Source organism: Microcaecilia unicolor, chromosome 2, assembly GCF_901765095.1.
Source record: "Microcaecilia unicolor chromosome 2, aMicUni1.1, whole genome shotgun sequence".
Taxonomy (NCBI): Eukaryota; Metazoa; Chordata; class Amphibia; order Gymnophiona; family Siphonopidae; genus Microcaecilia; species Microcaecilia unicolor.
The window spans coordinates 428,827,563-429,980,995 of NC_044032.1; the positions used below are offsets into that span (position 1 = coordinate 428,827,563).

The following is a 1,153,433-nucleotide window of genomic DNA, read 5'->3' on the forward strand; positions in this document are numbered from 1 at the left end:
TAGAATATGGTCCAATGCGCCTAAATCTACGCATCAAGATTTACACCACATTTTCATTGGTGTAAATGGAGGCATGTAGTTTTAGATGCTAGGATATCGATTAAGCGTATTTTATATACCGTGCCTAAATATAGGCGCCCCTTATAGAATACGCATAGGCGGAAATTTTTTCCATGCGGATTTTCTAGATGCGATATATAGAATCCGGCCCTTAGCGCATGCTAATTTTTAGCTCGTGCTAAAAACACTAGCGCGAGCCCTTAATGCCCAAATTTGCACATGCTGTTATAAAATAGGCTCAGTTGTGCACACAATTTAATTCATTAATTTGCTGCGATTGGCGTTAATTGATACCAGTTTGCAGTTGCACTTGCAGCTTCCCTTCGTCACTATTCTCTAAGCTAAATGTGAATTCTAGGGTGTACATCTGCAATGGGGAGGGGCTTAGGCGGGTCAAGGCATGGCAAAGATTACCACACGTGCATGCATTTGTTTACACGCGCATCAGTCACACTTAGGTGTTCTTATTTATACCAGCCTTTGAACTGGTGTCAGTGAGGGTGCCAAAATGTGCATGTGCAAATACAATCTTGGTCCCTGTTCTACAATGGCCATTATAAAATTAGCACTGAATGCTCAGTTTCTGGCCTACGTTTGGATGCACTTTACAGAATCTACCCCTAATTGTATCAGTGTCATTGGCTGACAAAACTAGGGGCCCTGTTTACTAAGTGCGCTAGCGTTTTTACCGCATGCTAAAAATTAGCATACTCTAACTGTGTGGATGCCCACAGGATTATGGGCATCTACATGGTTAGTGCGCACTAAAAACTCTAGCACAGCTAAGTAAACAGGGCCCAGGGACAGTGGTGTAGCTACGGGGGCCAAGGTGGCCTGGGCCCCCCATATTGGCTCAGTTACAAGTTGGAGGTTTTTGACTGATGAGGAGCTCGCCCGATATCTACTTTAAGAAGAAAACTTCTTCAATGGTGGATATTGTAGGCGTCAACCACGCACTGTTATTTCAATCAAAAACAGAGAAGGTTGAGCATCTGAAATCTTTTCCTCCTTCATAATATCAATAGCACATTATTGAGTGGTTCATTTGCTACTGTAGAAATTGAACTGAGGTTCATTAGCAATACACCATCAGTAGTCTGAAATATAGAAGAATGCAATTTATTCAGACAATGCACCCAACACAACCACGTTTCATCTTATCATGCTGCATCAGGGGTAGAGCTGTCAATTTGAACATATATAATTAAAAACCAGACATTGGTATCATTAATAAAATATAACAAACACAAGAACCAAATGAATGTAAAATCAAAGAAAGCATACCATTTATAAATATGGAAATGAAATGATACATTATACTGAAAGGGGTGATATTGTTGCTATTGTGGTTTTTTTACACCCCTTTCAGAATAATGTATCATTTTATTTCAATATTTATATACATTTTACATTTTTAAACTGTATGCTTTCTTTGATTTTATATTCATTTGATTCTTATGTTTGTTTATAATTTATTAGTGTTACCAATCTCTGTTTTTTAATTATGTATGTTCAAATTGATAGCTCTACCCCTGATGCAGCATGATGACGTGAAACATGGCCATGTCAGGTGCATTGTTTGAATAAATTGCATTCTTCTATATTTGCTGGTCTGCTTTGTGGTTGCTGCTGTAATTGTTTGCAGGTCACTGCCTCTTTATATTTCTGCAAAAGTATATAGCATGACAACATAACAGTGTTGTCATCTTAAAAGAAGTTGTATCTTCTGTACCGGGTAGTATTTCAAGAATTACACACAGCAGGTAATAATATTCACCTTCTTTCCCTTATAAAATGTTGCTGCTACCTCATTCTTCTTAAAATTCTCCAGCCCAGTCCTTTGTAGTTCCCCCTGAATCCCTTTATGGGTCCCCAGAAGTCCTCACGTGGAATGAGACAAATGGAGGATGCAGCATGTGGTTGTATTGTGACCTCTTAGCCAGTGTGGATTAATCAAGTGTAATTTGTGATGCTTGCTAACACAACTGCTCCCAGACTTTGAGGAGTTGACAGAGAGTTTGTTAATAATTTCAAAGGTAAAATGTTTTAATAGATGAAAGGCACTGCTGTTTGCCAACTGTACATGTAAAATACAAAGTTTACAGGGTTTAAGTTCTACACAAGAAGAATGAAAGACTTGTAAGTACTGCACCTTTTTAAAGGTAAATTTGGTGAAATCTTATGACTTAATATATCATCAAGCAGCCAACAATTAGTGGAATTCATCAAGGAAAAAAATACTTCAAAGACAAAGAAAATCTGTAACAAAATTCATCAGGTTTATTCATTCAATATAGGTTACACCTCAATCCAAAACGAGACCCAACACGGGCTGTGTTTCGAAATGCAAGCCTTTCTCAGGGGCCCTATTTCTATGATTGTTGAAACAAATGAATAAATATAACCAGATATTGAGGCTATCCAGCCAAATCTGCTTGCTTCCCTGTCTATTTCCAAGGAACTCCCTGATGAATTTTAATACAGATTTTCTTCGTCTTTCTAACATTTTTTTCCATTGAGACTTCCACTTCTTGTTGGTTGTTTGTGGACTTCTTGTGGAAGATTTTTTAAATATATCATCAAGCATTCAGCAAAAAAAAAAAAGGTTTCTAGTCTTGTACAATCCTATCCCTGCAGATGACACCACAAAATGTTAGGGGGTGCACCATCATTAGTACATAAGTACATAAGTATTGCCATACTGGGAAAGACCAAAGGTCCATCAAGCACAGCATCCTGTTTCCAACAGTGGCCAATCCAGATCACAAATACCTGGCAAGATCCCCAAAAAGTACAAAACATTTTATACTCCTTATCCCAGAAATAGTGGATTTTCCCCAAGTCCATTTAATAACGGTCTATGGATCTTTCCTTTAGGAAGCCGCCCAAACCTTTTTTAAACTCCGCTAAGCTATCCGCCTTTACCACATTCTCTGGCAACGAATTCCAGAGTTTAAGTACACGTTGAGTGAAGAAACATTTTCTCCGATTTGTTTTAAATTTACTACATTGTAGCTTCATCATATGCCCCCTAGTCCTAGTATTTTTGGAAAGCGTGAACAGACGCTTCATATCTACCCGTCTTTTCTCCAAGCTGAAGAGCCCTAGCCGCTTTAGCCTTTCCTCATAGGGAAGTTGTCCCATCCCCTTTATCATTTTCGCATTACGCCATGAATAGGTGAGCAGCACCCTTTGAGGCCCTTTTACAAAGCTGCAGCAAAAAGTGGTCTTACCGTGCCCTTACACAGATCTTTTCCGCAAGCTAAGGTAATTTCAACCACAGCCAGAAAATGGCCATGAGCTAATGTTGGATATGTAGGAGAGGGATTTCGAGGAACACACAAGCAACAGCAAGCAGCCAAAAAGAGCACAAGGAGCCTTCAAGAGGTGGGTGTCACACTAGTACTTTATTGATGAGACCCGACAGGGGAGATACAGTCTTACAAAATCTCAAAAGCACACAAAGACACCAAAAAATTGAGCGGGAACTAGAAGTAGAAAAACAGTACAGACTGTGGACTAAAATGCTACTCTTCAGGAAACACTCTGCTGAGCATTTGTGACTTACCATGAGACGCCTCAATGCACCTCATGGGACACCATTTCAAGCTGCAGTAAGCACACATTATCGCTTACCGTGGCTTAGTAAAAGGACACCTTTACCTGCTATGAGGGGCTGCATCCAAATATAGTACTCGAAACACTGCTCAAATATTTCCCCCTGAGCTTTTTAAAATTCTGGTTCTTGCTGCAGAGGTTTCTAGGAGAAATATCATAGAGAAAAGCAGTCAACTTTATAATTACCCAGCAGAAATGACTGCATTGCAAGCTACAATCTAAACAATTATCAGAGCTCACTTAGGACCCTCGTTTAGTATGCCACGCTAGAGGCGCGTTAGTGATTTTAGTGTGCGTTAGTGCTTTTAGTGTGCACTAACCATTCTGTGTAGGCGCCCGTAATATTCCTGTGGGTGCCTACACAGTTAGCGCATGCTAATTTTGTGCACGCAGTAAAAACGCCAGCACACCTTAATAAACAGGGCCCTTAGCGAGAGCTTAATTCTATCTTTTTAATTTTAATATAATTATTTTTTTGTGGAAAAAATATTGACTTTTTTTCTTCCTACAATGGTTAAAATCAATAGCCTTATGTCATTGTCCTCAGTAGATATAGTTTAATATATAGCAGTGGAGTGGAGGAGTGGCCTAATGGTTAGAGCCGCAGGCTGCGAACCAGGGAAGCCAGTGTTCAAATCCCATTGTGACTTTGTGTGAATTTGAGCAAATCAATTAACCCTCTATAGCCTCAGGTACAAATTTAGGGGTCTTTTTGCTAAGGTGCACTGAAAAATGGCCTGCAGTAGTGTAGGCGCGGGTTTTGGGCGCGTGCAGGTCCATTTTTCAGCATGCCTGTAAAAAAAAAGACCTTTTTTTAAATTTTAGCCGAAAATGGATGTGCGGCAAAATCAAAATTGGCAATCGTCCATTTTGGGTCTGAGACCTTAGTGCCAGCCATTGACCTAGCGGTAAAGCCAGACGCGGTAACAAATGTCAAATGCCACTTGGTGCGTGTCTGATACACAGCGGGTAAAAGGGAAGTCTCTCTTTCCTGCGGCCATTTCATGGGAGAGTCCTTACTGCCACCCATTGAGCGGTAAACAGGCAGCTCGCAGCACTGCCCAATTACCGCTGGGTATACTCCAGTGCTACAAAAGTAAATATATTTTTGTAGCACTGGATATGATGGCGCGCTAAGGGTGGGAAGTACCGATGGGCTGCTGCAGTAGCCCAGCAGTACTTCCTGTTCAGCAAACGATAAGCCTGTGTTGGATGTGCATAATTCTAGGCACTGGTATATCAACCAAGCATATTCTATATATTGCGCCTAAATCTACATGCCGTTTATAGGATATGCTTAGGTGGAAACTTATTCTGCACAGATTGTTCAGGCACCACGTATAGAATCTAGCTTTTAGCACCGATTCCCGCGACTAACTGTAGATGTTAGATTTAAGCCTGCCGAAACCTGGTGTAAATGCTGGTACCCAAGTTATGCACGCAGAACCAGTATTCTATAACTGCACGTGCAACTTTTCAAAATACCCCTCCTATGGCTATGCCCCTTTTAGAGAGATGCACTATGGGAGATAGGCACCCTGCATTATAGAATAGTGCACAGCCAGATGCTTGTGTACATTTTAATGGGTTCCAATTAACATCAATAATTGGTTGTTAGCACCCAATTATTGATGTTTTTGAGCTTATTATTCAACCAAATTGCGCGTGCATCTGAGGCATGCACACAAATCTAGGTACCCTATATATAATCCGGGGGTAACTGCCGTGCCAGCATTGTGGTGATCAGCTCACTCGTGCACTAACAACACATACTAAACTGCTTGGCACACTTTGATAAAAGGACTCCTTAGTCTTCAGTGTATTTTCTTATTTTGGAGTGCAGATATGTTTATTCCTTGAAGGGAACTCACCTTGTCTGTAGTTAAGCACCTGCCACTGGAGCATATGCTTCAAACTGCAAATTTCACCAAAACCGTGATGGCATTGCCTTTCTGGTTACCATCTAAACCTCAAAATTTGTATCTAGAATAGACAATATCCCACAAAAGAATTTGTAAATATATATATGTAATAATAAAATGCATGTTATTTTAAAGACATTGAGTTGTTATTTAACACATCAAAGCATGATATATATGCAACTTTCATGCATTTTGTAAATATTTTTGTGTATCATGTTTATTTTTGGAAATAGAAGCTTCACATATGTAAGTATCACATATGTTATTCTTCTAAGGTATAGCGAATTACATCAAATGCTTACAGTATGTTTTTACAGACTTTTTTAACGGCATGAAGTGTTTGAAAATATTTTCCAATATGGCAGTGCACACTAGATAGTATGAAACATTTATTGAACTCGGACATTTATTATTTAGAATGCAGAATATACACTGTGCTATTTTGCAAGAAAAATCATTGTAAATGACCAACTCTACTCAATATTTCTCTACCTTGTAGTTTGGAAGGTATAAGCCACCTATTTTGATAGTGATAACTTGTTTACTTTATAGTATTTTTCCTCAACACAAGAAACTGAGATGTCTGTTTAAGCATTTTTTTGTCACAGTCCTATGCTTTACAATAACATTACACCCAAATACTGATCATTGTTTTCACTGGGCTACAAAGAGGCATATTTTCAAAGCACTTTGGGAGCCTAAGTTCCATAGGTTTCTATGGAACTTTGGGAGGCTTAAGTGCTTTGAAAATGAGCCTCATAGTCATTCATGGTTTACATCAATGCTGTGTGAGTTGGGAGATTCCAGTAGTGGAGTACAAACACCAATAGGATGTAGCACTCATATAAGTGGGTTGTGTTGGGGGGGAAAACCCTAAGGCACATTTCTGATGAAGTTTCAAGCATTTGTGTAACAACAAACTCAATGTTGGTGTCATTGTTGATCCGGGAGAATGTTTCAGTGGAAGTTTATCTGTGACTGTAAAATCATTAATAAAAAGTAAGTTTTAAAAAAATAAGGGGGGTCTTTTACAAAGGTGCACTAGCGTTTTTAGCGAGCGCTAATCATTAGCTTGTGCTAAATGCTAGAGACGCCCATAGGAATATATGGTTGTCTCAGTTCCAGGAATAACATGTATAGAATGTGTGTACGTTTGGGAAGCTTGCCAGGTGCCCTTGGCCTGGATTGGCTGCTGTTGTGGACAGGATGCTGGGCTCGATGGACCCTTGGTCTTTTCCCAGTGTGGCATTACTTATGTACTTATTTTTAGCGTGTGCTAAAAACGCTAGTGCAACTTTGTAAAAGGGGCCCTAAGTCAATGTAGATAGAATGTCAGTGACAATGCCCCTTCTCATAGTAGTACCTTGTTGAGGATTCTGGATTCTTTTTCTTTTGATGTCCCTAGATGTGGTACCTCCAAAAGAACGTAGAGCTACTAGTACTACTACTTATCATTTCTATAGCGCTACAAGGCATACATCATCAATTAATAGATAAGTATGTATTCAGCAGAACATGATAATATGTGAGCTTCATTTTATTAAAGTCAGAGCAAACAATCAGTTGACATCCTAAAATTGTGTGACGCCTAGGATTCCGTACTTAAAATGGTCTAGTTTCTTGTTTACTACTGAAATCGTGTCCTGTATGCTTGACAATCTTCCACACCAAGGGGTAAATTCTATATATTGTGCCAAAAAAAAAATCAGCACCAAAAAAAGCGCTATTCTACAAAATGCGCTTTAAGTTAGGCGTGATTTATAGAATAGCACTTACATGCTAAAAATGTGGTGCAAATCCCCATGTTTAAATGAAGGTGTGTATGCCCTTATTCTCTAACTATGTGTGCAAATTAAAGGAACGCCCCCTGATCTGTCAGGACCCTCCCATTTCCACACCTCCATTTTTTGACTCACGCAGATCCCGCACCTAAATGCACGTGCACACATTTCAATTAAATTTAATTATTGACAATAATTGCTTGATAAGCCAATTATCGGTGCTAAATTAGCTCATTATTCAATCAAATTGGGCATGCAAATTGGACTCATGCCCAAATTTGCCATTTTTAGTGACTTTTATAGAATTAGTAGCAAATGTTGTTTCAACAAAGGAGTAATTGACTGTTATGTATAGTAGCCAGAGGTCTAATGTATATTATTTTAACAACTAAACAACAAACATGATTTGAGCGGATAAGTTATCATGTGCTATATTGATCATCATAACCAATTATGTGTTTTATCCCAGAAATATAGCCAGTTATTGTTGAGAAGGAAATTACTAACATACTGGTTGTGATTATTATTATTACTGCAGTATACTTACTATTTTCTGTACTGTATTTTTTAATTGTCTTACTGTCAATTATCAGAATTAGTCCATATCTCTGTAGCCTTCTCATAGGTTTTGTTTATCTTCTTTTTGTGCTATCTAGAGCTACAGAAACTTAGGAGATACAAGGAACCATTAAAATATTGATCGATTCACACTTGCTTGTCATGTAAAAATGTAACCTACTATTTTCTGATAGTAAGTTAGCTGAAAATTGTCATCAGACATCTCATTCCATACAATTAATAGTCAATGAATGCAGTGTTCTACAGGGCTCAGGCAACTAAGGGCTCCTTTTACTAAGTGTCAATAAGCCCAATGAGGGCTGACCGCTCACTATACAGGAAGTACCACCGGGCTGCTGCGGTATTTATTTTTGTAGTGCTGGAGTGTACCCGGCAGTAATTGAGCAGTGCCACAGGCTGCCCGGTTACTGCCAGGTTAACGCGGGAGCCCTTACAGCCACCTCAATGGGTAAGGGTCCCCCCCCCCCCCCCCGAAATGGCCGTGTGGCAAGTGCTTTACTTGCTGCCCAGCCATTTCCTGTAGGAAAGCGAGACTTCCCTTTTACCAGCTGTGGTAAAAGGGGGACCTTGACGCACTTGTACAACACGCGCCAACGCCATCACCAGCCCCTTTTTGCTGCAGCTTGGTAAAAGGGGCCCTAAGCAAATTAACAGAAAATAAGTGCTCATGAATTGTAGGTATTATTAAAGGGAGAATTTCTTCAGGCAGAGACTGCAGTTTATTTACGTTGGTCTCATTCCCATGAATTGCTTTTGGCTTCAGCAGTGCAAATAACTTGACTTTGTCAATTATTAACTGTCATGAAAGCAGATATTCAGTGGAAAAAGAAATAACCATGGAAAGCTATCCATGGGTTATACAGCAGTTGTGTTGGTGCATCACTGAAGCTCATGGTTTTATCTACTGGCCTACAGGAACCATCAGGCCCACCTGTATATACTTAGCTCCAAGGGCTGCAAGCACTGTTCCCTCTAAGCTGAGCAGGGGTCCCCCACCAAAAGCACTGTTCCCTTTAAGCTAAGTGGGACTCCTCCAGCTATAGTCCTGCCAATGGGGGTGGGGGGTGGGATGCTGTTTCACTAACCCATTTTCAATAGTGAAGGACAGGCAAACTCTGCAGGACTCCAGTGAACCTGCCTGTCTCTAGTGATTGAAAACACAATATTGAATCAGCACCCCCTACTGGCAGCAGTGCAGCTGGAGAACTCCTGCTCAGTTTAGAGGGAACAATGGCAAGTTCAAAACTCCATTTTTCAAAAACTTGGAAACCTTTATGCTGATTTGACATTAACATTACAATAATGCAACCAAAGTGTAGTTTCTTTAATGGTGCCCAAAAAAGAAGTCTCTTTGTTATTTTTCTGTTGGCCTGGCAATTTCTTCCCATTTCTTTGGTCTTCTAGTTCAATCAGAACTGGCTCTGCTGGAGCGTTATCCCCCTCTTAGTCATTGGAGTAACAGTCTTCAGCAGGGCTTAATTTGTAGATAAAAAGGAAGTGGAATTGTAGAGCTCTGAGAGGCGGTTGGCAGGCAAGGGGCAACAGGAGAATAGGGCCATGTACTGTGAGGGTATGGAGCAGAACACTCCTGATACTCTGGAGTCTGAAAAGAAGTGGTGGAACTGCGTTCCATGCCATTCTCACAGATATTAAAGCCTGGTCTTCAGCCATGGACCACAGACTTATGGTCTCTTTGCAACCAAGTATATGTGCACCCTGAGTCTGAGGCCCTATTCTCCTGTTGCCCCTGGCCTGCCCACCGCCTCTCAGAACTCTACAATTCCACTTCCTTTTTGTCTGCAAATTAAGCTCTGCTGAAGACTGTTACTCCAATGACTAAGAGGGGGATAAAATGGGGAAAAGCCCCAGCAGAGCCAGTTGATGCCCCTCTACAAGTCGTTGATGAGGCCCCACTTGGAGTATTGTGTTTAGTTTTGGATATAAAAAGACTGGAAGCTATGCAAAGAAAAGCTACAAAAATGGTATGGGATTTGCGTTGCAAACAGTACGAGGAAAGACTTGCTGAACTGAATATGTATACCTTGGAGGAAAGGAGAAACGGGTGACATGATACAGACGTTCAAATATTTGAAAGGTATCAATCCGCATATGAACCTTTTCTGGAGACGGGAAGGTGGTAGAACTAGAGGACATGAATTGAGGTTGAAGGGTGGCAGACTCAGGAGTAATGTCAGGAAGTATTTTTTCACAGAGATTGTGGTTGATATGTGGAATGTCCTCACGCGAGATGTGGTGGAGATGAAAATGGTAATGGAATTCAAACATGCGTGGGATAAACACAAAGGAATCCTGTTTAGAAGGAATGGATCCATGGAATCTTAGTGGAGATTAGGTGGTGATGCTGGTTATTGGGAAGTGAAACCGGTGCTGAGCAGACTTCTACAGTCTATGCCCTGATCGTGGCTGAATAGATATGGATTGGCTGGAATGTACATTTTAAGGGATTTCGACGTTAGCTTCAGAACTTAGTACAAGAACAGTGCTGGACAGACTTCTACAGTCTGTGCCTTGAGAATGGCAAGGACAATTCAAACTCGGGTATAAAGTATCACATATCATGTAAATGAGTTTATCTTGTTGGGCAGACTGGATGGACTGTACAGGTCTTTATCTGCCGTCATTTACTATGTTACTATGATAGACCTCACTGTTTGTTCAATGGCTGTCTCTCTCCTCAGCGCTTCTGTGGACACTGTCTCTTTCAGCCCTGAGTTTGAATCCCAGTGCTCAGCACTGCTTACCTTCCATATCTGAATATTGTGTCACATCTGAGTTGGTGAAGAGCATGCTGCAAGTTCCCAGAAACATATACTTTTTCAACATGGCTCCCTTTCATAATGAGATATGACGAAAGCTGGTTTGGCATAAAACACTGTACAGATCTTCACACCTCTGCTTGTTTTGCTTCTGGGATGGACAATTACTTTAATACAATGAATAATAAAATGATGTTAGGAAGGCACAAGACATATCGTCACGTGACAGCCTTAACGTAAAGAAACTTCCAGAGAGGCCTTTAAAATTTACCTCTTTGACAGTGTTATTTGCTGTGGGTAACTCTTCTTGGGGTGAACTCCAGGGGCAAACTATTATTTACCCCAGTCCTGCTATTTTTGGTCTATTTTTGCTTATCCTTTTCTCTGTGGATGATTCATCCCTTGGGTCTGCTTGCTTTTTCGCTGCTATTTTTTCACCACCTTCTCTTTATTCCCTTTCTCCCCAGTCATCCACTGTTGTTTGTCTGTCACCAATACTGTTCTTCAATTATTCCCAAGTTTTGTGTGTCATGGAGCAGTGTTCTCTACCAGTGCTTTGGAATCACCACCCACCGAGGTCCTCCTATCCACGCTTTTCTTCATCCCAGGTGCGCAGTATTGTGGAGTGTCCACTTTGAGCTGTGCATAAATCTGATACTGCTACTATTTCACTAGGGCTTTTGAATTACCACTCTCTCCGATCCACGTCAACTCTTTTGTGTGACTTCCTTTTTGTGACCTCATATCAGATCTGCTGCCTCATTGAGACCTGGCTTCGGCAGATGAAGAGGTGTATTCCACCAGGGCTTTGCGTCGTGGTGGGGGAATGGCAATTATCTTACCAACTCATGTCTCAGTAGAGCTACCCTCGAACTTTTTTATATTCTGCTTGGGGTACATATTTCTGCCCCTTTTGCATTTCATGTATTGGTTTTCTATTGTCCCCCTATCATGCAGTCTGTACTCTGGGACAAACTTTTCCAGGCTCTGGCAGAAGCCACCACTAAATTCAGCAATCTTATGGTATTGGGTGATTCTAATGTCCATGTCAATGATCCCTTTTCTACTAGATCTGCTTCATTTCTTTTCTTTCTGAAGGACCTAGGGCAGCGTTTCCCACCCTGTGTGCCATGACAAACTCACTGGGGTGCCACAGAGAGAGATGGGATAAAGGCATGCACACCGTGAATCCAGGGCCCTGCAAGAGCAGTGAATCCTGCCTGCTGCCGCCACTGCTGCTGAGAAAGATACTGCAACGGCACCCTTAACAGTGCCACTCCTGCTTCAGTGGGTCTGAGGCAGTGATTCCCACAAGCTGCCTGCTACTAACCTGGGGCCAGGACATGGCAAAGGGAAGGCTTCTGGGTTAGCAACCGGCACTGTGTGGGAATCATTGTCGTTGCTGGGGACCTGTTGAACCATAGGGAGAATTGTGGGTGGGAAGGGAAGGACAGATGTCATACCTCACTACCGCAGGCCACGTTTTACCTTGGCTTAGTAAAAGGACCTCTATGTTTTTTGTATTTGATATACTACTACTACTACTACGATATACCACTGAAGCTGGCAAGCAGGTCTAAGTGGTGTTCAATAAAAATAGCAAATAAGATGTAAAGAAATGAGCTTTAAATTATAAAAGGATACACAAACACTTTTGACCAATGGTTCTTAACCAATGTGTCAGGACACACTGGTGTGTCACCATGAACTAAGGATTACATTAGATTATAGCTTAGAGAACTCAGTATCCTTTTGTTTGCTCATTTAAAAGATTTAGAATAACATGCAGTAAAGTGAAACACTTGCTGCGTGGCTGTTTCCTGAGGGAGCCCGTACTGCCACATTTTAGGAGGGGGTAAGGGCTCTTCTGCTATCCTGGTGATAACCGGCCAGGGAAGCCCCCAGCACAAAATATTTTTAAAAAATCTGATGCATAGGAAATGTGTGCTGGGGGCGGGCACTACTGCCAGGCTCCTGTAGTAGTCCGCAAGTAGTGCCGGATTGGTGTGTGGCAAAGTGGCAGTATGGGTGCCACCGTTCTCGTCCAAGCCACTGTTTTTCTTTGTTTACAGGAAGCCACTCCATCTTTTGAATTTAACTGCCTGCAGTTCAGCCTCTGGTTATGGTTTTATTCTACAACAAGAAAATAGCGAGGGATCACAATGCTATAAGACTAGTCACACAAGCCAAAAATTGAAGTTGGCTACAGAAGACAGTAAGCTAATTAGCAAGGATGATTTTACTGAATGGAACCAGACATGGCTGTGTTTTGGCTCTCTTCCTGCATCAGGGATCTGGTATATGAAAATAAAAACATATAAATACATTTAAAACACATCATAAAATTCTTTAAAAAAAAAACCACCCCAAACATACCAATTAAAAATTCATTAAAGATACATCAAAACTAAAAAAAAAAAAAGTATATAGACTGCACAAAAAATGTAAATATTTTAATAAAAATTGTATAAATACAAAGGGATATCACACAAAAATATGTTTATTTATCAACATTTATTTACCACCTTTTTGAAAGAATTCACTCAAGGCAGTGTACATATTTCTTATAATCAAGTAAGTACTAGGACTAAAGACAAGATGTGCATCTATGGCAAAGTGGGGGGGGGGGGGTTGTATATTTCTATAATGGAGGGGGTGTTAGTGGGAGGTCTATATCTATGAAAGGATAGGCTTTCCTACCTTGTACTCTCCTCTCAAAGACCTCTCCCTACCCTCTTGAACACTCTCCCCTCTCTTCCCTGCCAACCTTTCCCTTGTGTTTTTCCCCACTCTTCTTTTTTCTTTGCATTTGTTCCCCCACACTTCTCACCCCCTTCCCCCTTCTCTCTTCCTGCACTCCCATCTCTGAACCTTGACTGCTGGTGGGTTCCTCAGTGCTGCAGCTCTTCTCTTCTTGTCTGTGCTGGTAGGTGTTTTTTTGTCCCTGCTGACTCACAATTCAATTCTTCTGCTGTGCTCTTTGATGACGAGGCCTGATTTCCTCACCACTGTGCTGTTTTATGTCACCTGCAAAGAAAACTAGTCTAATGGAACAGGATGGACAAACAGACAGACAGACCCTCCCTACAACTGTTATTGCTTATTTATTTATTTAGATTTTGCTCACACCTTTTTCAGTAGTAGCTCAAGGTGAGTTACATTCAGGTACTCTGGATATTTCTCTGTCCAAGGAGGGCTCACAATCTAAGTTTGCACTGGAGGGTTAAATGACTTGCCCAAGATCATAAGAAGCAGCCATGGGATTTGAACTGTCCACCTGTGGATTGCAAGACTGGTGTTCTAGCCACTCCTCCACTCCATTGTATTATATCTCTGATATTTGAATGCCAGTGCAGTTAAATGTGTATATTTTGATCTGTTTCACAGTATTTCTATTATTAGGTTTCAATTTACTGTTTTCAAGTTTACCTCATTTATTGTATTTATGTTTATTTTTGGTTATTAAGCAAAACATGCCTAAAATGTTGGTCCTCAATGCTTATTGAAGTTATTCTCTTTGAATAGTAAGGTGTGCATGTGCTGCTTGTTGATTTTGATGACTGCCTATTAGTGCTCAATCCTGTTTGGGATTTGCCTTTATAAAAGAGGCATAACAAAGGGGCCTTTCTGGACTTTTCACATGACATCCTGTAGTAAAATCAAGCCCACAGTGACTCTCTGGTGAAATATGAAAGAGCAGAATGCAAAGTCCAAGATTATTTTGGTAACTGATCCCATAAGATCACAGGATTTCAGATCCTGAAAGAATAGTTACCGGTCCTAATTCATTTCACTATAATGTGAGAAAATGGTGTTAATCTATTTCCTTTTATTTATTTATTTTATTTCACAGATGCAAAACAAAAAAAACAAAAAGGCACACAACTGCTTACAAAACAGTAGATAAAAAACAACAAAGCAGTGGAAGAAATGCATTTGATTCCACTGCTTTGTTGTTTTTTATCTACTTTTATTTCACAGATACAATTTGCAATATCATAGAACAGGTTACACAAAGGAAATCATTTTTACAAAGTGACTTTCATCTCCAGGTTTTTGTGTTATGTGGCTGGGCTGATTAGAGTACAGTGCTGGGAACCTGGAGACTCTGATTCCACTCTATCAACTAACTCCTTACTGCCCTTGAAAGAGTTACTGACAAGGTTGGGTAATGGGAAAGAGAAGTTTTCAAAGAAAGTGTTCATTCTTCAGATGATAGTACTAAGTTTTGTATTATTTTAGGTATTGATTTCAAGGTGATTTAACAGGACAGAAGAGGCTCAATATTCAGCGGCACGTAACTGGATGGTGCTGCAGAATGTCCCCTATGACCGCCTAAGCAGAAACTGGCTCTATTGTGGGCAGTCTGGAGGTGGAAATAGGGTGTAGAAGTGGTGCATTTAGGGTAGCTGTGTCATGGTGTATGCACACCGTGTCAGACCCAGCCCTCCCTTAAAATCCTATCGGCTTCACCCAGGCAGTGGCAGTGGTACTCAAAGGCTGCCTGTGGCCTACTCCAGGGCTTCCTCCCTGAAGAGCGAGATGATTCAGGGAAGAAGTCCAGGAGTAGGCTGCAAGCATTCTATGAGTGTCCCTGCTGCTGCCCAGGTGAAGACTAAGCAAAGAAGTGAAGGTGGGGCAGTGGCACAGGGGGGCAGGTAGAGACACTCTTCCTTTAAAAAAAAGATCCTGGCTATGCTACTGGGGCAGAAGCAGCACTTATGCAGTTAAGTGCCCAGTATTCAGCACTTAACCATGTAAGTTAACAGACAAATTAGACCACATAAAGGCAGTGGCGTAGGAAGGGGGGCGGTGGGGCGGTCCGCCCCAGGTGCACGCCGCTGGGGGGTGTCGGCGCCTCGCTGGTTCCTTGCTCTCTCTGCCTCGGAACAGGTTACTTCCTGTTCCGGGGCAGAGAGAGCAAGGAACCAGCGAGGCGCCGACACCCCACAGCGGTGTGCACTCGGCGGATTGGCTCTCCCGCCCGCCCTTCACTGCCTTCCAGGTATGTTCTCATGGGGGGGTTGCGCTACGGAGGGGGGAGGGTGCATCGCGCTGCACCCAGGGGGGGTGCGCAGCGGCAACCCACCCTGGGTGTCAGCTGCCCTCGCGGCGCCACTGCATAAAGGTCCTATCTTTGTCTGGTTTCACCTATCTAATTAAGGGCTGAATTTTGGTCTTAACCGGATAAGTGCCATCCATCCACACATACCTGGATATCCATTATTCATATTTATTTGTTGCATTTGTATCCCACATTTTCCCACCTATTTGCAGGCTCAATGTGGCTTACATAATGCCGGAGTGATAGGCGCCACTTCCGGATCTGAGAAATACATATTGGTATAGCATGTACATTATAGGGTAAATTACAAAAGTGGTAATGCCTTAGTGTTCATGGTTGAAAGAGTGATTTACATTATGCCGTAATGGCAGTCACTATTTCTGGATCTGAGAAATACAACGTTGTATGGCATTGGTATTCATTGCTGATAGCCTAAGTACATGGTGAAATTGCATTATAGTTATAGGTAATAGGATAAAGTAAAGGGTGGTTAAGCAGTCCAATATAGAAAGTTCATTGCGGTATGGACATGTTCCATGTGAGGTAATCCACTATACAACATATGCACACATAGAGGCTAGGCATTTCAGAAAGTTCACAGGACAGACAAAAAGAGAATGCCACACCTGTCCTTAGAAGTAGACAAATTGCAGAAGCTATCTAACGAGACGCTGACCGGAGCTACAATTCACCGATACAGCTTCAGTTACGATTTCAACGAGACATGTTCTTGCGAGAAATCCGAAGAATAGATGGAGCAGAATCGTCAGCTCAAGTTTTTCAATATAAACATTTGTGAATGAAAACAAGATTTTCTGTATGGTGAAAAGACTCCTGATGCAGGCCTGATAGGCCAAAACACAGCTGTGTCGAGTCCCAATCACCTTGTCTTTTTAAAATTTTTAACAAATACATTTTTTTTTTAATTTGACTTCTGTAAGATCAACTTTTTTCAATTTTAGTCATCTTCGCTGTTTTTGTTGTGTCACGTATGTGATCATCGTCTGCCAGGTGTGTCCTGACTGAAAAAGTTTGAGAACTGCTGCTCTAGAGTATACATTTTCAGGTCCTAACTTCAGCTCTGTCAAGTGTATTTAATAGCCTCCTATGGGGAACCATGTCAAAGGCTTTGCTGAAATCCAATTCTCCAGTTGCCCAGTCAATGAATTCAATCAAATTAACTTGGTGTGATTTACCTTTGGTAAAACTATGTTGCATCGGATCTTGTAACCCATTGTATTCCAGAAAATTCTATTCTATTGAATATGGGCAGTGCCCTAATAACTTCCAGATCCATCCTGACTCTACCCAAGACTGTCCTGGCACTAATTCAATAGTGCTATGGTGGTCTCCTGGGATTTTCAGCAGCATCTGGGCATGTGCTGCTGAAAAACCAGGAATCACCCAGATAGCCAGGGGCGTGGCCATGGAAAGGGCATGGGCATGTCGGGGGAATTCAGTATAGATGCACGCAGTATTATAGAATTTGGGTGATCTGTACCTAATGTAGGATTGCAGTTGGTGTAAATCCTTGCACCCAAAATTGGGTGCAAATCCCAGCGCTAAGCACAGTTCTATAAATGCACCCAGCACTTGTTTTTTGGGCATCATTTACTGAATCTAGTCGATGGTTCCTAAATGTAACTTATTTGAATTACTGAGAAAGTTGTGCGCTACATCCAAAGAAAATTAAAAACCATAAATCCAAGTCAAGCCATATGCAATTCAGCATGTTCAGTGGATTATTTTCAGGCTGAAGAAAAATAATTCCAAATGAAACAGAAAACCAAGAGTGGAGACAATGCACAAGCTTCTCTGCTATTTGTTAGTGTTTTTCCAGATCAGTTACACCCTTCTCTCTAGTCTACCAGAAACAGCTTCTGCCCTTATGGATATGCAGGAGCCAGAGTCAGGAATTTGAACCTGCCAAAGAGTAATTACAAAAAAAAATGAAACCTTGAACATTCCTTTACCAATTAGATAGAGTCCTTTTGGTGACTCATTAAATAAATTACTCCTTTCTATGGGAGGATGCTGGAATTTTCCATCTCCTCCACTCCAGCACTATCCTGGGCAGAAGATCTCATTTTGATCAGTCTGGAATTCTAATGTCAGCTGCTTTGGACTTGGGATAATATGATTAACTCACACACAGCTGGTCTACAATTTTTATTTGTATTTAGAGAGGGGTTGGAGAAGAGGGAAGGAAAGCAATTCTGGTACCAAATATACTGTAAAAACAGAATATGCTTTGGAATTGTCGTGGTCAGTGTAGAAATTTGTGAGTCAGTGAAATTCACTGGATCCTAAGATTCTGCAGCGTGCTTCAGATGTGCCAGTCCATCAACAAAAAAAAACAAAACAAAATCCTGTTCTATCTGTTTGATAGTTTCTGAAATGAAAAAGGAGATGGGGAAAATATTATTATAAAACCACCTCTGGCCATAGTGGTAGAGGTCCCTCTCATTTACATATTTATTAATTGGTTTTGTCCCTGATGTGTTGAGTTCCTTTCTCATCATTAAAATAAATGTCACTGTTAGAAAATAGGTTGATTTATGTTTAAATCGTTTGTATTGATTCCAAAAGGATAACCAAGAACACGGATGACACTGGAAGCAGAGATCAACAATACAGTATAAGCACCATCTCCTTACCGCCCCTCTCCACCCCATCAACCCCCTTCCCCCATCCCCTTCTCCTTTTATCTCTATTGCTCACATAGGGATACATTAACAATACAGTTGCCAAAGAAATGCTAAGAGGCACAATCAAATATTAAGAAACAAATTAAGGGAAGTTCAAAATTCTACTATGCCCCACCGTCCCTAAAGTAATCCAAAAAGGGTTCCAGATTTGACATACTCGAACACCCAGTGGTGAATCCATGTCCGAAATATCATGATGTTCCATAGTAAGCAATTGTATCATTTGTATTCGCCATAATACCAGTGTAGGATAACCTGCCATAATTCACACCAGTACAGCTCTCTTCAGAAATGATTGTAGTTCTCTCGGGGTAAGGCTAGCTATACGATACTTACAAACAACACATTAGGTAGTATTTCCACTTTACGCCGACACTGGAGACGAACAAAAGCCAGCACATTGAATAGGTCTATTTATTTCAAATGCATGCTACATAACATGATTGCATTAATAAGTTTTATTACACCCTTTTACCTTGCTCTTTTAACATGGTTTTTTCAGATGAGAAATCCATACAAAATTGCTTAAATTTTTTATTTGACATGCCAAGTTCTTTTTGGTCAATTTTAAACATTTCTTGCAGAGAGATTCTTTAACAAATGTCACTTTATTTGGGAAGGCAACGTCAAACCAGTTTTACATGAATAGACACAAATTTGCCACAAGTTGGATGATTCATTTTGGATTACAGGGTGTGGGAAAGCAGTATATACGTTTTTATAAATAACAGTCTTCTCTTGGAATGACAGCTCCTCTGCATTCATTCTACTCCAAATAGTGGGGCTATGAGTCTGACACTACACCAGCTCAGCACTAGAGATGTTCAAATGTCTTATACTATGGAAAATATATGACATAGGATGACGGCACTTTATTCAGTAACGAGCTTTTGAGAGCAAGAGGCCCACTATGTCAGAGGTACGAAGTGATGAAGCAAACTCTTGATCTCGAAAGCTTAATGCTTCAATAAGTTGGTTAGTCTACATGGTGCCACGAGCCTCTGTTATTGTTGCTATGCCATCCCTATGAAATTTTTTGTAGAGTATATAGAAAACAATTTTCAAAGCTATCTACCTTGGTAGGTTGGCTTGACTAAAAATCACCCTCTTCTGTTTTGGCAGAAAGTATGTGCTGGTTTTCACAGCAAATGTACTTTTGGTGAAGGAAGGCCTTCTAAATGAAGGTGGGCTAGGACAACAATGTGTACAGATTTCATTTTTAGCTCTACCTATTGTCAATAGTTTTTATCTCATTTCATTTCACATTTTGAGTTGATATACCACCCATAATGTATTCCACCATCTCACTGCCTGTTTTTGTTCAATGTTAGTTTCTATATATGTCTATCTAAGGTCTTTCTATGTGCGCTTGTCATTACACTATTTACTATTGCAAGTCATCGCCGTATTTGTTCAACATAATGGTGGCAATTCTATAACATTTTACATGCTGATTATATGCATAAGTGGTATTATTTAGATACCTGCTTCACTTATTTGGAATGGGGGTGTACACATGGGTGGAGCTTCGGCAGAGCATGTGTATAACTTACACATTACTGTAAATTACACAGGTATCTATAGTACTTAGTTGCTAACACTTACACCAGCTCTATGGCATAAATGCTTCAGTGGCGTAGCCAGACTGCCAATTTTGGGTGGGCCTGAACCCAAAGTGGGTGGGCACAAAATTTTCTCTGTACCCCCCCCCCCCAGCAAAATTTAGTCACACTCAGATGCATTTGTCACACAGGGTAAAGTGCTGCTTTTCAGTGCATCCGATTTCAGACAATTTATTTAATAGCCTAATCCTTTTCAGTGAGCTTTCAGAGGCCAAAACCTCCTGCCTCAGGTCAGTATAATGCTGTTAGGGTATCCTCTCCTGACCTAAGGAAGGAAGTATTGGTCTCTGAAACTTTATTAACACCATATTACTTTATCCTAAATTAAAAATACAATTATTTTCTTTACATTTGTTGTATGGCCATTTACTTTGTCTGATTGTGTCTCTAGATTCTGCTTTCTTTCGTTTTCGCTTAACTCTTCTGCCAGGGTATCCTGGCCATTTGTCATTTTTCTCTCCTTTTTCTTTGCTTTCTTCAATATTTTTCTGCCTCTCTCTGTGTCCAGATTTAATTCATTCTTACTATCCATTCTTTAATTTCCTTCATCTACTTATGGCTTTTCATCTTTTTCTCACCCTTGTTCTCCCCATGCCCTTTCCTCTTATTCTCCAATCTTTCACTACTCCCCCTTTCCATGCAGCAGCTCTCCTCTTTCTCTCCCCATCCTTCCAGTGTCTCCCCTCTCTCTCCCCATCCTTCCAGTGTCTCCCCTCTCTCTCCCCATCCTTCCAGTGTCTCCCCTCTCTCTCCCCATCCTTCCAATAGTCTCCCCTCTTTCTTTCTGCATCCTTCCATCCAGCGTCACCTCTTTCTCCCTACCCTTCCATCCAGCGTCTTCCCTCTTTCTCTCCCCATCCTTCTACCCAGGTTACTTCCTGTTCCGGGGCAGAGGGAGCAGGGAGCCAGCAGAGCCGAGAGCCGCACGGCTACTCCCCGCAGCTAAAAATGCACCCGGGGGGGGGGGGGGTGCGCATCGGCGATCTGCTCTGGGTGGCAGCCAACCTAGGATCGTCACTGGTTAGCTCATGTACTTTGGCAATTACAGCAGGTCATGGAACACCATTTTAAGCTGCATTAGGTGGACAATAGTGCCTAAGGGGCCCTTTTACTAAGCTGCAGTAAAAAGTGGCCTGCGCTAATTTGGATGTGTGAAGTAGAAGCACACTGGGTCATTTATTACCATGGCAACTTAAAAGGCCTTTTTTTAAATGGTGCAGTAAGTGGTTGTGTGCTAAAATGAAAAGTAGTGCAATAGCTATTACTGCCTGAGCCCTTACCGCCACCTATTTATTTGGTGGTAAGGGGCTCCCGCGCTACTCGTGTGGTAATCATGCAGCGCATGGTAATGTGATTGTGCTGTCGATTAACACCAGGAATGCTTCCTGCAGTAGAAAAATAGAAAATTATTTTCTGCCATGGGAAGCAGCGCCAACTTTGAAATTACCGCCAGGCACCTGTGCTACCCCGGCACTAGTGTCAATTTGGTGTGCATTGCCCTCGCCTTAGCCCTACCACAGCTTGCTAAAAGGGCTCCCAAATAATTTTCTGCATTTTATATGTTTCAAAATCAGGACTTAAAACGCATGCTCCCATTCACAGGTCCAGTGTCCATCTTTCTGTGCAAACGTTCACCCCCTCCTGTCTTAATATCAAGGTCCCTGACTTATCATAATTAATGTTTAGCCCAGAAAATTTCCCAAACCAGTCTGTAATAGCCATAATCCACCCCATATTTTTAACCATCTGGGTGAATGAGAACATCATTTTGGACCCAATTCTATAAAAGGTGCCCATTTGCACGTCTACTCTCAAAGTAGGTGTCATCAAGCAACATGTGGACTTTTATGCTGGCCATGATCTTATAAGAGGTCATTTATGTGTGTATGTTACATATATAATTGTGTTAATGACTAAAATACACCCAGTTAGGTGCATACTTCACATCTAAAAGTATATGCCCCCCTTTTTAAAATTACCCCCTTAGTGGACATTAAAGTACAAAACTGAAGCTAAAGGAACACATATTTTTTTATTTCTGTCATTTTGAATTAGAAACAACATAGAATTAAAAATAAACCAAAAATCCTACTGCATTAAGGGTTTCTTTTACAAAACCAAGCTAGTGATTCCCGTGCGGCAAATGAGAGGAAGCCCATAGGAATTGAATGGGCTTCCCCTCATTTGCCTCACCGCGAATCAGTAGCGCGGCTTTGTAAAAGAGGCCCACCGTTGCTTGTAATGGCAACATTGTGGTTAAATTAAACAAATAAAGGACTCTGCTGATCTCCTGGCCTTGAGGATCAGGCTGAGAGCACCACAAAGCTAAAATATAAACCATTGACTCTCTTCGTCTAAAGGAGAATTCGTGAAAGCAACAGGGCAGAGTGCTGTGAAAACAAAGCCAGCTCGCCTGAGCCTTTCTCTTCTGAAGTCTCCACATAGTTAAAATAACTAAACCATTACTAATAATCATCATTTTTACAGCAAAGATTTATCACAGTTACCTTTTTTTTTTTTCTTCCTTCACTGGCGCCAGATTTCTAAACTACCTGAAGCAAGAAGATAATACTCCCTTGTAAGCCTCCTAACAAGGGTGTTGTCATGACTCACACATCTGAGATTGTTTGCTATGTTCCTGCCAAGTGGGACTTTACCAGGGGGTGAAAGAGATAAACAATGAAAAAAAAAATGCTTGACAAAAACCTGTCTCCTGACTTGGGAGAACATGTTGGGAATAACTAGAGGGTGAAAAATAATCCTGAAGCTACTGTGCTGCTCACTTACTCTAGGTGAAGTAATAAAAAGCAGGCCACATCCATCAATCAGATTGGGTCAAATAATATCAAATGGTCTCTCGTCTACCAATCGAATTTGATCCAAAGTTGCAGCCATTCTGCCCCTCCCCCTCGCCGTCTGATGCCTTGTTCCTTGGAGAGAAACGTACAAAAGTTCAAGAGGTTCTTTACAGGTTTTACAAGTATAAATCTGTTACATAAACTAGGGATTTGGTGGGGATAAAGAGTTTGATTTTTGTGTATTTATTATCAGAGATGTAGCCAGCCCTCCGATTTGGGTTGAGAGAGAGGTCAAAAGGTAGATTGAGGGGGCAATATATTCTCTTCCCCTCCTCCAGCCATTTAACGAGTACAGTGTAGGTTTTGTGGGGTCTGAGCCCAAAATGGGGGAAAGACCCAGGCCCCCAAGGCCCCCTGTGGCTACGCTACTGTGTATAACCATGTTTGATTTGTGCTTGGTTTTATTCTTGTTCTAATCTGCTCTGAAGTGGAATGGAAAAAGTAAATGTGTACTCCTGTATTTTTTAAAATATGCATGTACATTGCAACTCTGTTAATATCCATATTCTCATGAGTACATGCTGTCTTGTTGCTGTGTATACTTATATGCATGCATGCTACTGCACAGTTTTATTAAAAGCCTTTTCTGAGTGTAAAACAGGCTTTACACACGAGAACTGAAAAGCGCAATAGTACAATCCTAAGGCCAATACACTTAACAGCAATTATGAAGTGTCAGAGAGCAAATGCTTTCAACTGAGCTATTTAAAACTTGTGTAACAGTTTCACCCCACACTTTTCAGGGATTGCCACCACATTTAGCACTGAATACTGCATTTTTGTCTTCATGAACTAGAATGTGCTGAGGATGCAGAGGTAGATTCCAAGTCATTCTTTCGGCTAATTTGGTATCTAGATTACAGGTGATACAGAACGCTGCAGCTAAGAAGATTATCATTATGTTATACTTAATTTCCTACTTTACATAACAAAATTCTGTGTTACCTATTACTATGTAAGCCGCATTGAGCCTGCTTTTAGTGGGAAAGTGCGGGATACAAATATAATAAATAAATAAATAAATAAGATTATGGGACAAAAGAGGTCGGATCATGTAACACCTACATTGAGAGAATTCCATTGGTTACCTATTAAGGCTCATGTTTCTTTTAAATTAGAATGTTAGGTTCCTAAGATGTTTAGAGGTACATATCCAGAGTATTTAATTTCTCTATTTTCTTTTCTCTTAACCCCATCTTCGTCATAAGCTATAGAGTCTTGCCTTATTATGGAAAAGTCCATAGACCATTATTAAATTGACTTGGGGGAAATCCACTGCATATTTCTAGGATAAGCAGCATAAAATGTATGAACTTTTTTGGGATCTTGCCAGGTATTTGTGACCTGGATTGGCCACTGTTGGAAACACGATGCTGGGCTTGATGGACCTTTGGTCTCTCCCAGTGTGGCAATACTTATGTAATCCTTCTTTTTTGAGAGTTGTACACAGTGCATTTCTTTCTAGCAAAAAAGGTGCCGGTACTCAAATGCCAGATCACCCTTCAGGGGTGTGGTGATCACTGAGGGACCTACCCCACAATAGCCAGGCCCTCTACAACCAGTCACAGAATCTATGACAAGGAAGAATTGATGTGTAGAGCCTGAGCTCTTTCATTAAAACTCAATTTTAGCAATGGAAAAGGTGCCCCAAGTACCCCCTCAAAAAAAGCCCTGGTTGTATATAAAAAAAAAGCTGTGTCATTATCTTTTCCTTATCAAGCAGTTTCAACATTGTGCTCTCTACTTAGGAAACTTATGAAAAAATTGTCCTATTTGTTATTCCGTAAGTATTTAAAAGCACATCTGTTCAAAAACCTTTTATACAAGACCATAATTTTAGGCTGTTTCTCTTATATCGGTTCATTCTGTGACTCTGTAAGACTTTATTTGGATCTTATATTATCTGCTTTGAACTTATATGTAGGAGATGGCAGAATATACCATTACCATCCTGTGAAGCATGCCAGGTTAGACAGTCACTGAGGGGCCCTTTTACTAAGCCATGTGATAGGCACCTATGCGCATCCTACGTGCATCAATTTGAAATGCCACCCGGCTACCATGTGGCCCAGTGGTAATTTCATTTTTTACGTGCATCCACTAGGTGTGCTAACCGGGCAGTAATCAGCATTGCACACGCATAGACCATTACAGCCCGGTTAACGTGTAAGACCTTACCGCTAGGCCCAAAATGGACGCGCACCAATTTAAATTTTGCTGCATGTCCATTTTCAGTCCAATACACGCTTCTACACCAGCGCAGGCCATTTTTCGGTGCACCTTAGTAAAAGGTTAGGTTAGGTCACCCATATGTTATGGAATGAAGTAATCATTTACGCTGTAGTTAAGGCAGGCATGGTGCTCACTATCACTTTTTTATGCTAAGGATACATATCTTCAGTCCTCAAGTGTGACAAGGCAGTCATGTTTTCAATGTATCCACACTGATTACCTCTGCATTGTGCTGCCCTACATTCTCAGTTTCATTGAAATATGAGGTTAATCAATGGACTGTATTGAGTAAATAGTATCCATACGAAATTACTATCTCCTGCTGTTCATACAAGAAAAGAAGAGGCTGTGTTAAAAAATTGCATGCAATGTCATTGATACTGTTCTAAGTTTATCCCTGTCCCTGCAAACTCAAACTCTATCCCCACAATAATACACAATCTCATTTGTGCAAAAAGCGAGCGATTGTCTTTTATTGAAAATGATGGAACTGGTGCGGTGGAGTTTGAGTTTGCAGGGTTGGGGTGGAGATGGGGATAAACTTAGAACAGTATCAATGACATTGCATGCAATGCTTGTGGGGATGAGGACAAACTTTGTCCATGTGCCATTCTGTATTCTACAGTCCTAACAGATGTCTCTTTGTCCTTTGAGAAGATAAGATGAACCAGTCGCATGTTTGTCACCAGCTTGGAACCTTTCGAAACTTGCTTCCCTTTCCCCATTGCAGCTGGGGTGGAAGATGGAGCTTTTCCCCTCTGCAGGCCCCAGTTTGGCACTTTTATTTTGTGAGAAAGTTACCACTGGCTCAATTTCACTACTGACTAGCTATACTAAAGACTTGAGCTTAGGACTGCAGGGTGTAAGCCAGCAATAGCAGCCTGGAGTCCAAACTTCTGATTTATACATTTTTTGAGGGATGTAACCTACTCCTGGTTTATGGTAATGATACAAAACAACTGCATCCAGAATACACTGAATAAAGGAGCTAAACATAGAAATATAAAAACATAGATACATGATGGCAGATAAAGGCCAAATGGCCCATCCAGTTTGCCCATCCTCTGTAACTCCTAACTCTTCCTTTTCCTAAGCAATCCCACATGCTTATCCCATGTCTTTTTAAATTCTGACACAGACCTCGACTCCACCACCTCCGCCGGGAGGCCATTCCACGCTTCCACCACCCTTTCTGTGAAATAATACTTTCTTAGATTCCTCCTAAGCTTATTCCCTCTTAACTTCATTGTATGCCCCCTCATTCCAGAGTTTTCCTTCAGTTGAAAAAGGCTCACTTCCTGTACATTAATGCCCTTGAGATATTTAAATGTCCCTATCATATCTCCTCTCTCCCTCCTCTCTTTCAGTGTATATATGTTGAGGTTCATAAGCGTCCCTATATTTTTTGTGTTCCAGACCGCTTTCTAATTTTGTAGCTGCCCTCTGGACTGATTGCATCCAGTTTATATCTTTGCGTAGAAATCATCATGTTATCATGAAAACACATATGGTTTCTAGTCCTCTGTTTTATTCAGGTTCATTTACCTCTAATTTACTGCAGCAACTTTCTTCGTTTGTTTTCTTAAATATCTCAGATTGCTGAAGATGGACAGTTTGTCATTCCTAACATCAAGATCCAGTGAAGAATATTTCAGGGATATTCCCTGTCACTGCCCTTGTTTTGTATGAAGTAGTGTGGTTGCTGAGTTAGTCCACATTAAAGATAATAGAAATAAAACTAAAATAAGGCAAACAAGTCACTTAACCCTCCATTGCCCCATGTAAGCTGCATTGAGTCTGCCATGAGTGAGAAAGCGCGGGGTACAAATGTAACAAAAAAATAAATAAAAATAAATAAAGGAAAATAAGGTGATATCTTTTTATTGGACTAACTTCATACATTTTTTGACAGGCTTTTGAAGACAGAACCTTCTTCTACAGAGCAGATACTAGCAAAAGATGACAATATCACAATATATATATGGAAAACACGAGAAGCATTTCAATGACAGTCTTGAGGGAAAGGTGTGTGGGAGTGCAGGGGACTGAGAAACAGGAAGAGGTGGATAGGTAATCAGAAGGTGACAAAGCAGTATAATTTCATGGTTTCTAATTTTTCTGCCTCTTTTTGAGTATCAGAGAGAAGTAGGTCGTGTACTGTAAAGCTGTGTACTGCTGTATACTTAGCTAAATATTTATGATCATGATAGGTACCACAAGACTGTTTAAAACCAATTTCTAAGCACAAGTTGTTGAGTTTTTTAATGCCTTTTACATCTTATGAACTCCAGAAAGAAGCTTTCTCTGGCACAATGTAAATGTTAAGATGAGAGCTAGCAGTAAATCTGAGAGACTGAGATCATGTCCAACACAGCCTGGCTTAGGAGTGAGGGTCATTACTGTTGCGTTATATGCAGCATTAAACTTTTTTTTAAGAATTTGATGGCAAAAGGCTACTTGCTGTCACACTGCCAGAAAAATTATATGAAAGGACTTAGACCCACTACTTTCAAAAGAAAATGGAATGCAGCCTATAAGACATTGTGCTAGAAAGTGTAACACATGAACGAACAAGTGACCATCAAAATGCACGAAGAAGAAAAAAAAAAAACTACCAATGCAATGCTCAAATCTTATAAGAATGTACAGTGCTATGTCAGATAAAAGAACCTATAAAAACTTTTTTTTATGAACATAGGTCTAAGATTCATAAACTTTATAGAGGCCAATGAATCAACAATCAACAATTCTGTAACTGGATTTAAATGGATGAATGTAAAAAGAGAACTGACTGGTAACCACAGGAAAAAGGTCAGTGTAACATCTAATTAGAAACTGAAAATTAAAAATAAGGAAGAGTTACTATCGCAATTCAAACCATCGGGTCAGGCATAGACTATGGACCCATTAAATAGGCAGCTTCAAGCAAGCTTATATAGAGAACTATGAAAAAAGAAAAAAACATAAACTTGATCATTCCCCAACGAGCATTACCAGAGTTTTTACCACTGTGTTCACTCACAATCAAATAATAAAAAAAAGGAAAACAACTACAAGCTTATAGCGGTTTATATAAACTACTTGGAAAAAAAACATCTAAACTATAATTAAAGCACTACTTACAAAAGTTCCTTAAAAGTGCTACTCAGCAATCGTGAAGCAAAATAAAAAATGCCAACAAATTAATGCTGAAGCTTTATCTGGTAGTTAAGCATGCATGGTGATGTCATAAAGGTGAAGAAGCTCATCCCTTTCATAGTATTAACTTAAAATTAAACCAATGAGAACTACTGTATGGTAATTCCCTTTGTTTCCACTAACCAATCAAGTAATATAATAAAGTCATAGCAGCGAAAACAATTGCTAAGTAGTACATTAAAACCAAATCATACAACATGATTTTTTCACTCAATGCATAGTTAAACTCTAAAACTGCACTCTTGCAATACTTTGGTAGTATCACGAGGCTGCAACTAGAGGTTGCAGCATCCATTTTGAAGCAGAAGCTGTGATGGGCAGTAACGAGTAGGCATCACTCCTGCCTTTTCTCCTATATACCACCAGGGATCGTACAGGTAGGTTTGAAGGGGCCTAAAGGGGGTGAAGAAGATCCAGGAGGGGTTAGGGTCCCCCGTAGGGATGCACTTACATTGTTGGAGGGGTCTGCAAAGTAGGGTTACCTACTAGATCCAGATTGGCATGGTGGGGTCAGAAGGGGGTTCAGATTGTGGGGTGGGGATGACCAGGAGGAAGGGGAGTACATGGATTAACATTAGCTATGTCCCAGAAGTTTCGTGGGTGCTGGCTGATATTCAATGCCAGCACCTGCAAAGTTAACTGGGCAAATGTAGAAGTGCTATTTATGTGATCCTATATCCCTAGTTAGCTATGCCGGAGGATGTGCGTATCTGAGTTTTAAAAAGGTTTGGACAAATTCCTGGAGGAAAAGTCCATAGTCTGCTATTGAGAGAGACATGGGGAAGCCACTGCTTGCCCTGGGATTGGTAGCATGGAGTGTTGCCACTATTTGGGTTTCTGCCAGGTACTTGTGACCTGGCTTGGCCACTGTTTGTAAAGCAGGATACTGGGCTAGGTGGACCACTGGTCTGACCCAGTAAGGCTAGTCTTATGTTCTTATGACAGTAAAAGGAACTTTCCACTGTCAGCTTCCATGTTGTACTTTATTCTGTGGACATATAGAGGATGTTGGTTTCCAGTGCTTCATGTTTCCTAAATTCTACTACTACTACTACTACTATTTAGCATTTCTATAGCGCTACAAGGCATACGCAGCGCTGTACAAACATAGAAGCGCTGTACAAATTCTCCATAAAAAGGATAACAAAACATATAAGACTCCTGGAAAATATAAAATAAACATTAGAGAGAAAAAAGAAGAAAAGTTAAGTAACACTAAAAAAACATTGCAAGGAATCCAATGCAGGTAACAGGTACTGGTAAGATACGGACTCTGATATTATAGCAAAGTACCTGAAGTGACTCAGGGTTCAAGTCCTCGTCTGAATGAGGCTGACATTGTAATGACAGAGGACAGCAATTTCCAAGTGCCAGAAGTTACAGCATATTAGTAGAAACAAAATCATCTGGAAAGAGTTTTCTTCCAGCATTCTACTAACCCAACAGACCAGTATCAGTGGGCGAAGATCCTCTGAGATTCACAGTGCGTCACTAGACAGCATCAGCTCCAGATTTTCTCAAGCTTTAGTCTTTAAGAATAAAACACTGTCACATTCATTCTTCATCACCTATTGCATATTGAAAACATTAGGTATGGTATTGCTTTCGCATAGCATTTCTTGACCCCTTAACATTATGAGCGATCAGATCTGAGGTATCAAGTGAACATTTCCTGCCAGACAAGTGCAGTTCAAAGCTCTGGTGCCCCAAAATAACCTGCATGCTGCCTAGTTTGACAGCAGTATATAATCCTACTGGGAAGTGTTTGGGGTTCACATGCCTCCTTGTCTCGTTTCTCGCAAATTCAAAGCACAGTTTCTGATAAGTGCTTTGATATGGGATACACCCAATGCATTCAATTCTTGTAGTTTTGTTAATGTCATAATTTCATGTAGCCATACACTACATCCTTTTTGGGTGGGGGGCAGACAAATTATTTTAATATATTGATAATAGCATGGTTTGTGTAAATTCTAATGCACGTTGTGAAAAAGGGGGAATGGCCATGGGCAGATGGTGGGCATTCCAAAAATTTATGCGCAGGGTTATAGAATATACCTGCTCCATGTCTAATTTAGGTGCCGATGTTTAACCAGCTTTTACTTGGTATAATTGTTCATGACTATATATATAGTCACGCGGAAGGTCAGTAAGCGTATTCTATAAATTGTCTGGAAATGTTATAGAATACGCTTAGGCAGAAATACTTTCTGAATGGATTTTCCAGGCACCATATCCAGTGGCGATTCTTGGTTGGCTGCCACCCAGGGCAGATCACCATTGCACACCCCCCCCCCCAACCGGGTGCAGCGGCATCCATCCCACCCCCCGGGTGCAGCACGACACCCCCCTGGTGCATCACCCCCCCCATATCACCCAAGTCCCCCCCCCCCCCGGTGCATTCTTACCTGCTGGGAGCACAGCGCGGCTGTCGGTTCCGCTGGTTCCCTGCTCCCTCTGCCCCGGAACAGAATGCTAGGAATTATTGGGGAAGGGATGGAATATAAGGCCAAGAATATTATAATGCTTTGGCTCCATGGTGCAACCTCACCTCGAGTATTGCATTTAATTCTGGTTGTCGTATCTCAAAAAAGATGTAGTGGAATTTGAAAAGGTTCAAAGAAGAGAGACCAAAATGATAAAGAGGATCCTATATCTCTCATATGAGAAAAGGCCAAAGAGGTTAGGGCTGTCCAGCTTGGAAAAGAGATGGCTGAGGGGAGATATGATTTAGGTCTACAAAATCCTGAAGGGCCCTTTTACTAAGCTGCGGTAGGCTCTTTGCACATGCAGCTCGTGCCAAAATGAGACTACCGCCAGGCCAGCGCGCCCTCCTGGTGGTAATTTCAGATTTGGCGCTCGCCCATGATGCCTGAATGAATTATTTATTTCCTCCTACGTGCGCCGGTTCTGGTGGTAATCACCACTTGGAACGCGCCAACCCTTTACTGCTAGATCAATGGATGATGTTAAGGGCTCAAGCCGGTTTTGCATGTGCACTGGTTTCATTTTTACCACAGGCCCTTTTCCTGTCCCATTTAAAAAAAAAACATTTTTGGTCGATGTGGTAAAAACTGGCCCGGCATGCACCCAATACACGCGCCTACACAACCGCAGGCCACTTTTTTTTACCACAGTTTAGTAAAAAGACCACTGAGTGGGTAAAAGTGAATCAATTTTTCACTCTTTCAAAAAGTACAAAGAACAGGGGTCACTCAATGAAATTACATGGAAATACTTTTAAAACAAATAGGAAGAAATATTTTTTCACTCAAAGGATAGTTAAGCTCTGGAACTTGTTGCTGGAGGATGTGGTAACAGCGGTTAGCATATCTGGGTTTAAAAAAGGTTTCAACAAGTTCCTAGAGCAAAAGTCCATAGTCTTACTATTGAGATGGAGATGGGGAAGCCACTACTTGCCCTGGGATTGGTAGCATGGAATGTTGCTACTAATTGGGTTTCTGCCAGGTACTTGAGACCTGGATTGGCCACTGTTGGAAGTAGGATATTGAGCTAGATGGACCATTGGTCTAATCCACTATGGCTATTCTTATGTTATCACATGTTAATGGTAGCCTATGTTGATAACTTTCCCCATTAATTAAAGTATAAATGTCTCTAGAAATTGAAATCACTGCAAAATGTAATAAAAGTGAGCCAAGTATAGGACAAATAAGCCATTGTGACATTGCTATTGGGGTTGGCTCTTAGGCATTGGTGGAATGAGTACATAAGTACATAAGTACATAAGTAATGCCATACTGGGAAAAGACCAAGGGTCCATCGAGCCCAGCATCCTGTCCACGACAGCGGCCAATCCAGGCCAAGGGCACCTGGCAAGCTTCCCAAACGTACAAACATTCTATACATGTTATACATTATACATTATGACATCACAATATCAACTGTGGTTACCGGACACTGAAACTCTTTATACCAAGGGGGAAGTTATTAAGATGGGCTACTGTTAAGATGCATTATATTAGCACTAACTCATGCTATTTTAGCACAGGTCCCATTTCATACACTATGGGACCTAGTTACTAATAATTGGGGTTAACAGTAACATAACACATCTTTACAGTAGCCTACATTAATAACTTCCCCCTTAGTGATTCAAATGGTCTGATATATTAAATATTCAGATAGCAGAATTGTGCACTGCCTGCCTGATAGTCACTGCATAATGCCTACTGAATATCTGGTAGATTAGCATTATGGATAAGAATTTAATAATTTGCAAGTTTGAAAGTGTCAGCCTGTCTACAAAACAGAGAGAGAAGTGGCAATTATATTTAGTGGAGGAGACAGGAAATAACAAATGCTATAATCAATTTGTCAAGTCTCTTGTAGCAATCTAGGCTGATAGCTTGAACTCAGAAAATAAGGATAAGGCTGACCTTAACAGACAGGTAGGTGTATACACTAATCTAACTATTTAAAATATCATGGTTTATCTACAGAGCAAATGTCTGAGTCCATGTTAATAGCTGATTACCAAGTCTTAAGTAATCAGTTTGTTATAGTCTTTAATGCGTCTCTATGAGAGGTTCTAGTTACTCTGTAAACATTTGTGCTTATGCAGTATGACTACTTTATGCAAACACATTCGTGACCTACAAATGGCCTCTGCAAGGGGACTTCTGCTTTGCACTTTGTTGTTTTTCTCACATACAACTACATGGGAAGCACATTATTTGGACACTATGTAGTAGGTTTTCTAACCCAGCAGCTTCTTCTTGCTCCTTTGGGTTTCCAGCTCTCAGAACCAGACCTAGGATATGGTGTCATGAGTTTTCATTCACAAGTTATCAGGGATTTTCTGTCCGTTTCATATCCCTCCCACCCCCAGCATGCAGTACCTAGTTTGCCGTGGGATAGCCTTCTGTAAAAATCTATTCATTAATTCATTCACCATTTGCAGACAGGGTAGAGGGCTCTAGACCAGAGTGAGTGCTGAATACTGATTACTCTAGCTATGTTATGCAGGGCTTCTTACTTGTAAATACTAAATTTAGTTCATTGCCGATTACAGTTAAGAACCAGAGAGACATAACTCTTGAAAATACAAAACTGTCAACAAAATTCTATCGTGAGCACACAAAAGCATAATCATTATTAAAACTATTAAAAACCGAGTGATACAACTTACAGCTTATTACCTGAAGTACTTCTAAAATAAAAAGCTTTTAAGGACTACGAAAAAGCTGATAGTTGTGAAGTAAATGAATCTCTAAAGGTAATGAATTCCACAATGAAGCAATATGATAATAAAAGGAAGAGTCAAGTAACTTCTTAGATTGAACAAGTTAGACTGAAAGAAAAATATAACATTTGGTCATGAGTTAATACAATCATGTAAAAACTCAACCAGATCACATAAGTATAAGGATGCAAAGCCATAAATGATCTTGAATGTAATAAAGTACAATTTAAACTGAGCCCTGCCTTCCACCGAAAGCCAGTGCAACCTCACTAACAGCAGGATGGCAGATGCAAATCTAGCAGCTGGAAAAAAAAATCACCCATGCCGCCATATTCTGAATAAGCTGTAGGCGTTTCATAAGTGTCTTTGTGCAGCCATTATAGATGACATTACAGTAGTCCAATCTGGACAAGGTTAGTGTTTGCACTAGTAATCTGAATTTATCAGGTTCAAAGCAGTTCTGAATCATTCTTACTTTCCTCAGCGTATGGAATGACTTTTTAAGAAAAGATTTTTACATGATTAGAAAAGTTTAATAAACTATCCATTTCCATCCCCAGAACTCTAGAGCAAAAGTCGAAGGTGAAAGTGCTCATTCTAATGGAAAAATGCTGAGGAACCCTGGTAAGGGATCAAATGGACCCAGCCAGAGGAACTTAGGGGTCCTTTTACTAAAGCGCACTGAAAAATGACCTGTGGTCATGTAGGCACAGGTTTTGGGCGTGCGCAGATCCATTTTTCAGTGCGCCTACAAAAAATGCCTTTTTAAAATTTTTGCTGAAAATGACGTGCGACAAATAAAAATTGCCACGCAGGAGATCACGTGATGCGTTGAGGAGAGCAGGTGTGCTGCTGCTTTCCTCCGGGGCACCCTTGGCCTTCCTGCCCACGCCCACCGTGAATTAACTTGCAAAAGTGACCTTTTTTTGTAGAATTCATAATTGCTTTGTGTATGGACCTCTTTGTTACCAGGTCGGAAGCGGCGATGCATAGTAAAGCCCGTAAAAAAGACTGAGAAAGTCTGTGGTTTAAGTGAATTCAAGATGGCGCAGAATCCGAGCGCAGGGCAGTCATCGTTTACTTCATCTCAGCTGCAGCAATTAGCAGAGGCTGTAAAAAGCGCTGTGGAACCTCAGCTGCTGCAGCTATCGGATCAACTTAGCAGTTTGGAGGCGTTGTTGGAAGACACTACTCGTCGCACTGGGGAGTTGGAGCAGCGAATGGTGGTAGCTGAGGATAAGGAAACTGAGATAACGACGACGGTGGAGTCGCTTCAGAAGTTGGTCCAGACTCAAGCAGAGCAAATTGATGACCTAGAAAACAGATCTCGCAGGTCTAATATTCGAATTGTTGGCTTCCCGGAGTCTGTTTCAACCAGGTCCTCGCTTCGATGCTGGAGCGATGAATGGCTTCACAGTTTGCCCTTTCTGATAATGCGGGCCCATTGTGTTTAGAGAGGGTGCATAGAACAGGCCGCAAGCAGGAAGGGGGGGGGGGGGCAGAGACCTCGTGTTGTTATAGCTAAAGTGCATAAGTATGTGCATAAAGTTGAAATTATGAGAGGATCACGGCAAAAGTGAGATAATTTGCTATATGATGGCCACCCAGTGAAGATTTTCCAGGATTATTCTCCAGCACTACAGGAACGGAGGCTCTTGTTTAATCCAATATGTAAATCACTATTTGATGCAAAACAGAGGTTCATGGTAGTTTACCCAGCGCTTCTAAAGATTTTGCATAATGGCGCCTGGCACTCCATTTGGCACACCTTCAGAAGCACAAAAGTTTTGGGCTGTTATTAGCCCGATAGGGGATGCCTCTAAATAACATCTAACGGAGTGACATAGGAGTTTGGTAAATGGTCACCCAGTTTTGGGAAAACGGCGGGTGGCTATGGAAATTGAACACCTTTAGAGTTAAAGCTGCAATTCCCTGTGTCGCTTGCCTTGTGATGGTAGCTTCCTAAATGCAGGCTATCTGGGACCTTAAAATTACTGCCTGTATTCTCCAGAGTGGAAGAGTATAAGTATATGGACAAAGGGCTACCATCAAACTTGGAATTATAAATGTTTCAGGTGAACTTGTAGGGCAAATAGGGCTCAAAGGGCTTAAATAATAACACTGTTATAAATCAATGGGGAAATCAAAGAGTTATTGTTCAATTTGGTTGAATTTAGGCATTCTGGTAAAAAGTTGATCGCTCACTGGAGTGTGTGACAGTATGATTAGTGAGAAAGTTTATGCTATATAGTTGTTAATTTGGCTGCTGGATTTGTCATGAATGGTGGGCTGATTGGGCTTTGGTGGGCTGGGGTAGGGGTGTCTGTCATCACAGTCATCTCCTTTTCCTACAAGGTGTGGGAAGTGATATGGGGTTCTTTGAGGTTTTTCAGGAAGTTTGTGGGGAGAGGGAGGGAGGGAGGGAGGGGAAGGGTTAAAATAGGGTGGGTTTTGGATTGGCGAGTGGGAGGTTGGTGGGTTTCTGTTTTGTTTGTTGTTAAGGTTAGATCTGTAAGGCTAGTCACATGGAATGTTGAAGGTATAACCACTCCAATGAAGAGGGAGAAGATCCTAACATCTTTACATAGGCAGAAAGCCCCTGCCCCTGCCCTTCCCTGTATCCATGTTCAGCAACTCTCCTCTCTCCCCTGCCCTCCCCTGTATCCATGTTCAGCAACTCTTCTGTTTCCCCTGCCTTCCCCTGTATCCATGTTCAGCAACTCTCCTCTCTCCCCTGCCCCCCGCCCTGCATCCATGTTCAGCGATTTCTCCCCTCTTCCCTGCCCTACCTACCTCTTAAAACTAATTTTACCTGACTGAACCTCAGTGAAAGAAGCAGAGTACAGCTGGCTCCGTCTTCACCTTTCTCCTTCCCTCTCAGCTGTGGTCCTCATGCCCTTGTGTAAACAGGAAATGAGGGTGGGACCACAGCTGAGAGGGAAGGGGGAAGGAGAAAGGTGAAGACAGAGCCGGCTGTACTCTGCTTCTTTCACTGCTGTTCAGTCAGGTAAAATTAGTTTTAAGTGCTGACTGAGCGGCAGGAAAGCAAGGAGGGCAGGTTTGAAAATATTGGGGGTGCTCGAGCACCCACAGCACCCACGGAGTCAGTGCCTATGTTTACAGTAAACATGCCTCTCTGTAGAGGAACATCGCAAACTGAAGCGAAATTGGATGTGGGAGGTTTTTTCTTCCTCCTCTTCTGGACGGAAGGGAGGCATGGTCATCTTGATTAGGAAGGGACTGGCCTCTAAAGTGAAAATGATCATGGCTGATTCCCAAGGCAAGGTATGTTTTATTGCATTTATGGTTGCAGAACAGGGGGTTTTTGTTATTAGCTTTATATGCTCCAAATGTTTATGAGGCTAATTTTTTTCCAAAATTTGGTGTGGAAATGTCTTCCTTACCAGTCTCTTAAATTAATGATTTTTGGAGACTTCAACTTGGTTGCAGAACCCTTGGTAGATTGCTCAGCAACTCAGGTGGCTCATAGGGGAGGGCCTCGGTCTCTTCCATCTTATATGTGTAGCCTGAATCTAGTAGATGCTTGGCGGGCCCTTCATCCAGGAGAACAGGATTATATCCATTTTTCAAGGGCTCATGGCACCTTTTCGCAGATTGATTATATCTTAGTGAATCGGGCTGTTTTTCCTTGGGTGCTCTCAGCCACTAAAGGTCCGGAGGAAATATCAGACCATGCAATGGTTTGGATAGTTTTAGAAGCACCTGATTACTATCAAGGGAAGAGGGGGTGGTGTTTGCCTTCTTATTTATATAAAAATTCTGACTCTACTAGATATCTCCAAAAAAAATAGGAGGATTATACTAGATTTAACAAACAGCACTTGGAGGATCCTATTCTCTTTTGGTCAGCTGCTAAAGTTGTAATTAGAGGAGATGTGATGGCGTATATTCATGCTCAGAATAAAAAGATATCAGGAGCTATTCTTAAGTTAGAAGCCACTCTAAAGCTGGCTAAGAGAATTCATTCGGGAACAACTTCATACAGCTCAGGTGGCTCTAAATTCACTTTTACATGAGCATGCTACCAGATAGTTTTTATATCAAAAATATAGATTCCAGAAGATTGGGGACAGAGTAGGTCCCCTATTGGCGAGAGTAGTAAAATCATGGGGACCCTCACGAGTCATTACCACTTTAAGAGATCAACAAGGCAGTGTACAAAATAAAAGTGGAAGGATTGCGGAAATTTTCATTAAACATTTCTCTAAGTTGTATACCTCTCATGAAGTATTAGATCAGCAAAGTTTAGAGCAATATCTTAACTAGGCTGGACTCCCTCAGCTAACGAAACAAGAAATAGAGGGCCTAAATGTTCCTATTTCGTGTAAAGAACTTCAAGGTGTTATTAAATCGTTGAAGCTATTCTCGGCACCAATCAAGGATGGGTTTTCAGGGGAGTTTTACAAATTACCACCCACACAATTATTGGGACCCCTGATGGCTTACTATAATCAGGTTATTTCACAGGGTAGATTTCCATTACATGCTAATGAGGCTTTGATAACTTTATTGCTGAAACCTGGGAAACAGCCAGATCAAGCTGATTCTTATCAACCTATATCACTATTAAATGTAGCTATTAAGATCTTAGCAAAGATTCTGGTGGACCGGCTGGCCCTTCTCCTCCCTTGGCTGATTAGCCCAGAGCAGGTGGGATTTGTTAAAAACTGGCAAATCGTCTGCAATGTACGTCGTTTATTGTTAGCAATGGCGTCCTGCCAGCAAACTGGGACACCATCCCTGATAGTTAGTCTAGATGCCGAAAAGGCTTTTGATAAAGTGAGTTGGGACTACTTATTTGAGGTACTCAGGTACATGGGCTTTCGAGATTGTTTTTTCCAGGCAACTCAGGCATTATACACTAGTCCTTTGGCCTCCTTGATAATTAATGGGGTTAGTACCTCTCCCTTTCCAATATGTCGGGGTACGCACCAAGGATATCCTCTTTCCCCATTGCTCTTTATTCTAACTCTGGAGCCTCTGTTGCATGTCTTGAAAGGGGCAGAGGGGGTTATGAGAGTGGAGCTGGGTGGTGAATTAGTTAAGGCTCTGGCTTTTGCAGATGATTTATTGGTGATTATGAGGAACCTAGAAGATTCCTTGTCTAAATTACTGCAAATCATTCAGAGTTTTGGGGGTTTTTTTAGGTTTTACCCTAAATATTCAAAAGTCTCAGGCTCTCTTGGTGCTTGGGGGAGGGGGGGGTGTGCTCTGCTTGGCGGGGCACATTTCCACTGACTTGGGCGGGGAGTTCCCTTAAGTATCTGGGGGTGTACATATCCTGTGATTTGTCACAATTATTAATGTTACAAAATTGCTAACAGATACTTGTACTAAATTGCAAGTGTGGCTTTCTTACCCATTGTCTCTATTAGGCCGTATAGCTCTGTTTAACATGCTAATCATTCCACGCTGGTTATATATTTTCCAAGTATTACCTCTATACCGTAAACGACAGGATGAGAGGAAATTGAATTGCTGTTTACAACGGTTTCTTTGGCGAGGAAGGAGACTGAGGGTGCGTCTCTCAGTTTTGCAAATCCCGGTGGAGTATGGGGGCCTGGGTCTATTAAGTCTGTGGCATATCACCATTGGAAGTGGAATGAAACATATTGCTGACTGGTTTCGATCCACGCAAGAATTTTCTGTTACTTCAATAGAATTAACATTAACTGGAAATACTCATTTCAGCTGCTTAATCCTTTCAGCAGGAGGGCCAGCGCCCCCGGTGCTTCACTGATTTTTAATATTACCATCTGCAAAGGAGGTTTGGCAATGGATCTGTCGCCATCATCACTTTTCATTTAAAGTCTCACCCTTTTTGGCTATCTGTGGTAACCCAGCTTTTCCACCTGGAAACTTATACTCAGCATTTAAAGAATGGCAGTGAAAGGGGATAATTTATTTGTTTCATGTCCTCACAGAAGAGGGGTGGATTAAGCCCTTCTCTTCTTTGCAACAAGATTTTTCGCTGCCTACGAAGGGCATTTTTCATTATTATGAACTGAAACATTATATTAAAGGTCTGCCTTGGGAAAATCTTTCGGAGGATGTACAAGAGGAGATATCTACGGCTTATTCAATCACTGCGCAACAAAAGATACCGCTATCGTTTTACCATAGACATATTCGGGACACTGTGCCTGAACTCAACTTTGCAAATCTCACTAAGCTATGGAATGTGGATTTGGGAATAAGTTTACCTATTGAACTGTATAAGGCACATGTACTTGAACTGAGGGGGTCCTCCTGGATTTCTTCCAATTAGCAGTTGCAATATAAATTTGCCTTGCGATTATATATCCCTCCTCGAAGAGCCTTTCATATGGGACTTTCACCGGATGGAGCTTGTCCAAAATGTGGCCAAGAAGGGGCTACCCTGGGACATATGTTCTGGTCTTATCCAAGGGTCAATAATTTTTGGAAGCATCTGCTTAGACAGGTGTCTAACATTTGGAAGGCGAGCTGGCACCATGATCCTAGGTTATTATTTGGACATCCAAGTTTGGGTTCCCCAATGCCTCGGGAATATCGAGAGTTTGTGGTTTGAGCTACAATTATCGCAAAAAAGGCTATTTTACACTAGTGGCTTTCTGCTAGTGGTCCCTGCCTACATCAATGGTGCGCTCAAATGCTGACTATGATGAGACTGGAAAGATTGGGAGTCGACAACATTTCATCAGCCAAAGGTTTGAAATTTCAGAACAGGTGGGCACCATTTTGTATGACCTTAACACCTGCTGCAAGAGGACACTTGTTGAATATATAAAAGTTACTTAACAATGTTTAGAGGGAAGGACAATGTATCCAGAAGTTTGTTACTTGATTAGGGGTGGGATGAGGGAAGAGGTATGGGGATTATTGTTACTCAACTGTTGTAACTTGCTCTGTTTACGCTTAATAAAAAAGAATTGAACATAAAAATTGCAACACATCCATTTTGGGTCGTACCGCTAAGTCAATGGGTGGCGGTAAGGTCTCATGCGGTAACCAGGCAGTAATGGTCTACGTGCGTAGAATGACGATTACCACCCAATTACTGCCCGTGTGACAGAAAATAAAAATATTTTCCGGTGCACCTAGCGGACGCGCGTAAAAAATGAAATTACCGCAAGGGCCACACGGTAGCTGGGCAGTAACTCAAAATTGATGCGCGCCTAAATGGCTTAGTAAAAGGGCCCCTCAGGTAGGAGTAGGTATTTCCCTGCCCTTCCCAGTCACCTACTTGCAATGTAATCCTGTTGCATTTAGGGCATGGAAGGTTTCTGTAGATGTCTGCTGATCTTTACTTTTGGAATTTTCTTCTGGCCATCATTAGCAATCCTTTCTAATGCATATGAACATTCCTAAGGGGTAAAAAAAGAAAAGATGGAAAGGAAATGTTTACCTGCCCTCACCTGAACTGTTCAGTATCTTCCATAGTCGTATATTGTTTCCACAGTCAGATATTGTTTCCAGGGCAGTTTCCATTACACATTCCCTTCAGTATGAAATCCGCCCTTACCAAAGTCACATCAGACCAATGATGCATGCAACGGATTCATTTCAATGACCTTTTCCACTTTACAAGCAGAGCTCCTGTCAACTCAGACTATAATTATGTGCAGTGTATTACAGCAATAAATCTATGCAATGGACTAGAAATATTCACATTTTAAAGGCTTTGCTATTTCACGGCAAGAGCCTTCTGTTTAAATGAAGTCAGTGGTGATACTTTCACTTCACTGTGGTCAATAAGGGGGAAGTTGTCAATGCGGGCTATCATTAAGATGTGTTATTTTACTATTAACCCCAGTTGTTAGTAAATATGTCTCATTGCATATAATAGGACCTGTGCAAAAATAGAATGAGTTACTTGTAAAATAGCATGTCTTAACAGTAGCCCATATTGATAACTATGCCCCTAAATAAGACACAACAGCAAACCATTGGGCAACAGACCAAACAAGAAAAACTGTGATAGCTATAAACCAGCAACTCGGGAGGCGGGGCTGGTGGTTGGGAGGCGGGGATAGGGCTGGGCAGACTTGTACGGTCTGTGCCAGAGCCGGTGGTTGGGAGGCGGGGCTGGTGGTGGGGAGGTGAGGATAGTGCTGGGCAGACTTCTACGGTCTGTGCCTGTGCCAGAGCCGGTGGTTGGGAGGTGGGGCTGGTGGTTGGGAGGCGGAGGTAGTGCGAGGCAGACTTATACGGTCTGTGCCCTGAAGAGCACAGGTACAAATCAAAGTAGGGTATACACAAAAAACAGCAAATATGAGTTATCTGGTTGGGCAGACTGGATGGACCGTGCAGGTCTTTTTCTGCTGTCATCTACTATGTTACTATGTTACTTCACTTATCTACAAAACTACAATAGCCCATATGGGTGAAGGAGGCATCTATTTGTGGGTACAGTGGGGTTTTAGTGAGTTTTGGAGGGCTCACAGTTTCCACCACAAGTGTAACAGGTAGGAGGAAGTATGGGCCTGGGTCCACCTGTCTACAGTGCACTGCACCCACTGCTACACTACTCTGGGGACCTGCATGCTGCTCTAATGGACCTGGCTATATTATCTGAGGCTGTCATAGAGGCTGGTAAGTACTATTTTTATTCACATTTTTTGGAGGTGGGAGGGGGTCATTCCTGATTTCCTCCAGTGGTCATCTGGTCTTTTAGGGTACCTTTTTGTGCCTTATTTGGTCTAAAAACTGGTCTAGACCAAAATGTTGACGTTTCAGCCCTAGACATTTTCATTTTGTTCCATTATGGCTGAAAAATGTCCAAGTGTTAGGAATGCCCTAATCCCATCCACCAAATGCCTTGACATAACCCCTTGTGATCTGGACAAACTTCAGACGAATTGCGTAGATAAATGTCTACAAAACAGGTTTTGAAAATACTGTTTTTGACATTTTCGTGAGAAAAACGTCCAAATGCTGTTTTGTGCCACTTTTTTTTTTTTTTTTTTTTTAGATATTTTTCTCTTTCAAAAATGAGCCCCGTGGAGGGGCATAATTGAACGAAAACGTCTATCTCCATGGGCGTTTATCTCCGAGAACGGGTCCATGAAGGGGCGGACCGAACCGTATTTTCGAAAAAAATAGACGTCCATGTTTTATTCTACAATTTGTGAGCTGGGCGTTTTTGTTTTTCAGTGATAATGGAAATGAAAGCGCCCAGCTCAAAAATGAATAAATCCAAGGCATTTGTTCGTGGGAGGGGCCAGGAGTCGTAGTGCACTGGTCCCCCTCACATGCCAGGACACCAACCGGGCACCCTAGGGGGCACTTTTACAAAAAAAAAAAAAAGGTAACAGAGCTCCCAGGTGCATAGAACCCTTCCCTTGTGTGTTGAGCCCCCCAAATCCCCCTCAAAACCCACTGCCCACAAGTCTACACCATTACTATAGCCCTAAGGGGTGAAGGGGGGCACCTACATGTGGGTACAGTGGGTTTGGGGGGTTGGACGACTAAGCATTAAGCAGCACAATTGTAACAGGTAGGGGGGGATGGGCCTGGGTCCACCTGCCTGAAGTCCACTGCACCCCCTAACAACTGCTCCAGGGACCTGCATACTGCTGCCAGGGAGGTGGGTATGACATTTGAGGGTGAAAATAAAAAGTTGTGAAACATCATTTTTTGTGGTGGGAGGGGGTTAGTGACCACTGGGGGAGTCAGGGGAGGTCATCCCCGATTCCCACTGGTGGTAATCTGGTCATTTAGGGCACTTTTGGGGGCCTTATTCGTGAAAAAACAGGGTCCAGGAAAAGTGCCCTAAATTCTAGCTACAAACGCATACTTTTTTTCCATTATCGGCGAAAGGCGCCCATCTCTCCTCGGCCGATAACCACGCCCCAGTTCCACCTTCACCATGCCTCTGACACGCCCCCGTCAACTTTGTACGCTTCCGCAATGGAGTGCAGTTGAAAACGTCCAAAATCGGCTTTCCATTATACCGATTTATTCGTTTTTGTGAGATAAACGTCTATCTCCCGATTTGGGTCGAAATCTAGGCGTTTTTCTCTTTCGATTATAAGGTGGATAGTAACCTATGAAACTTTGTAAGTTCAAGTGCTTTGAAAATGAGCCCCATAGTGTTTTCTGGAATTTTCAGCACATCTTTCAGATATTTATAAAATGCATCCTTGGGTGTCAGAGAATAAATTAGTGGAAAATTCAGAATACATACATTCAAACATCTAGCAGTATTTTCCATAAATTCCAGATGACGATAAATCACCATTTTATCAACTACTATAGAAGACTGAGCCTCTTTAATAGATTTCACCTCTTGGTCCAAAAATATCCATTTTCCCTTTCACAGCATTAGACTCAAGACTCTACCAGTTGAGATCAAGCAAATTGAGCACACACACTCCTCAAAGTTTGTGCATAGATTCTATCGCAATCCAGACATCTTCTAAATAGATAACTGATGGTCCTACCAAAGAGGAACTGCAAAAGATGTTAAAGGACCATATTGCCAGCTGCACTCAGCTGAGTAGGGAGTTCTTCCCTTCTTCCCGCCTCTGCAGCCTCCAGTGTAGATCCTGCTGGTTCACCTAGCTGACTGGTGCCTTCCCCCAAAGCAGGAGCAGACATTGCAGAGAGTTCCTTTATTTCAGGCTTCTGAAGGGCCAGCAGCAGGACTGCAGAGAGTGGGCTCAGCGAGACTTCACTGCCCAACAGGGAGGCGTCCTTTGGGCCATCTCCCCCAGCGGGATCACCTGGAGAAGACTGAGATACCATGGCAAACTGCTTAATGAAGTGTTGTCCCAAAACCGAAGAGATACGGGTTGAAACAGGTGGGGGAATCCTGATTTCCCCCCATCTCTCAGGTATCTTTGAAACGAGGAAAATAGTCAAATGTATAATCAAATGGACAGACTCCAGGCATCTTGCTTCAGCATGTTAATGGTGTTGGTCTACAAACCAGCATTTAAGACGGCTCTTAGTTCTATGACACCAAACAAAATATTTGATGTAAAAAGTGAAAAACCTCTGATATACCCATGTTTTGAATGCACTGAAAATGAAAAGTAGAACCAAAGTGACATAAATATATGGAATCTTACCGTAGTATATCATGCTTTTATGAACATTTTTTCCTTTACACAGACTAGATATAGTGAAATCCATGAATCAGAAAATCACTCCTTCATATACTCTACCTTACTCCTTTTGTTTTCTGGCCCCTTATAAATAAAAATCTAGAGCCAAGGTAGGCCCCATTGTTGTTCCTTTACTTTGTTGATACAAAACTTTATTACATTTTTAAAACTTTTTAATACACTGAGGTCTAAGAAAGGTTAAATATTCATTTGTAAAAATACTCATCATAACCTTTTCTTTATTATTTTCTTTATGACAGAAATGTAAAACATTATTTGAATGAGAATGCCATAAATTCTTAATTTATGTATTTCTTTACCTGTATTGCTATAACAAGGTGCTCCTTGTGAATTATAATTAAAATCATAAATAAAGATTAAAAAAAACTTTTTAATATTTTGAGTTTATAAGGTTTTTATCATATTTTTTGTTTGATTGTAATCGAAGTGGGCGGATGGTCTATCAGCTCTTTTTTGATTGTGCTTTTTATTTTTTCTTTAATTACTTATATTTATTTATGTTTTTATCCCTATTTTTTCTTCTTACATGACTGAACCATTATTCACAGTTCTCAATTGCCCTGATGCAGGCAACTAATCCAAAACATGTCAGGCTGCTAACTAGAATTAGATGTCACCGTGCCATTTGGATATTATGAAGAACTCTTGTTTTTATATGAATAAACATTTTAACCACCCAGCTAATTTGCCTATGAAAACTAGATCATACAACAAAAAGTGGGAAATGAAGCAGAACAGAAGACAGAATTCTGCAAGCAACTAACCAACAAAATATAACAGAAAGAACTAGGGATGCACATTTGGTTGAAAAAGAATGATAAAGAAGGAGTAGGGGCAATCAGATGATTCTACTGTAATTTGACATCTCTGCAGCATTTGACATTGTTAATCATAGTATTCTATTATGTAAGTTGTGTGAAACTGGTCTGCCAGGAGCTGTCTTTGACTGATTTCATAGATTTCTGTAAAGAAGGATGACAAATTCTCACATACCTGGATACTTCCATGTGGTGTTCCCCACTTTCTCTTTTACTTTTTAATATTTGTATGTGATTTTTAAATACAATTTCTTTTGAACAAGATGAACATTATTTTCATATGCTGACAATATCTTTTTAGTTATAACGGCTTCTCTCAAAGACTTTAACCTTATATTTTGAAAATTTCTGAATGTATAACAAAAATTAATGACTGGGCCAACTCCCATAGGTTAAAGCGTAATGCGGCAAAAAACCCAATGTTCTCTGGTTTACTAAGGGGCCCTTTTACTAAGTCGTGTAAGCGTCTACGTGCCCAAATAGAGTTAACGCCTGGCTACCGCGTGGCTCTTGTGGTAATTTCATTTTTGGCACACGTCCGATACGCGCGTCTGAAAAATAATTTTTATTTTCAGATACGCGTATTGGGCGCGCACCGAGTGGCATTTCACGCACTTAGGTCATTACCGTCCAGTTACCGCATGAGTCTTTACTGCTAGGTCAATGGCTGGCAGTAAGGACTCAGACCCAAAATGGACAGGCGGCAATTTTCATTTTGCCACACGTCCATTTTTGGCAAAAATTTTAAAAGGCATTTTTTACAGGTGTGCTGAAAAATGATTCTGCATGCACCCAAAACACCCATCCACACTACTGCAGGCCATTTTTCAACGTGCCTTCATAAAAGGGCCCCTAAGAATGATAACCTACTACTAAAATCCATTTCTTTACATTCTGGTGAAGATCTGTCTGTCAAAAAAATGGCTATAATTTTGGAAATATTTTTAAACCATTCCCTCTCTTTTGACTATCAGGCTAGTAATTTATTATTTTCCAAAAATCTTAGAGTAATTTGTGCATATTTCCACGAGGATTGCTTTGCAAGATTGTAGCCTTAGCATTGCAATAATCTAATTGAGGCAATATCAACTATTGAGTCAGTTATTGCAAAACACATTAGCTAGACTACTATTTCAGTAGACTCCGCTACTTGTTTCCCTTTATTGGCTGCCTATACATGCTCATATTGAATTTTAAATTGTCTTGCTTTATGTTTAATATTTTATATGGCTTTGCATCTATACACCTTAACAATCTGGTTACTTTTACTACTAAGAGGCATACATATTGATCCACTGATTGCTTTTTATTAAATTTTCCCTCTTTTAAACAGGCGTTTACAAAAAAAGCTCTTTAAACGTCCTTTTCTTTTCAAGCGTTGCAGGTTTGGAAGTTTGCCAATATATATAAAATCTCAAGCATCCTATATGCTTTTTAGGAAACATCTGAAGACCTATCTCTTTGAAAAGTATTGGAAATTATTGTTGTTTTTCTTATTGAGTATATGTAAATTTTAACTTATTGTCAGTGGCGTTCCAAGGGGGGCTGACACCCGGGGCGGATCACCGATGCGCCCCGCCCCCCGGGTGCAGCGCCCCCCTGGAACAGTGCGACGCCCCCCTCGGCGAAAGAACCCCCGATCCCCCGGCGAAAGAACCCCCCTGGGTGCATGCCGCTGGGGGGGGAGTGCCGCGCGCCTGCCGGCTCTTCGTTTTCATGCTCCCTGTGCCCCAGAACAGGAAGTAACCTGTTCCGGGGCAAAGGGAGCATGAAAACGAAGAGCCGACAGGCGCGCGGCACCCCCCCCAGCGGCGTGCACCGGCGGCGGACCGCCCCCACCCCCCCCTTGGTACGCCACTGCTTGTTGTAAGGCATTTTGGACCTAATAAAGGGATTAACCGTATTCTATAACAGTGTGTGTAACTTAATCAGTTAACTAGCCAATCAGCAGTGTCAACTGGATGCTAACAAGCAATTATCAGCATTAATTGGCATTGATCAAGATTTACAAGCACAACTCGCTAAGCATATTCTCTAATGTGGTAAGCATAAATTCTAAGTTGCATAGTTGAAAAGAGGGCATGGCTATGGGCAGGGCGTGGGCATTTATAAAATCTATGTGCGTTTTTGTAGACAAATGCCTTCTGAAAATCCAGACATACAACATCAAATGACTCACCTTTATCTACATGCTTATTCATCCCTTTGAGAAAATGTAGCAGATTGGTGAGGCAAAATTTCCCTTGGCTAAATCCATGTTAGCTTTGTCCCTGTTTAATTTTGTCTTTATAATAGTCTCTACCATTTTTCCTACCACTGATTAAAGGTTCACCTATCTATAATTTCCCAGGCCACCTCTAAAATAGCAGCCAGGTTGATTTTTGGTTGTCATGTTTGCTAATTTGGCCACACTGGTTGCCAGTTTAAGCAAGGGTAATTTTTTTTTAAATTGCTTTGTCTCTGTTTCAAATTGATATGGTAGTGCACCTGAATATATGCTGAGGATGGTTGAATTCTATAATCATAGCAGTGAATTACAGTCAGGTGATGATTATAAACTGGCATCCCCTTCTGTTAAGAAATACTCATTAGATAGGTTGTTCGGTTTTAATGCAGCCAAGGAATGGAATTCTTTACCTGCTGTTGCTAACCTGAGAAATGTAACTAATTACGAACTATTTAGGAGATTGATTAAAACATTTATTTTATTGATTCTTGGGTTGGTTTGGGTGGAAGGTTCATTGGGTAGTGCTAAATGGTTTTGAGTTGTTTATTCTTGATATTGCTTTATTTTGTGTGTTGGGGGAGGGTAATCTGTTATGATTGTAGTTTTTTTATATGGTTATGTTGTATTTGGATATTAAGGCGCAAACATTTTAGCATTCACTAACAGTAGAGACACCCATAGGAATATAATGGGTGTCTCTATCATTAGCACACACTAACTTTTAGTGCGCACTAAAACATTAGCATGCCTACAGCGCGGCTTAGTAAACAGGGCTCTGAGTTTGTTACTTTTATTAATCTTTATGTTATTATTGGAGGTGATGTTCTTCTGCTATTTACTGTGATCTGCTCTAAACTTGAAGACAAAAGGCATGATATAAATGCTTGGAATTAAATTAATTTTCTTCTATTGCAACTTTTGTATGAAATTCCTATGGATATGATTGCTTTTGCTTGAATCTTGAGTTAAGCTGGGGGAGTAAGGGCAGGTGATCCCCGATTCCCTCCGGTGGTCATCTGGTCAATTGGGGCACTTTTTTGAGACTTGATCCTGAAAATAAATGGACCAAGTGAAGCTGGCGAAATGCTCGTCAGAGCCGGCCATCTTTTTTCCATTATCAGGCGAAGCCGGCCATTTCAAAACCACGCCCTGTTCTGCCCCCATCCCGCCTTTGCTACCCTGCCTAAACGCCCCCTTCAAGTTTGGCCGGCTCCACGACAGAACGCAGTTGAATCCGGACAAAATCGGCTTTCGATTATACCAATTTGGCTGGGTTCAGGAGATGGCCGGCCATCTCCCGATTTGTGTCGGAAGATGGCTGGCGATCTCCTTCGAAAACTCAGAGGCAGGGAGGGAGGCCTGGAAATTGGAGGCAGGGAGGGAGGCCTGGAACTCAGAGGGAGGGACAGGGGAGAGGGACAGGGGAGGGGGGGCAGGGGAATGCACCACCTGTAAAAAAAAAAATTCAGCACCCCCAATCATTTTGAAAAGTTGGCTCCTATGATTGTGGAAATCTTGAAAACCTGACTGGGTTGTGCCCTCAAGGGCTGTGGTTGCTCACCTCTGGAATGAGTGGATACTGTGCATTGCAGTTAGTGAATGGTAACTTTTCTACATACAATCTGACACTATTGCAGACAGAGCGGATGGCACTTACCACTTGCATGTGAGCTCAGGGGCGTATCTGCGTGGGGCCACAGGGGCCTGGGCCCCCGCAGATTTCGCCCTGGACCCCCCTACCACCGACCCTCTCCACCTCCCCCTCCCGCCTGCCCGCCTCCAACCCGTCGCCGATCTTTGCTGGCGGGGGACCCCAAGCCCCCGCCAGCCAAAGTCCTCTCTTCCGTGCAGGATACAAGTTGCAACGCTTCCTGTTCTTCTGAGTCTGACGTCCTGCACGTACAACGTGCAGGACGTCAGACTCAGAATTTGGAACTCAGTCTGACGTCCTGCGCATTGTACGTGCAGGACGTCAGACTCAGAAGAACAGGAAGCATTGCAACTTGCAGCCTGCATGGAAGAGAGAACCTTGACTGGCGGGGGTTGGGGTCCCCCGCCAGCAAAGGTAAGTGACAGCAGCGGGGGAGGGTTGGCGGCGGCAGGAGGGGGTGGAGAGTGTCATTGGTGGTGAGGGGGGGGGGGGGTCTGGCAGTGGCGGGGGGGTCCGGAAATGGCGGGGGGGATCGGTGGCACCGGGGGGGGGGCCTAAAATGTGCCCCCTCCCTCTGGCTCTGGCCCCCCCTACCACCAGAGTCCAGATATGCCCCTGTGTGAGCTATGAATACACTTAAGGGGAAATTCTATATATGGCGCCTTAAAAATCGGTGCCATAAAACCACGTGGTTAGCATGATTCTATAAACTATGCCTAAAGTTAGGTGTAATTTATAGAATAGGCTCTCGCGCTGTTCTTGCAACTATTCTTTTTTGGTTACTTATCATATTGTTTCTATTGGTCAATTTTCACTACCCTTGTTCTCAAATACTTGAAACGAATTGTTTAGCTATTTTCTTCTAATTTTATTGTGTATTTTCTATACTCTTTCTGGAATATCACTCTGTATTTCTATTCCGGAAATGGCAATCGCCATTACGGTATTTGTAAGCCACATTGAGCCTGCAAAGAGGTGGGAAAATGTGGGATATAAATGCAGAAAATAAATAAATAAATAAAAATTTGGAGCACCCACCTAAAACAGGGCCTAAATACCTGCCTAACTTAGTCACAGTCAGGTGTATTTTATAATCGTGCGCATAGTTTTTTAAAATGCCCACAACCTGCCCATTCCACGCCCATGGCCACACCCTCTTTTCAACTGAACTCATTAGAATTCACAGTCATCACGTTATAGAATACTCCTAGAAAGTTGTGGTTAGGGTGGTGGACTTTGGTCCTGGGGAACTGAGAAACTGAGTTCAATTCCCACTTTAGGCACAGGCAGCTCCTTGTGACTGTGGGCAAGTCACTTAACCCTCCATTGCCCCATGTAAGCCGCATTGAGCCCGCCATGAGTGGGAAAGCGCGGGGTACAAATGTAACAAAAAAAAAACATAATTCTAATTAAAGCCAATTAGTGCCGCTAATTGGTTATATACCAATTGTTGGTGCTGATTGGCTTATTAATCAATTAAGTTGTGAGAACAATTCGGCCATGTGGCCAAATTAGTACGCACAACTTAAGGCACCATATATAGAATTTGGGAGTTCCTGCACGGGAAAGATTGTTCTGGGCAGTAACTGTATGGGAAGATATAAGGAATGCTCCCAACAAGTACCACATGATAAGTGCAAAACCTTATCGCATGTTAGTAAAAGGGCCCTTGGTTTTCAGCTCACTTCAGGATAAAGGGAGGGAGGGCAGATGGAAGTTAGGAAATGGGGCACTTGGGGTTTTTTATTTAAAGCTAGGTGGGGTTAAGGAGGGGGCTTTGGGGTATTCACAACTTTAAAAATAAGTCAGGGGGGATAGGAATAGGGTGGGCACCCAGGTCCCATTCTTATTCTTTTGTAAATGCTAGGATGGGATAGAAGGGAATGGGGTCTGAGGTCCGGTCCTCATTCTTTAGAAGTGACAGAAAGAGGGTGCGCAGAATTGGACACATTTATCTTTATCTCTGGTTAGATTTAGGCCAGTTTAGGAATTTACTAGTGAGAATCAGGGCTATCTACCTACCTTTCTCTCTTCCTGCCCTAGCCCCACCCCCAAGCCTGCCTACAAATTGACTGGTTAAATTCAGCTACCTATTGATGTAGGTTAAGGCTTTAATTTAGCTAACTATGGGGTCCTTTTACTAAGGCACGCCAGTGTTTCTAGCGTGCACTAAAAATTAGCACACATTAAATGCTAGAGACACCCATAGGAATATATGGGTGTCTCTAGCATTTAGCACGCCCTAAAAACGCTAGCGTGCCTTTGTAAAAGGTCCCCTCAATTTCTTTGAATACCAACTTTATATTAAGGGCCAATTATCAAGCTGTGCTAGAAGCTTTGAATGGGCTCTGCTGGCATTACTGTGCGGGAACTGCTAGCGTGGCAAAAACAGGGGTTTAAGTGAATTAAAAGACCAATAGGAGAATGCAAGTTTCAATTTTGCAGTCATGTGCAGATACACACAAATAACTGCAAATAACACATCCTGAAAATATTAAAGGATTCATAAGAAAAATAACTGCAATGACATACACTGTAGGCTATGAGTCATATGGAGATGTTTGCGACAGTATGAAATGTTGTTTCACTAAATGCTGGATTTTGCTGCAGTGCTCTAGAAAAAAAAAAATCTAACTCTGCTTGAGCAGCTTGCAAAATTGATTCTCATGCTTTTAACTGGTCACAAGAAGTTCATACTTTATGCTGTGAATGCTTGGATGGATTACTATGAGACTCTCCACAGCTCAATGGTTTTCTCTGTGCAATCAAGAGGTTTGTTTATCTAAGTCTGTCATTTCCATAGCCTCGCTTCAGTTATGCTTTGAGTTCTTGAAGTCAAAACATTTTCTTCATTTTAAAAACAAAATAGTAAGACCATTCAGAAGCAATGGAATACGTTATTGGTTGGGGGAGGGGGGGTTGAAGGAGGTGGCAGGCACAACAAATCAACCTCCGCTTTCACCCCCTCCCCCTCCAGACTCACTAGTTGCTAATGCTGTGTGGAACAAAATATTGGCTGGCCTCTGGAGAATGCAATGCGTAGGTGGTGATCTTTAAACAGGGGATGTGCCTGCATGATCCTCCAGTGACTTCTAGAATCTTAAGGACCTAATGCAACCTAGGCCCACTTATCCTATTGGGACCACTAGTGGGGGCCATAAGCAAATGGGATACATGTGTATACCGTAGTAACATGATTATTTCTAACAGTTTCTTTGATCCTATCGGGTCTAGGTCTTATAACCTTAACTATTTGACCGATTGTAATGAGGCAGTGGACAAAGAAATTATATATATAAGAAGTGATATTAACTGTTAATTCTGGGATTTAAAAGCTTGAAGTTTGAATTCTTTTCACTCTGCCAGCAAAGTAAAGAGAAGGAATGTCATCTGGAGAATATTAGAAATCCAGCTTGGCCGAGCTAAGGTTAGGAAAGGTCAGTGAGAAATGAAACTCTGTCCCTTGTGAATTGCCAATGCTAGCTGGCACAGCTGTAAACTATTATGAATGAATAAAGGAATGAGCCAGACATATGATTAATTGTAGTTTAAAATGCTTAGATAGAAAATACTATTTAGAGAGAGAGAGGCAATAGATTAGTATTTACAAGTTTTTGATATTTAGAATATGTCTTATAAGAAATACTGATTCTGTGTAAATTAATAAGGTTTGTGTCTGTGTAGAATATCTGTTAAATTCTGTATTACTCTTTGTCTGCTGTTTAAGAGGTCAAACATGTGGTTTGACTTAGCCATAGTTCTGGCTGGTTCAATGTATAAGCTGATAGGTGAAGAGGTCAGAACTAGTCAGCTCTCTTCTCCTTGATTAATTATAGCTAAGTGTAGGACTGGCCTCCTGGAAGTAATAACCTGATATGTATGCTATTAAGTAAGATTGGCTTTTGACCCCTTTAATGAATGCCAGAGTTTAGTTAGCAGTTAGTACCAGGAATATGAGAAATCAATCATAATAACATGTAAGAGTTCTGGAGACCAAATGTCTGGCTTAAGGGGCCCCAGGTCAGAGGTCAGTTTAGGATGTCTGGAACCTATGTAACTGATATTTCAAAAGTAATGATTGGTTGAGGCAAGGTAGCCAATCAATTTCTTAACCAATTGGGAGTAAAGGGGGCAAGGCTAGGAGGAGGGCTTAGGACCCTATTTAAGTAGGAGCAGAAGCAGTTTACGTCAGAAGGAGCTCAGAAGAAAGAGAAGGACAGAAGGAACAGACAGAAGAAGGAGAAGACAGCATAAGAAGAGAGCTGAGACAGAGAGCTGAGAGAAAGACCCAGAGAGCTGAGAAGGAGGAGAAGAGAGCTAGAACTGATGTCTTGCTTTGTTTGCTGGCAAATAAAGAAGATTTTTCTCTCATTCTGGTGTGTGCTGTCTGACTCCTGAAGCATCACAAATTCATGCATCCATTCCTGCAACAATTCTTGGTGGCAGCGGTGGGATGCATCCTGCATTAATCCCAGCACCCAACTGACTGGAGAACATTCGCCGGGTATGTATTCTGTATTTTGTATTGTAATTCTAGCTAGAAAATTGTAAATCAGCCCCTCAAACAAATTGAGGAAGGAGAGCCTGATCAACTCTCAGCGAAGGCCCTAGTACCTTCTAATCTAGAGGAGATTAGAAGCGAAAACGCTTGAGCTTATCTGTATCTGAGAAATCTGAAATTGTTGGGTGGGATTTTCTGTATGGAATGTGTGATGCGTGAATGATTATTGAGTGCGGACTTCTTATAGCTGCATTTCCAATTAACGCGAGTTCAATTGGTCAGCAACGGAAGGAAGCGATTGCTGTCTGTCTACCTAGTGTCTCGAGAGTGCAGACCCCTTACTGCACTTTCAAAAATTCCCTCCCTTTTTGTGTGTTGTAACTGTAAGCATTATGGGTGGGACATCATCTAGACAAATTGATACCCCCCTAGATTGTATGCTTAAGAACTTTAGAAAAGGATTTTTAATTAATGACTATGGACAGACTTTAAGCTCAAGTACTCTAAGAACCTTGTGTGAAGTTGAGTGGCCATCTATGGGAGTGGGTGGCCCCCTAGTGGCAGCTTAGATATTGAAGTAATCCGGAAGGTCTACAGCATAGTTGTAGGAGAACCAGAATATTCTGAACAACTCCCTTATATAGATTCCTGGGACAGCCTTGTGACTGACCCTCCCTCCTGGTTGAAAACTTATATGGGATCCCCAGTAAAATTCATGTTAGGCCGTGTTCAAAGAAAGATTAGAAAATCTAAACTAGAAGAGGGAAAGAGCCCTAGGAAGCTTACCACCCAATCGGTGGCTTCCGCCCCTACCCTGTCTGAGAAACCCATACTCTCTGATGACCCCTCAGACCTTGAGCCACCACCTTATGGCCCATTGTTGGGGTTCCGTGCTACCCCCAGAGATCCACGCCGCCCAGCTCAAGCCTCTCCAGTACAGGCTTCTCCGGATAGTTCTTCCCCTCCTGTGCCAAACCTGCCACACCCTAGGTTGGACTTTTCACCCGGCCTCTACCCTTCTGTGCCACATCCTCTCCTGTTAACCTCTGAAGACCCGTTTTGGGTTCCACTCCCTGACTCCTCAACTCCTGACAGCCCAGCCTCTCCCTCTAATACCCCTACCCACTCATCAGGGGCCCGGCATCCCTTTCAATGGACTGACTCACCTGTGACCACCTCTCAGTCTATGAGTACCCCTCCCCATCCCTCAGGGGTTCAACCTACCTCCCCTGAATGGGTTAGACCCGCTGCAATCACCTTTGAGCATGATAGGAGGGTAGCTCCTAGCTCTACCTCAGGTTCCATTCCCACCTCCTCGAGAGTTCTGCCCCTCCGCCAGGTAACTACCACTCGACCGGATCCTAATAATCAGGGTCAGGTTATACAGGCACAGGCCTATCAGTATGTACCCTTCACAACCACTGATCTCCTGAATTGGAAGACGCATTACCCCTCTTATACTGAAAAGCCTCAGGCAGTGGTGGACCTAGTGGCTAGCATTATGGCCACCCATAACCCAACCTGGACTGATTGTCAACAACTTCTCCTGACCCTCTTCACAACTGAGGAGAGGCGGAAGATTTTGCAAAATGCTGAGGCCATCACGCGAGAGCGTGTCCCCGGGGGGACACAAGACCCAGAGGGATGGGTTAGAGCTCGGTTTCCTCGCGCAGCTCCAGATTGGGATCCAAATGATGGGCAGCACTATGAACTGTTGTCTGGCTATTGCCGGGACTTGCTGGAAGGTATGAGGAAAGGCATAAAGAGGCCCATTAATCTGGCAAAGGTCTCTGAAATTCTCCAAGGGGCAACTGAATCCCCTGGGGCCTTTTTAGAGCGACTAATTGAAGCCTACAGAACATACACCCCATTTGACCCTGAAGCCCAAGAAAACCAGAGAATGGTGAATAGTGCATTGGTGGCCCAGAGTATGCCAGATATCCGGAAGAAGTTGCAGCGTCAGGAGGGATTCGCAGGGATGAATACCACCCAGCTAATTGAGATCGCAACCAAGGTTTTCATTAATAGAGATCAGGAGGTGCGCCGAGAGGCTGACCGGAAGATGCAGAAGAAGGCCGACCTTTTAGCGGCAGCCATTACTAATTCCACCCTTAACCGAGGTCGACCTCTAGCTAATGGGAAGCCAAAGTGGGACCCCGGACCACCAGCCAGGCCCCGAGATTCCTTCAATCAATCCCGGCCAAGGGGGGAGAATCCCAGACCAAGATTGGAGAGGGACCAGTGTGCCTATTGTAAGGAAAGAGGGCACTGGAAAGATGAATGCCCCCAGAGGCGCCAGGGACTGAGAAGGGGACCAGGAGATCGAGGAAGCCGAGGCCGAGTTCGAGAGGGAAGATATGAGCCTCCTGAATCTGACATCATCGGGATAGCCGAGATGGCAGAATGGGACGAATAGGACAGACCGGGTTCCTACAAACTGGGCTCCCAGGAACCTATGGTCAAGTTAACTATAGGGAGCCGCTCAATTCCATTTATGATTGATACAGGAGCTGAACATTCTGTTGTGACGGAGCGATTAGCGCCTGTGTCTGGAAAAACTGTCCGAGTGGTGGGAGCCACGGGGGTGCAGAACCGGAGGCCCTTCCTGACAACCCGTAGATGCCAATTAGGCTCACACATAGTCACTCATGAATTCCTGTATATGCCAGACTGTCCAATCCCTTTGTTAGGTCGAGACCTGCTGTCCAAGCTTAGGGCCCAAATTTCTTTTGACTCTGATGGCCAGACTTCAGTCTCCTTTCGGCCCCCGATATCCAGCCCTAAGGGTATATTGAGTTTCTGCTGCCCTCTTGAAGAAGAATGGCGGCTGCATCAGTCGCAGGGCCAAGTTGACCTACCCCTGGCAGACAGCTTTCAGGTCAGTGGGGTATGGGCAGAAGATAATCCCCCAGGGTTGGCCCGAAATATTCCTCCTGTACATGTAGACTTACTTCCAAATGCCCGGCCAATCCATCTTCGCCAATACCCAATTCCCAGAAAGGCTCTGGAAGGGATCCAAGCACATTTGAATCGTCTGTTATCCCATGGAATTATTCGTCCTTGTCAGTCTCCATGGAATACGCCACTATTGCCAGTTCAGAAGCCAGGGACTGAGGACTACCGGCCAGTCCAAGACTTACGAGTGGTTAACAAATCCACTATCTCATTACACCCTGTAGTGCCTAATCCATATGTCCTGCTAGGATTGATACCTTCTGGAGCTACCCATTTCACGACACTAGACCTAAAAGATGCCTTCTTTTGTATTCGGGTGGCCCCCGCCAGTCAACTGCTTTTTGCCTTTCAATGGGAAAACCCAGTAACAGGAAGGAAGCTTCAGTATACATGGACCCGCCTGCCACAGGGGTTCAAGAATTCCCCCACCATTTTTGGGACAGCCCTAGGGCAAGACCTTAAGACTTTTAAATCTGAGCCTTCCAGGCGAGTTTTACTCCAGTATGTAGATGACCTCCTGATTGCAGCAGTGACCCAGGAAGAGTGTTTTGAGGCTACTAGAGAATTGCTGGAGCTACTCTTGGATGCAGGCTATAAGGTCTCACGCTCAAAGGCCCAACTTTGTCAGTCAGAAGTGAAGTATCTGGGCTTTTGTATTTCCCAGGGAAGTCGGAGACTGGATGCTAGTAGGAAGCAAGCGGTAGCTGCAATTCCCCAACCCAAGTCCAGAAGAGAAGTTAGGGAATTCCTGGGAGCAGCTGGATTTTGCAGAATTTGGATTCCAAATTTTGCATTGATGGCGAAACCCCTTTACCAAGCCACAAAGGGGGGTGAAAAGGAACCATTTGAATGGGGACCTACTGCTCAACAATCCTTCATTGCCATAAAGAAAGCCCTACTCCAAGCCCCTGCGTTAGGCCTTCCTGATGTGGAGAAACCTTTCTCACTGTATGTCCACGAGCGACAGGGGGTTGCTCTGGGTGTGCTGACCCAGATGATGGGATCCTGGCAGAGGCCTGTTGCATACCTGTCTAAACAGCTGGATGGAGTGGCTAAAGGATGGCCAGCCTGCATGAGGGCCATTGCAGCAACAGCCTTACTGGTCCAGGAAGCTGATAAGTTGACCTTGGGGCAAGAACTGGTTGTTAAAGTCCCCCATGCAGTTCTCACCCTCATGGAGTATAAGGGCAACCACTGGTTTACAAATAACCGTATGGTTAAGTACCAAGCCAGCTTGTGTGAGAATCCACGGATACACCTGGAAACAGTGGCTACATTCAATCCTGCTACTCTTTTGCCAGCATCTGAGGGACCACCGGATCATGACTGTATCCAAACCATGGATGAAGTGTACTCCAGTCGACCAGATCTTAAAGATGTTCCGTGGAGGGACCCAGATGTAATTTATTTTACAGATGGAAGCAGTTATGTGGAGAACTCCAAGCGACTGGCAGGCTATGCTGTGGTGACAGAGGACAAGGTGATAGAAGCGAGAGCCTTGCCCCAAGGAACTTCAGCCCAGAAAGCAGAACTTGTGGCCCTCATACGAGCTCTGGAGTTAGCAGCAGGACTGGTAACCAACATTTATACTGATTCTAAGTATGCCTTCACAACCCTACATGCTCATGGAGCTTTGTATAAGGAAAAGGGACTCATAAATGCTGCAGGCCAACCTGTTAAGTATGGACCTGAAATACTTCAGCTGCTAGAGGCTGTGTGGGCCCCTAAGAAGGTAGCTGTTATTCACTGCAGGGGACACCAAAGAATAGATACTCCAGTGGCCCGAGGGAACCGCCATGCTGATCGGGTGGCCAAAGAAGCTGCTCGAGGACCCCCAGCAAGTACTGTGACTCCCCTGTTCCAAATCCGATTGCAAGAATGGACACCTATGTATACCCAAATGGAAGAGAAATGGGCTCAAGAAGAAGGTGCAGTAAGGAGACCTGATGGCTGGTTACATCTCCCTGATACCAGAGTTCTGGTGCCACGCCACCTAGCTTGGCCTGTAGTGTCTCAAGCTCATGACCTATCACACTTAGGGAAAACAGCACTAGCCCGCCTACTCAATCGAGTAGTGGTGCTGGAAGGATTGGATAGTCTGGTTGCCACTGCCTCTGCCCGATGTACTCTCTGTGCCCAGAATAATGCTCGTCAGGGACCCCGTATTCCACCAGGAGTTCAGTCTAGAGGACTAACACCCTTTGAGTCCCTAGTTATAGACTTCACAGAAATGCCCAGGAGCGGTAGGCTCCGATATCTCTTAGTCATGGTCTGTACCTTTTCTGGGTGGGTGGAAGCATATCCTACAGTCACTGAGAAAGCCACAGAAGTAGCTCGAGCCCTCCTTAGGGATGTCATCCCCAGGTATGGACTGCCCCTTGCCATAGGTTCAGATAATGGTCCCGCCTTTGTTGAAGCTACACTTCAGGCCCTGTCCCGCGCATTGCGCATTACCTGGAAATTGCATTGTGCCTATCGTCCCCAGAGTTCAGGGCAGGTTGAGCGGGCAAACAGAACCTTGAAAAATAGCCTAGCAAAGATTTGTCAGGAAACCCAATTGAAATGGCCACAGGCATTGCCACTAGCCCTCTTTCGCCTCCGATGCACCCCAACTAAAGGAACAGCCCTCTCTCCCTTTGAAATTGTGTATGGGAAGCCCCCAGCCATTTTACAGGGAATTAAGGGAGACATAGGGATTTTAGGGTCTGCCCAGGTGCAGGAGCAGGTAGCCCTCCTGGGTAAGATAATTTCTGAGCTTCAGTCTTATGTGAGAGAAATAAACCCTGTCCCCTTCCAGGCTCAGGTACATTCCTTCCTGCCAGGGGATAGAGTTTGGGTGAAAGACTGGAAGCTCCAGCCTTTGGGGCCCCGATGGAAAGGACCTTTTACTGTTTTGCTTTCTACTCCTACAGCTGTGAAGGTCGCAGGGATAACTCCATGGGTCCATTGGTCTCGAATTAAGTCTGCTGACCAGACTGAGCCCAGCACGGATCAGACGGAGCCTAGACAGTGGAGAGCAGAAAGAGATCCAGCGGAGCCATTGAAGTTGCGCCTGACCCGAACCAAAGAATCTACTAGCTGAAAAGAAGGGTCAACTGCATACTGCAGGAGCGGCTGAACTTCGGCTTCACACTGAGACTCTTTCTTGCCCTGATTCTGGCTTTCTTGGAATTTGAGAGCTTGATCCTTGTCAGTTGAGGGTCTATCCCAACTGGTATAAGAACTCAAAGACTGAGAACACTATATGAGAGTAATCTGTGATTAGCACAGACTGTTGAAATATTATTGCTTAATTAGTTTGCTGTATTTGTTTTAGATTAGGAAGAAAGAAAATGTTAGTAGTTTGGATGCTTTTGTTGTTTTCTACTCCTTGCCTCCTTGTTCCTAATACCCCAACTCGCTCCAACCTTTGGTTACACTCTGTCCAGGAACTAATTAGCCAGGCAAAGATTACTTCCCCTTGTATTGTGTGTTCCCGATTTTCTCCTTATACTACAGATGTCCCAGCTGTACCTGTCCCTGTGCAACTCCCAGCTCTTATACCTCCCTACTTTTCGAGTTCAGGCCCTTGGAGCCAGGATTATACTTGGTGGTCCTTTTATAATGCTACTTCCCCCTCTGACTCTTCTCTAAGGCCAGTTTTTACGTCTCCCTATCCAGCCTCTGGAGTGTTTTGTTTAACAAGAAGCATCTCAACTGTTCTTCCCATTCCCTGTAACTATACTAATGTTCTCCCAGAAAAAGGAGAATCTGTGTGGGTAGTTTCTCCAGGTACTCCTATGTGTCCTGCTACCATACCTGTAGATTATGACCCAGGTGATTATCTGGCTCCTAAGCGTACCACTGAGAAGACTATAGTGTCCAAGCTTATTTTCTACTTTCATAAGTCCCCGGGGTATGAAGAGTTACTAACAAATGAGCAGCCTGTCACAATTGGGGATTGGCGCCTATGGTGTGCAAAGTCTCCATTTCGTCTTCGTTCCCCCTGGGATAGGGGCTCGCATTATGGGCACCCTAAGTACCCTGTCCAGCCTGAGCCAACATTTATTGGGAACTTTCCTCACCCTCTTCTTGGTCATTACTGGCTCTGTGATAATGTCCTCCACATGATTCTTCCCGCTACATATAATTTTTGTGTATTGGTAACCTTGAATTATTTTCCTAAAGTTATTCCTCTTAAGCCACTATCCCCGCACCGCTCTAAGCGAGAGGCTTTGTCCTTACCCTCCTCCGTTGCCACAGAGGATGAGGCGATTGAATTAGCCCTCCAGTATATTAATTCTACTTATCCTCTGACTAAAAAGAGACTTGTAGCCCTTTCTGCCACGGCCTGGATTCCAATTGGAGGCCCGGTAGCGGGTATTACTGAACTAGGTATGGCTACCCGGAGACTTCAGTCCCTACTCCATGTTTTAGTTCATGAGCTGAACGTGGTAGTCAATGCATTGCAGGATCAAATTAATGAATTAAGTATAGTTTCTCGGTATAATCGTATGGGCCTTGACTATCTCTTTGCAGCTCAGGGTGGCCTCTGTACAGTGCTAAATTCTTCAGAGTGCTGTACTATTGTCATAAATAGGACGCATGTAGTTAGGCATGCTATGGATAAAGTCCTACAGTTGGCCAGCCTTAATGTGGAGGATTACCGAGGAGGATTAGACCTTACCTCCTGGTGGTGGTCATTGACCTCCTGGATACGTCCCTTGTTCATTTCCCTAATAGTCTTAGTTTTAGCAGGGTTTTTGTTTTGTTTCCTGGCCTCATGTGCTTCGGCAGTATGCCGTCGGACCTTAACAAGTAGGGTAATGGTGATTCACAAGTCTATTCCTAGTTAGGATCACTATAATCTCCAGAGTTTGAGTTGTGAGACTTATCTCTGCATAAGCTGATTTTAGTCTCAAAGGGGGGAATGAGGCAGTGGACAAAGAAATTATATATATAAGAAGTGATATTAACTGTTAATTCTGGGATTTAAAAGCTTGAAGTTTGAATTCTTTTCACTCTGCCAGCAAAGTAAAGAGAAGGAATGTCATCTGGAGAATATTAGAAATCCAGCTTGGCCGAGCTAAGGTTAGGAAAGGTCAGTGAGAAATGAAACTCTGTCCCTTGTGAATTGCCAATGCTAGCTGGCACAGCTGTAAACTATTATGAATGAATAAAGGAATGAGCCAGACATATGATTAATTGTAGTTTAAAATGCTTAGATAGAAAATACTATTTAGAGAGAGAGAGGCAATAGATTAGTATTTACAAGTTTTTGATATTTAGAATATGTCTTATAAGAAATACTGATTCTGTGTAAATTAATAAGGTTTGTGTCTGTGTAGAATATCTGTTAAATTCTGTATTACTCTTTGTCTGCTGTTTAAGAGGTCAAACATGTGGTTTGACTTAGCCATAGTTCTGGCTGGTTCAATGTATAAGCTGATAGGTGAAGAGGTCAGAACTAGTCAGCTCTCTTCTCCTTGATTAATTATAGCTAAGTGTAGGACTGGCCTCCTGGAAGTAATAACCTGATATGTATGCTATTAAGTAAGATTGGCTTTTGACCCCTTTAATGAATGCCAGAGTTTAGTTAGCAGTTAGTACCAGGAATATGAGAAATCAATCATAATAACATGTAAGAGTTCTGGAGACCAAATGTCTGGCTTAAGGGGCCCCAGGTCAGAGGTCAGTTTAGGATGTCTGGAACCTATGTAACTGATATTTCAAAAGTAATGATTGGTTGAGGCAAGGTAGCCAATCAATTTCTTAACCAATTGGGAGTAAAGGGGGCTAGGCTAGGAGGAGGGCTTAGGACCCTATTTAAGTAGGAGCAGAAGCAGTTTACGTCAGAAGGAGCTCAGAAGAAAGAGAAGGACAGAAGGAACAGACAGAAGAAGGAGAAGACAGCATAAGAAGAGAGCTGAGACAGAGAGCTGAGAGAAAGACCCAGAGAGCTGAGAAGGAGGAGAAGAGAGCTAGAACTGATGTCTTGCTTTGTTTGCTGGCAAATAAAGAAGATTTTTCTCTCATTCTGGTGTGTGCTGTCTGACTCCTGAAGCATCACAAATTCATGCATCCATTCCTGCAACAGTAACAGTACTCATGTGGTGTATGTTCTTCAATGCCCTTGTCCCAACTTATATGTCGGTAAGACATCTAGGGCTTTGAAGCATAGGCTACGAGAACATAAGTTTAACATCGTGCACCAGAAGCGAGAGGCTCCTTTCATAGTTCACAGTATTGATCAGTCTCATACTTTCTCAGACTATCGATGTATAGTTATAGATCAGCTGCAAGTATCAATTAGAGGAGGTGACTTGGACCGAGCACTTATTCAAAGGGAGCAGAGGTGGATTTATCGCCTGAAGACTCTCATGCCAATAGGGCTGAATAGTCGCATTGAGTGGAAAGCGTTTTTGTAACTCCTCTCTGCTCCCCCGATGCCTGTACTGTTTCATATTTATTAGAGTCTGTCCCTTTAATTCCTCCTTCATAGCTGATTGGGGGTTGGTGTCAGCGTCCTTTTAAATTATGGACGCCATGTTTGTTCTCCAGCGGGGTTGGAGTAGGACTGACCAGCTCCCTGAAGGTAGGCATTCTGGGGTTCAATCTAGTCTATTAGGCCATTAGGGTAGTCGTATGTATGGTCTCTATGCTCTATTTATTTAGGACTGCTTTCTTTGCTAACTTTTTCAGGGCAATATCTGGCATTCGAGGGCGGAGCTCCCGATGAAGCATTTGGGAAACAGAAGCTTTCTGTCGAGCACACCCTCCAATCCACGCATAGCCCAGATATGTGTTATTATTCAGTATTTTGGTATTTAAGACAAATTAAAACCAGAGTTATAGTACTGATTATGTTAGCGGAGGTTTTGACTAATGAGCAGTGGCGTAGCGAGGGCGGGGCGGTGGGGGCGGACCACCCTGAGTGCACACCAATGGGGGGTGTCCTCTCTGCTGGCCTGCCCATGCCCAGTGCCTTCCCGCTTCTCGTATCTCCACAGCGCTGCTCGTCGTTGTCTCCTTCCAGCTTGGCCAGTGGCTCCACCTCCGCTCTTGACGTCACCGCCACGAGTCACGATGACGCCTCCTCCTCCTCCCACTGCGGCACCCTGCGTGCATGCGCGCCAGTGTGCCTTGTGGATCGTTGTCTCCTTCCAGCCTGGCCAGTGGCTCCGCCTCTGCTCTCGACGTCACCATCTTCTCGAGTCACGACAATGCCTCCTCCTCCCCCTGCGGCACCCTACGTGTGTGCGCGCCAGTGCGCTTTGCGGTTGCGGCCGGAAAGTGAGTAGCTGCTGACTGTAGCTGTAGTAGGTGTCCTTTTCGGTTGAATAGAATATCGGTTTTTCCTCACTATAGCGGGCATTCGTGGTGTCTGAGCTGCGAGCTAAGGACTTTTCTTGCTACCTTGTCTGACACTGTGCAACATTGGGAGGGCTCATGGGACATGGAAAAGGCAAGCAATACCCATTAAAACTTTTTTTTTTCCAGGTGCTGATTTCCTGAAAGGCTGGTGTACCTTATCAGACTGTAAGCAAAGTATGTACCCAGGCCCCAATTCTGCCAGTAATCAAACCAGCCTCTACGGTTATTGCTTGGCTTACTCTGTTTCCCCATCCGTTTTATGGTATTTAATAGGGTATTATTGAAAGGGTTGCACAGTCAATAGTTCAGCTGTAGTTCCAGAACCCGGAGTAGCTGTCTGATGAGTTTAGTATTCTGTGCCTTAAGGCTTATGATAATAGAAACATTATCAGATAAAAAAGATTAAGTATATAACACTTTTTCCTGGAGGTGCTTGTTAATTTTATTGGTAGGGTTTTCTTTTGTGTGATATCTTTTTATGCATGATAGCACTTGGGAGGCATCTTTTGTATTACAACGTCAACTTTCCGACACAAAGATGTGAGTTCATGTTGTTCCTAGGTGCATCCTTGTGTGACACCTCACAGTTCTAAGCGGTTAATTAAAAGAAGCTGGAATATATATATGTTTCTTTTCTGACCATTTATCTCATTTCATGATTATTGCTAAAAATAATTTTTTCATGGGGGGGGGGGGGGGGGGGGGGGGGGTTTAAAAAAAGGTCGGCCCCGGATGTCAAGTATGCTAGCTACGCCACTGCTAATGAGGAACCTGTATCATGATCTCGATGGTGAAATATGCTTGAGATTGATAACAGTCTGTAATTCACCAGTATATACAGTGAATACAGAGTTTCTAAAGTCTTTCCTCTTTAAAGAATAGCTCTCATCACTTTCCTTCTTGCCTTTATAGTTTGGTTGTTTTTTAATTAGCAATTTGTTGTTTTAATGAGTTCAATCACAAAACTAAATGGCAAGGGAAGACTCACTGAGCTTTTATGGCTGCTTTAGAGGACTATCTGAAACATTCGCTTGTTTTGTAAATAATGTTTTTTTAAATATGTCTTTTAATAAGACGTTTCAATATATTTTTAAATGGCATTTATGATGGTCCTTTAGAGTTTTGTGCAATTATTTAAAGTCTTTTTAGCTACTTATTTGCTGCACTTTGACCCCCATAAAAGGACAGGTTTAAAAGAATGAGTCAAGGCTATGGTCTAGAGGCAGCTTGCTACATGTCAATGCTACCACCTGTGTGGATCTCTGTTTGGTGAGTTCTTAACCTTTTAATCCCTGGTAAAGTGTGAGCTATACTGTTGACTGCTTGTTCCTTTTATTCCTTTCATTTCAATTAATTTTTAATATATGTGTTTTATAGTTGTTTTTGGAGTAGCCCTGCAACACTTATGATTTGATGTCTTTTTAAAACACCTTTTTTCTGTATTAATGGCTCATTCACTGTGCATACTGCTTTGATTATTGGTTTGTTTTGTTATACATGTGATTTATGATGCATTATTATTTTTTCTGATTATTTATAGTTTCTCTGGATGCAGTCCATTGATAGGCGAAACATGATTCATGTCGGGCTGGTGTAAGAATATTACTGGCTGAAGTGTTTTAACAATAGACTTGTATTCTGCTTCTTTGGACTGCCTGAATCAGAAAATGGACAGATGGAGAGGTGAGTAGAGAAAAGGATGGGCAACAAAGGAGAGGTAGAAGAAAATATCTTATTTATCATTCCCTCACCTTCTCTGCCTTATCTTGGTTATTTAGTAGAGATGCTAAAGTGGGCGGGTGTTTGCTGAATCTACCCTTCAGTTGGCACTGAACTATATAACTGTACATGTAGTGTGATGCCCACAGAGCAGCAGAGCATGGTAAGGGTCAGAGCAGCAGAGATGACCTAGAGTACATATGGGTGTGTAAGGCTCCATGCTGAATGTCTGGGCATGTGAGTGACACCATGGGTGTTCCTGAGATTCACGTGTATACATGTAGGGCAGAGGCTGCATTGGTCTGTGTGCCTGTGGCTGGGGCTGCACATATTGTACAATAACCAAACATGGTCTTATATCACAATCTGTGAGCTGCTTTCACACAACTGTAGTCTGGTTTTTGCTCTTTCCCTTCTCATATTTATTCTGATTTTGTTGAAAAGATGAAAATGGCACAGAGTTCAAAATGTTCTTTCATGAGTATAATAGCAAAGAAATGCAGAAACTTTTAAAAGCAACATTTTAATGCCAATGACAATATTAGTCTCAGCTAGCTGGATAAATACAAGACCGGCCATAAAATTCTTTGGGCTGTTGCATTGATTTAAAGTTAACCTCTCAAGCACTCATAATGATATTTTAACCATCAGCTATTGAACTAGTACATACGTTGTTTAGGTTTTAAAGTCCTTCATTACAGTTTCTGGTTGGACAGATAATGCCACATATTCAAATATCTGTCTACAATACTGATACCTTCTGAAGGTTTTCTTTTCATAAGTACAAGACAAATAGAAGGTGATTAAAAATTCCCAGTGTGACTCTTAAGAATTCAGCAGCACTTAACCTTCCAAAACAGGACTATAATTCTGTCATAACTATAATGAAGCATTCCATTAGTAAGAACCTTTCCATTTCAGTTTCCTAATACATGAACCACTCTCTGTTACAGTCTTCATTCCACATTTAGGGGTCCTTTCACTAAGGTGCGCCGGTGTAGGCGTGTGTTTCGGACGCACGCAGATCCATTTTTCAGTGCACCTGTAAAAAAAAATCCCTTTTTAAAATTTTGGCCGAAAATGGATGTGCAGCAAAATGAAAATTGGCGCACATTCATTTTGGGTATGAGGCCTTACTGCCATCCATTGACTTAGCGGTAAGGTCTCACGCGTTAACCAGGCGGTAGTGGTCTACATGTGTAGAATGCCTTTTACCAACCAGTTAATGCTATGTGCCGGAATATAAAAACTATTTTCCGGCGTGTGTAGTGGATGCGTGTAAAAACTTAAATTACCACCCGGGCGGTAATTCCAAATTGATGCGCATCAGGTGTGTGTAGGTGCCCCTTAGTTGGTGGGAATATCTGACAGTGTTTCACAGTTACAAAATATCTTCTGCATTCTCTACAAAGTCAGAAGTTAGAAAGACTACATGGGTAGTATGACACAATGGTATGTTTTGCTTTTCTCCAATGGTAGATACAAGCTCTCAAGGATTAAAATATATTTTTTTTCCTACCAGAACATTTAACAGCTTTTGTAACTCAAAAAAAAATTATGTAAAGTTTAATGTCAGACATAGAGAGATTGAGATATACTAAAGAATAGGCACAGCGTGCAAAGCTAATAGTGATTTTTATTTATTCCTTAATTTCTCTCCTGAATTTGTGGCCCCCTCTCAAAATTTTCGGTGGTCTAAAGAGGGCATAACTGTTTTTCTTTATTACATTATTGTTCTAATTGTGATGGAATATTTTTTTTGGCCTGTATTACCTAATTCAAGTATTGTACTTGGTGAAAACATGTTATAAATTAATAAATAAATAAGGGGGGAAAAAAAAGATACAAGCTCATCTGTGTGAGGGAGTTGGTGGGAAGGGTGTATTTGTGTTTGTATGGTAGGGGTGGTGTATGAGATCTGTGTGTGTGTCACGGGGTGTTTATCTTTGTATCCATGAGGATGTAAATGCACTCTCATATTTGGCACACTAATCTCTAGTGGTAGGTACCAATGTATTTATAGGGACCAATTCCCACCATTTTGAAAGATAGTAGTGCTGGGACATGAGCGACTAAGGATCACTCCTGCCCCAGGGAAGTCTGCTTGGTTGTGGGTGTATGAGGCTAGGGCTGAGAGTGTCTTTGCTTCTTACCTTTTGCCCTTCACTGGGACTGGAGTAGGGAGCGCTTTTCAGATCATTAGCTCACCAGGGATTTCACTCTCCCAAAGTGGAGACCTTTGATGCAAGATTGGGAAGGCCAGTGGCACTCCAGAGATTTACACTGGGGGCATCACAGGTAGGGGGATTTTTTTTGTTTTGTTATGATGCTCATGATACTTCTTGGGGTAAATTAATTCTACTTTCACAGATGCACACTGACCCAGGGCCGGTCTTAGCAAGTGCGGGGCCCTATGCAGACCAATCTGATGGGGCCCCATCCTAGCCCCGCCCCCACCCTAGCTCCAGGGCCGGCCACCCCTCCCTCCAAGCTCCCGGGCTATCCCCAGGGCTCCCCAGCTCCAGGGCTGGGCTCCCCAGCTCCCTCCCAGCTCCAAGGCTGGCTGGCTGGTCTCTGTCTCTCTCTCTCCTGTTACAAGGAATTAATTTATGCTGGCCTGCATTTCTAAAGCTAGAATTCGGGCCTTCATTTTAGTCTCCTGTGCTGCCTGCCATTGCACCTGTATTCTAAGGGAGTCTAATTGATCATTTAAGCAACTAGCCATTGTGATTAGAAAATCCTTTTCTGTGTCTATCTGCATGCATTCTCTCTCTTTGGTTAGTAACTTCTCATTCAATTCTGCATGTTCTTTTAAGGCTTTCTTATATATGGTCCACATTAACTAGAGACAAGCAGAATTCCTCTTGCTCCCTGACTTAATTGAATATAAATCAAATTTTGTTTCAATATCAGAGGGGGTGGAAATATCATCAGTTACATTATGGATCCAAGGATTAGGGCCAGAGGATTCTAAGCATTGCTTAGGCAAAGTGGGGTTATCTATGCCCTCCTCAAAAGAAACTGCAAAATTGGTTTTTATTTTATGCCAGAGCATGCCTAAAATGTTTGTTATACAGTACGTAAGTGCAATAAGCACGTAAGTACTTAGATATTGCCATGGCAACGACCATACAACATCCATCCAGCATAGCATTCTAAATATTCTAAATGCCCTGAAAACCTTATCAATTTATCAATCGGACTTATAATTAATGAAACCTGATACTCAGTTTTCTATAAAGCAGCAAAATACAAAAATATAATTTAAGAACACTGCTACCTTACTCGCACAGTATATCTGGCCGCATGTCTCCACCAATAAAATGTTACAAGGAATTAATTTATACTTGGCGATAGCTAGAGCACCCACTAATGTTTCTCCACCACTTACCTATAAGGTAAGAACGATTTACAATTGCAAGAATAAAAGGAATTAAGTGTATTTATTGGATTGCCTTAACCTGCATTACCAGGTTTAAAGAACAAGTACAAGAACACTATGTATTTAGATTCAAAAGGTTTATTAAGTTACAATATAATTAATGCAATCATATAAACGAGAGATAGTTCTTTTAAGAGACCTTTACAGATAATCTGTGCTTAAGTAAAGTAGCAAATCTAGATCAAAAGTTATAACTTACAGAACAGTCTTTGTTGTAGGATTGTTGAAGCTGAGAGAAAGTCTTTTGGAAAAGTTCTATTATTCAGCAGAGTGATGAGCACATGGTCAGGAGCAGGGAGCAGGGCTTCTGCAGAGATGGATCTGAGTTGCAGCTGAAGAGAGAATCTGCTTGTCTGGAACAGCTTGTATCTTTTATATCTTGCAAGCTTGCAGGAGGATATGATCACAGAGTCCCAGCACCTGCTTCCTGGTTTGCACAGCATTATGGTTATTGTAGTCTGTTCACATGATCATATTATAAGTCTTTCCTTTCTGCAGATGTCCTGGCGTCCATTTGTCTGATAGCTGATGGGAGGGGGCAGGTATACCTCTGATGACAGGCAAATGTTTTGTGTATGGTTTTCCTCTGAGTTCTTTGTTGTCAATGGGTTCTCCAGACTTTCTGTCTCTTGGGTCTTTGGTTTTCAGAGATGTCTGGATGAGCCTTCAGGTACCCACCTTAGTCATGCTTTTGTTAAATAGTCCTTCAATTGGGAGGAGAAGGAAGCTATATATCTCTCTTTTGTCTTTGTTAAGTGTTCCCAAACGTTTCCCAGGAGAAGGGAGGGAGAGAGTTTGAAAACTCTTTGCAGGCAGTACCTTTTGTCTTTTAAATGTTCCCCAAAGGGAGGGGGAAGAGGGGCTTGGAGTTCTGCTGCAGTTTTAAATATATTTTTAAAGCTGTATTTTTGTATCTGATTCAGCATAATCAATATTATGCTACACATTTAATTCTGATGATTAGACTCATGTCACACTATACCTCCCAGCTCCAAGACCCTCCTCCCTCCCCGCTCCAAGGCCTGTCTCTCTCTCTCTTTCCCTCCCACCCACCAGCTCCAAGGCCGGCTGGCCGGTCTCTCTCTCTCCCTCCCACCCACCCGCTCCATGGTCCCCCCTCCCTCTGAATTTTAAGTTACCTCGTCGTCAACGTCGGAACTGCCGGCAGGTAGCAGCAGCCGTGAAAAGCATGCGAGCTGCTGGGCGGCACTTCGGGAGCCTTCTTTTCCCTCGCTCAGCTCTGGTCCCGCCCTCAAAATGAGGGCGGGACCAGAGCTGAACGAGGGAAGGGAAAGGAAGTCTCCGGTAGCGCTGCCCAGCAGCTCGCATGCTTTTCACGACTGCTGCTACCTGCCGGCAGTTCCGACGTTGACGACGAGGTAACTTAAAATTCAGAGGGCAGGGGGACTGGAGCTTGGGCGGTCGGGGTGGGGCGACTTCAGGCATGCCACGCGGGGCCCCCTTGAGCGCGAGGCCCTATGCGGTCACCTCACCCTAAGACCGGCCCTGCACTGACCCATTTATATATTAATGAGCTATTTTGCACAAATGTGCATACAGTAGCTGGAGAACAAGGCCAGTGCTGGGCAGACTTCTACTGTCTATGCCCTGATCGTAGCTGGATAGATTTGGATGGGCCGGAGTGGGGCTTCGATGACAACTTCAGTAGCTGGAGAATGAGTCTAGTGCTGGGCAGACTTCTATGGTCTGTTTACTGACAATGGCAAGGACAAATCAAGATTAAGTATACATATATGTAGTACCCATCATACCTTATGCTATGAGTTTATATTGTTGGGAAGACAGGATGGACCATACAGGATGGACCTGCTGTCATCTATTATATTACTATGCAATGTAACTCATTATTTTGCTGTGTGGAACCTGATTTATTTTGCATTAGATGACACATTAATTTTATTATTGTAACCTGCATTGGACAGTTAGTAAATGGGGATTGTGGTATATGAGAAATCAATGAAATGAAGTGAAACATTAGGTGCCTGTTGGCTTATTATTATTTTTTTATTTTTCATAGCAAAAATAAGTACAATGGTACACAACTATCCAGATTTTATATGTCACATTGTTATACCTGAAAGAAGCACTTTTTAACATGAAAACAGATATAGGGCTGTCCTTTGGCCAACAGAAAGCATACCCTCAGACATCACTGTGACTCAGAAGCATTCAGTACACTCTAACATTGTACAAGGTGATATAAATAGTAGACCAAGATACATCTTTGCAAACAGATCTAAATACACACAAAATACTCAGATATTAGGAGATTATCATTTTCTCTCTTAATTACTAAATATTATGTCTATCAATATTCTGTATAAGATATATCCTGGTGCACTTGGGCAGGAACGGACAATTATTAATCACATATAGATTTCATTGCTACAGAATGATGCAAAAGGTGGGAACCTTTGTATCCAGTTAATAAGTGCAAGTAGATATCCTAGTACATGAAAAAACTAGGTTAGTGCAATGAATCCCATTTTCATCTAGTTAAGCAAAGAGTTTGTATGATGTCTTTAGGATTCGTGGTCAGATCATATATTGCCATGTCAATCTGATCTTCAAATATTTGCAGAATCCTCAAAGGTTTAGATCTGTGGAGATGGAACAGTCAGCAGGCCAGTTGGCTTCATTTTGTTGATGCCTCCATCCAAAATGCATACCCTTGGATACCCAACCTTCACCAGATGAGCTGCAAACTAAAGCAAAAAAAAAAAAAATTCATTAGTTTTGCCACCTTAGGGTTTTCTTTCTGCTTTTATGTCAGACAAGTGGCATGAAACAATATAATTTTCTTTTTCTCTTGCCAAGACTATTTGTCAATGCAGCCACATGAGATAACAGTGAAAGGGGGAGGAGTTAACTATGTACCGTCGGTATTCACTCCTAGTCACTGCCAACATGTCAGATTTTCAGGATGAACCTAATAAATATGTATGAAACAGATATGCATGCCTACTAACTCCAATGTATGCAAATCTCTCTCAAGCATAATCATTATAGTAGTGGTTCTCAAGCCAATCCTCAGGACGCACCTAGCCAGTCAGATTTTTAGGATACCCACAATGAAAATGCATGACACAGATTTGCATACAATAGAGGTTGTGTATGCAAATTAATCTCATGAATATTCATTAGAGATATCCTGAAAAACAGACTGGGTAGATGTGTCTTGAGGACTGGGTTGAGAACCCCAGTATTAAAGACTATCTGGCTAGAACTATAGAATATACACAGCAAGCACTGGTTTAGGCATTTATCCAGATGCAGCTGTTGCTGAAGCTCATCCTTTGCATTGCAAATTGGCTGTTCAGATTCTCACATCCTTGTTGTGTTTGGTTATAAATTGAGTAACCATGTGCACCTTCTTGAACACTCAAGCAAAATTTATTTCAGGTGTCTGCACTACTGCCCTAACAAGTTGTGCCATATGATTGGGGTTTAGGCCTCCCTGATCCTCAGTGGGGTTCACCATGTTCGTTTCTCCTGCACTCAGCTGCTTGTCTTTTTTTATTATCTTTGTGGTCATATCGCTTGCTCAAGGTCTGCAAATATTAGTCCATATACCCTACATTGTCAATTAAAATGTTCTATTACGTATTGTGTTGACATTGCAAGTAGTATACTATGCCATACTTTGTATTACTATTTGAATATTTTTACTGCTGTAATTGTCTATTGCTCATGATTGATTTATTCTTGCTTTGCACCGCCTTTAGGAAGGTGGTAAATAAATCCTAATAAATAATAACAGCTGCCATTTTCTGGATAAATGCCTTTGAAACTAGAAGAGGCAACTGGTTCTTTTTTGGCCTTGCAAAGGAAAATGTCTAGGGGGTGCAGACTGGCAAATGTAAGAATATCTAGCTGTCAAACACTAGAAATTGGCAAGAAGGTGTGCTTTTCCATGTTTCTGCACATTTTTTGCATGCAATTTATTTGCATACTATTTGGTTACTGCATTGGGTGCAAAATATTTTCCTTATGCATTTGTTAGGAAACTGTGCAGTGAACTTTGGAGCATGGTTTTAATGCACGGTTTACTACACTGGCCCTTTCTCTCTGGATTTGCCTTCAGCTACAGGATCCAAATGAAACATAAGGACTCTAGGAAAAAAGGTGAAAGCTGAAATGAGTAGACTATTTCAGTAGTTTCCAAACCAGTTGCTTGAGAGAAGTGTGCATGCAACAGGGGCAGTGCATGCAGATCTATCCATCTCATTAATATTCATTGTGGATATTCTAAAAACATGACTTGCTGGGGTTCCATAGGACAGGTTTGGGAACCACCTTTGAAGTCCACAAATTCACAAAGTTTATTGTAAAACTGGGCCAAAATTCACCTAAGTTACAGTGGGGCACAGCAAACCCTGTACATGAAGCTTGTTATGAAGGGTGGTTTTGTAGTACTGGTAAGCCTCGTTTCCTAGATGGGGCTACAACAGGAAGCCCTGTTTGCCTTCCACAAAAATCACTGCACAAACCTTAGGAACTGAGATTGCAACAGGAAGAAGCAGCAGCCTAAGAGATACTAAGTTTCCAAGGGGCCCTTTTACTAAGGCACGTAGGCGTCTACGTGCATCCAACACACGTCAAATTGGAACTACCGCCTGGCTACCATGTGCCCCAGGCAGTAATTCCATTTCAGCGTTACAACGCTTACCCGGTGATAATCGGCAGTGTAATCGCACTGACGACTTACACCCAGTTAACACACAAGACCTCACCAATAAGTCAATGGGTGGCAGTAAGGTTTCAGATCGAAAATGGACAAACGCTGGTTTTAATTTTGCTGCGTTCATTTTCGGCAACAAATAAGAGGCCTTTTTTGCAGGTGCTGAAAAATAGACCTGCAAACGTCCAAAACGCGACTACACCAGCGCAGGTCATTTTTCGGCGCACCTTAGTAAAACGGCCCCTTAATAACTTATCCCATCCTATAGGGGACCTTCAGAGCGGCTTACAATCTAGATGAACAAAAGTCTAAAGTAATCATAAAATCAGTCTACACGCATGTATGAAATCACCATTTCCACCAGAATTTACACATATAAGTGTTAAGTCATTGGATGCAGCCTTTTGACTTCAGGGTTTGTAAAACTGCCCTGATTACGTAAAATATTTTAGCTGATTTCATGTAGAATTGGCTCGTTGGCCTGGTGTTCTTCAGTGGCCCAACAGACTGCAGGTCATTCAGGGCCCCTTGATTGGCTTTTTTGATAGCTGTTTCTTCTGTATTTCTCACTGCTCGAGAAGGCATTGCTGAAGAAGATATGTGGCTGGAAACTATTTCTGGGAAACATGGTTTGCCTTTGTTCCAAGTTGGGAGGGGAGGAGAAGGCATTAGGAAAAATGTAAAATGTTTTGGAACAAATGGTTTAATGATATATATATATATATATATACTTGTACAATGCGCCTGTATCAAGCTTGTAGAAGACAGTTCTGCTTTCTCCACTGACAAATATACAGTTTTTAAGGTTTTGAACTTTACAAGCATTTAAAAAAGCCATGATGTGTTAGATCAAAGTCCTTCGACTCCAGCATTCTGTCTCTGATAATGGTTAGTTTGGGTCACAAATACAGGGCAGATCCCAAAACACAACTCTCACCGTTCATTTCCAGGGATGAGCAAAAGCTCAGCGAAGTATAACTAATAATTTTATATGGAGTTCTATTCCAGGAATTTGTTCAAAGCTCTCTTGAACTCCAGTATGTTAGTTGCCTTGACCACATCCTTGGGCAACAGATTCCAAGCTTTGGATGCACTCTTCCCAGGACCCTACATCTAACTGATTACCCCAAGCCATGGCTAAAGTTATAGCTTCTGACATTATGGAGGACTTAGAGCACAAGTAGTGGGTCTAACCTATCCTCTGTGAAGTTTATAAGGAGATAATGCAAAGAAAAACATCTAGGCTAGCAAACTTCATCTATGTCATAAGGAACTGGGTAGTCCTGTCCAGGTTTCCTCATTTGCCTGCAGGGTCTTGCAATTGTGAACTTCCCAATAGAGTTCCCCATGGATCATCAAACTACCTAACTGCCCATGCAACAGGCTAAAAATGAGATTGGATGAGCCTCTTCATCATGAAAAAGTTAAGAGGCTACCTAATACCTCCACCCTTCTTTGTCTTATGTATTGTAGCTAGATTTTACTCCATCTGTGGATTTGATAAAATATAAACAAGTGACACTAACAATTGAATGAATAGTTATATAATCCAAGTGGGTCTCAGAAGGAAATGAAGTTAACACAATGACACCAGTAAATTGCTGTGCCCATCTAGGTTGCAATACGCATGAAATCTATTAGTTAAGCTGTGTCTGAAAGGATGATACTAACTGACTTTGAAATTATCCTTAATGAGGACCCAGTTCCTCTAGGGCAGTGGTTCCCAATCCTGTCCTGGGAGAATTACAGCCAGCCAGGTTTTCTGGATATCCACACTGAATATGCATGAGAGAAATTTTGTATGCAGTGAAAGCATTGTATGCAAATCAATGTCATGAATATTAATTGCAGTTATCGTGGAAACCTGACTGGCTGGGGTTCTACCAGGACAAGTTTGGGAAACTGCTGTAGGGCTACTGCTTAGTGTGCTGGTAGTTCATGGGTGAAGGATATTACTCTCTTGTCTGCCAGTGAAGACTCCAGACTGTGTATTGAGGATACTTTTCAAGTAGCCAGGTGCAGTAGCATGCCTGATGTGCTCTGTGTTTTGTCTGCTTGTAATAGCACTATCTTGCCATGTACCTAACCTGATTGGTCAAGTAAATATGCACAACTAATCTATTGTTTCCTTGGCTTTCTTTCCAACAAATGCTTGTTCTTTCTTTGGCCAACAGTAATTGGTGATTGACTATGTAGACTCTAGATACAGATCTCTGTTCTCTTTGACAGTGGCAATGAATGCAGACTTATGTTTACCAACATCTTGTTTCAAGGTGCTTGCAAGGATGGAATTAAGTCAGGAAGCATCACATTAGGAGAATAGGAAAGAAAGAAACTGGCAAAACTTGCACGGGAGATCCTGTGCATTCCTGCTACCACCACATCTTCTGAGAGGACATTTTCTATTGCGGGAAGCACTGTGGAAGACAGAAGACTGTGGAAGACAGGACAGCTGAATTCTGAGATTGTTGATGACTTATAATTCATCCTCAGATTTAAAAAAATCATAACAGTGCTTCATAGGGCATATTTCTCCCCCACTGTACCCACTGGCTTTTAAATATATGTATATTTTTTGTTTTTTTTTTCTGGCCATGTGCTAATGTTTGCATTAGCAAGTGGTACCATTAAAAGTTCATGCAGGAGCCCAGGCAGGCCTATAATACAGCTTAAGTTATATTTGTTGTAATATGTCCTTACAATTTATTGTATATAGGCAGAGAGACGCGGTAGCTGTGTTAGTCCACTTTTAAAGAAATAAAAGAAAATAAAACATAGAAAAGAAAATAAGATGATACCTTTTTTTATTGGACCAACTTAATACTTTTTTGATTAGCTTTAGAAGGTAACCCTTCTTCATCAGATCAGAAATAAGCAAATGTTGATAAATAACAGTATATATAAGTGAAACATCAAAGCATTCCAGTGACAGTCTCACAGGATGAGGGTGGGGTGGATTAGGTGAGAGACAGGGAGAGCAGGGTGAATGAGGGACAGGGAGATATGCATGGTGATAAGAAGGTGACAAAGCAGTAGAATTTTATGGTTTATAATGGGCTAGAAAACCCAAATCTTTGTTAAGTCCTGCCTGGTGGGTGTCAAAATATTTAATCAATCTGACTTCAAAGGTCTTACATTCCTGGATTGTCTTAAAGTTTCCTTTTAGTATTCTCACCATAAAATCATTGATACAGTGTTCTGGTTTTGTAAAGTGCTGCCCCACAGAGATGACATCCAGGTTGACACTAGCATGTTTGTCCAATATAGCACCCTTCATTGAATGAATATACCACATTGGAAGATGAGCATGTGAAGGATTCCTTTATGTTGAATATTTTTCCTTTGTGAATGACTGTGGGATCCTGTGAAATGTTTTTGGCATACTTTGCAGCTGGATATATTGTAAGGATGTGCGACACCTCTTCTTTTTTGAGTTTTTATCAGGAGCTTGCTTCTCACTAGTTAAATGTTTTAAGTTGGGTGGCTGTCGGAAGGCCAGCACTGGTGGGGAAACAAATATCTCTTTCAGTAGTTCATCCTCCTGGAGTAGAGGCTATAGATCTTTTATGATTTTTCTCAATTTTTCCAGCTCTGGGTTGTATGTCAATACAAGGGGAGTTCTGTCTGTGGCTTTCTTTTCCTTGTACTGTAGCAGATTTTCCCTGGGTGTTTTAAGGGAGGAGGCAACATTCTTGGAGATTATTTTGGGGTTGTAACCTTTTTGTTTAAATGATTCAGTAAGGAGTTTGAGATGTTTCCCTCTGTCCCCTGGGTCAGAGCAGATATGGTGGTATCTTGTGGTTTGGCTGTGAATAATGGATTTTTTTAATATGTGAAGGGTGGAAGCTGGAGTTGTGGAGGTAACTGCATTTGTCTGTAGGTTTCTTGTATAACAGATGTTTGTATATAGTTAATGCTGACTGAAACTGTGGTGCCCCAAAAATTGACTTTTTCTGGGGAGTAGTCATAGTAACATAGTAACAAAGTAGATGACGGCAGAAAAAGACCTGCATGGTCCATCCAGTCTGCCCAACAAGATAAACTCATATGTGTATACCTTACCTTGATTTGTACCTGCCTTTTTCAGGGCACAGACCGTACAAGTCTGCCCAGCAGTATTTCCTGCCTCTCAACCACCAGTCCCGCCTCCCATCACCGGCTCTGGTACAGACCGTATAAGTCTGCCCTCCACTATCCTCGCCTCCCAACCACCAACCTCTCTTCCCCCACCTGCTCCGCCACCCAATTTTTGCTAAGCTTCTGAGGATCCATTCCTACTGCACAGGATTCCTTTATGCATATCTCACGCATGTTTGAATTCCGTTACCGTTTTCATCTCCACCACCTCCCGCGGGAGGGCATTCCAAGCATCCACCACCCTCTCCGTGAAAAAATACTTCCTGACATCTTTTTTGAGTCTCCCCCCCTTCAATCTCATTTCATGTCCTCTCGTTCTACCGCCTTCCCATCTCCGGAAAAGATTTTTTTGCGGATGAATACCTTTCAAGTATTTGAACGTCTGTATCATATCACCCCTGTTCCTCCTTTCCTCCAGGGTATACATGTTCAGGTGAGCAAGTCTCTGCTCATACGTCTTGGAACGCAAATCCCATACCATTCTCGTAGCTTTTCTCTGCACCGCTTCCATTTTTTAAACATCCTTCGCAAGGTACGGCCTCCAAAACTGAACACAATACTCCAGGTGGGGCCTCACCAACGACTTGTACAGGGGCATCAACACTTCCTTTCTTCTGCTGATCACACCTCTCTCTATACAGCCTAGCAACCTTCTCGCCACGGCCACCGCCCTGTCACACTGTTTCGTCACCTTCAGATCCTCGGATACTATCACCCCAAGATCCCTCTCCCCCTCAGTACCTATCAGACTCTCCCCGCCTAACACATAAGTCTCTCGTGGGTTTCTACTCCCTAAATGCATCACTTTGCATTTCTTCGCATTGAATTTTAATTGCCAAACCTTAGACCATTCTTCTAGCTTCCTCAGATCCCTTTTCATGCTTTCCACTCCCTCCCGGGTGTCCACTCTGTTGCAAATCTTAGTATCATCCGCAAATAGGCAAACTTTACCTTCTAACCCTTCGGCAATGTCACTCACAAATATATTGAACAGAATCGGCCCCAGCACCGATCCCTGAGGCACTCCACTACTCACCTTTCCCTCCGCCGAGCGAACTCCATTTACCACCACCCTCTGTCGTCTGTCCGTCAACCAGTTCCTAATCCAGTTCACCACTTCGGGACTATCTTCAGCCCATCTAGTTTATTTAAGAGCCTCCTGTGGGAAACCGTGTCAAAAGCTTTGCTAAAATCTAAGTAGATTACGTCTATAGCACGTCGATGATTTGATTGTAGGGTGGTATGTATTGAAAGAACTGTAAAATTGTTTTAGAGTTTCTTCCCCTCAGTCCAAATCATAAAAATGTCATCGATATACCGGTAGTATTTTAGGGGTTTAGCCTGATATGTATTCAAAAATGTCTCTTCAAGTTCAGCCATAAAGGCATATAGACAAAACCAAAAGAATGGTCACTCACTGGATTCAGGTCCAGCACACTATTGATGACCTCCGGTTCTTCGTTCAGAGAAACAAGGCTGGAGGGGTAGCAGTATAGACATGTATGATCATATTTTCCAAGTGTTGATAGAATTACACGGATTAAAAGCACAGAGGCCCTTTTACTAAGCTGTGTAGGTGCCTACGCATGCCCGTGTGCCAACTTGGAACTACCGTCTAGGTACTGCGTGGCCCGGGTGGTAATTTCATTTTTTATGAGCATCTACAATGCACACCAAAAAATATATTTTATTTTCTGGTACGCGGTGCTAACCAGGTGGTAATTGGCATTGTACGAACGCTGACAATTACTGCCCAGTTAACGAGTGAGACCTTACTGCTAAGTGAATGGGTGGTGGTAAGGTCTCAGACCCAAAATGGACGTGGTACAATTTTTATTTTGCTGCATGTCCATTTTCAGCGAAAAAAAAGAGGCCTTTTTTGTAGGAGTGCTGAAAAATGGATCTGCATGCGTCTAAAACACGCGCCTACACTAGCGCAGGCCATTTTTCAGCGCACCTTAGTAAAAGGACCCCATAGTTTGTTGAAATGTCTTGAAATTGCAGCAATCAGAATAATATACATTGAAGAGTAAATTATGTGAGTCGTTTGTTACTAATGTTGTGAAATGTGTATGAGATTTATTATTGTGTATGTAATTTTGTAATCCAACATTTTTTAATAAATAAACAAACTTAGTACACTGCATCTACTTGGCTTAACTGTGATGTAGAGATGAAACATTTATTGTAAAACCTGCATCTGTGTATCCAAGTTCAATTTGTGTTCATATCTTTACCAGGTTCCTTATTTTTATTCATATACTCATTTATATTCTGATTGACAATCTTTTTACATTTATTATTTAAGATTAGTTTAAACACTCTGTTCTTGTTCTTATTAACCTATAATACACAGAGCCTATAAACCACACTTAGAAAGGGTACCCCTGAAAGCCAGGCGGAAGTCAGGGAAAGGGAAGGAAGAAAAGGAGAAGCAGAAGGAGATCAAGGTAGAAGTAAAGGAAGAACATGAGTTCCGGGAAGATGATGATCCACCTAGGCAAAGAGGTGGGAGGCGCAAGGATGACAAAACACACCGGGTGCCCAAAAGGAGGAAAAAGCCCCCAATCCAATATGTTCGCTTTGAGATGGAAGGCTCTGGGACCGTGCTTGCACATCCGCTCTACCTGCTGCGTCACATCAAATATCAACATCTTCTAAAGAAAAAGTATGTTTGTCGACATCCTTCTTGCAGACGGCTTTTTCGACTTCACAGGCAGCTGCTTTCGCATGCCAAGCACCATACAGACCAAAGGGTTTACATCTGTGAATATTGTGCCCGCGCCTTCTACTACTACTACTACTACTACTATTTAGCATTTCTATAGCGCTACAAGGCATACGCAGCGCTGCGCAAACATAGAAGAAAGACAGTCCCTGCTCAAAGAGCTTACAATCTAATAGACAAAAAATAAATAAAGTAAGCAAGTCAAATCAATTAATGTGAACGGGAAGGAAGAGAGGAGGGTAGGTGGAGGCGAGTGGTTACAAGTGGTTACGAGTCAAAAGCAATGTTAAAGAGGTGGGCTTTCAGTCTAGATTTAAAGGTGGCCAAGGATGGGGCAAGACGTAGGGGCTCAGGAAGTTTATTCCAGGCGTAGGGTGCAGCGAGACAGAAGGCGCGAAGTCTGGAGTTGGCAGTAGTGGAGAAGGGAACAGATAAGAAGGATTTATCCATGGAGCGGAGTGCACGGGAAGGGGTGTAGGGAAGGACGAGTGTGGAGAGATACTGGGGAGCAGCAGAGTGAATACATTTATAGGTTAGTAGAAGAAGTTTGAACAGGATGCGAAAACGGATAGGGAGCCAGTGAAGGGTCTTGAGGAGAGGGGTAGTATGAGTAAAGAGACCCTGGCGGAAGATGAGACGGGCAGCAGAGTTTTGAACCGACTGGAGAGGGGAGAGGTGACTAAGTGGGAGGCCAGCAAGAAGCAGATTGCAGTAGTCTAAACGAGAGGTGACAAGGGTGTGGATGAGGGTTTTGGTAGAGTGCTCGGAAAGAAAGGGGCGGATTTTACGGATGTTGTAAAGAAAGAAACGACAGGTCTTGGCGGTCTGCTGGATATGAGCAGAGAAGGAGAGAGAAGAGTCAAAGATGACCCCAAGGTTTCGAGCTGAGGAGACAGGGAGAATGAGAGAGCCATCAACAGAAATAGAAAGCGGGGGGAGCGGGGAGGTGGGTTTGGGGGGGAAAATGAGAAGCTCGGTTTTGGTCATATTTAATTTCAGGTGGCGTTGAGACATCCAGACAGCAATGTCAGACAAGCACGCTGAAACTTTGGTTTGGATGCAAGGTGAGATATCAGGGGTAGAAAGGTAGATTTGGGAGTCATCAGCATAGAGATGGTAGGAAAAGCCATGGGATGAGATTAATGAACCAAGGGAAGAAGTGTAGATAGAAAAGAGGAGGGGACCAAGAACAGAACCCTGAGGTACGCCGACAGGCAGAGGGATAGAAGTAGAAGAGGATCCACCAGAGTGAACACTAAAGGTGCGGAGGGAGAGGTAGGAAGAGAACCAGGAAAGGACAGAGCCCTGGAATCCAAGTGAGGACAGGGTATCGAGAAGTATGCTGTGATCGACAGTGTCAAAAGCAGCGGAAAGATCAAGAAGAATGAGGATGGAATATTGACCTCTGGATTTAGCCAGTAATAGGTCATTGGAGACTTTAGTAAGCGCAGTTTCGGTTGAGTGGAGAGGGCGAAAACCAGATTGTAATGGGTCAAGAGCTCCCATAACTTTGCTGTGCATAGAATGATTCATACAGGCGAGAAACCTCTATAGTGTGAGATCTGTGGTTTCACCTGCCGTCAGAAGGCCTCTCTGAACTGGCATATGAACTGCCTCTGGTGACCACTACCTCTCTCCAGGTTGCATACTGCTGTTTCTTCTGCGCTTACTGGGTATTGCTACAGTTTCCAATTGTGGATCGCCTTGCCGAGAACTGTTCGTACCACTCTGGTCCATCTCAGCATCTGGATTACCACCATCCATCTTGGTCTCTCTTCCCTTTCCCTTCTTACCCTGTTCCTTCTCCCCTATCTAATGTAATTGTAATTGATTCAACCTGTGCATTGTAAGCCACTTTGAGTCTGCTTCATGTGGAAAAAAGTGGGGTATAAATGTTCATAAATAAATACATAAATTATTCAATATTTATTATCTTTTAATGGTTTGCATTATTTTGTGATTATTTATTTCTTATCATTTATATGTCTGGTAGCGCTATACAAATGCTAATAATAATAATATTAATTCTTTGTACAGATATGTGTAATAGTTTTGTATATGCCAATGTGTTTTAACTTATTATGCTGAGACCTACTGATTCTTTGTTAAATTTATGGTTCTCAATACTTCATTATTCTAGAGTAGAGAGTTGCATGAGGACAGAAATCTTTCCATTCCCGCCCATCCCTGCTGGAATCTTACCCATCCCCACTGGAATCTTAACCATCCCCACATCCATCCCTGTAAGAATTTAACCCACTCCAACCTATTTGTCTTCCCATTTGCGCAACACAGACCATAAAAGTCTGTCTAGCACTGTCCTCATGTTCCAGCCACTAAGGTTGTTGTCTAAGGGGCCCTTTTAGCCACATAGGTGCCTATGCACGCGTCAATTTGTAATTACCACCTAGCTACCGCGTGGCCTTGGTGGTAATTTCATTTTTTGCCACAAAATACTTTTTATTTTCTGGCACATGGAGCTACCGGGTGGTAAAAAGCATTCTGTACGCATAGACCATTACCGCCCGGTTAAAGAGTGAGACCTTACTGCTAAATTAATGGGTGGTGGGCAGTAAGGTCTCAGACCCAAAATGGACGCAAGCCAATTTTCATTTTGCCGCGTCTATTTTCGGTCAAAATTAAAAAAAGGTGGTTAGCTTAGCAGAGTTTAAAAAGGGGTTAGACGGTTTCCTAAAGGACAAGCCCATAAACCACTACTAAATGGACTTGGGGAAAAATCCACAATTCCAGGAATAACATGTATAGAATGTTTGTACGTTTGAGAAGCTCACCAGGTGCCCTTGGCCTGGATTGGCAGCTGTCGTGGACAGGATGCTGGGCTCGATGGACCCTTGGTCTTTTCCCAGTGTGGCATTACTTATGTACTTATAGGTGTGCTGAAAAATGGATCTGCGCGCATCCAAAACATGTGCCTATACTAGCGCAGGCCATTTTTCAGTACACCTTAGTAAAATGACCCATAAGCCCTTTCCAGCCCATCCTAAATCAGATTGCCATATATGAGACATGAGACAGAGATCATACAAATCTGCTGGTATCGGCCCTAGTTCATCACAGCCGGAGTCGCCACCTAAGCGTCACTCGACACATCCACACAAATGAAGTTATTTAAGTTTAGGTTTTTCATAACTTCCATTTTCTAATTAGAGGTCCTCTGTGCTCATCCCATGCCTTTTTGAATTCCGTCACCATTTGCGTCTCTACCACCTCATTAATGGAGACTTTCTGCATCTGTGATGTTAAAGCAAGGACGAGGAGACAGCACTCAAAGAACTTGGTACTTGAGAGGCTGGCCCAAGTGCAGCATACACTTCCATGGAAACCCCGTAGGAACTGATTCCGTCCCCATGGGATCCCCGCAGAACTGCTTCTGTCCCCGTGGGATTCCCGTGAACCCTGTTCCCGTGCAGGTCTCTATTTTAGAGTGCTTTTATAATATCTTAACACCCTATGTTATATTCCGCGTATGGATAATGTTAGTCATGTATAGTTTTCTCTCTATGTGCAAATGTGTCTTGTATACAGATTCATAATGTATTACCATATATAATTCTGATTATTGTTGTTTTTCTTTCTCACTGTGCAATTCTTTTCACTGTGCCTTTCACACGATTCTGGATACTGCTCAAGTCATGTTTCTGTTTAGACATATTTTATTCTCTGGTTTTCCTATTTTTATTTGTTCACCGATATACCACACTTTCTCTCTTATTTTTACTCTTCAGTCAAGATTAAGCTCCTGCACCCCAGACACCCATGTACTACACTTTTTTTGCACTGCACAGATGGTTTGGCTGTGTATAGGCATCAGTATGACGCAACACCTTTACATATTCAACAGCGGATACGTCACAGAGCCCAAACATCTCTTAAGATGCCACCATTTGGAGGATTCACTTTTCAGTAAGTTTGTGAGAGAAACGCTGCTGTGTCTCGCTTGTTCCGGAGTTTATTTAAGAGGCGTCTTCATTTGCAGTTATTTTTTGGGGGGTGTTTGGATATTCCAATTTAGCCATAAGTCAGCTGGTAACTTTCCTGGCTACAGCATATTATGGTGTGCGGTGTGTCTGCATTATTTTACACACTTTAGTTCCTGCGCCAGTTAATTTTAGGGCCCAATATAAGTACTACTACTACTACTATTTAGCATTTTTATAGCGCTACAAGGCGTACGCAGCGCTGCACAAACATAGAAGAAAGACCGTCCCTGCTCAAAGAGCTTATAATATAATAGAAAAAAATAAAGTAAGCAAATCAATTCAATTAATATGTACAGGAAGAAGGAGATGAGGGTAGGTGGAGGTGAGTGGTTACAAGTCAAAAGCAATGTTAAAGAGGTGGGCTTTCAGTCTAGATTTAAAGGTGGCCAAGGATGGGGCAAGACGTAGGGGCTCAGGAAGTTTATTCCAGGCGTACATAAGTATTGCCACACTGAGACAGACCAAAGGTCCATCAAGCCCAGCATCCTGTTTTCAACAGTGGCCAATCCAGGTCACAAATATCCGGCAAGATCCCAGAACAGTAAAACAGACTTGATGCTGCTTATCCTAGAAATAAGAAGTGTTTTTTCCCCCAAGTCAATTTAATAATGGTCCATGCACTTTTCCTTTAGGAAGCCGTCCAGACTTTTTTTAAACCTGTTTACTAAGGTGTGCTAGTGTTTTTAGCACATGCTAAAAATTAGTGTGCGCTAACCAGGGCTTTTTTTGAGGGGGTACTTGGGGGTACTGAGTACCAGCACCTTTTCCATTGTCTACTAAAATTGACCCATGGACCCCAGGTTTTAATGAAAGAGCTCACCAATTCTGCCTTGTCATAGATTCTGTGACAGGTTGGAGGGGACCTGGCTATTGTGGGGTGGGTCCCTCAGTCATCACCCCACCCCTGAAGAGTGGCCTAGAATTTGAGTACCGGCACCTTTTTTGCTTGAAAAAATGCACTGGCGCTAACCATGTAGATGCCCATAGGAATATTATAGGCATCTACATGGTTAGTGCATGCTAATCATTAGCGCCTACTAAAAACGCTAACATGCCTCTAGTGTGGCTTAGTAAACAAGGCCCTTAGTATATCAGTTGCTATTGCTTTACGGCACTATGTTTACCACCCTTTATTTTCACCCTCTTTTAGTATACTTTCACTTTTACATTTTTGTAGGTTTTTACATTTTGTAACCTTTGCCTAGACATTTACTGGTGTCTTCATTTGCAGTAATCTTTTGGGGGGTTTTAGATATTCAAATTTAGATGCAAGTCAGCTGGTACCTTTCCTGGTTATAGTAGATTATGGTGCGCAGTGTGTCCGCAGTCTTTTTACACATTTTAGCTCCTATGCTGGTAAATTTTAGTTTTTTAGTTGGCATTATTTTAGAGTACTATGTTTCATTGTCTGGCAAATGTCTTGCGGAAAAGAATACTCTAAATCTACATAATAACAAGCATACTTGATTTCACTTAATTGAGGGGTCTTTTGAGGGGCCTTTTTACAAAGGCACCCTGAAAAATGACTTGCGGTAGTGTAGGCGCGGGTTTTTGGCACGCATCCATTTCGGGTCTGAGACTTTACTGCGAGCCATTGACCCAGCAGTAAAGAATCCGGGCGGTAATGACCTATGCGCATCAAATGCCACTTGGCGCAAGTCCGTTGCGAACTTCCTCACCGGTCTGAAAAACCTCCTGATAATTAGTTCAAAAAATCTTTATAATGTTTTTTTATCACTTTTTTTAAAATACCTTCTTGCTTTTCTTATCTTGCACTTTAAATTATGTTTCTCTATAAGGGACTTTAAAGTACAAGGACACTCATCGGGTGCAGAGAACCAGAGAGTATGTAATTACGACATATAATTGCCGGTTTGTCTCCCGAAAAAGCTTATACTGAAATGGAGGTGCTCTGTTGAGAAAACCAACAAGTACTCACTTTGAATAAAGATAAGCATCCAGATAATGCCCACATTCTGTTTAAGGAGATGCTGAAATTGCCAGGCCATGTGCCACAGGTCTCTGGTAGAGGCTAGAGAGAAAATTAATTAATCTGAGCAAGTCTCCCTCCTGAACACTTTCTGGAATTTCCACCAGACGCAGGTTGTTATTTCTAGCCTGGTTTCCAGATCTTTGATTTTGACCACTAGGGTACTAAACTGTTTTTCTTTAGCATTTTGACTAGTCGCCACCTGATGCAGAGAGTCCTCCACCAAGCCTGTTCGTTGCTACACCTTGTCAAGTTCCAGGTCCAGACTATCCTCGAGCCAGGTTGTAGTCCCTACCACACACAGCTGTGGTAACAATGGAAGTGCTGTGGGACGCAATTCAAGGTTTGAACTTCTCCCTTCAGCAGATATCCAACTCCTTTAGGGGTTGAGGTTTTGGAATTAAAACAAACTTATCAACAACTGTCTGGTAAGATTGAAGCTCAAGTAAATAAGACAATCACTAGAATGTGAAGTTAAATGTCTTCAGAACTTTGCATCAATAGTTGTAAAGGATAATAATATTCAAGCTCGTAAAGCTTGAATATTTGGAAAATCAGGCTAGAAGGAATAATCTAAGATTCTTAAATTTTCCTAAATCGCCGCTTATTCCAGCATTGGAGATGTTAAAAAAATACTTTCATGAAGTACTGGGCATTCCAGCTGAAGGCTATCCGCCTATAGTTAGAGCCCAGTATATAATGGGAATTCCAAGAGTACCAACAGATCAACCCCAGCCTGATTTAAATTTGACTGAATTCTTAGAAAGTTCTTTAGAAGTTACATCAGAACAGACTACTCTTCTGGTGACTTTTGCTCTCGAGCCAGACAGAAACAATATATTTCGCTCTTATTTTCGCCATATTAATGCTCTTTTTCTGGGATCAAAAATTCAAATATTCCCTGATTTAGCCAGGGACACACAAAAAAGGAGAGAATTCCTGGTCTTAAAACCAAGAGTTCTCAACCTAGGTGGTGTATTCTTGTTAAAATTTCCTAGTAGATATATTGTGTCTCTAAATTCAATCAATTATGTTGTTTTTTTTTGACCCTGAGAAACTACAGGAACTTGTTACCAGTAAGGAGGGAGAAAGAGAGCTTTCCTTGGTTGTACCCATTAGTTAAAGAATGCTATATCTTGGCTGCGAGCATTAGCAGCTCCTTCTGCTCCATTGATTAAGATGAGTTTTATTTTACATTTTACCTTTTTCTTTTTATCTATTTTCCAAGTATCTGGATCACAATTTGTGGACAAAGTTGAATAAGAAAGTTTCTATTTATTAAATCGCTTATATTATAATTAGTGCTCACATTGCCATACATTTATGTTTTTTTTAAATCACATTTTACATTATCATTCAAGTACAATTCTTGAAACCAGAAAAGATGACAATTGGTCATTTATAATTATACAGGAATTATTTAAAACAATCTTAATTAACTCAAATCAAATCATGATCCTTTCTCATCTTTAGTCCACAATATGGGGGGGGGGGGGGGTTAATAACTATACATCAGGAAATTTACAATTTTTCAACAATGAAAAAGGAGGTAGAGCAAGAAGTCCAAGTGTTTTAACTTTACGGCGTAGAAGTTATTACAGGTCCTGGTGGCGCAACGAGTGAGCTAGCTAACTTAGATTCCAAAAAAGAGTTCAATTGTTTAGAATCGTAAAATAGATATTTAACAGAATCCAGTTTTATAACACATTTGCACGGAAAATTTAACCAAAATAGCGTGCCCAATTGCTGAGCCTTTGGGCGAAGTTTGAGAAATTCTTGTCTTTTTTTCTGTGTAACCTTCGAGATATCAGGATACATTCGTACTTTATGTCCTAGGAAATGCCATACATTTATGCTTATTATGTGAATGTAAAATTAAAATCTATAAATAAAAAAATTGCCTTTTTTGTGGTTAAGTGGCTTCCCAGGATAAGGAGCATCAGTGGGATTTGAACCCTGGCTTCCATGGTGCTCAGCCTGATGTTCTAACCATAATAGTTACCTGCATCTGAACATCACTACAGTGGATGACTGATAGAAAATTCTGTAAAAAGGAAGTAAAGAGTAAAAATCTTTGTGTTGGCACACCTCACTGAAGGCTTTGGTAAGTGACTTAAACATTGTTTTTTTCCTTGAACTAATGGGTTGAATGACATTGACAATGCACTGACTGACACTTAAGTCAGCAGTATAAATACAGAGTGCAAAAGCAGACCAACTTCAGATTATTAACCCATATCCAGATATGGTGTTTTCTGATTTATGAGCGAAGTGTGTGTTTCAAGTGTTGAAAGACATTTGACTTAAACATAATCTTACTCTTCTTTTACATCTGCATGCCTAGAAACTGTAATTATTTCCTTTTCAAGGATGGCTAAACAGGACTGGGCTTGGAGATGAATGAATTACAGCAGAAACAAGGTTTTGATCCGGGTGTAGTTCTACAACTCGGTGCCTAGCAGAGAATTTGTGGTAGGAGCCTATTCTCTAAAAGAAAGTAGGCACCGACTTTCCTTTATAAAATACTGGTTTAAGTGGGTATTAACATCCCTAAGATTTAGGCACTCGCAGTTATACCAGCCATAGAGATAGAATAAGTGCATGCGTCTAAGTGCAGTAGAGACACATATGGGACTAGATTCTTTATATCATGCCTAAAAATTCAGCACCAAAATTAATTTTGCCTACACACATTCTAAAACGTATGCTTAATCTAGGCATACTTTATAGAATGTCTAAATTTCCACATGGTTTATAGAATATGTTGAGTGCTGGTCCATACAACTAAATTTAGTCGCAGGCAGTTATGCCAAGTAAAACCTGGTGTAAATGCTGATGCCTAAATAATGTGCAGACTGGGTGTACGCTATAACCACACACATAGATATTAGAAACGCCCATGACCAGCCCATTGCCACACCCCCTTTTCAACTATGCGACTTAGAATTTATACGCAGCATGTTATAGAATACGTTTGGCATCAATTATAATTTATGTGCAGAACTAATTAGTGCCAATAATTACTTGTTAATTGGCAATTATCAGCACTGATTGGCTTGTTAACCAATTATGTTATGTGTGGAAATCTTGGTAGAGATATACAGTGGTGGAAATAAGTATTTGATCCCTTGCTGATTTTGTAAGTTTGCCCACTGACAAAGACATGAGCAGCCCATAATTGAAGGGTAGGTTATTGGTAACAGTGAGAGATAGCACATCACAAATTAAATCCGGAAAATCACATTGTGGAAAGTATATGAATTTATTTGCATTCTGCAGAGGGAAATAAGTATTTAATCCCTCTGGCAAACAAGACCTAATACTTGGTGGCAAAACCCTTGTTGGCAAGCACAGCGGTCAGACGTCTTCTGTAGTTGATGATGAGGTTTGCACACATGTCAGGAGGAATTTTGGTCCACTCCTCTTTGCAGATCATCTCTAAATCATTAAGAGTTCTGGGCTGTCGCTTGGCAACTCGCAGCTTCAGCTCCCTCCATAAGTTTTCAATGGGATTAAGGTCTGGTGACTGGCTAGGCCACTCCATGACCCTAATGTGCTTCTTCCTGAGCCACTCCTTTGTTGCCTTGGCTGTATGTTTTGGGTCATTGTCGTGCTGGAAGACCCAGCCACGACCCATTTTTAAGGCCCTGGCGGAGGGAAGGAGGTTGTCACTCAGAATTGTACAGTACATGGCCCCATCCATTCTCCCATTGATGCGGTGAAGTAGTCCTGTGCCCTTAGCAGAGAAACACCCCCAAAACATAACATTTCCACCTCCATGCTTGACAGTGGGGACGGTGTTCTTTGGGTCATAGGCAGCATTTCTCTTCCTCCAAACACGGCGAGTTGAGTTCATGCCAAAGAGCTCAATTTTTGTCTCATCTGACCACAGCACCTTCTCCCAATCACTCTCGGCATCATCCAGGTGTTCACTGGCAAACTTCAGACGGGCCGTCACATGTGCCTTCCGGAGCAGGGGGACCTTGCGGGCACTGCAGGATTGCAATCCGTTATGTCGTAATGTGTTACCAATGGTTTTCGTGGTGACAGTGGTCCCAGCTGCCTTGAGATCATTGACAAGTTCCCCCCTTGTAGTTGTAGGCTGATTTCTAACCTTCCTCATGATCAAGGATACCCCACGAGGTGAGATTTTGCGTGGAGCCCCAGATCTTTGTCGATTGACAGTCATTTTGTACTTCTTCCATTTTCTTACTATGGCACCAACAGTTGTCTCCTTCTCGCCCAGCGTCTTACTGATGGTTTTGTAGCCCATTCCAGCCTTGTGCAGGTGTATGATCTTGTCCCTGACATCCTTAGACAGCTCCTTGCTCTTGGCCATTTTGTAGAGGTTAGAGTCTGACTGATTCACTGAGTCTGTGGACAGGTGTCTTTCATACAGGTGACCATTGCCGACAGCTGTCTGTCATGCAGGTAACGAGTTGATTTGGAGCATCTACCTGGTCTGTAGGGGCCAGATCTCTTACTGGTTGGTGGGGGATCAAATACTTATTTCCCTCTGCAGAATGCAATTAAATTCATATACTTTCCACAATGTGATTTTCCGGATTTAATTTTTGATGTGCTATCTCTCACTGTTACCAATAACCTACCCTTCAATTATGGGCTGCTCATGTCTTTGTCAGTGGGCAAACTTACAAAATCAGCAAGGGATCAAATACTTATTTCCACCACTGTATAGAATCCAGGGGATAGCTTATAGTTGGAGCCCTACCTATGTCCTGCCCCTCAGAAATACACACAGTGGAGCCCTTTTACAGAGCGGCATTTATGTTCGCTCTTTCGGGACTACTGTCGATCCAATGCTGCTGCCAGCGGTAGCCCTGCCCCGAACGTGTGCCATCTCCGGGAGCGGAAGCCCCCCCCCCCCCCCGGAAATGGCTTTGTGTGGCAATAACCCGGTGGTAATCGGGCATTGGCACATACTGCCTAGTTACTGCCGGGTTAGCATGGGAGTCCTTATCGCCACCTCAATGGGTGGTGGTAAGGGCTCCCCGTTGCATGGAAATGCGGTAAGAGTTCTCTTACCGCATGGCCATGTGTGCCTGGGGTCTTTTTGCCTGATGCGGTAGAAAGGGCTCTGGTGCGTGGGAAAAATGGCCCCTGCTGCCAGCGCAGGGCCCTTTATCCTACAGACTGGTAAACGGGCCCCTATGTAAGTTAAGTAGGTATTTGCAGAATAGCACTTGTCCCCACGCTAGCATTTATGCATATATGCATGCACACATTTACATGTATACACATAAATGGGAGTGCTTGGGTCATAGAATTGCTCTGTAAATCTTTCTGCTTTCTAACCTCTGTTCCTCCCCATATCCCCTGCTGTACTGTAGTGCCCTGTAAAAAACTATTTTCATATTTTGTACAATTCAAAATGCATCAAACTAGAAGTTTATTATTCACTGATCTATTCTATACAACATATTCTATACTTTCACTGTGAAAGAATAATTCATAGAAATATTCAAAATTAAGGAGAAACCAAAAACTCTTGATTGCATAAGTCTTCATACCTCTTGACTCAATACTTGGTGGAAGCTCCTTTTTGCAGCAGTAACAGACAGAAGTCATTTAGAAAAATGGTTCTCAAAAATATTCTGGGCTGCAAAGGTTAGGACTTTAAATCAGGCATGGACATTGTTTAAAAATACCAGCATGAAAGACCAGACCAGATATAGTCCATGTATTAACAAGGGTGGAAAGAAGAGCAAACGACAGCCAGCATGGTTAAAAGTTGATGTGAAAGAGGCTATTAGAGCTAAAAGAACATCCTTCAAGAATGGAAAAAGGATCTGAATGAAGAAAATAACAAGCAGTATAAGCACTGGCAAGCTAGACACAAAGCACTGATAAAAAAGGCTAAAAGAGAATACAAAGAAAAATTTGCCAAAGAGACAGTGGGACTATTAGATCATGAAGGAGGAAGAGAGGCACTCAGGAAGGACAAAGCCATAGCGGAGAGACTGAATTAATTCTTTGCTTCGGTCTGCACGGAAGATGCAAGAGATTTACCTGCATCAGAAACAGCTTTCAAGGGTGTTGATGTGGAGGAACGGAAAGAAATCTCGGTGAACCCGGAAGATGTACTAAGCCAAATCAACAAGTTAGAGTGAAAAATCACTTGGACTAGACTGTATACACCCCAGGGTACTGAAAAAACTCAAACATGAAATTGCTGATCTGCTGTTAGTAATCTGACGTTAAAATTGTCCATACTACTTGAAGATTGGAGGGTGGCTAATGTAATGCTGATTTTTAAAAAGGGTTCCAGGGATGATCCGGGAAATTATAGACAGGTAAGCCTGATATCAGTGCCAGGCAAAATAGTGGAAACTATTATCAAGAATAAAATTACAGAACACAGAGATAAACATGGTTTAATGGGACAGGGCCAGCATGGATTCAGCCAAGGGAAGTCTTGCCTCACCAATTTGCATCATTTCTTTGAAGGCGTGAATAAACATGTAGATAAAGGTGAGCCAGTTGATGTAGTGTATCTTGATTTTCAGAAAGCTTTTGACAGTTCCTCATGAGAGACTCCTGAGAAAATTAAAGTCATGGGATAGGAGGTAGAGTTAAATGGCCATTTTTCTCAGTGAAGGAGGGTGAATAGTGGAGTGCCACAGGGATCTATACTGGGATTGGTGCTATTTAACATATCTATAAATGATCTGGAAATCAGAATGACAAGTGAGGTGATTAAATTTGCAGATGACACTAAAATATTCAAAGTTCTTAAAACAAATGCGGACTGTGAAAAATCGCAGAAAGACCTCAAAAAAGTGGAAGATGGGCATCCAAATGGCAGATGAAATTTAATGTAGATAAATGCAAAGTGATGCACATTGGGAAGAATAATCCAAATCTTAGTTACCTGATGCTAGGGCCCCCTTAGGAGACAGCACTCAAGAAAAAGATCTAGGTATCATTGTAGACAGTATGCTGAAATCTTCTGTCCAATGTGTGGCAGCAGCCAAAACAGCAAATAGGATACTAGGAATTAAGAAAGGGATGGTAAATAAGACCATTGCTTCATGGTGCGACCTCACCTTGAGTATTGCATTCGATTCTGGTTGCTGTATCTCAAAAAAGATATAGGGGAATTAGACAAGGTTCAAAGAAGAGCGACCAAAATGTTAAAGGGGATGGAACTCCTCTCATATGAGGAAAGGCTAAAGAGGTTAGGGCTCTTCAGCTTGGAAAAGAGACAGCTGGGGGAGGCGGGGGGGATATGATTGAGATCTTCCAAATCCTGAGTGGTATAGAATGGGTAAAAGTGAATCAATTTGTCACTCTTTCAAAAGGTACAGGGGACGCTCAATGAAATTACATGGAAATACTTTTAAAACAAACAAGAGGAAATACTTTCTCACTCAATTGACGGAGGATGTAATAACAGTGGTTAGCATATCTGGGTTTAAAAAAAGGTTTGTTCAAGTTCCTGGAGGAAAAATCCATAGTCTGTTATTGAGATGGAGATGGGGGAAGCCACTGCTTGCCCCGGGATTGGTAGCATGAAATGTTGCTACTATCTGGGTTTCTGCCAGTACATGTGTCCTGGATTGGCCACTGCTGGAAGCAGGATACTGGGCTAGATGGACCTCTGGTCTGACCCAGTATGGCTATTCTTATGTCCTTATGAACCATCAGCCTGTCGAGTTATCAGGATATCACCAATGAATATGCATGAGAGAGATTTTCCTATAAATGGAGATAGTAGACATGCAGATCTCTCTCATGCATATTCATTGGACATATCCTGAAAACCCAACTGGCAAATGGTCCCCCAGGACAGGTTTGAGAACCACTGATTTAGAATAAGCATCTACCAAGACAGGACCAGAGGAGAGAAGAGAAGCTTGTCAGCATATGTCTTCACCACATACATGTAAGCAGCAGACGCTCCACTCGGCAGGTCAAGTTTATCTTGGAATCCTGTATAACCATTAACTCTGGAAAACAGTATCCAGCCAGGCCTGGTTCTGCTGCACTTTGGAGGACAGAACTTCAACCTGGGGTGGGACCTCGAACCGAGTCAAGCTGTGCTGCCTTTTGAGAGAAAGTCAAGTGCATGCCGCAGGAAAGAATTCGCGATTCCAAGGGCTGGCTTTTGTGTTTTATTTTTCCCCATCTGTGAAAGGAACAGGTCACCCCTTATCTCTGCACATAAATTATTTTGCTTCACCTTTAACTCACTATGTGGCTGTGTTTACAAAGGTTGTGGGCCTGCCCTTGCCCATGGTGCTACACTCATTAAAACTCATCACAACTAAGGGGCCCTTTTACAAAGGCGCATCCAGCGTGTGCCAAATTGGCATTACTGCCCGGCTACTGCATGCCCCGGGTGGTAATTCTGAATTTGGTGTGCACCAAAAACACGCGTTAGAAAATATTTTCTATTTTCTACCATGTGGTGCTTACCCAGCGGTAAACAGCAGTGAGCGTATGCTGCATGCCTACCGCCCGGGTAGCACATGACCATTGGAAGTAAGGTCTCAGGCCAAAAATGGATGCGCACTGGTTTTTATTTTGCCACATGTCCGCTTTCCGGCCCGCGATAAAAGCTAGCCGGCGTGCGCCCAAAAGACGTGCTTGCACTTGCCACAGGCCACTTTTTGACATTGCTTAGTAAAAGGGCCCTCAGTGAGATTTTTGTAGTTGCAAGGAAAAGGTTTTTGACCTCTGTGTACTTGTGAATGCCTCTCCTTTCAATAGCTTACCTGGAAGCACATATGGCTTTCTACTTGAACTCTGCTATACAGCATACACTGAGGGTTTGCGGAAAGCTAAAAGACATACTCAACATCAGAAAACAATTTATTTTGTTTTATAGTACTGAGCACAGCTCTACGCAAATGATTTATGAATACATTGATGTTTCATAATCTATATTAATGTATAGAAGGATATGTGTGCGCGTGTATATATATATATTTTATTTTAACTTTTTTTCTCTAAGCCTCTACCTTCATTGCATCTTGCTGTGGGAAATATTTTTTTCTTTATCACAAAATGATAATTTCTGACGCAATCTTATCTTACTACACTGCTGAAAATGTAAGTGTGCCGGAACCAAACATTTGTAAGTCGATATTCAAAATGATTTAACCAGCCAATTAAATTGCCTATTTGAGGCTAACCGCTAATTTTCAGCAGCAGTTAACTGTTTAATGCAGCTGAAAATAATTGGTTAGTGCCCTACTGAAAACCAGCTATGTGGGGGGCATTCCAGGGGCGGAGTTGGTACTTTGTTGATTAAGTACCGACACTGAGCACTTAACCGGCCAGGTTAACTGCATAAAGAGGACTGCATAAAAGTCAGTCCTATCTTATGCGGTAACCCATAGCCGGTTAAGTACTGAATATCACACTTAACTGGCTCCATAACCCTGGAAATTCAATGCCGGTGCCTGGACATGGCCTGGCAATGAATTTCTGGGTTTAACGTCAGCAGTGATCAGGAAAACACTAATTAGTGCCGGCTGAATATCAGACCCTTGGAGGCAATTCTATAAATTGGTGCCAAGTTTAGGACCCCCACTGCCACGTGTTTAGCGCCAATTCTTTATCGGCATCTGAACACCAAGATTCCGTTAAAGAATACGAGCAAAAGTTGGCACTGGTGCACCTAAAATTAGGTGCCAATAGTTATGTCAATGACAGTCTTGACTTTGACACCTACATGTGCCCTCAAGTGTTGAGTAACACAGCATTCTAAAAGTTGCGTGAATAACTCAGAGATATGTTCATGATTCGTCCACATGTGCTAAGTGATTTTGGCGTGTACATTACAGCGCTTAGCACTTATGCAAATAAATACCAATTTGTGGCATCAATCACGCATGTAAATGCTATTATTCTAATGCACGTACTCAATTGTTGCCTATCTTTAGGCACCAATTTACAGAATTGCCCTGTTAGGCCCCTATTTAGTAATCTGCATTAGCTGCTTAATTTGGGAATAATCAGGGGCTAAAAGTTAACACAACACCTTAACAGCACATGGTAATTTCCTCATTAACCAGCTAACATGAAAGAGAGCATGGAATGTGCTTTACAGTTAACATGGAGGTAGCTGTGTCCATTATCTGTGAACATGGGAGAAAATGCAGTACAGTCAATGCCAGCTAAAGAAATGTGGCTAACTGCATCATGTTACCTTCCATTTGGTTATTGCATGCTAACATTTTTTTCTATGTGTTAACTGAATAGGGAAATGCTAGGAATGTCCCCAACAATTGAGGTTGAGGTTTTGCTGTTTCCATGCTTTAATTTTGGCATTTACTGTTTGGTAACTGCTAATCCTCACTGCAATTTAGTAAATAGGAGGGCTCAGTGTAAATCTACCATAACACGGGTGTCAAGGCCTATCAAGATGCAAGACAAAACAAGTATTAAACGAAGTTACCACTTATTTTACCCACGCCTGCGGTCTCTGGAAACTGAAGTGTTTACACTAGTAGGAATCATTCTTAGATTAACTTACCACTAAAACTTTCTCACAGTAAATGATATCCCACAGACAGACAGGCAAGCGATTCACACCTCCCAGAACCCAATCTTCAGCCTCCCTAAAGTAGTTAGCCTTGCAATTTGATAATGCCTGACAGGGCATGCACAGGCTTCAGAGTTGAACAGAATTTATGCTTGGATAAAAGGACAACCTATCACAGAGTAAAATTCTGGCATAATCACTACCGCTCTTAGAAAATGAAGCATCGCTGTTACCCACTCATTAATTCGCTCCATATATATATTATCTATATATATAAAAGGCAAGACCAACGTTCTATGAAGCCTCCAGCCGGAAGTGTGAAGCGCCAGAGATATCCGGTTTCCCCATGAGTGAAGGAAAACAGCACAGCACGAAATCTCACACAGTGAAGGACTCAGAGGGGGGGAGGGGAGAGAGATGCCCTCACTCTCTCTGTAACAAAAACACAGAACAGCAGGAAACTTAACACTGAAGGACTGGACTGGGAGGGGGGAGGGGGAGGGAGAGAGGGCAGGGACACACACTCCCACATGCACACTCTGAAGAAAACCTTGCTAGCCCCCGTTTCATTTGCATCAGAAACGGGGCTTTTTTTACTAGTATATATATAAAGCTGAACACCTGGGTGAGGTGTAAATCAGTCCTCAAAGTCCATCCAATGTATTCAAACATAGCTCATGTATATTGTGACAGCATCTGTATTCTATCAGGGAAAAGTGAAGGGGAAACGTTTCCCACAGCAGGTAAAAAGGAAAATCAGTAGGAAAAACTACAGTTCCCAGGAAGCACGAAGCCCTAGGGGAAGACTCTTAGGAACAGTGGCATCTCCAGACACTAGTTTCACCAGTATAAAGGGGGAAGGTGAAGGGATTTTGGACTTAGTTCATGCCTTTTTCAAGTTGTAGCTTTAATTGAGTTACAAGTAGGTATTTTTTGTCTCCAGATGGTTTACAATTTAAATCTGTACCTGAGGCAACAGAGGGTTAAGTGATGTGCCCAAGAAGCCGCAATGGAATTTGAACTAGGCTTCCCTGGTTCTCAGCCTGTTGCTCTAACCGTTGAAGAACATATTAATTTAGAGAGGGTAACCAGAAAGAAGAGGATCAAACCAAACATCTGACAGACAATTCAGCCTGCTCAGAAGAGCAGCCCAGGCAGGAACCTTGCTGGGGGGAGGTTGTGACTGGGGGTTTCCCCAGTTAAACTGGTGGATACAAAACTGGAAAACTAATAGGGTAGAAAGGTGCCCAGCAGCCAGAATCATAGGAGGGAGGAAGCAGAGACCACTAGGGGTTCTGCCACTTCTACCTGAAACGCTAGAGCATTTCCCAAACTGTGGGTCAGGACCACAAATGAGGTCACAAAACTTGCATTTGGGGTCAAGGGCTCGGGAGGGCTTTCCATAGGTACATCCTTATTGTGCACCTCTGGGAGTCACACAACTTTATTTGGCTACCATCATGGGGTCATGGCCACAAAAAGATTGAAAAGCTTCTAGAAATGCTCAGCAGGAATAAAATAAGTCTGGCTGGGAGAGGAACTGTTATGGCTGCCACTTTTATATATTTGCACTTTGCTAAAAACAGAAGACTGCTAAAGAAGCCTGAGTTTATTTTTGTTGGGACTGTACAGCTGATAATCAAACAAGGCTGGGGAAAGAAACTGTTTTACTATTATGTGTCTTGTGTTTGCTTTGAGCCTAGGGCTACCAGAAAGTGAAAATATTTATTTCCTGTAGTCAGAGGCATATTTATTTATTAGGATTTATTTACCACCCTTTTCAAAGAATTCACTCAAGGCGGTGTACAGTAAGAATAAATCAAACATAAGCAGTAGACAATTACAGCAGTAAAAATATTCAAATAACAATACAAACTATGGCATAGTATACTACTCACAATGTCAACACTATCTAATTCAAGGCCTGACCCAAAGGTCAGATCATCTAGAGAGGAGGTGTTAGTACAACACTCGCTGCATATATCCTGAAAGCAAGGTTTGCCAGAAAAGACTGAAAGATGAAATGACTGTTGGGACGGTTAAAAGGCAAGACAATAGAAGCTATTAAAGTCAAAAGGATGTCTTTGGAAAGTGGATCCAACTGAAGAAAAAGAAAGAGCATAAACACTGGTAAAGCTTTCATAAGACAGACCTAAGTAGAGAGGTTTGGTAGCCGTGTTAGTCCACTCTTAAAGGTAATCAATAGAAATCAAACAAAATCAAACATGGAAAATAAAATAAGATGATACCTTTTTTATTGGACATAACGTAATACATTTCTTGATTAGCTTTTGAAGGTTGCCCTTCTTCGTCAGATCGGAAATATTTCCGATCTGACGAAGAAGGGCAACCTTCAAAAGCTAATCAAGAAATGTATTAAATTATGTCCAGTAAAAAAGGTATCATCTTATTTTATTTTCCATGTTTGATTTTGTTTGATTTCTGTTGATTACCTATAAGACAGACCAAAAGAGAATTTAAAAAGAAGGTTACCATAGTATAAACTTTTTCAAGTACATTTGAAGCAGTAAGGCTGTGAAGCAGAAAGTTGGACCACTAGATGAGCAAGGGAAGAAAGAGCTCTCAGGGAGGATAAGAACACAGCAGAAAAACTAAATGAAATCTTTGCTTTGGTCTTTACTGAGGAGGATGTTGGGAAGATATTCATACTGGAAACAGTCTACGATGGTGATATGCCAAGCCCCCTCCCTACCCATCTTCAAATCCTTGCTCAAAGCCCATCTCTTCAATGTTGCTTTCGGCACCTAACCATTGTACCTCTATCCAGGTACAATTGACTGCACTTTTTGACTACAATTGATTGACTGCACTTTTTGTCCTTTAGATTGTAAGCTCCTTTGAGCAGGGACTGTCCTTCTTTGTTAATTGTACAGCACTGCACAACCCTGGTAGCACTATAGAAATGTTAAATAGTAGTAGTAGTACTACAGTAGAAGGCCGGAAATCTGGACCAACCAAGAATCCAGACCCCTCTCATTTTCGTGCCAACCATCGGAGAATCTGGAAAACTACCCAAGAATCTGGACTCCCCCTCCCTTCCCCTGACACAGTTCAACTTCTCTCCCGGTCCTGCACACTCTCCCTCCTCACATGATCCTTCACTCACTCTCCCAGGCCCCCAAAGCTACGCCTCCCCCTTCCTTCTCTCCCTTCTTCCTCACACGATCCGGCATCTTTTCCCCCACTCCTGTCCCTGCCTGCTTGCTCCCTCTCTAAACTCAAGTCCTGAAGTCTTCGCAGTCCAGTGATAGCAGCAGCCTTACTCATTTTGGCATGCCCTGAGCTTTTCCCATCTGACCCGTCCCGCTCCTTCCGAAGACAGGAAGTTGCATCAAAAGGGGCAGGACGGGTTAGAGGAGAAAGGCCTGGAGCATGCCAATGAGTAAGGCTGCCACTGCAAAGACTTCAGGACTTGAGGTTAGAAAGGGAGCAAGCGGGTAGGGCCAGGAGTGGGGAGAAAGACGCTGGATTGTGCGAGAAGGGAAGGAAGGTAGGGGGAGGTGTAGCAATGCGAGGGATGGGGGGACACTTGGGGGCCTAGAAGATTGATGCAGAAAGGCTGCCCGAGAATCTGGAAAATCCCCAAAATGTGGACTGACCCAATCCCCAAGCAATCTGGATTTTTGGACTTCTACTGTATTTGTAAACTGTTTAGAAAGACTATGCACAAATTTGGGACAACAGAAGTTAGACTAGGAGCAGGTAAACTACAGTCCACTGGCCAAACCTGGACCACAGTCACTAAAATTTTCACTGGCCCCACATCACAAATTTTATAAGTCCCCTGATTCACCACCAACTGTGCCACTGGTCTGCAAGTACCAAGGGAAAATCAGAGGCAGGGGTGATATCATCCTAAGCCCAGAATGTTCACCTTCAATGCTACATGGATACTGGTGCATCATTAAAGGTGGACATTGGGGCTCTAAGTGATGACACTGACAGACTGACCTGTAAGAGCCATTGTACGTTCCTGCCTCTGCTTTCCTCTCTGTGACAATGACACATGTGGAGCTACACTGGAGTGGGTAGAAAGATAATTACATGGGGGCTGGTGCTTGCAAAATTACCTGCTTAGCCTCACTCATCAGACCCAATAACTCCACTGGGGATGGGTTTAGTGGGGAGATCCTTTGCTCCTTAAAATAATAACCACACCAGATCCAATCATAGATGCAGATGCAGCCTAGGCCAAAACAAACTTTGACCTAGTTGATAAAGGGGAATGTAATTACTATAAAACTGTATTTTGAAGTCTTCCTCACTTTCATCTCTATCTCTAGCAGTCTTCCTTTTTCAATTTCCTATCTCATCACTCCAAACACAACACACACCTGACTGCATAGATGCACACCTCCAACCATCCACGCTCACATACACACAAATCTCTACATACTCTCCATCTATACCCTCTGTATATAGCCATACTTTCCATTCCCCACCAAATACCACCTCAGTACAAAACTCTACATATCCAGATTAGAAACTGGTTGACTGACAGACGTCAGAGGGTGGTGGTAAATGGAATTCAATCAGTGAAAAGAAAGGTGAGTAGTGGAGTGACTCAAGGATTGGTATTGAGGCCGATTCTATTCAATACATTTGTGGGTGACATTTCTGAAAGGTTAGAAGGTAAAGTTTACTTTTTTGCAGACATGAAAATTTGCAAGAGAGTGGACACCATGGAGGGCATGGATAACATGATTGATGATCTAAAGAGATTAGAATAGTCTAATGTTGCCAGTTAAAATTTAATGCAAATACATATAGAGTGATGCACATGGGGTGTAGAAACCCAAAGAGCTGATTTTGCTAGGGGGTGAGATGATGATAAGTGCAGACTGGGAGAGGTACCTTGGAGTGAAGTGTTGGAGGATCTAAAGGCAACAAAACAACTTGACAAGGTGGTGGCCAAAGCCAGTAGGATGCAAGGCTGCGTACAGAGAAGCATATCCAGTAGAAGAAAGGAGGTGTTAATGACCCTGTACAAATAATTGGTGAGGCCCCATTTGGACCGTATCTCATTAGGAACAAATGACTTTGAGTGATCCAGAAGAAGGTGGCAAAAACGATAGGGGCTTCTGCCAGAAGATGTATGAGAAGACACTTGAATACCTGAACATGTATACCCTAGAGGAAATGAGAGATGGGGGATATGATACAGACATTTAAATACTCGCAATAATATGCAAACTAATTTTTTTCAGAGATGGGGAAGTAGTAGAACTAGAGGTCATGACTTGAGGTTGCAGGGTGGGAGACTTAGGAGCAATATCAGGAACTACTTTTTCACAAAATGGGTGGTGAATGCCTGGAATGCCTTCCCAGGTAGGTTGTGAAGATGAAAATGGTGACAGAATTCAAGAATGTAAGAATAAACACAGGGGATCTCTATAAAGAAAAAGGATGCAATCTAATTAAAGCAAAACTTTAATGATCTCATAGATGGAGTAAGCTTTGACGGCAGTTTCAGAGGCTGGGAAATAAGACCTGTTCAGGGTAGACTTCTATGGTCTGGGTCCTATAAATGGCAAAAACAGACAGACAGACCCTTCCGGAAGCTGCTAAAATCTTACCTCTTCAAGCAAGCCTATACAAATGACCTGACTTAAATTAGGAGTCCATCTACGCTATCCGGATCAGACTATAAGACAGAACCTGAAATATGCTTTCTTATTTATCCTTTCTGAATTCTTCCCTCTTCCTACCCTCATTATACATCCTTCTTCAATTAACAACACACTATCCCAATATACACCCTCTTCCCTCTCCCTTCTTCTACCATCCTCCTCCCTTACCCATTTTACTTACCCACATCTAATTGTTTATCCATTCCATGTTATCTTATAAACCTGTTATATTATGTAAGCCGCATTGAACCTGCTAATAAGCGGGAAAGCGCGGGGTATAAGTATTACAAATAAATAAATAAAGCTGGAGTGGGCTTCAACAGCAGCTCCAGTAGTTGGGAAGCTGGACTGGAGACAAGCAGACTTCTATGGTCTGTGCCCCAAAATTGGCAGGGAAAGACAGAGACTAAGAATGCCAGTGTTTAATCATGAAGAAGTAGAACCCGTGGGATAGTTCTGCCAATCAACCAGCAGATGAGATAGAGAACTGAAAACTGAGCTGAGACATACCTCTCTTGGCATCCAGCCCAGATCCTCAGTATTTACATAAGCAGTAAGGAAAAACTCAGAATAAACACAATAACCTTAAACAACTCGATAACCTAATACTAACCAGATGAGCAAACATGTGTGGGGATGGGACGACTTTCCTATGAAGAGAGGCTGAGAAGGCTAGGGCTTTTCAGCTTGGAGAAGAGACGGCTGAGGGGAGATATGATAGAAGTGTATAAAATAATGAGTGGAATGGATCGGGTGGATGTGAAGCGACTGTTCACGTTATCCAAAAATACTAGGGCTAGAGGGCATGAGTTGAAGCTACAGTGTGGTAAATTTAAAACGAATCGGAGAAAATTTTTCTTCACCCAACGTGTAATTAGACTCTGGAATTCGTTGCCGGAGAACGTGGTACAGGCGGTTAGCTTGACGGAGTTTAAAAAGGGGTTAGATAGATTCCTAAAGGACAAGTCCATAGACCGCTATTAAATGGACTTGGAAAAATTCCGCATTTTTAGGTATAACTTGTCTGGAATGTTTTTACGTTTGGGGAGCGTGCCAGGTGCCCTTGACCTGGATTGGCCACTGTTGGTGACAGGATGCTGGGCTAGATGGACCTTTGGTCTTTCCCAGTATGGCACTACTTATGTACTTATGTACTTATGTATCTCTGGACAACTTGTAGAGAACAAGAGATATGCAGGAAGTACCATGCAAGATGACAGTTGCTATTTGACCCATTACTAAACATCTCAGAAACCTCGGATGGGCCTCTGGAATAGTGGAAAGAACTAGTGGAAAGAAAATGATTAGGTAAGACCTAATTCCTCCTTCCATAACTTAGCTTTGCGCTATTCCAGAAACTGTGGGATGTTAAAAGGCAATTCCTAGAGTGGGTGGGGATCCTGGCACCACTGCCCCTGAGGACTGAAGTCCTATAACTGGCTTACAAGTGCACTGCAATGTCCCGCAGGATTCCCGGCTTGCAGCACTGCGGTACCCCAATGCTGGCTGGCAGGTCCCACAGTGGGAATTGCTGCTTAACTGCCTCTGTGGGAGTTGCCATTCACCCTGAATGTCACAAGTGCAGAATAACGTGTCCCAAGTGGTGAATCAAGATCCGTAGAAACAAAAGGGGTTCGCAGTTTCCACAAAAATTCAACAAAAGAAGGAAGTGGAAAACACAACTTCAAGAGATCAATCTGAGACACCAGGGTGAGATGCTCCAGGAAAGCTTTATTAGGACCCTACATGGTCCGTGTTTCGGCTTTTAAAAAAGCCTTCATCAGGGGTCTATAAAATAACATGTATATAATAATTAAATTAAAATCAGACAAAATATGTAACAACAAATATGAAAACACACCTTATATAAAAAATTACATTTAATCCTCTGACTTAAATTTTAAATATTAACTAAACTAATACAAGTACTATTACTATATCATCAGACAAACATCATAGAGGTCAAATAGTAAATAAATAATATTTAAATGAATAATTTTGGAAACTTTGTAAAAACCTACTTCAAAAAATATATTGTATCTGTATTACCATGGGTATATAATATCAATCCATAAGTACATAAATTAATATAACGTATAACAGAACAGATTTCTTTAAACATAAAAACTAATAATGAATATAACATGCTAAATAAAAATACAAATACAAAGTATCTACAACAGATGATTTCTTAATACATACAAATTGAACAGAAATGAAAATTGAACATACCGATCAGTGGATGCACAAAGTGTATACTGATTGACTATGGAGCACATGAAATATTGTCTCTATAAGAGGACAGCAGAAAAAATATATGAGTAGAAAAAATAAGAAAAATTACTAAATGCAAAAATAGTAATAAAAATAAAAAACATGTCAAAGCATATAACGACCAATATCATGAAAAAAATAAATGAATAAAAAATGAATGAATATATAACTATGTTTAAATTATATATAAATATATTTCATAGTAACATCATGGTAATAAATGTCACAAGCAGATATTAAAAGTAGCATAGAGGTGAGCAATAGAATATATATTTAAAAATGGGTCATATTATGTTAGCAACGCATGATTGGCGATGAAATATAAAACAGACATCTATAAAAAATCCATAAAAGATAAAAATGTATATTTAAACATCTATACCAGTCTTCAAAATGTATATAAATATATTTAGTAATGATGATATCCCAAAATAATAAAAACCACAGATAAAAGCAAGAATTACAAAAAAAACCAAAGGCATGTAATCCGGACACATATTGAGAGCCTGACGGACAAAAACATTTAATAAACATTTAATAAAAAGGATAAGATGTGCACTCTCGCACCACAAAGTGTGAAAAGAAAAAACAGAAAAAGGACTATGTGCCAACATAGATATATGATATATCTTACATTTCAAATATGCCGACGGGTGAGATACAAATGAATATATACATCCATAACGGTAAAAGCGCCAAAAAATACAAACGAAAATGTAAAAGAAAATGTTAAGCGTATGATTGTCAAGCTATCAAACTAGGAGCGAGCTAAAAAATGTATCAGTGATGCTATATCAGCAAAACATGATAAACTAAATAAAATCTAAAATAAAAATAAAAATAAAAAGTACCTTACCTGAGTAAAATGAAGTGTACTGCCTCGTACCGACAGATTCGATTTGAAATAGTTTGAAAAAGTTTGGCGCCAAAACCCACCCAATCTAAATAGCGCTATACTAAAACGTGGACTTTATTGATAGGATGCGTAGAATTTCAAAATAAAGATTGACAGATATGCTGACTAATAAAATGCGAGTGACAGTTATATCAAACAATTATTTAAGGAGCTGATGGGTGAAATTAGTGAAAACGCTCAAGGGTCATAAAGAATATAAAAACTAATTAACTAAAATTGATCCAAATTCAATAGACTAGACAACAGATTAATTAAACTACATGTTCTGAAGGTAGTGATCTTATTGTCCTCGCTAATCACTACCTTCGGAACATGTAGTCTAATTACAGAATCCGAGGGTATATATTCATACTTCATCATAGTATCATATTAGATGCAGAAAGTTTAATCTCATGTTCCATTTGGGAAGTAAAATATTTGTAATCACACTTCATTCTGTTTTTATCAGAAGAATGCAAGGATGAAATAAGGATGAAACAGATCTTCAGTGGTGTCTCACAAACACAATAATGATAAAAATTCAATGCTCAGATGAGGTACTATATGACATGAGAAAATGATTTCTCAGTGAGTTTTGTTATGAAAAGTTTAGTTTGATTCTCCATCTAAATGTAAAACTGTGCGAAGAAATACATGGCAAAGCCAGATCTTTTCTATCCATCAGTATCAGTATTCAGTACCATCGTGTATCAGGAGGCACAATGAGTTCACTGTTTATTTTCATTTTAATTGCACACCCTAAGACCTCAGAATCCCTATGGATCATATATCAACCTGTGCTTACATTAGATCGTCAGGCACTGTTAAACCATACTGCTTTCAAGTGTGGTTTTTTTCTATATGACATGAGACACAAAGTAGACAATGTATACAATACAAATCTCATTTAAAAAAAAGGTCTGATTTTTGTGGTGGACTACAGCCAGGTTGCATTCTTCTATAGATCATATAGGTGATTGCTTGCGTGGGAAGTAATGTTAACATGTTATACTTGGTTTTAGATACACAGGAGAGTGGGGCAGTGTGTGGAAAAATAACAGGCTGTACTGTAACGATGGTATACATCTTTCTGTGACAGGAAACAGCATCCTTGGGGAGAAATTCAGATAATATGCTTCTAGACATTTAAACTAGAGGGTAGGGGTGATAAAAGGAAGCAAGGGAATTCAGAAAGTCACCCCCAGGAAAAATATGATGGCAGTGGGGAAGGTAATGTTAATATAGAAAAACATCTAAACTCATTTAATAACACAAGGAAATCATGCAAACTCATTTAATAACACAAGGAAAGCAATGTGCACAAATGCTCATAGTCTAAGTAAAAAGGTTCAAGATTTGGAAGACCTAATGTTTAAGATTTGGATATTGTTGCTATTACAGAGACATAGTCCAATGATTCCCATGAATGGGATGGGACCATACCAGGCTATAATCTTTTTAGTAAGGATAGGGAAGGACAAAGAGGTGGAAGAGTGGCACAGGGTGTGAAAAATAAAATCAGAGCAGCTGAAATGCAGGGAACCTGGGGAAAGGAAGAAGATATATGATCGTCCTAGAACGAGAAGATGGAACCTCTGGCACAAATAGAGAATCTGGATAAGGATCTGATTGAAGATATCCATAAGCTTGGAATGAAAGGGGAGGCACTACTGCTGGGAGATTTCAATTTGCCTAATGTGGATTGGAACATCCCATTGGCAGAATTGGAAAGAAGCAGAAGGATCGTGGATGCCTGTCAAAGTGCTCTGCTCAGACAATTGGTGACGGAACCCATGAGGGAAGGGCTGATGCTGGATCTAGTGCTCACAATGGAGGAAGTGTTTCCAATGTCTGGGTGGGTGCCCACCTAGGCAATAGTGATCATCACATGATATGGTTTGATATAAGAGCAAAAGCGGAGTGCAGACGCACAAAAGTCAAAGTACTGGATTTCAGACATGTTGATTTTGGTAAAATGGGGGAATACCTGAAGAAGGAACTGATGGCATGGGAGGCATAGAAGTGAAAGCGCAGTGGTCCAAGCTGAAAGCTGCCATAAATATGGCAACAGATCTTTATACAAGGAAAGTAAACAAAAACAAAAGAAACAGGAAGACTAAATGGTTTGCAAAACAAGTGGCCAAAAAAATATGGGCAAAAGAAGTTGCATTCAAGAAATAAAGAAGAACACAAGAGGATCACAGAAAAGATTACCAGATTAAACTCAAAGAAGTGAAGAGGGAAATATGGCTAGCGAATGCACAGGTAGAAGAAAAACTGGCTAAAGCTGTAAAGAGAGGTGACAAGACTTTTTTCAGATATACTGGGGAAAGGAGAAAAGCTAGGAATGGAATTGTAAGACTAAAAGATGCTGAGAATGGCTATATGGAGATTGAGAAGGATAAAGTGAACGTGTTAAATACTTATCTTCGGTGTTCATGGAACAAAAACCTGGAGTAGGGATTGAGGTCGGCTGCCGAAGGTATATCTGGAAATGGAGTAGATATTGCACTGTTCATGGAAGAAAACGTTTATAAACAATTTGAAAATCTGAAAGTGGACAAAGCTATGGAGCTGGATGTGATACATCCCAGGATACTGAAGGGGCTCAGAGAAATCTGGTGGGACCTCTTAAGGATTTATTTAATAGCTCTTTAGAGACGGGAGAGGTTCTAGGGGATTGCAGATGAGCTGATGTGGTCCCTCTTCACAAAAGCGGGGACAGGGAAGAAGTGGGAAACTATAGGCCGGTAAGCCTCACGTCGGTGGTAAGAAAAATAATGGAGTCATTGCTGAAGAAAAAGATAGTTAACTTTCTAAAATCCAACGGGTTACAGGATCTGAGGCAACTGGATAAAGGGCATGCGCTAGGTGTAATCTATTTGTATTTCAGCAAAGCCTTTGATACAGTTCCTCACAGAAGACTCATGAATAAGCTGAAAGGGCTGAACTTAGGACCCAAAGTGGTAAACTGCATTGGAAACTGGTTGACTGACAGGCGACAGAGGGTGGTGTAATTGGAATCTGCTCAGAGGGAAGGAAGGTGAGCAGTGGCATACCCCAGGGGTCAGTACTCTTCGGCCCAGCCCCTGGTAAGCCTTTCTTTGGCTGAGAGGTGCCCAGCTCTACCACCGGCTGCCTTTCAGGTGCTGTGGAGGACTTGCAGCTCATCTGCATATCCTTTACAGCCTTCCCTTGGGTGACTCCCAGGTCCACTCAGGGCCTCCGCTCTAGGTGCCGCGCACCGCGGCATTTTCTCTTTACATTTATTTTTCTCCCAGTTACTACTTATGGCTCCAGTACACTTTTTCTTCTTGGTACTGCCCCTTCCTAATCTGTTTCTCCATCTGAAACCATTGTACACTGCAGGAACACATTGCCCACCCTCTGTATTCATCATCTCATCATCTCTTTTTTCCTCTTCCTTTTTCTCAGCTCTGAACCTTCAACATTTCCTTCCTTCCATTCATCCATCTCCTTTCTATCTGAGTACATCTTGCCTTCGTCGCTGTCATCATACCTGTCCTACTCTTCTCCGTACTCTCTTGCTCCTTCTCCTGCTCTCCGCTGGGGACATTAATCCCAATCTTGGTCCTCCACATCAGCTCTCATCCTATTTGTGCAGGTCACACCATGATATCTCCAATCTAATTTCTGTTCCTCTCCTCCACCCTTCTTCCCTGCCTCTCTCTTGCGCTCTGTGGAATGCTCGCTCTGTCTGTAACAAACTTTCCTACATCAATGACCTCTTTATCTCTCGTACTCTCCATCTGCTTGCCCTAACTGAAACTTGGCTTTACCCTGAAGACTCTGCTTCAGTCGTGGCCCTATGCCATGGAGGTTATCTTTCCTGCCATATTCCTCACCCGGTTGGCTGCGGAGGTGGTGTTGGACTACTACTTTCACCCTCTTGTAGATTTCAACCTCTTCTTCCACCTCAGTCTCACTATTTTTCTTCCTTCGAAGTCCACTCCATCCGTCTATTTGCTCCTCTGCCTCTCCGAGTAGCAGTCATTTATCGACCCCCTGATAAGTCCCTTTCTCACTGACTTTGATGCCTGGCTTTCTTTCTTTCTTGAACCTTCATCTCCTTCCCTCATTCTTGGGGATTTTAACATTCATGCTAATGATCCCTCTGACTCTTATGCTTCTCAGGTTCTTGCTTTAACATCCTCTTTCAATCTTCAACTGTGCTCCACTGCCCCCACTCACCAGAATGGTCACTGTCTTGATCTTATCCTTTTCTCAAACTGCTTACTCTCCAGTTTCTGTGCCTCAACTCTTCCCCTCTCTGACCATCATCTGATAACTTTCACACTTAAACACCCTCCTCCCCAGTCCTGTCCAATCTTAACCAATACATTTAGGAATCTTCAGGTTATTGATTCTTCTACTCTGTCCTCCAGTGTTTCAAATCTCTTCTCTACCACTATGTTATCCAAGTCTGTCAATGAGGTTCTCTCTTCCTATAATACTATTCTCTCCTCTGCTCTGGATACTCTCGTTCCTCCCATTCCCCGTTCTGTAAAACGTACCCAACTCCAGCCTTGGTAGACCTCAAGAATCCGCTACCTACGTTCCTGTGCCCGCTCTGCTGAACGCCTTTGGCTGAAATTCTGTGCCCATGCTCACTTTATACATTTCAAATTCTTGCTGACCTCCTTCCAGTCTGCTCTTTTACTTGCCAAACAGGACTATTACATCCAGTTGACAAATTCTCTTCGCTCAAACCCTCAATGTCTCTTTGCCACACTGAACTCTCTCCTCAAAGTGTCTTCACCTCCATCTCCCCCTTCACTTTCCCCCCAGACTCTGGCTGAGTAGTTTTATGATAAGGTTCACAAGATTAAAGTTGAATTCTCAACCAGTCCACCTCTCCTTCCCTTAGTCCATTCTCTCAACCCTCCAACCTCTGCCTCCTTTTCTGAAATCACTGAAGAGGAAACTACACATCTTATTTCCTCCTCAAAACTAACTACCTGTTCCTCTGATCCTATTCCCACCTACTTAACACTATCTCTCCTACTGTCATCCCTTTTATCTGTCATATCCTCAATCTTTCACTTTCCACTGCGACTGTTCTTGATGCCTTCAAACATGCCTTAGTAACACCACTCCTTAAAAAACCTTCATTGGACTCTACCTGTCCTTCCAACTATCGTCCCATCTCCCTCCTCCCTTTCCTATCCAAGATACTTAAATGTGCTGTTCACCGCCGTTGTCTTGACTTTCTTTCATCTCAAGCTATTCTTGATCCACTTCAATCTGGCTTTCACACTGTGAAGTCCTTCCTTCAGCTCACAGGTCAGGGAATGGTTTCTGGGAGTCCCAGGCTCCTCTCCAGATCAGGTTAAGCATCACAGTTCTCACTTCCAGTTCTAGTTAAACACCACACTGTAATCCAACTTGGTTTTAAAGCAAAATACACAAAAGGAAAAAAAAACTCCAACTCCCTCGGTTACCAGCTCCACCTGAGGAAGGTGCTGGCCTGCTTAGTTTGACTGTAAAGAAAGAAAAGAAAATACTCAGTTCATCACTTCAGCTCAGCACAGTTCCACCAGTCAGCTGAAGTGCAATCCACAACCCTCAAGAAAAAGGAAAAAATATAGGCCAAAGCGTTCAGTTCACTTATTTCATCAAACACTAATGGAAAAGTTCAAAGTAAAGTCTCTCAGTCTTTCACCACAACACTGTAATGGTACTGCACACTGCAGGACTAGCAGAGCACCAACCTCGTCACAGTATTAACCTCTGTGACCACCCAGTGCTAAAAAGGTTACCTTATAAGTGTTTGCTTCCCAGACCATATGTGCTAGATCCTCTGAGCAGGGCCATTCAGCAGGGAACTCTCTCCCTTCCTCTATACAGTCCATGGGCTCTGCTCCCTCCTTTCACTCTCCACTGCTCTCTTCACTGCTCACCGTTCTCAGGGACTCAAGCTCCCCTCCCCCCTCGCAGCTGGGAGGTATCTTGTACTGATTACGTACCCAAGGGAATTGTGCTTCATCTTTCAGTGGTCCCCTGCTGGAGACTGACTTCAATGGCATCCCTTTTCCCGAGCTTCATCCCTTCCAGTTATTCTCCGGAATCCCTACCGGGATTACCTGTCTACCCTTCTCTTTAAGCCTCCTGGGAAACTCTGGGTAAGGTAGTTCAGGACCTGCCTGCCCTTGGCTGGAATCACAACACCCTTCATTCAAGTGAAACAGCGCTTGCTAAAGTCTCCAATGATCTGTTTCTGGCCAGATCCAAAGGTCTCTATTCTATCCTCATCCTTCTCGATCTATCTGCTGCTTTTGACACTGTTGATCACAGCCTACTCCTCGATACGCTGTCCTCACTTGGATTTCAGGGCTCTGTTTTTTCCTGGTTTGCTTCTTATCTCTCCCAGCGTACCTTCAGTGTATACTCTAGTGGATCCTCCTCTACTTCTTTCCCACTGTCAGTTGGTGTACCTCAGGGATCTGTCCTGGGGCCTCTTCTTTTCTCCATCTATACTTCTTCCCTTGGTGCTCTGATCTCATCCCATGGTTTTCAGTATCATCTTTACGCTGATGACTCCCAGATCTACCTCTCCACACCAGAAATCTCAGCCGAAATCCAGGCCAAAGTATCAGCCTGCCTGTCTGACATTGCTGCCTGGATGTCTCAGCGCCATCTGAAACTAAACATGACCAAGACTGAGCTTCTTATCTTTCCCCCTAAACCAACCTCTCCTCCTTCCCCATTCTCTATTTCTGTGGATAACACTCTCATCCTTCCTGTCTCATCAGTTCATAACCTTGGGGTCATCTTCGACTCCTTCTCTGAACATATTCAGCAGACTGCTAAAACCTGTTGTTTCTTTCTCTATAATATCACCAACATTTGCTCTTTCCTTTCTGAGCACACTACCAGAACCCTCATCCACACTCTTATCACCTCTCGCTTAGACTATTGCAACTTGCTTCTCACAGGTCTCCCACTTAGCCATTTCTCTCCTCTTCAATCTGTTCAAAATTCTGCTGCACGACTAATATTCTGCCAGTGTCATTATGCTCATATTAGCCCTCTCCTCAAGTCACTTCACTGGCTTCCTATCCGTTTCCGCATACAGTTCAAACTCCTCTTATTGACCTATAAAAATGCATTCACTCTGCAGCTCCTCAGTACCTCTCCACTCTCATCTCTCCCTACATTCCTCCCCGGGAACTCCGTTCACTGGGTAAATCTCTCTTATCTGCATCCTTCTCCTCCACCGCTAACTCCAGACTCCGTTCCTTTTATCTTGCTGCACCATATCCCTGGAACAGACTTCCTGAGCCGGTACGTCAAGCTCCATCTCCAGCCGTCTTCAAATCTAAGCTAAAAGCCCACCTTTTTGATGCTGCTTTTAACTCCTAACCCTTATTCACTTGTTCAGAACCCTTATTTTATCATCCTCACTTTAATATTCCCTTACCTCTTGTTTGTCATGCTTGTCTGTCCTAATTAGATTGTAAGCTCTGTCGAGCAGGGACTGTCTCTTCATGTTCAAGTGTACAGAACTGCGTACGTCTAGTAGCGCTATAGAAATGGTAAGTAGTAGTAGAAAGAAAAGTTTGCCTTTTTGAGGATGACACAAAGATAGCCAATTCAAGGCTAACTGAATTTTGGGTTCTGTTATGGTGCTGAAACTGACCCAAAACCCCATTTCTGCCCAATTTTAGTTTCAGCCAAAAGGCTATGGCCATGGTTTTGATTTTGGACAAAACTGACCATGTGTTTTCAGTGGAAGCTGAAAATGTGTGCTTTGTCCTGTTTATCTCCCTTCCTCCCCCTCCCCTCCAAACAAGAGTTGCTGTTTCCCCCCTGCCTGCCTGTAGGTGCTCCATTTGTCCCTATTTTTTATTTTAACTGTTTATTTGTAAAACAAACCGTAGGCAACACAGAGATAGAAGCAGGTCTTCAGTGTCTAGCATACATATCAGTCACAACAACATAATAATGGTTACATTTTTCAGATAAGCAAATAATCAGAGCACCCCCCCAATGCTAACCAACTGCAAAAGTAACCAGTAATACAGATAATACCCAAATTCGCACCCCAACGTCTCCCTACACCACTACTTTTATATAACCCAACTATAACCCAAGCGTACCCAGGACCCAAACCCACACCCCTCCCTTCATACTGTGTATTAAAAAATCATGCCACTGTGTCTTATAGGAGTCCATCTTATATGAAGCAGTGCTCTCAGTCTGTAGCACTCGTACGAATAAGCCAAGTTGCTTTTAACCTGGTGGATAGATGGAATCCCCCCAGTCCCCCACCCATCACCATTTTGGCAGCCGTGCAAGTCAGCAGTAAGAGCCTATCCTCATGCTCATCAAAATAATACTACTTCCAAAGTAGGAACAAGCGGTTCGTTGAACACGGCCTGAGCATAATCAATAAACCATTTCCAAAACCTGGATATTTGGGCACAGGTCCACCACATATGCAAATATGTCCCTCTGAGTATCCCCTCCAATGCGCTCTCCCCCTCGAATCTCCTCAACCCCCCCAATGAAAAGGCACGTTGGAGATTCCAGGCCTACCTTACAATCCCTGGCAGTCTACAGGTGTAGTTAGGGAATGAGTGATCCCTAGTCATTCCTGTCCATTCTGGCTCTGCTCTCAAAACGGCTGCCATGACCTCTAGTGGCAATCTCACGAGACCTCCACTATAGGTCATGGCAGCTATTTTGAGTGTAGAGCTGACACGGGCAAGAGTGACTGGGGATCACTCCTGCCATGACTACATCACTACATCACAAGGGATTGTAAGGTAGTCTGGGGGGTGGAGGTGTGGAAGTTACTCTGCATTCTTTTGTGTGTGTGTGTTTGTGTAATGTGATTGCAAGTATTGCAGTTATGATCTCGCATAGCAGTTTATATGGTAAATAGTTTGCTCCAAATAAATGTTTTTGATACAAAAATTTAGCAGGAATTTAAGTCTGTAAATTTGGGATGATAAACTCCTTAGGAATTAGCCTCTCTATGGAGACAGTGTTAGGGAAATTATACTACAATGAAATTATATATTAGAAAATAATTTGAGAAATGTATTACTCGTAAATGCAATTTTTCAAAAACATAGCCCTCGCATTGAGTAATATCAATGTGCTTTTTTTTATTCTAGACTGTGCATCAGGCTGGCATAATGTCTGCAGTGCAGATTAGTGTCTGGATTCCTTTACCCTGTTGTATTAAGAATCTATATTATGCTTGTCCTTTAAATACAAAATGGGAAACATCTCAGTGCTACTTTCTCTTGTTACTTGTGCACAGTTTGAGTAAGCATAAAAAGCTGGTAATCATGATTTTCTTTAACACGTTCTCACAAAGTTCCTGTCTCAGAGGATATTTAATTATATCCGCATTGACTTGGGAACCTAAATGTGCTGACTTCTGGAGAAGTCCATGTTAAAATGACTCTCCCAGTTGTCAGCCTGTACTTGAAGTTCCTGGGACTGGAGGGTAATAATCCCCTGTGGGTTTAGCAGAGAGCTGCCAACTGCAAGCTCTGACAATCTCCAGTGGGCCTCATTGGTTCACATTTACACAATCAAACATCAGTTTTTGGTTTCGTCCAAAATCAGGTGATAAGTTTTGGCTGCAGTTTCGGTTTTGGCAGAAACTGGAAAACCCCCCCACAGTTTTCGGTTAACCTCTCTAGGACTTTGAATGGACTTTGTCTGCACTGCCATGGAGGAACCGTTAGCACGGCTTGATAAAAGAGGCCCTTTTAAAATCCTGAATGTTTAGTCAAGCTTTCTCCTCAATCCCTTTTCCCTCATGTTCTTTTTCTCCTTTTATGTACTTTTATTATATTCTCTTTTGAGCTTTTATTGTAAACAGCTCAGAGAGGCTTGTCAGAAAGCTAGGACTGGCCTAAAATCTCCCTCTTGGGACTGGTAAATTGGCAGCTCTGCTTAAGTTGCTGAAGGAACTCAAATTTAGTTTGAATCTTATCAACTAGTTGATCAATCTGCCCCTTTACTTGGGCTGGTTCATTCTGTCACAGATACTAGACAGAGACTCCCAAGACTGGTATACTAGACAAGAACAACATGAGAACTATGATTACTCAAGGTACAATCTAATGCCACTATACCTCTAGGAAGTACACCCTACACAAGAGAGCCAACAAGGATTGCTGAAAGCAGACGACTTGCAAGAAAACTGGAATCTTGAGGCATCAAGGCAAAAACAGGAACCAAATGAGTGGCTGGACAAGATGCAGCAGCAGCAGCGAGGAACAAGCCCAGCATGGGGCAGAAATACCCCAACCTACCCTGCGCTGGTCTACATTGTGCCAAGCAGGAAACAAGAACTAAAATTATGAGAAGTACAAGACACAGCTACGAATAGGCTGGCTAGAACCAGAACTTCAAGAGGAAAAATTACTCCTCTTGGAAGACAGGTACTCTCTGGAGGAGTAGCCTAATGGTTAGTGTAGTGGCCTAAGAATATGGGGAACCAGGTTCAATTTCCACTGCAGCTCCTTGTGACTCTGGGCAAGTCACTTAACCCTCCATTGCCCGCGGCACCAAATAAGTACTTGTATATAAAATGTAAACCATTTTGACTGTAACCACGGAAAGGCGGTATATCAAATCCCATCCCCTCTAAACCAAGGGTCACTGATTGAAGACTGGCTCATGTCTGGCAGCTTTTAACAATACTGGAAAATTCAGGTTTTTTCCCTGTTGTTTTGGATTAGAAATGATATGTATGTTATGTTCCATCTATATTACCATGTATGTATGCACCTTAACGCAACACCACTTGTATTCTGTTCCCCGGAAATGGCAACTGCCATTACGGCAAATGTAAGCCACATTGAGCCTGCAAATTGGTGGGAAAATGTGGGATAAAAATGCTACAAATAAATAAATATAATACAAGATGGGAAATATGGTTTATATTTCCCACATCACTTCAAATGAAAGTACATCCCTAGCATTTACAGCAATTCTATGGCTGGCATAAGTGCTCATGTTATGTAATGAACATTAGGGAGCATTTCATTCAAGGCTTGCGTTTGTACTGAAAGATGATTTGGTTAATGCTCTTTCAATAAATATAAAAGTGAAGAAATTAATAGGTGCCCCTTTATAGAATTGCCCTCCACATGTAGAGATATATTGTAGATCAGAGGTTCTCAACCCATGGTACACACCTAGCCAGCCAATTTTCAGGATATCCATAATGAATATGCATGAGATAAATTTGCAGGCCCTACTTTCATTGTATGCACATTTATCTCATGCATATTCATTGTGGGTATCCTGAAACCCTGACTGGCTAGGTGTGTCCCGAGGACTGGGTTGAGAAACCCCTGTTGTAGATGGATGTCGTCTATTAGAGAAAAAGAAAGAAAGAAAAAAAAAAAAAAAAGGTTATCCCAAGATGATACTGTACAAGAGCCTTCAGACCAGATATGACTCAGATGCAATCTCTGTTACATGGAATATTGTATCAGATTTCTTACCTTAAAGCAAGGGCAGAAAACTGATATAATCAGTTGCGTGTTTTCTTGGTTAGCACCCTTTCCACTCTTATTTAATATCTTAATTTTTATACATTTTCATGATTGAAGCTGTTTAACATTAATTATGGTCACCTCCCTCATTTTTAGTTGCTTTTCCTTAAGTTGATTATTTAACTCTTCATAATGCATGAATTGTTCCTAAAATTTGCAACTACCATGCAATTTGCTTAGAGTTATGAGAGGAAGCATGGCCAAGTAATGAGGGATTTTCAAAAATGGAAAACATTAAGTATCTCCTCTTATATACACAAATCAAAGTGATGCTATCGACACGTTTCACATTCAACTTATTTACAAAAAATAACCTTAATTCTGCTTTAAAGTACGTTTGTTTGTGTGCATACATATAAAACCAAAACAGTTTGATAATAGCTTCAAGTAATAAGTCCAAAATAACGAGGAATAAATAATGACAGAATTCAAATCTTCTGTCAGCGATCAAGGAGTCACTACGCAGAAGCACAAACACAAGGCTAAGGTTTCCACAAGTTCAGGCTAGGCCCAATAGCTTCATTTCCCAAATCTTTACCCAAATATAAACATACTTTCTTACTCAGCAGGGTGGTTCAGCCAATAATTACTGCAGAGAGGAGACAAAGCGTGTTGCTGCAGCAAAACAATCATTAATACCAATAGCTTTGTGTCAGGAAACAATTCTGATTTCTGAGAACAGCCTGTGACTGTTACGGATTACTCAACAGGACAAATAAAGTTATACATTTCATCCAAGCATGAATTTTCTTTTGCTATTCAATATTTGCCTTAAAAAGGAAAACAGATTAACTAAGCTTCGTAGGCCAGCTGAGTGATGACTCAAGCTTTCTCTGTGCACACTGGTCTGGATAGTACCAGAATGAAATCTTAGCCAATGATCTCTCTGTGATCTTAGCCAAATCAAGGGACTCTACGTGCCTTGGTCAAATCAAATCTAGCAAAAATGTGTCTTTATAAAAAAATGTCTATAATAAAAAACAGTACACTGCCTGTGAAAAGAGCCTGACTCAGCTTCACTCCAATATTCAACATAATATTTCTTAAACAGGACTGAAAAAGGCTTTATCTTCCTTATAGGATCATCAGATCAACGTATGTGCTTCCGTATTGGCTATAGCTGAGCCATGCAGTTTTAAAGGGGCACACCGCAATCCTCATAAATCCTCTCATTTAAATTTTCTTCATACTAATCTTTCAGAATTTTTCAATTTTTTAACCCATTAAACATCAATCTTTTTCTATTTCAATTTAATATGCACTAATATTCTTAGCTTTATAAGCGGTATTTTTAATGCTGGAGACATAAATCCACCGACATAGATCTACGTTTCGCAAACTTGCTGTGTCAAGGTCGTCTCCTGAATCCTCATCTCGGCATTTTAAAAAATGGTTGTGAAAAGAGCCTAGCACAATCCTACTGTACACATACTGCCTCATGATCCGGTGAATGCAGAAGCTTGCAGGGATCTATATGTGATAAAATTCATGGGACTGATATTCAAAGGAATTAAACTTTTGAGCAGTATAAACTCCCTACTAAAATCACAGGTCAGGAATCTAGGGACACTGCTAGACTCATCACTCACTCTGATCCTGCAAATTCAAACAACCTTTAAAAATCTACAACAGCTATGAAATCTCTCCATATACTGAAAAGACAAGTCTGACCACAGTGGTCCATGCCATGATAACATCACGACTAGATTACTGTAATGCCCTGTACACTGGTCAAACCAAAAAGAGTTTGCATCAACTCCAATTAATTCAGAATGCAGCAGCACGACTGATAGAAGGTTGCAAGTGGCGTGACCACATCACACCCTTCCTGTATAAACTACACTGATTACCAGTACCTTACAGAGCTAAATTTAAAACTCTATGACTGATTTTCAAGGCCCTCAGAAAAAATGGGCCAGAGTACATAAAGAATGTTAGCACTTTACACACCTTTGAGACATCTAAGGTCCTGTCAAGGAGCATCACTATCTGTACCCTCAACAAAAAAGAAATTGTATAATGTGATACCCACCAGGGAGCCTTCTCAGGGATAGCTCCCACGCTCTGGAATTTATTCCCAGAAGGGCTACATATCACTTGAGACTACCTGTACCTCAGGATGTAGGTGAAGCCTGGCTCTTCTCCCAAGTCTTTAATATGTAGGGTGACTGACTATACACTCATTCTGCACCTGGACTAGCTTGCAACACACACTGTAACTTAGATCAGTTCTTTATACTTTGTTTAGCTGTACAAAGAACTTGCCTTGAGTTTAGCCACCCATCTATTTATCCCAACTGACTCTGTACCATGTATCTTGTCCCCATCTATATATCTGCACTTGGTCCCTCAGCTATATGGTAAGTTGTATTTTAGAAACGCATTAGCATCATATCTATGTTAGCTGAATGTTTTAATGCGTGCTTATTACATGTGTCATTAGTATTAAGCTGACATCGTATTATATCTCTGTTATTTGAATTTCAGTGCTGTTAAATGTGTATACTTTTGATTCTGATTCACGGTAGTCCTATTATTAGGTTTCAATTTGCTGTTTTCAAGCTTACCTCATTTATTGTATTTATGTTAATACTTGGTTAACAAAATAACAAAATTGTAAGTTTAATGTTAAACTGTACCTGCTGTACGCAGCCTTGGGTGAATCTCTTCATAAAGGCGGTCAAGAAATCCCAATAAATAAAGGAGCTCAATTTCAAAAGAGAAAAACATCCAAGAATTGGCATAAATCTGCATTTGGACGTTCTTCTTACAAAAACGTCCAAAATGGTATTTTCAAAATCAATTTTTAGACTTTTTCTATGAAGTCCATCAGAAGTGCGTTCAAATCACAAGGAGGCGTGTCAGGGGCATGTTAAGGGTGGGATCTGGGCGTTCCTGACTTGGACGTTTTTCAGCCATAATGGAACAAAACAAAACTGTCCAGGCCTAAAACTAAGACGTTTTGAGCTAGACCTGTTTTTATAACGAATAAGACACAAAAAGGTGCCCTCAATGACCATCCCTGAAAGAACTGGAGGGAATCAGAGATGACCTCTCCTTCCTCCCTCAGTGGTCACTAACCCCCTCCCACCCCCCAAAAATGTGATTTAAAACATTACTTGCCAGCCTCAGATGTAATATTCAGGTCCATTAGAGCAGCCTACAGGTCCCTGGAGTAGAGTAGTAATCGGTGCAGTGCAGTGCAGACAGGTGGACCCAGGCCCATACCTCCTCCTACCTGTTACACTTGTGGAGGAAATTGTGAGCCCTCCAAAACTCACCAAAAACCCACTGTACCCAGATATAGGTACCCCCTTCAACTGTAAGTGCTATAGAAGTGGTGTACAGATGGAGGTAGTGGATGCTAGGTGGGTTTTAGGGGGCTCAGCAGACAAGATAAGGGAGCAATGGTGAAATGTGTACCTGACAGCACTTTATGAAGTCCACTGCAGTGCCCACTAGGGTGCCCTATTGCTTTCCTGGGATGTCTAGAGGACCAGTCTACTAAAAATGCAGGCTCTTCCTACATCCTAATGGCTTGATTTTATGTGTTTTGCACTTGGACATTTTGTTTCTTTCAAAAATGGACCAAAAAATAAAATTTCTAGATCACAAAACCTTGTACTAAACAGTACTTTTGAAAAAAAAAAAAAAGATAGACGTTTTTCTTTTTTGAAAATGAACTTTTTTCTTATTCAGATTTTGAGTAGGACTTGGGCGTTATATCGAAAATGCCCCTCTAAATACATTAAATCTGGTTAGCATGCAGTGCTAATAATGTAAGAATCAGCAAGTGAGATATTCAATGGCACTAGTCAGAGAATGCTGCTGAACACCCCCTCTGGCTGCTGTCTGGCCAGTGCCAGGGTGGTCCATAGCCAGACCTTGGTCAGAGCCAAAGATTATCCGGCTAATGGCCATATTCATTCCGCTAATCAGACAACTAACTGGCTGTCCTAACTTTGTCCTATTTGTTATCTGGTTAGTACTTACTTACTTATTGGGATTTATTAACCTCCTTTACCAAGAGATTTATCCAAAGCGGTGTACAGCAGGTACAGTTTAACATAAAATATATAATTTTGCTAACAGTATAGCAATAGTAAAATCACCAAGTATCAGTATAAATTATAATCGATGAGGTAAATTTGTAAATGAAAAATTGAAACCTAATATAGTAGAGTCTCGATTATCTGGCTTAATCGGGACCAACAGGTTGTTGGATAACTGAAAAGTTGGATAATACAGAGACTCACTGCCTATCCCCTGGCTTCCCCCCATCAAAACGCCTCTCTAGCTGCCGGGCCAAGTAGTCTAAATATTTCCACTAACTGGATAACACCTCTGGCTGCCAATGAAACTGGATGTTCAGCGCTGGCTGGTACCCAGGTACCACTGCTGAATATACGGTTTTATTTTAGCCATGGTGGCAGACAGTGTTCTTAGCCACTGATTGCCACAGTTGACTATCAGGCCCTTTGAACAAAATGGGTCATATTCAAAATACTATTAAACATAAAACTACATTACATGGAGGGGCATTTTCGATATGGTGTTTAAGTCCAACTTTGGATGTTTTGCTAAAACATCCAAAATTCAAGTGGGGAATATAGCCATTTTCAACACAGAAAAACGTCTATCTTTTTTTTTTTCCAAAAATGGCTAATGGCTATTTGCTAGATGTTTTTCTGCTCTGTGCATTTATCTTTTTGGTCCATTTTCGGAAAAAAAAAGTCTAAGTGAAAAATGCACAAAATCAAGCCATTGGGATATAGGAGGAGCCAGCATTCTTAGTAGACTGGCCACACAGACATCCCAGGAGAGCAATGGGGCACCCTAGGGGGCACTGCAGCGGACTTCAAATAAATGCTCCCAGGTACACATCTCACCATTGCTCCCTTATCTTGCCTGCTGAGCCCCCCCAAACCCACTACCCCCAACTGTACACCACTACAATAGCCCTTATGGGTGAATGGAGCACCTATATGTGGGTACAGTGGGCTTCTGGTGAGTTTTACAGGGCTCACAGTTTCCACCACAAGTGTAACAGGTAGGGGGTAGTATGGGCCTGGGTCCACCTGTCTGCAGTGCACCGCGCCCACCACTAGACTACTCCGGGGACCTGAATGCTGCTCTAATGGACCTGAGTATAACATCTGAGGTTGGCATAGAGGCTGGTAAGTAATGTTTTTTATCACATTTTTTTTTTGGGGGGGGGGGGGTGTGAGAGGGGGTTAGTGACCACTGGGTGAGTAAGGGGAGGCCATCCCTGATTCCCTCCAGTGTAAGGGGAGGTCATCCCTGATTTCCTCCCCTGGTCATCTGGTCATTTAGGGCACTTTTTAAATGTCTTATTCATTAATAAAACGGGTCTAGACCAAAACGTTCAACTTATAGCCCTGGATGTTTTTGTTTTGATCCAATATGGCAGAAAAATGTCCAAATGTTAGGAACATCCAGATTCCACCCTTAACACGCCCTCCTTGTGATCTGAATGCACTTCTGACGGACTTCATAGAAAAACGGCTAAAAATCGGTTTTGAAAATACCAATTTGGAAGTTTTTGTGAGAAAAACATCCAAATGCAGATTTATTCCACTTGTTTTTCTCTTTTGAAAATGAACCCCATTGTCACCTATAGTGGTGCTCACTGTCCAGCAAGTTGGGGGATGAAAGAGGGAGGGACCACTCTTTCCCTCTCCCCATCAATATTTTCGAGTCGTAGCCTAGATGCACTGTTTGATTCCACAAACTTCAACAGTGGCCTGTTTATCTACTCTCATTCTCTAACTAGTTTTTCACGCTTGACATAGACTTAATGATTCATGTCTTACCAATATTTCCACCAACTGCACACTAAACAGGGGCTTCTTAGATGCACATTTACCAGACACTGTAAACATTCCTCTTTTCACACTGGTTATCCATTATTCATTCTGTAAATTAAGAGGCAATTTCCCACACTAACGTTTGCAGGTGGATACAGAAACATTTACTCCATGTATATAAGCTAAAAAAATGTGCAGTTTTGCAGATCACTGCTAAGAAAAAAAATCCAGTATTACATTTCAAACACGAGCTCAAGGTGATTTACATTCAACTGCAGCAGGTAGTTCCCTACGCTAGAAGGCTGAGAATCTAAGGCCCTGATAATAAACTGTGCTAATCTCAGTCCAACATGTTAGTTCTTATTGCCAAATTCTAGAAATAAGTCAGACTGAAAAATTTGAAGATTCTCAATCAGGTATTTCTGCTTATCAATTGTAGGATACTTTTAAATCAGTCACTCCTGAAGATAAAAGGGGTCCTTTTATTAAGTAGCATACATAAGTACTACACACCGGGACAGAACAAAGGTCCATCAAGCCCAGCATCCTGTTTTCAACAGTGGCCAATCCAGGTCAAAAATACCTGGCAAGATCCCAAAAAAGTTCAATACATTTTATGCTGCTTATCCCAGAAATAGGCAGTGGATTTTCCCCAAGTCAATTTAATAATGGTCTATGGATTTTTCCTTTAGGAAGTCGTCCAGACCTTTTTTAAACCCTGCTATGCTAATCACCTTTACCATACTCTCTGGCAACGAATTCCAGAGTTTAATTATGTGTTGAGTGAAGAAAAATTTTCTCCATAGGTGCCTACAACGTCAAGTTTGAACTACGGCTTGGCCCGGGTGGTAATTTCATTTTTTATGCTTGTCTGCTAAAAGTGCCGGAAAATATAGTTTTATTTTCCAGCGCACGGCACTAACCGGGTGGCAATCGGCATTGTACACGCATCAACAATTACTGCCCGGTTAACGCGTGAGACCTTACCGCTAAGTCAATGGGTGGCGGTAAGGTCTCACACTCAAAATGGATGCATGCCAATTTAAATTTTGCCGCAAGTCCATTTTCAGCAAAACAAAACCCCCCAAAAAAGGCTTTTGCAGGTACGCTGAAAAATGGATCTGCGCATGTCCAGAACACACACCTACACTAACACAGGCCATTTTTCAGCGCAGCTTAGAAAAAGGACCCCCAACTTCTTTTTTGCCTAAACTTTCCATCTGTTATTGTATGCTGAATATCTGTCCTTCTTATTTAATGGTTCATCCTCCACCTAGCATTGTTTTATAGCTTGTGAATTTTTTTGTTTTAATTCAACATTTCAAATTTTCCAACCAAGAAATCTCTTGTACAGCAAAGTATAGCTCTGCAACATAATTAGTTAAATTTTTATTATCATTAAAGATGTCTATTAAGGTAGCTTAACTCAAGTCCACAACTTTGGATCCAAGATTACATATGGTAGAGTAATAAAGGAAATTTTTAACTGAAGATATAGCCCTGAAATACTAAGAAAACCCCCTTTTTAATTAGAACTATTTACCCCCATGATCTGTTAGCCTGCAAGAAAAGCAGTGAGTTGAGAAGGTTCAAAAAAGACATATTTTACATCTTGATGCCTAACAACACATTTACAGGGACGTCGCAAGTAAAATGTAGCTCCTATCTGAAGGACACCTGGTTTAAGTGAAATAAATTGTCGACGTTTCTTTTGAGTTTCCCTTGTTACATCTGGGAAGATTTGAACTTTGAAACCCAAGAAAGATTTTTGTCTATTTTTAAAGAATAATTTCATCAGCCAGCCTTTATCTGGTACAAGAGTAACAGTTACAAGCAATGTTGAAGATATTGCATTTTCGGTGTCTGAGGACTCCAATATGTCTGAAACATTCAAAGGTAAATTATCCTGAACCAAATCTTTTTGCTGACCCTCCAAAATCTTTTCTGGCAAGTAATACACTTGAGAAAATGGAGGTATATTATCTTCAGAAACCTCAAATATTTCTTTAATATAACGTTTTAACATCTCTCTAGAAGATATGGAAAAAATCTTTGGGAAATTCAAAAACTTAAGTTATTAGCTCTTGTTATATTCTCCAGTGTCTCTATTTTCCTACGGAGATCAGTTGTATCTTAACTTCCTGTATCTTCTGTATATTTTCCACTTCTTTCTCCTATTTGTTGACCCATTCCTTTAACTGCTTAAATTCAGAGTCAACAATTTCCAACTTTTTCTCTTGAGAGGCAATTCGTTGTTCTAATTTTTGAACTTGAGGACATAGCTCCTTACCCAGGTTTACAATTAGGACCCAAAGAGTATCCAAGGTCACTTCAGCTGGTTTACTACTCAGGAATAAAGAAAATTGTGAGGAAGGCACCAAATCTTGTGTCTGAGGACTTACTTCTTGCTCATTATCTGCTGCAATTGGATCTCTCACATTAGATGAAGTTCCCGCTGCTTCAAGCTGGGAGTCCAGAGAAACCGTTGATCCCTTGTCCGACGCTGGCTGGTTAAGGGCCTCTTGGCATCGGGACTCCTCCGCGCTTCCTTGCAGTGGAGTCCTTATCACCGACAGCGGTGAACTGCTGATTAGCGGCTGTGAGGGGGGAGCTCTATGGTCGGGGCTCACCGGATCTCAACCCTCTCCAGGCGTCTCAAGCAGGCTTCCTCCCGACCAAACTGGGGTTCCCAGCCTCACCACAAAAGACTCCATGGAACCGAAGACCTGCAGGGGCAGTCGCAGTAAGGGTCCAACCGCCGACTTTCCCCTGCACTTCAGCATCGTGGCCACTGAAACATGTCAGGTGCATATCGCCATCTTGGATCCGTTGCCCTGGTATAGCTTGTGAATTTTTAAAAAATCTTTTACTGCTTGGTAAATTTCCACATGAGATGGGCAATATAGTATAACACCAATACCTAAATCCAAAGATCTGGACTTATCTTTTACTTCTAGTTTTCAGCCCATCGCCAGCATTCCCTTGATTACAAAATTGATGGAGACTTTAGTCAGCAAACAACTATCTCAGTTCATTGATTCACACTCTTGTTTTCATGCTATACAATGTTTTCGTACTCAGCACAGTATGGAATCTCTACTCCTTACAATGACAACAATGGTTCGTGATCATTTATGTAAGGGGAAACAGATACTATTACTGCAGTTTGATATATCTGCAGCATTTGACTCAGTAGATCATGAGTTATTGCTGTTGAAATGAAGTGAACTGGGGTTAGTGGGTTCTGTTTTGAATTGGTTTGGCAAATATTTGGGTAATCGTACTTATAAGGTTTGGAACGGTGGGGTTCTTTCTTTAGATTGGAGTGCAACGTGTGGGGTGCCTCAGGGCTCTCCCCTATGTTTCATGAGCTCTTTAGGTTTAGCTACCTTTACCAACAATACATGTCTGTTTTCTTATGCTGATGATATTTTGATGCTGGAGTCAGACAGAACAGCAACAGAGGAGTCGGAGTCAAAGTCAAATGTTTAGTATATTTCCTCCACTGCCCTAGTTAAGTTCTCATTTACTTCAATGGAAGTCAAAATAGCAGCACAGGCACCTTAATCAAAGAGTCCCTAAACTTCTGGCATCCCTTATGGACTAATAACATTTATCTGTACCCAATGAAGCATCCTATCTATTACCACCTTGGAAATCGGTCTAGCTGATGTTAATGACATTGGCTCAACCATATCTGATGTCATTAACATCAGCTGTAACGACTGCTGCCATTTCCCAAGATAGCAGTAGATGACACTTTCTCAAAGAAAAAACAACCACAGCACCCTTATACAGTAATTTCTAATAATGATGTCTGAAAACCTGTAACTTGGAACAAATGTCCAGATAGAAGACTTTTTAACAAATAAACAAGCATTTTCAAGATTATTGTTTCCAGGATTTGTTTTTCCGTGGTCAAACATCCCACTTTTATCTGCATTTGTGTTTTCCCATGGGACGTTCGAGTTCTCCGTTGCATTGTGGATTCTTCTGAACTTGGAACAAATGGCCATGTTTTCTTGGGCCAAAAATATATTAGAGGCTTGTACTGTATCAACTCTGATTGAAGGCCTCTGTGTTTCTTGAGAGATCCAAAGAAAACTCTCTTGGTTTGAAATAACTTGCAGGTCAGATTAATAAAAAAAAATCATCATATCAAAATGGAATGTTCCATAATGATAACAGTTACTCAGATTACTTGCAGGGCTATAATTTGCAGTTTCTTTATATTCCCAGTCCATTCGTTAGCTGATTTTGATGAAGGAGAATATCTTAAGTCTTCATACAAAAAACAAAAATAGGAAAGAGGAGCACATAGCTCTACCACTGCCTTCACCTCCCTGGTCTGCCTCCAGACTTACCATGGTCTCCAACATCATGTGTCCTCCAGAAAACATAGCAGCAAACTCTCAAGGGCAACTTGAGAAACTGATTAAACGTCCCTCTTCAGACAGCAGGTTGGCAGAAGATCCTGTTGTCACAACCAACATGCCAGATAACTCGCCGCTTGGATATTGCAGCACCTAGTAGTTGGGACACCCCAATATCTAATGGCCATAAGGTCGCTATAATATTCAATCTGACAACAACCAATAGTAAAGGGTAGAACTACAGCTCACAGGTTATGTATGAAGTAGTCCTTGATGGGACACATTTTTCAGCAATCTGAATCAAAGATTGTGTAAACTTCAAATGCAGGCAGATGTGTCCTGCCAAAATGCCACAACTATAAATGCCGACGTTTTAACGCCATATTTCTTCTTTGGTGTCGAGTGAAGGAAATGAAGGAAATGCTTAGCAGCTTTTCAGCATTAAAGCTAAGTGCTTCTGTTTAAATTTTGGATTGCTTTATTTATACACAAATATATTAAAAAAAAGCTTTGTGAAGTTTTTTTGTGGACACTGGATATGATTTCAGTTAGGCACATTCAAAAGTTTTGAAATTTAAAAATCTAAGAAGAGTAAATGATTGTAGGTTGGGTCTGGTAATGGGATATCCCATATTATTGCTGTCTCTAATGCTCTCCTTAGAGAAATTAAACCCATGTTTAATAAATAAAAACATTTTCTGAAATATTGTTTGGAAATGAAGTTTAATAACAAATAGCCTGGAGCTACAGTAACATACTAGTCAGAAGTCTTTCTGATACTATTGCTCTTTTTAAGTCTGCTAATATTCAATCCAGCAATTCTCCAGCACCACAAAAATACACTGAGAAGCTGGGATTTCTGATCAATAAATTCTCATTTGTGTCTTGGCACCATCTCCATTCTCTGTCTATTCTAGCTCTGGATTTAATGTGGGTATCCTGAAAACCTGACTGGCTAGTGTCCCGAGGACTGAGCTGAGAAATCCTGCTTTATATATATGGACAGATGAACAGAAAGGCTGACCCTCTCCAACAGCTGCTATTGCTACAACAAAACATGCCTTAAAAGGAGGTAATTATGGCTCTGTAGAGGTTGTTGGTGGGACCTCACCAAAAATAGTGTCCAGTTCTGAAGGCTATACCTGCAGAAGGATACGAACAGGTTGAAATGAGACCAAAGCAATGTTCATTCTAAGGACTGAGCTGACGTGAGCAAAAACTTTTCTTCACGAGCAAAGGACTGAGTTGGTGCAAGCAAAAATTTTCCATTTCATTACTATGTGGGCACTTCTTACAGATACAATTTTGGATACAGTATAGATAAGGTAGACAAAGGGGTGCATAAAAGCTACAGTGATCATGTTTTCCTATTCTGTATTTTATTTAATATTTGTAAGCCACATTGTGCCTGCATGAGTGGGAAAATGTGGGATATAAGTGAACAATAAATAAATAAATAAATAAATAAAGGACAAGACTGGCAGTGAAGGAAGGAGAGTTGGTGGGTTGTTTATGAGAAATTCATATGATTATTTACTCAAAGTGGAAGAATCTCAACTGCATTGATTGAATGGGCCAATATAGTTTTGTATGCCATCATCTAGTACGATGCTATGGTAGTGGCACCTATTGGACTACAGTGTGTTTTTATTATTTTGATATGTCTTCCAACTGTAAAGTCTATTTAATTGTAATAATTGATGTAGCTTTCAACTGTAATTGTCTATTTCAGAGGTATGCCAATTTACACATCTAGTTGCTTCTAAAATGACCTCCATACTGTATTTCGATTTTCAGAAGGTGTTTGATAAAGTTCCTCATAAGTGATTCTTGAGGACGGTGATAAATACAAATAAATCAAAACATAGAAAAGAAAATAAGATGATACTTTTTTTATTGGACTAACAATACATGTTTTGATTAGCTTTCAAAGGTAACCCTTCTTCTTCTGATCTGAAGGGTTATCTTTGAAAGCTAATTGAAAAATGTACTTAGTCCAATAAAAAAGGTATCATCTTTTCTTTTCTATGTTTTGATTTATTTCTATTTATTACCTTTAAAAGTGGACTAACACAGTTATCACACTGCTTTACTGAGGAAGGTGAAAAATCATAAAATGTTCATGTTCATTTTATTTCATATACTGCCTCTGTTTAAGGAATCTAAGTGGTTTACATAGTTAAAAAATAAAAGGGCAATAGGAGAGGCAAGACACTTCCCTCTTTTCCGCTGCATCTCCTCCAAATAAGCTGCCTAGGTGATGTCCATCTTGTGGTCTGCACCCTCTAAAGTGCCTTTGTGGTGGGGGTGGGGAGATTTGCAGTAACCTTAATAGGAGCAAGGTAGTAATGTAACAACAGGATGCTTCCAAGAGGACACGAGGGAGACGGAGATTATTAAACATAAGTTTTATTCATAAAGGGTGAGATTCTATATATGGTGCCTAAAAAAATCAGCGCCAACTAAGCATATTCTATAATTGGTGCCTAGATTTAGGCGCTAATTATAGAATATGCTTAATTGATATATCAGTGCCTAAAACTACGCTCATCTGTTTACACCAACAAAAACATGGCGTAAATATCGGCATGACGATTTATGTGCACTGGGTCATATTCCATAACTGCAGGTGTAAATTTCGGAATGCCCATGAAACACCTATTTCTGCACCCATAACCATGCCCCTTTTTGCTTCCGCATGTTAGAAGTTCAGCGCACTTCGTTACAGAATACACTTAATGAGTTGTGTGTGTAAATTCTAATCAGTGCCAATTAGTGCTCATTATGGCTTGTTAAGTGCTGTTATCAGCACACATTAGCTGGTTAAGCTACTCGCATTGTTACAGAATCTGCTTGGATTTTGGCGTAGATCTCTAGGCGTGCTATATAGAATCTGGGAGAAAAGGACTCGACACGGCACCATGTTTCAGCAGTAGTGCCTACCTCAGGAGTCTAAAAACAGATATGTAAAACATATTTACAAAATCATAAAAATACAGTTAAAAAAGATAAATCAATTCTAAGGTGCAAAAAGACATACAAACATATTGTAAACGAAAAAACATTAAAATATATTAAGAAAAAAAATCTTGTATATTAAAAAACATAAATGGTAAAATGACCATAGGAACGTGCTCTTTTAAAAAGTTGATTATAAAACTAGAAATCCAATATCAAATATAATTATGGCTTTTTACAAAAAGTGCTTACTTTATCTTTAAATTTTGTAAAGATTAAATTAGGGATGATTCCACATAGGCACTGACCTTATATGAATAGTAGTTCAAAAACTATCTGTGTATTATGTCAAAAAACATATACAGAGCAGGTGAGATGCAACAATCTATTAACAGAAACAAATTGGGTTAAATATAAAAAAATATGAAAAATGTCTGGAAAGAAGGAGCTCTACAAAGATAATCCTGGTAATGTTTTGAAGGTAAACTTGCTTCCCAAAGAAGAAAATGGTAAAAAATACTGTGTACTGGTATCATCAATTAAAGCTAGTAGGCAGAAAAACAGAGCGGAAGCAAACTTTGAAGTGTGAAATGATAACAGAATGGTAAAAATACTAAGTGCCCGTGCCTTAGATCAAAGCTAGTGAGCAGAGAGGCAGAGCGGTGAGAGATCTGAACTGCAGAAAGACAAAAGCGTGGTGATGCTAGATTTATTTATTTGTTGCATTTGTATCCCACATTTTCCCACCAATTTGCAGGCTCAATGTGGCTTACATTATGCCGTAATGGCGATCGCCATTTCCGGATAGAAATTACAAATAGTATTGCATTAAGGTGTATAAGTGGGAAAGTCGAATACAAAGCAGGGGCGTAGCCAGATCTCGCCAGGAGGGGGGCCAGAGCCCGACGTGGGGGGGCACTCTTTAGCCGCCCCCCCCGAGCTGCCGCCACCACATTGGACCCCCCCTTGCCAACGACCCCCTTGAACCCCCCTCCCCCGCCAGCCCCGCATCAGATACCTTATTTGCTGGGGGGGGGGGGGGGGGGGGTCACCAAACCTCACCAGCCGAAGAGAGTCTTCTTCAGCGCCGGAGTAGCGCCTTCGTTCAACGAAGTTCCTGGTGTGATCAGCTGTTTCTGATGCCTTACGTCCTGCACGGGGCTACATGCACGGTGCAGGACGTAAGGCGTCAGAAACAGCTGATCACACCAGGGACTTGGTTGAACGAAGGCACTACTCCGGTGATGAAGAAGACTCTCTTTGGCTGGTGGGGTTCGGGGACCCTCGCCAGCAAACATGGTATCTGATGCAGCGGCGGGGCGGGTGGCGACGGTGGGGGAGGGTTGGTGGTGGGAGGGGGGTTCAAGGGGATTGTCGGCAGGGGCCAGGGCTAAATCTACGGGGGCCCAGGCCCCCTCAGGCCCCACATAGCTACGCCACTGATACAAAGTGGTGTTACATTGAAGTTTCTGAATGATAGAGTGAGTACTAACAAGTTAATTAACTATAGCAAGTTCATTTCCGGTATGAGAAATAAAGTGGTAGTGCGTGGATTGCGGGCTTTCGCTAGTAGCGACGGTATTAGTCAAGTGTAAGCATTCAGATTTGTCTAGTTCATGTAAAGTCTGAATGTCTAGTATTTAGGATGGATCATTATGGTGTGCCTTCTTGAACAGGTTGGTTTTCAGCAGTTTACAGAACACTGTCAGGTTGTGCTTTGTTTTTATGGCCTTTGGTAGTGCATTCCACAGTTACGCGCTTATGTAGGAGAAGCTGGATGCGTACATGGATTTATATTTAAGTCCTCTGCAATTGGGGTAATGGAGATTCATGAATGTGCGTGCTGATCTTTTTGTGTTCCTAGTTGGCAAGTCTATGAGGTCTAACATATAGATCAGGGCTTCACCGTGAACGATTTTGTGGACCAGGATGCAAACTTTGAACGCAATTCGTTCTTTCAGTGGGAGCCAGTGTAGTTTTTCTCTTAGAGGTTTGGCACTTTCGTATTTCGTTTTTCCAAATATGAGTCTGGCTGCTGTATTTTGGGCAGCTTGAAGTTTCTTGATGATTTGTTCTTTGCATCCGGCGTAGACGGCATTGCAACAATCTAGGTGGCTTAGTACCAATGATTGTACCAGGCTGCGGAATATTTCCCTTGGGAAGAAAGGTTTTACTCTTTTGAGTTTCCACATTGAGTGGAACATTTTCTTTGCTGTATTTTTTGCGTGGCTTTCGAGTGTGAGATTTCGGTCAATTGTAACTCCGAGAATTTTCAGACTGTCTGAAACAGGAAGAGTGTAATCTGGGGTAATTATGATAGTGGGTTTATTCATATTATATTGTGAGGAGAGAATGAGACATTGTGTCTTTTCTGCGTTGAGCTTTAGTTGGAATTCATCCGCCCATGAATTCATTATATGGAGGCTCTATTTGATTTCGTTTGAGATTTCAGTTTGATCGTTTTTGAACGGGATGTAGATCGTGATATCATTTGCGTATACGTACGGGTTAAGTCCTTGGTTGGCTAGCGATTTGATAATGAAAAATACCAGAAGCTGTGATAAAATGTGGCCTGTGCTAGTTTTGGCGCACCCTGGGCCATTTTTTAATGTGGAAGGAAACAGGGCTTTTTTTAAAATGGGGCAGTATATGGCCATGTGCCAATATTAAAATTATCACATGGCTATTTACTGCCTGAGCCCTTACCGCCACCTATTTAGAAGGTTGTAAGGGCTCACGCGCTATTCGTGCAGTAATCAGGCAGCACGTGGAAAGGTGGCCATGCTGCCAATTACCGCTGGAGATGCCTCCCGTGGTAGAAAATTCTTTTCTACTGCGGGAAACTGTGCACGCCAACATCAGAACTATCGCTGTGCGCTCGTGCTACCCCGGTGATAGGTTCAATTTGGCATGCTATCTGCGTGGTAGCCCTACTGTGGCTTAGTAAAAGGGTCCCATAGTTGTGTGAAAGGTGCTGAAGATATGTGTCATAAGCACATAAGAACCGCCATACTGGGAAAAGACCAAGGGTCCATCAAGCCCAGCATCCTGTCTCCGACAGCAGCCAATCCAGGCTTCAAGAACCTGGCAACCCCCCCCCCCCCCCCCCACAACACCCCCTCCCAATTTAATAATGTTCAATGGACTTTTCCTCCAGGAATCTGTCCAAAGCCCCCTTAAACTTTGTAAGGCCAGCTGCTGTCACTACATTCTCCGGCAGTGAAATATTCTCCATCTATGAGCAATAGTGCTACTATGCCAGAGTATTATCCTTTAAAAAGACTCCAATTTTGCTCGAAGTGTAGCCTTAAAGAAACTCAGAAAAGAAGAAGCTGCTGTGCAGGTAAAAGTTAATATAGTGTCTGAAAATGTGGTGGCGCCAAACAAGAGAAATTGCCACGCATGCATACTCAAGTTCAAAACAATGGTGCGAGAGTCAAGCAAAAGGAACCGATGTGATTGTAAAAGCATGAGTCGTGTCTGGAGAGCAGACAGCACAAATGATCTAAAAGAGTACACTGATTATAAAGCAGTCAATTGCAAAAAATGATATACAGAAACGAATATGGATAAAGGACTGCAAATAAAAAAAACCTTTGAAAGTGTGAGCCTGTGTGCCATAACAAATGGGAGCTCCTACCCCCAAGGTGAACACATGATACTGCATATATCAAATAAAAATATGAAGTAAAGAATCTGCCCTGAAAAAATGTTTTGCACATGTTGTTTGGAGTAAATACCAAATTCATGGTAATGGGCTGTGTGTTTTTTTTTTTTTTTAAAGGTGATAGATATATAAGGGAAAGGGATTAGGACTTGATATACTGCCTTTCTGTGATTTTTGCAACTATATTCAAAGGGTTTATATAGTATATACAGGCACTTATTTGTACCTGGGGCAATGAAGGATTAAGTAAGTTATGATTATAATGTAAATTGTGGAGTATTATACAACGTACAAGCGTAAGCACGACAACAATATTCGTAAGATATAAAAGGAACAGATTATAGAAGACCAAAAGATAAAAATCTAAATATATCAATATTTTTTTACATTTATGATTTTTTAAAAACATGATTTTTTTTCTTTATATGATTGTTTTATTCGCTAACAACATGTTTGTATGCCTATTTGCACCTTAGAATTGATTTAGCTTTTTTTAACTGAATTTTTATGATTTTGCAAATATGTTTTGCCTATCTGCTTTTAGACTCCTGAAGCAGGCACTATTATCGAAACACGGTGCCATGTCGAGTTTTTTTTGACTAAAACTTGTGTTTGATACTCTCCGTCTCACTCGTATCCTCTTGGAAGTGTCCTGTTGGTTACACTACTCCCTTGCTCCTGTTCACTGTTTTTAGTGTTCCACGTTCCTCCACCTTGGTGGCTGATCTTCACAGCCACCTTAATAAACATAAAACAAATTTAACAGAGCAGCTCCCAGTAGAAAACACACAAGACCACATTATCTCATATTGTACAGTCTCGTCAAAGAGAACACGTTTTACGTAACTTTTCTGATTTAGTGAACTTGTGCTTTCCAAAGAAGGAAAGTGGTACTGTGAAAAATACTCTAGGAGATGGCAAAAATTAATTTAATAGATACCTATTTTAACTTTCACAGTTTAAGGGCCCTGTTTACTAAAGAGCATTTGTGTTTTAGTGTGCCTACACTTAGCGCGCACACTAACCATGTAGGCGCATACATGGTTAATGTGCGTTAAAAGCGTTAATACGCCTAAACGCTGCTCAGTAAACAGGGCCCTAAGTGTTTTGTAAATGCAGAGGTTTGCACAGTTCTCAGTGGCACCATAAACTGAGGCAATAGAAATGCGAACACGTTTCCTGTTCCAGTTGGTGCTAATCTGTTAAGCTCCTCTCAAGATTCTGACACCAATTACACTTTTCTCATAAACTTAATCACTTTTGTAAAAGTCAATTCATTATGAGAGCTTCCCACTTTTTCTCTCTCTTTCTCTTTATGTGACATTTGTATTTTTAATGTAGTTATGAGATAAACAAAAGAGATGTCAACACTAAAAGTCTATTTTGAAATTACACAGCTAAATTCTTAGCATAAATACAGGTATAAATTATGAGGAGCAAGATTGCCATAAAAATTACTGCAACACATGCCTTCTGGAAACAAGAAATGCCTGTGCTGATATGAAGCAGACTGAAAGGATAGTGTGTAGCATATTGATGGCATTATGAGAGACTGGGCTTTAAGATATTCTATCTACCAATGAAAAAGAAACTACAGCTGTTACCAATCATTGGGGGGAATAAAAAAAAAAACAGGACAGAATTTCTTAAGAAATTTCCTGTCTGAACCTTCCAGTACTGCTCACCATAGAAATAGTCATTTGAATTAGGGGAGGGGGAGGGGGAAGAGGAGCGATTGAGAGGAAGAGAGAGAGAGAGATAGGGAACAAGGGAATTTGCTGCCTCAGAAAATAATGGATTAAATGTTTATCTGTTGTACCGATTCCGGAATGTAATATCGTAGTGGTTCCACTTTAATTAAGGGAGATAGTCTGTGTTCAGCTCTGTTCAATCTTGTATCAGTGATGCAGTTCAATACATAGCTGCTAGATGCCCAGTGAGCAGAGGGGGCATGGGAAATTAACAATCTGTATACTGTCATCAGGTGTAGGTAGTGCTTTGCAGACACATATATAGAGCTTCAGATTTTAGGTGTTAACAGATAAACACAAACACCCCCAATAAAAAAAAAGTATTTACTGGATACATACTGGAAGAATACTAGTTTTCCTAGTATTCTCTTCCCACTCCCTGGCTTGGCTGTATTCTCCATTCAGCTTTTCTGACTTTTTGGCTCTGATGACTCCAGTGATACAGACAGACCGGTTTGATTCACTGGGAAATGTACCCAGCAGTCAGTAGTACTTGTAGTGTGAAACATCCCTCCCCCCCAATAAACACAGATTTTTGACACACTTAAAGAATATATAGGGCCCTATTACAATGCCATGGTAGAGATACCGCGACATTGATGCATGCCAATCCGACACTACCGCTGGCCTACCGCAGGAGCTGGTGGTAGTGCCGCCCCCAGTGTGCACTGTGTCCGGTGCAACAGAAAATAATTTTTTTGTGCCAGGGGTTACCATGGGAGAACTTACCGCCTCCTAAATAAGTGGTGGTAAGGGCTCAAAAATGGCCACACGGCAAATGTGACGTTACTGCACAGCCATTTCCTTTCTTCGCCTTTTACCCACTGCGATAAAAAGGGCCTTAGCACACGGCAAATCCACACGCCAATGCTATTGCAGGGTCCTTTTCACCACAGCTTGGTAAAAGGGGCCCATAATTAGCTGGAAATAAACACCTACACTTAAAATTTATAACTCATAAGAACAGAAACCCTACACGTATAATAGCCAATTCCAACTTTTTGAAGCTTACAATTTAATAGGACATATAGAGAAAAAAATCTTGGGCAGGGTAAGAGGGTCCTTTAACTTGAAACAGCAGGGACAACTGCAAGCACTGAGACCTAATGAGAGTCCATCTGAGAAAATGGTGCATGGATAAAGAAAGGAGACCATATACAGGAATGATTACATTTAGGTTTTCAGCCTCAAAGAGGAGTATTTTCAGCTGAATTTGAACTTTGAAGAGAAGGAGTATGGCACATGTGTTCAGGAAGGCTATCTCAAGTGTTTGGCACAGCAAACTAAAAGGCAGAGGGTTGAAAGTTAGCAATGGAAGAGAAAATCAGTGGAAATGAATGCTCAAAGAAGACCAAGGAGATGTGAGGTCTACAGTCATCTTATAGAGCGTGCCTGGGACCCTATGCAATTGTCAGTCCTCTCTGAAACAGCAGACACAATCATAACAATTACAGCAAATCAATATACAATACAGAATTACTCCAGGACCTATGTTAAAATCAGTCATTAATAAGGGTTAAGGCACCATTTATTTATATTAATTACACTCAAGAAAATTTACTTGAATGACAAGACTACAAAACAATATGTGGCCATCTCTGGGAAAAGTGACTAAACTCTTTGATACAAAATGTTGAGAATGGCCAGTTTTTCATGTCATGAGTTCATAAGCAGTCTGCAAAAGTTACATATTTGAATGGGGTTTGGACCATTTTATTACAAATTGCTTGCCTCATTTTTTTGTTTATGATGACTTTAGTCACCTCTTCCCAGAGATGATCATATACAAAAAAACAAACGAAAAATGCACATGCACTTTAGCCCACAATTTTCAGAGGCATGAAGCCAGAAAATAGTAATAATCAGATAGTGCCATAATAGATAAGAGATGGGAAGAAGAAACTGATAGTTAGTGCTAAACCTTTAATCTTGGACCCTCCCCAGCATTAAGCCAATCTGGAAGGTACTTAGGGTTAAAAAAAAGTTCTTCACTTAAAAGTAATAAAACTATGACAAGGAAATTTCAAATTAAAGTAATCTCCCAGCGTCTGGGGTGGTCATCCCTGATTCCCTCCGGTGGTCACCTGGTCATTTAGGGCACTTTTTTGGGACTTGTTCGTGAAAAAAAGGGTCCAAAAAAAGTGACCTAAATTTGCGCTAAAAACGCCTTTATTTTTTCCATTATTGGCCGAGGACGCCCATCTCTCCTCGGCCGATAAACACGTCCCAGTCCCGCCTTCACCACGCCTCCGACACGCCCCATCAACTTTGCCCGTTTCCGCAACAGATTGCAGTTAAAGACGCCCAAAATCGGCTTTCGATTATACCGATTTGGGCGCCCACGGGAGAAAGACGCCCATCTCCCGATTTGGGTCGGAATATGGGCGTCTTTCTCTTTCGAAAATAAGCTGGACAGTCAGATAAACGGCTCTAGAAATGAGGGAAGGGGGGAATTATCAACTGGCAATTTTGATATCTCCTGCATATATCTCCTCATCATATCCACTGGTGATACCAACACAGATTTGGAAAAATTCATTAAACGCATTGTTATAGAATACGCTTTGATTTCCGTGCAGAAAGAACAATATATAGAATCACGGGGGTTGGGGACAATTCTATAACAGGCACCTCCATTTAGGTGGCCACGTGGCCAGTGCCTCAGTTCCATTATAGAACAGTAGTATAACCCTGTATCAGCAAGCAACTCATTTAGGCACCTGCAGTTATACCATTCATTGAGCCGGTTTGTGTGGACACCTAAATGTGGCAGGGATGCCCATAACATTATGTAAGTTACATGCATAAGTGGGAGCCCCGCCTATGATCCGCCCCGTGTATGCCCCCTCCCTTGCAAATACCCACTTTACAAGTTAAGTGGGCATTTGCAGAATAACCTTTAGGCACCCTGCTAGCATTTACAAAGCTATATGCGCATACACACATATAGTCTAAACATTTGTGTGTATTACGCATACGTGAATGTGGGCACCTAGGTTGTGGGATTACTCTTTTAAAGACTCAAGCAAAATAAATAACCAAATAAAATAATGGTTCATCATTTGTTAGCAACTCATTTTGGGATGAGGTTTCAGATGCTTTAGGATAAGCTTGTTTCAGTTTACCTGAAGGAACATTCCTTCAGGCAATCAGTGGACAAGGATGTGGTCATAGTAATATATATTGTATCAAAACCTGGAAATCAGTCAGAAATTTCAAACATGCAACATGTATGTATACATTGGAGGAAAGGAGAAACAGGGGTGACATGATACAGACGTTCAAATATTTGAAAGGTATTAATCCGCATACGAACCTTTTCCGGAGACGGGAAGATGGTAGAACTAGAGGACATGAATTGAGGTTGCAGGGGGGCAGACTCAGGAGTAAAGTCAGGAAGTATTTTTTCACAGCGAGGGTGGTGGATACATGGAATGCCCTCCCGCAGGAGGTGGTGGAGATGAAAACGGTAATGGAATTCAAACATACATGGGATAAACACAAAGGAATCCTGTTTAGAAGGAATGGATCTATGGAATCTTAGCAGACATTGGGTGGCGATGCTGGTATTTGGAAAATAAAACCGGTGCAGGGAGGACTTCTACGATCTGTGCCCTGAGAAAGGCAGGGACAAATCAAACTCGGATATATATATATAAAGTATTACATACCATGTAAAATGAGTTTATCTTGTTGGGCAGACTGGGTGGACCATTCAGGTCTTTATCTGCCGTCATTTACTATGTTACTATTACAAACTATGCATATTAATACACCTTTAGCATTTATTATCTGAGATGTTCTTAAGAACACTGAAAACAAGAAACACCATATTTTAGAATTACAAGATATCTAACTATTACAGTACCAAATGCTTATTAATAAATGTGTACCCATACCTCTGCTATATGGTGCACGTGTCCCACTATCACAATAACTCTTCCTTTGAAGCTCTGGAGTGTGGCAGTGGTGGTGCCCTGGACTAGATCACCTTCAGCTGTGAATGCAGATGCAAAGGGAATATTGATGCTTCCCGGAATGTGTCCTCGATTAAAGCTGAGAACAAGTAGTCAAGGAGATATAATTCACACAGATGATGCTGGTACACTAGTACTCTGTACAGACACACACACACACACACACACACATCTACCTACAGCAGTTTGTTAAACAGGAGCCAAAATGCCAGGGACCAAATTTTGGTCAATGTAACTGATGTCTTGGCAAATAGGCAGTGATAGGTATAACACAAATCTGTACATAATGATAGGCTTCTGAGAGAATCCAAATGACAAGTGTACAAGATAACAATGAAACTTTGATTCCAAACTAACAGGAACAAAATATACAGACTATAAGTAGAAAACTTTTAAGGTCAGTAAGTCCTCCCTAGAAAGCTGTACTGTACCTTTCTTTAATTGCCTCAGGGGCAGGGATAGTGCTGGGCAGACTTATACGGTCTGTGTCAGAGCCGGTGGTGGGAGGCGGAACTGGAGGTTGGGAGGCAGGGATAGTGCTGGGCAGACTTATACGGTCTGTGCCAGAGCCGGTGGTGGGAGGCGGGGATAGTGCTGGGCAAACTTATACGGTCTGTGCCAGAGCCGGTGGTTGGGAGGCGGGGCTGGTGGTTGGGAGGCGGGGTTAGTGCTGGGCAGACTTATACGGTCTGTGCCCTGAAGAGCACAGGTACAAATCAAAGTAGGGTATACACAAAAAGTAGCACACATGAGTTGTCTTGTTGGGCAGACTGGATGGACCGTGCAGGTCTTTTTTCTGCCATCATCAACTATGTAAAGCTGTACTGTACCTTTCTTTAATTGCCTCAGATAAACATCACCTAATTTTTACATACACCATTCCTCATTTAACAGAAGAGATTTAGATGGCATGACACTGTCTGCTTATTCAGTTGGGGCTGTGGATATTCTGGGGACAGGAAGTTTAGAATGGAAGGGGCTTGTGTATGTTATTCTAATTCAGGAGTACTTTGTCAAAAGGTCATTGAGCCACCGTGAAATTGCTTTTCTTACATTGAAAACTTAATTTGTTGGGTGTTTCTTTGATATCCTTTGAACCCAATGAGATCACAGAAGGGTTTTTTTTTTAATGACAAAGATGGCCCAAAGTGAGGAAATAAGGTCATCCCTATTACTAAATGGAGTGCAGTTAACCAAACAAGTTTTGAGTCAAAATACTCAATGAGGCAAAACAAAAAAAAAAAGTAAAGCACACCAAAAGGTGAAAACATATCCTAGTATATTTAAGGATTCAGGGCAGACCACTATTTTATTTCCAAAAGAGACTTTTTAAAACTAAGGTTACAACATGCTATACACAGTTATCTGTGCACTGACCTAGTTCAACAAAATAATTAATGAGGGCTTGGCTTTTAATACCCCGCAGGACAGGACATTTTATCCAAAATAAGAGCAACAAAAAATGAAGGAAACGTAAAATAAAATTCTAGGGGTCGGTAAAAACTTGGCTTTTGCACATATGTAGTTATAATTATGGAGCAAAAATGCAGATTTCCCGGGGGGAGGGGGGGGGAACAACATGAAAACATGAAATAAGGAGTCTGATTTGCAAAACAATTTTGTTCCCACAGGAAAATCCTTTCTAAAAGGAGGTCTATATTAACAAGGATAGTAATCTTTGACAAAGTATTGTGTTACTGAACTGTAGACTAAGCTGCTCTATGAGTGATTAACTTAATCTTTCGCCGGATTTAAGACATTTACTTTCACCCAGGGTAACTGTATCGATCTATGATTTTTTTTTCGTTATCATCATAGGATTTCTATGTAAACTTAAGCATTTTAACAATTTCAGTATGAAGATGTTTACAAAAATATATGTATGCACTTATTTGTTTACTGCAAAGATTATAAACCATAAATTTGTTTGTGGAAACCTCATAAAGAAAAATGAAAAGCCATCGGTGCTTTTGCCAACATATTTAATGCAAGGTGGCTTAGCCAGAGAATTGCTGCCTTTGTACCACAAATCAGGCAAGAACCGCCAATTTAATAACAGGACTCCCTGTTATGAGGCTTTCTGCAAACCCAGAGTGGAATGTTACTATAATGCATTTTGGCTTCCTGCACTAACAATGTCTTATAAGGCACTTTGTTCCATCTCATCAATCCCATATCAAATAGCTCTTTTTCTTTTTTTAAATGTACAAGTATACATGAAACAGGAATTGAAAGGCCTCAACCCCTGAAATTTGCGCTACTCAACTTAAAAGCCTTCCCAGATATTTAGTCTGTGCATCTTGACTTTTTATTAGATTTCAAGCTTTTAAAAGCAAAGACTGTCTATTACATGTGCCTGTAAAGTGCTGCGTACATCTGGTATTGCTAAACAAAATTGCAATACCATACCATCAAGAAAGTACCATTTATATAATTTAGTTAAAGGTATACAAAAAGCACAACTTCCTTTTCTGTTATTTTTTTGTATTTCTATTTCTGAACAAGCAGAGGTGTTCACAGGTTTTGAGAATGCCTATTTAGCCACCTCCATCACTTCTAAAAATGTGGGTAAATAAGATGCACTGTTACTGATGTAATAAAGGAATGTTATGCTGATTTTCATTATATATGTTGTATCATTCTTTGATTACATTTAGTATAAAAGCATGATAATACATTTTTTTTTTAATCTAAATCACTGCCGTACTTTACGTCATCACAATTTCATAGCAGCCTCACCCAGATATATGTGAAGTATATGCAGAGCATAACCAGCTGAATAATGGCGAACTACATGTCAGTAAGCCTTACCTCAGTAGTGGGAAAAGTAATGAAGAGGCATGGTATGGTCGAATTTTTAATATGGTAATACTAGGGCCCAGCTAAGGAACAGGTTATTTTGAATTAGTCTTCACTGCTGAGGAAAGGATAGAAACTTTATAGAATCCAGTGGGTTGTAAGATCTGAAGTAACATCGTCTTACCAAAGGGAGATCTTGCCAAATGAATCTACTTCTTTGACAGGGTGACCAGAGAACTAAATTGAAAGCATGAGCTGGATGTGATCTACATAGACTTCAGTAAAGCTTTTGATGCTGTTGCAGCCTGAAGGTGAACCCCAAGGTGGTGAACTATATTAGAAAATGGTTGACAGACAGAAGACAGGGTGGTGGCAAATAGAATTCACTTGGAAGAAAGAAGAGCGAGTAGTAGAGTGGTGAAGAAATCAGTCCTAGGATTAATTCTGCTCAACGTCTTTGTGAGCGACATGGCTGAAGGGTTAGAAGGAAAAGTTTGTCTTTTTGCAGATGAGACAAACTTTTGCAACAGAGTAGACACCCAAGAGGGAGTAGACAACATGAGAATTAATCTATAAAAATTACAAGCATGCGGTAATACTGGGCAGTGCATTTTGGGTGTAGAAATCCAAAGGAACGGTTTGTGATAGGAGAAGACGGACTGATGGGCACACGGATGAGGAGAGAGACCTTGGGGTGATAGTGTCCATTTATTTATTACATTTGTACCCCGAGCTTTCCCACATACAGCAGGCTGAGTGCGGCTTACAATGTAAAAGAAAGTATCTTACATGGTAGAAAATAAAGCAAAACAAGAAAATGTAGGAAGAGTATTATAAACTGTGATGATCATAACTACTTACATAGTGAAAAAGCATTACAAAGGACATGTGAAAAGAATATTAAGAACTGAGAAAAAAAACCACAGTGGCAACAGCGCCCAGGAATATAGGAGTTGGAATAGGGAAGGTAGACAAGGATAGGATAGGTAAAAGGGAAGGAGATTGGGAGGGAAATGGTAAAAGGATGGAGGGGAGAGATAAGGGATTGAGTATAAAGGGATTTGAGAATAAGGTCAAATGTGTCGTTGGGGTCTAAGCATCTCAAGCTAGCAAAACAATGTGACCAAAGCCAGAAGAATGCTAGGCTGCATAAATAGGAGCATACTACAAGAAGGGAGAAAGTGATAAAGTCTCTGTATCAGTCACTGGTGAGGTGCCACGTACAGTACTATGCACAGGAGTCAAGTTTTCAAAATGATTGGGGGTGCTTAATTTTTTTTTTTTTTTACAGGTGGCCCATTTCTCCTCCTCCCCTCGCCCTCCCTCTCCTCAGATGTTCCAGAGGATAGATGAGAACAGACTGATGAGGAAGTGGGGTAATAACTGGGGGGGGGGGGGGGGGCATTGGCGATGGGGAACAGGGTAAAAACTGTTCATGATGGGGAAGGGGGTACAGAGGGGGAAATGAGAACGATGCCTGATGAAAAGGGGGACCAGATAGTGAGAAGGATGGAGAAAGGGGCAGACAGCAGGGTTAACTGTAGGGAAATATATAATGGGGGATGAGAGTGGAAGGGGCAGTTGATTATGGTGAGGAAAGGTGCCTGATGGAGATGGAGGAGGGGAGGAGAGAATATAGATGCCTAATTATTACTTTGGCAGCACATGTAAAACTAACATGCTAGTATGGTTAACTGAACTAAATATGGAAGAAATGGAAAAAGAAGGTGCCTGTGTGATGGAAAAGGAGGAGAGGAGTGGATAGGTGTCTGATGATGAGGTGAGGTGCCAAATAAAGGTGGTCCTAAAAAGGAGTAGGGAGAGTAGGTGTGCTTGACGGAGAAGAAGGAAAGAGAAGATGTCCTTAATGAGGGAGGTGGGGATGTGTCTGATGGGAAGAGGGGTGCCTGACAGGAGATGAAGAGGAATGCTGGAAAAGAAGGTGACTGATGGAGAAGGGGGAGGATGGGAAGCAGGCTCCTGATGGAGAAGAGCCTCTGGGTTCAGTAGCAGATCAGAGCTTAGGGTGGTGGGCTAACAGTGGGAGGAGGAGAGGTATAGAGGAAGCAGTGAGGGGAGAGAGAAGTGGCTACAGAAATAATAAAGGAAAACATCAGACAGAGGCTACACCAAAATGTTTATTCCAAGCTACTTAAAACTGATACAAAATTCTTTACCCTCTGCAACATGTTATGTATGTTCTGGTAATGAAGTGGTAGTGTTTTTACAGAATTATTCTCAGAGGGAGAGAGGATTACCATGATTTTTTTCCTTTAATTCTCAAAATCTCAGGGGGTGGGGCCTGCATTATACCAAATGTCTCTCTAGAGAGCAAAAGAAAATATGTTTCAAAACTGATAATTAGCTGATATCCAGGAAGCTTAGGGAACATACTATGTTACATTTAAACCAGTAATTTCACAGCATATGTGCCTCTATATCCTCAGATTGCTTCCTCTCCCCTGTGGGGTGTGCAGTCAAGGTCTAAGGAAACTTTTGCAACCCCAGACCCGTCTCTGTTCAAACTACATCCCTGGAAACACCTATGTGCAGATGAAACAAAAACTGACAATCTTGTGTCATGCCTACTATATGCACATGGAAACACACAAAATTTTATAAGAGCCATTTTTTGCATGTGAAACATGTTTTACACGAGGAAAATGCTTTATATAACGAGCCCCTTAGTGTATTAATGCTTTCTTTCTGATATTCTAAGTGGAATCCAAGTGACACTTATAATTCTAGATAAAAATGTTACAGTGATAGATTCTGTCCACTTAAGCAGCTCATATTTCTGCTGGGTTTCTAGATAATAAAGTAAAGGAAAAGTTTATTATCACATGAAAAATGTTTAGCACTCTTACTCCTAGGCACAAGAATTTAGCTTGAAAACAACTTTCATTCCAGGCAAAAAAGGCTAGAAAATGCTGGGCAAGGAAGAGCTAAGCATCAGAAGTGAGACTGTGGCTGTTTAGAAACTAGACATGAAATTACAGGATGGGAATTGATATACCGCCTTTTTGTAGTTATAATCAAAGCGGTTTACATAGTATATACAGGTAATTATTCTCTACCTGGGGCAATGGAGGGTTAAATGACTTGCCCAGAGTTTAAACACAAAGAATAAAAAAAACTATGCTTTCGTACCACTTTGATCTTTTTTGTTTCATTCCTGGTGAGGGAAATATTGAGAGTTTCAGTTTGTCACATATCAGAAAGGCAGGCTGTTTTGTGACTGAATATTTTGGACTTTATAGTAATTCAGTGCCAAGCATTTTATGTAGCCTAAGATTACAATAGCCTTCTTTCTGAGTGAGAACATGTTGCAGATCAGCCACTCTCGACCATCCAAAGCCTAAACAAATTTCAAGTACAGTGGAGTAGATTATTCGATGTAACCAGGACCAGTTCGTTGTTAGATAAGTGAAAAGTCAGATAATACGAAAAACAATAACCCCTGAGAATGCAAGGAAAACATACTTTATGCATTGTGCACAAGAATCTTACCATGGTTCCGTTTCCGCAGGGCCATGCCAACACGATAAGTGGGGTAAGCACCACAGGGGGGGCGCCGACCTCTGGAGGGTGCCGCCCAGGTCCGTTCACTTGCAAAATCTTTTACCTGAAGTTGTGATTGTCCTCTCTCCCCTGCCCTTCCTTCTCCACATCAGAAAGTGAAGGCAGCCCAGCAGTGCTAACTGAGGCAGACACCTCTGCTGAAGTTGCTTAAAAGAATATGAGTGCTATATATGTCTTTGGTGTGGGAACAACTTCTCATTCAGGGTCAGCTTGAAGTGAACAACATTCAAATTAAAGAGAACAGGTTTGGAGGGAGGTGTGCAAGTGAGACTGGGGAGAAATAAAAAATAAATAGTGTAATTGTTTGTTAAAATCTGTAAGTGGTTCAAAGTTTTTAGTTTTTTTTTCTGAGAGGAGGGCCTGTCTGCAATGATGTGTGCATAATTATCTTAACAGATAACCTGAGATATCTACAGCTAAAAGCCATTTCATGGGCTGATGGTTCAAACAGTAGGTTCAAAGAGGAAGTTTAGCTGTGAAGAGCTGGTAAGTGAAAATCTGATTGCTTTTTTTGTGTGTAATTACTAAATGTTTATTTCTTATATATCTCCACCATTCATGATGTATTGTAAGCCACATTGAGCCTGCAAAGAGGTGGGAAAATGTGGGATACAAATGCAATAAATAAATAAATATAAAACATTCTGCTTGGATAGGAAGAGTTTGTGATATGTGAAAATACATTTTGCTTTAATGAAATTGCTAAACTTTAGAGTCAGTGCTTTTTTTGTGTTTGTTTTTATGTTATGGATTTTGTTTGTTTTTATTTATTAACCTTTTTATGTCTGTGCAGAAAGTGCCTTTGAGAAAGAACTTTAAAAAGAATCCAGCGCTGGCTTCTGTTCTTTATGACCTGGCAAAAAGGAATCTGCTCACCCTATTGGTAGTTAAAGATATACTGCTTAGTCTGGGTGACAGAGATATGGAGAATGACAGAAGGGAATGACTGTAAGGCCCACTTGGGTCTGCCCAAGCTTGAAACAGTGTTGCAGAGATTGCACAGTTTCTGGCTTTTATGTGGTTCAGGGGAGAGAGGAGAATCGCTGGACATGGATGAGAGGGGAGGGCAGGGAAGAGAGATTCTCTGGACATGGATGGATGGAGGAGTTGGCGGGGAGAGAGGAGAAATGCTGGTCTTGGATGGAGGAGAGGGGAGAGAGAATTATTGCTTTATATGGATACAGGGGAGGGACGAGAGAGGAGAAATGCTGAACATGGATGGAGGGAATGAGAGAGGAGAAGTGCTGGACATGGATGGAGGTGAGGAAAGAAAAAAAAGAAGATGCAAATGGATGGAGATGAGGGAAAGGGAAGTGAGGAGAAAAACTGCACATGGATGGAGAAAATAGGCAAAAGCTGGATCCACATTATACCTCCTCCAGTCAATTCCACAGAGGAGGACACAGCTTTTACTTATGGATGTAGGGCAAGAAATGAAGAAGAAAGGAGGAAAGTAAAGAAATAAATGGAAAGGAAGCCCTGGAAACGGAGTTAAGAGAACAGATAGAGAGCAGCAGAATCAGAGACTCGGACCAATATGGATAGAAAAACAGTCACCAGACAACAAAGTAGAAAAATATATGTCCACTTTGAGAATTTACATCTGCTATCTTATTTTGCAATGTATAGCAATTTGTTTTCTAAGAATATTGCTGACAATTCCTGTCACTGTGGCAAGTGGTGAGCGATCATTTTCACGGTTAAACATCATAAAAAATTATTTGCGATCAAGTATTTCGCAAGAAAGGCTTGTAAGCCTTGCCATCTTGTGCCACATGGGGGGGGGGGGGGGCGCCAACTGATAGTCTGCAGGGGGGCACCAGAGACCCTAGGCACGGCCCTGCCACAAAAGCATAGCCTCCCTGGTAGGAAAAGCAGGCCCTTGGGTCACATAGCTCTGCGAGTCAGCTCCAAACATTTCTGCAAAAGCACAGTCTCAGATCGAAAATGGTTCCCTGGCTGGAAAACAGCTGAAAACATCTTTAAAGTTCACTTTCTTTAGCAGTTCCTTTCTGCAAAAGGTTCTGCTCTATAGACAAAATAACTTTTTTCCTCTTTCCACTGGCCAAAGATTGCTGCCATGCTGTAAACGCAAGGTCTCAGCTACAAACTTCTTCAACGGTTCCCTCGTTGCAAAAGTGGGGCCCCAGGTCCAAAAATTGTTGCCATGCTGTACAAGCAAGGTCTCAGCTTAAATCTTTTCTATGGTTCCCTCACCACACAAGCAGAGTCCCATGTCCAAAATTTACTGACTTGCTGTAAAAGAAAGGTCTCAGCTTAAAAGTGTTTCTACCGTTTCCTCGCTGCACAAGCAGGGCCCCAGGTCCAAACATTCATGTGTAGAAGGATGGCCTAAAATCACAAAAAGGAAAAGAAGCCATGTGCTTCTTAACTTGTTTGAGTGGTGCATGAAGGAATATCAGCTGCACCACAAGGTTCCCTTACAGAGAAGCACAATTTCATATCAAAAACATGGCTGACTTGCAACTTGTGAAGTTGGAAAACAGGAAGAGAAGCCGCGTGCTTCTTAATGGCAACATGATAACATTACTGGGGGCGGGGAGGGATCTGTCGGATGGTCGGATTAGCGAAGGTCAGATAATCGAAACTGTACTATACTCACTAGTGACTGCAGGAATACAATTATAGAAAGATATTAATGGTAGTGTTAATATTTATTTTCTTTGGGTTTTCTCACACCTTTTCAGTAGTAGCTCAAGATAAGTTGCATTCAGATATTCTGGGTATTATTTATCTCTGTCTGTCTGTCTGTCTCTCTCTCTATATATATATATAATAATTGGTCACTGCCTCCCTGGATGGCTGGGTTCGTAACAGCATGCAAATGAGCTGACATCAGCTCGCCTCCAGCGTTCCCTTCCCTCTCAGTGTCCCACCCTCGCAGAAAGACGAAATGACATCAGAGGAGGGCGGGACACTGAGAGGGAAGGCAAGGGAAGGCTGGGAGAGTCACTGGCCATGGAGGGGAGGGGGGAATCGCTGGACATGGATGGGACAGGACGGCAGGGCAGAGGAGTATCGCAGGACATGGATTAGATGCGATGGGAGGGGAGAATCGCTGGACATGGAGGGGAGGGCAGAATCGCTGGATACCGAAGGGAGGGGAGGGCAGGCAGAGGAGAATCACTGGACATGGATTGGATGGGAGGGCAGGGCAGAGGAGAATCGCTGGACATGAAGGGGAGGGGAAGGCAGGGGAGACAGGAGAAATCGCTTAGACGAGAGCTTTCCTAGGGCCTGTTTCATTTTTCACGAAACGGGCTTTGTTGCTTGTGTGTGTGTGTGTATATATATATATATATACAGTGGTGGAAATAAGTATTTGATCCCTTGCTGATTTTGTAAGTTTGCCCACTGACAAAGACATGAGCAGCCCATAATTGAAGGGTAGGTTATTAGTAACAGTGAGAGATAGCACATCACAAATTAAATCCGGAAAATCACATTGTGGAAAGTATATGAATTTATTTGCATTCTGCAGAGGGAAATAAGTATTTAATCCCTCTGGCAAACAAGACCTAATACTTGGTGGCAAAACCCTTGTTGGCAAGCACAGCGGTCAGACGTCTTCTGTAGTTGATGATGAGGTTTGCACACATGTCAGGAGGAATTTTGGTCCACTCCTCTTTGCAGATCATCTCTAAATCATTAAGAGTTCTGGGCTGTCGCTTGGCAACTCGCAGCTTCAGCTCCCTCCATAAGTTTTCAATGGGATTAAGGTCTGGTGACTGGCTAGGCCACTCCATGACCCTAATGTGCTTCTTCCTGAGCCACTCCTTTGTTGCCTTGGCTGTATGTTTTGGGTCATTGTCGTGCTGGAAGACCCAGCCACGACCCATTTTTAAGGCCCTGGCGGAGGGAAGGAGGTTGTCACTCAGAATTGTACGGTACATGGCCCCATCCATTCTCCCATTGATGCGGTGAAGTAGTCCTGTGCCCTTAGCAGAGAAACACCCCCAAAACATAACATTTCCACCTCCATGCTTGACAGTGGGGACGGTGTTCTTTGGGTCATAGGCAGCATTTCTCTTCCTCCAAACACGGCGAGTTGAGTTCATGCCAAAGAGCTCAATTTTTGTCTCATCTGACCACAGCACCTTCTCCCAATCACTCTCGGCATCATCCAGGTGTTCACTGGCAAACTTCAGACGGGCCGTCACATGTGCCTTCCGGAGCAGGGGGACCTTGCGGGCACTGCAGGATTGCAATCCGTTATGTCGTAATGTGTTACCAATGGTTTTCGTGGTGACAGTGGTCCCAGCTGCCTTGAGATCATTGACAAGTTCCCCCCTTGTAGTTGTAGGCTGATTTCTAACCTTCCTCATGATCAAGGATACCCCACGAGGTGAGATTTTGCGTGGAGCCCCAGATCTTTGTCGATTGACAGTCATTTTGTACTTCTTCCATTTTCTTACTATGGCACCAACAGTTGTCTCCTTCTCGCCCAGCGTCTTACTGATGGTTTTGTAGCCCATTCCAGCCTTGTGCAGGTGTATGATCTTGTCCCTGACATCCTTAGACAGCTCCTTGCTCTTGGCCATTTTGTAGAGGTTAGAGTCTGACTGATTCACTGAGTCTGTGGACAGGTGTCTTTCATACAGGTGACCATTGCCGACAGCTGTCTGTCATGCAGGTAACGAGTTGATTTGGAGCATCTACCTGGTCTGTAGGGGCCAGATCTCTTACTGGTTGGTGGGGATCAAATACTTATTTCCCTCTGCAGAATGCAAATAAATTCATATACTTTCCACAATGTGATTTTCCGGATTTAATTTGTGATGTGCTATCTCTCACTGTTACCAATAACCTACCCTTCAATTATGGGCTGCTCATGTCTTTGTCAGTGGGCAAACTTACAAAATCAGCAAGGGATCAAATACTTATTTCCACCACTGTATATATATATATATATATATAGTTTTCCTTCCTACACAGAGCCTAAGATGCTTTACTACCACTTTCAATAAATCACCTGAAGAGTGGAACACAGCATAATGAATCAGAACACTACATAGCAGTGGAACTGGGGGAATGCAGAATTTGGAAGACAAGCCACTTTTCTTTCTTTTTAATAGACTGTGGAGTCTTGACTGCATTTTCAACTAAGAGTATCAGGTAAACACAAAATGCAGCATAAATTCCTGGCCATCTGATCAGTTAGAAGAGAGAGTATTAATTTCCTAAAATTCCCTGGTACAAAGAATAAGAAATGTCACTAATTCAAGACTACAAACATGAGGAGAGGAGAGATGGGGGTGTAACAGAAACCATACTACGTAATCAAATATTTTTCATTATTCCATGTTCACTCAGTAATCAAATATAGAAATCATTTAACACAGAAAGACATTTTAAGACCAGTTGCATATCATGTTTCTGTTCACTGAAATCCCCCCCCCTCCCCACCGAAGTAGCAGCATTTTACCTTCCACTTTTATACATGTATTTCCTTTAAATTGTACAATTGGCAGTGTACGCTTGCTGACGCTTACCACCCAGTTAGCGCGTGAGACCTTACCGCTAAGTCAATGGGTGGCAGTAAAGTCTCAGGCCGAAAATGGCCTTTGTTTTAATTTTGCTGCAAGTCCATTTTTGGCCACAAAAAAAAAAGAGGCCTTTTTTACAAGGCAGGCTGAAAAATGAACCTATGTGCGTCCAAAACACGCGCCTACACCAGCGCAGGTCACTTTTCGACCCGCCTTATTAAAAGGGCCCCTTATTCACTTAATGGGATTTATAAATTAACTACTTTCCCAACTCCAAGTGGCTTAAAAAAACTGAATGCCTATTGCATTTTCATTGAGATTACCCAAAAAGAACAAATTCAAGACAGGTTGATAGTTTGGCCAAATTTCGGTATCTGAGATTTTTAAGAAGAGGTCTGACAATGGCTTTTTTCAGCTTCTGGGGAAGCACTTTTAAAGTTAACAATTAACACCAGATGTCAATGACTGAACAAGGCCTCTGCTGAAATTTCAGACCAGACATGCAAGGCAAGGATCCAATATTACCACTCGGTTACGATAATTTAAGACAGATTCTATTTTCTTGGCTATTAAAGGGTCAAAATAACTCCATTTAGCATCTGACTGAATATTAAATAATTTGCCAGAATGGTTATTTCCAGCTCCATATTCTGTCTTAATAATTCTACCTTTGATCTAAAAGAACAGTGGCAAACTCAAGCACTGAAAGGAAATGCATCTTTATTTCTACAGCCTTACTATCTTGGCATTGCAATTCTTTCAGCATGTGAAATAAAGCCTCAGATTTTTCCCTCCTTAGAAATCTTTGCATCATACAAAGCAATTTTTAGTTGTCTCTATGTACCTATGTATGTACTTTGGTAAATATTTTGTCCTCTCTCATTCTTACCTGAGCTTCCTAACCTGCCTTCCCAGAAACTGCAATTTGGGATTATACAATTGGGCTGATTTCTTTTTGAATGCCCTCCGAAAACAGAATGGCTAGGGACTTTAGGTCTTCTTTAAATTCATTGGAAATGGAGAATTTGCTAAATTTCCCAATACAAATAAGGGGACGTAAGTTGGATTTGTTGTTGCTATTGAAAAGCATGAAGAAGAAATACCTGATAGGTAATACTGAAATGGAGTTAGTGATATGGTTGAATTATATTCTGCTGTGATTTTTTTTCTAAATGATTATTTTGAATCACAGCAACATTTGTGATACAAGTGTTTGACTGGCTTTGGGTTTTCCCCCCCTGTATTTTAGTTTGCTTGTAAGGTCTAAAGCAGAGGTTTTCAGCCCAGTCCTTGGGTCACACCTAGCCAATCGGGGTTTTTAGGATATAGGTGTGCTCTGAGGACTGGGTTGAAAACCTCTTGTCTAAAGATTAGATTACTTAGGGGGTCTTTTACTAAGGTGCACTTAAAAATCAGTTGGCGCTAAACACTGAAGTGCCCATTTTATTCCTATGGGAGTCTCAGCATTTCGCACAAGCTAAAAACGCTAGCGCACCCTAGTAAAATACCCCTTTAGGCTAAAGGCTGGCGTACATATATGTGCAAAGGTGAAACACATGTACTGTTTTAAATTTTTTTATTTATTTTTTATCTTACTTTTATTATTTTATTAATCTGTGTTTATATTATTGTAGATGTTTGATTTGTAAATCAGCTAGGTTATAGGTGATATATACATTTTTGAAATAAATACATTTTATACCCATCTTTTTTTTTTAATAGTAAGCATGTAAGGTCCTTTGTGAAAGTTTGATGTGTGCTTCTTAAGCTTTATGTTGTCTTTTTAAAATTTTTATATTTTATGCTGTCTTTCCTATGGCTAATTTTGTATGCTATTTTGAGTGTTTACACTGTATGTTATTTTATTTATTTAAAAATTTGTTTATAGATTTATATGGACTATGTCCTGACAGAAGCTTGTGTGATGAAAATTGGCCAAGTTAGGATTTATTTCTGGACTGTCAATATAAGGTTTTGGCCAGTTTAATCTAAAGTCTTCTGCTACTTTGCTTTGTCTCCACTGCTGGGCATAAGTCACAGTGGAGATCCAGATGGAAAGACAGCAGCCTTCTTCTATCACCCATCCACTGATGTGACCCCATTTTTTTTGTTACATTTATATCCCGCGCTTTCCCACTCATGGCAGGCTCAATGCGGCTTACAGGGGGCAATGGAGGGTTAAGTGGCTTGCCCAGAGTCACAAGGAGCTGCCTGTGCCTGAAGTGGGAATCAAACTCAGTTCCTCAGTTCCCCAGGACCAAAGTCCACCACCCTAACCACATTCTGGAAACTACTGGGGCAAACTGTGCTTGATACTTATATGTTGTGCTCCAAAACACAATTCCCAACAAATTTTTGATATACAGATGGAATTCCCTGGGTAATTTTAAATTATATATAGGTAAAGTTAAATCTGTTATAACATCTGATTTTATAACAACTTTCTCTGGCTGTGGACTTACTTAATTGCCAGTGTTACGCATACAAAAAGTCATACAAACTCCATTCCCTTTAACCCTCATGATGCCTGATACACATCTACCTTTTCCGACCACATTATAAACTTGTATTTGTTATCAACCAACTTGGCGATCGCCTTGACGGCACTATGTAAGCCACATTGAGCCTGCAAATAGGTGGGAAAATGTGGGGTACAAATGTAACAAATAAATAAATAAATATTTCAGGTTTGTAGTTGATACATGAAGTGTGAGATTTTGCCACCAGCCTGCAGGTGACTCAGACGCTCTTTTACTAAGGTGCACCTAAAAGTGGCCTGCGCTGGTGTAGGCGCATTTTGGATGCACGCAGGTCCATTTGCTCAACGCACCTGGAAAAAAGGCATTTTTTTGTGCCGGGAAATGGACGTGCGGCAAAATTAAAATCAGCGTGCGTCCATTTTCGGGCTGAGACCTTGAGGGGCATTATCAAATGGCGCCGGCGAAATTGATCGCCAGCGATCTATTTTGGCGGCACCGCAACAGCTGGCCGGAACCGTATTATCGAAAAAGATGGCCGGCCAACTTTTGTTTCGATAATACGGTTGGGGCAGGCCAAATGCCACAGATCGCCGGGTTTGAGATGGCCGACTTGTTTTTCAGCGATAATGGAAACTGGAACCGGCCATCTCAAACCCGGCCAAATCCAAGGCATTTGGCCTTGGGAGGGGCCAGCATTCATAGTGCACTGGTACTTCTGGATGTTTAGATCTTGCTGATCAGTTATGTTATGACTTACTTGTTCAGGAGTGCTGTATTTTGTGATACTGTTTTGAGAAATGTTGAAGAAAGACTTCATACAAATGAAAAAAGTCCCTGCATTTTCCCTTGATGGCCATCCCTGACGTGCACTTCTCTTAATGGCCGTCTTTCTCCCTGAACAGGGAAATCAAAAGTTTTTGCACACTGCTTTTTTTGTAGTAACAGTGGGATTTGAACCAGCCACCTCTGCATTACAAGACCAGTGATGGTACCACTTGGCCACAGCTCCACTTACTTGGGTGTCCCTTCTTTTTGATTATACCCCTCCAGGTCTCTCTCAGCCACTCACAGACAGCTTAACGCACTGTGATTGGCTGAGAGAGACCTGAAGGGGTATAATCAAAAGGGAGGGACAGCCAAGCAAGTGGAGCTGTGGCCAAATGGTTACATCATGGCTCTTGTAATGCAGAGGTGGTTGGTTCAAATCCCACTGTTACTACTAAAAAAACTGTGAGCAAAAACTGTTTTGATTTCCCTGTTTGGGGAGAAAGCCGGCCATTAAGAGAAGTGCACTTTCGGAGAGAAAGACGGCCATCAAGAGAAAGACGGCTATTAAGGGAAGTGCACGTCAGGGAACGGCCATCAAGGGAAAATGAACTGCAGGGGTTTTTTAAAATTTGTATGAAGTCTTTCTTGAACATTTCTCAAAACAGTATCACAAAATACAGCACTCCAGAACAAGTAAGTCATAACATAACTGATCAGCAAGATTCTTTTTTTTTTTTACGAGCTGGCCGACTGGCTTCCCCTCCTAAAAAGGAAATGTTTTAAAGTTTTTTTGGGGTGGGAGGGGGTTGGTGACCACTGGAGGAGAATGGGGAGGTCATCCCCGATTCCTTCCGGTGGTCATCTGGTCAGTTTGGGCATCTTTTTGAGACTTGGTCGTGAAAATAAATAGACCAAGTAAAACCGGCCAAATGCTGGTCATCGACGGTTTTCTTTTTTCCATTATCAGATGAAGCCGGCCATCTCATAAGCACGCCCACATCCCGCCTTCACTACCCTACCGACACGCCCCCTTGAAGTTTAGCCGCCTTCGCGATGGAATGCCGGCGAGTGTGTCCAAAAATCGACTTTCGATTATACCAATTTGGCCGGTTTTAGGAGATGGCCGGCCATCTCCCGATTTGTGTCGGAAGATGGCCGGCTATCACTTTCGAAAATAAGCTGGCTTACCGCCACCCATTGACTTAGCGGTAAGGTCTCATGTGCTAACCGGGCAGTAAGCGGCCAGTGCACGTAAACTGCCGATTACCGCTGGGTAAGCGCCACGCGGTACAAAATATTTTCTACCGCGTGTTTTGGGCGCTTGTCAAAATGGAATTTGATGTGCGAAGGCCCCTACGTGTCTTTGTAAAAGGGCTCCTCACTTCTTAAGAGAACCTTGCTGGGGTGAACTTTTGAACTCCTACCAGTAGGGGCTGCTTGTTGTCATGGTTGCTACTTTCTCTCAGGCGTTACATCTTGTTCCTGCTGGATCTATATTTAAATCCAGGCTCTATTTAGCCTCTTTGCCAGAGATTAGTTTGCACCTTCTTTTATGTTGCCTTGTGTTTTGGGGTTTCTTGCTGTGTTTTCTATGCTCTTGATCCTGATACTTCTATGTAGAATCCTCCTCTGTCGCATATCAGTCCCCTGCTGGGATCTGGCCTTGATCACTTACCAGGTCTGAGGTGGCGGTAAGGGCTCCTGCGCTAACCCAGCACTGCCCAATTACCGCTGGGTATTTTTGTAACGCAGGATATGACGGCACACTGGGGGTGGGAACTACCGCCAGGTTGCTGTGGTAGCCCAGTGGTAGTTCCTTTTTAGCAAGTGGTAAGCCCACGTTGGGCTTACTGACACTTTGTAAAAGGGGCCTTAAATGTGCAGCCCTATAAAAAATATATAATTTTGGAGAAGGGTTTGAGATACATCTCAGCAATTTTGCTGTGGTGCTTCAGTGGTCTTCACCAATTTCTATGAGCTCTCAAAATGCTGGCCTATATCACTGGGTCATTTTGACAGCTGTGCTGCATTACTAAAATCAAGCAGAACTTTCAAAATGATACTATTTGGTTGCTTTTTACATTTCTACTTGATCATACTGATGCAACATAGCTGTCAAACTGGCATGATGATGTCAGCCATCATTTTCAGAGCCATTTAAATACCGTAGTTTGGTGGATTTTCCAGCATAGCAGTCTCCAAAGCTTGTAAAAAAGCTGGTGGCGAGGCTTTTTTTTTTTTTTTTTAATAATTTTCAGCTTTGTGTGTGTTTTTAAACATTTTTTTAAAATCCATTCAACAACATAGTGTTTTGGGTTTTTTTTATGCATTTCAAGTAAGTTTCACATTTTCCTGAAATCATTTGTGATAAAAGTGTTTGACTAAGTTTTTTTTCTGAATTTTAATTTGCTTGTATGGTCTAAAGCCGGTTAGATTACTTGGAGGGCATACACATATACTGTTTTTTTTTCAGTTTTATTTATTTTTATCTTAGGTTTATTCTTTTACACCATTTTTACATAAAAAGCATGTAAGGTCCTTTGTGAAAGTTTGATGCTGCATGTGTCTTAAGCTTTATGTTGTCTTGTAAAAAGTTTTACATGTTATGCTGATTGTGCTATGCTTATTTTGTGCATTTATAGTGTATGTTGTTGATTTAAAAAGTTTTTATAGTTATGTGAAATAGACCAGGACTCTGACATTTGTGCCAAAACTTGGCCACAGTGGGCTTTCTTTCTGGACTATCAATAAAGGTTTTGACCTTTTAAATCTGAAGTCTTCTGCTTCTTTGCTTCATCTCTACTGTTGTAGTTGTTCTTCATGTTTTAGTGATTGGCTTCTCTTCTTTTTGTATCTATGCCCAGTAGTGGCAATCAGCCTGGGGCCTGTGAGTCATTGAATTTACTGGTTCTGCCTTCTTCTCCTGTGTGGGCTTCCTGTTAAGACTGGCAACTCATGCAGAGTACTGGGGTCTGTGAACACACTCTGACACACAAGACCCTGTGCTGACTACTGCTACTGTTGCTGCCTTCATGCTTTGGATAAGCTGGGCAAAGAGGAAGCCGATGAGGCAAGAGAGGGGACTAGAGGCCTGGTATTTTATCATCATGTAGGGTGCAATGTTAAAATGAGATCATATTGGATGAAAACAAATCTGGGGAGCACTGTAATACCCCATCTAGTTACCTAACTTACACAAATCTATGAAACTGAATTTTGAATAAACTTTCCTATTCCTTTTCCTTTAATGTGTGGCTGGGAGTAGGCATAACGATAGAAAAATCTGTATTCTCAACACAATTACTGTGATCTAGTCAGCTGTGTACCAGAGTATATCTAATCCTTTATCTATGATTACATCAAAGACTACACTAAGTTTAGATATTATTGATCTTATACTTACTAAACTTGCCCTAGTAAACGTAGCTCTAGAGAACGTAGTGAAGGCGGTTAGCTTGGCTGAGTTTAAAAAGGGGTTGGATGGTTTCCTAAAGGACAAATCCATAGACTGCTACTAAATGGACTTGGGAAAAATCCACAATTTCGGGAATAACTTGTATAAAATGTTTGTACGTTTGGGTAGCTTGCCAGGTGCCCTTGACCTGGATTGGCCGCTGTCGGGGACAGGATGCTGGGCTCGATGGACCTTTGGTCTTTTCCCAGTATGGCATTACTTATGTACTTATGTAGTAGCTAAGGAATAACAAACTGTGGGCTTCTTTTACAAAGCCGCGCTGCCAATTCTTTGTGCGGCAAATGAGAAGAAGCCCATTCAATTCCTATGGACTTCCTCTCATTTGTCACGTGGGAATCATTAGCATCGCTTTGCCAAAGGAGCCCTGTGCTAGGATGCAAACATATTATAAGCCCATTGCAATTATAATTTTAAAAATAAGGGTCACAGCATCCAGTAGAGTACCAATTTTTAAAATTTAGTAGGCAAATAAGTACTCCAACTAGAACAAAGCACAATCTCCATTCACACAAAGATGACAATGTCTAAAATCCAAAATATACATAACACAAAATGGTGATCCTTAAACAGATGTAAAAGTCATAGAGCTCTGTAGACCTGAAGGAGGAGAATTTCAGAATCTTGAGAATCTCTCCTATTCCTAATAGGACTATATGGCAGTGGTTCTTAACCCAGTCCTTGGGGCACAACCAGCCAGTTGGGATTTCAGGATATCCACAATGAATATACATCAGGCTAAAAAGAGTTTATAATACTGGTAGATCATAGTTATTGCCAGTTATAGCACAGATAGCAGGGGAGGGACAACTACTACTACTACTTATCATTTCTATAGCGCTACAAGGCATACACAGCGTTGTACACCATACACAAAAAAGACAGTCCCTGCTCAAAGAGCTTACAATCTAGATAAGACAGGCAGTCAGACAGAACAATTAAGGGTAAGGGAATAAAGAGACAAGGATAAAAGGACAGGGCAAGTAAGGGTTAGGAGTCAGAAGCAGGCTACAACTGGGTAAGGAAAGTTACTGTTTACTAATTAGCTATGATATTATGATCTATTTTGATGAAAAGATTATCAAAGACAGCACCTTCACTTGAGGATATGGAAGAAGGTGTAAATGAAAGTGAAGGATAAGAAAAGGCAAAGAAAGATTTTATATATAAAGATACTAGTGGAACCAAGCCCGTTTCCTCAACAATGAAACGGACCCTAGGAAGGCTGTCTTTTAAGCGATTTTTTCTCTCCCCCCTGCCCTCCCCTCCATATCCAGCGATTCTTCCCTCCCCTCCCCTCCATGTCCAGTGAATCTCCTCTTCCCTGCCCTCCCATCCGTGTGCCGCGATTCTCTCCTCCCCTCCCATCAATTCTCCTCTGCTCTGATTCTTTTCTTCTTTGTACCTGAACATTCTCTGGCTGGCTGGCTTCATTCTGCTCCGTTCCCTTCCCTCTCACTGTTCCGCCCTCTGACGTCATTACGTCTTGACGCGAGGGCGGGACAGTGAGGCGGGATGGAACGCTGGATGGCTGACATCAGGAGATGTTACGAACCCAGCCAGCCATGGAACGTTGGAGGTACAAATTATTATATAGGATAATACGTTAAGTATTTTTGGAAAGTACCTAGACAAAGATTAGACTATAACTGAGGGTGCTGTACAAGTTTGGTTTATGTTTAGGAGCATATCAGACCTTTCTTGATTTGTCAAAACAGTACAACAGTAACTGTTGTTAAACAGTTGGCAAGTAAAGTAGCTCTAGCATCTACTGTCCTGACAAGTGATTAAGAGCTAGATTTACTTAAGTGTATTACTGTGTTAGCACACACAAATATGCATTAACACATGCTATTTGTCACAGAGCCCATTTAAGCAATAGGCCCTATTTATTATTAACATGTTAACAGCATTAATGCTTTATGTAAACAATCATCTTTATTGAATCAACAAGGAACATCTCAACCAGTTTTTAGACCTGAAAGAGGATGAAGCATTATAGGGATTAAGGGCTGCAGTTATTAGGATTATCCTGAAGAAAGGGAGTGGGGGGGGGGGGGGGGGGGGGGTTGCTGAAGTGGTATCATCAGTAATTTGGAATGGGAGGACAATGCCAGCGAGATTTTTACAGTCTATGTCCCGCAAATGACAATAGAATTTGGATAGGCTGGAGTTGGCTTCGACAGCAACTTTAGTATTTGGAACCTAAGGACAAGGCTGGGTGGACTTCTACTTTCTAAGTCCCAGAAATGCCAAAGAGAGACAATGATCACAAGTACTTTACATTATATTCATTGTTGGTTTCATCATGACTTGATAATGAGTGTGACTGTTGGCCAGACTGGCTGGACCGTTCAGCTCTTTATCTGCCGTCATTGGATCCAGCTCATTCAGATTTTAGACCAAACTATATTACTGAGACACTACTGCTGCTGTGCTCTCTCTGAGGGGGAGAGAATACTTTTTCTCCCCAAGTTTTGCTAAGTGCCTTCATATGGTGACCCTATTAGACAGAATCATATATCAAATCTGAGGAAGACAATACTACTGTAAAAGTATAATAGGAAGGAAAAAGAATGATATATACAGGCTTAATGTCACCCAGAATAAAATTGTGCCCACCTGTAGCTTTCACACTTGGGTTAATGATGGTGGCTGCAACAGTGCAAAACCTTCAGGAGAACATAACATACCTGATACAGCCCTAGGTCTTGGTGAACTTGTTCATAGACTCACTGCATCAGGAGATAAACCAAAGAAAGTAATGAAAAATGGAGAGGACTAAAACTATTAGGTGGCCTCCTGAAGATAAAAAAGGAGATAATGTACTGCTACTATTATGCTATGAACCCTATATTTGGATCACAGAGGGTACACAAAGCGAGATCGTCAGAAAATGGAAGAGGAAAGAATATATTGAAGAAAAAATTACAACAGGCAACCAACACCAATATAAAAATCCCAGACTGGACAAAGTAAAGAATGAAACCTGAGTGAGGACATTTTAAAATAGCTGAGTGATACCGCAGAGAGAGGGAGAGAGAGAGAGAGAAAGAAAGAAAGGGGTTTCAACAAGGAATGCAGGAGAGCTGCCACAGTAGCCACAGCATTTGGATGAGACATCAGGAAAGGCATCTGTGATAAATAAGGTGGAGATTGAGAGATGTGTAGTGTACCATAAACACAAGAGCATGACAAATGAAGGACTGGAACAGAAGTCAACTGAGGAAGAGAAAGAAATGTAGAAGGAAGACCCAAATGTGAAGGAATTACTACCTAAACTGCTATCTTATCTGAACATAGATAAACATGCCGGCTTCAGATGAGGAAAAGATTACCCAAGTTGAATTTAACACCTAGAGTACGGAATATGATAAGTAAGATGAATAAAGCCATAACCTGTATAAAGGGAAAACCTATTGGTATTACAAAAATTAACCGAATACTGTACAATGCAGCAAGATTTATTACTGAGAGAATTTTACCAATAATGACACAGGGCCAGAGGAAAAAGAGAAAGATACTCCCCCTTAGAAAAACTGCGGTGAAGAAAAAACTAAAATCATTGTGAGCAGAGGTGTTCTTGATGGGTATATAAAAGGATCAAGATCAACAAATTGTGGTTTAAAAAATTAATTGTGATAAAAAAATTAATCACATTGCAGCGTCTCCTGTTTCCTCCAAACATTTCTTCTGCTCTCTTCCACTCCCAACCCCTATCCTCAGTGCAATCCAACATCTTCACCCCATCTGCAATTCAACATCACCTACCTCCCCATGCCAGTCAATCTTAAAGGTGGTTTTCTGTTGGTCCTCACCAGTGACAGCATTTCACATATGCTGCCTGCAGACTAGTCTGAAGCTTTCCCTCTCACCCATCCCGCCCAGGCAGAAGCAGGAACTCATGTGAGAGGAAGCGGTATGTATGGGCCAGAGGGAAAACTTCAGAGCACCCCACAGGCACCATATCCCCGTGACCAAAATTGCGTGCTAATCCGGTTGCATCCTGGAATTGCGCACACAATTTAATTACCTTAATAAGCCAATCAGTGCTGATAATTGCCAATTAGCAAGCACTTTTTGACACTGTCATTAATTAGAATTTACATGCACAACTTGCTAAGCATATTCTGTAAAGTGGTGCGCGTAAATTCTGTGTGCAGCCAAAAAGGGGGAATGGCATGGACGGGTCATGGGCGTTCTGAAAAATTACGTGCAGGGTTATAGAACACACCTCCTGTCGCATCTCTCGCGCTTGCCGCGCTCTCGAGGACCTTGGCATACCTTCAGGCTTCTTCCCCGGGAGCGCGGGGTTTGTGAGTCCTTTAGGCAAAATCACCTTCCAGGTAGAGAGGAGATAAGACTGGACCGGAACTCCGGACTGGAGTTCTACACCGGAACACTCGGAACTGGAACGCACCGGACGGGTGCGCACTGGAGTGGGGCCCGCTGGACTGGACACACTGGAGTGGCCCCACTGGACTGGAACATACAGGAGTGAAACCCGCTGGACTGGAACACACTGGAGCGGAACCCGCGAAACTGGAACACCCTGGACCTAGGCTTCACCTACACTTGACTGCCTTCCCCCTCGGGTTGAGCCCTCAGGTTCTGGCAGCCGGTAGGACTTACAGGAACAGCAGGAATGAAGATCCAGGAGTGCCCCCTGGCACCTAGGCGAAGGCAAGGCAGACAAGCAGGGACTGTCCAGGTTCTGGCAGTCGGCAGGAATCAACACAATGACTAGTAAACTGTACCCAGGCTAATAGGAACGCTATACCCAGGCAAACCAGTCATACACAGGAACATACACAGAGCAAACTCAGGAGACTTGGAAGGCTATACACCAGCTAACAACTAAGCCGTGCCCACGCTAACAAGTCATGCCCTGGACACAAACGCAGAACACTAGCAAAGCTTTACACAGGCTACAAGCCAGACGGTGCCTAAGCTGGCTAGTCTGTCACTAGGAACCAACACAGAGAACTAGCAGAGCTAAGCACAGGCTACAAGCCAGACGGTGCCTAAGCTGGCTAGTCTACACTAGGAACAATCACAGAGAACTAGCAGAGCTATGCACAGGCTACAAGCCAGACGGTGCCTAAGCTGACTAGTCTCACTAGGAATAATACAGTCTCGGGATAGTGACTAGCAAGGGCGGCCAGTCTAACACTAGGAACAAACACAGTCTTGGGATAGGGACTAGCAAGGACGGCTAGTCTAACACTAGGAACAAACACAGTCTTGGGATAGTGACTAGCAAGGGCGGCCAGTCTAACACTAGGAACAAACACAGTCTTGGGATAGGGACTAGCAAGGGAGGCTAGTCTAACACTAGGAACAAACACAGTCTTGGGATAGTGACTAGCAAGGGCGGCCAGTCTAACACTAAACAACCACAGTGAACTAGTAGAGCTATGCACAGGCTACAAGCCACACGGTGCCTAAGCTGGCTAGTCTATCACTGGAAACAAACACAGAGAACTAGCAGAGCTATGCACAGGCAACAAGCCAGGCGGTGCCTAAGCTACTAGTCATGCACTGGAAACAAACACAGAGAACTAGTAGAGCTATGCACAGGCAACAAGCCAGGCGGTGCCTAAGCTAACTAGTCATACACTGGAAACAAACACAGAGAACTAGTAGAGCTATGCACAGGCAACAAGCCAGGCGGTGCCTAAGCTAACTAGTCATACACTGGAAACAAACACAGAGAACTAGTAGAGCTATGCACAGGCAACAAGCCAGGCGGTGCCTAAGCTAACTAGTCTGAACAAACATAGAACACTAGCAAGCTATACACAGGCTATAAGCCACACGGTGCCTAAGCTAGCTAGTCTAACAAACATAGAAACTCACACAGAGCAAACACTGACACCGGGTACAGAGCACTCTATACACCAGGACCTTTAGATGAGATTAGATGAGATGCAAAGGCCAGCACTGTAGTCTCCAAGTGATTAATAAAGCCCTCAACACCAGAGCTACAGCTGCAGCAATCACCTTGCAACCAAACAGAGGATTGACACTCAGAGCAGGCATCCCATAGAGAGTAACAGCGGGAGCCATCTTGGACACTGGCAGAGACGAAGAGGCGGCAGCCATCTTGGAAGAGGCATAGCCCACACAGGTGAGGTTCAGTAGGGCAATCAGCACACAGAACCAGAGAGAACCTAAGACAGACACAGACACAGAGACAAGCAGAAGCCAGCACAGACACTGACTCCCAGAAACAGGGTAAGTCTGAGGGTTGTCACGGCCACGGACGTGACACCTGCTATGTGCCTTACTTAAGCACCGGTACTTACATCAAGTTTTACTTGGTGTAAATGGATGCAGCTAGAGTTAGGCATAGGCATGGCTACCAGGCATATTCTATAAACCGCTCCTAGATTTAGATGCGGTTTATAGAACACACCTAGGCAGAAAATTTTCAGCGCCAATTTTTCAGACACCATATCTAGAATCTAGTCCCATATGTGCAACGCTGCCGCTGGAATGGACCAAGAGAAAACCACCTTTAACGTAGACTGGTTGAGGGGACTGAGAGAGCGGAGCAGATGCTAAATCTTAGGTGGGAGGAGCTGCAGACCCACGAGCAGAACTGGAGGAGGAACTGATGGAAGCTATGACTGAGGCAGTGAGCTCCAGCAGCCATGAGACCAGTTTGATGCTGCTCACCAGCAAGTTTGTGTTGCTGCTCATGGAGGTGGAGAGAAGGGAGGGACGGAGGAAGGGAAGAGACAGAGAGATAATAGACCCTAGGAAAGAAAGAGAAATAATGACCTCGGGGAAGCGGACAGAAAGGGAAGGAAGAGACTTTGCAATTGGGGTGAGAGGGAGGAAGCTTATGAGCCCTTTAGGGAAGGGGGATGGGATTTGATACACCGCCTTTCTATAGTTACAATCAAAGCGGTTTACATATTATATACAGGTACTTATTTTATACCTAGGGCAATGGAGGGTTTATAGTGAGTTGCCTAGAGTCACAAGGAACTGCAGTTGGAAAAATATAAATAATCTTTAAGTGTGTGATTAATCATGATTTAAAATTCTAATCAAAATGCAGCCCTAATTTAGAGAAAATCAAAACAATTCTACAGGGAACTGGGATAGAACAACAGAACAGTGAAAACACCACCAGTTAAAGCTGAAACAAACTTTCTGGAGAAACCTTTAGGAGAATCTGGCAAATTAGGACAATTTTGGTCTTTTGATGTGGAGAGGTTTTTTTATGCAGATTATAAAAACTGAGCCAATTTAACTGAAAAGTAGTGTGAGATCACTGTAGGGCCCTTTTACAAAGGTGTGGGAGGGCTAACACACAGGTATCATTATCGCTGGTGTAGTGTGTGCACCCAGAGGCATTCCAAGTTTGGTGCACGCCAAATCTCACAGTAGAAAATATTTTTTTCTATTTTCTACCACAGGAGGCATTCCCGGAGGTTACCGCATGGGTAGCACGTGAGCCCTTATTGTAAGGGCTCAGGCCATAAATTGGCGCTTGCTAGTTTTTTTTTTGTGCCTGCCCATTAAAAAATGGCCATTTTCCCAGCTATGGTAAAAGGTGTCCCAGCGCGCACCCAAAAATGCGCTCATACTACTGCAGGCCACTTTTTACTGCGGCTTTGTAAAAGGACCCCTGAGGCTTTTTCCTCCCATATCATGTTAAAAATTATTATATTGGCATTTCACAACTTTGAACACTGGAGGTGGTGATATAATTGGCACATTAGGCACACACCTAGGAACAAAGGCCCCAAAATTTAGCCAGCAGTGCTCAGCATATTGCAGACTGGCGCCAGCGTTATGCCTGGAAATTCAATGTCAGGCCACATCTGGGCTTCGGCATTGAATTTCTGAGTATGCAGGCTGGCTAGAGAAAAGCTGGTTAAGTGCAATATTCAACACTTAACTTGTTATGAGACACTGTATAAAGATAGGACTGACTTTTATGCAATCCTATTTATGCAATCTTGACCACTCCCCCTTCTGCCTTCATTTTTCTGCTTCTATAAGATCATGCCTTTCTACTGGACTGTCAAGAAATGAATTCTGATATTCCAATATGAAGGTTCCACCTTATAGGATGATTTTTTAAAATTTGTTTATTTTTGTGGGTTCAAGTGGAGTAACACAGCACATACACTATACAATTCAATTTGTCATTCTTATTTATTTATTTATTGCACTTGTATCCTACATTTTCCCACCTATTTGCAGGCGCAATGTGGCTTACAAAATATCATGGACATTGGAAATGAGAAGAGAATATACATTTGGTGTTACAGAAGGATGTTGGATTGCTTGGTGATGAAATACATGATATTAATATAATAGAATGCATTACTAACATTACTGGGTATGCCTCGCCTCACCCCATGCGTGGAACGGACTCCCTGAGCCCATACGCCAGACCCCATCCCTGCCCAACTTCAAATCATTGCTCAAAGCCCACCTCTTCAACGTCGCCTTCGGCACCTAACCACTACACCTCTACTCAGGAAATCTAGACTGCCCCAACTTGACATTTCGTTCTTTTAGATTGTAAGCTCCTTTGAGCAGGGACCGCCCTTCTTTGTTAACTTGTACAGCGCTGCGTAACCCTAGTAGCGCTCTAGAAATGTTAAGTAGTAGTAGTAGTATAAGTATGAGTTTCACATTATTTGATCTTAGTGGTATATCTTGTCGAAGAGATGGGTCTTTAGTAGTTTACGGAAGTTGGTAAACCATATTATCTTAAAACACAGAAGCATTAAGTACTGGCATTAGTAATAGGCATGTGAGTTATTCCTATGGAAATCCAGGTGGCTTTTCTGTGTTTACAAAAGTACAATACATGAATGCACTAGGTTTTATTGACACAAATCACTATTGGTAAAAAAATATCACAGTGTACTGTAAAACTTAGAAGCAATTAGTCTGAAGATATGGTATGAATTTCAAACCTTACCTGCCCATACCTGAAGGAGGAGGTTTTCACCTTTGAAAACTAGTCAAAAATATATTGTTAGTCCAATATGAAGGTATCACCTTACGTTCTTTTTTTTTATTGCCCATTAACATTTAAAGCACACCAACATGACAATCACACTACTTAAACCTCACCTGCAATATCTACTCTTGAAAGCAGCTGAAATGATGATTTTCATAAAACTCATTACAAACAGCCTCTTTTACTACTTAACTAGCCGTTAAGACCGTAACAACGGGCTAGTTTTTTGTTTTCCTATGGCCTCCCCCCTCTGTCCACCCACCCTGCTCTCTCCCCTGTCCTCCCCCCAGCGTCTATTTCCCTCAGTTCCGCCCCCTCCTTCCCTCCCTGCTCCCTCCTCCTCCGATTTCCATGCCCATGTTCAAGCCCTCCTCCCTATTGGGCTGTACTGCTGGTGGAGGCGGGGCTTGGACTTCTACACTCTCAGCATTCCAACTCTACTGCGCATTTGCAGGTGAGTCGGTCACTTGCCGTTTATATGTTTGATGGGCACTAATGGTGTTAACATGTGCTATTCAACACCACTGCCTGTTTTATTTCTATAGGCACTGCAGCCTATAACTCACACTGTGACACTCATTAGTGTCCTTGTACTAAGGTAGCAAAAGGAATCCAAAATAATAAGAAACTTAGGGGCCCCTTTCATTAAATCATGGTAAAATTTACAGTTACTGAAGATTACCACAAGATTTTTATCCCACGGCAGCTGCAAATGTAATGTGGCACCTATTGTGGGCATTCCCAGTATTTTCTACTGCAGGTCGTACGTTAACATTCACAATAATGCATGGTACCTGTTCCTGGTTAACGTGGAAGCACCTAGCATCTCTCTCTGATCACGCCATGCCTCCTGACATAAAAGGCATTTAATGTGCAGTCTACTGTGTGTTAACTGCTAAATTACCACAAAGCCCCTTAATATGGCTCCGTATGACAAATCTGTGCATTAATTTCCTAATTCTATAAACGTGCACCCATGCTACACTTTGCTAGCAAAGTTGTGTGTGCAAGTTATAGAACAGTGTCATTTGCATGCGTAACAAGTTAATTAACTGCTAACTGATGCTAATAATCAATTATTGGCTATAATCGATCTTATTTGGTGCTAACAGGAAACAATTAGCAGTTACACATGTAACTGTCACCAGTTGATATTCCACAAGCAATAACAAGAGGGTGTGGACGTGGGAAGGGTACAGATGGGTTAGGGGCATGCCTAGCACTTAAACACACGAGTTCTAGAATACTGGCAGTAGGGACTTACCCCAGTCATTAAGCTGGTCTAAGTGTTCACACCTAAAGTTAGGTGTGGAACTGCAGACTTACACTAGCATTTTATAATGGCAATTACATGCGCATTTGCCAATATAGGATCTGTGCTTAGTGTGCAACATTCCAGCACCCTTTAGGTGATATATATAGAATTACTCCCTAAGTGCTTAACTTGGTTTAGAAAAAGGGCCCCATACAGATTGTCTGAGGCTATCAATGAAATCTGAAATGGTAACATGTTCATAATATCAATACCACACTCCATGGTTATCCACATAAATGGCAATAATAAAAGTGAATGCTATAAAAAAAGGATACTCTTCGCTGTTTCGAATGTCAACCACCAGGAGCTTAGGCTTGCTGGGCTTGGTTTTCTTTGTGGGGGTCTTGTAATGTCCGGATCCTGTCAGTTCACACAGATCAATGAGATCTTCTGCTGAAATCCTAGGAGACACCTCAGATTTCAGATCACTCAATCTGATGGGTTCTCGGGCCTGGGAAGAACATAGAGAAGACAGAGAACAAATATAAATAAATGGTTTAATGTAAAAAAATGAAATAACCAACAAATTAAATGTTAAATTTTTTTTTTAAATCACACGGGGCCCTTTTACTAAGGTGTGGGAGGCCTAATGCGCTACAGATCTATTTTCTACCGTGGGGGGTGGGGTGGCATTCCTGGCGGTAATTCGTACTTGGTGTGTGCTGCATGGTTACTACGCGGGTAGTGCGTGAGCACTTACCGCTAAGTCAATGTGTGGCAGTAAGGGCTCCGGCCATAGACACATGCTAGTTTTAATTTCAGTGCACGCCCATTTCCCGGCCCATGAAAAAAAAAGCTCTTTTCACAGCAGTGGTAAAAAATGGCCCTAGCGTGCACCCACACTATGGCAGGCCACTTTATACTGTGGCTTAGTTCAAGGACCACAAAGTGAGTCTGGGGTTAGAGTTAACCTTGTGGGTTTGCAACAGCGTTTGGTTCTACTTTGCAGGACAGGTTATCTTCGGCTCTACATATTCAAAAGGGCCAGACAAGTGGAAAGGAGGGAGGCGAGAGTAGGACAATATATGTATGCTGTTGGCATGACGATGGTCAGAAATGGTTTTCAGGGGTGTGCTTATGAACGACTTCAGCCAACATGGTAATTCACCTGCTGCAGACACTAATGAAAGGTAAGCGAGTGTGAGAAAGAGGGGAGAGCCAGAAGAGGAGACTATGCAGCAATTAAAATGTTAATTGATTTTATCAAATTGGCTATCCTGGTCCCTGTCTCAACCTGTATTTACTCTAATATTCAATGATGTAAACAAGAATAAAATAAATATTACAAAAAGAGTATGAATACTGAAGAGCTATTTCTTATTCACTAATTTTATCCTTTGGTTCCGCAGTTTCCTCTTACTTTCTGAACTGTTCAGTTAGAAGTGGGGCATGGATCTGGTGCATAACCCTCTAGTTTCAACTATGCATGGTGAAGGTTCTTGGCCATGCAATCATAGGTCCTAAATATGGTCACTAGGTATCATCATTGTACAAATGACTTAAGCTTCCTAGTGGCCTCCCTATCCCTCCCTCCAGTCAAGGGAGTGGAAGAGCTGACCTGGGAATCCAACTCAGATTATGCTTATAGCAGTGTTGTTAAGCCAGACTCCACTGATTTCTTTATTGTAATCTAAAGACTATATTTAAGAGTGAGGATCAAAAGAATTTCAGCAGGCTTGCTGCATAGTTTCCTGAGATAGACAATAGCATTTGGAATGTTCTAAAAATACAATAGTAGGCTAAGTCTTATTCCAAGTACTCTTTGATTATAGCAAATTGATACACTGTTTCTGTAGTAGTCTCGCATATGGTTCATTTCTGATAATATATTACTATCAGTCCTCTTACCCTTAGGTCAAGCCTCCTGCTCAAAACTCAGTGTTTACTGAAATAGTGCATAATGCAATTAAAAACAATTTTTCAGAATTTCTCTCTCTGTTATGTACAATAGATAGCATGTCAAATGGTTTTCACACTATCATAATTTCTTCTAGTTTTCTGTTTTGTTTTAGCTTCCTGGGTTTATTGCCTGAATTGGTGCTCCACAAACTTTTATCTATTATTACCTCATTTCAGCACTTTAAAAAATTCCTGCAACACTCAGATGATGATGAAAACAAAGGAACAGATCCCTCACAGCCCTTCCCCTACTTACACAAACCATGACAGCAGCAACAGTCAGCACAGGGCCCTGTGTGTCACTGTACATTCCAGCCTATCAGGAAGCCACACAAAAGGAAGGGGCAAGATCTGTGAACATTCAGCGACTCACAGGCCCCGCCCCATGCTGACTGCCATTACTGGGCATATATCACAATGGAGATGCAAAGGTAGGAGACGCAGCTTAGTTTCTTGTGACTAAGTTTACCATATGTCCTCTTTTAAGAAGACATGTCCTCCTTTTGGACTTCTTCAGATATGTCTTCCAGGTTTTTTTTTTTTTTTAATATTTCGGAAAATATACACTTTTTCCACACCTACACCCACAGAAAGGCGGTATATCAAATCCATGACTCTTTAACCTTTACATAATGAGAGAAACCAACTCTGGCCTATTAGTCTGAACACATGGGAGTGCTAAAGAGAGAGAAAGGCATTGCTGATCTTTCTGTTTCCCTGCTGGTTGAATCTGTTAAAGGAATTTTGTATATGCAGCAATTAAACATTTCTTTAGCAAAGGTAGTAGCCATCTTTATTTTGTGTCCTCTGCAAATGTGGTAACCCTACTTGTGACCTCATCTGGGTCTCAATCCACAGTTTGGGAACCACTGGCCTAAATCATATATAATTTTATTTTACAGAGGGCTCAGACTATTCTCCAGAACACTAATGGCAAACATTGCTTTTCAGAATATCATTATGCATATAGGAGCCTCTTTATTAACCCTGTGTTAGGTGTTTAATTAATGCAACTTTTAATTCATGCTAACATTTAGCACGCCACTGAAATACCAGTTAATGTAGTGTCATAAATGCTAGTGAATACTAACTGCTGCCTAAAATGCCTAACACAGAAATTCCTGTTAGGGTGTATAATGGGTGGGGATTGCACCTGGCAGTTAACGTGTGGTAGTGACCCCTGCATTAACTTTCCTCATGAACATTTTGCGGGGTCGTCATTTTTCACTTAGTCACAACTTCAGATGCAGAAAGATCAGCATGACCATCCAATAGTAACACTAAAGAAGGCTCAAACAGCTGGATAGCATACCGGAAAAGTCACATTAATTGCCATTAAGATCAAAGGAGGCAAGGTGCCCAAGTCTCCTGTTGGGATTGGCTAGGGCATCTATACCCCTAGATCCTCTCATCTTCCATCTGCTCAAGAATCTGGTGCTTGATGTTCTGAGTTGTTACCATCAAATCCATAGAGGGCATCCCCCTAAATAATTATGAGTATGTTGAAGGTCTGTTGGCTGAGTTCTCACTCTCTAGTTGGTGACAGCTTAGGTAGTCTGAATGGACACTGGTAGTGTCCAAAATATGTTTTTTTTTGTTTTGTATTTTCTATTTATGTGCACTGAAAATTTTGTAAAAAGTAATCTCTAAAATCATATTAACCAATGGAGAAATCACCTTCAGGAACTTTACAAAGTTTTTTCCTCTAAAATAACTACCACAACAATGAATTTCAAATAAGAAGAGCTGAACAATGCAGAGAACATCATTCAATTAATTTTAAGTGGTGTTCTCAAAAAATAATTACTACTTCAACAGATTTAAAATAATTGCCACACAAATGAATTTTAAATAAGAGGAGGGCACAGCATTGAAGTGATGTTGTTTGGATCAAAAAAAAATGACAAAAAAAGAAAAAGCAAACCAAGAATATAAACTAACTTGAAAAGTGCAAAAGAATTTAGAACTAAGCCAAGTCAAATATATTATAACACTTAATGAAATACGATGGCTCTCCAATATTCTACTGTCTCAAATTATTCAAAAACACTCACAAATCATTAATGACACTGAAAAAGCTAAACGGAATGACTGGCAATTGGCACAAAGCTAACAAAATGCAGTATCACTTATCTTAAAGCACATCGATGAGCTTTAAGGTAAGTGATACTGCATTTTATGAGCTTTTGTGCTAATTGCCAGTCATTCCGTTTAGCCTTTTGAGTGTCATTAATGATTTGTGAGTGTTTTTGAATAATGAGAGATTAATAAGAAGAAAGACGAAGCTAAAAAGACATAAAAAGACACAAACACAGATATAGGGAGGAGGGGTTTTTTTTGTCAATGATTATAACAGTCACTAGTGGGCTTCACCTATCTATTTGGTGTTGAAGATCAATAAGTACATAAGTATTGCCATACTGGGAAAGACCAAAGGTCCATCGAGCCCAGCATCCTGTTTCTAACAGTGGCCAATCCAGGTCACAAATACCCGGCAAGATCCCAAAAATGTAGAAAATAGTTTATACTGCTTATCCCAGAAATAGTGGATTTTCCCCAAGTCCATTTAATAACGGTCTATGGACTTTTCCTTTAGGAAGCCGTCCAAACCTTTTTAAAACTCCGCTAAGCTAACCGCCTTTACAACATTCTCTGGCAACGAATTCCACAGTTTAATTACACGTTGAGTGAAGAAAAAATTTCTCAGATTCGTTTTAAATTTACTACATTGTAGCTTCATCGCATGCCCCCTAGTCCTAGTATTTTTGGAAAGCGTGAAACGCTTCACATCTACCCGTTCAACTCCACTCATTATTTTATAGACCTCTATCATATCTCCCCTCAGCCACCTTTTCTCCAAGCTGAAGAGCCCTAGCTGCTTTAGCCTTTCCTCATAGGGAAGTCGTCCCATCCCCTTTATCATTTTCGTCGCTCTTCTCTACACCTTTTCTAATTCCATTGTATCTTTTTTGAGATGCAGCGACCAGAATTGAACACAATATTCGAGGTGTGGTCGCATCATGGAGCGATACAAAGGCATTATAACATCCTCATTTTTGTTTTCCATTCCTTTTCTAACAATACCTAACATTCTATTTGCTTTCTTAGGCGCAGCAGCATACTGAGCAGAAGGTTTCAACGTATCATCAACGACAACACCTAGATCCCTTTCTTGGTCCATGACTCCTAACGTGGAATCTTGCATGACGTAGCTATAATTCGGGTTCCTCTTTCCCCACATGCATCACTTTGCACTTGCTCACATTAAACGTCATCTGCCATTTAGATGTCCAGTCTCCCAGTCTCGTAAGGTCCTCTTGTAATTTTTCACAATCCTCCCGCGATTTAACGACTTTGAATAACTTTGTGTCACCAGCAAATTTAATTACCTCACTAGTTACTCCCATCTCTAGGTCATTTATAAATATGTTAAAAAGCAGTGGTCCCAGCCCTGGGGAACCCCACTAACTACCCTTCTCCATTGAGAATACTGACCATTTAACCCTACTCTGTTTTCAATCTTTTAACCAGTTTTTAATTCACAATAGAACACTACCGCCTATCCCACGACTCTCCAATTTCCTCTGGAGTCTTTCATGAGGTACTTTGTCAAACGCCTTTTGAAAATCCAGATACACAATATCAACCGGCTCCCCTTTATCCACATGTTTGTTCACCCCTTCAAAGAAATGTAGTAGATTGGTGAGGCAAGATTTCCCTTCACTAAATCCATGTTGACTTTCCAGCTTATTTTCTAAAGAGATCGACGGCCATCTTCTGACACAAATCGGGAGATGGCCGGCGATCTCCTGAATCCAGCCAAATCGGCATAATTGAAAGCCGATTTTGGCCGGCTTCAACTGCGTTCCTTCACGGGCCTGGCAAAAGTTCAAAGGGGGCGTGTCGGCATGGTAGCGAAGGTGGGACAGGGGCGTGCGTTGAGATGGCTGGCTTCACCCGATAATGGAAAAAAGAAAGCCGGCCATTACGAGAATTTGGTCCGCTTTATTTGGACCCTTTTTTTTCAGGTCCAAGTCCCAAAAAAGTGCCCCAACTGACCAGATGACCATCGGAGGGAACCGGGGATCACGTCCCCTGACTCCCCCAGTGGTCACTAACCCCCTCCCACCCTCAAAACAACAACTTTAAAAACTTTTTTTGCCAGCCTGTATGCCAGCCTCAAATGTCATACCCAGCTCCCTGACAGCAATATGCAGGTCCCTGGAGCAGTTTGTAGTGGGTGCAGTGCACTTCAGGCAGGTGGACCCAGGCCCATCCCCCCCACCTGTTCCACTTGTGGTGGTAAATGGGAGCCCTCCAACCCCCCCCCAAAACCCACTGTACCCACATGTATGTGCCCCCCTTCAGCCCTTAGGGCTATGATAATGCTGTTGAGTTGTGGCCAGTGGGTTTTGGGGGGGGGGGGATTTGGGGGCTCAGCACCCAAGGAAAGGGTGCTATGCAGCTGGAAGCTAATTGTTTTATTTTTTAAATTTTTTAAAAGTGCCCCCTAGGGTGCCCGGTTGGTGTCCTGGCATGTCAGGGGGGCCAGTGCACTAGAAATGCTGGCTCCTCCCATGCCCAAATGCCTTACATTTCGCCGGGTTTGAGATGGCCAGCTCCGGTTTTCATTATGGCTGAAAATCAGAGTCAACCATCTCATCTAACCCCAGCGAGCGATTTGGCTGGCGCCATGCGTATTTCGAAAATACGCTTGGTTCCGCCCCTTCACGGAGCCGGCCCCGAAGATGGCCGGCCATCGATTTGGCCGGCGCCATTCGATTATGCCCTTCTTTGTCTCATTAATCCATGCTTTTGAATATACTCTGTAATTTTGTTCTTAATAATATCAAGACCCAGTGACAAATGAGACTTTTTCCTCTACATAATAATTTTTTGAGTGAACATAACATATTAAGTGATGGCAGATAAAGACCTGAATGGCCCATCTAGCCTGCCCAACAGTCACATTCATTATCAAGTCAAGATTTAAATCAACATGGTGTCTACTATTTGTTGAGTCAAATATATTATAAACCACATGGTGGGTGAAACCAAAAATTGAAGTACTGTCTATCTACAAATGATAACACAGTGGAGAATGGAAAGGTCTAGTACTATTAGCAGAACAGCAGAGAATCGAGAGGTTCCCTCTATGTGCATCTCTAGAACTATTACCAGAAAAGCAGCAGAGAATGGTTCTCTCTAAGTGCATTACTGTTTTTGTTTCTTATCCAGTTCATAACCTTAGGACCTACCTCCAGGCCATAACTTCAGTTTATTGATAAGAACATAAGAATAAGAACAGCCATACAGTTCACACATCTGTGTCTAACCAACCTCACTCAGCTCCAAGAAATATTTTCTAACCGCAAGTTTACATAGGATATCTCATATCATGACTCCCTGGCTGGCACTAGCAGAAGATTTCCGCCTTCTCGGATAGGCTAAGGTGGCCCTAAGTCTTTCAGATTCAGAATTTGGATTATATCTTCTTGGAGAAATCAAAAGTGATTGGTAGGGGACGTTTGCCTTTTAAATTGCTGCGTTCATCCTTTCCACAAAAAGTTTGCTTATTGTTCATTATCTATACACAAAAATAGCCATACTGCGTCAGACCATCTAGCCCAGTATCCTGCTTCCAGCAGTGGCCCAATCCAGGTCACAACAGTATTTCCAAAAGATGTAAATATAGAAAATGGTTTGAAAGTTTTAAATTGAAAGAAATCTACTAACACTCTAAGCAAACAATGTTTACTTTGGATGCTCATAACAATTAAGAGAAAATAACTTTTGAACACTTTCTCAAAAATCAAATAATGCATCTGGGTCAGAGTCAGACCAATGATCCATCTAGCCCTGTATCCAGCTACTGAGTTAATATCAAACCAAAATACTATTAGTAATGTAAATAAATGGAAATACAAATAAAATAAAAAATAATCTTATTCTTACCAGTGCCTGTGCCAGTGCTACTCATATAATGACGGTACACTTAACGTCTCTGGCGTCGCAACCACACCAGAAGCCTAGAAGCCTGAGAGGCGCAGCACAGCACAGCAGGTCCAGGCTGAGTGCTGTTTTTAAGTCTTCAATCAAGAACACCCCTGGTGGCTCAGTGGGAACCTGTTTGTCGCATGTCCTCTGAGAAACAGCATGTTTCTCGCTGTTGCTCAGAGGATTCGTTTTTTTATGGGCTCTGGTTTTGGTTCCATAGTCCTGGCACACGTCTCCAGCCTGTGGTCCCAAAGGCTATGGGTTTAGTCCCTGTGCACCTGTTACCTGACAGTTGTGCAGGTGCTCACAATTTTAGCCAGTCTGGCATAAGCTGTTCAACTGCCAACACCAGCAGATGAGCTATGAGTTCATATCTCTTGAATGTAGATACATCGCCAACTATCTTGATCTCTTTTGACTCACTCGGTCACAGCTTTTTCACGTGGCTGAGCCAGAGCTACAGAAAGTCAGCTGTGATTGGTTAGGGAGCCTGTCTGGCACCTAAAAGGTTTCTTCTGATTGGCCAGGGTCATCATTCCCTGCCAATTAAAAGAGCCTTTAGACCAGACAGAGACAGGCTCCTTGACCAATCACAGCTCAACTGCACTGTAGCTCAGGGCACAGGCACATAAAAAAACTGTGACTGCTGCTGGTTGCCATGTTTTGTGCCAAAAGTAAAAGTCTCAGTTGAGGATGGGGAACATTGGGGGGGGGGGGGGGGGGGGGGGGGAGGGGAGGGGGGGGAAGGACAGGGTTCAGAGGTTCAGAACTTGTGTTGTGCAGTAATATTCTGACCACCATATGCAACTGAAGGAGCACGAGGCCCTGGGGAACACTGCAGGTGGGAGGAGGGTTCCGAGGTTATGAATTAGCGAATTAAGATTCTGACAATGCCAGGGATGTGACCGCAGGGCCCCTGGGAGCACGAGGCCCTGTGCACCAACCCTTGTCGTCCCTGCCTATGATCGGCCCTGAATGTAGCTGCACTGATTAGTGCAGATATGCCCACTCTCTGCCCCAGGACATGCCCCCTCTGCAGTAAAATATATTTTTTACAGCATAGTGTGCACATGCTAATTTACCAGAAACCTGAGCAAGCCCCATGGTAAGCCCTTTTAAATCTGCAGTAAGCACACGCTAGTGCTTACTGCAGCTTGGTAAAAGGACCCCTTTGTGTGGAGTGCATCTATGGAGTATAATCCTGAATTAATACCAGATCTTCACCTTGGTCAACGTCATCGATGGTGCATACACATTGGCATCGCCTGCTACCGGGGCAGTGTTTAAAATCGCTGGCAACACTGATTTTGTGAATACGTTTCTTCAGTCCACCAAGTGCCCATTGTTTTTCGGGAAATGTTTTAAGAAACATTTTTCCTCCATAACATTTCAGTTATCTCAGAAATTATGTGCTTGTCTTCTAGTGAAAAACCCATGTTGACCAACCGTACATAATGATGTCATAGTTGCATCATTGTTTTGCAAAGAATATTTATCACACCACATATTTGTTGCATGATCATTTTCTAGCTCTATCATAGTTCTATTTATGAGTCAAGTTATATTATTGTACATCTGCCCAATTAATTGTTATAGAAAAAAATAAAAGGGGTTCTGTTATTTTGAAACACGGTGTATATTTTGTTCTGATATAGATCAGCTCCTAACATTACATGTTCCTTGAAAAACATGGTAGGGTGAAATCACCAGCCAGATTAGAGAAGGTGGAATTGATACTTATATTGTTTCCACTGCAGTACAAATAACATTTTTTTTAATATGTATGAACCATTCGTATATTATTTTGAATGAGACAATTGGAGCAATAATTTTGAGGACTTTTGTTTAAAGCAATGATTATTACAAAACGGAAACAAAACGGGAGCTGGGCAGACTTCTACGGTCTACGTCCTGATCGAGACTGAATAGATAGGGATGGGCTGGAGTGTAAATTTTAAGGGGCTTCGATGTTAGCTTCAGAACTTAGTACAAGAACAGTACTGGGCAGACTTCTACGGTCTGTGCCCTGAGAAAGGCAAGGACAAATCAAACTCGGGTATACATATAAAGTATCACATATCATGTAAAATGAGTTTATCTTGTTGGGCTGACTGGATGGGCTGTACAGGTCTTTATCTGCTGTCATTTACTATGTTACAAGCCAACCACTCATTAATCCTGGCATGTTGGAGCTAACTACTGTATTAATTTGAGTGTGGTCCTCAGAATATGAGGGGTTATATATATTTTTGTTTAAAGTTTTAAAATATCCTTTGTAATTGATTTAAAAATAGTAAAAGCGTGTTTTTAAAAAAAATTTGAAGTAGCTCCAACAAAATTGGTCTTATTTTTCAGTATCAGACTTTGCCGTTGTAATGGTTAGATTACTTTATCTTGAGTTACTGTAAAACAGCCAACTACTGAGGCACAATATTTACAAGCATATATCTGCTAAACTAGGGTCCACTGGTTACCAGCAAAGGCAAAAAAATGACTTCACAGTGTTAGTTCTGGGGTTCAAAATTTTACGTGGGCCACTATTTGAGTACTCAAAAGGATGTCCTGACCAAACTTTACTTTCACAGGCTGATATTTTGCTTTAGGTGTTTCTATTCAACAGTCATTTTCATGTTCCATCCCATGTTTTTGGAACAAGTTATCACAATACTTATGTTAACAAGAAATCTCTAGGAGCATATGGATTGTGTACGATCCATAGTGGTTGATATCAGTGAGCATATTGCTGGCCCTGTGTTCGAGTATTGAATGCCCTGAATTTTATTAACTATTCTCTAATCCATGTTAGGTACAGAAGTTTACGTATCAAAGTTTATGAATGAAATGAAAAAAAAACCCATGCTTTCATAATCCTGGACCCTTGACACGGCACAGAAATCTGGTGTGGCTCAGATGCAGATGGAAACCATATGTACACATTTGCGGTATTATACAGATTTAAAAAAATATATCATTCTAAGAATCCTTATGTGCTTACTGACATGGTCCAAAAATTTAGTTTAGATAGGACACTGAATAAGAAAGTTATTTGAGCAAGACTAACACATTAACAGGGTAATTGCTTAAGCCTCTCTTTCCCTTTGAAAAATAGTCTAAAAAGGAGCTACTGATGATAAAAAGTATAAAAGGACGACGATGATTAAAAACATGTGACAAAGTGAAAATAAGTTCTAACATTATTTTCAAATTATCTCTGGATGAACCAAATAAAAGAAAAACATATTCAAATAATTTCTAGAAGTTTGCAGTTCCATTACATTGTTTAAACCTAAAATCTTACTATCATGTAATTCTTATTAGTCTGTAAGCCGCCTAGAAACACTTGATTGGTGGGATAGTAAATCTCCTAATAAAACTTAGGGGTCCTTTTACTAAGGTGCGCTGAAAATTGGTCTGTGCTAATGTAGGCATGTGTGTTGGGCACGCGCAAATCCATTTTTCGGCAAACCTGTAAAAAAAAAAAAAGCCTTTTTTTTTGGCCTAAAATGAACATGCAGTAAAATGAAAATTGGTGTGTGTCCATTTTGGGTCTGAGACCTTACCGCCACCTATTCATATAGCGGTAAGGTCTCACGCGTTAACCTGGCAGTAACGGTCTGCACATGTACAATGCCTTTTACCGCCCGGTTACCGTTGTGCGCCGGAAAATAAAAATTATTTTCTGGCGCACGTAAAAAAAATGAAATTACCACTCGGGCCATGCAGTAATTCAAAACTGATGTGCGTTGCTATGCAGCTTAGTAAAAGGGGCCCTTATAGAATAAGCAGGGCTTAATTTCTAGTAGGTCGATATTCAGCTAGCAGTGCTCAGTGCTTTGCTGATCATCACTGATGTTATGCCCGGAAATTCAATGCCAGGACATGTCCAGGCTCCGGCACTGAATTTCTGGGCTTACAAAGTCGGATAAACCATAGCCGGTTAAGGCCCCGATGTTTAAAACTCCAGAGCTGTTCCAAACAGCGATGTAAAAATACTGCTGGAACAGTGCATTAGATCAACACCTTAATGCTCAACGCTAAAGAGATGCAAATATAAGCGCACTCATAGCATTGAATATTAGGGAGTTCAGTGGGAGGATTGTGCTTTGGCATGGGAGGACTGTGTTTGGCGCATGCATAGAAGAATTCTACGGTAAGCTTGGCTCCTGTGTGCAAGCGCCTGGTAAAACTTGAATGTGAAGCACAGATTGGCATCTGTTTTCTTAAGCCTAAATATAAGCGTTTTAAATATTATTTTTAGCTTGAACGCTTATTATTTAGATGCAGGAAACAGATGCCAATGTGTGCTTTTGCTTTGGCCTGCTGTTTCTCATGACCAGTGCTTAAAGGCTTACACGGGCTTCCTTCTGTTTCCAAAAGCAAAAACCAGCAGATTTTGCAGAAAGAATAACAAGAAATCCTCTCTTCCAACAACCTAACGCCTGCTGGCATTATTTTTTGTAGCGGTAAGGCAGTTTTGTTTTGGGTGCTTTTTTTCTGAGCATTGTGGAGGAATACAAAATTACCTCATTTACATGAGTTTCGACTATATTTGCATGCTATCTGCACTAATGCCTGGTGTGCTCGTTCTTTCTTGTGCTAGACCCCTCTGAATGCAGGTGCTCGTAGGGCGCTAATGGCCTCTGGCACCCACATTTACTTTTGAGCATTGGTGCCTAAGTGGGCAAGTCACTTAACCCTCCATTGCCTCAGGTACAGACTTAGACTGTGAGCCCTCCTGGGACAGAGAAATATCCAGTGTACCTGAATGTAACTCACCTTGAGCTACTACTGAAAAAGGTATGAGCAAAATCCAAATAAAATAAATAAATAAGTGAAATATTCAGCACTTAAATGGCTATAGCGAACCACATAAATGTAAGACTGACTTATATGTGGTTACTTTGGCTGGCTAAGTGCTGACTCTGCTCCTGGAATGTCCCTAAAATAGATGGTTTTGACTTAGGTGCTAACTGGACCTTTTCAGCATCATTAACCGGTTGACAAAATATATGACAGAGGTTAAGAGATAGATGTGTCTAAATAAGTTAGTTCTGAATTACAGTAAAACTGAATTGATGTTACTTGGGAAGGATGAAGAACTATTACAATGTTGTTCTGTGAACTTGGAAGATCGTGTGTTGCCTGTGCAAGAGAAAATGCGTGTATTGGGTGTAATTTTGGACCCATTACTGTCTATGAAAGATCAAATTCTACCTGTGGTTGTCAGCGTTTTACCAACTTCATTTGCTGGCAAAGTTAAGCCTATGCTGTCACAATATGATTTTCTGTTGGTAGTTCAGAGCATGGTGATTTCTCGCATTGATTTTTGCAATGCATTTCACTTGGGCTTGTCCAAATCAAAGAGGCACACATTGCAAAGAAAGCAGAACGCCTCTGCCAGGTCACTGGCAGGTGTGTCTCGATATGATCACTTATCTCCCATTCTCCGTTCCTTGCACTGGTTACCCATCCACTTCAGGGTTTAGTACAAAGTTATATGTTTAATTCATCAGGCATTGTATTCCTCAATATTTAAAACATGCGATTCAGGAGTATCAGCCACCCAGATCTTTGCGATCTGAGAATGTGAAATTTTTGGCACATGTCATAGATTATTCTTGGCAATATGCCAATGCATGGAAATCAGCTTTTCAATAGCAGGACCACAAACTTGGTACAGATTGCCAGGTTAACTGAAACTAAGTAGTAGTAGGGTTCACTTTGTTAAATTATTGAAAACTAACCTATTTGAACACACACGGAATTGATCAGCTGGAATACTGTATTATTTTGTTTAGCTGTGTACTTGTTTTATTTTAATTGTGTATGTTGATTTTGTTACTCGCCTAGTTGTAGGCGGGTTAGAAATTTTTAAATAATAATAAAATGCTATTGAATACGAGTGGTTAGCCTCAAACAAGTGATTTAACTGGCAAGCCGTTTTTCCTAGTGGAATGGCCTGGAACACAGTTCTGCTCCAGCTACTCCCTTCCAGGCAGCTTACAGAGATGAAGGCAGGGGATTGATGAGTCTGGGTCAAAGTACAAAACAATCTCCCTAATTAGCTCTTCTTCTCTTGTGGTCCCACCCCTGACATGTCCCCTCCTTGATACCACAGTTCCACTTCCTTTTTGTCTACAGATCAAGCCCTGGGAATAAGGAACAACTGACTAAATGTGACACTCTCCATTGTATTGATAGATAAGAGTAATTTATGCTTCCTATCACTTTCTCATTTGTTCAGCTCAGCTCTTTGAGAAGCAGCCCTTCTCTAAGAAAAAACGTTTCTATATTTGCATATTCAGAGCTCTGTCAGCTACTATTTAATACGCTTGAGTAAACTATCATCACATCTATTTTATCTAGCTGTTCAAAATTCTCTCATTAAAGCAGAACTGCTTTTTATCCTGGCTATAATTATATATGTGTGGTGTAAGTGGGGTGGAAAATATTTAGAAAACTTGACATCAGTTAATAATTCTTTGGTTCCGGGGAAACTGTTCTGCCTTAATTTTGTTTTTGCTTTTCATGCTTTCCAACATACGAAATGTTGGAAAAAAATCATGTAAAAGGGATTTGTGTCTGCCTGTGGGCAAAATAACACTCCAAAAATGATGGAAAATCACGATTTGGCAGGTAGGAAAAAAATGGGAATGTTTTAGGCTAATACAAAAAACATAAAAATTGGATCAGTAATTTTTTTTTTTAAAGAACCCTCCTCAAAACATTCCCACTACTCTACTAAGGAAGCAATTAGAGCCTGTGAAATGTTGGTGAACACTCCATTCCAAAAAGCCCACACCGTTCTTTTTGCAACTTGGCCCTGAGGAAAAACATGGTCAAAGCGGTTTATATAAAAATAAAAACAAACTGAAAGAAAAGAAATACAAATATTGATGGGAAAAAAGTCAAGCAGACATAGAACTACTAACCCTCCACAAACTTAGATTGTGAGCCCTCCTGGGACAGAGAAATATCCAGTGTACCTGAATGTAACTCACCTTGAGCTACTACTGAAAAAGGTGTGAGCAAAATCTAAATAAATAATAAATAACTGCAGGCAAAAACAGAGCATGCACACTTAAAGGCAATCACACAGGAAATACTAACTGCTGACAGGGACAGGACTAGCACAAATCGGGGCAAACACATTGGACTAACTAAAGCCACACACTATGCTCAGCTAGAACTGCAAACTTTTAGACTCCTGAATGTCTTATCCACATTCATTTTGCCGCACGTCCATTTTCAGCAAAAAATTTTTTTAAAAAAGGCATTTTTTATAGGTGCACTGAAAAATGATTCTGACCGCACCCAAAACACGCGTCTACACTACCGCAGGCCATTTTTCTGCGCGCCTTTGTAAACGGGCCCCTAAGTCTCTTGGCAAAGGAAAGCTTTGAACTGCCTTCTGAACCCCAATACAACAGTAATGACTGATACAGCAGACTTTAGAAGGCAGTTGAAAGCTCTTTTAATGCCAGGAGGATTTTCCTATAGGATAATAGTATCAGGCCCTGAACAAATTTATTGTTTGGGGGGGGGGGGGGGGGGCAGCAGGGCTGGTGTTTGAGGGGTATAAACCACTGTGGTTTTAAATTGTTTTTATTATTATAGTATATGGATTTATAGTTATGTTATTTGCTTAATGCATGATATATGAGGATTGTAAACCACCCAGAATTGTGGATGCACAGGTAATATTTTTTTTAATAAGGAAAAAAAAAATATATATACACACACTCAAGTTATTATTGATCATGTTGGAATGGCATTTTATGACACCAGAGAATATATTCATGTCTCAATTACAGTTTTAAGAAACAAGAGTGAAAGGATAAAAAGAAGAAAAATATTAATAACCTGACTGGATTGAAAATGAGTGAGAAGAGAGTTGCCATAAATTGCATTATTATTCAAAGATGATGTAGCTACAAGTAGATAGACAAGATTAAAAAAAATCTTGACAATTTTGGAAAATAAAGGTATTTCAAAGAGTGAACCCCCCTCCCCCTTATAACATGATACTGTCAAAGATTATAACAGCAAAAAAAAAAAGCATTGCAGCATTCCGATATACAATATTCATTCTAAAGGTGGCAAAGTATCAGCGCCCACTCTTCATCCCCCAGACAAGCTCCCTTCAATAAAATTAGAATATTTTGATATAGAGCTGCACAATTAACGCATTAAGGGCTAGATTCTATATATGGTACCTGAAAAGTTAACATGTGAGACCTTACCGCTAAGTGAATGGGTGATGGTAAGGTCTCAGACCCAAAATGGGCACGCGCCAATTTTAATTTTGCCGCATGTTCATTTTTTAAAAATTTTATTTATGATTTTTCAAAAAACAATACATTCATAATAATATAAATGCAGGATTTGGAAATAATATTCAACAGAGATACATCTCTCTTCATTAAATTAGAAAAACAGGAAATATTTCTTATACATATTGACCACCATAATTTGGGAATAAGATATAGGAAAACAAAACAAGAAGAGGAAAAAAAAACAAAGGAGGTATAATCCTCCTTTTAGAAGCAATCACTCAGAGGGGTGAGCGTTAGACGCCCACTAGAAGGTACAACCAGCATCCTATGGGGTCATTCAGGGCTGAACGTTTCCCTTTTCCTTAGATATAATAAATTCAGCTAGCTTTTTGGGGTCAAGAAAAACATAATTAGCATTATTAATTGTTACCAGGCATCTGCATGGATACTTCAAAGTATATGACCCTCCTAAGGCGAGAGTCCTCGGCTTTAAAACCAAAAACTCTCGTCTTCTCTTTTGCGTATCTCTATTGACATCCGGGTAAATCTGAAATTTTTCCCCCAAGAAACTGGCTTGCATACCCTAGAACGCATGACGTTAAAAATATACATATTAACGTCATGGGGGCCTTTTAGGCCCCCATGCACATAATGTAGAAAAACACACTTAAATAACTTTCACAAGTTTATTTCAAAATTGCTCAATAAAATATGAATAGTGGACAACATTTTAATTATAATTTTTCACAGAAAACACCAAAAAATCTTTTTTTTCCCAAATTTCACGCAAAGACATGAAAACACACAAAAATGCATAGAAATCTATAGCAAACTAGCTGCAGCTACATTTTTATTCTAACTTTCTTTTCTATTATATTAGTCTTCCAAACAATTCTGACATGTTATTTTTTCAGAAGAGTGATCTTTGCAAACAGTTTCCTTACAAGTGGAACAATATCGCTCAGTTTTCCTCTCTATGTTTCTTGGACACATGAAACAACGCTTTCGTTTTCTTTCTCCTGGCTCTGGAGTAATCTGAAACTGTACGCCACACCGTTTCATTGCTTCTTTAGTTTTCTTTGGCAAGCATTTCAAGTCGCTTCGCTCTATCATGTGAGGTATTACAAGTTCATGACAAAGGTCCTTCAAGAATAAGCGTCTCCTGTCCTTCCTCTGTGCATGAAATTCAGGATGAGTTTCTGTATAAATAATGAATGAATTTAGGGCTGCTACATCAAGCATATTTGAAAATAATACTACAGGCCATCGTTTTGTTTGCCTCTTACACGAATATTCTCGCACCATCTCATCCATTTTATCTACACCTCCTTTTGTTGCATTGTAATGCAGGATGATTTCTGGTTTCAATTTTTGGTTATTGCTGTCAACACTGCAATCGTGATGCATGGTACTGAGTAAAATTACAGATTTCTCCTTCTTTGCCTTGTAAGATACCAAAGTCGCTTTGTTATTGAATCCAAAGACACTCTCATAAAGTGCTCGCTGACGATTGTGTTTGAGTGCTGCTGGAATTTCTCGTCTGTTTTGCTTTATAGTACCAACAAGTGTAATAGCTTTTGCAAGCAGAAAATTGCCTAGTTCAACATTGGTGAAATAATTGTCCATGGTGATGTTTCTACCTGAATTGAATATTGGAACAGCAAGAGTTTTGACTATTTCAGACCCCAGATCCTTCTGTACTGGTGCACCAACCTCTTTGCCACAGTAGATTACGCCATTTATGCCATAATAATTTGCAGAATCACACATCCAGAAGATTTTTATACCGTACTTGGCTGGCTTGCTGGGCATGTATTGTATGAATTTGCAGCGTCCTCTGAACGGTACAAGTTGCTCATCTACAGTAACATTAGTACTAGGATTGTAAAGTTTTGTGCAATTTTTGATAAATATGTTCCAGATATAACTGATAGGGGCTAATTTGTCTGTTTCAAACCTCGCTGCACGAGTTCGCTTATCATCAAAGCGAATGATCCTTCTAATTTCCTCATATCTGCCCACTGACATTGTCGCCTTATAGTGTGGATCAGAAAGTGGGTCCAGAAATAATTCTCGTATTGGGACATCATACGATTTTTGACTCCCTGCCAGCAGGAAAAGTCCAATATATGCATAAAGTTCCTCTTTTGAGATATTTTTCCAGGACTTATTTTTTGCTGAAGCGATACGTCTTCCTTCTAGGTTTGAACATAATAGGACCTCTTCTGCAATATTGTCAGAAAAATAAGTACAGAATACATCTTTAGGGGTAAAGTAACTGGGACTTCCCACAGCTCCTTGAGCCTGTCTCACAATATTGTGTATTGGAGTACGTCCGACTAATGTAGGATTACTGTCCCAAAAAACATTCGTTTTGGATGTTCTACTTATCACTTCTTGAGGATCCACTAGATTCACTTCTTCATCATCAGAAGAATCACTGGATGAGGATGTTTGATTAGCTGGTGGCAGATATTCTTCATCAGACAAAGATAGTTCACTTTCATCATCGCTTTGAAACATAATCGCTTCAATCTCTTGGTCAGTCAGACACTTGGAGGAAGACTGTGCCATTGCTGACTAGATGTTAGAAAATGAAACAGATTTCCTCTCAACAGCTTATCTTATCACAGGTCCTTCAGCAATTAGCTCACAGTGTATACTGTCCTCAGTGTTCAGAGGACCTGAGGTGATGTCATGGCCTTATCACTCCCTCCAAAAATCACATGACATCCTCACATGTTATTATCCACACCCTGGCCCCTCCACCAGCATTACTGAGTACAAATAAAGTAACTTGAGACACAAACACTTCTGAGAACATGATAAAAACAGCGGGGGCCTAAAAGGCCCCCAATTCGTACAGATGTAGTTTTCACCAAACAAGCATTGTTACACCATAATGCCTATGAAAAAAAATTATATGAACAACTGGATAGTATCAACAATGACATACTTGAGTAATACCTTGAGTTTCAAAATTCTAACTAAAGTAATTTTGCAGATAATAGCAAAAATGTAAGCATGGGGGCCTAAAAGGCCCCCAATATGCGTTCTAGGGTTAAAGTATAAACGAAATACATTATTCCTATCAACCTCGAAAGCAAAGGATACTAACAAAGTCAATCTTTGTGTAACGGTCTCAAGAGAGTTTTCTAAGAAAGCTGTTACATTCAAATCAGGTAATGGTTCTGGTCTAGCAGATTTTCCAAATATATATTGAGTCTTGACTACTTTTCAAAATTTCTTCAAAATACTTCTTAAGCATATCTGTTGGTGGTATTAAAGGTGCTTTGGGAAAATTAAATAGTCTCAAATTGTTCTTCCTAGTCTGGTTATCAAGATACTCAACTTTTTTACCCAGAATCTCTTTATCCTTAATTATTAAACTTGTAAGGTTTTGTAAAGATTTTAATTCTCCATCTAAAGTCTCAATCCTCTCTTCGTTTTTTTGAGCTTGGGAGGCTGTAAGAGATTGTGAAGATTTAACAGAGGATAAATCTTCTTTTAAGATATCAGTTACCTGAATCAGGCTCTTGTTCATGCTCTGTATGGCGTCCCATAGGTTCTCTAGGGTTATCACTGCTGGTTTAACAACTCCACGAGACTCCCCTGATACTTCCCTCAGAACCCTGGTGGAGACGGGGTTTCCCACGTCGTCTTTCCGGGTAGAAATCACCTCTGGGGTCGGCATTGGAGTAGGTCCTCCTCTTGCAGCTTGAGAGCTGAACACTTCGGTCCGCCCTACAGGCTGTACTCCTACTGCAAGCATAGTTCCGGGTTGTGGAGGGGCAGTGAATGAAGGCGGGCTCAACGAGACGACTTCTGTGCTGTAGTCCGACGAAACAACGTCAGGACTGACCGTCATGGGCGTTTGCGGATCCAATCTCTGAATTCCCCAATTCTCAAGCGTCTGCTGATGGGGAGTGGAGTTAACGGGACCAGAGGAGGTAGGTTTCACCGCTTTCCCCTTCCTTTTTCCCATGATGTTACCGGGTAAGTTTCAATCCACCACAAGCTTAGGCAGAGATCAGGAGCTCAGAGATCAACTTCCTCTCTGAACGCCATCTTGTTCCAGGATGCTGCATGTCCATTTTTGGCCAAAAAAACAAAAGGCATTTTTTACAGGTGGGCTGAAAAATGGATCTGCACGCGTCCAAAACACACACCTACACAAGCGCAGGCCATTTTTCAGCGCACCTTAGTAAAAGGACCCCTTAGTGTCAATAATTGCTCAAGTGGCAATTATCGACACTGATTGGCTCGTTAACTAATTAAGTTGCATGTGCAAATCTGGAATATGACCGGATTTGCACGCACAATTTAAGTTGCGCTATACAGAATCCGGGGGTAGTTTAACTGGTGTTAAAAAATTAACGTGATTAATGCCAGGGGCTTGCCTAAACTCCTTCCATTGGCTGCTTTGTGTATTCCAAGCCTCATTCTGGTGCTCCAACTGCTTCTCTTGACATTCCAACCCTTACTCTGGCTTACTGAGGATGTTGGAAGGAGCATCTCCTGCCATTGACCCTGGTACAGCTGCCGATCCTCCCTCAGATCCTCCTGTACTGCCTCTGACCCCTTAAGAGCTGCTGCTGCTGACCCCCCCCCCCCCACCCGAGAGCTGCTGGTGCTGCTGACTCCTCACCCATCTCCCCAGAATTGCTGGTGCTGCTGACTCCCCTTCTCATGAGAGTTGCTGGTGTCACTGACAACTCCCAAACCGAGAGCTGCAGGTGTTGCTGTGATTTCCCGCCCCTCCCCCCCCAAAAGCAGGTATCGCTACTAGGTCCCTCTCAGAACCACTGGTAAGAGTTAGAAAATCATCAGACACAAGCAGCTACGCTGTTCACTCCCTCTCCATCACTGAAATCATACTGCAAGAGGAGAGCGTGAATACTATTACTATTTAACATTTCTATAGCGCTACAAGGCATACGCAGTGCTGTACACCATACACAAAAGGAGACAGTCCCTGCTCAAAGAGCTTACAATCTAGATAAGACAGGTAAACAGACAGAACAATTAAGGGTAAGGGAAAATAGGGGAGGATAAAGGACAGGGCAAGTGAGTAGAGGTTAGGAGTCAAAAGCAGTGGCTGTATACTGGGTTGCTTCCTCCTGTGTGTGCCTGAAGTTCACTGCTCGCTCATGTGAACCAAAGGGGCCTCTGCACAGCCCCGTGGTTCACATGAGCAGTTGGCTCTAGGCAGGCACAGGGGAGGGAACCAGCCAGATATGCAGTTATTCACTTTCTCCTCCTCTTGAAGTACGATTTCAACTGGAGAAAGAGAGTGGATAGTGCAGCTGCTGCCTATGGGGATGGGTGGGCATTGAGCGATTTAATTGTATGCAATGGAGGGAGGGCTTAACAATGGGGGGAGGGCTGGAGGAGTGGCCTAGTGGTTAGGGTGTTGGACTTTGGTCCTGGGGAACTGAGGAACTGAGTTTGATTCCCACTTCAGGCACAGGCAGCTTCTTGTGACTCTGGGCAAGTCACTTAACCCTCCATTGCCCCATGTAAGACGCATTGAGCCTGCCATGAGTGGGAAAGCACGGGGTACAAATGTAATTAAAAAAAACAAGCTAATTGTGTGCCATGGGGGGGGGGGGGGGCAGGGGCTGAGCAAGCTAATTGTGCATCAAGGGGATGGGGGGCTGTGCAAGGCACCGAGGTAAGGTGACTGTGTGCCATGAGGATGGGGGCTGTGCAAAGTGATTGTGTGCTTTGGAGATGGGGGGGGGGGGGGGAGTGGGGAGGCTGCGCAAGGCGAGGTGATTGTGTGCCATCTGTCACCCATTAGATAGGTGATGTCACACAATTGACACCATGTTTCCAGAAGGGAGACCACTAGTTTATGGCAGTGATACCTTAAGGGACTGACTAGACTTTCAGACATAGAATGGGAAAGAGCCTTAGTAAATAGTTTGTAAAGTAGCTGCTGATGATCACGGAGGGGATTCCCCACTCCCACCCCATACACACTTGAGTTTCATTGTGGACAATGTTGGGTGTGGGATGGAGAGGAAACAAATCAATTTCAGCTGCCAGCTCCTAAGTTTTAAGACTTGACTTAGGCCAGTGTTTCCCAAGTCCGGTCCTGAAGTCCTTGCCAGTCAGGTTTTCAGGATATCCACAATGAATATGCATAAACTTGATTTGCATACACTGGCTCCATTATATGCAAATCTCTTTCATGCAAATTCATTGTGGATATCCTGAAAGCCTGACTGGGAAGGACTTGGGAAACACTGACTTAGGCGCCACCTTATAGAATAGCACCTGATGCACTTATGCAAGTAACTGCAGCTTTATGCAGGAGTAGCGTAATGGTTAGAGTGCTGACAACCAGCAAAGCCAGGTTCAAAACTTGCTGCTGGTCCCTGTGACCTCGCGGGCAGGTCACTTAACCTTACATTGCCTCAAGTACAAAATTAGATTCTAATTCCTCTGGGGACAGGGAAATACCTAGTGTACCTGAATGTAGCTCACCTACAGCTACTACTGAGAAAGATGCCAGCTAAATCCAAAAAATATATTCATACAAGTCACTTTTTGGCACATATCTCTGAAGTAATTGTGTTTTTTTTAAAGCAACTGGAATCAACGTTATTTGTTGAACGTTTAAGAAGAATAAAAAAAATGTAAACAGTTATGTGTACATGCTAAATTTACATTTTATATTACACGTCACTCTTATATTCCGCAAAAACAATCAATGGGGAAGGGAAAGGGGACTTGATATACCGCCTTTCTGTGGTATTTTGCAACTACATTCAAAGTGGTTTACATATATACAGGTACTTATATTGTACCTGGGGCAATGGAGGGTTAAGTGACTTGCCCATAGTCACAAGGAGCTGCAGTGGGAATCAAACCCAGTTCCCAAGGATCAAAGTCCGCTACACTAACCACTAGGCTACTCCTCCACTCCTGACAAAAAAAAATAATTCACATATTTGTTAAATAAAAAAGCTTTCAGCTGTTTTCTGAACTTTAAATACTCCCTAACAGCATGAACTGAAGCAGGGAGAGAATTCCAAATTGATGCTTAATGATAGGACGGTGACGAGTCCAAATGTCTGATACCTTTAACTAGTTTGAAGAAAAATATAAAACAACATGTCCTCTGAATAACTGTCTATCTAGCAAGGAAAAATAATCAGTCAAATAATAAGGCACATCTCCCACAAGAGTTCAAAAATCTACAGAATAAAACTTAAAATAAGATCTTGCCATCACAAATAGCCAATGAATCTTGCGAAAATAAGGTGATATATGATTATTCGTTTTAAGCAAAAAAATAATTCGTACATAAAGTTTTGAATAGTCTGAAGCTTTCTCAACACTTCCTTTGTGCAGTCAACATAAACAAGATTACAATAATCTAATTTAGATAACAATAAGGCTTGCACTATTAATCTAAAGCAAGATGTTCCTATGAATAGCTCTTAACTGTCTTAACAAATCGAAGGAACCTTTAACTACTTTGTTTACTAGATTTACCATTGTAAGCTCACTTTCCACCTCTACTCCTAATAAGCGAGTTGCAAACTCAATCTTAAAATTATTCTGCCCTACAGAAAAAACTCTCTTTTCCTAATATATGCTTAGGGAAGCCTATCCATAAAAACTGTGTTTTATCTGGTGTCTATAAATTTTTAGCTATAATGTTCTACTTCAGGTATGCTGCACTATTTCCCATCCCCCATCTTTCTTTACTATCAGCCACATGAAGGAATTTATGGCTGGTCACAAACTCTGTTGGGACCTCCCGTTGCTAAGCCAACTCAGCAACCTGGTATAACTTGTTACAAATGTAACTTACTGAGAAGAGGTATGGCAAGGACACTAATTGCAAGCCTCCAGCACATATGAAAGACCCAATTACAAGTCTCCAGCACATATGCAACACCTATGATTGATCCAGGGTAGAGGAGAGGTGGATGCTCACCACAGCCTATAAAACCACGCTGCAGACAAAGAAACTCTAAAAAAAAAAAAAAAAACTAGTCATGCTTAGAAAGAGAGTTTCAGATCTGTCCCACGGCCTATTTTTTCCCGAAGGGGGTGCTCTCCCCCCTCGTAAAAACTAATTCTTTACAGCTAAGAATCTTTCTTTCATTCATTCTTTCTTTCTTTCTTCCTTTCTTTCTCTCTGTTCTGTGACCTTTGTATGAGGAATAAACTTTCCTTCCTCCTTTCTCTCGTCTTTATATAATTAGTCTGATTACTTATAATTACCAGAGGTACTGATGTTAGATTTTATAAATTTGTTACAACTTGAAACTGGTATTTGATGCTGTGTTGGTGAGTAAGAATAAAAGACTGTTAATTCTCTAATTCATGTCCAATTTTTCTATAATATTTTGTAATATTTCTTAAGATGTTTAGAGAATAGCAACCAAATGTGCAGCCTAGTACACTGGGTTCAACTTTAAGTGGAAAGACATTGCCAACTTTTCAACAGTTTTAAGACAGTTGCTTATTCCACTTATCTCATCATATCCCCTTAGGAATGGCATCAAATTAGTGATATCATCTGCACATATAAATGTATGAACCTTCAACTTAACAACTGCCCTACCCAGAGATTGCAACATCAAATTAAACGGCACAGGGGAAAATGAGAGCCCTGTAGTACTCTTACATTTAGATCATGTGATTAATTGCATGATTACATTTTTAATCGATGTACAGCCCTAACATGCAGTTATGCGCACATATTTGCCGTGTCTCGTGGCATACCATTTTAAGCTGCATTAGGAAAATGTTAGCTCCAAACACAATTTAGTAAAAGGGCCCCTACATTGGCCCACTATGTCTTTCTGCATAAAGTTCTAGCTTGCTTGCCTACAGTACCACTGCTCATCTTATGCCTCTCCTCGTGAACTCTTACCTATCACCTCCTCTACTGCCAGCTCCCAATTCGATGCTTTCTGGTCCTTTCTATACCATATGGTTGGAACAGACTTTCCTGAGCAGGCTTAATGCCTTATCCAAAACCAGCTTAAAAATCAATCTTTTGGGGGCTTTAAAATCATAATCCCCGTCTTGCTGACTAAAGGCTAATTGGTCTTAACCTTGTTTTTTTTTATGAATGGAATTCACTAAGTTTTTTTGTCTTGGATGTTTGACCAGGATGGTCTCTTGTATATACTTGTACAGCGCTGCATATGTTGAGTAGCACTATAGAAGTGATTAGTACAGAGCTTCCCAAACTGTGAGTCGGGACTCAAAATGGGGTCACAAAACCCACAATTAGGGTTGTGACCTGGGAGGACTCTCCACAGATGAATCAGTATTCCCCCTCAGGTGGGAGGGGGTAGAGGTTTCACACAAGTTTATTTGACTGAGATCAGTGGCGTAGCCAGACAGCCAATTTTGGGTGGGCCTGAGCACAAAGTGGGTGGGCACAAAATTTTCTCTCTCCCCCCTCTCCTCCAGCACTTCCCAATTCAAAATATAAATACTTTAAGCAGATGAGGATCCCCAATCTCTGTCAGCTGAAGGCCTCCAGTAAAGATGGCCAGAACTCCTCTCCACCAAGCCCAGTAGGCAGCACCAACTCCTCGAGCCACTGATGCCAGCACCCCATACATGCTTAGTTGTCAGTGGCTCCAGGATGCTGCCCCCATCTGCCAAGCTCAGAAGAAGAAGGCATCTCTGGCCAGCTTCAGATGAGACCCCAGCTAGTAGAGCTTGGGAATCCCCACTAGCTACAGCAAGGGTAAGGGCTGCCGTTAGCCATGCTGGTGACCAGTGCAGAAAATAAAGCCCCTCCCCCAATTCCCTCTCCTCTCCAAACTCCTCATCTGCCATTAAAGTCACACTGATAGACCCTCATAAATTACAGAACAAGGGATCACAAATTAGAAATAAAAATATATAGACAAAATTGAACTGGGAACCTCAGCATGTACTACAACCCTGGAGAAAAACCCCCCAAAACAAAAAAAAGCGCATTTCCTTTTCTACTTAATACAATAAAAAGACATCCGCTGTGCACATTTCCCAAAGTTAACATATTCCATTTAAAACATTCAAAGTAAAATGATTTTCCTACCTTTATTGCCTGGACATTTTATTTTTCCATCATGTTGGTTCCAATTTCTCTTTCCCGCTTTCCTGTCTGACTTCTGCTAATTCTTCAAGCGGTTGTCCATTTGTCTTTTTTCTCCTGTCATTTCATTTCCTACCAGTGGCATTCCTGGCCTGGATGGCACCCGGGGCGGATCGCCGATGCAACGCGCCCCCCTCCCTGCTAAATGACACCCCCCCGGGTGCACGCCGCTGGGAGGGGTGCCGCGGCGCTCCGAGTTCACTAACTTTGTTCGTCCGCTGCAGCTCCCTCTGCCCCGGAACAGGAAGTAACCTGTTCCGGGGCAGAAGGAGCTGCAGCGAACGAGCGAAGTTAGCGAACTCGGAGCAGGCGCGTGCCACGGCACCCCCCCAGCGGCATGCACCCGGGGCGGACTGCCCCCACCGCCCCCCCCTTGGTATGCCACTGCTCACTACACCTACCTCTGAAATATTGATCCTTCCATTTTAGCTCTTTCCTTTCTTTTCTGCCTCTGTACACTCAAATTTCATCCTCTTTCTAAATCTTTTCCTTCTTTTTACTTTTCAGATATCTATCACATTTCCATCTCCTTTCACCCACTAGCTCTCCCATTCCCCATCTCTCTCCTTCTCAGCCTTCCATTCCCTTCCATCTTCGATCTACGCGCCATTACCATATTTCTACCCCCTGTGATCACTATTCTCTCATTTTTTCCTTGCCATTTCCCATCCTTGGGCCTCTCCCCCATGCTTTCCACCATTCTCAGTGTCTTCCTCCCTCAACCCTTCCAGTCCAGCATCTGTTCCCTCTTTCTACCCTCCTCACCCTCGTAGCCTATTTCCCTATCCCTTTTACCTCCCACCACCGGCATCTTCCTGTCCCATCTCTCTCCCCTCCCCCATTGTCCAGCGTTTTCCCCTTTCTCTTCCCTACCATCCATTGTCTATCTTCTCTTCCTGGATCCATCTTCCCTCTGTCTCCCCTCCCCCGCTTGTGCATCTCTCCTTTCCTCTCCTCCACCTTCATGTCCAACTTTTCTCCCTCTCCCTGCCTTGAGCCCCTGGTTTAACATCTCTCTCTACCCCCCCCCCCCCACCACCCACTCACCACAATCTCTCCATCCTTCCTTTCCCTCACCTCAATGCCATGTTCAACATTTCCCCTCTCATCTCTCCCTCCCTTCCAAGTCCAAGACGTTTTTTTCTCTCAAGCCCTTTCCCTCCCTCTCCCCATCCCACCCATATCCAACAATTCTCCCTCTCTTTCCCCTTGCAGCATCTCTCCGTCCCTCCCCCCACCTAGCTCTACCCTGCCTCACTCCCTCATCCCAATAGTGCTCCTGTCTCTCCAAGACCCCCCCCTACCACACACACACACACACAAACAAACCAACCACCCGCCAGCATGCTGCAGGATTTTTTCCTGCCCTTTCCCCAGCCACCACTCACTGACATGCTGGCTGCAGGCAAAAAAACGGAAACAGCGGGATCCTCGGGAGCAGGCCTTCTTTCCCCTCCCTCCCCTTCGGGCAGCGCTGCAGTCTAACTGTACAGCAAAGCTGCACGGCACCGGGTCCGCTATGCTGCTGCCCTCCATTGTCATCATCTTTGTCTGGCAGAGTTCTTACTAGTTCTTCTGCTGCTTATCTGCAGCGGATCCGTGCACTGCCAGGGCTGTCTGCTGCTGCAACTGCTTCCTTCCAGCCGGCCTTGCCTTCTCCGATACTCTTTCTGAAGAGGTGGGGCCAGCGCAGAGGAAGCAGTCACAGCAGCAGACAGCCCTGGCAGCGCGCGGATCCGCTGCAGATAAGCAGCAGAAGAACTAACAACTCTGCCAGACAAAGATGATGACAACGGAGCGGAGGGCAGCAGCGTAGCGGCAGGACGGACCCGGTGCCGTGCAGCTTTGCTGTACAGTTAGACTACGGCGCTGCCCGAAGGGGAGGGAGGGCCCGAGGAAAAAAGGCCTGCAGCGCGTACCGTTGCTGGGTGGGCCCAGGCCCACCCGTGGCTACGCCCCTGCATGGCCAAAAAATATTGATAAGAACTGGAGTAATAATAGTAGTTGTAATCAAAAGATTTTCTAGAACAGCCAACAGCAGAGAGTTAAAAATAGAAAATAATTTCTGACAACTGCACTGCTAATGGCATTATATCTGTCAGTTTGAGGTTTTTTTTTTAAAGTTGTTCTTTCCCTGTTTTCATGACAGTTGTTTGCATCATTTCTATGAAAATGCAACAATAGCCTCTGAAATTTACAACGCCCGAGAAAGGGGATGTAGTCTATCTTTCAAGTGCTTTGAAAGAAGGTTCAAAATTCTGTGCTGAAAAAACTATATTTTCTGACAGTGCTGTCACAGAGAAAAAGTATGTGTTAGGTTATCAGGACTGGATCAAGGGGAGATCACTTACACCAAAAATGCCTCATAAACAAGTTCTTGAATTTAAGCTTTGGTTTCCAATAACTTTTATGCTTTCTTTTCATAAGGAAGAATGCGAGTTCAAAAATACTGCCTTCTGGCAGCTGTAAATATGAGTAATTATGCAGGAATATCTGCAAAACTAATATTTGGTTAAACCTTTAACTCAGTGACAATTAAACGTACATGCCAAATGTATGGGGTTTATTACTGCCTTTTTAAAAATAATAAAGCACACACTAGAAATGTTCATACAATACTTCTTTCCCCCCACTGTGCTCCCCGTTTTATAAGGGTTGATGTCACTTAAAAAAACATTGGGCCCTGCTTACTAACGCTAGAGACACCTATATATTCCTATGGGCGTCTCTAGCATTAGTAAACAGGGCCCATTGTTTTATGAATGGGGTTCAGAAAAATCTGTGTGAGATCCTTCACTGGGCCTCCATTTGAAAGTAAGCGAAACCAGACAAAATTAATAGAATAACTGAAGCTACTTTACTTTTACTATTCTGATAACACCTTTCCTTTTTGTATAAATGATTAAGACTACATTTATTTATTTTCTATTTATTAGAATTTAGCTCTCAGAAGTTGCCCAAGGTGAGCAGACTAGGTATTTCCTTATCCCCAGCAACAGGGCTGGTCTTAGCAATTGCAGGGCCCTGTGCAGACCAGTTCGCTACCCCCCCCCCCCCCCCCCGTTCCACCCAGCCCTGCCCCTTGTTGACAAGATTTGTTTTAAATATTTTCTTTTATTTCAAATAAAGACAAATTAAGCAAAACTTGTATACAAAAACTAATTCAAACATGAAAAATGCTATACTAGGAAACCTTTAGGTTTAAAAAGCAAAACCATGTGCACGTAAGGACTAGATAAATGAATTAAAATGAATCCTCTTAATATGTAATACAGTGCACTCCATTTAAGTGCACATCGGATAAGAGCATGCTCTGTTTAACTGCATGCCGTACTTCGGTCCCGTTTTTGGCGCCATCAATTTCTATGGGGACAAGCTTCGGTTTAGCGCACCACTAATAAGTGCAAGATTTGCTTATATGCATGGTTCAAGGCCGCTCCTCTGCAGGAAAGACTCCGCATAAGAACGTGCATGGAATATGGAAGCCGATTGGCGCATGACAACCGAGATTTCAAATGTACTGCCTCTTTAACTGCCCCAGGCAGATTAGGGGAAAGAATGTTGTTGGAGCATGCACCGGGGTTGTCGTCGTTGTCGCGGCAGCGGAACTGTAAGACTTTAACACTGGCTGAACGAAAACAAAGTCAAGAATCTATTGCTAAAGAATATGGTGTCAATCCCTGTCAAATTTCACATGTCTTGAAGCAGAAAGACCAGCTTCTGGAAGACTGGCAAAACAACAGAAATCCACAACGGAAATGAAAACAGGCAGGAAAAGCTGAGGAGGTAGAAGATGCTCTTCTTCGGTGGTTTTCTTGAGTCAGGAGCAGACAGTTTCCTGTCAGTGGTCCACTGCTTATGGAGAAAGATAACCAGGCAGCAGAAAGTCTTGGACTGACTGAATTCAAAGCCACTGTTGGATGGTTGGAAAGATGGAAGGAAAGAAACAGTATAAAATTCAAGAAACAGCATGGTGAGAAACAAGACGCTGAAGACTTTGGTGCTGAAAATTGGGTTGTTCCAGTTCTTCCTACCATCTTGAACGAGTTTGCACCTCGTGACATTTTCAATGCTGACGAAAATGGTCTCTACTGGCGAGCGATTCCTGACGGAACACTTGCATTCAAACATGCCGAAACTACTGGAGGTAAAACATCGAAGGACTGACTGACAATCCTCCTTTGCTGCAATATGGATGGGAAGTTGGAACCCCTCTTCATTGCAAACTGCCCCATTGCTTCAAGAAAGTTAAGCGACTTCCTGCGTCATACGAGGCTAATGCAAATTCGTGGATGACGGGGGAAATTTGGAAGCAATGGCTAAAGAAGTTAGACACTAGAATGCGGGCACAAAAGTGTCAGATTTTGCTGCTTTGTGATAACTGTGTTGCACACAGGGATGATGTCTTCCTGCCACCAAACACTACCTCTCTGATCCAACCTCTGGATCAGGGCATAATAGCCAATTTCAAACAACATTATCAGGCTCTTGTGCTACATCATCTGATGAGCGTTATGGATGACCAGACTGGGAAGGATAAACATGCTGTTGAACTGGCTCGTAATCTATCACTGTTGGATTCCCTACATATGCAGAAAGAAGCCTGGAATCATGTTACACAGGCAACCATTGTGAACTGCTACAAGCGGGCAAGCTTTGTTAAGGATGTGGACAGGGATGAAACAGGTGCAGCTGTTGCAAAAGTGTCAGATGAAGAGGTTATTGACATCCCAGCCGGTTTTACTGAAGAGGAGTTCCATCGCTACGTAGCTGTTGATTATGATCTACAAACAGCTGAAGACAGCACTGATGTTGAGATATGCTCCTACATGCAGGCAACAACGGCTGATGATGGAATAGATGAAGAAATGAGCAGTGAGGCACATGCTGAGGAAATTCAACAACTTCCTCCTGTCACTTTTGCAAGAGTGCTGGAGAGTCTCAACACCTTGCGGGCCTATATGGAAGCCACTGGATTTCATTGCTATGACAGTTTTTACCTTCTGGCAGACGTAGTCTATGGAACTCACAGACCCAAGAGTGTACAGAGGACTATAACTGATTACTTCAAGCCAGCCTAATGTCAGTTAACTGAGACTGTATACTGTACGTATAATAATAAACAGCACTGTACATATGTTTATCAGATGTCAAGCTTCTTTGGGTCACAACGGTTAAGTGCACGCTCTGGATAAGTTCATGCATTTCTTTGGTCCCAGACCCTTGCACTTAAGCGGATTGCACTGTACTTGGTAGCAATAATGAAACAGTGATTAAATATTCAAATAGCAAGCAGCCTGAGCCAACAGATTTATTTTCCACTGAACACAATTAACTTTGTATGAACTTGGCTGCTAATAGTGTGCTGAACTGGACAATGTTGGCACATTTAGTCAAACCCTTTTACCAGCCATGGCGCATATAAACAGTAATCATTGCAAATATTACACCAGTACAGGAGAAGAAAAATAACATTTTTTTCATTATAAATTTCTGTAAGCTGTTACAGCTCCAATATACCCAAAATGATACAAACCAAATTAGCATACAGACTCTGCATGCAGCACAATACCAGAAAAACAGAACACTGCTATACATTGCAAAATAAGACAGCAGATATAAAATCTCAAATTGGACATATTTCAAACACTAAAATGAAAATAAAATGATTTTTTTCTACCTTTGTTGTCTTGTGACTTTGTTTTTCTAATCATGTTGGTCCCAGTTGTCACATCCCTCGCTAACTCTGTCTGTGCTCACCTAGGGGCCGGCCCGCGGCCATGGCCGGCCTTGACCCCGTCGCCGGGCGATGCGCCTGTCCCTCGCCCTGATGGCCGGCCATTCCGGTCTCGAGGCGATACGGCCAAGAGCGAGGGCCGGCCGCCGCCGAGACTGCGGCCGAAGACCGGCCTACTGTGACTTCCAGTTCTCCATCGCCGGCCATGGAATTCACGCTTGCTCCGGCAGGGAAGATGGTGCCGGGAACCTGGAGCCAGCGTCTCTTCCGCCTAGTGAACGCGGGAACCAAGACCCCGCCCTGGAGGACCCTGATTGGGTGATTGGAACCAAGGCTCCGCCTGAAGACCGGCCTTGAACCACTCCAAAGGGTTCCTCGAGGGAAATCATCCGAAGTCTCCACCCCTGTCAGCTGAGGCTCGCTTGCTGATCACGGGTAGTATTTAAGGCATAGCCTCCGGCAGGCATATTGCTTCGGCTTCTGTTTCGTGAGGCTCCAGCCTAGTGGTGATTCCTGGACTACTTTGCTTGTCACCTTCCTTGACCTCCTGCCTGTCCCTGGACTACTCTACTCGCCGCCTGCCTTGACCTCCTGCCTGTCCCTGGACTACTCTACTCGCTGCCTGCCTTGACCTCCTGTGTCCCTGGACTACGCTGCTCACCTTGCCTGCTCCTCTCCCCTGCGGGGGTTGGGAGGCTAGTCCCCTGGTGTCCGGTCAGTCCGTCCACCCCCGCGGTTCCGGAAGTCCCGTTGGCCACCTACAGCTGGGGGCTCAACCCCTGGTGAACGGTGGTCGCTGTGGGTGAAGTCTCGGGGTGCTCGGCTGTCCTTTGGGGGAACATTGAGGCATTCCTTACACTCTCCTGGGAGACCCAAGGGCTCACAACTCATCAATAAGGACACCAGTCTCTGATTCTGCTGCTCTATATCTACTTCCTTAACTCCACTTTCAGGGCTTCCTTTCCATTTATTTCTTTACTTTCTTCCTTTCTTCTTCATTTCTTGCTCTACATCCATAGGTAAAAGCTGGGTCCTCCGCAGACTTGACTGGAGGAGGTATAGAGTGGATCCAGCTTTTGCCTACTTTCTCCAGCCATGTGCAGTTTTTCTACTCTTTTCCCTTTCCCTCATCTCCGTCAGTATGTATCTCCTTCCTCTTTCTTCCCTCCCCTCCATCCATATGCAATTCCTTCCTCTCTCTTCACTCCCCTCCATCCATGTCCAGCATTTATCCTCTCCCCCTCCCCTCTATCCATGTGCATCTACGTCCTCTGTCTTCCCTCCCCTCCATCCATGTCCAGCATTTCTCCTCCCCTCCCCTCCACCCATCCATGACCAGAAATTCTCCTCTGCCCTCCCCTCCCATCCATGTCCAGCGATTCTCCTTTGCCCCTGTCCTCAACTCTCATCCACATCCAGTGATTCTCCTCTGTCCCCTGCCCTCCCATCCATGTCCAGCGATTCTCCTCTGCCCTCCCCTCCATGTCCAGTGACTCAACCCAGCCCCCAACTTACCCCCCTTTTCAGCCCCTGAGTTTCAGTTCCCAACCCCAGCCCCACCTGTGCCCTCAGTTTACAGGTCCATATCTGTAGGCAACACAGGGGTTCCACATTTCCTCACATAACAGAAGAAAGGAGCAGCCTCAGAAAATCACCATTTCAGAAACAGAGATGGGAATGTACTTGAACCCTGGACCCTCATATATAATCACCAGGCTGAGTTCTTAACAGCTTACCATTCATTCCAGCCCTGAAATTAAGGGGTCTGTTTACGAAGCAACGCTAGTGCCGACACAGCCCAGTCGGCACTAGCACATGGACAGATGCTAGTGGACAGTTCCTTAGGGGCCCATTTACAAAGCTGTGCAAGGGCCTACGTGCGTCCAGTACATGCCACATCAGCATTACCGCCCGGCTACTGTGTGCCCTGGAAGGTAATTCTTTGGAGCATGCTGAAAACACACAGTAGAAAATATTTTCTATTTTTTACTGCATGGTGCTTAACCGGCAGGTAGTGTGTGAGACCTTACCGATAAGTCAATGGGTGGCGGTAAGGTGTCAGGCCCAAAATGGACTCGAGCTAGGTTTTATTTTACCACACGTCCATTTTCTGGCCCTTTAAAAAAAGGCCCTTTTCCCAGGACGCAGCAAAAACTGGCCCCGCGTATGCCCAAAAGATGCGGTTGCACTACCACAGGCTACTTTTTGCCGCAGCTTAGTAAAAGGGCCCCATAATTTGTTTTAATGTTGAAAACAAAGGTTACACATGGGCAGGCAAAAATTCATTTGAATTGAGCTGCATTTTGTTTTGTTACATTTGTACCCCGCGCTTTCCCACTCATGGCAGGCTCAATGTGGCTTACATGGGGCAATGGAGGGTTAAGTGACCTGCCCAGAGTCACAAGGAGCTGCCTGTGCCTGAAGTATGGAAGGGTTCAGTCTATGAGAGATGAATTTCACCATGTCTCCCATCATACAAATGAAATTTATTTGACTGGTGTTAGATTATTACAGAGTCCCCTGAGCACTACCTGGATTTGGTCAGCGGTAATTCATAGATTGTAATGTTAGACCTCTCCAGATTCTTCAGGCCAACGCTAGGTGCATCCTAAATGAGATGGCAAGGGTTCTACTAATAACAGGCTAAAGTTTAGAATGTCCATAACCAAATACAAATTTGGAATAAAAACATTTCACACCGATAAATGCAACAAACTCTAGAACACTAAGGGACCCTTTTACAAAGATTTGTAAGGGTCTACGCACATTCAGCATGCACTAAATCAGCATTACCGACCTGCTACTGCATGCCCCGGGTGGTAATTCTGAATTTGGCATGTGCTGAACACACGCAGTAGAAAATATTTTCTATTTTCTACCATGGGGCGCTTACCTGGCCGTAAACGGCAGTGGGCACCCGCTGCATGCTTACTGCCTGGGTGGTGCGTGAGACCTTACCGCTAAGTCAATGGATGGCGGTAAAGTCGCAGGCCGAAAATAGAAGCACGCTGGTTTTCATTTTGCCACACATCCTTTTTCCGGTCCATTAAAAAAATGCCCTTTTTCTAGGATGCGGTAAAAAAATGGCCCGGCATGTTCCCAAAAGATGCGCTTGCACTGCTGCAGGCCACTTTTTGCTGCGGCTTAGTAAAAGGGCCCCTATATAAATAAAACTTTCTGGAACACCAGGTCAGACTGCAACAGTGCTACATTGGATTTATAGCTATTCTCCTCTCTCTGCATATGAGTAATTAGGGTAGACTATGCACTCAGTTGTGCTAAATGATATTTCAAGATGCATTCAGAACTTACTAGACCATGGCTATTGTGCCACTGGAAGGAAAAGCTCCAATTTTTTATTTCTATGGTATTCCATTCCTCAGTCATTGGAAAATTTTCAGAACGGAAAGTTGGAGAGCAAAAGCAGTGTGGTTTAGAAGGATCTCACAATACATTGGAAATCTACCAAACTAACTAGAGTGGTTTCGACTCTAGTCCAGCTGAAAAATTTGACTTACCCAGTTCACTCAGATTGACGATAGGATGAGCATCCTGCTGGTATGCAATTATACAGTAATTTTCAGGATTTGGTAGCAATTTGATTTTTAGAGTTCAGTGTACAGTAAACTCATCTCATTGATGTACACCAAAACTATATATTTGGAAGGTAATTTTATAACAAGTTACCTAGGTTGGCGTTTCCAGTTAGGCGCGTCAATGCTGTGCGCCGAGTCCCAATTCTACAATGGCATCTGTGCACCAAGATGCTGTTATAGAATACTAGTGTAAACCCGAACTGGCGCATTAAATTTACAGATCAATGGCAGGTATAAATGGGTGAACCTAAGTGCGCCATGCAAAACAGGTAACACAGTAGTCTATAAGTTTCATTGGGTATGTTGGAGATGTTAAGCCTCTCCCATGCTCTTCCCAAAGTACTTATATTCCATCTTATAGAACTGCCTTTATAGACTTCTATGAATCTTCATATAATGGCTTTACAAAACCTGCACAATTATAGTTAAAATGCATCTGCTTACATGCATAATTGATGATTCCACCCACGCTTTGCCCAAACTATGGGCCCAGATACTTTTACATGACCCACATGCAGGCGTCTGTGCCTTCTTGTCGTTGGGCATATTTTTACACGCATAAATCATGAGGTAATTTTATAGGGGGTCTTTTATGAGTGCAGAGCAAGGGCACAAACCAGAAACAAAATTTCATCATATTTGTGGGCTCAGTATTAATCCTATAAAAGTCTTTACTAGAACGGTTTCCTTTCAGGAAGCCCTAATCATATTTATAAGATGCTTGACCAATTTTATATTTTTATGCTCTTACATAAAGAAAGTATCAAGTACAACCATATTTGATCAGTATTTTGTGGTCACTGTAACAAAAACAAGGGGTGAAACAAAGTACTTTTGTATTATCATAAATGCCTGGAACCAAATGAAACAGCAAACATTCAGTTTCTTACAAAGTTAAAAGTAAACTCTAGATACGGTAGTTGTTTCCCATAAATTTTGTTCTTGTATGATTTTGCTTTTTTAGTACTAAATGGATGCAACCAGGACTAAACGGACTGAAGCAGTATCAAGGGTCATTCAGCTTTGTTTTGATTCCTCATACATAGAGCTGCAAGCTCAAGATACATTTTAGGGATCCATTTCTATCTGAAAGAACGTTTTCATCACTCATCAGAGACTTCCTGCTTTGTATTATTTCTCTGCCAGAAATGAATCCAAATAGGAATCACACTGCTCCTTATTTGTTTTTTTTTTTTTTGTTTTTTTTTTAGAAAATGGCTACTTTTTAGTACCAAAAATAAAAGCTTGCATTTTTAATAGAGCATGAAGAAAGCAACATACTTGAGTAATAACACCTATTTTTCTGTGGGAAAGTAGAAGAGGTGTGATTTTTTTATGTCAAGGGATTTGTTCTCACTGTACACCTTAACTGACTTACAGAACGATGCAAAAGGCTGACTCAGCACAAGGGAACAGTGCCACTTTATCTTCAGCCTTAAGTACTGACCATTCCTGTATATGTCATGAACACTCATAGTCTGAACAACAACAACAACAAAAGACTATATCCATTCACTACATGCTTACCACAGGGGCTTAGTTCTGTAAGCGATCAGCAAATAAGGGTGAACATTATGAATAAGAAAGCATTCAAAAGTGCCATGCCATTATTTTTTTTTGTTGTTACATTTGTACCCCATGCTTTCCCACTCATGGCAGGCTCAATGTGGCTTACATGGGGCAATGGAGGGTTAAGTGACTTGCCCAGAGTCACAAGGAGCTGCCTTTGCCTGAAGTGGGAATTGAAGTGAAAAATTGTTAGGATAATCACTGGTGAACACTATCAGTTAGTCAGCGTCCTCACACTCCTTGGCAGCAGACAAAAGGAAACCCAAAATTGATTCTCAAACTGTTTATAGGGCTGACAGGGACTGGGAAGGAGGGTTTACAGTTCCCAGGAGAAGAGCTCAAGTCAGAACTCAATAGTAACACCCACACTAATCTGTTTAAAAGTATACATTTACTGTCTTCCAAATGAAGCTTGGACCATACTTCCAACCTGGCAGACTAGGCACATACAAAAAAAATTGCCTAATTTATGGAGAAAGCCAACTTCAGTCAACCAGAAATTACTGCACTTCTATGACAGTCTGAAGGAGAGACATTTTTGGTGGGGTCCCCCATCCTGTCTCGAAGCGTATGACCAGGCAGAATGGCACAATCCACATCTCTAAGCCAGAGGTTTGTACTTGTGATGGTTGTTGGAGATGAGGGTGTGGAATTAGATTAAAAATATGGTAAATCTTCAAGCAGTCATATCTGAAGATCTATGCTGCCTCTGCCACCTTAGCATAAATGGAAATCACTGGGGGAGGGGGGGAGGGTTGAGGCAGGTTCCAAACTAGATCAAAGCATAATGAGTAGGACAGGGGCGTAGCCAGGCAACAGATTTTGGGTGGGCCTAGGCAAGAAGTGGGTGGGCACCAAGTGTTCTCCACCTCCCCTCCTGGACCACCACCACCAAAAAAAAATATCTCAGCTGGCGGGAAAACGCTTCTTTCCACCTTGGCAGTCTGCAGTAGGCAAGCGCTGAAGACTGAGCATGCGCAGGTGCCAGTATCAAGGAGAGTAGCGTTTTCATTACCATCAGAGGGCGGTCTTCAGCTGGTGGAGCTGGGGATCCCCACCAGCTACCACTAAACATGTGCTACCGTTGGGTGGGCCTGAACCCTAAGTGGGTGGGCCCTGGCCCACCCAGGCCCACCTGTGGCTACGCCACTGGAGTAGGAAAACACTGCTGACACAGAATAATAGCAACAAGAACATAAGTGTTGCCATACTGGATACTGGGACAGACCGAAGGTCCATCAAGCCTAGTATCCTGTTTCCAACAGTGGCCAATCCAGGTCACAAGTACATGGCAAGATCCCAAAAGAATAAATGGATTGTATGCTGTTTTTCCTAGAAATAAGCAGTATAAGTTCCAGAATTGTAAATCCTACTTTACACTGAATATAAGAAAAATCTGCTATTCTAGTTTGAATTAAATATTTTCAAAATGCAAAACACCCCCCCCCCCCCCAAAAACCTTACTTCTTTTAAAATTAATACAAGTACCTTAATATGATAAGAAAGGGGTGGGGGTAAAAGAGTAATTTAAAAGAGTTAATATCAAGTCACTTAGAGGCTCATTTTCAAAGCACTTAGACTTACAAAGTTCCATAGGTTACTATCCGCCTTATTTTCGAAAGAGAAAGACGCCCATATTTCGACCCAAATTGGGAGATATGCGTCTTTCTCCCGTGGGTGGCCTAAATTGGTATAATCAAAAGCCGATTTTGGGCGTCTTCAACTGCACTCCGTCGCAAAAACGGCCAAAGTTGACGGGGGCGTGTCGGAGGTGTGGTGAAGGCGGGACTGAGGCGTGGTTATCGGCCAAACAGAAATGGACGGCTTTCGCTGATAATGGAAAAAAAAATAGCCGTTTTTAGCGACAATTTAGGGCACTTTTTTTGGACCCTTTTTTTTCCACGAACAAGTCCCCAAAAAGTGCCCTAAATGACCAGATGACCACCGGAGGGAATCAGGGATGACCTTCCCTGACTCCCCCAGTGGTCACTAACCCCCTCCCACCAAAAAAAAAAAAATAACTTTCAAAACTTTTTATTTCCAGCCTGTATGCCAGCCTCAAATGTCATACCCAGCTCCCTGACAGCAGTATGCAGGTCCCTGGAGCAGTTGTTAGTGGGTGCAGTGGACTTCAGGCAGGCGGACCCAGGCCCATCCCCCCCACTACCTGTTACACTTGTGCTGGTTAATGCTGAGCCCTCCAAAAAACCCCAAAACCCACTGTACCCACATGTAGGTGCCCCCCTTCACCCTTTAGGGTTATGGTATTGGTGTAGACTTGTGGGCAGTGGGTTTTGGGAGGATTTGGGGGGCTCAGCACACAAGGGAAGGGTGCAATGCACCTGGGAGCTCTTTTACTGTTTTTTTTTTTTATTTGTAAAAGTGCTCCCTAGGGTGCCCAGTTGGTGTCCTGGCATGTGAGGGGGACCAGTGCACTACGAATCCTGGCCCCTCCCACGACCCAATGTCTTGGATTTGTTCGTTTTTGAGATGGGCGCCTTCAGTTTCCATTATCGCTGAAAACCGATAGCGCCCAGGTGAAAAACGGCCAACTCCTAGGCATTTGCCACGTACAACCCGTATTACCGGAAAAAAGATGGGCGCCCATCTTTTTTCGAAAATACGGTTTGTCCCGTTCATGGAAATAGGCGCCCACGGAGATGGGCGTTCGCGTTCGATTATGCCCCTCTATGGAACTTTGTAAGTCTAAGTGCTTTGAAAACCTCTTAGTCACTTAGTCCAGGGCTGCCCATTAGAGCTGAGGCTTGTCTCATCCTTTGTTAGTTGTTCATGAAGCAGAACTGTTTGGAATTTCCTTAAAAAAACTATCTTCTCAAGTCACAGCATTAACTCCACCCATACCCCTTTCCGCATACAGGCCAAACATCACTTACTGATCTAAAAATGCATTTCACCTGCAGCTCCTCTTCTCTCTAAGCCCTTCTTTGAGAACTCCACTTACCAGGTAAGTCACTCTTATTTTATTTTTGTTACATTTGTACCCTGTGCTTTCCCACTCATGGCAGGCTCAATGTGGCTTACATGGGGCAATGGAGGGTTAAGTGACTTGCCCAGAGTCACAAGGAGCTGCCTGTGCCTGAAGTAGGAATCAAACTCAGTTCCTCAGTTCCCTAGGACCAAAGTCCACCACCCTAACCACTAGGCCACTCCTCCACTCCACTCTATCTATACCCTTCTCCTCCATTGTACATCTGGAATAAACTTCCTGTATCACTGTCTCATGCTCCCTCTCTGGTTCTATTCAAATCCAGGCTAGAAGCCCATCTTTTAGAGGTTGCTTTTAAATAGTAACTCTTTTTATCCTGTTTAATACCAATATGATCTTTAATCTTCCTCATATTTTGTCTGTCTTGGACAGGCTGTAAATTCAGTGGATCAGGGATAGTCTCTAAAATGTTTGTGTATGATGCTGAGTGAGTCAAGTAGCACTATAGAAATGATAAGAACTAGTAGCTATAGTACATCAGGTATCTCAATGTCAAATATAAATTTATAATTATTTCACACTAAAATGAAGTATTAAGAAAATCCATACATTTTAGCTCAACATTTACTTCAGCACTCATAAATCCGTTAATGGGATAAAACCTTTAATTGGCTGTGAATTTCACAAAGTGATTGCAGAAAGCCCAGTATCCCGTTTCCAACAGTGGCAAATCCAAGTCACAAGTACCAGGCAAGATCCCAAAACAGTAAAACAGATTTTAAGCTGCATATCCTAGAAATAAGCAGTGGGATTTCCTAAGTCTATCTTAATAATGGCTTATGGACTTTTCTTTAAGGAAATCACCCATACCTTTTTAAAACCCTGCTAAGCTAACTGCTTTTATCACATTCTCTGGCAAAAAATTCCAGAGTTTATTTACTGTGATGTGGTGCCTATCCCATCACAAGGAGGTGAGCAACCCCGACCTGGGAGGTGTCATAAAGCTGAATGTTATAGGGTAACCACTTCAATATGAAGTTAGTCCCACGACCCACTTGTATAGTTAGGATAAAGACCTGGGACCACTGTGTGGGAGGTAGTAGGTAGTAGCTTACCAGGGAAGGCTATGCAGGAGATGATGGGGGGGGGGGGGGGGCCTCCCTGTGAAAGCAAAAGAGCTGGCACCAGGAGAGTGAATCTGCCTATTAGCTATGCTTATTCTCAAGAGCAAGGACTTCTTAAGAAGCATAAGGTTCCCCATAACCTCGTCAACTAGGGGAACTGCAGTCTCTATACATACAACAATGGGCTTACTACGGTACCTGATCTTATGAAGACTCAATGCTGAAATTGCTTGACCCTAACCTTTTGGAATCTGGGAACCTTGGCAGTTCAAGGGCAGAAGCGAGGGACTATAACACCTGAACCTGGGTCTATAGAAAAATCCCCAAGAGCGAGGTTCACAATTTCAGCAGGGACTATGTGGAGGCTGCCTGGGAAGTAAGACTCTCTTGGCCCCTTCTCCAGAAGACCTCACTGCGAGGCCCTCAAATAGGCACAGACAACTCCTCAGAGAAGTGGTACTGCTCACAATGCAGAGGTTATACACGAATACAAAGAAAATGCTACCGGCACACAGCCACACCTAACCAAGAGTGAAGAGCTAGAAGAAAAGTATCAAAGGCTTCTAACAGGGGTAAATGAGATCCAGGCTAGGGGATAGGAGTTAAACAGACTCTGAATTTCGCTCATGCCTTTTTTCAAGGCTGTTCCATTCAGATACAGAATGTATCTGTCTCTGGAAGGTCTACAATCTAAGGCTGTATCTGAGGTAATGGAGGGTTAAGGAATTGCCCAAGATACTGAAAAGATGGTTTTCAGCCCACTGCCCTAGCCATCAGCCTATTCTTCCACTTTCAGGGGCCCTTTTACAAAGGCTTGGCAGCATTTTTAGTACACGCTAATGATTAGCGCATGCTAAATGCTAGAGATGCCCATAAGAGTATATGGGCATCTCTAGTGTTTATCGCACACTAGAAACGCTACCGCACCTTTGTAAAAAGACCCTTCAGTGAGGTAGGTAGAAGGTTCCAAAGCAACCTAGACCATTTTTTTTAATGATTACATGACAAATAAGGAAGTACATGAAGTTACTCTGAAGCTACCCCTCAACATAGGTTCCATCCAAAACAACCCAATTAAGAGGGTCTCTTTTTCTTGTCAGCACTGATCAGCCCACCTGAGTGAACTACTGAGGCTCTATTGCACTGTTCAGCACTATTGAATGTGTTCATTCATAGCTATCCGGGCACTAGAGAACTCTGTCTATGACTACTGAAGACCAATCACTTCTGTCTAGAGCACCAGTGGGACAGGAACTCAAACTGCAAAAGGTGACCCATACTCAACAGAAACAAGGCAAACGAGTGCCCAACTAAGACCACCAGAAGAGACTAAACTAATAGCTGAAACTAGACACCAGAAGGATTCTGGACTCCATGGGTTCACCAGATATGCGAGACTAAACTAATAGCTGAAACTAGACACCAGAAGGATCCTGGACTCCATGGGTTCCCCAGATATGCTGAACCAGAGACTGTCACCAGTTCATGGGCCCACTGCTGGGAACTCAGCAGCCTACCAGCTAACTAGCTTCCCACATCCTGAGCTGGGATATACATGGTCCTTTTCTTTCACAGCCAGAGAAGGCAATGGTATGGATTACTGAGTCCCACCTGAGGCCTCTAAACCAGGGGCGTAGCTACGGGTGGGCCTAGGCCCACCTAATTTTACGCGCCGAAACTGGACACCAGCTCAGCAGCCGCTATCAAAGCCTTAGTTTTTTCAGCCGCAGCAGCCCACTCAACCACCACCTACCTGCTTTCTTTTGGCCGTCGGCACTCTCACTGGCAGGCGGCAGATCCTTGGACAGTCCCAGTTCTCCCCTCTTCGTCCCTCTGACGCTGCATGCCTGCAATACCGCTATCCTCCAAGAGGCGCCGCTCTTCAATCTCGTGGCGCACTAAAGTCTAGCGGCCGCTCTGGGGTTGCACACGCCATGCTGCTGTACTACTGCCCGCACCCTCTGGCCTGGGTGGCCCGCAGCGCACAGCACGATGGCACCGCACGGGAAAGCTGCCGGCTTGAATGTGTCGCGGCACGGGTGCGGCTGCCAGTCTGTGCTTGCAGTGGGCCGGGTCTATGATTTTCAGTGAGTCAATCACAGCAGCAGCAGTAGAACTCCCCCACGGCCCCACAACACTGCTACAGGAGCCAGGTAAATACATGTATTTTTAAAATGTGTAATTGTACTCATAAATGCTGGCTGGTGGTGGTGGGCTTCTGGGTGGGTTAAGCACTTCACTGCCTAGGGCAAAAAGGTATATTTAATGATTAAAATATACCTTTTTTTGCCGTAGGCAGTAAAGAGCCCACCCCCACCCAGAAGCCTCCACCAGCCAGCATTTTGATTACTCTTGATTATCCTAGCATTTTGCCTTGGGCAAAAAAAGGTATATTTTAATAATTAAATATACCTTTGTAATCAAAATGATGGCTCTGGTGGTGGGCTTCTGGGTGGGGGTGGACTCTTCACTGACTAGGGCAAAAAAAAAAGGTATATTTAATCATTAAACATATCTCTTTTGCCCTAGGCAATGGAGCCCATCCCCACCCAGAAATTCACCAATAATAAATTTTAATAGTGCCCAGGTTAATTTTTAAAAAGTTGTCTTTTTCTCTCATTTTGGTGGGTTTTTGGGTGGGGATTGTCTCTGCAGTGCCTAAGGTAAAATAAGAAAAAAAAAGTGTAGGTGGTTTGATATGGCATAATGTAACTATATTTTAAAATAATGTTTTTTTCACATTAAGGGTATATTTACTAAGGTGCGTTAGCGTTTTTAACGTGCCTGTAAATTTAAGCCACGTTAAATGCTAACACGCCTTTACATTTCTATGGGCACATTAGTGTTTAACACATGTAAAACATCTACGTGCGTTGAAAACACTAACATGCTCATAGCACTGCTTAGTAAACCTAGCCCTAAGTATGTATGTGGTTTATGTTGGTGCAGGCAAGAAACACTACTTGTATATAGTGCCCACCCATATTAGCTCTGGGCCCACCCAAAATGTCAGGTCTGGCTACGCCACTGCTCTAAACATAGGAATACCAGAAAAAAAAAAGTACAAAATCCTGGCATATCCACTGGGAAAAATATCCACCAGGACCCAGTAAACCTCTCCTCTCTCTGCTGGGAAGGAGTACCAACATTACTACCTCTGGTCAAGGTTGCTATAGACAAAAAAAAAAAAAACACAGCAGAGAAGGCAAAAATAAGAGATAATAGGTACCAGCAATCCTTTATTACTCTTCTAGAAGACTCAACATGGGCAGTGTTTTGGCTATGACGCCTGCACCAGGAATCTCTGGAATCTTAAAAAAACGAGAGTACAGACTGGTATTCGATACACAAACAGCGAAGATCTATGTTCAAACTCTGAAACTACACCCCCAGTTCTGAAAAACAGTATACAGTACAAGTGTCAACAATTGCAGCACTCTCCTTCCTGGCAATATGATCTGACACTGCTTCAAAGAACATCACCGATCTTTTACATTGTTTTTTTTTTTTTGGTGAGCAGTTCTAAACCTCACAGATGGTACCTGTCTACGAGGGAAATACAGGAACATGAGGACACTGTTGTTGGGGATGCAAATTTCTTTTGTACAAAATCTGGGTAGTTGGTTTGATCATGATGGCCATGTCCATGTGATATTTCAAAAGCTCACTGCAGATTGTTCCATTTTGCCAACTTGAGCATCACTTAGTACATTCTAAGCAGCAAAACTGAGTTGATTCTTTTGTGTTGCAATTTTCTCAAGTCTATGCATCCAGTAGCCTAGACCTGTGGGGTGTCCTAGAAGCTGTGATGCCATCATTTGCAGAATTTATTTTAATTATTGCATTTGTGTCCCACATTTTCCCACCTCTTTGCAGGCTCAATGTGGCTTACATATTGCCATTAACGGCGTTAGCCGATTCCTGTCTGAACAAATACATGGTACAAATGAATACGAGGTGATGTTGTGATAGATAAGGTACATATAAGGTAGGTGTAGATTGGGGGAACTTAGAAAGGGGGGGGGGGGAGGAAGAGTCAGGTAATGTCCTTTACGTTCCTTGGTTGCCTTGTGTTGCAGGTGTCCATGTGTTTTTATGTTGGGTCGATGGGGTATGCTCCCTTGAATAGGACCCAAGACACACCAGGGCATTTATCCAATAAATACCTATTTTGATTTTTTTCCATTAGAGGTGTTTTATGGATGTTTATTGGTTAAAACCTAAAATCAGAAGCCCCGATTATAACATATTGCCTGTTGTCCACAAAAACACTAATACTCCAGCATTAAAATGAGCTATGAGCTCAGCTTAGAGTGTTGGGTCTCTGCTTTACATGTTTAAAACTTTTCTTTGAAGATCAAGCACAAAATAACATCTCTATATACACTAGCTAAAGAAATATGGAAAAATGTTTTCACTCAGATGAAAACAGTTCCATTCTCATGTGCTGCCAGACCAATGCAATTCAAAGTTATATATCAATTTCTGAAATAGAAATTAGAGTGGATGCCAAAATATAAATTACAGTGGATTTCTTTGACGAATACACCCTTGGGGCCATTGGAGCCGACTCTGTGGGTGCTTGAGCACCCCCAATATTGAGAAAATTCCATGTATGTGTCCAGGGAGGGGTCATTTCCATTGGGCTTAGCACCCCCAATAATTTTGAAAAGTTGGCTCCTATGCTTGGGGCACTGAAAGTTCACATAGTCCTCTGAAATTACATTCACTCAATGTTGTCCCTGTAGATACAGCAGTTTCCCTTGGCAGGTTGTAGGTCTACCACAACCAGCTGTTATTGTGGCTGCTGCAATGATGATAATGCAGCCACATTGAATTTCTTGGAGGTTGTCCTCAGGAAAGCATATTTAGAAAGACAATGTTGTATCTGTACATAATTACAGGACAGATTTCTGAGAGATATTTATTTCACTTTCACTTTGAACTTGGTAATCAGCAAAGCATGTCTGGAGGGAATTTGAAGTTCATGTGTAATTAAATGCAAGCAGTTAATCTTTAAATTGATGTTACACAGTGAAGACAACAAGTATTTTTCCTGTGGGATAGCTGCTGAATTGAATTTTTCAGATGCAGCAGGTGGGAAGGTCCCCACGCATGTGCTGTGGAGACGCTGTTGCAAGTCTTTAAAGCTGTACTATGCTATTTGAAGCATTTCATACCGGGCAATGTGGATGTCGTCACCCACATGTCAGAATGCATGGCCTACTGTCCTCAGAGAATACCTGGTACAGGTAAGTATCCTTGCTTTATTGTAGGACCCAAAAAGGGCAGTGTTTTGGTGAATGCTTGTGTCAGGAATCAATAAAAGCAATAACAAAACATTCACTAGCCTGTGCAGTGCAGCTTCAAATTCCAAAAAATACTCTCAAAAAATTGTATAGTAAGTGTGGATATCAGAGAAGTGCATACATATAGAACAATAATTTGTATAAGTAGTTGGGTCCTCTGAACAGGATTTCAAAGGTGGGAAATAGAGTCAACGTTCTTCCCTGACTTACAGCAAAGTAGCAGCTGCTTTTAAGGGGACTCCTCCCACTTTTTCCAATGAAGATTATATAAGTACAAAAGTGTTGTCATACTGGGACAGACTGAAGGTCCATCAAGCCCAGTATCCTGTTTCCAACATTGGCCAATCCAGGTCACAAGTACCTGGCAAAATCCCAAAACAGTACAATATATTTTATGCTGTTTATCTCAGAAATAAGCAGTGGATTTTCCCAAGTCCAGTTTAATAATGGCTTATGAACTTTTCTTTTAGGAAGCTATCCAAACCTTTTTAAAACCCCGATAAGCTAACTGCTTTTACCACATTCTCTGGCAACGAATTCCAGAGTAATTACATGGTAAGTGAAGAAATATTTTCTCCAATTTGTTTTAAATTTACTACTTTCTAGCTTCATTGCATGCCCCTAGTCCTAGTATTTTTGGAAAGAGTAAACAAGCGATTCACATCTACCCATTCTACTCCACTCAGTATTTTATATACCTCTATCATATCTCCCCTTAGCCGTCTTTTCACCAAGCTGAAGAACTTAAGCCGTCTAGATCATTTATAAATATGCTAAAAAGCAGAGGTCCCAACACAGACCCCTGGGGAACCCCACTATCTACCCTTCTCCATTGAGAATACTGACCATTTAATCCTACTCTCTGTTTTCTATCTTTTAACCAGTTTTTAATCCACAATAGGACACTCCTATCCCATGACTCCAATTTCTTCTGGAGTCTTTCATGAGGTACTTTGTCAAGCGCCTTTTGAAAATCCAGATACACAATATCAACCGGCTCACCTTTATCCACATATTTGTTCACCCCTTCAAAGAAATGTAATAGATTGGTGAGGCAAGATTTCCCTTCACTAAATCCATATTGGCTTTGTCTCATTAATCCATGCTTTTGAATATGCTCTGTAAGTTTGTTTTTTATAATAGTCTCTACTATTTTGCCCAGCACTGACGTCAGGCCTAACGGTCTATAATTTCCCAGATCTCCACTGGAACCTTTTTTAAATAACGGAGTTACATTGGCCACCCTCCGGTACCATGCTCGATTTTAAAGATAAATTACATATTACTAACAATAGTTCTGCAATTTCATTTTTCAATTCTATCAGTACTCTGGGATGAATATTACCTGGTCCAAGAGATTTGCTATTCTTCAATTTGTCAAATTGCCCCATTACATCTTCCACGTTTATAGAGATTTCGTTCAGTTTCTCTGACTTGTCAGCTTTGAATACCATTTCTGGCACTGGTATCTCTCCCAAGTCTTCCTCGGTGAAGACCGAAGCAAAAAATTTATTTAATTTCTCTGCTATGGCTTTGTCTTCCCTGATTGCCCCTTTTACCCCTCAGTCATCTAGCAGTCCAATTTTTACTGTTTGTTTATGCCACCAACGCAATCTTTTTTTCAAAGTCCCTCTTTGCCTTCCTTATCAGCGCTTTGCATTTGACTTGACATTCCTTATGCTGCTTCTTATTCTTTTCAGTCGGTTCCTTCTTCCATTTTCTGAAGGATCTTCTTTTAGCTCTAATAGCTTCCTTCACCTCACTTTTTAACTGTGCCAGCGGTCATTTGGTCGTCCTCCCTTCTTTTTTAATACACGGAATATATTTGGCCTGGGCTTCCAGGATGGTATTTTTGAACAGCATCCACGCCTGAGGTAAATTTTTGACCCTTGCAGCTTCTTCTCATTTTATCATAGTCTCCTTTTTGAAAGTTAAATGCTAACGTATTGGATTTCCTGTGTATACTTACTCCAAAGCTAATATCAAATCTGATCATATTATGATCACTGTTATCAAGCGGCACCATCTCCATTACCTTCCGCAGCAGATCATGCGCTCCACTAAGGACTAGGTCTAGAATTTTTCCTTCTCTTGTCGCCCTTGTACCAGCTGCTCCATAAAGCAGTCCTTGATTTTGTCAAGGAATTTTACCTCTCTAGCATGACCTGATGTTACATTTATCCAGTCAATATTGGGGTAATTGAAATCACCCATTATTATCGTGTTGCCCAGTTTGTTAGCCTCCCTAATTTCTGATAACATTTCTACATCCCTCTGTTCATCCTGGCCAGGTGGACGGTAGAACACTCCTATCACTATCCTTTTCCCCTGTATACATGGAACTCCAATCCATAGGGATTCCAAGATGTGTTTTGTTTCCTGCAGAATTTTCAATCTATTTGATTAAAGGCCCTCCATAACATACAATACTACCCCTCCACCAAATCGACCCACCCTATCACTATGATATAATTTGTACCCCGGTATGACATTCAAGTGAAAAGCGTGCAACATCAAAGCTATTGGGATGTCTGGGTGATAGCAAGTCTTACTAGATTGGCCACACAGACATCCCAGCAGAGCAGCTTAGGGAACACTGCAGTGAACTTCACATAAAAGGTCCCAAGTACACATCACATCATATCCCCCTTATAATGTATGGTGAACCCTCCAGGAATACAAAAAAATTGACTGTATCCAACTGCACACATTACAAGAGCCCTTATGCCTGCAGGTGTCTCCTATATGTGTGCTCAGTAGGTATTTTGTGATATTTTGTGATACTTTCCACCACAAATGTACTAGTTAGAGTGGGATCTCCTTCTCTACAGTCCATTGCTCCAACCATTAGCCTACTTGAGGGATCGGTTTACTGCTCTACGAGGAATTGCCATCATATCTGCAGCTGTCATAGAGCCTGGTATGTACTGTCACTTTTACCTCAGTGGGGTGAAAGGGGCTCAGTGTCCACTGGGGGATTAAGGAGGGGATCATGACTTTAATCCCTCCATTGGTCAACTGGTCAGTTTGGGTACCTTTTGGCGTTTAGTCATTAATGAAACAGGTCTAGCCAAAAACATCCTGTTTTTTGCCCTGAATGTTTTTACAATGTTCCATTACCATAGAAAAACATCTGAATTGTTAAGCCAGTCCTAGTCCTGCCCAAAACACATCCCCTTGAGATTGAGATGAACCGCATAGAAAAATGTTTTAAAAATTAGTTTTGGAAATAACAGTTTGGATGTTTTTGCGGAAAAACCATCCATCTGCCGCTTTGTGCAGTTTTCTGTACATTTTTCTGTTTTGACAACGAGTCCCCAAGACGTAACATACTGGATCAGACCAAAGGTCCATCAAACTCAGCATCCTGTTTCCAACAGTTGCCAATCCAGGTCACAGGCACCTGGCAGGATTCCAAAAAATAATATTTTAACTCAGATATTTACAGTTTTACACAGTACTTAATATTATATATGATCATCTCTGGAAAAACACGATTTAAGTCGCAGATCCAAAATATTGAGAATGGGCGATTTTCATGTCAAGGGTCCATAAGCAGTCTGAAAAAGTTACATGTTTAAACTTCTGTAACATTTTTATTTTTTCACATAAAAAGATGGGCATTGGACTGTTGTATTACAAATTGTTTGCTCTAATAGAATTAATCAAAACCTCATTTTTGTTTTCTGGTGACTTTAGTCATGTTTTCCTAGAGATGGTCACATTATTCTATTATACAATTCTATATTCCGGGTCATTACAGAGTTTGGAAAGTCAGGGCTTGATGGCCATTCCTTCCATTAAACCTATTTGTCATGCCCTCGTGTTTTGAATTGCGTGATCAATATTGTGGAACTCTTTCCTTTTTGATGTCAGGCTGAAGGAAATATCTTCCTTAGGTTCAGGTGGAAAAAAAATCAAAACTTTTTTTTTTAATGGGGAGCGGACTCTTTATTGATCCACGATTAAATGCTAAATTTTGTTTTCTGAGGACAGTTGGTGTCATTAGCGCTTTTTTTTCATATCTGTAGTATTTATTATTGTATGTCTTAAACCAAATACATACACTTATAGAAATGTGGAGCATGGAAAGGTCACAAAAGCAGAGTGGACTGTGGAAGGGATGAGATATTACTATGGATATTTTTGCATTGGGGAGTGTTTTTATTGTTGCTTATCGACTAAAACCTAAAATCAGGAGATGGTCACCAAGAGTAGACAATACTGCGGTAAGCTCTCATCTTGGGGTCCCTGCTATTTTTATTATTTTTTTGTTTTCCAATTGCTTAGCAGACAAAAGAAAAGGCCAAGTCAAGAACTGTTGCTGACCTGCAAGCCTATGACCAGAGCATGATGGAGAAAATGGTGCAGGAATTGTTCCCAGGGCTTGATGTGGCAATGAACCCGGCTGTGCACACCTGCAGCAGTGGATGATGACTGGGCCTGAAGCTCCAAATATCAGCCAGTGCGCTGACTGGAAGACTATTTGTACGGGGATGCTAATGAGGAAAATTTTCCTGGTGAGAACAGTGGTTGTTCACCTTTGTAGTGTGGAGCCTATGGATGTATAGGTACCTGAGAACAGGACATATTCTACTTTGGCTGAGGTTCCAGTGCTGTTGGTTGTATCTAACCAATCAGGGCAGAGAGTCATGAATCTCTCTAAATCTGGGAATAATGTCACATTAGAAGATATTTCAAAGGTGGACCAGAACTCTTGTCTATTCTGCTGAGATACTTACATAGCTTTATTAACTTATCAAAGAACTGTTACCAAATTGTTGAAGAATATCAACTAGTTAGGATATATGGAAGACCGAGTAGTTGCTCTAGGAGTGTAAGTACAATCTCCGCAAGCTATAGGAACAACTCATATTAAACATAGCTTGTCAATGCATCTAGTATTGGAGTCTCTGGAAAATGCAGTGAGGGTACAGAATCTGAGGATTTAAAATTTTCCAAACAAAAGCCTGCTGAGCTCTTTAACATAATATTCCTATTCAAGCTTAATAATGAAAGGGGAATAGATATCATCTCAGTGATCAACAGCTTAGTACTCTCAGCCTTCCTAAGGACGACTCAGGATATTAGTTTTACATCTTTACTTTACCCTCATCTGTAATTATATTCTGTCAAGTATGCATTTACAGCAAGCTTTAACAATATGCTTTAAGGATAAGGAGAGTAAAATTCCTAACGATTTACCTCAGACATAAATCTCTTTCATAAATGCAATCAGAGAAACATAGTAGATGAGTGCATAAAGATGTCAAACAATCTATCCAGTCTGTTCACATTGCATGGATATATGCCAGCTGTCCGACCATGATGGTTTATAAGATATTTTTCTCCTTATCTGAAGCAGTGTTTGCTGTTTTCTTCATTTGCAGTCAAACATCTTGGGTGCAAGAGCATCGTTAGTTCACACCCTACCTCTCACCTGTGCATGTCTAAATCTATCTAATTTCTCCAAATAGCAGAGTAGCTGTTGCCTAAGTATCCATCCTGCATAGCCCACCAGACAGATCTGGCTATATGAACTCATGTGTTTTCTCTAGAGCTTCTAGTTATTACAGCCTGCCAGATGAACTCAGCTCCTGGTTTACTTTCTTCACTGCTTGCTAAGATAAATATCCACAACAAAGACATGGCTGCTTCCCAAAGGTTCAGCCTTCTAATGCTTTACTTTTTGTCTATTAGATTGTAAGCTCTTTGAGCAGGGACTGTCTTTCTTCTATGTTTGTACAGCACTGCATACACTCTGTAGCGCTCTAGAAATGTTAAATAGTAGTAGTAGTAAATCCCCTGTATCGGACAAACCGAGATGTGTGAGCACCCATGCTTCTGTTAGGACTGCAAGTTATTACAGTACTTGTAGCATGCCAGATAAACTCAGCTGTAGTTAATTCTATCATCACCACTTGTTAGACAGACCCAGCTGCGTAATTGCCAATTTGTTTCTCTTGTTGCCTATTTTGTCTTTAATTTTGACAGCACTAGCACTTATTGCTGAATCATTAAACACATGGAACTGCAATTCTGGAGGACTACAAAGTAGTCTGGTTTTCATGTCAAGTCCCCCCCCCCCCCCCAAATAGCATTATAGAAAAGGCACTCCCTGTGTAGTACAGGGGAGGGCGATCCTAAATGAAGATGCACTGTTATAGAACTGTCCCCAAAGATTGTAAGTTTATTGCGCACTTAATATACTGCTCGAGAGGTTTACAATTTCAAACAACAAATAAAAAGAAAAAGAAAAGAACTACAATGGTATAGCTATTGTAATTGGATGGAACTCATCTTGAGCTATGTTAAATCCAAATCTTGAGTTAACAAATTCCACCTCCTCCCACCCGAATTATCATCACTCTCTGTTAGGGTTATGGGCAGTCCAGTGACTATGAAGACAACATAAATGCCCTGACAATTTTAAAGTTGGAGCATCCATATTCTTCTAACAGTTTTACTCAGCTTGAGATGAAAAGTAGAAAAATCTCCACAGAACACTGGGGGCCCCGTTTACTAAGCCATGTTATAGGCATGTTAGCATTTTTAACACACATTAACTACGTACGTGTCTACAATATCCCTATAGGTGCCTACACGGTTAGCGCGTTAAAAACGCTAATGTGCCTTAGTAAACAAGGCCCTAGAAGTAGCTACGATTCTTATGACATGTTTAAGTTTTGTCATTAAAAAATAGTCTACCCTTCATTTTGTCTTCTTGTTTTTCCCCTCAGTCTTCAGTAGCTACTATTAAATTATATACTTATTAAATCCAGACGCCCTATTTTTCTCTATATCCTACCTACCCTGGTAGTTGAATTAAAAAAAAGTCTCCAGGATTTTTATTTTCTTTGCTTTCATGTTAGACCTCCTTCAAGTAAGAATTCTTAGACCAAGGGATCAGGGTATGGTGAAATAAGAGGGCTGGATCTCAGGCTCGCTAAATTCTATCCAGCTTCAGTTTCGGAGCCTGATTTTATAATACGAATGCCTGTGTGAAGTTCCAAAAGGTGTTTTTTTTTATATAAAGTAAGCTTCCAGAATCATTTCCAATAGTACATAAAAGGTGATGCACACATTTACTATTGCTCTGAACCTGGAATAAATGTGCAAATGTACTCTATGCATGCACCCACGTATTTTATAAAATATGTAAGTAAATCCCCCTTACGCAGCCAAAACTCCACCCTGGGAACAACCACCTACAGGGTACACACACAGGTAGCCATCATACCCCAGATTCTATATATATGGAACCCTGATTTGCATACACAAGTTACACATGAAAATTAAGTGGTTAACGTGTCCTTAACTATTGCTAGCCACCAATTATTGAAGTTAATTGGCATTTATTAAAATATGCATACACATTTGGCTGCACACTATTCTGTAAGGCATGGCACCTAACTAGCGTGTAATTCAAAAGAGATGTCGGGGCACTTCAAAAAGTTGCGCACGTAGTTACAGAATACGACCTCAGTGCGCCTAACTTGGGTGCCAGTACTTATATCAGGTTTAGCAGTCGTCTGGCACCTAAAGTTAGGTGCAGGAATCAGCACTAACCATGATTATATGAAGAGTGCATATCCTTTATAAAATTGTGCTTAGCACCAATTTTTTTTCGGTGCCCAATTTTGAGTGCCATTTACCGAATCTGATCCCATTTGACAGTGTATGTATTTATCCTTGCATATACCCACCGGGAATTTTACAAAAGGTCTATTTTTGTGTGTAAAACAGACTTTACAGGTGTAAAATGTAATGAAATTAACCTTGTAATTTTAAGCTCCTGGTATAGGAGGATAACGTAAACAAAGAAGAACATTTTAAGAAGAAATAGGAATAGATACAGAAAAGCCAAAAATTGTGGAGAAAACTGCAAAATCTTGTATTTGTTCCTGTATTTTTGTAGCTTCCCTTAGGATGAGCATGTTTGCAAAGTAAACATATACTCTAGCTCATCCCAAGCTAGAGTGTATGTTCTGGAAGAGCTAAATACAGCCTTAAAAATATAGTAAATCATAAAAAAAGATCAAGAATGGGGCTGACAATATCCAGCAGAAGGACACATTCTGTACTGAATGTAACTGATGAGTCAAAGGTCTCCAATTTCCACATTAAAAGAACTTACTCTGCACAGTACTGGTAGCAAATGTATTGTTTAAAAAGGAAAAAAATATTTTTGTCTGGAAAATGTATGTGGTTGCCAGAGACTAGGGAGGAAGAAAGTATCTTTGAAACCTGCATGCATCTTTCTGGTTCTCAACAGTTCCCAGGAGTGTGGGCAAACTGCAGTCTTAATAGTCATAATTTGATTACTTGGACTGCAGAAATGAGTTTGCTTTTAGTCTGCTTGTGACACTGCTGTGAAACCAATGAGTTTGCATAAACTTAAAGATGAATGTTAACCTCCCGTATTTCTTTCTCATCTTGTGCACGTGTCATTAGCTTTGGTTTTATCATTACTTCTCGCATTTATGTTTTACTTTGGCATTCTTGAATGGCCAATTTATGTTTTACTTTGGAATTCTTGAATGGCCAAACCCTGCCACATAAAAAGAATATGATTTTGTAATGCAGAAGATGATGTGTGTTAATTTACAGTAAATTCTGTTTAGGTGTTGCAAGGATCCTCTATCCAGAGGATCTACAAATGGCAAGAGAATAGAATCCAAGTCAAGCGCATTTAAACACAAAGCAGAAGTTAAATGGCCTTTTTGCTTCATAAAAGACATGGATGAAGAGTATCCTGCATGGAGTGGCAGTAACAACTCTAAACAAAGGCTTGGGTGACGAGGTAACCTGCATGGAGTGCAGAGACACCAAGGGTGGACATCCCAAAGCTGGAGATTTACCTCTGTAATGCTAGGTTTTTCTTGTGGGCCCCAGACATATCTAAAACCAGATTTATTGACATATTCTAATCAATAAATATAAAACAAAATTGATTTTTCTACCATTTTATTTTTCTTATCATTTGGTCCCAATCTCTGGTTTCTGCTATCTCCTTTGTGTTCCTATTGCCCTGCCCAACATTGCCCCGGTGTCCCTGCCCCTATCTTCCCACCATACTGAGCATCTCCCCTCTCTCTAACCCTATTCTTGTCCTGTCCAACGTAACTCTTGTGTCCTCATTTCCTTCTCACCACCCCACATGACAGCATCTTTATCTACCTCTATTTTTCCTCCTGCCCCCCCCCAGGTCAGAGACATCCTCTGTTCCCTCTTTCCTGCCCTCCTCTCCAGGGAGGTCGATCCACCAAGCAGAAATCGGGAGACCCTATCTGCTGCTTAATCGCTGCTTGACCAAAGGACTAAAAGTTCTCTTTTCTCTCGCAAGTTGAAACATCCAAAGGATAGCTACATTTTATGGATACAATTGCCCACTGCAAGTATGTGAGGAGCAAATCAACAAGCGGATCTTGGAAAATCTGGAAGTAGTTTTCCCCCTTGCTGAGGAATAAGCGGGCGTTTAGCCCCGAACAGTATGGAGTTTTTTTTTTAAAGTTTGACAACAAAGTTACCTTACTAAAATATTAAGAACTCAAACAGACTATACAAACTTTAACTACAGCTACAGCCAGAGGAAAGAAAGCATTTGGCACCATGATAAATACTACTACTAATAATACTGGTGACAACTATATTACTACTAATGTCCAGAAAGAAAAGCAGCCAAGATTTACCCTTCCACTCTAACAAATATCCTGCGAGCCGTGCACCAATAGAATCTTGTACCCCCTGCTGTCCATTCTTATAACTGTATGGTTACCTGTGTTCTCTCCAGTGTGCTAGGCACTGTTGTAGCTAGGGTCCTTCGCTGTAAAAAACAAATTGGGCTTATTTTTGTGCTTGTCTTTGAACTGATATTGCTTATTTTGAGCTTGTTTTTAAGCAAAACACACTTCTTTTTCCACAACTACCTGGCAACGCTGCGGGCATTCTGAGCAAAGCAGATAGCAGATGTGAAGAGATGCTCTCCAGAAACAAAGATATACCTACTGTACCTAAATATTAAAGACACCTGAAAGCCTGAGGGCTATTGAGGTGGTGCACATTCAGGTACAGTAGGTACTTCCCCGTCTCTGGAGGGCTCACCAAGTTGCAGTAGAATATGGACCTGGGTGCCCTGTATTAAAGTCCATTGCACTGACCACCAAGCTGCCCCTCTGCACTGCAGAGATGTCTGTGTGGCCATTTTTGTACAAATGCTGCCAGACAGATGTCCTTGTCCCTGTTTTGTTTTTGACGTTCATAATTTGGATGTTTTATTTTGTAAAATGACTGTTAATTTTGAAAGTTCTCACATATTTTCAAACAGGAAACCCCAATGTTTTTGCTGTTTGGAAATGGCTATGAGATACAGTTATTTTGGATGTTATGAGCGGGACACCCCAATTCTGACTTGGATGTTCTTTCAAAAATGTCCCTCCACGTTACTGTGTAGAGCAAACTAAAAAATAAATAAATAAATAAATAAATAAATAAATGTACGTGTTCATCAGAGATGCTAGCTCCACCCTAAGGCATGAGAATATAGGGCTGGATTCAGTAAATGGTACCAAAAGTTAGGCTCCTGGACAAATTCGTGCTCAGTGCTATTCTATCAAGGGCACTCCAGGCTGAGAGATCTTTACAGAATACTGCTTAGTGTATATTCTGGTGCCCAACTTTGGGCACAACGATTTACACCAACAGAAACCTAGTGTAAATCCTGGTATATAACTTGGATGCACAGTCACCAAAATTCTATACCACTGCTCATAATTCTTTTGGAACGCCCTGACCTGCTCATGCCCCTCCCATAGCCACATCCCCTTTTGGGTTGTGCGTGAGAGGATTTGGGCGCAGCTAGATCCACATGCAAATCCAAATTAGAGCCAATTATTAACAGCTCATTAACTAATTTATTAGTGTGGGGATCTCAGGGGCGTGCACAATTTTGGTTGCCCAAATTTGAGTGCCATTTAAAATATCTGGGGGATACTGTGCGCTCTCCTTAAAAAGTGCACACTACTTGCACGTAATCCTTCCAGATGTTGTATATGGTGCCCAGATTTGCATGCCCAAATTTGTGTGTTCGCAAATTAAGGACCCTGTTTACAAAGGCGAGCTAGTGTTATTAGCACTCACTAACCATGCAGATGCTCATAATATTCCTATGGGTGTCTACACGGTTAGCACTAAAAACACTAGCACGGCTTTGTCAACAAGGCCCTAAATGAGTAACGAGCCCTTATCAATAATTGGGTGCTAATGGCACTCACTAAAATCTGCACACACATCTTACTGTGCGATATTCTATAAAAGCATGGCACCTAACTCTTCTACTGTGTAACGCATAAGGGGCTGTGGCCATGGGCATGTCAGGGGTATGCCAAAAAGTTACGCGTGGAGCTACAGAATACTTTCTCAGGGCATCTAACTTGGATGTCAGCATTAACACCAGGTTTCAGCAAGTGTAAGTCCGGCACTTAAAAGTTAGGTGTGGGAATCAGTGCTAAATGCTATTCTATAAAGAGCACGCATCCTTTATAGAACAGTGCTTAGTGCTGATTTTTTTTCCAGAATCCATTTTTGAGCGTCATTTATAGAATTTTCCCCAATGCATGCTCTTTCCCGACAGCATGTGTAAACACAATAGTTCGTGCATTGGGAAAGAATGCACACTGAGTAAAATAGCATGCACTATCTGCCGGATTCTATATATCATGCCTACCATTCCACGCCGAAATTTAAGCGTACTCCATAACGTGCGTAACTGAATTGACTTAACAAGCCAATCAGCACTTTAACAGCACTTAACAAGCAATAATGAGCACTAATTGGCAATAATTAGAATTTACGTGCATAACTCACTAAGAATATTCAGTAATGAGCTGCGCCTAAATTCTAAAGCTTATAGTTCAAAAACGGCGTGGCTATGGGCGGGGAAATAGGCATTCCCAAATTTACACACTTTGTTATAGAATATGGCCCAGTCCACGTAAAATGTATGTGCAGGGATTTACGCCACATTTTCACTGGTGTAAATGGAGGCGAGTAGTTTTAGGCGCTGGGATATCAACTAAGCACCTAAAACTATCTATAAATCCCGCAAATAGATCGCAAAGCAAAGACCATCCCTTATTTCAATTGATCAAACAGATGATCTATTGAAATAAGGGATGGTCTTTGCTTTGCAATCTATTGAACCAAGGCACGGTCTTTGCATTGCAAGCAGTGAGTGATGACTTAGTGATGTGCTTGGGAGAAAGTTCCATTGCTGTACATTGAACCCATTAGACGTCACATCACTTTTGACCGCTGACGCAGGCGCTGTGCACTGAAACACAGCCTGTGTCGGGTCATTATCGGAAGACTATTTCTAAAGTTACACCATTAAAGGATTTTGTCCCGATTTTGAAGGCTCTTGGTGCTTCCTTCCTTTTACCTGCACACTATATCTAGTACCACTGGCTTCCACACAGTTTCCAAAAGCATAATAGATCCATTCCTGTGCTTAACTTTTGGCAAGATGTTTTTCTTCAAATGCTTCGTGCTTATTTACGGATATCTTGTTTGGTTGTGCCAAAAAGTTCAACTTTCATTTCATCAGTCCATAGCACATTGTTCCAAAATGTTTTAGGTTTATCAAAGTTTTCTTTTGCATACTTTAGACAATGATTTTGTGATGAGCGTATAGAAAATTTGGACAATTCTTCCATGCATACCGTCACTGTGTAAGCAATGCCGTACTATGATACTGTGGAGTACTATTTCAGTATCAGCTAAACTTTTCAGCAGGTCAACTGCACAAATCTGTGAGCTGTTTTGCTGTTCTGCCTAGTTTTTGGCCAGTTCTGTCAGAAGTTTTCCTTGGCCTTCCAGATCTTACTTTGACTTCAATGGTTCCATGTAACTTCTTTCTCTTAACAATGTTTTTGACCATTGAAGGAGCCCATAATTGTTGAAAGTAGAGGTTAGAAGCATCAGAGTATTTGCTCAACTGTGAAATTATCTGTATCTGATTAACTGAATGCCCAACAAGTTGCTAAACTTTCTGGGCCATATTAATAGCTTTAAAAAAAGTAATAATAGATCACCTACCATGGGGCTCATTTTCAAAGTACTTAGACTTACAAAGTTCCATAGGTTACTATGGAACTTTGTAAGTCTAAGTGCTTTGAAAATATGCCTCCATATCTACTTATTATTTTCAAACTAGGAAAAAAGGCCCGTTTCTGACACAAATGAAACGGGCGCTAGCAAGGTTTTCCTCGGAGTGTGTGTGTTTTACAGAGTGTGTGTGAGAGTGAGTGTGACAGAGAGTGAATGTGTGTGACAGAGAGAGTGAGACTGTGTGCGAGAGTGTGTGTGTGTGTGTGAGAATGAGAGTGTGTGACAGGGGCCCCCCTCCTTCCCTCCCTCCCAGTTTCAGGGTCCGCCCACCCCCCTCCAAGTTCCAGGGTCCGCCCCCCCTCCAAGTTCCAGGGTCCACCCTCCCATCCACCCAGTTCCAGGGTCGTTTCTCCCCTCTCCCCCTCCCTACCTCCCAGTTTCTGGGTCCGCCTGGCCCCCCTCCAAGTTCCAGGGTCCGCCCTCCCTCCCACCCAGTTCCAGGGTCGTTGGCCCCTCTCTTCCCCCCCTCCCCTCCAGCCACACACCTGCAACGTTGTGAAGCTGACTCCGTGGCTTCATTGAAGTGAAGGGTTCGTAAGGTTTGTCGCTCTGTAACCATCTCTCTCGGCCCCCACTCTCTGATAGGTCCGACGTCGAGGACGTCAAAACGTGATGATGTCGAAGGCGGCGGACCTATCAGAGACACGAGGGCGGGGCCGAGAGAGATGGTTACAGAGCGACGAACCTAACGATCCTTACAAACCCTTCACTTCAGTGAAGCCACGGAGTCAGCTTCAGAACGTTGAAGGTGCCTTTTATTATAGTAGAGATCTGTTAAAATCAGCAAATAATAGTAATGCATTAAAATTTGCAGAAAAGATATCATGTTTAACCTTCGTACTATACAGTGATTGTGGTAGCACCTGTTCACCTGTGGATTCAGTCAACCAGAGCTGAATTCAACTGTAGGTGAATTAAAAAAAAAAAACCCAGAAAAACCCACCTCCTTGGATCCTTGGAAAGTAGGGTAAATCTCATTGGATGGAAAGTAGTCCAGGGAAAACTTGAACAGAACATCAGAAGCATAAAACCTGCTGTACATCACACTTATAGTGAATCTCTTCATAAAGACAGTAAATAAATGCTAATACATAAATAAAAATAGCTATGGGTGGGTCATATGAAATACTGTACTATGATTACTGAAAACATGTTTTCACATGGGCACAAAGGGCTAGAACTGTACTCTGCATATCACCACTATTTATTGCACGCTTCTCCAACTGAAGGGTTCAAATCATTTTACAAAATACAGTCTATCAAGATAGGCAATATATTAAAGGCATCAAAAGGAGGTGATGGGAGATATTATGATGGAGCGAAAACATGACGTACAGTGCACAAATCTAGAGAGGCAATGTGATGAGACGTCTGGGGCAAATGCTTTTAAAGGTTCACTCATGTCTGGCAATATTGACATCAAGAAATGGAACAAGTTTGTTTAAAGAAGCATAATGTAGGCATTTTCATAGAGTTTTATATAGAAAGTTCTCAGAATGAGTAACAGGTGGGGAAAATAGACCTATCAAAAGTTCAGATAAAATGTATTCTGGGTGTTAAAACATGTGAGAACATACATAAGAACATAAGAATAGCCATACTGGGTCAGACCAATAGCCCATCTAACCCAGTATCCTGTTTCCAACAGTGACCAAGTCAGGTCACAAGTACCTGGCAGAAACCCAAATCATGGCAACATTCCATGCTACCAATCCTAGGGCAAGCAATTGCTTCCCCATCTCTCTCTCAATAGCAGACTATGGACTTTTCCTCCAGGAACTTGTTCAAACCTTTTTTTAAACCTAGACATGTTAACTGCTGTTACTACATCCCCTGGCAAAGGGTTCCAGAGCTTAACTATTTGTTGAGTGAAAAAATATTTCCTCCTATTTGTTTTAAAAGTATTTCCATGTAACTTCCTTGAGTGTCCCCTAGTCTTTGCACTTTTGGAACAAGTAAAAAAATCGATTTACTTCTACTTGTTCTATACCATTCAGGATTTTGTAGACCTCAACCATATCTCCCCTCATCCGTCTCTTTTCCAAGCTGAAGAGCCCTAACCACTTTAGCCTTTCCTCATATGAGTTAAGTTACATACCCGTTATCATTTTGGTTGTTCATCTTTGAATCTTTTCTAATACCGCTATATTTCTTTTTGAGATATGGCGACCAGAACTGAACGCAGTACTCAAGGTGAGGTTGCACCATGGAGTGATACAGAGACATTATAGTATTTTCGGTCTTATTCACCATCCCTTTCCTAATAATTCCTAACATCCTGTTTGCTTTTTTGGCTGCCACCGCACAATGACCAAAGATTTCAGTGTATTATCTACGATGACACCTAGATCTTTTTCTTGTGTGCTGACCCCCAAAGTGGATCCTAGCATCCAGCAACTATGATTTGTATTATTCTTTCCAATGTGCATCACCTTGCATTTGTCCACATTAAATTTCATCCATCATTTGGATACCCAGTCTTCCAATTTCCTAAGGTCTTCCTGCAATATTTCACAGTCCAACCGTGTTTTACGACCTTGAATAGTTTTCTGTCATCTGCAAATTTAATCACCTCACTCTTCGTTCTGATTTCCATATCATTTATAAACATGATAAATAGCACTAGTCCCAGTACTGATCCCTGCGGCACTCCACTGTTCACCCTCCTATACTGAGAGAAATGACTATTTAACCCTACCCTCTATTTTCTGTCCAATGACCAATTCCTAATACACACCAGAACACTGCCTCCTAACCCATGACTCTTTAATTTTCTTAGGAGTCTCTCATGAGGAACTTTATCAAAAGCTTTCTGAAAATCTAGATACACTATCAGGCTCATTTTCGAAAGAGAAGGACACCCATCTTTCGACACAAATTAGAAGATGGGCGTCCTTCTCACAGGGTCGCCCAAATCAGCATAATCGAAAGCTGATTTTGGGCGTCCCCAACTGCTTTCCGTCGCAGGGACAACCAAAGTTCACAGGGCCGTGTCGGAGGCGTAGCAAAGGCGGGATTTGAGCGTGCCTAACATATGGGCGTCCTCGACCCAAAATGGAAAAAAAAGGGCGTCCCTGTTTTTCTTACGACGAAACCACAAAAAGGTGCTCGAACTGACCAGATGACCACCGGAGAGAATCGGGGATCACCTCCCCTTACTCCCCCAGTGGTCACTAACCCCCTCCCACCATCAAAAAAACATCTTTCAGAATATTTTGTGCCAGTCTCAAATGTCATACTCAAGTCCATCACAGCAGTATGCAGGTCCCTGGAGCAGTTTTAGTGGGTGCAGTGCACTTCAGGCAAGCGGACCCAGGCCCATCCCCCCCACCTGTTACACTTGTGGTGGTAAATGTGAGACCTCCAAAACCCACCAGAAACCCACTGTACCCACATCTAGGTGCCCCCCTTCACCCGTAAGGGCTATGGTAGTGGTGTACAGTTGTGGGTAGTGGGTTGGGGGGGGGGGGGGTTGGGGGGCTCAGCACAGAAGGTAAGGGAGCTATGTACCTGGGAGCAATTTCTGAAGTCCACTGCAGTGCCCCCTAGGGTGCCCAGTTGTTGTCCTGGCATGTGAGGGGGACCAGTGCACTACGAATGCTGGCTTCTCCCATGACCAAAGGGCTTGCATTTGGTCATTTCTGAGATGGGCGTCCTTGTTTTCCATTATCGCCGAAAATCAGAAACGACCACGTCTAGGGATGACCATCTCTAAGGACGACCTAAATTTCAAGATTTGGAAACTAAGTTGTGGTGCAAAATTAAATCTCTAAACTGGGGTTTCCTGTGACTATCAGCTCTGTATTCTTTATTTGAACTGGCTAAGCTGTGCTGTAAAACTAAAGTTAAAACTCTAAACTGGATATTTCTTTGACTATCAGTTCTGTATTCCTTATCTGAACTGGCTGTAAGCTTGTGCTGCAAAACTAAAGTTAAAACTCTATACTGGGGTTTCCTGTGAGTATCAGTTCTGCTCTACACTGATGTTACGGGGAAACTCTAGAATAGTTCCTTAACTGCTAGCCTATGAAACTGTAATAGAGACTTTAAACCCTAAATTCCCTAAACTGTCTTTGCTAAATAAGTAGAGTAACAATAAAAAAAAACACTGAGATAACTTATTTACCTCTAAATCTACCTTTCTGAAGTTTAAAAGCAATTTCCCAGTAAATAATTTACCAATGAAGATTTGTCCTGCTCTGGAAGAAAAAGTAATTTCATATGAACCTCTTCTTTGATCTGCTGACAATACAAGCAAACACACTTTGCCTCTGACTGTTGCGGCTTTTTTCACCTATCAATTAGAATGGCTATGACAGTATAATCTATCAGTAGTTTTGACTGATAAGCAGCCCCCTATCCAGTTTTATCAAAGGCACCAGTTTCTTAGGACTCCTTTTACTAAGATGCGCTAATGAATTTAGTGCATGCTAAATGCTAAGAAGCTCATAGGAATAAAATGAGCTTCTTAGCATTTAGCGTGTGCTAAATCCATTAGCGCACCATAGTAAAAGGAGCCCTTAGTATTAGAGAAAGTCCTTTTTTTTTTTTTTTTTAATTTTAACCTGGTCAAGAGAAGAAAATTGCAGTGTCAGCTGATGCAGTAACCTTTCCTTCACTGATTTGATTTCTGTCAGCATGGACTTGGCCTGGAGGGTGTGGAGCTCACCAGAGATCAAAGTCAGCAAAAGCAGCACATGAGATGCACAGTCAGCTACAATGATCACAGAGAAAGCTGCCAAAGTAAGTCAGGAAGAGGAAAGGAGAGGGTAATGCAGGCAAAGTACAATAAAATGTGAAATGAGAAAAAAAAATAGCTGGAATGAAAAGAAACCGTAAATCAATTGAGTAGATTGAGAAGGTAAAAAAAAAAAAGCTGAAAAAGAAACAGAGAGCCATAGATAAGTAACAAATAGCACAAAAATGTTTCAATTCAAGGTTCATGCCCCCCCCCCCACCAAAAAAAATAGTGGGAAACATGCTCATATTATAGAAATATTACTAATTTCTCTGTATTACTTTACAATGTAACATAATGCCTATTGTTTGCGAAGAAAGAAAGAAAGGGATTTTTACAAAAGATTTTGTGTGGAGGGAACAAAACGTTTGTATTTTATATTTTCAGGAAAAAGCTTTATTTTGTGAAACAGTAATCAAGCACTCTGCATTGAGAAGCTCAAAGAACGTGTGATACTCGCTAAACAACCAGCTGCCACATGTTTATATTATATCATGTACTGTAGCTCATAGGCCCCTAAACATTTCAGAAGGGTTACAGAGGGGCATTTCAGCTTTTCAAGAAGTCTGGTGTGTGTGTGCATGGGGGAAGGAAGACCCTCTCCTTCTTTGGCTAGTGGAATATGGGAATGCGCTACAGCCACTGCCACTCATGGAAAAAATATAAATATTTCCTCCATGGGCTGCAGACAATAAAAAATTACTTCTGTAAGCCACATCTAGTTTGGGGTCTAGGCAACAGTCATTATGGAGTAGATTATATATGGCACCTGAAAAATTGGCACTGAAAATATTTCTGCCTATGCGTATTCTGTGAACTGCGGTTTACAGAATATGCCTAGCGGCAATACCTGTGCCTAACTCTAGGCATGTACATTTATGCCAAGTAAAACTTGGTGTAAATACTGGCGCCTAAGTTAGGCATGGAGCAGGTGTATTCTATAACTGTGTGTGTAGATTTTCAGAACCCCCATGGTCTGCTCATTCCACGACCATGGCTATGTCCCCTTTTTGGCAGCACACATTAGAATTTACACATACCACGTTACAGAATATGCCTAGCAAGTTGTACACGTAAATTCTAATTAATGCCAATTAGTGTCAATAATTGCTTAAGTGTCAATTATTGACGCTGATTGGCTTGTTATATAATTAAATTGTGCATTCAAATCCAGAATACGACTGGATTTGCACATGCAATTTCGGTCTAGCTATATAGAATCCAGGGGTATATGGGTGAAAAAAAACAAAACAAAAAAACAAACAGCAACATGAGCTTGTCTTTCATCTCCCACAACAGGGCAGATTTGTTGATACTACTGCATTGTAAAATAAATAACCCTCAGCAGCTGCAGCACATTGCCAGATTTTAAAAGGCATTAATGCAGGACCTTCCCACTTGGGGTTAAACACCAGACAGCCATAAGGACACTCTTGTCTGACTGGACAATACCTCATGAATTCTTAGTAATGGATTTGGGATTGGAGTCACAAAACGACTATCCACCCGCCTGGGGTACCCCGCGGTCACTTAGAGGGTCTGTCCCCAGCAGAGCTCAGGTTCGCCTGCACCTGCCGCTTGTGCTCTACACTAGCACCCTCCTCCCACCGACTGGGTCACAACTGCCTCTGGGCGAGTCGCCCGCTCTCAAATTATCCCCAGGGATTTCTAGGTTACTGGAAGACACGCTTCCAGTGGGCCCACAGTTCTCAGAAAGCACTCACAGACCCAACACACAACCCACCAGGATTCTTTATTAGTCCAGACAGGCAGAGTCAACAAACCAAAAATTGTTTATTGCCTTAAAAATTGAATAGAAAAAGTGCAATCAGCAAACAATAACAGGTAACTGAAATATGAATCAATTATAAAACTATGTAAACATTTGTTTACTTTCTAAAAAAAAATACCTTAGGAGATCAGGAAATATACTGCTCACAGATTATCAAATATAACTGATCACAGGGCCTCAGCAAAGCGATCTCTCTCTCTTCTCCCGGGCTAAGACTGGGGAAAAAGCCAGTAAAATCCAAATGAAAATGAGCTCCTGGGCCAATCAGAGACCAGAACAACAATATTTGAAAGTATACTATAGACTGCCTTTCCAAAAGGCTTAAACAAAGAAAACAGCCTTTGTTCTGCAGCAGCTTCAAAACATAAACATGCACCAGCTGCTGGCCAAACTAGAGAAATACACTTCAGGAAATTAAGGCAGTTTTACAAGCTTAAAACACACTGTTCTGTCAAAATTGGATTTGATGATTTGATATACCACACAATACTTATGTATCTGAGTGGTTTACAACCAAATTATACATATTACATCTTCAAATTACACAACTACAGAACTGAAGCAAAATACATTAACCAGTAAAAAGTCAGCTGAAATATTGTCAGCTGAAAAGTCTTCAGTTCTTTATGAAAATCGTGATACGAAGAAGAATCAGAAAAACAATGCTGCCATGAGTTTCACAGGGCTGTTCCATTATAAGAAAAAGCCCGCTGGCGGGTTGAAGTGAGTCTAACAATATCCAACCTGGGCAGTTTGAGAAGGCCTTTCTGAGAAGACCTTCTCAAGTGAAGGAAAGTATCTGGTTAGCTTTTTGAATAGTTACTCAGGACTATTCAAATTCAATGCTTTGAAAACAAAACATACCATCTTAAATTCTATCCGCTTTTCAACAGGCAATCAATGTAGATCATATAAAATAGGTGTAATATGATCTGACTTTTTGGCTGATGATAACAATCTTGCAGCGGTATTTTGTACCAGTTGTAAATGTTTCAAGCTAACTTTTTTGAATCCAATCAGTAAGGACTTACAATAGTCCAACCTACTGGTGATAAATGAATGGACCAGTTTTATCAAATTTTCTTTAATACGAATCGACTTCAACTGCTTTAACATGGATAGATCATTAAGCATGATTTCACAACATGACTTATCTGAAGATGAAATGATAGGTTGCTATAGCAATAAACACCCAAGGAAACTATACTTGGGGAGAGTGACAAAGAATGGCTATTAATCTTAGGAAGAGCTCTTAAATCCTTATGTCTACATGACAGCCATATTGCTGATCATTTCTCCACATTTAAAATCAATTCTTTCGAGCTCAGCCAGCCTGCAAGAACTCTGAGCATACTATAAAAAAAAAATCAATAATTTTCTTTTGTCTCACATAAAAATAATTAATTGAATGTAATCTGCAAAGAAATGAAAATCTACTTGCCAGTTGTCTAACAGCCTAGCTAATGGTGCTAGATACAAGTTAAAAACAACCGGAGACAAACATGAACCCTGAGTGACTCCTACTGGAGACCTTCTTTGAGGAAAGCTTAGAGAGTTCCACAAGACTGAGTGAGCTCAATCTGTACAATATGATTCAAACCACTGAAACACAGTAGAGTCAATACCTATATCTCTTAAACTTTGAAGTAGTTTAGAACGAGAGATTGTATCAAAGTGTGATCTAGCTGTACCCAAAGGGCATCAAACCCTTGATTCATTTTAAATAAGATTTCATCAACTATCTCTAATAACAAAGACTGTACTGTGATCACACCGATAACCTGACTGTTGAGGATGTAAGATTTTATTAGCGTCCAAATAATCAGTTATTGAAGTAAGAGAACTTTTTCTAGTATCTTTGTCAATAAAGATAAATTGGAAATAGGTCAGTATTCTAAGTAGCCATATTTAACACTCTTCCCTTTTTTCAAAATGGATTTTACTATCACTTCTTTAAACAATCTGGAACATCACCACTACTCAACAAAAGATTCACTAAGTAGGTTAGAAACGGAACAATAGTATCCTTACTGAGGGCAAGATACACTAAAGTCCTCGTTAGAGCCGTTCCCTACCGAATTCCATAGCGAATCGGTAGGGAACGGCTTTGCATCAAGGAAAAGGAATGCAAATGAGCTACTCGTTGTAGCTCACTTGCATTCTCTATTCCATTGTAAAACAGTCGACCAATCGGCCAGTCGAGCATGCGCAGAGCAGCAAAGCGTTTTGCTGTCTGCTCTGCGCATGCCAAATACGCCTCCGTGCCGCCGCTCACCTGATCAGCTGATATCGGAGAGTGCAGTTGAAAGCGCACATCACAAAAATAGCCTTCCATTTTGGCCGGGTTTTCAATCAGCTGATATCGGAGAGTGCAGTTGAAAGCGTCCATCACAAAAATAGCCTTCCATTTTGGCCGGGTTTTCAATCAGCTGGTATCAGAGAAAGCAGTTGAAAGCATCCATCACAAAAATAGCCTTCCATTTTGGCCATTATTCACACCCAAATAATAAAAACGTCCTTTTTGGCCGTGCTTCACTCAGCTGAGAGACCTGGAAGTCTCTGAGCGAATCACAGCGCGTTTTTTTTGTGATGGACGCTTTCAACTGCACTTTCCGATATCAGCTGATTTAAAAACGGCCAAAATGGAAGACTTTTTTGAAGCAGAGCAATTTTTTGTTGTTACTTTTATAGCAGTTTTTCAATCCAGCGCAGCCCCTACGAGAGGTAAGACCTCTCGTTAGATTTTCCCATGTTTTCCACCATTAAGGCAATCGGAAAAGGTTAGTGCATCTCATTACAATAGGGTTTCTGCACAATTTGCTCATCTGCATTCCATTTTCGTTAGCTGCTACCGTCGTCGGAAAAAAGTCTTTAGTGCATGCCAGGGTTTACTACTTGCTTCTTAAGGGCTCGTTAAGTTTAGTGCATCTGGCCCTGAGTGAAAAATAGCTAAACGGTAAAAAGTTTAACATAGCAGAATAATTAATATGATTGCAAGACCTTTAGAACCTCTGTAAGAGATTGAGTGAAATTCACTCCATTTTGATGAACATATTTCCGCAGTTGTTGCACTCAAAAAATCTGCATCAGATGACAATAACGCTAACAGACATTCTAGATTCAACCTTACTCACATCCACTACAGACTTGCTCTCAACTGCCTCAAATGACGGTAAAGCCAACAGATATTCTGCAGATTCAACCTCATTCATGTCCACTACTGACTTGCTCTCAACTGTTTCTCAAGAATGAACTGGAAGTTTTAATTTGTCATCAAAAAAGTCCAGAAAGCTCTCATCTGTTAATATTCTGTATGAGACAGCTAAACAAGGGTGCTCATTAGTCAATGCAGACACAATTTTAAACAAAAAATGAGGGTTACTACTGAGTTTTTTGTTAAATTCTTGTTCACTTTTCAAAACTTCTGAATAGTAAAACTCATTTTGAAGTCTGCACTTCTGGTGAACTTCATTGCTAAGAGTTTTGCGCCATTTCCATTCAAGTCAGTGCATTTGCCATTTTAACACTAACCCAGAAAGACAGTCGAGCAAACTCTTATATCAGCGGCAGATCTTAGAATTGAAGACCATTCACAAATACCCTTTTCTAAATCCAACCCATCAAATACAGGCATCAAGGAAGATAAAATAGAAGGTATATCTGAACTCACAAAATCCTTTTTAAATTCTGCACCTCTAAAATGGAAGGTTTAACCCTAGTACCCGAATAACAGCTAAAAATAACAGTGAATAAAACTGTGATCTGACCAACTGACAGGGAAAATACCATCTAATGGTATCTAATGTTAAAAAGAGCTGGAGATACAAATACCATATCTAAAATGTTCCCCTGAGCATGGGTAGAAATCTTAATTAACTGTTTGAATCATAAATCAATCATGGATTAAAAAAAAGAGCCTTGATAACTGTCCTTCTTTTAGATTAAAATTCCCTCAAATAACCAATTTGTCAAATTTTAGTGCCAGCTGAAATATTTCCTCAAGCAATGAATAAATTAAAGACTCTCTGGTGCCTGGTACAATATACATCAGCAAAAATGAGATAGACAATCTATCAGATGGTACAAAAAGACATTCGATTGGCCTCAAATCCGCAAATTACTACTATTACTATTTAACATTTCTAAAGCGCTACTAGGGTTACGCAGCGCTGTACAATTTAACACAGAAAGACAGTCCCTCCTCAAAGAGCTTACAATCTAAAGGACAAATGTACAGTCAGACAAGTAGGGGTCGTCAAACTGGGGCAGTCTAGATTTCCTGAAAGGTAAAAGGTTAGGTGCCGAAAGCAACATTGAAGAGGTGGGCTTTGAGTAAGGATTTGAAGATGGGTAGGGAGGGGGCTTGGCGTATGGGCTCAGGAAGTTTATTCCAAGCATAGGGTGAGGTCAGGCAAATTGGGTGGAGCTTGGAATTGGCAGTGGTGGAGAAGGGTACTGAGAGGAGGGATTTGTCCTGTGAGCGGAGGTTTCGGGCGGGAACGTAAGGGGAGATGAGGGTAGAGAGGTAGTGAGGGGCTGCAGACTGAGTGCACTTGTAGGTAAGAAGGAGAAGCTTGAACTGTATGCGGTATCTGATCGGAAGCCAGTGAAGTGACCTGAGGAGAGGGGTGATATGAGTATATCGGTTCAGGCGGAATATAAGACGTGCAGCAGAGTTCTGAACGGATTGAAGGGGGGATAGATGGTTAAGTGGGAGGCCAGTGAGGAGTAGGTTGCAGTAGTCAAGGCGAGAAGTAAAAATGAAACTCATTATTAAAAATACAAGCTAAACCTCCACGTTTGAAATCTCTCAACTTTCCAATATAATTATACCCTGAGTGACAAATTTCTAAGGGAGAAATTAAATCTCCTTCTACCAACCACGTTTCAGTTAGGCAGACAACAAGATGATGTTCCAAAATCCAGTCATGAATTAAGAATTTCTTGGTGTTGACGGCTCTAACATTACACAAACCCACTGTAATTTGAGAGACCTTAGCATTTCTCTGTAGAACTACAGAAGTAAAAGTCCAGGCCTCCTAAGAAAAGGATTCTTAATACCTTCAACTCTTCATCCCGTCATCACCGAGATAGGATGTGGGAAGAAACACATGATGGAATTAAACCTACCTCCCAATAAACTAAAAACAATATCTTCAACACATCTATTGAAGAGAAGAAAAATAAATGTCCATCAAAGACTATAAAGAACTCTGAGGTGCTAAAGGTAATAGAACGTGCATACGAAGGGTGTACAAAGGGGCAGGGTGAAGCCTCAGGAGAGGTGTTAGAGTTAAAGAGCAGCTGACCTCACTCAACAGAATCGAATGTGCTGTGGTGAAAGTTCCTCCCTCAGGACTTCCTGGAACACCACTACCAGGAACAGTTCTGTCAGCTAGAAGTGGGTAGGCTTTGAAGCTCTCAGGAGGGGCGCTAGAAATTCCTCTTTAATGTGCAGACTAAGTAGCTGAATAACAGATGATCACGACCAGGTTTAGTGACAAGTTACATAGGGGTCATTTTACTAAGCTGTGGTAAGCGCTAGTGAATGCTTAACATAGCTTAAAATGGCTTACAATGGGACACACTCAGGTGTTCTGTGGGAAGTTCCTAATCTGCGCATGCTACCCACACACTAAAAATTTATTTTTTCACAGAAGGGACATGTCGCGCTAATCAGCTAGTGCAGCTACATTACTGTGTGCTGATTAGCATAGGATTACTACATGAGCCTTACTGCCTATAAAATAGGTGTCGGTAAGTGCTAATGCTGTAATTTTTTTAAATGGCTGCACGCTAATGGTAACATTAGCACATGATCATTAATGCAAATTAAAAAAAAATCAGTCATTTTTCTGCTGCAGTAAAAATGCCCTTAGTGCACAGGAAAAACCTGTGTAAGGGTGTGCTAAGGCCACTTTATACTTCAGCTTAGTAAAAGGACCCTGTAGTTAGCTATGGGGGTCTTTTACTAAAGCTGAGCTTGAGTTATCTGCAGCAGGGTCCATTTTATTCCTATTTTTTTTTTTTTGTTACATTTGTACCCCGCGCTTTCACACTCATGGCAGGCTCAATGCGGCTTACATGGGGCAATGGAGGGTTAAGTGACTTGCCCTGCTGCAGACAATTCGAACTAAGCTTTAGTAAAAGACTGCCTAAGAGATCAGGATAGGTATATGGAAAAGTCTGTGCTTTAAATTCATAATGGACGAGGGTTTTACTATAAACAATAAAAGGCATGAAAGCAAGAGTTGGAGTTGAAGTAGGAGGGCAAAGAAAAGACAAAGAAAATTGATTTTTGCTGCATGTTTACAATACTGTCAGACAGCCCACATGCTGACTTTGCTTGTTCTTTCTCTGATTTCTCCTCAAGAAAGCAGGCAGACAAAACCTGGAGGAGAGAAAACTGAAGCGCAAAGCTGGACAACATTTTCTGCTTCTCCTCCCTCCTGGAAGATTGTGCTTTCTAGTTTCAAGCCAGCAAAACTTTGGGACAGAGTACTACTGATCTCACAAGTCCAGGAGTCTTCCAGCATCCTAAGAGCTGTGCTATTGTGTCTTTCCAGGAACTGCTGGCATCGAGACACTCACTCAAGCCAAGGCTTAACCAGAAAAAAGCAGATGAAACAAAAAGCTCTGGATGAAAAGGAAGTAAGGGAAAGGATAAAAGGCAAGAGGCAGGATGACAGAAAGAGCAAGGACAGAGAGAGGGATGAAAAAGGAAGGATGGTACAGTGAGAAATGAGAGATGGGAGATTTATAACGGTTTTAAGACTGAAAGAAGAAAAAAAAACCATGCAATTTATATAAAAAAAAATTGTTTCCATTCTGTGCCTGTGGGAGAAACCTTTGATATATTAGGTCTCAAATATCCTAATTTCCTACAGGGAAATTAGCCTTATAAACTGATGTTTGTCTATTCCAGAGCCTCAATAACTGTTGAACAACTCAACACATTTCATTTAAATGAATACAAAGTTGAGCATCTAATGACCTTTGGCTCATATTTTTATACCTTCATTTTCCATACCAGAGCAGGCCAGTTCAGTTCAGTTCAGTTCATATATCATCTCCTCAAGTTAAATTGCCTTGCTTTTGGTTAGTGCCTACAGAATTGAAATACACAGTAAGAAATATAGCAACAAGCCACACAGATCACCTTTCTCTAAAGAAAGAACAAGACTGAAAAGATGGAATATATAAAATTTTCAAGAAGTTCTTTAAGAGCTAGTTTCCAGATTGATTTTGATTTTGTAATCACATGCTTTTTCAAGTTATGTTCATAACTCTCAATATTATGAGCCTAAGAGGGGCATTTTCAAATGACATCCAAGTCCTACTTCGGACATTTTGCTCAAAACATCCAGAATCCAAATACTTAATATAGCCATTCTCAAAACAGCTAAATGTCTATAAAATGGCCACTTGCTAGATGTTTTTGTGATCTGTGCGTTTATTTTATTTTTTAAATGGACCAAAAAGTCCAAGCGAAAAACACACAAAATCAAGCCATTGGGATGTAGGAGGAGCTGGCATTCTTAGTAGACTGGCCACACAGGCATCCCAGCAGAGCAGTGGGGCACTTCAGATAAAGCTCCCAGGTACAAATCTCATTGTTGCTCCCTTATATTGTATAGTGAGCCCTCTAAAACCCACCAAAAACTACTGTACCCAACTGTATACCACTACAATAGCCCTTATGGCTGCAGGTGGCACCTATATGTGGGTACAGTAGGCTTTTAGTGGGTTTTGGAGGGCTCACACTTTCCACCACAAGTGTAATAGCGTGGATTATGGGCCTGGGTCCCCTTCTCCATAGTGCACTGCAACGACCACTAGGCTACTCCAGGGACCTGCTTGCTGCTCTAACAGGACTGGCTACAACATCTGAGGCTGTCATAGAGGCTGGTATGTACTGCTTATTTTACATCTTTGGAGAGTGGGAGGGGTCAGTGACTACTAGGAGAGTAAAAGGGGGGGGGGGGGGTCATTATTCTTTTATTCCTCCAGTGGTCATATGGCCATTTAGGGCACTTTTTTGTGGCTTAGTCATTAAAACAGGTCTAGCTCAAAATATCTTAGTTTTTGTCCTGGAGGTTTTTGTTTTGTTCCATTATGGCTGAAAAGCATCCAGATCTTAGGAATGCCCAACTCCCACTCTTAACACACCCTGACTCACCCCCTTCAGATCTGTATGCACTACAAAGTGCATACAAAAACATCTGGAAAATGGGTTTCAAAAACACCAATTTGGACATTTTGGTGAGAAAAATGTCCAAATGCTGCTTTATGCTACTTTTTGGATTTTTTTTTCTGTTTTGAAAATGAGCTCCAAAGTTTAATTTATGACCACACTTCTCAAATTTATCAGCCCAAAGTTAGATGCCTAATTTGACTCAATTAAACTAGCATTTGGGCCTATTTTGCAGGCAGCACTGTGATAATTAGAAGGCCTACTGGAAATGCAACACTCATGTGGTGTAGTGTCACAGGCTATGCAGGGAGGGGATCTAGGAGGCCAGATGTCTGGAAACAGACCATGGTAGTATTCCTGGCGATTTAGATTCTTATAGAGCTTTGCCATTTAGATATGAGAAACGTGGGGAGCTGAAGTGAACTAAGAGTGGATCTAGTATGCTCAAAATAGTGAAGTATAAAGGAGGAGGCAAACATTTGTCCTGGATAAGGGAGATACTCTGATTAAACTATGCAACCAGATCCTCCTTATGTAAAAATGACCACAGCTTACTGAATGAAGCAAGCTCAGATTTAGAAATATTCATGCATCTCCCTTTTTTGTTCAGAGATATATTAGCATTAAAACACATTTACAATTTTACTTTAAGAAATACACAGAGATTATTTAGACCTGCCTTAACAAACTTTGAGCCATCTTCAGCGAGTCCAAAATTTGGCAGCAAATTAGAACTTATAGTAGAAATGGGACAGCGACACCACTGCTGCATGGTTTACATTGGCTGTTGATTGCTTGTAGAATCCAGTTCATGTTACTGACTGTTGCATTGAGGGTACTGCAAGGGGATAACTCATTGGCCAGGCAAAATTGGTAAGATATATTCCCTTCCAGGTCTTTACAATTGGAAAATGTTATGTCATTGGTTATCTCTCATTCTTATCTCCATTTAGCAAAAGACTTTTACCCTCCATTTACTAAGTTGCACTAGCAGCTGTAGCACAGCAATGATGGACATAGCTCATGGGCTATCGGCATTACCGCGCGGATTAATAAACAGGGGGGTTAGTGGGCTAATTCCCAAATTATAGAATGAATTATCAGGTACACTGAGGATGTTGAATAATTATCAGCTTTCTTGTTGTAATCTTAAAACATAACTCTTTAGGGCCCTTCCGGAAGGTTAAAGTGCTAGACTGTGGATGTTAATATCAAGGCTGTATTTTTTCTTGTTTTATTTATTAATTTATTTATTCATGACATTTATACCCCACATTAGTCCGAAATGGACTCAAGTTCAATGTGGCTTACAAACAAACAATAAAATGAATAAAACATAATAATGCACAGAATATAACACAAATTACAATAACTTCAAGAAGCAAATTAATACATGTGCAGTAAGTAACCAGAGATTTAGACGATCTCAAGGACAAACATATAATTAAGGGTGGATAGGTGAGAGATTAATTAGACAGGACTAGATGAGAAAAGAGATTAAGAAAATTAAAAGTCAAAGAGTTCTTTGTATTCAGAAAGGCCAGACTGCAGAAATGTGTTTTTAGAAGACTTCTAAAAGTTGGGTAATCATCTGTAAACTTGATTTATGTAGGAGGTTTTTTTATAATATTTTTTTGCCTTTGTTTTACTTCTGTTGTATTGTCTGTTTTTATATTGATATTTATGTATGATTTAATCCACCCTGTATGCTCTGTTTGGGTGAAAGAGTGCAATATTAATGTTTTCAATTACTTTTATACCCCTTTGCACAGCTTTTTCCATCTGATGAACTTTCATGATATGTATGATACCAAATACAGAGAGGTGCTATATCCAGTTAAGAATAGCTGGACAAGTTATCTAAATACCTTTAACTGGACATTACAAAATTGGACATGTGCCCAAATTTGTGTGTGCAATTTAAAGTGCTGTATCTAGAATCTGGCCCTTTGTGCGTACTGGTGTAGAGAGCACAGGCAGTTACACCAACTTCAGAGCAGGTGTAAATGTCCGCATCAGCATTTGTTTGAAACTGGGACTGGATCAGTGAGCCTATTTTACAGAAATGTAGAAACTGATGGCAGATAAAGACCATACAGCCTATCCAGTCTGCCCACATAGATGCCTATGATGCCTTTATAAAATAATCATTGGCAAATGTTCCATAGCATAAACAAAGATAAATCTAATGGCCTCAGCGGTGCAGCTCTAAGTAGCACAATTACATACTGAAAGACTTACAGCATCCAGCTCGTCATTGACCAAATCAACATAACAATATCTAATTTCAATCTATTTTTCAAACTGAATCTGAAACTGTTTAAATAATAGGCACCTTTATAAAATAACCACCTTTTTTGGACTCTCAACGTAAGTACTCTGTTAGAAACTCAGGCCCAATAAGACAAAGTGACAGATATAAATAGCTTTAAGTAAGTGTCTCAAGCTTTCATTTGCCAGTATAACATGGAAATCCAATTGCAGTTTATCAGTATGATCGAGTAACTGATAAACACCTTGGCATGTAGCATAATGTCTAAGCCTACTAATACTTATTATTTGGCTATAACAGGAATATCCGTCTATTAAATTGCTAAAAATAAACATGTTGATTTTTTTATTACATTAAAAATATGGTTAGCAGCATACGGTCACCCCATGAGATAAAAAAACTTGGCTGAGGCATCTTAAGGCAAGTTCATGGAATTTCAGATGTGCCTTTGAAGGAGAGCAGCTAGCTATCTGCAGACTGAAGATATTTTTAGATCAAAAGTCCAGGGGGACTTATAGTTCTTGGTGCTTCAGATGCACTGAATTCTAAAACATGAAAAGGAAAGGGAGGATAAAGTCTGGGGATCTTTTTGTTGACAATTCTTCTTTATTCCTTGAGGGATACAATGAGCTAGAAGGCAAAATATTTAGTTTTCCTGAAACTTTCATGCGTTTAAATGTGCAAATATAAATTTAAAGCATATAAGGAGATACCTTTTTATAGTATTTAATAAATTTGCAATATTAACACTCATCTTCAGGCTGGAATTGGGCTTGGTGGGGGGAAGACTTTTTAATCCCGTACTTAGAACTAAGGATTTTTTTTGTGCCCATCATTGGCATTGCATATTAGTGTACTTTCTACTCAAACTTGAAGTCCAGACACAATGCACAAACACAACACACATTTTCCCAATAACAGCAAGCCTCATATCTTCTAGTGAGATGCGCTGTGCCTTACATAATATGAGGAATCCTTTGAACAAAGGCATCTAAGGGACAAGAAACCTCAACAAAAGGGCTAACAATTGTAGATGTGTCTGGAATGTTAAGAAATAAAAACTGAAGTCCATTTCTATGATCTTTTACCCTGAGCTATGACAGACAAACAGATTTCATAAGATATGTACGGTTATTGAAGAAGTTGATCCAAGATGGCGCCTGGAGTGGAAGTGCGCTGAGGCAGCTCCAGACCACCAGCAAAATCTGACAAGTGGAGAAATCCTCTAACCAGAAATGGGTAAGAGGAAAGGGAAAGCTACAGTGCTTACCTCCACGAGCCGAGCGAGTGTCCCTGCCAGAGACAGATGACGCTGGAAGAGTCGGGTCTGCTGGCGCTAGGGAGAGCACTTCGAGAGGTCCAATAGTCGATCAGGACCTTAGTGTTGAGGGAGTGACGCTTAGCCCTCCCTCGTTTACAGTGCCTCCGAGACCAGGGAGAGAATTAGCAGCGGTGGAATCGAAGCAGGCCGAGTTATCCGAGGAGGGAGAAAACTTGGTGGCTGAGAGTGGAGGACCCACCGCTGCATCAACCCCTGTGGGAACAACTCAACAGGGAAAGCAGGTGTGTTCCCTGCCGTTACCTGTTTATTCACAGCTTAATCCTTCCGGTGAGTTCGGAGAAATATTAAAACCAGCTGTAATAACTCTAGAAACTTTATGGTATGCAATTCAAGGAATGAATAACACCCTCCAACAGATATCAGGCTCTCTTTGGGGAGATGTGACGGAAATAAAGCAAATTCAAAATCAGTTATCTGGGAAAGTGGAGGATCAGGCTGCTAAAGTTGAAGCTCTGGGAAATGAAGTAAAATTCTCTAAAGACTCTATAAGTGCAATAATAAAAGACAATAACTTTCAAAAACGTTAAATTGAATAAGTAGAGAATCAGGCAAGGAGAAATAATTTATGACTATTAAATTTTCCCAAATCTCCTTTAATACCACCGGTAGAAATACTGAAGAAATACTTTAGAGAGATTTTGGGAATGTCTTCTGATTGTTTCCCGCCAATTATTAAGGCTCAGTATATTACTGGGATAAAGAAAATGAATCAAAATTCACAACCTGATTTGAACTTAACAGAATTCCTAGAAAGTTCAATGGAAGTTATATCAAAAAGAACAACAATGCTAGTAGCGTTCGCACTGGAGCCAGATCGGAATAATGTGTTTAGATTATATTTCCGCCACATTAATGATGTATTCCTAGGATCTAAGATACAGATTTTCCCGGACTTATCGAGGGACACTCAAAAAAGAAGAAAAGAATTCTTGGCATTAAAACCAAGATTGCTTAGTTTAGGAGGGACTTTCCTCCTTAAATTTCCTTGTAGATGCATTGTTTCTTTAAATTCTTCTATATATATTTTCCTTGAACCTGGGAAGTTATCAGAATTCACAGTAAAGAATAATGTTGGAGAAATTCTTGATTGCAGTAACGCTACTCGGCTGTGTACACTTTATCTCCTTCCACTCTAAAGATTATATAATATTACTTTAATTAGTTTAAATGGTAAAAAGTGGCCTGCGTTCGTTTTTTTAATTTAGATTTTGCTCACACCTTTTTCAGTAGTAGCTCAAGATGAGTTACATTCAGGTACACTGGATATTTCTCTGTCCCAGGAGGGCTCATAATCTAAGTTTGTACCTGAGGAAATGAAGGGTTAAGTGACTTGCCAAGATCACAAGGAGTAGCAGTGGGGTTTGAACCGGCCACCTCTGGATTGCAAGACTGGTGCTATAACCACTAGGCCACTCCTCCTTCCATTTGCTGAAAGAAATTTGTTTATGGTGGTTATACCAGGAAATAGCTATCATTTTAAAGTGTCAGCCTATTATGTGGATAATTCAGTGCAATACACTCTAACTCTCTAATTTAATTTTTTTAGATCTGCATGCAGACAATTAAATGTATGTTTTTTACTTGCATTCACAACCTGCCTAACAGTTAATAGGGGTAATTTGGAATCATTTATATATGTCTGCTCTTCATTTAAATGCACCTGGAGTCCAGCACAAATTATTGGGTTATCCTTTGAAGATGCCTCAATCTGAACCATGTGCTCCTTCCTTTCCATTTCCTGAGCTACTGTAGCTAGATAATTCCTGATTTGTCATTTTTGACACATTCCTTGCTTTCATAAAATTATTTAACCCACTATCTCATTTCTCCATATAAGAGTTGCCTTGTTTGCAAAGTTTAACACTTTATATATTATGATTAAATATAAATAACTCCAATTGAATTACATAAAAGAGAGACAAAAGATACTGTAAAAACCTAAAATAAGTCACAAGAAGATCCAATTTGTCATAGCTCATCTTAAGGGATAAGCAATGGTTTTCCCAAGTCTACCTAATAATTTTGTATGACCCTTTTCTTCCAGAAATTTGTCCAAACCAAGGGAGATAACTAAAACAAGAACAGAGGAATGAAAGAGGAAGCAGCAGGATCAGAGCTAAGAACATAAGAATAGCCATACTGGGTCAGACCAGTGGTCCATCTAGCCCAGTATCCTGCTTTCAAAAGTGGCCAATCTAGGTCACAAGTACCTGGCAGAAACCCAGTCTGTTTCTTTCTTTTAGAAACATAAGCAATAATGTGTCCCCTGCAGTATCCCAAAATAAAAATGGGTTCCTAGCATGTTCTCGATTATATTCACAACATTCCTTCTATTTCTGCTCCAAATACGAGCAGAAGGCCTTCTACTCAGTATTTTATAGACCTCTATCATATATCCCCTCAGCCGTCTGTTCTCCAAGCTGAACAGCCCTAGCTGCCTTAGCCTTTCCTCATAGAGAAATCATCCCAACCCCTTTATCATTTTCGTAGCCCATCTCTGTACCTTTTCTAATTCCACTATAATGTTTTTGAGATGTGGTGACCAAAACTGAACACAATATTCAAGGTGCAGTCGCACCATGGAGCGTAAAAAGATACTATATTTGCAGTTTTATTCTCCATTCCTTTCTTAATAATTCCTAACATTCTATTTACTTTCTTAGCTGCCGCTGCACACTGAGCAGAGGGCTTCAATGTATCATCAATGATGACTGTGAGGGTGTGAGTGGTACAGTGGCAGGTGTCCCTAGAAACACTCACTCAGTCACTGAGGTTGCAGTATAGCCACCTTATGGCAGGTGGCGTTAAACCTGCCATGTTCAAGGCTGAGTCAGAGGGGCGGGGCTCAGGCCAGGAGATGGTTCAATGCTCTGGAGCAGAGAGGCCCCGAGGTAGGGATCTTCACAAGGTGATCTAGCTTAAGCTATAGTACCTGGTGGAGTTCCAGAGAAGAAAGATGGCCTGTGTGACTTCAAAATTTGGTGCCCTTCCACCTCTTGGCCACCTCCAGTATTCATATAAGGGGGAATTCTATATATGGCAACTAAAGTTGCGCATGCAAATTTGGCTGTGCAGTCAAACTCTGTGCACTACTTAATTGATTAATAAGCCAATAACAAGCAATTATCAGTACTAATTAGAATTTAAGCTCAACTTTCTAAGCGTATTCTGTAAAGTAGTGCACGTAAATTTTAATGTGTGGGTCTCAAAAGAGGGCATGGCCATGGGAGGGGCATGGGCATTCCTAAAAATTACTTGTACTGCTATAGAATATGCCCGATACACATATAAGTTAGGTGTGTGCATTTACACCAGGTTTTAGTTGGCGTAAATGGCCACCATGCCAGTGGCGTAGCCAAGGGTGGGCTCGGGTGGGCCCAGGCCCATCCAGTTTGGGTTCAGGCCCACCCAGTAGCAGCACATCTATAATGTGGCTGGCAGGGATTCCCAAGCCCCACCAGCCGAAAACTCCCAACTGTCCCTCCTGCATACCTTTTAAATAGCAGATCTTTGCCGGCAGCAAGCAGCGACTGATACATACTGTTTGCACCGGCCCCGCAGCCTTCCTTCTGATGTATTCCCGCCTATACGGAAACAGGAAGTTGCATCAGAGGAAAGGCTGTGGAGCCAGCATGAGCAGTGTGTACTAGTTGCTGTTCGCTGTTGGTGAAAATCTGCTTTTTAAAATGTATTCAGGGAAGGGCGGATGTTTGAGAGACCATATGGATGCAGGCAAGAGAGGGAGAGACCAAATCACTTGTGGGACAAGGCGGGGTTCTTCTGCCCACCCATCTTGGGCCCAGGCCCACCCAAATTTGGGTGTCTGGCTACGCCCCTGCACCATGCTACATGTATTTTATAAACCGCATCTAACTTTAGAAGAGGTTTACAGAATAGCGCTAAGCGTGTTTTTTTTTCAACAATGATTTTTTTCAGCGCCATATATAGAATTCCCTCCAGAATGTCTAGTTTCCCCTTATTCCTGGCTGATGGTGCCTGATATCTCATACCAGGTACCAACCTCTATCACAGTCTTTGCAATGATGTGGCTGTCTCATCTTCTTACTTTGTCCAAGAGGAGAAGGAAGCATTGTAGACATTGTGAGCATGCCGCAGCTCACACAACATGATCCATGGATGCTGAGGATGACAGTGAGGAAGAGGGAAGAAGAGTAGGAGAGAAGAGGACAGCAGTTGATTTTTTTGCCTTTTGCTGCTTCCTATCAGGATCATGTCAACCCTCAGAAAGAATTCCTTTATGCATATTTAGCAAGCCCAAGTTTGGATTAAGGTCTTCTGACAGACAGAGATGGGGGATGCAGAGGTGAAAATTTACAGTGTGCACAACCACCATTCCTTAACTCTATACCTTGTAATCTGATGTAACTTGAGAAGAAAAGAATTATAAGGTACTACAGTAGCATTAAAAACAAACATATTTAAAAACATGATTAGATATTTAAGCATTTTATCTTTGGCTCCCCCCTATCCCCTGCTTCTTCCATTCACCACAATTTCGCAGCTCAAATGGGGTAGGCAGTGACTAAGGTCCTTAAATCTGCTTCCCCCTCCTCTCCCCTACCCCTGCAGACAAAACAAAGAACATCTGTGTTAATTCTTCCAAAAAAGGTGGAATTTATTACAGTGGCTGCAGTACACAGACAGAACAATTAAGGGTAAGGTAATAAAGAGGTGAGGATAAAGGACAGGGCAAGTAAGTTAGGAGTCAAAAGCAGTGGTAAAGAGGTGGGTTTTGAGTTTGGACTTGAAAACGGCCAAAGACGGGGCTAGACGTACAGGCTCGGGAAGTCTATTCCAGGCGTGAGGTGCATCGAGATAAAAGGAACAGAGTCTTGAATTAGCAGTAGAGGAGAAAGGGACAGATAAGAGAGATTTATCTACAGAGATTGACTTATCTACAGAGATTGACAGATGACAGAGACTGACCTGAAACCATAAAGAACTAACTGAGAGTGCAGCCTGGAACAGAACAAAAATGGGTCTAGGGGGGTGGAGTTGGATTCTAAACCCCGAAGGAGATTCTGCAGCACCGACTGCCCAAACCGACTGTCGCGACAGGTATCCTGCTGAAGGCAGTAGTGAGATGTGAATGTGTGCAAATCTCCTCAAAGGAGGCTGACTTTAAGTGAGCCACTGACGCCACCATGGCTCTAACATTGTGAGCCGTGATATGGCCCTCCAGAGTCAGCCCAGCTTGGGCGTAAGTGAAGGATATGCAATCTGCTAGCCAGTTGGAGATTGTGCGTTTTACGATGGCAACTCTCCTCCTGTTGGGATCAAAAGAAACAAACAACTGGAAGGACTGTCTAAAGGGCTTTATCTGCTCCACATAAAAGGCCAATGCTCTCTTGCAATCCAAGGTGTGCAAACTGCTTTCGCCAGGGCAGGTATGAGGACGGGGAAAAAAACGTTGGGAAGACAACTGACTGGTTCAGATGGAACTCCAACACCACCTTTGGCAGGAACTTAGGGTGCGTGCGGAGGACTACTCTGTTGTGATGAAACTTGATATAAGATGCATGCACTACCAAGGCCTGAAGCTCACTGACTCTACGAGCTGAAGTAACAGCCACCATGAAAACGACCAAGTACTTCAGATGGCAGGAATTCAGTGGCTCAAAAGGAGCTTTCATCAGCTGGGTGAGAACGACGTTGAGATCCCATGACACTGGTGGAGGTTTGACAGGGGGCTTTGACAAAAGCAAACCTCTCATGAAGCGAACAACTAAAGGCTGTCCAGAGATAGGCTTACTCTCTACACGGTGATGATCAGCACTAATCGCACTAAGATGAACCCTTACTGAGTTGGTTTTGAGGCCAGACTCTGATAAGTGTAGAAGGTATTCAAGCAGGGTCCGTGTAGGACAAGAAAGAGGATCTAGGGCCTTGCTGTCACACCAGACGGCAAATCTCCTCCATTTGAAAGAATAACACTTCTTTGTGGAATCCTTTCTGGAAGCAAGCAAGACTCTGGAGACACTCGGATGAGGGAAAGGTGAGTAGCGGCGTGCCTCAGGTGCCGGGGCCGATTCTGTTCAATATATTTGTGAGCAACATTGCTGAAGGGTTAGAAGGTAAAGTTTGCCTTTTTGCGGATGATACCAAGATTTGTAACAAATAAAAGTCATCTTGATTGGTTGAAATGGGTATGAACAGGTGTTCTATGATAGGGTTAACAGCCTGCAAGATTGCCTGTGTGAGACTGAGGAGTAAAGTTAATTATTTTTGGCTTGTCTATATATGACTGGTTAAACCCTGGGGTGGGTGGGTGGGACTATAAGACTAGGGTTACCATATGGCTCCAGAAAAAGGAGGACGGATTGAGCCAGCCGGGTTTTACTTCCATTGCTTTCAATGGAAAGCAATTGCGCCAGCCGGGTTTTACTTCTATTGCTTTCAATGGAAAGCAATGGAAGTAAAACCCGGCTGGCTCAATCCGTCCTCCTTTTTCTGGAGCCATATGGTAACCCTATATAAGACCCAGTGAGTCAGAAGGTGCTGTATAAAAAAAAAAGTTCTCTGCATGTGGCCAGCAATGATACAGTCTGATAACAACAAATTCAATTTGATTCAACAATCAGATTCCACTAGAATATAATTTCCCTTTAGTAAATCTAAATATTCCCACTAATTACAGCAGTTTCTCAATGTAAAATGCAAATTTATAACCAGTTGGGAGACTAAAGCTGCTTTTTCTTTTTTTGCCTAGGATTGGCAGAACCTGTCCACAAAGTTAGAAGCTACAACAAGAGTTAGTAGGGTGTAGGACAAGAAGCAGTTAGAAAAACCTATCCTCTCTACTATCAGAGCTAGGCAGGAAGGAAAAGATTTTTGTTGTTGTTTTTGTCTTTTTTTTTGAGGGGGGGCAGGGTTAGAAGACAGAGAAGTGCACCACAAAGCGAAAGCTACATACCTGTAGAAGGTATTCTCCGAGGACAGCAGGCTGATTGTTCTCATTAATGGGTAACGTCCACGGCAGCCCCTCCAATCAGAGATCTTCCCTAGCAAAGACGTTTGCTAGGCATGCGCGACTGTCTTCCCACCCGAACTCGCTCGTGTTCGTCAGTCCAGTAAATAGCAAAGACAAGGGAAGACAACTTCAAATGGGAGGCGGGCGGGTTGGTGAGAACAATCAGCCTGCTGTCCTCGGAGAATACCTTCTACAGGTATGTAGCTTTCACTTTCTCCGAGGACAAGCAGGCTGCTTGTTCTCACTGATGGGGTATCCCTAGCCCCCAGGCTCACTCAAAACAACAAACATGGTCAACTGGGCCTCGCAACAGCAAGGACATAACTGAGATTGACCTAAACTTATACAACTAACTGAGAATGCAGCCTGGAACAGAATAAAAATAGGCCTGGGGGGGGGGGGGGGGGGTGGAGTTGGATTCTAGACCCCGAACAGATTCTGCAGCACCGACTGCCCGAACCGACTGTCGCTTCTGTTATCCTGCTGTAGGCAGTAATGCGATGTGAATGTGTGGACAGATGACCACATCGCAGCCTTGCAAATCTCTTCGATAGTGGCTGACTTCAAGTGGGCCACTGACGCTGCCATGGCCCTAACACTATGAGCCGTGACATGACCCTCAAGAGTCAGCCCAGACTGGGCATAAGCGAAGGAGATGCAATCTGCTAGCCAATTAGAAATGGTGCATTTCCCGACAGCCACTCCCCTCCTGTTGGGATCAAAAGAAACAAACAATTGGGCGGACTGTCTGTGGGACTGTGTCCGCTCCAGATAGAAGGCCAATGCTCTCTTGCAGTCCAATGTGTGCAGTTGACGTTCAGCAGGGCGGGTATGTGGACGGGGGAAGAATGTTGGCAAGACAATTGACTGGTTCAGATGGAACTCCGACACCACCTTTGGCAAGAACTTAGGGTGAGTGCGGAGGACTACTCTATTATGATGAAATTTGGTATAAAGAAGCATGAGCTACTAGGGCTTGAAGCTCACTGACTCTACGAGCTGAAGTGACTGCCACCAAGAAAATGACCTTCCAGGTCAAGTACTTCAGATGGCAGGAATCCAGTGGCTCGAAAGGGGGTTTCATCAGCTGGGTGAGGACGACATTGAGATCCCATGACACTGTAGGAGGTTTGACGGGGGGGCCTTGACAAAAGCAAACCTCTCATGAACTGAACAACTAAAGGCTGTCCCGAGATCGGCTTACCTTCCACACGGTAATGGTATGCACTAATCGCACTAAGATGAACTCTTACAGAGTTGGTCTTAAGACCAGACTCGGACAGCTGCAGAAGGTATTCAAGCAGGGTCTGTGTAGGACAAGAGCGAGGATCTAGGGCCTTGCTGTCAAACCAGACGGCAAACCTCTGCCATAGAAAGAAGTAACTCTTCTTAGTGGAATCTTTCCTGGAAGCAAGCAAGACTCTGGAGACACCCTCTGAGAGACCCAAGGAGGCAAAATCTACGCTCTCAACATCCAGGCCGTGAGAGCCAGCGACCGGAGGTTGGGATGCAGAAGCGCCCCCTCATTCTGAGTAATGAGGGTCGGAAAACACTCCAATCTCCACGGTTCTTCGGAAGACAATTCCAGAAGAAGAGGGAACCATATCTGACGCGGCCAAAAGGGAGCGATCAGAATCATGGTGCCTCGATCCTGCTTGAGTTTCAGCAAAGTTTTCCCCACCAAAGGTATGGGAGGAAAGGCATACAGGAGGCCATCCTCCCAATGCAGGAGGAAGGCATCCGATGCTAGTCTGCCGTGGGCCTGAAGTCTGGAACAGAACTGAGGGACCTTGTGATTGACTTGAGCAGCGCAGAGATCCACCAAGGGGGTGCCCCACACTTGAAAGATCTCGCGTACCACTTGGGAATTGAGTGACCACTCGTGAGGTTGCATGATCCTGTCAATCTGTCGGCCAGACTGTTGTTTACGCCTGCCAGATACGTGGCTTGAAGAAACATGCCGTCCCGGCGAGCCCAAAGCCACATTCTGACGGCCTCCTGACACAGGGGATGAGATCCGGTGCCCCCTGCTTGTTGATGTAGTACATGGCAACCTGATTGTCCGTCTGAATTTGAATAATTTGATGGGACAGCCGATCTCTGAAGGCCTTCAGAGCATTCCAGACCGCTCGTAACTCCAGGAGGTTGATCTGTAGATCTTGTTCCAGGAGGGACCAACTCCCTTGGGTGTGAAGCCCATCTTCATGAGCTCCCCACCCCAGGAGAGACGCATCCGTCGTCAGCACCTTTTGTGGCTGAGGAATTTGGAAAGGACGTCCCAGAGTCAAATTGGACCGAACTGTCCACCGATGGAGGGACTGAAGAAAACTCATGGACAGCAGGATTACGTCCTCTAGGTCCCCAGCAGCTTGGTACCACTGAGACGCTAGGGTCCATTGAGCTGATCTCATGTGGAGACAGGCCATGGGAGTCACATGCACTGTGGAGGCCATATGGCCGAGCAATCTCAACATCTGCCGAGCTGTGATCTGCTGGGACGCTCGTACCCAGGAAACAAGGGACAGAAGATTTTTCGGCCCTCGCTTCTGGAAGGTATGCACGAGCTGTCTGAGAATCCAGCAGAGCCCCTATGAATTCGAGTTTCTGAACAGGAAGAAGGTGGGACTTTGGATAATTTATCACAAACCCTAGTAGCTCCAGGAGTCGAATAGTCATCTGCATGGACTGTAGAGCTCCTGCCTCGGAGGTGTTCTTCACTAGCCAATCGTCGAGGTAAGGGAACACGTGCACTCCCAGTCTGCGTAGAGACACCACTACCACAGCCAGGCACTTTGTTAACACCCTGGGCGCGAAGGCAAGACCAAAGGGTAGCACACAATACTGAAAGTGCTGTGTTCCCAGACGAAATCGAAGATACTGTCTGTGAGCTGGCAGTATCGGGATATGATTGTAAGCATCCTTTAAGTCCAGAGAGCATAGCCAATTGTTTTTCTGAATCATGGGAAGAAGGGTGCCCAGGGAAAGCATCCTGAACTTTTCTTGGACCAGATATTTGTTCAGGGCCCTTAGGTCTAGGATGGGACGCATCCCCCCTGTTTTCTTTTCCTCAAGGAAGTACCTGGAATAGAATCCCAGCCCTTCTTGCCCGGGTGGCACGGGCTCGACCGCATTGGCGCTGAGAAGGGCGGAGAGTTCCTCTGCAAGTACCTGCTTGTGCTGGAAGATGAAGGATTGAATTCCCGGTGGGCAATTTGGAGGCTTGGAAACCAAATTGAGGGAGTATCCCAGCCGGACTATTTTGAGAACCCACTGATCGGAGGGTTATGAGAGGCCACCTTTGGTGAAAAAATTTTAACCTCCCCCCCGACCAGCAGATCGTCCGGCACAGACACTATGACTTCGGCTATGCTCTGCTGGAGCCAGTCAAAAGCCAGTCCTTTGCTTTTGCTGGGGAGCCACAGGAGCCTACTGAGTCGCATGCTGTTGACGAGAACGAGCGCGCTGGGGCTTTGCCTGGGCAGCAGGCTGGCAAGAGGGAGGATTGTACCTACTCCTATTAGAAGAACAGGTAACAGTCCTTCTTCCGCCATAAAAACGTCTACCAGTTGAGGTTGATGCTGAAGGCGCCCGGCGGGAGAATTTGTCGAAAGCGGTGTCCCGCTGGTGGAGCTGCTCTACCACCTGTTCGACCTTTTCACCAAAAATATTATCCCCCCGGCAAGCAGAATTCGCAATCCACTGCTGAATCCTATTTTCCAGGTTGGAGGCACGCAGCCATGAGAGTCTGCGCATCACCACACCTTGAGCAGCGGCCCTGGACGCGACATCAAAAGTATCGTAAACACCCCTGGCCAGGAATTTACGACACGCCTTCAGCTGCCTGACCACCTGCTGAAAAGGCTTGGCTTGCTCAGAAGGGAGCTTATCCACCAAGTCCGCCAACTGCCGCACATTGTTCCGCATATGAATGCTCGTGTAGAGCTGGTAAGACTGGATTTTGGCTACGAGCATTGAGGAATGGTAGGCCTTCCTCCCAAAAGAATCCAAGGTTTTAGAGTCTCTGCTCGGGGGCGCCAAAGCATACTCTCTAGAACTTTTGACCTTCTTAAGGGCCAGATCCACAACCCCAGAGTCGTGAGGTAACTGAATACGCATCAACTCAGGGTCCCCATGGATCCGATACTGGGACTCGATCTTCTTGGGAATGTGGGGATTAGTTAGCGGCTTCACCCAGTTCTCCAGAAGTGTCTTCTTGAAGACATGATGCATAGGTACTGTGGACGATTCCTTAGGTGGCGAAGGATAGTCCAAAAGCTCAAACATTTCAGCCCTTGGCTCATCCTCCGTAACCACAAGGAAGGGAATTGCCGTAGACATTTCCCGGACAAAGGCCACGAAAGATAGACTCTCAGGAGGAGACAGCTGTCTTTCAGGGGAGGGAGTGGGATCAGAAGGAAGACCGTCAGACTCCTCATCTGAGAAATATCTGACGTCTTCCTCTGCTTCCCACGAGGCCTCACTGTCGGTGTCGGACACTAGTTCATGAACCTCTTTCCGAAGCCGTGCCCGCCTCGACTCCGTAGACACATGGCCACGGTGGCAACGTTGAGAAGTAGATTCCCGCATCGGTGGCGATGAAGCTCCCTCCATCGACGACGTCGGAGAGTCTGCTTGGGAGGCAGCCGACCCAGGCACCGCAAGCGGTACCGGCACCGGAGAGCTCACGACGGGCAAGGGGCCAGCTGTCGCCTCACTCGACGGCACCTGCGGCGCAAGCACCCCCGGTACCGGAGAAGGGCGCAACAGCTCCTCCAGGATACCTGGAAGGATGGCCCTGAGGCTCTCGCTTAGAGCGGCTGTCGAGGAAGGCTGGGAGTCCGGTACAGGCGACGAACTGAGAATCTGCTCGGGGTGCGGAGGCGGTACCGGGCTGTCCAGGGTAGAGCGCATCGACACCTCCTGAATAGAGGGTGAGCGGTCCTCCCGGCGTCAATGTCTAGTGGGTGCTGACTCCCTCGGCGACCCAGAGCTCTTGGTACCACGACGGTGATCGGTGCCGATGCTTCTTTGCCTTCACGCGAAGCATGTCACCGGAACCTCCCGGTACTGACAAGGAGAACATCGAATCCAAGCGCCTCTTCCTCGGGGCCGGGTCCGAAGAAAGTCGATCCCGGGGGGGGGGGGGGGGGGGACTGTACCGCAGGAGCCCTTGAGGCAGGGGGAGACCTACTCGAGGGCTCACTGCCACCAGCATGGGAATGGACAGCCCTCACCTGCACTCCGGAGGAAGATGCACTCTCCGACGACATCAGTACCAACGATGATCTTGGTACCGTAGACGCTGGAGCACCGGTCGATGACCTCAGTACCGCCGACGTCGATGCACCGGCCGATGACCTCAATACTAAGACCGTCGAAACACCAGGCAAGGCCCCGAACAGAACGTTCCACTGGGCCAATCTCGCCGCCTGAGTTCTCTTTTTTAACAAACAACAGAGAGTACAGGCCTGAGGACGGTGCCCAGTCCCCAGACACTGAAGGCACGAAGTGTGCCTATCAGTGAGCGAGATAGCCCGGTTGCACTGGGTGCACTTCTTGAAGCCGCTGGGAGGCTTCGATGACATGGGCAGAAAAATCACGCCAGCGAAATCAAAATTCGCGATGATGGCAAAGGCACCATAAATAAAAAGGGAGAAAAACCCGTACGGGCGGCCAACAGGGCCGCTACCGAAAGCGAAAGGAAACTTGTACGGGAAAAACAACTTGAAAATAAAGGAAAGTTTTCTTTTTTTTTTTTTGAGAGAACACGCGAAGTAGTACAAAAAAAGAAGACTTCCGAAACGGAAGGATGCAAGAAAAGCGTGAGGGTCTCAGGGCACAGAACGACGGTAAACACAGCCGTCCCTAGCACCGAAAAAAGAAGACTGACGAACACGGGCGAGTTCGGGCGGGAAGACGGTCGAGGATGCGTGGTGTGCGTGTGCGAGGCCTAGCAAACGTCTTTGCTAGGGAAGATCTCCGATTGGAGGGGCTGCCGCGGACGTCACCCATCAGTGAGAACAAGCAGCCTGCTTGTCCTCAGAGAATACAGATTCAAAGGACAACTTAATTAAGAAATAGGGGGATATGAGTTGGGCTGCACTCCCATTGCACAGTATGCTGCTTAACTGTGCAATGACAGCTCACTAGCAACATACTTCTGGTGAGAGGTGTTCTCTAACTACACATAAAATAAATGAAAAAAGGATTAACACATGATATACAAATGCAATGATAAGGCGTGCCAGAAAGCTTGAGTGTGTAGACGGAAGAGGTGGTGATGGAAGTTACATGAAATTTTAAAAATGGTTCAAGGTTCCAGATCCAAGGACAGTTCATCTGTCAACGTAGGCTGAAAGACAGGATGGAAAAGCAGGGCGATGGACAGCTGCCATATACCTCTGCCAAGTAGCACTGCCACAGACTACAGAAGAATTAGTCTTTGGAAAACAATACATGCTTATTTTGTACCGATGTACAGGTGCTCAGAACTTATTGCTGGCACATGGACAAGAAAAGTGCGCAAAGGCCATGGACTCAAATGCTTTTTGTTAGTCAGAAGCAATAATGCTAAGCTGGTCCTGAGTCTCTTTCATGTAAACAATACATCAATATAGTATTCCATCCTTTTAATATCCACCCTTTCTTCATTTCAGTGTAATATGAAATTGTGTTTTCTGTTGTTTTCTTTCATAGATAAAATGTTTGTGAAACTATAATTTTTCACGAATTCTGTTCACATAACAAAATGATATCCATTACAGGAAGAGTACAGTTGGGGAGGGTCTTGGCAGAAGATGAAATAATGAAACGTTTCTTAAAGCAGTTCTAGTATTGATGGTATTGAAATAAAGAAACAGCCAAGGTCATGATGACAGCCAAATATGGACACTTCAAGGCTTTATGAGCTTGGCTAGGCAAGAAGGACAGGACAGGTACTTTTGTCAGGAAGCATAGTCTGCCGGTGCCAGTACCAGTACATTAATTGCTTCACAGTCAGCAACCTCAAATGAAAAACTGCAGGATGCAAAATCACAAAGCAAACAAGGACACAAGCAATGCATCACACTCTGTTGAATACATATAAGTATTAATAATAGCACCATGTTCTTTAAATTGCTCATACTGACTTGATGACAGAAGATTTATTACTTTTTAAAAACATTTTTATATTATCCATGCTTACAACATAACTCTCAAGGTTGTAGACATAATACAACATCATATAATAATCATACCTAAATTAAACAAATATACAACAAAAAGGTAAGTCATTACCCTTGCTCTGAAGGCACACATTATCCATAAATCTTAATCCTTTGATGAAAATTCTAGACTGGAACAAAAGAATGTACACTAATTTTTGTGAATATGAAGCTGGTTTCAATGCTGACTTTTGTGGTACTTTTATAAAGCATTTCCAATGTGTGAAGCACGCTTTCATACAGGAAATAATTGCATGCAAGCAGAGCTGGCCCAAAGGGGTTGTGGCACCCTGAGCCAATTTTTGCTTTTGTGCCTCTATCTCCGGACAAATCTTGTAGCATAAACTGCATAGATGTCAGGGCTCATACCATGAGAATGGCTCCACTTTAAAGTTGGATTACCAGTTTAAATGCTATAGCTTTACCCAGTTTGACATACTTTATTCTCTAAAAACTGAAAATAATTTTTTATGGCTTTGTTGTCTGATCATTTTATTATTCCAATTGGGCTGGTCTTTCTTTTCCTCTTTGGTTTTGTGCCCCTTAGAATGTGCACCTGCAGCCACACCACAGACAGTCTTGTCAGTGGGTGATATGTCACAGCAGGGAACAGGCCTTTCAACCAACACCCAAAGCTTTTCTCATATAAAAATGGGCAAAAGGTAGCACTGACACCATACAACTAAGAATTCCCATGAAAGTTCTTGCCTATGGAAAATTTAACATACTGGATGCTACCCTCATAGATCTTTCATTCAGCTCTTTGGTATGAAGGCTTTCACTTATGCTGGATGCAATTTCATAAATCAGTGGTTCTCAAACCTGGTCCTGGAGGTACCCCAGCCAATCAGGTTTTCAGGATATCCACAATGAATATGAGAGAGACTTGTATGTACTGCCTCCACTGCATACAAATCTCTCTCATGAATATTCACTGTGGATATCCTGAAAACCTGACAGGCTGGGGAGCCCCCAGAACAAGGTTTGGGAACCACTGTCACAGATCTTTCTTTCAGCTGTTTGGTAAGAAGGCTTTCCCTTCTAATGCATTTAGCTGAGGTTATAAATAGTAATTCCTTTGAGGAAATGAGATTTAATTTTTTGTAGTTTATCAGAAGAAAATAATGGAGAATCTCGTATGTCATCTGAATAGATATACCCAACTACTAAGCAGTCATCTAAGTACTGGAAATTTTCTAATTCCTGTTTGTGGACTTGTACGCTTCCACTGCTAAGCACTTGGTGAAAACACTCTGCTTAGCCAGGCTGAATGGTAGTAATTGCGCCATCATGGCTAGATCCACTCTAGGGGAACAACTTCACCTATAACAGCTCCCTTTTTCCCTCAGGTTGAGACCTCTGGTATGCAGAAGCTGCCAGGACTTGAAGCATAGTGTCCCAGCAGAGAGGAACAGACACTAACTGTCAGGCAGAAAGAAGAAATGGGTGTAGAACAAAATCCAAACAGCAGGAAGAGGCAACATAAATCCAAATAAATCCACGAATGGCAGGCAGAGCAAGCCAAAGTCATATACCAAAAGTAATTTGAGAACAAAGCACTCAGAGCTCCCACAAGGGAATTTTGTGAGGAAAGTTAAGTAGGAGATCCAGAATTTAAAGGTAGAGGGTGCCAACTAGTCCATGGGATATGCAGACATGCCAATCAGTTAGCGCTGCATCATAAAGCTGAAACTGGTAGCAGTATATGAGACAGGAAGATGTCTGAGCTCACTTCCACTGAAGGGCCCAAGAGCAAGCGCATGACATACTGATAGTGGGTGGTGGTCACTATGAACCAGAAGTATTTTCTGAAGTTGCGGTAAACGGGTATGTGGGTACAGATGTCTGAGAATGCTAGGGAAAAATTATCTATGACGGTAGCACATTAGTGTTAATATACTAATGGGATGAAAACATTTGTGTGTAGGGATAAAGTAGAACAAATATTAGCTCTATAGATGTTACAACTCATATACATATGGAATAGATACACACATTTCTCTATTTCACTCAGTGATAAAACACTTTCTGGCTTATGTTACTTCAAACAATCAAGCTTCACCACAATAAAGGTTTCAGTTTAGCCATGCTAACCACAAAAAGGGCAATTCTATAACATGGTGCCCACATTTACTATGGTTGTTTAGTAAAAATCATATAATGATTCAGTGAATCCAGACTGCCCCAATTTGACTGCCCCTATTGGACCGACCGTTCACTTATCTATTAGATTGTAAGCTCTTTGAGCAGGGACTGTCTCTCTTTGTTAAATTGTACAGCGCTGTGTAACCCTAGTAGCGCTCTAGAAATGTTAAGTAGTAGTAGTAGTAGTAGTAGTGTGGAAGTATCATGATGTGAGGCTGCTTTGCTGCAGAATGGTTTGGCTTGGCCAAATCTTATCTAATCAAAGGGCTTATATACTGCATAATCCAAATCCAAAAAGTCCCTGGTGGTTTACAAAAGTTACATAAAAACAGAGTAGCCATACTGGGTCAGACCAATGGTCCATCTAGCCCAGTATCCTGCTTCCAGCAGTGGCCAATCCAGGTCACAAGTACCTGGCAGAAACTCAATTAGTAGCATCATTCCGCACTAACAATCCCAGGGAAAGCAGTGGCTTCCCCATGTCTGTCTCAATAGCAGACTATGGACTTTTCCTCCAGGAACCTGTCCAAACCTTTTTTAAACCCAGATATGCTAACCACCGTTACCACATCCTCTGGCAATGAGTTCAAGAGCTAAAACAAAACATACTGTACAAAAAAGTAATCAATATGCAAGGTATAAAAAATAATCAAAAGTTAAATTTACAAAGAGAAATTAATCCAGAAAGGTCCTATTTTACAAAACCTGCTATGCAAAATGTAATCCACAACAAAAGAATAAATGAAACAAAAAAGATTTCCTAAGGAAAAATTATACAACATAGGATTTCTCAAAAAGATGAGTCTTCAGTCTTTTCCTAATCAAAGTCCCAACCTAAATCTAAAAAGAGAAATTTCTTGAGGAGATAGTTCTTGGATTTTTTGGGCGGAAGTGACCTGCAGTGAAGTATTGTGGGACTTCCATGAAAAATCCTTAGGTTAGATTTGGTTTTGGCAGAAATGCTCAAAACTTTAAAAATGCTGATCATGCTGTCCTAAGCAGCTGAAGCATCATGAAAAGGTGCAAGAGCTTACGATAAACATTCATCTGTAGCAAGTATTTTTGGAGAGAAGGACTGGGGAGATAATTTGCTTTGACTCTTTGCTGACAACAGACCAACATGTGAATAAAAAGTATATTAAAAGGTAGTAGCTGATCATTTGAGCTCCTCTGGGAGAAAGGGGCTTCCTAGTACAGTGATATTCTCTTCTTCTTTTTTTTTTTATAGTGGAAGCTTGTCTGCACCATTGGCTTGGTGTTGGTATTTCCAGACTTGAGATTCAGCATGTGGGAATGGAACCACAGTGACATGCAATAGAGAAGGCTAGAAAAAGCAATGAGGCTCTGCTGTCCTCCTGCTGGTAAAAAAAAAGCTGAAAGTGGGAAGGAGGCATTAGATAAATGAGGACTGGTCCAGGAATCGATAAAGAAGGCATTGGAAGGGGGAGAGCAGACAGTACTCCTTGAGTGTAATGGACTGGGTAGAACCAACTGAGGACAGAAGCTGATAGGACAAGACCAGAGATCAAGCAAACCTGTTTATATTTGAGATGTAAAACCTTGAAGTTCATCAATTAACTATCTAGTAATCAACGAAGTTTACTTTTTTGGGAAAGCACTAATGAGGAGCTTGCTTTGTTCCGTGAGAGCTGTATATTAATGACTTGCTCCTAGAAGTAAATTTTAAATACAGAATACAACTGCAGCAGTCAAGCTTAAAGGAAATGGACACAGGAACCACCCTACAGCAACTTTCAAAACAGAAAGGCACAAAATGCCACGTCTTATTCTTTGGAAACTATGCAAAGATTATAACACTGCTGTACTGGAAAAGCACTGAAATCACAACTCTAAGAGAATTATGGAGTATAAAAAGGTTATAATCTGGGATATCCCCATTCTGACTGCTAAAAAGCTGGATACAAGGAAACTGGACACAGTGGTAAGAGAGAAAAACACCAGACTGACATTGATACAGAGGTGTCAATTATAAGCAATTATGCTGTGAATTGTGTGGAGATAGAGAAGACCTCAGGTACCAAGAAATGCAATCTGAGACCAAGAAAATGTGTCTGAAAGAAGCAATTATTTCCCATCTTGATTAAAAAGAATTTCCAAGCACATTTGGATAGGATGCCTAAACACGCTCTATCTTATGAACTCCAGAGGGAATTTATTTATTTATTTGGATTTTGTCATACCTTTTTCAGTAGTAGCTCAAGATGAGTTACATTCAGGTACACCGAATATTTAAGCTCTCTTTGACACAATGTACATAGTACAGCAAATGTTAGCAGTAAATCTGAGAGACTTACATCAGACTCAATCTACCCTGGCTTAGGAGCAGCTTAAATATTTTTGAATGCATAAAGAAATCAATGACTGTGAAAACAAGTACAGTCAATGAGAGAAGAGCCTTGTGTACATGTGAGATCTTCCCATTTCATCCAGTGCATGTCATGCAGGAATGAGGTGGGAAATATGATTACACTATGTGTATCTGAGAAAATGATACACCACATCCTCCCCCCCCCCAAAAAAAAAAAAAATTTAAAATGGATGCTTACTGCCTTAAAATATGAATCATACTGATGTGTTCATAATACACAGAGTAGAACATCTACAAATGGTGCACATTTTTATAGCCTAATAACTTACTGAATTTATAAAATCATAATGCATGAATATTTTTTCATCCTACAGAAGCAATAATTTATGATAAGGTTACCCATCAAATGACAGATAATTTGATATATGATACACACTAGTCCATGGTGCATCACATTAAATTAAGTAGACGTTATTGTTCCCACATGGAACACTGACTCCCTGGTTATGTTAAAAGCTATTTACACTGTGCTAAACCTGTTGCAAAACATCATGACAAGTTTGGAAATAATGCATATTTAGATTACCGACATTCCCCCTGCTTTTTCTGTATTCAGTTTACATTAAGTATTTTGTGCCGGCAATAGGGAGATTTTATTATGGAAAAAAAGAATTGAAGATGCTCTTGTACTTGTAAAACAAACAATCCTATAGGGCTGTGTTGCCACCAGGGCTCAAAAAAGGGAAAACATATGCTATGGGTGCAGCATTCCCAATTCCAAAAGCCAGCCATCTAAAATGAAAAGAAATCTTGGCAAAAAGCTTCAAAGCTGCTATAGGCAATCATGTGACAATAACATGAAATGATATAAATTAACCACTACAAAAATGTACTTACCAGATCAGTCTTGGATGTGTCCTGATAGTCAGATGAAATGTGGGAGGTTGCTCTGCTTCCACCATTACTTTCGGTAGTATGTTTTGGTGGCTGGGCATGTTGCCTGTATGTTGCGCTCTTAGGGGTCCAACAGAACAGGTTGATGGATTCATGGACACATCGCTCAATGTCAATTTCTGGTGGGAAAAATTACAAGAACAAAATTAAAATGCCTTCCCAGAGGAGAAATTACATTAACACATATTTTTGAAATTTTGTTAAAGGAAAAAAAAAACATATTGGTACTAGTAGTTTATTAGGTGAAGAGCAATTCTATAACCTAGAAGCCCACACATTTGCAGGTTCACTCCAAGTAAATGTCAGAATACTAGCTCTTACAAGGGTATATATACCCACTGAAACGGTAGCAGGGGCAACTAAGCACTAGACTGCAAATACTTGCTTATTTGCAAGGGAGGCAGGGCTACCATTTACGGACAGTGCAAACCATACTGTAAGTTACAAGGTTCCCAGCAGCATTTAGGCATCCAAACTTAAAACAGCTCTTGGATGCACTGATACCAAGTTACTCTAATATTCTATAATGGTGTTTAGGTTCAGTTATAAAATTGGCACCTACACATGGCCTTGGGAACCCAAATGGAGGCAGCCACTTATAGAACTGTCTTCATAGTGTTCATAACATACCGACTCCTGATACAATGACAGAATAACAATGAATTATTAACATAATTCACCCAGTTACAATCGATAAGGGAGCCCCTTGTCTGAAAAAACCCTCTAATGTAAAGAGAAACACTGGAAAATAAATGAGACAAAAAAGGAACAGGGTAGCTACAGATGGAGAAAATAGATCTTACCTGATAATTTTCTTTCCATTAATTGTGTCTACTACCAGTAGGTAGAGATAGAGAACTGAAAACTGAGCTCAGACATCTCTCTCTTGGCATCCAGTCCAGCTCCTCAGTATTTACGTAGTCAAGCAGTAAGGATAAACTCAGAATAAACACAACACAACTCGTTAACCTAACACTAATCAGATAAGCAAACATATGTGAACCTCTCTCATCTCTGGACAAATTGTAGAGAACAAGAGCTATGCAGGAAGCACCATGCAAGGTGACAGTCATTATTTGACCCATTACTTCGCATTGACTAAACATGTAAGAAACCTCAGATGGGCCTCTGGAATAGTGGGAAGGACTAATGGAAAGAAAATGAGCAGGTAAGACCTAATTTCTCCTTCCATTATGCAGCTTCCCGCTATTCCGGAACCTGTTTAAAAGCAATCCCTAGAGTGGGTAGGATTCTGGCACCATCACCCTGAGGACCGAAGCCCCAAAGCTGGCTTCCAAGTGCACTGCAATGTCCTCCTTGTGGTGCTTGGTAAAGTTATGCAGTGTTGACCATGTGAACGTCTTGCAAATATCCACCAGAAATAGTAAGGTAGTCTCTGTCCAGGATGTCGATGTATGCCTCGTAGAATGAGCCTGCTTCCCCGCAAGCAAATAAGCAAACACGATAGTCTCCTTCAGTTCTCTAGCAATTATGGGCTTGGAAGCCATGAGGCCAAGCCTCTGATTACCACAAAGCACAGTCAGTCTTTCTGATTTATGAAATTCATTAGTGACTTCCAGATATCTAATGGGGATTCTACACACATTGAGTAGCATCAAGGAAGAATACTGAGCCTCCATGTCCTCTCTGCAAAAGGACAGAAGCTCCACAGATTGGGTGACATGACATGCTGATACCACGTCTGGGAGAAGTGAAGAAACAGTGTGCAGGGAGACACCCCCCGCCCCCCATATCTACGAAAAGTGGAGATACGGAACCCGACAAGAAAGGGTCCAAAACTCCAAAACCCTATGTGCTGAGCAACAGTCACCAAGAACACCGTCTTTAGTGTAAGATCTTTCAAGGAGGCCAACCGAAGTGGCTCAAAAGGAGGGTTCTGAAGAGCTTGAAGGACTAAATTAAGGTTTCACTCTGGACATGGCATACAAAAAGGAGGCCACAAGTGGTCTGCTCCCTGCAAGAATCGAATGATATCCATGTGAGCCGCAAGAGACGTCTTCTGTAGTTGGCTCCTGGAACAGACCAAAGCTGCAACCTGAACTTTTAGAGAACCCAACACCAATCCTGCCTGAAAGCCTGCCTGGATAAATACTAGGATATGCATGATCTGACAGTGGAGTCACGGACAATATGTAAGGAGACGCTATGAGTTATAAGTCGAGGGATTCTTGGACTGAGAGTAATTGGCGTTTTTACAGGCTAGCTACAACATTGATCCTTTGACAAAGCAATTGGCGAAACTGGAACCTGTCGGGATCCGGACAATTTGCAGACTATTCAGATAAGTCACTTGTCTAGGCTGCCTTAACAAAATAACGTCTATACAAAATGATATAACAGAAAAATGTATAAAAATTTCAACAAAAATATCACGAGTTGGATGAGGGTTTTGTCTACGATTATATCTGCCACATAAAGGACACTATACAGTCACTGAGTCCAAGTGGCTTTATGAGACTTTCCCCTCACACCTTATGGTTGCATATGGTTTAACCACTCATCAAATTTTGGGTTGAAATGCACCGTTCGTGTTATATGAATTAGAGTCACACTAAGTTTGAATGGACAGTGTCACTGGTAAGAGAAGCAGGATGTCATCCACCTAGGATATAATAGTAGTTCATTAAGACCCAGATGAATTGAGGCAAGGGATGACATAAAAAGATTGAACAGAATGGGTGAGGACATCCATGAACTCAGTCGGATTCAACAGATGGATGCAATGATCAGACAAACTGCATATTTGCTGAGTATACCATTATATTTTACATTAATGACAAAAGCAGATTTCAAAAGCCACAGTTACAGAACAAATAAATGGACAGCTTTCAAAGACAGTGTGGTAAGGCTAGACTATTATAGTAAATGATAAGGCCAACAACAAAGACTGGGTTTTCTGACATACCTGAGACACTGATAACGGACTGCCATCATAAACGCCACCATTTGATATCACACTAATGCATGCATGTGTATTTTATGTAAGAGCATATTGAGATGTCATTGCCTAACTTTATAATGCTTCATCATTACAGAAAAGAGTATAAGTGGTAATGGATGTTAATCTTAGTGCTTCTATTTATGCGAATAGTCGGCACGTTAGTCTGAGCTATTTGCATGGGTGTCACAAATGGTTCCCTGATGGTAATGCTATGATGTATGCAGATCAGGTAAAAACAATACAATTTCCAACACTAGTATCTACAGTGTGAAGGTAAAAAAAACACTTGAGATGAAATCTAACTAAACCATTGAAGGAATAGTTGCCTCTACTAGTCTCTATCAAACATAGTTTAGGGTAGTGGTGTCCAACCTTGGCCCTTTCCAGGTTGTTTTCAGGTTTTCCCAAATGAATATTCATGAGATCTATTTGCATACAATAGAGGCAGTGAATGCAAATAGCTCTCATGCATATTCATTGGGGAAATCCTGAAAACAAGACTGGATTGCATCCCTTGAGGACCAAGGTTATGTCCACAACATAAAAGGCCTCCTCCAAATTGATCCCACGAACAAAGCAGATCGTCTGTGCCCTTTATCGCACACATATGAACTCCATAAACAAAATGGGGCTTCATGACACTTTACTACGCCCTCACAACCAGTCTTCTGGACCCTTTACCCAAAATGACACAGGGTCGTATCAGAAGTCCTATGAGGTGAGATTTAGAGATGTGAATTTGCATACTCGGAAGAAGAGACAGGGAAGATATGATAGAAACATTCAACTACCCGAAATGTATTAAAAATGCGTAAGTAGCAAATCATTTTTTTAGGGAAAAGAAATTTTAGAACAGGGTTAGTGACTGTGGGGAAACATTAGCAAATATTTCTTCATGGAACTTTCTCCTAGGATGGGTAGCTACTTCAGGGGGAATTCTGCACAATGCAGAACATAAAAATAGCCATACTGGGTCAGACCAATGGTCTATCAAGCCCAGTATCCTGCTTCCAACAGTGGCCAATTCAGGTCACAAGTACCTGGCAGAAACCCAAATAGTAGCAATATTCCATGCTACCAAGCACAAAATGGCTTCCCCCATGTCTAGCTCAGTAGCAGACTATAGACTTTTCCCCAGGAACTTGTCCAAACCTTTTTTAAACCCAGATATGCTAACTGCCATTACCACATCCTCCAGCAACAAGTTTCAGCGCTTAACTATTTGTTGAGTGAAAAAATATTTCCTCCTATTTGTAAGTATTTGCATACAATTTCATTGCATGTACCCTGGTCTTTGCACTTTTTGAAAGAGTAGAAAATCAATTCACTTTTACCTGTTCTACACCAGTCAGGATTTTGTAGATCTCAATCATATTCCCACCTCAGCCACTTGTGCAGAACTCCCTACTTGTGCAATATTTTGCACAAGCAGTGGCAGAAGCATCAGGAAGCAAAAGCAGCAAAGGCTCAGCAGCTTGGCTTCCCTCATTCACTCCCTGCAGCATCGAGCTGTGATACCACTTCTTCTGTACCTTTTTCCTCGCACAGCAACAGGGGGTGGCACATGGCTACTATCCTGGGCCAAACTGTTCATTTGAACCACATGGGAATCCATACAGTTACATGGCTCAAGGAAAGAGTCAGGCCAAGGACGACAGAAGAGGTGGCTGTGGCCCAATATGCAGCCATGTGCCTCCTCTTGCTGTGCAACTGGGGACAGGGAAGAAAAATCTTGAGAAGGGGCAGTACCACAGGGAGCTGGACAAAATTGGAAGAGGCTGTGTGCTGTAGACATAGATAACTTTATTGGCATGACAATTTTGCATAGAAAACAATACATTTAGCAGTTCAAGAAAAAAAAAAAAGCAGAACCAATTTGCAAAGTATTAGTAAAATTACAATGTACCAGAGGAATGGAAACCTCCTTGTGCTAACTGGCTCTTTCACTTCACAATGATTAGTATAGATAAGCCTGTGATGCTGTGCAGTATTTATTTATTAGGATTTATTTACATGAGCAATAGACAATTATAGCAGTAAAATATTCAAATAACAATACAAAGTATGGCATAGTATACTACTTACAATGTCAACACAATACATAATAGAACATTTTAATTTACGGTGTAGGGTATAAACAAAGATGGAACATATAGATAGGTAAAGGAGTAAGAAGAGTTAGAAAGTAAGGTGACTAATTTAAAGAAAGTTGCACATGAGGTCAGAGAGATGGTTAACATATACATATCATTAGTTGAAACATTGGTCATAAGGCCGTTAATAAAATTTTAGATAACTTGTGTTACTAGGTCAGTTTTAAATGATTTGCTATAGATATCCCAATGAGGTTTTAGAACAAATTTGGCATTCCTATGAAGACAACTGGCACCAAGACCTCTATTTCAACACAAAGGCAACTGTTTTATGAAATAGGCACACTGTCAAAATCTGACACTATATCAATATTATTAAAGAAATATTTACAAATAAAATCTCTCTACTCAAGCAAGAACCACCCAGTTTGCATAATATATACCACTTATGTTGGGTTCTTTCTGGGCCTCATTTGTCATGGTTACAGTTGCTAAAAGAGACCGCTTTGTGAAGTGAAAGAATTGTGCACATTGAAGTTTCTGAACTGTGTTTGCCCTGCAATTTTTTTACAAAGCCATGCACTGTATGCCTGCAGCAAAACAGGAAATCTCAACATTATTTGGTGCCTGATGGCATACAAAATTAATCTGTCTTAGAGCACTTCCTTGACAGAAATCCAAGCTGGCTGCCACTCAATAAGGAGACAATTCGGAAAAGCTACTGAAGTGTCAGACAGGGCACTGCGGAACACAAAGAACAGCTGGCACCATTAAAGAGTCAGTTGACAATGCATGTCCTATGTTACATCAGCTACATTATAAATTACAGTGGCTGAATTAAAGAAACGTGCCATAAGCAATCCCACAAAACAACCAGGAGCTCAGGATTGTACTTCTTTCTGGAATGAAAATCTATCTCTCTCTAAAACCCTTTTGTAGGAATAGTGAAACGAAGCAGCTGGAAATCATGGGAAGCTTGGATACTTCCTGCTTTTAGCCTTTATTCACTAAGCAATCAACTTGCCGGGTAACACAACCTGTCACCTCCCAGACTTCTTACATATCCTGTGATGGTAAAGGGTTTTTGATTAATACAATGCCATACACTAAATTCAACACAGTTAATAGACCACATACATGGGATTTTTTCCGAGGTATAAGACATCAGAAGGGGATTTTTTCTGAGGTATAAGAAATCAGAAGGGGGTCATTTATTAATCCATTTACTGCTGCTACATGATATGGATAATCAAACAATTTTTACTTTGAAACTGTTAGAAGTAAACAATGGAACATATAAATACCCGCTGAGCAATCCAGCACTCAGTGGAGATTAACTGGTTAATGTCGCTGAATATCGCCACTAACCAGCCATCTCTTAACCTGTTAAGTTAGGGACAGGCCAGGGACAGAGTTTGGGTGAAGCACCTACTTTGCTGTTTTGTGACAATTTTCGGCCCATTAACCAGCTAAATAAATGTATACATTTAGTGCCGATAAAAAGCAGACCAAATACACCAAAATATGAAAGCAGTAGGCAATTTACTGAGAACAGGAGATAAAAAACAGTGCCCAAAGTGGGCACATTTCGCCTACATTAGGCTGAGTCAGGGGCTAATGACTTAAGTAAACATAATAAAAAGTCAAATTATAAGAAAGTAATATCATATCCTATATAATAAAACTCACCCTCAACGTTCTGAGGACACTGACGTCACTGTCAGTTTCTCCGGGCACTTCCTTCCGGTTCGAAGGGTTCGTGGTGGTGAAGCCACCGAAATCACTGTGTTGGGGCCCCGCTCTCGCGTCAAATGTGATGACGTCGAGGGCGGAGCAATGGCGTCAGTGGCTTCACAACCAACGACTCAGCACATTGAAGGTGGCGTTGGCGTGCGTTGACGAGGTCCGCAACAATGGCGGTCAGTGCCTTCATAACGCCGAAGGGGTGAGCGGGGGGGGGGGGGGGTTCGGGAGGAAAACCTTGCTAGCGTCCGTTTCATTTGCGCCTGAAATGGGCATGTTTTACTAGTATAACATAATTCATAAATCTTTAAAGAAGAAATGTAAGAAAAAAATACAAATAGTAAATGTTATCAACTTCTGATATAAAAGCATTAATAAATGTACGTGTCGAGGTGTAACAGAAATTGAAATTTTGACAATGTGAGCTTGACAGTGACAAAGTGAACAATTAGGCATAACAATATCAAGCAGTGCATACTCAAGTGTCAGAGTAATTTTGTCTCTCTGTCTGTAAACTGCACTATGTTTTGCTAAATTTCCCACTTGCTGTTTTGCAGGCTGAAGGACAACTCACTCTTCGTATTGCCTTACCAGGTTGCAAGTGCAGTAGCTAGGTTCCACCCTTACAATTGTCCCAGAAGTGACATTGCTAACCCCTGAATTTAAAGTTTCTGCTGTTCTGTGGCACATGCCTATGGCGTACTACACAAGGAGCAGGACGTGCTCCTTTATGCACGAATGAGGGTGCATTTCACCATATCGCTGTTTGATCTTCCTATTATCTTTGTATAGGTTATTTTTGTTAATTTTAGCTATGCTATGCTCTCTCCTCTCTGGCACTCTTCTTCTCCAGCATGTCCCACTGCACATTCTAATTCAATGGGGTCCTCGTCCTCCGTGTCACACGGAAAATACTGGGGCCCTTTTACTAAGCCGCATAGGCGCGTACAATTGAGTGAAGTAGGAGTCTCTGGCATAGTACGTACCTGGTTATAAAAAAGTTTGTCAGTTAAGTGGTATAAATGAAAGGTGTTCTTTCTTCCACTTGTCAGTCTCCTTATGGTGTGCCTCAGGGTCCCCCTGTCACCCATTTTATTTAATGTTTTTGATGATATATTTATTTTAGTCCCAATCACTGAAAATATAAATAAATCTTTTTTGACAATAACAGACTTATTAATAAGTTCGAAGATTGAGCATCAACTCAATTAATAAAATCATATACTATCAACACTAAAATACTTCGGCTGGGTAAAAATTATAACTCATTACCAGCTGTGATGCCATTGAATCCAACTGATCAATTGTCAATAGATCAAGTTACTAAAGTTTTGGGAGTAATTCTGGATTCTTTCTTGTCGTTAGAAAATCAAGTAAATTGTCTTAGCTATCTGTTAATGCTGTGGTACAAAGTTCAAGTTTTAAAACAAGGGGGAAAGATTATGGAGATTAGTTGATAAAGTTTGCTGTTTTATATTTTTATTCTGCCTATCACTAACCTACAATTCCTTCTTTAAACCCCGATCTTTAAGTTCCCAAAGTACAAGCAAAATAGTGTTCACATACCAGAGAAATGTCCTCTTCTCTCAGAACTTCTCAGATCAGGGGCGTAGCCGCTGGTGGGCCTGGGCCCACCCACTTTGGGCTCGGGTCCACCCAGCAACGGTGCACCCAATGGGCCTTCTTTCCTCTCCCTCCCTCCCTCCCCTTCCATCTCCGTCGGGCAGCGCCAGCCTGCCTAACTCTACAGCAAAGCTTCACGGCACCGGGTCCGTCAGCATGCTGCCGCTACGCTCCTACCTTGTCATCTTTTGGCAGAGGTGTTAGTTCTGCTGCTAAATCTGCAGCGGATCCACGTGGTGCCAGGGCTGTCTCTCTGTATGCTGCTGCGACTGCTTCCTCTGCGCTAGCCTCGCCTCACCTTCTCCAATACTCTTTCTGAAGAGGCGGGGCCAGCGCAGAGGAAGCAGTCGCAGCAGCGTACAGAGAGACAGCCCTGGCACCACATGGATCCGCTGCAGATTTAGCAGCAGAACTAACACCTCTGCCAAAAGATGACAAGGTAGGAGCATAGCGGCAGCATGCTGACGGATCCGGTGCCGTGCAACTTTGCTGTAGAGTTAGGCAGGCTGGCGCTGCCCGACGGAGATGGAAGGGGAGGGAGGGGAAAGAAGGCCTGCAGCGTGCCGACGGTTGGGTGGCCGGGAGGTGGAAGAGAAAAAAAGCCCTTCAGCATGCTGGTAGGTGGTGCCTGGGGGAAGGGATCAGCAGGTGGCGGGGAAAAACCTGCAGCGGTGGTTTGGGGGGAGGGGGGTCGCAGTGGCGTAGCCAGACAGCCAATTTTGGGGAGAGGGGGGAGAGAGAAAATTTTGTGCCCACCCACTTTGTGCTCAGGCCCACCCAAAATTGGCTGTCTGGCTACGCCACTGTCTCAGATATTACATGGTGCTGCACCAGATCACTTGACTCAGCTTAATCTTGCTCCCCAAGCTACACAAGGTAATTATTTATTCAATCTTCTTAATACTGAATTTTCCCTCTTTCAAGGGTGGTCGGTATAAGAAAAATGTGGAGTCATCCTTGTTTTCATACAACTTTGGAATAATTTGCCTCAATCTTTAAATGTAATTTGTCTTACATCTCCTTTTGGACCCTTAAGTGAGAAGGACAGAAACTGGAAAGGAGATGACATAAATCTTTCATGGATGAGGACAGGCTAAACTGTAGGCAACACATGATAAAGTACCGTCAAGCCTTAACAGCAGCCAAAAAACAATATTTCTCATAATGCATTGAGCAGGCTGCTAATTCAACCAAGCAGTTGCTCAGCATAGTAAATAGCCTAGTGCAACCCCCACAATAAAACCGGCCTTCCCAGTCAAAACTGAACTGCAATGATTTTGCTGCATATTTTGCCAACAAAATTAAAAGTCTACACCAGGATTTACCGTCTCCATTCAGCTAACCAAGAGCGCACAAACTTGCCCTCTCCCCACACAGACACATGGGACTCTTTTAACCCAGTAACAGAGGAGGGCCTTGACACAATCTTAAGAGGACTTTGACCCCTGCCCATCAAACACAGTGCAACAGGCAAGTAGGGGCCTCACAGAAAGTGCCGCAAAAATTGTGAACTCTTCTTTCTAATAGGCAAATACAAACAACATAAAAAAGGGCTGTGATGTGTCCTTTTTGTTAAAAAAGAACAACTTTGACCAGGGCAAGCTTGAAAGTAACCTGCCAGTATCTAACATCCCGTTTCTAGGAAAACTTATAGAGCAATCTGTGTTCAACTCAATGATTGGCTAGAAGAGAGAAACTGGCTAGATACATGTCAATCTGGATTCAGACTCAGTTCTGGAACAGAAGTAGTCCTCATATCCCTACTAGTATAAGTGCTGCCTATGCATATGATTAGTAATTTTGTTCTTTATAATAATTTTTACCATTTTGCCTAGCATAGACGTCAGGATCACAGGTCTATAATTTCATGGATTACCTCTGGAAGTCTTTTTAAAAACTGGCATTACATTGGCCACCTTCCAATCTTCCGGTATCATGCTTTATTTTAAAGATAAATTACACTATTGCTAACAAAAACTCTGAAAGTTCATTTTTCAGTTCTATCAGTACTCTAGGAGGTATACCATTAGATCCAGGCAATTTGCTACTCTTTAATTTATCGAATTGCCCTATTACATATTTCAGGTTTACAGAGATTTGTTTCAGTTTCTCTGACTTACCAGCATTGAATAGTGTCACAAAACGCCTTTCCACCTGCCTTGGGTTACCCAGCGGCCACTTAGAAGGTCTATCCCCAACACAGATCAGGTCCACCTGCATCTGCTACTTGTGCTCTACACTAGAACCCTCCTCCCACTGACTGGGTCACAACTGCATCTGAGTGAGTCTCCCGCTCTCAAATTATCCCCAGTGATTTCTAGGTTACTAAAGGACGCACTCCCAGTGGTCCCACAGTTCCCAGAAAGCATTCACAGACCCAACACACAAACCACCAGGATTCTTTATCAGTCCAGATAGGCAGAGGCAACACAATAATAGTGTTTATTGTCATAAAAATATTGAACAATGAACATAAAAAGTGCAATCAGCAAACAATAGCAGGTAACTGAAATATGGATCAATTATAGAACTATCTAAACATAATTATTTACTTTCTAAAAAGCACCTGGGAAGATCAGGACATATAACAGTTCACAGAGCTTCAGCAAAGAGATCCTACTCTCTTTTCTTCCTGGGTAAGACTGGAGAAAAAGCTAGTAAAATCCAAATGAAAATGAGCTCCAATCAGAGCCCAGAACAACCAGTTTTAAAAGTATACTGCAGACTGCCTTTCCAGAAGGTTTAAACAAAGGAAATAGCCTTGTTTCTGCAGCAGATTCAAAACGTTACACATCCACCACCTGCTGGCCAAACTAGAGAAATACACTTCAGAAAATAATTAATGCAGTTTTACAGGCTTAAAAATCTCACTGTTTTTTTTTTTTTTTTACATTTGTACCCCGTGCTTTCCCACTCATGGCAGGCTCAATGCGGCTTACATATACAGGTACTTATTTGTACCTGGGGCAATGGAGGGTTAAGTGACTTGTCCAGAGTCACAAGGAGCTGCCTGTGCCTGAAGTGGGAATTGAACTCAGTTCCCCAGGACCAGAGTCCACCACCCTAACCACTAGGCTACTCCTCCACTCTGTCACAAATACCATTTCTGGCACTGTTATCTTACCCACATCTTACTCAGTGAAAATTGAAACACAGAATTCATTTAGGGGCCCTTTTATTAAGCCATGTAAGTGTCTACACGTGCCCAATGTGCGCCAAAATGGAGTTACCACCCGATTATCTCATGGCTCTTCCAGTAATTTCATTTTTGGAGCGCATCCAAAAAATAACTTTTATTTTCGGACACGCGACAAGTGATATTTGACACGCGTACATCATTACCGCCCGGTTACCATGCGAGACTTTACTGCTAGGTCAATGGCTGGCGGTAAGGTTGCAGACCCAAAATGGACGTGCAATTTTGATTTTGCTGCACATCTATATTCAGCAAAAAATTTTAACAAGGCCTTTTTTTTACAGGCATGCTGAAAAATGGATTGGCACATGCTCAAAACCCACGCCTACACTACAGCAAGCCATTTTTCAGCACACCTTAGTAAAAGGACCCTTAGTATCTTTGCTATGGCTTTGTCTTCCCTGAGTGCCCCTTTTACCTCTCGGTCTTCTAGCAGTCCAACTGATTCTTTTACTGTCTTCTTGCTTATAATATACCTAAAAAAGTCTTGGCATTTGTTTTTGCCTCCAACGCAGTCTTCTTTGCAAAGCATCTCTTTGCTTTCAATCAGAGAAACCCAGACGGGGGATTTGCCTTGGTGTTAGAACTGCTGGATTTCTCAGAAGCTTTTGATATTGTAGATCATATTATGCTAGCATGAATGGCAGAAACAGGTATCAATGGCATAGTACTTGCTTTGCTCAGATGTTATCAGACAGACCACAATCTATACTGTTCAACAGCATCTCATCACTATCATGGGCACTAACCTGTCGGGTACCACAATGATCGATACCGTCACCTATTCTGTTCAATATATATCTCAAGCCACTATTTGAGCTGATTCAGTTGATGGACACTCAGTTCTACATCTACACAGACATGATGAAGCTACTCATACCCAGGGAAACTTACTTACCCATAGCCCTAAATAAACTGACTACTATTTAACAGCAATTCAAGAATGGGCTAAAAACAAACTTTGCCCGAACCCAAGTAAAACTGAGATTCTGTGGGTCTCTAACACAAGTAGGCAGTATCTGACATTAAAATCTCTGTGGGGAAATACAAATTTCCCCTCATATCACAAATCAGGAACCTTGGAATACTGCTAGACTCAACACTTATGCAGATCCCCCAAATCCAAGCAACCTTCCAGAGTTGCTTCTATAATTTGTGACTACACTGCCACTCTTCTTCCATTAAGAAAGCAAGTCTTGTCACAGTGGTTCAAGCCATGATAACATTAAGACTGGATTACTGTAATGCACTCTACACCGGTCTGAATACAAAGGGTTTTCATCAGCTCAAATTGATTCAGAATGCTGCATTAAGACTGATAGAAACTGTAAGCAACATGACCATATCACACCATTTTTGCACAAACTCCACTGGCTACCAGCACAATACAGGGCTAAATTTAAAACATCATGTCTGACCTTCAAGGCCCTTAGAGGAAATGGCCTAGAGTACTTAGAACAGGCTCTCCTATATACCTCCAAGGTCACTAAGATTCTCCCAAAGAGCATCCCTAACCACACTCTCTCCCAAAAGCATCACACTAGCAGGCTTATTTTCGAAAGAGAACGGCGCCAATCTTTCGACACAAATCGGGAGATGGGCATCCTTCTCTCAGGGTTGCCCAAATCAGCATAATCGAAAGCTGATTTTGGGCATCCCCAACTGCTTCCCGTTGCGGGGATGACCAAAGTTCCTGGGGGCGTGTCGCAGGTGTAGCAAAGGCGGGACTGGGGCGTGCCTAACAGATGGGCATCCTCAAACGATAATGGAAAAAAGAAGGGTGTCCCTGACGAACACTTGGCCGACTTTACTTGGTCCTTTTTTTTTTACGACTAAGCCACAAAAATGTGCCCTAAATGACCAGACGACCACCGAAGGGAATCGGGGATGACCCCCCTGATTCCTCCAGTGGTCACTAACCACCTCCCACCCCGAAAAAAACTTTAAAAACTTTTGTCTTTTTAGAGTATGGGTGAAGGACGTCCTTTGCTATGCCTCCATCCCTGCAACGGCAGTTGAGGACGTCAAAAATGTGGATGTTTCTGTGAGAAGGACGTCCATGCCTTTGCTATGCCTCTGACACCCCCTTTATTTATTTGGATTTTGTATCACAAGTAGCAGCAGTGGGATTTGAACTAGCCACCTCTGGATTGCAAGACCAGTGCTGTAACCACTAGGCCACTCCTCCACTCCACTAAGTCAATGGGTGGCCTTAAGGGCTCAGGCGGTAAATAGACACGCGCTGGATTTAATTTTGCCACACGTCCATTTCACGGCCCCAACCCCCCTTTTTCCAGACGTGGTAGAGAAATTGTCCAGCGCGTGTCAAATACATGCGCCCACACTACCGGCCACTTTTTGGCGCTCCTTTGTAAAAGGGCCCCATAGCCCCTTTTAGCAACAATTCATATAAAAGAAAATGAATGGGAAGGACGGGCATCCAAGGATATAAATTAATCAAGGATTTCTGATAGCTTCAAATCACAAGAGCAAAATTTAAAGGGTGTGTAATAATATTTAGCCACATCCAGTATTAAATCTACTGATTAAACAGCATAAACTCTGTAGGGCATGACTAGAATGTTGGAAATGATAAACGGCAGTTAGACTTGCTAATCTCAACAGAAAACGGTGATTAAGGCGGATCTCTAATCAGAGAAAGAATGCAGTGGAATGTGCTATCCCAGAAGTCTGTACAGCTGATGTTACCACACAAAATCATACAATTTAATTGTGCAGAGTAGGGGATTCAATTCCTATGTCAAGTTTACTGCTCATCAGATCAGCCAGGCATTGGGATGCTGTGGAGACAGTTCACAGCCTATGGTGGCAAGTAGTTCCAGTCACTGCACAACAGCAGAAACACCATCTGGTCAGATTTAAAATCCACAGTTGCAGGGGTCTGGAGGGAGACCCGTTGCATGGCTGCTTGCTGAAGATGGACAGACAAACTAATGACCAATCAGTGTTTGTGGATCAAATTGTGCAAAGTAGGAATTAGTGGCCTCACACAATTTAAATATTAAATTTAAAGAATTAGTAGGTCAATTTAAAATCACTGACAAATGAAGCAAACTAAATTAAAAAAACAAAAATGTTCTTACTCTACTAGGCTACCACTAGTGGAACAAGGTCATTTTTGTATTTTGTGATCAACTTCACTTATTTCCTATTGGCTGGGTAAGCAAAATCAAACCAAACTGATTAAAAACAAGAAAATGCTGTCAGCAGTGCAGCAGATAGATCAGGGGAGGGGGTAATATCCAGTCTTCTGTACAAAATGTTACATGAGTACACAGTGCAAACAGCTCAGGTCTCAGAGAACAACTTTAATCTTGTGATGATGTTGATTTGATTTTTTTGCCTCCTTCCTACTGTCCTTATTTTTTTTGTTTGGATTGTGTTTCCTTTGAATGATTTTGTTTTAAGTAGTGATATTTTCTGAAGAGATTGAACTGAACAAATCTAATCTATAAAGGTCATAATGGCAGAGCTGGATCAGCAAAGCCAGAGAGATGTATATAGAGAACACCTTCAGGGATACTGCAGCATGGTTCTACCTCTACTCTGGCAGCTCCTATGCTGATTTGGAACAGCAAGGTCACCTAGAGGAGAAATGCTGGACTTGGATGGAGGAGAGGGGAGAGAGAATTATTGCTGTATATGGATACAGGGGAGGGAAGAGAGAGGAGAAATGCTGGAAATGGATGGAGGGAAGGAGAGAGGAGAAGTGCTGGACATGGATGGAGGGGAGGGAAGAAAAAAAGAAGATGAACATGGATGGAGATAAGGGAAAGGGGAGAGAAAACTGCACATAGATGGAGAAAATAGGCAAAAGCTGGATCCACATTATACCTCCTCCAGTCAATTCCATGGAGGAGGACCCAGCTTTTCTTATGGATGTAGGGTAAGAAATGAAGAAGAAAGGAGGAAAGTAAAGAAATAAGTGGAAAGGAAGCCGTGGAAAGTTAAGAAAACAGATAGCAGCAGAATCAGACACTGGAACCAATATGGATAGAAAAACAAAGTCACCAGACAACAAAGGTAGAAAAAATCATTTTATTTTCATATTAGTGTTTGGAATATGTCCAATTTGAGAACTTACATCTGCTGTCTTATTTTGCACTGGGTATACTGGAGCTGTAACAGCTTACAGAAATTATTTATAATGAAAAAAAAATCACATTTTTTTTTCTCCTACACTTGTATAATATTTTCAATGATGTCTGTTTATATGCGCCATGGCTGGAATAAGGGGTGTGGCTAATGTGGGTGTGGCTATCATAGGGGTGGGGCCATATGTGGTGACCCCGCCCGTAATGAGTACCGGCACCTTTTTTTCTACAAAAAAAACCACTGCTTTTAAGTATCACTATCATCGATTTGGCAATCGACTGAGGAGACTGCTGGCTCAGCTCATTAAGCAGAGTCATAGATCTTGGTATGCCTCAGGTTTGATTGCCCAGGGTGGCCACGTATTAAATCAGCCATAGGACATTGCAGCTCAGTTTTATCAGCATTTAAAAACATTTTATGCCACTCCAATGGGCAATGTTGGGCCATAGCTTTGTAACTATTTAGAGGATTCAGGATTGCCTGTGTTAAATGAGGAACAGCAGGCATGCCTAAATTCTCCCTTGCAAACCAAAGAGTTACAACTCACTATTGAGGCTTAAAGCACATACTGTTCCTGGACCAGATGGGTTTTCTTCTGCATTTTACAAGATGCTTTCTCCCTTCGTGATACGTCCTCTCTTGGAGTACTATACCATTAGTCTGGAGAAGGATGTCTTTTCAGCTCATGCTAACGAAGTTCTCATCGCTCTGATTCCTAAGCCGGGAAAACCGGGCATGAGTTGTGATGGCTACAGGCCCATCTCGTTAATTAATGTGGACATTAAGATATTGGCCAGCATTTTAGCTACTTGTTTGTTAGGAGTTTTGCCTTATGTGGTGGATCACCAGGTAAGCTTTATCACTTGTCGGCATTCGGTGATGAACATGTGGAAGATTCTTTCAGATGGATGGGAAGCTGGGTATGGTGGTGGGTTTGGATACCGCCAAAGCATCTGACCAAGTTAATTGGTCTTATTTGTTTGATGCACTGCGGTATGTTGGTATCACGGGTTGGTTTTCTTAAGCAGTGCGTTTGTCATATACTTTGTCATCCACAGCGGTGTTGGTGAATGGAGTATGGACAGCTTCCTTTCCTACTGAGCTTGGCACCCGTCAGGGGTGCCCACTCTCTCCATTCTTATTTGCTCTCTAATTGGAATCCCTGTTACGTATTATTTGTCTTGACCCAGATATCCAGGTTTGTCTTTCGGTCTGGTTAGTTTGAAGATTTTGGCTGATGCTGATGACATGCTGCTCATACTATCCGACCTCCAGACTTTACCACAGGTACTGAGTGTGGTTGATTTTAGTTTCTTTCCAGGTCTTACCTTGAACTCAGTAGCTTTGCCTTTACAATTGAAGTTGTGTTGCAAGTGGGTGGGACTGTTTCCACTACAGTGGGTGGAGGAGAAGCTTAAGTACTTGGAAGTTTGGCTCCCTTGTGATCTGACCGATCTAGCCAAATTTAATTTTATGTCGCTGCTGGAGACCACCTTGCATCTTTTGGAGTTGCGGAAGGCTTTTTCCAGTGTATCTTTTTAGCTGTATAGCTTTGCATAATATGATGGTCTTGCCTTGGTGGTTATAAATTCTACAGATGCTTCCGATTACCTTGTCCTCTCACTATGGCTGACTACTATGTTACTAGATTGTTTACTTTGTCAGCTTTTGTGGAGCTTCCTCTTTCGGTTTTTTATAAACCAAAGGAGAAAGGTGGATTGGGCTTGCAGAACTTACAACTCTTTTTCACTGGCTTATGGCATGTGTCATGTGAACAATTGGTTTCATAGTACCTTGGAATTTTCACCGCATACGGTGCAGGTGCGTTTAGGGGAACCTTGGCATTTTAGTAATCTTTTACATGTGCGGGGGTTACATTGGGGATATCATCGTACTTGTTCTTTTTTTTTTAATGTCCCACTGTACGCAGTGTGGCGGAAACTTGGTAGGCTGATTGGGGGTGATGTTTGGATGTCATGGAAATGCTGCTTTTGCTAGCTGGACTCAGCAGGGAACCATATATTTGTTGCATGTGGTGACGGATGATGGTTACATTAAATCTTTTGAGGATCTACGGAAGGAATTTAGGCTGAGTGGCAATGCTCTTTTTCAATACTATCACCTGCAGCATTATATTTCTACCTTACATAGTAGATGACGGCAGAAAAAGACCTGCACGGTCCATCCAGTCTGCCCAACAAGACAACTCATGTGTGCTACATTTGTGTATACCCTACTTTGATTTGTACCTGTGCTCTTCAGGGCACAAACCGTATAAGTCTGCCCAGCACTAGCCCCGCCTCCCAACCACCGGCTCTGGCATAGACCGTATAAGTCTGCCCAGCACTATCCCCGCCTCCCACCACCGGCTCTGGCACAGACCGTATAAGTCTGCCCAGCGCTATCCCTGCTTCTCAACCTCCAGTCCCGCCTCCCACCACTGGCTCTGGCACAGACCGTATAAGTCTGCCCAGCACTAGCCCCGCCTCCCAACCACCGGCTCTGGCATAGACCGTATAAGTCTGCCCAGCACTATCCCCGCCTCCCACCACCGGCTCTGGCATAGACCGTATAAGTCTGCCCAGCGCTATCCCTGCTTCCCAACCTCCAGTCCCGCCTCCCACCACTGGCTCTGGCACAGACCGTATAAGTCTGCCCAGCACTAGCCCCGCCTCCCAACCACCGGCTCTGGCATAGACCGTATAAGTCTGCCCAGCACTATCCCCGCCTCCCAACACCGGCTCTGGCACAGACCGTATAAGTCTGCCCAGCGCTATCCCTGCTTCCCAACCTCCAGTCCCGCCTCCCACCACTGGCTCTGGCACAGACCGTATAAGTCTGCCCCGCACTATCCCCGCCTCCCAACCTCCAGCCCCGCCTCCCACTACCGGCTCTGCTATACCTTGTCTGCTGCGGCCCTTTTGTCATCCACTCATGAGTTGTACACGGAGCCCTACTTTCTGGATGTGCAGTTCTCTGTGCCATTAAAATGTTATCACAGATACCTGCAAGATCATGTGCCTGAGCTGTCTGCACTTGCTATGTTCAATGCTGGAATAAGGATTTGGGGCTCAATCTTATAATAGATCAATTTAAGCGTAGTCTTAAAGCTAGGGAGATTCTTACATGCAATGTCTTGCATGGTGAGATTCAGAATAAATTATTGTTGTATTTGTATGTGTCCCTTCACAGGGCTTTCCTGCTATTATGTGACCTATTGGTGCCAGTCTGAATTGTCAATGTTCTCTGGCCACTCTTGGCCATATGTTTTAATCTTTACCACATATTTCTGTTTTCTGAGGGGCTGCTGTCACGCATATTTCTCACCTTTGGCACTGGCACTGACAATGGCATCCATCTCCTTTGTTTTTGTTTGACCATGTCACTTGTGTTCAACCTGCCCCTAAGGGGTTTGTCAGGCAATCTGGAGGAAATCTCACACCCATTCAGATTTCCTTCACTACAAATTCATGCTATCCTCCTTCCAGTCCTCACTATTCCTTGCCAAACAGGACTATTACACCCAATTGACTAATTCTCTCAGCTCTAACCCTCGTCGTCTCTTCGCCACCCTTAACTCCCTCCTCAAAGTGCCCTCCGCTCCCCCCCCCCCCCCCCCCTCGCTCTCTCCTCAATCACTGGCTGACTACTTCCGCGACAAGGTGCAAAAGATCAACCTTGAGTTCACTACCAAGCCACCTCCTCCTCTTCACCCTTCAACCCTCTCCCTCAACCAACCAACCCAGACCTCCTTCTCCTCCTTTCCTTTCTCCGCCTTCTTTCCTCCTCAAAATGCACCACTTGTTCCTCTGATCCCTTCCCCACCAACTTACTTAACACCATCTCTCCTACTATCACCCCCTCCATCTGTCATATCCTCAACCTCTCTCTCTCCACTGCAACTGTCCCCGACACCTTCAAGCATGCCGTAGTCACGCCACTCCTCAAAAAACCATCACTAGACCCTACCTGTCCCTCCAACTACCGCCCCATCTCCCTCCTACCCTTCCTCTCTAAGATACTTGAGCGCGCAGTCCACAGCCGCTGCCTTGATTTTCTCTCCTCTCATGCTCTCCTCGATCCGCTTCAATCCGGTTTTCGCCCTCTTCACTCGACAGAAACAGCACTCTAAAGTCTGTAATGACCTGTTCCTTGCCAAATCCAGAGGCCACTACTCCATCCTCATCCTCCTCGATCTATCCACCGCTTTTGACACTGTCAATCACGACTTACTTCTTGCCACACTGTCCTCATTTGGGTTCCAGGGCTCTGTCCTCTCCTGGTTCTTCTCCTATCTCTCCCACCGCACCTTCAAAGTTCACTCTCATGGATCTTCCTCCACCCCATCCCCTTATCTGTTGGTGTTCCCCAGGGATCTGTCCTTGGACCCCTTCTCTTCTCAATCTACACCTCTTCCCTGGACTCCCTGATCTCATCTCATGGTTTCCAGTATCATCTCTATGCTGATGACACCCAACTGTATCTCTCCACACCAGACATCACCGCGGAGACCCAGGCAAAGGTATCGGCCTGCTTATCCGACATTGCTGCCTGGATGTCCAACCGCCACCTGAAACTGAACATATCCAAGACCGAGCTTATCGTCTTTCCACCAAAACCCACTTCTCCTCTTCCTCCACTTTCTATCTCAGTTGATAACACCCTCATCCTCCCCGTCTCATCTGCCTGCAACCTCGGAGTCATCTTTGACTCCTCTCTCTCCCTCTCTGCGCATATCCAGCAGATAGCCAAGACCTGTCGCTTCTTCCTCTTTAACATCAGCAAAATTCGCCCTTTCCTCTCTGAACACACCACCCGAACTCTCGTCCACGCTCTCATTACCTCTCGCCTGGACTACTGCAACTTACTCCTCACCAGCCTCCCACTTTGCCATCTATTCCCCCTTCAATCTGTTCAGAACTCTGCTGCACGTCTCATATTCCGCCAGAACCGATATACTCATATCACCCCTCTCCTCAGGTCACTTCACTGGCTTCCGATCAGATACCGCATTCAATTCAAGCTTCTCCTTCTTACCTACAAATGCACTCAGTCTGCTGCCCCTCACTATCTTTCTACCCTCATCTCCCCTTACGTTCCCGCCCGTAACCTCCGTTCACAGGATAAATCCCTCCTCTCAGTACCCTTCTCCACCACCGCCAACTCCAGGCTCCGCTCATTCTGCCTTGCCTCACCCTATGCTTGGAACAACCTTCCTGAGCCCTTCGCCAAGCCCCCTCCCTGCCCGTCTTCAAGTCTTTGCTTAAAGCCCACCTCTTCAATGCTGCGTTCGGCACCTAACCCTTACCGTTCAGTGAATCCAGACTGCCCCAATTTGACTGCCCCTATCGGACCGACCGTTCACTTGTCTATTAGATTGTAAGCTCTTTGAGCAGGGACTGTCTCTCTTTGTTAAATTGTACAGCGCTGCGTAACCCTAGTAGCGCTCTAGAAATGTTAAGTAGTAGTAGTAATCAAACTTGTTAGGAAAGAAATGCATTCTACAGTGTTAGTTGCCGACTGAGGCCCCTGGCTTGTCTCATGGTGCTCAGAGATGCTACAACAGGCTGTGAGGTTGCGGACATGGACTGTGCCTGGCAGGAGATTTCAATGTGTATGGAAGCCTTTTTGGACTTCACTTGCACCACTGAAATACAGTCATTTGTTGAACTGTTAACTTTAAGGAGATTTCGGCCTGCTTAGACTTTGCTACTGTAGAGGGAGAATGGTAGTGGGGGGGGGGGGGGGGGCAGGGGGAGGGTGGCTTAGGATACTACAGTTTAAACTTGTTCTTCTATTGTTATGGCTTGTTGTACCTTTAATAAAGATGATTAAAAAAAAAGTAATTACCTGGTAAATCTGAAAAGAGCAGAATACATTCGTTAAAGCCATTAGCCAAAAGCCTATCTCTTAGCTGCTGCAGGATGGCCACTCCAATGCAAAATGGGAATGAAGAGTTTCCCAGCAGTAAAGTGTCCCAGAGGTGAAAAATCTTATGCAATGGGAAGACATCTGCAAGAGAACAGGAAAAAAAAAACTGTAGCATCAGTAAAAAGTGTGATGGTGGTAGTAAGCAATTTCAATCCATCAAAGCTATACTCCAAAGGTCATAAGCGCCTCACGTGACTCAAGACACACTATTATGGCCTATTTTTTCTTTCAGGAAAAAACAGCATTAAAAGTTGTTTAGACAGATGATATATTTTCATTTAACGATAAAATAATTTTTTGCAAGAGCATATTTCTGCTATCGTTTTCTTACTGAACTCTGGTTTAGCCCCTTATTGCTAAAGCTCATTTACAAACCATACACATGCTACCCATACAACCCTACCATCTGCCCTTTCCACAACTACAAAGAGACTCTATTCAAGACTACTGTCAAAGTTCCTTCTGTCTGGATAGCATACTCTTGAAGGTTTGCCATTTATCACCAACTGCCCACTCCTAATCTAAAATCTGTGGGAACAGTCACCACAGTTTGTAACAAGATGATCTCAGAAGTTTAATCATTTTTGCATATGCCCTGACACCTAAGATTAACCAGGACTGGCTCTCTTGCATTTTAGGACATCTCACATCACTTCCTCCAGAACCCCAGAATAAAATTTAAAGCTCTACAGAATTCAGAACATAATCAAGAGGAGCTGTATCACAGAAGGAAAGGTAATTTTTTATTTTAAAAAAATAATATATAATTTGACATTGGCATTGTGGCTTCCCACTCACATTAGTGGTTTTTCCCTCAAATTAGTAGCTCGTTAGAATCAGAACTGGCCTCACTGCACCAGCAAGAATAGTAAAAGCTTTTAGAGCTTATTCTGTTAATGTATTTCAGATACATTCTGGCAGGACAACTTTCAGGCATGAAAAAGTAGGATAAATCATTGTCTTGACTACTCAGGGCCACTTTTACAAAGCTGCGCTACCAATTCTCGGTGCGGCAAATGAGAGGATGCCCATTCAGTATCTAAGGGCTTCCTCTCATTTGCTGCGTGAGAATTGCTAGTGCAGCTTTGTAAAAAAAGTCCTCAGTCCTTAGCTGCTCTACCAAGGAGTGGAGTAGTTGCTTAAAGTAGAGGGCTGAGGACCAGGGAAACCCATTTCTCTCACTGGTGATCTTTGTGAATTTGGGCAAGTCACTTTACCGTTCATGGCATCACACAGAAATTGAGATTGTAAACTCTCTACAGCAAGAAAATACCTACAGAAACCCATCACAAGCCCAGATTTGGACAAGCAAGTAATTAAATCCAACTCTTAAATCCAGGACTGCTGATTGGGATGAAGTTAGTGCTCGTTGAAATTAATTCATAGAACTTGCAACCTAATAAACTAATTAAAATTACCACTAACAGGTCAGATATGACTATATAATCTAAATAAAATTAAATGAATATATTTAGCTGTGATCTTTCAGCTGGTCCCACACACGGTCCCTTTATCTTGAAAACTAATCTCTAAAGTTTTGGTACCTGGCTATGTGTGCAAATTCAAATTACTGAATAAAATATGGGAAGAAAGGGCATGAACAAATACACATTGGGCCCTGTTTCCTAAGGTGCGCTAGCATTTTTAGTGTGCGCTAACTGCTAGAGACACCTACATATTCCTATGGGTGTCTCTAGCATTAGCATGCACTAAAAACGCTAGCGCACCTATAGCGCAGCTTAGTAAAAAGGACCCATGATTTGTTTGAAGAATTCATGATACAACTTAGTTCCATAATTTTCATCTCTGATCTTAAGCTTTGAGTTACCAGAGGCACAGAAATATGAGGAAACAAAGTCAGAGCACAGAGAAAATGATATTAGGGAACAGAAAAACATCAAGTTGCACTCACGTGTAAACATGGTGAGAAACCAAGGGATGGCATAGAGCTAGGAAAATAAAAACAGTGGTGTTACCAATTGAATAACAGAAGAGCTTGTATATTTATTATAAATGTTATCAATTACAGCAATAGCTGATGTCCCCTATGAGGTTTTTTTTTTTAAAATTTCAACAGTTTTTATTGTTTTATATTCAACACTTGCCAAACAAAATGCATCATCAATATACATAGGTCAAACCTATTACAGTCTTGCTATAAATGTAACATATATGTTTACTATGAGCTTCTTTAGCAACTCGACATTTTTGCTGGGTAAGACAGCTCCATAAGACAAAACACCTTGATTTCATTAGAAGACAACCAGCAAGTATCACTGCAGCAATATAAAAATTACAACATTTTTCATTAAATCTGTTTGAAAAATATGCTGTGGCAAGGAAAATCTCAATGCCTCGAAAGAGTACCCGGTAGCATTATCTGGCAAGTCAACATGAAGCACTGAACCCGATCGCTCTCAGATTTGCTACAGGAAGCTTAGTGCAGTGCAGAGGTTGTGCAGGTACCCTAGCTTCTTTCACACTTTAAATTACTTTGGGCCCACTATTCAAAGGGATTTAGATGTTTAGTAGCAGCTGCTAAATATAAAAGTCCCTTATCTTCCCTCTAGATACTCCTAGTGCCAGGCCAATGAGATGGTGTTTTTCCTGGCTACATGTTGGTGGCAATATTAAGCCACTATCCGTATAGCTAAATGGTTTAATTTATGCCAGCAAAATATATATATATATGTGTGTGTGTGTGTGTGTGTGTAAGTATTTTGGGCCCATCATTTGCTCGGGGACAGCTGTTAATATATAATAGCACTTACTCGGCACCGAAAACAAAGCCGGCTATGTTGGTGGCATTCTGGGGGTGGGGACAGGACTTGACCGCTTAAGTGCTGATATTCAGCCCTTAAGCAGTCAGGTTTACCGCATAAATGGGACTGCATAAAAGTCTTTGCTATTTTTATGAATACTGACAAGTGGCTACGTGCTAGCCAGCTTACAAATAACTGGATATTCAAAGTCGAAGCCCGCCCAGGCCCTGGCATTGAATATCTGGGAATAACGCCATCTGCAGTGAGCAAAACGCTCACCACCAATGGCTGAATATGGACCCCTTTCTTTTGAACAGTGCAGCCAGCACTAAAAAAAATAAATAAAAGGATGACCACTGACTTAAATGCTGGCCCCTAAATATTTATGCGTTTTAAATTAGACTATTTAAAAGCACAAAGTGAGTCTGGTCACTGACACATAACAGGGTTGCGGAATTAGAAATTCAGAATACAACAGCTATAGAGAAAAAAAAAGCAATTATGACAAATATAGTATCGGCTGCCTCTAATGTATGACAGCAACAAAACAGTAATGTGTTAACTATCAATACACTGAAGTTTTACTTTAATGTCATTTCCTGACGTTTCTCTGTTTCATCCAGTTAATTTTAGGAAAGATATTTGTTCAATCAGACTTGCCCAGTAGTTAAATGGATAGTGCTGATAGCCATAACTCTGAAACACTCCTTGACCTTTCTTTACCTAACCAATGAGAAGTTCAGAGAATTCAAATGGGAGAATTTATCTGGTTAACTTCCAAAGGTTAACCAGCTATATCACCTGAATATTGTTCCTATTACGTTCATAACAAGAACTTCCAGTCACAAATACAGCCTATTTCCAGGTTGTATACCTACACAGAGATTAAAAAAAAAAAAATCCAAGGTCGGAATATTGATGACCTTCTTCTCCTTCACCGTTAAATTTATTTATGAAAGAAGGACACACACACACAATGCAGTCTTATAAGCCTTCCTTATCTTTTGAAAATAGGGTAAAATAAGTAACTTAGAAGGGTGAGGAAATACACATAAATGCACGGAGAAGCATACTGATTTAAAAAAAAAAAAAAGAAAACTGTCAAGATCTGCATAAATTCTCTGACACTTCCTCAAAATGTATTGTGAAGACATCTTTCAGGTAGGACCATAAAGGAATACAGGGGGTGGAAGGGTCCTCGAGAGGTAGCAGATGCTCTGGTGTGCATTGGGAGGATGATGGTATTAGGGACTATGTTTAAAAATGTGATTAGTCACAATTAAAAATGTTTTAATCAACTGATAATGATTACAATTTTTGATCAAACATCAGCTATATTAATAACACACGTTAAAAGGGCAGTCACGTGTGTCAATGCATTAACACAGTGTAGTAAATGTAGTCCTTAATCAGTTAGCAGCAGCTGAATATCTGGAAAAAGTTAACTGGTTAATCACACTTGCACTGCCATCCATTAATAGCCAGTTGAGGCGCAACTTCACTAATTGCCACTCTTTTTTTTTTTAGTTTCTTTTATTAGATTCTAGACGTTCTTTGACAGTTTTAATAGTAAAAATGAAAAATAATTTGATATAAAAAAAAACATGTGCAGGCTTGCTCTTAAAATGAAAAAAGATGTTTAGCTTATAATAAAATAACAGAATCTTAGTAAACACTGCCCCCTGCCAATGCTCGGTAAGAATGTCTCACAACACTCACTGATTTTCAAGCCACGTTGACTGACAGACAGCCTTTAAGTTTGTGAGATTTACCTATATAAATCTATATTATGAGCAGGAATAAATTCCGATAATTTACAATTCTGTTATAAAGCAAAATGTACTTTGTAATCACTCACCATAGCATGAAGACCTCCTGTTCTTCCAAAATACACTTCTGTTCCATTATTTTAATTCTTATTATGAGGAAATATCTTAGTAGTCCTAACAGCTTGCATCTTCCAATAATTTTTTAGCCTGATGCTAGGGTAAACCTTGGTAATCAGTATCCAAGAAAAAGATCTGGGTGTTTTTGTAGATATGCTGAAAATCTTCTGCCTAGTGTGTGGCGGTGGCCAAAAAAGCAAACAGGATGCTAGGAATTATTAGGAAAGGGGTGGTAAATAAGACCAAGAATACTATAATGCCTCTGTATTGCTCCATGGTACAACCTCACCACAAGTACTGCGTTCAGTTCTGGTCACTGTATCTCAAAAAAGATACAGCGGAATTAAAAAACGTTCAAAGAAGAGCAACCAAATTGATAAAGGGGATGGAACTCCTCTCATATGAGGAAAAGTTAAAGAGGTTAGGGCTCTTCAGCTTGGAAAAGAGATGGCTAAGGGGAGATATGATTGAAGTCTACAAAATCCAGAGTGGTGTAGAGCGAGTAGATGTGAATCAATTTCTTACTCTTTCAAAAAGTACAAAGACTATGGGACACTCAATGAAGTTACATGGAAATACTTTTAAAACAAATAGGAGGAAATATTTTTTCACTCAACAAACAGTTATGCTCTGGAACTCTTTGCCAGATGATGTGGTAACAGTGGATAGCGTATCTGGATTTAAAAAAGCTTTGGACAAATTCCTGGAGGAAAAGTCCATAGTCTGCTATTGTGATAGACATGGGGCAAACCACTGCTTGCCCCGGGATTGGTAGCATGGAATGTTGCTATTAAGTGGGTTTCTGCCAGGTACTTGTGACCTGGATTGGCCACTGTTGGAAAAAGGATACTGAGCTAGATGGACCATTGGTCTGATCCAGTATGGCTATTTTTATGATCTTATCAGTTGCACCTAGATGCTTTGGTAGCCCTTGTTTAGCCCTTGGTCTAACACCCTTTCTATTTTTTGACAGATGGTGTTAGTGAGAGATGCAATGGGCGTAAACATCCTTGTTAAATTTGTTTTTCTTTAACATAATTTTGCACTGGACCCCATGTTTCCTCTCTGGCATCTGACAAAAATGTATGTAGGAAATGGGAAACTTTTGTTATTAGTTTTATGAGTGCGTGACATATAAAGATGGAACAGGGTCTTAAAGAATGCTAGGCCTATGTCTCCTTATAGTCAGTGCAAATACATGCCAAATGAACAGAGAAAATACATTCATTACTAGACAGAAAAACGGCAATTAGTAAACATATCTTGGTAAAACATTGAACTGCAACTCGTTATTACAGAGAATCACCCAGATTAACTCATACCTTCAACTCCTTCAGAACGTGGGGGAAAGACTGTTAGGAGGAAAATTTATGAACATATTAAAGCAGTCCTGAAGGAGTTACATTGTCTGTGGAAGAAAGGATCAAATTCAATATTTTAGTCTTCAAATGTTTGCATTTTCTGGCTCTTGAATATCTGTCTGAGAAACTACGTCATTACCAAGCTTCTCTGAATCTTAGGCCATCTCCACAGGCATAATTGGTAACACCATCCTTCTCGATGGTCAACATAATAGATACTAGACAGAAGGCATCCAGTAGTTTTATGGCTATGGTTTATGGGACTTGATATACCGTCTTTCCTGATACATATAGCAAATCAGTTTACAAAACAAATATCAAAAACAAATGAATGCCATCAATGAACAAGAAAGTAGAATATATGAGATAACAGCTAAGTCAGGGGAATAAGAGAGGACTGATTTAGTAAGAATAGAGTAGGGAGGGGGGTGAGGCTGAAGGCAGTGATATTGTGTCCCAATACACCACTTGACATTATACTTGACTAGTATAAGCCTGATTAAAAGATGGGTTTCAAGTGTGGCTTTGAATTTTGAGGACAGCTTTAAATGAAGGGTCAGAGAGCGTATTCCAAAGCAAAAGGTGCAACAAAGTAAAAAGCGTGCATACTCAGAAAAACTGTATGGTGTATACAGTTGGTGTATACATTGATGGTCTTCAAGTTTATGTGGCTGTCGGGATCTATTGTTTTGCTTTGACATCTGCTCTTTGCTGCCCCCTAGAAGTTGCTGACCTAGGCAACTACCTTGTCTTGCCTAATGGTTGAGCCATGTTTAACTTTCAAAAAAAGAAATAAAAGAGCTAGTGAAAGAAATTTCATCACAATCCTTCCAATTACCAAACTAAAGAACTTACCCGATGAGGATTTTAAAAATATATCCAGGAAAGAACCTAATAAAATAATTTTACGTTTAGGCCCTTATTTGCTAATGCTTAACATGCAATCATGTGTTATCATAAACTATCTCCTGCAAAGCCCTCTATATAAAATGAGCTTTGTGGAAACAACATGCAATATCATCATTACACAAAGAGTTATAAGGGACATAGTCGGAAAAATAGCCAAGGCAACATCAAGCGGCTTGATGTTGAAAAAAATAAACCCTGACCAGGTAGCTGCTCTAGGCTTAAGGAGGCCTGGGAAGCTGCAGAAAACAAAGAAAACGTAGAAAGGGCTTAAAAAAAAATCTAACTAAAGTTTTAAAAAAAAATTAAGGGAAAGGGTACTGGCCTCACATGACAGAGTAGGTGAAAAATAAGAAAACAAAATTACACCATGAAACTGCTGCACAAGTCTGATGTGAGCTGAGGGGAATAAAAATAAAAATGTCCTCGCTGCTCTGTGGAAAACTAAAGACTGACCTGGTCCTAAGCAATAATGGTGGGAGGGAAGACATACGCACGCGCAGATGACCTCTTCCAAAAGCCTCTGGAAAAAGAACGCTAGGGAGCATCTCCGTTTGCAATATTAATAGCGAGAACATTCTCGCCCAGCTTGTCCTCAGAGAATGTACAAATAACATCAATACACAGGCTAAACACAGTGGCCTTACATTTTTTCCGTCTAATTTGATTAGCTAGAGAAACATGTAATTATCTTAACCTTGTGGCTGTGAAACTACTTTTAAACTAAATCCAAATGTTGAGCACTGAATCGGTGACTAACTTGTGGGGCACAACAAAAAGGGGTACGTGTCTTAGCATGGGAAAATCAACTTTTTGACTGTATGTTCACACTGCAAACGCCACAGAAGTTCCTGTGCGTTTAATAGCCTCGTCTTACAGTTTAAAAGAGAAGAAAGCCACTCAGGTGTTATGTACTGTTGGGCGGGATAGAAAATTTTAATAAACTTGAAACTTACACATGTATTTATGCAAATGCAGTGATTATTTTGGGAGATTTATTAACCATTTTATAAAGAGATTCACTAATTACTTCAATAACCACACACATAATGAAAACACTGCAAAAATTTCACGCTGACCAACAACCTCCATATTTACATATAAATAGAAAGACCAGCTTAATATTTGCTAATACAACCAGCAGGGCAGTCAACACTATTCATAAAGCCTTAGGACTCGGCGAGTGTTCAATATTCTCAGAACCCCATGACCCACAGCAAATGCAAGGTTGCCCTGGAAACACAATCCTTTCAGCAGAGAGAAGCCGCGTCTCAGGGATGAAAGATTAATCAGGCTTCACCTCTGCAGGATTACAGCGCCAGCATGAAACTTAGGTTCACATCCCCATTACTAAAGGGCACATCTTTCACCATGATAGGTCCTAGGTGGTCTTGTTACAAATGCAGAAAAACTCTTTTGAAACACCTCTCCTGTCTGCAGGTTGTTAAAAAAATCATTTCAAGATAAAAACCTTGTAGATATAAACCTTGTAAGATAAAAAAGTACAAATCTTATAAAAGGAATGAACTCTAAAAAAAAAAATAAAGTCACCAGCAAATTAGGAAGAATATTTCACTTGTTTTTTTCATGCTGCACACTTGAATCAGCAGCAATAAATCCAAGTCACACCACTAAAGAAAACAGAGATCAGCTAATTAGTATGTATGGATTCTTGCCCATTTATTCCAAGCAAACCTATGTCTGATCAGAAACACAGGTTCTCTCTTATTTTTCAGAGCTGGTGCTTGAAAATTCAGTAAAGCATAGAAATCAAATATTATCTTCTCCATCTTTCAGGGTCAAAGTGTTACACCTCTTGTAGACTTTCCATACTTGGCTCTATACGAGAGAAAGTGTTTCTGTAGTTGCATATTATATTCAGGTACTTATTTTGTATCTGTGGCAATGGAAGGTTAAGTGACTTTCCCAGAGTCACAAGGAGCTGTAGTGGGAATCAAACCTGGTTATCAGGTCACTGCACTAACCACTTGGCTACTTCTCCACTCCAATTTCAGATTCTATAAAGTCATTTTTACTGTCTGCATTAGTAAAAAAAAAAAAAATGTATGTACTTTGTCATTGAATATTACCCAAGGAAAATTACATTCACACATTGAGCATGTGCTCAATTTAAAATAAATGCAAATCCACCTCCACCTGCAGGTAAAGTCACATGCATATAGGCTGTATGTATGTAATCTGACCTGCACACAGGAAATTATTCTCTTAAAGGGTCAAATGGGTAACATATACCATTTGTGCTGTAGCACAAATACCAAAACAGCTGAATTAACCAATCTGATTTGGCTGATTTTTAGACAAATATCACTGAAATGCATTTATTTCCTAAGCTGAAGCCGGCAGACTTAATAAGCAACACCCAACAGTCTTGAGAAATTCATGGAATCTCTTGACTGAAAACTTCAATCTAGAACAAATTTTCTCCTTTCGTTTCACAAGGCAGCAGCAGTGTTATCACTTTGTACTGTGGTACAGCAATCTGCTACCGCTATAGTTGCAACTCCTGACAATCATAGCAGTGGTGTTGAAGAAATACTTTTTTCCAAGGACACATCACCCAGGCACATCAATTGGTGGGGATTTAGAAGGAAAGGAAAAGTGCTACAGAAAGATACAGTATGCACTGCAACACAGAGTTTAAACACATTTTGTGTCTGGCATTTTTAAGTTCAATAGCATAAATATGAATTAGCGATTACGATGGAATATTATGATTCCCTACGGTGGAAACATTACTTCTGGCCACAAAAGCATCCTTTTTGCAATAATTGCATGGCAATGATAAATGCCTCAGAATTCCCCCTTACTACACATTTACAGCGACTAGGGTTCCCATTCATTAACAAATAGTCTCCTGCCCCATTGAAGCCACTGCTGCTTCTGTCACCTTTTCCACCTCTTTTTCATGTATTGCCATTGTCCAACCAATCTCCCCTTGGTCCCCACCTTCCATATAACCTCCTGCATCAGCTATTGCCTTCTAGTGCTGACCATCACCACAGCCTTCTTCCTTCTTTTACTGCAACAGTCAGGGCATCTTTTCTCTTCCTGTTGTTCTACCTCAATAAGAATGAGCACAACCTGATATAGAAAGGTCTTTTCTACAGGCTACCACCATGTTGCTATCTCCTCCTCTACTACTACTTAACATTTCTAGAGCGCTACTAGGGTTACGCAGCGCTGTACAGTTTAACAAAGAAGGACAGTCCCTGCTCGAAGGAGCTTACAATCTAAAGGACGAAATGTCAAGTTGGGGCAGTCAAGATTTCCTGAATAGAGGTGTAGTGGTTAGGTGACTCTGTCCTGGCATCATACATTCCATTCCTGCTGTAATATTTGAGCCCTTTTTGTGTGTTGTTAATCATGTTTAATTAATGTCTGTACTGTGTGCCTTATTGATTTTCAAGAGTTTATCTGAATGTTGCAAGTGTGTTTCATTTTGTTTTTTCGACACGCTATGGAAGTATAAATCAACATTTTCTCCAGGCTTTGACTCCATTCAAAACTTCCCTTTGTGTCAGCCAAGTTTGAAAAGTTCCACGTCAAGTACTTTTACCTACTTCTTTCAACCCTTTATTTTAAAAATCATTAAGCAGCAATTCAGAGCAGGCTTTAATACTTACATCCGGAATAAAGCCAATCTCATTCAGATGATTACTCAGCTCTGGGTCATGGAATGCAATCATCTGGGAAAACACAGTCAGGTACTCTGAAATGACAGTGGTATTAGAGACCAGTGTCAGTGGAGGAGGGAAAACAGAACTGTAATCAATACAAAAGATTACTATACATACACACACGTGCACGTATCTATACATTGAATCCCTTAGAAATACATAGGCAATAATCAAAACTGCCCTTCTTGGTGGAAACTTTGCAAATTGTATAATTCTTGTGGGTAAAAACTAAGAATCAAAGGAACACTACCTGGGCAGTTTTGCTTTATTGTCCATGAAAAATTGACTATAAAGATTTACCTCTGGAAAAATGGACTATAGAGGTGTGTTCCTGCTTTCCCTAAAGGTAATATTTCCATCAGAAAAAAAAATTAATTTTGATTACATTTTCATTGTAATATCCCCAGCTCTCAGTAAATTTCAGTGCTTCTCCAATCTACTCCTATGTTATTGGCTTCATTTGCCTTCCTGGACCTGCAATGGCTTACCTTCAACTAGCAGCTTCATTATAAAACTCTAGATGGGGAGAGAGCAGGGAATATTATAATGCACATAGGCCCCAATGCTCAAAAGTAACCATGGTTACTAGACGCCATTAGCACCATATTAGCATCTGCGTTTACCCGCGCAGAATGTTCAGAGGGGTCTAGTGCGGCAAATGAACGTGCCAGGCCTCAGCGCAGATAGCATGCAAATGTAGACAAGCTCATGTAAATGAGGTCATTTTATATTCCTCTCCAATGCTCTGAAAAGAGTGCCCGAAATAAAACTGCCTTACCGCTGTAAATGATGACGCCAGGTATTAGGGTGTTGGAAGAGAAGATTTCCCATGATTCTCATGCTTCTCTCATGATTCTTTCTGCAAAATCTCTGGTTTTGATTGCTTTTGGAAGCAGAAGGAAACCCTTAAGTGCCGGTTGTGAGAAAAAGCAGACCCCACACATTGGTATCTCTTTCCTCTAAATTTAAAGTGTCTATGCTAACAAAAACGCCACCCGCATCTTTTTCCTGCATCTAAAATTTAAAACACCCTTAGCGCATATTGGTGTCTGTTTCCTGAGCCTTAATATAAGTGTTCAAGCAGAAAAAAAAAATTAAAGACACTTATATTTAGGCTGCAGAAACCAGACACCAATTTGTGATGCACGTTCGGGTTTTCCCAGACGTATATGAACAGGAGTCGAGTTTACCGCAGAACTCTTCTGCGCATGCGTCAAGCCTCCCGCTGAACTCCCTAAAGGTCAATGCTATGCATGCACCCATATTTGCATCTCATTAGCATTGAGCATTAGGGTGTTGTTTTTTATGCTGCTTTGGCAGTAATTTTATGGTGCTATTCAGAACAGCGATTGAGTTTGAGCATCGGGGCACCCATATCTAGGTCAAAATCAGGAGTAGTCAGAAGTGAAAACAGCTTGGGGTTTTCAACCTAATCACCAACAAGTATGTGGAGTGGAGGAGTGGCCTAGTGGTTAGAGCACCGGTCTTGCAATCCAGAGGAGGCCGGTTCAAATCCCAATGCTGCTCCTTGTGAGCTTGGGCAAGTCACTTAACACTCCATTGCCTCAGATACAAACTTAGATTGTAAGCCCTCCTGGGACAGCAGTGTTGCCAGGTCTGCGGGTTTCCTGCACAATTGGGCGGCTTTCCGCGACCGGTTGAGGGCAATTTTTGCCGGCTGCGGGAAATTGGGTGGCTTTTAAAAACCCGCAGTGCGGGTTTGGGCGCTTTTCTGGGGCTTCTATTGGTCCAATTTGGTCCAATAGAAGCCCTGCAGAGGCAGGGTTAATGACGTCGGGGGCAGGGTTAGTGACGTCAGAGACTACGTCGGGGGCGGGGTTAATGATGTCAGAGGGTACATCAGGGGCGGGGTTAATGATGCCATAGGCAGGATTAAAGACGCCAGAGGCTAAATAGTAGTAGGCGGGGTTGATGACATCAGGGGCGGGGTTTAACTTCGTGCAGGTTTTGGGCTGGTTTTGGGCAGGGAAAATGTTTTCAATCTGGCAACCCTGTGGGACAGAGAAATATCCAGAGTACCTGAATGTAACTCACCTCAAGCTACTACTGAAAAAGGTGTGAGCAAAATCTAAATAAATAATTTGTTACATTTGTATCCCACATTTTCCCACCTATTTGCAGGCTCAATGTGGCTTACATAATACCGTAGGCATACGCCAAGCCGGTAAAGAACAAATACAGAGTGTTATTAAATAAATATGTGTGCACATTATGTGACTGACAGACTGTTTAAAGTGAAGCACGTGACTGATGTACAATGTTGTCAAACTAGCTGATTTAGGTGCTCATTTTCAAAGATTTATACTATGAATTTATTATTTTTGTAAAGCATTAAAGTAATTAAAAATAAACTAGACATAACAAGGAATGCCATATTAGGATACCTAAACATATTTAATTGTGCCTTTATATAAACTTTTGGTAATTTGAGACTTCTTACAGCTCTTTAGGCCTCTGCTTTAGAAAATTTTGACAGCTCTTCCTGCTAGAGGCATTGTGCAAGTAAGAAGGTAAAATGTCAGCTGTCAGCAATACCTAATATCAGAAATCCATGATAAACAGAAAGCAGGGTATTTACAGAACTATGATATTAAATAATGTAATCTAAATAGCAACAGATTCCTCTGCTATTATATATTCAGTCAAACTCCTCAATCCATGCCCATATGAAACTACATCAACCCTATATTACTCATGTGAAAAAGTAACTGCCCCCTAAACTTAATAACCTTTAGCAACAAAAATTGCAACCAAACACTTCCTATAATTTGATATCGGTCTGTCACATGACTGTTGAGGAATCTTAGCCCCCTCTTTGCAGAACTGCTTTAATACAGACACATTTGTAGGTTTTCATGCATGTACTATTCGTTTCAAGTGCCACAGAAGCTCTAATGGGTTGAAATCAGGACTTTGACTAGACCAGTCCAAAACTTTAATTTTGTTTCTCCTCGGCCATTCAGATGTAGACTTGCTTTTATGTTTTGGATCATTATCTTACTGCATAATCCAATTACACTTCAGCTTAGACAGATGGCCAGACATTCTCCTTAATAATTTTCTGTACAGTGCAAAACTCCTGATTCATTCAATAATGGCAAGTTTTTCAGGTTCTGAGGCAGCCAAGCATCCCCGCACCATCACACTACCACTACTATATTTGACTGTTGGTAAGATGAACTTACTATAGATAAAATACTGCATTTAATTTTGAGTGCTCTTTAAATACAGCAATGCTTCTTAACCAGTGTGGCCATGACAACTTCCCAGTATGCTGCACAAATTTCTGCCCTCCCTCAAATGCATTCACTGTAACAGGTTACTTGGCGTGCATTTTGTCCTACAAAGTAGCTTGTTACAAAGACAGCTGCCTTCCTCTGCTGGAGTTCTCTCTTTGTTGCTGCTCTCTACTGCCAGCTACCACAACAGAAAGCTCCTTCTTGGGAGCTGCCAACACTCGTCATGCCATCCTACAGTATTGGTGTCCCACCCCACTGCCCATGTTGCTGCCAGGACAGCTATTGGAGGACAGATAAGGAGGCCTCCTTTGAGGAGATAGGTGGGGGAGGGGCTCTATTTTTTTCCCTCCTCCACCTGGTAGGCAGGATATCAGGGGCCGGGAGGTTGCAGAGGAACACCCCCTCCTGAATGGAAGCAGTGGAGTAACACCCCCTCCCCCTGCATGGGACAGAAAGATGGCGTAAAGAGTAGCGCTGAGCCTTGGGACACGTGCTTGCTTAGCATCTGCTGGTCCTGCCCCTCCTACCTAAGACATCATGTTAGAGGGGGCAGGACTGAAAGACTCTCAGGTACCGATTTACCATATTCTATTTCCACAATAGGCAATGCCAAAAGGAATATCAGGGAAAGATGCTAAACATGGGGGGAAAATGCAAGGGGAGATCGGGGACTTGGAGAAAGGTGGTGAATGAGATGCTGGACAGAACAGAAGGTGGAAAGGGGCTGAAAGGGACAACGACATTTGCTGGTCACAGGGGAAGGGAAGACAAGAGAAAAGCCTGACATGGATGGAAAGGAAGGGAAGGGAAAGGAAAGGAGAGTGCCTGACATAGGAAGATGGGCATGGGTTGGAAAAAAAGCTATAGGTAGCAGTAGTAAAAGATTGGATGGAGAGAAGGAATGAAATTTGAAAGGCAGAAAAATAAATTGAAGAAAGCTGAGCATGAAAGATCAATGTTGGAAGGAAGTAAATAAAGAAGACAGGAGGAGAGAAAAGAAATGGCAACTGGATAGGAGACCCTGGACAGCACAATAAGAATGAAAGACAGTAAAACCAACCATTTCCCCCCAAGATATCTTGCAGGACAATAAGGCAAGATCGTGGATGTCACATAATGTGGTAACCCCAAACTTAAAATGTTGACATCAGTATCTTAAACTGCTGCCAGCCACACAAACAGTGATGATATTCAGCCGTTATACATATAGCTAAGCAGTCTGCCTAAATTAAACCACATAGCTACATGGATAGCAGCTGAATATTAACTGCTCCATGATAAGCAGTGGTTGTGTGGAAAGTCATTTTATAACAGGGCACCTAAAGGTGTCTACCAAATGCAACCAGACCATGTTTAGTCTTCATTTCTGAAACTAGCTTATTTTCTAAACACACATAGGAACATGTGTGTCTATAAAATAACACCCCTCCCCCAACAGTTGCTGAGATCACAGCTACAATGAAGTCGCAGATATTTGTCTACTTAGGTGAAGGTGTAAATGTTTGCATGTAAAGCATTCATGTATATCGCTGACTCCACCTAAACTCCTCCCCCTCCCCCCAAACGTCCACACCAGGGATCACATAAAATTATATGCACTTGTCACCACATGTGCTTTTCTGATTGGGGTTATTTTATAAAAGGACTTCATGCATGATATAAATGTGCAAAAATGCTTTAGAAAATTATCTTTTACATATATAAATCCCTTTGAATACTGACTCAAGTATTTTTGGTTTGGCGTCCGCTGTTTTTTTTTTTTTAATTTGTACTGAAGAACTGTTCACGCAGGAATCAAAGCACCTGCTTTAAGCCTCATTGATTTGGTTTGAAACCTGTGAGACCCCTGATGAAAAGATCTGTCTGAAACTTGGTCAAGTCGGGTCTTGTTTCCAATAAAATCTTGTTGGATGAACTCTTGCCTACTCTTTTTTACCTGGATCGCTGCTGCTGTGTCATTTGCTTCTATTCTGCAGTGGGCTGTCTCCTGTTTGTTCTCGTCCCAAGTATTTTAAGACATTATATTTGGGAACAGGAACCTTTTTCTTTTACAGAGCAAGCATTGAGATATGGCCTCTTGTCTAAGAATAATGCGGTGTTAAAAAAATAAATAAAAATTCTAAACAGAAAATGGGGTGGGTACATGCAAGGGTAAGAGGGACAGTTATACTGCTAAGCAGAACAATGCCTTAAGACTCAGAGGGAACAGAAGTTATTATACAATGTAGCCAGAAAACACCATCTTAAATCTTATGTAGAATGTCACTACAGGAAAAAGTGAAAATCTGTATGCAGTTCAGTACATCAAATGCTAGCTACATCAATGCATAAAGCATCCAAATCAAAGTAGGAGTTAGCAAACCATGAACTCAGAAAACCAAAGAAACATCACCTTCCTATATTTTTCAGTACCGTTTGATACTTATTCCATTATTAAAATGCACCAGTGTATACCAGTTGTCTGCACAGAATCTGCTAATTGAAGTCTTTTAACCCCCAATTAACACCACTAAATAGCTGCTAGTATAGCAACTGCCTTCTGTTATTTTCATGAATACCAAGGTATCTGCAAATCTCTCTCATTTGCTGCTCATTAACTCAGATCCACTACCAGCAGTGTTGTGCTCAGCGTTCAGGGATGCCTGTTTCAATTCTGAATGCATTACACTGGCACAGAATGATTCTGCCAGACTGTTTTCTCAATATCAGTATATCACTTTGAGTCTGATTCCATTGCACTGGCTCCCCGTGAAAGCCTGTATAAATTTTAAGGTCGATTTGAGGGATCTGGCAATTCAGTCTACTCCAGTCTATTCACTGTATTCAGCAACACGCTCATTCTTTTCTGCGCCATCTATTTAGAGTGTTTCCAGATTGAGGGTGCAGGATCATGTTTGTGTGTGGCTTTTCCAGTTCTTTGGAACGGTTGTTTTAGAAATGAAGACTGCACGTGATTCTGGCTGCATTCTGAAGACAGATCAAGACTTATTTAACAAGTTTTCTAGTTTTATAGTGTTGCACTGGATACATTGTGGGGGTAACTCTATAACTGGGCAGATACCCCATGGCCACACGGAAGAGGATTATTCTTTAACATAATCTAGACGCACAGGTTTTGTTATAGAACACTAGCGTAACCTAGTATCAGCGCACCCACCATTTAGGCACCTGCACTTCACTCCAGCCATAGAGCTGGTAAAAGTGTGGGCACCTAAATGCGTCAAAGATGCATGTAAGTTATAAGTAAGCAGGAGCCCCGCCTATGTTCCGCTCGTGCTCCTCCTCTCGCTACACTCCTACTTGCAAATGAAAGCTATGCAAGTTAAGCAGGTATATACAGAAGAGCATTCAGGCAGAATATTGAGATTTAGGAGGATATACATCTTTATTTTGTACATTTACATGTGTAACACAGGTGTAACTGTGAGTGCCCAGTTTACAGCATTCCTTTTTCTCTTCTGTGTTCTAAGCAGTTCATCATGTAGTGTGTGTGACGATTTTGTACATTTTTGATTTCTGTATGTTTTATTATTATACTAGGAAAAAAGGCCCATTTCTGAAACCAATGAAACGGGCGCTAGCAAGGTTTTCCTCGGAGTGTGTATGTTTGAGTGTGTGAGAGAGACTGGGTGCGAGTGTGTCTGTGAGAGAGTGTGTGCCATGGGCTCCACCTCCCTCCCTCCGAGTTCCAGGGTCGTCCCCCCAGCCCTCCCTTCAAGTTCCAGGGTCGTCCCCCCCCTCCCTCCGAGATCCAGGGTCGTCCCCTCCCTCCCTTCCTCCGAGTTCCAGGGCCATCCCCTCCCTCCCTTCGAGTTCCAGGGTCATCCCCTCCCTCCGAGTTCCAGGGGGCTGAGTTTCAGGTTCCTCCTCCCTCCCTCCGAGTTTCAGGTTCCCCCTTCTCTCCCTCTGAGTTCCAGGTTCATTCCCCCCCCCCCCCCGAGTTCCAGGGTCGTCGTCCCCTCCCTCCCTTCCTCCGAGTTCCAGGGCCATCCCCTCCCTCCCTTCAAGTTCCAGGGGACCGAGTTTCAGGTTCCTCCTGCCTCCTTCCCTCCGAGTTTCAGGTTCCCCCCGCTGTCCCTCCTTCCCTCCGAGTTTCAGGTTCCCCCCTCCCTCCCAGTTCCAGGATCCCCCCCCTCAGAACGCGACGTCACACGCATGAGGGTGTCGTCGTCCCTCCCTGCCTGTTCCAGGCCCCCTACCTCCAAATTTAAAAAATCAACTTCACTGACGAAGTTGGGTTTACGGTGGCCGGCAGCAGCGGTAAAAGGTGTGCAGGCTCGGCCCTTCTCTCTCGCTCAGCTCTGGTCCCGCCCTCATTTCCCGTTTCCGCAAGGGCGGTACCAGAGCTGAGAGAGAAGGGTCGAGTCTGCACGCCTGTTACCGCTGCTGCTGTCGGCCACCGTAAACCCGACTTCGTAAGTGAAGTTGACTTTTAAAATTTGGAGGTAGGGGGCCTGGAACTGGAAGGGAGGGCGGGAGGAAGGGAGGGAGGGATGACGACACCCTCATGCGTGTGACATCGCGTTCCATTGCCTGGCAATTCCGCAGCGTTCCCTTCCAGTGATTGGTATTTACAAACACTGAAGTACATTACGTCATTTCAGGAGATGGATACAGCAGGAGCTTGAATGCTTCAAGGCTTCACTTTCTCAGCTTCAGAACATTGGAGGTGCTTTTTATTATATAGGATTAGTATTTGGATTTTTATTGTATTTGATATTTAACTATATTGCTGATGGTCATTTGCTATCTGCCCAGGATATTAGGTAGCATAGGAGGAGATATTAGGTCTTACCTGATAATTTTCTTTCCGTTAGTCCTTCCCACTATTCTAGAACCTGTGGGATAGTTGTATCCATCAACCAGCAAGGGGAGAGAGAACTGAAAACTGAGCTGAGATATATCTCTCTTGGCATCCAGTCCACCTTCTAAGTATTGTAAGCTCTTTGAGCAGGGACTGTCTTTCTTCTATGTTTGTGCAGCGCTGCGTATGCCTTGTAGCGCTATAGAAATGCTAAATAGTAGTAGTAGTAGTATTTATGCAGATAAGCAGTAAGGATAAACTCAGAACAAACACAACAACCTTGAACAACTTGCTAACCTAACACTAGACAGATGAGCAAACATGTGTGGACCTCTCTCATCTCTGGACAACTTGTAGAGAACAAAAGATATACAGGAAGAAACATGAAAAGTGACAGTTATTTGACCTATTATTTCACACTGACTAAACATCTCAGAAACCTCAGGCAGGCCTCTGGAATAGTGAGAAGGACTAATGGAAAGAAAATTACTTGGTAAGACCTAATTTCTCTTCCATTACATAGCTTTCCAATATTCTAGTACCTATGGGATGTTTAAAAATAATCTCTCTTTATTTTATTTTATTTGTTACATTTATATCCCACATTTCCCCACCTATTTGTAGGCTCAATGTGTCTTACATAGTACCGAGGAGGCGTTACAGACTCCAGTGTACACAAATACAGAGTGATGTTGTGGTAAGATAAAGTTCATGTGGCACAGCTACACTAAGGAATTGTACAACGGAAGAGTTGTGTTACGTCCATTACGTTCTTCAGTTTTGCTGTTTTGCAGAGAGCAGGCATTTATGTTGGATCGGTAGGGTATGCCTTTTTAAACAGGTTAGTTTTTAGTGTTTTCCGGAAGTTTAGGTGGTCGTTCGTAGTTTTCAAGGCTTTTGGTAATGCTTTCCACAGTTCTGTGCTTATGTAGGAAAAACTGGACGCGCAAGTTGATTTGTATTTGAGTTCTTTGCAGCTTGGGAAGTGCAGATTTAGGTACGCTCGTGTTGATTCGGATGTGTTTCTAGTTGGTAGGTCGATCAAGTCTGTCATGTATCCTGGAGCTTCACCGTAGATAATTTTGTGAACCAGAGTGCAGATTTTGAAAGCAATGCATTCTTTGATTGGGAGCCAGTGTAATTTTTCGCGGAGTTTTGCATTAAAATTGCGTTTTTCCAAAGATAAGCCTAGCTGCCATGTTTTGAGCGGTCTGAAGCTTCTTTAATGTTTGTTCTTTGCATCCCGCATAAATTCCATTGCAGTAGTCTACATGGCTTAGTACCATTGATTGTATCAGGTTGCGAAATGTTCCCCTTGGGAAGAATTGTTTCACATGTTTGAATTTCCACACTGAGTGGAACATTTTCTTTGTTGTGGATGTTACTTGGCTCTCTAGTGTTAAGTTGCGGCCCATTGTAATGCCGAGGATTTTCAGGCTGAGATAGGGAGGGTGTAACCTGGGATGTTGACAATTGTGGGGTTATCCGCGCTGTGTAGGGATGAGGGATAAGACAGTGTGTTTTTTCTTTGTATAGTTTTAGTTGAAATGCATTTGCCCAAGAGTCCATGATGTTCAAGCTGATCTTGATTTCGTTGGTGATTTCTGTCAGTTTAGATTTGTAAGGAATGAATATTGTGACATCTTCTGCATAGATGAAAGAGTTAAGGCCTTGGTTGGATAAGGACTTGGCTAGTGGGGTCATGATTAGGTTGAAGAGGATCGGTGATAGCTGTGATCCTTGTGGTACTCCGCAGTCTGCTTTCCACGGTGATGATATGTTTGAGTTTGATTTTACTTGATATGTTCTTGTGGTTAGGAAACCTTTGATCCAGCTAAGTATGTTTTCACCAATCCCGAACTTATCTAGTGATCTTATTAATATATTATGGTTTACCATGTCGAATGCACTAGACATGTCGAATTGGAGGAGGAGGATGTTTTTGCCTATTGCTATTTCCTGCTTGAATTTGGCTAGGAGAGTGAGTAGTACTGTTTCTGTGCTGTGGAGGGGGCGAAAACCTGACTGTGATTCGTGTAATATTGAGAATTTGTTTATATAATCTGTAAGTTGTTTAGCTACCATGCTTTTCATCAGTTTGACTGACAACGGAATGGATACTACTGGATGGTAGTTAGTGATTTCATTTGTTTTTTTCTTGGTGTCTTTTGGTATCGGAGTGAGTAGGATATTGCCATTTTCCTTAGGGATGAGACCTATGTAGTTTAGGTAGGATGTGATGTCTGCTATGAAGCGGTCAGGGGCAGATTTCATTAGTTGGTTGGGACAGGTATCTAGTTCACATTGAGTGTTGGAGAACCTGCTGATCGCCTGTGCAACTGCATCAACGGTAAGGAAGGCGAATTTTAACCAGGTTTGGTCAGCTGGGTATTCTCCAGTGGTTGGGTCCAACTCAAGCAAGCACATAGACACTGCGATCAGTATGTCTTCCAGGCTCACTGAGATATCTCTCAGTTCCTCCACATCATAATCCTTCCAAACCATTTCCAGTACATGTAGATCTCTTACATCTTCTTCCGTAAAGGCCGAAGCAAAGAATTCATACATACTCTCTACTATGGCTTTGTCCTCCCGAGTACCCTTTTTGTTCATTTGTGATCTAATGGTCCCACAAATTCCCTCACAGGCTTTCTGCTTCTGATGTACCTGAAAAAGGTGTTACTATGAGTTTGTTCCCACAGCAAGTTTTTATTCATATTCTCTTTTAGCCTTCTTTATCAAAGCTTTGCATCTAGTTTGACAGTGCTTATGTTGCTTCTTATTTTCTTCATTTGACTTCAAGATTTCAGTGGCTTCCTGTTCATTATAGACCCATTTTCAAAAATTTGCCTTGCATACAAACCCTCCATCTTGATAAACCTTCCTATCTCTTCCTACCTCTTTAATTATCATCTATACTCCCAACAGTCAGATCTCTAGATGCAAAACCGCCTGTGTCTCCCATCCCCTCAAATGACCCAGTACAAGGCCACACGTTCAAAGGTCTTTTTCTTTGATGCTCCAAAATTCTGGAATGACCTCACACTACCAATTAGAGTCAAAGCGTCCTTCCCTAGACTTAAATAACTTTTAAAAACCAATTTTTTCAACTGGCCTTTGGGCTTTCAACCTGTCCTTCAATCTGAAGGACTGGGATCTGTATTCACCAAATCAGGCACTTCGGTTTCCTTATCCCTGCCCCCTCTCTCTTACCCCTGGTGTGAATGGGGGAAGAAGATGGGATTTGATATACCACCTTTCTGTGGTTGCAATGAAAGTGGTTTACATAAGTGCAGGTATTTTGCTAATGGAAGGTTAAGTGACTTGCCCAGAGTCACAAGTGGGCAAGTAGTGGGAATTGAACCCAGTTCACCAGGATCAAAGCCCGCTGCACTAACCACTAGGCTACTCCTTCACTCCACTCTGTCCTACTGAACTGGCATTCTTTTCTTTGTTTTTAATTGTTATGTTGTAAATTGCTTTGACCAACTTTGTTGCACTAGCAGTACATCAAGCTTTTAAATAAACTAAAATCTATTCTCTCTCCCAGACAATAACCCCTTTCAGTTCCCTTTTACCCCTCCTAGCCTCCTTTATTCCTTTCCCTACATCTCCATTCCCCATCATCCAGCCTCTCTTCACCTCACAGCTGCTTTCTGCCACCTCCAGATTTTCACTGCTGCATTCTCTCAGCTAGTAATCCCTTTCAAATCCCTTTACCCATTCCTTATTCTTCTCCCAGTACTTCTGTGCTGTTTTTTTTTTATCTTACCTACTGAACATACTACTAGAGCAACATATGTAAAACTGCACGTGAATCAGTCTCATTTCCTTTTCTTAGTGTCTGCTGCCCTTGCCCACTCCATTGGAATCTGAAGGATAAACTGCCTCTGCCCCAAGGAGGTTAGATTGAGAACATAAGTCAATCTGGCCCCATTACGAGGACTGTATCTAGTAAATGGAGCTTGCTGCCACATTGGTAGAAACAAAACAATACCAAATGCTATTTAAAACATTAACAAAAACTTATTAGAAATAATGGACTGCCTATGCTGTTCCAGTTGGATAGGCAGTGCTTTAAAAGGTGGAGAATAAAGGATTTTTTTTGACAGCTTTATTTGAAAGCTTCCTATATCTAGATATATATCATGAAATAAAACTGAGTATCACTACAACAGCATAAAAAATTAATGCAGCAGGTAGAAGAAGCAGTAAGCTCTGTAGAGCAGGGACTGTCTCTTCATGTTTAAGTGTACAGCGCTGCGTACGTCTAGTAGCGCTTTAGACATGATAAGTAGTAGTAGTAATAAGTTTAGTGTGAACACTAACCACCCTAAAAGGTTGTTTTGTGGCGGTACATGAGGAACTGTGAACTTGCATAAGTTTGTGTTTTTGTTTCCATCCAAAGATTATATATTCATTTTAATAAAGCCAGTTAATCATTTAACTTACTAGTGAAACATAACCACAAAGGCATGGCATAGTCACATTTTCAATATGGTAATACTAGAGCCCAGCTAAGGAACAGGAATTTTGAGTTAGTCTTCACTGGATCAAACTTGCTTTCCTTGTGCCATCACCATCCAGTTGGATAGGCAGTGCCTTGCAGGGTGGAACATAAAGGACTTTTTTTGTTTTTAATTTGACATTTATATCCCACATTATCCTGAGTAAACTCCGGTTCAATGTGGCTCACAATTGGAAATACAGCAAGACAGAATAATAGAATTCAGTATCATCATGGGAGCAAGTATATATGTCTCAAAAATTTAACAAAGTTGAGATTAGCATATATACCCATCTGGGCATTTAAATATCTGTCCTTGAATGATGCTGCATGTTCAGGAATCATAGCCATAAGTATACACAGAGGCATATTTTCAAAGCACTTTGGGAGGCTAAGTTCCATAGGTTTCTATGGAACTTTGGGAGGCTAAGTGCTTTGAAAATGAGCCCGATAGTTATTTAAAGATTATCACATAAGCACAGCACAACAGGCATCTATACGCATGTTGCAAAACTAAACAACAACTTCTGCCATTTTCTAAACAACAACCCCCCCCATTTTCTATTTCTGTTGATGGCTCTCTCATTCTCCCTGTCTCCTCAGCTCGAAACCTTGGGGTCATCTTTGACTCTTCTCTCTCCTTCTCTGCTCATATCCAGCAGACCGCCAAGACCTGTCGTTTCTTTCTTTACAACATCCGTAAAATCCGCCCCTTTCTTTCCGAGCACTCTACCAAAACCCTCATCCACACCCTTGTCACCTCTCGTTTAGACTACTGCAATCTGCTTCTTGCTGGCCTCCCACTTAGTCACCTCTCCCCTCTCCAGTCGGTTCAAAACTCTGCTGCCCGTCTCATCTTCCGCCAGGGTCGCTTTACTCATACTACCCCTCTCCTCAAGACCCTTCACTGGCTCCCTATCCGTTTTCGCATCCTGTTCAAACTTCTTCTACTAACCTATAAATGTATTCACTCTGCTGCTCCCCAATATCTCTCCACACTCGTCCTTCCCTACACCCCTTCCCGTGCACTCCGCTCCATGGATAAATCCTTCTTATCTGTTCCCTTCTCCACTACTGCCAACTCCAGACTTCGCGCCTTCTGTCTCGCTGCACCCTACGCCTGGAATAAACTTCCTGAGCCCCTACGTCTTGCCCCATCCTTGGCCACCTTTAAATCTAGACTGAAAGCCCACCTCTTTAACATTGCTTTTGACTCGTAACCACTTGTAACCACTCGCCTCCACCTACCCTCCTCTCTTCCTTCCCATTCACATTAATTGATTTGATTTGCTTACTTTATTTACTTTTTGTCTATTAGATTGTAAGCTCTTTGAGCAGGGACTGTCTTTCTTCTATGTTTGTGCAGCGCTGCGTATGCCTTGTAGCGCTATAGAAATGCTAAATAGTAGTAGTAGTAGAGTACATTCAAAACTTTATTTTTTTGTTTTAATCATGTTTATTCAAAGCACATGTTGATAGATAAGCTTCATACAGAAGAAGAAAAACCTGTGGACCAACCAACATGGCACAATATAAACTTTGAGTCTTGGATGTGTTTGAATAAACATTTATTCCTTGGAACATCATCTAGCTTCCTTTTTGTTGTCACCCTCACTGCATTTGTCTTGCTTTCATTGCTGCAAGGGATCTTGTTCTGTGTTTTGTTGACAATATAAACTTTTACAGCGAACATACCCCCAAAATCCTTCCCCTCCTGCACTCCCCTCCCTCCCTATAAGCTCATCCGACGCACCAAAATAACATAACAGATGTACAGATCAGTAGGCCCCAAAGCAGTACAAAACAAATAAAGTCATATACATTTTATAACAAATTCGCTGTTGGATTTAACAAGCAATACCGTTTGCATGTAATATCTGGATAAAAAATTAAAACAATCAAAATTTAAAGCAAATGCTCAAAATATGCAATACTTGGTAGCGATAATGAAACAGTGATTTATTTATTATTTATTTATTACATTTGTACCCCGCTCTTTCCCACATACAGCAGGTCCAGTGTGGCTTACATAGTAAAAGAAAGCATCTTACATGGTAAAGAATACAGTAAAAAAACAAGGAAATGTAGGAACAGTATTATAAATTGTGATAATCATAACTACTTACATTAGGAAAGGCATTACATAGGACATGTGAAAAGAATGTAATGAACTAGAATAGGGAAGGTAGACAAGGATATGATAGGTAAAAGGGAAGGAGAATGGGAGGGAAATGGTAAAGGATGGAGGGAAGAAGATGAGGGATTGAGTATAACATTGGGGTCAGAGTAAGCGTCGACGTCTTAGCAGGAGTATCACAGGTGATCTGGTGGAATTAAGCTGGTCCATTAGGGTAAACTTGCTTAAAAAATGGGACTTTAACATTTTTCTGAAAGGTAAATAGTTATTAATAGCTCGGATGGGTCTTGGGAGAGCATTCCAAAGTTGACTACCCAGAAAGGAGAAATTGGATGCATAGTATGTTTTGTACTTGACACCTTTGCAGTTTGGGAGGTGTAGATTGAGGTATGTTCGCGATGACATTGCTCTATTTCTAATTGGGAGGTCAATCAAGTTGTTCATATAACTGGGGGATTCTCCTGATATGATCTTATCGTTAACTGTATGGATCTTGAAGTATATTCTCTCTTTGATGGGGAGCCAGTGAAGCCTTTCTCGAAGGGGTGAGGCGCTTTCAAATCTTGACTTTCCAAATATAAGTCTGGCTGCCGTGTTCTGGGCAGTCTGGAGACTTTTCAGGACTTGGGATTTACATCCAAGGAAAACACTGTTGCAATAATCAACCTGAGTGATGACTGTGGATTGAACCAGGTTCAATGGAAGATAGGATTTCACTCGCTTCAGGATCCACATCATATTAAACATTTTCTTTGTGATCAGTTTAGCGTGGTTATCGAAGGATAGATGACTATCTATTGTAACTCCAAGGATCTTGAAACTATTGGAGATGGGGATGATTACATCTGGGGTATTGAGGGTGGCCGGGAGAGATGGGGAGTATTGAGACGAGAGGACTAAGCATTGAGTTTTTTCTTTATTTAATTTCATCTTAAAGGCATTGGCCCATGAGATCAAGGTGGACATACAAGTAGTGATTTTATCAGAGATTTTGGATAAATTTGATTTAAAGGGAATAAAAATGGTGATGTCATCAGCATATATAAAGGGATTAAGGCCATGTTTGGCTAATAATCTGGCCAAGGGGATCATCATGATATTGAAGAGTATTGAGGAGAGAGGAGATCCCTGTGGTACTCCGCATTCAGACGACCATGGGGATGATATATTTGTGGTTCCTTTAACTTGACAAGACCTGGTTGTGATGAAGTTTTTTAACCAATTGATAATATTACCTCCAATTCCAAGTTTGTCCAAAAGTTTAGCAAGAATGTTATGATCTACCATGTCAAAAGCGCTTGACAAATCAAACTGCAAAAGGAGGATTTTGTTTCCGGTTGCGATTTCCTGTTTGAATTTAGTTATTAGAGTAAGGAGGACCGTTTCTGTGCTGTGGGCAGATCGGAAGCCTGATTGTGACTCATGAAGGATAGAAAATTTCTGAATATATTCATTTAGTTGTGAGGTCACTCTATTCTCCATTAGTTTAGTGATTAGAGGAATGGAGGCAACTGGATGGGAGTTGGTAACGTCGTTTGAAGATTTCTTTGGATTTTTTGGTATAGGTGTTAATAAAATATTACCATGATTGGCAGGGAAGGAACCTGTGATGGAATATTCACACAGCAGGAAGGCAATAGATTCATTCTCCATTGAACATAATTAACTTTGTATAAACTTAGTGGCTAATAGTGTGCTGCTTGCTATTGTATTTTTTATTTTTGTGGTGTATTGTTTGCCTGCATAATAACATCACACTGATCTATATACAAACACACAGCTGAGAGTCAAAGATTAAAAAAAATAAATAAATAAAGCCTTTTAGAACCAGACTTGAAGAAGAACTAAATACATACAACATAACTGGAAAACATTAGACGGACTCTGGGCAGAGCTTCTGCATGAAGGAAGCTCTTCCCTCATTATTCAATATTTGTCTTTGAAATAGTAGTAATTAAAAAAAGATCAAGTGCATTTTTACAATATACCACTGCATTCCACAAAATAACAGGAGCAAATTCCAACATACCATTTTTTTAAAATGTACCCACAGGAAAACAAAAAAAGATGTTAAATGCTCCCATGTTTCAATCTGATTAATGTTTTTAAAAAATCATTAAATAGAAACTCTGAATGTTGAGCACCTGATTCTTATAAAATGGTGTTTGTTTTGGTGGCCTTTTACTAGATGAAAAAATCTCTACACGAATACAATGCCTGCTTGGGTGCTAGGGAGTCCCTATAACCAACCCCTCCAAATGACAAAACGATTATGATTTAGAACAAATTGCTACTCGAACCGATGAAAGATTATTCCACTCTGACATTTCCTCTGTGTACATCCGTATGCTGTGTAAAACAGCATGTTTGAAAATATAAGTGAGCTCAAATAAAAATGCTACCAACTAAACAACAACAACATGGATGCAGCAGCTGTAGATTTGTTTGCTTCGTTCTAGGTATACCAAGATGGTGGCTGTGCAAAAAAAACAAAAACAAAAAGGGTGTGTGTGTGTGTGTGGGGGACAGCTTCAGCTTTGTGATGTTATGCCATCTCCTGTTCTCAATCTAATCCCCTTGCTCTGCCCTTGGTTATAGCAACTCTCTCCTCCCCTGAAGCTCGTTAGTCAGACAAAGTCAGCCAATCGGCTGCAAAAACAGTTCTCCTTCCTCCTGTAGCCCACTGGTCAGGCATTCCAACCAACAGGCTATAGGGGGAGGTGAGAGCAGTAACTTGGAAACAGAAGCACTTCCTTCCTGCCTTCCTTTGCTGCCCTGCAGCATGGAGAATTTTTCTCTATAAACTACCTGGTCGATATGAAAAATAATTTTACCGGCCAGAAACAGCCGCTTACTGGTTAAATCGCTTGTTCGGAGCTACCTGCTAATTTTCAGTGGCACTTAACTGGTTATCATAGCTGAAAATTAATGGTTAGCGCCTACATGAAAAAGTGGCTATTTGGGGGGCTTTCCGGGAACTGAGTGAGCACCTGGCCAGTTAAGTGCCAATATTCAGAATTTAACCAGCCAGGTTAACTGCATAAAACACAGTCCTATCTTTATGCGGCAACCCATGGCTAATTAAGTTCTGAATATTGACTTAACCGGCAATGTTTTAGCTGACACCGAATAAACTGGATATTCAGTGCTGAAGCCCAGAACATGGCCCAGCACTGAATATCCATGAATAATGCTCTCCACTGGCGGATATTTACTCCTATATCATTAAAAATATTGGTGGTGCCTGGGCTGGTGCCTATGGTCTGATTTATTAAAAAAAAAGACCCAGAAATCTTTTCAAGAAGATTTCTCATCTCTGTCTATAACATTAATAAACAAGGCTTTAGCTGTCCAATTCAATATGGAAAAATATAATGGGGAAATCTACCCTTAATGAGCAGAATCTTGATTATCTAAAAAAAAAAAATGTTTTGCTTTTTCACTCCTACCAGCATCCACATTTGTATTTACAAAACATCTCTGAACTTCAAACAGAGTAATCACAAACATTCAGCTGTGCCTTATCACAAGCAGAGTGTTAATTAATGTCTTCAAAGCGAGTTTCTTTCAGACAGAAATTTATGGCTTTGGAAGTTCAGTATAGATAAATCACAGCTTATTAAACTTTATCTGTACTTAAATAGCCAAACTCGTAAAATACTGTATAATTACAGTGTGGGATTATATGGTTAATTTAAGGTCTATATGGGATCCATTATCTTTCATGAACACATGCTGTTTATGTTCACCATTAGCTAGAATTATAGGCCATGGGCTGTATGCGGTACGATTCAATATTCTCCCTCTCTAAATATTTGACTGCCTTACACCTTATATCACAGGAAAAAGTGTAACTAATAATCTTGACAGGCTGACAAGAAGATTTATTTCATCTGAGGCAGGATCTGAAATTAGAACACCAGCATGTGCTGTATACAGTATATGAACAGGTGCAATAATTTATTTTTTATTTCATTTGTATCCCACATTTTCCCACCTATTTGCAGGCTCAATGTGGCTTACATAGAACCATAAAGGCGTTTGCCCAGTCCGGTAGCGAAACAAATACAAGGTGATGTTGTGGTCGAATAAGGTTCATGTGATTCAGGCTCTCCACTGATGTCTTTTACTACTGCAAAACTTGCGGTCTACACCTTGTGCTCTTCAAGAAATACAATACAACACAATTTATTCTTATAGTCCGCAATAACCTCAAAGTCCAATGCAGATTACAGATTAAAGAAATCCAGACAGTTCCTGGAGAATTAAAAAAAAAACATTCTAATACCAGACACCATGATTAACATAATAAAAACTTTCAAAACAAAAATGTTTTTAAAAACTTTCTAAGTAAACAATCACTAGTCATGATTCTTATCTGGACTGGTAGAGTGTTCCAAATATGAGCAGCTAAGAATTGAAAAGTAGTAGAAAATATAGACTTCAGACGAACATTCTTTGGGCTTGGATATTATAATATAAAACTGTTCCTGGATACTCTAACCTACCAAGATTAGGGAAACCTGTTAGCTCTAAAATATAAAATGGAGCATTGCCATATAAAAGTGGTAGCAATCATAACATAATTTAAACTGGATTTGGGCTTCTACCAGCAGCCAATGTAAATTTATTAGCAAAGGAGTAGCCTGCTCATTAATATGCGCTGAAAGTATCTGGATCCCATATTCTGTATTGTCTGCAATTTTTTTTAAAGAAATTTAGGGCAACACAGATAGATTGTATTACTGTAATCTAGTTGCCCCAGTATTAAACTTTGAACCACCAATTTAAAGGCCGCAGGAGCCAGCATTCTGCCAATTCCCCGTAATTTCTTCATGAGGAGAAAAGTTTTCTTTGCATTCTATGGCTCAGGAGACAAAGTACTGCATATGTTGTTAGTTGCTCCTCCATTCAACTCCCAGCTTATGTAGTCACTGCTCATGCCCAAACAGAGCTAGCTCATGAGTGGCTTGTAAAATGCTTAGAGTGTGAAAGGAAAACTACATATTTATTTCAGTAATATTACTGTATATGAACATTGTGGTTATTTATCATAGGAAGTTGAGTGTTTCTGGATAGTGTGTTTTTTAAAAATCTCTCATCATTTATATTGACTTTATAGCAATATCTATGTAAAGGTTCCTAAAAAAAAATACCACTAAACTTGTATACATAGAAAAAAAAACTTTAAAAAAATGTGTGTATAAGATTTAAGGTTATGTTCATAAATTACACCACTGCAAAAACTGCAGATCAACTGCCTTCAGATTAATCATCACAGACCAAAACACAGCCAGAAGAAAGACTTCCCTCATTCTATACCTTGAATTTTTTTTATTGATTAAATATTTGAAAATTTTTTTTTTTATTTTTTATTATATAGGACATTGGACTTGAAGGATTTCGTTTTTGGCAATATTGCATCTTTCCTTTGGTTTGCAAATGGCTGCTATGATTGTGTTATACATCCACCACTATTTAGGATTAGCAAGTCTCAAACATATATCAGGTGTTGACCTCTTTAACTAACAGACCTCAGCAGTATCACTCCGAGCTCTCGAATGTTCATTGCTCTAAGCTTTTATGTGCTTTCTTGTCATCAGTCTTAGTGGTATAGATTATATTCATTGAGTTCAAATAAATTCAGTAATATGATAGACATATGGGCTCATTTTCAAAACAGAAAAACATCTAAAAAGAGGCATAAAGCAGCATTTGGATGTTTTTCTCACAAAAATGTCCAAATCAGTATTTTCAAATCCTATTTTTAGACGTTTTTCTATGAAGTCCGTCAAAAGTGCGTCTAGATCTCAAGGGGGTGTGTCATAAGCGTGATCAGACCAGGACTTAGGCGTTCCTTAAGGCTTAGACGTTTTTCAGCCATAATAGAACAAAACAAAACTGTCCAGGACTAAAACTATGACGTTTTGAGCTAGACCTGTTTCTATAACAAACAAGACACAAAAAGGTGCTCTAAATAACCAGATTACCACTGGAGGGAATCAGGGATGACCTCCACTTATTCCCCCAGTGGTCACTAACCCCCTCCCACTCCACAAAAATTTGATAAAAATATTACTTGCCAGCCTCAGATATTATACTCAGGTCCATTAGAACAGCATGTAGGTCCCTGGAGAAGTCTAGTATTGGGTGCAGTGCACTGCAGACAGGTGGACCCAGGCTCCTACCTCCCCCCTACCTGTTACACTTGTGGAAGAAACCATGAGCCCTCCAAAACTCACCAGAAACCCACTGTACCCACATATAAGTGGCCCCTTCACATGTAAGGGCTATGGTAGTGGTGTACAATTGGGGGTAGTGGGTTTTGGGGGCTCAGCATACAAGGTAAGGAAGCAATGGTGAGATGTATACCTGGGAGCATTTTATGAAGTCCACTGCAGTGCTCCCTAGGGTGCCCTATTCCTTTCCTGGGATGTCAGGGGGACCAGTCTACTAAAAATGCTGGCTCCTTCTACATCCCAATGGCTTTGATTTTGTGCATTTTGTACTTGGACATTTTTTTTTTTTTTTTAATGGACCAAAAACAAAACGTCCAAATCACAAAACTTTGTTCAAAACAGAATTAAAAAAAAAAAATAAAAAGACATTTTTCTTTTTTGAAAATGACCTTTCCTATTTAGATTGAGGACGTTTTTTTGCAAAACATCCAAAGTCAGATTTAGACGTCATATCGAAAATGCCCCTCGACTTTATGACTGCGGTATAAGGGGCATATTCTTGAAAAAGCCATGAGGCGAAACATGGAGTGTGTTGGATAACACAGCCCCCTTGTTGATTTGTTCTTCAGGAACGCTTTTTGAAAGCTAAGTCTATTATACTATCAGGCTTATTTTTGAAAGAGAAGGGCACCCATCTTTCGACAAAAATCGCAAGATGGGTGTCCTTCTCACAGGGTTGCCCAAATCGGCATAATCGAAAGCCGATTTTGGGCGTTCTCATCTGCTTTCCGTTGCGGGGACAACCAAAGTTCACGTGGGTGTGTCGGAGGCGTAGCGAAGGCGGGACTGGGGCATGCCTAACACATGGGTGTCTTCGACTGATAATGGAAAAAAGAAGGGCGTCCCTGACGAACACTTGGACAACGTTACCTGGTCCTTTTTTTCTTGCGACCAAGCCACAAAAATGTGCCCTAAATGAACAGATGACCACCGGAGGGAATCGGGGATCACCTCCCCTTACTCCCCCAGTGGTCACTAACCCCCTCCCACCCTCAAAAAATAGTTTAAAAATATTTTTTCCAGCCTCTATGCCTGCCTCAAATATCATACCCAGCTCCATGACAGCAGTATGCAGGTGCCTGGAGCAGTTTTAGTGGGTGCAGTGCACTTCAGGCAGGCGGATCCAGGCCCATCCCCCCCTACCTTTTACACTTGTGGTGGTAAATGGGAGCCCATCAAAACCCACCACAAACCCACTGTACCCACATGTAGGTGCCCCCCTTCACCAATAAGGGCTATGGTAGTGCTGTACAGTTGTGGGGAGTGGTATTTGGAGGGCTCAGCACACAAGGTAAGGGAGCTATGCACCTGGGAGCAATTTCTGAAGTCCATTGCAGTGCCCCCTAGGGTGCCCGATTGGTGTCTTGGCATGTCAGGGGGACCAGTGCACTACGAATGCTGGCTCCTCCCACGACCAAAGGGCTTGAATTTGGTCATTTCTGAGATGGGCGTCCTCGGTTTCCATTATCGCCAAAAATCGGGGACGACCATCTCTAAGGTCGACCTAAATTTCGCGATTTGGGCGTCCCCGACCGTATTATCGAAACGAAAGATGGACACCCATCTTGTTTCGATAATACGGGTTTCCCTGTCGCTTCGCCGGGACGTCCTGCGAGGAAGTCCTCAGGAAAACTTGGTCGCCCCTTTCGATTATGCCCCTCCATGTCTATCACATTATAAAGTATTACTGAATTTATTTGAACTCAATGAATATAATCTATATCTCTAAGACCGATGATGAGAGAGCACATAAAGCTTAGAGCAATGAACACTTGAGAGCTTGGAGTGGTGCTGCTGAGGTCTGTTAGTTAAGAGGTCAACACCTGATTTATGTTTAAGACTTGCTAATCCTAAATAGTGGTGGATGTACGACATGTTTTGTGGATAACTGGCACAATTATTGGAACCTGATTTATTGGTATGTATGTGTGACATAAATTAGTTCATATTACATAAATGCTCACATAGGAAAAAAAGAGGAAGAAAAAAAACAATGAAATGTAGCTTAAAGAAATGAAAAGAAAAACCAATATGATTGCAATTATACCATTAGGCTCTCAGATTATTTAGAAACAAAAAGTCACTGTCTGGAAAGAAACAAGAACCCAGGCACACAAAGTTCTTCAGGATTTATGGCGTTTAATCTTTTTTTTTTTTTTTTAAATAAAAGATCTGTAAACTAATGCAATAAACCTTAGAACAGCAATAATTTTAGATAAGAAAAAAATTGCATATTCAACCACTGTTTTCCTTGCTTGAGCATCTAGAAGTCTATACACCTATGTCCCATGCCCACAGAAAAAGCACATCTGCTACAAGTTCAGCAGTTGTTTCCAGGGCTGGCAGTTTTGTGGGCTTTTCCTGATCTCAAATCCTCTCCCCTTATTTCTCTCTCCTCACTTCCCTGGCTAGCAGGGAAACCAGGTGGATTAGAAGGCTATAAAGTGTCACTTTTCTTCTGCAAGTAGAAAAAAACACCATGAACCAAGATGGTGGAACAAAAAAAAATTAAGGCAGTGAAGAAGGGGAGCTTTCAGATGCTTTGCAAACTTGTAGCACCTGGTTGTCAGAGACTCCTTAGACTGGAAAGCAATGAATTTCAATGGCAGGCAACCTGGAGAACCCATAGAGGCCAGAAGATAAGCCTGAAATTTTTGTACTAAGATTTGCTAGGGGTGGAGAAGAGGTGGGTAAGATAATTAAGAAAAATTGGGATATTATTCAAACGCATCCTCTGTTTCAACAGAACAGTTTACGCTTAGCTTTTTCCTGGAGACGGAACCTGAAAGAACTGCTCAGTCCAAACGCAGTTAAAATCACAACATACAACACCCTGAGGACATTTTAAATGTAGGGGGTGTAGTACATGCAATATTACATTAGAATGTGATGAATTTATTAATTCAGTTGACCAAAAAAGATATTTCATTAGGTCAAACACTAATTGTTGCTCAGATTTTGAGATATACATATTGCAATGTCCATGCAACAGAAAATATGTAGGCAAAACTACACGAAAATTACATATTAGATTGCTGGAACACAAATCCTGCGTTAATAGATTACAAGCAGGATACCCATTGGTAGTACATTGCAGGCTCACTAAACATTAATGTATTCAATTTCGTTGTTTTGTTATAGATCAAGTCAATCTTAATTTCAGGGGAGAGATAGAGCAAAGCATCTCCTCCAGCTAGAACAATGATGGATATTTAAATTGCAAGCATTAGAGACCAAAGGTTTGAACACGGCTATACAATGGGCGGTATTCCTTTAAGATTCCAACGTGGTCTTGAGACAGCTGACGTCATGACTTAATTAGCGTCTGTTTTAAAAGAGGGGCCATACTTAAGACACTAGTGAAATTTGGCAAGCGAGGGGAAAGAACGCTGCAACCACACAAATAAGCATATTTCATTGTGAATGCATCTCATTACTGTTTGTTTAGATAAAAACTACAGGGGTAATGTTAGAACTCAATATAACTATATAATCATCACACTGGGGGCACGGCAACATTTTGCAAAATTGAACTTCCCTGGGTAAAGCTGTGAATCCACTAAACAATAGCCTCAGTCACTTTGAATGAGCCATACGGGTGAACATTTAAATTTTCAGAAATTTTCAGGATGATTGCCTTTTATTAACGTGGGATTTTGAATGGCTGATTTCAGATATAAAAGCATAAAGGACATGGATTTCCTTGACAAAGCCTGAAGTTTTGGATTGGCGGAACGGGACCCCGTTGGACACAGAAGTGCTATATGCTATAAAATTAAAAATTAAAATAAATTTAGAAAATAGTACACAAATGCACAAACAGATAGCTGATAAAGAATGAGTTCTGAGAGTCATGACGCTATTTAGAATTTGACAGCAGACAGATGGGTTTTTCTTCTGCAACTTTTTATTGCCCTTACAATTGAGGATAATTATGAGAAGTGAGATCAGTTATCACCACAATTTGGGTAACCATATGTAGGTTTAAGAAGTAGTCTTCATTATATGGTGGTTGTGTTCTTGATTATTAGAAGTAATGTTTAATTAAAACTTTTTATACTGCCTAATCTAAAATACTAGTAAAAAAGGCCCGTTTCTGTTTTAAAGGAAACGGGCGCTAGCAAGGTTTTCCTCGGAGTGTGTATGTTTGAGAGAGTGTGAATGTGTGAGTGTGTGACAGAGAGAGAGTGAGACTGGGTGCAAGTGTGTGTGTGAGAATGAGAGTATGTGCCAGGGTCCCCCCTCTCCCAGTGCCAGGGTCTTCCCCCCCCCGGTATGTCTCCCATTTGCAGGGGTGTCCCCCCTCCCTCCCTTCCTTCCTCCCAGTTGCAGGATCCCTCTCCTCCCTTTTTCCCAGTTGCAGGGTCCCCCCTCCATCCTTTCCTCCCTTTTTACCAGTTGCAGGGTCCCCCCTCCCCCCTCCCGGTTGCAGGGTCTGTGTGTCTCTCCCCTCCTTTTGTCCAGTTAGCTGTAAAAACGGCAATGAGAAGCAGCTTCTAGGTTTCCTTTTTTTTTTTTTTTTTTTTGAGTGTATAGGAATGACTGCTGCTTTGGGGAGTGGAATCAGAGATTAACTAATGGGCTTCCTTGCTTACCATAGACTTGCTTTGTTCACTTCCATGCCTGTCTATTGAACTTCCTGAAGCATGTCATAGCAGCCACTCACTGGCACTTCAGGAATGACATCACTTTTATCTACTCCACTTTCCTGAGCAGCTCTGGCTGTTCCAGGCAGCCTCAGAATGTTGGAGGTGAGAATTATTATATAGGTCTAGGTGGTTCACACTTCTAAAACAATTACAATAATGAGAAAAAAATGCCATTTTCAGATAGGAAAGAAGCAACCAAACAGAAATCCATGCATTCTATATGAGACCCATATACAACTAAAAACAGTTTAGTAGGCGAAGGACTAAGCCACTGAATCACCACTGCCCGATGTCCGAGTAGAGATATGTTTTAAGTTGGTTTTTGAATATTTTTATATGACATCTCCCCTCAGATTATCGACGGGAGATCATTCCATATTTTTGGGGCCAGAAAATAAAAAGTAGAATGTCTTGTGGATTCTAAATGCGCTAACTTTGGAGCAGGTAAAACCAGACGATGGGCATCCACTCAACGAAGAGATCTAGATGGGGTGTAAATAGTATGAAATGACAGAAACATTGAATAGCCAGTATGATAGGCCTTATATGTAAAACAGATAATTTTAAAATGAGACCAATATGGCAAAGGAAATCAATGGAGCCGTTTGAATAGAGGAGCGATATGATTCGACTATTTAGAAAATGCAGAGAAAATGTGCAATAGAATTATGTAATGTCTGAAGACGTTTAAACTGTGATTTGGTACAACGTGCGTAGATGATACTGCAATAATTCAACTGTGAAATAACACAAGCATGAAATATAATGTGTATAACGGAAAAGTCCAAATAGGACCATATTGTGTGTAGTTTACGAAGAGTGTAAAAGCCTTGCTTGATGACCTCAGAAATTTGTTCATGAAAGAATAACCGAGAATCAATAATGACACCTAGGGTAATGAAAGGAGGAAACAAGTTGAATAGACAGCCCAATGATTTCTGGCTTTCCTTTCCTTTCTTCTTAACTAAGAATCAACTATACTTAACCAATGCACATTTTAATTCTGTTACTGTTTTCTTTGCATTGATCACTTTCGCTGGAAAACTGTTCTGTGCACCTACCACCCTTTCTGATATTCTAACTCTTCCCCCAGTCCCCTCTTATGAATTTCATAACATGACTCTTGATCAAGAATTTCCTTAGAACTGAAAAGAATGCTCGTTTCTTGTGTATTATTTATATTTTGGTTACAGACAATATCACTATCTGGTGCAGCGCTCCTAGGACAACAACATTGGTAATCCTTGCAAACTGAAAAGCGCTAAACACAAGACTCCACCAGAGAACAGATTATTAAAAAAGCAAATTAAATTGTTGTTATCCATGATGATATTTGCTTATACATGTTATTCTTCACCATTCTTCTTTTATTTGTACCTACAATGTTGTGAAAGGATTTTTTTCCCTTCCTAATTTCTCCTATTATTGCTTATATGTCACACTGAATGGTTTCTAATCTTTAAACAAAACTTAATATTAGACAAAGGAAACATGAGTAAACACAAAATACAGTTTTTAAATTACTTCATTTATTTAAGGAAGAAAATTATCCAACACTCATATTACCCATGCAAACCCATGCCCCCTAAACTTAGTAACTGGTGAATCATCTTTAGCAGCAATAATTGCAATCAAAAGCTTCCTATAATTTGATATCAGTCTTTCACATCACTGTTGAGGAATCTTAGTCCACTCATCTTTGCAGAACGGCTTTAATTCAGACACATTTGTAAGTTTTCATGTACGACCTGCTTGTTTCAGGTCCTGCCACAGCATTTCCATTGGGCTCAAGTCAGGACAATGACTAGGTCAACCCAAACTTTTAATTTTGTTTCTCCTCAGCCATTCAGATGCAGTTGGCTTTTGTGTTTTGGATCATTGTCTTGCTGCATAACTCAATTAAGCTTCAGCATTAGCTCAGAAACAGATGATCGATATTCTCATTAAGAAATTTTCTGGTGCAGTGCAGAATTCATGGTTCCTTCAATAATGTCAGGCTTTCCATGTCCTGAGACAGCAAAGTATCCTCACATTATCATAGTACCACCTCCATGTTTGACTGTTGGTATAACGTTTTTATGGCAAAATGTGTTTTTTTTTTTTACACCAGATAAAATAGGACCTGTATTGTCCAAAAAGAGTTCCACTTTTGACTCTTCTATCTCAAGAGGCCTGGGATCATCCAGGGGTTATTTTGTTTGTTTGGGTTTTTTTTGCAAATATGAGATAAGCATTCATGTTACTCTTGGATAGCAGTGGTTTCTGCCTTGCTACTCTCCCATGAATCCTATTTTTGCCCAATCTGTTTCTTATTATGGAGTCATGAACACCGACCTTAGCTGAGGCAAAAGAGGACTACAATTCTTTGGATATTCTTCTGGGATGGTTTGCTGCTGTGCCCCTGAAGTAATTTTGGCAGGCAGGCCAGCCACTCCTAGAAAGAATCACCACTGTTCTAAGCCTTCTCCATTTGGAGATAATGGTTCTCACTATGGAGTCCCAGAGCTTTAGAAATAGCATTCTAATCCTTTGATATTTCATTACCTTGTTTCCTGAGTTACAAAAGAGAGGGTAAAACAGCATACAAAATAATACAGAAACAGAAAAGAAGCAACACTAGGCCTTCAGGATTGAGATAATCAGTCCTTTTTATTATGAAAATGACCCGGCACGGGCTGTGTTTCAGCGTACAAACGCCTGCCTCAGGGGTCAGAAACTCCTGATTATGACTTTCCTAGAGATATATGTATAACCAAAATAGTTAGGATACAGTGCCTGTAGCGTATGTAGTGACTATTCGCGCAGAAAAAAGCTGTCAATACAACTATTCAGTGTGACACACATACAATAATAGGGGAAATCATGGGGTGGGGTGAAATTTTTTACATCACTGTACATTGCCATAAGAACATTTGTAAAATGTAAGAAGAAAAAAATTACCAGCTTTAAAAAAACAGCAGCCCCCTTCATTACTACACCATTTACAATGTGAAATCTTTTAAAGTCTATTTATATTTAAAATCCCAATTCATCTCTTCATTTCTCCCCATAATACAGTTATGATTCAGTCAAAGAGAAATTTCAAGCTAGCTTTTTCAAAGAGATGAAGTGCTGCCTGAGGGTTTGCAGCACCAAAACACCAAAACTTGCTTCCTTTATAAATTCAGGCCCTGTTTCACAGTACTGCATACCTTGCTAGCCTGTGTTGCTCTGTAGAGCAGCGAGTTACTCTCTAACAAGTTCCAGTGGGAAAGCAGCAAGCTTTTCAGCCATGTACCAAGTTCTTAACAATGCAAAAACCTATATTCTTGATGTGCTGCTTTTGATGGTGTATAGGGAAGGGGTACAGTGAGGGATCTCAACCAAGTCAACAACAAAGACTAGAAGACACAAAAATTTCTCTTCCAAGGTATCCTCCTCCCGTCAGTGACATTGTGTGTAGTAAAATTCACAGATTTACATGAAATCTGACAGGAGCCACAATGTAAATACTAGTGGCCTAAAGGTGCAAAATTTTCTGATTATTTAATCATTCTCTTCTCCCAGAAAGATCAAGAATTATTGATACCAAATCCACTGGTGACTAATTCAACCATATCCTAAGGCAAAAAAAAAATAAAATGTTATCCTACCTTGAATAACATGCGAGTTGTCTTTCAGAAAGAAGTTATACAGGTATTTGGGAATGAAAGCAGACATACAGGCATAAGCAAGAGCTGAAACAGAATTTGGACAAGGTGAATGAAGTTGTAAAGAGCAATAATTTTGTTTCATTTTCTATGCAATTTATAAACCCACATACCCCCAGATTCTATAAAGGTCACCCAAATTTGGGAACAGATCCCAGATCCGCAAGCAAACTAGTTAACAACCTATTAACAATTAATTCTTGATGTAAATTGGCATTAAATAAGACTTATGCATAGACCTGCCTGTGCGCTATTCTATAGAGCTGTGCACCTCAGTTGTCTCGTGACTAAATCGCTAGGGGCATGGGCAGGTCAGGGCATCAGGCTTACCAATCTATAATATTCCAGATCACCCCAGGAATCCCTTTTTAAAAGTTGGCATTACGCTGGCCACCCTCCTCGTGTATCATGGAAATTTTGATTTCTAGTATAGATATGACCTCCAACATCCTCCTCAGTAAAGACCAGGACAAAGAAATGGTTTAGCTCTTCTGTTATCACCCTATCCTCCTTAAGCACTCCTTTCACCCCTTGGTAACCCAGTGGTCCAATCAACTTCCTCATGGGCTCCTTGCCTCAGATGTACTTATTTAAATATTGCTTCCTGCATCTGCAGTAAGTTTCTTTTCAAAGTCATCCTTGACCTGCCTTATTATTATTGGTTTTACATCTGACTTGCCAGTTCTTGTGCTAATCCCTGTTTTCTTCATTAAGGCCTACTTTCCATTTTCTGAAAGACACTCTTTTAGCTTTTAACACCTAACCCCACCTCACCATTAAACTATGGAGACCATTCTTTGGCCTTCTTTTGAATTTTCATGACACATAGAAAGCAGGTATTCTCCAAGGACAGCAGGCATTATATTCTTACAGACGGGTAATGCAAGTCCGCGTTGCCGGTCCGGAGCTTGTAATGAACTTAAAAATAGGTCTTTGAGCGCGAGACGTGCTCCACTGCTTGTGAATGCCTTCCCGCCCACTGCACGAGAGAGGGACCAGTAGTACAAAATAAAGTAAAAGGAGACAACTCCAAGGGGAGGTGGAAGGGTATGTGAGAATATAAGGCCTGCTGTTCTCGAATAATACCTGCTACAGGTAAATATCTTCGCTTTCTCCAAGGACAAGCAGGCCTATAATTCTCACAGATGCGAGTCCCTAGCTACCAGGCTCACCCAACAACCAGTGGTCATTTGGACCTCGCAAAGGCAAGGGTATATAAATAATTAAACTGAAACTATATGCAAGCTGAGTGGAAGGAGGATAACCAGTGGGACACTGTCATACCGGGGTACAAATTATATCGTAGTGATAGGGTGAATCGGATTGGTGGAGGGGTAGCATTGTATATTAACGAGAGCCTTGAATCAAATAGATTGAAAATTCTGCAGGAAACAAAACACTCCTTGGAATCACTGTGGATTGAAATTCCATGTGCAAAGGGGAAAAGGATAGTGATAGGAGTGTACTACCGTCCGCCTGGCCAGGACGAACAGACGGATGCGGAAATGTTAAAGGAAATCAGGGACGCAAACAAACTGGGCAACACAATAATAATGGGGGATTTCAATTACCCGCATATAGACTGGGTTAATGTAACATCTGTACACGCAAGGGACATAAGATTTCTTGATGAAATCAAGGACAGCTTCATGGAACAGCTAGTTCAGGAGCCGACAAGAGAAGGAAAAATACTAGACTTAGTCCTTAGTGGTGCTCATGATCTAGTGCAGGGGGTAACGATACGAGGGCCGCTTGATAACAGTGATCATAATATGATCAGTTTTGATATTGGCATTGAAGGAAGTGAAACTAGGAAATCAAGTACGCTAGCGTTTAACTTTAGAAAAGGTGATTACGACAAAATGAGAAAAATGGTGAAAAAAAGACTGAAAGGAGCAGCTCGCAGAGTAAAAAACTTGCATCAGGCGTGGATGCTGTTTAAAAACACCATCCTGGAGGTTCAGGACAAATATATTCTACGTATTAGAAAAAAGGGAAAAAAGACTAAACGTCAGCCGGCGTGGCTAAACAGTAAGATAAAGGAAATCATTAGAGCCAAAAAACAATCCTTCAGAAAGTGGAGAAGAGAACCAACTGAAAGTAACAGGATAGATCATAAGGAATGCCAAGCCAAATACAAAGCGGAGATAAGGAGGGCAAAAAAGGACTTTGAGAAGAAATTAGCGTTGGAAGCAAAAATACATAGTAAAAATTTTTTTAGATACATTAAAAGCAGGAAACCGGCCAAAGAGTCGGTTGGGCCGCTGGACGAAAATGGTGTTAAAGGGGCGATCAAGGAGGATAAAGCCGTAGCGGAGAAATTAAATGAATTCTTTGCTTCGGTCTTCACCGAGGAGGATTTGGGGGGGGACACCGGTGCCGGAAAGAATATTTGAAGCGGGGGAGTCAGAGAAACTAAACAAATTCTCTGTAACCTTGGAGGATGTAATGGGTCAGTTCAGCAAGCTGAAGAGTAGTAAATCACCGGGACCTGATGGTATTCATCCCAGAGTATTAATAGAACTAAAAAATGAACTTGCGGAGCTACTGTTAGAAATATGCAATCTGTCCCTAAAATCGAGTGTAATACCGGAAGACTGGAGGGTAGCCAATGTTACTCCGATTTTTAAGAAGGGTTCCAGAGGAGATCCGGGAAATTATAGACCGGTGAGTCTGACGTCGGTGCCGGGCAAGATGGTGGAGGCTATTATTAAGAATAAAATTGCAGAGCATATACAAAAACATGGACTGATGAGTATTGTGTTCAGTACTGGTCTCCGTATCTCAAAAAAGATATAGTAGAATTGGAAAAGGTACAGCGAAGGGCGACGAAAATGATAGTGGGGATGGGACGACTTTCCTATGAAGAGAGGCTGAGAAGGCTAGGGCTTTTCAGCTTGGAGAAGAGACGGCTGAGGGGAGATATGATAGAAGTGTATAAAATAATGAGTGGAATGGATCGGGTGGATGTGAAGCGACTGTTCACGCTATCCAAAAATACTAGGACTAGAGGGCATGAGTTGAAGCTACAGTGTGGTAAATTTAAAACGAATCGGAGAAAATTTTTCTTCACCCAACGTGTAATTAGACTCTGGAATTCGTTGCCGGAGAACATGGTACGGGCGGTTAGCTTGACGGAGTTTAAAAAGGGGTTAGATAGATTCCTAAAGGACAAGTCCATAGACCGCTATTAAATGGACTTGGAAAAATTCCGCATTTTTAGGTATAACTTGTCTGGAATGTTTTTACGTTTGGGGAGCGTGCCAGGTGCCCTTGACCTGGATTGGCCACTGTCGGTGACAGGATGCTGGGCTAGATGGACCTTTGGTCTTTCCCAGTATGGCACTACTTATGTACTTATGTACAATAGGCCTAAGAGGGTGGAGTTGGACTCTAGACCCCAAACAAATTCTGCAGAACTGTCTGTCCAAACCGACTGTTGCGTTGGGTATCCTGCTCAAGGTAGTAATGAGATGTGAATGTGTGGACTGAAGGCCACGTCACAGCCTTGCAAATTTCTTGAAAGAAGGCTGACCTCTGATGGGCTACCGACGCAGCCATGGATCTATCATTGTGAGCTCTGACATGACCCTCAAGAGTCAGCCCAGCCTGGGCATAAGTGAAAGAAATGCAATTTGCCAGTCAGTTGGAAATGGTGCATTTCCCGATGGCGACCCCCATCTTGTTGGGATCAAAAGAAACAAAAAGTTGGGTGGACTGTGAATAGGATCTAGTCTGCTCCAAGTAAAAGATCAATGCTTGCTTGTAGTCCAAGGTGTACGGTGTGCTTTCGCCAAGATGGGCATGAGGTCAGGAGGAAAAATGTTGCCAAGACAATCGACTGTTTCAGATGGAACTCCGACACAACCTTAGCTAGAAACTTAGGATGCGTGCGGAGGACTACTTTGTTATGAAAAAACTTTGTATAAGGTGCATCCACCACTGCGAACTGAAGTAACAGCCACAAAAAATATGACTTTCCAGGTAAAGTGCTTCAGATGACAGGAATCATGTAACTCACTAGGAGCTTTCATCAGCTGGGTAAGAATGATGTTGAGGTCCCATGACACAGGTGGAGGTTTGACAGGGGGCTTTGTCAACAGCAAGCCTCTCAAGAAGCAAACTAGAGACTGTCCAGAGATGTGCTTACCCTCTACATGTCGATAAGCACTAATTGCACTGAAGTAAACCCTTACGCAGTTGGTCTTGAGACCAGACTCGGAGAAGTGCAGAAGATATTCAAGCAGGGTCTGTGTAGGGTAGGAAAAAGGATCTAGGGCCTTGCCCACACACTAGACGGCAAACTTCCTCCTCCTCTTAATGGAATCTTTTCTGAAGTCAGCAAGACCCTGGAGACACCCTCAGGAAGATGCAAGGAAGCAAATTCTAAGCTATCAAGTTCCAGGATGTGAGGGCCGGAGGTTGGGATGCAGAACAGATTCCTTGTTCTGTGTGATAAGAGTCAGGACACCTTCCAATCTCCATGGTTCTTCAGAGGATAACTCCAGAGAAAGAGGGAACCTGATCTGCCAGATCCAGTAGGGAGTTATCAAGATCATGGTCCCACCAAAGGTCCTGCTTGAGTTCAGCAAAGTTTTCTCCATAAGAGGAATAGGAAGATATGCATATAAAAGTCCTGCCCCCCAATAAAGGAGAAAGGCTTTCAACGCTAATCTGTCATAAGCCTAGAGCCTTGAACAGAACTGAGGGACTCTGACTGGACTGAGTGGCAAAGAGATCTACTGAAGCGGTACCCTATGCTTGGAAGATCTCGCGGAGAATGCCCATGCTGAGGGACCACTCATGCGGTTGCATAACCCTGCTCAGTCTGTTGGCCAGGCCGTTGAATTTTCCAGCCAGGTAAGTGGCCTTGAGGAATATCCCGTGCTGGTGTGCCCAATGCTACATTCAGACAGCCTCCTGACACAGAGGGTGTGATCCAGTGCCCCCATTCTTGTTCGTGTAGTACGTGGCAACCTGATTGTCTGTTTGAATGAGTACAATTTGGTTGTTCAGCTGATCCCTGAAAGCCTTTAGAGCGTTCCAGATTGCTCGGATCTCCAGAAGGTTGATTTGAAGATCTATTTCCTGGGCTAACCAAGTACCTTGAGCGTGAAGTCTGTCTAAATGAGCTCCCCACCCTAGGTGGGTGTCACATGAACAGTAGAGGCCATGTAGCCCAACAACCTCATCATCTGCCGGGCTATGACCTGCCAAACTGCTCAGATGCAAATGGCGAGGGCGACAAGAGCATCTGCCTGCGCTACAGGGAGAAAAGCCCAAGTTGGCGAGGGTCTAGCAGGGTTCCAATGAACTCCAATCATTGGACAGGTAGGAGACTTGGGGTAGTTTAAAACAAACCCTAGTAGCTCTAACACCTGAATAGTTCTCAACATGGATTCCTGAGCACCATCCCATGATGTGGTCTTCACCAGAAAGTTGTTGAGATAGGGGTACACATGGACTCCTCGCCTGCGTAGCGAAGCAGTGACTACTTCAAGACACTTGGTGAAAACCCTGGGAGCCGATGCTAGTCCAAAAGTCAACACGCGATACTGGAAGTGACGTGCTCCCTGCCAAAACCGAAGATACTTTCTGTGAGCTGGAAGTATTAGGATACGAGTATATGTACCGTTCCAGAGAGCATAGCCAATTATTTTCTTGAAGTATGGGAAACAGGGTGTCCAGGGAAATCATCATGAACTTTTCTTTGACAGGGAATTTGTTCAAGCCCCTCAGGTCTAGAATGTGAAGCATCCTCCCCATCTTCTTTTGCACGAGAAAGTACCTGGAATAGAACTCCTTCCCTTCTTCTCCTGGGTTCAACCTTATTGGCCTTGAGAAGGGTGGAGAGTTCCTTTGCAAGTATTTGCTTGTGCTAAGAGCTGGTGATGTGCTCTCGGTGGGCAATCTGGTGGTCTCTGAAGCCAATGTTGAACATAACCGAGATGGGCTATTTGAAGAACCCACCAGTCGGAGGTTACAAGGGGCCACACCTTTCTTGGTAAAACTTCAGCCTCCTCCAGACCTGCAAGTCGCCCAGGATGATCACTTTGACAGCGGCTATACTCTGCTGGAACCAGGTAAAAGCTCGCCTCCTGCTTTGACTGGGGAGCCATCTAGGCTATAGGTACAAGCTGTTGACAAGAACAAGCACGTGGCTGTACCTACTGAGGCTGCCTCTGAGTAATAAGGACTCCTCAAATAACCAAAAAACCTCCTTTTTTGATGAGGTCAGCGACCTCCTCCACCTTCTCTCCAAAAAGGTTCCCCTGGACCATCAAGTCAGAGACCCACAGCCATGAGAGTCTGCGTATCAGCATACTCTGGAAAGAGATCCTAGAGGCCACACCAAAAGTGTGGTAGGCGCCCCTGCCCAAGAACTTATGACATGAACAGATTCAGCCTGCTCCAGTGGGAGAGTCTCTACTAAATCACATATACTACGAACCAAGGACCACAAGTACAGGCTCATATAAAGCTGGTATGATTGGACACAGGAGATGAGCATAGAGATCTGATACAGGGTTCTAGCTTCTCTGCCAGGAGGCACTGAAGCATATTCCCTAGAACTCCTGGCCCTTTTGAGCACGGATTCTATCATTAGGGAACGATGAGGCAACTGGGGCTATCAAACCCAGGGGAAGACTGAATCTGGTACATGGTGTCAATCTTCTTGGGGAGGAGAGGGACAAACAGATGGGACTCCCAGTTCTTCAAGGACTGAAAAACAGCCAATCCAAATCCCAAAGGGTAATATAGAGTGGTCATACAGATAATAGCGTGCACTTGGGAATTACCCTCAGAAACCATGGCATTCACCAAGGTCTGACCAGCAAGGCTCTGGTAATTCCCAAGTGCACACTATTGTCTGTATGACCACTGTATATTACCCTGTGGGATTTGGATTGGCTGTTTTTCAGTTCTTGGTGTATTAGATTACGGAAGCAGGATTAACAGCCTATACTGTTTATCTGAGTACTAATCACTCCCAGTTCTTCACCTGAATGCCACGTGAGATCTTATGAAGTTGGACAGCCGCAGCCTCTCTAGGAGGAGAGTCATAGTCCAGGACTTCGAACATCTTAGACCTGGGCCCATCCTTTACTTCCAAAGAAACTGGGATTGCAGATGCCATCTACTTTACAAAAGAGGGGAAGAAAAGGCTCTCAAGTGGAGACTTCCTCCTTTCCAGTGGAGGGGAGGGATCAGATGGGATGCCAGAGGACTCCTCCTCCAAGAAGTAAGCTCTTTGAGCAGGGAGTCTTTCTTCTATGTTTGTGCAGCGCTGCGTATGCCTTGTAGCGCTATAGAAATGCTAAATAGTAGTAGTAGTAGTAGAAGTACCGTGGACCCTCTTCTGAGTCTCATGAGCGCTCTTCATCGGTGTCAGCCAAGATTTATTCATAGGAGGGCTATGCAGAAGGGAAACCCTGGGAACCATCCCCCATGGCACATTCACTCTTTTACTCTGCCCCAACCACACCCCATGGCGCGCACACCTTTTTTGTCTGCCCCAAAGTTCCACCCCTCACCCCATGGCAATCTCACCCTTTTGTCTGCCCCAAAACTCCACCCCCACCCCAGGGCGCACTCACCCTTTTGTCTGCCTCAAAACTTCACCCCCTACCCCATGGGACTCTCACCCCTTTTGTATGTCCCCAACTCCCCCAACCCAAGGCACCCTCCTTTTTTAGGAGACTCATGGTCTGAGAGCTAGGGGAACAGGGTTCGATTCCCACTGCATCTCCTTGTGACTCTGGGCAAGTCACTTAACCTTCCATTGCCCAGGTACAAAATAAGCATCTGTATATAATATGTAAACCGCTTTGATTGTAACCAAAGAAAGGCATTACATCAAATTCCATCCTCCCCTCTTTTCTTCCCATAACCCCCCCATGGCACACTCACTTTTTTTACTCTGCCCCCAATCCCCATCCCCCTATATGATTCATCTCTCTACTCTGCCCAGGGCCGGCATTAAATGGGGGGGGGGGGGGGGGAACAAACAGGGCAGCTGTCCTGGGCCCCACAGCTCCAAGGGGCCCCCGCAGTCCACTATTTCTTCCCCCCTTCTTGCCACCCTGATCCAAGGTCTCCCTCCCTTTCCTGTGTACCTTTCGTGTTTTTGTTGACAAGGGCTCGTCGGCGCAGCAGCAATTCTGATACACTGCCTAAGACTGCCCCGGTGCTGTTCCTCTGCCATGTTCCATTCCTTTCTAACACAACTTCCTGTTTGGAATGCGGCAGCAGGAGAACAGCACCATGGCTGTCACAGGCAGCATATCAGAATCACTGGTGCGCCGACGATCCCCAGTCAACAAAAGCACAAGATAAGGTAGACAGGGAAGAGAGAGAGACCTCGGATCTGGGTGGAAAGAAGGGGGACGAGATATATTAAAGTAGACCGGGGAAGAGGATGGTGGAGGAAGGAATTATGGGCCTGGGAATGGGGGAGGAAGAGAACGAGATGGCAATGGGGTGGAGGGAAGGAAGAGAGACGGAAAGATGGTGGACTCGGGAGTGGTGGGGGAGGGAGGAAGAGATGCTAGAAGGGAGGGCAGTTGGGAAGAAAGAGAAAGATGTTGGACCCAGGGAAGGAAGGGAGGGAGAGCATGAGGTAGGGAGAAATGATGGCTCATGTGGGATAGGGTGGTGGGGGGGGGGGGGACGGAACAACAGGAGGAAAGAGAGTGGGAGCAATATTTGACAATGGAGGGGAGAGAGAGGCAGGAGGGTAGAAAAATGGGACAGGAATATGATAGGGGTGTGGACAAAAAGGGACAGGGAGATGTTAGCCCATGGTGGGGGGAGGGATAGGGAGAGGAAGAATTGGGCTACAGCAGTGGAAGGAACCATGTGGGACAGGCCAAGAAGAGGTGACAAGATAATGAGTGAGAAGAGGATAGTGAATACAGAGGTAGAAATGTAGTAATGGAGGATAAATGAAAGATGGAAGGGAATAGCAGGCTGGGGAAGATGGGAAATGGAACAGCTAGGGAATGAGAGAAGTATATGGAAAGTTAATAGGTAACTGGAAAGTTGAAAGAAGATGAAATTTGAGTGAATAGAGGCTGAAAAGAAAAAAGGGAGATAAGATAGATATGGGAAGGATCAATATGTCAGAGGCAGGTGTAGTGAAGGAATGGAATAAGACAGGAAAGAGAGAAGAAAAAAACAAAATGGACAAAGTCGCTGGAAAGAGAATTAGCAGAAAACAGATGGAGAAACTGAGACAAACATGACAGAAAGAGAAAATGTCCAGATAACAAAGGTAGAAAAATGTGTTTTATTTTGAATTTATTGATTTTCTCTTCCTTTACTGCACAGACAGCCAGAACTCTTCCAAGCTCTGCAGTCAGTAGCAGTGTCCCTGAGCTGCTGCCGCCACTGCTGACCCACATCCGTGAATACTTGTTTTTTCTGCATACATGAAAACTGAGCATGCATGGGGGGGGGGGGGGGGGCAGCAATGACAGCAACAACAGCTTGAGGACCAGAGCCACCAGCTGCACAGTTTGGAGAACTCTGGCTGCCTGATCAGAGGAGGTGGTATTTTGGGGGATCTGAGCCCAAAGTTGTGAAGTTACCAATTCAGTTCAATACAAAAAGGAAGTGCATTTCTGTTTTCATTTCTTCAACATTGAAGTACTTGCCATGTTTCAATTTTGGTGTTCATACTTCTATTTCTAATTTCTGATGCCTTGTTCTGTATTTGGTGAAGGACTGCCTGTATTTTGTGTGTGAAGACGTCATTTAAAGTTGTTTTGTGTGTGGCATCAATAGTGGATGGGGAGACTGAGGGAGGGGGCCCCATCCTTAATTTCTGCCCTGGGCCCATCCTGTCTAAAACAGGCCCTGACTCTGCCCCAATACTCCATTGCACACTCACTTTTTTTCTGGCCCCGTCTCATTTTCAGTAAGGGCAGTAGCTCTGCTCACTTTCTTCTCCTCCCTCAAGCCCCCAATGCACAATAGGCCACTAAATGTCACTTTCTATTCCTGTGCCAGCTTAGACCCGACTGTTTATGTGAAACGCAGGATCGTGGTTCATATAAACAGTTGGGTCTAAGCCGGCGCAGGAGGAGGAAGTGACCTGCAGTGCAGCAATCCGTTTCCTTCTCTTCTTGCTGCATGAGCTGACCTGGAGGGTTTAACAACCAGCTCAAAAAATTCATGAAAGGTTTACAACTGTCTCTTGTGAGTCAGTGTGAGCCAGCTCCAGCACACCACTATGTATGTGCCTTTATACAATGGGCTCCCAGCTCTGGTATCAGTACAAAAAAAGGAAAGGAAGCTTCCAGTAACAGAGAGAAAGAGATATAAAGCAATACATTATCACTGACTCTGTTATAATCACTTCCAGCAACTGTTAATATGTACAAAGTGATGAGTCTCTATTTGTTTTTATTTACTGACTTCTAAATTGCACCATTTATTAAAGTCTCCTAGTGCTTCTGTTTGTTGTTTGCATTCGCCTTTGGATTCCCTCCCCTCTGTGTTTTGTTGCTGTTGTTTAAAACAGACCCAAAACATTATATGGATATGTGAAACTCAAGTTTTCAGAAACAAGCCAAAGGGTGGGAATGACCAAAGCGATGGAGTCAAGAACACCTGGCGAGTCTTTATTATATATTCACTGGGAGTCAGTACAATCAAATCAATGGAAAAACATTCACTGGAGCGTGGACTATATACGGTCCGTGTTTTGGCCTATGCTTTCGTCAGGAATCCTTAACAAACAAAAATACATATGTAAATGAATATATAAATTTAAAAAAAAAAACAATGAATCCACGCTTCAGCGAATGTTGAACAATGGGAGGGGAGGACAACAATATTGTGTCCATTGTTTTGATTGTGCTGACTCCAAGTGACTATATAAAAAAGACTCACCAGCTGTTCTTGACTTGATCGCTTTGGTCATTTCCACCCTTTGGCTTGCTTGTGCTGATTTCTGTGGGATTGTTTGTCTTTTCTTTTTGTAAACTCAAGTTTGCAGCAGACAGTGCCTGCTGTGAATCTCTCTATTGTAAGAGGGTAAGGGAGATATACAACTATTGCAGAGTGTGCTTACCTTCATTGTTAAAATTCAAGTACAAGAATGGTGCACAGAGAGAGTCAAGACCTATTGAGAAAAAAAAAAGAGCACACAAACTTCAGATTATCCCAGGCAATCTATCAAGACCTACACAACTGAAATCAGATGATGATCTTTACTATCATTATGATATCTTTGCACTTGAAACAGTTACCCAAACAAGCTCTGACAATCAGAGCAACCTGAAAGGTGGGGGGAAAAGCTGAGGCAAGTATTTCACAGGAGATTCTCTGCTGACAGTAGTTCCACTAATTTTATCTGTGTCAGAGCTCAGTGTTTAGGTGGAGCTCTGAAGGCATCTCTGGGGAATAGCAAAACTGGTGCCAGATTACTATGAACATATCCTATGAATCCTAATTTTATCATCAGATCCTCCCCCTGTGAACACTTTTAAGAGAATAAGATAAGCCATGCTGAGTCAGATGGTCTTTTGAGCCCAGTACCATGTCCATACCCAGTGGATCCCTAAAATCTCTCTATATAAAAGGCACCAACGTTCTATGAAGCCTCCAGCCGGAAGTGTGAAGGGGGCGAGATATCCGGTTTCCCTATGAGTGTCTGCCCCGCCCTCTCTGTAACACAGTCAGTGAAGGAAAACAGCAGAGCACGAAATCAAATCGCTGGCTCTGTAACAGTGAAGGACTCAGAGGGGGGAGGGGAGAGAGGCCAGAGGCAGGGACACACACACTCCCACATGCACACAGAAGAAAACATTGCTAGCCCCCATTTCATTTGCATCAGAAACGGGGCTTTTTTACCAGTGATATATATTTCCCATAACCCATTTGAAGGGATAAGCAATGGGCTTTCCCAAATCTACCTAATTATTTTTATGGGCTTTTCCTCCAGGAACTTATCAAAACATCTTTTGAGCCCAGCTATGTTAATAAAATTGATTATGTCCTTAGCAATGGACTCCATAGTTTAAGTATGTGCTGTGTGAAAAAAAATACTTGCCAAAATGAAACTGATAATTTCAATGATGCAAACATTTTTGTAGGGGTGTTGCAATGGTTTTCTGAGACAGATACCTGGCAGAGAGTTCAGCTTACCTTGCCAGTACACAAGGTCAGGGTGGGACACCACCCAAGCTTTCAACACTCGCCTGAACTTTGCATGACCCTCAGGCGATGAGAGCAGCTCATCATACTGGTGGCAGCGAGGAATATCAACTTCTATCTGCAGTACAGCCAAGTACACACAGAACAAGGAAAGAAAACAGAAAAGGCAAATAAATAAATAAATAAATGTTCAGCATTACTGTTTTACTTGATTGACTGTTTAAAAAAAAAAAAAAACCAGTTAGCAGTCAATGCATGCAGATCAAATAAAAACTGCTAACACAGCTAGAGCAATTATATAACAGTCTATTTAACTTGTACAGTGGTTTGTCTAAGTTACACTATTTTAAATGAAAGAATGTACAGAAATACATTTAAATCTAATATTTAGTATGCACAATTTTACATGCAATGGCACTTTGTATTTTTTTTAAAGTATAATATACATGGAAAGGAGATAGGATTTGATATACTGCCTTTCTGTGGTTACAATCGAAATGGTTTGCATATTATAAACAGGTACTTATTTTGTACGTGGGGCAATTGAGTCACAAGGAGCTGCAGTGGGAATTGAACCTGGTTCCCCTGGTTCTCAGGCTACTGTACTAACCATTAGGCTACTTCTCCACTCCTAACCTCTTCCCATCATCGCTCCCAGAACACTTTTACTATGTTTGGATCAACCTATATACATACACACTCGGATAAATTTATGCACATAAGTTATTACATATTTAGGGCTTCATTTTTTTTAACAGGCCACAACATTTAAAAAAATTGATAGGGGAGCACTTACCAGCTTTTATTTAAGAGACAATAAGAGCTCCCGCATTATGAATTTATTTATTTTATTGTACATTTATACCCCACGTTTTTCCCACAGTTTTGCAGGCTCAAAGTGGCTTACAATGCACTGATAGGCTATCGCCAGATCAGAGGTGGTACAATTACAATTAAATTAGTTAGAATGGAAGGAACGGGGAAGAAGAAAATAGGGAAGGACAAGAGAGTCTAAAATGGTCCAAAGATATATGTTGTTAGCTTGAATCCTTGGAGTTAACCAGTTAGCACACAGTAATCAGAATGTGCTAGGTGGACAGCACGTTCACACCCATTCTCTGCCCCCTCAATAAGTAGCGCAAGCAAACAAGTTCCTTACTGCAAAATGCTTTAACATGCTTTGCGGTAAGCATTTTCATGCTTGCTAAGAGTGCATTAGGACATAATGTCCTTTAATAGATATATCCCTATGTACTTTTTTTTAAAATAGGGTCTCAAAAGTATACAAACATAAATGCAAAAATTTACACCGCTGTAAAGATGATGTAGATGTGTGCACCTCTTTCCGTCCCATGACTATAGCTGCCTTCCAGTTCTCTGCCCCCATTGCCTGGATCCTAACTATATTCTCTGCTGCTAGTTACAATGGAAGGAGCAAAGTTATAAAATATATATATATATATATATGTTAGAACCTTGTTTGTTCTCTGCAGAAACTATGTTTCTGAGAATGCCTACACACCTTCCGGTGACGTCACGCTCTGCAATGGCGGTCTGATTGCAGAGCTCCCGTCTTCCAGCCTGAAAACGAGCTAATAAACAGAGCAAACGATCCACAAAACAAGGTGGTAGTCACGAGAGAGAGAGCGGAAAGCCCGCGATTCGAAAAATGGCGGATGCAAAACTTAAAAAGACAGATCTGACGAACTTTGCTTACCGACAACGGGAACGTGCGTTAGAGACACAGGCCGGAGAGCAAGAAGGCCAAGAGAGCGCACTTAGCCCCAGTTCGCCGATTAGCCAGAAAGAGCGGGAAGCTGATGGAGAAAGTGAGGTCCCACCGGACAAATGGGAACAATTAAGCACATGGCTCCAGGATATAAACAAAGGTATAAAAGAGATGCGACAAGATTTTGCTCAACTGAGCGCGGATCTGAGGGAAGAAATTAAAGATCTGGGGAACCGCGTCAACGAGGTAGAAATGGGGCTAGAAGAACATGCAGAAACCTTAAATGAGGTTGAGAAACATGTGGCTGTGCACCAATCAGATATGAAATATCTAACGGACAAGGTGGAAGACCTTGAAAATAGAAGTCGACGCTCCAATATTAGAGTGCGAGGCCTGCCGGAGTTACCTGAATATATTAACTGTGAAAAAGTAGTACAAGCAATAGCAGCCCAACTTCTTTCCTCATCCGATCACCCAATAGCCCCAGAAAATATCCGGCTAGAGCGAGCACATCGGGCGCTGGGGTCAAGAAAGACAAACATGCCAAAAGATATCGTAGCCTGCTTCTCGGAGTTCAAAGTGAAAGAAGAAGTTATGCACCAAGCTAGAGTGGCTAGCCCAATTACATGGGAGACATACCCCATTGAGCTATTTCAGGACCTAGCAGCTATCACTTTGAAACGGCGGGGAGAATTGCGCCCGCTGACAGAGAAGCTTAGAGCAGAAGGAATAAAATATAGATGGCAACACCCGTTTGCCCTAATATTTTACAAAGAAGGCAAACAACGTAAGGTGGCATCGCTAGAAGAGGCTCATGAATATTTAGATCCGGAAAAGATGGATAAAGCACCGACACCAAAACCACCATCTGGATTTCAAAGAAATGTCAAACAGAAATGGCAGCGAGTATCAAAAGGCCGTGGAAGGCTGCGGAGACAAGCATCAGATCAAGCAATACTACCAAGGAAAGACCCGTGAAAGAGCATACATGAATGGAATACAAAGATAACACATGCTGTGTTAAAGTGATAGTCTGGAACGGACTAGAGCACATTGAACAACAACAAAGATGGATCAAACAAAATGAGCAGGCTGGAAAAGTAAACGGGACCGGAAGTCCACACCATTATAGGCATGATCTCAAATACAATGGAGATATGCTGTATCAGGTCATGGGGAAAGGAGGGAGGGGGGGAGGGGATAGGGAGAGGTGGTGTATATGCAATGATATAATGTTTGATGTTGGGGGATAAAGTGTTCAAATGTGTTACATTTAATGTGTGGGGCCTGAACTCGCCTATGAAGCGCCAACTAGCATTCAAAGAAATGGTGCGCTTGAGCGCAGATGTAGTACTCTTACAAGAGACGCATCTGAAAAAAGGTTACGAGAAGTTGGTGTGTCATAAGCGATACCCCACTATATACTTCTCAACTTGTGCAAATAATTTAAAACAGAGGGGGGTGTTAATAGCGCTGTCTGGTGCACTCCCCTGGGAGGTTAATCAGGTTATAAAAGATGTAGAAGGTAGATTTTTGATAATGTTAGTATCACTGTATAATGTTCAATATACAATTGTTAATGTTTACGCACCAAACACGGGGCAGGGAATGTTTATAGAAAAAGTAGAACAACAAATACAAAAACACTTGCAAGGCCATCTAATAATGGGTGGAGATTTTAATCTCACGATTCAACCACACTTAGATAACTCCGCAGGACAGGCGGTATATGCTAAATCAGATAGGAAAATATGGAGGAGATTCATGGCTAGATGGGGTCTGACAGATATATGGAGAGCCAAACATGGACAAGAAAGAGACTACACATATTACTCGTCTCAATATAAGACATACTCTAGAATAGACGGATGGATGGGAGATGTGATAGTTGCTAATAGAGCACGGGAGACACATATTGAACCACGCACCTGGTCTGACCATGCCCCAGTGGTACTTGAGCTATTTGCAGGAACCCGACAGGTGGGTGCCAGATACTGGCGGATGGACGAGACGCTCCTATTGGATACTAAAAATATCCCAGTAATAGAGAAGTATATTGTGGAGTATCTGGAATATAATGATGTGGGAGAGATTCACCCACAATATATATGGGAGGGTCTTAAAGCTGTACTCCGAGGGAAATTAATAGCATTGAGAGCCCATCTGATAAAAGCGCGAGCAGAACAGGAAGATAATATTAGAACAGAATTACGACAGCTCGAACAACAACATAAAAAAGATCCCAAAGATACTAAAAGTATACCAAAAATGCAAGAATTGAGATTAAAGCTGAATGAGCTACAGATGGCGGATTTAGCCGTTAAACTGCAAGTAGCACAGCAGGAAAATTTTGAATTTGGAGACAAAGCGGGTAGGCTATTAGCATGCAAATTAAAAAAATGTCTCAACGCAACTATATCGGGGGTATACAGACGGCAGAAGGGGGCTATATCTCACAGATAGAACACATACATGAGGCATTTCTGGCCCACTTCACCAATTTATATAAACCAGAACAAACTCCTGAATTGGCCGAAATAGAGCAATACTTGCAGGAGGCGGATATGCCCCAGATAGGGAGAGGGAGATCAGCCCAATTATCTTTACCCATCACATCAGAGGAGATAGGGTGGGCAATAACAGATATGGCAAATGGCAAAGCTCTTGGTCCTGATGGATTTCCCACAAGATTTTACAAACTATTTAGTAAACATCTTATACCAGTGTTACTGAAACTATTTAACACACTAGAGGACTTACAAAAGCTACCAGACACCTGGAGACTGGCGGCAATAACCTTAATATTAAAACCAGGGAAAAACCCGAAGCTATGTAGCTCATACAGACCAATATCACTCCTAAATGTGGATTATAAGATATTCACAAAAATCCTAGCTCGTAGATTACAGAAGCAGCTCCCAGGGGTGATACATACCGATCAGGTGGGATTCATAGAGGGGCGCCAGACTTTTGACAATATAAGGTGTCTAATGCATGTTATTCAACAGGTGAGAGACGATCAGACACAGGCGGTATTGCTATCAATAGACGCAGAAAAAGCGTTCGACCGCGTGGACTGGTCGTTTCTATTTGCTGCACTACAGAGAATAGGTATTGATGGGAGATATCTGGACTGGCTAAGATTGCTATATCAGGCTCCAATGGCCACCATAAAGATCAATGGGACATACACAAAAACATTCAACCTTGGGCGGGGAACCAGACAGGGATGTGCAATATCACCACTACTATTTGCCCTGTCATTAGAACCATTAGCTAATATGATTAGGAAGGATAGAGAGGTGGCAGGAGTGGTGAGGGGTTTAAGGGAACACAAACTTATGCTGTTTGCCGATGATATTCTGTTGACAATCTCGAACCCACTGAAATCGGTAGAGAAGATAGTAGAACATTTAGCAAAATATGGGCAATTATCGGGATTTAAACCTAACCTGGACAAGTCGATTTTTCTCAATCTTACGGTACCACCTGAGGAACTGGGGGCGCTTAAGGTCGCCTTTCCTTTCGTGTGGGCGACAAAATCCATACGATATTTGGGAATACAGGTAACAACACAAATAGAGGGATTATTTGCAGCTAACTTCCCCCAAAAAGTAGAAGAACTATTTAGCGAATTAGATAAATGGGAAGGACTTAATGTTTCCTGGAAAGGACGTATTAATGCTATTAAAATGATGCTGCTCCCAAAATTACTGTACCTATTTATGGCAATCCCAATTCCAATCCCCAATAGCTTTTTCACAACTCAATCGCAAAATGTTTGCATATATTTGGAAAAAACGCCCACCAAGAGTACGGCGAAATATGATGTACCAATCTTGGGAGAGAGGAGGTATGGGGGTACCCAACTTTTATTTATACTATCAAGCGGCACAAATTCGTATTCTGGCAGAATGGTCCCCTGGAGCAACCAAGAAATGGTTACATTGGGAAAGAGCATGGTTGGGTAGGAGAGCAATTGAGGATACTTTATGGGCACCAGGAGATGAAATAGTCCCCATAATTAAACAGATGCCCATTGGATTAAAACACCCTATGTGGACATGGTATCAAGTGAGGAAGAAGCTTTTCCCTGAGAGGAATTATTATCGGCAAACGGCCATAAGGTGGACATTAGGATTTTCACTGGGAAGATCAGAGAAGGTTTTTGAGATATGGGCCCAAGCAGGGTTGTGCACACTGGGACAATTGTGGAAAGAGGGAAAAATGCTTCAATTCAATGAGCTTCAGGAAGAATATGGTCTAAAAGAAAGAGACCTCACCTATTACTGTAACTTACGTAGCTTCCTTAAAAAGAAAGCGCAGGACGAGTTAGACCTAGCTGAAACAGACATGGAAATAGCCATTAACAGAGGAGGAGGCAGAGGAGGTATAACTCGCATATACATGGCCCTGCTAGGGCGCACCGACCCACAGGTGCGTTATCAAGCCCAGTGGGAAGAAGTGTTACAGACCACATACACCAAAACAGAATGGAAAGCAAATTATAAGTACTTACTTAAACCATCACTAGCACAATCAGTGAATGAAAATGGATTTAAAATGTTGTACTGGTGGTATTATACACCTGACCGCCTCCAAAAAATGTACCCGGGAGTATCGGGGCAATGTTGGAGAGAATGTGGACAAAGGGGGTCATTTTATCACATTTGGTGGACATGCGGGAAAGTAAATGTATATTGGAAAGCTGTAATGGACCTGGTTAATAGAATATTACAGAAAACATATGCATGGAAAGCGGAGAATTGCTTGCTTCATTTCCGACCAGCGACCATCCCAAACTGGCAACACAGATTGGCGATTCAATATTTTGTGGCTGCAAAATTGGAATTGGCTCGAAGGTAGAAGCAAGTAGAAACACCATCTTTGCAGATGGTAACCAGGAAAGTGGACTTTCTCTACCAAATGTCCAAGCTAACAGCAATGCGAAGAGGGTCTATGTTATCTTTTAATAAGATTTGGACACTTTACGAACAATATAATGATGAAAATCAGTCACCACCTGGGTAGGGAGGGAGGGTAAGATATGGATGGTTAGAGGGAGGGGGAATTAACAAATGAAAAGCAAATTGTAATTGAACAGTTGGATGTTTGTAAGCTGTTTATTTGATGACAATTTCAATAAAAAAAAAAAAAAAAAAAAGAGAATGCCTACACACAGATCACATAAAAGTAGGGGCATAGTTTCCATGTACGGAGTCGCACAATTATTCAACAGGCTTTTTTACATGCATAAAAAAAGCTGCTTTTTGATATTTTTTTTATTACCCCATACTCTAAACAATTTTATAAAAGACTATTTCTCTGCATAAAATGCTTTTTACCTCATAGAAATGCCTTTCAACCTTTGGAGGACAAATGTCAAAGCCATTTCGACAGGTAAAACAGCTCATAAAAATTGTGTGGAGAATGGCATTCCTGAGATGAGAAAGGGGTGGGATTTAGAAATAAAAGCTTACTTTTTAATTTTCTAAAGTACACACATTTTAAGTGCCCACATAAAAAAGGTGCAAATCTGTGTGAGCACTTTCCAAAGGGAAACTGTACTCATATTTTCATTTTGAAAACTAGTGCAATGTCCACAGATAAAAATTACCCATGAACTTTGCAGAAACACATTCTACTTGAAAATTGTTCTCGAACTTTAATGTCTCTTTTCCACATTTTTTCATCTTTCTCACTTGCAGTACAAAAACCAGATATAGCTATAAAAAGCTTCTTTTATTCGGTGAGGCTCTTCTTAAATACATCTTTTTTTTGTTTACATAAAATAATTATTTCTGAGTTAATGTTCACATCTAAAGATGAGCAGTTTGGAATTATAATTAATAAAACAAATACTGGATATATGATGGGAAAAAACCCACAAAAGGAACACAGCAATATTTTAAATTAACACACAAACTGAACAAACTCCTGTAACCAATATGGTACTAGGATTTAACTGATAAATGAACTGCCAAGTTCCAGTAGCCATGTATGTCCTGGAAAGAACTGTTTGTAATAACCCTCCTGGGCCAGTCTCACTAATCCTTTGGAGTAGCAGAGCAAAAACGTATCAGATCACACAAATTAAAGAATAAATCACATACCTGTCTGTCTGTAGGAATTGGTGTATCCTTATCAATGGCATCGTACTTGTCTTGTATGGCACCCTGCAAAACCAAACCACAGACACCATTAACAAGCCCTGAAAGACATTCAGCAGATGCCCCAGCAGATAGTAGAAGAAATAAACAGTTAATAGTAGCTATTTCTTGTTCATAATTTGCATGTGTGAACAGTGGGGACAGCACTAAGAGCATGGCTCATGGAATTCTTTATTCTATAGAGGTAAAAGATTCCAAAAGACTCGACACGACACCATGTTTCGGTCAAGTGCCTGCTTCAGGAGTCTAAAACAAAAGGAGCATATGTAAATGTTAAAAAAACAATCAAAAAAACATATATAATTCATTTATACCAATATATAAAAAACTGGAAATACATTGGAGGACTTATTATGTAATAGACCTTTCTATTTGGCAAAGCGTACGAACCGATCCCGCATGGGCATCTCTAACTTCTGAACTGTCTTTACCCCGGTGTCATATTAATCACCGCTGCTCTTTCTCTACCTCCCTTTTGCCCTTTCCCCATTATACTTCTAGGACATTAACTGTTTGACCCCTGACTTGCTGTGTGTTAATGTAGACTGTTGTAAGCCACATTGGGCCTACCCATGGGTGGGAAATTGTGGGATATAAATGCAGTAAATAAATAAATAATACTATCAGTCCTCCAACGTTTTTCCAGTTTTTTATATATTGCTTTTCTGATAGAATTCTATTGCAGTAAGATGGGGGTCAGGGCTGTATATCTCATACATATCAGGCCCTACTGCTGGCTTACGTATTTCCCACTGGACCATTATATTTCCATGTGGGAGCAGGATTTAGTGCTAACATTTGAAGGGAAGAAATGGAAATGAGTTATAAATATTTACTCAAACCATCTGTAAGCAGTGCTCTAATCGAAAATGGTCACAAAATGGTCTATCATTGTATTACACGACCCAGAGATTGTTACAGCTTTTTAAGTATGATTCTGGATTTTGTTGGCGAAACTGCGGAATGTGAGAAGACATGTACCACTTCTAGTGGGCATGTCCTCTGGTACAACCCTACTGGCAGTACTTTTATGCTTTGGTACACCAGTTTCTGGGGACACCTTATCCCATGAAAGTGGAACATTGCCTATTGCATCACAGGCCACTTGGGATAAAGCCACCACAGCATGACTTGGCAACTCACTTGTTTACACTAGCAGCAGCAGCACGGAACAGTCGGCTGATCCCGCTTCACTCAGTACACTTACGTAAATTGGATTATCTTTGCCTAATGTCTGAGTTAATAGCAATTAAGAGAGGACAACTTACAAAGTTTCACAAGATCTGGGATGGCTACCGGGCTTGGAGGTTGGACCCACAGAAACGGGGCTGATGGATGCTTTTATTTTGATTTATTTTTTCTTAGCATGTTCACTGTACACCCCTTTTTGACCTGTTCTTGGAGTTCTTAGGCTTTCATGTTGCAGTAAGACCTATAGACGTGACCTTGGGACTGGGAGAACAGAGAAAACATTGGGGAATTGTACTGTATAGTTATCGATATCTAGATTATCTTGTCCACAGTTGTGACAACGTTTAATAAAGCTTTTTGGAAAAAAATTCTATTGGGGTATTTTCTGGAGAGGGTTCATTTATCTTCCACTCCCCCCATCCCCCACATGCAAGACTTCCTCCATATCCCCTCCTTCCCTTCCCATGACTAGAGCTGCCTTCGAGGCCTCCACTCCCATTGCCTTCCCATTGGCAGGATCCTACCTACAGTATCTGCAGCTAGTTACAGTGTAAGCAGGCAGGGCAGGCCCACTCACTCGGGGGGGGGGGGGGGGAGTGAGGAGGGTACTAGTGAACCACAGATAAGAGATTTTAAGTTCTGAAAAATGTCTAAACATATTATCCATCCTTGTAGCTTGTAGATCCAAGAAAAAAACACAATCTGAAGTGCCTGTATATAATGCTACAAGCCTAAAAATAAGATGGGAGAATTAGAGTATATAGCACTAGATGAGGTAGATATAAATACACATCTCAGAGACTTGGTGAAAGAGGACAATCAATGGGACACTGTGTTAACAGGTTAAAAATTGTATTGCTATGATAGAGGGGATCAAATTGGAGGGAGGGTTAAACTATATGTTAAAGAGGGAATTGAGTCAAAATAAACATTCCATATGAAACAGCAGTGTGGAATCATTATGGATAGAAATTCCATGTGAAGGGAAGGAATATTCTTGAAGGGCTTTACTACCATCCGCTGGGTTAAAATGAATAGCTAGATGAAGAAATGTTTACAGAGATTAGGAAAGTTGGCAAATTGGGAAACACTATAATAATGGGTGATTTCAAATACTTCTTCCAAGGAATCTGTAGAATACTAACCACACATCAAAAAATACCCAATTCTACATGAATGATCGCCCAAATCTTTAAAAGTGAAGAAAAAAGGCTTCAGTGAACAAAAGGAGACACACCTATTTGTAAGGCAAGCCTTCAATATATAGACGGCCCACAATAATCATCAGTCTTTAAAAAATTCCACTGGTATATCTGGACAAAAATTGCCCTTATATGGCAATTATTTTTACTGATACAGAATATAATTTGAAAACAGTACATAACTCTCAGTTGCAAATATACATATACTGCACAGTACTTATCTTGGTACAATCCACCAATATGTCCAGATATACCAGTGGAGTTTTTTTTTTATGACTGATAATTACTGTGAGCCACCTATACATTGAAGGCTTGCCTTACAAATAGGTGTGTCTCCTTTTGTTCACCAAGGTCTTTTTTTCTCCACTTTTTAAGATTTGGGCTATCCTTCTGATACAGATCATTCATGTAGAAATGGGTATTTTTTTATGTGTGATTTCAATTACCCCAATATTGACTGAATAAATATTACAGGGAGTGCTAGGGAGAGAAAATATCTAGATGTAATAAACAACTGCTTCTTGGAGCAACTGGTCCAGGAACTGATGAGAGGGGGAGCCATTTTGGATCTGGTCCTTGCTGGTGTGCAGGGCACAGTGCGAGAGGTTGCGGTGTTGGGTCCCCTGGGAAATAGTGATCATAACATGATCAAGTTTGAGCTGCTATCTGGGATGAACCTGCAAAGGAAATCTACCATAGATGCATTTAATTTTTGAAAGGGTGACTAAAATGAATGAGGAAAATGGTTAAGAAGAAGCTAAAAGGATCTGCTGCTAAGGTGAGAACACTAAATCAGGCATGGACATTATTCAAAAATACCATCTTGGAAGCCGAGATCAGATGAATGTCACGTATTTGCAAAGGTGGAAAAAAGAGAAAACAATGGCCAGCATGCTTAACAGGTGAAGTAAAAGAGGCTATTACAGCCAAAACATATCCTTCAAAGAATGGAAAAAGGACCTAAATGACAAAAATAAGAAGCAACATAAGCACTGGCAAGTCAGATACAAAGCATTAGGCTAAAAGAGAATACAAAGAGAAACTTGCTGCACAGGCTAAAACTCACAACTTTTCCAGGTACATCTGAAGCAGAAAGTCTGCAAGGGAGGTGACAGGGAGAGGTGCTGTTGGACTGTGGGGAGGCAGTGGAGAGTGGGGGAAGAGACAATGGACTCAGGGTGGAAGAGATGTGGACCTCAGGGGGAGAGCAAGGAGGAGAAAAGGAAAGACTAGCCACGGGGTGTGGGCGTAAAAGAAGAGAGGAGGGGAAAGGCACAAAAGAGATGCTGGGCATGGAAGGAGCAAATGAACAGAGATATAAATAGGAGATGCTAATTGGAGAAGGGATGGGGACACAGAGGGACAATACTGATCACAGGGGAGGGATAAGGACCCAGCGAACAGATGCTGAATATGGGGGGAGCAAATGGACAAGGACATAGAGGGTAGACGGACAGATAGTGATGCAGAGGGAAGATGAATGGTAGACATAGAGAAAGAAGATATGTCAAATGGACAGGAGCTCTGGAAAGGTAGGGAAAAAAAAAACAACAGAGAACAGCCAAAGTCAGATATTGGGACCAAAGTGAATGGAAAAATAAAATGCTTAGGGGCCCTTTTACTAAGCGGCAGTAAGCCCACCATTGGCTTACCATGTGCCAATCTGGAGCTGCTGCCGTCCCAATGCGGCCGCCTGCAGAGGTTCCACCCCAGTGTGCAGCATTTCCAGCGCTAGCGGAAATATTAAAAAAATATTAATGCTGGGGGTTACCCAGCGGTAATCGGGCAGCACCACATGCTACCCAGTTACCGCCTGGTTAGCATGGGAGCCCTTACCGCTACCTCAGTGGATGGCGGTAAGAGCTACCCCCTCCCCCGCATGGCCACACAGTGAGAGCTATCTTACCAAATGGCTATGTCTTTTTTCAGCCTTTTACTCGCTGCAGTACAAAGGGCTTCAGCTTGCGGCAAAAACGGGCCTGTCACTAGTGCAGGGCCTTTTTTTAATGCAGCTTACTAAAAGGGCTCCTAAGACAACAAAGGTAGAAAAAAATATTTTATTCTGAATTTATTAATTGGAATATGTCAGTTATTGGAAATGCATATCTCAGAAGTCTTGCATTTCGACGCGCCACTGCTCCCAGTGTCAAATGGGTCTCAAAGCAGCCATAGCAACCGACGATCCCGATACAGTCTTTAACGTTGATGCCGACACTCAATGTCGAGGACTCGGATCTGGCTCCAAAAATTCTCTTGCGTTGACCCTTTCTGGCAACCTGAATCCTCTTCATCATCTGAAGACAAAGAACACAATTGGCAGGACTATGGTCGGGCCCCTAAGCACTGAAAACACAACACGAATGGGTGTCTTTGCAAGAGATCGTCTGATTGCACCAGGAAGGACACTTAAAGCCACTAGGAACTTTGGTGGACATGCACATGGAAGGGAAAACTTCTGAAGCAAAATCAAAAGACGAGATGGTGCCTGAAAAAATGCAAGGCACTACAGAAAAATTCACAGGAAAGACCTGACCGGAGAGTAGGCCTAAACGTGGCCTAAGACCTGGAAAATAAAGGAAACTTACAAATTGGCAAAAAATAACTAAAAATGTAGGGAAGAAAAGCCTGAAAAGGCAAAAGTGAATAAACGCTCAAAAAGAAGCCGAAAAGGCCCCCAAAAGAAGCTCTTTTCTTTCCACCTTTGCAAATACATGAAGAGAAACCACAGACGCAGTCCTCTCTTCACCGCAGTAGAAAAACAACTACAGTTAAATGTGCCCTCGCAGCGTCCAGGAAGTCACTCCCGCATACACGGTGGAGTGTGTCTCATGCTCCGGAAAGCTCTTAAAGCTTGTTATAAAGTCCGGACCAGGCAACGTGTCGCCGCATTATCCACTTGTGAGAATTAATGGCCTGCTAGTCCTTTGAGAATACCCTGTACACTAGCCAAACCAAAAAGTGTTTGTATCAGCTCCAACTAATTCAGAATGCTGCAGAATAACTGACAGAAGGCTGCCAAGTGGCGTGACCACATCACACCCTTCCTGCAAAAGCTACACGGGCTACCAGTACCTTACAGGGCTAAATTTAAAACTCTATGTTTGATTTTCAAGGTCCTCAAACAAAATGGTCCAGAGTACTTAAAGAATAAGTTAACCCTTTACACACCTTTAAGACTTCTAAGGTTCTCTCAAGGATCATCACTATCTGTATCCGATCTTGATACAAAGCAGGATTCATGCGCCAGCGAAAGATGCCGGCCCTCTCCCCCCCCCTCAAAGTGGCCCATACACCGGTGCATGGTCAGAGACGGCAGGATCCCCAATCCCTGTGCGGTCAGTCACATGAGCCAAAGAATGAGACAAAAGGATGTAATCTAAGCGTGCATGAACCCCATCAGGATGAGAAAAAAAAAGTATAATCCCGTTCGTCTATATGCTGGAGCATCCATATGTCCATCACTTCCAATTCCTTAGACATAAAATTCACCCCCTCCCTTCATGATATTTTCCCGGTTGCTTTGGAGGTCGGCAATCTATCAGGGGATCGCTAGTGATGTTAAAGTCACCCCCTAATATGAGTGGGTATTCATCAAAAGTCACCAGTTTAGCTGCAAGGAGGGTGAAAAACCTATGTGAGTAGGTGTTAGGCGCATATATGCTGCATAGGGCCACTTGGACCCCTTGTAGAAGTCCCGCAACAATCACATAGCGGCCCTCTGGAACTTGGTAAAGCCTATGCATATCGAACACTATTGATTTCTTTATTAATATGGCTACTCCCTGCTGTTATAAGAGGCAAAATATAAATCTCCCACCCAGTCCCGTTTTAGTTTGAGGTGTTCTGACTTTCCTAAGTGTGTCTCTTGAAGCAATGCTATGTCCGCATGCTGCCTTTTGACAGCCTGCAGTACCCTGGTCCTTTTTATGGGAGAATGGATGCCATCAACATTGAGGGAGACAATTTTAAGACTAGCCATACGGAACAATGAAGTTAGAATTCTAAACAAGCTATTGAAATGCATTAGCGTGCCCAGGGGGTCTCCTAGCTGAACCCTCTAGAAACCTTTGTACCCATCAGGGTAGATAAGTAGAAAAAGCGCTTCCCCTACGACGCTAAGGAGCGTGTCCCCTTGTGACCACTTGGTATATCCCGACAGAAGGATACTGGACAGACCCTCCCAGATTCCCCGCCCCTTCCTCCCTCCAGAGGAAACATACAACCCATATTCCTCCTCCCTCCCGCTATTAGTTTTAACAACCTGAAACCATCCCAGCCACACACACAACCAGATCACATTCATCCCTCCTTGCTCACCACCAACCCCCCCGCCCCGCACCCCCGCTGCCCCCCACCCCACCCCCCAAATCCCGAGTACCACTCCACAAGAAAGACTTCCCAGTCCCCATCACCCCCACTCACATCTGCTTAAGGCAGCATTAATTAATAAAACTTTATAAACTTCCAGACCAACTGTATAGCGATCAATCATCCTAAGTTTAAGTCTAACAATGTCACCAATGCCGCCATCAGAAAAGATCGGGCTTTCAGGGTCACCTCCGGACACGAGACGCAGGTTGTTGTGTCCTACTGCTGATGCTTCCTGGGAGCATCAGTTTCCTCACCGTCTCCCAGATTTTAGAACTTTAGTACATCAGGAAGGACTGGGTACTCATATACCACTCCAGGCCCTCTGGTCCTTCAAAGCCCCACAGCAACGGTGTCCTAGTAGTATGCACATAATCGTGGTAACTGTCAAACAAATTAACTTTAGGCCGCAGACCCATTAGCAGCACTTAAGCCTTCCACTGAGGCTGCTCCAACAACAAAAGTGATAGCAGTGAAATCATTATAATCTGTTCACAAAAGCTCCCAGTTCCTTGGGATCAGTGAAGTACAGAGCTTTGTTATCCTGTAAGACTCGCACTTTAGCTGGATATAACAACGTAAAATGCACTCCTTTATCAAAAAGGCGCTTGCAGTGGCGGCCCATCTGCTTTCTTTGGTCTGAGACCAGCGCTGAATAATCCTGAAAAAGCAGAATCTTGCTGCCCTCATATTCCACCTGTTTCTTTCCTCTGAATGGTTGCAATATTTTATTCTTGTCTGCATAACTAAGGATCTTGGCCAGCACTGGTCGTGGCCGCACTTCTCCCTCGCACAGCGTTCCCACTCTGTGAACTCTCTCAATCCGCAACACGCTGTCTGGAAATTGCAGGCCCAATTGGTCCGGCAACCAGCGCTCAACTAGCTGCCGAAAATCTTTATCCTTCACTCTCTCCAGGATCCCTATAATTCTGAGGTTGTTCCTTCTGCTTCTATTTTCCTGGTCATCAACCTGTTGCACTAACTTAGTGCAGGTCTGCTTCAGTGCCACGATCCTCACATCCGCTGCCTCCGTACGGTCCTCTTGACGCGAAATGCAGTCTTTGGTTTGCTGCAAACGCGCACCTTGCCTTTCCACGGTCTCCCGAATCTGGTCCACAGAAGCTTGGATCTTTGACAGTTTCTCTTCCAGAATTGTGGAGATCTGCTGGATCAGCTCCTGGATGGCCTCCGCAGGCAAGCCTGCCGCCAGAGTACCCTCCTGCGTCGCTGCCATTTTAAAACGTGGGTCCTGTGTGCGGGGCTTCTTGGCGCGCGGGGTCTTCGCGGGCATAACAACCTTCCACAGCACCAAAAACCGCTCAGATTTGGTGAGAAGAGCTCACGTTCCCCACGCTTCCTGACCACGCAACTATGAAGTCTCCCCGGGAGTATTTTGCAGGTAAATTTTAAAGATTTCGGGGCAGTAGCAGTGGAGCCAGGACTAGAGACGTCCGCTCAGCTACAGAGCATTACGTGACCCCACCTTTTACTACTGTAATCTAATTTCGTAGGGTGTTCCAACTTATATTAATTGAGGGCCAATTTAAGCTACATTTGCAAAGCTACGCTATTTTGATATTTATATTTTGTACTCTGGGCTACTTTAACAGTAAGACCCACGTACTGTTTAATAAACTGCATAGTGCAAAAGGAAGGCTTTTTCTGCCAATGATTTCTCAACCTAAGCTCTTTGAAGGCTCCTTTTACTCAGCGGCGGTAAGCCCAATGGGGGCTTACCGCTTGTTATACAGGAAGTACCGCCAGGCTAATGCAGCAGCCCGGCGGTACTTCCCACACCTAGCGTGCCGTCATTTCCGGCAGTACAGAAATGTATTTTTGTAGTGCTAGAGTGTACCCGACAGTAATTGGGCAGCGCCATGTGCTGCCTGGTTACCGCTGGGTTAACCCGGGAGCCCTTACCACCACCTCAATGGGTGGCAGTAAGGGCTGCCCCCTGAAATGGTCATGCAGTCATTTCCTGCAAGAAGGCGAGACTTCCCTTTTACCAGCTGCGGTATAAGGGGGTCTCGGCACGCGTGTAAAACACGCGCTGACACCAGCACCGGCCCCCTTTTGACACAGCTTGGTAAAAAGGGCCCAGAGGATTTTCCTTCCTATTTTCTTTTGCACTTGATGCTTCCATATATGCTTATTAGGAGAACGTTTATATATTTTAGGTTGCTGTAATTTATCTGAGTTCTCTGGTCCCAACTTTTGTAACTGTTAATATTTAATGCCATTCATGGTCTAGCACCAGTATCGTTTATGTATTTTTTATTGTTCCCTTTTAGTTAATGCTTAATTTTCCCTCAGTGTCTCAGGTGAAATATAAACATGTACATACTTTGTTACTCTATCAGTCAGCTAGGATTTGGAATTCCTTGGCAAATGTGATTAGATCAGAATTTAATTCTATAGGATTTAAGAAGAAATTGAAAATCTATTTATTTACTCATTACTTGAACAACTGAATTTTAACTTCAATTTTTAGTTTCCCAGTTCAAATTGACTGATTATTCTTATGTAATCCACAATGAACCTAGAAGGCAATTGTGAAATATAAATATAGTTGTAATTGTGATTGTTCTCTTTTCAACAATCATGGATGCTCCTAAACAGCTACCTGAATATTTGAAAATAAAGATAATTCACTCTTACAAAGCAAGGTGCGCTTACAAAAAAAAAAATCAGTAAACAATTCTAGCTAGAAATTGAAGTTATAGAAACTCTGCTAAGAAATGAAAAAGTTACATAGAATGTGAAATCAAGGGAATACATAGAAGACCAAGAAAAATCTGACTGAATTGCCTGAAAACTGCAAACTAGAGGCCAGCAATCACTGCAAATGACTGTAGATCTGCAGGGAGAGTTGCCAGAAGGAAACCTTTTCTATGACCTCATCTTAAAAATCTTTAGATGAAGTATGGAAAAGAAAACCTGGTTAAGTCTGAAACCTTTTGGAACAGTGTCTTGAACTAATTTAATACATTTTTTGATTAGCTTCCAAAGGTAACCAAAAATGTATTAAGTTAGTCCAATAAAAAGGTATCATCTGAAGATTAGCATCGATCAAGATGGTGTCCGTGTGAGGGAGTGTTGCCTGAACGTCTTCGAACACCAAGCTCCGTTTAACAGAGTTTTACTTTCTTACACCTGTGATATGGTGAAAAGAAAGGGGAAAATTGGGGCTAAAGCCGCTGCGAGCCCTGGCGGAAACCCAACGCTGCGCCAACCGACCTTGGAAACCTTCGGTCTTCAGGCACTGGGAGCCCAGATCCCTGCCTTGGTTGGATCCCCAGAACATCCGGGGGATCTTAGCACAGAGGTGGCGTCACTGAGTCCGCCACCTCAGACTACCCCGCCTAGACCAGGCGGAGAAGCGGGCCCAATGGGAGAGCCTCAGGCAGTGGTCTTGGAGGCTAGCGGCAGCCCTGTTGGACACTCGACCCCGGATGGTTTGACATCAGGACGAAGGGTGGGAGGTATCGATTCCTCGCCTTCTCCCATCCAGGTTCCACCTATCGGTCTCAGTGTGAGGCCTAGACCGGCAGTCGTCACCCTTGAGGCCCTTTGGGATGCGATCCAGGTCTTAAATTCGTCTCTACTTCAAGTCTCAACTTCTTTCAACTCTGAAGTAAAGGATTTAAAATTACATCATCAAACCTTGGAATCGAAGGTTAAAGAGCAGGAGGGAAAACGTGAGTCAAACTTGCTTGAAATAAAAAAGTTACAAACTATCGTTAGTAATATAGTAACAGAAAAAGATACTGCACAAAAGAAAATTGAATTTTTTGACAACCAACTTAGGTGAAATAATTTGAGATTTTTAAATTTTCCTAAGACTCCACTGATATCCCCGTTGGAAATGTTAAAAAAATATTTTTCTGAAGTACTTGGAATTCCTACGGAAGCTTTGCCTCCAATTATAAAAGCCTACTATATTACAGGAGCTAACACATCTCATGTGGAGGCCCCGGAATTGAATTTAACACAAGTTCTTAAAACATCTTTAGAACCTATTACAGAACGTACGACTCTTCTTGCTTCTTTTGCATTCGAAACTGATAGGAATCATGTATTTAGACTATACTTCAGATTCATTTCAGCCCAATTTTTCGGATCAAAAATACAAGTTTTCCCAGATCTCAATAAATCAACTCAAAGAAGGAGAAGAGAATTTTTGGGGCTTAGGCCCCGGGTTCTCTCATTAGGTGGCACTTTCAAACTGAAATTTGCATGTAGATGCCTTATCTCCCTAAATATGGCTTATTATGTATTTTTTGAAGCAGAAAAATTGAGATAGTTTATAATTGCCAAAGAAAGTGGCGGCGAAGTAGCTCTGGACACACCGGGAGGGAGCTAAAACCGCTGGCAGGGAATGGACTCTACCCTCACAAGTGCTTTATTTAGAGTTTACTCTTAATTTGCCTTAACAATTTCTTTGTATCTTGATCATTAAGTGTGGACTAAGTAACAATGTTATTTTCACTAGTTCCTTCGTTGTGTAAAGGACAAAGACATTTATAATTTCCTGATTTTCCTACATTTATTTTATGTAAATGTATATTTTGAAAATGATAAAGAATTAAAAAAAAGGTATCATCTTATTTTCTTTATGTTTTGTTTTATATATATTACCTTTAAAAGTGGACTAACACGGCTACCATACTATTTGACTAAAGGAAAATTGAACCATTTGGCCAAACTGCACAATATATGTTTGGAAAGAAAGGGCAAATTATTGAAGAAAATACCACCTTGTCAATTATTTCTTATGCTTTGTGGTTGTGTGACAGCCAGTGGTGCAGGAAATATGCAACGGTTACAATCCATTGGGGTCAGCGGGAACATTTTGGATTGGTTTATCTCATTCCTTAGTGACAGAACCTTTAGGATAGCTGTTAAGTCTACTATTTCTAAAATCCTTCCTTTGAAATGTGGGGTTCTACAGGGGTCAGTCCTTTCACCAATATTGCTTTTTTTTGTTTGTTTAATCCCCTTTTTTAGACTGATCCAATCATTTGGTTTAAATATTTACTCTTATGCACATAACATTTTGACAGTCAGTAGAATTGACCCTCTACTGCCTATTTTATCTAATTTGCCAAATTGTTTAGTAGGCATAGTGCAATGGTTACAAAATCCAGTTGGTTCTGAATGTTGAAAAAATGATTGCATGCTGGATTTCAAGGAGAATAAACCCACCACTATGCTCACTTTGTTTGGAAAAGCAATGGGATTTTATATTCTTAGACAGGTGAGGGTGGTGAGACATTGCTTTGATGAAGCTGCGTTGCATACATTGATACACGCGTTGTTAATTCCAAAATTAGATTACAGAACTATGAGTTATGTGGGTTTCTGAAAACATTTTCAGACATTACAAAAAATGACAATTTGTCTGTTAGGTGGGGTACGGAAATTTGACCATATTACACCATTATATAAAATATCACTGGCTACCGATCTCTTAAGATTAATTTTAAAACTTTTTACATGGTTCATAGTTCTTTTTATAAACAACCATCTTTGTATTTAAGTTCGTTATTCTCTACATACCAGCAAGATCGTTAAGGTCCTCATAAGAGGATAGGATGGTTATGTCTCATCATACTAGACATCTGGTGTTTGGACTAGGAAAAAAAAGCTTTTTTTTTGTTAGCGCCATTTCTTTGGAATAATTTGCCAAAACCATTACGTGGAGAGGCAGATCCAAAAAAGGCGACTCTGCCTTTGAAGCCCCCCACTTCCCCGCTAGATGCGCGCACGCGGTCTGGGGAGCATCTTTTCGCGCCCTTGCCATCTGACATCATAGCCACGTGGAGACCGTTCGGGGAACCCCCTGCCCGCTAGGAAAAGGTAAAATTACCTGCTTCTCGCTCCGAGCTGCAACGATTTGGAGTCCCAGTGAGTAGCTGCAACCAAGGACGTCTCTCTCTCAAGGACGTCTATTTTTCTGTTTTTTGTTTTGTTTCGTTTTTAAACGGAGCCAGCGGGAGGGGGGAGAAAAGGAGGGACCTGGCACCACCAGGTTTGCACTTGCTCACGAACAGCCCTCAACCCCAGGTACTCAACAAAACCTAAACAATTAGGCTTGGAGACCTAGCCAGAGCTGCTGCTGTGCAACCACAGACCTGCTAGATAGAGAACATACTGGGGAATTTCCGGCAGCACATGACCACATATAGGGAGGCAAAAGATTGCTCTCTATCTCCACCTGCTGGTAGATGGACACAACCCACCAGTCTATGGATTGATCGGCTTGATGATAGGGAAGCATTGTTAAAAACTCACTTTTGTATACAGGTATTTGAGGAAATATAGTAGGGACTTTGAAGATACAATAATATAAGATGGACTGTACTGAGGAACAGGTGGTGTGTATGTTCTTGTGCGTGGGAGATAGGCTTTCCTGTATAAAATAGAGTTACTTTTATTTTTATTTTGTATACTTTTCTGAAATAGGAAAGCGGGATATCAAATTTAATAAAACATAGAACAAATAATGTGCGGATGGAAGCAAGAATGAATTTATGAACAAATCCTAGAAACTTATATCTCAATGTCAAAGAAGAAACTGAAGTTGAACAGTGATCTGAAATATGTCTCAGAAAGAACCATAAATTATTTACAGGAAATAAAGATAAAGGTTTTGAAATAGATTCCATAGTCTCCAGACTATTATTGAAAAATCTTCAAAGAGATTCCCAAATATGCAGCGCATGCAGAGAGATGTAAAAATATTTCTGAGCTACAAGATTCCTGCAAGGCAGAATTGGAAAAAAATATATAATAGTAAGAATGGAGAGTGTCTAAGATAGCTAGAGGAAACATTTTGAACCAGTTATTCCTTCTAAAGGTTGAGCAACAAAGTACTGATTGAAAGGAGTCCAAATTTTGAGCCCACCATATTTACTGTTTTCTTATTTTGAATCTGTAAATAAAACTACAAATAGTAATTGTGCATTTAAGTCTGCATAAAGATGTTGAGGCCAATATTTAAATGGCATTTGGCCCCTAACTTGTCAACTCTGAAATATTTACTGGGGCAGAATACCTAAATTTACGCTCCTTTCCACCAGGCTCCTAAGGAGGTGATTAGAATAATGGCATATATGTACATCTTTGGGCAATTCTAGTCATGTTTTCCCAGAGATGGTCACATGTGTGTTCCCAAACACATGTAAATGTAAACATTCCACCTAAGGGCTATTTTATAAAAGTGCACAGTGCACACATCTTACATAGCACATATTATAGAGCTATGCATACACATGAGCAGAGTCTGGTGGAGCACAGGGGAGACTCACATTTATTCACAACATTTATAGAATACTGGTCTAAGTGTTTAGGTATAAACACTTAGACCAGCTCTATGGCTGGCGTAAACTGCTCACATCTGAATTATACATACATATCTAACCTCTTACACTAGTATTCTACAAAGGAAAATAGGTACCTTACTTTCCTTTATAGAATGAGCACCTAAATATAGGAACACTGTTAAAAAATTACCCCCCCCAATCCCCAAATGGGTAGCAACAAAGCAGATGAGGATTCATTTTCAATAGCAGGTATGTAAATTAAAATCTTAAATCTAGGAAAATGGAAGGCAGTCCTAAATTTAGAAACACAGGGATAGATATTCAGCCAGCAGTTATCAGCGGGTTTTTTTGGCCACTGGTGGCTTTAACCCTGGATATTCAATACTGGGCCAAATCCAGGCACCACTGAATATCCAGGCATGTGGCGATGAAACTTTATGCGGTTAAGTGCAATACTCATTTATGCAAGCATGTGCACACACGTGTGTAAATGTTAATCACCCAAAGTGCTATTCTTTATACCTGCATAACTTACAAAGAAGGTATTTGTAAAGGTGTGGGGGGGGGGGGGGGGGAGAAGCATGGGTGGCACATTGGGCTGGGCTCTCACTTACATGTGCAACTTATAGAATACTATAAGTTATGTATGTCCCTGGCACATTTAGGTGCCCACACAAAGTGTTAGGCGCACCAATACTGGGCTGTGTCAGTATTCTAGAATGGAACATGGGCGCCCAGGTTCTCTTACATAGTAACATAGTAAATGACGGTAGATAAAGCCCTTTACAGTCCATCCAGTCTACTGAACAAGATAATCTCATTTTACATGGTATGTGATACTTTATATGTATACCTGAGTTTGATTTGTCTTTGCCTTTCTCAGGGCACAGACCACAGAAGTCTGCCCAGCACTATTCTTGTACTAAAAGTTCTGAAGCTAACATTGAAGCCCCTTAAAATGTATACTCCAGCCCATCCATATCTATTCAGTTACAACCAGGGCGTAGACCGTAGAAGTCTGCTCAGCACCAGTTTTGCTTTCCAATTACCGACATCGCCACCCAATCTCCACTAAGATTGCGTAGATCCAATCCTTCTAAACAGGATTCCTCTGTGTTTATCCCACGCATGTTTGAATTCCATCACTATTTTCACATCCACCACCTCCCACGGGAGGGAATTCCATGTACCTACCACCCTTTCCGTGAAAAAATACCTCCTGACATTACTTCTGAGTCTGCCCCCCTTCACCCTCAATTTATATCCTCTAGTTCTACCGCCTTCCTGTCTGTGAAAAAGGTTCTTTTGGTGATTAACACCTTTCAAATATTTGAACATCTGTATCATGTCACCCCTGTTTCTCCTTTCTTCCAGAGGTATACATGTTCAGGTTGGCAAGTCTCTCCTCATACAGTTTGCAACGCAAACACCATACCATTTTTGTAGCTTTTTTTGCACCGCTTCCAGTCTTTTTACATCTTTAGCAAGAAACGGCCTCCAAAACTGAACACAATACTCCAAGAATTACAGAGTAAGCAGCTACCAAATGCTCATAAAGGGAGTTACTACTTATAAAATTACCCTCATATTGTGCAGCACCTCCCTCTCTCAAGGTTTGTTTTTATCTGCCAAAATGATCTGGCCCCATACTTAGGGACAGAACGTGTGTGTGGAAATATCATCCAGACTGTACAAACTTTTGACCAGGGTATAACCCACCGTACTAGAAAATTCCCAGGTACAACTGGAGGGGAAAAAAAAAGGATGCCTTTATTATATCTATTTCCTCATGAACTTAAACAAGAAGGGTTAGAAGGAAGGCTTGTTAAAATGGGCCCAACATACATTGGAGCTTTGTCATCTGCTCTACTGCCTGAGACATCTACTTGCCTGACAGAGGGGCCCTGCCTTGAACATCCTAGCTCACATCCTTTTCAAACTGAAGCAGACAGACTTTCTAAAATTGTTGCCAAATATGTTATGAGAACTATACAGTGTAATAAATCCTACATGCCAGACCATCAGGCAGCTTCTCCATCCCCACACCCATCTTTTGTAGCAGGCCATTTCCTCCTTATTTCCAGTTACCCTGGGAAAAAGGCAATAAAGTTCAGCTCTCATCTCTAAAAGGGAAGCAAGTGCTTTTCTAGACTAGAGGAACAAAATCAGACACAATGGTCAAAATACTACATCTAATTTATTTCTAAATATTTTTATTCAAAGACCATTAAGGCTTATAATTAATTTAAGTCTTACCTCCACCCCTAGTAGAGCAGCCCAAGCCAGACCTCTTACGAGTGGCGGGACATCTACCCTGGCTTCTTTCCAAATCTGATTTTTTTTGTATGGATATGCCTGAAAAAAAAATAAGCAAGCAAGCAAACACAGTAAAGGAATTGTTAAGGAGATGGATATTATTCGGATAAAGAACACTCAAAGTGCAGTGCAAACAAACTGACTCACTGGTGAAGACTGCAGTAATGTAGGAGCTGAGGCAAGCACTAAAACGTGCAAAACAACATTGTTTGGCGACAGTGTGCCATCTTCTGGAGAAGAACAGTCTTTTATATAAAATCTGATAAATAAATTCAATACTATTTTACTCAACTACAAGCGTTTTAAATGGTTTACAAAATTAAAAGATTTTTCACAGATAGGAAAAGATAAGTCAAGCAAGAGAGAGAAAATTTTAATACCCAAAAATCATAAAACGATCCCTCACACTGGTGGCTTTAGTGAACTCACATACCAGCCATGCAGTTAAATAACTGAAAAAAATGTATGCTTATTGTATTGAATATAATCACCTTTTGGTGAGGACAGCAAAGTGGTTTATAATAAGCTACAAATTAAAATCAGAAAATGAGTAATACGAAAGAAGCGGATAACAAGGACAAACTAGTGTTCAGATAAACAGTTAACCCAGATCTTTGTGAAGTCCTGTTTTCTTAGTGTTAAAGTATTATATCACCTTAACTTTAAAGGTCTTATATTCCTGGATTGTTTTAAAATTTTCTCTTAGTATTCTTGTGCTCTGGTCCCAAGAAACACTCACCTACAGAAGTGTCACCTTGGTTTGCTTTCTGATGTCCTTGCCTGTGTGAGTTGATTCTTGTCTATAGTATCAAGTATCAACTCACTGGGGCACCACATCAGACACTGCACAGCAAGTCAAGGTGAACGTTATAAATAAATAAACAAACCATAAACATTCTATTGCTTTGTCACCTTCCACCAACCTTTCCCCTATAAACTATCTTTGGAATGCTTTTGGGTTTCATTTATATATTCCAATATTATCACTTTTTGCTCATTCTTGACCTGAGGAACAAGTTTCTTAAAATCGAGCGTGGTACCGGAAGATTGGAGGGTGGCCAATATAACGCCAATTTTTTAAAAAGGTTCCAGAGGAGATCCGGGAAATTATAGACCGGTGAGTCTGATGTCAGTGCTGGGCAAAAAGGTAGAGACTATTATTAAGAACAAAATTACAGAGCAAATTCAAAAGCATGGATTAATGAGACAAAGTCAACATGGATTTGGTGAAGGGAAATCTTGCCTCACCGATCTACTACATTTCTTTGAAGGGGTGAACAAACAAGTGGTAAAAGGTGAGACGGTTGATATTGTGTATCTGGATTTTCAAAAGGCGTTTGACAAAATACCTCATGAAAGACTCCAGAGGAAATTGGAGAGTCATGGGATAGGAGGTAGTGTTCTATTGTGGATTAAAAACTGGTTAAAAGATAGAAAACAGAGAGTAGGGTTGAATGGTCAGTATTCTCAATGGAGAAGGGTAGTTAGTGGGGTTCCCCAGGGCTCTGTGCTGGGACCACTGCTTTTTAACATATTTATAAATGACCTAGAGATGGGAGTAACTAATGAGGTAATTAAATTTGCTGATGACACAAAGTTCTTCAAAGTCGTTAAATAGCGGGAGGATAGTGAAAAATTACAAGCGGACCTTACGAGACTGGGAGACTGGGCGTCTAAATGGCAGATGACATTTAATGTGAGCAAGTGCAAAGTGATGCATGTGGGAAAGAGGAACCCAAATTTTAGCTACGTCATGCAAGGTTCCACGTTAGGAGTCATGGACCAAGAAAGGGATCTAGGTGTCGTCGTTGATTATACGTTGAGACCGTCTGCTCAGTGTGCTGCTGCAGCTAAGAAAGCAAATAGAATGTTAGGTATTATTAGGAAAGGAATGGAAAACAAAAATGAGGATGTTATAATGCCTTTGTATCTCTCCATGGTGTGACCGCACCTTGAATATTGTGTTCAATTCTGGTCGCCGCATCTCAAAAAAGGTATAGTGGAATTAGAAAAGTTGCAGAAAAGGGCGACAAAAATGATAAAGGGGATGGGATGACTTCCCTATGAGGAAAGGCTAAAGCGGCTAGGGCTCTTCAGCTTGGAGAAAAGGCGGCTGAGGGGAGATATGATAGAGGTCTATACAATAATGAGTGGAGTTGAACGGGTAGTTGTGAAGCGTCTGTTCACGCTTTCCAAAAATACTAGGACTAGGGGGCATGCGATGAAGCTACAATGTAGTAAATTTAAAACGAATCGGAGAAATTTTTTCTTCACTCAACGTGTAATTAAACTCTGGAATTCGTTGCCAGAGAATGCGGTAAAGGCGGTTAGCTTAGCAGCGTTTTAAAAAGGTTTGGACGGCTTCCTAAAGGAAAAGTCCATAGATCGTTATTAAATGGACTTGGGGAAAATCCACTATTTCTGGGATAAGCAGTATAAAATGTTTTGTACATTTTTGGGATCTTGCCGGGTATTTGTGACCTGGATTGGCCACTGTTGGAAACAGGATGCTGGGCTCGATGGACCTTTGGTCTTTCCCAGTATGGCAATACTTATGTACTTCTTTGAAAGCTAGTCAAAAATGTATTAAATTAGTCCAATAAGAAAGGTATCATCTTATTTTCTTTCTTGTTTTGTTTCTGTTTATTAATTTTTAAAGTGGGCTATTTTTCAGATCACTTTTAAAACCACAGTAGTTAAGTACATTTCCAATCTGTTACTCTTCCAAACCCCAAGTCCAAATGCACGTGTGACTTGGTGCTGACAAAGAAATTTCCTGAACTATAAAAGTGTATTTCCATTAGAAAATAGGGAACACATACACACACTGTGATGCAAAGTTTGATAATATCAAGAATTGATTATTGTATTACTTTATATCTTATAATTGCTACTTTTAGAGTTCATGCACTGCAAGTGATTCAGGATATTGCTGCAAGGATGATAATAGGAGCCTCTAGGTTTGAGCATGTGACGGCTTTGTTCAACAATTATATTGGCTTCTAATAGCACATCAAGCACAGTATAAAATCTTGTCAATAATTCATCAAGTATTTTATGCAAACACACCTTGGAGTTTTCCACAAATACTGATGGTTTATTGATCTGAAACAGCAATGAAATTATCTATGCAGGAATAGGATACAATGATGAAAAGGCACATGTATAGGCACTTGTCTGTTGGTCAATTTTTATATTTTTATTATGTATGTTTGATTGTACTCTGCTTAGCTTTTAGACAGAATATACATTTTTAAAATAAATAAATCAATCAATCAATTTACCCAAGCAGATCCCAGAACACAGTCCCCTTCAAATTTGTGCATTCTGCAGATATACATGTATATGTAGTGGCTTTTCTAAAATTGGTACTTATTTATGTATGCCCACTTTATAGATGCAAATCAGCATTTTACACAACTAAATGGCACCTAATACTTCTCAAGTCACCTCTGTAGGACACAGAGAAAATTAAGAGAACATTTAGTTGTGTAAGGCATATTTGCTTGTGGTAGAAACTGGTCACAGTTCGCCATCATTCTCACTTGTGGAATGGAACAAAAAAGCTAGACATGACAGGAATGTCTAAGTTTGCAAGAGCTATGTCTGCCAGGCTTATGCCAGGGCATCGTGCAATAATGCTAAAGTCTTGGTTTTCCACTCACACTCGTCCCCATCCCCTTAAGGTATTCTGATGCTATTTGTTAAAACATACAAAAGAATAGTCATACTGGGTCAGACCAATGGTCCATCTAGACTAGTATCCTGTTTTCAACAGTGGTCAAGCCATGTCACAAATACCTTGCAGAAATCCAAATCGCAGCAACACTCCATGCTACCAATCCCAGGGTAAGCAGTTGCTTACCCATGTCTGTCTCAATAGCAGACTATGGACTTTTCCTCCAGGCACTTGTCCAAACCTTTTTTAAACCCAGATACACTAACTGCTGATATGACATCCTCCAGCAAACAGTTCCAGAGCTTAACTATTCGTTGAGTGAAAAAAATATTTCCTCCTATTTGTTTTAAAAGTATTTCTATGTAACTTCCTTGAGTGTCCCCTAATCTTTGTACTTTGGAATGAGTAAAAAAAAACGATTTACTTCTACGCGTTCTACACCAGTCAGGATTTTGTAAACCTTATAATCATCTCTCTCCTCAGCTGTCTCTTTTCTAACCTCTTTAGCATTTCCTCATATGAGAGGAGTTCCATCTCCTTTATCATTTTGGTGCTCTTCTTTGAACCTTTTCTAATTCCACTATATCTTTTTTTTCTGCAAAATGTTTTAGGGTGAATGCCACAAAAGTAGATGGATATCCAGGGTTGGTCTTAGCAACTGCGGGGCCCTGTGCAGACCAGTTCGGTGGGCCCCCTGCCCCATCTAGCCCCACCCCTTGTTGCCAAGGTGTGTTTTAAAATAAATACAAATCAAGTAAAACTTGTACAGAAAAACTAATTCAAATAAGCATAGTGCTATAAATAGGAAACCCAATATTAAGCAACGAAAATAACCAGAAATTATTCAAGTCCACTACATTTAGGAGTTCCAATTCTCATAACAGAGAATATAAAGAAAAATATTAATTAGCAAGGAAAAGATCCAGGTATGTGGACAAAGTACTTTAAAATTCCATTACTGTAAAAATTGACACATATATGTACATTTGATGATTAAACCTGTCTAAAAAACTAAAATTAAATTAAAATTTTGAAGTCAGTTCAGTAAGGCCAACACACAATCCCTCCAGTGCAAAACACTAAGCACAAACTTGTGCAGAAACACACTCAGAACCTTACTGTACCATAACAGCATTTATCTCTCAGGACACAAAGAGAAACAACTTTATCTGTGAAAAGGCAGCACTGTACATATTACACAATACCCTAAAACCCCAATACACTATCTAGTGAGAAGAAAAGAACAAATGGGACTGCTACAGGTCTCTACACGAAAACTACACACTAGCCTAGTAGAATAGCACACCTTGCGCACACATGCCAAACACAAATAGACTGTCAACAAATATGAAACAAAGGAATCACAGACCAGTAATAGAAATACAAAGACAAAAATCTGAACTGCAAAACACAAGGAGTCAGATTCTGCATATACAGCAATACTAGAGAAACAGAAATGAAAATTCAAAATATCAGAGATGCATATTTTCCAAAGCTGACATGCTTCAACCGATAAATTAAAAAATAAATATTTTCTTCTACCTTTGTAGTCTGAGTATTTTATTTTTACATTTGATATGCCCATGTCTCTTCTGCTTTTCCTGAATCTCCTGTCCATTTCACATTTGTTCTTGCCCCATGTCTGCCATCCATCTTCTCTCTGCGTCCCATTTGTCCTGTCAAGCATCTGCTTTCTTAGCGTCCCTATCCACCCCTTTTCTAGCATTGCCTGTGTCCCTTATTCTTATTCCATGCCTAGCATCTCTTGTGTGCGCCCTGTCGGTCTCCTCTCTCTTCCCTTCCTCCCATACCCCACAGGTCTAGCATTTCCCTCTCTCTATCCCCTGCCCCGCTTGTGGTCTGGCATAACTCCTTCTCTCAGTCTGTGGATCCAGCACCTCTCTCCTCTTCTGTTCCACTCCCTAAGCCCCCCCCCCCCCCCGATCCAGTCTCTGTCTCTTTCCTCCCCCAGTCTGGTCTATCTCTCCCCTCTTATGCTCCCCTTTCCGGAAGGTCCAACAATCCACCCACCCATGACATCTCCATGTCCCTCCAATTCCAGCACATCTCCATCTCTCTCCAGCCCCCTCCCCCTCTCCAGCCCAGCACATTCTCTCTCTAATCCCTTCCCCCCCCCCCAGGGTTTAGCACATCTCCTTCTAGCAGTCCTTCCCCTCACCCAGCATATATCCACCTCCCCCCCCCCCCCCCCCCGAGTGCAATATATTTCTCCCTTGCCTCTCCTCACCAAAAATCCAGTCTCTCCCCCTCCCTCCCGGATCTGCTAAAGTTGCTTCATCCCTTTCCCTGACACCGGCTGTGATTAAGACACGCGCTGTGGCTGGAGTCGGGGGCCTTCCCTCTGCCGGTTCCGCTTTGGCATCTTCCGGTTGATGTATCTTCCAGTTTCCGCACGGGCAGGACCAACAGAGGGAAGATCCCGATGCCAGTCACAGCAGCATGTCTTAATTGCAGCCGCTGGTGTTGGGGAAGGTAATGAAGCAATTTTAGCAGATCCAGGAGGCAGAGAGAGACACTAGATTTCAGGTGGGGAGAAAGAGAGAGAGAGACATGCCAAGGCCAGTGCGGGGCCCTGTGATCGCCCTTCGCCTCTGCCTAAAACCGGCCCTGTGGATATCATATGTTCATGACTGAATTTTTTTTTTAAACCTGTACGTTGACAACGCTCTTGATTTAGAAAAATAAGAGTTCTGTTTCAAAAGCACAAAATGGGAAAACCATTACAGACTGACTTCCTTCCAGGACTAATTTATAAAGAAGCACCAAGACAGAATAGTTTGTTACTTTTAGGGTCTAGCATTTTAGCATTTACATACTGATAAAGTAGCTGGAATCATCAGAGGCTCAGGTACAACACAGAAAGAGGGACATTATCCCCTAGACCCAAGCAAACTAATTAGCTACATAAGTGATATCAATTACTGTCATTAACAGTCACTAATTGGCAGTCATTAGTAGTTACGCACGGATCTGCCCTACGTCCCTAAACTATAACCTGCACATCTAACTTATCTCGCACACAACTCCAAAGGGGATGTGGCCACGGGAGGGCATGGGTCATTTTCTCTGAAGAGAAAAATTTATCACAAGGGAAGAAGGAAGTCAAAAATGAAAGAATACATAGGCTGGATTCAAAGCCAGAAGGTAGAAATCCTCAGGCTTAGAAGCTACAGATGCCTGAATCTGCACTAATAATATGTGGAACAATATGCTCTAGCACAAGTATAGAGGTTGCCAAATTTAATTTACAGTACCACTCCTTAACAACAGAATGCATAACATTAATTTCTACAGCAAAAAAAAAGAAATTGAGAAAGTTTCTAGGAGGCACAGAGTCCAGAGGTACTCCTATTTATTTATTTTATTTATTTCTTACATACCGCCTGAAAGCTATTGAAGCAGTGTTCATTAAGGTACAGCAGGTATTTTTATGTCCCTGGAGGGCTCGAAATCTAGGTGTGAGAACCATGAGATACGCAGAGGAGTGTTAAGTGACTTGTCCAAAATCAGAAGGAGCAGCAATGGGATTTGAACCAGGCTCCCCTGGTTCTTCTCAGCCCACTGTTCTAACCCTTAGGTTACCTCTCCACTGCAAAACAGGGTTACTACTTTCCCATTTTATTAACAACTTAGTTGAATTCTGACATATGCCTTCCTGCTTCCATGTGGACAAATAGAGACCTGACTTATAAAAAAAAAAAAAAAAAGTTTTCCCCAATCTGTACAGAGAACAAAAATCTTTTAAAAACAGGTTCCAATAGGACACTGGAACCTCTCCTGCTGAACTATTTCTGTTCAAACACATTCAGCCTCTACTCTACTGGCACTGAACTAATCTAAATGTCAGGAGCATTACTTGATATGAAAAGCAACCCGATATTTAGATGCAAATCCTAATATGCCCTGAAGCAAACTAAACAGGATTGCCATTTCTGAAAAGGCACTGTGATAACCATGAAGACAACCTTTAAAATGATTTAAAGTGTGTGTCCAACAGTGACACCAAGGGGACCCTACCTTCAGCAGCCTGTCAAACAGAATAATCCTGTTGAGCTGGTACTCCGTGTCCCGCTCACGTATGATCAAGGGAAGAGTGGCAGCTGCAGACAGCTCATTGGCACTACCTGAATGGGGTAAGTTGGACTGGCTGCAAGGAAATAACACAACGTTTTATTTACTTACTATGCAGTTTCCCATGCCAACACATGTGCTTTACAAATGCAGTATTTCAGAAGAATGCATGCAGAAGGCCAAGCCCAGCTAAAAATACTGATGCCTTCTCTATAAAATGTCATTCAGAGCAACTGATTCGTAGCAGGCTTGGACAACATCTAAGATTCTGCTTACAAAGTAGTGGGAAGGAAGAAAAGTTGAGGGTTCTGTACACGATCTTTCAAGACAGGGAAAAGAAATAATCTTTCAAGGTAGCGGGTTACGTAAACTAAATTGTAAAAACACAATTTAGATTTTTGTTTTTAATCTATGGAAATAAGGAGTATAAATGTACAAGTATTTAAGCATTAGCATACAAGCATTAAGTATTCAAAAAAGAACAGCATGGCAGAAGTCCCAGCAATATATCAAGCTGCAAATATTGCCAGCATATATCACAGGACCCTACAATTACCCACATGGTAAACTCATTCATCATTCAATCAGTTTGAAAATTCTCGGGGTCACGCTGGACAGCCATCTGTCGCTTGATAGTCATGTAAAGCAGATTACGAAAAAAATGTTCTTATCTTTGTGGGAGCTTAAACGTATCAAACAACTCCTGCCAAGAGATATATTTCGAACCCTGATACATTCAATGGTCCTAAGCCACATCGATTACTGCAGTGGAATATACGCTGGTTGTACGCACTATATTCTGAAGAAGCTCCAGACGGTCCAAAACACTGTGGCCAGACTAATCTTTGGAAAATCTCGCTTCAATAGTGTGCAGCCTCTCCGTGAGAGTCTTCACTGGCTTCCCATTAAAGGCCGTATTGAATTCAAAATCTGCGCTTTAACACACAAGATCATTTAAGGAGAAGCACCAGTCTACATGTGTGATTTGATTGATTTACCTCCCAGAAATTCATCGGTGTCCTCTCGTACTTATCTTATCCTGCACTATCCTTCCTGCAGGAATCTAAAGTATAAGTCAATCTATGCTTCTTCCTTTTGTTCATCAGCCCGCAATCCTGGAATGCTTTCCCGAGACTACTGAAAGAGACATCGGATCACCAAACATTTAAGAAATTACTAAAGACTTATTTGTTTAGTAAGGCATATCCCAAAGACCACAATACTCTTTAATCCCCTATTTCCGTTTTGTTTGATTACCCGCATTTGGCCTTATGTCTGTTTCCCTCTTGTTGCTCCAGTATTCCCATCCGTATTCTTTTATTGAGCTGCTTACGCTATTGTAGTTGTTAATTTTTATATAACTATTTTATCCTGCTGTACTATGTAATTGTCTTGTAACTTTGTTAGCCACATTGAGCCCGCACAAGCTGGGAAAATGTGGGATACAAGTGTACCAAATGAATAAATAAGAGGATCTTACTCATGCTGTTTCTCAAATGACTATAAATGTGCAAGCATTTAATGCCACCTGTTATGTCATTGTAATGTGAACAGCCAGGAAGAGTTCAGTGTAAAATTAATCAAAGTTGTCTGGTTAACTCTATTACTGCAATATGGCTAGCCAGAGTTATCCTGGTAATTCTGACCAGCCGAAGCTGATTATCACTATTGTCGGGCCAAAGTAGAACTAAGCCCTGACAATACACCCAAGTGCTGCTTTTTCTGTCCAGATACATTTTGCTACAGTAAAAATGTTCCCAAATGAAATCGGATCAGTTGGCAGGGGAGAAATTTGAGACAGAATTTCCGTGGCTAACTTCCAAATGTGAGATTAAGGTGTACTTACTCATCTTCCAGCAAGGGGTAGAATGCTTCCCCTGGAACATCCTTCAGCCTCTGTGAATTTAAACAAATTGTTAGCAGCCGTTCCAAGTATTAATAGAATCATGTGAAAAACAGCTGTATGTGTAAATGTGGGTTCTACTCATAGTATCTTCCATTAAAAAAGACCCAGTTTGGAAAAGTTAGTATCTATAGCAGAACTTAAGAGTCTTTCCTTTCTTTCCTGTAGTATTACATGTTTCCCAAGCCAAGCAGCACTGCAAGTTAAGATATGGACAGAGCACAGAAACAGAAAATATAGGGTGAGGCTTGTTTAAAACCTTTTTTTTATGACTGCAACATATAAGAACATCTTAAAGGGATACTACCCTCCTGCCAAAATCCCTTCATTGTAAAATCCACAGTCATTTTTCTTTTTTTGCATGACCTATCCTATTTCACATCCATTCTTTTTGAGACAGGTGCATGCTTTTTATTCATCTTTTGGGAAAAACGCTCTTAGGGTCCTGGTGCATTCCCTAGTTATTGTCTTGATTATGGGAATAATCTTTACTGTGGAGCAAAATCATCTCTCTTAAATAAATATCCAGAATAACTTTGTTCAGACTCTAAATATGATCAACCAGTAATATCTTACACTTCCTTATAGTGTGTTCTTGTCCTAGGTCTCAACATGCGAATCTCTGTCATCTGCCACATGCTACCTGCATTCGATGATGAAATTACACATTAAACTGATTTTTTCCACCTCAATCCTTTTCTCTTGATAGCTTACTTATGAACCAAATCTTATTTTAAACTCAAAAAGGGTTTGAAAACATTCTATTTCACCAAAGCATATAGAGAACACTGGGAGCAGCAAAGACAGATAGATTATTTCTGAGTCTAAGGCATGGGTTCCCAAGCCAAGTCCTCAAGTACCACAACAGTCTGGTTTTCAGGATTTCCACAATGAAAATGTATGAGATACATTTGCATGCACTGCCTCCATTGTATGCAAATAGATCTTTTGCATATTCATTGTGGAAATCCTGAAAACCTGGAAAGAATGGGGCCTTCGTGGACTGGGCTTGGAATCCCTTATCTAAATAAATATTTCTTTATGAAAAGAGTGGCGAATGCATGAACAGCCTCCCAGTGGAGGAGGTGGAGACAAGGACTGTATTTGAATTTTAAAAAAACAAAGGACAAGCACAGAGGATCACTGAACTTATCAATTGAAATAGATGGGCAGACTGGACAGGACTTACAGTCTATTTGTTTTTATTTTTTTATGTATCTATTAAGAGAGAAGCAAATACACTATTACACTATCATTCACAGAACAATGCCCCAGCAGTAGGAAAAGGACAAGCAGGAGTCAAGAGGGAGTAGACAGGGGTGAATAAGCAAGCAGGACAACCGACTTAACACAAAGTACATATAAGGTATTTGATACCTCCTTAAAAAATCTGCAAACCCTACCAAAACTCAAAGAAGAACATGACAGTGAGCTTATTAAGTGATATGAACTTAAATATGTCATACTGCATTATAACATAGAACTACTAGTAAAAAAGGCCCGTTTCTGACAGAAATGAAACGGGCTCTAGCAAGGTTTTCCTCGGAGTGTGCATGTTTGATAGAGTGTGTTTGACAGTGACTGTGTGTGTGTGAGAGAGAGAGATAGAATGAATGTGTGAGTGTGTGTGTGTGTGTGTGTATGTGAGTGAAACTGTCTCCTATGTCTCCTGCCCCCCTTTCCAGCCACTCAGCGATTGTTGTATCTCCCCTGCTCCCCTTCCAGGCACCCAGCGATTCTCCTCTGTCCCCTACCCCCCCTGTTGCCACCCAGCGATTCTCCTCTCTCCCCTGCCCCCACTCCAGTCGTGTGTGTGTGAGAGTGAGTGTGTGGAAGAGAGAGACAGTGAAAGTGTGTGTGTGTGTCTGTGTGAAAGTGTGACTGAGAGTGAGTTAAGAGAGAGAGTGAGAGTGTGTATATGTATGTGTGTCTGTGTATGTATGAGACAGAGAAAGTGTGTGTGTGTGTGTATGTCTGTGTGAGAGAGTGTGTATATGTGTGTGTGTGCACGTGTCTGTGTGAAAGAGAATGTGCAAGGCTAGTGTCAAAATGAAGTGACAGCAGCAAAATTTTGCATAGCAGAGCACAACCATTTGAGCCAGTTGTAACCTTATCTCCCCTGCCGTCCCCTCCATACCCAATGATTCTTTTTTTGTCTTCCATCCCCTCCGTGTCCCGTGTGTGTGTGAGAGAGAGAGAGAGAGAGAGAGAGAGAGAGAGAGAGAGAGAGAGAGAGAGAGGTGCTAGTAGTCCCTGTGACAGTGGAGGGTCAGTTGCTCCTTTTAGGCAGTTAAGAGTGAGACAGAGTGTGCACGTGGTGTTTTTTTCCCTCCCCTCTCATCTCCTCCGTGTCCCTTGTGTGTGTGTGTCTGAATACAACGGTAAATTTTTTTTTGTATTTCTCAAGTGTAGTGAAAATGTGTATATGTGTGTGAGAGAGAGAGTCAGAGAAAGTGTATGTGTGTGTGAGAGTGAGTGTGTTGAAGAGAGAGACAGTGGAAGTGTGTGTGTGTCTGTGTGAGAGACTATGAGAGTGATTTAAGTGAGAGTGTGAGTGTGTGTATATGTATGTGTGTGTGTGTGTGTATGTGTTTGTGAAAGAGAGTGTGCAAGGCTAGGGTAAAAATGGGAAGACAGCAGCAAAATGTTGCATAGCAGAACACAACCATTTGAGCCATTTCTCAGTTATAGCCAGTTAAGAGAGTGAGAGAGAGTGTGTACGTGGTGGTTTTTTTTCCTCCCCTCTCATCTCCTCCCTGTCCCTTGTGTGTGTGTTCTAGAGAGAGTGAGAGAGAGGTTAGTTTGGATGTTAGAGATGCAGTGAGAGGCAGCTGTGGGAGGGGGGAGTATTTGAGGGAGTCTGCCACTCTCCTTGTACTTGTTCTTTGTGCCACATGTGATGTTACTGAGGTGCAGCCCGTCGTCATCAACTCCTTGTGAGAAACGTCTCTGACCTGCCTTCTGTGATGTGTGCTGCTGTTGATCGTATCTGTGGTCTCAGGACAGCCTGTCTGCTGACACCATCACCGAGCCTGTCTGCGTCGCTTGAGTGTTGAAAAGAAGCAACAACAATAAAAAAAGACCTGCCTCTCTCCTAGCCCGATCTAGCTACTGTTTAGTGTTTTTTTTTAATTGGTGGCTCGTGCCAGAAGGCAGATTAATGATCGTGTGAGGACGACATTTTCGTGCAGTTGCTAAGAGTAAAAAGAAAGACCTATGGTGCCCTCGAGATGAATTAAGTGTATTGTTTTGAGATGTTGTCAGTGTTCAGGCTGCATTTTTACCTTTTTGTAGAAATCCTGAGTTTCATCAAAAGGAGATCAGGCTGACAGACGGTCTCAGCGTCTTGTTCTTGAGGACATACCTTTGACACCTTTGCTGCATCAGCACCTTTGACACCTTTGCTACATCAGCAACCGCTAGTTTTTTTGAGTGTTAGGGAACTTGTTTTAGTCATCTCACATTGGTCATCTGTGCAGCCGCTCCTCCTCTCCCCTCTGACATCGATGGCTGTGCTTATCCGGGGTTTTCTCCAGGGGCAGTGACGTAAGGAGAGAGGCTGAGCGGCTGCAGGGACCTGGCAATCTGACTGGTTCTCAACGGAGGTGCTTTGTATGAGTTGATTGTTTTGTTGTTGTGTTTATGTACTGGCTGCCGTTGCGGGTGGGGAGGTGGTGGATTGGGCGGGGAGGGGCTTCGTGATGCGGCGGCGGGAGGGGTCGGATGATGCATGGAGGCGGGAAGGGGGTAGGGGGCGGGGCTTCATGATGTAGCGTCGATATTTTTACCTGGGGCAATGGAGGGTGTGTAGCGATTCGTAGTCAGGGGGAGGAGTAGGACTCTTCCCCCTGCCTGGTTCGTTGTTTGTTGGAGGGAGGTTGCAGTCCCTTCACTCTCTGTGTTCTGCCCTCGACGTCATGCCGTTAGACGTGAGGGCGGGGCATAGAGATGGTGATTTTGAAGGCTTCACCACCATGAAGTTACGAACTGTTTAGGGATGACTTTCAGCAAGTTGTCTTCAGAACGTTGAGGTAGCGTTTTATGTCCAGATGGGGCGTGACTTGGGGGCGTGGCTGAGGGCGGGTCTATGAGTTAGGGTGAGTGGTCCTGATAGCCTGGCCTAAGAAGACTACAGGAGTTCAGTGCTTCACTGCCTTGCCGTGAGCTTCAGAATGTTCGAGGTGGGATTTATTTATATAGATTCTTACAGCCCTGTTTACTGGAGGAGGAAACAGCTCACAACCAAGCAGAGACTTTCAGCTAGGCACAGATGAATGGACTACAGCACACTTTTTTCTCCTCTGAGGGATTGCTAGTGCCCACAACCTAGCATTCACCTGAGAGCCAATTTATCTAGCAGTTCCTTCTACCCATTACTAAAAATTAAATTTAAAGAAAATAGGAGCTGAAAGGGAGTGGAAAAAAAAAAAAGATTTACTGGGTCAACAAGTAGAGAGGTGTGGTAGCCGTGTTAGTCCACTCTTAAGGTTATCAATAGAAATCAAACAATAAATAGTTATAAATTTGAAACTGAAAAAAATGTTTTGAAAAGAAATAAAAATCATTTTCATAGGACCTCAGATAATGCTAGGTATCAGAAAGGGGCACCATCCAGCTGATGATATGACTCATAAAGCGAAGATACTTACCTGTAGCAGGTATTCTCCGAGGACAGCAGGCTATATATTCTCACAATTGGATAACGCGACCCGTTGCCCGGTCCGGAGATTATATCAGGCTTTTCACAGAGCTCTTTTGAAGCCTGAGACATGCTCCAGTGCGCATGTGCGAGTGCCTTCCCGCTTGCCGCATAAATTCGGGACCAACAGTACAATACTATAGCATAGAACACAACTCCAAGGGGAGGTGGGAGCGTATGTGAGAATGCATAGCCTGCTATTCGGAGAATACCTGCTACAGGTAAGTATCTTCACTTTCTCTGAGGACAAGCAGGCTAATATTCTCACATTTGGGGAATCCCTAGCTACCAAGCTCACTAGGAACAGCAACCAATGACGACTTGAACCTCACAACGGCGAGGTCAGAACATAGTGAAACTGGTAAGCAAATCGTCGGAAGTGAAACCTGGGAAAGAATAAAAAGGATCTAGGTGGGTGGAGTCGAATTCTATAATCCAAAGTAAAGGTGCATTACTGTTCCATCAAATCCATGATGGGAATGCTGCCAAAGGCATGCCTCCCAGAGCAGGAATGAGACCTAAATGTGTGGAATGATGAGAACAGCCCACCAAGCTTCCAAATAGAAGCAAATAACATAGACATGGCGTTGACACAGCAAGTCTGAAGAGGATTAACCTGGGTAGCCCGGCCCAGGCAGAAGGAAAAGAAAAAAAGAAGGAGGTAGCTAAACATATATTTAGTAATCCCCAATGGCGAGCCACCTCCTGTACCAAGTTAGGTAACTAAAGGCTAAGGAGAAAACCTAGGGGGCTGAGGCTGCATCAAGGATAGGCCAGCGTCCACTTGCAGTGCAATGAGTGGAAAACATGCTTGCCATGCATGAGACTGTGTGAAGGATAGAGGCACGAGAAGCAACTAATGTAGATCGAACCCCGATACAACCCGATGTAGGAACCTAGGGTACATGCAGAGAACCACTCCATTGCGATGAAAGATGAAACTGCTGACAGGGCCAACGGTCACTGTCCTCACAAGCCTATGTAACATTCATCAGAAATAAATATGTTGAGGTCGAGAATTTCCCACGACAGGAAAACAAGCAGCATATGAAAGTGCTTAAGAAACGGGAATACCAATGCTGAAGTCTCAGAAGCCTTTATACAAGGATGAGAGCACTCAGGAAACTGAGGCGAATCGCCACCGAGTCGACGTAGACTAAACTCAGAAAGATGTAGAAAGTATGTCTACCAGACGGCAAACCTATCCCACTGGAAAGAGAAACACTTCTCAAGGGGAACATTCTGAAAAGCCAGAAAGACTGTGGAAACCCTTTCAGAAAAAAACGCCAGGAAGCTAATGCGAAACCTTGATCATCCAGGCCATGTGGGCCAGAGACCAGAGGACGGGATGCAGAAGAGACCCACTCCCTCTGTTACGTGGAATGAGGGTCGGAGAACACTCCATGGCCCACGTCGCCTGGAAATAGAATTCCAGAACAAGAAGAATTTAAATCTGCAAAGGCCAAGAAGAATGCATAAGAGTGTTGGCTCAACAGTACTACCTGCTTGATCACACAGCCTGCCCCAACAGGGAGATGAGAGGAGACAAATAGAAAAGACTGTTCTCTCAAGGAAGGGGAAATTTAAGTGACAGACTGTTTCAGACCTGGATATGGATCAAAATGAAAGGACAGGGTTATGTACTTGAGTAACCATGAGAGATCGCGAAAGGATGTTCCAGAAAAGGGAGAACCTGAGAGGAACATCTCTAGGAAGAGACCTATCTTGCAGCTATACGACCTAGTAAAGTCAAAAGGCCAGAATACCCGTCCAAAAACTGGCCTGAAGGAGCAGTTGACCACCCTCTGCCACATTTGTTTGGTCCCCTGACACAGAGGGCGAAAACGGAGCATAGACCATAAGAACAAGTAGAGAGTAGCTGAATAGTTGCAATCGTGAGCGTGTCAGATCATCCACATTGCCAGAAATAGTTGTCTCGGGGCTGACAGAACAGCTAGAGTGGGGAAGCCTGACAAGGGAGCTTCATGCTCTAGGTGAGCAGTAGGTATCATAGGAAGATGCAATGTCGAGGGCCCAGAAGAACAGTACTAGGGACTAATGGGGCAGACTCATTCCCAAACAGAAAGCAAACGAACCATGGGGACATATGAAGGACTGCTTCCAGGGTCCCCATGTCTGACACCACGAAGAAGCTAAAGTCCACCAGAAGATCCCATGTGGAAAAGAGGCATGGGTGGTGGAGGCCATATAATCAACAACCTGAACAGTTGTGAAGGTGGGAGCTGCTGATGGGCCCAGTGCTATGTTGGCAAGAGTAACCAGAGTATCCGTATCCCATGGGAAAAGAAACGCCCAGTTAGGCTAGTATCTAGCAAGAGCCCAATGATGTTGAAGTGGGAGACAGGAAGCAGATGGGCCTGGGGGTAGTGAACGAACCCAAACGGGCAAAGAAAAGGACTGACAGGCAGCGCAGAGGAGCTGTGAAGAACACCAGACACATGAAGTTCCCCGGATTGGGCACAAAGCAAAAAGGCAGCACGTGGTACAGGAGGCAGAATATCTCCAGTCAAAATGAAAGAGACTGTCTGTGGATAAATATCCAGCCAGTGCAGAAAGCACAGCCAATGACTGTCCAGAACCATGGGGAATAGGATGCTTAGGTAAAGAAACATCCTAAACCGTTCTTTACTGAGAAAGTAGCAAAAGAGTCAAAGAGACAGGATGGAAAGTATCCCCTTTGCTTACATTGGCACAATGGAGAACAAAGAATAGAATTGCAGCTGTAGTCCCCTGGTGATATGGGCTCGAGCAGAAAGGCATTCAGAAGGGTGGTGGGATATTCCAGAAGGAACTTCTGGTACTGAGAACTGATTTGAGCCACTCATGGCGGATAGGCCATCTGTTTGAGGGCTGAATAACTGTGGTCTCCGTGCAACCAGGAGGGCATAGGAGCACCGACTAGTACTACAGCAATTTCCCTCTGAAGTCATCCAAAAGGGTACGGTGCTGCATCTGGAGAGCCATCCAGGCTGAAGCGCATGCATAAGACGTTAGTAATATTTATTTATTTATTTAGATCATTTATACCCCGCTTTTTGCCACGTAAAGCAGCCCCAATATGCTGGATTGAAGTCCATTAAGGCCAGCAAGAAGAGGAGGCAATAAAAAGAACCCTGTTTTGACTGTGCGATTGGCTTCCTGGACAAACAGGAAGTCGGAGAAAGCGCCCAAGAGGAGAGAATGCAACAGCGGCTGTTCAATCCGTGATAAGGGCAGCGAGCCATTACAACCATATTCTAAAAAGGTCATCTCTTTGGAACTTGACAGCCACCAGCCTCCACCTAACATACAAAAGCAAAGCGACACAGTCACCAAGGATCACGAGGCCATAGCAGAAGTAGAACTGCTGGAAGATGCAGCCAAGACATGGCACCTGACCCAGTACTGGTGATAAACTGCCTGTTGCTCTGTCAACTGACAAAGTAAGTCGACTAGCTCCAATGGGAGAGAAGCTGCCAAAGTGAGTGTGGAACGAAGCTCCGTAGTATACACTCGTGGAGAGATAACAGGACTGAAGTCCACAGAAGACCAATGAAACCCCGTATTTGAGCTTCTGAGTGGGTCCACGGTACTCCTGTGAATGTCAATCCAACTCCCCTGGAAAAAGGAGGAAGTAGAGTCCAGGAAACACAGGAGAGTTCTGAAACTGGTGCATAGAGGCTATATCTATGTGAGGGAACGGGCCACAGAAGAACCTCTGTACCCCATATGAGAACCTCATGGATGAGCTGATGGACCAGAACTAGTACAGATATCCTAGGAGGAGACTCATAGCCCAAGGAAAAATCAGTCTTCCACCTCCAAAGGTAGTGAAAAGATGTTTGCCCTGTCCCCATGGAGGGAGGGTGGGTGCAAATGGCATGCTAAAGGACGCCCTCTTTGAGAAGAGCTGGGAATGCGCAATACAAAATGCATGACAGGCGCAAGTACTGTCAACGGTGATGTGGATCGAGGTTCTCGAGGCATGTCAGGCGCAAGCACCATCAACGCCGATGCTCTAGAAGAGAGCAGAGCAGGTGCAAATGGCGTGCTAGGCACAAGCATCTTCAACACCAATGTCCTGGGATCGAGGCTTGGATGTCAAGAGGCATGGGAGGCACCTTTGACGTCAATGCCTTTTGAAAAAAGAGAAACAGTTTGGAGCCACAATGTAGAAACAAACTGCTGAAGCAGCGAACATATGGGCTTAGAGAAGCATGATTGACATAAGCACCGTTGATGCTGATGCACTCTGAAGGCAGCCAGGCTTCAAGAAGCAGGGTCCTGGTGCTCCAAGACTCCTGCAGCGGTAGTAATTGGAAGGTCTCCTGGTATCGAGACACTTCACCAATGCTGCAGTGCCTCAGAGGCCCAGAAGGAGACCGATGCCGATCCTCGAAGGTCATAGGGCCAAAGATCTTCGGTACTGATGTCGAAACCTCGACACAGATGTTCCACTGTACCTATGGTCTACAGTATCGACGTGATGCTCCATACCGACATTCCTTGGCAGCAACGACAGTGCATGGTATCTGCATCGAGTCCTGGGTACCATCAAGGACAAAGTGAAGCCTCACGTCCCAAGCCGGTGCGAAAACTGTCATGGACTCAAATAGCGGTCGACAACAGAGGAAATTGGAGGGTCATGGGATAGGAGGAAAAGTCCTATTGTGGATTAAAAACTGGTTGAAGGATAGGAAACAGAGAGTGGGGTTAAATGGGCAGTATTCACAATGGAGAAGGGTAGTTAGTGGGGCTCCTCAGGGGTCTGTGCTAGGACCGCTGCTTTTTAATATATTTATAAATGATTTAGAGATGGGAGTAACTAGCGAGGTAATTAAATTTGCTGATGACACAAAGTTATTCAAAGTCGTTAACTTGCGACAGGATTGTGAAAAATTACAGAAGGATCTTACGAGACTGGGAGACTCGGCGGCTAAATGGCAGATGACGTTTAATGTGAGCAAGTGCAAGGTGATGCATGTGGGAAAAAAGAACCCGAATTATAGCTACGTCATGCAAGGTTCCACGTTAGGAGTTATGGACCAAGAAAGGGATCTGGGTGTCGTCGTCGTAGATAATACACTGAAACCTTCTGCTCAGTGTGCTGCTGCGGCACGGAAAGTGAATAGAATGTTGGGTATTATTAGGAAAGGTATGGAAAACAGGTGTGAGTATGTTATAATGCCGTTATATCGCTCCATGGTGCGACCGCACCTTGAGTATTGTGTTCAATTCTGGTCGCCGCATCTCAAGAAAGATATGGTGGAATTGGAAAAGGTGCAGCGAAGGGCGACTAAAATGATAGCGGGGATGGGACGACTTCCCTATGAAAAAAGACTAAGGAGGCTAGGGCTTTTCAGCTTTGAGAAGAGACGGCTGAGGGGAGACATGATAGAGATATATAAAATAACGAGTGGAGTGGAACAGGTGGATGTGAAGCGTCTGTTCACGCTTTCCAAAAATACTAGGACTAGGGGGCATGCGATGAAACTACAGTGTAGTAAATTTAAAACAAATCGGAGAAAAGTTTTCTTCACCCAACGCGAAATTAAACTCTGGAATTCGTTGCCAGAGAACGTGGTGAAGGTGGTTAGCTTGGCAGAGTTTAAAAGGGGGTTAGACGGTTTCCTAAAGGACAAGTCCATAAACCGCTACTAAATGGACTTGGGAAAAATCCACAATTCCGGGAATAACATGTATAGAATGTTTGTACGTTTGGGAAGCTTGCCAGGTGCCCTTGGCCTGGATTGGCCGCTGTTGTGGACAGGATGCTGGGCTCGATGGACCCTTGGTCTTTTCCCAGTGTCGCATTACTTACGTACTTAACAAGGCAGGTGCCAGTGCAACTGCTGATGTCGACACCACAGACATTGATGCCGACATTGACGTCGAGGAATTGGACAGCGCCAAAGAGAGTTCCCTGCAAGCCACTCTAACTGGGTTCTGGCTTGAATTTGAAGACACAGAACATAGTTAGAAGGGGTATGTAGTCATACCAAAAGTGGCTCCCAATGGGAAAAGGCGAGACTTGACGGTGCCAAAAGAGAATGAGGAATCAGAGAAAAAAGAAGGGAAAACCCCACAGGAGCTCAGGCCTAAATACAGCCTATGGAGTCATGATAAAACACAGAAAAATTAAAGAAAAAAATAAACAAGAAACTCTGTGAAGAACTAAACCGGCAGCTGTGAGAAGTTAAAAAACATGTCCTCTCCTCACAGTGGAAAAAATAGACTGCCAATCCCACGTTCGCGCAGCGGGCGGGAAGGCACTCACACATATGCACTGGAGCGTGCCTCGTGCTCCATAAGAGCTCTGTGAAAAGCTTGATACAAGCTCCGGACTGGGCATTATCCAATTGTGAGAATATTAGTCTGCTTGTCCTCAGAGAATCATTGTTTTTGTTTTGTCCCCCCCCCTCCCCACCACCACCAAAAATAAAGAGCCCAAGGTACGCTACTGTCTTTCTCTTGATGGATATTAAGTCTTTAGAAATGATTTTCAAAGCTTCCACCCTCCCTTGGCTACACATGCCCTTCCCACTCTCTAACTCAGTGCTTTCCAATCTATGTGTGCCTGTGACCCCATGACTGCCATTAAATAAAATTGTGTGACTGCAGAATTAATGATGTACCTGTGGAGAGCCCACCTAGGTCATGACCCCAAAAGCAGATTTTGTGAACCTATTTGGGGTCCTGACTCACAGTTTGGGAAGCTCTACTCTCACTCATTTCTGCTTTGGCAAGGAATAGGAGGCACAATCACTTTATGTACCTAAAGATCTAACACAATTCCCAACCATTTCCAGCAGCTCTCTCAGAGAACTTGGACAGTATGATCACAAGGACCTTCTGGTTCTTGGTACACCAGCTAGTTCAGCTCAGCAAACCAAGGAAACATGGTCTGCTCCAAGAAGCCCAAACACAATTAATGTTGGATTTTTTTTTTCCTACTGAAAAAATACACTATTAAAAGAGAAAAGTAGCCTCTTGGTTAGAGTGGTGGGCTAAGAACCACAGAAGCCAAGATTCAGCTTTCACAGCCCTCCACTGCCTCAGATACTTAGACTGTAAGCCCTCCAGGAACAGGGAAATATCTATGGTATCTAAATGTAATTCACTTTAAAGTATTACTGAAAAGACGTGAGCTAAATCACAAGCAGGACTGTACCTGAAATTATGGGGTGGTTTAGGACTTCACAGTCTACATAGTTCGTTTTTTTTTTTGTTTTTTTTTAAATTCTACTGACACCTTCTACCAGCTACTCTATACACCCAGTTCAATCAGAATCTACATGGGCTGCAGCACCATAAGTCTTCATTTGCAATGTCATTCCCTCAAATACCCTCTCCTTCCCCACTTCACCACACACACTACTTTTACTCAGTCTCCTGCTTTCTATCAAGTCAACCACTGTATCAACTGTTCACAGCTATAGGCCATAGACTAGAATTCTGTTTGGAACTGGTAATGTGCATAGGTGGCAATAATTTAAAATGATTGGAGGTGTCAAACACAATAGAAGTTACCCCTAGATGGACACAAATGAAGAAGCTTCCTCGATAATGGGAGTCTACCCCTTGGGAGTCATACAATAGTTCGTATTCCCTCTCCCACTCCAATGTTGCAGTCCTAAGAAGCAGGAGGCATGTTAGGCTAATTGATTTTTACAGCAACAGACTAAATAAATATGTACCATGTAGTACAATGGAACAGCTCCTTCCTAAACCAAGTCCACACAAGTAAGTGAAAAATTACCATGGGGCTTTATATTTCCTTACATTTCTGAGTTGGCACAAAGACAATGTCACAGTGGTGTCATCAAAGAGGGAACTTCGGTCTCGTCTTTGCCCAAAGCTTTCACCATCCTCAAACAAAAAACTTTAGAGAAACAAAGAAAGTAAAAATCTAAGTAACTGATATTACATGACAAAATACAGAAAAACATAAAAATAAACATAGATACAGTATGTTGTTCCCCATTAATGGAGAAGTATCCAATGTCATGCAATATATATATATTTTTTTTTTAAATAATGTAATGGGCTGACATTTAGAGAAGTTTAAGAATTCAGAACACTCATCTCTAGGGAAGAATTCTTAAGTGCTTAAAAATGAAAAAACAACCAGGTAGTCGAACCCCACTAATGAGATATGTGAACCTCAGAAAACTTTATGGGGCTAGCATTCTACTCTCTCTTCCTGGCATACACAAATAGAGGTTTGTGAAGCTGACAGCGAGACTCCTAATCAGGTCTTTGTGGAAAAGGGATTAGGTTCCACCTATCTTTAATGACAAAAATCCTGGATGAAAATTATGCTAAAAACAGAAGAGAACTCCACTTAAATAAATAGAGACAAGAAGCACAAAGCAATCATGCTCTTACCTTATGAGGTCACAGGCACGAAAAGATTCACATGCACTGGTATAAGCGAACGCATGCAAGTAAGGGCTAGTATTCTAAACATGTATGCACGACAAGCATAAATGCAGGTGTCTCCATTATAGAATTGCCCTTTTAATGCGCAAATTAGCACATGCTGTTAGCATATAAACGTGATAACTTATGCTGCTGGAATGTCAGGGCAAGCTTATTCATGCACTAAATGCATAGCGCACTTTGGGGCAGGTCATGGGTAGAGAATGGATGTGGACTATACACTGCAGTCAGCACAAGGTTATCGCAGGTTATCAATTGAGCAGTTAGTGTGGCTGCACTTATCGTCTCCTTATGAGGAGGCTGTAAGTGCATCGTACTAATTGCAAATAAACATAAAGGGCAGTAAAGAATTTCCCTGTGCAGTAACTGCAGGGGACATACTGGGCACATCTCCAGCAGCTAGTGCACAGCCTTTGTGCTTATCACATGTTAATAAGTCCAAAACTTTAAGACACTTTAGTAAACAGGCCACTAAATGACTCTTCATCTCTAGCCACTACTTTTTCTCTACCCCAGCACTGAGTCCATGGATGTGCTAGTATCCTGTTCTTACTTGGGCAGTGTGCAGACAGGTGGCTTGGATCGGATGATTTCCTTGTTGGTAAGTTCTTTCTCCAGATCTCCCCCTGCTAAGCACCAGAGGTAATAAACCTCGTCAATCGATCTTTCCGCAAGGTAATCAGTGTCTTCATCTATTCTTGACACATGAGAAAAAGCATTAATGAGAATATTTCTTCTTTCCATTTGCTTCTATCTGTTGCTTCTAACAACGTGAGATTACAAATGCTAAATAAGTTCTCTGGAAAGTGCTGATGAGTGGAAGTCCAGAGGAGATAGAAGTTTATGGAGCTAATTTTCAAAGCACTAAACTTACAAAGTTCCACAGGTTACTATGTAACTTTTGGGCTCATTTTCAATAGAGAAAAACACCCAAAAAGTGGCATAAATCTGCATTTGGACATTTTTCTCACAAAAACATCTAAATTGGTATTTTCAAAACCAATTTTTAGACTTTTTTCTATTAAGTCCATCAGAAGTGCATTGAAATCACACGGGGGCATATCAGGGGCGTTTTGAGCTAGACCTGTTTTTATAACGAATAAGCACAAAAAGGTGTCCTAAATGACCAGATTACTGGAGGGAATCAGGGGTGACTTCCCCTTACTCCTCCAGTGGTCACTAACCTCCTTCCACCCCCCAAAAATGTGATTTAAAACATTACTTGCCAGCCTCTATGCCAACCTCAGAGATTATACTCAGGTCCATTAGAACAGCATGCAGTCTAGTGGTGGGTGCAGTGCACTGCAGACATGTGGACACAGGCCCATACCTATCCCTGTTACACTTGTGGAGCAAACTGTGAGCCCTCCAAAACTTACCAGAAACCCACTGTACCCACATATAGGTGCCCCCTTCACCCATAAGGGCTATGATAGTGGTATACAGTTGAAGGTAGTGGGTTTTGGGTGGGTCTGGGGGGGGCTCAGCAGACAAGGGAGCAATGGTGAGATGCGTGCCTGGGTGCATTTTATTAAGTCCACTGCAGTGCCCCCTAGGGTGCCCTATTGCTTTACTGGGCTGTCTGGGGGGCCAGTATACTAAAGCTTCTGGCTCCTCCTACATTCCAATGGCTTGATTTTGTGCGTTTTGCACTTGGACGTTTTTTGTTTGAAAATGGACCAAAAAACAAAATGTCCAAATCGCAAAGCCTTGTATTTTTGAAAACGACAGACATTTTTCTTTTTTGAAAATTACCTTCTTTTCTATTCAGATTTTGGACATTTTTTGCATAACGTCCAAAGTCGGACTTAGTCATATTGAAAATGTGCTTTGAAAATACGCCTCTAAATAACACAGTAGATGACAGCAGATAAAGACCTGTATGGTCCATCCAGTCTGCCCAACAAGATAAACTCAAAGCATAAGTCTTTTATTTGACAAGTCTGAGATAATTTGAAGGCTATGACTCAATGCCAATAGAACAAGAGCAAATGGTGGCTAAAAGCAGCACAGAACAATCTCTGTACCTTTCAACTACTTGTTTCTTCACCTAAAGAGCTATTTTTATTCCTAGAACAAAAGCATTAGACATAACAAGAACAACAGAAGCACCCCAGAAGCTTAGCCGGCAGTGGGAGGCAGGGCTGGTGGTTGGGAGGTGGGGATAGTGCTGGGCAGACTTATACGGTCTGTGCCAGAGCCAGTGGTGGGAGGCGGGGCGGGTGGTTGGGAGGTGGAGATAGTGCTGGGCAGACTTATACGGTCTGTGCCCTGAAAAAGACAGGTACAAATCAAGGTAAGGTATATACAAAAAATGACACGTGAATTTATCTTGTTGGGCAGACTGGGTGGACCGTGCAGGTCTTTTTCTGCCGTCATCTACTATGTTACTATGTAACAGCAACAAAGAGTAAATTAGTTCTTGCCTGCTAATTTTCTTTCCTTGACTTCAGAAGAACAGGATAGATTTTGGACTGGTCTAGAGAAACTCAAGTTTTACTGGTTCTTTTAATGGCAGTAGTTCAGAGTAAATCTGCCTTGATATTCTGCACCCCAGCTACATGTGCTGCCAAAATGTCTTCAGATGAATTTCCATCCAACTCATCAACACAAACTTCTTGCTCTCCTTGCCTGCTGACACCACCACTATAGAATTCAAACTGCCTTGTTCTTGATCAGGGGCAGAAACATGATGAGAGCAATTTGAATTACTTGAGCTTCCAACCGATTGATGGATGACTGTGACTCTGCTGAAGACCAACCTTGCACCCATCTGTTGAGACAATAAGCAGCCTGAACGACTCATATCTGCCATCACAATAATCCAATCCAGAGATATTAAACTGTTTCCTTTGAACAAACTGCTTCCCTGCAACCACCAATCAAGAGTCTGCCTGATCTCTGAAGGTAACAGAAGAACTCAGCTGAAATCCTGACCAAAGAGATCAGCAGGAGAGCTCTATGTAATGGTCACATGTGCATTCTGGCTCAAGGAATAAAGTACAATGTCAATGCCATCAATTCTCAACACTTGGAGAAAATACCAAGCCATCCTCCTCCACAAAACCAGAAGATTTTGGATCTGCAATTGTAACTTTCTGTCTTTGTCTGTAGAAACGCTTTCTTTACAGTGTATTGAACTTGGCCCTAGATAATCCAATGTTTGAGATAGATTCAGAAGAGGTTTGACAGGTCTGGGCTGTCCAAAACCAAAGCCACCCCCCCCCCCCCCATCGGAAATACAAAACCCTGGTAGTCTAATGGGACCCTTAAGGGCTGGGTCTGGCCAGGCCTCCTTCCCTGAAAGCTAGGCCTCATGGTCTATCATCCCGTCCCCAAGCCCCCTCATACCTTAAAGAAATGTGACTCCAGTCTCAAACAAGAGGGGGGACTAGGGTTCCCTCCCTTCTCCTGCAGTTTGCCACCTCAAAATGACAGTGCCCTGCCCAGTGCATCTTGGGATGTGCTGGGCAGGGCTTAACTACCCTCCCCCTTCTTCTTATCCCTAGCTACCTCTAAATTTATACCTTTATGAAATTGTTCTGGAGCTCTGCAGGAAATCCTTGAATACCTGCACTAAATTTCTTCTCAGCAGACACTTAAAAAAAAAAAAAAAAAAAAAAAAAAAAAAAGAGTATAAGGAGGGCACACAGTACAGGTTGCTTTTAAACAGTTGAATTTTTCCCTGTGTTTATTTGTTCCCTTTGGGTGAATTCTGTGAGTAGATTTGTTAATTTGGTTCCCTTTTTGAAGCTCCAGACATGCACCTCTTTGAAGCAGTGGTGTACTATGGCAGCTGAGCCAGAGAAGGGCAAGCACTGTTTGGTGGGAAAGTGTCAGGTCTATAAAGAGAAAGCCAAAAATCTTTCCTTTGGTGATCTGGGGATAGTGTTGGAGGAACAGAGCAGTGATTCCTCAGGCCAAGTGACAACAGGGAATGATTTATCCAAAGTGATGGTTGACCTGCTTTTGGCAGGAACTAACACCATATTTGATGCACTTTGTGATCTCAGTCAGTGATGGACCTCCACATTTGTTTTTGGATGTAGCTCAAGATGGTAAGTCTCTTAATTTTGGGCATAATTTCTCACCTGAGTTTATACTTTTATTGCACGGGCAAGGATGCTTCTCCTGGCTTTGTGACAGGACTCAGTGTTTCCAGTGCTATAGTAGAAGTTTCTTGCAAACGTCCTTGGTTGGATCTGGTAGAGCAGCATGAGGAAGAAGCATCAGTGACTTCTCTTCTGCCAGAGGAGGTGTGAGTAAATATTCTGAGCAACAGTATGATTTAGAGGAGCAGTTTCTTTCCTAGGAAGAAGATGATGTCCTATATGAGGAGGACCTGTTGGTGGTATATCTTTTTGGTAAAGATGACTCGGCAGCATTAATTTCTCAGGTGTTGTCCACTTTGAATATTTCTGTAGACCATTTGTGTCTAGTTCGGGAATACAGGATCCTCAGTTTGGGATCAAGAATCCTCAAAATCCTTTCCTGTTCTTCAGGTAGTAGATGATGATATTGTGGCAGATTGGGAGTCCCAGATGCTGGCAAGTTTAAACTTCCTAAAATGGATGAAATTGTTTTGGTGATGAATAAAAAATCCACAATTCCAGTTGGAAGGTAGTGCAGCATTGAAGGACCCTTAGGACTATAGAACGGAGTCATTATTGAAGCAGGCCTCTGAAAGTTTTCTTTAGCAGTGCAAGCGGCAGTATGTGGAGATTGTCACTAGAAATGAGTGAGTGCAGTTAGCTTGGTTGTGTAGTTTTTTGTTTTTTTTTAATTTAAATGTCTTTATTCTGCAAAGTGAATATCTTCCAAAGGAAAACATATACAACAATGCAAACAATATCAATATTAGTGAAGGATTGGCCTAGTGGTTAGAGCACCGTTCTTGAAATCCAGAGGTGGCCGGTTCAAATCCCAATGCTGCGCCTTGTGATCTTGGGCAAGTCACTTAACCCTCCATTGCCTTAGGTATAAAATTAGATTGTGAGCCCTCCTGGGACAGAGAAATATCCAGTGTACCTGAATGTAACTCACCTTGAGCTACTACTGAAAAAGGTGTGAGCAAAATCCAAATAAATAAATAATAAATGTATGCTGAAATCTTCTGCTCAGTGTGTGGCTGTGGACCAAAAAAGCAAACAGGTGTTAAGGATGGTGAATAAGACCAGAAATACTATAATGCCTTTGCATTGCTCTATGGTGTGTCCGCATCTTGAGTATTGCATTCAGTTCTGGTTGCCGTATCTCAAAAATGATATAGTGGAATTAGAAAAAGGTTTAAAGAAGAGCGACGAAAATGATAAAGAGGATGGGACGACTTCCCTATGAGGAAAGGCTGAAGCGTCTAGCGCTTGTTAATATATTGTTTAACTTTGGTGTAGGCTTACTTGAGCTGCATGTCTTTCTGTAGGTTTGACTAAGCTCCAAGAGGGGTAACGGATATATACAATGCTTCCCATACTTCCAGGTCATTATGCATATGTCAAGATCCATGCATGACCTTGGTTAATATAAATTTTCCTAGGATTGACCATTTTTGCTGTATGAGGCAACCTCATACTTGCTATCCACTTATTAGTGCTCATGATTGGATGCCAATGATGAGTACTAGTAAGGTCCAGGAATCCCGACCTGTTTAAGGATTCTGAATACCTACAACCTTAAACAGCCTGCAATCAGAGTACTATTTGTTGAGCCCATAACAATGCTTAATCAAAACCATTATTCCTTCCAAGGACCACTGAGACAGATACATTGGATTATCTCCCCATGCACTATGCTACAGATACAATAGAAGCCATAGAAAGACCTGAAAGTGTTTATTAGTATGATCCACCTGAAATTGCTATTACCCGCATACCTATATTTCATGGGATTTTGTAAATGAGCTCATGGATTAGTCCCATTCATAAAAACATTTCTCGCTACAGGTTTGAGTAAGTCTCAACCGAAAACTAAACAAATTGTACCAGTTGATCTTAAGACTCAGATAATTTTATGGCCTCATAGAATACCTTCTGGAATGGATGGTACCAAGGTACGTTAACCCTGGTGTCACCCTATGGGATAGGGTGAAGAGGGGAATGTTAATATATGGCCTAGCTTTAAGGCTACCACTGGAATAGTGATGGCCAAAGCTATGCAGCCGAAAACAACTGAAAAAGTACTGATTAGGCCAAACAACAAGTAAATGATTTAATATTTGAGAATCTGCAAAGAGCAGGTCTGAATAATGACTTCTGACACAAATTGGTACAATTTTTAAATCAAATATAGCATCTGTAATGAAAGATCAGATGAATAAAATGGAGCTTATTAGTTTTGGTATACAATGATACAGAGGTAATACAGAGTTCATGAGATGGTATGAAAAGTATGAAAGGTATGAAAAGTATTGCAGCCGGAAGATGTGAAACTGTTATCTCAACGCTTCCCAAAACATGTTGATAATTAGCAGTAGCTGAGAACGGAAGGAGGTGGGCACATCAGGCAGCAGACCGCATGGGAAAGTATGCTCTCAGGAATGCGAAATATTAGGAGCTAGGTTTCTCACCATTCACTTCTATGGAGAGGTTTTGTATAAAAGAGGGGAGATTTTGCCCTAGTTAGAGAGTCCTCTCCAACGCTTCTCTCAGACGGCAGGGCGCTGTGCAGATTAACCCAGAATCTGTCTGATGTCTGTATTTGTATCAACTTGAAGGCTTGTCTTTGGGTAAGAAATAAAATGTACTTATCTATCTAAACCTATCTCTGCCTCTATTTTTATTGAGTCTATCTTCTCTTCTCTTCACCTAACATTTAGCCTACAAGGTAGATCACATACAAGTGACACTCAGTTTTGGACAGAAAGCAGTAGTTATGGGAATTAGTTCTCAATTACAGCTCCTAATGCCACCCCCTTATGATTGGGTGACAATGGAGGTTAGAGAAACTATACAGAACCTGATATATGAAATAAGTACCTTTAGCCCCCCATGTGACGGAGTCAGAAAGAGGTCTATAAGAAGAGGTAATTAAAAACACGCTCTTCAGCTTGAAGAAGAGACGGCTGAGGGAAGATATGATAGAGGTCTATAAAATAATGAGTGGAGTGGAACGGGTAGACCTGAATTGTTTGTTTACTGTTTCCAAAAATACTAGGACTAGGGGGCATGCGATGAAGCTACAAAGTACTAAATTTAATACAAATCAGAGAAAATGTTTCTTCACTTAATGTGTAATTAAGCTCTGGAATTCATTGCCAGAGAATGTGGTAAAGGCAGTTAGCTTAGTGGAGTTTAAAAAGAATCTGGACAACTTCCTAAAGAAAAAAATCCATAGACCATTATTAAATTGACTTGGAGAAAATCCACTGTTTATTTCTGGGATAAACAGCATAAAATGTATTGAGGTTTTTTGGTATCTTGCCAGGTATTTGTGACCTGGATTGGCCACTGTTTTGAAACAGGATACTGGGCTAGATGGACCATTGGTCTGACCCAGTATGGCTACTCTTATGTTCTTATACAAAGCAATATCTTAGACATTTTTTCCCTACTGGTAGATTTTTATCCAGAAGAGAGACAAATGTTCCTTCTTTTAGTACCTTTTTTTTCTTCCTCTCCCTCCCATCATACATCTCCAGACCCTTGATGTGCACCATATTCACTCCTCACACTCCTGAGTCACTCGTACCACCCCCCTGAAACCTGACTAGTCTATATCGCCATGCAGTCATCTTCTGAGGATAATTCAAGTGCTATTTTGTTGGAAATGGGTACAGCTTATTTAGTGGATGCTCTCTATGATTTAATAAGAGCTTCAGATACTTGTGGCTGTATATTGTTGTTTATGGCTCAGAAATTGGTCTGCGAATGTTACCTCATCTCTGGAAGTTGTCTGTTGAGGCCTATTGTTTGGAGAAGATTTGGAGAGGCTGGTTAAAAGCCTTTCTGAGTTTAAGGTTCCTTGGCTCCGGGAGGACTGGAGAAAGTCTTCAGCAAGGGGATTTTCTAATAAAGACCATTTCAGAGATCACTGAAGAAACAGGTCGGGTTGAATCAGCACCACTCAGCATAGTAGATTTCCCTTTGGAGCTCAGTCCTTTTGAGCCAACCTTAGAAATGGATGAGATTTCTCAGCGGGAGCGCTGAATTACTTCCAAGTGCCCACAATGAGGTCGTTAAGTTGTTTTACCGGGAGTTGGCCCAGATAACCACAGATGCATAGGTGTTCAAAATCATTCAAGATGGCTACACACTGGAGTTTGCTCAACCTCTTCCCGAAGTGATTCTTGTATCGCCTTGTTGTTCATATCAAAAGATGGTCACAGTTCAGCAAATTTGGACAGGGTAGTTCAGTTAAAAACATTTGTGCTGGTTCCATCTCAGGATGAGTAAGCAAGTTGCTGTTCAATTTACTTCGTTGTGCCAAAGAAGGAAGGCATGTAAAGACTGTTTTCCTAGCTCAAGTTCATCAACAAGCATCTTGCCTTATTAGATCTATTGGAAGCATATTCCTGTCTGGGTAGCACATCAGCGATTCCTCAGATTTGCAGTTTTAGGGCAACATTTCCAATTCTGCACTCTACCATTTAGTCTGGCAACAGATCCCAGAACTTTCTCAAAAGCTTTGGTAGTAGTAGCAGCAGTCTTACACAAAGAAGGCATCTTTATACACCCTTATTTGGATAATTAGTTGATACAAGTAAAGTCTTAGGAAGAAAGCAAAGTAGACACATCTCTGGTAATTTCAGTTGTTACATTAGTTAGTAAGGGTGGTCAATTATGCCAATTACAAAGGAGGATTGTAACTTGAGCGCATGCCCAGGCACAATTCTCCCACGGAAGTCCCCCTATGATCAACGCTAATAATGTACATGAATTTGCATAATATTAACACTGATCATTAGGGCGTTAATTCGCCATGCTGTTACGGTGGTATGTTTCCCCTGCGCTGTTCCAAACACTGCGGAGAACTGATCACTGGCACTTAAGTATCCTAAATCTAAGCAGCAAAATTTTTGCATCTAGATTTAAGCCCATCTTCAGCTGCAAATCTCTGCACCTAGGTTTGGCTAAAAATTTGCATAATTCAGGCAGACATACCTGGCCTAAATTGGCCATTCTGGCTCATTTTGAGAATTGATCTCCATGAGTTTTACTATACCCATGGGGCTTCATTGTTATATAAACTTATTTTCAAATATGGTTTTCTTACCTTTTTCTTCCTTTACTAAATTCCTGCCTTTTCTCTCTTATCTCCATTTATCCTTTTCCTTCTTACTTCATTCTTCACCTTAGCCAAAGCCTCCTTATGCTGCAATATCTCTTGCAATGAAGATTAAAGACTTACTAATAATAATTACTAACTAGGCCCTATCAAACACGGATCTGCTCTATTTACTAGGTATTTTACACTAGTATTCTCAATAGAGAGTATAGCTTGTGCATGCAGTATCTAGGCTCTTACAAGCATTGAAGTTTTTCAGAAGTCTTGACCTCTGTCCTTTTAACCTAGCTGTATCTTCTTTTAGTGGTCTAATTATGCTTATTGTGGACATGTATTTTTGATTCTAACTCATTAGACAACAGAAAATCAGACAGTGTATTGCAATAATCCCTTTCCCACCTTTACCTTTGCAAAGCAGATTGATGTCTTCGGGCAGAGTTAAGTCAGCACATCTCAGAGAGGGTGAGAAGAGACTGCGAGGCTTGTGGAATGGAGAATACCAAGGTGACACTTCGCTGAATAGACTAGCACACAAGAGCTCTGCTGCTGTGGGTCTTGAATAAGCATATTTAAAAGAAAAAGAGAAATCATAACAGCACAGCAAAGTAAATCAAAGTGATATAGAGATCATTATAGAAGTTTTGCATTACAATATGCAACACATTAATGCATATGTTTCATTCTATTTTATGAATGGAATGCCTGTAATTATGATATCATGTGGCTTACACTTCACAGAACCACCCTCGGTTACAAACTGGAGAAGTCTTAGCTTGGATTATAGGTGAAGTACGTTTTACATTTTCTTGAAAAATGTTATTGCTATGAAAAGGAAGAAGGGGATATGACAGAAAAAGGAAACTGCTGTTTAAGCGTAGAGCTGTCTTACTGGTAATTCTTCATACCACAGCACTCACTAACCCACTCTCGGTTTTAGTTTTCGTATATAAAGGGAAAGGGAATGGGACTTGATATAGCGCCTTTCTGTGGTCCTTGCAACTACTTTCAAAGCAGTTTACATAGTATATACAGGTACTTATTTGTACCTGGGGCAATGGAGGGTTAAGTGACTTGCCCAGAGTCACAAGGAGCTGCAGTGGGAATCGAACCCAGTTCTCCAGGACCAAAGTCCGCTGCACTAACCACTAGGCTACTCCTTGGTTTGTGACCCAATTACTAAAGGTCGTGAGGTTTTGCCCAATTAAAGTGGTCTTTGCCCTCAATTAAACCTGACAAAAGACTTTAAATCTTGTCCCTTATTCTCTTATTTCCAGTAGATTATTTAGAATTGTGGAGTAATGTCAGTTTGGGTTCTCTGATCACTACTCAAACTTTTGATCAGGACTCAAATAGGGGCGTTTTCTTATGTAAGCTCTGTAAAACGCCTCACTCCTTGCAGAATTACTCAATATTTAAAAGTTGCCTCTCCTTCAATTATTCCCTCAGTCATGTCCTCCCCACTCAACTTCCTATTAACACAAAGCCTTGTTTTTGCCTCATCTGCCTTAACCACACTGTAAGCTCAAAAGCATGGAGACTGATATGCCTCTCTGTCCAGAACTATATATACATGCAATATGTGCGATACAAATCTTTAATAAAATTAATAAAAACATAAATAAAAAGTATATCCTATGATTAAAACAGGAGGTTTAATACTTCTAATTTGGACAGGGTCAAAACACTTTTGTCTCTATAATGGGGTTGGGTAACAAGGCATCAAGACTCCTGCACTTCATAAAAATCCTCTCTCAGCCACAAGGCCAAGGAGGTCATCCTCAACTGAAGATTCAGCGGGACTGTGGAGTCGGTACATCAACCTTCGACTCCAACTCCTCTACTTTTCTACTGTCTTGATTCTGAGTCCAAATTTGATTAGGAAAGTGATAGTAAATAAGACCAAGATTATTATAATGCCTCTGTATCACTCCATGGTGCAACCTCACCTTGAGTATTATGTTCAATTCTGGACGCTGTATCTCAAAAAAGCAGCCTTATACGACAGGCAAGAAGCCAGCTGTTTCCTAAGTTTAGTCATAGCCATAGAAGGAAATGAAATAGTATTCCTTTGGAATAATATTGTACTGTACACCAACTTGATGGCATGGCTTTAGGTGGTTAATCAAATAAATGCAACCTTGAACCTTAAACCTTATTCAGCCTTTCAAATAGTACTAGGTCTAGAAGGCACTCCATAAAGATGACAGGTGACACTTTTAAAACAAATTGGAGAAAACATTTGTTTGCGCAGCATAGAGTTAAACTGTGGAATTTGTTGCCAAAATTTATTTATTTATATGTGGTGAAAGCAGTTAGCACATCTGGATTTGGCAAGTTTCTGGAGAAAAAGTCTATAAACAGTTTAGACAGGTACAGAGTTGAGAAAGCCCTTGACAGGAACATAAAGGACTGTATCAATATTTTGGAATTCTTGTGACTTGGATTGCAACTGTCAAACAGGATGCTGAGATTCTCTGGCATTTACTTTCTTATGAATTTTCTTACACCTTATAACCCTGTGTGAAGTTTAGGGATAACGAATATTTGTGTGTATGTATGTATGTATAAGGAGTTAGTTATTTTATTTTTAAATGCGACTATTAAGCTTCCTTTCAGTGCTGCTACATAGTGTAAGGCACAGCCAATAATGTAATTAGTTTCATCTGGACACTCCCTGCCCTTTTCACGTCCACATCAGCAGTTATGTCAGCAGCACAGTTCAGTGCTAGCTCTTTAAAAGTGATGAACTCACAGCAACACCATTTCCTAAGAGAACAAACACCATTTCCATTCACATCAAGCACAGACACTATATCCTTTACCTCTTAGAAGGCTGGTATGTAAGACACTGTGTCAATAAAGCTAATGTGTTTTCAGGAAGGTCCTGTCAGAGAAAAGGGACAGAAAACTGTCAAAAGCGTAATTTTAAGATATTTAAACGTACTCACCTGACATATGACAGATGCTACAAACCACCAACTGTACCATACTTCTACATATGTCAGCAATAATACAAGGTTGTGTTAAGTTCTACAGAAAAGAACTTCATGTTTTCATATGATGCTCTTTGGACTTCACAAAGGCCACAAACCATAGTAAACATGCTGTGAGAGAATGTAACCAACACCCTTAGTTGAAACAGCTATAGGTCATTCATTGCTTCTGCATATTATACCTTGTGCTAAAAATGTGTCTTTTGCCAAAGGAATTTGTAAATTTACTTTCTGACTTTTGTAAAATACAGTTTCTCTCTTGTCCCCAGTGGTATACCAAGGGCAGGCAGTTTAAGAGCGGTGAGCAGAAGCATGGGTGTTTAAAATAATTTGATAACAAACATAACAGCATCTGAACAAGACTGAACAGATTGTGTTTCTGATGGTTAACTCTCCTGCTGTCAATTACAAGGGCACAGACTAAAAACAGTATAAAAAGAGAAAATCTATTAAAATAGTCAGGATAAAACAATCTGTAAATCAGCATTTCTTCTCTCTTGGCTCCTGTTTAAGCAAATTTTAGGCAGTATTAAACCAGAAAGTGGTACATGGTAGCAGAAGACAAAATAGTTGGGTAGTCAGAGAAACACGTGTACAGCACCAGCTAGATTAAACTTGGAAGGAATCTGTGCAGAAATACGCTCGGAGAGGAAGGTGTAACAAAATCCTAAGAAATAAACAATAAATAAATGAATAAATGTCAAACTGAACTAATTCTTTAGTTGTTAGAATGAAAAGAGGTACAGTATCATAAATCATCCCATTTTCAAATGTGTACCAGTTTGGAACCTAGATAAGGTCAAGAGAAGAGGGTATATTACGGACCAGGAAGAAATGCACAACAGGTGGAGTGGAGAGGACTGTATGGTCATAGTGCCAGGTTTATCTGTTTACACAAGCATTTCTCCAAAAATGTTTATTGAGTGTCAGAAAATTACCCCTAGGAATTTAAGAATTCATATTTACAGCAGCTCTTGACCAAACACAAATTGCCTGGATTATTTTACAAGTATGCATGTGTATTTTTGAAAGTCTGTGCATGCATGCGAGCCCTTCCCCAGCACCACCCCTGGGAATGCCCAAGCTCAGATTGGATCATGTTTCTACAGGCTGTACACACAGATCAATTTCACAATAAAATTGTCCAGTAAGCTTTATAGCTACAGCAGTTCTCATCCACTATTTGGTATTTCTGCCAGTATAATGGTAGTAAATAAATATTTTTAGCAGCACCTTGAGTTAATATGCATGTTTCTCTGTTATTCCCCCCCCCCCCCCCCCCCCCTTGGGCCTTAGGAGCAGTTCATTACTTTTACAGACATTTGTTTGATTGTCATTCTAAGGGGTCTTTTTCTAAAGCTTAACGCAGAGGGAAAATACATTTTAGAATGATGAATGCTGTTTTCTAAAGGCAAAAACCAGCAATGCAAATTCAAAGATCAGGCAAGGGTAATGTAACATAATGCTATAATACAGTATTATGTGGTGTGACTGCCAAGCCTACAGTTATTTTAACTAAAAAAAAAAAAAAAGGGGGGGGGGAGGAGGAGATGATCCCTGTTTCATGCATAGGACCACAGAACACCTGTCAATGGACTTGGGAACACACCTTGATGATACTGAGGCAGCCATGTTCTTCTGCCAGCACTGTCATGATGTCATCAACATACCCTAGGAAAATACAAGTAAGAGTGAGGAAGGTCAAAAATGAACACAAGCAGGTACCTTTTTCACTTTTGCCACCTACCTAAAGTTAGTATGAGCTTTAGCCTTTCCGATATATCCAAACTCTGAAATAATTTTCTTCCCTAAATGAAATAGTGTAAAATTGCTTGAGTCAAAGCCAAAATATCACAGTATCAGAACACAAGAACTGACTGGATGACAATACGGACTTTTTTTTTTTTTTTAAATCATACATCCCAATGAACCACAACGGGGCCCTTTTACTAAGCCGTGTAAGAGCCTACGCATGCCCAATGTGCGACAATTCTGAGTTACTGCCCAGCAACCGCATGGCCTGGGCAGTAATTTCATTTTTGAGGCACGTCCACTATGCGCATCAGAAAATAATTTTATTTTCTGGCGGGTAGCGGTACCAGGCGGTAAAAGGCATTTGACGCACGTAGACCATTACTGCCTGGTTAACGTGTGAGACCTTACCACTAAGTCAATGGCTGGAGTTAAGGTCTCAGACCCAAAATGGACGCGCGTCAATTTTCATTTCGCCCATTTTCAGTCAAAATTTTAAAAAGGCATTTTTATAGGTGCGCTGAAAAATGGATCTGTGCACGTCCATTTTTCAGCGCACCTTAGTAAAAGGACCCCATTATCATTTCATCAGCTATTTGTTTTTCCTGAGAGGCATTTTTAAATTATTATTATTTTTTATATTCTAAACACAGAACAGGAAAAAAATTGAGTTTAAACTTTTCAAGTAGGGTTATTCAGAAATGTAGTTCAATTCTTGGTTCCTGCTTAATGTTTAGGATAGGATTCATCTTTAGTGCTACTTTACTATTTTACTGTCCTAACTTACCAGGATACTTATCTGGGTACCAGGAACTGAATATAAGCAGAGCCCGGCAAAGTTCCAGCTTTACCATGACTGTGTCCTCCATATAGTGCTGAGGCAGTCACTAATGATTTTCAGGGGTGCTATACAGATAACATCACTGAAAATCAGTGTCTGGCCCTGGTCAGCAGCAATTATCAGGGTGGGGGCCGTTCCTACCCAGAATAAGTGCCACTGAATATCAAGATATACAAGGCATATCTATCACAAACATCATAGTTTAAAGTGAAAGAGTGAATTTCACCTTCACATATATCAACAATGGCTCTGCTCCCACATAAGTCTCTCCTAAAGCATGCCTGTAATAAACAGGTAACCTTTTTTTTGTTTTGGATTTTAATGTTTTTTTTTTCTGAAGATCATTGCCTGACTGGATTGCAGGGAAAGAGAACAGCTTTCTGAGTTCTAGCTTAGTCAACGTAGCTCTATAGACAAGTTCTATGAATAATTTGTAATATCTTATATACCGCCATCTCTGATAGAAGTCAAACAAGGGGGCTTACAACAAACAAAGATCTCAAACAAAACAGTGCAATTAAGAGAATTATTTCTCAGCATCTCCACCTCAACCCTAGCAGTTAAACCAGTGCAAATAAATAAGCCTTCAACTTGTTGTCTAAACACCAGCAGATTAACTTACTGCCCTTATGTTGGTCAAATACTCAGAAACTGCTGAGAGTCTACATACCACACAGAGTTCAAACAGTATGATGCCAAGCGACCACACATCTGATTTAGGACCTGAAGGAACAGGTTTTTCACTTTGAGTGTGGTCACTGGGTTTGCCAATGCCTTGGGCAATGACCTCAGGTGCCAAGTATGATGGATACCTGAAAAACATAGTAAAATAACCTTATTAACTAACTCAATGTCTTGTTTGTGCTTTAAATGGCCACCAAAGTTGGCCACACTGGATTCAATATTTCTGCAGGGGTGTATATGGGGTTATACAGACATCAAAATATATATAACCTAAACAGAAACAAACATCAGCAATACAGACCAATTGGGTCTAACCAGTCTGCACGTTTGTATTAGCCCTTCTTCGACCATAGCACATGCCGTAAACACTTTGGAGGCAGTGTTCAGTGGCAAAAGAATGGCAGTTTTCTTGTCATGCTCTCCCTATTCCAGTTATGTTTCACTAAAAGACCAGAGTAGAGAGACCCCTGGTAGATCAAGTGGCAGTGGTGCAGAGGTACCCTAATGTTTGACTCTAAATCCCTCTACCAACAAGGAGAAATTAGGTCTTACCTGATAATTTTCTTTCCATTAGTCTTTCCCACTATTCCAGAACCTGTGAGACAGTTGCGTCCATGAACCAGCAGGTGGAGATAGAGAACTGAAAACTGAGCTTAGACATCTCTCTCTTGGCATCCAGTCCAGCTACTCAGTATTTATGTAGACAAGCAGTAAGAATAATACTCAGAATAAAAACAACAACCTTAAACAACTCGCTAACCTAATACTAACCAGACGAGTAAACATGTGTGGACCTCATCTCGGGACAACTTGTACAGAACAACAGATATGAAGGAAGTACCAAGCAAAAGGACAGTCGTTATCTGATCCAGAGGGTTGTCAATACATTTTTTTCTGCTGTTATTCCATTATGGAATTCTTTTCCATTAAATCTTAGGATAGAGCAAAATTATTTGAAATTTTGAAAAATGTTAAAAACATATTTGTTTGAGCAATCTAAAGAAAGCAACTTACCTGGACACCCAAGATATTTTACACTGTGCAATTACTGTTCAGTGCTGATTTTGTAACTTTTATTCATTTTTTTCTTTCCTATATACCGCGTTGAACCCTAATTTTGGGAAAACAGTGGTTTAAAAGTACCATAATGATGGAGAAATTAGACCTTACCTGCTAATTTGCTTTCTTTTAGTCCCTCCGGACCGGACCAGGATTGGACTGATGGGTTGTGCTCGCCTATCAGCAGGCGGAGACTGAGAAAATTCTAAGACTAGAGAGCCAATGAGAGCCCTGGCCATGTGACCCTAGCCTCAGTATTTGACTAACAAAGCAGGAAAGAAAGACCAGCCTTCTGTGCCACATGGAATCATAGCAGCCACAAATCACTCGGCAATGCCAAGTATTAGAGCTCACCAGCAACTCTCACCAGAGAAGTGGTATGGCTCACTTGTATTAGAGCTCACCAGCAATTCTCACCAGAGAAGTGGTATGGCTCACTGAAAGTTTACATATATATACCAGCAACTGAGAACCCCAGCAACTGTCAGCAGAGACGTGGAATGACCCACTTAAAGTTCTATATATATACTAGCATATGTTTTGGGTTTTTTTTGGTATTCCGTGAGTGGAAAGGAACTATATCACTAAAAAACGTAAGAAAAAAGAAAATGTGAAAAGACTAAGCACAGGATGGGCCTGGTCCGGTCCGGAAGGACTAAAAGAAAGCAAATTAGCAGGTAAGATCTAATTTCTTCTTCCTTAGCGTCCCTCTGGACCGGACCAGGATTGGACTGATGGAAAGTACCAAAGCAGTAATCTTAAGGGAGGGACCCTATCAAACCCGCTAAGAATACGCGAGTTGCATAGATTGCCTCATGGAAAGAAAAGGAAGAAGCTAAGCCCAAAATGGCACCTTACAAAATGTGCACCTAGGGCACCAAAAATCGCTCTGCGAAGGGAAAAAAACCCCGCATCTCAAGATGTAGCATATGTTGTAGCACGCTCCGGAAATGGTCCCCCAGTGAGCAGACAAATAGAAGTTATCAATTCCTTAATCCGTCGAGATAGTGAGGCCGAAACAACCCAGCCCAAAGACTAAAAAGAAGGACTAAATAGCTTGTAACAGCTCTCTAAATGTATAAGAGCTCTTTTAATATGTAAAACATACAATTTCCTGTGATCTTGCACGCCCGCAGAAGACACCAGACCAAAAAGAAAAAGGTGATGGGAAAAGATGAAAATGGGAAACTACGGTAGACAGAAAGGAAGTACCCAGATGTAGAAGTACTCCCTACATAGACGTACTTGCTCCTCGGAAAAAAATTCCAAAAAGAAAAAACGGAAACCTGTATGAAAGAAACTTGCAGTTTCGACTCTCCTAGCTGAAGCCATGGCTACTAAAAACACTGTCTTAAGAGAGTAAGAAACCCTAAAGGAAACAAGATGATTTCGGACTATCGGGCGAAGAAGACTAACTCCCTGTCGCTCCATGGTCTGACAATGTTGCTAAGGCACAGAGGCTGAAATCTGAGAAGAGAATACTTCAACTACAAAAGACGCCGTCCTGCTTAGCAAGGCTGGATGCCTGTCCCAGACTGAGAGCATGTGCCAGCCTGAGTAAGAGAAACAAAGAGGCCAGACTGGGGAAGAGAGAAACTCCTTTAGAGAAAAAGAAAACAACCCAGTCCCATAAAGCAGGAAAACCCAAGCCCCATACACAAAAGGCAAAATGACAGCCCCAAAAGGCAACCTGGTATCTCCGCAAGGAAACATAAGGGTTACCCTCCTGAGATCCAAATGCCTGATCGAAATGCCGAACTTGAAGAGAAGACCACCATGCCAGAATGGGATGGTATGCTACAGGGCCTGCCAGATGGTAGATCCATACAAATGACCCCCCTGGAATAAAACAGATACCAGCCATGGAATAAACCAAATGTCAGTGCTGCAAAAGACCAGATGTCAACCACAGTGGGAACCGAACCTGGGCCTCCCCGATGACATCCCACTGCACTGTTCACTAGATTACGCCTTAGTCTGCTTATAGAGAAGAGAGAAACATGGAGGAAGAACAAGACCTACATGTCAATCCTGTAAAGAGGCCACATGCGAGCCCTGTAACAAAATAAAATGACCACCTTGAAAAGAGGCAACAGCCTTCCCTATGAGAGACCAGATGGCAGATCTGCCAGAGGAAAGGATGTGCCTTCTGAACATAAGATGGCCACAGACCTACCAGGGGACCAGATGTCTATACTGAACGAAGATAAGAAGGCAACAGACTTGCCAGGAGACCGAAGACCATTCTGCCAGAACATAAGATAGAATCAGTCCTGCCAGAGAGCAAGATTGAGTATTTTGAAGTAACCTAAGATGATAACGTTCCTACCAGAGGACAGGAAGAGTATTCCGGACTAACATAATATGGCAACAATGCTGACAAAAGACAGAGTGCTCAGAATAAATCGCTAGTCCCCAGGGATACCTACTTGATCCGAGAGTGACTGACAGTCCCCTAGAGTGCCTAAGAGGCATATTTTCAAAGCACTTAGCCTCCCAAAGTTCCATAGAAACCTATGGAACTTAGCCTCCCAAAGTGCTTTGAAAATATGCCTCAAAATGTCACCCGGAGGAAAGGTAAGTTGCAATGTAAAGAGACCACATGCTAGCCCTGGAAGCAAACCGAATGCTAATAGCAATGGAGGAAAAGTAAGTTGCAATGTAAAGAGACCACATGGTAGTCCTGGAAGCAAAACCGAATGCCAGTAGGAATGTCCTACCCAAGTGATGCGCAAAGACAAGACCAGCCGTCTCAGGAGAAAAAACAAAAGGGGAGCTGAAATGCAAAGGACCTGCCTCATAAACAACACGCAAAGGTTAACACTGGTAAAGAAGATTGCAAATGCTTCAGGACACTCAAAAAGAGAAAGAGCACGGGAGTGCAGCTCATGAGACTGCAAAAGGCAATTGCCAAGGGAAAACCTTGCCACTATGTCGCAGGTAACCCCGAAATATTGTGGAGACTGCGAAAGATTTAGACAGCTCTTGGCCACCATTACTAGGCATCCTGAGAACAATAAAAACTGCACCCCTTGGTCTGTGGCCTGCTGACTCTGTGGAGAAGATGGTTCTTTTTGTTTTTTTGTTTTTTTAAATAGCTAGGCATCTAGCCATGAGTGAACAAGGATCTCCTCTTTTCTGAGGGGTAGCATAACTATGGTGAACTTTTAGAGACTGGTCCTGAGAGAAATATGCAAAAAAGTTTCTGTCAAAAACAAATGTGCTGCACGAAGCACCACTATGACGGATCGAAGGATTTTTTGTGATACACGAAGCACCACTATGACGGATCGAAGGATTTTTTGTGATAAAGACTTGACTTTGAGAGTGTGCTTGACGGCATTGAAATTCCAAATAGGATGAAGGAAAATTCCTTCTTAGGAACTAGAAAGTAAAATTGTATTCGGAAGAATCGAGGGAGGAAATGGTCTAAGGTCCAAGAGCCTTTGTATGGAGTCCCCTTCTTCACCTGCCTTGCCGTGAGAGCGATGAGGAGATTGCCGAAAGACATCCAAAAGAAAGTTGGTGAAGTGAAAAGCATAACCGTCTGAAATAAACCGCAAAAACTCCTGGACAGAGGAAATAAGAAGATGACGGGTCATGTAAGAGTAGGGTCGTGGACCAGTGCCCAGATACAAGCAGAAAAAAATGATGTATACAAAAAAGTGACATGTAACTATGATTTCATGACATAAAGCTAAACAGGTGAGAACAACAGTAGAGATAAATATGCACACATAGAGCACATGTCATACCAGAGAGAAAAAAGGTATAGCATTTTCTGACACAGAGTTAGCTATAGTCCCATATGCACAAACTAGCCTTCAGACACGAAAGAAATCTGAAGAAAGACATAGAACATATCTCGTACCAGAGAAAAAAGGTATAGCATTTTCTGACACGGAGTTAGCTATAGTCCCATATGCAGAAACTAGCCTTCAGGCACGTATGATATCTGAAGAAATAATGTCTGAAAGTGTAATACACACCATGCAGAAAATGCCTGAAGATGCTGCCCCCGCCAAGAAAACCACCAGAGGCTTTGTAAAAGAGAGACTATACTTTACCTGGGGATTATTGTTATTTATTTTTCACTGCCGATGCTGCAGTGAACACAATACGTGACTATAACCATGCTTGAGAATGGAAACTCTGGGTATACATAATTTGAAATCATGGTATTTGTAAAAACTGAAAGTACAACCGTGTAGTATGTACATACCCTCGAGGGAAATAACGAATTAGCAATATGAGACAGCCCCAACACTGGGAACCCACAGACCAAGATTACCCCAGATTACAGAGCCACCAGCCTGAAACAATTTGTGCAAATTGTGTGGACAAAGGCGCAAGCAAGCCAGCCTTCCATGTAAAACATACATTGCATAAAATAGGAGCACAGTGGGCTAAACCTGGACGAACCATGGATATACTTGTGGAACTGAACGTGAAGGTCCTTTAAATGAAGAAGAGGGTGGATGACTCCCCTGAAACTTCCTCAAGGCCACACTTGTTGGAATATGTGGAGACCAGGTCAAGGAAAAAATTTTTGGCTCCTGAGATTCGCCAGACTCCACTGCCTCCGTTTCTCTCTGCACAGAAGAAGAAAAAGAAAAACAGAGAAGTGAAGTGTTGCGCCTGATAAGCTGCAGCTGCGGGAACAAAATGGCGGCCTTCCGCACCAAAATTAAAGAATGAAATAACGGAGGGCAGTAAAACAGACGCGACAAACCGGGCAAAACGAAGAAATATGAAAGCGCTGACGCCACCAGCGAGCTCCTGAAGAAACGCGTAACTCCGCAAGAACAGTTACACTCCGGTGCTGACAAAACATGCCCGGTCGAGAAACGATCTTTTTTTTTTTAAAACAAACCGTCGCCCGCTGGCCAAAACGCGAAGAAACGGAGGAAAAAATTCTGATGAAGAAAATGACTAGATAAAGCCCCATCACTATTATGTTTCTTCTGTTACTTTTTTATTTTTTAATAAACAGCTGAGCTAGAAACGGAAAAAGTGCTGAAGAGTAACAGGATACCTCAGAGCTGCCTGCTCGTTAGCAGTCTGTTTTTTTTTTTTTTTTAAACAGCTGAGCTTGCTTGTTAAAAGTCTGGGGAAAGAAAAATACATGTTCTTGTAAGTTCCTAGAGTGGCTGTCTCTCCCAAAGGCAATACAACTTTCTACTGAAAGAGTAGCCCTTCCCAACTAAGTAAGGGAGATGGGGAGAAAGTAGGGGAGGGACTCGGGGCACCCGAGTATAACACCCCAGAGGCTGGAAAAGAAAGAAAAGAAAAGAAATCCCTATCTGCCAAGCCTCTAACAGAGATTCCCCAGGCACAGAAGAAGAAGTAGCATTATTGTTCTTATTATTAGCCTCTAAAAGAAAAAGAGAGAGAGACAGAGAGAGAGAGACTAATGGGCTCACCTCCTGCCTGCTGGAGACTGAGAAAATACTAAGGCTAGGGTCATATGGCCAGGGATCTCATTGGCTCTCTAGTCTTAGAATTTTCTCAGTCTCCACCTGCTGGTAGGCGAGCACAACCCATCAGTCCAATCCTGGTCCGGTCTGGAGGGACGCTAAGGAAATTAACATTACTTCGCACCAGCTAAACATCTCAGAAAACCTCAGGTGGACCTCTGGAATAGTGGTAAGGACTAATAGAAAGAAAATTATCAGGTAAGACCTATTTTTCCTTTCATTATATAGCTTCCCACTATTCCAGAACCTGTGACATGTATAAAAGCAATCTCTAGAGTGGGTAAGATTCTGGCACTGCTGCCCTGAGGACCAAAGCCCTAAAACTGGCTTCCGAATGTGCCGCAATGTCCACCATGTAGTGCTTGGCAAAGGTTTGCAGCATCGAACATGCTGCCACCTTGCAAATATCCACTAGCGTGAATAAGGTAGTCTCTGCCCAGGATGTTGCTCTACGCCTCAGAAAATGAGCCAGCAAGGCCTGAGGAACCTGCTTCCTAGCAAGCAAATAAGCTGGTATAATAGTCTCCTTCAGCCATTTAGACATTGTGGGCTTGGAAGACATAAAGAAAAGCCTCTATTTATCAAAAAGCACAAACAGTCTATCCGATTTGCGAACCTCATTCCAGATATCTAAAGAGGACTTCACACACATTGAGAAGCTTCAAGGAAGAATACTAGGCCTCCTCATCCTCTCTGTGAAAGGATGGAAGCTTCACAGATTGGTTGAGATGAAATGCTGATACCACTTACGGAAGATGGGAAGAAACTGTGCTCAGGGAAACTCCCGCCTCCAAAAAACTGAGAAAGGGACTCCGACAAGGGAATCTGAAACTCCGAAACGCTACGAGCTGACGCAACTACCACCAAGAACACTGTCTTTAGCATAAGATCTTTCAAGGAGGCGTCTGCAGAGACCAAAGGACAAAATTAAAGCTCCACTATGGACACGGCATACAAAGGGGATGCTACAAGCGGCCTGCTCCCCACATGAGTCTAATGATATCTGGGTGAGCCGCAAGAGACGTCTTCTATAGTCAGCCTCTGAAACAGATCAAAGCCACAATATGAACTTTTAGAGAATCCACATCAATCTTTTCTAAAAGGCCTGCCTAGAGAAACGCTAGAATTTGAGCAGAAAAGGGAGAAAGTCCATGCTCAGAACACCAGCGTTTCCGAGCTTGAAGCAAAGTAGCAATGACAGAATCAGAATAACCTTCGTGTCAGTCACATCCGAGCCCTTTCAAAGAGCCAAGCCTTAAGACCAAAGGGGCACAGATCCTACATGAGCACAGGACCTTGCTTCAGTAGGCCGTGTACCTGCAGAAGATGAAGAGGATCCCGTCCAGCACTCAAATCAGTTTGGATGCTTGTGGTCTGCAGACCTGTTGAGTCCTCACTGGCTTTAGGCGGTCCTGTGGTATTGCAGAACATAGTTTGGATGGGGCCTCATTAAGCCCGATATCGCCTGCGATGCCATCGCAACCCAGAAGCAATCTACTGAGTGACTTGGCTATAAGTCCCGCTCTAGAGGTATGCCTTTGGACAGCCTGCAACTGGGGGCGTTTTCAGCATCTTGTCTAGATGGGAAAAGCACCTTCTGTGTTGTTAATGCACTGTTGGGTGACTTTGTTAGAGCAACACAGCTTCATTGTGAGCTGCAACGGCTCAAAAGCCCACAGTTGTCACTATGGACACCTTATGAATGGCTTTGCAGCAGATGGACAATTCTCTCCAGGTACACTTGTTTCAATTATCTAAGAGACTGGAAAATATTTCCTCACAGATTACTGATCAAGCTCAAATCCAGAACCAGCAGGCTGCTAGAATGGAATCTGTAGACTCCCAAGTTTGTGAGATATGGTCAAAAGATACTTCAAGGATATCCTTAGTATGCCTAAAACCAGTTTGCCCCCTATTGTTAGGGCAACTTATTTGAATAACTCTAATGTAGACTCGGGAAGCAACCAGTGGTCAGAAGACAGTTCGGGAACAAATTCGCAATTTGACAGACTTTCTTTGGAAGCTGTTCTTCAGCTTTACTTTAGACATATTTCTGAATTGCTTATGGATTCAACTATTAGAATTTTTTGTGATCTTTCTAGAATGACACAAGCTAGATTCAGGGAGTTCTTGGGCTCTGGGGACTACGTTCTTACTAAAATTTTCTTGTAGGTGTTTTGCTATGCATGGTGGACAATTTTTTTTAATTTTTTGAACCCAAACAATGTCTCTGAAGGAAAGAGAACCTCCACATGTCAGCTAATTCCATGAGTTCTTTAACCAGCTGCCAGTGTATCTCTGCGCTTCCTTCTTTATTGTATTATATTACCTGGTTACATTTTTTTTAATTGGTCCCCATATGATGGTCTAAGAATTTTGTTTTCTTTGCCTTTGTTTAATTTTCTAATATGTTTCTATTTGATTCATTCTTGATATACACTTGAATGTAAATTTTCAAATCTTATAAATAAAAAGTAAAAGAAAAAAAATAATAATCTTCCAGACCTGCACATAACCAAATGACATGGAAGATTCCTTGTCTTAAGCAAGGTAGAAACTACCATGGACAAAAAGCCATGCCTTGCTAAATACCTCCTTTCAAGAGCCAAACCATAAACCACAACGGATCTGGATGCCATTTCCACTGGCTCTTGATGGAGATGACCATGGCCTCTAGTTAGAGGAAGCAGCTTGGCCACCAGCAAGCGCAACAGGACCGCATACCACAGCTGACAGGGCCAACCCAGAGACACCAAAAGTAAAAGATGAGTACGGCATGCTATTCTGCTCAATAGATGGCCTATCAAAGACCACAGAGGAAAGACATACATCGCCCACAGCTGGACCAAGCTGTCTATCCCCTGCAAGGCTGCCTCCCTCTGGCAGCTAAAGAATCACTCTGTCTGAGCATTAGAGAGTGCAGCAATCAAATCGAACACTGGCAGCCCAACAGTCCAGAATGAACTGGAAGACCTCTGTCTCCAGCTCCCACTCCCTGGAATCCAAACAGGAGCAGCTGAGAAAGTCCACCTGAACATTGTCCTTGCCCACTATATGAACCGATGACACGAGTCTGGAGATGCCTCTCTGCCCGTCAGCATAGGCTCAGAGTCTCCAATGCCAGCACCTGGCTCCTTCTTGTTTGTTAATGTAGGCTACCACCATGGCAGTATCGTATTGTATTGTATTTTATCAGAACACTTATATTCCGCCTTTAACGAAAGCTACAAGACGGATTACAAAAAGATTGACTTCACATTAGGAGCGTACATCATATTTACAATAAGAACATATAACATAACAGCAAATTAAAACTAATTTCACAATCAATGAATCGGAAAAAAATGTGTTTTAAGGGCTTTGCAAAATAAAAAGTATAAGGTAATTTGTCAAATATGAACTGGAACACTACTCCAAATTTTAGCACTCTTGATATACAAAAGAGCTTTCCCAAAATGGTTTCAACCTCATGTTTTTCATTGTAGGATAATCCAAAGTTAATCGACGTGAACTTTTTAAAGATGATCTTAAAGATGGAATGGTTAAAAGCTGTATCACATTTTCAGAACCCAATCCATAAAAACTCTTATAAATTAAGCAAGCCATTTTAAAATTAATATGCTGCTCTACCTTTAACTAATGCAATTCATATAAAAGTGGGGTAGCCTCTTGAAATTTCCCTAATTTAAAAATCAGCCAAGCAGATGTATTTTGTAAAGATTGCAACCTCTTCTTTAAATTCAAGTTAACAGCACAATACAGAGAGTTGCAGTAATCTAACTGCGGAAGTAAAACAGTCTGAGCTATGATCCGGAAGCTAGGAAGACCTTATAGTTTTCAGTTTACATAAATTAAAGAAAAACTGCCTTACTAGCTCATTAATTTGGGGTTCAAAGGACAAACCGGAATCTTAAAATCATTCCTAAAGCTTTGGATTTATCCTCGAACTTGAGGGTTTCCCCAATAGATAAAGTGACATTAACTGATGTAACCTTCTGTAAATCTCTAAACCACAATAATTTCTGGTTTTGCTTTTAAGAAAATTGGTTCTTGACCAATTTTCCACCATATCCTCAAACTTTTACTGTGGAAAGAGTATCTTGCAATGTATTCTGTTTGGAACATAAAACAAAGGGCTACTTTTACAAAGTCGTGGTAGTGATTCCCAGCGCAACAAATACGACAAAGCCCATTCAATTCCTATGGGTATTGCATTTGCTGTGTGGGAATCACTACTGCGGCTGCAGCTTAGTAAAAGGAGCCTAAAGATATCAGCATAAGAGTGACAATATATTTAGGTCTGCTATATATTTACCCAAGGAGCTCATAAAAACAACTGTGGAGACAATGGGAATCCTTGAGGGACCCACAGCGTGATGGCTAACAATTTAACTCTTCTCCATTTTTAACAACACTATACATTTGATTTTTCAGAAAAGCTGAAAACCAATCAATCAAAAACCCTACCTGTAAATACCATTTTGCTCAACCTAAATAGTAACAAAGAAAGATCCACGGCATCAAATGCCGCTGAAATATCAAACTGCAAAAGGATGACATTCTTACCTAGTGCTAAAAATCTCCTTACTTCTGTTACCAATGTAACACACAAAGTTTTTATACTGTACATTGGACGAAAACCATGCTGAGATGGATGCAAAGATTTGGATGAAAAAAGGTACTCAGAAAATTAACTATAAATTCCAGAAGTTTAGCGATCCAGGGAATGCCAGCTACAGTTCGTTATCAACCACTGTCAGGTCTGCTCCTATATTCTTTGGTATTGGTATCCATCTAACCTCAATGCAGAGGAATGAACTTCACCAAAGCCAGATGCACCACCCGAATCTCCAAGTGATTGATTGACCACAACGCCTGCAGTGGGAACCAAGTCTCCTATGCCACTCTGTCCAGGCAATGGCCTCCCCAGCCGAGGAGACTCACATCGGTGGTAACCCTCACCCACTCTGGGGAATCCAGTGACACTCTCCGAAGGTGGTGTAGGGGACTGTCCCACCAGTCCAGACTGGCTCTCACTTTGGTTGAGGGGGGCAAAAGATTCTGGAAGTCCTGAGAAACCGGAGCCCATATGTGCGACCATAGGTAGTCCCAAACCTTGGAGGCCAGCAGCTCACACACAGCTTGTGTTTCTGGACCTGTAGCTTCACTGCCTGATTCTCTGAGAAAAAACATCCCACGAGCCACATTGAAGCGGACTCTCAGATATTTCAGAACCTGTGTAGGGAGCATGTTGCTGTTTCAGTGATTCACCACCCAGCCCAGGCTCTCCAGGAGGGCGATGACCTGAGAAGTTGCTCCCCTGGCCTCCATCTCTGAGCTGACCTCAATCAGCCATTCATCCAGGTAGAGATGAACCTGGATGCCCTGGTGCCTCAGTTGGGTGGCCACCACCACCACCATCAGTTAGGAGAAGGTTCGTGGGGCTGTGGCCAGTCCAAACGGCAAAGCTCAAAGCCGGAAATGGCACCCAAGCACACAGAAGCAGAGGTACCACTTGTGGTAATCCACAATCGGATTCCAAATACAGGGAATAAAACTAAACCAGGTAGACCAATATATTTGTTTCTTTTCTTTTTTTTCTTTTTTTTTTAATACCTAAGAGCTGCAGGGGAGTCCAAGAGAGAGAATACCCAAACAAAAGATGGGGGAGGGACAGGGGGCCTACACCCCTCTGGTAGGGCCCCCATAGAGCCAAGCCAAGTGTCTCACTCAGTAGATGCTATAAAGTGCGACTGGGGGCAGTGGAATGCAGCTCTGCACCCAGCCAGGTCCGGTCCAGGGACTGTGTAACCTGAGAACGGCTGTTACGTTCTACCTTGCTGTGTGGCCTTGGCCAGCAGAGCAAGGAGCTAGGCCAGGGACCAGAGGCACCAACCTGAACAATCTACCATCTGCTAGAGGTAAAGAAAAATACAGGAGATTTCCTTGAGCACCAGCAGGTTATAGCAGTGATTGAATTGGATTGGATATATTAATCTGATATACTGCTTAATACCAAAGTTTTAAAAGCAGTGAGTTCACTAGAAAAGACTGTTTTCTCTATCTCCATCTATTGGTAGGAGGGGATAACAGCAACTTGTTCAGAACGGTGCAACCAGACAAGGATAGATTAAATAATTCTCATTTTTGCTTTCATGTAGGGTTTAACTAGCTCACCCTGAATATTTCCAGTCTATTCTTCACACCTACAGCACAAATCATTTAAAAATGCAGTCAAGTCCAGTGTGATGCTGTAATAAATACAATTATGCTCCTGTTAACAGATTATCTACTTTGTAACCTATAACCCATTCTTTTCCAAACTATCCCAACAATCATTTTTTTCTTCTGAAAAATGCTAAAAAATCATTTTTCTTCTGCTAAAAATTAAGATCAACAGAAAAAAACAAAACTTTATTCCCGAATATAAAGAAAACAGTAATTATTTTGTAGACTTGTGTACTGAATTTATGCAAGTTATCACATAAAAGGAAAGGGACTTTTGAATTTTTTTTTTCTGTATAAACACAATATCCTTTATCGGCTATCATGCAGTATATCAAAAAGAAAAAAGGAAGAATTGAGCTATAACTGAAAAAGGCGCGAGCTAAAAACTCGTTACATTCAGGTGAAAGACTTACAATCCAAGGGTGAGAAGAGGGCAAGGGAGAAGCTTATGTCAGAGAGAGGTGGGGGCAGGGGCGGCCCAAGGCAATCTGCCACCTGAGGCGAGAGATGAGATGCCGCCCCTGCCCCCCCCCCCCCAAAAAAAATCTAACACTTTTCCATTCACACTCTCTTTCTCTCCCAACTCCCCCCCCCCCCCCCCCCCCCCAGCCACAGTCTGGCATCTCCCCCTTTCCTTCATCAACCCCTTCCCCAAATCTACCTTTTCTTGTTTTCCAAAAAGCAGCAGCAGCAATCCCCATAAGCTGCCCTGCTGCCAGCACCACCCCTCTTCTCTCTACTGCAGCCCACCTCTGTGGAAACTGGAAGATACACCAGAGAGGTGGGCCACAACAGAGAGAAGAGGCCATCAGTACCTCTTGGTGGTTTTATTTCTGTCTTATACAGACGCTGTTGTATTGGATTGTTCAGCTCCAGTGTATGTGCTTTACAGTTTGTTTGTTGGCTGGTATGTTCTATATATGTGTTAAATATACCTTGTTAGATGTGAAATCTTTTACTGTTTATTCATTATACATTTCACCTAAATCCTGACTTAGTAAGAAGTATATTTATATGGGAATTGCTATGCCTATGGGAATTGCTGCTGTCAATTTTTAAAGAAAAAAAGATAGATTCAGGGAAGGGGGTTGAGAAAGGAAGGGCGAGGGAGATGCCAGACCGCGGCCAGCGTATGGGGTGGAAAGAAGTGAGATGCTGTTTCTTGAAAAGTGCCGCCTGAGGCCCCACCTCAGTAGCCTAATGGTAGGGCCGCCTCTAGGTAGGGGGAGGCGATTATGAGTGGAGGAAGGGAAGATGCTGATGTGTCACAATGAGTTGAACTAGTCACAGGCATATCCTGGCATGAAAAAGTTTAGGAACCATAGATATAATTTACCCCTTCTAATAGTAATTGTAAGACTATGACCCTGTCTGTAAACACAATGTAGTGAGATATTAGTGATTTTTGTTATTTTATAAATTAATGAACTATGAATATGAAGGTTGCACAAAATGCACAGCAGCCAAGGTTGAAGTCTCGTTGTCTGGCACCATTGTTCACAAGTTTTAAACTAGTGCTAATTCAACCATTTGTTTGCATGTTATGTCTCCAATGCATGCACATGTATTTCTCTTACCCAATGGGGAAATCAACATCCAAGCCATGCGCCGTCATGTGGTAAAGGCCAAATTTAGCCAGTTTGATATGTCCCTATAGAAGAAACAATGAAAATGAATTATTCAGCAAATTTTTAAAAAATTAAATAGAACACCTGCTACTGTCACTATCACGCTTATTTTTGAAAGAGGACGTCCATCTTTTGACACAAATCGGGTAAGCTCCTTTGAGCAGGGACTGTCCTTCTTTGTTAAACTGTACAGCGCTGCGTAACCCTAGTAGCGCTCTAGAAATGTTAAGTAGTAGTAGTAGTAGATGGGCGTCCTTCTTGCAAGGCTGCCCAAATCGGCATAATCAAAAGCCGATTTTAGCCGTCTTCAACTGCTTTCCGTCATGGGGTATCGAAGGCAGGACTGGGGCGTGATTAAGAGATGGCCGTCCTCGGCCGATAATGGAAAAAAGAAGGGCGTCCCTGATGAGCACTTGGCCAACTTTACTTGGTCAAATTTTTCTTGCGACCAAGACTCAAAAAGGTGCCTGAACTGACCAGATGACCACCAGAGGGAATCGGGGATGATCTCCTCTTACTCCCCCAGTGGTCACTAACCCCCTCCCACCATAAAAAACAAGTTTAAAAATACTTTTTTGCCAGCCTCAAATGCCATACTCAGGTCCATCACAGCAGTATACAGGTCCCTGGAGCAGTTGTAGTGGGTGCAGTGTACTTCAGGCAGGTAGACCTGGGGGGGGGGGGGGGGGCTCAGCACCCAAGGTAAGGGAACTATGCACCTGGGAGCAATTTCTGAAGTCCATTGCAGTGCCCCCAGGGTGCCCGGTTGGTGTCCTGGCATGTGATGGGGACCAGTGCACTACAAATGCTAGCTCCTCCTACAACCAAAGGGCTTGGATTTGGCCATTTTTGAGATAGAAGTCTTTGGTTTCCATTATTGGCGAAACCCGAGGTCGCCCATCTCTAAGGTCGACCCAAATATTGAGATTTGGCCATCCCTGACCGTATTATCGAAACGAAAGATGGACGCCCATCTTGTTCCGATAATGCGGGCTTCCCCGCCCTTTCGCGGCACCGTCCTTAGAGATGGGCGCCCCCATTCGATTATGCCCCTCCACGTGCCCATAGGTACCTGAGAAATGCACAAAGGTCCTCTGCAGGAAATACTGTCAAAATTAATTACAGAATATACTAGCCACAACAGCAGCATAGTAATAGTTACCCAGCTTTATATACTAGGAGGCATCTACTACATATACTTAGAAATCCTGCACTTTATTGCCAGATTCCAAAAATGACCTGAATATATACTCGTTAATACACTAAAAGCTGCTTTATCATTGCACTTGCCACCTTTCTCCATGTAGGAATTCTGCAAATACTGTATTTTATGCACAATAAAATGTTAAGTAATAGTGCAAGGGGAGGCGCTGTCAGTGGAGTTTCAGGTTTAAATTCCTTGTATGCAGGTAGAAAATGGCCTTCTACTATTGTGGAGACACAATCAAAAAAGGGGGGGAGGGAGGAAGGAGGAAACATATGGAAGATGATAAAAAAAGTTCACTCCTGGCATTGGGACACCAAGTAAAGGAGAGGAGCCATGCTGTCAGTGTCACTTCAGCATGGGGCAGTCTCCTACCATAGCCAAGTAGAGGAGAGGAAGGGCAGGCTGACTGTATTGAAAGGGGAGGGGGTGGAGGAAATGAGGACAGCAGAGGGAGGGAGTGTTTCTGTACAGAGCAGTGTATATATGTTACTGCTACAGGAAAAGTGAGTAGTTATAGCAAGGCTTGGGAGGAAGGGGCAAGATTGCAGGTAGTGCTGTTGGCAGTGATAGACTGGAGGGAATTATTGCAGAGAGAAGGGTTAGCTGGAAAAAGGGCTGGGCTCTCTCTCTCTCTCACACACAAAATATTTTTAAAGATGTTTTTTGAGGGTGGAAGTGGGTTACTGACCACTGGGGGAGTAACGGGAGGTCATCCCTGATTCCCTCCAGTGGCCATCTGGTCATTTTGTGCACCTTTTTGTGCCTTATTCGTTAAAAAAAAAAACACATCCGGGTGAAAACGTCCAAGTGTTCATCATGGACGTCCTTGCTTTCTTCGATTGTGGATCAAAGACATCCAAGTGTTAAGCACCCCCAAGTCCCACCTTCACTACGCCTCCGACATGCCCCCTTGAAATTTGGACGTCATTGCGACAGACTTCAGTTGGAGATGTCCAAAAATGGGTTTCAATTATACCGATTTGGACGTCTCTTGGAGATGGATGTCCATTTTTCGATTTATGTCGAAAGATGGACGTCCTTCTCTTTCGAAAATGAGCCTGATAGTAACATAACATAGTAAATGACGGCACATAAAGACCTGTACAGTCCATCCAGTCTGCCCAACAAGATACACTCATTTTACATGGTTTGTGATACTTTATACTCGAGTTTGGTTGTCATTGCCATTCTCAAGGCACAGATCGCAAAAGTCTGCCCAGCACTGTTCTTGTACCAAGTTCTGAAGCTAACGTCGAAACCCCTTAAAATTTACACTCCAGCCCATCCATATCTATTCAGTCACGATCAGGGCGTAGACCGTAGATGTCTGCCCAGCACCGGTTTTGCTTCCCAATTACGGCATCACCACCCAATCTCCGCTAAGATTCCGTGGATCCATTCCTTCTAAACAGGATTCCTTTATGTTTATCCCCCGCATGTTTGAATTCCATTACCGTTTTCATCTCCACCACCTCCCGTGGGAGGGCATTCCACATATCCACCACAATCTCTGAAAAACTACTTCCTGACATTAGTCCTGAGTTTGCCCCCTTTCAACCTCAATTCATGTCCTCTAGTTCTACCACCTTCCTGTCTCTGGAAAAAGTTCATTTGCAGATTAACACCTTTCAAATATTTGAACATCTATATCATGTCACCCCTGTTTCTCCTTTCCTCCTCTCCTCCTATGGTTAGTTTTTCTTTGCACCGCTTCCAGTATTTTTATATATTTAGCAAGATATGGCCTCCAAAACTGAACACAATACTCCAAGTGGGGCCTCACCAACGACTTATAGAGGGGCATCAACACCTCCTTTCTTCTGTTGGTTATACCCCTCTCTATGCAGCCTAGCATCCTTGTCGCAATGTTTCTTCACCTTCAGATCCTCAGACACCAATATCCCAAGGTCTCTCTCCTGAGACGAGCTTACTAACCTCTGCCCTCCTATCCGGTATCTCTTTTGGGTTTCTGTATCCCAAGTGCAACACTCTACACTTCTTGGCATTAAATTTTAACTGCTAGAACCTCAACCATTCTTCTAACGTTTGGAGATCCCTTCTCATCGTTTATACTCCCTCCAGAGTATCCACTCTATTGGCTATTTTTGTGTCATCTGCACAAAGGCAAATCTTTCCTTCCAACCCGCCACACACTGTGAAACACACTGATTCTTCACAACGTCTAAGTCCAACGTTGGACGTTTTGCAAAAAATGTCCAAAATCTGAATAGAAAAGAAGGTAATTTTCAAAAAAAAAAAAAGAAAAACATCTATCTTTTGTTTTCAAAAATATTGTTTCTAACAAGGTTCTGTGCTTTGGATGTTTTGTTTTTTGGTCCATTTTCGAAAAAAAAAAAAAAAACCCAAAAAAAACATTCAAGTGAAAAGCTTAGAAAATCAAGCCATTGGTATGTAGGAGGGGCCAGCATGTTTAGTAGCCTGGTCCACCAGACATCCCAGGAGATAAATGGGGCACCCTAGGGGGCACTCAGTGGATTTCAAAAACATACTCCCAGGTACACATCTCACCGTTGCTCCCTTATCGTCTGCTGACCCCCCCCCCCCCCAAACCCACACCTGTACACCATTACTATAGCCCTTACGGGTGAAGAGGGCACCTATATGTGGGTTCAGTGGGTTTCTTGTGAGTTTTGGAGGGCTCACAGTTTCCACCACAATGTGACAAGCAGAGGGAGATAGGGACCTGAGTCCCCCACTCCATGGTGCACTGCACTGACGAATATACTACTCCAGGGACCTGCATGCTGCTCTAATAGGCCTGGCTCTAACATCTGAGGCTGTCAGAGGCTGGGAAGTCATATTTTTATTCACATTTTGGTGGGTGGGATGGGGTCAGTGGCCACTGGGATGGAATTGGGGGAGGGTCACCCCTGATTCTCTCCAGTGGTCATCTGGTCATTTAGGGTGCCCTTTGGGCCTTATTCATTATAAAACAGGTCTAACTCAAAACATCTTAGTTTTAGTCCTAGACGGGGTTTTTTTGTTCCATTGTGGGTGAAAAACATCCAAATCTTAAGAACACCCAAATCCCGCCCTTAGCACGCCCCCAACATGCCCCCTTGTGTTTTGAACACACATCTGACGGACTTCACAGAAAAATGTCTAAAGATTGGTTTCAAAAATATTAATTTGGATGTTTTTGTGAGAAAAACATCCAATTGCTGCTTTATGCCACTTTTTAAGACGTTCTTCTCAAGCGAAAATGAGCTCCAAAGTGACACACAACTTATTTTGATATTGTTTTGAGTTGTGATTATTTTCGATACTGGGCACATTAAAATTCAGCACATTATATTGCTTCATGGACATAGAAACACATTATTTCTAGCGTATACATATTTATGGTAAATTTTGTTCACATAAAAGGCCACAGTGATGTGTGAACATGGTCACCATTGTTAGCGGAAGTAGCCGACAGCTCTGTTCTGCATATGTGACGCATGGCCTGTGCGAATGGTGACACATTGAGTGACTTCTTCTACACATATATAACAATAGATGTTATTGAGAGCGCGCTGTGGTTCTATACCTCATAGAGAGAGACAAAAATTTGAGTGGACAGTATTTGAAGTGGTCTTATTTATTTATTGCATTTGTATCCCACATTTTCCAACCTATTTGCAGGCTCAATGTGGCTTACAGTGTGTCATTGTTAGTAGATAGTAGATTAGGAGATAACAGTTAGTGTTACTTAGGAGTAGTATGATCGAAATTTAGACAAGTAACTATAAGTAGAAAACATTAATGATAATAGGTAAGGTGGAGATATCATATAAAATAACGTGATCGAAATTCAAACTAGTAGATATAAGCAAGAGCATTGTAGATAACAGATAAGGTTACGATGTGTTACTTTATAATTGCTGCTCTTATTGGTATGCCTTGTTGAATAGATGGGTCTTCAGGGATTTGCGAAAGTTGGTTTTAAGCTGCGTGGCAGTGCGTTCCACAACTGTGTACTCAGGTAAGAGAAGTTAGACACATGCGTTAGTTTGTTTTTTAGGCCTTTACAACTGGGGAAATGCAGATTAAGGAATGTTCGAGATGACTTTTTGGCGTTCCTGGGTGGCACGTCTATCAGATCTGACATGTAGACTGGGGCATTTCCGTGAATGATTTTATGAACTAGAGAACATATACATATATACAAACAAAATTATGGGGTGATGGTAATTTTTTCAACTTCAAAAATAAGCTCCACCTTAATCTGGATAAGCAGTATAAAATATTCTTTCAGAGTGACTTTAGCCCCTAAGCTTTTCATAAAATAAGACCAGAATTACCAGATACATGCAGGACAAAGTTGTTCACAAGAAAATACTTTTGATCATATATGGTGGAAGTACATAATACTTCAGGGGTTTTGGCAGGAGGTCAAGGGACCATTAATAGGTTTACATTTTTGGGACATAGTGGAGAGTATGGTCAACCTATTCTTAATGGTGGCTTGCCTGAATTTCTGCCAACTACAGAAGTATTCATGAGTCCCAGTTTCATGAAAGGTGTAAAAAGAGTATGGCAGATATATATTTATTTATTTGTTACATTTGTATCCCACATTTTTCCATCTATTTGCAGGCTCAATGTGGCTTACATAGTACCGTGAAGGCGTTTGCCAAGTCCGGTAGAGGAACAAATGCAAGGTGATGTTATGGTCACTAAGGTAGATATGTACAATTAGGGAAGGTTATAAAGTGTCCGGTACGATCTTTGGTGTTGCTGTGTTGCAGAGTTTGGGCCTTTATGTTGGGTCGGTGAGGTATGCCTTATTGAACAGGTTGATTTTTAGTGATTTCCTGAAGTTTAGATGGTCGTAGATTGTTTTCACAGCTTTTGGCAGTGCTTTCCATAATCGTGTGCTTATATATGAGAAGCTGGATGCATAGATTGCTTTGTATTTGAGTCCTTTGCAGTTTGGGTAGTGGAGGTTTAGGTATGTTCGTGATGATCCGGTTCTGTTTCTGGTTGGTAGATCAATAAGGTCCGTAACCGTAGAAAATCTTGTGGACCAGGGTGCAGATTTTGAATGTGATACGTTCTTTGATCGGTAGCCATATACAGTGGCAGGGCCGTGCCTAGGGTCTCTGGTGCCCCCCTGCAGACTATCGGTTGGCGCCCCCCCCACCCCCCAGCAGAGCAGGAACAGAAGGGAGCAGGCAAGTAAGCTGGACCTCAGGAAAAAATAGCACTGTATGTATCCCTCATTGATAAGTCTCTGACTCTAAAGTTTAGCAATTTCATTAAAGCAAAATGTATTTTCACATATCACATCCTATCCAAGGAGAATGTTTTATATATGTCACCCGTCTGTGGTAAAACTTCACACAGTATCAAAATACCTCTAATATGTAGTCGTGCCAGCCGAGGAAACTAACTGTGCTCAGCTCACAAGAGACAGAGTGAATATAAAATAAAACTTCATCCTTAAAAGATAATATCGGATGAATGCATGAAGGTGAATATGAATTCCTGTGAATGGAATCAATTTGATTTACAATAAATCCAGATACTACTCCCTCATATATATAACAAAAAATTATTTAAGTGGAAGAAAGAAATACTCTATTGCATTTTAATCTCCTTTGCACCAAAGGATATAATTCAGATCAAACATTTATCTCTGATCAACTATCTCAGATCAAATATTTATTTCAGATCAAATATTAAGGTTTCCTTGCTTACAGTCACTTAAATCTACCTAGCATTTATATAGCTTATAGGATTTAAACATTCTTAAACTGAAATTCACCCTTTTCTATTCTTCATAAACTTCAAGTAATCCTGAAGTATTCAGATCCTTTTCTCACTAGAGAAACTTCAATCGCCACCAATCTCTTTTCACTTATATTTTCTCATTTACCACAATCAGGCACTCTTTTATAACTTCAGTCAACAAACACAGGAAGTCACAGCTGGATGTCTCTCTTGGCAAAGGACATCTCTCACTCTGTTCACTTCCCGGGCAGATTTCTTAACAGAAGCTGATCATCCAATCAGAGAGCTCTATTTGAATGCAGATTAACATACAGACACTCATGGGAATGTTTACTGAAAAACACCGGACTAATTTGCATATGATTTAAACAAATCTGAGCATATGACAACCAAGTACAGACTCCCAGCATCTGAATTCTGCAATTAGATTTAAGACAAATACTTTTAAAACTTATTTTTAGCACTTTTAAAATTTCAGGTTCTCTTTAATTTGAATGCTGTTTCAAGCTCTGAAACTCACCCTGACTGAGGAGCTAGCCCCAAACCGAAGCATAAATAGCAATCTGGTTGTATTCTCACGTAACTTGAAGAGCGTGCCTGCCTCAATTAATACTGCTCCTTTGCATGAAAAGGGGAGGGCAATGGAGATAGGAGAATCACAAGTTCAGGTGAAAGATTTTGCAAGTGAGCAGACGGACGGCGCCCCTCGAAGGCAAGTGCCCCCCTGCGGCGCTTACCTCACTTACCGCATCAGCACGGCCCTGTACAGTGGATAATTTGACAGCTAAAGTTCAGGGTAGAATGTCAGCATTTGAAATAGTGTTGGACTGGTTACCTCATTTCCACTGCCATTGCCACAGCACTTTGCCCCTTTCTTTTACTGACACCCCCCCCCCTCCCCTCAAAGTCCAACATCTGCGCCTTACAGCTCTCTCCCTGCAGCAGCTCCATTTAAACTGGCCTGCAGCAGCAATGCTGATATCACTAATAGAAATGATAAAATTCATTACAGAGCCTTTAAACCCTGATGTTCTTCAAGGCTATCCCAGCAACCCATTTCACAGCAACAGGAAGTGTGTGTCACGTCTGTGGCCGTGACCACCCTCATCCTTACCCTGTTTCTGGGAGTCAGTGGCTGTGCTGGATTCTGCTTGTCTCTGTCTTAGTTTCTCTCTGGCTCTGTGTGCTGATTGCCTTACTGGACCTCACCTGTGTGGGCTATGCCTCTTCCAAGATGGCTGCCGACTCCTCTATGCCAGTATCCAAGATGGCTCCCGCTGTTCCTTTCTGTGGGCTGACTTCTCTGTGTGTTAAGTCTCTGTTTGGAGGCAAGGAGATTGCTGCAGCTGTGCCTCTGGTGTTGAAGGGCTTTATTAATCACTTAGAGACTGCAGCCCTTGCCTTTGCATTTCGTCTAAGGGCCCTGGTTTGTAGAGTGCTCTGTACACTGCTACATTGTTTGCTCTGTGTATGCTTCTGGTGTATGACTTGTTAGCTTGGGCACAGCTTTGTTTGTTAGCCTGTGTACAGCTTTACTAGTTCTCCTGTGTTTGCTCTGTGTATGTTTCTGGTGTATGACTGGTTAGCTTGGGCACAGCTTTGCTTGTTAGCCTGTGTACAGCTTTACTAGTTCTCCTGTGTCTGCTCTGTGTATGTTTCTAGTATATGACTGGTTAGCTTGTGTTCAGTTTCATAGTCTTTTCGTGCTTTGCTTTCTGGTTTTCCCCGTGTGTGTTTTCTTTTGCCTCTGGAAGCTTCAGCCCTTGTTTTGGCTGTTTCCAGTACTCTTTGATACTGGAGCAGCTGCCTTAGTTTTGCTCATTGACCTGCCCAGAGACTTTGCTTTGAACCTGACTACTGCTTTGCTAGCCGCCTGCCCAGAGACTTTGCCTTGACCCTGACAACTGCTTTGCTAGCCGCCTGCCCAGAGACTTTGCTTTGAACCTGACTACTGCTTTGCTAGCCGCCTGCCCAGAGACTTTGCTTTGAACCTGACCACTGCTTTGCTAGCCGCCTGGCCAGAGACTTTTGCTTTGAACCTGACTACTGCTTTGCTAGCCGCCCGCCCTGAGACTTGCTTTGAACCTGCCTACTGCGGGAACCCGGACATTCCCTGCCTGTCTTGCTTTCGCCTAGGTGCCTGGGGGCACTTCTGTATCCTGATTCCTGCTGTTCCTGCTTTCAAGTTCCAGTTCCGGCTTTTCCTGTAGCCCTGCCGGCTGCCCGAACCTGAGGGCTCAACCCTCGGGGAAAGGTGGCTAAGCGTAGGTGAAGCCAGTCCAGTGGGTTCCGCTCCAGTGGGTTCCAGTACAGCGGGCTTCTCTCCTGTATGTTCCAGTCCAGTGGGTCCACTCCAGTGTGTTCCAGTCCAGCGGGCTCCACTCCAGTGCGCACCCGTCCGGTGCATTCCAGTCCCGTGTATTCCTGTGTAGGACTCCAGTCCGGGGTTCCGGTCCAGTCTTGTTTCGTCTCTACCTTGAAGGTGATCTTGCCTGCCACTGCCGCTCCACGGTAGTGGCCCAAGGACTCACGAACCCAGTGCTCCCGGGGAAGAAGCCTGACAGCATGCCAAGGTCCTCGGGAACGCGACAGGGTGCATCTGAAGGGGCAGAATGATGACAGAACCTTGAAGAGTAACTGATAAATTCAGATATACCAAGGGTGGTCCATTCCAAATCTGTTGATTTACCACCACTCTACTTGAGATTTAAGGCTGAGTGGGCCCCAGCCATGTCTAGTACCAGCTGTGGCAGGAAATTCATTCAGATACAGTAAAACACTTATTTCCTCGTTTATTAGAGCTACTTTTGCAAAACTCATTTGTTTAAGGATGCACTGTTCCTTAAAAAAAAAAAAAAAAAAAGTTCCCTGGCACCTACCTTTTGATCCATGCAGATATTATGAGGTGCCAGTGCTCTGTGCACCATCCCATGCTTATTCATGTATTCCAAACCCTGCAGGACCTCATATGCAATCTGCAGGATCTTCAAACCACTATAACAGGAAAAATAAAATTGTTAGCTTAATAAGGCCCATGTAGTAAAAACAGCACAACTTGAAAAGACAATTCAGCTCTGGATTTGGAAAAAGCTGTCATACATGGCACAGGAACATATAACTGTATCTGTGCTTTCCACAAAACTAAAAACTCTGGCCATAATCAGTAAAATTGAACACTGTGGTCACCATGTTAGTCCACTTGAAAATGTAGAAATAAAGGTCAATAAATAAGTTGAAGATGTTATCTTTCTAGTGGAGTGATATATACCACCTTGGAAAAATCTCTTCAAAAAAGTGATTAATAATTCATAACTGAAGGCTGCTCCACTCCTGAAAGCTAATCACACATGGGACTGTTACTTCTAGAACCACTTAAAGCTTGTTTGCTGGTCCTTATTTCTTAGGACTGTTGTTCTCAACCCTCTCCGGGAAGCATACCAAATCAATCACGTTTTCAGGATTATCACAATGAATATACATGAGATAGATTTTAATTAATTGAAAGCACAGTGTAGAAAACTCTCACACATATTCTTAGTAGTAATCCTGAAAACCTGATCAGCTAGGTGTTTTTCTCAAGGAGAGAGGACTAAGAAGCACGGTCTTAGGAACCATTCTTTCCATTTTTTTGTGATAGTTTATATTTCCGGAGAATTTATCAGCATTTATTTTAAGAACAACAAAACTGGGAGAAAATCCATGGAAAAAAATGAGACACCATTTTTCTCCTTAAATACAAGATTTATTTTGGTAGACAGATAACATTTCCCTTTGAATTGACTGTTTACTTTGGTATACTGTACATCAAAACCATTAACTCAAAATTAAATATTTGCACTGAATGAGTAGATCTTTACCGTGGTCTAGCTATGGCCTTTATTTTCTATGTACTTTTCCCTGTGGTGCTCTGCCATAGGAGGTATGGGTATGGAGAAGGAATCCTGACAGCCACTGAAGGTTTTTTTTTTTTTTCTGGTGCTTGCACGTGGGGCCATTGCTGTTCCTCAATATCCACAGTCCCCACAGCGCTCTCAATTCTGGCTCACTCTACCGGCTCCCAAATGCTTGGGGCCACTTAAACCTAAGCGGCTAACAAAAAGAACATACACAATAATAATAATGCTGAAGTTTTGCCTGTCAATGCAGTAATCTAATCATATGCAAATTTGAAGTGCACAGGGCCCACACACTGGACACAAGCATACAAGGTTCTGCGCTGGGGGCAGACTAGTATTGAGCGCAAGACCAAGGAAAACTAACACTGTCAGTACACATCTGCACATGTACTGGAATGTTATTCTGCGGATAAAAATATCAGCATCACCATCATTTCTTGGCAGGTTGAGGACAGGGAGATAGCGGGGCATGCCCCTGGAGTGCAAGGCCTAGCGTGGTCGCCCCTGTGTAAGGCCTGACTGTAATCGTCTGCGCTGAGCTGAAATCAGGGCTGTGACAGCAACTGTGATTAAAGTTTTAAAAAAGACAGCTATGGCAATGATAAAATTAGGACATTCATGGGTGAAAAACAGCTTTAAAACTGAAAATGAAGATCCCTCTTATTTCTACACTAAAATGAGAAATGAAAAGAAATCACAGCAGTTTTACAGTTTGTCTGAAGGTGGCAGCAATGTCATGCAGAACATTCAGAATGAGCCTTAGAATATACAAATATTACAGTTCTAGCCACAGCTGTTAGTGGTTTATTTTTATACCATATGTGCCTGAAATATATGCATATCTATGTGAGAGAAGGAAACGGGGGAAACCTTCATACTGAACCCCAAGAAGACACCACTGCTGAAAACTGTGCCATTGTTGCTCCCCCCCCCCCTCCAGAAAAAGCTGTTCTTTAAAAAGAAATACATTTAAAAAAAAAAAAAGAGTAAAAAGAATAAAATATTACTTTTTGCATCTTAGTTGTCAGAAGTTATATTACACCAAAAACACAACCAATTGTTTGATACACCGTGTCCCAGCTGGTCACTGAGCTGACTAAAGTTCAACAATTTTGTAGAAAACAGCAGATATGGGCCAATGTAATTGTTTACTTTAGATTGACATTATACCACTATCTCAAGACACGACACTATGCTTTACAAAAAATTTCAGGAAGCAAAATCTCTTTCCCTAAGTCACTTATGATGCTATGCGAATCTGATCCCTATCTGGTTAAGTGGCTTTCCCCTTTGGTCCCTGTGTGGTTTCCTTTTTTCCATCTGTTGTTTCATGGCTCCTGACCATTTTTATTTCCATCACTGATATAGTCACTGGTCCCTGCTTTATACCTACTTCTCAAAAATAACATTCCCTTAAACAGGCTTTTTGCTAAAACATGTTAGGCTGTTACATGACTGCTTGATGTGCATAGGGGCCAATGCAGAAACCCACAAATTAAAGCTGTGTGTTAATGGCTGCATGCATGACTTCTAACACAAACATATTTTTTTATTTTAAAAACTTGTACCCCGCTTAAACCTAAGCGGCTAACAAAAAGAACATACACAATAATAATAATAATGCTGAAGTTTTGCTTGCCAATGCAGTAATCTAATCATATGCAAATTTGAAGTGCACAGGGCCTGCACACAAGCATACAAGGTTCTGCGCTGGGGGCAGGCTAGCATTGACTGCATGTCCAAGCAAAACTAACACTGTCAGCACACATCTGCTGGAATGTTATTCTGCGGATAAAAATATCAGCATCACCAACATTTCTTGCAAATCAAATTCTTGCAATGCTATTTATGTGCAGCATTCCAGTACATGCACGAATACACTTTTTTATTTCCGCTTCCACCTTTGTACAGAACCAACACCTCCTTTTCTGTCTTAAACACTGTGATAGACATGCCAAGTCACATGCATTCGGCGTGTGTACACGGGCATTCAGGCCCCTTCTCCAGCTCACATGCTTAACCCATTAGTGTGCCCAATGTTCCCATAATAAGCCATATGGGAACAAATTTGTTCCCATATTTTTATTTATTTGTAGCATTTGTATCCCACATTTCCCACCTATTTGCAGGCTCAATGTGGCTTACATTATGCCGTGATGGCGATCGCCATTTCCCATTACAGAATTTCAAATGGTAATACATTTAGGTGTATACATACATGGTAAAGAGGAATACATTGTGGTACTGCATACCAATGATTTTACATTAAGGTGCATACATACTTGGTACAGAGGATTGCATTATGGCATTGTATAGAGGTTTCTAAGTGATAAAATGAGTTGTAGCATAAGTTAAACAGTCAAGTTCCCATATGGGAACATTGGGCAGTATGGGCCCGATCTCACATACTGGCTTCCGGGTGCCCCCATGGTCCAGCGACTCTCCCTTCCTTCCCTCCAGTGAGTCCAGCAATTCTCTCCCTTTTTGCCCCTCCCCCCACCACTGGTCTGGCATTTGTTCCCCTTCCTGTCCTCGAAAATCAGCGAGTCGCTGGCAGTGCTAAAGATGCACTGCTGCTTCTGGCTGCTGGTCTTAACGGGACTAAGCAAAGACAAGGCCCGGCAGCCGGAAGCAGCAGCGCATCTAGTGCTGCCCACGAATTGCTGGTTTTTGAGAATGGGGGAGGGAGGAACAGATGCCAGACCAGCGGTGGGCGAAGTGGAAAGAGGGAGAGCTGCCAGACCCACAGGATGGGGGGAGGGGGAGAGAAGTAGAGATACCAGATCAATGAGAGTGTACGAGGGAGGTAGAGATGCCAGATCCTTCTTCCTTTTTTAAGAATCCTATATTTTTTACATTTATTTTCAATAGTTATTTTTTATATTCTATATTCTTATATACACATTTCTATACTTTTACATTTTTCTGATTTTTTGATTTTTCTCAGATTGTTTCAGTCGCTTTCATCAATATATATCCATTATACTTCAACAGTAAAGGATTATTGTGTAGGTGGGTGTCTTGACTTATATTTGGTCATTTCACGAAAACAATATATATATATTTTTTATATTCAATATAAGTTATATATTATTATTTTTTTACATGCAACATAAGTTTTATTAAATTAATATGCTCTCTTTACCTTAAAAGCAATTATTTTTTCCAATTCATGGTAGATGTCCACTAATTGAGATTTATTTTAAGTAAATACATATAGTAGTTTTGTTATTTCTTCTCATTATCATTTGATTATTTTAATATGATTGTGAGACGTATGTGCTTTATCTATGTTATGTACATATTAGCCATTCATAATTAACATGCATAGAATTTACTGTCTATTGATTAAGTATCTAGTTTGACTTATTTATTATTATTGTGGGATATTGGTGTCACATTTCATATTCAATATTTATGTACATTTTAATGTATAATATGAATATACACACATATATATGTAATTTTTGTTAATATTTCTACATTTAATGAATATGCATACAATACAAAAATATATGTTTTTATTCATATGCTTTTTTTTAATGTTATACTATTTATTTTGTAGCCCCTGAAGCAGCCCTGTTGGGCGAAACACGGCCTGTGTCGGGCTGTTTTTACAAATATATATTTTATATATATATATATATAATAAAATACATTTTGTCTTTCAACGATCTGCTTCTTTTATCACGCATGCGCCAGATCCAGTGGACCCACTGCGCATGCTTGGAAGCTAGGGTGGACAAGGTCCAAGCCAGCCAGTTTCCCACTGGCTCCCCCTCACTTTTCCCACTCACAGCCAAGCGCTTGATCATACTTGCCACATTTTGACTGCCTCCAGCTCCCACATGCCCCGGACTCACTCCGGAGCAGATCTGGACCCACAATGGGTCCCAACAGAATAGGAACCAGCCCGGGTCAGCCCCACAATGATTCGGAAATACCCTGGACTGATCCCATAGCACAGGTCACCAAGAAGAACAACTGGAATGGGCCAAGGGCAGGTAAGCCCCAGAATGGCTATTTTTTACAAAAAAAAAAAAAAAAAAAAAACAACTGCACTCCTTTTACATTAGATCAACAGAGGAGTGTATGTGTGTGTGTGTGTGTGGGGGGGGGGATACAAGATCAGATCAGGCAGTCAGGGGGATTAAAGGGGGGGGGAGTGGAGAGAAGAGAGAGTGATAGACCGGACTGTAGATTGTAGAGGGTAAAGTGAGAGATGCTGGACCAAAGGGGGGGGACGGGGAGAGAGAAAGAGACAGAGACTGGACTGCAAGTGTGGGCAGGAAAGAAAGAGGGAGAAATGTTGGCCCTGGGGGGGGAGGGGTGCCGTAGGAGGGGAGGGAACAGGGGATACACTGGACAAGGGATGGAACAGGGACAAAGCGAAAAGATGCTGGGAAGGAGCCTAGGGATAGGGACACAGGTGCAATGCTGGACATCGGGGGGGGGGGGGGACACTGAGAATGCAGATGAGGAACATGGGAGGAGGACAGAGAGAGGGACACAGAGGAGAGTTGCTGCATAGGACAGGAATGCAGAGGGAAGATGGATGGTGGCCATGGAGAGAAAAGAGGTGCCAAATGGACAAGGCGACTCTGGCAAGATACTTAAGAGAAGACAGAGGAAAGCAGAAACCAGAGACTGGAACCAACACCATAAGAAAAATAAAATAATCAGACAACAAAGTTAGGAAAAGAATTTTACTTTTTATTTATTAATTAGAATTATGTCAGCTTTTTGGAATATGCATCTTACAGTGCTGGTTTTAGACATGATTGGGGCCCACGAGAAAACCCTCACTCATTGGCCTTCGATCTCCAGCTTAGCAGTGGTAAATCTCCAGCTTAGGTGATGGACCACCCTGGGATTCTCTGTTGTGGGTACTATTATACTCACAGCAAAAAGGAGAAACTGGCCCTAAATCCTCACAGACCCTACTACAGAAGAGTGTCCTACCTTTCTACGCTTCCTCAAGTTCTAGTATTGTGATTGCCTTAAACTCTCCTGCATACTTAACTGAAGTGGGGTCAAATAGCTAATAGCCTCATTATCATTCATGTTAATGCTGTGACCAGTATCCTACACATGGATTAACGCAGTGTTATCTTCTGTGTGAAAGACTACTCTGCATCATGCAGCCATAAAACTGAACAGACATCTCGCTAAACATGTGTTTCCCCCTGTAGTAGCTTTCTGCACTCGCCTCTCAGTTTGCTTTATACTGCTTTAGGGGTCCTTTTACTAAGCTGCAATAGCACTAGAATGTGCTTACCACAGCTTCAAATGGTTGCGTGAATGTGAACCAGTGAGGGTCACTGGGGATTGACAGAGTTGTAATCTGCATCCCTCAGCTAAACCCACAGTATCCAAAGCCAGAATATAACAATTTAACTAATGAAAGACTTTATTTTATCTCCAAGCAAAATAGCCTCAACACCCATGAACCGCAGCTAATGAAAACAAGCTAAAAACCATAGTGTTTTTACAGTGGCTGACTGTGTACAACAGAGTGGCAGTTGACGTCATAACTCCACAGAGAGAGACTAATTCTTAAGTGACTTATCCCAAATTTACAGACTTAAATTCTTACTAAAACTTGGGATCAAAAGCATTTATTTGGATCACCATTTCTGTGTAGGGGTTTCTTCGATGTTCCTTCAGTTCATCAGGTCCATCTTAAACAGGACAGTTTATGTATGTTTTCTGAAGCTGGAACTACTCCGTGGCAGAGGCGTATCTGGACTCCGGCGGTAGGGGGGGCCAGAGCCAGAGGGAGGGGGCACATTTTAGCCCCCCCTCCCGGTGCCACCGACCCTCCCCCCCGCCACCACCGACTCTCTCCACCCCCCTCCCGCCGCCAACCCTCCCCCGCTGCCGTCGCTTACCTTTGCTGGCGGGGGACCCCAATCCCCCGCCAGCCGAGGTCCTCTCTTCCGTTGCAGGCTGCAAGTTGCAAAGCTTCCTGTTCTTCTGAGTCTGACGTGTGCAGGATGTCAGACTCAGAAGAACAGGAAGATTTGCAACTTGCAGCCTGCTGCAACGGAAGAGAGGACCTCGGCTGGCGGGGGTTGGGGTCCCCTGCCAGCAAAGATCGGCGACAGGTTGGCGGCGGTAGAGGGGTCCAGGCCAAAATCTGTGGGGGCCCAGGCCCCTGTGGCCCCATGCAGATACGCCCCTGCTCCGTGGAACAGCATGCTCTCTTTGGAAATGCACAAAACTGTTTGTGTCACTTTTTAATGCAAAGACATAGATCAACCAACGTAAATATACACAACTCCTCCACATATATTCAGAACTGTCCGACAGTATCTGCTGTTATACCACAATCCTGTTTTTCTTTATCATGTTGCCAAAGATCCTTCTGTAACACTAAATATCTATTTTCTAATGTATTTCCACTATTGATGATGTATTGTAAGCCACATTGAGCCTGCAAAGAGGGGGGAAAATGTGGGATACAAATGCAATAAATAAAATATTTGTTTCACGAAGCATTGATTATGGACTTTGATGTAGTTATTGACTGGCTCTTATTATATCTGTATTTTCTGTTTTGTTGTTTAATTTGTGTGTCTTGTTGTATGTGTTGTGCAGACTTTATGGCTGTTTGAGGTAACCCACTTAGATTGAATGGATAGGCGAGATATAAGTTTGATTGATAAATAAATACATTTACCATACAAATTATTGTGCAAGATCATAATTGCAGTACAAAAGAAAAAGGAAAAAAAGAAAGCAAAGAGTAGCCCCTCTAGGACTACCTTACAATCCCAGGAAGTCTAGTGGTGTATTAGGGGCAGTCGCAAAGCCCAAATCACAGCAGCAATTTTGAGAGCAAAGCCAGAATGGGCAGGAGTAACTGGACAATGCTCTGTCCCCAGGTTCTAGACCATCAGAGATTGTAAGATAGGCCCAGGGGGGGCCCAGAAAGAAAGGCAACTCCTGTTTGGAGGGAGGGAGGGAGGGAGGGAGACAAACGGAACAATGCACAAAATTTTCGGCTTCCACCGGAACACATGGTCATTTTGTCCAAAATAACCTTTCAGACAAAACTGAAAGTGGCCAGAAAATGGATTTTGGGCTGGTTTTGGCTCCATAACTGAAACCCAAATTCAGTTGCCTTTATTTACAAAACCAGTATTCATATAGAATTTTCAGGAAGCAAATATATTTAAGAAAATTATACATTTAGCAAAAGCGAAGGCAAGACGGGCTAAGTGTGCTCAAGAGGACAGTAAAAGCAAAGGGGATGATGTTGGCAATATTTTATATTGAATGATACACTCTCCCAAAAAAGCACACTTGGGGTGAATTACACAAGCAAAAAAATAATCACCAAGTAACCGCACTGCAATTAAAAAAAAAAAAAAAAAAAAAGAGATGCATACATACAAAAAGCAATGTAGCAGACAAAATTCATAATAAAACATCCCACATTCTTAATGTATTAGCCTTTAAACTTCCTAAATCCATAAGAAACCATAATCTCTGAAGTCTGTTCCATTATATAAAATTTGTGCACCTGAAGCAATGGCACTTCATTGCAGTACTCCTCTCCTATTCCCAGCATCTCTGCTAGAAGAGAGGTCAAAAGACCCTTACATATCAGGGGGCTTATGCACATAGGATTTGCACACAAGTTAGCTTAGCGTTTGTTCATAATAAGCCTGTGTGTGCATTATGTAGAAATGAGCTTTGCGCACAAGTTGTGTGTAAAGCCTCAGGTAGACATTAGCACACAACATAATTAAATCCATGTTAAAAACGCTATTAGCTGTTCTGAACAAAAGACAAGGCGGCTTAACCCAAAGCTGGGGTTTTAATGTGAGGCCTGAGGAGTAAAAAGTTAGTTCGTTCTTCTATAGTAGCGTTAGTGGGGATTTCATGCCCGTTTCTTCCTTTTATTGCAAGCTTAAGGACCCACAAGTTTATTTCCAGAAAAAGCACAGATGAAAAAGACAAAGCTGAGGGTCAGTGTGCCGATCAAAGAGTAAAGAACTGGAATGCTGATTTTATAAGTAACACTGGGAGAAATTGAACAAATTAGCTGTATGAATTTATTCCTGCTGTTCCCATATTAGTTTTGTACCTGTGTGCCTGTGTTTTTTGGCTGGCAGCCTTTTTCTGTTTTGAGTGTTCCAGTCAATGACAACAGGCTGCCTGCAAAATTTCTGCAGCATTTTATTCCAGCATTTTGCAGTGCTAGAAATCCAGTGCTGCCCTTTTGCTAAACTTTTATTTCCTACACCTGCTCAGGAGTTCAGACCTTCTAGCACCAGAACCTTCCAGAGATTTGAAGTCTCTGGGGGGGGGGGGGGGGGGGGGGGGCATGGATGCAAGGGAAGAGTTGGATCTCCAAGGAGAGGTCACTAGTGCAGAACTGAACCAGAGGCGTAGCCAGACAACAGATTTTGGGTGGGCCTAGGCAAGATGGGTGGGCACCAAGTGTTCCCTTCACCCCCCCCCCCCCCCCCAAAAAAAAAAAAAAAATTCTCTCAGCTGGTGAAAAAAACGCTCCTTTCCACCTTGGCACTCTGTAGCAGGCCTGCGCTGAAAGCTGAGCATATGTAGGTGCCGGTATTGTGGACAGTAGCGTTTTCGTTACCATCAGGGGGAAGTCTTCAGCTGGCGGAGCTTGGGATCATCCCCACCAGCCACTGCTAAACATGTGCTAATGTTGGGTGAGCCTGAGCCCTAAGTGGGTGGGCTTCGGCCCACCCAGGCCCACCTGTGGCTATGCCACTAAATTGAACTCCTCCCAAAGTAATTTAAACTCTTTAATATCCACCAAAATTGTCTTTGGTCATTTCCCACCTTGGATCGTACATCTCAAGAAGGAGAACCCCTTGATTTTTTCCTGCCATGCCTGAAGCAGCTCACCTATTTAGGAACCAAGCCTGTGATACCTCAGCAGATGGGCAACTAAGGCACTTGTCATAAGCTGGCAACGGTTCACAATAAGATTTAGGGACAAATATCAGAACAGATGCTGCTGGATTATTTTAGTGAGGAAGAACATGGAACCTTCTCACCTCTTAAGTCTTTGAGAGAAAAGAAAGGTGATAATTTTTGGAGCTTGCTGAGACGTCCAGGCGCCATACACACCTCAGGCAGAGGGGCTGTAATTAAACACTAAGATCTGATTATGTGCAGGCTGCAGACCCTTAAAATCTGACTGCAAGATCAAATCAAGTCTGTTTTATCTATTCCATCAAGACACTGAAAAAGGAACTCTGTCCTCTGTTTTGGGAACAGCCCAGGTGAACTGTGCAGAGAGGAGCATTTGTTATAATTTACAAATTATACCATTAAGGTTTGACTGGAACTGTAAGGAACATCTCTATTGTAATGTGCTGGAAAGAAGCAGAAGAAATGATGTAAACATGTTGGCCACCTGTATACGAAAGTCTATTATTCCTTTGCTACATCAACTAGAACCAAAGGAAAGTTTTGTTTAGTTCAATTTTACGACAGGTATGGACTACATTTTCACAGTACATATGGTGTTGCACTTGCAACCAGCCTGCCAGGTTATACCTGAGCACAGCCCTGGTCTCAAAGAAAAATTGTGTTCCCTGTCTCACCACCCTAGGCTTATACTAGGCAGCCACCTAGGCACATATACAAATGGGTTACAATGCATACATGTCAGAATAGTGTTCTGTACACAAATATTGGTATTTTATGCAAAGAATACAGAATAGCATTCCAGCACAAGCATAAATGGATGTGCATACAATACAATGATTGTCAACTCAATTTTTTGTGTGTGCAAGACATCGTTGCCAGTACTGCAGACCTGTGTGTTCATGCATGCATGACGTGTCCTCTCCCTAGGTTAGTACACATTTTTTGCACTCGGTCTATCTGCATGCTATGTGTTTATAGAATTAGGCAGCAAAATATTTTCACATTACATTTGCATTGGGAAAATGCACCAAGTGTTAGCGCACGATCTAATGCAAGGTAACTGCGGCAGTTCCCAAATTTAGAAAAGCCAATCAGGGAACGATATGCCAACCTTATTTAGAGAAAAGTTCAGGGGTTAAAATGAAGGGATGTAGCTCTCCATTCAGCTAAAAGTGGAACTGTTTAACCACTTGAAGGAGAAGCAACAACACAGAGAGGGATACCAACCAAAGAAGTCCACAGAAACTGCTTTATACAGGTCCAAATATGTAATAAACTTGATTATATCAAATTGATGATGACCTGATACAGCCACATTTTGGCTAATCGCCTGCCTCAGGGGGCTAACATTGATCATATACAGCTAATAAAAAGTTTCTCAGCACTGGAGTACCACATTTAGGGCTCTAAAATTACTGGACTGGATTCTCAACAGCTATCGCAGCAAGTGGTGCCAATTCACTGGCCGACTGTTTCAACATCCCCTAACACGGCTGGCATGACTTCAAGGCAGAGAAAGAGAAGATGATGTTCCTGCATCTGCTTGTGAAGTGGTTATGCTGGAAAGTCCCTTCAGTAACTGAAAAGTAAACATCCTCTTGAGCACAGTCTATCAATCAGAAACCATGCCCACATTCCATTAACCACCCTTGAAGGCACCACATCTACCTGTACAAATCAAATACCAGGCAGTAAGGATCTGAATTCACTGGCATGTCGTTAAAAATTCAGTGCACGTAAAACTGATTCAGACTAACATATGTAAAGTTGATTTGCAAGTGTTAATAAAAAACATCACAACAACATGAATATTTTGAAAAGCAGTTTAAAAAAGGCCAAAAATCTGACTATTTAATAAAAATTAAAAGAATTTTGCTTGTGTATATTCCTCCTAGAGACACAAACAAGCTTGTCGGTGCTTCAATTTTAAAAAATCTTTATAAGCCCCTTTTCTTTGTATAGCATTCTTCTGTATTGGAGGGGAGAGGTTAACACCCATTATTGGGAAATTAACTGTTATCCAGAATGCCCTTTTGATGTGAACATTCCACATAAAACTTGCAGTGATGTACTGTTATCTACTAAAGGAGAATGGCAGCTGTATCTTGAAATTGTTGAGCTTTTACTTTTTTGAGGTCATTTTTCTGCAGTATCAACACAACATGCAACTCTCGAGGTTCTAGAAGCACTGGGAAAAAAATACCCAAACTGAGCTTTAGCTCTTGTGATGCAACATTATGTTATCTTATGAATGGTGTACAACTAAGACTACAAATGTCCCTATTAGGAGTATCGGGAGCTGCTGCAGATTTGAAGCAGTTTGCAAGACAAAAATAAAAAGGGCTTACTTGCTGAACACCCAGACTTTATGCAAGTCAAGAGCTTGAAGTCACCTCAAGAAATTTCCATACATCACATAATAAATAACGGCACATAAAGACCTACACAGTCCATCCAGAAGGCCCAACAAGTCGGCCAGTGCTGCACTCTGGGAAGGTCATAGCCATTCAAGATTAAACACTGGTTAGCAATTTGCCATCATGCAATCATGCCAACCACACATTGGCAGTTAAATATCATGCAGTCTTGGAACAATATATGATAAAACCAAAAGTATTGCTAACAGTATTTATCTTCCTAATTTCAACAATATTTCCCTTCCCCTTCAGATACACAACACCCTACTCATAGCATCTCTCTATATAAAACGCACCTCCAACGTTCTAATGAAGCCGGAACCGGAAGTCTCCAAGTTCTAAGTGTGTAGTTGTGTAGATTGCTGTTTGCCCATGAGTGTCTGCCCCGCCCTCACGTCACAACGTGATATCGAGGGCGGAGCACTGACACTCACCGAATCGCATCGCTCACCCTACGTATGTCACACGCAACAGCTGACCAACCACAGGTGGGAGGGCGGGTGCACAGCGGCGAATCGATGGGGCAGGGGACACAGGAGATTCACCGGGTGCCTGGAAGGGGGGGCACGGCCCAGGGACAGAAGAGCATCGGTGGGGGCAAGGGAAAACGGAGAATCGCTGGGTGGCTGGAGGGGGCCCACAGGAAAAACTAGAATCACTGGGTGTCTGGAGGGGGGGCAGGGGAGAGAGGACAATCGGTGGGTGGATGGAGGAGGGGCAGGGGACGGAGGACAATCGCTGGGTGGCTGGAGGGCGGAGCCGGGGAGCGAGGAGAATCACTGGGTGGCAGGAGGGGGGGCAGGGGACAGAGCAGACACACTCGCACCCAACAGTCTCACTCTGTCACAAACACATTCTCTCTCTCTCCCTCTCTCCCTCTCTCACACTCTCTCAAACATACACACTCCGACAAAAACCTTGCTAGCGCCCATTTCAACTGAGTCAGAAACGGGCCTCATTTACTAGTATGATATAAAGTTATATACAATATACAGGTTTGATTTTCATCTGTCTTTTGCCATTTGTGGGACACAGACCATAGAAGTCTGCCCAGCACTGGCCTTATTTCCTAGCTACTAAAGTTGTCAGATCATCTGTCTTTTGCCATTTCTGGGATGCAGACCATAGAAGTCTGTCCGGCATAGACCTTAGTTCCAACTACTCTTGCCCAACAGAACACCTCAACAGCTATATTACACTTCCATCCTCTTTCTATTTAGGTATCCCCTATGTTTACCATGCATGTTTGAATTCCCTCACTATTTTTGTCTCCACCACCTCTACCAGAAGGGCATTCCAGGTATCCACCACCCTCTCTGTGAAAAGTATTTCCTGACATTACTGCGAACTCTACTGCTCTGCAACCTCAATTCATGTCTTCTAGTTCTAGTGTCTCCATGTCTCTGGAAGAGATTTGTTTGTATATCGATATTTTTCAAGTATTTAAATGTCTGTATTATATCTTCCCTATCTCTCCTTTCCTCTAGTATATACATATTCAGGTTTTCCAGTCTCTTATCATACATCTTTGAAACCCTGTACCACTTTTGTCTCCTTCCTCTGAACTGCCTTAAGTCTTTTTTTGTTCTTGGAAAAATATGGCCTTCAAAACTGAACACAATACTCCAATAGAGGGCCTCATGTACAGGTGCACCAACCCCTCTTTTCTTCTCCTGGTTATGCCTCTCTCTATACAGCCTAGCATTCTTCTGGCTTTAGCCACCACTTTGTCAGCTTTTTGCCACCTTGAAATCCTCAGACACTAATCATCCCAAGGACCTTCTCCAGATCTGTGCACACCAGTCTCTCACGCCCTAGTACATACTGTTCTTTTGGACTTCTACACCCCAAGTATATCACTTTGCACTTCTTTGCATTAAATTTTAACTGCTAAATATTAGACCATTTTCCTAATTTTTATAGATCCATTCTCATGTTGTCCATATCTTCTGGGGGTGTGCCCTCTGTTGCAAATCTTGGTGTCATCCAGAAAAAAAGCAAACTTTTCCTTCTAACAATTCAGTAATGTCACTCACAAATATGCTGAACAGACTTAATCTCAGTACAGATCCCTGAGGCACTCCACTACATATATTTCCACCCTCTGAGTAAATTACATTTACCACTACCCTCTGTTATCTGTCAATCAACCAGTTTCCAATCTAGTTCATCACTTCGGGTCCTAACCTTAGCTGGCTGAGCTTATTCATTAGCCTCCTATGAGGAACCATGTCAAAGGCCTTGTGAAAATCCAAGTAGCCTACATCTAATGTGTGTCCTCGATCCAATTCTCTGGTTACCCAGTCAAAGAAAAAAAATCAGATTCATTTGGCACATTTTCCTTTGGTAAAACCATGATGCCTCAAGATTGTGTAACTCACTGGATTCCAGAAATGTTCACTATTCTTTCCTTAAGCAGAACCTTCATTACCTTTCCAACCACTGAAGTGAGGCTTACAAGCCTATAGTTTCCTACATCTTCTCTGTCTCCATTTTTGTGGAGAGACCACAACTGCTCTTCACCAATCCTGCAGAACCACACCTATCTCCAAGGATTTATTAAAGAAATCTTTAAGGTGACCCACCAGAACCTCTCTGAGCTCCCTCAGGATTCTGGCATGAATCCCATCCAGCCCCATGGCTTTGTCCACTTTCAGTTTTTCATGTTGTTCAAAAATGATTTCTTCCATGAGTGGTACAAAATCTACTTCATTCTCATATGTACCTTTATACACCAACTGAGGTCCTACTCCAGGATTTTCTTCTGTGAAGATAGAATAAAGGTATCTGTTACATAGCAACATAGTAAGTGATGGCAGAAAAAGACCTGTACGGTCCATCCAGTCTGCCCAACAAAATAAACTCTTATGTGCTACTTTATATGTATACCTGACCTTGATTTGTATCTGCCATTTTCAGGGCACAGACCGTAGAAGTCTGCCCAGCACTAGCCACGCCTCCCAACCACTAGCCCCACACCTCCTAACCACCGGTGCTGCCACCCAATCTCTGCTAAGCTTCTGAGGATCCATTTCTTCTGAACAGGATTCCTTTATGTTTATCCCACGCTTTTAAAAATCCCATTACCGTTTTCATCTCCACCACCTCCCTCGGGAGGGCATTCCAATTATCCACCATTCTCTCCATGAAAAAAATATTTCCTGACATTTTTCTTGAGTCTGCCCCCCTTCAACCTCATTTCATGTCCTCTAGTTCTACCACCTTCCCAGCTCCGGAAAAGGTTTGTTTGCGGATTAATACCTTTAAAATATTTGAATATCTGAATCATATTACCCCTGTTTCTCCTTTCCTCCACGGTATACATGTTCAGGTCATAAAGTCTCTCCTCATACGTCTTGTAACGCAAATTCCATACAATTTTTGTAGCTTTTCTTTGCACTGATTCAATTCTTTTTACATCCTTAGCAAGATAGGGCCTCCAAAACTGAACACAATACTCCAGGTGGGGCCTCACCAATGACTTGTACAGGGGCACCAACACCTCCTTTCTTCTGCTGGTCACACCTCTCTCTATACAGCCTAGCAATCTTCTGGCTACGGCCACCAGAAGGTTGCTAGGCTGTTATGTTATGCATATCCCTTTCCTCATCACTCTCCACCTAGTGGTTCAGAGTATTTTTCAGTCTTGCAATTCCATTTCTAGCCTCTGTTCTTTAATATAACTAAAAAAAAAAAAAAAAAAACCAACAACTTACCATTCTTTACATGTTTAACTATTTGTTCTTCCACCCGAGTCTCTCTCTTTGCTTCTTTCAGTTTTATCCAGTAATCTTTACTATGTTCCTCTGCTTGCATTCTTTTCTATTTCATGAATGCCATCTCTTTTGCTTTTAATTTTGTCGGTCACTTGTTTGGAGAACCATATCAGTTTCCTTTCTCTCTTGCCCTCTTGTACTTTCCCTACATAGAGATCTGTTGCTGATTTTTATTGCTCTTTTCAGTGTGAATAACAGATTCTCCATTTTTCTTATATCCTTCCATCCCATCAGCTCTTTGAGTATTTCTTCATTTTAACAAAGTCAATATGTTTGAATCAACCAATTTTATGCACATCAAATATTAACCCTTTATGCTAGAAACCTCTACTCTGGCCCAAATATATGAAAGTTTCCAATATGACATTCCCAAAAATCGAAGCCACAGAAGAATTACCATACTGGGTCAGACCAAAAGGACTAGGTCCAGAATTTTTCCTTGTCTCGTCGGTTCCTGTACCAGCTGCTCCATAAAGCTGTCCTTGATTTCATCAAGGAATTTTACCTCCCTAGCGTGTCCCGATGTTACATTTACCCAGCCAATATCGGGGTAATTGAAATCACCCATTATTATTGTGTTGCCCAGTTTGTTTGCGTCCCTAATTTCTTTTAACATTTCTGCATTAGTCTGTTCATCCTGGCCAGGCGGACGGTAGTACACTCCTATCATTATCTTTTTCCCCTTTACACATGGCATTTCAACCCACAGTGATTCCAAGAAGTGTTTTGTTTCCTGTAGAATTTTCAATCTATTTGATTCAAGGCTCTTGTTAATATACAATGCTACCCCTCCACCAATTCGATCCACCCTATCACTACAATATAATTTGTACCCCGGTATAACAGTGTCCCACTGGTTAGCCTCCTTCCACCAGGTCTCAGAGATACCTATTATATCTAATTTTTCATTTAGTGCAATATATTTTCACTCTCCCATCTTATTTCTTAGGCTCCTGGCATTCGCATATAGACATTTCAAACTGTGTTTGTTGCTCCTATTTACATCATGCTTAGTACTTGACAGTACTAATTTGCAATCTTTTGTCTGATTTTTATTTTTATTTAGGGACACCTGATCTACTACGGTCTCTTTTGCACCCTCACTGTCAGGATACCCTATCTTCCCTGTTTTGGTGATATCTTTGAAAGATACCTTATCCCGAACCATGCGCTTTTGAGCAACTGTCGGCCGATCCCCCGTTTCTAGTTTAAAAGCTGCTCTATCTCCTTTTAAATGCCGATGCCAGCAGCCTGGTCCCACCCTGGTTACGGTGGAGCCCATCCTTTCGGAACAGGCTCCCCCTTCCCCAGAATGTTGCCCAGTTCCTAACAAATCTGAAACCCTCCGCCCTGTACCATCGTCTCATCCACGCATTGAGACTCCAGAGCTGTGCATGTCTCTTGGGCCCTGCGCGTGGAACAGGTAGCATTTCAGAAAATGCTACCCTAAGGATCTGGATTTGAGCTTTCTATCTAAGAGCCAAAATTTGGCTTCCAGAACATCTCTCCCACATTTTCCTATGCCATTGGCACCCACATGTACCAAGACAGCCAACTCCTCCCCAGCACTATCTAAAATCCTATCTAGGTGACGCGTGAGGTCCGCCACCTTTGCACCAGGCAGGCAAGTCAACAGGCGATCCTCACGTCCACCAGCCACCCAGCTATCTATATGCCTAATGATCGAATCACCAACTACAACAGCTGTCCTAACCTTTCCCTCCCGGGCAGCAATTGGAGACATATCCTCGGTGCGAGAGGATAGTACATCCCCTGATGGGCAGGTCCTGGCTACAGGAGTACTTCCTACTTCAACAGGGTGATGCTCTCCTGCTAGGAGACCTCCCTCCTCCAAGGTAGCACAAGGGCTACCAGACTGTAGGTGGGACTTCTCCACAACATCCCTGTAGGTCTCCTCTATGTACCTCTCTGTCTCCCTCAGCTCCACCAAGTCTGCTACTCTAGCCTCAAGAGAACCGACATGTTCCCTGAAAGCTAGGAGCTCTTTGAATCAGGCACACACACATGACATCTCACCAACTGGGAGATAATCATACATGTGACACTCAATGCAAAAGACTGGATAGCACCCCTCTCGACTCCACCTTAGTGTTTTTGAGTTTTTCAATACTTTAAAACTTGCTATAAGCCTAATATAAAAGTGTCTTTTATTTTATATAGTACATTGTATGATTTAGTTAGTGTTTCCTTCTTAGATGGTAATGGAATTTACTTAAAACTCTGTAAGAGCCCTCCATGCTTGTTACCCTAATTACAATAACTGACTATAAATAAAGAGTTGTCCTAGGGGTGGGAAGACTAAACTACCAATTCCAGACTTCGCTCCTTCTGTCTTGCTGCACCCTAAGCCTGGAATAAACTTCCTGAGCCCCTATGTCTTGCCCCATCCTTGACCATCTTTAAATCTAGATTGAAAGCCCACCTCTTTAACATTGCTTTTGACTTGTAACCACTTGTAACCTCTCGCTTCTACCTACCCTCCTCTCCTCTTTCCTCTACACATTAATTGATTTGCTTTATTATTTTTTGTCTATTAGATTGTAAGCTCTTTGAGCAGGGACTGTCTTTCTTCTATGTTTGTGCAGCGCTGCGTACACTTTGTAGCGCTATATAAATGCTAAATAGTAGTAGTAGAATCTAACAACCACTGCAGGATCTACTATCTGTTAATGCTGTGGTACAAAGTTTTTAAAACTAAGTGGAAAAGACTATGGAGATTAGTTGATAAAATTTGCTTTTTATATTTTTATTTTGCCTAACACTAACCTACAATTCCTCCTTTAAACCCCAATCTTTAAGTTCCCAAAGCACAAAGCAAAATAGTGTTCACTTACCAGAGAAATGTTCTCCTCTCTTGGAACTTCTCAGAAAGGCTATCCTAACTTTATAAAGTTAGCTATCAATTAGCAGTCTAAAAACAGCTGCTAACTGGACAGCACTTCCATGTACACACTGAAACTGGATATTCTGCGCTGGGTACCAGTATGAAATATTCAGTTTCACGTTAACAGTGGTAGCCAGCATTTTGACTCAATGCTAACCACCAAGGTTTTATCATCAGTCCCTTAGATTTATAAGCCTTCTAGGGACAGGAACAACAGACCCATTATATCTAAATGTAGCTCATCTAGAATTACTGAGAAACGTGCAATCCAAATCATGGTATTTATCATAGTTCCCATTTCCAGATCATAATTATTTTAAAAAGCTCCAGCCCCAGCACAAACCTTTAGGACATTCAATTATTTAGCTTTCTCTACTGAGAAAACTAACCAAACAACTGGCAGGATTCCAAAAAATAGTTGAGGATAAGTAATGGTTTCCCATAGGTCTGCATTAACAAATCTATTGGCTTTCTCCAGGAACCTGTCCAAACCTTTTTTAAACTCAGCTCTGCTAACTGCTTTTACCACATCCTCCAGCAACGAGTTCTAAGGCTTAATTATGTATTGTGTGAAAAATTGTTTTCTCCTATTTGTTTTAAATGTATTGCTTTGTAACTTCATGGCATGTCCCCTAGTCTTTGTACTTTTCAAAAGTGTAAACTCATTCGCATATACCCAATTCCACTCAACTCTGAATTTTACAGTCCTCTATCATACCTTCCCTTGACTGTCTCTTCTTCAAGGTGAAGAATCCTAAACTCTTTAAGCCTTTCCTCCAAGAAGAATCATTCCATTTTGGCTGCTCTTCACTGTACTTTTTGTACTTTACATAAGAACATAAGAATAGGCATACTGGATCAGACCAATGGTCCATCTAGCACAGTATCTTGATTCCAACAGTGGCCAAGTCAGGTCACAAACTGGTAGAATCCTAATTAGCAGCAACATTTCATGCTACCAATCCCGGAGCAAGCAGTGGCTTTCCCCATGTCCATCCCAATAACAAACTCAGGCACGCTAACCACTGTTACCACATCCTCTGGCAACAAGTTCCAGAGATTAACTATTCTTTGAGTGAAAAAATATTTCCTCCTATTTGTTTAAAAAGTATTTCCATGTAATTTCATTGAGTGTCCCCTGGACTTTGTATTTTTTGAAAGAGTGAAAAATCGATTCACTTTTACTCATTCTACTCCACTCAGGATTGTGTAGAGTTCAAACATATGCCCCCCCCCCCCCCCCAGCTGTTTCTTTTCCAAGCTGGAGAGGCCTAACCTCTTTAGCCTTTCCTCATATGGGAGGAGTTCCATCCTCTACTATTTTGGTCACTCTTCATTGAACCTGTTCTGAATCCACTATGAGACTCTTTTTCAAAGCACTTAAGACTTATAAAGTTACGTGGAGGGGCATTTTGAAGGGACGTCCAAGTTTTGATTTGGATGTCCTCGCAAAACGTCCCGATACAGGGGCGGGGAAACCCGTATTTTCGAAACACGATGGACATCAATCTTTTGTTTCGAAAATACCATCAGGGATGTCCAAATCCTTAAATTTGGTCGTCCCTAGACATGGACGTTTCTGTTTTTCGGCGATAATCGAAACCAAGGACGTCCATCTCAGAAACGACCAAATGCAAGCCATTTGGTTGTGGGAGGAGCCAGCATTTGTAGTGCACTGGTCCCCCTGACAAGCCAGGACACCAACCGGGCAACCTAGGGGGCACTGCAGTTGACTTCATAAATTGCTCCCAGGTACATAGCTCCATTACCTCGTGTGCTGAGCCCCCCAACCCTCCCAAACCCACTACCCACAACTGTACAACACTACCATAGCCCTTACGGGTGAAGGGGGCTGGGTCTGCCTGTCTGAAGTGCACCGCAGCCAACTAAAACTGCTCCAGGGACCTGCATACTGCTGTCACGGACCTGAGTATGACATCCAAGGCTGGCATAGAGGCTGCCACGACATATTTTGAAAGATGTTTTTTGAGGGTGGGAGGAGGTTAGTGACCACAGGGGGAGTAACGGGAGGTCATCCCCAATTCTCTCCGGTGGTCATCTGGTCATTTCGGGCATCTTTTTGTGTCTTAGTCGTAAGAAAAACAGGTCCAGGGGAAAATGTCCAACATGCCCCCTTGAACTTTGGCCTTCCCTACAACGGAGTGCAGTTGGGGACGTCCAAAATCGGCTTTCGATTATACCGATTTAGATGTTTCTGTGAGAACAACGTCCATCTTCCGATTTGTGTCCGATAGTAGCTTATGGAATTTTGTAAGTCTAAGTTCTTTGAAAGTACACCGCCACATCTTTTTTGAGATATGGTGACCAGAACTGAACGCAATACTCAATGTGAGGACACACCATGAAAGGGAAAATTAGGTTCTTACCTTGGTAATTTTCTTTCCTTTAATCACAGTAGACGAATCCATTACGAATGGGTTGTGTCCACCTACCAGCAGGGGGAGATAGAGAACACTGAAAACCATAGTGCCTCTAGGACGGCTAGCTCCATCTGCCTCTCAGTATTTAGAAGCTTCCAAAGCAGTGCTAAACCGCAAAGTAGCATAACATGAACTTTCCTCACAGCGAACGAACGCCCCAGAACAGGAACAATAACACAAAGGAGGGACGAACTCAATCTCCTGTAGTAGAACAGAAATCCTGAAGACTGTTTTCCAACTTCTCTCAATGAGGGAATACGTCTGCAGGAAAAACTGAACACAAAACAGAGTCAATCAGGGAGGGATCATGGATTCATCTGCTGTGACTAAAGGAAGGAAAATTACCAAGGTAAGAACCTAATTTTCCCTTCCTTGTCATCAGCAGCAGATGAATCCATTACGAATGGGATGTATCAAAGCAATCCCTAGATAGGGCGGGAACAAGCCACACCACGCGCAAGCACTTGTACTCCAAAAAGTGCGTCCCTCCTGGCAACCACATCCAGCCTATAATGATGGGCAAAAGAGAGCTTAGAAGCCCAAGTAGCTGCACTACGTATCTCTTGAAGAGAGAGTGCTCCCGTCTCAGCCCAAGAGGAGGAAATCGCTCTTGTGGAATGTGCCTTAAAGGTGTCAGGCGGAGGCCGGCCAGATAGCAGATATGCAGAAAAAATAGCTTCCTTAAGCCAACGGGCTATAGTGGCTTTAGACGCTGGAGACCCTCTGCGAGGACCTGACAACAATACAAAAAGGTGATCAGAGGTCCTGAAAGCATTTGACATCTGCAGATACTGCAACAGAACCCTACGCACATCCAGAAAGTGCAACTGCCCAAAAGATTCCGGAAACTCCTCCCTAGTAAAGGAGGGCAGAAAAATAGGCTGGCTTAGGTGAAACGCTGAAACCACCTTAGGCAGGAAGAAAGGCACAGTACTACTACTACTATTACGTACTGTAACTCCGGACTCTGAGAATTGCAGAAATGGGTCTCGACAGGACAGCGCCTGGAGCTCAGACACCCGTCTCGCCGATGTAATGGCCACCAAAAAAAACTGTCTTTAGAGTCACATCCTTCTCTCCTCAGCGCCTCGAAGGGCGAACACTGAAGAGCCTTTAAAACTAGCCCCAGGTTCTAAGCCAGACAAGGGGCCCGCACGGGAGGCCGGAGCCGAAGCACCCCTCTAAAAAACCGTGCAATGTTCTGATGCGCAGCCAGGGAGAGGCCCGAGACCTTCCCCCGAAAACATGCCAATGCTGCCACTTGAACACGCAGGGAATTATAGGCCAAGCCTTTTTGTACACCATCCTGCAAAAATTCAAGTATTGGCAAGACAAAAGCCCGCATGGGTGTGATCGCTTTAGAAGCACACCAAGCCTCAAATTGGCGCCAGATCCGAGCATAGACCATGGAAGTGGAACACTTGCGGGCCTGCAAGAGAGTGGAGATGACCTTGTTAGAATAGCCCTTGTCTCTCAATTGTGCCCTCTCAATAGCCATGTCGTAAGACCAAAGCGGCAGGGATCCTCCATGGACAACGGACCCTGCGTCAACAGGTTCGGTACCAGAGGCAAAGGAAGGGAAGCCTCCACCAGCATCCGCCGGAGGTCTGCATACCATGGTCGCCTGGGCCAATCCGGGGCAATGAGGATCACCACTCCTTGATGCAGCCAAATTCGCAGGAGTCGTCGCCCTATTAAGGGCCAAGGAGGGAACACATACAGGAGGCCCGGGGGCCAGGATTGAGCCAAGGCATCCAACCCCGCCGAGCGAGGATCTCTCCGTCTGCTGAAAAAGGATGGGACTTTGGCATTTGTGCTTGAGGCCATAAGATCCGCTACGGGCGTTCCCCATTTGGCACAGATCTGAAGGAACACTTCGTCTGCCACTTCCCACTCTGCAGGGTCGATTTGATACCTGCTTAGAAAGTCGGCTTGCACGTTGCTCTGACCTGCTATGTGAGCTGCTGACAGAAGACATAGCTCGGCCCAGTGGCATATCTGAGCGGCCTCTGCGGCCAGTGTTTGACACTAAGTGCCACCTTGTCGATTTATGTAGGCCACTGCTGTCGTGTTGTCCGACAGAACTCTGACAGCCAGTCCCTCCAGATTCATGTGAAAGGCCAGAAGAGCCTGGAATATTGCTCTCAGTTCCAAGCGATTGATGGACCACCTCGTTTCCTCGGGTGTCCACAGACCCTGGGCATAGTTTCCCTGGCAATGTGCTCCCCAGCCCTTCAGGCTGGCATCCGTTACCACCAGGCACCAATCGGGAAGCGCTAGCGGCATTCCTCGCCGCAGCATGCTGTCTGAGAGCCACCACTCCATACTGAGTCGAGCCGCAGGGAGCCACGTGAGTCTGCGTTGATAATCCTGGGACATAGGAGACAATCGTTGAAGCAGGGCAATCTGCAGAGGTCTCATGTGCGCTCTCGCCCATGGCACCACTTCCAAGGTGGCCGTCATCGACCCCAACAGCTGGACAAAGTCCCAAGCTCGCGGGCAAGGCATCCTCAGGAGCAGACGGACCTGATTCTGAAGCTTGCACCACCTTTTGTCGGGTAGAAAGACAAACCCCGAGGCCGTGTCAAACCGGACTCCCAAATACTCGAGAGATTGAGAGGGGGTCAGGTAACTTTTGGGTATATTGACGACCCAGACCAGAGATTGCAGTACTGAGACCACTCTGGCTGTTACATGACGACTCTCTTCTGCAGAGTCCGCTCTGATGAGCCAGTCTTCGAGGTACGGGTGAACCCGGATACCCTCTCGCCTGAGAAAAGCAGCTACTACCACCATTACCTTGGAAAAGGTTCGGGGAGCTGTGGCGAGGCCAAAAGGTAAGGCCCGAAACTGGAAATGATTTCCCAACACCGCAAACCGGAGGAACCGTTGGTTCGGGGGCCATATAGGAATGTGCAAGTAGGGAGTCACGTGATGAAGCGCTGTTGATCGGACGTCCCAAGCCCTGGCTCCGAGCCTGACTCCCCATAAACCGTGAACTTAACCCGCAAAAAAACTCTCCAAGACCACCAACCTGATCGGAGGCGTTACATAAACACCCGCGCTTCCACCCGATCTGGGAGCGAAGTTGATTGCAGCGGTGAGTGACTGGCATGCCCGCGAAAAGTCGGTACAATAAAAAGAATTGCGTGCAGGATGTGAGACCTAAAATGGCAGCGGTAAAAGAGTCCGCGGGGGTGGCGAGTCAGCCTGCTGTAGGAATGCAAGAACTTATAGTCCAGGTCACAGCGATCTTAAAGGGAAAAACTTTCCAAATTTCAGACATCAGTAGCACAGATTCGGGAGGCGGTAGAGCGGCAGAGTGCCAGGATACAGCAAGCGGAGGAAAGGATATCGAGGCAAGAAGACAGGTCAGAAGCCGCAGTCGCTAGAATAGAGGCGATCGAACAAAAATGCTCGCGCCTGCTACAACAAGTAGATGAACAAGAAAACAGAGGTAGGAGAAATAATGTGAGAATTATTGGGGTACCGAATCTGTGAAAGATAAAGACTTACAGTAGCTGGTGAAAAGCTGGTTGACTGAGCAACTGGGTATACAATCATCGGAACTACCCCTGAAGATCGAGCGAGCTCACAGAATTGGGCCAGTGAGAGAGGGAGATTCGCGTCCACGGTCAGTAATTGCTAAGATTCTTAATTATGCGGACAAAGAAAATTTGCTGCAAGCTTACAGAAGGAAGAGAGTGTTGGAGTATGAGGGGAATAAGTTACTTCTCTTTCAGGACTACTCAGCTGTGGTTTCAGAGCAACGCCGGAGGATGGGACAGCAGTGCAAGAGATTATTTGATAAAGGAGTTAAAATTTGAACTGCTGTTCCTGGCTAAAGTGAGGGTCCTGCAGGATAATAAAGTACTGTTTTTTACTGATCCCAAGGAACTGGGCTCTTTTGTGGACAGGCTGCAAGCGTAAGGTCGGAGCCAAAGCTCTAAAAGTTAGAACCGGACCCTTTGCTTATATTTGTTCATTAAGACAATACCAGGAACTAAGAGGCTTAAACTGTAGCAAAGAAATTAACCTGGCAACACATGAGAAGAGACCTAGTATTGGAATGATTTGATGATCGCTAGCGGACAGGATCTGAGGCACATGATTGAACCAGTAGCATTTCGCCTATAACACCTTGAGGTGGGGGCTTTCAGTCAGCAACCAACATGGAGCTCCAGTAGTGACTATGAGTAACACGTGAGACGTCAAAGGCGAACCAGAAGTGCTTCTGGTGGAATTTGTTGGATATAACTGTTAATTAAGCAGGGTCAAGGGTTGACGGACTGCGGACGCAGGAGACCAGCGAGCAAGGCAGCTAGATGAAGGAGACTTAGTAGAGATGTGCACACAGCATGGCCGGAGACGGGAAGAGGGACCTGATGTTTGAGGGTCGTGTGCTCCCGTGGCGGTGCCCTGAGTTTGAGGCCTACAGCAGGAACCAGTGCAAAGAAGCAGAGATGTTTATGAGCACCTTGGGGGAAATTTTCCGGTGAGATAGAATAGTCTCCTCTTGAGAGGGGGCTGCATTTGGCGCTGTGCTTGCTGTTTGATCATAATGTTTTGTTCATGTTCATTTAATTTTTACTTGGTTCTAAAAAATTTTTCAATTTCAGGATGACATGCATGTTTGGTATATGGTTTCTTGATGGTATCTCTGTTGTTAAAGTAAAAGGGGTCACAAAGGTAGAGTGGGAGGGGTGAAGATGTGGGAAGGAGAGATCCGTAGATAAGGGGAGTTGGAAGGAGGGGGGTGGGGGAAGGGCGATATATGTGAGGGATGATTGCTGTGGAGTGGACTTGGGTAAGGAAGATAGATCCATATGTAAGGGGGAGGGGGAGGCATGCAGGAGAATGAGTGTACGAATGTGGGAGTGAGTGTGTGTGACGGGGGTGGAAGGGAAGTATCGGGTATCCTTGCAAGTTATGAGACACAAGAGATGGATGTTCCATTGGAGATGTTGTGGTCTTGCAGGCTGAGCTGGGAGGCTTGCGGGACAGAGCGGAAGCATAACCCTTGTAACGCAGCACTGACACGAGAGCATGGTTAATTTAAAATTTGTTTCATTGAATGTGGATGGGATCCACTCACCTGTGAAACGTACAAAAATACTGTCCTGGCTAAGAGCCGAAAAAGCTGACATTTCCTTCCTCCAAGAGACGCACTTGTCCGGTGGGGAACATGCTAAGCTAAAGAGAGGATGGGTAGGGGAAGTGATCAGTTCATCTTATAATGGTAGACAGAGGGGGGTGGCAATCCTTGTTCACAAGCAACTACCAGTGAATATTCATAAAATAATTCAAGATAAAAATGGGAGATTTGTCATTGTACTGTGTGAGATATGGGGTTGTAAGTTAGGATTGTGCAACATTTATGGGCCGAATATTTACAGCCATCAATTCTTCTCTGATATAGTAGCCAAACTGAGCTTGTACACAGAGTATCAATGGGTAGTTGGGGGAGATTTAAATGTATGTGCTGATTCCACTGTTGACTGCAAACCCGCCAGACCAAGGGGGAAGGCTGCTGACAATAGGGGGGTCAATTTTCTAGCTAACCAATTGGGAGTGGTGGATATATGGCGGTTGGTGCATCCCCATGATATAGAATTCACATTTTATTCCTTCCCGCATAATGCATATTCTAGATTGAACTATTTCCTCATTTCACAAGCATTAACATCAAAGGCTAGGGAGGTGAAGATTCTTGACAACACTGTATCTGACCATTCAGCGGTGACTTTTGCTCTTAGTTACACAGCAGAGCAAGAGGAGAAGGTGTGGAAATTCTCACCAGCACGCTACGAGGACATTGAGTTCCGCAATATTTTGAGGGAGAAGTGGGAGGAGTACAGGATGACTAACGACACACAGGAAGTGAGTTCGGTAGTTTTTTGGGAAGCATCCAAGGTTGTACTACGGGGTCACATACTGGCATATACTTCGGGAAAAAAGAAAAAGTTGGAGGGGGAATTGTTACAGCTATCCTCAGAGTACCAAACCTTGTGTAGGCAGCATATGTCTACAATGGATAAGTCGTCTAACGATGCGCTGATGGCGCTGAGACAGAGACTTGATCAGCTGTTAATAAAAAGGGCTGAAAGAGATATATACTATCAGAGATTCAAATTGTTTAAATGGAGGAACAAAGCAGGCAAGCTTCTGGCTAATCTTGTGCACCCATACAGGAAACGACAAGTTATTACTACCATTAAGGATGGGAAGGGGAAGAGGTATAAAGAGACACTAATACATTCCCAATTTGTTGAATACTATCAGTCTCTGTATCGGCAGAAGGCGCTGAACCCAGAAACAAGGGAGGTATTTTTTAAAGACCGGAAGCTGCCAAAGTTTACCGTAGACCAGGCTCAGTGTATGAGTAAAATAATAACCCCAGAAGAAGTGCATTCAGGCATAAAAGCTTTAAAACTTACAAAGGCACCGGGTCCTGATGGGTATGGTCCTGAATATTATAAAATACTGATGGATGCAGTGGCAACACCAATGGCAGATATGTACAATGACCTGGCTGAGGGTGGGGGTCGGTTACCTCAAAACCTAGCTCATATAGTATTATTGCCCAAACAGGGAAAAGATCCAGAACAGGTGGGGTCATATAGGCCAATCTCTTTACTCAATCAGGACATTAAGATCTTGGCAGCTATTATGGCCAGGCGGATGAACAAATTTCTGCCGGGTGTAATCTATGAAGACCAGGTAGGCTTTGTCCCCGGTCGATATGCATCTATGAATATCATCAGGGCAATGGCAGCTATACATATGTATCGGGGGCAGGGGACACAGGGCCGGTCTTAGCAAGTGCAGGGCCCTGTGCAGACCAATTTGGTGGGGCCCCATCCTAGCCCCGCCCCCGCTCCACCCCATTGATTATTAAATATTTAGAACATTTTTTATTTATGAAATTTCAAATAAAGACAAATGAAGCTAAATTTGTACAGAAAAACTGATTGAAATAATAACCACAATGCTATCATGAACCCCCCCCCCCCCCCCCCCCAGAAATTATTCAGTTCAAGTCCACTACAATTAGTAGTTCCAATTCTCATAACCCCGGGGGGGTCAGAGGTGCGGACACACAATCTCTCCACTGCAAAACACTATATACAAACTTGTGCAAAAACACACTCATAACCTTACCAAACCATAACAGCACTAATTCCAAGGACAGGACGAGCTACAACCTTATGCGTGGAAAGGCAGAACTGTAATTACACCAGGCTCTAAAATACCAATACACTACCTCGTGAAAAAAACAAAACAAAAAGGGCTGCAAATACTACACGCTAGCAGGATACTGCACCTTAATCACACATGAAAAACACATGACACAACAGATATGAAGGCAAAATACTGAACTAGAAAGTTACCTCAAGAAGTCAGACTCAGCATGCAGCAATACTCAAAGCTGCTAGTGTTGCCTACTCAACTCAAAGCTGGGACTCCCCGCTTCACAACTGTGAAGAGAGAAAATGGCAACGGACAACGATGAAGTTTTGCTGAATGGTGACTTTTGTTTCAAGGACAAGACAACTGTTTGCAAATATTTCAGGTAAGGATTTCAAACATCATAGCAGCCTCACTCCGCTGTCCTACCACCTTAAAAATAAACATCCTTTTGTTCACTCATTAAAAGCTTCAGTTCCTGGAACTTCAGATTCATCTGACAACCAGAAAATTGAAAACTTCTTCAGAAAAATCAGCTGTTGTAAGTAAGACAAAAGCTGATGCAATGACCAAAGCATTGATACAATGGATTGCTATGGACTGCAGACCGGTTAATGTTGCAACAGATTCAGGGCTGCAGAGACTTGAGGTGGCCATTTCTAACTCTACCTATGTGTTGCCTTCACGAGCTACCGTTAGGCGAACGTTATCTGAACTTTATGATCATAAAAAGCAGGAAAAAACAATGCACATCAAAAGCTACATGTGTATCTATAAAGCGAATGCTACATACCTGTAGAAGGTATTCTCCGAGGACAGCAGGCTGATTGTTCTCACTGATGGGTTGACGTCCTCGGCAGCCCCCTCCATCGGAAAGTTTACTAGCAAAGGCCTTTGCTAGTCCTCGCGCGCCCATGCGCACCGCGCATGTGCGGCCGTCTTCCCGCCCGAAACCGGCTCGAGCCGGCCAGTCCAGTATGTAGCAAGACAATACACTTCAAGGGAAGACTCAACTCCAAAGGGGAGGCGGGCGGGTTTGTGAGAACAATCAGCCTGCTGTCCTCGGAGAATACCTTCTACAGGTATGTAGCATTCGCTTTCTCCGAGGACAAGCAGGCTGCTTGTTCTCACTGATGGGGTATCCCTAGCCCCCAGGCTCACTCAAAACAACAACCATGGTCAATTGGGCCTCGCAACGGCGAGGACATTAAAGAGATTGACCTAAAAAATTTACCAACTAACTGAGAGTGCAGCCTGGAACAGAACAAACAGGGCCCTCGGGGGGTGGAGTTGGATCCTAAAGCCCAAACAGGTTCTGAAGAACTGACTGCCCGAACCGACTGTCGCGTCGGGTGTCCTGCTGCAGGCAGTAATGAGATGTGAATGTGTGGACAGATGACCACGTCGCAGCTTTGCAAATTTCTTCAATGGAGGCTGACTTCAAGTGGGCTACCGACGCAGCCATGGCTCTAACATTATGAGCCGTGACATGACCCTCAAGAGCCAGCCCCGCCTGGGCGTAAGTGAAGGAAATGCAATCTGCTAGCCAATTGGATATGGTGCGTTTCCCTACAGCCACTCCCCTCCTATTGGGATCAAAAGAAACAAACAATTGGGCGGACTGTCTGGTGGGCTGTGTCCGCTCCAGGTAGAAGGCCAATGCTCTCTTGCAGTCCAGTGTGTGCAGCTGACGTTCAGCAGGGCAGGAATGAGGATGGGGAAAAAATGTTGGCAAGACAATTGACTGGTTCAGATGGAACTCCGACACAACCTTTGGCAGGAACTTAGGGTGAGTGCGGAGGACTACTCTGTTATGATGAAATTTGGTGTACGGGGCCTGGGCTACCAGGGCCTGAAGCTCACTGACTCTACGAGCTGAAGTAACTGCCACCAAGAAAATGACCTTCCAGGTCAAGTACTTCAGATGGCAGGAATTCAGTGGCTCAAAAGGAGGTTTCATCAGCTGGGTGAGAACGACATTGAGATCCCATGACACTGTAGGAGGCTTGACAGGGGGCTTTGACAAAAGCAAACCTCTCATGAAGCGAACAACTAAAGGCTGTCCTGAGATCGGCTTACCTTCCACACGGTAATGGTATGCACTGATTGCACTAAGGTGAACCCTTACAGAGTTGGTCTTGAGACCAGACTCAGACAAGTGCAGAAGGTATTCAAGCAGGGTCTGTGTAGGACAAGAGCGAGGATCTAGGGCCTTGCTGTCACACCAGACGGCAAACCTCCTCCAATGGAAAAAGTAACTTCTCTTAGTGGAGTCTTTCCTGGAAGCAAGCAAGATGCGGGAGACACCCTCTGACAGACCCAAAGAGGCAAAGTCTACGCCCTCAACATCCAGGCCGTGAGAGCCAGAGACTGGAGGTTGGGATGCAGAAGCGCCCCCTCGTCCTGTGTGATGAGGGTCGGAAAACACTCCAATCTCCACGGTTCTTCGGAGGATAACTCCAGAAGAAGGGGGAACCAGATTGACGCGGCCAAAAAGGAGCAATCAGAATCATGGTGCCTCGGTCTTGCTTGAGTTTCAACAAAGTCTTCCCCACCAGAGGGATGGGAGGATAAGCATACAGGAGGCCCTCCCCCCAATCCAGGAGGAAGGCATCCGATGCTAGTCTGCCGGAGGCCTGAAGCCTGGAACAGAACTGAGGGACTTTGTGGTTGGCTCGAGATGCGAAGAGATCCACCAAGGGGGAGCCCCACACCTGGAAGATCTGCCGCACTACACGGGAATTGAGCGACCACTCGTGAGGTTGCATAATCCTGCTCAGCCTGTCGGCCAGACTGTTGTTTACGCCTGCCAGATATGTGGCTTGGAGCACCATGCCTTGACGGCGAGCCCAGAGCCACATGCTGACGGCTTCCTGACACAGGGGGCGAGATCCGGTGCCCCCCTGCTTGTTGACATAGTACATGGCAACCTGGTTGTCTGTCTGAATTTGGATAATTTGGTGGGACAGCCGATCTCTGAAAGCCTTCAGAGCGTTCCAGATCGCTCGCAACTCCAGAAGATTGATCTGTAGATCGCGTTCTTGGAGGGACCAACTTCCTTGGGTGTGAAGCCCATCGACATGAGCTCCCCATCCCAGGAGAGACGCATCCGTGGTCAGCACTTTTTGTGGCTGAGGAATTTGGAAGGGACGTCCCAGAGTCAAATTGGAGCAAATCGTCCACCAATACAGGGATTTGAGAAAACTCGTGGACAGGTGGATCACGTCCTCTAGACCCCCAGCGGCCTGATACCACTGGGAGGCTAGGGTCCATTGAGCAGATCTCATGTGAAGGCGGGCCATGGGAGTCACATGAACTGTGGAGGCCATGTGGCCCAGCAATCTCAACATCTGCCGAGCTGTGATCTGCTGGGACGCACGCACCCGCGAGACGAGGGACAACAAGTTGTTGGCTCTCGCCTCTGGGAGATAGGCGCGAGCCGTCCGAGAATCCAGCAGGGCTCCTATGAATTCGAGTTTCTGCACTGGGAGAAGATGGGACTTTGGGTAATTTATCACAAACCCCAGTAGCTCCAGGAGGCGAATAGTCATCTGCATGGACTGCAGGGCTCCTGCCTCGGATGTGTTCTTCACCAGCCAATCGTCGAGATATGGGAACACGTGCACCCCCAGCCTGCGAAGTGCCGCTGCTACCACAGCTAGGCACTTTGTGAACACCCTGGGCGCAGAGGCGAGCCCAAAGGGTAGCACACAGTACTGGAAGTGGCGTGTGCCCACCTGAAATCGCAGATACTGTCTGTGAGCTGGCAGTATCGGGATGTGTGTGTAGGCATCCTTCAAGTCCAGAGAGCATAGCCAATCGTTTTGCTGAATCATGGGGAGAAGGGTGCCCAGGGAAAGCATCCTGAACTTTTCTTTTACGAGATATTCGTTCAGGGCCCTTAGGTCTAGGATGGGACGCATCCCCCCTGTTTTCTTTTCCACAAGGAAGTACCTGGAATAGAATCCCAGCCCTTCTTGCCCGGATGGCACGGGCTCGACCGCATTGGCGCTGAGAAGGGCGGAGAGTTCCTCTACAAGTACCTGCTTGTGTTGGAAGCTGTAAGACTGAGCCCCCGGTGGACAATTTGGAGGTTTTGATGCCAAATTGAGGGTGTATCCCTGCCGGACTATTTGGAGAACCCACTGATCGGAGGTTATGAGAGGCCACCTTTGGTGAAAAGCTTTCAACCTCCCCCCGACCGGCAGGTCGCCCGGCACTGACACTTGGATGTCGGCTATGCTCTGCTGGAGCCAGTCAAAAGCTCGCCCCTTGCTTTTGCTGGGGAGCCGCGGGGCCTTGCTGAGGCGCACGCTGCTGACGAGAGCGAGCGCGCTGGGGCTTAGCCTGGGCCGCAGGCTGTCGGGAAGGAGGATTGTACCTACGCTTACCAGAAGCATAGGGACTAGTCTTCCTTCCCCCGAAAAATCTTCTACCTGTAGAGGTAGAGGCTGAAGGCTGCCGGCGGGAGAACTTGTCGAATACGGTGTCCCGCTGGTGGAGAGACTCTACCACCTGCTCGACTTTTTCTCCAAAAATGTTGTCCGCACGGCAAGGCGAGTCCGCAATCCGCTGCTGGAGTCTATTCTCCAGGTCGGCGGCACGCAGCCATGAGAGCCTGCGCATCACCACACCTTGAGCAGCGGCCCTGGACGCAACATCAAAAGTGTCATAAACTCCTCTGGCCAGGAATTTTCTGCACGCCTTCAGCTGCCTGACCACCTCCTGAAAAGGCTTGGCTTGCTCAGGGGGAAGAGCATCAACCAAGCCCGCCAACTGCCGCACATTGTTCCGCATGTGTATGCTCGTGTAGAGCTGGTAAGACTGAATTTTGGCCACGAGCATAGAAGAATGGTAGGCCTTCCTCCCAAAGGAGTCTAAGGTTCTAGGGTCTTTGCCCGGGGGCGCCGAAGCATGCTCCCTAGAACTCTTAGCCTTCTTTAGGGCCAGATCCACAACTCCAGAGTCATGAGGCAACTGAGTGCGCATCAGCTCTGGGTCCCCATGGATCCGGTACTGGGACTCAATCTTCTTGGGAATGTGGGGATTACTTAGTGGCTTGGTCCAGTTCGCAAGCAATGTCTTTTTCAGGACATGGTGCAAGGGAACAGTGGACGCTTCCTTAGGTGGAGAAGGATAGTCCAGGAGCTCAAACATTTCAGCCCTGGGCTCGTCCTCCACAACCACCGGGAAGGGGATGGCCGTAGACATCTCCCGGACAAAGGAAGCAAAAGACAGACTCTCGGGAGGAGAAAGCTGTCTCTCAGGAGAGGGAGTGGGATCAGAAGGAAGACCCTCAGACTCCTCGTCAGAGAAATATCTGGGGTCCTCTTCTTCCTCCCACGAGGCCTCACCCTCGGTGTCAGACACAAGTTCACGAACCTGTGTCTGCAACCTCGCCCTGCTCGACTCGGTGGAACCCCGTCCACGGTGGGGGCGTCGAGAGGTAGACTCCCTCGCCCGCATCGGCGAAGCTCCCTCCGCCGACGTAGTCGGGGAGCCTTCCTGGGAGGTGGCCGCGGTCGGCACCGCACGCGGTACCGACGTCGGGGACCTCAACCTGGGCGATGGGCCAGCCGGCGCCACGCTCGACGGTACCGGAGGCGCAAGCACCGCCGGTACCGGAGGGGTAGGGCGCAACAGCTCTCCCAGAATCTCTGGGAGAACGGCCCGGAGGCTCTCGTTTAGAGCGGCTGCAGAGAAAGGCTGAGAGGCCGATGCAGGCGTCGACGTCAGAACCTGTTCCGGGCGAGGAGTGGAGCGCATCGACACCTCCTGAACAGAGGGTGAGCGGTCCTCTCGGTGCCGATGCCTGCTGGGTGCCGAATCCCTCGGCGACCCAGAGCTCTCGGTGCCGACATGGGGAGGAGACCGGTGTCGATGCTTCTTCGACTTCTTCCGAAGCATGTCACCGGAGCTCCCCGGCACCGACGAGGAGGACGTAGAATCCATCCGTCGCTTCCTCGGGGCCGAGACCGAAGAGGGTCGATCCCGGGGGGGCTGTACCGCAGGAGCCCTCAGGGTAGGAGGAGACCCACCCGAAGGCTCACCGCCACCAGCAGGGGAATGGACAGCCCTCACCTGCACTCCTGACGATGCACCTCCGTCCGACGACATCAGCAGACGAAGTCTCGGTACCACCGACGTCGATACAGTCGCCCGATGCCTCGGCGCCGATGCAGAGGTACGATGCCTCGATGCAGTCGATGGAGCGGCAGCCAAGGAAGATGGTCCGGACGCTGACGACGTCGATGCACTCGATGCCTCCGGTGCCGATGCCGACGAAGAGCCCGAGAACAAAACGTTCCACTGGGCTAATCTCGCTACCTGAGTCCGCCTTTGTAACAGGGAACACAGACTGCAGTTCTGAGGGCAGTGCTGGGCCCCTAGACACTGAAGACACGCAGAGTGCCTATCAGTGAGCGAGATTACCCGGGCGCACTGGGTGCACTTCTTGAAGCCGCTGGAAGGCTTCGATGTCATGGGCGGAAAAATCACGCCGGCGAAATCAAAAGCCAAAATGGCGAAAATTGAAGCACCAAAATTTAGAGGGAGAAAAATCTCGACCGAGGCCAAAAGAGGCCTACCCTGACAACGAAAGAAAACTTACGGGGCAAAAACTGAGAAATACGGGAAGGGCAGAAAACCCAAAAGGGTCTTCCGGAACACTACCAGAGCGCTTCCCGAACTTTTACAAGGAAAAAAAAGGACAAAAACACGTCGAAAAGGACGCGCGAGGTCGACTCTCTGGGGCACGAACGGCGTAACACGACCGTACCGAGTGCGGACGAAAGAAGACTGGCCGGCTCGAGCCGGTTTCGGGCGGGAAGACGGCCGCGCATGCGCGGTGCGCATGGGCGCGCGAGGACTAGCAAAGGCCTTTGCTAGTAAACTTTCCGATGGAGGGGGCTGCCGAGGACGTCAACCCATCAGTGAGAACAAGCAGCCTGCTTGTCCTCGGAGAACAGCAGATTACTGGGCTTCTGTAGAGAATGAGAGCTATCTTGGAACAACTGTGCATTTCATTGATGAAAACTGGTTTCTTCAGTCGCTGGCTTTTGGAATTTGTAATTGTAAAGAAAGACACACATCCCTCCCGCTCCCATGTCCACCTGCCCGCCCTCTTCTCTTCAAATCTTCAAGTATTTAAATTTACCTCCATTGCACGCAGCTTGGCAGCGTCAGTGAAAACCCTGTCTGACGTCCCACCAGCCTTCCCTTCGCTCGTTCATTCCCTCAGTGACCCGCCTTCTGACGCCATTTCCTTGGGGGCAGGGCACTGAGAGGGAACGAACGAGTGAAGGGAAGGCTGGTGGGACGTCAGACAGCGTTTTCACTGACGCTGCCAAACTGCCTGCAACAGAGGTAAATTTAAATACCGCCGGAGCGCCGGGAATCGGGAGCGAAGGAGGCTGACTGAGGCGCGCCGTGTGGGGCCCCCTTAAGCGCGAGGCCCTATGCGGCTGTCTCGGCCTAAGACCGGCCCTGAGGGGACAACAGAGGCAATAGCGGGACTGGATATGGAGAAGGCGTTCGATAGTATTTCATGGCAGTATCTCTTTTGGGTTTTAGAGCAATACTAGTAAAAAAGGCCCGTTTCTGGAATGAATGAAATGGGCGCTAGCAAGGTTTTCCTGGGAGTGTGTATGTTTGAGAGAGAGAGCCAGAGTGAATGTGCGGGTGTGTGACAGAGTGAGACTGTGTGACAGTGTGTGTGTGAGAATGAGAGTGTGTGACCGGGCCCCCTCCCCTGTTCCTAATGCCCCTCACCCCGTTCCCTCCCCTCCTTTTCCTCCTCCTTCCCACACTTTGGGTTCCTTAAAGTCTATGTACCCCCATGGCCCTAACGCCCAGTATCCAGATACCCCACTGCTTTCCTCCTCACCCCCCCCCCCCCCCCAAGATGTAATACTTTCACGTCCTTCATTTTTAAAAAAAAGTGTCCTATCTACCCTGTGTACAAATGCCCGGCATTCAGATAGTGTTCCTCTCGTAAATTTTCATTCATTCAGAACTTGTCCCCCCCCCCCCCCCCCGAACACTTTTGGTTCCTTCAGTCTTTTAAAACTCTCCTATGTACCCTGTGTGCTAATGGCCAGCATTGAGATTGTTTTCCTTTCCCAAATGTTCATGTCTTTCAGTCATTCAGAACTCCCCCCTCCCCCCCTTTAACACTTTCGGTTCCTTCAGTCTTTTAAAACTCTTCTATCAACCCTGTGTCCTAATGGCCAGCACTCAGATTGTTTTGCTTTGCCAAATTGTCTGTCACTGATGTCACTGAGGTCAGTGTGTGCCTGCCTAGCAGACCACTTCCGGCAGCAGGCATGGTCCCAGGCACATCCTGTTGGAGGTGAGAATTATTATATAGGATGGGGTTCAGGGAAGGTTTCTAGATTGGATCAAAGCTTTATATGAGGGGCCACAGGCCAGGCTCTTGATTAACAACAATTTAACGGAGAGATTTCAACTGCAAAGAGGAACTCGACAAGGGTGCCCCATGTCTCCATTGTTATTCGTATTGGCTATAGAGCCATTAGCAATTAAAATCCGGCAGAGTCAGGAGCTGCGGGGACTTATGATAGGGGGTCAGGAAGTTTGCATTAACCTATTTGCTGATATATTGCTTTACATGGTGGATGCGCCAAAGCACTTGGATGAGGCCTTGTCGTTGGTGAGAGTTTTGGGGGAAATATCGGGGCTAAGAGTTAATTGTGAAAAGTCGGAACTTCTTTTACTGACCGGTAATTCCTATGCGTTGGGCTGTGGGGGGCTAGCTATACTGCCGGTGCAGGGCCACATGAGGTACTTGGGTATATATTTAAGCACGAACGAGGAAGAAGTGTATAGGAAAAATATGGAGGAGTGGCCTAGTGGTTAGGGTGGTGGACTTTGGTCCTGGGGAACTGAGGAACTGAGTTTGATTCCCAGCACAGGCAGCTCCTTGTGACTCTGGGCAAGTCACCTACCGCATTGAGCCTGCCATGAGTGGGAAAGCGCGGGGTACAAATGTAACAAAAAAAAAAAAAATGGTATAAATCGATAAAATAAAACAGGTGTGTTCCAGGTGGATGGAGCTTCCGATTTCCTTGCTTGGCCGGGTGGCGCTGACTAAAATGATATTGCTCCCTAAACTTCTATATCAGTTGCAAGTTATGCCCATTTGGCTTAGACGAAGAGAGGAACGAGTGTTTCGGTCGATTATCAGGGCCTTCATCTGGAGAAATAAAGGGTCTAGGATAGGACATCAGGTGCTCATCTTGCAAAAAGAGCAGGGGGGATTAAATTTACCTGATATACGACTGTACAATGTGGCTGCTTTGATGAGACTGGTATATGAAGGGATAAGTGGGCAGTCTCGGTTTACCCCTTCGGATTGGTGGAATGGATGGTCTTCCCCATATAGGCTCATCAATTTAGTTCATACGCCGCCAGGCCTGGGAACCATGCTTAATAGACAACTCAGCTTCCTTAAGCCTTTGCAACTCGCTTGGAAGTGGTGGCACCAACGTCAGGCTCGCAGTCCCGATGTGTCCCCTTTTTTGAGACTGGTGGGCAATTCAGCCTTCCCGGCGGGTATGGGGAGGTCAAGATTTACAAACTGGGAAGGAGCAGGCTGTTCTACACTGGGACACTTGTTAAACCAGACGGATGGCAGTTTCTTCTCCTTTGCGCAGGTAAAAGAGAAATGGCAAGTAACCAATGCTCAGCTATTGCAGAATATGCAGGCTAGACATTACTGGCAACATATATGAGGGCGACAGGGAGAGCGGGCGACATATGGATATTTAGATATGAAGGTTCTGGATATGCCAGAGGGGGGCAGTCGGTTATCTACTTGGTATAAGCTGGTGAAACTGAATAGTACAGAAGAGGGAGTGGAGAGACTTCTTTTTCAATGGAATGAGGAACTAGGAACACAATACAAGAAATCCACTTTTCAAAATTTGTTTATGAGCTGGTTAAAGCCACAGACATGCAAGAAACACAATTTAAGATTATACATAGGGAATACATTACACGGGAAAGGGGACGGCAAATGCACCTACGGGACACAAATCTTTGTCGAAAGTGTCAGAAGGGAAAAGACACATTTTTACATGCATTTTTGGAGTGTCCACAGTTGACCATTTGGAATAGAGCCTTCCAAGTTATCAACAGGGTAATGCAGTCAACAGTGGAATGGACCTATCCGGCGCTGCTGCTGGGGGAACAGTCAGATTTAATCGCGCAGGGGTTATCATGGCCGCAGCGGAGATTTCTGTATATGGCCACCTTAGCAGTGAAGAAAACAATATTACAGCACTGGATAAGTGAGGAGGAGGTGCCATTAGCCGGGTGGCAGGCAAAAATGATGGAATTAGCCAAATATGAGAGTATGCTGTATCAGACGTCTCACAAAGAGGAATGTAGACAATATGTGGGCATATGGACCAAATTTTTGAAAGAGAATGTGTCACACGATGTATAGGGTACGCCTCAAGAGAGGATGGGGGTGGGAGAATGGGAGTGGGGAAGAGGAAGCCCATAGAGAGTGTGATGGAGGAAGCGAGGGTTTGTGGGGTGAGATGATTGGGGGATGACTGGTGTGTAGTATGGGGAGGAAAACAGAAAAGTCAGCGGCTTCTGGGGTGAGCGGGAAGAAGGTATATATTATTATAGATAAATGTTGATTTTGTATGTTTTCTTTTTGTTTTTTAAGCAAAGAGAGTGGTTGGATTTCCCATGTTGAAGGCTGTAACTGTTTATCATTGATGTTGCTGACACCAATAAAGAGAACTTAAAAAAAAAAAAAAAAAGGAATGTGCAAGTAAGCTTCTTTTAGGTCCAGAGACGTGAGGAATTCTCCTGGCTGTACCGCCGCAATGACGGAGCGCAAGGTTTCCATGTGAAAATGCGCAACTCTTAGTGACTTGTTGACTTTCTTTAAGTCGAGAATGGGCCAAATAGACCCGCCTTTTCACGGCACCACAAAATAAATGGAGTAACGACCGCAGCCGTGTTCAGCGGGAGGCACAGGGATCACCGCTCCAAGGTGCAACAAGACTTGTAAGGTCTCCTCTACCGTCGCCCATTTTACGGCAGTACCACAGCGGGACTCCACAAACACGTCTCTCACCGGTGCACCGAATTCCAATTGGTAACCTTCTCTGATCAGGTCCAGGACCCACTGATTTGAGGTAATCTTGGTCTACTCCTCGAGAAAGAGGGAAAGGCGTCCTCCTACAGCTGTAGAGGAGGAGTGGACCGGCGTCCCATCATTGTGGAGGACGGCCCTGAACTCCTGGCCTTGAGCCTGCCGCTGCGGAGCGTTTGTCTGAGCGAAAGGAGTTCCTCTTCTGAAAATGGGCACGTTGAGTAAACCCAGCAGAGCGCCCCGGGCGATACCTTCTAGCTTCACCCTGACCTCCCGTCACCGAATTAGGAGCTACGGGGAATGGAGCTCCTCTGGTAGCCTTGGCCCGAGGAGCCCCTCTGCTCTCAGACTTCTCCGCAACCGCGGGGGTTGAGCCATGCGGCACTTCCAAGATGGCGCCCGCTGCCAGCTCCATCGAGCGGGAAGAATCATCGCTCGCCATGCTCGTACTGGCTCTACCGTAACAGCACATTTTACAGAGCCCCGCTGCTGATCTGCGCTTGCCACAACGGGAACAGCGCTTAACTCCCTCAGCAGCCATTGCCAAAAAATGGCGGAATAAAATTCAAAATGGCGGCTTCGCGCCAAAATCACCCTGCTCAGAACGCCTTCCACGGGCCCTCCCCGGAGGAGCTGTGTACCACTCTTACCTCAAAGGACCGAGTCCACGAGCTCCGGTCACGCTGCACAGTCAGGAAAAGCCTCAGAAATAGCAGCGCTGTCAAAGCGCAATTTTTTTTTTTTTTTAACGCTGTGAGGAAAGTTGGAGGCAAACAGCTATAGAGGTACTCCAGAGGCAGAAGAGGGTGAGAAAGGCAGGGAAAGGGCGAACCTATATGCCTGCATCCACACAGGGGGAAGAGTAAGGCAGGGGAAAGGGCGAATCTATGTGCCTTTAAAGTGGGCTCCACGTAGCCACAACATCTCTGCTACAACTGGCAAAAGCACAGGAGCCACCCCAGGCAGAATCTTGAAGGAGCTGAACAAGCTGCGTCCAAACCTGCTGGGAGATACAGAAATACTAAGAGGCAGATGGAGCTAGCTGTCCTAGAGGCACTATGGTTTTCAGTGTTCTCTCTCTCTCCCTGCTGGTAGGTGGACACAACCCATTCGTAATGGATTCATCTGCTGCTGATGACAAGGACTAATACAGAGGCATTATAATATTCTTGGTCTTATTCTGCATACCTTTGCTAATAATTCCTAGCATCATTTGCTTTTTTGGCTGCCGCCACACAATGGGCAGAAGATTTCAGCATATTGTCTACAATGGCACCTAGATCTTTTTCTTGAGTGCTGACTCCTAAGGTGGACCCCAGTATCAGCTAACTATGATTTGGATTATTCTTCCCAAAGTGCAAAAAGAATTGCACACAATGTTCAAGGTGCAATACAAAGGCAATATGATATTCTTTGTTTTATTCTCTATTCCTTTCCTAACAATTCCCAACATCCTGTTTGCTTTTTTGACTACTGCAACACATTCAGCAGATTTCAACATATTGTCCAGGATGACACCTAGATTCTTTTACTGGGTGGTGACTCCTAAGTAGAATCTAGCAACATGCTACAATTGGACCGAGACCTACCACATATAAAATTCAGATAACTGGATCTGGTAATAGTTGCCAAGGGTTTTTTTTGTTGTTGTGTTTTGTTTTTGTTTTGTCATTTCTAACAATGCTCATGTTATAAATGTGAATGAACTAGTACAGATATTGGTCTTGGGCGATTGGACTTTGTTGTATCAAAAAGCCTAATCACAGGGTGGGCACAACAGCTCATCTCCTGAAACGCAGTACCCCTTGGATCTCATTTAGCAATTGAGTTTCCATGGGCTTCCCCTGCCCTATTTCAGATGTTCCTGACATCTGCAGAACAAAGTTACAGGTTTGAAAAAAAAGGACTGTAAGCCTCACACATTTTGCAAGGTAGTTCATAATGTATTATGTATGGAAGTACAGAGATCAGCCTACAAATTATACCAACTAAAACAGAAAGTTACCAATATTTTATTCACTTAAGCAGTGAACACATTTTTCTAAGTCCTCAGCAAGGATGAATGGAACTCAAACATATCTGGACCAGAAAAAAAAAGGTCTCTTTAAAATTGCATCTAAGATCTGATGATGTCAAAGGCACAAAAAAAAACACCTTTATCGTATGCCACTGATCACACTTCCAGTATGATTTCAAAAGGTGAACAACCAGTAACCCAAAACCTACCCCCCCCCACTCAATTCTTGAAGTGAAAGTGATACAGATGTGTAAGTGATATTTCTATATTTCATTAAAAGCCTAGAGATGCCACCCAGGGACAGACTCATGCTTGTTCAGCTGCAATTCTTTTACAGCCACGAATCTCGGTTTTATTTGCCCGATCTGCTCAAAATTATTACTTTTAATCTCGGTTTTATTTGCCCGATCTGCTCAAAATTATTACTTTTGAAATATTTTCCTACAGGAAAGGGCTGATTAATTTCATCACTTTTTCCCTCTTTTTTTTTTTAATCTTGACAGATAGCATTACGTTTGGTTAACCCAGCACAGCTTTTTATAATAGAGACCTCTAGAAATCACCAAAATCTATCTTTCCAGTGCCCATTGTTAACTCACGCCAGCTTTTGTCCTTACAGTGGTTCAGAAGGAATTTATTTACTTTAAACATTGCCTTTGATTGAGTAAATTAAAAACTGCTGTAATTCACCCACCAAGTTTATCCTCCCTCTGGTAGGAAAACAAAAAGCTTGCCATTTTACTTTTAAAATTATTAACAATATATTTTAAGAAACAAAAGAATCATGACATTATGTTGAAAAAAATCTCGTAGATGCTAAAAAATCATCTTATTTTCTTTTCCATGTTAAAAAATTACTGAAATTTCGAGTGTCAAGGTCCAATTAAGAGGGCAATTTTAAAGTCATTTTTCAAATAGATCAATGCTTTATACATAAACAATACAAAAAAAATGAAAGACAGCTTGTATCTAAAAAACTTATAACAATTTTTTATGACATTTTTTGTGGACTTCAGTATGGGGATCAGCCAGTTTTATTCTTGTTCTGTTCTGAGTTCACCCAATATCGTGACTGGCTCTTGTTAATCTTTGTTGTTGTTGTTTATACAATTAACTGAACTTCAAGTGAGAAACATCGCTCTTCCTTCTTTCCAAACAAATGCTTCAATATAAATACTGGTGTATGATATTACTTAGCTTCTAATGTCAGCTGTGGAGGGTCTCTTCGGTCCGATGTGAATCATGTTTCACCAGCTAGCAGCTTTATCAAGGATCAATATAAATACTGGTGTATGATATTACTTAGCTTAAGTCGACATGTATGCTTTGGCAACGAGAGAGGGGTTGATCCTTGATAAAGCTGCCAGTGCAGCTCCCCAACCCAACTTGTTAGTGTCCATTGTCACCACTTCAATTGTGTTATCAGAAAGAGAGCTCCGACAGTCAAATTTCTGAGCAATAACAACCACTGCATACTCCGTATAGCAACCAGCGTCCAAGGAAGATGAAAGTTGTACTTCTGTAACACCGAAAAACAGCGACCAAGATGAGAATCCTGTAAAGGCCGCATATGAGCCCTTGCCCATGGAACCACTTCCATCGTAGCCGTCACTGACCCCAAAACTTAAAAGTAGTACCAGACTCTGGGCTGGCAGTGACTGAGGAAAAGATGAATCTGTTGAACCAGCTTTGACCTCCTGCATTCTGTGAGAAAGATTCCCTTCCTTGCTGTGTATAATAAAATTTCTAGACACACCAGTGTCTGCAATGGAGTTAGTCTGCTCATCTTGAAATTGATCACCCAATCCAACAACTGCAGATGGACAAACTTCTGTTGCCGCCACTCTCTCTGAATAGTTCAACACATGAATGAGGCAGTCAAAAAGATATAAGTACATAAGCATAAGTACATAAGCATTGCGATGCTGGGACAGACCAAGGGTCCATCGAGCCCAGCACCCTGTCACCGACAGTGGCCAAAAGAACAAGCAATTTGTCCCGCCCATCCTAGAAATACTGTATTATTCCCTCGTCCATTCAATAACATTCTATGGCTTTTTCCTCCAGCAAGCCATCCAACCCTTTTTTGAAGTCCACTAAGTTAACCGCCTTAACCACCTTTTCAGGCAGCGAATTTCAGAGTTTAACTACTCGTTAAGGGAAGAAAAATTTCCTCTTATTTTAAATTTACCACACTGCAGCTTCATCGCATGCCCCCTTGTCCTAGTATTTTTGGAAAGCATAAACAGACGCTCCACATGACCCGTTCCATTCCACTCATTATCTTATAGACTTCTATCATATCTCCCCTGAGCCGCCTTTTCTCCAGGCTGAAGAGCTCCAGCCTCTTCAGCCTATCCTGACAGGGAAGTAGTCCCACCCCCTGTATCATCTTTGTCGCCCTTCTCTGCACCTTTTCCAATTCCACTATGCCTTTTTTGAGGTGCGGCGACCAGAATTGAACACAATACTTGAGGTGCGGTCGCACCATGGAGCGATACAATGGCAGAATATTATCCTTATTTTTGTTTTCAATCCCTTTCCTAATGATACCCAACATTCTATTTGCTTTCCTAGACACAGCAGCACATTGAGCAGAAGTTTTCAACGTATCATCTACGACGACACCTAGATCCCTTTCTCGGTCCTTGACTCCCAACGCTGAACCTTGCATGACGTAGTTATAGTTTGGGTTCCTCTTTCCGACGTGCATCACTTTGCACTTGTTCACATTAAACGTCATCTGCCATTTAGATGCCCAGTCTCCCAGTCTCGTAAGGTCCTCTTGTAGTTTTTCACAATCTTCCTGCGATTTGACTACTTTGAATAACTTTGTGTCATCGGCAAATTTGATTACCTCACTAGTTACCCCCATTTCTAGGTCATTTATGAATATGTTAAAAAGCAGAGGTCCCAGCACCGATCCCTGAGGGACCCCGCTAACTACCCTTCTCTATTGCGAATATTGACCTTTTAATCCTACTCTCTGTTTCCTATCTTTCAACCAGTTTTTAATCCACAGTAAGACACTACCTCCGATCCCATGTCCCTCTAACTTCCTCTGTAGTCTTTCATGAGGGACTTTATCAAACGCCTTATGAAAATCTAGATACACAATATCAACCAGCTCACCTTTGCCCACGTTTGTTTACCCCTGGCACTGAAAAAAGGCTGCCGCCACCACCACCACAACCTTGGTAAACATTCTTAGTGCCTTGGCGAGACTAAAGGGCAAAGCCATGAACTGGAAGAGATGGCCCAGCACTGCAAAATGTAGAAACCTCCAATGTGGCAGCCACATGGGTAATTGCAAGTACACCTCCTTGACATCGAGGGCGGTGAGAAATTCTCCAGCCTGAACCAAGGCTAAGACTGCTCTTAGCATTTTCATGTAAAAGCGGGACTCTGAGAGGAAGAAAGGGTTTTAGACATAAGCACCACCACGCTGGGAAAAGACCAAAGGTCCACCAAGCCCAGCACTCTGTCTCCGACAGCGACCAATCCAGGCCCCAAGAACCTGGCAAAAACCCAAAATTTAATAACAATCAATGGACTTTTCCTTCAGGAATCTATTCAGACCCCCTTTAAACTCAGCAAGGCTAGCTGCCGTCACTACCTTTGAGACCTAAGGCTGGACAAAAGGTGCCTTCCTTCCTCGGGACAATGAAGTAGACCGAGTATTCGCCTTGTCCCTGTTCAGCATGGGGAACTGGAACAGTCGCACGGAGCGCCAGCAAGGAATCTAGTGGCCTGAACTTCCCTTTCGACAAAGAGACTGTAAGAAGAGAGGAATGACAAGGCGGGTAAATTCCAACTTGTAACCTTCTGTAAGAGTATACAGAACCCACCTGTCTGAAATGATTTTGGCTCATACCTTCTGAAACTCCTGAAGACATCCTCTCACCAGAAGAAAAAAAAAGAGTGGACCAGACTCGTTATCACTGAGAAGTTCAGGAGGCATTGGGCGCTCTAGCTGACTGAGAGGACTTCCTGTTTGCCTGAAAGGAAGATTGGCTGCCTGAAATTGGGACTTCTGAGCATATTGCTGATGACAGGCCATACATAGTAACATAGTAGATGACGGCAGTTAAAGACTTGTACAGTCCATCCAGTCTGCCCAACAAAATAAGCTCACAGTTTAAGGTATGATGAGATACTACATAGGCGCTTAGCGACCATCAAAGGGTTAATCCTGCCCTGCTGACCATATACATGCCTCCCTTTCATTTTTCATACTTTCCACAAATAACCAATTACAACTATGGAAGCTCAATAATAATTTGCTGGCAAATAATCATTGCTAGGACACATGTCATTCAATAATATTTCAACCTTAACAATACTGGCAAAGAGGATTGTAATTTTCTGGGATGCCATTAAGACCATATAATTATTTTCAAAGCACAAAACATAGGAAAGAAAAAATTATGTTATCTGATAATTTTCTTTCCTTTAATCATACCAGTCTAATCCAGACTAACAGGTTACGTCCATCCACCAGTGGAAGAAACAGCCCCAAACACCTCGTCCCCCTAGGACATCGTGCAGCCTGGAATGCTCAGCATTTCAAATAGCGAAGTAATCTGCTGTCTCGAAAATCAAGATCAAGAGCCCCCTGAGGACAGACAACCAGAGGCTTTACTTCTCCTTCAGCAACCGTTGTGGCTTAGTTTCCCCCTGTTCTTTCACCAACTTACTGAGATCTTCTCCAAACAGTCACTTGCCCCAAAAGAGCAGTTTAACTAGATGTGACTTTTAGACTACATCCGCTGCATAATGCTGCAACCAGAGCAGCTGACACGCCGTGACAGCCAAAGACATACTGAAGGCCGTTACCCGTTACTCCCATCTCTAGGTCATTTATAAATATGTTTTAAAAAAGCGGTCCCAGCACAGACCCCTGGGGAACCACACTAACTACCCTTCTCCATTGAGAATACTGACCATTTAACCCTACTCTCTCTGTTTTCTACCTTTAAACCAGTTTTTAATCCACAATAGAACAATATCTCCTATCCCATGACTCACCAATTTCCTCTGGAGTCTTTCATGAGGTGCTTTGTCAAACGCCTTCTGAAAATCCAGATATACAATATTGACCGGGTCACCTTTATCCATATGTTTGTTCACCCCTTCAAAGAAATGTAATAGATTGGTGAGGCAAGATTTCTCGTCACTAAATCCATGCTTTTGAATATGCTCTGTAATTTTGTTCTTTATAGTTTCTATCATTTTACCTGGCACCAACGTCAGGCTCACCGGTCTATAATTTCCCAGATCACCTCGGGAACCTTTTTTTTTTTTAAATTGGCGTTACATTGGCCACCCTCCAATCTTTCGGTGCTTGATTTTAAAGATAAATTACATATTACTAACAATAGCTCCGCAAGTTCATTTTTCAATTCTATCAGTACTCTGGGATGAATACCATCTGGGCCAGGCAATTTGCTACTCTTCAATTCGTCAAATTGTGCCATTACAGCTTCCAGGTTTATAGGGATTTCAATCAGTTTCTCTGACTTGTCAGCTTTGAATACCATTTCTGGAACCAGCATCTCTCCCAAATCTTCCTCGGTGTAGATTGAAGGAAAAAATTCATTTAATCTCTCCGCTATGGCTTTGTCTTCCCTGAGTGCCCCTTTTACCCCTCAGTCACCTAGCGGACTGATTCTTTTGTCAGATTCTTGCTTTAAAAATTTTACTATGTGTTTTTGCCTCCAACACAATCTTTTTTTTCAAAGTCCCTTTTTGCCTTCTTTATCAGCGCTTTGCATTTGACTTGCCATTCCTTAGGTTGTTTCTTATTATTTTCAGTCGGATCCTTCTTTAATTTTCTGAAGGATTTTCTTTTAGCTCTAATAGCTTCCTTCACCTCACTTTTTAACCATACCGGCTGTCGTTTGGTCTTCCTTCCTCCTTTTTTTAATACATGGAATATATTTGGCCTGGGCAATGGTATTTTTGAACATATTTATGCCTGATATAATTTTTTTTTCAGTGTTCTTCTCATTTTATCATTGTCTCCTTTTTGAAAGTTAAGTGCTAACATATTGGACTTTTGGGGTGTACTTACTCCAAAGCAGATACCAAATCTGATCACATTATGATCACTGTTATGAAGCAGCCCCAGCACCATTATCATGACTGAGGATTATTTTGAGCCACCTCTGTATTGAAGGCTTGCCTTACGAATAGGTGTGTCTCCTTTTTTTACCAAGGTTTTTTTTCTCCACTTTGTAATATTTGAGCAATCCTTCTGATACAGAAGATTTGTGTAGAAGTGAGTATTGTTGTTGTGAGATTAGAATTCGACAGATTCCTTTTGTAACTGGTAATTGAAATCACCCATTATTATAGTGTTTCCCAATTTGCCAGCTTTCCTAATTTCTGTTTGTCCTATCCTGGAGGACGGAAGTCCAGCCCTACAAGAATACCCCTTCCTGGAATGTTTATTTTATTTGACTCTGTTCACACTTTCCAAAAACACTAGGACTAGAAAGCATGCGATGAAACTACAGTGTAGTAAATTTAAAACAAATTGGAGAAAATCTTTCTTCACCCAACGCATAATTAAACTCTGGAATTCGTTGCCGGAAAACGTGGTGAAGGCGGTTAGCTTAGCAGAGTTTAAAAGGGGGTTAGACGGTTTCCTAAAGAACAAGTCCATAAACCACTACTAAATGGACTTGGGAAAAATCCACAATTCCAGGAATAACATATATAGAATGTTTGTACATTGGGAAGCTCGCCAGGTGCCCTTGGCCTGGATTGGCTGCTGTCGTGGACAGGATGCTGGGCTCGATGGACCCTTGGGTCTTTTCCCAGTGTGGCATTACTTATGTACTTTATAACAAATCGCAACTCCCTCCTCTCCAATTTGATCCTATCATTGCGATACAGTTTGTACCCTGTTAATACAGTGTCCCATTGATTGTTCTCTCCATCAAGTATCTGAGACGCCTATTATATCTACCTCATCATTTAGTGCTATATACTCTAACACTCCCACCTTATTTTTTTACACTTCTAGATTTGTATACAGGCACTTCAAATTGTGTTTTTTTCCTTGGATCTACAAGCTGCTTAGAAGTTGATGGGGATAATGTGCATCCTTTATCCTGCTCTCTCATTAAGCACACCTGGCTTACTTTCAGCATTGTTGAAACCTCTCTACTGGGATTCCCTAAATGTCCTGTTTCAGTAGTATCCTTCAAGGATACTCCACACTGAACCATGCACAGCTAGGCAACTGTCAGTTTCCCCTCCCCAACCCCCATTCTATTTTAAAAGCTGCTCTATCTCCTTTTTAAAAGTTAGCGCAAGCAGCCTAGTACCATCCCGGTTAAGGTGGAACCTATCCTTTTCGAACAGTCTCCCACTTCCCCTGAATGCTGTCCAGTTCCTAAAAAAATCTAAATCCCTCATCACTGCACCATCGTCACAACCATGTGTTGAGACTTCAGAGCTGCCTTTTGGGTCCTGCGCATGGAATGGGGAGATTTCTTAAAATGCTACCCTGGAGGATCTGAACTTCAGCTTTCCACCTAAGAGCCTAAACTTGGCTTCCAGAACATCACTCTCACATTTTCCTATGTTATTAGTACCCACATGTACCAAGACAGCCAGCTCCTCCCCAGCACTATCTAAGATCCTGTCTAGGTGATACGTGAAGTCCTCCACCTTCATACCAGACAGGCAAGTGACCATGTGATTCTCACAGCCACCAGCCACCCAAACTATCTATAAGCCTAATGATCAAATCACCAACTACAACAGCTATCCTACCTCTTCCCGCCTGGGCAGAAGTTCTTAGAGACATATCCTTGGTGTGAGAGGATAGTGCATCCCCTGATGGGTAGGTACTGGCTACAGGTGTACTTCCTACTTCACCAGGGTGATTCTCTCCATCTAGATCTCTCTCCTCCAAGGAAGCACAGAAGCTGCCAGACTGGAGGTGGGACTTCTCTACAATGTCTCTGTAGGTCTCCTCTATATACTTCTGTCTCCCTCATCTCCAATTCTGCTACTCTAGCCTCAAAAGAACGGACCTGTTCCCTGAGAACTAGGAGCTCTTTGTTCGGGTACACACATATAACCTCTTACAAACTGGAAAATAATCATACATGTGACATTCAAAGCAAAAGACTGGATAGCACCCCTCTCACTGCTGGACTGCCGTCTTCATCTTAGTATTTTTGAGTTTTTCAATAATTTAAAACTTACTAAGGATACTAGTCTAATATAGCTTATATGGTATATTGTGTGATTTATTTAGTGTTTTCTTCCTAGAAAGTAATGAAATGTAATTAAAACTCTGTAAGAGGTCTCCTCTCTTGTTATCCTAATTAGAATAACTGACTACAAATGAAGAACTGTGCTAGGGGTGGGACTGAAGACTAAACTAGGCCCTGCTTCATTATCTGTTAATGTTGTAGGCTGTGGCAGAAAGTTCAAGTTTTAAAACTATAGGGGAAAGGGTTTTATACTAAGGAAACTAAGCTGTGCTGCAAAACTAAAGTTAAATGTTTATACTGGGGGTTTCCTGTGACTATCAGCTCTGTATTCCTTATTTGAACTGGCTAAGCTGTGCTGCAAAACTAAATGGGGTTTCCTGTGACTATCAGTTCTGCTCTAAACTGATGCTACGGTAAACTCTAGAAGAGTCCCTTGCTAGCCTATGAAACTGTAATAGAGACTTTAAATGCTAAACAGCTCACTGATGGGAAGCTTTATTCTTTGTATTACACTGCACTAACCAGATGGGGAAAACACTGGACTGTTTCTGTTGGTTTCATGTTAAGCCCCTGACACAGCCTTTGAGAGGATGAAACATGGTCTTGTTTGGCGGTTACGGAAAAGTTATTTGCTGATTTTATGTATTTGCATTAAATAAATTTTGTTTTATTTTACCACGTGGGTCTGCTTTTCTGCTGTCTGTATGTGTTTGCAGGGGTGGCCACAGGGGGAAAAGAAAATCAGGAGACAGAAAGGAATGGAAGTAATTGTCTCTTTAGCAGAAGCTTGGCTTGTCTTCTGTGGATATGTCAAAGATTATTATGCTACAGCACACAGTGATAATAGCAGACCAGCTCTGGAGTATATCAGGATCAGAGCTGTAAAATTGACTCGAAACTTTGGAAACTCTACAGTAGATGGTTTAAGGTTCCCTTCTTGATGTTGGTTCCTCTCACAAATGAACTGTAAAAAGCAGCAACATAATATTTAAAAGTAAACCCTCTTGATAATTTTAATTGATTAAAATCACAGTCATTCAGTAGGTCACTTTTCTGTTCTTCAAGGCAGTTTTCCAGTTCTCCATCGAGAAATAATCTATTGTAAGAATTTACTAAGATTAACATAGTGATTTACCAAAGACTGCTTGCAATAATGTTAGTATATTATGAGAGACACTAGCTTAAATGCACAGCAAAAATGAAATATTGTAATGTATTTATTTAATGAATTCTGATGGAGACAAGAAAAAGACCAGAATTACGCCTATGTTTAATAAGGTCCGCTATAGGCGCATTAGCATTTTTAACACGTGTAAATGGTTTACGTGTGTTAAATGCTAACACGCCCATAGAAAAGTATGGTTGCATTAGAGTTTAACATGCTTTAACTTTAAAGGCACGTTAAAAACACTAACGCACCTTAGTAAACATACCCCTTAGTTTAGTTCGGCTTTTTTTTTTTCTTATTTCTAAATTTTTGGCTGTAGGTGCATCTCATGGTAGGCTAGTATTGCTGGGACTTGGAGGGTCATGCAGCAGTTTGATGTCATTCACTAGTTTGGGCCCTGAGAAGAGGAGCTTGCACTACTAGCTCATGCAAGCTGACAAAGCTATTTTAACTTCCTCCCCCCCCCACCCCCCCAGTAACTGTTACATTGAACCTAGAACTTAAACTTATATTGTTTACTGTATACTGAACAGTTTCACTGTAAGTTATTACTAATTAATGTTAGCTAATCTTTTGATAACATACTGCTAAATGTAATCTGCTTTAGAACTTGTTGGTAAAGCAGGTTATAAATGCCAAATTCAATTAAACTCATAGCACACATTTACCTTAAAGCATTACAGAACTAGCAGTTAAAATATATTCCAATTTTTATTGCAATTTAAAATCACTTTACAAAGAAAAGATCCATGGAAATGCTATCAGGAAATTCAACAAAAAAGAAAAAAAAATCAAAGAAAATATCACATTACATAAAGCAACTAGTCCACATCACAGGGCGTAACTAATGTCTAACGTCAACATCCAATACCAAGGACGTTAAATATCTTAACCCACTTAAACTAGCTCAACTCACAGAAAATAAGGTATTTGCAGATGATTTTTCAGAAAGAAAATTATCAAAGATTAGTTAGGATCCAGAAAAGTACAAATTTAACTATTCCCTTCATATGTAAGCAAACATGCGGAAACTTAAAAAAGGAGGCCCCAAGGGCCAATACTCGAGACTTAAGCTGGAGGAAAGCCTTCCTAGGCAACTATGTAAACGAGACATCAGGAAAGATATTAAATTTCTGGTCATAGAAATCATCATATTTTTTAATCAAAGAATACATTTCAAAATATTTCACTTATGCATCTCAGACTGTAATGAAACCAGAAGTGTAGAACATGTTGGGAATATCATCCTGAGATATAAGAAAACAGACAAACTATCTACAGGTGCAATCCAATCAAAAGCACCTTCCTCTGCAGTACCTATTCTGGATCTCTTAAACAAAAAAATCTTAAACGACAGCAATTCTTACACTAGAAGCAGCAGACTGTAAAGTTCCAATCTGGGATTCCATTTTCACACAGTGCTCATCCATAGCTGCCAATTTATCATCATGTTCCGATAATTTAGATACTAACTCCTCAGAAAATTTAGCAACACATATTAAAGTCTCCTTCAGCGCTGCCTGTATTCGTTTGAAAACCATCCAGAAAGCCTTCAGGTTAATCTCCTTTTCCACTGTAGCTGGAACTGAATTATTCACATCAGACATAACAGAGCTTAAATTAAGCACACAAGAAAAAGGGTTGTAAGCCTGAGGCATCGAGTCATTGGAATACCTGAGGTCCCCTTCAGGTACGCACCCACAGCCACGTTCCGTAGTAAGGTGACTTTCTTATAGGGCTGCATCGTTAATGACTGATGTCATCAGTGCGCCTCATGTCCATCCATAGAGATGCCTGCTCAGATGTTGAGAGACAGCACAACACGATCTTCTGCCAACTAGGATAACTCCCTATCAATGTATTCCTATTTCTATTCCATGAAATCTTAACAATATTAATCTCAGTGGAGAACATCACTAAAACAATCTAGTACATAAAATACCTAAAAACAATAATGATTAAAAGTCCACATCAGATTTTAAACAAAGGAGCCATACACTTATGAAAATAATGTTTAACTGCTTCCGAAACCACATATAATTTTACTCCAACCTAAGAGCAGTGGGAAGGGTATGCCAGATAGAAGGCCTCAGCACACCAAAAAGGCCATTCTACATATCAAAATGAACATATCTGAGACTAAACCCAGATTGCTGTTTAACCCTAACCTTAGCCAGATAAGTTGGACTGCATTTTTCAAAACCAAAATAATCATACTACAAATCTTAAAAACAATCCACAGGGCAAATGGTATCCGACGAAAACTTCCACAAAAGAGAGAAACATGTTCCCCGGGGCCACAATAAGACACCATTCTCGCTGCTGTATTTTGGACTAACTGCAGTGGTCCCAGAGGGGCCACAGAGAGACCACATAAAAGAGAACTGCAATAATCTAAATCGCTCAAAAATCGATATATACAATACCGCACAAAAATTCACATGGGAGACATAATACTAAATTTCTCTCATTAGTCATAACTTAAAATAGCAACGTCTTACTGTCTCCTTAATGTATGCCTTGAATTGCAACTGAGAGTCCAAAAGCACCCCAAGAAGATTCCATCACAATTGGAATCTCAATATGCTTGATTTTAAGAGAGCATAAAGTTGGAGCTTCACAAAGAAGCTAACCCATATAATTTCAATCTTCTGGACATTTATAATTGAACAGTTTGGAACCATCTAGGTCTTAAAGAAAAATAACCTCCCCAGGACCTCTGCAACCTCTTTTGTAGGTATAAATAAAAGATACAAACAGAACAATAAACATATTAAATAGAATTGGAGGTAACACACAGCTCTGTGGTACATCAAAATGAACTGGTTAGCAGTCCGAAGAAGTCTCATACTTCGGAAGAATCCCACAGCACAAGCTAAGTTTTGTTCCTCAAACAAATTCTTTTGCTTACAGGGGCAACGTCATTCAAAATAAAGGCTAAGCTCATATTCCATTTATCTACTAACGCCTCTGGTTCACTACCCTCAGGAGAAAAGCCATTTATAAAATAACTACCCCATAAGTTCCTCTATGACATGAAACCTGTGCCTGCCTCTGCTCTCAATCTTTACTTCTACCCTGATCCGGGAAAAAAAAAAGGTAATAGAAAAATGATGAGACCAAGGAATTTCCAGATAAGATGCTGCCTGTAGACCCACATTAGAGCCACCCCTGGGTATACAGAAATAGTAACGCCTGCATGGGACCCACAATATGTGTTGGGAAAGCTAATCTGCTAAGTGTATGTTAATACAGCCATAGCCTCGAAGAAAATTCAACAACCATGGAAGACCCCAGAGTCTTAACATGAACATTAAAGTTGCCAGTAACAACAAGGGGCTCCAAATCAATCTCCATATCTGTAAAAATGTCTACTAATACAAATAACTCAATAGCTGCCCAATCAGGAGGCCTATAGATTCCAGTGGTTTCCAAACCTGGTCCTGGAGGTACCTCAGACATGGAAGAGATCTGAATACACTGCATGAAAATCTCTCTTATGAATATTCATTGTGGATAGCCTGAAAGCCTGTGTGGGGTACCTCCAGGACCAGGTTTAGGAACCACTGCTTATAGATCAAGAACATCAACCGTCCCCACACACAATAAAAAGCCCCTCATATCCCTCCTCCAAATGCATTTTCACTTTCACAGGAGCAAGATTAAATTTAAACAGTATCATCAACCCACCCCCTTTATCCTTACTAAACAAACACATAAAAGAGTACACCAGAGGAGAAAAATAATCAGCAACCAGAGTATCACAGCAGGAGTAAGTCATGACTCAACAATAAAGCAAAACTCTGACTATTCCTCAGACATTAAATCAAAAAATAAATTCCCCCTCATATCGAACAAAAAAGAGCATTCACATACATTTTTTTTTTACCTCCTTTGACACGGAGAAAATGGATGAGAAAATGAACTCAATAATGGAAGGTGACTCCTCCTCGATAAACTCTTCCAGAGCCATATTTTCCCCTCTCCCAATACAACTGAAATCTGTGTACCCATACAAATCCACCCAAAGACTGTTTTCTTCTTTCACTGGGACTCCCTGGCAGCGGGGGAGGAAGGGAGAGGGAACACAACCTAACAGTACCTCTGAACACAAGAAATCTCAGAAAATCAACAGCAGACACTCCCATAACATCAATATCGACTCCTAACTCCATCCTATATTAATGGGGCTTGCATGGAAATCTATTTCTCTTTCTTGCAAGACAGCTGAGAATTTCTAAGAAAGTCTATGTCTGAATTAAAGAAACTCTATTGCACCATAACCTAAAAAAATGAAGACTCCCCCAGTGTATCAAGATTGGCATTCCTCTTCTGGATATATTTTTTGTATTTTTTTAAGATAACAGGTTTTCAGATTCTCTTGTAAGCAGAAAAGAACTATGGTAACTTGCATATCAAAAAATAGTATGTCATTTACTGAATACCAGTTCTGTATGGAGATTATTTCTGCCTTCCTTTTCTTCTCTATTTGCAAGATCTGATAAAAATCAATATTTTATTTCATGCAAACAAAAACACAATCAAATTTAAAGACTTCCATTATGTTTTTGCAATCCTTTTACAGTAAAACGTTTTACAGCATAGAGACCTTTTGCCAGGCTGTCCATTTTCTAATTCAGTCTGTTAATCATCTCTTTACTGATCACAATACTTCTAAAGAAATGTGTGCCCAATATGGAAACATTTCCAGTATACCGCATTACACACTTCACCATCAAGCCACATACCGAGAACAGCACAGCCAAAAAAAGGCAACCTTCCCTCCTCCCTGCAAAATTTTATGAACCACTTTAATTAGTTAAAATAATAAAATCTTGCTGTTCCATGACTCGAACTGAAACATACAAGTCCACACCAAAGGTTCGAATTTTTTTTTCTTTTTTAATTTGCATGTGTTCCAGCCCTTGCTCAGAGGATGTGGTCTACATGCATTCCATACTTTCATACAAGCAACTCTCACAGGAATACTCATTATGGTTCATATTTAAATAGCCACAAGTAACCCATTTTTGAGACACACATTCTAAGTTGATGTTTCCACAACAGAACTGATTCTTCACATTTTTGTTACAGACTTCAGAATGAGTTCAGCGAAAGACAGGAAAAGCATGTTTGCAATTATCTGGACATTTGTTTTTCCTACATTTCCCCCCATTTGATTCCTTCTTTTTTTTTAATAATACAGATTTCTTTTCTCTAACTATTGTGTAGGAGGAGAAGGAAAATGACAGCAGAACTGTAGAAGAGATCCGTCACAAATGTCATCATCATAAAGAATACTATTTGACATAGCTAGATTGAGACCCATGCCTGCCCAAATAATATCCCTTGACTTGACACATGCACTGTATGATCAGTCTCCAAAGGTAAAACTGCACATATTTGTAACTGAAATGACAGGTGATTATGTCCATATGGAAAAGGCAGAATTTCTCCTGCAGCATCCTAAAGATATTGGAATGGAGTTTAAAGATGCCTGAATCTTTCGCTGTCCCTGGGAAGTGCTCTGTTCAGACCAGAGTTTTATCAGTTTTTATCATTTCAGGCAGTATTGTATGGAAGTGCCTGCTAATACTACAGCACATCCCCCCTCCCCAATCAGTTTATATACCCAATTATTAAAATGTTGCACATAAAGAATTTTATTTTCATCTTGGATAATTTTTTTCTAATTTAAATACAAATGTGAATTCATTGATGCCTCAAGCTGCTGTTTTGCAAGTTGTAAGGACTCTCTAGCTCTCCACCACAAAATAGAGGCACTTAAGATGCTCAAAGGGCTAAAAATTTATATTACTAAAATCTTTCCTAAATCCAGGAGTTTATATTGAAGCACAGGACTTGAAAGAAACTTTTGTTTTTTGTTTTTTATGAAAATTGTCTGTTTCAAATTATTATTTTCCTTCTTTTAAATTAGTAAAAGGACAGAAGGAAGGTTTCGATGTGATACATTGGAAGTCAATTTAACATCTTTTTTGGAATTATTCCAAGATGAAATTTAGTCATATCTGTCAAATTGCCTTTCCTTTAGTCCTGTCATAACAGTCTGAGCAAGTGGATTGTGTCCCCTTTCCTACCAGCAGACGGAGGTAGAGAAAATGATTTTTCCACTGATATCACCAGTACATGCCACTGCTAAAGCAGAATAAGGTCCAGCATGTCACAACCTAACCCCATCTGATTACTGCACAGAAATTTTAATCCTTACAACATGAATATGCACCATTAGAGTGTGAAAGCAGAGGCAACTCCAGTAATTTTTTAAGTTTCTATTGAACTGTTTTTGATGCATTAAGCAATTTTCAGTAAGAGGTTTTTTTTATGCCAATGATTAGTCATTTGACAGACCAACGTTACTGAGTCTAGGCTCACTGAGATTTTTTCCTCTTAAGGTATAATCTTATTTTCTTTTCCATGTTTTATTTTGTTTGATTTCTATTGATAACCTTTAAGAGTGGACTAACACGGCTACCACACCTCTCTACTTTCCTCTTATCTGAAGTGCTTTCATGCAGATAAGATATATACTGCTGTTTGTGTTTTTAGGTGAAGGTTTGGACATTAAAGCAACTTTGTAATAGTATTCCACTTCCTTTTGGTATAAATTTACACTAACAACAATACAGCCAAACCAAGTATTAAAGCAGAAAAGCTGAAGAAATATGTATGAAAATTAGAGGAACAGTATTCCTTCCTAACTACAATAAAATGCACTACTACTACTACTATAAATCACTTCTATAGCGCTACCAGTCGTACGCAGCGCTTTACAATTGAACATGAAGAAGACAGTCCCTGCTCAAAAGAGCTTAAAATCTAAATCAGGACAGACAGACAGGACCAAAAAGGAGAAGGGAAGGACAGACAGAAGGACACATAAGGATAAGATAAAAGATACAAGTCAGGAGTTGAAAGCAGCATCAAACAGGTAGGCCTTTAGCCTGGATTTGAAGGCTGCGAGGGATGGATCTAGACGTAATGGCTCAGGAAGCCTATTCCAGGCATAAGGTGCGGCGAGATAGAAGGAGCGGAGTCTGGAGTTAGCGATTGAGGAGAAGGGTGCAATGCACTACTCCAGTAAACTAATTACCAGCTATCTAGAAATTCTGTAACAGTTACAGATAGACAGCCCAAAGGTTAATGACATCTAACCTAAAAAAAAAGGTTACTCTAGACTTCTGAGCAGCACTGGTCTAAGATCAAAGTCATTCACAATCCATTTGATTAAAAAACATGGCATCATCCCAGCTGACAAATGTAATGGAACACAGACTAATGTATGCCATTTAAGTGTAAAATCTTTCTTTTTTGGGAAGCTTGCCAGGTGCCCTTGGCTTGGATTGGCCGCTGTCGTGGACAGGATGCTGGGCTCGATGGACCCTTGGTCTTTTCCCAGTATGGCATTACTTATGTTCTTAATTGTACACAAAAGTCAAGGACACTACTTGATGTTCAAGTGATTACTTAAAATAAATACTAATAGAAATCCTGCAAAAACAATTTTCTCATGTCATTAAACATTAACAAAAAAGGGCCACAGTCTCCATAAAGTCCTTGTTCACCTTAAAGGTTGGTCGACAAGATATTTGTCTCCCCTATTACATGACTTCTACGATTTTATTTCCATTTCATTCATTTTTTATATTTCTCTATCCTTGCAAAAACACTCAGGATGGAGTGCATAAAAAATGCATTTAATCCATTTCATTCTAGTCTTGTTCCCAGGTTATTCGAAAGAGTGGTTAATACTGGTGATATGGGCCTCCGACATCCCCTCAGCATAAGTTCTCCAATATGAACAACACAAAAACAAGAAACCACCACACGACTATATTTGGGTTAATTTTGAAGCGATACCTGATAGGTTTCTGTTCTCTTAATAAGGCTTCCAGATTCTTCTCATAGTGTTCAGCCACCACCACTAGCCTTTCTGTTTAATTGTACAAAAAAAAAACACCAGTTATTAAAATACAGATATAAAAGGTTTTATCATCAGCACAGCATCTTGCTTGGTATAAATTAAGAAGCAAACAGCAAAACAGCAGCAGTGATCCAAGGAAGGAATGACAAGAGTATATCCAAATGTGATTTTAATGGAAACAAGACTCAACCTAGCCAAGTTTTGGAAATCCTTCATCAGGGAATCTACAAACAAATACAAAGTTAAAAACATCAGTTGATCATCCAAACAAAAATACAAAATTGATTACAGTCATTATGTACTATAGTAGGATCATTTTTAAACAATTAATTAAATTTTAAAAAGTTTAATTGATGTGATGCTATAATGATTGTTTTGAAGATTATTATTGTCTTAGGGGGTTGTTTACTAAAGCTTAGCTCAAGTTATCTGCAGCAGGGCTCATAGGAATAAAATGGTCCCTGCTGCAGATAACTCAAACTAAGCTTTAGTAAACAGGGGAGTAAATTTGTATTTGTATATGAAATTTTTATTCACATATATATGTTTTACATGTTAACAGGGATTGCAACATATAGTGTGCACCTGTGAATATATCTGGAAACTTGTGTGGTAATGTTTATAAACTTTTCAGTATATTTATTTTTTGGATTTTTCTCTGATAAATTTTGTATTTTTATTTGATCAACTGATGTTTTTAACTTTTTTGTTTTTTTATTTATTGTTTGAAGACCCCTGATGAAGGTTTTCCAAAACTTAGCCAGGTTGGGTCTTGTTTCCATTAAAGTCATATTTGGATATTCCCTTGTCGTTTTGTCCTTCCTTGGATTACCACTGCTGTTTTGCTGTTTGTTTTGGATTCTGTAGTGGTTTATCTCCTGTTTTGTTTCTGATAAATTAAGAAGCAACATAAAATCTTTAAACACATTTTGAAGTCCTCAAAGTCAGTTCATCTGTACAAAATAAAGTTATAGAAACCAAACTTCTATGAAGTCCCCCCATTTTTCAAAAGCTTGTCCTCATTGCACCCCTCTGGAATGAGGTATTTATTTATTGGCTTTATTTACTTTTCAACATATTCATTAGTCTACTAGCCACCTCTCCTAGTATTACCAGTGTGTCATGCTTGATTAAGTCAAAGGCGGCAGATAGGTCTAATTGGATGAGGAAGATTTGTAAGTTTTTGTCTAGTAGCATGCTTGTCATTACGGTTTTGGTACTGTAAAGAGGAAGGAATCCTGACTGCATTGGGTCTAATAGATGGTGTTGGTCAACAGAGTCTTGCAATTGGTGTGCCACTATTGCCTCCATGATTTTGGTGATAGTGGAAATGTTAGAAACCAGTTGATAGTTATTTGGGTTATCTCCTTTGATTAGAGGGGTTAGGATGATTCTGCCTAGTTCTTCTAGGAAGATGCCTCTCCTTAGCATGTTTGTATCATGACGCTGATGTAGGCTACGGCCTTGGGTCAGCTCTACAAGGGTCTAGTGCACATTTTCCTTTTGCAAATCTAGAAACAGTCATTGTGAGTTCAGCAGTAGTAGGTTTTGTGAAGATGGATCAGAAACGATCTATCAGGATGTCATCTGTCGGGTGGACCATCATTGTGGTTTCGTAGTATGGGGTTTTGGTATTGAGTTTATTAATTTTTCTGGTTTGAATTGAAACAAGTTGGATAGATCCTCGGCGGTTAAGTTTGTTTCCATATGTGACTGTGTTGGTTTTGTGAGAGATCTGACTAGTTGAAATAGGGTGAGGGAGGTGGTGTTGCTTTCAGTGATCTTGTGTGTGCAGTATTTATGCTTCTCTTGTTTTATCCTTTCTTTGTATTGGCAGATGAGGGTTCGCCATTCGGCTTTATCCTACAAGTTTTGTCTCTTTAGTCATGTTTGTTCCAGCTGTCTGCATGACTTCTTTAGTATTTCTTGATTGTACCAAGGGTTGATGGCTGATCTTGGAGCTTTTCTCAGCTTTAGTGGTGCCATGTCATCTAGAGTGTTAGTTAGGGTTTGGTTCCTGCTGAATATCATTTCTAGAGGGGGAGAGGTTTAGATTTTTTGAGAGATGAAGTTGTTTTTCTGTCTGGGCCTGTCTATCTTGCCTCTGGAGAGGAAATTTTCTCTTTGGTCATTTCTTGGCTTGTCTTGCATAATAGGAATGGAGAATTCTTGGAAGTAGAGGTTGAACCAGATGAGAGGTGATTTAGTCCAAACAGATTTATTTGTTCCCATAGTTGTGTTTGAGCAAAAATAGCATTGATAAAGTGTCCTCCTATGTGGAATTGGTCCATGTTGACTAGCTTGAGGTCTACCTCTTGTAGGAAGGTGAGGAGTGCAGTGTCTTCCAGATGTGCAGAAGGATTGAAGATCCTTTATGACTACCTATCAGGGACCTGGGGGTCTATATAGCCTATTAGGCCTTGGGTGTGGTAATATGTGTGGGATGGGGGTAGTATTTTCAAGAAGATTACTTACTGAAAGCTGGTGGAGCATATTTCTATTTTCAGGAAGAGGCAGTAAAAAAAAAACGGGTCCCTGACGCAGATCGTCTCACAACCCTGCAGAGTTGGACACAGACGGTATTCTACCAATATTGGAAGATATTGAATACAGCACTGGTGGTGGTGAAAGAGTTGGTCAACGCTGATTCCTACTAACAGCTGCTGGGGTTGTGCACACGCCTAGCGGCACAGAGATAAGTGTGCTTTTCGCCTATAGAATGTATTATTAAAGCTACTAGGAAAAAAGGCCCGTTTCTGACAGCAATGAAACGGGCGCTAGCAAGGTTTTCCTCAGAGTGTGTGTGTTTTACAGAGTGTGTGTGAGAGTGAGTGTGTGAGAGAGAGAGTGAATGTGTGAGTGTGTGTGACAGAAAGTGAATGTGTGAGTGTGTGTGACAGAGGGAGTGAGACTGTGTGTGAGAATGAGAGTGTGTGCCAGGTGCCCCCTCCCTCCCTCCCAGTTTCAGTGTCCGGCCGCCCCCCCCTTCCAAGTTCCAGAGTCCGCCCCGTCTCCAAGTTCCAGAGTCCGCCCTCCCTCCCCTCACCCATCCAGTTCCTGGGTCATTGCCCCCCCTCTCCCCCAGTTTCATGGGCCGCCTGGCCCCCCTTCCAAGTTCCAGAGTCCGGCCCCCCTCCAAGTTCCAGAGTCCGCCCTCCCTCTCACCCACCCATCCAGTTCCTGGGTTGTTGCCCCCCCCCTCCCAGTTTCATGGTCCGCCTGTCCCCCCCTTCCAAGTTCCAGGGTCGGCCCTCCCTCCTACCCACCCATCCATCCTGTTCCTGTGTCGTTGGCCCCCCTGTCTTCCTCCCTCCCAGTTCCATGGTAGTTGCCCCCACTGTTCCCCCCCCCTCCCCGTTCACCCTACGATCGCACCTGTAACGTTGTAAAGCTGACTCCGTGGCTTCACTGAAGTGAAGGGTTAGTAAGTTTTGTTACCTTCCGAAATCTGTAACCATCTCTCTCGGCCCCGCCCTCGTGCCTCTGATAGGTCCGCCGCCCTCGACGTCATAACGTGATGACGTTAAGGGCGGCGGACCTATCAGAGTTGTGGGGGCGGGGCCGAGAGAAGATGGTGACAGTTTTACGGAGGTAATGAACCTTACGATCCCTTCACTTGAGTGAAGCCAAGGAGTCCGCTTCAGAACATTGGAAGTGCTTTTTATTATAGTACAGATATGGAATAAGGAATATCCGCTAAGGACCTAGTGTTCTATTTTTGAATTTATTACATGTTTCCTCACAATAGGGATATAATATATTAATATTTTATTTAAGGACAGAATATTACTAATACATTAGATAAAATATTTCCAACAGAATAAACAAATAATAATAATAGCATTTGCTGTGAATACATCAGCCCTAACTTCACAAGCTTATAGGGGTATGGGAGTAATTTTTTCCAATTTCGTGAATAGATCAAGTGAAAAGGAACCATGTTTTATGTGTGAATTAGATTTCTTCTGGAATATGAATTGAGAGCTATACTTGTTTTGTCTCTAATATGAGGTTGTTATCGTAATTGTTTTGAAAAGTTGTAACACAGCATAGGCTTGCTCTTCGGTGCATATACAAATATAAAAGGATAAGCCTGCGTCTGGTGGGCTGTCCACTTGGGTGAGTTCAGCCTCTGAGAATCTCTCCTCTTTACACACAAAATTTTATTAGAGACTTCATCAATATTTTAGATCTTGGTTTTCTTTTTTGTCAGAACAGGCATTCTAGCTCTCCATTCATACCCTAGATTCTATCAGCGGTTAGAGTTCTAGCCTGACCCTGGTTTGTTTGTCAATCTATATGTTGCACATTTTGAGGAGCAATTTTTGGAAAAACATCCCTATAGATCAGAAATAGTGTTTTACAAGAGATATAATCTGACATTTTTATTTTGTGGAAAGGAGATGAGGCCAGACCTTTAGAGTTTTTTTTAACTGGCTCAACCAACAGGACCCAAATTTACACTTCAAAATACATTATGATAAACATCAAATACTATATCTAGATACACTTATTACCAAAACTCCTTACCGATTCATCACCAAGGTATACAAAAAGTCAACTGATAAGAATACCTATCTGCACTTTCAAAGTTATCATAACCACAGCCTGAAAACTAACCTCCCATACTCACAATTTCTTGGACTTCGCCGACTTTGCACCAATTTTGAAGATTTTGAATCTCAAGCAAGAGAGATGTTAGAACGTTTTGAAAGGATAGGCTATCCAAAAGAATGTATTGAGAAAAGCTTAAATAAAGCAAGATCACAGGACAGGGACTTGCTATTAACAACAAAGAACCAGTAAGTACATCCTGATTTAATCTGCACTTTTAGGTTTTCTAGATTTTCCAATCAGCTATGGAAAGCTATACTCAAAAATTAGCACATTCTTGGAATCCATCAATGCTTTAGAGACAAACGTCCGGTAATAGAAATTTAAAAGAACATCTACTACCATCCACGTTACCTGAGGAAAATAGTATAGAAGAAACTTTCTCCAGACACACGATATGTGGCAAATGCAAAATTTGTAAACATGGTCTGACTCTTGAAGAATTTAAACACCCAAGCACACAACAAACTTATTTTTTGAGACACTCGACAGATTGCGATTCTACCCGTGTAGTTTATGTGATTATTTGCCCGTCAACTTCTATACATAGGCAAAACTAACAGGAAGGTCAAGACCAGACTCACAGAACATAGATCATGCATCAGCAGAAATGTCCAGTCTACACCATTAGTGACACATTGGTACGATGCACACCATACCATTGACGATCTTAAGTTCTTTGTGGTCAAACAGGTGAAGGCAAGATGGAGAGGAGGGGGATTTAGAAAAATTTTACTCAAAAAGAACAGTGTTTTATTTATAATACTGTTTCACCTCATGGCTTAAATGCAGAACTTGATCTTATACCCTTCCTATGATTTTTATATTATCTCATTCAGAAACCGTATAATATTCTGGGTGATGTAGATAACATTATTAACCTAACCACCTAAGGAAGTATTATTTCACAGAAAGGGTGGTGGAGGCGTGGAATGGCCTCCCGGTGGAGGTGGTGGAGTCGAGGACTGTTCCAGAATTTAAAAAGGCATGGGATAAGCATGTGGGATTGCTTAGGAACAGGAAGAATTAGGGGTTACAGAGGATGGGCAGACTGGATGGGTCATATGGCCTTTATCTGCCGTCATGTTTCTATATTTTAATTTTATGATGTTTTTTTGACAGATTATGTTTTATGTTTTAAACTGTTTTATTAACGTTTATCACAATACAAAGTAATGTAGAATATGCATATAGCATTGCTTGATATACAAAACAGCATTCTTGCAACATATTCAACTTCGCCAAACACTTTTCGTCCCCATTTTTCTCCCCCCTCCCCTCTTAACAATTCCTTGGCCCATGTTAACATTAGGTTTTAAATGACTCATGTTCCTAATATCATACACTTGAATACTTCATTAGATAAGAAAGTGCTTATCACAAAATATCAGAAAATTAAACATTAAAGCTCTAGAGCACTGCCAGGCTTTAGCCATATACATCACACTCAACCCCTCCAACCCCCCACCCAATACCTCCTCCCCCTTGCAAGCAGAATCCACTCTAGACTAATTTACTACTACACGGTACCCTTACTCTCCAGTATACCGCTATTTATCAGGCATTGACAAGCAGACTACGTCCCCTTGGGCTGAGTATTTGCAGGTATGGTGTCCAAATCTGTAGAAAGCGCACTCTACGTTTAGGCGATTGTTTTGAATCCCTAGCCTCCCAAGAGGCCAGGAGATGCACCTGATTGCGCCAATGCCAGTAAGCTGGTCCTTCCGATGAGACCCAGTATTGCATAATGCATTTCCGCGCTACCAAGCTCAGCTTCCTGCATAACATTATGGCAGGGGCGCCTAATGGAGCAAACGCTCTTGGTTGATCCAACAGAAACTGCCGCTCCGTTCCTTGAACTCTGTTCCCCAATCGAATCAAAAACCCTCTTACCCTCTGCCAAAACATGCGCACCTTGGGGCATTGCCATAATGCGTGATATAACGAGCTGGGACCCCCTCCGCATTTAGGACACCCCGAATTGTCCGGCCCCAACATATGAGCCAGTTGTGTTCTAGACATTGACAGATTATGTTTAAGCACTTTCAATTAAAACAAAGACTGAGGTATCATTACATATACTACTCCACATTTTTGTATAAATTAGAGACTACACAATGCTCTGAAAATAAGACAGCATCAAATATTTAGATTTTCATTGTTTTTGCGTTAATTTGGTTTCTGTGTTCATATTTAAGAATTCGTTATACATTTATCTATATTTATTTTAAATTGATTTGTTTGTAAAAGAAAGCAATTTGCAGAAACAACAGAAACAAGGTTTGATTATCTTGCAGTCATTTTGTCTATATTTCTCCACAGTACAATAAGGGGCATAATAAATACATAATTTTAATACGTACATTTTAATTAGTCATTTAATTTTTTATACTATAATTTTATATATATATTTTTATGATCCGTACAGTTTGTATCTACCTATTGTTTTAATTCCTGAATAAGTATTTACATTTATAATATAATTTATTCTGTCTCATATATCAGCGTTTTTGCTGCCCAATACTCATCACACATGCAATCCATGGTCATCAGATCCTTTTTAACCAAATATTTCATTCAGAAAACATTTTTTAAACCAAGTTTTTGTACCATGGTTCGATAGTATATTGAAATACATGCACCATGACATCACGTGAGATCGCTATGTAACATGTTTTTTGCCACAATTTATTAACACAATACATTTAGTTATGAATAGACATTGACACATTTAGATCCTACACACGCCTATCTGTCAGTTTTTACATTTTTTTACATTAACGCACTCTCACTGCTCGCATCCATTAAGTTACAGTTTTATATATAGACAATTAGTAGGCGCTGATTTGGTCTTTTTTTTTTTTTAACACACTGACTGCATTCACTCCATGCATAAACATCACAAATGTCATTTCTGTTTATGTTCCACAATTTAATTTATTTTTTAATAATATATGTCCTTTTCTCATGGTGGTTCATCTGATTTGTCGGTACTCTCTTAATATCAATTCAATTTCTTTTTCGGGTTTAAAGAATTATATCTTTACACAACTGTGACGTCACCAGTACCTTCACAGTTGGCACCTTTTAAACAGGATGTACAAATGGCTGTACTGCTTACATTTTGGAATTCGGGTTTAGTCTCAGAAACTTCGAAGAGATAAGGTTAAAGTCCTCCTTCTGCATGCACTGGCTTAGTTTATACGTTGGAGGAGTGGCCTAGTGGTTAGAGTGGTGGACTTTGGTCCTGGGGAACTGGGTTCAATTCCCACTGCAGGCACAGGCAGCTCGTTATGACTCTGGGCAAGTCACTTAACCCTCCATTGCCCCAGGTACAAATAAGTACCTGTATATAATATGTAAGCCGCATTGAGCCTGCCATGAGTGGGAAAGCGCGGGGTACAAATGTAATATAAATATAAATAAATAAAAAATATTTGTGTAGACAGAACTTTAAGACAACGATGGGTACGCTATTTATTTTCAGCGCTAACCTGAGCATAAGTGCAGGCGGACATAGAGAACATATAGTGGGTTTTAACTTTCAATTAAATATAATACAAGAAACAGTGAATGCCGAACAGAATAGTAAAATTCCGTTATAAGTGACAGCGTATATTTAACAAGAACATCTATAATAAAAGTAGTTTTTTTTTAAATAATGTAGCCATGAGTAGTGTATTGTCTGTTCCGACGCCATTTTAAATGACATTTTCCTGCACAGCAAAACTTCAAATTAAGACACAAGATGCTACAGCTCCATTTCAACACTATCTACTGGATTACGAGTAAGTTCATTAGCACCAAAATAACATTTCCCACCATTTGCATGCATTTTATTTGCTGGGCATTTATTGTTCTAGTAATTCTGGTGCTCAATATACCCTTAATATTTTGAAGCACCTTTACATCTTAAGGCTGGATATCAATGCTTATCACATCACAATATCACATGTTTACAGAACCCCAAATGTTTCTGCAACAATCTTTCAATAGTATTTTCTTGTTTCTATAATTACTTTTAAAGAGGATGTCATAGTGTATCTATGGTAAGTGACATATGGATATATATTTTCTCTAATAGACAAAACAAGTGAACTCTAGATCATACAAGGTAACAGTTTTTGAGTCATCCTTACATTTCTGAAGTTGTTCATTAATTAAGACCTTGTTCATTATAAATTTAATCAAGATGTAATGTATACAAATATTGCATATTGTGGATGCAAGATATGCCCGCCTCTTAAACAAACAAATTTTACTGTTCTCAAATATCCTCTTTTAAAAAAAAATGTTTATGATAGTCCTTTCTTTACAACCAATTGGATTAAAAAAAATTTATTTAAATTTTTTTTAATGTTTATGATAGTCCTTTCTTTATAATCATTTGGATTTATATGCTTTTTATTAGTATCTTTATTTTAGTTCATCTAAAAATTTTTATTCATTACTGTGTCAATATTTTATATTTTACATTATATTTGTTATTTGTTTTATGTTTGACATTTGGATTATGTCCATGTTCTTATGTGCTTTTATATGCTGTTTTGTAACTAGACACCTGATGCAGGTCCCTTGGGCTGAAACACAGGTGTGTCGAGTCGTGTTCATCAATCAATAAATGTTTAATTTTGACCTGGAGCGTCATTATTTTTAGTCTACTTCGCTGTTTGTTCCATGTGGAGGGGCATAATCGAAAGGAACGCCCAAGTTTTGCTGAGGACGTCCTCGCAAAACGTCCCGGAGGGGCGGTCCATCTTTCGTTTCGATAATACGGTCAGGGACGCCCAAATCTTGACAGTTAGGTCATCCTTAGAGATGGTCGTCCCTTGATCGTTTCTGATTTTCAGCGATAATGGAAACCAAGGACACCCATCTCAGAAACGACCAAATGCAAGCCCTTTGGTCGTGGGAGGAGCCAGCATTCGTAGTGCACTGGGCCCCCTCACATGCCAGGACACCAACCGGGAACCCTAGGGGGCACTGCAGTGGACTTCACAAATTGCTCCCAGGTACATAGCTCCCTTACCTTGTGTGCTGAGCCCCCCAAAACCCACTAATCCCCCAACTGTACACCACTACCATAGCCCTTACGGATGAAGGGGGCACCTAGATGAGGGTAACAGTGGGTTTGTGGTGGGTTTTGGAAGGCTCACATTTACCACCACAAGTGTAACAGGTAGGGGGGGGGATGGGCCTGGGTCCGCCTGCCTGAAGTGAACTGAACCCACTAAAACTACTCTAGGGACCTGCATACTGCTGTGATGGACCTGAGTATGACATCTGAGGCTGGCATAGAGGCTGGCACAAAATATTTTGAAAGATTTTTTTTGAGGGTGGGAGGGGGTTAGTGACCACTGGGGGAGTAAGGGGAGGTATCCCCGATTCTCTCCGGTGGTCATCTGGTCAGTTCGGGTACCTTTTTGTGCCTTGGTCGTAAGAAAAACAGGACCAGGTAAAGTCATCCAAGTGCTCGTCAGGGACGCCCTTTTTTTTCCCCACTATGGGTCAAGGACGAACATCTGTCAGGCACGCCCAAGTCCAGCCTTCGCCATGTCTCCGATACACCCCCGTGAACTTTGGTAATCCCCACGACGGAAAGCAGTTGGGGATGCCCAAAATTGGCTCTCCATTATACCAATTTGGGCGACCCTGCAAGAAGGACGCCCATCTTCCGATTTGTGTCAAAAGATGGGCGTCCTTCTCTTTTGAAAATGAGCCTGATAGTGTATAACTGCTGATCTGAAGTGTCTCAGAATCATTATATATTGAAAAAGGTTAATTTTGGAGTATTTGAGGTTCATTCACATGGATGACTTAGAGGCATATTTTCAAAGCACTTAGACTTACAAAGTTCCATGGAGGCGTATTTTCAAAGCACTTAGCCTTCGGAACTCTGTAATGCTAAGTGCTTTGAAAATGAGCCCCATAGTATCCTATGGAACTTTGTAAGTCTAAGTGCTTTGAAAATAAGCCCCTTAGTAAGTTAGATTAGCGAAGTTAGATGTTGGCTTTCTTCTGGTTTCTGTAGGCAACGTGGATTTTGTGACCTAGCCTCTCTTAGAAAGTTAGGTTAGTGTCTCATTTTGATCCAAAGTGGCCCGGACTAAAATTAGAGAATAATCACTAGTTTATTGGATTTAATATACCACCTTTTCTGACAAGCATAGCGAGGCAGTGTACAGACTAAAACAAAAGAAAAAAGAAAGGAACGTCAATATGCAATTGACACTAACTAGAAGAACAGAAACACAGGGACCACACATACAGTTATCCACAGGGATAATTAATCAAAGTCTACACGTGAAATGGAAAGTTACATGCATTACGCTGAAAAAGCACATGGGATGAGATATATTCCAGCACTTCTTGTAAAGAACACTTAAAGAAACAATGGCACACACACACACATCTTATCTGCAACTGATAAAGTACAAGGTAGAACCACAGCTTTAGGAGGTCTTTTACTAACAACTGGTGCATGTTATCTGCAGCAGGGCCCATGGAAATAAAATGGGTCCTGTGGTAGATAAGATACACTAATCATTAGAAAAAGATCTTCTTAGTGTCCGAGGCCCAGATGCACTAAACATTAACGACCCTTTAATGACCCTTTAATGATGAAAATTTCCATCGTTGCATGCATTATAGGCCTTTTTCGGAAGCCGCTAGCAGATAACGAAAACGGAATGCAAACTAGTCACTTCCAATTCAAACGTGAACAATTAGCAATGCACTAACCATACCGACGATTACAATGAATCACTTACCGTCTGAAATTTTACGTGAGCTCAGACCTGTCGTTAAGGGCTGAGCTGTCATCTCCCCGCTTACCCCTGCACCTTAAATTCTATGCTGGCACGTACAACAAAATAAAAAATACAAAACGTGGCTCCCCCCCTCCTTCCTCCTTAAAAAAAGAAACGGAAAGAAAATAAAATCAAAAAAAGGCAAAGGCGCTCGTCAAGAGCGTCCTTCACGGACGTGCTTGCCCCCACCCATCCCCACCTGAATATGCCAATGCTCCCAGCTTCCCCCCTGCATCCAAACCAATCATCAATTCAAAATAAAAAGCACAAATTTTTTGGGATTTTTAGAAACTTTCAGGCTGCCCCGGCACCCCTCCTTTCCCTTCCTGTTTCCCAGCTCCGCCTCCCACCATTCTCCGTCTCCGCCCCCCCCCCCCCGAGATCGTGGCCGCCGCTCCCCCCCTCCACCGGGCTCCCCCTCCTTCCTACCGGGCCCGCGCAGCGCCTTTCAACTCTCTATGGTGCTGCACGGGCAAGAAGAACGCCGAGTTGTTGCATCTTCACTGTCTTCGCGTCTCCTTTGCTGCTGGGCCCGCCCCCGTCTGACATAGGTTACTTACGTCAGACAGGGGGGCGGGCCCAGCAGCAAAGGAGACGCGAAGACAGTGAAGATGCAACAACTCGCCGTTCTTCTTGCCCGTGCAGCGCCTTAGAGAGTTGAAAGGCGCTGCGCAGGCCCGGTAGGAAGGAGGGGGGCCCAGTGGAGGGGGGGGAGCGGCGGCCACGATCTCGTGGGGGGGGGGGGGGCGCAGCTGGGAAACAGGAAGGGAAAGGAGGGGTGCCGGGGCAGCCTGAAAGTTTCTAAAAATCCCAAAAAGTTAGTGCTTTTTATTTTGAATTGATGATTGGTTTGGATGCAGGGGGGAAGCGGGGAGCACTGGCATACTTGGGTGGGGATGGGCGGGGGCAAGCACATACATGAAGGACGCTCTTGACGAGCGCCTTTGCCCCCTCCCAAAACACACGTGTTTGTGGGTTTGTTTTTTTTTTGTAGTTTTGACATTTGTGGCATGCGCAGAGCAGCCAGCATAATGCTTGGCTGCTCTGCGCATGCTTTAGGGGCCGATCACGGATGGGGATTACACAGATTTGGTGCATTGTACTTTACAGTACCGCACTGAACTTGTGCGACTTGTTTTTTTGGTGCATTCTTCGTTTTTTAAAAATCGTTAGGGACTTTAACGTTTTAGTTTGTAACGTTTGTTTGATGCATCTGGGCCCGAGTCATTTGACCAAGAAATAGAAAGCATCAGACTGCTAGGGCAAATTCTAAGACTGGGGCCTGATTCACTATCTTTTTTTCTATTAGTTTGCATCTAGGCAGAGAAATACTTAGTGAACCAGGCCTCACTTAGTAAAGCTAGTATAAAGAGAGAGAACAATGAAAGGAAAGACAGAAGGAAGATCAGCAACTTTAATATGGACTATAAATTTACTTCAGAGAAAGATGCGTGATTATCTTCACGTTAGATTTGACACAGGCAATGGCAGAAATGGAGAGTAGTAGGAAGCCTTGTGATCTGGGAGGGTGAAACTAAAGTTTGTAGGTATGGTGGAGCACAATCTTACACTAAGCACACAAACAGCATATTTTGCACTGGGTTCTGAGATAAAGAACATGCAGTTCATTTTCACAAGTAGGGCCCTGTTTACTAAGCTGTGTTATAGGCACATTAGTGTCTTTAACGCATATTAACCATGTACGCGTCTTAAACGTGTACACGCTTACAATATCCATATAGGCGCCTACACGGTTAACGTGCGCGCTAATTGAAGGCACGTTAAAACCGCTGATGCACTTTAGTAAACAGGGCCCGTAGTCTGCCATTTGTAAAAATGTATTACATTCTGAGTTAATCAGCTGCTGCGATAGCGAATTACTTTGAATGACAATGTACTTCATAATTCAGTGAAACCCTGCACACCAAGATGTCTTCATTGACAGGTTTTCATAAAAAAGATGAGTAAAGATATAGTTATGTAGTTATCTTTTTGTGAACAATACAACCACCCAAAACCAAAAAATAAAATAAAATAGGTTGAAAAATATCATTAAATCTGTGTTAAAATGAAACACACCATAAGGGTATTTCAAAATCAAAAAATAAAATATGTGCTTAGTAACTAACCCCCCTTTTACAAAGCCAAAGTGAATGAGCTGTGCCAGCATTACACGCAGATTGGAAAAGGGGAGCAAAATTCAGAATGTGTTCAGAAAAAGTATAGAAAATCCTTTTTTTCAACTATTTGAGAAAAGTGTTATACAAACATGGCTCATATCCATCTTTAGCAAACTTTCACCAAATTGGTCCAGCAACTCAGAAGAAATCATGCATATCAGTACATTAACCCCCAAAGGTACACAATTTAACTTAAACAGTTCAGTCTGACACCTAAACACAATTGTGACTTTACTACAGTAAACATAAATGCAATACTTAAAAAAAAACCACACACAGCTTACCATGCTTGCCCCTGGAAATATCCACATACTGACAAAGTCTAGGATGAGTCATAGTCTTCAGGAACTGAAATCGTCCTAAAATTTTGATGGAGTTTGGGGTCAGAGGAAGACCATTGCTTCCACAAACATCATGAGGAAGTGCAGAAGCAAAGAACGTGAAGGCACCTATCTCGGCATCCTTGAAGGGAAACATTCTACCACTTCTCTCTCCTCTGTCTCTTGAAACTCAAGAGCAATGTGTCACTGAAAAAGAAAACAAACATACTGAGATGGAAATCTTGGAGCCGTTTTTCCAGAACACCTGTATAAAGAAAGAGCATAAAACCAAGTGGACATACATATTTATTTATTGCATTTGTATCCCACATTATCCTACCTCTTTGCAGGCTCAAAGTAGCTTACAATTCATTATGGATGATGGAAATAGAGGAGAATATACATTTGGTTTTACAGAGGGTTTTGGGTTACATGGTGGTGAAATACATGATAGTGTTAGAGCAAAAGACATTATAGAACATTTCTGGATATATTAAAGATTGTACAGTTACACGTGTTGATCTTTGTGATATATCTTGTCGAAGAGATAGGTTTTCAATAGTTTGTGGAAATTAGTCAATTCATGGGCCGATTTCAGGTTGCGTGGCAGCGCGTTCCAGAGCTGTGTGCTCATAAAGGAAAAGGTAGATGCGTGCATTAATTTGTATTTCAGTCCTTTACACTTGGGGGATGAAGATTGAGGAATGTGCGAGAAGATTTTTTTGCGTTTCTGGTTTAATATACTAAAATACTCCATTATTAAAACTAAGGGCTTCTTTTACAAATTTGTGCTAGCGATTCCTGCATGGCATATGAAAGGAAACCCATAGAAATTGAATGGGCTTCCTCTCATTTACTGAGCAGGAATCGCTAGCGTGGCTTTGTAAAAGAGGCTCTAAAACAAACATTAAAAAAAATATTCATCACTACTAAAATAACACAGGGGTCCTTTTACTAAGATGTGCTGAAAAATGGCTTGCAGTAGTGTAGGCGCGGGGTTTGGGCACGTGCCAACCCATTTTTCAGCACGCCTGTAAAAAAAGGCCTTTTTTAAAAACTTTTTGCCGAAAAAGAACATGCAGCAAAATGAAAATTGCCGCACGTCATTTTTGGGACTGAAACCTTACCGCCAGCCATTGACCTAGTGGTAAAGTCTCACGTGGTAACTGGGTGGTGATGACGCGCACCAGAAAACAAAAATATATATTTTTCAGGTGCACTTAGCGCATGCCCGCCAAAAATGAAGTACATAAGTACATAAGTAATGCCATACTTGGAAAAGACCAAGGGTCCATCGAGCCCAGCATCCTGTCCACGACAGCGGCCAATCCAGGCCAAGGGCACCTGGCAAGCTTCCCAAACGTGCAAACATTCTATACATGTTATTCCCGGAATTGTGGATTTTTCCCAAGTCCATTTAGTAGCGGTTTATGGACTTACAAGAGCCACGCGGTAACTCCATTTTGACGTGTGTTGGGTGCACGTAGATGCCTGCACGGCTTAGTAAAAGGGCCCCTGAGTTAATGAAAACCATACAATAATAAAATTCTAATCCCAATCAAAATCCTTGCTGGGTGTTTAAAGGTCCTTTTACTAAACTGCGTTAGGCACTAATATGTGCTTAATGCACTTAAAATGGTGTACTACAGGACAAACTCATGCATCTGCATTGATTGCTGAATTAGCGTTCGCTAATCTGGGTGCTAACAAATGTTTAAAAATTGTTTTGAGGAGCAGGCGACGGGGGAGGAGAGTGGGTGTTCCTGTGCTAATCAGCAAATCCGCATTACCACATGCTAACTAGTTAGCACAAGATTACCGTGGGAGCCCTTACCACCTACAACATTACTGCATTCATTTTTAAAAAAAAAGGAAAAAAAAATCAACCATCTACTGCTGCAGTAAAAATAGCCATAGCATGTGGGAAATACCCACACAAGGGCATGATAAGGCCAGTTTTTGCCGCAGCCTAGCAAAAGGAACTCTTAATGTTGAAATAACCCCTCAATCTGTAGAAAACACATGCTACAATTTGCAAGTTCCCAAGATACCTCAGATAGGAATAAAACTGGCATTTTAGAACTTATATTGAAATATCATTTAAATTGATGGGTTTAGCTTGAAGAGTAAAAACACATTAGGATACCCTCACCAGCATTAGAATTCTGCAACATCATTTGTTTCTTAATACGTACAACCAAAGCAATTTAGCTGCCCTGAATTAATGAAAAAGGAAATGCTTTCAATAGTCGTGCTTCAATTTGGTTGTTTTCTGCCTTTAGTTGGCAGGGGGGCGGGGGCCCACAGATTATGGTTTTAAAATGTAAGCATGACAATATGCACAGGACAATGGCTCCCAAACCTGATCCCGGAGGCACCCCAGCCAGTCAGATTTTGGGGATATCCACAATGAATGTTCATGAGAGATATTTGCAAGCACTGCTTCCACTGCGTGCAAATCTCTCTCATGAATATTCCTTGTGGATAGCCCGAAAACCTGACTGGCTGGGGTGCCTCCGGCGGGATCAGGTTGGGAACCAATGGCATAGAAATGGTCTTTCATTACTCTGTAATCTGGTGGTTCCCAAACTGTGAGTTGGGACCAAACTGGATCACAGCAACAAGGCTGCTCCCCTCCCTCTGGATGGTCACTGTGACCTATGCTCAGTAGTGGCAGACAGCATGAAGCCTGTCCGTTAGTGAACATTTACACCTCCTGCCTCCTCCTCCTGTGTAGGCTGCCTGATAGACTGGAAACATGTGCAGAGTACTGATGTCTTTTGAGTGCATGCTGACCTACAGGGCCTTGTGCTTACTGCTGCTGCTGCTGGCTTCATGCTTTTGGTAAGTAGGGGAAGTGAATAGAGCAGGGGGGAATGGGGCTCTGCTATTTAGTTTTCATCAAAGTGATAATGTGGGGTCCTACAGGATAAAAGATTGGGAAACTAATGTAATCTGTGAATTGTCTGACATTGCAATGACTATCACATTTTATATTTGTAAATCACGCCGAGTCTATAAACTGAATGAATAAATTCATGTTATGAGGATATAATGGAGGAAGAAGGAATCCTTATGCATTACACCAACTGTTCTAAATGCCAACAGCCTGCTTCTGACTCTATAACCTGCACTTCAATGTCTGCTTGTCCCAATTCTCTCCATCACAAACCTAAACACTCCTAAAACAGTATTTACCATCCTTGGTCTGGTCATAATGGGTTGCAAGTAACATGCATTAAGTACACTTTTTCATGATCATCATTTGACATCATTTTGTGGTATGTCTAACTTAGAAGTGTGCAAATAATGGCGCTAGAAATTCAGAGCCGGAAAAAATTGGTGCTAAGCGCAATTCTTTAAAGGGTGCGTGTCCTTTACAGAATTTCGCTTAGTGCTGATTCCCACACCTAAGTTTAGGTGCCAGACATGCACCTGCTGAAACCTGAACCCAAGTTAGTCACACTCCAGCAACTGAGATACCTTGGACTCTCCAATCCCCTATACCAGCTTATCCAACTCCTCCCTGAAAAGCACGGAGCTCTTAAAGGGAAGTGTGCCACCCAAACGATTAGCCATGAAGACCAATGAGCCGACACCATGAGCACCATATTCTTCAAGGGAAGCCCACAAGAGATCATACCAAAGAAAACGCCAATCTCCAGCTTGGCCACTTCCTGAACCAGTGTCCTCTGATCAACCAGCAGAGCATCTACGATCACAATGAAAACACACCCTAGCCACCAATCCACCATACATGGAAGCCTAAAGTGCTAGTTCAGAAGTACCAAAACTGAGCCTCAAGATCATCTCTATCCTCCTATTGCAGGGATCCTTAAGAGTTCCACAACCATCCACTGGAATGGTAGTCTTTTTAGCGACAGCCATCACCAGGGCATCCACTGTAGGCGGCCAAAGTGAATCCCTGTTCTCCTTCAGGATAGGATACAGCTTCCCCACAGAATGTGCAACTCAACACGGAATGTCAGGAGAGTTCCACTCCTTAAGAATCATATCACGAAGATCCTGATTCATGGGAGAAGTTTTAGGTGACCTCCGGATATCCCTCACCAATGAATCCATCTCTTTGTCTGCACTTTGTGCTGCCACCTCCTCATCAAAGTGGAGGACTGCAGACACCAGATAAATAAGCTCTAATAATTCCTCTCTGAAAAAGATATGAACCACCATAGGATGCAAGTCCCCCACCAAAAAAGGACCTCCTCAAGCAAATCCTGCTCCATGTCTGCCATTGGCTGGAGTACAAGCAACAGCATCCCCTGAAGAGCCCTCCCCCCCCCACCACACCACACACACCTGACTGCCAGGCACTGTAGAGGGTCCAAACAAACTCCAGAGGAAAACTCAAATTTCCCTGGAGTCTCCCCCCTTCCTATCAGTCATAGAACCAGGCAAGGAACCCTCCAGAGACACCTGTGGTGGTAAATACGCCCTGCGAGCTGAATCCAAGATGGCGGCACTTCCCACTGTAATCAGATCTGCCATCGCCATCTCCTGTGCATTCGTCACAGGCATGGATTAAACCAACTTGGACGTCAAATTCAGTTCCCTACAAAGCTGGCATGGAGCCCCCTCGACCTCAACACCTTGCTTACCGCATGTGTAGCAGCAGCAGCACAGCTTGTCTGCACTCATTGGCACTGTGGGGTAAGACCGCCTGAGCCACAACTCCCCAGGTGCAAAAACAGCCAGGCACTCAGTCCTGCTTGCCCCATTGTTGTAGCTGCAGATCCTCATTGACTTTTTATTTATTTGTTGCATTTGTATCCCACATTTTCCCACCTATTTGCAGGCTCAATGTGGCTTACAGTGGCTTGAGAGGAAGGGACCCAGCCTTCCAGGTGCAACATCCCCAGGGGAATGTGGCCCCGGAGGAACAACCACCTCAACAACAACCAACAGAGGCAAAGGGATTTAAACCCAAATTAGTATCAACATTCCATGCTACCAAACCCAGGGCAAGCAGTGGCTTCCCCATATCCATCTCAATAACAGACTAAGAACTTTTCCTCCAGGAACGTGTCCAAACATTTTTTAAAACCCAGATATGCTAACCGCTGTTACCAAAATCCTCCAGCAGTGAGTTCCAGAGCTTAACTATTCTTTGAGTGAAAAAATATTTCCTCCTATTTGTTTTAAAAGTGCTTTCATCTAGTTTCCTCAAGTGTCCCCTGGTCTTTGTACTTTTTGAAAGAGTGAAAAATCAATTCACTGCTACCCATTCTACAGCACTCAGGATTTTTATAGACTCAATCCTATCCCCTCTCTACCCCAGTCCTCTGTCTTCCAGATCACACTACGATATAGAGGCATTATAATATTCTTGGTCTTATTTTGCATCCCTTTCCTAATAATGCCTAGCATCCTGTTTGCTTTTTTGGCCGTCACCAAACACTGAGCAGAAGATTTCAGAATATTGTCTACAATGACACCTAAATCTGTTTCTTGAGTGGTGACTCCTAAGGCAGACCCTACCATCAGGTAACTACGATTCAGATTATTCTTCCCAATGTGCACCACTTTGCATTTGTCCACATTAAATTTCATCTGCAATTTAGATGCCCAGTCTTCCAGTTTCCTAAGATCTTCCTGCAATTTTTCACAGTCCGCATGTGTTTTAACAACTTTGAATAATTTTACATCATCTGCTAATTTAATCAACTCACTCGTCGTTCCGTTATCCAGATCACTTATAAATATGTTAAATAGCAGCGGTCCCAGTACAGATCCCTGCAGCACTCCACTATTCACCCTCCTCCATTGAGAAAAATGGCCATTCAAGCCTACCCTCTGCTTCCATCCAATAACCAATTCCTAATCCACAAAAGGACATTGCCTCCTATCCCAGGGTGCAGCTAGATTGAGAAATATTGGCTGGCTGGGGACTGCACAGGGGTCTTGTGCAATTCTCACAGCCCATGTTCTCAGTCTCCATCTACTGGTAGAAGTGCATAACCCAAGCATCTTGACCGGTCTGGAATGCTGCTAAGGAAGTCTTTTTTGTTTGTTTTCATCAGTTTCTCAGCCTTGGGCTTCTAGGTTTGTGGTTGAACTAATTATGGCACACGTGTCAGCTCTTCAGATGCAGTAGTGCTTGATGCACATCTCTATACTAAGCAACTCCTTCACTACGTGTGTGTATTGGGGGGGGGGTCTATTCAGTTTAGTAACACCATCTATTTCAAATGCTGGGTCCTATGATTTATGAGGTCTCAGTAAGTTCTCTGCTGTGTATGCAGCTGTTCATTCTCAGAACTAGGTGGGCAGTCCACCCGCCGTGCTGCAGACCACACAGATAAGAACAGACTTCCTTGCCCACAGTGAAAAGTACCTACAAAAGAAAAATTATCTTGATTTTTTTTTTAAATTAAGTGCCTACTACAGACAAATATTATTAAGAAAGTGACGAACACCTACACCAGCACAGCCACTCCATAGCCCATGACTGAACAAACAGCAGAGCCCAACCACCAACACTTGCAGACAGGGCTGGTACAAGGGCATTGGATGCCATCTAGGCAAAACTTCAACCTTATGCCCCACTCCGAGATGCCAATTACTTAGTTCCAGGCTGGATATTTTTGGCCAGTTCTGGCTTTGAACTTATATCCCAAAGCAGCGTGGGATGTGTAGTGTCTGATCATGTCGATTAAAGTCAGTGCTACAAGTCCCATAATGGAATGGGGTGGTGAGAAAATCTAGGACTGTCCCAAAATCTCTAGCCTTGAACTGGATAACTTGGCATCCCTGATAATTAAAAATTCAGGCCCCTAATCTGCCTTCCCCCAAGACAACACACTATAAATGTTAAATTTTGGAGCTGGGGGGAGCTCACATACAAAAAAAGGGCAATTTCTAAAAGTCATTTACCCATGTGAATGGGCTGCTTGAAAACTGACCACTCTTACTGCAGGTAGTATACAATGATGGTTCTTTGAGCTCGTGTAGCTGTCAAGATCTATTGCTTTACCTACAGCTGCTGTATGCCACCCCCAGAAGCTGCTACTCTAGGCAACTGCTTAAACTTGCTTAATGGTTGGACTCACTCTGCTTCCAGTCTCCCAGAGGAAGACACAACACTTGTGTCTTCTAAACACTTAGAACCCCAGGTGGGAATAGACACTCTCCTGAGAGCACCACAGCTGAAAACGTTTCCCCCTAATGAAAAAAAACAAAAGGAAAGAAGGGTCATACTTTCAGCTGTCTCATGCTTCCCTTCATCCAATTCTCTCTCTCTTTTTCAGGCTGAAAAAACAGCGTGAGCTTTTACAGAAAAAGGAGCAACTGATAAAGCCCGAACACCAGTGCTATAGCTCCCAAATCGCAAATCGCTTCCTAGTCTTTCCACTTTTGCAGTGTATATATATTGCATTAAGCAGAACCTTGAGGTTTCCAACGCCTCCCTTCCTCTCACCTATTTTATTAGCCTTATGCCCGTTAAAACGGGCGAGATTTCCAGCTACCCTCCTCGCCAGGTCGCCGCTACCGTTCCCTCCCCCTCCCCCGGTGTCGCCGCCGCCTGTCCTCCACCCGGGCCGGGCGCTCTATGTTCGCTACTGAATTTACAGCGCCGAAACTGCAGCAGACAAATCAGCTGAGCTCTCCCGTGGGCCTTCCTTCTCTTCCTTTGTCCCGCCCTCGTGTGACGTAACGTCGGCGGGGGCGGGACACAGGCAGGAAAGGAACTGGAAGGCCGACTGGAGCTCAGCTGATCTGCTTGCTGCGTTTTCGGATGTAAGTTCAATTGCGAAGAGAGAGGGCCGGGGAGGGGGGTAGCGGCGGCGACTCCGGGTGGGGGGAGCGGTGGCGGCGCCGCGGCGACCTCAGGAGGGGGGGGGGGGAGGGAGCGGTAGTGACCTCGACGGTTCCCTCCCTCCCCCTTTGCGCAATTTCCGTCTCTGTGCCGGCCCCGTCATCACGTATTGACGCGGGAGCGGGACAGAGAGGGAAAGTGTCTACTGCGCATTTGCGGGTGAGTACGGTCACTCGCAATTTATATTTTATAGGCTAAAAAATAACTAGGCTAAATGTGCACAAACATGCAATCACAACAGGAAGTCCCAAGTCAACAAACACATCCGGTTGTTCACTATACCACGAATCAGCAGTATACATCTTGTACTTTCATGCCTTCAAGCTTCTTCCCTTGCACTGCCTCCTCCCATTTAAACTCCCCCCCCCCCCCACCACCTATTTTATTTTATTTTTCTTGTGGTATTTAGTTGAAATGATAGAGTAGTTATTAGTAGAGCTGAGCATAGCTGATCGGACAGCTCTACTTACAGAGTTGTTGCAGAAGCTATTATAGGACTTGTGACCAGTAATTGTCTAAAACTGAATCCAGAGAAAATTGAAATTTTGATGGTCCTACATCTACAGATCTGGTAATCTTTCCCTTCTTGACATCTGGCAATGATACTGAACTGACTGCACGGTATTGACATACCTCCCACCCCTTTTCGCTCCCCACTTTAATATATCTACATTGTAATTCTTCTCCCCTTCCCTCTTAGTCCTGTCTTTCAATATATGTAAACCTCTGTAATTTATGTATTTTTAACTTGAAACTTAAACTTAATGACCAGTGCTCGCAGTTTATTTGTTAGGGTTTTGATAAGTAGTAGTAGTAGTTTATATACAGCCATGTTGAAGAATGTTTATCATTTTTTTACTACACATTAGATCTGATTCGGCAAGGCAAATCATCGAGTTTAAATAATATATAAAATTAAATAAATATCAAGAAGATCTGTTGCCAGTAAAGTCTAATATCAATAAGTTGGGGGTGCAGCTGGATAACCTGACATGGCTTGTTCTAGAATCTTGCCATTTCCCTTATAAAGTCTCTATACTACTCGAATAATCCAGTATTTTTCTCTACCTTCAGCTGGTGGTATGTCATGCTAACAGTGCTTCTGTCCAGCTTCACACTCTACTGGCCACAGCTGCACAGTATGGTCAAGCCTAATTCACTGCTCCTAGGTCACAGTTTCAGGACTGTACCTGGTTGAGCTCAGAGCTTGGCTTTGTAGCCCCCAGTTGCACTTTTTAATGCCACTGTGTGACTTGCAAGCTCATTTTCAAAGCACTTAGCCTCCCAAAGTTCCATAGAAACCTATGGAACTTAGCCTCCCAAAGTGCTTTGAAAATATGCCTCTTGGGCTCTGTCCTGAGGGGCCTTGCCTGAGGGGTGAGGGGCCCCTTCCCCCACCCCACATGCCCATTCACCCTGTTTGGGTGTGTTCTTCACAGACTCCCCCTGCAGCTCCCAGGTATGCAAAAGTGCTCACTTCAGCAGCAGAACATATACCAAAAAAAAAAAATTCAGTTGGCTTGGCTATCTTTATGCCCTTTGACAGGTACTAATGCTGTTGTAAACTACTACTACAGTACTTATCATTTCTATAGCGCTACTAGGCGTACACAGCGCTGTACACTTGAACATGAAGAGACAGTCCCTGCTCGGCAGAGCTTACAATCTAATTAGGACAGACAAACAGGACAAACAAGAGATAAGGGAATATTAAAGTGAGGATGATGAAATAAGGGTTTTGAACAAGTGAATAAGGGTTAGGAGTTAAAAGCAGCATCAAAAAGGTGGGCTTTTAGCTTAGATTTGAAGATGGCCAGAGATGGAGCTTGACGTACCGGCTCAGGAAGTCTATTCCAGGCATATGGTGCAGCAAGATAAAAGGAACGGAGTCTGGAGTTAGCGATGGTGGAGAAGGGTGCAGATAAGAGAGATTTACCCAGTGAATGGAGTTCCCGGGGAGGTGCGTAGGGAGAGATGAGAGTGGAGTGGTAAAGAACTAATTTAGGAAATTTCACTCTGTTGCGCACCTAGAGAAAGCCAGGAACAATATGCTGGAGCAAGCTAGACCGAGGCAGTCAGGCAAACTGCCGCATGGTAGTGCATGCTGGCCTGCATAAGTCTGCAGAGCCACTAAGCAGGGATAATTGATTAATTTTATAGTATGTAAATGTAGCTCATTCTGTTTCTTTTTTTTCTCAATGAGCGGTTTACATGAATTTTTCCCCTCCCTCCTTAAACTGAAATGGATGTATTCCTCTTGACAGTGTTCCTGCCAAGGCACATTGGCAATTAGAATTCTCCCTTCTCCCTCAATTCATTCACAGGGAAAATAAATCCCTGATCATGTGAAGGGCTTTTCTTAATCTTGTCCATCCCAGGTCCCTCTGCAAGGAGGGGGGAGTCCCTAGGGGTTCCAGTGGTTTTTTGGTCGAGCCAGGAAGCATCCTGATGTGTAAATTGCCTGCAGTCCTGGGCAGTCTGCCTAACTCTGCAGGAGTTTCAGCCGCTTCTTGAGGGGAAAGCATCCAGAGTGATGTCGGACACTGCCATGGCGGTAGTGTATGTAATGGTGGAGCCAGGAATCAGGTGGTGGCCCTAGAGGCAGCGTGTCTCTGTTCTGTGGGTGGAAACCAATCTGCAGACCCTTTCGGCTGTCCACATTGCAGGCAAGGACAAGATACAGGCTGAAGTTCCCAGTTGCGCTGTACTGGATCCAGAAGAGTGGGAGCTGAGGCAACAGGCTTTTCAGGTCATTCTGGATGACTGCGGCCCTCCTCAGTTCAACATGATGACATCCAGGATCAACTCTTCAGTCAGCGGAGGAAGCCAGCCTCCCTGGGGATAGGCATCCTGGTTCAACCATGGCCGTGGGAGTAGACCCTCTACATATTCCCTCCGTGGCATCTGGTACAATATCTCTTGTGCAGGATTGCATGGCACCAAATGGCCTCACAGGCTGTGATAAGCAGTTCTCTGGCACTTCCTGGTGAATGATCCTCCTCAACTGCCCAGGGGTCAGGATCTGCTTCTGCAAGGGCCAGTACACATAGATGATCTGGATTAGTTCTGGCTTATGGTTTGGCCTTTGAGAGGAGACATTTGGAGATGCATGGGTTCTCTCCCACAGTGGTCTCTACACTGCTCCACTCCAGGAAGGCCTCTAGATCCCTGGCTTACATCAGGATCTGTGAGTTCTTGAATCTTGGTGCGGGGAGCAGTTCCTTTCTACCTGGAGGGCTCAGATTCCTGATAATTTGTGGGGGGGTTGCAGCTAGACCTAGATCAGGGGCTGGCTCTGAGCTCCCTGAGGGTCCAGGTGATGGCTCTAGCCTGTTTTTGTAGGAAGGTGAAGGATATCTCTCTTGCTTTGCATAGAGTGGTGGCTCGATCCCTGAAGGGGTGGTTCATCTGTGCCTTCCGCTGTGCCCTCCTTCCCTTCGTGGGACCTCAGTCTGATACTCTGGGTGCTTTCCAAGGCGCCATTTGAGCATCTGCGCTCAGTTTACACCAAGGACTTTACTATCAGGGTGATGTTTCTGGTAGGTATCACCTCTGCTCATAGAATCTCCGTGCTGCAGGCACTATTTTGCCCGAATCCATCTGTCCTTCACAGAGGACTTGGGGGTCCCTGTGTATAGTCCCCTCCTTTCTGGTGATGTCTCCATTCTATATTAATCAGGAGATCTGCTTGCCCTCCTTTTTGGTGGAAGGTTCGGCTCCTGAGGATCAGAAGTGCCACGAGCTAGATGTCAGGAGGATGCTGCTCAGATACCTGAGGGAGACTAATTAATTTTGTCTCTGTCTACCTGTTTGTACTTTCCATGGCCTTTGGAAGGGCCAGGCAGCCTCTAGGCCTTCATTGTGAGGTAGATCAAGGCTATTGAGTTTGCCTACATCGGCAACAATTGTCCGGTGCATCAAGGGCTGATGGCTGACTTGACAGACTCAGGCCACCATCTGGGTTGGAGGCTCAAGCTGTGTCCCCTGAGGACATTTGTAGGATGGCGTTGGTCATCCCCCACTTCTTTGCTAAGCACTACAGGTTGAAGGTGTTGGTCAGAATCTGCTTGGACTTTGGCAGCACCGTCATTCAGGGGGCCTTGTCTTCTCCACGCGATAAATTGCATCGGTATATCCCCTTTGTGCAGAACAGTGAAGCTGACACTAAAAAAGGATAAATGTCTTACAGGATAATATATATATATATTTTTGCTTGGGGTTGTGGGTGTGCTCTGTGCTTCCTTTTCAGTGCTTCAAAAATAAAAAAAATTTAAAAAATTCATTTTGTGATTGGCAGCCTTATGGTGTTCCCATGATATGGCTATATCTTGGTATATGCAGGGTAGCGAGTGTCACTCTTTGGAGTTTTGCTCGCTTGATTATCATTGCAGCTGCAGTAGTTGATGTGTCATGGGTGCGTTACTAAGGGGCCTTCTGCTACTTGGGCAGGTGCATACTGGATTGTTGCAGAGAGCACCTATGCTTATGCTGGCAGAATTCAGTTTTGTCTACCTCCACCCCCTAGTAAGAAGGGATAACTCCCATTTGTGCAGAAAGGTGTCGCTGAGTAAAGAAACAAAAATTATCCAGTAACGCATAATTTCTCCTTCTTTTCCATCTTTGGTGTGGAAATAAAGCTTTACATTAACCCCCAAATTCTGTGTATTGCACCTTCAGTTGTGCGTGCTAATTTGGCCGCACAGCTTAATTGATTAACAAGCCAATCAACACTGATTGGTACTTAACCAATTAGTGGCAATAAGTGGCTTTAATTAGAATTAACACGCACAACTTTCTAGGCATATTCTATAACGTGATGTGAATAAATTCTAATACATATAGTCGAAAAGGGGGCATGGCCATGAGCATGGAATGGGCGGGTTGTGGGCATTTCAGAAAACTATGTGCATTATTATAGAATACGTTCAAGGTATTTAGACCTGGTTTTAGGTGGCCTAAATGGGTACGCCTAAATTTTAGTCGCAAGAATGGCACGTGAACATCTATATATATAAAACTCACCCTCAATGTTCTATTGTCGGATGACGTCACTGAAGCCAAGGTTCGTAAGTTCGAAGCTCTGAAGCCAAGAAACTCACAGCCTCGGGGCCCCGCCCTCGCGTCAAACATTATGACGTTGAGGGCGGAGGCGGAGCAATTCACTCACATCGACGACGGCCAGGGCGCCGCAATGGGCCACCCACTGACGACGAAGGTGTGTTGGGTGGGGGGGGGCCACAGTCACACATCGACGGCGTCGCAATGCCGTCACTAACAACCAAGGTGCGTTCGGTGGGGGGGGGGCACAGGAAAGCCTTGCTAGCGCCCGTTTCATTGGCTCCAGAAACGGGCCTTTTTTTACTAGTATTCTATAAACTACACCTAACTTTAGGTGTAGTTTATAGAATCACACTAACCGTGTGGTTTTAAGTCACCGTATATAGAATTTCCCTCCCCCCCACCCCCAAGTGTACAGATTTGGCTGTTCTTATATATGCTTCTGTGACAGCCTCTGAATTATCTTACTGTCTTACCTAGGATGCTGACCCCATTGTTTGTGGTTGATCCTGAATTCAGTCACTTGGGTGCTGGAGGGTAGTGCCATAGCATATCTTATTTTCCCTTGCTTAATATTTAAGATATTATTGACCATTAAGGCTCAACTGCAATGGTACTTGCTTTTGCAAGTGTTTTGATCCCCAGAAGATCATTGATGAGAAATGTTAGGCCGGTCTTGCTATTTTGTGGGATAAGCATTATTGTTAAGGAGCTTTGTTGCTTTTTGTCAGTTGCTCAAGGCATATTTGTTTGACTTATCCTTCTTAGTAGGTATGCTTTTGTTTTCCTAGAATCTGGCTTTTGTTTGCTATTTCAGCTGGTATGTTTTAGCAGGGGGTTTTGTGTGGTTTTATGCTGGGTGAGTTGGATTGCTTTGGCTGCGGACTTAGGATGGGTGTATATGCTGTTGCAGCTCAGTCAGAGGTAGGACTGGGGTAGACGAGGTCATAAGACTCTCCACTTCCTTGTAATGGCTCTGTACTGTGTAATCCAGTGTAGCCGCATCGTTTCTTTACTGAAATGATAGGATGTTTTTTGTTGGAGTAGCTTAAAATATTGAACATTTTGATTGTACTACTTGAGAATGCCCTTTGAACAAACTACTCTGGTTGAATCACAAACACTGAGATCGTACTTTTCTTTAATCATAGTTGTGCGGTAGTAAAATATATTTTGATAACCGTGCATATATTATAGGGATTTATAGAACCGTAACACACCCCAAGTCAGTCAGTATCCTAGTTTAGGCTGGTTGGGAAGGGCATGTTTAACGAGTTGTATTGGCATTTGTTTATATTCTTTGTTATAAATTTATTTAAAAAAAAAAAAAAAAGGAAAACCAACATTACTCCTTGTTCAACAAAATCAAATCAGTATTGCAGCCAGTAAGCACCCAAGGTATGACCAAAAAAAAGGTTATTCTAAATTGTTGGCAAGCTTTCCAGTGAGCCGCTATTTTTTATTTTTCTTACATTTGTACCCCGCACTTTCCCACTCATAGCAGGTTCAATGCGGCTTACATATTACATACAAGTACTTATTTGTACCTGGGGCAATGGAGGGTTAAGTGACTTGCCCAGAGTCACAAGGAGCTGCTTGTGCCTGCAGTGTGAATTGAACCCAATTCCCCAGGACCAAAGTCCACCACTCTAACCACTAGGCCCCTCCTCCACCAGTTGAGAGCAATGAATATGGCTGTAGGTTTTTGAGATGTGTGCTCTTCCGATGGGTGCTCCTTTTGTTGCCTTCGCCTGCACATGTTCATTTGGAATCAATGTGTGATGCAGCATTCTTTTCCCTAGCGCCATATCTATGGAATTCTAACACGAGCTACTACTACTACTACTATTTAACATTTCTAAAGCGCTACCAGGGTTACGCAGCGCTGTACAATGTAACAAAGAAGGACAGTCCCTGCTCAAAGGAGCTTACAATCTAAAGGACAAAAAGTGCTGAAAGCAGAACTTTCTTTCTGTAGGTTAAAGTCGGGCTAATTATGGTTAAGCCTTCCCTAGTTGACTGAGGCATTGGAGAGTGTACTGGGTCAGAGCTGCTACCTTGTGCTTCTTCTTCGGATTCCGTTTCTTAACCCAGAGGGGTTCCATTTTTCAAGACTGTCTCTGTTTGTGATGGGTCTTTCCTTTCATATCATGAATTTTGGCATTCCTTTCCATTACCTTATTGTACCCCGCTTTGCTGTACTTTTTATGTTAGGCGGTACATCAAGCACCCAATAAACATGGTTTTATCCACATACCACACTATTCTTTTACTAATGAATTAGGTTAAATTTGACTTAATAGCGCTTTCTTTTATTATGAATGGCTCAGAGATCTGCGATTTGAGTCCCATAACATTGAAACATGCTTAACTTTTTCCTTAATATTTTTATTAAAAATCTTGAATATACAAAATTAAAGATTCATTCACAATAATGTTAATTATACAACATAACACTACTTTGTTTGAAACTAAGGTTAAATCACCAGTAAGATCTAAATAAAACATCACCCTGATAGTAAAGTCCTTGGTGTAAACTGAGCGAAATTTATAAAAAAAAAAAAAAAACCCTAAAAATCCTATCCTGGCCATATGCCAAAAGAAAAGCAGCCTACAATGTCGCAATATCCATATTTTGGAAGCGTCTACTGCAGCATTTCCCAAACTTTTTGCCGCAGTGAAGTGTCAGGGGTGCCGCAACACATCTTGACCCTCCCGCCACCCACAATCCAGCATCACTCCCTACTTTCCCCTCCTGCAGGTTTGGAATCTGCCGCTTCCTACTTCTTCCCCCGCCGCCACTGCAGTGCTCGCAGCTTACATTTTTGGGCTGTCTGCGATTCACACAGGCACTGTGGGGACTTCCCTCTGCCGTGTCTGGCCCTTACAACAGGAAGTTGCATCAGAGAAGGCTGGATGCAGCAGACTGGGAATGCCCCGGAGTGCCTGCCTGCCTGCAGCGGCGGCATGGGAAAGAGAAGGAAGCGGCAGTGATCCTGGACCTGCAGGAAGGAAGGTAGCTAGCTAGCGATGCTGGATTTGGGGAAGGCAGAGATGTGCTGGATTTATGGGATGAGAGGGGCTGCAGGGAGTGGTATTCTGGACTTTCTGGCAAGAGGGGGCTGCAGGGAAAGGGAGACCCATGTGGCTAGCAGGGGGATGCAGAGACCCATGTGGCCGGAGGTGGGGTGTGGAGAACCATGTGACTGGGGGGGGGGGGGTGCAGAGACCCATGGAGGGGGAGACCCATGTGGCTGGGAGGGTGGTGCTGCGAAAAATTGCTTGGACAGTAAGGGTGTCGTGAACCAAAAAGGTTTGGGAACCCCTGATCTACTACTTTTGTTGACTTCTTCCAGGAATCCATCACCAATGGACCTTGATTTAGATGGCAAATAGTACACCGTTCCAAAAGGTGGAAGCACTGCTTCTGGAATTTCCTGTACTACATTCAAATAACTAAGAAACGTGTCTTTAGGAGAAACAGAACCCTCTCTAGGGAAATTTGGCATTCTTTATTCCTCCACTTCATCAAATTTTCTATATTTTCCATTTTCCACAAATTATACATTTCTGATTTACCTAAACTCAAACAAATTTCCTTAACAGCAGCCACTGATGACTCCCAGGAAGACAGTCTCTCTTAACCACAGACTATTCGCAACATTGAATCTACTCCTCAAATTATATGTCCATGTTATGTTGGGGTTCCATTTTAGCAAATCACAAGTGACTCTAACCTTGAAAACTTATGGAACAAATGGCTATGGAGGTGTATTGAAGTCATCTGTTGAGAAATAGGAACATCCGAAATCAGGGTTCTCCTTTCTGAGGTAACCTTGGTTACTATTCAAATTCTCAACACCTGGATTATTTACAGAAATAGGAATGTGCTGTGCTTGAATAATTGTCATTATTTGAAACATTATCTATAAATACCATGGAGTACTCAGTGTTGAATGTGAATGTCTTCAGACTACATAGCTCACTATTCAAAACATTCACCTCCTGGCTCGCCAACAGTATCTGATTATCTTGCTGGAGGCACCAACTCCTACACCAAGTAACGTTGCTTCCCTCTAGATAAATCCTATCTGGCTCTTACAGATTGATTTCTAGCACAGATCCAAGTGTGATACCCCACTGCACTTTGATACACTCAACTGTTTTTTTAAATATTGAACTGGTCACTATCGGGAATTTTCGAAAGAGAAGGGCGCCCATCTTCCGACACAAATCGGGAGATGGGCGTCCTCTCAGGTTCGCCCAAATCGGCATAATCGAAAGCCGATTTTGGGCACCCTCAACTGCTTTCCGTCACGGGGACAACCAAAGGTCAAGGGGGCATGTCGGCACCGTACCGAAGACGGGACTGGGGCATGATAACGGAAAAAAGAAGGGTGTCCCTGACGAGCATTTGGCCGACTTGGTCCATTTTGTTTTCACGACCAAGCCTCAAAAAGGTGCCCAAACCGACCAGATGACCACCTGAGGGAATCGGGTATGACCTCCCCTTACTCCCCCAGTGGTCACCAATGCCCTCCCACCCAAAAAAAAAAACCTTATATTTTTTTTTCCCAGCCTCTATGCCAGCTTCAAATGTCATACCCAGCTCCCTGACAGCAGTATGCAGTTCCCTGGAGCAGTTTTAGTGGTGCAGTGCACTTCAGGCAGGCAGGCCCATCCCCCCCACCTGTTACACTTGTGCTGGTAAATGTGAGCCCTTCAAACCCCACTGTACCCAAATGTAGGTGCCCGCTTTCACCACTTAGGGCTATGGTAGTGGTGTACAGTTGTGGGTAGTGGGTTTTGGGGGGCTCAGCACCCAAGGTAAGGGAGCTATGCACCTGGGAGCAATTTGTGAAGCCCACTGCAGTGCCCCCTAGGGTGCCCGGTTGGTGTCCTGGCATGTGAGGGAGACCAGTGCACTATGAATGTTAGCTCCTCCCACGACCAAATGCCTTGGATTTGGTCGTTTTTGAGATGGGCGTCCTCGGTTTCCATTATGACTGAAAACCGGGGACGACCATCTCTAAGGTCAGCCTAAATGTTGAGATTTGGGCGTCCCTGACCATATTATCAAAACGAAAGATGGACGCCCATCTTCGATAATACGAGTTTCCCCGCCCCTTCGCCAGGACGTCCTTAGAGATGGGCGCCCTTAGAGATGGTCATCCCTGTTCAAAAATGCCCCTCCACGTCACTGCTAAGGTTCACATAGCCATAGATTATTATAGAAGCACCTTTGTATGTACTTTTGTCTTATTAATAGTTATTCAAGTTTCTTTTCTTAAGTAATATTCATGTATTCATTTACATATGATTTGAACTTTATGAATTTTAATTTGATCTATATTTATTTATATCTGTTTGACAGTTGTAAGCCCCAGGCACAGCTTATTCTTAGGAAATGGAAGGGGTGAGAGAGAGAGAGTATTATGTGGATCAGCTGTAGAAGGTGGGAGGGAGAGAGACTGGCAGGACCCTAGCTTTTGATTTGGCTGCATGAGTCTCCCCCATGACCATATTATTTGTCCCTCTTGACATTTGGGTACTGGCAGACATACTTTGTAGCTGATTATTCTTTCTGGAAGTTCTGACAGTTGGTCTCAGTTTTGTCACTCAGGAATATGTATTACCTACCCCTGGTATTTGGTGGAGTATGAAAGGAGAGCATTCCCACAGCAGAATCCCTCACAGATTTGCTGGTTGTTTGCTAAGGTCTTGGTGCAAAAAAAAAATTAATGTTGTTTCATTTATATTTAATTTCATTTTTATGTTTTTTTTTAATACATTGTAAATAGCAAATGTAAAATGACAAAAAAACAAAACTGAATTCCATTTCAGATAACTGCACTTGCCTAGTGTTCACTGCGAGCTTTGGTGAATTTCTGTAGGAACTGAGAAATGGTGTATATAAAATAATCATCATTATCAAAATTGGCTTCCCAGACCTTCCAGATGAATTAAAAAAAAAAAAAAGATTCAGTTAAAAGAATGTTTTCAGTACCTAAGGAAAATGAAGACAGACTTAAAATGATTGACAGGGGCCATCTGCTGCTAGCCCACATTAGCAAGTGGCTTAACTTTGAATGTGCAGAAGTTCTTCCCTCCCAAGACAACTAAGCAATTCGTTCTTCGTTATTGTTAGGTAACGTAAAATAACTTTCTCCCTCCAACCCCTGTAGCTATCAAAATGTGATCTTTTTTTAATGTTCTCCCTGCTATATTTGTAATTCACAGAAAAGCATTTTTTTAAATTTGCTTTGTTTAGTGGTGAAGTAAAGTGCATTACAGGTTTTTTTAAATTCTGGGGCTTGTACTATAATTTTTGTAATGAAGTTTTTTTAAAATTGATTACTGCTTAACAATTCTGTGACGGCAGGGGTGGTATTCATGTAAGCAACGATTTTGAGCTGATATATGATCCTTAACTTAACGGAATATATTTCAAGGAAGTGCCAGAGAAAACATGCTGCATATCCCCTCTCAGTTGTCTCTTCTCCAGCCTGAAAAGCCCCAACCTATTTAGCCTCACTTCATAAAAGGGATTTTCCTTCCTTTTATCATATTTGTCACCCCGTCTGAACCTTTTTTAGTTGCACTGTATCCTTTTTGAGATGGGGCAACCAGAACTGCAGAGACCTGTAGAGAGGCATAATGATATTCTAGTTTTATTTTCCATCTCTTTTTCAATAATACCAATCATTCTATATGGTTTTTAAGCATCTGCAGCACACTGGACTGAAAAGTTCAAGTGAGGAGGTTCAATTGACAGGAGATGGTGTCATGTGACAAGGCTGAAGCTGTTTATACCCAAGGAGGCTTAATTGCTTCCCTATGCAGCTGCCATCTTGATACGCTCAAAATACGTTACTTTCTATGGTGGCAAGCTCCACCTACTGGCATTAGGCCAGATAATGAGCCAAGCATGCTCCCGCCATCTCCTGTCAATTAAATCTCCTTGGGTTCAACAGTATTGTCCACAATAACTCCAAGATCCTTGAGTGGTGACTTCTAACTTGGAACCAAGCATTTTGTACTGGTAGTTTTTGTCCACATTAAATCTCATCTGCCTCTTAGGTGCCCAGTCTCACAAGATCTGTCTGCAAATTCTTACAATTCTCTGCTGTTTTTAACAACTATGACTATTAGGGTATGGAGTTTTTTACATTCTTGCAGGATGTGATTTAATGTTAGCCAAATTCAAAGAATTTTATCTTGGTTTTTTCTTTCTCTTTTTTTTTTTTTTGACTCAGGTTACTAGCCCGTTCTTTGCTAAAGATGGCAGCCAGCAGCACCGTGCTCAACAGGCTGGAGCAGAGGGCAACGGAGGCAGATCAGATTATTGAATACCTCAAGCAACAGGTGGCACTCCTGAAGGAGAAAGCAAGTAAGAGAGTCAAGCCAACTGATCCCTCTCATCTAGAACATGTCTATAAAATAACATCAAAATTGATTTAATGTAAACTGCCTAAAATGCCCTCCTGATACTTGATCATCACCAAAATGTGTACCACTGCTTTGTACAAAAGAAAGACCATTTAGCCAGCTGTTTAATGTGTGCCCCAGTCCCCCTATTTTTTCAACCTTGTAATGTTTAAAATGTGTATTCATAAGCAAGCATGTGGTAGAGATGGGCCAAAATGTTGTAATTCACTACAGTAGTGGCTGCCATTAAAGCTGAATGAGCTCTGCCCAGGAAAGCCCCCTAATTCTTTTAGGGGTCCTTTTACTAAGCTGCAGCTAAAAGTGTCCTTAGCGTTTCTTTGCACGGGTTTTCTTACATGCTGAGCCCATATTTGCTTCAGTGGTAAAATGGCCGAAAGTTTTTTTTAATTCATAGCTATAAGCTAATGTTGCCTTTAGCATGTGGCCATTAAAAAAAAAAAATTACAGTGTGAATACTTACTGCTATATTTTATAGGCAGTAAGGGCTCATGCGGTAATCCTGCACTAAACAGCATGTGCTAATATGGATGTGCTATTTAGTGCAGGAATACCCACTCTCTGCCCCCTTGACACGCCCCCTTCAAAACAATACAAATACTTTTTAGCGAACGTGCTAATTTGGCAGTTAGTGCAGGACACCTGAGTGCATCTCACAGTGCCATTTTAAGGAGCATTAGGTGCTAATGCTGCTTAAAATGCAGCTTAGTAAAAGGGCCCCTTAGTTTGCTATATGATGATAAAATAAATATCTGGCCTGATCCTGGAAATAATGTCATCTGTCCCATGGCTGTCCTCAAGCTTCCTGAAAAATGAAACTCATTCATTTTCCATTGTGATGTGAAAGTGTATTGCTAAGAGGTGGCATGCTCATTTTGCTTCCTCTGCACAAAGTGGTAGACCAAATTTGGCACTTAAAACGTGAGGGTTTTATTTTCAGATCCCTATGTGTGATTTACAGTAGGAACCTTTGTACCTGTTCTGAAGTTGGCAAGGACTGAAGTATCCGCAGCACCTGCTGGCCCTGAACTTTCAAAAGGATTATCTATGAGGAGATTCTCTCTGAAAATTTGTATTCAGGCTCATAGGTAGCACAATCGACACATATTAAAGGGTACAACTTAGACCTCTTCTCCCATAATCTTTGTGGAGAACTTGGCATAGCCATATCTAATTCAAGATGGACACAAGTTCCATGGTCTGATCGTTTCAAATTTAATCTATCCATTCACTGGACAAAAAAGGTAATCCATCTAAAAGAAAACTATACTCCATTTGCCACAAGAGGTCGTATAGATGCGGTACAATTCTGGCGGACCATCTATGATACTGATTGGTTGATACAGACTTATTCAACACACTTCCTAGCGAGTGACTTCACACTGTAACCGTATACTGGTTGACATTGCACCACTTAAAATTAGGACTCAGCGTGCGCATTACTTCTCTCCGTGGTTCACTGATGAGCTAAAACACATTCCTTGCATGGAAGAATATGCAGAGGAAATACAAGTACGCTATCAGGCAAGCCAGGCGAAGGTACTATTATGTCAAAGTGGGAAAAGATAATTACGACTTGAAGGTATTATATCAACTCTTAAATAAGCTCATTAACACACATTCGGTTGTCTCTTCGACCATTGACCACCCGTCTGCTGCTCAGCTTGCACAGTACTTTAAAGACAAAATTACTAAACTCCATTTGTCGCTACCGCCTGCCACCTCTGCTTTTGAAGATTTCCTAGCTGTTTTGAGCCCACTGCGGATGAATTTCCGGCGGACAGATTCTGGACTACCTTTGCACCAGTCACCATTGACACAGTTTCTAAGGCGCTCAGCAAATTCTCCAGAAAACATTGTTGTCTAGGCGCATGTCCGAATTATCTCATGAAAACAGCCCCATCCTGCTTTCTGAATCACCTAACATCCTATCTCAATCATATGCTTCAGTGTGGTTTATTTCCAGAGGATTATGGAAGCATTGTTTTAACACCCATACCGAAAGACTACAAGAAAAAGGTTGCCGATGTGACTAATTATAGGCCGGTAGCATCCATTCCCCTTTTAGTCAAGATAATGGAAAGTGTGGTCACCAGTCAACCCATGGATTATATACTAAATTTCAATTTATAACTGTCAGAAGTTCTTTGAGGTAAAGCTCTTAAATGGAAAAGGATACTGATGTATAGACCGGTTTAGTTTCCTTTTAATTTATTTAGTTATAATGCCTCCTAGTTGTAAGTCTTGGATCAGCAATTGTGGACTTGAGAGTACTTATATTCACAAAAATTAAATTTTTGTGAATATTTCCTACATTTTGTAAATTGACGAAGGTACCTTTTCTGTTTCAAATGTAATGCCTGTCTAATATTTTTGAAACTAATAAATGTAATTAAACAATATACTAAATTTCAATGTGCTTTCACCTTCTCAGGCTTCCGTGCAGGACACAGCACTGAAACAGCACTGCTCACTCTACTTACAAAGCTCAGGCAGGAACTTGCTACCGGCAAGAACATACTGCTGCTCCAAATTGATATGTCAAGTGCATTTGACATGGTCAATCACCATATTCTTTTAGGACTGCTAGACGAATTGGGTGTAGGAGGCAACGTACTCAGTTGGCTGAGGGGTTTTCTCATGCTTCGAGCATACCAGGTCAAAGTGAATTTGCACTTATCAACAGCATGGAGTGCAGACTGTGACGTGCCTCAAGGTTCTCCCCTGACGCTAATCCTTTTCAATCTTATGATGACCCCATTGGCCAAAACATTAGCTCATTTGGGACTAAATCCGTTTATGCCGACGATGTTGTCGTATATATTCCATTCTATTCTACAGTATCAGAGATTATTAAGTCTAGCAAAAACGTCCTGCAAGTAATAGACTCTTGGGCAAGCTAAAACTTAATGCAGACAAAACACATTGCCTTGTTTTGACTTCCCAGCGCAAGTTCATCCCTCCCACTTCTATTGTGGTCAATAGTCTAAACCTTCCTGTCTCTGACAGTTTGAACCTTTTTGGAGTAATATTTGACCGTTTTTTAACATTTGAAAGTCAAGCAAAGGCGCAAGCCAAGATGATGTTCATCATGTTGTGGAAGCTCAAGCGAGTACGCCACCTGTTCCCGAGACCACTCTTTAGAAATATAGTACAATCATTGGTGCTTTGTCACACGGACTACTGCAATGGTACATTAGCAGGGTGTAAGGGCTTTGTCTTGAGAAAACTACAGACTGTCCAAAATACAGCAGCGAGACTTGTCTTCAATAAAGCCTGGTTCGATAGCGCGACACCTCTTCTTGCTAAACTTCACTGGCTTCCAATCAAAGAGCACATTGAATTCAAGGTTTGCACCATGGTTCACAATATCGTCAACAGGGATGTCGCCAGTTACATGCTAAATATTGATTGACTTGCCAGCCAGAAATGCTGACCCGTCCTCAAGATTATATCTCACCTTGCACTATCCCAGCTGGAAAGGCTGTAAGCACAGATCTATTCAGGCGTCAAGCTTTCCCTTCATCAGTGCGCAACTATGGAATGCACTTACTAGAGACATCACCAGTCAGAGAGACTACCTTACCTTTCGCAAGGCACTAAAACGCATCTGTTTACCAAAACATTTTCTCCGGGAACAATATAGGACTATCGCCTCTGCCAGCTGGCAAACGTGGATCCTGTTTAGTCCTATTCTTTTGTACTGTTATATGTAAAGTATCTTTTCTTTCTTGCCCTTCTACTCTACTATTCTCATTTGTATCTGATATCACCCGGAGTTCTCTCTCTCTCCGGTTTATGTAAGCCACATTGAGCCTGCATGTCTGTGGGGATAATGTGGGGTATAAATACATTAATAAATAAATAAATAAGACATGAGGTTTAAAAATTACCCACAGATGCATACTTCTAGTAGCAAACAGGGGGCACTTTGCTCAAGATATGCCGATCAACAGTTCACTCAGACCTAAATCTTATTGTTCAGTGGGGTCTTCTTGTCACCCAATGGAAACACTGTTTTGAATTTTTGAACATGGCATTCCCCTCATAAGTTGTACAGTAGGTTGAAAGGGAAAATAATGGATTAGTGTATTTACAACCCTTACTGATTCTATAGCCAGTATTTTGAGGTACAGGGTTTTGTTTTTTTTTTTGGGGGGGGGGGGGGGGGTTATTGGTCTGATTGCTGCATGGAAGGTCCTCTGCTCAGACATAGATATTCATTTTCAAAACAGAAAAATGTCCAAAAAAAATAGTACAAAGTGGTAGATTGCTATTTTTGAAATTCATTTTTAAGACGTTTTTCTATGCGGTTTGTCTAAATCTCAAGGAGGCACGTTTTCGGTGGGACTAGGGCGGGCTTATGATTTAGACATATTTGCTGCAACAATGGAACATTACAAAAATGTCCAGGGCAAAAAAAAATAGGACTATCTGGCTAGACCTGTTTCAGTAATGGCTAAGTGCCAAAAAGATTTATTTATTTATTTGTTACATTTGTATACCACATTTTCCCACCTATTTGCAGGCTCAGTGTTGCTTGCATAGTACTGTATGGCGTTCGCCAAGACCGGTAAGAACAAATACAATGTGATATTGAGGTAGAATACGGTTCATGTGTTAAAGACACATTGGGGAATTATAGAGAGGAGAAGTACATAAGTATTGCCAAACTGGGAAAGACCAAAGGTCCATCAAGCCCAGCATCCTGTTTCCAACAGTGGCCAATCAAGATCACAAATACCTGGCAAGATCCCAAAAAAGTACAAAATATTTTATACTGCTTATCCCAGAAATAGTGGATTTTCCCTAAGTCCATTTAATAACAGTCTATGGACTTTTCCTTTAGGAAATCGTCCAAACCTTTTTTAAACCTCACTAATCTAACTGCCTTTACTACATTCTCTGGCAACGAATTCCAGAGTTTAATTACATGTTGAGTGAAGAAACATTTCTGTGATTCGTTTTAAATTTACTACATTGTAGCTTCATCGCTTGCCCCCTAGTCCTAGTATTTTTGGAAAGTGTGAACAGACGCTTCACATCTACCCAACATCTACCCGTTCAACTCCACTCATTATTTTATAGACCTCCATCATATCTCCCCTCAGCCGCCTTTTCTCCAAGCTGAAGAGCCCTAGCCGCTTTAGCCTTTCCTCATAGGGAAGTTGTCCCATCCCCTTTATCATTTTCGTTGCCTTTCTCTGCACCTTTTCTAATTCCACTATATCTTTTTTGAGATACGGCGACCAGAATTGAACACAATATTCGAGGTGCGGTCACACCAGGGAGTGATACAAAGGCATTATAACATCCTAAGTTTTGTTTTCCATTCTTCTCCTAATAATACCTAACATTCTATTTGCTTTCTTAGCCGCAGCAGCACACTGAGCAGAAGGTTTCAAAGTATCATCAACGACAACACCTTTCTTGGTCCGTGACTCCTAATGTGGAACCTTGCATGACGTAGCTATAATTCAGGTTCCTCTTTCCCACATGTATCACTTTGCACTTGCTCACATTAAACGTCATCTGCCATTTAGATGCTCAGTGTCGTAAGGTCCTCTTGTAATTTTTCACAATCCTCCTGCGATTTAACAACTAACGACCTAGTGAGGTAATTAAATTTGCTGATGACACAAAGTTATTCAAATGACTTTGAATAACTTTGTGTCATCAGCAAACTTAATTACCTCACTAGTTACTCCCATCTCTAGGTCATTTATAAGTATATTAAAAAGCAGCAGTCCCAGCACAGACCCCTGGGGAACCCCCACTAACTTCCTTTCTCCATTGAGAATACTGAGCATTTAACCCTACTCTCTGTTTTCTATCTTTTAACCAGTTTTTAATCCACAATAGAACACTACCTCCTATCCCATGACTCTCCAATTTCTTCTGGAGTCTTTCATGAGGTACTTTGTCAATATGCCTTCTGAAAATCCAGATACACAATATCAACCATAATACCATCACCTGAGAAACTACATAAAGCTGACACCTACACAAGACCACAATGTATTCTTCTACCACATATATACGCACTTGATTGTAAAACCACGTGTTAATATGTACGCAAGTTCACAATGCATTCTTCCACCATGTATGTATGCACTTGATTGCAAAACCATGTGCATATCTGAAGTCCGGAAATGGCAAATGTAAGCCACATTGAGCCTGCAAATAGGTGGGAAAATGTGGGATACAAATGCTACAAATAATAATAATAACCGGCTCGCCTTTGTCCACATGTTTCTTCACCCCTTCAAAGAAATGTAGTAGATTGGTGAGGCAAGATTTCCCTTCACTAAATCCATGTTGACTTTGTCTCATTAATCCATGCTTTTGAATATGCTCTGTAATTTTGTTCTTAATAATAGTCTCTACCATTTTGCCCGGCACCAACGTCACCGGTCTATAATTTCCCGGATCTCCTCTGGAACCTTTTTTTTTTTTAAATGGGCATTACATTGGCCACCCTCCAGAAGTTTTTGTATGTTAAATTACGAGCTTTGGTTTCTTGTGTAGCAGGGTTCAGGCATTTAAGTTGGGTCCGTAGGGTATGCCTTATTGAACAGGTTGGTTTTTAGTGATTTCCGGAAGTTTAGGTGGTCGTATATAGTTTTCACGGCTTTTGGTAGTGCATTCCATAGTTGTGTGCTTATGAAGGAAAAGCTGGTTGCATAGGTTGATTTGTATTTGAGTCCTTTGCAGTTGGGGTAGTGGAGGTTTAAGTATGTTCTTGTTGATCTGATTGTGTTTCTGGTTGGTAAGTCTATGAGATCTGTCATGGATCCCGGGGCTTCACCGTAGATAATTTTATGAACCATGGTGCAGATTTTGAAGGCAATACGTTCGTTGATTGGGAGCCAGTGCAGTTTTTCTCGGAGGGGTTTGGCACTTTCGAAGCACGTTTTTCCAAATATAAGCCTGGCTGCTGTGTTTTGGGCGGTCTGTAGTTTCTTTATGAGTTGTTTTTTTGCATCCTGCATAGATACCATTGCAGTAATCTTCATGGCTTAGTACATTGATTGTATCAGGTTGCGAAATGTTTCTCTCGGGAAGAATGGTTTCATGCATTTGAGCTTCCACATTGAGTGGAACATTTTCTTTGTTGTAGATTTCACTTGGCTCTCGAGTTTGAGGTTGCGGTCGCTTGTAACGCCAAGGATTTCCAGGCTGTCTGAGATAGGGAGGATGTAATCTGGGGTGTTTATATTTGTGGGTTTGTTCACATTGTATTGGGATGAGAGGATGAGACAGTGTGTTTTCCGTATTGAGTTTTAATTGGAATGCATTTGCCCATGAGTTCATGATGTTCAAGCCTAGATTGATTTCGTTGGTGATTTCTGTCGGGTCGAGTTTGTAAGGAATATATATTATGACATCGTCTGCGTAGATGAAAGGGTTAAGGCCTTGGTTGGATAAGGACTTGGCTAGTGGGGTCATCATTAAGTTGAAGAGGATCGGTGATAATGGTGATCATTGAGGTACTCCGCAATCTGCTTTCCAAGGTGATGATATGTTTGTGTTTGATTTCACTTGGTATGTTCTAGTAGTTAGGAAACCTTTGATCCAAGTAAGTATTTTTCCACCAATTCCGAAGTAATCCAGGAGGCTTAATAATATGTTGTGGTTTACCATGTTGAATGCACTAGATGTGTCAAATTGGAGGAGAAGTATGCTTTTTCCAGCTATTTACTGCTTGAATTTGGCTAGGAGGATGATTAATACTGTTTTAGTGCTGTGGAGGGGGTGAAATCCTGATTGTGAATTATGTAGTATTGAAAATTTGTTTATGTAGTCAGTGAGTTGTTTAGTTACCATGCTTTCCATTAGTTTGACTACCAGTGGGATAGATGCTACTGGGCGGTAGTTAGCGATTTCGTTTGTTTTTTTTCTTGGTATCTTTTGGTATTGGGGTGAGTAGGATATTGCCATTTTCCTTCGGGAATAGACCTTGCTGGAGCATGTGGTTTAGGTGGGAAGTGAGGTCGGATATGAAGCGGTCGGGGGCAGATTTCATTAGGTAGCTAGGGCAGGCGTCCAGTTTACAGTGGGTATTGGAGAACCTGTTAATTGCCTGGGTAATTGTTTCAACGGTGAGGAGGGCAAAGTTTGACCATGTTCGGTACACTGGGTATTCTCCAAGGGGTGGTCCACACCATTTGATGGTTATCGATATTAGTGGTGTCATGAGGTAGTGTGTTGCGTAGGTTTATGATTTTTTCATTGAAATATTTGGCAAATTTGTCAGCTGATTGGATGTCTAGGTGGTTTGTGGTGATCGGGGTGGTGTCTAGTAGTGTGTGCACGAGTTGGTATAATTTTTTTCAGGTCTTTGTAATCTGGCCCTATTTTAGTTTTATAGTATGATCTTTTGGTTTGTCTTATTGCGTATTTATATTTTCTTTGTATTAGTTTCCATTCACTAAGTGAGTGTTCGTCTTTTGTTTTTTTCCATGCTCGCTCGAGTTTCCTTGATTGGGTTTTTAGTTTTTTCAGTTCCTCGTTGAACCATGGGATTGAGTTTTGTCTTCGTGAGGTTCTTGTTCGTAAGGGTGCTATTTCGTCAAGTATGCTTCTGCATCTTTTGTCCCATTCTGAGAGGTAATATATGGAGTCCGTTTGTGCTGTCCAGATGACCACTGGAGGGATAAAGGCATGACCTTCCAATGGACAGTGACCCCCTCCCACCAATCCCCAAGAGGTGAAAATGATAATACATACCAGGCTGTCTGACAGCTGCTGATATAATGGCCATTCCTGTTAGAGCAGCAAGCAGGTCCCTCGAGTAGGCTAATAGTTTGTGTAGTGAACTGTAGAGAAAGGATCCAGGCCCATATCCCAACTGGTACACTTGTGGTGGAAAGTGTGAGTTCCCCAAAAACCACAAAATACCTCCTGAACCCATGTAAAAGTAACACCTGCAGGCTTAAAGGCTATTGTAGTGATGTACAGTTGGGTACAGTACATATTTTGCTGTTTCTGGAGAGCTCACCATACAATATAAGGGGGTTATGATGTGATGTGTACCTGGGACCTTTTATGTGAAGTTCACTGCAGCGCCTCCAAGCCTGCCCTGCTGCTCTGCTGGAATGTCTGTTTGGCCATTCTAGTATGACTGCTGGCCCCCAGACATCCTAATGGCTTGTTTTTGTGCATTTTTCCCTTGGGCTTTTTTGTTTGACCCTCAAAGAAAGACGCACAGAGCACAAAAACGTCTAAAATAGGGTGATGTTTGAATCAAAAAGGTAAACATTTTTCTGGTTAGAAAATGACCGTGTTTGGAACTGGATTTTGGTTTTTTTTTATGAAAGTTAATGTACAGTATCCAAACAGTATCACACTACCAAGATTTGAGAAAAAACATTCCAGAATATACTGAAATTAACATCTCAAAGAGAAAAAGTTCAAATCTTCGCCCACAAATGAGGAACTAAGATCCAAGATAAAAGAAAAAAAGGAAAAGAATAAACACCGATTAGAGATTTGTCCCTCCCACTTTATTACCTCAGCCTCCCCCTAACAGTGAACATATAGATCTACATTATAACATGCACATCCTCCCTGGCAATCAAAAAATCTTCCAAGTTGTTTAGGTTCAAAAAACTGAAATTGTTTACCCTCAAATAAATCCATACAATTACGAGGAAAATGTAACACAAAACTGGCACCTAAGGCCTGAACCTTGGTCCGGAGCGCCAGATAAGCCTTGCAGCTTGCCTGTTTGCCAGATCAGGAAACACCCTAATTTTTGAGCCCATAAATAAAGTTTCCAAATGTCCAAAAGCAAGCTTTAATACAATGTTACGGTCAGGCTCAAGAGCGAAAGTCATCATCAGTGTAGTCCTTTTAGTCTCCAGTGAAGATTTTAAGAAAGCTGTTAAGTTCAAATCTCCTTCACCTCTAGGCTGAGCAGCCAGGCCATCAGAAATCCTAGGGCCTGGAATTTACTGAGCCATGGTGATAGACTACTACTACTACTACTATTTAGCATTTCTATAGCGCTACAAGGCATACGCAGCGCTGCACAAACATAGAAGAAAGACAGTCCCTGCTCAAAGAGCTTACAATCTAATAGACAAAAAATAAAGTAATCAAATCAATTATTGTGTACAGGAAGGAGGAGGGTAGGTGGAGGCAGGTGGTTACAAGTGGTTACGAGTCAAAAGCAATGTTAAAGAGGTGGGCTTTCAGTCTAGATTTAAAGGTGGCCAAGGAAGGGGCAAGACGTAGGGGCTCAGGAAGTTTATTCCAGGCGTAGGGTGCAGCGAGACAGAAGGCGCGAAGTCTGGAGTTGGCAGTAGTGGAGAAGGGAACAGATAAGAAGGGATTTATCCATGGAGCGGAGTGCACGGGAAGGGGTGTAGGGAAGGACGAGTGTGGAGAGATACTGAGGAGCAGCAGAGTGAGTACATTTATAGGTTAGTAGAAGAAGTTTGAACAGGATGCGAAAACGGATAGGGAGCCAGTGACGCGACTTGAGGAGAGGGGTAGTATGAGTAAAGCGACCCTGGTGGAAGACGAGACGGGCAGCAGAGTTTTGAACCGATTGGAGAGGGGAGAGGTGACTAAGTGGGAGGCCAGCAAGAAGCAGATTGCAGTAGTCTAAACGAGAGGTGACAAGGGTGTGGATGAGGGTTTTGGTAGAGTGCTCGGAAAGAAAGGGGCGGATTTTACGGATGTTGTAAAGAAAGAAACGACAGGTCTTGGCGGTCTGCTGGATGTGAGCAGAGAAGGAGAGAGAAGAGTCAAAGATGACCCCAAGGTTTCGAGCCGAGGAGACAGGGAGAATGAGAAAGCCATCAACAGAAATAGAAAACGGGGGGAGTGGGGAGGTGGGTTTGGGGGGGAAAATGAGAAGTTCGGTTTTGGTCATGTTTAATTTCAGGTGGCGTTGAGACATCCAGATAGCAATGTCAGACAAGCACGCTGAAACTTTGGTTTGGATGCAAGGTGAGATATCAGGGGTAGAAAGGTAGATTTGGGAGTCATCAGCATAGAGATGGTAGGAAAAGCCAAGGTAAAGAATTTGGGGGCATATTTAGTATTTCCACCACATATGTTTAAACATTTCTAAAGCCAATATCAAAGGAGATCTTGGGAAGTTCTGGAGTTTCAAATTAAGTCCTTATTTGGTTCTCCAGATATTTCAAATGCCTTATGGAAAAATTATTTTCCTTAATTGAGGCTCCTTCCAGACTTTCCGCTGTCCTCATCTTAGATTTAAGAGATTCAACTTAGAGCTAATTGTCCCATCGCTCAAGCCTGCGTCAAAACTGCATCAGAAATAAATTATATCCTTAGTATTTGTCTAGTTATATCCAACAGGGAAGTTTGCATATTACCAATGGCATCCCAAAGTGATCCAATGTCACTACAGCTGGTCTCGCCAAAACCTGACTGGAATCAGTAGTCCGGCTAACAACTTGAGTCAAAGTGCTAACAGTACCATCACAAAGGATCTTGTTTGCATACTGATGATCCTTGCTCAAAGTCAAAGCTGTACTCGCAATAGGAAATCCCCCTGAAGCAACGAGATTCTACACCAACTGGATTACCATCGCCATTTGTGCTCCAACTGTGAAGCTACTTCCTGGTTGCTAGAGAGCCGTACATTCAACAGGGCTCAAAGACGCCTCACTCAAACTGCCATTCAAAGCTCCTGCCTCAGGCAGAGGTGAAGAGGAAGCAAGTGAAGAGCCTGGCAACACTCAAAAATGCTCCAAAGTAGCCTGTCTCATCAGAGGTGGGGAGGAGGGATCTGGGGGAAGCTCATGGATCTTGGCTCTCCTCTTTCCCATTTCTCTCCAAATGAGCCCGACTAAGCCCACAGCACACCGAAGAACAGATCACCAGCAGGTTACGTCTCTCCTTCATGGCACCATCTTGGATCCCTCCGGCACTTAGTCATATCAAAAATACCCCTTATAGTATGTTTTGATCGTTAGAGGTCTGTAAAATGACAGATACAGTTGCAACCAGTATTCTATTTTCAGAATATTTCTGTAATAAGAAAATTATTTTCTTTAACTACAATCAAATGTTTCCGCTGAGCAGGTATGTAAACTTCCATTTAGGATTGCTTCAAAAGAAAGATTATTTTTCAATTTCATACCCTCTCACGCTCTGATAAAGCATGGAAATTCTGTCCTTTGTTTAGAAAAAATTAAGAAGTAATCAGATTTAGTACCCAGGCCAAAAACACCACATTAAAATAAAGTTCTGCAATTCTACAGTCAATCATTTCTGTAGCAGATGCAGTAAATAATTGAGAATTCACTCTCACAATGAAATAAAACTTCCTTTTATGAAAGATGGCAGCACTGCTTCTCCTCTTCATCATTGTATCTTGAGGGGTCATATTTTGGACCTTGATTTTACTTTGTATTTGTATGACATGGTATGACAAATTATTTGTCATACCATCCAGCTAATTTTCGAAAGTGATCGCTGGCCATCTTCTGACATAAATCGGGAGATGGCCGGCGATCTCTCAAAAGCAGAGAAATTGGTATAATCGAAAGCCGCTTTTTTGACACCATCGCCGCTTTCCCATTGGGGAGCCGGCAAAAGTTCAAGGGGGCGTGTTGGCGGCGAAGCGAAGACGGGCATGGGCGGGGTTAACAGATGGCTGGCTTTAGGCCATAATGGGAAAAAAAAGCAGCTTTAATGAGCATTTCGCGGGCGTGACTTGGTTCTTTAATTTTCACGACCAAGTCACAAAAAGGTGCCCTAACTGACCAGATAACCACTTTAGGGAATCGGGGATCACCGCCCCGTACTCCCCCAGTGGTCACCAACTCCCTCCCACCCAAAAAAAAACCTTTTTTGCCAGCCTCTATGCCAGCCTCAAATGTGATATCCAGCTCCCTGACAGCAGTATGCAAGTCCCTGGAGCAGTTTTTAATGGGTGCAGTGCACTTCAGGCAAGCAGACCCAGGTCCACCCCCCCACCCCCCCACCTGTTACACTTGTGGTAGTAAGTGTTGAGCCCTCCAACCCCCCCCCCCCCAAAACCCACTGTACCTACATGTAGGTGCCCCCCTTCACCCATAAGGGCTATGGTAATGGTGTAGAGTTATGGGTAGTGGGTTTTGGGGTGATTTGGGAGGCTCAGCACCCAAGGGAAGGGACCTATGCACCTGGTAGCTATTTGTATATATTTTTTAAATTTTTAGAAGTGCCCCCTAGGGTGCCCGGTTGGTGTCCTGGCACGTCAGGAGGACCAGTGCACTACAAATGCTGGCTCCTCCCATGACCAAATGCCTTGGATTTAGCTGGGGTTGAGATGGCCGCTTTTAGCTTCCATTATCGCTGAAAAACAGAAGCGGCCATCTCAAACCCGGCGATCTGTGGCATTTGGCCGGTTCCAACCATATTATCGAAACAAAAGATGGCCGCCCATCTTTTTCGATAATACAGTTCTGGCCAGCTATTGCGGCGCCGCCAAAATAGATCGCCGGCGCCGTTCAATTATGCCCCTCCATGTCATGAGATACTTTGCTATCTCATGACAGGGTATGAGAAATATTTTATTCCTTGAAAGAGCAGTACAGCATATGCTATATACTGTAGCACTGTATTCAAAAAGCAGCCATGTTTGCCTTTTTTGTGTCTGTTTTTATTAAATGCCAGTGGTGTGGCTTTTTTTGAGTTGTGTGCTTGACCTGCAGTTTTACAGGCCTCCCTGCGGGAAGAGAAGAAACTCCGTGTGGAAAATGTTAAACTAAAAAAAGAAATTGAAGCACTTAAGATGCAGCTGGTGCAAACTGAAATGAAGAATGGAGGTATGAAATGAAAAGAGATTTAATTTTACCTGTGTAATTTTTCTGTGTCCTGATGATACTTGGGAATCACATTTTTTTTTTTGTTACATTTGTACCCCGCGCTTTCCCACTCATGGCAGGCTCAATGCGGCTTACATGGGGCAATAGAGGGTTAAGTGACTTGCCCAGAGTCACAAGGAGCTGCCTGTGCCTGAAGTGGGAATCGAACTCAGTTCCCCAGGACCAGAGTCCACCACCCTAACCACTAGGCCACTCCTCCACTATCACATTCCAAGGTCTTCTAAAAGGTTCTGTTTTTTTGTAAAGATCCAAATAAAATGGCAATATTATTTAAATATTTTGAGTAGCAACTGGCTGGAAAACCTAGTGCTACACTGCCATACAGGACTCCAGATTTCAATTTCTCTACTCAACTTTGGGTCGTAGGACAGTCTATGGAGCTAGGAGAATATAAGAACATCCATACTGGATCAGACCACTGATCCATCTAGCCCAGTCAAGGTCACAAGTACCTGACAGAAAGCCAGTTAGTAGCACCATTCTATGCTACCGATCTTAGGGCAAGCAGTGGCTTTCCCGATGTCCATCTCAGTAGTAGTAGTAGTAACAGACTGTGGACTTTTCCTCCAGGAACGTGTCCAAACCTTTTTTTAAACCCAGATACACTAACCTCCAACTTTCACACAATAGCACCTACAGGTGCAATTCATGGTACACGTATGCCAGGTTGTGAACTTAGTCTGTGGTCCCCTCCTACACTGATGGTTTGGAGAAGGATCACGTCTAAATGGTACCCACGTTGTATCCCTGAAAAGAAAGGGAAGGCTGTCATGCCTCTCCTAGAATTTGGATCTAATAAAATAGCAAACTAGATGACAGCACATAAAATTAATTGACCTATTCAGTATGCGCAGTTCTTGTGGTCAATATGGTAGTAATTCTATAAGTGGGCACCCCCATCGCGAGAAGCACCTTTCTATAACAGCATCTGTGATTTAATACTAGCATAACCTGACATTGGCGCACCTACAATTTACACAACATAATTTCAACTGCAACCCATTGAAAACTAAATGTCCATATAAGTGAAGACTATGTATATGACATAGGCGACTAGGTGTCCTCTCCATATAACTGCCGCCCAGCTAAAACTATATGTATGTAACAATTGTCGAAGACTATATATGTGGCATCTATGTAAAATTATGTATGTGAATATTGTTACCCACCTTGGATAAAAATGTGATAGAAATGTAATAATAATAAGGTGCTCAAGGTTACGTCAGCCATAGACCTAGTGTGATTATAGGCGCCTACATGCAGCAAGGATATGTGTAACTTAGTGTTACGCAAGTGATATGCATAAGTGAAAGCCCTGCCCATGTTGTGCTCATGCTCCACCCACATGTGTGCTCCCCTGCAGTTATGTGTTATAGCACTTATATACACCCTTATAGAATAGCGCTGAGGGCGCTTGCATGCTTATGTGCTATTTTTGCTTAATGTACACACGCAAGTGGTGCATGACTGCAGACACCTAGTTATAGAAGTACTTTTCATGCATCCTACCTGCCAACTGCTTGTAAGATATCGCGCCTTAAGTAACATTTTTATGTCGTCCCCTTTGGTACATTGCATCTGGAGTAGATGGAGCATATTTAATCCAACATCCAGCAGCCACTTGCTCCCCTTGACCCCTGCACCATGTCTTACAACCCAGCCTGCAGCTTTGCTAAAGGGAATGTCTACTAAAATGCGCTACCGACCTGCACGGTAAAAATCTTGTGTTACTGCTTAGCACAGAGTGGGGCGGAAATAAGGCGGGTTATGGGTGAAGAATGCGTGTGGCCAGCAATGACAGACAGTGCATGGTATGTTACTCTATGTTGATTGTTAGGGCTACCAATAATACAGGTGCACTGAACACCAAGTCAAGGGGCGGTGTTCAGTGTACTCACACTACCAGCACCAGGTAGCACAGCTGCTGTAACAAAATAAAAAAGTTGGTTCATGGCACCAAAACCCTGTCCTTCCCAATCCTTCCCCCCCCCCCCCCCCCCCTTGATTCCATACTTCCCTCTAAAGACAGATTGACACACACACACACACTCACTCTCACACACACCCACATTCCCCCTCAATCAACAACCTATCCAAGATGCCCCCACTGGAACGCATAGTGCCCCACCAAAACTACAATTCAACCCTCCCCCCCCCCCCCCCAAGCCACTGAACTCCACTCAGCACTTACTGGGGTATCCCTGATAGTCTAGTGAACAAGGCAGGAGCAATCCCCCCTCCACTACAACTTCATGGCCACCTGGGTTTAAAATGGTGGATATGAATCTCTAACGGCAGTACTGTGAGACTGTCGCTAGGGCTTAGATCTGCCAATTTGAACCCAGGCAGCCTTAGGGCAAGAGCAGAGGGGAATTACTTCAGCCCTATCCACTAGCTTAAGGAGTCTTCAGGAGTGGGGGCATCACACAAGTTCTTTATTGATAAGACCCAACACAGTCCGTGTGTCAGCAAAACAATGCCTGCGTCAGGGGTCTCATAGAAGATAAAATCCTCAAATGTGTAAAAATAATGAATCAAAGAGAAACAGTCGGAGCCTGGAGAAGTGAGAAAAACTGGCGCTATGTAAAAAGGAACAATAAACAAAGCTCTGTAGCAATACAATCCATTAAATTCCAACAGGCCACTGTAGTGGATCTTGTTCCTCCACCTCAGTGATTGATTATTACACTGTAAATCAGATGACATATGATAGGGGGGACACGGGGTTTGTGATTGAAGAGCATGTTTACATTTAACTCGAAAAAATTGCCATACTGTTTCATACCAAATGCCAGTGATGGTCATGTATGTGAGCATCATCTTGTCAAGTGTGCTCCAACTGAAAAAAGGTTGCAAGCCACTGATCTAGTTTGTTTCCAGACAGTGCTAGCCTCCTTTACCTGAAAATCTGAGTTCTACACAGATATTAATGTGCATCTTGAAATTAATGTTCTGTGGTTTCTGACATTGAACCCTAAGAATACTCTAGTTTAACCTACATCATTCCCCTTTTAGTAGTATCAGCTGATAAGTAGAACTACACTGTAACTTGTAAACCACTTAGCTTCTTCTGTGATATAGGTGGTATATCCAAATAGCTGAATCTTGAACCTTTTTAGTTATTAAAGCTGGAACAGAATGAGTGTGCTGTGGAGTTTTAATCCTTTTTTATGGGATAATGAAAAAGGATGGGGCAGGAATACTGTGTATTTTATGTTTTTTTATTGCTGTGAACCACTTTGAACATCATTTTTGGCAAGGAGGTGGTACACAAATTGGAAAGAACTAAACTTATATCAGCTAAAAGCTCAAGGTAATTTTTTTTGTGGTGGTTGTCTGGATATATTGACAAAAATCTTCAGCATATCTTTTTTTCTGTCCGGTAGTGAAGCAGGTTGCCCTTCCAGGTAGTGCTTCAGTACAAGCTAGACCACCTGCTTCTTCTACTACAGCTGTGCAGCAGCCAGAGTCCACCTCAGTCTCTACCCCAGCTCTGAAAGACCAGGCCAAAGGAGGTGAGGAAAAGAAGAAGAAAGACAAAGTGGACAAAAAAGGCAAGTTTTTTTTGAACCTTATGGTTTGGTTTTTTTATAGGTGCGTTTTGATCATATTACCCCTCTCTTGCAGGCTGAACATTGGCTCCCTGTTTCTTTCCAGATGTCCTTTAAGTTGCTTATTTTAGTATTTGAGGTTATACAGTCTGATTTCCCTATTTATGTTTCTCAACTTTTGTTGCCTTATAATCCCTCAAGGACACTTTCCAGCTTATAATCGAAAGAGAAAAACGCCTATATTTCGACCCAAATCGGGAGATGGGCGTTTTTCTCGCAAAGGCGCCCAAATCGGTATAATCGAAAGCCGATTTTGGGCGTTTCCAACTGCACTCCGTCGCGGAAACGAATAAAGTTGACGGGGGCGTGTCGGAGGTGGGACTGGGGCGTGGTTATCAACTGAGGAGAGATGGGCGTCTGTAGCTGATAATCGAAAAAAAAAGGCGTTTTTACCGTGATTTTGGGTCACTTTTTTTGGACCCTTTTTTTTCACGAACAAGTCCCCAAAAGAGTGCCCCAACTGCCCAGATGACCACACTCCCCCAGTGGTCACTAACTCCCTCCCACCAAAAAAAACCCCACTTTAAAAACTTTTTTCCCAGCCTGTATGCCAGCCTCAAATGCCGTACCCACCTCCATGACAGCAGAATGTGTTCGATCCTGTCACAGGCTTTCCCTGGGTCAGATGTGGCTCTCGGGTGCACTAGAGGGTCACATCAGCATTGCATTGTGGTGGGTGTAGGGTATTGGGCTCCGTGATTTCATTAGCTTGTGTTACAGTCTCACGATGTTGGTAGTTGGTAGGCTCTTCTCCCATGGTGCTTTTCCCCCTGCCTACTGGGTCAGAGTGTGCCCTGTTGTGTTTCCTGTTGTAGTCCATGCGGTAGTGGCCATTTTTGTAAGCCAGTTTTAGTTCCCTTTCCTGTGTTAGCCACGTTAGACAACTTAGTTCTTACCTTGAATGTGGCTGAAAGAGGGCATTGTACAGCATTCTGCCAGCTCTGACCTACTGCTAATCTCAGTACCAGGGAGACTTGTTGCCAGTGGGGCACAACCTCTGCAGCTAACTGTGAGTAAACGTGCTTATTCCAATAAAGGACGTTTTCGGAGAGATTAGTCTTCAGGTGTCAACTGGTGTGCCATTGTTATACAGCAGCAACAAGTCCTAGAGGCCTGCATTTATGCAGGTCCCTGGAGCAGTTTTAGTGGGTATCGCAGTGCACTTCAGGCAGGTGGACCCAGGCCCATCCCCCCCCCCCCCCCCCCCACCTGCAACACTTGTGCTGGTAAATGGGAGGCCTCCAAAACCCACTGTACCACATGTAGGTGCCCCCTTCACCCCTAAGAGCTATGGTAGTGTTGTACATTTGTGGGTAGTGGGTTTTGGGGGAGGGGGATTGGGAGCTCAGCACCCGTGGTAAGGGAGCTATGCATGTGGGAGCTTTTTCTGAAGTCCACCGCACTGACCTAGGGTGCCCAGTTGGTGTCCTGGCATATCAGGGGGGCGAGTGTACTACGAATCCTGACCCCTCCCACGACCAAATGGCTCGGATTAGGACGTTTTTGAGCTGAGCGATTTTAGTTTCCATTATCGCTAAAAAAAACAAACGCCCAGCTCAAAAACGTCCATTTTTTCAAAAATACGGTTCGGCCCGCCCCTTCACAGACCCGTTCTTGGAGATAAACGCCCATGGAGATAGGCGTTTGCGTTCGATTATGCCCCTCTTTGCCTCCTTCAGGTTCCTTCTTGTACCTCTGTTCTTCTTTCCTCTATTAGGAATAAAATATTTAGCGTTTAGGGCTCTACTTTATGGAATTCTATCCCACTGGATTTACATTTTGTACATTCCTTGATATCAAGATTAAGCTAAAAATATATTTGTTTCATCAGGCGTTTGGGTCATGGATGCTTTTTGTCATCCGGCTGGGATATGGGTATCCAGTGTGTAGCAGTGTTGGTTCTCTAGGTTTCTTTTTCTTTTCTTGGTGTTCTATCTTATTTTGTATCATTGTAGTTCCATTTCTTTCTTTTCTTTTTAATATATTAATATTATAAACAGCTTTGATATTTTTCTTATGAGTGGTATATTAAGTTTTGAATAAATTCGAAACTTTCAACTTCCTTAGGGGGCTCATTTTCAAAGCACTTAGACTAACAAACTTACATAGAGGCATATTTTCAAAGCACTTTGGGAGGCTAAGTTCCATAGGTTTCTATGGAACTTTGGGAGGCTAAGTGCTTTGAAAATAAGCCTCATAGTAACCTATGTAAGTTTGTAAGTCTAAATGCTTTGAAAATATGCCTCTAAATATATGTCCTAATACTTTTCAAATGAACACTTTTTTTTTAAATCCAGACACTTTTCAAATGAACACTTTTTTAAAAACCTTTTTGTGAATATCCCATCACCCTCATACAGAGATCAAATCATTCATGGCAACACAGTGGAAATCTGGTTAACCCTTCCAGACCAGCTGTGAACATCAACAATAGAACAAGTGTAAAAAAAAGTTCAGAGCAGGTTTTTGTTGTTTTTTGTTTATTTATCAAAGCACACTTCCTTGTGCCTATCATCTTCTATCTTACACTTGAGTCCAACACTCTTTGTCTATCTCATACATACTCACTCACACTTGCTCTTCCCATTGCCCCTCCTTCTAGCACTGATCACCTCCCCAATCGATCTCCTCTCAGACCTCCCCAAAAGCAATTGCCCTCTTCTCTGCCATCTTCCCAAAAAGTTCCTCCTACCTCACATCTCCAAGTGTGAATCATCAGTAGAAGGATGAGAATGACGTTATTGGGAATAAATCAGTGGTACATTAGGATAAAAACTGGGAAAGAAATGTAGTACCATCTTTGTCAGTATACCTGCAGTATTGAACAGTGCTTGGGCTTGCCCATGCTCATAACCATTTGGTGGCTTTGTGTTGAATGGTTACTGCCCCCCTCCCCCCACAAGAAGGAGACTGCAAGTGGTTATATAGATTGTGTACTCTGTCTAAATTGACTGTGACACTGAAAGATGTAAACTTTTGGCAAAAAAAAGTTTGGACACCATTTTTCCAATGCTGTGAAAAGGACTAAAGAGTGATTATCCAGTCAAAGGAGTTCAGGGTTTGGGGTTGTAATTTATGGAATAACAGAAGAGATGGGGGAGGGAGAGAGTGTGTAGGAATATCTAAAATAACATTTTGTCTGTTTGAAGTTGGGATAGTGATGTACTGAAGAAATCACTGTGCACACATGTTGTGCTTGAGTTTGTAAAGGAGGAAGAGAGTGAAGGTACCTGGGCTATGTCCTCTGCCACCTGGCCACCTGAATTGTGGTTTGATATGCACAACATTACAGTGTTTCAAGATTAAAACCACGAGTTGGCTCACTGGGTAATGGAGGAGGGTATAGACCTAGGCAGATTTGGGAGAAGGATTAGGAGAAACCTTTGCTCAGCCCTAATTTCCGAGTAATTCAGTGGAGATCAGGCAGGTTACTGTGAGTACCAGCTTTGGCAGTCCTTGCTGTGGTTGCAGAATCGCATGAGATGGGGGTGCTGAATGTATGTGATCTTTTTTCTTTCTTAAGCTATCTTGATTTCTCTTTACCTCTGTTTATTTATTGGATGGTTATCATCTTCATTTATTTTCCAACCTCAGATTTATTTATTTATTTTTAGGTCATTTATACCCCGCCTTTTGCCGCAGTTTTGCAGCCCCAAAGCGGCTTACAATGAACTCATAAAATAAATTGATTATAAGGAGAAATGGAACGGAGAGAGGAAGGGAATATAAATACAATCTGAAAACAAATTAAAAAGTAGGCAGGGAAAGGAAACCAAAAGAGGAGAAAGGAAAAAGGGAAAAAGTCTGAAATCAGATCTTGACTCGCTGAGTCTCGGTAAGGCAGGCGAAGAGGATAGCGAGCCGAGAGGGTGGCAACAAAAGCCCCACCTCTCCAACGATCCCATCACACGCCATGGCCTGCAGGGCCACTCTCCTTAGTCCCCAGACACCGAAACCGCAGCAGTGATCAGTTGGCAAGAGGGAGGTTGCCGGCAGAGAACAGCTGACCTGCGTCGAGACGGGACTCCTCCGAAACACGAAGATAGCCGTAGAGGAGAAGCAGCGCTGGAAAACAATCTTAGGCGGCGAGGCTCCGGTAGAAATCAGCTGAGATGAGAAGATTACCGACCAACTACAAAGGCGAACGGCGACAAAGGTGGACATCGGAGGGAAGGCCCGCCGTGCAGGGAAGTCAAAGGCCACGCAGACTCAACTGTTGGAGAGGTAGGTGCTGGAGAGCCATCGCAGCAAGAAAGGCAGGCAGGCATTTCTTCCTAGGTTGCAGGGGTGAACACCGAGGACCATCCATAGGTTCTGACTGTTCAGCAGGGAATCAGCTGTGCGGCAGTGGAAGCTGGCAATTTCAGCAGGGATCAGCTGCGAGGAAACAGAGCCAGCGATTTCAGCAAGGGCTGCAGTGGAGAAGTGGAAGCCGGAAAGCTGCCGACAGTAGCCACGGGCCGATCAGGTGGGCCAAGACTCCGTGCAGCCAAGCGCTATTTCATCAACCAGGACGGGTCGGATCGTGGCTTGTCTGTCTTATTTATTTTAATTAATGTTTTCAATAATAATAAATCAGTAACTTACAAAACAAGACCTGCTGGAGGGAAAGATTTTCAAATACTATCAATAGTACCCTCCAACCAAACCAAAAAAAAAAAAAGGCTCCCACACTACAGTATAAAAAATAATAATTGAATAATTTTCCTCGATCCTTTAATAGACTTCAAATACTCAATTCAGTGACTGCTTGAAACAACTCACACATAGCTCCACAATCCTGCAGTGAAAAGGTATATTTTTTTTGAAAAGATGTGTGTGAATATAATGCTTCACATTCATTTGCTCTTATTGCTGTTTCTCCGAGGACAAGCAGGCTGCTTGTTCTCACGACTGGGTGACGTCCGCGGCAGCCCCCACCAACCGGAAATAAGCTTCGCGGGACGGTCGGCACGCAGGGCACGCCCACCGCGCATGCGCGGCCGTCTTCCCGCCCGTGCGCGACCGCTCCCGCCAGTTACTTTTTTTCCGCGACTGAGAGAGTTGTGTTTTCCCCCTCTCTCTCGTTTCAGCCGCCGGATTTTTTCGACCGCGTTTACGCGGATCGTCGCTTTTGGCCTGTTCGGCCTCTTCTTCTTCTTCTTTTCTTTCTAAAAAAAAAAAAAAAAAAAAGAGAATTTTGCGCGTGTGGAGCACGCGCTCCTTCTTTTCCCTCGCTTTCTAGCGGGGACGCCTCGTTGCGGCCTAGTGGCCGCTCGGTCGGTTTCAATTTTCGTGGTGTGATTTTAGCCACCATTGCCGACTTTGACTTCGCCGACGCGATTTTTCCGTCGATGTCCTCGAAGGTCCCGAGTGGATTTAAAAAGTGTGGTCGCTGCGGCCGGCCGATCTCGCAGACCGACACCCACGCTTGGTGCCTCCAGTGCCTCGGGCCGGAGCACAATCTCAAGTCGTGCGTTTTGTGTCTCGGTCTCCGGAAACGGACTCAGGTTGCGAGGCAAGTTCTGCGGGACCGTCTTTTTGGAACTTGCGCCGGCCCCTCGACGTCGACCTCGACGGCATCGGTATCGAAAACCGGTTCTTCGGTACCGGTATCGATGCCCGAGACATCGGCACCGATGGCAGCGACCCCAGGAGAACAGGTCCCGTCGGCCCGCCGGTCCGCCGGCGAGAGTGGGGTAGAGAGACCGCGTGGGCAGTCGGCCCCGGTCACTCCCTCAACTCGTGAGCCACGGGACCGAACCCTGTCGGACCCGGTACCCCGAGACCGAGGGGGATCGACCTCCTCCTCCTCCATGCCCTCCGGCACCGGTGACGTGCACCGGAAAAAAGACAAGAAGCGCCGTCACCGGGAGCCCTCGGTGCACCCTGAAGAGGAGTCGACGCCGAAGCGTCATCGCAGAGAGGAGAGATCTCCGTCGGTGGTGGAGGTACCGACGCGTCGGGGTTCCGGCACCTCGGTGCCGTCTCCTGGCCCCCAGCAGCTTCTGGCACCGACACCCTTACCGGCCCCACCGCCTTTCCCGGCAGCGGGCCTGGACGAGTGCCTCAGAGCCATCCTTCCGGGGATCCTGGAAGGGCTGATGCGCCAGGCTGTGCCGGCGCCGGGGGTGCTTGCGCCCTCGGCGCCGATGACTGTGGCGCCGGCGAGCTCTAGCCCGGCGCCGGGGCAGTCGACACCGCCGCCGCTTGCGGTGCCGGTCTCGACAGCCACGCAGGTGGAGTCCCCGTCGACGTCGATGGAGGGAGCTCCGTCCCCGCCGGCGCGGGAGTCCACCGCTCGACGACACCGAGACCTCGGTGCCTCGACGTCGAGCCGGGCCCGGTACCGGACTCAGCTACATGAGCTAATGTCCGATACCGAGGACGAGGACTCGTGGGGGGAAGAGGAGGACCCGAGATATTTCTCCTCCGAGGAGTCTACAGGCCTTCCCTCGGACCCCACGCCGTCACCGGAGAGGAAGCTCTCACCTCCTGAGAGTCTCTCCTTTGCCTCCTTTGTGCGGGATATGTCTATAAGCATTCCCTTTCCCGTGGTCTCTGTGGAAGAGCCGAGGGCCGAGATGCTCGAGGTCCTCGACTATCCATCACCACCTAGAGAGTCCTCCACGGTACCGCTGCACAATGTCCTGAAGGAGACGCTGCTCCGGAACTGGGTGCGACCACTAACTAATCCCACCATTCCCAAGAAAGCAGAGTCCCAGTACAGGATCCACTCTGACCCAGAGCTCATGCGGCCCCAGTTGCCCCATGACTCAGCGGTCGTGGATTCTGCTCTCAAGAGGGCACGGAGTTCGAGGGATACCGCCTCGGCGCCCCCGGGGCGGGAGTCTCGCACTCTGGACTCATTTGGGAGGAAGGCCTACCAATCCTCCATGCTCGTGACCCGCATCCAATCTTACCTGCTCTATATGAGCATCCACATGCGGACCAATGTGCAACAGCTGGCGGACCTGGTCGATAAGGTCCCGCCGGAGCAGTCCAGGCCTTATCAGGAGGTGGTCAGGCAGCTGAAGGCGTGCAGAAAGTTCCTGTCCAGGGGGATTTTTGACACCTGTGACGTGGCATCTCGTGCTGCGGCCCAAGGTATAGTGATGCGCAGGCTCTCATGGCTGCGTGCCTCTGACCTGGACAACCGCACCCAGCAGAGACTGGCTGACGTCCCTTGCCGGGGGGATAACATTTTCGGTGAGAAGGTCGAGCAGATGGTGGACCAACTGCATCAGCGGGAAACCGCTCTCGACAAGCTCTCCCACCGGGCGCCTTCAGCACCCGCCCCCACGGGTGGGCGTTTTTCCCGGGCACAGCAGGCTGCACCCTATTCTTTTGCAAAGCGTAGGTACAACCAGCCGGCCCGAAGGCCTCGTCAGGCACAGGGACAGCCCCAGCGCGCTCGTTCTCGTCAACAGCGTGCGCCTAAGCAGCCCCCTGCGCCTCCACAGCAAAAGCCGGGGACGGGCTTTTGACTGGATCCACGGGAACATAGCCGCCCTACAAGTGTCCGTACCGGACGATCTGCCGGTCGGAGGGAGGTTAAAATTTTTTCACCAAAGGTGGCCTCTCATAACCTCCGACCAGTGGGTTCTCCAAATAGTGCGGTGCGGATACGCCCTGAATTTGGCATCCCTGCCTCAAATTGTCCTCCGGGAGCTCAGTCTTTCAGCTCCCATCACAAGCAGGTACTTGCAGAGGAACTCTCCGCCCTTCTCAGCGCCAATGCGGTCGAGCCCGTACCACCCGGGCAGGAAGGGCAGGGATTCTATTCCAGGTACTTCCTTGTGGAAAAGAAAACAGGGGGGATGCGTCCCATCCTAGACCTGAGAGGCCTGAACAAATTCCTGGTCAAAGAAAAGTTCAGGATGCTTTCCTTGGGCACCCTTCTGCCAATGATTCAGAAAAACGATTGGCTATGTTCCCTGGATTTAAAGGACGCATACACTCACATCCCGATACTGCCAGCTCACAGGCAGTATCTCAGATTCCGACTGGGCGCACGGCACTTTCAGTATTGTGTGCTGCCCTTTGGGCTCGCCTCTGCCCCACGAGTGTTTACCAAGTGCCTCGTGGTGGTAGCGGCCTATCTACGCAAGCTGGGAGTGCACGTGTTCCCATATCTCGACGATTGGCTGGTCAAGAACACCTCGGAGGCAGGAGCCCTCCGGTCCATGCAGTGCACTATCCAACTTCTGGAGCTGCTGGGGTTTGTGATAAATTACCCAAAGTCCCATCTCCAGCCAACTCAGTCTCTGGAATTCATAGGAGCGCTGCTGAATTCCCAGACAGCTCAGGCCTACCTTCCCGAAGCGAGGGCCACCAATCTTTTGACCCTGGCTTCGCAGACCAGAGCGTCTCAGCAGATCACAGCTCGGCAGATGTTGAGACTTCTGGGTCATATGGCCTCCACAGTTCATGTGACTCCCATGGCTCGTCTTCACATGAGATCTGCTCAATGGACCCTAGCTTCCCAGTGGTTCCAGGCCACCGGGAATCTAGGAGATGTCATCCGCCTCTCCACCAGTTGCCGCACTTCACTGCTCTGGTGGACCATCCGGACCAATTTGATCCTGGGACGCCCATTCCAAATTCCGCAGCCCACGAAAGTGCTGACGACGGATGCATCTCGCCTGGGGTGGGGAGCCCATGTCGATGGGCTCCACACTCAGGGTCTGTGGTCCCTCCAGGAAAAGGATCTGCAGATCAACCTCCTGGAGCTCCGAGCGATCTGGAACGCACTGAAGGCTTTCAGAGATCGGCTGTCCTGTCAAATTATCCAAATTCGGACAGACAATCAGGTTGCAATGTATTACGTCAACAAGCAGGGGGGCACCGGATCTCGCCCCCTGTGCCAGGAGGCCGTCGGGATGTGGCGTTGGGCGTGTCGGTTCGGCATGCTCCTCCAAGCCACGTACCTGGCAGGCGTAAACAACAGTCTGGCCGACAGACTGAGCAGAGTCATGCAACCGCACGAGTGGTCGCTCCATGCCAGAGTGGTACGCAAGATCTTCCGAGCGTGGGGCACCCCCTCGGTGGACCTTTTCGCCTCTCAGACCAACCACAAGCTGCCTCTGTTCTGTTCCAGACTTCAGGCACACGGCAGGCTAGCGTCGGATGCCTTTCTCCTCCATTGGGGGACCGGCCTCCTGTATGCTTATCCTCCCATACCTTTGGTGGGGAAGACCTTACTGAAGCTCAAGCAAGACCGCGGCACCATGATTCTGATCGCGCCCTTTTGGCCCCGTCAGATCTGGTTCCCTCTTCTTCTGGAGTTGTCCTCCGAAGAACCGTGGAGATTGGAGTGTTTTCCGACTCTCATTTCGCAGAACGACGGAGCGTTGCTGCACCCCAACCTTCAGTCTCTGGCTCTCACGGCCTGGATGTTGAGGGCGTAGACTTCACTGCGTTGGGTCTGTCTGAGGGTGTCTCCCGGGTCTTGCTTGCCTCTAGGAAGGATTCCACTAAAAAGAGTTACTTTTTCAAGTGGAGGAGGTTTGTCGTGTGGTGTGAGAGCATGGCCCTAGAACCTCGTTCTTGCCCTGCACAGAACCTGCTTGAATACCTTCTGCACTTATCAGAGTCTGGCCTCAAGACCAACTCAGTAAGGAATCACCTTAGTGCGATTAGTGCTTACCATTATCGTGTGGAAGGAAAAGCCATCTCTGGAGAGCCTTTAGTCGTTCGATTCATGAGAGGCTTGCTTTTGTCAAAGCCCCCTATCAAGCCTCCTGTTGTGTCATGGGATCTCAACGTCGTCCTCACCCAGCTGATGAAACCTCCTTTTGAGCCACTGAATACCTGCCATCTGAAGTACTTGACCTGGAAGGTCATTTTCTTGGTGGCAGTTACTTCAGCTCGTAGGGTCAGTGAGCTTCAAGCCCTAGTAGCTCATGCTCCATATACCAAATTTCATCACAACAGAGTAGTGCTCCGCACCCACCCAAAGTTCCTGCCGAAGGTGGTGTCGGAGTTCCATCTTAACCAGTCAATTGTCTTGCCAACATTCTTCCCCAGGCCGCATACCCGCCCTGCTGAACGTCAGTTGCACACATTGGACTGCAAGAGAGCATTGGCCTTCTACTTGGAGCGGACACAGCCCAACAGACAGTCCGCCCAATTGTTTGTTTCTTTCGACCCTAACAGGCTAGGGGTCGCTGTCGGGAAACGCACCATCTCTAATTGGCTAGCAGATTGCATTTCCTTCACTTACGCCCAGGCTGGGCTGACTCTTGAGGGTCATGTCACGGCTCATAGTGTCAGAGCCATGGCAGCGTCAGTGGCCCACTTGAAGTCAGCCACTATTGAAGAGATCTGCAAGGCTGCGACGTGGTCATCTGTCCACACATTCACATCTCATTACTGCCTCCAGCAGGATACCCGACGCGACAGTCGGTTCGGGCAGTCGGTGCTGCAGAATCTGTTTGGGGTGTAAATCCAACTCCACCCTCCAGGACCCGAATTTATTCTGGTCAGGCTGCACTCGCAGTTAGTTGTTCTTCGTAGGTCAATTTCTGTTATACCCTCGCCGTTGCGAGGTTCAATTGACCTGGGTTCTTGTTTTGAGTGAGCCTGAGAGCTAGGGATACCCCAGTCGTGAGAACAAGCAGCCTGCTTGTCCTCGGAGAAAGGGTATGATACATACCTGTAGCAGTTGTTCTCCGAGGACAGCAGGCTGATTGTTCTCACCTTCCCTCCCTCCTCCCCTTTGGAGTTGTGTGTTTCATATTTTTTGCTAGTCATTCAACTGGCGGGAGCGGTCGCGCACGGGCGGGAAGACGGCCGCGCATGCGCGGTGGGCGTGCCCTGCGTGCCGACCGTCCCGCGAAGCTTATTTCCGGTTGGTGGGGGCTGCCGCGGACGTCACCCAGTCGTGAGAACAATCAGCCTGCTGTCCTCGGAGAACAACTGCTACAGGTATGTATCATACCCTTTCTTATCTGCAGCCAAAAGCTAAAGAGTCATCCTCATCCCACTTCAGCATCCCAGTTGTATACCATGAAACCAGATTTTGTGGAAGGTCAAGGACAGCAGTATTATTAAAATGATTCTTGTACACAGCATATTCATGTAGTTAACATATTCATAATATGTGACTAAGAGGCATATTTTCAAAGCACTTTGGGAGGCTAAGTTCCATAGGTTTCTATGGAACTTTGGGAGGCTAAGTGCTTTGAAAATGAGCCTCATAGTGTGTAGTTGCCTATTCCTCAAAATGTTCATTTGGCTTTTGTTTTCAACCTCAGTAGTTGCTTCCCCAGGCCGCATACCCGCCCTGCTGAACGTCAGTTGCACACATTGGACTGCAAGAGAGCATTGGCCTTCTACTTGGAGCGGACACAGCCCAACAGACAGTCCGCCCAATTGTTTGTTTCTTTCGACCCTAACAGGCTAGGGGTCGCTGTCGGGAAACGCACCATCTCTAATTGGCTAGCAGATTGCATTTCCTTCACTTACGCCCAGGCTGGGCTGACTCTTGAGGGTCATGTCACGGCTCATAGTGTCAGAGCCATGGCAGCGTCAGTGGCCCACTTGAAGTCAGCCACTATTGAAGAGATCTGCAAGGCTGCGACGTGGTCATCTGTCCACACATTCACATCTCATTACTGCCTCCAGCAGGATACCCGACGCGACAGTCGGTTCGGGCAGTCGGTGCTGCAGAATCTGTTTGGGGTGTAAATCCAACTCCACCCTCCAGGACCCGAATTTATTCTGGTCAGGCTGCACTCGCAGTTAGTTGTTCTTCGTAGGTCAATTTCTGTTATACCCTCGCCGTTGCGAGGTTCAATTGACCTGGGTTCTTGTTTTGAGTGAGCCTGAGAGCTAGGGATACCCCAGTCGTGAGAACAAGCAGCCTGCTTGTCCTCGGAGAAAGGGTATGATACATACCTGTAGCAGTTGTTCTCCGAGGACAGCAGGCTGATTGTTCTCACCTTCCCTCCCTCCTCCCCTTTGGAGTTGTGTGTTTCATATTTTTTGCTAGTCATTCAACTGGCGGGAGCGGTCGCGCACGGGCGGGAAGACGGCCGCGCATGCGCGGTGGGCGTGCCCTGCGTGCCGACCGTCCCGCGAAGCTTATTTCCGGTTGGTGGGGGCTGCCGCGGACGTCACCCAGTCGTGAGAACAATCAGCCTGCTGTCCTCGGAGAACAACTGCTACAGGTATGTATCATACCCTTTCTTATCTGCAGCCAAAAGCTAAAGAGTCATCCTCATCCCACTTCAGCATCCCAGTTGTATACCATGAAACCAGATTTTGTGGAAGGTCAAGGACAGCAGTATTATTAAAATGATTCTTGTACACAGCATATTCATGTAGTTAACATATTCATAATATGTGACTAAGAGGCATATTTTCAAAGCACTTTGGGAGGCTAAGTTCCATAGGTTTCTATGGAACTTTGGGAGGCTAAGTGCTTTGAAAATGAGCCTCATAGTGTGTAGTTGCCTATTCCTCAAAATGTTCATTTGGCTTTTGTTTTCAACCTCAGTAGTTGCTTCCCAACTTAAACCTGAAACTTGGGGCCCAATACTTGTTTTGGGAGGAGGAGGGGTTTCAGTTTTAAATCTTTGTTCATTTTATAGTGTTCATACACCAAAGGAAGACTGAAAGGTTTTGGTCCTTTATGACAAAACACTAGAATAACTTTGGAGGAGGGGTTTCAGTTTTAAATCTTTGTTCATTTTATAGTGTTCATACACCAAAGGAAGACTGAAAGGTTTTGGTCCTTTATGACAAAACACTAGAATAACTCTGGAACATCTGACTATATGTTGGGCGAATGGAATAATAATGCTGACAGAGCTTTAGATCAGCTTCCTGTAGAGAAGACAGAGAAAAATTCTCGGATTAAAAAGTCTCCTTGGTATACAGACGTATTAAGAGAATTTAGATCTTGTAGATGATTAGAGAGAGCTTGGAGGAAAATTGCTCATCCGCAAATAAAGGAGATTTGGAGGGCAGTGATTAAATTGTATAAACTAGCTGTTAATGAGGCAAAAAACTTTATTTAAGATCTTTAAAACGTTGACGGGTTCTACTTCAGTAACTCAATTATCAGAGGAATTGCAGCCCTCAATGGAAGAGCAGGCTAATTATTTTGGAGAAAAGATAAATAAAACAAGGTCTGTATTATTAGTATCTAGATTTGATTTTACTAAGGGGTTGCAAAAGGCAGGAGAGGAATATAAAAATGATATTGTAGTTCGCATCTGGTCCAGTTTTGATAAACTTCAAGTATGTGAGGTGAACTCAGTTGAAAAAGATGGTTGTCAAATTTTGGGCCCTGTTTACTAAAGCATGTTATAGGCACATTAGCATTTTTAATGCTCGTTAACCGTGTACGTGCCTACAATATCTCTATAGGCGCCTACATGTTTAGCTCGTGCACTAATTGTAGGCACGTTAAAAATGCTAACGCGTGCCCTTTGTAGATCATTGCCCTGCTCATTTATTGGGTAGTATCCTAGATGAAATGATTGAATGATTAACTTTGAGGGGCATAATCGAACGGCGCTGACCATCTATATGGCCAGCGCCGCAAACCGCGGTCCCAAACCGTATTATCAAAAAAGATAGCCGGTCACCTTTCGTTTCGATAATACGGTTGGGGCCGCCCAAATGTCAGAGATGGCCGGGTTTGAGATTGCTGGCATTGGTTTTCGCCCATAATGGAAACCGAGGCTGGCCATCTCAAACCCGGCCAAATCCAAAGCATTTGGTCATGGGAGGGGCCAGCATATGTAGTTCACTGGTCCCCCCTGACATGCCAAGACACCAACCGGGCACCCTAGGGGGCACTGCAGTGGACTTCAAAAATTGCTCCCAGATGCATACCTCCCTTACCTTGGTTGCTGAGCCCCCCAAATCCGCCCCAAAACCCATTCCCCACAATTGTACACCATTACCATAGCCCTTAGTGGTGAAGGGGGGCACCTACATGTGGGTATAGTGGGTTTGGGGGGGGGGGTTGGAGGGCTCCCATTTACCACCACAAGTGTAACAGGTAGGGGGGGATGGGCCTGGGTCCACCTGCCTGAAGTGCACTGCACCCACAAAAAACTGCTCCAGGTACCTGCATACTGCTGTCAGGGAGCTGGGTATGACATTTGAGGCTGGCAAAAAAATATATATTTTTTTTTGGGGTGTGGGGGGGTGGGAGGGGGTTGGTTGCCACTGGGGGAGTAAGGAGAGGTCATCCCCGATTCCCTCTGGTGGTCATCTGGTCAGTTGGGGCACCTTTTTGAAGCTTGGTCCTGAAAAAAAAGGACCAAGTGAAGCCGGAGAAATGCTCGTCAAGACCGGCTTTCTTTTTTTCATTATCGGGCGAAGCCGGCCATCTCAAAGCACACCCCCATCCCGCCTTCGCTACCCTACCGAAACGCCCCCTTGAAGTTTGGCCGGCTCCGCAATGGAAAGCAGTTGGCGCCGCCCAAAATTGGCTTTCGATTATACCGATTTCGCCGGCTTCAGGAGATCGCCGGCCATCTCCCAGTTTGTGTCGGAAGATGGCCGGCGACCTCCTTCAAAAATAAGCTGGTTTATTAGTGAACAAATTGCTTAGTGAGGGCCATTTGCCTTTAGAGATAGGGAAAATAATATTGACAGCAATATCAAAATCTGCAGATGCTGACTTGTCTGACGTAGCTAATTTTCATCCTGTGGCAAGAATACCATGGCCAGCCAAATTAACGATATCTATAGTGGCATCTCAAACAATGTCTTTTCTAGATTTGCATCAAGGTCTTCATAGTTCTCAGGTTTTAGACCCATGCACAGTACAGAATCTTTACTCATTACAATGGTACTAAAGTTAAGAAAATGTTAAGCCAAAATATTCCATCGGTATTGTTACAATTTGATGTGTCTGGTGCTGTTAACACTGTGGATCATGCTTTGCTGCTGAATAAGTTGATAGAGCTTAGATATAATGGAATAGTTTTGAACTGAGTAGGGGAATCTATATATATAAAACTCACCCTCAACGTTCTATTGTCTGCTGACGTCACTGAAGCCAAGGTTCGTATGTTCGAAGCTCTGAAGCCACGAAAATCACAGTCTCTGGGCCCCGCCCTCGCGCCAAACGTTATGACGTTGAGGGCGGAGCACATTCTCGCCTCCAACGATCTACTCAGGCCACAAACTCCGGATTTCCACACTGCAGCTCTGCTCCGCCCTCACGTCAAAACGCGATGACATCGAGGGCGGGGCACGAAAACCGCCACCCACACAGAGCTACAACGGAAACAACAGCGGTGCACGCCACGAACCAGGTAAAACCGCTACGAGCCATGCAGCCATGAAACCCTTGCTAGCACCCGTTTCATTGCTCTCAGAAACGGGCCTTTGTTTACTAGTTTCTTAATAATAGGCAGTAAGAAGAGTGGGAGTGGAGGAGTGGCCTAGTGGTTAGAGTGGTGGACTTTGGACCTGGGGAACTGGGTTCGATTCCCACTGCAGGCACAGGCAGCTCCTTGTGACTCTGGGCAAGTCACTTAACCCTCCATTGCCCCATGTAAGCCGCATTGAGCCTGCCATGAGTGGGAAAGCGCGGGGTACAAATGTAATAAAAATAGTTGGAGTCCTACATATGGTGTTCTGCTGGTTTCACCTCTATCACCTGTACAGTTTAATGTTTTTATGAGTTCATGGGGACTTTTCTAAAGTCTTCCATGTACTGTGTTACATTATATTTGGATGATATTTTTATTCTTTTGCCATTTAATGCCTGCTAATAGTGATATAGAGATTGCAATTTCAGAATGTATAGGAAAGACTCATGCTTGGGCATTGCAAAATCTGTTAAAACTAAACACGACTAAAACTAAACTGCTCTATGTTTGTACTTCCCTAGTTGCTGTTCCAAAAAATGTTATTCTTGAGACAGGGGAGTGTTTGACTCTGGACACTTTATCTAGGGTTTTAGGGCCTCTTTTACAAAACCGCACTACCGCCACCGCATAGCCATGTTTGGGGGCTTTTTACCCGCTGCGGTAAAAAGGGCCCTGGCACGTGGGAAAAACATCTCCTGCCGCTAGCGCAGGGCCCTTTTTCCCGCAGCTTGGTAAAAGGACCCCTCAGTAAGGCAGGATCAGATTCATTCTAGTGGCTAGTATTTTAGCCAGCAACAACACCAGATTTAATAAGGATATTAGTCGATATGAGCTGCAATGGGTGAGATTTTTTTTCCTGACTTTGGAAGCACTGTTATCCCTGCTTCTAACATGGATGTAGGTAAGGGAGCCCCCTTTAAGATGGAATTAAATGTTTGAGGCCAAATTGGAGCTATAACATTTGAGAATTTCTTATCAAGTTTTTTGGATAGTCCGTCGAACCCTGGTGATTTTTCCGAGTTTCAGAGTTGAAAGAGCTTCCTTAATTGGATTTGATTTAAATATGCTTCAGGCTCCTGAGGGGTAGCTTGTACTTCTGAAGTATACAATTTTTTATAACAAATAAAGTGATGTGGTAGCGTGTTAGTCCACTTTTAAAGGTAATAAGTAGAAATAAAATAAAACGTAGAAAAGAACATAAGATGATACCTTTTTTGTTGGATTAAATTAATACATTTTTTGATTAGCTTTCGAAGGTAAACCTTCTTCTTCAGATCAGAAATAAACAAATACTGATAAATAACAGTATATATAAGTAAAATATCAAAGCATTTCAATGACAGTCTTCACAGGAAGTGGGTGGGGTGGGTAAGGTGTGAAACATAGGAGCTGGGTGGATGAGAGACAGGGAGATATGCATTAGATAAGAAGGCGACAAAACAGTAGAATTTTATAACAGGAAAGAAGGCATTTTCTCAATTGATCTGACTCTGTAGCATAATATCCTTCCAGTTCTGATAGTTATTTGAGTTTGCCCTTGTTTAGCTTTAACCTGCTTTACTACCAGCTTGCTGGCTTTGTTGCCATCTTCAAAATATTTCTGATTTATGATATCTAAATTCATGTTGTACTTTCCCAGTCCACAGTTTTTGCAACTGATCTCTGTTTTGACAGTTTGGTTTGCATCTGCTTAGTCGGTTGTCTAAACAATTCTTGTTCACATTGTTCTATTTTTTGCTGCCACTGCTTATCCTGCAGATCATGTTATCTGTGCAGTCTGCTGGCCCTTTTAATAAGGTGCCCTGTAATGAAAGCTTTAATTTCATCCGAGATCATGCTCAAAGATGTGTCCTCAATACTATTTTTAGAAATGTATTCTGGTATCAATTAAAATAAGTGTACAAATACTTTTTTCCTCCAGAATACTTTCATTGAGTCTCCAGAACTGTCATTTTTTTATCCAGTTTTTCCCATTTTACAAGTGAGCCATACTGGAGCATGGTCAAGACCGCATTATAGATTCAATTACCAAGCAGGACACGCAGGGTAATAATATTTTATCACAGAATAAATAGTTGATGCGAGAGTGGTGTTTTTAACGGGCTGAATAGAATGTATATTGATGAATTTTGCAGTTAAGTTCCCTCCATACATCCACTAGACCCAACCTTTTCAAAAAGGACTTAAGAGCTATTCAATCCATTCTGTGATGATGTGCCTAGGAATTGTTGTTGTCCATTGTCTACCCCCAGCTGTAATGAACAGTTTTCCAAGTAAAATCCCTTCTGTTTCTCATTACACTGACACAATATTGTATAGGCAAACTTATATATCAGCATGAATGGCAGCAAAGCATAGGGTCAGCTATAGTTTTCTTCACCTGGACTTGAGCTTTCTTTTCAATCACTATCCCTACACCTCTCACTTTATTTGAGTGAGAGCTAATATGCAAACTGTTGAGAGCTAATATGCAAACTGTTGAGCGCACATTAGTCTCTCAGCTCTTCTCTTCAATTGCACTAAACAGGTTGTTGCTGAGGGTCTCTTAACTTTTGTAATAAGACATTGACTCTTAAATGGGGAATTCAGGCCGAGTGTCACTATCTGAAACTCCACCATTACAATATTATTAAATAAGCACTTTATAGTCTGGAACATTTCTTACCAACATAAGGTACCCAATCAGGCTTATTTTCGCAAGAAAAGGGCGCCCATCTTTCGACACAAATCGGGAGATGGCATCCTTCTTTCAGGGTCGCCCAAATCGGCATAATCGAAAGCTGATTTTGGCCGTCCCCAACTGCTTCCCGTCATGGGGACGACCAAAGTTTCAGGGGGCATGTCGGAGGCGAAGCAAAGGCGGGACTGGGGCGTGCCTAACAGATGGGCGTCCTTGAGCGATAATGGAAAAAAGAAGGGCGTCCCTGATGAGCACTTGGGCGACTTTACTTGGTCCATTTTTTCTTATGACCAAGCTTCAAAAAGGTGCCCGAACTGACCAGATGACCACCGGAGGGAATCGGGGATGAGCTCCCCTTACTCCCCCAGTGGTCACTAACCCCCTCCCACCCTGAAAAAACAACTTTAAAAACTTTTTTTGACAGCCTGAAATGTCATACTCTGGTCCATCACAGCAGTATGCAGGACCCTGGGGGGGGAGGTATGTGTGTGTGTCAGCGGAGGCATAGCGAAGACGTAGACTTCCTTCTTTCAAACATTTTGGACGTCCTGAACTGCCCCCATCCCCAGGGACGGCTAAATTTGAAGGGAGTGGAGTGGAGGAGTGGCCTAGTGGTTAGAGCACTGGTCTTGCAATCCAGAGGTGGCCGGTTCAAATCCCACTGCTGCTACTTGTGATCCAAAATCCAAATAAATAAAGGGGCTGTGATAGCAAAGGCATGAATGTCCTTCTCACAGAAACATCCACATTTTGGACGTCCTCAACTGCCATTGCAGGGACTGAGGCATAACGAAGGACGTCCTTCACCCATACTCTTAAAAAAAAAAAAAAAAAAAAGACGTCCCTGACGAGCACTTGGACGTTTTCACCTGGACTTGTGTTTTTCTAAGATTGTAGATGGTTATTATACACACAGCTTGTCTGCATGTATGAAGCTGTCTTTGGCATGCACAGAGCAGCCATGCATAATGCTTGGCTGCTCTGCACTGGCTTCCCCTCCTAAGGAAGGAAATCGTGTGCAAATGAGGTAACAGCGAGCAGCTCATTTGCATGCGATTTCCTTCATGCATGCCCGTTCCTTTCTGAATCGCTAAGGGATCAGTAAGGGAAGGGCCTTTTCCATTCAGTTAGTGCATCTGGCTGAAGGTAAGGGAGTTATGTACCTGGGAGCAATTTGTGAAGTCTACTGCAGTGCCCCTAGGTTTGGTGTCCTGGCATGTCAGGGGGACCATACGAATGCTGGCTCCTCCCACGACCAAATGGCTTGGATTTGGTTGTTTCTGAGATGGGCGTCCTCGCTTTCCATTATTGCTGAAAATCAGAAACGACCAAGTCCTGGGAACGACCATCTCTAAGGTCGACCTAAATTTGTTGATTTAGATGTCCACGACCGTATTATCGAAACGAAAGATGGACGCCCATCTTGTTTCGATAATATGGGTTTCCCCGCCTCTTGCTGGAGCTGTCCTGCAAGGACATCCCCAGGAAAACTTGGGCGTCCCTTTCGATTATGCCCCTCCACGTGCACCCCATATCCTTCACCTCCCCCTCCTCCTCCCTGCATTCCCCAACCAACAGTCTCCCAACCATCACCGTCACTAAGATGAGTGAGAGGAAAAACCAGAGAAAGGACACCATCTCACTGAGATAGAACATAACTTGTAAGTAAACTTGTACAGTGTTCTATATCATTGTTATCAAAGTATGCAGGGTAAAATATACTAAATCACAGACCCTGTGCAATTATTTCTTAAAACTAGAGTCAATCCAGTATCTAAAATTGATTAGTAGAAAGTGCTTCAAATTATTACTTCATTGATCCAAATATCACATACTCCATTGTGACTTCTGGGAACCTGAAGTTATCTACACATATGTCCCTTTCCTTCTGATGTTATCTGCTATTTTGGTGGTGATTCCCTAGTAGGGAATGATTCTTGCAGGTTCTCCTCACGTGACCATCACCCAAGTGATTTCATGATTGTGATTGCAGAATCTCTAGTAGTAGCTCTGTAGGTTTGTCTTTGCACCGCAAACACTAGGCCAAAAGGAAAGGACCATCTCTCTCTCACATCAGTGTTTTCCAAGTCCAGTCCTGGAGTAGCCCTTGCCAGTCAGGTTTTCAGGATATCCACAATGAATATTCATGAAAGAGATTTGCTTATAATGGAGGCAGTGTATGCAAATCAAGTTCATGCCTATTCATTGTGGATATCCTGAAAACCTGACTGGCAAGGGCTTCTCCAGGACCTGACTTGGGAAAAACTGTCTTACATGTTCCTCATGTAACTTTCCTTTAGTATTCCTCAAGTCTCTCTGTTTCTTCAATGTTTGGGTGACAAATATGGGTATATTTCAATTTGATATGAGTTCCAGAGGAAGTTGTTCTGTTTTCGAGCTGCTTGGTAAATTGAGTCTTTCATGGAGGATCTGTGGAAACACATCAGTGACATCACTGTATCCTTTGGCGCATTGGGATATGTATTTCCAAGCGCCCAGTGTGCTCGATCAATTTTGATGTCATCTGGGGTTATGGACATCCCTGACTTTTTTTCTAGCAGTGTGGAGGAGAGCTTCCGGATTACTTCCGCACAGAGTACTCCAAACGTTCTGGGATACCTCTGAAATGGAGATTACTCCTTCTGTGTCGATTCTCTAAGTCCTCCAACTTATCTGCTAGATGCATTTGCTTTTTGGCAAGCTCTACGGTTTTGAGATCCAGCTCCGTCATGCCACTACCTCCAGTTGGAGTTCATTTTTTTCCCCCAAATCTATCATATCAGCCCAAAGCTCTGCACCCAGAACCACTACATCTGCCTGTGTTGCTACCATTTTGGACTTAATCTCCTTGAATCATCCTCATAGTTTTTTGAAGTTTGATTTAGTAAGGTCAAGAACTGGTTCTTCAGCCACTTTACATAGTTTGGAGGAAGCAACTCCCATGATATTGTCCTTCTCTTGGCAATGTGGGTCTGGTCCCTGAGAAGAGAATACTTTTACATCTATTGCATTCTTTTTTGCTGCCATGAAGTGATAGCTGAAGCAATATAGATTCACAATATACCATTTTAGCCAAAAAGGTAACAGAATTTAGCTGATGAACAGCAATTTCCTAGTGATGGTGAGGAGCCGCGGGCTTATCCTTCCATTCGGTCCAATAACATCACTTCCTCTCTCCAATAAGTTTTAACTTTTCACATAAGGCCTATTTGAGAGAGTTTGTGTGGTAGCCTGTGTCACACAGTGCCCATGATCCTAGAAGTTCCCTCCCTTTTGTTTGGATCCTTCACTGACGCAGACAAGTCACCCTTACGCTTTTCTAAATACCATCACATAGGGGTGGGCAGGTAGATATGTCCTTTAGGAGGCTGAATTACTGGTTGCCTCCCTCCCTCTTAAGACCCCTATTTCTGACCCATTTTATAAAGACACATAGGTTCCTTTATTAACAAAAAAAATAAATAGAAATTGCAAATAGATTGAAGCCACATACATATAATCCTGCTCAAGAGCACGTGTAAATCTTAAAGTACACATACAAATCACAACTCGGCCCCAGAGCATGCCTACACATGGTTCACATAAAAGTGCATTCCTTTTTGGTATACACTTTTAAGTGTATAACACCTGGGGTAATTTTATGGAAGCCTTTGACATATGTAAAACAGGGTTTTCCATGTGGAAAAAAAAAAGATTATAAAATTACCCAGAAGGGACAATGCTAATTCTACTCCAAAGAAGCTGCTAAGGTCTTTTCTAATAAGAAGAACCAGATATGATTTGAATTCTGTATTGCCTTGCTCAGTAATGCATCCAGTTTCTTCATACCCATATTGCTTAAAAAACAATTTTATGAATCCATTCTTAAATGAAGCTCTGATTAGACATACAACATTTTTTTTAGTCCATAGCCAGTAGCCACATGCCTTTGGTGAAATTATACAGTTATGCTAAGAGCTATCAGGCTATTCCAGATGCACTCTCTTGCTTAAATTTTACCAATTAAAATGAACTGCAGCTAATGGAAGCAGTTTTGAAAAGCTAGAATCCCTGCGGATAAAAGTACATATCTTCCAGGTGGATGGTGTGAGATAAGAGGTGAATGCCTTCACATTGAAACTTTTATACTACTTCTGGAGGAAAAGTGTATGGATATATAGCATTAAAAGAGCACCTAAATTGCTCAAGATCAAGTGTTATAAATTAAAATGTCATTGCTCTTAGCCAGCAGAATCTTAGTCTTCCTATTGAAATTAAAACAAATACCATCTGGAATACACATGTCATAATTGAAATGTGACTGCTATTGATTGTAATCTAGTAAACCTATTATGACCTTCCCATCTTCTGTTTTATTATTTCTTTTGTAATTTTATTATTTATTTCAACAATTTCTGGCAATCATGAAAATCAAGAAAAAAAAAAGAAGCATCGATTTCCGTAATTAATAAGCCACAGTAAGAGAGACTGATCAAGAAACAAAAGTTTTAGGAAGATGGTTCAAGGAAAATTCTGAAATAAAAAAAGGTTACCTCTTCAAGTACTACTTAGTCCAAATTAAATGGATCACCAAATGCTGAGTTATGCCTCTAGATGCCATGGAAAATGCTAGTTGAGAAGGTTCATTAAAAGTATGTTAGCTGATCTTAAACAAAACCAAACATTTACAAGGAAAATGTATCAGAAGTCTAGTTCTTAAGGAGGTGAATTGTTTCCTCCTTTCTTGAGTCCATTTGCAAACATCCAGGAAAAACTGAACCTATCCAATTATAAAAGTAACATCTTGCAAGTGTAAGTGCAAACATAAAACCACTTTTATCTTGAAGAAATACAAATGAAATAAGTAATGTGCTCTTTTAAGAGGCACATCTGTAGATTGCTCCAAATACATCTGTTAAGTCCAGATTGTCAGACCAAACTTCTGCCAGTAATTGTTACTCACTCAGTCTCCTTTAGAATTCCTTTAGTTGGCAACAAATACATCAGCAAAGGTGAAAAAACAGACTCTGTATACTTCAACACTTCTTTAAGAATTATTACTGTTTTTGTTTTATTTATAACCCCAACTTATAACCTCCATATGGTACACAGTTGTTCCTTCAGTTCACCAACAATACAATATATAATGATAACAATGTTTTAATTTCCCCTCCCCCCCCACTTTGTGTCTTGTTTCTTCATATCTGATTTAATTTCTCTTCCAGTCCCCAGGCCTCCCCTCCCCCCCCCCCCCCCCCCCCCCCCCCAGACTGGATAGAAGTTCCATTTAATCCTTTTCATTTGGTTTAGTGAAGGGTAGCCATATTTTATCAACTTATGTTGGTGCGGTGTAGTAATTTTAGACATAAAGAAACCTTCCATAATCTATTTTGAATTTTCTCTTGAAGAGACATTAACTTGTTTCCAGGCCGCTGCTAAGGTCATTCTCACAGCTGTTCAACTGACCATCTGATGGCTTTCTGTTTGTGGGATTCTTGCCATTGGCTGGTTCAAGAACAACAGTGGAATAGACTTAGGTTTAGCCCTTCCCAGCTGCTTTCTCGTCAAGACACTAATCTTCTTGCACAAGATTTCACTTTGCAAATATATAAAAACATTTGCGCACTCTCCAACAACATTAACGTACATCTGGTGTGTAATACCACCTGTATAATAATTTATAGCATTTTCAACCAAGGAGGCAGATACAAGCATCTTATTCATTTTTTCATAAATTACCCTCCATTGCTGATGACTTAATGGGTGTTCCAAGTCTCTTTTCCGATGTAATAGATGTTTGGCATTTTCTATAACTAGGTTATCAATAGAAATCAAACAAAAGAAAATAAGATGATACCTTTTTTATTGGACATAACTTAATACATTTCTTGATTAGCTTTCGAAGGTTGCCCTTCTTCGTCAGATCGGAAATAAGCAAATGTGCTAGCTGACAGTGTATATAAGTGATAACATTCAAGCATTACTATGACAGTCTGACAGGGTGGAAGGATGGGGGTGGGTAGGAAGTATGCATGGGGACATCAAAGCATATCATTGATATTCTAACAGGGTGGGTGTGGATAGGTGAGGGGAGGGTGATCAACAGAGACATACAGCTTTATGGTTTATAATGGGCTAGGAACCCCGGATCCTTGTTAAGTCCTTTCTGTTGGGTGTTAAAATATTCAATCATTCTGACTTCAAAGGTCTTACGTTCTTGTATGGTTTTAAAGTTACCTTTGAGGATTCTCACTGTGAAGTCACTGGTGCAGTGTCCTGGTCCTGTAAAATGTTGCCCAACAGGCGTGGGAACCCTGCTGGCACCAGTATTGTTTATATGATGTCTATGTAAATTGAATCTTGTCTTAAGCATCTGGCCTGTTTCTCCAATATAGCATCCTTCATTACATTTTTTACACTGAATGATATATACCACATTGGAAGATGAGCAAGTGAAAGATCCCTTTATGTTGAATATCTTTCCTTTGTGGATGACTTTGGGGTCCTGTGAAATATTTTGGCATAGTTTGCAACTGGATAAATTACAGGGAAGTGTGCCCTTCTGTTCCTTTTCAGTCTGTGAAGGAAGTTTACTTCTGATTAGCTTGTGTTTTAAATTGGGTGGCTGTCGGAAGGCCAGTACTGGTGGGGATGGGAATATCTCTTTCAGTAATTCATCCTCCTGGAGTATAGGTTGTAGATCTCTTATGATTTTCCTCAGTTTTTCCAGCTCTGGATTGTATGTCACTACAAGCGGGATTCTGTCTGTGGATTTTTTCTTTTTGTACTGTAGCAGATTCTCCCTGGGTGTTTTGAGGGAGGAGGCAATATTCTTGGAGATTATTTTGGGGTTGTAGCCCTTCTGTTTGAAGGATTCAGTCAGGGTTTTAAGGTGTCTGTCTCTGTCCCCTGGGTCAGAGCAGATACAGTGGTATCTTGTGGCTTGGCTGTAAATGATGGATCTTTTTGTATGTGAAGGATGGAAGCTGGAGTTGTGGAGATAGCTACATCTGTCTGTGGGTTTCTTGTATACCCACCCCCATCCTTCCACCCTGTCAGACTGTCATAGTAATGCTTGAATGTTATCACTTATATACACTGTCAGCTAGCACATTTGCTTATTTCCGATCTGACGAAGAAGGGCAACCTTCGAAAGCTAATCAAGAAATGTATTAAGTTATGTCCAATAAAAAAGGTATCATCTTATTTTCTTTTCCATGTTTTATTTTGTTTGATTTCTATTGATAACCTTAAGAGTGGACTAACACGGCTACCACACTCCTCTATAACTAGGGAACCTACTATTTTGTATACTCTCTCCTTTCTTTTAATATAATTTCTAATGGCATAGGATCCTTTTTCAGACACACATACCCCAAACTGTGTCATCTAATTGAAAATGTTCTTGGAGATCCTTAAGGTTCATACCCTGCTTGAGTAGTTATCCCTAAGAAGTGTCACAGTTGATTTGTGTCATCTATTTATTTTATTTATTTGTTGCATTTGTATCCCACATTTTCCCACCTCTTTGCAGGCTCAATGTGGCTTACAATACATCATGAGTAGTGGAAATACATGAGAAAGTATACATTTAGTAATAACAGAAGGATTTTGGGTAACATGATGATAGAACATGATAGTGTTTTAACAAGCAAACATAATAAGAAATATATAAGAAAATATACATTTAGTAGTAGCGAAAGGATCTTGGGTAGCATGATAATGAAGAAACATGTTAATATTTTGGCAAGTAGATATTGTGGAGGCAGTTCTACAGGATTTCATATTTGTTGATCATTGTTGTATGCCTTATTAAAGAGATGAGTCTTCAGTAGAATTCGGAAGTTAGCTAGTTCATAGGTTTGTTTTTAAATTGCGCGGCAGCGCATTCCAGAATTGTGTGCTCAGGTAGGAAAAAGTTGACGCATGCGTTAGTTTGTATTTGAGACCTTTACAGTTTGTGAAGTGAAGGTTAAGGAATGTGCGGGATGATTGTTTAGCATTCCTGGGTGGTAGGTCTATCAGGTCTGACATGTAGGCTGGTGCGTCTCCGTGAATAATTTTATGAACTAGGGTGCATATTTTGAACGTAATACGATCTTTGAGTGGGAGCCAGTGCATCTTTTTCCGTAGTGGTTTAGCGCTCTCTTATTTTGTTTTACCGAATATGAGTCTAGCTGTAGTGTTCTGAGCTGTCTGAAGTTTCTTGATTATTTGCTCTTTGCAGCCAGCGTAGAGTGCATTGCAGTAATCTAGGTGGCTGAGTACCATTGATTGTACCAGGTTGCGGAAGACGGTTCTTGGGAAGAAAGGTCTTACTCTTTTTAATTTCCACATTGAGTGGAACATCTTCTTGGTTGTGTTTTTCTGTATTACCCAAAACTACATAAACTTCTCTTGTTCTCCCACACACACAACAGTCATCAATATTTTTTAACAGTCCGTCTAGCTCTGCCACCATCTCTAGGCAGGGGCTCTGCCCATCAGACATTCCCAACAAGACAGTGGTTGAACACAGCTAGTGATGGCTGACTGTCAAAGATCTGGAGTAAGCTGAGACAGTGGTGGGGAGGGGAACCAGCAGTCCTCTTTCTGCTCATCAAAAAGAAAAACAGACGAGATTCACAGTCTAGGGAGCTCCTCAATAGCTTCCTATCCAGACACTATCTTGATCTTCCACCCCTCCCACCCCCATTCTCCAAACGATAAGGTAGGTTTTGTTCTTCTCTACAGACTTGTTTATCACTCTGTCCTGGGGGGTTATTTTAACATAGATGCTGAATACAGAAGATAAGAGTGATAACATGACAAATCATACTGTGAGTAGATTAAAATAGTGTAACAAAATTACTGCATGCATTTGTGGTTTTTGGTGAATACTATGAAGCCTAGTGTCAGAATCCTAGCTGAAATTATAATGTGCTTTATGTTGCCTGAGATATGTTTGTTTTTAAAATAAAGTATACTAGAATTCATGCAGTAGGATTTGCTAGAATGACATGTGAAGAGAGAAGTTTCACATAATTTAGGCATGTAAAATTTCATTTCTTACCAAAAAGCCGTGGGTGTGGTTGGAGAGCAGAACGTTGAAAAAAAAATTCTAGACTTGTGTTTTTCAGGCTGAGCAATTAGTGGTACCTTGTGACTTTTATAGAAGAGACATTGCCTGGCCTCAGTGGTCATTCTGATTCCTGCCCCTGAAGTAAGTCGCAGAAGGACTATAAGCACTAAAACCAAACTCTTGAGTCGTAGGTATTAAGGTGCAGTAAATTGCCACAGCAAAACTACTGTAGGAATTGATAACCTGTGCTGAGTACTGTGGATTAGAGGCTTCTGCACTAAGCTGCAATGATTTACCACAGCAAAATTTACTGCAGGAGTCACTAAGTCACTATCCTGCTTCCATGATAAATGTTAGATTGTTTTGCTGCAGTCAGGAACATTGCACATTCCTGACATTAGCACCACAAATATAGTGGACCCCAAGTTAAGTTTGCTATCTTTGAAATTGGCTGGGCAGGTGCCAAACCCCTGAACACCCCTCTGTCCCTCATTTCCATCCCACCTCACTCGATTGGGGAGGGCTTGATTGCGAGGGTCTTCCGGGTCAGGGGATCATATTTTGGAGGGGCCTTCAGGAAAAAGGGTTCTTATTGGGGGTGTTATTGAGGAAGCTCTGCCTCTTTGGTTGGCCCCTTTAAGAAGCACTGAGGAACATCAGGCTACTGCTTTGCAGCCCAGTGCTCCCAGGATGGTAGCATAACGCTGCTTGCAAGGTTGATTGCAAGCAGTGTTACGCACACTCCACTGGAGTGACTAACCTGTGGTACTTAGTTTCAAAGAATTGAGCTTGCTTTTACCACACGTTAATGTATCACAGCAAACGTGTGGTAAAAACACGGTCAATTCTCTGAAATTTGTCTGCTCTTTGTATTATAAATGGGAACACCTATGGGGTATGAGTGGGTGAAGGGATGCATTTGATTTATCCTGTAGATATGTTGGTGATTGTGGAGAAGGATTAACCTGCAGTCGCTGCTATTATGGTCATACTAAGGTTCATGGACATATAACAAAACATACAGCAGCTTTGTGATTCTTTGTTAATAAGTTGTGTGGTGTTAATGAACTGTAAATAAAATAAATGGGAACACATATGATAGGAGAAATAATTAAGGAACAATCTAATGAAAACTTTAAAAAAGCTCTTAAAAACCAGATTAACTTCCTGTTATGTCCTTAGTACGCCTATAATAAAGTAAAAGAAAACTCAAGTGTAGTGTTTCAAACAGAAAATCTGAAAGTAAAAAAAAAAAAGAGAACGAAAAAGCAGCAGAAAATTAGCAAAAATTTTCAGCCCTTTGGATTTGTTTAGACTGGTACATACTATATGTATGTCTGCTTCCATCTTCTGCTTCTTTTAACATGCTGCTAATTCCTGCAGGAGAGAAAAAGGAAAAGAAGCAGCCTGTTCAGGTTGAAGATGCCACCAAGCCTGTGGATGTTTCCTGTCTGGACCTTCGTGTGGGCTGCATTGTCACTGCCAAAAAGCACCCAGATGCTGATTCTCTGTATGTGGAGGAGGTAGATGTTGGAGAAGCAGTCCCAAGGACTGTCGTCAGTGGCTTGGTGAAATATGTGCCATTGGAACAGGTATGACTGTGTCTCCTGCTTGGCATTTTTTATAGCATGTAAAATCGTGTGCAGCCTTTCCCAGTCATTTTATTCTTTTCTGTCGTGTTTTATGTGTGCTGATTTCTAGTATATGTAAACAGACCCCTGTGGAGATTGTTGGAATTATTTGTTATTACAGAATGAGGGTTCTTGTCTCCCTCTCCCACAATTAATTAAAATAGAGATTAAAAAATATATATATTACTGTTACCTCTCACATAAAAATAATTTATAGAAAATTAGATTACAAATAACAAAGCCCCTGGTTGTCTCCATTAGCACATGGAATAATGACATTTATCCAGATTCCTCTCTTTCAGATTAGAAAAATACTCTTCTAGCCCAGCTGTGATATTGCTGTTGTACTCGTAAGTTTTTAAGGTTCAGAATGATTAGGAAACCGTTCTTATTGCATTGTGCTGGAGAGCTACTCACCTCTGGTTACTGGTTTGAAACTATCTCAAATCAGCAGCGAGAGAAATTCACTACCATGTGAAATTCATTCTTTGGCCCATGGGAAATGAATTTTGTGGTATCATTCCAGTTGCTGAAATGATCCTGTTCCCACTAGCAGTTTTACGTGGATGCGAGTCCCTATCCTTTTGGCAGAAAGTTACAGTGGTAGCACCTCCCAGTCTCCTACTTGCTCCCCAAAAAGAGCAAAATTAAACTTGTGACGTTAGCAGTGCTAATCGGTAGGGACAAGAAGGAGGAGTGATAGAACTACCTGGATAGGTAATTTGAAATGGTATAGGGCAGGGGCGACAGGTTGCGTCTGGGGGGATCTACTGTGTATAAAAGAATAATTTGAAATGGCATAAGGCAGGGCCTGGAGGTTGAGGGGTGCATAGAGAATCTACTGTGTATAAAAGAAGATAGAGAATCAGACCATAATCCTAGCAGGGGTTACATTGGCAAAAGGACCAGAGCCAGAACATTGCTGGACAAATTGGCCAATGTCCAGCTTCCTGGACAATGAAACACAGGGAGGTCCCCCTTCAATGATGCATTCAGTCTGGCTCCTCATGCAAAGTCAGATCAGTTTGTGTAACTAAAATTAAGTCTGATTCACCCAACTCACTCTGTCCCTGAGCCCATCTTGTCTCCCAAGCACCCCACCCCTTCCAAAGCTCTCTCTCCCTAATACACACTTGCTCCCAACCCTGTCTTAGGCAGTCTCATTTCCCATCATCCTGTCCTCTATTTTGCAAGCAAAATGCATACTATTTGAGCTGTATACAGAATTACTTCCAATGTAGCAAACTATACAAAATCCCATGTTAAACACCAAATGTAGAACATTTTGTTAATGGCAGGAAAGATCAGGAAGGTTGGCACAGACATTAACACATTACCGTAAGGCATGGGTTTACTACAAGGCAGCTAATAAGCAATCTTAAGGTTCTGATTAAGATGACTGTGTTAAAACTATAGGGTCTATGTAATAAATTGTGCTAAGCTTAGTGGAGTACTTCAGTTTAGTACCAGTGTTTTGTATGCTATTATTTCCCATAAGAGCAAGGTTTTAGAAAAGAAAACTCTGCTAATCTGGAATTTTTGCTTAGTGCAGTCAACATGCAGAGTGCATGCTAATGAGTTATATATGGAAAAATGTCTGATGCAGCTAAAGTTTAGTCCTAGTTTGGAGTTGTTTTTTTTAACATCTTAAATAACACCGAAGGCCCTGTTTACTAAGGTGCACTAGCGGTTTTTACGGGCTAAAATTTAGCACATGCTAATGCTAGAGACACCCATATATTCCTATAGTGTCTCTAGCATTAGAGCGTGCTAAAAATGATAGTGCACCTACATCACTATATAGTGGAATTAGAAAAGGTACAGAGAAGAGCGACGAAAATGATAAAGGGGATGGGACGACTTCCCTATGAGAAAAGGCTGAAGCAGCTAGGGTTCTTCAGCTTGGAGAAAAGACGGCTGAGGGGAGATATGATAGAGGTCTATAAAGTAATGAGTGGAGTGGAACAGGTAGATGTGAATCGTTTGTTTACTCTTTCCAAAAATACTAGGACTAGGGGGTATGCATTGAAGCTACAAAGTAATAAATATAAAATTAATCGGGGAAAATTTTCTTCACTCAACATGTAATTAAACTCTGGAATTTGTTGCTAGAGAATGTGGTAAATGTGGTTAGCTTAGCGGGGTTTAAAAAAATGTTTGGACGGCTTCCTAAAGGAAACGTCCATAGACCATTTATTAAAATTACTTGGGGAAAATCCACTGCTTATTTCTGGGATAAACAGCATAAAATGTATTGAACTTTTTTGGGATCTTACCAGGTATTTGTGACCTGGATTGGCCACTTTTGGAAACAGGATGCTGGGCTTGAGGGACCTTTTGTCTGTCCCAGTGTGGTAATACTTACGTAATAAACAGGGCTCTGAATCTTTATCTTGCCTCCAGAGGCAATATGACTGTTGTTTCTTCTTGAATTCAACAAACATCAGTGAGAGCTTTTTAGTAAAATCTAGGTTGGGGACCTACAGCCCTAAAATCTCCTGACCAAAGGACCCCTATATCTCAGACCTTGTCTTGAGATTCCTGAAGCAGGAATGCCTACCTCCCAAGGTCTCTGAATGAGAATATTTGGGGACCAGAGAGCTCCCAACTCCATCCACCCACTCACTCAGTAAGCAGTTCTCCATTCTTACCCAGACTATCTCATACCTACTTATGTCCACCCTCCACTTATCTTGAAGTCCCTCTTTTCATACCTCATCTAGGAAAAGTATCCTCCTTCAACATCTGCTTCTGCTGGTTACAATTTTAGAAATGGCAGTGGTTAAAAGTTACTGACTTCAGCTGGACCCACCACCATATTTAAAATGGTGACAGGCAGGTGTAGATTCTGAAGGAAGAGGTCACTCTTCCCTGTTGAAGGTATCAATGATTGAAAAATAAAGGAGGATAATAGAGTAGAAGGCAAGACAGATAGGTGTGGTTGAGTGAGGATTGATTGATGAGAGTAGGAATCTGAGACCTGGTAGAAGTAGAATAACCAAAGGGGGGGGGGGGGCACTGTGATACCAGAGTACATATTAAATCAAATTGATAAGGTGGGTGGTAGGGTAGCACTCTGTTAAGGATGTCGGAGCCAAGCAGGATAAACATCCTCGTAAAAACAAAATGCACTGTGACTAGCAGAAATACAGTGCAATTCTAATAAAAAGAGAGCTAATAGAATTAACAGCATTATAATGATATGCTTGAGTGACCTCAGTATTTATTTGGTAAATATCTCAACGGAAAACATTAGGGAGGTAACATTTCTGTACAGATTTTAACCTGCCTCAGGTTCAACAGGGATATCAGATTTCCCTGAGGCTTGCTGAAAAACAAAAAAAAAAATCAAGTTGTGTGTGCTATTGTATCTGGGGGAAATGGCTTCTTCATAGAGCAGTCAGACCTGGAACCTCTAGATTTAGTCCTTACTGTAATGCAAAATCTGGTGCAAGAGGTAACATTGGTGAGACCACTTGGCAATAGTGACCATAATGTAATCAAATTTGACATAATCACTGGAGCAAGGATGTTAAAGGAAACTACTCCAGTAGTATTTTACACTAAATTGGGGTCTATACTAAAATTAAAAACAAAAGGAGAGGATTTGAAGGTTAAAAGTTTGCATGCAACAGGAATACTATTTTTTATAAAATGTTTTGGAAATCCATACCAATGTATTTCACACATTCGATTAAAAGAAGACCAGGGGTGGGTAAATGGTGAGGTAAAAGGTTAGCAAATTTTAATTCAATTTATAGAAAACAGCATAAATACTGGCAAATTAGATGTAAAGATTTTTAATAATGCAGGCCAAAAGAGAATTTGAAAATAAGCTTGCCATTGAGACACAGACTTTTATAATTTAAAAGCAAACTTTTTCAAGCACTTCTGAAGCAAAAAGCCTTTGAGGAAGTTGGTTGAACCTCAAGATGACTTAAAGGGCACTCAGGGATGACAAGGCCATAATAGAAAAAAAATAATTCTTTGTTTCAGTCTTTGAGGAGGATGCAGGGAAGGTACCAATAAGAATAATCATAGTCAGACCAATGGTCCATCTAGCCCAATATCCTCCTTCCAACAGTGGCCAATTCAGGTCACAATTACCTGACAGAATCCCAAATGCATAAAACATTCTTTGATAGTCTTCAAAGGAACTGAAGCAAATCATGATGAATCTGGAAATTTTAATATGGAATATTTACAAACTAAAGTCTAAGAAATTACCAGGACAGGATGGTATATATCCACATTCTGAACAAGCCAAAAAAAAAATGAAATTGCAGACCTATTACTAGTAATGTATAATCTGTCATTGAAATTGGCTAGAGAATTGGAGAATGCCTAATGTAATGTCAGTTTTTAAAAAGAGGTGATCAAGGAAACTGTTCTTTGAGCCTGATGTTGGTGCTGGGTAAAATGGTAAAAACTATTCTAAAAAACAAAAGTACTGGCTATTATAGAAACAGAGAAAATTACAGACGATAAAGACTTCATGGCCTATCCATACTGTCTGTCTGCCTATCTATTTATTTATTTAAAAATTTCTAATCTGCCTACAACTAGGCGGAGTACAAAATGTAATCATAAAATCACGAACAGAAGTTGCTGATCATACCCAGTGCATCACAAAGGTATCAACCCCATAGCTTAGGTTTTCAAACCTTTCACAAACTGTTCCAGGCTGTTTCACAGCCTCAAATAACCTGATACAGCGTTCCAAATCTGTGGACCAGCAATAAAAAAAATGCAGCTGCTCGTGTTACAGCATATCTTCCTGTATTAAATTTATCATTCACAAGTAACATAGATGTTACTACTATCCTGTTCTCTCACTGCAAGACCTAAACATGGGGCAGAGCCAACACTCTACTGTAATAGAGTGCCCCAGGGATCTGTACTAGAACAGGTACCTTCTAACATTTTATAAATGATCTGGAAAAGGAAGCAATAAGTAAGATGATTAAATTTGCAGATTACAAAATTATTCAATGTTGTTAAATTACAAGTGGATAGTGAGGACCTAGTGAGACTGAAGGACTGGGCATCTAAGTAACAAATGAAATTGAATGCAGTCAAGTGTAAGCTGATATATGAAGGGAAAAATAATCCTAATTATAAGTACACTAGTAAAAAAGGCCCGTTTCTGGAGCAAATGAAACGGGCGCTAGCAAGGTTTTCCTCCCCAACAACCCCCCCTCCCTCCCTCCCTACCTACCCCTTCGTCGTTGTGAAGCCACTGACACCATTGCTCCGCACCTCGTCAATGCACCTTCATCACCTTCTTCGTTCTGAAGCCACTGACGCCATTACTCCGCCCTCGACGTCATCACGTTTGGCGCGAGGGCGGGGCCCAGAGACTTGGTGATTTTAGTGGCTTCACCACCACGAACCCTTCATGAAGGAAGTGACGTCAGTGTCTTCAGAACGTTGAGGGTGAGTTTTATTATACAGATGATGCCAGGTTCCTTATTAACCCATTAGGTCCCAATATTCCCATATGTGGGAACAAATATGGGAACATTGGGCACTAATGGGTTAAGTGACATCACCCAGGGAAGAATTTTGGAGTGACAGGCAGTATATTCATTTTCACATCTCAGAATGTTGTGATGATCAAAAAACCAAATAGAATGCTAGGAATTACTTGGAAAGAATGGAGAATGTTTTATAATGCCCCTTTGTCGATCCATGGTGCAATGCATCTTAAATATTGTGTGTGATTCTGGTCACCCCATCTCAAAGATATGACAGAAGTGAAAAAAAGTAAAGTGAAGCGCAAACAAAATGTTAAAGCCAGGCCATAAAACAAATAATAATTTGAACAAGAATTGCATTTCTATACCCTGTGCAGAAATATCTGCATAAAGTAGTAGTTGATTGCATGGATCGAATAGACTACAAACTGAGCTTTCCTTACATTTCCTTCAGGTGGTTCTTGCAGGGGTAGGGTCAATGGTGTGCTGGAGCCAGTTCGCTCTGGCTCGCAAGAGCCGCTTGTTAAATTTTGACAGCTCTTGCGAGCCGGTTGTTGTTCGGGGCGAGCCGGCTCCATTGCAGGAGGTAAGCATGGCAGGACTAAGGGCACGAAGTTCACGCGAACTGCAGCAAACAGGGAGGAAAAGCTTGGGCAGCAGGGCTTTAATGCGGCGCTTCAACGGCGAGGAGGTATTTTAAAAAGATGGATGGGAACGGGAGGGGACGGTGGGGGCGAAGGGCAATCGCTGGGCATGTTTGGGAGCGGGAGGGAAGGGCAGGGGAGGGAGGAGACTCGTTGGACATGTGATGGGAGTGGGAGGGGAGGGCAGGGGAGGGAGGAGAATCGCTGGACATGAGATGGGAGGGGAGGGCAGGGGAGGAAGGAAAATCGTTGGACATGGATGGGAGCGGGATGGGAGTGGGAGGGGAGGGAGGAGAATCGCTGGACATGGATGGGAGCAGGAGGGAAGGGCAGGGGAGGGAGGAGAATCGCTGGGCATGGATGGGAGCCGGAGGGGAGGGCAGGGGAGGGAGGAAAATCGTTGGACATGGATGGGAGCGGGAGGGGAGTGGGAGGGGAGGGCGGGAGGGAGGAGAATCGCTGGACATGGATGGGAGCAGGAGGGAAGGGCAGGGGAGGGAGGAGAATTGCTGGGCATGGATGGGTAGAGGGGGGCAGGGGAGAGAAAACAATTGCTGGGCATGGATGGATAGAGGGGGGCAGAGGAGAGAAGACAATTGCTGGGCATGGATGGGTAGGGGGGCAGGGGAGAGAAGAGAATTGCTGGGTATGGATGGATAGAGGAGGACAGGGGAGAGAGGAGAGTTTCAGGTCATGGATGGAGGGGAGGGAAGGGAGAGAGATAGAGAGAAGAAATGCTGGACATGGAGGGAAGATAGAGGAAGGAGATTAGATGAGGGAAAAGGAAGTGAGGAGAGAAACTGCACATGGATGGAGAAAATAGGCAGAAGCTGGAGCCACTGTACAGTCAAGTATGAGGAGGACCAGAAATGAAGAAGAAAGGAGGAAAGAAAAGAAATAAATGGAAAGGAAGCCCTGGAAACGGAGTCAAGGGAACAGATAGAGAGCAGCAGAATCAGATACTGGGCCAGTACGATCAGAGAAACAAAGTCACCAGACAACAAAGGTAGAAAAAAATAATTTTATTTTCATTATAGTGTTTGGAATATGTCCATTTTGAGAATCAGGTGCTGAACGTTAAAAGTTAATATTTATTTACTTATTTATGGCATTTGATCCCATATTAAACATGAATTAGATTGGAACCTGGGATCATTTAATTTTTTTTTCCTGGAGAGAGTAATGCATTGCCCCCCCCCCCCCCCCCGGCTATAGCCAGCTCTGCAAGTTTTTTTTTTTTGGGGGGGGGGGGTGCAGTGGTGGACGGAGGGCACCGAGGTGGACCGGGGAGAGAGCCTGTTGTTAAAAATTTACCAGCACACCACTGGGTAGGGTTGAGGCACTTTGTAAAGCAATCTTAAGGACATGTGAACAATTCAATGTCAAAGTCAAACTCAAATCAGATAGATTTCAGTCTGCTTCATTTGAATTTTGAATTTTCCCTTAAACTTGCTTTAAAAACTTGTCAGATTGTGTTTTGCTTTGGATCTGGGAAAAACTAGAAATTAATCCTGGGGGATCTTTCTTTATTTCTTTATTAAGACGTTCATTAACTTAAAATGGTATAAACTACTGCCTATTTAAAGACACTGAATTTTGCCAGCCCCCAAAAAACCCATTAAGTGCGGTTTTAAAGCTGTAATCTTGCTACCACCATTCAAACTGTGCAGCCTCAAGGATTCATAGTTACAGGTCATTAGCAGCAAGGTAATAGTCAGCTAAATGACCTGTAGAAATGCAGGATTGTCTGAGGTTTGTAGACAATACCTATGTATAACATTTAAGCAATACCAAGATTTGTGCTTAGTAACATAGCATCCTTGAGTGTAAGGCTTTTGTAGCATGAAAGGTGGCTAGTTCTAGTGTGAGTTGATTGTAGAGGTTTAGGACAGCCCTGAATATCAGATGCAACTTGTATTAGCTATGCTTCCTTTTTTGGAAAGCCTAAATATATCTGTTGGATAATGATACCAGCTAGGGATGCCTTCAAGAGGAAGCATGAACTTCTATATATCCGGGGATGGGTGGAGCACAAAAGAAATGTTACAGTTCAGATTGGAAGTAGAGAAGGTCAAATGGAGACAGGCATGAATAGTTACTGTAAGAATTAAACCACATAACATGAACTTTATTCCTACCTGAGTAGATTAGCATGGAACAAAGCATTCATTCCTTGGAGAGGCAGTCTGTCTACTCCATATGCCAAACCACCAAACACAATAATAAAACCAAGAGGGAGTGGCCTAGTGGTTAGGGTGGTGGACTCTGGTCCTGGGGAACTAAGGAACTGAGTTCGATTCCCACTTCAGGCACAGGCAACTCCTTGTGACTCTGGGCAAGTCACTTAACCCTCCATTGCCCCAGGTACAAATAAGTGCCTGTATATGTAAGCCGCATTGAGCCTGCCATGAGTGGGAAAGCGCGGGGTACAAATGTAACAAAAAAAAAAAACAGTATCTTTAGTGAATATTATAAGACCGTGCAGGGGCATTTTTGATATGATGTCTAAATCCGACTTTGGACATTTTGCTGAAAAAGTCCAAAAATCAAGTAGTGAAAATGACCATTTTCAAACCAGAAAAATGTCTGTTTTTTCTTTGAAAATGACCATTCCCTAGATGATGATGTGCTTAGTACATCCATCTTTTTCGACCATTCCCCCCTCCCCCCCCCCAAGAAAAGAAAACCGTCCAAGTGAAACACGCACAAAATCAAGCCATTGGGACGTAGGAGGAGCCAGCTTTCCTAGTAGACTGGTCAAACAGACATCCCAGCAGAGCAGTGGAGCACCCTTGGGGGCACTGCAGTGGACTTCACATAAAAGGTCCTAGGTACACCAGGGGCGTAGCCAGACTTCGGCGGGAGGGGGATCCAGAGCCCAGGTGAGGGGGCACATTCTGTTTCTGTGAGTCTGGGACGTCAGAAACAGAGCGAAGCCTTCCGCGGGAAGCAAGTGGACCACGGCTGGCGGGGGTTGGGATCCCCCCCCCCAACAGCAAAGGGAGCCCACGGCGATGGCGGGGGAGGGTTGGCGGCAGGAGGGGTGTCGAGAGGGTCGTTGGCAGGGGGGTCCAGGACCAAATCTACGGGGGCCCAGGCCCCCGTGGACCCACGTAGCTACGCCCCTGAGTTACACATCTTACCATTACCCCCATATATTATATGATGAGCCCTTCAAAACCCATGAAAAACCTACTGCACCTATACACCACTACAATAGCCCTTATGGCTGCAGGTGTCACCTATATGTAGGTACAGTAGATTTTGGGGAGGGAGGGCTGACACTTTCCACCACAAGTGTAATAGAGTGGATTGTGGGCCAGGGTCACCACCTCTACAGTGCACTGCACCGACCACTAGGCTATTCCTAGAAGCTGCTTGCTACTCTAATAGAACTGGCCATAACATCTGAAGCTGTCATACAGGCCGGTATGTACTGTTTCATTTACATCTTTGTGGGGTGGGAGGGGGTCAGTGACTACTGAAGGAGTAAGGGGGTGTCATTCCTTTACTCCCGCAGTGGTCATCTGGTCATTTACGGCACTTTTATGTAGTTTATTTGGTAATAAAACAGATCTAGACCAAAACATCTAAATTATAGTCCTGGATGTTTTTGTTTTGTTCCATTATGTCAGAAAAACGACCAAGTGTTAGGAACGCCCAGATCCCGCCCTTAACACACCCTTGACATGCCCCCTTGTGATTTGAACACTTTTCTGATGGACTTCATAGAAAAAAAATCTAAAAATTGATTTTGAAACTACCGATTTGGATGTTTTTGTGAGAAAAACGTCCCAGTGCAGATTTATGCCACTTTTTGGGCATTTTTCTCTTTTGAGAATGAACCCCCTAGCCTATTATATAAAATCTATAAAAGCTGACATGACTATATGTTAGTGTCTGCCTGTGTCAAGAGTAAAATATACATAACATAACCTTAAAAAAACAATTATCAATATCAAGTCCCTATATCAATATTTAATAAAAATTGTAAAATGTTAATATTAGTATTTTTATCTTAATATCTGATCTCATATAATTCTCATTAATGTAAGGTAAGCCAAAATAGAAACAAACAAATTGTGTTAAATATACAAGGATGCTTGAATCCAGTTATTAAATAACAACAAGAAAGATTTTTTAAAAAGGGAGTACATTTTTGCCTTCTTATTTGTATCAGCTTTGATTATAAAATACTGTATCTCAAATTAGCTGCTTTTCAGTTTCCTTGGGTTAATTCAGAGAATTAAATCAAGTCAAAATCCAGCCCTGTATTGGATGATTTTCATTGACTGTGATCCTGCAATTTGTCTAATGGACAATTAGTTTAATGAGACATTTTACCTAATGCTAGAGATAAAGATGAAATGTACAATGAAGTCTCGAAAATTGGTATGCCTGGAACATTTCCATTTTGTAAGATTTTGCATCAAGTGCAAATACATGCAAGCAAGGCTTAATAGAACTGGGCAGTATGATTTTGAAGAGTTGGCAAAGAAAAAACTTTAATCCTATGAGCCATTGTAGTTTCAAGTTAATTGCTTTCATCCCCCAGCTTGCATCCAAAGTTCTGCATGTGGAAAACTACATTAGATGTCCCCTGTTAGAAAATTATCAACATGCCTTGTGTCCAGGGCACAACCTCATAGTAAATGGGAACAAGCTATATACCTAGATCAGAGATGCCAAGGGTGAACCATCCCAAAGAGTAAGATTATTCAGATGGTACATCCAGGATATAAATCTAGACTGATTTAAGTGTAGTATTGCTTTGCTAGTAAATCAAGCCACTTTAAATGATATTGGCTTTTCTTTGAAGACTCTGAAAGAATACAGACAAAGAGGGGAGCAATTTGGGTACATTTTTTTAGCTGAAAATTGTCTTCCACCCAGTAGTTAAAAGTATGTACATCAGTTTCAGAGCACATATACTTTGCAGTAAAGGGAAAAGGGACTGGTCAAGGGGAAGCAGCAGGTAGGAAAGTGTGCTCAGATTTCTTCCTACTGGTTGGACCACTTGGTTTACTTCTCTTGAGGCTTCCCTCTCAAGAAAGTAGTGATCAAGATCAGTGCACTGGTACAGAAGCTCTAATGAGTGCAAAATAGGGCTCAAAGAGTCTGAGAGTGAGAAAACGTTCAAATGAGTGTCACACTCTCCTAATGAGTGAGACTTGGCATCTCTGCTAGATAACTGGTTGGTAAAATGTGTAGAAATGACTAATGTGTTATTGCTGCTGGAAGCCTTTGCTGTTAAGTAAATTAAGCAACAGACTCATCTGTAACACATCAGAAGTTGCTTCAGCACAAAAGACACATTTTTATGATTTCAGATTGCATATCTTTAGCACTTTCCAAACTTGTGACCAATCTGAGCTCATTTGAACAGTCATACAAAACCAGACAACCAAGATCCCAAAAAAGTACAAAACATTCGATACTGCTTATCCCAGAAATAGTGGATTTTCCCCAAGTCCATTTAATAGTGTTCTATGGACTTTTCCTTTAGGAAGCTGTCCAAACCTTTTTAAAACTCCGCTAAGCTAACCGCCTTTACCACATTCTCTGGCAACGAATTCCATAGTTTAATTACACATTGAGTGAAGAAAACTTTTCTCCAATTCATTTTAAATTTACTACATTGTAGCTTCATCGCATGCTCCCTAGTCCTAGTATTTTTGGAAAGCGTAAACTGACGCTTCACATCTATCCGTTCAACTCCACTTATTATTTTATAGACCTCTATCATGTCTCCCCTCAGCTGCCTTTTCTCCAAGCTGAAGAGCCCTAGCCGCTTTAGCCTTTCCTCATAGGGAAGTTGTCCCATCCCCTTTATCATTTTCGTCGCCCTTCTCTGTACCATTAGAAAAGGGGTGATATTTTCCTCAAAGAAAGCAGAAAGAGTTTCAAACGTAGATAACAAGTCTCCTTTGGTATTTTTTTCCTGTGTTTGCATTAGAGGATTATGACTGAAAATCAGTGTAGGTCCACACTTTTATTCTAAAGAGAGTGTGAAAAATATTTTGACGCAAACTAATGTCCCATCTATTTTTGCAAACCATGTTCTGTATAGTTCCAGAAAATGTTATAAAGTAGGTTGTTGCTTGGTCAAGAAGAATAAGAATATTTCAGGGACAGATGTTACATTACTTACAGTCTCTGTTAAGTTGAAGATGCTTTAGTTATACAGGTATTCAACATGAGCAAATGTAGCATAACAGCCATATGAGCTTCGAACAACCAAAAACCTGTTGAAACATAGAGCAGATAAGGCCCATAAGAGCCAACTAATCTATCCAGTTTGCTTTTTGTTGCTGTGCCCATGGAGACACTAACAGGCTTATTCTCGAAAGACAAAGGACGCCCATCTTTCGACACAAATCGCAAGATGGACGTCGTCCTCACAGGGTCACCCAAATCAGCATAATCAAAAGCCGATTTTGAGCGTCCTCAACTGATTTCCGTCACGGGTACGACCAAAGTTCCAGGGGGCGTATTGGAGGCATAGCAAAGGCGGGACTTGGGCGTGCCTAACACATGGGCGTCCTCGACCCATAATGGAAAAGAAAGGGCGTCCCTGACAAACTCTTGGACGACTTTACCTGGTCCTTTTTTTCTTACAACCAAGCCACAAAAAGGTGCCCGAACTGACCAGATGACCACCAGAGGGAATCTGGGATGACCTCCCCTTACTCCTCAGTGATCACTAACCCCCTCCCACCCTCAAAAAAAATTTTTTTAAATATTTTTTGCCAGCCTCAAATATCATACCCAGCTCCATGACAGCAGTATGCAGGTCCCTGGAGCAGTTTTAGTGGGTGCAGTGCACTTCAGGCAGGCAGACCCAGGCCCATCCCCCCCCTACCTGTTACACTTGTGGTGGTAAATGTGAGCCCTTCAAAACCCACTGTACCCACATCTAGGTGCCCCCTTCACCCATAAGGGCTATGGTAGTGGTGTACAGTTGTGGGGAGTGGGCTTTCGAGGGGTTTTGGGGTGGATCAGCACACAAGATAAGGGAGCTGTGTACCTGGGAGCTTTTTCTGAAGTCCATTGCAGTGCCCCCTAGGGTGCCAAGTTGGTGTCCTGGCATGTCAGGGGGACCAGTGCACTACGAATGCTGGCTCCTCCCACGACCAAAGAGCTTGCATTTGGTCGTTTCTGAGATGGGCGTCCTTAGTTTCCATTATCGTCGAAAATCAGAAACTACCAAGTCTAAGGACGACCATCTGTAGGGATGACCTTAATTTCAATATTTGGGCGTCCACGACCGTATTATCGAAACGAAAGATGGACGCCCATCTTGTTTCGATAATACGGGTTTCCTTGCCCCTTCGCTGGGACATCCTGCGAGGACGTCCTCAGGAAAACTTGGGCACCCCTTTCGATTATGCCCCTCCACCTGATCTATGGCTTTCCCCTTGCGCCTTCACTGCTAAATATTTTCTGAGCTTCACCCATGCTTTCTTGAATTCTGTTACTACATTTAGCCTCCACCACCTTTGCAAGAGTATTTTCTTATGCTGTTACTGAGCCCCCCATTTCAAGAGTAGCTTAATAGTTAGAGTTGTGGTCTGAGAAACAGAGAAGCCTGGTTCCCACTGCCCCTCTTTGTGATTTTGGGCAAATCACTTAAACCTCCATTATCCCAGGTACAGACTTAGTTATTTTCCTGTCCCTGGAAAGCTTGCAATCTATCATACCTGAATGTAACTTGCTTTGAGCTGTAACTGAAAAAGGTATAAGTTAAATCCAAAGTCCCTTCCCTCCCTTTAAATGTCAGTGAGTAAATAGATGTTCTCTGAAAATTGCATTCCAGACTTTTCCTCTCACAGCAACAACATTAATTTAGTCATACAGGTAGGAAGAACTTTGGCAGCAAACGGGACAATGTTGAATAGTACCTGGCAGTCTCATTTGCCTGGAAACAGACAGTTTGCCAGGAGCTGTGAATGTAGCAGAACAGAGAGTCTGAAATCATTTTTTAGCATCTGTTTTAAGAACTGCTGTACTTGTTTAAGGGAGAACTTTGAGACGGCAGTATGAATCGTTTTTCCCATCGATTTAAAATGGGAGACTCCCCTGTGTACATCTGGTCCTTTGGTGAGAAATCAAACAGGAAACTGCATTACAGGCAATTTCTCGGATCGACCGCTCCCATTGTGTTTCAAGCTGGGATTAATCAAAAGGATTTAACTTCTTTCAGAAAGAACAGCGGGCCAAGAAATTAATCAGGGAAGGGTACGAGGAGCTTTTTTTATTATTATTTTAGTTTTAATTTATTTTTAACCAGTATGACATAACTATGCCACAGCAGATGGCTAACAAATTGTATAAGTACCTGCAGAACACCAGGAAGAAGCAACACTCTAGGAAATGGTGGAGAGGAAATGAAGCTGTTTGATATTAAATGCCATATTTAGTTAGGAGATGCTGTTATACTGACAGCCATTCAAAAGGAGGTTGCTACAGGGGAGTTAGATTGCGCCCCTCCGTCATCCCCCAACATCCTCCCCAAAACATCATTCTCATGTAATTCACCCTGGATTGTTTCATGTAATCTTCAATTGCAGTACGTATGATTTCACAAGCCTGCACAGAGAGCCTACAATTTACTCTTAAAACTTAGCAAATTAGAGGCCATTATCATTTCTAAAGGTAATTTATTCCGGGTCCCCTGGCTAAGGAGGATGAAATGATTTGAGGTTTAATCCTGAATACGATTTTCGTTGTTTCTGTCATTCTTTTTCTATGAGGAAAATCTGCTCATCTTCTTACGCACATGTCTGTGAATATAACTGGGAAACAGCTTTGCTTCCTAGAAACTGACACTGATGACTGTCGGTGATTGCGTGTCTTTACAGAAAAGCAAGATGGAAAGACTGTCCTAAAATTCAATATATGTAAAAATAACTGTGGTGAGTCTCTTTCAATTGAAAGGAAGCTCTGGAATGAGGGGGCTTAGGATGAAGGTGAACCTCATCCTCAGAAGTAACCTGAGGAAATATTTCTCCACAGAAAGGGTGATGAATTTGTGGAACGGCCTCCTAGTAGAGATGGCGGAGACAAAAACTGTATCAAAGTTTGAGAAAGCTTGGGACAAGTACATAGGATCTCTAAGGGAATGGTAGGGAGAGTAGATGGCATGGATGGGCAGACTGGATAGGCCATATGATCTTTATCTGCCTTCATTTTTACTATGTTTTTGGAGATTGCATATCACATGTGAACATCTCTTCTGTAGCAATATAATTGCTGCCAAGGGCCAGAATGTTGAACTCCTTTAACAGCAGTATTTGCTATTTGGCTTCTCCATCATATTTGTTTACCCATTTCATGACTGTATGACTACCTAGATTTCTCTCCCTGTCTGGTCTCCATATATTGTATGTATTTTTATGCGTCTTTGGAATAAGATGCTTACAATTGTGTTTTATTATTATTACAACTGTATGCATCGATGGTGTAAATTCTACCCAAACAGCTGCTCCGGTGCAGGGGGGCTGGTAAGGAAGGGAACCTCCTAATATCTGCTCCTATGTCTTCTAAGGTGGCTCTTCCCGTCCCCCCTCCCCCAATACCTTTCTCCTATTGTCCACTGTGCTGCATTGATGCTTAATATGTATCTTAGTGTTCTTTGCTTGGGATTCCGATGCAAGATCAATGCAACAGAGTCCCAGTTGACCAAAAATACTGTTCACACATACTGCTAATCCAGTCATGGATATGCATTCATTCAAAACTTACTATTTGTGATAACTCGAGAAAGAGATTGAAAAGCAAATTCCACATTGATCTTGGAGAAATTAATCCTTTCCAAGATAGTAGTTTAACTCCTAGTCTGGTGTCAACGTCATTATTAAATTTGAACATAGAGAGAAGCTAATGCAGTAGCACAGACAAGAGGAGTGAAATCCAATCAGTTCTATTAGGACTGAATAGAGAAGTAGAAAAGAAAGAACAACCATATCTTAAACAACTAAGTATTACCTGAATTGGTTATTACTCTGTTTACCATTAACCTTCTCTTTGCTTCATGTACAATTTCTCATTCATAATAAGTAGAGAGGTGTGGTAGCCATGTTAGTCCACTCTTAAAGGTTATCAATAGAAATCAAACAAAATAAAACATGGAAAAGCAAATAAGATGATACCTTTTTTATTGGACATAACTTAATACATTTCTTGATTAGCTCTCCAAGGTTGCCCTTCTTCGTCAGATCGGAAATAAGCAAATGTGGTAGCAGATAGTATATATAAGAGAAACATCAAAGCATTACTTTGACAGTCTGACAGAGTGGGAGGGTGGGGGTATGCATGGGGACATCAAAGCATTTCATTGATATTCTAACAGAATAGTGTTGGTAGGTGAGAGGAGGGTAATAAACAGAGAAATACAGCTTTATGGTTTATAATGGGTTAGAAAAGAAAACCCAGATCCTTATTAAGTCCTGTTTGTTGGGTGTCAAAATATTCAATCATTCTTATTTCAAATTCTTATTCTCTCATTCTTATTTCTCATTCATAATAGATTTTCTAAATGTTAAACATCCATAGCTATCCCAGTACGTTCATGATATTGTATTGTAAAATTGGATTCTTACAACAAATTACTTTGTTATGTATCCTATACTGTTTATTGTAAAGCCACATTGAACTCAAAACTTGTTTGGAATAATTTGGGCTATAACTGTCACAAATACAATAAATAAATAAAAGTCACTATATAAAAACAGTATTAAGGTGGGGTCACATGATGCCGCTGCTCAATTTTTCCTTATTTTAATTTCGTCCAATGGGCTGATTTCATTGAACATCATTCAAGCAGACTGAAAAGCATTCTAACCCAGAATCCTGTTCAAAGCCAAAAAAGATCCAACTATACAACACCGCAGAGTAACCAGGCCCTGTGAGTGAGCTCAACTTAGAGGAAGAATAGGAACTACAGAAAATGTGATCATAGTAAAACAATATCATGAAATCGTTAGCAGCAAAAATCACTACAACTCTTAACCTCAGGCAGGAAATAATTGTTTATAAGGTAGCAGAGCTAGCCTCGGTTTGGCAGGAAATCTCCAGTAGTGTGGATGAGTCAGAAAATTGAATCAGTTAACATATAATTATGTACAAAAGTTTAGGTACAGAAGCTGACACAACTTTTTATATGATACAAGTTAGACAGGGCACCTTTCTGCAAATTATAATGCATATTATTTGTATGATTTTTAACAGATTAAAAGTAATAACGTGAACATGGCAGTTGCAGAATTTTGGACAAATTGCCAGTTGAAGTTTATTGGAAGGCCACAATGATTAAAGGTTTTTCTACTTACTGTGCTTTTAACAGTGAAACTTTACACCCAGTAAGTACAAAGGCTGTGCAGTAGTTGTTGCGGATGTGCCCAGCATATCCTCTGCAGTTACCACATTACTCTGTGTTAAGACTGTTTGTAATTAGCATGGATACACCTGACACCTCTCATTTATTTATTTATTTAGATTTTGCTCACACCTTTTTTCAGAAGTAGCTCAAGGTGAGTTACATTCAGGTACTCTGGATATTTCTCTGTCCCAGGAGGGCTCACAATCTAAGTTTGTTCCTGAGGCAATGGAGAGTTAAGTGACTTGTCCAAGATCACAAGGAGCAGCAGTGGGATTTGAACCGGCCACCTCTGGATTGCAAGACCGGTGCTAACCACTAGGCCGCCACTCCACTCTTGAGGAGGTGTTAACTGCAGCTGTGCTAACTGCACAAGTGACAGGGTAATTCTATAACAGTGCGCCTAGATATGTGTTCAGGAGCCCTTAAATAGGAAAGGAGCTCTCTTAGTAGTTGGTGAAGACGGTGTAACATGAGAGAGACCATGATTGACTTATATTGTATAAAATCTAAACAATTTCACAAGGGAATAAATTGAGTATATAATTGAGAGCAGTGTAAGCCAAATTACAATAACATATATTAAATTATTGTAGGAGAGAGAGGCCAGTTTTTTAGGCGCAATGTTCAGTACACTCGAGTGAACAAAATTTTTATTTGTTCATGGTTCATTCAGACCCACACCATCATAGTGCTCCTTGTGTGGTGCACAGTGCTCAAATTAATATCATGAATGTAAATTAACTTAGAGACATACAGTATCCACAATATTACTGCATCAAAAACCACTACAGTCTTCCCAATAAAAGTCCAAACAACCCATAATTTTAAATCACAGTCAAACACGGGTGAAATGTCCAGGAATCATAGGTACACTTATCTTTATGCATCTTCCAAATATAAGAGAAACCGACTGGTGTTATTGGGAAGTTAAAGATTTTAGAGTGACCTTTACAGTCTCCAAACTTGATTGTTATTATTGAAAATCTGTGTAGAGATCTAAAACATGCACAGTACGGCTAAGAATATTTGATTTGGAAGAGTGGGCAAACATTCCAAAAGCTAGAAAAGAAAGACTCAGCTGACCCCAGGAACAGTTTGGAATCTGTTGTTTCTGCCAAAGGTGTTACAAAGTACTGACTGGTAAGGTGTCCAAACATTTGCACCTGCCATATTCATTTTTTCTTAAATATATTAAATATATGCAATTTTAGCAAATTAATAGTTAAGCATGCATTACAGTTGCAGAAAGATGTGCTTAACATAGTACGATGTAAAAGTTGTGTTTGCATCTGTTGATGTACAGATTCAGTGAAGCATACAATTTGACCAGTGGTATCTAAACTTATTAGTCCTTCCAGCTTCCTGGTCATCCAATTTCTTCAATAGAGCTTCCAGCTCTATTGAAACCAGTTGCCTTTTGGTTATGATGCCTTCAGTCCATATGGCGTTTTTATTCCCCGTTCTTATATCTCCTTCAAATGCAAGGCATTGTAGTGAAGTGAAATTCCTCAGTAATGGATGAGACACCCCCCCCCCCCCACTCCCTTTTTAGCTGCGTACAGTGCTCCTATACCATCCCCTGCAGGAGGATAAGATTAGTCCAGGAATTACAAATTAAGGGCCCTGTTTACTAAGCCGCACTGTAGGTGTGCTAGCGTTTTTAGCACACGCTAACACTAGAGACACTCATATATTTCTATGGGTGTCTCTAGCTTTAGCACGTGCTAATTTTTAGTGCATGCTAAAAATGCTAGCGCACCTTAGTAAACAGGACCCTAAATGCAGGTTTTCCATGACAATGGAAACATTGTCAACTGGAACATTCAAACATTCACTTTCATACAAATTCTCAAGTTACAGAGAGTTGGGGTGGGCTTTTTTTTTTGTTGTTTTTTTTTTACTGGATTTTCAGTAGAGAAAATGTGCTATTCACTAAGGGTTCCTTTTACTAAGGTGCGCTGAAAAATGGCCTGCGGTAGTGTAGACGCATGTTTTGGGCACACAGAGAATTATTTTTCAGCGCATCTACAAAAGATCCCTTTTTAAAATGTTTGCCGAAAATAGACATTGACCTAGCGGTAAGGTCTCACGCGGTAACGGTCTACACACGTCAGAAAATAAAAAAATATTTTGTGGACACGCACCAAAATTGAAATTACCGCAAGGGCCATGCAATAACCGGGAGGTAACTAATTTGGCGCGCGTTGGGTGCATGTAGATGTCTATCCTGCTTATTTTCGAAAGAGAAAAATAAGCCTTAAAATATATTGGCCACAGCACACAAATCCTTGTATAGAAACAGAGAAAAAAAAATGTAGGCAGCTAAAGACCATATGGCCTTTCCAGTCTGCCCATCCATGCCATCTGCTCTCCCTATCATTCCCTTAGAGATCCTATATATTTGTCCCAAGGTCTCTTGAATTCAGATACTATTTCCGTCTCCGCCACTCCCACCGGGAGGTCATTCCATAAATTCACCACCTGTTCTTGAAGATGTATTTCCTCAGGTTACTTCTGAGTCTAACCCCTTTCACCTGGCAATTCTCTTACTTAATTCTCCTTTTAAAAACAACTCTTCTATGTTCTTATCTGTATCTGTCCAGCCTTGGCATTGTAGAATGGTAGTGGTCTTAGATAGATTTATTTATTTATTTATTGTATTTGTACCCCACATTTTCCCACCTTTTTGCAGGCTCAATGTGGCTTACAGATTCTGGATATGAGAACGTCATTACATGTTTTATACAGACAGTTGATCATGAGCTGAGGTGAAAGAGGAATAAGATGGAAAGGTGTTGGATAAGGTCGTGTGAGAGGTGTTCTTTGGTGTATTTGGGTGGTTTAGGAATGATTTGGTTCATTGAGAGTGACTTTTGTAGGCTCTGTTGAAGAGATGTGTTTTCAGAGCTTTGCGAAAGCTGGTTAGATTGGTCATGGTTTTCAGGGCCGTGGGTAGTGCGTTCCAAAACTGTGTGCTTTTGTACTCAGTTACAGTGTGATAAAGATATCAAGTCATTTGGGGCTTAATTTACTAAGTTTTATCCCCATAAACACAGAATGGGAGAAAAGCCTTAGTAAGTCAGGCCCTTCATGAGTTGTTGATAGCCCATGATATTTCCAAAACAATATTTCATCTGTACCTCAGTTGAGGTAAACTGTTAACAACACAAATCTGGGTGGTATCCTAAAAAAAGATCAGCTTTGTAACATCAAGAAATACCTTTTCATGGAGAGGGTTGTGGATGCCTGGAATACCTTCCCGATGGAGGTGGTAGGGACAAATGCAGTGACTAGATTCAAAAACATGCGGAATAAACACAGAGGATCATTTTATAGAAAGAGGATGGAATCAAAACAAAAAGTGCGTGGAATAGCTGGTACAACTCTGGCCACCTTGTTCTGCAGATGGGATGGACCGTACAGATCTTTCCTGCTGACATTTGTGTGTATGTAAACATTAAAGATTTCTCACTTTACATCACAGTTAGAGAGGGTCATTGAGATTGTGGTCCCTCAAGCTTGTTCAAGAAATGAAAAAAAAAGTGTATTTGACTTTGACAACTTGTACCATACCTGTGACTCTGCTCATAAGGTCTCAATATGTGACAGAAATGAGAACACATGGTTTATTTGTTGCATCCCACTTACCGATACTCATGCCTGTTTCCTAGCCTTTGTGTTTTGTCTAGTTCTTTGTGCCGGAGAGGGTGTGGGCGCCAGAGTTTCACAAGTGATAGGCATGTGATTATGTATATACTTTTTGGAGCTCAAATGATGTTATATTGGAAATGTGTTGTAAAATCCCAGCAGATCATTTCTTGTGAAGAAATGTCTCTGGTACAGAACATCCTTTGAAAACTGTCTAGTTCAGCATCTGGTCTGTCCTGTTCAGAACTTAAGCATGTTGTGAACAGACACAGAAAAAAGTACATGTATTTTTTTTCCCCGCATCCACATCTTCTATGATTTAAGTCATAAAATGTAAAGCCTAACTCCTTTTGCATTCTATCACAAAGTTGTGTAATGTTTTGCAGATGCAAAACCGTATGGCAGTGCTGCTATGCAACCTGAAGCCTGCAAAGATGAGAGGTGTGGTGTCTCAAGCTATGGTAATGTGTGCCAGCTCAGCAGAAAAAGTGGAAATCTTGGATCCTCCTAGTGGTAGTGTTCCTGGAGACAGGATCACTTTCCAAGGCTTTCCTGGTAAGTAACTACTAGTACATGGTACGAAAATCACATCCTTGGTAAAAGACATCTGTTTCTTTTGTGGTATGTGAATGCTGAAAAAAGGGAGGATGATGTAATAGTCATAAGAATAGCCATACTGGGTCTGATCAGTGGACCATCTAGCCCAGTATCCTGTTTCTAACGGTGGCCAGTCCAGGTCACAAGTACTTGTCAGAAACCCAATTAATAGCAACCTACCATTTCCGGTGCATGCAGTAGTTTCCTCCATATCCATCTCAATAACAGACTATGGACTTTTCCTCCAGGAACTTGCCCAAACCTTTTTTAAAATCCAGATACAGTAACTGCTGTTACCACATCCTCTGGCAGCAAATTCCACAGCTTAACTATTCTTTGAGTGAAAAAATGTTTCCTCATATTTGTTTTAATATAAAACAACAATGAGACAAATTTTGAAGCTTCATGAAGAGCATGATTTTATGAGGGAATCTAGTTAAAGTGCCTTTTTAAGGCACCTGTATTGAGCCTGTTTTATAAAGACAAGTAGGTGCCTAGAGCTGGTGTAAATGTAACAGTAAGTGACGGCAGATAAGGACCTGAACAGTCCATCCAGATTGCCCAACTGTCACACTCATTATCAATTCATGATTCAGTCAACAATGAATGTGATGTAAAATACTTGGCCTGAGACCTTACTGCCACCCATTGACTTAGCGGTAAGGTCTTGTACGTTAATCGGGCGGTAATCGTCAGGTCATGTAAACTGCCAGTTACCGCCAGGTATGCACCATGCAGTAGAAAATAGAAAATATTTTCTACTGCGTGTTTTGGACGCGCGTTAAAAATGGAATTACTGCCCGGGGCACGTGGGTAGCTTCTCCTTCTTACCTACAAATGCACTCAGTCTGCTGCCCCTCACTACCTCTCTACCCTCATTTCCCCTTACGTTCCCGCCCGTAACCTCCGTTCACAGGATAAATCCCTCCTCTCAGTACCCTTCTCCACCACCGCCAACTCCAGGCTCCGCTCATTCTGCCTCGCCTCACCCTATGCTTGGAACAACCTTCCTGAACCCTTACGCCAAGCCCCCTCCCTGCCCGTCTTCAAGTCTTTGCTTAAAGCCCACCTCTTCAATGCTGCGTTCGGCACCTAACCCTTACCGTTCAGTGAATCCAGACTGCCCCAATTTGACTGCCCCTATCGGACCGACCGTTCACGTGTCTATTAGATTGTAAGCTCTTTGAGCAGGGACTGTCTCTCTTTGTTAAATTGTACAGCGCTGCGTAACCCTAGTAGCGCTCTAGAAATGTTAAGTAGTAGTAGTAGTAGTAGTTCCAATTTGACACACGTTTATATGCGCCTTAGTAAAATGGCCCCTAATATACCCCAAAACGAACACGTTTAGGCATATTTTCAAAGCACTTAGCCTTCCAAAGTTCCATAGAAACCTATGGAACTTTGGAAGGCTAAGTGCTTTGAAAATGGAAAACACTAGCTAATGAAAAATAAAGGATGATTTAAAACCCTCACTGTTTGAGCCTGGCTGTCTTTATATTTAGTCCCTGACTAACTAACAGGGAGTATTCTACAGGAGTCTCAGCTGGAACATTCAAACATTCACTTTCATACAAATTCTCAAGTTACAGAGAGTTGGGGTGGGTTTTTTTTTGTTTTTTTTTAACTGGATTTTCAGTAGAGAAAATGTGCTATTCACTAAGGGTTCCTTTTACTAAGGTACACTGAAAAATGGCCTGCTGTAGTGTAGACGCATGTTTTGGGCACACACAGAATTATTTTTCAGTGCATCTACAAAAAATCCCTTTTTAAAATTTTTGCCGAAAATAGACATTGACCTAGCAGTAAGGTCTCACGCGGTAACAGTCTACACACATCAGAAAATAAAAAATATTTTGTGGACGCACACCAAAATTGAAATTACCGCAAGGGCCACGCAGTAACCAGGAGGTAACTAATTTGGCGCGCGTTGGGTGCATGTAGATGCCTATGTGGCTTAATAAAGAGGGTCCCTATGGGAGCTTTTTACAAAGCTGCGCTAGCATTTTTAGCTTGTGGTAAAAATAAGCTAGCAGTAAATGCTGAGACTCTCATAGGAATATAATGGGCATCAGCGTTTACTGCCAGCTGATTCTTTTTTTTTTACTGCGAGCTAAAAACGCTAGCGTGACTTTGTAAAAGACCCCCTAAATTCTCCCAGCATAAGTTTCTTTCCTCTTAAAGAATGGTTTACTAGTATTTATTTTAAACATGAGCACTGCAGCAGTGACATCTTGTTTAAAAATATTTTTTTCACTCTCAAAATTATTTCATCAAACTCACATTCAATATTCATTTTCCTTTAAAGAGAATTGTTTGTCTTACAATGCTCACAAAATAAGATTAATTTCACTTGTTTCATGCCTGTTTGAAAGCCCTTGTCAGACAGGTTTATTTAAGAATTCTTATTTTTTCAATAATTTATACTTATACTATTTCCAGAATTTAAAAATGAACAGATCTCTCATTTAACAAGCCATAAAGCTCTCATACATTCCATATGATTGAACCTATAAATTTTTAATTTAAATACTGACAAGTTCCTATAAATACGTTTTCCTTTTCTTTTCCAAATCAACAGATATTTTATTCTGCTGTTTAATTTGAGCTATAGTAAATATTGCTTCAATAGTTACCTTCCAGTTTCAATATTAACTAAAGAAAATATTATTTCTTTCAAAATTATTTCTGAAGTACTTGCTCTTTAGTTTTCACTTAAGCAGAGTTGTTTACCAATTACTTTTTAAATCCTATTAATTCTATTTTTTTATTCTTCACAAACACACATATTCTGCACCTCCTGCCTCTTCCAATTTTAGCTTCTCCCCAGTTTTGTGGCTCATATTCTTTCAGGGAGTAGTGCAGCCAATCAGCTTGTAGCTTACATTGCTTGTAAACAGAGTCAGAGAAGTCACTTTTAAAACCTTTTTTAAAAAATGATATTTCTAAACTTTGTATAAAACCTCACTAAATCAGGTTAGCAGCTATTAAACCTCGCTTTTATCAAAGATTTTAACTTTGGCAATAGTTGAGAATTTTATTTTTGACTCTGTACTATTTTTATAAATTGCAATTTTCTGCAGCATTTCTGTCACCTAGCAACCACACAGCACAAATAAGGACCCTTTTAGCACCTGTAATATGGCCCCAATAATGCCCCAAACACACAAAGATTGTATTTTTAAATATAATGAGCCAGTCTCTGTGCTGGTCTCCTTTATTTAAGTTCGCATGCACAATTTTTCATTCCAAAATCATCACTGTATGGGTTTTGTGAGCCCCCCCCCCCCTTGCCTCCCAGCAACCTTTGCTTGCAAATGTGAACTTTTCGGCGCATTCACAGTCGCATTAGTAATGTGAATCGCGTTACCAAATTGCCCACAAACAAAAGGACCCCTCGGTCTCTGCCAGTACACCTGACACTTATTTTAAATAAATTTGCCAGTCCGTGGCTTGAATTTAATTCCAAGAGCTTCCTCACACTTTGCTGGGCCGATCCTGTGACGCCCTCGCATGCGAGGATGACACGACCGCTGATGATATCGTGTTCCTCACCACAGCGCATGTGCCCAAGTGATGTCTGCGGCTTCACAAGGCAGCGTTTAAAACCAGGGTCTCTCCTGCTTTTCCCAGAACTCCCTGCCCTTCAAAACGGCCTGGAGCTGCCTTGATAGGACCCAACACGCAATCCCTATGGCGAGATTCCACCACCGTGGGACTTAGCTTAAAAAGACTCCTGTGTTCTACCCAAAGCCTCGGGAGCACTCGGGTACTTTTTTTTTAAATTTATAACCAGCTGGTTACATATATAATGCCATATCCATTCCCTTTCTTCCTACCCTGACTTTCCTGACATAGCATGGTATAACTATATAAACATAGTAACATAGTAGATGACGGCAGAAAAAGACCTGCATGGTCCATCCAGTCTGCCCAAGACAAACTCATATGTGTATACCTTACCTTGAATTGAATTTGTACCTGTCCTTTTCAGGGCACAGACCATATAAGTCTGCCCAGCAGTATTTCCTGCCTCCCAACCACCAGTCCCGCCTCCCAGCACCGGCTCTGGTACAGACCGTATAAGTCTGCCCTCCCCTATCCTCGCTTCCCAACCACCACCTCCTCTTTCCCCCACCTGCTCCGCCACCCAATTTCAGCTAAGCTTCTGAGGATCCATTCCTTCTATCCCAGTCATGGTTCTAAATCTAAATCTTCTTCTTCCATCACAGCCTCAAGATCTAAAACCTTATTTCCCATACTTTTAAGTTGTTGCTTTTTAGGTTTTTGTACCTGGGGCAATGGACTTGTGACATGTTCAGGGTCACATGGAGCCACAGAGGTTAGGCTATTCCTCCATTTCAAGTCTTCAGAAATGTCTTTTCTGACATGAGTAGGCATATTTTTGAGAAGAAACTGAATTTATACAGTATTTTATTAGGATTTATTTACTGCCTTTTTGAAGGAATTCACTCAAGGCGGTGTACATTAAGAATAAATCAAACATGAGCAATAGAAAATTACAGCAGAAAAATCTCTCTATATAAAACGCACCACCAACGTTCTAATGAAGCCTCACTTTTCCAACGTTCTAAATGTGAGGCGCCAGAGATCAATTTTTCAACCATGACTGTCTGCCTCGCACACATATCAAACGTGATGACCACGCGGGCGGAGCAATGACACTCACAGACTGTGTCGCACGTCTGATTGGCTGAATTGGGTGAAGCCAAGGATGACGTCGCCAGCACAGCTGTTCCACAAAAAACCAAGGAAAGGGGGAGGAGCCTACTCCTCCCCCTGCCTAGGAATTCATGCAACTTAGCACCCCCCTTCCGATACAAACACAAAACAAACCCCCCCCCAAATCCATCTCATTTTACAACTACAGGCAACGCGCAAACACGAAGATCCGCCTCCTTTCCTTTCCAGTGTCAGAGTTCAAATTCCTACAGCTCACCCACAACCCCTCCCCTTCCGATACCACAACTACCACTTATCATTTCTATAGCGCTACTAGACGTACGCAGCGCTGTACACTTGAAACTCCTCCCCCCCACATGCATCTCACTTTACATCTACAGGCAACGCACGAGAACGAACATCCGCCTCCTTTAAGTTATGACAGCAAGCAAGGAATCACCCTGACAGCAACAAATCACCAACTCCTTTTCCTAGCAACCTAGCATGCAGGAAGAGATTTTGCAGCCAATCAGCGATGGTCTTATTGTTGGTGCTCCTGCGCTTGGGGCTGACTACTACTCTGAGCTCTGAAGAATTGTTTTCGTGAGGCAGGGATACAAGTGACACAGCTTCCCCGTAGCAGAATGGGAAACACTTAACATGATCCTAAAAGAAGTAACTCCTCCTCCCCTCTTCCAACAGCAAGCAAACCAGCAGAGCAGCTCGCTTCTGAAGTGTTAACGTTGATGTGGCAATAAAAGGGTTAAGGGCTGCAGTCACTGACACGGTACCATTGTGCTTCTGAGGGGAAGATGAGACAGAAAACACAGATTTATTTTACATTCAGTGTGTATGAAAACTACTGAGGGTTTGGTTGGCTTTTTAGTTTTCCACTTTGCAATTCGCTTTGCTGCGGTTCTGCTTCCTTGGGAAGTTCTGTGCATGGTAAAGCACTTTCAACACTGCTTTTGCACTTAACATGAAGTTCACAAAACAACATTTTTGAAAGCTTTATTGCCTTTTACCATATGCTTACAAACATTTAATTACTTGAAAGGAGTATTGACAATTCTTTTCCAAACATTTCATTCCTGAAATACCTCAGTCAATATCTCTTTTCTTCACACACACTCACTATCGGACTCACACAGTCTGTCTGTCTCTCTGTCTTACTCACACAAACACTCTGTCACACTGACCACCCCTGTGGTCCTGCACACACACTCTCTCACATCAGATGGAAGGAGAGCAAGGGAAGGAGGGGGTCATGGGACTCAGTTCCTCACACACACTCTCTGTATCTCTCTGTCACACAAACACACAGTCTCTATCACACACACACAGACACACTCTTTCAATCCCTCTGTATCACTCTCGCACACACACACTCTCTGACTCACACAGTCTGTCTCTCTGTCTTACACACACTCTCACTCACACAAACACTCTGTCACAATGACCGCCCCTGTAGTCCTGCACACACACTCTCTCACATCAGATGGAAGGAAAGCAAGGGAAGGAGGGGGTCATGGAACTCAGTTCCACACACACACTCTCTGTATCTCTCTGTCACACAAACACACAGTCTCTATCACACACACACAGACACACTCTTTCAATCCCTCTGTATCACTCTCACACACACACACACACACACTCTCTGACTCACACAGTCGGTCTCTCTGTCTTACACACACTCTCACACACACAAACACTCTGTCAAAAAGGACCACCCCTGTGGTCCTACACAGGGCCTCCTCCTTCCTCATTATACACCCTTCACTATTACTCCATCTCATTACAATACTTTAATATTAAATATTTGGTTAACAAAAAACAACTAATCAATATAACCTTGCTAGCGCTCGTTTCATTTCTAACAGAAACGGGCCTTTTTTTTACTAGTATTCAAATAATACAAATAATGGCATAGTATACTACTTACAATGTCAACACAATATGTAATAGACCATTTTAATTAACAGTGTAGAATATAAGCAAAGAAGGAGCATATAGATAGGTAAAAGAGTTAGAGGAGTTAGAAAATAAGGTGACTAATTTAAAGAAAAGTTGCACATGAGGTCAGAGAGATGATAAAACGTGAGTGAGACTAACAAGTTAGTTACTTCTTCCATTAAAGGCCTGGTTGAAGAGCCAAGTTTCACCTGCTTCCTAAAGTAGAGATAGTCTTGTGTTAAGCTGAGCCTTTCAGGCAAATCATTCCAGAGTTTGGGGGCTACTCCAGAGAAGGCTCGCTGGCGGTACTACATCGTGTAATGTCTTTTGGAGAGGATGTGGTTAGGGATACTCCTCGGGAGGACCTTAGTGTCCTTGGAGGTGTTTAAAGGGTGATCCCGTTTTTCAAGTACTCTGTGCCATTTCCTTTAGGGGCCTTGAAGATCAGACCTAGAATTTTAAATTTAGCCCTGTATTGTACTGGTAGCCAGTGAAGATTTTGCACAAATGGTGTGATGTGGTCACATTATTTATTTATCTTATTATTATTATTAGGATTTATTTACCGCCTTTTTGAAGGAATTCACTCAAGGCGGTGTACAGTAAGAATTGATCAAATATGAGCAGTAGGCAATTAGAGCAGTAAAAATATTTGAATAACAATACAAAGTATGGCATGGTATACTACTTGCAATGACAACACAATATGTACTAGAACATTATAATTGGTAGTGAAGGGTAAGGCAAAGTTGTAACATAGAGATGAGTAAGAAAGTTGGAAGAATTAGAAAGTAAGCTGATTGATTTGAAGAAAGTTGCACGTGAGGTCAGAGAGATGGTTAACTATTATCTCAGCTAGGGTAGGAGTGGATAAACATGTCCCGCTGCAGTATGTGCAGCCCAAGTCAATCCTTGTGTGTGTGTGAGTGAGACTAACAAGTTAGTTATTCTTCCATTAAAGGCTTGGTTGAAGAGCCAAGCTTTCACCTGCTTCCTGAAGTACAGGTAGTCTTTTGTTAAGCGGAGCCTTTCAGGCAATGCATTCCAGAGTGTGGGGGCTACTCCGGAGAAGGCTCGCTTGCTGGTATGACATTGTGTAATGTCTTTTGGAGAGGGTGTAGTTAGTGAAAGTCCTTGGGAGGACCTTAGTGTCCTTGGCGGTATCTTCAAAACAGGAAGACATGAAGTATAGAGTGATTAAATGGAAGATAGGGAACTTGATTGGCCCATAAACTGCAGAGGTTACTAACATGAGCCAATTCTGAGTAACTCCAAGTTTCACAACTCTAGCAAACTAGTATGTCCACTGCCAACCTTAACAAAATGTTTAAGATAAGCTTCCAAACTCAGAATTGCTTCTTTGCATGTGCCAGCATTCTGAACACAGTCAAGTCTTGTGAGACAAGATGATTGATTGGAGCTTCAGAAACAGGCATTGGGACGTGTGAAAATGCTGAGAAATCAATAAGAGACTTAACTGTGGCAAAAAGGGCAGCAAGAGTTGTCTAGAAACATAACAGTATAAACACAGCATCATGGGGAGAAATCCTAGTGACAGAAAAGAGAAAACTGGGCAGACTGTGGCAAAAGGCAGGACGCTAGGCCACAGCAAGTTGCTACCAGCAGCAGCAAGTGCAGGCATCATGGAAAGCCATCTTGCTTTCTCCTTGGCCCAAGAGAGAACAATGGGAAACCGGAAAAGGAGATAATTAGATGTGAAACTGTTGACATTACAGATATGTGGTGATAAAAAAAGGCTACTTGACATATAGCCCAGCACTTCACACAGCACGCCAACTTCCTTTGCAACTCCTTCACCATCAACTTAAGCTCTGTCAATTCACAGCCCCAAGTCAGTATTTCAATTATAAATCTTTCAATACATATATTACTGGTGGTTATGGATCATTTCCATTCTACAGCAAGTTGAGAAAGTTTCATGCTGTGGTTGCTACATCAGTGAAGCTGAGAATTTACTGGAAATAGCCTGTAAAGTACATACGGCTGCACAGTATGATCTCTAGTATTATGTCCTAGTTAATATAAAATGTGATATCTTATTGTAGTGGCATGTTTTGAAAACTATATTTTCAGTTTTAAAAAATAAAGGAAAAAGAAGAACTGCAAATGTAACGGGTCCGAAAATCAGAAAACAAAAGACAAATTTGGTTCCAAAGGCAGGACAGCTTTTATTGCTAGCAATTGAACAGTACTGAGTAATCTCAGGATACTGCTCCCTGAGCGTCACCTGACACTCGTTCTTATACACTCTTATCAGTAGTCATGCGCAGTTACAGACAGAGGATCTTACACAGAACCCAGGAAACGAAACTTATCTTTGGCTTTGCACACAACCCTCTATTTCCAACACTGGTCTCTAGTCTATCCACAGTTATTTGGCATTGCATATACCATATAAGGCAATATACTGATAAGCAGCACAAGTTCCAGCTGGTTTCTGCAAAATCTAACTTCTAGTATAAACTGCAGCAAAACAGTAACTTATTTCAGTGTTCCAGCCCATTTACACAATACAGCCTCTATGCAGGGATCACGAGACTGCGCTGGCAGAGCCAGCTGCCCTAAATTGCTGACTACTACAATTTGTTATCTAGCTGCTGGTTAACAAATACATACTACTAGTAAAAGTCTAAACTGCACAGGTTTTGGTCTTAGTCTAGGCTCATTATATGTAAGGCACAAAAGGTCCAGTGCATTAATAAAGTATGGCTAAAAGGCCAAAAGCAGAGTTAGAGTCCATAAGTATAAGTCCATCAGTAGGCACAAAACACATGAGGTTGTTCTGGTAGTCAGTAGTATTCATAGTATTCGAGTAGTATCCGGCGTTCCACCCCTTCATTCCCCCCTTTTGATACTTGAACATCCATCTGATGGAGAGTATCATCTCCAGAAGCCCTGAAAGGGAAGAGAGAGACAAGAAGCATTAGCAGGGAGGCAAAAAGCGAGCCCTAAGCCCTTGCGCAGCCGTTGGTTGCTTCGCCGGGGTTGAGACGGAGGGCCCCTAGTGGAATCCCCCCCCCTTTGTATCCGGTCTTATGCTGACACAAGGGTACTGGCCCATTAAGTGACTCAGGAGGTGAAAGGTGCACGTCAGCCACAAGGTGCTTCATCGTCAGCTTCATCAGACTGGGGAATGGGGGAGTACATCTGGAGAGCCATAAGTTGGGCAGCAGCACGGCGGTCAGCGATGCTTTCCATGGTGGAGCGGAGACACCTGAAAACTAAGGGGAGAGACAAGGGTATTAATAAGCAGGACAACAAGAACAGGCCACCCATGACGAAGATACTCTTGAGGCTCTCAGAGGTCGGTAGCCAGTTGGTTAAAGAGGGATTGGTTAGCTCTCTCCACTGTTCCACTGCTCTGGGGTCTCCATGCACAATGTAAGGCGATAGGGTCCATCCGGCCTGTGTGGGCCCTGCAGTGCATTACAGCTACCTTCTTCGGTTTCCATACTGGAATGCACAGTGGCCATTACCTCTTCACAGTCGTGGAGTGGTGGTTCAGGGGCCGGGAGGAGGGTGGCAGGATTGAGGTTGGTCGTGTTCAGGATCCGCACCTCCGGATTTTCGCACAGGAGGGCTTGGTATTTGACCAATCGGGAGTTGGTCATCCATCTGGGTCCGTGGCTCTCGAGTAGGCCGCGGATGGTGTGGGGTTTAGTCACAAAAAGTGTTTGGCCAAACGTGAGTTTATTGGCCTCGTGTATCAGCAGACAGGCCGCCGCAACGCTTCGGAGACAGCCCGGCCATCCTCGTGCCATGTTGTCCATTCCCTTGGAGAGATATGCTACAGGGCGTTGCCAGGTGCCGACCAGTTGGGTGAGGACTCCAAGTGCCAATCCCTCCTTTTCGTCGATGAACAAGGGGAACGGCTTAGTCACATCTGGCAGTCCGAGCGCTGGTGGGGCCGCAAGGGCATCCTTAAGGTCCTGAAGGGCTTTCAGTTCGCTTTTCTCCCACCGGAGATCTTGGCCCTCGAGTTCAGGTCCTTTCAGTTTGGCGTACAAGTCTTGGGTCAGGACAGCAAAATTGATGATCCAAATGCGGCAATATCCAGCGGCTCCGAGGAGTGCCCGCAGTTCCTTCTTATTTGCAGGAGTGGGTTGGTTGCGGATAGCTTGGGTTCGAGGGGGTACCGAGACTCCGGGTTCCTTCTCGGAGGCGAAACCCCAGATACTCGACTTCGATCTCGCATATCTGGGCCTTTTTCTGGCTGGCTCGGTACCCCTGGGCTTCCAGGGTCTTCAAGAGGTAGAAGGTAGCTTCAGCACATTCGGTGAACGTTTCACGGGCCACCAACAGGTCGTCCACGTATTGAACGACCGGCCCATACTCGTCCTGATACGTCTTCAGGTCCTGAGCGAGTTGGTCGCTGAAGAGGGTGGGGGAGTTCTTGAATCCCTGGGGGAGTCGTGTCCAGGTAAACTGCTGCTTATTACCAGTCTGTAAGTCTTCCCACGTGAAGGCAAACAATTTCTGGCTGTCGGCGGCGAGGGGGATGGAGAAGAAGGCGTCCTTCAGATCAATGACACTGTACCACTTGGTCTGGGCTGGCACTTGGGCTAAAATGGAGTAAGGGTTCGGTACGAGAGCAACTATGTCGGCCACCTGGTTGTTGACCTTCCTTAAGTCTTGGACGGGCCTGTACTCGGGGATTCCTGACTTCTGGTAAATTTCAAGACTCCCTGTTGGGGGAGTTTCTGTAAATGCGGGGGTTTCTTCAGGGAGATGGATGAGGAGTAGGTTCAGGAGGATAGGGTTCTTGACAGGCTTTCTTGGCTGCCTCGTCCGCACGTCGGTTGCCCCGGGCTATGGAATCTGTCTTCCCTGTGTGGGCCCTACAGTGCATCACAGCGACTTTTCTTGGCTTCCACACAGCTTCAAGCAGGTGACAGATTTCAGGGGCATTTGCAGCCCGCTGTCAAGAACCTTCAGGCGAACACTACACAATCAACAGGTCACCAACGTACTGGACAACCGGTTCATATTTGATCTGGCACATCATCAGATCTCTGGCGGGTTGCTATGTCGAGCTGCATAGGGTATACTGTGTGTGTGGGTCTGGATGAACTTTAGGATCTTGTGTTTGCAACATGAGACAATACATGCGATCTTGGAACAATATCATACAGGAAACAATCAGTGGCTTCAGAGGCGTTAGTGATGATGCCTATACCAAGTAAGCAAAAAGAAATCATTACAATTGAGAATGTATAGCAATATTCCTATATGGACCACCAGTTTAAATGCTGGCCTAGAGTTTAGCAGTCTATCTAACAAAATGAGTTCAACCAAAATCCCCTTCCAGCATTGGTGCAACATTAACAGAGTTGTTTGGGGATATAAAGGTTACAATTCTAGAAAGTTCATTGCAGTAATAGGCAACAACCCTGAGAACAGAGGAGAATGCGGTGGCCAAGTCTGTTTCAGGAATGGTGGACAGCAGGCCTCAACACAGACTGGTGCCATCAGTGATCACAGTCAAATGATGTCACGTCCTGCCTGCCAACTAAGGTGAGAGGACAATTTGATGAACCTGAAAAACAAGAAAGAGGACTCCAAACGATACAGGGCCTCTATGTAGGCCTCAGGGCATAAATGATAATAATTCCCTCAATATCTGGTCAAACCCTTAACAAAATGCCATTAGCTTACTTCTATACTCAAATTTCATGCTTCTTTTGATAGGTAATACAGAATAAAATGAATTGCTATTCTGTGGCCTATCCCCAAACAGTATAGTCCTGTTGAAACACTCCCACATATATCCACTTCCACAACCCTTCTATCTGACTTACAAGTGTACTTTCATAGCACATAATCATGTACTCCTGCCATGTGGTTATTCACACTATTCACACAACTTGCACATTGGCAGTATATCTTTTACAAGCTTCAAACATCTCAGTAACCTTTCAATGACTGGGAACCTGCTTCCATCTTCTTCACAATGTGATTCATGGTACACCTCACCTCTCTGGACAACCTAGTTTAAGCGTCCAGCTAAAATCATGAGACATATGATTTATGGAGAAAAGTTAGAACAAGGATGATGTCAGCACGTAGGCAGGTGCCTAGAAATGTTCTATAGCAGCACAAAGCATTCTCATTCAAGGTACATTAACAACTTCTTAATCTGAACATTCAGCTAAATTCCTTTACCCTAGAGGGGGCAAGATCTCTGGAGTCACAATTGCCCAAGGTAAAGTAACACAGATATATTTATCACAAGCATGATGAATTAAACACATTAAGTAGTTTAGTAGACAAACGGTTCTTTGCATAAATCACATTATTAAAAACAAAAGTCTGTAATTGTGAGTCTTATCTGTCTGCCCTAGTCTAGACCGCAAGCTCCTCTGGGCAGGGACTGTCTTCTTTTTTTTTTTTTTTTTTTTCCTTTCTTTCTTTCCCAAAGCAACTTGTGCATGTAATACACACAAAGATCAGCAGAGGGAGCAAGTCATCAATAAAAGAAAGAAGAGTGACGTCATAAGCAAACAACTGAACACTGAAAATCCACATGAAACCTTATCTCTCTGAAATCTCAATTACCTGGGGTACAGAACATACACGTGGGATATTTCACCAGACAAACATTTATTGTACAAATCCTACTGAGGTATGTACAGAGCATAGGCAAGAAATAGTCTGCAAGTCTCATGAATAACTTAGGAATTTGCATCCCTCCTCTGCAGTGGAGGAAAACAAATTTAGTGCAATACAATTAAGCAGCTGTGATTTGCACTGCCTACGAGACTCATAAGGTTTGCATAAAAGGCAACTGCTCATGGCTACAGGCAGCTGATATGTCCCTGAAGAAAAGCACAAACTGGACCCTTTTTTTTTTTTTTTTTTTTTTTTTTTTCCGAATGCAGGGTTTGTTTAAACTGAATGTATCTGTGCAGAAGTGGGGAGGAAACAAGCTGCAACAAGCTCTCTCGGTAACTTTGACATAAGCTACAAATCTGAGTTTTAAAATCCAATGTTTTAGCTTTTGGGGTGTGGGATACCTTCTGTGGTTTTCTTTACATTCTTTAGGGACTATGGTCAGTAAATGAACACGATACCATAAATCTCACAGTAAATTACAACAGATGCACCGTGCTTTGAACCCAAGTGCAGCATGGAGCTGAAAATGCCATCATGCACCTTTCAGTAAATCACAAAGTTGAAAGTTAACATAGCGTGACAAAAACAGCTGGAGGAACATCAAGGCTGCATTCCTGAAGGGAGGCTTTATATTTAACCTCCGTAATACTATACCCATTAGACTTAAAGAAAAGCATGAATTGTCATACCCTTTTTAACAACCAGATTCAAGAAAGATAAACAACATTATCCCCAGCAACGAAATCCTGGTGCTGCATATACAAAGCTTGCACCGTCTGCTGTAGAATACATAGTTCTCCTGTTTCAGAGAAACAAAATCTTATCTCTCTATGAAAAAAACAACACGTCAAAACGTCATGACGTCGAGGGCGGAGCTATAACACTCGAGGGCCGAAATGCGAGGCAAACGCGAACCCCGAACAAGTAACGCGAGTAGCTCCGAGGGACGGAGGGAGGGGGCCCCTTGCTAGCGTCCGTTTCATTGCACTCAGAAACGGGCATTCTTTCCTAGTATCTTATAATAACTTCTAACATGATGCAACAGTTAAGTTCAAAGGCTCATATCACTCTGTTAACATGCACCCGGAGTAATTATTTCCTCGAGCCCACCCCCACCACCGGCTGTGGTCTTATGAGTGGGTCCCAAACCCTGGACTGCTTTTACGCTATAGCAGCCTGAGACAAAAAAACCTGCACTCCTCAGCTGCTGAACAGTTCATCTGGTTCTCAAGCACGTTATCTAAACACATTCCATTCTACGGCTCATGCAGCTCGTGTACACAAGGTCATGGAATCTGCAGTTCAGAGAAGCCTGAGAGTCTACATTTTCATACGCCACAAGAAACCTTCCCGTTCGCCGCTCGGTTTCGTCGTCGGAGCCTAGTGAGTTTCGGGACCTAGTCGTATACCAATAGTCCGTATTAGTCACTGGCTAAAAGAGGGTGATCACGCCTCTTCTTCGGTCCTTACTGGGCCGGTCACTACGTAGAGTATACTCGCCTGTCCGCCGGGGTCGCAGGCTGCGCCGTCGTACGCTTCTTTCTGAAATAGAAAAGGTGTCTTGCCGGAACCTCACAGCCCCACTTCCAGTCAGCCGGAATCAATCGGCCCTCTGCCGGGAGGTGAACACTGAAATCAGCGGTGGCCACTTATCATCTTCTCGGGAGGGGGTCGATGAGCCGACCTGGCTGCAGTGGGGAGGGGGAAGAATATAATCCATTTCCCTTTTGTTGTCCCTTCGTGGTCGCCAATGTAACGGGTCCGAAAATCAGAAAACAAAAGACAAATTTGGTTCCAAAGGCAGGACAGCTTTTATTGCTAGCAATTGAACAGTACTGAGTAATCTCAGGATACTGCTCCCTGAGCGTCACCTGACACTCGTTCTTATACACTCTTATCAGTAGTCATGCGCAGTTACAGACAGAGGATCTTACACAGAACCCAGGAAACGAAACTTATCTTTGGCTTTGCACACAACCCTCTATTTCCAACACTGGTCTCTAGTCTATCCACAGTTATTTGGCATTGCATATACCATATAAGGCAATATACTGATAAGCAGCACAAGTTCCAGCTGGTTTCTGCAAAATCTAACTTCTAGTATAAACTGCAGCAAAACAGTAACTTATTTCAGTGTTCCAGCCCATTTACACAATACAGCCTCTATGCAGGGATCACGAGACTGCGCTGGCAGAGCCAGCTGCCCTAAATTGCTGACTACTACAATTTGTTATCTAGCTGCTGGTTAACAAATACATACTACTAGTAAAAGTCTAAACTGCACAGGTTTTGGTCTTAGTCTAGGCTCATTATATGTAAGGCACAAAAGGTCCAGTGCATTAATAAAGTATGGCTAAAAGGCCAAAAGCAGAGTTAGAGTCCATAAGTATAAGTCCATCAGTAGGCACAAAACACATGAGGTTGTTCTGGTAGTCAGTAGTATTCATAGTATTCGAGTAGTATCCGGCGTTCCACCCCTTCACAAAGATATACAATTATAAGTATCGCTATGAAATAGGTCCAAATAATATGCTGTAAATGGTCTGGTTTCCAGTAATTTGTGCAACATGTGTAACTGCTGTATGTGGTCAGGAGGACAATCATGGATGATTGCCACTGTATGCAGCACTGAAGCACATTGAGGATAATTTTAAAAGCATTTTCTGCATGTAAAGAATGTTTTACACTTGGAAAATGGATAAAATTACATGGGATATACAGCAGACACACCTCAGTTGTTTTGTGTGTGTGTGTTGTTGTTTTTTTTTTTTTTTTTAAATACCTATATTATCTTAGTCTGAGCATAAGTATTCTGCTGGGGGGAGGAAGGGGTTATAGTTTGGGTAGAGCTGAATGGAGTTGTGACATATGCATGTATTTTATAAAATATGCTAATGTAATCTAATCTACTGTAACTTTTCTATATCATTTTCTCCTCAAAAGGGTCCAGGGCGGTTTACAAAAATATAAGAACTACAGAATTAAACAATAGAGTTAAAAATTATAAAAACAACTAAGCAGTCCTTTTAGCAAGCTGCGGTAAAAAAAAGGTCCTGAGGTAGCAGCGGGGACTGTTTTTGCTGCGCACCAGGGCCCTTTTTACCGCAGCGGGTGAAAAGCACCTAACAATGACATGGCCATGCGGTAAGATTATTCTTATGGGGGGGCACTTACCACCACCCATTGAGTAAGGGCTCCCATGGTAACCGTCAGGTTAGTGCCATGCTAGAAATTACAGAATTTTCATGACATATCAGTCTTCTTGGCACCAAAATTTAAGGCCCTGTTTGCTAAAGCTGTGTTATGGGCATGTTAGCATCTTTAACACACATTAACAGTGTACGCGCCTACAGTATCCCTATAGCCACCCACACGGTTAGCGTATGCTCTAATTGTAAGTGCATTAAAAACGCTAACGCGACTTAGTAAACAGGGCCCTTAGTTATTAACCACACACTTTTTTTTTTCCTTTGGGCTCTGAGATAAAGGTTTTAGGCATAGTTTTGGATGGTGATTTGACATTCGATAGATGCATTGCTCAACATTGTAGAAGAATCTTTTTATGTTTGAGACGATTATGATGTATTCGTCATTGTTTTGAATGTTTGCAATTTAAACTTCTAACTCGGGTTTTAATTCTTAGTTGGATTATTGTAATTCACTGTATGCAGGCTGTAGTTCTTTCCTTTAAAGAAACTGCTAACACTACGAAATACCGCCGTTGGATTAGTTTATTGTGCTGGGAGATTTGCTAGAGTAACTCCTCTTTTTGTTAAGAGCGCATTGGCTGCCTTTCCAAGCTAGGATCTCATTCAAAACTTTGTGTAATGATATTTAAAATATTCCATGTTTTTTTTTCAGTGTTGTATAATGCATTCATTGATTATCCGCTCTACTGTGAATCTGTTGGTAAAATTGACAGATCCAATGATGTTGCATTTTGCATCCCCTAACAGTACTTGAGTATTTTTAAAATGTCTTTTATCTATCTGTTAGCAAAGGCCTGGAATGGTTTTTCCTCATATCTTTTTTTTTTATTTTTTTATTTATTCATTTTCATCAAAAACACAAGAAAACATCTTGTTCGGAAAAGAACATAAAAAGGTATCATATAACATAACACTAAAGATTAAACAATCTAAAGGAAATAATTGCTACTCAAGTCCATAAACTGAAGATCCAAGATTCAGGAATACAAGGAGAATCTAATCAAATTATAAAAAATAACAGGATTTAGCTAGTACCATTGAGGTGTGTTACTTATATATTTAAGCGTTGTCCTTTTTACTCGAAGTTATAAGAGCAGATACATGCATAGGTTCTGTGAACACATATTTCTTTCCATCAAGTCTTACTATACACTTGCAGGGGTATCTTAAAAAAAAGGTACCCCCCAACTGCATTATTCCAGACTTCAGGAGCAAAAATTGTTTCCTCCGTTTTCTTGTCTCCTTAGAGACATCAGGAAATAATAATATCTTATAACCCAAAAAGGGTTTTTCTCTATTACGGAAGAAAAGACGGAAGATCCAACCCTTGTCCGGCAGCAAAGCAACGGTAGCAACCAAAGTTGCGGGCGTTGCCTGCTCGGAATCAGAGGTCTCAAGCAATAGTGATACATCTAATGGGGTTTCAGGAATTTGATTCAGCTCTTTTCCTGGGACATAATAAACAGAGGTAAATGGTGGTAAATTCTGATCTGTTACATTCAAAACATCTTGGAAATATCTCTTTAACATATCAAGAGGAGGTGTTGTCTGGATCCTGGGAAAGTTTACAAATCTTAAATTATGACTTTTGGTATAGTTATCAAATGTTTCCATCTTTTTCCGAAGATTAGCCAAGTCATTTATCATCAGAGGTTGTAATGTTTCCAATTTTTCAATTTTTTGCTCAGCCTTTTCAGCTTTATTGTCTATTTCTTTAGTTTTTCCCTCCAGTTGTCTCAAATCTTTCTCTAATAAATTTACTTTTGGAACAATCTCGTTTGTCTGTTTCAAAAAAGTTTGTCCCAGGGCAGAAACCAAGTCCCATAATTTATCCAAAGTAACCTCTTTTGGTTTAGTAATTAATTCTTTAGGCATTTCAAACCTTTCAGGAACCAACGCATGGAACTCTCTCTGTTCCTCGATACCTCTCCCCGCGTTCCACGAAGGCAGCATTTCTCCTGCTTGAGATAAAAATGAGCTCTCCACTCGATTTCCTTCCGGGTCCCTCACATCTTCGTTGGGAGACCCGATCGAGTCAGCAAGAAAGGAGCTTGCTCCAACCGGCTGGGGAGGCGGAGTCCGCATAGCGGGGCTAAGGGTGGTTTCCAAGCCAGGGGAGACCGAATCTCCTAACTCGCCGGACATCCCAACTGGCGGCGTCCCGCTTTCAAATGCAACACTCTGAGGTCGAACGAAGCGGTCAATTGGACCAGGTAAAGAGGGGGTAGCTAGCGGGGCTCTGGCTGCTACTCGCCCTCGTCGTTTAGGCATTGTAAGAACAAAGGTAAAGCGCGACTTGCAGCGCCTCAATGGACTGCGGCCATCTTGGATCCACTTCCCTTTCCTCATATCTTAAAGGTTCAAATGTTTGTTTGTTTATGTATGTATGTATGTATTTATTTATTTATAGTACATTTCTACCCCACATTTTCCCACACACGCAGGCACAATGTGGCTTACATAGGAGAATTAACAATGAAAATGGTAAGAGACAAGAATAGGCAAGGAAGGGGAAGGTGGCATAAACTGTGTTTTAGGAAATGTATAAAAACATGGGGTTTTTTTAATGGCATCTGCCATAATAATTAGTTTTCTGTGTTTATTTATTACATTTGTACCCCGCGCTTTCCCACACATTGCAGCTTACATAGTAAATACAATTACAATCACTAAGTCTTTAAAGGAGAATATTGTAAGTTGTAGTAAACGTAATGAAAGTAGGGGTAGTGAGTAAAGTGAGTTGAACAAGCCAGTGAAAAACAAGGTAGGATAGCAAAAGGAAAGGGATTGGGAAGGGTGAGGAAAGATAAAGGCATTGGATGGATAGGAAAAGATAAGGGCATAAGGAGATTGGGAAATATCATCTGAGGTATGGTAGTCATCAGGACCAAATATTAGGAGGAAGATTTTAAAGTTAAGTAGGGTCAGGCGGATAAGCTGTCTTGAAGAGATGGGTCTTCAGCATTTTCCTAAAGGGTAAATAATCATTGATTGTTCGGATGGATCTTGGCAAAGCGTTCCAAAGTTGGCTGCCCAGGAAGGAGAAACTTATGTTATGATGATAATATTGTATTCTCTTTTTTCATTTAGTTTGTGTACTCTGTTGATTATATTGTATTTTTCTGGGCTATTCCCAGTTTTCTTATTCTGTTATCTGCATTGAACTGACCAGGTATATGAAGAATACAAGCAAATGGTAATGTAATATAATATTTTGGAGGTTTTGTGAAGTTACAGTTTCTTTTATTTGCCAATATTCATCAGTACTCCCCCACTGTACCCTTGCCGAACCTGACTTGATTGCGTGCAAGGCAGACTGTTCCAGGATCAACAAAAGAGAAGGCAATTCAATGGGAGCTAAAACCAAGAACACTGAATGACAGGAAAAATCAGCTTGATTACACTTTTTCAGCTGAGGACCATTTTTATTTATTTTTTCTTAATACTATTGAGAAATGGTAGGGTACACGCATATAAAAAATCTCTGAATCGAAAAGCTCTCCCAAACATTCCTTACAAAGCGACAGAAAGAAAGACCTTGTTTCACATGGAGAATCTGTACTGTTAAACTCAAAAATAGAGCTGTACTTTCATCCATTGCAAAGAAATTCATAGAACAGTGCATCACTTGCCCCTGCAGCTAGTTAGATTGCAAAGTATAGGGACAGGTACAGCAGGATTTCTCATTTGTTCTCCAAGAAATATCATTTATTAGACTTAAAAAAAAACAATAAAACATTAATAAAAATTTGACCGGCAGGGCGGCTCATGAATTTAGAGCGCTCTTCGGGGTGAATTCCTTTAACCGGTGATACCCGAGAAAGGGTTTTGAAGAATGTATTATCTCCTGAGGACACCATATGGTGAAACACGACGTGTAGAGACTAGGATCTAAATCTGGTGAGAACTTCACTCAGCTGAAGTGAGGATCATTTGTTGATTGAATTTCAACTGCTTTCAAATACTGTATTTGGAATAATGCATGTTGGGAACAGCAGAGATTGATTAAACTGCATCCAGGAGGAAGGAAGGCTCACTTTTTATGAGTGCACCAGCCTTTTGTGAAGCAAAGCTGCTATTGCAGTCACGATAATGGGTTGCATTTTAGTGTGGACAAGCTGCATTGTTTATCTAGTTTCTAATTGTTACATTTTTTTTATTTGTGTCTTTTGACTATATGATTATCTGTTTCTGTGATTGGTAATAACAATACAAAAACAACCACAAAAGTGGAGAAACTGGATTCGCTAAGAGGATAACAAAATAATTATATTTTTACAAATTCTGGATTATAAGAACGTCACCAGGAACGCACCCTTAAGGTTATACATTTGAAAATGGATGGTTGGAGCTTATATAGTTTTGCACTTCTTTTCTCTATCTGTGTTTTTCTGTCCATTAATTGAGAGTTGATTGTCTTGCAGGGGAACCTGAGAAAGAGCTGAATCCCAAGAAGAAGATGTGGGAGCAAATCCAGCCTGACCTCCACACTAATGACGAGTGCATTGCTACCTACAAAGGCGTACCATTTGAGGTGGAGGGGAAAGGGGTTTGCAAGGCACAGACTATGTCCAAAAGCGGAATTAAATAAAACTGTTTTATTCTGTCATTACAGACAACTGTTTTGGACGAATTATGCTAAAAATATAGCGAGCACAATAAATATAGATCTTCCTTTCAGTCACATTCATTTCTGTTGCCCCCTCTTTTCAAAGCATTTATATTTATCTCGGTAACACTTTTGCAACTCTTTGATACTGATTTGTTGGCAATTGGGCTAGCTTGCTGGTGGTTCGTCGGAGCCGGCATTCCTTTTTCCATTATCGGCTGAGGCCGGCCATCTCTTAACCACGCCCTCATCCTGCCTTCAGTACACTGTCGACACGCCCCCTTGAACTTTGGCCAGCCCTACGACGGAAAGCAGTTGAAGCTGGCCAAAATCGGCTTTCGATTATACCGATTTGGCCGGGCTTAGGAGAAGGCCGGCCATCTCCCGATTTGTGTTGGAAGATGGCCGCCCTTCTCTTTCGAAAATAAGCAGGTTAGACTCTAGAGGGGCCTTTTAGAAAGAATGCCGTAGTCAGAATTGGTAAACCAAATAATACAATATATAATCCCCCACTGTACCACTGGTAGCAGTCAAACAATAAATAATACAAACCAGGGTTGTTAGAACTTTGCTAAGAAAATCAGGAAAACGTGGTAGAATATAGGTAGCTTTATGTGACCTCTTATAAACAAGACGTGTTATAAATATTTGTGTGAAAAGGAGAAATTCTCAGAGGTAAGACTCACCCAAGCGGGATGCCCACTCAAGGTTTATGGCTATCCCTAGAGGGTGGATGGGTTTCTCTATCATTGAAAATCTCCCATGTGTTTAAATAAACCACAATGAGCAGACCAGTGCTCACAATACATAAACATGATAATCACCACTAAAACAAATTAATTGTTTACCTATAAAGAAAGCAAAGCCAATTTTTAGAAACATATATATAAACTCTCCCATACACGTGTGCACTTACATCAGCATTCACCAACATTCACTCCTTCTAAAGCTGTATACTACTTTTTCATATTATAATGGCACATTCATTACTATATGATCACATTCATTTTACTGCAGGACAAGAAAAATATATATGAAGGATGTTACATTTATGCTCATATGTGTATCAAAAATAATTGTCCCTGCAGTATAAATAGTCAGTATCTAGTCAGAATTGGGGCATCCCACTGATAACTTCAAAAAATACCATCCATCTCACAGCCATTTTTGAACAGGAAAAATGTGGTTTCCTGTTCAAAAATACTTGAGAAAATCCGAAATGAACAGCCGTTTTCCAAAATAAAACATCCAAATTACGAACGCTAAAAAACCAGGGAGAAGAATGGCAGCATTTATCCAAAAATGGTCACACGTCCCTTCAGAGCAGAGGGGCAGCCTAGTGGTCAGTGCAGTACACTTTAATCCAGGGCACCCAGGTTCATATTCCACAGCAATTCTGTTATTTTAAATGGTGAGCCCTCCAGAGATGGGGAAATGTCTATTGTACCTGAATGTGCACCACCTCAGTAGCCCCCAGGCTTGTAGGTGTCTCCAATATTTAGATACAGTAAGTATATCTCTGTTTCTGGGGGGCTCACAATTTAGAGATAAAGAAAGAGAACTGAAGTTGGATTTGAACCTGATTCCCCTGGTTTACAGTCCACTGCATTGACCACTAGACTACCCTTCAGACCTGCTTGCTACTGTGTTCAGAATGTCCATGTTCTCAGGGAGCCTAGTTTCCCTTTCCTGTGTCACTCTCAGGGGTGAAGGAGGGGGACAGTATATCTTTGTAAAATGGCCGTTCTTGCCATCCTTACAGACGTGTGCTCCTGCATGTATTTTAGAAAACCACACTTCAGTAAAAGGGACCCTTAATGTGAGCTGAACATGCTGTTTGCAGACATAAAAGACATTTTTAATTTTTCCTTCTATTGTTCCGAACTGAAAGCGGGTGATCATTCCTCAAATAGGTTAGTTTATTCAAACTTAAGTACCTCATAACCATTTTGTCTTACAAAGTTCATAATCTTATTCATGATTATTGTTCTCTCTTGTGGGAGTGAATTTTCCTGAAAGTCTTTGAAAAGGTACCGATGATGCACAGAGTCAAGCAGAGCAATCAGTGCCTCCGAGGCTGTCTGCAAGTATTCTTCTTCTTTGAATCCTGCCTCTCTCACCTTATCCCCATGGCTAAAGATGATGGCAGTGAACCTCTTCCAGTCAGAACCAAGGAGATTCTGTTTTGAAAAAAAAAAAGTATGTTCTATTTTATTTATTTAAATGTCTTATATACTGCCTACAAACATGAACGCTATCAAAGCAGTGGTCATTCAGGTACAGTAATTCTCTATTTCATCTCACTGGTTTCATACATATGGCAAATATGGATTAAACAAGAATAATAATGGAAAAGATGAGCCCATATTAATGGTAACTGAATTCCATTACCTTGGGCCAAAGCAAAGGTAGTACTAACATCATAGGGACAATATATTTTCCATTGGCAAGCAAATTTGGCATCTGTCATGACACAGATTTTTAACTGTAGCTCTACCTGAAGAGAGGCTAATTAAAAACAATCTGAAGTCTGTTTAAACATGTATGCCTCCTCCCCCACCCCCCCCCCCCCCCCACCCCAATAAATAGAAACGGCTTCAGGTACAGGTTTGAAATTTTAGGGTTTAGGCAGGGATGAGTTTCTTGTCCATGTGGGGATTGGGTGTGGGAAAGGAAAGTGACTGAGATTGAGTGGGATGAAATACAGCGGCATACACTGCCTTGTAAAAGTCTTCACACCCTTGTACATCTTTCACAATATGCTATGTAGAATGCATTAAAGCAGGGGCATAGCCATGGGTGGGCCTGGGCCCGGGCACACCCAGTTTGGACTCAGGCCGCCCAGCAGCAGGTGCACTTTGACAGCACCAGCATGGAGGGAACTGGCAGAGCTTCCACAGTCCTACGTCACTCTTCAGTGGTTCTCGGTCTGCGGCAGCATTTCCTATATGCTACCTGCTGCTAACCCTTAAGCCTCCCTCCTGCCACGTCTTGCCCTCCTTTGTCACAACTTCCTATTTCTCTGTCTGCTTGGGACGCAGCAGAGGGGAGGCTTCCAGGTTAGGGGAAGGCAGTGTATGGGAATCATTGCCAGGCACCAGTTAAAGGAAGATGGAGAGTTGTGCGGTGGGTGGCGTGAGGGAAGGAATGAAGGAGAGATACTGTACAGGGGGGGAGAGGGAGAATTGTTGAATATGCGGTGGAAGGGAGAGATACAGCAAAGGGATGGAGAGGAGGGAGAAATACTGCATGGAGAGGGGAAAGGAGCGAGAAAGGAAGAAATGTTGGACATAAGGGTGAAGGGGAGGGACAGATGGTGCATGAGAGAAGAAGATGAAAATTTGATAGGTAGCTGAAAAGTAAAAAGGAGAAGGGTGAGAAAGAGGGTAAAATTTAAGTTGACAGGCAGAAAAGGAAAAAAAAAAGAGCGTATTCTATAAGCGGTGCCTAGATTTAGGTTGATTTCCTAGTGCCTAAAACTACACAGTTCCATTTACACTAACGAATGCATGGCATAAATCTCGGTGTATAGATTTAATAAACTAACACGGGTTAAATGTTTTAATTATTGGTCAATCTAGTTATCTATCACTTTATTATGACCTAATCACGTTTTATCCAAATCAATACTAAATATTATTACAAACACATTACTCTATTCAAATCAAACATAATCACTGGTTAATATTTCACAAACTACTTATACACTGACTGTGTTCTATTCCATCCCCCCTGATACTCAATATAGTTCTTCAAATGTTCATGACCTATTAGAAATATCAGATGACTTATCTTATCTTCGTTCCAAACGACGAAATGTTAAATGTTCCATCATAAAGTTCATAAATGAGTATCAATCACTAGTCCATTGATAAATAGAAAGAAGAATCCAAAATAGAAGTTCACAACATCTCCGGGGTGGGTCAATCTTCTACTGAAGCAAATGACTCCACTCAAACCGGATCCTTATATCAAATTTCCTTCACAGCGATTTTCAGTTTCAATCCACATTCATACATATATCCACAAATCTCAACACAGGCCGTGTTTCATTATAACTTCTTCAGGAGATCCAGCCACATCAGAGTACTGGGCTCACAACAATCTAATCGTGACGTTTCACGCTATCAGAAGGGATTTCCTGTTGTGATTCTTCTTTCTATTTATCAACGGACTAGTGATTGATACTCATTTATGAACTTTATGATGGAACATTTAACATTTCGTCGTTTGGAACGAAGATAAGATAAGTCATCTGATATTTCTAATAGGTCATGAACATTTGAAGAACTATATTGAGTATCAGGGGGGATGGAATAGAACACAGTCAGTGTATAAGTAGTTTGTGAAATATTAACCAGTGATTATGTTTGATTTGAATAAAGTAATGTGTTTGTAATAATATTTAGTATTGATTTGGATAAAAGGTGATTAGGTCATAATAAAGTGATATGTGTGTAGATTTAGGCGCAGATGGCTATATTCTATAACAGTGTATGTAAATTTCAGAACGCCCATGAAATTCCCATTTCCCCACCCATAACCATGCCGCTTTTTGCCTGTATGCATTAAGAGTTAAATGCACTATGTTGCAGAATATGCTTAGCGAATTGTGCACATAAAGTCTAATTATTGCCAATTAGTGCTCATTATTGCTTGTTAAGTGCTGTTATCAATGCTAATTAACTTGTTAAGCCAATTAAGATATGTGGCTGTTATAGAATATGCCTGGAATTTGGCCCAGATCTCTAGGTGCGTTATATAGAATCTGGGGGGAAATGTCCAGACAATAAAGATAGAAAAAAGCATTTTATTTTGAATATTTTAAGTGGAATATGTTAGCTTTAGGAAATGTGCAAAGCAAATGTCTTTGTGTTGAGTTCAGCAGAAAGGAAATGCATTTCTGTTTTTTTTTTCTAAATATTTTTATTTATAATTGATTATCCCTTGTTCTGTATTTGGTGAGTGTCTGTTGGTGTGATAGTAATGGCAGATGGGGAAATTGTAGGGGGAGGCAGGGAGGATAAGGGATCGGGGATAGGAGCTCTCCTATATTTTTTATTTTATGACCTGGGCCCTAGCATGTCTAACACTGGTCCTGACCCTTGCTGTATAGCTAATGGGGATCCCCAATCATCCCCAGCTGAGGACCTCTTCCAAAGATGGCCAAAACTCTCTTCTACCAAGCTCTGTAGTCGGCAACAGCATCCTTGAACCACCAACAACATGCTTATGTGTGAGGTGCTGGCATTAGTGACTGATGACATTGCTGCTGCTGTCTGCCAAGCTTGGTAAAAGGGAATTCTGGCCACCTTCAGAGAAAGTCTTCAGCTGACAGAGCTTGAGAGATCCTCATTAGCTAAAGTATTTGTACTCTGAGGTGGGGGTAGGGAGGGGCAGAGAAAATGTTTGCCCCACCCACTTTGGGTTCAGGCCCACCCAAAATTGGCTATCTGGCTATGCCACTGCATTCAAGTAAGATTTTGTTTCACTGATCTACACTTTTGAGTTCTAAGAACAATTGAAGAACTATTCAAGAAGTAGTTAAAGTTTGTTGATTGCATGTCTTTATACCCTTTGTCATTGCAAATCCAGAGAAGCTTCATTTCTAAAAACTGCTGTAACAAGCTTCATAATAAGTTGGAGCTGATCTGTGTCCTCCCATAGTAACTGAGCTGATTTTAATACCCCTGGATGAAAAATCAAGCGGTTTCTCTTCTCTAAAGTGAGTTTGAAGCAAAGGTCTAAACATGTTAGACATGTGAAAGATGGCACCAGAACTCAGGATAAAGTTACTAAAAAAATACAGATTACGGGGAGGCTCTAAGAAACTTTCAGTGCTATGAATATCCCTTGGGAAACGTCTAGTCCATCATTGCAAAGTGGAAACAGCGTGGTACCACCAAGACACTGCTTTGACTAGGCTGTCCCTCTGTGGCTGACAGGTTGCCATGGTTAGGGAAACTGAGGTTACTAGAAGGCCTAAAATGTCTTTAAATGAACTACAGTCTGCCTGAGAGAATGTTGACCATTCCAAAATTTCAAGATTACTCCACGGATATGACATGGAGGAAGCCATTACTGAAGAAAAGCCATATGAAGTGCCACATATTTTACAAAGAAACACCTGGGAGATATTGGGCACATGTAGGAAAAGGTTTTGTGGTCTGATGAGACTGAAGTGGAACTTTTTGGTCTCAATATTAAACAATATGTTGGGTGTAAAACAAACACTGTATATTACCCTGCTAACTACATCCCTACAGTAAGGCTTGGTGGTGGCAGCAGCATTATGTTGTGGGGATGCAATCTAGCCTAAAGACAGGAAGGCTCGTAAAAATCAAGGGACTGATGGAGGTGATGAAGTACAAACAGATACTAGAAGAAAACATGCTATAGACTAGGGACTGGGGAGAAACACTTTTCAGCAGATCAAAAGTCCGACACACAAAACAAATGAAAAAAGTAGCTCAGCAAGAAGAAAGTGAATGTTCTTGAGTGCTCCAGATCTGAATATTATAGAAAATCTGGCCAAGACTTGAGAACTGTAGTTCACAGACAATCCCCAGCTAACTTGAAATTGCTTGAGCTATTCTGCTAAGGGAAATGGGCAGCAACTGTTCCATCCCACTGTTCACAGTTGACAGACACTTACCCTAAATGACTCAAGGCTGTTATTGCTGCAAAAGGGGCTTCAACCAAGTATTTATTTATTTATTTGTACTTCTTTTATTTATTGGAGTTTATTACCGCCTTTATGAAGAATTCAAGGATGCAGTCAAGACTTTTTGGTAATTTCTATAATTGTTCTTTGACAGTGAACGTGTAGAGTTTGCAGTGCAAGTCAGTAAAACAAACTTCTCTTTTTAATGCATTCTGTACTGCATTTGTTTAGACATCAGAATGTGAAAAGTGTATAAGGGTGTGATGATTATAAAGCAATCTATAGAAGAAATTGTTAGCTGTTAATAGATCTAAATCCATTTATAACACAGCTTCTAAAGAGTTACAGAAACATATTTATTTTGTGTTTATTGATTGATTTTTGTATTACTTCCCCCATTAAATAAAATTCCCATTGTAGTGTGCATTTATTTATTACATACTTACATGGTGGTGCCAAGGAGATGTACAATTTTTAAAAAATGTCAATAAAAATACTTTCATAAACAAAAACCTGTCCCCACCTGCCAATTCCTCTGTACCAATCACATTGCCATACGCAACGGAATACATCTTACTTGAGATCCCTGTGTTAAAACCCAACTTGTCCTGCCCACAAAGCCACCTGTCACTACAAGATATCTGCTACATCACAAATCCACTAAATGCCATTCCCTCTCAGGGAAAAGGCAGTAAGAGCTCATTCCATAAAGAAAAGTTGCTACTGAAAAAAAAACAAACCCTCTTGCTCTTAGCTGACTTCTGCTTACCTCTGGAGGCAACAGAAAGCTGATCTCTCTGACACTGAATGTATGAAACAAGTTTGGCCTTAAAGGATACAACAATAAAACATCAGCAATACCTACATTATTTGCAAATCTAACTTATGCATATTATTAGGAATATTCTGAAATCGAGACTTACTGTGTTATAAGAACTGGGTTGAAAAACAGTGGTCTATCCTTAGTTTAATTCTTTGACAGCCAGAATGGTTAAGGAAAGAAAAGTTCTGGAATATTTCAGTTATTTCTCTTTGGGAAAATGAGCAGTTTAATGCATTTTATTTCAACTGCCAACATCATTTTTCCTTCTTTTCTTTAGTAGTTATCTAGTATTGCCACGTTACTAAATTTTGTATTGTGGGGTCAATGAGCTGCTCAATTATGAGAGGAAGAATGATTATAACTGGCAGGAGGCTATTGTGATTTTGAGTGCTTCAGGGTGTTGGAGGGTTTGATGTGCTCTGGGTACAATTAGTTCCACTATAAATGGTGCTCAGAATTTGCAGTCATCTCAAGACCCCCACCAGCTGCCCTGCCCCATTTATTTGTGGTTAATGAAATCATTGCATTTGGGATACTAGGAAAAGTATTTAAAAAAAAAAACCCCAGCCAACCATTACATCAACTTTGAGCAACACTTTTAATCATGAAAAAGAACTGGCCTAGTGATGCTTTTCATTTAACTGTTACCCCTCTGCTTTCTCATTAAGGGATCCTTTCACTAAGCCATGGCAAAAAGTGGCCTGCAGTAGTGTGGGTGCATGTTTTTGGCTTGCATCGAGCCAGTTTTTATTGCGTCTGGGGAAAAAGGATTTTTTTTCAATGGGTCGGGAAAAGGGCCTGCGGTAAAACTGAAATCAGCGCACACCTATTTACTGCCTGAGTCCTTAATGCCACCCATTGCTCTAGCACTAAGGGATCTGCCGATTAATGCCGGAAACATTGAGCGTGGTAGTGAATTTTAAAAATAATTTGCCCCGGCGGTATAGGCGCATGCCAAATCTGAAATTACTGCCAGGGGGTGTGCTAGCCTTTGTAAAAGGGCCCCTGAATGTAATAACTGAGGCGGTCATTTTTGAACAGGTGAGTGTAAGACAGAGGAGTTGTTTGAAGACCTTACTGAGCTGTGGTCTCCCATCCAGAGCTGACTGTATGCATATTGTCGCCCCTAAGTTGTAACATTTAAGAGCCCCCTTCTCTTTGATTAAGAGGGAAGTAAATTTTAGATTTAATCATTTTCCTTGCTAGTGAAGTGTTCAAACATTGAGTGAAGAGTGTATCCATTTGTGAAAAGAAAGTGTTTTGTCAAATACGACACCTAGAATTTTGACAAACTCTTTGAGAGGGGATATCGATTCCATGAATGCAATGTATGACAGATGGGGTTGAATGGGAGGACAAAATGATTACATCAGATTTAGAGGGGTTTAGCTTCATGTGATTTGCCACCAATCCACTGTCTTATGAAATTTGACAGAAATCATGGTCATAGAATGAGGAGAGTGGGAGTCCAGTGCTGTGAAAATTTGTATGTCATCATTGTACATGAATAAAGAGAGTTTGAGAGACTGGATTAATAGGGCAAGCACAGAGAGGAAACATTAAAGCGTATTGGTCCAAGGATTGAACCCTTAAGAATGCCAGAGATAAGCAGCTTAGGGTCAGAGGAAGCAGAAGAGCGATGAACTAAGAAAGATCTGTTCGTGAGGTATGACTAGAACCAAGAAAGTGCAGTACCACACATCGTGCTGCAGGAGGAGGGAGTGGTTCACCAGGTGAAGGCTACAGGTAAACCAAATGTAACAAGGAGAGCATCTCGACCAGTATTCAGAATGAGTCTGATGCCATTTGTGAGCAAGAGGAGAGAATGTTCTATAGAATGGTGGCAATGAAAGCCTGATTGTTGAGGGTAGAGAGTGTTTGTTTTGTTGAGAAGTCCACTAATCCTTCAGCCACAAGTTTTTCTACCACCTTCAAGATAAAGGGAGTTGGGAGGTGATGTGGAAATTTAGAGGAGAGATCACCTTTAGGATCTTTACTTTGAGGGCAGATGCTGCTTTCCAAGCATCAGGGAAGATTCTGAGGGATAGACTTGTGGTTACCTTAGAACATAAGAACAAAAATTTAGCCATACTGGGTCAGACCAAAGGTCCATCCAGCCCAGTATCCTGCTTCCAACAGTGGCCAATCCAGGTCACAAGTACCTGACAGAAACTCAAGTAGTAGCAACATTCTATGCTACCAATCTCAGGGCAAGCAGTGGCTTCCCCCATCTCAATAACAGACTATGGACTTTTCCTCCAGGAACTTGTCCAAACCTTTTTTAAACACAGATACGCTAACTTCTGTTACTACATCCTCTGGCAGCGAGTAAAACTTGGTGTAAATGCCATCACCTAAATTAGGTGCAGACCGGATGTATTCTATAACAATGAGCATAGATTTTATAAATGCCCATGATCCATTCATTCCATACTCATGGCCACACCCCATTTTGAACTATGTGACTTTATAATTTACGCGCATCACATTATAGAATATGATTGGACAGTTGTACACACAAATTCTAATTAATGCCAATTAGTGTTAATTGCTTGTTAATTGGTAATTATCTACCCCGATTGGCTTAACTAATTAAGTTGCACTGCAAATCCAGAATATGACTGGATTTGCGCACGCAACTTAGTTTGCGCTATATAGAATCCAGGGGATAGTGGTTTGTGCTATATTATGTAATATTACTGTGATTGTATTAAACTGGGATTGTAAGTTTTATATGTTGTAAACAACAATAAACAACAATGGACCCCTTTGGGGGAAATACTGCGGTATATAAGAAATGTATTGATATTAGTGCAAGCTAAATGATAAAGATGTCCATTATTTTCCTATGGGCATCGTATTATTTAGCATACACTAGTCATTAGCGTGCACTAAATCTGTTAGCACACCTTAGAAAAAGGACCCTATAGTGTGCTAATGCAAAGGGGGCATACACATGGGCAGATAATGGGTGAGATATCGGTGGGGCTACCAGTTACACACATTACAGGATATTGTAAATTACACACAGCCCTGCTGAATTCAGGCGCCTGCAGTTATGCCAGATCAGTGGCTACTTTAACTGTTAGTCATGCTGATACCAGATTATGCTAGTAGGATCATACCAAGCCAGAATCGCACCCTGTATGACATGCCCCCTATGCCCACTCCCTTCTTACTGTACCGTGTTGAGTCATTGTATTGTGTGGTAATCATTGTCTGAAACCTGTGTGTCTCCTTGAATAAAGGACTTTATACAGTGGATCACCCAGCTTGTCATATACATATTGATAACACACGGTTTACAAAACCACAAAATACATAAAGCCAATAAAACATAAATAAAACAAACAGCCTGCAGAAAAGTAATCACTCCATCTACACCTGCTCAGAAATCATGTAACAAGCACAGGTATTGACAACATTAAGATCACCTTCACTATTTCAAAGGGGTAGCTGTGGAACAAAAATGACAAGAGGAAGGTGACAGCTTATAGACTAAGCAATTTATTGAGGCCTGAACTTTCAAGGGCCAGAGTCTGATAAAGTGAATGCTGGTCCTTGACTGCTCATGCTTTAATAAATGGATTAGTCTGAAAGGTGCTAACTGCCTCTTCACCACTGAAATTACTGTTGTCAGTCTGAACAGAATGTCAACATCTGCTCAGGCATACAGACAGAATTTCCTTTTCAACCTTCCAGAGAAGGGGTTAAGCACACTGGTAAGGGAGTATGGGGAAGTCGGTTGGCACAGCCTTTATGTTTCAAGTACCTGTTCTGTGGTTAAATGGAGGGTTTTGGTTTTAGTGTTGTCAGCAAGAAAAGAAACAGGTTTTGTTATTGATTGTTACCTCAGCCAGCTGCACTATGTGGCAGCGTTCCTCCTCACAGAGTGGCAAGTCAGCTCTCAGAACAAGCAGCGCCATATGGAGCCCCTCCTGAAAATGTTGCACCAGCGCCTCTCTGATAGTCCTGGCCACTGCCTTCTTGCCTAGGCTGCTGTGTGGAAAGCCTGGTGTATCTACCACATGCACTTGCAGGCACAGCTCCTTACCCAGCCGGCGCCCAAAGTTTTGCATACGGCAACGGCAGGAACGGCACACCTGGGTCACAGAGCGTGCAGAGAGATGACTGTCAAATTCAATGCTGCCCAGTAGACTGTTTCCCACTGCACTCTTCCCACTCTGTGTCCTTCCCAGTAAGAGGAGGTTGATGGTGATTTCATTGTCCTTGGACATTCTTGTCTTTTATGATCTCAGATCCTGCATATGAAGTTTAAGAGATGTAAATATAATTTCAATACATATCCACTGGCACAGTAACTCAACAATACAAGAAATATATTGCAGTGTAAGCCAACTATGGAAATCATTTCTGGAAAAGAGTGGGAAGAAGGGAATTCCTGTTCTGAGAGCTGAAGGCTTTTGTGGATAAGTATAGTATGAAGGAATACAATTTTAATTACATTTTAAATTATTTAAGGGTCCTTTTACTAAGGTGTGCTAATGGATTTAGCATGTGCTAAATGATAAGACGCCCATATGAATATAATTGGTGTCTTATTATTTAGCATGTGCTAAATCCATTAGCACACCTTAGTAAAAGGACCCCGTCAGATTTTCAGAATATCCACAATGAATATGCATGATCTTGATTTGCATACACTGCCTCTATTATATGCAGATCTCTTTCATGCATACTCCATTTTGGATATCCTGAAATCCTGACTGGCAAGGGATACCAGCGACAGAACGTAATCAAAGACCGTAACTGGACATATCTTAATCCTTCCTCTCCCTCTCTAAGTTCCCCCCAATGGTCTTTACCACACATGTACCTCAGTATCACCTTGTTCATACCGGAATCGGCTAATGCCGTTTACGGTACTATGTAAGCAACATTGAGCCTGCAAAAAGGTGGGAAAATGTGGGATACAAATGTAACAAATGAATAAATAAAATATGAATTATCCTTAATGGGGGTTTAATTTTATTAATGGGTTCTTAAACTAAAATTTAGTATGTGCTATCTGCCACAGGTCCCATTTTATGTCTGTGGGCCCTGCTGCAGATAACATACGCTAATCTTTAGGAAAAGACCCCTTAAATGAACTTACATTGTTATAAGTGGCTAAAAAAAAACCCCAAACAGCTGATTTTACACAATGACCCTATTTTATTCATATTTTACTCATCTCGAAAGCCTCCTGGTGAGAGACAGCATAAATCATATTCTAGGTTCACTCCTAATCAGTTCAAATCAAAAAGCACTAAAAAATGGCAAAGGAATGACTTTTTTTTAAACTGCAGTTTTCAACATCCATGTTAAAATCAACATTAAAGAAAAGAAAGAATAACATTTAGTCGCAAATAAACCTCCCTGTTTACTAAGCCACGTGGCAAAGCAGACACAGCCCATTCAAAGTAAATGGGCTTATAACACACCAATATGCAAAGTACATATACATAAGTACATAAGTATTGCCATACTGGAAAAGACCAAAGGTCCATCAAGCCCAGCATCCTGTTTCCAACAGTGGCCAATCCAGATCACAAATACCTGGTAAGATCCCAAAAAGTACCAAACATTTTATACTGCTTATCCCAGAAATAGTGGATTTTCCCCAAGTCCATTTAATAACGGTCTATGGACTTTTCCTTTAGGAAGCCATCCAAACCTTTTTTAAACTCCGCTAAGCTAACCGCCTTTACCACATTCTCTGGCAACGAATTCCATAGTTTTAAATTGACTACATTGTAGCTTCATCGCATGCCCCCTAGTCCTTCACATCTACCCATTCAACTGCACTTATTATTTTATAGACCTCTATCATATCTCCCCTCAGCCGCCTTTTCTCCAAGGATGCACCTAGGCAAAGTTTGGGTGGTACAAGCAAATATATGCATGGTTTATAGAAAACTATAATTTATTTCTTTATAAAATTTGTATACAGTTTTAGTGAAAAAATCTATTTAAACAGAAGCAGTTTACATTCAGTTATAAAATATAATAAAAGTAGGCGTGAAGATATTAAAGAGCAGTCAAGAGAACATGAATTGAGGTTGCATGGTGATAGACTCAGGAGTAATGTCAGAAACGTTTTTTGCACGGAGAGGTTGGTTGATGCCTGGAATGCCCTCCTGAGGGAGGTGGTGGAGAAAAAAATGGTGGCTAAATTCAAAAAGGTGTGAGATGAACACAGAGGATCTCTAATTAGAAAATGAATGGTATAAAAAACAAAACTTGGGTTGCATATGTGTTTGCATGTTAAATAGTGCTTAGATGGCAACTCTGTATCAACTAAGGCCAGTGCTAGGCTGGCTTGTACAGTCTGAGTCCCACATGTGGCAATCCAGTTTAGGATAGGCTGGAGAGAGCTTCAACAGAAACTTCAGTAATTTGGAATGTGAGGACAGTACTGGGCAGACTTTTACAGTCTGTGTCCCACAAATGACAAGACGGATTTGGATAGACTGGAGTTGGCTTTGACGACAGTTCCAGTAGTTGGAACATATGGACAGAGCTGGGTGGACTTCTACAGTCTATGTCCCAGAAACATCAAAGAAAGACTAGGATCAAGTATATAATTTCACATTCATTGTTGATTTAATCTTGAATTGATGACTGTGACTGTTGGGCAGAGTGGATGGACCATTCAGGTCTTTATCTGCCATCACTTACTACGTTACTATGTAAGAAACACAATTACTTAAGTACATATTTATGCATGTTCTTACAAAACATAGATGCATTTATTTGTACCAGCTACAAGGCAGGTGTAAGTGCTCAAGTCTTTAATGAAGGCATGCTTTCAGCCACTTGTGCTAGCCTAGTAGTTTATAAAGAACACTTGCCCCAAAATTCTATATATTGTGCCTTAAGTTGTGCATCATAATTTGGCCGCATGGCCAATTAGCTGTACTAATTGGCTTTAATTAGAATTTACACGCACAGCTTTCTAGGTATATTCTATAACATGGTGTGCGTAAATTCTAATGCACGCAGCTGAAAAGAGGGTGTGGCCATGGGCATGGAATGGGTGGGTCATGGGCGTTTCAAAAAACTATGTGCACTATTATGGAATACACCCGATCTGCACCTAAGTTAGGCGCAGGTATTTAGGCCTGATTTTAGGTGGCTTAAATGGGTGCGACAAAGTTTCAGTCACAAGAACAGCACGTGAGCCTGTTCTATAATCTACGCCTAACTTTAGGCAACGGGTATAGTTTATAGGATTGCAGTAAGCGTGAGTTTTTTTTTGTGCCAGTTATAGAATTTGGTCCTAGGGGCTTACTTTCCTTTATAAAAGAGGCTTGAAATTGGTGCACTTTTGTTGACTTACAGTAGACAATTTGTTACAAAATTACCCTTCACAAGGGAACTAATAGGACAATTGCATACTTTTTATTTTAAAAGAAAAAATATCATTACAAAATCATGATACATTTTTTTTCTTATTTTATGCAGAAGGAAACTTTTCTGTACTTGAATCCTTCTAGAACAGGGATTCTCAATCCAGTAACAGGGACACACCTAGCCAGTCAGGTTTTCAGGATATCCTCAATGAATATGCATGAGATAAATTTGCGTGCACTAACCTTCACTGTATGTACATCTAACTCAAGCATATTCATTGTAGGTATCCTGAAAACCTGACTGGCTAGATGTGTCACAAGAATTGGGTTGAAAAACATTGTTCTAAACTCATAAGGATGCATCTAGTGTTTTGTACTTCTGAAATGATATAGATAAGACAAAGGGACTTTAGGGAACGCAATTAAAAATGATGCAGAGCATACACCAAAAGCTGTAATAGCTGAAATGGAAGGATATAAATATATCTACCCTGCAGGAAAAAAGATATGGGGGAAGGAGGAATATAATAGAAGCATTAAAATACTATAGTGGTATGTTCAATATCCTATAAGTGATTTTTTTCAGCAGAAAGAATATTCTAGAACAGTGGTAGAAGGGCACACCCACCCAGTCGAGTCTCCATCAAATGTAAATTAATGCACATTAATTGCAAATATGCTTAAAACCTAAATTCTTGGTTGTGTCTCAAGGACTAGGTTGAGAACCCCTGCTCTACAACAGGACTCATGAACAACATCAGAAAATACTTCATCACTGAAAGGGTGATAGATGCATGGAATAAGCTCCCAGGGGAAGATGATGGGAACAAAAACTGTAATATAATTCTATAAAGCATGGAATAAGCACTTATAAAGAAAGGTGGGGAAAGCCAGAAATTAGCTTGGGTCTGTAGCACTGCACCAGGAATGAAGTTGGACAAATTTAGGGGTCCTTTTACTAAGGTGTGCTAATGGATTTAGCACAAGCTAATGATTAACATTCACTAAATGATAAGATGCCCATTATATTTATGTGGGTGTCTTCATTTAGCATGTGCTAATCATTAGCGCACCTTAGTAAAAGGACCCCTTAATGAACCCTACAATTCTTACCTGTCCTCGTGTTCCATGTTTCTTTGCAAGAATGAGAAAGCAGAAGTGATGAAAAAATAAACTATTGATGTGGGGATGGAACCACACAGGTTTTGTTTTTTTTTTCTCTCTCTCTATCTCAAAAAAAAAAAAAAAAGAAAGAAACAAAAATAACAACAACAACAAAAAACCCTCCACAGCCTGTATAAAAGTTTTGTCAATCAAATGTAGTGAGGCCTTGTTAAACCATGCAAGCTTTTTTTCCAGATAGCTAGAAGTAGGCTTCAGTCTTGTAATATGCGGGTCCTTGTTAATATTAGTCCTGTCAGTGCAGCTAATACCAATATTTGTACAGATGGATATGGTGGTTAAGCAGATTAACACAAGATTGTCTTCTCTTTCATATTAAACTTGTTTGAAATAGTACCATTTCCCGATAACATACATGAAAGCAAATTCTAGGACTAGCATATTGTAATATTGAATTTTATTGGCTACATAACCAAAGCATGAAAAGAGAGGAAGGTTTGAGCACTGGTTTCAATTCATTTCCTTCCGTACATAAAACTTCTTTCAGAGGCATCTGGCATGTGCTGGAGTGGCCTAGTGGTTAGAGTGGTGGACTGTGGTCCTGGGGAACTGGGTTCAATTCCCACTGCAGGCACAAGCAGCTCCTTGTGACTCTGGGCAAGTCACTTAACCCTCCGTTGCCCCAGGTACAAATAAGTACCTGTATATAATATGTAAGCTGCATTGAACCTGCTATGAGTGGGAAAGTGCAGGGTACAAATGTAATAAAAATAAAATCTTAAGTGCTGTTAGATTTAGTCAGTGCTAGGTAAAGTGGAAAAGGTGTCGTCTTCTATCACGGCTGTTGAGCGTTTAGATTAAATTCTTTGAATAACAGTAACCTCCTATCAGCGAATTGTATTATCTGGAAAATGTAATGTTTCGTCAGTATACATGAACAAACTTGTTTTTCAGTACTGTTAAACTTACCCTCCATTTGTCTGACGTTATCAGGTGTTAGACCATTACTCAGTCCTGCTGGATACATCCTTTCAGTTATGTTGTCTCAGAAAAATAGCAGCTCACCTCTTGGTGCATAACTGCTTGTACTAACAGACCCTACTTCAAATCATGAATCCAGCTATAGTATCTATGAAATTCAATATAAAAATCTAGCCACCTTGTCTCAGAAAAACAAGTAGTCTTATTAATCTTATCTTATTAATTAGTCATCTGGATTCTGTTCTCCTCATGATGTTCGCTTTCTTTATGAGCTGAAATATCAGCTTTACCTCAAGTGGATTCATATTTTCTTAGAGGAGGCATATTCTTATCTTCCCTGTATTTGGATGGAACACAGTACTATTGTACACTTCTACAAATGATTTTTCCCATCCAGCTATGGCTCTGCTTATGCCAAAGCCTCCCCGGGTCTCATTGTGATTCGCTTACCTTTCCAGCGCTCCCTCTCTCTACCTTTCTCTTTAGGTTTGTGAGGTGGGACACTGCAGTGTGACCTTTGAGACTCACATGAAGTCGGTTGGTACAACTCACAGACTGGTACAGAGACGCTAGTCTGGTTAATATGTTACGAACATCCTTTATAACAGGGAATTCCACTCAATGGTCTTTGTCCACCTTTTATTTTCCTTCCTAATAGACACCTGACAGCTGTTCAGTTTCTGTGTTAATCAACACTGTTTGGATGTCAGAGCCTGGAAAGCTTAGTGATCTCAAACACTGAAGCTTTGTTACCAAAATGTAAACATATTATGATTCCCTCCCCCCCCCCTCCGTTTTTAGTGCACATGAACTCTGCTCCCACAGCCACTACAGGGCAAGAACGTCTTAGCACCAACATGGAGTGGCGGACTGGCCTAATGGTTAGTGCAGTGGATTGTGGACCTGGGGAGCCAGGTTTGATTCCAGCTGCTGCCTGATGGTCAGCAGCGGGTTGAAAATCCTGGGGAACTAGGTTCAATTCCTTCTGCAACTCTGTTTGACCCTGGGAAGTCACTTCATTGCCCCAGGTTCAATATACAACTTAAATTGTGAACCCATTAGAGACAGTGCAAAGTACTTGTAATAGAAATTGTAAACCACATATTCCCCTTAGGGATCACTTGCAGTATATTAAGTGCTGAAAAAAAAAGTTACTATGAAAGAGAAGATGCAATGCCTATCCAAGAAAATTAACAGAGTGGCTCATAATGTAATTAAACTCTGGAATTCGTTGCCAGAGAATGTGGTAAATGCGGTTAGCTTAGCAGAGTTTAAAAAAAGGTTTGGACGGCTTCCTAAAGGAAAAGTCCATAGACCGTTATTAAATGGACTTGGGGAAAATCCACTATTTCTGGGATAAGCAATCTAAAATGTTTTCTACATTTTTGGGATCTTGCCGGGTATTTGTGACCTGGATTGGCCACTGTTGGAAACAGGATGCTGGGTTCGATGGATCTTTGGTCTTTCCCAGTATGGCAATACTTATGTGCTTATGTAGTGTCCATGCAAACAGCCTTCCTCCTTCTTCAACTGTGCATTGTAATTGGAAACATAAATATGATCATGTAACCCCCTGTATTATGGAGAATTGAATTAGGTTTAAAATCAGATGTCTATTATATAAATGCTACTACAGGACAGTGGTTCTTAACCCAGTTCTCAGGACACATTGCCAGTCAGAATTTCAAGATACTCATAATGAATATGTCTTTTCTTCATGTTCAATTGTGAAGCGCTACGTACGACTGGTAACGCTATAGAATTGTAGTAGTAGTAGTAGAATATGCATGAAAGGGATTTGCATACACAGGCAGTAGTCATGTAAAATTCTCTCATGCATATTTATTATGGATATCCTGAAAACCTGACTGGTTGGGCATTTCCTGTGGACTTGATTGAGAACCCCTGCAATAGGGGTATTCTGCATACCCTGCGCTTGTCTCCAAATGGGATTGCTATGATTATGTGCTTTCTCTGAGACTTGAACTAGATGGCGAGCTTTCACTCGGTTGGATCCCACCTGTGAACCTTGATGCTTTTATTTACTTTTCATTTCACTGTATGGTTTCCTGTTTTGTGCTGTGATCTGCAAAGCAGAATATCAAATGTGAAAAACAAACTGCAATTGTGTTCCATTTTGGAAAACGTGTTTGTAGCAAGTTTAATCAGTAAAATAAGAAAAGCTCGAACACAGTTGCAGTTAGGGATATTTTTATCATTTATTAAGGTAGGGTCTCAACCAAAGAAATAAGCCTTCAACTGTCTCCTATTTTGAATAATCTCTTTTTCCTCTCAGCTCTAACAGAAGGGAATGTCATAGCTGTGGCACCCTCACAGATAAAGCTCTATTATGATGATACGCTTTCTGCAGATTTTTTGGTCCTGGTGCATCCAATAAATAACCCCCCTGAGAGTACAGGGAATGAGTAAGAACATAATCCCTAATTTTATCCCAAATATACTGAGTGGCCAAATTTATAAAACCTTTAAAAACCAATGCCGATACCTTGAATTGGCTCTACTATTGAGTAGGGAGCTAGTGCAATTGAATCAACACATGGTCACATTTCTGCAACACTAAAAGTGGCATAGCCATTGAATTCTAAATTAATTATAGACAGGACAATTCACAATGTGGCAACCCTAACAAGATGGCTTTGCAATAATCCAACCAAAGTAAAAGAAGCACTCTAGCAACTGCTGTCAAATGCACCAGGGAGATAAGGATGTAATTAACAAATCTGAAGAAAGGAGGCATGGAAGATTCTGAGGATATTCTCTTTCAGCAAGGAGCAAAAATCTACCCAAACCATTAGACTATGTCACAGTGTGGTACTAATGACTCCCAAACCAGATTGCATCTAGTTCAAATCCAGTACAGTTTGTTAATTGCTTAACCATAGTGCATTCATTCTAGTAATGGTCAGCTTCAGCCTCATTGTACAAACCAACCTTGCAACAGCTTGAATGTCTGATGAACACAGTGTCTCAAATTACACCCTCCACATAACAGCGGTAACAATATTTGGATGTGTTTGGTGTAAATGTAAAAATGCAAACCTGCTATTCGCATAGCTGACGACAAGGCACCGGATACAAATTGAATAAATATTCTCAGTGACAGTGTATATTTTGAGACCCCAAAGGCTCCACACTATGCCAAGTCCTCTTGCAACTCTGAGCCAGGGAGACGATATGGCAGCAAGCCTAGTAGGGGAAAAGGAAGAGGAGGGAGATTTATTTTATTTTATTTAATGAAGTTTCATATACTGCCATTTGAGCTAATTGGATATCACAATGGTTTACAAAACCCGGTTAAAAACAGAGATAACACAAGGCAGATAACTAGGACCAGGGCAGCTGCTGCCGGGCCCGGGGCAGAATCGTCATTGCTGCCGCTGCCCCCCCCTCCAAAATTGTCATCACCACTGCACATTTTAAAATAAAGTAACAGAGGTTGCCGGGAAAAGTAGCTGGGGGTTCTCAGGTGACCCCGGAACAGTGCAAAGACTTGTGCAAGTGCAGTGAGGTCACTTATAAATTAAAATAAAATTTTAACAATCTTAAAAGAGTTTTCAAGATTTAAAAATAAAGGATTCTAATAAGGAGAGCATGGAAACAAGTGTTCAGGTGTCATTTAAGCCCTGTTTGCTTGCAAAATATGGCATTTTCAAAATGTTTTTTTTGGGAATTCTGTGTTTAAAAAAAAATGAAAATTTTACATAGTTCACATCAAGACACTGCTCTGACCTGAACTGTATTATTATAATCCAAAAATGAGGGCTTTTGAGGTTATTTTTTAACATAAAATAGGGTAATGGAATGTTAGAAAGGGTCTGTGTGTTTATTAGCAGTGTTCTGATTGGCTGCACTAATCAGCAAAGGAACCTGAGTAGAAACAGCTTTTGGGAGAGCATCCGAAGATCATGGAGAAGACAGAAGCACTGTGGAGAATGTCTGTGGTGTGTGAGAACATTAAAGAGTAAAGAACTGGAGTAGTATTTCCTGCAAATAAGCTGTCTGAGAAGAGTGTACTTTCCAGAGAGTTTTAAAAGAAAATATTGAACTCAGAGGAGAGTTCAACTTTAGCAGTCCAAATTGATAACTATTTTAAAGGTAAATTTAAATCTGAGACAAAGAAAATTGTTATTGACAATAACATATACATTTTGTCTCAATTATGTAAGAATTTTCAGATCAGAGAGAGGGGCATAATCGAACGAAAACGTCTATCTCCATGGGCATTTATCTCCGAGAACGAGTCCGTGAAGGGGCGGACCGAACCGTATTTTCGCAAAAAATAGACGTTCATGTGTTATTCAACAATTTGTGAGCTGGGCGTTTTTGGTTTTCAGCGATAATGGAAAATGAAAGCGCCTAGCTCAAAAACGAATAAATCCAAGGCATTTGTTTGTGGGAGGGGCCAGGATTCGTAGTGCACTGGTCCTCCTCACATGCCAGGACACCAACCGGGGCACCCTAGGGGGCACTTTTACAAAAAAAAAAGGTATAACAGCTCCCAGGTGCATAGCACCCTTCCCTTGGGTGTTGAGCCCCCCCAAATCCCCCTCAAAACCCACTGCCCACAAGTCTACACCATTACTATAGCCCTAAGGGGTGAAGGGGGGCACCTACATGTGGGTACAGTGGGTTTCGGGGGGGGGGTTGGACGACTAAGCATTAAGCAGCACAATTGTAACAGGTAGGGGGAGATGGGCCTGGGTCCACCTGCCTGAAGTCCACTGCACCCCCTAACAACTGCTCCAGGGACCTGCATACTGCTGCCAGGGAGGTGGGTATGACATTTGAGGGTGAAAATAAAAAGTTGTGAAACATCATTTTTTGTGGTGGGAGGGGGTTAGTGACCACTGGGGGAGTCAGGGGAGGTCATCCCCGATTCCCTCCGGTGGTAATCTGGTCATTTAGGGCACTTTTTGGGGCCTTATTCGTGAAAAAACAGGGTCCAGGAAAAGTGCCCTAAATTCTAGCTACAAACGCATATGTTTTTTCCATTATCGGCTAAAGGCGCCCATCTCTGTTCGGGTGATAACCATGCACCAGTCCCGCCTTCACCATGCCTCTGACATGCCCCCGTCAACTTTGTACGCTTCCGCGATGGAGTGCAGTTGAAAACGTCCAAGTTCGGCTTTCGATTATACCGTTTTTGTGAGATAAACATCCATCTCCCGATTTAGGTCGGAACTTGGGCATTTTTCTCGTTCGATTATAAGCAGGAGAGTGACTTTAAAAGTCCTGATTTTACAGTTTCCCTCTGGTGCCAAAATTAAGGGGACCTTTTATAGAATGGCGGTAAACCCAACCTGGGCTTACCACTCGCTCTTCCATGACCACTGCCAGCCCAACGTGGCCACTGGCAGTAGTCCCATCCTGAGTACGCACCATTTTTTGCACCTCAATGGCTGGCAGTAAGGGCTCCTTGTTGCATGGCCATGTGGTAAGAGTTCTCTTATCACATGGCCATGTGTGCGCCAAATCAGCATTACTGACTGGCTACCGCATGCCCCAGGCAGTAATTCTGAATTTGGCGCGCGCAAAATATTTTCTATTTTCTTCTGCTTGGTGCTTACCTGGCGGTATATGACAGTGGATGTGCGCTGCATGCCTACTGCCTGGGTAGTGCCTGAGATCTTACCACTAAGTCAATGGGTGGCAGTAATGTCTCAGGCTGAAAATGGACTCGCTGGTTTTTATTTTGCCGCATATCCATTTCCCGGCCCCTTTAAAAAAGGCCATTTTTCCAGGACATGGTTAAAACTGGCCTGGCATGCATCCAGAGGATGTGCTCATGCTGCCACAGGCCACATTTTGCCACAGCTTAGTAAAAGGGCCCCTCATTTAAAAGAATTGCTCTCTCTTCTAAGTGATTGTTTGGAAGAGTGAATAAAGTTTGAATGAGTAATATTGTTAAGAAGAAGAAAAACAGAAGGAACCGATGATTTTCCTCTCCTTGTAGTTAATGTGAAGGAAAGTAAATTAAAAGTTTAATGAGAATAATCAGACAGAATTGTTTTACCCTCATTAAGGGATTTTGTTTTATTAACTAGAGATTCTGACTTTAGCAGTGGCGTTCCTAGGGGGGGGGCGGTGGGTGCGGTCCGCCCCGGGTGCACACCGCTGGGGGGGTGCCGCGTGCCTGTCCACTACGTTCGTTCTGTACTCCCTCCGCCCAGGAACAGGTTACTTCCTGTTCCGGGGCAGAGGGAGCATGGAAACGAACGAAGCGGACAGGCGCACGGCACCCCCCCCCCCCCAGCAACGTGCACCTGGGGGGGGTTTCCTTCGCCGAGGGGGTGTCCTTTTGCCGGGGGAGGGTCGTGCTGCACCCGGAGGGCGGGGCGCATTGGCGATCTGCCCCGGGTGTCAGCCCCCCTATGAACGCCACTGGACTTTAGGTGTCCTGTGATAGACAGGCACATAATTAGTCACACACACACTCTGAAGGGAGGAAGTTTCTTTTCCCCTTTTATTTTTATTTGCAGTTAGGATTTTACGAAGTAGACCAAGTTCAAGCCAACCAAGACAGATGAAGCAATGAACCAAAAGAGCCTGAAAAACAAAGATAAGTAAAGAAAAGTAAATTAATGGACATCGCTTAGGGCCCTGTTTACTAAGCCACGTTGTAGGCACGCTATCTTTTTAGTACGTGCTAAAAATTAACGTGCGCTAATGATAGAGACACCCATTATATTCCTATGGGTGTCTCTAGTGTTATCGTGTGCTAACTTTTAGCGCACGCTAAAAAGTCTACACGCCCATAGCGTGGCTTAGTAAACAGGGCCCTTAGAGTTTTCTAAATTACTTACCCTTACTGTCATACAGAACTTGAAGCCTAACAGAGAAAGAAAATAGTTTAGAAAAATTAAATGGTTCTTGATAAACATGTTTTGAGGAAAGTTCCTTAATAATTATACTTACCTTTTATGCACCCTGTAAGAAAAAGAGAAAGAAATTATTCAAAGGTGAACTTAATTGAATTATCAATTTAGTATTTCTTTGTTTTTGAATACTTTTCACATACAATATTTACCTGAATGTTGATTCTGACTAATTACCCATGAAGGGAAGAAACATATTAGAATTGTAAACACTGGATCCAGTAGGCACTTAAAAGTATTTTTAACTTATTTATTGTACTTTTTAATGTTTTAATAATTTTAAACATTTATAATTAGAAATATTTTAAAATTATAAGTGCAATCCAGAGTGTGGGAGTTACTCCTGAGAAGGCTCGCTTGCGGGCAGGGACGTAGCTAGGTGGGGCCATGGGGGCATGGGCCCCCACAGATTTAGTCCTGGCCCCTTCTACTTTCGACCCCCCTGCTGACCCTCCCCCGCCACTTTCGACCCCTGCCCGCCGCCGCAAGGTACCTTTGCTGGCGGGGGGTCCCCAACCCCCGCCAGCCTTAGTCTTCTTCAGTGCTGGTCTCTGGCGCGTTCGCTGATCTGTGCTGTGAGTCCTGACATCCAGCACAGATCAGCGAATGCGCCGGAGACCGGCGCTGAAGAAAACTAAGTCTGGCGGGGGTTGGGGCCCCCCCGCTAGCAAAGGTACCCTGCGGCATCAGGGGATGGTCGGTGGTAGGGGGAGGTTGGCGGCTGGGGGAGGTGGGCTAAAATGTGCCCCACCACTTTGGCCTCTGGACCCCCCCCTCCCGCCAAGGTCTGGCTACGCCCCTGCTTGCGGGTATTACATCGTACAATTTCCTTTGAGATCCTTGAGAGGATCTTAGAGGTCTCAAAGGTGTGTAAAGGGCTATCTTATTCTTTAAGTACTCTGGCCCATTTTTTCTGAGGGCCTTGAAAATCAGACATAGAAGTTTTAAATTTAGCCCTGTAAGGTACTGGTAGCCAGTGTAGTTTTTGCAGGAAGGGTGTGATGTGGTTACGCCATTTGCAGCTTTATATCAGTCATGCTGCAGCATTCTGAATTAGTTGGAGTTGATACAAACTCTTTTTGGTTTGACCAGTGCACAGGGCATTACAATATTCTAGTCGTGATGTTATCATGGCATGGGCCACTGTGGTCAGACTCGTCTTTTCAATATATGGAGAGCGATTTTATAGCTGCAACACGTGATAGAGACAATTTTTAAAGGTTAAATTTGTGGGATCAGAGTGAGTGATGAGTCTAGCAGTATCCCAAAATTCCTGATCTGTGAATTTAGAGGGAGTTCATACTTCCCAAAAGGTATTTTGAAGTCAGGTATTTGTTCACTTGTGAACTAGAAGTGCAAAAATAAACCCTGTTATTTAAAACACTTCCATTTTAAAATACCAGATTCTGCAATCAGTGAATGCATGGCTGTAGACTTGTTTCCTTCCAATACTTTACTTTAAGGAAAGATTGAGCATGACAGAGATAACTAAAACCACACCAATTAATGCTTTATATGTGTTCTTCCCTTGGGCTATTTGAGGGAGATATCATTGTGGTAATGCTCCAGAATAGGGTAGCGGGATTAGATGTTAAGTGACAGATGCAGGCTAGAGAGTGCTGAACTGATTTATAAGATGAGTGCATTCACCACTGTTGAACAAAATGAAAAGAAAAGGTCTCCTCAAGGTGGCAGCATCAGCCTGTTTCACAGCTCATGAGAAACCATAGTGAAAACAGATTAGTGTAGGCTTAAGGAGGTACTACACTTGTTTTTAATTCATTTCTATTTTTTGCATTTCTACTTTGCCTATATTCCCATAACACTCTGGGCAGTTTACCATGTACTTAACAAATAATGCAATCCATCTGCATTAAAATACAAACCAACACACATCAACTAACTTCACATAATATATTACAAACATTACTCACATAACCTAACTTCATACAATACGTTACAAGAAACTCGGCTTAGCAATCAACCAGTTCCAAAGTGGATTAAAATATTCTCCATGCTATTTAATGTTGTTTGCTTTTAAACATTTTTCTAAATTTACAATAATCTGCCTCAAATCTCAACTGTCTAGGTAGTAAACGTCAACTTCTAGAATCTCCCCCCCCCCCACCCCCAAAAGATCCTTTTTTTTCCATCTCCACAAGTTTTGATTGGGTTACATCCAGCATAATTTCCTGTAAAGAATGCAGGAACTCTCCATGGCTTATTCCAGTTAAGTTTTTTTTCCTCAGAAATAGCAGACAACACCTTAAGTCAGAGATAAAATCTTAAATTTCATTCACACCTGGACTGGCAACCAATGTCACTTTTGCCCAGCAGGGCAAATATGATTATACAATTTCAAACCCAGCAGGCCACCACATTTTGCATTAGTTGTAATAACCTTCTAAACAACTTCTTTGTTCCATCAAGTTACAGTGGTCAAATTTTCCATTATGAGAACCTGTACCACAGAAACAATATACTCTCAAGATAGATACGGGCAAGGATTACAAATTATTTATTTATTTATTTATTGCTCTTGTATCCCACATTTTCCCACCTATTTGCAGGCTCAGTTATACGCAGCTGATCAAAATAGCATTGTACCACATTTCTAATATGCCAGAAACGGCTGCTGACTGGTTAAATCGCTTGTTTGGGGCTATCTACTAATTTTCAGTGGCACTGAACTGATTATGGCCGCTGAAAATTAGTGGTTAGCACTTAAGTGAAAACTGGCTATTTTGGGAGCATTCTGAGGGCAGAGTCAGTATTTGGCCAGTTAAGTGCCAATATTCGGCACTTCACTGACCAGGATAACTGCATAAATGGGATGCCATAAAACGCACTCCTATCTTTATGTGGCAACCCATGGCCAGTTAAGTTATAAATATCGAATTAACCAGCTATGTGTTAGCTGGCACCGCATAAATTGGATATTCAGCACTGAAACCTGGACATGAACCGGCATTGATATCTGGGAATAATGTTGGAGAAGGTCAGCAGAAAGCTCACCACCATTGGCTGAATATTTACCCCATAGTTATTAGAAGAGCAGATAAAGGTGGAAAAAATATGTTGGAGAAACAGAAAAGTTATCACATAAAAATAATTATACAAAGTTACTAAATGATCCATCTAATAAATTACAGATTAAAATAAGACTTCTCTATGAAAGCTCTATGTCAAGGTTTTGTAACAGTGCATGAATTTAATTTTTGGTGCACTTTGGTACTGTATACACTTCCTAAAATTCACAAGAGTTTACAATCTCCACCAGATAGACCAATTATGTCTGTCATGGCCCTGGGCCATGCCCTGCGCCCTGACTCACCTGCAGGCCTTAGAAGGGGAGAAGGGTCAGGACTGTAGCCCCATGGGGGGGGGGGGGGGGCTTCCAGGGTTGGTTGGGCTGCCAGCAGTGCAGCCTTTGGCACTCCAGAGCATTGCTACTGCCCAGCCTCTCTCCCGTTGGCTGACGGTGTCCCTAGGTATGCACACACCAGTGAATCTTTTTAGAGTCCCGAGGTGGGGAAACAGGCTGGTTGTTCCTGGCTGATGTCAGCCCTCCGGGCTCATTTAAGGTGACAAGGCCCTGCCTCTCAGTGCCTTTGCAATGGATCTCTTGAGTCTGCCTTGCCTTGACCTCTGTTTGCCTTGCCTTGCCTCCAGAACTGCTTACCTTGCCTTGCCTCACCTCAGTTCCTGCCTTGGTTCCAGCCCTGCCTCAGTTCTTGCCTTGGTTCTAGCTTTGCCTCGGGTCTCTTGAGTCTGCCTTGCCTTGCCTCCAGAACCACTTGCCTTGCCTTACCTCAGTCAATACCTTGGTTCCAGCCCTACCTCAGTTCCTGCCTTGGATCCAGATCCTGCCAAGTCCTCAACATTAGTCCAGCTTGCCTTGCCTTCAGTTCAGCTTGCCATGCCTCCAGTCCAGCTTGCCTTGCCTTCAATCCAACTTACCTTGCCTTGCCTTCGGTCCAGCTTACTTTTACCTTAACAAGTGCTAGTTTGCAATAATTTGCTTTGCCTACAGTTCCAGTCCAGCCTTGCCTCAACTCCTGTTGACCTGTCAGTTCTTATTCTTGTCCCTAGTCCAGTCTGTCTTCTGCCTAGTCCAGGTGACTTGCCTGCTGCCAGCCAAGGCCCAGCTAACCCTTGGGTTGGCTGGGTGGCATCAACCCAGCTGCAGCCCAAGGGCTCACCTTTTCTGAATTCTTATTAGAGCCTCACGTCTATCTCTGCCAATATTTCTTTTTTCATTCAATGGTTTAATTCAGGAAGTGGGGTTAAATTGGGGGGAATTGTAGAATGACATTCCTATGGAATTGAGGAGTAGTGTATCTTTTACTACTTTAAAAAAACAGTTAACGCTTGGTGCTTTTAGAAATATTATTATTAATTATTTATATTGGATGTTTAGGGGGTCGTTTGCTAGCATTTTTAGTACATACTAAAAATTAGTGCACGCTAACCATGTAGACGCCCATAATATTCCTATGGGCATCTACGTGGTTAGCATGTGCTAATTTTAGCACACGCTAAAAATGCTAGTGAACCTTTGTAAAAGGGGCCCAGAGTTTGTTTTGCTGTGTTTTTATTTTCCAACATTTGTACTTTGTGTTTTAATGTTCGTTTTGAAACACACCTTGTACTATTTTGGTGAGGTGTCTCATGGAACAAAGTAAAGTAAAATAATTAAGTAAAGTATTACTTTTCCATCTAATATTAACGACAGTATTTTTTTTATAAAAATGTCTATTTTCAAAGAAAAAGATATGGATAACAGAATAATGGTAATTTTAGATAGCTCAGATTGCAGCAGAGAGATTACCATGTAAGAATTTTATTGCATTTGTAATCGCACCCTTTGTCGCCGTCTTTTTGAGTTATCTGAGATTTGGCATTCTCCATTGATTGTTAGACAAAATTGGATTTTGTGAGCACTGCCAGATCCCTGATACAGGCGGTTTTACCAAAACACGGACCATGTCTGAGCCTATCAATAAAACATTGAGTTGATGCCCCCACTCTTGAAGGCTCTCTGTACTTTTTTGGTTTGTTGCTCATTTTGTTGTGCTTTGGATTCTCTCTCCTACTGTTACAGTGATGGGAGCCACCATGGCCCCATAGTTAGTAAATTTATGTATGTCAGATTTTGAGTCAATTGAAAATTCTCCATTTAAAGAGTGTGAAAAGATACAGATGCATTCCCTATGTCAGAAGGGGACGGCACATGCATGTCTGCTGACATAAACATTGGGATTTACACTTGCTTGTGGGGACATTTAAATTATAGAAAGTTGCTTGTTTTCTGTAGCTCTCCATGGGAGGGATTAGAGGTGGTTGCCCCCTTAATTCCCCAGTGTTTCTTGCACCCCCTAAAAAGCAATCCTAACAAAGGATGTGGGGTACTGTGACATCTTCTATCAACAAAGATGGGTATGTTTCTAAAATGGCTGACATATAAATAAATGTCTCAGTTCTGAAATATAAACATACATGTGTATGTGCTTGCAAATAAGTGTTTATGTTGTAGTCACTGGGAGTGTTACAATCTGGATGTATTAAATTAGTAGCATTCATCTGTAATATTTGCACCAATTCTCGTCCCACTACCTTGGTGAAATAATTAAAAGCCCTGTAACTTGTAATGGGTTATAACTACTGCAGCTTTAGAAACTTCCAGGAAAAATTGCTGCATTCTATTAGAATAGTCTTGTAAAAGAATTAAATACATCCGGTTGTTGTTGAAAAACCTAGCTACATTGGAGGAGGGGAGGGACAGAGGGAGATCATGGAGAGGTAAAGGAGAGAGGTTCAGAAGGAAATCACATGGACAATACAGGGATTCACAAGGAAGAAGGAGGGAAATGTGCACAGGGAAGGAAGGAGAAATAGAGGGAGCATGAGGAAACAGAGCAGGGGAAGGACAGAGGGGACATAAAGTGAGGAGGAGAGGGCAGAGCATGAATAGGGATTCAGAAAATAGGGACAGCAGGCAAGGCAGAGGGGAACCGTGGAGGAGGGAGAGGAGACAAAGGAGGAAATACGGAAGGAGTGGGAGGGGATAAAGAGGGCATGCTTGCATAAATACATAGATATACACCAATTACTTCTGCTATTATTGATAGATATTATGAAAAACTAAGGCATGTTACAATTCAACAACTTATTGCATCTAGAGAAATTTATCACAGTCCTACTCACTTTTGGAAGCTTAACTAAGGGTCCCTTTTACAAAGGCATGCTAACATTTTTAGTGTGTGCTAAATGCTATGATGCTCATTATATCCTTATGAACATCTTAGCGTGTAGTGTATGTGAAGTTTTAGCATGTGCTAAAAACAGTAACATGCTTTTGTAAAAGCCAATAATCCCATCATGAAAGTATATGCAGTAACCTCCTGCCTTGCTCTTTCTACAATCACCCCATACCTGCCAGCTTGTCATGAAGGTGCAGCTGCAACATTTTTAAACTGCAGCTTCTGAATACCTGCAATCTTTACATGGATGTCTCAGTTAATCATTTCCTTATGGAACAGTAAAAAAACAGCTATACGCAGTTCCATCAAACTTTAAACACTGTAGTGTTTAGGATTTTTTTAAGAAAAATAATTTGTAATTATTGTACTCTATTTTGTATCTATTTTGCTTGATTTTGTAATTCCTAGTAATGACTAGTCCTCTTAGTGTAATCAGCATTGAACCATTTCTTTTGGTAATTGCAGAATATACTATAAGTAAAGCAAAGTTACTTACCTATAGCAGGTATTCACCGAGGACAGCAGGCATATATTCTCACACGTGGGTGACATTATCTACAGAGCCCGGTGCGGACACTACCATCGTGCATTGTCACTTTAAAACTTTAAGGTAGTGCTCCCACTGCGCATGTGTGGGTGCCCTCTTGCCCAGTGTTTGAGTGTGGGGCCAGCAGTACATTACTAAAGCTAAAAAAAGAACTCCAAGGGGAGGCTGGAGGGATATGAGAACATATGCCTGCTGTCCTTGGAGAACTCCTGCTACAGGTAAGTAACTTTGATTTCTCTCAGGACAAGCAGGTATAATAGTTTCACATCTGGAACTCACTAGCTGCTAGGCTCACAATGTAAATGAAACCTGAAAACTAAGTAGAAAGTGAGCCTGGTAGAAAAAGTGGCTGGAAGGTGAAGTTGACTTTTAAGTAGTAAAAAGATTCTGCAGGACTGCTTGTCCAAACTAGCTATCCTGCCTAGAATGATGCTCCAGACAGTAGTGAGCAGTGAAGGTGTGGATAGAAGACCACGTTGCCGCCCTGCAAATTTCTTCAATGGAGGCTGCCATGGCTCTTACATTGTGATCAGTGACACGGCCATGAAGGCTCAGCCCAGTCTGAGCACACGTGTAGAAGATACAGTCAGCCAGCCAAGTAGAGATAGTATGTTTGGTGATGGGATTCTCTAATCCCTAATCTGTTAGGGTTGAAGGATATGAAAAGCAGGGAAGACTTCCTATTAGGTTTTCTATACTCCAGATACTATGGAAGAAGACAGGTAGTACAATGGACTGATTAAGGTGGAATTCTAATACCACTTTAGGGAGGAATTTTGAGTGGGTTTGAAGAACAACCCTGTCATGAATAGAACCTGGTATAAGGTGGGTCTGCCACAAGGGCTTGAAGTTTGCTCACTCTTCTGGCAGAAGTAAGTGCTATTAAGAACAATACTTTATATGTGAGGAACTTCAGGGAACAGGAATGGAGTAGTTCAAAAGGAGGTTTCATGAGAGCTGTGAGGATGTCATTGAGATCCCACACTACCGGAGGGGGTTTGTTAGAAAGTTTGGTATGAAATAAACCTTTCGTGAATCTAATTATCAAAGGGATTAACAGTAATTGGCTTATTATCAACTTTAGAGTGAAAAGTGCTAATGGCAGTTAAGTGCATTCTGACTGAGTTTTGAGGCCAGAATCAGAATGATGGAGGAGGTACCCCATAAGGGTAGAAAGAGAGCATGTAGCAGGGTCAAGTGCTCTGGCTGTATACCAGGGGGAAAATCTTCTCTACTTGAAACGTTAACACTTCTGTGTAGAAGGTTTCCTAGAGGTCAATGGTAATCTAGAGACTCCTTCTGGAAGGTTTAAGGAATGTAAGTCTATGCCATCAAAAACCAAGCTGTCAGGGATAGAGAGCAGGGATCTGAATGGAGAAGGGACCCCCTCATTCTGTGTTATTAGGGTTGGAAAAGGATCTAACCTCAATGGTTCCTAGGACGGTAACTCTAGGAGAAGAGGGAACCAAATCTGATGTGATGAGTAGGGAGCAGTTAGGATCATGGTCCCATGGTCTTGACATAGTTTGAGAAGAGTTTCCCTTATAAGAGGCAGTGAGGGAAAGGCGTATAGAAGATCCGTTCCCCATTGGAGCATGAGATCTCGCACTGTGAGCACATTTTAAAGCAGATTTCACAACTAAAGAATGATGGGGTAACTGTGTTTTTTCAAGCCCAGTGCATTTATGTATACTGTACACTGTATCATTTTTCTTTGGAGCAACTTGAACTGTCAGTGGAGTCTCCCAGTTCTTGATCACAGTATTTTTCATAATTGTATAAAGTGGAACAGTGAGTCCTTATTAAGGAGGAATGTCGTATCAGAACCTCAAAGAGTTCTGAATGAGGTTCTTCCTCTGTCTCCAATCTGAAAGGTATGGCTTGCGCCATCTCACAGACAAAGCCAGGAAAGTGCTATTCTTCACTTTGCTACATTGCCTTCCAAGCAGCTGCTTTTCCCCTCAGGTCACACATGCTCGGTTTTGAAACCACGCATGCACGATGTGAGAGAAAAAGCAGCCGCAGGGCAGGCAAAGCGGTGGAGTGAAGAACAGCACTGGAGGAAGACTTCTTCTGCTGGCGGGGCCTGGGGATCCCCGCCAGCCAAGGTATTTGGAGTTGTGGAGGGGGGCAATCCTGGGAGGGGCAGCCCTGCCCCAGGCCCAGCTCAGCCTCTCGGCGGCCCTGCCAGGGAGGAGCACCCTCGAAGATGTAGCCCTATATACTACGTCCTGTCTGATGAGAATAAAGGGTAGTGGGCTAAACACTTTGTAAAAGGACCCCTCAATGAACTTACATGGAAATACTTTCAAAACAAATAGAAAGAAATATTATTCAACTCAACAAATAGTTAAGCTCTGAAACTCTTTGCCAGAGGATGTAGTAACAGCAGTTAGCATATCTCGGTTTAAAAAAGGTTTGGACAAGTTCCTGGAGGAAAAGTTTATGTTTATTATGGTCTTGATATACTGCCTTAGCTTAAGAAGAGGTCAAAATGGTGTACAATTATAATGTTAAAAACAGAAAAGAACTCCAATTTAGACAACAAAGAGACATTCACACAAAGAGTGGGGAATAGTTGGGGAAGAGGGGGTAGAAGAACAGACATTGGCACCATATGTAGAATCTAGCCTTAAGTGGGTTAAAAGCAATCAGATTAGATTAGATCGTGGGGTTTGTAAATTTTTTTTCAACTTGGTATATCATGTATTTATCTGTTTAAAAGAAAGTATGCTCAAAGGTAGCTTCCTATGTACAGTCAATATTGGAATCCTGTAATCATCTGCTGTCTCTCTCCAAGCTTTGGTTAAAAGGTTAGAAAGAAAAGATTTCTCTCTTTTGATGCATTTGTCAACATTGCCTGTACAGACTTTTTACAGTTCCTGGTTTCTATTAGTCATCTGTATATGTCGCTTTATTCAAAGCTTTCTATTTGTTGGGTTTTTTCATTGACTGATAAAACCAAACCCTCAGAGGTATTTACAAGAGACACAAACTTTTAAAACATCTGCTAAAAGTTAGAGTGTCTTAGGTGTGAGATTTAGGGCAGCAGCAGTGTCTCACTGCTCCTGGCATCACAGAGCAGTGCGTGCTTCAGAACAGTCTTTTTGCCCTTGAGGGTTTGGCTTGCTTAGGCTCATGTGATTTTTGGACTGACAATTATAGCCTATAAAACATTTTATTTCATCTTGTAATAAGAACACTTTACAGTATAAAGGAATGGATTTTGTTCAGTGCATATTCCTCCAAATTCCATAAATGGCGCCTTAAGTTGTGCACACTAACTTGGCTGCACGATCAAATTGCACGCATAACTTAATTAGCAAGCCAATTAGTGCCGATAATTAGTACTTAACAACCAATTAGTAGCACTTACTGGCTTTAATTAGAATTTACACACACAACTTTCTAGGCATATTCTATAACATGGTGCACGTAAATTCTAATGTGTGCAGCCAAAAGGGGGTGTAGCCATGGGTGTGGAATGGATGGGTCGTAAGTGTTTCAAAAAAACTATACAAACTATTATGGAATACACTTGATCTGTGCCTAAGTTAGGTGCAGTTATTTAGGCCTGGTTTTAGGTGGCCTAAATGCGTGCATCTAAATTTAAGTTGGAAGAACGGCTGCTAAGCATATTCTATAAACTAAGCCTAACTTTAGGCATAGTTTATAGAGTCGCGCTAATCATGTGGTTTTTCAGTGCCAATTTTTAAGGCATCATTTATAGACTTTGGCCCATTATGCATGATGCAAAACATGCGCAGCCTGCATACAGCATGGATTTTTTTTTTGTTACATTTGTACCCCGCGCTTTCCCACTCATGGCAGGCTCAATGCGGCTTACATATTATATACAGGTACTTATTTGTACCTGGGGCAATGGAGGGTTAAGTGACTTGCCCAGAGTCACAAGGCAACTAATTAAAGTTCTTCTTCTGTGTTTCCTGCATAACTGCAATATACGTACATATAACTTTATGGGTCTGTGCAGCTACTTTGCATTTTTATTTGTTTTTGAGCAAGGCTGTTCACAAAATATAAACCATTAATCCTCAACCTCTGTCACCCAAAAACACACAATAGCAGAGAGCCAAGTCTCAAAATGCTAGTTTAGTGCTACCTGGATGTACTCTTAACCTCCTCTTTTTTTTCTCTCTCTCTGTCCCAGGTTGTTTTTCACTGCTGAGGGAGAATATTGCAATAATCCTAACAACCATTGTAAAAGTATGCATATGGGAGATACTATTTGTCAGAGCCTGAAAAAGAGATTTGAAGCATGTAAAACAAATGAGTTGGTATAGATGCCACATTCATGCCACTTACTTTGCCTACAGACATGCCTGCAGTTATTCACTCTCATGAGTCTTTTATTGTGCTCTAGGAGCCTTTAGACATGAATAGATATATTTACTCCTGCTAAGGTTGATATAGCACCGGCCGGAGTTATCATTCAAACTGAGGGTTTTTTTTTTCTTGGTCTATTAGTTTCTTCCTGTTCTTTTAGAGCAGGGGTACTCAAACCTTTCCTGGGAGTCCATAGGCCAGTCAGGTTTTCAGGAAATCCGTAATGAATATGCATATGCATGAGAGAGACAACCTCTCTCATGTATATTCATCAGAGATATCCTGAAAACCTGACTGGCCTGTGGACTCCTTTGAGTACCCCTGCTTTAGAACTTCCCTCCCACTCACGTCCTCTATTAGGCTATGGTGCCATTAGCCTTCCTGTGCCTCATTTGGTCAGATCAATGGTTCCCCAATCCTTAGTATCCAGTCTTAGAGAGTGGCCAGTCTGGAAAGATCATAATGGGAATACTCCTTCCATGTTGCTCATCCCCAGAAATAAGAGGCCGATAGTCCCATATCTGCCTGGCTAATTGGTCGTGGACTTGCCCTTCAGTCTTCCAGCAACAAATTTCACATTTTAATTGTGCACTGACAGAAAAAAAAATACTTTCATAAATTTGGGGATTTTTTCCCAGTTTAAATCCCTCTTCCAATTCAATTTAACCATTGTCGTAACAGTCTTCAGCCAGGAGCCACAAACTTTGGCTCCATCTGGAACTCAGCTAATGTGGGCTCTTACTGTTGAGTGAGTGATAAATAGGACTTCCTTTCCCCTCAGGCTCTGGATACTGCCTCCACAGCATATCCATTTCCAGCTGGCTTGGGGAGGAGAAGACTGACCCAGTAATGGAACTCAGATCTTCCACATAGCAGTGTGCAGCACTGTCACTGAACCACTAACTTAGATTTGTATTTTAATACTTGTAACTTCTGTTTCCATTTTTACACAAATATCACCAGTAGTGTTGCATTTTAGCATTTTTTGATGTATACAAAACAAGAAGAGTCTTGAGATTTGTAATTTTCTGATTTTTTTTTTTACATAACTCATAGAGATGGGAGTAACTAGTGAGGTAATTAAATTTGCTGATGACACAAAGTTATTCAAAGTCGTTAAATCGTGGGAGGATTGTGAAAAATTACAAGAGGACCTTACAAGACTGGGCATCTAAATGGCAGATGACATTTAATGTGAGCAAGTGCAAAATGATGCATGTGGGAAAGGGGAACCCGAATTATAGCTACGTCATGCAAGTTCCACGTTAGGAGTCACAGACCAAGAAAGGGATCTAGGTGTCATCGTTGATGATACGTTGAAATCTTCTGCTCAGTGTGCTGCTGCGGCTAAGAAAGCAAATAGAATGTTAGGCATTATTAGGAAAGAAATGGAAAACAAAAATGAGATAATGCCTTTGTATCGCTCTTCATTTGGATCTGCCTGCTATTTTTTAAAAGATGCCTTTTAGTCTTTAATAGCCTTTTTATAACATTGTGTGTCTGGCAAATTCATCCAGCTAGGAAGGCATATGATCAATTTTCTTCCAGCTAATGTCAGCGCAGTATATCAAGCAGCTGCAGATAACATCCTGCTCATTGCAAGGATGACAAACCTAAGACATATATATAAAAAACTTACAATAATAAAAGACACAACCACAGAGTTCTTACATAGAATTTAAATGTGGCAAAATTGACCATCATACATCGGTACACATTCCTACATCTTGAGACTACAAATATAACCTTTTCTATCCACATTGGAAGAGAGCTGTCAACATTAAATATCCTACTCAAGAAATTGCAAACAGACTACATGGAAATTGTCCAAACAAGCTGAAACCCACTAAAATTGATACATCACCAGACAGTGTATATGTTATATTGAATTCACAGGTCCTCTTTTGTAATGTACAACTACTTGCACACTAAGCAGAACAGATTAGTGTTAGGAGTTCTCACATTTGGAGGATAATTTATTGAGTTATGCTAAGAGGAAAAGGATAATTTTCAGCCCTCTTGCTTAGCTTGATTGAAGCAGGGTAATTTTTCAGACAGTCGGTGTAGTTGGTTAAATGATTTGAAAATTGTCTTTCAAACGATTCTTGCAGAGAAATGGTCAAAAGATTGTTTCAAAGACATTTTGATGAAAGACTTACAGAATTTCTTTGAATGTGTTACACAATAAAAGTTGATGGAAATGGTCAAAATAGGTACATTTATTATGGCCAAGGGAAAGGGGATGGGACTTGATATACTGCCTTTCTGTGGTTACAATCAAAGCGATTTACTTATTATATATAGGTACTTATTTTGTACCTGAGTCAATGGAGGGTTAAGGGGCCCTTTTACTAAGCCGTATAAGCGTCTACGCGTACCCAACATGCACCAAAGTGGACTTACCGCACGACTATCGTGTGGCTCTTGATGATTTCATTTTTGGCGTACGTCCGATACACGTGTCCGAAAAATAACTTTTATTTTTGGACGCGCGTAGGTCATTACCACCCGGTTACCGTGTGAGTCTTTACCACTAGGTCAATGGCTGGTGGTAAGGTCTCAGACCCAAAATGGATGTGTGGCAATTTTGATTTTACCACACATCCATTTATGGCAAAAATTTAAAAAAGGCCTTTGTTACAGGCGTGCTGAAAAATGGATCGGCACACACCCAAAACCCACGCCGACACTACCACAAACCATTTTTCAGCGCACCTTTGTAAAAGGACCCTTAAGTGACTTGCCCAGAATCACAAGGGGCTGCAGTGGAAATCAAACTCAGTTCACCAGGATCAAAGCCTACTGCACTAAGCACTAGGCTACTCCTATGACTGGGAAAAAGACTATAAAATGACATTTTTTTTGACTCTGGTAAGCATATAAAAGAAGAATTGTCAATAAAGATTGTGAGAGAAAAAAAGAATGCACAAGAGAATAAAAAGAACACAATTGGCAGTTTTGGAAAAGGGAGGAACTATACTCAACCTATGCAGCCACACTTCAGAGTCTATAAAAACTGTGCGTTGTTACCTAAATGGAAGCTTCATTGTCTGAATGTTCATCTCAACTATGTAAATTCTGTGGAGAAACAGCTATGAAGATGTCTGAGTTACAGAAAGAATTGCATCGTCAAGAAAGATATATTGAAGATCAAATTAAGAGAATTGATAATTTGAAGGGGTCTTCTAGTACTTTAGTGAAGGGAAAGCTTCCAAATTAGAACAATTGGATTATATTCAAAGAGCACATAATTTATGATTTTTGAATTTTCCTTATTATTCAATGCTCTCAGCTATAGAAATATTAAAATAATATTTTCTTGATATATTGCATTTGAACCCAGATTCCCTGCCTGTGATTGAGAGGGCATTTCTATAACTGGATCTGCTAAACTTTTATCTGAAGTTACCTCTGCTCATCAGGGATGGTTGAGTTAACTGAGATTTTGGAGACTTCTAATCAGAAGAAACCAATCATGGTACAGTGATGGCCACCTTCAGAAGTCTCACTGTGAGGAATTTAGTTTTGAGATGGTTTTTCAGAGAGTATTTGATACTTTTTTACGTGACTTTTTGATTTGAGAAGCGTGGAATAAGGGCTTGTGATTAGTTTGGAACCAGAGAGGTCCTTTTACAAAGGCACGCTGAAAAATGACTTGCGGTAGTGTAGGGGCGGGTTTTGAGGGGGCGCCAATCTATTTTTTAGCGCACCTGTAAAAAAGGCCTTTTCTTTTTGCCAAAAATGGACGAGTGGCAAAAGGTTGACAGGACCTATTGGGTACCTAGATTGCAGCAGCTCTTTACCACCCCCAAGAAGCTAATGGTTAAAAGCCAGCCCTGATTCTGTATCTTGGCTACTTTTTACTGGTCATCACTGTATGAGATTGTGATGTACTGGGTTACAGAGTAAGCATACACACACATATACACATGCAAAGACCAGTGAAGAGAATTAATTAAATGGGGGGGAGTAGTGTGGTAGCCGTGTTAGTCCACTTTTAAAGGTAATCAATAGAAATCAAACAAAATAAAACATGGAAAAGAAAATAAGATGATACCTTTTTTATTGGACATAACTTAATACATTTCTTGATTAGCTTTCGAAGGTTGCCCTTCTTCGTCAGATCAGAAATAAGCTTACCACATTTGCTTACCACAGGTATCATCTTATTTTCTTTTCCATGTTTTATTTTGTTTGATTTCTATTAAATGGGGGAAAATTATACTTTTTGTATTTCAAAGAGCCTCTGTCTTACCATATTTAGGACCCTGTTTACTAAGGTGCGCTAGCAATTTTAGCGTGTGCTAAAAATTAGCACACACTAATGCTAGAGACACACAAATGTGTGTCTCTAGAGTTAGCGTGCGCTAATTTGTAGCGCAAGCTAAAATCGCTAGCGCACCTACAGCTCTGTGTAGTAAACAGGGCCCTTAGTTATGAAAGCCATCACTTTATTTACATTCTTCTAATATAGGTAATGTTTAAAAGAGAACCAAGGTAAGCTAACTGAAGTAAAAGACGACATTACATTCAAAATAGAGCACCTCCATTAATGACAGGAAACATTATTTTGCTTTCCCTGAAAAAAAAAAAGGGGGACTTTCAAGAGTGTACCACTTTCATCCCATCAATAAATGTGGCTTTTTCTTTTTATTGCCAAAGCAGGCTATTAAAATAATAAGAGAAATCTAATACAACTTTAAATGGAAGTTTATATACTGCATTCTTAACAACAGCTGCTTTTATTTCATTTTAAATTAGTGAGGTCTTTGTGTTGAGTCTTTAGGGTTGACCTTGCAGAGCTTGCCATTAGCCTTCAAGCACATGTTTCAGATTATTGAGTATCTGAGGTAACTTTTCTCGTGAGAGTGAAGGTAAAAAAACTGAAAGATGTGGAAAATCCATGTATCTTCCAAAGCAGAATTCAGTCTTCATAAGTTACTCCTCTAGAATGCAGGTATTTGTGCATCCCTAGCGTAGCTGGGTGTTACCTTTCAATTCAATTCGCAGCATTACTTATGGTAGTCACAATAAAAATAATTGTGAATTTGAGAAGCTTTTTAGAAGCAGGGTAAGAGGGTTCTGATTAGGGCCTCTTTTATCAAGCTGTGCTAGTGGTTCCCACACGGCAATGCCGAAGCGACATTCAAAGTGAATGGACTTTATTGGCATTACCGTACCGGGAACCGCTAGCGTGACTTGATAAAAGCCCTTAATGTAGCGGGGCAATGTTTTCCAATGTTTGGAATAGGAAGGACCAAGAAACTTCCAGCAGTTGAGTGTGAAAAGATACACTTTTATTGATCTGATATGGGGCTGTGTTTTGGCGGGACATTGCCTGCCTCGGGGGTCACAATTGCTCTAAAAACAAACAAAATAAAACAATAATGAATACCAATCACACAATAATAAATATTCAAAAGTTAAAAAAAAAAACAACAACAACAACAAATAAATGGTATAAAACCAGACAAAACAGTAAATATACAAAATTAAAAACAAAAAGGATGTGCATTCTGTAATACAAACATATTCTATTCCAAAAATCAGACTTACATACAAAGCACAGCTCTTTAACTGTTCTTTGGACAAAGGGTAAAGAAGATGCTTTGTCAATGAAATATTTACCTTTTCACACTTGACTGCTGGAAGTTTTTTGGTGACCCCTACTTCAATTTCAGGTGTTTTTCCTTTCCTTTTGGTTGGCATTTTAACTGTTAGTGTACAGCACTTTTATTGTACTGGCAATACAGTGTGTGCTGATTCCTATACCAACTGTTAACTCTGTTACTGGATGGAAAATGGGTGGGCCATGGACAGTGATGGGTGTAGATTGCACCTTGCAGTTAACCCATGGTAACTCACCATATGCTGTCTAGGTCGTGGATATACTTACCATCTCCTAAATAACTGTATGAGAAGATGTTGGGCTTGTCACTAACAGTTATTGCACAGGCTTTGCACTTACTACAAGGTAAGTGCAAAGCTTTACTGTGCTTTAGTAGAATGGTCCCTAAGTCTTAATCCCCCCTTGATATGTGCCTATAGTAGTCAGTGATTTTTAAAAATACTGGATGCCTTCAGCAAATGAAGTTCTACAGGAGTAGGAAATGGTTAAGAAAATGATAATAGACCAGAAAATTTTGAACAAAATGAATGTTATTACAGATGAGATGATTAATATCGAGATTGTTGTTTTCCCAGAGTTCTGGGTATGACTCCTAAAGTTTTTCCTCTGAAATGATTCCTCTTAGTATATTGATTCAAAAGGAGTGAAGCCTGTGAAACTGGGATTACCTTAATCAGTGGGAATTGGATTAGAGATTCAAGTGTTTGTATTCTTAAATAATTTCTGGTTTAAAAGAGAAAAAAATGAAATCAGGTGTAATCACTTACTGAACCAGGATAATCAGCTGCAGGAGGAACACCAGGTCATCTTGGCAGACTTGACTGAAGTCCAAGCCAAAGCCCAAGAAATTTACTCCAAAATGGAGTCCAATATGGCCCTCTTTCTGGCTTACCACAACCAGACAGCACAGTATTATGATACGCTGATGGAAAAGCTGCAGAGAATGAACCAGAGCCTAGCACTGGTACTGTATGCCATGGACCATCTGCAGAGCAGTGTGGAGCTCAGACTTGGGCACATCCAAAGCTTCCTTGGCTGGGCAGGCATGAACCTGAATGCCATCTATACCTGTGTCCTTCACTCGGGATATTTTCTATTGCTAGCTCTGCTTATGACCTTCTTGCAGACTCCTGGCTTTTCTCGTGCCCTCTTCCTTGCATTAGTTGTGATGAACGCACTGTCGGAGCTCAATCATGGTGTCTCCCTAGGTTTTCGGTCTCTTACCTTTCTCCTGATTTGTCTGGTCACAGGGAACTGGATGTTGGTGATGCTTCTTCGTAACATCATAAAGATGAGAAACGTTAAGGCCATCGCAGATCCATTCCCTATTCTATCTGTTCCCATCTTGGTGTCCTCTAAAGAGGAGTCATATGGCAAATACTATCGTTCATCTACCCCTGAGAGAAAGTTTAACATGACCTCATTGAAAGAAGAGTTGAAGAAGCTGGATTCATCCACGAGCTCTCTGGAAGATTCTAACCTGGAGAATGAGTCCCTGCTGAACAGCGATCCTTTCCCAGTGCCACCGCTTGCTCATGCAGCTTGGAATGGGCATCGGAGTCTAGGTAGGATATCAAGTCTTCAGCTGAGACGGATTACTAACTCCTCCAGGCAACAGGTATCTGAAATGCAGATCATGTCTGACATAATCCCCCAGCGTCATTTGGGGCTAATGTCATCTGTTGCACTTTCAGTGTGCAAGACCAACAGCCCTAACCATTCCATAGCAAGCAACATGTCTGTCTCTTTGTCATCACCACGACAACTGTGCCTTGCCACTACCAAGGCAGGATATCCCTGCAGAAATAGAGCAGTCACTGGGCAGGACTTCTGTCACATCCACTCCACAGGGCAAGCATCCTATATCTCCAGCTCTGGTGGAACAGTAGGGTTTGCTGCCTCCGCTCTAGCAGACAATGTCCAACCAGCGCAGACTTTAGTGCTCGTCCTTCCCTACACCCCTTCCCGTGCACTCCGCTCCATGGATAAATCCTTCTTATCTGTTCCCTTCTCCACTACTGCCAACTCCAGACTTCGCGCCTTCTGTCTCGCTGCACCCTACGCCTGGAATAAACTTCCTGAGCCCCTACGTCTTGCCCCATCCTTGGCCACCTTTAAATCTAGACTGAAAGCCCACCTCTTTAACATTGCTTTTGACTCGTAACCACTTGTAACCACTCGCCTCCACCTACCCTCCTCTCTTCCTTCCCGTTCACATTAATTGATTTGATTTGCTTACTTTATTTATTTTTTGTCTATTAGATTGTAAGCTCTTTGAGCAGGGACTGTCTTTCTTCTATGTTTGTGCAGTGCTGCGTATGCCTTTTAACGCTATAGAAATGCTAAATAGTAGTAGTAGTAGTAGTAGTAGTAGTGTATTATTTCCACTAATATTGGACAATAAGTATGTTTCCAACGAAATTAATTGACTATACACCGTTTTGGGTTTGAAGAAGCCAACCAGACGATCAATGTGGAATAATGATTCAGATAAATAATAACTGGGGATAATCAGGTTAACACCACGTTTTCTTTGTTTACTGTTGTTTAATTGATCTCCTTGTCTTGTTTCACTCTCCCTATTTTGTGGTCTAAGGAAGAGTATAAAATTACCTGATTGAAATAATTCTTGTGTGTTATTTTCTCTGTATTTCTGGCAAGTTATTTTAGTGCTTGTAAAATTAAGTTGTTATAAATAAAATAAAAAAAATAAAATAAAAAAAATACTGGATGCCACAGGCAAAAAACCCCAAAACAAAACCAGGCATTCAGTGGCAGTATCCAGATAGTATTGCTATCCAGATTTTCGGTGGTAGTCACTATCACTATCTGGTGAGTGTTGATATTCAGCAGCTCTCCAGATAGCCTATCAATATAGATTTAGGACAGCACTGGGAAAATAGTAGTAAAAATTCGTGTACATGGATAGGCAACCAATGTAGAGCTTTAAGAAGGGGGAGGGGCTTTATTCCATTGTTTATGATCAGTGATTATTTTTACCCTGTATTCTGCACCAATTACAGCTGAGCTACCTGTGTCTTGGGTAAACACTGGTAAATAATAAACAAAACTGAGGACATCTGCTGTGGAGTGAAAGCAAAGGGCAAAGATGCCTAACCAATTGCAACTTTGTAAATGTCTTCTTGAGCACTGAGGACATGTGCTGTGGAGTGAAAGAAGTACCATCAGCCTTAGGAGAAAGATCAGAAGAAGGCACAGCATATCACCATGCTCAGTTCAGTTTATAGGGGGTTTACTTAAAATCTACTGGATAACATCTACTCTTTAATAGCTGAAAATGTCTCATATAAAGTTGCATAAGATCCCTCCAATCTGTCCTCCATGGGTTCTATAATTTGCATGTCATCCGCATAGAAAGAATAGATATGGGTCTAAATTCTTAATGGTTGCACAAAGTAGCTGCAAGCAATATTAAAAGTGTGCTACAGTGCTGGTGGGGGGGGGGGGGGGGGGGGAGCCCTGTGGAACCATACAAGGAAAGGGCCAAGCTTGGAAATCAAGGGAGCCCCATCTGAACATCTGGGATCTTTAGGCAAATCACTGGATGACTGTGCCCCTTATCTCAAAGTACTTAATCTATGCAAGAGGGGAGATGATCCATGAGATCAAGGGCAGATGACTGAGCCACTCTTCTCTCCAAGCAAGTGAAGAGCATCCAGTAGAGCCATGATTACGGTTTCCATACCAAAGCCTGTCTGAACCTTGGCTGTGCTGGATTCAACAACATATGGCTATCAAGATGGGCTTGAAGTTGTAATGTGACCACAGTTTCAATTAATTTAGCCCAAATTTATACATTGGAAATGGGTCTATGGCTCAAACAGAGGTCAGGATCTAAAGAGGCTTTTATAAGAGACATAATAATGGCTGATATCAAAAGATATGGGTAATGACCTGATGCCATGAAAGATTGACACAATGAGACAACCAGGCAAGCATAGTCTTATCAAGCTCTGAAAACTAGCCACTGGATAAGGGGCAAGAATGCAGAATCCTTTGCTCAATTTATACACCAATGATTTAGCCTCCCTGGGTGACACTTCAAAAAACAATCTCAGACAAATCCAGCAACTGCTGAATATTGAATAAGGGACATCTCTACAAAATAATTTTCAGGTGCAGTTAAAGCGATGGGACCATCAGGGCAACTGAAGGAGATCAAAGAAGTGAGGCCCTGAAGCCATCAACCTTTACTCCAGTGTTGAACAATATTGAGTCAGTTTTCAGTAGGGCACAGAGCTTAAATTTAGCTGGCTAAGCCATGGCTGAAAATTATTCTAAATTCATTTATGTGGTTTATGGTAATGTGATCAAGGGTGGGCCTGGAGCAAGGACAAACTGCAGCTACACAATGGATGCAGGTAAAAGGAATTGCATTTTATTCTAAGTATCATGTAGGGGTCCGGCTCCATTCCCAGGTGGGGGAGAAAAAATAAATACAAAAATGTTCTTTAGACATAGCAAGGTTCTCCAGTGGCCTGTTCCTGCAGGGCCACGGCATACATTACTGTCTCTCAGTACAGCAGTACACTTCACTTATCTGTGGCCTGATTCCCCAGAGTTACCAGTGTAGTCTGTAGGAGTTACTTGGGTCAGAGTCCAAAGTGTCAAGGTTCCAAGCTGAATTTAGCCAACCTGACAGTAGCAATTGCAGTTCATATGTAGGTGGTGGAGGCAAATGCAATTGGGTTTTGCTTCTTCCCTCTGGGCCTCCTTAACCTAGCTGTGCCCTGGACTTTTATACTTTTTGGACCATGCCCTCCTGGCTCTACCCCTCCCATGTCACCTCCCTCTTGGGCAGGACTATGGCTTTTAAGGTGACTCTGGCACTGTGAGGGAGTATCTTTAAGGAGAAGTGGCAGCGTCCTATAGACGCCATCACATGGTTATAAAATAGCCAGATAGATTTAAGCTGTGTATTGTTGGAAGCACCCAACCCTTGAATGACCACTATATTTCAATAAGAAAGAGTTCTCCCATTTCTGAATATAACATTTCCAAGGCTACTTTACAAAAAGCAATTAGCCCAGTCTAATTTGATTTCTGTAACTATGCAAATATCTACACTCCTGTTGTATTTTGTATTTGATGGTAGATTCGGACAATACAACAAATCCTGTACAAAGGCATCATGTCAAACATTTTTCATATGAACTAAAAATGTTACATAGTTTGAAATATCAGTGCTTTTCGCCAAGCTGAATAGCAAAATCCCCAGCTGACTCTAATAGAGTTATATGCTGGGCTTCCAAACTCTGTCCAATACCACATGTTTTCCAAGACATTGTACTATCACTGACAGCAATATGTCTCACTTTTTTCTGTAGAATTCTCATTCAAAATTATATTCACCATATTCAGACATGAATAGTAACATAGTAAATGAAGGCAAATAAAACCTGAATGGTCCATCCAGTCTGCTCAACAGTCACACTCATTATCAAGTCATGATTAAACCAACAATACTTGATCATAGTCTCTCTTTGGCATTTCTGACAGAAGTCCACCCGACCCTGTCCTTAGGTTCCAACTACTGAAGAGCCCACTCCAGCCTATCCAAATCCATCTTGTCATTTGCAGGACACAGACCATTAAAGTCTGCCCAGCACTCTTCTCACATTCCAAATTACTGGAGTTTCTGTCGAAATCCTCTCCAGCCCATTCTAAATCTGATTGCTATATATTATTATTATTTATTGCATTTGTACCCCACATTTTCCCACCTATTTGCAGGCTCAATGTGGCTTACAGAGTGTTGTAATGACAAAGTCATGGCAGGATATTGGAAACAATCAAAAGTAAACAGAGGATAGATGAGGAATTAGAGAAGATGGAATCTTTGTGTTTTGTGTCTTTAAGGGTTCTTTTTGTAGGCTCTATTGAAGAGATGTGTTTTCAGAGATTTGTGAAAGTTGCTTAGATTGTCCATAGTTTTTAGGGCTGGGGGTAACCCATTCCATATCTGTGTACTTCTGTAGGAGAAGGTAGTGGCGTATGCCTGCTTATATTTAAGTCCTTTACAGCTGGGGAAGTTCAGATTGAGGAATATGCGGGCTGATCTCTCGGCATTTCTGGGCGGTAGGTCCACAAGGTTAAACATGTACAGTGGGGCATCTGCATGAATGATCTTGTGTACAATCATGCAGATCTTGAATTTGATTCGTTCCTTGAGTGGAAGCCAGTGAAGTTTCTCTCTTAAGGGTTTCGTGCTTTCGTATTTGGTCTTTCCAAATATGAGTCTGGCTGCGGTATTTTGGGCTGTTTGGAGTTTCTTTGCAGCCAGCGTACAGAGTGTTACAGTAATCCAGGTGACTAATTACCATAGATTGTACCAAGGTGCGGAAAATGCTTCTCGGGAAGAAAGGCTTAACTCTTTTGAGTTTCCACATCGAGTGGAACATCTTTTTTGTCGTGTTCTTCACATGGGTATCGAGAGTGAGGTTTTGGTCAATGGTAACTCCAAGGATCTTCAGGTTTTCTGAAATAGGAAGGGTGCAGTATGGTGTGGTTATAGTGGAGTAATTGTGTTGTATTGAGAAGTGAGTACTAGGCATTGAGTTTTGTCTGCGTTGAGTTTTAGCTGGAATGAATCTGCCCAAATATGCAAGGTTCTGAAGCTTTGGTTGATCTCATTGGTGATTTCGTTTAGATTGTGTTTGAACGGGATGTAGATCGTGACATCGTCTGCATATATGTAAGGGTTAAGGTTTTGATCGGCTAAGAGTTTGGCTAGAGGTATCATCATTAAGTTGAAGATGGTTGGTGAGAGGGGGGATCCTTGAGGAACTCTGCATTCTGGTATCCATGGAGGTGATCTTTCGGCGTCTGTTATTACTTGGTAGGATCTGGTGGTGAGGAACCCCTCGAACCACTTGAGGACTGGGCCTCCGACTCCGAAGTATTCTAGTATATGAAGTAGTATTCCATGATCAACCATGTCAAAGGCGCTTGACATGTCAAATTGTAATACGAGTATGTTCTTACCAGTAGCAATTGTTTTTTTGAATGAGTTCATTGCCGCCTCTAGTAAAGTTTCGGTGCTGTGATTTGATCGAAATCCTGATTGTGACTCATGTAGAATTGAGTGTTTAGTTAGATAATCAGTGAATTGTTTTGTAACTGTGCCCTCCATTATTTTGGTTATGAGCGGAATAGATGGTCGATAATTGGTTAGGTCCATTGTGCTTTTCTTAACGTCTTTTTGCAGTGGAGTGAGTAGGATGTTTCCTTTTTTCGTGGGGAATAAACCGTTTTGGAGTCTGTGGTTTATTTGGTCCGTGAGGTCTTTCTTGAATTGTTTAGGGGCGGCTCTTATTAGGCTAACAGGGCAAATGTCTAGTTTGCATTGCGACTTGCCATATTTTTTAAGCCAATGTGAGAGTTCATCTGCTGAGCTTTTGTCGAAGTTGGTCCATGAGCGATCTGCTGGGTATTCCCCAGGTTTTGGATCAAGGCATTCAAGGATGCTTGTATAGTCGGTGGTATTCAGAGGTATCATGTGTCTGAGTTTTATAATTTTTTCGTTAAAATGTTTCGCTAAGTTGGCTGTGGATGGGGTGTCTATGTTGTTAGAGGTAACCGGTGTAGTGTTGTTACGTCTGTGGCCGTGACCACCCTCAGACTTACCCTGTTTCTGGGAGTCAGTGGCTGTGCTGGTTTCTGCTTGTCTCTGTGTCTGTCTCTGTCTTAGTTTCTCTCTGGCTCTGTGTGCTGATTGCCCTACTGAACCTCACCTGTGTGGGCTATGCCTTTTCCAAGATGGCTGCCGCCGACTCCTCTATGCCAGTATCCAAGATGGCTCCCGCTGGGCTGACTTCTCTGTGTGTCAAGCCTCTGTTTGGATGCAAGGTGATTGCTGTAGCTGTGCCTCTGGTGTGGAAGGGCTTTATTAATCACTTAGAGACTACAGCCCTGGCCTTTGCATTTCATCTAAGGGCCCTGGTGTATAGAGTGCTCTGTACACTGTTTCAGTGTTTGCTCTGAGTGAGTTTCTATGTTTGACTAGATAGCTTAGGCACCGTGTGGCTTGTTAGCCTGTGTATAGCTTTGCTTGTTCTCTGTGTTTGTTCCTAGGGTTAGACTAGCCAGCTTAGGCACCGTGTGGCTTGTTAGCCTGTGTATAGCTTTGATAGTTCTCTGTGTTTGTTCCTAGGGTTAGACTAGCCAGCTTAGGCACCGTGTGGCTTGTTAGCCTGTGTATAGCTTTGCTAGTGCTCTGAGTTTGTTTCCAGTGTATGACTTGTTAGCTTGGGCACCGCTTTGTTGTTAGCTGGTGTATAGCTTTACTAGTCTCCTGAGTTGCCTAGTGTATGTTTCTTGTGTATGACTGGTTTGCCTGGGCATAGCTTTCCTATTAGCTTGGATACAGTCTACTAGTCCTTGTGTCTAACCTGCCGACTGCCAGAACCCGGACATTCCCTGCCAGGCTGCCTTGCCTTCGCTGAGGTGCCAGGGGGCACTCCTGGATCCTCATTCCTGCTGTTCCTGCTTGCAAGTTCCAGTTCCGGTTTTTCCTGTAAGCCCTGCCGGCCGCCCGAACCTGAGGGCTCAACCCTCGGGGAAAGGTGGTCAAGCGTAGGTGAAGCCTAGGTCCAGTGTGTTCCAGTCCAGCGGGTTCCGGTCCCGTGGGTTCCGCTCCAGTGTGTTCCAGTCCAGCGGGTTTTACTCCTGTATGTTCCAGTCCAGTGGGGCCCTCCAGTGTGTTCCAGTCCAGCGGGCTCTACCCCAGTGCGCACCCGTACGGTGCGTTCCAGTTCCGTGTATTCCTGTGTAGAACTCCAGTCCAGGGTTCCAGTCCAGTTTTGTCTTATCTCTACCTTGGAGGTGATCTTGCCTGCCACTGCCGCTCCACGGTAGTGGCCCACGGACTCACAAACCCAGTGCTCCCGGGGAGGAAGCCTGACAGTATGCCAAGGTCCTCGAGCACGCGACAAGTGTTTAGGAGTTTGTTCACGAGTGAGAAGAGCTTATGTGTATCCTTGTAGTTTGGTCCTATTACGGTTGTGTAGTACATTCTTTTGGTTTGTCTGATTTTATATTTGTATTTTCTTTGACCATACCATACAAGCTTGCCCAGCACCGTCTTTAGTTTTTCACAGCTGGAGTTATCATGTAAGCGCCACTCGACATACAAACACACATGCAACTATTTAAGTTTTGTTTTTTTTTATACCATTTATTTTCTAATTAGAATTAATTCCACGCCTTTTTGAATTCCATCACTGTTTTTTCCTCCACCACCTCCCTCGGGAGGGCAGTTCAGGCATCAACCACTCTCTCTGTGTAAAAGAATTTTCTGACATTACTCCTAAGCATACCACCGCACAACCTCAATTCATGTCCTATAGTTTTACCATTTTCCCTTCTCTGGAAAATATACCTTTCAAGTATTTAGACATCTGTATCCAGTGCTTTTTTTGTAGAAAAAAAGGTGCCGGTACTCATTATGGGCGGGGTCACCACACATGGCTCCACCCCTATCATAGCCACACCCACATTAACCACACCCCCTATACCAGCCATGGCGCATATAAACAGACATCATTGAAAATATTATAGTACTATAGGAGAAAAAAATAAAGTGATTTTTTTCATTATAAATAATCTCTGTAAGCTCTTACAGCTCCAGTATACCCAGTGCAAAATAAGACAGCCAATGTAAATTCTCAAATTGGACATAATTACAAACACTAAAATGAAAATAAAATGATTTTTTTCTACCTTTGTTGTCTGGTGACTGTTTTTCTTTCCATATTGGTCCCAGTCTGTGATTCTGCTTTCTTTTCTTTTCGCTTAACTCTTCTGTGCCATTTGTCATTTTTGTCTCCTTTTTCTTTGCTTTCTTCAATATTTTTCAGGCTCTCTCTCTGTCCAGATTTAATTCATTCTTACTATCCATTCTTTAATTTCCTTCATCTACCTGTGGCTTTTCATCTTTTCCTCACCCTTGTTCTCCCCATGCCCCTTCCTCTTATTCTCCAGTCTTTCTCTATTCCCCTTTTCCATCCAGCAGCTCTGCTTTCTCTCCCCATCCTTCCAGTGTCTCCCCTATTTCTTTCTGCATTCTTCCATCCAGCATCTTCCCTCTCTCTCTCCCCATCCTTCCATCTGTTTTCCCCCTCTCTCTCCCCATCCTTCCATCTGTTTTCCCTCTCTCTTTCCCCAATCCTTCCATCTGTTTTTCCCTCTCTCCCCAATCCTTCCATCTGTATTTCCCTCTCTCCCCATCCTTCCATCTGTATTTCCCTCTCTCCCCATCCTTCCATCTGTTGTTTTCCCTCTCTCCCCAATCCTTCCCTCTGTTGTTTTCCCTTTCTCTCTCTCCCCAATCCTTCCCTGTTTTCCCTCTCTCTCTATCCCCATCCTTCCATCTGTTTTCCCCTCTCTCCCCAATCCTTCCGTTTTCCCTCTCTCTCTATCCCCATCCTTCCATCTGTTTTCCCCTCTCTCCCCAATCCTTCCATCTGTTTTTCCCTCTCTCTCCCCATCCTTCCATCTGTTTTTCCCTCTCTCCCCAATCCTTCCATCTGTATTTCCCTCTCTCCCCATCCTTCCATCTGTATTTCCCTCTCTCCCCATCCTTCCATCTGTTGTTTTCCCTCTCTCCCCAATCCTTCCCTCTGTTGTTTTCCCTTTCTCTCTCTCCCCAATCCTTCCCTGTTTTCCCTCTCTCTCTATCCCCATCCTTCCATCTGTTTTCCCCTCTCTCCCCAATCCTTCCGTTTTCCCTCTCTCTCTATCCCCATCCTTCCATCTGTTTTCCCCTCTCTCCCCAATCCTTCCATCTGTTTTTCCCTCTCTCTCCCCATCCTTCCATCTGTTTTTCCCTCTCTCCCCAATCCTTCCCTCTGTTGTTTTCCCTCTTTCTCTCTCCCCAATCCTTCCCTCTGTTGTTTTCCCTCTTTCTCTCTCTCCCCAATCCTTCCCTCTGTTGGATTCCCTCTCCCTGCCAAGTTTGGCGCGAACGGCGCGAAGACGCAACGCACGCGGCACCAGCCCCTATTTCCGGCCGCTGCTGCTTCTCCTGTTGTGAGCAGCAGCGGCCGCTACACAAAGAAAAAGAAGATTAAAAAAAAATTGAAACCTGGCTGAAACGCGGCACCCCGGCACTGTAGACAGCCATTAGGCATTGGCTGTTGCCCCGCAACCGCTCCTCCTCTTGCCTTACGTCACTGCCCCTGGAGGAAGACCCCGGAGGAGCGCAGTGACGTAGAGGCAAGAGGAGGAGCGGCTGCGGGGCAACAGCCAATGCCTAATGGCTGTCTACAGTGCCAGGGTGCCGCGTTTCAGCCAGGTTTGAATTTTTTTTTAAATCTTTTTCTTTGTGTAGCGGCCGCTGCTGCTCAACAGGAGAAGCAGCAGCGGCCGGAAATGGGGGCTGGCACTGCGTGCGGGACATGGACTCACGGGGCGGGGGGAGCAAAAAAAAAAGGTGCCGGTACGCCGTACCGTTGCGTACCGGCACAAAAAAAGCACTGTCTGTATCATATCTCCCCTGTCCCTCCTCTCCTACAGGGTATACATATTCAGGTCTTCCAGTCTCTTCTCATAAGTCTTTTGGTGTAAGTTCCATAACATTTTTGTCGCCTTTAGTCTTTTTACATCCTTAGTCAAATATGGCCTCCAAAACTGAACATAATATTCCAAGTGAGGCCTCATCAACAACTTGTAGAGTGACATCAACACCTACTGCTGGTTATACCTCTCTCTATACAGCCTAGCATCCTTCTGGTTATGGCCACTGCCTTGTCACATTGTTTCTTCATATTCAGATCCTCAGCTACTATCACCCCAAGGTCCCTCTCCCTGTCTGTGCATATCAGCCTCTTACCTTCTAGAACATATGGTTCACTTGGATTTCTACTCCCTAAGTGCATCATCCTGCACTTCTTTGCATTGAATTTTAATTGCCAAACAGCATCAGCAACTAGAGAGCTTGGGGTGGGACTAGAGATTGATTTTTCTTAGCAACTGTAAGGGGCCATTTTTTATTTTGTCACATGGTATCCAACTAGATAAGATGCTAGATATTTCAGAAATGTGTCAGTTTAAACCTCATTCACAGTTTGGTTTTCTTTGCTGATCAGTGGTTCGTATAAAGTTTGGTTGGAGGGGGGTCAGAAAAATCAATCTCTAGTCCCACCCATAAGCTCTCTAATTGCTGATGCATGTTGGGCAAAATATTGGTGGGGCTATGGTCCCTGTAGTCCACCCCATTTATGACATGGCAGCAACCTGTATGTGATTACTAGAATTTTTTGTTGTATTTTCATTTTCAGCTGGAAATGCTGACTATATTTCAGAACTTTTTTTTTATATTAGAAGACAATCCATTTTTCTTCAAGCATTGTGATAGGAGTAGTTTCCCATTGTGGGTATCACAGGGTCCAGGGCTAACTTGGCAGGAGTCCCCTGGGCAGGCTTTATCAGTTCCAGCATACTTGGCATATAGTGCCTCCACCAGAGAAAGAAAGGTGTTAACAGTTGGGCATGTTTTACTGTGGCTGGCAATATTTAAAAGTCATTTATAGGCTTATAGCAAGTATCAACAGTGAATTTATACAATGAGCATCAGATAGCCAGTCAGATAATGTGAGGTACCAATCCCAACACAATATTACCAACTAAACAAGGAACCCTTGTATTCACCTCCCCCCCCCCCCCCCCCCCGCACCATGTTCAATTCCTAGTTGTCCTCTTCTTTCTTCATCCCACTGAACCCCAAGTCTTGCCCATAGGCTGGAGTCCACCTGGACCAGTGCCTGCTAAAGTCCTGGGAGGATTGGTGGTTCCTGGCCTGGCATGTCTCTTCTGCTCTGCTGTCTGATCCCAGAGTTCCACCTCTCCTGGAGCTGTATCTCAGCTGCTCCTGTACTGCTGGGCCTCACTCCCACCTAGTGGGGGCACCTCACAAGCTCTGTCTGAGCTGCCTAGGGTTGTCCATCTTCTGCCTGTCAGCTCAGAATCTGACAGGGCCTTCCTTCTTGGGAAGGGTCCTGATTTCCGTGGGCTGCATCCCTGCTAGGTCCAAGGTAGAGTAGTTGCAGCTTTTTTGTGAATTATGCTCTTACTGATTCCAGCTTGCAAAGCCTAAGGAATGAAGTTCAGCTTACACTGCCTGTAGGAATCCCTCCTAGACAGAGACAAATATACAAGCTCTCACCTGCCTGTTTTCTCCTCTCTTTTTTTCCTGTATGGACTCATTTCCAAGAGAAAAACTCTCAAAATGGCGTAAAGTGGAATTTGGACATTTTTCTCCAAAAGATGTCCAAATTACAATTTTCTAAACTCGGATTCGATATATTTTTCTCTGCAGTGTATCCAAATCACAAGGGGGCATGTTGGGAGCAGGATTTGGGTGTCCCCAAAACTTGGATGTTTTTCTGCCATAATGGAACAAAGCAAAAATGTCCAGGGCTAAAAGTTAGATGTTTTGGTCTAGACTTGTTTCAATTACACCTAAGTCACAAAATAGTGCCCTAAATGATGAGATGACCACTGGAGGGATTAAGGCATGACCCCTCCTTACTCCCACAGTGGTTACTGACCCCCAGTGGCGTTCCTAGGGGGGCTGACACCTGGGGCGGATCGCCGATGCGCCCCGCCCCCGGGTGCAGCGCCCCCCAGAACAGCGCAACGCCCCCCCCGGTGAAAGAACCCCCGATCCCCAGGTGAAAGACCCCCCCCCCCTGGGTGCACGCCGCTGGGGGGGGGGGGTGCCGCACACCTGCTGGCTCTTCGTTTTCATGCTCCGTCTGCCCCGTAACAGGAAGTAACCTGTTCCGGGGCAAAGGGAGCATGAAAACGAAGAGCCGACAGGCGCGCGGCACCCCCCCAGTGGCATGCACCCGGGGCGGACCGCCCCCGCCCCCCTTAGTACGCCACTGCTGACCCCCTGCCACCCGCAAAGGTGTTAAAGAAATGGTACATACCAGTCTCTATGACAGCTTCAGATGTTATGGTCAGTCTTATTAGAGCAGCAAGGAAGTCCCTGGAGTAGCCTAGTGGTCAGTGCAGTGGACTGTAGAGAAGGGTACCCAGGCCCATATCCTACCCTATTACACTTGTGATGGAAAGTGTGAGCTCTCCAAAAGCCACCAAAAACCTACTGTACCTACATAGAGGTGACACTTGCAGGCATAAGGGCTAATGTAGTGGTGTTTGCTTGGATACAGTAGGTTTTTGGTGGGTTTTGGAGGGCTCACCATACAATATAAGGGAAGGGAAGCGAAGGGAAATGGGACTTGATATACCGCCTTTCTGAGGTTTTTGCAACTACATTCAAAGCAGTTTACGTATATTCAGGCACATATTTTGTACCAGGGGCAATGGAGGGTTAAGTGACTTGCCCAGAGTCACAAGGAGCTGCAGTGGGAATCAAACTTAGTTCCCCAGTAATGGTGAGATGTGTACCTGGGAACATTTATGTGAAGTCCACTGCAGTGCCCCCTAGGGTGCCCCACTGCTCTGCTGGAATGTCTGTGGCCATTCTACTAAGAAATTATTTGGGGGACCTTTTTATAAAGGCGTGCTAGCAATTTTAGCCCATGCTAAAAATTAGCACACGCTAAACATTAAGACACCCATATATTTCTATGAGCGTCTCTAGCGTTTTGCTCACACTACATAAGTACATAAGTAATACCACACTGGGAAAAGACCAAGGGTCCACTGAGCCCAGCATCCTGTCCACGACAGCGGCCAATCCAGGCCAAGGGCACCTGGCGAGCTTCCCAAACTTACAAACATTCTATACATGTTATTCCTGGAATTGTGGATTTTTCCTAAGTCCATTTAGTAGTGGTTTATTGTCTTGTTCTTTAGGAAACCGTCTAACCCCTTTTTAAACTCTGCTAAGCTAACTGCCTTCACCACTTTCTCCGGCAACGAATTCCAGAGTTTAATTATGCGTTGGGTGAAGAAACATTTTCTCCGATTTGTTTTAAATTTACTACACGCATGCCCCCTAGTCCTAGTATTTTTGGAAAGCGTGAACAGACACTTCACATCCACATGTTCCACTCCACTCATTATTTTATATACCTCTATCATGCCTCCCCTCAGCCGTCTCTTCTCCAAGCTGAAAAGCCCTAGCCTCCTTAGTCTTTCTTCATAGGGAAGTCGTCCCATCCCGCTATCATTTTAGTCGCCATTCGCTGCACCTTTTCCAATTCTACTATATCTTTCTTGAGATGCGGCGACCAGAATTGAACACAATACTCAAGGTGCGGTCGCACCGTGGAGCGATAGAACAGCATTATAACATCCTCACACCTGTTTTCCATACCTTTCCTAATAATACCCAACATTCTATTCGCTTTCCTAGCTGCAGCAGCACACTGAGAAGAAGGTTTCAGTGTATTATCGACGACGACACCCAGATCCCTTCCTTGGTCCGTAACTCCTAACGTGGAACCTTGCATGACGTAGCTATAATTCGGGTTCTTTTCTCCCACATGCATCACCTTGCACTTGCTCACATTAAACGTCATCTGCCATTTAGCCGCCCAGTCTCCCAGTCTCGTAAGGTCCTTCTGTAATTTTTCACAATCCTGTCGCGAGATAATGACTTTGAATAACTTTGTGTCATCAGCAAATGTAATTACCTCGCTAGTTACTCCCATCTCTAAATCATTTATAAATATATTAAAAAGCAGCGATCCTAGCACAGACCCTTGAGGAATCCCACTAACTACCTTTCTCCATTGTGAATACTGCCCATTTAACCCCACTCTCTGTTTCCTATCCTTCAACCAGTTTTTTAATCCACAATAGGACATTTCTTCCTATCCCATGACCCTCCAATTTCCTCTGTAGCCTTTCATGAGGTAACTTGTCAAACGCCTTTTGAAAATCCAGATACACGATATCAACTGGCTCCCCTTTGTCCACATGTTTGTTTACTCCTTCAAAGAATTGAAGTAAATTGGTCAGGCAAGATTTCCCCCCACAAAAGCCTTGCTGCTCAAGAATAGGATGACCGCCCCCACCGCCCCCCCCCCCCCCCCTTGGTACGACACTGTGCATAGAGCCCTATATACTGCCAACTTACTGATCTGGGAAACGAGGAACGCTTATTAAACAGGCGTTGAAGCGTTTCCCAGCCCTTGTCCATCCTCCCGATATTCCTCCTTCTCCCTGCGCGGGGGAAAAGACGCTTCTCGTTTATAGAGAAAAGTTGAGCAAGCCAGAGGACATCAAGGTCTGAAAAGTTTGGCTTTCTCCCTCTGGCTGCCATAACTTCTCCAACTCGTACCAACGTTAATATACTGCGTATGTCTGCAGTGCACGCGCTGTATTAACGTGGTTATGACACGTTTTCTATAAGCTTTATTAAAAACAAAACAGGCTACGATACAGGTACAACGTGTTTTTGTCCAATCACAGCGTGTCTCATGTATCTTCTTCGCTGCAATTGGTTGTTTTTTGAGTTTCACATTACAGTTTTTAGCCGGAGAGCCCTAACGACAGGTACAGACCTGTTGTTAGATTTCTCGGCTTTTTCCTTCGTTAAACCAATCGGAAAAGGTTAGTGCATGTCATTTGAAAAGGGTTTCTACACTGATTGCTCATCTGCATTCCATTTTCGTTAGCTGCTACGGTCCTCGAAAAATGGGCTTTAGTACATGAAACGGTTGGCGATTTCTTCGAAAAATGGTCGTTAAAGGGTTGTTAAAGTTTTATGCATCTGGGCCTTGGTCTCAGTAATCCATGTCCTTGGATGTGCTCTGTAATTTTGTTTTTGATAATAGCCTCTACCATTTCCCCCGGCACCGACGTCAGACTCACCGGTCTATAATTTCCTGGATCTCCCCTGGAACCTTTTTAAAAAATCGGCGTTACATTGGCCACCTTCCAATCTTCCGGTACCATGCTCGATTTTAAGGATAAATTGCATATCACTAACAGTTGCTCCGCAAGCTCATTTTTCAGTTCTGTCAGTACTCTAGGATGAATACCATCCGGTCCAGGAGATTTGCTACTCTTCAGTTTGCTGAACTGCCCCATTACGTCCTCCAGGTTTACCATAAAGTCAGTAAGTTTCCTCGACTCGTCCGCTTGAAATATCATTTCTAACACCGGTATCCCAACCAAATCTTCCTCGGTGAAGACCGAAGCAAAGAATTCATTCAATCTCTCCGCTACGTCTTTATCTTCCTTGATTGCCCCTTTTACCCCTCTGTCATCCAGTGGCCCAACCGATTCTTTTGCCGGCTTCCTGCTTTTAATATACCGAAAAATGTTTTGCTATGTTTTTTGCCTCTAATGCTATCTTTTTTTTGTAGTCCCTCTTGGCCTTCTTTATCTGCGCCTTGCATTTTCTTTGACACTCCTTATGCTGCTTCTTGTTATTTTCAGACGGTTCCTTCTTCCATTTTCTGAAGGCGTTTCTTTTAGCCCTAATAGCTTCCTTCACCTCACTTTTCAACCACGCTGGCTGTCTTTTGGACTTCCGTCTTTCTTTTCTAATTTGCGGAATATGTTTGGCCTGGGCCTCCAGGATGGTATTTTTGAACAGCGTCCATGCCTGTTGTACAGTTTTTACCCTCTCAGTTGCCCCCCTAAGTTTTTTTTTCACGGTTCTTCTCATTTTATCATAGTCTCCTTTTTAAAAGTTAAACGCTAACGTATTTGACTTCCTGTGTATAGTTACTTCAAGGTTAATATCAAAACTGATCATATTATGATCACTGTTATCAAGCGGCCCCAGTACCATAACTTCCCTCACCAGATCATGCGCTCCACTAAGGACCAAGTCTAGAATTTTTCCTTCTCTCATCGGCTCCTGCACCAGCTGCTCCATAAAGCTGTCCTTGATTTCATCAAGGAATTGTACCTCTCTAGTGTGTCCCGATGTTACATTTACCCAGCCTATATTTGGATAATTAAAGTCACCCATTATTATCACATTGCCCATTTTGTTTGCGTCTCTGATTTCTTTTATCATTTCTGCGTCTACCTGCTCATCGTGGCGAGGCGGACGGTAGTACACTCCTATCACCATCCTTTTCCCTTTTATACATGGAATTTCAACCCACATTGATTCAACGGTGTGATTTGTGTCCTGAATTTGTAATCTATCTGAGTCAAGGCTCTCGTTAATATACAATGCTACCCCTCCACCAGTCCGGTCCAGCCTATCACTACGATATACTTTGTACCCCGGTATGACAGTGTCCCATTGGTTATCCTCCTTCCACCAGGTCTTACTAATGCTTATTATATCCAATTTTTCATTAACTGCAATATATTCCAACTCTCCCATCTTATTTCTTAGACTCCTAGCATTTACATATAGACATTTCAGAGTATGTTTGTTATTCCTATTTGCATGATGCTTAGTACTTGACACTAATGATTTGTCATCTTTTGTCTGATCTTTGGTTGTATTTAAGGGCACCTGGCCTACCACGGTCTCTTGTGCAACCTCACTATCCAGAAACCCTATCTTCCCTGTTTGTGAAGTATCCTTGCAAGATACCTTATCCCGAACCATGCGCTTTTGAGTGACTGTCGGCCTTCCCCCCATTTCTAGTTTAAAAGCTGCTCTATCTCCTTTTAAAATGCCTGGTCCCACCCTGGTTAAGGTGGAGCCCAATCATTAGCGTGCCCTAAAATTGCTATTGTGCCTTTGTAATAGATCCCCTGGTGTTTTACCTGACCACATGCAATACTTGTTAGAATTACCTTTATGTAATACTCATTCGACATCAAGAGACTATCTTCTCCTCCAATTTCCTTGTTTTAAAAATCTTCATTACAGATCTATTCATGATACAAGCTTCACATACCAAGCTACTACTTAATGGCATTCCCTACCAAAGTCACTCAGATATGTTACTAATTACTTGAAATTTCATAAATTGTTGAAATATTCTTATTTAGTGAATTCTTCACCACTGTTGATAATTGTTATTCTTTTAGTTAATTTGTTATTTCAAAATGAGTCATTTTACTGCTTGGATGTTTTTACCTATTATTGTTTTGTATTTTTGTTATAGTTCTCCAATGCCACAGATGAAATAAATTGTTATTTATTAGGTATTAAAAAATAATGTGGCAAATGCAAAGCAGCTTACAAAAATAAGATTGTTCTACCAAAAATATAATATCACCAAGATCTATCTATCTATCTATCTATCTATCTATCTATCTATCTATCTATCTATCTATCTATCTATCTATCTATCTATCTATCTATCTATCTATCTAATTAGCCAAATAAACTATATGAATAAGAGATAATACAACTAATCACACCACTAATGTTCTAAAAATTATTATGAGAACTTACACAACTAATATGTCTTGTGCAAAATACACACTTAGCAGCTAATAACTCACTGACCACCAGTCCTGAAAAAACAGTCTGTCACAGATAAAAGCCTAGAATAACTAAACCCTGACTGTAGGTAAGAAATCCTGTTATCTCACCCTGCAATCTGTATTGCAGACTTTCAGTGAATGAAGAAACGAATTCCTCCATTGAGACTCAAGCTGAAGCCCCAGCAAGTCTCTCTGTCCAGGAATAAAGTCCAAGGTCTGTATTCTGATACTGATAGCACAGTCTTTCGAGTGAGGCCTAGTATTATAGCTTAGCTGACACTTGTCAGTTTATTACAAGGTATGCAGTTCACTGGTGTGTTTAGAAAATCAGTCTCTTGTTCCTCTCAGAGCCATTTATCCACCAACAAGTCTTCTGATCTTCTTCTCTTCTTCCTCTCCAGTCCAACATTGGCAACTTTCTGGGTAAGATGATACCTATGGACCAATCACAAATAGTGTAATTCTGTCTGGCAGAATTCATGGTCATGAAGAAAGGCTTTGTTATTAGCAAAGAAATTCTTATCAGATGGTAGCAGATGGTAGAAAACCTCACTCTTAATTTTCATTAAAAACTTGGAGTCATGGTCTCTGTGAGGTACGCTCCTCTGCTCTTCCCAGGAGATAACTGGAGACTAGTTTGCAGTAAACAACATGTCCTTGGATGAAGTTATCATGGTATGCCCAGTAGTAATGTTCCTTGTGAAAAACTGGTTTCTGATAGTCACAGGCTGTAGAATTCATATTGGTTATAAAAGAATGGTTCAGGCTTGTATAGGCCCCAGACCAGCAAAGGTGAGATAGGAGGAAAATACCCCTACGGGGTGTTCCGGGGGCATTTCTGGGGGTGGAATCTGGTTAGCTTCTGATATTCAAAGCTAACCGACTAGTGTTAGCGTATCAATAAGATGCATAAATAGCAGTCCTAGCTTTATGCACTAACAAGTGGCTGGTTAGCACTGAATATCAAGTTAACTGGAAATGTGCGCCTTCTGTCTCGCTGCACCCTACGCCTGGAATAAACTTCCTGAGCCCCTACGTCTTGCCCCATCCTTGGCCACCTTTAAATCTAGACTGAAAGCCCACCTCTTTAACATTGCTTTGACTCGTAACCACTTGTAACCACTCGCCTCCACCTACCCTCCTCTCTTCCTTCCCGTCCACATTAATTGATTTGATTTGCTTACTTTATTTATTTTTTGTCTATTAGATTGTAAGCTCTTTGAGCAGGGACTGTCTTTCTTCTATGTTTGTGCAGCGCTGCGTATGCCTTGTAGCGCTATAGAAATGCTAAATAGTAGTAGTAGTAATAGTAGCTGGCTTTAAAAAAATGGATGTTCAATGCCAGAGATCGGATGTGGCCAGGCATTGAATGTCTGGGTTCAACGCTGGTGGCGGACAATAAGAGCACTGCCCGCTGGCTTAATATTTGAGGGGACTGTATATAGACATGGACATTCTTCCCCTTTAGCTTTGAATGATGTTATTATTTATGTGTGTAAATAATAGTGGTATATAATTTCCTCCCATCAGCAATAAACATCTCCTGTGCCAGCAATTCCCTCTAGTCTGGGTAAAACTGTTGCTTGGTTATCTACTAATTTGTTATATTACAGTTTTTAGTTTTTGCTGTCCTGTGCTGACAGTTTATTCCAGCTTTCTGTTATCTCCCAAACACTTTATTCCAGCAAAATAATTTCCTCACCAATATCTGTTGAGGGGAGGGGTTGTAGGGCACCTCCACACACAGTATTAATAAAACTGAGCAATGGTGGCTCACCCTGGTGTTCTTTCACTCTATTTTCCTCCCCTACCAGGCTTTTTCACTCCTCTCTACTAACTTTCTTCACTTGTTAACTCTTTTCCACTTGTTCATTTTTAGCCTCTCAGTCCCCCCTTTCTTCATCTTGTTCACCTTTTACTCCCCCCATCCTCTTTTTACTCTCTTTGATCCCCATTCATACCCAACAGAGCTATGTGCTGCTGACTATATTCCAGCACTTCTCCCAGTTTACAGTGAGAACCAGGGGTGTAGCTAGCACTCCAATTTTGGGGGCGCCCAGGGGTGGACTGGGGGGTCAACACATTCCTTCCTCCTCCTCTCTCCCCTGCATATATGCGTTAAACATACCTTTGCTGGCGGGGATGCCGAGGCCCCGTTAACCAAAGAAATACAGGGGTCCTTTTTTAACGCGCCGGGAAAAGAGCCTGTGGCAAAATTGAAACCAGCACATGCCTATTTATTTATTTAGATTTGCTCACACCTTTTACAGCCTGAGCCCTTAATGCCACTCATTGATCTAGCGGTAAGCACCGTTTGGTACACACCAACTACCGATTAACGCCAGAACTGCCATGAGCAGTAGGAAATTTAAAAAATTTGTCCCAGTGGTATGGGTGCACACCAAATCTGAAATTATTACTACTACTACTACTTAACATTTCTAGAGCGCTACTAGGGTTACGCAGCGCAATACAGTTTAACAAAAAGGACAGTCCCTACTCAAAGGAGCTTACAATCTAAAGGACGAAATGTCAAGTTGGGGCAGTCTAGATTTCTTGAATAGAGGTATAGTGGTTAGGTGCCGAAGGCGACATTGAAGAGGTGGGCTTTGAGCAAGGATTTGAAGATGGGCAGGGAGGGGGCCTGGCCTATGGGCTCAGGGAGTTTATTCCCTGAAATCTGAAATTACCGCCAAGGGGGTACACTAGCCTGGTGATAGGTCTCATTTTGGCATACGCTGCAAGTGCGTAGAGCCTACTGCGCCTTTGCAAAAGGGCCCCATAGTTCCTGAGCCACTCTCCTTCTCCTTGTGCTGCTTCTTTAACGCAGAGGTTTGCCTTAAGTGCCTCCAGCAGCTGACTCCAGGACTTGCGCGAACTGAGCATACACAAGAAGTTCCGATGTTGGCAGCTGGAGGCAGGCTGCTGACGTCTGCATTAAAGAAGCAGTGCAAGGAGGAGGGGATCAGCTCAGGAACTGTATTTCTTTGGCTTGTGGGGGTTCGGCATCCCTACCACTCATTTAAAGGGGTGCTGCAGTTCTGTAGGAGGCTATGCCATTGGTGAGAGCAGTGTGATGGTATGGCTGATAAACTCCTCGAACTTGTTGAGCCCCATTGAACCTTATTCAGGATGGAGTTTCCTGATCCGTACATAAGTACATAAGTAGTGCCATACTGGGAAAGACCAAAGGTCCATCTAGCCCAGCATCCTGTCACCAACAGTGGCCAATCCAGGTCAAGGGCACCTGGCACGCTCCCCAAACGTAAAAACATTCCAGACAAGTTATACCTAAAAATGCGGAATTTTTCCAAGTCCATTTAATAGCGGTCTATGGACTTGTCCTTTAGAAATCTATCTAACCCCTTTTTAAACTCCGTCAAGCTAACCGCCCGTACCACGTTCTCCGGCAACGAATTCCAGAGTCTAATTACACGTTGGGTGAAGAAAAATTTTCTCCGATTCGTTTTAAATTTACCACACTGTAGCTTCAACTCATGCCCTCTAGTCCTAGTATTTTTGGATAGCGTGAACAGTCGCTTCACATCCACCCGATCCATTCCACTCATTATTTTATACACTTCTATCATATCTCCCCTCAGCCGTCTCTTCTCCAAGCTGAAAAGCCCTAGCCTTCTCAGCCTCTCTTCATAGGAAAGTCGTCCCATCCCCACTATCATTTTCGTCGCCCTTCGCTGTACCTTTTCCAATTCTACTATATCTTTTTTGAGATACGGAGACCAGTACTGAACACAATACTCCAGGTGCGGTCGCACCATGGAGCGATACAACGGCATTATAACATCCGCACACCTGGACTCCATACCCTTCCTAATAACACCCAACATTCTATTCGCTTTCCTAGCCGCAGCAGCACACTGAGCAGAAGGTTTCAGCGTATCATCGACGACGACACCCAGATCCCTTTCTTGATCCGTAACTCCTAACGCGGAACCTTGCAAGACGTAGCTATAATTCGGGTTCCTCTTACCCACATGCATCACTTTGCACTTGTCAACATTGAACTTCATCTGCCACTTGCACGCCCATTCTCCCAGTCTCGCAAGGTCCTCCTGTAATCGTTCACATTCCTCCTGCGACTTGACGACCCTGAATAATTTTGTGTCATCGGCGAATTTAATTACCTCACTAGTTATTCCCATCTCTAGGTCATTTATAAATACATTAAAAAGCAACGGACCCAGCACAGACCCCTGCGGGACCCCACTAACTACCCTCCTCCACTGAGAATACTGGCCACGCAATCCTACTCTCTGCTTCCTATCTTTCAACCAGTTCTTAATCCATAATAATACCCTACCTCCGATTCCATGACTCTGCAATTTCTTCAGGAGTCTTTCGTGCGGCACTTTGTCAAACGCCTTCTGCTAGGGCTCTGGGAAGAGGCCATTAAAATTGCTTTCCCTGCTTTAAGTTGATGCAGGCATGGGAATGAGGCTGCAATCCAGATATTGAAGTGCAGCGATCCAGTCCAGTATGGGGTTGTGGCTAGATAAGTGGGAGAAACTCTCACCCTTGGGGTGTCAGCTGGCCAGTACCTTAGCTAGCTAGCCATCTAGATCCCCTTGAATATTGCCACCCCCCCCCCCATGTGTGAAAAATGTTTGGATAATTAAAAGCAACCACAGTGAATGTGCCCAGATACCTCTGAGGCATTGATGTGCTGAGCAGGATTTGATAAATTAGTTTTTGAAAACAAAGGATATCTTAGTGAGTTGAATACAGTTGACAACAGCCCCTTGATAGCAAACTGGCAACACATCAAAGGAGGAAGGAGAAATGCTTCATCATGTGTACTAGAAGGTCTAAAAAAATGATCTCTTCCATCTCTTAATTTAAAAAAGGTAGTGTGGCATTAAACAAGTAAAATTATAAAATCATAAAACTTTACATGTCACGGGCTGGGATGAGAAAATAACATGAATGCTTTGCTTTTCTGGTTTGTGTCAGTATAATTATCTTACAGAGGCAGCCTGACAGGGTTTGGCAGCCTTTCCATGTTTTGTGACTCCCATGAAAAAACTGCATTGGCTGCTGCAGTTTGCCTTCTCTACGTAAACAGCAGCAGAACCTTGGCAGGAACTTATTTGGGAGACACATGACTCCCTTTTGAGGGTCACAATACTGTTGTATGTGACAGCAGTGTGGAAAAAATTGTATTTTCTATAGTGACCACTTTTCCTTCTCTAATCACAAAGAAACATGCAATACAGCTCAGGGGTGTAGCCAGACAACAGATTTTGAGTGGGCCTAGGCAAGAAGTGGGTGGGCACCAAGTGTTTCCCCCCTTCACCACCACCCAACAAATATCTCAGCTGGCAGAAAAACGCTTCTTTCCATCTTGGCAGTCTGCAGCAGGCATGTACTGAAAACTGAGCATGCGCAGCTGCCGGTATTGTGGAGAGTAGCATGGAGAGTACAGTTAACATCAGGGGGAAGTCTTCAGCTGCAGGAGCTTGGCATCCTCACCAGCTACCACTAAACATGTGCTATTGTTGGGTGGGCCTGAACCCTACGTGGGTGGGCCCTGGCCCATCCAGGCCCACCTGTGGCTACGCCACTGATACAGCTACATACGGGGACACTTTCTTTTCTACATTTACTTCCAATTGGAACAAGTACTGGGATCTTGACAACATGACCCTTCATATACAACATCTGGGGACTCCCCTTCCCCCAGTTTATATTGTGTGGTATCTAAAGACATATGTACATGTGGTAATTTCTTCTCAAAAGAAACCAACACAATATCCCCTGGATTCTATATATGGTGCCCAAAGTTGCGTGGCAAACTTTGCAAACTTTGGACACGCTTCCAAGATGTGTGTGTGCAAATAAATTGGATAATGAGCTCTGTTCCTTCTGTCTGAGTTGCTGTCTCATGTTCCCTCAACATTCCCAAACATTTAACTGTTCTAATAATATACAGTGAAATTAGTCAAATAAATGGCTGTTCTCCAAACACTGAGCCACTAGAGGTTCCGTCATTTTCTGTGGACGCAAACAATGCTGATGTTCTATTATTCTCATCTTCAGTGCTCGGAAGGTTTTCTTTGTATCTCAATCCACATAGACACTCTAACTAATAAATTATGAGGTCAATATTCAGCCATCGGTGGTGAGTATTTTGCACACCACCAATGGCATTATTCCTGTGTATTCAAAGCCAGGACCTGTGCAGGCTTCACACTTAGCACTGGTCTTTTTCAGTGCCCATTTCTGAGTTCCATTTATAGAATGTGGCTCTATATTCCTGTCTTTTTATGGAAAATGAAGTGGCTGCTCCCTTGTTTTTTTCTGGAAAATAAGAAGTGCAAAGACTGAGCTGCACTGGGATAGTAGAGAAATAGGAATGTGTGTTACAATGGCAAATATGATGCTAAGGTACTGCTTTAAGTGAAGGCTTCAAGCCTAATGAAATGAAATGTATTGTAGCTGAAACACACACATATATTTATTTATTAGGATTTATTTACGGTCTTTTTGAAGGAATTCATTTAAGGTCAAGGCGGTGTACAATAAGAATAAATCAAATATGAGCAATAGAAAATAACAGCAGTAAAAATATTCAAATAACAATACAAAGTCTGGCCTGAAGGGGCATAATCGAATGCGAACGCCCATGTGTAAGGACGTCCATCTCCGAGAATGGGTCCGTGAAGGGGCAGGCCGAACCGTATTTTTGAAAAAGGATGGACGTCTATCTTTAGTTTCGAAAATACAGTTTGTGCCAGGCAAATGCATTGGATGTGGGCGTTTTTTGAGCTGGGCGTTTTGTTTTTCAGCGATAATCGAAACTAAAGCGGCCCAGCTCAAAAGCTACCAAATCCAAGGCTTTGGGTCGTGGGAGGGGCCAGGATTCGTAGTGCACTGGTCCCCCTCACATGCCAGGACACCAACCGGGCACCCTAGGGGGCAGTTTTAAAAAATAGAAAAAAACATTAAATGATGTCCCAGGTACATAGCTCCCTTCCCTTGGGTGCTGAGCCCCCCAAATCCCCCCAAAACCCACTCCCCACAACTCTACACCATTACCATAGCACTTAATGGTGAAGGGGGGCACCTACATGTGGGTACAGTGGGGTTTTTTTTGGGGGGGGGGGTTAGAGGGCTCCCATTTACTACCACAAGTGTAACAGGTAGGGGAGGATGGGCCTGGGTCCACCTGCCTCAAGTCCACTGCATCCACTAAAACCTGCTCCAGAGACCTGCATACTACTGTGATGGAGCTGGGTATGACATTTGAGGCTGGCATACAGGCTGGAAAAAAAAGTTTTTAAAGTTATTTTTTTAGGGTGGGAGGGGGTTAGTGACCACTGGGGGAGTCAGGGGAGGTCATCCCCAATTCCCTCCGGTGGTCATCTGGTCATTTAGGGCACTTTTTTTGGGACCTGTTCGTGAGAAAAAAGGGTCCAAAAAGTGACCTAAATTCTCCCTAAAAACGCCTTTCTTTTTTCCATTATCGGCCGAGCGCGCCCATCTCTGTTCGGCCGATAACCACGTCCCAGTCCCGCCTTCACCATGCCTCTGATACGCCCCGGTCAACTTTATTTGTTCCCGCGACGGAGTGCAGTTGAAGATGCCCAAAATCGGCTTTCGATTATACCAATTTGGGCACCCATGCGAGAAAGACTCCCATCTCCCGATTTGGGTCGAAATATGGGCGTCTTTCACTTTCGATTATGAGGCGGATAGTATACTACTTACATATAACAAGAAATGACCCAGCATTAATATTTCAAATGTAGGTGTGACCCCTTTTATGGTTATAGATCACACTGCTATGATCCAATACCAGAGCTGAAAAGGATCACAATACTTTTCAAGCCTAATCAATTACAAGAATCCTTTATTCTCCTCTTAACACAATGGTGTGTAATAGCTATAAATATGGAGGAAAAGCGTCAAAAGATATTAGATAACTCCATTGTTAACAGCTCAAAGGCTTTCAACCTTAAGGAGCACCTGCAATCGTCACTGGCATAAAAACCTCCAAATTCTCTTTTAATTATTTTATTCTTGACAAAATTTTAAATCTATTTTTTAGTTTTTCAGTTTTCAAAACTTATCTTTGCAGTTGCATAGTCAATTTAATTGCCCACGGCATAGATCACACTGAACAGAGAAAGCAGATGATCAGCTGGTATCATTTAGAGGTAAAAATGTTTGTCACTTGCTGGCTTGCTGCCAGGCACAAGCCTGTGGAATAACAAAATGCAGACAAGCCTTTGCATGCACTCTATAGCAATTTGACCAAGAACAATGTGTGAAAGAAATGAAGATGGATTTCCAGAGGTAGACCCAGAGCAAAATTTCCATGGGTTTGCACCGAGAACCCAGTCCCAGATGGAATACATAATTACACTTGATGCTGAATTTACGAAATACCTATGGTAATACAATGGACAGCTTACAAATTTCTGGTCTTTAAGCCGCACGTACCTGATTAGTGTGAACTTTTAGAACTTCCTAAAATCTGTTCTCAGCAGTTCCAACTGCTGCAATGGGAGTGTAAAAAGGGGAGAAGTGGGGGTCTTTTTTGGGGGGGGAAATGGGTTATAGTTGGCTCTGATTGTTACCACATGGGACAAGATGCGTGAGAATCACCTTCAAGAAGTTAAAGAATTAATCAACAAGGCTTCCATCATTGTATTTGTGAAGCCGTATATCAGCAGAAAATGGCTGAATTAGGCAGTCAGAGGTCTTCATTTCCTGCAAATGCCATTATAACATGCAGTTTAAATATGAATCAATCCATAAAACCTTAAAATCATGAATACCTGAAATTCTATTTGTTATGCTCTTGTACTTTGCTAGATTCTCATAACAGAGGTTTAAGGGAGTCTTTTACTAAAGTTTAGCTCAAGTCATAGGAGCCAATTTTTCAAAATGATTGGGGGTGCTGAAATTTTTTTTTGTTTGTTTACAAGTGATGCATTCCCCCTCCCTCTCCCCCTCCCCTCCGAGTTCCAGGCCCCTCCCTACATTCAAGTTCTAGGCCCCTCTCCCTCCCTCCCTGTTCCAGGTCCCCCTCCCTCCCTTCAAGTTCCAGGCCCCCCTCTCTCCCTCCCTCCCCTCCCTCCCTCCCTTTGAGTTCCAGGGCCCCCTCCCTCCAACTTCCAGGGTTCCTGACCCCCTCCCTCCGACTTCCAGGGTCCCTCCCTCCTAGTTCCAGGGTCCTCCCCCCCAACTTCCAGAGTCCCCCCTCCCTCCGAGTTCCAGAGTCCTCCCTCCCCCTCCCTCTGAGTTCCAGGATCCTCCCCCCTCCCTCCGAGTTCCAGGGTCCCCCCTCCCTCCGAATTTTAAAAGTCATCTTACCTCGTTGGGGTTACACCGGCAACAGCAGTGAAAAGTGTGCAGGCTCGGCGCTTCAGCCCTTCCCCTCTCTCAGCTCTGGTCCCATCCTCATTTACTGTTTCCGTAAGACCAGGACCAGAGCTAAGAGAGGGGAAGGGCTGAAGCACCAAGCCTGCACTCTTTTCACTGCTGCTGCCTGCGTAACCCCGACGAGGTAAGATGACTTTTAAAATTCGGAGGGAGGGGGGACCCTGGAACTCGGAGGGAGGGGGAGGGGGACCCTGGAACTCAGAGGGAGGGGAGGGGGACCCTGGAACTCAGAGGGCGGGGGGACCCTGGAACTCGGAGGGAGGGAGGGAGGGACTTTTAAAATTCTGGGCTGGCGAAGGGAACTTCCGGTGGGTGAAATATTGGGGGTGCTCGAGCACCCACAGCACCCACGGAGTCGGCACCTATGGCTCAAGTTATCTGCAGCAGGGCCCATTTTATTCCTTTTGGGCCCTGCTACAGATAACTCAAGCTAAGCTTTAGTAAAAGACCCTCTAAGCTTTTGTTGTAAAAGAATAAAATAGAGACACAAACTTCTGAGGAAAGTTTGCATCCGCTGTTTTAGTATTAAATTGGAAACATAAAAGTTGGAATTGTGAGAGATTTTTTGGGAGAAGAAGGTTGGAGCAGGGGATACTAAGATTTGTAACAGAGTGGACATCGGGAAGGGAGTGGAAAACATGAAAAAGGATCTGCGGAAACTAGAAGAATGATCTAAGGTTTGGCAATTAAAATTCAATGCGAAGAAATGCAAAGTGATGCACTTAGGGAGTAGAAATCCACGGGAGAAGTATGTGTTAAGCAGGGAGAGTCTGATAGTTACGGACGGGGAGAGGGATCTTGGGGTGATAGTATCTGAGGATCTGAAGGCGACGAAACAGTGTGACAAGGCGGTGGCCGTAGCCAGAAGGTTGCTAGACTGTATAGAGAGAGGTGTGACCAGCAGAAGAAAAGAGGTGTTGATGCCCCTGTATAAGTCGTTGGTGAGGCCCCACCTGGAGTATTGTGTTCAGTTCTGGAGGCTGTACCTTGCTAAGGATGTAAAAAAAATGGAAGCGGTGCAAAGAAAAGCTACGAGAATGGTATGGGATTTGCGTTACAAGATGTATGAGGAGAGACTTGCGGACCTGAACATGTATACCCTGGAGGAAAGGAGAAACAGGGGTGATATGATACAGACGTTCAAATATTTGAAAGGTATTAATCCGCAAACGAACCTTTTCCGGAGATGGGAGGGTGGTAGAACGAGAGGACGTGATATGAGAGTGAAGGGGGGCAGACTCAAGAAAAATGTCAGGAAGTATTTTTTCACGGAGAGAGTGGTAGATACTTGGAATGCCCTCCCGCGGGAGGTGGTGGAGATGAAAACAGTAGCGGAATTCAAGCATGCATGGGATAAACATAAAGGAATCCTGTGCAGAAGGAATGGATCCTCAGAAGCTTCGCCGAGATTGGGAGGCGGGGCTGGTGTTTGGGTGGTGGGGCTAGTTCTGGGCAAGACTTCTACGGTCTGTGTCCTGAAAATGGGGCTAGTTCTGGTCAAGACTTCTACGGTCTGTGTCCTGAAAATGGCAGATACAAATCAAGGTAAAGTATACACAAGAAGTAGCACATATGAGTTTATCTTGTTGGGCAGACTAGATGGACCGTGCAGGTCTTTTTCTGCCGTCAACTACTACGTTACTATGTTACTATTATGTATATCCAGGGGAAGGTAGTCTCCAGTTCTTGTGAACACCAATCTGCTTGGATTTTCCAGATATTCCTAAAGAATATGGATGACAGAGTATACATAAACATGGCTTAATTTCATGCAGATCAGTCTCCTGTAGGTTCTTTGGGGATATCCTGAGTACCTGAGTGGATTGGTATCCATAGGAAATGAAGGCCACCTAACCCTGGAATGCCTTGTTGCATATTTTTTTTATACTTAAAAAAAGGCTACTATAAAATATGCACTTTCCTGCAATCTAGATATCACTAAAACTTTATTATAGTTGAAAGATCACTTTATATTTATTTATTGGTATTTATATCCCACATTATCTGAAATAAGATTATCAGTTCAATGTGGCTAACATATAATTAAAGTACTACAATGAAAAGAACATTAATGAACATGTGGATTACAAAAGTAATTATATTAAAGGAATTCTTGTGCATATATAATTCTTTCATCAAATCACTTGGGTTTCTCCAAAAAAAGACTACATGTAAAACACACAAAGCAGATTATGTGAGTGTCACAGTGCAAAATGTTCAAAGAATAATAAGTACTTAAAATTATAATTTAAATATATTTAAAAAATAAAATGCACACTGACTGGATATCAGTTGCTTTTATCTTTTACAAATAAAATCATAAACATCCAAAATAGATAGCAAACTTGAAATCTTGATTCCAATAAGTTCAACATGGATCAGTTGCCCAACATTGTTCAGCTGTAGTCGGCATCATGGGTCTTACTTGAAAAGAAATGATGCTAAAGATGGAATAAACCAGCAAACTTCAAGCTCAATGCCTAAAATGCAGAAACATAAAAGAATAAAAATAAAAAGAGGAAAAAGGCAAAAACAAAGACAAAACCAAATAAAGTAAAAAAAAAAAAAAGTTCAGTGGTCTTCATTTAAAAAATGTATGGGGCCAGATTTAAAGATCTCAATATGTATACTTTGGAAGAAAAGTGGGATAGGGGAAATATGATACACACATTTAAATACCTCCATGGCATCAATGCACAAGGAAATTCTGGAATAAGGGGGCATAAGATGAAGGTGAAGGGGATCGGCTCAGGAATAATCTAAGGAAATACTAATGGAAGGATGGTGGATGCATGGAACAGTCTCCCAGTGGAGGTTGTGGAGATGAAGACTGCATCCGAATTCAAGAAATCTTGGAATCTCTAAGGGAGAAGAAAGAATAGTGGATGATATTCCTTGATGAGCCATATGGTCTTTATCAGCCAACATTATTTATATATCTCGTATTCACAGCTCAAACCCCACCTTCAAACTGTATATAATAAAACTGCTCAACCCAAAAGACACTAGCTACAAACAGAGGGGGATCATTTTCAAAGGACTTAGAGTTACAAATTTAGGCAACTGCACTACCCATAACAATAAATGACATGGGAAGACATTTTAAAAAAAGCTCACCATCTTATTACAGAGTAGTCTTAACCTGGACTGGCAAAGGAAATTGTTGTGGTTCTGTTAGACTGGTTCCTCAGTGTCCCGGTTTGTTTCCAGAATAATTAGAGGAGCAGTATTAACATTAATTCTGGGATAAGATTGTGAACCTTTCTTTACATGATTTCCCTGTTGTATACACTGGGTTCAATAGTCAAAGCGATTTAACTGGCCAGGAATGGCTCCTGGCTGGTTACATCACTTGTGCAGGGCTATCCACTGATATTCAGCAGCACTTAAATGGTCAGTGCCACTGAATGTCAGTACTAACATCCGAACACAAAACTGGCTATTTTGTGGGCGGGCCAGGGTCAGAGTCAGCATTTATATGGTTAAGTACTGATATTCAACGTTTAAGGTAACCACATAAATAGGACCACTTAAAACACAGTCCTATCTTTATACAATTCACCTTCTGCATTTAAGGAGTGAATATTTAGCTGGCTGCATAAAAAAGGAAGCGCTTCTTTAAGAATACGTATCTTTTCTTCCATACATTTCTTAAGAAGCTCAGTAGGCAGTAAGATAGGATACTTTGGAAAGTTCAGAAGATGCAGTTTTAAATAATATAAAGTATTTTCCACAGTCTCTAGTTTCCTGTAAGTTGAATGTTATGTAGCTCTGTCATTTCCTCTTCTAGTTTATCCAGTGTCTCCTTGGTATGTGCATAATTCTCTGTAATTTGTGGAGATTTGTTGGTTAGATATGACTGTTTTAATCAATGTGGTAACTGACTTGTGCAAGACAGTAATTGCATCCCACAAAGAACTCAGGGTAACCGTGCCTTGTTTTATTAAGAGTGTAACATCTAATTAAGGTACCAGATTCTTCACTTTTACATTATGTTCAACAGTCAGCACTGGTGTACTCAGAGTTATTCCCATCACCAGCTCTCTCATTCATCACAGCTGTTCCCAGAGTCTATTCTCCCAGCTAAGAGCTCCCCTCGACAGAAAGCATGCTAATAGATAACTCACTCTGCTGCAGCTCCAAAGCCTGAGACACCAACTCAGGAGGACCTTCCCCAAGGGCCGCAACCTCAATCAGCCTAGTAGGATTGAACAGCAAATTTACAGCCACAGGGATGAGTAGCTCTGGGATAGTTGCCTGTCTAAAGGGTGTTTACTGCTGAAACTCAGAGGGGATATCTCGAGTCTTCCCCTTACATTTTTTCTCCATAACTAGGGAATCATGTCCAAGCATATATCACTAGGAGTGCCCTTCGGGTTTCCATCTTGGGTCTAATGGCAGACAATTTTTAAACGGAAAGGCACAATGAGGTAGCATGTCTCATTCATTGGAAACTTTGTAAACATTACAGATTCACTGTACCAGAAAAGCATTGGGATCATGACCCTAAGAGAACTGTGGAGAATGAAGAGGTTATGATAACCTGGGACATCCCCATCTGAATTGAAAAAAAGCTGGATGCAGAAAAGCCAGACATAGTAGTAAAAGAGAAAAATGCTAGAACAGCATTGATCATAAAGGTGTTAGTGTCAAGCAATTAGTCTTTGAATAATATATATTTAGAGAAAATCATAAAGTACCAAGAATGCAGTGTGAGACCAAGAAAATGCAACAGAAAGATACAGAAATATTGCTCATCGTTTTGAGTGCCACAGGTTTGATTAAAAAGAATTTCCAAGCACACCTGAATAGGTTGCTTATACATATTACATCTTGCAGAATCCAGAGGGAAGATTTCTTTGGCACATTGCAAATTCTATTGCAAGCATTAGCAGTAAATTTAAGACACAGAGACATACTCCACATTCCATAGTTTAGGAATGAGGTCCATTACTGTCATGATATGTGTATTTGGAGACATTGCTCCCACAGAGAATGATAAAGCATGAAGACGTTATGATCACCTGGGACTTTCCAATCCTAACTGATAAAAAGTTTGATGCATGTTAACCAGACAAAGATGTAGCAGAAAAACAAGACTGGCATTGCCAATTAAAGTGTCCTTGCCAAGCAACTATTCTGTATAGCATATGGAGAACAGATAATCCTCAAATACCAAGCAATGCAATCAGAGACCAAGAAAATAATCCAATTGGACCATCCTTATTGAAGATAACTTCCAAGATCACTTTGGTAAATTGGAAGCAGTGGCGATCCTAGCCAGCATGACACCCAGGGCGGATCGCCGATGCACCCCCCCCCCCCCCGGGTGCAGCACGGCCCCCTCCCGGTGAAATGACACCTCCCCCCGGCGAAATGACACCCCCCCCTGGGTGCACGCCGCTGGGGGGGTGTCATTTCGCCGGGGGGGGGGGGCACGCTGCACCCGGGGGAGGGAGGGGGGCGCATCGGCGATCCGCCCCGGGTGTCATGCTGGCTAGGATCGCCACTGCTTCCAATTTACCAAAGTGATCTTGGAAGTTATCTTCAGTAAGGGGGGGGGGGATATGGATGTACTACAGATGAACTGCATAGAAAAACATCTTTAAAATGGGTTTTGAAAACAGCAATATGGACGTTTTGGAAAAAACAAACAAAAAAACCTCCAAAAATCAGTCCATCTGCCACTTTGTGCCGCCTTTTAGATATTTTTCTGTTTTGAAAATGAACCCCTATATCTCTCATTACCATTGTATTATTACACATTAATGATGCTAATTATGTGCTTCATGTCCCATTCACTGTTTTTGCAAAAGAATAAAAACTATGTTGGAATTCAGCTACAAAGCTACAAAGGTCAAATTAATTCCAGTTAAGAAATGAAGGATGGGCTGCAGACAATTTTTGGGAACTTCTCCTTAAATTATCTTTCCAGAGCAAAATTAGGCTGATGAGAGCCCCACATTAAAAAGCTGATGGCATATCCCTGAAGTAAATCAGAATCTGTTGATTAGCACTGGAGTACTCTTTTAACTATAGCAAGTATATTTATTTATTTATTAACTCATTTGTACCCCACAGTTTCCCAACAGTGTCAGGCTCAATGTGGCTTACAGTGCACCACAGAGGCAGACGCCAATGCAGTAAAATGAAGCTAATACAGCAGGAAAAACTATACTATTCTTAATGATATATCTTGTGCTGCTTCAGCCTTGTATCTCTAACAGCTGATGTCTATTCCTTCTCCACTACTAAAATAATTTCGTTATGCTAAAATATTGACTGTACCTATGACAGTCTTAAATATTTCCTAGACCAACAATTTCTATTGGCTTTTCCTCAGATTTGAGAATTTCTCAGGGGTCCTTTTACTAAGCTACAGTAAAAGTGGCCTTACCACGCCCTTGCGTGTTTTTTTCCTATGTGCTAAGGCCATTATTACCACAGCGGTAAAAATGGCCTTTTTCTATTTTCTGTATTAATGGCCATGTGATAGTTACCATTTAGCATGTGGCCATTAAAAAACAATTGCGGTAAGGGCTCAGACGCTATTCCTGCATGTGGTAATGTAGCTGCACTAACTGATTAGGGTGAGAGAGCCCACTCCCTGCCCCCTCATACAGGCCCCCTCAAAAAAAATTTAAAATCTTGTAGTGCACAGTTAGCTCATCCACATTTGGCTATTACCACAGTATGCTGAGCTCATTCCAGGGTATGCCATTCAGTGGCGTTCCTAGGCTGGCTGACACCTGGGGCGGATTGCCAATGCGGCCCCCCACCGGCGAAATTATACCCCCCCGGTGAAATTACACCCCTCCGGGTCCATTTTTACCTGCTGGGGGGGGGGGGGGGTGCCGCGTGCCTGTCGGCTCCGAGTCTGCTAGTTCCCTGCTGCTCCCTCTGCCCCGGAACAGGAAGTAACCTGTTCCGTGCAGAGGGAGCAGCAGGGAGGGAACGAGCGGACTCGGCCAACAGGTGCGCCGCACCCCCCCAGCGGCGTGCACCTGGGGCGGACCCACCGCCCCCCCCCCCTTGGTACTCCACTGATGCCATTTTAAGCTGTGTTAGGCACGGAAGAGCCCCTCAGTGCCTTATGATATTAGTACCTGGGAAATCATGTTTGATTCATGTTGGTTCATTTTTTGGACTTTTTGACAAATGTTTGGACATTTTTTCACTTTGCTTCCAAGCTTTTCATGTGTGAAAACTTTCTCAGAAATTTGAAATATATTTCAAATGGAAGTTTCAGGAAAAAACATTACAAAGGTGCTATTTTATGTGAATTTTTCCCCTGTGTGTGGAGACCAGTTCCATCCTGTCAGATGATGTCACCACTTGTGCGCTTGTCTCAAGCTTGCTTGTCGACAGAAAATAACTCCTTTCCTCAAAGTAAACGCTAATTACACTCCAATGACAGTGTTAAAATACTGGTGAATTGTTTTACAGGAAGGTCAATGATGCATCAATTCATTCAGTAACTAGAGCGTCTGTTCAGCTCCTACAGATCTGAACTCTGTACTCATAAGTTCCTTCTTGTATTTCACATATGGAAATGTAGAGAGGGAACGGCACACATCAATGTATGCTTACCTCAGCAAAACATTGCACACCGTGGGACACTGAGATATCCCATGGTAATTTTGGGATGTACATGCGCTACCCACGTGCTAAAAACTAAAATGTATTTTTTTGCAGTAGGGGCATGTCTGGGGCAGAGAGTGAGCGTGTTCTGCATTAATCATTTAGCGCAGCTACATTGCTGTGTGCTAGCCAATTAATGCTTGCTTAGCATATGAGCTCTTATTGTCTGCATAATGGGTGATGGTAAAGGCTCACATGCTCATCTGTTTTAATGGCCATGCGCAAATGGCCAAACTAGCACATGGCAATTTATATATAAAGAAAGGAAAGTCAGCCGTTTTACCCATGTAGTAAAAATGGTCTTAGTATATGGGAAAGACCTGTATAAGGGAGCGCTAAGGTAATTTTTAACCACTTTTTGCTAAAAGGGCCCCCAAATGAGCACAATCGATGCTGATCCTAAATGTTCGGCCTTGTTCTGAATTGTCTAGACACTGCAGCCCAAGGCAAGATGTCGCCTGAGGCAGAGCTGAGATGCTGCCTCCCCCTTCCCGGGCCATGGGCTGGCATCTCCCCCCATCCTTCCTCCACCCCATTCCTCAATATTACTTTCTTTTCCCATCTTCTAAAAGGCGGCAGTGGCAGTGATTCCCATACGTTGCCCTGCTGCCAGCACCAGCCTCTTCTCTACTTCAGCATGCCTCTGAGGAAACAGGAAGTTACATCAGAGAGGTGGGCCACAGTAACATAGTGACATAGTAACATAGTAGATGACAGCAGAAAAAGACCTGCACTGTCCATCCAGTCTGCCCAACAAGATAACTCATATGTGCTATTTTTTGTGTATACCCTACTTTGATTTGTACCTGTGCTCTTCAGGGCACAGACCGTATAAGTCTGCCCAGCACTATCCCCGCCTCCCAACCACCAGCCCCGCCTCCAGTGGTGTGCTGGAGCAGGCTCTCACAGGCTCGCAAGAGCCGGTTGTTAAGTTTTTAAGAATTTGGGGAGCCGGTTGTTAAAGTAGGGCCCTCCATGGCTACTTTAACAACTGGCTCCCAAAATGTGGGCTTGGGCCCCCTGCTGAATTCTCTTTTACTTTGCTGGTGGGGATGCTGAGCCCTTCCAGCCAAGTAAATAGACCATTGCTGCTCCCCGCTCCTTGTTTCCAGCTCTGGGCAGCAGGCTGGGACTTCTCGAGCATGTGAGAGAAGTTCCAGCATGCTGCTCAGAGCAAGACGTAGGGAGTGGTGGCAGTCCATTTATTGGCTGCCAGCAAAGGTATGCCTAGAGTGCCCGCACGAAGGGAGGGCGGAGAGAGAGGCAAGTGTTGCTCCCCCCTCCCCCCGGCCACCCCTGGCCCTTCCAACTGCAGAGCTGGCTACATCCGGAGAAAGAGCCTGTTGTTAAAAATTTACCAGCACACCCCTGCCCGCCTCCCAACCACTGGCTCTGGCACAGACCGTATAAGTCTGCCCAGCACTATCCTCGCCTCCCAACCACCAGCCCCGCCTCCCAACCACTGGCTCTGGCACAGACCATATAAGTCTGCCCAGCACTATCCCCGCCTCCCAACCACCAGCCCCACCTCCCGATCTTGACTAAGCTCCTGAGGATCCATTCCTTCAGCACAGGATTCCTTTATGCTTATCCCACGCATGTTTGAATTCCGTTACCGTTTTCATTTCCACCACCTCCCGCGGGAGGGCATTCCAAGCATCCACTACTCTCTCCATGAAAAAATAAAGTAAAGAGAAGAGGCCAATGCTGGCAGGGCAGCATATCAGAATCGTTGCCTCCACTGTCACCTCCTTTTGGAAAATGGACAAAGAAGGTAAACTTGGGGAAGGGGGTGGAGGAAGGAAAAGGGAGATGCCGCTGCAGAAAGAGTGCCACATGATGCCCCCACCTCAGGTGGCCTAATGGTAGGGCCGCCACTGCAGACTGAAAAACCATTCTGCTCTTTTTAACTATTACTATTTAAATCAGTGCGTTTTAACCCCAGCCAATTGGGTTTTCAGGATTACAACAATAAATATGCATGCGACAAATCTGCATATGTGCCTGGGTGCTTTCAGGAGAGGGTTGAAAAATACTGACTTCAATAACTACCACTATGCCTATCCTATTTTTTTTTTTTTTAAATGGTCGCAACAGAATGCCTCAATTGTACCTAATATTAGCTATTATGCAAGCTTTGCTGCCATCACTGTGATGCATTTTTCTCTAGGTTATGAATTAAATGGAGCCTAAATTAGAATTTATGGCTCTTTGTTCTCGAATGTGCTTTTACAGCTCAGCACAGAGGCTGAAGAGACAGATTTGCACCAGAAGTGGCCTTTGCTTGTTGAAATAAAAGTGAAAATTTATCAGCAAGTACTTTGCAGCCAAGCGTTCAATCCTGCATACCTAGCCAAACCCATAGCTCTGTGACTGGGGAAATAACACTGATGCTGATTCACACTATCAGAACAGGGGCTAAATACGCCTGGAATAAAGCAAATTGAGCAAATAAATGGCTGTAGTTGTTTTTCCCCCCCAGAGAGAAGCTTCTATTTATGTAGGCAATACGTACTAACATTGGACATATGAATCATATGATCAGATGAATTTACAGCTCTTCAGAGTCTATGTTAAGTTTGGTGAAATTGTCCAATTTCAGTAAAGACCAAACAAATTCTGAAATCTACATATGGTTGGGGTTCAGACATGAAAGATGGCGATGACATCATTTCATTTCACTTTCTGCACCCAGACAGATGTTATCTTAAAGTGCCCTTCTCTCTCCACATTTCCATATGTGAAATACAAGAAGGAACTTATGAGCACAGAGCTCAGATCTGTAGGAGCTGAACAGACGCTCTAGTTACTGAATGAATTGTAAAGTTCTGCGTATATATGACCCTGCCCACATGCAGTGGTCTCCTCAGCTCTTCAGTTTTGTTTTTCTGCTCAGCCGAAAGGATGTAAAAGAAAATGTTATAAAATCTTATACTTGTTTCTTTGATGCTGTCTTTGTCAGTTTCTTCTTTGTTATTTCCTAATTGTCACCAAAGTCAGGATTTAGACTTTGTCCAATATGCAATAGAAAGATCCAGAATTTCAACACTCATTCCAAGTATCTCTTATGCTTGGTTCTTGATCATGATCTAAAGGAATGCAAACATTTTGCTTGAATGTCACCGTGAGCATGGAGAGATCTGAATTGCTTTCCAGAGCATTTCAAATCCGAGAAAAAGCTCCTTCTTGGAAAATTATGCAAGAACTCTGCACAGAAGACTCCTACCTCTGCACATACCAGTTAAGAATCTTCTATGGAAAGGACATCATAAGTACATAAGTACATAAGTATTGCCATACTGGGACAGACCAAAGATCCATCAAGCCCAGCATCCTGTTTCCAACAGTGGCCAATCCAGGTCACATTACCTGGCAAGTTCCCAAAAAAGTACAAAACATTTTATACTGCTTATCCCAGAAATAGTGGATTTTCCCCAAGTCCAATTTAATAATGGTCTTTAGACTTTTCCTTTAGGAAGCCGGCCGAACCTTTTTTAAACACTGCTAAGCTAACCGCCTTTACCACATTCTATGGCAACGAATTCCAGAGTTTAATTACACATTGAGTGAAGAAAGGTTTTCTCTGATTGGTTTTAAATTTTCTTCTTTGTAGCTTCATCGCATGCCCCCTAGTCCTAGTATTTTTGGAAAGCGTAAACAGATGCTTCACGTCTACCCGTTTCACGCCACTCATTATCTTATAAACCTCTATCATATCTCCCCTTAGCCGTCTTTTCTACAAGCTGAAGAGCCCTAGCCTCTTCAGCCTTTCTTCATAGGGAAGTCATCCCATCCCCGTTATCATTTTCGTCACCCTTCTCTGCACCTTTTCTAATTCCACTATATCTTTTTTGAGGTGCGGCGACCAGAATTGAACACAATATTCGAGGTGCGGTCGCACCATGGAGCGATACAAAGGCATTATATCATCCTCACTTTTGTTTTCCATTCCTTTCCTAATAATACCTAACATTCTATTTGCTTTCTTAGCCACCGCAGCACACTGAGCAGAAGGTTTCAACATATCATCAACAACGACACCTAGATCCCTTTCTTGGTCAGTGACTCCTAACGTTGAACCTTCCATGACGTAGCTATAATTCAGGTTCTTCTTTCCCACATGCATCACTTTGCACTTGTTCACATTAAACGTCATCTGCCATTTAGACTCCCAGCCTCCCAGTCTCTTAAGGTCCTCTTGTAATTTTTCACAATCCTCCCGCGATTTAATGACTTTGAATAACTTTGTGTCGTCAGCAAATTTAATACTTCACTAGTTACTCCCATCTCTAGGTCATTTATAAATATGTTAAAAAGTAGCGGTCCCAGCACAGACCCCTGGGGAATCCCACTAACTACCATTCTCCATTGAGAATACTGACCATTTAACCCTACTCTCTGTTTTCTATCTTTTAACCAGTTTTTAATCCACAATAGAACACTACCTTCTATCCCATGACTCTCCAATTTCCTCTGGAGTCTTTCATGAGGTACTTTATCAAACGCCTTTTGAAAATCCAGATATACAATATCAACTGGCTCCCCTTTATCCACATGTTTGTTCACCCCTTCAAAGAAATGTATTATTTATTTATTTATTGCATTTGTATCCCACATTATCCCACCTATTTGCAGGCTCAATGTGGCTTACATAGTTTTGTTATGATATTGTCATTACAGAATATCAGATACAGTTAGTAGTGTGTAGAGATTAAGTAGGGAGGAAAGGGGAAGTGATTAGGCGGGTGATAGCAAAAGTGGGTTTACCTAACTGGTTGGGTTGGGAAAGTGAATTAGTGAAGTTGTTGGCTCTCGTTGTAGGTCTTGTTGAAGAAGTATGTCTTCAGAGATTTGCAAAAGTTATTTGTTTCGACAATTGATTTCAGGTCTGTGGGTAGAGCATTCCATATCTGCGTGCTCGTGTAGGAGAAGATAGTGGCATGCATCAGCTTGTATTTTAGTCCTTTACAGCTGGGGAAGTTCAAATTGAGAAATTTGCGGGATGTTCTTGTGGCGTTTCTGGGAGGTAGGTCCACTAGGTTCAACATGTAGATCGGGGCGTCTGCGTGAATAATTTTGTGTACAATCGTACATATCTTGAACGCAATGCGTTCTTTGAGTGGGAGCCAGTGCAGTTCCTTTCTTAGTGGTGTTGCACTTTCATATTTAGCTTTTCCAAATATGAGTCTGGCGGCAGTGTTCTGGGCTGTTTGGAGTTTTTTGATAGTCTGTTCTTTGCAGCCCGCATATAGTGCGTTGCAGTAATCCAGATGGCTTATTACCATTGACTGTACCAGGGTGCGGAAGACGTATCTCGGGAAGGATGGTTTTACTCTTTTGAGTTTCCACATGGTGTGGAACATCTTTTTCTTCGTGTTCTTCACGTGGGTATCAAGAGTGAGGTTTCGATCCATATTAACTCCGAGAATGTTCAGGTTTTGTGAGACTGGAAGAGAGCAGTATGGTGGGATTATGGTAGAGAAGTTTTTTGTGTTATGTTGGGAGGTGAGTACAAGACATTGTGTTTTTTCTGCGTTAAGTTTTAGTTGGAATGCATCCGCCCAGGTGTGCATGATTTGGAGGCTTTGGTTGATCTCGTTGGTGATTTCATTTAGATCATGTTTGAACGGGATGTAGATAGTGACATCGTCTGCATATATGTAAGGATTGAGGTTTTGATTGGCTAGCAGTTTGGCTAACGGTATCATCATTAGGTTGAATAAGGTTGGTGATAGGGGGATCCTTGGGGTACTCCACATTTGGGTGTCCATGGGGGTGATCTGTCCGTGTTCGTTATTACTTGGTATGATCTTGTAGTTAGGAATCCTTTAAACCATTTGATTACTGTGCCTCCTACTCCGAAGTATTCTAGTACAGTATATGTAATAGTATTTCATGATTAACCATGTTGAAGGCACTGGACATGTCGAATTGTAGGACGAGTATGTTGTTACCAGTTGCGATTGCTTGTTTAAATGAATTCATTGCGGCTACTAGAACAGTTTCTGTGCTGTGGTTTGTCCGAAATCCTGATTGAGATTCGTGCAGGATTGAGTGTTTATTTAGGTATTCAGTGAATTGTTTCGTCACTATGTCTTCCATGAGTTTGGTTATGAGTGGGATAGATGCTATTGGGCGGTAGTTGGTTAAGTCCATTGTGTTCTTCTTAGCATCTTTCGGTAGCGGAGTTAGTAGGATGTTTCCTTTATCCGTGGGGAAGAGCCCAGTTTGAAGCCTGTGATTTACGTGGTTCGTGAGGTCTGTTTTGAATTGTTTGGGTGCGGATCTTATTAGACTATTAGGGCATATGCCTAATTTGTATTGTGATTTGGCGTATTTTTCGAGCCAATGTGAGATTTCCTTTGGTGAGAGCTTGTCAAAATTGGTCCATGATCGGTCTGCTGGGCATTCCCTGGGTTTCGGGTCTAGACATTCAATTATGTTTGTGTAGTCCGTTGTATTTGTAGGTATCATGAGTCTGAGCTTTATGATTTTTTCCTTGAAGTAGTTTGCGAGATTGATTGCTGATGGGGTTTCTGTGTAGTTGGAGGTGGCTGTAGTGGTGTTTAGGAGATTGTTTACGAGTGAGAAGAGTTTGTGTGTATCTTTGTAGTTTGGTCCTATTTTGGTTTTGTAATATGTTCTTTTAGTTTGTCTGGTAGCGTATTTGTATTTTCTTTGTAGTTGTTTCCAGTCTTTGAGTGTGTTTTCATCTTTTTTCTTGTTCCATGCTCTTTCTAGTCTTCTGACCTGAGTTTTTAGTTCTTTCAATTCTTCGTTGAACCATGGTATTGAGTTTTTTCTGTGTGAGGTTCTGGTTTGAAGTGGTGCTATATTGTCTAGTGTGGTTCTGCATCTGTTATCTCATTCTTGAAGAAATTGGGGTGAGTCTGTAGGTGTTGTCCATTCCTCGGTGTAAAGTTGTTGCCAGAATATTAGTGGGTCTATTTTGCCTCTCGTAATGTAGGTTTGTTGTTTTTGTTTTTGTTTTTGTTGTGTCTTTTTTGTTCTCCAGTGGAGGAAGAGGTTAACACTGTAGTGGTCAGACCATGGTCTGGCTGTTCATTTTGTGTCTGTTATTGTGAGATTTAGATCTGATGAGAATTTGTGGGTGATGATGTCTAATGTATGCCCTTTTTTATGGGTGGGTTGTGTGTTTGGCCAGTGGAGCTCCATAGTTGGAGGAAGTCTTTGCATTCACGTACATTGTTTGAGTTAGTATCTTCAAGGTGAAGGTTGATGTCCCCAGCTATGATAAGGTTCTGGGTGGACAAGCAAGTATTCGATATGAAATCTTGAAAGTGCATTTGTGAGTCTTGCCAGTTGCCCGGGGGTCTGTAGAATAGGATTAGGTTTAGGTGCTCATGTAGGTTGGGGTGGTTAATTCTGACTGAGGCTATTTCGAGTTGGGGGCAAATAGATTCTGCTGTTGTTGTGACTGTGAATTGAGATTTATAGATTATTGCTATACCTCCTCCTCTTTTTCCTTCTCTTGTCCAGTGGGTAATTTTGTATCCTGGAGGACAGAGCTCTAAGATTATTGGGTCTTTGGGGTCATGGATCCAGGTTTCGCTGATAAGGAGGAGGTCGAGATGGTCATCTGTGATCCAGTCGGTTAGTGTCGCGGTTTTATTGACTGCCGATCTGGCGTTGACATATCCTATTTGTATTTGCTGGTAGTGATCGGTTGGATTTGAGGTAGTGTTAATTTTTATCAGTTGTCTGTCTTCTGGATGTATACGTTTGTTAAGTCCTTTCATTCTTTCTTGTTGATGGTGATCGTGGTTGAAAGGCATGTTGTATATAGGTTGTATGGGTGATTTGTGAATTGTGTGGGTGATGTTGTCTATGATAGGGTTTGTGGGTGCGTGGTGGATTAGGGGGTTGATTGGTGAGGTAAGATTTCTCTTCACTACATCCATGTTGACTTTGTGTCATTAATCCATGCTTTTGAATATGCTCTGTAATTATGTTCTTTATAATAGTGTCTACTATTTTGCCTCACTCTGATATTATACTCACCGGTCTATAATTTCCTGGATCTCCTCTGAAACCTTTTTAAAAAATCAGCGTTACATTCGGCTACCTGTCACGATTGTGACTATATTCCTTATCAGACTTGCTTTGGGGTTCCTCCAGCCAGGCCAAGTCTGTTTGTAAATCCTGAAGCCTGTGGGAAAATCCTGAAATCCGTTCCAGTCCAGTCCATTCCGGGATCCTGTTCCAGCCAACCTGTGCTCTGCTGTTGTTGCTGCCAAGCCCCACCCTTACTGGTGACTTCATCTGTAGTGCCTTTATTAAGCACCTGGGAACTTTCAGGCTTTGCTTTTGCAACAGATGTCGTCTGATGAGTTTCTCGTCGGTGAGTGTTTGTTGCAGTGCTTCCCTGCTTACTTCTTATTCCAGCTTGACCCTGCTTGTTCCCTGGAGCATTCTACTGTTTTCTGCCTGAATGCTTTGTCCTCATATGCGGTCTCTGGATGCAACTCTTCTGAGTTCCCTCTTTCAGGAGTGGGAAAGGCAGGAGCACATTTGATTTATAAGTATTTTGCTCTGTGTTTTAGAATATCCACATTAAGTAGTGAAGTTCATTGGTCTATCCTAAAGTGACCCCTGATGAAGGCTACTGCACCGAAACACGGCCCATTTAGGGTCACATGGGTTGCCTTTTTACTACATTGTGGATCATTAATGTTTTTTGGCAAATAAACTTTTTAGAAGCTCTTCTAGTTTGCCTGTGTCTTTTGGAACTGCCTTTTCTTACACTTTTGGCTTTGTACTTTTTTGTGAAAGTTGTACGGACCCTCCTTCTTGTGTGAAGATTGTACCCACTCTTCTATCTTATTTGCAGAACTCCATGGATGTTATATTGCAATTAGAATTTTGTGGAGTTCCTCAAACTTCTTTTCTATTGGTGACTGCTGATATCGAGCATTGCATACAAATATACCTCAACAAAGTGCTCTTCAGGTAGTTAAATTTTTTGGGAGGGTCAGTCTCTTCCAGTATTTCCTCCTTCTCAATATGTTTGGTATTAACAAAAAAATTTTTTATGTTTCAGGATAAGAATTATTATAAAATAAAGGGCATGGCCATGGGGGCCACAGTAGCCCCAAATGTTGCAAACCTTTATGTGGGGTAGTTTGAGCAATAATTTTTAACTCATTCAAATGGTTTATTGATGATGTCTTACTGATTTGGTTGGGCACAGTGGATGAACTACATACTTTTTTATTTGGTTGAATTCATGTGATCCTAATCTAAAGGTTACATATACTTTTGATACTCACCAAATTCATTTTTTGGATCTTTTGATTTCTCTTAGAGATGAAAATTGATTTCTCATAGAGATGAAAGTTTTCAATTTTTGATTTATTAGAAACCCAAGGATCAGAATATCATTTTATGGTTTGATAGCTTTCATCCAAGAAAACTATGTGAAAACATACCTATGGGTCAGTTTAAGAGATTATGACGGATTTGCTTTACTATTTCAGAGTTTAATGTACAAGCTGATGACTTATTTTCAAGACTACATGATAGAGGATAACCCACTAAGGTGTTAAAATAAACTTACAAGAGACATAGATGGACTGACTGGTCTCATTAACTCTTATTCAGACCGAGTAGTGTGTGTGCTTCCATATTAACCTGCAGCACACCAAGTGGGTCCATCGTCCTCACATATTGACACATTCTACAATTACATTTGATATGTCAAGAACCTCCTCTTTTTGCATTTAAGAGAGGTACCTGATTGTTTCTTCATTCTTATGGCTTTCTTCAGAAGACTCAATCAGCAAACAAACATGTGGTCATTTTCTTTGTGGTGAGTGTGATATGTGCCCATTATCCTTCAGTGGTTCTCGTATAGTTTTGAACAACATGGTGATTTCTTCCAGACATCATTCCACTTATCTCACATGCACTGTTATTTATGTTCTATGGTGTCTGTGCTCTCTAATTTATGTTGGAAAGACTTTATTTAATAGAACATAGAAGTTGTTTACATCATAAGATTTTGAATGCCTCTATTGTAACTCACTGTGTGGAGAAGCAATATTTATTTACTGACCTCTGTTTTCATGTTTTGGATAGAGTTCTTCCTCATGCACAGGGGAGGCAGTATGGATATCATACTTTTATGAAAAAGAGAAGAGGTGGGATTTCAAATTAAATAGTGTGTAACCTTTTGGCTTGAATCGCACTATAGACTGAAGATATTTTCACATTGATTGCTTTGGTTTTTTCTGTGTATTTTTTTTACTAATACATGATTTTCCATTGACCTTATTCCCTCCAGTGGTCATCTGGTCATTTAGGGCAGCTTTTTGTGACTTAGTCATGATTGAAACATGTTTTGACCAGAACGTCTACCTTTTTTGATTGTTCCATAGCAGAAAAGTGTTTAAGTTTCGGGAACGCCCAAATCCCACCCCCAACATTTGGACACACTGCAGATGCACTGCATAGAAAAAGTCTTAAAAATAGGTTTTGAAGATGGAAAAATAGCAATTTGGATGTTTTAGCAAAAAACATTAAAAAAAGTCCATCTGTCACTTTATGACCCTCCCCAATTACCTACATTCTGGAAAGGTCATAGCTGGTTTCTGAAGCCATAATGCTTCTACTTTATCTGGTTTCAATTTTAGACAGTTCATGTTTGCATCAAGAAAATTTCTCAGGTTCAATGAGCTCTTCTCTCAGTTTTTCCCCCAGTGGCACATAAAGCTGAATTTCATCAGCAAAGAAGAAAAATAGAACGATCTGGTTCCTATTTTTTTTTCAACCTACCCTACTACCCCATCGCTACAGAAATTCCATTCCACTATTTATGCTAACGTGTACGAAGCTGCCTATGTCTCTTCAGATCCCACATTTAAGCTTTATACTAGCAGATGCCCAGCTAGCCCTGCTCCCTAATCCCTACCACTAAAGATAGGAGAATCCAACAGTTTTTTTAAAACTGAATTATACACATATTTTGGAAATTTGCTCCACAAACAAACCAGAGGTGATGACAGTTCTCTCCCCTGTGTGGTAAATGTAGCTGCCCAGTGTAAGGCAGTTCTGTTGATTATGGCAATACACTATTAAAGTACTGCTGATTAGACATAAAAGTCTTAAAAGACTGTGTAATCCCTGGCATTCCCCAGTCCCTCGAGGTCACAGCCATCTTTTGAAGATCACTGGAAAACAGAGAATACATGCATTCGATATGGCTTCATGGAAATATCTGTTTAATATTTTAACCAAGTTTTTGGTTTCACGGGAACTGTCCTACATTGTATTAAGGCACTGTATAATAATTCAAAAACAGTTGTTCTAAGCAAAAATATTGGACTCCATATATTTGAACTTCCATGTGGTATCAGACAGAGCTGCCCAGTCTCTCCTGTTTTATTTGCATTGGCATTAGAACTGCTGGTGATAAGTTTCAGGAATCTGTATTCGTTTGAAGAAATGAATGTAGCTAGAGTTTTAAATTGGCACTCTTTCCCAATGATATACTATTAGTTGTAACAAACGCCCATGAAACTATTTCAGCTATTATCCAATGAGTAGTTCTGGGGCTCTACCTAGCTTCAACATTAATTTTGAAAAATCTAAATTAACACCGATTAATATGAAAGTGATGTATTAAACATTTTTTTCTCAAATGGATGATTGGGAAGTAGCTACTTATTAGTCTATTTATTCCAGCGTAGGAGCACTCAGGGTCTACTTTCTAATAATGCACCGCATAGACCTCTAGTGACTCTACCTGGTTACGGGAGTGTTGACCTTTTGACTTAGAATGCTTTCACAGTTTTTGAAACAGAGGACTGGCTATCCTACTTGTGATGGATAGTGTTAAGGCGGACACCTTATAGAGTGAAATGATGTTGGCATAAATGCCAAACCCAATAGCAGTAGCCTTGTCTTTGGTTCCAGCTTCCCTGGTCACTGTATCACAATTGCAAGGGGAAGAGGCCTAGCTGTAACTTCCCCTGTACCTAAGAGGAAGAGAGTCCCTGGCTACCATATCCATTGCACCAGGAAAGAGTAAAAAGGAAGTTCATCCAAAAAACAGCCCATATAACTGCTGCATTTGCAACTAGTGAGAACTAGAACAGGGAACCAGTTCTGCACTTATTCCCACCAAGAACTAAAAGAAAAGTCACAAGATCAAGCTGGAAAGATCATATATAGGGATCAGAGGAGGGTAGGATATAGCAATGAGGCAAATCATACAATAAAGCCAAATCTCATGCAGAACCAAGAAAACTTAAATGTTCAACAGGGTCAACCAGCATGCATGGCATGAAAAACTGTGACTCGATATGGCCGTGCTTTGGCAAACTTTGCCTGCATCAGGAGTCATATAATTCTAAGAAAGTGTCACTGATGAAACATGAGGTGGAAATGCAGATCAAAAAATAAAAATATTGGTTAGCTCACACTATGTAAATCGTCACAACTTTGAAAATGTTCTGACACAGTTCAAGTACAAATAACCACAAAAAATGTCACACTTTTTTATACTATAATCACTAAAAAGAATAGATTATTACAATTTTTTATTATAAAAATAATATATTGTAATTCATAATAAATCAAATTAAAACTACCTAATGTATCACACTCCAGATATGTCATACACAATACCACTAAACCAAGACTCCCTACCTACATATACAATCAAGAACAGCACGGATATAAATGTTCATTAGTAAATAAAAGTAGGAAGACTACAACCAATTTTGATTACAGCAACCACCTGGAGAATAAATCTAAAATCTCCTATATTGTATAAGTCCAAAGATCAGCCATGGGAAATGCCGTGGTTACTTAAAGAATCCTTTAAATGAGTAAATGCCATGCAGTTGCAGTCCACATAATCTTGATGTAACCCAACGTCATCATTGAACTGAAGATTCAAATAGAACTTGAAAATTGTTCTGACAGCTCTACACAAGACTGTGTTTCACCAATGGGCGTCCTCAGGAGCCGTTCAAAATGCCACTATATTACAGTGGCTGCTCTGTTATTAATCATGAAATCAATATAGGAGCATAAATTAGAGTTTGCATGAGCAATGGGGAGTGGAAGGTAGAGAAATGTCTGGCCCTTTCAGTGATTTTAAATTTTGGGGATGAAGGAAGACAGGGGCAGGGTTTTCAGGGGTTTAGCAGATAATCTAACTTCATGATTTCTCCCCTTTCTCCAGCATCTTTCCCCTGGGGGAGTAGGAGGATTTGGGTGGATGGTTTGTGTGATGTACTTTTTTCCATTCACAGAACTCATATACTCTCCTGGCAGTTTTTCCTTACTCTCACTCTCTCCATCTCTTTTCCCCTCTTAACTTGCCCCTCCCCCCATCCTGCCACCCTGGAGCAGGGTGAACCTACACACATAATCCCAGTTCTGCATTCCTGAGTGCAGTGAGAAGCAATATACCCTTGTTCTGAAGTTCCAAATGAAAGTGCACCTGCAAGCCCACACTGTAGTCCTCTAGCCATGGAAAAAGAAAACAAGCATTCACCCACAGTCCTGCATCAGCAGGAGTGGAGAGCACCTGCTTCCCTATTAGGGAAGATGCTCAGCCTGTGACATGTGTGAGTCAGGGCTGAGTTCCAATGGTGGGGATTGGAGGTGGTTTGATGGATTCATCTTTAGGAGGGTCAGCAATCTTGGGCTCCAGAGTTTACTGTTATTCCCGTTCCTTTTGCTCTCCCACCTTATTCCTGGGGCTATTTCCACTTTCCTGGCTCAGAAAAGCAGGAGGAGCATTGGAGCAGCTGGTAAGCTTGGCAGGGTGGATAGAGAGGGAAGTACTGGTAAGGGCAAGGCTAGCTGGTCACAGTCTGCTGGCTGAAATCGCCAAACTTCAAGAAGGAGAGAGTGAGTTAAAGAGGCAGAATGAAATAATGGGCAAACAACAAAAAAAGCAAAATAACTTCTTCTGCAAGCCTAATCTGATATGGGGATCGGAAAAGAATTGTGGGCCAGAAAAAACCTGTTTCCAGGGTGGCAGTTTGAGGCCCCTATCCTAAACTAAAAATCCAATAATAAAATTAAAAATATAATCCCTCCAGTTCAGAAACCCCCCAATAAGAAGCAACAAAAGAAGTTTTTGCGTTACTCCTCTTTACAACACACAGCATTAAAGAAACAAAATGTTTACCCTGAGTAGCAGACTCAGAATTTGAGAAGAGGAGTTCAGCCTCTCGTCTGTAGGCCCTGAAGTCTTGGGACCAATGAATAGAGAGTCAGCTTTATTGGCTGTGTATTTCTTGTCTAGTCTCTCTAGGCCAAAGTAATACCTCTGTGCTAAGCCTAGGCTAGTGTTCAGTTCCCAGCTAATACTGGTTTTTTTAGCACTAACATGTTGCAAGGGTTTTAGTTCACAAAACGTTGGTGATAACAGGGATGTAATGCACTTCATTAAGCTTAATGCAATAAGCAAGAAAATGATCCTGCATATGGATTAACTATTGATGGAGTGGACTGTGTTCAATTTTAGGATAGATTTTAAGCTTCTTCCCTAGGGCTGAATATTCGCTTCACCACTAAAGATGTGGAGTAAACAGCAGCACTTTGCAGATTCATGATTGAAAAGAAGCAAAAGGAAAAAAAAAAAAGCAAGGGTCTGGTGTCCTTGGAGTGCCCTCACCTCAGAAACAGGGCCACAGGGCCTTTAGCACACCCACAGCACTTGAAAGAGAACTATATGCCTGCCTGGGTGCGCTTCCATTACACCTATGACAGGCCAAAGTGCCCTGTTATACTCCTTTTCCATCTCACTACTGGGCCAAGTGATCTGTTGTGCCTCTATACTATCCCAGGCTATAAATGACCCCCTGACTAGGAGATGCATTCCTAAGCAATGTTGCCTTCAATATTGCTCACTGTGATTTAAATGGGCTGGAGCCTTCCTGCCTGCTTAAATTGCTCTGAATATCGGCCAGAATGTGTTAAATGAGGGGGTGCGCTCAGCATCTGTCCTAAATTTATCATATAGGGCAGAGCACCCTGTTACATGCAGTGCTAGATAGCTCATGTTATCTGGTGCTGCAGATAACGTGGTGTGGTTCCTCCCAAAATAAATAAAAAAGGAAGCATACATCTCATTGCTGTGGCGGCACTTCCCACACACACATTCCCCCCTTCTGATCCCCCTGCATCCATTTGGGGAGGGGCCTAGAATAGTGATGTTTGGTGGTGGAGCGGGAGTGTTGAGGGATTGGAGGGGTATGCATTTCAGAAGTGTAGAATATTGGAATTAGAAAGTTGGTGGTGGGGGAGGGGGTTGAATGGTTTGAGCCTTGAATCAGGAGAGTGTTGGAGTGGGCAAATAACGTCTCCTCTTGAGGTATCTCTAAGTTCAGTCCATGCATTTGCTGTCAGCAATGGCCATTCCTCTGCTTCACCCCTGTCATGCCCATTCAGTGAGTTAGGCAGCTAGGATTTTTGCCAAGCTAGCTTTTTAAGTGTGCATTAGCGCGGGGTAGCACTAACGTCTAATGCACAGTAAGACCTGTGCTAGCATCTTAATGCTGCTTAATAAAAGACCTCCTAAGTGTTAAACTAACCTAATGCCAAAAATGAAATACCATCATAAAAACAAGAATACCCCCCCCCCCCAAAAAAAAATAATAAAATGGCCCAAATACAGCCACAACCCATGTCAAGAATGTCAAGAACAAAATCACATTATCCAGTATAAGATTGGACATTCCATAAATAATTTTAAGCAGATAAAGTCATAAATCTTATAGGTAAACAAAACCATAAAAGCCTAAGCTTTGACTAAAAGATCTGATATTGTAAGCCCTTCAGTGTAGGTAATAAAGTTCCAAATAGGCCTCTTTTGGAAGTGAATTACACAAATAGGGGGGTAGCAGGGCACTACCCAAAAGATTTCTTTGTAATTCTTGTAAGTTGCATGAAAAATGAAGAGGAAGAACTTGAGAAGAGAAATACCAACATAATCATTTTTTTCAGGTGTATGGGGTCATTCCCTCTCAAAAGTCTTAAACATCAATCCAGGCTCTTAAACAAAGAGTGAAAAGACCCAAAGCCAATGGAGATTTTGTTTACACTGGCATGTTATCCCTAAGTCTGGCCTCATCATGAATCAAGTCTTTGAATTGTGTTGTGTTTTGTTCTTTTTTGTATTTTGTTTGTTCATTTATATTAAAATTTATAAAGATATTTGAACTAAAAAAAAGAATGAGCTTTTAAATAGAAATAGTTCAAGTAAAGGTGCAATATAACAATGCAGTTATGACATCTTTATTATTTTGTTAGACGTGAAAAGGCTGGCACTATAATTCAAATCACAGATTTGGCTATCTTATCTTACTTTAAATGAGCCACTATAAACCTATTGGATTCCCAATATATTAACTCATAATTTGTCTGACAAATGATACTCGAAAAGGGAAAGGCTTTGAATAATAGGAAAAACGCATGACGAAGAAGAAAAGGCAAGGATATAAGTCATCCTTTTGTATTTTTAAAGAAGTTGGATGGAAATAAAGATTCCTTGATGAGCAGCTTCCTGTGGTAGAGGGCCTCATGGGGGCCATGGGTATAACAAAAAGCTCTTGTATGGATTGACTTCTTTTCAGAACCTCTTCCTGTCATCTTTATCTCTTACATGGAAAAAAATACACTGTAGGTAAGCCAGAAAGGATAACCTATTATAGTACCCAGAGCTCCAGAGAAATGAAGGCCGTTATTTATGTAACCTCTGAAGTTATTTGTCTTGTCTGGTGAACAAAACCAAAGATGACTTTTGGGAAGGAGAAATGAAAAAAATAGAGCCTACAAATTATTATTTTTTTTAAATTCTCACCTACTGGAAGTGACATTTAATAATTCTTCTGCTCCCTTTGGAAAGTAGCCTTAAAAAAAAGCAACTGGAGTGCTTGCCTTCTTTAGAATGGTTTGATACAGTACTTATACTACATTAAAATAAATCCAAAATTAATTATTGATTGCTTCCCAGAGCAGCAGAAAATTGTCACACGCATGCAGAAGTGCATGGACTGATGCTTTTCTTAAATGTTCTGTGTAAACTGCCTGAAATTAGGGCTAACTTTACTAAAAGGTGTTATCAGGTTAGTGTGGTAACTACATGTATAAATGTGCATTATTAGAAACAATAGAAGCAGAGAAAAATGAAGGCAGATAAAGATTATATGGCCTATCTAGCCTACCCACCCATGCCATCTACTATCCCTTCCTCTCATTTTGAGATCCAATGTATTTGTCCCAAGCTTGTTGAATTCAGATAGTCTTTATCTCAACCACCTCCACTGGGAGGCCATTGTACAAATTCACCACCCTTTCTGTGAAGAAGTAATTCCTCAGGTTACTTCTAAGGCTATCGCCTTTCACCTTCATCCTATATCCCCTCATTCCACAGCTTCCTTTCAGTTAAAAGAGACTCGCCTCCTGTGCATTTATGCCATAGAGGTACTGTATTTAAAAGTCTCTATCAAACTCCCATCTCCTGCCTTCTTTCAAAGTATACATATTAAAATCTTTAAGCCTGTCCCCTTATGCTTTATGATGGAGACCACTGAACATTTTAGTAGCTGCCCTCTAGACCAACTCTATCCTGTATATGTCTTTTTGAAGATGTGGTCCCCAGAACTGTACACAATACTCTAATGGCCCTGTTTACTAAGCAGTACTAAGGGTGTGTTAGTGTTTTTAGCGCATGCTAAATGCTAAGTCTTCCATAGGAACATATGGATGACTCTAACGTTTAGCTCATGCTAAAAACACTGGCTCGGCTTACAGGGCCAGCCCAAGGCCTGAGATGGAGCTAATATGCCGCCTCCTGGGCCGCTGTGCTTTTTACCTAGTCACGGTGACGTTCCAAACCTGGCAGTTGCTGCGATTCCCAAACGTTGCCCTGCCGCCGCCAGCACCCGCCTCTTCCCTTTACTGTGGCTGCCTGAGTGAAACAGGAAGTTACTTCAGGTAGCCACAGTAAAGGGAAGAGGCAGGTGCCGGCGGTGGCAGGGCAGCTTATGGGAATCGCTGCCGGGTTTGGAACATCACAATGACGAGGTAAAATGCCGCAAATCAGCCCCCCGAGATGCTGCTCCTGAAGAGTGCTGCCTGAGGCACCCACCTCAGATGGCCTAATGGGCGGGCCGCCCCTGGCGGCTTAGTAAACAGGACCCTAAATAAAGTCTCACTAAAGACTTATACAGAGGATTTTTCACCTCCTTTTTCCTGCTAGCCATTCCTCTCCCTATACACCCAAGCATTCTTCTGGCTTTTGCTGTTGCTTTTTCTACCTATTTGGCCACCATAAGATCATCATATATGATGACATCCAAGTTCCGCTTCTCTTTTGTGCGCAGACCTTCTTCATCCCCTAAACTGTAACACTCCTTGGGTTTTTGCAGCCCAAATGCATGACCCTGCATTTTCTAGCATCAAATCTTAGCTGTCAAATGCTGGATCATTCTTTAAGTGCATGGTTCACTTTACTATAAATTTTGTAATACCTTTCTTACACTTTATTATTGTTTGTTTGTTAACTGCTTTGCCCTGTCCGTCAGTTAAAGTCGTATATCAAGTTTTGAATAAGTAAAAATAAAATAAGCTTTGCTTGGTCCCTCCTCATGCTATCCACACTTTCAGGGGGTGTCTACGCTATTGCAGATTTTGGTGTCACCCATAAAGAGGCAAACCTTACCAGACATAACTTTGGAAATATTGCTTACAAAAATGCTAAGATGAACAGGCCAATAACTGAACCTTACGGCACACCACTGGTAACATCTCTTTTGTCAGAATGAGCTCCATTTATTACTACCCTCTGTCGTCTTCCACTCAACCAGTTCCTAACTTTGGGGCCATTTTACTATGGCACATAGGCGCCTATGCATGCCAAATTGGAACTACTGCCCGGCTACCACGTGCCCTAGGCAGTAATTCCATTTTTGATGCGTGCCTAAAACATGCGGTAGAAAATATTTTCTATTTTCTACCGTGTGGTGCTTACCTGGTGGTAATTGGCAGTTTACGCATGCTGGCCGCTTACCGCCCAGTTAGCGTGTGAGACCTTACCACTAAGTGAATGGGTGGCGATAAGGTCTCAGGCTGAAAATGGATGTGCACTGGTTTTAATTTTGCCGCACGTCCATTTTCAGTCACAAAAAAACAGACTTTTTTCCAGGTGCACTGAAAAATTGACCTGCACGCACCCAAAATTCATACCTACACCAGCACCGACCACTTTTTGGCGCGGCTTAGTAACAGGGCCCCCTATTCAGTTATTTTATGACCTATACCAAGGGCACTCAGTTTATTTATGTCATCTTTGTGGAACTGTGTCAAGGCTTTGCTAATGTCTAATACATCACATAGTGCTCTCCCTCAATCCAACTCTCTGGTGATTCAGTCAAAGAAATTAGACTTTTCTGCCAAGACCTGTCTCTAGTGAAACTATGCTGCCTCAGGTCCTATAATCCATTGGATTCCAAAAACCTTGCTGTTCTCTCTTTTAGAAACATTTCCATTAATTTACTTGAGGTCAAACTGACAGGCTTATATTTCCCAATCTCCTCCTTACTTCTGCTTTTGTGGAGAGGGATCACATCCACCCATCTCTAGTCCTTTGAGACCACTCCAGTGAAAAGTTCAGCCAGTGGAGCACTGAACAGTTCCTTCAGTACCCTCAGATGTATGCCATCTGGCCCCAACTCTTTGTTCACCTTTAGTTTAGCTAACTTCTCACGAGCATAATCCTCTGAAAATCGTTCAGGGTCTACCACACTTCTGTTCCTATTTGTGTTTGTCTTCTGTGGTCCTACTCCTGGGCTTTCATCTGTGAACATAGAACAGCAATATTTGTTATGCAATTCCTCCTTATTCATTTTCTCATCAGTTCTCCATTCCCTTCCAAATAATTCCTAAAATTTTGTTTTTTTTTTCTTGGCCACCATTGCCCATTGAGGAGAGGATTGCAATGTATCATCATCAATGGCACTTGAATTCTTTTCCTGGGTGGTACCACCTAATGTGGAACCCTGCATCATGTAGCTACAGTTTGGGTTGTTCTTCCTTGTATGCATCACCACGTACTCGTTCACAATAAATTTCATCTGCTATTCAGATGCCCAGTCTCCCAGTCTTGTAAATTCGTCTAGCAATTTCTCACAAACCTGTTGTGATTTAACAACTTTGAATAATTTTGAATTCTGGCGGAGGACGGTAATTCTGCACAGTCTGGTTGTATCAGAGTCAAGGCTGCAGTCCCTCCACCCCCCTTCTTCCTGGTCCTGATTGATGTTGGATATTAAAACCCATTTGGCATAGTTCAATCAGTTGTAGTCCAAAATGGTCTTTTCTGGTGTAAGTTGTGCCAAACGTATATTTCTGTGGTGGTGTATATAAAAGGCTCAGTGCTTGCTAAGCCTTGTATAAAATACTTGGGTACTTCACAGTCCAGCAGAAAGAAAGAGGTGGTAATGCTCCTGTACAAGTCGTTGGTAAGGCCCCACTTGCAGTACTGTGTTCAGGTTTGGAGGTCATTCCATATCTTCCAAGGATATAAAAAGACTCAAAGCTGTTTAGAGGAAAGCAATCAAAGTGGTATGGGGTCTCTTTCAGAAGATATATGAGAAGAGATTTGAAGATCTGAATATATATACTGCAGGAAAGAAGGGAAATATGATACAGACATTTAAATATGTGAAATATATTATTGAACAATCAAATTTCCAAAAATGGGGAGGTTATAGAACTAGAGGACATGAAATATTGCAGCAAGGAGGGAAACTTAAAAGCAACACCAGGAAATACTTTTTCACAGAAAAGGTGGTGGATGCCTGGAGTGCTCTTCTACAGGATGTGGTGGGGACAAAAATAGTGACAGAATTCAAAAAGACATGTGATAAACACAGAAGATCCTTATATGGAAAGAAGAGTTAATAAATTTGAGTGTTTCCACTCAAAGCAATACTTAAATGACTTTCACACTTAATAAAAATGCATAGAGGGTGATGACCTGCAGGGAGCAGCAGTTACCAACCTAAAATCAAATGGGAAGGGAAACTGCAAGGAGCAGCAGGAAGAACCTTTGCTACTTTTCTGGGCAGGCTGGATGGGCCATCTTGGTCTTTATCTGCCATCTATGTTACTATATTAAGTCTGTCTTGTTGTCTCCTCTGTTATACCCCTCCCCCTCATGTGGCCCTCCACCAGCACCCACGTGTGGGCATAGTGAAAGCCCCCTGATAACTCAAAGATAACACTGATAGCTCAAAGACACTCACTATGAAACAAATAGGCAGTCAGAGACACCCCGCCAAAGTGATAATTTGCACACCAAAGATAGCCACAGACAGATAGATTGAAGGCAAAATGGTACACTCTGGAGGCTTGAGAAGGGTCTGGCAGAAGGGGGGAAGGGGAGACACAGGGTATTTGAATGAGGGACATGTAAAGGTGAAAGAGAGGCCTGGGAATGCAGTCAGGGTCATAGGAGCCAACTTTTCAAAATTATTGGGGGTGCTAAGCCCAATGGAAATTACCCCTCCCTGGACACATACAAGGAATTTTCTCAATATTGGGGGTGCTCAAGCACCCACAGCACCCACAGAGTTGGCTCCAACGGTCAGGGTACAAGAGGTAGCCAACAACTTACCTAATGCAAGCACCAGTCTAAATGGCAAGAGAATGGCAATTATGCATGATTAATAGCAGATGAGGATGCTAGCATTTAGATGTTTCAGCCTGGATGTGCATGAGCTTTGTGGTCATAGATGTGTACTCTTCAGTGCCACCCATGCCATGTTTTCAACATATCTCTTATGGATGTATTGACATGCCCAGCACATCCACATGTAAGTCATGGCCATACTGAAATTGCATTTTTCACATGGATGCTGTCTACACATGTAAATGCTAATATTTTCTTGTGAAAATTGTGCATCAGGCTTCTAAAATAATGGCCATAATATCAATATCAATAAGCACATATTTACTGCTCTAGCCCCAAAAGGTCCAATGCTGTTTACAATTTAAGAAAACCAATACATAATTGGGAAATACATGCATATCTATCTATCAATCAAAATAAATATATATCTATATATTGATATCTATCTATATCTATATATATACAGTATAATACAAATTCCATATACAAGAACCAGTCTATTAAGTATTAAAATGTATCAAATAAAAAAGTCTTCAATTTCTTAAGGAAGGATAAATAATTTGACTCAGTTCTGATAGATAAAGGTAAAGTATTCCAAAAAGAAATCACTCAGAATTAGAATGAAGAATTAAGCAAGCCATTAAAGTATATATCTTAAGAAGAGAGAGGACAAAGCAACAGTTGAATGTGCAATTGACAGGAGTATCTAAACAATGGCATGTCTAACAAATTAATCACAAATAAACTTAGAAGTAAGACCATTAGCACTGGGCATGCTAATTTAAATAATACGCAGGCTCGTTTAGGGAGCCAATGTAATTTAGCAAGAAAAAGTGACACACTATCAAACTTCATGATCCAAAAAACGAATCACACAGAAATGTTCTGGAGAAATTAAAGTTTATTCATTAATCTAGATGATAAGCCCAGATAAAGGGAACTGCAATAATCCAGATATGCTAAGATTAACATCTGGAGTAACAAAGTGAAATGCGCGTCATAAAAGTAAGATTGAATTAGGCGTAGTTTTAGTTTCAAACAAAATTTTTTTTTGCCATAAATAATTTATCTGAGGCTCAAAAGATAAAGAGGAACCCAAAACAACACCCAACACTTTAGATTGATCTTCTTCTGGTAAGAACGTGCCTGAGGATAGAGGAATGGCATTAAGAGCAGTAGCTCTAATATCTTTAAATCAAAGAACTTTAGTCTGAGTGTTCAACTTTAACATATTATCCAATGACCAGCTTTGGATTTTATCCATACAAGACAATATTCTATTAAAAGTATCCATATGATCATCAAAGAACAGGAACTAACATCAATATGTCATCTGCATATGAAAACAGATGTTTGTCATCACTTAAAGCAGTGGCGTAGCCAAACCTGACATTTTGGGTGGGCCCAGAGCTAATATGAGTGGGCAATAGGTGTGAGTAGTGTTTCTTGGGATACTCTAATAATGCCTTAGAGTGCACTTGATGATGGATTTCTAAGTAAACAGTCTGTGCAACAGCTCATCTGCATTAACACAAACCACATACCTGGTTCATGGAACACCGACATTTTTAAATATAGTGATTTTACCCCATATCTTAAACTTGACCAAATATGACTGCTATAAGTTAAACATGTCAATGACACATATCCTTCAAACTTTGCTTTGTAAGAAATGCTATGCCTGATTAAGCTGTATTCATAAAACAGGTAAATGCCTGACATCTACAATACTACTTTATCCTAAAGCAAAAAAATAAAAATATATATTTTATTTACAGTTTGTTGACTCTGGTTTCTGCTTTCCTCATCTTCTTTTCACCGTCTTCCTTCCATCCAGCATCTGTCTTCGCTCTCTCTCTCTGCCATCCAGTGTCTGCCATCTCTGCCGTCCCTTCCATCCACTGTCTGCCCTTTCTCTCTGCTCCTTCAATCCACCATTTGCCCTCCCTCTCCCATCTATCCAGGGTTTGCCCTCCCTCTCGCTGCCCCTTCTTTTCAGCCCTCAGTTCCAGCCCCATTATCCCACCTGCCCCTAGTTCCAGCCCCAGCCCACATCTCCCACCTGCCCCTCCTTTTCAGCCCCTAGTTTCAGCCCCACTATCCCACTAGTCCCCAGTTTCAGCCCCAGCCCTTTTTCTCCCACCAGTCCGGAGCTTCAGCCCCCAGCCACTTCTCCCTCCCCCTTTTCAGCCCCCAGTCCCCAGTTTCAACCCCAGCACTTTTCTCCCACCAGTCCCGAGCTTCAGCCCCAGCCACTTCTCCCTGTCCCCTTTTCAGCCCCCAGTCTCCACAGTTTCAACCCCTGCCCCTTTTCAGCCCCCAGTTCCAGTACAAGCCCCCTTATCCCACCTACCCTCCTTTTCAGCCCCCAGTTCCCTTCATCCACATGCATTAGGGCCCCCCATTTTCAGCCCCAGACCCATTCTCCCTCCTGCCCCCTTCTCCCATCTGAGCCCCCCTCCCCGACCCAGTCCCCACCTGCCTACCAGCTCCACCGACGGACAGACGACCCTATTCTTCCCCTGCCACCCGGCACCTGACCTGACCCAGCCTTTAAAAAAAAAGTCCGTGAAGCGTCTGGCGTCTGCTCTGCTCGGCACTGCTGCTGTAAAGCAAGCAAATCGCCTCCTTCATCGCATTCACATCGGCCCTTCCTTCACTGTGTCCCACCCTCGTGGAAATAGGAAGTTACATCAGAGGGTCCTATCTCACTTTGAGGCCTATTTACAAAGGTGTGGCACGGCTTTCCATGCACCAATTCGGGCTTTCCCCATGCCAATTCGGCACTACTGCCGGGCTACCACAGGAGCCGGACAGAGTTCCTCTCCCCACCACATGCCATATCTGGTGCTTGAAAAATATTTTAATATTTTTACTGCCTAGTTAGCGTGGGAGCCCTTACCGTCTCCTAAATAGGAGGTGGTAAGGGCTCCCCCAGGATATTGGGTGTGCGGAAAGTGTTTAATTTACCACATATCCACCACCCTCTCCGTGAAAAAATACTTCCTGACATTAGTCCTGAGTCTGCCCCCTTCAACCTCAATTCACGTCCTCTAGTTCTACTGCCTTCCCGTCTCTGAAAAAAGTTCATTTGCGGATTAATACCTTTCAAATATTTGAATGACTGTATCATATCACCCCTCTTTCTCCTTTCCTCTAAGGTATACATGTTCAGGTCAGCAAGTCTCTCCTCGTACGGTTTGCAACACAAATCTCATACCATTTTTGTAGCTTTTCTTTGCACCAGCTTCCAGTCTTTTTACATCTTTAGCAAGATACGGCCTCCAAAACTGAACACAATACTCCAAGTGGAGCCTCACCAATGACTTGTAGAGGGGCATCAACAGCTCCTTTCTTCTGCTGGTTATGCCCCTCTCTATGCAGCCTAGCATCCTTCTGGCCACGGCCGTTGCCTTGTCGCATTGTTTCTTCACCTTTAGATCCTCAGACTCCAACACGCCAAGGTCTCTCTCCTGAGTCGAGTTTACTAATCTCTCCCCTCCTATTCGGTATCTCTCTTTTGGGTTTCTGCACCCCAAGTGTTCCATGGCTATCCACAAAATTATTGGTTTAGTATTTAGCCAGTGCTGGTTATTTTTATTAAAATGACAATTACCAGTCATCAAATACAAATCAAATCAGGTCTTATGTACCACTAATATCCCCATCGTAGGGTTCAGTGTGGTTCACATCAGTTAGTTTACATGAAGATATACAGCTTGAGATTATATGACTTGTTGGGTAGTTAAGAGAAAGGTTATCAAGGCAAAGGTGATGAAGATGTGGGAATAAGAGTGGACAGGACAGAGAAGGTATATTATATATTGTTCTTTGGGAATAGGAAGGTTTTTAGTTGCTTCTCAAAGTTGATGTAGTTGTTATCGTACCTTATAGCAATGGGAAGGGTGTTCCAAAGAAGTTCCTGCTACAGCGAATAGTGAGTTACAGGTCTTCTGAAATCTGATGCCCTTTCCAGACCGAGATGATAGGAACAGTTTGTCTTTCAGTCTTTTGGATTGAGCCAAGCAAAGTGAACACATAATGAATGTAAAATAGAAATAATACTCATTAATAAAGGAAAATTTTATTTATTTATTTTTTATTAACATAGTACAACAAATTTTCAGTCACAAATAAAAAGAGGACCAAGACCCAGGAAGATATTAAAGAAACAATGATAATCTCTTATCTCATAATACAGACAGATGTTCAACAACACAATCACAAACCGAGATTAAGCGGGCACATCTGTGCAAAGATGTAGAGAGAGCTTCTTTAGGTATAACAAACTTTAGCAATTGTTGAGAATCAGAGAACAAATATTGCTTGCCCTCAAAACTAACCAAATATTTACATGGAAATTTTAAATTAACTGTTGAGCTTAAAGACAAAATCCATAGCTTAAGGGCCAAACGGTCATTATGTCTCTGTGTTTCACAAGAAAAATCAGGAAAACTCTGAATCCTTGATCCCAAAAATTGCTCATTCATTTATGGAGATACAAACTCAGAACTGTATTGCAATCAGGTTCAAGTGCAAAACACACTAACAAGGTGGTCCTTTCCATTAGCTTTCCAAAAAGTCTGTTAAATTTATAGTCTGCAACGAGTCTTGATGAAGATCAGTTAAACATTCTAGTCCCAATTGGAGGCATATTTTCCCTTATAAATTGAAGGATTTTGCTTAGATATTTCTGGACCATAAATATTGGTGAAATTACTGGTGAATTTAGAAATTTGAGAAAATGGAGGGGTCCTTTTACTAAGGCATGCTGGAAAGTGTCCGGCACATGGGTTTGTTGAGCACTCTCAGCTTGAATTTGGAGTTTTGACTGGAGTTTAGTTGGGACTTATGGGAGTTAAGAATGCAGTCAGCAAGATCCAAGTTGGGGAAGTGGGAACTGAACACTGCAGTGCGCACAACCTGCAGAAGCATAGTGAAAAAAGGTTACATGACTAAAGCATGCAGTCTACATGTGCTTATCTAACTTGGACATTATAGCATCCAGTTACCCCTTGTCACCAGACAATGTATAACAGTGATAATAATATGATCAGATTTGATATTGACTTTGGAGTAAGTACACTTATGAAATCCAATATGTTTTTTTTTTTACATTTGTACCCCGCACTTTCCCACTCACGGTAGGCTCAGTGCAGCTTACATGCCAAGAGTCACAAGGAGCTGTGCCTGAAGTGGGAATTGAACTCAGTTCCTCAGGACCAAAGTCCACCACCCTAACCACTAGGCCACTCCTCAGCATTTAGAAAAGGAGACTATGATAAAATGAGAAGAACGATGAAAAAAAACTTAGAAGAGCAGCTTCGAGGGTCAAAAAATTTACATCAGGCATGGATGCTGTTCAAAAACACCATCTTGGAAGCCCAGGCTAAATATATTCCGCGTATTAAAAAAGGAGGATGGAAGACCAAATGACAGCCAGCATGGTTAAAAAGCGAGGTGAAGGAAGCTATTAGAGCTAAAAGAAAATCCTTCAGAAAATGGAAGAAGGAACCGACTGAAAAGAATAAGAAACAGCATAAGGAATGTCAAGTCAAATGCAAAGCGCTGATATGGAAGGCAAAGAGGGACTTTGAAAAAAAGATTGTGTTGGAGGCAAAAACACATGGAGGAGCATAATCGAACAGGGCGCCCAAGTTTTCATGAGGGCGTCCTCGCAGGATGGCCCCGCAAAGGGGCGGGGAAACCCATATTATCAAAACAAGATGGGCATCCATCTTTAGTTTTGATAATACGGTCGGGGACGCCCAAATCTCAACATTTAGGTCAACCTTAGAAATGGTCAACCAAAATGTTGAGATGGTTGACCTTAGAGTTGGTCGTCCCCGGTTTTTGGCCATAATGGAAACCTAGGATGCCCATCTCAAAAACAACCAAATCCAAGCCCTTTTGTCATGGGAGGAACCAGAATTCGTAGTGCACTGGTCCCCCTGACATGCCAGGACACCAACCGGGCATCCTAGGGGGCACTGCAGTGGACTTCAGAAATTGTTTCCAGGAACATAGCTCCCTTACCTTGTGTGTTGAGCCCCCCAACCCCCCCCCAAAACCCACTCCCCACAACTGTACACCACTAACATAGCCCTAAGGGGTGAATGGGGCACCTACACGTGGGTACAGTGGGTTTCGGGTGGGTTTTGGAGGGCTCACATTTACCACCACAAATGTAATAGGTAGGGGGGGATGGGCCTGGGTCTGCCTGCCTGAAGTGCACTGCACCCACTAAAACTGCTCCAGGGACCTGCATACTGCTGTCATGGAGCTGGGTATGACATTTGAGGCTGGCATAGAGGATGGCAAAAAATTTTTTTAAAGTTTTTTTAGGGTGGGAGGGGGTTGGTGACCACTGGGGGAGTAAGGGGAGGTTATCCCCGATACCCTCCGGTGGTCATCTGGTCAGTTCGGGCACCTTTTTGAGGCTTGGTCGCAAGAAAAAATGGACCAAGTAAAGTCGGCCAAGTGCTCGTCAGGCACACCCTTCTTTTTTCCATTATTGGCTGAGGACGCCCATCTCTTAATCACGCCCCAGTCCTGCCTTCGCTACGGTGCCGACACACCCCCGTGAACTTTGGTCGTCTCCACGACAGGAAGCAGTTGAGGACGCTCAAAATCGGCTTTCGATTATGCCGATTTGGGCGACCCTGAGAGAAGGACATCCATCTCCCGATTTGTGTCCTATAGTGGATTAAAAACTGGTTAAAGGATAGAAAACAATTTAAGACCTATTTTTCACAACATATTTCAGGGATAGTTTGTGCTAATGGACTCAAGTTGTTTTTTTAATGATCATCAGAGAAGCTTTAGATTTATACTTATTGATACTGTCTACAATGTTTTATTTTGGTTGTATTTTATTGTTATATTATTTCAATGTTTCTTGTATATTCTCATATTTTATTCATACCAATTATAATGTTCTATTACGTATTGTGTAGTCATTGCAAGTAGTATACCATGCAGTACTTTGTATTGTTACTTGAATATTTTTACTGCTGTAATTGCCTATTGTTCATGTTTGATCTATTCTTACTGTACACCACCTTGAGTGAATTCCTTCAAAAAGGCGGTAAATAAATCATAATAAATTAAATAAATAAATAAATATTCTCTTTTTTACTAAGTTTAATAAGTTTAAAAAGGATTATAAGATTAGGCTATAGAGAGGTATATCAAAAATTAAATAAACATAAACATAATTAAGCTCTTGAATTCATTGCTAGAGAATGTGATAAAAACGGATAGCATAGCAGGGTTTAAAAAAGATTTGGACAAGTTCCTGGAAGAAAACTTAATAATCCATTATTAAGGTGAACTTGGAGAAAATTCACTGGTTATTCCTGGGATAAGTAACTTAGAATCTATTTAATCTTTTTGTATCCTGCCAGGTTCTTGTGACCTGGATTGGCAACTATTGGAAACAGGATACTGGGCTTGATGGATTCTCAGTCTGTCCCAGTACAGCAATGCTTATATACTTATGTAAAAATAAGTTTTTTGCTTCAGCACAGTTCAAAGTTAGATATGTACAGATGCAGTTTTTACTTTGCTCTGGGATTGTCTACCATTTCAGACACTTGCTGTCTAGCATGGTCTGTTTCTTAATTGGAAGACTCATATTAATGTATATTATTTGGATTTGTCGCTTAGCAACATTTGTTCCCTTTGTTTTTTGTAGCACATCTGTCATTGTCTGTTTGTTTTAAGATGTACATCAAAGCACAGATTTAGCAACAGATGACACGAAAAGCAGAATCCAAACCACACACTAGTCATGTGCATGGGAAAAAAATTCTTAGTTTGGTTCAATTTTGGATCAATTACCCCTGCATTTGTTTATGGATTCTGAAAATCTCTGCTCTGTTTGCTTCATTTGGCTCCAAAAAAGCCAATGTGGGAAAGCAATTTTGCACTTTAATGGTGACGAATAACATCCAGTTTAATGAAACTTGCTTAGAATTTTCTGCCCAAGCATCAGCCACAGAGGCAACAACACCCACGAGTAGCATAAAGACCTCCATGACACCAAAAGAGGGGTAAAAGACACAGAGGGGTAATTTTCTGGATAAACTCAAGGTTCACATGCGTAAACCTAAATTTGGGAGGAGTGTGGAGATGAGTTGCACAAATATATTTTTCCTGGTCTGGTTTGTGGGCATAGCCAGGACTAACGAATCTAGGAGACCAGCTGGCACAGAATCCATACTGCACGCTTCTCATATTTGATAAAGCAGTTCACATAGGTATGTTTCAGACTGTGAAGGGTTTACTTTAAACTTGGATATTTAAACACAGGGTCACTTTTGTCAGGTCCAGGCACCTACATTACTTGTATATTCCAGTAAAGATAAGTAGTAAAAGTTACACAAATCCTAAATATTCCTCTCTGTAATTCTCTTTTGGGTAAAGTTGGTTTAATGAAAAATTACAAGAAAATGAAGGAGCTGGGTTTATACCCCTGAAGAAGCATGAATGCTGTTGGGTAAAATGGTGGCCTCATAGGGGATTAAAAAAATTACGTTTTCCTAGCTCCATGTTAATATCTTTTGCACTCAATATTGATCATATAGTTTAAAAGGTTTTGCACTGGAAGTAGTTTTTAAATCACGCACAGCTCATATGTTTACGTGCTTAACAAAGTTTGGAACTGGAATTAAGATTTAAAGTACACATATTAGGAACACGTGGATGGGGCATAATCGAAAGGGACGCCCAAGTTTTGTGAGGACGTCCTCGCAAAACGTCCCGGTGGAGGGACGTGGAAACAAGATGGATGTCCATCTTTCATTTCAATAATACGGTTGGGGACGCCCAAATCTTGAAATTTAGGTCGTCCTTGGAGATGATCAGCCCTACACTTGGTCATTTCTGATTTTTGCCGATAATGGAAACTAAGGACGCCCATCTCAGAAATGACCATATGCAAGCCCTTTGGTCGTGGGAGGAGCCAGCATTCATAGTGCACTGGTCCCCCTGACATGCCAGGACACCAACCAGGCACCCTAGGGGGCACTGCAGTGGACTTCAGAAATTGCTTCCAGGAACATAGCTCCCTTACCTTGTGTGCTGAGCCCCCCAAAACCCACTACCCACCACTGTACACCACTACCATAGCCCTTTCGGGTGAAGGGTGGCACCTAGATGTGGGTGTAGTGGGTTTCTGGTGGGTTTTGGAGGGCTCACATTTACCACCACAAGTGTAACAGGTAGGGGGGGATGGGCCTTGGTCCGCCTGCCTGAAGTGCACTGCACCCACTAAAACTGCTCCAGGGACCTGCATACCAGTGGCGTAGGAAAGGGGGGGGGGCGGTGGAGTGGTCCGCCCCGAGTGCACGCCGCTGGTGGGATGTCGGCTCCGCTGGTTCCCTGCTCCCTCTGCCCCGGAACAGGTTACTTCTTGTTCCGGGGCAGAGAGAGCAGGGAACCAGCGGAGCCGACGCAGCTCCCAGCGACATGCACTCGGGGCGGTTCGGCCCTCCTGCCTGTCCCTCGCCACTTTCCCATGTAAGTACGCGCTCCGGGGGGGGGGTGCACTCTGGGGGGGTGCGCTCTGAATGGGGGAGGGTGCACCGTGCTGCACCCGGGGGGGGGGGGGGGTGCGCAGCGGCGACCCGCCCCGGGTGTCAGCTGCCCTCGCTACGGCACTGCTGCATACTGCTGTCATGGACCTGAGTTTGACATTTGAGGCTAGCACAAAATATTTTTAAAGATGTTTTTTGAGGGTGGGAGGGGGTTAGTGACCACTAGGGGTCATCTGATCAGTTTGGGCACCTTTTTGTGGTTTGGTCGTGAGAAAAACAGGACCAGGTAAAGTCGTCCAAGTGCTCGTCCATTATGGGTCGAGGACGCCCATGTGTTAGGCATGTCTAAGACCCGCTTTCGCTACGCCTCCGACATGCCCCTGTGAACTTTGGTCGTCCCCGCGACGGAAAGCATTTGGGGACGCCCAAAATCGACTTTCGATTATGCCGATTTAGGTGACCCTGTGAGAAGGACGCCCATCTTCCGATTTGTGTCGAAAGATGGGTGTCCTTCGCTTTCGAAAATAAGCCTAAAAGTGATCACAAAAAGTGTGTGCAGGAATTAGAGCACTTGAAAGATGATATAACAATGGCTCTGGGAGTTTTTTTATGACTAAAGAAAGAAATGTTTAGCCTAATCTGCTGGGATATTTCAATGTTAATCGCTGCAAATGCTTCTGAGGACTTTTTCTCCCACCCAGTTATATGTTGACCACAATATAACTGTAACTTCAGATTGTTTTATGGGGGTTTAAAGTCAGTTCTTTCCTTGGTTAGTTTTTCTATTTCAGCTGGATGAAGTAGCACGTCTTGTCCTTCTTTCTGCTTCACAAAGGGCTGTTGGAAGGCAGGGTTCCCGCACCTGTGCTCTCTGGAAGCAGGTCCAGTAGCTTTATAGGCTTTGAGGCTGGCTCCCACTCCTTGTAGTTCAGGGTCAGTGACTCTAAGACCTATTTTTCCAGTAATAAAGAAGATGGTGCAGCTTGGAGGTTAAAAGAAATTTTAGTCCCCTTGCATAGGTGCTGTGGGAATGGTCAGGGGCTCAGATCCAAACCCCAATCCCCTTGTTTTAAGGTATATTGGCCAGACATCTGGAATCAATGACATAACCCCCCTGGCTGGATATTTATAGTCCTTGGTTTCCCTATAAAGATGTCTCTTTCAACTGCTGCTACCAAACAGAAGGATCAGTACTAGTTTTCTCTGGAAACTGTCAGAACTTTCTAAGTCAAAAGTTCACACACCTTAGTAGAGGCACAGAGATTACTGGCAAGCTGGCTCTGGCAGGCAGACCCTGTATGCCCTCTACACATGCATTTATAGTAGGCACAGATAATGTTCATACTTTTTACACAACCTGAGAATAGGTGTGGTTTGGGTAGACGTTTGCATGTGTGCATTTTATAAAATATGCATATATGTCTTAATTCATGCACATATATTACTAACTCCTGAGCAGGTGCGAATGAGTGCAGGTGTATTTGCTCATGGTTGTTGTGGGTTTTGTGAGGCTATGTTATAAAAACACAAAGGGTCCCTTTTACCAAGCTGCAGCAAAAGGGGGCCTGCGCTGGTGTTGGTGCGTGTTTTTCACACGTGCTGAGGCCCCCTTTTACCACAGCGGGTAAAAGGGAAGTCTCTCTTTCCTGCAGGAAATGACCCTGTGGCAAGTAAGGCACTTGCAGAGCGGCCATTTTGGAAGGGGCTCCTGCACTAATTGGCGGTAACCGGGCAGCCCGCGGCACTGCCTGATTACCGCTGGGTACACTCCGGCACTACAAAAATATTTTGTATAATTTTGTAGCACCGGATATGATGGCACGCTAGGGGTGGGAAGTGCCGCCAGGCTGAGACGGTAGCCCAGCAGTACTTCCTGTTTAGTGAGCGGTAAGCCCAATGTGGGCTTAGTAAAAGGGGCCCATAGAGAGCCATTTTAGAAAGGACAGTCAACTCAGAATATGGGCGTCCAAGTCAGTACATCACAAATGAACATTCTTCTCACATGTATTATCGAACAAGATACAGACTGTTCATACATACATGTGAGATGGATGTCCATGTGCTGGAAATGTCTAGCATGAACGTCCATTTTACGAACTGAAACGTCCAAATTATGAACAGGGAAAACAAGGGACATAATAATGCTACTAATAATATGGGTACTTATCCTTTGCTGCTTACAAAAAAGGTTTAGAGCGAATTACAATAACAATTTTAGAAGTAAAAGATATTCTCTGAAGTACATAATCCTATATAATAAAACTCACCCTCAACGTTCTGAGGACACTGACGTCACTGCAGCCAAGCCACTGACATCACTTCCGTAATGAAGGGTTCGTGGTGGTGAAGACACCGAAAGCACCAAGTCTCTGGGCCCCGCCCTCGCGTCAAACGTGATGACGTCTTGGGCGGAGCAATGGCGTCAGTGGCTTCAGAACCAAGAAGCTGATGGTGCGTTCACGAGGTGCGGAGCAATGGCGTCAGTGGCTTCACAACGACGAACGGGTGGGTAGGTAGGGAGGGATGGAGGGGGGTTGTTGGGGAGGAAAACCTTGCTAGCGTCTGTTTCATTTGCTCCAGAAACAGGCCTTTTTTACTAGTATTACATATAACAAAGATCATTTAGCATTACAATAAACATCTCTTAAACAAAAAAGCTTTCAACATCTTCCTAAATTTAAGATAAGAGGGCTCCTGTAAAGAATTCCACCATTTAGCAGTCTGATATAAGTAAGAAGCAGTGAAAACTCTAGTATATGTGGAGGGGCATTTTCAATATGACGTCTAAATCCAACTTTGGAGGTTTTGCTGAAAACGTTCAGAACTCAAGTAGTGAACACGGTCATTTTCAAATCTTAAAAATGTTTATCTTTTTCTTTCAAAAATGGCCATTTTGTGACCTTTTTGGGAAAAATAAGTCCAAGGGAAAAATACACAAAAACAAGCCATTGGGATGTCTGGTGGGCAGCATTCTTAGTAGACTGGCATTTCAGTCATCCCAGCACAGCAATGGGTCACCTTAGGGGGTGCTGCAGTGGACTTCACATAAAAGGTTCCAGTTACACATTTCACTGTTACCCCCTTATATTGCATGGTGAGTCCTCCAAACCCTCCAAAAATCTACTGTACCCAACTGTACACCACTACAATAGCCCTAATGTCTGCTGGCATCACCTATATGTGGGTATAGTAGGTTTTTGGTGAGTTTTTGAGGGCTCACACTTTCCATCACAAGTGTAACAGAGTGAGATATAGGCTTGGATCCCCTTCTCAACATTGTACTACACCGACCACTAGGCTATATAATAAGTACATAAGTATTGCCACACTGAGACAGACCAAAGGTCCATCAAGCCCAGCATCCTGTTTCCAACAGTGGCCAATCCGGGTCACAAATACCTGGCAAGATTCCAAAAAAGTTCAATACATTTTATGCTGCATATCCAGAAATAGCAGTGGATGTTCCCCAAGTCAATTTAATAATGGTCTATGGTCTTTTCCTTTAGGAAGCTGTCCAGACCTTTTTTAAACCCCGCTAAGCCAACCTCCTTTATCACAGTCTTTGGCAACGAATTCCAGAGTTTAATTACACGTTGAGTGAAGAAAACTTTTCTCCAATTCGTATTAAATTTACTACTTTGTAGCTTCATTGCATGCCCCCTAGTCCTAGTATTTTTGGAAAGAGTAAACAAAGGATTCACATCTACCCATTCCATTCCACTCATTATTTTACAGACCTCTATCATATCTCTCCTCAGCCATCTTTTCTTCAACCTGAAGAGCCCTAGACACTTCAGTCTTTCCTCAAATGAGTTTAACCAGTGTTTTTTTGACTTATTTGAAAATAATATCATTTGTCGAATGCCATGAGTTATATTGAATACTAATGATTAATGAATGTACCAGTGTTTGTAATGCATCTGAGGAGAATAATGATTTTACTGTTGCAGTAGAAACTGATCGAATTTCGGTTTCAGCTTTGATGCTGAAATTCGCCTGAAATCCAAATGCAGCCATGTTTTGGTTTCAACCAAACATCCTGGTGCATTTTTGGCTAAAACCAAAATTTCACCCTCCCGAACAAAAGTGCTACCCTCCCACCACCCAACAGAGAGCGGGTCCCTCCCTGCCCCTGGTCTCCCCCCCCCCCCCCAACAGAAGACTACTCCAGGGATCTACTTGCTGCTCTAATCGGAATGGCCATAACATCTGAAGCTGCCATAAAGGCTGGTATGTACTGTTTCTTTCACCTCTTTGGGGGGGTGGAAGGGGGTCAGTGATCACTGGGGGAGTAAGGGGGGTCATGCCTTAATCCCTCCAATGGTCATTTGGTCATTTAGGGCATCTTTTTATGACTTAGTCATTATTGAAACAGGTCCAGACCCAGTGGCGTAGGAAGGGGGGCGGTGGGGCTGTCCGCCCCGGGTGCACGCCGCTGGGGGGTGTCGGCGCCTCGCTGTTTCCTTGCTCTCTCTGCCCCGGAACAGGTTACTTCCTGTTCCGGGGCAGAGAGAGCAAGGAAACAGCGAGGCGCCGACACCCCCCAGCGGCGTGCTCTCGGCGGATTGGCTCTCCCGCCCGCCCCTCATTGCCTTCCAGCAGGTATATTCTCGGGGGGGGGGGGGGGGGTTGCGCTCCGGAGGGGGGAGGGTGCGTTGCGCTGCACCCGGGGGGGGGGGTGCGCAGCGGAGACCCGGCCCAGGTGTCAGCTGCCCTCGCAACGCCACTGTCCAGACCAAAATGTCCAACTTTTAGCCCTGGACATTTTTGCTTTGTTCCGTTATGGAAGAAACATCCATGTTGTGGTAATGCCCATATCCCACCCCAAACATGCCCCCCTTGTGATTTGGATGCACTGCAGATGAACTGCAAAGAAAAAACTGTTAAAAATGTGTTTCAAATATAGCGATTTGGATGTTTTTGCAAGAAAAACATCCACCTGCTGCTTTGTGCCGATCTTTGGACATTTTTCTGTTTCAAAAATGAGCCCCCTAATATTTTTCATGGCAGGAAAATGTAGTGTAAAATTCTAGAAAGATTTGAGGAAAAAACGAGGCATATATCAAGATACCAAACCATGCAAAATTCTAAAGACAACAGTACAAATTTTGGTCACAAACAAGGAGCCAATGAAGTCTGATTAGAAATGGAGAAGCTTGGTCCATAAAATGTGCATGATAAGTTAACTTTGCCGCAGTGTTCTGTAAAACTTGTAAACAGGTAAGGGAAGTTTCAGTGCATCCCAGGTACAGAAGATTGCAATAGTCTAGGGAGGATAAAATCAAAGCTTGGGTAAGAAGTTTCAGATGATCAAAAAGGAAATAATTTCTTACACATTTCAGTAATTTTAATTTATAAAAAGCAATCTGAGTAACTTTATTTGATCTTGAAAGATCAGTTTGGAGTGTAAAATAATTCCCAATACTTGTAAGGAATGAGCAATGTTAAAATCTATACCATTAATTTTAATCTTTTCAGATAGAAATGACATCACAGAAGGGCCAAACCAGATACATTTGGTCTTTTCCATATTTTAGCTTTAGACAAGTGTTTAATGTCCCGTCTTCAACAACGCTGAAACACTCTTGAATGAGGGGCATGATTTCTTTTAAGGAAGAATTAAGAGGGATCATTACAGTGATATCATCCGCTTAAGTATAAAACGATACACCCACATCTAGCAATCGTTTATTAAAAGGGGGCCATACTGATGTTGAAAAGAATAGGAGAAAGTGGGGAACTTTGAGGTACCCCACACTTCTGGCATGACATTGAATAATCACTTGCACATTTCACTTGGTATGATCTTCTGTTCAGAAATCCTTCAAATCATGACAAAACGCAACCAGAAATGTTTATCACACTTAACCCCCCGTTTACTAAGCTGCGCTAGTGGTTGCCAGGCGCTCATGCTGACACGGCCCATTTAGTAAACGAAGGGGTTAATAAGTAGAGCAACAAATAATGATCTATAAAGTCAAAGGCTGAGGACAAATCGAACTGCAATAGTATCATATGGTATTCTTTTCCCCTCCCCTACATGTACAATTTGAACTTGTCCCCAATTCCTATTCCCCAGCTCTAATTTATCTGGCAGCAATCATCTTCTTACATAGTAACATAGAGGGGCATTTTCAAATGGGGACGACCATCTCTAAGGGTGCCCAACTATAAGGACGGTGCCACGAAGGGGCGTGGCAATGCATATTATGGAAACAAGATGGACGTCCATCTTTTGTTTCGATAATACGGTCGGGGATGCCCAAATCGTGACATTTAGGTCGACCTTAGAGATGGTCGTCCTTGGTTTTCGGCGATAATGGAAACCAAAGATGTCCATCTCAAAAACGTCCAAATCCAAGCCCTTTGGTTGTGGGAGGAGCCAGCATTTGTAGTGCACTGGTCCCCCTCACATGCCAGGACACTAACCGGGCACCCTAGGGGACAAGCAGTACAAAATGCTCTGCTCTGTGGACCTTGTCGGGTGATTGTGACCTGGATTGGCCACTGTCGGAGACAGGGTGCTGAGCTAGATGGACCTTTGGTCTGTCCCAGTGCATTGCTATAGAGCAAAACAGAGATCTTACAGCTAAAGTACATGAGCATTCTCTAAAATATTTTATAAGCTTTAAACTCTAAATAAGGATTCTCCTGTAATCTGAGGGACACATACGAAAAAGAATCCCACATAACATTTGGATGCAATCAGTGTCATATGAGGTGGCCACTTCCTTTGCATTCTAAGGGACAGTCACTTATTCTGTTTAAAAAAGCAAATTCTTTACTCAGTTCTTAAAACAACCCTCATCTAAGCCAATTCATTTTAATAGAGTTCTACAGTATGTCTGTCTTTCTCCAAGCATGTTCCAAAATGCCTCTCAGCCCATTTGAATATTGATTTCCCTGGTGGCACCATATTTTCTCTGAATCAGAAAATATTGGGTAGCTGGTAATTGGTATTTAAAATAAACATGAACACATGAGCTTTTTCCCTAGTAGGCTGTGAGGGTGCAAAACCGGACTTCTGTTAGAGAGAGGGGCACAATATATCTAAACTTTTGCCCCACTGAACAAATAGTATTTGACACTGAAATTTTGTATTCCCAAGGATTGTCAGTTTATTTCTCTGAGGTAAGTCGTTACAGGAGATTTAGAAAATAAAGTTTATTTACAGTTATTGCGCCTGCTTGTGATGAAGAAGTATTTTTTTCTTCTTCCCCCAAACGTCTATGCTAAAGGGTAGACATTCCAATGGTGTAAAGTTTAGTTTTGGTCTGTAGGTCCCAGGACACAGGGGAGATCTGTCTGTATAGGACAGAAAAAATTCCATCATTGTTCAGCAGTGTGCTACCTCCTGGCCACCATCCCAAAACATGAAATTTGTCACTCACCTTCAAATGGTGCTGGATTGCACCATTTTCTTGCAGTGCAAATCCTTGGAGTACTCTGTTGTGTATTGTTCTCTTTTGAGAAAGAAATGGCCATTTAGGCCTATCAAGATAAACCAAATTAAACAGAAATAGAAAATGTTGAATCCTTAAACTTTTTCTGACAAAGCATCCCATTTCCTACAGCTCTACCCAGTTTTTATTCTCACTGCTCTATACTGTGATGCAGTGAATAGAGTGGACCTGTAGTCCTCCAAAATGCATCCTTCAGCAAGAAGTTCACTTACTATCAGTTAACACACTTTATTTGATACAGAGCCCATTTCATGCAATGAGTCCTGTGGCAAATCATGTGAGTTAATGGCATTGAGTGGAGGAGTAGCCTAGTGGTTAGTGCGATGGACTTTGATCCTGAGGAACTGGGTTTCATTCCCACTACAGCTCCTTATGATTCTGTCACTTAACCATCCATTGCCCCAGGTACAAATAAGTACCTGTATATACTATGTAAACTGCTTTGAATGTAGTTGAAAAACCCCCCACAAAAAAGGTGGTATATTGTAGGGATAGTTCCCTGTGTATCTCACCTTGCTGGTCTTAGCCTGTATAATCCTAATACATTAAGATCGAGTTTGCAACCTATGACCTGCACATCAGTGAGACAGCAAATTCAGCTTTCTGCTTGTGGAAAATCACTGGCAGTCATGTAACATCCAAGGACATGCTGTGGGCAACCAACCCCCCCTTTATCTCCCTGAGAAGCTGAAAAGGGAGTGACAGTTTCAAGGTCATGAACATCGGCTGTTTCTTGCTCATGGAATGAGCTGGACAAGATCAAGATTGGTCCACGCTGGTCACCTGAGGAAAAGGGGCTAAGAAAGCGGGAAGAAGGAGAAGTTAGTTGGTTGGAATCCATGGAAAAAGTTGGAGCTGGCAAGAGGACGAGTGAGACCTGATGTGGTCCACAACCTTGTGAACTGCCTATCTAGAGAAAGTACTGGTTGGCTCAGCTGTACCCGCAAGAAGTGACTGTGACCCTGCTTGCTGCAGAGACCCTGTCCTACTTCTGAGGCAAAGAATCGCTGGGGAAGACAGCTCGAGTCTGAGAAGGAACCTGTGCAACCTCATCCGAGAGACTGCCCGAGAGACAGCCTGGTGAGATAAACAGTGATTTACTTCTTATAGCCGGAAATTAGTGATTGGTGTTTACCTAAGCTTAGGTTGGTTAGAGTCGTGCTCATGGTCAGGAGATAAGCTGCTAACAATTGTATTACCTCAGAACTTTAGTTCAGTGTTACAAATCAGGTTACCTCGTATTCCAGTAAGAATCAGAGTATATAGTTAGTGACAATCTATTTTGTAGTTCTTTTATCAGCAAGTTCTCTATTTTTGTGTTTGGCTAAGCCTTGCTACAGAGTTATTCTATATTTATATATCCTCTTTATCTATAATAAATTGCAATATATATTATCAGCTGGCTTTAGTTTGTTTCTCTCTTTCGGAAGCATTGGCTTGGTGCCAATTCAGGTTTTATTCATCCGTAGACAAAAATTGGGACCTGGGCACAAATGAGACTGGTAGGAGGGGCTTTCCTATAAGTATCATTTGTGATTTACCTACAATATCAAATCCCTTTCCCTTAATATATGCAATTAGCAAACAACTCTCTAAAACCCAATAGAGTAGTCTATAAGATGCCACCAGTATCTGTGAATGTATGCATTTCCGGATTCTATAATCAAGCTCAAGATCAACTTTAGAGAGTGGAGAAAGAACATGCCTGGAGCATTGAGTGACAACACTGCATAGAAGGAGAGAAGTAAGAATCAGGGTCTAACCTATGCCCTAAAGACTGATCCCCCCCCAAATTTGATATATTGCACCTTAAGTTGTGTGCACTAATTTGGCTGCAAGGCCAAATTGCGTACACAACTTAATTGATTAACAATCAGTGCCAATAATTGTTACTTAACCAATTAGCGGCACTAATTGTCTTTAATTAAGCCATGGGTGGGTTGTGGGCATTTCAAAAAACTATGCACACTATTATAGAATACATCCGATGTGCTCTTTACTGAGGCAGAGGTATTTAGGTCTGGTTTTAGGTGGCCTAAATGGGTGCACCTAAATTTTAGGTGCAAGAATGGCACTGGAGGGCATTTTAGGTGGAAGAATGGCACATTAAAGGGGGCAGACTCCGGAGAAATGTCAGGAAGTATTTTTTTCACGGAGAGGGTAGTGGATGCTTGGAATGCCCTCCCGTTGGAGGAGGTGGAGATGAAAACGGTAATGGAATTCAAACATGCGTGGGATAAACACAAAGGAATCCTCTTTAGAAGGAATGGATCCATGGAATCTTAGCAGAGATTGGGTGGCAACGCCGGTAATTGGGAAGCGAAACCAGTGCTGGGCAGACTTCTACGGTCTATGCCCTGATCGTGACTGAATAGTAATGGATGGGCTTGAGTGTAAATTTTAAGGGACTTCGACATTAGCTTCAGAACTTTTAGTACAAGAAGAATACTGGGCAGACTTCTACGGTCTGTGACGAGAATGACAAGGACAAATTAAACTCTGGTATACATATAAAGTATTACATACCATGTAAAACGAGTTTATCTTGTTGGGCAGACTGGATAAACTGTATAGGTCTTTACCTGCCATTATTAGCTATATTTACTATGTTACTATGAGTGTATTCTATAAATTATGCCTATAGAATCACGCTAACCGCGTGGTTTTATGGTGTTGATTTTTAAGGTGCCATATATAGAATTTCTCCCTGAGTGTTACAGGGGAGAACAGATAAAGAAGAGAGTGGCAGCTAACCACTCTGAAAGAGAAAAAAGACATTTATAAAAAAAAAATAGAGGGGTGCAATACCTATCCAATTCTTTTAAAGGAGTGAAAAAGCAGTACAAGGAGACTCAGAATTATTAACTACCTTACTATGTTTTTATGGACTGTTTGCCTATACTTGTACATTTTGGTAAAGTAGGAGGTTTTTTTAATGGTTATTATTATTATTATATTACAGCTCAGTATCTCTCTTTCATTTTTTCTGCCTGACTTTATTGTGTCTGCCAGATACTTTGTTCTACATTTATACCTAGCCATCAGGAACCCTTTACAAGTCTGTGTGTGCTTGGGGAAAGGATTTTGAGTTTTGTCCTAGCCACAGACACTATTAAAACTGTTAGTGTATTTGTCTCTGGGGCCACCCTCAGACCCAACAGTCTGAGAAGCCCTCTCCATTTCTACTGCAACTTGTTCCTTTCTGTTCACCTTATTGTCTTTCATCCTTTACCCTGGCTTCTTTATTCTTCCAGCTCCTCTTTCTACCTCTGCATTTCCCCATCATGCCCCATCTCCTTTCCTTCTCACGTCCTGTCCCTCCAGTTTCCTCCCTCGCACCACATCAGACTTTGCCCCTTCACTTGTCATTTTCAACCGTTCTAACTCTCTCCCCCCCCCCCACCCAGCAGAATTGTTGCCAGGTTGAGGGCACGGGGAGAGTGGAGAGCGGATTGCCAATGGCACTGCGTATATTTTAAACGCATCAGATTGGATCAAAAATAGGTGCCGTTGCCATTAGAAGTCCGTTTGGGGGAGCGGCCGCTCCCCTGGCGATCCACCTAGTTATGCCTCTGCTCTCCAGTTCCTCCTCTTTCATCTGTCCCTCTTACTAAAGATAGAGAGAGTCCCCTGTTCACAAGTGGCAAGTTGTGAATGACTTATAGGGGTTGCCACTTGCGTGACAGTTTCTTGGCAGGCTATTAGCAGGGTGGTTTGCAATTGCCTTCCTCAGTTATCTTTACCACATGGCTAAGGCCAGGTTGTACTCATTTACTGACCAAAAGTGGATGGATGGGTGAGTTGGCCAGAGGCTTGCTACCTAATAAAAATTCCAGTACAGTCCCGGAACTCAGGTTGTAGGTATAGTAGGCAAGTTTCACAAAATGCCTAGCCCCCCACCTAGGGTTACCCCGCGGCCACTTAGAGGGTCTATCCCTAGCACAGCTCAGGTCCACCTGCACCTGCCACTTGTGCTCTGCACTAGCATCCTCCTCCCACTGACTGGGTCACAACCATCTCTGGGCAAATCTCCCACTCTCAAATTACCCCCAGTGATTTCTAGGTTACTGGGGCCACACTCCCAGTGGTCCCACAGTCCCAGAAAGCACTCACAGACCCAACACACAAACCACCAGAATTCTTTATCAGTCCAAACAGAGATGCAATAAACTAAATATTGTTTATTGTCTTAATTGAACAGTGGAACAAAGTGCAATCAGCAAATAACAGGAAACTGAAATATGGATCCCTGAGTTATTTGTGTGCTGCAGCAGCGGGGCCCTTAAGATTGTTTGCCCTAGACTCAGCCTTGTCTCTCAGCAGCCCTGATCTTCCCCTTCATTTTCTCACTCTTTTGTTTTAGCCCTTCTGTAATTTAAGTTCCTTGCTCCTCTTTCCTGCTCCAATCGCTAGGATGAGAACAATGCTTTGCAATTTGATTTATTTAATAAACTGCCTCTCACCAAAGCATCTCAGCAAGTTTACAATATGTAACCTCGGTGTTAGAGTGTGCCTAGGTATCTGCCTCTGCCGTATGGGGTGGGAACCAGATATACAATCAAATTTATTGGTTGAGGGACAGAGGCCAGGACCACATAAATCTGGGAGGCTGAATAAGCAGTTCAGACTTTTAAAATTTCTCCATACAAATAACTCAGGGATCCTTTTACAAAGATGTGCTGGCATTTTTAGCGTGCACTAAAAATAAGCATGCGCTAAACGCTAGAGACGACCATATATTCCCATGAGCGACTCTAGCGTTTAGCGTGAGCTAATCATTAGCATGCACTAAAAGCGCTAACACGCCTTTGTAAAAGACCTCCTATGCCGACTCCAGTGTATTTTCTCTGAACCAGAACTTGTACTAAACCATGTAGCAGACAGGATTTGTTAGTGGGGTAAAACTGTGTGTAAAGTCTCTCCAGTATTTAATGCAAAGCTTCACTTTTATACCTGTATGGATGGAAATGCCATCTCCCCATGACCCAGCACTTTTACTGGATCATAGTCTAATACTCTAAACCCTAAACTGCTCCTCCTTTGGGATAATAATATACACGGTTCAAATCAATCACTATCTGAAACTGCATTCCACTTTAAAATGTTCTGTTAACACATGGCCTAATGTTTCAGTGGTATAAGAGATTTATGTCACTCACTCTAGTAGAATGTTCTTGGCTGCAGAACTGTTAACCATGACATTGTGTGGCCAGAAATACCAACATGCCTGTGAAGACATGATTTCTTTGCAATACTGTTTGCCCACAGACAGGAATTTTTGTGACCACATGGTTGAGGAACAGTACATTCTGTAAAATGACATTAAAAACTTCATATTGATGTGGAAAATGAGATGTGTGTTTTTAAATTCCATTGGTTCCTTGTGACAGGTATTGTTCACTATTCACACAGAGAAATCATCATCACATTTCAGTCTAATGTTTCCCAAAGATTTCATGGAATAAAAACACATAAAATCCAAAGTGTATTTTAAGGCAATGGCATCTTGAATCTATCAAACTGCAGAAAAAAAATGCCACAAGTTCACGCAACTATCCAAAATATTTGTTTTTATAGATACTCCCTGTAGCTGTTTATTTATTGATCTACTTTTTAAAATCTCTTATCCACAAGTAGTCCATATGAAATTGGTTCCAAAATAATCATAATAATATTTTTGCATTTAACAGTAAGCACAACCTATAGAAATGCACAACCTATAGAAATGCATATATGCTGTGTCTAAATGAAAGTGCCCTGTTATAGAATAATTCCTAAGTTCCTACCCGAGGAAATAGACTGTAATTTTGCCCATGATCCCAAGGAACAGCAATGGGATTTGAACTTGGATTTACCTGGCTGTTGGCCCAGTATGCTAATCACTACGGCACTAGCAGCGGGGGGCCGTTTTTCTTGCAACAGGGCCCTTTTTACCACAGCAGGTAAAAAGCCCCCAGACAAACGTAGCCATGCGGTATGAGAAGTCTTACTTAGTGGCCATACGGCAGGGAACCCTTACCACCACCCATTGAGGTGGCGATACGGGCTCCTGCGGTAACCCGGCTGTAACCGGGCAGCCTGCTGCGATGCCTGATTACCACCAGATTACCACTGCACAAGCCATTTCTGGGGAGTGGTTCTGCACTCGGAGCAGAACTACCACTGGCAGCCATGTTGAGCCCGCGGTACAGTGGCGTAGCCAAGGGTGGGCCTGGGTGGTCCCAGGCCCACCTACTTTGGGCTCAGGCCCACCCAATAGCAGCACACCTATGAAGTGTCTGGCAGGGATTCCCAAGCCCCACCAGCCGAAAATTCCTGTCCTTCCTGCATACCAGCCTTCCCTCTGATGTATTCCCGCCTATTCGGAAACAGGAAGTTGCATCAGAGGGAAGGCTGTGGAGCCAACATGAGCAGTGTGTATTATTTGCTGCTTGTTGCCAGTGAAAATCTGCTATTTAAAAGGTATGGAGGGAGGGGGATGTTTGAGAGACCATATGGCATGCAGGCGAGAGAGGGAGAGACCAAATCACTTGTGGGACAGGGCGGAGTTCTTCTGCCCACCCATCTTGGGCCCAAGCCCACCCAAAATTGGGTGTCTGGCTACGCCCCTGCCGCGGTAGTCCCAATTTAGCGTTTGGTAAGCCCATGTTGGGCTTCCCAATGCTTTGTAGAAGACCCCCTAGGCTACTCCTCCACTCCATATACCTATTTAGATTGTATATTGTTGCTATATTCTGAATTGGAATAGGTCATTTATTGTGAATGTTTTGTCTGGGAATGTGTGTGTGTGTATGTGTTCATGTGTGTTCCATACTGTAATAAAGTACTGAAGGGAAAGGAACTGTCCAGTTTCTTCATAGAATACTAGCATAAACATTACATTTCATGACACTTACATCCCACACATACCGTCAAGGTTCAGTGTGGCTCACACTAAGAAAAACTGGAACATCTCCATGAATTATACAAATTATGCAAACCAATCACTATGAAGTTAAAAACTTTCTAAATAAGACTGTTTTCAATAATTTTCAAAAAACCTTATAATCAGATTGCTTTCTAATATCGACTGGTAAATCATTCCAATGGCTAGCTGCTGAATATGCAAATGAGGTAGCAAAACCCTTTTTATAAACCATCCTTTTTGTTTCTGGATATTGTAAAATTAGAAAACACCTAGAACCTGGAAAGACATTCTTAGAAGATAATCTAATTAAACTTAGCATATATGCAGGCACTTCACCATGAATTTTCAAAAATACAAGGCAGCAAAGCTTAAACCTGCCTAAAATTAAGCGCAGCCCCAAATTATTCCCAGCATTATACACAACTCACATATCTTTAACTACTTTGCAAAACATATCATTTTGATAATACGGATCTTCAGATATAACAACACAGGTACTGAAGAATCAACTTACCTTAAGCAGCCGAGTGTGAATCATCATTGATCCAAAATAATTTTTCAAGAATTTTTTTTGTTTAAATAACATTGCAGGAAAAAACAAATAAAGCGACTTAGGTTCAAATTTCAAGAACAGTCAGAACCTCTGTCAAAAATGACCAGGTTTTGTTTTTCTTCTTCAGGGAAGAGGTTCACTAAAACAAAAACATAATATTAATATCCATCTTCATAAAATTAAGCGCAACCATTTACATCAGGTCAATGGTAGGCATAAGTAGGCGTATCTATGTGAGCCATGCAACATATGTAACTTATAGCATTTTATAAGTTGTGCATATGATGGTGAAACGCCCATGCCCCTCCCAAGTTCCACCCACATGTCCACTTCTTTGCAATTACATGCTATAGCATTTACATGCTATCTTATAGTGACCATACAGGCATGCGTGATGCTTTTCTGTGCATTTATGGGTGCAAAGCACGCATAACTATATGCACCCAGTTTGATTGCAAGCCCTGCAGGGACAGGGAAATACCTAGTATACTTGAATGCTATTCACCCTGAGCAATTACTGAAAAAGGTGTGAAATAAATCCAAACAAATATTGTAAACAGCATAAACATACTAACAACTAATCATAATGCAATAAGAATAAGATTTAAAAATATTTAGATAGAAATCCATTATGCATCCTTGATTCTGTGTCCTATAATCACAATGACAATTTCATAAAGTAATAGCATAAAATCCTGATAGTTAAACCCCTAACTATCCGATAAACAAGGGAGGTGCTAACTGCATAAGTGACAGAGGGGTCCTTTTATTAAGGTGCGCCGAAAAGTGGCCTGCGCTGGTGTAGATGTGTGTATTGGATGCACGCAGGTTCATTTTTCAGTGCACCTGAAAAAAAGAGGTCTTTTTTTTGGGTTGAAAATGGACATGCGGCAAAATGAAAACCGGCGCATCCATTTTGGGCCTGAGACCGTACCGCCACCTGACTTAGCGGTAAGGTCTCACGCATTAATTGGGTGGTAATTGTCAGTGTGTGTACAATGTCGATTACTGCTCAGTTAGCGCTGCACGCCGGAAATTTTCCGGCAAGTGTAGTGAGCATACATAAAAAATTAAATTACCATCTGGGCCACGTGGTAGCCGGGCGGTAGTTCCAAATTGGTGCATGTTGGGCACGTCGCACCTACTCGGCTTAGTTAAAGGGCCCCAGAATGTGGTAAATATTTATTTACTAGTAAAAAAGGCCCGTTTCTGACACAAATGAAACGGGTGCTAGCAAGGTTTTCCTCGGAGTGTGTATGTTTGGGAGAGTGTGTGTGAGAGTGACTGTGTGAGAGAGAGTGAATGTGTGAGTGTGTGTGTGTGACAGAGAGAGAGAGACTGGGTGTGAGTGTGTCTGTGAGGGAGAGAGAGTGTGTGTGTGAGCATGAGAGTGTGTGCCAGGGTCCCCCCTCCCTCCCACCCTCCGAGTTCCAGGGTTGTCCCCCCCTCCCTCCCTCTGAGTTCCAGGGTCCTCCCTCCCTCCGAGTTCCAGGGTTCTCCCTCCCTCCCTCCCTCCCTCCCTCCCTCCGAGTTCCAGGGTCCTCCCCTCCCTGCCTCTGATTTCCAGGGTCGGCCCCTCCCTGCCTCCCTCCGAATTTCAGGGTCCCCTCCCTCCCCTGTATTATGCTCTCTCCCCTGCATTCATCCATATGCAGGCAACGTCCTCTGTGCCCTGCCCCCTTCATCCATCCATGTGCAGCATATCTCCCCTGCCCCTTCCACCTCCCTCCGAGTTCCAGGCCCCCCTCCACCTCCCCCCCTCTGAGTTCCAGTGTCCCCCTCCCTCCCTCCCAGTTCCAGGGTCCCATGGAACTGGGAGGGAGGGGGGACAGAGAATGTTGGAGGAGTGACATCAGCAGGTGGTTACAATCCCAGTGACACACATTGGAACGTTGGAGGAGAACATTGGAGGAGTGATGTCAGCAGGTGGTTACGATCCCAGTGAGACACATTGGAATGTTGGAGGAGCAAATTATTATATTAGATTTGTTGCATTTGTATCCCACATTTTCCCACCTACATGCAGGCTCAATGTGGCTTACATTGTTCCAACATGGCGATCGCCATTTCCGGAGTAAGAGATACAAGTGGTAATGCATTAAGGATCATGATTGACATAGAGGCATATTTTCAAAGCACTTTGGGAGGCTAAGTTCCATAGGTTTCTATGGAACTTTGGGAGGCTAAGTGCTTTGAAAATAAGCCTCATAGTAGATTAAGCAGTTAGGTATAAAGAGTTCAGATTCGGAATGAGGAACAAAGTGGTATTGCGTTAGAGTTCATTCGTGGTAGAGTAGACCTTGGTAGTCGAGTATACAGAATTAGGCCTTGTCCAGTTCTGGCTTGTTTCATTTTCTGGTGTTACGATGGATCATTTTGGTATGCCTCGTTGAATAGGTTGGTCTTCAATGATCTCCGAAAGTTAGTTAGGTTGCGCATTTTTTTCACGGCGAGTAGTAATGCATTCCATAGCTGCGTGCTTAAGTAGGAGAAGCTGGATGCATATGTTAATTTATATTTTAGTCCTTTGCAACTGGGGTAGTGGAGGTTTAGGAATGTGCGTGCTGATCTTTCAGTGTTACACTCATAATCCACTGATTTCCCACCCCATAACTGCCAGTACAGTAACAACATATGATAATTGGTCCATTAACTGCTTAATGTGCTTATTTGAAAACCATATTAAGAAACTGAAAAATAATCAACTTCTGGATCAGAAACAACACAAGAACAGCTAGAGTGGAGGAGTGGCCTAGTGGTTAGAGTGGTGGACTTTGATCATGGGGAACTGGATTTGATTCCCACTGCAGGCACATGCAGCTCCTTGTGACTCTGGGCAAATCACTTAACCCTCCATTGCCCCAGGTACAAATAAATACCTAAGCCGCATTGAGCCTGCCATGAGTGGGAAAGCACGGGGTACAAATAAAAAAAATAAAAAAAAAAAACTACTAAAATGAACTACCACATGCTGTCACCATTTATGTGCATTGTTTCATTTCAGGTCCCAATTTGCACAAAACCTACTTACTAAAAATGTATGTTAATGGTCCTAACCATTATATTTTTAATTTCTTCAAGAATCTCCCAATGGAGGTATTTATCAAATGCCAGCTCTCCTCCACTTATATGTTTATTTACTGTTTCAAAAAATTCTAATGAACTGCTAAAATATAACTTCTTTTTGCTAAATCCATGTTGGCTTTTCCTCTTATGCATGTCAACCCATTTTTTTCAGTAACTCCAAAAACTTATTGAATGAAAAAAGTGCTTCACAAAACAGTATATTTTTTTACATTTTTGGAGAGGAGGAAAGTACTTCAGCAATTGTCTGTGGACTTTTATACATCATAGATGATTGTAGTCTCAACAGACATTAATATAAGCATTGGTCAAAAACCTCAGTTCCCTACCTAATAGAACTTTAGTTTAGTAAATCATTTTTCTTTTTCTCAAACTTTTGAGTCCAGCTGCCTTACCAACATTAAATGACAGAACAACTTCTATGGATAAAAGGGGTCATTATAAATGTGGAGAATGCCGCTTCTGCTTTTTGATGCTTGAAGGCTCCAATTTTTTAAATTGTAGTGATAATTCTTTATATCAATTACACATTTTGACAAATTGTCACTCCAATTTCATTGTATACGCTTTAAAATGCCCCTGTAACCGTATGTACAGTATGTGGGAAAAGCAACAAGAAAGCTCTCAGTGCGTCTAGGAGACCATAAATCATGTATTACTTGTAACAAACCTGGAGCCCCTTTGACAACACACTGTGCAACATTCAAACATTCATTTGACCAGTTGAGGTGTTTTGTGATTCACCAAGTACAACATAACATGCGAGGTGGTAATAGTAATTTAAAATTGCTCCAGTTAGAACAACGTTGAATTCACAGATTAAAAACATTGGAACTTGAAGGTCTCAATATTTTGATTGGACAGCTTTTCTCTGACACTTCAATGACGTAGTATTTTCTCAAAGGTTAATGAAGAAAGCTTGAATTGTGATTGGTTTATTATGAGCTGGCATTCTTGTTTAAATAAATACGTTTTTCTTCATCACATTCCTTGAGAAGTAGATTGAGCTATAAGATGATTGTAACACCAGACTGTTTTCATGGATTTGTTCATCTGTAAAGTGGCAAAATACAAAAAAGGAAAATATCATTCAAAAATCTGCCTAAACTCAATCAAGAAAAGAGTGAAAAGCCAGCTCACTTAATAAAAAAAATGGAATGTTGGGGCAAAAAGACCTCAGATGACCTTGGTATCAGTCGAATAACCCCATATCAAAGTATCATCATATTCGAACCACAGGTCACAGCTTCTATCATTGGTCTAACCCCCCCCCCCCCAACCAAACCATTTATTATACATTTTACGTGAAACATTTTTTTGTTAAAGAGAGTTATAGTTATAGCATGGTCAATTTTCTTCAACATGAACAGCTTCCATACAGGACATAAAGTCATGTTGCTAAACATCTAGACTTAGGGCTCTGTTTACTAAGGTACGCTAGCGTTTTTAGCGCGTACACAACATTAGCATGCACTGTGTAGGTGCCCATAGGAATATTGTGGGCGCCTACACAGCGCACACTAATGGTTAGCGTGGGCTAAAAGCACTAACACACCTCTAGCGCGGCTTAATATACAAAGCCCTTAGCTTGAGGTGATCTGAGGCAATTGGATTGTCCTGAATAATCCCAATGGGGACCCATTTCACCGCTTGGCTTTCTCGGGGGATTTAGTTTGCCGCCAACAGTGCAACTGAATGCCATCAAGAGTTCAGTCAGACTATATGGAAGCTGTGCATGTTGAAGAAAATTGACCATGCTATAACACTTTAACAAAACATTTTTCAGATAAAATTTCTAATAAATGGTTTGGTTGGGTTTTTATAGATCAATCATAGAAGCTGTGAATTGTGGTTCAAATATGATGATACCTTGATATGGGATTATTCGACTGATACCAAGGTCATCTGAGGTCTTTTTTGCCCCATCATTCCGTTTTTTTTGTTTTATTTTTTTGTTTAAGAGAGTTGGCTTTTCATTCTTTTCTTGATTGAGTTTATCTGTAAAGTGTACATTTTAACTTTAAATTTTTTTCATACAGTTCAGCATGAATATGCTAATTCCCCTGAAGAAGCCTTATGGTGAAATGGGATGCCCATTGGGATTTACCAAGATAAGTGAAGTGATCTATCAAGATTAGTGTGATAAAGTGCTGGATATTATTATAATAAGAAAGCTCTATTGAAAATTTTAGAAAAAGAAAAATGATTTAATAAAATAAAGTTCTATTAGGTAGGGTATGGAGGTTTTTGACAAATGATTATGTTAATATCTGTTGAAACTACAATTATCTATAACAGATAAAAGTCCGCAGACAATTGCTGAGGTCTTTTCCTCCTTTCCAAAAATGTAAAATATACTGTTTTGTGAAGCACTTTTTTCATTCAATAAGTTTGGGGAGTTACTATATGTCTCCAAAGATTAGATAGATGATTGATTGTGCCCTGTATGTTATGGCTTGCAAAACCACAAGAATGTCTTTTGATGTTATTCTGGAAACTTTTCTCTGAATTCTGGCACCAGGGAGACCGGGGTCGCACTGACCAAGAGGTCTTGCCATTGTTGTTCATATTTTTGCATCAGCCAAAGTGGGCCACAGGTATCCTTTCTGAAGTGAACGCTTGGCAAAAATCAAAGCAAAGGTTCATGATGTATTGAAGAATCAGCACTGCTCATTTGTATTCTGGAGCTCAAGAAGCTATAGACCAAACTCTGTATTACACTAGTATAGTGGTAGGGATCTTACCCTTACATGCTTCTCCCTGATTTTGATAATGGTATTTCTGGTCACCATTGTCTCAGCGAGATGGGTGTTAGAGTTACAGGACCTGTCATAATGAGACCCATACTTATCATTTTTTTGAGGAGGTAGTTTCTCTTAGAATGGTGTCTTCCTTTCTCCTGAAGGTAGTTTCTCATTTCATGTGAATCAGGCAGTTGTGTTGCCTGCCTCTTCAGAGCATAGACAGAGTCAGTGAAGAAACTTCACAAGTTGGATATTTGTAGAATTCTAATAGGATGTTTAGAAGTGACCTATTAGTTTTGTCTCTTGACAGGTAGTTGCGCAGGAAGATATCTGTAAGGTGATGATGTGGTCATCCCTTCATTCTTCCATGAAACACTACAGGTTTGATGCACTTGGCTGACACAGCCTTCAGCAGAGTAGTCATTCAGAGAGCTTTGTCTTTACCCTCCCACTAAAGTATTGCTGGTCTAGTAGGGATGAAAAAGAAGGTAAAACTTATTCATATCTGTTAATATCCTTTCCTTGAAGCCTGCAAGACCAGTCTGTAGCCCACCCTGGAAGAAGGTGGCACAGGGGATCTCTCTCAGACTCAGGCTGTTCTTTCTCCGCCTCTCTTGTGTATAGTTCAGTGGCATTGGGAGCATTATTATATGCCACAATGATTTTGATAGAGTGTCATTGGTATATGCTAGTTTGGACCAGATCCCGAAATGCCTCTTCTTATTGCAGGTAAAAATATGCACATACAGGCCCAATGCATGCATTTTCATCCTTGTAGCGACTGATGTAATAAAACATGGGAGCTTTTGTGCACAGCTTAGTGCAGCTTCTGAGCACAAGTTACTGCATTGCTGTGACTACTACAAATCATTTCTATATTAAAAGGAGTTTTATGAATGAGCAAACTGTGTGCAAACACTTGCACTGACCACTGCTTTAACGCCAGGTCTGCAAAGGAGCAAAAAGTTAGCTAATTCTTATGTGGCTGGTTTTAATGGGGATTTCATATTCGTTTCTACTTCCTTCTGAGAGCACAAAGAACCCAAAAATATTTTCTCAGGGGCCTAAAGCGTAATGCAAGCTGAGTTAGCATGCTCTAAATACTAAGAAGATCATAGCTATAAAATGGGCCTCTTATCATTTAGTGCACACTAGTGCATGCTAAGCTTTAGTAAAAAAAAGCCTCTTAATGTGTTGAAATGTAGGCATGAAAAATACACTAAAGCTCCCCACAATCCTTGGTACAAATGTCAATCAAAATTACCAGGGGAAGCCTTGTGGACTAAGCCTGGTGGAATATCGATCTTCAGACTGAGAGTGGATTTGAGAGGCTTTATTATAATAAGCAGAAAGAGAGAAAAGAAAAAAGAAAAAAACAGGACTAACAAAAACGTCTAAAGATAAGTTCATGTTTACTTTTATTTTTGAGCACGTTGCGCTCTTTAGCACTCTTGTATTGGCGTAATAGCACGTACATTCACTTGTAAGAGATAGCCCTATGAAAGACGTGCTATGCCACCGGGCAGAAAGAAATGAGTTTGCCTTAAAAGCGGTGGTTTTTTCTGAGGGCTCTCTTTCAAATATTTTCAAAAATATCCTATATAATAAAACCCACCTCCAACGTTCTGAAGCTGGCAGCGTGGACAAAAAGCTTGAAGCATTCATGCTACTGCCTCCTGTATCCAACTCCTGATGACGTCTAGCAATACCAGATACGTCACCAACGACTGTGCCCAATCATAGCACAGCAGCGACGTCTCCACCAACGTATTAAAAAAAACCCCACAACAGCAAATGGCGCAAAAAAAAAAAACTTCACGTTCACACGAAGAAAGAAAAAGGGAATCACACTGATAGCTGCACGGCACCGGCAACTAGAAAACCGGCAGCCGCTTCACACCTCGAAAGATACTGACAGGTGAATGGCGGAGGACAACGGCAGGCAACAACAGTGGGAGCCGCTTCAGCCTAGAGGAGCCGCCAAAAAAGAAGACGCACTGACAGATGCAGGGCAGCGGCAACAAAGGAAATGACCTGCTGCTTCAGCCCTAGACAGCACTGACAGGTGAACGGCCGCGGACAATGCAGGAGGCTGGGATGGGGACAGAGAAAGGAAAAAAAAGCAGATTCATCACACACACACACACACACACACAAAATGTGGCAAAAAAAGGTAAACCACAGAAAGCAACATCACACACACACTCTCTGGAGGCTGAGATGGGGATAGAGCAAGGAAAGAACTAGGGAGCTACAAGGAAAAAGATGATGCACTGATGATGAGGAGGAACCTGATGGGAAAAAGGGAGAATTAATGTGGAAGGGACTGCCCACACTCTGACTCACAGATCCACACTCTTCCACTCACACACCATGTGGCCAAAACAGGTAAACCACAAAAAGCAAAATCACAAACACTCTTTCTGGAGGCTGGGATGGGAAGGAAAGAATGGAAAACCAGATTGCGGATTGGGGGAACAGCAGTGATTGATTAGGAGGACGGAGATGGGGACTTGGACATTGGGAGAAAAAGGTGAGCAGGTAGTGAGCTAATGGCAGACAGGATGGGAAGCTATTTGGAAATGGATGATGCACTGAGGATGAGGAAACTAAAAAAAAAAAATATATGAATAAAAGAGTAACACAAACTGCTTTGTAAATTCTTTACACTACATCCTAAAAACACAATAACAAAACAACCAACAATAAAACAAAACAAAAAATAACAAATGAAATTGCACATAAAAAAACAAAAACAAATGTACATTACAAACACAATTATAATAAAACCACTTTCAACACAATCATTGCAAATAACAAATACCTTGCTAGCGCCCGTTTCATTAGTCTCAGAAACGGGCTTTTTTACTAGTATAACATAAAAGAGTGGGTCTATTGATTTGCACGGCGCTATTTGCCCTTACAAGTAGGATTAGATCTTTGGTTGGGATGAAAAATACAGCAGAGGATGAGATGCTGAGGGGGAGCTGCCATGGCTATGACCACTGTAGCACTCAACTGTAGCATTCCAGCATATGCACATATGTGCTGATACAATTTATTCAAATTCTAATAATAACATATATGCACAGAACAACATTCTACCATATATACATATGTGCCGATTCAATTTTTTCTGTGCACAAAATACAGTTGATGCTAGTTTATGCATATTTTGTGGTGCAACTTATTTGATTAGTGCTTTGGGGTCTAAGATTTTTTTTTTCTGTATGTGTGCATTAGAAGAACATGCACTGAGCTTTGGTGCATGGTTCTAATGCAAGACTTGTATGAGCATCTAGGAGCCCTTTTACTAAGCAGCAGTAGGGCTAATGCGCTAGTAGCGCATGCCAAATCGGCACTACCGCTGGGGTACTGCAGGCACCCAGCGGCAATTCTGAACTTGGTACACTCTCAGCGGCATAATCGAAAGAGAAGGACGCCCATCTTCCGACACAAATCGGGAGATGGGCGTCCTTCTCTCAGTGTCGCCCAAATCGGCATAATCGAAAGCCGATTTTGGGCGTCCTCAACCGCTTTCCATTGCGGGTATGACCAAAGTTCATGGGGTCGTGTCGGCAGTGTACTGAAGGTGGGATGGGGGCGTGGTTAAGAGATGGGCGTCCTCGGCCGATAATGGAAAAAAGAAGGGCGTCCCTGATTAGCAATTGGCCGACTTTACTTGGTCCAATTTTTTTCACTACCAAGCCTTGAAAAGGTGCCCGAACTGACCAGATGACCACCGGAGGGAATCGGGGATGACCTCCCCTTACTCCCCCAGTGGTCACCAACCCCCTCCCACCCTAAAAAATGTAAAAACATTTTTTCCAGCCTCTATGCCAGCCTCAAATGTCATACCTAGCTCCATCACAGCAGTATGCAGGTCCCTGGAGCAGTTTTTAGTGGGTGCAGTGCACTTCAAGCAGGCGGACCCAGGCCCATCCCCCCCCCCTATCTGTTACACTTGGGGTGGTAAATGTGAGCCCTCCAAAACCCACCCGAAACCCACTGTACCTACATGTAGGTGCCCCCCTTCACCCCTTAGGGCTATGGTAGTGGTGTACAGTTGTGGGGAGTGGGTTTGGGGGGGTTGGGGGGGCTCAGCACCCAAGGTAAGGGAGCTATGCACCTGGGATCAATTTGTGAAGTCCACTGCAGTGCCCCCTAGGGTGCCCGGTTGGTGTTCTGGCATGTCAGGGGGACCAGTGCACTACGACTCCTGGCCCCTCCCACAAACAAATGCCTTGGATTTATTCGTTTTTGAGCTGGGCGCTTTCATTTTCCATTATCACTGAAAAACAAAAACGCCCAGCTCACAAATTGTCGAATAAAACATGGACGTCTATTTTTTTCGAAAATACGGTTCGGTCCGCCCCTTCACGGACCCGTTCTCAGAGATAAACGCCCATCGAGATAGACGTTTTCATTCGATTATGCCCCTCCACGGCTGCTGGCTCCTCCCATGACCAAAGGGCTTGCATTTGGTCGTTTTTGAGATGGGCGTCCTCGGTTTCCATTATCAGCGAAAACCGAGGACGTCCATCTCTAAGGTCGGCCATCTCAACATTTAGGTCGACCATCTCTAAGGTCGACCTAAATCTTGAGATTTGGGCATCCCCGACCGTATTATCGAAATGAAAGATGGACGCACATCTTGTTTCGATAATATGGGATGCCCCGCCCCTTCGCAGGGATGTCTTCAGAGATGGGCACCCTTAGAGATGGGCGTCCCCATTTGAAAATGCTCCTCTCTGTTTCCCACAGTAGAAAATAATTTTCTATTTTCTACCACAGGGGCGATCCCAGCGGTAATCGGCAGCGCAGCCACACTGGTGCACACTGCATGATTACTGCGTGAGTAGCACATGAGCCCTTACTTCTAGCTCAATGGGTGGCTGTAAGGGCTCAGGCAGTAAATAGCCACGCGCTACTTTTACTGCCTGTTAAAGCCTTTTCCCCAGCCTCGGTAAAAAATGGCCCAGTGCACGCCAATTTCATGCATCCACAAATTACTGCAGGCCTCTTTTTACCACAGCTTAGTAAACGGCCCCCCTAATCAGGCAATTTTGTAAAAGTCTATTTGCATAAGTGAATAACCCTTTTATCCATGGAAATGGTTTTGAAAATTGCCTTCCAAAAATGTGCCATTCTGTTTGATTCCTATCAACGAGCCCCTTTTTTCCAGTTTGTAATATTTCATCTGCCACTTTTCACTCCTAGACTAGGATAATCTTGAGGTAGAAAGCAGGGAAAATGCCTGTACCCTGCAACACAACAAAGCCAAAACCATACTGGAAATAACAAATCTCTTCCTCCTCTCTACGATTCCCCAGCAGTGTACCAAGGGCGGGGTGGTGGGGGCGGTCCACCTCGGGTGCACGCCACTGGAGGGGTGCAGAGAGCAGCTGCGGGCCTGTCAGCTCTGCTGGTTTTCCATGGACAGGATCTTCTAGCCACACCCCTTGAATATACGCCACGATTACGTGCGTGACCCGGCCATCCAATAGCAACGCTTTAAAAAGAAAGCAAAGAATTAGCGGATTCCCGCCCATACATATGGTATAAATACCCTTGACAGCTCAGACCAGTCAGTTTTATTTTTTCCGCGATTGACAGCGACCCGGTTTTTACTATTTACTCAGTTAGTCAGTCAATTAATTTAAATTTATCACGTTATGTCTCAAAAGAAAACGGGGTTTAAGGCTTGCGCTACATGCCCCCGTAAATTATCTCTCACAGATACACATTTTAGATGTTTGAGGTGTTTAGGTGAACATCACGATACCAAGTAAAATATGTCTCAGAAATCTTTGGACATTAGGGCGTTTAAATTACAACAGTATCTAACAGCGTCTCAGTCTGAAACTCGATCGGTCAGCTCCTCTGACAAAGCTTCACCACATATGGCGGCCACAACAGCAGCAGCTTCAACGCTTCAGGATGTGGCCATTCTCCCTGCTCTCCCCCTTGCCTTAGTGCCCGGGGATCAGGAGGCGTCCATTCCTGCTCTCCCCCTTGCCTCAGTGCCCGGGGATCAGGTTGTTTCAATACAAAATGGACAGCAGACTTCGAGGAGAGAAGTCACTGACATCGAGGTCAGTTCTCGAGATCGACGTCGGCATCATAGATCTTCGAGATCAGCTGATGCTCGACGTCGTCATGACAACCCTCGACGTCGTAAAAGGTCAGCCAGCTCGACTTCGAGCAATGGATCCATGATCGATGCCAGGCAGGTTAGTGCACGGCACCATCGACATTCCTCAAGATATGAGTGTTTTCCTCGAGGCAGAAGCACTGTCCAATCCAGTTCTTCTTCTTCTTCATCTGCTACTCCTCAGAAAAAGCGATGCAGAAGGCAGGCTCGATCACCCTCCCGCTCTGTTAGATGCAGGGGATCGACTCGGTCTATTTCTCATGCCTCCTCTAGAGGGCGTTCTTCCACTTCTTCCACTACACAATTGAAAATAGTGGATTTGCTAACGAAGTTGTTAGAAAACCAGCAAAAAATACAGCAGCCTGCAGTTCATTCTGACTCAATTTCTCTACCTCATTCACCTCAGAGACAGCAATTATGTGCCTTTTCTCCTTCACCTTTGGTGCAAGACGAATTGTCAGTGAAGTCATTAGTAAATTCACCACCTCCTTCAGTGGATTCTTCGCATCATTCACACAAGACTACCACAGGACAAGATTTACCTGTGCTTCCACCTATTCCTTCCACGTCTCAGGAAGAGACTCTTCCTGTTCAAGATGAGTCTTATACAAAATTTTTACACAAATTAGTGACTACTTTGCATATACCCCTTACATCTCAAGGGGAGATTTCTGAAGGTAAAAGATCTGTCACTAAATATTTAAATTTAGTCAAGCAATCAATAGCCTTGCCTATACCGCAGGTGCTTCAAGATCATCAAAAATTAGTTTGGTCCACACCTTATTCAATTAGACCTACACAAGGGTCGTTAGATAATAAATATAAGGTTCAGGATTCTCTGGGTCATGAAAAGTTGCAACTTCCTCATGCATCTTTGGTAGTCAAATCAGCCATGAGACGAAGTAAGTTACAGAAAGATATCACCAACCATCCACCACCAAAAGATTTGAAATTTATGGACATTCTAGCACGGAAAACTTTTCAGTCTTCCATGTTGTCAGCACGTATTGCGATTCACATGTTCCATCAGATTGAATACCTTTATACCATCATGGAAGACTTATCTAAATTACAATCATTGATTCAGCAACAGAACATGCCACTTTTTCAGCAAATTCTGCTGAATTTAGAAGACAGTTCTAAACAAATGATCCGAACTATTCATGATCAGTTTGACACTTCGGTCAGAACTGCGGCTACTTCTATTGCATCCAGACGTTTGTCATGGCTAAGAGCGTCGGCATTAGGAGAAGATGTTCATGACAAGGTAGCTGATGCTCCTTGTCTTGGGGATTCTTTGTTTGGAGATAAAGTAAAACAGTTAATTGAGGGTCTTAAAGAGGACTGTACAACGTTAGATACGTTAGAGCAGGATAAACAACAGCCTTCAAAATCAAACTATAAACGCTTGCCTTATTTTAATACTAAGAATAGATTTTTTCAAAGGAAATCTTTTCCTCCTCAACGGTCAACTTCTCATTTTAAATCTCAGTATCACCGATACAATTTTCATCCTAGACCGGTTAGAGAAAGGTGTTCTCAGAAGCCTATTCAACCACATCAGACGCAAAAGCTTACACCATCTTTTTGACCCTTCCCAGACCCAACATCCGGTGGGGGGCAGGATTCAACATTTTTTCCCTGCTTGGAGATCAATAACAACAGACAAGTGGATTCTGGAGATTGTTCAACATGGTTATTCTCTGGTATTTTCACAAACCCCACCTTTTCGATCATCTACACATCTCCATGTCCCCAGTTCTCAACTGTTTCAATTACGTCAAGAAGTATGCAGACTTCTTCAACTCAATGCTATAGAGATTGTACCTGCTCACGACATAAACAAGGGCTTTTACTCCTGATTTTTTCTCATTCCCAAAAAAGATGGAGGTCAAAGAGCGATACTAGATCTCCGGCATCTCAACAAGTTTCTCCCACAACAACGATTTCGAATGACATCGTTACAAGTCATTCTCCCTCTATTGAATCAGGGAGCATGGTTTTCAGCCATAGACCTACAGGATGCTTACCTACATATTCCTGTTCATCCCTCTTCAAGACGATTTCTTCGGTTTGTCTGTCAAGGGCAACATTACCAGTACAAAGTTCTGCCCTTTGGTCTAACATCAGCTCCAAGGGTGTTCTCGAAGTGTGTCATAGCACCAGTGGCTCAATTACATCAACAAGGAATTGTCCTTTTCCCATATCTCGACGATTGGCTGATTGTAGCACAGTCTTCTCAGCAGAATCTTCAAGATTTACAAACTACCATTGTGCTTCTCGAAAAGTTAGGTTTAGTGATCAATTACAAAAAATCACATTTGATCCCAACACAAAGATTGACTTTCATCGGAGCGGATCTGGTGTCATACGAGTCTCTAGCGAAGTTACCGCTCCTTCGAGCTCAATTGCTTATCCAATTAGTTCACTATCTTCAATCACTGAAAATCATAACAGCTCGGGTTCTTCTCATTCTGTTAGGTCATATGGCATCAACAGTTGCAGTACTTCCACTAGCACGTCTGCACATGAGACCTTTACAGTGGTATTTAAAGAACAGGTGGATTCAGTATCAAGATCCACTTACTTCAAGGATTCTTCTATCCTCCCGAATCAAACGTCAGCTCTCTTGGTGGACACATCAACACAATCTCTTGGTAGGAGCGCCTTTCCAGTCACCTCTTCCAACAAAAGTTCTTACCACAGACGCATCCAAAGTGGGATGGGGAGCGCATATCGACCACTTCTCGACACAAGGCTGCTGGACCACTCAAGAGAAGAGTTATTCCATCAATCTTCTAGAATTGAGGGCGGTCAGATTAGCTATTCAAACTTTTCACCATCTTCTTCGATCCCAAGTGATACAAGTTCGTATAGACAATCAAGTAGCAATGTTTTACATCAACAAGCAAGGAGGTATGGGTTCTCTTCATCTATGTCAAGAAGCTGTCACACTCTGGAACCTAGTTCTCTCCCTCAATTCGGTGATTCAAGCAATTTATCTACCAGGTCGGGAGAATCAGATTGCAGATGTGTTAAGCAGGAGTCTTCAACCTCACGAATGGTCACTGAAGACCATAATTATTCACGATCTGTTTCAGATGTGGGGCTGGCCTCTAGTAGATCTTTTTGCCTCCCCACAGAACAACAAATGTCAGAGATTTTGTTCAAGGTGGCCTGCAAAGAACAGAATAGCAGAGGACGCATTTGCTATCCGTTGGACAAATTCTCTGTTTTATGCATTCCCTCCAATCCCTCTTATTCCAAGAGTGTTGCAGAAAGTTCTCCAAGACAAATCATCACTCATTCTAATAGCGCCGTATTGGCCGAGACAGGTGTGGTTTCCTGTGCTAACCCAGTTAACTATCCGACCACCACAATTTCTGCCTCTAGTTCCAGACCTTCTTTCACAGAACAATGGTCAGCTTCTACACCCAAATCTCAACCACCTCCAGCTCACTGCGTGGTATCTTCAAATCAATCATTAGTTTTTTCTCAACCAGTTCTTGCAGTCTTGTTGGCTTCCAGGAAGCACTCGACTCGAATGGTTTATGCCTCAAAATGGAGAAGATTTTGTCATTGGTGTACAGCACATCAACTTGACCCAGTGTCCTGTTCAATTTCTTCCTTATTGGAATATTTCCTTTCTTTATCTAATTCACAACTAGCTGCATCTTCAGTAAAGGTACATGTTGCGGCGATTTCTGTTTTTCATGATTCAATTGATGGTTGCACTGTCATGTCACATCCCATCACTAAACGATTTTTGAAAGGGTTATTTAACCTTAAACCTCCGATTCAATTACCTCCAGTAGTTTGGGATTTGAATTTAGTTTTAGAAAAACTTATGGAACCTCCTTTTGAACCTCTTCAAGAAACAACCCTTCAATATCTTACTTGGAAAACCCTGTTTCTTATAGCTATTACTTCAGCTCGAAGAATTGGGGAATTACATGCACTGGTATATTACAGTCCTTATACTCAAGTATTACATGATAAAGCGATACTACGTCCTCATCCGAAGTTTCTGCCAAAGGTAGTTTCTTCTTTTCATATAAATCAATCTATTGTTTTACCAGTGTTTTTTCCTCCTCCACATCAATCTGTTCAACACAGTAGGTTGCACACATTGGATTGTACCAGAGCATTATCCATTTATTTGCAACGTACATCAAATAGTCATAGACCTTCAAACCTTTTTTTATCATACAATAGTAAGGCTCAACAGCCAATATCAAAACGAACTTTATCATCATATGTGACTCAGTGTATAAATTTTTGTTATAAACAGCATTCATCACATCCTCATGTTACTGCTCATAAATTACGTTCAATGGCGGCCTCTACTGCATTTCTACATAGAGCACCTCTTATTGATATCTGTAAAGCAGCTACCTGGTCCTCTCTGCATACATTTTCAAAGCATTACTGTTTGGATGCAGCTTCACGGGCAGATTCATTGTTTGGACTGTCAATACTGCGGGAGGCTATGTAACCGACAACTGTCCTCCTTCTCCTATCACAGGTAACAGATCTCCAACATGGGATTTACTTTATACTTCATGTTAATGATTGCATGTTTTGGTTACCTGTGTTGGCTTGGGAGTCTTCAAGGGGTGTGGCTAGAAGATCCTGTCCATGGAAAAAATCTTAGTTTCTTACCTGTAACGGTAGTTTTCCGTGGACAAAGGATCTTCTAGCCACACCATCCCTCCCTACCCTCCCTGGTTGTCGTAGCTATATTATTAAACTGACTGGTCTGAGCTGTCAAGGGTATTTATACCATATGTATGGGCGGGAATCCGCTAATTCTTTGCTTTCTTTTTAAAGCGTTGCTATTGGATGGCCGGGTCACGCACGTAATCGTGGCGTATATTCAAGGGGTGTGGCTAGAAGATCCTTTGTCCACGGAAAACTACCGTTACAGGTAAGAAACTAAGATTTCCCTGCTCCCTCTGCCCCGGAACAGGTTACTTCCTGTTCCGAGGCAGAGGGAGCAGGGAGCCAGCGGAGCCGAGAGCTGCACGGCTGCTCCCAGCAGCTAAGTATGTACTCGGGGGGGGGGGGGGGGGGGGGGGTCATGCTGCATCTGGGGGGGGGGGGGAAACGGCGATCCGCCCCGGGTGGCAGCCAACCTAGGATCATCACTGCGATCCCCAAATGTTTTTGTTACACATGAACTTTACCCTACTTTAACATCACTCTGTATTTTGTACTCTGTTCATACCAGAACTGGCGATCGCCTAACGGTATTATGTAAGCCACATTGAGCCTGCAAAAAGGTGGGAAAATGTGGAAGACAAATGAAATAAATAAATAAAAACAAAGCTCTATGAATCTGACTCCAAATGAAACATATAGGATTTGTGCTATTTTTAAGTTTAGATGTTCCATATACATTTTAAAGAGACCTGGAAAACTTAAAATGTTCCATATTGATACAACACAAATCTTATTATATTTATCAGTCATCATCCACATGGCAGTAAAAGCCTTCTTTCAAAAACATTGTTCGACACAGTAAACGCAACCACAAAATGAATGTTTTTGATTAGTATCTGGTTAAAGCATGAACGTGCCAATATATAATCTGGTAAATGATATTCTGAAACAAAAAGATTTTGGTTGACATAAGTTCAACAAACATATTTTAGTACTTTGCTATTACCTCTGTGATTTCAGATGTAGGTTTTTAAATGTATATTAGATTTTTAATACAAGTAAAGGGATAACAGGTACCTTTACACTAAATTAATTTACTAAAATCCTGTAAAACAGTGTTTCTCAAGCTGGTCGTGTAGTATATCCTAGCCAGTTTGATTTTCAGGATATCCACAATGAATATGCATGAGATTCATTTGCATGCACTGCCTCCATTACATATGGACTAGGGAATAAGCTGTTGCATACTAGGGAAGTACATTCATTTGAAATGACATGAGAAATTCCAATGACATTTCATAGTAATATAATAAATGATGACAGATAAAGACTAGTATGGGTCCATCTAGTCTGTCAAATAAGGTGGCAAGAGTTGCACAGGTGACAGCCCTCCATGCCTTTTTTGAAGTATGAAAGTCATTTAGGGGTCCTTTTATGAAGCAGCGGCAAAAGGGGACCTGTGCTGGCATCGACGTGTGTTTTTGACTCACACCGGGTAAAAGGCAGGTCTTTGTTTTTTTCAAGAAATGTCCATGCAGCGAGTGAAGCACTTGCTGCACAGTTATTTCGGGGGGGGGGGGGGGGGGAGCACCCATTAAGGTGGCAGTAAGGGCTCCCACAATAACCTGGCATTAACCAGGCAGTGCGCAGCACTGCCCAATGACCACCAGGTACACACCGGCACTGCAAAAATTGAAATATTTTTGTAGTGCCGGAAATGGTGTACGCTGGGGGAGGGAGCTACCAGTGGACGGTACTTCCCTTTTAATGTTGGGCTTACCGCCGCTTCAAAAAAGGGCCCCTTAATTTTTGTTTTGATTCCATCCTCTTTCTATAGAGGGATCCTCTATGTTTATCCCATGCCTGTTTGAATTCCATCACTGCTGTTGCTCCTATGAACTCTACCTGGAGGGCATTTCAGACATCCATAACCCTATTTACTAGGTGGTAAGGGCTCCCACACCAAACATGCACTAATTGGTAATAAAATAATAATAATAATAATAATACAAACTTTATTTTAACCCATCATATCTATTACAATCTAAGCAGGGAACAAAAAAAACTTACATTTAAATAATTAAAGATGAAAAAAAAAACAATTGACAGGAAAGCGGAAAAGCTTAGCACAAAGGGCTGAGGATCCTGAAGAGTTTGCAGGGTATATTCAAATGCCATGCCTCATCCAGCAGCAGCTGCTACCCAGGGAAGTCAGAGGAAAGCACCTACCCTAAAATGTTTGTAGGAGTGTTTTCCCTGTAGAGAGAAAGGGAGTATGTTCCACAGAAAAGGTCCTGTAGAGAAGGAAGCTACTTGCTTCATGAACTCTACTACTACTACTTATCATTTCTATAGCGCTACTAGACGTACGCAGCACTGTACACTTGAACATGAAGAGACAGTCCCTGCTCGACCGAGCTTACAATCTAATTAGGTCAGACAAACAGGACAAATAAGAGATAAGGGAATGTTAAAGTGAGGATGATAAAATAAGGTTTCTAAGTATGTGATATAGCTGGTAAGATAAGTTGGTAATAATCCAAAAAACAGAGAGAATGAGCAGGAATATGTAGAAAAATCACAGAGGATAGATAGGAGGGAACGCCTGTAAGCTAAGACCAGGATTTTGAATTATACCGTATAGGACTATACTGTACTGGAATCCAACAGTGTTTGAAAAAGGCATCAAGAGGTGAAACTTGTGAGTATGATACAGCAGTCATATGGCTGTGCTTTTGAATGACCTGGAGGCATTTAATCTCTACTATGATGGGCCACCAACATCTTGGGTGCACTGGTCAGCTAACTTCATTGCCCTTGGCTGGTTATTGGCTGCAAAACAGTTTACAGTTGCCTTTTTAAGGAGAATGTCTCTCCTCTCTGTCTGCCTGAAAGACTCTTTACCCGACACGGTATAAACATGGAACAAAAATCTGTTTATTTACTCAAAGAAAACAAAGGATTCAACTTCAGTTGGATAGCAACACAGGCCCATTATATTCCCTCCATCAGAGGCGTAGCTAGGTGGGGTGCAAGGGGAGCAGTTGCTCCCCTAAACAGATTTTGAATAAAATGGTGCCTATGCGGATCAGTTCTTCAGCTTCACACTGACGCCTATTTTACAAAAGGTCTGCTCCCCCTGACATCAAACCCTGGCTACGCTTCTGCCCTCCATTACAGGATCTTCTCTTCTTAAAAACAAGTATTCATTTTCTCTCACAAAAGCCTCTCTTCAGCTTTCATACCCTTTAAGTCCATTTCATAGAAGAACTAATATATTCACACTTCTTGGATCGGCTACAACCTTCTTCCGTATCAGTACAACAATTATTCCCAATATCACATTAACATGTGCTTCCCCTTCTGTTTAGGGAACTCTGGAGTCAGCAGCTTCAGCTATTCACAAAGGCATCAAGTTTACTTAACACTACAAGGCTTTCAGATGCTGTTACTTTGGCTGCTTAGGACTGTTATTCCCTTTATAACAGCAGGCAATGTTCAGAGACTTTCCCCCAATATTCAGCCGGGATCAGGCAGGTGGTTAGCTGCCATTGGCAGTATTAACCCCAGATATTCAATGCAAGGCTGTATCTGGTGACTGGCATTGAATATCTGGTTTCAGTTTTGGCCACAGCAACTTAACTGGCCAAGCAAATATTCAATGCTAGCCAGGTAAGTTAATAGTGGTTAAAGATAGGCCTGCTATTTAAGCGGCCTATCTTAACCGCTCAACTTAGCCAGTTTAGAGCTGAATATTCATGCTTAGCTGGCTAAGTCGCACAACAGAGCTGGTTATTGGCTGACCGCTAAAGGCCAGATTCTATATAAGGCACCTAAAAAAATCCACTTGGGAAACATTTTTGCTTGAGCGTATTCTATAAGTGGCACCTAGATTTAGGTGCGGTATATAGAATATGTTTAATTGACATCCCAGTGTCTAAAACTATGCACCTCCATTTACACCAACAAAAATGTGGCGTAATTCCCTGTGCATAGATTTACGAGCACTGGTCCATATTCTATAACTACGCATGTAAATTTGAGAATGTCAATGGAACACTCGTTTCCCCACCCATAGCCATGCTCCTTTTGAACTGCGCACATTAGAATTTAGGCACAGTTCATTACAGAATACACTTAGCGAGTTGTATGCGTAAATTGTAATTATTGCCAATTAGTGCTCATTATTTGCTTGTTAAGTGCGGTTATCAATGCTGATGAGCTTGTTAAGTCAATTAAGTTATGCACATTGTTATAGAATATGCCTGGATTTTGGCGCGGATCTCTAGGCATGCTATATATAATCTGGCAGTAAGCACTAATATTCAGCGGAGATAACTGGCTTTCTTGTGCTGAATATTAGTGCTTAGCAGACTAAGCGTTATTTAATCGGCCAGAAATAGTTCCCGGCCGGTTAAATAGCGATGAATATTGGGCACTCTGTTCCTTCTCCTTGAACTTTAGGCAACACTCCCCACCCCCTTCTCTCACAGGTAGCTTCCTCACTGACCATGTTTCTGAACATTCATTGTCTTTTCCTAAGGTCACTGCAGGTAGCATAGGACTGTCCCTTTTCTCACTGTTGGCTATCCTGTTTCATAGCCTATAACAACTCCTTAGACTCAGGGCAGCTTTTAAGAAAAAGGAATGAACACAGACCTCTCATTCTCAGGCTTCTATCTGTCTTGCTCATCCTACCTCCTGGCATCTGGGGGGAATATTTCTTATCTTTCTTGTGGTTCTTTCAGCTTCTTAATTCAGGTACTTCTAGGGCTCCTGTATATCCATGGCACATTATGGAACTAACATATTGCAGTAGTCCAGATATAAGATAATAAGAGCGTGAATCAAGATGTGTTGGGCAGCATCATTGAGATAACTCTGAAAATTGGCACAAACCCTAAAACAAGATTTTGCAGACTGATGATATCTGAGGAACAAAAAGCACACAACTGTGGAACGCATTACCAAAAGCCTTGAAAACGACGTACGACCACCTAAACTTCCGGAAATCACTAAAAACCAACCTGTTTAAAAAGGCATACCCTACCGATCCAACTTAAATGCCTAATCTCTGCAACACAACCAAACTAAAGCACGTAATGGACATAACACAACTCTTCCGTTCTCTGATTCCCTAATGTGACTGTGCCACATGAACTTGATCTTTCCACAACATCACCCTGTATTTGTTCACACCGGAGCCTGCAAAGGCCTCTCCAGTACTATATAAGCCACATTGAGCCTACAAATAGGTGGGAAAATGTGGGATACAAATGTAACAAATAAATAAAATAAAAATAAATAAATAATGTCTGCTAAGTATTTGAAGGGTCCTTTTACCAAGGTGTGCTGAAAAATTGTGCTAGGCAAAAGTGTTTTGGATGCACGCAGATCCATTTTTCAGTGCAGCTGTAAAAAATGCTTTTTTTTTGGTGGGGGGGGGGGGGGGCAAACATGGACATGTGTCAAAATGAAAATTGCTGCACGTCCATGTTGGGTCTGAGACCTTACCACCACCCATTCACTTAGCGGCAAGGTCTCACACGTTAACCAGGCAGTAACCGTCAATGCGTGTACAATGCCAATTACCATCTGGTTAGTGCCACGCAACAGAAAATAAAATATATTTTTTGACGCGTGTAGCGGACGCAAGTAAAAAATGAAATTACCACCTGGGCCGTGTGGTAGCCGGGCGGTAGTTCAAAATTGACATGCATTGGACGCGCATAGGCAGCTATGCAGCTTAGTAAAAGGTCCCCTGAAAGAATCTGCTAAAGTGAAAGGAGAGACGAGATAAATGATGTCATCTGTTAGGAAGCCTCGAGGCTGCTGTCTTTGAGGAATTCAGTATGTCCAGAAGCAGTACTTTAATGCTGAATGATTTTGCCATTTTAAGAAAACATGACTAACATGTTTAATCTTAGTGTTAACTTATTTTTTTAGTTTCTTCTAATATTTATTCAGTTTTCCATAGGTGTTTAGTTCCAGTTAATCATATCTACAAATGCAGATGGTACACAAAATTCCAGGAACCTTGCCAAAATTCCTCACAATTTTCCTAAATCATATTACTGTGATTATGATCATGGAAATGAGGCCTATTCTGTAATACCCAGAAATGGGCTGGATATAGAACTGCAATCTGAAATCAGGATTTTCAACTTATGTCTATGCAAAACATTTGACTTCCATCTCTATCTAACTTATATTTGCACCTGGATAAAGTCTGATGCTTAGCTTGGATAGGGTGACTATTATCTGGTTATCTAAAACTCCTTTTTACCCGCGACATATATCTTACCTCCCCCACAACCTCAATAAATGTTTGGGATGCCTTGCACACATCACACAAATAGCTGCAAAGTGAGAAAGTACATGTCAGCAAAAAGGTTGGAGCCTGCTCACCAGGACAGCAAGAATTTATATAAAAAAAACCAGTTCTGATTCATCGAGGGGGCTAGTTCTCTATAGAGCTGGAGCTTCTTGTCATTAATATTTTAAATGAAGGAACAGAAATTGCTTTTATATGAATTCTTGCCACCCTGCTGACTGCAGTCTAAAGTTTGTGCTGATATACTAGATATTACTTTTGGCTTGGGAAATACACTAGAACTGCTGCAGCGAATCATTATCGGTTAAAGGAATACATATATTTGAACTGGACAAAAGCATGCTTTATTAATACTGGAAAACTCATCTATAAGGTTGACTTTTTTTTTTTGATGCCCAGCAATCAAGATTCTACTCCTTGAGCTTTCAGCCCAGTTGGCACCTATGCTAATTGAGCTTTGGTGCCATAAATCCTGTATTTATTCATTCATTTTCATTCCTATCCCCCACCCCCTACTGCCTATCTCAGTCATCTCACTGTTGTGCAATATCCTTCCCTTTACTGTTCTTTAGGGGCTTTGAGTATTGCTACCACAACATCTCTTCCTGGCCCCAGCAAGCTGAGGAATATGAATAGAATCTGGTAATCGAATCCAGGCCTTCTGTATGTCCGTCTGCTGATGGATCATCAAGCCAGTCCTATGTCACTGAATTATTTTGATCCAGATAAAAATTCAGTTTATGGAGGAATGTGTGCTTAACCAGATTGCATTGATGTGAAGATGTGAGCAAATGATTTACTGCTAGATTTAGAGGTTGCAAAATGGAATCACTTCTAGGGCAGAGCCATATGCATTTCTGCTTATTGATTATGGTGTTTACCAAAATAAACTTCCTATATTTTCCTTGATCCATCATTGAACACACACAGATTGAGGTTGTCCCTTTACTGGCTAACTTACATACGTACATGTGTCTGGCACTTTCTTGTGCTGCAATTTATGCTCACCTATCAACTCAACTATGTAATCCCCTGGTAAACTGGGTTTGTGAATTTCCCCAGGGGATTACTAGTACATAAGTAATGCCACACTGGGAAAAGACCAAGGGTCCATCGAGCCCAGCATCCTGTCCACGACAGCGGCCAATCTAGGCCAAGGGCACCTGGCAAGCTTCCTAAGCGTACAAACATTCTATACATGTTATTCCTAGAATTGTGGATTTTTCCAAAGTCCATTTAGTAGTGGTTTATGGACTTGTCCTTTAGGAAACCGTCTAACCCCTTTTTAAACTCTGCCAAGCTAACTGCCTTCACCACGTTCTCTGGCAATGAATTCCAGAGTTTAATTATGCGTTGGGTGAAGAAAGATTTTCTCCAATTTGTTTTAAATTTACTACACTGCAGTTTCATTGTATGCCTCCTAGTCCTAGTATTTTTGGAAAGCGTGAACAGACACTTCACATCCACCTGTTCCACTCCACTCATTATTTTATATACCTCTATCAAGTCTCCCCTCAGCTGTCACTTCTCCAAGCTGAAAAGCCCTAGCCTCCTTAGTCTTTCTTCATAGCAGGGGCGTATCTGAACTGTGGCGGTAGGGGGGGCCAGGGCCAGAGAGGGGGGGCACATTATAGCCCCCCCCCCGCCGCCGCCGCCGCCGCCGCCGCCATTGCCGATCCCCCTCCCCCAGCCGCTGCCATTGCTAACCCTCCCCCTCCGTTGCTCGCCTACCTTCGCTGGCGGGGGACCCCAACCCCCGCCAGCCGAGGTCCGCGTCCTCCTGCCGCTGCCGGCTGCCTTTGGTCCTTTCATTCTTCCATTGAAGCTGGCGCCGACGAAAAAGTTTCTTTTGAATCTGACGTCGCTGCACGTTGCACGTTGTACGTGCAGGACGTCAGACTCAGAAACAATTTCTGAGTCTGACGTCCTGCACGTACAACGTGCAGCGACGTCAGACTCAAAAGAAACTTTCGTCGGCGCCAGCTTCAATGGAAGAATTAAAGGACCAAAGGCAGCCGGCAGCGGCAGGAGGACGCGGACCTCGGCTGGCGGGGGTTGGGGTCCCCCGCCAGCGAAGGTAGGCGAGCAACGGAGGGGGAGGGTTGGCAGCGGTAGGGGGGTCCAGGGCGAAATCTGCGGGGGCCCAGGCCCCTGAGGCCCCACGCAGATACGCCCCTGCTTCATAGGGAAGTCGTATTTATAGAATATGGGGGAAATATGCATAATTTAGGCGTGTACATTTTCACCATGTTTGTTGGTGCAAATAGCCATGCATAAAGTTAAGCGTGATTCCTGGGTGTAAGCACTATTCTATAAAGCGTGCCTAACTTTAAGCACGACTTATAGAATAGTGCTTTTGTCAGCACTTATATTTTTGGTGCCATATATAGATTCACCCATAAGCATGAATTTTATATTGGCAATTTTGTGCCTACCTGTGGGCACAAGTACTTATGCCATGTCAAAGGTTGGTGCAAGTGTTTGCACCTAACTGTTGGCAGTTAGATATGTTACACCTAGTATTTTATAATCTGTGTGTGTAACACATAGACATGCCCTTGACTCGCCCATGCCCTTTCCACCACCACAACCCCTAGAAGTTGTGTACGCTAAGTACATAAGTGTTGCCATACTGGGACAGACCAGAGGTCCATCAAGCCCAGCATCCTGTTTCCTTTTTTTTTTAAATTCTTTATTTATAAATTTTCCATTTACATCCAATGACATAAATGAGGAAATATCAGAAAATACAAACAGGTGAAAAAGAAAAACTACTTATAGCCATTTCTGGCATAATATAGAAAGAAAACCATTTAAACTTTGTCCACAATCAATTGAATCAAGATACTAGGCAATACAACAGAAGGAAAAACAATTTTCAGGCTATACTTTCGCCATTTAAATGACTGTTTCTTGGGACAGAAAATTCAGATTTTTCCTGACATGGCAAGGAGCACACAGAAAAGGAGAAAGGAATTCCTATTGTATAAATCTAGAGTAATTAATTTAGGTGCAACTTTTTTGTTAAAGTTTCCTTGCAAATGTCATGTAACTTTTGAGTCAGTTGATTACCTATTTTTCACTCCCTCGAAATTGTTAGAATTTATTGTTAAGCTGGACGATTTGCCTTCCTAATTGAGAATGCTGTTACGTTGGCTGTAAAATCCCTGCTCTGACCTAACCGTTAAATAACTTAGTTTATCCTGTTTCCAATAGTGGCCAACCCAGGTTGCAAGTAAATGGCAAGCTCCCAAAACAGTATAATACATTCTATTCTGCTTATCCTAGAAATAAGCAGTGGATTTTCCCATAGTCCATTTTAACAATGCCTTATGGACTTTTCTTTTAGGAAATTATCCAAACCTTTTTTAAACCCTGCTAATCTAACTGCTTTTATCACATTATCTGGCAATGAATTCCAGAGTTTAATTACTCATTGAGTGAAAAAATATTTTCTCCAATTTGTTTTAAATTTACTACTTAGTAGCTTCATTGTATGCTCCTAGTCCTAGTATTTTTGGAAAGAGTAAACAAGCAATTCACGTCTACCTGTTCCATTCCTCTCATTATTTTATAGACCTCTATCATAACTTCCCTTAGCCGTCTTTTCTCTAAGCTGAAGAGCCCTAGCCACTTTAGCCTTTCTTCATAGGGAAATCGTCCCATCCCCTTTATCATTTTTGTTGCCCTTCTATGTACCTTTTCTAATTCCACTATCAGGCTTATATTTGAAAGAGAAGGGCGCCCATCTTTCGACACAAATTAGGAGATGGGCGTCCTTCTCCCAGGGTCGCCCAAATCGGCATAATCGAAAGCCGATTTTGGGCGTCCTGAACTGCTTTCGATGGCGGGGATGACCAAAGTTCCCGGAGGCGTGTCAGAAGCATAGTGAAGGCGGGACTGGCGTGTGCTTAACACATGGGCATCCTCGGACGATAATGGAAAAAAGAAGGGCATCCTTGATGAGCACTTGGCCGACTTTACTTGGTCCATTTTTTCTTGCAACCAAGCTTCAAAAAGGTGCCCGAACTGACCAGATGACCACTGGAGGGAATCGGGGATGACCTCCCCTTACTCCCCCAGTAGTCACCAACCCCCTCCCACCCTAAAAAAAACTTTAAAAATATTTTTTGCCAGCCTCTAAGCCAGCCTCAAATGTCATAACCAGCTCCATCACAGCAGTATGCAGGTCCCTGGAGCAGTTTTAGTGGATGCAGTGCACTTCAGGCAGGCGAACCCAGGCCCATCCCCCCTACCTCTTACACTTGTGGTGGTAAATGTGAGCCCTTCAAAACCCACCAGAAACCCACTTTACCCACATGTAGGTGCCCATCTTCACCCCTTAGGGCTATGGTAGTGTTGTACAGTTGTGGGGAATGGGTTTTGGGTTTTTTTTTGGGGGGGGGGGGGGGGGGCTCAGCACCCAAGGTAAGGGAGCTATGCACCTGGGAACAATTTGTGAAGGCCACTGTAGTGTCCCCTAGGGTGCCCGGTTGGTGTCCTGGCATGTGAGGGGGACCAGTGCACTACGAATGCTGGCTCCTCCCACGACCAAATGGCTTGGATTTGGTCGTTTCTGAGATGGGCATTCTTGGTTTCCATTATCGCCGAAAACCGGGGACGACCATATCTAAGGTCGACCTAAATGTTGAGATTTGGTGTCCCTGACTGTATTATCGAAACGAAAGATGGCCGCCAATCTTATTTCGATAATACGGGTTTCCCCGCCCCTTCCCAAGGACGTCCTGCGAGGACGCCCTCAGGAAAACTTGGGCCCCCCATTCGATTATGCCCCTCCACATCTTTTTTGAGGTGCGGTGACCAGAATTGCATATAATATTTGAGGTGCGGTCACACCATGGAGCGATACACACCAATATAACATCCTCATTTTTGTTTTTCATTCCTTTCCTAATAATGCCTAATATTCTATTTGCTTTTTTAGCTGCCGCTGCACACTAGAAATTGCACATGTGACTTCAAGAGTAATGCCTGAGGCAGTTGCATGCACAACTACATATTGTTGCCAATTACCACCAATTAACACAATTTAAGGCAACAATTAGCTGTTAATGCCAATTATTAAAGTTACATGTGCTGCTGACCTTACTCTATACATTGTGGGTGCATCTTTGAGTGCTAAGCGTAAAGTTGATTGTCCAATTTTATAGAATTAGGGGAGCAATGCTTTCTCTTCATTCTCACAGCCACTCACCCACTTGATGATTTTCTTTCAAGCTCACCCCACAATGCTTTTTTCCCTCCTTCTCACCCATGATGCTTTTTTTCTCATTCTCAACCCCAACCACTCACTCACTCTCTCACCTTATGCTCTTTCCCCAATTCTCATTCCCATCCCCTTGATGCCCTCCTTCTAAAGAGTTCTCCTTTCTCCCTTCTCAGCATTTGATTCTTTGTTGTAAGAGGTGGAAAGCTGTGTCAATTTCACCATCCCTCTTCTGCCCACCCCAGCCCTTCTCTCCCTTTTCCCCTCTTCCGTTCTGCTTTTACCCCTGCCTTTTTCTACCTCCAATTTTGTTATGATTGATCTGATGGAAGTGACTTATGCTCTTTCCTATCAAAATATTGTAGTTCCTTTCCAAGCTGTTTTATGTTGTTTTTAGTTTGTAAACTGCCCAGTTCTGCCAGTCAACTTGAGCGGTATAGTTAGTCTTAATAAACTATAAACTATGCCACCTCCCTCTTCATTGGCAGCAGGAGATCATGATGCACGAATCAATCATTTTCTGCTGCCATGGGTTCAATCTCGTGATAAGAGCTGCAACATCTCAGATCTTTTGTTGTGGCACTGGTTCTGTGGCAGCAGGGGGTGATGTCTTATTAACATTCTTCCTGCTGCTGATGGAGGGGGAGACTGCCACACTATAGCAGACATTCTGAGCAGGAGTTTGTGTTCCATCAAGAGACTGCAGGAGATGACCCATGAAAGCTGGTCTCCATATTGAATTCTTGACATGTATGTTTACAAGTATGTGTTCGTATTTACATTTTAGAAACATGACGGCAGATAAGGCCAAATGGCCCATCTAGTCTGCCCATCCTCTGTAACTCCTAACTCTTCCTTTTCCTAAGTGATTCCATGTACTTATTCCATACCATCTTAAATTCAGACACAGTCCTCGACTCCACAGCCTCCACTGGGAGGCCATTCCACCACCCTTTCCATGAAATAATACTTTCTTAGATTACTCCTAAGCCTATTCCCTCTTAACTTCATCGTATGCCCCCTCGTTTCAGAGTTTTCCTTCAGTTGGAAGGCTCACTTCCTGTACATTAATGCCCTTGAGATATTTAAATGTCTCTATCATGTCTCCTCTCTTCCTCTTCTCTTCCAGTGTATACATGTTGAGGTTCATAAGCCTGTCCCTATACTTTTTGTGTTCAAGACTGCTTACTAATTTTGTAGCCGACCTCTGGACCGACTCCATACTGTTTATATCCTTTCATAGGTGCGGTCTCCAGAACTGCAGACAGTACTCTAAATGGGGCCTCACCAGACACTTACAAGGGTACCATCAGCTCCTTTTTCCTGCTGGTCATCCCTCTCTTTATGCACCCAAGCATCCTTCTGGCTTTGACCGTCACTTTTTCTACCTGTTTGGAAGTTTTAAGTTCATCAGATACAATCACCCCCCAAGTCCCAACTCTTCTTTCGTACACAGAAGCACTTCACCCCCCTATATTGTACCGTTCTCTCGGATTCTTGTGACCCAAGTGCATGACCCTGCATTTTTTAGCATTAAATATTAGTTGCCAAATATCGGACCATTCCTCCAGCTTCGCTAGATCCTTCTTCATGTCAGTCACACCCTCCGGGGTGACCACCCTGTTGCAGAGTTTGGTATCATCCACAAAGAGACAAACCTTACCAGACAGCTCTTCCATAATATCGTTCACAAAGACATTAAGAAGAGCCGGCCCGAGGACCGATCCCTGCGGTACTCCACTGATAACATCCCTTTCTTCAGAGCAAACTCCATTAACCACTACCCTCTGTCTTCTTCCATTCAACCAATTTTTTACCCAATCAGTTACTCTAGTTCCCATACCAAGGGCACTCAATTTATTTCTCAGTCAACTGTGCGAACTGTGTCATAGTCTTTACTGAAATCTAAGTGTACCATATCAAGTGCCCCTCCCATGTCCAACTGTTTGGTCACCGAGTCAAAGAAGTGAATCAGATTCGTCTGACACGACCTGCCACTAGTGAAGATATGTACTTGCTGTCTAAATGTATGCCGCTGTTTATATAACTACTTCTCATAAGTATATTCAGCAGTGCTATTTATTTATTGAGATTTATTAGCCAGCTTTATGAAGAAATTCACCCAAGGCAGTGTACAGTAGGTACAGTTTAACATAAAACTTACAATTTTGTTAACAGCATAACAATAGTAAAAATAACGAAGTATAAACATAAATAGAATAAATGAGGTGAACTTGAGAACAGTAAATTAAAACCTAATAATAGGACTACCATGAATCAGTATTAAAAATACAAACATTCAAATAACAGAGATATAATGCGGTCAGCATAATACCGATGAGACACCTAATAAGGACACATTAGAACATTCAAATAACATAGATAAGGTGCTAATGATTTTCTACAATACAGCTTACCATGTAGCCAAGGGCCAAGTGCAGATATATAGCTGCATAGTGGCACTGAATTATATGTATTAAGTTAGGCACTAGCGCTGGTTTTTAAGTATGATCACTGCACCAGCTGGCTATTGACTTCTACATTCTGTCCGTTCAATGTTCAAAACCATTTAACAAGCCAGGAACAGCACCTGGCTGGTTAAATGGTACTGTAGTTAGCCAGCTATCTGGCGATGTTCAGCGCTATCTCCTGCTTAGTGGATAGCTGGTTAAATCACACAATATAACTAGCTATCCACTGATTTTCAGCGCATCACCGGCTAGGTTTTGCGGCCAAACCTGGTCACATCAATAGCGGATCTATCGTTGGCTGCTATCAACTTAGCCAGCCAGTTCTGAATATCAACTTGGATGGCTATGTTCTTAGCAGCCAAAGAGAAACCGGAAATGGCACGGCATTGAATATCTGGGCTCAGCACTGACCGCGGGAGGTTTCTAAATTGGCCAAATGGACTTGCAGACATTTTGTCCTGTATTCACCCCCAAACTTAAATCTGGATCTCTGCTTCTTAAATAGTCCAGAAATTAAAGAAGTCATGCTGCTTATGTACTGCTAGGATGCCATCAATGCCACAGCAAACTACACCAGATCAAGCCCATGCTTGGAAATCTAAGAGAAAATGCACCAACAGTAGGGCATCAGGCTGCATCTGCCTCTTCTTGGGAAAACTGACTTAATTTAATAGGATTCTTTTTTAAGCTCTGTGAACTTTGATATCTTTGTTTTCCCTATATGTATTTGTTCCAAAAAAAGTTCAAACTTTTGTTATACACTTTTGTAATAGTTAATTGATGCTCTATCTAATCTATAAATTAAAATCTGTTAAAAATAAGAATTCTCTGTTCCTACTAACATTTATTTATAGCCTTGAAGGAGAGAAGGTTCAATTCTACTGCTGCTTCTTGTTGTCACGGACAAGTCACTTAATCCTACATTGCCTTTTGTACAAGCTTTGGGGCACTTTTACTAAGGTGCAGTAAGCACTAAAGCATCCCACGGTAGTTTTCAGATTGGCGCACTTCCCACGCGCTAAGAAATAGAAAATATTTTTAGTGCTGGGGGCATGTTTGGGGGCGGACAGTAGGTGTGCCCAGCGCTAATTGGTTAGCGCGGCTGCATTGCCGCATGCTAACCGATTAGCGCATGGATAGCGCGTGACCCCTTTCCAACTAGGAAATAAGTGGTGTAAGGGCTCACCTGCTAATGGACATGTGCTAATTGGGAAAATAGGGGTTGGCGTGTGACGACCGGCTTGCCACATACCAATCTGGAACTACCGCCAGGCTATCGCAGGAGCCCAGCAGTAGTTACCACCCCCAGCGCGTGCCATTTCCGGTGTTACAAAAATATGTTCTATTTTGTAGCGCCGGTGTTCACTCAGCAGTAACCAGGCAGTGCCCCACACTGCCCGGTTACCGCCAGGACAGCCCAGGAGCCCTTACCGCCACTTCAATGGGTGGCGGTAAGTACTCCCCCCTGAAATGGCTGCACTGTAAGCGGTTCACTTACCAAATGGCCATTTCTTTTGAAAAAAAGAAAAGAGACAACCTTTTACCCGCTGCGGTAAAAGGGGGCCTCAGTGTACATCAAAAACATGCGCTGATACTAGATCAGGCCCCCTTCTACTGCAGCTTAGCAAAAGGACCCCTTATGCATGGCCATTAATAGGGAAAATAGAAAATGCAGACATTTTACTGCTATACTAAAAATGGCCTCAGTGAATGGAAAACCCACACGTTAGTCATACCACAGGCCACTTTTTAATGCAGCTTAGTAAAAGGACCCCTTAGGTTGTAAGCCCTCTGGGAACAGGACAATACCTACAGTACCTGAATATAATTCACAAAGAAAGAATATAGTAAGAGAGAAAAATGTTCCCTATCATTTTGAAGAAGAGTTTTTCATCATTGGCCTCATGGTTGCTAGCACAGCTACATAAAGAGAGCAAATACCAGCCACATTTGAAGGATGACAATACCTCAGGTTCAGACTACCTCTAACATAAATTTCAGTTTTCTCTTTCCAAAATAGAAGCCTGGGATGAGTTTCTCTCTGGCGTATTCTGAAATTCCAAGAAACCAGAGAAGAAAGTAACAACTCATTCCAAGTCTGTGTTTATAGACTATTAACAGCACTACATTTATCTTGTGCAACATTCCATAAAAAGTGAATTTTGAAGGTAACAGTTGCGTGGTTGTAAATATAAATTTGGTGGCAGCCATGCAAATGAAGAATAATGGTACTTCTCAGTGGTGTAATATTTATGGTGTGATAAAAAAGACAAAAAGGAACTGGAAAGTAGCATTCAGTATAGATAGTTTGTGATATAAAAGTACACAAGAGACACAGACAAAGAGAGAAAGGAAAAAGAAAGAAGGGGAGGAACCCAGGACTAGCAAAGTGAGACAGAAGAGGCTTCAGCAAGCTTCAGCACAAAGGAACTGGAGACCATGAACTAGGTTTTTGTAGTGTTTTCCGATTTTCTGTGCTAGCCATGTGAATGCCTATGTATCTTTGTCTCTGAGATGTTTGAAGTTTGTACCAGTACCACCATCTCATTGGTGTTGGGTAAAAGATCCTGGTATTTTGGAAGTCCTGCAGGCCGCTCACACCTAGGGGGCTCAACCTGGGGTTGTCCGGCCGCCAAGCAGAACCTGGTCCGAGTACTGGGCTCAGCAGCACTCTACTTGGTATAAGAACTCAGAAGTCTGACAAGTGTTCCTGTCAGCCTGTTCCTGTCCTGCCTTGTTCCAGTATTTCTGCCAGCCTGTTCCTGCTCTGCCTTGCTCCAGCATTCCTGCCTGCTTGTTCCTGACTCTGCCTGCTTGAAACCTGCCTAGATCTTTGGGCAGTTTCAGACCTCGCCTATCTGCTGCTGGACTTGGCCCTTGCCACTTCTAGCTTGGCTTCACTGTAGGCCTACTACAGTGTCCTGGACTTTGTCAAGTGTCTGTGTCAGCAGCCGCCAGTGAGGACCCGTATTGCGCTTGTGCTGCACAGGTGGAGCCAACCTTACTACATCTCAAGGGCTCACTTTCCTTGAATTGTAACACCTGCCATGCACTTCCAATGGCCATGCCTCTGTTTGAGATGCACATTATAAAATGTAGGTGCATATGTTATAGAATAGAGCATAGGGCAGATCCATGCATAACTCCTAATTGCTGCCAATTAAATGCTTGTTAACTCCAATAATTGATTGTTAGCACCTAATTGACTAATTAATTTACACTCAGATCTGGAATTTGCACCCAAATTTGGGCAACCAATACAGAATATAGGGGCACATGCATATTCATTATTTATATCCTCAAAACCAGATATGTTGGGTGGACCTTGAGAACCAGCTTGGGAGTTGATGTCCTGAACAAAGCAGCTCTCAGTAGCGCGGTCATAGGACCTGAGTCTCCTGTGTCACTGTGGAGCACTACAGTTGTTGAATAAACAGGTTCATCTCGAAAAGCTGTATGCGATGTCTTTTAAGAAAAACTACGTTTTTTTCTCAACTGATTGCAAAGTCTAGGCATGACATCTCTCTAAAATGCATAAGTCCATGTAGGCAATGAATTTAAAGGTCACATCTGCCTTACAGAAATTAAAAGAGAAAAACATAACTTATTAAATCATTTCTAAGTAAACACTGCACAAGCTTAATGGAAAAACATCTGCGCTTGTAGTTCATTGCAACAGAGTTTATCATAAAGGTTTACAAGTAAATTATATGTATTTGTTTTGGATTTCCTCCTTGCTGCCTTCTGTTTATATCAGTCCTCGTGATTCATGGAGGTGGATCACTAGTGGGGAATTCTAAGCAGAATCATAATACGAAATTTGCAAAATTATAGCATGAAGACCGTCTTTCTCTTGCTATTTTTGTGATAAATTAGTGAAAATGTTATAAGTTATGGGATGGTGTACCAGCAGATTACAGGCACTTGCAGTGTAAGGCAATTCCTGTGGCTCTGGTCCAGACTTGACTGGGGCTTGCCATGGTTGATATTTACTTGGCAGTAGACTTAAGAACCAGCACATAAGTTATGTGACATAAGTTTTCCAACTTCTGTAAAAAGCGCTTTGTAGTACAAATGTCTGGTAGCTTTTCCAAAAGAACAGAGCATAATTTTTGCTTCCAAAGATAAACAGTTGTGATCAAATTTATCAATGACAAAATTATTCAAAGCCATTACATTTTGGAGGATTTACAGAAGGATCATGTGAAATTAGGGGGGAACTGGGTATTGAAATGGCAAATGTAATTGTCCCGTTTCGGGACCTTACCAGTGCTCCCGCGGCGGGGAGCGATGGTCGGCGGGGGCTGCGGGCCCCGGTGCGGCAGAGACAGGCCGCCGACGGGGCCGGCACTTCCGCGGGGCGGCCCAAGGCTGGTGACCCGCGGGAACGAACGCCGGCCCCAGGGAAGGGAGGACGCCGGCCAAGATGGCGGCGGCGTCGTTGTCTCCCCGACCGGAGCTGAGAGGATTGCAAGTCCCGCCCCCTTGCGCCGGATTGGTGCATGGCAGGAGGAACTCCGCCTGCGAGGCGGGTCCTCCAATCCCGGCCATCCTTGCCTGTCAGGGCTACTGGGATTGGCTCTTCTCCAGGGAGAGGATGGACGGGCGGGGATTTAAACCCCGGAACAAGGAGGGCTTGGAGCTTCCGTTTCGAATGTCAGAAGCCACCGCAGAGACTGTGTTCTTCGTCCTGCTAGCCGTCCTTGCTAGCCACTTCAGGGACTGTGTTCTTCGTCCTGCTAGCCGTCCGTGCTAGCCACTTCAGGAACTGTGTTCTTCGTCCTGCTAGCCGTCCTTGCTAGCCACTTCAGGGATTGTGTTCTTCGTCCTGCTAGCCGTCCTTGCTAGCCACTTCAGGGACTGTGTTCTTCGTCCTGCTAGCCGTCCTTGCTAGCCACCTCAGAGACTGTGTTCCTTCCGCTAGTCGTCCTTGCTAGTCACCCTCAGAGACTGTGTTCCTCGTCCTGCTAGCCGTCCTTGCTAGCCACTTCAGGGACTGTGTTCTTCGTCCTGCTAGCCGTCCTTGCTAGCCACCTCAGAGACTGTGTTCCTTCCGCTAGCCGTCCTTGCTAGTCACCCTCAGAGACTGTGTTCTTCGTCCTGCTAGCCGTCCTTGCTAGCTACCTTCAGAGACTGTGTTCCGTTCGCTAGCCGTCCTTGCTAGCCACCCTCAGAGACTGTGTTCTTCGTCCTGCTAGCCGTCCTTGCTAGCCACCTTCAGAGACTGTGTTCCTTCCGCTAGCCGTCCTTGCTAGCCACCCTCAGAGACTGTGTTCCTTCAGCTAGCCGTCCTTGCTAGCCGCATCCAGAGACTGTGCTTTTGCAGCGCTAGCCGTCCCTGCTAGCCACTCAGTCGGGACTGTGTTGCTGGTGTTCAGCCAGGCCGGCCGTCACCCCACGGTTCCAGCAGTCCCGCTGGCCGCCTGCAGCTGGGGGCTCAACCTCCGGTGAACGGCGGTCGCCGCGGGTGAAGATCCGGGGTGCGCGGCAGTCCTCTGAGGTCCTTCGGGCCTCAGAGAACCTAAGGGCTCACCACTACCTAGACGAGACAGGAAACGGAAGCCATGAGCTCGCCGACGCAGCCTGATCTACGGGACCTGGCCAAGGTACTTCAGCAGCAGCAGGAGCAGTTGAACGCCCTATCAGGGGCGCTTCAGAATGTATGCTCGCAACTGTCAACGCTTCAGGTACAGAACCAGGCCGCTGCGGTCCAGGGGGCCGCAGCGGCTCCCCGTTCGGGAGGGTTCCGCACGGGACCTCGGTTCCCTGAGCCGACACGATATGATGGGGCCCCCGGAGGTTGCCGGGGATTCCTCAATCAGTGCAATTTGGCCTTCCGGATGCAACCGGAGACATTTGCTTCAGACCAAAGTAAAGTGGGATATATCATGGGCCTATGTGAAGGGAAGGCCCTGGCCTGGGTGGCCCCATTGAATGAACAACAGGACCCCATCCTGGATGACTATAGTGAATTTCAGCGCCGATTCCGTATGGTGTTTGACCTTCCGGGAAGACCATCGTCTGTGGCCTCGGAACTGCTGCGAATTCATCAGGGGGAGGGGACGGTGGCCGATTATGCCATCCGTTTCCGGACTTTAGCCACGGAGCTCCGTTGGAACCCTGAGTCCTTGATGGCAATTTTTATGGAAGGGTTACAAGAACGAATCAAGGACGAATTGGCAGGACGAGAGGTCCCAGGCCAGTTGGATGCCCTGATTTCGCTTTGTATCCGAGTAGATACCCGGTTCCAGGAGCGAGCCAGAGCCCGGGCAGAACGGCAGAAGTGGACGCGGGGAACGTCCCGGACTGCCAAGGGGCTATCTCCTCGCCGTGGGAACCGGGAAGGCAAGGAGAGTGGGGAGGAGCCGATGGTGATGGGCCGGCAACGGCTGGCTTCCTCCACTAGGAAGAAACGCTTGTGGGACGGACTGTGCTTCTATTGTGGTGAGGCTGGACATTTTATTCGAGCCTGTCCCTCCCGGGCGGGAAACGTCTCCCCCAAGGCACCTTGAGGGGAGGGGTCTTGGGGCATTCCGCTCCCCTGCCGGAGGCCTTGATCACGCTACCAGTAACCCTCCGATGGCATGAGACCATGATTCAGACCCGGGCCCTGGTGGACTCGGGGTCGGGGGGCAACTTCATCGGGCATGAGCTGCTGCAACAGATGGGCTGGCCCACGCTCCCGCGGCGGCCGGCACTGCAAATAACCTCCATCCAGGGGACGACGTTACCGCAGCCGGTCACTGAGATCACCCCCTATTTGCAGCTACAGGTGGGGGAGGGTCACCAGGAGGAGGCCCGATTTCTGATTCTATCCCGGACCATTCATCCAGTGGTCCTGGGACTGCCCTGGTTACGGAAACATTGCCCGGTTATTGACTGGACCAGTGGAAGCATCCAAGCTTGGGGTAGTGCCTGTCGGGAGAACGGTTGTAAGGGCCGGACCGGCAGCTGCTCTGCCCTGGCGGTGGTACCCGGAGGGGCACAGGTAGAGCTGGGCTCACTGCCTATGGACTATAGAGACTTTGCAGATGTGTTTAATCCCAGGGAGGCGGAGGTTCTACCGCCTCATCGGTCGTTTGACTGTGCCATTAACTTGAGGGCAGACACCGTGCCGCCCCGGGGTCGCCTATATACCCTGTCCCGAGGAGAGTCCAAGGCGATGCAGGAATACATCCGGGAGAATCTGCGGAAAAGTTTTATCTGGCCCTCTACGTCCCCGGCCGGGGCCGGATTCTTTTTTGTTACTAAGAAGAACGGCTCCTTAAGACCCTGTATTGACTATCGGGGATTGAATGCCATCACGGTAAAGGATCGTTTTCCTCTACCGCTCATCCCCGAACTCTTCAGCAGGTTGCAAGGGGCCCAGATATTTACCAAGTTGGACTTGCGGGGGGCCTACAACTTGGTTCGAATTTGGCGAGGGGACGAGTGGAAGACGACTTTTAACACCCACGAGGGACATTTCGAGTATCGGGTGATGCCCTTTGGCCTGTGTAATGCCCCTGCGGTGTTCCAGAGACTTATCAATTTTGTGCTTGAGGATTTTTTGAACTCCACAGTGATTGTGTACCTGGACGATATCTTGGTGTTTTCCCAAGACCCCACCGACCATGTGAGCCATGTTCGCGCCGTGCTGCAACGGTTACGGCAATACCGCCTGTTCGCTAAGCTCAGTAAGTGCGCTTTTCATCAGAGGTCGCTACCTTTCTTGGGACACATTCTGTTACCCGGGGGCCTACAGATGGAGCCGGACAAACTCCGGGCAATTCGAGAGTGGCCCCAGCCGTTGGGATTGAAGGCCCTACAACGTTTTTTGGGATTCGTGAACTACTATCGCCAGTTTATTCCTCAGTATTCTCAACTGACTGCGCCGCTGACGGCCCTTACTAGAAAAGACGCCAACATCCGGGACTGGCCGCCCGAGGCGCAAGTGGCCTTTCGCCAGGTGAAAGAGGCCTTTAAATCAGCGTCCATTTTGCTAGCCCCGGATCCTGAGAAACCCTTTATTGTGGAGGTGGACGCGTCTGCGTTGGGAGCCGGGGCGGTCCTCTCGCAAGTGAATTCCAAGGGCCGGCGTCAGCCTTGCTCTTTCTTCTCTCGTAGATTCTCCCCGGCGGAATGTAATTATACAGTAGGGGACAGAGAGCTCTTAGCATTGAAATTAGCCCTACAGGAATGGAGACATCTGCTGGAGGGGGCGGAACATCGATTCACAGTGATCACTGACCACAAGAATTTACTGTATCTACAAGAGGCTCAACGGCTCAATCCCCGACAAGCCCGGTGGTCATTGTTTTTCGCCAGATTTCATTTTCAATTAGTTTTTCGAGCGGCTGCTCAGAATACCCCTGCGGATTCCCTCTCCAGAGCATTTGAGGTTCCTGAGGAGACTAAGGAAACCCATTCCATGTTGGATCCGGCCTGCCTCAGCGCGGCCGTGGGGGAGGTGGCTCCTACTAAGGAACTAGTGCCGGCCGCTGAACGAGCGAAGGTAATGCAATGGGGGCATTCGTCCCGATGGGGGGGACATTTTGGGTATCAAAAGACTCTGCGGCTCATTACCAGACAGTATCAATGGCCTCAGATGAGACGGGACATTCTTCAATTTGTCACCACCTGTCCTGTGTGCGCCCGGATCAAACCGGTGATCGGGACCCCCATAGGGAAGCTACAACCACTGTCCATACCGACAGGGCCCTGGACGGAACTTTCCATGGATTTTATCACCGACCTCCCCGGTTCCCGGGGACATACGGTGATTTGGGTGGTAATTGACCGTTTTTCCTGAATGGCCCATTTCGTTCCCTTGCCAGGACTTCCTTCAGCGATCGCATTGGCTCAACTCTTCATTCAACATATTTTTCGACTCCACGGGCTGCCTCTTCGGATTATTAGTGACCGGGGCCCCCAATTCACCTTGCGCTTCTGGAGGGCCTTGTGTACAGCATTGGGGGTGAAGACCCATTTCTCATCAGCATACCATCCCCAAACCAATGGCATGGTCGAGAGGGCGAACCAAACGTTAAAAGGGTTCCTGCGAGCGTTTGTCAACAAACGCCAAGATAACTGGGTCTCCCTACTTCCCTGGGCCGAGTTTGCATATAACCACAGTGTCCACTCGGCCTCGGGAGACTCTCCATTCTTCTTGGTGTATGGACGACATCCTCGACTGCCAGCACCTTTCCCGTCTGGATCTCCGACCCCCATGGTTAATGTGACTCTGGCAGATCTGCAAAGAGTTTGGGAAATGGCCCGAGAACAACTACAGAAGGCAGCCACCAAGTACAAGGTCTTCGCAGATCGGCATCGGAGACCCGCTCCCGACTTGCAACCAGGGCAGAAGGTCTGGTTAAGCACCAAATATCTCCGACTTCGGGTACCCTCGCGGAGATTGGGACCTCGGTATATTGGAACGTTTGCAATCCAATCTCGAATTGGAGCTGTGACTTATCGGTTGCGATTGCCTAGGACCCTGCGGGTGCATAACGCCTTCCATATTTCCCTATTGAAAAGCTTTCAAGGATCTCGATGGCACCCCCAATGGCAGGAGACCGAAGATCTTGAAGCAGATCCCGATCCAGAGTATGAGGTAGAGGATGTTCTGGATTCAAAGAAGTGGCGGGGGAAGTTATATTACCTATTGTCATGGAAGAACTTTGGCCCGGAAGACAACTCCTGGGAGCCCGCGGCAAATGTACATGCTCCGGAGTTCGTCAAAGCCTTCCACGCCCGGTATCCTTCCAAACCCGGGCCCGGGGGAAAGGAGGCATCCGGGAAGGATACTGTCCCGTTTCGGGACCTTACCAGTGTTCCCGCGGCGGGGAGCGATGGTCGGCGCGGGCCACGGGCCCCGGTGTGGCAGAGACAGGCCGCCGACGGGGCCGGCACTTCCGCGGGGCGGCCCAAGGCTGGCGACCCGCGGGAACGAACGCCGGCCCCAGGGAAGGGAGGACGCCGGCCAAGATGGCGGCGGCGTCGTTGTCTCCCCGACCGGAGCTGAGAGGATTGCAAGTCCCGCCCCCTTGCGCCGGATTGGTGCATGGCAGGAGGAACTCCGCCTGCGAGGCGGGTCCTCCAATCCCGGCCATCCTTGCCTGTCAGGGCTACTGGGATTGGCTCTTCTCCAGGGAGAGGATGGACGGGCGGGGGATTTAAACTCCGGAACAAGGAGGGCTCGGGGCTTCCGTTTCGAATGTCAGAAGCCACCGCAGAGACTGTGTTCTTCGTCCTGCTAGCCGTCCTTGCTAGCCACTTCAGGGACTGTGTTCTTCGTCCTGCTAGTCGTCCGTGCTAGCCACTTCAGGAACTGTGTTCTTCGTCCTGCTAGCCGTCCTTGCTAGCCACTTCAGGGATTGTGTTCTTCGTCCTGCTAGCCGTCCTTGCTAGCCACCTCAGAGACTGTGTTCCTTCCGCTAGCCGTCCTTGCTAGTCACCCTCAGAGACTGTGTTCCTCGTCCTGCTAGCCGTCCTTGCTAGCCACTTCAGGGACTGTGTTCTTCGTCCTGCTAGCTGTCCTTGCTAGCCACCTCAGAGACTGTGTTCCTTCCGCTAGCCGTCCTTGCTAGTCACCCTCAGAGACTGTGTTCTTCGTCCTGCTAGCCGTCCTTGCTAGCTACCTTCAGAGACTGTGTTCCATTCGCTAGCCGTCCTTGCTAGCCACCCTCAGAGACTGTGTTCTTCGTCCTGCTAGCCGTCCTTGCTAGCCACCTTCAGAGACTGTGTTCCTTCCGCTAGCCGTCCTTGCTAGCCACCCTCAGAGACTGTGTTCCTTCAGCTAGCCGTCCTTGCTAGCCGCATCCAGAGACTGTGCTTTTGCAGCGCTAGCTGTCCCTGCTAGCCACTCAGTCGGGACTGTGTTGCTGGTGTTCAGCCAGGCCGGCCGTCACCCCGCGGTTCCAGCAGTCCCGCTGGCCGCCTGCAGCTGGGGGCTCAACCTCCGGTGAACGGCGGTCGCCGCGGGTGAAGATCCGGGGTGCGCGGCAGTCCTCTGAGGTCCTTCGGGCCTCAGAGAACCTAAGGGCTCACCACTACCTAGACGAGACAGTAATATAATGTGGACAATTACCTAGTGATGTATCTAAGGGGGGGGGGGGGGAATCCCAACTTCAGGTACAAAATGCTGAGTTTTGAGTTAGAAGTCACCAACCAGGAAATATCAATATCAATTTATAGTTTATATACTGCTGTATCCCTGAACAAGGGTTCTCTATGGTTTACAAGGCAGAAAATACATCATAAAAACATATAAGCTGAGCAATTACAACAATAGATCTTGACATTTTCAGCCCAATGTGCCATAGCTGCTTTATTCAAAATGGGATGGAGAACAATTCAAGATGGGATGGAGAACAAAACTGAGAATATCATTATGCTTCTCTATAAGTCCCTGATATGACCTCACCTTCGGTACTGTGTGCAGTTCTGGTCACCCCATTTCAAAATGATATAGCATGACGGTTAACCTCTTGATTCTATAAAAGGTACTAAAAATTATGAGCCTTGTTTACTAAGCCGCGCTAGAGGTGCGTTAGTGTTTTTAGTGTACACTAAGCATTAACGTGTGCTAACTGTGTAGATGCTTATAATATTTCTATGGACATCTACATGGTTAGTGTGCACTAATTTTTAGCTTGTGCTAAAAACACTAGCACACCTTAGTAAACAGGGCCCTATATGTGCAAATTTGGGCACGTACCCAAATTGCACATGTAATTTAATTGAATAGCAAGCTAATTAGTGCCAATAATTGGCATTTCAAGCAGTTATTGGCACTATTTAGATTTAATTGGCATGTATGAATGTAAATTTAAGTGTGAGATCCATGCCTAACTTTTACATGTGGCCCAAAAAAAGGGGAGTGGAAATGGGAGGGTCACAGGTGTTTCAGGGAGGAGTGGGGGTGTGGATTCCAGTTATGCACAGAATTATAGAATAAGGGGGCAACCTGCGTCAATTTAGGCACAGGCATTTGCAACATATTTTTGTTGGTGCAAATGGACGTGCCTACATTTATGCGTCACCCCTGTACCTAAGCACTATTGTATAAACCACACCGAGCTTTAGGTGTGACTTATAGAATAATGCTTAGGTGGGTTTTTTTTCAGTGCTGATTTTTTAGGCGCCATTTATAGAATCTAACTCTAAGGGCTTAACACCTCTTCTCCATTGCCTTTTCTGGTTCCATATAGCCTTTCCTCTTAGCATTCTATATGTTCTTCTCCCTCCCCTCCCTGATACTGTTACCCTGTAAACTGTTTTTATACCTGTGTGTAGGCCCTAGCGGTATATCAAGTGTGTGCTGCTCTAACCTCCTTGTTCCAGATGCCGTTAAAAAAACAGCACCACCAGGACTTATGGTACCCGATATAAGAAAGAAGGTGGGAAATGACTAGTGTGTGTGTGTGTGTGTGGGGGGGGGGGGGGGGTCCTTGGTGGGAATTGTCCCCTTTAAGTGGGAATTATCCCTGTGGGAATTGTCCTAAGTGGGAATTGTCTTGGGGGGAATTGGTGGGTGGGAACTCTCCGGTGGAACTCACTTGATACCAATTTAGCAACCCCTATTAGCAAATATGAGATAGCAAGTGCTACTGATACTAAGTAGAAATCCTAAATCCCAAGAGGGATAATTTACAGAATAATATTGCATGGGGATGAAAGCTTGCATGGCTATTGTTTTTTCCCACTGTTGGATGAACGTTATACTCTATTATCACTTTCTGATTCCCTTGCTGTACAATGTAGGAAAGGAAATATGAGGTAGAGGCTTGGAAATTTCTATAATAGTTTATGTTTTGGCTCAGAAAGGAGCATCTCATAACCTTTTGTACTTTATTTTCTTTAAATATGAAACTAGTGATAGAAGTGATAAATACGTTGAAATAAATAAATAAACGTCTTTGGGATAGATTAGCAAAGGTCTCTTATCGTCACATCACTTTTTAATACTCTAGGAGAAAACAGAACCAAATGCCTTTCTTTTGAACTGGAGTAAATTAAGGGGGATAATGAGAGAAATGGAAGGAAAGACTTTTACAGACTGCCAGCAGTGTGGTGGTAGGTAAAATGAGGTGAATATTACATTTCACAGGGAAAGAGAGGAAGTGGCTGACAGAGTCAAATTCCAGAAAACGTGGCTTATCCAGAGACTTACAAGCACAGTCTTCGCTTCATTTCTCAAGGGAACTGATTGGAGATGATGCGATTGAAAAGAAATACCAGTACATCATTGTAAATAGATAAATACAAACTGCAGTTCATATGGGGGGCAATTTGCAGATTTTAAAATTTCAGGCAATTAACTCATAAACGAGCATAAGTATGTTTGTGTATGGGGAGACTAAAGAGATGAGGGGTATACTTTTTGGAACTTCCCTTGCACAATTTCTACCACCTCTATACACTCTACTTCTGACCACAGTCATCTCATTTTCACTGAGCAATCAGCATCTCTTTCATAAGAAAGGCTGAAAATACGAAAAAGGCACATCAATTCTATTACCCACACTGAGGTAATCATGCTCTCCCATACTTTTTTCATTATCATTTCTCTACTTAAAAATATCCAGGTGTTCTCAACTCACCTTCAATTAAGGATTATGGGTGTCAAGAAAAGATGTGGATAAGGCAGTGTGGTTGCTCTGTTAGTCCACTTGAATGTACAAAACTAAAAGTTAGTAAATAAAAGCAAGAAAATAAAAGCATAAGAAGCTACGTTTTTACTAGGATAACTTAGTACATTTCTTGACTCGCTTTCAGAAGTTAACTCCATGTTCCTCAGACCAGAACAGAATGAGCAAAAGATGGCAATACTAGAAAATGTAAGTGAATTATAAAGAGCATTGCAATGATAATTTGAATGAAAAAAACTGGGGGAAGGATGAGGTTTATGGCTGATCAGAAGGTGACAGGCACTAGAATATCATGGATTATAATGCATTAGAAAGTTTGGTTCTTTGTTAAATCCTTTCTTGTTAATACCACAAAATCAGAGGGGGTTGATATTCAAAGTGATTTAAATGGCCAGAAAAGGCACCCGGCTGTTTAAATTGCTTGCTGGACGCCAGGCATATTCAGCGGCACTTAATCAGAACACGACCAGTTACCACCTAAGCTGAAAGCAGCTACTTTGTGGGCATTCCCGGGGTAGAGTTGGCACTTAGGATCCCTTTTACTAAGCCATGTAAGCGTCTATGCACGCCCAACGCATGCCAATTTGGAGTTATCGCCCGGCTACCATGTGGCTTGTGCGGTAATTTCATTTTTGGCGTGCGTCCGATACGCACGTCTGAAAAAATAATTTTTATTTTCTGGCGCACATCCGCTACGTGTGCCAAGTGGCATTTGACACGCGTAGGTCCTTATTGCCCTGTTAACGTGTGAGACCTTACCATTAAGTCAATGGCTGACGGTAAGGTCTCGGACCCAAAACGGACGCGTACCAATTTTTATTTTGCCACACTTCCATTTTCAGAAAAAAATTTTAAAAAGGCATTTTTTTTGCTGAAAAATGGATCTGCACGTGCCCAAAACACATGCCTACACTACCTCAGGCCATTTTTCAGCGCACCTTAGTAAAAGGATCCCTTAGGTGGTTAAGTGTCAATATTTGACTCTTAACTCTTAAGTGCAAATATTGCAATTAACCGGCTGTGTTTTAGCCAGCTGCATATGCCCAGATATTCAATTCTGGTACCTGGACATAGCCTGGCTTTGAATATCTGGGAATAAAGCTGGTGGCAATCTGCAAAATGCTGACCACCGCGGGCTGATCAATTTAACTTCAAATGTTTTATGCTCTTGGATTTATTAAAAGTTCCTGTGAATATCCTGACCAGCAAAGTGCTCCCCCACAAAGGTATCACCTCGATCTGCTTTGTGGGACTGATCCATGTGAACGGATTCTTGTTTTTAACATCTGGAAGTAAAGGCTCATTCTGTTCTGATCTGAGGGGGGGGGGGGGGGGGGGTGATGAGGGAGTGTTAACTCTAGAAGGTAGTCAAGAAATTTCGAGGGCATCTTAAACCTGATTTGTTTACAGCAGCTTTTTAATGAATTTAGTGGTTTTATATGACTGCATATATCTATCAATTTCCACAGCAGTCAAACAAACCAAAACAGAGTGGAGAAAGAAGAAAAGTTCCAAGAACTCTAGAAGTCCAATATCTTCAAAACATGAAGGATGTGAATTGTTTTTGCAACTGTTATTGGAGAATAAAACCCATCATGTTTTGAAGATATTGGAATTCTGGAGTTCTTGAAACTTTTCATCTCCCTCCACCCTGTGTTGGTTTGTATATATCTATGTGCAGAGTGAAGGTGCTTTACTGATATAGGGACTTTTTTACTAATCTGTGTTAGGTGCTAACATGTGCCTAACATAGCTTAAAATGACGTACCATGGGACGCTTTCAGGCACTCTGAAAATAAAGAATGATTGAATATTTTGACACCCAACAAACAGGACTTAATAAGGATCTGGGTTTTCTAACCCATTATAAACCATAAAGCTGTATTTCTCTGTTTATTTCTCTGTTTATTACCCTCCTCTCACCTACCAACACCCATCCTGTTAGAATATCAATGAAATGCTTTGATGTCCCCATGCATACCCCCACCCTCCCACTCTGTCAGACTGTCAAAGTAATGCTTTGATGTTTCTCTTATAAATACTATCTGCTACCACATTTGCTTATTTCCGATCTGAGGAAGAAGGGCAACCTTCGAAAGCTAATCAAGAAATGTATTAAGTTATGTCCAATAAAAAAAGGTATCATCTTATTTGCTTTTCCATGTTTTATTTTGTTTGATTTCTATTGATAGGCACTCTGAGGTAACTGCCAAATCTGCACCCGCTAACCGCATGCTAAAAATGTTTTTACATTTTTTTTGAGTTGGCAAGTCAGGGGGGGGTGAAGAGTGAGTCAAGGTAGTCTCCTGAAATATGAAACAGAGCTATCATGCACAGTTTAAAGACTGACCTTCACTAAGAATAGGTTAACTTCAGAGAGCAATTTTGGGCCTTTACTTTAAATGCTGTAGAACCATATGGACTGAATCAGGAAATTGAATGGCTCACATTAATCTGACCTGATGTTTATTAGTAATCAGCTGTGTCTGTCCTTGAGTTTTGATTGGTGCTCTACATACCACGTGAACATTTGAATGGGCTATATAGCCTCCTTTCAAAGAAATCACGGCAGCCATTTTTTGAAACCGTCGTCTGGATGAAACCTATGGTTTGTGAAGGTCAGTCTTTAAACTGTGCATGATAGCTCTGTCAGTATTTATGAGCTAATCTCATATTATTGTTTTATATTTCAGGAGACTACCTTGACACAGCTTGCTAGCGAAACATGGATCTATGTCGGTGACATTTGGTCTCCATTTTGCATTGCTGCTTATAGCTAAAAAGCTAAGTACTCATCTTTAATTTAAGAGACACTACGTTACATCCTATGAATGTGGACCGTAAAGAATGATAAGGATATTTTTGAAAATATAATTGACTCTTTAAAAAAATGTTTTTGGTTAAGTAAAGTTGATAAAAAAATATTTTAAAAAATGGATCAATGAAGATTGTGGTACCGCCCCTAGTTATATCCCTGGCTCATTTAGCCAATAGAGGAGGCGGGAACACCTGTCTGACAGATTCTATCATGACTCCACTGACCTTTTGAGTAGAAATTTGAGAAATTGTTGGGAAGTAGAGCATTTTTGAGTGTGAGATAAAAACCCACATAAGAGCTCATTATGGCCACTTTTTATACACTTAGTAAAAGTGCCCCATAGAGTTTATCTCTCTTTGTGACTAATTTCAGATGGAGTATTATTTTTGTATATGTGGGTGTGTTGTATATTGAGTCCTGTTATTTGCTGATATTTTTAAAAGTATGTTTTACTGTTACCCGCAAAGTACGTAGGATAGTGCAGGCTATACATTTTAAAATAAATAAAATTAAGATAGCTCATGAAATTCTTTCCAACTCCTCTGTGTGATAAAAGGGGGCTGATGAATACAAGAAACTCTATGTTGCTCCTGGGGGCCACCGGTATCACTGAAGACCTGCAAGGAATTAATGCAGAGTACGGCTCAAAGGCAAACTGATTGGAAGTGCTGTTGTCAACGGATGACACTGCAGATTCAAGACTTCCTCAGTGCTATGGTACCAGAGACAAAAAATATATCTACTATATCTTAATGTACACTGCTTCAATAACTTTAAGGTTGGTTAGCAGTAGAAAATACTACTACTACAACTATTTAACATTTCTAAAGCTCTACTAGGGTTACGCAACGCTGTATAGTTAACAAAGAAGGACAGTCCCTGCTCAAAGGAGCTTACAATCTAATGGACAACATGTGAAATCAGCTTACAATCTAATGGACAGTTTGTGCGGACAGACAAATTGGGGCAGTATAGATTCCTGGGTAGAGTTGAAATGGTTAGGTGCCAAAGGTGACTTTGATGAGATCAAGTGCATTTTCTTAGAAGGAATGTTTCAACAGAGAAGTGTGACTAACAGTTTCCTGTACATTTTGCTCCATGTGGCCTTTTCAATAGTTGCTGGGCACTTCTTTGTTGGTGGTCTCACTATCCTTTGTGGGATTCATGGCCTGCAGTAAGACTTCTAGCAGCTCTGTGAACCATTCGAAGAAAGAGATGTATGTCCTGAACCAAGAGCACTATGTCCTATCTTGGAAGATGCCCATGGCCTGGAGTTTGGCTTTCACTACCTCCCATGTATAGTCTCCTGCAAAGCCACACAGAACAAGGAATGTATATCCTGAGCCAATGGCACAAGTTTCCTGTCTTGGGGTGTGACCTGTGATGCAGCTCCAGAGCTACATGGATGGGAACCTAGAAGAACACTTGTCAAGCTGTCTGGGTGGTTTGAGGGCCCAATACTGAAGCTGGTCCTGTGCTGGGATCCAAACTCATTTTAAAGATACTTTACTATGCAGTTCGTCTGTAGTGTGTCCAAATCAAAAAGGGGCATGTCAGAGCATGTTGGGGTGGGATTTAGGTGTCCCCACAACTTGGATGTTTTTCTGCCATAATGGAACAAAGCAAAAATGTCCAGGGCTAAAAGTTGAATGTTTTGGTCTGGACATTTTTCAGTCATGAATAAGTCATAAAAAGGTGCCCTGAATGATGAGATGACCACTGGAGGGATTAAGGCATGGCTCCCCCTTACTCACCCAGTGGTCTTGACCCCTCTCCCACCCCTCAAAGATTATTGATGTTAATTGGAACTCATTAACATTTGCACACACATCTGGCTGTACGCTATTCTAGAAGGCAGGGCACCTAACTCCCATAGCACATATCCAAAAAGGGGCATTCTGAAAAGTTACATGCGTACTTATACAATACTAGATCAGCAAGCTCAAATTGGGAGCCAGCATTTACATCAGGTTTCAGCAGGTGTAAGTCTGGCACCTAAAGTTAGGCACGCACCCTTGAATAGCGCTTAGTTCTGATTATTTTCTGTGCTCATATTTGAGCGCTATTTATAGAATTCCCCTTGTGTGTGTAAATGATAATAATCCCACTATGCAGTGTTTTGTAAGTACATGTATGTCTTTGATAGTGCATATTTTGCAGGTGGGCCTGCAAGTGGGCAGAGTCTGAGTGGAGCATGGGCAGGGCATATACTTCTATGCATAACTTATAAGTGTATGGCCTGCCCATACACTTATAAATTATGCATATAAGTGTATGGGCAGGGCATACACTTATAAGTGTATGCCCTATAAGTTACGCATATATCTTCCACATCTAGGTGTGAGCATGGATCCCAGCTATATGGCTGGTACAAATGCTTGTGCCTCAACACCTACTTTCTCTCATAGAATAGACTCCCCTTTATAGAATTGCTCTCTATGGGTTGAAAATCACTGCCGTGTCGTGTCTTCTGTGCCATAGTATTGGTGGTATTTGATACCATGAGCTGTGTTGAATCTTCTGTGTCACCGTATTGGTGGTATTTGATACCATGGGCCATGTTAAGTCTTCTGTGTCACCATATTGGTGGTATTTGATACCATGGGCCATGTTGCGTCTTCTGTATCACCGTATTGGTGGTATTTGATACCATGGGCCATGTTGAGTCTTCTGTGCCATGGGTGGTATTTGATACCATGGGTTGTGGGGAGTATTATGTGCCACGGTATTGGTGGTATTTGATACCATGGGCCATGTTGAGTCTTCTGTGCCATTATATTGGTGGTATTTGAAACACTGGGCCATGTTGAGACTTTTGTGCCATGGACTCTTTTATGCCATAGACAGCATGTTAAGCGGCAAATAAAGACTGAATAGTGTGACAAAATATTTTCCATCATCTGTTGCTTTTCCTTGCTTCTCATCCACATTTCATTATTGTGGGGACTATATCCTTCTGCTCGCTTGAAAATCAGTGCTACCCAGTTAGGCCATAATTTCTGGGAGCCATCTCTTTTTAGCCTTGCTAAATTTGCCTGAGTTGCAAATATTGGTCAGGGAAAATGTTTAAAAGTAGAGGTTTTATCAGCCCCTCACTGTTTAGGACTCTTGGGTTTTTCTTTACTGATTTCACCATTTATCACTCTGACTTGCTATTGTATTTTTATTGAGCTTTAAATCTAACAGTGCCTCAAAGCATTCTGCTTTCCCCCCCCCCCCCCCCCCTATTTTCACAAATGACTGTTCTTTGTTTCCCAGTATAAAACATGCTTGCAAAAATATATGAACCTATGATCATTTGCTGTTAAAGTTAAACTTTCAGGTTTCCAGGGGAACTTTCATCACACATTGAGTACTAAATAAGTTTAAATTGCAATAAAAGCATACTTCTCATTTTGGTTCAAAAGTCACACATTCTGGATTGTTCTATTACCAATAACTGAAAAGCTATAGTTCATGAGCCAGGTTTTCTCCTAACACAAACAGCAATTAACATTCAGCTGTCAAAATCCGTCTGTAAGCTTATTTATTTTTAACTAAAAAATAATGTCAGCTCACTACATTTACTGCTATGAACGTGCCTCGCGTTCTGATATATCTTGTAAGTCCTGACTAGCACTAGAGGCAGATTTGGCATTAAATAATAGCTTGTAAGCACTGTAACCGCCATTATTAGAGCTGCCAAATTTTCTGCATTTGGTGAGAGACTCCTTTTTTTTTGTAAGTCATGACCTACATTCCTGCTCAGTGGCCAAGCCAGTGGTAAGATGTGGGCATAAAGAGCAATGCATCAGGTGACAGTGTGGGCCACTGCTCTTTCCCTCCCCTGTAAGAGACATGTCCCATATTATAGCTCCTGTCACTAGCAAGGAGGTTTGGAATGTATGCCACTTTCTTTCTAGCTCAATGTCTTCTAGAAAACCAGGAGTGTACTGTATTAACATTAAAAACCAAATCCAAAATAATTATAAGGCAAATCTAAAACTTGTGAAATAATGTGCTCAGAAAATCATCTCATGCCCAGTGTAAAAACATGAGGCGGCAACCATTTTTTCTATCATCGCACCCCAATACTAAGGGCATAGGCGGTCGGTGGCCCAACTGTTTGGGGAGGCTAAAGGGGGCGGGTTAGGGGTGGGGCCAGGGGTGGAGCTTAAATCCATAATTGTCTGATAACACACAGAAAAAATAAATAAAAATAAGTCACAATTAATAATTTATTAAATTTAGATATTAGATATGTATCATATGCCAAAGAATAAAGTGGTTGCTCAAAGCATATGCTAACCACAATCGCTCAACTGCAAAACACTATGCCCAACTTTGTGCAAAAACACACTCAGAACCTTACTGTACCATAAATATTACACTGGGCAGAACCTAATAAACCAATATACCACCCAAACCGACATCACAGACTGTCAACAATATGAAACAAGGGATCATAATATCACAATTCTCATGTAGAGCCACAAAACATCCTAATTCATGTGGGCTAAAATGCCATAAATAAGTAAATAAATATACATATTTAATGTTCAGCACCTGATTCTCAAAGTGAACATATTGCAAACACTATAATGAAAATTAAATGATTTTTTTTCTACCTTTGTTGTCTGGTGACTTTGTTTTTCTGATCATGCTGGCCCAGTATCCGATTCTGCTGCTATCTGTCCTCTTAACTCCATTTCCAGGGCTTCCTTTCCATTTATTTCTTTCCTTTCCTCCTTTCTTCTTCATTTCTGGTCCTCAGTTTCTGCGTATTTTCTTCATCCATGTGCAGTTTTTCTCCTCTCTTCCTTTTCCCTCATCTCATCTCCTTCCTCACTCTTCCCTCCCCTCCATCCATGTCCAGCATTTCTTCTCTCTTCTCTTCCCTCCTCTCCCCTGCCCTCCATCCACCCATGTCCAGCAGTGACCCTCCTCTCCCCTGCATGCACCCATGCCTAGTGACCCTCCTTTCCCCTGCCCTCCATCCACCCACCCATACCCAGGACCCTTCTCTCCCCCTCCATTCACAAATGCCCAGAGACTCCCTTCTCTCTTCTGCCACCCCCTCCCGAGTTGTTCGCGAATTCTCCCTCCCCCCCTTCTCTCTGGATCCGGTCCCTCACATCAACCTGACTCTTCGAATTCTTCGGGGCCCGCTGCCAGGCTGACTCTCCCCCGCTGGCGCTGCCGGTTCGCGCTTCAAAATGGCCGCCAAAGTCTCGCGAGGCCACCTCTGTAAGTCTCGGCGGCCATTTTTAAAGCGCAAATCGGCAGCGCTAGCGGGGGAGAGTCAGCCTGGCAGCGGGCCCCGAAGAATTCAAAGAGTCAGGTTGGTGTGAGGGACCGGATCCGGAGGGAAGGGGGGAGGGAGGAGAGCCGGCTCCCAGCACACACTGCGGCAGCGGCGTTAAAACAGGTAAAGACGCGCCGGAAGCTCAGCTGAGGGCGGGAAGGATTAGAGCTGCTTGGCTGCAGCAGTGCCAGGCAGCCCTGCATTTGGGAGATGGGGGGGGGGGGGGGAGTTGCAGCAAGGGGAGGAAGGTTACGGTTGGGCTGGGGAGGCTTAGCCTCCCCAAGCCTCTTATACGGGGCGCCTATGACTAAGGGGGCCTTTTTACTAAGCTGCGGTAAGCACTATCGTGTGCTCACTCAGGTTAAAAACCACTACCAGAGGCATCCTGTGGTAGTTTTGGCATCTGTGCATGCTGGGGTATGTTTGGGGACAGAGGGTAAGTGTGCCCAGCACTAATCGGTTACCACAGCTACATCACTGTGTGCTAACCAATTACCACATGAGTCTATACCGCTTAAAAAATTGGTGTAGTTAAGGGCTCATACGCTAATGGCGATTTGCTGATCGGAAAATTAGTGCGACACCATTATTGTAAAAATGGGAAATGCGACCATTTTACAGCTGCACTAAAAGTGGCCTCAGCATGCAGGAAACCCACGCACTAGTTATAGTGCAGGCCACTTTTTAGCACAGCTTACGAAAAGGGCCCTTCAATTCTCAATGTCATTAAATGCTATCAGATGAAAATAATAGTAACAATATTACTTATCCTCAATATACACTTTCTTCCCTTGTTGTCTTCTTATGTGCCTGTGTGCTTGATGACTTTCACTATTAATTGACAGCCTTTCCTTTCCTTTATCTAAATAAATCCATATAGGTTCAAGGTTCACTTTATTTGATTGTTCACTCAAGAAAAGCCAACAAAGTGAGTACAATAAGACAAAATTGCACAATTTACAGAAAAATACAGATAGAAGACAACGTTCAAGTGCTGCGTTTCCAGGCCTTTAGCATATAATCCCATTTATACGGCATAATATGATGGAAAAGCTAAGTCTAAGAATTAAGGGCACCTTTTACCAAGCAGCGGCAAAAGGGGGACTGCGCTGGCATTGGCGCATGTTTTTCACGCGTGCCAAGGCCCCCTTTTACCGCAGCAGGTAAAAGGGAAGTCTCTCTTTCCTGCAGGAAATGGCCGTGTGGCAAGTAAAGCACTTGCTGTGCAGCCATTTCGGGAGGGAGCCCTTACCGCCACCCATTGAGGTGGCGGTAAGGGCTCCTGCTCTAACCCGGCAGCAAGCAACACTGCCTATTACCGCTGGGTACACTCCGGCGCTACAAAAACAAATATATTTTTGTAGCACTGGATATGATGGTGCACTAGGGGTGGGAAGTACCACCAGACTGCTGCGGCAGCCCGGCGGTACTTCCTGTTTAGCGAGCTGTAAGCCCGTCTAAATGCTGTCTGAAATAGGTGGGTTTTAAGGATCTTTTTAAAATTAGGCAGAAAAAGTTCTGTAAGGATGGGTAATGGAATCTGATTCCAAAGTGTGGGCCCAACAACATTAAACATACTGCACAGTCTGTCCCAAAAGATGTCCAGAAAGGCTTGATGAAAAGACGGAGTAACCTGCTGGTTCTGATAAGCAGAGCGAAGCATCTGCAAGGCAATCAAGTAATGAGACAGAAATTGAAGAATTGAGGAGAACCTGTATGGTGGATTTTATGGATCAGAACTAGGACTTTATAAATTTTACGGTAATTCCAAACATAAATTCATGTTTTACTGAAGAGCTTCTTCAAGGAATGTCCAGACGAATCATTATAAATCCATCACAAAGTGGGGATCTTATCAATGTTTCTCTGAGTGGTTCCAAGGCAGTCAGAGAAACTATTCAGTGACACTAACTGCTTAATGCTGCTGAATATCCCCCTCATTGGCACTTATCCAGGTAGAAACCACTTCTACTCATAAAAACGTCTTTGAATATCAGCTCCTTCGCTTACTACCTGATTCTTGGACGGAGTTTACAATATACAGATCTTAATGCAGACCACCATTAAAACCAGCATGGTAATATGAATGACTATACACATTTTAATATATCAAGAGATGCTAAAAGTGAAAAAAATTGGGAAGGAATCTGATTACTTGCCTTTCTAAATCTCACTTCAAAGAAAGTTACAAACAGATATGCAAGTTATTTCCCTGTCTAAGGTGGAATTACAATCTAAGTTGTACTTGAGGCAATAGAGGGTGAAGTGACTTGACTAAGGTTTTCAGCCAGCTACTCTAACCACTAGGCTGCTCCAAGTAGCCTCACAAAACTTTGATTGCCAAGGATGAATTAGAATCTTCTTAGCAACAAAATCTTTCAGCTGTTCTAAAACTGCCTTCTCCACTAACATATACATAAATGCCAAGTTTGAGACTGATCGGGGATGTAGTGGCAAATGGGAAGATACCAGAATTCTGGAAGCATTGGATCCAGCACTGAGGAAGTAGGATATGTTTGGAGAAGGTTGGAGAGAGAGTGGTGTGCTTTGAATATTGCTCTGCGGGTTCCTGTAGTGGATAAAGTCAGAACAGAGAGGAGAGACTGGGCCCAAAAGAAGAGAAAGCCAGTCTGCAGCCTGCCTGAACAGGATTACATCCTGGGCCAGGCACAAGAAAGGCCACAGCTTCAGGAGAGAAAGGTAGAAACTTTCAAACTGTGCTTACAGTTTATTATTAGTGGCATATTTAACTATATAAAAGAAACTGATAAATGTATTAAAAATCATATCCAGCAATATGGATGGCTCTAATTTTTCTTTGTACTATCTACCCAATGAACATTCTGTTTTTAAAAATCTGGCCAAGAAGTGACTGGGCATAGTTTTCTTTAGGTGAGTCTTTCTCAGAAAATTAAAAATTCTTCCAAGTGAAAAAATCTTCCCCCAGTACCCTACTTGGGGGGGGGGGGGGGGGGAGGGAATTAATATTTGATATAAAGGTTACATTCTTAGACAAAAGATGAAAAACACAGAAGATCTATAGAGTGCATAAGACATTTTTTTCCATGATGCAATAAACCTAGCCTGTTGGACTAATTGTCTTTTACTAAAGCTTAGCTCGAGTTATCTGCAGCAGGGCCCATAGGAATAAAATTGATCCTGCTGCAGATAACTGGAGCTAAACTTTAGTAAAAGATCATTAGATTTAAATGTTACCTAAGTAAGCCAAAATAGCCACCAGGTGGCAGTATAATCCAAAATGTACAAAAGATGGCTAAGTTTATGTAGCCAGCCTACTGCTGCTTGTGCTAACTGGTGACCCACAGCTGCTTGGACTCAGGGAAGACAGGACATGTTGAATGAGAAGATCACACTGTACTGAGACCACAGGAATCATCTGCAAAATAAAATTTTATAGAAATGCCAATACTCTTATAGCTCAGATGTCTGTTCTTCACATCCTTTTCCCTCCAGGGACAGAAAAATGCCTCCTATACCTGAATGTACACTGCTTCAACAGACTTTGTGCTTGCAGGTGGTATATAAGAAACCTGCAAGCCCTAAGGCAGTGTACATTCAGGTACAGTAAGTATTTTTTTTTGTCCCTGGAGGACTCACAATTTAAAAAACATATATCTCAAGGCCTGAAATAGGATTTGAACTATGGTCCCCTGGTTCTCAGCCCACTGCTCTATACTATTAGTTACCCTCTGCTCCACACAGATAGATTTTACACCATAAACCTTCCTATGCTGCCTCAAAGACACCCATATTCCCTTGGTTTTTCCCATTCATATTTGGATGTTTCAGTTTGTAAAATGGCAGTTCCTGCTGGAGGTAACCAGCACATGGATGCCCATTTCTCATGTATTTTAGGGGATATTGGCAAATCCTGTTGGATTATTTGTAGTAAATAATTAGCAGATTTTAGTACACACAGCTTCAGCTTTAGAAATGTTAATTTCTTTCTTCATCTCTCTCTCATTCACCCCTGAATAATTCACTGCTGAGTCACTTTAAAGTTGAAGTAACAAAACATCTGTTTACTCACAGTTTGTAGTTAGATTATAATCAGACAGGCTTATATATACATATTACTATACATTTGTATTATCAGCTCCTTCCATGTGCTTAGATGGTAATGGATGCTCACACCACCATAGATCCTCTCAGGTTAGGAGAGATCATGAGCTCCATGTGCTCCATGTGCTGCATGTGCTGTGTCTAAACCCCCACAGGAAGTTGCATAGGTGTGTGACCTCTCTAAGTAATTCACATCAGAGGTCACAGAGTAATCACAGAGAAATAATAGGTGACAGGCAATGCATGTAAAATACAATTACATTCCAACAAACCCCTTCTCATGCATAACTGTCATGCAATTATTTATTCATACAAAGTCCAAGCTTTATACGCAGATTCACAAAATGTTCTCTGGGTAACGGTTTGGTCATGATGTCAGCTGTCATCTCACTGGTGTGACAATAGTGTAGACTGATGACCCCTTCTTTCGCCAACTCTCGCACGTTGTGGTATTTCGTTGCGATGTGCTTGGTGCGTGACTGAACCTTGTCATTCTGTGACAGTCGGATGCAGCTCTGATTATCTTCCATTATCTGGATTGGTCTCTGTTCAGCTATTCCGAAATCCAGCAAAAGTTTTTCAATCCACATCAGTTCTCTGCACGCTTCCGATACGGCCACGTATTCAGCTTCTGTAGAAGACAGACTCACAATACTTTGTTTATGACTGGCCCATGAAATTTGTACATTTCCATACATAAACACATATCCACTTGTGGATTTATAATCAGAATGATCCCCTGCCCAATCTGAATCACAGTAACATATTAGTTTTGGATTACTATTGGCTGAAATCTTTAATTTACAATCAATGGTACCCTTTAAATACCTTACCATCCTTTTAACTCCAGTCCAATCTGATTTGGTAGGTGAGCTGACCTTTCTGCTCAAAATTCCTACTGCATTTGCTATATCAGCCCTGTATGTGGTAGCTAGATATAAAAGCTTACCTATGGCTGATCTATATTGGATGTTATCTGGTAAAGGTTCTCTTACTGTTTCATCCTTCAGAAAATCAGTGATCATGGGAGTGCTTACAACTTGGGCATCTTGCATACCTAAACTTTCAATAAGCTCATTTATTTTCTGCTTCTGGCTTAGAAGATAAGAACCATCATTTTGTTTCTCAATTTCTATACCAAGATAGTATGACACATTACCAAGTTCTTTTATCTCAACATTGAGGTTTAAACACTTTACAATGTCCTTGTACTCTTGCTCACTTTTGCTTGCAATGAGCAGATCATCAACAAAAGCTAAAATGTATGCATATTGTCCATTTGTGCACCTAGTGTACAAGCATTTATCTGCTTCACCTTGCTTAAATCCTAAATTTGTCAATATTTCATGCAATTTATCATTCCAACATTTTGCACTTTGCTTTAATCCATAAAGACCTTTGTTTAATTTACACACTAGCTGTCTTTGTTTTGTATTTATGAAACCTGTTGGTTGTTCCATGTACAAGTCTTCAGTTATATCTCCGTGAAGAAACGCTGTTTTCACATCAATGTGGTTGACTTGCATGCCTTTTGAGACTGCAATGCTCAGAAGTGTTCTGATTGTCGTGTGTTTCACTACAGGTGCAAACACTTCATCAAAATCTTCTCCATATTTTTGAAGATATCCCTTTGCGACTAATCTGGCTTTATACCTTTCCACTTTTCCTTGTGCATTCCTTTTTAACTTGAATACCCATTTGCATCCTATAGCTTTCTTGCCAGGAGGTAATTTTGTAAGAATCCAAGTATTATTTTTATCCAATGCATCAATTTATTCTTGTGCAGCTTTATGCCATTCAGCAGCTTCTTCTGCTGACATTTTCTCAATCTCATCCCATGTTAAGGGCTCTTGAGCTTCTGCTGACTTTGTTAGGTAAGACAGTCTTGGGGGTGGAACACCTTTGTTTTCCCTGGATGAGCGTCTGACAACAGGTTGGTCCGACCTTTCCGCATCCTCTAAATCTGAGAGTTCTTCTCCAATTGATTCCCCTTCTCCAACTGTACTGTCTTCTTCAATGATCCTTTCTGTGTCTGCTTCCTCTGCCTGTTCCTCGTTAGATACAGATGAGTTACTTTCAGACATCTGCCTTGGTATGGCATTTATATACACTGGCATGTCTATTATGGTTCTAGTTTCATATTCTGGATGATAAGGCTCATCTGGGATAATCCAGCCTTTATCAACCCTTTTGTTTTCATCAAAATATGTAACATGTCTTATGCCAACAATGCCAGTTTTCAGATTCAAAATTCTATATCCTTTGTGTCCTGGAGTATAGCCAACTAAAATGCCCCTTTCTGTTGTGGAATCCAGCTTATGCCTTCTTTGCTTTGGTATATGAGCATATGCTGTACTTCCAAATGTTCTTATGTGTGAAAGGTTTGGCTTCCTACCATGCCATGTCTCATGTGGTGTGCGCTCAGCGCCTTTAGTTGGCATTCTGTTTTGTAGGTACACTGCTGTGAGAATGGCTTCCCCCCATAGTCTTTTAGGGAGATTGCTATCTGACAGCATACATCTGGTCATTTCCACAAGTGACCTAAATTTTCTCTCTGCAACAGAATTTGCTCTGGTGTGTAAGCTACTGTTGTGATATGCTGAATGCCTTCTTGTTCTAGAAATGTGCGCATGCTTTGTGAAGTGAACTCACCACCATTGTCGGTCTGAAGAACCTTTGGTTTTCTTTCAAATTTATTGCTCACCATGGCTACGTATTTCTTCAGCATGTCTGTGACTTGACTTTTTTCTTTCAGCAAATAGGCCACACAATATCTAGAGAAATCATCCAAGAATATTAGCACAAATCTGTTATTTCCCAATGATGGGATATTAAACGGTCCACATAAGTCACTGTGTATTAAGTCCAGCACTTTATTACTCCTATTTCCTGTGTATGCAGGAAATGAGGGTCTCACACCTTTTTGAGTAACACAGTCTATGCATTTCTCCATTTTACTAGTATCTGCACTTATCTGAATGCCGGTGGCTAGTTGCTTACTGTAAAGATCCTGGATCACCTTAGAATCACGATGTCCCAGGCGGCGGTGCCAGATTTCCAGACTACATTTACCATCATTCTTCCTTACTTGCGCCATATGTGAGGCTTCACCTGAAATGTTCAGCTTATAAACATCATTATGCATAAAAGCTTCAGCATACACTTCATCATTTTTAGAGATTGTGCACTTACTGTTTTCAAAATGAATCACAAAACCCTTCTTATCTAATGTAGATACACTAAGCATATTGCAAACTGCTTGGGGAATATACAAGACATCACTTACAGGAATTTCTTTAACTTCATTAGACACTTTGCATTTTAAGAATCCAATTCCTTTTGCTTGGATCTGAGCAGTCCCTGCGTTTGCAGTTTTAAGAATACCTTCCTCTGGACACATTTCCTGAAAGAAATCCTTACAATTGGTTAAATGGCATGTGCTCCCTGAATCCAAAATCCAAGTACTTTCATTTGAATTATTATTTACCATAGTCAAAGATTTTTCTGCCATTAGAAAGCCCTTGTGTTTATCTTTGTCCTTCATACATTTCCTGGTTTGAAAATTCTTTAGTTCTATTGGCTTAGGTGAGCTAGAGGGAGTGTTTTGTGTTTCCTTACACCATTTAGATACATGTCCCTCCTTTCCACATGAGTAGCAAATCAGCTTGCCCTTGGGTGGAGTTTTCCCATAGCTCCGCCTTCCTCTGTTCTTTGCCAAGAAATTTGTTTCATTTCTCTCTGACTTGCTTTGAGAACACATCTCCTCAGAATCATTTATTATGCATTCCTGCCTTAGTTTTGATGTTGTCTGTTCAAAAGATTGCCCTTCAATGGCCTCATTTACAGACCTAAAAACATCAAACTTCTTTGATAGTGAGGTAAAAAGAAATGCTCTTTTCAATGCATCACACATGGGAATTCCAGAAAGTTCTAGCTTTTGAAATGAAGACATAAGATGCATAATGTGATCATTACATTTACTTTTATCCCTTAATTTGGTTTCATTCAACTCTGCCAACCAAATTGGTTGCTGCTTTGCATATGTAGTTGCATACATAGTTCTCAGTTTATATAAAATGTCCTTTGGTGTATCTTTTCCCTCCACTAATATGGCTTGTTTCTCTGAGAGAGCTTCCAAAAGCATGCACTTCACATAATAGTTTGCATTGTCCCATTCAGCCATATTTTCAGCTGTTCTGTCTTGATCTAAGCATATATATAATCCTTTTGCTCGAAGGAGACATATGAATCTTAGTTCCCACTGCTGATAATTAAACTCAGTTAATTTAGGCACCTTGAGAGAATAGAACAATGGTGAATTTCTTCCCTCAGCCATTTTCTTAGCCTTCTGTCTGCTGTGTGGGGGGAGAGAGAGACAGACTGAATCTTTCCTTTAAAACTTAAGAGAAAAATGTGGCCTTTTTTTCTGCCTGGTAATATTTCTCTTCTTTTTCAATTCCTGGCCCTGGGCCCGTAACCCTTTTGTTGGATTATTTGTAGTAAATAATTAGCAGATTTTAGTACACACAGCTTCAGCTTTAGAAATGTTAATTTCTTTCTTCATCTCTCTCTCATTCACCCCTGAATAATTCACTGCTGAGTCACTTTAAAGTTGAAGTAACAAAACATCTGTTTACTCACAGTTTGTAGTTAGATTATAATCAGACAGGCTTATATATACATATTACTATACATTTGTATTATCAGCTCCTTCCATGTGCTTAGATGGTAATGGATGCTCACACCACCATAGATCCTCTCAGGTTAGGAGAGATCATGAGCTCCATGTGCTCCATGTGCTGCATGTGCTGTGTCTAAACCCCCACAGGAAGTTGCATAGGTGTGTGACCTCTCTAAGTAATTCACATCAGAGGTCACAGAGTAATCACAGAGAAATAATAGGTGACAGGCAATGCATGTAAAATACAATTACATTCCAACAAAACCTTCCTATGCTGCCTCAAAGACACCCATATTCCCTTGGTTTTTCCCATTCATATTTGGATGTTTCAGTTTGTAAAATGGCAGTTCCTGCTGGAGGTAACCAGCACATGGATGCCCATTTCTCATGTATTTTAGGGGATATTGGCAAATCCTGTTGTAACATACTGTTACCCAGTGCATTTTTTCTAGCAAAGAAGGTGCTGGTACTCAAATGCCAAGCCACCCTTCAGGGGTGGGGTGATCACTGAGGGACCCATCCCACAATAGCCAGACCCTCTTCAACCAGTCACAGAATTTATGACAAGGCAGAATTAGTGTGTAGAGCCTGAGCTCTTTCATTAAAACTTGGAGACCATGGGTCAATTTTAGCAGAATATTTGGGAAAGGTGCCGGTACTCAGTACCCCCAAGTACCCCCTCAAAAAAAGCCATGCTGTTACCACCAGCGACATACTGACCTGGACGTCCTTATTCTGAGTTAGATATCTTTTCTAAAATGCTGTTGCACGTGTAATCAGTGTCACTACGTACATGGTTACAATGCAGAATATAAGTATTAAGTTATAATATTTAAGCCTTCCTGATAACTATTCAAGGCAGTTTACAATACACATATATAATATAATGCTGGCTCTTAACCTAAGACTGTAAATCTATAGTCAATCACTGATGTAGGGTAATCAGTAAAAGATTCCACACTCTCCAATTGATTATAATAGTCACTTCTTACTTTTAATATTTTAATATTTTAATATTTTAAAGAAAGGAAATGCAAAGGAGAATTCAGTCTAAGCTGATACTTCAGCCAAGCCTGTTTATTAGTGAAACTAGCCGTAAAATGGCTCACTATCATGCTGTATACATCATTAATATTCCTTATTTTTGGAACCCTTCTAATTTTTTTTAGTGCAAACTACATTAACACACAAATATGTGAATATCAAAAATTGAAAGTGTGGAAAGTTTTAGTGGAAGTCCCTAAAAAGCCTAAGTAGAGGAACTTTGAATGCAATACAATCTAAGAAATGCTGAAAAAACATGCCAAAAAGTATTTCAAAATGGCGAGTACCAGTTAAATTTGAACAAACAACTACTACCACAGACCAAGGGGGATAGCAACTTAATTTCTTTTCTTCTCCTTACTATGGTTCCGTCTGAGTTATAAATGTCCAACAATCCCTGTTTCAAAAATTCTTCTTCAGGGATGCCGGTGCTCTGAATGAGCTGTTCCTCTGTTATAAAGCAGCATGATAAGCAGTACTGCTTTTAAAGACGGTACAAACTTCTGTCACCAATGTGATGACGCACTGAGACTTCTATAGACCAATCAGATGACAGTGTTTTCAATCAAATGATAGCATTCCACCGAGTTTAATTCAAAGTTCCAATATTGTTCCCGGAGGGTCAAATGATTTTAGATGGTACTTTTTATGAGTGCTCGAATGTTGCCAAACATCTATTTGCAAAGATAATGGGCATGCTTTGCAATGTCCACATAGTTTGTGTCCTGTAGGTCTTTGACATGGGCTGTCTACTTGAGACCTAAATTGATTAGACACTAAATGATTGCTTATATTCTTGCCTCGAGAAAAAGCAATAGAAGAACCCGAGTTGAAAACTTGATGTAACTGTAGGACATGCCAATGTTTAGAAAAACTTTGAGCTAAGTCGCCGATTTGTCTGAGTGAGTTAGCACACATATTTGTTTATCCTGTTGTTCTCTGTGAGTGTATTTCAGCAGTAGTTCTGTATTAGCAAATCTGGCTCTACGATATACTTGACGAACTATCCTTCTTGGATATCCCTTACCAAGAAACATTCACTTAATAATTGAGCTTGAAAATGATATTCTTCCAAGGAACTGCAAATTCTCCTAACACGAAGAAACTGGCTAATGGGGACTGCCTTCTTTAAACGTCGGGGTTGACAGCTCGAGTACTGTAACAAACTGTTCCTGTCAGTTGACTTTCGAAAAACCGTGGTAACTAATTGATTTTGTTTTATTTTTACCAAGGTTTCAAGAAATGAAATTTCCTTATTACTGTAAGACATGGTAAATTGAAGATGTTTGTCCAAGGTATTTATACATATTGCAAACTCTTTCAACTGCCGTTCTGATGAGGCCCATGTAACAAATATATCATCGAGAAATCTCACCCACTTTAAGATACTAGTATTCCAAGTCGAGGGATAAATATGATGTTGCTCAAATTCTGCTACAAATAGGTTTGCAATACTTGGAGCTGCTGCCGTACCCATGGTCACTCCTTGTTTTTGCAAATAAAAGGTGTTATCAAACTTAAAATAATTATATGTTAAAACTAGAGTGGCCATGGTAATCAGCAATGTATTTGTCACTCTGTGAATGTTTCTTGGCTAAGGGGAAAAGGCAAAGGTAGTGCTGCAGGAACTAACATAGTAACATAGTAAATGATGGCAGATAAAGACCTGAACAGTCCATCCAGTCTGCCCATCAAGCTAAACTCATTTTATATGGTATGTGATGCTTTATATGTATACCCGAGTTTGATTTGTCCTTGCCATCCTCAGGGCACAGACTGTAGAAGTCTGCACAGCACTGTTCTTGTACTAAAAGTTCTGAAGCTAATGTCGAAGCCCCTTAAATTTACACTCCAGCCCATCCATATCTATTCAGTTACGATCAGGGCGTAGACCGTAGAATTCTGCCCAGATGTAGTGGTCTCAACCAAAAGAATCATCAGATCATGGCTACACTGGTTTAAAATTGCTAATCACTTATCCATAAAAGCTCTATCAGATGTAAACGTCTTTGGTTCCTTTATCATGTGCAATCCACTGGGGATCATGCTTTTCTTGAGATTTTGTATCAACGTGCTACTATGAAGTTCAGCACGGATTGACCGCTTATGTAAATTTTGCAATTCAATCCATATGTCCTGTGTGGAAGAATCCCCATCCTCATCTAACAAAGCAGGTCTCTGCAAGATTGATTTAAACTAGTGATCAGAGTATCTGATGAAATCAACTTTATCATCTGTCGCCAAGACAATATTATGTTGAAAACCCAATGGGCCAGGTGTTCGTAAATTTGGTACTGGATCACATACAATGCCAATCAGAGGTAACTACTATACTTCATAGGCCTCCCAATGCTCTAGTAAAGCTGAACTGTGTTATGGTGTGGGCTGGTAAACCTCGGTAACAACGCACTGTATTAGACCATCAACTACACAGTGTCTTATTGTTGCAATCCTCACTGGTTTCTGGCCACAACCACCCTATGCTGATTATTTACTAAATAAATAATTATTTTATAACGTGCATCTAAGTTTCAAAATACACAACTCCAAATGGGTGTGGCCATGGGAGGGGCATTCCCAGAATTTAGGCACGATGTTCTAGAATACTTGAATTTGCATACCTAACTGCCATGAGTTAGGCACCAGCATTTATACCAGTCTTTGGCAAGCATAAATGCTTACGCCTAAAGTTATATTACATTCCATAAAAACTCTTATATACCTCACACACCTTTTACAGCTTGGAGCAGTAAACATTAAGATAAACCAGGTACACTTAGGAATTTACAGTCAGACTGTCAGACTGTCAAAGTAATGCTTTGATGTTTCTCTTATATATACTATCTGCTACCACATTTGCTTATTTCCGATCTGATGAAAAAGGGCAACCTTCGAAAGCTAATCAAGAAATGTATTAAGTTATATCCAATAAAAAAGGTATCATCTTATTTTCTTTTCCATGTTTTATTTTGCTTGATTTCTATTGACAGTCCTTAAAAGTAATTGTAACAGTTAACCAGAAGATAATACATGTTTCTGAAGAAGTGCCCTTTACAGAATATTACCTTAGTGCCTAACTTTGGGCAGCATTAATTGACTGTAGCCCAAAGAGTAGGACCTTGAAGCAAGTTGCAGATTTATTCCCATTTAAGGGAATGAAACTACCGTTCTGTGGTTTTTGCAACTACATTCAAAGTGGTTTACATAGTATTGACATGTACTTATTTGTATCTGGGGCAATGGAGGGTTGAGTGACTTGCCTATAGTCACAAGGATTTGTAGTGGGAATCAAACCCAGTTCCCCAGGATCAAAGTCCACTGCACTAACCACTAGGCTACTCCTCCACTAAGGGGGTCTTTTACTGAGCCACATTTGTGTTTTTAGCTGCAGCCTGTGTTTGTACCTGTCTACTCTGTTCCATGCTCTCCACTGCCTGGTCTACTGTCTTAGTTCTAGTGGGATCTGTAAAGCCCAAATAGGAAACAGAAGAGAAAGAGAAACTCTTCCTCCTTCCCTGTACTTCTATGATTTAGGTGCTGCTGTAGCTTGTGCCACTGCCTGCTCAACCTGTCTCAGCATCTTCCAGTGCCTAGACTCCTCTCTTAGTTCAGTACCTCTGCCCTGATATATTGTTATTGCTTGTGCCACTCTGGTTCCTACCATCAGTATGATCAGCTGCCCTTGTCATGCTTGTTTTTTTTTTTTTTTTTTACCATTAGTGTGCCTCTGAGTTTTCTTGCCTCCACAGTACAGAGAAAAAATGATTGCTGAATTTTCTAACTCCCAATCACCAAGAATAATCCAGGATAACAATTGCTTTGAGGCTAACAAATTTTATACACCCAAGTACCTCGGGAGACTTGAGAATCAATGGCACTTCTAATGTTGACTTGCTCCCTAAACCCCAATGAGCAAATCATTTGGGATAACCATTCTACCCACTGAGCATCAGTGCCCGGATTTTTCATTCCCATTGCCCTGAGGTCTTACAGGCAATGTTACTGCCACTTTTTTAAACTTTATTTTTACTTGTAAAGAAAATAACACAAAGGAGATCTATGTACAGAAAATATGCACCACAGAGAATAAACTTAAGGAACATTAGATGACACAAGAGAAAAACAAACAAAGCTTGAGCTTGGTAATCCACAAAAAGGGAAAGAGGGGACAAACAGAAAACATTGGAAGCTGGTTCAAATAAAAAACAAATATTGAATAACTAAGAGAAGGAATCTCCCTTGCATCTAAATTATCCATAATACCTGTAGCCTGTTCAAAATAACAGTCTCAAAGCTCTAGTATTGTCCAAAAAAGTGCTCAATTGAACAGGTTCAAAAAATAAATCGTCTTAGCCACTTCAATTGTACATATGCAAAGGAAACATAACTGTAACCTAAACCCCCAAGTAGTCACTACTTGATACACAGATAAGAACATCTTCCTCCTCTCCTGGGTCCAGCAAGAAACATTCAGGAACATGTGTATTCTACCTTCCATAAAGAATACACCAAAGATCTAAAATAAAGCACTTCTATCGAAAGCGTGATTCTATATGAGATTTCATCCTGTCACTGATCCAAAATCATAGCTAACACTTCTACTGAAGAATCTGCAGTCCTACATAAAGATCACATAGAGACAGGAAGAGCATATAATTTTAAAGAGGTGTCATTCCATAAGAACAGAACATTAGAACATAAGAATAGCCATACTAGGCAGACCTATGGTCCATCTAGCTCAGTATCCTGCTTCTAGCAGTGGCCAATACAGATCACAAATGCCTGGCAGAATCCAAAATAGTAGCAAGATTCCATGCTAGCAATCCCAGGGACTACAATGCTTTTCCCCATTTCTATTTCACCGGCAGACTATGGACTAACTCTAAAATCACAGGTCCGGAATCTTGGGATACTGCTAGACTCATCACTCACTCTGATCCCACAAATTCAAACAACCTTCAAAAATGGTCTCTATTATCTATGGCAGTTACAAAATCTCTCTCCATATATTGAAAAAGACAAGTCTGACCACAGTGGTCCATGTCATGATAACATCACGACTAGACTATTATAATGCCCTGTACCAGTGGCATAGCCAAGGGTGGGCCCGGGTGGGCCCAGGCCCACCCACTTTGGGCTCAGGCCCACATAGTAGCAGTACACCTTTGATGTAGCTGGCAGGGATCCCCAAGCCCCACCAGCCGAAAACTCCCTACAACTGCCACTCCTGCATACTAGCCTTCCCTCTGATGTATTCCTGCCTATGCAGAAACAGAAAGTTGCATCAGAGGAAAGGCTGTGGGGCCAACATGAGCAGTGTGTATTAGTTGCTGCTCGCCACCAGGGAAAATCTGCTATTTAAAAGGTATGTGGGGGAGGGGGATGTTTGAGAGACCATATGGCATGCAGGCAAGAGAGGGAGAGACCAAATCACTTGTAGGACAGGGCAGAGTTCTTCTGCCCACCCGTCTTGGGACCAGGCCCACCCAAAATTGGCTGTCTGGCTATGCCCCTGCCCTGTACACTGGCCAGACCAAAAAGAGTTTGTATCAGCTCCAACTAATTCAGAATGCTGCAGCACAACTGATAGAAGACTGCAAGTGGTGTGACCACATCACACCCTTCCTGGGAAAACTACACTGGCTACCAGTACCTTACAGGGCTAAATTTAAAACTCTATGTTTGATTTTCAAGGTCCTCAGACAAAATAGGCCAGAGTACTTAAAGAATGTTAGACCTTTACACACCTTTGAGGCCTCTAAGATCCTCTCAACGATCATTACTATCTGTACCTTCCTCAAAAGAAAATGTACAATGTGGTACCCGCCAGTGAGCCTTCTCAGGAGTAGCCCCCACGCTCTGGAATTTACCCCCAGAGGGGCTACGTATAACTCGAGACTACCTCTACTTCAGGAAGCAGGTGAAAGCCCGGCTCTTCTCCCAAGTCTGTAATACATAGGGTGACTGACTATACACTCATTCTGCACATGGACTAGCTTGCTACACACACTGTAACTTAGATCAGTTTCTTATCTCTTGCTTTGGCTTTAACTAACCACCAAATTATCCCAACTGACTCTAAACCACGCATCTTGTTCCCATCGTATATCTGCTCTTGGTCCCTCAGCTATATGGTAAGCTGTATTGTATAAAATCTTTAGCATCATATCTATGTTAGTTGAATGTTCTAATGCATGCTTATTAGGTGTATCATTAGTAATATGCTAACATTTTATTATATCTCTGGTATTTGAATTCCAGTGCTGTTAAATGTGTACATTTTGATGCTGTTTCATGGTAGTTCAATGTTAAATCTGTTTTTTATTGAAGACAGCAATAAACAATAGAGTAAACAGTACAATATCTCATTTCTTCTACTTCCAACTGCTAAAATGTCCCTTTTCTCAACTCTATCCAAATACCCTCCCCCATATCATGTATATTAACAAATAGTTTATTGTTTTGCAATAAAAAATATCACTTCCAAACAAGAACAAGGAAATAGGAAGATACAGCTCATGAATGGAAATTTCCTTCTCAGATACAAGAGAAAAAGGCCCTGAATCTTGTAGCCTTCCCCTCAATTGAAATACCTTTCCCTCAAACTAATGGGTACTATCCCCCCCCCCCATATTCTCCCTCCCTCAAAGAAGAAGAAGAAATAAAGGAGAACTCCCGTAGCCGAGGAATGCAAGCTCTCTGCTTCCGCTCAAAAAGACAACATGTTCAAGATGAAACTGCAAACCCTGGGACTAAGGGAGGCGATATAAGGATCCCAAATTGACAAAAAAAAGTTTCTTCCATTTCAGAGACACACCAACCCATCGTCGTTCTATTAGCATAGTATGATGCAATAGTCCCCTCCAACTCCTAATAAGAAGGGGGATCTGGAACTGTCCACACCTTTAAAATTGACTTTTTACCCAACAAAACCACCTTACAAATGAGTGTATGGCCACCTCTGCCCTGCAACATAAACATCTTGTATTTGACCAACAAAAAGTCCACAACTAAAAGTGAAATAGGCCCTTCCAAGAGGTCTTCTAAATATCAAACCACCTGTGACCATAAATAGAGGATTTTTGGATAGTCCCAAAAAGCGTGGAAAAAGGAGTTGTGTTGTAGTAAACACTTCTGTCAGACTGGAGAATCATGACCTCCCATTCAAATAATTGAGATTGAGAGATGTATGCACAATGTAATATTCTAAACTGGCAGTCCCTTAGATCCACTGCCATGGTCAAAGATGGGATATGGGCAATCAATTTATTGATATCCACAGACAGAGATGTTCTACGAAGATTCACCCCCACCTATCCACTAAAGATTAGATATTCTGCCTGGGGGAACTTTTCATAAGGGCTTTATGGATTTCTGAAACCAAAAGGTGCTCCCCATCTGGTACCTCGAAAGGGAATATAAGCTAGATTGGTTTGATGTGGACAGAGCCTCAGCATCTAGTGTAATTACATGGTGGCGCAGCTGGTGGTAAGCATACATGTCTGATCCCCAGACTAGGAAACCACCTCCCAAAGCCTGAAGAGGCAATAAGTCACCATCAGGTTGTAAAACATGTTCTAAACTATAGACACCCAACTCTTCCCAGTGTCAGAAAGTTCCATTCTCAAGACCCAGTAAAAACTCTCTGTTCCCCTTTATGGGCAGAAAAGACGTATGGGCAGAAACCCCCATGATCCAGTAAGGTCCGACCATAACTTCCTGAGGGGCATCAACAATATGCTACCCCAAACTTCAGAGGGAAGAGCCCTCCCAGAGTCCCAGGTACCTGCAACAAGTATGGAAAGCACCACGGGGCAAATAGTTCTGTCTCCATACCTATTGGGGGTATAGTCTTCTTTATTTAAAAACCAGTCTCCCAGATGTCTAATTAAACATGCCTGATTATACTTGTATAAGTCTGGCAACCCCTTTCCTCCCGACCTCCATGAACCCAAAAACTTGTGAATTGAGAGTTTCGATTTCCTGCCTCCACAAGTTTATACAGCTTGCAAATATCTTTCCGTAGATATGTAGATATTCAATGCCGAAGCCCGAACATGGCCCGGCACTGAATACCGGGAATAACGCTGGCGACAGCAAAATGCTCATCACTGCCATCTTAATATTAACCTTGCCTTTTCTACATTTTAGAAAGAAGGTTAATCCTTTTATTAAGTAGAGACATTTTATAACGTTTGTCTCTGAGGCTTACACTACTGCTTTATCAGATTGCTTTTCTATTGTAGAGGCTCTTCCATGAAAAAGTATTAAGTTTTGGGCTCAACATACTATTGCATGGGATTTTAATGCTCGGCAAGCCCAAAACTAACCCTGCATCAAGAAGGGGCATTCCCACTACTTCTTATTGTAGGTTGTGCATCGATCTTCAGATGAACATGCAGTACCTGTTCCCAGTTAGTATGAAAGCTCTTAAGGGAGCAATTCTCTATAGGTCACCTAAAGTTAGGTGCCAGGATGATGCATGCTAAGTGCAAATTCTATATCAGCAATTTCGTGTGTAACTGTCACTATAGAATACTGGTAAAATCCACAACTATGTGCCTAACTTTAGGCACAAACACTTATGATGGCTCAATGGCGGGAGTAAATGCTTGGTCTTAACTAATAATATTCTGTAACCCGTGACCTGCCCATGCCCCTTCCAGGTCCACAACTCCCACCCCCCCCCCCCCCCCTTTGCAGTTGTGCACCGTGGATTTCGAGCTCACAATTTGTAGAATACCAAATAAGGGTAGTTATGTGCATACCTGCAAATTGATGCCAATTAGCGACAATTAGTGGTTGCTAATTTCAATTAGCACCTAATTAAGCAATTGTTAAGTGCATAACTGACATTATTCTATAACTTTCATGCGCAACTTTGGGCGCTAAAGGAAGAATTCTATATATCATGGCAAAAGTTAAGCACCAAAAAGATCAACATTGAGCCCCTATTCTATAAAGGGCATCTAACCTTTAGAGAATACCTGCATAGCGCACAGGTCATGGCAAAATTTTGGCGCTGGCCTTACGCCTGATAGAAACAGGTGTAAGTCCATTGCTCAAAGTTAGATGTGGATCAACACTATTTTATAACTTGGCAACTAAAATTTAGGAATGCCTTTGACCTGCCTATACCCCTCCTATGGCCATGTCACCCTTTTGGGATGTGCTTGGGAAAGGTTAAGTGACAAGTTATAGAATTGTGCACAGGGAAATTTTATTTCAGTAGATTTGATATACCGCCGAAGGTCTACACATAGGCATCAAAGCAGTTATCCATGCGCGACTTCAATCAAGCACCAACCAGTTATATAGTCAACTGGAGTCCATTGCCTCATTATGTTGCGTGCAGATCTCAGAGCCATGCGCAAATTCTGGCACCCAATGTTGGGCAACCTATACAGAATCTAGGGGCAAGCGTAAAATTGTGTGTGCAAGATTATAGAATTAGGAGTTAATAGGAGGCAGAAAGTGGTCCCTCATTAACTATGTGTTAGCCAGTTAATGCAGGGGAACATGCTATCCCATGGAGTCTATATGTTGCGCCTAGTGATCCGTGCTGAAATCCAAGCGTATTCTATAACATCTTGCGTAACTTAATTGGCTCAACAAGCTAATCAGCATTGTTTCCCAGGAGTGGAGGAGTAGCCTAGTGCAGTGGACTTTCATCCTGAGGATCTGGGTTCAATTCCTCCTGCAGCTCCTTGTGACACTAAGTAAGTCCCTTAACCCTCCATTGCCCCAGGTACAAATAAGTATCTGAGAAGACTATGGTAAATTTCTATGAATGTAGTTGCAAAAACCACAGAAAGGCAGTATATTATTTCCTTTTCCTTAAATGAGCAATAATTAGAATTTACACACAGGCTAAGCACATTCTGTAACTCAATGCACCTAAATTCTAATGCACACATCCAAAAAGGGGCATGGTTGTGGGCGTTCCAAAATTTACATGCACTGTTATAGAATACACCCCTGTGTGCCTAAATCTACAAACTGATATTTATACCATGTTTTCCCTTGGTATAAAAGGATGCGCATAGTTTTAAGCACTATGATATCAACTAAGTGTATTCTATGTGCTGTGCCTAAATATAGGCACCGCTTACAGAATATGCTTAGGCAGAAATTTATTCCGTGTGGATTTTTCAGATAGAATTTGACCCTATCTGGCTAACACGTTCACACCCACTCTCCGTCCATGTGACGCCCCTTGACAGAAAAATTCCCCTTAACATAGTTACGATAGCCTGTTTCCACACGTTAACCACATGTTAGGTGCTTAAAGCCAATGGCGTAGCTAGGTGGGGCGCCAGGGGAGCGGCCGCTCCCCTAAACAGGGTTCTGCCGGCGCCTATTTTTTTCATCCCATTGCACTGAAAATGTGCACCGGTGCTGGCGGAAGTCCACTCTCGCTCCCCCTGCGCCGTCAACCTGCATCATCCTGGCTCCGCTTCTGCTTAAAGCCCTTTAACAGAAGGGCTCCTTAATTTTTAAATGTTTCATTGTATTGCTGCGTATACTTTGTTAAATGTAATTAAACCTGAATCTCATGTTTTCTTTTTAAGTAAACTACTATAGACGCACGCTATGGTTTAGAAGGTTATATATTTATGGAATAAAGCATTTGTCCTCTTAGGGTCAACCATGCAGCCTATTCATATAACAGTGCTTAATATATGTATTTTCTAAAATGTCACAGCTGAGTTTCCAAACGGAGGAAGGGGAAATGTTACATTCTATTACACTTGCACTTTTAAGCTTCTTATTATTTAGTACCACTGTTTGCTTTAAAGACTAGAAGGAAATTTTACAGTCGTGCCTTGGAGCAGGAAATACGTATTTTATGACATAAATATTTTACCATTCGTTGTCTGGAAAACTTCTTGAATATTTTAAGATGTGCAGGGCATCAGAAGTCCAACAAAGTGCACCTGTAGGGCCCCTGTGAAAGAAGCTTGTAAGATATTTTCATCCTGAGGATTCACTGGGGAGCTCAATGTTTCCTGATGAAAGAATCAGTGTAGTTCCTACACGATGAGTGCAGCTCACTAAATGGAAAGGAAACCACTAAATATTATCATATTTAGAAACAATTGCCCTCATCACAAATCCTCCTGTATTTCCTAAGCACTCCTGTTTTATATTCTCACATGAGAAATACACAACCTACCAAATCCCTTTGAGAAGAGTAAGCACAGGATAGTGCTTACTAGTAAAAAAAAAAACCCAAACAAAAACATTTTCCATTTGGTTTTAATTATTCATCTATACAAATTTGAGCTCATGGAGAGTTATACTCAGGTATAATAGGTATTTCCCTGCCCAAAGGGGTTTACAAATCTGTTTTGTAGCTGAGACAATGGAGCGTGAAATGAGTTGCCCAAGGTCACAAGGAATGTTAAGGGGAGAAGCAGAATCCTAGCTTTCCCGGCCCTCAGTTTACTGCTCCTACCACTAGGCCACTCCTCAGTAAGGAATCCACACTAATCCACAGTAAAGAGTCTCCTGACATGTCATTGGACACATTTTTCTTGCAACCCAGTTTATGCCCTCAGTTGCATACTTACCATTTCATGACTGCAACGGTTTAGCAAGCTGCAACTCTTAGCAAAATAACTTTCTGATGGAAATTGACTCAGGTATCACACTCTCTTTATTGTAAGCTCTTTGAGCAGGGACTGTCTTTCTTCTATGTTTGTACAGCGTTGCGTACGCCTTGTAGCGCTATAGAAATGCTAAATAGTAGTAGTAGTAGTAGTAGTAGTGAGTGCTGGGGGTAGATGGGGAAGAGGGGATTCTTCCATACTGTCCTATCTTGAGAGATTTTTGTGTGTCTGGTAGCAATCCCGAAGTCAATCAGCAATAAATGGCCTGTGGATCGTTATACTCAATCCTATTTGGCAAAATTCAAAAGCTCTAACCTGTAGAACGGTGACTGGTATACAGATAAGGCCTGGAGATTTTCTCTGAATAGCACTGGAAAAAAAACCTAGCAGGATTTTTTTTAACAATTCACTAGTTAAGAATTTAGCAATTCACCAACAAGATTGCAGTGCAGGAGGGCAAGAGAGAGTTCAAAAGGCCTGTTATCTCAAAAAAAGCAGGAGAGAGAAATAGAAACAGGGGCAGAATGAACATTCAGGCAACTGGGCAGTGCCCGAGGACCCAGAGCATTTGGGGGCCAAGAGCTTCCCATTCCATGTGTCCAACATCTCTAACTCTCCTTCCCCTCCACCCTCCGATCTGGCACTGTTTCTCGTTTAACTGCACTCCCCCCATCTACCTTTATAACTGCGCAAAATCACTGGCAGCAGTAGCGATCCACTTCAGCTGTTTGGTAAAAGGGCCCTAAGTGTTTCATTTTGAATTTATTAACTGGAATATGTTAGCTTTGGAAAGTGTGCATTGCAAATGGCTTTGTATTATGTTCAGTATAAGAGGAAAAATACATTTCTGTTTTCATTTCCTCTTCAAGCAAAGTATTTACATTGTCAAGCAAATTGTAGAAACTGATCCCCCTTCACCCCCCCCCCCAACAGAATCTGCTGCTCTCTACGCATTCAAAATCCTGCTGTGTGCTATAGGGGTCAATTGTCCCAAAATGTGGTTCCCACATTTGTAAAAATCTACACCCTTCAGACAGGATACGTCTGAAATCCCCAGGGCACAAAGTAGGATGATGGCAGATCTCCAGTGTGACACTGTAGGAGATTCTGAAGGCAGCCAGGACCTCCATGGAGAAATTTCCTCATTCTGATCTGTATCTGTTGTTGGTGGGAGGTTGGACTTTTGTGGATGCTAAGTATGTTTTCATCTAACTCATAAGAGCTGCTATACCACATCAGACTAAAGGTCCGTGAGGGTCATGTATGTGGTATGCCACATACATGAGCATCATCTGTCAAGTGTGTCCAAATGAAAAAGGTTGAGCCTCAGCAGCATTTACAAAGGAAAACAGCATGCAGATCATTCCAAAAGTATACCATGGATTCACTGCTAGCACGATTTATTGATTTTGAATATTTCTACATCAGGTTTTTATCTGAAGTGAGTTTTAGAAATATTATGACAGATGCAGAACCAGTAATCTCTGTCAGGTGGGAGGTTGGGGTGGAGGCCCAGATCCCTCTCAGTCCACCCCTGGATAGAAACATACATTTTTTTTTTAGGAGGACATAAATAACCATGTAGTACAGGTAACTATAGAGATCATAAATCTGAAAGCAAACCCAAATAGTTGAAATATAGATGTGCAGCAAACATAAAATAACTAAGCAGTATAGGTAACTATGGAGGAGTGGCCTAGTGGTTAGAGCACCGGCCTTGCAATGCAGAGGTGGCTCGTTCAAATCATACTGCTGCTTCTTGTGATCTTGGGCAAGCCACTTAACCCTCCATTTCCTCAGGTACAAACTTAGATTGTGAGCCCTCCCTGGGACAGAGAAATACCCAGTGTACCTGAATGTAACTCACCTTGAGCTACTACTGAAAAAGGTGTGAGCAAAATCTAAATAAATAAACTATATAAAGCAGAAATCTAAAAACAAAACCACGGCCAAACAGTTGAATGGAAGTGGACCAGATCTAGTATCACCCCATCCCACGTGCATCTCCTTACACATATGAGGACACAATTGATGAACAAAGGGAATGTCACTGTTATGTGGACTTATGAGTTTGACTATTTGATGATGGTGTAAGCACAATTGAGAGAGTATCCATTGACTAAAAAGAGTAGAAAACTATAGGATTGAATTCATACCTTCCTATGTCTGAGGATCTCTATTTCCTCGCAATATTTTCTTTTATATTAGGAAGATTTTTTTGTTTGCTATTGATTTATTCCTGTATTGTGAGTGGTTAGTTTTTCTTCTTAGACTAATCAACATTCAGCAGATTGAAGTTGCCTAGTCATATCACTTCACCTTTCTTTGCAGTTTTGTGAATACCTTCTGTTTATAGTGGAGTCTGTTAGGGCCTCCTCTGACAGCCTAGTATCAGTGAGGACCGTGATTATGTGGGAATTATTTCTCTGATATATCTACGTACCATAAGAAATATACAATTTGGAAGTACTACTACTACTACTTAACATTTCTAAAGCGCTGCCCGGGTTACACAGTGCTGTACAATTTAACAAAGAAGGACAGTCCCTGCTCAAAGGAGCTTACAATCTAAAGGACAAAAAGTGCAGTCAATCAAATTGGGGCAGTCTAGATTTCCTGACTGGAGGTATAATGGTTAGGTGCCGAAGGCGACATTGAAGAGGTGGGCTTTGAGCAAGGATTTGAAGGTGGGCAGGGAGGGGGCTTGGCATATGGGCTCAGGGAGTTTATTCCAAGCATAGGGTGAGGCGAGGCGGAAAGGGTGGAGCCTGGAGTTGGCGGTGGTGGAGAAGGGTACTGAGAGGAGGGATTTGTCCTGTGAGCCGAGGTTACAGGTAGGAACATAAGGGGAGATGAGGGTAAAGAGGTAAGGAGGGGCTGCAGATCGAGTGCATTTGTAGGTTAGTAGGAGAAGCTTGAACTGAATGTGGTATCTGATCGGGAGCCAGTGAAGAGACTTGAGGAGAGGGGTGATATGCGCATATCGGTCAAGGCGGAAGATAAGACACGCTGCAGAGTTCTGAATGGATTGAAGGGGGGATAGATGGTTAGGTTTTCCTACCTCCTCACACCCACCCTAGATATGATGGACCAACCACCCCCAAGGTAAGGGGTGATAGAAAGGACAGAAGCTATTTTCCTTCCAAAGGGATAGTCTTTATTCCAGTACAGATAATAACAAGGCAATAAGATAATAAAGCAATTAGACAATAATCTAATTAGGCAATAAACAACTAGGCAAAGTAATTAGGTATGTAATTAGGGATTTAGGTAAAGTAATTAGGGAATTAGGTAGGGCATTAGATGAAGGAATTAGGGAATTAGGTAGTGTAATTAGGTCAAGTAATTGGACAGAGTAATTAGAGAGAGACAAAGCAATTAGATAAAGTAATTGGACAAAGAAAGGTAAAGTAACAAATGGCAAAGAAATCAGGCCATAGCAATTTGTTACGAGAGGGAGAGAGACCACTGCTGTAAAAAGTTACTCTCTGTTGATCATCTCCTCCTCTGACTAGATACAGTACCTCAGTGGCTTTATATACACTGGACTGAGCACCAATCCCCCTCCCAACCAGTCTACAACTTGCCATGTCAGCCAAATTTATTGTAACATCAGCTAAATTCCGTCTTACGTTATTGTTTACAGAATACAGAATAATGTTTATAAAACTCAGCATCTTAAAATAAGTTCAAGGTTTCTTTTACAGAGGATTATAGACGCCATTTTGTTATAGGAATTTTCTAGTACCCAGGTCTTATCAAAGTGTTATCTAGATCCTGAACACTTCTCCACCTTCAAACCTTGTGGAGTAGTCTCAGTGGCACCGACTCTGTCAGGGAGGGTGGAATAATGCTCTTAAGAGTCAGAGTGACCTCGGATACACAGCTTTTCACAGCTCTCAGCAAGATTGCTGCTGTATTACACAGAATGCTGAACTCAGGGCTTTCAGAAAGATTCAGCCCTTAGCAAAAGTATAGAAAAGTTTGAGCCTTATAGCTATGCAGTTCATAGGTCATAAATGACCTATCAGTGGTCAGAAAAGAGCAAATCAATTCACTTCAATTAAATCTCTGTTTGTTCTGCCTGTGAGGCACATCTGTATATTCCACAAATATAAATAGATGTTCCGTTCCATCTTTCCAAATTAACTCACACTGCCTCCCCCTTACCCCCTAAGCCCTTTTATACATTGTGCCCCTTCTTCTCTCTTTCCTCCTACCCTGTCCTTCCTGAATATAACCTCTGTCCTTGCAAATTCCATGCAATAGCTATGCCACCAAGGTACATGCCTAAGGTACTATGGAGCTCATTTTCAAAAGAAGAAAACATCCAAAAACTGGCATAAATCTGCATTTGGATGTTTTTCTCACAAAAGTCCAAATTGGTATTCTCAAAACCAATTTTTGGACATTTTTCTATGAAGTCCATAAGAAATCTGTTCAAATAACAAGGGGGCATATCAGGGGCGTGTTAAGGGCAAGATCCATTATGGCTGAAAAACTTGGGACATTTTACAGCCAAAATGGAACAAAACAAAACCATCTAGGACTAAAACTAAGACATTTTGAGCTAGACCTGTTTTTGTAACGAATAAGGCACAAAAAGGTGCCTGCAATGACCAGATGCCCACTGAAACGAATCAGGGATGACCTCTCCTTACTCCCCCAGTGGTTACTAACCCCATCCCACCCCCAAAACTGTGATTTAAAACATTACTTGCCAGCCTCAGATGTTATACTCGGGCCCATTAAAACAGTATGCAGGTCCCTGGAGTAGTCTAGTGGTGGGTGCAGTACAATGCAGACAGATGGACCCAGGCTCATACCTCCTCCTACCTGTTACACTTGTGGAGGGGGGAAAGGGGGAAATGGACATGGGACTTGATATATCGCCTTTCTGTGTTTTTTTTTTTTTGCAAATACATTCAAAGCAGTTTACGTGGGGTACTTATTTGAACCTGGGGCAATGGAGGAAACTGTGAGCCCTCCAAAACTCACCAGAAACCCACTGTACCCACATATAGGTGCCCTCTTCACCCGCAAGGGCTATGGTAGTGGTGTACAGTTGGGGGTGGTAGGTTTTGGGGAGGCTCAGCAGACAGGATAAGGGAGCAACGGTGAGTTGTGTGCCTGGGAGCATTTTATGAAGTGCACTGCAGTGCCCCCTAGGGTGCCATATTGCTTTCCTGAGGGACCAGTCTACTAAAAATGCTGGCTCCTCCTACTTCCCATTGTCTTGATTTTGTGCATTTGCAGTTGGACTTTTTTTTTTTTTTTGAAACTGGACCAAAAAACAAAACGTCCAAATCACAAAACCTTGTTCAAAACAGTATTTTTGAAAAAAAAAATAAATAAATAAAGGTTTTCCTTTTTTGAAAATGACCTTCTTTCTTATTCAGATTTTGGACATTTTGTTTTACAAAATGTCCAAAGTTGTACTTAGACGTCATATCAAAAACGGTCCTCCATGTCTCTCTTCTTGTGAAATGAAGTCAGCCTAGAGAAAATGGAGTTGTCTAATGTTTAGTGCAATGGGATGAGAACCGGGGGGAGATGGGTTAAATTCCCACTGTGGCTCCTTGTGACCCTGGGCAGGTCATTTTACCTTCCATTGCCCCAGGTACAAAATAGTGAACCCACTAGGGACAGAGAAAGTATCTGTATATGTAAACTGCTTTGGTTGTACTATAGAAAAGTGGTATATCAAGAATATAATAAACATTAAAATGGATGATGGCCATAAAGAAAGGACCAATTAGGGCCATCTCAGGCGCTATGCTCCTAAACTGAAAGAACTCTAGGGGTAACTGTGTCTTTGAGGAAAAAGGCAAAGGTAGGGCTGTAGGAACTGGGGGAGTAAGATTATCTACCTTAGGAATGCCCAGTGAGGAGGAGGCCCAAGGAAGAAGCTCCAAACTAAAAGAGTAATCACCAGTGCCAGAGGATGCTTTGGATGAGATAAACGGTAGGTCATGTTGTAGAAAGGAACTGGAAGACATAGAAAGAGAACACCTGGTCCAGTGTATTGGTGTGTTGAACAATTATTTGAAGAAAATTTAGGTGTTCCTCAATATGTCAGGCATTTAGGCAATCTGCAAACTTTCACCACAACAAGGAGGAGCAAAATGGATTATTTTGCTCCACCTGATCTCTTGCCTCCTTTCTCTCCCCCCTACTTAATCTTCTCATCCTCTTTTCTTTCCCCCTAATACAACTCCTGATGCTCCCCAGTATAGGATAAGTCATGAGCAAGTAGTTTTTCCTGGCTTTGTTAGAGCAGGTAGATGAGATGGTAGAAGAGGGAGTGGCTTCCTCTAAAGCCAGCATGACCTCTGATCTCACTCCACATAGGTGCAGCACGGGTACGCAAAGGTTGCCACACTTTTTACTACCAGCACATGCCCTTGGCTGTTCCTATAAATACTGATAATATCTATCTATCTATCTATCTATCTATCTATCTATCTATCTATCTATCTATCTATCTATCTATCTATCTATCTATCTATCTATCTAATATTAAAATAAATGTGTTGTGAATGAATTAATTCCTTGTTGTTACTAACAGCTCATGCCCTTAGGATGCTGGGGTTCCAGCTGTGTTAGCTTCTCCTCCTCCTCATCTTTTCAGGGGTTTCAGGGTAGATGAGCTTACCCCCAATTTCCGCAAGTGGCCTGATTGCAATGTGCAGGGCTGTGCCAACCCAGTAAGCGGGGTAAGCACGGCAGGGGGGCGCCTGCCAATCAAGGGCGCCACCACCGGCCGAGTGTAGTATTAAAAATGTTTAAAATAAGTTGTGTTGGCGCATTGGCGCCTATGCGCATGCGCTGCTCTGCTGCCTTCCCGTCCCGTGCGCAGCACTCGGCTGTTTGGCACCACCCCCAGCTCTTCCATGCACACGCCTTGGATTGGAGCCTCGCTCATCGTGGATGCGGAGCAGGAGCACATTGCCAGGCAGGCGCAGTCTGAGTCTCCGACCTGTATTGAGTTATTTCGATAGTGCTGAGAGGAGAGCGGACAGGACAGAGGAGAGCCGCTGCTTGGATTGGATCCGGATCCGCAATTAGTTTTGTTTTTTGCTGACATTGGTAAGACAACGCCTTCTTGTTTTGATTACTGTAATGGCCCTGGGTGGGCCTACTTATGGGGATAAAGAAAGTGCATTTGATGATTTGGCCCTGCAGGTTGGGGGAACTGGGACAGAACCAGCTGGGAAGAAAGGAACAAAGGCAAGGAAATTTCGGGGGGGGGGGGGGGGGCGCCAACTGATAGTCTGCATGGGGGGCACCAGAGACCCTTGGCACGGCCCTGGCAATGTGTGTGCAATCAGTAGCCCCCAAATCAAATGGAAATTGAGCCAACTCATAACATCATGCCTTGGTTTGATATCCCTATTGCTCTCGCTAAGGGAAGCAAAATATTGCAGGTATGCAGAGTGAGATGGCCAACTGAATTATGTACACAGTGGTTTCTAGAGGTGTCTGGAAACTGCCATTGGTGAGGAATGTTTGGTTTGTGGTGATTTTCAGCATGATCTTTCTTCTCCATGTGGCAGGCTTACCCGAGTCTCTAGGTGGTGGCATTACTGATTAGACAAATACAGGAACCAGGTCCTGAGCCTGTAGATGCTCTATAGAGGGTATCTCTTCCTTCTATGTTGCCTTTCCATCCTCTGATCTGAACCTATAACTGTTACACACAGAGGTACTCACAACCACACACAGAGATACTGTGAGGAAAGGGTTACAGTGTGAGAGAGGAAGGGTAAAGGGGTTGAGAGATTAGGGTGGAGAAAAAGAAGGTAGGCCAAAGAGACAGAAAAGGCAAGAAGAAAGGGAATAGGACTTGATATACTGCCTTTCTGTAGTTACAATCAAAGTGGTACAATTAAAGTGGTAGTTATTTTGTACCTGGGGCAATGGAGGGTTAACTGACTTCTGCAGTCACAAAGAGTTGCAGTGGGGATTAAACCCAGTTTATCACAACCAAAGCCCACAGCATTAACCACTAGGCTACTCCTCTACTCCACAAATGCAATGAAAAGAAAGGAAAGGAAAGGAAGAGAAGGGTGGATAGAAGACTAGGGAGTGAAAAGGTAGTATGGGAGTACAACGGAGGGTAAGAGAAGGCAGAGGACAAAGATATATAAACAGGAACACTGATTGACAGGTTTCAGGTTTATTAAGATTTTGATATATTGCCCTTGGGCAAAGGCCTTCAGAGGGGTTTACATAATAAATATAAAAAGTTAAAATCAAAATAGGAGAGAAAAGAATAGACAGGAGTTATAGGGAGAAAGAAGATAGAATTCCATTTGGTACAGGACAGGAAAGAGCAGCATTAAAGTTTAAACAGAATGCTGATATATGCAGTCCCACAAAGCATAACAAAGGCTGACATCTAATGTGCCTCGAAGCTCAGAACTTAGAATAGATTTTAAGAGTTAAAGATAATAGGCATCTATGAAGAGGAAAGCTTTAAGGGCAGGGTGGAAGTCAGTATAGGAAGTCATTTGTCTCAATTGAAAAGGTAGGGCATTTCAAAAAGAGGGACCTATAACAGTCAAAGCTTTAGTGCGAATAGAATCGAAGCATTTGCTGAAAAGAAGGGACATGTAGTAAATTGGACTGAGATGTTTGCAGGGTCCTGGAAGGAGTATAAGGAATTAGGTATTGAAAGAGATAAAGTGGTGTACCTGAGTAGTGAATTTTGTGAATCAAGATAAGGGTTTCAAAAGTAATTCAATGTGAGATAGGGAGCCAATGCACTTCTTTGAGAAGAGGTGTGACGTGGTCATATTTTTTTGAACCTGTCAGTAGTTTAAGAATGTATCCTGTATTAATTGAAGTCAGCTTTGTCCAGAGAGATTTATCCCCTGTAAAAGACTACTGCAGCAACCAAGATTTATGATAGCAAGAGAGTGAGTAAATAAATAAATAAATAAATAAATACTTGACGTACTTTCTTTGTGAAGAAGCAATCATTTTAAGTTTATAGAAACAGTGTTGTATGTAGGATATAGTTGGATCTAATGCAAATTTTTACAGTTGGTTGGAAAAGTACTGGGAATCATGTTATGTTAACAGAAAGATTAAGGTTGGGAGCACCAGTCTGAGAAAGGAGTAGGGCCTATATTTTTTTGTGATCAAGTTTTAGCTTCACACTTGAGAGCCAATTAGCTATTGCAAGTAATTTCTCATTGAGGGCAATTATGGAAGAAGAGTCAGAATTATCTAGGGTTGCTATTATTTGGATATCATTGACATATACATAAGCAGTTAAACCCAGGGACTGAATGATGATTAAGAAGGGAGCCATAAACATGTTAAAAAGAATAGGTGGTAAGTGTGAGCCTTGAGGGACTCCATAAGTTAACTTGTATAATTCAGAGGAGGAGTTTTCCCAATGAGCATAGTAATGTGTGTTGTAGAGATAGTTTTGGAACCAATGAAGGACTGTTCCCGACATACTAAGGTTGGAGAGACACTGAAGAAAAATAGAGTGATCCATCAAGTTGAAGGCAGCAAATAAATCTAGTTATAAAAGAACAGTAATTTTGTTTTGATCTAGATAATGAAAAATAGTGGTTGCTAGACCAAGCAGAGCAGTGTCTGTGGTGTGTGAGTTTCTAAATCTCATTTGGTGGGGACGCAAATCATTAGTTTTCTCTAAGTAGTCATTGAGTTGGTGAAGGACTGTGTTCTGTTATCTTTGAAACAAAAGGCAACTGTGATGTGAGACTAGATAGTAAGGCATAATTTTTGGTCCTTTTGTTTGGGAAAGATACAAGCATTTTTCCATGTTGCGGGGACAGAACCATAATTAAGGCTTGTGTGAATCATGGAGTGGAAAGTTAAGGATAGGGAAGGTGAGAATTGTTTTTTTATAAAATGAGAGGGAAGTGGATCCATGGGACAAGTAGTTGTCTTGACTTTCTGAAGGCAGTCAGTAATGGGACATGAAAGGATGTCAAGTGACTGCTTATAGTTACATCTTCAGGAAGAGAGGGGGATAAGGTAGGGGAGGGAGAAAGGGGCACGGGAGGAGGAGAAAAAATAAATCTGAGTGTATTAGTGTTATTGTAGAAATGTGTAACAAGATCTGACGCAGAGAGGAAGATGAAAGAGATGGACAGACTGTTTGGCAGGGTGGTCAGTGATATCAGAATGTGATAGATTTTGGTGGAATGAAAAGCATTGATTACTTTAGCAGAATAATAATTTTTCTTAGCTTGATAGCTTTTTATATTGAGATGCTAATATTTTGTAGTTATATTGTAATGAGAGAGAACCAGATTGACATCAAAGTCTCTTTTGATTGTGTAGTTGTTTTTTTTAAGAAGAGAGAGTGAACCAAGGATCCTTGGCTTTCCTGATAGTAGAAACTGAAATAAACTCTGAAGCAAATCTACTACTATTACTTAACATTTCTAAAGCGCTACTAGGGTTACGCAGCGCTGTACGATTTAACATAGAAGGACAGTCCCTGCTCAAAGAGCTTACAAACTAAAGGACAAGTGAACAGTCAGTCTGATAGGGGCAGTCTAGATTACCTGAAAGGTAAGAGTTAGGTGCCAAAAGCAGCATTGAAGAGCTGGGTTTTAAGCAAAGACTTGAAGATGGGCAGGGAGGGGGCTTGGCGTAAGGGCTCAGGAAGTTTGTTCCAAGCATAGGGTGAGGCGAGGCAGAATGAGCGGAGCCTGGAGTTGGCGGTGGTGGAGAAGGGTACTGAGTGGAGGGATTTGTCCTGTGAACGGAGGTTACGGGCAGGAACGTAAGGGGAGATGAGGGTAGAGAGGTAGTGAGGGGCAGCAGACTGAGTGCATTTGTAGGTAAGAAGGAGAAGCTTGAACTGAATGCGGTATCTGATCGGAAGCCAGTGAAGTGACTTGAGGAGAGGGGTGATATGAGTATATCAGTTCTGGCGGAATATAAGACGTGCAGCAGAGTTCCGAACGGATTGAAGGGGGGATAGATGGCTAAGTGGGAGGCCGGTGAGGAGTAAGTTGCAGTAGTCAAGACGAAAAGTAATGAGAGTGTGGACGAGAGTTCGGGTGGTGTGCTTGGAGAGGAAAGGGCGAATTTTGCTGATGTTAAAGAGGAAGAAACGACAGGTCTTGGCTATCTGCTGGATATGTGCAGAGAAGGAGAGGGAGGAGTCGAAGATGACTCCGAGGTTGCGGGCAGATGAGACGGAGAGGATGAGGGTGTTATCAACTGAGATAGAAAGTGGAGGAAGAGGAGAAGTGGGTTTTGGTGGAAAGACGATGATCTCGGTCTTGGACATGTTCAGTTTCAGGTGGCGGTTGGACATCCAGGCAGCAATGTCGGATAAGCAGGCCGATACCTTTGCCTGGGTCTCCGCGGTGATGTCTGGTGTGGAGAGATACAGCTGGGTGTCATCAGCATAAAGATGATACTGGAAGCCATGAGATGAGATCAGGGAGCCCAGGGAAGAGGTGTAGATTGAGAAGAGAAGGGGGTCCAAGGACAGATCCCTGGGGAACACCAACAGATAGCGGGATGGGGGTGGAGGAAGATCCATGAAAGTGAACTCTGAAGGTGCGGTGGGAGAGATAGGAGGAGAACCAGGAGAGGACAGAGCCCTGGAACCCAAATGAGGACAGTGTGGCAAGAAGTAAATCATGATTGACAGTGTCAAAAGCGGCGGATAGATCGAGGAGGATGAGGATGGAGTAGTGGCCTCTGGATTTGGCAAGGAACAGGTCATTACAGACTTTAAAGAGTGCTGTTTCTTTCGAGTGTAGAGGGCGAAAACCAGATTGAATTAGATTGAGGATGGCATGAGAGGAGAGAAAATCAAGGCAGCGGCTGTGAACGGTATTGACCACTGCTCCACATATCTGGTCCTATAAACAAGTTGTTCCATGTTTAGAAATTCTTTATAGGTAGGAATTTACTATTTATAGGTAGGAATGACACGATCCATGTTTTGGCAAACCACCTACATCAGGGGTCTTATCATTGGTGTGTGCCGTCTAATACAAAACTACAGCAACACATGGCACAAATGTGCCATTGGAAACCAGGGTGCATGTATAAACAAAATGCTATCAAAACATTTTGTTTATACATGTTTGCCTGGTTTTTAATGGCACATTTGTGCCATGTGTTGCTGTAGTTTTGTATTAGACGGCGCACGCTAATCTGCTTTGCATATGTACCTCTCTGTTTTTAAAAGTCTTATGATTGGCTTTTCCCATTATCTCATTGGAATATAATATATGATAACTGACTATTGATAAGACCCCTGATGTAGCTACGTCATGCAAGGTTCCACGTTAGGAGTTACGGAACAAGAAAGGGATCTGTGTGTCGTCGTCGATAATACACTGAAACCTTCTGCTCAGTGTGCTGCTGCGGCACGGAAAGCGAATAGAATGTTGGGTATTATTAGGAAAGGTATGGATCTCGTATAACTTGTACAATGTAACCCATAACCAATTTGTAACAACTGTATTCTCATTATTCATATCTTATTGTAAGCCACACTGAGCCCGCAAAGAGGTGGGAAAATGTGGGATACAAATGCAAACAATAAATAAAATAAATAAAAACAGGTGTGAGGATGTTATAATGCTGTTGTATTGTTCCATGGTGCGACCGCACCTTGAGTATTGTGTTCAATTCTGGTCGCCGCATCTCAAGAAAGATATAGTAGAATTGGAAAAGGTGCAGCGAAGGGCGACTAAAATGATAGCGGGGATGGGACGACTTTCCTATGAAGACAGACTAAAGAGGCTAGGGCTTTTCAGTTTGGAGAAGAGACGACTGAGGGAAGACATGATAGAGGCATATAAAATAATGAGTGGAGTGGAACAGGTGGATGTGAAGCGTCTGTTCACGCTTTCCAAAAATACTAGGACTAGGGGGCATGCGATGAAACAACAGTGTAGTAAATTTAAAACAAATTGGAGAAAATGTTTCTTCACCCAACATATAATTAAACTCTGGAATTCGTTGCCGGAGAACGTGGTGAAGGCGGTTAGTTTGGCAGAGTTTAAAAAGGGGCTAGACGGTTTCCTAAAGGACAAGTCCATAAACCACTACTAAATGGACTTGGGAAAAATCCACAATTCCAGGAATAACATGTATAGAATGTTTGTACATTTGGGAAGCTTCTGATTCCTATATTATTATGCATTACATTTGTGAGGAATAACTTTCAGAAATAAATTATTTTCAATCTCTTACTTTTAGTGAGTTTATGTAGAAGCATAGAAACAGAAAATGATGGCAGACAGAGATCATATGGTCTGCCCAGTCTGTCCATCCATGCCAACTTGTAAACTTTACAATTCCTTTCTCTCCCTTAGAGATCTTCTGTGCTTGTCCTATGCTTTCTTGAATTCAGATACAGTCCTCCACCACCTTTGCTGGGAAGCCATTCCACCTCCCTTTCCATATTGAAATAGTTCCTTAGGCTATTCCTAAGTTTATCCCCTTTTACCATTATCCTAGGTTCCCTGGTTCCAGAGCTTCCACTCAGTTGAAAGAGACTTGCTTCCTATGCATTTATGTTATGGATGTATTTAAATGTTTCTATCATATCTCCCTTCTCCTGCCTTTGTTCTAAAGTATATATATATTGAAGTTTGTCCTCATACATGTTTTGATAAAGATCACTGTTTTGGGAGTCACCCTCTGGACCAACTCCATCCTGTTTATATCTTTTTGAAGGAGATAAAAATATCTATGTAGGACAAGGCAAGAGTTATTAGGAATCAATTCATTGACTAATGGACAGAGTCAAATTCACTTTGGGCTATAGTTCATTCCCTCTCCTAGCACATTTTTTTACATGTTTTGTCTCCATCTCACTAGCTGTGAGTACCACTGCATAGTAATTATAAAATATTAGCCAAATCAAACAGAGAGCAGCCAGTATATTTCAATTACACTTCTATTTCAAAATGTGAATCTTACTTCATTGCATATGCTGTGTTTGAAATACATTTTAATTTGAGCTTGAAAACTGTCCTTTTAATCCAGGTCCCTAACCAATGTTCACTGTGCAGGAGACCACTACTTACCTTCCTGCCAGTGGTGGTGCTGTTTCAATATCACATTTTCAATAGTGAGATACAGGCAAGTTCTGCAGAGGACCTGCCTGTCTCTAGTGTTTGAAAACACAAAATTGAAGCATCACCCCCTACTGGCAGCAATGCGGTTGGAGGACTACCACAGAACTTAGAGGAAACATTGCCCCTAACCTTTTTTTTTTTAATGTAACATATTCATTTTGACTTCTATTCACACTGAATCAGCTCTACCACTTCCAATCCAGTAGTTCAATTCTTGTCATGAAATGAGCCAAGACAGAGGATTATAATTTATTAGATACTAAATCCACTAATTATTCTAATTGTTACCACACTGGTTTTCTTCAGAGCCTAATATAGGAGATTATGAGGAAACAGTAGGCAGCTTGTAATGTGTTTGTTTCAGTGAAATGGATTGTATGATTCAGGATCTTTTTATTAGTTGAGCACTTGGATGAATACCAGGGCTTAGCCGAATACAAGAAAAAAAAAGGACATCTACTTTCAGTCTAGACATTCAATGCTGGTACTAAACCACACACCAGTAAAAGTAGGCAGCTTTGATTCTGCCTTCTGCTTTTCGCATATCATCTCACACATCCTCTTCATACTACTAGTATGGTAAATCTTCTCTGTGATGCAGCACATCCTCCTTGGGGGTTAATTCAGAAGTTTTGAGCCACTGCTCGCTCGAAAGTTTCTGATTCAGGGTATTGCAGCTAAAAATTCAGGTCTACATCTGTTATATTACTCTTTCAAGTTGTGGAGAAGTCAAACTCTAGGGCACTCTCTTTTAAGGATTTGGATAACAAAATGACTAATGAATCAATTTCTGATTCTTAGAAAACTTTGTAACCCCACCCACCCAAAAAATAACATTTTGGTGAAGAAAAAGCATGTAATCTATGTTGAGGACTCTGCTCAGAAGGAACATGTGCCTGGGAAGTATAAAAACAGGGTTTATGGACAATTCTTAATTTGAATCATACAAGACATTCTCAACCTCATTAATTTTTTTCTTGTATCTCTGATGACATCATGAACCCCTGAAATTGAGGACGGCAAACATACTAAGCAAGTTCATATAAAGATAAGACTGGAGTGGAAGAGTGACCCAGAGGGGCATAATCGAACGGGGCACCCAAGTTTTCGTGAGGGCATCCCCGCAGGACAGTCCCATGAAAGGACGGGGAAACCGCTATTATCAAAACAAGATGGGCGTCCATCTTTCATTTTGATAATATGGTCAGGGACGCCCAAATCTCAACATTTAGGTCAACCTTAGAGATGATCGACCTAAATGTTGAGATGGTTGACCTTAGAGATGGTCGTCCCCATTTTTCGGCGATAATGGAAACCGAGGACACCTATCTCAAAAACGATCAAATCCAAGGCATTTGGTCATGGGAGGAGTGGTTAGCGTATCTGGGTTTAAAAAAGGTTTGGACAAGTTCCTGGAGGAAAAGTCTACAGTTTGCTATCCCTGGAGGAAAAGTCTATAGTTTGCTATTGAGACAGACATAGGGAAGCAACTGCTAGCCCCAGGATTGGTAGCATGGAATGTTGCTACTAATTGGGTTTCTGCCAGGCACTTGTAACCTGCCTTGGGTTTCTGCCAGGTACTTGTGAACTGTCTTGGCCACTGTTTGGAAACAAGATACCGTGGTAGATGGACCATTGGTCTGACCCAGTATAACTACTCTTATGTTCTTATGCCATGCGCTCCGGCCATGTTCTAGCATGGCTGAAAATTGGCCAAGGTTGGCTTTTTAAAAACATGTCCATGCACTAATTTCCCTATTAGCTCATGGCCAATACTGCTGGGAGCCCTTACAGGGCTCCCACACCACATTTATGCTAATCGGGTAGCGCACTGTAATGTGACTGTGCTACCCGATTAGCTCAGGGATGCCTACTCTCTGCCCCAGACATGTCTCCCTTGGCAAAAAATAAAATTTCTTTTTACCGCAGGCATCCCACGATAGTGCCCATTTATCACACAGTAGGCCCATGTTAGGCCTACCATGCCTTACTAAAAGGGCCCCCTAAATTAGGGCCCCCTAAATTAAACTAATCCCAAACCAGCATATCTTCCAAAGCAAGTGTGAGTAATCACTCAACTGGTGAAATAGGACTTTGTGACATTGCCGTTTTGGCGTCACCATTTCAGTGCCGTCAATAAGGCGCAGAACTTAAGACCACAAGAATTTGGTGTAGCCCAGAATTTTGGATGCTGCCAAAAGCCCTCTACTTTTCCTCCCTCCCCCACCCACTGCCCTCTGTGATTTGTCAGGAGCAGGGCTGTGCCTGCTCACTGCAACTGGGGTCCTTGGGCAGAAGGGAGATGTGGGCTGCCCAGGTGGTGCCTGGAAGAGAGAATGGTTCTTCAGGAAGTCTATTCTGTCCTCCTTCACAGGCAATACTTAGGGCAGCCCGCAGTTCCCTTCTGCTCAAGTGCCAGGGGCGTATCTGGACTCTGGCGGTAGGGGGGGCCAGAGCCAGAGGGAGGGGGCACATTTTAGCCCCCCGGCGCCACCGATCCCCCCCCCGCCATTTCCGGACCCCCCCCTCGCCACCAATGACACTCTCCACCCCCTCCCCCCGCCGCCAACCCTCCCCCGCTGCTGTCACTTACCTTAACTGGCGGAGGACCCCAAGCCCCCGCCAGCCGAGGTCCTCTCTTCCATGCAGGCTGCAAGTTGCAATGCTTCCTGTTCTTCTGAGTCTGACGTCCTGCAGAAGAACAGGAAGCGAAGCGTTGCAACTTGCATCCTGCACGGAAGAGAGGACTTCGGCTGGCGGGGGCTTGGGGTCCTCCGCCAGCAAAGATCGGTGATGGGTTGGTGGCGGGCAGGAGGGAGGGAGAGAGGGGGAGAGGGTCGATGGTAGGGGGGTCCAGGGCGAAATCTGCAGGGGCCCAGGCCCCTGTGGCCCCACGCAGATACGCCCCTGCCAAGTGCCCCTGGCTGCAGCAAGCAGGCACAGCCCTGCTCATGACTAATACCAGAGATCAGTGGGGGGGGGGGGGGGGGGGGAGAAGAAGTAGAGGACTTTTGCCTGTATCCAAAATTCTAGACAGCTCAACATTCTTGTGGTCTTAAGTTACGCAATAGTAATGCTAAAAGCTCATATACCCTTAACTAGGAATCTAGCGAAATATAAAGGATCAAAAAGAATTTCCAAAAAATGTTCTATGTACAGTAAATGATCCAAGACATATCAAGTACACAAAATTATTTCTTAAGAGTGGCAAAATGACTGTTAGATATTTGAATTTGCTGAAGCTGATGAGTCTTTCTACTGGATTGTGCTTTTCTGTTCTTGACATTTAATTCATGGTAAACATGGAACCACACCCCAAATGTCCAGAGTAAATTTATGTTTGTTTTTGCTTCAGCTCCTTGCGAAGCATTCTATTTACAATTGACTCATCTGCTCCAGCTAACCAGGGGAGGGATTCCTTTTTTGAGAGTTTTATTTTTTATCAGAATTTCAAATAATATTCACAAACACAGATCCAAAGGGAAAAGTAAAAATATTATATATCAATCACATAAATTCTTATGCTGTTCATCTATAATAATGAGTTACGAATAGGAAAATGAAAAAGAAATATAAAGCTATATCCTAGCTGAAAGCCAATTTAACAGTGACATAGCATATTGAGTATGAAAACAATCGTATTATTAGTCAAACCTCCCTAACAAATCTTCAAAACTTCCAAACAATGCTAAGCAGTTACAATGAAGTTTTAGAAGAACAGATGCTCCTAGGGCAAGGGTTCTTGGTTTAAGTACCAAAACCGCCTGTCTCCCTTTGTACATTATGACTGAAAAATAAGGAAAAATATTTATAGCAGATCTAAGAAACTGTTCACTCATATGATGGAAATACAAACGCAACACTAGGTTATGGTCAGACTTAAGAACAAAATTGACTAATGTCTGTCTCTAGGTGACTAATTCTAGTGAAGACTCCAAAAGGTCCATCATGTAGTGGGGTTAATTTTCAAAAGAAAAAAAACATGCAAAAAATGGAACAAGAGACAGATGGATCTGTTTCTCACACAAAAATGTTTAAACCATATAATCAAACAAGCAAACAAAAAACTACAAGTCTGCTAATCGTCCAGAGAAAAGCCCGCACCAACCAAAGCCTCACTGACCCCAAATCCCCATACCTCCCATTCAAACTCTACTTGCTTGTCTTCTGTCTGTCATTGTTCCTCTGTTTGCCTACTCCCAGTTTGTCATTGTGCTTTGCTTTGCTGCTGTTCATGTGAGGACTGTGTGCTGGTGCTGGGAGAGTGTGCTGTGTGTTGCTGCTGTTTGTGTGAGAACTGTTTGGTGGTGTTGGGAAAGTGAGTGCTGGGTGCTGGTGCTGGGTCTCACTGGGTGCAGTAGGTGGAGGAGTGCACAGTGATGTTACTGGGCTTAGTGGGTTGCACCTGTGATGATGGTGGGACATCTGCATGTCAATCATGGATGTGCTGAATGCTGTTGTGGCTGATGCTTTGCTGGATGTGGATGAGAGTTTGGAAGGGAGGCCCAGGAGGAGATACCCCAATCCCAGAGTATTTAGGCCCAGGACCTGCTTCATGAACCTCACTGACCAGCAATGCTTCTTTATGTTTAAATAATTGAACATTCATATCTTGCAATGAGGAGATCTTATTTTCTGACAATGTAAAAGAGTGGCCAGTCATACACTGCTTGACCAGTGATCACCCATGTGACCTCATTAGTTTTGTACACCAACTTATTCACCACAGTGGTAAAAGAAAAGCTAACATTCTGGATTGCATTCCATAGAACATCCACAGTAACAGCGGTGTTCTGCCCCCATATTCATGGAGGCAGGGAGTATTGTGATGGATATTTAATATGAGTATTATTTGTATTCAATTGAATTGTCTGTGTAATAGATAGCACTGTGTATTAGGACTACTTTTCCTAACATTTGCAGTATCCTGTGATTGACTTCTTGTGAGCTTTCTCTATTGACTTATAGGTCTGAGCTAGGGCCAACCATCCCTGTCTCTGCCCCTGTGGGCTATGTGAGATAGCCCAGTCTTCCTTGCATACCTTAATGAGCAGCAGCTGTTCTAGGGGGTTAATCCCTCCTTAATCTACTGTAATTCCATCAAGATTTTTTACCATCTCCCCAAGTCATTCCCCATTTATTTTCCCTGAGTTACTGCCCCTTATTCCCCTTTGAGTATTACAGCTTTTCCTCTTAGCTGGGCTGGCCATCTCTTTGCCTCTGGGGTGGCTAGATATAAACTCTATGTGCAGAAGGCAACAATTCTCTTCTAAGCAATTGAACTGTAAATTGGATTTTCGTTGTTTATTATGAGTGCTACATTAAAGAAGATTTGCTTAAGAATTGAGAGTCTACTAGTAAAGCTTCTATTTGGAGATGGTTTAAGCTGGCTGTTGAAGCTACTCTATACTTTGCCTAGAACAATAGAAGTAGCCATCTCTGTTCACCACATGGTTGTGAGGAATGTGTTCTAATTTTCCTCCCAAAGTAACAGGACTCATGGTTTGATGTACCACCACCAGGATCTCCTGAGTTCTTCACTAATGGCATGGTGTGTGCAGTGAGGGTTCTCTCTAAGGCTCTGTTTGGCGTTGAGCTTCTCAATACTGCCAACACCAGAGCTGATTCAATGATGCCACTGCTTTTTGGTTGTAGGGGTACCTCTCGAAGCTCATTTTGCTGAATGAAGCCTCATTTGCACTGCGTTCTGCTTCTATACTCAGTGGAACCATCAAAGCAGGAGTCCCCTACCAAGAACAGAGGTGCTCTAAACTCATCCAAAGTAGCCTGCTGCTGAGTCAAAATACCAGCTTCAGAGAGGTACATTATGGTCTTTCTTTCCTCTTGAAAATGGGTGTTGAGGAGCCTCAGTCTCAGAACGATACACATTTGTCCAGGTGATGCCATCTTGACCTGATCACCAAATGCCCTTCTTTTTGAGATTGAAACCCTTTAACGTTGATCTTGTTTTTTTTAATTCTCTATAATGATCGTCTCCTTCTGGATTCTTATTCACTGTAATGGATTATTTTCTTTCTTTTTCATATTGGAAACCATTTACCCTTATTGTATTCCTTCACAAATGTCATGTTAGGTAGCTCCTTCTACTTACATTCTTGCCTCTCTTTTCAGGCTTCTGATTGCACATAACTAGGATTTCAGATCTTTGGTCACAAGTGAAGACATTGATAAAACATAAGAACATGGTGTTTTTATAATCAAATCCCCCTGCAAACAGACCTTTTCAATGTCATCCAGCTGCTGCGACTGCTGGCTAAAGAGGAAGCAGAGTGAGCAACAGCCAAGTACTCTTGCTTTTTGCAGAAATATCATCAGGTTACTGCCAACAAAATTTCCACTTTGCTCCTGCTCTTGAAGTTGAAGCAAAAACAATAATAACAGAAAAAAGGGAAGGGGGGGGGGGGGGGGGTTGTTTGAACAGCAGCAAACTTTCAGTAGCTGCTGCAGCTTAAATCAAACCTTAGAGGAAACTGCAGATGCATTGTCTTCAAATTCCCTCAGCTGCTCCAGCACCAACTGGTCCTCCTTTTTTCAATAATTGAGTGCTGAGGCAGTAGAGGGAACTGAGCTACAGGGAGAGTGCTAGGGCTTTACTGAGAGACAGTGAGAGTGCTAGGACAATGAGAAGACTGTGCTGGAAGGGTGTGAGAGTGCAGGAGCTGTAGTGAAACTGAGCAGGGAGGAAGGAAGAGTACTGAGGCTTTGCTAGAAGTCAGGGTGATGGTAGAAAATGAGTGATAGGACCTTGAGGGAAGAAGAATGTACTGGGAATGAATAAGTGGTGGTGGAGGTGTCCTGTGTGAGTGAGAGTGTTGAGCCTGAGACTGAAGGAGGACATTACTGGGGAAGGATGAGAATTAAAGATCTGTGCTGGAAGAAACTAAGAGTGATGGCGTTGTGGGGGAGATGATGTGAGGGTGTTGTGGTTGTGACAAAACAGGTTCTTGCTCATCTACTATAATAAAATGCACCCTCAACGTTCTGAAGACAACGTTCTGAAGTCACTCCACTCCGTGAAGGGTTCGACAGTTCATGGTGGTGAAGCCATCCCACTCACCATGTCTCTTTGCCCCGCCCTCGCGTCAAAACGTGAGGACGACGGGGGCAGAACAATGACAGTGAAGGGATCGCTGAATGAAGGGATCGCAGAAACGTTGCCAGGCAGCGGTACACCACGTAAGACGCATGATGGACCGTGTTCGCTTGACGTGGAGTCAGTGGAGCCGGAGAACAGCGTGCCCCTCACCTTCTGGGACGTGGGCGGCCAGCACAAGCTGTGGGCCAGCTGGAAGGATTACCCGCGACCCAGCCAGCAGCAAACTGCGACCCAGGTAGGGGGAGGAGTAGGGAAACACACGGAGCGTTTCCCTACTCCTCCCCTGCCTAGGAATCGCTGGAGATTGGCTGCCAACCTACCGAACCAATCGCACAACGACGCACCCCCTCCATCATTCGAAAGGCATCCACTCTTTCTTCCACAACGTGAAGCGAAGTATAGAAAAATAAAATAGAAATGCAACCTAATAATACAAAACCAAGGAGTAAGCAAAGATCATTCAGAAAGAATACCCTGTTTCTCACACGTCTGCAGGTAACTCCCCCTCCTTCCTCTTCCCCTTTTGCCGAAGCCGACGAGGACGTGACCAACCATCCCCGGCCTCAGGCAAGCTGTCTCCCACCTCGGGAATGCCCCAAGCCCCCGGAAAAAGACGGCGCTGCTTCCTGCAGCGCATTCCTCTTCCAGCATTCCCCTCCATCTGGCATGAAACGGAGCTAATATACCGGTTCTACCCCCGACGGCCCGAGAACGTGCTCCTTTCCCTTCCGCCCACCTAAAACAACCATCCCCGGCCTCAGGCAAGCCGTCTCCAACCTCGAGGATGCCCCGAGCCCCAGCCCTCCGGAAAAAGACGGCACTGCTTCCCGAAGCGCATTTCTGTTCCACCGTTCACCTACAGCTGGCCTGAAACGGCAAAAAACTAACGACGGCCAGAGAAAGTGCTCCTCTCCCTTCCGCACACCTAAAACAACACTGCTACCACTCCTAACACCCTGCAACAATAACCACCCTCAAAGCCACACACCAATCCATCCCACTTTGCCAGCACAGCTCATCCCCCAACCCCCCCCCCCCAAAAAAAAACGGACACACACCAACAACCTGCACACACACCCCACACTCACTAACTCACATACACACAAACTAACAAGGAAATGTTACAAATGTAAGAAACAATTACAATACAAATACAACTTAAAAAAGAATTCGTTGGCTTTTTAAAAAACATTTATATCCCTTAATATCAAACAGAAAAACAAAAACACACACAAAAAAAACCACATACTAGCACCCATTTCATTTGTTTCGGAAACGGGCCTTTTTTACTAGTTTTAAATAAAAGCATTTAAAGGTTTAAAGAAATTTTAAGCTTTCTGACATTAAATCGACTAGAAATATTACTGAAATATTGTTGGTACCATGGAAACAGGGCCAGTCTTAGGCCGAGGCGACCGAGGCGGCCGCATAGGGCCTCGCACTTAGGGGGGCCCCGCGCGGCGTGCCTCAGTCAGCCTCTTCCCAGGGCCGGTCCGACTCCGACACGGACGGTAAGCATGGCTGGAGGGCGCCGTCGTGCCATGCTTACCGCCACTGTCCGCCCTGGCGCCCTCTTCTTCCCCCCAACAAAGGATTTTTCTTTTAAATTTACCCTCCATTGCCGGAATCCCACAGCAGCGTCCTGCGTGCGTCACTGAAAGCGCTCCTCACCTCCCGAGTCCCCCCGACGTCTCTAGCAGAACGCAGCTCTTCCTGATTCGTTCATTCTCAGTGTCCCGCCCTCGAGGGCGGGACACTGAGAATGAACGAATCAGGAAGAGCTTCTGCGTTCTGCTAGAGACGTCGGGGGGACTCGGTAGGGGAGGAGCGCTTTCAGTGAAGCACGCTGCTGTGGGATGCCGGCGACGGAGGGTAAATTTAAAAGAAAAATCCTTTGTTGGGGGAAGAAGAAAAGGGCGCCAGGGCGGACAGGCAGGCAGTTGAACTTGGGAGCGGGAGGGCAAGGGAGAGAGGACCTGGGCATGGATGGCAGGGCTCAGGGAGAGAGGGGAATTGCTGGATAGGGATGATGAATGGAGGGGGCAGGGGCCAGAGAGGAGCATGGATGGGAGGGGAGGGCAGGGCTCATGGAGAGAGGGGAATTGCTGGATAGGGATGAATGGAGGGGGCAGGGGCCAGAGAGGAGCATGGATGGGAGGGCAGGGCTCAGGGAGAGAGGGGAATTGCTGGATAGGGATGATGAATGGAGGGGGCAGGGGACAGAGAGGAGCATGGATGGGAGGGCAGGGCTCAGGGAGAGAGGGGAATTGCTGGATAAGGATGATGAATGGAGGGGGCAGGGGCCAGAGAGGAGCATGGATGGGAGGGGAGGGCAGGGCTCATGGAGAGAGGGGAATTGCTGGATAGGGATGAATGGAGGGGGCAGAGGACAGAGAGGAGCATGGATGGGAGGGCAGGGCTCAGGGAGAGAGGGGAATTGCTGGATAGGGATGAATGGAGGGGGCAGGGGACAGAGGAGCATGGATGGGAGGGCAGGGCCCAGGGAGAGAGGAGAAATTGCTGGACATGGAGGGCAGGGGAGAGAGGAGAAATGTTGGGCAGGAATGGAGGGAAGGAAAGACAAAGGAAGGAGATGCACATGGATGGAGGGGAAGGGATATAGGAGAAATGCTGGACATGGATGTAGGGGAGGGGAGGAAAGTAGATGTACATGGAAGGAGGGGAGTGAGGAGAAATGCTGGATATGCATGGAGGGGAAATTGCTGAATTTAAGAGCTGGATCGGAACACTTTGAAGGCAGATGCTGAAACTGGAGAAAGGATAGGGACAGGGCTACAGATGGTAGACAGGACACATAAGGACACAGGAGGATGGTGGACATGGTGAGAGAAAAAATATCAAATGGAAAGACACTGCATAAAACAGAAGACACTGGGACCAAAGCGAATAGAAAAAACAAATGATCAGACAACAAAGTAGAAAAAAGTATTTTATTCAGAATTTATTAATTGGAATATGTCAGCTTTTGGAAATGTGCATCTGTGATATTTTGCATGTAAGTTTCAATTTTTCTAGTATTGCTGCATGCTGAGTCTGATTTCTTGAGGTAACTTTTCAGTTCCGTATTTTGCCTTCATATCTGTTGTGTTATGTGTGATCAAGGTGCAGTATCCTGCTAGCGTGTAGCATTTGCAGCCCTTTTTGTTTTGTTTTTTTTCACGAGGTAGTGTATTGGTGTTTTAGAGCCTGGTGTAATTACAGTTCTGCCTTTCCACGCATAAGGTTGTTCTCGTCCTGTCCATGGAATTAGTGCTGTTATGGTTTGGTAAGGTTATGAGTGTGTTTTTGCACAAGTTTGTGTATAGTGTTTTGCAGTGGAGAGATTGTGTGTCCGCACCTCTGACCCCCCCCCCCTCCCCGGGGTTATGAGAATTGGAACTAATTGTAGTGGACTTGAACTGAATAATTTCGGGGGGGGGGGGGTCATGATAGCATTGTGCTTATTATTTCAATCAGTTTTTCTGTACAAGTTTAGCTTCATTTGTCTTTATTTGAAATTTCATAAATAAAAAATTTTCTAAAAATTGAATAATATTATCAATGGGGTGGAGCTGGAGTGGGGGCGGGGCTAGGATGGTTTGGGGCTATGATGGGGCCCCACCAAATTGGTCTGCATAGGGCCCCGCACTTGCTAAGACCGGCCCTGCATGGAAACACTGATTAACACCTGTTTTTATCACCTTTCATAAAATACCCAATTGCTTGAAAAATAATCTCCTAAATTTTCAAAGATAAACACCAGTGTAGGGACATTTTCGATATGACTTCTAAATCTGATTTTGGACAGTTTGCTGAAAAATTCCAATAATCAAATGAAGGCTCCAGCATTCTTAGTAGACTGGCCACATAGACATACCAGCAGAGCTGTGGGGCACCTCAGGAGTAGGGTTACCATATTTGCTGTGAAAAAAATAGGACATCCGTCACATCCCCACCACACCCCCTGTCACACCCCACCATACCCCTGCACTGCAGTGTCACCTTGACCTCTCCAAGAAAGCCAGATTCCCTCCCTTGCTCCCCATGTATGTCCCCCCAATCTTTTTTCAAACCTCCCTCCACCTACCTTTTCTATGGCTCACTCCATCTATATCCCTTCCCCTCCCATCCCGTACCTTATTGAGCCTGCGAGATCAACGCTTGAACTCTTGGCAGCCATTTTGAAGCAGCACCAGGAGCGAGAGGTCTGCAGCAGTGCCGGGCAGCAAAGAGGGGACTGTTTCCTGCCCTAAATAGGCCACTAGACCACCAGGACATGACAATAAGGTACAGGATGTGGGGGGAGGACAGGACACCCTGAGGCCCACTCGCTCGATCTTCCGCCCGCCTATAGGCCAGCCTGCCTGCAAATTCGGACAAATGGGCAGGCTGGCAAAACCCACCTGGACGTCCTCAAAAAGAAGACTTGTCCAGGTAAAACTGGATGTATGGTAACCCTACTCAGGGGGTACTGCAGTAGTCTTCAAATAAAAGGTCCCAGGTACACATCCCACTGTTACCCACTTATATTTTGTATGAGGAGTCCTCCAAAACTCACCAAAAACCTCCTGTACCCAACTGTACACCACTACAATAGCCCTTATATCTGCAGGTGTCACCTATATATGGGTAGAGGGCTCACACTTTCCACCACATATGTATCAGTTATAATGGGACATGGGCCTGGGCCTCTTTTTATATAGTGCACTGCATCAACCAGTAGGCCAATCCAGGGACCCACATGCTGCTCTAATAGGACTGGCCATAACATCTGAAGTTGTCATAGAGGCTGGTATATAGTGTTTCTTTCACATCTTTGTTGTGGGGGTGGTAGGGGGGGTCAGTAACCACTGCGGGAGTAAAGGGGGGGGGGGAGTCATGCCTTAATCCCTCCAGTGCCCATCTGGTCATTTAGGGCACCTTTTGTTACTTAGTCATGATTGAAACAAGCCTCTTGTAAGTTGGATGCACTGCAGACAAACTACATAGAAAAATGTCTTTAAAATGGGTTTCGAAAATAGAGGTTTGTACATTTTGGTAAAAAAAGAAGTCCATCTGCTGCTTTTTGCCACTTTTTGGATGTTTTTTCTGTTTTGAAAATGAGCCCCATATTCAGAAAACATACAGTTTTGATTCTTAACACTGTTGGGTGTTTTCAAAGGGATTATCCATGAGTGAAGTGCAAAGAGAAAGCTGCTTAAAAAATCTCCAGCCTTGAAGATGGCGTCCGAGTAGGAGGTGAGAGAAGCAGCTCCACCGACTCACTTTCTTTTTCCTGCTTACCTCAACTTTCTTATTGAAATGTATGCCTAAAAGAAGGGGCAGACAGAGGGTTTCCCCAGCACCCTCAATGCAACCTCATCTGGGTCCGATGGATCGCTTCACCACCCGAGCAGGAGGAACAGGGCAGAACGCTTCGCTGCAGGGAGGGACGGTGAGAGGTGAACCTCTCTCCCCGCTAGAAGGAGACATCACATTAAGCCCTGAAATGCGGAGTCCTCCTGTGATGCCGGCAACGCTGCAAAGTGGATGTCCCAGATCGTTAAGACCCGAAGTGGGGGAAACTGATCTGGGAGCAGGGGCAGACATTAGCTGTAGAGTGCCGAGTCCAACGCCGCAGGAGTGTGACACTGTGAATGCCACAGGAGGTGAAGGAATTGCAACTGAAGGGAGAGAGCCTGAGCCTAGGGGAGAGATTCAGGAAGTGAATCTGCTACAAACAAAGGTTCTAAGGACAGAAAAGCCAGAAGTAATTACCTTGGGAAACATATGGGACACCCTGGTGAGTCTGGAAAACTCTTTTACTCAAAAAATTACCTCTGCTTTAAAGCCTCTTCAAACCTTTTCTGATAAAATTGATGTAATGGAAAAACAAATTCAACAAACTAAAGTGTTTGAACAGTCTATTAAAACAGAAACTGACAAGATTAGAGATGGCCAAGTGGCACTAATGAAAGAAAATTTACTTTTGCAAAGAAAAATAGAAAATTTAGAAAATAAACAACGGATGAAAACTCTTATAAATTTTCCTAAAGTGCCATCAGTGGCCCCATTGTTAACCTTTAAGAGATACCTCATGGAAGTTTTGAAAATATCTGATCTATTATATCCGCCGATCTCAAGGATTTACTATTTAGCGCCTTATACTAAGCAATCTACAGATCAAGTGTTAACAGTAGGATCAGAAATACCATTTGAGGGGTTAAATTTAAACCTTTCTCAAACAATAGAAAATGAACTATTAGGCGTACAAGCAGCTACCTTGATAGTGGACTTTGTGTTACAGCCTGATCGAGATTGGATCTTAAAGACTTTTTTTTCTCACCGAGAGGATATGTTTCTTAATTGTAAAGTTAAGATATTTCCAGATGTATCTAAACAGACACAGAAACAGCGTCAATCCTTTTTGAAATTGCGTACTCGTGTCCTCCAATTAGGAGGAATCTTCTGGTTAAATTTCCCTTGTAAATGCGTGATAAAATTGCAATCTGTTAAGTATGTTTTCTATGAGAGTGAACATTTGCAGACCTTTTTGGACTCTAAACAAGGCCCGGCTGTATCCTCACCGTTAGCAAATCCTCTGATATCTACTCCATAAGAATTATAAGCACGGGTGGTATACCCCTACTATTTTCCTGGTATTAAGTATTATAACTTTGAATTGTGTCTTGCCTTTATTGTGGACTTGAGATGTATATGTCATTTGAGAAAATTTAGTTATTTGTGAAATTTTTGAGTTATAACAGGTGACATTATTCTTTGTGTACAAGATTGTTTCTTGTGAATTATTTTGAAATGAATAAATAAATATATATAAAAAAAATCTCCAGCCTTGTGCAGGGGAGAAAGGAAGGCGAGTGGAGGGAGGAATCCCTGAAAACTATGCACAGGGAGTTTCCGGATAGTTAGTGTTTGAGCTGAAACCGTGTAACTTGTGGGCATTTCAGGGGTGGAGTTGGCACATATGCTGTTAAGTACCGATATTCAGCCCTTAACCGCATAAGAAAATTGCTTAAATTGCAGTTCTATCTTTAAGCGGTTCAGCTTATGTGGTTAAGGGTTGAATACTGTACTTAATGGCCAACTTATAACTGGATCTTCAATGCCGGTGCTCAGACATTCAGGACATTCGTACTTCAAGAAACTCCTGGCTTTGTGCTCATCATCTTTAGTAGTGTACCAACTGGGTGTTCAGTGCCCTCTTTTCTGGTTACTCTTCTGTTCCTTTTCCACAATACAATCTAGCCTACGTCTCACTTCTTACTCCTACTCAACTATGCACACTGAGGTGGGAGCTGGAGGCAGAGTACTCAGTTGGTTCACAGAATTCCTAAAGCACAGTTCCATTCATGTTAAATGGCAACAATCCCACTTCCACTCGTAGCCCACTGATGAAAGAGGTCTTCACGGTGCTATATGATTGGTTTTGCTCCCTGAATTTAAAGATCAATCCAGGTAAAACCAACATACTATGGGTAAGTAACAGTTCATCAGAAATCCCAAATATTCTCACTAGCTGGTTCGAAAATTTTCTTAAAGGAGGAGATTAAAATCCTGGGCATCTGGCTAGGCTCACATCTTATATAGAAACATGACGGCAGATAAGGGTCAAATGGCCCAACCAGTCTGCCCTTTCTCAGTACCCATTAACTCCTCCTTTTCCTAAGGGATCACATGTGCATGTCTCAAGCTTTCTTAAATTCTGACACAGTCTTCTTCTCCACGACCTCCACCAGGAGGCCATTTCATGCACTACTCTTCCATGAAAGAGTATTTTCTTAGATTCCTCCTAAGCCTATTTCCTCTTAACTTCATCCTATGCCCCCTCATTCCAGAGTTTTCCTTCATTTGAAAAAGGCTCACCTCCTGTACATTAACGCCACTGAGGTATTTAATCGTTTCTATCATATCTCCTCTCTCCCATCTCTCTTCCAGCGTTTACATGTTAAGGTTCATGAGCCTATCACTATATGTTTTATGACCAAGACCACTTACTAATTTGGTAACCACCCTCTGGACTGACTCCATCCTGTTTATATCTTTCTGTAGGTGTGGTCTCCAGAATTTCACACATTACTCTAAATGGGACCTCACCAGAGACTTATACAAGGGCATTATCACCTCTTTTTTCCTGCTGATCAACCCTCTTCATACGCACCCAAGCATCCTTCTGGCTTTGATCATTGCCTTTTCTACCTGTTTGGCCACCTTAAGGTCATCAGACTCAATCACCCCCAAGTCCCACTCTTCTTTCATACACAGAAGCACTTCACCCCCTATATTGTATTGTGCCCTTGGATTCTTGTAACCCAAGTGCATGACCCTGCATTTCTTAGCATTAAATCTTAGTTGCCAATTATCGGACCATTCTTCAAGCTTCTCTAGATCCATCCACCGCAAAGAGACAAACCTTACCAGACAGCCCTTCTGCAATGTCGCTCACAAAGATGTTAAAAAGAGCTGGTCCACCACTGATAACATCCCTTTCCTCAGAGCAAGCTTCATTTACCACTACTCTCTGTCTCTTCCCATTTAACCAGTTTTTAACTCAGTCAGTCACTTTAGGTCCTATACTGAGGTCATTCAGTTTATTAATCAGTCGCCTGTGCTAAAATCCAAGTGCACCACATCTAGCACACCTCCCACATCCAATTGTTTGGTCACCCAGTCAAAGAAACCAATCAGATTCGTCTGACATGACCTGCCTCCAGTAAAGCCATGCTGCCTCGGGTCCTGCAGGCCATTCGATTCAAGAAACCTCACGATCAGCGTTTCCATTAGTGTACTCACCATCGAGGTCAGAGTGACAGGTCTGTAATTCCCAACCATCTCCTTCCGCTCTTGTGCAAGGAGACCACATCCATTTTTTTTCCAGTCCTCCGGGACCACTCCAAACTCTATGGAACCATTGAAGAGGTCTGACAGCAGATCCGCCAGAACATCTCCGAGTTTCTTGAGTACCCTTGGATGTATCCCATGAGGTCCCATTGCTTTGCCTACTTTTAGTTTAGCTAGCTGCTCACAAACACAGTCTGCTGAGAATCGGTCCCAGTCTACCATACATCCATCAGCAAAAGCATTTGTTTTCTGCGGTCCTACTCCAGGCCTTTCATCCGTGAACACAGAACAGAAGTAATTGTTAAGCAGTTCGGCTTTATCCTTATCAGCTTCTACATATTCCTTCCCCTCAGCTTTGAGCCTCACAACGCTATTGTGGCATTTCCTCTTGTCACTTATATATCTGAAAAAACATCTTGTCCCCCAATTTTACCGTATTGGGTATCTTTTCTTCCATTTGCCTCTTCATTTTCCTGACAGCTTTCCCTGTTTCTCTTAGTTTGTTCAGGTATCTCTACCTGTCTTCCTCTTGTAACATACGAAGGCTAACCTTCTTTCCCTTACCTTTTCAGCTACTACATTTGAGAACCAGAGGGGTCTTCTTTTCCTATTAGTTTTATGTAGTTATCTAACATAAAGGTTTGTCACCTTGAAAATGGCTCCTTTCAGTTTTGCTCACTGCTGTTCTATTTATTTCAACTGCTCCCATCCAACTAATTCTTCCTTGAGAAATTCCCCCATCTCGGCAAAGTTAGTTCTTTTGAAATCTAGGACCTTCAATTTCGAATAAGCCTTCTCCTCCTTTGTCTGCAATGCAATCTTATCTACATAAAAAATGGGGTAAGATATTTATTTTGGCACTAGGTTGGACTATAATGCAGTCTGTAAAGATTGTAGATAATGTTCCAAGGGAGTCCAGACTTTTATCTTAGAAAGTGTTGTACAATGTTTCTCCTCCATTGCAAACTCAAATTTTTGATGCTGTAGAATAGAATTCCACCAAAAGTGAATATTTAGTAGGTGAGCAGATTTCCAATTTTGTAATATTTGTTTTTGAGCAATGGTAAGCAAAATGTCTAATAATTTTGCTTGCAAGACTAATAATTTCAGGTGCTGGGAACAAGATTTGAAGATTTAATTATTTAGATTTTGCTCACACCTTTTTCAGTAGTAGCTCAAGGTGAGTCACATTCAGGTATGCTGGATATTTCTCTTTCCTGGGAAGGCTCACAAGTTTGTACCTGAGGCAATGGAAGATTAAGTGACTTGCCCAAGGTCACAAGGAGCAGCAATGGGATTTGAACTGGCCACCTCTGGATTGAAAGACCGGTGCTCCAACCACTAGGCCACTCCTCCACAACCACTAGGCCACTCCTCCACTATTATTGAAGGTGTTAGATCACAATCAAGGAACAAAATCTTCTGTATAATACACCATATTTCTTGCCAAAATTTAAAAATGAGGTCACATTCATAAAGCACTGATTGTCTTGTTAACTAATTAAGTTGCATGCACAAATCTAGAATACAACTCAATTTGTGCATGCAACTTAAGTCACATTATATAGAATCTGAGGGTAAGTACCTATTCGACCCAACACAATTCCGGATCATAGCACAAGCTATGATCCTCATAGGACTACACTATTGCAATATAGAGTATTTAGGATAGCCAGACAAATCATTAAAAAGACTACAGATAGTCAAAAACATAGCAGCAAAATTAATAGGAGGAGGTTGCTGGTCAGATCACAGCACACCATTTCTCATAAAATTACACTGGCTCTCTCTTAAAGCAAGAATAGAATTCAAACTCCTAACCATGACTTTCAAATGTCTTTATGGCTTAACACCCTCCTATATACAAAATTTGTCCATCTACACAGTGCCGTAGCAAGGGCTAATGGCAACCGGGGTGGGTCGCCGCTGTGCACCCCCCCCCCTGGGTGCAGCAAGGCGTGACCCCCCTCTGCGGCGCCCCCCCCCCCCCCCCGAACTGCATTCTTACCTGCTGGAGGGCCGATCCGCCCCGAGTGCACATCACTCGGAGCTGCGTCAGCCCCGCTGGTTCCCTGCTCTCTCTGCCCCGAAAGTGCAGAGGGAGCAGGGAACCAGCGTGGCCGGCACCCCCGGAGCGCGTGCACCCGGGGCGGACCGCCCCTCCTGCCCCCCCTTCCTACGCCACTGCATCTACATCAACTTAAAAGGTCCCTTAGATCCTTTAAGGATCTTAGATTGGTTACACCAGCTCAAAGGGAACTCTGTGGGAAGGAAACTTTCAACACAACAATTGGGGGAAGATGAGCTGAGTTTTGGAACTCACTTCCTCGAACAATCAGACTACTAATGAAGTACATGTGCTTCCAATGCTCAGTTAAAACTTGGTTCTTTCAGAAATACTTCAGATACAATATTCGAAAGACCCCCCCCTGAATCCCACCCATCCCATATCGCACGGGACACTAATTTCTGATTAGTTGTAAATCCCTGATCATAGGTTTCATATATAAACATGTTTACTGTATAATGACGGTGTAATTATGTTCTCTGTATTATTTTGGTATAATCATGTTCTCTGTGTAATGATGGCTCAAATGTTTATTCATTGTTGATTGTACTCCGCTTAGAACTCATTGGTTAAGCAGATTATAAATGCCAAATTATATTAAAGAGGCAAGAGGCGGACACCAGAAACATACTTTTAATCCTTAGCTCACACACAGTAACATCTGCCAGATGTCCAGCTTTTTCAGCTGCTTCTTTTCAACTTCTGATTTGAAATCTTTCATTGAACCACTAATCAGCTAATCAGTCCCTAGACTACATCACTGTGCTCACTCCTAAGGGGGGGTCATTAGTATGCTACCCTTATATTTCTCTATACATCCTCTTAGTGCCCTGAAATGGGACAGACACCTTTTTGGTGAAGGGAGATCAAGAGGGACCCCCTTACATCCACCCCTGCCCAAAAAAAACCCCCAAAAACAAAACACACACAAATAAAAACCAAAAACTTTTAGTGTATCTTAACAGGTTTTTTTCAGTAGCAAATTATTTATTTAAAATTACTTCTACCCCACCAATCACTACCATTTCTAAGCAAATTTCCAAAAACATATGAAATAATAATGGATATGTAATAAACCACAATGTAAAACTCATTTAAATCAAAGTACAAAATTCTAAAATGCCAAACTAAACCAGTTTTAGAGACTTAAGATCCATTTAAAAGTCTTCACCCAAATTCTCAGTGGGTAATATTCTGTTGTTCACTGGGGCATTAAATATCCCCTTATCCTTAAATGCATGATAAGGTAAAAAATCTTTACCCTTTTTCTAGAATCTTTTCTATTGCTCCATATTGCTGCTTATTTCTGCCTACTTTTCTGTGTCTTTCAGACTTTTGTGGTGCTATATTGCTCTCCCAGACTGCAAATTCCACCGCGGTAGCGGCAGTTTCTGGTTTCCAGGCTGCTCTTCCTGTCCTGCATCAAAAGTGACATCAGCAAGTTTGTACTCTATTTTTTGTACTGCTTTAGTGGTGCACGCCGCATAGGTGTGCGATGTGTGCGCGCAAGAAAGGAGCATATAAAGGAGCAGATCCTGCTCCTTTATGTGCTCCTTCATAAGCACACTGAATATGCACCCTCTATGATTATGGTGAGTCCTTCTCCTCAGCTTCCCTATATCTCTGTATTTCTTTTGCTCTCATTCATTGGTATGTGTTTTTCCCAGGCTATAGCGGTACATTGGGGCCTTAGGCCATCTGTTTCTTGGCCTTTGACTACTCGCTCTCTTGAAAGATGCCTTTATCCACTTCCTTTAGCCACTTCTCTGTCAGCCCCTCCTAGCACCATTGCTCAGATGTTGGCCATGGGTTTACTCAACACTTCCTCTCTACAGAATAAATACTTCTTAATTCATAACCTTATTGTTTTTCATTCGCTGGACTTGCTCTGTCTCACAGAAACCTGGCTGTCTGCAGTGGACACCTCTTATATTAATCAAGCTATCACCAGTTGGCTACCACTACTCTCTTGCAAATAGGCCTGGCCACCATGGAGGAAGCCTAGTGGTTATCTACTCCTCCAAACTTAGTTTATCTGCTTCCTCCCTATGTTTCTAGGACCCCCTAGAAGCTTTGCAATTTTGCTTAGACTCCTCCCCACCTCTGTACTTTATCCTTGTTTACCACCTGCCAACAGCGTCCTCTTTCCAGCTCCTACAGTCTCTTCTTACTGACTGTAGTACCTCTCATTCTCAGTTAAAAGTCTTAGGAGACTTTAACATTCATCATTTGTATCAGATCTCCAATGGCATCTCTCTGACTTGAACCTTATCCAGCATGGGACTGGACCAACTCACCGAGATGGGTATATGCTGGATTTGGTTCTCTGTTCAACTGTTGCCACTCCATTGGTTAGTGCTGTCTCCATTCTTTCTTTACCTTGGACAGATCAATCTATGGTCTCCTTTACCTGCCTTTTCCTAAGCACTCTGCTTACCCCCCTAGGAAAACTACCTCCCACAAGAATTTTATTAATCTCTCTTTGGACTCTTTAATAGGTGGCTGTGCATTCACCCTTTCCTCTTTTGTTGATCTCCCACTGGTTGAACAGGTCTCCCTTTGGAACTCTGAGGTAAAGCTAGCTTGTGACACTCATGCTCCACTGATCACCTTTGCCCCCTCACCCAACCATGCTCATACTGAACCATGATACACTGCAGACTTGAGACAAATAAAGCAACAACTTCATCAGGCAGAGAGGAAATGGCGTCACTACTCTACCCTTTCTAATCTCAATACATACAAAGCTCTTGTGTGGTCTTATAAAGCTTCTCTCCTCTCTCAGAAAAAGAACTATTACTCTGCCCAAATCTCCCAAACCCCTAAGTCTTCTGAGCTTTATCAAATCCTTCGGTTACTGATGCCATTCCGTTCACCTCAGAAATCCATTTGCACTATTCCCGATGCACAATCCCTGGCCAACTTCTTTTCAAACAAGATCCTGAAGCTCTGTGCTTCGTTCTCTCAACTCTCCCCTCTGCTCTCAACATCAGCTTCATTGTCATCATCAATTTCTTTTCTGCCACAAGCTGATGACACACAAGCCATCTCTAGCTATGCAGAATTGCTAGAGACTTTTCTTCCTCCTTAGCTTAGTCGACACGTCCAATCTATGAAATCTACAACAGCGCCACATGACCCTCTCCCATCTCATCTCATCAAACAATTCCTGCATTCCTTCCATTCATTAATTCTATGGTTACTCTCAGTCTGTCTACTGGTGTTGTTCCTTTCAGTTGGAAGTCAGCATATGTGCGTCCTAAGATCAAAGATCTCACTCAATCTACCTGTGATCCAGCAAACTATCATCCTGTAGCAAACCTTCAATTCTTGGTCAAACTTAGAGTCTATAGTCCACCAGCAACTCTCCGCTCTGGTCTCTAATAATATAATCCTTCACCCACATCAAACATGTTTTCGTGTCAACTACAGTACAGAAACTGCCATGCTTGGCATAACAATCTATATCTACCATCATCTAGACAAATCTCAATCTGTTTTACTACTCTCACTAGACCTTACTGCTGCCTTTGATTTTGCTCTCTCGTTTCCATTCAGCTGGACTTTGGGGTACAGCCTACAGCCGATTCTGCTCTTAGATCAACACTCCTATGTAGTGTGGACTAGCCTTTCAGATTCTACTCCCTTCTTACTTCCTTCTGGTGTGCCGCAGGGGGTTCCATCTTGGCCCCTCTACTATTTAACATTTCCTTAGCTCCACTTCTAACTGATTTGCACCCTAGGATTCACTGCATTTGTTTATGCGGATGATATTCAGTTGCTTTGTACTCTTGACCCATCTAACCTACAAGAGATTTCAGTTCTCAATTCAAAGCATTTTCAGACCACTGATTGGCTCTGGTTGAATAAACTGGTCCTGAACCCTAAGAAATGCAATCTTCTCTTCACTGGAGGAAAATAGATACCCCTTGGCTTTCCACTATTACTTTACCATACTCCTGTTCCTTTGACTACTAGTACTAGAATCTTAGGAGTTGTATTTGACAATAAACTTACCTAACATATACATCTTTCTAATATCACCAGTCGATCGTTTTACAAATTGAGACTCATTTTTGCCATTTGATCAGTTTTACACCTCCCAGCCCTCAATGACTTGGTTCATTCTCTTATTATAACTCAGCTCAAATGGCGTCATGAGCGGTCATGTAAGAAGTGAGCTACTGCCTTCTCTTGCTGAAATTTAAAGTTTCTTTCTAATATGCTACACACAAAACGTAAGGGGACGACCCGAGAGGTTCCCTTACCTTCGGGTACGTCCACCCCAGTAGGATTGAGCTTGGAACACTTCTTCCCCGCAATTTCTCGGGGAGGTGGAGTGGAGCCCTTGACAGGAGGCGCCGGTGAAGCGATTCTTCCACTGGACGCAGGAACATCTCTTTCCCCGCCAAGCTCTAAGGCACCTCCGTGTCCTGCAACTAGCGCAAGTCACGTGGGGTCTACTTTGGAGCCCAGAAGGGGCGAAACTGAAGGGCCCAGAAGGGAACCAGACTGTGTGGGGATAACAGACGCTGCAGGACAAAAATTGGAGGTGAATCTGGATAGAATTTGGCTGAAGCTACTAGATATGGAGAGAACCTTAAGACAATCTTCAGAAGAGGTAAAATCTTTAAATTTACATGTGCAGGAAGTGAAGACCTCTTTGGATGTGGTTAAACAAGATTTTACTACAAAAATTGAGGCCTTGCAGAAAGAGACTAAGCAAACAGAAGATTTTAAGGTGGCTGTGATTAAAGATAATATGGAAATAAGAAGGAAGATAGAACAAATGGAGAACTTTAATAGGAGATTGAATCTCCGTATATTGAATTTTCCTAGATTGGTGGGTATATCCCCAAATGATATGTTTGTCAGATTTTTGAGAGAAAATTTGAAGTTTCCCCAGGAAGTTGTTCCTCCATTGAACAAGATTTATTATATACCTAGTACAATGAAGAAAATAGAGGGAGAAAAATCAATTGATTTACAGAATATCACAGCCATTTTGGAACAATCTATGGAAGATGCTACTGAAAGAGGGACGTTGATAGTTTCATTTGTTTTCCAGCAAGACTTAAACTCAATAATGAGACTTTATTTTAAATCAACCAACCGCATATTTGCTGGTCAGAAAATCTGGCTATATCCTGATGTGTCAAAAACCACTCAAGAAAAAAGAAAAATGTTTTTCTATGAGGTCAAAAGTTGTGGAATTAGGGGGATCTTTCCTTCTAGCATATCCCTGTAAATGCGTTATAAGGTTAAATCAGATAAAATATGTATTTTATGTACCTGATCAGCTTAAGACTTTTCTAGAAGCAAAACAACGTTAGAGTTAAATGTAAGAGAAAACAACGCCATAATTTTCTTTGTAATTTGTTTGATTTAGTAAGTACTTCACTAATTCTTACCCCCCCCCCCCCCTTAGCATTTTGAGGTCTAAGGAAGCCAAATTAAATCAATATGTATATGGGAGAATAATGTAGTCTCAAATAATAATTGTTGTTATACTTTATGGCTGTGTTAAGCTTGACAGTACTTTATGTATCTGTTTAAGTATATAAAATCAATAAAAATTATAAATCATAACTCAGCTCAATTATTGTAACTCCCTCTTTAAATTGCTTACTCTGAAGGATCTTCACTGTTTACAGTTTGTTCAAAATACAGCCATCAAACTCATTGATGGTGCATGGAAATACAATCATATTGCACTTCTGCTACAGTCCTCTCACTGGCTCCCAGTCTCCTATCACATTACGTATAAAATCCTGGTCCTGGTATTTAAAATACGATCTACTAGGGATCCCTCATTTCTTACATGTCTACTGTCCGGCTTGATCCCTCCACTTCTTCTCCCAACATTGCATGCTTGTCCCTACTGTTCGCGATAAACCTGAAACTTGAATCTAAGACATCCTTCTCCAGCTGTAGGCATGGAATTCCATATAGTTGGCCCTGCTACCAAAGGTGGTATTGTATGTGTGTCTACTCTGCATGCAGATTGTAAGGATAGCACATTTAACTGTACTTGGCCCTAGGTTCTCATGGATTTTACTGACTAGTAAGTAATAATGGTATCACTAGACTTAAATCTTTAAATCTTATCATAACCACATGTGGAAGCTCATTTTCAAAGCACATAGACTTAAAAGGTACATAGGTAACGATTGGGCTCATTTTTGAAAGAGAAAAATGTCCAAAAATGTCATAAAGCACCATTTGTATGGATTTATTCTCCAAACATCCAAATCAGTATTTTCGAAAACTGTTTTGTAGACGTCTGTCTATGCATTTCATCTGCAGTGTATCCAAAGCACAAGGGGGCATGTCGGGGGTGTTTCAAAGGCAGGATTAGGGCATTCCTAACACTTGGACATTTTGAAGCCATAATGGAGCAAAACCAAAATGTCTAGGGCAAAAACTTCAACATTCTGATCCAGATCTGTTTTTCTAACAAATAAGGCACAAAAAGTGCCTTAAATGACCAGATGACCACTGGAGGGATTCAGGGATGACCCTCTTACTTCCCCAGTGGTTACTGACCTCCTCCAATCTCCAAAAATGTGAATAAAAGTAGTACTTACCAGCCTCTATGACAGCCTTGGATGTTATAGCGAGGTCTATTAGAGCATGCAGGTCTACAAAATAGTGTAGTGGTGCATGCAGTGAACTGTAGACAGGTGGATCCAGGCTCTTACCTATTATGCTTCTGGTGGAAACTGTGACCCCTCCAAAACTCACCAGAAACCTACTGTACCCACGTATAGGTGCCCCTTTCACCCATAAGGGCAATTGTAGTGGTGTATAGTTGAGGATAGCGGGTTGTGGGTTTGTTTTGGAGGGCTCAGCAGACAAAATAAGGGACCAAAGGTGAGATGTGTACCTGGGAGCCCTTACATGAAGTCCACAGCAGTGTACTCTAGGGTTCCCCATTGCTTTCCTGGGATGTCTCAGGGACCAGTCTGCTAAAAATACTGGTCCCTCTACATCCCAGTGGTTTGATTTTGTATGATTTTAACATGTGTGATTTTTTTTTTTCGAAACTGGCTTAAAAAGATAAATGCACAAAGCACAAAACCTTGTTCAAAATGATATTAAATGATATTAAAAAAAGAGATCTTTTTTGAAAAATAAGTATTTTCTAATTGGATTTGGTACATTTAGTGCAAAACGTCCATAGTCCGACTTAGACATACTATTGAAAATGCCCCTCCACACAACTTTGTCTATGTGCTTTGAAAATGAGCACCTAAATCTCTTCCACCATTTAAGGGGCAGCCAGAGGAGGGCTTATTTGTTAGTAATTGAGCAACCATGGTCTGGATCATATGTTATAGTTTGAAGTAAAAGAGGCAGAAGGCACCTGGTGCTACAACAGTTAATCGGGGTCAAAACCAACTATTGCAGAAGAGTTCTAAAATCATTCTGATCAATATTTGGCTTTAATCTTTGATGTAAGGACTGATCCTTGTGTATGCCCAGATTTTGATGGGAGTCTTTACATAACCATATTTTTTTTTGGGGGGGGGGGGGGGGCGTGGCCAGTAATCACCGGGTGGCTGTAAACAACTGTTTTACTGAAACAAAGTCTTTCAGGGTCAAAAGGGAGAAAAACCATGTAGCAGAGGCAAATATAAGGCAATAACCAAGTAACAAAGAGAAATATTTACAAAATCTCTGAAGATCCCCTCATTCATAGTCCCACAGAAAAGTCCACAATCATCCTTTGTTCTGTAATCCTCCTTACTCACTCTCTCTCTCTCTCTCTCTCTTACTTCATTACAGTGTATGAAAAGGTTTCCACTTACAGCTCTACTGGTGACTGCAAGGAGGCTCAGGGGCTCTGAGGCTAGTATGCAGACCTTATACTTACTGTAGTTTGTAACTAGAATGGGTGCAGATCCTTAAGAACCCTGCAGGTGGAGATATTACCAATTTATTTCTTCAGCCAATGAGTTATTCTGATTACCCTTAGCAGATGGAAGGTGTCCAGGTTGCCCTGCTGAAATCATACATATAGGGGTAGATTCAAGAAGAGCAACAAAATTTAAGAACCTGGATAATGCGTGCCAAGTGTGAATTCTATAACGGCAGTTCTATGAGGAATTGCTGTTCCATAATACTAACATAAGTTTGCAGTTTCACGCCTAACTTTAGGTGCAAGTACTTATGCCATATCAAAGACTAGTGTAAGTGTTTGCGCCTAACTGTTGGCAGTTATGAATATAACATGAGAAAATAAGAATAGCCATACTGGGTCAGACTAATGGTCCTGTAGCTCAGTATCCTGCTTCCAACAGTGGCCAATCCAGGTCACAACAAGTACCTGACAGAAACCCAGTTAGTAGCAACATTCCATGTTACTGATCCCAGGGCAAGCAGTGGCTTCCCCCCTGCCTATCTCAATAGCAGACTATGGACTTTTCCTCTAGGAACTTGTCAAACCCTTTTTAAAAACCAGATGTGCTAACTGCTGGCACAACATCCTCCAGCAATGGGTTCCAGAACTTAACTATTTGTTGAGCGAAAAAATATATTTCCTCCTATTTGTTTTAAAGGTATTTCCATGCAATTTCATTGAGTGTCCCCTGGTCTTTGTACTTCTTGAATGAGTGAAAAATTGATTCATCTCCACCTGCTCCTAGTATACTATAACCTGCATGCCTACCTCCTTGGCATTTCACCGACTCGCCCATGGCTTTTCCTCATCCACACTCCCTAGAAGTTGCATGCGACAGACTTAGTGCGCACAACTTCTAGAACAGTGACTAAGGGCATTTGCATGTGCAAATGCTAATTGGTGCCAATTAGCACCAATTAACACCAATTCAAACCAATAATTAGCTGTTAACTTCAATTAATAGCCAATTATTAAATTATGTTGCTCATGCAACTGCCCTTTTTCTGTAGCTTGCGTGTAGAAATTTTGCGCTAAGCATACATTTGGACACACAAGTTTGTAGAATCTGGGGGATAGCCCAATATCTCCTTTTTAGTGTATGCTAGTTGCTGCACGTCCTATTTTATTCGCATGGGCCACGTGGTGCTTACTACTACTACTACTACTACTACTACTTATCAATGCATGTTAATATCTGTTAGCACACAGTAAGCTTTAGTAAAGGGGCCCCAAAATGATGTTTTCCTGGCCCCCATAGACTATATATTTATTTATTTATTATATCTGTACCCCGCGCTTTCCCAGCAGTTTCAATGCGGCTTTCATTGTAAATAAAACATTACAAAAGTCCTGTAAGAAGAATATTACGAACTGTAATAAACATAATAATAGTAAGGTTTGAAGAATATATAAATTGAATTGGATATGGGGAGGTAAACAAGGATAGGATAGGTAAGAGGAAAGGAGATTGGGAGGGGTATGGTATAGAAAGATGGAGAAGAAAAGATTGGAGGATGAGTATAAGGAGATTAGGAGACAAGGTCAAAGGTATAATCGGTATCGGAGTCAGTGTCAGTGTTAGAGCAGTACCAAAAATGAATTAGTGTTTGGAGGAGTAGCCTAGTGGTTAGTGCAGTGGACTTTGATCCTGGGGAACTGAGCTCAATTCCCACTGCAGCTCCTTGTGACTCTGGGCAAGTCACTTAACCCTTCATTGCCCCTGGTATAAAATAAGTACCTGAACATATGTAAACCACTTTGAATGTAGTTGCAAAAACCTCAGAAAGGCGGTATATCAAGTCCCATTTCCTTTTCCCTTTATTCAGGATTCATGCCCTTTTCGTTAGTTTGGTATGTGAGCTGAAAACGATTTTTGATTGCATTTGGCCATTCATCTAAAAATGAATGCATATCCTTATTGCATGTGCTTATATGCATACTGCTTGGGAGTGTTGCCCAGAAAGGGATATAGATGGAGCGGGATGCATACATACACATAGAAAATAGACCTCTAAGGAACCTATCAGTTTTCTTGGGTGTTTTCATATGCCATTCTGTACTACAGTTGGTACTCTGTGAGGCGTATTTTCAAAGCACTTAGAGCTACAAAGTTCTATAGTAACATATGGAACTGTATAAGTGTAAGTGCTTTGAAAATGAACCCAATATGTATAGTAGAGATGAATATATATGAAGTTTTTTTTTAATACCATTGCCAATGTTTCTTTTCTTTCAATGGTCAGTTTTTTTTCTTCAATGTCATGGAGTTGCCATGGGGACAGTTCCTGCTCCCAGTCTTGCTAATTTATATGTTTTGCTGTTTGAGGAGAAACAATTATATTCTGCCCAGTTTTTTTTTATTTTTGTGAAATTGTGGGTAAAATTTATTGGTACAAAATTGATACATCCAGGATGATGCTGAAGTGTAACAACAACTCAAAGTAAGTGGAGAAAAAAGACCTCAGAGTAAAGCTCATGCATCTAGACTTTAAAGTTCAAAGCAAGGCAAGAGCACCATAAACCAGCATGGATCAGAAAAAATCTCCACTTTTCTTTTATTATAGTGTAACAGCAGAAATCAAATGGAGTGAAAACAGTTTGCAGTGGCACAGGCAAAATCACAATAAGAACAAGCACTCAATTTATAGTCTCAGTTCATAATATCAAAGTGCAAAAACTTATCTGTGCAAAGTTGCCAATACTGTCTTCATGAGGCTTGTCACCAGATGACCAGCATCCCTCTTTCCTTTCTTACCCACCCAGATGGTCAGCAACCTCCTAGGGAGGGGGAAGTGGGATGATGACCATCTGGGTGGGTAGGGAAGGGGAGGGGAGGGGGATGCTGATCATCTGGGTGGGTAGAGAGGGGAAGGGGGTTGCTGACCATATTGGTGGGTAGGGAGGGGAAGGGGGATGCTAGTCAGCTGGGTGGGTAGGTAGGGGAAGTGGGATGGTAGTCAACTGGATGGATAAGGAAGGGGGATGCTGGTCATCTGGGTGGGTGAAAGGGGATGCTAATCATCTGGGTGGGTAGAGAGGGGAAGGGAGATGCTGTCCATATGGGTGGGTAGGGAAGGGGAAGAGGGATGCTGATAATCTTGGTGGGTAGGGAAGGGCAGGGGTATGCTGACTATCTGGATGGGTAGGGAAGGGGAAGGGGATGCTGATCATCTGAGTAGGTAGGGAGGGGAAGGGGGATACTAGTCAACTGGGTGGGTAGGGAGGGGAAGGGGGATGCTGACAGGGCTGCCGAGAGACTGAGCCGGGCCCGTGGCAAGGCGTCCCCCGGGGCCCCCACCGCTGCCCCCCCCCAATCGCTACCACTGTCACCTTCCTCTCCTGCTCTCAGGCCGCTTGCGCCGCAGTCCCCGGTCTCCACCCGCCCACCGCAGCCCCATCGACAGCCCCCCTCCGTCTGCCAATGGGCCCCTTCATTCAAATCGGCAGCGCCTCACCTCCATGTGAAAGTGGCAGGATCACCTTCCTTCGGGCCCTCCCTCACTGTGTCCCGCCCTCGCGGAAACAGGAAGTTACATCAGACGAGGGCGGAACACAGTGAGGGAGGGCCTGAAGGGAGGCGATCCTGCCGCTTTCACACGAAGGTGAGGTGCTGCCAATTTGAATGTAGGGGGCCTGTGGCGGACAGAGGGGGGCTGTCGACAGAGCTGAGGGCGGGCAGGTGAGACTGGGGACTGCAGCGCCGGCAGCCTGGGAGCAGGAGGAGAAAGAGAACCCAGCGCCAGGCCCCCCTTGGAGGCCCGGGCCCAGGGAGTTTTGTCCGTCCTGCCCCTCCTCTCGGCGGCCCTGGATGCTGATCATCTGGGTGTGTAGAGAGGGGAAGGGGGATGCTGACCATCTGGGTGGGTAGGGAGGGGAAAGGGGATGCTGACCATATGGATGGGTAGGGAGGGGAAGGGGGATGCTGGTCATCTGTTTGGTGACAAGTCTTATAAAGACAATATTGGCGACTTTGCAAATATAGGTTTTTGCTCTTTGATATTATGAACTGAGACTATGAATTGAGTGCTTGTTCTTATTGTGATTTTGCCTGTGCCACTTCATACAGTTTTCACTCCATTTGATTTCTGCTGTTACACTATAATAAAAAGAAAAGTGGAGGTTTTTTTTCTGACCCATGTTGGTTTATGGTGCTCTTGCCTTGCTTTGAACTTTAGATGCACAAGACTTACTCTAAGGTTGTTTTTTTTTTAGTTGTTTTTACATTTCAGCATGATCCTGGGTGTCACTGTATAATTTTGTATTCTTAGATCTTCTGGATTAATTTCACATTTCCTCATGTGTTTTCGTTGTTTAAAGATTTATTGATGACATCTTTTTCATTTGGACAGCCTCTAAGAAACCAATTGTTGGAATTTTTGGACTGGGTCCTTTTACTAAGGTGCGCCGAAAAATGGCCTGCGCTGTTGTAGGCGCATGTATTGGATGCGCGTAAGTCCTTTTTTCAGCACACCTGCAAAAAAGCCCTTTTTTGTATTTGGCTGAAAATGGACATGCGGCAAAATAAAAATTGGTGCGCATCCATTTTGGGCCTGAGACCTTACCGCCACCCATTGACTTAGTGGTAAAGTCTCACGTGTTAACTGGGAGGTAATCATCAGCACGTGTACACTGCTGATTACTGCCTAGTAAGTGCCAAACGGTAGAAAAGAAAAAATATTTTCTGTCATGCATATCGGACGTGTGTAAAAAATGGAATTACCACTCAAGGCATGCGGTAGCCAGGTGGTAGTTCCAAATTGATGTCACTGGAGGTGCATAAGCACCTACGCGCTTTAGTAAAAGGTCCCCTTACATTTTACTATGATGTTTGATGAGTTCAGGCTGATGTTTTTGGACACAGTGGTATACAAGGAGTCTGGTAGGTTGTACACTATGATGATCTAGAAGGATATTGAGAAGAACAATTACTGAAGCTTTGGGAATTGTCATCTGAACCAATTACGATCATCTGCTCTTATTGGTTAATTTTTACGGATTCATAGAATTTGTTCAAATGTTGAAGAATTCAAGAAGCAAGCTGACATTTTGGGTCAGCGGTTCATTCTTCATGAATATACATACAAAGAGGGGCATAATCGAACGGGGTGCCCAAGTTTTCCTGAGGATGTCCTCACAGGACGTCCCGGCAAAGGGGCGGGGAAACCCGTATTATCGAAACAATATGGGCATCCATCTTTTGTTTTGATAATACGTTCGGGGATGCCCAAATCTCAACATTTACGTCGACCTTAGAGATGGTTGTCCTTAGAGATGGTCGTCCCCGGTTTTTGGTGATAATGGAAACTGAGGACACCCATCTCAGAAACGAACAAATGCAAGCCCTTTGGTCATGGGAGGAGCCAGCATTTGTAGTGCACTGGTCCCCGTCACATGCCAAGACACTAACCAGGCATCCTAGGGGGCGCTGCTGTGGACTTCATAAATTGCTCCTAGGTGCATAGCTCCCTTACCTTGGGTGCTGAGCCCCCAAACCTCAACCCAAACCCCACTCCCCACTCCCCACAACTGTACAACACTACCATAGCCCTAAGGGGTGAAGGGGGGCACCTACATGTGGGTACAGTGGGTTTTTGGTGGGTTTTGAAGGGCTCACATTTACCACCACAGGTGTAACAGGTAGGGGGGGATGGGCCTGGGTCCACCTGCCTGAAGTGCACTGCACCCACTAAAATGCTCCAGGAACCTGCATACTGCTGTCAGGGAGCTGGGTATGACATTTGAGGCTGGCATAGAGACTGGCAAAAAATATTTTTAAAGTTTTTTTTTAGTGTGGGAGAGGTTTAGTGCCCACTGGAGGAGTAAGGGGAGGTCATCCCCGATTCCCTCCAGTGGTCATCTGGTCAGTTTGGGCACTTTTTTGAGGCTTGGTCGCAATAAATCCTAATAAATAAAATAAAGAAAAAATGGACCAAGTAAAGTCGGCCAAGTGCTCGTCAGGGACGCCCTTCTTTTTTCTATTATCAGCCGAGGATGCCCATGTGTTAAGCATGCTATGTTTTCGACATGCCCCCGGGAACTTTGGTCGTCCCCGCGATGGAAAGCAGTTGGGGACGCTCAAAATCGGCTTTCGATTATGCCGATCTGGGGCGACCCTGGGAGAAGGACGCCCATCTCCCGATTTGTGTCGAAAGATGGGCACACTTCTCTTTCAAAAATAAGCCTGAAAATCAATAAAAAACTGATTGAACTAAAAAAAAAAATAAGCCTGAAAGTGATTCAGAGAACCTATTTGAGGGTATTATATGTGACTCCAGAATTCTCAAGACAAGAAAAATCTAGGACTAACATGAATAAAAATATATGTTCTTTCTTTCTCTGTCACTGCTCCTGCTGTTGCATGAAATATTTATAAACATTGGCATGTTTTACAACTTCATGAAGTATTCAAAGAAGGTCCCTATGTTGCTTTTATGAATGGGAAAAATTTGGCCAACTATTTGGTGTCCTCCAAGATAAATGCTCTTTAGGTTGGAACTCAACAAGTGGGTAGACATGCACCTTGTGGCATGTGAAGTGTCTGTAGTACGTCTCTTGACGGGACATATTTATCATCTTTCAGCTGTAACCACCTGTGATTCAAAATTGTGATATGTTTTTATTTGTCCTTGCAGGAAATTTTAAGTGGGCTGTACCATTAGAACTGTGAAATTGTGGGTCTCTGAACACTGCAGTTGATTATATAATCATCAGCTGATGGCCCCCTTGGTAGCTTATTGTATTGATTTGGGACATCAGTTTGAAGAACTTTCATTGTTCATCATTGAACAGATTCCTGCTACATGTGAAGGAGTCAAGAGAGCATGCCTCATTTTTAGAGAACAGTATTGGCTATTTACTTACAGTCTACTAAATTGGATGTTTTAAAGGATGACATTGAGTGGTCCACTGCCATTTTATGGTGTTTTATTTATTTATTTTTATTTATTTGTTACATTTGTATCTCACATTTTCCCACCTATTTGCAGGCTCAATGTGGCTTACATAATACCGTAAAGGCGATCGCCAAGTCCGGTATGGAAACAAATACAATTTGATATTAGGGTCGGGTAAGGTTAGTATATTCAGGTACAAAGGGATCGAAGATAGGAAGGAATATATAATGTCCAATACAATCTATGGTTTTGCTGTGTTGCAGAGTTGAGGCATCTAGGTTAGGTCGGTGGGGAATGCTTTTCTGAATAAGTAGGTCTTTAATGATCTCCTGAAGTTTAGATGGTCGTAGATTGATTTCACAGTCTTTGGCAGTGCATTCCATAATTGTAGAACAATTAGTATGAACAATAAAGTTGCGTTACTGACGTTATCAGATTTTTTTTCTTTTTAAAAGAACTTTGGTGCAACACTGCACAGGGCTGCCATTGGAGTTAACAGTCTACTGAAGTTGGATTATTTGTGGGACCACATACAGTGATATTTGAGGACTGCTCCTGATAAAGATTCAACAAAATGGAGTCTCTCTCATGTAGCAACCTGTTGTTGATAAAGATAAGTGACGAGCCCTTCTGATAATTTTTGAATGACTATTTCATCCTTGTTTTATTGTTTGACAGATTGAACTGGGGTAGCAATTGAGATTGAACTTTGAACATTATGCTTTGTTTGGACACAAGGAAGGTTATATGATGTGAAAAGAGCATTTATGTATGGCCCTTTGATTAAGAGGGCATTTTATATTAATTGCCCATGGACTCTCACTGAAATCCTTCCACACTTGCACATTATTTTTATTTATAGGGGTGGTTCACCCATATTCTCCCTTGTTTCATTGATTAGGGTGGGTTTAAACTGTACATCTATTTACCTCCCTAAATTTTTTGGAATTTGTTGGCATTGTTCCTGGGAAGTGTTTAAAATAGACAATTACATTTCTGGCTGAATATTGACCCAAAAAACAATTGTTTCTTCCAATGATTTTAATATCAAATAAAATAAATGATACCGTCAAATAAAAGAAATAACTAGTACATTGAAATGAATGAAATAACAGGAAAAGTCAAACAAAACAAAATGATGAAAAAGAACAATTTTTTTCTATGCACATTCCCATTAAAGATCTTGGGTGTATGTCATCTGGTCCTGGGGATTTTCCTGTTGAAGTCTGACACACAGTTTTCCTGACCTCATGTCAAGATAGTAATATGTTATTCAGTGTGTCTACAGACACGCCGGAGGGGAGACTTAGGGAAAAGTTAAAATGTTCTTTCCAGTGATTCAGGATCTTGGTCCTGTCTGCCAACATTTTAATACTATCTGCCGAACAAACAGATGCATTGCCATTTGATGTAAAGCCAAAAACTGCTTAGAGACCGTGATAAAAAAAAAAGTCTGATGTTGTGTTTAGCTGCTGGTTCCTGCAGTTCTCTGGTTTTCTTCGCCCACCATTTGTGTTCCATTTGCCGTAATCAGGTTTGAACTTTATGCTTGATTTGGAGGCACTGAGCCTTCTTTCCTGGGAACTTGTCAGCGATATACACAGTGTGAAGTATGTGCATTTTGTCTAGACTTCAGCTGTACGTGTATCATTTTCATCAAACGTTTACAATGTTTCCTATTAATAAAGCCAAGAATATCAATACTTGTAGAGCAGGTTGCATTGTGAAATTGGGTCCATGCCCACTTCATAGTCTGTATCTGTGAAGTTGGAGGTTGGAAGCCATGCAATCATTTGATGTTGTAAGTCTTCCTGAGTTATAGGATTATTGCACTTAGTAATATTTAATTTCCTTGAAGGGTTCTCTCTTAACACTATATTATATTATTCAGTTTCTATATTTCTTATTGTAATAAACTCCACAGACAACCCAGTTGCAGATCGTTTGCCTTGTTGCTTTCTGGGACCCAGTCAGTTTCTTTGTACAAACTCTGCTAACAATAGGTGTCTTTGTCATGTGACTTTTTCTATGCAGGTTCCCTTCAGTGCGTTTTGGTGACTGGTAAACATGGAAGCATCCTTGACGTGTTTGAGATGCAGAGTGTATGGATTCAGAGTTTGGGCAAAAGCAAAATAATCACTGAGCAGCCAGCCTCAGCAATACCAACTCTCCTTGAATTGTTGGAGGAAGGCAGAGCAATGCTATGTAAAGGGATCATGCCAGGAATCTGTACATCACAGACCACCTGCATATTCAGGGAATCATTATTCTTTTGGTTTGGGAAGAACCTTTCCTTTATGCATGGTATCATCAGTGCAACATGCATGCAATTGATAGCACTCATCACAGGAAATAAGTAAATTAATGGAAATGCTTCTAAAACAGAGGACGGTTCAGTTTCTGAAATTCAATGGATTGCATTACCTAAGGCAGCATAATTTTATCAAAGATAGGTCTTGTCAGATAAATCTGATAATTTCTTTGTTAGACGTAATGCACTTTCAGTAGATTTCAACAAAACCTTTGATACGGTTTAATTCAGGCAAGCTATAAATAGGACAGCCTTAGTTTGGGTCCTAAAGTGACTGACCGGGTTAGAAAGTGTTTGAGTGAAAGGGTAGTGGTAAATGGAATTCACCGTGGTAAATGGAATTCACCCGTTCTACACCACTCTGAATTTGAAGGCCATTAAGATCCTAGTTCACTCATTTATAATAAGCAGGGTCGATTACTACAATTGTTTATTAGTGGGGTCCCCAGTATATCAGATTAAAAGACTCCAGCTGATACAAAATGTTGCATAAAACTACTAATACCAAACCGTCAGATCACGTAACACTGCTACTAAAAGAACAATATTGGCTACCTGTCTGAGCCAGATTAAAATTTAAGATCCTGATCCATGCCCTTAAAGCCAAGTGCACAGGAATTCTTGTAATACTTGTAATTAGGACTGCATTTTGATTAAAATTGTAAATCACGATTAATTGCATGATTAAACATTTTAAAATGCGGTTTTGTTGCAGTTGGTTAGTTTTTTTTTCGGGTTCTGTTGTTCTGAATGTTCTTTTGTTTGATTAAAAAAAATAAAATAAAATAAATAAATATCGAAGTGGTGGAAGCATGTTGGGCAATTGGTCTGACAATGTCAGGAGAGTTTTCTATTGTTTCCATTCCACTGCTTTGGTATCGTTCATACTGAGATTCAGTTGGCTGCACAGGTCCACATATAGCAAACCTCGGAGGTTCTCTCTATCTCTACCTGCTGGTAGAGGGACACAACCCACAAGTCTCTGGATTGATCTGTTGGGACTAATGGAAAGAAAATTATCAGGTAAGAATGAATTCTTCCTTAAATCCAACCATATTCACTTTGAAACTGCATCAAAACCCCATTTGTTTCCTGGTGCTTTTGGAGACAGTGGACCTGTTTAGCAATGGTACATTAGTGAGCTATATTTTGCAATTCTAACTTTCTTCTCTTTCCCTTTTTTTTGTTTAGCTGAAATTATTGTAACTTTTTCTTTCTTTGTCCTGATTTATGTTATTATTATTGTAAACTGCATTATTTTCCTGTTCCAGGATAAAAGACAGTAGAACACATTTTTTAATAAACTAAACTATACTAAACACATGTACATAAATGCCAAAATTCTGCCTATGTGCTATTCTGAAAATCCCTGGTTAATTTACGTGGTGCATATTTGCAGAGGGGGGTGTACCCATGGGCAGACTTCTCTGGAGCATGGACAGGGCTCAAAATGATATGTATAAATTACAGAAAACTGTTAAGTTATGTGCATATCTGCAGCTATTAGGTGGCTTTTGTAAGTGTGCATGCATAAATGCTGAAAGGGCAATTCTATTCTCTAGGGAGCCCTGCACTAGCGGCGGGGGCTGTTTTTGCTGCTCACTGAGGCTCTTTTTACCGCAGCAGGTAAAAAGGCTGAAAAAAGACATGGCCACGCGGTAAGATTTCACTTATCGTGTGGGCACGCGGGGGAGGGGGAGCACTCAACACCAACCATTGAGGTGGCAGTAAGGGCTCCCACACTAACCCGACAATAACCAGGTAGCATGCGGCACTGCCTGATTACCACTGGGTAACTGCTGAACTACAAAATAGGGACCTATTTTCCCTAGCATGAGAAATGGCATGCGCTGGTGCTGGAACTACTGCTGGCACCTGCATTGGGCCAGCACTAGCTCCAGATTGGCATGCGGTAAGCCTGCATTGGCCTTACTGCTGCTTTGTAATAGGGCCCCTTTGTACCCTCTAAGCAACTGCATCTATGTGCCCCTTGCATGCGTACATGTCTAGTATACTGCATTTATATGTGCAAGTGTGTGCTTACCTGTGAAACTGCTATCAGAGCACCCAAGTGCTAGTCTGTAATGGGACTCCCTGTTGGGTTTGTAAAAGTGGCGTAGCTACGTGGGTCCTGGGGGGCCTGGGCCCCCATAGATTTGCCTCTGGACCCCCCCTGCCGACAACCTTCTCAACCCCCCCCCCCCCTCCAGCTGCCAACCCTCCCCCGCCGTCACCGTGGGCTACCTTTGCTGGCGGGGGACCCCAATCCCCGCCAGCTGAGGAGGTCCTCTTCTTCCTCCGATTCGATGGCTTCGTTCTGTTTCTGACATCCTGAACGTTGTACGTGCAGGACGTCAGACTCACAGAAACAGAACGAAGCCTGGCTGATCTGCAAGGCTTTGATCTGTGGCTTGTAGAATAGCACTTAAGCATTTATTTCAGCGCCAATTTTTAGGCACAATTTATAGAATTCACCCCTATGTGCATTTGTATTCAATTAGGCTAGTATTCTATACAGGAAAAGAGGAACCTACAGTCATTTATTGAATAGGCTCCTACCAGGTTCTCTGTAATAGAATTGCCTTCCACATATGTGACTGAGGCAGGTATTCTGTTAGCACTGAAAGTCTGCGTAGGGATCTGTAATAATCTGGTTTGTTCAGTTTTCTCAACAGGCATGTTGATTTTCTTGTGCCCAGTGCAATATTTACTGTGCTGTCTTTTCCTAAGTAGACCCTTGTTGTGTGTCCTGGAAGCTGGTATAGTAGATTTGCTCTGTAGGTCCTGAGTGATATTTGTAGGATTTTGTATTACTTCACAATATGCTCTACTACTTGAGAGGATTTGTTTTTACTGATAATGCACAAAAATCTGATTTTTTTTTGTATGGTAGATTCTCTGGGGAAATATTCTATTGCTGCTTTGCACCCATTGATGATGGGAGGGGGGGGGGGGGGGCTGAGGCTTTTATGGATGCAAGACGTGTTTATAGTTAATACCATAGCAGATTTTTATATTACATTCCCAGGCTACATCATTAAACTGCTACTATTTTTTTCTGAATAATCTAGTGATAGTAATGATTTCTTCTTAAATTATATAGCCTGGAAATACAAGAAGTTTTCTTTATAGTGTATCTGGATTAGAGGTCAACCAAAACTGCTTTTTTGGTTGGGGCCAAAACTGAAACTGCAGCCAAAACCCATCACTTTGGTTTGGCTTCAACAGAAAGCTTAAGTTTGGTTGTGTGAATGTTAACTAGTGAGGACTACTGGGGATTGTCAGATCTTGCAATCTGCATTTCTCTGCTAAACCCACAATATCCAGCCAGAATATAATAATTTAAATAATGACAGACAGTATTTTACCTCCAAGCAAAACAGCCTCTATACACGTGGACCGCAGCTAATGAAAACAAACTAAAAACCATAATGGTCTTGTGGATTGAATACAGGTAAACCTCCATCCATTCTGGGAATGAATTTCACTCATCCTACCTATTAATTCTGCCTTATATAAATATATTATACTTTGTTCCATTTGTATACCTGATCTTCTATCCATTGAAAAAGATTAACTTTTTGATATCCTAGTAGCTGTCACCCTGAAAACAATTTTCTATGAATGGAAGGGTAATCTTAAAGTTATTTTTTTATTTGGTGGCTGATTCTTGTTGAATAGTAAATACTGCAATTGTGCTCTATTTTTGAATTTTTCCAGTTCACTTTATTAAGAGGTCTATGAAGGGAATTTATAAGTTCTTTACATCCATTAAGTACTCTCTGTAGAGGGGTGCACAGATTTGGACTGTTCTTTAATAATTAAAAACACTCCGCTTTCCATTTTTTGTTCACAGAACCTTTTTCTCCCTGAGTTAGGGAGTTTTTTTGTTGTCTGTGAGTTTTTTCGGAAGGTAGGAGGAGCCCATGATGTTGGCCAATTCAGTGGAGTCCTAATTATAGGTTCCCTGGGCTATTGAGGCTATTTTATTTACATAAATTTTCTATTATAGTTCAAGGTCTTGCGCTCATCTACAGACTGTATAAAAGGAGTGATTTTTGTGTTTTTGAGATATTTTATAAGTATAAAATAAAGATTGCTGAAAAATTAAAATGCATTGACCATCATTTGAAAATTTAGAAAGCTTTTAAACTGTTCTGTTAACCTGACAACATAGATTTACTATACATTTTGCAACCTTTTTGTTTATGTCTGTAACATTAACCAGTTATGTTGATGCATGGCTCTTCTAGCTATCTTTGTTTAGGGGTCCTTTTACTAAGTTGCAGGAAAAGGGCCCTGCGGTAGCAGTGGGGGCTGTTTTTCCCGTGCGCCAGGGCCCTTTTTACCACAGCGGGTAAAAAGCCCCTAACAAATAATAGCCATGCAGTAAGAATAGTCTTACAGTATGGCCATGTGGGGGCAGCATTTATCACCCCCCATTGAAGTGGCAGTAAGGGCTCCTGCGGTAACCCGGCTGTAACCAGGCAGCACATGGCAATGCCTGATTACCACCGGGTTAGCGCCGTGCTGTTAAATAAAAGAATATTTCCCCACACACTGGAAATGATGCAAGCTTGAGACGGAACTACTGCTGGCAGCCATATTGGGCCGGCAGTAGTTCCGGGATAGCATGCAGTAAGCCTGTGTTGGCCTTACCAACGCTTTGTAAAAGAACCCCTTACTTTTTGCTCATTGTTATGATATTTGTGGTTAAATTTCAATAAAGATTCATATGAACTTAATTAAAAAAATTTTTTTAGGTATTATTAAGAAAGGAATAGAGAATAAAAGAAAAAATATAATGCCTCTGTATTGCTCTATGGTGCAACTGCACCTTGAGTATTGTGTGGAATTATGGTTGCCACATCTCCAAAAAAGATGTAGCAGAATTAGAAAAGGTACAGAGAATGGCCACCAAAAGGATTAAGGAGACCGAACAACTCTTATGAGGAAAGGCTAGAGAAGTTGGGGCTCTTCAGAAGAGACGGCTGAAGTCTATAAATTCCTGAGTGGAGTGAAACAGGTAAATGCAAATTTTCCAAAAAGTACTAAGACTAGGGAACATATGAACTCACTAAGTAGTACATTTAAGAGAAATCAACGAAAACATTTTTTTTTCTTTCTGCATAGTTAAGAACTTGTTGCTAGAAGATGTGGTAAAAGCAGTTAGAGTTGCTGGATTTAAAAAGGTTTGGACAAATTCCTGAAGAAATAGTCCGTAAACCTTTATTCAGCAAGATATGGGGAAAGCTACTGCTTATCTTTGGGGGTAAGTAGCATGGAATCTTGCTACTTTTGGGCACTCTGCCAGTTACTTGTGACCTGGATTGGCACTATTGGAAACAGACACTGGACTAGGTGAACTTTTGGTCTCACCCAGTACGACAATTCTTATGTTCTTAATTTATTACTGTGGCTAGTAATGTACAAGATTATAGCAAAATCACTGTAGAGGCCTATTTACTACACTATAGGGTTCATTTCCAAAGCACATAGACAAAATGACTAAAAAAAGATCCATCTGTCAAAAACGCCCAAATTGTGATTTTGAACATTAGAGTTTGGATGTTCTACACTGCAGTTGACCGAAATTCAATTCCCACTTCAGTTCTCTCTCCCCTCCTTTAAATTGTGAGCCCATAAAAACAGACATATACCTACTGTACCTAAATATGTATGACACCAGCAAGCCTGAAGGCTATAGAGGTGGTATACAGTCAAGTACAGTAGGTATTTTCCTGTTCCTGGAGGGCTCCGCATTTAAAATAAAAAAAGTTGTAGAGGGATATGAACCTGGGTGTCCTGGATTACAGTCCACTGCACTGACCACTACACTTCCCCTCTGCTCTGCAAGGATTCCTGTGTGGCGTTCATAATTTGGATATTTCAATTTGTAAAAAGACAGTTCATTTTGGATGTTTTCACGTATTTTCTTACAGGAAACCCCAATGTATTTCTTGTTTGAAAATGGCTGTGAGATGAACTTTTTTTTTTGGTGGGGGGATGTTATGAGCAGAATGTCCCAATTCTGACTTGGACGTCCTTTCAAAAATTCCCCTTCACGTTAGATCTTAAATGCACTAATTGCCAGGTTTGAAACCTATTATGGAAATTCATATTGGGAGGCTGAGCTTTGATGTTAGCACACAGTTGCTGCTGTGCATGAACTACTAACTACCTGCAGAGTTGTAGCTAACCACACTCCACATTTGTAGCCATGTCATTAAAATATGGTAGAGAGCTTTTCAGGGTAGTAGTGATACAGCCAGGGCTTTTTTTGAGGGGGTACTTGGGGGTACTGAGTACCGGCACCTTATTCAGTGTCTGCTAAAATTGACCCATGGATCCCAAGTTTTAATGAAAGAGCTCAGGCTGTTCACACCAATTCTACCTTGTCATAGATTCTGTGACAGGTTGGAGGGGGCCTGGCTATTGTGGGGTGGGTCCTTCAGTGATCACCCCACCCCTGAAGGGTGGCCTAGCATTTGAATACCGGGACCTTTTTGCTAGAAAAATGCACTGGATACAGCTGTCTTCCTCTACGTGCTGGCAATACGCCCAGCAGTTGCTGTGGTGGTCTTCCAGCTAGTGTGAGTTAACCTTTGCAGTTAATCTGTGTATAAACATCAGGGCCGTAGCGAGGGCCGCTGACACCCGGGACGGGTCGCCGCTGCGCACCCCCCCGGGTGTAGCATGGCGTGGACCCCCCTCCGTGGCGCACCCCCCTCTGCGGCGCACTCCCCCCTCAGGAGTGAATTCTTACTTGCGGGGGACGGGCGGGAAGTAAGCAGAGGGAGCAGGGAACCAGCGGGGCCGACATCCCCCCCAGCACGTGCACCCGGGGCGGACCGCCCCTCCCGCCCCCCCTTCCTACGCCACTGATATACATCCTTTAATGTTGTATTTACTAAAGACTTTTATCAACCACCATGCTAAGGGGTCCTTTTACTAAGCTGCAGTAAAAAGAGGCCTGCAGTAGTGTGGGTGCATGTTTTTGATGCACGCCGGGCCATTTTTTAACACATCTGGGGAAAAGGGCATTTTTTTAAAGGGCTGGGAAATGGGCGTGCGCTAAAATTAAAACAAGTGCGTGCTTATTTACGGCCTGAGCCCTTACCACCACTCATTGATCTAGCAGTAAGGGCTCATACGTTACACGCGCGGTAAACATTCAGCGCGTACAAACTGCCAATTACTGCCAGAATGAGCATGTGCCAAATCTGAAATTAGCGCTAGGGGGCATGCTAGCCTGTTGCTAGTCTTTGTTTTAGCGTGTGCTCCACGTGCATAGGCTTTGCCTTAGCTTAGTAACAGGGCCTCTAAATGACCTGCTCTAAAGTGTTAAAACACATTTTATTAATGGGCCCTTTTATAAAGGTGCATCAAAAAGTGGCCTGCAGTAGCAGGGGCGTAGCCAGACTTCGGCGGGAGGTGGGTCCAGAGCCCGAGGTGAGGGAGCATATTTTAGCCCCCCCCCCCCACCACTACCGCCATGGCCGCCGCCACCACCACCACCAACAACAGCAACAACAACTTTGGCCCCCCCCCCCTAGCCAACGACCCTCTCGACCCCCCCTCCCGCCGCCAACCCTCCCCTGCCGTCGCCTACCTTTGCTGTCGGGGGACCCCAACCCCTGCCAGCCAAGGTCCTCTTCTTCCTTTGTTCTGTTTCTGAGTCTGACGTCCTGCACGTTGTACGTGCAGGACGTCAGACTCAGACACAGAACGAAGGAAGAAGAGGACCTCGGCTGGCGGGGGTTGGGGTCCCCCACCAGCAAAGGTAGCAGAGGGTGACGGCGGGTTGACGGCGGGTTGGCGGCGGGAGGGGGGTCGAGAGGGTCATCGGCAGGGAAGTCCAGGGCCAAATCTACAGGGGCCCAGGCTATGCCCCTGCGCGGTAGTGTGGGCATGTGTATTGGACATGCACTGGACCATTTCTCCAGAGCATCTGGAAAAAAGGGAAATGGATGTGCGGCAAAATGACAGCCAGCACATATCTATTTATGGCCTGAACCCTTAATGCCACCCATTGAGTTAGCGGTAAGGGCTCATGCATTACCCACATGGTAATCATCCAGCGCGTGCCAACTGCCGATTACTGCCAGGAATGCCCCCACGGTAGAAAATTATTTTCTACCACGTGTTTTCGGCATGCACCAAACTTGTAATTACTGTTCGGCACACATGCTAGCTGGGTGGTAATGCCGATTTGGCACGTGCTGCATGCTTGTAGGCCCTTACGCACCTTTGTAAAAGGGCCCCTAAATACATTATTGAGTAGTAAAATACAAAAATGTCTTACTGTCTCAAAAAATAGCTGTAAAATTTCTATAAATCTCATTTGCCATTTCCCCCCTCCGAAATTACCACAGACCTGACAATTGCTTGTGGGTCTGGCTAATCAAAGTCATGGCAGTTCTGGAGAAGTCACAATCCTGAGTATAATCTGTTTCCCTGGAAATGAAGTTTTTGTTTATGACATTTCTTCCTATAGCCTTTTCTATAGTGAATTAGTTGTATGGATGGAGATACTGCTTCTATATATCAGCATGCATGTATGTTCTGAAATAAATTAACTGTCTCTCTTTGGGGAGGGGCAATATTTCCAAACTGGTTAGTTCTTTACATACTATGGGCCCTACTTACTAAGCTGTGCTGTAGGCGCGCTAGCATTTGTATTGCACGCTAAAAATTAGCGTGCTAATTTTTAGCGTGCGCTAAAAATGCTAGCGCACTTTAGTAAACAGGGCCCTATGACAGTAATGAACCTCACTCCTAAGCCAGAGTATGTGGAGTATGATCTCAGTCTCAGATTTACTGCTAACGCTTGTTGTAGTGCTTGTATTGCTCAAAAGAGAACTTCCTCAGTTCTTGAGATGTAACATATATAGGCAACCTATCCAGGTATACTTGAAAATTATTTTTTTCTGAAGCCTGTGGCACCCAAAGTGATAGGAAATATTTCTTACCCTCGGCTTGTTCCAGTCCATCGACTCCAGTGTGGTCTAGTCCGCCTGATCCAGACTCTCCAATCCATCTGTTCCAGCGAGCTCCAGCGTGCTCCAGTCCTCAAAATCCCAGCTTGTTCCAGGCCGCCGATCCAGCCTACCCCCTGCTTGTTCCAGTCCACCGGCTCCAGTGTGTTCCAGCCTGCTCCAGTCCGTCTATTCCAACTTGTTCCAGTTCATCTGCTCCAGCCTTACCCAGCATGTTCCAACTCGTTGTTCCAGCTTGCTCCAGCTTGTTCCAGTCCGTCCATTCCAGCCTACCCAGCTTGTTCCAGCCTGCTCCAACTTGTTCCAGTCCGTCCATTCCAGCCCGACTGTTCCAACTTGTTCCATTCCATCCGTTCCTGCATGACCCAGCTTGTGCCAGTCCGTCTGTTCCAGCGTGTTCCAACCCATCCATCTCAGCGTATCCTGTTGTTCTGTCGTCTTCTGGTCCAACTCGTCACAGTCCATCTGTTCCTGCGTGCCCCGGCTTGCTCCAGCCTGTCCGTCTGCTCATCCTGACACAGTCCATCTGTTCCTGCTTGTTCCGGCTTGTTCCTGCTTGTTCTGGCTTGTTCCAGCTTGCTCCTGTCCATCTATTCCAGCTTGTTCCTGTCCGCTTGTTCCAGCTGCTACCTGCCTGCCTGTCAACACATCGAGTAACCTGTCTGCCCGCTTGTAAGCCTCTCAGCCATTGACTTACCTACCTGCCTGCTAGCTTGTCAGCCATTGACTTACCTACACGCCAGTCCAAAACCCAGCTTTCCAGCTCTATCTATATGCTTAACACCTCAGTCACCGCAGTCACTATATAGTCCCCTGTTAACTGCTTAACACCTCAGTCACTACATAGTCACCTGTTACACCTCAGACACTTATGGCCCCTGTCCACATTCTCTTCCTTGCCCTGTCCCTTCCTAATCTTCTTTCCCCCCCACTCCCACTGTCTACCACTAGAACTCGCTGCCCTCCTGCCCTGCCCGCCAAGGCAATACCCTATTCACCCTCATCCCCCACCACTCACCATCCCTCTTGTCCCCCTCCTCCTTCCTAGCTCTTAACCTTCAACACTTCCTTCCTGCCATTAACCCATCCCAATTCCTCCTAAGTTCACCCTGTCTTCGTCGCCTTCACCGCCCGACCTCCCCCACCCTCCTCTGCATTCTCTTGCTCCTCCTCCTGCTATCCACGGGAGACATTAACCCTAATCCAGGTCCCCCTCACCTGTCCCCGCCCTATCCATGCGAACGATTCCGGGATGTCTCCAATCTCGTCTCTATTCCCCTCCTCCCCCCCTCTTCCCTCCCCTTCTCATGTGCCTTGTGGAATGCCCACTCAGTCTGCAACAAACTGCCCTTCACCCACGATCTCTTCATCTCTCACTCCCTTCAACTGCTCGCCCTAACCGAAACCTGGATCTCCCCGGAAGACTCGGCCTCAGTCGCGGCCCTCTGCCATGGAGGTTATCTCTTCTCCCACACTCCCCGCCCAGCTGGCCGCGGTGGAGGCGTTGGGCTACTACTCTCACCCTCCTGTAGTTTCCAACCCCTCCCCCTACCGCAGTCTCACTGCTTCTCTTCCTTTGAAGCCCACTCCATCCGGCTATTCTATCCGCTGCCACTCAGAGTCGCAGTCATCTACCGCCCCCCTGATAAATCCTTCCCTTCCTTCCTCACCGACTTTGATGCTTGGCTTTCCGTCTTTCTTGAACCCTCATCTCCGTCCCTCATTCTCTGAGACTTTAACATACACGTTGATGACCCGTCCGACCCTAACGCTTCTAAGTTCCTCACCCTAACATCCTCCTTCAACCTCCAGCTGTGCTCCACCACCCCTACTCACCGTGACGGCCATTGTCTTGACCTCGTCCTCTTCTCCTCCGGCACACCCTCCAATTTCCACGCTTCTGCTCTCCCTCTCTCCGATCATCACCTGATCACATTTACACTTCTTCACCCCCCCCCGCCCCGTCCAGCTTTAACCACCACCTCCAGGAATCTCCAGGCTATTGACCCCCCCCCCCCACACACACACTTTATCCTCTAGTATCTCTAATCTCCTCCCCTCCATCATGTCCTCTGAGACTGTAGACAAAGTGGTCTCCGTTACAATGCCGCTCTCTCTTCTGCTTTGGACACCCTCGCTCCATCCACCTCCCGTCCCACAAAGCGTACTAATCCCCAGCCTTGGCTGACCCCTTGCATCCGATACCTTTGCTCCTGCACCCGATCCGCTGAACGCCTCTGGAGGAAATCTCGTACCCATTCAGACTTCCTTCACTACAAATTCATGCTATCCTCCTTCCACTCCTCCCTATTCCTTGCAAAACAGGACTATTACACCCAGTTGACCAATTCTCTCAGCTCCAACCCTCGTCGCCTCTTCACCACCCTTAACTCCCTCCTCAAAGTGCCCCCCGCTCCCACTCCCCCTTCACTCTCTCCTCAATCACTGACTACTTCCGCGACAAGGTGCAAAAGATCAACCTTGAGTTCACTACCAAGCCACCACCTCCTCTTCCGCCTGTAGCCCCATCCAACAACCAACCAACCATGGCCTCTTTCTCCTCCTTTCCTGAGATCACCGAGGATGAAACCTCCCGCCTTCTTTCCTCCTCGAAATGCACCACCTGTTCCTCCGATCCCATCCCCACCAACTTACTTAACACCATCTCCCATACTGTCACCCCCTCCATCTGTCGCATCCTTAACCTCTCTCTCTCCACTGCAACTGTCCCTGACACCTTCAAGCACGCCGTAGTCACACCTCTCCTAAAAAAAACATCACTTGACCCTACCTGCACCTCCAACTACCGCCCCATCTCTCTCCTACCCTTCCTCTCCAAAATACTTGAGCGCGCCGTTCACAGTCGCTGCCTTGATTTTCTCTCCTCTCATGCCATCCTCGATCCACTTCAATCCGGTTTTCGCCCTCTACACTCGACAGAAACAGCACTCTCTAAAGTCTGCAATGACCTGCTCCTCGCCAAATCCAGAGGTCACTATTCCATCCTCATCCTCCTCAATCTATCCGCGGCGTTTGACACTGTCAATCATGATTTACTTCTTGCCACACTGTCCTCTTTTGGGTTCCAAGGTTCTGTCCTCTCCTGGTTCTCCTCTTATCTCTCCCACCGCACCTTCAGTGTTCACTCTCATGGATCTTCCTCCACTCCCATCCCACTATCTGTTGGAGTTCCCCAGGGATCTGTACTTGGACCCCTTCTCTTCTCAATCTACACCTCTTCCCTAGGCTCACTGATCTCATCTCATGGTTTTCAGTATCATCTTTATGCTGATGACACCCATCTATATCTCTCCACACCAGACATCACCGCAGTGACCCAGGCCAAGGTATCGGCCTGCTTATCCGATATTGCTGCCTGGATGTCCAACTGCCACCTGAAGCTGAACATGTCCAAAACCGAGCTCCTCGTCTTCCCACCTAAACCCACTTCTCCTCTTCCTCCACTCTCTATCTCAGTTGATAACACCCTCATCCTCCCCGTCCAATCTGCCCGCAACCACGGAGTCATCTTCGACTCCTCCCTCTCCTTCTCTGCGCATATCCAACAGACTGCCAAAACCTGTCGCTTCTTCCTCTTCAACATCAGCAAAATTTGCCCTTTCCTTTCTGAGCACACCACATGAACTCTCGTCCACGCTCTCATTACCTCTCACCTTGACTACTGCAACGTATGTGTTAGGCGGGGAGAGTCTGATAGGCATGGACGGGGAGAGGGATCTTGGGGTGATAGTATCTGAGGACCTGAAGGCGACGAAACAGTGTGACAAGGCGGTGGCAGTAGCTAGAAGATTGCTAGACTGTATAGAGAGAGGAGTGACCAGCAGAAGAAAGGAGGTTTTAATGCCCCTGTATAAGACGTTGGTGAGGCCCTACCTGGAGTATTGTGTTCAGTTTTGGAGGCCGTATTTGCGAAGGATGTTAAAAAAATGGAAGCGGTGCAAAGAAAAGCTACGAGGATGGTATGGGATTTACGTTCCAAGACGTATGAAGACAGGCTTGCTGACCTGAACATGTACACCCTGGAGGAAAGGAGGAACAGGGGTAATATGATACAGACGTTCAAATATTTGAAAGGTATTAATCCGCAAACGAATCTTTTCCGGAGATGGGAAGGCGGTAGAACGAGAGGACATGAAATGAGATTGAAGGGGGGCAGACTCAGGAAAGATATCAGGAAGTATTTTTTCACGGAGAGGGTGGTGGATGCTTGGAATGCCCTCCCGCGGGAGGTGGTGGAGATGAAAACGGTAACGGAGTTCAAACATGCGTGGGATATGCATAGAGGAATCCTGTGCAGAATGAATAGATCCTCAGAAGCTTAGCTGAAATTGGGTGGCGGAGCAGTTGGGGAAAAGAGGGGGTGGTGGTTGGGAGGCGAGGATAGGGGAGGGCAGACTTATACGGTCTGTACCAGAGCCGGTGATGGGAGGCGGGACTGGTGGTTGGGAGGCGGGAAATACTGCTGGGCAGACTTATATGGTCTGTGCCCTGAAAAGGACAGGTACAAATTCAAGGTAAGGTATACACATAGTAACATAGTAGATGACGGCAGATAAAGACCTGCTTGGTCCATCCAGTCTGCCCATGACAAACTCATATGTGTATACCTTACCTTGAATTTGTACCTGTCCTTTTCAGGGCACAGACCATATAAGTCTGCCCAGCAGTATTTCTCGCCTCCCAGCCACCAGTCCCGCCTCCCATCACCGGCTCTGGTACAGACCGTATAAGTCTGCCCTCCCCTATCCTTGCCTCCCAACCACCACCCCCTCTTCCCCCTCAACTGCTCCGCCACCCAATTTCAGCTAAGCTTCTGAGGATCTATTCCCTCTGCACAGGATTCCTCTATGCATATTCCACGCATGTTTGAACTCCGTTACCGTTTTCATCTCCACCACCTCCCGCGGGAGGGCATTCCAAGCGTCCACCACCCTCTCCGTGAAAAAATACTTCCTGACATCTTCCTGACATCTTTCCTGAGTCTGCCCCCCTTCAACATATGAGTTTGTCTTGGGCAGACTGGATGGACCATGCAGGTCTTTTTCTGCCGTCATCTACTATGTTACTATCCAGCTTATAATTGAAAAAGAAAAACGCCTACATTGCGACCCAAATCGGGAGATAGACGTTTATCTCACAAAAACGAATAAAGCGGTATAATCGAAAGCCGAATTTGGACGTTTTCAACTGCACTCCGTCGCGGATGCGGACAAAGTTGATGGGGGCGTGTCAAAGGCGTGGTGAAGGCGGAACTGGGGCGTGGTTATCGGCCGATCAGAGATAGGCGCCTTTCGCCGATAATGGAAAAAAATATGCGTTTTTAGCGAGAATTTAGGGCACTTTTCCTGGACCCTGTTTTTCCACGAATAGGGCCCCAAAAAGTGCCCTAAATGACCAGATGACCACTGGAGGGAGTTGGGGATGACCTCCCCTGACTCCCCCAGTGGTCACAAACCCCCTCCCACCACAAAAATTTGCCGTTTCACAACTTTTTATGTTCACCCTCAAATGTCATACCCACCTCCCTGGCAGCAGTATGCAGGTCACTGGAGCAGTTATTAGGGGGTGCAGTGGACATCAGGCAGGTAGACCCAGGCCCATCCCCCCCCCTGTTACACTTGTGCTGGTAAATGGGAGCCCTCCACACTGCCCCCCAAACCCACTGTACCCACATGTAGGTGCCCCCCTTCACCCCTTAGGGCTATACTAATGGTGTAGACTTGTGGGCGGTGGGTTTTGAGGGGGATTTGGGGGGCTCAACACCCAAGGGAAGGGTGCTATGCACCTGGGAGCTCTTTTACCTTTTTTTTTGTTTTTGTAAAAATGCCCCCTAGGGTGCCCGGTTGGTGTCCTGGCATGTGAGGGGGACCAGTGCACTACGAATCCTGGCCCCTCCCACGAACAAATGCCTTGGATTTATTCGTTTTTGAGCTAGGCGCTTTCATTTTCCATTATCGCTGAAAAACAAAAACGCCCAGCTCACACATTGTTGAATAAAACATGGACGTCTATTTTTTTCGAAAATACGGTTCGGTCCGCCCCTTCACGGACCCGTTCTCGGAGATAAACGCCCATGGAGATAGACGTTTTCATTCGATTATGCCCCTCAGCTTGTAACTTACTCCTCACCGGCCTCCCACTTAGCCATCTATTCCCCCTTCAATCCGTTCAGAACGCTGCCGCATGTCTTATATTCCGCCAGAACCGATATACTCATATCACCCCTCTCCTCAAGTCACTTCACTGGCTTCCGTTCAGTTACTGCATACAATTCAAGCTTCTCCTCCTTACCTACAAATGCACCCGGTCTGCAGCTCCTCACTATCTCTCTACCCTCATCTCCCCCTATGTTCCCACCTGTAACCTCTGCTCACAGGACAAATCCCTCCTTTCAGTACCCTTCTCCACCACTGCCAACTCCAGGCTCCGCTCATTCTGCCTTGCCTCACCCTATGCCTGGAACAATCTTCCTCAACCCCTACGCCAAGCCCCCTCCCTACCCATCTTCAAATCTCTGCTTAAAACTCACCTCTTCAATGCTGCTTTCGGCACCTAACCTTTCGAGAAATATAGTATGCCCTATCAGATCGACTCTACACTTGTCTTTTAGATTGTACACTTGTCTCTAGATTTACACCTGTCTTTTAGATTGTAAGCTCCTTGAGCAGGGACTGTCCTTCCATGTTAAATTGTACAGCGCTGCGTAACCCTAGTAGCGCTTTAGAAATGTTAAGTAGTAGTAAGTAGTACTTATTTATTTAACAAATTTATATCCCATCTATCCAATACATCTGTGTGGGTTACAACTTGCACTCATAAAATTAATACTTAAAACAAAACTAAAACATACTACACAAGAAAACAAAAAACATAAAATATACAACATTACCAAAAATAACAAAATTCAGTATAAAATTGCTTACATATAATCAACAAAATGTCTCACGTAACAAAAAAGTCTTTGTTTCGTAAACATCATTAGGGAGGCAATTTGGTGCATTTCCAGTGGGAATGCATTACACATAACCCCGGTCCTACCACCCGAAATATACGAGCATGATTTTCAGCAAGCCGGCTTGAAGAACAGAAAGTACATCCAAAAGGTTATGACCCCTTAAAAGCTGACAGATCTTAAGGCTCTGAGCCATGGTTAAAGGAGCTTCACTATGTTGGGTTTTAAAAACCTCCTTGTATACACTCTTAATCACCAGCTTTTATCACCTTAGCTTAAATTATAGTGATAAATTGAAGCATCAAAGTATGCTTGATACGGCTTCGGGCACAACTCTGGCCACAGTTGATGGGGATCCATGGAATGTAATTTCCTGAGTATGAATTTGAAACATCTAAGTTGTTTTTCAATTTTTAATTCATGTTCATAGGGTTACCAGTGAAGATTGGTATTGCACCAAGTTTTAATGCATTTAGTAGGGAGGTTTTTTTGCCAATGATCTGAAAAATACTATGTTGCCATTTTAATAGGTGGATATTGGGTTGAACAAGGATTCTGATACTTTTTCCTCCCTTTTGAGCATAGTTTGTGCTTCAATTTATCACTATAATTTAAGATAAGGTGATAAAAGCTGGTGATTAAGAAGAGTGTATGCAAGAATATTAAGTCTCTTCTGTACTCGATTTTTGTATTGGGCTTTAAAAACCAACATTAAAAGGTTAAACTTGATGCACATTCTGTATCTTTCTGCCACATTTTCTTGATCTCTGCATTTCTTGATATTTGAGGACCTTCTCCCTCTCTACAGAATTCACAGAATAAGCACTTGGCACTGATACCTATATTATCTATGCTATTGCCAGTTAAATTAGACCCAGATAGTCAATGCTGGACATGTCCTGGCCACCAACACTTATTTGGATCCCAGTCAATATTCAGCTGGGACCTACATAAGACACTTGGGGCCCTGTTGACTAAGGTACGTTAGTGTTTTTAGCGCGCCAACACTTAGCAAGCGCGCTAACCATGTAGGCGCCTATAGAGATATTGTAGGCACGTACATGGTTAACGCACATACATGGTTAACGCACATTAAAAACATTAACACGCCTATAACGCTGCTTAGTAAACAGGGCCCTTAGGGGGAAAAGTTATCAAGATTCAGCAAAAGGTGGACTTTTACTGCACCTTGATTTACTACGGGTGTCACAAGCCTGCGTTATCTCAGTATCATAGATTGCTGACTCCTGTGATAAATGAATAACACTAGTTGTGGCCCCTCCCCAAAAAACATTGCCCCTTCCTCAAGAACATCCCCCCCCCCCCCCCCCCCACTCAGATCCCCCTGATGATCCTTTCCCTTGTTTGAAGCACCTCCCTCCACCCACCCAACTTTAGGTTCCTGGTGGTTTGGGGGTAGTCCATGCAGGAGCAATCCCCAGTTGCTCCTGCTTACCAGCCTCAAAATGGCCACAGTGACTTCTAGTGGTAGTCCCGTGGTCTGAATATTTATGTCCTGTCTGAATATCTATGTACTTTGATTTTCTTTCTTAGATTAAAATGGGTTATTCAACAGTAGGTACAAACAAGCAGGTAGTGATGTCATATACCCTGCAACATTTTCAAAGGCAGTTTTCAAAATCTTTCACATGTAATGAAATCTATATATCCAGGTAACATGCCAGTTCTTAAAATGCACCCTCCTAAAAATGCATGCTTTATTACTCTCATGGATGGGTATTTGTTAGTATATCTTTTTAAGCCTTTATAAAGAAAGGCACTTTTTGGACTTTCCACATAGGCTCCCTATTATAATATTATCCCATAAAGCAGAGGTGGGAAACTACAGTCCTCAAGGACCACAATCCATTCGGGTTTTCAAGATTTCCATAATCTATTTGCATACAATGGGAGCAGTACATGCCAATCTTATGCATGTTCATGTTGGAAATCTTGAAAACCCTGACTGTTTTGTGACACTCGAAGACTGTGGTTGCCCACCCCTGCCATTATGGGTCGTTTTACAGCAGGGTCCAGAAGCACACAAAAATGCATACTTTTAGCAGCACTTAGAAGATGCATTCTTTGGGGTGTGCTTTATTTAAGATTGGAAAACAACACATAGATTGTATTTTCAAATCTAAATACTTTATCTTCCTGAGAAATTATGCATACACAAAAATTAAGTGTAAATGTTCATGTTTTTTTTAATTAGACTTCACACCAAAGTAAGTAAGTGTGTTGTTTGAAAATTGTCCTCTGTCCCCTACATGGGTACAAATGGTCTGTATTCCCTTATTCTCCAAATACCACAAACCTTTACTTTCTCATGGAAGACCTAAATGTTTCAGTAGAGTATCGAAGAAAGCATCATTTACCTTGAGCACCTCTGACTTGATTTACAAATTCTCACTTGAACAACCTCTCTGCTTCACAGTTCACAATACAACGATCTCATTGTTTGTACTGCCTTGGGGAACTTTATAGATCTTTCTGCACAGCTAAATAAGGAAGCATATGTGAACACGAGGAGCTGGAAACTACAGAATCCATGGACATCACAAGGGAACTATGAATCATAAGAAGATTATACTTGTTTGAATATTCTTTTGATGACATCACAATATCGACAGTCTCAATATTTATAAGGTATACAGTGAGTGTTGACTGATGAAAGATGGACATTAGGAAATCTCTTCTAAACTCGGGCTTAACAACTGTGGAAGAGTACTGGCAATCAATTTTATGTATGCCAGTTTGTTGTATTCTAAATTTTGATGTTACCATGGAACAGAGAAAATGTTTCAGGCTCCCAAAACAACTTTCTTCCTCACAAAAGAAAAAAAATCTTGTAAACATATTTCAATTGATTAGTAGCAAGATAATATTGTATCAGTTGTACTTGGAAGCCCAAAATATCACAATATTAAGCAAAAGTCAGAGATGTGGAGGGACATTTTTGATATCATGTCTAAATCTGATTTTGAATTATATGGATCCTAGATGTAATTATGCTCCCTTATATCATCAATGCAATTTTAAACAGTATTAAGTATATTTTTCCAATTTTTTGCCCCAGCGGTGCTCATGACCAACTCTTATCTTATGTTGAAAATGTATGTTAGCACCAAATTCTTCATAGGCTTTTAAATGCAATCAATTTCGTTATATTTTCATGATTTAAGTACTTATCTTAATGAATAGTTAGTCAGACTGGGGGTTCAAAGTTGTCCAACATGCATGTTTCGCCAGCTTGGCTGTGTCAAGGACTTCCCCCTTTGCCGTTTTGAGTACCAGCCTTGCAATGTTATTCTCGGGATTTGGTAGTGCGTTCCATAGTTGTGCGCTTAAGTAGGAAAAGCTAGATGCATTAGTGGATTTGTATTTGAGTCCTTTGATGCTTGGGTAGTGGAGGTTTAGGTATGATCGTGCTGATTTTATGGTGTTTCTGGTTGGCAGATCGATGAGGTCTGTCATGTATCCCGGTGCTTCGCCATAGATAATTTTGTGAACTGTCGTGCAGATTTTGAAAGCGATATGTTCCTTAATTGGAAGCCAGTGCAGTTTTTCTCGGAGTGGTTTGGCGCTGTCAAAACACGTTTTTCCAAATATAAGCCTAGCTGCTGTGTTTTGGGCGGTCTGAAGTTTCTTTATAATTTGTTCTTTGCATCCCGCATAGATTCCATTGCAGTAATCTGTGTGGCTTAGTACCATTGACTGTATCAGGTTGCAAAATATTTCCCTCGGGAAGGATGGTCTCACGCGTTTGAGTTTCCACATTGAGAGAAACATTTTCAGTATGGTGGATTTAGCTTGGGTCTCTAGTGAGAGGTTTCAGTCGATTGTTACTCCAAAGATTTTCAGGCTGTCTGATATAGGGAGGGTGTATTCTGGGGTGTTAATGTTTGTGGGTTTTTATGTGTTGTATTGGGATGAGATGATGAGACAGTGTGTTTTTTCTGTGTTGAGTTTTAGTTGGAATGCATTTGCCCATGAGTTCATGATGTCTAGGCTGAGCTTGATTTCATTGGTGATTTCTGTCAGATCATGTTTGTAGGGGATGTATAGTGTAACGTCATCAGCGTAGATAAATGGGTTTAGGTCTTGGGTGGATAAGGCCTTGGCTAGTGGGACCATCATGAGGTTGAAAAGGATCGGTGATAGTGGTGATCCTTGCGGTACCCTGCAATCTGGTTTCCAGGGTGACAATATGTTTGTGCTTGATTTCACTTGGTATGTTCTGGTGGTTAAAAAATCCTTGATCCAATTGAGAGTGTTACCACCGATTCCGAAGTAATTTAAGAGTCTTAGTAGTATGCTATGGTTAACCATGTTGAACGCACTGAACATGTCAAATTGGAGGAGGAGAATGGTTTTGCCTATGGCTATCTCCTGCTTGAATTTAGTTAGGAGAGTAAGTAGTACTGTTTCAGTGCTGTGTAGGGGTTGAAATCCTGATTGTGACTCATGTACAATAGTGAATTTGTTCATGTAGTCATTGAGTTGTTTACAGTAGGAGCAGCTGTAAATCCCCTGGCATTACTACCACTTTCCCCTTCAATTAAGTCATCACCCTGATGCCAACTTCCCCAATCCCCCTAGCAGCACCTAACACTCCCTTCAATGGCACATCCAACACTCCCAGCAACACACCTGAGCTCCCAGACAGCAGACCTAACTGGGCAGCAACCCCAAAACCTTTCCTGCCAGCACAGACACTCTCCTTGCAACACTTGTCCACCTTTCCATCAAAGACACCCCTTTGGCAGTACCCAACCCCACCTGCCTGCAAAGACATTACCCTGAAGAAAACCCAAGCCCTCTGCCTGCAAAGACACTCCCCCCCCCAGGAACCCTCCAAGTGAGGGAGACCCTCACATGTGAGTAGCCTCTCCTGGATTTACCCCCCTCTGGTGCCCAAGGCCATCAAAAATGGTCCTTGGGCCACATGTTACCCCACACTCACCCCCTCAGCTCAGTTTTCAAACTTTCTGGGTCCCTCGTGTCTAGCAGGGTAGGAACAATGCTCATGCCCTTTATTCTCCAGACCTACAAAAAGGCTGCAAAGACTTCTAGTAGTAATATCATAGTATTACTGCTAGAGGTCAGGCTTCCATATATGGGTGGGGAGTTAGATATGCTGCTGTGAGAGCTGGATGTGTTTTCGGGGGGGGGGGGGGGTTGGGCATGCTGCTGAAGGTATTGGGGTGGGGGCTGCATATTAGTGTGGCCACCAACACTGAGATCAGGGCCCTTTGCTTCTATGCAGCTTTATGTTTGGCGGAGTCTCTTGTAAAATAATATTGGGAATTCTACACACCCTGACTTACTACTACTATTTACTACTACTTATCATTTCTATAGCGCTACTGCTGGGAAACAATGATCATTATTTGATCAAATATGAGCTGATATCTGGAGTGAAGTCACTAAAGAAAGCTACTGTAGCAGAATTTAATTTTCGAAAGGGCAACTATGACAAAATGAGGAAAATGGTTTAAAAAAAAAAAAAGCTAAATGGGTCGGCCACAAAGGTAAGGACTTTAAATCAGACATGGACATTGTTTAAAAATACTATCATGGTAGCCCAGCCCAGATGTAGTCCATGAATTAACAAAGGTGGAAAGAAGGGCAAACAACAGCCAGTGCGGTTAAAAGGTGAAATGAAAGAAGCTATTAAAGCCAAAAGAGCACTTTTCAAAAAATGAAAAAAGGATCTGAATGAAGAAAATAAGAAGCAACATAAGCACTGTCAAGCTAGATGCAAAGCATTGATCATGAATGCTGAATAAGAATATGAAGAAAAACTTGCAGCTGAGACAAAAACTCATAGTAACACCTTTTTCAGATACATCAGAAGCAGAAAGCCTGTGAGGGAATCTGTGAGACCATTGGATCATGAAGGAGCAGATCCAACACCGTTACCTTTCGTACCATGCCCTGCATTCCACTAAGGACTAGATCTAAAATAATTCCCCCTCTTGTTGGTTCTTGGACCAGTTGCTCCAAGAAGCAGTCGTTCATTACATCTAAGAAGTTTACCTCCCTAGTGCTCCCTAATGTAGCATTTATCCATTCAATATTGGGAAACTGAAATCATCCATTATTATAATATTGCCCAATTTGCCAGCTTTCCTAATTTCTGTAAACATTTCTTCATTTGCTTGTTCATTCTGTCCTGGTGGACGGTAGTACAGCTCTACTTGTATACTCTTTCCCTTCACACATGGAATTTCTTTCCACAAGGATTCCACGCTGCTACAGGTATGTGTTTCATGTAGAATATTTATTTTGTTTGACTCAATTCCCTCTTTAACATATAGTGCAACCCCCTCCCATTTGATCCTCTCTATCATTGCAATATCATTTGCACCATGATAGCATACACATAACCTCTTGCCAGCTGGGAGATAATCATATATGTGACACTCAATGCAAAAGACTGGATAGCACCCCTCTTGCTACTGGACTACTGTCTGCATCTTAGTATTATTATATTGTTTAAACTTCCTAAGGTATTAGGGTTATTAGATTAATATAAAGAACTATAAGATTATATGGTATATTGTGTGATTTATTTAGTGTTTGCTTCTCAGAAAGTAATTAAATAATTCAAACTCTAATGAAAACTCACCCTCTTCTTATCCTAATTAGAATAATTGACTATATGTTAAGACTATAAATGAAGAAATGTGCTAGGGGTGGACGGGAATTGGGAAATAAAAACTGAACTAGGTCCTGCTGTGTCTTCTAAAGGTGATCTGTTTATGTTGTAGCTGTGGTTCAAGTTTTAAAACTTTAAGAAATAGGGTATGGAAACTAGTTAATAAAGTTTGCTTTTTAAAATTCTGTCTTTATCAATAAACCTACAATATCTGTTTTCAACCCCAACCTTTAAATTACCAAAGCACAGAATACACAAAATGCCCTCTTCTCTCAGAACTTCTCAGAAAGAAAGTTTCCTCTATATAGTTTTGATTCTAAGGGGACTGCTTCAAACAGACCCTTTGAAACTAACACAGTAATCAGATTGCCCTAGTAACATTGGCAGATATTCTACCTTCCTCACACCTTAATTAATACCTAATTCAGGTCACTAACACTGCTACCTCATTTGCAGCAAAAGAACAGAAAGTAACTTTCTTTTAAGACAGTCTATGCCCTGCTACTATCCTTTTTAATGCTCTTGGCTGTTACAGTTAAGTTTCTGCTTCTAGGAAAAAGTTTCAGTTTAAACTGTGGGGAAAAGGGTTGTACACTATGGAAACCAGTTGTTAAAGCTTGGAGTGAAGGGGTAGCCTAATGGTTAGTCAGTGAGCTGAGAACCTGGAGAACTGGGTAGCTCCTTGTGACCCTGAGCAAGTCATGTTACCCTCTATTTCCCCAGGTACAAAACTTAGATTGGTGGAGCTGAGGGAGACAGAGAGGTACATAGAGGAGACCTACAAGGATGTGGTAGAGAAGTCCCACCTCCAGTCTGGTAGCCCTTGTGCTACCTTGGAGGAGGGAGGTCTCCAAGGAGAGCATCACCCTGGTGAAGTAGGAAATACTCCTGTAGCCAGGATCTGCCCACCAGGGGATGTACTATCCTCTCGCACCGATGATATGTCTCCAAGTGCTGCCCGGGAGGGAAAGGTTAGGAAAGCTGTTGTAGTTGGTGATTCGATCATTAGGCATATAGATAGCTGGGTGGCTGGTGGACGTGAGGATCGCCTGGTGACTTGCCTGACTGGTGCGAAGGTGGTGGACCTCACGTGTCACCTAGATAGGATTCTAGATAGTGCTGGGGAGGAGTCGGCTGTCTTGGTACATGTGGATAAAGGGGAGCCGGTTCATATTGTGAATCTGGATTTTCAGAAGGCGTTTGACAAAGTACCTCATGAAAGACTCCAGAGGAAATTGGAGAGTCATGGGATAGGAGGTAGTGTTCTATTGTGGATTAAAAACTGGTTAAAAGATAGAAAACAGAGAGTAGGGTTAAATGGTCAGTATTCTCAATGGAGAAGGGTAGTTAGTGGGGTTCCCCAGGGGTCTGTGCTGGGACTGCTGCTTTTTAACATATTTATAAATGACCTAGAGATGGGAGTAACTAGTGAGGTAATTAAATTTGCTGATGACACAAAGTTATTCAAAGTCGTTAAATCGCGGGAGGATTGTGAAAAATTACAAGAGGACCTTACGAGACTGGGAGACTGGGCGTCTAAATGGGAGATGACGTTTAATGTGAGCAAGTGCAAAGTGATGCATGTGGGAAAGAGGAACCCGAATTATGCCTACGTCATGCAAGGTTCCACGTTAGGAGTCACGGACCAAGAAAGGGATCTAGGTGTCGTCATTGATGATACGTTGAAACCTTCTGCTCAGTGTGCTGCTGCGGCTAAGAAAGCAAATAGAATGTTAGGTATTATTAGGAAAGGAATGGAAAACAAAAATGAGGATGTTATAAAGCCTTTGTATCGCTCCATGGTGCGACCGCACCTCAAATATTGTGTTCAATTCAGGTCGCCGCATCTCAAAAAAGATATAGTGGAATTAGAAAAAGTGCAGAGAAGGGCGACGAAAATGATAAAGGGGATGGGACGACTTCCCTATGAGGAAAGGCTAAAGCGGCTAGGGCACTTCTGCTTGGAGAAAAGGAGGCTGAGGGGAGATATGATAGAGATCTATAAAATAATGAGTGGAGTTGAACGGGTAGATGTGAAGCGTCTGTTCACTCTTTCCAAAAATACTAGGACTAGGGGGCATGCGATGAAGCTACAATGTAGTAAATTTAAAATTAATCGGAGAAAATTTTTCTTCATTCAATGTGTAACTAAATTCTGGAATTCGTTGCCAGAGAATGTGGTAAAGGCGGTTAGCTTAGCGGAGTTTAAAAAAGGTTTGGACGGCTTCCTAAATGAAAAGTCCATAGACCATTATTAAATGGACTTGGGGTAAATGCACTATTTCTGGGATAAGCAGTATAAAATGTTTTGTACATTTTTGAGATCTTGCTGGGTATTTGTGACCTGGATTGGCCACTGTTGGAAACAGGATGCTGAGCTCTATTGACCTTTGGTCTTTCCCAGTATGGCAATACTTTTGTACTTATGCTATGTCGTCTAAAGGCTGTTTATGCTTTAGGCTGTAGTTCAAGTTTTAAAACTATGGGGAAAAGGGTATGGAGACTAGTTAAGAAAGAATTTTTTTTTAATTCTGTCTTTATCAACAAACCTATAATGCCTCTGTTAAACCCCAATCTTTAAATCACCAAAGCACAGAGTACAAAAAAAATATTCACTTACACAGAGAAATGTCCTCTTCTCTCAGAGCTGTAATGATAATAAGTAATAGCTGAATTAAGTTTTGTTGGGCTTTATTTTGCACAAATGTGACATAATTTTTCCCCATCTGTAAACTTAAGTTAATTATTTCCTCCTTTTAAGGGTGGTATTATAGAATAGTTACTCACCACACTGCATGAGGGCATCTAGAAGGAGGTGTCCGCTTAAAGAATAGCCACCTTACTGCAGTAATTCTCAACCCATTCCTCGAGGTAGACCCAATCAGTCGGAATTTCAGGATATTCACAATGAATATGCATGAGACAGATTTACATGCACTGACTCCTCATTATACAAATCTCTCTAATGCATATTCATTATGGGTATCCTAAAAACCCTACTGGCTGGGTGTGCCCTGAGGACTAGGTTGAGAAGTACTGCCTTATTGAACAAATACATTCTGGCTTCCACTGTACATACTTCTAGGCATGATCTAATTTTATAAGAACCTATATATGCAAGTATATCGCATTATCTATGCAAAAAATGGTTTATAAAGCTACCTTTCACATGTACAAATATATTTTGAGCCTTTAATTTTGAATTAAAAATGTACAAAGTGTGTGCAGTACACTTTTACATTTTTTTTAAAATTTATATTTATACAATTCAAGAATTAAACATTCAAAATTACTTGAAAATGGGGAAAAAGTTTGGTCATAAAGGAGCAAAACATGCAGAAATAAAATATAAAGACCATCTTTTTGTACTCTATTTTCATCCCATGATTCTGGTACTATTCAATACAGAACAATGGATAGATATATCATAATGGAAAGAAAAACAAATTGAAAAAAGCAATGAGCTATAGCATTACAAATCCACACAGGTGTCAGATAAACCACTTCTGCCTTACCCATACATCTTGATGAAAGGCCAATAAAAATGGGCTAGATATTACCAGTCACCAGTCTAGTAGATGTTCTGTTGTCTAGTAAAACTCTCAACTGGTCTAGGCCTAAAAATATATATCTTTTACATGGATATTTAATAAGTCATACTATATGTAAAAATAGCTAAGGAAAAAATTACTTGCAAAGAGACAAAAGGAGTCAGATTTTAAAAAAAATGCTGAGTGCTTCACTTAGGTGCCTACATTTTTCTTGCCTAGATTGGATCTCCAGCTAACTTTCATATTTTAGGTTTACAGCTGAAAATATGTTAAATGTAGGCATCTAATATTTCTTGTGCTTCAGATCATTTCTTAACATTCAGATGGAAACTCTTTTCAATAATGGAATTGCTCTGGCTGGAATCCTCCAAATTTCTAAGCGGTACAGTTTAAGCTTTTCAATAAGAGTCATTGCCGATTAATCTTGGACATTTCAAAAATCTTAGTTGTAGACATCTTTATTGATTTTTCTGTTCCTCCAATTTGTTATGTATCATCAAGTTATCCTTAATCACAATCACATTAATTTGTTCAGTACTGATCTGCTGGTCTATGACAGCTTCTCTGCATGATTCTTCAAGGCCTCTCCCTGGCTCGGCCGTTTGATATACATGTCAGAAGATAAAGCCCACTAAGTCTCTGACAGAATTTGTAACAGATTTCTCAAGAGTGGTGATGGTTATCCAGATGACATCTAACATGATGTTCTCTGGTTTCTGTAAAATGCTGCTCTACTTGGCTACGCAAACTATAGATAGAAAAAAAAGGGAGGGAACTGTCTCCTAATGGACTTTGGTTGTTGCATTCATCACTGCCAATTCATTTCCTGCCACAGTTCAAGCCTGCATGCTGCTCCAGACAGTCTGATAGCCCTCTGAAGTAAGAATGCCTGGGCCATCAAATGACAAAGTGCTGAATTAAACCTTGCAGTGAGCTTGAGGGCTCCAGGGGATAAGCTCTAACCTTATGCCCTATAGGTAAAGCTTTGGGTAGTCAGTAGAATTAGCTTTCAGCCAAGAGAAAGGAGGGCATAGTTAGTACACAGCCAGCTTCCATCTTGGATCCATCTACACTAGGGGTGGGCAATCTGTGACCTGCCATTGAACGTTATGTGGCCTGTGAGACCATGGGAAATATACACAGAAAGCATCATTAACCAAAGTTTTAGCAATTTTAAATACTGTATTATGCAAATATTTGTAGAATAGTCACTCTAGAAGTTTGTTTCCATTGTTTTTAGTTAAAATTTTACTTATTTGATCATTTATCACAAAAGGTCTATGGAGCTCTCTACATTTCCAGTTCAAACATTACATAATGTTGTGTCCTGCTAGGGATAAGACCAACATTCATGTGACCCTCTATGTATAAAGATTGCTCACTTCTGCTCTATACTGACCTTTTTTTTAAGGAAGGGATTTTGTTTAGCCTTTTCACTAGTAGCTAAAGGTAAGTTACATTTGGATACAGTAGGTATTTTCTTGTCCTTGAAAAGCTTGCAATCCAATTTTGAATCTGAGACAATCAATGCTTAAGTGACTTGGCCAAGATTACAAGGAGCTGCAGTGGGATTTGACCAGGGCTTCCTTGGTTCTTAGCCTCTGCTCTTACAATTAGGCCACTCTTCCTCTGGGAGATTGTGTTGGTTATTTTAGAAGCTCTATTTTGGTTTTGGATATCTAAAACTGGCAGTTAGACATGGACATCCAAATCCTTATTTTATAAAGACAGGATATGAAATATAAAACTGCAGAATGTGCTTTTGGCAAGGAGGCATGGTTTGGGCTTGTTTTGGGTGGAAATAGGGAAGGGGCAAAAAATCAATTTCTGACTCTGATTTTAGAAGGGGCGGGGACATCTGGGTCCAAAAAACTCTAGATCTGGTACTTGGCATGTCCAGGTAACAGAAAGGTGCTTTAATTGAGCATCTTTCCACTGGAGGGATTAATGGGCAGATGATCAAAAGCCCCGCGCTGTTCCAAACAGCGCTCTAAAAATAGTTCTGGAACAGTGTGGGGCTTTACCACTCCTATGATCAGCAATAATAGCATGCAAATTTAAGCATGTTATTATCTCTGATCATAAGCTAAAAGTGCGGGAGGACTGTGCATGAGCTTGCACTCAGGCAAAATCCTCCCGCACTTGTTTGACAGGTCTGGGCTGTCAAAAGCCCAGACCTGTCAAACATAGGGGATGGAGGTCTGTGGGACCCACAGATCCCCCTGCAATGCAAGGCCCTGGTGGCCTAGTGCCCCTGTAAACCACCACACCCCATCCCACCCCAAGCCAGCGACACGGGGTCTGGAGGTCTGGCAGACCTCCAGTCTCCCTGATCCCCTCGCCTTGAAAATGGTGGCACCCAGCTCTGCCCAGTGCATCCTGGGATCTGTTGGGAGGGGCTTCACCATATAAGGTGTATGAATGGAATATGGTGATGGTGAAGCCCTGCCCATCACATCCCAGGATGCACTGGGCAGAGCTGGGCGTCGCCATTTTCAAGGCGGGGGGATCAGGGAGACTGGAGGTCTGCCAGACCTCCAGACCCCGTGGTGCTGGCTTGGGGTGGGGGTGTGGTGGTTTAGGGGGGCACTAGACCACCAGAGCCTTGCATTGCAGGGGAGTCTGGGGGTCCCACAGACCTCCATTCCCTATGTTTGACAGGTCTGGGCTTTTGATAGCCCAGACTTGTCAAACAAGTGCAGGAGGATTGTGCCTGAGAAAAAAGAATAATCTTTTTCAGTGGGATGAAAAAGTCTCCAGGCATCCTCCAATCCTAAAGAGGTTTCGAGAGAGTTAATGGCAAAACTCGTTTTAGTCTGGTGATAGGAGCAGAAGGATTGCCTATCCTTAATGGGGACAATAATTTGGCTAAAATTTCCTTTTATACATCTTCCTTCTATGTTACTACATTGTGTAATAATATTAATAGAGATAGATTTGTGATACAAAATATCAACACCATTCTTTTTATTTATAGCTGGAGAGTATGCTACCAACATATAATTTTTGTCCTGAAGACGTTTAAGAATTTGAGTCTGACAAATGAGTTTCTTGGATAACCATTAACCCCTCTGTTTACTAAGCTGCACTAGCTAATGCTGACACAGCTGAATGGGCTATGTCGGCATTAGCGCATGGCAGCCGCTAACACAGCTTAGTAAACAGGGGGGTAAACCTGATTTTAATTTAGATAGGTAAATTAATAGTTTCTTCCTCTATTGGGACCTCTGGATCATCAAACGATCGTGTCGAATTGTGGACTGTAACTTTGAATGGGATACATAAGACCAAATTGAGCTCCACTAAGCAGAATCACAGATTCTCATCCATACGCTTTCTCAGTACATCAACAGTTTATTATGGGAAGTTGATAGGAGAAGGTATGGTAAATCAAAAGCTTCTGTTTAGTATTTTTAACAAAGTTACCCAGGTATCATTAGTTGATTTTCCAGAATCTTTACAACCATCTTCAATTGAATTGGCAAATTATTTTATAGATAAGATAAAGCTTATTAGGCAATAATTTAAAAATACCGTGCTTGAAATTAGTAATTCAACAAGTGACGTGGAGAGGCATTTTTGATATGATGTCTAAATTTGAATTTGGACGTTTTATAGAAAACATCCAAATTCTGAACAGGAAAGAAGGTCATTTTCAAAAAAATAAAAACGTCTATCTTTTTTTTTTAAATACTATGGACGTTTTGTATTTTGGACGTTTTGTTTTTTGGTCCATTTTTGAAAACAAAACGTCCAAGTGCAAAACATACAAAATCAAGCCATTGGGATGTAGGAGGAGCCAGCATTTTTAGTAGACTGATCCCCCTGACATCCCAGCACAGCAATAGGGCACCCTAGGGGGCACTGCAGTGGACTTCATAAAATGCTCCCAGGTACATATCTGACCATTGCGCCCTTACTTTGCCTGCTGAGCCCACCCATCTCTGTATAAATGCTACCAAGATTTCAGTGCAATTTGGTGTGGAAATGGAGCTTTTATATAATCCTGTGTGCAACGTTTAGGAATGCCCCTGCAACTCCCTTGGCCAGGCCTTCTTTTGAATTGCACACTAGTGGATTTAAGTACATGAGGTTATAGAATAAGGGTGTGGGGAGATGCATGTGCAAATTTCAATTATTGCCAATTAACTGCAATAATTGAGTGTTAACATCAATTAATTGGCTTGTAAGACACTTAGGGTGTCTTTTACTAAGGCGCGCTCATGTTCTTAGCATGCGCTAAAATTGTGGGCATGCTAAATGTTGGAGATGCCCATAGGAATGCATTGGTGTCTCTAACATTTAGCGCGCCTACAATTTTAGAGCGCTCCAAAAACGTGAGCACGCCTTAGTAAAAAATTCCCTTAGGGCCCTGTTTACTAAACCACAATTTAGGTGTGCTAGCATTTTTAACACGCGTTAACCATGTATACGCATTAACTGTATATGAACCTACAATATCCCTATAGGCGCCTACACGGTTAACGCATGTGCTAATTGTGGGCATGTTAAAAATGCTAATGTGCCTTAGTAAACAGGGTGCTTACTTTATGCACAGACCTTTGATCTGTGCGCAAATTTTGGTGGTGATTTACAGAATCCAGGGCTTAGTGCTCAAGTGGCACATAAATATGATTGCCCTGTTAGAGAAATGCCCTTTATATGCCTACTTTATACAAGGATACATATAATTTAGAACCAGTAAAAAAATGAACTCTTACATAAGTACATAAGCATCTCCATGCTGGGACAGACCAAGGGTCCATGGAGCCCAGCACCCTGTCACTGACAGTGGCCAAAAGAACAAGTAATTTGTCCCGCCCATCCTAGAAATACTGTATTATTCCCTCGTCCATTCAATAACATTCTATGGCTTTTTCCTCCAGGAAGCTGTCCAACCCTTTTTTGAAGTCCGCTAAGTTAACCGCCTTAACCACCTTTTCCGGCAGCGAATTCCAGAGTTTAACTACGCGTTGAGTGAAGAAACATTTCCTCCGATTTGTTTTAAATTTACCACACTGCAGCTTCATCGCATGCCCCCCTTGTCCTAGTATTTTTGGAAAGCGTAAACAGACGCTCCACATCGACCCGTTCCATTCCATGCATTATCTTAAAGACCTCTATCATATCTCCCTTCAGCTGCCTTTTCTCCAAGCTGAAAAGCCTCAGCCTCTTCAGCCTATCCTGGTAGGGAAGTCGTCCCATCCAATGTATCATCTTTGTTGCCCTTCTCTGCACCTTTTCCAATTCCACTATGTCTTTTTTGAGGTGCGGCGACCAGAATTGAACACAATACTCAAGGTGCGGTTGCACCATGGAGCGATACAATCGCAGAATAATATCCTTATTTTTTGTTTTCAATCCCTTTCATAATAATACCCAACATTCTATTTGCTTTCCTAGCCGCAGCAGCACATTGAGCAGAAGTTTCAACGTATCATCAACGATGACACCTAGATCCCTTTCAAGGGCACTTGAGACCAAATATATTCTTTATTTTTTTAGTTCACAGGTTTTATTGGTTTTATAATTGAAAGGGGGCGTGGCCTAGTGGTTAGATCATCAGTCTTGACATCCAGAGGTGGCTGTTTCAAATCCCACTGCTGCTCCTTATGATCTTGGACAAGTCATTTAATCCTACATTGCCTCGGGTACAAACTTACCTCCCTGTTTACTAAGACCAGTTCGCAATGTAGTAATGTCAACACAGGCCATTCACTTTTGAATGGGCTGTGTCTGCACCATCATGCAGCAGTCACCAGTACATCTTAGCAAACAGGGGGGTTATATTGTGAGCCCTCCAGGGACAGGGAAATACCCAGTGTACCTGAATATAACTTAACTTTAGCTACTACTGAAAAGGTGTGAGCAAAATCCAAATAAATACATAAAATAAAATATATGAACATTGACAAAGCGGTCACAAGGTGAGCAAGTGAAAACACCAAATATATTCTAAAGTTCCTCTAAACTGGGCTATTTTCCTTAGAAAATAAGACAACTAGAATACAATTGTGTAAACATATTAAAACATTGTACAGAAAACTGGCAAGCAATCTTTTAATCCCAGGAGCAACAAACAACACACCAGGCATCTTCGCAGACTTACAGAAAATCTATTTCACCACCTTCAAAGAAAGAGATTCTTTAAGCATGGTGGAATTATGGAATATTATGCCAGTTGAAGGGGTCATGGCTACAGCACAAAATAAACATAATGGTTGGAAATGTTCTTGAAGGGAAAAAGATGATGTAGTTAGACTCTTGGGAAATGTGTTTTATTTTGTTTTTATTCCACTGTGCTGCAGAGCTTACTACAGATGCACAAATATGTTCTTGCCTTCCAGTTGATTATTATATTAAAAATGCTGTTAGGAAATTGAGGGACCAGTTTACTATAGTGTGGTATGTTTTTGCACATAGCATACATTTGATGCAAAAATTAACGAGTGGTAAATGCAAAGCCTGTGCACTTACTATTGGAGGCATATTCAGCAAGTGCCCTACAGTTAGCACACAAAAAATACATTGTATGGGTCCATGCTAAATGCAGTGGCAGATAATGTGGCTGAACCCATGCTACCTGCTGATATATTTAATGCAGACAACAATGCTATAAAACAACAACAAATGCTTGATTGATCACTGGTGAAGCACAATCAATCCTGAGCACAATCCCAATCCCCCTGATCACAACTCCAACTCTACTGAGCACACTTCTAACCCCTTGATCACAACCACATATCTATCTCCCCAGTAACATACCTACTCTGACCACACACCCCAATTCCCAATCCCATACCCACCACCACCCAAGAGCATCAACCAACTCTCCCCCTCCCTCCTAACCCCTCAGAATTCTTTCAGAATATTCTTGTGTTATAACCATGTCAATCACCATGAAGAACACCAGGGACCTGGGCCTTGCCCATGTATTTTAAATTATAAGCCCCCTTTCCCTTAAAGTTGAATCTTCTAGTACTTGATGGCTGCCAGGACTTGGAATATAAGCCCGAGGTGTGCCCTGCAGGGGCAGAGTAAATCTGGGTCACTAGATGGAAGAAAGGAAGAGATGGGTTGGGGAGTTGGCACACTATGGTCAGAGCCAAATAACAGCAAAATAGAAGAGTGGTCAAGAAACAGGCTAAAACCATGGCTGGCAGAGCATGTTCAGATGTGGAAGGCAGGCAAGGGCCAGATACTGAAGATCAGCAGAAGAACAGCACTCAGGATTTCACAAGTGAGACACATCCAAAAGTGAGACAGAATTTGAGTTCCAGGGTTTAAATCATTTATTGTTTATTTATTTACTATACCGTTACTTATTGCAATAGCAAAACAGAACGGTTTACAATATCAGTATATCAATTCAAATACACAAAACAAAACAAATTAAAATTACACATTAAAAATTAAAAATGTAAGAAATCCATTAATCGATAGGAAAGCACAGCAAAACATAAACATCCATACAAAGTGATAAAATAGTTAACGAAGTTAAAAAATTCCTATCTAAAACAACTCATAATTTCCTAACACTATCCCCTTTGTCAAGCACTGTTTTCAAATGTATTATAAAAAAAATATGTTTTTTAAGTTTTACAAAAGCGAATATATGAATCCTCTAGTCTAAGTTCTTTTGGAAGACAATTCATAAATCCATAAACAAGACATTAAAGAAATCGTCAATGAAATCAACCAAAGTCTACACATCATGAACACCTGGGCAGATGCATTTCGACTGAAACTGAACGCAGAACAAACTCAATGCCTCATACTTACCTCCCAATACAACACGAAGAAATTTATCACTATTAACACACCTAAACTAAATCTGCCAATCTCAGAAACTCTAAAAATCCTTGGAGTCACTATTGACCGCCACCTAACACTTGAGACTCACGCGAATAACACAACCAAAAAGATGTTCTACTCCATGTGGAAACTGAAAAGAATAAGACCATTCTTTCCAAGATCTGTCTTCCGCAGCCTAGTACAATCACTCGTACTCAGTCATCTAGACTACTGCAACTCACCATACGCAGGCTGCAAAGAGCAAATACTGAGGAAACTTCAAACAGCCCAGAATACAGCAGCCAGACTCATCTTCGGAAAACCAAAATATGAAAGTGCAAAACCCTTACGTGAGAAACTACACTGGCTTCCACTCAAGGAACGTATCCCTTTTAAAGTATGCACCTTAGTTCACAAAATCATTCACGGTGAAGCCCCTGCATACATGTCTGATTTAATAGACCTGCCACCCAGAAACGCTAAAAGATCATCCCGAACTTCCCTCAATCTCCACTTCCCTAATTGCAAAGGCATAAAATACAAAGTACTGCATGCATCAACCTTCTCTTATATGAGCACGCAATTCTGGAATACACTACCACGCAACCTGAAAACGATCTACGAATTAACCGACTTCCGCAAACTATTGAAGACTCATCTCTTTGATAAAACTTATCGCAAGGATCAAAACACATGAAGTCCATACACACTAATAGAAATGCATCAATACACTCTCTTCGGCATTCTCTTCCCCCATATTTTCACCACACTTAAAACTCTACCCACAGATATAATTATTATACCTGAATGTTCTCTTGCTTTTGTTCTATCGCCCAATCATTTTCCCATTAATACATTCCATTGCTCTATTCCCCTATGATATTTTGACTTTGTCTCCCATAACTCTTAACAATGTAACCCATAATCGAATTGTAACAAATTGTATTTCCATCATTCACAATGTATTGTAAGCCACACTGAGCCCGCAAATAGGTGGGAAAATGTGGGATACAAATGCAATAAATAAATAAATAAATAAATCAGAATAAGGACCCAATATATTGACCATAGAATTTCCAGATCACTCTACTGGCATGAATATCAGAGCCACCTAACCAGGACCTCTCCTCAGATCCATATTGAAGTTTGTCCTTTGAATATTGAGAATCTGTAATATTTTGAATTTCAAGCCTAGAGGGAGATTCCCTCTCAGTGACTCATGTTCTTCTTGTTTGACCAGTGATATATGATTTCTTTAATCTGAGTCAGGATCTCCTGAGGTTTATGTTCAGCATATGGTGACTCTAACATTAATATGGACTATAATTTTCTGAGATTTGTAATATGTTGTTCACATGGTATATCAGCTGGAGGAAGCTTTAGGAAGAAGAGTCCCATAAGGGAGAAAATTGATGAAGATGATTTTACTGAAGCACTTAGATTTCCAGAGAAAAGCCTTTTGGACATTCCTTCCTTTCACCAAGTCCATTCAAATGTAGATCGTGCTTGGATGTTTTGTATTGGAGGTCTGAATTTATGGAATGATCTTCTTTTAAATTTGAGACATTCATCTTCAATTCTGTCATTTAGAAAACAACTAAAAGCGTATTTGTTCCTGCAAGCTTTTGCTTTGAATTGACTTGACCTTTTGATTTTTTTTGTTATTTTAAAAGATTTATGATGGATGTTGTTTGTTTTAGTACGCTTTATATTTTATGGATGTCTGTGGTAACCCACTTGGATTTTTATAGATCATGAAGGATAGCTAATGGTGGAGCTGAACTTTTAGTCCAACTTGATTTGTCATCTGCATTTTGTTCTAGTTGATCACAATATCTTATTAGCAAAGCTTTCAGAGATAGGAATTCCTGGGTCAGCTTAAGTTGGTTTATTAGATTCTTAAGAGATAGAAAATATATGGTTAAGATAGAAAGGTTCCTACATAGGATATTGGGTCCTAGACTGTATAATCTATTGAGCGTGCTGTTCACCGCCGCTGCCTTGATTTTCTCTCCTCACATGCTATTCTTGACCCACTACAATCTGGTTTTCGCCCTCTCCACTCAACCGAAACTGCGCTTACTAAAGTCTCCAATGACCTATTACTGGCTAAATCCAGAGGTCAATATTCCATCCTCATTCTTCTTGATCTTTCCGCTGCTTTTGACACTGTCGATCACAGCATACTTCTCGATACCCTGTCCTCACTTGGATTCCAGGGCTCTGTCCTTTCCTGGTTCTCTTCCTACCTCTCCCTCCGCACCTTTAGTGTTCACTCTGGTGGATCCTCTTCTACTTCTATTCCTCTGCCTGTCGGCGTACCTCAGGGTTCTGTTCTTGGTCCCCTCCTCTTTTCTATCTACACTTCTTCCCTTGGTTCATTAATCTCATCCCATGGCTTTTCCTACCATCTCTATGCTGATGACTCCCAAATCTACCTTTCTACCCCTGATATCTCACCTTGCATCCAAACCAAAGTTTCAGCGTGCTTGTCTGACATTGCTGTCTGGATGTCTCAACACCACCTGAAATTAAATATGACCAAAACCGAGCTTCTCATTTTCCCCCCCAAACCCACCTCCCCACTCCCCCCGTTTTCTATTTCTGTTGATGGCTCTCTCATTCTCCCTGTCTCCTCAGCTCGAAACCTTGGGGTCATCTTTGACTCTTCTCTCTCCTTCTCTGCTCATATCCAGCAGATTGCCAAGACCTGTCGTTTCTTTCTTTACATCCGTAAAATCCGCCCCTTTCTTTCCGAGCAGTCTACCAAAACCCTCATCCACACCCTTGTCACCTCTCATTTAGACTACTGCAATCTGCTTCTTGCTGGCCTCCCACTTAGTCACCTCTCCCCTTTCCAGTCGGTTCAAAACTCTGCTGCCCGTCTCGTCTTCCGCCAAGGTCGCTTTACTCATACTACCCCTCTCCTCAAGACCCTTCACTGGCTCCCTATCCGTTTTTGCATCCTGTTCAAACTTCTTCTACTAACCTATAAATGTACTCACTCTGCTGCTCCCCAGTATCTCTCCACACTCGTCCTTCCCTACACCCCTTCCCGTGCACTCCGCTCCATGGATAAATCCTTCTTATCTGTTCCCTTCTCCACTACTGCCAACTCCAGACTTCGCACCTTCTGTCTCGCTGCACCCTATGCCTGGAATAAACTTCCTGAGCCCCTACGTCTTGCCCCATCCTTGGCCACCTTTAAATCTAGACTGAAAGCCCACCTCTTTAACATTGCTTTTGACTCGTAACCACTTGTAACCACTCGCCTCCACCTACCCTCCTCTCTTCCTTCCCGTTCACATTAATTGATTTGATTTGCTTACTTTATTTATTTTTTTGTCTATTAGATTGTAAGCTCTTTGAGCAGGGACTGTCTGTCTTCTATGTTTGTGCAGCGCTGCGTACGCCTTGTAGCGCTATAGAAATGCTAAATAGTAGTAGTAGTAGTAGGATCTTCATTATTGTCAATATTATTTTAGTGGGTTATTATTAAGTTGCAGTAAAATTTGGGCTTTTATTGCACTTTAATTTATCAAGGGAGTGAGTAACCTATGGTTGCTCAGTGTCACAGGTTAGTCAGTCCTGCAGTACATGAATAACACTGATTGTGATCAACCTCTCAAAGAGCATTATTCCACCATCCTGGGAGTATTGGCCACAAATCTGTGGCTTGATGCTCCTGGGCAATTCTTAAAGGGGATAGCCAAAGAAACATTGAGTTCCACCCCAAAACTCCCATCATAATTGCCCCTCCCAAAGACCCCCATCTGATCCAATACCCCTAATTCAAGCCCCCTTTACCTGGAAGGCCTCTTGAAACACCCTATCAGCAAATGTTTCCCTCATAGGCTCCTTGGGCCTACTTAGAAATATCCCTGGGGTCCAGTGGGGTCAAAGCAGATTCGATCCCTAATTGCTTTTACCCTTGCCAGTACCAGGTTCTAAATTGTGTCAGTGTACTACTGCTAGGAGTCAAGTTGCCCTATAAGGCCCTTATACAGCAAATTAACCTCTAGAGGTAGAACTGAAAGTATACTACTAGGAGTCACCATAGCCATTTTGAAGTGCCAGAAAGGGCAGGAGTTAACTGGGGGCTCCTGGCTGGTTATATGGCACTTAACCAGCTATCCAGCAATACTCAGTGGGAGATCACTGGTCATCTCCCATTCAGTATCACCGGTTAGCACTTCGTGGATAACCAGTTATATTATGCGATATAGCTGGCTATTTGCTAATATTCAGTGCATCACCAGCTAAGTTTGGTGGCCAAATTAGGTTGCCAAAATAGCAGGAATATTTTTGGCTGATTTAAATGTAACCAGCTAGTGCTGAATATTGGCTTAAATTGAAACTGGCCAAAAAAACACCCAGATTTTCAATGCTGGTCATTGGAAATGGCCTAGCATTGAATATCTGGGCTGACTACTGACCACGGGAGTTAGTCGAGCTTCCTCCCTTGGTCTGAATATCAGGCCCTTAATTTTACAAGTTGTTACAGGTGGAAATGATGACCAGTATATATCCGCTAGAGATGCCTCAGAATTGTACAGTCAGAAAAATTAATTGCCACCTCCAAATTATGAGAAATTGATTGATGATGATCTTGTTTTCATGATCTTACCTGAAAAATACTGAGCTAGATCTTCAGGTGAAGGGCATGAAGCCTGTGCATTATTTAATTCGAATGAGACAGCTGTCAATGAGTAAAAAAGTTTAAACAATTTCCTTTGATCTAAATAATTGTCTTCTATTTGTAGGGAATAACAATTTTGTTTAGCTGATTGAATTGCTATGTTATAACATTTAAATGCAGACTTCCATTGTAATTTTGCATCAGTATAATGAGATTTTCTCCAAATATGTTCTAACCTATGATAAGATTTTTTTTTCAGTTCTGCTAGCTCCCTACTATACCATGGCACTTGATTACTAGTTGACCTCATTTTAGGATTCAAAGGGACCATTTTATCAACTGTTGAATAAAGAATACTATGCCATGTATCTAAATGATTTGAAATATTTTTGAGATCCACTTGTGTAAGAACTGAATCCCAACATGCAGAAGGATCAATTCTTTATCCAACCTTATAAGTAACAGTAGCAGGTGGAGAGAAAGACATAGAAAGTGAGAGATTAAAAAACCACTAAAAAATGATCTGTCCAAGGAACCTGCTTCCATATTAAGTCTCAGACTCTTAACTGTGATTAAAAAAAACAACCCTGTGTACGTTATTAAATGATCCAATGAGTGTACCTTCTCATGAGTAGGTTGAATAATAAAGAAAGCGAGTAAGAATTTATTACTGAGAGAAAATCAATGACCTCCTGATTACATCTGTCTTCTAAATGAAGATGTGTATTCCCCAATAGTAGTAAAGAATCTGAACAGACAATATATTGTGACATAAAGTCAATAAATGATTGTTTCACTTCATTCCAGGGTCCTGGAGCCTGCAAATAAGTGGGAAAATGTGGGATACAAATGTAACAAATAAATAAATAAATAAAATAAATAAATAAATATAATAAAATAAAACCCACCGAACCAACGGTTCTGAAATCTTAAAAGAAAGCATTTCCAGTCTATTAGTGCAAAGTGAATCAATTAGGCAAACATTAAAAAAACTTTTAAAAACCAGAGCAAGACCTCCACCTTTCTTTCCCAACCTAGGGATACTTAAAATCTTATAACCAGGAGGACAGAGCTCATTTAAAATAAACGAATCAGAAGCCATGTTTCAATAATAAACGCAAACCCTACCTGTAAGTCCTCAATTATAATGCTCTTATTGCTCACTTACCTAGCATTAAAATATATACATTGAACTGCTCCCATATGAGGAAAGGCTAAAGAGGTTAGAGCTCTTCAGCTTGAAAAAGAGACGGCTGAGGGGGGATATGATTGAGGTCTACAAAATTTGAGCTGATATCTGGAATGAAGTCACTAAGGAAATCTACTATAGCAGCTTTTAATTTTCAAAAACGTGACAATGATAAAGTGAGGAAAATGGTTAAAAAGAAGCTGAAAGGGTTAGCTGCATAGGTTAGGACTTTAAATCAGGTGTGGACATTGTTTAAAAATACCATTCTGGAAGCACAGACAAGATGTATTCCACGTATTAAACAAAGGTGGGAAAAAGAGCAAATGGCAGCCAGCATGGTTAAAAGGTGAGGTGAAAGAGACTATTAGAGATGAAAGAACATCCTTCAAAAAATGGAAAAAGGATCCAAATAAAGAAAATAAGAAGCAACATAAGCACTGTCAAGCCAGATGCAAAGCATTGACAAAGAAGGCTAAAGGAGAATGTAAAGAAAAACGTGCTACACAGAAGAAAACTCTTAGTAATACGTTTTTCGGGTATATCAGAAGTAGGAAGCCTGTGAGGGAATCTATAGATCAGGAAGAAGCAAAACGAGCACTCGGGGAGGACAAGGCCATAGCAGAGAGATTGAATGAATTTTTTGCTTCAGTCTTTACGGAAGAAGATGTAAGAGATCTACCTATACCGGAAATGGTTTTCAGGGGTGACAATGCAGAGGAGCTAAAGAGTTAAAGAGAGATAAATCACCTGGACCGGATGGTATACACCGGGTATTGCTTTGAGAGTTTGGCGGGAGAATTTCTTTGTGATTGTTCAGGTTTGATTTTGTTACATGTATGTTGTAAGTACTGTCTCATACTGTACAAGTTACACCTTGCACTGTTGCGTATTCAGTCAGTGCCATACACATGCATCTTTAAATACTCCTAGCGTATCAGCGTCTTCATTTTTAGAAGCATTACTCTGCCAGTATCCCAACAGGTTTCTCTCATGCGTGACACTGCTTATGAAGCTTTTGCTTGCTTCCATATTTTTTAGCGTCTATTCAACATTTTGAGATTTTCATCCCAGAAACATTGACTGATTTGAGATTATTGACTAAAAGTCTATACTGATATACCCCTGACGCAGGCAGTTTCACCGAAACATGGATGGTGTCGAGTCTGACTAATAAATATTGATTTCACGCTCCCACCCTTGAAGGCTCCTTGTGCTTTTGTTTTTCGCTCCTATATTGAAAGAACTCAAACATGAAATTGCTGATCTGCTGTTAGTGATCTGTAGCCTGTCATTAAAATTGTCCATAGTTCCTGAAGACTGGAGGGTGGCCAATGTGACACCGATTTTTAAGAAGGGTTCCAGGGGTGATCCGGAAAATTACAGACTGGTAAGTTTGACTGCAGTGCCATGCAAAATAGTGGAAACTATTGAAGGTGTGAATAAATATGTTGATAAAGGTGAGCCGGTTGATGTAGTGTATCTACATTTTCAAAAAGGTTTTGACAAAGTACCTCATGAGAGACTCCTGAGAAAATTAAGGAATCATGAGATAGGAGGCAATGTCCTACTGTGGATAAAGGACTGGTTATTGGACAAAAATACAGAGGGAGGGTTAAATGGCCATTTTCTCAATGGAGGATGGTGAATAGTGGTATGCCACATGGATCTGTACTGGGACCAGTACTATTTATCATATTTATAAATGATATTGAAATCAGAATGACAAGTGAGGTGATTAAAGGGACGTTTTACTAAGCTGCACTGAAAAATGGCTTGCGGTAGTGTAGGCGTGGGTTTTGGGCGCACGCCGATCGATTTTTTAGTGTGCCTGTAAAAAAGGCATCCTTTTTTTGCCGAAAATGGACATGTGGCAAAATCAAAATTGCCGCGCGTCCATTTTGGGTCTGAGACCTTACCACCAGCCATTAACCTAGCGGTAAAGATTCACACGGTAACCACTTAGACGCTCGCCTGAAAATAAAAAATAGTTTTCAGACGTGCGTATCGGATGCATGACAAAAATGAAATTACCACAAGAGCCATGCGGTAGTCGGGCAGTAACTCCATTTTGGCACGCATTAGGTGCGTGCAGACGCTTACGTGGCTTAGTAAAAGGGCCCCTAAAATTTGCAGATGAAATAAAACTATTCAAATTTGTCAAAATGCATGCGGATTGTGAAAAGTTGCAGGAAGAGCTTAGGAAACTAGAAGACTGGGCATCCAAATGGCAGATGAAATTTAATGTAGACAAATGCAATGTGATGCACATTGGTAAGAATAATCCGAATCATAGGGATACATTAATAAGAAGATTCCACCTAAATTAATTAATCTTGCTTTTAATTGCAAAAATTATTTCCTTCTTTTTTGTTAACGTTAACAACAACAACAACAACAACAACCCCTGGGTCCGATTCTCTGAAATAAGATGAGTATTCAAGTATAGGCTTAAAAAATATTTATATAAAAGAAGAAAAGTTTACAGATAAAAATGTGGCATCATGATGAGCCGATGAAGAGTTGTGTGCAAGTTTTATTGCCATAAAATTGTTTTGGCAATATGCACAGCTGAGGTTCCTAAACTATTACAAGAATTCTTTAAGGCTGGTGAGAATATGTGGTGGACAGTTGAACAGAGGAGAGGGAGTTATTGAGAATACCTAAACATGTAATTGTGATGACATATAGAGGTATCTGTGGTGATTTTACTAGATGTATGTGTATGTCCTTCCACTTATACATATATGTGGCTGATTTTGTTAATATGCATATAGCAGTTAATTAGGCAGTCATCCTCTGAGGATATAATTTTATAACAGGGCATCTAGGTTAATAGTACAGGAAGGTGCCTAATTTTAACCTATTTTATAAAGGCACATATGTGCCTATCAGGCTTTTTTTTTAAAGAGAAGGACGCCCATCTTTTGACACAAATCACAAGATGGGCATCCTTCTCACAGGGTCGCTCAAATCGGTATAATGGAAAGCCGATTTTGGGCGTCCCCAACTGCTTTCCGTTGCGGGGATGATCAAAGTTCCCAGGGGCGTGTCATAGGTGTAGCGAAGGCGGGACTTGGACATACCTAACACATGGGTGTCCTCGACCCATAATGGAAAAAAAAGGGCATCCCTGACAAACACCTGGACAACTTTACCTGGTCCTTTTTTTCTTATGACCTAGTGACAAAAAGGTGCCCGAACTGACCAGATGACTACCAGAGGGAATTGGGGATGACCTCTCCTTACTCCCCCAGTGGTCAGTAACCCCCTCCCGCTCTCAAAAAAAGTTTTAAAAATATTTTTTGCCAGCCTCTATGCCAGCCTCAAATATCATACCCAGCTCCATGACAGCAATAAGCAGGTCCCTGGAGCAGTTTTAGTGGGTGCAGTGCACTTCAGGCAGGCGGACCCAGGTCCATCCCCCCCTACCTGTTATACTTGTGGTGGTAAATGTGAGCCCTTTAAAACCTACCAGAAACCCACTGTACCCACATCTAGGTGCCCCCCTTCACCCCTTAAGGCTAAGGTAGTGGTGTACAGTTGTGAGGAGTGGGTTTTGGGGGGCTCAGCACACAAGGTAAGGGAGCTATGTACCTGGGAACTTTTTCTGAAGTCCACCGCAGTGCCCCCTAGGATGCCAGGTTGGTGTCCTGGCATGTCAGGGGGACCAGTGCACTACGAATGCTGGCTCCTCCCATAACCAAAGGGCTTGGATTTGGTCGTTTCTGAGATGGGCTTCCTTGGTTTCCATTATCGCCGAAAATCAAAAACGACCATGTCTAAGGACGACCATCTCTGGGGACGACCTAAATTTCAAGATTTGGGCGTCCCCGACCGTATTATCGAAACGAAAGATGGACGCCCATCTTGTTTCAATAATACGGGGTTTCCCACCCCTTCACTGGGACGTCCAAGAGGAGGTCCTCAGGAAAACTTGGGAGCCCCTATCGATTATGCCCCTCCACATGACTCTATTACATCTTAGCACAAATCCTATAAAAATCCTGCCTAGTTAAAAGGTGCAGACATCAAGCTTGGTCAAGAGTTGGTGCAAATGTATCTATATAATACATGTCATCTCCCATATTTTATAAAACAGGAACCTGAACTGTGACTATCCTAGTTCTGCCCCTGAGCATGCCTACTGTACTGGTATGCACTAGTTTGCATCATGTGAAAATTTTAAGCATGACCTAATTTTATAAGATCCTGTTTATGCACATAAATCAGCATTTTACATATGGAAATGGTTTATAAAATTACCCTCCAAAAGCCAAACTTTGTCCTAAGGGAAGTGATTTTGAACATCAGAGAGGTAAGTACATTCCTCCCTTCAAGCACTTTTCCGAACTCTAGGTTCAAGTTCAATTTATGTTGATATACCACAAATCAAGGCAGACTGTCTACGTGGTTTACAAAGTTAAAGTGCTTTGTCCAAAAGAGAAGTTGAATGGGGATTACGCATGACTCTAAGCAGATGTAAATGTCAACAGGTTAAACTTCCAGGTATACACGTATTGTCTTTTGAACAAATGCCATACATGAATACCTGAAAGGCCCACCCAGAACAAAATTCCTTTAAATACACGCATACTGTGGTATGCGTGTGTACGTATTTCTATATTTATCCATTCATATCAGCAGTGCCTTCCAGGTACCATTGAGTGAACCTGGCAAAAAGCGAGGGACAGTCCAGTGCTAGAGTGATTTATTGTTGCACCAACCATAGTTCAGATTTAAAAAAGAAAAATAAGATCTGAGATGGTGGTGCTGAGAGGAGATGAACACCTCACATATTACACTTACCTCTAGCAGTGCTGCTGTGACGCATCACTGCAGTGGCATAGCCAGATAGCCAATTTAGGGTAGGCCCGAGATCAAAGTGGGTGGGCCAAATATTTCATCACTGCCCCTCCCCTAACTAAAACAAAACCCTAATTTAGTTCCCACCCCCCTCCCGGCGCCCCCTCAACTAAAACAAACCCCTAATTTAATTTCCACCTGGGTTCGGGTAAATCTTGGATCCCATGGACCCCCCTCAACTAAAAACTCTAATTTAATTTCAACTCACCTCCTGGCACCCTCTCAACTGAATCAAAACCCTTTCCACTCCCCTAAAGTAAATGAAGTACCTGTGCTGGTGATAATCCCCAAACCCCGCCAGTTGTAGACCTCCTTCCTGCTGGATAAACTTCTCAGGCAGCTGCCGGCACTATCCCCAACCTGCAGCTGCTGGCGGATGCTGGCCTTCACGTATGCTCAGTTTCACATAGGTGTGAAAACTGAGCATTTGGGGGGGGGGGGGGGGTCTGGTGCAGCTGCCAGTAGCACTCAGGGACAGTGCTGGCAGCCACCTAAAAATGTAAGTTTGTTTAGTGGGGAGGAGGTCTTCAGCTGGTAGGGCTTGTGGATCCCCGCCAGCCATATTAAGGGTGAAGACATTTTGGGTGGGCCTAAGTTCGAAGTGGCCCACCCAGGCCCACCCATTGCTATGCCACTGCCTCACAGTCCCAGTTTTCAAACCACCACCCCTCCATGCATATAGGCAGCAGGTAAAACACTTAAGCATCTCATTCCCTGCTTCCATGGGCCAAAGTTTCATAGGAACAGCCATTAGATTTCATGGCTTTTATGGAAAGACTTTGGTCCCATTGCAGCATGAGATGAATGTGTTGAGTACATAGGGGGGGGAGAGAGGGGGTTGAAGCCCAGGATCAGGAGGCAGCACTGCTAGAGATAGTGCACTCTATACTGCACTGCCCTCCTTCCAGACTTCAAACATGTTTAATATGCCCTTTGGGAAGGCGGAGAGGCAGGGCGTATTCCCTTAACCCTCTACTGCATGATCCACTTTGAACACTGCCCCCTGTACCACTACCCAGCAGCCCTAATCATGCTGTCACTGTGTACAGAACAGCTCCCCCCTTGGTCCTATACACACAGACCCATAAACACACTCTGCCTCATCCCCTCCTTCTCCCACTGCACCACTGTCCCAGGAACTGCACACTGACATGCCTTGCATACAGTGGTGTGCTGGTAAATTTTTAACAACAGGCTCTCTCCCTGGTCCACCTCTACACCCCCTAGCCACCTCTGTGCCCCCCTCCAAATTGCAGAGCTGGCTATGGGGGAGGGGTGCAATGCATTACTCTCTCCAGGAAAAAATAAAAAATTAAATGCTCCCAGGTTCCAATCAAATTCATGTTTAATGTGGGATAAAATGCCATAAATAAGTAAATAAATAGAAACTCTGAACACGGAGCACCTGATTCTCATAACATGATGCCTGTTCTAGAAGCTCTTTACCAGGAGAAAAAAAAATCTAAGCACCAACATAAGAGGGTTAGGGCATCCCTATAACCAGCCCCTCCAAATGATACACTGATTACGATTTATAACAAACTAGTATAAAAGGCCCGTTTCAGTAGGCAATGAAACGGGTGCTAGCAAGGTAATCCCCCCCCCTGCAGCGTCCTTCCTGTCTCCCCTGCCCCGCCTGCAGCCACCCATCTGGTCTCAGGACCCCCTCCCCACCAACCCTCCTCTGCCCCTGCAGCCACGCATGTGCAGTGGCCCTCCTCTCTCCCCTGCTCCCCCTGCAGTTACCCATGTCCAGCGACCCTCCTCTCCCCTGCCTGCCTGCAGCCACCCATGTCCAACGACCCTCCTCTCCTTTCCCCTTGCCCCCCCTGTAGCCACCCATGTCCAGCGACCCTCCTCTCCCCCTGTCCTCCTGCAGCGTCCCTTCTGTCTCCCCTGCCCTCCCCTGCAGCCACCCATCTGGTCTCAGGACCCCCTCCCCACCTCCCTCTTCCCTGCCCCCCCTGCAGCCACCCATGTCCAGCGACCCTCCCCTCCCCCCTCGGCGCATCACCCAAACCCCTACCCCCCCAGCACATCACCCAAGCCCCTACCCCCCCTCGAGCATATCAACCCCCTCGCCACCCGCAGCCGCCAATACTAACGCTGTCCGGCCGCTGCTGCATCTCCTGTTGAGCAGCAGTGGCCGGTACAAAAAGAAAAAAGCCAAAAAAAAGATTTTAAACCTGAAACACGGCTCCGTAGACAACCATCTGGCATTGGCTGTCATCTCTGCAGCCACTCCTCCTCTCCCCTCTGACGTCGCTGTGCTCCTCCGGGGTCTTCCTGCAGGGGCAGTGACGTGGAGGGGAGAGGAGGAGCGGCTGCAGTGACGACAGCCAATGCCAGATGGCTGTCTACGGAGCCGCGTTTCAGGTTAAAAACCTTTTTTTGGCTTTTTTCTTTTTGTACTGTCCGCTGCTGCTCCACAGAAGAAGCAGCAGCGGCTGGACAGCATTAGTATTGGCGGCTGCGGGTGGCGAGGGAGTTGATGTGCCTGAGGGGGGGGGTAGGGGCTTTGGTGATGTGCCGGGGGGAGGGTCTTGGGTGATGCGTCGAGGGGGGGTAGGGGCTTGGGTGCTGCGCCAGGGCGAAGGGGCTTGGGTGTTGCGCCGAGGGGGGACACTGAGAGCTGATTGGTAGGCAGGGGCAGGGCTCGCGGTTTTGCAGGGCAGGGGCTTGGGTGTTTCGCCGAGGGGGGGCACTGACAGGTGTTTCCCAGGCAGGGGGAGAAGTAGGGAAACACGCTCCGCGTGTTTCCCTACTCCTCCCCTTGCCTTGGAATCAGCTGTCAGTGACATCACTGACATCAGTGCATTCTAAACTGCCTAGCAGACCACCTCTGAGGGAGCCACAGTCCCAGGCACATTAGAACGTTAGAGGTGAGAATTATTATATAGGATTACTACTCTACCTATGAAAAGTTATTCCCTTATTATACTTCCTCTGTGTAAATCCATATGCTGCACAAGCCAGTATGTTTGAAAATACAACTTTTTTTCATAGTATCCTCCCCACGGTCGGTCGGTCAGTCGGTCCCCTCCCCACCTTACCCAGACCTCCTCCCCACTCCCCCAGTGAAAAATTATTCCTTCATTATACTTCCTCTGTGCACATCCTATGCACATAACAGCATGTTTGAAAACACTTTTTTTTTTAACAGTATCCTCCTCACTGTTCGGTCCCCACCCCACCTAACCCACTCAACCTATTCCAGACTTACTCCCCGCTCCCCTGAGCCGCAGGGTCCCAGCATATACCTCAAGGCAGCCACCCTGGTGGTCTAGTGGATTCTTTGGGGCAGGAAAGATCCCCTGTCTTTCCTACCTGCTGCCAGCGCTGGCTCTCCCACGGCTGCATCGCCGTTTAAAACGGCTGCCGAGACTTACAAGGGCGGCCTCCAAGACTTCAGCGGAAGTCTCACGAGGCCACCGCTAGGTTGGGAGGAACTATGTGTAGCTCCCTCATCTCAGAAGGCCCCGCAAGCTCTACTATTACCCGTGGCCGAATACCTCAAGCCTGCAGTTTACCTCTGATCTCGGAGACAATTAAACTAACCTCGCCTCCGAAGTCCTAGACCATGGAGGGGAAAGAAAACTAAAAGGATTTTAGGATCCAGTAACCAGACAAATGGTAAGTACAAGTTACTAGTTGTTTATTTAAACCCAATTTGGAGTATGGAAAAAGGGACGTTCTTAACACATTAGGTTCTTTTGTAACATAAAAATACATTTATACATAAACTAATAGCATACATTTTTCTAACAGGTGCAGCAGTAGAACAACAGTGAAACCAACAGACAAGTATTAACCAAAGTATCTTCTTTGTTCTCTCTCAATCTATAAATTTCCTTTATATTGTGTGTCTCAAGAATCAATTATTTTGAATTACTTTGTCTTTTAGGTTTGAATACCCAGATTCAGTCTCTGCAACAGGTAAGTCAGATTACACTGTGACCTTTCAGTGTTCTTTTGCATAGGAGTGAAGACTTATCTTTGGCCCTTCTTAGAGCTTCTTCGTTCTTCCCCTTGCTTGTATGTTGGAGCTGAGGATCTTCTCTTTCAGTACAGGAACCTACTGCCTCACCCTTTGGATTTTTCCACACCTGAATCTTTTGCTCTCCATTCTGTCCCCCTCCCCCCCACCCCTGGCATCAGGCAGCTGAACCTAGGAAGCCACCAGCCATCTGGACTTTACTCGTCACAGTCTGCAGGTAAGCTGAGATCCCTCATCATATCTACTACTATTTAGCATTTCTATAGCGCTACAAGGCATACGCAGCGCTGCACAAACATAGAAGAAAGACAGTCCCTGCTCAAAGAGCTTACAATCTAATAGCCCTTGCCCTTCTGCTAGGGAGCTGACCTGAGATCTAGTCTGCTTTGTGTATCTGTTAACCAAGGACTCCTTGCTTTGGGAAGGACCTGGCTGCTGGACAAAGTACAGCACAGGCACTGGACAGCAGGAACACAAGAGACAGCAGTGGACTATAATGCAAAATGTTTTAATGCCATGGACCTATGTATTGTTTTAAAACCTGAGGCAATGGGACTGTTGAGATATGGGCAGCTGTGAATGTCCTGAAGACACCCATTTGTGGCTGGCTGCCTGACCAGTGGAGAAGGGGTAGATGATTGCACTATGGTCTCCACAGGTGTGAGGTTCATGGGGTCCACATCTGCTGCCTTCTCTCCTGTCTTGGCCTTCATGTCTCTCTTCAGCTGTCTTCTCTTGGTGAGTGGGAGTCCTCCACATCTCCAGTTTTCTGCTAAACCCCATTCACCTGTATGCTTATGTCCACCCATTCCCAGGGTTGGGGGAGGGAGGGACATTGGATGTATTAAATGTCATTTCCAGAAAGATGAGCTCACCACTACAATCCTCAAAATTACTGAAATTATTTTTAATTTGTCCCTGTTCTGCACCCCATATTCATTTGGCCCAGAGGTGGGGCTCCTCACCCTCTACAGGCCCATCAGCATATTTGAGGGGGAGGGGGTCATCCAGTTACAGTTCCTGCCCCTCATCCCCTGCAGGCAGCTCTGGCCTGGTGCCTACACTATTAACCTGGCCTGTGGCCTGCAGATCTCAGATTACAGCTAGTCTCTCCTATAGGCAAGCTCTGCTACTGTTCACTACCTGACTGGTTGCTATTGTGATTGCTGTAAATATGTAAATATGTCAGTAAGAAGCAGCTGTTTGCATGTCTTTCCAAACCCTCAGCCATGTTGGTTGTGGGTAAGGAAGCATGCAGAACAGAGAGTAAACTAGAGTCTAGGCTCTGCCTATGCATAACTGTGGGTTGGAAATGTGAGACTACAGATCTTTACATTGTGCTGATCTATGCAGGCAGCAAAAAGCATGTGAGGCTGCAAGGTGATGGTGGTGGTGGGGGGGGGGGGGGGCGGGGTGTTAGGGGGCTGCTGTCTTGCTGCAAGCTCTAAGGAACAGACATGGAAATTTATTTTTTTATTTATTACATTTGTACCCCGCGCTTTCCCACTCAAAGCAGGTTCAATGCGGCTTAAATAGTAATTGGGATTACAAAGTATTGGTGGAGAGAAATAAGTTGAGTATTATCAGAGTAATAAAAGAAATAAGAATGAGGAAATGCAGGGATGAGGAGTAGGAGAAGTATGAGCAAGGGTAAGTGAGCAATTGGAGGGATAGATGAGGTGGAGGGGGATGGGCAAGAGTGAAGGGAGTAGGAGAGGTGTGAGTAAGGGTAGGTGAGCATTGGGGAAGGGGTCGATGAGGCAAAAGGGGATAGAACAAGGGATAAGCTGGGGAAAATGTGGCGGGAGATGTAGTCTAGGTCGTTGTCATTGTCTCCTGGATATGTGATAAATAGATGGGTTTGTGGGAATTAATCTGGATCGTTTGGGTAGGTTTGCCTGAACAGATGGGTTTTTAGTGATTTCCGAAAGGGCAGATGGTCACTGAGTGATCGAATTGGTCTGGGGACGGCATTCCAGAGTTGGCTGCCTAAGAAGGAGAAGTTGGATCCATAATAGGTTTTGTACTTGAGTCCTTTGCAATTGCGGTAGTGTAGGTAGAGGTAAGTTCGTGAGGTTGTAGACATGTTCCTGGTGGGAGGTCGATCAGGTCGAGCATATAGCCTGGAGATTCACCGTGGATAATCTTGTGGATTAGTGTGTGGACTTTGAAATTGATTCGTTCTTTGATAGGGAGCCAATGAAGTTTTTTTAAAAGAGGTGTTGCACTTTCAAGTCGTGGTTTGCCAAAAATGAGTCTAGCTGCTGTATTTTGGGCAGTCTGAAGTTTTTTCAGGATGTGGTTCTTGCAGCCTAAGAAAATACTGTTGCAGTAGTCGGTGTGGGTAAGTACTGTGGATTGCACCAAGTTACGGAATGTTTTCAGGGGGAGATATGGTTTTACCCGTTTCAGTAGCCACATCATGTCAAACATTTTCTTTGTAGTGGATTTTGTGTGATCTTCGAGCGTGTTTGGAACAGATGAATTGTGGCCCACATGACTACATGTTACCCCTATCTGTGCCCAGCAGGGCAATTAGAGACATAGGATCTTGGGCAAAGGACACCTATGAAGGGACCCAGGTTTCAGCATCCAGTATGGGGCTGAACTGGGGGACCAGCATGCCAGGTGTCTGCCAATGCATCTGTCACAGACCTTGCAGCCCCAACAACCCCAGATTTCCCTCAGAACAGATATCTGGTGGCACCATTGTTTTGGGAGAGGGGCCAGCTAGTGAACCTCCAGGGGACAGATAGCTACAGGGTTCAATGAGGAGGTAAGTGCTGCACACTGTTACCCACATCACTATTCCTGTGACCTCTTATGCTCAGCTCACTGTACACACATTAGGGGATCATCTCCTTTAGTGTTTGCACCTTAGAAACCTTTCCCAAATATCCAGAGGGACACTGGCTATGCTCATAAGTGTAGGGTATGTGGTAGTGGAGCCTTTTGCAAGCAGATTCAAGAGGCTGGATATTGGGCTGGCAGGTTCTGTGAGCCAGCTAGCCCCCAAGTTTGTGCAGAGGTGGGCCAGGGATATGAGATATATGTGCAAGCTTCCTGGCACATGTTTCTCAGACAGTTGTCTTACCCATCTCCTCACCAAATAAGCGGCTAGCCTGCCCCCAAGACCTGCCATCCCAATTTCAGATAGACTGATTCAGACCTCTTCCACAAACTCAGGAATAGACCTCCTCCCCCATGCCCTATAGCCATGACCTTGGAGAAGGGAGTGGTAAGGGAAACTGTGGGCCTGGGTTTCTCTCCTTGCCCCCTTCCATTTCCCAGGGCTTACCTAGTAGTGGAGGCACCATAGCACCCATCAACCTTGCATATCAAGATATCAAGACATTTTGTATAAAGTGGAGACCCAGACCTTTCATAGTCCAAACCTTGTAATAAAAAGACATAAAAGCTTAGTCCAAAACATGAAACTTAGTCTAACACATTGTTACTATATAAGCCGCATTGAGCCTGCCATGTGTGGGAAAGTGCGGGGTACAAATGTAATAAATAAATAAACTTAGTCGAAAATTTTAAACAAATCATATAATCCCCTTTGCAGCAGTGCTCCTCAATGAACCTCTGTAGCAGGCTCACTATTGTGACCAGGATCTGGTGTTGGGCCCCCAGCTCATGCACCAAATCCCTGTGCAAGGTAGAGACTTGGTGCATGAGCAGGAGGTGGGGCTCAGCTGGCTGGGCCCAGCAGCAGGCATTGAGTCTGTGACAGTGTAAGCCGCAGCATGTTGGCTGACTTCCATTGTTGTTCCTCCTCCTCCTGCTCCTTTTCAGCCTCCAAGGGGTGCATGTCCCTCCATGGTTCTGCCCCATCAGCCTCCACATGGGGTGGGTGGAGTGGCACCTCCTAGTACCTTGGATCTGAGTCCACCTCCACCTCCTTCCATGCCCTCTCAGACCCATTCTGGTCCTGGCCTGAATCTGGGGCTACTAGCTGGACTGGGGGGGGGGGGCGTGCTCAGAAATCCAAAATATAGAGTTGTATATCTTGGCTACTAAATTGTCTCTCTGTCAATGTTCAGTTTTGTAAAATCTAGCACTTCTGATTGTAAAATCACAGTGTACATGTTAAAAATCCCAAATGATGCTACTCTTATTTTCATGTGTTCCTTTGTAAAAGGACTGTTCCCACTGTACATGTTGCAATCTAACCTTGTATTTCCCACATTTTTATATGCATTTTACAAAAAGCTCAGAAAACCTATGCAAAATTGAGCTTCACAACAGTTCATGGATGTCCTAATTAGATGCAAAAACAGTGGAAAGTACCAGACAAACCATCAGATAGTCCATATACAGCAGACCTTTATTGTACAAACTTGTCCTTATTAGTAAGCATGCTCATAACTTTGTATATATCTATCCTAAGGGCCTATGTGTGAAAGATTTTCTCCCATTTTGTGTATGTGTGTGGACAAAATACTAACCATGTAGGATCCAATGGATAAAGGCAGACAGACAGGAAATCAATAAAGGAGAAGATACAGATATCCAAGTAAAATGCATGTACAATACAGACTTTTCAAGTTTTACTACTACTGTATGATACCTTTCAGGATGAAAATGAGATTTATTGGGTTCACTTGGTACAGCCGTGTATGAACCAGGACAATTGCTTTTGCAGTTTTACATAAATATCACTGTAAGAAATCTTGTATGCAAGATGTAATAGTACTGTAATAAGGCTGCTAAGTTACTAAAACATATGAGTAAAGACATGAATACTTACAGGCAATAGGTCAAGCATCGTAAACCCTAGACTTAAATGTATTTTCAGGTTTGACAGTGTATTCCGAAAGGATTTGTTATTTACAGATGTTGCTATGCTGTTTATGACAAACATCTCTCCGAGTAGTGGTCAGATGGCTGAAGCTGAACATCTAGATGAGCAAAGCCCATATGCATGATTTCATGAGGGAGGTAAGCCAGGCGTCATATGTACTGTAGGATAAGTCTGGTTAAATACTGCATATTGTAGGCAGGCAGTTGAGGTTGTTCCTAAAGGAGCTGCATGCAGATGATATGCAAAACACAAATCCCCACTTCACTAAAGTAAAGCTGAGCTAAAGTGACACATGGAATCTCAGAGTTTTTCAATGTGGCATATTTTTATCATGCAATTTTTTATAAACATTGTATAAATATTGTAAAATAAAGGTCACATGCTAGGTACAACGTTTTAAAATATTCGGTATGTGATTCTCAAGACAGAATACGTGTTCTCTTAAGCAACAATAATAAGTGGGTGTTTCCACTGTATTATCATTTTCAATTCTCTGGTAGGCTTTCAGGCATGTAGAAAATGATTCTTTTTTTTCTAAGAAGTCGTTGCTACACAATGAAAATATTAGAAATTCCTTTGAGAGAAAGCAAGATGGTGCTCCTAGAGGAGTCAATGAAGTAAAAACAAATTGAATATGAGCAAGTTAATGAATGGAAAATGGAACAGAAAATGGAATTTATAAAAAATATTTGAAAAATTTCTGAAAGAAAAGAAAAAAAAAGACTGAGTTTGCGGACTGATGATGATTTCTCCAAACTTCATTATATAAGATAAATGTCTCTGTGGAAATTCACTTCTGGTGGTTCATTAATTAGAAGAAATTAGATTGCAGATATAATTTTATGCTCTATGGTTACAAGTGATTATTCTGTAAGTATTATAGTTTTGTATGAATAGGCCTACTTGATTCTTATGCTTCTAGAGGAGAGACATGCACCTTGAGTTTCTTCTGTTCATCTTTAATCTAGGGCCAACTTACCACTGAGACGGTCGGAAAGAGGAAGGTCACAGTTAGTCCTCTTCTTGTTCCTCTGTTGGTCCAATAAACAGATTTGTGGCTCAGGGCTTTGGACTTATAACTGGCAGCAGCAGGATTTGTTTCACCTGAGTTTGAAATATTTTTGAGTGGAGAAGCAAAGTGTGTATTACCAATTCCCAGCACAGAGAAAATCAGAAGCCCCCCCCCCCCCCCATACACACACACACATGCACAAACAGGGATGATTGTCATTCATTGCCAGTGCAACCTGTCATGGTTGATGTAAGCGGGAAGCTCAGGGCCTGTTACCCTAGCTAGTGCAACCACAGATGGGTTATGCTTTCAAGGAAGATTTTATTCATTTTAGAGAAGCTGGCCCTACACCAGAGACCAACCAAGAGATAAAAAATATGCTGCAGTTGTTGGAAATGGCAACAGGAGAGGCTGCATTGGATGGGGGTCAGAAGCAGCAGGCGAGCGGAGAGTAAGCCAGAGGTCTGTCCAATGTGTGAAGACAGGCTTGATTTGTAAGACTAAAGTTAATGACTTTGGACTCTATTTGGTTAGCTATAGAAGCTTTGGAAAATTATATTGTAAAATATTGTGATGAGGTGACAGTATTCTCTAAAGAAATTCAGAAGTATCAGCCTTTTGATAATATATTTCTGGACCATACTCAGTAGATGGAAACCCTGATACAGCAAATCTAAGAGGTTTCCAAAGTTAACATTTCCCTGTTAAAAGAAATATGGTCTTCTAAGCAAAAACTAAGAAGTTGGAAAATGTTCAAAGGAAATATAATTTGAGAGTGGAATTTTCATAAAACTGCTGATGCACCTAATTCATTACCTCAGTCAGATAGACTCTTCCTGCTGAAAAGGATACCTCTATCTGCTGTTGCCTATATGCAGAACTTTTGATGAGGTCTATTATTTTCATTCATTCATTCTATCCAGAAGCAAACTTTGGAATGATCTAATGATTACAAATGTTGTTTAAGTTGTTTAAAATGGAATTGAGATACAGATGATTGGGACTGGGAGTTATGATCATTTAAACGAATGGTTTGTTTATTCTTTTTCTACTGTTTTATGGTACCACTTTAATTGTAGAGTTAGACAACAACAAGAATTAGAAAAAGTTAGAAAAAAAAGCGATTTTACTATTATTTTATTTTCAGAAATTTATATCCCGTCTTACATTCAAAGCGGGTTACAGAACAAAACATTCATAATAAAAATATAACAAACAAAACAATCACATAAAATCATAGATCTTATTCAATATAAAACAATACAAAGCAAAACATGAAAACCTGCCAAAGATAAGCTTTATCCATAACAGCTTGAACAAAGTAAAACATTTTCAGCAATTTCTTAAATTGTTTGCATTCGGCACAAAGTCTTAAATAATCGGGCAAGAAATTCTACAACTATTGAAAAAGCATGGTCCCTTGTTTCTGTAAAACAACATGTTGAAACAGCTAACTGTTTCATCGACATGAACCGCAAATCAAACTGTGACTCATGCATATAATTCAAAAAATATTGTGGAATCTCACTGTATACACGTTCATGTATCAATGTGAGATTTTTAAACAATACACAAGGCGTTACAGGCAACCAATGTAAACATTTCAATGCAGGAGAAATATACTCCGACCTCTTCAATCCTACAAGCAAACAAGCTGCCGCATTTTGAACAACTTGCAGAGCCTGCACTTTAGCTACATTTAAACCCAAATAAAGGGAATTACAATAATCTAATTGAGATAGTATTAAACTATGATAGCTTTGGAAATAGTACCGAAACAACAGATTCATTCATGGGGAATAATATATTTTGTGAATTGCTCATCAGGGCTGCTTCACTTCCCCTGCAGGATGCTGCTGATCCAATGCTTTTCACAAAACTATTAAAGTCTCATTAAAATCAGTTTCTGTTTAACTTAAGGCATGAAGTGGAGGGTTTCCTACCTTTCTTTTGAATGTTTGAGAGGTTGGCCTGCCACCCTTGCATGCCACTGAGATGAGCCCTTTTACTAAGCCGCATAAGCGCCTATTTGCACTCAACGCACGCCAATTTTGAGTTACCGCCTGGCTTCCGTGTGGTCCGGGCAGTAGTTTCATTTTTGACGCATGTCCGATATGTGCATCAGAAAATATTTTTATTTTCTGGCGTGCGGGTGGTATTCGGCAATTGGACACATGTTGACCATTACCGCCCGGTTAACGCATGAGATTTTATCGCTAAGTCAATGGCTGGCAGTAAGGTCTGATCCCCAAAATGGATGCGTGCCAATTTTCATTTTGCCGCATATCCATTTTCGGCCCCCAAAATAAAAATGCATTTTTTTACAGGTGCACTGAAAAATTATTCTAGGTGCGGCCAAAACATGCGCCTACACTACTGCAGGCCATTTTTCAGCGCACTTTAGTACAAGGACCCCTAGGAGTATATGGTCCTTTCTGAGAGTAATTTCTCCAAATGGGTCAGTTTTGTGCATACCACGACAGGCATGAACCTCACTCCTAAGCCAGGGTATGTAGAGTATGATCTCAGTCTCAGATTTACTGCCAATGCTCACCAAAGAGAGTTTCCCTCTGGACTTCATAAGATGTAACATGTATAGACAACTTATCCAAGTGTGTTTGGAAATTCTTTTTAATCAGGTTTTATCTCTGTATCTTTTTGCCACATTTTCTTGGTACTTCAGATCTTCTCCCTCTCCATGTGATTGGCTTGGTGCCATATTTAACTTTTGCATTATCTAAGTATGATTATTTATAGAACAAAGTTACTTTCGTAGTGCAATTTAATAGAACTATTATTTTAGAATGTTCCACGTCTGATGTAGATTATGAAAAAACTTTTGGCAAACTAAGGGGTCCTTTCACTAAGGTGCGCTGAAAAATGGCTTGTGATAGTATAGGTGTGGGATTTGGGCGTGCGCTGATCCATTTTTCAGTGCGCCTGTAAAAAAGGGCTTTTAAATTTTTTTGCCAAAAATAGACGTGCGGCAAAATCAAAATTGCCACACATCCATTTTGGGCCTGCGACCTTACCCGCTAGCCATTGACCTAGTGGTAAACTCTCACGCGGTAACTGGGTGGTAATGACCTACACACGTCAAATGCCACTTGGCACGCGTCTGATATGTGCGTCCGAATAAAAATTATTTTTTGGCCATGCGTATTGGACACACATCAAAAATGAAATTACTGCAAGAGCCACATGGTAGTCCATTTTGGCATGTGTTGGGAGCGTGTAGACCCTTATACGGCTTAGTAAAAGGGCCCCTAATTCTTTATGTAAATGTTATAATTTGTTTTTGTTACTGCATATAGATTGATTTATGATGGCAATTTCCTAGAACTACATCAGCATCATTATGGTGTTTGCTATTAAACTGTTGGTACCTTGCTGACTTGTTTCAGGTCACGCATGGCTGCTTGCTGACATGTTGACATAGGTAAATCTGCAAAGGGATATATACAATGTTCAACATAAGCTGCCAGCAAATAAGCTGACCTAGACTAATTGCAGTTGACAGAAATTTAACATGATTTAGATGTTTGGTGCCAACAATATGTCAAATCCAATTCTACAGAGCCCCCAGTGGCATTATGTTCTCTTATTTTCCATTCTATATTTTTGCTTTCTCCTATATTATCTAAGCCATCTTGTTAGCACTTACACAACATGGAATTTTAAATTTAGATCTATTTTTTAAATCATAAAGACAAACAAGTGCATTGACATAGATATAAACTGATAACGAGCTCACATTGTCTTCAAATAATACCCATAGAGAGCCCGGTATTCAGAAAAAGCTGAGCTCCTAAATTTGTGCTCCCATGTTAGGCTTCTAAATTTGTGCCCTATTTTCAGCCAAATTCAAAAGCCTAAGGGCAGAAGTTATCAAGCTGCATTAGGAATTAACCCATGTTATTTGCCCCTTAAAATGTGTCAAAGGGCTCTAATGCTGGGCAGGGTGCTCTAATGTGGTGTTAAATAAATCACTTCAAATTACATTGTATTGATATGCAAAAACATGCAGATCAAATCTTACTATTGCACGAAAATGAAATGATCATAAATGAAGGAGAGGACCTCAGACTGGTGACAACTTAATCTTGATCTTAATTAATAAGATTACATATATTGTCACCGTACTTTAATCATAGGTCCCTACCAACCTCCTTCCTCGGTGTTCACACAACTGTACATATATAAATATAATGTAATGCAAAAAAACAGCCACAATATAGAGCAAGGCTACTTAGCTTGTTGCAGCTTAAACTGAGGGCCTCCCCAACGGTCCCGTTTCGCCGGGTCAAGCTTCATCAGGGGAAGGACGCCCAACTGCAAGCCATTGCTCGATTAAATGATGGCCCAATCCCAATGTGCCACCAATTCAGCAAAACATAAGTGAATTGTAATGAGGGTACCAGCGAACAAATAGATTTCCCCCTCAGAAAGTGTGGAATCTGGAGATAAGCAAACCTGTCGTGTGCAATACATGGATACTCCTCTTTCAAAAGAGAAAATGCTTGCAGAGACTCCTCCTCGAACATCTGACCCCAGGTCTTCAGGTCCTCCCTGTACCATCTAGTGAACACACCCTTTACATTCCCCGGAGGGAAAAGAGGATTATAGGCTATAGGCGACAGATGAGACAGATTGCTCTCCGGGCATGCAAAAAATGTATCCCAGTAATAAAAAGTAGTATAAATCGATGGGCACACCCCTGATCCCAAAGACCTATGCTTTCGGGGAAGCCACACTATCGCCCCCAATGGCCTCGTACCCAATGAGAATTGTTCCAAATGTACGCACAAATTGTGTGGCAATGCATGATACCACTCTATTGCTGCGCGCACCTGAGCCGCCCTATAATACCAGTAAATATTTGGGACTCCCATCTCGCCCTTTTTCCTGTCCTGGTATAAGAATGACCGAGGGAGTCGCGGGAGCTTTCCTGCCCATATGAAACGCATTATGCGGTCTTGCAGAGTAAAAAGAGTCCTCCTTGGTATCTGCAATGGGAGTACCTGGAACAAGTACAGGAGATGGGGTAATATGTTCAATTTAATCGTGGCTATTCTACCAAACCAGGACAAGGTCAGATCCCCCCCATCTCTCCAGGTCCCGGACTAGTGCTCTAAGCACACCTGGGTAATTTGCGGAATACAAATCCGAGAAACACGGGGTCAACATGACTCCCAAGTAATGGATTCCTTTCGCTGCCCAGCGAAATGAAAATGAATCCTGCAGTGTACCCACTAACCTTGATGGCAAAGTGACATTAAAGGCCTCTGACTTAGTAATGTTAATTTTGAATCCAGATACCACTGAATAGTCTTCTACAGTGCGCAAGAGATTTGGGAATGAGGTAATCGGACGCGTTACAGTTAACAACACATCGTCAGCAAAGAGTGCCATTTTGTGCTCTCTCTCCCCTATATTAACACCTGATAAATCTGTGTTCGCACGTACATTTGCCGCAAAGGGCTCCATAACCATTGCAAAAAGCAGTGGGGACAGCGGGCATCCCTGGCGAGTACCTCTCTGCAATGTAAACATCTCAGAATTCCCCCATTGATTCGCACACAGGCCTTAGGAGAGCTATAAAAAGCCCTAATCCACCCAACGGAACAAAGGCCCTATCCCAAACTCTTCCAAAACCCGATACAGCCTTCTCTGCATCCAGACCTAGGAGGCACATCGGCACCTGGTCTCTTCTGGTCAGGTACATTAAGTCCATTACTTGTCTAATATTGTCCATGGCTTGCCTCTGTGGCACAAAACCCATCTGGTCTGGGTGTATAAGAGTTGGTAAGATAGCTGATAAGCGATTTGCTAAAACTTTTGCTAAGATTTTAACATCAGCATTCAAAATGGATATAGGGCAATATGAGGCACATTCAGTAGGATCTCTGTCTGGTTTTGGTATTAAAGCAATCCAGGCCTCCATCATCGAAGGGGATAGTAGCCCTCCAGTTCTAATCTGATTAAGTAAATCTGTAAGCAGTGGCACAAGTTCTAAAGCAAATTTCTTATAGAATTCATTAGGAAGACCGTCAAAGCCAGGTGATTTGTGACAGGGTAGCCCCTTAATAACTTTTTGAATCTCTATTGGTGTTATCATTTTATCCAAATCAGCTACCTGGACTGGGTTAAGTGTTGGAAGATTACTAGCTGTCAAATATTCATTGATAGCTTCTGGTGTTGGACAAATCTCCTGCGAGTATAGTGTTTGATAGAATTGTTTAAATCACCTACGTATCTGAGAGGTTGTATTAAGTAGGCCCCTCCTGCCATCTCGAACTTGCACAATTGTGTGGTCCACCTTTTGTTTACGCAACCTTATGGCAAGAGTACGCCCAGCTTTATTGGTAAATTCAAACACACATACCTTCTGTCTAGCTTGCAGCATGCTTAATTGTTCTGAGTAAATGGCATCCAGCTGAAACCGCAAATCACGCAGCTCTTGCATTATTTGGGGAGACTGTTTTGCCTTGTGATTTGCTTCTAGACATTTAATCTATCCAAACACTTCACCAGCCGCGCTCTCTGGTGATGAGCCTGCCTGCTGGCTACTTGTAGGAAATATCCTCTAGATACCACTTTCATGGCATCCCAAACTACACTTAAAGGGGGGCCTGAGTCAATATTAATTTCCAGGTATTCCTTCAGCACATTTTTATAACCTTCTACCACCTCCATATCCTGCAAGATGCCCACATTCATGGTTCATCTTTTGTCCTGGATCTCTGGCCTAATAGACGGCAAGGAGGCCCACGCTGGCGCATGGTCTGATATGGTTATACTACCAATACCCGCCTCCGGACCCATTTCAACTAACTTAGTATCCAGATAAATGTGATCAATACGTGAATAGGAGTCATGAATGTGAGAGTAGTATGTGTAGTCTCGATCTCTTTGGTGTGTAAGTCGCCATATGTCTAGTAGACCTAAGGAATGTACAAGTGAGCCCAGGGCAGTGGACAATTTGGAGTCTCCGATTGGTGATGGCCTAGTGCGGTCTCGTGCTGTATCCATTACTGTGTTAAAATCTCCTCCCATTATCAGGGAACCCTGAGTAAATTCAGAGAGGGTATTCCGCACACAAACGTAGAAATCTTCTTGTTTCTCGTTTGGAGTGTATATTGTCTCCAAGGTAACATCTGTTTCATCAAGAACTATATGGACGTATAAAAATCTCCCTCTCGGGTCTCTTTTAACTTTAATAACCCTGGCAGGCACTGAGGAGTGAATTAATATCGCCACTGCACCCCTCCTAGAGGACTCAGATGAGGCAAACCAAGCGAGTGGGTAACTAGGGTGAGTGAGAAGCAGTGCTTTTTTTGTGCCGGTACGCAATGGTACGGCGTACCGGTACCTTTTTTTTTTGCTCCCCCCGCCCCGTGACGGACGCAGTGCCAGCCCCCATTTCCGGCCGCTGCTGCTTCTCCTGTTGAGCAGCAGCGGCCCCTAAACAAAGAAAAAGATTTAAAAAAAACTTCAAACCTGGCTGAAACGCGGCACCCCGGCACTGTAGACAGCCATTAGGCATTGGCTGTTGCCCCGCAGCTGCTCCTCCTCTTGCCTCTACGTCACTGCGCTCCTCCGGGGTCTTCTTCCAGGGGCAGTGACGTAGAGGCAAGAGGAGGAGCAGCTACGGGGCAACAGCCAATGCCTAATGGCTGTCTACAGTGCCGGGGTGCCGCGTTTCAGCCAGGTTTGAAGTTTTTTAAAAAACTTTTTCTTTGTGTAGCGGCCGCTGCTGCTCAACAGGAGAAGCAGCAGCGGCCGGAAATAGGGGCTGGTGCCGCGTGCGTCGCGACTTCGCGCCGTTCGCGGGAAACTTGGCAGGGAGAGGGAAACCAACAGAGGGAAGGATTGGGGAGAGAGAGAAAGAGGGAAACCAACAGAGGGAAGGATTGGGGAGAGAGAGAAAGAGGGAAACCAACAGAGGGAAGGATTGGGGAGAGAGAGAGAGAGAGGGAAAACAACAGAGGGAAGGATTGGGGAGAGAGAGAAAGAGAGGGAAAACAACAGAGGGAAGGATTGGGGAGAGAGAGAAAGAGAGGGAAACCAACAGAGGGAAGGATTGGGGAGAGAGTGAAAGAGGGAAAACAACAGAGGGAAGGATTGGGGAGAGAGAGGGAAACCAACAGAGGGAAGGATTGGGGAGAGAGAGAAAGAGGGAAACCAACAGAGGGAAGGATTGGGGAGAGAGAGAAAGAGGGAAACCAACAGAGGGAAGGATTGGGGAGAGAGAGAGAGAGAGAGGAAAAACAACAGAGGGAAGGATTGGGGAGAGAGAGAAAGAGAGGGAAAACAACAGAGGGAAGGATTGGGGAGAGAGTGAAAGAGGGAAACCAACAGAGGGAAGGATTGGGGAGAGAGAGGGAAACCAACAGAGGGAAGGATTGGGGAGAGAGAGAAAGAGGGAAACCAACAGAGGGAAGGATTGGGGAGAGAGAGAGAGAGAGAGAGAGAGGGAAAACAACAGAGGGAAGGATTGGGGAGAGAGAGAGAAAGAGAGGGAAAACTACAGAGGGAAGGATTGGGGAGAGAGAGAAAGAGAGGGAAAACAACAGAGGGAAGGATTGGGGAGAGAGTGAAAGAGAGGGAAAACAACAGAGGGAAGGATTGGGGAGAGAGTGAAAGAGGGAAAACAACAGAGGGAAGGATTGGGGAGAGAGAGGGAAAACAACAGAGGGAAGGATTGGGGAGAGAGAGAAAGAGGGAAAACAACAGAGGGAAGGATTGGGGAGAGAGAGAAAGAGGGAAACCAACAGAGGGAAGGATTGGGGAGAGAGAGAAAGAGGGAAACCAACAGAGGGAAGGATTGGGGAGAGAGAGAGAGAGAGGGAAAACAACAGAGGGAAGGATTGGGGAGAGAGAGAAAGAGAGGGAAAACAACAGAGGGGAGGATTGGGGAGAGAGAGAAAGAGAGGGAAAACAACAGAGGGAAGGATTGGGGAGAGAGTGAAAGAGGGAAAACAACAGAGGGAAGGATTGGGGAGAGAGATGGAAAACAACAGAGGGAAGGATTGGGGAGAGAGAGAAAGAGGGAAAACAACAGAGGGAAGGATTGGGGAGAGAGAGAAAGGGAAAACAACAGAGGGAAGGATTGGGGAGAGAGAGAAAGAGGGAAAACAACAGAGTGAAGGATTGGGGAGAGAGAGAAAGAGGGAAAACAACAGAGGGAAGGATTGGGGAGAGAGAGAGAAAGAGGGAAAACAACAGAGGGAAGGATTGGGGAGAGAGAGAGAAAGAGGGAAAACAACAGAGGGAAGGATTGGGGAGAGAGAGGGAAAACAGATGGAAGGATGGGGAGAGAAAGGGAAAAACAGAGGGAAGGATTGGGGAGAGAGAGAAAGAGGGAAACCAACAGAGGGAAGGATTGGGGAGAGAGAGAAAGAGGGAAACCAACAGAGAGAAGGATTGGGGAGAGAGAGAGAGAGAGAGGGAAAACAACAGAGGGAAGGATTGGGGAGAGAGAGGGGAAAACAGATGGAAGGATGTGGAGAGAGAGGGAAAAACAGATGGAAGGATTGGGGAGAGAGGGGAAAAACAGATGGAAGGATGGGGAGAGAGAGAAAGAGGGAAAACAACAGAGGGAAGGATTGGGGAGAGAGAAAGAGGGAAAACAACAGGGAAGGATTGGGGGGAGAGAGAGGGGAAAACAGATGGAAGGATGGGGAGAGAGGGGAAAAACAGATGGAAGGATGGGGAGAGAGAGAAAGAGGGAAAACAACAGAGGGAAGGATTGGGGAGAGAGAAAGAGGGAAAACAACAGGGAAGGATTGGGGGGAGAGAGAGGGGAAAACAGATGGAAGGATGGGGAGAGAGGGAAAAACAGATGGAAGGATTGGGGAGAGAGGGGAAAAACAGATGGAAGGATGGGGAGAGAGAGGGAAAACACAGATGGAAGGATTGGGGAGAAAGGGAAAAACAGATGGAAGGATGGGGAAAGAGAGGGGGAAAACAGATGGAAGGATGTGGAGAGAGGAAAAAACAGATGGAAGAGAGAGAGGGAAAACGGAAGGATAGGGAGAGAAAGAGGGAAGACGCTGGATGGAAGAATGCAGAAAGAAATAGGGGAGACACTGGAAGGATGGGGAGAGAAAGCAGAGCTGCTGGATGGAAAAGGGGAATAGAGAAAGACTGGAGAATAAGAGGAAGGGGCATGGGGAGAACAAGGGTGAGGAAAAGATGAAAAGCCACAGGTAGATGAAGGAAATTAAAGAATGGATAGTAAGAATGAATTAAATCTGGACAGAGAGGGAGCCTGAAAAATATTGAAGAAAGCAAAGAAAAAGGAAACAAAAAAGTGACAAATGGCACAGAAGAGTTAAGCGAAAACAAAGGAAAGGAGAATCACAGACTGGGACCAATATGGAAAGAAAAACAGTCACCAGACAACAAAGGTAGAAAAAAATCATTTTATTTTCATTTTAGTGTTTGTAATATGTCCAATTTGAGAATTTACATTGGCTGTCTTATTTTCCACTGGGTATACTACTACTACTACTTAGCAAATCACGTTATTTTTTTCTCCTATAGTACTGTAATATTTTCAATGATGTCTGTTTATATGCGCCATGGCTGGTATAGGGGGTGTGGTTAATGTGGGTGTGGCTATCATAGGGGTGGAGCCATATGTGGTGACCCCGCCCATAATGAGTACCGGCACCTTTTTTTCTACAAAAAAAGCACTGGTGAGAAGCCTCTCATGCACCCAACGAAGGTGTGTCTCCTGCAAAAACACAATATGCGGCCTAAGCTGCAATAATTCTTTAAAGAGCTTTTGTCGTTTCTGTGGCATATTAAGGCCTTTGACATTGTATGACATTATCTTTAAGTCAACACTCATCAACAACCAGTATTTTGTAGTATGCACATGATAATGGGAAGCTCCAAATATCCATTCCACTTTGAGCATAAAGGCTTTCTGATCTGGGCTATAAACATTTTTATAACCTTGTCACAACCACCCAACAAATCTCTACTTACCCCCCCCCCCCCCCCCATCTATCCCACTACACTCACCAGACAGCGGACCCAAGTCCCCTGAATAGAATTTCAAGGAAGTGAACCACCCCACCCCAGACAACCCCGTCACTCACATGCCCCTCCCCCCACACGCTTTTTCCCCCTAACATCCAACTGCTTTCTTCCTCCCCCATGATCACCTTCCCACCAGATACCGCACTCCTCATCCATACACTATTGCATTCGAAATACACAAAATCAACATTCCCTTACCCTCACCCCCCACAAATCCACTCTCACTACTCAGTTCTTTATCCTTAATACTTCTCATACACACTCCTTTCATACCCAGCATACCCTCAATATACATCTTTCACAGAAGAACAGTGACATAGTTGTCAGTCCCCCAGATGAACCAGCAAGAGTTCAGCAATAAGGAAATATGTTATCCAAGTCATGTCTCTTCTGCAGAAGCGCTGGGTTTTTTTACAGACTTCTTAGAGGACGCGGACACTCTCTGCCATCTTTGGAGCCTGGCTCGCGTTGAAGCTTGCCGGAGCAGCTGTTGTTACCAAGCCTTCCGCGTGCAGTAATTTCCAGGCACTCGCCAGTGACTGAACTCGATGTTTTGTACCCTTCAGCGCAAATTGCAATGAAAATAGAAACCCCCCAGCGGTATGCAATCTGCTCCTTATTTAATATATCCAGCGTCAGTTTCATTAGTCTCCTCTGCTGCAGCGTATATTAAGAGAGGTCCTGGTACACTGCGACCTTAGATCCACTGTGTTCCAAATCCGGCATATTTTGTGCTCGGGCGAGAACAAGCTCTTTCTCCACAAATTTACAAAAGCACACGACTATATCCCGCAGCTTGTTGTCTGTGTGGCGACCCAAAGACCGATGCGCTCTTTCTAGCTCCACCGGGGTTGCTCCCGCTTCCGTTCCCAACAAAGTTGCACATAGAGAGCGAACAATCACCTGCACTTCTTCAGTCGGGCCTCCTTCCGGAACCCCTCTAAACCGAAGGTTATTCCGGCGGCCTCTGTGAGCTTCCAGCAAGAATCTCTTACCAAACACAAGCCTGATGGTAGCAAACTCCCCTCCATGGTTCACAGATGTACTGGAGACTCTGTCCGTATGAAAACTACTCCTCTGCGCCTCCCAGGAAATAACTGGAAGCTAGATTGAAGTAAACAACGTGTCCTTGGATGAAACCAGCAACACAGCTATGCCAAGAAATAGTTTTCCTGAAGAAAGCTAGTTTCTGTTGTATCAGGCCTCAGGCTGCAAAATCCATATTGGTTCAGGAAAAGCTGGTTCAGGCCTAGTAAAGGTGAGACAGCAGGAAAAGACCCCTACAGGATACATGCCTAATTTTGGGCATATATATTTATACTACATTTCAGTTGGAGCAAACTGCTGCCCCATAAAAATAGCTATGATTCCTGGGCATAAGCACTATTCTATAAACCACACCTAGCTTTAAGTACAGTTTATAGAATAGAGCTTTTTTCAGTGCTGATTTGTTTGGCACCTGTGATGAAACAGTGAGTTTCTAAGCCTGAAAACTGTATTAATTATTTCATGAAGTGTATTTCTCCTAATTGGCCAGCAGATGGTGCTTCTTTTGAGTTTTAAAGCTGTTGCATAAAAAGACTTCCTCATTCAGTTTCAGCTTATGGAAATGCAATCCGCAGTACTATTAGGCAGCTACTTTCAAAATTGATGCCCTTGATTCTGATTGGCCCTGGATTTCAAATCTAGCCTGAAGGTACTGGATTTTCCCCAGTCTCAGCCAGGGAGCGGAGAGAGAGAGATATCTTTACTAAGACCCTGTGAGCAGTTATATGATATAACCTGTGAGCCGCTATATTTCCTGACCTCCTCAGGTACTACCCAGGTAGTAAACAAATATTTAGATAGTTTTATAATTGATCCATATTCAGTTACCTGTTATTGCTTGCTAAGTTCACCTTTTTCTGTTCACTGTTCAAGTTCTGTGACAATAAACCTTATTTAGTATATTGACTCTGCTGTCCTGGACTGACTAAGAATCGTGGTTCATGTTTTTGGGTCTGTGGGTGCTTTCTGGGAACTGTGGAACCCCTGGAGTGTGGCCCCAGTGTCCTAGAAATCACTGGGGAATAACCTGAGAGTGGAAGAGTAGCCCAGAGGCAAGGAGGACCTAGTCGGTGGGTAGAGAGTGCTAGTATAGAGCACAAGCCCAAGTGTAGGTGAGGCAGGGCAGTGTTGGGCAGACCCTTCAGGTGGCCGCAGGGTAACTGCAGGCAGGTGCTAGGCATTTTGTAACAGCACCATATATAGAATTCACTTCTAAGCGAATTTGGCATGTACTTTATAGAATAGTACCTAACACTTTGTGAAGAATAAAGGGCTGTCCTATCCTGGGTAGGCCACTAGAGGGTGCTGGTCCCATAGAAATGGGGAAAAATGTCCAGGTCATGTTATTACTGAGGAGTCACTAGAGGGAGCCAGTAGGGGAATGTCCAGGTGGAGGTTGCTAGGACCAAGGAGAGTCCTGGGCTAGAAACAGGTGTAAGTTGTTAGGGGCTGGGTCCTGCCTGGAATTAGGGGGAAGAGCCAAATGGGGTGGATAAGCTAATCAACCTCCTTATACCTACCTGAGTTTGTGAAAGGAAAGAGAAGAGAGAGGAACTTGAGACCTGGCAGCTGGTGGAAGAAGATCCCCTTGAAGGGGCTGGCTGGACTCTGTGGACTTTTGATGAACTGTGTTATGGATAGAACTATGTAGTAAGAACAGGGAGTAGCAGCCAGGGGCTGAAGGACAGAGCTGTACCCTCAGAGTGGGGGAAGAATATCCTGTTCAGGCCAGAGGGGCTGTTAGCACTGGGCCCAGGTGTCTGTGTGTGAGGGCTCAGTGGGAAGACCTGTGAAAGTGTTTAAGCTGGAAGAAGTGTGCCCAGGGGGCTGGAATAAAGAGTTACCTGATGAATATGCTGTTGTTGAGAACTGTCTAATCTACATCTGATTTGCCTATTAGGAACAAAGTCAACCTGAGTGAACAAGGGACCTAGGATCCTGAAGGTTTTGTATGTTCAGGGTGCTGGGAAGAGACCGGCCAGAGTCCTGCTCAGGAGCCACAGGCCAGTGAGGTCTGCTGGAGAGCAGGAGGAGAAGCCTCGTCTTCACAACTTACATGCATATATGCCAATTATTGGCACCAATGATACACATATATGCTAGTATTATATAACACACACATGTATTTGGTGCCTAGTCTTCATGTAGGCACTTTAAATGGTGCTTTAACTAGGTGTCCCCTTATAAAATTATCCTTATAGGGGCAATTCCATAACTGAGCACTATAATTTAGATACGTGGAGGCTGTGTGCTGAATACTAATTCTATAATGAAATCTAGGCACCAAGATTTCATTACAGAATACTAGCATGTCAGCATCAGTGTGCCTACATTAAGGTGCACTCACTTATGCCAAGTCAATAGCAGGTATAAGTAGGTGCACCTAAATGTAGCAATGAGAGAAGAGGACATTTCTCTGGGTAAGTGAACACTTTTTGTACTCTGTGCTTTGGTGATTTAAAGGTTTGGCTTTAAAAGAGGTAGGCTAGGATTATTATTATTAAAAAAGCAAATTTTATTAACTAGTCTCCCTACCCTTTTCCCCATAGTTTATAAAACTTGAACCACAGCATACAGCATTAACAGATAAACTCTAGAAGGCACAGCAGGGCTAGTTCAGTCTTTATTCACACCTACCACCCCCAACTCCCGCCCACCCCTAGTACGTCTCTTCATTTAAAGTCTTCACAGTCAATTATTCTAATTAGGATAACAAGAGAGGTATTTCCATTAGAGTTTTAATTATATTTACTTTCTGAGAAGCAAGCACTAAATAAATCACACAATATATCATATAATCTTAAGGTTCTATATATTAATCTAATATTCCTAGTACCTTAAGATGTTTAAACAACACAATAATACTAAGATGCAGACAGCAGTCCAGCAGCAAGAGGGATTCTATCCAGTCTTTTGCATTGAGTGTCACATGTATGATTACCTCCCAGTTGGTGAGAGGTTATATGTGTGTGCTTGATACAAAGAGCTCCTAGCTCTCAGAGAATAAGTCTGTTCTTTTGAGGCTAGAGTAGCAGACTTGGATTTGCTGAGGGAGACAGAGATGTACATTGAGGAGGCCTACAGGGATATTGTAGAGAAGTCCTACTTCCACTCTGGCAGCCCCTGTACTGCCTCGGAGGAGGGAGTTCTCCTAGAAGGACTGCATCACCCTGGTGAAGTAAGTAATCCTGTAGCCAGGATCTGCCCACCAGGGGATGCAATATCTACTTGCACTGAGGATGTGTCTCCTGGAGCTTCTGTCTAGGAGGGAAGGGTTAGGACAGCTATTGAAGTTGGTGATTCAGTCATTAAGCATGTAGATAGTTGGGTGGCTGGTGGGTGTGAGGAATGCCTGGTCACTTGCTTGCCTGGTGCAAAGGTGGCAGACATCAGGCGTCACCTAGATAAGATTTTATATATTTTGGGGGAGGAGCCTGCTGTCTTGATACATGTGGGTACCAATGAAATAGGAAAATGTGGGAGGAAGTTTCTGGAAGCCAAATTTAGGCTCTTAGGTAAAAAGATGAAATCCTGACTTTTCAGGGTAGCATTTTTGGAAATACTCCCCGTTCCATGTGCAGGACCCAATAGGAAAGCAGAGCTCTGCAGACTCAATGTGTGGTTGAGACGATGGTACAAGGATGAAGGATTTAGATTTGTTAGGAACTGCACAAAATTCTTTGGAAGGGGGAGCCTCTTCCAAAAGGATAGACTCCACCTTAACTGGGATGGAACCAGACTGCTGGCACAAATTTTTAAAAAGGAGATAGTGTAGCTTTTAATAGAGCAGCTTTTAAACTAAAATGGAGGGGAGGGGAGCCAACAGCTACCCAGGAGTGCATAATTTGATGTGGAATATCCTCAAAGGATACTATTGAAGCAGGACAATTAGAGATTCCCAATAGAGAGGTTTTAATAATGGTGAAAGAAAGCTAGGAGTGTTTAATGGGAGAACAGAGTAAAGGAAGCAAATTATCACCATCAGCTTCAAAGCAGCTTGTAGATGCTAAGAAAAAGCACAATAAGTGTCTATATACAGTGACGTAGCCAGGGGGGTGCCAGGGGAGCGGCCGCTCCCCCAAACAGAGTTCTGCTAGCTCCGGCGCCTATTTGTTTCTCAATGTGTTGCATTGAAAATGTGCGCCAGCACCAGTGGAAGTCCGCTCTAGCGCCGCTCTCGCTCCCCCCGCACCGTCAACCTGGCTCCGCTTCTGTCTATATACAAATGCTAGAAACCTAAAAAATAAGATGGGAGAACTGTAGTATATAGCAGTAAATAAATCCTTGGTGAAAGGAGGACAATCAATGGAACACTGTGTTAACAGGCTAGAAATTATATCACAATAATATAGTGGATCAAATTGGAGGGGGAAGGGGTTGAACAGGGCCGTGCCAAGGGTCTCTGGCGCCCCCCTGCAGATTATCAGTTAGCGCCCCCCCCCCCCCCCCCCCGGTGAAAATGATCGCTCACCACTTACCACACAGACAGGAATTGTCAGCAATATTCTTAGAAACAAATTACTATACATTGCAAAATAAGATAGCAGATGTAAATTCTCAAAGTGGACATATTCCAAACGCTAAAATGAAAATAAAATGATTTTTTTCTACCTTTGTTGTCTGGTGACTTTCTTTTTCTGATCATGCTGGCCCAGTATCTGATTCTGCGGCTATCTGTCCTCTTAACTCCGTTTCCAGGGCTTCCTTTTCATTTATTTCTTTCCTTTCCTCCTTTCTTCTTCATTTCTGGTCCTCAGCTTCTGCCTATTTTCTTCATCCATGTGCAATTTTTCTCCTCTTTTCCTTTTCCCTCATTTTATCTCCTTCATCTCTCTTCCCTCCCCTTTATGTCCAGCAGTTTCTCCTCTCTCCCTGAGCCCTGGCCTGCAATCCATATCCATCCATGCCCATCTGTCCCCTGCCCCCTCCATTCATCCCTATCCAGCAATTCCCTTCTCTCCCTGAGCCCTACCCTCCCATCAATCCATGCCCATCTGTCCCTTGCCCCCTCCATTCATCTCTGACCCTATCCAGCAATTTCCCTCTCTCCCTGAGCCCTGCCCTCCCAATCCATGCCCATCCATGCTCCTCTTTCCCCTGCCCCCTCCATTCACCCTATCCAGCAATTCCCCTCTCTCCCTAAGCCCTGCCCTGCAATCCATATCCATCCATGCCCCTCTGTCCCCTGCCCCCTCCATTCATCCCTATCCAACAATTCCCCTCTCTTCCTGAGCCCTACCCTCCCATCAATCCATGCCCATCTGTCCCTTGCCCCCTCCATTCATCTCTGACCCTATCCAGCAATTTCCCTCTCTCCCTGAGCCCTGCCCTCCCAATCCATGCCCATCCATGCTCCTCTGTCTCCTGCCCCCTCCATTCACCCTATCCAGCAATTCCCCTCTCTCCCTAAGCCCTGCCCTGCAATCCATATCCATCCATGCCCCTCTGTCCCCTGCCCCCTCCATTCATCCCTATCCAACAATTCCCCTCTCTTCCTGAGCCCTACCCTCCCATCAATCCATGCCCATCTGTCCCTTGCCCCCTCCATTCATCCCTGACCCTATCCAGCAAATCCTCTCTCTCCCTTCCATGAACCCTGCCCTTGCATGCTCCTCTCTCTCCCCTGCTCTCCGGCAACTATTCCCTTTTTTTTTTTTTTTTTCTTTTAATTTTACCTCCGTGACCACCCCGCAGCGCAGCGTCAGTGCAGGAGGCGGTGCTCCCGACGTGTCTAGCCTTCCCCTTCGCTCATGTTCTGCCTTCTTCTGACATCAAGGAAATGACGTCAGAAGAAGGCGGAACATGAGCGAAGGGGAAGGCTAGACTGGGAGTGCCGCCTCCTGCACTGACGCTGCGCTGCCGGACGGAGGTAAAATTAAAAGTATTAAAAAAAGAAAAAGGGATTTGCTGCAGGAGAGAAGATAGCGCGGGCAGTTGGGCAATGGGAGTGGGAGGGCGAGGAGGTAAGCATGGTGCGGCGGCGCCCCCCCAAATGACGGTGCCCCCCTGCCATGCTTACCTCGCTTACTGTATTGGCACGGCCCTGGGGTTGCACTATATGTTAAAGAGGGAATTGTTACGTCTGTACTTTCCTCGCCCTCTGGTGGCCAGAACAGGTGGCTGCTATGGACCATCACCCTTTCCAGATTTTAGCTGAGTCCGGTCCGGTTCTTCCAGGCTGCCAGGTTTGCTTGCTTGGATTGAGCCTGCACAGTCACCATAGCTTCCTGGTGATTGCTGCAGCTGAGTCTTACCTGTCTGGGCTTATTAGCCATTTTGAAACTCTCTGGCTTTGCCTTTGCATTGCGTCTTAGGCCCTGGTATGTGGGTGCTTGTGCAATTTTGCCTGAGAGACTTTGTCTGGACCTGATTCTGTTTTTGCTGGTTTCCTGCCTTTTGAACCTTGCCTGATCCTGGACTTTGCTTTGCTTGCCACCTGCCTTTTGACCCTTTGCCTGGACCTGGACTTTGCTTTGCTTGCCGCCTGCCTTTTGAACCTTTGCCTGGACCTGTCTTCTGCTTGCTTGCTGGCTGACTGCCTAGAGACCTAGCCTGGATTTGCCGGTACGTCTGTTCTGCCTTGCTTCTGGTATGGGGTGGTTTTGCCTGCCACTGCCGCTCCTCGGCAGTGGCCCAAGGGCTCACAAACCCAGTTTCCTGCTGTGAAAGCGTGACAGGAATTGAGTCAAAACAAATATTCTACATGAAAGAGCGTAGAATCCTTGTGGATAGAAATTCCATATGTGAAGGGAAAGAGTATACTGGTAAGGCTGTACTACTGCTCACCAGGACAGAATGAACAGACAGATGAACAAATGTTTTTCTGACATTTTTCTTGAGTCTGCCCCCCTTCAATCTCATTTCATGTCCTCTCGTTCTACTGCCTTCGCATCTCCGGAAAAGGTTCGTTTGCAGATTAATACCTTTCAAATATTTGAACGTCTGTATCAAATCACCCCTGTTTCTCCTTTCCTCCAGAGTATACATGTTCAGGTCTGCAAGTCTCTCCTCATACGTCTTGTAACACAAATCCCATACCATTCTCGTAGCTTTTCTTTGCACCGCTTCAATTCTTTTTACATCCTTAACAAGATACGGCCTCCAAAACTGAACACAATACTCCAGGTGGGGCCTCACCAACGACTTGTACAAGGGCATCAACACCTCTTTTCTTCTGCTGGTCACACCTCTCTCTATACAGCCTAACAACCTTCTAGCTATGGCCACCGCCTTGTCACACTGTTTCGTTGCCTTCAAATCCTCAGATACTATCACCCCAAGATCCCTCTCCCCATCCGTACCTATCAGACTCTCCCCGCCTAACACATTCGTCTCCCGAGGATTTCTACTCCCTAAGTGCATCACTTTGCATTTCTTCGCATTGAATTTTAATTGCCAAACCTTAGACCATTCTTCTAGCTTCCGTAGGTCCTTTTTCATGTTTTCCACTCCCTCCGGGGTGTCCACTCTGTTACAGATCTTAGTATCATCCGCAAATAGGCAAACTTTACCTTCTAACCCTTCGGCAATGTCACTCACAAATATATTGAACAGAATCGGCCCCAGCACCGATCCTTGAGGCACTCCACTACTCACCTTTCCCTCCTCCGAGCGAATTCCATGCAGCACCACCCTCTGGCTTCTGTCCGTCAACCAGTTCCTAATCCAGTTCACCACTTCGGGTCCTATCTTCAGCCCATCCAGTTTATTTAAGAGCCTCCTGTGGGGAACCATGTCAAAAGCTTTGCTGAAATCTAAGTAGATTACGTCCATAGCTCGTCCCTGATTCAATTCTCCTGTCACCCAATCAAAGAACTCAATGAGATTCGTTTGGCAGGATTTCCCTTTGGTAAAACCATGTTGTCTCGGATCTTGCAACTTATTGGCTTCCAGGAAATTCACTATCCTTTCCTTCAGCATTGCTTCCATTACTTTTTCAATAACAGAAGTGAGGCTTACCGGCCTGTAGTTTCCAGCTTCTTCCCTATCACCACTTTTGTGAAGAGGGACCACATCCGCCGTTCTCCAATCCCTCGGTACCTCTCCCGTCTGCAAGGATATATTAAACAAATCTTTAAGAGGAACCGCCAGAACCTATCTGAGCTCCCTCAATATCCTAGGGTGGATCCCATCCGGTCCCATGGCTTTGTCCACCTTTAGCTTTTCAAGTTGTTCATACACAGTCTCTTCCATGAACGGTGCTCTATCCACTTCAATCTCATTTGTACTTTTTGCAGTCCATCGCGGTCCTTCTCCAGGATTTTCTTCTGTGAAAACAGAACAGAAGTATCTATTTAGCAAATTTGCTTTTTCTTCATCATTATCCACATAGCGGTTCGCAGTATCTTTTAGTCTCATAATTCCCTTTTTAGTCATTCTTCTTTCACTAATATACGATGAAGAAAATTTTGCCACCCCTCCTCACATCAGGGCGTGCTAGGGAGGTAAAATTCTCAGATGTAATAAATGACTACTTCTTGGAGCAACTGGTCCAAGAACCAACAAGAAGGAGATATATATTTAGATGTGGTCATTAGTAGAATGCACAGCATGGTACAAGAAGTAATAGTGTTGGATCCGCTGGGAAACAATGATCATAACATGATCAAATTTGAGCTGATATCTGGAGTGAAGTCACTAAAGAAACCTACTGTAGCAACATTCAATTTTTGAAAGAGCGGCTATGACAACATGAGGTTAAAAAGAAGCTAAAAGAGTCAGCCGCAAAGGTTAGGACTTGAAATCAGGCATAGACGTTGTTTAAAAATACCATTGTGGAAGCCTAGGCCAGATGTAAGTTCAATTCCCACTTCAGGCACAGGCAGCTCCTTGTGACTCTGGGCAAGTCACTTAACCCTCCATTGCCCCATGTAAGCCGCATTGAGCCTGCCATGAGTGGGAAAGTGTGGGGTACAAATGTAACAAAAATAAAATGTATTTATTCTATGTATTAATAAAGGTGGAAAGAAGAGCAAATGACAGCCAACTTGGTTAAAAGGTGAGGTGAAGGAGGCCATTAATGTTTTTTTGTTGGTAACATTGGATATCTCTGCCGCATTTGACACAATTAATCATTCCATCTTATTAAACAGATTGTATTCAATAGGGATTAGCAATAAGGTGTTGCTGCCTCGTTCTTAGAAAGTAGAAATTTCTCGGTAGTATTAGGTGAAAATATGTCAGAATGAAAGCATTTGGATACTGGGGTACCACAAGGTTCTTGTTTATCAGCAGTACTTTTTAATATATTTTTATTGCCATTATGTCAATTATTACATTGTTTGGACTTAAATTTCAAGATTTATGCTGATGACCTCCAATTTATATTTCCAACTGATAGCTCTTTTCAGGAAACTTTTGAAAAATTAACTATGATTTTAAAAACTGTGATGTGTTGGATGACAGCAAATTGTTTGAAACTGATTTTAAGTAAAACAAAGATATTAGTGTTGTCTTCCAACTCTGTGGATATTCCACATTCTTTGCAGTTTGAAGGTTTATCAATAGTGATTGAAAAACATTTAAGGGATTTATTTAGGCATTGATAGTGGATTCAAGTTTGAATATGAAACAGCACATAAATCAAATTGTGAAAGAAGTGTTTTTCAAATTACGGTTGCTAAGACATTTAAAGAAATTGCTAAACCCAACAAACTTTAGAATAGTGATTCAAAGTTATGTCATGCCATGTTTTGATTATTGTAATAGTTTGTTACTTGGTTTACCAAATCACAGCTTAAAGCATTACAGATTGCACAAAATTCAATGAATGGCTAGAGTTTTGAGAAATGCAGGTAAATATAGGCATGTTACATCTATATGGAAATTTTTACATTGGTTGCCAATTGAATTTCGCATTAAATTTAAAATACTATTATTGGTGTTTTAAGATTTTGACTGGTCAAGTATCGGAGGCATTAGCTGCAAAATTGAGTGTTTACCAACCCTCAAGATCAATGAGATCCGCACAACAAATTTATCTAGATGTACCCTCACATTGTGTAATAAGATTGCAAGAGTATAGAAAATCGATATTTTATGTGGCAGGCCCTATTTTATGGAATGGTTCACCATTAAGGCTAAGAAAACTGCAAGAAATAGTACAGTTTAAGAAATAAAAACCTATTTTTTATGCAGGCTTATGGAGCTTGAGAATAGAAGGAGATTTTAGTAGTAGTTATTCTGTTTTGTTTTTATTTTATTAAATGTTATTTTTATTGATTTACTCATATTACACAAATAATAACTTGTTACGTGCAACACAGGGAAATAATACAAATTCAATATGTCTTCACATACAAAGAAAAAGAAAAAAAACTTGTTGATTTCATTTTTGTTTGGAATTTAACCCTTCCTTAGACCACAAACTTGGGGAGTGACCAAAACATTTAAGGAAATCAAAGTGGAATACAATAAACAAAGAAAGGCCCAGCCTGCCCTACGTTAAATCATACAGCCTATTTAATAGTTGTTAATTCCCTGATACCCTCTCCAGGCCTATGAAAGCCCTGAGCTGATCTGGTACAAAAAAACATACAGTATTTGATTCCCAAATATTTAAATATGCATTTACAAGGGTAAGCTAAAAAGAAAGTAGCCCCCAACAATTTAGTTTCATCTCGCATATCTAAGAAACTTTTCCGTTTGTCTTGAGTAGATCTAGTGACATCTGGGAATATCCTTAATTTTTGAACACAACATTTTTGGTTAACATTCTTAACGTATAATTTCAAAATGGCATTAAAGTCTTGTTCAAATATGAATGATACCAATACCCTTTTTGTTACTTCTGATAATGAGTCCTCCAAAATCAAGGAAATATTTCTTAAATCATCCAATTTCTCCTCTTCCTGGACCTGTTGCATTTCTTCATAAGAACCTACTTGTCTCTTCTTTTCTGGAAGAAAAAATATCTTATTTATAGGAGGAATATTTATTTGTATTTTAATTAAGCTTTAAAGTTTGTGGACTGTCTATTGAGTGTGTAAATTGTAAACCATTGAGAACTTTTGGATTGTACGATATAGAAGAGATTAAAATAAATAAATTAAATAAATAAAAGATCATCCTTCAAAGAATGGAAAAAGGATCTGGATGAAGAAAATAATAAGCAAAATAAACAGTGTTAAACTAGATGCAAAGCACTGATTAAAAAAAAGGCTAAAAGAGAGAATATGGAGGAAAAACTTGACGTGGAGACAAAAACTCATAGTAACACCTTTTTCAGGTACATCAGAAGCAGAAAGCCTATGAGGGAATCTGTGGGACCGTTAGATTATGAATGAGTAAAAGGGACACTCAGGGAGGACAAGGCCATAGTGGAGAGGTTGAATGAATTGGTTTTTTTTGGTCTTTCTGGAAGAAGATGTAAGAGGTCTACCTTTACTGAAAATGGTTTTCAAGGGTGACGATGCAGATGAACTGAAAGAAATCTTGATATACCTGGAAGATGTACTGATAAATCACCTAGACCAGGTGGCATACACCCCAAGATACTGAAAGAACTCAAACATGAAATTGCTGATCTGTTGTTATCAATCTATATAACCTGTTGTTAAAATTATTCATAGTACCTAAAGATTGGAGGATGGTCAATGTAACGCCGATTTTTAAAAAAAGGTTCCAGGGATGATCTGGGAAATTACAGACCAGTAAGCCTGACTTCAGTGCTGGGGAAAATAGTGGAAACTATTATAAAAGAATAAAATTATGAAACATATAGACAAATATGGTTTAATGGGACAGAATGGATTCAGCCAAAGCAAGTCCTGCCTCACCAATTTGCTTCATTTCTTTGAAGGCATAAATAAACATGTGGATAAAGGTGAGCCAATTCATGTAGTCTATCTGGATTTTCAGAAAGCTTTTGAAAAAGTTCTTCAGGAGAGACTCCTAAGAAAATTAAAAAGTCATGGGATAGGAGGCCACGTCCTTCTGTGGATTAGGAATTGGTTATTAGACAGACAACAGCGGGTAGGTTTATATGGCCAATTTTTTCAATGGAGGAAGCTGAATACTGGAGTGCCGCATGGATCTGTACTAGGGTCAGTGCTATTTAACATATTTATAAATGATCTGGAAAATGGAACGACGAGTGAGTTGATTAAATTTGCAGATGACACAAAACTATTCAAAGTTGTCAAAACAGATGCAGATTGTGAAAAATTGCAGGAAGACCTTAGGAAACTGGAAGACTGGGCATCCAAATGGCAGATGAAATTAAAATGCGGATGATCTAGGTATTGTAGACAATTTGCTGAAATCTTCTGTCCAGTGTATGACGGTAGCGGAAAAAAGCAAACAGGATGCTAGGAATTATTAGGAAAGGGATTCAGAATAAAACGAGAATATTATAATGCCTCTGTATCACTCCATGGTGCATCCTCACTTTGAGTATTGTGTTCAGTTCTGGTCACTATATCTCAAAAAAGATATAGCAGAATTAGAAAAAAGTTCAAAGTGACTAGAATGATAATTAATATTAAAAAAAGGGATGGGACTCCTACCATATGAGGAAAGGCTAAAGAAGTTAGGGCTCTTCAGTTTGGAAATGAGACAGCTGAGTCGAGATATAATTGAGGTCTATAAAATACTGAGTGGTTTTCACTCTTTCAAAAAGTATGAAGACAAGGGGACTCTCAATGAAATTAGATGGAAATACTTTTAAAACAAATAGGAGGAAATATTTTTTCACTCAAAGAATAGTTAAGCTCTGGAACTCGCTGCTGGAGGATGTGGTAACAGCGGTTAGCGTATCTGGGTTTAAAAAAGCTTTGCCCAAGTGCTATGAGGAAAAATCCATAGTCTGTTATTGAGATGGACATGGGGAAGCCACTGCTTGCCCCAAGATTGGTAACATGGAATGTTGCTATTAATTGGGCTTCTGCCAGGTACTTGTGACCTGGATTGGGCACAGTTGGAAGCAGGATACTGGGCTAGATGGACCATTGGTCTGACCCAGTATGGCTATTCTTATGTTCTTATGCAACTTGCAGTATTCTGTATTAAGCTCTGGAACTCATTGCAGGAGGATGTGGTAACAGCGTTTAGCATATCAGGGTTTAAAAAGGTTTGGGCAGATTCATGGAGGAAAAGTCCATGGTCTGCTATTGAGACAGACACAGGCAAGCCACTGCTTACCCTGGGTGTGGTAGAATGGAATGTTGCTACTATTTGGGTTTCTGCCAGGTACTTGTGACCTTTTTTGGCCACTGTTTGAAATAGGATTCTGGGCTGGATGAGCCATTGGTCTGACTCAGTATGGCTATTCTTATATATAAATATTGGTTTTGCCCAGACCCCACTCATGCGTACATCAGAGGTATATGCAAATGAGGTATCTTAACAGATATCAATGAGGATCTATAATATCTCTCAAGAACACCTTCTTTCCCACCACTTAGTAAGTGAAAAAAACACATAGCAGTCAGTGTCGTGGCCTCCAGAATTTCTGTGTTAGAATACTATTCATGTTCTTCTTACAAACCCCTTATAAAACAGTATCAAGAGACTTATTATTTGGGGGGGGGGGGGGGTAAAAAGAATTGGACCAAATGTTGCACACATTAAAAAAAGATGACACTGCAAGAAAGAAAACACATCTAAGATTTGTGCGTTGTAACTTACCTCTTCGATAATGATCCTAGCAATTCCAAACCACAGACTTCAAACAAAACTTTAACATAGCAGTTTCCAGAAAAAAAAAATGTCAGGCTAGATTTCCTCAGTTTTCCTAAGTGAGTGGAAGAATTATTCTTTGGGGTGGGGTGGGAAATGGATAAATGGACAGACCTTATAACAAGTTTTGATCTTCAAAGATACAGTTTCATAGAGATGGATGCTGGAGGCTTTGTAGGTGTCTGGCTGTGACTGCTATTCAGGTGAATAAAATAGATATCATCATTCATTCTTTCCTTCTGTCTGGAGATGTAATGCATATCAGATGGCATCTGTTTCTTCTCAGTAATGCATAATGATTCTACTGTACATGGAATAATTTGACACATTTTTTTGTGGTTACATAATAATGCAGTTGTTAATAGAAAAGGACGTCTGTCCAATTATCCTGACTTAGGGGTCCTTTTACAAAGCTGCAGTAAGAACTACTATTACATGCGTACTGTAGCTTAAAATGGCATACTGCAGGGCAAACTGAGGTGTACTATGGTAATTTTGATATGTGCAACTACTGGCATGCTAAATAAATAAAATCAAAATTTTCATCAAATGTATGTGTTGGGGGGGGGGGGGGGGGTCTTGTCTGTGCTTATCAGCAAGCACAGACAGATTGCCACACATTAACTGATTAGTGTATATTTAGCACGTGAGTCCTTACTGAGATTAATGGGGTTTGCATTGTTTATTTAGGGGCTTTTTTTAACAAGCTGTGGTAAGCACTAATGCATGCTTATTGCAAGTTAAAATGGCACACCACAGGGTGCACTGAGGGGGCGTGTCTAGCGGGCAGGGAGTGGGTATTTCTGCGCTAGTTTTCCCTTTTAAAATTGCCTAGGGAAAACAATATCTATAGAGATATGCAACTTTTTGTGCTGGTACCTTTCCCCTACAGAACAGCATACATATCACCTCATTCAGGGGCCCTTTTACTAAGCTGCGGAAATCTAGCTTCTGCCCACCTTCTCTCCCCCTCCCATCCAGCTTCTATGCACCTCTCTCCCCCTTCCATCCAGCTTCTACTCACCTTCCCTCTCTCCTCCATCCAGTTTCTTCTCACCTTCTCTACCCCCTTCCATCCAGCTCTGCCCACCTTCTCTGGTGGCAGCCATTGTTGCCCTGCACCGAGTGGGTAAAAAGGTTGAAAAAAAGAAATGGCCATGTGGAAAGATTGTACTTAATGCATGGCCATGCGGGGGTAGCACTTTCTGCCACCCATTAAGATGGCAGTAAGGGCTCCTGAGCTAACTTAATTACCACCCTGTGAAAACATTTTCAAATATTTCTGCTAGTGCCAGAAATGCTGCATGCTGGAGATGGAATTACTGCTGGTGCCTGCGTTGGGCCGGATTGCCACGCGGTAAGCCCACTGTGGTCTTACCGCTGCTTTGTAAAGCAGCCCCTCAATAATCTCACATGAGTAAATTGCCTAATTAGGCGCAAATTGGCACTAAAACTACTCAGCAATGATTGGAGTTAACTGGCACTAATTTTCAGTTATACAGGTAACTGCACTTAAACGCTATTCTATAATGACAGTGTGTAAATTTTATAACAGTGTTTTCCAAGTCCAGTCCTGGAGTACCCCTTGCCAGTCAGGTTTTCAGGATATCCACAATGAATATATATGAAAGAAATTTGCATATAATGGAGTCAGTGTATACAAAATATGGTTCATGTATATTCATTGGGGATATCCTGAAAACCTGACTGGCAAAGGGGTACTCCAAGTCTGGATTTGGGAAACACTGTTCTATAGCAAGTAGCTGCATAGGGCTGTGGGCCAAGCAGAAGATGAAAGGCCAGTGGTATCCTTCACACTGTCTTTCACAGCTGCGCTACTTCTTCACAGCCCTAAATAAATGGAAGGAAAATCCAATTAAGAAATAACAGAGAACAAATAGAAAAAGAAAAATGAAACAGCTGGAGTATAGCACATAGTCATATGAAAAGGACAATAAACAAAATTGCATTAATGGTAAAACAAGAATTAATGCATGCTAGACATCTTCATTAACTAACACAGGGCATCTATAATTTTATTAATGCAATTGCATACAAACTACTTTGCTTTAACATTATTGCAAAATGTAAGATGAAATACTGAGCTGCAAAAGTTTGCTAAATCACTCATTGCCTGTTAGCTCAGTAAAAAATAACACACATTCAAACCTACAAAATGTAATACAGAGGTTATAAATAATGAGCACAGGTCATGCATCATGGAACAGGGCCAAAGGGCAAAAACTGATAAGCATGTGAACCAGAACTCATGATCTGATAAGACATTATTATGTGCAAGCAGGCATGAGAAAGGAGTAATTAGGAAGGTTGAAGAGGGGCAACTTACATCTCACTATAACCACCTTTTCTTGTTACCTATAGCCCGATACCTGTAGAAAGGAGTTGTCATTGTGACTCACACCCACAATCTCCCTAAGCTTAAACATGCATTTGAAAAGGAACTTATTGCTCCTATCTGGAATGGATGGGACTAAAGCAAAAGTTCAAAACAAATGAAGCCCTTACTCTCGAAGGCCTTCAAGGGGGGAGATGTAAATAATGAGCACAGGTCATGCACCATGGAACAGGGCCAAAGGGCAAAAACTGATAAGCATGTGAACCAGAACTCATGATCTGATAAGACATTCTTGTGTGCAAGCAGGCAGGCAGTAATTAGGAATAGACAAAAAAATGTGGTTTAGCAACAGAGGGGAAACAGATGGTGAGAAAAGAAAACAAAATGATCTCTGAGGAAGATAACTTGCTGAAGCTATGTTAAGCATTGTTTAAAGAAAAAATATATAAGCAGCTGTATTAGAACATTACTTCGGAGAGGTAGTTTCAGATAGTACTTATGTGGGGGTGGAAGAGTGACCTAGTGGTTAGAGCACCATTCCTGCAATCTAGAGGTGGCTGGTTCAAATCCCACTGCTGCTCTTTGTGATCTTGGGCAAGTCACTTAACCCTCCATTGCCTCAGGTACAAACTTAGATTGTGAGCCCTCCTGGGACAAAGAAATATCCAGTGTACCTGAATGTAACTCACCTTGAGCTACTACTGAAAAAGGTGTTAGCAAATCGAAATAAATAAATAGCAGAGCTGCTCTTCCATGAGAAACGATTGATTGTATCTATATTTGGTAAGTAATAAAAATAGCTTTTCTCATACGTGGCCTTGGTCTTTTATCATTCCAAATTGTGGGTGGCTAGTACATAATAATTTGGGGTGGTGGCAAAAAGATCTAAAAACAAGGTGTAGGTAAGATTTTGTCTCTCTGCCCATATTAATGCATGCACTTATCTGTATTAAGGAAAAGGAAAGAATAGGGTGTCGAAGGTCTTCCAACACAAAACGCTCACACAATAATGTGTTGGGTCCTAGCTATATGGTCTTAGCTGTATTGTTTTAACTGTTTCCATAATAAATACTTTGACAAATATTCTTGTGTGAGCATTTTATATTGGAAGACTGAAGATTGTTGCTAACCATTTACTTATAAACTCTGCTCAGGCTTCACCCCTGGAACAGCTCATCAACCATGGGATTTTGAAGAAAGGATGCAAGGATAGGCCTTTGTTTGTCACAAGGTTTCAATATGACTGATGAAATGCCTCATGCTTCTGCCTTCTTTTCCTCCCAAGGTGACACTGGTTACCTACCCTCCCCCTCCCCAAAGACGCAGTTTGATATTGAAGATGAATGGAACAAATGAGGATTGAACTCAAACCAGATCCTTGCCTATGGCTCATTTAAAAGCACACAGACTGAAAAAGGTCCTCATTCTTCACATTTTATCATTCATCCAAAAACATATGCACATCCCTCATTATGAAAACATTCCATTCATTCATCTTCAAGAACAGCTTGAACATCATGGACTCATGGGCAAATGCATTTCATCTAAAACTTAACAAAGAAAAAACACACTGTCTCATCCTCTCATCACAACACAGTGCGGACAACCCAACAATCATCAACATCCCAAATTACACCCTCCCTATCTCAGACAGCCTGAAAATCCTTGGCGTTACAATGGACCGCAACTTAACACTAGAGAGTCAAGTGACATCCACAAAGAAAATGTTCCACTCAATGTGAAAACTCAAACGTGTAAAACAATTCTTCCCGAGGGAAACATTTCACAACCTGATACAATCAATGGTACTAAGCCAGGTAGACTACTGTAATGGAATTTATGCGGGATGCAAAGAACCAACATTAAAGAAACTTCAGACCGCTCAAAACACGGCAGGCAGCTACGTTTATCTTCAGAAAAACGCAATTTGAAAGCGTAAAACCCCTCCACAAAAAACTACACTGGCTCCCAATCAAAGAACGCATTGCCTTCAAAATCTGCACTCTGGTTCACAAAAGTATCTACGGTGAAGCCCCGGGATACATGACAGATCTGATCGACCTACCAACTAGAAACACATCCAAATCAACACGAACATACCAAATCTGCACTACCCAAGCTGCAAAGGACTCAAATATAAATCTACTTACGCATCCAGTTTCTCCTACATAAGCACACAACTGTGGAACGCATTACCAAAAGTCTTGAAAACCACATACGACCACAAAAACTTCTGGAAATCACTAAACACTTACCTGTTTAAAAAGGCATACCCTAGCAATCCAACATAAATGACGATCTCTGCAACGCACCAACACTAAAGTACGTAAAGGACATGACTCAACTCTTCCGTTGTACGACTCACAAATGTGGCTGTGCCACATGAATTTTATCTTACCACAACAACACTTTGTATGTGTTTACACCGGAGTCTGCAAACGCAGCTCCGGTACTATGTAAGCCACATTGAGCCTACAAATAGGTGGGAAAATGTGGGATACAAATGTAACAAATAAATAAATAAAAGATTAGTACATTATAAATAATAAATTAAACATAGGTAAGATTTTTCCCACCCTCCAGGTAACCAAAAACTTATAAAATATATATAGAGAGAGATTAATAGATTCAAACAGCTAAGCATACAGTATATTTAACACCAATAGACATAAATGAACAATATGATACCAAACCTATAAAACTTTATTGAAATAAAAACATGGGTATGACCGCTCCTCAAGATGGGGATAGTGCTGGGCAGACTTATACAGTCTGTGCCCGGAAAAGGACAGGTACAAATCAAGGTAAGGTATACACAAAAAGTAGCACATGTGAGTTTATCTTGTTGGGCAGACTGGATGGACCGCGCAGGTCTTTTTCTGCCGTCATCTACTATGTTACTATGTTACTATGTAAATTCACATCACTCAGCAATAAATCTAATATAATAAAACGCACCGTGAACGTTCTGAAGACAACGTTCTGAAGTCACTCAAACACTCCCTGTAGGGTTCGTGGATTCATGGTGTGAAGCCAGCCACAGCCAGACGTCTCTGCCCCGCCCTCGCGTCAAACGTCATGACGTCGAGGGCGGAAAAAAAAACAAACAAATGGATCGCACCCATGCACGGTGCGTTTTATTATATTAGATTTACCTCCGTGGTGGCGGTTGCGGAAGCACAGCATCAGGGAAGGAGGCGGCGCTCCCAATATCTCTAGCCTTCCCTTCGCTGTGTTCCGCCTTCTTCTGACGTCAAGGATGACATCAGAAGAAGGCGGAACACAGCGAAGGGAAGGCTAGACGTCGGAAGCGCCGCCTCCTTCCCCGACGCTGCGCTGCCGGAACCACCACGGAGGTAAATTTAAAAAAAAAAAAAAAAAAAGGGATGTTGGGGGGAGAGAAGAGGGTGGCCAGTAAAGTTGAACAATGGGAGCGGGAGGGCAGGGGAGAAATGACAGCATGGATGCGAAGGGGGGGGGGGAAGTGGGCGGGCCAGGCTGGGACATGGGAGAGAGAGGAACATGGATGCGAGGGGGGGTCATGGAAGGGAGAGAGGGGAATTGCTGGAAAAGGATGAATGGAGGGGGCAGGGGACAGAGGAGCATGGATGGGCATGGATTGGGAGGGCAGGGCTCAGGGAGAGAGGGGAATTGCTGGAAAGGGATGAATGGAGGGGGCAGGGGACAGAGGAGCATGGATGGGCATGGATTGGGAGGGCAGGGCTCAGGGAGAGAGGGGAATTGCTGGATAGGGATGAATGGAGGGGACAGATGGGCATGGATGGATATGGATTGCAGGGCAGGGCTCAGGGAGAGAGGGGAATTGCTGGATAGGGATGAATGGAGGGGGCAGGTGACAGAGGAGCATGGATGGGCATGGATTGGGAGGGCAGGGCTCAGGGAGAGAGGGGAATTGCTGGATAGGGATGAATGGAGGGGACAGATGGGCATGAATGGATATGGATTGCAGGGCAGGGCTCAGGGAGAGAGGGGAATTACTGGATAGGGATGAATGGAGGGGACAGGTGACAGAGGAGCATGGATGGGCATGGATTGGGAGGGCAGGGCTCAGGGAGAGAGGGGAATTGCTGGATAGGGATGAATGGAGGGGACAGATGGGCATGGATGGATATGGATTGCAGGGCAGGGCTCAGGGAGAGAGGGATAGGGATGAATGGAGGGGGCAGGGGACAGATGGGCATGGATTGGGAGGGCAGGGCTCACACTCTCTCTCTCATATACAATGTCTTTCTGACTCTCACTCTCACACACTCTGTCTCACACTGTATCACATTCACTCTCTATGTGCCACACAGTCACTCACACACTCGCTTGGTCTCATACACTCACTCTCACAGAGAATCTGTGTCTCACACACACTCTCTCTCTCGCACACACACACACACACTCTCTCTCACACTGTGTCTCACATACACACTTGCACACACTCTCATTCTCACACACACACTCTCTCACAAACACACTCACACCCAGACTCACTCTCTCTCTCACACATTCATACTTTCACTCTGACTCTCAGTCACTCTCACATACACTCTCCCAAACATACACACTCCGAGGAAAACCTTGCTAGCGCCCGTTTCATTTGTGTCAGAAACGGGCCTTTTTTACTAGTAATTATTAAAAGACAGAATCTTTTGAGCAATAAAATCATAAAACTTGGACTGAACTTCCACCCAGGAACCAGGTTAGTCATAACAATTATACTATATCTCCAAATGTTGAAGATCTAATAACAAATGTTCTTCCTGGAACTCCATTAAATACTATATATCAAAACCCATTTTTCAACCACTTTTGCCAAGATACGAAAAGGGGTCAGACGCAAACATACCACTGCCTGCTCCAAAATTTCTGGGTAAATTCTAGAGCTTAAGGTGGAATTAATTTCTGTTATAAAAATGGTAAAAAGTTTTTTTTTCTCAATGCTTTAATAATCCAGAAAGGGGTGGGATGTTGCTCACTGTCCTGCATTCTTTTTTCAAATCTTTCAATAAAATGCTGAACTTAAAAACAAAACAAAACAATCCAATCCAGAAAGGGTATTGATCAAGATGGACATAAGAAACTGCCATCTGATTTGATCTGGGTTAGATCAAAGATCCATCAAGCCCAGTATCTTCTTTCCAGCAGTGGCCAATACATGTTACAGGTACCTGACAAGTTCCTAAAAAGTAGTAAGATTCCACATTGCATAGCCCCAGGGATAAGCAGTGGCTTTACCCAGGTCTACCTTAGCAATAATGTATGGACTTTTTCTCCAGGAACTTGTCCAAACGTTTTGTTAAACCCAGTGGCGTTCCTAGCCTGGATGACACCCCCCCCAGGTGCAGCGCGCCCCCCCCTGTGAAATGACACCTCCCCCTGGCGAAATAACCCCCCCCCTGGGTGCACGCCGCTGGGGGGGTGCCGCAGCACACGCCTGTCGGCTCCGAGTTCGCTAACTTCGCTCGTTCGCTGCAGCTCCCTCTGCCCCGGAACAGGAAGTAACTTGGAGCTGACAGACACGCACCGCGGCACCCCCCAGCGGCATGCACCTGGGGCGGATCGCCCTCACCGCCCCCCCTTGGTACGCCATTGGTTAAACCCACCTATGGTAACTGCTTTTATCACATCCTCAAGCATTGAATCCCAGAGCTTAACTATCATTGAAAGTGAAAAAACATTTTCTCCTGTTTTAAATGTTATACTTAGTAACTTCATAGTATTACCCCTGAAATTACAAAATAGTATATTTCAAACAAATAGGAGAAAATATTCTTCTTAAAACAACTTAGATAACAACCTTTCTGTTCCTTGACACAATTTAGGATCCCTTTTACTAAGCTGCATAGGCGCCTACGCACGCCCAGCGCATGTCAATTTGGAGTTACCGGCCGGCTACAGCAAGGCCCGCCCTGTAATTTCATTTTTACATGCGTTCGCTATGTGCACTGGAAATCAGGTGGTAATTGTCATTCTATGTGCTTAGACAATTACTGCACGGTTACCGAATGAGACCTTACCGGTAAGTCAATGGCAGCCGGTAAGGTCTCAGAGTCAAAATGGACGTGTGTCAATTTTTATTTTGCCACAAGTTAATTTTTGTCAAACATTTTTTTAAAAAGGCCTTTTTTAGAGGTGCGCTGAAATATGGATCTGTGCACGCCCAAAAAACGCACTTACACTAGCGCAGCCTATTTTTCGGCACACCTTAGTAAAAGGACCCCTTAAATAACAACTCTTCTGTTTCTTTAGGGGTGGCAGCAGGGAAGTTCTCCCATCCAGCTGCCTTTTCATGAAAGAAAATTACATTACAGGGGGACTCACTTGCTGACTTCCCTACCCAGCTGAAGAACTTTATCTTCAAAGGTACTGCTAAATCCTCTGCTGATGGAGTAGCAGCTGAAACTCCTTGTGGCTACTTTTCATACTGAATTCTTCACCATCTGGAAAAGTTCCTTTGGTTGATTCAATGACATTTTTATTATTTCCATTTAAAAAAAAGCTGCTTTTGCAACCAGAACATTCAGCTTATGCACAGATAACAATTCAGTATAACTCAAATTATCTTTTTTTTTAAACGTTTTTTCTGTCAACGGCTCCCAGTTTGCTTTAACTTTTCTTTTGCCTCAGTCAGGTCTCTGTTATACCATGGAGCAACAGTTAGGCATTTTTGAGTAATATTACCATGAATCACTGACTGGGGCAGCTGACAGTTCTAGCAAGTTATGTATGTTATTGTAAGGTTAAGTGTTGAGGATCTTCACACCTCTTGCACATTTTCTAGGTTGATCACCCATTGCTCAGGAATGACATCATTGCCCTGCCATAAATTGAAACATGAGTGTAACTCAGTGAAAGGTCACTAGATATTTAAGGACATAAGTTAGTGATAAAACATAGTGATCAGACCACTGAACAAGCCTGACCACTTAGGGGGGAAGTTATCAACTTGGGTTACCATTAATACGGTTTGTTTTACTGTCAGCCCAGGTTATTAGTAATTACATAAAATAGCTGAGACATCCAATATGTCCATTACAGAGTTATCCTTTCCCTGAGCTATAATTTCACTGTTTTTAGCAGTAGGAAGGTAATAAATAAGCATAAAAGAAGGGAGATTCTCTTTAAGGTTTTCAAGTATTTCAATCAAATACCGCATTAATGTGTCTCGAGGAGAGACCATAGAGAGGTGTGGAAAACCGAGGAAACACAAATTATTCTTTCTTGTGAAATTCTCCAGAGATTCTGTTTTTCATCTTAAGTTATAGCCATATGAACTGGTTGACAAGACTCCAAAGTTCTCTGAAACTTCTCAATTTTTTCAATTCCTAAGAGTCTTTTTCAACCTTTCTTTCCAAAACTTTGACTGTTTGCACCACACCACTAATCTTCAGTAATAAAGCTTTGCCCAAGTCCACTACAGCTTACCAAATGACATCCAATGTGATAACTGCAAAACAAACAGTGAAAAATTTAGGCATCAACAGACCTGTGGGTCCTTCAGTTGAAGACTCCAGCTCTGACTGAAGGTTATCAGCTTGCTGCTTGACACTCCACCCTCCTCTCTTTTCCACTTCAACTTGATGCAACCACAACAGCAGCTAAACAGCTTCACAATAAGCTTTTTCACTCTGGATAGCAAGCTGTTCAATGCTCCCTCTCACTTCACTGAGCTTCATACTTCCTGGCATGGGTGTGGGAGAAGATGGCAGCAGCAGACACCATCACAGTGGCTGTGGCAGAGGACCTCTTGTGCCCAGACTAAGGCTGACATCATGCCCAGAGATGCCTATTGTCAATTACAGTCCCCAGAGGTCAGATGTTAGCTTTGGCTCTCATCTGCTTCTGGGTTCCTTTTTCTGGTCCCGGGTCCCCTTCTTAGGGGCAGTGGGTTTTGTAGCATAATAATACAACACATATGTGAGGATTGAAAACTTAGGGCAGAAAGGTATTGCAGCTGTTTCTGTGTGTCTGAGTCTGCCTGTCCCCCTCATTCTGTGTGTGTGTGTGTGTGTGTGTGTGTGTGTGTGTGTGTGTGTGTCTGTCAGTGAATGAGAGCCTGTTCTTCTGTTGGGGCTGAAGAAAAATAAACATACAAACATTAAAAAAAAAAATGAAGGTAGATAAAGACCATTTGGCCTATTCAGTCTGCCCATACGTGCCATCTACTATCCCTTCCTCTCTCTTAGAGATTCAATATACAGTAGAAGTTCAAAAATTCAGGCTGCTTAGGGATCGGGTCAGTCAGGATTTTTGGATTCTCAGGCAGCCCTCTGTTCCTGGCCCTGCATGTTCTCCCTCTGCTCCTGGCCCTTCACTCACTCTTCCAGGTCCCCAAGGTCCCTCCTGTGACTACGCCTCTCCCTTTTTTCCCTCTCCCCCTCCCCCCCTGCAAGGTGTGGTGTCTTTCCCCCCCCCCCCCCCCACTCCCGGCCCTGCCTACTTGCTCTCTCTCTAATCTACTACTACTAATAATCATTTCCAAAGTGCCACTAGACATACATAGCACTGCACACCACATACAGGTACCCTCCCTGCCTATAGAGGGCCACAATCCAAGCTTTTTTTTGCATCTGGGGCAATGGAGGGCAAAGCGACCTGCCCAAAGTCGCAAGGAGCCGAAGTGGGAATCAAACCCAGGCCACCAGAATCAAAGCTTGCCACACCAACCACTGGGCTATTCTGCCACTTTGAACTCCTGTCTTGAAGTCTTCACAGCACCAGCAGCGGGAGGGGGGGGGGGGGGGAGGGATGTATGTGTGGGATGTCTCTTATACAATTATGATGCATCACATAATGTTTTACATGATGTAGAATACCATTTCCTCACTTGGCATCTATTTCCTAAATTGTTTATACATACTCACAAATATCTAAATTGCTCTCAGTTTGTTGCTAACATACATATGCTCAATGCTTGGTTTGATATGCAGGCAGTTAAACCTCAAGCCAAGCAATCTAGACACGTGTGAATTATTGGATACAATTTTAGGGGCACAGGAGCTGCAGGTAGGATGGTGTGTGTGTGTGTGCGTGTGTGTGTGTGTGTGTGTCTGTCTGTCTGTCTGTCTGTCTTGGGTGTGAAGGTGTCCTTTTATATCCCTGAACTCTCTTTTTGTAGTATATTCCTATGTAATCCTTTGGTTTATTTGATCTGATGTCTCCTGATTACCCAAGAGGTGTTGATTCCTTTGAAAGCCCAGTTCTCAAAGATAGCCTGTCTGGCTACTCTTGTCAACTAATCTCTTCTAGCCAACTAATCTCATGAGGCCAATTAATCCCATCTATCTACTTGCAGTGACATCACCAGGAATTAGACCAAGGGAGAGGTTAGGGCTGCTTGCAACATCTCTCAGAAGCCTTTAGCTGTCATTCTGAGTAGGCCTTGAACCCTCAGTTAGGCTAACTTTCAGGTTAAGCTCTAAATTGATGCTGACACTTATGGTCCTATTTCCTTCAACATTCTCTATAGGCTACCTTTGGTAACTCCGTTAAGAGCCTATGCTCACCTGACAAAACTATGAGGGTTGAATGAAAAGCAATGCCTCCAACTTCATAACTTTTGTTTGAAAGAAGATATTATAACGAATAAAAATTAAAAGAATTTTTGCAACATGCTATTTTGTTCAAAACTTTACTTTTCTACATAGTCACCACCATTTGCCACACATTTCTGCCAATGATAGACAAGTTTTTGAAAGCCATTATCAAACAACTCCACATCTTGTCTCGTCAACCAATTGCCAACAGTCATTGAAGTTGAACAGATGCTCCTGAAGGTATTCCTTCAGCTTTGGAAAAAGATTGAAACCATATGGCGCTAAGTCTGGGCTGTGTGGCAGATGGGAAAAGACTGTGAGACCCATCTTCACAGTTATCTTTGTGGTGTTTCGTGTTGTGTACAGCCTAGTGTTGTCATGTTGCAATTTTTGAGTAACCATCTGCTATTTAGCCATACTGGGGGTAAGAAGATTAAAGAGACTTCTTGCATATTGCACTGCACAAACAGCCAGGGGCAGTAAGATTTGCACAAGGCAGCTACTGATGTCATCATTACGTTGATAGAGGGTTCAGGATAATAAGAGTTGCAAAAGTTTTGCCTTGATACAGGTATACCTCTAAAGAAGCACAACAAAGGAACATGCCTCTTTGCGTAACCAAGAGGCAAGAAGAGAAGACATTGGAAGCCATAATAGGACTGAAGCTCTAGGCCACAAGTTACAAGAAATTAAGAAGAGGGGTGTGACTGACTCTACTTTTTTTTCATGTGGTTTTTCTGTGTTTCATATGCGTGGATGGAGTTGTTGAAGGGGAGGAGAATCAATCTAAGCCTTGCTGGGGAAAAGGTTAGCATTCAACTGATCACCATGAAAAGAAGATTAGGATGTATGGAAGAACATGAGTTGAGAGGCCAACACATCAACCAGTTCCAAAAGGGTTGGAGGCGTTATATGGCACTTGTATGGGATAGTCCAGGTTAATGTGACATCTGTGATTAATAAAGTAATGCAGATCATTGATTTAATTGAGGAGCTAGAACTATATCTGTTGGTCTTTACAAGGACATGGATAGGGGGGCACTACTATTTCCCTATTGTATGATTATTCTCCAGATTATTTTCAATATCAGAGTTTTTGAAATAAAATAATAGAAATAAACAAAAAATGCCCTCAATCACTTTGATTTCACACTTCAATGATATACCAATAAACAGAGCAGATCTAAATACTTTACAATAAGAATTAAAAGCTGAGAGGAGACAAGTAGACAAAACAGCCAAAAAAAAAAAAAAAAAGAAATCACACAGGGAGTCCTAGGTTACATGTACTCATAATTTCAGTTATTTCTACAGAGGACATTAACCCATAAGAAACAATAAATGGATTGGCTTTTTAACATTCTGCTGAAAACATGTGCACATGTTTTATACACAGACACCTACAGATAAAAACACAGAGAGTCACACCAATAAACAACAGCACTAACACACACAAACACATTGCCCCATGTAAGCCGCATTGAGCCTGCCATGAGTGGGAAAGCGCGGGGTACAAATGTAACTAAACTAAAATAAAAATACACAGGCAAACTACTTTCCTTTACAGAATAGACTTCTACCACACACTATCTGAGCACCTTATTGGAGGCACTTAGTTATTGGATTGTCCCCCTAGTAGCTGAATCTCATAGTCTGTTGCTGCCTCCTCCTGGGGGAGCTGCATGGGATACCTGTTGCCTTGCTGTAGTGGTACCCGTGGCATAAATTTAAAGTGCACTCTTTGAAATCTAATGGTTAGCTATATTATTACAATTGGTTTCATTTCATTATTCTTTCCAAACAACAAAGATACAAATCTATCTATCTATCTATCTATCTATCTATCTATCTATCTATCTATCTATCTATCTATCTATCTATCTATCTATCTATCTATCTATCTATCTAGATCAAAAGTCCTACCAAGCATCCAGTCATCAGAACATGGTCTTATTAGTAGTCCACAGTGAATAGCAACCAAAATGGATACCTTCAAACTACTCCTAATAATCTACTCCTTAACACAGATCCACTTAACACTAACCACCCCTCTCGTAGAAAGTAACAGAATACAAAGTGGTGTGCTGGTAAATGTTTAACAACAGGCTCTCTCCCCGGTCCACCTCTGCACCCCCCCTCCCAAATTGCAGAGCTGGCCATAGCCGGGGAGAGAGCCTGGGGGGGGGGGGGGGGGGGGGGGGGGGCAATGCTTTACTCTCTCCAGGAAAAATAAAAATTAAATGATCCCAGGTTCCAATCTAATTCATGTTTAATGTGGGATAAAATGCCATAAATAAGTAATTAAATATAAACTTTTAACGTTGAGCACCTGATTCTCAAAGTGGACACATTCCAAACACTAAAATGAAAATAAAATGATTTTTTTCTACCTTTGTTGTCTGGTGACTTTGTTTTTCTGATCATGCTGGCCCAGTATCTGATTCTGCTGCTATATGTCCTCTTAACTCCATTCCCAGGGCCTCCTTTCCATTTATTTCTTTATTTTCCGCCTTTCTTCTTCATTTCTTGCCCTACATCCGTAAGTAAAAGCTGGGTCCTCCACAGACTTGACTGTCCAGTGGATCCAGCTTCTGCCTATTTTCTCCATCCATGTGCAGTTTCTCTCCTATCTTCTTTTTCCCCTCATCAGATCTCCTTCCTCTCTCTTCCCTCCCCTCCATCCAATGCCAGCATTTCTTCTCTCTCCCTTGCCTCTCTTCCATCCATGTCCAGCATTTTTCCTCTCTCCCCGCCATTCTTCATCTCACTTCCTCTCTCTTCCCTCCCATCCATCCATGTCCAGCATTTCTTCTCTCTCCCTTCCCCTCCATCCATGTGCATCTCCTTCCTGTCTTCCCTCCCCTCCATCCATGTCCAGAATTTCTTCTCTCTTCCCTCTGTCCATGTGATCACCTTCCTGTCTTCTCTGCCCTCCATCCACGTCCAACAATTCTCCTCTCTCCATGCCCTCCCTTCCATCTATCCATGTCCAGCAACCCTCCTCTCCCCTGTCCTCCCTTTCATCCACCCATGTCCAGCAACCCTCCTCTCCTCTCCTCTCCCCTGCCCTCCCCTCCATCCACCCATGTCCAGCAACCCTCCTCTCCTCTCCTCTCCCCTGCCCTCCCCTCCATCCACCCATGTCCAGCAACCCTCCTCCCCCTGCCCTCCCCTCCCCTCAATCCACCCATGTCCAGCAACTCTCCTTTCCCCTGCCCTCCCCTCCATCCACCCATGTCCAGCAACTCTCCTTTCCCCTGCCCTCCCCTCCATCCACCCATGTCCAGCAACTCTCTTCTCCCTTCCCCTCCACCCCATCCACCCATGTCCAGCAGCTGTCTTCTCCCCTCCCCTCCACCTATGTCCAGCAACTCTCTTCTACCCTCCCCTCTCCTCCCCTCCATCTACCTATGTCCAGCAACTCTCCTCTCCCCTGCCCTCCATCCATCCATACCCAGCAATTCTCTTATCTCCCCTGCCCCCTCTATCCATCCATACCCAGCAATTCTCTTTTCTCCCCTGCCCCCTCCGTCCATCCATACCCAGCGATTCTCCTCTCTCCCCTGCCCTCCCCTCCTGCTCCCATCCATGTCCAGCAATTCTCAGTCACCCCCATCCTCTCCTCCCATTCATATCCACCTGCCCGCCCCCTTCTCCCCCCAACATCCCCCTTTTTCTTCCTGCCACAGTGCCACCCTGCGTGGTATAAATCTCTTTTATTACCTCCGTCGAAGCGGCTGCGTCATTGAAAGCCCTGCCCATCTCTAGCCTTCCTTTCATGAGTTCGTTCCCTCAGAGTCCCGCCCTCGCGATGCCCTAATGTGGCTGTGCCATATGAACTTTACCTTACCACAACATCACTTTGTATTTGTTCTCACCGGAGTCTGCAAACGCCTCTCCGGTACTATGTAAGCCACATTGAGCTTACAAATAGATGGGAAAATGTGGGATACAAAAGTAACAAATAAATAAATATATCTGCACATACATGCACATGGTTACATACATATGCATGCTCACACATGCACATATACAGAAGAGGAGGGGTGGGAAAGAATTCCATGAGTTATGCTCTGCATGCTTTCCTTACTTGGCAATGCTCATGTGATCATTGTTAATATTACACAATTGCATGATTTAAATGCACATTAAACACCAAGGTCCTTATTTATTAATATGTATTAATGCAATGTAAAACACATTTTTTAAAACGCAATGAGACCCATTTACTAAAGGGGAAATTCAATAAATGATGCCCAAAGTTAGGCGTCGGGATGATCCACGCTAAACTAATATTAGCTTAGCATGCGTTTCACGCCTGACTTTGGGCACAAGCGTTTATGCCTGCCAAAGGCTGGTGTAAATGCTCAATCCCAACTGATGGCAGTTAAGAGCGCAAATGTGGGTATTCCATAGATTCACACTTAATTTCTGGAAAATGGCCTTGACCCACCCATGCCCCTTCCATGGCCACTGCCTTTGGAGTTGTGTGCTAGGAAATTTAGCCATAGGGCAGATCCATACATAACTCCTAATTGCTGTCAATTAAGTGCTTATTAATGTCAATAATTCATTGTTATCACCTAATTAGCTAATTAGTTTACACACAGATCTGTAATCCATGTCCAAAGTTGCCTACCCAACTTTGGGTGACCTATACAGAAGCATATGGTGTGTGCTTACAATGTTAACACATATTAATAAATAAGGGGGTAAATTTAACATATAAGGGAGAATTTTGTAACAACTTTTTCATGTGTACATATGTTATTATATAGGCAAGTAAAATGTTTCTTAAAATATTACACCACTTATACAAGTAGGTTCGATGACTAGAATGTGCATTCTTGTACGTGACTCTGGTGTAGGCAAGTTCAGGGTTGCGCACTGGTTTTTATTTTGCCGCATGTCCATTTTCCGGCCCCTTAAAAAAAGGTCCTTTATCCAGGATGCGGTAAAAACTGGCCCGGTGCGCACCCAAAAGTCACGCCTGCACTGCCGCAGACTACTTTTTGCTGTGGCATAGTAAAAGGACCCCTGAGTGAATAGAGCTCTGTATTCATGATAATGGCCACGTATAAGTTTCTTGCTATAGAATTCTGCTATGTAAAGAATGTGGGACTAGGGAAAAGAAAGCACAAGTTCTCTTTTCTTTGGTAGAAAAGACAGTGAAAACAATTTGCTAGCTTCCATCCTAAGCTGTGTGTGAGTTCTTTGCACCCTGCTAGGGATGATGGCATTTCGCTTCTGCCAGTAAGTAATATTTCAGTGAAGACTAATTAGTTTTGAAAGTTCCAAGGGGATATAGGGTGAAATAACATGAAATAAAGACATGAATTCTTAAATAAAATCTAAGTAACACCATGTAACATAATCTTACAAAAATAAGGTTTCATTGTAAATCAACTTATTATATCCCATTAACAGTACTTCATAAACTCAGCAATGAATTATAAAATTAAACAAAACTGATAGCAGACCAAGACAAGCATTTTAATGCAGTATTCAAAATGTGCCAGATTTCCAGAAAAGATTATTGTTTGTTTGTTTTTTTTAAATAATCCATTTCCTTACAAATGCATCCATTTTATTGATGAATAATAATTAAGAGGAAAAGGAAGAATAAAGGAAACTCTAGATGTTTTGGGAATAAACTTTCCTGCATTTATTACGTACCACAATAATCAGCTTATTTGTAATTTTTAAGTCAGGGGTTCTTAACCAGTGTTGCCCGCACACCCAAGGGGTATGCTAAGAGATCAAATGAGGTGTGGAGAAGGGTCTTGAAATCTGAGTAATTTATTGAAATTTTGTAGTGTAATTTTAGTGAAATGTTAGCAGTTAGCACTGTTAGTGGCTAATGGTTAGTGACATATGTAGCTGTCAGTAGTCATTAGTGGATTCGTGGTTTAAAAGTGGTGCGAGGATTTCATTGATGGAGGTTAAGAACCACTGTTTTAAGTGAATAATATAAAGCAAACATATGTAGTAACACAATGTCTCCTCGGCTCGTAACCTTGGAGTCATCTTTGATTCCTCTCTCTCCTTCTCTGTGCATATTCAACAGATCGCCAAAACCTGTCATTTCTTTATCTACAATATTAGCAAAATTTACCCCTTCCTTTCTGAATACACTACCAGAACCCTTATCCACACCCTTGTCACCTCTCGCTTGGACTATTGCAATTTACTTCTCACTGGTCTTCGGCTCAGCCATCTCTCTCCTTTCCAATCTGTCCAAAATTCTGCAGCACGACTTATTTTCCGCCAGAATCGTTATACCCACACTAGCCCGCTCTTCAAGTCACTTCACTGGCTCCCTGTCCGCTTCCGCATTCAATTTAAACTTCTCATACTGACCTTTAAATGCATCCACTCTGCAGCCCCCCATTAACTCTCCACTCTCATCTCTCCCTACATTCCTCCCCGTGAACTCTGTTCACAGGACAAATCTCTCTTGTCGTCCCCCTTCTCCTCCATTGCTAACTCCAGGCTTCGCTCCTTTTCTCTTGCGGCACCTTATGCCTGGAATAGATTTCCTGGACCTATATGTCTATCTCCATCTCTACCTGTTTTCAAATCTATGCTGAAAACCCACCTTTTCACTGCTGCTTTTTAGCTCCCATTACTCCCTCACCCGTAACTGTCTTGTCTGTCTGTATTATTTAGATTGTAAGCTCTTTTGAGCAGGGACTGTCTCTTTGTATCAGGTGTTCAGCACTGCGTGCGTCTGGTAGCGCTATACAAATGCTAATAATAATAATGATGACAAATGACCAACATGCCCATGAAGTCTACCCAGTTTTTCCTGTCCACACTGCAAGGATATATTGTAATTTAATTACTTTTTTATTTGGCGAGAACTTTGGGACAAATATGTTCAGGCAGGGGTCCTTAGGGAGGAGGATGTGTTTAGGGGGGGGGGGGCAGGGAGAAGGGAGAGAAGATTCTTTGTAATGCCTGGCCCCTTTAATATGCAGCCTGATATTCCTGGGCAGTATTGTCACAAGCTGTGTTATTCGTGTACTGTGGAAGTCACTAACCTGCAGTCCTGAAATACCTCAGGTTAGCACTTCTCACTGTAATCTATGGTGTGGTAAAAGCCTGACTTTTACCACACCTTAATAACTACCCTGCTACACAGTGCGTTTTTTCTAGCAAAAAAGGTGCCGGTACTCAAATTCTAGGCCACCGTTCAGGGGTGGGGTGATCATTGAGGTCCCACCCCTCAATAGCCAGGCCCCCTACAACCTTTCACAGAATCTATTACAAGGCAGAATTGGTGTGTAGAGCCTGAGCTCTTTCATTCAAATTTCAATTTTAGCAGTCAATGGAAAAGGTGCCGGGACTCAGTACCCCCCAGTTCCCCCTCAATAAAAGCCCTGCTGCTACATTTTTTAAAGCTTCCTAAGGATTGAAAGTGGTAACAAATACACGTCTACAATTGAATGGAAAATCACAAATGGCTGAAATGCACTATTTTAAAGTTGCACGATTCATTGATATTATGATGAGCTGGTACCAAGAAGTTACAACTTAGTGCCAGCAGATTGGTAATGACTAATTGCTGTTCAGCAAGCCATGGGAACATAAGGATCCAGGCCTCTGGGCAATAGTTTTGGTGACCATCTAGATTGTTTGGTGATAATATATGGGGATAGGGATGAGTATGGGGGCTAAGGGGCCCTTTTACAGAATGGCGGTAAGCCCAATGCGGGCTTATTGCTCGCTCTTCTGGGACTACTGCCGGCCCAATGCGGCTGCTAGTGGTAGTCCCAACCTGGGCGCACACCATTTCTGGGGGGAAAAAGAAAACCCCCGGAAATGGCTTGCACGGTAGTAATCAGGCATTGCCGTGCACTGCCTGGTTACGGTCAGGTTAGCGTGGGAGCCCTTATCGCCACCTCAATGGGTGGCAGTAAGGGCTCCCCATCACATAGCCATGTGCTCCATAACAACATATGATAAGCCATGCTGAGTCACACCAGAGTCCACTGAGCTTAACACCCTGCCTCTGATAACAGGTTGTCTAGGTCAACAATGTCCAGTAGATCCTGAATATTCAATAATTTTTCATAGTTCCTTTAATGGAATAAGTGATAGCATTCCCAAGTCTACCTGCCAAATAATTATGTTTTTTCCCCAGGAACTTGCTCAAACTTCTTTTGAACATTACTATGAGGGACATTTTTAATATGACGTCTGATTCTGGACATTTTGTGAAAATGTTCAAAATCCATTAGTGAACATGGCCATTTTCAAAACCCACCAAAACCCTACTGTACCCAACTATACACCACTACTGTAGCCCTTATGCCTGCAGGTGTTGCCTATATGTAGGTACAGTAGGTATTTAATGTTTTTTTTTTAGGGCTTGCACTTTCCACCACAAGTATATCAGTTAGAGTGGGTTATGGGCCTGGGTCCCCTTTTCTATAGTGTACTGCACCAACCACTAGGCTGCTCTAATAGACCTGGCCACAACATCCGAAGCTGTCATACAGGCTAGTATGAACTGATCCTTTCACAGCTTTAGGGGGCGTGAGGGGGTCAGTGACCATTGGGAGAGTAAGGGGGATTTATGTCTTAATCCTTCCGGTGAGCCAACACACACAGAAGGTGTTCTCTCCACAGAAGAACAACGAAGCAAAGGAAACAGTGGATACAAAAAAGTCCTCTCTCAAGTGATGTCTTCTTAAACAAGTTCTTTATTGCAAAACAATTAAAACAACGACCCGACACGAATCGTGTTTCGGCCGTATAGGCCTGCGTCATGGGTCTATAAATAAACATAAATACAAATCAATGAACGAACATTTAGATTTCATGTATAACATGTATAACACACTTAAATAAAAACATATACATGTATCAAAAACCATAAAAATAATGATATAAATATACATGCGTAGAGGAACATACCTATTCACTTCCAATAAAGAAAGAGAACATGTAGATAAAATTAACAACTAGTCAACGTTCTGCAAATTAATCCTTCCGGTGGTCATTTGGTCAGAAAGAGCACCTTTTAGTCACTTATTTGTGATTAAAACAGGTCTAACCAAAAATGTCTTATCTTGGCCCTAGACATTTTCATTTTGTTCCATTAGTGCAGAAAAAGGTCTATCTTTTGGTTCCACCCATGTCCCACCCAAAAAATGCCCCCAACATATCCCCCTTGAAATTTAGACATACTGTGGAGCAAAATGTCTAAAATTGGGGTGTCAAAAATTGCTAATTGGATGTTTTGGGGAGAAATACATCTTTCTGCCACCTTATGACATATTTTGGACATTGTTCTGTTTAAAAATGAGCCCCTATGTTAGTCACCTTGATGACATCCTCTAGCAACAGATATTGAAGTTTAATTGGCTGCTCGTGAAAAAAATGCTTATAATTTGTGTTTGATCTGCTAGGTATTAGTTTCATAGACTGTCCTTCTGTTCTTGTTGTTTCAAAGGTTAAACAATTGTCGCTTATTTAACTGTTCCACCCCAATCATGATCTATCTGCTTCTTTCATGTATTTCCTCTCTTTTGTCTATTTTCCAAGCTGAAGAGCCAGGGCTGGCTTAAGGGGTGAGGCAATGAGACACTGGTTTGGGGCACCAAAGCTTAGAAGCATCAAAAGCCTACCTTACTGACTTGCTTTAGCAGTGGGAAACATCATCTTCTGTTCCCACAGTTATTCTGTTACTATATTCCCTCTGCTGCAGGGGGGACAAATGTCAGAGTGGACAGTTTCTAGAAGGAGCAGCGATATTACAAAGTTCCTCCATTTCTATATATGTATGTCAGGGGGGGGGGGGGGGGAGAGGAAGGGACTTTTTACATTTGTTTTCCGCATGTGCAGCTTTGTAACATTGCTGCTCCCTCTGTACATGGAGGGGTTTTAGCATACAATCCTTTTGCCTATTTTACAAGAGGCACAATATTGGCAGAGCCTCTTGTAAAGTATAGGAATTCTTCATGTCTTGACTTGGACATGTTAATTCCCCTCTCCACATGTGCTGAATGCCAGTAAATGCATATCTTTTCCAGCTACCCATGTTCAAAGCAACATAAGGGGTAATTTGATTAATCAAGAAAAGAAAGTAGGGAAGACCAGAGGGGCCTCGGAGGGGATGCCTGATCCTAACAAAACAGCTAATTCACAGAGCACAGAGAGCTCAAGTTCAGAAATTTTATTGTACATCCAAGAAATGCGTACATAAAATATACTTTTGCTGTGTTTCCATATATATATATATATATATATATATATATATATATATATATATATATATATATATATATATATATATATATATATAATTTTTATTTTCCTGAATGCAGCAGAAACTGGTGTCATGTCCCCTACCTCAACGCAAGCGTCGTTCTCGGGCTGCGCAGGGTCCCGTCGACACGCACACTTGACTGGCATAGCCAAGCCATGTGTGTGTAGTTCTTCTCTGGCTGCAGGTTCCTTGATTGCTTTGCTTCCATGCATCTGGGTCTGCTCTCTCCCTGCCTGGCTTCCATGCTCCTTGATTGCTTTGCTTCCACGCACCTGAGTCTAATCTCTCTCTGCCTGGCTTCTATTGCTTCTCTCCTATTGGTCTTCTGGTTCCTCCTTCCCCTGCTCTTGTCCTATGGCTGTGCTCCTTCTCCCTGCTGGTCCCTGCTGATGTCAGACGCCAGCACTTTATCAGCTGAGCTCTTCCTGGACTCCATGCTTTGGCTTCTACTTTGGTAGGTGTTACTTGCTCAGTAGTGTGCTTCTTCTCTACTTTGTCCTTCGTTGCTGACTTTGCCTGTGCCTGGATTACTCTCTTGCTTGCTTGCTGCCTGCCTACTGACTTTGCCTGTGTCACCACCCTCCTGCGCTCCGTTGTATCTGAGGTGGTACCCAACACCTGTTGTTACTAGTCGTGGTTAATGTTGGGTATCTCACGGAGCTCAGGGGATGGAGCAGGAATACTAACCTCGTCCCACCCTTTCAAAAAGATGTGGGAGGAAAACATAAACTAAATTGGATACTTATCTAAATTAACCAGAACCACCACACTGTTAAAATTTTAAACATTAAGATAAACTTGAATTTTAGAAATTACTATAACAAATATTATAACAATTAAAGTAAATAATAGTTGTAAGACAATCTACAGATTAACTCTTTTGCTGTGATACCTTACTTATCTTTGTACCTCTTTTCTCTTTTAGGTTCACTTTCGTCGGGACATATCCCAAAATCAGATAAATATAAAATAACCTTAGCAAACCCAAATATTCTCTGTAGTTTCTCTCTCTGTGAGTATTTCCCTGAATTTGATTCTTTGGTGCTTTCTTTTCTCTTCTCAGATCTCCGTAAACAGCCCACCCCTCTCACCAAGGAAATAAGGTAAGTATTGTTTTTTTTCCCTCTTCCCTATTAGTCTTTCTCTCTTTACTTCTAATCACTTTTTATGTCCCAGAATGTCACTTAGCTGTCGTTTGTTCACTCTCCATTCTTGTCGCCGTCTTTCTTGTGTGGGGGCCCGTTGTCAACAGATGCTTTATTTCGGTGAGGTCTTCCTTCTAAACCTTTCCTTAAACAACTGAAATGGAGGCAAGACCCTCTCTCCCTGGGTGGAACTGGAACCAGTTTAACTAAGGGGTTGTATATCAAAAACTGTGGCCAACTATTCTTTTAAAATAAAATTAATCAAATGTACCCTATCTTCCAGGCCTATACTCTAGTTTTTCTTCCCTGAACTTGTGTTGAGAGAGATTGACTGTCCCTTTCACACAATTACTCTTTCACAATTCTTAATCACTCTTATTCAAACTCCCATTTCTTCTCAAATTTCCTTAAGCTATGACTCTACTTCCCTTGAATTAATCTTTAAATTTATTCCCAAACCCTTACCCAAATACTCCTTAAACTACTACTACAATTACACTAATAACCCTCTCTTAACAAATTCCACTTAACTCCTACCTTATACCCCAATTCATACAAACCTAACAAAATTTTAAAACTTATTCTATAAATCACACTTCCTTTCCCCTCCTTTCATTCATCCACCATCAATCAGCTCAAACTTTCCTCAAAATCTCAGCTTATACCCTTAAAACACTTCCCACTCTGCCAGCACCTCCTCAGCACCTCGACTCTCTCCGACCATCAATCTCACTCTGACCAACTGCCCACTCCCCGGTTGCCTTCGAATCAGCCTTGGCTTGCATTCCAAGACCCCATCAACCAATCCCTGTCCATTTCCAACATTCCAATTTCCAGTGCTGACCAGCGGAATTCTGGCCAGCAGTGCAAAATCCCCATTTTAGCCCCATAGAAAATAATGGAAAAATAATAAAATTAAATAAAAACCCTATAAAACTTTTTCTGAATCACTCCAAAATTTCCAAACTAATTAAACTTCCCGTCCCCTATCAAATCATGCTTTTAAAATTTAAAAATTCCAATTTTTTACAGTCCGCCCGCAATGATCTCACTTAAACCCCTCTCAAAATTCCCAAAATAATTTTAAACCCACTCTAAAAATTCAATCCCCCTCCCCTTTACCTACTACATCGAATACAAAAATTTACCACATTTTTTTAACCCCTTAAAACCCACACTACTCCAGAACACCTCCAAAAAATATTAAAATTTAAAATGTAACCCCCCACAAAAATAAAGAAAAATACCCCGATCACAAATATGCAAACAGAATTTAAAACCAACAAACCCCTGATTTAAAAAAAATAAAAAACACTATTTATACAATTTAAAAATCAACCAATTAGAATTTCGGGCCAAACGACCCCTTACCTTGTTCCTGATTTTCTCCACACTCGACGCCTGCCCTTGGTTCCGGTCCCGCACGTCCTGGGGCGAAAACGGAGCAAAAATAAAAATTGGGCCCAAAAATGGCGATTCTTCTGGAGCTCTGGCTTAAAAATTGAGGCCCCGGCTTGTAGGCCTCGCTGGAGCTCCCGCCGAAAAACAGTTCGTGCGCATGCGCGCACCCCCGACACTCTCCCTCGACCTTTCCGGCCCAACACACGCCTCCTCCGAATGGCCCCGACAGGCCCCAAAAGTCTCTTCACTCCCGGGAATGTGTCCAACCGTTCCCGGGAGCCTCTCTTCGCTCCCACTCCCAGGGACGTGCCAACTCGTCCCGGGAGCCAGCAAACTCGGCGGCAGCAGCGCCCGCAGTGCGACCCCCCAAACGCCGGAGCGACCCGGCCCAAAAACAAAAACCCCGACGCGAACTCCTCCAGCGCTCCGGTCCCGATCACCCACCAGGCCCCATTTCCCTCTTTTCTCCCGGGGACGTGCCCAATCGTCCCTGGGCCACTCAAAAACGCAACGCTGCCTCCCACAGCATCTCCCCTGCAGCATCCCAAAATCGCACCCGGACCCTGCAGCTCCCCTGAGCCCCCAGAGACCCAGGTAAGAACATTTATTTTTTTTCCTTAACCCTGGTTACACCTGTACCTGGATTACTCTCTTGACCTGCTGCCTGCCTACTGACTTTGCCTGTACCTGGCCCAGAAGCCTTCTCTCTGCAGTGAGTGACCTACCTATGCAGAAACAGGAAGTCACAATAGAGAGAAGTCTTCTGGGCTGGGCAAAGGCAGCGTGCTTACATTGCTAACGCTGCCAGCAGCCCGGAAGATGGAAAGACTGCAGCGGGAGCAGAACAGAGGGGTGGAAGAGTGATACCAGAGCTTGCAGAGGGAAGGGAGAGCGCGTGACACAGGACCCAGTGGTGGTGGTGGGGGGGGGGGGGAGAAGAGTGAGTGACACTGGACTTGTAGGGAAGGAGGGAGGGAGGGAGGAAGGGCAGGTGACACCGGACCTTGTGGGAAAGGAAGGAGAGAGGGAGAGAGAGTGGCACTGACCCTGTGGAGGGCAGGGAGGAAGATTGGGAAAGCGACACCAAACTTGGGAGGGGGAGGGAGGGAAAGTGACACTGGACCTTGTGGGGGGTGGGGGGAGGGAAAACAGCACCAGACTTTGTGGAGGGGGAGAGGGAGGGAAAGTGACAGGCCCTTGGAGGGAAGGCGGGAAGGAGGCTGTAACCTGGAGGTAGGAAGGGAGGCGGTACCTTAGAGGGAGGGAGGGAGGGAGGGAGAACAACACTGGACCCTGCAAGGGGGGGGGGAAGGGAAGGAAGGGCATGGGGTATAGGGTAAGAGATATAACAATGGACTTAGAAGCAAGGGAATGAATGAGAGTCAGGGATGGAGCTGGGGACTGATAGGGTGATGAGATCCAGTGGAGGGTAGATGAGGGCTAAGAGGATGGGAATGGGGGCTAAGGAAGTAGGTGAAAGATGGGGAAAGATAGGGATTTAGGAGACTGGATAAGTGATAGACAGAGGGAGCAATGGTAAAAGCTAGCAGGTAGATGAGAAGTGAAATAGAGACTAAGGTGAGAGAAAGGGGGATAAACACAAATAAGTGTGGGGGGGGGGCATGAAATGAAAGGTCACTGCCAGACAGATGTAGAGAAGGAAAGGAAGAAGCCAAGAGAGAAGAAATGGAAACGCCAACGTGGAAAAGAATGTAGAGAAGACTGACACGTGGAAAGTGGAAAAGAGACTGGGAACAGCCCAATTAGAAAAATAAAGTGCGCGGACAACAAAGGTAGAAAAGAAATATTTTATTTAATACTTTTTAAGGACGGAGATGTGCCTGCTTTGTGAAATGTACATCTTTTCTATTTTTGTATTTTGCAGAGTACAGAAGAAAATGCATTTCTGTTTCTCTTTTACCAGTGTTTACACTGCTTACAGAGTCTAGCTTTCTTTAGGGAGATCTCTATTTCAGTTTTTCTGTGGTTCCCTGTTTTGTATAGTGATAAAAACCACTGAGGTGGGAGAACAGATGACCACTATGAATAGTCTAGAAGGGAAAAGAGGGAGAATAGTAGAAGGGTCTTTCAACGTAGGATCCTAACACACAGGTAATTGTTCAAGAGGCTTTATTGGCAATTACCTGCATGATAATGTCCTATGTTGGAAGGTCCTTGCACTACTCTCCCTTTTTTCCCTATTTTGCATCATGTGAGGGGTCTGTCCATCCACGTTCTGCATGTGCAATTTAGGTGAAGGATTCTGCTAGCATGTAGTGTCTGTATAGGAATGTATAACAGTCCAGTTTGTTCCAGTTTCCCAGTAGCAGTTATATTGGTGTTTTTTTTTTTTTGGGGGGGGGGGTATTTTTTTCTATTTATTTGGCATGGTATGGAGAGTTGCTGATAAGGAAGGAGAAAGAGCTGGGATTTGGAGAAAGTGAACAGAGATGGTGCTGGGTCAAGCCTAGGGAAATGCACTCTCCCCTTGCTAATTTGTGTGAATGTGAGGGGCATAATGAGAGAAATTTCCCTTGGTGCTGGCTTATTTCAGTAAAACAAAAACAAACCAAAAACTTCATTGCTTTGATATACTGGCTTCATATTCAGTGTTTTAGTCTGGGTTGTGTGTGTGTGTTTTGAATATGCTAATAAGCCAAGCCACACCCTTTGCCCCCCCCCCCCCCAATGAAATGACCAAACTATGCCCATGGGTAGAGATGGATGGGTGATATGGGGATGACAAATTGCTATATATATATAAAAGTAAAGAGATACAGTAAATGTTGTCATTTCGATGTATAGATGCTTCTAAAATGACTTCCTTAGCGTCCTAGAAAAGATGATAGAATCTAGAGAGCTTTTGGAGGCAGTCAAGATGTCTTGTGGATCAACTCTGGAAGGCAAATATAAAAGATGTAAGAACAAAATAGTAGATGAATAAAGACATTTTTGGTATCTCACATTTCACTACCAGTAGAAGAGTGTTACTGTTGTCTTCTCAGGTCCCTCTACAATGACTTCAAAATAAGCTGTGCATCTTCCTCTCTCTTTCTATTATGAGGAGAGGCTGGTGTCTGTAACACATAGAGTACAGAAAATATTTGATCAGTTTTGATTCAGTTTCAGCTACTAAGATTTTAAAAAATCCCTTGCCAAATTTTGAAAGTGATCTTCTGAAGTAGACTCTTGCTCGACCCATCTGCTGAGAGATATGGCTGTGTCCAAGTTGAATAACGGAAAGGGTGGTGGATGTGTGGAATGGCCTCCTGGTGGAGGTCATGGAGATGAAGACTGTCAGAATTTAAGAAAGTGTGGGATAGGCACTTGGGATCCCTTAGTAAAAGGAGGAGTTAGTGGTTACTGAGGAAGGGCAGACTGGATGGGCCATTTGGCCCTTATCTGCCGTCATGTTTCTAACTTACTCTTTTTATTAATACCTCTTTTAAGTCATGCAAATTTCCTTGTCTACTTAAGCATTCTCTTTTGGTCAATCTTTACAAAAAAAAAAAAAAAAGATTACATTCGATGATCCAGTAGTACCTTTCAACTAAAAATCTACTGCCATCTACCAAGGCTAAACTGCTGAAACTTTCACTATTCAGTTGACCTCGTATTTTGTGGATTTTGGATTCTTGGACCTAGTAGAAGCAAGGACCACAGCACTGAGAGTTGATGCTATTGGGTCTGTGGGAAGAAATGAGAATGGCTTTGCATGATGATAGGATAAGCCTTTCAGCTCTTTTTAAATATGACATCAACATTAGTTTTGTGGATCACTCTATGCTACTTAGATGTCTTAGGAATATGGACATAATAGGAACCTTGTTAGACTGGTTCACTTCTTTCAGAATGTAAAGGTGGGTGGTTCATTTTCATATTTGTGGAAGATGAACTGTGGCCTCCCTCAGAGTTCTCTTCTCTTCCCTATTTTATTAAAAATATTTCTGCAGCCTTTGGGGAGAATAATAAGAGCTATGCTTTTCAGTTATGCTGATGACATCCAGACATTTTTTTCCAGTTGAAATTTCTGCTGAGGCTGCCTTTGGGCATATTGAGTCCTGCTTGACAACTTTTGATGGGTGGATGACAGCTAGTAGGATGAACTGAATCTACCAAAAACTGAATTGCTGTGAATAGACAAAAGGATTTTTCATTATCCTGTGGGGGGCTTTCTTAGGGGCAATATTGTGCTGGTAAATTCGATGTTCAGAGATTTGAGGAAAATTATTCTTGATTCTGCCCTAAGGGTGAAGATTAACTTAATACATTGGTTAGGGAAGTATTTTTATGTTTGAAAATTATTTAAGTTCTCTTTCACCATGCTGGTCTTAGAGAAATTATGTTTTTAGTAGCGCTTTCTTACTGCTAAATATATGAAGTCCCTATTCAGATCCATCTAATCACCACAGCACTACAAATATGTATCTGTCTACCTCAACCAGCAGAATCAATAAGGTGTGACGTGCTGTTTGTGCTGGTAAGATCTCCAGAACTCATCTATTCCATTCCCTGGAATCTTCCAGACATGAATGATTTGAGACTCGTATCAAACCTTATTAGTTCTGTTAGTTGATGTATTCCACCAGAAGTTTGGGTTCCTGATACAGGCACCCCAAAAAATTCCATATCAAGTCCTTGGAACTGTACTATTGGATATAATAAAAGATTCTCACTAGGAATCAGATCTCCTCATTTCTTTTTGGTGGTCCCCACTGTATTTTTATCTACAACCCTGTGGGGAACTATTTCTTGTATCTACTGAGAAAGCAAGTCTATAACAGGGCACCCATCAAAGGCACGATTTTGAGTGCCTATTTCAAACCTATTCTATATTTTTAAAAAATAGGAACCTACTTAACTTGGTAGAATTCTACTGCAAATGACTGAAAACACATATACATTTAAGACTCAAGCATTTGTAACAGTTCTAGAGCTGCCTAGTCGTGTGCTAGAACACAAGTGAATGATAGTATTCTATAATTTACGTGTATACTTGTGTGCTCCATCTACTGGCACAATGCAAGCGAACAAATCATGGTATATAAAAAAGGCAATTGCTGTTTCTATTGAATTCTGATCAACAGGGAGTAGAAGCTGACCAAAGGACGAATCCAGCTCTGGAGAGAGTGCTAGAAAAACTCTTTTATTTGTTGCTTAAACAAGAGGACCCAACACGGTCTGTGTTTCGGCTTTCCAAAACGCCTGCCTCAGGAGTCACAGTGGCATTCAAGGGTAACACTGTGCAAACAAAACTGCCCGAAGGCATTCGCTCGAGAAAAACTGCTGGACAACCAGTGTTTTCTGAAGTGGTCCATTCAATGTTTGAAATTCTGACCCATCAATTTATATAGGCCTTCTGATGATGGTGTTTGCTAGCTTTAAACTAGCCAAAAATAACTGATGTGTTTAGAGATGATCAGATCATGGATGACTGCTAATAGGTTAAATCTGAATATTAGCAAAACCCAGATTTTGTTTTTATCAGATACAAGTGATACAAGTGATGCTATGAAAATTCCTCAGTTCGTTAGGATGGATGATATTAATATTGAAATATTGACTGAGTGTAAATATCTTGGAATCATTTTGGATTCTAAATTATCCTTTTGGTCACAAGTGAAATCTGTAGTACAAAAGACATTTTTTAAGGTTAAAATTGTTGAGGCAATTGAAGAATCTACAATCTGAGATGAATTTTTATACTGCAAGCGCTAGTCTTATCAATTATAGATTTTAATTTGCTTTATATGAGTCTGGTACAATCTGTAATTCATTCCCTGCTGCTGATTCAAAATGCTGCTGCAGGATTATTGAAAGAACTCTCCAAATATGATCATGTAACCCAAGTTTTAAAAGAACTTCATTGGTTGCCTCTGTACTGGAGAATCAGGTTCAAGGTTTCAACTTTGATTTTTGAAGCATGAATAATGAGGCACTTCTTGCACTGGCATCTTCAGTAAGAATTTATTGACCCTTACCTAACCTATTCTGTAAAGATGAGTCTGGATGTGCCATCATTTAGGCAGATAAGATTGGACTCCTATTGTACTACTATGTTTCAGGTGAAAGGTGCACATTTCTGGAATTTGTTATCTAAGGACTTGCGTGAGATGACCTCAATTTTGCAATTTAGAAAATATTTGAAAGCTGTTTTGTTTAATTATGCCTTTGATTAGGCCTTAGATTCATAATTCATGATTATTTTTTAGTTTGTAGTGTTATGTAATGCCTTAAGTATTTGTTTTTATGTTTCGTATTGGCATATCTTATTATGTATGTTTAATTTTGTAATCCGCCTAAACTTGCAAGGTAGCGTGGGCTATAAATATTTTAAATAAATAAAAAATAGAATTTGCAAACTGTATCACAGTTTCTTCTTCACCTATATTTCTGAATGTATAGCCTTCTCACACACTGCATAGCTTAGACAGCAAAATATGAGCCAATTTTTATGACGTAGCCCATTTTCCATTTATGTTGAGGATCATAGATTGCATACATGTGTCTATCTGGCCACTACAAGGGAGGACCATGACAGAAAATGCTTTCATTCCCTCAACATACAAGTGGCCTGCAATGCCCAAGGCCGATACTGTTTAAGCCTAAATCTAAATTGGGCTTGGGTCACTTTATTAAAAAAACAATCAAGTTTTCTTGGCAAAATTTTCTCCTTACCATGTCAGGCTATTTATTGTCCTACAACACAATGGTTCAAGGTATTGCTCTATGGTATCTTTCAGTAGCTCTTCAATCATTTGTCCACCACTGAGGGTAAACTGACAAGTTTATCATTTTCCATCTGTTTTCTTTTCACCCTGGTAGAGCAGGATTTTATTTTCTCGGACCATCTGTTTCAGAGTGGAAGGGGCAGTTAGCACCGTCTTAACTCCTCTTCTATTTCAACAGGTGCTATAATCTTGTTCGCGTCCACTTGTGCCAGAACACTGGATACGATCTCTTGAGTAAAAGGGAATATATTGACTCCTCAGTTCTTCAGAGGACTCTTGGAGTGTTTCAAATATAGGATATGAATAATTATATTCACCCACAGCATCAAACTATTGGCCATAGAATTTTGTAATTGGATTAAAGATATTATTTTTCAGGGTGCATTTAACTGATAATTTTGTTAATATGTGCTATCTCCCTCCTTTGCTACCTTCTGGAGAATGCTTCAGGTGATTGTCTGCCAGACCTTTCTCATATGATGACCATTTCTTATTCTTTCTTATCCCTTGGAATATTATACATTTCTATTTTCTTTTTTTATTGATATATTTTAAATGGTGTGTGTAGACTGCCTAGAAGGTCTTCCAATTGGACAGTATATCACATAGTTACTAAACTCAAAACATATTAAACTTGCCATGCAGGGAATGAATTGATCACTTAAAAGTTTAGGGTCATTTGCTTTCAAAGGCAGGTGACAGTGATACTCAATGTATTGTCTGTGAACTATTTGACACTCTAAGCATAACTGGTTTTCTTTTAAACATGGAATGATATAAGCCAGGACAATACCCTGCCTTAGGAAATATTTCCCCTGGAAAAATGTCACTGAGTGTATCACTATTCTTAGGAATTAATACATACAAATTAGCATGTTTAAAGTGGAACAAAGCCAGATATTTTTTTTAAATGAATTGCAAAAACTCTAGGGAGTAGCAGTTGCCAAACTAAATACCCAATAGGTTGTTGAATAGTTAGATTTGAGACCAGTAAAAATATTTTGAAGTTTGGTGTATGTGTGAAGGTAATATCCTTGATAGAGTTACAAGGGTTCTCTTTTATACTCTACGGAAAAAAGCGATATTATCTTTCGCTGTGTAAGTAATGGGAAAATATAATTACTTCTCTTTAGCTTGTTAACTTTGCCTCAGTGAGGCCAGCAGTATAAAAAGAAAAGATATTAAGATATTTCTACACTTTATCAAGAGTCATCTATCAGGCACTGTTACTAAAGCTTAGAGCGTGCTAACGGACATTAGCACACACTAAATACTGCACATCCTATTTTATATGTATGGGTCATGTGGCACTTAGTGCATGCTAATATTCATTAGCACATGCTCAGTTACAGTATGTGAAGAACAGCTCTTACATGAGCATACACTGGGCACAGAGAATTAATATTACTACTAAAATAATTGTTAACATTATTACATTTCCCAAGTTGTAAAAACTTAACCTACAAAACTATCTATAATGCTAATTTTTCTTGCCAAAGTACCATAACCCAAGTATATCAGATACTCGGTCAATTATATGTATTTATTTACCGCCTTTTTGAAAGAATTCACTCAAGGCAGTGTACAGTAAGAATAAATCAAACATAAGCAATAGACAATTACAGCAGTAAAAATATTCAAATAACAATACAAAGTATGACATAGAGGGGCATTTTCAAAAGAAACATCCAAGTTGCAATTTGGACGTCTTTGCAAAACATTGAAATCCAGGGACGTGGAAACCCGTATTTTTGAAAAAGATGGACGTCCATTTTCATTTCAAAAATACCGTCAGAGATGACCAAATCCTTAAATTTGGACGTCCCTAGATTTGGACGTCCTTAGATCTGGACGTTTCTGACTTTCGGCGATTTTCGAAACCAAAGACGTCGATGTCAAAAATGTCCAAATGCAAGCCATTTGGACGTGGAAGGAGCCAGCATTTTTAGTGCACTGGTCACCCCGACATGCCAGAACACCAACCGGGCACCCTAGGGTGCACTGCAGTGGACTTCATAAAATGCTCCCAGGAACATAGCTTCCTTATCTTGTATGCTGACCCGCCCCCTCAAGATCCACTACCCACTACCATATCCCTTATGGGTGAAGGGGGGCACCTATGTTTGGGTACAGTGGGTTTGTGGTGGGTTTTGGAGAGCTCGCTGTTTCCTTCATAAATGTAACAGGTAGGGGAGGGGTATGTGCCTGGGTCTGCCTGTCTGAAGTGCACTGCAGTACCCACTAAAACTGCTTCAGGGACCTTCATGCACTGTCATGGACCTGAGTATGACATCTGAGGCTGGCATGAAATATTTTTTAAGATGTTTTTTTGATGGTGGGAGGGGGTTAGTGACCACTAGGGGAGTAACGGGAGGTCATCCCCGATTCCCTCCGGTGGTCATCTGGTCACTTCAAGCACCTTTTTGTACCTTATTTGTAAAAAAAACATATCCAGGTGAAAACGTCCACGTGTTTGTCAGGGACGGCCTTGCTTTTTTTGATTATGGGTCAATGATGTCCAAGTGTTAGGCACGCCCAAGTCCCGCCTTCGCTACGCCTCCAACATGCCCCCTTGAAATTTGGACATCCTTGCGACGGACTGCAGTTGAAGTCGTCCAAAATAGGGTTTCGATTATATCGATTTTGACGTCTCTGTGAGAAGGACGTCCATCTTCTGTTTTATGTCGAAAGATGGACATCCTTCTCTTTCGAAAATGAGCCTGATAGTATACTACTTACAATGGCAACACAATATGTAATAAAACACCTCCTCCAAGGAAGGGAGTTCCAAAAGAACTCTCTCTGAAGAGCATAAGGTTGTTGATGGGGAATATGTCACAATTATGTTGGCCAGAGTGACTGGCTCCTAAAGAAGGCCCACCACACCATGTGTGTGTTTTCCACACTTGATATAACACCTTTCATTGAACATCAAAAACAAAGCATTTTTAACCTTAAACTAGACTCTAAGTGGCTGAAATTCATCCTGTGGGAGGCAACCCACCTATGTACCAAGATTGGCAATGACCACGGATATTTAATATCAGGCCATTTCTGGTGATCAGCATCGGATATCTGGCTTTTTTCTTTGGCTGGTTGAAACTTAACTAGCTAGGTGAATATTCATGATCTGGCCAGTTAAGTTTATAGCAGCCAAAGATAGGACTGCTATTTAAGCATTCTGATTTGGTCGCTAAACTTAGCTGGTCAGCGCTGAATATCGCTGGTTATCACGGGATATAGCCAGTTATCTTTTCGGCACTAACCAGCAATATTCAGCATAGATAACCAGTTATATCATGTTGAATATTCACAGTTAGGTGCCGAAACGCTATTTAACCAGTCAGTGGTCATTTCTGGCTGTCTAAATAGCGCTGAATATCGGCCAGCAAGGGGTCAGTTCTAAAACTTGGAACCTCCATTTAAATGTCCTGATGACATATGGTAGGTGTCTGTTCTATAACAATACCTGGGCACCCAGGTCTGTTATATTACTTTAACACAACCTGGTATTGGTGCACTTAATATTTAAGCACCTACAGCTACACAATCCTATTTACATTTTTTTAAAGTTAGGCATGCTGCAACAGAATAGCAATTTGGCACTTTCATGGGTAAGTATACACTTGCGTGCATAAGTACAAGTATTCTAGACATTTACACATGCAGGGGGTATGTAAATGCGGGCGACTAGACAATAGAATTGCCCTTTAAATATCATTGGCAATCAATGCAATTGCTGTAGCATGACCCAATCTATTACCTCCAATGACGAGCCTGGCTGCAGTATATTAAACTAAATGACGCTTTTGAGGGCTACCCTGTGAGTGACCTAACAACAGGGAATTGCAATAATCCAACCAGCTCCCCATCAGGGCCAACACCAGAACAAGTGGATTATCCCATTCCAAGAATGTCTTAAGTTTGTAAGTCTACTGAAGCTGGTAAAAGCAATTCTGCACAAAAGTTCCAGTATGGATTGACAAGTCCACCTGTGAATCAAACTGCACACCTAAACTATGTAAAATTTAAGCTGGTGGTTATTATAACAGAAATGGATTCTCCATCTTGGAAACCCATATTGCAGCTGACTTATCCATATTCAAACAAAGTATATTATCCTGAAGCCATCCCACTAACTTATTTGGACAGCTATTTAAACTATCCATACAAGATTTGTGGTCATCTTTAAAGTATGCAAGCAGCTGGATGTCATCAGCAGAGAAGTAAAAATTTGCATTGAACTGACTAAAATCCCAGTCTAGCGGTGCCAAGTACAGATTGAACAATATAGGAATAGAAAGATCCCTAAGGCAGAGAACAGAATTCTGACATCTGCTTCACTCAAGACACACTGGATCCTGTCACTTAAATAGGAGCAGAACCATGCAGCCCAAACTCCTGTGCCTCATAACCAACCTAATAACTTCACATGGTAGGCAATATTGAAGGCTGCAGTAAAGTCTAACTTTTTTTTTTACAAAGAAACCCTTGATCAGCATACCTTTGAATACTGTCCATCATTGTTAACAAAATAATCTTGGTGCTACGGCTGGTCTAAAACTTGACTGCACCGGCTCAGATGGTTCAATTGCTTTAAGAAAGCCAATCAATTGACTAATGAACACCTCCTCCATCACCTTAATTAAAACTGGAAAGTTAAATGTGGTAAATAAGTAGCCAGACCTATTCTCCTTGACTAATGATGTGATCACTGCTCTGTTCAAGAAGTAGGGCATATTCCCCTCCTGAAATGACTGGTCAATCAACACCGACCAAAACATGGAGATTTGATCTAGCTGACATGTTGCATACTTTTATCCAGTCATAATTTTTCCAATTCCAACAGAGTAACTAATCTAAAGGAGTCCCAAGTGCTTAGAGGATGGAATGAATCCCACATAATAATGGGGGAAGCTCTGGCCACCCCTCCCAAAACCCAGCTAACTATCATGTACCTTGGAGACTACACTGATGCCTGGACGTAAATTCTCAATCTAAAACTCAAAGTACGAGGCAAAATCTTCAAGGAAAAAGTAGAATTCTGCGCTATCTCAACCAGTCTATATTCCTTGCCTGTCAGTTCTTTTACTAACTGAAACAACTGATGTGAGTTGTTAGCCGACTGCTAGAGAAGCTTGTTCACATGATCCCACTTCACTTCCTTCAGCAACTGATGATAATCACACACTATATTTAAAATGCTTCTACCATTCTAGATTTATGCCACCACCTCTCAAAATGATTAACCTACTGGCACATAATTCTAAGCCTTCGGTGAAATTATTGAGAATCAATATTCCCACTTACAGGAAATTGCTCTTGCTTTGTAATAGGTCTCCAATTGTGTGACCACTGAAAATGAATCATGGAATGACCTGACCAGCAAATGGACTCTGCTTTAACTAAGGACCAATTAGGAACAACAACTCATGGCAGAAAAGCAAAATTAAGGGCATTACTCTACACATTACTAGGTAAATACATGATTTGAACAAAGATAAGAAACTTCAGAAGGGACAAAAGTGTGTGTGACCCACACTGCCTACCCAACAGAGTAGGCTGAGGGTTTCCTGCCAAATGCTATTTACTGAAGAGGCTTGCTGAAATGGAAACTGAAACCATCATCCACTGTTTAATGAAGCATAAGCTGAAATCTGAACAGTGTTTGCTGAAATACAAACTAAACTCACCACCCACTGCTTACTGAAGTATAAGCCAAAACCCAAAGCACTGTTTGTTGAATTACAAACCAAATCCACTACTTACCAAAATAAAAACAGAAACCCAGACTATTGTTTGCCAACCTACAAACTAGAACCACTATCCACTACTAAGTGAGCTATAAACTGAAACCCAGAACTCAAAAAAAAAAAAAATCAAACTCAATTTCCTAGCTCACTGGGCTCTTGGGTCCTCTTAACAGACTCCTTTTCTTCTCAGGGTGAAATGGGTCCAACGCCAAAACCCTCCTCTGGGTCAACTCCTAAGTCCAGAAGGTCTCAGATCTCCCCCTTTCTGACCCTGAGAGCTGCGGAGCGGAGTCCATTTTCGCTTCTCCTGGGCTTTAAAATAGTCCCAACCTTTTGCCAGTACAAATATGCAAATATATATGCAGATCGGTGTCAGGTGAACAGTTTTCTCCCACAATAGGTAGTCTACTCCTCGCTTTTCAGGATTGTGTTAATCTGTCCTTGCCACCTCCCATGTAGTCCCTACCCTGGACTACAACCACCCCAGCAAGGTCCCAGGAGTTTACCCTGAGTAGAATGGGAATGCACTATAACCAGGTGGTCTTCCTATATTTGGTTAGAGATACTGTTCTTTCTTTGGGGTGATCTAATTCCTAGTGATGGGGTATATACCATGTCATAATATGTTAAGAGTCTGTCTGAATTTTAGTTATTAAAATCCCCTAAACCTAACAAAATATGATACTTATCTTCATTTAAATTACTAATTCAGTCAACTTTATTGTACCTATATTTCTATCACCTTGTGGGTTATATATGATCAGAAAGTAGGTGGGTAAATAACATGGAGGAGAAATTTCAAAAGAAATGTCTAAATCCAAATTCCAAACATCTATCTTTTGTGTTCAAAAATACTATGGATGTTTTGTGAGTTTGACGTTTTTGAACATCCTTTTTTTGGGTCCATTTTCGAAGATGTCCAAATGCAAGACATCCAAAACAGAGGAGGAGAGGCTTAATGGTTAGTACAACAGGCTTTGATCCTGGCAACATGGGTTTGATTCCCACTGCTGCTCCTTGTGACTTTGGGCAAGTCAAATGCACAAGGGGAATTTTTTAATATGACATCTGAGTCTGAATTTGGACGTTTTTTGTAAAATGTCCAAAATCAGAACAGGAAAGGTCATTTTCTACAAAAAAAAAGTCTATCTTTTCCTTTTGAAAATGCTGTTTGGAAAAATGTTTTGTGATTTGGATGTTTTATTTTTTGGTCCATTTTCAAACAAATACATCCAAATGCAAAACGTACAAAATACACAAGAAAATCTACAATAGAGTGAAACCATTCACATGTTCTAAGTGTGGTAAAAGCTTTGGTTGTAATGCAAATCTCAAAGCGCATCAGAAAGTCCACATGGGAGAGAAACCATTTGCATGTATAGAGTCTGGTAAAAGCTTTGGTCAGAAGGTAAACCTCACAATGCACTAGAGAATACACACAGGAGTGAAACCATTTACATGTCCTGAGTGTGGTAAAAGCTTTGGTTGGAAAGAAAGCCTCACATGGCATTAGAGAATCCACTCAGGGATGAAACCATTTACATGCACTGAGGAGGTAAAAGCTTCAGTTGCATTGGGACAGGTAATTAGGGAATGTACACTCTTGCTATGAAGTATGTAAAAATAGCACTCTGGTATTTAGATATATGTAATGAGACCTCCTCTTCATCTATAGATCTGAATTGAAAGCCCAAATCTAATGATAAACAATAGACACAAGGCTCAGATGTTATAAAAAAAATAGAAAGCTTGGCATCAGGTAGAATAGTGGAAAAGTGACATCCCAGGAAAGCAGTAGGGCATCTTTGGGGGCACTGCGGTGGACTTTATAAAATGTTCCCAGATACACATCTGACCATTGCTCCTTTACTTTGTCTACTGAGCCCCCCAAACCCACTACCCCCAACTGTACACCACTACCATAGCCCTTACAGGTGAAGGAAGCACCAATATGTGGGTACAGTGGGTTTCAGGTTGGTTTTGGAGGACTCACAGTTTCTTCCACAAGTGTAACGAGTAGGGGGAGGTAGAAGCCTGGGTCCAGCTGTCTGCACTGCACTGCACCACTACTAGACTACTCCAGGGACCTGCATGCTATTCTAATTGACCTGAGTATAACATCTGAGGCTGGCAAGTAATTTTGTTAATCACATTTTTGGGGGTGGGAAGAGGATATTGACCACTGGAGGAGTAAGTGGAGGTAATCCCTGAGTCCCTCCAGTGCTCATTTGGGGCAACTCTTGTGTGGAATAGAGGAGTAGCCTAGTGGTCAGTGCAGCTAAACCTTGATCCTGGGAAAGTGGGCTCAATTCCCACTGTAGCCATTCACTATAAAAACAGGTCTAGCTCAAAACCTCTTTTTGTGTTGGACGTTTGTTTTGTTCCATTATTGCTGAAAGACGTCCATGTCTTAGGAGCACCCAAGTCCCACCCTGAACACACCCCTGGCACACCCCTGTGAGATTTGGACATCCTTCAGATGGACTTCAGAGAAAGACATGCAAAAAGAGGTTTTGATAATACTGATTTAGACGTTTCTGTGAGATAAACGTCCAAATGCTGACTTATGTCACTTTTTGGACTTCTATCTCTTTTCAAAAATGAGCCTGTTAGTACCTTAAACAACAAACATACCATTTGGATGATTTTCCTCACCTCTATCATGAAGAGATTTAAATGAGTATAACATATCTCCACCCAACCCTGTTCTTGTAACAAGAATATCCATTAGGGCATACAGGGGTAACTTCATTATCTACCACATTTCTGTAAAAATCAATTCCACACTAATAAATACTTAGATATTGAGCAGACATTAATTCAGTCCACTGGAATTACTGAGTTATCAAGTATGGCTGCTTGCTATGTGGTGACAGGAAAACAACAGGACCTAATATCCACCCATCCTGCCCATACTCTTAGTTATTATAACAGGTATGTAAAACCCAGATTTCATAAAAACTAATCTGATCAATACACAAAAATCTTAAAAATTCAACCTTTCAGACCACCTAGAACCCTCTCATCCACCCCACATCCCATGGACCTCTTTGGACTCTTACCTTCCAACCAAATAAAATATCACAGACAACCCCAAACTCTCACTCTCCAGCTCCAAACAGAGCCCTATAATGCCTATAACCTCTGTTCAGCAAAATCCTATGCTCTGTGTCCTTGCTAAGGAGCACACCAAGGGGCATTTCACCTTTTTGACTGTACCCCTTTGCATGCAAACTCACTAGTGATGCATCCAGTGCTCTGCACTGGCATGGGAATTCTAGTACTGAGCTATAAATGAGTTTTCTCATACAGATAGGAGGAAGGTTTTATCCTGATTCCGTGGCTGTTGAGCTGTGGTTGACCTCTAATTCTCCTCTCAGATGAATCATTGGTGGTAGATAGGATGGCAGACAATAAACTCCAAGCATTCTGCTTTCACTAGTGACAGGTAAGTCAGTTTCTCCTGCATTGGGTCAGGAGTTCTAGCACCAGGGAACAGATACAAGAGAAAGGATGGTAGAATGCTATCACATAGTAACTTCTCTGGGAAGAATACAGGATCCACAATATAACAAACCCATAGCTCTGAAAAAAAAATCCATCTATTTCAGAAGGCAGAAGAATATGACCAAAATGCATGTTAAAGTTACTCATAAAAAAATAATCTCAGGATATCAATATTGAAGTTAGAGGCTACACCTCAATCAGGGCCAGAAGTGGCATTACTTGTGGGGTGGAGCATCATCCTAACACAGTGGCTGCCAAGATATCCTCTAGTTCTCCTCTTGGATTAAACATTGTAATGAGGTAGGATGACAGTTAGTAAACCCTAGCACTATAATTTCTGGGCATGGAAACAGTTGAAGAAAAGACAAGGACATATTAAATTTTTGATTTGTAGAGCTTAGCATCTTGTTAAAATCATTGATATACTGAAGTTTGGTTTTAAGTATTGTACTAGTCCTAGATTAAGATGTTAAATATCTTGCCTATACTTGTTGTGATGGGGCATGGTCATTATGGAACCTGTTGACTGCTATATACACCCTTTTGTTAAAGGCAGATGAGAAAGCCACTCTCATTAGAAAAGGCCTGTAAGGAATATGGGAAAATTGATGCTACTTCTTTTATCCTGATAAATGTATGTGTAGTTAAGTTGAAGTTAAAAGCGAGCTTTGACCTGATTCAGGATTTGAATCCAGATCGCTTCTGTAATACTAAGACTTGGTTGGCAGAGAATTACCAGGTGATGCTAATCAACTCTGTCCTTCTGGCTATACATGTGAATTTCAGTGTAGATGAAAAGGTCGAAGATGTGGTACATTAACATTAGCTAGGCAGAGTTTTGGTTACACCCATGTGAGGATTCCTCTAGTGGATGGATGTGAAGATTTAGCTCTATCATTGAAAACTTGGGAAATTTGCCCCCCTTTCCCCATTCTGCAGGTAAAGAAGGCAAAGATCCTTAGGCCCTGATTGAGGTGTAGCCTCTAACTTCAATATTGATATCCCAAGATATTTTTTTATGAGTAACTTTAACATGCATTTTGGTCATATTCTGCTGCCTTCTGAAATAGATGGATTTTTTTTCCAGAGCTACAATATAAATATGGTATAAAATATGCATACTTGTTCATGATCCATCTTTACCATTTTCAGAGCTCAGACCATAAAAGCTTGTTCAGCACTGGCCCTACTTACCATCTACTAAAGTTGCCATTGAAGCCCCCTCCAGCTCATCTTGATCTGTCTAGCCAAATATGGCACACAGACCGTTGAAGTCTGTCTGGCGCTGGCCTCACTTCCCCATTACTGGAGTTGCCAGGAACTTATAACGGTTGATGTATTAAGTTTTGTTTTGATGCTATCCTATCTCTATTTAGGCATCCATTGTGTCTATTCCATGCATTTTTCAATTCTGTCATTTTTTTTTGTCTCCGCCACCTCCACCTGGAGGGGCAATCTAGGCATCTGCAACCCTCTCTATGAAAAAGTATTTTCTGACTTTACTGCTAAGTCTACCACCCCAGAACCTCAATTTATGCCCTCCAGATTAATACCATTCAAGTATTTTTGTCACACTTCTTGACGGTGAGCCCTTGGGTTGAAGTTGGGCAAACACTGCACACCCAACCCGAAGATCAGAAGGGTCCTGGCTGATGGCAAATCACTCCTGGGAGAGTAGTAGCTAACTGGTGGCTCTGAAAAGAGTCCTTGGGGGCAGGCCTGGCAGGACCAGGACTTGGGATGGCTCTAAAAAGAGCCCCTTGGGGCAGGTCTAGCTGGACTAGGACCTGGGGTAGAGCAGGGGCAGTCGGAGGCTAGGCTGGAGACAAGGCAGGGCTGAGGCAAGACTAGGCTAGAGATATGGCAAGGTTGGAGACAAGGCAACGCAGGAGACTAGGCAGGACCAAAGGCAAGGTTAGACTGTACACAAGGCAAAGCAGGATTCAAGGCAGGGCTGGAGGCAAGGTTAGATTGGAGACAAGGGAAAGCAGGAGTATTTCCCCTTGTTCAGCAATTTTACATTAGCTTCCATTATGTGAAAGAATTTTGTTTAAATTAGCTTTGACATTTCAGGCTCTTTACGGTATTACATCTGAGCTGGTGACAACACTAGTGCTGGTTCCTTTGTTTAGATTTTCTGCACACTTGCAATGCCTAATGATGATTGACACTATTTTCTTTTTCTGCAGTCTCTATTTGGAACTCTTTTCCTTTATGCATTAGAGCAGAGTTGAATTAACTAGTGTTTCATTAAAAGCGTGTGACATTTTTATTTGCTAAATGATTGTTTGAGAGTAGCCTAAGTTATTCTTCTCTATTTTTATGTTTTTAATTAATGCTGATATATTTGAATTTTATATTGTACAATTTCAAATTGTATTTAATTCTTTTCCTTTGTAAACTGCATTGGACTCATATTTGGGGATATAGCGGTATATATAAGGGGCGTATCTGGACTCCGGCGGTAGGGGGGGCCAGAGCCAGAGGGAGGGGGCACATTTTAGCCCCCCCCCGCCGCCGAGCCCCCACCGCCACCAATGACTCTCTCCACCCCCCTCCCGCCGCCAACCCTCCCCCGCTGCCGTTCTTACTTTTGCTGGCGGGGGACCCCAACCCCCGCCAGCCGAGGTCTGCTTCCACCTGCCGCTGCCGTAAAAACTTCTTCTTCAGCCGGCGGGGGACCCCAAACCCCCGCCAGCCGCCCCGCGGTGTTTAAAATTCATCTTCGGCCTCCGTGGCCGTGCTGCTGTGATAGGCGCTGTTGAAATCCACTTCGGAGTCTGACGTCGTTGTACGTTGTACGTGCTGCGACGTCAGACTCCGAAGTGGATTTCAACAGCGCCTATCACAGCAGCACGGCCACGGAGGCCGAAGATGAATTTTAAACACCGCGGGGCGGCTGGCGGGGGTTTGGGGTCCCCCGCCGGCTGAAGAAGAAGTTTTTACGGCAGCGGCAGGTGGAAGCAGACCTCGGCTGGCGGGGGTTGGGGTCCCCCGCCAGCAAAAGTAAGAACGGCAGCGGGGGAGGGTTGATGGCGGTAGGGGGGTCCAGGGCAAAATCTGCGGGGGCCCAGGCCCCTGAGGCCCCACGCAGATACGCCCCTGTATAAGAGCGGTATTGGTTTTGGCAATATATTTCATGCTCATAAGTTCTCTGGGGTAATGTTTGAGGTGGAAGTATGTGCTTACCTTCATTTTGGAAATTTGCCATTACCCATACAGGGGAAAGCACACACATACTTTTTCATGTACACGAAGGGGTCCTTTTACTAAGCAGCATTAGGTGCTAATGAGAACCTAATGCAACTTAAAATGGCATGCCACGGGATACCTCAAGTGTCCTGTGGTAACTGCTAACTGCGTGCTAAAAATATTTTTACATTTTTTTTGAGGGGGCGTGTCAAGGGGGTGGAGAGTAGGTGTTCTTGTATTAAGCAGTGCAGCTACATTACTGCACACTGACAGGTTAGCACACAAATAGTGTGTGAGCCCTTATCACCTACAAAATGGGTGGCGGTCAGCGCTCACGTAGTAAAATTTTTGAATGGTTGCATGTTAATGGCAGCATCAGTGCAAGGCCATTAATACACAAAAACACACAAAAAAACATTTTTACGGCTGCTCAGTGGCCTTAGCATGCAGGAAAGACCTGCATAAGGGCGCACTAAGGCCACCCTTTAATAGAGCTTAGTAAAAGTGCTCATAAATTATAAAATTAACCCACCTGTCCATTCCTCTGCCAAGCTACAAACCACTTAGGGCCTCTTTTACCAAGCTGCGGCAAAAGGGGCCTATCCGTTTTCGCATCCTGTTCAAACTTCTTCTACTAACCTATAAATGTACTCACTCTGCTGCTCCCCAGTATCTCTCCACACTCGTCCTTCCCTACACCCCTTCCCGTGCACTCCACTCCATGGATAAATCCTTCTTATCTGTTCCCTTCTCCACTACTGCCAACTCCAGAATTCATGCCTTCTGTCTCGCTGCACCCTACACCTGGAATAAACTTCCTGAGCCCCTACGTCTTGCCCCATCCTTGGTCACCTTTAAATCTAGACTGAAAGCCCACCTCTTTAACATTGCTTTTGACTCGTAACCACTTGTAACCACTCGCCTCCACCTACCCTCCTCTCTTCCTTCCTGTTCATATTAATTGATTTGATTTGCTTACTTTATTTATTTTTTTGTCTATTAGATTGTAAGCTCTTTGAGCAGGGACTGTCTTTCTTCTATGTTTGTGCAGCGCTGCGTATGCCTTGTAGCGCTATAGAAATGCTAAATAGTAGTAGTAGTAGTAGTACACTGACTTCAGCGCGTGTTTTTCATGAGTGCAGAGGTCCCCTTTTACCACAGCGGGTAAAAGGGAAGTCTTCTTTTGCTGCAGGAAATGGCCACGCGGCAAGTAAAGTACTTGCCACATGGCCATTTCGTGGGAGAGCTCTTACTGCCACCCATTGAAGTGGCAGTAAGGGTTCCTCATCTAACCCAGCAGTAACCGGGCAGCGTGCGGCACTGCCCGATTACCGCTGGGTACACTCCGGCGCTACAAAAATAAATTCGTCCACTCTTTCATTACCTCTCACCTTGACTATTGCAACCTACTCCTCACTGGCCTCCCACTTAGCCATCTATCCCCCCTTCAATCCATTCAAAACTCTGCTGCACGTCTTATCTTCCGCCTGGACCGATATGCTCATATCACCCCTCTCCTCAAGTCACTTCACTGGCTTCCGATCAGGTACTGCATACAGTTCAAGCTTCTCCTACTAACCTACAAATGCACTCAATCTGCAGCCCCTAAATACCTCTCTACCCTTATCTCCCCATACGTTCCTACCCAAAACCTCCGCTCACAGGACAAATCCCTCCTCTCTGTCCCCTTCTCCACCATCGCCAACTCCAGGCTCCGCCCTTTCTGCCTTGCCTCTTCCTATGCTTGGAACAAATGTCCTGAGCCCATACGCCAAGCCCCCTCCCTGCCCATCTTCAAATCCTTGCTCAAAGCCCATCTCTTCAATGTCACCTTCGGCACCTAACCATTTCACCTCTATTCAGAAAATCTGGACTGCCCCAATTTGACTGTCTGCACATGTTGTCCATTAGATTGTAAGCTCCTTTGAGCAGGGACTGTCCTTCTTTGTTAAACTGTACAACGCTGCGTGACCCTAGTAGCGCTTTAGAAATGTTAAGTAGTAGTAGTAGAAGTAGTAGGAGTAGTAGTAGTAATGCCGGATATGACGTCACACTAGGGGTGGGAAGTACCAATGGGCTGCTGCGGTAGCCCAGTGGTACTTCCTGTTTAGCCAGTGGTAAGCCCTCGTTGAGGTTACTGCTGCTTAGTATAAAGGGTCCTTAGTTTATTCTCATACATTCTCCAACTCTCCTCTGTCCATACACACACAGTCCAGACACCAAAGGAATGGATCCTCAGGAGCTTAGTCAAGATCGGGAGGCGGGGCTGGTGGTTGGGAGGTGGGGATAGGGCTGGATAGACTTATACGGTCTGTGCCAGAGCCGGTGGTGGGAAGCGGGACTGGTGGTTGGGAGGCGGGGATAGTGCTGGACAAGCTTGTACGGTCTGTGCCAGAGCCGGTGGTTGGGAGGCAGGGCTGGTGGTGGGGAGGTGAGGATAGTGCTGGGCAGACTTATACGGTCTCTGCCTGTGCCAGAGCCGGTGGTTGGGAGGTGGGGCTGGTGGTTGGGAGGTGGGGATAGTGCGGGGCAGACTTATACGGTCTGTGCCCTGAAGAGCACAGGTACAAATCAAAGTAGGGTATACACAAAAAGCAGCAAATATGAGTTATCTTGTTGGGCAGACTGAATGGACCGTGCAGGTCTTTTTCTGCTGTCATCTACTATGTTGCTATGTTACACACATTCTTTACCTATCCATCCATTCTCTTCTCATATTTCAGTCTCCACTGCCCCATTATTTATCCCACTCAACAAGTCCCATCCCTGCCCCATCACCCCCACCTACCCACCTACAGTCCCCCTACCAAAACTTCTCCATCCATCCCACCACACCCACCCCACCCTACATTCTCTTAGGCCCTTAAATGCACTCAATTGTTGCTCAAACAACTGGAAGATACACACAAATAGAACTCTTGCAACACAAACTCACTAACACAGGCATGCAGGTCAAGGAGTCATAAAAATATGTTAAAAAAAAAGTTACCATGAAATTGAAGATTTGTTTCTTCTTCCTTTTCCTCTTCTATAAGGTTGGATGCTTTTCATCTTTTCATGCAGGATTACTGGAGCTGGAGCTACTGGACTCCTATATAATGGATCTACAATATGTTGACCTAACCTCCTCGCAAACTTTTCTGTCACCTCTTGGATCACTTAATTATGGAGTTCAACAAATGTTTAAGTCTTTAACCTGTTAAACAGTTGGTGCTCACTGCAAAGGAAATGTTCTCTTGTAGGTCTCTGGATGAGCAATAAGGTTCAAGGTTGACAAGCATTAAATCTCCTAAGAAGGTTTGGTAGAAGCCATAGAGAGTCCTGCTTTGTATAAGAATATGAGGACTTTGGAAAAATGAATCCTTTGTTGTCTCATTGGCAGCAGTCCATGAGTACTACAGCTACGAGCATGCAATAAGATACAGGAACAGTTTTCTTAAGCCAAGATTTTAAGCACAAACTGCAGTTCATGTCAGTTATTATCTGTCCTTTTCTCTAAGCTGAAGTGGAGGGGTATTTTCAATATGACATCTAAGTCCGACTTTAAACGTTTTGCAAAAAAAGTCAAAAATCTGAATAATAAAGTTAATTTTCCAAAAAGAAAAATGTCTATCTTTTGTTTTAGAAAATACTGTTTCTAACAAAGTTTTGTGCTTTGGACATTTTGTTTTTTGATCCATTTTCAAAACAAAAATGCTGCACTTGTAAAAAAAAGTATGCAGGAGTACTTACGTGTTCTATTTAGGAGGCACCTAAGTGATCCCACATTAACTCCGCGTTATCCAATTAGTGCACTCTAATTCCAACACAGTAGCTGGATAATGCTTCAATGCCTATACTCCACTCATCTAGGAGAGTGGTAGCCGAGAAAACATACAGCTGCACTACTCTGTTTGACTGGTAGTACATAGGCACCATACTAGTTACTATTGAGCGCTTACTTTTTAGCCTATGCTGTACATTGGAGCCTTTATTTGCAGTTTTGTTGATATACTCCACTCATGACATGCCCCCTACAAAAAATATTTTTGAAAAATAGTTAACACGTGGGTTAGCATGCACCAACAGGCAGTGATGTACCAAGGGTGGGGCGGTAGGGGCAGACCGCCCCGGGTGCTCTGCTCCCACTGCTCCATCGGTCCTGAAACTTTAAACTTGTTCTGCTGCTCGCTCCTTTCTGTAACCTCTACCCCTGCCTGGCCACCACTGCTCTATTTCCTCTGAGCGGTTCCTCTCCATCTCTTACCTTCTTCCAGCCTGCACCTCCACCCCTGCCAGGCTGCCGCTGCTGCTAGTCAGATAGAGAAGCAGCGGCAGTGGTGGCAATTTGGTAAACAGTAAATATCATGGATCATGGGATTTCTCTGCACTACCTCTGGCTGCCGACCCCGCCCCTTTGAGGTCACTTCCAGTTCCAAAGCAGAGCCAGCAGCCACAGGTAATTAGGCCCCATGATTTTAATATTTTTATTTTATACTGCTTTGCTTTTTTTTTTTAACTTTTTTGCTGCCTGCTGCTGGTTGCTGCTAGTTTGGAGCAGAAGCAGGAGCAGCAGAATGGGGAGGGGGCATGAAATGTTTAAAAAGGAGAGAGGGGAGTGAGTGAGTGAGAGGGGACAGAAGCTGATGGAATGGAGTGAAAAGGCACATACTGGATGGAGGGTGCATATGTTGATGGAAGGGAGAGAAAGGACAGATGCTGGATGGAGAGGGCAGAGAGCGAGAGAGAGGGCAGACACTGGATGGAAGAGAGAGAAATGGCAAATTCTGGGGGGAGAAGGCAGAGAGAGGAGGAAGACACTGATGGGAGAAAAATGACAGAGGCTGGATGAAAGAAGCAAAGAGAAGGGGCAGACACTGGATGGAAGGGGCAGAGAGAGGAGCAAAAGCTGGATACAAAGGGGCAGAAAGAGGGAGAAGAAGCTGGCTGGAAAGGGGAAGAGGGAGGTGGGGCAGATGCTGGATGGAAAGGGGCAGTTTCTGGATTGAAAAAGGCAGAGAGGGGGAGCAGAGTCTGGATGGAAGGGGGCAGAGAGAGAGAGGGCAGACTCTGGATGGAAGGGGCATATAAAGAGAAGGCAGATGCTGGATGGAAAGGAGAGAGTGAAGATCAGATGAGGAAAGCAGAAACCAGAGACAACAAAGGTAAATAAAAATGTATTTTTCTTTTTTTGCTTTAGGATAAAGTATAATTATACATGTGTTAATAAACATAAATAAAAAATTGAAATAAGGTAATCTTTTTATTGGACTAATTTTAATACATTTTGACTAACTTTCGGAGACCAAAAACCCACTTCCTCATGTCAGGACAGGATACTGGAACAACAGTATACTATACTGACTTGAGGAAAAAGGCTTTGGTCTCTGGAAGCTAAATGTATTAGTCCAATAAAATGGTATTATCTTATTTTCCATATTTATTTGTTTATTTCTATTTGTTAATTTGTAAAGTGGTGATTGGTATATTTTAGTTTTTTTCAAATTTACAGCTGCTATCTTTTTATTTTGCACAGTACTAGGGGACATACATACATATATCATCACTATCACTGATGTGGGTGGTGATAAAAAATGATTGGCCCTGGGTGTCAAATACATTAGGTACACCACTATCAACAGGCAAAATGCCACAAAATGATTTAATGTAGCTTAGTTTTGGCGTGCTAACGTATGTGAAAGGGCTTTAGTTAAAGGACCTCTTGGGTGCCTAGTGCTAAAAATTGGTTTTCTCAGCAAATCAAACATATAAACGGCGAGTGACCGTACTCACTCGCAAATGCGCAGTAGAGACCTTCTCTGCCCCGCCCCCATGTCAATACGAGGGTCTGTACTGCGCATTGCTGAGGGAGGGACACCGCCGTCTAACGCTCCCCCCACCCGAGTCGCCACCGCCACCCACCTTCTACCCGGTCGGGCCCTCGCTCCACTATTGAAACAGCGAGGATCCGGGAATGCAGCACTGAGCTCTGCTGAGCTGCCGACATCGCCCTTCCTTCTTCTTCTCTGCCTCTGTCCCGCCCTCGACGACGTTACGTCACACGAGGGCGGGACAGGCAGAGAAGAAGAACGAAGGCCGACGTCGGCAGCTCAGCGGAGCTCAGTGCTGTGTTCCCGGACCCTCGCTGTTTCAATAGCGGAGCGAGGGCCCGGCCGGGTGGAAGGTGGGTGGTGATGGCTCGGTGGGGGGGGGGGGGGGGGGGGGCGCAAACTCAGGGGGGGAGGGGCAGCGGCGAACTCGGCGGTGGGGGCGGGCCTTTCAACCTCCCCTTCCTATAATAGCCCGTTTTTACGAGCTCAAAGTCTAGTGAATAAATATATTTCAAAAGTTTCACTTTCTTTGACCCTAATGAGCTAAGAGTTTCTCTTGGCTCATATTGAGCCCTTTCACTGGCTGTGATAGAAGGCAGCTTAAACCAGAGCATAGAACATCATTGTGAGAAACTCCGGATTCTTGAACCAAAATCTTCTTTAATGCAAATTCAATCAAAAGAAAATTACTTACAGTTAGATATGCTGGAAAAGAGTCTCTGCCTTGCAGAACTGGGAGTCTGTTCTTTACCAGCTCACTCTGTATACAAGAGGAGCTGGGAGATCTCAGCATCAAGATGAGAGAGTAGATGCTGTAAATATTTTTAAATTGGTAAAAACATGGTGATCTTACAGTAGCTTGAAGGGGGGCATGCAACAAGGTACAGCAAGTCAGCTTTCAGTTCTTAGAGAAAGCATGCATGCATATTCCCTCCACCCTACTGGAGAGGGAAGCAGGCCAGCTACAACCCAGCATATACAGGGACAAGGGCCAGCCAATGGGAAAAGTCCCATAAGACATAAGGAACAGGGACATATGCTCAGGAAGAGCTTATTAGAGAGCACTGGAGGAAGACTAAGATTTGTAACCCAAAGGCACTTCCTGCTTTTCTTAAGGGCACAAGCAATGTAAACTGTTACAGGCAATGCAATCTGAGGTCCAACATATACATATATCAAATCAACCCAGTGCTTTACATTATGTCAAATTCTTACAAAGGAAAAATGTGTGAAAGGCTATTTTATTAGGTCATATGGAAGCCTCAGCAGCAACTCTTTTCACACAAGGATGCATCCTGTGGCTTGTCAAACTCATCATCAGCCTCCTTAATTTATGACCTCAGTACCCTTAATCATATTTTTGATATATATTTTATCAAAACCTTTAATTGAATACCATTCATAAAATGTATCTATTTCTTATGAACATTGAACTAGACCTGCGCCAACATGGGCCATGTTTCACCACCCTGCATCAGGGCAAAAGGACCTATAATGTAAAAGCATATACTCAATAACACATCATACTTCCAATATCAGAAATTACTTTTAAAATCGTCAAACCCACATACCTAACTTACAATGCCATAACATTTAGGAATCTCCTCTGCGTCCCAGCATGACGCTGTCAGGGTCATCACATTATTGGCTCAGAAACCCAGAAACCTGTAATCCAACCCACCAATCATATCGCTTTTAGAGAAGGGATGTCCAATCAGTCACTAAGCTTAGCCCCTTTGGGGAAATTGTCCCTAATAAAAAAAATCCAGGACTGCTCCCTATAATTTAACAGTTTTTTTTCTATATCACCCCTTTCCCACCCAAAATAAATCATTTCCAGTACTCTCCATTTTAAATCTATCCAGGTATGCCCTTTCTCCAACCAGTGGGACACCAATGGGGCTTGTTCATATTTACTTATTATCCTAGATTTATGCTCAATTAAACATGACTTTATTACTCTAGACATCCTACTGATGTAAAATAAATCACAGGGACATTGTATAACATACACTAGATTTGTAGATTCACAATTAGCATTGTCCCTAGCTGTAATCACTATTTCCTAGTTTTTTTCTTTTCTCTCCCATCGTACTTTTAGTGAATACTTTGGTGAATCCTCCTCCACTTCTATCCCACTATCACTCTTTTCTGTTTGACCAAGCTCCACTGTTACTCAGTTATTACTAACTCACACCATTGGCAAATGTTACACACTCCATGACCTATCACTGCGTTTGTGAGAGGGGGATACCTATTCTTTTATAGGAAAATCTCAGCCGAAATCCAGGCCAAAGTATCAGCCTGCCTGTCTGACATTGCTGCCTGGATGTCTCAGCGCCATCTGAAACTAAACATGACCAAGACTGAGCTTCTTATCTTTCCTCCTAAACCAACCTCTCCTCCTCCTCCATTCTCTATTTCTGTGGATAACACTCTCATCCTTCCTGTCTCATCAGTTCGTAACCTTGGGGTCATCTTCGACTCCTCCCTCTCCTTCTCTGCACATATTCAGCAGACTGCTAAAACCTGTCGTTTCTTTCTCTATAATATCACCAAAATTCGCCCTTTCCTTTCTGAGCACACTACCAGAACCCTCATCCACACTCTTATCACCTCTCGCTTAGACTATTGCAACTTGCTTCTCACAGGTCTCCCACTTAGCCATCTCTCTCCTCTTCAATCTGTTCAAAATTCTGCTGCACGACTAATATTCCGCCAGGGTCGTTATGCTCATATTAGCCCTCTCCTCAAGTCACTTCACTGGCTTCCTATCCATTTCCGCATACAGTTCAAACTCCTCTTATTGACCTATAAGTGCATTCACTCTGCAACTCCTCAGTACCTCTCCACTCTCATCTCTCCCTACATTCCTCCCCGGGAACTCTGTTCACTGGGTAAATCTCTTTTATCTACACCCTTCTCCTCCACTGCTAACTCCAGACTCTGTTCCTTTTATCTTGCTGCACCATATGCCTGGAATAGACTTCCTGAGCCGGTACGTCAAGCTCCATCTCTGGCCGTCTTCAAATCTAAACTAAAAGCCCACCTTTTTGATGCTGCTTTTAACTCCTAACCCTTATTCACTTGTTCAGAACCCTTATTTTATCATCCTCACTTTAATATTCCCTTATCTCTTGTTTGTCCTGTTTGTCTGTCCTAATTAGATTGTAAGCTGTGTCGAGCAGGGACTGTCTCTTCATGTTCAAGTGTACAGCGCTGCATACGTCTAGTAGCACTTTAAAAATGATAAGTAGTAGTAGTAGAAAGGGAGACAATGACAAAATGAGGAAAATAGTTAAAAAGAAGCTAAAAGGTTCAGTCGCAAAGGTTAGGATTCTGAATCAAGCATGGATGTTGTTTAAAAGTTCCATCGTGGAAGCTCAGACTAGAGGTACTCCATATATTATCAATTATGGAAAAAAAGAGCAAAAGACAGTCAGCGTGGTTAAAAGGTGAGGTGAAAGAGGCTATTAGAGCTAAAAAAATAGAAAAATGATCCGAATGAAGAAAATAAGAAGCTACACAAGCACTGTCAAGCCAGATGCAAATCATTGATCATAAATGCTAAAAAAAAATATGAAGAAAAACTTGCTGCAGAGATGAAAACTTATAGTACTCATACACGCAGATTACTGCAACAGCGTTTTTTAGGTTGTAAGTCCCTTATATTGAAAAAGCTCCAGACTACCCAAAACACGACTGCCAGACTTATTTTCAACAGATCAAGATTCGATAGCGCAACACCTCTTAGAGAGAAGCTTCACTGGCTCCCCATCAAAGAAAGAATTAATTTTAAAGTTAACACAATAATTTACAAGATATTACACAGAGAAGCCCCTACCTACATGAATAACCTTATCGACCGCCCAACCAGAATCAGTTTGACATCTTCCCGTACTTACCTTAATCTATACCTACCCAACTGCAAAGGTATTAAGTACAAATTCTTTTACGCATCCAATTTCTCCTTTTTGGGTAGCCAGCTTTGGAACGCTCTACCAAGATCCATCCGTACAATCAACGGCCTTTTGCCCTTCAGAAAAGCATTGAAGACCCATTCTCTTCAAGAAAGCCTACCCTAATGACTCAACTTAAATAAAGCCTGCCCACATGATTCTTACCAACGATTGTTATACATTGACCACATTTCCCATTATCCTTATTGCTATCCCATATGTATTCCTCCCCATCTTCCTCCGCCTACCTCCTAATGCTCATTTCCTTCTGCACCTAATTCCTCTTTTGTTCAATTTACTTATCCATTAACCCCATTAATATTACGTTTACCACAAATTGTATATTCTTCTTATGACTTGTAATTTTTTTATATTGTTACTATGTAAGCCGCATTGAGCCTGCCATGTGTGGGAAAGCGCGGGGTACAAATGTAATAAATAAATAAATAGTAACACTTTTTTCAGGTATATCAGAAGCAGGAAGACTGTGAGGGAATCTGTGCGACCATTAGCTCAGGAAGGAGTAAAAGGAGCACACAGGGAGGACAAAGCTATAGGAGAAAGATTGAATGAATTCTTTGTTTCAGTCTTTACAGAAGAAGATGTAAGAGATCTACTTGTATTGGAAATGGGTTTTGGGTGTGATGATGCTAAGGAACGTAAAGAAATTTCAGTGAACTTGGAAGATGTACTGAGCCAAATTGAAAAGTTAAAGAGTGATAAATCACCCGGACCAGATGGTATACACTCCAGGGTATTAAAAGAACTCAAACATGAAATTGCTGATCTGATGCTAGTGATCAGTAACCTGTCATTAAAGTTTTCTGTAGTACCTGAGGACTAGAGAGTGGCTAATGTGACACCAACTTTTTAAAAGGGTTCCAGGCATGATCCGAGTAATTACAGACTGGTAAGCCTGACTTCAGTGCTGGGCAAAATAGTGGAAACTACTATAAAGAATAAAATTACAGAACATGTAGACAAACACATTTTGATGGGACAGAGTCAGCATGGAATCAGCCATGGGAAGTCTTGCCTCACCAATTTGATTCATTTCTTCAAAGGCATGAATAAATATGTTGATAAAAGTGAGCGAGTTAGATTTTCAGAAAGCTTATGATAAAGAGGGGCATAATCAAAAGGGGTTCCCAAGTTTTCCTGAGGACGTCCTCGCAGGACGTCCTGGCAAAAGGGTGGTGATACCCATATTATGGAAACAAGATGGGTGTCCATCTTTCATTTCGATAATACTGTCGGGGATGCCCAAATTGCGAAATTTAGGTCGCCCTTACAGATGGTCATCCTTAGAGATGGTCGTGCCCGATTTTTGGCCATAATGGAAACCGAGGACGTCCATCTCAGAAATGACCAAATCCAAGCTATTTGGTCATGGGAGGAGCCAGCATTCGTAGTGCACTGGTCCCCCTCACATGCCAAGACACCAACCGGGCACCTAGGGGGCACTGCAGTGGACTTCATAAATCGCTCCCAGGTGCATAGCTCCCTTACCTTTTGTGCTGAACCCCCCCCAAACTCCCCCAAAACCCACTCCCCACAACTATACCATTACCAAAGCCCTAAGGGGTGAAGCAAGGCACCTACATGTGGGTACAATGGGTTAGTGGTGGGCTCACATTTACCACCGCAAGTGTAACAGGTAGGGGGGGATGGGCCTGGGTCCGTCTGCTTGAAGTGCACTGCACCCACTAAAACTGCTCCAGGGGCCTGCATACTGCTGTCATGGAGCTGAGTATGATATTTGAGGCTGGCATAGAGGCTGGAAAAAATATTTAAAACATTTTTTGTGGGTGGGAGGGGGTTAGTGACCACTGGGGGAGTAAGGGGAGGTCATCCCCGATTCCCTCCGGTGGTCATCTGGTCATTTAAATCATGTAAGAAAAAAAGGACCAGGTAAAGTCGTCCAAGTGTTCATCAGGGACGCCCTTCTTTTTTCCATTATCGGTCGAGGACGCCCATGTGTTAGGCATGCCCCAGTCCCACCTTCGCTATGCTTCCGACATGCCCCCGTGAACTTTGGTCGTCCCCGCGACGGAAAGCAATTGAGGACGCCCAAAATCGGCTTTCGATTATGCCGATTTGGGCGACCCTGTGAGAAGGACACCCATCTTGCGATTTGTGTCGAAAGATGGGCGCCCTTCTCTTTCAAAAATAAGCCTGATTGTGTCTCATGAGAGACGCCTGAGAAAATTAAAGAGTCATGGGATAAGGGACAATACTCTGTTGTTGATTAGAAATTGGTTATTGGACAGAAAACAAAGGGTAGGGTTGAATGGCCATTTTTCTCAATGGAGTAGGGTGAATAGTTGTCAAAACGCATGAGGATTGTGAAGAATTGCAGGAAGACCATAGGAAACTGAAAGACTGGGCATCCAAATGGCAGACAAAATTTAAAGTAGACAAATGCAAAGTGATGCACATTGGGAAGAATAATCTGAATCCTAGTTATCTAGTGCTAGGGTCCACTTTAGGAGTCAACACTCAAGAAAAAGATCTAGGCGTCATTATAGACAATATGCTGAAATCTTATGCCCAGTATGCAGCAGTGGCCAAAAAAGCAAACAGGATGCTAGGAATTATTAGGAGAGGGATGCACAATAAAACCAAAAATATAATAATGTCTCTGTATCGCTCCATGGTGTGACCTCACCTTGAGTATTGTGTTCAAGTCTGGTCACTATATCTGAAAAAAGATATAGCAGAATTAGAAAGAAGAGCCACCAAAATGATAGAGGGGATGGAACTGCTCCCATATGAGTAAAGGCTAAAGAGGTTAGGGCTCTTCAGCTTTGAAAAGAGATGGCTGAGGGGGGATATGATTGAGGTCTACAAAATCCTGAGTAGAGTGGAACAGGTGGAGGTGAATTAGTTTTTCTTTCATTCAAAAAGTACAAAGACCAGGGGACACTCAATGAATTGAATACTTTTAAAACAAATAGGAGTAAACATTTTTTTCACTCAAAGAATAGTTAAGCTCTGGAACTCATTGCTGGAGGATGTGGTAATGGTGGTTGGTTTATCTGGGTTTAAAAAAGGTTTGGACAAGTTCCTGGAGGAAAAGCCCATAGCCTGTTATTAAAATGGATATGGGGAAGTCACAGCTTGTCCTGGGATTGGTAGCGTGGAATGGTGCTACTAATTGTGTTTCTGCCAGGTACTTGTGACCTGGATTGGCCACTTCTAGAAGCAGGATACTGGGCTGAACATTGGTCTGACCCAGTATGGCTGTTCTTATGTTCTTATGCTCTTTTAAATCCCGAGCATGACTTTCAGACTCACTGGTAGAGGAGCAAATTCTCCTTCACATCAAGAATTGACTCACAGGAAGACTATATCTTAAATTATATGGATTAAAAACTATCTAGTTATAATAAAGTATTTCTGGTAACCGTCTTTTGACATAAAGCAGTCTGAATTGTATCACCTTGTCTATATAGTTTTACATCCAAAACCTCTATTTGCTGTTTATCAAAAGTAGCAACCCAGTTAGAGTATTCATCCAACCTAGGAACATTAGAAGTCACTCACTGTCTCCCTCCCATATAAAAAATATGTCTTCTAAAAATCACTTCCAAATCTTTATCTGATTAAACCAACTGGGAGGGTAGACATAGGTCTCCTCAAATTCAGCCACTACCAGAGCTGCCACAGATGTTGCTAAGGATGTCCCCATGGCTATAACTCTATGTTGTTCATAATATTGTCCCTGAAAATAAAAATAATTATTTTGTACAACTAATGTGGCTAATTGCATAAGAAATCTAGTAGATAACCTCTTTTTTTTTTTTGGGGGGGGGGGGGGGATCCTGAGATTCTAAGGTCTTTAATATGGCAGATAAAGCCACATCTTTAATATCCAACATATACATAAAAATAACAACTAGCCTGGCTTCATGCAAATGGGGGCAAAACAGATCAAAATATTCTATTGGCATAGTTGTTAAGGATAGGCATGTTTCAGATATTGGAAGGGCTGAAGGTGGGTTGATTTAACTGTACTAGTGCAGTTGACTGAGAACCAGGGGAAGTGGGTTTGATTCCCACTGCAGCTCCTGGTGACCCTGGCCAAGTCATTTAACTCTTTATTACCCCAGGTACAAAAACATAGGGCCCTTTTACAAAGCTGCAGTAAGCACTAACGTGTTCTTACCAAGTCCAAAATTGGCATACCACGGGGCACACTGAGTCATTCTGCATTAAATCAGGTTGTTCACATGCTACCCATGAGCTAAAAAATACTTTGGTACTGAGGGTAGAGAGTGGTGTGTTCTGCACTAATTGATTAGAGCAGGTATATTGCCGTGCACTAATCGATTACAGCATGGTTAGAGTGTGAGTCCTTACTGCCTACAAAATGGGTTGTGGTAAGGGATCATGTGCTAATCTGTTTTAATGGCCATGCACTAATGGACTCTCACTTTCTCTAATTACATAACATACCTGGTTTTGCTGTAATATTTCTTGATATTAGCATTCATTGTATTGTAAGCCACGTTGAACTGAAGCTTGTTTGGGATAATGTGGGATATAAATGTCACAATAAATCCTATATAATAAAAAGCACCTCCAACATTCTGAAGCTGACTCTGTAGCACTGTGGCAGTGTAGGGTTCGTAAGTCTGTAGTTCAGCGTTTCATTGGCTCTCACTGTCCCCGCCTTCAAGTCGAGGAAACGGAACGCTGCATAGTTGCCAAGCAAACAAACGCAGCGTCACAGGAATGAAGAACCAATCAGACAGAACGGAACTTGGAGGAGGGAAGTGGAGTGGATTGAATCTCTAACAAACAATAATTTACAGGGACGTATGAACATCAGTGGAGGCAAGTGCACAGAACGGAAGGGAAGACAAACATTTAATCACTTTGTCACTCAAACATACACACACACAGACATCACACACACACACACACACACAATCACTCTGTGTATCTCTCTCTTACACTGTCTGTAAAACACACTGTCACTCTCAGTCTCTCACATGGGCAACTGTATGTTGCATTCTCACGAGTAAGGAGCTCTTCTGATGTGATTGTTAAACTGATTGAAGGGCCTGAACAAGGAAAACTTTTACCACATTGTAACACAGTTTACACAAAAAATATTGTATATAAAGAGATCTTACACATGTAAACAACAATTATATTCAGAATACAAAGGTGGAAACATTAATAGCAAGAACTCATTACATTGCTAGCGCCCATTTCATTGCGTTAAGAAACGGGCCTTTTTTACTAGTAAATAAATAAAATTAGTGTATGGCCATTAATATAAAAAATAGACTTTAAAAAAAGCCTTGGTGTGCATGAAAGGTAGGCATGCTAGGGGCCACTTTTTACTGCTGTTTGGCAAAAGGGTCCCTTAATTTGCCAAACGTTCTCTTAATTTAGGGGTTTATCTGCTTTTTTTTCACTTTTTGCTCTGTTTTTTCCCCTCTATTTGATGGACTAATATTAGATGATTTGTTCTTAGATGTTTCCTTTATGTGTTTTGGGTAATTTTTGTGTGCATATCACCTACATTTTCTTGATGTAACATGAAAATTTTGCACAAATAACAAGTTTAAGAAGTATAGAGTACATTCAGAAATTTAATTAAACATCTGGAATGGAAATGCAAAACAGGATTTGCCACTTACACAGGTGACCTCTTGTCACATCTGCAAGAATAATTTACATTTGTTCTACGTCTGCTTATTTTACTTTGGGAAAAAGTCCTTTGCACTGACCCATAAACGAATTATTTCTAGAATGGAAGAAGTGTCTCATCACAGAATGCTTGTCTTTCTCAAAGACAAATGAGATTAAGAAAGCGGCCCAAGAGGTACCTTCCTCAGTGTACCTCTCTAGAAATGCTGTCAAATCCAGACTTTCTGCTGAAATCTGCATCTGGTCAGCAGCTGTGGAAAGGCTTTCCTGATGCTTTTAATACGTCAAATAGAAGATCCTATTCAGTGGTGGCAGTGCCTAAGGGTCTTGAGGATTTCAATCAAGTATTTTCTTGAACATTTCCCTTGGGCTAATAGCTGACACCTGTGAAAGATTGTGTGCACTTAAATTAAGATGTTTGAGTTCATTTTCCATCAATTCAAGGTTTAATGGGTAGTTCTAGTATCTTGAACAATGGAGATATTAGAATTTTTGAACTGAGGTATGCTGAGACTGTAAAACTTCAGCTCTCCTATTATGATTTGTCAGAGCAAAAGCAGTTAATATAACTGGGTTAAAAAAAGATTTGGACAAATTCCTGGAAGAAAAATCCATAAACTGCTATTAAGGTAGATCTGGGGAAAGCTACTGCTTATCCCTGGGGTAGGTAGCATGGAATCTTGCCACTTTTGGGGATTCTGCCAGGTTCTTGTAACCTGGACTGGCCACTTTTGGAAACAGGATGCTGGGTTAGATGGACCCTTGTCTTACCCAGTAGGGCAACTCTTATAATATAATTTACCAGATGCAACCCATTGACCAGTGCTTCCCAACAGGAATGGTATCCACCTCATCTCCTCTGGCAAGAATGGAACCAAACCACTATCACTTCTGACCATTACTGATTTTCCTTTAATACCAACCAATGCTTTCACAGGCCTTAACAGAATTTTCCCCATTTTGATCCCCTATTCCAATGCGGTAGATCTGTCCTTAATGCATATGGAGGTAGAGTGGCTTTATAACATTAATGGCTTAAGGAACCCTTGGCCTCACATAAGGAAAGAAGGTGTCTTCTGCACATCTCTAGCAGTGAGTTCACATCCTGAATCAATAACTTCTCCAGTTGGAACTATAAATAGCTAAAGAGATGCCCAGCTTCAGTAAGATACATCTGAATCTGTTTCAGGTCTTCCCCTGGGTACTCAGACCTGAACTAGCAGCAGTGGCATTCCTAGGGGGGCTGACACCCGGGGCGGATCGCCGATGCACCCCGCCCCCCCCCCCGGAACAGCATGACACCTCCCCCCGGTGAAAGAACCCCCCCCGGGTGCACGCCCCTGGGGGGGGGGGGTGCCGCGCGCCTGTCGGCTCTTCGTTTTCATGCTCCCTCTGCCCCAGAACAGGAAGTAACCTGTTCCGGGGCAAAAGAAGCATGAAAACGGAGAGCCGACAGGCGCGCGGCACCCCCCCAGCGGCGTGCACCCGGGGCAGACCGCCCCCACCGCCCCCCCTTGGTACGCCACTGACTACCAGTGTACCTGAAAGGGTTAGGTCTCAAAGTTGTGGACTAGAACCAGGCAAGTACAAATGTTTTAGATTTTAAACTTAGGGAGTCAATATTCAAAGCCTGTGCATTCTTTGATATATCAGCACTAACTGGTTGTGTTGCAAGTAGCAAGGAGAGGGGTGTGATATTTATAGGGGTGTGAAGTGGGATTTGAACTGGCCACCTCTGAATTGCAAGACTGGTGCTCTAACCACTAGGCCACTCCTCAACTCCTCCACACCATATTACAGGTTAGCTATGTGAATTCCAGTATTAAATATCAGCAGGCACCCACATATCAAGTGGAAAGCGGCCTGAAGCTGCTCCGCCCTCTCTCCTGCCCTCCAAAAAATAGTCCAATCCCCCTCCCTCCTGCCCCCCTCAAATGTAGTTCAATCTCCTCTCCTGGTCCTCCTTCCCAGACAAAGTCTGATCCCCACACCTAGCCCTCTCCTCGAGTCACAGCAGGCTTCTTGGGCCTACTTTAGTAGTAGTAGTACTTTAATAAGCCAGATGGTCTAGTGGTGGTTGGTGCAGGAGCAAACCCTTCTACTGCTGCCCCATATCTTCCTATTGAAAATCGCTGCTGCGACTCATAGCGGTTGTACTGTGAGACTACACTAGAAGGGATCAGACTATGTTTGGGAGGGAGGGTGCAGTAGGAACTGTGGACTCCACTTATTTGGATTCCAGCTGATATTGTGGTGTGGTGTAAATCATTACCACCAACTGAAGTAAAGGGGTACTGTTTTGGATTTATACCTTGGGTTTGATACACTCTAATGAATTCAGTTCAAACGTTGAATGGATGTCAGTTGTTTTAGGGGCCGATCCCTTTGTTTATCTGGGTGACATCAGAAGCTACATAGCTGCAAGAGAGATGCCATTTTTTTCTTTTCAGAGGCATTATAAAATGGACTGAATGATACCTTTTCTTGAGTGTCAGACTTGAGTCATTTTTTTAGATAAGTACAGTTTTATGCATTTTGTCATTTATATCTTTAGAAATATTTTCTCTTTTGGAGAAAAGCACACCTTCCACGTACCTTCCTCTTAACGACTTAGAAGGGGACATGCACCTATGATTATATATTTTCAGTGGAAATAATGTTGCAGTCCTCTTTGAAGTTGTCTCCTAGCTCTGAGGTTCTTTTTTACGTTGGTATGTGTTAGAGATATTTTGTTGTATATATAAAATAGGCATAGCATGAAGGTAGTTCAATAGTCATTCCCACCTGTACATGGCCACATACACTCATAAATAATCTTTTATACAATCCTGAATGCATAAAGCAGATACTGAGTCATCTAGTTGCTTACTTTTCCAGTGGATATACACACGGGCAGGGTTTGGGCAGATCATGGGCTGTACATACAAGTACACATATAGATTATAAAATACTAAAATTAATGTGCAAACTTGAGATGACATTTAGACTGTCTCTAGGTCTCTGCACCTGCAGTATAGACACACCTTTGGCAAATTACACTTGTAATTTATAAAGGAAAGTGGGCACCTATTTTACTTTACAATATGATGTCTACCCATGTTTCACTGTTATAAAATTACCCTCTATGTGTCCATATGTACCTTCTCTGTCTCAAAGTCCTGCTATCTGTGATCCTCAGGACTGAGTTCATCTTGCTTTGAATAACATTTTGTCTGAATACAAATTAGATCACAATAATAAGGATAAGTTACTTTTCTACACTAAGTTTGTGTAAAGTGTTTTATAACTCATTGAGCAACAGTGACTCTCCTGAAATGTTTTATATGTAATTAATCCCCCTGATTTTCAGCTGCTGGTGGGCAGTGCAGTTAAAGTCCACCACCCACACTGAACCTGGATACTCAATGCTGTCCTGTTTCTGGCGACAGGCATTCAATATGCAGTTTCATTCTTGGCTGCCAGCTGATAACCGATTAAACTGATATTCAGCGCTAACCAGCCATCAGTAAGCTCATAAAGATAAGACAGCTACTTATGCATTCATATTTATGCGCTAGCTTTGCCTGCTTAGCGCTGAATATCAGGGTCCTAAATGTGACACGCCCCTGAGATAGTTGGCTCCTGGTTATGTACTAACTGTGAATATTCAGTGGAGATAACTGGTTAAATCTGCTAAATATTCAAGGATAACCAGCTACGTGTGATTTAACTGGTCAGCAGCCATTGTTGACTAGTTAAATCACTTTGAATATTGGGTCCAATATGTTTATGTTTATCTAAACTGAATGTGTGAAGTGTGCCACAGCATTTGGGATAAATAACACTTTCTAGTTATAGCATCACTGATATCAATATTGGAATAAGTAGAATATAAATCAACTATTATCAAAAAAATTCTACCCTATAAACCCCAGCATTGGAGATGTGAAGACTAGTGATTGAAGAGGAGCTCTCTGGATATTGAAAGGTTTGCCTTTAAAGAGACAACTCCATGGTTTCTGAAGTATTTTTTTCTCCACAATTATATTCATGTAGAATTGTGACTTTATACCTTCAATACTGGGGTTTATAGGGTAGAATGTTTTTGATAATAGTTGATAAATAACACTTTACCATATGAATATGTTGAAGGGGAATTAAGTTTAAAGTTCTTCCAGCTGCCCGTATCAAGTGTGCCTCAGCACAGTGGGATAATAAAACATATTCTCTGAATGCAAGGCCAAGGGAACGCTTTTTGTTTGGGGGTGTCCTAGCTCCACCCCTAACCCCAGCATTTCCTTTTATCATCCCTACCAGCCCATAGTTCCCCCACCTATGGCATCCAGAATTTCTCTCCTTCCCTACTTCTCCCCCCTTCCCCCATCTCCAAAAACTCTCTCCTTCTTACTCTCTCCCTAGGACATGTTTATTTTCTTATGTCCCTCTCCTCTTGTGCTGACTATACTGTGGCTGCCCCAGAAGAGGGAAGTAAGAAAATAAACACTTCACAGGGGAGGAAAGGAAAATGTTGGAGATGCCATGGCATCTATGGCTTCCCCCATTTCGATACGTATGTCCTAAAGTGTCCATCTTGTTTTTCAATTATTTGTGGGAACACAGGGCCTGATATTCAAAATGATTTATCTCAGCAGGAGAGGCTTCTGAATATCCCCTCTGACTGCTGCAGCACTGTCTGCGCAGTGCCGGCATAGTCCAGGGTGAAGCTACAAAAACTAGTATATGGTAAGCGCCAGTGCTTAAATTTATTCTTATGGTTAGTGGTACTGCCTGTTTAAATAATGCCATTGAATATATCTGTAAGCCTGGCACTTGGCAGCAAACTCTGGAAAAATAGTAGACCTAACATGTGTGTGTAAGTTACTAGTGGAGATACTTGGCACTGCACAGAAATGTGATAATGCATTCAATCAGGTTTTGAGGCAAATGGACCACTGAGCACCTTTGAGAAGCCCTAGGCATATGTTTTGTGCTTAGTAGTTCTGTGATACTATCAAATGCCACAATCTCATTGATCAGATAAATAGGAAGGCTGTTATAGGCTGGTGATCAATGTTTTTTTTTTTTCATCCAAAAGTCATTGTTGAACTCCTCCTGGGTGAGGGGATAGTCCCTGCAAACCTTTGTTGCATTTTCACATATTGGAGGCAATGCTATAACTGTGGGTCTCCATTTAGGTGCCATGAATTCCCATGATAGGAGCTTGTTCTAGGCTCCCAGATTCTGTTATAGAATGCTTCTAGAAAATAGTATCTGTGAGCCTAACATTTAGGTGGCCACAGTTACACCAGCCAAAGAATAATTGTTGGTGCTTAATGCAGAAGGGGTGTGCATAATAGGCAAGATTTTTTATATGGTGCCTAAAATTCTACGTGGAAAAAATACACCTAGGTGCATTCTGTAAAGTATACCTAAATTTTATAGAATAGGCTTAAATTTCTGTGCAGTATATAGAATGACATCAAGCGCCTATCCATGCAACCAGATTTAGTTGTGGGCCTTTATATCACGTTTTACTTGGCGTATATCCAGACACCTAACATGCGCAGAGTGGATGTATTCTGTAACAATGTGTATAGATTTTAGAAATGCCTATGGCCATGCCTCCTTTTCAACTATGTGATTTAGAATTTAGGCACACCTTGTTACAGAGTATGCTTATCAGATAAAAATTAATGAAGAGAACACATTTTAACATAGCAAAAGAGGAAAAGAAGAAAATAAGGTGATAAGAATAGTTAGAGATAATGGGGTAATAGTGTAAATAGTCATCTAAGAGTGGGAACCTTAGCAGTTGGTATGTGCTGTTAGTGTATCTGGGTTTAAAAAAGGATTGGACACGTTTCTGGAGGAAAAGTCTGTAGTCTGCTATTGAGATAGACATGGGGAAAGCCACTGCTTGTCCCTGGGATCAGTACTCTTGCTACTATTTGGGATTCTGTCATGTACTTGTGACCCGAATTGGCCACTGTTGGAAAGCAGGATACTGGGCTAGATGGACCATTGGTCTGACCCAATATGGCTATTCTTATGTTCTTACCTTCCCATGTAGGCAAAACTCCTAGTCTTCGCCAAAAGCCTCCATGAATAAATGCTTCCTTAAGGCCTTCTTAAATTTGGGAAAAGAGTCTTCCAAGATGAAGTGTGGATGATGAAGCATTCCATAACGCAGAGGCAACATAATAGAAGGCCAAGTGTCTTGTTGAGTCCAGTCTGACTTGATGAACTGATAATAAATGAAGACAACAATGTGACAATGAATGTAACAGTCATGGTAGAGCATAAGGGATGATCAGGGAAGCAACATAGGGGGGTATACCCATGTGTAATGCCTTGTGGGTCAGAACAAAGATTTTGAAGTGAATGCAGAATTCTAGAGGAATTCAGTGATAGCGAATGTGATCAAATTTGGAGGCATGGACCATGATCCATAGGTCAGTCTTTCATACAGATGGAATTCATTTGAGAAGTATTGGGGGGGGGGGGGGGAGAAGGTCCAGAATATATTACATTGCAGTAATCAAATCTTGATATGAAAAGAGTATATAGGAGATACATCTGGGAGTTCTTATCTAAGAATGAGCATATGCTGCGGAATTGTCATAATGTGAAAAAATAATGTCACAATTTGTTGGGTAGGGGATAGATTGTCCTCTGAAATAATACCTAGGTATCTGAAATGTGATACTAAATTGATAGGAGCCCTATTGATGGAAGGGAAAGGTAGTTGAGAGACTGAATAGCTGCCAGTAACCCACATAGCTACTGTTTTAGATGAGTTTAGTATTAGATAATTCTCTTTGAACCAGGAAACTATTTTTTCCAAACCCAGTTGAAGTGAAGCAATACTGGCTGACAGTGAATCTGTGGTTTGGACTAGCAGAATGTGTTCTGCATAATAAAAGGCTTGGGTGCCTAGATCTTGAATTAGAATTGTTCATGGACTGATGAAGATGTTGAGCAGAAGCTGCACTAAGATTGATCCTTGTTGGATGCCACAGCTCAAAGGGTGAGCAGTGGACTGGGATGTTTGAGTGGATATGGTGAACTTTCTGTCCTGCAGAAAGGACAAAAACCAAGAAAGGGCTATTCCAGATATACTACAGGATGTTAAGTGGTGCAATAGGAGTGAATGATTGACTAAGTTGAAGGCTGCTGATAGGTTAAGGAAATCAATGACTGCAATCTTTTTATTGTCAAGGGCATAGTGGAGGTCGCTTAGGAGAGGTGTTATGATAGTTTCTGGGCTGTGCCCTGGACATAATCCTAACTGCCTAGGGTGGAGGATGTTAGTGTGGTCTGTATCATCAATTTTCTCAGCTAGTTTGGAGATGAAACTAAAATTGGAGATATGTTTATAATTTGATGGCACTGATGAATTGAGAGTTGACTTTTTTTAGAATAGGGCAAACAAGAGCCTCCTTCCATTCTTAGGGAAAGATCCCAGAGGTAAGGCTATTACTAATTACTGATAGAGCCAAAGATATGAGTCCATGGTGTGGAAGAATGATCCAAGAGGCAGAGATCATAACTTGTGCACATATGGTTAGGCATGCTAAGTTGGTGATTTTAGTGAAGGCAGTAAGTGAAAGTATCCCACAAGTGTGTTATTGTTAAGGATGGGTTCAATGAAGCAGCCTCTGGCAATGAAGTCATATTAATTGTGGTCTGAGGAGGAGGAGGAGGAGGAGGAAGTGAGGAGAAGGATAGGTGCAGAGAGGCAACTTTGTGAACAACAAAATTGTGCAAGGAGTTCAGCTGAAGAACATTAAGTGCCAAGGATTTGATACTTGAATTACAGAAGCATAATAAGATTGCTTGGCTAAATTGATATTTTGATGGCAAAGATTGTAGGTAGCATTGTAGGTTGATAGCGCTTCCGGAGTTTTCACCACACCCTTTCCACATGGCAAGTTTGACATTTTAGAAGGTGAAGACCATCCATGATACCACGGTTTGTGTTGCAGAGAATGCTTCACTATTCATTTGTATGCTGAGTGTGCCTTTTGCAAATTTAGAATAGAAGTCCAGGTGGAGTACTTGAGCTTTGAGGGGCAACATTCCAAAGTATGGGGAATCAATGATCCAAAGGAAGGTAGATAAAGGAGTCAATTCTTAAAAAACTGGTGGTAGAAGACTTCAAAAGTAGCATTGTGTGGAGGGATCACTAGGATTTGCAAGATACAAGTAATCAATAAATGATCTGATCATGGTATTGGTGTGGCCTGAAAGTCAGATAAGAGGAATTCTTTACCTTTAAAAATGGAGAGAACTGGATCCAGTGTATGCCCCACAGCATGGGTGGGAAAAGAATGCGTTGTGCAAGACCTATATCTGTAATAAGTGACAAAAAGCAGGTGTCTTGCGAGTGTGTAGGGTTATCTGTGTGAAAGTTGAAGTTACCAGGAATCAGTAGATTGGAGAACTTAATACTTCATTAGATAGTGATTGGACTAGGTTTTCCCAGCACATTGCATCAGCAGACGGAGGAAGGTATATTAAGAGAATGTGAAGTGGAGTAGGTAAAAGTATTTTTAATCAAGAGAAGATCATGATACTGAAACACATTTGGTTTTAGCTCAGCGAGGGAGTAGGAATTTGTCACTATGAGGACTACTTCCCCTCCTCTGCGCGAGGTTCTGCATTTAGAGAAAGTTGAATGTTCAGATGGAAGGCATTGATTAAGGATTGGTTCTTCCTCCCTTTAAAGCTATGTTTCACTTATACAGAATATGTCACTCCCTGAGGAGAGTAGAGCATTGTGAAGTGCTGCTGTTTTTGAGAGGAAATGATCTGCAGTTAAGAGGTGACAAAGATATAGTGGTAGTCAGTAATGAACTATCAATTGAAAAAAGAGGTGGAGCAGAGGATAGATATTGTGATGGTATACATGGAATAAGATATCATACCCAAAGATGGTTTATTCGACTAGTACAGGGGTTCAGGCAGTATCCCCAATGTGGAAACATGGGGAAAGGCAGCTGCGGTGGTATGGGCTCAGGATTGGACTTAGCAGCAATTAGCAGGGACCCCAAGAAAGGATAGAAGAGGCAACTACATATAGTTAAGATGATTTAAAGGAGTCACCCCAGGGAGCTTGGCCATGGTAGTCCTGTGGTTCTACTGTACTATCTATCTATCTATCTATCTATCTATGCTTCCATATATCAAACTTGACCCCCCCCCCCCCTAGTGTAGTACTGCTAAACTCCCAATTGGGGTCACCAGCTTCATTTTGAGGCCAGCATTGGCAAGGGGCAAGACAGGCAGGACATTGTTCCTGTCCTGAACCCACTAGACACCAAGGAACACTTAAGGTAGCCCTGGGAGTGTGGGTGGGGGTGGAGGGGTCTTTGAAATGGTAGGCTCTTCAGGTAGATTGTATACCAGGAGAAGCTCTTTGGAAGAGGGTTATGAGCCAGGGCAAGCTCTTTGAGTGGAGGGTATGTGCCTGTGGGGGATGACAAGGTTAGGGAGCTGTGAGGGGCCAGCTTCTGTTGTGGGGGAACCAGGGGTTTGATAAGGCTCCTTGAAGGTGCCATATGGTAGCCGATGCTTCTGAGACTAAAACATTTCCAGGAATAAAGCAGCTTGTGATGTTCACTGTAAGCCACATTTTAAATTGTACCTAGTAATGAGCTGTTTTGTATACACTTGCGTGCTTTATATCTCATTACTATCCAGCTTATTTTCGAAAGAGAAGGACGCCCATATTTTGACCCAAACCGGGAGACGGGTGCCCAAATCTGTATAATCGAAAGTCGATTTTGGGCGTCTCCAACTGCAATCTGTAGCAGGAATGGACAAAGCTGACGGGGGCGTGTCATAGGCGTGGTGAAGGCGGGACTGGGGCGTGTTTATCGGCCGAAGAGAGATGGGCACCCTCGGCCGATAATGGAAAAAAGAAGGGTGCCAGAAGCGAGAATTTGGGTCACTTTTTCTGGACCCTTTTTTCTCACAAGCAAGTCCCCAAAAAGTGCCCCAACTGCCCAGATGACCACCGGAGGGAATCGGGGATGGCCTCCCATGACTCCCCCAGTGGTCACTAACCCCCTCCCACCCAAAAAAAAGAACTTTAAAAACTTTTTTTTCCTGCCTGTATGCCAGCCTCAAATGTCATCCCCAGCTCCATCACAGCAGTATGCAGGTCCCTGGAGCAGTTGTTAGTGGGTGCAGTGGACTTCAGCCAGGTGGACCCAGGCCCATCCCCCCCTACCTGTTACACTTGTGGTGGTAAATGGGAGCGCTCCAAACTGCCCCCAAAACCCACTGTACCCACATCTAGGTGCCCCCCCGCCACCCATAAGTGCTATGGTAATGGTGTAGAGTTGTGGGCAGTGGGTTTTGGGGGGGATTTGGGGGGCTCAGCACCCAAGGGAAAGGAGCAATGGACTTGGGAGGTATTTTAATTTTTTTTTAATCGTTGCAAGTGCCCCCTAGGGTGCCCGGTTGGTGTTCTGGCATGTGAGGGGGACCAGTGCACTACGAATCCTGGCCCCTCCCAATACCAAATGCCTTGGATTTGTTCGTTTTTGAGCTGGGCAGCTTTGGTTTCCATTATCGCTGAAAAATGATAATGCCCAGCTCAAATCTGCCCAAATCTGATGCATTTGCCCAGCACAACCCGTATGGACGCCCATCTTTTTCAAAAATATGGTCTGGCCCACCCCTTCACGTACCTGTCCTCGGAGATAGATGCCCATGGAGATGGGCATTCACGTTCGATTATGCCCCTCCACGTCCCACAATTACTCAAACAAGTGTGCATTACTATAATATAATGTGTGTTAGTGCTGTTTAACATGCAGTAAGGGGCAAATAACACGTTATTGCCTTAATACACATTTGATATCTACTCCCCTCAGTTGAAAGTTAGGCACATGGGCATACTTGGGATTGTAGCTTAACTCAGTAGTCTAACAAATTGACAGTTTTAGGTATGTCTGAAATTTTCTTGAGGTTCAGATGATTTGCCTATATTGTGTACATTCCAAACCCACACAAGTCAAATGTAAGCTTTCTTTTTCCCCTTTAGTAAAAAAATCAAATCAAAACTAAACTAAATAATTTTGTCTTTCATTGGTAAAAGTACAAATATCACAACTTTCTGATTCCCATGCAGTTTAAATTATTGATTTGAATTTATACACTTCTTATTGCCCTACACAGAGTTTAAACAGCAGGAGTTTCTGTTATCACAAAACTGGAGCCAAAAATTATGCAATAATAAAAATACTAATAGCATTTTTCACTATGGAAATGTATTCAAACTAAACAAAAATCTTCAAGGATTAGTCATTAATTCTCTTTTCAATAACCATGGGGGGGGGGGGGGGGGGGGGGAGACTGAGATAGCCTACTGTATGTGTTTCAATGCCTTTTACTGTTAATAGTATAGCCAGTGATTCTAAAACCTGTACTGAGGGAGAGTCAGACAGTCACATTTTCAGGATCTCACCAATAAATATGCATGAAATAGACTTGCATATGCTAATTAAATAAGTATTGCCATACTGGGAAAGACCAAAGGTCCATCGAGCCCAGCATCCTGTTTCCAACAGTGGCCAATCCAGGTCACAAATACCCGGCAAGATCCCAAAAATGTACAAAACATTTTATACTGCTTATCCCAGAAATAGTGGATTTTCCCCAAGTCCATTTAATAATGGTCTATGGACTTTTCCTTTAGGAAGCTGTCCAAACCTTTTTAAAACTCCGCTAAGCTAACCGCCTTTACCACATTCTCTGTACTTGATTTTTCTCTTTCCTTTGAACCATATGTTCCCTCCTTGGTGTAATTGTCTTTTGCCTCTTTGCAGAAAGACAGAACGGTGAGATTCATTTTAACTCAGAAGGACCTTCAGGGCAGAAGTTATCACATGAGCTGCCATTAAGACATCTTATTTTGCCACTAACTCATGCTATTTTAGCACAGGTCTCATTTTATACAATGAGACCTAGTTATTAATAAGTGGGGTTAAAATCATAATAACACATCTTATTGTAGCTCACATTGATAACGTCCCCCATAGGGGTAAATTCTCAACAGTCGCTGAAATTTAGGCATTGGGATGATGCGCAGTAAGCACGAATTCTATAATGGCAGTTGTTCATGCAACTGCCATTATGGAATACTATTGTAAGTGCACATTTACACGCCTAACTTTAGGTGTGGTCAGAATAATTCTCCCAGCAACCATCAAACATATAAATGGCAAGTGACCGACTCACCTGCAAATGCGCAGTAGAGTCGGAATGCTGAGAGTGTAGAAGTCCAAGCCCCGCCTCCACCAGCAGTACAGCCCAATAGGGAGGAAGGCTTGGACATGGGCGTGGAAATCGGAGGAGGAGGGAGCAGGGAGGGAAGGAGGGGGCGGAACTGAGGGAAACAGACGCTAGGGGGAGGGCAGGGGAGAGAGCAGGGTTGGTGAACGGGGGGGGGGGGGGGGGAGGCCATAGAAAAACAAAAAACTAGCCCGTTGTTACGGGCTTAACAGCTAGTAGAATATTAAATAGCAAGTCGCGGGTCACCATTCCTCAAAGGCAAACCATACTTTATTTCTAGCAGACATTCTTACATACTGCTAAACAGTTAAACAGTTGTAGAGGGATCTTCCAATCTCACAGAACAGTTATTGCGTTCTAACACTTTTCTTATGCAGTACTTATTATGCATTGATCCCAGATTTCTTACATTTTTCCATAAATAAATATAATGCAGTTTCAAATCAAAAATTTAAAAAGCCACTTAGCTTAGAAAAATACTGGAGCTAAGTGGCTCTTTGACTTTTTGATATGAAACTGCACTATATTTCTTTATAGAAAAAGTTTTTAACAATCTGGGATCAATGAGGATTATGTAGTACTTTATAAGAAAAGTGTTGGAATGCAACAACTGTTCTGGGAGATTGGAAGATCCCTCTATAACTGTTTAACTATTTAGCAGTATATAACAATGCCTGCTAGAAATAAAGTATGGTTTGCCTTTGAGGAATGGTGACATGCGACTTGCTATTTAATATTCTATGGTTGCTGGGAGAATTGTTTTGATTGCAATTTTGGATCCCTGCATACATAATTTTGGTCCTGTTTATTGGATTTAACTTTAGGTGTGAACACTTACGCCAGCTCAATGGCTGGAATAAATACTCATGCCTAACCATAGGCAAATAGGCATGTAAATGATAGCATTCTATAATCCATGTGTGTAACAGCATGACACACCCCTGACCTACCCATGCCTCTCTAGGTCCATGTCCCACTTGAAGCAGTGGGTAGCTACGTGGGGCCATGGGGGCCTGGGCCCCCATAGATTTGGTCCTGGACCTCTCTGCCAACGACCCTCTTGACCCCCCTCCCACCGCCAACCCTCCCCCGCCGCCGGCTACCTTTGCTAGTGGGGGACCCCAACCCCTGCCAGCCGAGGTGCTCTTCTTCCAGCGCAAGGCTTTGTTCTGTTTCTGTGAGTCTGACGTCCTGCACGTACAAAATCTATGAGCCAGGATTTACGCCATGTTTTCATCGGTGTGAATGGATCCTCATAGTTTTAGGCGCACCTAAATCTAGGCACCACTTATAGAATATGCTTAGGCAGAAATGTTTTCCGTATGGTTAAGTGTCAATATTCAGCACTTAACCACCTAAGTTAAGTGGCCAAATAGGACGGCATAAAACACAGTCTTATCTTTAGGCAGTATCATTTAGGTACTTAAGTAATGAATATCACACTTAACCACATAAGAGATAACCAGACACTTAAACCTGGACATTCAGTGCCAGTCCCAGGACATGATCAGGTATTGAATATCCAGGAATAACACCAGCAGCAGCTAAAAAAAACCACTAACTGCCTCCTGCTGAATAATCTACCCTTCCTAAAATTTTGAGGAAGTAGAAAAGCACATAAAGACAGCTTCCACAAATTAAAAAGCTCTAATGTGCATTAAGAATTATTAATAAACAAAAACATTAAAAATGATTATAAATTTGGGAGAAAGTCTGAAAATATTCCAAAAATGAAACAATATTTTTTTCTGTGTGCATTCCTGAAAACCTATCATAGCTCAGCCTCTAAAATTCACTTTCAATATGAGAAGACCACCTTGTGTACAGATTTTAGAAATGAGAAATTATGACCTGTCCTGACAGTATAATAATGTTAAGTATTTAAGCTCTCTTCCTTCCAGGACATCTGTGAATGTTGTTACTTAGAAATGGGGAAGTATGAACATTAAGAATATTGAAAAATGGGCCATTTGTCAAGTAATTTGCCAGGAACTGGAAAATACAGCATTAATAGCCATCGTATTGAAGCCACATAGCGGCTCTTCCTTGTGGCTGAGATGCTACTACCGATTACTGATGTATATCCAATTAAAATAAGATACTGTAGTCCTCTGTGTGTGTGTGTGTGGGGGGGGGGGGGGGACCTAGAATAGGGATACTCCTACTTTTATACAAACAGAACAGAGGAGGCTTAAAACTTATTGACAAATCTATTCTAAAAATAGTTCTGAAAACAAGAAAAATAAAAAATGACTAGCCTTATGAGTAGTTATTTTATTAATCTTTTTAAGCATCTAAAGACATTTCAAATATGGAAAATACTTTTTATAAAATTAACCCATAGTATATGCACATATGTGTATGTGAGGCATTCCTTTGGAGTGTAGTTTGTGTGGATCAGAAGTCGAGTTGCCATGTACCTATTTTATTAAATACACAAGTACACATTGTGAAGAGCAAAGAAACTACAAGCCCCAGAAGGCAGTGCAGCACCAGAGAGATTCAGAACCAAGGAACTACAAAGCCCAGAAGGCAGGGCAACGTCAGAGAAGCCAGGAGCTAAGAAACTACAAGCCCCAGAAGGCAGTGCAGCACCAGCAGACAGATCAGGTGAAGGGAGAAGAATCTATGCAAGGGAGGGAGGAGCCGGGGTGTGATTGGGAGATGGAATCAGATGGGGGAAGGGAGGAGCCCCTAGACCGGGAGGAAGGGGAGGAGAGAATGGAACTGGAGGAGGAGAAAGGAGGGGAGAATGAGGAGGAAATGGAAGTGCTGGTGGAGGGCTCTTAAAGTGAGTTATGAACTGAACTGGAGAGAGTGAATGAAGCCTTGGTGAATTGACCCGGTGGGTGGATGTCAGGTGGTTTTGTGCTGACAAATGAGGGAGGTGGGTCATTAGGTCTAAGAGTGAGAAAGTGACTTAGACCATATTGCCATTGAATTGAACTGTTTAATTTCATTTCTAAGATGAACTGTGTGTGAAGGCAATGCTAAACTAAACTGTGTTTGAAAGCAGTGCTAAACTGAATTGAGGAGGAAAACATTGCTAACTGAACTGAATTGTGAGCAGTGCTCAGTAACTGTGGGAAAGAGCAGTGCAACTAAGTACTGGATTAGAAGCAGTGCTGGGGGGGGAAACCATATTGAAAGCAGGGCCAAAGTGAACTGTGTGGAAAGCAGGCCCGCGCTGAACTATATTGCAAGCAGGGCTCCAATGAACTGGGTTTAAAAGTGGAGCTACACTGAGGAAAGAGAAAGGCCTGTGAAGCCTTAAAGCAGAGTAAATGTACTCAGGAGCTAATAAAGCACTTCTGGTGATTTGCCTGTTGTCCGGAGACCCTGATTGCAGACTGTCGACTCGTGAGTGAAGGGCGTGCTTGGTAAAGAAAGGAAGAGACTGAGAAAGAGTGGCGTGGATCTGGCGGCTGAGCGTGACAACATGTAGATTATATTCTCACATTTACTCCTGCTCCAAAGCAGGCATAAATGTGTGTGTGTCGGTATTTAAGTGCTATGATTCTATGAGCCTATTTTACAAAGGCATGGATGTGCCTATGTTGCCTTTATAAAATACAACCACTAAGATCCAGCTGTTAAGCAGAGTATATAACAACCAGCCAGCAGCACCTCTTGCTCATATACATGTAGGAAGGATGTTATGAATGTGGGCTACTATAAAGTTGGATTATTTTACCATGTCGGGTTATTGTAGCACAAGATCTCATTGGATAAAATGGGACCCTGTGCTAAGATAGCCCAACTTGTGATAAAATAACTTGACTTAAGAGTAGCTCATGTTGATAACTTTCTGGTTATTTTACCACAAGCCATGCTATTCTAGCACAGGGTTCCATTTTATTCATTGAGACACTGTGATAAAATAGCATGACTTGTGGTAAAATAACTCATCTTAACGGTGGCCCACATTGATAAATCTCCCCCTTAATATTGTGTAAAGAGATATAAAGTGCCATCAAAACTGTAAGAATTAAGCAAGCAAATATTATCCATATCATATGTCTACAGAAGTTCTATTTCATCATCTGTTCATCTCAATATCAAATGCAATTCAAAACAGGTGCCTTTTTGGACTTCTCACATGGGCATCTTGTGTTTAATGATAGAGCAGTGGTGGCCCACTGCAGTTTAAATGCCTGTTTTATGGACAAGGGTCCCTGATACAGATGCTACTTCAAACATGATATCATGTCAGATGTACACATTTATAATTGACCTAGAGATGGGGGTAACTAGTGAGGTAATTAAATTTGCTGATGACACAAAGTTATTCAAAGTAGTTAAATCGCGGGAGGATTGTGAAAAATTACAAGAGGACCTTACGAGACTGGCAGACTGGGCGTCTAAATGACAGATGATGTTTAATGTGAGCAAGTGCAAAGTGATGCATGTGAGAAAGAGGAACCCGAATTATAGCTACGTCATGCAAGGTTTCACGTTAGGAGTCACCAACCAAGAAAGGGATCTAGGTGTCATCGTTGATACGTTGAAACCTTCTGCTCAGTGTGCTGCGGCGGCTAAGAAAGAAAAGAGAATGTTAGGTATTATTAGGAAAGGAATGGAAAACAAAAATGAGGATGTTATAATGCGTTTGTATCACTCCATGGTGCGACCGCACCTCGAATATTGTGTTCAATTCTGGTCATCGCATCTCAAAAAAAGATATAGTGGAGTTAGAAAAGGTGCAGAGAAGGGTGACAAAAATGATAAAGGAGATGGGATGACTTCCCTATGAGGAAAGGCTAAAGCTGCTGAGGCTCTTCAGCTTGGAGAAAAGATGACTGAGGGGAGATATGATAGAGGTCTAGAAAATAATGAGTGGAGTGGAACAGGTAGATGTGAAGCGTCTGTTTACGCTTTCCAAAAATATTAGGACTAAGTGGCATGCGATGAAGCTACAAAGTAGTAAATTTAAAACAAGAGAAAAATTTTCTTACTCAACGTGTAATTCAACTCTGGAATTCGTTGTTAGAAAATGTGGTAAAGGCGGTTAGCTTAGCAGAGTTTAAAAAAGGTTTGGATGGCTTTCTAAATGAAAAGTCCATAGACCATTATTAAATTGGACTTGGGGAAAATATTTCTGGGATAAGCAGCATAAAATGTTTTGTACTTTTTGGGGGATCTTGCCAGGTATTTGTGACCTGGATTTGTGACCAGGTATTTGTGACCTGTTGGAAACAGGATGCTGGGCTTGATGGACCTTTGGTCTGTCCCACATCAATGCAGCTTACAGGCCACATCCAGAGTAATATCTCTCCTTCATTTTCTAGGATGGATGGTTAGTCTTGTCTAGAGCCACCTAACTTCCTCTCAGTATCTAGAATATATGGGGTTCTCTTTGACAAAAAATCTGGGAAACATTTTCTTCCTTCACCCAGGAAAATACCCAGCTGGGGCCTTCCAGTAATAGACTTGATGGCCATGAGACACAATGTCAAAATTCCCAAATTTTCCAGCTGAAGACAAGAGTATGGTTCAGAAGGACTGGACACCCTTCTTCTACATTGGCCACGGAACTCCTTGATTTATCTTTTCCCTTACTAGCCAATGATAAACAGAGTCCTTCACCAAGCTGCTTTTCACTGGGTCGAGTCATAGAAAAGAAAATAAGATGATACTTCTTTTTATTAGACTAACGTAATACAGGATAACCCTTCTTCAGATCAGAAATGAGCAAATGTTGACAAATATCAAAATATATATGTAACCTGGGTTTCATCTGTGTCTAGCTCTGGACCCGGGTGCATATCACTGCTAATTCAGGCCATGCTTACCACACTCAGGTCTTCAGTCAAACTCCAGTCGAGCTGGGAGAATGTCAATGGTCCGGAATAGCGATCCCTACCATTCAGGGTTCCACTTTCCTCTTCAGTCCAGGAACCATGCCGCACCGAAGGCTTAAACTATAACTCAACTTTATTTGTAACTCTGCAACAGGCAAGATAGTAATTTGATTAGTATTCCAACAATTCTTGTGTTTAGCTTTTAAATAACTTTATCTCAGACTTCCATTATCCCGGGGGGGGGGGGGGGGGGGGGGGGCACCCATATCACAACAGTTCATAGGGGTATATGTATAAGGGTCATTTAGGGCTATTTACATATTGACAAATTCTCTTATCTATCCTATCCTGTAGGCCGATATTACCACAGGGACAGTCTCTCCTCACCCCAGCAGGTTGCTGGGGGGGGGGGGCTTTGTCACCAACTGGGCCACCAGGAACTGGTTACACATGTTAAGGGGAGTTAGGGGGGGGCTGGAGACCCATCTGATCTCCAGCCCTCTCTGAACCTGGGTGGGGGATCGTCGGGGGGACCGGAGGTCCGCCGGACCTCCAGTCCCCGTTGTTCGGGGCAGGGGTAGTTGGGGCCTGGTGGTCCCACAGACCTCCAGCCCCTGTGTTTGACAGGTTTGAGCTTTTGACAGCCCAGACCTGTCAAACAAGTGTGGGAGGATTGTGCTAAGCGCATGCTCAGGCACAAATCTCCCGCACTTCTACCCCATGATCAGAGATAATTGCGTGCTTAAATTTGCATGCAATTATCTCTGATCATAGGTCTAATAACGTCCCGCGCTGTTCCAGGGCTATTTTTGGAGCGCTGTTTGGAACAGCGCGGGTTTTTGATCATCTGTTTGTAAGGCAGCAGAAGGTACAACATATCATACCTGAGCTGTCATAGTCAATTACAATCTAATGTTGCTCATAAACTTGATACTTTATTATTATTTTTAGGTTGGATCATTGCAGAGGACACCATAGGACAAAAACACAATTATCTGATTCCACAACTAATGTTCAGATTTTGCTGGATTAAGCTTGAATGATTCTGCTCCAATCAAGTCAAAACACCCTTTAAGCATTTATTCACATTAAACACATCTGTTGCCTGATCCATCCCTACACGTGTTTCTGATTGAATGTCATCTATGAATAAAAGGCACTCAATGCCATACTCACAGATGACGTTCACCAGTGGGGATAAAACTAAATCCTGAGATTCCACAGATCAAAGGATAAGTCTCAGAATTCATATATTTTCCTTAGTGTATTTGAAAGATTTCTTTTTAATTAAAAAAAAAAGATGAATTTTTTTGATGCAATTCCTTTGATCCAATCATTACAAGTCATCTCAAGAACAAGCCATAGTCCAATGTACCAAAAGCAGCTGACGGATCAAGAAGAATTAATAGAGTTTCCTTTCTATCTTCCCTTATAATAACACTACCCATCAAACTAAGAAAAGCAATTTCCATTCCAATGGCCTACATAAAACCAAATTGCCACAAGTGGAGGGTTTTTCTCCATTCAAAAGGGAGGAACCCAATGGTAACAAATTCTTTCAATTTCCTTAAAAATTGGACATTAGAAACTGGGTGGCGATGCTCAGCCTTTCTGGAATCCAACCTTCTCTTTTTAGTCACTGGTCCAATGGCCTACTTTTTTCAAGCAATAAGATATTTGAGCCTGCTGCACAGGAAGATTAATAATCTGAGCTAAGGCAGCACAGCCCTTCTGTACCAATAATTTATTAATTTTTGAATGGGACTGAGACAATAAAAAGTTCTAATTCCTTCACCACCTCAATCAATGTAACAAGATTTAAAACCTTAAGGGAAAATATCCAAAAAGTGGCATAACAGGCAGATAAAAGTATTTCTCACAGAAACATGACTAACAGGCTTATTTTCGAAAGAGATCACCGGCTATCTTCCGACACAAATCAGGAGATGGTCAGCCATCTCCTAAAACTGGCCAAATCGGTAAAATCGAAAGCTTATTTTTGGACACACTTGCCGGCATTCCGTCGCGGAGGCAGCCAAACTTCAAGGGGGCGTGTCGGCAGGGTAGCAAAGGTGGGACGTGGGCTTGCTTACGAGATGGCCAGCTTCAGCTGATAATGGAAAAAAGAAAACCGGCGATGACAAGCATTTGGCCGGTTTTACTTGGTCTATTTATTTTCACGACCAAGTCTCAAAAAGGTGCCCAAACAGACCAGATGACCACCGGAAGGAATCGGGGATGACCTCCCCATACTCCCCCAGTGGTCACCAACCCCTCCCACCCAAAAAAAAACTTTAAAACATTTTTTTGCCAGCCTCTATGCCAGCCAGCTCCATGACGGCAGTATGCAGGTCCCTGGAGAAGATTTAAAGCCAGGTGCACTAAACTGCACGGAACAGTCCTTCCCTTACCAATCCCTTAGTGAATTGGTAAGGGAAGGGTATGCATGAAGGAAATCGCATGCAAATGAGCTGCTCATTTGCACGTGAATTTCCTTCCCTAGGAGGGGAAGCCTCTCGGCCAGCTCGTAAAACAAAAAGGATCTTGCTGATCAGCTATGTTATGACTTACTTGTTCTGGAGTGCTGTATTTTGTGATACTGTTTTGAGAAATGTTCAATAAAGACTTCATACAAATTAAAAAATTCCCTGACGTGCAACCGTCGGGAAATCAAAACTGTTTTTGCTTACAGCTTTTTTAGTAGCAACAGTGGAATTTGAACCAGCCACCTCTGTGTTACAAGACCAGTGCTGTTACTACTTGGCCACAGCTCCACTTACTTGGATGTCCCTCCCTTTTGATTATACCCCTTCAGATCTCTCTCAGCCAATCACAGCACGTTTAGCTGTCTGTGAGTGGCTTAGAGAGACCTGGAGGGGCAAGTGTGTCCAAAAATCAGCTTTCGATTATACCGATTTGGCCGGTTTTAGGAGATGGTTTCTTTTGTTTTTTTGTTTTTGTGGCTCCCTATTCTGTATTAGATTGGAATATTGTCACAATTTGGGTTTCTGCCAGGTGCTTGTGACCTGGGTTGGCCACTGCTGGAAACAAGATACTGGGCTAGATGGACCATTGGTCTAACCCAGTATGACTATTCTTATGTTATATAGATGAGGGTCTGTCCATATTCTGCATGTGTGCCTGAGGTGAAGGATTCTGGTAGCACATAGCATCTGTGTAGGAATGTGTAACAGTGCAGCTTGTTCCAGTTTCCCAATAGTAGGTTAATTGGTGCTCTAGAGCCTAGTGTAATATATATAGCACTATCTATTCATAGGTGGGTTAGGGCTGTTATGGTGTGGTAAGTTTTGTGTTCTAGTGCAGTGTTTCCCAAGTTGGTCCTGGAGTACCCACTTGCCAGTCAGGTTTTTAGGCTATCCACAATAAATATGCACGATGTTGATTTGTATATACTGCCTCCATTACATGCAAATCTCTTTCATGCAGATTCATTGTGGATAGCCAGAAAACCTGAATGGCAAGGGGGTACTTCAGGACTACCTAGGGAAACACTTCTCTAGGTCCCACTGTAATATTATTATTTGGGTTCAAAAGTGTGTATATTTCCTGACCTTTCTAGGGTAACACAGACGAGGCATAAGGCTTTTTTGGCCTAAGCTTGTGACCCAGAGTGTTAGCTTTAGGGGCTAATTTTGTATTACGTTTTCCTTGTTTGTGTTATGTATTGTATGAAGGTAAACAGTTTCAATTCTTTGACTCACAACAGCTAACTGATTTTCTAGATGCTAAAGAGGAAATGAATGTCACGATTAAATCCTGGAGGAAAAATCCATAGTCTTCTATTTAGATAGACATAGGGGAAGTCACTGCTTGCCCTGGGATCAGTAGCATGGAATGTTGCAACTATTTGAGTTTCTGCCAGGTACTTGTAACTTCGATTGTCCACTGTTGGAAGCAGGATACTGGGCTAGATGGACCACTGGTCTGACCCAGTATGGCTATTCTTATGGTCTTCCTCAGTTAGGCATAAGCAGTCCTTTCCTGGTCTATGCTCTGGAGATATGCAAAGGAGTTCACAAAGGGTTTATCTTTGACTCATCCCTTTGTTGGGCCATCTGTCTGAGTCAACATCTATCTGTACCAGTAGGCACTTAATGATAATACTCCAAGGTAGGTCTGGCTTCCACAATGGCTCCCACAATCAGATCAAATAGATGGTACCTCTTCTTCCCTCCCCCTCCTTCCTCTATCTTTCCATTCCCTCCCCCTCCCTGTCAAACAATTTATCTCTGAAATCTAGAGTCAGACTAGGTTAGTTCCACCTGCAAACCTTTCCATCAGATGCTGTAGCCCTGACACTGAGCGACACTATCTTTCCCCTCCTGCCTGCATCAGCATCAGCATTTACTTTTGCTAGCTGGTGCTAATGAATTCAGGTAAAATAAGTTCACTGGTTTACTATATAAAGAGAGCTGCTAAACAATAGGAAGAAAGTTGGACTTAATGAATGTTGGGTTTTCTTTCAATCTAACCAGCTGTGTATGATAACTTATTACACAGTGGATCTATTAGGATTTTAAACTGTATTCAGCAAGATGCTGTAAGTAATCACACAAAATCTCTATAAATGTCTTTGATTTACACAGTAGAATTAATGATTACAGTAACTGATATGGAAACAATATTGAGAATGTGTGGATCTGCAGTAAGGAAAACTGTGCTTCTCATCAAAAAACACAATTGTTTCTGATGCAGACTGCATAGCAAATAACAAAGACATCACATTTTATGGCATTCCCAGGACAAAATTAATTTCTGTTTTGAAAGCATAAATGATTCTGTCTGGTTAGAAACACCACTGTTGACAGACAACAGGGGGAAAAGAATCACTGATGTTTGCCAGAAACGTCACATTCTAGTGAAAATTGAGTTAACAGATTTATTAAAATGTTGCTTTAAGATTACAAAAGTGTGGTCAGAAATAAAAATGATGTTCTTGGAAACGATACTTACGGTTTGTGACCCCCGTTGATAAATGGTATTTTAAGATGTGCAAATTGGATGAAAATGACAGCTGGGTGAATTCACCCTGCAATAAAACACCAAAATGTACAATTTCATTTTCTACATCATTTTTCAACAAATGTGCCCCAATATGCTTTGCATTCAAATGTAATAACTATACAATACATATTATTCTGTTGGCGTACTATAACAAATTAGGATAGTGCAAGAGCTTAGGTAGGGTATTTCAACTAGAAGGCACTGCAATGGAAATAGCTTCTCCTCTAGATATGGCTACATTATATCCTGTATAATACTTATACAATCTTCAAGGGTCATTAGATTTAGGATCTATCAGATAATCATGTCACCACCATTTTGGCTATAATTGTGAGCCAAGCACTTTTTTATGGTGGGCATGTATTCGTCATTCGATCCATATTTAAAAAAATTTTTAAACCTTCATTATCTGATAGATCCTAAATCTAATGACCCTTGAAGATTGTATAAGTATTATATAAGATACACGTGGAGTTGGGTAACAATAAGGAACTGTGTATGAGGAACCCCCTCCTTTAAGTATAACTTTGATACCGTGGAAGTTGGATACATTATATCCTGGGCAGACAGAAGACAGATATTGGCAGACCTGAAGCACTAGAGAAAGAGGAAGTGAAAAGGGGAATATCATTGTCTTGGGCATTATAAAGATGAGAGATTTGAGCCTTGTGACAACCATAAAGAAGTGAAATATAAAAATTAAGGGGCCCTTTTACCAAGTTACAGTAAGCACTAATGTGTATTTACCGCAGCTTAAAATGGCATACTGTGGGGTGTACTGAAGCATCCCGCTGTATGGTGCACATGTGCGCATGCTACCCATGCACTCAAATTTATTTTTAATTTTTTGGCTGAGGGGACATGCCCGGGGGTAGAGAGTGGGCATGTCTGCAACAATCACTTAGCACAGCCACATTGACGTGCATTAACTGATTAATGCAGGATTAGCATGTGCAATCTTACCACCTACAAAATAGGTAGCGGTAAGGGCTCACACGCTAATTTTTGTTAATGACCACACGCTAATGGCAACGTTAGCACATGACCATTAAATCAGGAAATGGAATATCATCCATTTTCTGGCTGCAGCAAAAGTGGCCATAGCGCATGGGCAAGACCTGTGTAAGGGCACGCTAAAGCCACTTTTTGCCGCAGCTTTATAAAAGGGCCCCTAAACCTCTTCTTGAGACCATCTCCTTCACCCTATGTATTAAAGGGAAATGGGACTTGATATACCACCTTTCTGAGGTTTTTGCAACTACATTCAAAGTGGTCTACATATATTTAGGTACTTATTTTGTACCAGGGGCAATGAAGGATTAAGTGACTTGCCCAGAATCACAAGGAACTACAGTGGGAATTGAACTCAGTTCCCCAGGATCAAAGTCCACTGCACTAACCACTAGGCTACTCCTCCACTAGCAACATTCCATGTAGAAGCCTGCCCTTGCAGATCACCAATGTGGCCGCGCAGGCGTCTGTTTCTGTGAGTCTGACATCCTGCACGTATGTGCAGGACGTCAGACTCAGAAAAACAGAAGCCTGCGCGGCCGTGTTGCTGATCTGCAAAGGCAGGCTTCTACATGGAATGTTGCTAATGGAATAGCAACATTTCATGTAGAATCTCAAATAGTAGCAACAGAATCTCAATAGTAGCAACATTCCATCTAGAATCTCAAATAGTAGCAACATTCCATGTAGAATCTCAAATAGGGAAAAGGAAATGGGACTTGACATACCACCTTTCTGAGGTTTTTGCAACTACATTAAAAGTGGTTTACATATATTCAGGTACTTATTGTGTACCAGGGGCAACGGAGGATTAAGTGAGTTGCCCAGAGTCACCAGGAGCTGTAGTGGGAATTGAACTCAGTTCCCCAGGATCAAAGTTGACTGCACTAACCACTAGGCCACTCCTCCACTCTTGGATGACTGACTATACACGCATTCTGCACCTGGACTAGCTTGCTACACATAGAGGGGCTTAATCAAATGCAAACGCCCATCTCCCTGGGCGTTTATCTCCGAGAACGGGTCCGTGAAGGGGCAGGCCGAACCGTATTTTCGAAAAAATGGACGTTTTTGAGCTGGGCATTTGTTTTTTTTAGCGATAATGGAAACTAAAAACGCCCAGCTCAAAAACGTCCTAATCCGAGCCATTTGGTTGTGGGAGGGGCCACGATTCGTAGTACACTCACCCCCCTGATATGCCAGGACACCAACTGGGCACTCTAGGTCAGTGCGGTGGACTTCAGAAAAAGCTCCCACATGCATAGCTCCCTTACCACGGGTGCAGAGCTCCCAACCCCCTCCCCCAAAACCCACTACCCACAAATGTACAACACTACTATAGCTCTTAGGGGTGAAGGGGGCACCTACATGTGGGTATAGTGGGTTTTGGAGGCCTCCCATTTACCAGCACAAGTGTTACAGGTGGGGGGGGGATGGGCCTGGGGCCACCTGGCTGAAGTGCACTGCGGTACCCACTAAAAGTGCTCCAGGGACATGCATACACGCAGGCCTCTAGGACTTGTTGCTGCTATATAACATTGGCACACCAGTTGACACCTGAAGACTAATCTCTCCGAAAATGTCCTTTATTGGAATAACCGCATTTACTCACAGTTAACTGCAGATCAGAGGTTGTGCCCCACTGGCAACGAGTCTCCCTGGTACTGAGATGAGCAGTAGGTCAGAGCTGGCAGAATGCTGTACAATGCCCTCTTTTAGCCACATTCAAGGGAAGAACTAAGTTCTCTAACGTGGCTAACACAGGAAAGGGAACTAAAACTGGCTTACAAAAATGGCCACTACCACATGGACTACAACAGGAAACACAACAGGGCACACTCTGACCCAGTAGGCAGGGGGAAAAGCACCATGGGAGAAGAGCCTACCAACTACCAACATCGTGAGACTGTAACACAAGCTAGTGAAATCACGGAGCCCAATACCCTACACCCACCACAATGCAATGCTGATGTGACCCTGTACTGCACCCGAGAGCCACATCTGACCCAGGGAAAGGCTGTGTCAGGATCGAACACATTCTGCTGTCATGGAGGTGGGTACGGCATTTGAGGCTGGCATACAGGTGGAAAAAAAGTTTTTAAAGTGGGGTTTTTTTTGGTGGGAGGGGGTTAGTGACCACTGGGGGAGTCCGGGGGGGGGGGGAGTCTGGGGAGGTCATCCTCGATTCCCTCCAGTGGTCATCTGGGCAGTTGGGGCACTTTTTTTTGGACTTGTTCGTGAGAAAAAAGGGTCCAAAAAAAGTGACCCAAAATCGCGGTCAAAACGCTTTTTTTTTTTCGCTTATCAGTTAAAGACGCCCATCTCTCCTCAGCTGATAACCACGCCCCAGTCCCCCCCCCCAGTCCCACCCATCAACTTTATTAATTTCTGCGACGGAGTGCAGTTGGAAACGCCCAAAATTGGCTTTCGATTATACCGATTTGGGCGACTTTGTGAGAAAAACGCCCATCTCCCGATTTGGGTCAAAATATGGGCGTCTTTAACTTTCGATTATGAGGCAGATACTGTAACTTAGATCAGTTCCAAATCTCTTGCTTAACTATACAAAGAACTTGCTTTGAGTTTAGCTAATCATCAAATTATCCCAATTGACTCTGTACCACGCATCTTGTTCCCATCTTATATCTGCTCCTGGTCCCTTAGCTATATGGTAAGCCGTATTTTACAAAAACATTAACATCATATTAGTTGAATGTTCTAATGCATGCTTATTAGGTGTATCATTAGTATTATACTAACATTGCATTATATCTCTCGTATTTGAATTCCAGTGCTGTTAAATATGTACATTTTTGATACTGTTTCACAGTAGTTCTATTATTAGGTTTCAATTTACTGTTTTCAAGTTTACCTCATTTATTGTATTTATGTTTGTTCTTGGATATTTTACTACATGCTGTTAACAAAATTGTAAGTTGTAGGTTAAAATGCACTTGCTATACACTGCCTTGGGTGAATCTCTTCCTAAAAGTGGTCAATAAATCCCAATCTCTCTATATAAAACGCACCTCCAACATTCTAATGAAGCCTCACTTTCCCAACGTTCTAAAGTGAGGCGGCAGAGACCACTTTTTGAACATCAGTGTTTGCCCCGCCCACGCGCTGCTGATTGGCTGTGCCTCAGGTGATGCACACAAAGTACGGTTCCACCTCCCAAACACTCACATGGACTTAGAAACCACCAAGCCTTTGAATGGGACCGGTGCTGCAGAGGAGCAGGAGTGGGACAGCGAAGAAAATGGAGCGGCATTCAGGAAAAAACAAACACACACGAGTCCCGCCCCTTCCTGAGGAGGGGGTAGCTACCAGCATGGGGACCAACCGCGAGGAAAGCGGGGACGAAGAACGCCACTAAACAACCACTACATCGCGGACCTTACTCTGCAAGCTGTTCATGCGGTGAGTCTCCAAGCCGGCGTTCAATGCCTACAACAGAGACTTCCAAACACATGCGCCCTCAGCCCCGCCCCCCTACAGAACGCCACCCACATTCCACACTAAAACCAAACCAACCCCCCCCCCAAAAAAAACCACCCAAACGGAAACCTCCGGCGCCCAACCCCCCCCCTAAAAAAAGCGGATCACAGCCCACCTGAGTGCCCAGCTGAAATCAGTGCCTACAAGGAGACCTCCAGACACATGCGCCCTCAGCCCCGTCCCCCCCTACAGAACACCACCCACATTCCACACTCGAAAAAAACCCATATCTACTCCTACTGCCTGCCTGCAACGGATCCCTCTGGTTTCAACAAAAATACAAGTGCCTACAAATACCACATCAGAGTGCCCTGCTGAATTAAGATTACTGTATCACACTCACACGCAGAGAATCACCCCCTACCAGCCACAAAAAACCCCCACATCTAATATGGACAATCAGCATCACTCACTAACACACATACATACAACCAAACTGCCCACCACCCAAAATGCCACACACTGCCATGGACAGACAACATCTTGCTTTCACACTCATACACACACACTCCCTCCCCCCAACCCCCTTAATACAAAAACTGAAACAGTAAAAACCTACATCTCTCTCTTACAAACACCCACAGACTCCCATAATCCCCCCCGAAAACACAAACACTCATACAGAACAACCCTACCCCACAAACACCCCCCTACAAACACCCCCCCACAAAATGGCACACACACCCACAACCCCCCTCAAAACCACAAACACTCATACAGAACAACGCTACCCTACCCCACAAACACCCCTCCCCCCCCCAAAAAAAATAGCATACACCCGTAGACCCCCACAACCCCCCCTCAAAACCACAAACACTCATACAGACTTTACAACTTAAAAAAAACTCTTTTCCTTTTTAAAAAAAAAATATATCCCTTAATATCAAACAGAAAAAGAAAACAAACAAAAAAAAAACCACATGCTAGCGCCCGTTTCATTTGTTTTGGAAACGGGCCTTTTTTACTAGTAAATAAATAACAAGCACTATTGATTTATATTCAGATTGTGCTAGAAGCATATAGCTTTCTAGATGATGATAAAACAGGATATAGGGATTCATAATTTCAGACTTTTCGAAACAGTGTCCTACACTCCTAACCAGAAAGGATGAATTCTAGTGTGAGAATAAGGAACAAGCTCTAAAGTTCATGTATGAATACCAAAATGCCAGCATATATCTGAGTTAGATAAACTAAGCTTGTTCATTCTTGTACAGAAAACCAAGTAAGCAAGAAAGTACATAGATTGGTTAATAGAGGCAGACAGAAAGTACCTACTCCAAAACTTCTTCCAATTTATTGTTGTGTTATGCCTGCCAGTTTCTAACTCATATTTTGTATACTATATAATCCTGTATGCACCAGTCACTTCTTCTTTGTTAACATTTTGTAAAAACAAAAAAAAGCAGCTACATGATCCATGGCTTATATAATACAACTTAAGCTGACCACGGTGGTTATTTTAGAAGGGCTATTTGAGATAGGAATATCCATATTTGTGCAGATGGATATCCATCTAACAAGGATGGCCAAACCACCATTTTATAACTGGGGGTCTGGGAATGTCCATACTTGGCCATTGTCCACAAATGTACGTTGCTGAAAAAGGCAGTCTTGGGGCATGACAGGGACATGACCTAGGCAGTACCTTGAGATGGTTGTCCATACAAGATAACAGGTAGTGTGTTGATGTACATCCTTGAAAATGTTGATGTTGGCAATTAGACCTGCTATAAGGAACATCCAAAAGCTGCAGCAACCATACTTGCATTGGAGGTGACTGGAAGACAATTGAGAAAAAGCGTGTGAGCTGATAGCCATCATAGTGTGCCTTTGTCTGTCTGATCTCTACCTGTTTTGCTGTCCTGCCTGTTGTGTCACACCCTCTGTAACCCTCATATCACACCCAAATAGCCTCCATTCCACATCTATTCCCTGCCAACCCCACCCCACCCCACCCCTAACCCCTATTGTTTAGCCTGTTTTCCTCAGTGTATATCAGTCCATCTGTCCTGCAGTCCCATTTCTACCCCCAACTGCATTGTCCCTCTGTTTGGTGCCTATCTATTGAATGGTCTGTAGTGAAGTGATGTGATGGTGTGTGCAAGTATGTCGGAGTGCCAGTGGAGGGACACTTTGGTAGGTAGGAGCACATTGGTGTTGGTGGTGGTACAGTGTGTTGGGTGGGATGTGGGAGTACAGTGGTGTTGGTAGTGAGATAGGTAACTCAGACACAGAGATTTCATTGGAATGGGCAGTGCATCTACTGCAAAAAGCACAGAGGGAGGACAGGAGGGTAATCAAGATTATGCCAGGATCCACAGACCAAGAACACAGTTCCTAGACCTCACAGATGAGCAGCACATCACCTGGTTCAGATTTGATAAGGCAGTCATATATCATCTGTGCAAGGAACTGGGGCACCCTCCTACAGGCTCCAATACACCATGGACATCCAGGGCCTCTGCATTTGAAGATAACATCCTCCATATCATTTCTTGTCACTGGAAGCTTTCAGTCAGTCTTAGCAGTAATTGCAGGACTCTGCCGACTATATCTAACTGCCTTTCATATCTTAATTCTTTCCTCACACACTCATCACAATACATTGTCTTCCCCAGCACAGTGCAGGAGGTGGACTAAGCCATGATAGAGTTTCATGAAATTACTCACTTCCTATCTGTCAAGGGAGTGATAAACTGCATCCCTGTGGCTATCAGGCTCCCAACAGACAAGGAGGATATCTATTGGAACCAGTGGCGTAGCCACAGGTGGGCTTGGGTGGGCCAGGGCCCACCCATTTATGGCTCAGGCCCACCCAACAGTAGCACATGTTTAGTGGTAACTGGTGGGAATTCCAAGCTCCACCAGCTGAAGATTTTCCCCTGATGGTAACGAAAACACTACTCTCCATGACACCTGCGCATGCTCAGTTTTAAGTGCATGCCTGCTGCCAAGGTGGAAAGAAGCGTTTTTCCACCTGCTGAGATAATTTGTTTTTTTGGGGGGGAGGGTAGAACACTTGGTGCCCACCCAATTCTTGCCTAGGCCCACCCAAAATCTGTTGTCTGGCTACGCCCCTGATTGGAACTGCAAGAATTTCTACTCCTTAAACATGCAGGTCCAGTGTAATGGGCATAGTGAAGTAATGGATGTGTATGTTTAATTCCTGGGGTTGTATCATGATGCCTATATACTGCAGCACTCTGGAATCTATGAAAAGATCGAGAGCGGGCAGATCACCAATGGCTGGCTACTGGATAAGGCATCCATTTACCCCCCCCCCCCCCCCCCCCCACCACCACCACACACACACACACACATACCCACACTCTTGGCAAAACAATCCAGTTTCATGCTGGCAACATAGGGGACTCAAATCTTGGCACAGCCACTGGAACTAACACAGCCATCTTAGCATACACAGCTCTGACAGCAGTTGTACTTTCTTCCTAACAGGTGAAAGAGGATATCCCCCAAAGAGATGGATGATGACATTCAATTTGGCCCCTCCTCTAAATAAAGGCTGAGGGGTGTTAGAACTGGGCACAGCATAGCACCAGAGTCATCATTAAGAGAACCTTTGGGATAATGAAGAGTCAATTCAGGTGCCTGGACCATTTGGGAGGGGAAATGTCCATACAGCCCAGGAAACTGTGCAAGATATTCATGGCCTTCTGCATGTTGAATAATTATGTACAAAGGTGCAGGTACTGGATGCTGATGATGAACCAGGGCAACCAGCCTTGGATCAGAGGACACCTGCACCAGGTTAGAATAGCTGCAAGAAATAACTTTATAGAGAGAAGTTTTCTCACTTATATTCATTGAAGTTTTCAATGTATATAAGTGCATGTTTTATTCACAAAACTGGTGACATGACAAGTGTGATCCCCCATTGACCTGCACCCTCCAAGCCCTCCTTCATGAAACATATCAGCCCCTCTCCCTCTTGATACATTTCATCCCTTTCCCACTTTCATGATACACATGTCATTTAATCTGCTACTAATTTATTTATTTATTACATTTATACCCCACGCTTTCTCACACAGAGCAGGCTCAATGCTGCCCCTCCCTTGTCCTCTACTATGTCATCTTTTTGTACCCTCTCTCTTGCCACCATGGGTGTTGCTGGCCACCCTAGGCTGCTGGGACTACTAGGACTTCTTCCTAATGATCTCTCTGATTCTTCCTCCTCTACACCTTTCTGCTATGCCACCTCCTGGAAGCTTAGAAACACCACTAGGCCAGGACCTGTGTGACTGCTCATGGGGCCAAGCTGTGCTAGAGTATATTTAGCTTGGTGGGCACTGTTGGCTTCATGTATGGGTACTGACAAACCCCAGCAGGCAGATGGATGCTGTCTTTTTTTGACCAGCTGATGCACTTGTCCCATGCATCACAAGATGCACAGGTGTGTTCTGATGTAGAGCATGTTTGAGCTCTTGAGGATGTCACAGCGCAGGACCAAAATATGCCGACTCATGTCCCTGCTCTCCTCTAGGCTCCTCTCGTTCTGTTCTAGCATACAGCACATCCTTACAAGCATCTCTGCATACTGCTCAGTCAGGATGTCATGCTGCCTGATCAGTCTCTCTGCACATTGTATCAACTGGTCCTATCGCTGTTCTGCCTGCCTCTGAGGTGGTTGTGCAACACCCCCTCTGGTGCTGTCTTATCCTTGAAATTTGGGAGGAACGGGGACATGTTCTATCAAAAGGTTTCCTGTTTCCACCAGCCAATGCATTCCCATCTCCAGATGTTTGTGTGCCATCCTTTTCTTTGACATCATCTTCCTGGCTGGCATTCTGTGGGGTGAGGGTAGAAAAGGGTCACCATCTCGTTGTGATGGCCCTCTTCTCTCTCTCTCTGGCTGTGATGGCTCATCTGCAAATCATAATATGAAAACACAGCATTAGGTTACGCATTTTACATTTTACCACTGTTCCAAGTCAAGGGTGCAACACTATCTCCCTATAACAGAGACTATCCCATACATTTATTCCTTACTCAAACCTTGATGTTGCTTTCTATGCCTCTCTATCACACAGGCTGCCCTTGTCTAACTGTTGCCCCCCTCCCCAGCATTAGGTGTATCAATGCTGACTTACGCTAGTATTCTATAATGACATTATAGCACCAGGATACCATTATAGAATTGGTGTTAAGTGCATGGTATTAGGTGCCTAAGTCTTGGCACCAGTTTATATAATTGCCAAAACAGATTGGAAGCCCTTTGGGCATAAGAAAATAGTGTATCTGAATGTAACACCCTGAGCTACTACAAAAAAAAAAAAGTGTGAACTAAATATAAATAAATGTAAAAGAAAACAAAAGCAGTTGACAAGATGAACATGTTCCAGAAGCAGGAAATAGTATATAACAGGTTAGGCATGGCTCCATGAGAATCCTCTCCTCCTGACTAGAAAATCTCTATTATTTATACCTTCATACAGTTGAGCCCCTAATTGTGTCCAAATATTCAGCAAGGGCCTCCCACGTCCAACTAAATTTCAACACAGTATTAGCCCTCTCAGCTGCTACTCTTTTATATCTATGAATAAGCAACATAGAGTTCCACCAGAATACTACATTCAGGAGTGTGCAATCTTTCCAGCAGCTTAAAATATTCTCACTCGTTAGATACATCATATTTAGTAGCCAACTGTTTTGTGCTGATATACAATCCACTAGTGCACTTCTAAATAACAATTGGGTCCCACATCATGGGTCAATTTCTGAGCTATCTTGAAAACACACTTTCTAGTATACCAGACATGCTGTCAGAAAGTTTGCCAACATGCACAATACGTCAGGTGATCCAAGGTACCAAATTCACTCTTACAATGTCAACACCTATTTGAAAGGGATGAATATGTTTTGTTCAGTGTATTTGGGGTCCAGAAGCCCTGTCTAAGAGTATTGTGCTAGAGTTGAAGACAACCTGCATACTTGTTTCCAGTACCTTGAACAACCTTTCCTTGAGCTACAGCAGCCCATTTCCCACAAGCCTCCACCCCAATAGTTAAAACAAAACTATACATCCATGAATAATTTATAAAGCAAGGAGGCAACTTTATTCATTGCCTCCAGAAAGACACATATAGTGAGTGCTGTGGGAGAGTCCTTCAACGCTGAAATATTAAGGGCTGCTGCCTAATACAGTGCTGAAGTTGTATCACTGAATGTGTGAGGTGGCAGTAATATATTTACCTACTAAGTCCTGATAAGTTAGAAAGTGATCCTGGTGTATAACCTGCTTCTGACCTTTCCAATGCTTCTTTAGAATTTGGAGTGACCTCAGAGAACCGGAGAAGTGCAGATATGGTTTCTTTCCATAAAAGTGGAAGTAAGGAGAAGTTTGGGAATTACAGGCCTGTTAGTCTGACTTCTGTGATGAGTAAACTAATGGAAATGCTTCTAAAGCAGAGGATTGTGGGGTTTCTAGAATTAAATGGACTGCAGGACCCAAGGTAGCATGGTTTTACTAGAGACAGATCCTGTCAAACATATTTATTTATTTATTAGGATTTATTTACCGCCTTTCTGAAGGAATTCACTCAAGGTGGTGTACAATAAAAATAGATCAAACATGAGCAATAGGCAATTACAGCAGTAAAAATATTCAAAAACAATACAAAGTATAGCATGGTATACTACTTCCAAAATCTAGAGCTAAAGAGCAAGATTATTATAGAAACTACACATCAAAAATTGCTCTCCCTATAATGTGATGGATAAAGGACTTTATAAGTGATTAATTCAAGTTAAACAAAAGAAACCTCAAGAGCCCAGGGTGCCTACAGAGAGGTCTACTCTTTAACGGTCTTGTCATCATAGGTTTCATTGTAACCTCTAAAACCAACCACAGTGTAAAAAAACTCCCTGCTAGAGAAAAAACACTGTAGCAAAAAAAAAAAGAAAAAAGGAGGACCTTTTATATTCAATAGTACATTCCTAAATCCATAACCTTACAATTGCAAAAACTGGAATAATACAATAACAATGTGCATGCACTGCCTGCATCTGTAGAAAAACGGTTATGTTTTTTCTCCAGTGGGGAGTTTTTTACACTGTGGTTGGTTTAGGAGGTTACAATGAAACCTATGATGACGAGTCTGTAAAACAGTAGACCATCTCTTTAGGCACCCTTGACTCGAGGTTTCTTTTGTTTAAATTGAATGAATCGCTTATAAAGTCCTTTATCCATCACATTATAGTGAGAGCAATTTTTTATGTGTAGTTTCTATGGTATACTACTTACAATGTCAGCATAATACGTAATAGAACATTATAACTGACAGTGAAGGGTAAAGCAAAGATGTAACATATAGCTAGGTAAGAAAGTAGGAAGAGTTAGAAAGTAAGGTGATTGATTTAAAGAAAGTTGCACATGAAGTCAGAGAGATGGTGAAATATTATCTCAGCTAGGGTAAGAGTAGATAAACATGTCTTGCTGCAGTATGTGCAGCCCGAGTCACTCTGTGTGTATGAGTGAGACTAACAAGTTAGTTACTTCTTCCATTAAAGGCCTGGTTGAAGAGCCAAGCTTTCACCTGCTTCCTGAAGTAGAGATAGTCTTGTGTTAAGAGGAGCTTTTCAGGCAGTGCATTCCAGAATGTGGCAGCTATTGCATTATTTCATTTAGGAACCCAACTCCTGATGACGCTCAAGTAGCGAAACACAGACTGTGTAAGGTCTGGGCTATGTGCAAATAGAGGTGAAGGTGGATTGATTACATACTAACTCTGAGTGATTTGTGAAGATTTGTGTCCCTAACTACCTGGAACCTTTTGAACAATGGAACCACATGTGGTTTTTGTTTAGAATGATCTTGAACTTCAGGATAACAAATAAGAACTAAAGAACTGGTGACCACATGTTGGAAGTTGACTTCAAGTTAATGTTGTTGGGGGATAATCCCGTTAATTAAAAACGTTTGAAGAACTGCTGAAGATGCTAGATTGTTCATAAGTGATAACAGGGAGATAGTGATTGGTTGTATTAATTAGTGATTTGAGGTGTGGATATGTGTATGTGTGTGTATGAGTATGGCTGTTTGATCTGAGGTGATCACAGTATTGTTGATATATTTGATATGTGAAAAATAAAGGACAGCATTTACTATAACTGTTCAGCCCTACTATTGCATGAGAGAAACTGCTCCATAATATTTCATGGCAAGAGGAATATGTTTCAGCTCAGGTCTGTTACTGGTATTCAAAACTGATCTCATCATGAACCATAGCATCTTTCCCGGCTTCTAATTCTGTATTGTCCAAGTACGACAGTGAGATCCGTCCAGCAGAATCAGCTTGCTATTCCAAGCTACCATGTACTAATTCACGAATATGTCAGAGTCTCCATCTTCTCAGTGCAAGAACCATGTATTTGGAATGCTCTCCCACAATAATTGAGGCCTCATTCTACTTTATCAAATTTCAAAGCTGAACTTAAAACTCATCTATTTGCAGATGCTTATTAATTTTTGGATGTCAGGACAGAGCAGCTGTTCACACAGAACACTCCTATTGTTTTATCCCACCCTCTTTACTATCAGGATTGTAGTTCTTCCCTCACTACCCTTTGCGTCATGTCGTCTATTGCATTTTTGTTTTACTTCTACCTTTCTCGTCTCCTATTTTTAGATTGTAGACCATCCTGAGGGTTCCCATAGGATGTGGGGTAATAAATAATAAAGATGTACACCAAAATGTTGGCTAGGTGGTAGCCTGCAGGTCAGGTTTTCAGGATATCCCTAAAGACAAAGCAGTGCAGACAAAAAGCAGACCAAAGTACATCAGAAAGTGAAAGTTGTAGACAATTTATTAAAGCAGAAGGGAAACAGTGCCCGGTGTGGCCACATTTCGCCTATGTTAGGCTGTGTCAGGGGCAGATAATTGTTAAACAAACATGAATGAAATTAACAGCCAAATCATAAAAATACAAACCATATAAAATAAATAAATAAATAAATAAATAATCAATCTTAAAAACCAGAACATGAATATAAAAGTAATCATAAGCTAACTATGATGGCAAATCTTAAAAAGTTTAAGAATGTCAAAATGGATCAGAGGCTTAAAATGCAAAGCAGCACATTAAAAAAGATTGAATTTAAACCAGCAAACACTAAAAAAGCAGTGCAGAAATAAGAATCGAGTTACAGCAGTACTCCAAACAGCTTCTCACTTATTCAGCCAAGCTTCAAAGCAGCAAGTTTATAGTTACTGTACTGGGGTCAAGGGTCACCTTTTAAAGTACAAATATATTTTTAAAAAGTGCTCTAAATATAAAAAACAAGTGATGTAGTTTTAATGGTGACCTTTGACCTTTGACCTTTGACCTTTGACAGCAGCTATAAATTCGCTGCCTTGAAGCTTGGATTAACTCTAAGTGAGAAGCTGATTGGAGTACAGCTGTAAATACTTTGAATGCGAGTAACTTGATTTTTATTTCTGCACTGCTTTTTTACTATTTGCTATTTCAAAACCAATTTTTTTTATGTGCTGCTTTGCTTTGTAAGCCTCTGATCCATTTTGATTTTTAAACATTTTTAGATGTCATCATAGATAGTTCTAGAGGGAAAATGTGTTCTATTTCCCTCTAGGTAAGTCATACTTGGTTCTTAAATTTCTATCAAGTTGGATAACAATCGACATTACTTTAGATCAGGGCATCACGTCCGTATAGATTCAAAGCAAGTTGTGCTCGATGTGACAGGAAAGGCGAGTCCCTTCGTGTTTGATCTCTGAACTAAACATGAAGGGACTCGCCTTTTCTGTCACATCGAGCACAACTTGCTTTGAATCTATACGGACGTGATGCCCTGATCTAAAGTAATGTTGATTGTTATCCAACTTGATAGGAAAGAAGTTTCTGTCTTGAAATACACCAGACCCCTGATGCAGGCGCTAGGCGTCAAAACACGGCCCGTGTCGTGTCTATCTTGGAATATCAACAGTTGCTAATAAAGAATCGTGACCCATTTTCCTAAGGCTCTTGATGCTTCTGTGGTTTTCTGTATGATATCTGTGACATTATTCCACCAAAAATATATATTAAATTGTGAATTACCTTTCCAATTGGATAGTACATATTTAAGAGTAATTGCTATCAATGTGTCAAAAAGTATATATTTGTGAACATCTAAAGAATGGTCTAATGTCAATGAACCAAAGATAAGCTTTTTAGGATTCATAGTTTCAGTAAAGTTGTTTGTCGGTTCTCAGAAATGTTTTATGCATGCAAATAGATTGTATGTGCAGAGATTTATGGGTTTATGTATATAATTTTGCATGTAATTTTTTTAGGCACCCAAAGAAATCAAAGGCATACTAACAAATGAATATACCAGAGCTCGTTTTCAAAACAGCAGATAGATGTTCTTTCCCAACTCAGTTTTAAGATCTTTTTCTATGCGGTTCGTCTAAATCTCAAAGGGGCATGTTAGAAGCGTGTGTTGGGTGGGACTAAGATGGGCTTATGATTTGGATATTTTTCTGTGATAATGAAACATTGTAAAAACATTCAGAGCAAGAAAAAAGACATTTTTGGCTAGACCTGTTTCAATAACTAAGTGCCAAAAAGGTGCTAGACCTGCTTCAATAATGACTAAGGGCTCTTTTACTAAGTGGCAGTAAGCCCAACCCAGGTCTACAATGCAGGTCTATACAGAAAGTACCGCTGGGCTAACTTAGCAGCCCAGCAGTACTTCCCACCCCTATCTAGCTGTCATTTCCGGTGCTACAAAAATGTATTTATTTTTGTAGCGCTGGACTGTACCCGGCGGTAATGGGGCAGTGTCCATGCGCTGCCCAGTTACCAGTGGGTTAATGTGGGAGCCCTTACCGCCACCTCAGTGGGTGATGGTAAGGGCCCCCCCCCCCCCCCGAAATGGCCACATGGCTATTTCCTTCAGGAAGGCGAGAATTCCCTTTTACCAACTGCAGTAAAAGGAGCCTTGGCATGCATGTAAAACACGCGCCAACGAAAGGTGCCCAAACTGACCAGATGACTAATGAAGGGATAAAGGCATGACCCACCCCTTAATCCTCCAGTGGTCACTGACCCCCTCCCACCCACCTAAGAGGTGAAAGTGACAGTACATACCAGGTTTTCTGACAGCTGCAGATATAATGGCATTTCCTCTTAGAGCAATAAGCAGGTCCCTGGAGTAGCCTAGTGAGCTGTACAGTGAACTGTAGAGAAGGGGACCCAGACACATATCCTGCTAACTGGTACACATGTGCTGCAAAATGTGAGTACCCCAAAACCCACAAAATACCTATGGAACCCACATATAGGTGGCACCTGCAGGCATAAGGGCTATTGTAATTGTGTAGAGTACATTTTTTGCTATTCCTAGAGGGCTCACCATACAATATAAGGGGGTTATGATGTGATGTGTACCTGGGGCCTTTTATGTAAACCACTGCAGTGCCACCTAGGCTGCCCCACTGCTCTGCTGGAATGTTTCGTTACTAGTCTAGTAAAATAGCTGGCCCACCAGCCATCCCAACGGCTTATTTTTGTGTGTTTTTCCCTTGGATGTTTTTTTGTTTGAAAATGGTCCTTAAAGAAAGATGCACTGATCATAAAAATGTCTAACACAAGGCAATTTTGAAACAAAAATGTTGATGCTTTTCTGGTTCAAAAATGGCCATGTTTGGCACTGGAATTTTGGATGTGTTTTTTTTTTTTTTACAAAATGTCTAAAATCGGATATGGATTTCATACCAAAAATGCCCCTTGCTGAGTATGTTATGTTTCCTTTCACTGTAGGGCCAGTTATATGAAAATCTGCTTTTTCTTCATGCTAATGCTGCATGGTTCTAATGGCCCCTAAATTACTCTGGGGCCGTTTTACTATGCAGCAGTAAGCTCAGTGTGGGCTTACTTTGCATCAGACAGGAACTACCAGTGGGCTACTCGAGAACAGCTTCCGGGTAATATATTCCACCGGGTGGTCTTCTCCATCTATCTCCTGGTCCAGAATGTACCAAGTCCAACCTCTAGCGCATCTGTATGCACAACGAAGGGCCAGTTGAAGTATGGGCTGACCAGCACTGTCTCTGAACAAATATCTCTCTTCAGAGCTTGGAAAGCACCAACCAGATCTTCAGTCCAGTATATCTTTTCTGGAGCCTTCTTCTGCAAACCCTGGAATAAACTGGTGGAATTAACCAATGATCCCGTGGAAGGCTCATACTTGCTTCTTCATCTGGGGTATGGGCACCTGGGTGATTGCCTTTTCTTTCTGGATCTGGGGTCTTACTTGTTCTTTCCCAACCGAGAACCTCAAGTACTGGACTTCTTGTCCTCCCAAGAAGCACTTTTTGGGATTTGCTATTATCCCAGCAGTCCATAGACTATCCAGTACTGCTTCCTAAAATCTAAGTACACCACATCTAGTTCTCCTCCTGAATTCAGCTGCTAGGTCACCCTGTGAAAGAAAGTCTCCACAAGGATTTACAGGCAATCCCACCCAGTCCCCAACCAGTCAACCAGGGGTGCACAAACTTGCCCCCTCCTGACAGAGACAGATGGGACACTTTTAACCCAATGACAGAGGAGAGCCTGTTTAAATGTCAGCATTTACATATTTCATGTGTGCTTTTTAAAGACTGACCCCTGATGCAAGCACAGTGTCGCTGACACATAGCCCGTGTTGGGTCCTGTAATAAAGCACATTTGTTTGACCCTGTCTTGAAAGCCCTTTGTGCTATTTTCTTGCTGCTGCTCTAATAGAATTGGCCATTATTTCTGAAGCTGTCATGTAGGATGGTATGTATTGGTTCTTTCACATCTTTCGGGGTGGGGAAGGGGGTGGGATTGGGCCATTGAGCACTGGGCGAGTAAGAGGGGTTATACCATAATCCCTCCAGTGGTCATCTGGTCATTTAGGGCACCTTCTTGTGACTTAGTCATGATTGAAACAGGTGTACACCAAACCAACTTTTAGCCCTGGAAATTCTGCTTTGTTTCATTAGGGCAGAAAAACATCCAAGTTTTGGGAACGCCCAAATCCTACCCCAACACATCCTCTTGAAATTTAGATGAACTGCATATGAACAGTGTAGAAAACTATTTAAAAAATGTATTTCTAAAATAGCGACCTGGACATTTTGGCAAAAAGAAAAATTCCATCTGCTGCTTTGTAATGCTTTTGGACATTTTTCTGTTTTGAAACTGAGTCCCTCTATCTGTTTAAGACTTGCTTTTGAAATCCTAGTATTTTACAGTGACAACATCATTTTCACACAGCAAGTTTTCTCTAAAATACTATGACACTACAGTAGATTTTATTGATTGACCAGATGTCCATGCTTACTTTGGAACTATTTCATTTTTTCTTTTTTTGTCTTTCATTATCTTGTCATGAAGACTGTTTTTCAGGATAATTAACATTTATAATTTAACCATACATTTGTGATACTATATGAATATAAACTTGTGAATATTTATTGTAGATATTCTTGTGATCTTCAAGGACTGAAGCTTGATGCTTATGTTATCAAGTGATTCCACATTTTCATCATCCTATATAATAAAACGCACCTCCAACATTCTGAAGCTGACTGCATGGCTGAGGCATTCCTGCTCTCTATATGCATCTCCTGAATTGACATCACGTACTTCCGGGTTCGTCACAAGCAGAAATGACCAACCACACAAGGTTTCTCGGCTTCAGAATGTTGGAGGTGCATTCTATTAAATAGGATTGGTCAGTTCCTTGAAGCACAGCCAGAGCTCAGCTTCCTGCACAGTAACGCTCAGACACCAGAGAGAGAGGGGGGGCCTGACACCAGAGAGGGGGGGGAGGTATCTCTGTCACACACACACTCTCTCTCACACACACAGTCAATGCATTTCTTTCTCTCTCTCACTCTCACACACTGTCTCTCACACACTCTATGTCTCACACTGTATCACATTCACTCTCTATGTGTCACACAGTCACTCACACACTCTCTTGGTCCCATACACTCAGTCTCACAGAGAGTCTGTGTTTCACACACACTCTCTCTCTTTCTCTCGCACACTCTGTATCTGTGTGAAACACACACTCTCTCTCTCTCTCTCTCTCACACTATGTCTTACATACGCACTTGCACACACTCTCATTCTGACACACACACTCTCTCACAGACACTCTCTCACAGACACACAGACACACACACTCGCACATTCACTCTCTCACACACAGTCACTCTCACATACACTCTCTCAAATATACACACTCTGAGGAAAACCTTGCTAGCGCCCGTTTCATTTGTGTCAGAAACGGGCCTTTTTTACTAGTCTAGATATATACAATATAGAAGACATTCTCTTTGAAATTTTTGATGTTTTAAAACTTTAAATTAAAATGCCTGTGGGTGCCACCTTATTCTGTTAAGTGACTTGTTTGTTTTTCTTGTGCACTGTGGTAGGTTATGTTAAAATCATTAAACAATCAGTCACAATTAATCCTTGATATAAAAGCCAGAAGGTCATGATCAATTCAACATCAATTTTATGTCTGGAATCATTCGTTACAAATGAATATTCCAATGGTGTGGTAAGAGAGATCGAGGGCTAGGAAGGGGAAAGGAAGCAGATGAATCCCCTGGCTTATTGCCACCCTCCTTCCTGTATTTTAGCCATTTAGATAATTTTTTCATTTAAAATTGAGGGTGATGATTAGAATACTGTAGTTTAACCTGAAAACTATCCTATTAAATGATCATTTAAATAAATAGGTTTTTTTTTACAATTATAAACCTACCATCAACAATATTTTACCTGCTCTTCTATCTTATATATCTGCCCTTCTAAGAGGCCCTAGTGGTAGTACCATGAATCTACTGCTAGGAGTTACCAGCACTATTTTGAACCCAGCATCACCTAGGGCAGGAGTGAATGGGGATTGCTCTTGTCTATATCCTCTAGACTCCAGAGATTTGTACAAGTTGACTGGGGGGGGGGGGGTCACATGGGATGGTAGGCGTCTTTATTAGAAATGGGGGCCCTTTGAAGGTGTTGAGATGGGGAAGCACTTTGGAGGGAGAGGAATGTGATAGGGAGATCTCTTTGGGTGGGAGGTTATGGGGGAGATTTTTGGGGGGAGTGTTTATAGTGGGCTTCATGGGAAGGGGGAGATTTTGCATTATTGCTTAGCCCCTTTAAGATATGACCCAGGAGCATTGGGCTACAGCTTAGCGATCTGATGCTCTTGTCCAGGAAAATTAATATCAGCTTTTATTCTATTTACATAGTACTGTAATGAGCTATTATGCATGCATTTGCATATATATCTCATTATTATATATCCTATGGTAACTAATATTAACAGGAGTTACAGTAACATAACACACATTATTGCTGTTTAATGCTTGTTAAGGGACAAATATGTGTTATGGCCATAATGTACCTTAATAACTACCTTCCTAAATATTCTCATTTGTCCTACAGATTGAAGTGTCCATTACATGTAGTTTGTGAATATAGCTGAAAAATCTTGGAACCCTTTCAAGAGCGCATGATGTTGTATTTAAACGTCATTATTCTATTGTGATGGATCTTGTCAGTAAGGAAATCCAAGGAACAGTGAGCATATGAGGTCCAGAGATATGCACTCCATTGGACATAGTATCACCTGGTCTGGGGAATAGGAGACATTGACTTCTATCTGTAGCAGCCACCATCCTTTCAGACTGAACTCTCTGGTTCTGGCAGCTACCAGGACTTAGCTGCCTGAAACAAAGTCGAGGGTGGAGTACTAGGTAATGGGAAACTTGGAAAGAAGACTGAAATCGAGTGTACACCAGCAGTCATTGAGACTCAGTAAAGAAGCAAGGCTGATTCCAGCAGAGGGCTGATACTAAATTGAAGAGGTTTCTGCAGAGTAGAATCAGGATTAGAAATATAGGAAAAGTTCAGCAAAGAATCCAAAGCCCAAGCCATCAATGAATCGGTGCAGACCAAACTCTGCAAAGAGACACAACATTGATATAAAATTTTATTTCTTTAGAATAGTTGTCCTTAGACTGTTCAGAGATAGAGTGCTCAGAACTGTGGTTAATACCCAGGCAGCTTTAATCCTTTCAACAGTAGAAAGAATTAATTAATTAATCTACTCTTTTATTTATGCATTCTTGTACCCCTCTTATCCAAAAACAAGTTTCAGTTCAAAGTGGCTTACAATTTACATTTTGGTGGAGTTACAGTAGTGTTGTATAATGTTGAGAGGGCATCTATAGTTCATGTGGTTATTCATAAACTTTTTGAAGAGATAGATTTGAAGTGGAAAAGACAGTGGTAGCTTTTGTGTTCAATTGTAGAGTGTTGGTGATATCTATTCATATAGGTTTTGGAGAGGTAGATTTGAAAGGAAGGTGACGGTATCTTTATGATTAGCTGTAGAATTTTTTGAAGAGGTAGGCTTTCATTTCTTTTTCTGAATTGGAGGAGATTTGTGATGCTTCTTATGGTTTTTTGTATTGAGTTCCACCATTTGGAACCCAGGTAGCTAAATCCTGCTTTGTAAATAGTTTTGTAGATGGTGTTTTTGCAGTTGGGTAGATGTAGGAGTAGGTAGTTTCTGTTTTCCGGACTGGCATTTCTTAAGGATAGTTAATCATTTTAAGCACATATTCAGGTGCCATTCTGACTAGTATCTTGAAAATTAGGGTGCTCACTTTGAAAAATATTCTTGACTTGACTGGTAGCCAATATAGTGTTTGAAGCAGTAGGGGTGCTGTTTTACATTTTGATTTCTTGTTATCAAGTTTTGGACTGTTTGCAGCGATTTTAGTGTGTTTTCCTTGCACCCTACATATACTGCATTGCAGTAGTCTAGTTGCAATATTAACATTGATTGGATCAGTATTCTGAAAGACTGTCTAGGGAAATAGTCTCTTATTCTTCTCAGTTTCCATAGTGTTCTGAAGCATTTTGATGTCACTGCTAATATTTGATTGTCCAGTGTTAGGTGTTTGTCGAGAATGATTCCTAGTATTTTAAGTTGTGTTTTGATGTGGTATGTTTGTTGATTGATTGTGAATTTTTGGTAGGATGTGGGGTTGTGTGGGCTGGATAGTACTATGAATTTAATTTTGTCTCTGTTTAGTTTGAGTTTGAAAGTTGTTGCCCGTTCTTCCATGAGGTCCAATCCTTTTTTAATTTTGTTCTGCATGTTTGTGATATTGTTTTGGAAAGGTATGAAGATGGTAATGTCATATGCATATATAAATGGGTTGAAACTCATTAATTCCAGTTTTTTTCTGAGTGGCGCCATTATTACATTGAACAGTATGGGTGATATTAGCGATCCCTATGATACCCTGCACTCAAGAGATCCAGGAGGCTGATGTTTGGTTGGCTAGCTTTTCAATGTGGGATCTGGTGTTTAGGAAGCCATTGAACCATGTTGCCACTGCACCGCTGATTGCTATGTTGTTGAGTAGTGAGTGTCATTAGTGTGGTGTGGTCTACAAGGTCGAACGCACTTGACATGTTGAATTGTAGTAGTAATCCGTTTTGGCCTTGGCATATTATGCTTCTGAATTTTGTTATCAGGGTGGTTATGATCATTTCAGTGCTATGTAGTGGTCTGAAACCTGATTGGGATTAAACATCAGCACACAGAAAAGTTTTCCAGAATTCAGTTCTCACCAGTATTATCCATAATACAGTCAAACTCTTTTTCCGCTGTTCTTTTCAGCAATGTCTCACTGATTTAACTTCCATTTAAATTCTGTACCTTTGAGAAAGCTCAAAGTGAATTAATTCCTCAATTAGATTCTCACCACCTAAATTATGCACACAATACTCAAATTCTATCACTTTTTACCATAATCAGCATTAATCTACCTAAAAATACACTCTGACAAGAGCTCTCACACAGTAACCTTCCTTTCAGTGCTCTATAGCCCAACTGCCAAAAACAGTTCTGTGGCATACTAAATAAACCAGACCCCAGCAACATTCTCCCAAGGGTAACTAAAGCAAACAATCACAAGCATGCATTTTTCATACAGAATTCCTTACAATCAAACATCTCTAGTCAACCTTCAAAATGTGGCTTTAAACACTCATTTTTACTTCCTTTCCTCCTCCTCCTCCTCCTCCATGTCAGCAGCAAAATTGTTGTGTTTTAATATCAAAATATTTACTTTTCAAGCCTGACTAAATTTCATTTTGGCTTCTCACACATGTCAGTAGTTTGAACACACAGGACAAATGTCTATATATGGCACCAAAATTCGGCACACAAAAAAAGAGCGTTAAGCGCTATTTTATAAATGGCACTACAATTTGGGTGCCATTTATAGAATAGCTCCTAGTGCCGGGATCCACGCCTAACTTTTAGGCAAGAGGATTTATTCCAACTGAAACCTAGTATACATCTCCGTGCCTAGAATCATGCATAGATTGGGCTTATTCTTTTCAGATGTGTGCACCAGAGAATGACACGGGGACAAGGTTTGTCCCGTCCCTGCCCCACCCCATCTCCGCAGGCACTGTTTCTGTCCCTGCCCCATCCCTGCAGGTTTTGTCCCCGTCCCTGCCCCTTTCACATGGGCTCTGACCTAATCTGCAGAAGCCTCAAACAATTATGTTTTTATATTTAAATCTTTTTATTAAAGTATACGTAAGTAGAGAGGTGTGGTAGCCGTGTTAGTCCACTCTTAAAGGTTATCAATAGAAATCAAACAAAATAAAACATGGAAAAGAAAATAAGATGATACCTTTTTTATTGGACATAACTTAATACATTTCTTGATTAGCTTTCGAAGGACGAAGAAGGGCAACCTTCGAAAGCTAATCAAGAAATGTATTAAGTTATGTCTGATAAAAAAGGTATCATCTTATTTTCTTTGCCATGTTTTATTTTGTTTGATTTCTATTGATAAATATTAAAGTATAAAAAGGAACAATATGCTGTACAACTATAGTGTATAAATTACAAATAGAAAACAATAATAACAGCAAGCAGCTATAATAACCCTCCTCACCACCATCCTCTACCCTTCCAACCCCAACAATAGTTGGTTTCTACTACCCTAAGGAATCCTAATCTACCCTGTTAAAATGTCCAGTGGTACAAAATACAACCCATTCTGTATGCCCTAGAGGACAGAAATATGCCCTATGAAGCACTGTTGTTATTTTTAATCTGTGGATGAATAAGAAGTCATCAACAATCTCAGTCTAGCTCTCCTGTCTTCCACAGTGGAGCCCAGAACTACGGATCCTAGAAGTCCTTTCAAGGATGAGTGAGGAGTAGTCCTAAAAAGATGGAATGGATTACCAGTCCCAGCAGGGGGAGCAATGACTCGAGGCAGGGTGAGCCTGTTACTCCCTTCCCCACTAGAGGAAGAAGGAAGGATGAAGCTCAGTTTCCCTGGCTTCACCATCAGTATATAATTCCCCCCAGCTGTGAGAAGGGGAGAGCAGATTTCCTGGAGGCTCTCAGTCACCAGGAGAACGGGGAAATGAATGGAGAGATTCCATGGAGTATGTGGAGGAAGGAGTTTGCCTGCCACTAGAGCTGCCTAAGGGAGAGGAGCCAGCTACCATGGAGTGGGAGAATTCAAAGGTTGCCCTGCCCAGCACTTGAAGGCAGTGGAGGAGGCCACACTGGGCATGGTGCTGAGAGGTGGGAGAAATGGCCAACCCTGCTCCTTACAGGGTTTCCTCTGTGCTGTGAAAAGGCAGGTGATTTGGGGTATTGGTTTGATGTGCAAAGACTGTCCATGAAGATTTGTTCTGAACTGTTGTGCTATATTGGAAGTGTGCTGAACTCTTACTAAACCCTTCTGAAGGAGGGGGAAGGGAAAGCTAATGCCCTAAGAGAAGACCTGAGGTCTTGAGGAGCTGAGCGTTTGCTGAGGGATTTTGGGACCTGGACTGTACCTTTTTCTTTTGAAGACTATATTAAGAGGGCTGTACCTTTTGTTATGAAGTTGCCTTGACAACAAAATACTTTGGCCCTGAGTCCCAGTATCAGCAGTATTCTGTCCAGGAACCCTGGGAGCCCCGCAGGCTTGCCAGCTCCACCCAAGAGGAGGAAGCGGACGCCCTTTACAGTTTTTAGTGGAAGCCAAAAAAGTGTGCTTTGCATGATTGTCTCCCTCCCTCACCCTCTCCTAACAACAAGAGTTGCTTCTCTTCCAGGTTACCTGTAGGTGGCCTCCTCAGGCCAGGCCTATCTTACAATCATTGGCAGTCTAGAGGTGTAGTGAGGGCTGGAGTGATATACAGGTGCTCCTGCCCATGCTGGCACTGTGTTTAAAATGGCTGCCATAACCTCTAGTTGCAATCACATGAGACTGCTGCAAGAGGTCACAGCAGCCATTTTGAGAGTAGAGACAAAAAAGAGGACACAAACATTTAATCGTAGCAAATTTGTAAGAACATAAGCATTGTTATACTGTGACAGACCAAAGGGCCATTAAGCCCAGTATCCTGTTTCCAACAGTGGCCAATCCAGGTCACAAGTATCTGGCAAGATCCTGAAACAGTAAAACAGAATTTATATTACTTATCTTAGAATAAGAGGTGGATTTTGCCAAGTCCATCTTAATAATGGCTTATAGACTTTTCTTTTAGGAAGTTATCCAAACCTTTTCTAAACCCTCTGAAGTTAACTGCTTTTACCACATTCTCTGGTAATAAATTCCAGAGTTTAATTACACATTGATTAAAAAAGAAATGTTTTCTCTGATTTGTTTAAATGTACTACTTCGTAGCTTCATTGTGTGCCCCTAGTCCGTGTATTTTTGGAAAGAGTAAACAAGCGATTCATGTCTACCCGTTCCACTCCACTCAGTATTTTATAGACTCGTATCATATCTCCCCTCAGCCATTTCTTCTCCAAGCTGAAGAACCCTAGCCATTTTAGCCTTTTCTCATAGGAAAGTCACCCCATCCCCTTTATCATTTTGTCACCCTTCTCTGTTCCTTTTCTAATTCCGCTAAATCTTTTATTTTATTTTATTTATTTTTATTTATTTTATTGCATTTGTATCCCACATTCCCCCACCTATTTGCAGGCTCAATGTGGCTTACATAGATTTGGTAACATAGTCATAACTGGAAATCTTTTTTTTTGAGATTCGGTGACCAGAATTGCACATGGTAGTTGAGGTGTGGCCGCACCATGGAGTGATTCAAATCCATTATAACATTCTTATTTTTGTTTTCCATTCCTTTCTTAATAATTCCTCACATTCTATTTGCTTTCTTAGCCACTGCACACTGAGTAGAGGGTTTCAACGTATCATCAATGATGACACTTAGATCCTTTTCCTGGGCAGTGACTCCTAAAGTGGAACCTTGTAAATGGCTTTTAGTTAATGAACATGCATCAAACAGTACAGTATAGCAGTACAACTTCTGGATTTTAGTTTGACAGAGTCTGAGTCCAAGTGTACTTGTCAGAAGAGCAGATATCCCTCAACTACTTTGGTTGGCTTCTGAGATATGTGTGAAAGTCTTTACATGTCATGTGCTTAAAGTCAGTGCTGCTCAAGGAAAAAATCTTATGACAGATTCAACCAGCAGGGAGTCAGAAAGGAGATCAGCAATGTGTCTCCCGGCACAGAGGAGCACTGGAGCAGGAAAGGACAGGGGGCCAGATGCACTAAACTTAACAAGCCATTAACAAAGCAAGTAGTAAACTCTGGCATGCACTAAATACTTTTTTCCGACTACGATAGCAGCTAATGAAAACGGAATGCAGATGAGCAAATCGTGTAGAAACCCTATTGTAATGAGATGCACTAACCTTTTCTGATTGCCTTAACACTGGAAAACTGTGGAAAATCTAACAAGAGGTCTGTACCTCTCGTTGGGGCTGTGCGGGATTGGAAAAATTATTAAAATGTAAAAAAAAAAACGGGGGGCTAAAACGGCCAAGTGCTCATCATGGACGGCCATTATGGCCGTTCTACACCTGAAAAACTGCCCAAGTGCTTGTCACTTTATTGATAAATGTTCAATAAAGGCTTCATACAACTTTAAAAAATGTAAAAAAAAAATCCAAGTGCTTGTCCTTTTTTTTTTTTAACAAACTATTAGGATTTGAACCCACACCGCTGGATTATAAGACCAATACTCTAACCACTCAGCCACAACTGTACTTACTTAGGTGTCACCCCCTTACTTCCAGGTCTCTGAGCTGAGTGAAGCACGGCCAAAAAGGACGTTTTTATTATTGCGGGGGGGGGGGGGGGGGGGAGGCCGCCCAAAATGGACATTTCTTTTTGAAGTGAAGCTTTATTAAAAAAAATCAAACAGGCTCCGATGCTGCAGGCTCTTTTTTGGACATCATTCAACCCCGGAATAATAAAAATGTCCTTTTTGGCCGTGCTTCACTCAGATGAGAGACCTGGAAGTCTCTGAACCAATCACAGCGCGTTTAGAAGTACATGCCTATTGCCTTCATATTTTCTTTCTACAGACTGTGAAGCTTCATTTGGTTCAGAGAACAGTTTATCACTATTCAGTATTTTCAGATTTCACAAGTTTCTTCAGCAAGTAAATCCATGTGTATTAGAAATGGGCTGTTTGCAACAACATGGGAAATTTCAGTGACATACCCCAAGGCATTGCATGTGATTAACAAATGAAAATGAACAGAAAAAAAATAACATTTAGCATTTTTTTGTTTGTCAACAATAGTGCACACTTTTCAAAAGAGCGCCTCCTAATTCCAAAGAGGGACATGCTTTTTTCTTGATAGGGTGTACATTCAAAACATTGCACATGTGTAAACCACAGTGCATGCATTAATAGTCCATGCATGCATGTTTACTTTTTCCAAAGAGAGCACCCTCTTTGGAAAAAAAAATGTGCACTCTTTCAAAAGAGCACACACTAAACAACTTTACTCCCATGACAACAAAATGGCCAAGCAAAATAAATAAAATGAACATTCCTGGAAACAACATGGGGTGGAACATAAAATAAAAATTTTCAGGCTGCCCATTCTTAATGCATATACCTTATTTATGATCTGATGATGAGCTTTGCAAAACTTTGTACAGCCAAAACTATCAAAGATTCATCTTCACTCCTGCAGCGTCTTTCAAAGATACAGACCATCAGCTACCAAATGATGCTCAAACCATACAGAAGCTGGAAAATGAGGATAACGTGACAAAAACTGGTGATGAATTTCTACTCTGGGGTGAGAGGCCTCTTCAAAAGAGGAGTCCAGTATGATTTAGACCATGTGACCTTCAAACAACAAATTAAAGTACTCTTGACTTCTAGAATTCTCACAATGTGAAACCAAAACTGATGAGTAACTTGAAAAAAGTTGAAAAGAAAATCCCCAAATGCAAGAAAATGTTAAGGAATCCTATAAACTAACCAGAGTACTATCTTGTAGAGAAATGTGAGGGGCAGGGGCGTATCTGACCTTCAGTGGTAGGGGGGCCAGAGCCGAGGTGAGGGGGCACATTTTAGCTCCCCCCCTGGCGCTGCCCCCCCCCCCCGGCGCCACTGCTGCCATCATCATCTCCCCCCCCCGGCGCCGGCTCCGCCATCATCATCGCCACCATCATCATCTCCGACACCCCCCCGCCATTGCCGCCCCTCTCAACCCCCCCGCCCGCTCGCTGTTGCCTACCTGGGCTGGCGGGGACCCCATCCCCCGCCAGCCGAAGTCTTCTTCCTTCCTTTCAGGTTTCTGAGTCTGACATCCTGCATGGACGGACAGCCCAGAACACTGCAGCTAGACTCATATTTGGCAAACCTAAATTTGAAAGCACCAAGCCCCTACGAGAAAAATTACACTGGCTTCCACTTAAGGAACACATCTCGTTCAAAATATGTTCACTAGTTCACAAAATTATCTATGGAGACACACCAGCTTACATGTCTGACCTAATAGACTTACCACCTAGGAATGCCAGAAGATCATCCCACACATTCCTTGATCTGCACTTCCCCAGTTGTAAAGGAATGAAATACAAACTAATGCACGCGTCAAACTTCACCTACTTGAGCGCACAACTATGGAACGCACTGCCGCGCAACTTGAAATCGACCTATGAAAGAAGGAACTTCCGCATATTACTGAAGACCCATCTCTTTGAAAAAGCATACCAAAAAGACCAACCCAAGTGAACACACACTACACAACTCGCCTACTTAATCTTAGAACTGTTTCTTAAAATCTGCCTGTATATTACTACTTTGTTTTTATCATAATACTAACCATTATCATGCAATACACAATGTTTATGATACTAACACTTTTCCACTACTCATGATGTATTGTAAGCCACTTTGAGCCTGCAAAGAGGTGGGATAAGGTGGGATACAAATGCAACAAATAAATAAATAAAATAAATAAATGGTGGACCCCAATCTGTATCATCATTGCTGTGTCTGGCTTTAGGCAGAGTCTGCCAAGGCAGAGGGGACTAGTCTGCATTTCACCAGTGACATATGGAGTGGTCAGAATGGTACATATTCTGACTTTTCCTGATAGCACACTCAAGGCTGCTGGACAAGACAGGGGCAGGTAGTAGGTATAATGTGGGCAAACCAGTAGCAGAGTACAAGTGGACTGCTGCACACCCAAGCTATGGATGGTGGCCATACTACAGCCCTTATCATAGTGGAAATAATAGCAATAATAAGGAGCTGGCAGCTACGCTTGAGCGGAAGAACTATACTACCTGGCTATTTTATAACAGAAAAGAATCTACTTAAGAAAGAAGGACAGGGCTTTTATGGTATCGGAGGAAGAGAGACAGTAATCCTTTCCTGGAGATCTCAATTCCTAATTCAATGACCTATGCAAAATGGGGCTTTTAATATCTTAATGAATATGTAGATGACATACTTATTTTGACATATGGGTTTATAATCTAGATAAGTAAACTCTAATATTTTGTTCTTAGGTATTGGGTTCTGTAAGTGGTTTGGAGGATATTTTAAATAGGCAGTATGGAGACTGAAGTGCAAGCGATTTCTAGAAGCAAGTACAGTGTGCTTCCTATCCAGTTGCAAATGATGGTAATGTCAAGAGAGCAATTCTGAGTATCCTCATGGGTCCAAAGAGGTTGATGCATTTTGCAATTAAGTTGATAATGCATTATGCAATTCAGAGGTTTGACCAATAAATGTTTTGAATATTTTGGTTTATGCATTTTTTTCTGAAATCTGTAGATCCTCAAGTACATGGATTTCATACTCAGATTTTTTTTTTTACTTAAGATTATTGTGCTGTTAGTAAGTTTTCTAAGTCCTAAATTTGGTCGAATCATGCCCCTGAAGTGCTTTTGACACTGGCTGATTTGCTTAGTCAGAGAGTAACATATGTCTATTTCTCTTTTAATTTCACATTTTAAGAATTATGTGCCCATTGGTGTTCTTTCTTTTCCTATGGTGGTCTTCTCAAGAATGCACATGATTCCATGGTAATTCCTCAGTCTAGCTCATTCCCTGAGACTCAGAGAGTATATAGATTACATAAGCTTTCAAACTGAATTTGGGCAAGCAGAATTTATTGCGCCCTAGTGACAATGTGTCCAGCACATTTTAGAGACCCTCCAGTCACTATGCTGTACTCAATTAGCATCCCATCAAAGCTCTGACAATATATCCAGTCATCAACCTGTCTGGTTTCAAGGAAATGTTTTAATAGGAACTAACCACCATGCCATTGGTAATTCTTTAGATCATTATTCTTTTTCCAGCCATCTCCAGGATAATGTAAGAATTCTGTATTCTTGGTTTATTTACACTTTATAATAATTTAAACTCTGGAATTCGTTGCTAGAGAATGTGGTCAAGACGGTTAGCTTAGTGGGGTTTAAAAAAAGGTCTGGATGGCTAGTGTGGCAATACTTATTTACTGATGTACTTATGTACTTAAAGGGGGCTATGAAATAAGACAAGCTATTTTTTTTTATCCTGCACATTTGTAAAAATGTAACATGCACTTAAGGAGGAAAGGAGAAACAGGGGTGATATGATACAGACGTTCAAATATTTGAAAGGTATTAATCCACAAACTAACCTTTTCTGTAGATGGGAAGGCGGTAGAACTAGAGGACATGATATGAGATTGAAGGAGGGCAAACTCAAGAAAAATGTCAGGAAGTATTTTTTCACGGAGAGAGTAGTAGATACTTGGAATGCCCTCCCGCGGGAGGTGGTGGAGAAGAAAACGGTAGCGGAATTCAAGCATGCGTGGGATAAACATAAAAGAATCCTGTTCAGAAGGAATGGATCCTCAGAAGCTTAGCAGAGATTGGGAGGCGGGGCTGGTGTTTGGGAGGCGGGGCTAATGCTAGGCAAGACTTCTACGGTCTGTGCCCTGAAAATGGCAGATACAAATCAAGGTAAGGTATACATAAGAAGTAGCACATATGAGTTTATCTTGTTGGGCAGACTAGATGGACCATGCAGGTCTTTTTCTGCCGTCATCTACTATGTTACTATGTAAAATAGCATTTAGGGTTCCTATTACTAAGCTGTAATAAGCACTAATGCTTGTTTACTCTTGGTTAAAAACCACTACTGCAGGGCACGCTCGGGCATCCCTTGGTAGTTTTGGGATCTGCACAATCTTCCCACATGCTAGAAAAAAAAATAGCACTGGGAGTGTGTTTGGGGCGGAAAATAGGCGTGTCCAGTGCTAATCAGTTAGCGTGTTAGCCCTTAATGCCTACAAAATAGGTGTAGATAAGGGCTCATGTGCTATTGTCCATGCGATAAGCATGTGGTCATTATTGCAAAAAATGAAAATGCAGCCTTTTATAGCAGCACTAAAAGTGGCCTCAACGTGCAGGAAATGCACACGCTAGTCAGAATGCAGTCCACCTTGTAGCACAGCTTAGTAAATGGCCCCTAAATGTGCTAGATAATTTTAGAATTTAAGGACTTGATTAATAACAGGACACCTATGTGGACTATCCATTAAGGTACCTTTTATTATTTTATTTATTTATTTATTAGGATTTATAGCCTACTTTATAAAGGTAACATAGACGGCTCCCAGAACCTGCCCCAATACCATGCAAATCTGATGCACACATTTATATCTGTTCTGAAGCTGGTGTGAATGGACTGCATGTGTGAACTCTAACCCCCAAATTCTGTATATGCATCCAAGATGTGCATGCAAACCTGTGCTCTATGCTGGTTTATGGGCGCATATTAGTTAACAAGCCAATCAGCACTGATAATTGACCGCTAATGAGCAATTACTAGCACTAATTTGCACTAATTGGAATTTACATGCACATCTCTCTATACGTATTTGCACTAATTGGAATTTACATACACATCTCTCTATGCGTATTCTATAAAGTGCTGTGCATAGTTTGTAAATCACACAACTGAAAAGGGGGTGTTATCAGGTGTCTACTAGTTATGCATCCTATTATAGAATCAGGCCTATTCGTGTGCTAAATTGGTCACTGAATCATAGGCCTGCTCTTAGCAGTCCTAACTACTGGCACATAGATATTTTGCATGGTTCAACATTGTACAGCGTGAATTGTGTTGAGCAACCCTGTCACAGCTCCACTAACATTCTTAGTGGTGCTTGAGGGTCTAGGGTGCTGTTCACAATCAGGGTGATTGGGCCATAGTATAAACAAGTGCTAGAACCTGTATTGTACCCCACATCCCATACCAGCAAGCTCTGTGCTTGGCCAAAGATCTTGGATGTCTACCCTATGCAGTGCTATGGGTCCATCATTGGAACATTAAAGAGCTGTGTGTAGTCCAGTGGCCTAGTGGTAACGGCTTAAGGCTGAGAATCAAGTGAACAGTGTTTAAGTCCCACCTCATCTAGAGTCTTACCTACTCACCCACCCCTATACTAGTGTTTTTGGACTGACAAACAGACCTTGAGGACATATATGACTGCAGCTGGGAGAAGGGGCACTATCCCTTGGATTCTAAGTAGTGCACTAAGATATAGGCGCTGAAATTGGCATGGATTCTATAATACCACGCATAATTGGCTTAACAAGCTAATGAGCACTGTTGTCAGCACTTAACAGGCAATAATGAACACTAATTGGCACTGATTAGAATTTAGGCACACAACTCAGTAAGAATATTCTGGAATGATGTGCACCGAACTTCTAACGTGCACAGGCAAAAAGGGGTGTGGTTATGTGTGGGCAAATGGGCATTTTGTGGGCATTCTAAAATTTAGGTGCCTAGTTATAGAATATGGCCCAGTGCGGCTAAATCTACATGCTAGGATTTACACTATGTTTTAGTTGATGTAAATGGATGCGCACAGATTTAGGCACTGAAATATAAACTAAGCATATTCTACAATCGGCGCCTAAATCTAGGTGACGATTATAGAATATGCTTAGTCGGCACTATTTCAGCCCCGATTTGTTTAGGGGCCATATATAGAATCTCCTCCTATATGTTAAAGAGGAAATTGAGTCTAACAAGATAAACATTCTTCATGAAACAGATAGCAGCGTGGAATCCTTATGGATAGAAATTCCAGGTGTGGAGGGAAGGAGTATTATTGTAGGGCAATACTACCATCCGCTGGAACAGAACATGAAGAAATGTTTACAGAAATTAGGAAAACTGGCAAATTAGGCAACAGTATAATAATGGGTGATTTCAATTACTTTCTTACTACAAAATTCTACTTATTATAACCCAGTATTGGAGGAGTGCAGTCACTAGTATTCATGAAACGTGGAGAAAAAAAGACTTCAGAAATCATGGAGAATACTCATATGCAAGAAAAAAACCTTTCATATGTAGAGTACTCCTCTTCTTCAATCACTAGTCTTCACAAAAAACACTCCACTCTTCTCATTCATGCAATACATGCACATACACCTTCCACAATACTATATGGTAGAGGCATATACACACGCCATACATCCGGTGAACTAAATGTTACTTAGCTTGGATAATCATAATGCCACTGGTCTGCACTGTCTTCCACAGCATACGGTATTCGCAAAGCCCAACAGAAGAACCCTGTTTTGCCGCTAGCGGGCTGTTTCAAGGGCTACACACTGCCGCAGCAAACTGCATCCAAAGCTTCTCCACTTCACAGCGCCAACTGCCTCTTCTCGGCATCCTTAGATCAAAGTAGACTTCCCTTTCATATATATATGTCATTTCCTTCCTCCATGACTTGTATCTTGATGACGTACTTCACAGCAAAACTCATATTGTTTCAAAAGACACATTTGCTTATTTCCGATCTTATTTCCGATCTTTTTAATGTATTTATAAATGACCTAGAGATGGGAATAACTAGTGAGGTAATTAAATTCGCCGATGACACAAAATTATTCAGGGTCGTCAAGTCGCAGGAGGAATGTGAACGATTACAGGAGGACCTTGCGAGACTGGGAGAATGGGCGTGCAAGTGGCAGATGAAGTTCAATGTTGACAAGTGCAAAGTGATGCATGTGGGTAAGAGGAACCCGAATTATAGCTACGTCTTGCAAGGTTCCGCGTTAGGAGTTACGGATCAAGAAAGGGATCTGGGTGTCGTCGTCGATGATACGCTGAAACCTTCTGCTCAGTGTGCTGCTGCGGCTAGGAAAGCGAATAGAATGTTGGGTGTTATTAGGAAGGGTATGGAGTCCAGGTGTGCGGATGTTATAATGCCGTTGTATCGCTCCATGGTGCGACCGCACCTGGAGTATTGTGTTCAGTACTGGTCTCCGTATCTCAAAAAAGATATAGTAGAATTGGAAAAGGTACAGCGAAGGGCGACGAAAATGATAGTGGGGATGGGACGACTTTCCTATGAAGAGAGGCTGAGAAGGCTAGGGCTTTTCAGCTTGGAGAAGAGACGGCTGAGGGGAGATATGATAGAAGTGTATAAAATAATGAGTGGAATGGATCGGGTGGATGTGAAGCGACTGTTCACGCTATCCAAAAATACTAGGGCTAGAGGGCATGAGTTGAAGCTACAGTGTGGTAAATTTAAAACGAATCGGAGAAAATTTTTCTTCACCCAACGTGTAATTAGACTCTGGAATTCGTTGCCGGAGAACGTGGTACGGGCGGTTAGCTTGACGGAGTTTAAAAAGGGGTTAGATAGATTCCTAAAGGACAAGTCCATAGACCGCTATTAAATGGACTTGGAAAAATTCCGCATTTTTAGGTATAACTTGTCTGGAATGTTTTTACGTTTGGGGAGCGTGCCAGGTGCCCTTGACCTGGATTGGCCACTGTCGGTGACAGGATGCTGGGCTAGATGGACCTTTGGTCTTTCCCAGTATGGCACTACTTATGTACTTATGTACTTATGAAGAAGGGCAACCTTCAAAAGCTAATCAAGAAATGTATTAAGTTATGTCCAATAAAAAAGGTATCATCTTATTTTCTTTTCCATGTTTTATTTTGTTTGATTTCTATTGATAACCTTAACAGTGGACTAACACGGCTATCACACTCCTCTACTTAAAAGACAATGAGAAACCAAAAGTTCATACGTTTTTTTGGCTTGTATACAATGTCTGTGTTCAATCAACCTTGTTTTCAACATTCTAGATTTCAATTACTCCAATATTGACTGTATAAATGTTACATCAGGGAGCGTTAGGGAGGTAAAATTCCTAGATGTAATAAACGACTGCTTCTTGGAGCATCTGGTCTAGGAACTGACAAGAGGGGAACCATTTTAGATCTAGTTCTTAGTGGAATGCAGGGCACAGTATGAGAGGTAAGAGTGTTGGATCTGCTGGGAAACAGTGATAATAATACAATCAAGTTTGAGCTAATATCTGGAGTAAAGCCACAAAGGAAATTACTGTAACAGCATTAAATTTTTGAAACAACGACTATGATAAAATGAGGAAAATGATTAAAAAGAAGCTAAAAGGATTGGCTGCAAAGGTTAGGACTTTAAGTCAGGCATGGATGTTGATTAAAAAAAAACATCTTGGAAGCCCAGACCAGATGTTTTCCAAGTATTTATAAAGGTGGAAAGAAGAGCAAATGACAGCCAACATGGTTAAAAGGTGAAATGAAGGAGGCTATAAGAGCCAAAAGAGCATCTTTCAAAGAATGGAGAAAGAACCCAAATGAAGTAACATGGAAACTGGCAAGTTAGATGCAAAGCATTGATAAAGAAAGCTAAAAGAGAATCCCCCAAATTCTATGTATGGTACTACTACTACTACTACTACCACTTATCATTTCTATAGTGCTACTAGATGTATGTAGCACTGTACACTGGACATGAAGAGACAAAACTTATAATCTAAATAGGGCAGACAAACAGGGCAAATAAGGGATAAAGGAATTACTAAGATGGGAATGATAAAACATGGGTACTGAACAAGTAAGTAAGGGCTAGGAGTTAAAAGCAGCATTAAAAAGGTGGGCTTTTAGCCTAGATTTGAAGATGGCCAGAGATGGAGCTTGCCGGCTCAGGAAATCTATTCCAGGCACTGATGTCTGCTAACGAGCTGTGATTGGCTGACAGAAACTTGGAGGGACTTAATGGAAAGGGAAGTATGTAAACAACTGAATAAGTGGTGCAGTGGTTAGAGCACTGGTCTAGTAATCAGACGGTGGCTGGTTTGAATCCCCCTATTACTATTGTTTTAATTTGGACGTCCCTGACCTGCACTTGCATGTTTTTTTTTCTTCCAATTTTTGCTCTCCGCATGGGTCCCATGCAGCACCAACTAAACTAAAATTGCTCCGGGGACCTGCATACTGCTGTCATGGAGCTAGGTATGATATTTGAGGCTGACGTAGAAGCTGGAAAAATATGTAAACATTTTGTTTTTTAGGGTGGGAGGGGGTTAGTGACCACTGGGGGAGACAGGGGAGATCATCCCCGATTCCCTCCAGTGGTCATCTGGTCAGTTTGGGCACTTTTTGGAAGCTTGGTTGAGAAAAAACAGGACCAAGTTTGTGTGGACTAAATGCTTGTCGGGGACGTCTTGCTTTTTTCCATTATCAGGCACGGACATCCATCTGTTAACCACGCCCCGGAATGCCCCTGTCCCGCCTTCGCTACCGTTTGGCCACGCCCCTGAGAATTTCGCCCGTCCCCGCTACAGAAAGCAGTTGGCGCCGTCCAAATTCAGCTTTCGATTATACCTGTTTGAGACGGACGTCCATCTCCTGATTTGTGTCGGAAGATGGGCATCTGTTTCTTTTGAAAATAAGCTGGATACTGAGCCAAATCGACAAATTAAAGAGTAGTAAATCACTTGAGCCGGATGGAATGCACTCTAGCGTACTGAAAGTACTCAAACATGAAATTGCTGATCTGTTATAGTTACAATGCATAAAAAATGTAGTATCTCAAGAAGATTTTCAAGTAGCGGTGCAGGTGTTGGTACTGTCCCAGCTTGACTATTGCAATTCTTTATACACCTTGCTGTTCTAAATTGTCATTGAGACGTCTGCAGATTTTGCAGAATACTGTAGCGAAGTTAATTTTTGGTAAGCGGAAATCAGTTCATGCTACACCCCCATTGAAAAGCCTTTATTGGCTTCTAATGGAGTCTCATTGCCAACTCAAATTATGTACTTTAGTGCACAAGATACTGTACGGCTTTGCCCCAGATTATTTGGTAGATTTATTTAATACTGGAAAGACAGGGAGTTCATTTAGATTGTGAGATCAAAGTTTATTACAGTTTCCTACATCAAAAGGTGTTAGGTATAAATTGATTCATGTAATTGGTTTTGAATATAGCTCAGCACAATGCTGGAACTCATTACCTTCTGCACTGAGATTGATCTCTAATCATCTGCAATTTTGTAAGTTGTTAAAAACACATTTCTTTTGCTTATATTTGGAATCTGGTACTTCAGGCACTTATTTTGGAGTATTGGATATTTGTTTAAAATGATATCTTGTGCTAGGATTGGCCTATCTTCTTTTATACTTTGTAATCCGCATGAATCCAGAAATGGTTAGTAGCAGAATATAATGTTTTGTATTGTATTGATCATTAAAATCATCTGTAGTACCTGAAGATTGGAGGGACCAATGTAAAGCTGATTTTTAAAAAGGGTTCCAGGGGTGATCCAAGAAATTACAGGCCAGTAAGTCTGACTTCAGTACTGGGCACAATAGTGGAAACTATTGTAAAGAATAAAATTACAGAACACATAGACAAACATGGTTTAATGGTACAGATTCAGCATGGACTCAGCCAAGGGAAGTCTTGCCTCACCAATTTGCTTCATTTCTTTGAAGACGTGAATAAACTTGTCAATAAAAGTGAGTGGTTGATGTAGTGCATCTAGATTTTCAGAAAGCTTTTGACAAAGTTCCTCATGAAAGACTCCAAAGAAAAAGCAATGTTCTGTTGTGAATTAGGAATTGGTTATTGGTCAAAACATGGGTAGGGCTAAATTTAGCTATTTTTCTCAATGGAGGAGGGTGAATAGTGGAGTTCCACACAGATCTGTACCAGAACGGGTGCTATTTAACACATTTATAAATGATCTGGAAATCAGAACAAGTGAGGTGGTTAAATTTGCAGATGACACGAAACCATTCAAATTTGTAAAAACACATGCGAACTGTGAAAGATTACAGGAAGACTGGGCATCCAAATGGCAGATTAAATTTAATGTGGACAAATGCAAAGTGATGTACATTGGGAAAAATAATCAAAATCATAGTTACCTGATGCTAGGTTGTACCTTGGGAGTCAGTACCCAAGAAAAAGATCTAGGTGTCATTGGAGACAATATGCTGAAATCTTCTGCCCAGTGTGTGATGGCCACTATTCCCTCTAAACAGAGCAGGAGTCCTCCGCCTACAGTCCTGCCAGTGGGCGTCACTTTCACTACCACATTTTCGGTGATGGGGGAGAGGCAAATTCTGCCAGACTCCAGGTAACCTGCCTGTCTTTAGTGATTGAAAACACAATATTGAAGCACCACCTCCCACTGGCAGCCAGGGCCGCCGAGAGACTAGGCCGGGCCCGGGCCAAGGCCACCCCGTCTCCACCCCTCCCCCCCGCTGCCCCAGTCGCTCCCCCGCCGCTGCTGCCCCCCCTCGTCGCCCCCCCCCCCCCCCCGCCGCTGCAGTCCGTGGTCTCACCTGCCTGCCTCCACAGCTCCGGGCCCCCTTCATTCAAAGTGGCAGTCATAGATCAGGTCTCTTCTGGCCTTCCCTCCCTGTGTCTCGCCCTCATCTGATGTAACTTCTGGTTTCCACGAGGGCGGGACACAGGGAAGGAAGGCCAGAAGAGAGGCGATCTGCGACTGCCGCTTTGAATGAAGGGGGCCCGGAGCCGTGGAGACAGGCAGGTGAGACCATGGACTGCAGCGGCGGCCTGACCTCAGTGCCGGGCCCCCCTTGGAGACCCGGGCCCGGGGAATTTTGCCCCCCCTCCTCTCGGCGGCCCTGCTGGCAGCAGAGCAGTTGGAGGACTCCCGCTCAGCTTAGAGGGAACAGTGGTTGCAGTGACCATAAAAGGAAATAGGATACTAGGAATTATTAGGAAAGTGATGATAAATAAGACCAAAAATACTATAATGCTTTGTATTGGTCCATGGTGGGATGTCACCTTGATTATTGCATTCAATTCTGGACGCCTTATCTAAAAATAGATATAGCTGAATTAGAAAATGTTAAAAGAAGAGCAACAAAAATGATAAAGGGGATGGAACTCTTCTCAAATGAGGAAAGGCTAAAGAGGTTAGGGCTCTTCAGCTTGGAAAAGAGATGGCTTAGGGGAGATATGATTGAGGTCTACATAACCCTGAGAGGTGAAGAATAGGTAAAAGTGAATCAATTTTTACTCTTTCAAAAAGTACAAAGAGTGAGGGACACTCAGGGATCCTTTTACAAAGCCACAGTAAAAAGTGGCCTGCGGTAGTATGGGCGCATCTTTTGGGAGCACGCTGGGCCACTTTTTACCATGGCTGGGAAAAAGGACATTTTTAATGGGCCGGGAAATGGGCATGCGTAAAAATTAAAACTTTCATGCGTCTATTTACGGTCTGAGCCCTTACCACTAGCCATTGACTTAGCGGTAAGGGCTCACATGCTACTCACGTGGTAACCATGTAGCACGCGCCAATGTGGTCGCACTTCCGATTACTGCCGGGAATTCCCCCCAGTAGAAAATGGAAAGATATTTTCTACTGTGGGATTTGCCGCATGTGAAACTGAGAATTGCCATGGGTGCACACGCTACCTGATGGTAGAGCCAATTTGGTGAGCACTATCCACTTGTTAGCCCTCCTGCGGCTTTTTAAAAGGGTCCCTCAATGAAAGCGCATAGAAATACTTTTAAAACAAATAGGAGGAAATATTTTTTCACTCGTCGAACAGTCAAGCTACTACTACTACTACTGGTAATGGAGGTTAATGTATCTGAGTTTAAACAGGTTTTGGACAAGTTCCTGGAGGAAAAGTCCACAGTCTTCTATTGAGATAGACATAGGGATGTCACTGCTTGCCCTGGGATTGGTATCTATCTATCTATCTATCTATCTATCTATCTATCTATCTATCTATCTATCTAATGTAAATGTTAAATGAAAGAGTAAAAGAACCTTTAAGTTTCCACGAAGTTTCTGGGCTGCATGTGCACAAACCAGAAGGTATGAATGGAGTGTTTATGACAGCAACTCTTCCTGTGTGCCTGTCTTTATTTTTACAAGGTTTGTCCCAAATACCCACTCTCCAGCAAAAAACAAAAAAACCTTTTTATGTCAACTGATATAATGCCTGCTGATGTTCACTAAGGGAAGGCTCAAAATGTAGCCGGTAAATCAACCCTTTTTTGATTTGTGTGCTTCCAATGAGCTGTCTGCTATCTAATTCCAGATTATTTCAATTACAGACAGCTTTATTTTGAAACATGATAGTTATTTTCAGAGTTTGGCTGTTTTGTTTTCAGGTGCCAGTTTTTTCTTGTGCCATGTAGCTTAGTCAAGGGTCTTGAAAGGAAATTAAATGATCTACTCAATGCCAAAAAAAAAAAAGTTTATTAGTTAATATAAGAAAACCAATTTTTTTACAGCCTCTGAATGCACATGACTTCACTTTTCTTTACATTACTAAAAGAATGCAGAACTAACCAATGATTAGACATCTTAAAGCACAAATTGGCTAGGTTTAGATTAATGTAAATGGTAAATGTGTTTCCCATTATTTCCTAGTTTAACATGTTCATCAGTGAGCATAAAGATGTTTTGAGTTTTTTTCAAGGAGGGCATTTGATGATCTTCCAACTTATGCAAATGTTTGAAATAATGGATTACCACTGGCAGAATACTCAGTGCTTATAGATAATTAGCCATCTGGGTGGAAATGTAAAAGGGTTAAAGATGCAATGAACTTAGAAATCATTTATACTCAAAATGCGGATGCTGTCATGCTTAATTTAAACACATCTGAAGTATATTTTATACACACATCTCCTAAAGAAAGTATTTATCCATTTATAATCTCATAAATTTAAAGACAAGAACTTTTTCCCTTTGTGATTCTTCTGGGGACACAAAAGTGATTTCTACAGGAAACGAAGGAGTGGGTGATGTAGGACTGTAATGCAGGTGGCTCTGCTGACTTCATGATGGTTGCATCAACTGCTGATATTTCTGGCTATGCCATACTTTGTGCAGCTAAACCGTGCTTCTCTAAAATAGGTTATGAACAAAATTTTCATATAACGAATTTTTGAGTAATACTGAGATGATAACTAGATTATCAAGGAAAGACTACAAAAAAATGTAAAGCAGCTTGTGACCATGTATGGAGGAATGGCCTAGTGGTTAAAGCACTGGTCTTGCAATCCAGAGGTGGCTGGTTCAGGTCTCACTGCTGCTCCTTATGATCTTGGGCAAGTCACTTAACCAGTGGTGTTCCTAGGGGGGCAGACACCCGGGGCGGATTGCCAATGTGCCCTGCCCCCCTGGGTGCAGCGCCCCCCCCCCCCCCCCCCTTGGTACGCCACTGCACTTAAAACTCCACTGCCTCAGGTACAAACTTAGATTGTGAGCCCTCCTGGGACAGAGAAATATCCAATGTACCTGAATGTAACTCACCTTGAGCTACTACTGAAAAAGGTGTGAGCAAAATCCAAATAAATAAATGTAAGGAGTATAATGGTGTATGCTCCATTTGCAGTTATTGAAAATTGGTTTGACTAACAATGGCAGTGAACAAAGGGCGTCACATAGAGACCTAAAAACTCTTTCCTCGTATTGATTGGTAAATACCCTACAGACTATTAAGACCGTTCATGTAGTTCTTTAGCAAAAGGTCACTGAGGGGGTCTTTTACTAAAGCTTACCTCAAGTTATCTGCAGCAGGGCCCATTTTATTCCTTTGGGCCCTGTTGCAGATAACTCGAGCTAAACTTTAGTAAAAGACCCCCTGATTGTTTCAGAAATTATGCCTTTTCTGACCCTTTTTTCCAATTAAAATATTCTACGAAAGTCTGGAGTTTTAACAGTGAAAAGCTGATGGAGACATAATTGCAAATTAAAGATTTTCTAAAAGAACTTTCATTTAAAGCTGCCTCTAGGCTGTTGGAAATCATAATGTAATCTCCCATTATAATGGGGATTATTACTAAGTGTTATTATGAGAGAATTCTTCAGAGTCTTTGAGGAGAAGGTTCTGGAATGTTGGGAGTTGAAGGATCCAATCCAAGGGGGTGGGGTCCTGGATAAGTTGCAAGGAGAAATGTTTCTTGTGATTGACTGACAGTGTGGGAGGAGTTGGGGATTAATAAATAATGTTGATGGGGAGGGTAAGTGGTCTTTGGTTGCCTATACCACTGCTGGGACTCTGGGAGGAGAGGGGAGTCCTGGAAAAGCAGCATAAACTAAGGCTGAACGAAAAAGGAGTTTCTGGCCTATATGCAGTAACTGAGAAGGAGAAACGAGCTCCGGGTAGGTAAAGGGAACTCAGCAGCCTGGGAGCAGGACTAGAGCAGAGGAAGCCTGTTCCAAGGTCAGGGTGTAGCTCTGAGAAGTGCACTGCTGGAAGGAGGACAGACAGGGAGGTCTGGTCCTGAGGGAAACGGATTGTGAACGGAGTCATCACAGGAGCAGCCTTGGATTATTGCTTGCCTGAAGAGATGGTTAATAGACAGGAGATGTAAATATGTACATATTTAAGGGCTGCTAAGAGAAGCTGTTTGTTAAGTGATTGAAACTGTACCCAATAGTTCTGGATGGACTGTAGGCCTCTTAAACCAAATGCTGACTGTATATAAGGAACTATTTGAGTTGGATGAAATGCCTGCTGCAGAGCTCATAAAGTTTGCATAAAAGGAAAAAATAACTCTTTGGTGTGCCGAGTGTTCCTTGATGGAGAGAGCGGGAAGAGCTTACCCCAGTACTATTCAAGGGTACTCAGGCTGAAGCCCAGTTTAATATCCTATGGCCTTCTGGATCCTTATCTGGCCCTGGCCTACGCCCAAGTTGTGTAAGAAAGACTGGATGATGTGTGAAGAGTGAGTTGTGTATGGAAAGAGACAAAGGACAGAGGTAATTATGCTGTGACCCAGGTCGATTGGAGTGAGAACTGAGCTGGTTGGAGGTAAGACCATGGTTAAAAAAAATGATGAAAGATTTCAGGATTCTTCTGCCAACAATGAGGTTTAGGATTAACTACAACTGTAAAGAATGGCACAGATTTTTGCTAAGACAAAATTTAAGCTGTGTTAGCTGTTTAATGCAGGAAGTATCATGCATTAATAGAGCACAGTAATTACTACATGATACAGCTAAGGTGGGAAATGGCATAGAATGGATGAGGCCTCTTCTTTACAGTTAATGTTGAGGTCATTTCTGTGTATTACCTGTATATTTTTTTTAACTGAAGATACAGAAGATAATGCAGAGCAGTTAATGAATGCCACTTAAGAGTTGTAGATCAAGGCTTCTCAACCCAGTCCTTGGGGCACACTCAGCCAGTCAGGTTTTCAGGATATCCACAATGAATATGCATGAAAGCAGTGGCGTTCCTAGGCTGCCTGACACCTGGGGGTTGGTCGTAACAAAAAAAGGACCAAGTAAAGTCGTCCAAGTGCTCGTCAGGGACGCCCTTTTTTTCGATTATAGGTCGAGGCACACCCAAGTGTTAGGCACGCCCAAGTCCCGCCTTTGCTACGCCTCCGACACGCCCCCGGGAACTTTGGTCGTCCCTGCGATGGAAAGCAGTTGGGGACGCCCAAAATCGGCTTTCGATTATGCCGATTTGGGTGACCCTGGGAGAAGGATGCCCATCTTGCGTCGAAAGATGGGCGTCCTTCTCTTTTTAAAATAAGCCTGTTAGTATGTCAAACTGGTAAATATGTGAAACAAAATAACCTCTTTTGGTATACACTACAAAGGAACATAGTATTATATCAATACTATGTTCCTGTGAAGTGCAAGAATATAATGATGAGAAAGGGAAAAAGCCTCTGAACCCCAACCTCCACCCAATTTCTATTATTTATGGTAAGGAGGAAAAACATGGGTCAACTTTCTTCATCGGCATAAAAAACTCAAATTCAATTTTGCTAAAAACTTCACAGGAATAGTGGATCTGGAAATTTTTATAGAAAAAACACTTAGCTTAAAGTTCTGAACCACTTGTGAAGACAAACGTGTAGAGATAGTCAGTCACACTGACTGTGGCCAAAGTTTCACTACTGTGGTCTGTTTCAAGGCGTATGACATCTATATAAAAGAGAAGTGTTATAAATTCAAAACAAAATCAAATTTTAAAAATGAAAGTGAAAAAAGTGAAAGAAATGTCAAAAAACCAAAAGGATCCAAATATACATAAAATGAAATATAGTTAATCAACAAAATACATGTTTTCAACTTTTAGTTTTATAATTAAATTTATTGTTATATTATGTTTTCTTTTAGCACTGTATAGATTTAGATTAAGATTAAAGCTTTCTTTTATTATCTTATTATTTGCATCCAATCGTATGCCCTATAGCACATAGTATACGGCATATACTATATTTTATTTTCTATATTTTTTGGATGGCTATCATATATATGCCTTTTTTAATACCAATTGCATATAGTTTATATTTTTCCTTTTTCATTGCTGCTGTTATTTTTGTTGTATTATTGCATTCAAATAAAAATAAAAATATTTTGAACTAAAAAAAAGGTTAAATGATTTGTTAGGACTAGGATGCTATTCATTGTAGGTAATTCTGAAAGGAGCATCACCAAATGTACAAACTTGCAGTAATAGGTCTATTATGAATTTGACATGTTTCAGCTAGAGTGCTGGAAGCTGTTGTAATACTACAATTACTACAGTACCTTGATATATTTGACATTTTCCATAAGTCTCAATCAGGCATTTAGCACTGAGGCAGTTTAGGTAGCTATGATGAAACATCTGCAGCTTTGGGTCGATAAAAGGTTAGATGGTTTGGTAATACAGCTTGATTTATCAGCTGTTTTTGATTTGATAGATCATTCATTGCTGTTGAACAAATTGACTTGTCTGGTGGAGTGATTAGTACTCCAGTGATTTGAGACTTTTCTTTTGCAGAGAATGACTAACATGACTTTTAAAGGGAAATATCTGATAAATATACTCCAGGTGGTAGAGAGGTATATTGATTTGCATATTTGTGAGGAACAAAAGTATACTTTGTATAATCCCAATCTCACACACAAGTTCTGGGCACCAGCTAGCTCTTTGGGTCAGGTACCCAAACCAGGGCCACAAACAAAAGTTTTATTTCACTGAGCTGGGCACAGGCCGGGGTCGGGTTTGATCCTGGTAGGCTGTAGGATTTTAAGCCACTCTGTTTTAGTTATTTCTTTACCAGTCTGTGAGTAAAATGACTTCATTCACACTCCAATGAAACTCTCCACTCCAGGTTTTATGAAAATGCAAACAAACATTACTGGAATGCTATAACAGGCCAATTTCTAAACTTCATACTTTCTGATAACAAAACAGTTAAAATTGCTGAAAGAGGTTATCTGGGTCAGTCCAAGACTATTGGTAGACATACTATTCACTAACTTATCAGTCTTTTAGAATCCTAGGGTATTTACATATTTACAAGCTCCTCCAGTCCTCCAATGCCCATCCTTTCTAGCAGAACAATCCAAGGTTGTGGCTCCCCACTCCTTCCGTGAGTGAGCTGTCCTGCTGGCTTTTACCCAGCCATTGGACTTCCTCTGGACCAGACCTCCTTGTCTATCCTTCCACTGTCAGGGAACACGTCCTCAAGCTGCTCCCTTCACACTGAATAGACTCTTCCTGTTCTGGCTCCTGGAATAGGTTCCCCTTCTCCCCACCTGATGCTTCACTCTCAGTTGATGCTGATGTTAGCAGGAACGCCCTCTTTATTCAGCCTTAGGTTATTGAACCTGACCAGGATAACCCCTCTCCTCATGGGCCCTGGTGGAGGTGAAGGCAACCAAAGACCATGTGCTCTCACATCCCATAACTTTTCTAACCTTCAAACTCCATCTGAACTACTACAGCTACTGTCCATCTAACCCAACAAACATTTCCCACATCAGCTTTCCCCACAAACACACCCTTTCCAACTCACTCCCTCCCCCCAGTGACTCTGGAGAGTTCTCTCATGAGCTTTAGTAATTCCCAGTATATTAGGGGATTACATTCATTTTTCCAATACTCATAATTTCTGACTCTGGATACCTGGTTCTGATTCTTTGATCCTTGCAGTGAATCAGTTGTTGAGTTGTCAAAAGTGTAGTAATCACTGGATATTGTTGAGTACTTTCAAAAGGTCTCTTTTACTAAACCACGCTATTGGATTGCTGTTTGTTTGTCAGGCGCTTCTGTGTCCGTCTGACACTACAGATGGATTTACTTGGCTGTGCTAGTGTTTTGCACCAGGTTTCCCTGTTTTTTTTACCTTTGCTTGGCAAGTTGTATTGTGACCCCTGAAGCAAGTGGTTTTACCGCCGAAACACAGACCGTGTCAAGTCCAGTTAATGGTGCTTTGAATAAAGGACCCTTTGACTTCATCCCATAAAGAAAGAAGTGACAGGTTTAGCAGTCTGTTGGATATGTGCAGAGAGAAAGAGGGGAATCAAAGATGACCCCAAGGTTACACGCCGAGGAGACATGGAGGTAGACAGTATTACCCTCAGAAATAAAAGAAGAAGAGGAGAGGTGGGTTTAGAAGAAGGGTAAGAAGCTCAGTGTTGGCCATGTTTAGTTTCAGATGCCCATGGGACATCCAGGAAGCAGTGTCAGACAAGCAGGATGAGACTTGGGCCCAGACTCCTGGTGAAATTTCTGGTAAAGAAAGGTAGATGGGAGTCACCATCATAAAGATGATAGTAAAAACCATGTGAAGAGATCAAAGCACCAAAGGAACAGGTATGGAGAGAGAAGAGAAGAGGTACCAAGACAGAGCCCTGAGGTATACTACCTGATAGTGAGATAGCAGTGAAGGAATCCTGTTGCCGAGGCACTGGTTGAGTGTAGGGCACTTTCTTAAATACCGCTAGGCAGGATGTCGGGGCTATAAAAAGGAAGTGCAGAGTTCCAGGAAGTAGAAAAGATTCTTCAGGAACAGGAGACTGTTAAGCCCCAGCGGACATATAGAAACAGGTGAGGGGTGTGACAGCACCCCCTCATCTAAGCCCCCTCCCTAGCTCCTTAGGCTTGGGCTTAAGGGGATAGAGATGATGTTAAGCGCAAGAGCATGAACATTGTCAGCAGGTTCCCACATACTATCCTTGAGTCCAAAGCCCTTCCAAGCAAGTAGATAATGAAGCTTCCCCCTAATCCTCTTAGCATCCAGTATGTCTTGCTTCTTGAATTCTGGATAATCTGCAATTACTGGTGTGTGTGGTGGAAGTTCTATTGTTCCATTTCTCAACAAAACAACCGGCTTTAGCAGGGATACATGAAAAGCATTAAGGATGTGCATAGAGGGAGGAAGAAGCAATTGATAAGTGACTGGGACCAGCTGACGTTATACTATAAAAAGCCAATGAACCTGGGTGAGAACTTCTGGGATAGCACTTTGAGCCTGAGATACTTGGTGCTAAGCTACACCTTTCCCCCAGGATAAAATATAGGAGCTGGTCGTCATTTGCGATCAGCCTGTTTATTGTAGGATACTGAAGTCTTAGAGAGTAGGCACTGGGTCTGGTCCCAAATTCCCTGGATATTTCCGATCACTTGTTGAACCGCAGGAGTAAAAGAAGATAGGTGGACTGGTACAGGAATCTGGAGATGTTGTCCATATACCACACAGAAGGAAGACGATCTTGATTCACTGACATGATTATTATAGAAGAACTTAGCCCAAGGAAGTAGAAACAGCCAGTTGTCCTAGTGCTCACTAACATAGGCCTGGAGGAAGCTTTTTAGGATCTAATTTACCCTTTCTGTATGGTCATTAGACTTGGGATGATGCGCTGAGGATAAGTCCAACTGGATGCCGAAAGTCTCACATAACTTGCACCAAAAGTGAGGAGTGAACTGAACCCCACAGTCGCTGCCAATGTGTTCTGGTAGTCCGTAGAGACAGAAGACAAAGAACTGGAAAAAAGGACCGAGAGTGATAAAGATGGCGTCCGTGAGAGGGAGGGTTTCCTGAAGCTCCCGATAACCAGGCCGTTTTCCGTAGCGTTGGTCTTTCTTTCACCATTATTATGGTGAAAAGGAAGGGGAAACCGGGGGCTAAAGCCGCCCCGAGCCCTGCTGGAGCCTCGACGCTGCACCAGCCGACCCCGGAAGTATTCAGTCTATAGGCGCTCGGAATGCAAGTCCCTACCTTGGTTGGACCCCCCGAACAGCGTGGGGATCTTAGCACAGAGGCGGCATCTTTAAGTCTGCCTTGTCAGACTGCCCCGCCAAGACCGGGTGGAGAGTAGGGACTGACTGGAGAGCCTCAGATAGAATCTCTTGAGGCTAGTGGCAGCCCGTTTGGCCATTCGACGCCGGATGGATCGGTAACAACACGGAGGGCAGGAGGTTTGGATACCTCGCCCTCCCCCATTCAGGCAGCTCCACCTGTGGGCCTCAGCGTTGGTTCAAGACCGGCAGTAGTAACTCTTGAAGTCCTATGGGATGCGATCCAGCTACTCAACTGATCCCTGCTTCAAATTTCCAATTTATTTAATTCTGAAGTGAAGGAGTTAAAATTACAGCATCAGAATATGGAATCGAAGGTTAAGGCTCAGGAGGACAAATGTGAGTCTAATTTACTTGAAATAAGGAAACTTCAAACGGTTGTGGGAAATTTAGTAACTGAAAAAGATATTGCACAAAGAAAGATGGAATTCTTTGAAAATCAATTACGCCGTAATAATTTAAGATTTCTAAACTTTCCCAAAACTCCACTGATACCACCTTTAGAAATGTTAAAGAAGTATTTCATGGAAATTTTGGGAATTCCAAAAGAAGCTTTGCCTCCAATTGTAAAAGCGTATTATATCACTGGAGCTAAAACAGTTGCTGTGGAAACTCCAGAACTGAATTTAACTCAATTCCTTGAAACATCCTTGGAACCCATAACGGAGCGCACGACTCTTCTTGTATCCTTCGCATTCGAATCCGATAAGAATCACATATTTAGACTTTACTTCAGATTTATTTCATCTCAATTTTTCGGATCGAAGATACAAGTGTTCCCGGATATCAGTAAATCTACTCAGAGAAGGAGAAGAGAGTTTCTGGGGCTGCGACCTCGGATACTATCACTAGGAGGTACATTCAGACTTAAATTTGCATGTAGATGCCTTATTTCTTTGCAGACGGCTTACTATGTATTTTTTTAACCAGAAAAATTGAAGCAGTTTATAGTTGCAAAAGAAAGGGGTGGTGAAGTAGTTTTGGGAACTCCCGGAGGAAGCTGAAACCGCTGGTGGGGATTTGAATTCTACCCTCTCAATGTTTTGTAGAGCATTTTGTTCTCTATATTTCTTTATTTCATTGCTTTGTATCTTGATCAACTATAATGTAGACTAAGTAAATAATGTTTATTTCCTATATGTCCTTAAATGTAAAGGATGAAAGACAATTTCTTGATTATGTAATTCTTGATTTTCCAGCATTTGCTTTATTGTGAATGTTTTATTTGAAATTTATAAAAAAAAAAAAAAAAAGACAAAGAACTAGGCCAAGGTGGCAGCAGACAGTAAGGAGATCATGGGGATAAAATATGCCATCTTGGAAAAATGGTCCACCCCCCCCCCCCCCCAGATAGTAGTGTACCCTTGAGAGGACAGAAGGTCGGTAATGAAATCCTTGGCGATGTCTGACCAGGGCTACTACTACTACTACTTAACATTTCTAGAGCGCTACTAGGGTTACGCAGCGCTGTACACAGGTACTGAAAGAGGCTGGATCAGGACCCAAGGGCGAGCATATATAGGCTTATTTCTGGCACAGTTCACACAGGAGTTGACATACTTTTGGACATCTTGAGACATTTGAGGACACCAATACTGAAGTCCCACAAGTTGAAGGGTTTTCTTTATACCTGGGTGCCCTGCCAGTTTCATGTACCTATCACAAGACCTTTCCTCTTAATCATTTTGGAACCAGCATCTTCCCTGGAGGTACAGTGATCTGGGAAGCAGCCAGAATGTTTACAGGATCAATGATGGTTTGAGGTTCGGAGATGGTTCCAATGGCATCAAAGGACATTGAAAGGGCATCTGCTCAAGCATTCTTCTCCGCTGGGTGGTAGGTCAGCAGGAAATCAAAGCAGGAGAAAAAGAGTGACCACCTGGCCTGATGAGGTTTCAGCCTTTTAGCCTCCTTTAAATATAACAAATTCTTATGATCGGTGGTTATGATGAGAGGATGCACAGCTCCCTCCAGTACATATCTCCACTCTTCCAGGGCCAATATAATGGCCAGGAGTTTGTGGTCCCCAATGGTGTAGTTTTGTTTGGCTGTGGAGAATTTATTTGAAAAGAAGGAGCAGGGCAAAGTTTTCTGCTGGGGGAGATATGAGATAGAAAAGCCCCAGCCCCTATGGAGAAGGCATCCACTTCCATAAAGAAGGGGTGCGACGTATTAGGGCATTGCAGCACGGGGGCTGATAGAAAGGCTTCCTTAAGCTTCATAAAGGCCAGCCGTGCCTCAAGCAACCAGTTGTTTGTGTTCACCTCTTTATAAGTGAGAGCGGTAAGAGGGGCCATAAGGCTAGAGTAATTCTGGATTAATTGGTAATAATTTGCAAAGCCAAAAAATCTCTGAAGGGCCTTGAGGCCCATGGGTTGTGGCCATTTTTGGATAGAATCAGATTTGGTTAGGTCCATCTGGAGGCTCAAGAATGAAATTATATATCCCTGGAAGGGAAGGTTCGTCTGCTCAAAGGAACACTTTAGCATATAGGCCATTCTCCCGTAGACATTGTAGCACAGTCTTAACATGGTTTTGATGCTCAGGCAGTGATGTAGAAAACTAGGATGTCATCTATGTAGACTAAAACACAGAAGTAGTGGAGGTTTCGAAACACCTAATTAATGGTGTGCTGAAATACAGTAGGGGCATTACACAACCCAAAAGGCATCACCAGTTTTTCATAATGTCCATCCCATGTGTTGAAGGCCATCCTCCACTTTTCACCTGCTTGAATACAGATCAAATTATAGGCCCTGCGGAGGTCAAGTTTGGCAAAGATGGTTGCCCTTTGTAGGCGGTCAAATAACTCTGTCATGAACTGTATGTTATGAACGGTAAGGGGTATTTATTCTTAATGGTGATAGTATTTAGGCTGTGATAATCAATGCAAGGATGTAAGGATTCATCTTTCTTCCCAACAAAAAAGAATCCAGCCCCCACTAAGGAGGTGGAGGGATAGATTAAACCATGTTTTAGGTTGTCCTGAATATACTGAACAAGGTCACGGAGGTAGATTTGTAACCGAAGGGGCTGCGGTTTGCATCGCTGTTAACTGAGCATAAACCCCATGAAGGGTTCCCATGAGCTGATGAGGCTGAGTTTGTTGTTGTTGGACCACCTTGGCAAGGTCTTAGAGGAACTTTGTACTGCATCAGGATCGATGAAGCTGCCAATGCTGGCATGCCCCAAGCAAGCTCAGTACATGCATGAACTGAACATGGTTGGGGAGTGCTAGAGTCAGTGGCTGGAGGCACACCACTGACTTCCTCACTCCTAAGGCAGTACGAGGAGAAAAGGGGAGACTCAGGCAGTGAATTTCGGCTGGTGGTGCTTCAGCTACTCTACCGGTCATTGAACAGGTACTGCAGCTTTAGAGGTGGCCTGAGTCCAAAGTGGAGGGCCCAAGTCCCCAAGGCCCCCCACATGGCTATGTCACTGACTAAAGTCCTAATCTCTCTCTTTTTTCCCTCTTTTCTCTCCCCCATCCAACACTTCTCTTTTTTATTCTTTTTCCCTCCACCCCAGGTCCATTCTCTTTCTCTTTCTCTCTCTCTCTCTCTCTCTCTCTCTCTCTCTCTTTCTTCTCTCCCTCCCTCCCTCTGAGTCCAACATCTCTCTCTCTCTCTATTCTTCTCCCTCCACTTTCCTCCCTCCATCCTTCTCTTCTTCAGTTCGGCATCTCTTCCTTCTCTCCTGGCCCTGTCCGTGGTTCTCTCTCAATTCCCTCCCTCTCCCACTCCCCCACATGGTTTTACATTTCTCCTTCCCCACTCAGACATGCCCACTGTTCTCTCTCAATTACTTCCCTCTCTCACCATGGTCTGGCACAAGCATCTTTCCTTCCCCCTCCCGGACCCACCCACGGCTTTCTCTCAAATTCCTCCTCCCCCCCCCCCCCCCAACTTAGTCCTCGCATCTCTCCCTCCCCTCCCGGACTTGCCCACAGCTCTCTCCCTCTTCCTGTCCCCCACCTGGTCTGGCATCTCTCCATCCCCTCTCAGACCTGCCCACAGCTCTCAAGTGTACCTTTTGAAAAGAAAGCAAGTCTTCAGCCTTGCAGGGCTAGTGGCAGCTGTACTCAAAGGCTGCTAGTGGTCTGCACTGAGCTTGGCCCTCTGACCTGTCCTGCCGCTTCTGCACAACTTCCTATCTTTGGAAGGGCAGGACAGGTGAAAAGGAAAGCTTGGTGCAGGCCACAGGCAGCCTTTGAGTATGGCTGACATTGGTACTGGCACTGCAAGGCCAATGACTTGCTTTCTTTTTAAAAGGTACACTGATTGGGCGGGCACTTGAGAGAAAGCAGCAGGCAGGTCTGGGAGGATAGGGAGAAAATGCCAGACCATGACATGGGGAGGTGGTGGGATGGAAGGAGAAGGCAGGCAGCAGTCAATTAATTATTAATCGTGATTCAGTTTTTAAATTGTGATTAATAATTAACAGTTAATCGTGATTAATATGCAGCCCTAGTTTGGATGTGAAAGGTTTGAGGCCCCTCTCCATCCTTTCTAATCATACAAAAGAGAGGGGAAATCTGGGCAATACTTGTGAATGTCATCAAGGCACCATGGCCAGTGGTCCAGGAATATTTTAAGGCTGAAGGATAATATCATTTGTCACCTTTACAGGATTTCTGAGAATCCAAATCATTACTAAAAGGATCCTTACCAGTGACAGAACATCATAGCTCAGACACTCTGGGGCTCACTGCTATTTTCTGTAGAACTATACATTAATCTAATCAGAGACTTAATCCCCAGCCTGCTCCCACAGCAGAAGTGAAGATAGCGAAAATTGTGCATTTATTTTCAGGCAAATAGTCAAGCACATCAGATGAACCCATTTTTCCTTTTCTATCTGGCCAATATTCAGCCAGCAGTGCTGAGCATTTTCAAAATGCTGTAAATTGCTGGCTAAGTTAGACCTGGATATTCAATGCTGGGCTATGTCCTGGCATAGCCATGGCACATCTGGGTCTGCAGTGGCACCCAGAAGTTATGTGGATACTGCCAATATTCAATGCCATACCATACCCCCCGTATACCTAACCTGGCAAAGTTAGGACTGCCTTTTCTGAGGTCCAACTTGCTCAATAAGATAATCAGACACCGGCACTGAATATCACTGGTGCCCGTGTAATTCTGAGTTTTGGTGATCCCCTAGGCTGTTGCCTAGAAAATGCCCTGAGTGGTGGAAACCAAGTAGTCAAACAAATGTATTGTTGGGATCTGTGCTGGAACCAGAATGATCCATAGCTTGGGGCCTAATGCTCCAAATGATCTCTCAGTGATAGCTTTCAGTTTGAGCCCACTAAGTATAGTGAAGTATCCTTGTTGAGAGCAATGTAGTTGCCTCGTTGGTTTATATATTGATAGGAGTTCCTGTAAGTATGCAGAGCCTTCTGAGCATAGAGTGTTGAAAACTAAATTGAGAAGGTTGAACTAGTTTTGTTGTTCTAGGGGTAGCCAATTAAGTCCTGCTAAGAAAGGAGTAATATTATTAGAGATTTTTTGTTTAGTCAAAGGTGAGCCATGTTGCTCTGTACCAGTCGTAGTCTCTTAAACCAATCTTTTGGGAGACCACAGTATAAGACAATGCAGTAGCTGATTCTGGGTATGACAAATGTATTGAATAAGATAACTAACTCCTTTTGATCTAGCAGCGAATGCAATCTTCAAAGGAGCCACAAGCTGATGAAACGCACAAATTACAGAGGTTACTTGCTCATCAAAACAAATATTATCTAGGCAAACTCCTAGGTTTCTCATTACAGCTTTCTCAGTCAGGGGGTGCCATCAGTGTAGGAGTACACACTGGGGTCTGTCATGTCTTGTGAACCACATATGGTGCGTCTTTTTAAGGTTAAATTTAGTTCATGGTTTTAAACCCTTAGAAAGATCTTGGAGACCTTTGTCTAGCTTATTTAGACTTGTAGCCTGATCTCTGTTTACATCGACCCAGAGTTGAACATCATCATCAAATAGGTGAGAGTGCAATCCACACTTGTCTATAGTAGAGACTATTAGACATATAGAGAGGTTAAAAAGCAAAGGTTGAATGAATTTTATTTATTTATTGGGATTTATTAACCACCTTACTGGAAGTTGATATGCATATGCTTCTGATGGTAAAAGGACTTCCTGCTGAAGCATGGTGGGAAATATATTGAATAATCGGAGAGGTTTATATCTCCTTTTGTTTGAAGAGAGACCCAGTGTTGGAAAGGTTGGAGTGCTTATGGGATCCACATCCCCTGCTAGCACAGAAAAAAAAAATCTATGAGGTGGCATGTGGAATGCTGAAATGTTGGTGAGGTTCCTTATAACCACTGGCACAGAAGAAAAAGATCAACTTGGTGGCACAGAGTAAGCCGGAGTGCCAGAGGGGTTCCCCTCTAGTGTACAAAAAGAAGATCCATGGAGTAAATCTCTCTTTACTGGGTGAAGGATGAGAAACCTGTTGGCTCTTTTGCTTTCTCCTTCCTCTGTGGTGGTAGTGAAGGCAGGAATGTCAGGAATGTCATCAGGGTTCCCATTACCCACTCACTGAAGAGAGCTTCACCAGATAAGAGGGGAGAGAAGGGAACAAAAAGATGGCAAGGGAATAAGACAGATAGAAGGGTAGAAGGGAATAGAGAAAAAATGAAGCGAGGAGGAAGCTAGACTACACACAGCTAGTCACTAACCATATAGTCACACTCAACTCACTCACATACTCTCCTACCCACTGAATTAGTGATACCCTTAACTTAGCCCACATGCACATACCTGTATATCTAGACCCCACTTGCCCCCATCATCTGCTCACAGTCCCCATTTCTATCCTCTCTCTATACCTGTTCCAAACATCTATAATTTCTATACTCAGATCCTACATAGGAATGTGCATTTGTGTGCTACTTTTAGCTTGCACTTTCCAACTTGTTCATAGGTCTGTTATATGTCAAAATAAGAACCTAAGCTGTTTGGGCACAGATCAAATATATTTTGATATCCTTTTGTACTGGCCTTTATGCCTCTTATCCTCATCTAAAAATAGTTAGCTAAACACAAAGGGAAATGATTATTTAAGTATTTTTAGTGGTGTTCATGTGTCATATTCACATAGCATGAGCTGTTTGTCTTCTAAAGGTTGGAAGGCTGGAGGGTAAATAGCAGAAGCTTAGGTACTGATCTCATAAAAGTAAGAACATTAAATGGAAGTAGTCCAAGTGAAGTACCAGTGTTTGAAATCTTCTTAAAATTAGATTTAAATCTCAACAAATGTACTGTATAGTCATTCACATATTTTATCTGGTACAAAATTCAGAATATAAAGGGCAATTCTATAGGCTGGCACCTAGTGTTAGGTATTGATTAGAGAATACTATCCTTGGCATCAATAATTGACATTTACACTCGTACATGCTAGGAGCTATTCTGTAAAGTATACACCAGATTCACTTACATGCTACCTGCATGGAGGGTATACATGTGTCTGGAGCATGGGTGGCCCACGGGCCATGTCACCATGTGATTTGTAGAATATGATTATGTTTATTACATTCTTGATATATCATCTTTCTGTGCTACAACCAAAACGGTTTACATATTACACACAGGTATTTTCTCTAGTGGGCTCACAATCTTTGCATGACTTTCGAAGTGTACTTCAGAGTATGGTGTTACTGTGGCTAGATTACTGCAATGCATTATACATTGGCATGTCTACATCAAGTGTGAAGGCATTGCAAGTAATCCAGAATGCGGCTGCTTGAGTCCTAGTAAGAATATCCAAGTTTTCTCATATATCTCCAGTACGTAAGCAATTGTACTGGTTAGTGGTGTTACAAAGAATACAATTGAAGGTATTAATGATTGTATACCAGACATTGTATGGTGATGCTCCGTATTATCTGAAGAAGTTTTACTAATCTATCGGCTAAGATGGGTATTAAGATCAGTTTGCCATGCGACTGTCAACAGACGAGGTAGTGCGTTTACATTATGCTGACACATGAGCTACTGCTTTTGCTTCAGCAAGAATTTCATTATGGACAGCTTCACTTTTGTGATAGTGAGGTGCAGTTAAAAAAATTATTGAAGACAAGGCTGTTTGTGGCCGCATTTTTCTGAACACTTTGTTGTTGTTCTGAAGAATTTGTTATAGTGTATCCTGATATGTACTGTCTTTGTGCTATGATGTGTATTGGATTGTGAATGTGTTTTTGGAAACTACCTAGTTTGGAAACAATCTAAGTTTTTGTACCTGGGGCAATGGAGAGTTAAGTGACTTGCCCAGGTTCACAGGGAGCTGCAGTGGGAATCAAACCTGGTAACCTTGGTTCTCAGCCGATTGCACTAGACATTGGTCTACTCCTCCATTCCAGTATGCTATCAGTTTGGCACATTTAGGCTTGCCAACTTACACCAGTCATTGACCTGCCATAAGTGGGTGCACTGAAGGTTTGGCGTGCCAACGAGGCTTTACATTAGTATTCTACAGTGGCCTAAGCACACCTAAATGCTGATATCAAATTGGAGCTAAGCATGTCCCATTGTGGAACCTATATCAAGGTGCCAAGTTATAGCATTACCTTTTGTCTCTCCCTCTTCCTTTCTGTCTATGCATATACGTTTGTTTGTGTGTGTGTGTATATATATGGGTGCACATGTGTATATGTGCCTATAGTATCCCCCAAATTCTATATAGTGTGACTTAAGTTGCACACACAAATCTGTTTGTATTCTAGATTTGTGCATTCAACTAAATTGGCTTAACCAGCCAATCAGCACTGATAGTTGCCACTTAAGCAATTATTGACACTAATTGGCTTTAATTAGAATTTACAGACACAACTGTCTAAGAGATTTCTATAAAGTGATGTGTGTAAATTATAAGATGCAGATCTGAAAAGGGGGATGGCAATGGGTGGGTGGGTCATGGTCATTCCTAGCATTTAGGTGGAAACTATACAAAGCAGATCGTTAATAAACCAAAATATATTTTATTGATATAACAAGAGTTAAAATATGCATACAGTACTGTATGCATATTTTAACTTTGTTATATCAATAAAATATATTTTAGTTTATTAACGATCTGCTTTGTATAGTTTCCACCTTGGAGTTTGCGGATCGTCTGCCCCTTTGTTTTCTTGGACATTCCTAGCATTTATGCAGTGTTATAGAATTTGCTCGCTCCACGTATAATTTAGGCATTGACATTTACACCAGGTTTTCATTGGCATAAATGGCTACGACTAAATATAGTTGCTGAAAATGGGTGTTGGACATATTCTTTAAACTACACCTAGATTTCAGCATATTCTATAAACTGCGCCTAACTTTAGCGTTGTTTATAAAATATGCGGCAATTTTTTTATTGGCGCAGATTTTTTAGGCATCATAAATAGAATCTATCTACCTATCTATCTATCTGTGTGTGTGTGTGTGTGTATATATGTACTTTATATATATATATGCCTTTGAGGGAGTGCATAGGAAGTTATATATCCTTGTTATCACTGTCACAGAGCCACATTTAATCCCACAGCACAAAGAGTAGAGCAGAGAGGGTGTGGTTCTAGCAAGATAGAACTCCTGAGCACAACTAAACCAGGGAGGCCAAGGGAAGACAAGAGCATCCCTCCAGCATATGCCATTACCGCATATGTGTAAGTAGCAGAAGCTTGATTCAGGAGGCCTAGTCTTATTTAGAACTTTGTGAAAACTCTTATCTTGGAGGCTAGGCCGGAGTCACACCTGGTTTTAATTTCCTTTGGAGGCAGACTAGTGCACATTGAGATTGTGCCCTGTCAGGGAAAGGACACAAAAATATTATACTTGAATCCAAGAGAATCTTTGTTCTCAGTTCATCACATCTTTTGAATATTAATAAAGTGTTTTGTTTTTTTTAAACCTTCAACCAAGTGAGTGGCTGTGTCTGCCAAGGCTCCTTGCCCAACTCTTGCTCATGGTACTACAGTGCCTACCAAATACATTTACACTTAGAGGCATAGGAGCCGACTCTTTGGGTGCTGTGGGTGCTTGAGCACCCCCAATATTGAGAAAATTCCTTGTATGTGTCCAGGGAGGGGTTACATATAAGTACATAAGTACATAAGTAGTGCCATACTGGGAAAGACCAAAGGTCCATCTAGCCCAGCATCCTGTCACCAACAGTGGCCAATCCAGGTCAAGGGCACCTGGCACGCTCCCCAAACGTAAAAACATTCCAGACAAGTTATACCTAAAAATGAGGAATTTTTCCAGTCCATTTAATAGCGGTCTATGGACTTGTCCTTTAGGAATCTATCTAACCCCTTTTTAAACTCCGTCAAGCTAACCGCCCGTACCACGTTCTCCGGCAATGAATTCCAGAGTCTAATTACACGTTGGGTGAAGAAAAATTTTCTCCGATTCGTTTTAAATTTACCACACTGTAGCTTCAACTCATGCCCTCTAGTCCTAGTATTTTTGGATAGCGTGAACAGTCGCTTCACATCCACCCGATCCATTCCACTCATTATTTTATACACTTCTATCATATCTCCCCTCAGCCGTCTCTTCTCCAAGCTGAAAAGCCCTAGCCTTCTCAGCCTCTCTTCATAGGAAAGTCGTCCCATCCCCACTATCATTTTCGTCGCCCTTCGCTGTACCTTTTCCAATTCTACTATATCTTTTTTGAGATACGGAGACCAGTACTGAACACAATACTCCAGGTACTCCACTGGGCTTAGTACCCCCAATAATTTTGAAAAGTTGGCTCCTATGCTTAGAGGAAAATATTTATGGGTGAATTTAATTCTTATACTGTAGGGGAAAAAAGATTGGCGAAGAACTACCTAAGATGTATCCCTGCTCTAAAGGCATCCATGTCTGCTGCCATTTTGGCAGTGGAGAGGGCATAAAACCAAACACCCTTCTGTACATTTGAAATCTTAGAAAATGATATTCAAAAGCACATATACTGTTGGCAACTCCATCAACCACATACATGCTTGTTACAAAAATCTGAGGCACTGCTTAATATAACTAGCTGTTTTACTGGCAAAACAGACAAAGTTATGTGCTTTAAAATAAGGTATGGCTTTGAGCAGACAGTTATACATTCAGGGGGTAATTCTATAAAGGAGGTGCCTACAGTTAGGTACCAGATATGTATGTAAACCATTATAATACCAGCATATACAGAAGCATCCCAAGCTAGAAATTTTCCCTGTGTGACACACCCCCTAGCCCCCTCGCTCCACCCACTATATGCAACAAAGCAGGAAATGCCTCCTTTGTGCCCTGTATGACTGTACATACCTCACTACTATCCTGTAGGCTCACATGTCTGCAAATATGCACATATATACTAAATATGCACCTATGCTCTGTTCTATAAATATGTGCATATCTTCAATAGCACATAGTTTGAGGGTGGACATACACATAGGTTGAGTGTGAGCTGGGTGCAAAGTTATGTGAGAATTGTTTTAAGTGGGTGAGAAATCTATTTAAAGTTACACACTTATGTTTTACACCATTGAAGGGAGAAACACCGCAAAAACAGAAGACCATGTACCGCTACGTCAAAGAAGGCTAAAGTAAGGAGTAGTGTGATCAGCAGAGCTCTTCCATAAACAACAGCAGGACAAGGGATGTAATCAGGTCCTGAAGAATAAAGATTGTTTTTTGATTGCATCCCTTGTCTTGCTCTTGTTTATGGAAGAGCTCTGCTGATCACACTACTCCTTACTTTAGCTTAGTTTACACCATTGAAGTACATATATCTGTGAATGGATTTCTCATCCATTTAAAGTTGACCTACAAAAGCGCACATGCCGTTTTCCTCTTCTGACCTAAGCACACCCTCAGAAATACCTCTTATTCATGTTCCATCTTTGATTTTATGGTTAAATAAGCTGTGGTATGTTTGTGAAATGGAGAGATTGTGGGCTATTCGGTATCACACATTAGCAAAGTGGGAGGATACTTTGGCACCTTTTATGACTCACTGTTCGTTTTGATTTTTTTGTTTTTTTGGTTTGATTTAGGGGGGGAATGAGTTGGGGGATTTTTATTAAAACAAAAATTAAAAAATAAGAAGTTGATTTAGGATGGACTTGGTTATTTATCTGAGATTTATTCTGTCATTTTGTATTGTATGAGTTGGCTATTATATATCTTTGGAAGATTGTAATTCTGTAATTTCTGTAATTTCAATAAATACTTCTTTGAAATTAAAAAAAAAAAGAAATACCTCTTTTTAATGACTATAAATGCACATACCCTGGGACCTGTGCACACTTTTAGCCATATTTAAGGAAGGCACATTTTTCAATGAGACAATTTGATCTCAGTAAATGCTACTGAAAATTGCCAAAATAAGCATACATACGATCACCTTTAGAGAGTTGATTCTCTCCCTCTAAGTACTAGGATTGTAGTCTTATAAAACATTTCTGCATATAAAATGGTGTTTCATGCAAACAGAAGACACATTATAAAGTCGCCCACATTTTTTTATACCTGCATATGTTTCTCCACCATGAGCAAAGTCTCTCCTGGTATGCAGTTTGCATATAAAACAAAATAGGAAAGTTGTACCTTCCTTAAAACAGGTGTAACTTTGTACAGGAGTTTCCCTAGGCTGTAATTCTATAAATGCAGATATATGTATTGGTGCCTTTGATGAAATAGGCATAACTTATGTGCATATCAATATGGACCTGATTCATTAAAGATTTACTCTGTGTGCCTCTTTGAATGACTGAATAAATCAAGACCTAGTTACATTATTAAAACACCATCACCTGTTGCAGCTGCCTTCCAAATATTTGCTGAGATTTCGTTGTACTTTAATTTGAAGGGAACACAGTTGTAAGCTGCATTTAAATATATCTGTGAAACCTACACAAGGTCATCAAGTATTTTGCTAAGCTAAAGTATATTAAAATTCCCATCAGATTTACATTTGAGCCCCATGGATTACTTTAATTTGTGTCATGGTTCCAGTAATGGTATATTTCACTGACAGAGTGTCTTACACAGTACAACAAAATATAGGATTGTCCAGTATTAACTGTGTTTTGCATAGCATGTCTTCAAACATGGAAGGTTAAATATATATTTCCATGATAGAAAATTCTGGTTACTGCGACCTAATGTGACATCTTGTTAGATTTTATGCCCAACACATGCCTTTATGAACAACACAACCACGAGGGTGGGGGAGAGTGTGGGGGGGGGGGGGGGGGACATCTTTGCATCTTATGCCAGGAACACCACAAAAGACATTCCCTTGAAGTGAATCAGTCACCGTGGGGAGCCATGAACTGCATCAGTGGATAATGCTATGAAGGGCTTGGTATGGCTGGATTAAAAATCAAAGTGATATTAACATTGACTAAAAGCTTTTAAAGTACGAGTGTTGTAACCTCTGTATCAAGGGGATTTAGGTGATAGAAAAGACTGACCTGACTTTTCCCAACATAGGCATCCTTTTTGTGTATCACATGTGTGCTGAGCTGAGATGTTTGAACTAGCTCCTGGTAGAGATTCATTTTCCAAATGTTTATTTGGTCTGCGTCTTTCATCTTTTCCAGCAATTGTTACAGCTGCAGTAGTTTTCCAACAACATTTTTTTAAAGAAGTCAAAAATATACATTATGACATGTGGAGGGGCATTTTCGATAGGACATCTAAATCTGATTTTGGCGTTTTGCTGAAAACGTCCATAAATCAAGTGGCATTTTGTGCTCGGTGCATTTTGCTGTTGTGATCATTTTCAGAAAAAAAAAAGTCTAAGGGAAAAGCACACAAAAACAAAAAATCGGGACATCTGAGGGGCCAGCATTCTTAGTAGCCTGTCTACATAGACATAGACATCCCAGCAGAGCAGTGGGGCACCCTAGGGTGGATCTGGGTCTCTTTCTCTACAGTGTATTTCACCGACCACTAGGCTACTCCAAGGACCTGCTTGCTGCTCTAGTAGAACTGGCCATAACATCTGAAGTTGTCATAGAGGCTGGTATGTACTATTTCATTCACATCTTTGGAGGATGGGAGGGGGGTCAGTGACCACTGGAGGAGTAAGGGGGATCATGCCTTAATCCCTCCAGTGAGTTTTGTGACTTAGTCATGACTGAAACAGGTCTAGAACAAAACGTCTAACTTATAGCCCTGGACATTTTTTGCTTTGTTCCATTATGGCAGAAAAACATCCAAGTTCTGAGAATGCCCAAATTCCACCCTTAACACACCCCAACATGCCCCCTTGTGATTTTGATGCACTGCAGATGAACTCCATAGAAAAATGTTGTAGTTTCTTAATGAGTTGTTCTTTGCATCCCGCGTAGAGTCCATTGCAGTAGTCTGCATGGCTTAGTACCATTGATTGTATCAAGCTGCGAAATATTTTCCTTGGGAAGTATGGAGATTGAAAACAATTCAAAATATTGCTGTTAGACTTCTCCATAATGCCAAGATCAGCAATTATATTACTCCATTGCTTCTCAACCCATTCCTTGAGTTTTCAGGATACCCAGAAAGAATATGCATGGAATAGATTTGCACACCAAGGATGCAGTGCACACAAAAAAAAAGGAAAAAAAAATCTCATGCATATTCATTGTGGATATCCTGAAAACCCCATGGGACTAGGTGTGCCCTGAGAACTAGGTTGGGAATGGCTGGCTTAATGCCAGTCTCAGTTTAACTTGCTTTCCACAGAAAAAGAAGGCAAATGAGATTGTTCACTGTACTGTAACAGCACTTAACAGTGAAGTGCATGCTTATCTTGATTTAGGAATGGTTGTTGTTCTTGTTTTGTTAGAACTTTCCGCAGATTTTGACCTAGTTGATCATTCTTTGTTTCCCACTCGTCTTAAGTCTATTGGAGTTTTGGGTACAGTGTTTTAATGGTTTTCCTCTTTCCTTGCTGATAGGAGTTTTATGGTTTCTACAGGTAATCAATAGAAATAAAACAAAATAAAACATGGAAAAGAAAATAAGATGATACCTTTTTTATTGGACATAATACATTTCTTGATTAGCTTTCGAAGGTTGCCCTTCTTCGTCAGATTGGAATTAAGCAAATGTTGGTAGATGACAGTATATATAAGTGAAACATCAAATCATTTCAGTGACAGTCTAACAGGATGGGGGTGGATAGGTGAGAGACAGGAAGAGTCGGGTGGCTGAGGGACAGGGAGATATTCATGGAGATAGGAGGGTGACAAAGCAGTACAATCTTATGGTTTATAATGGGCTAGAAAACCCAGATCTTTGTTAAGTCCTGTCTGGTGGGTGTCAAAATATTTAATCATTCTGACTTCAAAGGTCTTACGTTCCTGTATTGTTTTAAAGTTCCCTTTCAGGATTCTTACCATGAAATCACTGGTACAGTGTTCTGGTTTTGTAAAGTGCTGCCCCACAGGGGTGACATCCTTATTGGTACTAGCATTTTTCATATGGTGTCTATGTAAATTAAATCTCTTCTTTAGCATCTGACTTGTTTCTCCAATGTAGCAGCCTTCGTTGAATTTTTTACACTGAATGATATATACCACATTGAAAGATGAGCACATGAAAGATTCCTTAATGTTGAATATTTTTCCTTTGTGAATGACCTTGGGGTCCTGTGAAATGTTTTGACATAGTTTGCAGCTGGATATATTGCAAGGATGTGTGGCACATGTATTTATATGTACTTATGTGGCCATAGAATTTTATAAAAGCCCATTTTCAGCATATAAAATATACTTTACATCCTGAAAAAAGGTTTAGAAAAACTTACTCCTATATCTATGCCATGGCAAGCAAGCACAGCAGCATTTACGGTGGACGCTGGTAGCAGGCAGGATACTGGGCACCAGCAGTGGGCAGAGTACTGTGGGCACTTGCAGGTAGGGCAGGGCACTGACAGGCAGAGAGAAGAATGTTTCAGCAACCCCCTAGCAATTAACAAATACTATTCCTGCATACATAAAGAGTACTATAGGAGCCAGCTCTGTGGGTGCTTGAGTACCCCCAATATTGAGAAAATTCCTTGTCCAGGAAAGGGTTATTCCATTGGGCTTGGCACCCCCAATAATTTTGAAAAGTTGGCTCCTATGGAGAGTACATATTCAGAAGTACGAATGCATGGAAAGTGTATGGTCTTATGGAAGAGGGTAAAATTGCTACACACCTGGGCCCTCTTGCAAAAGTGTGTACTCTTCTGAATGAATGTGCATTATCACTTCCTTTTTCTTGTTTTACCATTCTTCTTGCTATTCCTTTTACTTTATCTGTTTGGCCACCTTACAGACCCCAAATACGGTTACTCGTAGATCCCACTCTTCTTTTGTTCACAGTTCTTTAGCTTCTGTGCAGCATTGTTCATTTGGGGGTATTTTTGGAGTCCAAATGAATTATTCTGCATTTTTCAAGAATTAAATGTTAGTTGCCAAACTCTTGAGAGTTTCTCAAGCTTTACTAGGCTCCCACACCTCATGTTTTCTACACCTGTCAGAGTGTTTGTTGCATATTTTGGCATCATCTGCCCTTCCTGGTAGCTGTTCCATTATATTGCTTACAAAAATGTTGAAAAGAATTGGACCAAGGACTGATCCCGGTGGCATAAGCAGTAATACCCTTGTCCGCAGTATGTACTCCATTTACTATTACCCTTTGTCACCTCTCATTCATCCTGCTTCCAACATAGTTTGTCAATTTAGGGCCCATCAAACTGATTTATTATTCACTTATGTGGAACCATGTGAAAGGCCTTGCTGAAATCCAAGTACACAACATGTAACACTCATCCTGATTCAACTCTCTGCTTACCCAGTAAAGCAATTTATCACAGTCATCTGACTCTACCTACTGTTGATAATACCATGCTGCATTGGTTTCTGTAATCCACTTGACTGAAGAAACTGCACTACCTTCTGTTTTAGCAACAATTCCATTAATTTACTCACCAATGAGCATAGGAGCCAACTTTTCAAAATTATTGGGGGTGATAACCCAATGAAAATAATCCCTCCCTGGACAGGAACTTTCTTAATATTTGGGGTGCTCAAGCACCCACAGCACCCACAGAGTCGGCTCCAATGCCAATGAGGTCAGATTTAGCAGCCTCTAGTTCCTAGTATCCTACTTTTGTGAACAGTAATCACATCTGTCTATCTACAGTCTTTCAGAACCTGTATAAAGATGTAATGAACAGGTTAGACTATAGTGCTGTTAGAACTTCCCTAAACTCTCTTAGATCATGAAGAAGCAAAAGGGGCCTTAGCAAAACAATGTAATGATTTTTTTGCTTCGGTTTTTACAGAAGAAAGAGATCTACCTGTACTGGAAATCATTTTCAATGCAGTACCCAGGAACCCTTTTTATTTTATTATTTTTTTTTAATTCTTTATTTATAGATTTCAAAATATACATTTACTTTAAATAAATGTAGGAAAATCAGGAAATAACATAAGAAAAGGTTTTTCGTCCTTTACATAGTCAAGGATCACATGAAAATGCATTGTTACTTAGTCCTCACATAATGATCAAGATACAAAGTAATGAAAATGTAGAAAATTAAGAGATAATACTCTAAATAAATTTACATTGAGAGGGTAGGATCCATAGGCCAACCAGCGGTTTTAGCTCCCTTCAGGTGTTTCCAAGGCTACTTCGCCACCGCTTTCTTTAGCAACTATAAACTGTCTCAATTTATCTGGTTCAAAAATTACATAATAAGCCGTATTTAAGGAAATAAGACATCTACATGCAAATTTCAATTTGACATCAGCGCTGGGCAAAATAGTGGAAACTATGATAAAGAATAAAATTATGGAACGCATAGACAAATATGGTTTAATGGGACAGAGTCAGCATGGGTTCAGCCAAAGAAAGTCTTGCCTCACCAATTTGCTCATTTCTTTGAAGGCATGAGTAAACATTTAGATAATGATGAGCCGGTTGATGTAGTGTATCTAGATTTTCAGAAAGCTTTTGACAAATATCCTCATGAGAGACTCCTGAGAAAATTAAAAAGTCATAGGATAGAAGACAATGTCCTTATGTGGATTTGGAATTGGTTATTGGACAGAAAACAGAGGATAGGGTTAAATGGCCATGTTTCTCAATGGAGGAGGGTATATAGTGGAGTGCCACAGGGATCTGTACTGGGATCAGTGCTGTTTAACATATTTATAAATGATCTGGAAATTGGAATTACGAGTGAGGAGATTAAATTTGAAGATGACACAAAACTATTCAAAGTTGTCGCAACACATGTGGATTGTGAAAAATTGCAGGAAGACCTTAAGAAACTGGAACACTGGGCATCCAAATAGCAGATGACATTTCATGTGGACAAATGGAAAGTGATGTACGTTGGGAAGATGCTAGGGTCCACCTTAGGAGTCAGCACTGAAGAAGAAGATCTTTTGCCCAGTGTGCGGCGGCAGCCCAAAAAAAAAAGCAAACAGGATGCTATGAATTATTAGGAAAGGGATGCAAAATAAGGCCAAGAATATTATAATGACTCTGTATTGTCATAATGCGACCTCACCTTGAATATTGTATTCAATTTGGTCGCCGTATCTCAAAAAAGATATAGCAGAATTAGAAAAGGTTCAAAGATGAATGATCAAAGGGGATGATCAAAGGGGATGGAACTCCTCCCAAATGAGGAAAGGCTAAAAAGGTTAGGGCTCTGCAGCTTGGAAATGAAATGACTGGGTGGGGATATGATTGAGGTCTATAAAATCCTGAGTGGTGTAGAACGGATAAAAGTAAATCAATTTTTTACTCTCTCAAAAAGTACAAAGACCAGGGGACACTCAATGAAAATACATGTAATACTTTTAAAACAAATAGGAAGAAATTTTATTTCACTCAAAGAATAGCTAAGCTCTGGAACTCACTGCCGGATGATGCTTTTCCTCAGTTTCATCATCATAACTTGACAAAGTTTGAACAGGCAGCTCTCCATGAACTCAGAGATCATTTCTCCCTCATCATAAAACCAGCAGATAAGGGAGGTTCTGTGGTAGTCATGGATTGAGCCAGGTGATGCATTCCCCCTTCCCTCCCCCCTCCCTTCGAGTTCCAGGCCCTCCTCTCTCTCTCCGAGTTCCAGAGCCCTCATTTCCTGTTTGCGAAGGGCGGGACCACAGGAACAGGGAACCACAGCCTGTCTGAAGTGGCGTCTGTACTTGCTGCACTTGAGTGTTGCCGGCCGAGCAGGAGGTAAAACTTTTTAAACAGCAGCTGCCACGTACAAAAGGCTGGGGTACCCGCACACGTCCTCCTTGCACTCGGAGGCCACAGAGACAGAGGGAGGGAGGCGCTAGGCGGCGGAAATCGGAGGAGAGGGGGCGTGAAACTCGAATGGCAGTGGGGCCATCGCGGCCCGTGGAACTCGGACGACGGAAGTGGAAGGAGGGAGGGAGGTTGGGATCATGGAACTCGGGGGGGGGGGGGGGGCGTTTGGTTATTCACCTCCGGTGGCTGCTGCTGGATTCCCTTCCCTCTCACTTCCCATTGGTCCGCCCTGTGACGTCATCCCCAGGGCGGACCAATAGGAACTGTGTTACGAACCCAGGCAGCCAAATGGAAGTGCAGAGATCCAAATTATTATATAGGATGTTATGTTTTTATGTTCCCCTTCAACTTTGACTTTAGCTATGCTACTTTTATGCTTCCTCTTCTCACTAAGAGGTCCTTTTACTAAGCTGCAATAAGCTCTAGTATGTGCTTACTGCGGCTTAAAAGGGTTACTATGGGACACACTCAGGTGTCCTGTGTTAAGTTCCCAATTGGCACATGCTACTCATGTGCTTTTTTTTTTTTTCACAGAGGAGGCATGTCTAGAGGTGGAGAGTGGTGTCTCTGTGCTAATCAGTTAGTTCATCCACATTACAGCATCCTAACTGATTAGCGCAGGATTACCATGGCAGTCCTTACCGCCTACAAAATAGGTGTCAATAAGTGATACCGCAATAATCTTTTTTAATGGCCATGTGCTAATGTTACCATCCCCTGTTTGTGTTTTGAGCATTAGTGGATGGCCATTAAACGAAAAAAATGGAAAATCAGTAATTTTACTGCTACTGTAAAAATTGCCTTAGCACACGGGAAAGACCCACGTAAGGGTGCACTAAGGTCACTTCCTACTACAGCTTAGTAAAAGGACCTCTAAATTTTTTATAAACATTGTCACCCTGTTTTATTATTATCAGCTATTTTCTCTTCTGTTTGAATTCTTCCTCATGACTACTTGACCAATTTCTCTCAGCTATACAAAATATTTCTCTTTCTTTCTTTCTGAGGTCTTTTATAGTTTTTCTTTCTTTCTTTCACCTTTTCAGTAAAGCATAGTACCCATTTTCTTCTCTTCCTTTTATTTTACTAACAAAATGGTTTGCTGCCTTTAGCCTTTAGAAATCTCCTTTCAGTTTGACCCACTCTTCTACTTCCCCTAGACTTTCTTATTTAACCAATGACTCTATGTGGTACTCATATATTTTAACAAAGTTACTTTTTCTGAAGTCTAAGACTATCACCTTTGAATGAATCCTTACCATCTGTACTCTAATACTGACGCTATGGTGTCCATTGGATTCTAGATAGTCACCCACTACAAAATCAGTTTGTTTTGAAATGTGGTAAATGAAACATCTTCAAACTAAACTAAACTAAATTATACATACTGCCCATCGGGGGCATTGGAACTAATTATGTGTTCTGTTGCAGTTGCTGGGGTGCTACTTTCTGATGAGAATCTACTGGGGCAATGCACTTAAACATGGTATACAAGCTGGAATTCCAACAATTCATCAAGGAATCTTAATCTATCTGTATCTTGCTATTACACAATAATAGCAAATAAATCTTAGGTCAAAGACAATGTGCATCCTTTAAATAATGATACCTATCTTATCATTCAAGGATACAAATGGCAATATAGATAGAATGTTATTAGTATAGCATAAATTATATATATAATTTGATAAGAATATACTGTATAAAGTTCCACTGCACCACATTCTTGGACATCTCTGCTGGAGGAAGCCAGAGTCCAGTTCTAGAGCATCTGTGCAGATATCCTGGCACCTCATCAGGTCCTAGGTGAAGTCCCAAGAGCATGAAAAGTCTTTATTCCTTTATACTGCAAATTAGGTTGAACAGCAATGCTTACATGCCTCCGAGTTAATTCACCTCTCTATGCACTTGCACAGACCACCATATAGTCTTTTTCACCATGATGGTGAATCATCGGGGAAAGAACAAGGTTCTGTACACACAGCACAGAGAGCAAGATACAGCACAAAGATCACTATTTTGTATACACAGCACAAGGACAAAATTCAGCATAGACACTGTGAGAATCACAAGGCCCAGAAATAGAAATAGTTTTGTTTCTTCTACAGTACCCAATAAAGTATTTGGTTCACCTAAAGTAGAAGGTACATCCAGCTGAAAATTCATCCTAAAACAATCCAACCAAAGGGCTTGTGTCAACAGTAGGTTAGTAACACCAATGGGATGTACGAAAAGCTCATTCACATGGTCTAGTGATGTGAGCAACAGGATATGAGTAACAACTTGGGAAAAGCCAAGGGATGGTATCATCTACGGAAAGTCCTCACAGGACAAGGGCAAAGATGTGCTATAAAGATGGATATTAAAGAATGTAATCAGAGTTTCAACAAGGGTTGATGAATCACGCACAGGAAGACCTGGGAGGCAATAGGAAAGTACCCATGATCCAGTTGATAAACACAAATATGCTGAGGGTCATTAGATATATTCACCTAGGGAAGGTTAAGAACTTTAAAAAAACATTACAATATAACCATCCCATCAACCAATTATATAGCAGTGATTTATGAGTTCTTGCATATGAAGAGGAACAAAGAGGTTAGCAAGGACAGTGCCAGTAATTGCAAGTAATTTTTCTGTTAAACATGAAATCTCAACATCTTCAACTACTAAGTTGAAGAAAATAGAGATTTTGTTCCTTATGAATTTTATATTGATTAAATGAACAAACTCACCGATCACATGGTCACATTAAGAATGGATACAGAATAGGGAGGGATATAAATGATGAAATGTTCTTTATCATAAAAAACTTGAGCCAGGGGCTGTGAGCCATCAGTCTGGTCATTTCCCAGAATCACAGGGATGGATTGGGTTGGGGGGAAAAGGCATATTCAGAAGAGACAAATCAATACCTTGAAATCCAAATCTAACATGCATAGGAGAGCAATCAGCTCAATTTATCAGTCTATCATAAGGTCAAGGTCTTTAGCACAACACTGCCAAAATGATGATGAAGGAAGGAATTATCTGGGTTGCTGAAGTGAGTACAAGTGTCTCTGGTATTTGTTTTCTCTGTTTAAAGTCTCCCTGAGCAAGTGAGGTCATCAAGGGGTGAGGCAAGAAGAGACTAAGGAGTCCAGCAGGGAACCAGTTCATGGCTCAGAATGAAAATGGGCAAGCAAGCGCATGCAGCAGTGAGAAACAGCAGGAACAGATGGAAAGATTCAAACACAGACATTTGCTTGCTCTGTTTCAGCCATTCTTGATCTCCCTCCTCCCCCTGTCCAGGCAGGTGAGGTCATCAAGGAGGCAGAATCAGTCAGTTACACTGCCAGAGGCAGCTAACGAACCAAGCAGGAGAAAAAGTAGGCACATGTGCATAGATGGGTGGGTGTGAAGAGGTATCTTTGCAAGAATGTTTGTGTAAAGTATTATGTGTATTGGTATATTTGTTGATGTGTGTTCATTTCTGTATGTATGTTTGTGTGTTTGTCAGAGGGTCTTTTCCGCAGCGTAGAAAGAACAAAACTAGGGTTTTGAGCACCTGGTTGGCAATATTCTAGCCTGTTTTTTTTTAGCACCCAGGTCTAAAGCCTTATGGATCCCTTTTACTGAAGCTTTAGTGCACACTAATTCCATTAGTCCATGCTAAAGCTTTAGTAAAAGGGCCCCTATCCCCTGGATTCTATATAGTGCAACTTACGTTATACCTGCAAATCCAGCTGTATTCTGGATTTCTGCCGAAACTTAAGTTTCGGCAGAAATCCAGAATACAGCTGGATTTGCAGGTATAACGTAACTCAATAAGTGCCGACAATTGCCACTTGATACTAATTGGCATAAATTAGAATTTATATACAGAACTGTCTAAGCATATTCTATAAAATGATATGCGTACATTCTAATTTGTATAGTTGAAAAGGGGGTGTGGCCATGGGCATGGGATGGGTGGGTCATGGCCCTTTCTAAAATCTATGCGCGTGGTTATAGAATACATCCAGACTGTGTATATTTTAAGCGTCGGTATTTACACCAAGTTTTACTTGACATAACTGCCTGCAACTAAATTTAGACGCATGGGCAAGTGTTCTGCATATTCTATAAACTGCGTGGAAATTTAGGCTTATTCTATAAAGTACTCCTAAATTTAGGCATATTTTATAGAATACGCCCTAGGCATATTTCATTTTGGCAATGATTTTTTAGGGGATATATAGTCCTATTTATGGAGAAAAAAAGGAGGAAGACTGATCTTTTTTGCTTTTTTGAAATAGTAGATCTCTCTTGCTACTATTTCTTCTTATTTACAGGCATTTGATATATCACTGTTTAGTAACTGCATCAGAGAGGTTTACAATTCAAAAATTTATAGTTTGGAACAAAGTCAGTCAAATTAACCAAAGACAGGACAGGGAAAGGACAGAAGTGGGGGGGGGGGGGGGGGGGGGGGGGGGGGGGGGGGGGGGGGGGGGGGGGGAGACATATTTGTGCAACAATCTTTCCTTCAAACTTTATACTGAGCCACAAATGGAAGAATTCTTAAAGTTTCTGATCCTTAAATACACAATTTATGACCCAGAAAAAAACCTGAGGTAAAAAACCATGTCTTTAGTCTTACTTTAAACTTCTGAACTTCTCGCTCTCTTAGATCCACTCAGAAAAACATTTATACCAGTCTCTTCTTCTTCTCCTCATTTCTGGTTTGCTAAATCATGGAGTTCAGCCTTTAGCTATCTGTCCCCAAGAGTCTCCATTTAGAGTTCCAGTGGAAGAGTATTCCACAAATTTGGGTCCAGACACCTAAAGGCCATACTTCCATCATCACAGTATATAAAGGAGCATAAAAAGACTACATTGCATAATATGAAATGTTTTAATTTTGTTTTAGGGAGTTTGATATCTGTGGTAAATGTCAACTATATTTAATAAAAGAAGGTGCAGGTATCATATTTCGTGAAATAAGATTCCGTGACGCTCAGTGAAGATTAGGCCTTTCTTAGAGAAATAGTTCATTTGCAGATTAGATACTTAGGATTCTGTCTTATTGGAACCAACTTGAAAATAAATGATTTCTCCTGAGGGATGTTATTTGCTCTAAAAAGGATATGTGATTCTGTTCAGATTGATCTCTGAACTTAAACTGACAATCATGGCACAGGGGTGGAGTCATGGTTAGGTTTGGCATCCTGATTCACAGAGAAATGCTACACATGCCTTTATTTTGTGCAGTTCTGAAAGGTCATTCTTGTTCCATAACAATTCTATAGTACATTTTCAATGTTGGAAACATATCAGAGCCCAACGGGGTTCTCTGGACCACAAATGCATTTTCTACAGATGCAGTTTTCTATCTGCTGCTGAGACTCTCTGAATCTTGCTCAAGTCAACCGACATTTGCTGTGGTTGTAAGGGAAAAAATGCAACTTTGATAAACAGCTGATGCTCCAATGTTAAATAATTCATGTTGTAAATGCACACCAGCAAACATGGTTATCATTATGACAGCAGTTGTCAAATTAGGACATAAACAGATTCATTGCATGATATATGGAAGACATTTGTTTTGACTTTTGAACCTTTTCTTATGAAAAACACACTTTTCCAGCAGTAACCAAGTAAAATCCACTTCTCATGTTTGTAGCTTCAGATGCCTGAGAATATGGGATTCTATTTAGAGCAGGAATCAGGCAAGTTTAGCTATAGGGTAAAGCTAATATGCCTTCTGGCACTAATACTATTGGTAGGATAAATATGTTTTCTAAGCTATATAATCAGGGGTGCTGAGAGCACATCTACTATTTTGTGTACAAGACAAAAAATAGCAAACCACTCATAACAGAGTATTTTGATTTGGACAAAGCTGAGAAAGACAGAGTGAAACATGGGCTTGACTAGCTTTAGGCTTTCAGCTCTGTGATAAAGAAGTTGGATATCTGGCTACCATCTCACTTGGTCCAATGACAGCTCTTTTTAACCTAACATCTCTCCCCTCCTTTGTTAACCTAGCATTTCTCCCTTTCCAAACAGCAACAGAATACGTGACTGATACCTGTCTTCTATCTCTACATAGGCTAACTGTTTTTTGAAGGTCATTCTTATCTACCTGCTTGAATACATCACATACTTTTATATTGAATAGGAGAGGAGGAACATTCAAAGAGACGTCTATCCAATACACCTGTTTTTCTCAAGCTAGTTCTGAAGAACTCCCAAGTCAATCTGTTGTTCAATATATCCATCGTGAATATGCATGCAGTTTTAATCAAAACAGTTTATGTATACTCATGATAGTACTACCCCCACTGTCCCAGAGTGTGGTATCAGCTCTACTATACCAGAGGTCTGTAGTCATGGAGGATACCTCGAGCTGTACCTCTGTGACAAAGTAATACAATATAAACTAACCTCTTCCACTCTACTCAAAGTTGGGTGGAGGAATTGAAACTAATATTAGGATTTTTCTCTGGGATTTGAGACACAAGCCACTCAAAGAAATTGTGAGTTGATAACAACATTTGTTTAAATCTTCAATTTGAATGCAAATGCCTTTAAAGTTCAGACAATATGTCCCCAGAATTCAATTAACAAACAAAAAAAATTAACAAAAAGGGAGATTTACTCAATATGCAAGTTCAGCTGAACTTTACAACCAGTGCAAGGCTCACCTAGCTTTAAAAACTCAACCCTGACTTCCAGTGCCAGTCTTAGGCAGGAGCAACAGGGGCGGTCACACAGGGCCTCACGCTCCTAGGGGCCCTGCATCTCTGGCATGTTTGTCCTCCTGTCTTGGAATACCTCCCTGCTCCGTACCTTAATGTGCATCCACATTTCAGTAGAAAGCATCAGGCAGCAGCAGCGATTTGCAAAACCCGTCAGCTGCCGAGCCCAGAGCCTCCTCGCTACTGTGTCCCGCCCCCTTTTGATGTCACTTCTGCTTCCACAAAAGCAGGATGTAGCAGCGAGGAGGCACTGGGCTTGGCAGCTGATGGGATATGAAAATCATTGCCGCTTTCTGCCACTCTCTACTGAAACGTGGTGGATGCACATCAAGGTACAGGGTGAGGTGGGGTTCCGAGAGCTTTAAACTTCCTTTTAAACTCTGATAAATTATGGGTTATGGTGGCGGGGTGGGGTGGAGCATGTGGGTGGGGGGCCCAACTGAACTGGTCTGCACAGGGCCCCGCAATTGCTAAGACCGGCCCTGCTGACTTCTTAACCTTGACCAGGATCTAGAATTGGGATTTGCTTTCATAAAAACTGTGGCCTTACTAATAAGTGGAAAATAAAGTTTAATTGTTAACCCTAACTTTCAGGACCTGTCTTTTGCACTTGTTCCCTATATCAAGGGAAGAGCCTTTCTTCCTGAAGCCACACAACCACTGTCAGAAGCCTCATTCACACATTTAACAATGGCCTAGGCTCACTCACATTTCCATGCTTACCCTCAACCAAAAGCATTAAACTTTTGCTTCACTTTTAGAAGAAATAATGTTCTTTTCTATTGTTATCGGTTCTCACCTTCACTCACCCTGGTTTAAACTCAAAACCTCTTTATAACCAGAACATTCACCATGTCTCCAAAGCTGATTTAAAATAACTTTCAATCCACTCAGCCAACTATTTCAGGACACTTTTCACACCAGTGCAGCAGCCATCACACAATACTTCTTGGATTTTCCCCATAGAAAATAATGGGAAAATTATACTTTCTCACATTTTTGTATGTAAACAAGCACCAAATGTTCTCAAACTTGCTATCCAGTCAAAAACAGAAGGCAAAATGCTGCACTGAAGGGAAGGCACCAAGCAAGAAACAGTAGAGCAAAAGGACCTCTCGCAGATGGTGTTCAAACAATATCTTTATTAAAATGTTCTTCTAACACAATGAGGGAGACCCGACACGACTCGTGTTTCAGCCTCACTGGCCTGCATCAGTGGTCTATAAAATATTAAATATTTAAAATCATACACAATGAGCAAAAAAATGAATTTTGTGTATCAATATACATAAACAAAACTATAAAGGTACCATACCAAGGAAACTGTCATTCAACACATGTTCCCAGATTGGTCGTCGAAGGACAAAATCTTCTGTTAACAATTTGAAAAACAAACATAAAATGTAGAAAGAGACACAAATAAAATGTCAAGAAATAGGACATGTGAAAAAATTGTGGAGAGAGGCAGGAACGTGCATTTTGTAATAGTAAAAAAACACAAGACACATCTACAAGCAAATCATAGCGCGTAAAAAAGCCCAATCTATGTAAGCAAACATTAATACATCAAATGAATGGTACATATAAAGAAATATATAAAGATAAATATAGCATAAGGCACATCGAAATGCAAAAGGAGCATGAAACAAAATATTTCATATTTTAAAAAATATATACTAATACATCATATTTCATATATAAAAAAAAACTAATACATCAAAAAAATCTATATCAAATATGTGCATCACTTAAAAAATAAAACTGAAATAACCTGTTGATCATTACACATACGATAATATGATCATGCATCAAAGTAAAGGAAGGAAAGACCAACAGCATAAGAATATATATTGCATATGTGCTTAATTGAAAATAAAGATAGATCCGAAACTGGCATATAAATCATACACATGTGGCGATATGGTCTGCATAGGAAAGGTGCCATACTATAACATGTAAATCAAAAATTCAGGGTATCAAAGGACCATAATATCATTCCCAAAGATATTTGTTGTAGGCAAAAAAAAAGTGGCCAAAAAAAGAGTTTGTCATAAACTTGACCAAAAAAGGGGCGAATCAAAAAAAAGCAAAAGATATCGAAGCAATGAAAGCAAAAAAATATAAGAGGTGAGTGGACATTTATTGAAGAAACTTTCATGATGAACATAAAACAACAAATATAGAGAGTAAAGACATCATCAGGAAATTATAAAAAGGCAAATAATCTCTATCGACATGTAGAGAAAGATCCCATGTATGATAGAACTAAAAAGTGTGCATAAAAATCCAAGAATCAGATGGCACTACGAGATGGAAAAATTATTATTATGTGTGGCGCTACTAACGATATAAGAACAGTACGTGTAAAACAACAAAAAAATTATATATATAAATGTATAACACGCTTAGCAGTGTAAGAACCAGGTATAAAAAACTTATTAAACATCATAATTCTTGGCACTGTGCATGCCTTGGGTATGAATGTGTAATCAGAGGCTTTTCTAAAATTTCTACTTACACTGGTAGGGCCATTTATACATGTGAACTTACTAATTAAACATGTACAGGCCTTCTAAACTCACCCACAATGTGTGGTGAACTGTACAGAGCATGAGTAGAGGTTTGGGTTAACATGCTCAAAATGCCTATAGCTCATTAATAAATGGGCTGCCATATTCTGAGCTAGCTGAAGAGCCGTGACAGAAGACAAAGGCAGACCAAAGTACAATGAACTACAACAATCAGTAGTAGGGAAAATTATGGAACTTTTCTGGCATGAGAAATGGTATATGAATTATATATGACCCACAGTAGATAGAGAGCTTTTACATCCTGATGTATTTACTGCTTTCTTGCTAGTTTTCTTTGAGGATAATTGTGAGGAATTGGAAGGAGAAAGGAATGGATTATGTGGTTGAGGAGAAAGAAATGTCACAGCCGGGAATATAACCTTATCTTCCATTATGCATACAATTTAGTTTTGGAATTCCTATATCACTTGGCAGTGTCAAGTCTTCCTTGAACATCTGTAGGAAAGCAGTGAGCTCAGTTATCATATCTCCTCTGGGAAGCCTGAGACACCACTAAATAAATCGCCAAAACACCCCTGTAAATCAGCAGTCATCAATCAGATATGCTACCTGCAAATGAGTTTAACAGTTGGACAGCTCAACAGGAAGCTCAAATTTATTGCACTACAGCAAATGGCAAGAAGCCTGGACCTTTAAATTAAAATGGCTTGTACTGCTAACAGTTTGGCATGCTATGATGCTTCTTTTGCTGCCACATATAGTTACATTTATGCTAACAGAGGACATATACACGCTCAAAACACGGCTGCCAGGCTTGTATTTGGAAGACCGCGATTCGATAGTCCAAATATTACTGCACATGCAGTACAGTACTGGAAACTTGAAGAGAAGCTGAGCGCTTCTTAATAGCGATGAGGGGTGAATGAAGGCGTATCAGCTGCAAAGCATGGTTCCCTTGCAGAGAAGTATAGTGTCATATCAAACATGGCTTCCTTGCAGTGTGTGAAGCCGGAAAACAGGAAGAGAATCTGTGCACTTCTTAACAGCAACATGATGACATCACTGGGAGGGGGGGGGGGGGGTCTGTCAAATATGCCAGATGGTCGGATTAGCAAAGGTTGGATAATCAAGACTGTACTGTATATCAAGAATATAATAACAGAGCAGAACAGAACAACATAAATGCTGATGGGAGGGAAATTTTCAGTCTAGGGAAAATGTCTGGATAACTACTTAGTGACCAGTCAAATTTATTTGAAAACCGCCCATTTAAAAGGCATTTTTCAAAGTTCCTTTATCTTGTAAATGACTGTTTACAGAAGTAAATAGACAATCTACATATTCACCATTTTCTGGGTATAATTACTGCATGATCACCAATGAGTCACAGGCTCAGGGTGAGGTTAAGTCTGGAGAGGCAATAATATTGGAATTTTGGTATTTTCAAAATAAATGGATGAAAATGTCAGGCAGTTGGCACCTTAATGACTAGGCAGTTGATTGAGGGATGAGCTATCAATGACCAGAGTCTACTTTGTCAGATGCATGAAGTGAATGAAGTTCAGGGGGGTGGGTAAATATACATGAAGATGCATGGGGGAGAGGGTGGGATATAGTGATGAGCGAATATTGGAAAGTACAGGGCAGGATGTGGAAAGGGAGTGATAATACCAGTATTGTTCAATTAACTCAATTGACCTCAGAATAGTTGTGTCCAAAAACACCTGTAGTGAGCATTGTCCTTATTTAGACATAGGGTGATGGTGTTAAGCTTTTTTGAAGAGTCAGATTCAACAGGTTCACATGGGAGTGTCCCTTTTGAAGTTCCTTTGTAGGACTAACACTTTCATTGGACCTTAAGGTAAGACAGAGTGTGTTTTGGAAAGTTAACAGTTCTTCTACTGCTTTTTGAGTGTTGCCAATTCTAATATCAGACTTTTTCTTAGGGCTGACCTGTTTACCCTAAGTAGATAGCAGAGGGACATTGCTGCTATCTGGCATATATTACATTGAAGGGAAAAGCAGGTGAATGAGACCCATATGTTGATGTTGCTGTGTCCTCTGATAGTGTTACCTGGGTGACTATTCGGACAAAATTGGATTTCTAGATTTCTGGTAGAATCTGGTCCCTGAGTGGGTGGTGTAGAGTTTCTGGTTGCTGGCGACTATCTGTTTGAGGTTAGCATGCAAATTCAATGAAATCCAAGATAAAACTACATAAAATGGGACAGACTTTGGTAAATGCTTTCTGACTAAAAAAACACGAAATCTTCTGCATCTCGACTCATATGTCTGCCAAGTATTTTTAGCTAGAGATGACTTCATCAAGCTCCCTAGGTCTCTTGAATAATGCTCCAAAGTCCCACCAGCATTACTGTCAGCAACTCATCTACTGCACAAGAAGCCAAAGTATAAGCAATTTCATTAAACACTCCTGGAATATGTTTCGCTGATCATGTTACATTGAGAGATAAACAACAAATAACCATCACTCTCAAGACCTCAATCGAAAAGCATGTAACCAAATGTTTATTAATAGCATCCACCAACACCACGTTATCAGACTACCAAACCACTACTTTGTTAGCTAACTGTTCACCCCAAATTACAAATGCTAATTACATAGATAGTAATTGCAGCCCTCTGAAAATAAATATCAAAACCCCATCCACCAGACATAGAAACAGAAAAATATAGGCAGATAAGACCATATGGCCTATCCAGTCTGCCTATCCATGACATCTACTCCCCCTATCACTCCCTTTAGAGATCCTATGTACTTGTCCCAAGCTCTCTTATCCACACCATCAGGGGTGTCTAGCCTATTACAGATTTTGGTATCATCTGCAAAGAGGCAAACCTTATCAGGCAGGCCTTCAGCAATATTGCTTACAAAAATGTTTAAATGAACCGGCCCAAGAACTGAACCTTGCGGTACGCCATTGTTAACATCCTTTTCCTCAGAATGAACTCCATTTACCACTACCTTCTGTGGCCTTCCACTCAACAGCTCCTAACTCAGACATTCACTTTAGGATCCATACAAAAGTCACTTAGTTTATTAGTCATTTATGCGGAACAGTGTCAAAGGCTTTCCTAAAATCTAAATATACCACATCTAGTGATCTCCCTCAAGCCAACTCTCTGGTCACCCAGTCAAAGAAATTAATCAGATTTGCTGACAAGACCTGCCTCTAGTGAAACCATGTTGCCTTGGGTCCTGTAATCCATTGGATTCCCAAAACTTTATTATTCTTTGACTGAGAAGCATTTCCATTAATTTACTTACACAGAAGACAGACTTACCAGCCTGTAGTTCCCAACTTCTACCTTACTTTTGCGGAGAGGGACCATATCTGCTCTTCTCCAGTCCTCTGGGACCACTCATGACTCTAGGGAAGCATTGAAAGGGTCAGCCAGCACAGCTGCTGGAACTTCCCTAAGTTCCTTCAGTACCCTCGGATGTATGGCATCTGGCCCCATCGCTTTGTCCACCTTTAGGTTAGCTTGCACCTCACGAACACAGTCCTCTGAAAATTGTTCAGGGACTACAACCTCTCCATTCCTATTTGTGTTTGTCTTTTGCAGTCCTGTTACCAGCCCTTCAGCTGCGAACACAGAACAAAAATATTTGTTAAGCAATTCCGCTTTATCTTTATCAGTTTCTACAGTACATATCATTCCCCTTCACCTTTGAGTCCCACAATGCCACTTTTGCACATCCTCCTATCACTAACTTATCTAAAAACAATGTGTTGTACCCTCATTTTACTTTATTGGCTATTTATTTCTTCCGTTTATTTTATTTGTTTTATTTTTTTATTAGGATTAACCGCCTTTATGTAGAGATTCACCCAAAGCGGTGTACAGCAAGTACAGTTTAACATAAAACTTGCAATTTTAACAGCATAACGATAGTAAAATAACTAAGAATAAACATAAATGCAATAAATGAGGTAAACTTGAAAAAGTAGATTGAAACCTAATAATAGAACTACCTTGAAACAGTATCAAAAATATACACATCTAACCATTTAGGTAGAACTAAAGGACATGAAATGAGATTGAAGGGGGGCAGACTCAAGAAAAATGTCAGGAAGTATTTTTTCACGAAGAAAGTGGTGGATACTTGGAGATTTCTTTATTTACAGCAACGAATAACAAAAATACAGAAATCATATAAATACCAATATTCACATGCCTAACACAAACCATTCTATCACCAAAACAATCCCTTCTTCCCCTATACATATATACACCCCTCACCCTCCCTTTCCCCCCCTTATTCCCCCCCTAAAAGTAAAACCGACACAACATCACAGTAACTATAATCATAAAGCCTTTAACCTCACATGCTTCCACCACAAGGACACCATCTGTGAATCCCTCTCCACTCTTTCCCATTGCGCCACTTGCTGTACAGCCCGCACCACATCCCAACTGACCTGTTCAATGGATCTATCTTCTTGGTGCAAGGATACCCGGCAACGAGCCATCCAAAGACAGAACCGGAGAATGAGCGAAATCAAGAACCCCGTCCCCGGATCCAGCTGACCTCTCTTGAATCGATATCCATACACCCAGTCCGCATACGTATAGGAATGGAACGTGGGGATCTGGAGGAGAGCAGAAACCCTGTCACCCACCCCCCGGGAAAAGGGACAGTCCTTCAAAAAGTGGTCCATGGTTTCTAACTTCCCCACACATTCCCCCCTTGGACAATTCCTATCCTGGATCTTCCTATCTCTCAGATTCTCTCTGACATATAATTTGCCGTGTAGGGACAGCCAGGCAATGTCCCGATATTTAGCCGGAATCCTCTCCGAATTGATATTCCGTAGCCCTTGCCTCAGCACTTCCCTGGGAGCATCCCTAAGTACCAGAGGGGAAGAGAACATCTGGGAGCGCACTCTCTCCACCCAGATTCCTCTCTTCCCATCCCTAATCTCCCCCACCAGAATCCCCCAGACCCGTACTAATTTTACTAACGTTTTATAGTACCCTACCCTTTCCGGAGCCCCTTTCCGCAATACCCCTACCCTCTCCCCTCTCCTCCACCCCCCCCAAACCCTCTCCCACCACCCCAGCACACTACTCGCCCACCCTGGAGGAGCCTGACCCACCGCTCTCCCTAGATTAAAGTGCACAAACAAAGAACTAAAAAACAAAACCGGATTGATCATCCCTACCCCCCCCCTCCTTCCTAGATAGATATGTGGTGTTTCGTTTAACTGGATTCAACCGATTGCCCCACAGCAGCTGGAAGAAAATGCTATACAACGAGGCATAGCACTTTTCAGGTACCAAACAAATGTAGCTGATGAACAAAAAGAGGGGCACCAAATGGGTCTTGATGAGTTTCACCCGATCTTCCATGGACATTTTCCACCTCTTCCACCTGTCCACCCGCCCCTTTGCTTCCTGAAGACAACGGTCCCAGTTGAATCTAGCATAATCTCCTATCTCAAAGTAAATCCCCAAAACCCTCATTCTATCCACCACCCCCGGGAAACCCCCTCCTAATTCAAACTGCTCCCCTACTGGCCCCAACCACAAACTGTTGCATTTGTGGATATTCACCCGTGACCCTGTAGCCCCTGCGAAATCGTGGATGAACTCCAAAAGTTTATCCCCTTCTGCTTTGTTCGCCACCCACACAGTAATATCGTCTGCGTATGCCACCGCCCGCAACTGTTCTCCCGTGCTTACCTCCACCCCCCTCAATCCTCCCACCCCACCCTGCTCCAGACGCCTAATAAAAGGGTCTATAGAAAATGCATACAGCAAAGGGCTTAAAGGGCACCCTTGCCGAACCCCTGCCGTCAGCTCAAATTCCCCCCCTTTCCACCCATTGATCAATGGAAATGCATGTGCATGAGAATATAACAATCGTAATTGTGCCACCCAATCCCTAGGGAACCCGTAATACTCTAAAACCCGCCAGAGAAATTCCCATTGGACCCTGTCAAAGGCTTTCTCTTGGTCAAGCGCCACCATCAGCCACCCTGTCCCCTCCTCCCGACTCCGCTCTAAACCTTCCCTCACCCATGCCGCAGCCTCCAGAACCCCTCTACCCGGCACCCCACAAGCCTGTGAGGCTGCCAACAAGTCCCCCGAGAATTGCCGCATACGCTTGAAGAGCATCTGCGCAAAGATCTTACGATCACAGTTTAGTAGCGCAATAGGCCTCCAGTTAGTTAACAGCTGCGGATCTTTGCCCTTACTTAACAAAATCAATGCAGACTCCAACAAGGATTTTGGAAGAGACCCCCTCTGACGTGCCTCTTCCCAGAGATCCAATAAAATCGGAGCCAGGCACTTGCGAAACATATGATAGAATTCTGCCGGCAGCCCGTCCGGCCCCGGAGATGTCCTCTTTCTCAGGGCCCCTATAGCCTCCTCAACCTCCTGCAGTGTCCAGGGGCACAAAAGGGCCTGGAGATGAGACCCCCAATTCCCCACCCCCGGAGTCCCTTCCACATACTGATCCATCCTCCCCCCATCCAAGTGCTGATCCGAAAAAAAACCCCTGAAGTGCTCTTCCACCACCTTCAATATTCCCTCTTTGGAATCCTGCATCACCCCCCTAGTATCCCTAAAACCCTCCACCACCCTATGCTCTCTTCTTTCCCTACAACAAACGAAGGGATCTGGGCTAATCAATTTACCAAAGTCCCTCTCATAAACTAAAGAGGAATATCGATCGTATTGAGTCTTCTCTAACAGACACTGTAATTCTTGGATATCCTCTTTCCTCCCTCCCTTGGAAATCAAATAATCCTTCCTTTGCTTCAAGGCCATCCCCAAACGTGTCCTTTCCCTTCCCCTCCTCCGTGCCTGTCCCATGAAAAGGAAACGCGTCCGTTTTTTCACCACCTCCCACCATTCTCCTCTGGAGGGAAAGATCCCCCGTAAGGATAACTGGTCTTCTAAAAAATTCAAATATTTCTTTTGAGCCTCCTCATCCTGGACCCATCTTAAATTCATCCTCCACAACCCCCTACCTATCCTATGAGCCGCCGACCCCCCTACTTCCACAAGAAGCAGTTTATGGTCGGAAAAATCCACGTCCAGCAGGCGAGGCCCCCGCTGGCATACCCCTCTTCGTACCAAAAACCGATCAATTCAGCTCCTACATCTCCCCCTGCTAAACGTGAATCCATCCTCATCTGGGAAATGTTCTATGTGAACATCTATCAGCCCCCCCTCTTTCATGATCCCGAGCAAGCGCACCCCATCATATGTCACCTGTACCTTAGTACCCCCACTATCCTGTTTCCTAAGAATTAAATTGAAATCTCCCCCCCAAATTACCTGGCGTGCAGTAAACAAGTAAGGCCTGATCTTCCCTAATAACAAACTGCGCTCCTTTCTAGTCTGTGGCCCATACAGATTAATAATTCGCAACGCCATACCCTGCCATAATACATCTACCACTAAACACCTTCCCACCCCGAGTTCCATCACACGCTGAATTTTCACCTTATGTGACTTAAATAAAATCCCCACTCCCCCATATCTTTCCCCTGCCAGCCCCCACACCGAGGGTCCCCATCTCCAATCCCTGCGCGCCCTTCTCAGCTGCTCCAGGTTCTGCAAACGCGTTTCCTGAATCAGAAAACAATCGGCCTTAACCTGAGAAAAGCACTCATAGGCCAAACACTGAGCTCTCTGGGACGCCACACTCGCCACATTTAGGGTGGCGAACGTCAGAAGAAGCCCTGCCATACCCCCCATTAGGACTCAAGCAACTCCTCACTCTCCTCCTTCCTTTGCATACTATCTACTCTCTGTGGTAACCTGCTACCCAGAATGTAATCCTCCTCTCCATTATCCCCTATCTCTGCCGCCCAGTCCCGTGTCCTTGTATCCTGATCCCAACCTTCCCCTCCCCCCTCCCTCATTCCTTTCTTCCTCCCTTTCTTCTTTTTAAACCCTACGGAATCCCTCCCTGCAACCTTCCCCTCTTGAACCTCTCCCCTCTGCACCCCCACCCCCTCCTTTCCTACCTCTACACTACCGTCCCCTTGAGCCTGCTCCTGGCTAACCACCCCCTGCCCCATCCTCCTCTTACCCCCCCCTCCCTTCCCTACCGGAACCCCCTCCTCCTCCCCAACCCCAGCATCTTCCACTTCCATCCCCCCCTCCTCATCATGGGTACCCCTTCCCTTCCTACCTTGACTCCTTTCCCCCTTATCCTTTCCCCGACTCCTCCCCCCTCCTCCCTCTTCCTGAGGTCCCTTCTCCCCATCATCCCCCTCCCCCTGTATCTCTGCCCCCCCATCCTCTTCCTCCAAAATCTGAAATCGATTACCCCCCTGCCCCACCCCAGGCGACCCCTGTAATGTCAAACCCTTACCCTTTGAAACCTTCCGTTTCTTTAATTTTGACACTTGAACCCACTCTCCCTTTCCCTCCCCCTCCTGTCCCCCTCTATTCTCTAGACCCCCGCCCTCCTCTAACCGTAAACCCTCCTCTTCCCCCTGCAAACCACCCCTCCCCTGTACCCCCAAACCTCCCTCTCCTCCCCCTTCCTCCCAAGCCCTCCCAACCCCCAGAACCCTGACCCAGATCCTGCCCCTCTCCCCGAATCATATTCCCCCTGCCCTCATCCCTCCTATTATGACGCGCCCTCGGGCAGTCTCTAAAGGCATGCCCCAGACCCCCGCACAAATTGCAACGGATAGAGGAACAATTTTCTGTATAGTGCTCCTTACTCCCGCACTTTGCACACTGTTGTACTGGGCAAGACATACTATAATGGCGAAAGGATCCGCAACGGAAACACTGCCGTGGCTGTCCCTTGTAAAAACAGAGAATCCTGTCCCGGCCAATAAAAGCCGCAGAAGGAATGTGCTTGACCACTTGCCCTTCCTGTCTTAGCTTAACCCAAGCCCCCCACCCCCCTGCCCACACCCTACTTGGATCCGGGAGTTTGGATAACGGGGTTCTCAAATCCGCATGCCTCTGTAACCAGTAGGCCAGGTCTGCCCCTGAAATGGACTCGTTTCGTACCAATACAGTGACTTGCACCAAGTCAGGTCTACTAATAGGAATAACCACATAATTGCTCCAATCCCCCCTTCCTTTCACCCCCTCATACCTTTCCCAAAAGATTTCCATACCCCTCTGCGTTAGAAAACTAACATCGTACTCAGGCAAATTAACTGGGTGAATACAGGCATAGAAGTCCTCCGGCACAAACCCCAGACCCATGACCATCCTCAAAACCGTCTCCCGAGAAGGCATAGCCCCCTCCCCCACCCATCTAATCTGCACAACATTCCTTCGTTTGGGGATTTGCCCCGCCCCTCTCCCTTCCCCCCCTTTCCCCCTTGATCCCTCCACAGGCACTGGCCGCCCCCCCATCTCCCCTCCCCCCTCACCCCTCACCACCGCCGCAAAGGAAAGAGCACCCTGCCCCTCCCCCGCCCCCTCACTTCTCCCATACCCTTCTTCCCTTCCTCCGAATCCCGGCTCCCCACATCCCCCTCCCCCCCCTTCCGACAAGAAAGCATACCCCTCTCTTGATCAAGACCCTCCCCCCGCCCCCCACCCTCCCCTCGTACACAGCCCCCCCTCAACCAGTTCAAACCCAGACCTTCAACTGGGACATCAGGAGCTTTAGCAATTAGTGCACTTTCAGAGCCTACTCTGGACTGAGCAATTGGTCCAATGTCCTGCTCCATTCCATGCAACTCCTGTTCCAGCTCCTCTTTCTCCTGCTGATTCTCCATGTCCTGGGAACCATACCCTAGCAGGTCCCCTGCAACCTTGACTGCAGATTGAACAGACACCTCTCCTGATTCTTCCTCCTGTCCGTCCTGACCTCGCGGGCAGACCTGCTCTGAGCCAAGCTGCACAGCTGATGATAATTGATTACCAGAAACTGCTGCCTCAATCAGAGCACCTTTGGAGTGCTCCTGCAGTTGGAAGCCTGCTGGCTTTTGCTTCTCTTGCAATCTCTCCATACAGGTAAGTTCAATACTTTTTTCCACACCCTGTTCTTCTTCCCCACTAGTGGGTACTGAACAATTGTCCTGGGTGAAAAGCCTGTCTCCATCCGTTTCAATAATATGAAAGTGTTGCAACTTTGTGTCTTTTCCTTTCTGTTCTACCGGAATACCTGAGGCCAAACAATCCGCCCCTCCCCCTTCTCCTGGAACCGTATCCAACCTGAGTACTCCCTCTTCCCTTGGGCTCACCAGGGCTTTCATAGTTTGCAATGTACTTTGACTGTTTGGACTTTGTACAATCTCTGTTACCAACTGCCTTTTGTGAAACAATGTTCCTGAGCTCAAACTGGTAGATTCCTGTGCTGGGGAAAAAACCTCCTGGCTCATAGTTTTAGGTGTACCAGCCTGCATCCTCTCTTGATTCTCATAAACCTCCCTCAAGGGATTTGCAGAGCCTGTCTTAAAACAAGCAATTCTTTTTTCCTTCTGTTTCAGCAACTTTGTTAAGCGCTTTTCTTTCGTCTTATACTTTTGACCATGCTCTGCTGGGGCCAGCCTACTCATGGCTTTAGTCATTTTCAACCGTTTCCCCAGCTCCTCTATTTCCTTCTCCAGAGACTTGATGTGCCTCACCCGCTCCACCGTTTCTCTGGCACACTGTCCTGGGTCCATATTCTCCCACTCACCGGCCTCCTCCCCCTCTTCTGACCACTCTTCTTCACTGCCGGCTGCCTCAAATCCCAACTGGGCCTCCTGCCCCACCTCCATTCCTTCTTGTCCTTGCTCCTTCTGGGTCTGCACCTTTAGGGCCTCAACCTTCCTCCTTCCTCCCCCATGATCTTCAGGCTCCTTACCTGGACGCCGCTGGGTCATGGAGGAGGCACCAGATCCACAATCCTCCCTGGCCCTGGAAGCTTTACGGTCCAGGGGACTACGCTCCCTTCGTGCTGGAGGAGGGGCTGGCTGAGAGCTACTCCGCCGGGCCTTCAGATCCTTCGGCCTTGTAGGCCCCATAGCCTGGGAGTTTCCTGGGCCTCTCTCCCCAGGACCCCTCCGCATAGCTGGGGAAGGGACCAGGCCTGGCTCCCTTTCCTCAGAGCCTCCGACCGCACCTCCTTCCTGTCCTATGTCTGACAACAACTGACACTTGGAATGCCCTCCCGTGGGAGGTGGTGGAGATGAAAACGGTAACGGAATTCAAACATGCGTGAGATAAACATAAAGGAATCCTGTTCAGAAGGAATGGATCCTCAGAAGCTTAGCCGAGATTGGGTGGCAGAGCCGGTGGTGGGAGGCGGGGCTGGTGGTTGGGAGGCGGGGCTAGTGCTGGGCCCTGAAAATGGCAGATACAAATCAAGGTAAGGTATACACAAAAAGTAGCACATATGAGTTTATCTTGTTGGGCAGACTGGATGGACCGTGCAGGTCTTTTTCTGCTGTCATCTACTATCCAGCTTATTTTCGAAAGTGATTGCCGGCCATTTCCAGACATAAATCAGGAGATGGCCAGCTATTTCTTAAAAGCGGCGAAATCAGTATAATCGAAAGCGGCATTTTTGACAGCATCGCCGCTTTCCCGTCGCTTTGCCAGTTCAAGGGGGCGTGTTGGTAGCTTAGCGAAGGCGGGACATTGGCGGGCATGGGCGTGGCTAGCAGATGGTCGGCTTTCGCCGATAATGGAAAAGAAAAGCGGCGTTAAGCAGTATTTCACCGGGTTTACTTGGTCCTTTTAGTTTCACGACCAAGCCTCAAAAAGGTGCCCCAACTGACCAGATGACCACCGGAAGGAATCGGGGATGGCCTCCCCGTACTCCCCCAGTGGTCACCAACCCCCTACCACACTAAAAAAATAAAAACCTTTTTTGCCAGCCTCAGATGCCGTACCCACCTCTGTGACAGCAGAATGTGTTCTATCCTTTGACAGCCTTTCCCTGGTTGTGATGTGGCTCTTGAGTGAGTGTGACACCTTTTTTGTTAGGTGCACTGCAGAGTCACATCAGCAATGCATTGTGGTGGGTGTAGGGTACTGGGCTCTACTCCCATGGTGCTTTTCCCCCTGCTTACTGGGTCAGAGTCTGCCCTGTTTTGTTTCCGGTAGTCCATGAGGTAGTGGCCATTTTTGTAAGCCAGTTTTAGATCCCTTTAATGTGTTACCCACGTTAGAGAACTTAGTTATTACCTTGAATGTTGCTGAAAGAGAGCACTGTACACCATTCTGCCAGCTCTGACCTACTGCTAATCTCAGTACCAGGGAGACTCTTTGCCAGTGGGGCACAACCTCTGATCTGCAGTTAACTGTGAGTAAACGTGCTTATTCAAATAAAGGACGTTTTCAAAGAGATTAGTTTTCAGGTGTCAACTGGTGTGCCAAGGTTATACAGAAGCAACAAGTCCTAGAGGCCTGTGTGTATGCAGGTCCCTGGAGCACTTTTAGTGGGTACCGCAGTGCACTTAAGGCAGGCGCACCCATGCCCACACCCCCTACCTGTAACACTTGTGCTGGTAATGGGAGCCCTCCAAAACCCACTGTACCCACAAGTAGTTGCCCCCTTCACCCCTAAGAGCTAGGGTAGTGTTGTACATGTGTGGGTAGTGGGTTTTGGGGGGGGGGGGGTGGGGGGCTTAGCATCCAAAGCAAGGGAGCTATGCATGTGGGAGCCTTTTCTGAAGTTCACCGCACTGACCCCTAGGGTGCCCAGTTGGTGTCCTGGCATGTGAGGGGGACCAGTGCACTACAAATGCTGACTCCTCCCATGACCAAATGCCTTGGATGTCGCCGGGTTGGAGATGGCCGGCATTTTTTCCCATTATCGCTGAAAAACAAAACCGGCCATCTCAACCCCGGCGAACTCTGGCATTTGGCCGGGCTAAACTGTATTATCGAAAAAAAAGTTTAAGTTTAAGTTTGTAATCACCAGTGAATAGATAAAGATGTAAAGAGCATGTTTTGTAAAAAGCTGGCAAGTACAGCATCACCTCCCAGTCAACATAGATGGGAATCTGGAAGCAGATACTTCATGTCCCCATGTTGTAATCAATGAAAGCACACATACATAAAATGTGGACACATCAGCTGTCATACATATAGGCACCCTCAGAGTTACCCATGGGTGCCATAACATGGTAAAGCCAGACCCACAGCTGGTGCCCCCAACCCTCAGCGCCCAGGCCCACCACTGCCAGCTGCTCCTGGCCCGGGAACATTCCCGGACCTTCCCAGCCTACCCCCAGTGGCCCAGGTTAGAAAAAAAACGTAAACATTAAATTGTTTTTTTTTTTTAAATTAATTTCCTTATCCCCTAACCCCTATGTTACATTAAGAGTGGTATATCAAAGTCTAAAACAAATATAAAATATACCCACAACTCACACATTCCTACACCAACATATTCACCATGGAGTCAACCACACACTGTCCACCCATCAATACACCCACATATATAAACTCTCCAAACACACACTACTCCAAACAATTTCCTACAGATGTAATACACACACATACATGCACTTCCCACACCTACACACACTGACACAGCCAAACCCATCATATGCGCACCAAAATAATCAGCCTTGACTCCCCATATACCTCCACTTACCTACCACACACATACATGCCCTTCAAACAGACATCAGAAGCACTAGCTCTCTGTGAATGGAGTGGAGGAGTAGCCTAGTGGTTAGTGCAGTGGACTTTGATCCTGACTGGGTTTGAGTCCCACTGTAGCTCCTTGTGACTCTGGGCAACTCACTTAATCTTCCATTGCCCCAGGTACAAAATAAGTACCTATATATAATATGTAAACTGCTTTGAATGTAGTTGTAAAAACCACAGAAGGGTGGTATACAAGATCCATTCCCTTCCCCCCTTCCATTGATCATACTGATGCTTTAGCCACAGATCATTGGGGCTCAACTTATGTTTAAATGATTTTTATTAATTTTTCAGAAATCATATACATTCAACGTTGTATTACATACTCCCAGCATTGTGAGTCTCTGCAAGTAACAACTAATCTTCCAACCCTTTAACCTTCCTTACCTCCCATCCCCCTCCTACCTCCCCTTTCCCTTGGTTAATCTACTACCCACCCTCTCCCTCCCCCCCCCCCCCCCTTTGGAGGTAACTCAGTCTCTTAACCTGCTAATGAAGTCCGTGCTTTACTTTTCACATATTCAATAAATGGCCTCGTGCTCTAGGAGTCAATGTGTCCAAAAAGGGGCCCCATCTACGAAAGAATCGTTTCTCTCTGGCGGGGGGTTGTCGTTTTGCTTCCAACCTTTCAAATCTCATAAGCTGTATCATCTCCCCTCTCCAAGACTGAAGCAAGGGGGCTCTTATGGACAACCATGATTTCAAAATGTTTAACTTTGCCACAATTATAGCTCGAATCGAGAATTCACGCATGCCCCGCGGGACTGGTTCAAGTATTTGCAGTTTTCCAAACAGCATCTCCGGGTTGGGTTGCCAGCCAGTCTGCCAAGCATGTGAGATCCATTTCAAAAGTCTGTCCCAGAATGTACGTATTTGCGGGCAGACCCAAAACATGTGTCCAAGAGTGGCTCCCGCGGCCCCGCATTTTGGGCATGCCCCATCTGGGGATAAGCCCATATGAAAGGCCTGCCTTGGCGGTATATATGCTCTGAGCGCTACCTTGTACTGCATCTCCCAATGTTTTGAGAATTGGGTTATTTGCCTCAGTCCCAAAATGTGTTCCTTTAATGTTACAGCTTTTATAGTTACACCCAGCTCCGCACTCCATGCCTCTGCCAACTTTCCAGTGTCAAGTTCTGTATTTGCATCTTTAAGGTGTCTATGATGGAACTTCAATGGGACCTTCTGCTGGGATCTGATGGAATATGCCTCCGCCAGCTCCTCCTGGACATCCTCAGTCAAGTCGTCCCAGGGTAATCCGGTGATGTAGTGTTTCAGTTGATAATAGTAAAAAATATCCGATGTTGCTAATTGATATCTTTTTTGTAATTCTCCAAAGGGCTGGATCTTTCCTTCCGCTGTCAACACCTGTGCCAAAAAGGTCAGGCCCTGTGTTTTCCATCTCCGGTAAGCACTATGTAGCTGCCCTGGTGGAAAGTCCAAATTCCCACATATGGGCAGGTACGGTGTTGTCTTTGCGGAAAAGCGGTGTAGTCTGCAGACCCATCTCCAGACCGCTCGTGCTGATGTGAAGATTCCTGTGTCCAGAAACTCCTTACTTATTATCGCTTTTGAAGCATGCAGCATATATCCAGGATGTATTTGTTGTAGCGCTGCAGTTTCTATTTCTGTGGCCGAAGAGTAGCTCGTTCCCCTGAGCCAGTCATTTATGTGGCGCATGCCACTAGCTATTGTTAAATGTCTGATGTTCAAAAGCCCCAGACCCCCATATTCCACTGGGGTGTGAAGTATCCACAACGGTATTCGTGCCCGTTTCCCCCGCCAGAGGAAACGTTGGATGACTCTAGTCCATTTCTTTTCCATTGAAGTTGTTAAGAATAGCGGAAGAACCTGAAAAACATATAGCCACCTAGGCACTATCATCATATTAATTATAGCAATAAGACCCAACAGAGAAAGTGGGTAGTCATGCCACAATTGCAATCTTGTACATGTGTCCCTCATCAATTTAGAAACATTTAGGTGGTACAGTTGCGTTAGATCTTTTGGTATTCGGACCCCCAGATACCGAATTTCACTATCCACCCAATTCACCTTAAGTTGTCTAGAGCTGTGAGTTCCTTCCCCATGCACCATCATGGCTGTTGACTTTGCAAGGTTAAGAGTGAACCCCGAGAGTTGGCTATACCTCTCAATTATCTTTAATAATATCGGGAGTGCTTCATTGGGGTTAGTAGTCAAAATGAGCAGGTCATCAGCAAATGCCAACACCTTAATCTCACTGGCTCCTATCTTAGCCCCTTGTATTGCCCTTTCCAATTTTATTGCTCTGAGCAGGGGTTCCAGCGCTATGATAAACAGTAAGGGCGATAGGGGGCATCCCTGACGTGTCCCCCTGCATATCTGAAAATTCTCACTTTTCACTCCATTAATAAGGATCGCGGCTGAGGGCTCTGTGTATAATGCAGTGGTAGCCTCATAAAACCAGCCATGAAAGCCCATATAGCGCATCGTATCAAACATGAATTCCCAGTCCACTTTATCGAATGCTTTTTCAGCATCGAGGCTCAGAAGGAGTGCTGGTACTTCCTCATGTCTGCTACGGGCCATTCCTAAGAGCAGCTTGCGGACGTTCCCACCTGCTTGTCTATTACGCACAAACCCTGTCTGGTCTTCCCCAATTAGCCTCGGCAGAATTTTTGCTAATCTATCAGCCAATATCTTTGCCAAAATTTTGTTATCCACATTAAGTAGTGATATTGGCCGATAGCCCTCAGCTTGGTCCTCGGGCTTGCCCGGTTTCGGTATCAGAGTTATAAGCGCTGAGTTTGCGTACTGCGGAAACCTCTGAGCCTCCACTACAGTATCATAGTATGCCCCAAGGACGCCCAGGGAAGCCTCAGGCAATAATTTATAGAACTCCCCTGAGAATCCATCAGGGCCTGGCGCCGAGGAGAGCGCCAGTCCTCTAACCACTTTTTGGAGTTCCTGGCCCTGAATAGGTTCATTCAGCTGTCTAATTTCCTGGTCTTGCAAGCGCGGAACACCCAGCCTCCCCAAATAGGTATCCAAAGACTGTTCTCTAATCTTTTGTTGTTTCTGATATAGCTTGGAGTAATATTGCACGAATATCTGTCTGATGTCCTCATTTTTGGTCCGTAGCGCCCCCTGTCTGTCTCTCACTGCTGTGACCACCCGATGGGGTTTCCAATTCGTTACTAATTTTGCTAGTAGGGGGCCTGCTCTGTTCCCATACCTATGCAATCTGTATTTTTGGTAAAACATCGCTCTAGTGGTTTTCTCATGCAGGAGTGAGTTAAGGCCTACTTGTATTGTCTTATAATGTTCCCATGTCTTTTTATTTGGGCTAGCCGCATATTGTCGTTTTGCCCTCTGTGCCTGTTTTTCCAATTGTACTATGGCCCTAGCTATCTTTTTATTCCGTGCCGTCACGTATGCTATAACATCTCCTCTGAGGACCGCTTTCGCTGCCATCCAATATAAACTGGGATTATCTGAATGTTGGCTATTGAATTTGGCATAATCTTCCCATTTTGTTGCGATGAATTGCGCAAAGTCTTTGTTCCCATAAAGATACCCTGGGAATCTCCATCCCCGGTTAGATTGAAAATAGCTAGGCGCCTCTATGTCCACCCACACCATGCTGTGATCTGATATCTCCTCAGGGCCTATTTCTGCCTGTAAGACTGTCGGGAATAACTCTCTGCTTACCATAATGTAATCTATTCTGGAGAGAGTCCCATGTGCTCGTGACAAGTGGGTGAATTCTTTCTCACCCGGATGCATTATTCTCCATGTATCCAACACCCCCAAGGTATTCATAAACACCTTCAGCGCCTTTGCCTTACTTCCTCCCTGTGTATCCCCTTTAGGAGTTGAGCAGTCTTGCTGTGGGTCCACCACTAGATTGAAATCACCCAGTACTATCAGCGGGCACTGCAGCTTAGCGCACTGACGTATTAATGTTTGGTAAAATGTGGGTTCATATATATTGGGGCCATAGACACCCAGCAACGCCATTTCCTTCCCTTGTAGCCATAATTTTATTAAAACATATCTTCCCTGTTCATCCTTTGATATTAGTTCTGCCTTAGCAGCCACACTCCTTTTAAGGAGGACCGCTACCCCTCGCCTCCTCCCATCTGCCGAGGCTGAGAATACTTCTCCCACCCAGGACCTCTTTAACTTCATGTGTTCTACCTCTGAGAGACGAGTTTCTTGTAAACAAGCGATATCTGCTTCATGTCGCCGCAATGCCGCTAGTATTTTTGCCCGCTTTACTGGCGATGTGATCCCTCCCACATTCCATGAAATGAAGCGTGTTTTCTTAATATGTGCCATACCTTATGAATAACTTACCCCAGTAGTCATTCCCATCTTTAATCTTCTCCCCAGGGGACCCAGCCTCCCCCCAGTGAGTTGTATAATTAATCATTCTAATATTAACAGTTCTTCTCCACATCCTATACAGCAGCAGCCTTGTCTTCATTCTATGGAGTAATAGTCTAAAGAGAATCCACAAACAGTGGAGAACTCAAAAGATCCCACGGGGCGTGAAGCAAAAAATAAAAAAAGGGTGGGAGAATAAGCCAGGCTATCCAAAGGTAGGAACCAAATTGGTAGAAAAACAAAATTTATTAATCTTTAAACAAATAATGATAAAACATGCCTTTTCAGCATCGATACTTAACAGACAATAGGGTGTGTTCCTCTGTTTTGCAGCATACATAACATCTATTGTTCGCCGTATGTTATCAGAAGCTTGTCTATTGGCAATGAATCCCACTTGATCTGGGTGAATGATAGATGGTAAAACTACAGATAGCCTAGTAGCCAGCACCTTTGCCAGAATACGCACGTCAACATTTAAAATTGAGATTGGCCTATAGGAGGAGCATTCAGTCACATCTTTGTTGGGTTTAGGGATGACAGCAATCCATGCCTCCCGCATAGTTTCTGGCATACTTCCCCCTGTTCGTATGGAGTTAAGCACTTCTGCTAATAAAGGTGCTAAATATGGAGCAAATCTTTTATAAAATTCACTTGTATACCCGTCTAACCCGGGCGCTTTGCCAGTTTTTAGGGATTTAATAGCTGTAAGCACCTCTTTTGCCTCAATAGGAGCATCTAGCACTACCTTATGTTCTGGAGTAATATTGGGCAAATCTATTTTCTCCAGGTATGATCGAACTTCCCCCTCCTGGATCGAGTCATCCTTAGAGTACAATGCCTCGTAATACTGTCTAAATCGATTTCTAATCTCCTGCGACTGTCGGAGTCGTTCTCCTTGTTGTCCCTTAATACAAAAAATGGTACGCTCTATCCGAAGCTTTCGTAGTTTAAGCGCTAGTTGCCTACTAATCTTATTTTTCTTTGTATAATTATGAAGCTTTAATTTTGCATTAAGGAAGTCTAGCTCCTGACCTAGTAGTGCATCTAATTGTATCCTCTTAGCTTGTAGGACTCGGTAACATCTAAGAGAGCCAGTACTTTTATGTTTTAATTCCAATTCCCCAATCTGGCTTCTCAACTGGTTTAATTCGCTCTCTCTTTTCCGTTTAAGTCGTCCTGCTACTGTCATGAAATGACCTCGGGAAACTGCCTTGAGCGCATCCCAAATTGTAGCTACAGAGGGACCTGAGTTTAAATTAAATGACAAATACTCCTCAAGTACTTTAATGTAGTCAGTACATGCCTCCTCTTGTTTTAGGATCAGATTATTAAGAGTCCAAGTACCTCCCCTGCTCTCCACCAGATGACTATCCCACTGTAACATACATGGAGCATGATCAGAGAGGGTAATATTCCCAATTTGGGCCTTCCCAAGTTGAGTACCTATTAGTTTATCTGTAAGAATGTAATCTATTCGGGAGTATGTCTGATGAACTTGAGAATAATAGGAATAGTCACGTTCTCGAGGATGGCTATCCCTCCAGGGATCACTAAGCCCCATATCCTCTACAAAAGTGGTAAAATGTTTAGCAAGTATCTTATCATTCTTGGTGAGAGAGCCAGATCGATCCAACTCTGGGTGCAACGTAGCATTAAAGTCGTCACCTAATATCACAGACCCTCCTATCACTGTTAACAATGTTCGCTTTAGCAACTGAAAGAAGGAGTGTTGTTCTGAGTTAGGGCCATAGATAGATCCAAATGTAACCTCTCTATCACCTATAGTACCTCTAAGCAGAACATATCGTCCCTTTTGGTCCCGTTTCACTTGGTGGACCTGCAGTGGAAGACTATTATGAAAAAGTAGAGCTACTCCTCTCTGTTTCTTATTAGAAACATCAGATGCAAAGTATATTTTGGAATATTGAGGATGTTTAAACAGATTTTCATGAGCTTTCTTCAAATGTGTTTCCTGTAACATTATAACATGCGGCTTTAGTCTCAAAATTTCTTGCCATACTAGCTGACGCTTTCTCGGAGCATTGAGGCCCCTCACATTAAGGGTTACTATGTGTACCTTATGTACCATTAGGATTGTGTCGACTTAATCTCTGTCGTAAGCATGAACACTGTATTTGAGTAAAGTACTCTCCATACCCTCCCCCCCCACCCTCCCCTGCCCAACCCCCTTCTAAGGAGACCCACCAAACGAGGAAAGACAAGGAGAGAGCCAAAACCCGGCTCCGTCCCTGCCTTTAACTCCCAGCAAGATCAACAAACCCATCCGCAGCCCCCAGCTCCAACCCCCCACCTCTCTCGACTCTTTTGTAATACACAGATATTGACTATATCTTTCTCCAGTGGTTTCTCATATAGACACATTAGTTCAATTACAGAACACTACCAGTTCTTTAGGTCGACTCCATATCAGCAGAGATCATGTGACCGATTTAGATGTCGACATTCGAGGTTTCTTGGCTTTATTGAAGACCTGCTGCCATTGCCGCACTTTATCTCGTGTTGTCACGGATGTTATCGCGGGTGCCTGCTCTGTCTCCACTTCCATCAATCCTGCCTTTTGCAGTCGTTGTCGAGCCATATCTACGGTTCGGACTTTATGAAGATGGCCTGCTATAGTAAAGCACAGTGAGAACGGGAACGCCCAGCGATACTTAATATTATGTTTCCCCAGGAACTCCAAGATGGGTTTCATGGTTCGTCTTTGTTGTAATGTATAGGCTGAGATGTCTTGATAAATAGTCACTGTGTTCTCTTGAAATTGTAAGTCTTTCTTTTGTCTTGATAAAGCAAGCACATTTTCCTTCTCAGCGTACTTCCAAAAACGTACAACAATATCCCGTGGTTTATTAGCCAACGGCTTTCCCAATGCTCTGTGAGCCCGTTCAATTTCTGGGAGTGTTGTGTCTGGGCCTGCTTCCAGCAATTGTGCGCACAGTTCATTTATTATTTTAAGCACGTCCACTTGTTCACCTGCCTCTGGAATTCCCCGGAAGCGTAAGTTATTTCTCCTTCCCCGATTTTCAATATCATCCATTTTATATTGTAATTCTTCAAGTTGGGTAAGGAAGCCCTCTTCACGCTGTTTTGCCTGCGCCAACATTTCCTCCTGTTCCTCAACTCGGCCTTCGAGCTCTTCTAATCGGGTCCCGACTTCTTTAATCTCGCCTCTTAAATTGTCTATACTTTCCACAATCTCCGATTTCATATGAGCCAGATCTTTCCTGAGTTCTTTAAGTATTTTAGTAAATTGCGAGTCTCGAACTCGAGCCGTTTCATCGTCAGAGCGTACCGATTCAGAATCCGACACAACCTCGTGCTGCAGAGACATATGGCGCCCATGAATCTTACTCGCCCTTTGGCTGCTCCGCTCACCGCTCTTAGAGTCTGGTACTTTTGATTTCTGCGACATCTTGACTTGTCACTGCTTCCACTAGATTTAAGTTTGTTATCGCTAGTTTTTTTCATCAATCTGCGCCTCTATGTTCGCTGTTTTAACGAGAGAGGCCCGAGAGCTCCGAGCCTAGGCTGCCATCGAGGATGATGACGTCACCGGAAGTCCCTCAGAAACCCTTTTTATAAGTATCAAGCCTCACATCATTCTTCAGGGTCTCCATAATTTGACACTGCCACTGGAGGTGGTGATGTGCGAATACACCTTTTACTTGGCATAGGGAAAAAGGGGGCTAGATGATCTTTGTCTTAATTCCTTGCTAGCAAGTAGGGTACAGAGGTTGTTCAAGGTCGTATTCTAGGACTTTTATTAGGGATGGGCACCCATAAAATGTTCATGTTTTCATTTGGAATTGTATAGTGCACCTGCTTTTTAACATATTTATAAATGATCTAGAAATGGGAGTAACTAATGAGGTAATTAAATTTGCTGACGACACAAAGTTATTCAAAGTTGTTAAATCGCAAGAGGATTGTGAAAAATTACAAGAGGACCTTACTAGACTGGGAGACTGGGCATCTACATGGCAGATGACGTTTAATGTGAGCAAGTGCAAAGCGATGCGTGTGGGAAAGAGGAACCCGAAATATAGCTACGCAATGCAAGGTTCCACATTAAGAGTCACTGAACAAGAAAGGGATCTCAACATCGTTCTTGATGATATGTTGAAACCCTCTGCTCAGAGTGCTGCGGTGGATAAGAAAGCAAATAGAATGTTAGGTATTATTAGGAAAGGAATTGAAAACAAAAGTGAGGACATTATAATGCCTTTGTATCTGTCCATGGTGCGACTGCACCTCGAATATTGTGTTCAGTTCTAGTCGCCGCATTTCAAAAAAGATACAGTGGAATTTAGAAAAGGCACAGAGAAGGAAGACGAAAATGATAAAGGGAATGGGACAACTTCTCTATGAGAAAAGGCTAAAGCGGCTAGGGCTCTTCAGCTTGGAGACAAATTGGCTGAGGGGAGATTTAATTGAGGTCTATAAAATAATGAATGGAGTGGAATGGGTAGACGTGAATCACTTGTTTACTCTTTCCAAAATTACTAGGGCTAGGGGGCACACAATGAAGCTACAAAGTAGTAAATTTAAAACGAATCAGAGAAAATGTTTCTTTACTGAACATGTAATTAAGCTCTGGAATGTGGTAAAAGCAGTTAACTTAGCAGGGTTTTAAAAAGGTTTGAATGGCTTACTAAATGAAAAGTGCATAGACCATCATTAAAATAGACGTGGGGAAAATCCACTTCTTATTTCAGGGATAAGAAGCATAAAGTGTATTGTGTTTTTTAGGATCTTGCCAGGAATTTGTGACTTGGATTGACCATTGTTGGAAACAGGATGCTGGGCTTGATGGACCTTTGGTCTGTCCCAGTATGGCAATACTTATGTACTTACGTGAGTGGGCTCCTCTTCAATTTGACTTCCTCTGTGCATGGGTTCCAGTTCGGCCTTGTAGCCAGTGTGAATGAGGTCTGTTTCTGCTTTGCTCATTGTGTCCTCATGTTCCAGTTCCAGTATTGCTACTTGTGGGAATGGATCCTATTGTCCTCTGTGCTTTGTCTTTGCCTGGCTGCCTACAACCGCTTCCCTTGTCTGCCTGTGGGGACTCAGTCTTTCGTAGATTCCTACCACAAAGCAAGGGCTCACAACCTTGAGACATAATAATATGTTTGTTTTGTTTATTTTATTATGAATGTATTTTATGGTAACCACTTAGATAAAAGTGGAATAGAAGTTTTTAAAATAAGTAATAAATAAATAAACTTATGGGCTAGGATTTACACCAAATTACAGTTGGTGTAAGTCTCATGCCCAAAGTTGGGCGAGGGAATCTGCACTAAGCAATGTTTCATATAGAGCACTCAGCCCGGAGCGCCCTTTATAGAATACAGCCTAGTGCGGATTTTTCCCAGCACCTATTTTTGGCATCATTTGCTGAATCCAGCTCATAGTGGACCTACCAACCAGAAACACAACAAGATCAACACGCACATACCTAAATCTCCACCACCCAAGTTGCAAAGGACTCAAATACAAATCAACCTATGCATCTAGCTTCTCCTATTTAAGCACACAACTACGGAACGCACTACCAAACGCCGTGAAAACAACGCAAGACCTATCAAACTTCCGGAAGTCACTAAAAACTTACCTGTTCAAAAAGGCATATCCGAATGATCCAACTTAAATGCCTAAACCCTGCAACATAACGAATCTAATACTCGAAATGGACATAACATAACACTTCCTCCTTTCCGATTCCATAATGTGTCTGTCACACATGATCTGTACCATGATATCACTAAGTATTTGTCATACTGGAACTGCCGATCGCCAGCACGGTGCTATGTAAGCCACATTGAGCCTGCAAACAGGTGGGAAAATGTGGGATACAAATGCAACAAATAAATAAATATGTGCCTCTTTGCACATAGAGCACACTCTGTTCTGATAGGGCGCACCTGCTCAATGGTTCACACATGCATGTTAGTTTGCACGTGTACTCTAGGGGGAAAAGAGGGTGCATGTGCACATAGGGGCCCTTTTACTAAGCTGCTGTAAAAAGGGCCCTGGAGGTGGAGAGGGGATGAGCAGCTTTGTATAGTAACTAAGTAAATGTTATTAGTTACTGAATTTAAGTACAGGTTTTGTCTCTTTTACTTGTAAAGAAGTACAGGAAATATTTATTACTTTTACTGAAGTGATAATTTCACCGATTGGTACTACTTTTACTCATTTACACCTGATGCTTGCAGTTAAAAATAGAAAAGTAAAAACAAAAGCAAAGTGTAAATGACAATTCCTCAGTAAACCAAATGAAACAGCAAAATCTGGAACAGGATTTTGCTATTACAAACCTCATCACGCAAACAGTGGATCATCTCATCTCATCTCAAATTTTGCTGTTCAGGGAATACAGCCTATGAGAATAGTGGATTTGCTTGTGTTTGTTTAACTCGTTACTGGTTTCCAGCCAAACAGAACAGTGATGAGTTGGGTCACTTTGAAGTAGAGATGAAGCTGAAACTGATTACAGTTCTTGATGAACAGACATATGTATCTACCACAACAGACTGCTAGTCTTCTGATGAAAAATTTTACATTGGGGTGACTTTCCACTGGATTAATAGGAGTCTTTAGAGAGGAAGTCTCTTTGTCTGGCCTTAAGACTGAAACATTCCCACACATTTGACATTCTTGCATCAGTTCTCAAAGATATTCAGAGTTTGGCTTCAGATGAAAAATTGTTAGAACAGACAATGATTCCAATTTTGTGAAAACCTTCACACAGCCTCCTTGTTTTACAAAGCTATGAGGTCTCATGTTGCTGCATCACGTAGTTCTGCGTAACATGTGTGGGAACTGGATCTAAATGATAACTTGTCTGATACTCAATGTTCTCGTATTTGGTCGAATGGCCCAAGGGCTTCCTGGTCGGCTGCAATAACACAATCCCTTTTCTTTATGTATCACAGGGCCCTTTGGATGCCTAGAAAGAGTAAATTCTCTGGGTCTTCTAGGTGTGATTTGTGTTGGTCATGTAAAAACAAAACTGGAACGCTTGTACATCTGTTGTTGGAATGTCCTAATCTTGTAATATTCAGGTCAGATGTTTGGGGAAAATTGAAAGAGATTTTTGGTTTCCATGAATCTTTTTCACCCAAATATGTAATATGGAAATCTATTTGGATTTCATTTCTATCTTCAGAAAATGATAAGCTATTGTTTGACTTCTTGGTCTCAGTTGCATTGAAACTGGTCATTTTGAACTGGAAAGACAATTCCCAAGTAAATGTGGTGGTTTGGCGGAACTGGATTTTACTATACAAAAAATACAAGCAGTCTGCAGTAATTTTCATTCTTAGTCATAAAACTGGTCTTCAAAAATGGAAATCTTTAGACCTTTTTCTTTCAACTACGTACTAACATTATGATTTGAACTCAGCTTTATTGTGTAATGTGTATTTTATTCTGTTGTGTTACCTTTTGAACTTGCTGTATAATTAAAATCTAATAAAAAAAGAAATAAAGAAAAAAGAAAACCTTCTCTGTAATTGGGCAACATGACAATGATCACAAAAGTAAAGATGAAGATGCAAGTGATGAATTACTACTACTACTACTTAACATTTCTAGAGCGCTACTAGGGTTACGCAGCGCTGTACAAGTTAACAAAGAGAGACAGTCCCTGCTCAAAGAGCTTACAATCTAATAGACAAGTGAACGGTTGGTCTGATAGGGGCAGTCAAATTACTGCTTCTAATGCAGATAATAATGGCAATGATGATGATAAACTGTTCTCTGCTATACGAAAGTCAAGTGTTTCAGACAGAGATTCCCTTGATCAGTACCTGCAGAACAAGTCAGAAGACATCAATAATACTGTAGCCTGGCCTGATTTGAAGGAACTCTTTATCAGACTGAACAATCAACTTCTTGCTTGTGCACTTTTTGAACACAGTTTTAGCTGTGCTGGATTAATGACTCACAAACACACTTGCATAAGTGACAGTTTTTTTCAAAATTTAGTTTGTGGATTAAATTGTAGAGCAATAAAGCTGTTGGGATAAAAAAAAACATTAACAATAGTTGCATTCATTGTATTTGCAGTACTTTTACTCAAAAAGTATTATATTAAGCAATAACTTTTTTACTTTCACTTAAGTCAAATTTTTAATGTGTTCTTCACTGTACTTCTAGTTAAGTAATAAAATATACATTTATTTTTATTTTTACTTAAGTATTTTGACCTAGTACTTTTATCAACACTGGGGATGAGTGACAGGGAAGGGAACTCAGGCTGATGAGGCTGGAGAGGGGATGAGGATAGATATGGGGAACTAGAAAGTGGCTGAAAGACAGCAATAGAAGACTAACAAAGAAATAACAGGCATGTGTGGAAATGGGAGGACTAGAATGGTACACATAGGAAGTGGAAGGAGATTGCAGATGGGGTGGGGTGGAGGGAGAAGGAAGAATATAATCTAGCCATAGGTAGATAAGAGAATTGGAGAAAAATGATGAATCAGACAAATTGTCAGAGATAGACATAAGGGAAGAAAGGAATACAACAGGGAAAATGAAAAAAAAATGCAGAAATTGGAACGGAGATGCTTGAAAAGGTCTTAGGAGAAACAAAATATGCAAAAGTGGCCAGGACTAACCAAACTGAAACAGCCATTTTATGGGCATTCCAGGGGCATAGTCAGCACTTAGGGCCTCTTTTACAAAGCTGCACTACCGATTCTCGGTGTGGCAAATGAGAGGAAGCTCTTTCAATTTCTACAGGCTTCCTCTCATTTGCCTCGCGAGAATCACTAGTGTGACTTTATAAAAGAAGCCCTTAGCCGGTTAAGTGCTGACATTCAGCACACAACTGGATAAGAAACAGCATAGGCAGGACCATATAAAGCACAGTCCTATCTTTATGTGCTTTTCTAAGCTGGTTAAGTGCTAAATATCTCACTTAGGGGCCCTTTTACTAAGCCGCGGTAGGGCTACCATGTGGGTAGTATGCGCCAAATCGACTCTACCACTGAGGTAACGCAGGTGCTCAGCAGTAGTTCCAAAGTTTCCTGTGGTAGAAAATAATATTCTATTTTCTACCATGGGGGTGTTCCCAGCAGTAATCAGCAGCATGGCCACATTGCCACGTGCTGCCTGATTACCGCACAAGTAGCGCATGAGCCCTTGCCGCCTTCTAAATAGGTGGTAGTAAGGGCTCAGGCTGTAAATAGCCAAATGCTAATTTTAATATTAGCACACGGCCATGTTTTAGCCAGCCATGTATGCCCAGATATCTAATGCTGGCAGTGAATATCCAGGCATAAAGCCATCAGCTGGTCAGCAAAACACTGACCCCAGCTGGCTGAACATCTTTCCCTAAGAAATCTGAGGTTAGAAGAAATGTGGGAAAAGAGAAATATATTTAATAAGGAAAGGCTAGAGAAATGAAAATAAATCTAAGTAACATAAATAAATAAAAAGGTGAAATAGCCAGGATAGTTGACTATCAAATGATTCCATATCTTCTGTACAAACTAGGGATGTATATTTTCTTAGTGTATTCAGTTCATTATCATACCTATTTTCATGCACATTGACCTATTAATTAAGGGGCCTTTTACTAAAGGGTGCTAAACCCTTAATGCATGTTTAGCACGTGATAGGCTACCACGTAAATATGTTAAAATATTACGTCACTATTTTTTAAATATATTTTTCTGAGGGGGCATATCAAGGGCGGAGAGTGGGCATTCCCACACTAGGATTAGTGTGTTCTAACTGGATAACATAAAGTTATTGCAAGAGCTTTTACCCCCCACCCCACCCCCATTTTATTAAGCCGCGCTAGCGGCTGCCATGTGGCAATGCTGACAGCCCATTCAACATGAATGGGCTGTGTCAGCATTAGCGCATGGCAGCCTCTAGCATGGCTTAGTAAACAGGGGGGATTAGTGACCCTTTTTCTAAAGCGCAGCAAGCCCATCACAGATTTGCCCTGCCGCAATCTGGCACTATCACTGGGCTACTGCAGGAGTCCAGCGGAACTGCCTGCCCCCACCAAGCACCATTTCATGTTCACTGTGGATACCCTGTAACCCTGACTACCTATGGAATCACCAGGACAATCCTTGAAACCCAGTCCTAATTGGAACCCATGACTCCTGAATGCTTTTGTCAAACTTTTATTATTTGATTTAATTTCTTATTGAATGCAAGTCAAGAAAACCAAAGGGTGAGCATTGCCTAAAGGTGTGTTTCATTGAAAGAGTGGGTGGGGGTATATGGAATTTTTGGAAAATGGCTGGGTGAGGTGTGACTGGTAGGGTGGCTATAAGTATATATATATATATATATATAATCATTTTGGGGTGTAGTGTTAGGAAATGTGGCCTGTGTGTGAGTACAGACAACACATGGGATCTGTTAAACATATCTGTGAATACAAAGAGGTGTGGGATGTCTCCTTCGGTGAACAGTGGGGTGTGGTTGGCAATGTGGGAGGAGGAGGAGGAGGGAGTGGGAGTGTGAATCAATCTATTACTTTCTTCTTTCCCTCCTGTCTCTCAAATTCCGCAAGCGCTGACTGTCAGGATCATGGCAAGATGGGCAGGAGTTTGGTGGTAATTTATATGATAGGTGTAGACCTCAATGCCATTCCATCTTCTCCGTCTGCTTTTGTTGGGACAAGGTTGTTAGTATATGATTCTCAAGTTCATCTAGGTGCACTTCTTATCTATTGCCCTCACCGTGTGATCTCAGACCAATTGGAATTATTATTTTATTTATCTCTAAAGAGGATCCTAAGTTTCATAGAATTTTGATGATAGGGGACCTAAATTTACATTTTGATGATTTAAATGACATTTTAGTCAACCATTTTATTAGAATAATGGTTAATTTTGGCCTCTTTCAAGCAGATTAAGGGACCATGATGCACACACAGGTGGTCAAACGTTTGCTCTACTGTTAGCAACTGAGGCAAGGATGGATCATGTGAAAAAACTAGAGATGTGCACACCTAAAGAATTCATGTTGTCTGCTATTCATCCTTGAAAGCCATTAATTTAGTATTTATATACTGACTAGTAAAAAAAACCCGTTTCTGATGCAAATGAAACGGGGGCTAGCAAGGTTTTCTTCAGAGTGTGCATGTGGGAGTGTGTGTGTCCCTGCCCTCTGCCCTCTCTCCCTCCCCCTCCCCCCTCCGAGTCCAGTCCTTCAGTGTTTCCTGCTGTTCTGTGTTTGTGTTACAGAGAGAGTGAGGGCGTCTCTCTCCCCTCCCCCCTCTGAGTCCTTCACTGTTTCCTGGGATTTCGTGCTGTGCTGTTTTCCTTCACTCATGGGGAAACCGGATATCTCTGGCACTTCACACTTCCGGCTGGAGGCTTCAGTGGTGCCTTTTATATATATAGATAGAAGATATGTATTTGCCCCATTCCAGTTTATAGAGAATGCTATTTTACAATACAACAGTGGCCCTTGCCATCCATTTTCAGTCAATCCTGCTTCAAACTTGCTGGCAGGCATTTGTAACAAAGGTAACTGCACTATAAACCATCACACACAATCATACAGGCAGCAGCAGCAGAGAGAAGCATGGGTAAAAACTGATTATCTTTTTGTGGTTTGGCATGTGGGGCTTAGATAGTAGGTCTCGGCAACACTGGTGTCAAGCAGCAGTGAAAGTGGCACTGACTGCATTAGAGCAGAGTTATGGACCATGAGAACAAGCCTGGCAGCAGTGAGGTAGGCAGTGACAAGTAGCAGAACACACAGTCACACAGGCAGCAGTGGCAGTGAGAAGCAAGGGAAAAGGAGGTTTTTCTTTTCTTTCTTTTTGATATGCAGGGCTTAACCCTTTAGTGTCCAATGTTCCTGTAATAAGCCATATGGGAACAGATTGATGGGAACATTGGACACTAAAGGGTTTTTAAGGTACCAACCAGAAACAGGCAGCAGCCTAGAGAGACTGCAGTGGAAGCTGGCAAGAACCTAGCAATACAATGTTGCAGTGGCTAAGAAAGCAAATAGAATGCTAGGTATTATTAGGAAAGGAGTGGAAAACAAAAGTGAGGACATTATAATGCCTTTGTGTCGGTCCATGGTTTGACCGCACCTCGAATATTGTGTTCAATTCTGGTCGCCACATCTCAAAAAATATATAGTGGAATTTAGAAAAGAAACAGAGAAGGGCAACAAAAATGATAGAGAGGATGGTACGACTTCCCTATGAGGAAAGGCTGAAGCGTCTAGGGCTCTTCAGCTTGGAGAAAAGACAGCTGAGGGGAGATGTGATAGAGGTCTATAAAATAATGAGTGGAGTTGAACGGGTAGATGTGAATCATTTGTTTACTCTTTCCAAAAACACTAGGACTAGGGAGCATGCGATGAAGCTACAAAGCAGTAAATTTAATACAAATTGGAGAAAAGTTTTCTTCACTCAACATGTAATTAAACTCTGGAATTCGTTGCCAGAGAATGTGGTAAAGGCAGTTAGATTTGTGAGGTTTAAAAAAGGTCTGGACGGTTTCCTAAAGGAAAGGTCCATAGACCATTATTAAATGGACTTGGGGAAAATCTACTGCCATTTCTGGGATAAACAGCATTAAATGTATTGATCTTTTTTGGGATCATGCCAGGTATTTGTGACCTGGATTGGATTGGCCACTGTTGGAAACAGGATGCTGGGCTTGATGGACCTTCGGTCTGTCCCCAGTATGGCAATATTTATGTACTTATGCAAGGCATTGAGTGTGAGTGTACTTTAACGGAGTTTGACACTCATTCTTTCTCTCAGTCACATAAATATTGAGAAAAGCCAAGCAAGGGAGGGTTTGTCTTTAGAAACACTAGCTTTTCCATCAATAAAGATGCTAGCTAGGATTGATAGGGATTGACATTCAGAATATATATTTACTGGGCAAGCTGGGTGAAGGACAGGACAGAAAATGCTGGGCAACCTTGATCAGGTCTGGCCAGACTGCTAACTTATGTGCCCAGTATGCCAAGTTGATTTGTGGCCATTTCCTATCCACGGTAGCATGTCACTGAAACTCATGCAGAAGTCTGATTTATAATAGACTGATCTCTGCTGTTTATCATGGTAGCTAGGGCTTCTGACACCAAAGACTCTCCTATGCTTGGGCTCATAGGCATTGGCACATAAAGGTGGGGGCAGAAATGGTAGATGAAAGGATGGTGCTGCTCATGCTACCACTACTGCTTGTTGGTGTGCCTAATCTTTTCCCTGCTGCATTAATACTGCCCCTCTATTTGGACCTACCTTTCCTCCACCTGAATCTCAAGCTTCTCCTTCCAGAATGTCTGAGTGTGGCACTGAAGAATGATAGTTCCTTTCACCCACTGGTCACAGCTAGTATATAAGCTTCCTACTTCATGAGGGGTTTCAACATTTTTTTGCACTTGAACATGCAAGAAGTCCACTAGCACCAAAAACTCTGCATAGATTCCTTTCACAGCCGAAAACCCTCTACCTTTGCCTGCAGAATGTTCACTATTGGGAGGGGAAGGCTAAGTACAGCCCTTCTGGAACTTAGTTCCATCACGGAAGCCTTGAAGGGCTTCAAGGCCTCTATGACTTCAGTCATATTTGCCCAATCCTGTTGCCCCAGGGAGCTTTCGATAACAATCTTGAACTTTAATGACATGTCATGCAGGTCTGTTCATTGCTCCATTAAGCTCTCCAATCTGATAAGTGGAATTCCACCTGATGCCAACATCTTAAATGAGCTGGTGTATAAACCCTACTGCCTCATACAGCTCACACATAACCTTCACACCGAGGTAAAAATACCTTATTTTTCAGCACTGTGCTGAATTGGATTTAGGCTTCCTTTGCTCCCCAAGCCTAGGAAGTCTCTGACAACTAAGTGCAGCAAGTGTGCAAAGGAAACATCTGATACCATGAAAGCCCCTCTTGTTCACCATGCCTTAACTATGTTTGTGCTACCATCTCTCACAAAAAAAAGTGTACCATGCTCTCTATGGCCTATCTTCCAGCTCAGCAACATTTCCCTTATTTCTGCTATGATATGGGCGTAGGTATGGCTATTATTCATCACCTGGGTGTACAGCACACTCCAATGGTACCCTCCTCCTGGTGCAATCCCATATGCCAACAGCCTGTACCTGCCTCATCCAGCTGCTACTAGCGTGCAACCAGGGAGAGGTAGGAGTATATGGCATTGACTGATTCAATTATGTCACTGGTGAAGTGCAGACTAATACCTCTGCTTTGGCCAGTTTGCCTACAGCTGGGCATGAAACTGACTGCCTAGGCTGGAGATCATCTGCCTACTAAGTCTCCTTCAGGGCACTCAGTAACTGGGAGTTAAACGATGCTGTAATCTCTTAAACTCCATATTCTCAACCTCTTCCAGGGGCTGATCATCCAGAGAAATTATATCTCCAATTCACTGTGTCATCATATCTGGTGCTGTCAAATACCACCCCATTTCCTCCGTGGTAGCTTGCTTTGATGCTCATCTCACTTGGTGAAGATGTTGGGGGCTCCATTTCGGAAACTGATTTCCTTTTTTCCTGTATCTTTCTCAGCACTGATAGATCAAGTCCTCAGCCTAGATTCAGCACCGCCCTTCTGCTGAGCTGGAAAAGGTAGTGATTCTGTACATGATGCTGTATACTACTGTTGATATGATGGCCCTACTAATTTACCTTTACTAGTGCATTTCCTACAGTAGTTGCATTCTCAATACTGCGGAGCCTCAAACACTTTAAAATGCCTCCACACTTCCAAAGTTTTATGAAACTTCACATGTACTTCCTTGGGGAATGGGACAGTTTCAATTTCTGCTGCTGCTGGACTTGGGGCTATCTGCTCTAGCACTAGGGTCTTTTGACCCTGACTGTGTGAGTATCACTTACAACTTCCTGACCACTTAACAAGCTAACAACATCTTCAAGATCCTCTCCATCCATTAACGTTCTGTATCTGATGACTCTGATAGAAATACAAATTATGGGGATCGATCAGATTCTGTATCTGCCACAAATAGTTGCATACATTCCTCAGCAGTGAATAGGGAGCACCTGCAGCTCTGCTTTGCTGACTCTACCTGCTCTTGTTTCTTCCCCCCCCCCCCCCCCCCCCTCAACCTGTTATATCTCTGCCGTCCTTTGCCCCTTTGTGGAGATAGGACCTGACACCTGCTCTTTCAGTTATACTGGAAACTGTAGCTGTTGCTACTCTCCTCTTAGGGTTCCCCTCCCCCATCTATAGCTTAGTTGGTGGACTACAGGAGGCCAAAGGCATACTGGTGAAATGACCTGTCTTTTCCTTTGCAGTTGTGCTACTGCTGGTCTCATCAGCTCTTCCTTCTTTTCTTGCATGGCCATTTCCACACTTACCCTTTCAAGCTTTTACATACAGGGACTGTCTCCTTTTTATGCGTCTTTACAGCACCACCTACTGCATAACCCAATAGCACTCTTGAAATTCAGAAGGCATGTTACCCCTACTATGGTTTGTCAGATATTTGGGCGGGTGTACCTTTGAGATAGTGCAAATGGAATTTAGAACTAAAGAGTGTGAGAGATAGTGATATACTATACTTTAATTTACAATACTTGATATCACCGCTCACCAAATAAGCCAGAGGGGAGATATAATAAAAAATAATTCTACATCTCACATTTTACATTTCCCATTCCCATCCATCCTTCTTGCCCACGTGTTGATTCTTAATGTCAAATGTCCTGTTAAAAAAAACCCATCACAACACTTGTCTTTTTGTGTGTGACCATTCCCCCCCCCCCCCCCCCCTCTCCCCAGTACTCTAGTTGCCAACTCTAACAAACTTGGAAAGCTTGCTGAGCAGTACACTAACAGCCTAGTCCTCATGTCCCTTCTGAATCCTTGCTTATAACTTGTTCTTTCCTGACTTCCGTCTGCACTTTTTCCCCTCTAAGACCAGGCACTGCCAGCAGCCCACAAACAAACATAAACAGCACAGTTTTCACTCCAGATGTGCTTGATGCTGTGTGTCACCTGCTTTCCGGTCTCTATCACTATGCTCTTTCCTGTGGCAGAATTTTTCCTTCCTGGCTTTTATGTTCACTGTTTCCAGTTCTATTTTTAGCAAAATTACTGGAGTCTCAGCTACTACCTGATCCACTCTCTCTGAAAGTCTGAGACAAAATGGCTCTTTCTGCTGATCCTGGGTCTTTCCAGCTCAAGTATGATATAATTGCCCATGGGATTTCAATAAGTCAGGAAATGATAGGCTGCCTTAGCTGCCTGGGAAGGACTTCTAACATGACTGACTGAAGTGTCTCATGCTTCTGGCTTGCCCAAGAAAGTTTAAAAACACAAGATACAGCATGATGTCATAAAGTTGAAGTCATCTCCTCACACTGCCGCTATCTTGGTGCTACCAAAACAAAGCAAACAACGTGTATCCATGTTGTCGTTGTTCATTGTTATTTTGTCTCAAAAACATGCCAACTTGCACAGCATACAGATGTACACAGAGGAACTATCACAACAGAAGAAACTAAAGTAGCCTAGAGTAGTCTTTCACTTTATCATAAGAGAAAATTCCCAAATGTGAAAAGAGAGTTTCTAGCATAGCCTGCTCCACTGGCACCGGAGGAGCTAGTGAGATCGAATCACTCATCTCCTCCCAGGTAGCAGAAACACCCTTCTGCAACATTCCTTCAAAGCTCAGTCAAAGTCATATCCCATTGGTCCTAGGTCCCCATCCCCAACTCTGCTGGTGCTTTAACGGATCTTCTACTGAGCAAGAAGTGCACATCAATCATCTCGCTGAACAACGATTAACAAGCACCAAGCAACACAGAAGCAACCAACTTGAATAGCTTCAGACTTTTTACAGATGCACCACACATAGGCAGTAGTAAGTGTTTGCTATTGTTTTTATGTAGACATATCTTTATTGTCATCATAAGCAAAAAGAAAGGCATATAGCATAGCACTTAAATCCTCAATACAGCATTGCAAATAACAAAGCAAGCTCTTAAGCAATGTCAAGAACATTTTAAATATAACCCTCTCCTCTTTACAAACCCCAGAAAAACTCCCCAACCCCCCCATTCCCTCCTAACAGAATGCAAACCTATTAGGTTTAAGAAAACAATATAAACCTCACAAGTTTGCTATTGTCAAGCTCCACCCACTGGCTTCAGCCCAGATAATGGGCCAGATAGGCTCATACCGTCTTCTGTTATTAAACCTTCTTGGGCTTGCCCCCATCCACTATCTTGCAGGTGAGGTGCCTATGAGAAACACAAATAAGAGGAACAGCAGCTCATGAAAAGCTCAGGCTAGCAGAATGGATTAGTTTGCAGCAAAACAAAACAAAAAAAAGATACCATTAGTCATATTTTACCATTCATACAAAAATGAATGCACATTCCTACTGGGGGACTTATATGACTGCATTTATACCACTGGTTTGGTAAGGTATGGTTTATTTCAAACTTTCTATACCACCCATACTAACTAGTAGAACTGAATGGTGTACATTAGCCATGTGGCAGGAATGGGATCTGAGGAACAGTAAGTAGATGATAGTACCTTTTTCAAATATTCTACAGTCTGAAACTGGGAAGAGGACCATTTTGCAGTACCGATGCAAAAACGTGCGTGTCTGTGTGTGTGGTGGGGTGTTCTGAGATCAATAGATAGTGGCAGTTAGATTCATACTAGCAACAGAAGATGGAAAAAGAGAAAAAAAAAACCTTCTGTAAATCACAAATCTTAGAAGAAAAGAATTGGGCTAGATCTTGAGCCATTGGCATTAAGTACTAGTATCTCTACAAAATGTTGTCTATAAAGACGAAAGATCGCTTTAGAAACGTTTGATGCGTTTTTCAACAACTCTGTATAATGCCTTCTTAAGTTGAAAGTTGTAATCGTTATGCAGTTTTCTACAGATGTGTAAATCTGATTGTTGTCTATATTTAAGCCATCATTTTTCCACTTTACGATATTGCTGTTTCAGCAGTCGGAGCCCAGGGTGATACCAAGGGCATCAGTGGCTGCAAGAGCCCTGGTGATAACACAGGGGTGCTACTGAGTCGAGAACTCAGAGAGCATAGAATGATACAGTTGAACCTGATGTCCAGTGACTCAGACTCAAAATCTGATGGAACAGAAGGAAGAGATAATGAGATCTTAGTGGGATCAAAAATAGATAAGTTTCTTGACCAATAACCAGAATTGATTGAGGAACCAGGAAGGACAGGAAAAGAAAGAGTGAAATGGACAGCCATATGAACAGACCAAGAAAGAGATGAACTAGAAAAATTAGATGGTGTGAATAAAGAACCAGATCAAGAATGTGTCCTGCTAGGTGTGTAGGAAAAGAAATCCATTGAATTAAGATCCAAATCTGATAGCAATTTTAGGAATGAATTAGCCCATGGTTGAAGTGGTGAATCAACATGGATATTAAAATCCCCTAATATTAACAAATCTCTGTAAAGTGCTGTTACTTCTCATATAGCTTGAAAACATTAATCCCACTAAGTGGGAGATAAAGATGGGAAGCAATAAAATAGTAAAAGATAAAGGGGAGAAGGGGTTGAAATCTTAAGAACCAGTAATTCTGGGAAACAAAAAGGTGATGGAACCTGAGTGATAGTACGGTCTACAGAGTAGATCACAGCCAGACCTCCTCCTGCTCTAGAAACTCAAGAGAAATTATTAAAAATCATATCCAAAAGAAAGACTGTTAAAAAGAAAGGATTTCTCTTCTTATTTTAACCATGTTTCAGTAAGACAGAAAAGCTTTAATCCCAAGGCAGTAATAAAATCACGAATCACAAAAGATTCATTCAAAAGAGTGACAGGAATAGTAGGCTGGGAAAGTACTCCAGTGTTAGTAGCAAGAGGACGAATAAAACTAGGTAGTCTGTGATAGGGGGTAGGGGGGGGCAGCGCTGGACTATGCCCCCAGAAAACTGGGATAGGCCAATAAGCTAGAATAAGGGTTGTATCTGAGCCAGAGTGAGAACCAAAAGATGAGGAGCATAAAGATAGAAAAACAAAAAAGAATGCCAACAAGATTTTAATAGTAGACTCCATTTACCCCATAAAGATTGTTTCACTGTATAAAAATAATTTAACATAGGGAAATTTAGCGGCGTCCATCATCCTTGCACCAATATTCTGCAAAGACTAGAAGATAAAGGAAGAGAAGGAAAATATTTCTGGTTCAGAGCAAGCTTACAATGCGGTCACATGACCAAGGGGGGGGGGGGCAGAAAAACAGCTGATCCCATGTTGATTAAGACTCCTGCTATCAACAACCAGGCACTCCTGAAGCAAAAATATGCAAAATTGTCAAAAAAAAGAGATCTTCTATAGCTTAGCACACGGTAACCTGTCTGCCACATCACAATTTTACCAACTGCTAGAATTATAAGACAATCATCCATCCTATGAACAGTATTTCAGCAGTTGCTAGAACATCAATACGCCTCCTACCAGAAAACAGGGGGTAGATTTTCAACAGGGTTTATGCAGGTAGGAGAGGCTCTTGGCCATTTGCACTCTATTCAACAACATTTAACTGTACAGTGCTGCTGAATATTCCCTCTGACCTCCACAGCACTGTGCAGTTAGTTCCTGTGAGGTCTATGGGCGGAGTTTGGGAGTAGCCACCAGTTATGCAGGCTCCAGCCATATTCAGTACTGGTACACACATAGCAGATAAATGCAAAGTGATTCACATTGGGAAGAATAATCCAAATCATAGTTACCTAATGCTAGGTTCCACCTTAGGAGTCAGCACCCAAGAAAAAGATTTAGGTGTCAAATCTTCTGCCCAGTGTGTGGTGGCAGCCAAAAAAGCAAACAGGATACTAAGAATTATTAGGAGAGGGATGCAAAATAAGACCAAGTATATTATAATGTCTCTGTATTGCTCCACGGTGCAACCTCACCTTGAGTATTGTGTGCATCCTGGTCACCGTATCCCAAAAAAATATATAACGTAACTAGAAAAGATTTAAAGAAGGGCAACCAAAATGAATAAGGGGATGGAACTCCTCCCATATGAGGAAAGGCTGAAGAGGTTAGGAAAAAAGCTTGGAAAGTAACTGCTGAGGAGAGATATGATTGAAGTCTACAAAATCCTGAGGGTGTTGAACAGGTAAAAGTGAATCAATTTTTTACTCTTTCAAAAAGTGCAAAAACTAGGGAATGTTCAATGAAATTACATTGAAATACTTTTAAAACAAATAGGAGGAAGTATATTTTTCACTCGCGAATAGTTGAGCTCTGGAACTTATTGCCAGAGGATGTGGTAACAGTGGCTACCATATCTGGGTTTTAAAAAGATTTGGACAAGTTCTTGGAGGAAAAGTCCTTTGTCTGCTATTGACATAGACATGGGGAAGCCGCTGCTTATCCTTGAGCTTGGTAGCATAGAATCTTTCTACTATCTATGATTCTGCCAGGTACTTGTTACATGGTTGCCCACTGCTGGAAGCATGATACCGGGCTAGATGGACCATTGGTCTGACCCAGTATGACTACTCTTATGTTCTAATCAAATGGATAGAACCATAAACAAAGCACTGCTATCTTTAGCTACTTAGCTATGTGGGTGCTGGTACTGAATGTCATCTGGCACCTGCATAACGTATGGGTCAGTGGCTGACTCGAATACTAAATTTCAGTGCCCAGATATGGGCCCGGCATTAAATAAATATCTGGGTCAGATTCAGGACGCAATAGTCATCAGCTTTAAAACCACTGACTGCTGTAGACTGAATATATGTGTGTGTTGGAGGGGAGGGAGAGGGGGAGGGGTAGAAGGCAGACTGCTAGAGATGCTTACTCAAAAATTACACAAATGGTTAGGGTGATGGATTTGATATACTGCCTTTCTGTGGGTACAACCAAAGTGGTTTACATATACTATATGTAGGCACTTTTCTCGGTCCCCAGTGGGCCTACAATCCAAGTTTGCACCCAAGGCAATGGAGGGCCTAGCGACCTGCTCAGGGCCACAAGAAGTCGCATCCAGAACCAAACTCATCTCCTAGGCTCACAGCCCACCGTACCAACCACGAGGCCACTCCTATGCAAAGTGCAAACTTCTGAAACCTGTACCCTATGGCCCTACTATTTCTTTCTCTCTTTCTCCACTCAATCTCCCAGTCCCTGACTGCATACGCCATCATTTATTACCTTCCTTCCACTGCCACTTCGCCAATTCCTGCATTCCTACTTTCCCATTGTTGAAATACCAGCCTCTCCCTTCTCACGACTCCCACTCTATCAGTAATTCCCATTCTCTGGAGGCCTCTTTTTTCCTTCTCCCCACTCCCTTCTGTATACACCACGGTGTGTCTCTCTCTCATTCATGTTCTCCTCCTGCTTCTTCCAATCTCTCCCTGTATGTCCTTATCTGCTCAATACACCCATGAATATCTGTGACACAAGTCTGTACTGAGTGACACAGGAAGGGCTCAATTGTAATGTCAGAATAATAGCCCATTTAACGTGTGGCCATTACCATGGGAGCCCTTACCATCACCTATTTGGAAGGCAGGAAGGGCTCCTGTGCTAATCAGGCAGCGTGCGGTAATGTGCCCACACTACCCTATTAGCACAGGTACACCTACTCTCTGCCCATGGACATGTCTCTTGAGCTGAAAAAAAAATTTCAATGTGCGATTAGCGTGCGCTAAGCACCACACTACCGTGGGATGCCTCAGTGCGTCCTGCGGTAATGCTTCTTTAGCGTGTGGTAGGCCTACCATGCCTTAGTAACAGGCCCTCCTAGTGAAGTACCTCCTGATAATATTCCATCTCATGGTTCAGATATTTTAGACATTTTGGAGACATCAGATTTGGATTTAGGGCGAAGTTATCAACATGGGCTACTGCTAAGTCAGGTTATTTTACTAGTTATCAGGTTATTTTAGCACAGGTTCTCATTGCATAAAATAGGACTCTGTGCTACAATAACTTGACTTGTGGTAAAACAACCCAACTTAATAGTAGCCCATGCTGATAATGTTCTCCCTTAGTAACCTTAGTAGTTACTTTGACTGTAAAGTCGGATAGAGATTGGTTACTGTGACTTTTCTTTAAATACAAGGATGAAATATCAGGTGAGGACATCTCCTGACATTACAAAAGAGATTCAGAAACATCAAAGGGAATTTTTACTTTTATGTCCTGGAGTGCTCCAGTTAGGGGTTCTCCTTTTCCTAAAAATTTCCTTGTAAATGCTTTACTACTACTACTACTTAACATTTCTAGAGCGCTACTAGGGTTACGCAGCGCTGTACAAATTAACAAAGAAGGACTCAAAGGAGCTTCCAATCTAAAGTATAACCCCTCCTGTTTACTATGCCGCACTAGTGGCTACCGTGCACTAATGCATGGCTTAGTAATGGGGGGGGGGGGTAAATCAATTAATCATGTTGCTTATTTTCGAAGCTCTGTTTGTGTTTTTGATGTCTGGACGTCCAAATCCTAATTTTGTAAAGGTAAGATATGGACAACATGATGTGTTGGGCTACGCATGCTCCAGACCTGTGTCTCACTCACATAGAAACTCGGTACTGCTGTGCACACATTGGCCCCTAGCACCAAGACCAAACTTCTCTGTCCCTTCTTTCTTGAACGTCTTGACCTTCACTTCACCCCTGAATATGGTGCTGCTGCTCTTTGCTGCCTTGCAACTTGCTCTGCTAAGAATTATTCACTGCATTCTCACCTAGCTACCAGTCTCTGCCACCACTTCCATCACGTGAGAGGATCACAGGCATTGGCTGCATCAGCAAGAAGTGCTCTCTGCCCGATATAGATGGGGTCTATGATGCTGCCTCCTCCTGGACCAGTGCAGTGTTCAGCAACAACAGCAGTGGTAGGGAGGCCTCCGATCTTCTTTTCTGTCCCCAGCCCCAAGAACCTGGGCACCATAACTTCCACAGCAGCTCTATGCCTTGTTCCCCTGCTCCCCTCCTGCAGCAGTCACTTCGAACCCAGCCTGACTCTTCATTCCTTGCTGCCCACGTGCATCTGAAACTAAAAATTCATGCGTACAGATGGAATAACAGACACACCCTCAACAACAGGTGCTATAGCTCGAATGAAATGTTCCTAAAATACTCTCAGAACTGGGGAAGCTACAGACACAAACATCAAAGAAATGAGGAAAGAGTAGGTATGCTCTATGTAATAATAAAACTGAGAAAAACATGATGAGAATGTAGTGTAGGGCTTAGTGAATTCAAACAGAAGAAAAGTTCTTAGAATCAAGCATAGAAAAAAAAATCCCAGCATCCTAAGAGGCACTTAGAGATAAATAGAAAATATTACTCATATCTAAAAATTCACATACCAGCCATGTAGTAGTTTGGGAATTATCTTAAGCTTGGGACTTGCATCAAACTACTGACACATGTTTAGCTTTTGCTACAGACTCAAAGTCAGCTGGTTGTCATTACTATGGATGCCAGGCAAAGCTGTGGATTTCTATCAGGTTTAAGCGTGGATTAGCTATCTGCTTCTGGAATGCCAGGTTTTTTCCTTTGACACTGTGGTATGTTTGTCATTTGGGCACCAAATGAGAAGATCTTTGTTGCTTTTTATGGGACCTGCAATAGCCCAGTGACCACAGAATAGATATGAGGGTATACTTTAGTGATAGAAAAGAATGAAACAGTAGCACTGAGAGTGGTAATGATTTCCATTTATGTAGGAGCTTTCCTTTAAAGAGGATCCTAATATGCTTTGCAGTCTAATATTTAAGATACCTGTTTCTGGGTTGGATGACAGGACAATGTATTTCTGGTATGTGGGCTTCACAGAAAGTCCTGAAAGGAAGAAGAAACTATGGTACTATTATGTAAGTTCTAGTTTATTGTGAATATGCATCTTTTATCATCATCATTCAAGGGCAACCCTCATTATGAAGGATTATTACATTCTTGTGAATTCATCATATAAGAACATTCTAAAAAGTGACAACTTGATATACAGACACTATAGGGCTCATTTTCAAAACAGAAAAACGTCCAAAATCAGATTTAGACATATCAAAAATGCCTCTCCACATCAGTAGAGGTTATAAAAATGAATCAATGATAATAGTATAGCTCCCCTTGTAAAACTGAATACTCACAGCTACAGACCAAACATGCTCCTGCATAAGTTTGAACAAAATGGCCGCAGTTTGTCAGCACCAATCAATTTAAATAGCACACAGCTGATTACAAAACATGCATTCTGATTGGTTCCTACAATGCATCTCAGCCTCCAATCATATCAGTGACCACCAGTCAAGCTCCGAGTTTAACCCTGCTGGGTGTAAAGTTTGCAGTTGAAAAATCCAGCGTTGTTCTTTGTAATTCAAAAGTTGACCTATATTTCCACCCTCCCATCCCAAATCTATATGGTCTAGTATTTTCCATTTTATATCATCAGGCGGATGTTGGTATTGCATCCAATGTTGAACCAAAGGTGCTGTGATAACTTGATTTTTTATTCTAGATTTATGCTCAACCAATCAAGCTGGTGCCGAACGGTTTGATCTCCCGATATATACTTTCTCACAAGGACATATTATAGCATATACTATATTACTTGTTGAACATGTCGTGTGAGAACGAGCATAGATCAATTTTTCATTCAGCGGATATTGCCAACTAGGACCCTCAATAGTCAAATCACACCATTGACAGGATCCACATTGAAAATGTCCCAAAGACTCTGTCAATTCATCACGATAATCAAGACGCTTATAAGTAAAAATCTCCCCCAAAGTTTTACTACGGCTATACGCACAAATAGGATGTTCAGAAAAACAATCATATGTTTGTAACATTCTCCAATGTAAATGAATGCTATTATTGATGTTAGAACTTAAGGGAGAATATGGTATAACAGCTGTTAATCTGTCATCTTCTAATTTATCAATGACTCAACATGAGGCTCTTGTATCATTACAGATGCAGAAGGAAATATTAGTGATGTGTGCTGATAAAGGTGGAGCTGTTACTCTTTGGGATACACATAAGTATGTGTCTGAGGCTTATAGACAACTACAGGATGGCACAACCTACAAAAACATTCCTGGTGATCCTACCTCGGAGTTATTAGAACAGATTAAACATTGGGTACTAAATGCTGCTGAAGATCAAATGGTTACTTCAAAAGAAGCCAAATTTTTGATTTTGGAACATCCAAATGTTCCAAGAATCTATTTCTTACCTAAGGTACATAAAAACCTTCTGGACCCACTACGTCGTCCGATTGTATCTTTATGTAATACGGTTCTGGAACCATTATCAAAATTTTTAGATTATTTTTTGAAACCAGTAGTGCAGCAAGTAAAATCCTAACTATAGGACACTACGGATTTTTTGAAATGTCTTCAAGGAGTTGAGATTGCAGAACATTCTATTTTTGTGATGGTTTATGTCACTTCGTTATACACTATAATTCCCCAGGAAGAAGCCCTATCAATTATCTCTGAGGTTCTTGAAAATTGCCCTCTGCCTCAAAGGATATCTAAACAATTTTTGATGAACTTAGCACACTTGGTTATTAATAGAAACTATTTTTTCTTCCAAAGTGAATATTATGAGCAACAAGGGGTTGCTATGGGTGCTAGTTTAGCACCGTCAGTAGCAACATTATATTTAGCAAAATTTGAAGAACGTTTCGTTTATGATTCAAGAGATTGTAAATCTATTTCTCTATGGAAACATTTTTAGATGATATTTTCTTCATCAGGAATGATACAGTTTAGCGATTATTAGAGTTTTTGGACAGATTGAATACTTACCAATCTAACTTGAAATTTACTTTTCACTACCATGCTCGTGAGTTGGAATTCTTGGATGTGTGGGTATATAGGGTGAATAAACAAATACATACTACACTCTATCAGAAACATGCCACACAAAATACTTTGCTACATTTTACCAGCAGCCACCCTTACCATTTAAAGGCTGGTCTACTGATTAGTCAATTCTTAAGGTTAAGAAGAATTTGTTCAAGTACAATTGAATTTGAGACACAAGCTTTGGCAATGTCTAAGCACTTTCAAGAATGGGGATACCCTAGAACAATGATGAGAAAAGCCTACCTGCGAGCAAAATTCTCCCAAATGGATCTATTACTGCAATATCGCTCCAAATCAGACGATGACAGATTAACAGCTGTTATACCATATTCTCCCTAAGTTCTAAAATCAATAATAGCATTCATTTACATTGGAGAATGTTACAAATATATGATTGTTTTTCTGAACATCCTATTTGTGCGTATAGCCGTAGTAAAACATTGGGGGAGATTTTTACTTATAAGCGCCTTGATTATCGTGCTGAATTGACAGAGTCTTTGGGACATCTTTGTTGTGGATCCTGTCAATGGTGTGATTTGACTATTGAGGGTCCTAGTTGGCAATATCCACTGAATGAAAAATTGATCTATGCTCATTCTCACACGACATGTTCAACAAGTAATATAGTATATGCTATAATATGTCCTTGTGAGAAAGTATATATTGGGAGATCAAGCCGTTCGGCACAAGCTCGATTGGTTGAGCATAAATATAGAATAAAAAATCAAGTTATCACAGCACCTTTGGTGCAACATTGGATGCAATACCAACATTCGCTCGATGATATAAAATGGAGAATACTAGACCATATAGATTTGGGATGGGAGGGTGGAAATATAGGTCAGCTTTTGAATTACAAAGAACAACGCTGGATTTTTCAACTGCAAATTTTACACCCAGCAGGGTTAAACTCGGAGCTTGACTGGTGGTCACTGATATGATTGGAGGCTGAGATGCATTGTAGGAACCAATCAGAATGCATGTTTTGTAATCAGCTGTGTGCTATTTAAATTGATTGTTTGGTGCTGACAAACTGCGGCCATTTTGTTGAAACTTATGCAGGAGCATGTTTGGTCTGTTGGTCTCTGTGGCTGTTTTCAACTGCAAACTTAAAGCCCACCTTTTTACCACTGCTTTTGACTCCTAACCACTGCTCACTTGCCCTATCCTTTTTATCCTCACCTCTTTATTCCCTTACCCTTAATTGTTCTGTCTGTCTGTCTGCCTGTCTTATCTAGATTGTAAGCTCTTTGAGCAGGGACTGTCTTTTTGTGTATGGTGTACAGCGCTGCGTATGCCTTGTAGCCCTATAGAAATGATAAGTAGTAGTAGTAGTAGTAGTAGTCTGTAGCTGTGAGTATTCAGTTTTACAAGGGAAGTTATATTATTATCATTGATTCATTTTTATAACCTCTATTTTTTCAGGAGGAGGAAAACGAAACTTGGCCATGTTGGTGCAGGTTCTCCTGTGGATAAAGTGTTGCCATTGAGAAAGATAAGTGCAGATATATACTTTTAAGAAAATTGTGAAAAGCGTAAAAAATATTCAAAGAAAAAGAAAAAAATAGGAATTCTAATATAAATGACAGGTGAATAAGGGTTGCTCTGTGAGGATTTGCGCTTCAACCATTGTCCAGGAAGGATAAAAGAACATTGAAAACGATGTTCATATGGTGAGAGCAGCATTAGTATCTGAAGATCCCCGAAAAAAAAAAGAGAAGTGGATTGCTACAGAGTGATATACTGATGCAATAACTATATAAAACATAATTAAGATGATGTAAAGACTATGGTGGCTTGGGACAAGGATTGTAATATATTGCTTTGAAAGTCCCCACACTTTATAATCTGTGGTCTACTCAATTGAATTATCCTAGAAATAAGCAGTGGATTTTCCCGTCCATCTTAGTTTTGATTTTACAAATATATTTTACCAAAAATAAAAACTGCATGTTTATAACCCAGCAGACATACGCATGTTTATTATGCAGTGGGTTTTTTTTTCCTAGGAGAACAAGTGCCAGTACTCACATAGAGCCAACTGTAGGGGATGAGGCAATTATCCATGGCTCTGTCCCAATAGTAGCCACATCCCCAGAATAGCCGTGTCCCTGTCACCAACTATGCAACATATACAAAGGAAACACTGCAAATATAACACTAGTGTGTAGAATACCAGCACCTATTGTATTGAGAAAACAGAACAAACAGGATTTTATACTCTGAAACTACATATCAGTAGAATATCTCCCCTTAGTCACCAGTTGCATGGGGTCAGGGTCTTCAAGGTACTGAATCCCCAGCCCTGCCATGAGGCTGATGATGTGTATTTATTTATTTTTTTGTAAAGTTTGTAGTATTTTTAGTTCTTCAATTCCTTTCCTTTCCCTTCCCTCCCCTCCTGCTGCAGATCCAGCATCTCTCCTGTCTTCCTGTCCTCCCCTCCCGTCCCCCCCATAGTCTGGCATCTCTCCTTCCCTCCCTCTCCCCTCCCGCAAAGTCTAGCACCTCTCCCTCAGCACCCTCCCAATCCTTCGATCCTGACTTCTTTGCTGGCAGTGGCAGTGATAACACACTACATAGGCTAGCCTCAGATCCTTTCTTCTGCTCCTCCTTCTGTCCCACCCCTCTGACCCAACTTTCTGGTTTTGTGTGGGTGAGTTACAGCAGAGGGAAGGGCCCAGGGCTGACCCAGACACTATGTCACCATGTTATTACTGGAGCAGCTGGCAAAAAAATCATATTTGATGGACCGGGGAGAGGGGGGCTGAAGAAGGAAGAGGGTGAGGTGCTGTATCCATGGGGGGAGAGAAGGGTGAGGCATTAGACTTGAGGGGGGATGAGGAAAAGAGAGGTGCTTGGCGCAGGAAAGGGGGAAGTGGAGAGAGGGAGGGAGAGGGAAACATGCTGGACTAATGGGGAAGGGGGACAGGAGAGATGCTGGACCTGTGGGAGGAAGGGGGGATAGGACAGATGCTAGACCATGGTGTGAGGGAAGTGGGGAGAGGGGGGGGGGTGGCTGGAGAAAGAAGGAGATTTCAGATCATGGTGAAAGGAAGAGAGTACAAGAGAGATGCTGGACTACAGGGGATGGAGGAAAGAGCAAGAGATTTATGTAGGTCTGTCTGCCTCAAATTTATGGCAACTATAGACATTACAAAATGTGCTAACCTGTTTATTGAATAACACTTGCAAGTGCAGCTTTATTGCAGAGGTGGGAAAATAGTTGAACAGGTTGAAGTAGCTCAGAGCTGGGTGACTAGAAAGTGGAGAAGTGGCCTAGTGGTTAGAGCACCAGTCTTGCAATCCAGAGGTGGCCAGTTTAAATCCCACTACTGCTCCTTGTGATCTTGGGCAACTCACCTAACCCTCCATTGCCTCAGGTACAAACTTAGATTGTGATCCCTCCTGAGACAGAGAAATATCCAGAGTACCTGAATGTAATTCACCTTGAGCTACTACTGAAAAAGGTGTGAGCAAATCTAAATAAATAATTCTCTATACTCCAGCTAAGACCTTAAGATTTATTTATTTATTGCATTTATATCCCACATTTTCCCACCTATTTGCAGGCTCAATGTGGCTTACATAGCACCGTGCTGGCGATCTCCTGTTCCGGTATGACGAGTACATAGTGATATTATGGTAGAAATCATGTGTGACAGACACATGATGGAATAGGAAAGGTGAAGAGTTATTTTATGTCCATTTCGAGTTTTAGATTCGTTGTGTTGCAGGGTTTAGGCATTTAAATTGGATCATTTTATATCAAACCATAGGATGGTCATCCCCTCTCCTTCGTAGGCTCTCTAGGAATCCACTTGAGAAGGTACCTTTTTGGTTTGTACTCACTCTATGTAATCAGTTCGCTGGCATAATTTGTGCAGAAGAACCATTGAAAAAAAGTTTAAAATATTGTTTAAAACTAATTTTTATTCAGGTGTTTGGATTACCTGATGTCAGGGAGGGAGGGAGGGACATATTGAAGGACATCTATATGATATTTCCTATTATACTATAACATCTTGGTGTGAATGATATAGGTTTATCCTATTTTAACTAGAGTTTTTTTCCATTTCTTTGATTGCTATTTTTTCTATGGTAAACTGTCATGATCTTTAAAAAAAAAACAAAAAAACAGTGGTATAGCAAATTTTAGTAAATGAGAGATGCTGAACACACAGAGGTAAGAAGAGATGCTGGACAAAGGGGGAAAAAGAAGGAAAGAAACAAGGAGAGATGCTTGCCCATATGGAATGGGAGAGTGGCAGAGATATACTGGACCTACAGAGGGAAAGATGCTGAGCATGGACGGGGTAAGCAAGTATAGGGCAAAGAAAAATAACCATTTTGGGCAGATAGGGCAGAGGGAGGGGAGAAGCTGGACACTAGAGAGGGATAGGGATAAAGAAGCAAGATGTTGGGCTTAGGGGGAGCACATGGACATAGCCACAGAGAGGTAAAGCTGGACAGGGACAGGATAGGGGTAAAAAGGGAAAATGCTGATCATGGAGGGGACTTATGGACACATAGAGGAGATGCTGGGCACAGTGGGAGCATAGGGACAAGGATACAGCAGGGGAAATATAGACAGAAAGGGGTGATACTTGACATGGTAGGATAGGAAAACAGGGGTAATGCTAAATATAGGGGAATAGAGACTCAGAGGGGAAATGCTGGATATATGGGGATAAGAATACAGAGGGATGATGCTGAACACAGGCGCAAAGGATAGGAAAACAGAGGGGAGATGCTGAACATGGAGGAAGGATAGGGACACAAGGATAACATGGGGGAAGATAAGGACATACAGAGGGGAGATGCTGAAATATGGGTGTGGATAGGGAGAGATGGAGAAGATGGAGGTGGACAGGAAGAAAATAGAAGTGTCCAATGGACAGGAGTCACTGACAAGAGATTTAAGAGCATACACACACTAAATGAACATAATTGAAGCCTGTTAGGGGGTCAGGAAAAACTCCTCATCTTACTATAATTAGAGCAGGTTATCCATGATCTCCATGGAATTCTAACCCATCAGATATGCAATAGTACAGAGATCCTAAACAGGATCTCTGTTTCTTGGCATTTTGGCTCAGACCACAATTTCCTCTGCAGACCACAAGCTCTAGAGGGCTGGAATCAGAAAGAGCTAGACTGGTAAAAGAGCTAAGAGCTGTAGGCCTCGCAGGGAAGTAACTCTAGGAGGTAACTCCTGAAGACAGCAAACCGGCCCACCAGGAAGAAGAGTGAGCCCAATGGCAGAGCAGTTTTTGGGAACAGGTTCCGGAGCACAGGGATCAGGGAGCCAGTGGAGCTGACAGGCGCTCGGCTGCTCTCTGCACCCTCCAACAGCCAAGAATGCACCCGGGGGAGGGGCTTGATGCGCCGGGGAGGGGGTGTCATTGCGCCGGGGGGGGGGGGGGACACGCAGCGGCGATCCTCCCTGGGTGGCAGCCGACCTAGGAATGCCACTGGATATATGGTTGCAGTGTGGATAGGATTAACTGAGAAAACGGGTGGTCCATTTTGTTTTTTTCTGCTGTCATGCACTATGCTATGTTTTGTTATGTTACTTTGCTACACAGGAAGTTACACTGTCACCACATCAGAGGTGATTTAGGATACAAATTCCATGTCTGTATGATGACGTTTTTTTTTTTTTGTAATGTCCTTCAAGTTACATGACTCTGTTACTACAGTTTGGAAATTTTCACATAAATTGGATGTGTTAGTCTCACCCACTCTTCTTTGCTCATCCTGAAAACCCCCTTGCATAATCAGAGCAAGAAACCTAAAAGATGGCAGAAGAGAAAAGTGATAAGGAAGACAGAGACAAAAGATGTACACAAGAGAAAACATTTTGCCTTTTTATGATTTTTTTGGATGTTCAACTCATTTCACACATGTTAACAAAAATTGTTTTTAACATGCATTAGAACTGTTGAACATGTGCAACTTGACTTTGCACATTTTAATTCACACAGTTTAATGTGTTTTAAATTGATTTTGTGTGTGCTAAGTTTTTCAGGTGCAATAACAAATTGAAAGTACTATAATGAACATACATCCCTAATAGAGAGTATACAAATACAAGCATTACCTTACTGTGTATAATATTCTGATGGATCTATATTCCTTACCAACAAACCAGAGAAACAGGATATGCCAATCAGGTCCCCCAAGGAAAGCAGTCATTTCAATAAAGTTGCACAGGAATAAGAGGGAAAAATCATAGCAGAACCTTGAGTAATGACCGGACCCTAAGAACTGTGAAAGGAAGGAGTTCCTAAAGCCCTACTGACAGATAGGCTAAGAGAAAAATGGATAATAATGCCATAGAAGGTAGTATTAGAGCCAGATGCAAGCAGATTGTCTTACTGTTAAGAACCCATAAAATTATCGGGGAAGAGCAACTTATTGCTGGGGCAGGGAGAATAAGGAAGAAATGAACATCACCCTTGGGGTAAAGGGGTTTAATTTAATCAGATTGTTTTTGGTATCTTCTTCTTCAAAACTGTTTACAATAATTATTTAAACCAAGAATAGAACAAGACATGAAACACGAGAATGAACATTTCAAATTATAAATGAAGGATAGAGATAGGGAAAATTAATAAAGACATTATGGTATCATAGATCAGCCTAGTCCATCTATTAGGAAAAATCATACTGAAAACAGAAATTAAAACAGAAAATGGGTCTGAACCAGCAGGAAATACCAAAGCTGGTGTCATTAGCTTAAGCACAGATCTAAACCTTAAAAGCTTTTGTAAATGGCTAGGTTTCTAAACATGTTCTGCACTCAGATTGCAAGTGGTAAAGTATTTAAAGGGAAATAATCAAGCTGTATTTGTCCATTAACGTGTATTAAAGGGCACTGCTATGACTTAAATTACTGTAACACAGTGATAACTAAGTTATCTTGGGCTATGTGAAGGGGCATTTTTGAAAGGGACATCCAAGTTACGATTTGGACGTCCTTGCAAAACGGTGAAATCCAGGGGCGGGGAAACCCATATTTTCAAAACAAGATGGACGTCCATCTTTCATTTTGAAAATACCATCAGAGATGTCCAAATCCTTAAATTCGAATGTTCCTAGATTTGGTCATCCCTAAACATGGACATTTCTGATTTTAGTCGATTTTCGAAACCAAAGACATCCATGTCAAAAACAGCCAAATGCAAGCCATTTGGTCGTGGGAGGAGCCAGCATTTGCAGTGCACTGGTCCCCCTGACATGCCAGGACACCAACCGGGCACCCTAGGGAGCACGGCAGTGGATTTTATAAATTGCTCCCAGGAGCATAGCTCCCTTACCTTGTGTGCTGAGCCCCCCAAAACCCACTACCCACAACTGTACACCACTACCATAGCCCTTACGGGTGAAGGGGGCACCTATATATAGTACAGTGGGTTTGTGGTGGGTTTTGGAGGGCTCGCTGTTCCCTCCACAAATGTAACAGGTAGGGGGGTATGGGCATGGGTCCACCTGTCTGAAGTGCACTGCAATACCCACTAAAACTGCTCCAGGGACCTGCATGCGCTGCCTTGGACCTGAATATGACATCTGAGGCTGGCATACAGGCTGGCATGACATATTTTGAAAGATGTTTTTTGAGGTTGGGAAGGGGTTAGTGACCACTGGGGGAGTAACGGGAGGTCATCCCCGATTCTCTCCGGTGGTCATGTGGTCATTTCGGGCACCTTTTTGTGCCTTAGTCGTAAGAAACACATATTAATTAATTATATAAATCAGTCTCTTAAATCAATTTCAATATTAGTGATGGATCCATACATATATTTTAGTGTGTCCGGGGATCTTCAGATTTCTTAAAGATTTCCACCATATGGGAACTGAGTCCCAAATCGTTAATGGTGCTCCTTATATCCTCATTGATCCAACCGTGAATCACACTTCTATTTATGTTCTTTTATTTTATCTTTATATGACCATTATTTCCCCCAAAACGTTTTCAAAATCTTTCAAAACTTTTCAAAACCTTTTTTTTAGTAGAAGTAGATTTATTTTTAAAAAATATATAAATAGTACTTAGCTTAGCTTAAAGCATTTAGCAGCAGTGATTTTTCATCCAGCCAAACCTCTGCCAACATGGTCAGGTTTCGTTAAACTTCTTCAGGGAAGAGGCTAGCATTTCTATGTTCGCTATCACTTCTCAGAAAAAAAATGGCTGCCATATCTCCTTGGAGATATATCGAAAGACCTAGAATAACATCTGAACATACTAAGCAATGTCAACTGCAGGAGTCTGTGCTGCTTGCAACTGCCCACAACCTGCACCAATACCTCTGAACATCCTAGGTTCTTGAGAAGAACTTGACATTTAGAGCACAAATCCCAACCAAGAGCATATGGTAGGCTGTGAAAAATCATACTACTACTACTACTACTTTTCTGTTTTAGATCAGAAAAAAAGACTATTTGAGATTTTTAACAATTTAATAGTCACATTGTCTTCTTTAACTGTCAATTTGGAGTCCAACTGCCTTATTTTTGAAAGAGAAAGACGCCCATATTTCGACCCAAATCGGGAGATGGGCATCTTTCTCCCGTGGGCACCCAAATCGGTATAATCGAAAGCTGATTTTGGGCGTCTTCAACTGCAATCTGTCGCAGAAACGGCCAAAGTTGACGGGGGCGTGTCAGAGTCATGGTGAAGGCGGGACTGGGGTGTGTTTATCGGCCGAGCAGAGATGGCCGTCCTCGGCTGATAATCGAAAAAAGAAAGGCGTTTTTAGCGCGAATTTGGGTCACTTTTTTGGACCCTTTTTTTCACGAACAAGTCCCAAAAAAGTGCCTTAAATGACCTGATGACTACTGGAGGGAATTGTGGATGACCACCCCTGACTCCCCCAGTGGTCACTAACCCCCTCCCACCCAAAAAAACAACTTAAAAAACTTTTTTTTCCAGCCTGTATGCCAGCCTCAAATGTCATACCCAGCTCCATCACAGCAGTATGCAGGTCCCTGGAGCAGTTGTTAGTGGGTGCAGTGGACTTCAGCCAGGTGGACCCAGCCCCATCCCCCCTACCTGTTACACTTGTGGTGGTAAATGGGAGCCGTCCAAACCGCCCCCAAAACCCACTGTACCCACATCTAGGTGCCCCCCTTCATCCATAAGTTCTATGGTAAAGGTGTACAGTTGTGGGGAGTGGGTTTTGGGGGGGATTTAGGGGGCTCAGCACCCAAGGGAAGGGAGCTATGGACTTCAGAGGTAGTTAACTTTTTTTTTAATTGTTATGAGTGCCCCCTAGGGTGCTCAGTTGGTGTCCTGGCATGTGAGGGGGACCAGTGCACTACGAATCCTGGCCCCTCCCACGACCCAATGCCTTGGATTTGTTCGTTTTTGAACTGGGCGCCTTCGGTTTCCATTATTGCTGAAAAACAAAACCACCCAGCTCAAATCCGCACAAATCCGATGCATTTGGCTGGCACAAACCGTATTATCGGAAAAAAGATGGACGCCCATTTTTTTCTAAAATACGATTTGTTCCGCCCCTTCACGTACCCATTCTCGGAGATAGACGCCCATGGAGATGGGCGTTCGCATTCGATTATGCCCCTGCAAGTCTTCTATAGATACACTTACTAGTTATTTTTCTGAAAAAAATAATTAAGAACTCAAATACCACCTAATTTAGATATGATTGTTAAATCATTTATTAGAAGCATTTAAGATGTTACGTCTGTGCTCACCTCACCCTCTGGTGGCCAGAACCGGTGGCTGCTGTGGACCGTCACCCGTTCCAGATTTCAGCCCAGTCCAGTCCGGATCTTCCAGGCTGCCAGGTTTGCTTGTGCTGTTTGAGCCTACACAGCACCCATAGCTGCCTGGTGATTGCAGCAGCTGAGTTCCAACTGCTTCTGGGCTTATCAGCCATCTTGGAACATTTCTGCTTTGCCTTTGCATCGCGTCTAAGGCCCTGGTATGTTGGTGCGTGTTGCACTTCAGCCTAGTTTGATTCCTGTTCTAGTTCCTTGCCTGATTCTGTTTAGTTTATGTGTAGCTTAGCTTGTACTGTCCTAGTCTTGACTCTAGTCTTGACTCTTGTTTGTATTTACTATGTCTGGTTCTGGGTTCTCTGTGTTTCTTGTTTAGTGGCTGCCTGGCAGCTTTCAGTCTGTCTTTTGTTTTTCAGTGTTTGGTTCCCTGCTGCAGTGGCTGTTACAGCTTTCAGTCTGGTCTTTTGGCTTCTCATTCCCTGCCTGGCTGTCTCTGTATATTTCTCTCCCCTCTGACCCTCAGTCCTGGTTCAGCCTAGTGGGGTATCCAGACCTGTCTTGCCCAGTAAGCCCTGCCGGCCACCTGCAGCCAGAAGCTCAACGTTTGGTGAAAAGTGGCCAAGTGCAGGTGAAGTTTAAGGGTGGCTGCTCTGCTTAAGTCCTGCCTGTTTGCCTCTGCTGCAACTCCAGTCCGGAGTTCCAGTCCTGTTCTGCCTAGTCTCCAGTGTGGGGTGGTTTTGCCTGCCACTGCCGCTCCTCAGCAGTGGCCCAAGGGCTCACAAACCAGTTTTCAGCTTTGAAAACTTGACATAAGATGAGCTATTTTGACAAATAGACTTTGAGGGGCATAATTGAACGCGAACGCCTATCTCCATGGGCGTCTATGTTCGAAAACGGGTTCGTGAAGAGGCGGGACAGACCGTTTTTCAGCTGGGCGTTTGTTTTTTTTAGCGATAATGGAAACTAAAAACACCCAGCTCAAAAATGTCCTAATCCAAGCCATTTGGTCGTGGGAGGGGCCACGATTCGTAGTACACTCGCCCCCCTGATATGCCAGGACACCAACTGGACACCCTAGAGGTCAGTGCGGTGGACTTCAGACAACGCTCCCACATGCACAGCTCCCTTACCACGGGTGCTGAGCCCCCAACCCCCCTCCCCCAAAACCCACTACCCACAAATGTACAACACTACCATAGCTCTTAGGGATGAAGGGGGCACCTACATGTTGGTACAGTGGGTTTTGGAGGCCTCCCATTTACCAGCACAAGTGTTACAGGTAGGGGGGGATGGGCATGGGTCCACCTGGCTGAAGTGCACTGCGGTACCCACTAAAAGTGCTCCAGGGACCTGCATACATGCAGGCCTCTAGGACTTGTTGCTGCTATATAACATAGGCACACCAGTTGACACCTGAAGACTAATCTCTCCGAAAATGTCCTTTATTGGAATAAGCACGCTTACTCACAGTTTACTGCAGATCAGAGGTTGTGCCCCACTGGCAACGAGTCTCTCTGGTACTGAGATGAGCAGTAGGTCAGAGCTGGCAGAATGGTGTACAATGCCCTCTTTCAGCCACATTCAAGGTAAGAACTAAGTTCTGTAACGTGGCTAACACGTGAAAGGGATCTAAAACTGGCTTACAAAAATGGCCACTACCTCATGGACTACCGGAAACAAAACAGGGCACACTCTGACCCAGTAAGCAGAGGGAAAAGCACCATGGGAGTAGAGCCTACCAACTACCAACATCGTGAGCATTTGCCACAAGCTACACCCACCACAATACATTGCTGATGTGACCCTGCAGTGCGCATAACAGAAAAGGTGTCACACTCACCCGAGACCCACATCAGAACCAGGGAAAGGCTGTCACAGGATAGAACACATTCTGCTGTCATGGAGGTGGGTACGGCATTTGAGGCTGGCATAGAGGCTGGAAAAAAGTTTTTAAAGTGGGGTTTTTTTTGGTGGGAGGGGGTTAGTGACCACTGGGGGAGTCCGAGGAGGTCATCCCCGATTCCCTCCAGTGGTCATCTGGTCAGTTGGGGCACTTTTTGGGGACTTGTTCGTGAAAAAAAGGGTCCAAAAAAAGTGACCCAAAATCGCGGTAAAAACGCCTTTTTTTCAATTATCAGCTAAAGACGCCCATCTCTCCTCGGCCGATAACCACGCCCCAGTTTTGCCTTCACCACGCCTGCGACACGCCCCCGTCAACTTTACCCGTTTCTGCGACAGATTGCAGTTGGAAACACCCAAAATCGGCTTTCGATTATACCGATTTGGGCGCCGACGGGAGAAAGACAGCGCTGCGTATGCCTTGTAGCGCTATAGAAATGCTAAATAGTAGTAGTAGAAAGACGCCCATCTCCCGATTTGGGTCGCAATATAGGCGTTTTTTCTCTTTCGATTATAAGCAGGTTTGTCATCATTTTCAAAAGTTAATAGTGCCAAAATTAGATTGCTTCTAAGGAAGCTATCTTCCTCCTGCTTGCTTGATAATTGTCTCTTATTTAATGGCAGATCCTCCAGCTCAAATAATTGATTGGCTTACCTCTTTTCAAAATTTATTGTTAATAAATTATCATTTTCCTGCTGAACTGGGCAGCATTATCTTGACTCCAATTCTGAAAATAGCACATTTGGATTGTAGTCAACCAGTAAACTTCAAGCCTATACTTAGTAGTCCCCTATAGTTGAAGATGTCTGAAGCAAATGTGGCAGAGTTTTTAGACAATTACTTGGAACATCATCACTGTCGTTGTATAAGTCAATTTGGCTTTAGGTCACTTCACAGTACTGAATCAGTCTTACTCTCTTTAGTGACTGATGCCAAAACGTTTTTTTTATCTAAAGGGAAGTGATTATTGTTCTTACAATGTGAGCTTATGACTGCTTCTGATATGGTAGATCATAGTATTCTTCTATACAAGCTATGTTCCATTGGTATTACAGGTGATATTCTGAGGTGGTTCAGCAAATTCCAATCTATTAGGTTTTATAAATGTAAGATGACTTGCAATGTATAAGAAAGCTGGATTCCTCCAGGGCTCCCCGCTTTTGCCCGTACTCTTTAATATATACACGTCTTTTTTCAAATCTGGTTTTTCATCTCTGGATGTTAATTTTTATTCTTGAACAGATGACATGCTCTTGTTGGTACCTGTTGATCATGACTATAATACAACTTTTTAAAGACTTTCTACTTGTATTAATGCGATTGAACATTACAGTTGCTTATACAAATGTTACTTTTGAACATTTAACATTATTGTATGGCTTTCATTTGGATACTTCACTTTCCTTTGATGTTCAAATTAACCATGTGGTATGTTCAACAGTTTTTTAGACTGTTTCAGCTTCACCATTTACATCCTTTGTTTCTAGAAAAACACTTTATTATACTAATTCAGGCTCTAGTTTTATCATCCCTAGATTACTGTAATAATCTTTACAGCTTCCACATAGCTAAATCACTCTTTAAACTTCAGAATACTGCAGCTAAGTTAATATTTCAACTACAAAAATTTGATAGAGCAACTCCCTTATTGATAAAACTTCATTGGCTGCCCATACAAGCTTGCATTGCTTATAAACTTGGTTGCTTGATTTTAAAAATATTTGATGGCTCCAGCTCAGATTATACACGTGTTTTGCTTTCATTCCCTCTTAATCCTAGATGTTCTAGAGCAAATGCCTCCCTGTAGGAGTTTGATACCGGAGAGCATTGGAGGGTTCTTTTTCATATAAGACGGTTCAGACTTGGCAATCTGTTCCAAAGATCTGAAATTATTACCTTCTGATCATCTCTTCAGGAAAAGACGAAAGACTTATTTGTTTAAAACGTTTTTGCTTTGCTTTTCTGTCATTTACCTATGGCATTTTGCGATTTGCTTTGAACCTTTCTGAGAACTGGCAGAATACAAGCTAATATATTGTGCTGCTTATATTGTCATTAAGGAACTTGGACATGAAATTAAACAATAAAAGCAATCCAAGAAAAGCAAACTTAAATGAAAATATTTACTTGAAATTGAGAGTAAAAGGACTTTGGGCAGATCTAAGCAATCTGAAAAACCTTAAACAAAGAAAACTAAAAAATAAAA

The 1,153,433-nt window shown here is 42.5% G+C and overlaps 3 protein-coding genes across 8 annotated transcripts; 1 reads left to right on the forward strand and 2 right to left on the reverse strand.

The window, feature by feature from the left end:
• Positions 1-71,439: 71,439 nt before the first annotated feature.
• TBCK (TBC1 domain containing kinase) lies at positions 71,440-508,152 on the reverse strand. 2 transcript variants are annotated; one of them, XM_030190773.1, is made up of 27 exons: positions 508,099-508,152; positions 507,731-507,842; positions 500,628-500,870; positions 486,677-486,749; positions 427,586-427,700; positions 417,713-417,786; positions 403,358-403,499; positions 401,842-401,902; positions 401,704-401,765; positions 399,924-399,985; positions 397,507-397,655; positions 388,436-388,574; positions 387,223-387,322; positions 374,685-374,734; positions 372,785-372,914; positions 365,008-365,106; positions 348,609-348,671; positions 340,758-340,884; positions 339,682-339,732; positions 328,548-328,631; positions 299,266-299,351; positions 290,619-290,655; positions 288,626-288,787; positions 266,986-267,161; positions 169,612-169,787; positions 140,341-140,497; positions 71,440-72,150 (listed from the first exon to the last, which is right to left on the reverse strand). In XM_030190773.1, exons 3-27 carry the CDS (start codon positions 500,818-500,820, stop codon positions 72,040-72,042), a joined length of 2,679 nt encoding a protein of 892 aa, XP_030046633.1. In that variant the 5' UTR covers positions 500,821-500,870; positions 507,731-507,842; positions 508,099-508,152; the 3' UTR covers positions 71,440-72,039. The 2 variants fall into 2 exon arrangements, with proteins under 2 accessions (XP_030046633.1, XP_030046634.1); XM_030190774.1 differs by lacking the exon at positions 507,731-507,842 and having other exon boundaries at positions 508,099-508,139.
• On the forward strand, positions 503,797-610,053 carry AIMP1 (aminoacyl tRNA synthetase complex interacting multifunctional protein 1). 5 transcript variants are annotated; one of them, XM_030190778.1, is made up of 7 exons: positions 503,797-503,803; positions 520,812-520,945; positions 534,681-534,794; positions 538,241-538,408; positions 566,892-567,100; positions 588,675-588,843; positions 609,788-610,053. In XM_030190778.1, coding segments are annotated over exons 1-7 (963 nt in total). In that variant the 5' UTR covers positions 503,797-503,801; the 3' UTR covers positions 609,955-610,053. The 5 variants fall into 5 exon arrangements, with proteins under 5 accessions (XP_030046638.1, XP_030046637.1, XP_030046639.1 ...); XM_030190777.1 differs by lacking the exon at positions 503,797-503,803 and adding an exon at positions 508,319-508,418; XM_030190779.1 differs by lacking the exon at positions 503,797-503,803 and adding an exon at positions 508,623-508,656.
• Positions 610,054-611,858: 1,805 nt separating this feature from the next.
• GIMD1 (GIMAP family P-loop NTPase domain containing 1) lies at positions 611,859-621,697 on the reverse strand. The gene is made up of 2 exons (XM_030192517.1): positions 621,311-621,697; positions 611,859-612,152 (listed from the first exon to the last, which is right to left on the reverse strand). The coding sequence occupies exons 1-2, from the start codon at positions 621,695-621,697 to the stop codon at positions 611,892-611,894; spliced, it is 648 nt and encodes a 215-aa protein (XP_030048377.1). The 3' UTR covers positions 611,859-611,891.
• Between the last annotated feature and the right edge of the window lie 531,736 nt (positions 621,698-1,153,433).

Bases quoted from the DNA above. Each gene is read 5' to 3' on its own strand.
- GIMD1 (XM_030192517.1), bottom strand. From the start codon at position 621,697: ATGTCCAAGGACAATGAAATCACCATCAACCTCCTCTTACTGGGAAGG. The intron at 612,153-621,310 runs GTAACAATCAAT...TTTTCAAAACAG, and splicing joins ACATAGTGCAGCTGGCTGAG to AATCTCCTTGGTTCTGACTG.
- TBCK (XM_030190773.1), bottom strand. From the start codon at position 500,820: ATGTTTCCCTTCAAGGATGCCGAGATAGGTGCCTTCACGTTCTTTGCT. The intron at 299,352-328,547 runs GTAGGATAACAT...CTGTCATTTCAG, and splicing joins CAACTCGCATGTTATTCAAG to AGTACCTGACTGTGTTTTCC. The intron at 140,498-169,611 runs GTATCCTTTTTT...ACTTGTTCTCAG, and splicing joins GACATTCGAAACAGCGAAGA to CTTTAATCGAGGACACATTC.
- AIMP1 (XM_030190775.1), top strand. From the start codon at position 519,645: ATGTGCAGAAGTTCTTCCCTCCCAAGACAACTAAGCAATTCGTTCTTC. The intron at 519,704-520,811 runs GTAACGTAAAAT...TTTTTGACTCAG, and splicing joins TCGTTCTTCGTTATTGTTAG to GTTACTAGCCCGTTCTTTGC. The intron at 538,409-566,891 runs GCAAGTTTTTTT...TAATTCCTGCAG, and splicing joins AGACAAAGTGGACAAAAAAG to GAGAGAAAAAGGAAAAGAAG.